The sequence below is a fragment of the Camponotus floridanus genome, unplaced genomic scaffold (genome assembly GCF_003227725.1).
Source record: "Camponotus floridanus strain SB8 unplaced genomic scaffold, Cflo_v7.5 scaffold13, whole genome shotgun sequence".
In the NCBI taxonomy this organism is placed as follows: Eukaryota; Metazoa; Arthropoda; class Insecta; order Hymenoptera; family Formicidae; genus Camponotus; species Camponotus floridanus.
The window spans coordinates 1,604,054-2,757,486 of record NW_020229248.1 but is presented as its reverse complement, the minus strand read 5'-3'; the positions used below and the strand labels follow the sequence as shown (position 1 = coordinate 2,757,486).

At 35.5% G+C, this 1,153,433-nt stretch overlaps 44 protein-coding genes, 1 long non-coding RNA gene and 1 other non-coding gene across 110 annotated transcripts; 18 read left to right on the top strand and 28 right to left on the bottom strand.

Moving 5' to 3' along the window:
* Window positions 1–172,526: 172,526 nt before the first annotated feature.
* Window positions 172,527–183,976, bottom strand: LOC105253401 (myc-associated zinc finger protein). Of its 11 annotated transcripts, none has more exons than XM_025406000.1 (9): window positions 182,818–183,242; window positions 180,107–180,309; window positions 179,347–179,532; window positions 177,224–177,531; window positions 176,288–176,859; window positions 175,744–176,055; window positions 174,606–174,710; window positions 173,481–173,949; window positions 172,527–172,759 (listed from the first exon to the last, which is right to left on the bottom strand). In XM_025406000.1, exons 2-9 carry the CDS (start codon window positions 180,204–180,206, stop codon window positions 172,703–172,705), a joined length of 2,109 nt encoding a protein of 702 aa, XP_025261785.1. In that variant the 5' UTR covers window positions 180,207–180,309; window positions 182,818–183,242; the 3' UTR covers window positions 172,527–172,702. The 11 variants fall into 11 exon arrangements, with proteins under 11 accessions (XP_025261785.1, XP_025261783.1, XP_025261782.1 ...); XM_025405998.1 differs by having other exon boundaries at window positions 172,528–172,759; window positions 173,384–173,949; XM_025405997.1 differs by having other exon boundaries at window positions 172,595–173,361.
* Window positions 183,977–188,034: 4,058 nt separating this feature from the next.
* LOC105253400 (regulator of G-protein signaling 17) lies at window positions 188,035–202,458 on the top strand. 6 transcript variants are annotated; one of them, XM_011261421.3, is made up of 5 exons: window positions 188,035–189,499; window positions 193,453–193,754; window positions 194,433–194,444; window positions 196,203–196,611; window positions 198,284–202,458. In XM_011261421.3, exons 1-5 carry the CDS (start codon window positions 189,491–189,493, stop codon window positions 198,524–198,526), a joined length of 975 nt encoding a protein of 324 aa, XP_011259723.1. In that variant the 5' UTR covers window positions 188,035–189,490; the 3' UTR covers window positions 198,527–202,458. The 6 variants fall into 6 exon arrangements, with proteins under 6 accessions (XP_011259723.1, XP_011259724.1, XP_011259722.1 ...); XM_011261422.3 differs by having other exon boundaries at window positions 193,453–193,757; window positions 194,436–194,444; XM_011261420.3 differs by having other exon boundaries at window positions 193,453–193,757.
* Window positions 202,459–253,205: 50,747 nt separating this feature from the next.
* LOC105255211 (protein grainyhead) lies at window positions 253,206–357,507 on the top strand. Of its 2 annotated transcripts, XM_011264355.3 has the most exons (15): window positions 253,207–254,242; window positions 256,749–257,081; window positions 264,672–265,408; window positions 326,266–326,694; window positions 338,664–339,015; window positions 339,586–339,981; window positions 344,236–344,495; window positions 346,966–347,134; window positions 348,531–348,642; window positions 348,944–349,038; window positions 349,260–349,430; window positions 349,623–349,808; window positions 350,661–351,113; window positions 352,690–352,754; window positions 353,838–357,507. In XM_011264355.3, the coding sequence occupies exons 2-15, from the start codon at window positions 257,022–257,024 to the stop codon at window positions 354,109–354,111; spliced, it is 3,759 nt and encodes a 1,252-aa protein (XP_011262657.1). In that variant the 5' UTR covers window positions 253,207–254,242; window positions 256,749–257,021; the 3' UTR covers window positions 354,112–357,507. The 2 variants fall into 2 exon arrangements, with proteins under 2 accessions (XP_011262658.1, XP_011262657.1); XM_011264356.3 differs by lacking the exon at window positions 352,690–352,754 and having other exon boundaries at window positions 253,206–254,242; window positions 353,838–354,034.
* A 5,242-nt stretch (window positions 357,508–362,749) lies between these two features.
* LOC105255212 (serine proteinase stubble) lies at window positions 362,750–367,190 on the top strand. The gene is made up of 6 exons (XM_011264357.3): window positions 362,750–363,089; window positions 364,427–364,740; window positions 365,173–365,645; window positions 365,818–366,092; window positions 366,349–366,494; window positions 366,790–367,190. Exons 1-6 carry the CDS (start codon window positions 362,765–362,767, stop codon window positions 366,940–366,942), a joined length of 1,686 nt encoding a protein of 561 aa, XP_011262659.2. The 5' UTR covers window positions 362,750–362,764; the 3' UTR covers window positions 366,943–367,190.
* Window positions 367,191–367,476: 286 nt separating this feature from the next.
* On the bottom strand, window positions 367,477–370,885 carry LOC105255213 (serine/threonine-protein kinase greatwall). The gene is made up of 3 exons (XM_011264358.3): window positions 370,431–370,885; window positions 367,942–369,925; window positions 367,477–367,623 (listed from the first exon to the last, which is right to left on the bottom strand). Exons 1-3 carry the CDS (start codon window positions 370,629–370,631, stop codon window positions 367,577–367,579), a joined length of 2,232 nt encoding a protein of 743 aa, XP_011262660.1. The 5' UTR covers window positions 370,632–370,885; the 3' UTR covers window positions 367,477–367,576.
* Window positions 370,886–371,017: 132 nt separating this feature from the next.
* On the top strand, window positions 371,018–374,040 carry LOC105255214 (serine/threonine-protein kinase VRK1). 3 transcript variants are annotated; one of them, XM_011264359.2, is made up of 9 exons: window positions 371,018–371,084; window positions 371,167–371,384; window positions 371,772–371,824; window positions 371,904–371,973; window positions 372,066–372,262; window positions 372,362–372,575; window positions 372,651–373,327; window positions 373,447–373,551; window positions 373,671–374,040. In XM_011264359.2, the coding sequence occupies exons 2-9, from the start codon at window positions 371,231–371,233 to the stop codon at window positions 373,806–373,808; spliced, it is 1,608 nt and encodes a 535-aa protein (XP_011262661.1). In that variant the 5' UTR covers window positions 371,018–371,084; window positions 371,167–371,230; the 3' UTR covers window positions 373,809–374,040. The 3 variants fall into 3 exon arrangements, with proteins under 3 accessions (XP_011262661.1, XP_011262662.1, XP_025261778.1); XM_011264360.2 differs by having other exon boundaries at window positions 371,026–371,094; XM_025405993.1 differs by lacking the exons at window positions 371,018–371,084; window positions 371,167–371,384; window positions 371,772–371,824 and having other exon boundaries at window positions 372,055–372,262.
* An 8,263-nt stretch (window positions 374,041–382,303) lies between these two features.
* Window positions 382,304–386,638, bottom strand: LOC105255094 (nuclear export mediator factor NEMF homolog). Its single transcript, XM_011264188.3, has 10 exons — window positions 386,471–386,638; window positions 385,958–386,129; window positions 385,664–385,866; window positions 384,483–385,561; window positions 384,221–384,401; window positions 383,762–384,060; window positions 383,481–383,673; window positions 383,055–383,373; window positions 382,689–382,954; window positions 382,304–382,619 (listed from the first exon to the last, which is right to left on the bottom strand). The coding sequence occupies exons 1-10, from the start codon at window positions 386,524–386,526 to the stop codon at window positions 382,421–382,423; spliced, it is 2,967 nt and encodes a 988-aa protein (XP_011262490.1). The 5' UTR covers window positions 386,527–386,638; the 3' UTR covers window positions 382,304–382,420.
* Window positions 386,639–387,171: 533 nt separating this feature from the next.
* Window positions 387,172–388,214, bottom strand: LOC105255093 (40S ribosomal protein S16). Its single transcript, XM_011264187.3, has 5 exons — window positions 388,137–388,214; window positions 387,996–388,040; window positions 387,783–387,914; window positions 387,446–387,560; window positions 387,172–387,374 (listed from the first exon to the last, which is right to left on the bottom strand). Exons 1-5 carry the CDS (start codon window positions 388,143–388,145, stop codon window positions 387,229–387,231), a joined length of 447 nt encoding a protein of 148 aa, XP_011262489.1. The 5' UTR covers window positions 388,146–388,214; the 3' UTR covers window positions 387,172–387,228.
* A 16,923-nt stretch (window positions 388,215–405,137) lies between these two features.
* LOC105255092 lies at window positions 405,138–765,469 on the bottom strand. Of its 6 annotated transcripts, none has more exons than XM_011264178.3 (21): window positions 764,523–765,469; window positions 706,582–706,636; window positions 687,479–687,573; window positions 610,717–610,779; window positions 554,509–554,767; window positions 530,681–530,818; window positions 495,351–495,460; window positions 485,014–485,132; window positions 477,613–477,916; window positions 456,841–457,134; window positions 439,952–440,125; window positions 422,299–422,544; window positions 416,813–416,927; window positions 411,990–412,261; window positions 411,570–411,842; window positions 409,736–411,272; window positions 409,521–409,624; window positions 408,971–409,348; window positions 408,787–408,870; window positions 407,973–408,139; window positions 405,138–406,725 (listed from the first exon to the last, which is right to left on the bottom strand). In XM_011264178.3, exons 3-21 carry the CDS (start codon window positions 687,488–687,490, stop codon window positions 406,434–406,436), a joined length of 4,941 nt encoding a protein of 1,646 aa, XP_011262480.1. In that variant the 5' UTR covers window positions 687,491–687,573; window positions 706,582–706,636; window positions 764,523–765,469; the 3' UTR covers window positions 405,138–406,433. The 6 variants fall into 6 exon arrangements, with proteins under 6 accessions (XP_011262480.1, XP_011262482.1, XP_011262487.1 ...); XM_011264180.3 differs by having other exon boundaries at window positions 411,990–412,258; XM_011264185.3 differs by lacking the exon at window positions 439,952–440,125.
* A 1,226-nt stretch (window positions 765,470–766,695) lies between these two features.
* LOC105255091 (atlastin) lies at window positions 766,696–783,444 on the top strand. 7 transcript variants are annotated; one of them, XM_020028706.2, is made up of 10 exons: window positions 774,955–775,421; window positions 775,930–776,010; window positions 779,663–779,928; window positions 780,085–780,870; window positions 780,996–781,217; window positions 781,408–781,622; window positions 781,712–781,778; window positions 781,893–781,922; window positions 782,522–782,552; window positions 782,893–783,444. In XM_020028706.2, exons 1-10 carry the CDS (start codon window positions 775,184–775,186, stop codon window positions 782,958–782,960), a joined length of 2,004 nt encoding a protein of 667 aa, XP_019884265.1. In that variant the 5' UTR covers window positions 774,955–775,183; the 3' UTR covers window positions 782,961–783,444. The 7 variants fall into 7 exon arrangements, with proteins under 7 accessions (XP_025261788.1, XP_011262474.1, XP_019884265.1 ...); XM_011264177.3 differs by having other exon boundaries at window positions 782,522–782,557; XM_025406003.1 differs by lacking the exons at window positions 774,955–775,421; window positions 782,522–782,552; window positions 782,893–783,444 and adding exons at window positions 766,696–767,091; window positions 782,196–782,355.
* Window positions 783,445–785,631: 2,187 nt separating this feature from the next.
* LOC112637087 (peptidyl-prolyl cis-trans isomerase FKBP4-like) lies at window positions 785,632–786,255 on the bottom strand. Its single transcript, XM_025405992.1, has one exon. The coding sequence runs from the start codon at window positions 786,253–786,255 to the stop codon at window positions 785,632–785,634; it is 624 nt and encodes a 207-aa protein (XP_025261777.1).
* LOC105255090 (E3 ubiquitin-protein ligase SIAH1) lies at window positions 786,218–796,738 on the bottom strand. 4 transcript variants are annotated; one of them, XM_011264168.3, is made up of 10 exons: window positions 795,876–796,735; window positions 793,513–793,884; window positions 793,191–793,430; window positions 792,919–793,111; window positions 788,271–788,436; window positions 787,985–788,093; window positions 787,569–787,883; window positions 787,282–787,489; window positions 787,094–787,199; window positions 786,218–786,532 (listed from the first exon to the last, which is right to left on the bottom strand). In XM_011264168.3, the coding sequence occupies exons 2-10, from the start codon at window positions 793,739–793,741 to the stop codon at window positions 786,413–786,415; spliced, it is 1,686 nt and encodes a 561-aa protein (XP_011262470.1). In that variant the 5' UTR covers window positions 793,742–793,884; window positions 795,876–796,735; the 3' UTR covers window positions 786,218–786,412. The 4 variants fall into 4 exon arrangements, with proteins under 4 accessions (XP_011262470.1, XP_011262472.1, XP_011262471.1 ...); XM_011264169.3 differs by lacking the exon at window positions 786,218–786,532 and adding an exon at window positions 786,663–786,991 and having other exon boundaries at window positions 795,876–796,738; XM_011264170.3 differs by lacking the exons at window positions 792,919–793,111; window positions 793,191–793,430; window positions 793,513–793,884; window positions 795,876–796,735 and adding an exon at window positions 788,724–788,959.
* Window positions 796,739–801,064: 4,326 nt separating this feature from the next.
* On the bottom strand, window positions 801,065–803,672 carry LOC105255088 (RNA-binding protein squid). Its single transcript, XM_011264167.3, has 3 exons — window positions 803,038–803,672; window positions 802,112–802,618; window positions 801,065–801,806 (listed from the first exon to the last, which is right to left on the bottom strand). Exons 1-2 carry the CDS (start codon window positions 803,422–803,424, stop codon window positions 802,121–802,123), a joined length of 885 nt encoding a protein of 294 aa, XP_011262469.1. The 5' UTR covers window positions 803,425–803,672; the 3' UTR covers window positions 801,065–801,806; window positions 802,112–802,120.
* An 882-nt stretch (window positions 803,673–804,554) lies between these two features.
* Window positions 804,555–818,667, top strand: LOC105255087 (atypical protein kinase C). Of its 7 annotated transcripts, none has more exons than XM_025406008.1 (11): window positions 804,555–804,646; window positions 804,754–804,995; window positions 805,451–805,530; window positions 805,988–806,196; window positions 812,986–813,036; window positions 815,406–815,491; window positions 816,195–816,462; window positions 816,739–817,191; window positions 817,539–818,011; window positions 818,136–818,251; window positions 818,406–818,667. In XM_025406008.1, exons 3-11 carry the CDS (start codon window positions 805,475–805,477, stop codon window positions 818,491–818,493), a joined length of 1,800 nt encoding a protein of 599 aa, XP_025261793.1. In that variant the 5' UTR covers window positions 804,555–804,646; window positions 804,754–804,995; window positions 805,451–805,474; the 3' UTR covers window positions 818,494–818,667. The 7 variants fall into 7 exon arrangements, with proteins under 7 accessions (XP_025261793.1, XP_025261792.1, XP_025261791.1 ...); XM_025406007.1 differs by having other exon boundaries at window positions 804,714–804,995; XM_025406006.1 differs by having other exon boundaries at window positions 804,555–804,832; window positions 805,456–805,530.
* Window positions 818,668–826,870: 8,203 nt separating this feature from the next.
* Window positions 826,871–830,293, bottom strand: LOC105255108 (lipase 3). 2 transcript variants are annotated; one of them, XM_011264203.3, is made up of 8 exons: window positions 830,168–830,293; window positions 829,105–829,312; window positions 828,795–828,909; window positions 828,149–828,392; window positions 827,907–828,065; window positions 827,717–827,804; window positions 827,425–827,570; window positions 826,871–827,214 (listed from the first exon to the last, which is right to left on the bottom strand). In XM_011264203.3, the coding sequence occupies exons 1-8, from the start codon at window positions 830,288–830,290 to the stop codon at window positions 827,059–827,061; spliced, it is 1,239 nt and encodes a 412-aa protein (XP_011262505.1). In that variant the 5' UTR covers window positions 830,291–830,293; the 3' UTR covers window positions 826,871–827,058. The 2 variants fall into 2 exon arrangements, with proteins under 2 accessions (XP_011262505.1, XP_025261798.1); XM_025406013.1 differs by having other exon boundaries at window positions 828,152–828,392.
* Window positions 830,294–834,562: 4,269 nt separating this feature from the next.
* On the top strand, window positions 834,563–839,970 carry LOC105255107. Of its 2 annotated transcripts, XR_003122396.1 has the most exons (8): window positions 834,563–835,004; window positions 836,041–836,103; window positions 836,291–836,428; window positions 836,854–837,015; window positions 837,251–837,545; window positions 837,624–837,787; window positions 837,870–839,134; window positions 839,899–839,970. XR_003122396.1 is itself a non-coding variant. In XM_025405987.1 (7 exons), the coding sequence occupies exons 1-7, from the start codon at window positions 834,957–834,959 to the stop codon at window positions 839,079–839,081; spliced, it is 2,082 nt and encodes a 693-aa protein (XP_025261772.1). In that variant the 5' UTR covers window positions 834,563–834,956; the 3' UTR covers window positions 839,082–839,577. The 2 variants fall into 2 exon arrangements, 1 of the variants encoding a protein (XP_025261772.1); XM_025405987.1 differs by lacking the exon at window positions 839,899–839,970 and having other exon boundaries at window positions 837,870–839,577.
* Window positions 839,971–840,035: 65 nt separating this feature from the next.
* Window positions 840,036–843,457, top strand: LOC105255106. 5 transcript variants are annotated; one of them, XM_025405989.1, is made up of 5 exons: window positions 840,036–840,101; window positions 841,341–841,665; window positions 842,054–842,657; window positions 842,909–843,134; window positions 843,223–843,457. In XM_025405989.1, exons 1-5 carry the CDS (start codon window positions 840,075–840,077, stop codon window positions 843,409–843,411), a joined length of 1,371 nt encoding a protein of 456 aa, XP_025261774.1. In that variant the 5' UTR covers window positions 840,036–840,074; the 3' UTR covers window positions 843,412–843,457. The 5 variants fall into 5 exon arrangements, with proteins under 5 accessions (XP_025261774.1, XP_025261773.1, XP_019884272.1 ...); XM_025405988.1 differs by lacking the exon at window positions 840,036–840,101 and adding an exon at window positions 840,654–840,901; XM_020028713.2 differs by lacking the exon at window positions 840,036–840,101 and adding an exon at window positions 840,654–840,920.
* Window positions 843,381–846,395, bottom strand: LOC105255086 (SH3 domain-containing protein Dlish). The gene is made up of 5 exons (XM_011264161.3): window positions 846,207–846,395; window positions 845,439–845,674; window positions 844,828–845,190; window positions 844,288–844,555; window positions 843,381–844,094 (listed from the first exon to the last, which is right to left on the bottom strand). The coding sequence occupies exons 1-5, from the start codon at window positions 846,253–846,255 to the stop codon at window positions 843,817–843,819; spliced, it is 1,194 nt and encodes a 397-aa protein (XP_011262463.1). The 5' UTR covers window positions 846,256–846,395; the 3' UTR covers window positions 843,381–843,816.
* A 7,081-nt stretch (window positions 846,396–853,476) lies between these two features.
* On the bottom strand, window positions 853,477–857,861 carry LOC105255085 (ski oncogene). The gene is made up of 3 exons (XM_011264160.3): window positions 856,602–857,861; window positions 856,224–856,456; window positions 853,477–856,138 (listed from the first exon to the last, which is right to left on the bottom strand). Exons 1-3 carry the CDS (start codon window positions 857,715–857,717, stop codon window positions 855,244–855,246), a joined length of 2,244 nt encoding a protein of 747 aa, XP_011262462.1. The 5' UTR covers window positions 857,718–857,861; the 3' UTR covers window positions 853,477–855,243.
* Window positions 857,862–862,598: 4,737 nt separating this feature from the next.
* On the bottom strand, window positions 862,599–864,933 carry LOC105255105 (pre-mRNA-splicing factor CWC22 homolog). Its single transcript, XM_020028705.2, has one exon. The coding sequence runs from the start codon at window positions 864,816–864,818 to the stop codon at window positions 862,614–862,616; it is 2,205 nt and encodes a 734-aa protein (XP_019884264.2). The 5' UTR covers window positions 864,819–864,933; the 3' UTR covers window positions 862,599–862,613.
* Window positions 864,934–865,382: 449 nt separating this feature from the next.
* LOC112637092 (THAP domain-containing protein 1 B-like) lies at window positions 865,383–867,393 on the top strand. The gene is made up of 3 exons (XM_025406020.1): window positions 865,383–865,600; window positions 865,787–866,495; window positions 867,179–867,393. The coding sequence occupies exons 1-3, from the start codon at window positions 865,530–865,532 to the stop codon at window positions 867,209–867,211; spliced, it is 813 nt and encodes a 270-aa protein (XP_025261805.1). The 5' UTR covers window positions 865,383–865,529; the 3' UTR covers window positions 867,212–867,393.
* A 257-nt stretch (window positions 867,394–867,650) lies between these two features.
* LOC105255084 (centromere/kinetochore protein zw10 homolog) lies at window positions 867,651–871,741 on the top strand. 2 transcript variants are annotated; one of them, XM_011264159.3, is made up of 10 exons: window positions 867,651–867,860; window positions 868,410–868,612; window positions 868,684–869,488; window positions 869,562–869,710; window positions 869,789–869,892; window positions 870,281–870,456; window positions 870,528–870,734; window positions 870,813–870,950; window positions 871,026–871,159; window positions 871,476–871,741. In XM_011264159.3, exons 1-10 carry the CDS (start codon window positions 867,815–867,817, stop codon window positions 871,686–871,688), a joined length of 2,175 nt encoding a protein of 724 aa, XP_011262461.1. In that variant the 5' UTR covers window positions 867,651–867,814; the 3' UTR covers window positions 871,689–871,741. The 2 variants fall into 2 exon arrangements, with proteins under 2 accessions (XP_011262461.1, XP_025261804.1); XM_025406019.1 differs by lacking the exon at window positions 870,528–870,734.
* A 1,962-nt stretch (window positions 871,742–873,703) lies between these two features.
* LOC105255083 (RNA-binding protein Rsf1) lies at window positions 873,704–876,462 on the bottom strand. Its single transcript, XM_011264157.3, has 3 exons — window positions 876,255–876,462; window positions 874,894–875,491; window positions 873,704–874,173 (listed from the first exon to the last, which is right to left on the bottom strand). Exons 2-3 carry the CDS (start codon window positions 875,478–875,480, stop codon window positions 874,146–874,148), a joined length of 615 nt encoding a protein of 204 aa, XP_011262459.1. The 5' UTR covers window positions 875,481–875,491; window positions 876,255–876,462; the 3' UTR covers window positions 873,704–874,145.
* Window positions 876,463–876,987: 525 nt separating this feature from the next.
* On the top strand, window positions 876,988–882,472 carry LOC105255082 (sorting nexin-25). Of its 2 annotated transcripts, none has more exons than XM_011264156.3 (11): window positions 876,988–877,365; window positions 877,457–877,767; window positions 877,839–878,008; window positions 878,086–878,480; window positions 878,555–878,978; window positions 879,130–879,434; window positions 879,499–879,756; window positions 879,844–879,977; window positions 880,046–880,285; window positions 880,548–880,830; window positions 880,954–881,042. In XM_011264156.3, the coding sequence occupies exons 1-11, from the start codon at window positions 877,129–877,131 to the stop codon at window positions 881,023–881,025; spliced, it is 2,829 nt and encodes a 942-aa protein (XP_011262458.1). In that variant the 5' UTR covers window positions 876,988–877,128; the 3' UTR covers window positions 881,026–881,042. The 2 variants fall into 2 exon arrangements, with proteins under 2 accessions (XP_011262458.1, XP_025261796.1); XM_025406011.1 differs by lacking the exon at window positions 880,954–881,042 and adding an exon at window positions 881,660–882,472 and having other exon boundaries at window positions 877,129–877,365.
* A 1,801-nt stretch (window positions 882,473–884,273) lies between these two features.
* LOC105255081 (dnaJ homolog subfamily C member 16) lies at window positions 884,274–889,288 on the bottom strand. The gene is made up of 12 exons (XM_011264155.3): window positions 888,758–889,288; window positions 887,907–887,973; window positions 887,636–887,832; window positions 887,282–887,562; window positions 887,007–887,197; window positions 886,498–886,832; window positions 885,958–886,261; window positions 885,718–885,866; window positions 885,234–885,458; window positions 884,830–885,043; window positions 884,633–884,740; window positions 884,274–884,564 (listed from the first exon to the last, which is right to left on the bottom strand). The coding sequence occupies exons 1-12, from the start codon at window positions 889,012–889,014 to the stop codon at window positions 884,442–884,444; spliced, it is 2,451 nt and encodes an 816-aa protein (XP_011262457.2). The 5' UTR covers window positions 889,015–889,288; the 3' UTR covers window positions 884,274–884,441.
* Window positions 889,289–890,198: 910 nt separating this feature from the next.
* On the top strand, window positions 890,199–894,663 carry LOC105255079 (GATOR complex protein WDR24). The gene is made up of 12 exons (XM_011264153.3): window positions 890,199–890,295; window positions 890,604–890,720; window positions 890,995–891,217; window positions 891,463–891,676; window positions 891,789–892,037; window positions 892,124–892,284; window positions 892,381–892,564; window positions 892,647–892,815; window positions 892,923–893,070; window positions 893,188–893,692; window positions 893,864–894,025; window positions 894,523–894,663. The coding sequence occupies exons 1-12, from the start codon at window positions 890,199–890,201 to the stop codon at window positions 894,649–894,651; spliced, it is 2,358 nt and encodes a 785-aa protein (XP_011262455.1). The 3' UTR covers window positions 894,652–894,663.
* Window positions 894,664–895,478: 815 nt separating this feature from the next.
* Window positions 895,479–895,551, bottom strand: Trnav-aac. The gene has a single exon. It is a non-coding gene; the product is annotated as a tRNA-Val (tRNA).
* Window positions 895,552–896,682: 1,131 nt separating this feature from the next.
* Window positions 896,683–897,913, bottom strand: LOC105255078 (60S ribosomal protein L36). Its single transcript, XM_011264152.1, has 4 exons — window positions 897,824–897,913; window positions 897,502–897,628; window positions 897,229–897,363; window positions 896,683–896,842 (listed from the first exon to the last, which is right to left on the bottom strand). The coding sequence occupies exons 2-4, from the start codon at window positions 897,625–897,627 to the stop codon at window positions 896,759–896,761; spliced, it is 345 nt and encodes a 114-aa protein (XP_011262454.1). The 5' UTR covers window position 897,628; window positions 897,824–897,913; the 3' UTR covers window positions 896,683–896,758.
* Window positions 897,914–900,195: 2,282 nt separating this feature from the next.
* LOC105255076 lies at window positions 900,196–909,829 on the top strand. Its single transcript, XR_889503.3, has 3 exons — window positions 900,196–900,422; window positions 900,503–900,593; window positions 909,104–909,829. It is a non-coding gene; the product is annotated as an uncharacterized LOC105255076 (long non-coding RNA).
* On the bottom strand, window positions 902,191–934,923 carry LOC105255077 (bone morphogenetic protein 4). Of its 2 annotated transcripts, XM_025406012.1 has the most exons (4): window positions 934,397–934,923; window positions 932,770–934,224; window positions 913,286–913,406; window positions 902,191–903,732 (listed from the first exon to the last, which is right to left on the bottom strand). In XM_025406012.1, exons 2-4 carry the CDS (start codon window positions 933,952–933,954, stop codon window positions 902,939–902,941), a joined length of 2,100 nt encoding a protein of 699 aa, XP_025261797.1. In that variant the 5' UTR covers window positions 933,955–934,224; window positions 934,397–934,923; the 3' UTR covers window positions 902,191–902,938. The 2 variants fall into 2 exon arrangements, with proteins under 2 accessions (XP_025261797.1, XP_011262453.1); XM_011264151.3 differs by having other exon boundaries at window positions 932,770–934,923.
* A 13,418-nt stretch (window positions 934,924–948,341) lies between these two features.
* Window positions 948,342–952,813, bottom strand: LOC105255075 (inositol oxygenase). The gene is made up of 6 exons (XM_011264150.3): window positions 952,655–952,813; window positions 950,529–950,712; window positions 950,116–950,324; window positions 949,477–949,613; window positions 948,795–949,025; window positions 948,342–948,544 (listed from the first exon to the last, which is right to left on the bottom strand). The coding sequence occupies exons 1-6, from the start codon at window positions 952,667–952,669 to the stop codon at window positions 948,436–948,438; spliced, it is 885 nt and encodes a 294-aa protein (XP_011262452.1). The 5' UTR covers window positions 952,670–952,813; the 3' UTR covers window positions 948,342–948,435.
* Window positions 952,814–954,386: 1,573 nt separating this feature from the next.
* LOC105255074 (splicing factor, suppressor of white-apricot homolog) lies at window positions 954,387–959,821 on the bottom strand. 3 transcript variants are annotated; one of them, XM_011264149.3, is made up of 8 exons: window positions 959,524–959,821; window positions 958,370–958,539; window positions 958,079–958,281; window positions 957,777–957,999; window positions 957,424–957,503; window positions 956,246–956,413; window positions 954,815–956,097; window positions 954,387–954,721 (listed from the first exon to the last, which is right to left on the bottom strand). In XM_011264149.3, exons 1-8 carry the CDS (start codon window positions 959,718–959,720, stop codon window positions 954,565–954,567), a joined length of 2,481 nt encoding a protein of 826 aa, XP_011262451.2. In that variant the 5' UTR covers window positions 959,721–959,821; the 3' UTR covers window positions 954,387–954,564. The 3 variants fall into 3 exon arrangements, with proteins under 3 accessions (XP_011262451.2, XP_011262450.2, XP_019884276.2); XM_011264148.3 differs by having other exon boundaries at window positions 954,388–954,724; window positions 959,524–959,818; XM_020028717.2 differs by lacking the exon at window positions 959,524–959,821 and adding an exon at window positions 959,127–959,225 and having other exon boundaries at window positions 954,388–954,724.
* Window positions 959,822–960,303: 482 nt separating this feature from the next.
* On the top strand, window positions 960,304–965,273 carry LOC105255072 (protein lines). The gene is made up of 2 exons (XM_011264147.3): window positions 960,304–961,228; window positions 961,520–965,273. The coding sequence occupies exon 2, from the start codon at window positions 961,640–961,642 to the stop codon at window positions 963,461–963,463; it is 1,824 nt and encodes a 607-aa protein (XP_011262449.1). The 5' UTR covers window positions 960,304–961,228; window positions 961,520–961,639; the 3' UTR covers window positions 963,464–965,273.
* Window positions 965,245–968,016, bottom strand: LOC105255071 (RING finger protein 11). Its single transcript, XM_011264146.3, has 2 exons — window positions 967,544–968,016; window positions 965,245–967,204 (listed from the first exon to the last, which is right to left on the bottom strand). Exons 1-2 carry the CDS (start codon window positions 967,673–967,675, stop codon window positions 966,821–966,823), a joined length of 516 nt encoding a protein of 171 aa, XP_011262448.1. The 5' UTR covers window positions 967,676–968,016; the 3' UTR covers window positions 965,245–966,820.
* Window positions 968,017–968,884: 868 nt separating this feature from the next.
* Window positions 968,885–971,734, top strand: LOC105255070 (glucosidase 2 subunit beta). Of its 2 annotated transcripts, none has more exons than XM_011264145.3 (2): window positions 968,885–969,978; window positions 970,063–971,734. In XM_011264145.3, the coding sequence occupies exons 1-2, from the start codon at window positions 969,057–969,059 to the stop codon at window positions 970,734–970,736; spliced, it is 1,596 nt and encodes a 531-aa protein (XP_011262447.1). In that variant the 5' UTR covers window positions 968,885–969,056; the 3' UTR covers window positions 970,737–971,734. The 2 variants fall into 2 exon arrangements, with proteins under 2 accessions (XP_011262447.1, XP_011262446.1); XM_011264144.3 differs by having other exon boundaries at window positions 968,886–969,978; window positions 970,051–971,734.
* Window positions 971,735–971,926: 192 nt separating this feature from the next.
* LOC105255069 (microtubule-associated protein futsch) lies at window positions 971,927–1,037,545 on the bottom strand. 9 transcript variants are annotated; one of them, XM_011264136.3, is made up of 13 exons: window positions 1,037,167–1,037,544; window positions 1,023,250–1,023,293; window positions 1,012,644–1,012,695; window positions 1,008,546–1,008,780; window positions 1,004,613–1,004,829; window positions 1,002,192–1,002,342; window positions 999,903–999,989; window positions 999,413–999,496; window positions 998,844–998,879; window positions 998,021–998,083; window positions 976,711–976,771; window positions 974,596–976,016; window positions 971,927–974,454 (listed from the first exon to the last, which is right to left on the bottom strand). In XM_011264136.3, the coding sequence occupies exons 2-13, from the start codon at window positions 1,023,288–1,023,290 to the stop codon at window positions 974,017–974,019; spliced, it is 2,886 nt and encodes a 961-aa protein (XP_011262438.3). In that variant the 5' UTR covers window positions 1,023,291–1,023,293; window positions 1,037,167–1,037,544; the 3' UTR covers window positions 971,927–974,016. The 9 variants fall into 9 exon arrangements, with proteins under 9 accessions (XP_011262438.3, XP_025261828.1, XP_025261829.1 ...); XM_025406043.1 differs by lacking the exon at window positions 1,023,250–1,023,293 and having other exon boundaries at window positions 998,844–998,882; window positions 1,008,546–1,008,915; window positions 1,037,167–1,037,545; XM_025406044.1 differs by lacking the exon at window positions 1,023,250–1,023,293 and having other exon boundaries at window positions 1,008,546–1,008,915; window positions 1,037,167–1,037,545.
* A 1,812-nt stretch (window positions 1,037,546–1,039,357) lies between these two features.
* On the bottom strand, window positions 1,039,358–1,043,380 carry LOC105255068 (protein daughter of sevenless). Of its 2 annotated transcripts, none has more exons than XM_011264134.3 (7): window positions 1,042,396–1,043,380; window positions 1,041,818–1,041,946; window positions 1,041,565–1,041,745; window positions 1,041,208–1,041,489; window positions 1,040,394–1,041,128; window positions 1,040,183–1,040,325; window positions 1,039,358–1,040,081 (listed from the first exon to the last, which is right to left on the bottom strand). In XM_011264134.3, exons 1-7 carry the CDS (start codon window positions 1,042,474–1,042,476, stop codon window positions 1,039,836–1,039,838), a joined length of 1,797 nt encoding a protein of 598 aa, XP_011262436.1. In that variant the 5' UTR covers window positions 1,042,477–1,043,380; the 3' UTR covers window positions 1,039,358–1,039,835. The 2 variants fall into 2 exon arrangements, with proteins under 2 accessions (XP_011262436.1, XP_025261799.1); XM_025406014.1 differs by having other exon boundaries at window positions 1,042,133–1,043,376.
* Window positions 1,043,381–1,050,438: 7,058 nt separating this feature from the next.
* LOC105255066 (CREB-binding protein) lies at window positions 1,050,439–1,070,332 on the bottom strand. Of its 3 annotated transcripts, XM_011264130.3 has the most exons (25): window positions 1,068,910–1,070,332; window positions 1,067,379–1,067,534; window positions 1,065,248–1,065,456; window positions 1,064,776–1,065,150; window positions 1,064,395–1,064,683; window positions 1,063,967–1,064,293; window positions 1,063,536–1,063,883; window positions 1,063,236–1,063,448; window positions 1,061,260–1,061,623; window positions 1,060,992–1,061,164; window positions 1,058,994–1,060,786; window positions 1,058,731–1,058,888; window positions 1,057,276–1,057,389; window positions 1,057,054–1,057,188; window positions 1,056,354–1,056,830; window positions 1,056,031–1,056,196; window positions 1,055,608–1,055,778; window positions 1,055,274–1,055,504; window positions 1,054,501–1,054,731; window positions 1,054,295–1,054,414; window positions 1,053,909–1,054,210; window positions 1,053,272–1,053,685; window positions 1,052,805–1,053,108; window positions 1,052,285–1,052,717; window positions 1,050,439–1,052,191 (listed from the first exon to the last, which is right to left on the bottom strand). In XM_011264130.3, the coding sequence occupies exons 1-25, from the start codon at window positions 1,068,986–1,068,988 to the stop codon at window positions 1,051,716–1,051,718; spliced, it is 8,058 nt and encodes a 2,685-aa protein (XP_011262432.2). In that variant the 5' UTR covers window positions 1,068,989–1,070,332; the 3' UTR covers window positions 1,050,439–1,051,715. The 3 variants fall into 3 exon arrangements, with proteins under 3 accessions (XP_011262432.2, XP_025261808.1, XP_011262430.2); XM_025406023.1 differs by having other exon boundaries at window positions 1,050,439–1,052,717; XM_011264128.3 differs by having other exon boundaries at window positions 1,050,439–1,052,717; window positions 1,057,276–1,057,356.
* A 7,920-nt stretch (window positions 1,070,333–1,078,252) lies between these two features.
* Window positions 1,078,253–1,080,556, bottom strand: LOC105255064 (membrane-associated progesterone receptor component 1). The gene is made up of 3 exons (XM_011264122.3): window positions 1,079,854–1,080,556; window positions 1,079,064–1,079,213; window positions 1,078,253–1,078,533 (listed from the first exon to the last, which is right to left on the bottom strand). The coding sequence occupies exons 1-3, from the start codon at window positions 1,080,182–1,080,184 to the stop codon at window positions 1,078,364–1,078,366; spliced, it is 651 nt and encodes a 216-aa protein (XP_011262424.1). The 5' UTR covers window positions 1,080,185–1,080,556; the 3' UTR covers window positions 1,078,253–1,078,363.
* A 507-nt stretch (window positions 1,080,557–1,081,063) lies between these two features.
* LOC105255102 (WD repeat-containing protein 19) lies at window positions 1,081,064–1,088,375 on the bottom strand. Of its 2 annotated transcripts, XR_003122395.1 has the most exons (20): window positions 1,088,089–1,088,375; window positions 1,087,503–1,087,882; window positions 1,087,203–1,087,413; window positions 1,087,001–1,087,113; window positions 1,086,505–1,086,922; window positions 1,086,199–1,086,429; window positions 1,085,990–1,086,112; window positions 1,085,620–1,085,917; window positions 1,085,347–1,085,545; window positions 1,084,877–1,085,257; window positions 1,084,445–1,084,673; window positions 1,084,106–1,084,358; window positions 1,083,698–1,084,008; window positions 1,083,476–1,083,625; window positions 1,083,235–1,083,331; window positions 1,082,924–1,083,130; window positions 1,082,553–1,082,839; window positions 1,082,387–1,082,463; window positions 1,081,712–1,082,323; window positions 1,081,064–1,081,457 (listed from the first exon to the last, which is right to left on the bottom strand). XR_003122395.1 is itself a non-coding variant. In XM_025405986.1 (19 exons), exons 1-19 carry the CDS (start codon window positions 1,088,101–1,088,103, stop codon window positions 1,082,206–1,082,208), a joined length of 4,098 nt encoding a protein of 1,365 aa, XP_025261771.1. In that variant the 5' UTR covers window positions 1,088,104–1,088,375; the 3' UTR covers window positions 1,081,695–1,082,205. The 2 variants fall into 2 exon arrangements, 1 of the variants encoding a protein (XP_025261771.1); XM_025405986.1 differs by lacking the exon at window positions 1,081,064–1,081,457 and having other exon boundaries at window positions 1,081,695–1,082,323.
* A 509-nt stretch (window positions 1,088,376–1,088,884) lies between these two features.
* LOC105255063 (mRNA export factor) lies at window positions 1,088,885–1,090,973 on the bottom strand. Its single transcript, XM_011264121.3, has 7 exons — window positions 1,090,785–1,090,973; window positions 1,090,392–1,090,700; window positions 1,090,012–1,090,185; window positions 1,089,863–1,089,934; window positions 1,089,504–1,089,785; window positions 1,089,192–1,089,386; window positions 1,088,885–1,089,115 (listed from the first exon to the last, which is right to left on the bottom strand). Exons 2-7 carry the CDS (start codon window positions 1,090,647–1,090,649, stop codon window positions 1,089,029–1,089,031), a joined length of 1,068 nt encoding a protein of 355 aa, XP_011262423.1. The 5' UTR covers window positions 1,090,650–1,090,700; window positions 1,090,785–1,090,973; the 3' UTR covers window positions 1,088,885–1,089,028.
* Window positions 1,090,974–1,097,612: 6,639 nt separating this feature from the next.
* Window positions 1,097,613–1,100,725, top strand: LOC105255101 (nucleolar GTP-binding protein 1). Its single transcript, XM_011264196.3, has 9 exons — window positions 1,097,613–1,097,660; window positions 1,097,754–1,098,028; window positions 1,098,108–1,098,345; window positions 1,098,429–1,098,671; window positions 1,098,747–1,099,001; window positions 1,099,083–1,099,367; window positions 1,099,449–1,099,727; window positions 1,099,934–1,100,077; window positions 1,100,326–1,100,725. Exons 1-9 carry the CDS (start codon window positions 1,097,613–1,097,615, stop codon window positions 1,100,479–1,100,481), a joined length of 1,923 nt encoding a protein of 640 aa, XP_011262498.2. The 3' UTR covers window positions 1,100,482–1,100,725.
* A 463-nt stretch (window positions 1,100,726–1,101,188) lies between these two features.
* Window positions 1,101,189–1,103,860, top strand: LOC112637091 (protein roadkill-like). Its single transcript, XM_025406017.1, has 2 exons — window positions 1,101,189–1,101,487; window positions 1,102,801–1,103,860. Exon 2 carries the CDS (start codon window positions 1,102,815–1,102,817, stop codon window positions 1,103,835–1,103,837), a length of 1,023 nt encoding a protein of 340 aa, XP_025261802.1. The 5' UTR covers window positions 1,101,189–1,101,487; window positions 1,102,801–1,102,814; the 3' UTR covers window positions 1,103,838–1,103,860.
* Window positions 1,103,861–1,104,613: 753 nt separating this feature from the next.
* LOC105255062 (fidgetin-like protein 1) lies at window positions 1,104,614–1,106,707 on the bottom strand. The gene is made up of 2 exons (XM_011264120.3): window positions 1,106,531–1,106,707; window positions 1,104,614–1,106,443 (listed from the first exon to the last, which is right to left on the bottom strand). The coding sequence occupies exons 1-2, from the start codon at window positions 1,106,698–1,106,700 to the stop codon at window positions 1,104,658–1,104,660; spliced, it is 1,956 nt and encodes a 651-aa protein (XP_011262422.1). The 5' UTR covers window positions 1,106,701–1,106,707; the 3' UTR covers window positions 1,104,614–1,104,657.
* Window positions 1,106,708–1,107,267: 560 nt separating this feature from the next.
* LOC105255099 (pre-mRNA-splicing factor SYF1) lies at window positions 1,107,268–1,112,197 on the top strand. Its single transcript, XM_020028719.2, has 15 exons — window positions 1,107,268–1,107,390; window positions 1,107,483–1,107,631; window positions 1,107,723–1,108,044; window positions 1,108,242–1,108,541; window positions 1,108,655–1,108,796; window positions 1,108,964–1,109,115; window positions 1,109,194–1,109,414; window positions 1,109,613–1,109,775; window positions 1,109,876–1,109,989; window positions 1,110,077–1,110,239; window positions 1,110,313–1,110,422; window positions 1,110,587–1,110,790; window positions 1,111,103–1,111,325; window positions 1,111,395–1,111,541; window positions 1,112,071–1,112,197. The coding sequence occupies exons 1-15, from the start codon at window positions 1,107,358–1,107,360 to the stop codon at window positions 1,112,145–1,112,147; spliced, it is 2,520 nt and encodes an 839-aa protein (XP_019884278.2). The 5' UTR covers window positions 1,107,268–1,107,357; the 3' UTR covers window positions 1,112,148–1,112,197.
* Window positions 1,112,198–1,118,759: 6,562 nt separating this feature from the next.
* LOC105255061 (neuropeptides capa receptor) lies at window positions 1,118,760–1,141,981 on the bottom strand. 3 transcript variants are annotated; one of them, XM_025406033.1, is made up of 7 exons: window positions 1,141,861–1,141,981; window positions 1,141,214–1,141,777; window positions 1,129,692–1,129,782; window positions 1,128,641–1,128,840; window positions 1,124,614–1,124,856; window positions 1,119,582–1,119,924; window positions 1,119,089–1,119,326 (listed from the first exon to the last, which is right to left on the bottom strand). In XM_025406033.1, exons 2-7 carry the CDS (start codon window positions 1,141,488–1,141,490, stop codon window positions 1,119,089–1,119,091), a joined length of 1,392 nt encoding a protein of 463 aa, XP_025261818.1. In that variant the 5' UTR covers window positions 1,141,491–1,141,777; window positions 1,141,861–1,141,981. The 3 variants fall into 3 exon arrangements, with proteins under 3 accessions (XP_019884280.1, XP_019884279.1, XP_025261818.1); XM_020028721.2 differs by lacking the exon at window positions 1,124,614–1,124,856 and having other exon boundaries at window positions 1,118,760–1,119,326; window positions 1,141,861–1,141,979; XM_020028720.2 differs by lacking the exon at window positions 1,141,861–1,141,981 and having other exon boundaries at window positions 1,118,760–1,119,326; window positions 1,141,214–1,141,490.
* Window positions 1,141,982–1,153,433: the final 11,452 nt, after the last annotated feature.

Sequence of the window (1,153,433 nt, the reverse complement as noted above, 5' to 3'; positions counted from 1 at the left end):
GTACGTTACGAGCGAAGGGCTTAATTGCATAATTGCATGTCTGAAATTGTGTGGGTGTATAATCCAGCGGCGCGCGTGCTTAGCGGGTCGACTTGAAAATATACTGAAACGGCGATGGGCGTATACGGGTCGTTACATAGATCGTGTCATTAGTACGTACAAATGGCTCATTTATCCGCGCTCTTACAGATAAAGGTCTTCCGAAAGATTCTCTCTTCCTCTATTCCTCCCTCTTATTTCTTTCGAAATTTTAACGCCCAACAACACATGTCGATATCGTATCGATAGCCGGACACTTTACCAACTCATTGCGTGATTGAATAGCCACTTTAAAATTGCGCGCATAACACGGAAAAGGGGAGAAAGTTACGGGAGAAAGTTTTCCCATCGGCTTCGGAATTTTTTTGGTGGAATAACTGTAAGAAAGTAAAGCGTTCTCGGACTTTTCGAATATCCTTGAACGAGTGTCGAATCTATAAAAGTCTCTTCAGAAAATAATCTTGAGCGCAATATTAACAATATCGACCTAACATGTTGCAGATTTTCATGCTTAGATGCACTTTCCAATTAAGCCATAGGCCACTATCGATGCGAATCTATTCGCGTGTGTAATTAGTGGCAAGAGATTATTAAATGCATGGAAGTTGTGATTTTACGTTTTTAGAAGAATGTATGATGTGTGTATGCGTGTATATGTATGAATTATTCTATAAATTTTCCCTGCTTTAATTTTCCCTTTGTACTTGATTGCGGAATAAATATGTGCGTAAAACACATGCGTATTAATTAGAGCAGTGAATTTGTACAATTTCCTAGGATTTTTGAATCGTACAATAATTAATATTATTGTCTCTTATTTGAATTCTCGTGCAGTTGCTCTCGCATCGTTTGAGGTGCAATTATTATCAGCGAAAATGAGAGAGATACAATTTTTCTCAATTTTTCAAAGTACATTTCTGAGATATTTATGTTTATAGAATTACCATGCAAAGCGCGCGCGTCTTCTTTCATCTCGTCGCATTTCAAGTCTTTGCCACGCCATCTCGGTGACTACGTAATTGAACCGGAAAACTTAATTGCAACAACATGAAAGGGACCTTCCGTTTTTGTGAGCAGGATTGTACTGCGTTTTTTGCGTTTTCATGCGACGCGAGCGAATTTTTCTGTTTGATCGCCTCAAAAGTCATCAATTTTCTTGTTTACATGAGTTTTCCATCATCTTTTTTATTTTCCCGTCAACTTCATTTAACGGATTCGGTTCGTACATATTCCAAAGTACACGGTCGAAACATCGGGGAATTCATGGTCGATAGACAGCACACGGCAATTTATCGAAACCCATTAAACTACTTTTATACGATCCTTTACGACACTTTGCTATGCACTCGACATTCGTGAATACAAATATCGTCTGCTATACATCATTGCTCAGGAAACATATCGAGATACGGTTTTCCGATATTTTTTAGAATTCTGCATATTTAAAAAACGATTTATAAAGAACAGAACAGATATAATTAAACGATATTAATGTGTGACATTATTAAATTTATAGAGAATAAATTGTAGATTTATTAAAATTTATAAACTAAAATATAAAGAAAAAAGAGAATGATGATATGAAATAATAATAATCATAGAAAAAGTTCCATTATTATTAAAACATTAAAACTGCGAAAATCACAGATTTACAATAAATGCTGCGCTGAATGATAAACAATAAAATAATGAAATATATTATGAGAAAGAGAGGGAGAGAGGAGGAGGCGGGAGAGAGAAAGAGAGAGAGAGAGAGAGAGAAAGGTGAGTAGACAAATAAGAGAAAAAGGAATATGTGAACAATGAAATTGTGTGATATTCCGACGACCATATTTTTCTCATGCAAGTGTAAACAGATTCAAACTCGAGTGCCCATTATCGGATTTAGTCGAGTCAGTGGCAACGCAACAGCGTTATTTAAAAATTACAAGCGGATTAATGGAAACATATTACTGGTACAATGTGTGTAATCTGATATCGATTCCATGTGACAGCAGTCACAAATGCGTTACAAACAGGACTCGCGATTTTTTATAATCGTTAAACTATCGTTCGCATTCCGGTTGTCTATTGACGTAAATATTTCGCGCGCAACGTATATGCATTATTTATCAATTGTGCATACATCGGCAACTGGTATTCGTGCGTTTCATATTTGGTAACGCGAAGTCGTGCCACGGCTTAAGTTTATGGCTTGTGGAAGCCCTTATAATGAGATCGTCCGCTCTAGATGATAATAACTTCATGCTTCGCCGCAGTTCTAAGGATTGAGAGGGTAGCGAAGAGGATAGGGACTGTTGCGTCCCCTTTTCCTGCGTTTGTATCTTTTTTTAAATTATTTATATGCTCTTTCTGTATGTGTTTTTTTATCAAACGATAAGACTTTATAATTTCATTTATGCCGGCGACTTATGTGAAATTTACTCTCGAATGGATTCTTGTAAAATTTCAGTGTCGAATTGTAATCAAACATGACTATACAGTCTCTTATCTTGATACAAAATATAAAACGTTTACGATGATATAAAATATAAAACGATAAAATGTTGCGTCATTTTCATGGTAAAACATTATAATCACTATTTTTAATACTATACGAAATTTGTGTCGGACATGTATTTCGAGTTTCCGCCAATCACATTTAATTCAGATAAAATACGCAGAATCAATTTCATTCAAGTATATTCGTTTCAGATATAATTTATATTTTATATAAAAAACGTGATATATAATAGTATAATATTATATATTATAGATACATAATATTATATATTATAGATACATAGCATCCTTATGATTATTGCGAAGAAGCTATCATGAATTTTTTCTAAATATGACGGATTAACGTTATTACATATTACTTATTAGCGAAGATACCACAAAAAATATAGAATAAAAGCACAATTTGAAATATTTCTATGGCACACGCTATTCATAATATCTGTAATCAATGGGAATATTATATCTCTCGTAATTACTCATTATTAATCCCTTTGGTCACCTAAGGCATCACAGATGATCAAACGGATATCTCCCTAGTGGTTATTAGTAGCCCTAGAAATTCCAACAGTCATTAAGCACATCCATGTAATTATCATGATGATGTATTAGATATCTACGAGGAATTAACATTGTAAGAATAAATGTTCAATCGCTGGATATACTTCCGGGATTTACAGATATTAGAATTTAGTATGTATTCTATCTGATAACAATGGCAGATCGCGACAACTAGCAGTACGGTGAGATATTTTCAGAGGATAGATTTCGTTGCAGGCAAGATCAGCCTTTCAAGCGCGAACAAACGATAGCAAATGTGTAATGTCTGCGCGCAGTCTGTGAATCTCGTATGCTAGTAGAAAAACTTTTCGGTGCCGTGCTATGCACGACTGTGTGGACCCCTGCGGCCATGCGCCGGCTATCGATCCGGTCCTTTCTCTCGTCCATCCCCGCTTATGTGCGATAGCCGCATGAACAAGAGCGTCAAGGTATTTTGTTTCGCAAAACGCCCGGTAAAATGAACGCCGAGGAAAAAATCGATGGAATGGTGAATCGAGAAGACGGTGAACCAGAGTTTTTTTTTGTGTATTATGTTCTGCACGAGAAAAAATATCCCTCCCATTAAAGCACGAAATGGATTGAGATACGAGAAAACGTGAGAGATACGTGTAAATCTTATTAAATTGTGAGATATTAAATGTATATTAAAGTAACTTAATAAATAGGGAACAATCGTTGTAGAGAGAATTAGAAGCGTATTAATACATACATATTTGACGGAAAATTGCTAAAATTATGTAATCAACTGTTATTTTTAAATGCATACAGGAAGCAAGAAAATATCTTTCTAGAAAAATAATAGAGGGATAATTGACAGTTTTATTTACAGACAAATTTAATTTAAAGACAATCAGAGACAAGAGATATTTTTATAATTTAATAAACCTAAAAAATATTGATATTTTAATTATAAATATTTTCGAAGTCATAATTGAAACAAAATTAAGCTTTTATCATGGTGGAATGGAAAGAGATGTTACATAAAGATTTTATAGTCTCCGAAAGAGATGTGTTCTATTTTAGTTCTGATGATGCATATTTCGAAAATATATCATTAAGATTATCGAATTCTATTCCATTTTTTATGAATATCCATTAAATATCTCTGAGATTGTTTTTTATTAAATAAAAATATTTTCAATTATCTTTAATCCATGTAAATAAAACTGACAAATGTCTTTATTAGAAGATATTTTTTTCTGCTAATTTCTACATGCTTTTAAAAATAACAGCTGATTAGTTTTTAGCAATTTCCCGTAAGACACTATCAAGTGAATAAACGTGATAAAATATAGCACACAAAGGTATAAATATATGTAATGAAATATTTGATCAATTCGGTTAGCTTGATATCTAAATAATAAATGGCATGAGAAAAATAAGGAGATGAGATAATTTTTATAAATAACATAATAATCGGAAGAGAAGAGCATATATCCAAGCGAAGGCTGTTGTCACAGCTGCGCCTAACACCAGAGGCAATTTAGAGGGAAAATGAGAAGGCGACCACACACAAAGTCGACTCCTATCTCGTCGAGAGCGCGAAAAATAGAGAAAAATAGAGAGAGAGAGGGGAGAGGGAGGGAGGGAGGGAGGGAGAAAGAGAGAGAGAGACAAAGGTGCGAAAGGGAAAAGCGGAAAAGGGCGCACGCTACCGGAATTGCAACTGCCGCGCGACCCTCTCGATGATTGAGTATCCCGTGACTTGACCATCTCTCGACCGTCTCCCCCTTCTTCAGAAGAGACAAGATAAAACGAGCTCATCTCATGCCGGACACGAAACTCACTGAGCTGTATAATGGCAGACACGCGAGGTGCGAGAACAATGCACGGATTTTTGGCAGCGAAGAGAAATTACGAGGCGCGCGACCTTTCGTTCTCATCTCGGTCGACTCTTAGGATTATTCATCCTGACTAGAGCATTATTTCGATACGTGTTTAATATGCGCGCGCGTGCGAATGCCGCAGGATAGCAAATGGAACAGCGACGACTGATCACTGATGGCCGTTGCATGGATACGTCTTCGCTTATGTCACGTAACCCGATAAACTGGAGAAGATTAAACTACGAAGTAATTTAACCTCCGGCTATCGCGGTGGCGTTTATTAAACTTCAATATGATCATCATCAGTTCGATATCGACAATGAAAGCAGCATTGTATTCTATGTATTTATATAAAAAGTACAATACATGTACGCGCGTGCAAGATAATAAAAAAATTAAAGAAATAATGTAAATGCACAACCAATATTTTCGCTCTTTCTATTTTTATAAATTTTATTTTTTTTAATCAATTACTATTTACAGACAATTATACAGAATTTTACTTTCTTGCTTTAACTACGTTATAATATTCGGATCGAACTTCATATTTTTTTAAGCTTTTTTTACGATGTAGGCGTAATTTAAATGCATGCATCTCGTATCAAATGATCTCGTTTCTTCTAAAAATTCATAGACGATAAACCAACATTAGTCGACCCGGTGATGTAAAAAAGATACTTCTTTATGTGCTAACGAATTTACGGAAAATATCAAATTAAGATGAAAATATTTAATCGATTAAACAAGCTTAAAATTTAATAGGAATGTAAATTTTGATTGTCGAGATAATAAAAATTAAAGAGACTAAAGACTTAAACAAGAAGTGGTATTTCTTCGTAAATGTTTATTCAATCAATCGCAGCTTATTTTATAATATCTGTAGTTGAGAAAAGATCTAATTTTGCGATATAATTTTTATTATAAAAAAATTAAAGTAAGAAAAATAAAAAAAAGTAGATTGTAGAATCTTTGTAGATCATTTTATAAATTTGTTGCAGCTGTATGTGTTAGAATCAATTAATTATATCGTTATGAGAAAATATAAAGTATATGAGTGATGATCTTGGACAAATATGCGTAATATTTAAATTTATATAAACATATTAACGATACTGAACGAGATATTTAAAGTTAGCTTGTTTCATTAAAAATATCGCTCTCGCTTATTGATTATCTCGATGAGTTTATACTCTATATCTTAGATCGAACCAAAGTGCCTCGGGCAGGCTGTGTGTCGGATGCAAATTTTCAATTACTTGCCAGGACCGACTATTACCCTCGGTGCTCTACCGTGAAATTAGAAAAGAACAGCTCTCCGTGCGCTGCTCTGTATATGAATGCCGCATATAAGAGCGATCAGGGGCACGTGGGTCGAGAGAGCACATCCATTTTTTCATATCTCCCTTCTCCTTGAATTCTAACAAAATAGATGTTTGTATGTTCGTGTCACTTAGAGTGAGAGAATATCCCGCGACGTTTATTCGACGGTGAAACGAGTTCTCCGCTGCGAGAGACTCGACGTCGTAAATACGATCCCGTCTCTTCTGTCGCGCGGATCAGCAAACTTACCTTTTTTTTTTCATCCGTTTTCTTCTCGCGAAAAGCATTCCACTGACGGAATTCAATAATCGGATTTTCTATAAAAAGTACATCACGTTCCGCGAATGGCGCGGTGCGTAAGAGCGCGGTATTTACATCAAGCTCGTGCGTGAGATTCCCTACATTTTTCGGGGAGCTCTGCATAGATATCATTCAGAGTACCGCGATCACTCATATATCATTTTTTTGGCGTTGCCAACATGCGGTAAATCATTCGCTGGGCTCAATAAATTGTTTGCTCTTTACGGTTTTCCCTTACGGAATGTTTTAGAAAAACCCTCTCGAGGATCTTTTCCCTGCCAAACGACAACGTTACGTATCGACCTTTACGTTGCAACCAGCCGATCTCTCTTTGCCGTGTGTTCGCGGAATGGCTCATAAAAATCCTATTAAACGATAAATTAAAATTTTATTTCTCAGAAATTTTGATAGGCCGCTCGAATGTAGTACAAGCATATAAATGACGATCGCAACTATCATGATCGCCTTATTTTCTCTTGACATATTGAATTTTGTTGTGCAATAAAATGTTTAATGTAAAGGTCAATCCTATTTTTCATAAAAACATGATGTTATATAATAAATTCTTGAGTTGAGATTAATTTTTATTATTACGATTATTGATTATATTTTTTTTTATTATTAAAATTTTTTTAAACTTCTTTTTTCTTTTAATATTCAATAAAAACGTTGATATGAATTTTTTGACATATGTTTTTTATTTATGAAAAACTTTCAAAAATTCAATGTCTAAAGTTGTGATATACTTTACTTTGAATTTCTATCTAGATACTATCCATGGTTTTTAGTTTAACAAAAGAAAGTTAGACAAAAAATAATTGTAGAATAAAAACTCTAGAATTAATTTTCGTTAACATTAAAGCTACAAGCATTTTTTCGTTTATTATTTTGATTTGTGACTTGGCATGACATATTCAAACTTATTAATATTAATAAAATTATTTGTCTGTTTGTAGCACCGAGTGCGGTACAACAGTGTGCAAGTCCTCACATTCGTCCTTCGAATCAGCGCTCAATTAAAGCGATTGCAGAAAACATCGGTAAGTACTTTTCTTTCTAAAATATGTATATTTATTGAATATATACGTTTTTCGTATACGTAGATATATATCTTTATCGTAACTTTAATAATAACAAATTCATAACCCAAGTTATAAATTTTCGGATACTTATCTTTCGAATAAATCGAAATCTCATTTCCCTTTCTTTATCTAACAATAAGCAGTAAAAATGAGAAACTGGTTACCTGATCTGCGTACACTGTATGCACTATGCTATATATATATATCTGCGCAATCTTACATATGTGTATATACATATATATATGAATATATATGTATGTCTATGTATATGTTTATACGTTGTCTTGCGCGCGATGCAAGTAGGTACTTTTTCGAAAATGCCAGTCGCTTCGCGATAACATATCTATGCGTCGGGCAACCATTTATTTTCTTCCGCGATCTTCAATATATGAAACAACAATGATATTCCAATGGAGCCCTTAACCGAAATCCAAATCAGATTCGCGACACGCGCCGTCTATCGTCTACCCCTATTTTGATTCAAGACATACCGGCGTGTTTCGTCCCGAGGCGTTTCTTGAAGCGGCGATTGACTGCAGATATTCGTCTTTTCGCTTTCTTTTTCTTCCACCCGTTATGCTCTTTTTCTTTGTCTGGCGCACGTTCTTACAAAACCCGTTCTAAAATCCTAGCGAGGACATGCTATTTTTCCAAAGAGAGATTCGTCCAAGCTGATGATCCTCGAAAGAAGATCAAATCAGCGAAGATATATAATATACACATATACATGTATATATAAACATACATATATATATATATATATATATATATATATATATTTTTTTTTTGGAAAAGAGATGTGCGTCTCCAGGAGAATAGTAAAGAAGAATAGATTAGATTTGACGATCTCTTGAGTACAACAAATCTGTTTTTGATCTTTGATATATCTTTTACTTACGGTTATATCTCTGAAGAATCAAAGGACTAGGTGTAATATAATGTATTGAATTTCAATGTTTCCTTGAGCAAAAATATGGCTTTTAATCTCTTCATGTGATTTAGGCATTCTCTATTTTCTTTTCGGCTTATTATAAAGATTAATTCTGCATTACTTTATTCAAACGTATAATTTTACATATATTTGTAAATTTTGATGCTGCAAAAAAATGTTATTCTTTCCTCAAATTAGCTAAATTTGTAATCATAATTTACTCTTTTTATACGATACATAATATATTAAAAGTTTAAAAAATTATGCAAAAAATATAAAATATATTAAGAAACTATTCCGAATCAATCATAGAATTGGCTGAAAGTTGAATGATAATTGTATTGCTTTTCCTGCGAGTGTATTTAATATTCATTTTCGAGTATATCCTGCTCTTACAGCCGAGCAAAATGACAAATATCACTTCCCATGGCGGTTTGTCGATAGTTCGACACAAGTTTCGCTGTAGTTGCAGATGTGTTTATTACAGTCCCCGTTGCAAGCGTAACGGAGCAAAATCTCGGTCTCCGCAGAAAGGATCTCTGCTACATTCTTTTATGGACGTACGGCCAGCTGCTTCACGTGCATAAAAGGATAATGCAAGAATTCGCGCGTGTATACGTGGAATTTTGTATTAAAATTCCTTCAACACATCTCCATTTCTTCCTTAGTACGCATAACTACGTTATATATTGCTATGTTCTCACGTATACTACGACAAACTTCAACGTTTATAGGCTTTTTGCTTCCTCGAAAAAAATTTTTTATTTCGTAAGATTTGTTTTTAAAATAATCGGGTAAAAGTTTTTCACTTATATATAATACATATTTGTAATATATTAGTAATAAATTAAATTAATAGATTATTAAATACAGATATATTATTTTTAATAATTAAAACATTAGTAAAAGTTATTTTAATAAAGTCTTGAAGTTTTTTCAAAATAATTTAATTATTAATTAAATCTAAAACGATCAAATCTAAAACTTATGTACAAGATAATTCGCATGACTTAAATATTTGATCAGTACGCGAATGCGAAATCTTATATTATACTATCAAAAGTTTGGTACTAGCGTGGCAAGAAGAAGATTTGCCTATCTTCCTTGGTTTCAACATCGAGGCCGTTTAAACTTCTAAAACTTGGTGTTATCTATAACATCCAGAAGAGATGACTCAAACCGAATAAGTATGCGCGATACTTTGCATGAAGAGCACTATTAGAGTTGACGAACTTTTCACGAACAAAAGTTCATTCACAGAAAGGTATTACGTTTTTCTTCGGAAAAATTTATTACGGTTATTCTCCCGGAAAATTTGAACGTTACTAGGATGATTCTGCTTGCCAGGTTGTATCGTGTGTTTAATGCATAATGAAATATATATGTAGAAGTATCTTTCTATTTTAACTGTACATTATGTTGAATTAACGTAACATAGGAGAGCGAACTAGGGAACATGATTCCCAACCAAAAGCGCTAGCTTAACGTATTAAACGACGAAACTTTTCTTGCTGGTAAGACGAGTCGTTGGAATTTCACAAAGCTCATCTCACCTCACTTCCTTCGTGCGTTCCTGCGCGCGTTCTATTTGATTCTTGATTCCCTTTCGTTATCGTTATTCTAGTTTCTAGTTATTTCATTAACCAGACCATTGCATTCGATTCACATTCAGACTGGAGCTAATTTGAATTCTCTGCAATATCTTTCCGTCGTCGTGCAGATTAATACATATATTTTGGATTTCTCATTAAAAAATGTAATAATCATTACACTAGTCAGTCGAGTCAAATTTCACGGTTTCTCAAACTTCACGGTTTCTCATGGTCAGTTTCTCAAACTTCACGGTTATTAAAGTGTAGAAGAAAAAAAGGTTATCATTAATTATATACAATGAACTGGGAAATTGAAAATTAAAAGGTATTCTTTTTTATGATAATATTGTACTTTTTAAAGTAAAGTTGTACTTTTGTATTTTGTCGATTTGAATCCTTTTTATTAAGAACGCGACTTTATCGTTCCGAGTCCAGTGTAGTTTGCTTCATAATACAAGTATTCCTCCGTGGCGATATTATAGATCGCAGACAACAACAATGCGAGCGAGCAGAATCCAATCTGGGAAATGCTACTTGCATCACCATGGAGAATTCGACCGGGTTTGTCGACGTCCAATCTACAAACAATACCGGCGCTTTCAGTGCTTTTCATTTCCTTCGTCTCTAAAGTGCCCTTTTTGCAGGCAGTTTCTTCGAGCATTGTTTGATCGCTTATTCTCTTTGGCCGTTATTATCCTTCCGTCTTGATATATAATGCAACTGTCGCTTCGAATGCGCGCGTCCCATGTAATCCTATTTTTCCGAAACTCGGTCGCGAAAATCCGTACAATTTTTTTTCCTGCCAGTCACGATCTGTTGTGTTTAGTTTCCTTACCCTGTGACTCCCGCAATATTCACCGCACCTTTTATCCATTCGCGCAAGAAAGTGTCAGCGTTGTCGGTGGTCGTTAGTTTCCTCGTCGACGAATTTCGGCGCACTCGATTTTCTGGAAATTTGACATTCTGGTGCAAAATACGACAGAGCAGATGCGGTTTAATTTTTCGAGACGAACCAGCGGTTGCACGCTAAAAACTCGCGTTGCGGATAAGCTGAGAAAAATATTCAGAAAGAACGCGGGCTTTTGAGAGACGTGACGTTTACTTTTACGTCGTGCTTTTATTATTCACTCACATTATACATTCCTTCGCTTTGCTGCAAATTTTTACGAAAAAAGAATGGAGCCGTCTTTTGTGTTATTTTCATGACGCGCTGGATGAATATATTTGCAGATTGGTAGAAAGAATTTTTGATCATCTTGGTAAATGCGATGTTATTAAGATTCTTGTGACAAATGTTTTATAATTTTTTGCATGAGAACGAGGTTCATTTTGTATCCAGAGTCTTTTATCCCAGTCACTTTAGTCGGTATTAGAAGAATTTTCAAAATTTGCAAGCGTGTGTGAAAATCAGAGCATCTCTGTCTGATCTGCCTGATTCTCTTTTTCTGCTCTCGTGCTTTCTTCTATCTCTGAGAACGGGTAAGAACACTGTAGTGCACTCAGTCGGAATTCCGCCTCCGAGCTAGATTTACGTTTCGCACGATTCGCCACAAATCCGTCTTATTCGAGACGAGAAAACGTCCTTTGCCGACTGCCACGTGCTTTTTTTAAGAGTGTATCTCGAAAGCCGATAGTGCACTATCTATGAAAAATTAGTTCCTCAATATTTTGAAGTAATTAAATTTCTATACGTTATATTTGATTACACATTTCTTGCACATGTTTGTCATTTTTAAATTTTTATCCACACATCTCTAGAAAAAGAATTATTCAAAAGAAATTTGGAGGTATTATAATACTATAATTTTACGTAGATCCGCACAGTTTCGTCCCCGTATTGCATGTATGTTTGATCGGTGATCTCTCTTTTTTCTTTTTCTTCCTTTTTTCGTTTCGTTGGTATATCATGCGGCGGCGGTGGCATATACAGCCGTGAAATATGTATGCTCGCCCGAGGCGAGCTTTTTAAGCTTGGCGATGCTCCAAAGGGCCCAGGGCGCGAAGTCGCGTCATATTTCCTAAATCATCGCACGGAGCCGAACGTGTCCGAGGAAACGAGTGATCGAGCAGGAATTTCCCGCGAAATTTTCTTCCAATAGCATCCTCAAAGCTCTTTTCGTGCGGTTTACTTTCGATGCTGATAAACACTTGCATTACTTGTACGATCGATTGCATTAAATTTGCGGATAGTCTCAAAGTCCCGCTGGCAAACCACGAAATGATTTCCTCGCCATATATATCGCTTAATAAATTAATTATAATCCGGGTAACTATTTGATTCTACATTTTACATGCTTCGGTAATGTTCCGTTTTGTTGAATCGTGTGCTGCTTTGAAATAAAATGAAACCATGCATAATAAAATACAATCAAAAAATGCATAATAAAGTAAAGGTTTTGAAATTATGAACACACAAAAAAACTATCTACGTAAAAAAGAATATTCTTGGCAGTAATGGAATTTAAAATATACGTAAATATATCTTCTTATCGCTTATTTTATTTATTAATTTTTTATTAACATTTTAATTGATACATTAATAATGTTCCGTACTTTGAATTTGGATTTTTCCGGTTCGATAAGATTTAATTATTATATTTAGTTTAAAATGTATTATTGCACGTTTCTTTCGCTTGAAAAATACTGTGGAAATAGCCGTGAAGAATAGTGGTGATATTTTCTTACAGGAATAGCATCGATATGTGTATATTTCAAGAGATATTATATCGTATTACAGATAAGAATGCTATAATATCGCCTCAATATCTCTGGACGCAGGTGCAAATACATAATCGAGTATATGCACAAAGTATACGTATGTTATAGACGCAAATATTTTCAATAATAATAAAAACATGATGTAAGACTGTACTTTTTATAACTTCTTGACAAATAGCACAGGATTGTTATTCAGCGAAAAATACAAATTTAATGTAAAAACAAAAATGCAACATTTCAGTTTTCAATCTTGTTTTTCGCAAAAATTTAATAAAAATCTATTTTATACAATAATACGCTTAGAATACAAAAGTGAATAAATGTAAGATTTTTCGTAGAATATATATAAGCGAGAAAGAATAACGACTCTCGAAATTTCATGACATTTGTATCATTTTGCAATCATATTTTATTTAATTTATGTGATTAAACAACAGTGCTGTATGAAAAACCGAGTATTTTATGACAAATAAAACGTCACTATGTATGATTTTCTGTTTACATAATTATTGTAAAATCAGGAGTGAATTTCTTGCGGAGAATCAAACTGATAACAAATTTCCAATATTGTGAAAATATATCAGAAGGCATCCATAAAATATGCCATTATATCAAATAGTACGCGATTTACATAACAACCTTGTAATCGATTTGAATCTGGTTTTACATTTTATTTAAAAGAAAAATAATGTAATATAGATTCGGAAAATATACGCAATTCGAGCGCAATTTAATAACAATACGAATCCAGCTGCAGATGTGTAACGAATTATCTATTAATCGAGCATGCGTTATCAAGCGTAATAATCATATCGTTGAATGTCCCTCAATTTTCTTGATTTATTACGACAGGAGATTTCTCATTAAACGTCAAAATGACACTTCAAATCGATTTCGTCGTATTCAGTTTACTCATCTATCTATAGGAAATATATTTCTTGTAACAATGTTATATTACTAACAATCATATTTCCCCCTGTAAATATATCTATGCCATCTACTAGTCTATGACATTGATTTCTTAATTGAAATTAATTGAATGTCTCTTAATCAAATGCAATCATGTATAAATAAACGCTGCTTAAATTATATAAAGGGAAATTACAGGAATTAATATGTATATTTGTTTTGAAAAATTTTAATCGGTTTCATTAGCAAAATTCACAATTTTGCAATTTGAATTTATAAATTTTTCCGAATTAGAAAATATATATCTTTATGTGAAAACTATTGTTTTTAAAAGTATATAATAGTGACCAGCAAAATTCAGGAGATTTGAGAAGATCTTTCAAGTTATTGTTTAATTGCAACGTTAATGACGAACAAACTAAATTAGAAGCAAAACCACCAACAGATTAAAATAAAGAGGTTTTCAAACTTTCTATTGTAGTTATCTCTTTGTTTTAGTTTAATATACAGAATATTCATGTTCCATTTAATATATAGATCTACCACTATTTTCCTCATATCTGCGAATTTTTTAAATTAATTCAGAGTTGACTTTGTGTTAACATTTTATCAACTCTTTTTCAGTGTTCATTTTCTATGTTAGATATTAAGGCAACCACAAACTTTAAAATTCTATAAAGTATACTTGGATCTAATTGCTTCTTTCTGAAATTAATTAAGTTTATAAGAAGTCCTTCGAACGCTGAAAACTTTGCTAACTCGCCTTTCGATATTTTAAACCGTCTTCTTTAAGCCAACGAAAAAATTTATAAATAAAAGAAATGATAGTCGTTTTGAAATATTTTATATATTTTTTTCCCGTATTGCAATCTCTTGTAACTAATAATAACTTTTCATAGAGAAATAATAAACTGGAAAACGACACACTAGCTATTTAAATAAACTGAAACTAAATAAAATAGCGAGAGAGTGTTATTCTTTTAATAAATGTTTCCGAAAGATACTAAAAGCGATTCACTTGCTCGCGAGGCGTGATTTCGGAAAATTTCTTTTATCGTACGAACATCGGATCTCTTTTTCCATCGTCGCTTTCGAAGTGATTTTCCGCTAGGTGATGGTAGGCAGGTAGACGATAAGACAGAATGAGAGAGCAAGACCTATGCACGCGCCCGTTATTCCTCTTCTCGGCTTCAATCTCAGGGCAATTCTCGGCTCTTCACCTCGACTCGACTGAGACGCAATCCATGAGCGGGACACTATCGCGCCCGCAAAACGGGATTTCGATCACGGGGCGAAGATTGAGTGATACGAGAGGCTTTCACGACGAACTCGCGATAATTCATGGCTTGCCGCGTCAAGACAATTCGCGTGGCATGGAATCTCTTCCAGTCGTGGGCACAACTGGATATTCGAATCATTTCACAGAGAATATTCCGCAAGAAGTTAATCCTCTCATTTTCGATGCAATGCGTATGCTGAATATATATATACACACGTAATTATGAAAGTAATTCATATCATGAATATTTCTAAAAAATAATTAAAGAATTTCCTATTTTATGTATTAAAAATATTTTTAGTAATTGAATCTAGTGTTGACCTTTTATGGCAATAATAAAATTTTATGAGCATTTTACGATCAACTCATAAAATAACAACGTATTTAATTAATTTAATTGTTTAATATTAATAATTTTCCTAGATCTTCTTTTATATTCATATAAGAATTATATATATAATTTAATTAGTCTAATTATACGTTTATTTGAAAAAAACTAGATATGTCATAAGATTTTCATATAAAAACATAACAGTAGTAACATAAATTATAATTACTGTGGAAGTCTTTGTTATATCAATGAGAATAATAATTAGCATCACATTATATGATTTGCTTTGGTACTCTGTTTGATATAATTTTTATCATAAAAAGTATAGAGCTATGCGCAAAGCTGCTAATAATGTAAAGCTTGGTACTCTTATTTCGTTCATTACTTTTTCCTGTATTCATTAGCTTCACATAATATTACAAAACGGATTTACAATTTATATTTCTGTACGTTTGTCCTCTGCGAAGTGCATTAGACGAAAGAAAATATAAAGACGGAAGCATGCTGAAAAAGGAGAAAAGGTGCACTGCATTATTATGTTTTATTGTTAATGTCGACGTCATAAAAGTCCAAATCGCTTAAAGGGTTATATATGATAACGATGTCAATTTTTAACACTTTTGGTCACTTTCGGAATGAGATCTCTCGCAGCTACGCTAAAAGGAGCCTGAAAACGTTTTATCTATGTGGCGAACATCAGTTATCCGAAAGCAGAATAGGGCTTTTTATCTTACTTTCGTTCCTGCGTAATACTCGCTTCAATTTTGAGCGACCCTCGAAAACTCTGTCGCGTTGAAAGATAGATGTTATATGTTGAAAACAGGACATTAAGTAGAAAAACATACAAGTGCAAGCCTCTTATATTCGTTTGGAGAGAGAGAAAAAAAAAAAGTAAGAATTTTTATCCGCGTGAACTCTCCGGTAATTTAAACTTTTTTTTCCCTGTGAACTTGTTCGTTGGCGGAACAAATTCGCTTTCTGCGAAATTTCAGCGAATTCTCTCTTCCTCTTTTTTCAACCTATTCAGCTCGTCCTCCTTTCTCGGTGTTGAATTTCGTACTCATCCTCGGTCCGTGGACCGTTCCAACGCAATTCGCGTTTATCGAGTGGGACAAACGAGGCAGGATACTTCGTCTGGGTTGTTTGGTCATTCAATCAGGCCTGCATCCATAACATTGTACGATACCTAGATACGACGATTGAGAGAAACATTGCGCTTTATTTATTTAATAAAATTTTTGTTTATGCGTGCGCAGAATTTACCATAGTTATTAATTATAAATTAATCCTTTAAAATTTATTGAAAGATCGTAAAAAAGAAAAATTGCTTAGAATACTGCAGATGAAGAGATAAATTTATTCTTATATCAAAATTGTGTATGTGATACATTTTAATAAAATGAATAATTTTATTTTTATAAACAATTTTACAATTGCAAAAATTATATAGAATTTCTCAATTATTTAATATGTACTAGTATCTACGTAACAACGGAAATATCTACGTGCTACGGGAAACTTTTCATACGGCATATGCAAGTCTAATCGAATTGCGTCTCTTTCCCTAACTTCGTATGAACAGTCAATTAAATTAGTAGTACGAGCTCCGGGGCATCTATCGACGATCCTCTCCAATCACTTGCAATTCCGCTAATACGGGCCGACATACAGGTGGTATCCGGGACCAATTAAGTGCCATAACATTTGAAATCGGAATCGCGTGAGTGAGAGATCCTTCAGATTCGCCTTACGTTTACGACTCTCTTACAAATATATTAACCCGAAATTCGCTCGCGCTCGCTTTCGTTCTCTGAACACGATCCAACTCTGCGTAAAGTGGCCCACTTCGTTTGATCAACGATCTCCATCGACGATCTTCGTCGTATCGACGTTACGTAACGCCTTTCGATATAGCAATATATCGCATTATAATAACGCGGAATGGAGATATTAGATGCTTATCGAGATTGCTACGAGAAGTTCGAAGACACGATTTTTCACTTAACCCGAGTCCTTTCCTCCCACTTTTCGGCCCGCATATCGGACAAAGCGGAGCATTCCGCAAAGTTTGGCCGAAGTGTGGAGCGGCGCGATATTCATGGCACAACCACTCCTGAGCACCATCTTGGGCCCCTTCATCCCGGTTGGCAGCATGATTAACTAACCCCGAGCGACAACAATCTCGAGTTCCGAAAGGAAGGAGGCCGCCACCGATTCTCCGATATCCCGGTAAATGGGCCAGTCTGGAGTTTGCTCTCGGCCTCGAAGTAATTGCACGCGCTCAAAGATAATTGCCGCGACACCTTTGTTACGAAGCTCCTACTTCGAGCAGAGAGTGCTCTACCGGGTGTCCCAAAGTTTCATCGACACCTTCAGAGGTAGATTACTCCTTAAGATCGAGGATTAGTCACTGGAATTGGGTTGATATACGACAGGGAAGTTAAAAATGGCACGCGATTCTTTCTTGTAATACTAAAATAAATGATTTTCTCGCACGCAAGAGTTATTAGACGAGTGCAAAGAAATCCTTCTTTGTCTCTCTTTTTCATTCATAAATCATCGCCTACGTTAATTTATACACATTACCACTAAAAATCAATGTGGCATATATGAAAAATTTAAACTATTAATGTATTTTATTCAAAAGAAAATTTCGAACATATTTCGCAAGTTTTTTTCTCGTGAAAGTAATGTGTAAGAAAATAATTTAAATAAAAATTTATTTAAAAAAAATTGCATAAAAAATATAGAGTAATATTTTGTATATTTTTTGATATAATTAAATAATTTTTGATAAATTTTATAAAAAACAAGATGAGACAATATGGTTCTGGGGACACTCTATAGATGCAAAGGAAAGGAGATAGAATTAGAGACCTGTAGTGAGAGGCGATGCAGAGAAGATGCACGATACTGAGAGCGTCGTAGCGGATTAGGTAAGGAGTGATGCGATAATTGGAAAGTGAAGAGGGAAAACTAACTAATTGTACGTCACGTTCACAAGCCCGCTCTCATTAGTAAGGATACACGAGAATTAATTAAATAAATTACGACGCATTGTTTAATCTATTCCGCTTATTTTAACGAAGTTAAATTTAAAAAAACACTTCTTTTTCTTTTTTTGAGATATTTTCTACATATATATTATCTTAAAAAAAATTATACGACTCTCAGAATTCACACACATGCACATACATTTATGTCCGAGAAATAATATTTCGAGATAATATTTTTTTGCGAATAAATTCGTAGTTCTATCTCAAACTAAAATGAAATATATCAATAAAGAATTAATGAATGTAAATCTATTACATGCACTTTTCATACCGAGCACGGATTTTTCTTACAGATCAGTGATAAGGCAATAAAAATGTTATATGTATAAGGCAGTGTAATAAATATTGATCGATTCGCGTACACAGTGGTAGATAAACCCGACGAACTTTACCTACGGAAAAATATGACACTCATGGGACACCCGTTCTCGTTGCAAAACTTTCGGCATCACGTGCCGACCGTCGAAATATCACTAAAGCGTAACGGTTCGAGAAAAAGTTCGGGGATGCGTCCCGTATCTGCGCAAAGCTCTTTCGCTCTCTACGAACACTATCGAAAGAACATAAAGGTATAAAATTTTGCCTAGATCCGCAGTATTCGGCGCGTATGTAAGTTACGATCGACGAATCCTCGCGAGGGAAACTCCGAGAACACGTTCTAGCTAATTAAATTTTGCTACTTCTCTCTTAGTATATTTGCGCAAAGTGATTAATCTTATAAATAATTAATGTTATATACACAAAGAGGTGGATATTAATTATGTTACAAAGCATTAATAATAGTATCTTTTACAAGTATTTTTTTTACGCATTTCTTTTTATGTTTCCTCTCGAGAGCTTTTTCTCATTTAGATGTCTCAGAAGGGAATGGACGGCGGTCACATTTATAAAAGAATTTAAACGTCAGTCAAGTCACTCTCGCTGCGCCCATTCTGTTTATCTCTTTACTGGCGACCGTCGTGGCCGCAGGAAGATCCTTAAGAGACTCTATAAATTAGTTTTCGAATTGTTGTGGGCACTACAACGCGGTGTATCACAGCTCTCTCCCGATTCAGATCTTATGGTTTGGAAAATGTGAAAGAGATGTATGCGTATTTTTAATGGATTTAATGTGATTAATAGTTTGTGATTAATCATATTTTAATTTTAATATATATATATATATGCGATGTTTACATAATTACATGTTAAAAATGATATTAAAATTAAATCATTTTATCATTTTTGTTAAAATTAAAAATATTAAAATAATATATAATAATAATAGTATTAGTTTCTAACAATTAAATTTTTTAATTTTACGGTTAATAAAATATAATTATAATTATATTTCAAATTAATAATATAATTTTCATTTTAAATTATATATGTATATAATTTATAATAATATTTATATAATATATCATTATTCTGTTTTTAATTTTGTAATAAGATATGTATTTTGTAAATGTAACTGCAGAACTTTCTCATATTTTACTTTTGCAAATTATCGCAAAATTTATATAATTATTTTGCAAATATAATTATTTAAAAAATAACTCACTCATTAAAAGTATATTATTTGAAATATGTCGGCAGAAAGTATCATTATATCATAATGTTATTAAAGCAGATGTTGATATTAAGAATAAAAATGATAAAATTATTGAAAAAAAGATTGATAATAATACTACGAGTTTTTAAAAAGTCAAATGAAAAAGAGAGAGTAACAATTTGCAGTGATGGATAATACATATCTACGAATCCTTGATTAAATTTAATGGGCAATAACTTTTCTTTGATCTTTGACAGCTCATGCATATCTTTTTTCTTCAACTAACAATTAATATAACACAATTCAACGAAAGATGTAATAATGACTTGTCGACTAACGAAAGACAATAGACAATAATTTTGTGCCAGTCTGCTTGTTGTTGGAGTTGTTATCGTTAACGCGCGTGTTCATATCCCATTAGTAACTGAAAGACCATCCGGGGCAAGAAAAAAACAGTGAAAAAATATTAACGAACAAACTATGCTTTCAATTTTTTTTTCAAACATGACTCGAAAAGTCTTGAGCTCTATAAAAAATATTATTAGAGCAACTTCTACCACCGTATGAATTTATTTTGCAATTAATACATATATTAGTACATATCTACATATGAATGAATGCAAATAATTGAAGCGGTCATTAATCAAGACAGCAGAAAAAAATTCTTTAGACAAATCATCTGTAGTTACATAATCCCGTCTTTTTTGTGGTAACTTACTCTAAAACATTCTAATACTTTAACGCGCTCATTGTTTCTTAACTTTTTATTCGATGGTGCTCTACCCTTCTGCAAAATCCGTCGCGCGCGCGCGCACGATTCATCCCCTTTTCCCCTGTCGTTCTTCTTCCACCGGGGGTTCTGCTTTTTCTTCGATAAGGTTGCTCGAATCGGGAACGAGTTTAGCGCCGAGTCGAACGCTCGGATGCGAAATGGTGGTAAGAACTGACGGACCGGGGGATAGAAGGGACGAAGAAAAAGCGTGCGATAGAAGGAGTCCGGAAGAAGGGAGAGGATGAAATTTCTCGACGGTCGATCGCTTGGAGACGGTGGTTAAGGCAGTTGCGAAAGATTTGAAAGCGCGATCGCGGATTGCTTTCCTGAAAATCACTGGCACCAGCAAGTTAACGGCCGGACAGTTACCGGGCAGAAAGTCGTTAGGAAGTTCCTTCCGACGCGACCGCAACCTTCCTCCGTAAATTCTTCCGTTATTAGTTCTATAAAATTAGTTCCACGCGCACTTCGGTGTGCGGGAATTATGAGGCCTAAAAGTTTTAATAAAGATTTCATCTCGATAGTACAATAATCGAATAACGATAATATTTAATATTTTGATAATTTATGATGCGTTCGTTATGATATTCGAGGTTTCTCAGTGTATTTAAAACTGTGCATGAAATAAAGATTTCTCGATGAAAGCATTCGTTATTAAAAAGATTTGATCTATTATATGTGTTCAAAGAAACGATTGAGTTGAATCATCCAGCAGTGGAATTTTGTAACAAATGGTTAAGGATTAAGTTATTATTGCCATATCCATTTATCTTCCTTCTAAGAAAGTGCTGAGTTCACCGCAAATGTGTCTAGGATTAATCGAAATAAATGTGACGATGGCAGTATGTGCAGTAGCATTTCATTATTTTCTGAATAATGAAATTAGTAATCATCTAATCTTCATTAATTATCTCAGTAATCTTAATCCTGATCTCCAATAATCTTAATAATTATCTTGAATACGATCGTAATAATTAATCTTTATTAATCATCTGAATAATAATCAGTAATTACTTGTCATCTTTTAATTGCTGTAATGAATATGATCATATCATTCGTCTTATTATCATAATTGTCTTTTAATACGCTATTGTAATAATAATTAAGAATTGAATCTTAAGTTACACAAAAGTCTTACATACGCTAAAGGTCTTACGTACATAAGTCTTGTATACGACGCAAATGTTTCTTTGCGAATACGTTGCAGAAATTTACGATTATGGCGGATATTTAGGATTTTAGCGAACACTTTACCATCGCCGTGCGAGAGCATTGCAATTTGTGTAGTAGATAAATGAGCGTTTTCTTTTTATGGAAAGAGGTCGCAGAATGAATTGAGCTTGCGGTGATTTATCGAGAAATTCATTCGCTTAGATCATTGCAACAGACATTGCCCTTCATTAAGGCCGGGCGGAGGTGAGCCGATAAGTACACGGAGGGCAAAACCTAATGTCTGTTCGAATGAGAATATAGGATATATGAGAAATGTAGAGCGGGGAGAGAGGAGATTATTCGTAGAGGAAGATTACATCTTAGCGAAGAGTATATTGAGGAACAGAGGAAACTGGTCTCGCAATAATTATCCGACTTAATCCGATCTCGTCGATTGTAAAAAGATAAGTGGTACGAACTTAATGAGAGGACGGAAACGTCAAGAACCTTCATTTTGTACAAGAACCTTCATTTGGTTACAACTGCAGAGTTACTGCAGGTGTTCATTATATGATGAAATAAAACACAATTGCCAGCAATTTGATTGTCGACGGTTTATCATGGCAGAACTTTGTACCTTACAGACTTTGATACTAGAAAATCCGACAAATATTGAGTTAATTGTTTAAGCCATTATCGACTATCGTTTGAATACATATTTATAATCAATTTAGAAAATATTTAAGGACGCGCACAAAATATAAATCCAATATGTGATATAAAATATATGATAATATATGATAATATTTCAACTATATGAAAAATGTCAGTGATAAAATTTATCGATATTACTCACACACATGCAATATTCGAAAAAAACATTTTAATCTTGATGGCTCTTTTCCAATGAATAAAAAATGTTTTGAACAAGCATCATAATCTAAAGCCATTTTCTTGAAATTACTTATTCATATTATTCAAGAATTAAAAAAATGTAATGACTTTAGCTCGTACGATTGACTCTCCATTTAATTATGAAAATTAAGATCGTGCCGAGATAAGAGGCTCCGCGAAATTGCAAGCGAGACTCCCCGACGCGCGCGATAAATCCTATTATCTCAATCCGTATGGTGCTGCATATTAGAATTGGAGCGTCTTTGCAGCTAATAATGAATCGATATGTCGTTTAGACGAACAAGCCATCCTCTAAAAGTCTTATCTTTAGCAATATTTTATTATTATTTTATCTTATATCTTTCACAAAAAAAAAGATTAAAAGATATCTGTTTTAATTAATGAAAAGATATAAAGTTCAAAAATTTAAATATTTAATGGAGAAAATTATTCTAATAATCTTAAATATTATTTCTCTGTATTTTTCTGTACGAAAAGAATTTTTTTTCATACATCTAAAACTATCTATATATTTTAAGATTACTTAATATGTCAGGAAATTTTAAAAATAATTTTGGCGCCACGGACTGTCGAAGTTATAAAGCTGCCGGTATCATCGCGACGATACGCAAGTTCACTCGCGGCGAACGCATTGCGCCACTCGGGGAATCTCGTTTCCCCGAGCAATTCCTGGCCGATAATACCCGCGCCCGGCTGCTGCCACCGCCGGATAGGTCCCGATCGGTCGAGGAGAGAAAAAGGAAGGAGGAGAGAGAAAGAGAGAGATGTGCGCGATCGATTTTATTGGATCTTCTTAGAGATTTGTCGGCGTACCACGATGGAACGGGACGTGCGACTCGCCGAGGAAGACACGACTCGCCTGACCCAGAATTTCGAGTATTGCTCAAACTTTCCAGATAGGATTCCGCGCGTTGTAGCCGCCGCCATTCGCTCGCTCGCTCGCCCGCTTGTACCGGCATAGAGGGTAGTTGCGATTGTGAACCACGGGTGGGGAAGCGAGAGAGGAGGTTGACCGAACGGGTAACGGATGAACGTGGGTAGGATCGCACCACAAACCGCCGGTGTGTATAGGAAGTGCGTTCTCCTCTCTCTCCCTCCCTCCTTCTCTCTCTCTCTCTCGCACTCTTTCTCTCACTCTCCCAGCGAGTGAGATCGATTTTCCTTTAATACTCCCACGCCCACGTACGCGCCCGCACGGTCCGATCTCCCCGGGGGACGCAATGAATAAAAAGTTTACCGAAAGCCGCGTGCAGCGCAGCAGCACGGCACGGCGGCCAATGTCGATTTATGGTGTATTGAGAGAAGAGAGAGAGAGAAAATAGGCGATTTTGTCGAAATAGAAGCGACGTGGACTGCTGCTCGACACTTTCGTTTCGACCAGTTTTACATAACGCAGCGGCTTAAGCGGCTCGTTCACAGATTCAGCTTTTTCCCGATTAACTGTGTCTCTTTTGCGTCGAACCTGTATGTAATCGTAACATAGTTAATGACGTTAAGCTCTCAGAGAGCTCCTAAATGGATCAGAGACAAGGTATAAGAGAGAAAGAGAGAGAGAGAGAGAGACAGCACGTTAATCTGTTTTAATCTTCGTACACGAAAACGTTTGAAGAACGAGCGTAATTTATTTAGAGGCGGTTGCGGATGTACATTTTTGGTCTCGCGTTGTTCCACCGAGATGAAAGTGCCTTAAACTATTAACACTCCTACTAGTGTTTCTCGCGTTCTTTGCGCTACCGGCTCACTGTTATGTGCGTTTTAATTCCGCTGCACGCGGTAACGCGGATCGTAAAGCGCGAAAACATTAATGTTTAAAAGAAAGTAGCACGGAAGCGCACAAACGGTTATTTTATGAAAAAGGTAGTAATAATATTCGTATAATGCAGTTGATATATATGTCAGAAGAGATCGTTTAATAATCCAACCAAGAGAGAGGAAGGAGAAGCAGTTTCCTTTATATTTTACAAGAAACTCGACTCCAGTCTTTTGCTATTTTTAAGGGAAATAATACACGTCATCCTGATTCGTGCAAAAATTTGCCAAACATTTGCAAACTGTATAATCACAAAACTTTATACAAATAGAAACTTTGTATAAAAATTTGTTGATATATATCTCAAAAGAATACATCGAGTCGCGAGATAGATTCTAAATCTACAAATGGCGAACCGAGAGAATAAGCAGTTTGTTCAATTTCATTAGAATTCCAAAGCTAACCAGCGTCTTTTGAAATATGCAAATTTGTTTCTATTCATTGTACTGATGGCGAACCGCTATTCCGCAGGATCGCATGTAAGATGTCGCGAAAATGCATCCGTAATTCCGCCGTCGAAATCTTCCTTCCGTTGCACCGATCCTTTCGTACCGATCATCCCTCGGTGTATTCTCTCTTAGAAACGCGCGCGGCCGGGGAAAGAAATTACTTTCATCCGGCGATGCTCCATGCGAGTAATTACCCGATCGATAAAATCGTCATTCAAAGGGACGGTAAGCGAGTGCTACATAATGCAGACATCTGAAGTGAACCGCCCTGAATATTTCAGCGTATCCGCAACGAGCGCGAGCTGCCGCAAAGCGAGGAGGATCTCCTCCTCTTCATGGAAGTTCGGACGGGGAATCGGCTGCGCCTGCCACTTCATCCACCGGCAATCGATGCGAGTCTTATCTCGCTCTTAAAACCGGGTGATTTAGCGGCCACTAGGGCGGACATATTCGTGTATAAATCGGATTTATGGCCCGGCGGACCGAGTAGCGCACGCGACATTAACGTTATTCAACGCCTGTGCGCGGTGCACTTACATAATGTAATACTCAAGCATTTACATAATGCAAGTATCCGAGGTGCGGCCCCGCGTTGAATCTTTCAGAACGTCTCTCTCTCCGTCCCCGGAGCCAATCGGATACTCTGCCTCCTTCTCCCCCAATTCAGACGATCGTTTCGCGGAATCGTTCCGAGCGAAAAGCTCGCGCGTCATAAGGCAGATTTCGCGAATCTGGAACGCGCGTGAAATATTTACGAAGCAACTGCGGCTCAGACCGTGGAGAGCAGCGTCGGATGCGATGATGATTTATGCACGCGAATGGGACACGCATTTGCGCTTCGTTTACGAAACGTTTACGAATGCGAATCCTGACGGCACGGGCCTCTCGGCCCTCTGTCTTATACACGTTAGATATACTGACAAAGAGAAATTGCTTTGTAAGTGATGGTGAATAATATAGCAATATTGTAGGTGTACGGTTAGAAAATAGAAAGTATATTAGAAAATATAATAAAAAGGAAGATAAATATAATATAAAATTAAGTATAACAAATATGATATATATGTAATTATATGTAAATATATAATTGTATAAAAAAAATTATTTTAAATTAAAATAAAACAATATCTTTTTAATTTCAATATATAACTAACAATAAAATGTCAACGAACAATTAAGAAATTATAAATAAACAAGAATATGGATATCATTAAAGATCTTTTTTCAATAAAAATTGTCTCTCTCTCTTTTTTCATTGTCAGAAGAAAGTTATATATTAATTACATACATTTTCAAATTGTTATTAAAATGTATTTAATGAATTTTATAGCAAATTGTTGTGAAAGCGCAAAAATATAGCAAATATCTGAAGATTAAACAGAATAAAATTAGAAAGAAAATTATTAAATGTTTTATCTCTTCGGAAATCACACAACATACTTGTTAATCATACAAAACGGATATTGATATTAAAACCGTGGATAAATTACGTAAAAAACAATATCCTTTGGTCGTCGAACTATTCGTTTTGCCGAGAAAGCATACAAACACAAATGCAGATAGTACTTACATTGTCTAAGAAAGCATAACCGTACCATGCCATCTGCCACAGAGTTTCCGAGACTATATTTTTATGTTCCGCGGAAACATCGCCGAAAGATATTTCCCAGTAACCCTGTGGTAGCTATTTGGCTCGAACCCTTGAGTTGAAAAGGGTAGGTAAGTCGGGAAGTTTGCTTGCCATGTTCGTAAGTAACTTCCAGGGTCGATGTGAAGTATTTCGATGCCCCGGGCATATTTATGCAGGGCTGAGTGTCATAAAAATGTACAATGAAACCATTGACAAATATATTATAACGAAGATAAGCAGCAATAGGATCAAGAAGAGATTTTTCTTACGAAAAATATAGTCGATGCCGGAATAATCAAGTCCTTTTTCTTGTCCATTAAGCTCCATAAATTCATTTATTTTCTTGAGACAAATAATATATAATATAATAATATATTATATATAATTATTAAAATATTTTAAATATATTAATGTATTCGATAAAACGGATATATAATAGATTTACAATAGTAGGAATAGAATGTGCTGATCATGTGCTAATCGCGGATTACGCAATATCGTGTTGCAAAATAATAAACATAGATAAATATCGACAGTATCATCTTTTCACCTTTACTTTTAATCCGAGTTGAGTCGCTCTCCGTTAGAAACTTTGTGGAACTAGCGAAGTATCGAACATGAAAGCCAGTTCGTATCACCAAGCTGGTATGGACAAGTGAATCTCTAGGGTATAGGTATCGACCACATGAGTAGTTATCGGTGGGAAGTATCGAACTTCGATGTAACGAGCTGTAGCACGCCGCGTCGCGAATGAAATCGCTCGCCAGATATTTCGCAACACCCTCTTCGACAACCAGGGAATTTTTCCCCGTACCGTGGCCGGTCGTTGTCGACAACGTTGTCGACAACGACCGGCCACCCAGGTCAGAGTTTTCGCGCGTCGATGATACCACCGCTATTTAAAACGATAAGCTTTTGTTACGTCGTCCGCCTCTCCTGTCAGCCCGGGTATCCATTAATGCCTTCACTAGTCGGGAATAACGCAGTAATTGTGCCAATGCTTTTGGAGTGTATCCATTTTCGTGCTATTCTCGGCTAGCTATAAAGAGCATAGTGGCTAGGCAATAATAGACAATTTAAATTTCTTGCTTAAATAGAAAATATCCACTTTTCTCTATCACATTATTTTTTAACAGGAAATTCAATGATTAATTTTTGAAATAAATTCTTCTTTGAGAAAAATCAACATTTATAGTTTTTTAATAATTAGCCATTAAAACTGAAAGATTTCTAAACTTCTAAAGAAAAACAAATGAAAATATCAAATTTTTCAATTAATTTTAAATACAGAAGATGTAAGGGAATTTTAATGTAGAATATTTAAATATTTAAATTTGACAATTGTAATATTGATATTCTTTGAAATAATTCGAATAATAATAATTTAAAAAGTCCTGATCGATCAAAGAATCTATCTCAAAAAATAATGTGGAAATGAAATCTTTGTATATATATTTAATTCGCAATATATTATTATATATTCAACAAAAATATATTCTTGTTAGAATTTATCCTCTTTAATAAAGTGAAAAATATAAGCCGAGTTATATATATTCTTTAACCTTCGTGTTGACTTTAACATTTATTTCCTCTAGCTCGTTATACGAAGTCGGATTGTGCTGCAAAACGAGTAGCCACGTGTGGGGCAGTGCATTTTTGATAGAGTTCTCGAAGCAACGTCTTATCGACCGGCGGCGGCGCGCAAAGGTTTAAGCCGGCGCGCATGCAGTCTCGATGCAGTCTCGCTCTTTGCGGGGCGAAAGAGGTGACAAGGCAAACCCATGAGCATGGTTTAAAACAGGCCTGACCGTAATTACAGCGAAGTAGGATCTTGTCCGAGGCGAGTTTTCAAGCCTCGTTATAATGATTCATCCGGTAGAAATGATGTAATTTTAGCTTCTCAAAATCTTCATCTCAGAAAATTTAGGAAAAAAGATATAAAAATAAAAAGATAAATATATAAATGGAAAGATAAAATTTTTCAAATAGAATTAAGTACTGTTTAAGTGGGATTAAATTTATTTAAAATAATTTTATAATAAAGTTAGTAATTATTATAAGACCGAACAAATATGATAGGTATTCGAAAAACGCAATCGAATTCATAGTTATTGGAAAATTGTTCAAAAAAATGACCACTATATAGTTTTATCGAACAAAAATGATAGGTATAGAAAATCACTGCATTATATAATAATATGTCTGAAAGTATATCTGCTCTAGATATAGATAGTAGAACTAGAGTCCGAACATTTTTCCATTCTCGAGATTCTTGGAATTAGATACGATTATTGCATATTATATCGTTATCGTATTTCTTGCTGTTTGATTTTTCCGAGCTGGTAGCTATATCAGCTGGACACGATCAATATTCTTGTATGCTACTGCTTCCAACTTACGTGTGTACGCACTTAACTCTCTTACAAAAATGAGAAATGGATGAACAGTACTTCGCTCTATGTCAAGAGACAGTGTGATAATCCGTTGAGATCAAATACGTAAACATATACTACCGACGACGGAGGCGGCTTTCTGTCAAGCTTCAAAATAATACGTCTGGAAAAAAGGGAAAGGGAGAAAGAGAGAGGAGAGGAAGAAGTCATTTGTATGGCTTTCGAGAAGCATATTCCCTCGAGCGCTGGACAGAAAATATATACGGCTGTCGTATAGGATTAAGTAACATTAGCAACGTTTTGAAAACCAATACTAGCTTGAAAACCATTACTAGTAGCTAAATAAATCGAGAGAAAAAGAAGTTAAAAAATATCGGGATGACACGCGAACAAAACAAATTTCAAATCAGCTTTCGAAAAAGGATAAACTTTTGAAAATGGAAAAATAGAATCTAAATCGGAAGAGTAGATTATCAAATCGAAAAATAATTATTAAAATATCGACATATTGAAATCAATCGTATAGCAATTTATCTATCAAATCTTAATCGCTTTAATTTTAAAAGCAACAAAATCAACGTGTCCCGAGAAATGCAAATCCCTCTCAGAACGTAATGTTTTCTTTATTGATCGTACAATCTGTGAAAGTTTAAATGCGAATCACAAAAGGAACCACAAATTAGATTTAAGAGGGATCAACGCGATATAACGAGTTAGGTGCAAACATTATTAGATACGGGGTAGAATCAAAAAGACGATGTCTGTCGACATGCAACAAGAGTTAACGTTGCCACTAAGGCGTTCTAACTTCTACATTAGTACCCATTCGCACTCTCCGAAATGTGTTGAAAATTTTCCTAGATGCGCACAAAGAGAAAGAGAGATAGTCGACAGAATTTCTCGTGGGAACACACGAGAACGGAGAGAGCGCGTCGCAAGTTCGAAAATGACGGTGCCGCGGCAAACTAACACACAAAAGTACACATACATGGAGACACATATTCTCGTGTATTTCTCGTGAAAGAAGGATCTATTCAGAGAGGAGTCGCATGACTCCAGAGAGTCGTGCGAAACGGAAGCCGTGGCGGCGGTCCGAGATTAATTACGGAATTTCAGGAGGACGCCCGAGATCCGGTAATGTCCCGCAAAGGCTGCAACACCTCGTTAGAGGCTTGACAAGGCTTTGTGTCGCGAGCTACCGGACCGCGGTTCTCGCAACGGGGCTCTTTTACTTTATCTACTTGCTTGCGATGGAAGAAGAACGAAAGAATTGCGAAAGAAATAGGACTTTCGGGATTAGAAGTGGCTGGTTAAGGAGCAGGTTTAGCGGTACTTTCCACGGGAGGCGCATCCTTGCTTTATATAAATCCTCGTCGTTACCCTGACCTGACGCCGCACCGTCTCTTCGCGTCTGTAACGGGGGCGGTTTTACTCTTACGATTACGGTTATAGCCGCGGTTACCGTTATACCTTCCGCCTTACTTAAGGTACTCCGCGATATTACGTACGCGGATCCGTTCTCTCGTATTCATCAGAGATATGACGAACAATTCGAGCGTAGTTGATGTTATCGTTGTCGCAATTATCCTGGCATTTTGTTCGGGAACGCCCGGCCTCTCAATGGGATCGTGTCTTATCGATCGAGTTTCCGGTCCGGGTAATTGCGTCCGGAATAGACGAGATCGTCATCTTATTCCGCGCGTGCGGACATTGGGACTATCTTCCGCTTTTATTCCGCGAAAATGAGCTGTCAGGCTGTCGCGAAACTTGTGACATTCTTATTAAGAGGGTACAAATTCGACGTGCGAACGAGAGGTAGAACGTTTTTTCATGACATATTATCGACATCTATATGCGCTACTCGCGCGCGATCAATCATCCGTATAACCATCCTTATCCATTATGAGCGGACTAAGCTTTCGATTCGTGTAAAAAAATTAATTGGTCAACACGTTGACGGAAATAAAGTGTCAATCTAGCTAAGTAAAAATCTTTTCTTTGTTTTTCTTTCGATGGATACGTACTCGATTTTAAAGTGATAAGTTGAAGAAAGATAAATGCACAAAAAGGAAGAAGACCGCATGAAAATTGCAATTTTACGTGAGAACCTTCGTCGAAATATGGTATTTCATCGGCGCTTCTCCGACCGAGATATACCTCGGAGCAACTGTGCGCTACGTGCATGGAAGAAATGATCTAAACAAGAAAGATGCCTTCTCGGATCAACCGAGAAGAGCGAGAGAGAGAGAGAGAAAGGGAGGTGAGTGCAACTTTTGTTTTCACAGCGGTGCGCACACAATGCACGAGACACACCTCGCATTTTTTTGTCATCTGCCATTTATGCGGCTGGCGACGACGGCGATCGAACTTTACGGTCTGACGCGATGCGAAAATCACCGACAACAACAACAACAACGACGACAATGACGACGACGACAACGGCGACGACGACGCCAATGACACGAGCCCGGTGCACAGATGCAGACGCAACGATGGTGCGATGGAGGCGGAAGAGTATTGCGTGCGCGCGCGCGCGCGCGCGACGAACGTCGATATGTACTCTCGGTCGACTGGCCGGTAGATAGAGCAAACAAGCCGCGCTGCAATTTAATCGAGAACGCACCGGCAGAAAATACATGCGCGTCCGATGAATTTCGAAGTCCGCTGTCTCTCCTTTCTCATTCGGAACTGACTGCTCGTCTCTCTCTCTCTCTCTTTCTCTTTCTCCTTCTGTGAAATAAAAGCTACGTCCTATAGTTGATGTTTTAAAAGAGAGAAATTTCAAAGATGGGTTTGCATGGGTGTTATTTACATCTTTTTCCTTTTATATTTTAATATTTTTTTACTGCATTGATTCTATAACTTTGATATCTATATGCAAAGCTTTTGTTCTGAAAAGAATACATTGATATGTACTGAAAAATAAATTTCTCTCTTGCTCTGTGTTATTGTTATACTATACTAATACATAATATTGCTATACAGTACTATTACTATTTTTTTTATATTCGATAGTTTAAGATAAACATTGAAATAAAAAAACAAGTTAATTTGATTTTAATTTCTAAATTAATTTCTTGATTTTGAAGAGAGAGAGAATGTTATCAAGTTTAAAAAAGATATTCACACATAATATAAAGCTGTAGAGATTAATTGCAAGGTAATCAAGCAATATTCGACGAGATTTCATTTTTGAGAACAATTACAATATGTAGATTTTAATGTTGTATTGAAACCCGAATGTGTTTGCAATCAATCAATTACTAATCAATCAGTGTATTCTATATACTGTAATTTAATGTGCACAATGAAAATTTAACGAAACAATAATAGTCAATAGATGAAAGAGCGCTATTGTTTGTGGTTAATGTTTATGTTTAGAACAAATTAAACTAGCTCAAGTTTATTTTGCACCGAAAATCGAATTAATGCAGTCCATTGATTGATTGATCCATAATACATAATATATATTTGTAACATATTTCAAGTTAATGTGAAATCACATTTCCTATCGGGATAATAACATGTGGTTTAGTTTCCGTCAGTAATAAATATCAGGATGAGATATACGCATTTCGTGTCTGCAATATCGACAATGTAACGATACGGCGATTAATATGAAATTCATAATATTAATTAGCACACATTTATCATATAATGGATACAGTCGTACGTTAAATATTATTCGTAATTATTTTCTCGTTGGTATTCTCCATTTAATTATTACATTAATAAAAACTTTTGCAAGTATGAATTGCTGTTTTTACTACCATTGCTGCATATGAAAAACTCTACATCGTATGCAGCTAGATTTCTAAAACTTTCACGTGATTTGCATCTCGCAGCATCATGAAAGCTAAATTATAAAGCATACAGGTTTACTATTCCAAATTGACTCAATAATATTTGAGCGCATATAGTAGTAATTCACACTTATTTTCGACTTTGCTAGAAAAAAAATAAAAGCATTTTTATATTTTTTTTATTAATTTAGCATAATAATTATTTTTTGAAAGTAATATATTTAAAAGAATTTTCAGAAAAAATTAACTTTATGTATCCTTCGCAGAGTATTAATAAAAAATTTCTTGTATTTATATATCTATATATATTTATTATTTATATATTTCGATAAATAAATTTCTTTCGTTCTTGCAAAAAAAAGATTATTTATCTCGATTTATTTTTATTCGTAGCATTACTGTAGAATAAAGAATTAATAAAATTTCACATTTTTCTAGCTATCAAAACCGTCAAAAATTCAAGTTTATTTGTAAAATATATTAAAACGGAGTGTTATTAATGTCGATCATGTGAAATTTTTTAAAAATTGAAATATGATGACTTTTAGAGCGCTGAGACGTGAATCTCAGAGAGAACAGTTCGGAGTTATCTATTCAACATAATGGGCACGGTGCCCAGAATCAAAGGTGCCATCAATGATCGTGTAAAAATGGCTCAGAAGCTTCGCGGGACTAAGAATCGAGAAGAAAGAAATCGTTTGAATCGGATTTAATAACTTATTCTCTACAAATGTACGCATTTTATATCTTCTTTGTGTAATTCGCTAAGGTAAAATGAAAAATATTCGGCTGTATCATTTATTAATCCATGATTTCTTGTGAATACGATGTATGTATTTTATATCTTACTATTAAAATTTTATTGAAAAGGAGACACACGTAGATAGATAGATGTATCAAAGTTACATCGATTAAAATTCTATCGAGATTATCTCGAATTAGCAACTTCCATTGAGAACTTAGCTAATTGAACTTCAGAAAGTCCACAGCGTCGTTGTACAATTGGATTTAGTCTATTGTGCGCCGATTAGATTCGCTTCCGCGCCGTTCGAATTGACAGCGCGTAATTGCGGTTACATGCGCAATCGAGCTGTCGAGATGCGAAGGGAACAGGAGAGGAAGCGCGGTCTCTGAAAAATGATGGGCCATTGATTTCGCGTTATTCCATTAAAAACGTCAAGCCGCCCTCGCGCGCGCGGTGATATCGGCGCGACTCCTCGCCCGCTCGCCTCTCTCTCGGGAAAAACAGTCTGTCAATGGTGCGCGAACCGTCGACACCACGTTACTTTGGGCCCGTCAACGGAATACGTCGCATAAATCAAGCGACGTCGTTAGTGCAGCAGCGCCCATCGATCCGTCATTCGTCGGGGTGCATTATCGCGACGTCAATAATTCTCCTTTCGACGGTAACGTTCAATGAGCGGGAAGGGAAGCGCCCTGACGCGCGATGCTCTCGTATGTCCGGGAAATGTAGGCGTGTAAATGCTCCGCTCGTCTAATTACCGGCACTGCTAAATTACCGATCGGCAATTTTAACTGATAATTAGCGAAACTAAATAATTGCTCCGTGGACGTGGTCGCGATTACGCGAATATCTTGGTAACCGCACTGTGTTATTTGCATACCTACGTTCTTATTAGACGACGACAATAGCGGGCTCGCGAGGTGACGTTATTTGAATCTATCTTTCCTTCGCTGATGAGACAATAAGAATACGCGCTTAGCAAAATATACGGTTTAATTTCGGCACATGCAGTTGTCACCGACGATATCGACTTTATTGCTGCAAGATTTATACGAGAAGCTAGAGAACAATGCTCGGTTAAACATATCCAACGTACGCGCGAATAAACGGTTCAATTTCGAGCCAATCTTTTATTATTTCCAATATCGATGTAGTGAGGTTTACTCAGTTTTTTTCGATCATCATGATGTTAAATATTTGAGAGCAGTGATAGTGTCTATAGTTAAAACTCGCACGTCACATAAATATAGACATTTTATAAATAATTGAATAGCTAAATATAAAATCAGTATAACCACACAAGAGCCTTTGTAAATTTATAAATTCTATATAAATTCCATATTCTATATCACGTCTGATAAATTTAGTGATTTAGAAATTTAAAGGAGAATAAACTGGGTTATCTAAATACATAAAGATGATCTAAATATATAAATTTGAGATCTAAATATATAAATTTTATATTTGAGCCAAATAAAACATCCACAAGATAGAACTAATAGAAACTACGCTATTTATCTTTAGAAAACTAATGGTATCAATCACATATCGTAAAATTTTAATAAAAACTTATGAAAATTGAGAAAAAAATTTTTAGAGTGCCGAATTGTTGGACAAATAAGAACGCGACACAATTTTAAAAGAGTAAAAAGGAATGAAAAAACGCTGCATCAAGCGTTGCATAACAGGGAAATTTTAAATAAATACTCTTTTATATTCTTTTCTTTTTAACTTATTTTCTGTGACAAAAAGTAACGTCATCGTTTTATGCAAATTTGTACGACATACTGTATTTGCTATAATCTCCGAATTTACGCGGAAATTAGCATGTTCGAATTACATAATACATGAAGCAGTGATGACTGCTATGATAGCAATTAATTAAACGATCGAGAATAATGTAATGAGATATCTGCATGCGTAATCTGAACGGCAAATTAAATATGAAGCAGTGATTACTTAATTGATACTGCCGAAGCATAGAATTACAAGTGTAATTACTTTTCATAGAAACGTAATATCAAGCTCGCTCCAAAGTAGATGTTTATACTGCTGTATTTACGAATAATTTTGACAATATTTTACACATTTTCTATTATTTAATTGAACGTACATCTCTCTCTATTGATACAGTGTATTATTATCACATAATTAATTACCAGTATAACTTTTAATAAATAATACATAATAAAATAAATAATTTTTTTGCTATAAATAATATCTATAAATAATTTCTGCTTATTTAAAATTTTAATATATATCTGAATTTTAAATTAAATGTGTATAATATATAGAATCATATTTTTTGCGAATCAAATTTTAACGACGTACATATTGATTAACTTTGAAATCGAAATTGCAAATGTTCAAAAAGTTAATATTCTTTCTATTTATTATTCAAATTTCATTCTTTATTTAGTCATTATTGCGTATTATTAAATTTTTAAATGCAATTTTAATTAAAAATATATATAGAAATATGTATTTAATATATTGCAAGTTAACGATTTACAGCGTACAAATTTTTGTCCACTAGATCTCCAAAAAAAATTTGTTTCCAATATTTGCCACAAATAAATTAAAATCTGGCCAATAATTGAGAGCATTTCTCGCATTTATAGGGAAAATAATATAAGCTAACAATGTGTGCATTTACTGAGATAATCTTCCTTTCCGAATAAGACGAGCTCTTAGCTCGAGGCGTTTATATCACTTTGGTAGATTAATATAGACAGATATAACTGTTTGTGGGGCGTCAGCTACGTTTACCTATAGTTCTAATTAGTAGATGCGCTCCTCCATAGCGAATAATTACGTGTCTCTACTTCTCATCTCGAGTGGCACTGCCGAATAATATTGAATCATTGTAAATAATTGCCGAATTCTCGTTTGAATCGAGACGCTTACCGATCAGTCTCGCCGCTGGTTTGTTATATCTGCGCATCCTCATTAAGTCCCGATGGAATAGTGAATTAAACATTGTACGGCGCACGACTAATTAATTGCGCCGGGACTGTGTTACAAAGGATTTCCGTTACATATACGTATTCTGCGTTTGCAACGTTTTCATTCTTTTAATCATTGAATTGATTCATTTCCGCGTAAATTTTTTTGCCACTTAAAGTTTTACGCGCGCGCAAAATTTAGATAAATTTCTAAATTCGTCAATTTATACATATATAACAAAATTGAACAAAATTTATATACATATATAATTATAAAATTATAAGAACTTGTTGAAAAAAGAATGCAATATGTAATAGAAAAATATATTATATTGCACAATTAAAAGAAGCGATATACAGAATTAAGTGATGGAATAAAGATCATCCATAAGATCTTTGTGATCAAATTATTTGTTTTGAACACGATCCTGTAATAAATGGAATAAAATATCAAGCAAGTTATGTGTTGCGAACAGCTAATTCGATTATATGCTCAAAAGTGAAATGAATTTATCCCAAACATATATCGCGTCTCGCGAATATATTATGAAACTTTATTTTCTTTAACACTAGAAAACCGAAATAAATTAAAACATGCTTTTCCGTCAGCATTTTGTTGCGGCTCGCGTACTCTATTATGCTTGTGCAAAATTAAATTTATTTGATAAAAGCAAAAAACTTTTTATATAATAATGCTTCTTTATTTACACCGGTACCAGTTTAATTTATCGAAAATTTAAAATTATTATTAAATTTAAAATATTTTAGATTTATTATATTTAAATTTAAAAAATTATTAATGGACCTTTCAATAATAACATATACTTTGTTCGATTCAGCGCTTTGTTTCGTATAATTATTTATGCTGTGTTACTTAGTCGCAAAATTACATTTATCATTCCGTTATTTGATCACAATTAATTCAAAAATATCAATTACGCTAATTAGAAATAAGATATATGTAACTTCAGAATTTCATTTAGTTGTAATTTTTCCGTATTGTTGCAACACCTATATTTTAGTCGATAGGAAGACAAATTTGATTTTGCATATAGGTCATGTGTGCTTTGTAGGTATATCAGCTACTGCGTACGATGAATCGAGAGCACTGGTGGCATCGTGTAATTAGCCGGGCTAAACAATCGTCGTAGAGCCATGCGCGCGCGCCCACGTTGCGCTTAGATGCATCGATGCACACCACGAAGGACACCGGCGCTGATGCGCGTTATTTGCATACATTCTCATTAGGCACCGGCGCTCACCGAGGATAATTTGAATATTGCACGTTACTCGCACTGATGAGATGTAATTCGTGTGGCGTTCCGCGTGGAACAATTCTGCGTCGCGCCGCGCCACTTCGCCGCGGAAGGTCGGAATCTCGATGAGGTGTTTCTACTCCAGAGTAGACGGATAAGCTGACGAGCGGTTGGAGCTGGAGCTGAATGAATAGTGTCAGGCTGAAAGTTTCGATCTTGCACGTCCCGTATCTATTGTTAGGAATTCTGTGTATCTACTGTAACCGTATTACCCTGATCCAAATTCGGGATGCTGGTGATTGAGTTGGGCTATTATCCGTTACATGATTGTAACAGAAGTTCATAAAGCGAGATTTTGAAGCAGCTACGAGCTATTCGGGATATCATTAATGGCTTCTTTTACAAACGTAATATGCAGCGCTCAATTGAAAGAGGATTTTTCGAATTTTAAAATTCTTTTTAAATGAATAAAATACAGAAAAATACTCATTATATATTAATTGGCTACAAGAAAATGGTTATGGAAATAAATAAAAAAGCTTTGCAGTAGAATTCCCTCTTATATAAAAATATTTGCGCAAGAAGCATAGCGCACCTGTGCTATTTTCAAAACGTTTTATTATTTTCTATAAATCTTACTATTTGTACAACTGTGCGGTAAAAGTTTGCGAGCAAACATTTGCGTGAAAACGCGCGTTATCTTCGATATATAGTTATGATATATCTCATCTCGTGTGTATCAAAGTTTGGACACTACTTTAGCAATGGAGATGAATGCATTAACGATTATACGGTTGTAACCGTTTTAAAGTTACTTGCAAAAGTAGTTACTCACTACGAAATATTCACGCGTGACTGTTATGGAAATGAATTTATTGACACATGTTCCAAGATAGACTTTATGCCGACTATTCAAAATGTTCGCCGCGAATTTCAATCTACATTCTGCGGATTCTAAACGAGAGCTTACTGCACGTCGGATGATTCCAAATATGTTCTCTGACATATCCCGCAATGTTTGTAATGCGACACAAGCTTCCTCCGCAATGTTTAAGGAAACTTCGGATTTCAAAACTTTGTAAAATGAGTCTTTCTAGTAGAACTTGCTCGTACAGACCTAATCCGATCCACAATTATCACTTACCGAATCATTCATTAAAAGATTTTTTTTAATTCCACTTAGTGTAATCCGTGTTATTCTCTATTTTACTTTTTTCAATTTATTAATTCTTTTCACAAGTACATCGATTTTTTCGACTATGTCTTTGTGCGCGGTGAAACTTTTTAACATCAATAAACGCAAGAAGGGGGATACAAGAGAATATATACGAGCAGTTGCAAACTGTTCGTCTCATTAGGGTGGCTTTCCTACGGGGCCATTCGTAAAGCTCCCTCGGAGCGTAGCGCGTGCGCTACCTCTGAAAAGTATATTGCGAGCCGGTGTGCCAAACTGCCCAGAACTTTCCCATACTTTAATTAGCAATGTGTCTTCAGATTGTCGCCCGGAGCAGATTAGTCTGCGTTTGTTCTTTTTTTATAACTGTAGTTGTACGACCGCCCATATACATACGGTCGAAAGGTGCAGCAAAAGATTGCTATATTGGCGAATGCGGCAATTTCTAGCGGCCCCTATTATCCAAAATCCATCCTAACGACTGTCAGAAATTGAGAGTGATATGGACAGAACAACTGAATTCTCTCACTGTCTTGTCAATGACAAATTGCACGCACCAAATTTCATATCGCGAAATGTTGAGGTCGTTGCAGATGAATAGCGGTTGATGTATGAAAATAAATCATATATATATATATATATATATAAAATTTTTAACATACTAACAATATAAATCTTTCGGAAATTGTCAATAGATTTTAATATCCAATATTAGATATATCGAAAATTTTTTTATTATTAATTCAATGTAAAAAATGAAACATGTTGGTCGCATAAACCATTTATTTACGAATTATTTTTTAATTTAAATAGCTGCATCAAAGCAACAAACAATAAATGAAAGTTTAATTAAAATTACAAAATTAAATTTTTATTTCAATTTTTATAAACTTTTATTTATAATTTTAAAAATGTATAGACATGACAAAGTAAAAATGTTTGACTCTTTTTTAATTTAGGAAAAGTATAGAATTTTTATTTTTTCTCGTGCATTAAGAAAACGACGCGTTTTCATTCAACGAAAATATTCATCTTTTTCATGTAATTAGGAATATCATATAACTAACATCTAAAGCAAATTACATTTCTCGCATCTACATCTCTTGAATAATTAAAATAGAGAAATTATTATACTGTTGATTGTAGATGGTTCAAAGTTAGCTTGCCACAGCAAATTCGCGGAGTTTCGAATTTTGCAGCGACCAGATCTTTAATAGAGCAAAATAAAAAATAAAAATCGAATGTGTCAATGTATGCGCAAATGCGTATGAGCAAATCATTTGAGATTGTCGCATTCTCGAATTATACATTTTTCTTTCACATATTCTTATTTTATATATCTCTTAACACTTCAATAACTTATCTTTTATATAAAATACGAAAAGTTTTATATATATATATATATATATATATATATATATATATGTAATTTACATATTATATTTATTCTATATTTTTAATATATCGATATATTAAATTGATATCAATATTACGATGTTAAAAAATGCTATTATATTATTTTTCACTATAATAGTTTTTCAGTCAATATTCTCATTGATTTTTTTAATGAATTGTTTTAGCGTTAACATAGTTATCACAATTGTATACGTATATATGCGGAACAAAGTTCAACCATACAATACTTTGAAATTTTTACAATGCAATACTGGAACATAAAGGGCAATGTAAACCGCAACGTGAAGCGGTGAAATGCAGCGCGCAATAGCTTGTAATATCACTGGCAAGATCGTCGTTTCCGCGCTTCTAGTTTGAGAAAATTCCACGTTTCTCGCGCATAGCCATGTTAAATTCAACCCACAAATGCATATTACATCAAAGAGCTAAGACTTCAGTCAGTAGTGTCCCGTCGCTTTCCTTTCATTTCGTTGCCTTAATATTAAATTTTGTAATCACGCGCTCTATGCGAACACAATCTATGTCGCCTCAGGAAGAAGTTGGAACGCTGAATCGCATCATAAATTACAAACGATGTATTTTGCTAAATAACAAACAATTAAATTGTCAGATAAGTATGTTATACGATCCTTTGATGTTTCATAAAAGCATTGACGCTAAAATAATTTTTGTTAAATAAAAATAAAATTAAGCTCTCTAACCGAGCACATCTTTTTCAGCTTATCCTATATAATTCTATATAATCCATAGTTCACATTACTTGAATTGCTGCATTATTCTTAATGATAATGAGAACGTAAAAGCGAATAATTATTTGGCAATAGTTTTTACGGTAATGATCGCATATGAAATTGTGTGCTTTTGAAGTGTGTGGGCGAGATAACGATTATCTCGGCGATAACACAAAGTGACGGTTCGGACACAAACGCGTGAAATAGTCGGCGCCTCTTTTTTTCTTTGTGCTTTTGGCAAACGGGGAAATGGTGCAAAAGGGCGTTATCGCTGAACCGGGCAGTTGATTGATCCTATCGGATGCGGTAAGTGATTTCTTTCTCTCGCGTGAGTTTAACCGCGGTTCTGGGGATTTTAATCGACGAGCCGATTAAACTTTTATCGCCCTTACCGTGGGAGAACGAATATTTAATCTTCCACGGTTGAAGTTTCTCGCAATGAGTATGACTGGCGCGATTGGCTCCCGCATGATGGCAAAGAAATGTAATTTATGAAGTCGAATATGATTCTTTCTGTTTTTTTCTCTCGCGCGCCCGCGAAAGCAAACGTTAATTTCTCAATTATTTTCTTTTTCTGCACTTCGCAGCATGTTTATTTGTTTGAATAAAGTATTATGCACTTAGTCTTCGCGCGCTAAGCTTTACAAATGACGGATTATCCTGCATTCTAAGCAACTGATGGTTAAATTATTATTACAATATCCTGCGCTCTTAATAATTGATAATTTTGCTACGAAGAGGAAAATAAAAATACATAGCATTTTATACAGTATGATTATTTTCATGTTAGATAAAAAATAGTTAACTATTAATAAAATAAAATTTAAATTATATATCATGTATTGCATTTCTTTTTATATTTTAATACGATCTTTTATTTTGTTAAAGATCTTCTTTTCTTGTTTTCTATTATGCGTTTAGAAACATCTTCTTATAGATATGATTGACACATATTGATATAGAAAAATAAGAGAGAGAGAGAAAAATAAAGGAATGTATTCGAACGATGATAAAAAAAAGAAAAAAAACACGGGGGCAATAGAAGTGGGAACAGGCGGTGGTTGAGAGGCTCCAGCTAATCTGCAAATGGAAGAGAACTGAGATTGAATTTTACGTCCGAATAGAACTGGCAATTTTCTTCTCACGAATAGACGCGAAAAGGGAGGAAGTCGCGACGGCAGATGAGCGAGAAATTTCACGTTGAACGAACGGTGAGACACACGTTCAGGTGGTAGCGGTAGTATTCAAAGCGATGGATGTTCCTTGACAACTCTCGGAACGGGTCTTTGACATGTTACGAGACGTTTAATTCGTCTTCCTCTCGTGCTCTCTCTCGTTGCCACGAATTTTGTCCCTCAAAGTTCGCGTACTTACTTCGACCTAACTTCGCTCGCCAATTGCACTCTCGTGAAATCTTGCTAAAGAATCATCTGGTTTGGCTAAGGAATCGTCTAACAAGTTACAAACGTCTCATACACTCTGTGTTATTTCCCAGTAACGAGTGCGTGCTTTCAAATATCTTTACGAATAAAGATCGTTAGTTATTCTTAAATCAACAAGTGCGTTTTACAATTATATTGACAAGATCTTGCATTCGATTATGTATAAATAGTATAAAGAGATCGTAGAATTTGAAATTTTATTTACCTATAAAAGCAGATAGCACAAATACAATTTCCTAATAACACTAATTTTATTTTGCTAATTTAAATGAAGGAAATTGTGTTTCCACTGGTAATGAATGTTGCGTTGTTTGTTTGTGAACACTTCATGAAAGCACATAATATGTAATCGCATAAATTTTTTAGTGAATACGACGACGTATGATTGAAATTTTGTTACTCAAGTATATGCGATCTAATATTGCGCCGAACGTCGATAACATTTCCCTCATAATAATCATGTTACATTGGTGATATTTAATGCACTTTTCAGGGAAAACTTTGCGACTCTCGCTAATAATTGTACTTTAAAATTACATGCAATTTGAATGGACTAATGTCTTTATGTTAAACGTCAATAATATTCACGTCGTGGTCGTCACGTTACGTGAGTGTACCCTTATTCGCGGCACGTTTCAAGAGACCCCTAAGGACTCGCAATTTCTCCCCTTTAGTACTAGAAATCGCATATTATCGCAATAATATTCCAGGCTGATAACAATTACGTTCCCTGTGTAATAATAAACATTGTGAAATAATTAGATTTGTTAAAATATATAAACAAGAAATCTATAAACAGAATATATAGAAACTTTCATGATTATCATAATTATATTCTCATATAATATTATTCTCATTTGACCTAATTTTTCAGATAGAAAACATGTTGATCATGTTGATATCTTTAATTATTTTATCGATTATCTATATTTTATTTAATTTATCGGATTTTTCGGCGGTATTTCAATTATGGAAATTTTATTAGAATTTTTTTACATGCCTGTTAAGTAAAAAAAATGGAAAAGTATATTTTTTAATTATTATAGTTTAATTGAAAAACGGAAAAAAGAGATGACATAAATTCTTTCGTAGATACTTCTTATGAAAGTTTGGCGCATGTATTTATAAAAACGATTATTAAATTACAAAAGAGAAAAGTTTTTTAATATCAAGACAAAATCATTTTTTGCAGGGTAGATTTGATAATCTCACTGTATTAAGCGCTCCTTATCGTGACATAATGCTTAACTCGCTCACACATATATTCCGATCAGGCAGAAACACTCTTCGACGCTGCAATATTTAAAATTGCATTCTGCGTTGCACGTACCACATCGTACGACCATCGATATGCAGACGCGACATTGCGAAGACGATAGAGCAAGCGGCGAAGAACTAAGAGCGATCGAAGCAATGCGGTGAAATTTATTTCTCCGCCGACGCGGAGGCACAAGATGTGAATTCGTATTCATGCCCTGACGGGATACGCAAAAATGTGTTTAACGGTAGCGTATCAAACAGCGAGTGAATAAAGTAACAACTCTGAAAGAGTTTTTTTTTTCAAACTAACGTCTAATGCGTAAGATGGGTCGATTTTGAAAGCTTGCGGCGTTAAATTTTTCATAGCATCTCCTTGTTTTTTGCAATTTGAATGAATTTTTTTCTTTTTTTCTTCTATATCATTTTTAAATTAATTTTACCGGAATTACTTTCTCGTTATTTTAATTCCTACAAATATTCATTTTATATATACTTAATCCAGATTGTGAGATTAAAATACAGCGTGAATTATATTAACATACAAATAATTCCGGATTATATTAACATACAAATAATTCCGGCTAAAGAAACTTCGCTATTAATTCATAAATGAAAGTATGCGTCGTGAGATGTGCGTAATCACAACAGAGAATAATATTTATCGTTCGATGTGTCTTGGTTCCGATATAAATTGGCGTTTTCTGTAATGGAAGTTTCCTTCAACTACGCATTTTGTCGAAGTTAACGAGATTATGGACACGATCGCTCGTATCATATTCGGCTCGCCGCCGACTCGCAAGAACTTTCAACAAGCGGGAGTAAGTGCAGAATATCGTGAACGATAAACATTTCCGAAGTTTTTGGATTAACTTTCTTCTACTTCGCTTTATCTCACCACGAACCAATCTCGTGCACGCGATGGGATAATCTATCGTCCGAGATACGCAATGATGTCTGCGCGCGTGGATCTCCTCTACGATCTAATAATTCCAAAACAAAATTTTCCCGGCGATCAGGAATAATATTTGTATTTTCTTTTAGCTGTATACATAAATACATAAATGCATTCGTGCATTTACAGACCAAATTGATTCAAACGAAATTAAATGCGCCATGTAATAAGACAAAAAAACATACCATATACGCACATTTCATAGGTGGTCGATATTTTCAACAATGTAGTAATTGTTTGTTGAAAAATGATGCGATGCGGAAGAACAGGTCAACTGGCCATTTATCTCTGATGACAATGTAATAATATTTCGATTTCAGCGTTTATTAATCAAAAAGCGCTCGAACTACGTTTATTTGCGCAATTTATGGAAAGTATTAAGGATCTGATTATATCCATTCATAAATATGTAAAAAAAGAGCATATGGACAGTGATCTCACTCTTCAATATAAGATAAGCATAGTTTTCTTTAACATTTCTTTAGTTATCTAAATAAGAATAAATAAATAAATAAATAAATAAATATATATATATATATATATATATATATATATAAATTTTTATTATATAATCTTGTTATATATTTCATTAATAAAATATTATAATATAAAATATATATTCATGAAAAGACACGCAAATAATGTAGATGAGCAGAAAAATTTCAAAATTCGTACAATTTTTACTTGCGAAATGCTATACTATTATTTTTTGTGTGCAATTAGGAAAAAAAGTAATGCTGTTTATTTTTATAGAAACGACTAAATTATATATTCTTCGTTTTTTCATCCGTATTTATAAATCTGAATAGTGTTTCTGGTCTTCCGACAATAATCCTAGGATCGCAGTGTTAGCTGGCATGATGTTACGGTGCGATTAACACGCTGATTGACAATGCGGATTGCGAAAGGGGTTAAGACGGGCAAATGCAACATCGATGTACAGGCTTTAATAGTGGATGCGCAGGATTGATTGACGAGCCTAAGTCTGACTAGCCGATAGATTTTCCGATGTCCAAATTTACGCTTTCTTCCTCTCTCCCTCTCTCTCTTTTTACATAATATAAATACGTAACATATTATATATAATTGTTAAATCCTGCTAAAATTTTCCACGATACAATCAGCAGGTCTATCTCATACTATAACCAATGTTTACCAGATTTACGACCAAAATATCGTGCATGATACGTATCCATGAAAACCGCAACTATCGCAAACGGACCAACGAATAATCTCGCTTTGTGCTATGCATATTGAACGTGATATTGTATATTTTTCTTCTTGCATTTCTCTCATTCTCCCTTCAATTTTGCGCGCGAATTTTCGTATTTGCGCAGTCATTCTCCAGTTCGCATGAAAAAGCCGACCGCAAATTGGTAATTCATGAAGTGAATTTCTGTGCCATTGTTTCCATTTTTAAGCACACGCTCTCGATGAAGCGATTTTACTCACTTATTACGAATATATAAAATTAAAATTATAGGAGCTGTCACGTACGCACGTGCTAAGATCCTTACTCTTCTATCTGTGTATATATTTCATATAAAAACCTAAAAAAAATGTTTATATATCATCTGTAAAAGAAAGGATCAATCAGATTAATATAATCCATCAAAAAGTCAGCTGTCACGTCAAAACTTCGCTTTTGCAACAGTGGCTGTAGAATTTTCTTCAAATTTTCAATAAAATTTTATTTTTTACTGCATAATATTTGTTAAATATTTTATTTGTTAAAAATTTTATTTTTTATTGCATAATATTTGTTAAATATTTACGTATTTTCGCATAATTTTTTTATTTTTTATCATTTGTTTCTGAAAATTCTTTTATGAATTTATTTGATCAGTATCAAATTGGTTAGATTAATATTGCATTTTGTTTGTCAGTTTTCATATATCTAGTTTAGCGATCAATTGTTGTAAATATTTACTATATTCTTTGTTGAAAGTGTGCTAAATTTTCGTTCGTTCGCACACCATCATCAATATAATTACGGGATAGCGTTATACATGTTATAATTCATATACATGATCCATAACTGCATAGCGTGTTGGGACAAGGTACAACAGCTTATTTGTTGAGCGATAGAACAAGATACAGAATACTGGGATCATTGCATTGCGATACATTGCGTTACGCATGTGCGTGCATCAGTTTATCCACTTGTGCATGCATATGCGTTGCTTCAACTCGGAAAGAGACACAGACACACGGTTCGATTTCGATTTTTGAATCTCGAAGGTATAGAAGATATAGAAACTATATCGAATAATTATGAACGATGCAAAAAAATGTTGTAAAAAAATATTAAATTGAAAACAAGTAATATAAAATTCCTTTATTTGTAATTTAATGTTTACTCGAAGGAAGCACCACTTTCGATGGATTAATCTATTCTTCTGTAATATCGTTCATGTAAAGCTATAATCGTACTCTCGAGCGTTTACGATCGTTGTCGAAAGTGCCGCCTTTGTGGATTGGATGACTGCTAGGATCGTTCCACGGTACCGCATCATGGCGACTCGAAACCGCCGACGATACATACCGTTGTTTGCGCCACATCGTTTTGTAACCGCGCCCGAAAATTTACGACTAGCTGCGGACTGGCTTTCAGTCGATCGAATTTTAACACGGCGTCCGCTCTAGCGCTCTAACTTCGTCTAGTACACAATGCGTTGTACATGTGCACATATTAGTGTACGTTAAACGAGTGCCGCATTTAGGATATTTGCAAAAGAGAATTGCGACGAGATATCCTTATAATACTGACAGCGCAAACGCACCTTTGTTCCCATAAATTTTAAACATACAACAATGTAACAATGCACAGTTATTATACGGAGAGATCGAAAATGTTTGCTCGGAAAAATTTACACAATATTTAGGAACAATACGATTAAATTTATCGTACCTGTCGACGCCGCAGCTCAACGAGAAACCAATAACTCGTTTGCGTTACTGTCAACGATTGTTCTATAAATACCAATACGCTAATTGCGTAAAAAGCGCACAATTTAATAACTGGCACCGTAAAATTGCGACAAATTCAATATAGAAATTTGGTTACAGAGTCCACAATAATGAAATTAAATTATATTCAGATTTATACGTGCAATCACATCGGTCGCTCTGATCTCTTCCATTCTCTTTCTCTCTCCGGGAACACAAATCGTTCCTTTCAAAATACTCGCCGTAATAGGAATAACGCTACATTGAGTTACGTGCACTCCCATCGGGATGCACAAATAAAAACCGATCGTCTCGTAGGTGCGATATAAATTGTTAAATCGAGACACATATTGTTCGAATGCATCTCTTTTATCCCGCTTGTCCGTCGCGAATTTATGCACACGATCATATCTTGAGAGAGAAAGAGAGGAGGCGAATCTCTCTTTTATCAGCAAAAATATCTCGATAAACTTGGGATATGTACCAGCGAAAGAATAATTCACACGAACTGCCGTGCGGATTATCGTGTTGCTACGGATGCATGATTCTCACTTTGTCCGCATAGTGGACGCACGCTACGCGGTCTTCTCCTTTGTTTCGACCAGCGCTTAATAAACGCTCGAGCCGATACGATGTGAACGCTTGCATCTGCTCACATCGACGCTCATTATACACGCGAGGCTTTGATTCGCCGCGAATCGCTATATTGCACGCACGTCATCTCTCCTTTAAACGTAACGAATGGACGAAACGAACGCGGAGATTCTCTCTTCTCTCCGCCTCTCTGCACAGAAGAGAAAAACAACGAGACCTCTCTGACGCCGTGGGGTCCTGGCTCGAAAAATTTCACGCAATCCTGTCCCGCAGCGCTCGACCGAAAACTATCGCGTTAACGCGTCCGCCCTTTTCAGCAAACGCGCTCCATGAAACCGGTAATCAAATTTGCACGCGTGCTTACTCATGACTCGTTCTGCGCGAAATATTCGCTCGCAAGCCGTTAACCGATGTACCATACATCGCGGGTGTCGAAAATTTGTCCCGAAAATTAATTTTAATTACACACGAAGTAATCTGAGGTCTTTATTATTTATTTTCGCTTTTTTCGCAATTTTTATGAAATTTAATTAATCGTCCTAAAAAGAATTTTTTTTTTTTTGGATATGTGTTTTCTTTTTATACCTACAAGTATATATTCCTACATAAATTCCGATATAAATTACAATGCGATAAAGTAAAGTTATACCGTAGGATAATATATGTCACATTTGTTTTGTACATATTTAGCAATTTAATATAATAAAATGATGACAGCGCATAAATGCATTTAATTAATAATTGAAGCTAATTTAAATTTATTTACATTTCATATACCAATTTAAAGTGATTTAGAATTAAATTATGTTTTCGAAATTACAATTATTTATGACATAATATGTTTATCTGACTGTATCTGTTTACACGGGGGATACACAGTTTAACTTGAACATGCACCTTTATCATTGTCTGTTAGTTTCTTGATCTGATTACTTTAAAAGCGCATTCTGACGTATCTCTGTTCACGGAAAAGAGGATAAATTGAATTTCAACAAGCATGTAATATACCACTACCGTGCTAGCGTTCCCATCGCTCTTCCGGCTTGTCGAAGAGTATCAATGTTAAAATACCGTGAAGGTAATTAGTGTAAAGTTTTGCTCGAGTCCAAAGTTTCGTTTCCCTCGTCGTGTCCTCAACGAGTTTATTTGCTCGATCGATTCAAATATTGCAATATAATATAGCACAGCGAGTATTCTATTTCAGTAAAAGAGGACACATCTTGAAATATTAAACGAAGGGAAATTATGTATGAGAAATATTGGTAGTATTTTATTTTTGTATGTACAACACACATTTCTCTCTTTTTCCTGTAATATACAAGGTGTTTATATTACATTCGCCCTTACAATAGCGCTAAATGAAAAATAATTTAAAAGTCCTGAACTACTTTTTTCTGAACCTGAACGAAAAACGAATTATTAAATCAGCGCCGTTTTTTAGACAGACGTTCGTGAACCACTCATCGAGTAATATGCGTGATTATATTCAACACGATGTGATATCACGAACATATATCTATTTAAAAAACGGCGCTGATTATGTAACCTTCATTTAATAATTCCTCTTTCATATTAAATATTGCAGAAAAAAATTGTTGAGGACTTTTTATTCATCCATTTTTTATTAGAAATTGTGCTACGTAAAATTCATGAATTTTGCGAATTATGATATATGTTATATATTTTTCTCTGCTTTTAAAATTTTAAATAACATATGAGATTCTAGAAATTTAAAATAAAATATCAATCATGTCTTTATGGCAACTAACATGAAATTACAATTATAATGAACAGCGTTATAATAAAGCGCGAGAGGAAAAGAGATTTACTATCTGCCACTTTTATAATATAATCAAGAACACGCAAGCGAAGCTGCAGTTCCGATTGGTCGAAGTTTCTCGTGCAGCTTCTATTTACCGCTATTCAATGGAAGTTGACTCTTTAGAAGATATTGAAAGCTGAGATATATTGCACAAAAGCCATTGTATTAAATATCGTCCGACCGCTATTTATGCGGGGCATGTTGTCGCGATACTTCCGCGCGTTTTCAAAGCGTGAAAAAGTATCACTATCAAAGGATATACCTGGCCGGTAACTAATTAGCATGTGAAGTCTCCACCTCTCGAAACTCCCCGGTGTCATGCGTGTTTTACGCTAGAGCGGAGTAAAATTCTGATAACGGTTAATTAATTAAGTACCTGCGAGTGTATATTGGTTGCCGTGCGATAACGGCAACGCAGACGACAAGAATTCGCCGATGCGGCGATATTAAATTTGGATGCACGTAATTGCACACTCGGCGTGTCAGCTACGTGCACATTTGTGCGAGCGTATTAATAAAACAATAGAGAGAATTCAAATGCCAAACATCTGTCGTTTCATTAAGCGCGATATTAAGAAACAAATAAAAAATACGCATGTGTGAATGTATTAAAAATTTGTGTACGTAAATATAATACAATTATATGAAAAGTAAGATGTATTTTTTATGCGAAAATAAAATCTTAGAAATATAATAATTTCGATATTTTAAAAAATTGCATTAATATTTTGTAGCAAATAAATATGATTTCTTAATCGCACTATGTTGTAACATATGGTAGATTATATTATTGATTTTATCAATAAACGTAACGTAAAGTAAAAAAGGTAGTTGATCCTTTGCCTTTATAGCTGCAGGTGTCAAATTGAAAAATCCGATTATCGAATATACACATACGCGGAAGTGATCCGGATAATCCGAATACCTGAGAATATGAAGTACATCAGATGAATTCGAATGCTTTCGCGTTCGCTAAATTATGCTATAATATTTATAAGGTTCGCTACTATTCCGTCATATTTTCATTCGGATTTACCGGTCTTATGAATCGTATTACTCGATTCGATCGTGCGCTTCGTTTATTTTTTTTACGACCGGCACGTCATTTATTACTCGCATTAATACCGTGAAATTGTTCTCTCCCGTTACGGTGAAAATAAAAACTTTAAAGTATTTTGACGTTGATCGTCGAACGTGTCAATGTGGATAGCATGTATCACGCTGGAGCAAGTACTCGTGCGACACAATGTACAGTCGCTATCATTAATCTCCGTCAAGAGCTTGTTTTCTCAGCCATCAAGTCTAATCTTCAAAGAAACAAAGCCCATGTATTTAGTAGAGCCCTCATTATAACGACGCGAGAAAAACAATCTTAGCACGTATATCCAGCTCCCAAGCATTTCTTATAAAACTGTTAGAAAGTGATCGCAAAAAGGTAGTAAAAAGTCGCGCATTTTTTTCTGGATTAAAAATTCTTGGGTGAAATTCAGATTTTAGTGCGAGAAAAAACCCTCCTCTCTTTGATAACTAAACTTAATCAATTAGCTGAGATATTTGTATTAAAATCTGCTGAAATTAATTGGACAATTTCTAGTTTAAAATTTAACTTGAAACTTAACTTGACAAATTTTCGAAAAAATCATCAACTAAATGATTCGTCGGACGTATCGTACATCACATCACGCGATGAATTTCAGTTCGCTATTCTTCGGTATCGTTTGCACTATCAAAACTGCTTCCAATGCATCGGCGCGATCAATCTGGAGATTGTAAATTTCAAAAATTTTTCTCATTGCGCGTGGCACCGTTGATTGGTTTTCCCCCTTGAATGTTTCCCCGTCGTACGTGTCGGCCGGCGACCTGTGAAAACTAAATCCCAGTGCGGTGCGAAATTCTCGCTCAATTACGGATATTAATGCGGGTATTAATAGAATTTGTCGATTTGGGACGTCGCGTCTCGTTTCGACTGGCGCGCCCACATGTCGCGTCGCCAAATAATTCGCGTCGATGCGTTGCTCCGGTGTCGTCTCCGAGGGGTTGACGACCCGTATTTATCGCCGTGTGATTTTATCTTTGGACAGATTGTGTCAGCGCGATTTTTACAATTACAATTGTCCTGTAAAATTCATCGATTGCAAAATGACAGCTGAAAGTTATCATAAGTGACTCTGTATTCTTTCTGCAAAATCGTCATTCTTGCAACAACGAAAAAAAAAATATATATATATAAATTTTTTTTTTTACTAAACTGTGTCATTCGTGATATCGTTGAATAGTGGACGCTTTAAAATATTCAAAATTTTTATCATGATATTATTATTAACAATATATGTAGATTTATATGTCGCGTTTTTTTATCAGTTGTATATAAGCTCGAACAAAGTTATAGTTTTTAAGCTGAAGATTTATATGCATTGTCAATTTACAGAAAATCATGCTGTCAGTATTACTTCGCGAATTTATATTTTATGCAATCGAAAAAATAATGTAATAATTTGGGAAGGAAATAAAAAAGTATCGCATTATTTTCAGTTTATACAATCAAAAAGTTGATATCATCAATCGTTTTATATGCAACAAAGAACCGTATGTTATTTATAATTACATCTTATCATATTTATTATTTTTTAAATTACGTGTTGTTGACACGAGATAAATAAATCATTCGGTTATTATATAGCCAATATAATGAGATTCATGGAGCATATCGCTTTTCGATCGAATCGTCCGCGATGCAATCATGAAACTGATTATGGCCGGCGCGTATGAATATCATGAAAATCATAAGAACGCTTTTGACATGCCCTATTATACGGACTGTAAAATTGCGTACGCATTCGTATTTACGGATATATTGTTTTGGTCAAATATGCGCGCGCACACACGAGCCAGCGAGCGATATAGTTACGTCGATTACGACCACCGCGGGCGAAATAAATCATGAAAATTACAAAAATGCACTTCACATTACGCGCTCGGCGCCTCATGCGTGCACTACATTACGGACGTTGCAAAACACATGCACAGCATCTCATATTTCTATCCGCGATTTATGCGATTTACGGTGCGTCGTGCGTCATGCGCGCGCTTTCATTATCGGCAAATCAATCAGGCAGGTCACAGGACGGAAACGGATAGTGGTTTACCCGCTCTTTCAGCGACATTTGCAGCTCGCTATCTGCGTGTGCAGATGTTCGGGCAATACCAAAATATCGATATAACACCGACTTGTATAAGTGAGCTCTCGCATAACGTCATTAGGATGAAACAGAATATGCATGTATGTAGAGGGTGAGGGAATATGTGTATGAGAGAAAGAGAGAGAGAGAGAGAGAGAGAGAGAGAGAGAGAGAACGAAGGTTAATGTTGCGACACATGCATATTCATAATCCAATTATGATAATAATTGGCGGGAAAATTATTTGAGCATATTTTACATCGGCTGTATATCGCGGAGCGCGCGTTGTAGTTTCATTAAAGTAATTCGTTTTCGCCGAGAGCGATTGTCGCGAAATCCGGCGCCGTAATTAACGTAAAGTGGAAACACTGCAAAATCTCACTGCGACGACATTTTTGTACCGTTACGAATTAACGCGCGCGCCCGCGTGCAAAAGAAGCGGGACATAAGTCGAGTTTCGTTTAACGCGGCGAAAACTGAATTAAGTCCTTCTTAACTTTCTTTAGCTTTCTTTAGCTTGCAGCTTTTTCAAGAATTATTTCCTCGACGAAAACATTATAAACGTTTTATGTTAGACGCTGCGCGAAAAACAATCTTCAAATACGCTAATCCGTACTTTTCCCAAAACTCTGCAGGTTTTGACAATTAAATTTACTTATGGTACTATATTTGTTGACACACAAACACACACACACACACACACACATATATTCATACACATAGACGTATTATAATACCGAGGAGAGATCCGAGGAAGGCAAGACACTGATGTATGCCAGACGCCGCAAAAACGTGGTTACGACACTTTTCGCGCTTGTCAGACACAGAGGTCGTATGTGAGACACAGACATCGTATGTGAGGTAGCTGCACTATAAAAATGGAGCGACCTTTTTTTCCTCTTTAAATATGTATCACACGTTACTGCTGAGTCTGTGTGAGATAGTCTCCTCGAGGCAGTAGCGCGTACGTCAGCTAGAATCAATTAAGGTCGTAAGAGTGCTTCACACGGCTCAAATCAAAGTCCCGGTGTGCCAGAGAGAAAGAAATACGTGCCTCGCAATGTTTCGCCGTGGCACGTTAAGCCGTACAACAAGAAAAATGCTTTCGTCGTCATAGTTGTAAGGCTAAATCCGCACTATACTTTATCTTCTCGCTGCCACACCCATATCCATGTATACAATAGCGATAGTATGAGAAAAAAAAAAGGATTTGTAAAACTTCTTCCTTATACAGAGACGATAAACCATTTCCTGCGTATCTATTATAACGTCAGAGAAACCTAAATACAACAATATTTAACTTCTTCGTAGAAAAAAAATATCAGATATAAAAAGCAAAAAAATAAAAATACTATATAATTAAAATTCAAATATAAAAAAGGCAAATATAATTTAAGATTCCGGAATATTTATAAATCGATTTAAATTTTAATTTTGATTACAAAAAGTTAGATATATAAACGGGACGCGCGATACAAATATTAAAATAAAAATAATAAAAATCTGACCAATTGTGTAACGCGACGCGATCGGGACATTTTTATCTCAATATATCGGGCATCCTGCAAAAATGCGGAACGAATTGAAATTTGTTAATAAACGTTAAGAGAGAAAGAGAGAGATGGGAGAAAAAGAGAAACATACCGACACATCGATGCTTTTTCCACGTCCTCCGGATGGAAGCCGAAGATTTTTACGCGTCTCGGTACCGAAGCGAACCGTCGCGGTTTGTTCGCTCTCATGAATACAAATTACCCAGTCGCGGCGGTGGCGTCGTCGAGAGACTCGCGGCCGCCCAGCGACATGCTTGAATTAAAAAGGGACGAGCAGAGTGGTCGTTTCTCCCGATGCGTAATTATGACCCAGTTGCCGCGCTTGCTGCAAAAAAAAAACCAATCGATCGACCCATCTGGGGCGATTATTACGAGACTGTTTATCACGCGGAATAATGCAAGCCCGTCTGACGCAGTTTCTGAAAGCTTCTTTCATTTGTTACAAAAACGGTCGGTAAAATCTCTAACGCATATTTAAAAAAATAATAAAAATATATAAGAGTCCTTATTTCGAGTGTCGGAGCACATTTATGAAAATATTCTCTCAAATATTCTAATAATAGAATTTCCTATAATTCAAGAAATAATAATGATTCATATTTTCTCTCGATTTTATTTGTAGCGTAAGATAGATCGCGATAAATCTCTCTCGGATAAATCTATCTTTCTCTCCCTCACCCGCAGAGGAGGAAGATATATATATCTATCTAGCTTCGTTATTATAGCGCGCGGCTGTTTAATTACATGCCGATATTCCGTAAACAACGAGTTTGAGATTTTAATTGCTCCTCGTCTGCAATAACAAAAGTGATCTCATGTATATCTATCCATCACTTGAACGATGCTTCGAGTAATCCCGCGATACTCATCCCGCTTTCGAATTTATCATCTTATCACTATCCGCGTATATCGCGCGAATGATTACGTTCGGTTGCCAGTAAAACCAAAAAGAATCGAGTGCGGGGTCCTCTCCACGAAAAAAAAACGGGATAATAACGTAGTAGGTCAGGTAGCGAGCTAGAGTGCGGTACTCGTCGGCTTGCGGTTGTCATCGCTTCGTTCGAAGCGGAAAATGGATGAAAGGTGAAGTTTGTAATATCCGTTGAAAGCCTGACGAGCCGCTGGATGGATGCTTCGAGAGGGCTGATGAGACTACCTTCCCCTGGCAAGAGAGACTGCGGAGAGAAGATATAAGAAGAATAGACGGATGAGTAGGAAGGGAGAGAGAATGGAAACTCTCGCCTGTGTACATTTAGTCATCTCCGATGGATCATGCGTCATTTACGTACGCTTATATTATATACATTATGCATATATGCCGGTCAGACCGGATCTTAATTTTACCAGCGGATTTTACTTGGCTGAAGTGAATTTTAAATCCATTTATCGCTACGGAAATTGTCAGGAGAAGTCAGGAGAACTAACATTCCAATAACGTAAAATCCGATTAAATTTGATATGCACTGTAAAATTTTATTAATTAATATCATTTCGAGAGCTTTATTCGTCAAAGTTACAATTCGTGTAATTATATATGCGCAATAAATGTAGTCGAGTAATAATGACGGTAGAAGAGATAATATGTATTAGTGATAGTAATGATACGCGCGATAACATTTATATAGTGTTACTTTACACCTTTGGTTATTAATTATTCAACTTATTTAATTATTTAATTACGGATATACATTTACATATATTTATGTTAATCTTATGATTTTATAATTTAATATATATATATATATATATATATATATATATATGTATATATATGTATGTGTGTCTATTTTATGTCTGTATTTTATAAAATATAATTAATATTGAAAATTCTATAATACAGCGTGTATAAATAAAAAAAAATATATAGCTAAGGCTAGAATGTCCACACACAAGTTATTCACCGGCATGAAGTTACCGTGAACTTTTAGCCAAGAAAATTCACTTGCGTTCCAGCAAGCTTATGAGAAGACGGCGAACTCTCTACAATCCCCAACAAGTCACTCCAAAATGAGAAGATGAGACAGCTTAAGAGAATCGGAGTTGCTTATATCGCCCAAGTTTCGAGAAAAACGTGTCTGCGGTTCCTCCGCAAAAATGTCTAATTTCACAAATGTAACATATATAATATGAAATAGATATACTTGAAGTTTGAACCATGCATTAGTGAAATCATCCCTCGCAAATGCATAATTAGATCGTTTGAATAGCAAATATTTGAATGTTTACGAAGTATATAGTTCCATATAGTTGAAACTATTATATAAGCAACTGTTTAATATATTAGCATATTCTAATATAGCTATTATATTGGAAAGATAATTGTTATGACACAAAAATTGGAAAATTAATGAATCATAATTTTATATAGAAGATGTAAATAGAAAATTTTATATATGTATAACAATAGCTAAGTTTCATAAATTTCATTTACATTTCGTGAAAAACACGGATAATATAAAATCAAGAAACTTTAAGATTTCTGCACAAACGGCTCAATATTTGTTAGATGTTCATCTGTTTATATATACTGCAACATAACACAAAGATACATGCAATGTCACGTCAGGAACGCAAAACGTCGGCGCATTTGCAATTCCCAGGTCAAACATACTTGCAATTAATACCCGGCACCGTTAGTAGCTCAGCGAACGCAGATGGTGTATAGATGCACAGATGTTGGCGCACGCAAACATCTATAGACGTGCACATCTTCAAATTATTTCTTCATTAAAATTAGATGAGAGAGAGAGAGAGAGAGAGAAATTAGCGGTATATAAGCGAATTTGATGAAAATAATTTTATGGAAATTAACTCGAAAACCGACTGGAATAATTTTCGATTTTTGCACGACTTTTACGCACAAATTAATGTCAAGAACACGTTAAGAAAACGCAAATTTTGTAAAGCAAATAGAAAAATCATGAAATTTGCATACACAAATGTACCGGTTATTTGATTGATTGCTCGAGTTAAATCCGATAAATGCCGTTTCTCGGCAATTATCATTCTGTCCGGATTACAACAGAATTGTCCCATCACTTAAGTATTTCTAGGTAATTAACTTCCCGATGTAGCGAATTTGAGAAACCGCAAATGCTGTTCCCGAGCTGCATCGTCGATCAGAGTTTCAATCGAATCATTGGACGCGATTATTGTATTTCTTCTTAATGACCGGGAAACGTTTCCGACTCGTGGTTGGGCGCTAAACCGCTTGTGTATAACGATATACCCCAATCCCATCGATCGTAACCGCGGTCCTCGAACTGGAAACGGACAAATAATTTGCAGATTATCATTATGCATAGATTGATCGCACGAATTATTTGAAACAGGACAAGCATTACAAAGCTTCAAAGAGAAAACAAATGTGGCATTTATATCAGCATCAAACACGCTGTATAAACAATTTTTGTCTTGTATTAAACTGTTTAAAAAGCTCATAAATAAATAAATAAATAAGGAAAATAAGATTTTTCGCACGGAAGATAAGATTTTTGATCGATGGACCTATTAATTTCATGTTGCAATTGGTCTATTAAAATAATTATTAAGTCAGTTAATTAAGTAAAGAGCAGTAATATCAAATTTCGCGCAGCTGGTAAATATGATAGCGCACGTCCTGCTGCAAGTTGTAAAACAATTTTCAACACTCGGGACTTTGAGGGATTGTTAGACGAAGATCGTTCTGAGTAATTAAAACTTGGCGCAGTAAGATGCAAATTATTTCAGCTCTCGACTCGTTATATAGATTCATTTCTGTATTATATATATTACTTCCATCTTTCCAATTCCGATGTTTTTACAGCAGATCTCGCGATTGTTGTATAAGTACATGATAAAACAGCGATATATATATTGGTTTGAAATATCAGCTTTTTTTAATTATTATGAATATCTCAATGGTACAAGATATCAATATACATATCAATTAGCAAGAAAAAATGAATTTGTTGAAGAACTTCAACAGAATGTATTATTCCGCGCGTTTAAAAATATCTTATTTTAGATTTCTTTATACAATTTATATATATGTATGTGTATACATGTTTAATAATACATTTTATATAAGAGTGTGAGTTTGATCGATTTGTGTAAATTGAATACATTTTAATAAAAATATTTGAATCAATTTTATCAATTTAATAAAAATATTTGAATCAATTTTATCAATTTATTCATTACAGATAAAATAGAACAAAAATGAAATTGTCATTATAATTTAATTTAATAATTTAATTTGTAATTTTAATTATGTAAAATTTATTTGCACATTATTATGTAATCTCGATTGTAAAATTTTTGTCGGAGATTTTTTTCTCTAATATTTCTAATTCCATCAAATTCACTCGCACTTTGGCTTTTCTACGCTTTTCTCAATATCTACTCTCTGCTTCATAAATGCTTTTCTATCTCTCTGTCAATTGTAATTCCCTCTTCACTCTCTGTTCAGCTTTTACTTGAGCTTTTACTCTTCAGCTTTTTATATGATGCTTTATGCGGCGATAAAAATAGGAAAAGCCATTGCGGAAACTTGCTTTTTTTGATGGTACCTATCTGCTTTGCTTTTCTTAGTATTTTAATTGTACTTTATTGTCTTTATCTATTGATAATGATAAGCAAATTAATATTATTGAAAAAAGATCTGTAAGATGTAAGAAAAATATATAATAGTATTCTTATATGTAATATTATTATGTATAATATTATTATATTTTAATTTTATTAAAGTAAAAAGTATACAGAATCACACAAGTATGAATAACATGTCAAAATTAGACGTTATCTTTAATCCTCTATATAATTATAAGTATGAGTAAATTATTTTCGATGACGAATTATACGAGAGAAATTTAATTAAAGTATTTATTCGCTTCTATGGCAGCGTAAAAATTCACCAGCACTTCAGAAATGCGCCTTGAAAATCCGCGAATAACTGGAAACGCGTTCTGGATTAAAGAGATCTAAAATTTAACGAATGCCGCAAGCTAGATTAGCCTTTACTTACGCGAGAGTATTCTTAATCCCTCTTTGTTTATCTCTAACCAAGATGTTTCTGTGTAATTGGCGCATTTGAGTAGTTACAGAAAAGCCGGAATGAGACGGAATTAAAGCCGGAGAAAGAGAGAAAGTTGCGCGGAATATGCTGTTGCATTCCCTTTGTCTCTCTTTCTCTCTCTCTCTCTCTCTCTCTTTCTCTCTCTCTCTCTCTCTCTCTCTCTTTCTCTCTACCTATAATGGAAAAAGTTAAAGGATTGTCTCGGAAGGAGAGTAAGCATTTTTGTAAACAACCACAACTTTACTTCTTAAACGATGGAATATCAAAATAACTGCTTTCCCAGGCGAATAGTGTGCTACCAGATTCCCGAGAGAGCTTTTGGTCTAATCTACCGAGATGTCACGGAAGTGCTGGTCGTATTTTAGAACACGCTTGTTACATAAAAGCATTTATTGAAATAAATCCCTCGGAAATTCCCCCTAAATTACTTTTGATATGCGTATCAAAAATATATTGTACTTTCAGGAAATCGTAAATCTATATATTATTTGCTTATATATGACATTATGAAATAGGGGAAGAGAAGTCCATCCTTCGCTGGTCTACGATGCCGTGAACGCTATAACTTTTCATGCAGATGAACCGCTATTGCCTCCGCACAGCAATCTTCTTTTACCCCATAGCGGCATAGTAAACGCGTTATTATGCACAATATCGCTGAGCTGCCTTTACTTGTTCATCATTTATAGCAGCGGCTCCTCGTTTCGAAATGACTTTACGCATACTGAGTTAAAAACACGGACGCGAAATGTTCAGAGCGCGGTCAAAACCGAACGAAGTCCCACAAAAGACTCGAGGGACATATAGATCTCTAACCCATCGTTTCCGTGTAATTTCATCGGGAAAATGGAAGAAGAAATGACACCCACCGGATATTGGAAACTCCACAGAGAACTTACCTGCTGGAAAATTAAAAGCGAACACGAGATAAATCGAATAATATATTCTATCGACGATCGAAATCATTAATTTCTCTTAATGTTTTATGAAGCTCCCGCAAAATGCCTCATGCATTAATGTTTTTTTCGAAGCTTCAGCATGAAGCCTCGATGCTGAGATTTTACCATTACTGCCGGTTGTGCAATATAATATCGTTGTATTTTCAATATGGCTTTAAATTTATTAAATCAGAATTATAAAGTGATATGAAAATATTACATCGATGTTTGTACTACATGACGCGATTTGATCTGTAAAGCTATAAATTCTGTTAAATAATAATGTATGATGTCAAATGCGGAGGTTGCGTGCAGTTTCAAAGCTTCGCAATTTAATTGTGAAATATTCACGTCGGCACGTTCGAATTTATTAGATTGGGCATTCGAGTTTTATTCCGACTTCGAATATAATCTTGGCCGAGATGAAAAACGCTGCTCCTTCAAATAGACTAATCTGCAGGGTTTTACGATGGTTCATATAATTTTTCACGATTCTCTCACTAGTTCTATTGAAGAGAAAGATACAGTAATTTTTTTAAATATTTTATGACAGTGTGTAAAATTACTTCTTAAATGTTATTCAACGATATTATTTCGTTAAGATAGCAAGAATTATTTCACATTACGATCTATTAATAAAAATCAAATTATGAAATAATCAGATCATATTATATAGTGATATGAAAATTTAAATGACGTTTATACGAGCAACGTATACCTATATAAAGCAATCATTCACGTTGAAGCTTTAACGACTTCTTGTACTGACACGTGGCGAAAACGGCCGAAATCTCGGTCATAAAAAACGGATCGGTAAAATGAAAAATTTCAATTTCTCGATAGCATGCGGATGTATGGCCGGAGCTTCCGACTTGAAATACGATATTCCGGCGATCGTTAGCTCGTTGCGGGAGAATTTTACCGGATGTACACTTTGCATGTACGTCATATATTCACTATCGCATCCGGTTGCTTCTTCGAAGATGGAACTTTGCTGGGCTTCTCTCGTCGTCGATGCCTCTCTCGCGCTCTAGAAAGAGAGAAAGGATCGGCTCTCTAGCGCGTTCCCGATAACGGCACGTCCTCGCTAACCTTTCGCACCTTGCATAGATAGCGCGAAATGATGTATGAGCTCTGAACTGTGCACAAACATGCAGCCTCTTCCGCATTTATCTCGATCCGTCCCAGCAAGCTCGTATGCGGTTAGGTATTCGCCTTTCTGGAACGAACATGTGTACAATGATGCTGGACCGTGGCGGTCGGCGCAGAGTGACGCCGGTTTCAACGTTTCGTAACGTGCGTTCTTCCGTGATGTGCCTCGCAGTAGTATGCAGTTTGTGCATACAAACGACTCGTGACAACAATAACTCGACGCGTTGCGGCAAAGTTTAGGTAGAATTCGTGTGAATATTGACAAATCTCAGGCGAAATTATAATGTCCTGTACGAAATTCCAAAAATACTTTCGTATATAGATGGTGCCGGAAATATTATAATAAATATAATAATAATATAATAATATAATAAATATTATACAGCGCGAAAATGTTAATCGAGTGATACTTATCACTTATCATATTGAAGAGAAAAGTTCGTTCACTCAGTCTCACGAGACGCGTCTTATATTATTGTTATAGAAACAATATCAAAGTTTAATTGGGACGTAGGAAGAAATATGCGATCCATTGCACATACTGCGGCGTTGTTTTTATGCGTTATTTACATCTCACCGGGGAACTTTGTTTTCACATCTCGCTCGATGCGAATACAAAGAGAGAGAAAGAGAAACAAAGAGAGAGAGAGAGAGAGAGCTCTTGGTGCGTCAGTTGCGCTCGATTTGCAAAGTCGCATTGGAAGTTACCTCGCTAAAGTAAGATACGTGTCCCAGCAGCTTTGCGTGCAATTTATGTAAAAACATTGCGCAATAGAATTTTATTTCTGTTGCAATCCAGTAACCATAAATAAAAATTTGATAGTCTAATTTTTTCAACAAACTTGCGTTCTTGCTGCTTAAGCGTATCCAATGCGTGTTGATGCCAATCTTTGAGATTAATATTTGACGTTATCTGAGTTATACCTGAATAAATATAAAATGCTCAGGAAAAAGTGAAAATATGTATATAAAATATAAAAACTAATTTAAAAGCTTTGAATAACAAATAATATAATAATTGAATCATCATATTTTATGTTACTTATAATTAATTTTATATATAATTTAGTAACATTTTTTTAATTTTATATATAATTTATTGAGATTATAAATATGATTGCTATATATTAGGGATTTTTAATTTGATGATATTTGTCTCTCAATCGTAGAGGATTCGCTTTACTTTTTCTGCTACCTTTAAACTTCAAGTATTTTTTATGCGGGTCATTTCAGTGTTATTTTATATATCATGAATTTTATGTATTATAATGTAATATGATTCTATCTGATAATATGATATAGTCTCCACTTAATATGAGAGGAAGATTTATAAGTATGTCGAAATTTTCCCTTTACAACCTCTTTAAATGGTTTGAAACTTTACGGATAGCGGATATTATGTGCAATTATAGAGAAGGAAGATACTTCTATATATAAACTTTTGTTTCAAGTTCAGCGGATCCTTTGTCATTTTGTAATAATAATGCAGTATCGCCTTTCACCTTCTGTTCTTTCACGCTATACGTTTACCCGCTATATATTTAAATTTTCGTTAAAATTCAGTTATATGTTCAGCTAGGAAATGCCTAATAATAGCTAGCTAATATTTAAAAAAAAAGAGTTAGTCTCAAGAATTGAATTTTTACAATTTTCAAAATAATATTTTGCATCAGTTTGAATTAAAATTCTGTCTAGTTAAACTCATATTATTTCTGCACGTCACGTATTTTGAGAGAATAAAATCTGACGACAGAGTTAAATTTTGAAAAATAAAAACAGGTCTCACGAGGTTTTTGAACTTGTCTAATTAATTTTATTTGACTAAAAATTCCAACTTGATTCCAAATTCCAGCTCGAATACAGTCAAAAGAAGCGTGCTCTAGTTGCGGAATAAAGTGTCAAAAATGCAGAGCACGATTTATTGTGGTGCAACACGTGCCTGGCGATCTCACTCGTCTTCTAGTTAGTCGCTCCCGTAGGAGGCCGTCTTTGTTCATGTTTTGCGATGTGCGGCTACATTCGCGACTGCGACGAACGTGATGAGAGTGTAAAATATGGGCTCGGTGAGTTTTACGCGAAAGGGAGAAGAAAAAGGCCGTACCGGTCAAAGTCTCGGTTTGTCTACCGATTGTTGATTTCCGGCATTCTGGACTCGCCTCGCGAAATTAGTTCATCGTTTTTCAATCGAGTGGCCGACAAAGCGCGACAAACCGGTCGGAATAAATCGGGCTATTGCGTTTTGCAACTTAATAAAGCTATTAGATTATCGAGCGCAGTGAACGGGTAACCCTCGGTCTACTGTGACCTCGGACCGCAATAATGATAGGTATAGTTACCGGCTGGCGTGTGTTGCGGTGATGCGACAGTATTCGCATAGTTTACGTTCGATTGAAATTTAGTTTGCCTGTCGCGTTTCATATCGCAATGTTATTCGGTGTTTTAATGTTTCTCTTACGATTCCGCTTTAGATCCTAAGAAAAAGACTCGTATCTTTTCCGATTCTTGCTTCTTTGGAGCGTTTATCATTTCGCATAACAGATTAGTATTTTATTAATACTTTGTGCAGAATGCGCACATGAAGCAAAAAGCAGACTTTGTAGCGGAACGATATAAACTCTGATTATATAATATACTTGCTAAGACTGGAGAAGCTTTCGGGATAGTGACTTTAAAGTGCAGAGATTAAGAAGGAAATATTTTTCTATCATACAAAAGGCTTCTTGCTAAGTGCAGGTCTGTAAGTCTATTGTAACGCAAGTTGAATTACTCGATCTTTTTGCGTCGCATCTAAAAATAATTATTATCTTCTTAGATAGCTAGCACTATTTGTTTTTTTGCGAAAATGATTTAGCATGTTCTCAGTTTAATCCACACATACATATTCAAATAAATGTTTTATGCAATATATTTAATAAACCCTCTTTTTCTCGTTTATACAAAAATGCATGTTCTTTCTTCTCTCGCAGTAATCTTTTATTTTTCACGTTATCATTTATCGTTATATCACTATTAATTGTTTATAATGCAGAGTATGCATCGCTGTAATTAGCATCTTTAACAATAGGAAAGCAATTATGCTACCATTGTTACGGTGCACTAATATTTCCTTGCCGTGTGATTGCTGTCCCGCAGGACTTCACCGATTACTTAGCAAAGCTGCGCTTCAAACGAGCCGGAGTTTCGCGCCCTCGTCTTCTTGCGCTTTCGCGAACTTCCGTAATTAAAATTTGAATCCGCAGGAAATAAATAACAATCGAAGACGAAAGACAGGGCGCGGGGAACCGTTGAGATATTAAAATCCTTTGATCTATTATTGAACGTGGAAACGATCTGAATAAATAGCGCTCGGCACAATAGCAAACAAATAGGGAGAGTTTCACACACGACACTATTTGAGTTTCGCCGTTTCTATACCATCGTCCTCCTGTCAGGTAGCTTCGGAGCACTCGATTCTTCCTTTGCGAGAACTCGCGCAATTGGTTTCCGAAGTTACATTTCAGACGCTCGGCAAATTTTATATCTCCTCTCCTTCGCCTTTGTCCTTGCGTCCCATAAACTTATGCAATTTGCATCGAGATACGGGAGACGACATTATATTGGCTGGAATAGAGAGCCGGAATAGCCAATATTACACGACCTATACAGTTACAAAGCTTAGTTACTTGTAAAAGTCGGCGCGATTAACTCTCGTACTTGCTCGCTCGATAAACCTCGATGCTGAAAATCCCGTCTCGTACAGATTTCTGGCTGCCTGTATATCCTTGTTTCGCAAAGTTGTGTAATTAATTTGCGAATACATAAAAAATGAAGTAATCGGGTAGGTTGTAGAGGTATTACTAAGATATTATAAAAGCTTGATGATTTATCGAGCGAGGAATAATTAAAACGCCGCCGCTGCGGTAAGAGACGACGGACTATTTCGCGTTGAATCCTCCGGCGCCGGTTTATTTCCATAATTCCTCATCTCGCAATTTTTTCGCGAAGAAGCTCGTGCAGCTACATTTTAGCCGAATGCTCACGGAAGGACTGCCGTTTCTTTCATTTCCCGCCCCATTTCCCTCGTCGCGCGAACTTGCCCGTCGATGCAGACTTGAATAATCGAGGGAGGTAGTACAGTAAGAGATAATTGAAGAAAGATTAATTGACGGAATATCGAAGAAGCCTTGATAATTTATTGGCCGACGAATTACTCGAATAATTAAAACTTTCCGCGGCGAGGGATTATTTCAGACAGGCTAATTCGACAACTTTATTTACATAATCCCTCACGCTGAAGATTTCTCTCCCCTCGCTCTCTTCTCATCGATACCTCTTTTACGCTGCCTAAAATTTTCACAGGCTGCACGTTTGCTTTATTTAGCATCCGGGGAGTTCGCATACGTAGGTGTGGAGGAACGGCTCGACAATGCGCGAAAACAGACTTTCACCCAGACCGACGAGGACTAGCGTGTAGGAGACGGAGTCGGAGCTCCACGCGACGTTTTAATTATTCATTAGGCGTTGAATATTCCGAATGGTGGTTGACCGGCTACCACACAGCGGCTGGAAATCATACATATAGCGCAGCGCCGTTAGTGTGTTGATTACGCTATTTCGTATCGTACTGCATTAACTGATTCTGCGGCGATTCTGCTATTGGGACGAACCGCGCGCGACGATGCTTTATTTCCGGCGGTTCTTCGTTTCCGTATTTTCTCTTTCCGGCCACGCTTTTCTCCTTTGTGCTTCACGCGTGCTCTAATCGACTTAAAAGCCAATGCGCTCTCCACGATTTCCATTTCATCTCGGCCCATCGAAACTTTGCGAACGAGTTGTTGTTTAGAGTGCTCGCATATGTGGCGAACAACACCTCGGGAATATATATATCGCACAGTTGGCAGTCGATGTAGTTTTGTTTTATGCCCGATGTACTCGTTCCGCACAAGTTTTCATTTACACTTCTGCGCACGTGGACATCGAAACATATATTTGTTTCTTTACAATATGCCATAAAGTCACGTTCAATAGAGTGCCCGCTTTTTTGCACACATATATGCGTGTTCATTATTTCACAATTTTGTATTGATAAAAGTATAATATGATACTTTCGCTTTTGGTATTTTTCGATCGAACAAAACGCGATTCATAAATTCTGATTAATTTTAATGCGTTTCATTTTTCCCGGCATTTTGCAAAGCCGATATCGGACAGATTCTCTACCGAGTATCCTATAATTAATATACCTTAACTGCAATACATGTATTAATTTCAATTATCTGATGACAAGTGCATTTGAATCAGGTTATCAGACTGTATATAATATTAAAATTAGCTCTCTCGGAGATATTAGGAAAATGCAAAAATATATAAAAATGTAAATACACTAAAAAAATAAGTATTTACGTAGCGTGTGGTAAACTGCGTAATTGTGAATGCCGAATTATATTTGCCACGCTTGTCGCACTACCTTTTTCCATTTTACGACATGGGTATCAACGTTACGCCCGCGATTTCACGATTGCTTGGGGACAACTATGGACTACCGTAGGGATTGGATTTAAAACCCCGTGAAAACCAATTTATTATTTTTAAGCAGGACATAAAGAAAATATCAAGCTTTAAATGCCAATAAAATGGAAATGTACCGCAAATAGCGGTAGAAGAAATCTATTGAGGAGGGCGCGAATGATTCAAGTAACGTTCAACATTAATCTCGTTTATATGCGTTTTATGAAGATCGCGAATTTCTTGTACATCAAATAAATTCAAGTGCAATATGTGACGCCAACCGTGTTGCATTTACATATCTACATATCCGTATACACACATATATACATATATAAGTCTCCATATTTGTCAAGGGATCATTATAATGTATTATGATGTAGTACATCGAACTATGTTATTGCAACTGGAAGAGCGTACAAGTTGCGACCACATACATTGTAGACTGAATCGCCAGAATAACACAGAATATAGAACATGCATCTGCAAATGTATTTTCTGATAAACTTAACTGACTATTTACAATGATATATACTCGCTTCAACTGCGTTTCGCGGAAAGATCACTAATATATTCATAAGACTCAGTTACGTCTATCTGTCCAAGAAAATAGTCGACCGCATACATATATATGAAATTACGAGGACAAGTTTCATATGTGTTTTGTTTTAATAATTCATTAACGCTGATTTCGCGCCAGCGACGCGATGAGAGAATATACGGACGATAGTGGACAAAGTGCGAATGGTCAACGAGGTAATGATAACGGACGAGAGAAGAGGAGAGAATCTCTATTGGAATTAATTTCTGCAAAGCTTTCTAGTGGGACAGTGGAAGCCGAGCGAGGCATATAACATATAATGAAAGAAAAAAAAAGAGTTTCGATGATAGCGAGTATATTATCTTATAGTTGCTGACCGTGCCGTTTTATTTCCATAACTCTTCCTGTGAATTCTTCGCTCACCCCCTACTCTGGTGTATGCTCGTTCCGCGCAATTTCACAGTAGCATCGCACAGATATACCACCACCATATTCTCGCCGAATTAAAGATCAGCGGAAATTAATTTTACGGCTGAGCGCGGCGGCGAGATACTGTTGGTGAAAAAAAAGAGAATAATGGCAATAAACGTTTCAAATGACCAATAAATAAAATTTTACATCTCGCTTTTCAATATATTGTTATTCGTGAATTGTTTCGTATATAAAATTATACAATGTCACAGTTAATTTACAATCGAGATCGTTTGTTAAACGAAACAATATATCTCGCAACAATGTATCTCGCAAGAGCGGACGAATTAATAGTCATAACTCCTTAATTATTTCGCGATGACTATCAAATGCGCACTGATTTAAAATTGAAATTTGCGCGAAGGAGCTCAATTTACTAGGCTATCTGCCGCGAGCTAGAAGCGGCTTTACAGTACACCAGTGATAATTCCTGTAGTGAGAAGTGCTTTGTGTAATCAAAACTTTCTACGATACCGGGCGGAGCGTTTCAGACTTCATAAATAACGGATCTTACTCGCGATAAAGGATTATCCGTTTTAATAGGGTGAGACCCGGCTAATCACTGCGACGATAAACTTTTCGGGTGTATTATCTATCTACCTATCTCTCTATGGCGTGCGAGATTTCATTACGCGAGTTTGTTCCACAGGCGCGACAAAATATCAAAGCGCCCTTAAAGAAAATCAGAGAAGCAATAGTCTCGACGTACGTCGCATCATACTCCATGTAACGCTTACGCTTTTTATAAAGGACTAAATTTTCTCTCACAAGTTTTTCTCCGAGATACTTGCTAGAATTTATAGTTTATACTAACGGATTTATAGTTTATACTAACGGATAAAATTTATAGTTTATACTAACGAAATGTTATGTAATTTTTCGCCGAGTTGTAATGATGAAACTCATTAAAATAATACAATAACATCAATTACGAAATATAAAAGGCTTTTTCGAATCATGAAAGGAGCCGTAATAAAAACTCCAATAATATGTCTTTTTATCTTTTTATATTGCTCTTGTTGTAACTTTTCCCGTTTACTGTTTCCTCATGCGTATTATATGAGAGATCGATTTTACTTTGCTCGTATTGTTTCATTATGTTTTTAATTATTACACGTAGAGATGGAAAAATTTATTAACGAGAATTTTTTTGCAATTGAAAAAAAAATTTGACGTGGAAACATATCTCGTTCCTTTGATGCATCATTATATAATTTCAAAATATATATTTTATTCTTCGCGTGTGCACGTGCGCACGTGTGCGTCAAGAATATCTCTGGAGATGAGTATACTTCCATATCTCAACAGAAACGTTGAACTGTTGAATATTCGACGTGGAATGTCACGATTTCGCGTTGAATATTATTCGGTGCATTATGTTCAATTGGTGTGCGTGCAACGTATATGCGTGAAACTTTGATTATTCTCCGTGGTATTGTATTCAAGCGCTATCGCAACTCTGATGCAAGAACATGATGCTAGGAAATTTAAGTCGAATGACAGAGCTGGGGGGGGATCGAAAGGCTCGATCCGTGGATGATGGCAGACGTAGCACGGCCACATAATGCATAACGTCTCCCCGGATTGTTAACAGGATTTAGAGTATGACGCGGTATACACTCGAGATGTCTACTGACATGAGATAAAGGATCCCATGAAAGGACACACATTCCCGGGGGAGAAGAAAAGCCGCACGTGGAAAATATCAACGTTGATAAATGTCGGGGCCAAGAGTAATTCGTTTTACCTCTATTCCGGATGGGTCGTGTAACTGTTCCCTGTCACCGTGAAAACCTGGACGCGAACAAGAACACCGAATATTTATCTGTAATATCGTAAATGGCCGATTCGTCGAGAGAACGTTAAACAAGGTCACATTTTTCGCCGCGAATCATTTATTAACATCGTTGACGTATGTAGAAACACAAAGCACCGAAACTAAATAAATAATTACGTTTCTCTCGTTAAAAAAACGAATTTAAATGCATTGATTAATTAAGTAGTTAATTAATTTCTTGAATCTCTTTTCTAATTTAGGACATTTTATCCGAGGCTATTTTATTCAGGGCGAAGCGCGCTCTTCATGGATATTATATTAAACCGGCACGGTAATTCCAGAAGTAGAGTCCTTTTGTAGAGCGTATGTAGGCCACATTAGCTCTATAATTCGCCGCATTTGCATGCGTACACGCGTGAGCCTTACGAGCATCGCGCTGTGCAAAACGTTTATTGCGCCGCCACTAACCAGCGCTTGCAAATAGCGAGTGAGCGTAATTGAGAGCGGCTTGACAAGGGTAACGCAAGAGCCGATGAATCCGCGTTGTTGGGCTGGGTTAAATTTTTGCCCACGCGGGAAAACCTACCTACGCAATTCGAATTGCGCGAGATGGGGGCTCGCATTACATTACATTAACAGCGACTGAAGCCGTAGACGGACTTATCAAATTTATCCCGCGAACATGCAGGACCAAGATTACACAGGCCAAAATATCGAATGCGGGCGACGTGTAATGTCCCGCGATCGGAGGTTGTAAAGCTGTTCGAATTAAATTTATTAACGCGCCGCACGCTCATCCGGCCACTCGTTCGACTCGTTGTGTAAAATCTGATTATACATGCGGGGGCGGAGATTCGTATTCATCAATTTTATCGATGTGATATACTAATGAAGTTTTAGCTCGTTTTAACTGCGAATGAGAAAGAGAGAGAGAGAGAGAGAGAGAGAGAGAGAGAGAGAGAGAGAGAACGGGAGGGGAAGAGAAAGAGCTTCGTACGCGAATAGAGCGCGTTTTGTAACTGATGAGCGCACTGACACAGGAGCATCAGCACTTGTCGATTAATTGAATACGTATCGCACATGTCGATCGACATTTGCGTTCACCGGGACGAGGATGTGCAAATGTTACCTTCCGTTTCGAAGTAATCAAAAGCTCTACACGTTAAACTATTGTTACATCGATATGTCGTTCGACACGTATACGCCAAGACATTAATCCTTGTACTGCCGAGGAGACAATGGCCCGTATTCGAAACGCGATCGCAAAGTTATACATGTGTATGTATCTCTTTATCGAATGTCGTATCGGACGATTTCGAAGCGTACTTGAATTGGCGATTAATCAATCACGCAACTTTGTCAGCGAATCCTTATGGGTAGAAAATACGAGTAACGAACAAAGCTTGTCCTTTATCTTCGTTTTTCAAACTTAAAATAAAGATTATCGGAAGGGATATGGTATCGTATCTCCTATCTTCATTCGCCATCGAGCGGTGGCCCGTATGAAATGTCGACTATTTAACACAACAGATCCATATACGTAAATGTTAATTGTGTCCAGTTCCCGTCGCTGGTCTAAAACGGTTGTGATGCTGCGACTAAGTAGAGTTGCGAGAGTGGTTTGGTCTGTAATTGAGAGTGGCCCGCGGGTACATGGCCGGTTATACGGTCGCTGGGATACATCCGCGTGTCACTGGACTATTACATTCTACGCGATGAGTGATATACCGAGTACACATGATCTCTGCACTGCGCGACACATACACGCACACAGAGAGAGAGAGCGAGAAAGAGAAAGAGAGAGGAGATATCACGCTAGTTAGACGTTGCCTTCTGCGACACCCGCAACCTATACATGTCTGTATAATGACTGTACGTTTACACACATATACGTATAAACTATATGTCACGTCTCTATCGCACTTCTCGGGCTATCCACGGCATTATCCGCAACCGCTGCGATAATCAAGCCGCAGGGCATGTCTACGTGTTCTACGCACCGCTAACTGTACGATGCAATCGGTTTCATCTCCTGAGAATGGAGATGGGATCTTCTGCAGGCGTAAACCTGCGTCTGCACGGTTGTAATTAGCCCGCAGCCTGCAAAGCCCCCATGTATTACTCCCATGTATTTCGTCCATCTCGATAGAAGTTATATTATATGCATGAAGAATTTACCTGGGAATTTATTTTAAAAGCTATATTTTTCTCTCTGTTTTCCAGAGGAACTCCGATTGTTGGCGTCTGATTGCTCGGTCCGTAGTTTTGCTGCAGATTATAGCCGAGCGATGCTCGGCACGACGACATCGGGGACGGGACGAGGGTGTAATAAACCTGACTGTGGAATTTCGAGGTATCGCTCGTCCTCGTAAACCCCCCGGCGTTATAACAACAACGGCAGATTGGACAGTTTATCACGGCACGTAGGCAACTTTCGGCGCACTCGTGCGCGAGTTTTCTCTCTTACGGCACATTGACGATTCTTTTTCTTTCTTCCTTTCTTCCTTTTGTGCTTCTTCTTTCTCCGTCAGCTGCGACGAATTGTCGATTTTGTCGCGATGCGCGCACAGAAAAATATGTTCATTTTATCGCAACCTTTCCATCGTCATTGTTAACTTTCTGGCGGTCGAATACGTGCAATCAACGTATGATTGGAGTAGAAATATTTTTCGTTAAAACAAGTAAATATTTTGTGTATTAAAATACATTTGTATCTATAAAAATATATCTATAGTTATTGATTATAATCATTATTATAATTATTTAAGATAAAATGTTATTTTCGACAGTATATCAAAATTATGTAATTTACGTACAAAAATATATCAATTCTTTTTATGCAAAAAATTGCATTATGTTTCTTAGTAATACATCATCGCATAGTATACATATTATTATACATTACATAACGCGTTTATAATGAGAGATGCACAACATCCTTTGTACGTGCGTATCTAATGACTATGTATTATTGTTGTAACATACTAAGAGGAATATTAATGTTGAATCATAAGCGTTCATTTATGCGTGTCTGTAGATTCTAATGACATTGACTAAATATGGAATGCTTTGCTATCTCTCTGCAAAATTTAAGTACCAGCGATCAATACTAGAATACATCTCATCAATCCCTCCGCGGTGATTCCTTATAATAAACATAAAACTATTTTTATATTTTATATCTATATTAGTAGCATCATATGAAGTGCACTATTTTGACGTTAATCACAGTGTATCAATATTTTATTGCAATTTATATATTCGTTTCTGCAATTAAAAGAAAAGTGTTAAATTCATATTAAGATATATAAGATATATAACGGTATAATGTGTGTAAGAATGTTAGTAAAACATTCTACAATATTAGTACACATATTTGAAACCGCGAACTATCGGTTCGATCTCTACGTTCGTCATTGTTTCAGACGAGCAGCACTTTTGCTATAACTATCGAACGTGACTTTTGCTTCTTTCTAACCGAAACGAGAAAACCTCTTCGTTTTCTTCTTGTTGTATTTCACAGTGTCGTAGAAGCTGTATTTCAAACCACTCACGCTTTCTTTACTTCCCGGTTCGATCTTTTCTTGAAAAGCTTCTCACCGCGGACGGACAAACCGCGTTGTACACTACGTATTACGAGGGAATGTGTATGTATTCGCGCGATAAGATAAAAGAGAAGCTATAGGTATGCCATAGATATCAAAGCCACACGCTATTTTTAGGCTACGTGAGAGAAAAATCAAATCGACAACACATTTTCCTCGTTAAATTCCATTTAACTGTAATTCTCTTTCGCGCCATTTTCTTTTAACTTTAATTATTTCTACATATTTATTAATTCATAAATTTTTTTAAAAATGTTGTTACATTTGTATGTTAAATTTTTCTTAGGAAGTAGACATTTATATATTAGAATTGCTCTTCGTGATGTTTTGTAATCCATCTCATATACGTGGGACGATTGCGCTTTTATTGAAATAATCAGTTTCCCGTGCGGACGCTTTGTAATGATTCGTTTGCGTGCGCAAGCGAATTAGATAGTTATACGCCACCCAGCGAGGAATTCAAAGAGAATGAAAAATTAATTAAGCAACGTGGCGTGGGCGACAAAGCGGCTTAAATCCTGGGAACGCGGCAGGTCGTACGTCTCTTTTCGTGGTTTTGACCCTCCAAACGGTCGAGGCTTTAATTCGTCGTCAACCCTCCCGTCCGCCGTCTCGTCGACCGACGATAAAATCACGCTGACGATTTCACAAATCATTTCCCTGAAACAATTTCGGAAATTGCGATCCTCAACACGAGCAATTAATCGCCATATTTTCCGAAAACGCAATACAGAATGTATTTTGGAAAAAAACAGGCTGAGATCGCATGAATTTCGTGTTCGATATTCACATTATATGCCTCGTAGTGTATTTAGGTCATTTACATTTTTCCGATTTGAGGTGAATGAGTTGGAATAATTTCCTTTTTTTTTTTTCGCAAATATAATCGTGTTGCTAAATTCGCTCTAGAATGATAATGATAAGTGAATAAGCGATATATTTTAATAAAAATATTCGATGAAATAATTTCATAATAAATAGCATATATCATAAATAAAATACATATATAAACATCAAAAAAGAATATTACAAATTTTGTTATGCGCCAACTATTATTCACAAGTTAAACACTGAAAATTTTCGTGCATTTTTAAAAATAATACTTATTACGTGAATTAGTGATGCGTTAAGATTTAAGAAAAGTTATGTATATAAACTATATATTTATATATATATATTTTTTGAGATGACTCAATTCACTGATTGTGCAATCACAACAAACAATCACAACGAAACGTTTATTTATTACGAAAGTCAATTCATTAGCCTGACGACGATAATGCGGCCGCATATATTAATTCTGTAGGCTGAACTTTTACATCGCACGCCGCAGAATTGATTTCGCGAATACTTATGCGCGCGATATGCAATACAATATCATCTTATCGCGAATACATGCTTGTTAAATTTCTTAACCGCGTGCTTTCGACATAACGCGCGCTGATAACCGTCTTCGACGTCTCGCACGTCTCTCGTTTGCATGTATGATCAAAGATGAATCGACGGCGGCGGTTGCAACCGCAGACGCTCTTTGCTATGCTTTGCGATGTTCTATGAAGGAAGGACCTATTGTTACGACGGGGCAATTATACGACGCTCGAAATTGCATCGATCGCTCTCTCGAATCGACAGAGTTCCGCTTTCGTACACACACGGACGCGTTTTAATTTTCCATATTATACGCTTGATAGCCAAGAGATGTGCAGACTTTGCGCTAAGGTCGGGTTAATACGCACAGAGGAATTATGCCCCACGGTGAATGCACGGCAGGCAACCGAATTCGCATTCTAGCTTATGTATCTAGAAAATTGCATCGTTTGCGGTGCAAGAACGAAACATCGTGTGCTAACGTGCTTCGTCGTCGTGCGCGCTATTATAATACAAGAATATTCACTATGCTTCTCGTTTACACTAATTAAATATATTATCTTTCTTTTATCGCGCGGAAAATAGATATTTTAATGCCGAGTTCCTTCCGCAAGCTCACGGTCAATTTTTCCGAGTATATCCGATAATTTTATCTATTCGAGAGAGAGAATGAATTTAAAGTTATTATATCAAATGTATAGATAAAAATAAGAAAGTATAAAAATGAATTCAGTCAGTATCTGAATCTATCCAAGATTAAGAATGCGGAGTCTCCAAAGGAATCAATTTTAATTAATTCTCTCTCATTATCTTACTTTTCGCAGCAAGTCATCGCCCGAGATAGTTATACGTTTTCCGATTAGCGATTCAAACGAGCACTTTCCGACGACCGCACGATGCGGCACGATCGCCGAGCACGCTGCTCCGAAGTCTCTCTTTCGTGCAGCACCAGGTGGCCGCCAAGCAGGGCATCCAGCCCGTAGAAACGGAGATTAACGTCGCCGACGTATCGGAAGTTAAGCACGAGTTTTAACGCGGCTTGTCCCGAACGTGACTGTGCACAAACCGGAACACATGCACCGCGGACATTAAGACGTGATCAACGACGGACGCGCATGCAACACTCGCGTCCGATATTCTTTCGTTCTCCGGTTGCGCAGCAGCTACTTTGCCGAGCCAGGGTGCATTCGGTGGGGCAACTAACGTTTAATGGCCGGGTCGTTCGTCGGGTCATTCACCCTTATTTTAGACAACGACGGGGATAGTCGATTATCTTACCTATATCTACTACGCTATATCTTCGCCTCTGCGTGAGTTGTATGATATCTCTAATATATTAATAATGCGTACATAAATAAATATATAATAACGAATTTGTGCGGAGAGAATCTTTTTCCTCTCTTTTCATTCTCTCGCTTATTTTTCTCTCCCATTTCTTTCGCCTCTTCTTGCTCCACTGACGAAGCATCTGCAGAATTGTTAGTTACTTCACTGCGTCCGTTGCTCCCGTGCTCCTCGGAATGTGTTGGCCCTGCGCGACTTACTCACGGGAATTCTCTTGCATCATCTCTCACTGCATATTTTGCTATCTTCCCTTTTCTGAGCTCCGGCGTTCCTTCTCCTCTTTCTACGCGCTTTTCCGCCGCGTCATCCTTTGTGATATGCGTTCGTTTGGCTCGACTATGACAAAAGCGCGAGATGCAAAATTGTTATGTAATTCTAGATGCTAATTGCGTCTTGCGTGGTACCGTCTCTTTTAATGTCTCTCTGTCTCTCTCTTTGTCTTTCCCTCCCCCTTCTCTCTCTCTCTCTCTCTCTCTTGTATATAATCAGGTCGGCATTGCTGCAAGTGACGGCGCTATTTGCAGAAACCAGAGCTCGCGCCAAACGTTGATTTCACTCAATTGTCATAGCCATCGCCTGTAATTAACTCTTCTCTAATTAACTCTTAAATAATTATTCTTCAAGTTGACCAGGAATACAAATCGCAATTTCAACTTCAGCTGCAACCGGAATAATTGATATTAAAATGATAAGAAATTTTTTTTCAAATATTTGTAATAAAGCTAATAAAAAAACCTGCCCGATATAACGAACACCTTTCTTAGGCAGATATACAAAATCATAAGAAATAATAATTATCGATTATATATATATTTATACGACTACTTTTATATATTTTTCGCTCTAAAATATCACGATGCTCCACATTTATCCCAGCATCGTAATAATTCAAATCGCGCTATATATCATCACTTGTTCCATTTAACGACCGCTCATTGGTGCAACGTTGAAATTGCGATATACCAACGATAATTACAATCCTTGTACGACCCGGGTTTTATCGCCAAGAGCAAGCAGTGATTTACATAGGTGCACGCCCCCGCATCGCTCGACTCCGAGACTGCTGGTTCTAACGGCTCGCTTCGCGCTCGACAAAATACGATGCGCCGCACGTGCGCGTTTTTCACTCTCGCCAAAATATGTCCGCGCACAAAAGAAAGAACCACCACGTCAGCCTGCGTAATTTAAGCGTCAAGCTCGAAGACGCACGAATCGCGAATGACACGTCACGTCTTCAACACGGATCCGCTAGCTCCATTCGCGAAGAGAAAGAAAAAGACGAAACGGAAAAACGAAACGGAGCCGGAAACGGCAGCTGTCACGAGGTTTACATTATACTCGACGTAGCTTACGTAACTACGGCGTTTGCAGGTTAAAGTCTCGATGTCGTTAGACCACCGACAAACACCGCCCACACTCGGGCGTGACGTTGAGCGCGTCTGGCCTTTCGTCGAGTCGGTTACTCGGCAAAGGTCCTTGCACCCGGCAAATAGTAAGAGCCTCCCACCACTGGTTAGCTGCCGCGTCCTTCAAGCCCGGCACATTAGCGTCATTCGTTTCTTTCCGTCCATCACTTTCGCGATCTTTAATTCTTCGCTGAGTTACGTTAAGCTGTATATATCTCCGATTTCTACTGAAAGAATTAAATTCGAATATTTGTTTATCATTTAAAATATAACTTGAAATATAAATGCGCTACAGACGACGGATTATTAGATATTTCAATTTTCCCTGTGCTAAGAAAGAAAGAATATTATTTTAATATTCTGTCGATTTTCTTTTTTCTTCATTATGTAAATCTTAATGAAAAAATATTATCGATATCCGTGTACCAATATTGTAATTTATTATTCTACGAACGGAGGCATAAGATATTGTATCGTAAAATAACGCAATATTATTGACCGCTCTTTTTACGTTATGAAAAAATGAGAAGGAGCACGGAGAATGGTTTATGGTGTACTTAAAGGTAAATTTAAAATTTTATAATCTTCTGTGTATACCATATTTATCGCTTAAAGCAGCGGTAATATTAAATTCGGATTCGCGCATGAAACGAATAAAACTTGAAAATTATAACAACTGAATAATAAAAGCAATTTTGCTTTCTTTTTTCGAAAGAAATTACTACAATATCGCGAAAAAGAAGATTAGAAAGTGCTTCTTGAACATTAACACCAAAAATATAGTGATATAAATAAAGACTATATATTATACAATTCTTTATATATCATACTTTGTCATATCGATAAAAATATTTAAAGATTTTAAATAATCTTATGCTTGTGTGAAAAAATGGAAAAATTACATAACGTTTTTAAAGAGTCTATTATCGAAAATAGAAGAAAATTAATAGACATTGTCTCTATTAATTAGTGCAATCGATGTTGATGTTAAAAAAAGGATACTTTACAGAGTATTAATAACTCGACAAAAAAAATTTGCCGGTGAAAGGAATTCTTCTTTTTCGAGTTGTATAAATCTACGAGCTGTATCACCTATGATATTACACGAGAGTAACACGATTGCTCCTCTGAAGTGAGGTGGTGCAAAGTACACAAGGTGCAAACGACCTCGAAGTACCCATGGTGGCGTTTACATTTCACTCCACACCACTTAACCAACGCCTTCGCAGATGCAGGCTGATGTCCTCGTGCTGTTTAAACGCTAGGTATGCCTGTAGAAGATAACCTTATCGTCCGTTACGATCTTGCTAATTTGACCTCTACCAGCATTAATAGGCGATTGAATGAAGTTGTTATACTATCACGTGCCAATCGTTGCATAGATAATCCCGTCATGTGTATCATCATTTTAGGATTATGTTAAACGTAAATCGATTTACGATATTGAAATATCTTTTTAAATTATATATATATATATATATATATATATATATATATTAATACGTATATATATTCATATAACATTAAAAATAAAATTGTTAAAAAAAAAGGAAATATTTTCACTGAAAATAAATTTCATTTTCGCAGAAAACATTTATCGTAAAAAGTTGTAATACACAAAGCTATTGGAAAAAAATTATTTCAATAAATGTACGATATATATTTGTTTCCGTCACCTGGCGAATTAATACAAACAATGTAATAATTTCGTTAAACTTTTTTAATATCTCTTTTTCTCACTGGGAATGTTTCATGCAATACATTTTTATTTCTGCGAATATATGCATACATGCGCAAGCACGACGTCTATTTTAACTATACAAGCAGCGATATATATTTTTTAACAAATAGCGATAGCGTATCGGCGAGAAACGGTCGAGATCGCGCCTTGGGTATGAAATTAACTCGATTACGAAAAAGTTTCGAACGGAGTCGTCCAAGTTCGTCGAAGGGCTAAGTACGGTTCTTGACGATTTCTTCCGCTCTCCAGGAGCCGAACGTTCGACTAAAGTTGGCGATTGCGCAAATTCACTTGCAGAACTGGGCGCGGACTCGTGACCGAACCGAACTATCTCTCGCGACGTGCGAGCACGCTGCGCTGGCTAATTTGATTTCCATCGAAAGTAGAGACGTGCATTTCGACAATCTCTTCCGCGCGCCGGCGAATAAATTCATTACCGGGCCTCATCAAGGATTATATTCTTGCCCTTACAAGGTACGGAATACAGCCAGCATCCGCCTGAGAGAGCGGAAAAATAGCACCGCCGAGGGAGCTACGCTTCGCGTGCACGTAGATAATCCGCGGATCTACAATTACATTTTCATATAGCGCAAATTGCATTTCAGTTCGCGTAAACAGCGGCAACAGCGTAACATTGCGCGAATAGAATATCGCACTCGCGGCGAAAATTATAGTCGGTGGATTTCCAGCTGAAAATGTAAGTATTGTCCTTAATGATGTTTTGTGGCAACTTTCGACACGACGGATACGTCGCGCCGCTAACTTTGCAATTCCATGAATTTGCTTACGAAATTCGCGAGGAGTCCGAATCAGCAGGTGGCAATCTAGCGACCGGGAAAATGCGCGGCCCGGATTAATCTCCATATCAAAACGGTAACGCAGTTTCCGTAAATCCGTCAACATTTTCGTAGAATAAGCTTTGGTGTCCCGATGCGGCCAGTTACTTCGTGAACGAGGATAAATCGAGGATAATTGCGTTTTGTTCAACGCGACGTGCGTGCGCGCATTTTGCCGCGAAAGAAAAATAAACGGATTTAATCTGTTTTTTATTGCGCGACGGGAATATTCAAGTTACCTGCATTTTTAATGCTATCAAATGAAAAAAATCACTTTGACGATAGCGCGATAAAACCCGCCGTCACGTAGACGTCACGTATCCGTGACGATTTCTCCCGCATTTCGAACCGCAAACAGTCGCTAAGGAAACGACTGACGGAAATTATCGCGATTGCCGACGCGCGATTACACACAAACGAATTATCGTAATAGATCTTCCGAGGGAAACGTTAACGTAAGTATGTCGCGAGTAGCGGAGCGAGTTTCGAGCTTGGTAAAGTGATCTTTCTGACGATTTCTTACGACGACCTTCGCTCGCGGAAATCTCGCGCAAACTTTGCGATTGCGTAAATTCACTTTCAAAACTCGTCGTTCATCGCTGAATGGCGTCAGCGGGAGTGCTCTGCGGCTCCGCGAACTAACTCCGTTTTCATCGAAAGTACAGGACACGCGCTCGGCTCATTAGCTAAGCATGGCGAAGAATGGCAGAGCGACTACTGCCGCAATAATAGCGGCACTGGTTAGGTACTAACTTTTACCTCCAACTCCAAGAAATACTTAGGCCGTAGTAAGACTTCAGACTTCAGAGGCTATTATTGTAATGCGTGCTTGTTAGGGAAGATTGGTCGCGTGCTAACTGGCAATTCCGTACTTCTATTAATTATACAGGGCGTTGATGCCGCTACATCCAAATCTTCGTGTATATCCATCCTTACGCCTCGTAATTGCAGATTGCGTGGAAACTTTCATCAATTTCTCGTGAAAGAATCTTTAGATTCGGATTAACACGAGCAAATAACGAAGGTGAGAAACAATAAAAAATATTTGCGTGGAAACTTTCATCAATTTCTCGTGAAAGAATCTTTAGATTCGGATTAATACGAGCAAATAACGAAGGTGGGAAACAATAAGAAATATTTGCGTGTTTATTATATATGGCGATTTGTACGTCTGCTACATCGTAATATACTTTTGCTCGCTTGCGTATTTTTTACGGTATACATATTTTGCTTCGAATATATATTTTGCTCAGATCATTCCATAATATTTTGTGTTTGTCACACACATGTCGTATAAAAAGAAACTTACAAAATTGTTCATTACATATGAAACTCTGATACTTCCAAGATTATTAAATTCTTTTGTTAAATCAAATGCGTGCTACTGTTGAATGTACCAATTTTACAGTTGACTTTATCCTGAGCTTCAGTGTGCTCGAAAAGATTGAATAAGATTTTACGATCCGAGGAGGCGACTCGCATGTTCAGCGTTGCAGAAAATGATTTCGGGAGCTCTCTTTAAGAGAGAGAGAGAGGGGGGAAGGAGAGAGAGAGAGAGATTGGAGCAACATACATCTATCAAAATCATACAATACTTGAAATCAAAATTTTTGATCTCTCTAATAAAATCTCAATTGAATCGACTACCTACTCTTTTTCCTAGCGTACACTGTCATTCCCAGCTCGTCGCCTCATTGTGAAGCCTCGAGGTGCTCCAAGAGGCCCGAAGATTCAATAACGTTTTACGACCCGAGAGTCGATTCTCATCCTTGTGGAAACGATTTCGAAAAAGTTTCGACGACATTAAGGCAGCGTTGAGACGACGAGGCGAGATGAGACGCGACACGTCGAGAGGCATGTTACGCTCGTAAAAGAGGAACGACACAACGATAACTCTTATGCGCGCGCGCACAGCATCCTGTTCTTATCCGTAATTTACGCTCGTCTAGGGTGCGAGTAAAGGTTGGCTTAAGAACACTCCAAACTAATACAACGTGCCGCTGCGGCCGCTGTCGCAACCTGTAACGCGATAGCAGCATCAGCCGACTAAGCATCTTTCGCAGGCGCGAGCCCCGACTTCTCGAGCGCTTACAGGATATGAAGATTGCCAAGATTAGGGCTTATGGCGAGACATCGCTTTTCCCCTTCGTGACATAAGCGCGCCCGTTGTCGGGTCGTTGAACGCTCGTGTGTAGTCGCTAGTAAGGGCGATGGATCGTCGGTGACGGTTCCCGGAAGCGACTGATTGGAATTATCGGCGGCTTATCGACGATACCAGACTCGCAGCTCGGTTCTCTTGTCATCGACTTGCGATCTTGGACAAGAGATAAAGGAAATACGACTCTGACGGCGAGTATAAAGTATAACCCTTTCAAAATAGGATTCTATATCGAGGTGAATCGATGAAGAGACATCGATCTCGTAAACTATAAAAATACTGTGTAATACTGTGAAATATTAAACTATGAAAGAGTAAATAACGTATGTATGTGAACTATATACTCTTCTTTTTTATATAAATTATAAAGTGCTTGAATTCTTCTAAAATTCATCTAATACATTATTCGTATAATAAAGTCAAAATATCTAATTTTGATTAATTTCAAAAACGAAAAAGATAAAAATTCTTTGCCAACTTATCCACGAATAAATCAATGTATAATTTTTAGTAATAAAGTTGTATATCCTAATATAATAATATAAGTTTATCATATTGAATACTTCTAAAAAGTTCTTACATACTCTATATCGTGTAACTAAATACTCCGTAATTTCATAAGCCTTGCACGTAAGCCTAAAGCATGTAATTGATTAGATCGTTCGCAAATTCTCGCTCGCTACCTTTAATACGCTCTCAAGTTTTGAGGTAAGGGAATATACAAGGAGATTGCGAGAGTATCGATAACACACCATCCTATGTCGTTCCGCGTCGTCATTTTGCCTCTAAGTGGCAAAGTCGCTCGCTTCTATTGTGTCACAAGAGCAATTGGGCGACTAAAGCACCCGAATAAATGGATAAAAGATGGTAAATAAGTTTTGACGCGGGGTAATCTCTGAGAGAGTCCGCACATAATCGCTGACTCGAGAGATGACGTATAACTATCAAGAAATAAAAATAAGATATAAAGAACAGAATATATAATATCATATAATGCATAATAAAAGTAAAATAAAATGTTATAATAATAATTAAAAGAAGTAACGAGAGCTAGAAGACAGATGTAATTCAAAACTGGAGGATTAAGTAGAGTCTATATAAACAGTCTTATATAAAAAACATATTTTCATTCTTGTATATTATTGTATTTAATTCTGCATACTTTATGTTTTACGAGAACATGGTTATATAAAACTAGATTTCTCATCGTTTAAACATCGTGATTGTTGCGGATAATTGTGTGCGCAGCCGTCAGATTTGGATCACGGCCAGGCGTGTAATATTCATCGCTTGATGGCACCCACGCTGCTAAATTAGCAACGGTTACAACGTGCTTGCGCAAACTGTTTAGGCCCGCTTTTATATCCGTCGATTAAGGGGGCTTTCAGCTAAGGGCTCTCTCATGAGCGGGCAAGAGGACATTGTTTTTTTATGAAAAGTTGCTGATGGATGGATGGAGAGACGCCGAGGGTTCAACCGGCCTCTCTCGTAATGTTCTATCAGGCCGTTGAGAAAGTATTTGTTCCCTCTTTTAAGGGTAAATGCATCTTTCATGCCTCCGCAGCAGCCTTCTTCGCGTCGCGTTTGATTTATTATCAGCACCGATAAAATCTGACTCGAAAACAAATTTTGCGATATTACTTTAGTTATTAATACAGTTGCAGTTGTTTAGTTATTAATACAGTTTAAACAGTTGCATGTTCGATTAAATTAGATCGAATCGACGCGAAACTCTAAGCACTTCAAGATACGATAATCATAAATATACACGGTGCATTACGTACGTCACATGTCAGTGTATCGCAAGAAACATCGGGTGTGAGTCCGGGTAATCGTTAACTGTGCAGCATTTTCCCCAAGCGCTCATTAATTACATATAATAATTAGCGAGCAATAAAGTGTATTGGCAGGATTTCATACGTTCGATAGAAGTCCATGTTGCATGGCATGCTCCGATACCAATTACGTTCCAATTACGCGACACTCTATATCCCCGTCGTTACCTGCTCTCTCCCTTCCTCTCCTCTTTATAACTTTGGTATAATATATTAATAGAAGTTATGGAGAGAGAGAGACATATATATGTATATATGCGCGCACGCGACGAGTTGTTGAGACTTAATCGTCACTTAACACATTCGCGTTAATGATCTTCTTGATTGAAACCTTTACGATATATATTTGACAGACAAGTGTTTTTATTATTAAGTTTTTGATCTTCATTAAATATTGATTAACTAAATACTGATTAACTAATTACTGTATTATAATTAATGTAATATATAACGTGCTAAATTGTCACGTTGTCAATAAAATATAAATTTACAGTTGGATAGATTTTTATAAAATTACGGCGGAGAAAATTGTCGGCGCGTGCAATTGCAGCAATTACCCGACGCAGAGATGAAGCTGCGATTGTTTAAATGAAATTGCCGAGTAGTGAAGAACTCGGCGAGAGTAGTTCAGCGCGTCGATGAGAAGTTATTGAATTTCTCGTCGTATTACGAGTTAATTTCAAAACCATTTCATTCATGATGACAGCGAGTACTTTGCCCAACTATAAAAGACATTAATGCGTAGAGAACGGTTGTTACAATCATTGAGGTTGCCAAAACGATATTATCGCATATTAACAATCGAGCGTGTAACGCGTGTACGTGCGAAACTTAGTTTTCCCTCAACATGTTACGGGTTAATTCGCTTAATTGGAACGCCGGCAGCGTGCTTATTACGGCGGACAATTCCATCAACGGAATTTAAGGTCTTACAATTGTGAAAAACATCTCAAAGCCGTATTCCGAGAGTAAACAAGTGCCTTTTTTATCGCAGCACTTATCGCACAACATCGGATATAAATAAGCAATAAACATTGACACTTGCTAAAATAATCCTTAATTTTCGCAATCATCCGCTCCCGTTTATCATTTTTCTCTTCTATCGTGTATTTTTCTTTAGTTGTATATTTTAATAGCCTTCTCTGATTGTGTTATCGCGATACATGCGCTATTCCGAGCTCGATCGATTTTGACCATAGTCCCTCGACAAGTAACCAGCGAGCGTCCATTCGTGAAAGTATCTTAACTCAATAACCAGTAGATAACACAGGCATTAAACGATTACCGAGTTTTAAATGAAGTTATCGAAAGTTAGACGCGGAGAATTTAATAACGTTTCGCGATATATACCGATGGGCGATTCGCAATTTGAGGCCCATTTGCATTATCGTCCTTCCGGATAACGCTGTATAAGCAATCGTAAAATTTGTTAGCGGACGCGAATCACTGGGGAAAACGCTGGCGAAAATTACGATCGCGTACGAGAGACGAGCATCTTGGAAGAGAATTGTCCTGCGGGATCTTGGAGCAGTAGACCGTGTAATACTCTACGATACCAAAATCATGCGCTGTTACGACGAACGGGCTCGTAAACGGGATGGGATATGATTCGAGTTATTCCGATCGTCAGGTGAATATCGCGACGATAATGTTCACGAGATCGCATGACGAGAAATTATTCGCCCGTTATCACGTTCGTGACTAGCGCGGCGATGACGCGCGGATGCGGCATCTAAGATATTCTTCGGTAAAGGGACGGACCGCTCGGTTGCGCTGATCGTAAAACCAGGGTCGTTGTAACCGACGATGTCGTACACGGTGTCGATTAATCGATTTTCGTGTCGTGTGCGCTCACGCAGATTCGATATCAGCATTCGACCTAAAATCCGATATCACACCCGGATCCGATACATTAACCACGTGCAGCACGAGGCCTGTAGGCCGATTTTAAGAGCGTTTCGTGTTGCAGTTGAATGCATCCGAATCGAGCCGGAGAATCCAGAATGCACATGTACAGATGCGCATTTCGATGCCGCCAGCGTAATTATTCTCTTCATTCGGCGCGTTTATAAATTAACTTACGACATTGTGTTAAATGTATGAGGACTAAAAATATATTTTTTTTTTCGGACATATGACACGCGAACTGAAGAAAATACGTCTCTATTTTTTTTTTGTACAACGAGAATGATAATTTCAATATTACATCGTATGTGGGAGAAAAGTGGTATGCTGCGAATTGAATTTCAACGAGCGCAATAAGAGAATAACGGGCGCGTGAATTTCGTTTCGTGACACACGACGGGCTTAAACAATTTTTTACATCCATAATCCTGCTGCGAACGTATGGGCCTTTACCATAATAAAGATGTCGTCTGTACTAGGATGGAAAATCGATAACTCCATATAAAACTAATTTTTATGGCCACTGCGGCTGACGGTGATAACGTTTCAACTTGACAGTTTTCTCACCGTCAACGTCGACATGCATAAGGTCGATTAATCGACTTGCGCGCTTTCCATGCACGACGCGAGTTCAACCGTTCGTCGCTGGCGACGTGATACAATCAGACATCTTACGTTATCGGTAAAAAACGTTAGTAAAATAAATTTCGTGCGTTGAAAATTCTCTCAAATTGCCAAAAATTACCGAAATTATTTTTACTGACAGATTCGATACGCGCGACTTGTAAATATTGATACATAAGTAATGGTTTTATTGATTGCATTGCACGTAGTAACGAATTGCAATTTTCAACCTGAAAAAAATGACAACGTGATCAAATAGGACACAACAATGGTTATCGAATCGTCAATCTCACAATATCAATTTTCTGCGTGTATGGGATTGAAAAAAATTTTCTGTCTCTATCTTTGTTAATTGAGTAAGCTTTCATATTTCGTGTTAATATACCAGTTTTCATCATGTTTTACAAATATGAATAGAAATTTTGCGCATATGCCAATTAGTTGGTTAAAATATCTCGAATGCATCATATATGATGTACGATACGCATCAGAAATCGTTAATACTTTCATCATTCTTCTGATTAAATTACTCGGCTCATATTTTTAATGTATTCTCCGACGGCATGTCGCGAATTTAATTTCATAGAACACGGTCTGCTTTGATTTTGATGTGAGAATTAATTAAAAGCGCAGTACGCTAATAATCCCAACAAAAAAAGGAAAAATCGCGCGTATGCGGGAGATAAAACCTCGATACCTACATAATATTTCACGTTAATATAATTTAAATAATGGCATATGTATGCAATGAGCTGTCTACATTCTCCAAGAATCTCACGCCATAAGGGAAATGATTAAAATATACGACTAACATAGAAGAGTCAGTCAAACCGCACGAGTTTAAAATCACACGTACACAGTAGCTCGCTCGTCCGGCTAGCGTCATTAAAATTCAAGAGAGATTGGGCTTGATCCGGCGCAAATCCCGCAGAGAAGCCAGTGAGACTGTTCCAACAGACGAAAGTTCCCCGAGTTGCGAAGCGTCGTCGACCTGGCTAGAAATGTACACGAGAAACTTATCATCATGGCCGAGAAAGGAATGTCCTACATTTCATTTCGAGAACCGCGTTACAATGACAGATGCTCAATTGACAAACTGATCACCTGGTCGATAACGCAATTGTACGTAAAGAATATGTCCCGGTATTTTCGATACGATCTTAATCTCGGTATTTTCGATACAATCTTAATCTATAATCTATCAAAAATAGTTTTTCGTGCTAAAAAAGAAGGCTATAAATGCAACAAAAAAAAACTTCTCTTTCCAAAAAAAATCCTTACGTGTCCAAAGTTTTATTTGTGTAAAATTTTTATTTATTATAAATGTGCCATGAAATAGAGGTTTACCCAATCACGTAAATCGATGTTTTTTTAGAAATGATTGATAGATAAATCTAAGCAATCACTCTACTTTGGACAAATTACGTTTATTTTGTTATCGCTCGAACAAAAAAACATTCGTATCGCGTAAAGAGACAACTACATTGATAATCGTATTGAACGATTACGAAAAAGCAGAATGTTCATCTCGCTCAACATGTTGCGCAAAAAAGCAATATACGAAACAGAATTGCTATCTAAAAACGAAATCGAAAATTTCGTACGAATACTGTACACAGAGTACAATTCGGCGTACATGGCAAAAACAATTGTTTCAACTTTACCATCAGTTTTGTCTAAGTAGCGTCAATTTACATCGCATTATTTTGGTTTTCACGTTTTTATTAAACAAAGATGTACACGTGTATCGAAACGTAAAAATAAATTAGAGCAGTCAGCCATGTGAAAAAACATAAAGTGGCTTCGCACGGCACGTCTGCCTCAAGAAAATACGTAATGAAATGGGAAACGCGTAGAGGAACAAAAATCTACAACGTGGCGTGGAGGCATTTTAACGTAGAATTAGAGCGTAAGAATGGGAACGCTCCTGCACGCGCGCGAGCGCACTATCGATCATCAAGCTGGCTGTTTTCTCGGGCACGTACGGGATTGGCCAAAAGTGTTTTAGAAAGCATTCTTTCAGCGTGACGTTAAACCAACGATCGACCTTACGTTGTGTTTGGTCTGGCGGCGGATCTTTTAAGCTCGATTTAAAATTCGGCGGGGCGCATGCTAGCGGCTAGATGGGAATCTGTTTGTCGAGAGAATGAACTGCCACCGCTGCTGCTGCTGCTGCTGGAAACACTGTAACTCCCAGCATGACGTCGTGACGTGATCCGTCTGTATGATGAGTTGCGAGAACTGTTAGCGATGATAAACGTGTAACGCGAGCTTGTCGTAACTTTTTGACTTATGGCAAAGTGTGAGACGGGAGGGAGCAGAGGGACGGAAATAGTCTCTGTTGCCATTTCAGCGAATTTCGATCCGCTGGAATTAATCATCACCGGCGGTAAATAAACTCGTCAAATTTATCGTTCGTCTCGATACTGTCGAGATATTAATGTGCACGACACGTACTTTGATGCATATTTGACGTGTATGTTATCAGCGAGGCTAATCATTGAGTATGACAACATTAATTAAGGGTACAGATATGCTGAGTCATTCATTAAATAGGAGTCATTATTACTTTGATAGTAATATGCAAAATTAATTAGCAAGATCATCGACAGATAATAAAATATATTTTACAGGTAGCAGAACAGCACAGTTTCGCGAAATGACGTGAATAATGAAACTGCTGTCCGTGATAAATTATATTCAAGATCCTTATTATGAAAATGAAAAATTCAGTGAAATAAACGAGTTTAAGCAGACAAAATTCTAGCCAAGAACCCCGAAGGAGATTTTAGTGTCTCGAAAAATTCTTGTCACGAATGCGGAGTCGTTTAAAATAATAGAACGTGTTTTTTTAAATTATACTCTCTGTTAATTAATATAATTTGAATTATGAACATTACGAAATGATATACTTGAAATCACGATATCGCGGACGATTCGGAGCTTCCGGTATTCTTCTTGCGCTTTAATGCGGCGAATGGCATCGATATTAAATCTCGATTACAAACAATGGAAACGAGATTTCCTCGACTCTTTGAAATTCCGCGCTTCGCTATAGCCGTTTGCCTGTGGTCTTGTCGACACTGCTTGCTAAAACGGAACATCTCGTGCGTCGAATAACGCCGTTTGTCGGTATTCCTTTGTAAGCGGCAATGCACGCTTATATATTCGGTCGGAGAAATCAACTGAATACCAACTAAGAGTGGCAATAGTTTGCACGGTCATCTCCGCATGCAAGGGTTCTAACGTTTCATCGAGAAACCAACTACAGTCTTGTTCGATTCGCCCCCGTTAAGTGACCAGCATAATAAAATAGAAAGCTTATCTTTGACGTTTTGTGCGTGGAAATGTCACGTTCCACTTTATCCGGCAATTTATTTTCTTGTCGGTTTGGTTATCTATAATTTTCATCTGTGTGACGACATGCCTGCCAAATCTTTTTATTTCTTCTTTCTAATGAAAATATATTTGTACAATATGATATAAATTTCCGCATAATCTGATACTTTAATTGATAAGAATTTTGCGATAAAAATGTAATTTTCTGAGGCTTTCGATAATTACCTGTTATTATCAATTAAATTTTTAAAAAATAATTCATAAGAAAAAATTCATAACAAATATTTTTTCTTCAAAAAACGTTATTGCTATTATATAATTTACAAAATATATATTGATTTATTCCAATTCGATTTAAGTAAATAGAAAGACGTTACGTATATGTATCTTAATTAATTTTCAACATTCTACCCAAGTCGTTGGTTGAAATTATACAGTAGAGGAAATTTGAATAGCGAAGCCGTTAAGATTATCACGAGATCTAGCGAGAGTCTTTCAAGCATCCCTCGTCCACACTTAGACGTCATTAACACTTCCGTGGCTTACTACGAGCCGTGCTAATATCTTTCATTCCGGCAAAGTATTTCGTCGACAGCAAATGATTAACTTTCTCACTACGATAATGCGGTGAAAAACTTTTCCGTTTGTTGCGATAATTACTGGATCAATCTCGCGTCGCGTGCCTCAGGGATGGTACGAGTACATCGCGAGAAATGAGATCTCTTTTCTCGTCGGGATTAAAACGAGAGATTTTACTCTCTTTCGCGAGTATTTTCATCCGTAGAACGATAGAGTTGCGTGACAGGGAGCGAAGTTTGATTTCGGAGTAATTTCGCGCTCGTCAAATTTGGCTCGTCTCGTCGCATCCCGGAATCATTGCGCGATTCGTTCTGTTCGACGATGATTTTTCCCCCCTCTCCCCTTTCTTCTCTTTCTATATCTCTGGCAAACCGTTTGCCATCTCACGTAATGACGAGCCGATACGTATCGCTCTTAAGGGGCCACGATCACTCAAACGACATAGTGTCGTGCGATCATATTTGCGGATGATGAAGGGGGATGGCGAAGTAAGTGGTGGTGATTAACGAGCCGCAGTGTCACCGATATACAAACACGACGAACCATTGACGGCACGGTTGGCTACGAAAGCGGCTATCGTCAAAGGGGAGAGCGCCTTTGATCTGTCGGTGTTAAAATATTCCTAAGCGCGGTTCAACTGTGGACCACTGCGACGCCGTCCGCGCAAAACGTCGTTTATACACGATAATTCAATAATGATAGACGAAAGGTAGTTACTGGATGAAATTCGTTATGTGCGCTTCATTTCAAAACTTAATTTTCGAAAGCTTTATCGCGGTTGGATGAAATATTCCGACACAATTTTCGAGGTGAAGCGAATAGGATGCATGTGTGTCCGAGAAGGAATACGTCGTTTAATTTTGATATATAAAGAATTTCACGATACTTTAAATATCTCATGATACTTCTTGCTAAAATATCAAGAAGCTTTTGCTTGCTATTTCCTTCTACCAGAATTAAAATAATTTTAATGGTTATTCAATCGATTTAATTGTAAATTATGTAGTTGCACAAATTGAATTTTTATAAATCCTACTTTGCAAAAGACAGAATTCTTTTTAAGCCGGTTCACTTTGCCTCGCAAAACTTTCTAACTCGTTCACGTTAGTTAAGCGAGTAGCTGAAAAGTTGACGAACGGTCGGAGGGAAAAGCGAGAATCAGGTCGAGTCGCGATTCCGCTCGAAGCTCACGCAAATACGATAAAACACAACAACAAATTCAACAGCCACTTACTGTCCTTCACGCAGAAAGCGCCGATAATCCAGAGCGGAAAGAGCGGTACGACGAGCACGTTCAAGTGTCTCGCGTTCGCGTTGTACCGCAGACTCCTCCCGTCGTGCGGCCTAAAGTAAATCATGATCGTTCCACGTGACGCGGCACGATCATAGCAACTCCGATCACCAAGATACGTCGTCGTACATCCACCCGCACTGTTCGAAAACGCACACTGATCCAACGGATCCCTCTTCGCTCTTCGGAGAGATCTAGTCAAGTCCGGAATCCGGATGACGCGGCTGTCGATTATAACGCACACGATATCCGCGCATCCTTCTCGTTCTCGACGATGAATTTCCAGGGATGATGAGAGGGACCAACCGGGGTTGTTCGGACGGATCGCGCGCGAGTACTGATCGGAGCAGCGAATCCGCGACGCGCGAGAGACACTCGGCGCTGGAGGAGGCTGGAGGCTGCGCTGGACCACTGGATTATTTCGGAAGCTTTCGAGACTCCGGAGACCGGCTTTAGAGGATCTTGATCGGGAAACGGGTCGATCGCACGTACGGTAGCAGTTCTTCTTCGCGTCGCGGGATCATATCGTCAATCTATTCCCCATATATCCGGAGATTTGCGTGTATTATCATTTCTACTCTCTCTCTCTTTCTCTAGCACTTCTTTCACTCTTTTTCTTTTTCTCTATTAAACCCGACTTTGTTTCTCACATCGCCTTTTACTTCCGACTTTTTTCCGCATCAACTTCCTTTTATTTGTTCTCTTTTTTTTCACACTATCCAAGTTTCTTTCCGCACTATCGACTCTTTTCTTTTCCACCTCGCAAGATCTTTGGCAACTCTCCCTCTTTTATAACAACTTTTCTATCGTGTTGTTTTTCTTTTTTTTTTTTAATTTGCCCGGTGTTCACTCACGTCCTCGATGACACGTTCGATCGACACGTTGGAGCGCTTCAAGCACGACGTGATGCGCGCCACTCACGGCGTCAGCGTGATTTCGCACTCCCTCCACGACTGTATCGGGGGTCGAACCGTGTGCGGCCGCCGCACATCGCCGCTCACCTGCCGCGGCCGCCGCTGGCGCCGCCACCGATGCGTCGTTGCCGTCGCCGCGAGCCAGCCGACGTCGACGTCGTGGGGTCGTTGCCGTCGTCGTCGTCCCCGTCGCCGATACCACCGCCGCCGTCGTCGTTGCTGCCGTCGCCACCGCCACCGCCGCCACCGACACCGTCGATCGAAAAGAGGTCCGTGTTGTACGCGCCCGCGCACACGCTTTACCTCGCATGCGTATTGAACGCGGACCGGTGTCTCTGGACCTCTTTCTGCCTCCACTCGGCGGCACGCGCCGCTTCCTCCTCGTCGTTGCTGCTACCGCTGCTTGCGCTCGTCACGAGCCTGTTCCTTCCGTCTCCTCTCTTTTTCGCTTCTTTCCTTCTCGATTCTTTCATCTCGATTGATATAATTAATCCTTTCTCCTCTTGGATATAGACATATTATTTTCTAATGATTTCAAACTCTTTATTATTATATTTATATCGTACGTCAGTGTATTTTTTTCTATCTAGCTTGTAAGTTTGTCTTCTATAACGATCCATTTGGCATTAATATCTCATTTATTATTCTTGTAATATTGTTTTTAGATTCTCATTGTCTCGTTTTTATTGTGTAAATCATGCTTTGCTTAGAATAATAAAGTAATCTCTTTCTCCTCTTTCTTGTTACATTTCTTTTCGCAAATCGAAATCGAAGTATAAGCTTGTCGAGAACTCGAGTGATACGATAGGACTGGTACGGTAGGATGAACGCATGCAAACGAAAGGATGAAGCCTAGGAGTTGATTTTGAATGTGAATAAATTTGCAACATTGTTTGAAGCCACATAAGTGTGCGCTCGACGACGGTTCATTATAAACAAAATTGAATGCAAATATAATTTTTTTTCGTTGCATCCAACTTTTGCATATTGTCCGTTATATTTTTGCTGTCTGGCAGCACATGGGGATAATATCCTTTTTTTATCTTTTCACGATTTTGGAATCTAAAGAAACATTCTCAATTAAATATTTAGAGGCGAGACGAGATCGAATTTGTGTCGCTTCTAATTATATACGCGACATATATATCTATGATCCATATACATGTATAATAATATTTCATTTGCAAAGTGCAACAAGTGAATTCAGCTTTCTAAAGCTTACGAGTCTCCATACCGGCTTACATAACATTTTATTTTCATCTATTTTTTTTCTTTGTTACGTATAGTAATCTTTGCCTTCGTTTTCCATTTGCATCCTCATCCTTTTGCGTTTCGTTCTATAATAGGCGCTCGATACGAAAGTCGGTCTGATAGAGAAAGTTTTCAAAGGAAAGAAATGCGCGTGTATCGAGTCTTCGAATGGAGATGAAAGGGACTGGGATTTTGGTTAATTTTATATCTTTCATCGAGACTTGGGCGGATTATCGGATATTCCCTAGCATTACACGTTAATCTTTCTCATTACTACTCTTTTGAAATACATCATTAAATTTTCAACGCAATTTCACACAATTGTAAAAATATATTTAATAAATAAATATATTTTTAATATCATCATTTAATAATAATAATGTTTATTTAGATGGTTTTGCTTTTTTATATTATTTAAAATTTTTAGAAAAATAAGATTTTTGAATATGCTTCTCGAATATATTTATGGAATATTTTTCATAATTTATTACTATGTATTTATTTCTCTTTTTCGGCAAAACTTCATATAAACTTAAAACATTTAAAAATTTTTGTGAAGAAAAAAATTTATACATATATTAAAAATGGCAAAAAACAATTTTTTTGGAGAATATGATCATAGTAAAAAAAGATAATTAAAAATACTGCATTTCAAAAGAAATGAGATATGTAATTGTTTCTTCTCTTTCTTCTCTGGTTCTTTTTTATTATTCTATATATTTTTCTTCTTTACTCGTTAATCCTTGCTCCCTTTCTTTCTTTCTTTTAAGAAGACTCTCTTGCAATGTCGCCCGGAATTCCTGCGTGTAGCAAGAAATTCTTGAAAAAAAGAGGTATTGTGGCTATGCAAAGAAGACTGGAATTTGTTACCGTCAAAGAATGTGCATATTTTCTTTGTGTTATTTTCATTGTCTGAGATTAAAAATCGAATCAGTTTTGTGAATCAAAAAACATAATACTTTAAACAGAAGATCGAATTATGTGAAAAATAAAACACAAATATAGTAATAGTTGTTATTAAATTGTTTAATAACCTATTAATAACTGTTATCAAATCGTTTAACAACCAATTATTAACTTGTTAAAATTGATACGATAAAATTGATATCAATATATCATGATTGTTTATGCCGAATATATCGGTAGGAAATTTTATCTTCATCTATATCCTGTAATACACAAAAAAATAAAATCTAAATTACGTAGACTATATTTCGAATGTATAATTATTACGCAACAATACAAGGTTCAATTACAACGATATTACAAGAAGCGTACAATTGCTATTCGCTTTTTCTCTATTCCTAAAAGTGCTGCACCAAGAAATGATGCCCCATCGAATTCTTGGCAGCGCGCTACATCTACCGGAAAGGGACGATCGAGGACCGTCGAGGTTGAAGAACGAAATTGAACTTCCTATGTGCGAGAAAGTACGTAGAACGAACATGGCATTTTGTCATGGGTGTGTTTCGCATTTATTTACAGATACGCTTTCATCGTGTATCGAATATTGGACTATTATCTGAAAAAATTCTGTCTGAAACTATTTTTTCTCCTTTTCTTATTGTCTATTATTTCATTTCGCTGATTAATTTGATTGATTTGTTCAAACGTATGATAAATATTAATAGTTTAGAAATTGAGAATTTTCAAAAATTTTAGCGTTCTATTTTATTATTACTAGATTACAAAACGAAAATCTTAAGGATAATTGTAGGTACAATATTCCTGACGCATTTCCTGTTTGCGAACAGACTTCGTAGACTACAACAGTTATTTGAATTCCGTAGATGGGTACGAATATTCGGTATGCGGGCAAAACGTCTTAGATTCAATTTTTCGCAAATGGATTCTTCGCGGTGGAGTGTAGAGAGAATCTTTCTATATAATATGGCATGAAAATTTGATGCGAAAGAAATTGGATTTAAGCTGTAGTGCTGCGCCAAACACATCCCGTGTATACGATATATTGCCCAAGGGAAAGCGCAATGTGTTTGCTACTTCGATGGTAAACGATATTAACAAACGATGGAACTCGGTCCAATTTTTTACGTTTCGATGATTTGTGAATTACAGTCAAGTCGCGCGAATCGATTTGTGTACGATACACGTGTACGAGGGAAAAAGAAAGAGAGAGAGAGAGAGAGAGAGAGAGAGAGAGAGAGAGAGAGAGACGAGGATGGAGAGAAAGGCACTTCTATATGCGTTATAAATGATAGAGATAGAGAAATTTTTACCAATTTTTTCTCTGAAACTACAACAATTCTCAATATGTTACTAATGGATTAGTGAAGGCTTGGGTCGCGCGCGCATCCAAGTACGCTTCAATTTGCGAAACTCTACAGTTAATGGACTCGCGCCATATCGAGCTATTAAATTCCGTCACATGGACGCGAAAACGATGTAGAGGATGAGAGAGAAAGAGAAAGAGAGAGAGAGAAAAAAGCGAAAGAGAGAGAAAGAGAAATAAAGATTTTGTTTACTGCACAGATTAGCGTAGGATTAGTAACTAGACTTTATTCTCTCACTCGATGCATACAATACACCTATTAGCATCGCTTCGTGTCGTCCATGCACACTTATGTCGTCGACGAACTCGTCCGATGACATTATTATCGAAAAGCGTTTTACCACGGCTAAGCACGTTCGCTCGCTTTTCGCGGATAAATGTTACGTGTGGCAGTTACGCTACCTGTGAGACCAAGAGAAAGCGCAGCGCGAGAGAGCTCTTCACTCTGCCGTTAAGCGATAATAATAGGCGTTGCACATGCATCCGTAGAGAGAGAGAAAGAGAGGTACATAAATATAGCGAACTCGAGAGATACGTACGCCAGCGAGATGCCCAGGAGGAAACAATGCGTCCCGCTGTGCACGTCAATGAGAACCGCGGAATCTCGTTAGCGCTCTAAATCCTCCTTTTTTGAGGCCATGATGCATTTCCAGGTTCAAGACACACGTGATATATTCGCATACGGCTCTTGCGCCGGGTGACTATAATATCGCCCGTAATGTCCTCACTATTCAAATATATTACGTCGCGTATACAGAGAATATGTCTCTCGATATATGTTGAGAGATGTTTCCTTCGCTGCAACGCTGTCCAAGATGCCATATCGATTCTCTTTCGATATCAAAATTAAAACGTCACGTTTTATTATCTCGTTACATTGATTATGAAAAAAAGAGCACGTACCTTATTCGCTTTCGCGGCGCGCTGTTGATTTAATAATATCACGGCAATTCATGTCGCACGCTTCAGCGCCAATTCGCAAATCGGATCGAAATTTGAACGCGCGTGGGAAACGTAACACTGTCGCCGCGACCTAATGCTTCTCAGAAATTTAATAATAAATCGATACGCACGATCGAGCCATGGACCGAAGATGGATCATACTTGTAAGGGATCGTGGCGTGGGATAATGGAAAAGCCGGTCCGAATAAAATTACAACAAATATTGTACCAAGGGAACCATGCCCGTAAGAGAATGATCGGATAATCGATTTCGACGTTAACGCCCGGAATCTTTCAGTACACGGGAAATTAACATACTCTGCGTTATGCATAACGAACGAGCGTACGAGCGTCGATATATACAGCGCGTCGAGATTCCTAGGGAATTTTTTACAATTTTCTCCCGCCCGGAGACGTATAGTCTCCAATTCCGCCTTTGTTTAATCCGGCAATCATCATACATCATCCGGCGCGGAATTACGCCGCTGGCGCGTTGTTGCTACATTTATATTGCTCTTCCGTCTCTCACTCGCATCGCTTCTTTTCATATTTTGAAGATGCGTTTCACCCTACAGCGATTTTATAGAGTGCGCGGATATTAAATTAAGTTATGTGAAACTAACAGATCTCTCGGAGACAAAGAGAAAATTCCATGTGCTTTATTTTCTTTGAGAGAGAGATTCCTCTCTCGCTATCTCTTTTCCCATACATTATGAAAATTCAATCAATCATCCAAGCTTTAACGCGATCAATATCATCACCGAGAGAGATTGTCACTTTTTTACTAAAATAGTACTTACTTTGCAATAATCGTAATTGCGATTTCCTGTTCGTCTGGCATAATTTTAAATCGAAAAGTATATTCTATCTAATCGATTTTACATCTGCAATGTAACTATTCTTGTACGTTCTCTGAAGTAGAAGTGTGTTGCAACTACTTACTTGGAATAATTCTGGCGATTAAATTCGTTGTTCTATCTCTTATAAGAATTTTTAATTCTCCGCGACGCGGCGAGAGTGTCTTTGTTGAAAACCATAATTTCTCACGGACAAACACACCCATGGGTGCACTTCGTTCTCGCGTTCGGACGCGTGCTATTTCGCGTTACGCTTAAACAGCAACGTCAATCCGGACTGTCGAGCCAAGGGAATGAAACGGTAACTAGCCGGTATTCACCCATCCCGGAAACAAGCCAGAGTAGACACACACGCTACGAAGAGTGTTCATTCATCCGTACTTGTTCGTTCCACGTGCAAGTTTTATTAAAATCCACGCGTGCATGGTATGAGCTGATAATATTCAATAATAATGTTGAAAATATTATATATATATATTTAGATTACAGACTATTTGAAAACACTGGAAGTGTGATAAAATGCTGCAGTTCGTTGAGTTGAACTTTATCGAAATGATTTTAGCAAAATAAATGAAACAAGTAAATATGATTGAGCGCGGTATAAAATATTTTGAATAAAGTATGAAATTTTAATGCGTGTGCAGTGAATTATGGAAAGAAACAATATAACTATAAGCAAAAGAACGAAATCGAAGCTTCCTGAATTGGAACATACGAGTTTTATTTAATAATTCTCCGAGATCGTATCGAGGGTAAAATTGATGGCACTTTCGGAATTTTGTTATGATCGAGGTCAATCGAATTTATGCGATTGTAAGAACGAAAATTTCTGTGTGGGAACCTTATTATCGGACGCAGTATAACAATCGTCCGGGCACTAAGCCAATCACATTTCGTTAATGAATTGGAATTCAGTTTTGGCAAACGTGTGATCTTAATTCACTCAAACCATCGACGTGCGAAGCATCGCAAAACAGAAAAGCGCAATTGTAAGCGCACTTATTGGTATAATTCCATTTCGCAGACACGTTTGCTAATATTACATTCATTTATACATTTATCACGAGTCATAAAAAAATTTTTTAAATGATTGATTTTTATTTATTATTTCCAAATTAATTAAGCGATTCGAAATTTTGCAATCTCGATGTTTTATTTATCGACGCTGTCATTTTTGTACTTTAGTATTGAATTATTTGTTCAAATATCATTTTTCGTATAATCGTGATTATTGCAATTTAGTACTTACAATAATAACGATGTTGTTCAACAAAAACGTTAATAACGTCGAGCTAATATCTCCCGGTCGAGCGATTTTCCTCATTAGTGCTGAAGGGATCGACTTGTCCTTTTTGCCCTAACTTACGAAGAAACCTCTTCTATTTTATGAGGATAAAATATAATTTTGTCATCTCCCTTTGAAAAGACAATTTTCCACTGTATTGCAATAAAGTGATGTCATCAACGTGACTCTTGAAAACAACTATGAGATAAATGTGTGAACGTTATAATTCGCTGAAAATGCCAATTTACTAAAATATTTCAATGTTTGAAATAAGTATCTTATATATAAAATATATGTCGAGGAGCTTCTTTTAGCGGTATAATAAATATAAATGTTTTTAAAAATATAATGCGCAGATAGACGATAATAAAACTCGGCATAATGATGTCTGAGAGATATAGTCGAGAGATATAGCGCTACCAATATACAAGATAAAGTCTCGCATCTTTTATTCCGGCATAAAGCAACCGTCTGTCTCCTTCAATGTCATCTTTTTAAAGGTTATAACGTATTTCAACAAAAGGCAGCCTGTATTCAAGAGACACGGTACCGGCAAATAGGGATAAAGAAGGATAAAAAATCATAATGAGCGGTTTATAGGAAATCTCGTAAAAACATCTTGAGTAAAAACATCGCGGGATGTCTCTTTAATAGGATCCACAATTCTTACATTAACGGATGCTACGACACAGACTGAGAAAGTGCACTATCTTCTAAAGTTGCACACTCGGAAGATTATCAATACTTTTAATCATCAATACATTTTATTCTTGGTCATAAAGTCAAGTCAAAGAAGAAAAGAAATTCTCTTTCTATTACCGGCTGCTTATTATAACTAGCAAATAAGTATAGAAATTTTACTTATATTTATGTTCGATTAAATTAACGCGCTTCGTTTGAATCATCAAAGATACACTTTAATGTTTATTCAAATATTAATCGTAAGCTCTTTTTCATGTAATTTTTTAAATTTAAAATTATATATGTAATTAACAAAATTTAGGAAAAAATTTGATGTATAGAAAATTAATTGTTCTAATCAGAGAAATTTCAATTATCTCAAAAATATTTCAAGGACTATATGATTAGGTTAGGGATATAAATAAATAATAAATTTAAAGTTTAAAAAAAACGAATAAAATTTCTCAGCGCGAAGCGAGAGAATTCGTATTTATATTCGCATTTGTCTGCGTAAAATCCGTATTTACGTTCCCGTAATTATTACTGCACATAATTTCACTTTAAAATTTTATTTCGTATCAAAAGATGAGATATTCACAATAAATGATGTGAGATTCAAAGAAGATAACGAATTCCTCATTCCAGAAATATAAGAATACCATAAATTTTTCATGTTTCTATTGCACTGTATAGATTTTTATGAAATACCATTAATAATATCTTAATATATTATATATGTGTACGAATTGCATAAATTATATTTTAATATAATTTATGCAATTCGTACACATTGTTATATTAAAATTATTCTTATGTAGTATATATAAGAAATATTTAAAAATTAAGGTGTATATATATATATATATATATATATATATATATAATAAATAATTATTAATACAATCTTTCTATTAATTCTCTCTAAAGCAATCTATATAAAGAAATTTTTTTCGTGATAAAATATCCGCGAAATATCTTTTAGATCTCACATCATTTTAATATAACTTTATTTTAATCAATATAAAACTAATCATCAATCAAACTAAATGAGCTAAAAAATTTTAGATTTATATATATATATATATATATATATATATATATATATAATGAAATCTATTATATAAATTATAAATTAAATCTTTTCTCTATCTTTTTTTAAAATAAAATATTTATTTTGTTTAATCTATTTAACTCATCCATTTTAAAGCAACATTTCGTTAAGGATCTATCTATAATCTGCAACCTCTACAAACGTCTGATCCGTTTCCTCTTAAAATAAAATAAAAAAGTTCATTCACTGACCTATGCGCAGCAGCGGAATTTATAGCTTTGAAGTCCTGATCTGTAGTGTTGATTTGTAACATATATATACAAATATAAAATCCAAATTATAGCAACGATCAAAATAATTAATATTTCAAGATATTTCATTATTATTTTATACAAATTTTAAATTTTATATTATGGAATCGATGGATGAGATCGATGTGAATGGAATTGGTTCAACTCTTGTCTCAGAACATATTCAAAGATACAATTCGTTATATTATAGCAGCATGTAGATATAAACTGTTGTGCTAAACTGTCCTAATCAGCTTATCAAGGCAAAATATATGTCTAAATATATCTTTAAAATAAGAATAAAAGAGGTTATAGTATTCGATAGATTACACATGAAGATATGTATGGCGACACCATTGAAGTATGATGTATGTAACAAGAGGTGGAGTGGAACCAAACGACGACGATCCTATCTTGCCTTATCCGACAATCGACCGAATTCTAACCGATTCGCGAGTCTTCGACCCGCTTGTTGGAGTGTGTTTTCATTGTTCAGCAATGTTCAATGAAATTCAATCCTATTCCATCGACACTGAAGGTACGATCCTTGACAATAATAAATACGAATACGCGGGATATCACGCGAAGACGCGACGAACCATGGCGCACTGGAAACCAACGCACTATTCAATGCGACATATCAAATGCGCTCACATTGCAACTTCTGCAATGCCAAGTACTGAACCTTCCCACTAAGGTCAAGGTGTGCTCACTGAGTTAGATTATATATATATATATATATATATATATATATATATATATATATAATTTTTGTGATATAATTTATAAATTATTTTATAATTGAAAAAAATTATATTTATATCGCATTTTAACAGAAATATATGGGTTAAAATTAAAGATAAATATATTAATTATATAAGTATTGTGGATTATTAATTGTTGATTTTCATAATTATAAGAAAATTTTCTATACTTGTGATCGTATCGTTCAGAAAAGGAATTCAATAATGGTGAAAAAACATCACTATACTTTACTGCTCGAATATCGCTGTGTAAATGATAACAAGATCGCGGCATATAAATAAAACGCGTTATATCCAAGATCGAACACTGTTATTGTTAATTTATTGCCGAAATTCTTTATGTTTGTGTGTGTGTGTGTGTGTACTAAATAATATATATATATATATATATATATATATATATATTTCTCTCTCTCTCTCTTTCTAATTATATATAAATTAATTATTAATAAATGTATCATGAATTTTTTATTATAATTTCTATTTGAAGTAATTCGTTTGTTACTGCATATTCTCAATTCAAAAATGATTTACAAATTGAAATTGATGAAAATATTTTAAAGTACGAGATGAAATATATGAATCCAACAACATTTAAAAAAATATTCATCGTTCGTATGTATATATCACAATAAAACTATAATTTATAATTCTGATTCCTGTTACTATAATTCAAATAAATATGAAAAATATCTAATACTTTAATGAACTGTCATTAGTTCAAGATAGTTACTTCATTTACAGGAATCAATTATATTGACATGCGAATAATCTATTTATATAATCTATTTATTTATAGAGAACTTTATGATCAATGATTCATTTCAGTGATATATTTCTTGTATAGCAAAACGTTATTAAGAATAATGTCATTTACTTTTGCGAATAAACGTCAGCAGAACTAATTAAATGAATGGCGTACCGTTAATAGATACTGTATGACTACCGATTGATTAATAATCAACGCTTTAATCTTCTCCGCTAATTTACTCGTTTCTCTAACGACTCTTCGTATATGAAACCGCGAGGCGAATGGAGTCGTCGTTCTTCGTTTTCATTTGCCTCGCGGTGTTGCGCATCACACTAACAACGTCGGTGCACCTCGTTATAAACCACGCGAGGCATGGTCGCGTTGCAAACGTGTCCGGAACGAGAAATACGCAAGGTACACGCTTGTACGATCGCACGCTCTCGTCGTTGGTGCAAGTCGGTTCTCGAGGATTCTCCTGAAATTTTCACCGCGCCAGAAATACCAGATGGTATAGGCTTGCTGTTCTCTCGTACCTGTATGCGGCGCGCGCGGGAAATATCGGTCTTTAAAGTCAGCACACGAGCTCTCATGCATTTATGTATAACCACGTAGATAGGACGACCGCATCGATCGCACTCAAGAAAAATTAATTGATAGGCGAGAACCGGGAAGAAGGACAAAGACGAAAACAGAGAGAGTACTAGGTATGTGTATGCGAGTGCGAGTAGTGTATTGGAGTCGCAGCAACATCTCACTCTCGTAGGATTATACCGGTCTCCTTCCGTCACCCTTTGTAAAAGTTCCATTTCCCTCGGTACGGGTGTAACTAAGCGAGAGCGACCACGGTATTGTGTCCCCGATAGAGGTGATCACCGTAACGAGAGACACTGGAATATGGAACGAATGCATCAAGCGCTGAATGCATCGGAGGCGTTACACGAGATATACCAGAGAGAGGATCTCTCGCATAAGTCGATATGCGATTGAGGAATACAATGTTAAAACATTCGCGATGTCGATTACAAATTCAACCGAATAAACGTGTTATACAAGTCCATATTTTGAATTTATAAATAAATGTCGGGACTAAAAACTCATTACTTTCGTTAAAATGAATTTGGAATATCCTCATAATGGTAAAACGAATTTTATATGTCGTTCGATTTCTAATCGAACCGTCCATCACATCCCAATTTCATTAACGAGCTCGCAAAGCGAAGAGGCACTTTCGCCGTTCATCTTTACTCGTCTTCTCCTTGACCGAACGATGGCTTGTAAAAGGAAGCCGCTTGGAAAGCTACGCACGACAAGGAAGCGGAACTGCGCTGAAATGGCAGCTGCAAAGCGCTCGACGCGGCGTCTTCCCACGAATGAGTTTTTCTCGATGAGTGGTTAGACAGCAAAGAGGCGGCTATAAGATGATGCGTGGAAGACGAACGTGAGAAGAGACAAAAGAAAAAAGAAAGAGAGAGGGAAGAAGTGACGGAGAAGTGAGAAAATTGCGGCATGTATAGCGAGATGCAGCGCGAGAGACGCGGGTTGTCGATGGAGGAAAATGCGGGCGATTGTGACGACGGCTAGACACATTCCCTCCCATTTTCTCCTATCCGCCATTTACCGATTTTGCCCTCGTTTTCTCTCCTCGATACATATCCTCATACATATATGAGAACTTGCGTTCCGTTCGAGTTTTTTCCGCTATCGTACTTTTTCGCATATTATATTGTATCACTGCCTATCTTTGCAGGTACGAGCTTCAATTCAATGAGCAGATAAGCAACCTTTTCTATAAAATTCAAATCATTAGATATCAAGATATACATTTTCTATATAAATATATGTTATATAATAATAATTTATATTTGTGTTAATTATTTTTACGTAAAGTGAATAAAATAAAATGTCAAACGGAATTCAGTAAGATTTGATCTAATTGAATTAAAACGATATGACCGGCTTAAAATCGCCTTTGGATACGTTTCTGCTGGTGGAATGTATAATAAATACGGGCGAAATGTCTTGGTAATAACTTACGTTCTCAAACACCGGGAATGTTGTTGTTAGAATAATATCCCCTTTCTCCAAGTTCTCAGCTTTATTGACATCAGTCGACGCTGTAGACCAAGATGTCTATGCATATTTGCGTATTCGGAACTCGTACGAACGAGAATGTTCTGCGTACAAACGTAAATGTGCGCGAATATGTAAATATTTAGCGTATCTTTCCCTGATTTCCGTACGCTCGATTCTTTGCTTTTCTGCGTAGTTGTTTCGTGTTTGCATTTTCTTCGAGGAGATGTACGAGCCTTAAGATTTAATGCACCTATCTATCTATCTAACTGTCTATCTATCTCCTTCACTCGGTCAGTTTTTTCTCTTGCTCTCTTTTTCCTTTAGCGTGAAAACGAATCGAAACGACGACGTGCTTCCCGCGCGCCACGAACATCTAATAAATCATCTCGCTGCGCCGGAAGAAAAAAATCAACGCAGCGAAAAAGAAGGGAGGGAAAAGACCGTGATAGTAGCCGGTAATTGAATGTTATATGGCATCGCCGTCGCGATAATTAGCGCGAATTGTTTTCCACTTCCTGGCAATTACCGGCTCGGCGCGATTGGTACGAGATCATTTTGAGACGATTTCGAAACAGAACACTGTGAAACCGTACGTAGGATACGACCAAGGATTTGTGCTATCGAATCGATTGTTGCAATTGAGACCAAAAAGAGAATCTCGTGCAGTTTTGCGGCGGTAATTGCATTTTTACGTCGCCGTCACAGTAAGGCCGAGCGTGATATTCACGAGAAAGTCTGACTACACGCTTTCTCATATCCCTCGAGATTACAGCGAGCGTTATGGAAATGAAAAATGGATGTTTAGTGTCCGTCTGTACTCATTACACACATAAAGTTCGAGTTTGATAATATTAAAATCTAATTTTTACAGCAGCTTAATATTGCTAGAAAAGGAGACATTTTACATAATTGTACATTACCATAAAAATTAATATAAAAATAAATATATTATATAAATATATTATATTAAAGTAAAACATGAACTATTTGAAGTAAAAAGACAAAATATGTAAGTTATGGAATTTCGAGATATAATAATTAAACGTCATGCGGGTAATTAAAAAATGATAGCTCTTGTAAATTTCATGTCATAAGATTCCATTCCTTTTTCTCCGTTGCACTTCGCTTGAGTTTCTTGAGCGGCAGCTACATATTCGCTGTCGAGCGCTCATGTCATACAATTACTACAAGCCTCATAAAAAAGACAGTAAAGGAAAGTCTCTTAAAGCTAAGAAGCACTCTTTTACTACTATAAGATTTACGAGTGCAATAGGTACAAAAAATGAATAGTGAATGTATCGCTACTAACTATATTTATTAATTGTTTGCAGTAAAAATGTGAATTTAATATTATCAATTATTTTTATTTAAAAAATGCAAAATGTGTTTCAAATATTTATCAATCTTTTGAAAACTTATTTTTTTCAAGATGTTATTTATCAAATATTTATCTTTCAAGATATGCTTTTTTATTTCGTTACCAAAGTATCTCTTTCTTCAAAAATTCTGTCGATGCGATTATTCACAAAACACGTACTATCTGCTACTATAAAACGAGAAGCTCTCGCTTATTCGTACCTCAAAATCTTTTTGCTGACGATAACTTGTACGAGTTACACGTTTAATTCCCCCATATAATCTATAAACTCGGCATTTTGGTTTACATACATATGCAACTTATTAAGTAAGTATGAAAAAGTTGAAAATGAAAAAGAGCGCGAAGTGGAACGAGAGCGAAAGAAAAAGCAATAAAAGCTAAAGTCTCTAAGCCAATCGACTATTTAAACAACATTGTTCAACGATCGTATAGTAAATTATGTTTGATCTGACAAGGGGATTAAGAGATCCGAGACTTTAAATCTCGCATATTCCTAATTTTCAACCTCTGATGATGGTACGCCGGTAGAATCCATGCGGTTTCGCTTTCTTCTCTTTTGCTCTCTTTCCTCCCTCTCAGCCGGCCACGCCGCGTGCCAGACTGAGTTTCGGGAAAGTGCCCGTTGTATCCGGTATACACAGATAAACTGCCAGGAAAAGAAAGCAGAGAAGAGAGAAAATTGGCGAGCAAGGGTGAAAAGCGGTTAGAAGGGATGGAAACATAAACTGCCTCAAGTTGTAGAGTTGCGCAACCCTTTTTTCTCATGTTCTTGATATCGTAATTCCTTATTAAATACCATTTAATAAGGAAGAAGTGTGCCTTTTGGCGTCAATCCGGAAAAAAACTTTCATCACCATGTGTTAAAGTATCATTGAATGTTCGAGAATGAAATATACGAAACGCGATATATACAATATTGTTTTTAAATATCGATATGAAGGATTAAAATTTGTATTATATTTAGGGATAAATCTATGTGATTTCTTCTCGTTATAAATTCGCAAAAATTATTTCTGTATTTGCGATTAGTTTGCGGAGATTTTCTCAATTATTTAACGTCTACAACTTACACCGTTGATCGGTTAAATAATTGATTATGAGTTATCTGAAACTATAACACATTAGCGCACCAAGCATCTTGCACATAAACTTCTTGATAGTTTGTTAAAATATAGACGCGGATAGCCTGTAAATCACACTCTCGTCTCTGTTTAATATTTTTGGATTATTAAATTTATTTGCATTTATATAAGCAATCGCGGCTTGTTAGTTTTACGGTAATATCGCGGGTGTACTGTTTCATGAATATCAAAACTTTGTAATTTACGTTACATAGCTTTTGCGCGAGAAGAGGAAAGGAGAGAGCGCACAGAAGCGGGCGCGCGCATCCGATGTAGTACGTCGGAATATTAATTAAATTCGATATTACTTCGTTAATTAATTTGTCTAAGAGCAAGCGCCTCCGAAGAGTCTTGTCGCGGCGGCATTTCCGTATCTTTATCTACTGAGAAATCATCAACTCGCGGAAGAAGATGCGCTTTCTCAGCACATCCTCGCGCGTGATGTTTCTCCTTAGAGAGCCAGGAGCGTTTCCGGAAAACGTTAAAACGGCAAAAATCGCCGGTCGGGCAGGCTCGCTCGAGTCTCTCCCGACGTCCAATGTTTTTTTTTCCCCGCTTCTTTTTCGTCGTCTTGCTATCATTTTTATTCTTTCGCCCGTTCTTCGTTTTTCTCGCTGAAACTATAAGGCGGAAACGGCGGCGCACGCGGGTAACCCTGTGAAAAAGAATGGGAATGTATATTCGTTGCCGACGCCCCTTCGCTGTCGAGCGACGCCGTGAATTCAATTGCAATGCATCGCCCGATTAAATTTATAAATTGACTGTTTCGAGAAAATGTAGTGTCCGGCAATGCGAAATTCCGCTCCGGATGTAGGATTGGAATATAGGCAACAATACGGCGAATAAAATCCGGGCAAATTGAAGCTTTGAGCTAAAATAGGGCCGTACATTTATTTCGTGGTTGTGGGAAGCTTCGCTTCTGATTTCTCTTTGCGCGAGTGATTCGCGTAAAGTAAACAATCGTTTCGCCTGAAAATACGTTCGACGATGTTTGGGGTCGACGAGAAAATGATGGCGAAAATACATTCGCTCCCATTCTTTCATCCGGTGTGTATATAGTGCAAATTTAATATGCCGATTGGCTGCATATCAGTTTTTGAATATTTTTCATTTTGACTTTTTTACATCTGATTTTTTCAATACTAAATAGATTAATAAACTCATAAAATTCACCAATTTTCAAACAATTTGCTTTTATACAACGTTTGAAATAGATGGCATTGAAAAGTGTTTTAAAATACATACTCGCTAAATTTCTATTTTTGAAACATTTTAAAATTCTCGCTAAACCTTTGCTTTGAATGAATAAAGCCAAATTTGATAGCGTGAAAATCAGGTAGTTTCTCTCTCTCTATGAATATATATTTACAAAATTTTACATTTACGTAATGAAATAATTGATTGCGTGTGTTTATTTTTTTTTATATTCAATATTATATATTTTTTAACATAGAAATGTCTATTACTTTTGTATCAATCGGATAAGGAAAGAGAATTCTGTGGAATATAATTGAATTCGTGCACGTGCAGTCAGCAAAAACATCTTGAGAGACGTCCACTTCCTTAACTCTTGCCTTTCTTCATATTTATTTAACTCACCCACACCTGGTACAACCTGTTTGTTGAACAAACGATGTATCGGATTATACTTCAACTCGATATCTAAAGCCAACATCTTCTCAATCGAGTAGTATAAGATCGAAGATAGACCATATAACGTGGTAAAACTATAAATTTCTATAAAAACTGAGACGCGGAAACTTATATTTTCTCTGTACCGTCGATTGCTAATTGCGTTCAAAACGCGAGATCACATTTCCGATGTGAACGCGATTAAATATAAGTATTAAATTCCAATACTACGAGATACGAATGTATTGTATAGACTAAATCCAAAATATATATTCGCAATATTCAGATTTAATTTGTTCATGATATATTCATACCGCAAATATTTTTGCTGCTCAAAATACTCAGGATATCCGTAAAAGGAATCGAATTATACGAAATCCTTACGCGTTTTATTTCCACTTCGTGCAATATATCCGAAGAATTTCAATTCGGCAATCGAATAAACACGACATTCTGCCAGAAATAAAGAAAGATTCTCAAGCGTGTATCACAAATGCTTTGAAAGCACAAAATGATATCGAAATGAGCTTACAATGTGCACGCGAAAGCACATCCGCTTTAATCTCGAAATTATTATCATTCGTCGATTGATTACACGGCCTGTCGTTCATTTAGCAACCTAGTTTGTAATTTCGTGATGCAGAGGGGCTTTACAAAGGGACCACGTCTGATGGAGCATAAAAAGGAATGTCAGCGCAATTCGCATTCGTCTCTCGCGAGACATTCCGATTGAAATTACAACGTTCAATAAAATTGTCCGGGCACGACTCGTCGCGCGATTCTCATTGCGTAAAGAGCCGATGGCAGCTATGTCCGATCAATTAATTCAATCTTTCGATACGAAATAATGGCGAACAACTTGTATAATTGATAAAAAATCGATCTTTTTAAAGTTCTATTTTATGCAAAAATCCTATACTGATATTTTCCTTTATTATAAGCTTTTCTTTTTATTTATAGTTTTTTTATTTTTACAAGCAAAACAAATGCTAATATTTTTGCTCTGCATAGAAAATTGTTAGCGAGATACATGCACGTACGCATTAAGTATCTTATAATGATAATTATAATATTTTCGCTATATAACACGAACCGCACACGACGTGTAAGCTTTGCCGATTTCTGTTCCGTTTGAATTTTCTCGCGTGAGAACCGTCTGCCGAACAAAGTGAATGTCGGATTTGCGGTTTCACAAGCGGCCTCATCTCTACGAGCGAAAACTAGTAAAGCTGTCACATCGGTGACATCATCAACGTGCAGATCCGCGTCTCTCTGCTTATCCCGATGTCTTTTGTGAGCCATTTGCACCGAGGTGACGAACCGCGTTTCGCGAATGAGCACCCTCGTTTCCGACGCGATCTCTTTCGCATGCACGGCGGTTTTCTAAAGGGACTCTCTCCGTCTCTTTCTCTCTTTCTGTCTCATCACATCGCAACACCCGCCCATATTCGTTTTGTTCAACAGTTTCGTTTTGTTTACTGAAACGGACTTAAGCAACATCGCTGTCCATTATGCTCCGATGACGTTGTTGTACGAACGAGTGGCTTGGCTGCTCTCGCGGCCTTTCATCGTCTTTCCGGATGCATCACTCTCTTTCTCTTTCTTTCCAAGTATAATTCTCTCCTCGATGCTCTCATTTGTTTTTTTTCTCTCTGAGGATGCGCGATGAGTTGAATTCCCACGCTTTATTCTCATTTACCGGAAACGTGGAGAGAACGAATAAACAAATAAATAAACAATGCCGTGCATTGCTCGTTGGAATTAGTATTTGATGAAATCTGAAATATTAATTGAATTAATATTTTAATTAAAATCATAACTATTGTATTTGTGATGTGAAGCATTTTTTTACACTTTTAAGGAGGAGTTTCGCATGTAATCCAACATGTTTTACACATAGATACGCGATCAATGAATAAAGTATATTTTTGTCAGAAAAAATAGTTACGATATTTTTATAGAGTTTCGATTCTTCAGGATATGGTATGTAATGTTACATGAGATTTGATATAAAAAATCTGTACAAATATATATTTCAACAATACTGATTTTAATGGTCGGTATTTTACGAAAACAGATATGTATCGCAAAGAGTTTAAAATGTTACACGTAAAAAAACAATTTTCGAGAATGACATCTGTATACGTGTTAAACGCGACTGTTCAATAATTATGATTTATAAAGTTACGTTATAACAATATATGTGTACAAATATATATTTACTATAACCAAAATGAGAATCGCTTCGAGAAAACATTTCGTCTTCATAGTGCGTGCCACAAGAAAGTTTGTGAAATTAACTTTATTATAGTCGTGATGTGATTTAGGTCCCGATTTGACCGCACGATTAATTCCAGCTTGGTACGAGGTAATTTCTTGGCGATCGTAGAACGCCCTTTGTTACTTTTATCGTGCGTGTAAAAAATACAGAGCAATTAGTGATACGAAGATCGCACGAGTAAGAAGTTTCCGACATTATCGGGTTTGCTAAATCCGTAAACGAATACCGTGTGTTTCAAATTTCCAGAAGCTTATGCGTGTGCAAAAACCATGGGAATGAAATTTATTATGTACCGTGAATATATCTTTTTATAAGGTAGAATATAATACAAATACAAACAAGAAGAATTAAGTAGAAAAGAAAAATAGTGTTTCTCTCTAGAGTAATTACAAAGTGATTATAGAGCTTGTTTTTTTCCTAGTAAACGTAAAATACTCAATTATAAATTTATGTACTAAAATAATTTAGCTTTTCCAACCAAGGTTCTTAAATTTTCTTAAATTTATCGCAGACAATGGCAGCGCAAAATTGCATTATCGCGTATTGTGCGGATAGGGGCGTTCAAGCGCGATTTTCGTTCGGATGTGACGTGGGTGTGCGCGACGCTTATATATAAATCAAACTGGCGTATAACAACCGCCATCGTTATATTTCAACAACGACATCGCGCGCGTTTCCGCGCTCGAGGCATCTCCTCAAAGAATACCCAGATCTCTATTCCCAAAGCTGCGGGATCAGCACTGTCCACGCCACGGACGGTCCTTTCTCTCGTTCTATTTCCCTCCCTCTCTCTATCTCTCTCTCTCTCCCTCTCTTTCTCTGTTTCGCTCTCTGTCTCCCTTATGCGAGTTGCGCTAGGCGGAAACGTTCGAACTCGCCTGTGTCCAGAGACCATCCCTATACGTGTGTACATGTACGTATTCCCGCACGTGTGTGCGCGCGTCCGGTTACGCGTATAAATCCGGTCTACCCGCACGTGAAATGTACAGTGAAGCGGAAGTGGCCTCCACGTAACCTCCTCTTCCTCCATCCCCTCCGTCGTTACAGCGTGCGCGTTGCTTCCTTTCCGCGCTTTCCTCCGCTATTTAGTTCCACGCTCTCTCGCCGGCTCTTCCGTTCCCTTTCCCTTGCCCTTCTTCCAGCCTTCGTGCACTCGTGTGTTTGTGCGCGCAAAAATGTCGCCAACAAACGAGCGCGAGCGAGAAGGCCACCGAAGCGTTCCGACAAGCGAGCGAGCGATTCAAAGAATCGCATTGGACGAACGATGAAAAGTTTCGAGCATCCCTTTTGCATTGCAGTTGACGTAGCAGAACGAGACGGTACTGTGTAGTTATACGAAATCAAAGAGCCCGCTCTCGCACAGCAGCGGCAATTTTGATTCTTCGAGAGGTAATTTTCCTGTATTCAGGTGTTCCGTACGATCCCATACCGCGGTAAATTGCATTACGGTACATCGTATCACCAGCGATGTTATACCGTACCGCTATCGCCGATCTCGGTTTCCGGTTTGCCACTTTTCCGTAAAGTATGCGCGGCTCTCCCGGATCGAAATTTCATTAAACTTCGTACGAGTAGTCTCTCGCCGACTACTTCCTTTTCGACTTCTCTCCATCACTCCCTTTGCCTCGAGTTATCTGAGAAATGCGAAAAAGGGAAAGTGATACGATTCCAAGGATAACAGTTTCCGGAATAGGAGGCGGAGAGAGCCGTAGCCGAGACGAAGTTTTGGATCTTCGGAATGAGTCTATTTTTCGCGTGCGCGAACGATATCGCAAAACTTTTGACAGATTTACGAATATAAAACAATCTTTAATCGACGGATATGCTTGATGCGATGTATTTCCGGATATTATATTTGATTTTATTTCAATGCAATAATATAATCCAAGATTTGTGATCCAAGATTTGTGATCCAAGATATGTGATTTTAAATATCGTTTTTTAAATGACTGTCGACAGTTGGTAAATATAGTCTATCGATATAATATTTTTTTAAATAAATCGTGACATATTGTTTTACCACAGGGCATTCACACACAAAATCGTAAAATTCTATATCAATATACTATATTTTCGAAACCAATAAACAATAGACACTTCAAACTGCACTTAAACGTAAAAATGTGTTTTCCGTTGGCAACCTGAACGTATATAGCTAGGAACGATACTTAATTAAATCGCGCTTATAGACGTGGTTGTAATGTCAGAATTACAGGCTACTAACTGTCACGAATAACGCAAGTTTTCTCCTCTTTTCACTGCCGGCGCTGAGACATAAACTCTCGCGTACGTGTGTTATAAAGATATCCGAAGAACTACGCGAAGAGGAAGCCGTCATGTTTCGGCGTGTTCCACTTTTATGACTTTCCGCGGTTGCGAATATAGCGAGCATTATTACGACCGCGTTAACATATTCGACGCTGAGGCTTTGTATAATTGAAACGGGTAATTCTGCGGCCGCTCGTTGACCCTGCAAACTCTTGTCCGGCAAATAGAATAAATATTTCAGAGTTAACTAGAGCATGCACACACCTGAGTCTGGGTTTCCGTTAATATTGTTGTTTGTATTGCTACAATTGGAAATCCTTTCGCTATTTCCAAAATCATCCCGTAAATCAACATGAAACCTGATTATATTTTCTCATCGTGCTAATCCTCTCTCCTTCTTTCTTACTTTTTCATTTTTTAAGAAATAGATAGGTTTCTTTTCGAAATCCTTCATTCCTTAATTTAAAAGATTTTTTTTCTCTCCGCGCTTTATCTGCCACCATTTCTGCATTTGCTTCTTCACATTTACGGATTTTCCTTCTCAAGGGAGTCTGCTCAATCCTAGGAAATCGAAATTTCATTAATCTCAGTCGTTTTCTTTTCCTTTTCCTCGCAGCTGCTTCGATCCGATAAGTAGTACATATATACACGCGTACATATATTCATGGGTTCTTCATATATCCGTGTATGTATTCACCTGTATGAACATCAACGCAAATAGCCACACCCGTGGTTGAGAAACCAATGAATAAGTAGCTTCCGTTCGATAGAATTGCGATAAACCATCGGCATTGTTTAAATATTTTGAAAAGTCGTTTCCATTATTTCACGTGAATATACATCATATGCTTGGTTTATTTTATATTATACCGTTTTAGAAAAAAAATTATGATTGAAAAATGTACGTGTACTCAACAAAAATTTTTTGTATAATAAATTATACATATAAAGAATTTTTTGTAATAAAACTATACATTTTGTATTTATATATAGTTGAATAATATAAATTCACCGTAAAATAAAATATTTTCTCTATAATTTTCTCTAGATCTAATTAAACTTTGTTTCTCAAATATTGTTTTTTTCAAAGAAAGCTCCTTTTTCAAAAGTGCAATTTAAATAGTATAAATTCCACAAGTATTTCTTATGTTTTAAAATTTTCTCGTTTTATTTAATGAAAAGTTAAAATAATTATTTCCTAAATGTTAGTATAATTATCTCCTAAATGAAAGAAAAACTATTTGAATTGCGCTACGATATTAACAAGCGCGATCAATTTTGAAAGTTAAGTTATTAATAATGAGATTGCAAGAGAGGATGCTCTCAAGATAAGTGCTACTTTTCTCTCAACGTGGATTATCAACGATGTTCCTATAAGTCGAAAGTGCACGACGAATCCCGAGCTGTCGAAGCTTTATGACACTGCTTCTTCCATCGAAATCGCACGAATCCCCGGTCGACCATCGCGTTAAAATTCTTTTTACCTTTGTCGATATAGCCTTGCTCGACACTACAGTAACTAGCAATTTTCTTCAAGTTTCTACTTCTCAAAGAACTTCTTGAATAACCACTAGGACGACGATAAAAAAGTGGCATGATGTGACCTACATACAGAAACTGCTGACGCGCACGATACAAAAGACGAAGCCGTTCGAGAGGAAAGGAAAAAAAGACGAGCAATGACAATAACTTCCGTATTCTGAAGCGCTGAACGTTACGACATACATATATATGTATCATATCAGACATATGCACTATATCACGATCGATTTATCTGAACTGGAATTATTTAAAATATGACATATATCCATATATCTTTGTATACGAAGACGTAGCACAACGATTTGAAACAAAGTACATTGCAGAAATGTATTTTCTGATGCACTGCATGTTTAAAAAATAAACGACCTCGACATGGATTATAGATATCGAGGCGTCGGAAAATTCAAGCGGAAAATACCAAGATATTCAGGACATAATATTAAGATGACGCGTGTTCGAACGGGATTTCTGTTTTATTCGTGCGAATTATGTGTTCGCGTATCTGTCTTAGACGGGTCTGATCCATCTTATACGGTCGTGGATCGAAATTTCATTAATCTCCGGAACGTGCCCTCTTCGCCTCTTCGCCTGGTTTCTACAGCTGAGGTTTATCTACTACTATGTATATGTAGAAGGTGCTATCTGGAGGTCATCCTTTCTCTCGTCGACGTGATTGCTCTCGCGCACCACTTTGTTGCGCCTCTTCCGTCCCTCCTAACCTGTTCCACCCCCTTTTCGCCCGGTGTCTTCAACTCCCGTTGTCGTCGCTAACGGCGAAGACAAACACTCACGTGAATTTCTTATGCAGCCGCCGCGCATACAAATGACGTGTTTAGAGAGCTGACGCCGTGCTGCTGTCTGCTAGACCTGAAGACAGGGCTTGTAAGAAACTAAGGAGGTCTCCTGGGGGTGCGGCGCGGAAAGAGAATGAAAAAAGGCGGTAGTTGAAGAAAACTCTCGAAAGGAAACGAGACGATGGCGCCTCCTCACCGATTTTGAGGAAACGCGAGGGAACGGGTGGATGAACGTAATCGGGGGATGTCCAGTCGAGTTCGCACGTGCTCTCGCCACCACGCCTCCCCGCTGTAGTCGACGCGATTTCTATCAGGGCGAAAAGCGCGCCTTCATTTTTGCTACTCTTGCCGTTCTTGCCGACTGTTGTAGCTTCAAATGCGACAGAGGAGGCGATTGGCGATGCCGAGTAGTAGCGAGCAATTTTACATTGAGCGTAAATGTATTCAAGTTAAATCCAAATTTTTTTTCATAAATATATTAAAGTTATGTAATCTAATAAAATAAAAAATAAATGCCATTAAAAGAATTTGATATTTTGTCAGACAAAGTAAAAATTATAGAAATTATGGGATAAATATTTTTAAAAATAATAAAAAGAAATGTAACAGTTTTCAAATATAAGATCATTATCAGCATATTTAACGATAAGAATTTTTCACATATAGTTTTTTCACAAACGATATTTGAAATTTGTTTTGTAAAAACAATGATTTTTGTAAAGAATTCTGTCTGTAAAGAACATTCTTGAATTTCTGTATTTCTTATGAAAGCTGGAATCAACAGTGTAATTAAAAAAAGTTGTCTTGAAAATTCATTATGTTGTGCCTATTTCTATTCAAAATAGCGTATCTTAACAATGATAAAAGAAAACAACCACCATCACAGGAACGTATGCGAAACGCTTTCTAAGTAAGCGATCAATTTTATATCGAAGTAAATATGCCTTCTCCAACTTAGACTATGACATAAAGAAAGTGGTACTCTGTTTACATCATGTTGCATCGGTGAACTTGCGACAAAGTTCCCTCTAACTTGATAACAACCTCTCGTTCGTTCTGCTTGCACGAACGAAGTTTGACGGAAGAAGGTCTATTCGTGTGCATCAAGTTTGTCGGCTCGCGCCGCTCGTTTGGCACAAATTGTTGCTAAAACGAAGTTCTCTTTGCATTTTTCCGCTTTCGTTGATCACATCCGCTTGAATTTCAAATGCAACGTTATTTAGCGATACCTGATTAAAATTTTATATTTGATTACCTCCATTGAAAGGCAATGAAAACAATGATTTATTTTAAAATCAATTGATCTGACTTCTCATTTTTAATTATTTTTATTAAAAAATCAACCGATTTATAAAATACGTAAAAAACATGCGAAAATACGTCGATTATCAGAGATGCATTAGGAAAATCAGATATAGTGAATATAAAACGTTCTGAATTTAGTAATTTCATAAATACAGAGAGACATATCTTTTTACAGAGAGATATATCTTTTTACATCAAAATATTTTTATAAAATAGCTTAGTTGGAACCACATGGTCTACTTTGTATAATATGAAATTCGAAACACGTGTATGTATGTTATCAATTTTGCAGTAAAAAATGCATGGAAAAAAGTCGAAACTCCGCCTTAAGATCTCCTTATTCACGGTGCACATTTCGCTAAAAGGCAAAAATTTGCTACTAAGAAATGTTGTGTGTACATATGTACTCGCCATGTTCTCTATCTTTCGTTGAAACTTTGCGGGGCTCCATTCATTTTCCCAGAAAACCCTTGTTTGGAGGCGATCAACAAAGATGCATGCGCAATGCGCGCCGAAAATTTCTTATCATGTATTTCTCTCTCGACCAACAAATTTAGTTGTTAAGATAACTGCATACATATATAGCATGCATACATATATAAATGACTCAAAATCATAAATTTCAGAAAATTTCAGAAAATTAAGAAATTCGACGACATTAAGAATAACATATTTAATATGAATTATATAAGGCTATTTTTTATATCAATGTTTTATGACGTGAAGATAAATATATAATTTTTATATAATGTCAAATTAATATATTAATATCTTTTTTTTTAATTTTAACATCAAATTTTTAATCTATTCTGATGAAATAAAATTTGATTCGGTATTTACATAGATATAAATATATATATATATATATATATATATATATATATATAAATTTATTACTTTTTTAAATATTTTCATAATTTCATACATGGACATTTTTACACATCTTTTATAAAGGCAAATAATGAAAAATAATATTGAAATAATCTTTCAAATTATTCACATAAATTAAAACATTATTTACTTATGCTTATTTATGTTTTAATTAAATTGATTTTATAATTATTATTTTCAAATTGTAATTATACTAATTCATGTTTAAAGAAATATGTGGCATGCATGTGGTTATGACTTTTTGTTTGTATTATATTTTATAAAAAAGTTTTTGTACAGAGAGAGAGAGAGGGGGGGAGAGGGGGAGAGAGAGAGAGAGAGAGGCATAGTTAGACGCATTACTCATGAGTTTCAATATCGCGTTGTTCATTTTATATCAATCCTATTAAACCTACAAACTCTCTTGTGATGCCGGAGGCTTTTCACAAATTTTAAAAGCCAACGAGAGTGCAGTAACCTGTAGTTGCTGCATAACATATAGCCGAAAAACAGATTACTACGCAAAATGTTCGTGGCATACGTACGGAAGCGATATAACATATTGTTCAGCTTTAAATTGACCTTTGTCCGGTCAAGATTTTAAAACATGGTGGATATTAAAAACTCGGCATTACTTCACAAACTCATTATCGTTGTCGCTAGCATTGGAATCCGCCATTGAAATCCGTCGACAAAATGCTGGGCTATGCGATACGATGCGATTTATCAATTAACTGCTCTATCGAGCGAATCGGTCGACTGGCTTTTTCGCCGCAGCTTATACGGCATCAATTATCGATTCAAAAAAAAAAAAAAAAAAAAATACTGAACCGCTTTTTCGACGACTCGTGCATGTGCAGTTAAAACGGCCGACTGCACTGCGAAAAACCGTCTCGGAACTTCGATCCTGGTTGTGCATCGCTTGGCACGCCATGCACCTTTTGCCATGGATTACTTCCGCAAGTTCTACGAATCGTTAATTTCTTTTTGAAGTTCCACTCTAATGGTGCCAGATTGTTTTTTGTGACTGCAAATACCAACAGACTACTATTTTGTTCCAGCTGTACGCAAAAACAAGTTGTTTTTTAGCATTAAATCTTCTTTCAATTATTGACAGTTTGCAAAAATATACGTTCGTTATCATAAAGAGATTATTGGATTTGTTCTATTCGTTTTATTTGCATAATATAATGAAATTTTCGATACTATAGATAAGCAGCGAAGTAGAGTCTTCTCATGAAAATCCTAGAATTAATTAATTTTCCCATTTTAAGTTTTATTATGCGTAAGAAAGTGTGATGGATGTTAAAATGAAGAGGATCGAAAAGCGGCTGAAAATTGCGAGTATCCAGTGTCACGGAGAGATAGAGGGAAGGGGAACAGGGCGCACAATTTTGTGACGGTTTAAAAAAAGGGGGGGCGAAAAACGGTTAACGCACATATATCGGAAACGTGAAAGAGAAGAGAAAAAGGTGCGTTTTATATGTCGCGACAATCTAATAACGAGGAAAAACGCCATCAGATTAAACGTGACGTGACATGAGACCGTTGGTAAAATATACCGTGCTTGGTTGCATCTACGTATATGCGCCACGAACATAGCACATGATAGAGAAGCGTCGCGTGTAAGGTACGCGAGAGACACAAATATTTGTTGCGAGCGCAGAGCGGTCCATCTAAATATGATCAGCACTGATGCATGAACATTCCGATGTACTACATGCTATTTCCTCGGGTTCAGAAATACCCCGTACGTCGTCGTGGCAAACCTTGCGCACTCCACGTCACGTTGGTTTTATCGGTGAGTATCGCGCGTTAAAGGGTTTAACGCTTTGTTAATCTCCGTCCCCTTGTTTTTTACTACGTCGCGTGATCAAAACCGCTCGCATGTGCGTTTCACATCGCGCCGTGCTTTTCAAGATTTATGCGATCTTTCAAACGGACGTTACGATATCCGTTGGCGGCTTTGCGCAAACAGCACTCGCTCGAATTCATTCGCGTTATATTCTGGATATTAGTTAAGTCCATAACAAACATTTATTACACTCACGGGAATGCAGTTCGCGGCTATATTACGGCGATGTTTGTAATTTAACGAAGATTGTACATGATTGTACATATACTTGGTAATCCGTCGTAATATTATGCGGAATAAGTCGGCGTTTTCGCATCGTCTACGAGCTCAATGACGCATGATCCAGCGTAACATCCACCGCTGTTTCAGTCCTCTTGCCTGCGTTATGCAGGATAACATTTGCTCAGAAAGCACTCGTGCGAAACGCTCGCGATCGCAGAATTTCGCGATCAAACTGACAACATAATTTATAATTAATTTTCTAAGTAACGCGCAATTTATATAATTATCATTATAACTATATATATATATATATATATATATATATATATATATATATTACCAATTGTCATTAGTTGTCATGATAAAATTGTGTTACATTAATAATAATTATTCTTTAACAATTTTATATGTTCAACAAATATTAATTTTAGATGTTTGCTGAAATGGAAGATACAGTCTCTTTAATATTTTTATATGGCAAATATTGATTTTGCAAATATAATTGGAAAATATTGTAAAGTCGCACTCAACCCATTCACAATTACTCCAATTGATTCTAATTGAAATGCTTTTCGAATGAATGCACACAGCTGTACGAGCACGCCGGTGCTCGTTATAACGCACTTCGACTGTACACGCACATTCAACAACAGGGTACAACTAGGTAATTGTGAAATACCGTTGTTATCACATTTCTCTCAGCTAGAAATAACGCGAAAAGCAAAATACTCTTGACTTATATCGCGTAAATATCGAGCCTCGCGCAACTACTCGTACGTACCTCAAGAAGTTGCGGTTACGCGGGCAACAGAATGGCTTTTCGAATCTGACTGACAATCTTGAAAGCGTGATGGTTCCTGAAGTTCTCGTGAAACCGTAGCCGTAGCTATCAGCGAAACCGAAATTTAAGCTCGCCTGTTATCGAACGGATGTAATGGAGTGGTGAAATTGTTCTCGCATCCCTTACTCGACACGTTTCACTTCGATTCGCTGTTAATAACTCAAACTCGCAAGTGTCTCGATTACCTGGTTTGATTTAACGAGAAAGTTTTATTACGCTAAAAGAGAGAAAGATTTATCGCACTTTCCCGTAACGCTCGGCAACAACGCGAGGCAGGCAGGGCGTTGCACACACATGACACAGCGTCGATAAGTAATAAAAAAAGATTACCTCGTTTTATGCCCTATAAAGAATTATCGATTTTTCTTGAAAATGCTTGGTTCACGTGGAATTCTCTTTCTCGCGTGCGCGAGCATATGGAAGCAAAGTTGAAGTTGAAATTCTCTTCACTTCTAGTTTCAGGACACGGGCCTTTCGGACACGACATAATTGTAAAGCACACTCGTACGAGTTGTCGGACAAGCGTCATCGTGTTCCCGAATCAGTCTGTAATTTTCGGGTTGGCGTCCTCAAACGAGGACGAAGCTCGCAATCACTGACAACCCTCATCGTCGTTGGTGGGATTCGTCGTCGTTAGTGCGTAAGTGAAGGTGAGGTTTCGCTCCGGTTACTCTTGGACGGAAAAACGGTAAAATTCAATCGACAAACATTATAATGATATTATATAACGACGACAATCTATTATTATATGTATAACGCCGGTCGATAAATTATTACGTTACGAACCGCGTCTTGAGACGCGCGATACCAGTTCGAGAAAATATTTGCCGCTCCCCGATAATCGAGAATAATCGAGTTCGCTCGTAATTATTGCCGCGACATCGATTTATTGCTCACCCACATTCGGCATGTCCGCCCTCGCATTTTTTCACACGGACTGGAATAACGACCGCGCGGCTATTTTTCGAAACTCTTTCACCGCGTCGCTGAACGCGCGCTTTGCAAAAACAAAAAAAAAGTAAAAAAGGAAAAAACTGGGGAAAAAAGACAACACGTCCGTCGAAAAGGGGAACTTCATCAGCGGTCGCGCGGAGCAAGCGCGGTGCGATTGAGAGGTTTTTACGCGTTCGCGCTCACGCTCGCGCATGGTCGACGAATACGGCTCCTGGAGCAAGCATTTCTCTACGAACCCGCAGGCACAGAGACTCGACTAGAAATTGGTAGAATCCATTCGGCGAACAAATTGCGGATTTGACGCTTTGAGAATAAGCGTTGATACTGACTCAGCATCCGAATTATCAACTTTTGAAAACGGAACTGCGGAATATAAAGAGAACAAAATGATAGCGCACTTTGGAATTTTATTATAAAACTTTGACAAACGGAAAATGAAAAAGAAGTGTTACCAAAAAGAAGTATGAAAAGGTCCTAATATATAACACAAATTATGATTAGAAAAATTATTTAATTACGATTAATCATGATGAACTCTGTTGCAAAAAAAAGTAAGTAAATTAATGTCCTAATTAATAAAATAATAATTTAATTAATAATCTTGTGCGAAATTCAGAAAATTATTATTAATATTTTACAGCATTTTGTAAATTCATAAAAACGCGTACCATGATAAGAGGACAAATATTGTGCTTGATTATAATACCGTTGGCAATGCCGTCGGCTATTTCCGAAATATTATTATTATATTTTTTCTTCCAGTTAAAACACATATGGTTTTAAACTTTTTACTGTAATTAAAACATACAGAGTTTTGCGAATTAGCTTATAAACTCATTTATTTTTTACCTTTATTAATAAAAACATTGATTTGATTAAATACAACAGAAACCAACAAAAAATAAATTATGATTTATGACAATAATGTGTAAAGAAAGAGAGAAAAAGATAAAAAGAAAATGCGATTAGACAGAAAGAAATATATTACGACCATATATATATATATATTCAAATGTGAATATTCCAATTTTCCACGCCAAAAAGTTGTTTTCAATAACATGCTGTTTGTGGCACAAATGTTTAAATATAATATAAATTCATTTAATTTTCTTCATACACACATATACAATATATATTGTATCTTTTTTATTTAAAATTGAATAATTTTTCATACAACGGTTTTAACATATAATTTTTAATATCTTTTTAATATTTTTTTGTTATATTTTTTTATTATATCTTTTACACAATTGTTTATTAATAAAAATATTATTAGTCAAATGATTATTATTCAAATTATACAAAATTCTTTTTTTAGTTTTTTCAAAACCACGAAAGTGCTTGTAAGCAGTCGTATGTCCTTCTCGCAATTCTAATATATACATATAATATTGCGTTTCTCCTCTATTCTCTCCGTCTATTCTGTTCACAGAGTTTTTCCCTGCAGAAAGTAGATCGAAAAGAAAAAGAGAACTCTGCGATTAAAAGGTATCGCATATGGAAGCGCTCGGTCGCAAGATCTCTGATGTCCGCGGTTACCTTTGAGCCATAACGACGTAATTTCTATTCATGATCCGTCTAATGAAAATATAATCGTGTCGGCTGTATATTTGCATCAGCGCGAGTACCGCTTTATACTCGTACTAGTTTCGCTGCTTCCCCATTTCGTTACACGGAAAAGTATATACTGAGTTAAGCGGTAGATATACTGCTCGACGTTATGGACTATATGCGCTTACTTTATGTAGAACGAAGAACATATGTATGTGGTGCGAGAAACGCGGCCAGATATATGTTATATCGCGCATTTATTAATGAATTAATGGTTCGTATTTTTTTTCGTATGCTACATAAGAACTGAAGGACTACGTAACTATTTTTATGGTCATGCTGCAGATTCAAAGTTGCTAATTATAAAAACAGCATTAAATTTATACAAAATTTTAAATGTCTATTTAAGAGTTATAAAAGTCTCCTTATTTTTTTGATAGATAATGCATATCCAAATGAAAAACATGTTAAACTTAATAAAACTCTATTAATATTATTACTATGATTATTAAAATCTTTATCATTGAGAAATGCATTGCACATGAAGAAATTAGATATTATTCTCTTATCAGGAACGAAGATATAATTTTCGTATTTGTTAAGATATTATTAGGGCGACGTGTTTTATTTTACTGAATTATCCCTCATAAAAACAAGTGCAATTTTTCTCTCTACCGTGAATATATCGTCAGAATATATAAAGAAAAATAGTTTTACAACTGTAACAACTGCGAACGAAAAAAATGATTGCAGACTTAACAGATTAACGATACGACGCTAGTAACGAGTTTTAAATTGCAATCGCGCGACGCGACAGTCTCGCGTTTAGATCACGATTGCGCTTCAAAGTATTTGTCATTGGTTTGTTCATCGTGTGGAGATTGACGAAACGTGCAATTACTGTTCGATAACACTTATCCTGACAGGTCTGAAGAGCGCGACAGGTAAAAAAAGGAGAGAAAGAAAGAAAAAAGTGGGTCGCGCGCATAATCGCGATATATTCGTAGATATATTGTAATATATTCGATGTAAAAAACTAGGAGAAATTCGTGCAAAAAACAGCGCGTTCAATCTCTCACGTTTTCATCCGCGATGACGATTCTTGAACGAAAACTTAAGAGCGAAAACTTAGCACGCGCCATTTTGTCAACCCGTTGTCGCGCGAATCGAATCCGAGATAATGGAGCGTCGACGTAAACGGATCAAAGGGAAGTAATCCGAGATCGACCGATCGTTCGTGGAGTCGCTCGACTTAAATTCGAGGCTTCTTCCATCGTTTCGTCGGACGAAACTTTTGCGAGAGCGATCGTTTTCCTCTCCGTCAACTGATTTTGTCGAGTACTCTTTGGCGAAGAGTCTGACATCGTTCTTCGAAGCACGAAAGCAAGATCGCACTTAATCTTTTAAGACCAGCCGTACAAACGATTCGTTCGTGATTTCGTCGATGCGAAACAAAGTGGTCACGTTAATGGAGCATCCGCGTAAACCGATTGACTTTCGATATAATCGAGATTATACGAGATCATCCGGCTTTGAATGCTCGCCAGTTCCGACGACGACGCGTAACATCAACAGAAACCTTTTTTCCACCGGCTTTGATCGCCCTCTAATTGCGCGTGCAAATTACAAGCTTTACAGTATACAGAACCTGATTAAAGTTGCTCGTAGTGGATATTATTTTTGCCGCTAAATAGAGATGAGCGACATTCGTAGTCTCATTTGGCGTACATTTGTATGTAAACACTAAATTACAAGATAATCGTTTCAATATTCCCGAGACACGACAATTCTCGACTAAACACCCGTAAATAATTGTTTCGTTTCACGTACAAAAATACACGCATCATGCTATTCGGATCTACTTTCGGAAACGCATTTTTTTTTGTTGAAAACAATTATCTCCGGCTTTCCACAGAGATAATTGTTACAACAGTGAAAAACGAGAGAAATTATAGAAAAATTATGAGTGCATCACAATGCTGTTATTATTATATACGGAGTTTTTTAAAATATTTATTATATCTGTTACCATTCTTCTTCTTCTTTTCTCACAGACTGGTACTCAATGTTTTAAACTTCCGCTAGTTAAATCTATTAAAATATAATATGAGCTATTTCGTAAATAGAACTGCATGAGTGTCTAAATCCGGTTATAAAAATAATTAATACATATAAATATTATGTGTTGTAGATATGCACGATATTATTCGCTATTTGGCTGAATAATTCTTCGTGCTTTCGTCGTTTATATATGGTAGATATACATGATATATCGATAGTGCGACACTCATGAAATGCTCATGTTAATCCAGCGGGCGATAATAGAGCACCGATGTGTAAACGGATCAGCCGATGATAATCCGCCGTCGATCCGATTCGTACATAGAAGAACTTCGACTAGTATGATCGTTGGAATGTGGACCAGGTCCGCTATGAAACACGGTTCGAAAACGCGGGTATCATGATCTACGCCAGGTCCAGTGCTATCGCCGCGAGACAACTCGTTTATCATAGCTTTCTCTCTGCACAACTACAGCCTCCAGTTAGCAAGCGGAAAATATAAAGGAACTGCACCCAACCCTCCAACTATCATGTCATCTGAGTGGAATTCCGAGTAGCTTGCACAGTCCTTTTGATTCATCGACGAGACGTATATCATACATATCTATGCAAGTATCGATCATACTAACAAAAGACACTCGCAATTTCATTATAGTTATTATTTATTGCGGACTAAAATAAGTGATCCAATATATGATAAATATTTTAACTTTTCAATCTGCAATCCAAATTTTGAAATGAACCGCTGCATCGACGTTATTATATAAGAATCATCATTATAACGAAGATTAATATATTTCTATAATTTCAATATTAATTCTTCTCCAATTATATACAATAATTTTTTAATATTGTATTATATGGTATATTGTGTGAAAATGTTTTGGGAATTAACATAAAGCTACAACGATTTCAATTAACGATACTAAGCTTACGAATTAATTTGATTTTTGGTTAAGGAGAAAACTAGATTTTTTTCTACAATAATAAACATATAAAAAACATATAAAAAATATATAATAAATATATATTTGGGAATTATATATAAATTTGGGGACTATATTTTTATATAAACGAAATTGACTTGCTTTGGCCGTGAACACATCGGTTTTACATCCAATTTTTTAAAATATACTTTCGGTTTTTGTTAAGATCTTGAGAGAGAATCTTTGCTAAAGGTGATAATAGAAGTGTGGGTCGGAATCGTCACAAAGGGCAATCCGATAACGTACGGTGCAATCGAGAATAGTTCTGTTCAAAGTGGTCTGACCATTGTTATCGCGACGAAACATCCCGTTTTCCCTAAGGGATTCACCCCCTTTGATGGCTACCGGGTTTGCAAAGCGGAAGCAATAAGAACTTCTATTCTCTCTCTATCGTCACTCTCATTCATTTTCTTTTTTACTTGCAAAAGCTATGCGCAGTTAAGAAAATTTTTTTGTCCCAAATACAAATTATTAGTCGTTACTTTATAACGAAAAACACTAGCAAATATTCTTATAATAAATTTACTTCAAATAATATTTAAATGTAAATTTTTATAATCGATTTTTTCCACATTTATTCTTCATAATAATATTACTTATATGTATAAAATTTGTATAAATAAATGTTATATTAATATTAATTGTATAATTAATTAATCGTGATTTATTAATAAATGCGAGTTAAGTACAATAGACGTCAATCAATATTTATTTAATAATGAAATTGCAAGATATATATTTAATAATGAAATTACAAGCTGATGCAGTAATCTAATAACATGAAAGAGAGAGAGAGAGAGAGAATATTTCTGAATATTTATATATTGTAACAAAAAGCTCCAACAATTGTTGCTTGGAATAATGGAGCAATATGTATCGTATAATTGAAAACATACAATAAAAACTTATAGTCACACACAAACACACACACAAACTTGAGAAAATCACTTACCGATAGTTGACTATGCGTTATCTAATGCAAAGCTGCTTATTGAAGAGATGCAATACGGGAGTATAAAAAGAATTAACCATTAGAGGTCGATGTGCGCTGCAAGATCCACAGTATCCCGGCCGATACAATAGCCAAAATATATGCTAGGATCGACATGAAGCACAGTCCCACGATATACGCCGTGATCCAGGCCAGATCCGACGCTATCGCTTCGAGACAGCCCGTTTTCCACACCCTTTTCTTGCTGTCTTCATCGAAGCTAAAGCACAAAAGACGCACAGATTTTAGAGAAAATAAAATAAAAGCTATAGAGATGTGTAATGATATAAATAAATAATATCAAAGAAGATCCCGTGTTAATAAAAAAAGGTGATAATAACCCGATATTAATTTATGAAATTATTGTCTAGTGACGGCCTCTTTAAATATAGTCTATAGTTCATTGTATATCTTTTCATTATCATTCAATGAGAAGCTTTTACAACTTCTCTATTATATCTTGTTTTTCCGCGAATAAATTGACGAACCGTCTGTTTGTTTCTCTCATGATGCCACGTTAATGAGACACAAAGATTTTTCGCATTTTAGGTGACGACGGTCATATCATTCCTCTCACGTTCTCCAATTATTAACAGCGATAACTGCAACACGCTGCGCTCGACTCGACTTTCTTCGTGCAATGTCATCGCACGTGGTTTATCTCTTCGCGAAAAGAGCAAGTTTAAATCATGATTTAATTATCAGACTGGAGTGGATAGGGGAGAAAATGTGGCGCCGTGCATTTGATGTCTCCGTTGTAAGACGAGGATGAAGTGCCTTATCTGAGAAATTCAATTTTCTGGCGGAAAAGCTGCTCGCCCTTGCCTCACGACTGCTTTCAAGTGTTTCCGGCCGCGATAGCCGCTGTACACTCTCGAAGGAGGCGAGCAAAGATTTATTCGCAATGTCGTTGAAATTCGAAATGACGAGGAATTCTCGAGAAAATATGGCTGAAAGTGTGTGCAAAACACGATGCCCGAGACCTCGGCACGACCTTTCGCCGTTTATGGTGCATTAAGGCGCCCGAGTGAAAGAACCGACTGCCTATTTTATCTCGCAGTTTATTTCATTGTTAACGGTACGTTTACCATTCGTTAATGAGTTGAAAGTGTGCGCTAATGACAACTAAAGTAAGTGCAGCCGTATAGAAAAAAGTTTTGAATAATTTAAATTCTCTTTTCAGCGTGTGTTTTGAAAAATTTGGCGTTTTTCTTATAAATTTTTAGAGAACATAATATCGCAAAATATCAAGAAGTAATTAAATAGTAAATAATTATTTACTATTTAACAAAGGGGAGGTCAATTAATAAATAAAAATCTTTCTATAGATATTAAAATTTATGAGAATTCTTCGACAATATTCGAGAAATAAAATGCTAAAACCATCTCCACAATATCGAAATTATTGACATATGAAGAAAAAATATACGAATATTTTCGATAGAACTCAGATCTCTGCGTCACCTAAGTTCAATTAGAAGAAGAAGAAGAAGAAGAAGAGATTTTCTATGTATACGTCTCGCGATCCCTTCTCAAGATTACAAGAGGGATACTCTTCAGAAAGATACGAAAGGTGTTTAACCGAAGAGACGAAGAAGGGCGAAATACACACTCTCACACTCACAAAGATATCTTGCGAGATAAAAGCTATTGAGACGATTCGTATCAAAAATCGGGGAATATATACTGCCGAGGTGAAAGGGCAATCGTAACGGTGAAATATCTTCCGAGGCAATAATGCTATAGTTACAACGCTTCGGAAAATTCACTGTTACACTCTCAGAAAATGCGATAGAATCAATTTCGTAAAATAGAATATTTTGGTTCAATTCATAATTTTCAATCCACTTTTAACCTTTTCTGTTTCGAAAATAATAATTATCGTACGTACTTTTCGATTATTAGCATTAAATAATCTGCGTGAGCTTTCGAAAAAACGAGTGTGCATTCGTTTAAGTAGTTTTATAAGCATAACTATCTAGTATTATATATAATACTGTATTATACGGGAAATATAAAGATACGATAAAACGCATACAAAATTCATTCGTGACATTTTAACAAAGGGATAAAATTCCATTATTTCTTTTCATTTCTCAAATTTAAATCACAAAAATACCTTTATATATCAAAGAGACCATCCTATATATTATTAACGCAAACAAAATTACGAACAAAGAGAGAGAGTAGCTCCAAAGAATCGACTAAAACAAAGAGACCATTGGTAATTCAGCGTGGCAAGAATCTCATTGAACCGTTCAACTGTCCGTCCGGATGCACCTCGTCCCGTTTCACGTCTTTCTAACCTCCGTGCCAGGCGTTTCCGTTATCGGCGCGCAAGACATCACCGCTTTTCCACATTCCCGTCGCGTTAATCGCCCCATTGTTCGCGACGTCAGCGGTCGGTGTAGTCGGTAGTCTTCCGTAAGCCTGCCGAGGAAAACCCACACACCTACAATCTAAGCTCATGCGCACATACAATCTAAGCACACACACCTACACATATACACATACATCCGGTTAAGTCGCGTGCACCGACAAGGACGTCATAGGTGGACGTGCGCACATGAATATCGAGAACATCAGTACGGACGGCGCCTCCTTAAGGTGCCTTTGTATATTCATCTTCGTGCTACGTGTGACACGCGAGCGGACCTCCCACAGCAGCTTAAAGGGGAATTACGGAAGGTAAGGGTTGGGGAACAGTACGAGAGAAGAAACAGGAAAGAGGAGAGGCAGAGAGGGGGAGAGAGAGAGAGAGATAGAGAGAGAGAATTGAAGGGAAAAGGGATGACGACGGAACCGCTCGTGTACACGATTGAAGAGCCGTGGTTATACTCCCGATCCCAGTACCACTATACTAGAGAGGCTGTGAATTTCTCTCTCGTCAGGCGTCTCTTCATCCCACCGACTATTTCACTGGGACGAAAACTTCGAGAAGAGTATCAGCACGCGACGCAGCGATGTCGTTGCGGCGACTTTTCGCCGGGTTTCGGGGATTTACGAAGCTGCCTCGTTTCTCACGACCGACCGCAAAAAAGAACGATATACGAGGTGTTTCGGAAAATCCCGGAAATTAATTTTAGTGGCAAATTCTGTGACAAGTTTGGGGAGAGTCGGTCCTTTATTTAGAAAACACTTTCAGAAATTATTATTTGCCTCATTACTTGTATAATATTTAATTTATACAATAATTAAATATTAATTTATGTATAATTATATATTTATTACTAAATAAATTAATATATAAATTAAATTGTTGTTCGGATATACTGCATCGTATTATACTGGTCGCATTTAAAAGAAAAATACATTTGCATCACATCGTTCACTTTTACAACAAATGTATGAATCGCAAATATCGATACGTTCCAGCTAATTGTAAATACCTCGACTACCGATATTGTATGAGCATTTTTGGCTGATAATATTTGCCAGCAAAAATCGAATGGCAAAAGAATGAAATTTCCTAGTGAAATTGTGTGATAAAAATGTAATCGATGAAAACAATATGATTTATGGTAACAATGTGGATTGCTATCGTATTGTTCAGCTAATTATCGATATTTACGTAACATGTTGCCTTTCTTACTCGTGTAATATGCCGCTACACGTATTCAGTCACACAGCTATAATGTATCCTGCATTTATTGGCACGTATTTGTCGAGTCTGTGTATTATGCCTCTCAGTAATATTTCATTAGCATTGTAGTACTATTATGTGTGAGAGTTTATTCCAATAAATTGAATCCACTTAATCATAAATTTGCTGGATATTTACAAGTTGATACACGTCTGTTTGGTCAATGATAATTGAATTTTCAAAGTACCGCACTTGTAGGTTGATTCTATATATCTCATGGATAGGATTGTCACTGAACGCACGAGACAAATGGTCGGAACGATTTTGCATTGCGCTGCGTTATTTATCCCGTTGCGATCGTACACGAATATTCAAACAACGTTTTTACTGTATTTTAACGCGTTTTACTGGCAACGACGACATTACGAATGATCTAATTTCTCGCGTGCATTAGCAGCAGCACGCAAGCTGCAGATTGCGCGTTTTATCTACTGTACAAAAATTATAAATTGTTCACGTTAACGCCGCGCTGTTATGCAAACGCGAAGTGCAACTAAAATCCCGATTACACAAGGCTATAAGCCCCAAAGAATTTATCAACACTTTTGAGAAATGTATCGCTCGTGCGAAAAAGCGCGCTAAGCTACGAATAATTCGAGGAGAAATCGCATGACGCGAGCGAGAAAATTCCAGGAAAAATATCGCGTATTAAAAACTCGAGGACAAAGGACGCGATGATTTCTTTGAACAAAAATTAAAAGTCCCAATGAGATTATCTACCGGACCGAAAGTTTTAATATAAAATAACGGTGATTTCGAAAGAAATCTCGTATTTCATGCTAGAACGAATAGCGAAAGTTCACCTCGGAGAGATGTATCTGCACGTTTGCTACACTGTTATAGTAGAGAATGTGCCTTTATCTACGCGCTCAGATTAGATTATCCATCGACAAGAATAAAATGCCATGGGAGTAGGCAATCCACGATTTTCTCTCGTGATTTCTTTGCGGACACTCGCCGGATGCACACAATCCCTCGATTTTCGCGATTGCATTGACGTCGCCTGTCAATACGAACGTAACGTGTGCCACTCCAGTGTGAGAGAATTTACAGAAGGTTTACTGAATTTTGATTAGCAAAAGAATTACAAACGCGACACAAGTTATTGACGCTTCCATTTTCCACGTGATGATCCGTTCGGGATTTCATCGAATGTATGGAATTGAACAACAACATTCTTTCTCTCTCTCTCTCTCTCATACACACTCACTCTCTCTTTTGGTTGTAGAGATAAAACGTTTTTACTCTTAAAAAATTAAATCTTTATCTTACTGAATAAACTCGTTTTTTTTTATTCGTTGGCGAATGAAAGGAAAATTTATTGAAACATTTGTCAGCAACAATTCAATACAACAATTATGACAACTGTATATGCATTAAATGGTACACTCATTTAAATATCACAAAAAAATTATTTTTTATACGAGTGAAGATATTGCAATAATGTAACTTTATATTATATACATTTAAACGTGAATTGAAATCATTGCGGACAATCCTCAATTTATATTTAATTTGAATATATATATATATATGTATATATATATATGTGTGTGTGTGTGTGTAAAAGTGTATGTATCATACTGCATTGTTGTCATACATTGCTGTCATACATTGGTGATGGAAAAAAGACTACCATGCCGAGTCGCTCGAATTTCCCTCGCGACAAATGCATACATACGCCAATGATAAAAAGTACAAAGAAACGCGTATGCGTTGTAAGGGGGGGGGGGCACAAATACAAAGAGCGCAAGAAAATACGAGCCAGAGACAGATATGCATACTAGGTAGAGATATTTTTTAAGCGGACGAGGCGCGAGTCGCTCGTGAGAGACCCTGATGAATTGCGTGCAGCTTCCCAATGTACCTGGCTTCCGGAGGCAGGGCTTAACTTTCCGAATCAATTCCAGCGTTCGACGAGCTGCCACCTGACGTGCTTGCTTATTGCTTTTGCGAAAAGCATCGCGACGCACAGGACGATGGATGCATCGCTGATATATAAAAATATCGACGCTACGCGTTACATTGCGCGGTGCGTTGCGTCACGTTGCGACCGGACGTGATCGTGTCTGCGGAAAAACATGCCTCGGACTCGGTGGTGAATCGCTTTTTTTTTATGTCTTTTTTTTATTCTCTCTTTCATTCTTCTCTTTTTCTCCCATGTCATCCTTTCTCCCTGCCAACGTGGGTCATATGCATAAGCGACGTTGCGTGACGTTTCGCCGGCGAGAGTGCAGCATCGATCTCCACGACCTGCCTGTTTGCACCCTCGTTTATTCGCCGGACATCGCGTATGCGCATATGCGCTAATGTGTGTGCACACTCTTTGTATACGATAGGTAAAAATAATTCCCCGCTCGCACGGCGTTGTTGGAACATGTAAGAATCTGCAGGAATTATTAATAGAAGGAAAGACACGACGGCGTCTACGATCCGATAAATGCAATTTCGTTCGAATACAACTTAATCTGCGCGGCAAGTGCTAATTCCGGCACATTAATAGCTGCTATCTCTCGTCCGTTAGAGAGACACACTGTACAGTGATGTTTATCTTAGCGTGATCGATAACTCTGTCTGAACGAAAAATCAGTTTCAACAAAGAGAATAAACTCGCAAATTTTAATGACGAGAATATTCGGATGGACGAAGCATGTATTTTTATAAATTTTCACAAAAACATTAATAATAATAATTAAGATTATCTTCTTTAGTTAATGTATTTCATTTTTTTATTAATTTATTTAAGAGCCGTACATATAAAATTTGCATTGTTTTGGTGCAATAATTTATTTCAAAAAATGTGTCTCTTTATTAATTATTAGAACTCGTATATTCTCGATACATTAAATCAAAGGTATTTTAATTAAAAATACATAAATGTTATAATTTTTATATTAAAATAAAAATTGCGCATAATAAAATAAATCAAAAAATATTAATAGAGAGAGAGATATGAACCAAGATGTATATATTTTTGCAAGAAAATTTTATGTATATAAAAAAAATGTAATCTTAAGGGAATAAAATTAAACATCTTAAAATATTAGCATTTAAACTCTACTTTCTACGGAAATAAATTATCACAGAACTTTGCAATAATGAAAAGCATTATACTAAAGAAACAATCTATTTCGTGTCGTTTAAATAAAGAATTAATTAGCATAATGGAAAATGTCTTCCTTTTTATATAATATTACAGATATTGGAATGATTAATATTATAATTAGTGGACTTTACTGAATTGGACATAGCTATTAATTGATGAACTACCGAGATCGAACAAGAAACTTTTCTATCTTACAGAATTATTATGCTAAAATATCACAAAATCGCAACAAATTATAAACTACTTAAAGTTTATTCAAGTTAAATTTATCTGATTAAACACGAAACTCATTAATTCGTCAATCAATCCAAATTTTATTTTTTAAGAATTTATCTACCTAGTGCATATATTTTATTTTTTTTCATCAATATTTGTTTTAATCAAATATTGATATATTACATAAAATAGACTTTATGTAACAAAAAATATACCAAAAATATATATATATTGCTTTGAATGAAAAACGTATAGAGAGACGCGCGCGCGTGGAACGTTGCCGGCATAGAGAATAGTTTTCCATTTTCATGAAAAATATATATATATAAAAGCAGTGAGCGCACACTCGTTCTGATCTGTGGCTTTATTTTCGACTTCAAATTATTATTCATCTCAACGTATAACACATTGTGTCTCATATAATACATAGCAACTATCATAAAAACAGTCGGTCGATGAAACATGAATATAGAATCATCAATGTTCCTTACCTTACCAAATTGCACGATGCTCTGCTGGAAGATAAGCACTCGATTATATTCCGCTCGTAATTCACACAGGTGGAAGGTATTCTTTTTTTAGTGCTCGACTACGAACCCGCAAATTTCATAGCGGAGTCGCAAAAAAACATACCAGTGTAGCTCCAACAGCCAACAGCGCGACACCTTTCGTAATGTATCATAATACTCGTCGTTGATTTATCACTCAAGACGCATCTTCCATTTGTTCATCGCAACCATTCTGCTGTTCTGAAGAGCACTATTCGATCGTCGGTCTGTTACTATTAGTAATCAAAAGACTACAGGCGTGAAGGAATAATCGAGATGTTCTAAGCCAATTGTTAACACGACAAATACCACCGTGCGTATCTTGTGGGCGGCAAATTCTATGTAATATAATCAGATATAATTTGTACAGCGTGCAATTTGCATTAAAATGAGGATCAATATTTAAACCAATTTATGGCCGTGCACGCGGTTTGTCGGACGTAGGGCCAAACATGGTTTGTTAAACATACAACACCGCGTTCAACGAAGGGACACGTGTACGTGCACTGCCGTTGCTCTCCATAGAAGGCCTTCAATATTATCATCACAATAGGCTGAACCTCCCCTTTCCAATGAGAATAATATGATCGCGGTAAATGATTCCGGATATACATCCGGTAATAAGATACACATGGTATTAATAAGGCGATATCTCTCTCTGAATCTTTCTCTCATCCTTTTCATGATATATGTTGATGCGGAGCGTTTGCAAATTCGAAAAATACGCGAAAAGCGAATACAAATGTCTGTTACACGCTATGATACAGATGACACGGACTTTCTACCATCCGTTTTCTACAGCGAGATATACCGCATCTCGTGACAGCTGCGGAAATTCGACGCACTCGCTGTGTATCAAATTTCAATTACATAGAACAGGTTTAAATTCTCATTGATATATTTAAATAGATGTAATCTCATCGTTCCAAATATGGCTCAAAGTTTATCGAATTTAATGCGACGTCGAATACCGGAGGCAAGAAAATTCTACGCGATGAGACGTATCGGCAGACGTCAATTTCTACGAGCATGAACTTCATCGTATGGTTTAAAAATTTGATGATTCGTTTAGTACATCGTCGACTCTGATTTCAAGTACGGTGAAAAGAAAATCAATCGCAAGATGAGAGACAGATTTATTTCTTCAACGAGAAATCGTTTATTATTATGCTATTATTTATTCTTATACTTTTACGCGCCTTTTCCGCCTGGTATTGATTTTACGAGCAGAGCGATCTGTGAAATGTAATGTGAATTTGTAATACTAAACAAAGTCTCTTCAATCTGTGTAAATCCTTAAAGAAACTTGCTCATTAAACTGACGAAATAAATCAGATCGTCCCGCAAATTTCTCACGTTTTGGCGAGCGAAGCAAGAGCCTAAGAGCTATAACCCAGCATCCTTGTACTTTAAAAGGCGAAAGGGAGATCGATTAAGTGGCATCAGGAGAGTGTCTTTAAAGAGGAAAACCAGGACGTCGCTTAGCGAGCTTGTTGGATTCTCATCTCGGACGAGTTCTCGAGGCAACTCTGGGTACTAAATCTGAAACTTGCGTTACCGCCGGCCGTCTCGAGCACTCAAGGGTATTTCCAGGATGTTGTACGAACCTCGTGAAATAGCAGGACGAGGGAGGCTCAGGCAGACCGGGATATCTAGTCCAGTCGCTCGCTTCGTTAATTCCGCAACACTGTAGGCGTGCCTGTCGATACGCGACAAACGACTTCATTGTGACTCCCACTGTTATATATATATATATATATATATATATATATATATATATACACAAATGTATATACATAGCACGTGCCAGACAGATTGATCGCGGATTAAATGCTTGAAATAAAAATAACGCGGACGTTGGCCTTTCTTTTGCAGAAAAAATGTTGAAAAAAGTGAAGTATTAGAAATGAATACATCAATCATTTATTTAGATTATTTTAAATCTTATAAGAAAAACATTTATAATACTTTAATAATGTTTGGAAAAAAACTCTATGTGATTGACTTGTAAAGCCAGAAAAATTCAATAGAAATATTCATTCGTAAATTGGCATTCCGCGATTTACATTAATCTCTAGATTATATCTCCATACATTTTATGTAAAGCAAATAAACAATGTAAAACTGTTTAAAACTGTCATGTTTAAAACTGTCTTTATAATTGTAATTATAAATAAAACTATGTTCATTAATGAAATGATGAAACAAAAGCCGAATCGAGCATTGTTTAACTGGCATTTTCAAAATAAAATAAGTAAAGTGAAAAGCTTTTGAAGCTAAATGTTCAAAATATTGACAAATTTATACTAAACTATTTATATATTCTATTTAAGAGAAATTTCTAACACCAAAAATGTAATTTTTTATGAATTTCACAAAAGCAAATAATTTTTTTTTATTACTTTAGGAAGCATTAAGTAATTATTGAAAAAATTTTTATATTGAAATTTTAAATCAAACATATTGAAAGACAATCTCTACATTTTATTAATTTTAAAGTAAATTTAAAAATTAAAAGTGAAGTGGGATGTGTTAAAATATTTAATAATTTAAAATATTTAATAAAAAAAATATTATGTAATTAAGTAATATGCATAAGTAATATGTATAATAGAGACCCAGAATAACATGTATATCTTATATAAAATAAATAACACAAATTCAATAATTCGCCAAATAAATTTTGTCATTGTAATTCCATAAATTAGCTGAGAAATTGTACAAGACTTCGGATTTAACGCTGCCGGAAGGAGGTTCGCATCGACGGAATGCGCGTCGCGAAACCGAAAGTCACTGGTAAACAGAGTTTACGGGGTGCGCAATTAGCGTAAATTGAAAAACACCCGTTATCCGCTAGAGAGGAAAGAGGTCGATACCGAGCCTGCAAATCAGATCCACAGCGGCAGGTTGCCAGGAAGCTTGTTGACTACCATCCGGGCGTCCATTTACGACGGATTAATTCGTCGATAAATGTTTTCGCGACGGCGTCACAAACGAAGCGCACCAAGTCGATTTATCCGGTATCCAAAATTCGACGAGTTGGACTCGCGAGAGAATGTTTCGGACGAGGAAAGGATGAATTGCGGAGAGAGAGAGAGGTAGAAGGAGAGAAGAAGTACGTACCTGCATTAAATCCCAAGCGGACGAGTAGTTTGGGTAATCTCGTAAACGAGAAGTAAGCGCGGCATTAATCCATCCGCGTAGTGTCCCGAATGGAAGCGCCTGGCGTTCCCGCTGCGATATTAATAAACCCTTGTCCTGCTGGAAAATGGCGAAGTTACAGTAATCCCGAGGTGCGGTAACGTGTGCGGACGCGCGGTGTTTGTTATTGTTTGCCCTACCGCAATCTCGGCGCGGTTCGCCTCGTCCGCTTCGAAACGAGCCGCGAAATATTCGGCGCCATCTGCGAACGTCCGTCGCTTGCGACGTTAAAAAATTCGCGTCCCATATATGTATACAAGAGTATTTCTTTTTTTTTTAACGAATCATTTTCAGCGATGGACGCGACCAGAAACGTAGCGGAGATAAACGAATATACGCTACGTCTCACCGCTAATCCGAAAATTCGAAATGGTTGGGAACTTTATCGGCGGTGATTAAATATACAAGAATTTTATGGTCGACACTGAGTGACGGTGAAAATTTTGTAGTTACTTTGATTTCGCAATCGCTTGTCTATCTGATTCTCGTATAGTTAAAGCTCCGATAGTAGTGGTTATCGGTATTCGATGGAGTTGTTCGTTCAATACCTGTTCCTCTATCACGATCATAACAATATCCGCGTACGATTTATCGTCGATCCGTAATATACGTGCGGACTTTCGCAAAGTGTCCGATAGTTTCGGTATTCCGCTACAATTTTCATGATTTTCCGTAATTTACGTATTTATGTCACGTTGAACCCGTTGGACGTACGTGGATTTCGCAAATAATATTTGTGCGGTTGGAAATTCGAGTCTATCAGAATTATCACGATCGTAACGACGTACATGATTGCAAATGTTTTCGACGCGAATGTTTTCGACATGGCGCACTAATTTTAATACTTCTCGTCGAGCAGTTGACCATCCTCAGTCCGCGATTCCATTATCTTTGTCGCTGTTTCTCATATTATCATAAATTTCGTAATATCTTTCAATTATATCACGTGCGCATTCTTGCCGCTTCTTCGCAATATTAATCGACGACCATGAAAACAAAGCGCCTTTTTCACTAGATGCGGCAGCTTTTCATAATTTTCGAGACTTTCGTTTCATTAAATTCTTAAATGCTCTGAGAAAGTAATTTCATGATTTCGCAATACAAAATATACGGCATTATTTTCCATTGCTATAATGATTCTGGTGAAAAAATAAAAATAAGTATTTTTGGTTTCATCATTAAAGCTTGCAAAAACCAATTTACCCAAACTTGCAAAAACCAATTTACTCAAACATACATATATTTCTTCTGTATATACTGATAAAATTTCATTCAAATTGATTAATTAAAAGGGAAAGGTGTTTCCTTATTATCAACGTCACGTTCTAAACGCCGAGTAATTTGCAGCTTTAATGCTTTTTCAATATTGTTTAATTATAGGACAGGCAGTTCGCGCCCACGAGAAACGTCGCCCGCGGCGACAGCGACAACATTAATCGTCGGGGGTTTCAGAAACGGGCTTCGCTCGTTCGTTGGCGGCGTTTCATAATATTCAAGACTTCCGTCTTCCACGTGCGAGGGTGGTGTATTCGTTCGTTCTTAGCTCTCTTCTCTTTCATCCACCCGGGCCGACTGATATCAGTGAAGCTAAGCACGCGAAGCTCGCGAAACGTGCCGCGGACGTTACAAATCAACGAAATGAGCTTTTAAGTACCGAGACTCGTAAACGCGAGAGGCGCGGGCGCGCTTCCGAAGTTGTTGGCCGACGAAAATTCACCTAACCCCCCCGCCCCAACGCGTCGTAATATGAATATAAATTACTCGACGTTCCCCGAAACTTTTAACTTGCACCAACGCTTCGTTTTCTCTTCTCCGCACTCCGTTCTCGTGTTCATTCGTCTGTCGTTTGAAACCCTCGAGAGAGCACGTGGCTCCCGCGATGTACTCCCTCGACTAATTGGCCGACGCTTATTGTTTCTTGAAACCTCGCGCGCGCGAATAAACGCCACGAAGACGAAAGTTGTGTACCACCGGGAGCGTAGAAACGAGATTATTCTCGCGGAAACTTTATCGTAGGTTCTCTCTCGCCCAGCCGGCGACGCTAACGAGGCTAACGCCGTTTCCGTCGTTTCCGTATGACGTCGACCGCTGACAGACTCCCGATCTACGACTTTCTATCGGATCACGACCACGACCACGATGACGGCGACGACGACGACGACGACGGCGGCGACGACGAAGGGCGTCCGTCGAGTTTAATCCTCTCGTCGCTGAGGATGCACGAACGAGAGATAAAGTGGTATAAATCAGATCTCCTTCATTTAGAGAATTTAACCCGCGTCCGGACGACGTGTTTCCCAAACGCAAACAGGCAACGCTTTGCTTTTTCTCCAGAAAGGTCGCCTCGTGCGAAAACGTTATGTGTGTACATAAATATATTTTAATGTTACGAAACTAGAGGTATTTTTAGTCGAGAAAACAATTCTTTCAAGTTAAAATTTTATGAGGAATTACAACAAACATTGACGTCACTTGGATAAAAGTTGTTGTATTACTTTGTTGTAGAATCTGGTATTAACTCTTTACGGTTGTAATCTAGGATATTCAAGATATTTTCGCGAGTATATTCCAAATATCCCGGTTTAAGATCATAAAGCAAAAACATTATTTACAAACACATACCATTTTTATTTATTTAAGGAATTATATATATAATTGCGAAATATATTATAATTCTCTCAAATCCAATTTGCGTGACTTGTATATTACTTTATTTATTAATGATTCAAATGTACCAGAAAAATGCACGTCATACCTTCGCAATCACAGATAATTCACTTCCTACGCGAAGAAGATACTGCTAACATTTAAATTTCAATTACTTAGTTATCGATTATAGTGACACACAGAGACACATAAATTTTATATATTCATTAAATATGAATTTATCTTTTTTCGTGTATTTTCATTAACTATTCATCATAAAACTCATAAAGCTGAAAGTTTTCTAAATTAAAAAAATCAAATAAACAATATAATTAAGTGTTAATATTTTGCTAATTATTTGCTTTAATTTCGAATTTATTGCGCTCGCAAAATAAGTTCAAAACATAATTTAAAACGCAATAATACAACTCAATATTAATAACGCGACTATTACTAATATATTACATGCTATATATTAATGATGATAATTGTAACATTTTTGGTTATTTTTTAAGCTTATTTTGCGAGTAACAAATTCAGAATTATAGAAACAAATTAGCAAATAACACTTAATCATATTATAGATCTAAATTTGATTTCTCACAGTGGGAGATGATAGATTATTAAAAATCTTTCAGGCGAGATGGATTCAGATGATACTTTTTATAATGAATTGATTCGTTCCAGCGAGTTCTAATAGAATTTTTAATTCAAATATTTTATACGGAAACAATGAAACAACATTGAAAACTAGAGAGCAAATGCATCCTCCTGTATTCGTAGCACGGTCGTAAATAAGTTTGTACGCGAGCGCGAGTAGAAACTTCAGTGAGCACGGTGTAAGTGCACTTCGGCGGAATCTATGTACGGTGAAAGGGTTAAAATTGTGTGTCGTGAGCAGACTTGTGACTAAATTAATTATTCTTTGTACAAACTGCTAGAAACATCGCGTCGCATATAGAAATAACAAGTTACCGTGATAAATGCGAGCATAAAAAAAGAATATTCACTTTTACCGATAAAAGATAGTATAGTCTCAAAATAAAAAATTATGTGTATATATATGTATAATGAGAAAAAAATATCTGTAATTTAACAACACGTTAGTGAAGAAAATATAACTCTGTTGAATATTATGGTGTAAATTCACAGAAATGATACGTGCAGCTACTTCTATCAGAGGATTCAGTTCATTCATTGTACACTAATTAATATCTCTGAGTCTCTCATCGAAAAGAGGCTACCATATTAATTGAGTTTAATGATGAATATTTTTAATTCTTATAAATTAATCCATCCTTTTAATCCGTTTTTTTTTTGCAAATGTATGTCTACGCGTATTCATCAATCACCAGCTTTCTTTTTCTCTTTGTAAATTACAAGTCTCGATAAATAATGAAAGCTCTTTGAAGTTTTACGAACTTCCCGATAGAAAAGCGTGACATATATATTTGAGCGAATAAATCAGGGCTTCGCTTCGCGAACATCCCGGTAACGAGCAGAACTTTCCTTCGGGAGATACATCAAAAAGGGAGCCAGCGTATTTCTTCTTTTTTTCCCCCCTCCATCGCCATTTTCCTGCTAAGACCCTCGGTTTTGTCTTGTTCGTTAAATTCCTCCCTCGCGAGAGACCGGCACGACGTCTCCGGGCGGAAACGATGTCAATGATACTCATCTTAATGCCTGTTGAACCGGAAGTGCAGGCAACAGAGCGCCTACGCCCTAGACCCTCCAGCAAGCAAGCGTAATGAAAACGTATATTGCGACGAGAGGAATTCGCCTGGGCATGCATCCGCTCTTCGTTTCCTTCAAGAATCTTGAGATTCTTTTGCGTTAACAATTTTGTTCTATACTTTGAAACATCAATTATCTCGAAACATCATTGTTCTAAAAAGTTACTAAATCCTTGTAAGGAATTCTTATACATTTATGAGATAATTGATATAAGCTTATTTATAAGATTTATAAGATTATTTATAATTCTCGAGATTAATATGTATATATATATATATATATATATATATATATATATAATATATATATGTATGTATGTGTGTACGTTTTTTATCATTGTATTGTACGAAAAAAAATTATATTGAACCGCACGGCCAATTTATGTGTCGCAATGCGTGCACATTTATCATCTAGTTAATATATGCGTACTCACCTGCGCTGTTACGGATTCTTGGAAAAGGGGGTGATATGATTTACGGTAGACGATTCCGTGGGTAGCACCACAGATCGAGAAGATGATACTCAGACACAGCATTATTATCAGCTGAAAGATATATTTTAGCAATCGTTTAAAAAAAAATATTAACAAGAAATAGTCAGAAATAGTAAATGAAGTATAAGAAAACAACGCGTACTTGGTATAATCAAATAATTACATCTACAGAAAACAGTTTCCAATAACAAACATTTTTCAATATTGTTTTAAACTTATACATAATGGTTATATTTTCAGATCATATTTATATATACTTTGAAAAACTCTATTTTAAAAAATAATATAAATACTACTATATCATTTACTGTTTCTTCTTTTTTTATATTACCAAATACATTTTATTCTGATTAAACAATTAAATGGTTTGCTTGAAAAAAATTTTTATATCTTTGATATTATATTTTATATTTTATCGATACTATTGTAATAATGTCTGCATTAATTCAATCGTCGTAATTCGCGGAAAGAATAACACGTCCAGAATCAATATTAATAAAAATGTACAATTCCACATCAAAATTCCAAGTGCGACCTACATATGTAAAAACAATTACTTTCCGTGTGATGCGATCGCCTTTCATGTCGATGTACAATGTGTTGTAATCGTTAGTGCGATTAAAGAGCTAGCGAGCGTAGAAATTTCTGGGGATTTTCACCGTAACGCGGCTGTTTATCACGCCGTTAAAAATATAGCTAGGATAATACGTCGGTACAGCAATTGGATTTATATTCATTGGGATAGCCGCGGTCCGGTTTATCAGCGACACGAGGGCACTCGTGCAGGGATAAATGGGTTTTTCAGTGAGTGAGGGGAAGGGGGATCGCGGCGAAAAGGTTCGGATAGTCGCCAAGAGAGGAAGGAACGGTAAAGAAAGAAATAGAGCGGGATGGTTACACTATTTCGATCGATGTCATTGGATTCGGGAGGTTACGACTCGCAGCCGGTCTTTGACGATATTCCGTAGCGCTTGGTTAAATCGTACGCTCGAATTTTGCGGTCTCTATGACGGGCGGCTTCAGCTGTCAATTTTGCAAGATACTGTCGATCGCGCTTCGTGCTGTTCGGGTACTACGAATGTCGAATTTCAACCTTTTACGCAGATTACGCAGACCGATCGACGATCTCGTAAATCTGTACATGTATATGCACCGAGCAGATTTCAAAAATATAAAATATTGGAAAATCTGTATAATAAAAAGATTATTCGATCCTGGGTGAAAATAAAATGTTAATAAATATTAATATGTATATATACGTACACACACATATATGCAAGTTATTCATAGTTTATTACAAGTTTATACAATATTTGTATAACTTTATTGAAATAATTTAAAGAAAATAAATGTGATTTGTGATTGTGTGTTTCAATAGAAAATAAATAAAAAATTAGTATATATCTTCTAAAAGTATTGTAAAACTAATTTGACATCTCGGGGACTTTCTAAACTAATTTGTTGTTTGGAAATGAACGGATTAGTCGCCAATTTCCCGGGAGAAATTTTAGTCTCGTCGATCTCGGGCGGCGCTGAGCGCCAACATATAATTCCTGAGGAGCTTTGGCTCGAAACTGTTTAATTCAACGTCGTTTACGGAAGTATTAGAACTTTTCAGGTGCATTCGGTCTAACAAGGTTGCAACTTTGCATAATCCTGTTGTCGATGAGGAGCGCCTACTACATACCAGCAGGGAAACGAATGAATAGTCGGGATAGAAAGAACGTAAGTCTATTGTACACTGTCTATTGATAACATCACGATAAACTATGTAAAAATATTATGCAAGTCTTTTTTACTATCATTCATTATTCATTGTCAATTTATACATATTTTAACATTAATTAAATAAATAAAATAAATTTAAAAAATTAATCGAATAAAATATACTTAAATTATATTAAAATATATAGTATACATACACTTGCGCAAACAAAAATTTAATTAAAATTCACTCAATTACATTTTGAACATATTAAATAAAGATTTATTCTCCAATTTAGGTTATAATAATACATTTTTGAATATATTATTAAATCCAGTGAATCTCAAAGATTTATTAATAGAAGCCAATTAAATTTTGCAAGTACATTGTTAAAATGAACATACTAAAACGTAATTCGATTAAAATCCAATATCTCTGCTAAAATCCCATCTCTGTTCTTTTCTGAATACTATTGTTATGATATCAATCACGAAAGCTATATTATCATATATGATTTGAATTCGTACATAGACTTATGTGTCTAGATTATTCATTCACCATAATTTGATCATATATCGCAAAAACCGATCTCATAAAATTTATATTTTTCAATCAGCGAAAAGTTTTATTCATTTTTTTACTAGAGCACTTTTCATATCCGCTTGAAACGTATCGGTGAAATATTGGGATGAGAAAGTGCATTAATGATTTGTTCATATGCCATCGGTTTATGATTTTGATATATCAAGCGTTACATTGTAATCTCTCGTATCTCATTCATTGATGGCTGCACGAGTTATGTTTTTGTAACGCTATTATACAGTAACTTTTCGATATATTCATTTTTTAATGTAAAGTGAGAGCCTATTCATTGATATGTACGTATATATGCTCCATTTGTATCCACGTCAATCATGAGTTATACGGCAAAAGGATTCGTTCGAAAGAGTACGATAGAACTGTGTATTCAGAGCGAAGCGAGCATTAACCATGTGCCAATGCGCATAAAATGCCCAAGAAGGCGCACTTCTCAAGCATAATGCTAAAAGCACTGCAAATGTTGACACTTTTCACTTGGCATGTCTTTCACGTTGGAAACGTCGCTCGTTCGTCACCTAGTTCCGGAATCGTGTTTGGAAATGCATCGGGCGCATCCAATTTCCCCATTTCTTCCTTAACTAATTTTTACATGCCATTTGAGACTTATATACAAGATACTTTACCTCCAATTCTCGGAATCTCGGAGATTGCACATCTTAAAATATATTAAAAACACAAGAAATGATCTTAATGAAAATATCTACATAGTTGTCGAGAACTATGCAACTAATTTCCTTTTAGATGTGGAGATTTAATTCTTTTTCATATTTTTTACTTCTTCAAGTTTTTTAAAATCTATAACCTCGAAACTTGAGATGAAATATCTTGTATGCTTTTGAGATTATGAAATTTTTCTTTCGACGTAATAACCATGAATTGCATAATCGCACAATACACGTGAAGTAACACCAGACATCGTCCGTAAGCATGATAAATGCAATGAGCATTTATCATCCAGATTAGAAGATATAATATTTCTTCTTCGTAGCGGAATAAAAAATATATATATTTAATTCCAATATATGCAATAACTAATATAAATATAACAGAGTAAAAGATTTCTTTTGTACGCTAATCGTATTAAAAAGCGATTACTGCGCAAAAGATATGAATTAGTTCAATTTCTATTTCTAGTTCAAATTATTTAGTTTTGATATTAAAACAAATTAGCTGTCAAATTTGCTCTTTCTCACTTTTTCGACCGACCGAAAGCACAACCAATGCCATATTTTAATTTATAAACGTCTCGCCAACCAGTCATGAGGAAGTAATAAATTTTTAAATGTTGTCGCGAAAGAAGAAATTTTTAACAGAAAATCGGTAACAGAGTATAGCGATCGGATTCGGAATCAGTGAACCCGGAGAACTTCGTTCTGTCGATGCGCCTGTAAAGTGCACCAAAGATACATGAAGCAGTTGTCGTGTGCATCAGAGGGGAAAAGTTTGCGGAGTTTTCTCGCTCGCGGGTGCGTCGAAAGAAAGGTTACAGACGTACGGTAAACACACAGAAGTTACAGATTTATGTGCAGCGGCAAACTATTGCAACTAGTTGCAAAAATCCGCGATGTTCTAATACGCCATGATATCTTGACAGGTATATCGCGACTTTTGACTTTCGACAATTTACATTAATTGGTGTTTGCAAAAGAGAATGCATTTAATTGTGCGCTTCTTGCGCTTGTGTATAAATGCATATAAATTCGAATTTTGCGGCAATTTGTCGTGTAATTTACGACTGCATCGCGAGAACATCGTAGTCTCCTTCTTATAACAAATGATTATGTATTAACTAACGAGGAAAATACAGGCGCGAGCGTCAACTCCCACGTAATATTCGCAATCTACCATCTGTTCTATATTCATATCGGCCGCTGTAAGCGCAATATTACGCAGATACATAGATCGTCTTGATACATACATCAATGTCATCTCAACGATAGCGCAGTCGTGATTATAGCGATTCTACGAGAAATAGTAGTTAAAAAAATATTAGTGAGATTTGACGATCTCAACGATTCGCGGGACGTCATTATCACGGATCGATAATCCAAATTCCAAGGTGATACATCTCAACGGGCCGTATTGTCCTTGCCTGTACGGAGGCAGATTAGAGACAGCAGATGGCGAACACAAGTGGAACGCGGGGGATGGTAACTAAGCTTTCACTGCAAGCGAATCCTTCTCGGCTTGCGGTGAAATTGTGTTAACTAAACATGTCGCTATTAGAACGGATCTGAATCATGAGAGAACCTCTTTGAATTAATTCGCGCATAGTTTCAAGAATTAACTAAACAATTAGAAGATTAGAAAAAGAAAATCAGAAAGAGATATCAAAAGAGAGCGGCATTTTTTTTATAAATATGTATATATATTATTATCACAGACTCTCTTATTACAGAGAGAGATATACTGGTGTATTTTCAAAAGAAGCTCGAAAATCGTGAATACGATAAAAAGTAAAATATATATGAATATATAGAGCGAGACTGTTCATTTGTAAATCTAGTTGGTAAAATCCATTTAAAAATTTCAAATATTTAAATTTCATATAATAAAACGAATTTATAAAAAATTAAAATAGAAAAATTTTTGAAAAAAATTTCACGTTTAAATACGAGAACAAAAATGAGGGAGAAACTATTTTAGCGTATATTAAGAGAAGCAAGTTAATGTGTCCTCTTTTCCCGCAACAGTGCATCCGACTATTATCCTATCGCGTTTACATACAGCACACATAACGACACATATACTGCAGCCAAATCGAACGCATTACACATGCTACGATATCGCGGCACGCCAGCCATAATTTCCGCGGTCGGCCGGTAATTAGCTCTTTACCAATTTGTCGAACATATTACCCAGTCATCGTGCCCGTCTATCCCTACGAGCGGGTCGTGCTGGATAAAGAGGAAATTACTCGTTGACGGAAGCAATAAGTAACGCACGCGCGCCAATCGATATGTCATCGACGGATCGATTCCATTATTTGCTCGGCGTGTCCATTATTGTTGGCGCGTAACGGGAAACTGCTTTGTAACTTGCGGCGGTGCGATCGTCGCGATCGGAAATTTTTGTCGTTTCTCCATCGACGACATCGGCGATGCTGTGGCCGATGGATCTATGTATTTCACGGCGCAGATTTTTTTTTTTTTAACGGCGCGATTAAAAGAGATTCCACGAACACACCGACAAGCGCGACATGTATCCGACATCGAGAGCTCTATGCGCGTCATCGATTTTGTCATTACTAAAGGTGACACGGATCGGAAGATTGCCCCACACTTTTTCGACGATCAACTAGAACGGAGCCAGAATTGACCCCGTTGATTTCCGCATCGAAAATGGCTTTTCAACGTTCTCGATTTTCGGAGAATTTGATTTTTCACAATTTCGCGAAAAAGCGTCAACGATTTTCTGAGCGACCCAGATCTGCGGTTTTCTCGTTACATTCTATTTAAAACTGCATTCTATCGCTATACGCGATATTATAAATGAGTGTCAATACAGGGAACTGCGATATGCTATTATATTAATTGAAAGAGAAAATCTGCTATGCGTTATAAGCTTCTTTTCATAAATCCTGCAATCCCGACAAATGAAAATCTTTCGGAAGATGATAATATTAAGAGAATAGCCACACTGTGACGATACTCTATACTACTTTAAAAAGAAGAGAAGGGCAATAATCGCCGACAATCTGGCATAAAGTTTACAAGAGATGCGTGAAATGAAGATAATGTATAGAATACTCGATTGTATATAATATATTCGGCATTATTAGAAGTTGCAAATTTTGTTAAAGCGCTTGAAACGTCACAGAAGGGATTTATGAAAGTTTCTCATTTTATCGGCAAAAGAATTAAAATTCAAGATGTTATGAAAGGACACGGTTTTAAATTTGCCATTAACCGTCCATTACAAAATTAACCGATTAAAAATGTCTATAATCTAAAGTGTCTATAAATAATATAAGTATTTTTAATAAGGAATTAACGTTTCTTATTTGGAAAGATTACTTTCTTTGAAAAAGATATAGTATACATATTATTAATATTATATATAATTATTTTAATTAAATATTGGTACCAATATTAAATGCATCGATATTAATATTTCTATTTAACCGCGATTTTTTATATTTAACCGACAATTTATATTTAAACGCGAGCTAATTACATAATTAAAAACATTTGAGAAAGATATATAGATTATGATGCTGTATTTTTTGTTATAATCACGGCAAGAAATTATTCGCCACATTGTGCAGTTATTGGCATATATCGCGAATTATATTCACGAAGTTATTTGGAGAATTTGAATAGGAGCGATAAACTGGTTAATCGTTACCAACTTCATAAAGCCTGTCATCGGAGCTGAAAACGCTTTAGTGATGCGCTCAGAACTGTCGAGCAAACAATATTACAGCCATACAATATCGTTTGCTTCCACCCGATATTTATCATTAATAAACGCATTCTACGATAAATGAGCCCGTCAATCAACAGCAAGAGTCGAAAGAATAAATCCTCGGTCGTCCCGTTTAACGCTGTCTCGTGTTCTTTTTCTCCGCATGTGAAAATTGTCTTTGTGCGTGTGAATTATAAATGCTACACTCGCGTATCCTTCACTTACTTTCATCCTCGTGATTCCCATTCCGTGCCTCTCTTTATCCACTCGTTTTCTATTTTTTCCCTCTCGCGTTTTCATTCTATTTCGTTACGCATAGTGCCCGTCTATATCTCTATTCGCGCAGCTCGCAACAAAAACCAGCAAACAAACGAGCAATCGATTGACTGTCAGCGACAAAATGCGACGGTTCCAAATAGAACGAAAGCACGGCAAAGTAACTTGAACGGAGTTTACTTTTATGCGGTCGTAAATTATCACGAAGCGACTCTTAAACAGAATCTTACAACAACTCTAAGAATGGCGATTAATTTCTTAATTGATAGAAACGACTCAAATAACTGAATTAATTCCATTAATCATTCAAATACAGAGATATCGATTGAGCATCGCGTGCATTCTATGATATAACGCTTGAACATGACAATTTTTATTCAAATTTCTCGCGAAGGCTATTAGTTAAGAGTCTGTCGCGTTGGATTTAAGAATTCTACAAATTATCAAATCTGTAACCGGAACGTGAAATATTGCAGTATTATATGCTCGTCGGAGAGGGCGAAAGTTTGATTCGAAAACAGTGAGTTTGTGCGGAAAATTCGGCGCGCAACTTCATGAAATTTCAATCGCGAGTAGAAATCGTGCGCAGTTATCTGCGAAATTTCATATGAGACGAGTACGGAACGAGCAAAGTAGACGGTGAGAAACAATTGATTTGGCCGCATATTACCGCGAGAATATTCCGTGCCAGACGTTTCACGCGCGCGATGTGTGTTACATAGTTCTGCGCAGAAATGTACGAAATTTCGTATGTAAATTGTACCCACCGGGCAACGCAACCCCTTTCCCTCCGCATCCTTTATGCGAATATACGCTCGTCGTCGCGCGCAAGATGGAAATCTAATTAAATTTGACCGTGATTATGAGGAAAAAAAGAGAAGAGAGAGACGGGGATTCTCACACGAGTCGAGAGATACCGGTTACATAATTCTGTCTGTCCGTCCGCGCATGAAATGTGTATCGCTCGCGTGATTTAAACGTCTCTAATGGCGAAACTCGCATCTAGCTCTCACGTAAGAATACAAACACGACCACTCCGGTCTCTCTGTATCGAATTAATATCCTCCACGCCATCGTATCGATCCGTTTTGCGGTTGCAAAAACGCGCTCCGACCGCGCGCGCGAAGGAGCGTGAGCGCATTAAGATTGAATGCCGTTGCAGAATAATCGGGTCCGCTACTTCCATTCGTTTTCGTTAGGCGAGAGCCGCGTACCTCGCGTCCTTGTTATTAAATCCGCGGTACAATTTATCGCCCCGTTCACACTTATTCTTATGTTCGTCTAATAATGCGCGGCGGAAAAGCGCCGCGTGAAAATTAGCGCAATCCTCGAGCGACATTTCCGCGCGGAAGACACCAATGGGCATCTTATGTACCGCGATTCGCAAGCGTAATATTCTTTTCCTCGTAATCCAAATGTATATTAGATCATATTGAGATTTTACAATTTGAAAAAAAAATGTTTGTTACATTCAAACTAGACACTCAAACTAAATACAAGTTAAGGCTATTCAAAGCATATTACAAATACTAAAAGATTAACTAGAATACTAAAAGATAAACATTGTAAAATAGGAGATGAAATATCGAAAGGATTAATATCGATTTATAAAAAAAATGTGAAAATGTATAGATATAAATACTAATACTAATACTAATACTAATAAATACTAATAAATATTAATAAATACTTATCAGGACTGATAAATGATAAATTATCGATTATGTAAATATATACATATGATGAAAAATTTTTTATTCTAAAGGTATAAATTTCCGAAATTGAAAAGATACAAAAATACTTTTATATTGTGCAAAATGCGGAGTTGAATTATCAAGATAGTAAATATCGACTTATAAAAAAACGTGAAAAACAGATGCTAATCAAAACTGATAAACAACCGATCGTATAAATATAATGAAAAATTTTTGATTCTAAAAATATAGATTTGTGAAAAATAGATATAAAAAGATAAAAAAATGTTTTTATTCCGCAATAAAAATTTGTAAATTTAAAAATACGTTACGATATAAAATAAGATTTAAATAGATATTTCAAAATGTGGAGTTGAAAGCATATCGAGAGAGCTAATATCGATTTATAAAAGAACGTGAAAATGTGTAGGTACAAATACTAATCAGGACTGATAAGTACAATGAACAATCGATCATGTAAAAATGATGAAAAATTGACTCACCGGTCGATTTGTTGTTGTTGCTCCTCGCAGGCGATATTATTTGGCAACACGTAATTTCACAAACACGCACCAACAAAATTGCTCGAAAAACCAATCGGAAAACGCGACTAATTACGAGCCAGCGCTCTAATTAATTCCGCGATCGCTCGATGGTTCATACGACACTCCCGACACTGATTTATACACGTACAATACACGCTTTGGAAAGAATAAATAACCAGGAGAAACTACGACCAAAATTGTTATTTTTTTATTCGCGTCCGCGAATGAAGCTTTCCAGCCGAAAAATGACGAACACAATGATCGATCGTTGTGTAAATAATTGTAATCGTTATCACGTATCGCGTACAATCATTGCTCGAAACTCTCAATATTCGATTATAAGAGTATTCGAATAGAAAAATACGCGTAAGAAACAATCCTCAAATTATTAAATAGAAATATCCACACGCGCGATGTCTCAAGATTATGTTTATAATGAACTCTAAAGTTACGTTAATACCATTATATTTACATAATAATTATTCATTATTGGATACGGTATTTCCCGTGCTTTTTTTTAACAGTTGATTCTTCGCACGCTCATTGTGGATCGATCAAATCGTACATCAAGAGTCACATCGAGCAAAATGAATAGCATATTATTCTTTCAAATCGATTTACCTTTCGAGATGTATAAAAGAGTGCAGTGTAATATCTGTGTAGTTTTATTCTAATGAAATTCACGGGACAACGATTACTCGCGTGTACAGATTATTCTTTGCGAAACGCGAGTGCGACGTAGTTGATCGTTGTACCTCACGCACACGTCACGCATACGTCACGCATACGTCACGCGATAGGAATGCGGCCGGGGAGTGGGGATGAACGAAGAGAGGGCAAGGAGAGAGAAGCAGTGTCACGCTTCACGTTGTTATAAACTCATCAAAGGTGTGTTAAAGGCTTATTACACTATCAAAGAGTGGCGCGTGATTGCAGGTATCGTACATATTTGATATTCTCATGCTTTTTTAATGTTTGATTCTTCGCATATTCCATTGCGGATCGATAAGATCGATAAGAATGTCGAGCGAAATAAATAGCGCGTATTATTCTTCCTTCGATATTAAAATAGATTTACCTCTCTCTCGGAATGTATCGCAAATAGAAAAGAACGCGGTGTAGTTTTATTTTAATGAATCGAAAATACAATCAGTCGTATAAAGAATTCGCGAACATTGCGCGTCAATGAATGTTTCACTCAAATTTTCAATCGTGCGAAAGCTCGGCAGCGTCATACGTTACACATGCGTAGTATGAATGTAACCATAGGTCAAGGATTAGGGACGAAAGAGGCGAGAGAGTAGAGGTCGTGCTCCATATTATAAATTCGTTACAAATATTAGAGGCGTATAACAACTGTTAAGAGTGGCGTATTATCGCAAGCATCGCACATTAATTAACGTGAGATTATTAATTTTATGTTCCTTCATAATCTAACATGAACTACCAATTATAAAGACGACTTTTATCATTAAAAATGTTACGAATCGCGCGCATAATTGAACAGTATGGAACGTAAATTGTCGGACACATCTAGTAATAATTTAAGTACTTTTAAATTAATTAGGCTCAATAGATCATTGTTTTTATTTGTATTTGATACTTTGGCAACGTGTGTCTTTTTTTATTTATTAAATACGATAGAAAGTGACGCATATTTTGTATTATTTATCAATATATCACGTAAATGCAACATCGGAAGTCTCATAAGATAGATTCTCACCATATATTACATACATATAAATTGACATACGCGTTAGCAAGTAATCATTTGTTGATTACGCAACATATAAAATAATATATTAAAATATTATTATATTATACAGTAGAGATTAAATTAAAATACGTGTTGTAATAAATTAATAATTAGATATATGTAACTGTACGAATTTTTTTTGTAAAAAAACATCTTGAAAATGGTGAATCAAGTGCCGTATTTCATGTTACAAATTTGTTGGAAAGCATGTTATATAAAGAGAGAAAATCATGATTATTATGCTGTTTTAATTAATGAGAATATAAATTGTATCTATTTATTATGCAAAAGTTAGTGCATCATCTTATGTTTATAATAATATCTTATGTATATCTTATGTATATAATAACACAATAAAAAAAGTAAATTATAATGCAATGGTGATCAAATTTTTCCTAGTCATTATACATATATATATATGTGAAATAGATAACTTTTGACTATGGAAATACGAGAAAAAACAGCATTATGTGATGAGTAAATTCAATTATTATATTTACATGATATTGATTCGCAATTTATTTTTAAGACAATTTTTATTTTATAATGTCACAATATAATCGGGCTTTGATAGGACTTGATTTTCTTGTACTATACACGTATACGCGATTATGTAAAAATAGAGTTTCTTTTAATTTTCATCTTTTTTTAATGTGGTTTTTAATACAGCATGTATTATTGGAACTTGAAATTTTGCGGGCATGATTTAAGCATTTTTTAAAATATAAATATAGATGAAATTATATAAGAGAGAGAAAATAAGAAATCGACGGTATTGTTATCAGAATTTTAATTTTTCAAAGTTTAATTCTTGCATAAAATTGATTAATTAAATTTTATAATTAAAAAAATTCTTTATGTGAATAAATGTTATTAAAAACTATTATTAAATTTGTTATTAAAAATTCTATTTTTTAATTTTACTAGAACATATTAATTTTTGTTATGTATTGCATATGGAAATGACTAGTAAAAGATATTAAAACTGGTAAAAGATATTAAAACTTTAGATTCTTTATTTTTGTGAAAATTGAAACAAATCATTTGCTTTGGCAATATCTATTCCAAAAATGTCCGAATTTTTTGTAGAATCATAAACAAATAGGAATAGATGTTTCATGTTTTTCGTAAAATCTTAGTTTCATATTATTATATTTATTTTATATAATATTACACATAATTAATGTTTTGATAATTTAATCTTACATCTTTTTCTTCAAGTAAATTCACAAACAGTTTCTTATTTAAATATGAGGTTTAGTGAAGTGATGTTTTATTATTGTCAACTATATCTTACTAAATAATTTATTCTATAATAATTAATCTAATTAAATTCTGATAGCAATATTTAATATCAGTTGCGTCATTTTTTTATTGTCTACATATATAACTCAAGGTTCTTATTTAATACATTATATGTTGCGACAATACATTGGTTTTTATGTAACAGAAGTACATAGCTTATTTCATTAAATATAATACAGAAAAATATATCACAAAAAAGTATCCAAATTATAAGAAAAAATCAAAAAGAGAGAAGAAATAAAAGAGCTTGGGATTGATACTAATCGATACAAATGCGAGCCAATTATTTCTCGATTGTAATAATGATCATTTGTCGACCATCGACTATCGTCGAAAGATTTAAGAATCAGAACTCGCTAGTGACGTGAGAAGTTAATAGAACGGACGGCAGTCGCCGAGCTTTCAGGAGCTTATATAAGGACCGAGTCAAGGGTCAATTTATTTCCGCTGCTAGGCGCACCGTGTCCGTCATACATTACGAGGAAATCGTCCGCGAAGATTTAAGTGGTCGATCTGCGCCCGCAGCTGCGAGCTGTAACGGCCGCGGACTACGAGGATTTTCTCTTAAATCTCATGTTGATCGCGACACCGTGTGCACACGTTTATTCCAGCTTTTTCAACATCAATGACGCTTATAAGGGTCGTTGGAGGGAGTGGCGAGTTTTAGTTATAGCATAAAAAAAAGAAACTGAGTATTTGATTTTATCACGCAGCGACTAACAGTCGGCCAGAATGTTTGAAAATTCGATTTCCATTTATCCCTTTCGGGTTTGTTTTTGTCCGCTTCAGCGTTCAACCAAATAAAGACTCGGTTTATAGATTCAATTTATTATTCCTACACCGTCGCGACGAAGGTATCGTAGGAATCTACTTTTATTTTTATTTTATTTTAATTTTATTTTTAACTATATCAGAGCTTTTTTATTCGCGTATAAATCTCCACTAAAAAATTTACGAAAATTGAAAAAAAATAAATATAAAACAAAGATAAAAGCCACTTTTGGTCTTCAGCTCGTTTGCTGTTAAATCGGAACACACTATGCTCTTTAAAATACGCACGAAAGGCTGCTTAACTGCGCTTAATTACGCCACTCTATTGCGTAATTATAGTGATTTGTAATTATTGCGAACGATCTTACCGGCAGCAGGGTACGATGACTTCGAGTCACGTTGTGTTCGCGATACAGGATGCATGAGGCGGGCAATGTGAGTGCACCAGCGGCGAAGATGTAACCGCTGAGGACGACGATGATCCTCGAGGGCCCCGGCGCCAGATGGATCATAGGTAGCCTAACCAGGAAGCACCAGACACCGGTGGACAGCAACGTGCCCGCCATGGTAAACAGAAACGTGCTGGAGAAGAAGAGGTAGAAACTCGTGCAGGACGCACTCCCCAGGTGTTCCTGCAGAAAGAATTCGGAAGATCTACAGAGTGTTTGGTATTCCGTGTTTTCTAGATTTTTGCTTCACAAAGAGATCTCCATGGGATATCTTGTCGCAGAATACTCCGTAGAAATATTTCGAGATTTGAAACATAATGATAAAGAATGTATAAAAGAAGAATCATATACGAGTATGTGTGCAATTTTTAAACATTATTATAGAGAGAAAAAAATGTGATTCTTTAAAATGATTAAACACAATAGTTTAAGCAAAAAGAAATAATTGATTAAATATATAAATATTGCAATAATTGAAACTATATATTTTTAATATATGTTATTTATTTAATGCAAGATTTAAATATCAAATTTTTAATTATATAACTAAATTTCTAATATAATTCTTTCTGCTTAAATTTACTCAAGATATAGGATATAGATTCTTTCTGAGACATACAATATATTCTCATACATCTAGGAAATATTATATAGATGCCAAATACAAAGTTCTTTAGATGCTACTCTGATATGATCATGCAAATTTCCCGTTATATGAGAAATATTGGAAGCAATGCCTCAACCCTTTCAAGAAGAACAATTTTATGTATGCCCGATTTTACATATTGTTTCTATTATCTTAATGATTTGCAAATTGTCTTTTTTTTATCCTGCAAACATACAGTTCATTTTTTGACCTTGATACAAAAACAATCGTATTTTTTTTGTAAAAAATAAAATACTAGAGTTTCATGAAATTTTTAAAATTTTATGAAACTTCAATCGATAATATGAGAGATTTTTTATCATCGATGGTAATCGTTTTTTACCTAACTGTGCGCTACATTCGTGTTATAAATGATTGAATATGGCTTATCGATTATTTCCACATCATTATGATATTGACAGATTTTCGTAATAACATCGTACATTTTAATCAGTTTTCAATACATGTTTCATAAAAAATTATTTCTATGGACATTCATTGAGATTATTTTTTTTTAATTTTTTTTTAAAAAAGGAACAAAATGTGTTCGTTAAATCCCAGTAAATGAAACTAATGTTTGTGAACATATATGATAATCAAAACAAAAATTTTTCTTGACAACTTTACGAGTTTAATGCAGCGCATTGTCATTACTTCCAATATTCCCGTAAGTAACATAGACTTAACGACACGCATGAGAACCAAACTCGCTGGCGCGAATATAGATATGGCGATCGATTTTCCCGGTAAAGAAAAGTTCAGGCAAATTTTCATTTCATCGAAAGTTTTCGCGGCCCATTGAAACTTTAAGAAGATTTCGTAGAGCACTGCGATTTCTCAACGATGTATGTTAATTTATCTGCGAACTGCATTAGGTAGGTAGATAATATATTCAGTATTCACTTCTCGAGCAATTCTGGATTATACTCGAATCTATCTCTGAATATCGTATTGCGTGACTTTTTACACACACAATATCAGATAACACGAAAGATTATTCCAATCGAAAAAAGTATACAAAAAAAACAAAACTAATATTGTTTTTAAAGAATTTTTTGATAATGCACGCAGTGCGTTTGATCTCATTAATATATGTATTAAGATTATTATTTCACATTTTAATTGCACGGGCGTTATTGTAGTTATGTAGTATGAAAACAAAGCATTGAAAAGAAGAAAGAGAGAAAAAGAGTGAAATTGAATTTTCGATCGATAGCGGTTCTTCCTAGATATCTCTTACACATCCAATCTATATTTTAATTAGATAATAAAAAGAGATGTGCTCGAACACAAAACATCTGATCATTGCTGTGTATTTTCATTTATAAATAAGCATTTTATTACTAACATTTATGCATGCGCTTTCAACCGGCAAAATACAAAGCGACAATGTTTGTACTTTTTTTATCTCATTATTTCTGTCTTAGTCGTCGAGACAATTTTATATTTCCATCTCTCGACGAGCTCGGAATCATAGTTCGAGAGACATGAAGCTCGATAACGGACTCGGATGATCCGAGTCTGAAATGAGCATCTCATTTCAGAAAAGTCGCGAAAATAATTAAGGACGTCTGTAAGTTTGTATGATTCAAAACGCAAGCGCGTCTTCTCTCTCTGTCTTGAACTTACAATCTCCGCGTTTCCGGAGCAACTTGCCCCTCCGATCAACGGAGCTTTATAGGTTCATTTAGTTAAAGCCCTTTCTTCTCCACTGAATCACCCATTGTTCGAACGAAGCGGACGAAGCTGCAGCCAGTCAGTACGCGAATTAGGTGTTCCAAAATTAAATCGGCCAATCCGAAGAATAGTCACGGCTAGTCTTAGTTAGGCAGTAAAACAGAGTGGGACGTCGAGAATTGGTCGTAGAGATACAAATACACGACTGAAAGAGACTATCCGGCGAGACGCGTTTGAGCGAGATTTGATGAAAGAAAAGTGTTGGAAAAAAAGACGCTTAGAGACGTGAAGAAAAACGCGAGTTCTTATTAGCTTCCTCTCTCTTTTTCTCTCTCCCTTTTTCTCTATTGCACTTCTTTAAGTTGTAGGTCGAGGAACAAGTAGATCGTAAAGATTGCGTTTCTCGGCTTACGTCTGAAATCCAACGGGCGGTTACGATGCAATAATACGGATATAAAAACAACTAATGCGCCGCGTGGGTGTAGCTTTTACGCTCGCCTTTTCTTTCCTCGACCGGTTTTTAAAATCATGAGAAAAATGTAGGTCGAGTGATCGTAAAGCGAGTCCTCCGATGGACCGCGTGGAGAGTAATTCTCCATATTTTGCCGGATATATAAGACAGATAATATCGATTCATAGGGAGCTCCGTGCGCAGAGAGTAGCGGCGCGTCCAATTATCGGCGAGGCTTTTCGGCTCGAGCGGCTGCAGGCTATGTTTCGGATATCGATTTCGTTCCTGGGATATCACCTGGGATTGGCGCTGGTGATTCGGTAGGATAATTCACCCTCCTTCCTTCCTGTCCTCTCTATCTGTCTCTCTCTTCATCTCTCTCCCTCTGATTGTCTCGCGGATAACGCGCTAAGCTCCTGTGCCGCGCTTATGGATATTTGACATTGATTCCGATTTCGCGGCCGGAAATGGATTAGTTTGTCTGCGTGCACGCGAGAGAAACAGATACGAAATTGCGTCTGCCTCCTCTGAACTTGAGGGAGAGATTGGCGAATACCGTACATGTATCAACCGAATCCCCGCCGCGTTCGGCGCACACGCCAACTTCGTCAAATATTTACCAGTTGCAAAGTACAAAGTTTACGCTTCACCTGTTACGGCACGCGCGCACGTTTTCATGCATCGCCACGCGAGCACGTTTACAACAACGGCATAACCATTTTGTTAATGTGTATTCGGTCGTCTTGATATTTTTTTTACATCGAACAGGAAACTATGGCCCAATTGTTACGGGGAGAAGTTTGTTTAATATTGAGGACGGGTTTTTACCACACATTCGTTACACGTGTTTTTCAATATTTTACGGAAAGATTGAATATTTCATTATTGTGCGCGTGATGGTATAAATACACGCTCTTACTCATTATATTATTTGCCATGTTGTAAAATATTGCAAATTAGATTTATTGTGTTCAAACTGGAAAGTCGTTTTTATCATAGTCCAATTCTCAAATAACTTTACTAGATAAAGATCGAAATTTGAACTTTAATAATTCTGTAATCAGTACATGATATATGTCTTTGTGTTTGTTTGTATTATAAAAATTCCCATGAGCATTTCTGACTTCATTAAATGCTAATTATGATATGCCATGAAATAACAATTATGAAATTTACTGCAAAATCAGAATTATCATGGCAATATACATATATTTATTTATTTATATACATATATTAAAATGATATTATTAAGGTTAGTAACAGGAAAGATAAAAAAGTTATAAGTTTCAGCTCAGACATTCTCTTCGGAAGGATATTGTAATTAAGTCGAAATATAATAATTAAACGTTTTCTCGATCAATAGTATCGATTTACACTCATTTCCATTGACTTCTTAAATTATTATAATTTGATATATATTTTAGAATGAAATAAATATTTTAGATGACTATCCGAGTTTAAACAAATTCGAAAAATTTAATTAAATTTAAATATTTGAATATTAATAACGTCGAATTTTATATGCATATATATATGTATATATAAGAAAATAGTTATACAGGGTGTCTCAGTTATCTTCCGTCTCTTTTAAAGACAGATTTCTGGGATCATTTGAAGACGATTTTTCCTCAGCGAAAATGTCAATGAAGGCCATCATTTTTTGCATGTTCCCGATTTTTGTCATCATATATCTTTGCAATTAAGTCTTAAATTAAAACTCAACTAAAGTAAACTCTATTTAAAATTAATCGAAGAATGTGGTTTTGTTAATAATTTATTTCTACAAAGCTTAGTTTATGAAAAATCCTCTATTTCCAATCACTTATAATTCGAAAAATTATTAGTGCCTCGACATTTTCGTTGAGGAAAAATCGTCTTCAGATGATCCCAGGAATCTGTCTTTGAAAGATGACGGAACATAACTAGGACACCATGTATATAAAACTCCAAATAATTATATGTAAAATAAAATAGAATAAAAGATTATTTTGAAAATAATATGCCTAGACAGTTACCGTTTGCAATAATGAGTTTCTTTATTCGCTTATCTGCATTTCGACTTCGTCAGTATATTATGCATGAAGCATCGAGCAAAGAGAATTTATAAAAGGCCGTTGCTAACAAAGGCAATTATTTAAAAGCAATTAAAGCTCGAAATGTTATAGTGGGAACTGTAAGTTACTCGAGTTCTTTGATTACTTTAATTTTGATGATGACTGTTTCAACATATACTAAAAGGGCTTTTTCGAAATATCAAACCACACAGGCAGTTTAGGTGCTACATACAGCAGTGTTAATTATCACTTCTTTGACCGGCATTTCCTTGAAGGTTTTCATACTTTTGCGCAAATAGTGTTACTGACATAGCAGCGTGAAATTAAATCTAAATACTCATATTTACATATACTAATACATGTAAAGGTTTTGCTATTCGGATTACGTTATATTCAAATTAATCTGTGTTGGAGATAGATATCAAACATTTCCAATCAAAAAATTCGGTACAACAATGCTTGAATAATTTTCTTGAAGCTTTGAAGAAAGTAATTTTACAGTTGTGAAAAACTCAAGTTTGTATTAACTTCTGCAAATTCTTAAAAAAGTAGGCTACGCTGCTTATTGCATTGAATTTTTAAATTCTCCTCTTTCTCTCTGTTTCTCTCTCTCTCTTTCTCTTGTAGTTAGATTAGAAAAATCGCAATAAAACATATATGCACATTTAACAGAGTAAATTTCCTACTTTTAGTTTGAACATGCTATGTTTAACTTTATTATAGTTATTTATTCCGAGCAAAACTCAGTATAACGGATATTAATCTCAAACAAGCAATTGCGGCTGCTTGGAAATCGTGTTGCATGTTGCAAATTTAAATAGCCTTAAGTGAGCGTAACATCCTTAACACATTTCCTAAACGGTTGATGATGTATGCTCAGACAGGATGTCCTATTTTCGGCGATTTCCTGCCGCGGTATATGCGGCTGTGAGGTAGAATGACGGAACAGGCGAGCTAGGAAACAAGCGGACGACGATTAACGAACGATTATTAAGGTGGACCCTTATCGCGGTAATTGCACGGAATAAATCCAGGTTGCGGATGAGCGAACGGCTGAACTAAAGGAATGAACGAACGAACGAACGAGCGAACGACCACGACGACGAATACGACGATTCCGTAATTTTCTGGCTGGACGAACGTTCGAATGACGTGTCCTCGGTTTCTCGCATTACTCTATCTGTATTTAGTTATCCAGCCTGATAATCTTTTTAATTAACAAATTAAAAAGATTATCATGCTGGTTAACTAAATACAGATAGAGTAATGCGCTAATTGACGATCAACTTCGTATTCATCACATGTAGAGAAGCAACTGATGGCACTCGGAAATCCGCTTTTTTGTTTTGGCAAACGCGCCAGACGATCTATAAACGTCGGTAATGGCAAAAATACTGTGTGATGAAGGAAGTAGTCGAGAGTGCAGCTAATTTCAAACGTAATTCGATGATTTAGATTGGAACTTATTATAATTTTTCCTTTGATCGAAGAACGCTTTGATTATTATAACATAAAACCAATAACGTGAGTGTAATTTAATTTAATTTTAATCATGTTTTATTAATCTGTTAAATATCCTTAAAAATACATTATTATATAAATGCATTATATATATAAGATTGAATTTCTGTGTATAAAGATATCACAGACATTATTTCTTTCTGTCGCACTGATTCGAAAGATATCTAATTCTTTTGAGTAAAGACTCTTTTTGATCTCGACATCACGTTTTATCAGTGTACCCGATATGCAGGGAGACTTATCCCGACACGTACGCTGATTTAAGGGAATTTATATGAATCGATTCGTAATAAAAGGAGAGGAAGTAAAGTCACGCGCGGCCGTAAACGTCCCTCCGAAAACGGATGTAGGGGATAATAGCGCTGCGGGATCATAATTACTGTTATTACATCTCTGAAGCGAATCGCCATTCTTTATTATCTCGTTCACTATCAATTCTCTCTCGCACCCTTCTGCTTCCTCCTGCCCGTCCCTGAACAGCGCGAACGCGTAACTCCCATGTTTAAATTCATAAAACTGCCAAAGCGTTTTAACTCTTAAGTAAACTAATTCTCTTGAAATGATATTTTCACGCTCTGTTTGGTCGATGAAAACGTGAACAATTTTATTCGCACGGGAGACGCGGATAATTAACACTCATTCGCCTGATTCCCTCTTGTGCGCAGATTACCCTCTATTATTCTCGATATTTTTTTCTTTCTACGCTCCGTGCCCTTTCCCTCTCCCTTTCCTTCTCCCTCGTCCTCTAAACATCTATTTTTCTACCGACGGCGTTTCATTCGCTTCCTGCTGTTGCGCGAACAATAAAAATACCCTGCGTGATAAATAAAATAATTACACACTGTAATTCTTTTGCGCGGTCGACCGGCATTAATCGTCGATCGATTTTGCACGCAGGGAGGCGCGCGAATAGTTGGAGAGGCATACGAAGGCAGGTAGGAAGGAAGGAAGGAAACGAGACACGGTTACCGTCATTTCCGGAACGGATGCCAGAGGCGACCTGCGCCGGCACGCCGATAATTGTTGTTTCTGTTACACCTTCCTGGCTGTCTGGCGGCCACTATATGCATGATGTTTTATTCTCCCTCGCCATCACCATAAAAACACTGTGTGCTTTGTAACTAGAACAATATTAGTTGTATCTGATTGGAAATCGCGCACAATAATTTAAAGCAATCGCTGTAACACTATCGGAATTAGCGTATGACCCGAGATAATTATCTATAATTCACTTGAATCAGTTAGAAGCCTGTCACGTGAAAATAGACGACAAACTAAAATATTAATGGTATACCGAATAGTTGGCTAATGTGCAAATTATTATTAATTCGAACTGATAAAGATACTTATATAAATATCGCGCCGAATTCCATTTTACAACATATGTTGTATTTCACATATAATGGAACATATAATGGAAAATATCACAAAACTAAAGCAAGCTAATTTAAATTAATAAAAATGAATTTAATTAAATAAAAATTCACATACAGCATATAAGAATATTTTTACAATGCAATTGGCTTATTTCTTTTTGTAATGTATAATTGAGTAAACTTCTTCCATAAAATATTACAAACATTTTCAGTCAATTCGCAAATTGTTCTTCATCAAGCGAAAACGTGGCGCTATGTAATCCGAGTATTCAGCGCACGATTCTATCATAAAGCTCGCTCTGGGACCCTACTTCTTTGACTAGAGATAAAATCTCTTCCATCCTTAATTACGTGAATTAATTGCGATGTTACGCGACTTGAAGAATTCTCTTTGCCCGATCCTTCAAAAAGTTAAGCGGCGCACGAATGCGCGAAACCTCGATCCTGTTAGTAATCCAATGCTCAACAATTGAGTACATGACAATTTTCCAAGTGGATTACGATACCGATTATATATTAATTAATTTACAATTTGGGAATGCGGTCTGCAGGCTCATGGAAATGAAAAATGGGATGATCAACTCCCTCGATCCTGTTGCAACGGCTTATCGTAAAATGAAACCTGCGCTTAGTCAGTCCGACAATGCGGGGAACCCCGCATAATCTCCAATTCGAAGCCGATTTCGTGTGTGATTTTGGCAACCGAGTTAATGAAGCAGCGCATTCCTCATTCGCTGTACAAAATAATTCTGTAATAATGAAATGGCAAGAAATTATATATGCTGTATCATAAAATGCGTGTATCATCTAACATAAAATCTGATCATTTCGATTCGCAGATTAACGGCAAATACAGATTGAAATATTAGTGAAAATTGATTTGATAATCTCCCACTCTATTTACGAGAGGGAGATAGGCAAGAAGGAGCGAGTGGAAACCTTAATTGATTAGAACAGAGGAGAGAAAACGAACAACGGAGCTTTTCCACTATGTAGGGTTGCGGCTTATATCGCCACCTTTGTGTCGAATAAACGCCAACCCCACACATCCGCATCTGTAAAATTGGAATCGGTGCTAAAAAGATAAGAGACTCTATTTCCAGGAGGACGCTATCGCAACTCAACGATCTTTAATGCTAACTTCGACGATGCGGTTAACGAGTTTGTAATAATATATATATTCGACGAAAGCCTGCGGCATGTCGAATTAGTTTCAGATGTGACGTGAAACGTAGTTTGATAGCTACAAGACATAACATTCTAGTTTCTAGTTCTGTAATTTTTTTCCTCTTTTTTATAAGAGAGAATCTACAATTATACTTTATATGATGAGAGAGAGAGAGAAAGAAATATAAAATTTTTTTCGAGACACCATCCTTTATTCACTGATAATTTCTACGAGAGCAATCAGCTTTAAAAAATTTTTTTAGTAAATAAACCAACATGAATCGTGTAATAGGTTTTAACGAAACTTTTTTAACGATGATAACGTACTCCCGTATTTTACGTAGTACATCGGCAGAATAACGAGAAGGTGCGTTAACAATGAATTAACTTCGACCGCGAGCCTAGCCAGACCCGCTTGTGAAAGTTAACGAGGTATGCGCAACCGATTCAAATAGCGGACGTAATTCAACGACCGAATTCACACGCAACGTAAATGCGGCAGCGCGCTACGCGTGTTACGAGATTAATATGAAATTAGCGCTAATACGTGAATCTAATCATCCGATTATACGGGCGGCTTCTTCGAAACCGGAATCGAAATCGATTTTCGCGGCGGTCGCGAATCCCCAGTTTGCCCAGTTATCGAGCTCATAAAGTTAACTTTACACGCGTTCACTCGCATGCACGATCAAATTTCTTCTCGCGTAAAATAGCAAGGTGCGCATAACCAGGTTATCGCGGTATACCGTAACGCGTGTGCATAATTTTCACGAAATAATTGACGAGCGTGCACATGTATAATATATATACGAACCCCCGGAAATACGTTTCTTGCGACTTACTATCTCGCTCTATACGAAAAGCTTGCTTTTATACGACGGACGTGCTATCAGAACTTGATTTCGAAAAAGGGCGAGCGCTCGTGAATCAATCATGTAATTTTCTTCTAAAAGCGAAATCGTTAGAATTGTGATCACGTAACGATTTTTCAGAGCGAGAAATAACGAGATCCTCGATAGAACAAAAGCACGTGTAAAATTTGCAAAAATAAAGTGGGAATAGTGAAAAATTTCAGTGACAAGTACATGATTAATCTTCCGTTCGCACACGCTAAAACACGTGGAATCTTCGAGAAAATCACGAACATGCTCGAGAATTGTGTTGGCGTGTGCGCGTGTTTCAAACCGATCGAGCGATTACCGAAGTAATTATTTATCACCACTACAATCGACGGCCGCTGGCGGTACCGCGAAATATCACGCGGGAAAATCTCCGTTATATCGCGCCAACATTGCGACGTAGAGAGCATAGAGAGGAAGAGAAAGAGAGAGAGAGAGAGAGAGAGAGAAAGAGAAGACCAAAATGACTGCGTCTCGTGACCCAGCTGCCTTTCATTCGCTCTGGGCGGGAAGCGATTAATTATGTGCTCCAAGGTGCGCGACTCCGTTGTACTTGGTGACCCAAGTCCGCTTTAAAGTTGAAGCGGGTCAGTTTTAGCGATGTTGAACACGACGTTGAAAACGCTGAACAACGACCGTAAGTGTGAGACGGTAAGTTCGAGGACGTAAGTTTTAACGATCGGTTAAACGCGCGCTATTAAAGTGCATTACACTGCACGATTTGAAGGGCGTTATTTTTTATCTCTGTATATACAATTGGAGAGACGTGGAAAGATTTGCCAATGCGTTATTCGTTATGCACAAATGCATATTGCGAGCAAATAAGAATCAAAATGATGTAAATTGCCAACATTTTATCGTTTGAACATTTTGACTCGTTATAGTATCGAAATAATATATTATATATATATATATATATATATATATATGTATATATATATATATATATATATATATATATTATATACATTTACCAATAATTATACAAATATAATATTGAAAAAATGAAATACTGGTATGCCTGCAAAGCAGAAATAATGAAGTGTTATGATGAATCGATGATGAATTATTAAAAAAATGTAATTATTGAGAAAAAAAGTATTGAGAGGAAATATAATAGTTTTATTATATGCATTTTCTCATAAAACTAAATTTTACAAATTAAATGCAATATACAATTGAAATAATATTCCCTCAGACAATATACATAAAGAGAAACACAGTAATATTACAGTTTAATAATTATTTGTTATTATTAAATAACATGCTCTTCCCCTCGCTTCCCCTCCTCCTCTCTAATCACTAAAATATAATAATTTAATTAATTTTCTATTTCATGTTCATGCTTCGGTCATTTGTAAAGAACTGGTAAATTGTGATTTAACGAATTGAATAATGCGCTTACAGTTGCAAATTCTAATTGTAAATATTGATAAAAGTTAACCGGGAAAATAATGTGCAATGACCCATATTAGATAGTAGATTATGAATGTACAAATATTTTATTTTATTGTTGTTTTTGTTGAATGGATGAATGTTCGCTTATCGACATGTACAGCGGAACGTGACATAAATTGTGACATTTAACTTACGCATACGCATTTTTTTATTTTCCACGTTGTAGCACATCATACATAAATGTCTCGCTTTTCTCGCAAGCACACATGTATGCTACAATCTTTTCCCGCGAATGATAAAACGCTTATTTATTTGTTTATTTTATTCTACGTCTAGTGTCGTGCGATAAAACAAAGCAGTATCTTAACGCCGTATCTATCCGCCTTGTAATCCAATTGAATGAGTACTATAAAGCACATAGATGTATACGCTTTAAAGTATATAGCTATCTAAGTCGTGATATATAAATGCGTAGTAAAATTTAATGTATTATTGCACTCAGGTTTTATCAAATGAGTCGATCCAGTAACAAAACAATTAATCATATTGTCATTATATAATATCCACCGATCTATGTGATATTATATATATTGATAACCTAACATTAAATAAATAAACTAATCATATAACTTGAATATGGAAATTATAACGAATTATAAGTATAAATATAAATCAGAGTTTATAAAAATATATTCGAGATAATAATTATCATAGGTATAAATTATAAATATGTACTTCTTAAAAATATAATTTAATCAATATAAATAATCAATATAAATGATTCACCAGCATCAATATAAATAATCAATATAAATGATTCACCAGCATGATTAGTTATATGATAAAACTGTATTTTCTTATGGAATATATGTCTGAAAAATTACGAATATGTAAATATATTTGTGTGATTATCCTTTTAAGTTTACAAGAGTTAATTAATATATACACCAAAACTCGTGCGAAAGTAAAGTTACTAAATAACACATCTATCGATCGTGTATTTTCGCGAATCGTTCAAAGCTCTCATGTAAAACGAATGATTATGAATATTTGTGTGTGTTATCCGAAGCAAAACGGGAGCTTACGTGACTTTTCTAACCTGATTTTCTGTAGCGATTAACTCGCTTCGTGCCCAGGTTGGCAGAACACGATTTCCACCATGTCGACATGAAGTTTTGCTCGTCAAAGCTGGTTTTTTCTCGTCCCGCGGTTGATCCTTCGTCATAACTTCATCTTGGTTATCGATCTTTATTGAGTCTTCAGATACCGAATGCATCTTGAGGATGAAAGTTGATCAGTTGCTTTTGGTTGCTTTCATTACTAATTAACGTCACAGATTGACACAAACTTCATTTTATATATATATATATATATATATATATATATATATATATATATATAAAATTTTGAGAATGTAACAATGCAACATCATTAATACGTAAAGTTTGAAAACATACGTATATATTTTATAATTAAAACTTCTTTATTATATATAAAATTTCAAAAGAATTTAAAATGCAAGAGCAAAATAAAAAATAGAAGTAAACAGTATAGAGAATGTGTAAAATATACAATTATTTTTAATCATATATAACTCATCAAAATGCAAGCTTTAAAAATACATACATTTCTAAAATACATAGTTGAAAAATTTTTAGAAATCTTTAAAAAATCTCAAAAAATCAGATTCCATATGTCATTAATCGCATTTGTCGCAGGCTAATAATTTTTATCAATAACTAAATCTATGATGGTTATATTTCCAGATAATTGATGGTTATATTTCCAAGACCTCTCACAGTTTATTCGCAATGCAAGTTGTCATGTATGCACAGCGCATCATAGTTGTTGTACTATGTTGACTGATGAATTGAAATTGGTTTGTCAAAGTTTGTTGATAATTTCAGAGTAATATTTCTCGTAGCGAAGAACAAGGAATATACTACATCGAACGATCTTAGATTTCAAATATTGATTATTGACATCAGACTGTCCTCAAAGATTTACGTTATTGAATAACGAAGAAATATTCAATCAGCAAAATTTTTGTTATAAAAAATAATTGCTTATTATGTGATGTAAAAAGGGATTAAATAAATTTCCCAATAGATAATGATATAAACAAACAAAATAAAAAATAGCCTAGTTTCCATATAATAATGTTCTCATGCATAAAACGCTTGATATAATATATTTTTTCAAAATTTACTATTCATTAAATAATATTCTATGTCTTTATTATTGAAGTTATTACAATATTCATTAATATCATATTTCATTGCAATAATTCTGCAATGTTTGCTTTGCAGCTCTTGTTGCATTGTTTTTACGTTGGTTAGTACGGTGAAAATTACAATAAAATGAGAACGATAAATAATATCATACATATATATACACATATATTATATATATATATATATATATATATATATATATATATTAAAATGAAAAAATGGCTTATAAACATTTAAATTAAATAATTTAGATAATAAATATTTTACATGATAAAAATTATAAATTTATTTCACATGAGATGTTTAATATGAAAAATTTGTGTTTTATATATTGTGTTTTATGAACATTTTTATTTGTTCATTATGGTAAAATATTATTACATACATTAAATATATATATATTTAAACATATATCAATTAACATATAATTAAATTATATAAGCAGATATCCAATTATAAGCTATTATATATCGTATCAATAGCAACAATCGATTAGAAACTGTGGCGACAACCACTGGTTCCATCTTAAATTACGTGTTCACATATGCGTACTAGAGAGTACCGACATTCGATATATAATTTCCCTCGATGAAAGAATATTTTTTCAATACCTACAACTAATAATTTAAATTCTCTTTTATAAAATTATTTTTCATAGAAATTTCATAAGAAATAAAAATTGTTTTCCATGTTATTATTTTACCGCATCTTTATTGTACTAATTAAGAATAAAAATATACAATTAGTTTAGTTCATTTCATAAATCAAGAAAAGAAATGTAATGTATATACGAGAAATAGTTAAAAAATTGGTTATATTGCGGAGAAAGATATGGAAACAAGAAATTAAAAGATTCATGAATTCCATCTCAGCAAATTTTTTTCTTTATTCACTTCATATATAATAGACATATTTCATTGTAATAACGTAAACAAGATAATGCTTTTGTATATAAACGCTTTATATTAAATTGTAATTTTATAAAAATTATGGCTATGTAGCCAAATACGGAAGTAGTATGTTGCTTAATCGTAATACAGAATTGCATTTCAAATGATGATGCTTCATCATTAGTCTAAGACAGAAAAAAGTGTACGCATAGTACAGATAGTCAAAGATAAATTTATAGAACATCGATTATCAAATCAATCATCTCAAAACCTACATTTTATATTATTTATTTAATGTTATCTAAAAATCATCTCTCGTTTGAGTGATCGGGCTCTCGTATGACAAAGACATGTCATTTATATAACATCCACATTCAATTCGAATATCTTACATAAAGCGATCGAGATTATCATGGCGAAAAATGTATTTACATATCTCTTACATATGTTACGTTAAAATACTTTCAATTATACAGATTCGAATCACATTAATTTTATTTATATCACGTCCCTTTTTCGCTCTCTTTCGCGCTTCTAGAATATAGCAAACAATTTCTTTGTAGAGCAATCACTTCATATTTCGGGAAACATCCCCGACAATAACGTATAAAATTTACATATTTCAGAAAATTATATTCTGATCGTTCAATGAAAGAAGATAACTAATAAAATATTCAAATATTTTAAAAAATTTATAATAGAAAAGAATTTTTCTTACAGAAATACTAAAACGAAAATACTATACATATTTATAATTTTTTCTTTTATAGACACACACAACTATTACGTTACATAGATAGCTTGTGTGAGTATGCGAAGTTTATTTCTGTGATAAATTAAGATATTTTTGTAATGAGGAAAACGTTGATTTAATGATGAAATCAACGAGAAGAAAATAAAACATTATTATATTAAGAAAATAAAATACTTATAAATAGTTTAGAAAAGCTATATCAAAATTAACAGCTCATCTAGACTAGAGTTCTTTGAAAAAGAACAATTAAAAAAATTTGACTCTATAATAATAACAATTTACATACTTAGCTCACCCAGACTTCTTTGCTGTTACCTACTCTGTAATTCAGTTTGAGGAAAAACATAGCCTCAAGTGTGGTCGATGACAAACTAATCGTTGATGCGAAGTTCACTCCTCGAACGGGCGCTTATTTCCGGCATAATGTGCTATGAGAAAATCGAGAGATCAAATATATCTTATAATTTTCTCTTTTACAAACATACAAACATATTATATTACTGACATAGATATCTTGTGTGAGTACGAAGTTTATTTTCGCAATAAATCAAGGTACTTTTTACAACGAAAAAGAAGCTAATTTAATCATGAAATTCAACGAGGAAAGAATCAGTAAAGTACAAAAGTACAACAGAGATATATCAAAACTCAAATTGTACATATATTAAAAGTTCCTCGACTAGAGTTTCTTTAAAAAAGATTACAATTCCTTCGAAAAATTTGATTCTAATAATAACAATTTACGTTCTTAGCCACTCCCAGCCTCCATTGCTGTTATCTATGATATCTATAATTCGGGTTGGTGAAAAACGTGGCCTTGAGTGTGATCGAGGAGACAGTCGATGATAAATTGATTGTTGATGTGCGATTCTTGTCATAGCAAGATCGTCGTTTATGTCGCCATAACATGTGAAGTATTAACGAAGCTTTGTTGTGATACGAGCGGCGACTCATTCCTTGGGTCGGCGCATATTTTCGGCATAAATGACACTTGAACATTCTTTGTCTTATTGATTTTTGTTGACGAGATCTAGAGATCATTTGAATCTTACCATTAATATCTTGTCTCTTGTTCGGCTCGACGTTTGTCAGATCTTGTAAACCTAACGCAGGTATTAGATTGCACCGAGAATCCCAATGCCATTTTACCTGTCTCGGTTGACTCTGCTTCCTAGATCGCCTCTCGCTCGGCCTTTGCTGATTTTCCTTCTCGTCCTGTCTACACACGGGATCTCGTGAATGGCACGGTTCCGAAAGTCGGACCTCGGCACTATCTGGTAACTGATTTGCGCTCGCCATTATCTGGTAACTATATATAAAATCACTGTTAGACGTGTCGATAATATCATATTTACTACTCCCGTTACTTTGATCGCTCAGACACGATACAAAATCGTTCTTATCATTCTTGAAACCGCAGACGCGACGCGCGTCGAGGTCACGATTGCGTGCCTCACGGTTACCGTTGCCTCGGACGACGTCGTCATCGTCGTCGTCATCGTTGTTGCCGTCGTCGTCGTCGCCATTGATGCCGGCTATGCGACGGTGCGACCGGTTCTCCTCCTCCGTGGGATATGCCATGGTTGCTGCGGTTGCAGGGGACTTTACCATCTCGTGGCTGCAACCACCGCGGCACTGTTCCATAAGTTACGTTCGCGTCATTTTTTCTACCAACGTACGAGCGTTTGTCGTAGCACGACGTAAGAGAAATAAAATTGTGTAACCAGACAAAGATACACATCTAGTAACAACGACGGGGTAAACGTCGTCCGCGCAGCCTACGACACCGAAAGCAAACGAAGCGTGCATATATGGTGACAGAAGTCGAGAGGTCTCGTTTTCAACAAAAAATAATTCAAAAAATGACGCGAGAACGTAACATAAAACAGGAGGAGGAGTGGGTAGTGACAGGCGAGATGACGAATCGTCAGATGCATCGACGGATTACGATCGATATGTTGATTTCGCGACGAAAAAAGATTATCATCAAACTCTTCATGAATCGTCCGTATAATAGCGAATTGATGATCGAAGCCAACGATCGGATGCGAAAAGTTAATAACAGATCTGTAACCCGTCGTCGAGCGCGCCAACATTAGCCGGATGAACGAACATAAAATACAAAACAGTTTGCCGCTTAACGTCATACGGCATTCATTGTACAATTAATGGTAACCAAAGAAAGGAGAAACGCAACAGAATGCGGCAATTAATTGAATAAACAAACGTAAGCCGAGTATCACGTGCAACAGTGGTAAATGTCATGAAGCTTACCCGAGTATGGTGCTCGGTGGTATTACAGTGGTAGCAGGTGCGATTGCTGGAGCTGGTGCTGGAAAAACTGGTGGCCCAGGTGGTGGTCGTCCTCCTCCCACGGGACTATAAATTCAATAATGAGCAATAAATGATCGCGTAAATTATTTGTCAGCGAGAGCGAGAGAACGAAGATCCTCCGAACTTCTGCGAAAAGATTGAGTTTAGAAGTTCGTGAACAGTTTTATCGCACAAAGTTATATGAAATGTGTTTATTCGTATTCAAAAGATTTAATATTTCCTGTTTTATAGGGATAAAACGGAAAAAGAAAAATATCTATATATTTAAATCTCTTTAAAATTAAAATATCTAGATATTTAAATCTAATTTTTTTTTATTTTACTCTATGAATTTGTTTTAGAATATAATAAAGCAAAGACATAAAGCGATACGATTTAAGGCATAACATTTTACTTTACATATATTATGTTAGTTAATTACATCTTAAATTCAAACTGGTGAGTTTTATCGACAGTTTTATATTTTACGATTTTAATTAAAATTCGCTCTTTAGACGTAAATAATTAACCACGATCTGAATCAATATTTTGATACCTTGAATTTATCATATAACGTGAATAGCCATTATTTAGCACTGATTAAACTTGTTAATGATGCTTTTAAACTTTAACTGAATGAAAAAAACTAGGTTTTACTAATTATACAATGCTTTTTGTAAAATATGTAATTATATGTTGTTAAATTAGTCAGTAACAATCAAACATTTCATTTTTGCACGCAATATTATTTTTTTTAATAACAATGCATGTAGATCGAATATTATGAATGTTATCTATTATCAATAATTTAAAATTAGTTTGAAACTAATATGCTCTTAAACCCGCATTAGTCTTTGTCATCGTAAAATTCTCCCAATCTAATATATCTATAGTTTTATCGATTTCAATAACTAATATATTTTCTAGCTAAAAATTATTTCAAGACTTTTATTTTTTTCTATTTTAATTTAGAATGTATAATTTCTAGAATGTATGATAAAATCCCATATTAAAATTAATAAGATTAATATTTATTTTTTCGATTAAAATTGCGGCGGGATTTATCAGACTTTACTAGATAACGTTACTGTAATCTTACTGTAGAGGTTGCGGATGACGATTGCTCGGCGGCGGTGCTGTTTGAGCCGTCGATGTCGACGGTGCACTCGCACTGCTAACGCGATGAACATGCAGCTGATGTATCTGCAATTGCGCCGCGTCTTCGCCAAGAAACGAGCATCTCGAGCATTGCCTCCTATTATGTACCTTGAGCACGTGCGTCGAAAGCCGTTCGGCGCGTGCTGCTTTGTACTCACACAAACTACATGCAAAGGGCTTCGTGTGGGTGTTCAAATGTCGTTTCAAACACCAATTATCAACACCGCTCCATGGACAGTACAAGCAGGAGTACCTTAAAAATTACGAATTACGATTTATAAAAGTGTCATAACAACGCGTACTAATATATTAATCATAGCATATTATTAATTAACTTGATAACTAATAACTTGATAATAGCTAACAGAAATTATCACAGAAATTGGCTTTATACACTAGAGGAAAATTTGATTTTAATCAAAAGAAGAAATATATATATGGAAAGTCACAATCAAGATGTGACAAAAACAAATTGAGAAGAGCACCTTCGTTCCTGCGCGCTTTTGGAACCACCTTTAAGGTGACTTTTGCTATTGCATCCACCATTTTGTACGCGTCTGCCTGTATTGCAATTATTCACGTCGGGTTGCATGATTCCTCCCGGGGCGGGCATGGTCGTTGTTTGATAAATACCAATAGTGCCAGTGCCCGATGTAGCAACATTCGGCTGTAACTGATAACCCTTGTTGCTAGCGAAAGTAGCTTGGCAGTTCATGTGTTGCTGCTGCGGTTGCGGTTGGGTGCTCGCATTGGCCGCCGTTGGCGTTGTCGCTGTGTCCTGTTGCAACGGCTTCGATGCGCTTGTTCCCACCGGTCTTCGTATTTTCGAGACGTCGTAGGTTTGATCGCGATGCATTCTCATGAAATGCTTCTTTACATGGTCGGCGCGATTGAAGGGCTTGAAGCACATGTAGCAGTGAAACGGCTTCTCCTCGCGATGGATGTTCTCGTGTCGCGTGTAGAGATCGCGTCTGTCAGTGCCGTAAGGACAGTATGGACAGGTATATCGTTTACCACTCACGGAGGCTGCGGCCGAAGTAGTCATCGTAGCTGTATTCTGTGATGATAATATACGCTGTTTTATTTTAAACTTAACAATGAACGTAAATTAAAAATAATAAATTAAAAACACATATCTACGTGTGAACAATCATTATCGTCTCTTCAATTTTTTTAAATATTTATATAAATTCGTAATATAATTTTTATTCTATTATTATTGTATATATCAAATCAATGGCATTATTTTTTAAATTATATCAAACAATTATTATAAGTTTAAATAAAACTATTGTAAACGTTTTAATTCTCAAAAATAAATTTAATTTTATATATCTATAAAAGAGAGAGAGAGAGAGAGAGAGAGAGAGAGAGAGAGAGAGAGAGAGAGAGAGAGTTTGAAATATATTTATTTCGAGTACCTGTTGCAGATGCTGCGGCGCGGGAACGGATGGCAGTTCTTGCAGGAGAAAGCTCGAAGTAACTGGCAGTAAAGCCGCAGGTACGGTTTGTGTTTCTTGGGTCCTTCTAGAGGGAGGTGCTGCCCGTTCGGCGCGTTCACGGAGTCTCTCTAAATACATAACCACGTCTTCGATTTTAAGCTCTGTTTGCAGATAATCCTTGCGTGGCGAATGGTGCCTGTTTCTACTGTTATCAGGTAGGATTCTTGAAGAATGAAGTTCCATAAAATGTTCAGCAAGCTCACGCGGACTACCTCCCATAACATCGCCTATGAATATAAATAAATCAATAACGTTAAATTCCGAAATGTATCTTTGTGACAAACTACCTGGCAAAGTTGTAAAATTCTAACAATTATTCAGTAAAGAATCTTATATCCGAACAAAAACAAAGCAAAGCGTAATAAATAACACTTTACAAAGACGAAGAATGGGATCTATTCAAAGAGAAAGTATTGTGAGGAGAAAAAAGAGAAAGGCATCTATTTAAGTAAAAAAAAGAACAATATTACCATTCTCGAAAAATATTAAAATAACTTCATTTTTAGGCGGTAGTTTGATACATGTACCAAAGGATTGTTATTGGTAGAGGCGGAACTTATTCTGGTATATAACATGTATCCTGCTTCATTACTTGGTATAGCATAGTATCAACTAACTGGATAGCAAAACAGTTAGCCTCTACCATAAACTACCAAACGCGCGAAAGTGTTCTGATAGGATTTGATATACTTTGATTGATATTTCAGTCACGCCAAAAATCGTTTTTTGTAAAGCATTAAGTGAAAAAAAGAGGAAAAAATGGTAAAAAAGAAGAAGAATACTAAAATTTTAAAAAATAACATAGAAAAGAGAAAAATAAGAAATTATATCTAATTATATCTAATCTATCTACCAGAAATTATATCTAATCTATCTACCTGAAAAATCGAAAAAATATGCGCGCGTCTATTTATATGTCTGTGCTTATTCCGAAGTGTGAAATATCGTGACTCATATATAGGTCATTCCAGATTATATATCAAATTGCTGATGTACAAATTATTGGAATATTTGACATAATAAAGTTATAAAGGAAAAGATGATTATATACTTTAAATATTTATCCCGTATAAATTTTAAAGAATATATTAATCGATTACGTAGCATGTGACAAAATATATAATTTTGTATTTAAATTGACTTAAAAATTTTCAAGATTTATAGTGCGAATCACTGACGCGATTTCTGAAACATTGTGTATAAGCATTTTATTTTATATTTTTCCGCGTGCGTAATGAACTGAGCCTTGTTATACAATCGTAACAAAGAGATTGTAGTTGTTGGATTCGGAATATTATAAAAATTTCTAATTAAAATATGTATTCATATTGCTTAATAATATGGACAATTACAAATGGTTTCCTGGAAAAATACGAGAACTATGATATATAGCCGTATAACATCATTGTTCAAAACGCTACGATCGGTAATTAGCAAGGGGATTTTTCTCGCTATCTACCCTTACTAATCAACTTATTTTTATCTTGTATCAGTTAAACTTTTTACATCGTTGGATAGAAAATTACTCGACTGTACTCTGAGTGCCCCATCGATCAAGACCTTTAAGCTTATGGAGATTGTAAACAAGTTAGCTTTGCAAAAAAAAATTTTTTAGAAAGGTTTATAGAACGTTATTTTAGACATAACAATATATTCAGATGCATTCGCTGAATATTGTTGCAAAAGTACACATTAAGTGCATATCATAAAGTAAGACTCTTACTTTATGGTGCATATCATGTATATTTGCCATAGACGTATAATACATAGACTTCACGTTTGGCTAGAAAGTTAAACAAATTTTAGAAAGAAACAACATGCGTTTATGGTGTTAGTTTCTCTGTCTATCAATAACAAGAGTGGGGCAAAAATTTAATATGGCCATTGCATTTGACATATGTCTTGATCGATTTCTTTCCCCCACCACGCGTCGTTAGGCAAAGAAGAAATTACCATAAAAAAAAGTTCTCTCTAAAATTTCATGTTGCTGAAACAAAGAGTAGGAAAGCGCGGTCTATATATTATACATCTATGATATTTACCGCATTCGTCACATCGCCATATAACTTTTCCAGCATGATAAGCAGCGATTCGACTACCATCAGTGCCTTTTAGAGGTTCCTCGTCGTACGTCCAGTTTCCATCGTCACTACCGTCTGTACCATTTCCCGTATCTTCATCGTTTTTGTATGAAACTGACGCTTCGAATTCGTTTTGCACGCTCGAAGCTATATAAACGAAATTGTGATAAATAGCATTGAGCTCTTTGCATTCAAAAAAGGTAAAAAATATAAAAGTACATCACTCTTTTATACAACAAAGCGCTCGTTAAACTGTTATATTATATAATATCGATCGAGATATTAATTTAATTTTCAACATTGAGAATGTGAATGCAATTTTAAACATTTAAACAAATTGTTATATAAATGAAATTATCTTGATTGCCTGTGATTCATATAATTAATGTTGAACAATCAATCAAATAATAATATCAAAATTTAATTTTAAATGATAGTTTTAAACGATAAATTGCATTGAGATTTTACACGCGTATAATTGTAACTGCATTCCAATGATGTATGTGTGTCACGTAGGAAAAGATATTTGTTGTAATAATTTATAATTACATAATAATAATATAATATAATTGCTATTATAAATTATAATATTATTGAGATAATTTTATTAATAAATATAATTAGCAATTGATAATTTTGAAATAAATATCCAGCGTAATGTAAAACGCAATAATTTTTATCTTTAATTTATTCTTAAATTTTTTAAGAAACTTTAACTTACTTCTATGATCAGGATCTTCCCCGTAAAGTTTCCTAGTGATTTCCTTAAACATATCTTCATAAGAATCAAGCCTGCCAATTCCGGTGCCACTCCCCTCCATTTTGCAGGCCCTTAATGGTCACTTACACAGAAATAATAAATCTTTTCCTTTTATGTTGTGTCCCCAAGCAATTCGTCTACCTGCGTGTTGAGCCGTCTAAGACCTAAACTTGAAAGAAAAGTTTTCTGTTCTATTTTCGACATAGTTATATATATATTGAGTTAAGAGTTTATATATGTTAAAAGTTCCTTATAAGTTTGTGATCCCAGAAACATCATGTATTTGCATGAATGCTTATTTCAAAATAAAAGCAACAAAAATTATTAATAATATTAATACCATGTATTATATCATATACATAGTATTATGAAATTTTAAGATTACAGAGTTAACAGATCTTACTAATTAATAAATGCAATCGTCAATAAAATATATTATAATTTTATATTTATAATTATTTTTTTATTCTTATTTACGATCAGCGTTATACGCGTTTAATCAATCGACTAAATGAAAATACGATAATGTAAAAGTTTTGCTCTATCGACGATATAACTGTGTGAGTGTATTCCCTTGTGCGTGCTTATACCACAACAAATAGAGAATAAATGCGTTCAAATTCTCAGAGGTGTATTTCGTAAAATGTAAACGTATGGGATAAACATAGCGGAGAATGAGAATAGTGTGCAAAAGTTCATAACAGACACGCTAACGACTTTTCTGGGACACTATGAGATTAGATTTGAAATAGAGCGAGAGAGAGAGAGAGAAAGAGAGAGAGAGAGGGAGAGAGAGAGAGAGAGAGAGAGAGAGAGACAAACAGACAGACAGAGACAGAGACAAAGAAAAGGAGGGAGGAATGGAGGGAGATTTAGACAATGTGAGGGTGAGTCATGTTATCTAAATGGACAGTCTCTCTCCAACGAAAAAAAGAAAAATATTGTAAGTTGAATGATTTCTAATTTCCTGTCACGCGCGCAAATTATTATTTTCCTATATGCACAATAATACACTTTTAAAATGTGCAATTGCATATTTTAAATATCTTTAATTTATGTATTTTCATATGTCTTTATATCTTAATCAATTTCATATTGTGGAAATAATATATATACAGGTAAGTCACTTAAGACCAGCCACCCGAATAACTCCTACAATTTTAATGATAGGAAAAAATGTTTAAAGTAAGCCTTCACTCGGGAAAAAATGTTTCCGATAACATGACGTCCCCCTCGATAACAAATAACTTTTACTTCAAACATTTTTTCTTATCATTAAAATTGTAGGAGTTATTCGGCGATTTTAAGTGACTTACTCTGTAAGAAAAAATGTTTGAAGTAAAATATCATTTATTATCGAGGTGTTATGGGAACATTTTTTTCCCGGGTGAAGGCTTACTTCAAACATTATATATATAATTTTTTCAGAGTAAAAGATATTTTGTTTAAAGGACTTTCTCTTCTCCTGTGCTATATTTTTCTACTTATTTAAAGTCATGCGACACATTTAAGCTATATATAAATATACAAGCAAAATTAATTTGTAACTTTTCACGGAGATAGTGAAAATGGATTTTTAATTAAATTATTAAGTTTTTTAAATTTTGAAAATAATTTCTCATTATATGATTATCCCTCGGAAATTATGTTTTTACTTTTCCTTTTATTTTTAACATTATTCTTGTTATTTTGTTAAAATTTAATTTAATCACAATAAGAATTGTTTAAAAAGAAATTTTTCCATACAAAAGAATTGTTAAAAGGAAATTCTTCAATGCATATTCTTTGTGTTCCAAGTTTTATTCTTGAAAACTGCCTTCTGCAGAGAGTTTTGTTTTCTCATGTGTTTTCTTTTAGATTTATTATAAACATCTGTCTATTGATTTTTACCTATTCTATATATCGTCTGCCTTGCTTTTGAATTCCGATTGATTTCGATCGAATGATGCATGCACAAGAATTTGGCACCGCGTTCTGCAGGGGTGGTGACAGCATCCGGAATGAGGAAGGAACGAGCATGTATTGATCGTCACGATTGCCGCTCGAGTAGCTGGGAGGGGAAACGAACAACCCTCTACTGGCAACCCCGCAACATGTGTGCGTGCACATAAACCAAGTCGGTGTACATAGATATGGAGGGGAAAGCAAGAAGGTTGAATGCATGGAAGGGGTTACTGTAAAGAATAAATCAATATTCCCCTCTACCGTCGGTCGAGAGCACGTCCCCTAGAAACGACAGATGGTGGCGCGTAGAGGGTACCTAAACCATACCGATGGAACTTTATGTTTCTGCGCCGGTTGAGAACCCCTGCGTCATAGTATAGAGGAAAAGAGTAGGAAAGTTCGGTGAGGAGAAGAGAAGGAGAAGGAGGAGAGGGAGAGATGACACGACGGCGAGAACACGATCGTTCGGCATAAAGGCAGAGACGCAGTCCTGATGAGAAAGAGAGAGAGAGAGAGAGAGAGAGAGAGAGAGAGAGAGAGAGAGAGAGAGAGAGAGAGAGAGAGAGAGAGAGAGAGAGAGAGTACGAGACAGATGGATGAGTAGATGGACGGAGAAAGAAAAAGAGAGCGGGCGAATGAGAATGATCGGGAAGCGAAGGAGAAAAAGAGAGAGAAGACACGCGTGCAATCCGCCATTCAAATTCATCCGGAAATTATTGCCGGCTAACCAAGGACGCCAGGCAGATCTTCTCCGCGCTCGCGCGTGTGTACTCGCATAAATACATGCGCGATCGCACACGCGCGCGCACATGGCCATCCATCCGGCCGAGAAAGATCCCTTCCTTTCCGCTTCGTTCTCTCCTCTCCGCTTCTACGGAAGCGGCGCGCGGCTAAACCGTCGTCGCCAGCCATCATCGCAACAGCCGTCTTGGTCCCGTCGTTGTCGTGTATGCGCGCACGCACATGGTGAAAAAAAAAGCCATCAGCCACTCGCATCATAATCATTCGCGCATACGATATTGCGGAGAAGCGCGCGAACACAGGCCGTCCTCGCGCACACGCGCGTTCCCCGCGCTGAGAGATGTTCTCCCAGTGCGGAATACACGCCGTCTCCTCTCTCTTTCTCTCTCTCTCTCTCTCTTTTTCTTTCTATCCGTCGCACGGGTGCGCGTCGAACAGCGACGAACACACGGACGTCGCAGATACAGCCGCGCCGCGCGCACTTCTCGATAGGTATTCGCGTGCGGCCTATTCGCGATACACACAATACGGCGGCCGCGGCGGCCTCTCCTCTCGCTCTCGTTTGCGAGCGGCCCGGCATCATTCAGAATCGTTCTCTCGCATTCGGTTCCTCGCTCTATCCGCTCGCTCTACTTCTCCATATCCCTTCTCACCGTCCTACTTTACACTTTCTCCCGATCGTTCGTTCTCGACGCGCAACACAGTGGAAGAAGTGGAGCAACACGCATCTCGAGAGGAACGTATCCTCGGCGAAGAGAAGACACCGTGCTGTGGCTGATGCTGCACTGATACTGATGATGAACACCCGAATACACGACGAACGGCGACCGACACAGGGGCACACGAAACACTCGGAGATTCACGGATATACGTCTTGAGCACAGGAAATTGGTGGATCTTATGATTTACTTACGTTCTCTTTCCGGTGGTGAAGACGAAATGGATGGAAATCGTTGTTCGAGAAAACGTTATGCTGGTTCGGTTGCAGGTTGTTTCCTCGACGGCAGTCGGGTGGCGAGTGGGTGGGCAGGCGGGGTGGCAGGCGGATAGAAGTGGGTGGCTTGAGCGGGTTGGGAGCAGCGGCGTGTGGGTGGTGGGAGTGGGGTGAGGGAACCCAATACCACCCTCCTCGCCCATTCAATCCTCTGGTATTAGGGGGAGCAGTCGAGCCTGTTCCCAACTGCCTTCCCTCCCACTATACATCCAACAGCTCACTACACACTAACAGCTGGCGACGATAGACCCATATGTATAGACGTGTGCGTATAGACTCTGTCTCGCACGTATACACCCACCACACGCACACACGTATTCCCTGTCGAGCCTCCCTGCACGTCTATCTCTCTACACGTGTTCACTACGCAGTCGAGCACTCCAGGGGCGAATTAGGCAGTAAGAGAGAGAGAGAGAGAGTTGAAAGAGACGGTGGGAGATCCGGGAAGACCTTCCAGATCCCTTTTCGGGGAACCTTTAGAAAGGTTTAGAAATTTTAGCCTGCTATAAGTCTTAGAAAATATTGCTGTAACGTTTTTTCTCGTTCTTCTTTTATTTCTCAAACTGTACAACGTTTTAAAAAGAGAATGCGAGCGCACATACTAAGAAATAGTTAGCAAAAAATCTTTAAAGAGATAAAATAGGAAACAAGAAAACAGTGGATAATTCAGATTTATTTTCCATGCTTTCTTCTTTTATATTTATCTCATAAATTTTCTCCGAAATCAGTTTATTGTTAGAAGAAATGCTTGTTTTTAATACAGACATTAACAAATCGATCGTTAGGCCTGAACTTATAGACTACATTGCTGATCGATTCTGTCATCATTTTGGCATAGCGAATATAAATAAGAGTGAATCGCTTCGATGTTTTACCTCGTATTCTCATATACAGATTAGAACTAACATGTCAAGCGAAAACGACACGTCTACATCTCTGATGTAGCATATAATTTTACGATTTTGGAAGGCGCTACTAATGTACATAGACGCAGAATCAGTCTATCCAAGGCAAGAGCACTGCTATCAGAAGCATACTACGACCGATAAGCAAGCAATCGACCAAACCGACCGTTTCCAGAGAACCAGGCTGTATCTTGGTCGGCATTCTTGGTTGGTTCCCTACTGAGCCCGAGGTATTGTAACCGGCAAACCTTCATTTACATTCCACCCGGTGTTACCATGTGTAACGTTCCGTGACACGGGTCTGAAATTAATTTTCAGCGTTTCGTCCCGTTGCTTCGTTATCGTCGAACCGGAGGCCGCCCTGCGCGCGTGAGCGCAAAAGTCATTCAAAGAGGGCGAAAGACGCGGCACCTGCATCTCCGCCGCGTCTTCGAATCACAATTTAGGAATGCATCTGATCGCTGCCGGCGGCGACGTATTGATCCCCGCCTCGTTCAGACATTCCCTTACGCTGGCGCGCGTCCGCATCTCTTCCTTACGTAAACGCGAGGTGGAAAAAACTGACGGAGGGATGGATGATGGTATCTAGTATTGGCCGCAGTCGCATGATCGATCGAACGCCGGAAGAAGGAGATGGTACGTCCTCTTTCGCGCGGGAAAAATTTCCGCTCTCGCACCACGAATGCGGGACTACTTAACTTAAAAGCCGCTAAAACGACGATGTAACAAGGGTAGGAGCAGGAGGAGGGAGAAGGAAAAAGAGAAGAGGAAAAATGAAATTTGCTACGAGAAAACATAATATTCCTAAAATACGAGACGAGATTTCCATAAAAATGTTAAGCACAATTTTATGATAAAGCTTGCCCCTCTTTAGAAAATGTAACGATTTTTATAATTATGAAAAAATCTTATTATTCATATTTTGCGAAAATCCTCGCATCATTATTGTTACGAATGCGTGTTACTTTCGCTTTCTTCTAGTGTTTATATCACTTTTATTATTAGCTTTGTTTATTAATCTATTATTAGCCGCGCCATATATAATATTCAAAGTTTATCGAGAAAATATATTAATAACTTCAAGTCTAAGTACTTGATATGATCTTAAATAAAGACACAAAACAAAATTTTATTTAATACCAATCTTAACTTACACATGTATAAAACAAAATTAAAAATTGCGCGTAAATACAATATTTAACAATTACACGTTTCACAATCATATTAATATATTGTAAATTCAAGAATTCTTACGTAAGTAAGAACATTGAGACTTGATGTATTAAGCTTGAAAAATATTAAATAAAAATTCTGATTGTTATTTCATGGATCGTTATCCTCTTTTCTTTTTAAATAAAAATGTTAAATAAAAAAATTTGAGATAAATTCTTTTCAGTACAAAATTGAGTTAAATATATTAAGCATTTTTAAAAAGATTAAATAATATAATCCTTTCTGAGATTTATAATAACGCTATAATTTAAAAGCTGATTTGCTTATTATTCTATATCGTATCGAAATATTCAATGTTCTTTCAGAATTCGATCACAATTTTATTTCAAAAATAGTTTAATTGATCGTTAATATAAGTCTTCTTGATATTTTTTAAAATTATTCTTCTTGATATTTTAAAACAAATTTATCCATCTCTCCATTCTTGTCTACTATTACTATAGATAAATAATAATTACTACAGATAAATTTGCTCAGTTTCTTTGAATGATACCTTCATATTTTTTTAAATTTCATTATGATTTTATTTGTCTGCGCTTGGGAAAGTCTACCTCAATCATAGCGTAATCAATTAACATTTTATCTTTAATTTTAAATGATTCCATTATAACTATTGGAATTGTCATTAAGAAATCATTGCGTCATAAAATCATAGTATTTTTATAATGTTTCCTCAGTGGAGCTAATAGTGGAATGACGCGGTTGCGAGTTTCTATCATCGTAATCATTCATACAACTGTTCGACCATAACGCGTCATAATGACGCCGCTGTGATTATAGCAAAGGATCGCGACAACATTGGCGGGTCATTCGCACGCAGGATCATGAACACGAGCTCCGCCGTCGCGACGCTCATACGATGGCTCGACCACCGCGTCGGCGTCAACGTCGGCGTCGGCGTCGGCGTCGGCGTCGGCGTCGGCGTCGGCGTCGGCGTTCTACGACGGTGGCGGCGTCGGCGTCGGCGTCGGCGGCGTTGGCGATCTGCGGAGACGCATCCGCGTCGGATAGCTTCGCATCGCGGCGTCTCGCGTCGGCGTCGCTGGAATCGTCCGCGAGACGGGCAAGCAGTGGTGGCCAAGGCATCGTGTAAGCGCGTGTAACCGCCATATTGGCCCAACTCTGGACGAGAGGCCGACGACAGATCATCGCGGGTCGCGGAGCTTTCGAGCTTTCGAAGCTTTCCCGATCGTCGTCCGGGTCGGTCCGGCCGTGATAACGAGGGACACGCGTAAAGTGGAGCAAGGGCGAGCGGTTGCCGCGCAGGAGAAAGGGTGGCTAGGAGAGGACACGCGATAATTCCAGATACGCCTTTGGACGCCGCATCGGATAGTGGGATAAGGAGGGAGGGAGAGAGAAATAGAGAAAGAGAGAGTTAGAGGAAGAAAGAGGGAGAAAAATAAGGATAAGATATAACACGCGTACATGTAACAGTGTGATACGTGTTCCAGCAATACAACCGTGCGATAAAATCGTGAGACACAATCGCAGCGATCAATCGCGACGAATACCAATATATCGATCTTCTTACTCTGGAGATTAGATACTCTCTGTCGGGTTGTGTTCTCTGCATATTTTTTTTTCGTCAGAACAAACACTTGCGTCAGATTTTGCATCGCTTCCGTCGTACTACGTTCCTCTCGACGAAGATCTAGAAAGAAACATCGTCCATACTCCGAAATGACAGAGCTACCTCTCGTCATTTCAATATTTGTAAGAGAGAATCAGCCGATATTTCTGTAATTATCATCGCTAATCTAAATCTTCCTGAAGCAGATCTTCCTAAAAATCTCTTTTCCAATCCTAAACAATCTCGCGGAGATAAGATCGACGCTCGGTCCAAAAGTCTTCCGAGAGGATATCAAGCGATCAATCGACGGGAAGTTAACACAAAGATAGTCTTTGACAGTCTGCCTAGCCGGTGTGACAGCGCCGCGAGTTCGTCTCTCCCTCTCGACTTGTGCCAATCAATAACCAGCGCATCGACTCGCTTACGCTCCGCTCTCCTTCCTTCTCTCTCTCTCTCTCTCTCTCTCTCTCTCTCTCTCTCTCTCTCTCTCTCTCTCTCTCTCTCTCTCTCTCTTGCTTCCTCTCTTTCATCTCTCTTTCCTCCCTTTCTCTCATTTTCTACTCTCTCCTGTTTCCTCTTTTCTTGTCAAATTATAAACACTTTAACATTTTCATCATCTTTCTTCCTTTTCCTGTCTTCTTCTTTGTATTTTTTTATTCTTTTCTCTCATCTTCTTCCGTGCTTGCGAAATACGCACAACTGAATTCCGCGAGCGTCTGTCAACGCAATCAGCAACATCAGCAATAGAAGTAGACGTAACGACAGCATCATCAGCGGTCTAAGCCAACGGCAGCAGCAGCAGCAGCAGTAGCAGCGGCACTCAAGCTAGTCACGCCAGCGCCTCGCGTACCAACAGGCGCGCGAGTATCTATTTATAATTTCGTCAAACGTAACGGAGGACGAAATCGAACGTCATACCGCGTACGACCACCTACGCCAGCTGCGAGGAAAACGAGCGCCGAGTGTGAGATCGGCGTTGATCGAAGACCGCGAGCGTGACGCGGCGCGGCGCGACCGCGCCTTTAAATCGCATAGCCGAAAGACGTAATAGGTCGATCGCGTGCGACATTCTCGTCGTCCTAAAGTTCAAGGATTCGGTCGTAGTTTGTTGACCGAACTGACGAATTTCCCGAATCCCACCGCGGGACTTGCGAATCTCCAGAGAGTGCGACGAATTTTCTCGCATTCGCTCATCCTTGAGAGCAGGTGCCATCGACAGCGAGAAGGATTCTCCGCTTCCTATTTCTCTCCGTGACGAATCTCGTATCGACGCACTCTCGCCTCTCTCTTTTTCTCTCCCTTTCTCTCCTATCGCGACACCGACCAGTCGATCCGCGCGCGCGGCTACCCCGTCGAGAGAGGAGGGTGGAGGGCGCCGCGAGAGAGGGTGACGACGGTAAAGTGATATCGTAACACGGGTGGTATCGACGAAACGGATCGACGAGGGAACGATCGGCAGCATCAAGAAGCGGAAGAAGGCGGGAAATGGGCAAGGTATCATGCGCAACATCGACAACGTAACCCTCCGCACGTCGGAGTCCGTCGCAGTTGAGTGTCGTCGTGCGACGTCGCCATCATCGTCGGCGTAGTAGCGCCTCGCCCGAGGCGAGGAATCCGTTCGGCGACCGATCGGCTCGTGGTGCACGTACCTATGTGTCCGTCCGCGAGTCCGTGAAGACTTCGTGACGACGTGATCCAGGGCTGTTACGCTATTCGGCTGAGGTGCGCGCTGGGAGCATGCGGGCTTCGGGCGAGGCCCGGCGAGGCGGCCCCGCGGGTGGACCGGGCTAAAGGAACGATCGCATATCGGGAGGGACACTCGCGAACGCGGGCACGGGGTGCCGCGGCCGTGCCCGCACCCGCACCCCCCTATCTCGGCGCCGCGCCGGCCACGCGCCGATCAGGCTGATCCTAAGGACGCGGGAAGCGAGCTGGACTCGCTTTCAGACGCATGGAACATGATAGAGGTGAGGAGGAATTATTGTATACTTGTATTATCATTTTGTTATTTTGCCGCAGAAAGGATGTTGAAGATCGGTACGGAACCATGTAATCGCGTTGATCCGTAAAGGATTTAATTGCAGTCTAAGTGGAAGAGGAATAGACCGTTATGAACCAAGCGCAGTAAACAGTGCACGCAAATGTTTAAAATATTTAAATTATTTAATGAATGCTTCGGTCCTAATTTGGACCATCTTCAGCATCTATTAATAAAAATTAATTTAAAATTAATTAATTGGAATGAAAATATATTTAAAAAATTGAATAACATTACGATGCGAAAAATTAATAAAACGATGGTAAACTTCTCTCCGGTTCCAATCGTAAAGAATGGATTATCTCATAACATCTGAGATAATCCTTTACGGTTAGAACCGAAGGGAAGTTTACCATCGTTTTATTAATTTTTCGCATTGTAATGTTATGCAATTTTTTAAATATATTTTCTTTCCAATTAATTTTTGTTAATAGATGCTGAAGATGGTCCAAATTAGGACCGAAACGTTCATTAAATAATTTAAATATTTTAAACATTTGCGTGCACTGTTTACTGTGCTTGCCTCATAACGACCTGTTCGTTTTCCACTTATATTGTTTATATCTGAGCCTTCACTTTGCTTTTTAATTGCAGTCTTATTCACTTTATAATAGAGCGAACTGGAACGCTATAGTATTCTTCGTATAGATGTGCATGCGAACATTATTAATTTTTTAAATATATTGTTTTAATAAAAAAAATTCCAATTAAAAAGATGTATTATATAATAATAATAAATTAAATTTACAAATAATTTTCTAATTTAGGAATATGCATATAAACAACAAAATTGAATCAAATATTGAAAATCAAAATTGCATTCAATCGTATTTAAATTATCTTACACAATCATAAAATTGAATTTGTAAAAAGTGCGAACAGAGCTGTTGCTCAAAATTTTCCCAACTCCAGATTGGACTTTATTTTTCATTTAAAATAAAATTTATAACATGTAGATTACGAATAAGTTTTCAGATGGGCCGAGTTTTCCCAGAGAAAATGGCCGACAATAAGTATTTTTTATAAGGATAAAAATTAAACAGCAATTCGGAAATTTGTACTCTTATCGTATGCATAATCTATATAAATATTATTTGAAGCCAAAAAAAAATCCGAGTTAGGAAAATTTTGGACAACAGGTTTATGGACGTTTGTCCGCATTCTGAAATCTTGAAATAATAACACGCATGGAAAAGGCGAGAACGCGTAATAGCTTTATTATCACTTATTAAAATCTTGATCGAAACGTTTGCAGCTTACTGCTCATGCAGAGCATAACAAATTTATATAGATGTGCGCACGTACACTTTCCCCGATCGAAGTAAATTTACAAGATTATCGGACGAAGCGGTTGTAGGAGAGGGAAGCGAGGGTTGTAGTTGCACGTGCTCCGCGATTGCGTGCTGCACGAAGGCAACACGCCATTGGGCCATTGACATGTTGACACGCAGCTATGCGTAAACACTATCGTCGTTTCAGAATCACTTTAAATGCATTGGCAGCGTTTGCAATTGGAGCTGCGATCGCGAAATTAATGTCCAAAATTTTATCCGAAAATGTCAATCATCCCCCGTGTCAAAATGTATTAGTCTGTACGAGAGTCATCTTGTTTATTAATGATTCAAAACAAAGTAAATCAGTAATAATATTTGCGCTTATTATTTTAACTACTTAATTATCAAAATTAATCTTTAGTGAACAAATATGAATTTTGATTAAGAAAATTAATTTTTATTTTTTAATATTTTTATATATTTCACTTTATATATTTTAGTTTTGTTTAACTTCTAGATATAGAAATTCGCGTGCAACTCAAATGCAAATTATTATTATATCTAAGCATTATACGCGCGCTATTAAAAGTTATGTATGTTCAAAACTTATGTAAATTCATCGTTCGCATCAATCGCTCAACTCTAAGTGTTTCCTAAATTTCGTGGTGTTCTGTAGTGTAAGCAACGGTTTGTTTCCACGACGTCTGCCAAAATAAATCACACTCGGAGATTATTGAAATTTATATCGTTACGCTATCGTAACTGGAGTCACGTTTTCGGAGATACGAACTGAAATTTGCTCCGTGTATATAAACGAGCGCGTATTTTTATGGGAGAGCCGTGGTTCTCTAAATACGGTTTTTACACATAGTCTCTACGCGCAATTTCTGGCCTCTATTTCCCGATCATCCCAAATCACCGCGCCGATTTATACAGTGTTATAAGCAATTGAACGGTTCTCTGTTTAATCTCAATGATCCTGATTGCTCCACATATCTACCTTTTCCCTCCTCCTCCATCTATTTCTCTCTCGTCCTTACGCAGCTCATTCGTACGCTTCGTCACGTTTACTCGCGGCTACACGTGTACACTTTACGTCGTTGCCCGCTGTTTATCAACCTCTGCCCACATGCCATATAAGCGACTGTACGACGTCGTTATCGCGTGAGGTCGCATGGAGAACGAGTCATCAATATATAACGTGGCATAAAAATAAAGGGCCGCATGTAGTTACATGCATCATACAGACAACATATTCAAAGTTTATTCCGCGAATTTTTTTTTGTTTACAGGGAGAAATGGACAGGCTGTACTGAATATTTCTTCAAGGTTTTCTCTTCGCTGAAATAAAATCTCTATGCTGAAATGAAATTATGCGCGAGTTTCGCGTTATTTGCGAAGTATCTCGTGTTTCAAGTATGAAAAATAAATTCTCAATTATGCTCGATTCTAGGATACTTCATATTCTGATTTTATTCTGGTTAAGATAAATATTTTCTTGTTGATTATCGCTATAATATTGTATAAATTAAAAAATGAGGAAGTCAATACGAAAACAGATTATCGATTCGCGTTGGAAATTAGAACAGAAGTTAGAACTCGCGCGATTAAAATATCAAAATTTATTTGAGAAAGGATTGAGAGTGTACTGATTTCAAATTGAGACCGTTCTTAAAAATGGCATTAAGGAATTAATTCATCTCCTTAAACTTTCTCTGAGAATCCAATATCGATCAGCTCAGCCGTCTGGCGATCATGAATTTTAAATATCGGAGACCTCGAACGGAACGACGAAAGAATAATAAATCTCTGGCTACATCTCTCATTTCGATATCGCCGGGCCGCGCTGAAAATACGAGCCAATCGATACGTGCAGCTGAGCGTACGACAATCGTATCCCAACTAATTGGCTGCTTTTTGAAGGCTTATGTGTCAATTATCGTACAGTCAGCTTATTTCGATTAAAACGATTTTATCGTGTTGCCATAGATAAATCGATTGATCATGTTTTTCATGAAATTTATATAGATTACTTCAATCGGAATTTAATAATTACGATTCTCACGTTGAATATAACTTCATATTTCGATGAATCCAATAAATCCATTCTCTTTCCGAAATTCTTCCACGTCGCTTTCTTACGTGATTTTCGTAGTCATTTTCGACTTACAGTTAAAATGGCACTTGTGCATATTTTTATATTAATTTAATTACATCAACGTAAGATATAAAACGTAAGATATACGTAAGATATAAAAAGTAAAGATATAAAAAGAATAAAATATCTGACTATTAATATCGGTTAATGATTCTATTATAACTGTATATATAAAGGATTATTTAATTTGGCTTATACGCATCAATTGGACGCAATATCAGTTTTACCTCTTTATTAAAGAACAATTGCATATTATTAATATTTATATTCCAAGTATATTTTTATAAAAACTTATAATGTCAACCACTTTACATAAATAAATCAAATCACGAAGCCGACAAGTAGTCCATTGTGTTCCGGAAGCCGCTGATTTAGTACACCTATTCTTAGTATCGGAATAAGCTCGTTCGCACGTGGTACGTCGATTCAGAGGGCGAATGTCGATTGCAGATGTCGAGTGGACTCGGTGCAACTGCAATGGGAATCGGCGTTAGTCACGGGACAGGCGGCGAGGGTGTAGCTGGTGGTTGTCGCCTCCGTGCACAGAACCAAGGCCAAGCCTCGGGATCCACGATGCAGCATAGTAATCCGCAACAGTCGTCTCAACAGCAGCAGCAGTCGCAACAGCAACAACAGCAGCAGGCGCCTGCGTCACAACAACAGTCGCAACAACAACGCCAGGCAGTCGGATTCATGGGCCGATCGAAGAAGGACAACTGTTGCCTATGCTGGTGCTGTTGTTGCAGTTGCTCGTGGTATTATCGATCCTGCCCTCTTGCATTTTGTGTACATCAATGCGATTGATTCTAAAAGAGACTGCTGACCTGAAAAAATCAAGCAATGACATTTTTTTTCCTAAGCGCTTTTTTACACAATATTAATATGTAATCTTTAATAATAGAGTTTATTTATAATACGAAAAGCTTATTTCACGCAAAAATTTTCCCTTTAAAAATATGTATAAATACGAAATATCGATTCGTTCTTATTTAATAATGATTATATCGATTTAACTTGTCGCAAAGTGAACACACTGATGTACAAAGCGTCTAAACTATAATTAATAGTACTTCATTCACATACACATAGATGACAATGGGCAAATCGTTCACGAAGAGTAGATTTCCGAATCGTGCCAAGTATAACTTCAATTCTCCATTTTGTAACTACATACTCGCTGTCGCGAGTATGACTGACAAAGCAAGTCGGCACAAAGAGCTTTCATTGTAATCACTAGTGCAAGGTAGATGAAAACGAGTAAAACGCGCCATTATCGTTATCGTGCGCGTGGCTATTTTCATGCTTACTTCATCTACTGAACCTCTCGTCATTGAAACGATATCGGTCCATTGTCTTTAAACTCGCGTGTATGATCCATTTATTGCCACAGACGTATCTACATATTATCTTTCTATGTTTCATGCTACAAGTAGGAATAAATGGTAAGCAGGCCACGGACTGTTAATGTTACTTGCTGCGTTAATGTTACTTGTTTATTATGTCGATGACGATGCTATCATAATGCACGTATTACTCACAGAAACGGGGTTATGCACATACCACACGTCCTTCCTCTGCGACCCATCTTTGCAGATTATACGCGAATAGCTTATTCATTCTGGACTGACATCGACCCGAAAGAGTTTGCCTGAAATGCTGACAGCGTTTCCTGAATTGCCGCCGCGGAAATATGTTCATGACTATGTATACTTGACTATTATATTGGAGTAAAGAAATCTTTAAAAATGCACTTTGAAGTATAATAGTCTCTTTAATTTAGCGTCATTCAGGATTTGTCACTTGTTTCATATTATGCAACAAATGCATTTTTCTTAGCTTTCAAAGGCATCAAATTGATTCTTAATGGTAGTCTAAAATTTTGAAACTTTATTAAAAAATAATAACATATCCGAATATATAATTTTTAGTAATTGCTTATTATATATATATCAGTCTAAAGTTAAAACAAACACATTTTTTGAAAGAAATTGTTATCGTTAAAATTCTCGTTAAATTGTTATCGTTAAAATTGATAACATTTTTAATAAAAAAATCATAAGCAAACGTAATATTACATTCAATTACATTCACGTATGGAATTAATCAAATAAAAAATAGAGACTGTAACTTGTTAATATTTTACATTAAATATTAACAAAATGGAAAATATATTAATATAAATGTAGAAATATAGGAATATAAAAATTCGAGATATTATTTTCTCATCACGGAAAAAATTTTAGAAATTAATGTAGAATTTAATTAATTCAAACCAGAAAACAGAAAGAAATTCATTTTCGTCATTCGGCTAAATCATGTGAATCGTTTAAAATCGCCGTTTATTTCTGCATTTGTGGTTTATAAATGCCACATCATCGAACACAAGAAAATTTTCCAATGACCCGATTCTTCCATGTTATTCTGTTATCGACACAACTAATATCTTCTCTCAGTTCAATACCACCTTTTCATATCCCTTTGTAACTCGCGTTATATCAGAATTTCGGTTAAATTAACTATCTTAATGTCAATCATTTATTATCATTCCCCATTGCATTCGTATTCATCTACTAGATTATACTCCTGCTCCCTGCCGTTCATTTCATCTCATTTCCCGAAACTACCAAGTTTAATATTCATTTCAACACATCCCTCTCTTTCCCTGCCCTGCTGTATATTATTATTTTCATTGTTTGTATTCTTTTATCATGCTTGTGTTTGTCAAACAAGAATAACCAGGTATCATTGCATGATTGTTACAATTAATGCAATTATTTACGGTCATTGTTATCGACATGATAACGCGTGATAAATTTCAATCCGATCTTTTAGAACCGAATCCATTTTCGCCGCATTATCTGTTATAACAAAAAAATAGATCAAGTAGATTGTATTATTTATAGCAAAAAATACAAAATAATCAAAATCAACACATTCTACTATTTTCTAAACTTTTACTTCAACTATAGACTAATAAATATAAGAATCGAAGTAAAGTAAAGTAAGAAAAGTATTAGAGATTGCATATAAATTTTGAAATAACAAGTTATTTTATTAACGATCTTTGTGCACATAATAATAATAATAAATAATAATTTTGAATTGTTGCAAAAAATCAATTGTTCGTTATTTATTTAACAATTTTCACAATTTTATGTCCTGAACGACAACGAGACCTAATTGTACGCTGATGGTTTCAGTTTGGCGGCAGTCGGCGGTAATTCGGGTACCGGTGGAGCGGGTGATCAAGGCAAGAAGAAGGGCAACGCCGGCGTCGGCGGCGAGCATGGCGGCGGCATCGGCGTCACCGATCTCGCGGGTGCAGGTGCAGGTAACGGTCTCGACGGACTCGACGGCTTCGACGGCGGCCTGGAAGCTTGTTGCAACTTGGAAGAGATCCGAGCCTGGGGCTCGTCCTTCGACAAACTGATGAGGAACGCCGCCGGACGCAAGCTCTTTAAAGAGTTCCTCGTGAGCGAGTACAGCGAGGAGAACATCGCCTTCTGGCTGGCCTGCGAGCAACTCAAGCGAGAGAGCAATCCCGAGACAATCGAGGAGAAGGCGCGCTACATTTACGACGAATACATATCCATACTTTCGCCGAAGGAAGTGAGTAAAAGAAATCTCGTTGTCGCGAGAATTTATAGAATCTATATGTATTTATTAAGTATAATTGTTAAAAGACTTGGAAAAAATCAAAATGAATTAATTTTTGTTTATTATATTATTAAATGATAGTATTTCAATAACGATATGAGTTTCAAATAAGTTTAGTATATTCAAATAATAATAGTTTCTTTTAGAATAAATAAATGATATTTACTAGAAAAAATTATAAATTAAAACAATTATATTTATTAGGGAAATTCTTATTCTCAAAAATATATACTATTCTCAAATCAATTTTATTTATAATATTTAAACTTGAAGTGTTTCAAATTAATCAATTTAATTTGTTGAAATTATACACACATATGCTTACACTCATTACATCGTTTTAATAAAACTTTTCTCGCGAAAATAAAGCAATCATTTCTGAATAAAAAATATTGGCATATTATTTAATATCAAATAATACGATATAAATCGCGTATACATTAACAATATCTATTCAATATCTGTTCAATAAGTTTTCTTATTATTGAACACGATATTGATATAACACATTTTCTGTTTCCTTGGAAAAATATACTATTAAATATACATTCGATCGAAGAGATAGCATCAACCTAGAAATATATGATTTCTAATTTTCTATTTTTCTAATTGTTTATCTAGTAAAATATAATGACATACGTAATGGCATGCGATCAATACCTGTTATTTTGACTAGCTGAAGGATAAGCACTTATATTTCATAAAATAATTCCTGTTTACCCTTCTAGAGTCGTTAGCTTTGATAGAATCGATAACATTACATAGGATGCATAATCTAATTGCGCCATTTTATCGGATGCAAAAGTCGAATATTAAGAACACGTCAGAATTATAAAAATAATGTAGTAAAATGGAATACTGTTTGATGTGAAGGGATGTAACGTCTTTCTCGATATACTTTTACAATATAATGTTCCGTTTGCGAGAAAAACTGCAGGTGCGCGTGACTGTGTGTGTATAATTTCTTCTATATTAACCTACTGACCTAGTGACCTAGTGACCTCTTTAACGACCTGTTCAATCGTCCAAACGGGGCAAATGCACGAATCGTCTTTTACCATTCGAACATTATGGCAAATTGTACAGTATACGTGCATTATTGCATTCATGTAGATAATTTTATGAGATAACGTAAAAGATCGTGCTAAAGGCATCTCGTGCATATATTACAACCCATAATTCTCGAAAAGCTTTTCATCTTAAATCTTTTATAACTTTGAACGTGTTGGATCTTTGCCATTTCTACTAAGGTAAAATCGATTTGAAATTAATCAAAAGAAATCAATCAATTTATAAATTATCTATTTATCCTAGACTATCAGATACATGTTTATTTTTAAAAAATCATAATTATGCATTCAATTAAAAATTAAGATTTTATAATTTATATAATTTTTGTTATAACCTCTTTATAAAACGCGTGTAAGTTATCATAAAGTATTATAAGGCCTTCATTTTTTATGTAAAAAGGATATGAATTGCACGCAAACAGTGTGCTATAGATTAAGGCTTGCAAACGATGGAATAGTTTACAATTTGGTAGGATATTCTTATAAAAAAAAAACGAACTGATGATATGTGTGTCAGAAAATTTTATTCAACTCATTCTCTTTATCTTTTGCAGGTGAGTCTGGATTCGCGGGTACGGGAGATCGTGAATCGCAACATGGTGGAACCTACGCCGCATACTTTCGACGATGCGCAGCTACAAATCTACACCCTTATGCATCGGGACTCGTATCCGCGTTTCGTCAACAGCGAGATTTACCGGAGGGTAGCCAGATTGAATAGCAGCAGTCCACCTAGTCCAAGCAGCGGACAGGAGCATGGTAGTGGAAAGACAAAAGGCAAGCGGGGAGCAACGTAATCGTGACGGATGGTCCAAGGACATTGGGGGCGCGAACCAAGACCTCCAAAACCAAAAGCATCTTCAGACCATGCGTCGGTCAGCCGAGAATCGTTCGGCGGCGAGTTCGCGATCGGCAACACTCTCCTCGACGGAGAGCCTCCGTCGAGGTGAGGAATCATTGCCCAAGCGGACATGGCTGATGAAGCTAATCTCTCCCAAGAGGGACCATTCCTCTAGGGTGGACAACGACGATCTTTCTGATCGTTTCTCGAATCGCTCGCATACGGGAGCCTGGAGCTTGTTCAGTGAATCGCTCTTCCACGCGAAGGCGCAACGGGGCCACGTAATCGCGCTCGTCATTGCATATGAGCCATTACAACACCGATGATGATGACGATGATGATGATAATGATAATATTGATGATGATGATGGATTGAATGTAAATCGCGATCGCGGTCGATCGTGTAGATCACAGATCGCGACGTTCCACTTCCAAAGATTCGGTGCAAGCGGATGCACACAGGGCGGTGGATCGTAGCCGGAGAAAGGAAGGTCACGCGATCGTTCGGGGATGACGGACACCGCCGTGAATACCATTAATCTCCCGAGTCCGTCGATCTTCGAGTCACACAATCTTCCCTCGTTGCCGTTATAGTTTAGAGGTTCGCATAGGAGATCGACTCGAGCTCACGTCCTTCTTCCTCTTTTTCGCTCTTCTCTTGAAAACGAATTCGATTTGAATCACATAGCTTATATCTCACATAGCTCATATATATATCTCATGATTCATTACAAATAGGTAAAATATCTCTTCATTTCTTAGCGAGTATTGGAAGAAAAAAAAAGAAAAATTAGAAAAACTCTTTATCTATTTTTCAATCAAATGCGCATGTGTAAAATAGGAAAAATGTGATTCCAATTGAACTCGCCGTACTAAAGAGATTGGCCATGATTTAAATCTAATATATGCGGCAAAATGATATATTCCTAATATGTAGCACATAATTGCAACTATTTGAGGTATTTGATTGAAGCGATAATGGTAATATGCTGCATATGATTATCCATTCAAAATTCCAAGAAAATATTTAATTTTCCCCACGAAAGAAAGTGCTACAAGCTTACAAATCAATGCTTCGCGAAACAATTGATATTGATTCTCTCTCAAAATGCTCTTGAATGAAACTCGATCATGTCTCCCGTGAACTTAGATTATAGCAAGGGCTTGACGAGAGTATAGATTTAATCTGCTCAAGATCGAATTTGCCGGTTGCTCTCTTTCTCTTGTTTCTACGACATTTATCTTCCGTGATTGGAAGAAAATCAAGTCTCAACGTTGTTTTACAGCCCGCTGTAATGTCAGGGTAACGCATCGTAAATATAATGTATTTTTTATGATCGTGCGTTTTTCTATATCGCCAGTAGTTCGCGTCCGAGTCTTCCTCACCTCAGGAAAAATGGGATCGCGAAATCATACGTACTTATTCAGAAAAACGAGAAGAGCGTCGAGAAAGAGAGAGGAAGGGGGAGAGAAAGAAGGAGATTGCGGCTCTCCGTTAAATATACCTTGGCGTTCGCTTCCATCGCGCTTTCAGAAGAATTGCCGTTGGACGATGATCTTCGTCGCTTCTGGTGCGTCATCCCCATGGCGGATATCGAGCTACTGCCAGCGAGAACACACCAAAGATCGAACGTGCGTCGAAGCCAACCAATTTGACGATCACCAAAGAGAAGAACGACTCAATTCAATGAACATGTTACACACAAACGCGCATACGACCACACAAATACACGCACATATAAAATATATACGTACAGAAGACACGCACACACGTACTCACGCTGACGCAATGCGCGTACGCTCGTGTAAAATCTAATCTAGTCATCGTCACGCGAAAATGCGATCCAGATACGCGTGATTGTGGAAGAAAAAGGCCTAAATACGAGAAAAATACCAAGTGTCCCTCGAACTCGCGCGAAATCAAAGCGTCGAAATTAAACTATCATCATTGATTGATGCGGATCAAAAAGAAAGAAAAAAATGTAATGAGAAAAAGAGAAAGAGAGAGAGAAAGAGAGAAGTAAAAGGGCGAAAAGCGGTGAGTCGTCGCGGCGCGAATGCATTCTTCTTAGCATATACTTAATTCGTATATAAGTACGGAATAGAATCTAAAAAAATAAAAATAAAAAAAGAATCACGACGACTCAATCGTCACTGATGATCACTTGCGATTCGCACCACGATGCCTACCCGCCAGGATTTCTTCTCGGCCGCGATGTGCTTCGACAGATCGCTCGTCACATGGACATAATTTTGCCTTCGTCTTCAAGTTTACCTTCCATTTTCAGAAATCTTACACTCCTCGTGGTAGGTCTACGTCTGAGATTTATCGCATGGCATTGTGTATTTGACAACGGTAAGTAATTTAAGCGCGATGGAGAGAGAATTTATATCGAACATTGCATTATAATGAGAGCGCACGTTGGTAGAAAAGTGTCAGACTCATGGAACTAATGTTAAATATAAATCTAGCTTAATATAATGTCTCCCCTCCCTGAGAAACTCCTCGGCGTTTATACTTGTGTCAGCCACATTTCGTTAGATGAAAATGTCAGACGTAAACTTGCTACTACTGTTGTATCTCATCATGAGATCGATCTTGGCGTCGCGATCGAGAAGAGAGCGATGCTTGGCCGAGGCATATCGTAAGCTCAAAAGAACGATTACTTCCGTATTTGCTTTTACCTTTTCCGCAACAAAATGCTGAATCGCATTGACGGACAGCGGGGATATGATATTCGTCGTCATCAATAAAGCGACCAAAAGAGCGGTAAAGTTCGAGCGCATCGCGGCGCGCCCGCCCAATCTCCATTCGCGATATATACATCGGTATACACATCTCGCGATATGTCAAGCGTATACATAACACACACAAAAGGCGCACGTGCTCTCCCAAGGATCATCGCAATGATGGGAGGGCGAACGATAAATGAGCGCGCATCTCTCTAGTCAAATCGTCGGCATCGTCGCGAGCGGACAGCACAAGCGACAACACTCGCACAGTCAGTCAGCGTTTGGCTACTGCCCTGTAGATAATATATAGATAGGTATATAATGAACGAAGAGGATTAATGATTATAAATATAAATATAATTATATAAATATATATATATATAAATATGAAAAGAGAGAAAAGAAATATATATATAAATATACAAAAAAACATGTGCTATGTTCCAAATAGGTGCAGAATGCGAACGTATGGGAATAACAGTGAGAATGTGAGAGAATGAAGCGCGATTCTCTCTTTTTAATCTCCGATTCTTTGTTCGACGCGAGAACAGCCTGTCCGCCGCGACCGAAAACGAAAGACGACGGTAATTAGTAAATATCTCTCAAGTCGATATCTTAATTCTGACGTCGACGATAATGCCGTATTCGCGTGACACCGAAGCGGAAGACGAACGTGACATAATGAAGATCGTAAGCAACGAGAATTGCGTAACTAGATCAAGAGGAGGAGAGGATAGAGCGATAACGATATATGTATAAATAAGTGTAAATGTCCCTTTAAGACTTGTGAATGCCTTATTATTATTGTCTTCATTATTATTATCGTCGTAATTATTATTGCTACTGCGTGATTCTGCATTAAATTGATTATTATAAACTCTTTTGTATAGGCAGAGATATTTAATTGCATTTACTTGCTGCGATTTTTGTAAGCAAATCGCAAGAAGTATGTGATATAGAAATTTTGTGATACAGAATGTCGAAGAGAATGCTCAGACTCTTCGCTCTCTCTTCTCTTGTCTCCAGCAGGGCTGTTCATTTAGGATCTCAACGTGGCTTCCGGAGGCCTCGCGTCGGCATCGTCGATGAAATTAAGCGGTGAGATTGCTCGAACGTCGTCTTCACTAATAAACGCACAATTTTCTCAACCTTCGATCCCCTGCTTCTTTCTTCACGAGGAAATCTCCCTTAAGATCCATATAGGGTGGAGAGGTAAGGGCATGCCAGAGCCATCATCAGCACAGCTGCGATCGTGCATGAATCTCTCCCGACCTTTGCATATTCTGATTTTTCGTTTTTTTTCCGAGACAATCAGCAAACTCGTACGATGCGACATATACAGGTAAGTGTCTTTAATTTTGAAAGTTCTCGATCGAACGCGAGTTCATCTCGATGAAATGCTCAACACGAATCTGTTTTTCAGACTGAACTATTTGGGAAAAGTGAACTGGTGAAGTATCAAGAACATCATCATAAATATTAATATAAACACTATAATATAAATATCTGTATTTATTATATTGATTTTTATAATTATCAAATAAGAGATATATCGATTACTTATATATATATATATATATATATAAAAGAAGGATTTATGACAATCTTGAGAAGTATATGAAACAGAAGACAAGGAGGAATATTCAGTAATATATGAAAACTTAATTATTAGAGAGAGTGAAAGTTTAATATATAAGTTTAATATATATTAATATATATTATTTCTTAAAATATAAGTTTAATATATATTAATATATATTATTTCTTAAAAGAAAAAAATAAATAAATAACATAAAACCTTTTTACACCATGACCAAAATATACTTTAAACTAAAATAAATTTAGAGCTTATTTTTTTAATAATTTGGAATTTGTGTGCCATAAAGTGACTCGCTCAACTTTTCACAGATGGAGTTTCTGAAAGGGCATAAGAATAAGATGGTATGATGAAAACTTATTTATTTACTGTTGATATAATAATAATAAATAAGCAAGTTTTTATATTTGAAAATTTATTATTGAAAGATAATATCATTGAAAGATAATATAATTCATAGACCGATCTTAGAATTTAAAACTATCAATACAATACGAGATATTACAAAGAATTTCTGAATTTCGTTATTAACAGCTGTTAGTAAAACAGCATGGATGCTAGAAATTTTACTGCAGATTTATAAATGCAGTTTCTCTTAATAAATTTCGATATTTAATTTTATATGTATTTTTTATATTTATATAATTTCATGTGTATATATCATAATTAATTATTTATTATTTAACAATATGAAAACACAATTTATGTGTTATTTGTAGATTTTATAGACTGGAATTATTAAAAATCATCGCTGTTAACATCAATAAGTATAAATTTTGTTGTTAAATAAATCGTCAATTTGTGAGTGATTATCGAATCGCAATCGGAACAGCTGCAGTTTGGAAGTACTTTGCTAGATCTTGCTTTTCTTAATACATTATTTAATCATAGACATAAACAGTGTAAAAATATATAGAAACAATCTATAATTGAAACTCACAGATATCCATTTCGTCTCCAGGATAAACTGATGACTAACTGCATCTATTAATATGAATATCTATTGATTTAGAATAATATACTTATGCGGTTAAATATTATGACAGAATATCAATACAAATTTTTCCTCAATTTTTCAATTAATGCTTCTTTATTATATAACTTGTTATTGATATTATAATTATTAAACTCTTATACATTTTTTATTTATCTTTATTTATCTATATCTTGTGTCTTTCTCTTTAGTCATTAAATTTTCGCAAGATTCTCAGAGCTTGTTTTATATCCATACGTTTTTTAAGGACTAATCGGTGGATTGAGAGAGAAAGGTTTCACGTATATATTTATCTTATGTATACCCCAGCAGTATCCCAGCCGTGACTGAGTATATGTGCAAACTGCCGCGATCGTAACCCATAACCGAGTATCCATTCCCAAGGAACCACAGACCTCACGTGAAATCCGATGCGATACGTGCAACACTGCTGGACAAAGTATACCTTTGCGCTCCCTCTCTTCGAGGAAGGAGTTCATCACTGAAACGCGCACCCGCTTTCTTCACCTTACGAGAGCGCAATCCGGTACATGTCGATCAAGATCAGTCCGCAAACGATTTCAAAAGAGCATCTAGCTATGGCATATATAAAAATTCAGATCTTCTTTTTCGTATTAATTTGCAAATAAATCAATGTAAAAGAATGTTATTGAACTTTACATTATTAAATTTAGCATTATTCGATTCTGATAAAAAAACAAATCTGCAGAAATTTAGGTAATTTCAATTTTAATATCTTTCATAGAATTTCTGCCAAGAAAAAATCTGCATAAAAAAGAATTCTTATTATCGTTTAATTCTTGCATATTAATCTATGCGGGGCTAAATACATATAATCTGTTTTATATTGCAACACGATTGATGTAGCATCGCGCGAGTCATCGTGCACACGCATTACGCACGCAGCTCCGTACGTGCTCGATATAAAAATCCGTTCGCCATGAGTGGCGTCGGCTTTGTCCATGTTTTTTTTCCCTGCCCCTTGAGGCTACCGGCGCGATGCGGCTGCTTGCTCGGCTGGACTTGCTCCGATGGAAACGATCACGATCCAGAGGCCAAGGAGAAAACCGCGCGCGCGAACCAGCTTACACTCTTTTTCGGCCCCCGCCAGCCCCCGTTTGTCTTGCATTGCGTTTCTTCGTGCTGACATCGTTTTCGCGGCCTTCTCTCCGCCTTCCTCCCCGCTTTAACCCTTTTCAGCGTGGCCGTTCTCCACCAGTGAAATCTGGAATCTTCTTCTCCGCGTGTATCTGGAATTTTTAGCGATTTTATAATCGTATCGCTTATAAGAACGTGTGTCTTCGAATCCAATGGTGGAATTAACAGGTATGCCGTTTTATTATATGAATAAAATTAAATTTAGTTAAATTTATTTAAGAAATAAGATTTTTTATGTTATATCTGCACATTATTTAATTTTAAAATCGGCTTATATTGAAGCAACCATCGTGCTTTTTATATTGGCGCAGTGAAAGTGCGTGACTTTTGAAACAGACTATATAATCCTGGCCAATATTATAAAACTCATAAAATGATTCACGACGAGCGCTCGTTCATCATGTCGTACACTGTCGACGTTACGTTGCCTCGGGACGTTACTTTCCGCTTCAGTGTCACATTGGATTACATCTACACGTACGTCGAGCACGGTTTCCTCTTTCTCTCCTCCTCCGCCGCCTTACTTTAAACGTCCACCTCTTTAGAGAAGAGTATTTTATACGCGAGATACGTTCGATGATATTAATTATCTCCTCGTTCTCAACGCGCATTACTGAAATTTGTTATCATCGTCGGTAATCAAATACTCCGCATGGGATTTGTAATAAGAGGTCCTTAGCTTGTCCGTACATTAGCGATTTTTGATTTTTTTTTCTCTTCCCCTTCATCTCATCCCATGTGACACGAAATAAGGTATTTCTAATAATTCGCAGTTACAATATTGAAATTGTGTTGGCGTTGCGGGAATATTCTCTCTGCGAGAAATATATGCGATTATAAAGGCCCTTCATTACGGTCATTATATTACTATCTTAACTATTGCAACAAGTTATTTTCACATTTATATGAAATATGACGAAATGTGTCGTATTATTGCGTAGCATCAAAAAGAGAAATTCTTGAAGAATAAAGCCATAAATATTTTTAAGGCAGGTATAACGGATAAATTTCCTGTTGAATTCGACGGAAATCTTAATGGACTGTGCGATTATTCGGGATAAATGTAAACTGTTTTAATTAACGGAATCTGTTTATAAATGATTGTCATTAATAAAGAAAGCAAAAATATCTCGAAATGTAAAGATTGAAGAACGAATCTTTCCAACTATGAAGTTTGATAGACATAACGAGAGAGAGAGAGAGAGAGAGAGAGAGAGAGAGAGAGAGAGAGAGAGAGAGAGAGAGAGAGAGAGAGAGAGATGGAGATCAGACAAGATCTCTCGTACAATCGCGAGACTGTCGTTTGAGTTTTATAAAATATATGTGATGTTCGATGACGATGTTCGATTCCGGGTCTCATTTAGTGAAGCCTTGAAGAGATTCCATACGCGATTTACTGTTCAGAATCGAGGTCATTTTTTGAATTGCTTGTGCAAATCAATTAATATGCAATACCCTGGTAATTTCTTCGATAATAAAAATTAATGTGCATATTTACGTGCGTGCTGTGGGAATAATCGTTTATTTTTTCGTGTCTTTCTTTTGTAAATGTGTGTGTGCTAAATGATAGGAGTTATAGAAAAATTATAAATTATAATTGCAACGATGTAACGTTTTGACAACAAACTAAGAAAAAATTTAGACAAATATAAAAATTTCATAAACAATAAAAAATCTATTATATCTATTTTAAATACATAAAATAATAATAATTTTTGATTAATCTTGTTGCAATGAGGTTCATTTCATATCATGTCCGAAAATTTAAGATATTTATGTTAAGATATTTATTTTACATGAAGTAATTATTGAATTTAATATAACATACAAATGACAAACTTTTGAAAAAAACGATGGAAAGAAGAAACGTTCATATTTGAATTCGGTATGAATTTATTTAAATTAGTTCCAAGTATCCCTCACAAATAACAACATAGTATTTCTTTCTTAGTCTAGAAAACATCCATGGTTGAGATAAGCCGATTAAATATTCCATTGGTAATTAAATCCATCCGCTACAGAGTTATCTAGCCGAGCGGATGCTTATCGATCTTCGATCAAACGATAATCATCCAGGCGTAAATTTCTTGAATCTCGTCCTCACTCCATCTCGTGTCTTCTTTTTCGACATAAAGTGGACGTGGCTCTGTCAAGATGCAAAGGAAGGAACGAAGAGAAAAAGAGAGAGGACAAGATAAGGGGCAGAAGAGGGTTGTTTTTATTTCTCTTCGCACTGGTATTCCGCTCTCCTCCTCCACTCTTCCATTTTCTCTATCCCTCTCGCTATTTTCGTTGCATGCCATCTTCATGCCATGGCGCTATCCATGTTCTCCATCTCTCTTTCACGCGACGAAGCGATCGAGACTCGAAACGCGTGACGCGTCTTCCGATGCGATTCGATACGCGCATGCGTGCACGCGTGTGCTAGCCGCCAATTGGAAACCGTAGAAAGAAAACGAGAAAGGGCGTATGCCAAGAGATCTAAACTGAAAATTGGGCAAAGGAAAGATGAGTTAGGAAAGGATAGAGAAGAATTGGGTAAAGATACAGGCGTATGAAACATTACGTCTTTAGAGTTTTACAAAAAAAAGTTAAGTATATATTTTTTAATTATATAAAAAAAAACTTGTTAGTAATTAATATAGAATATAACAATACTTATATATATTAACATATCTTTTCAAAATATTATCGAAAGAGATAGCAAGGAAAGTTTATTATGAATGTATGTCAAGATCTTAGAGAGACGAGAGGAAACGGTTTAATTGCTGCTTTTAAATATTTTTTTTAATCTGCCAAGAGAGGAAGACGATGTCAGTGACAGTGACAGCAGAGGGAACGCGGGAGAAATTTCTCGACCAAAAATAAATGCGCTTCGCGATGCGGGAGATCGCGACCACGCCCTGTCTTCTTCCCTTGCCGCTGTTGGCCTTCCATCGACTCTTCAGGACCGACCGACCGAACGTACGTACGTACGAACGAACGAACGAGAGACGCGGCGAAAGGAAGTGGAGAACGCGTGTGCCTGCTCGTGCACGCACACATATACGCGTACACATACGAGAGTCCCGAGGTCCGGAGAGGGCCAAGGGCGCCTCTCTCGAAGAAGCTGACGCGTCCTCCATACGGTGAGAAAATCCTCCACCCGAGATGAGGAGAAGAAGGAGACGGTTTAGCGCAAAAGAACCATCGAGACGTCACCGACATGCGTGTATAAGAGAAAGAGAGAGGATAAGGGAGGAAGGGGAAGCATCGGGAGGATTGGGCGGGAAAGGAAGGGCGAGGGTGCATCGTCGTTTCTGGACAACGACCCACTCACTCCTCGCTCTATCTCCCTCTGTTTTTTTCCGCCTCGGGCGTTATCCTCCTTTCTTCCTTCACCAACCTCTCGCTTCCACATCTCTTTCTCTCTCTCTCCACACACGCACCATTTATTAGAATGAAAACGTCATTACTGACCCGGCCGTAACTAATGCGCCGGTCGCGCAGCCACTTAGCGACGATCGTACGGCCAGTGGGCCACAACGGGTCCCGAGACGAAGAGAGGGAATCGACAGAACTATCGTTAGGATGCACCAAGCAGCGAAGAAAAGCAAGATAATCCACGCCAATGCGGCGCCTCCTCACGTTTGTTGATGCTGCGCGATGGGCGTCCATGATTTCGGCTCCAAGATGAGTAGCGGACGATGAAGACTAGAAATTAGTGTCTTTAGAAAAACAGAATATACAGCGAAGTAACTCTCCTCTCTTTTTCTCCTTTCTCTCTTCCATAGTATAAGAATTATTTATTTATATTTGAGCTAAAAAATTTCGCGCGCACGCTATATCGCTATTAATGCGATGCCTATGATATAACTATTACCTTCTATAAGAAGAGTAACAAGTTCTGACTCGTTAGAATATTACGCTTGTTTTGTGTGACAACTACTTGTTAGTAAATCATTATGTCACCTAATTCCTCATCATTCTGAGGAATCGGACTTATTATTCTTATCGAATTTATTTCGCTATTTATATACAGATTATTTATCATAAGTAAAAAGTATCGTCGCGTTTTACATTAATCTTTTTTTTGCTGAAGTAATAAACCAATCGATCAATCATTTTTTTAATGATGCCGATATGCGTGCGACATTTCGGCATCGATGACAGTATATCAGAGCATTTATACGGTCTTTTTACGCGACGCTGCATCTGCGGAGTTTGCGCGTAATCGCCAGCAGCGAATTTGCATTTAATCGGCATATTAACTTCCATAAGCTATAAAATATTAGAATCCAGTGGGATAGGCCAGGTAAATACCTCTCCATGGTATACGATCGCTCGGATAGCGATCCTCGTCGTTACTTCGCAACGACCTTCACGCCGCGCAATAATCATTTTTCACGTAATTGTTGTTTCTGCGGTGAACCGTGACGCATAGTTAACTACGTCTAAGTATCGTGCGTATTACGACGCGCGTTTATAGTTTCATTCTGTGATACACATTTTACATACATTCCGATACATAGATATGTCCCACCTTCCTTACGATTGGAGAGGTGTATTAAAGTCATGTGTCGGCCATCGTCCATGCGAGATTATAATTTTTATCGTGCGTGTAACTAATCGATGTGTCCCGCTGGTATATGTGTCAAAATTCTTTTTACGCCACGCTCTGTAAATCGCTTAACAAATTTCATCAGATAAACATGAGAAAACTTAATTTACATTCTACACTACATATGAATACCAGTTATATTGCACATAGTATTATTTTTCGAACTCTAGATGCATTTGTAAGAGACATTAACATACCAATTTCTCAACTTTAATTTGAAAAGATTTAAATTGTTTTATTTTACATACGTAACACAGGTGAATATTAAATCATAATTAAACAGAATCTATAAATATGATTTAAAAATGTGATATTTATTATATATTTATTATAGAAGTATTAATTTTTTCAAATGTACAAGTGTAAGCTTTATATCTTTTTGCAACACTTTAAGTTAAAACTGGAACTTATCGCAAACTTATGGTTGGAAACTACTCTCATCGGCTACCGTTGATTAATAAAAGGTAACGATTCTCGTGATTCTCCTGCTGTGCAATGGCGACTGAATCGAATTCCGCGGTCTATTTCCCGGAACGGGCGAGATCGAGAGGCGAGTTTTCGCGACGAAGAATTTCATTGAACAGTTCTTTGCCCGAGGCCGCGATCCGTCGCGATCCGTAATAGGCAGGGAAATGTCTGCAGGATGTGGCAGGATATGGCAAGTGGAGCTGCTCAATTCGCTGAACTGGTCTGGCGTGTGCTACCGCGGAATCGGATGTATAGCTGATACACTGCGAATGCCTAAGAGTCAGCGTTTTTCAGCATCGCTCGTCGAGAGTGTTGTCGAGTCAACAACCTTCGGCCCGTGTCCCTGATGCCCTAAGTCTCCGGTGACAAGACATGTGCATCAGTAACATGCGCATGTATCTAGGATGAACAAATAGCAGCGAACCATGATTACCGTAACTAATGATCATCGTATACATAAATATATTTGTTAATTAAAGAAACCTCTCTAATGAAGGTAGAAATTCGAATTCCGATAAGATATCACTTTGCATGCGCGTATATAATCTTATAAAGATTGGAAACGATATTTGATAAACATCCTGCTTTTAAGTATTTGCAAGAGACCTTGGTAACGATCTTGATTTCAATTCTGGCATGGCAAATTGTCGAGGCTCACGCGTTGATGTATATGTACCTCGCGATACACACGAGACTTCGTGACCACAAATATTATCTTGACTGCTGGAATGGCACTTTGAGGAAGTAAACAAGCTACGACTTTATTCGCGTGTACAAATGCCAACTCTTTCTTTAATTGATCCTGGATGTTTCTCATTTTAAGTCTTAATCGTTTATTCGACTCTTTAAAATCATAAATACTTCAAGGAATATAGTAGATTTCTTAATATAACGTGCAACGTAGATAAAAAGATAATAAATAATAATTTTAGAGGAATACAAGTTTCGGAAATTTTATTGTAGTAGACGTTGCAAGAAACAAGAAAGGGTATTAATGTATGATAAATAATTTCTATAAATAATACTTCTATAAATAATACTATAATACTTCTATAAATAATTTCTATATTTTATCTTTTATTCTCTTAACGAATACTTTGCACTTTATATTTGTTCAATGACTGGTACATTTCATTTCACCAGCATATAAATCAGACGAAGAATGGTTCCAAATAATTCAAGAGTCGCTTTCAATAAACCAATTAAGTCTTTTCAAAGCGGAATCGAAGTTCACTCGGTTTGGAGGCCGAGGCGATTCTTAACCGACAGTTAGTCAATGAAATTCCGCAATTGAAATCAAGTGTCGCGAATTGGCAATTGGCAAAGAGATTGGCCCGACATTCTTGTATTCGTATTGCAGCATATTGGCGAAAGGCGCTCTCACGAAATGGAAAGAGACACACCCATGCATAGCACATCGCGTTACGAGAAATCTGTTTACACAGAAAATCAGTAAGAAAAATTCTATTCATTAAGAACAAGTATTTAATTTATTACATATGCAACATATGTAACATATCACTTAGCCTGTCGACAGTTTTTGTAATTTATAATTTATTTATATAAATAAATTTATAATTTATAAATTCTGATTCATGTCACGCGCGTCCTGTATTAATGAAATCAACAGCTCTTTTTATTCTAAATATTTCGGTGTCTAAATTAAAATTCTAATAAAATTTTAATAGAAAATAATTAATTATAATTTAAGAATTATAATTTAGTGAAATACTAAAATTTTATCATGCTTATTTAATTTTATTTCAAAATTTTTTTCGATTTTTCTCAGCAAATTCAATACTGATGATTTCCCTGTTTATGCCTTGCAGGAGACATCAACGCCTGTACTCTCTTTCAACGTATTACGTTAAGATTAATCTACTCTCTGATTAATTTGATAGTCGCCAAGCACTAGCACCGAACACATATCACTCGCTGAAAAGCATCATGCTACCGATAGGTATACACCATTTTTAAGACCGATGTCTCATGTATCTACGTTGCAAATCAGTTCCATAAATAGCATCATTCGATGCGACTCAGTGTTAAAATCAACCGAGTACATCGACGTACGTACACGGGATGCATGCGCTATTTATCAGGCGTGACTTGAAATTGGAAGTGACTCCGCGATTTTTCCTAATAAACCTGTACTCATGCTGGCTACCGCGCGGGACGCACGCTAAGCACGAAGCAAGCTTCGTGCGTCCCGCGCAGCAGAGTGTCGGATGCTCCGGATCGCCTGCATCCCCCCGATGTCTCCTCGACCGTCGCGTCGGTCGGTGGTGTGCGGTCGGTGAGACAGCGGTGACAATGGTAGTGGTAACGCGCCGTTGCCTCGATGTGTCGCGTGCGACACGTGCGTACGTACACGCGTGATTCCGCAGCCGAGAGTGTGATGGTAACACGCGCGCACACCACGTACACGAAGCAAGGTGAAAGAATGTCAAATGATGATTGGTCATTGCGGTGGCCAATGGGTCCACGACTTCTCGTCCGGTAGGTAGGCAGGTAGACTCTCATCGTTGTGTGTAGCGGTGCCGCCTCTCGGTGCAGCTAGCTATCAAGGCGCATAAAGTCGCGTCGCGTCGCCTCGCGTCGCGATTCAAACCCGCCGATCGTAATCAGCACCCACGTTACCACGAAGGGGACCGATGCGCCAGGACCCTCTCCTCTCTATCTCTGTTTCTCTCTTCGTTTTTCTCGTTTCTTTCCTGCTTCTTCTTCTCCTTCTTCTTCTTTTCATCCTCCTCGTCTTCTCCTGCGGCTGCCGCTTCCTCCCTTCATACTTCGGGACTCCGCGTGCGCCGCCGGTACGGCCAATGAGCCGATTTTTGCCCTTTTTTGCCGCTCTCTGCGGTTGGGATTAAATGCACTTAGTGTTCTCGACGTCTCCGATATATTCGACTGGACGCCGCCCTAATGATTTTTTCCTTTTTTTCTTGTATTCCGAAAGATGTAAACATTGTGTTAGCCACTAGCTGACGTTTTCTTTAAGCTGTAATTCTTTTTTTTTACGAAAATTTTTTGAAAAAATTAAAAAAGAGAAAAATTCCTAAGAACAATTAATTATAATTTATTAGTAATTATAATTTATTTAAATACTGACAATGTTTTATCATATGTATATTTAAATTTATTTCGAAATTTCTTTTTGCTTTTTTTCGCTATTGGAAAATTCAATGCGTGATTTCAATGCCTCCGGTTTGTAGGAAACATCGATGCCTGTATTTTCTTTCAGCGTGTTATATATATTAGAGAAAATTTACTATAAAGTGAATATGATAATATTTATCTATCTATTTATTTAATAAGCTTAATCTAATTATGACCTAAACAAAATTTATTTTTCAAGTTTTGCGAGAGAGAGAAAAGTGCAAAATAAAAATATTACTTAAAAATATTTAATTATTGGAAACTGAAAGTGTACAAATTTTAAATGAAAGTCTTATATTTACAGTAATTATAAGGAGCAACATATGTATATATATATATATATATATATATATATATATACACATATATATATGTGCTAACTGGATTAAAAATTAATTACATTATATCAAAATCATTTTGAGTTACATATAACGTAACTTTTATGATTATCTTACTTTTAGTAACCAAGCTGTCTACAAGAAACTTTCCCGAATTTATATCCGATAAGAGTAGAGAAACTGCATTAATACGATATAATGATACATCAAGATACAGAAACGCATTATCACGTGATATAAACCTGCCACCATAATCCTTATCCATTCCGCTATACAAAAAGATTGGCGAACATGGTTCGCTGCTTTTTGCAGCAATGTGGATCCTACTGGTTTATCTTTCTTTTTCATTCCAGTTACGTTTAATAATATTTTACATTTTGTTTATATATCAAACATGATTTCTTTATTAACAAACAAAAATTTTTGTTCCAAGATATACTTACTTATACAATGAGTGCATTTGATTATACGTATAAAAAAAGCTGTTTGTCACAGAACTAACAAATAGTAATTTTATTAATAAAATATTAATGTTTATCGCAGATAAAAATATCTTTTAGCAACAAATGAAATATTGTTGTGTAAAATTAACTAAAGGTTTTCTATCAAATTTCATCTTTTCGGTACCCATTAATTATCATAATCAACTGAACCGAAGTCGGCTTCTTCCTGTTACGATATGGCTTATCCTTGTCGTGAATATCGCTACAAGAATATTTACTCAGCCTCGACTCTTGAGTACCGTTAAGCGATATCAACTTACCGTATCAATTGATAATCGACAATGCACAGCTTCGAAATTTTCGTTTATTTCTCTCTCGGCACAATTCTAAGTAAAATATATTATAAAAAAATTAAACTTCATATACTCTGTTTATTGTTAATTATAAAATTAACACATAACAGAAAGATCAAATTAAATAAATTAAACTCATTAATTGTGAATTTTACAATTAATATATTGTCGGGATTATTAAAGCTTTGTAATAGTAATTCTAGTGTCTGTAATATTCTTTTGTAGCATTTCATTGTTAGTCGCAGAGCCGAATTTAAAGGTGTGGAGGTCCTGAAGCAACGAAGAGGTGGAGATCCCTAACCATTTTTAAACCAAAATCAAATAAAAATTTTTACGTTATTTAAATAATTTATTGTGAAATAACAAGGTCAGTAACATAACAAGCAATATACATAGACCTTGTAAGTGTTGTATACCATTCGATAGGAAATTTTACCCAAAATTTTGTGTTGTGGAGATCTCCCTCTTGTGGAGGCCTCTGGGCTTCAGCCCCTGTTGCCCCTCCTTAAATCTGGCTCTGGTCAAATATACATGATTCGTGACTCTTCATCGATTATTTAAATGTAATTCAGATTGAGATTGTGTAAAACGATCGAATCGTAAATATAAATTTATATTTAACATAATGAAAGTGATCCTTCAATAAATAATCATATAATTAATCTATATCATTTAAAATCTAAATTTCTATACTTTAAAATATTTCGCGTATATATTTGTCAAAATACGTAAAATATTTCGAACAGATAATGACCCAATGTTTGGTCTTGACGGCGTATACAATAGCGCGCTAATGTTTACATTCCGCGGTTTTGGTGATTCATTCACACGGCGACACTCGAGCAAGATAGTAGTGCGAAACGATACTCTTTATATGTTATCGAATTTATTATTAATTGAACGATTATCATGATTTTGAATTAATCTTTCGATTTTATAATTTCGCGTATATACTTGTCAAAATACGTAAAATATTTCGAACAGATAATAACACAGTTTTTGGCCTCGACGGCGTATACAATAGCGCGCTAATGTTTACATTCCGCGGTTTTGGTGATTCATTCACACGGCGACACTCGAGCAAGATAGTAGTGCGAAACGATACTCTTTATATGTTATCGAATTTATTATTAATTGAACGATTATCATGATTTTGAATTAATCTTTCGATTTTATAATTTCGCGTATATACTTGTCAAAATACGTAAAATATTTCGAACAGATAATAACACAGTTTTTGGCCTCGACGGCGTATACAATAGCGCGCTAATGTTTACATTCCGCGGTCTTGGTGATTCATTCACACGGCGACACTCGAACAAGATAGTAGTGCGAAACGATACTCTTTATATGTTATCGAATTTATTATTAATTGAACGATTATCATGATTTTGAATTAATCTTTCGATTTTATAATTTCGCGTATATACTTGTCAAAATACGTAAAATATTTCGAACAGATAATAACACAGTTTTTGGCCTCGACGGCGTATACAATAGCGCGCTAATGTTTACATTCCGCGGTCTTGGTGATTCATTCACACGGCGACACTCGAACAAGATAGTAGTGCGAAACGATACTCTTTATATGTTATCGAATTTATTATTAATTGAACGATTATCATGATTTTGAATTAAATTAATCTTTCGATTTTATAATTTCGCGTATATATTTGTCAAAATACGTAAAATATTTCGAACAGACAATAACACAGTTTTTGGCTTTGACGGCGTATACAATAGCGCGCTAATGTATACATTCCGCGATCTTGATATCATTCACACGGCAAGACTCGAGCAAGATAGTAGTGTGAAACGATACTCTTCATATATTATCGAATTTATTATTAATTGGACGATTATCATGATTTTCAATTAGATTAATCTTTCGATTTTATAATTCATGTTAATATAATATTAATCAAACGGAGCATTTGTGAATAGTACATGAATTTGAAACTTTATATAAATATCGAATGAAAATAGTACTTCTCTCGTGTCTTCTGTTTCTTACGATATGTTAAAAAGTGCGTTTCTCATGTAATTATTCCGCGATCGGGAGTGTCGTGCAAAGTGTCTCGCGATCGTTCCATATATAATTAATTACTATTATTCATATTTTTGAAAGTGAATGTGAGTGCTACGAAGAAATAGCAAAGGATGAAAAAGAGAGAAAAGCATCGAATAACACATACGGAGCAACGAAATATAAAATGTAAGTCATTTATAAGTTATTTATCATTCATATTATAATACTTTCAGACATTATTGCTTGTTTCTTTTTCATCTTTTCGAAAGTAATTTATTCTAAATTATCATCTAATATATTACGCATATATAAAAAATATTTCAGTTTTTAAAATATTCCAAATAATAAAATATTTTTCGTATTAATTAATATTTTAAGATAGTTCAATATTTTATAAAATATTTCACAATAATGTGTAATTATTATATATTTTATATATATGAATTAGATATTTTTTAATAGATTGAATTTATTAAAATTTATATTCAAGATAATTTTTGATAATTTTTGATAATTACAATTTGCAATATTAAATGTCTGTTTAGAAGGCAAAAAAATTGGTTGCGCGTAATTTTACAATCAATAAATTTAGATACTCAGTTTCATACAAAATAGATTTATAAAAATATTAAAATTGAATGTATACTTAATTTGAATTTGGTCTTTGCGTAATGATTAATATTCGTGTCAGATGTTCAATTGATCGGTAGCATCCTGAATTTTTCCTGACTCTAAATAATCCGTGCGGACTCGATAGCCAATAATTTCTTGATCTTTAAATCGAATAAGAAAACTTAGATTTCGTCATTCGTGAAGTATCTCGCGTCTTATTTCTTCTCACATCCCTGTCGCATGCTCGCATCCTTTTCTCTAATTGCTTTTAAAGGGCAAGCTCGAGTGAGCATCGGCTCGGCTTTATCTATTGTAAGTCGATAAAAACTATACCAAAATAATGTACCGATTTACGAGTCCACTTGTCATCACTTTCTTATCGCGTACAAGATTTATGTTTCAATTTAGTTACTCACACAAATTTATTTCATATATTTCAGTTACTTACACATTCGTCTATAACGATATAGTTTGAGCATTTTCAAACTCGACTTTAAACTCGACTTATTAAAGGCGCACTTTATATATTATTCATATATTACGATTAAGGCAATCAATTTCATCTGTATAAATGTTTACATATACATATATTCTTTTAATTTTCAGCTGTAAAGTATTGTTGTAATTAATAACGTACATTAATATTAATTCATTGATGTTTTCGATTCGCATTTAAAAAAAATTATTTAAAATATTTTAATTATATCTTCTAAAAAATTATTTGCAGATTTTAAAAACACATTTATTGTTCTATATAAATAATTCTCAAAGAATGTTATAAAAAGACACAATGCTTACTTAAATGATACGTTGTGTTACATTTTTAATCAATAAAATTTTCATTGATTCAGTTTAAGATCTTATGTTTTATATGTATAATCATAGACATCTTTTTTATCCAAATTGCTTTTATCTTTCGATTGACATTTTACATATATAAACGGAAATAAATAATAAGAAAAAAAGTTAAGCAGTTGTGCAAATATAAATTTGTTACAATTAATATGACCGTTGTTGTGCAAATCTAAGAATAGCAGCAATTGTGGCAATAATTATTATATGTAATACACAATATATTATATACAATATAATTATTATATATTTTTTTCATTGTTATAACATCTCTATGAATTAAATTCCAATTTTCCTTTATCAAAAAAAATAATTGTCGTGTAATCTTTTATTCAATAATATATAAGAGAGAGTGGACATTACAATGAGAAAAAATCATTATTAATCGTATTTTCGGGAGTGAGTGTGAGTGCTACGAAGAAATAGCAAAGGACAAACAAGAGAGAAAAGGAAGAAAGCATCGGACAACACACACGGAGCAACGAAATATACGGTGTAAGTCATTTATAAATTATTTATCATCCATGTTACTTTTAAACATATTGCCTGTTCCTTTTCCATCTTTTCGAATTTATTCTTAATTATCATCTAACTCTAACATATAACGCACATATAAAAAATATTTCAGTTTTTATTTTAAAATATTCCAAATAATATAATAAAATATTTTTCGTATTAATTGATATTTCAAGATAGTTCAATATTTTATAATATTTTTAAAATTTTCATTGATTTAGTTTAAGATAGTGAGATGTTTTATATAGTATGTTTTATATATAATTAGACAGCTTTCTTATCTAGATTGCTTTTATCTTTCGGTCGACATTTCGCATAGGAACGGAAATAAATAATACGAAAAAGAGTTAAACAGTTATGTATTAATATGAACGCTTTGAACGTTGCAAATCTAAGGAGCAGCAATTGTGATAATAATTATTATATATAATATATACAATATATGTAATATTATATACAATATAATTATTATATAATTTTCTCATTGTTATTTATTATTATAACATCTCTGTGAATTCCAATTTTCCTTTATTAAAAAAAATGATCGTCGTGTACCTAATCTTTCATTCAATAATATTCATATAAGTAGACATTACAATGAGAAAAAAAATTGTTATTTTAATCAAATGCGTAAAAATTGGAAGCTATAATGAGTCAGATTACATTATTGAATTATATAATCAATCCCGTACACAAATTATATAAAATTATATATAATATAAATTTCTTTCTTTTTCTTTCATATATATAAATTATATTATATTATAAATTTATATAATACAACCCCCCATGGGTACACCTTGACGCGGTGGGGTGGCTCAGTACTTGGATGGTGCCTTGAGGTTTATTTTAAATTTTTTTATTTAGGATAAATCTCAAGGAACCTGAAGAGGAAGCTAAGTACCCAGCACAGCATTGCCACGAGTCGCACAATGGCTCATATGTGGCACGCATTGCGTCATCGACTTTCCGTCGTCGGTGCCGTCAACGTGTCGCGGACGGCGGCGTCTCGTTACCGCGTTTTCGCGTTTAGCTTTCTCGCGTCATCGCATTTTCGCGCTTCCGCGTTGGACTTTCCGTATAAAAATCCCAATTTCATTATTGTCACGAGTCTCTACTTCCGATGCCAATTAACTAGGATTTCGAGTTTGCACACGTTGCGCTATGCAACCTACACTCGTGCTTCGAGCTCCGTCAAATGATTCGGCCCGAATTAGTTAGAACTCGATCGATTGCTCGGAATGGTCGTCAATGGGTCCCTTCTCTTTGCTCGTCTACTTTACAGCCACACGCACTGCGTGTGTTAACACTGTCGAGGAGTCGAGTGGATTCCCCTAAGCATGATTTTCGCTCGGTAAAAGGGGTTGCCTCCCCATTTTTTAAATTGCTGAATGTTAGCATTTAAAAAATGTGGGTATCCTCTTCTTTTGCCGTCTACCAGCCTGGTGTAGCCATATCCTGCATTGCGGGAAACTTCGTGTTCCGGGCGAAGCACCTGAAATCGTGCTTAGCGGGTCCAGGTTCGATACGAGATAGGAATTATGCGCGAAAAAGAGCTGGTGAACTTTATTTTCCTCTATTCCGTCAATCGTTTCGTCTTCTTTCCGATTCGGGCCTAATCTTTGCTCGTTGTATCGTTGCATTCCCGACCTGTTGGCTCAAAGTAGATTCTTGTAAATGAAATGGGATTTTCGTTCGTACCGGGAGTGTCGTCGAAAGTATATACATATTAAGTATATACATCGCGCGAACAAATATAAAATTTTTAATCGCATCGAAATAGTGCGGGAATGCCGTTCAGTATCGCGCGTAAAAGTGCGAAAATAGCGATAAAAATATCGCTCGTGAGTGCGGGAGTGCCGTAAAGTATCGCGCGTCCAAGACTGAGAGGAGGAGGAGGCCTAGGAGAGGCATCGGGCTCCGGCAGAGCAACCTTCTGGTAAGTAATTTATTTATTTGTAATTGTATATTAAATATTAAATATATTTATTATAATTTAAATTAAACAATTAATCGCGTAATTTGATTTTTTATTTATATAATTTAAATAAGAGAGAATTTTAAAGAAAAATATTTTTATATAAAATCTATAATCTTATAAAATTAGCTATTGTATAAGCTTTTATAAAGTATTAGAGAATTATTAGTAATGTTTTTTTCTAAAATGTATAAAATTATTTTATTAATCTGCTATTATTATATGCATCGAATGTAAAATTCAATACATGTAATAACTTTTGAAATATTAATTATTTAAATGTTATTACAATTTAAATCTTCTATTTGTTATAGATCAACCTAACAACCCTGATGATCTGAGAGGAGGTGCAGGCCTAGGAAAGGCATCCTGCATCAGCGGAACAACCTGATGGTGAGTACTATTTATATTATTTATTTATATTATTTATTTATATTATTTATTTATATTAATTATTATATCACGTACACGTACACGTACTAATTTGAGTCATTTATTTGAATGAAACAAGAAAGATTCACAGAAAAAAGGTTGTATGTAAATAATCCTATAAAACTTTCTATTTAAAAAAATAGGGTTTCAGAATTTAAAAAATTATTGCATATTTATTTATTTGTTTATTATTGCACATATCGGATATAAAATTCGGTGCGTACAATAATAATTAAATATAATGAAAGATTAATTATTTTAAGAGCTGCTAATTATATGAATTTTATATTTGTATGTTACAGACAACGTAGCTTCAATATTGACAACTCCGCTGCTGCGCATCAGTGTCGGTGAGTGAAAAACTTTTATTTAATTTTAAGGTAACGGATTTGTGTAGGGTTTGTAGATGTAGATTGTAGATTGTAGATTATAGATCCGTTACCTTAAAATGGATGGGCTAGAACAAATTAAATCATATAATTTTTTAAAGTTTTTTTTTGCAATATACATTAAAGCTTTAAAAATGCAAAATTGAAATATTAATTAAAGGAAAATTTCATTTTTTTATTAATTTTACATTATAATCAATTATTTATTTTATTTAAAATAAATAATATACATAAATACAAAACATAAAAAACATACTAGTAATTTTATTTTTTAATACTATATAATAATAATTTACTTTTATAATGCATACTGACTATTTTAATTTTTTATAGTCCATCATTTTTATGTAGTATAACATATTAAAAAACTTTGCTTTAATTGATATAAATCTAAGTAAGTTATCAATCTATTGAACCATATGTAATGTATAAAAAGACCATTAAATGATAAATATATATATAAAGAGTGAAAATATAGTAGAAAATGTATAAATAATGTGGAATTAATTTATTTTATTGTAAATCTTTATTATAAATTTTTTATAATTAATATTATAAATATTATATATTGTAAAAATTGCAATCATTTAATTTTGATTAACTTGACACTATATAGCATGATATTAATTAAAGCAAAGTTATATTAAAACGATAACAAACGGTCATAATATTATGACTGTAAATGAGCGTAAAATTATGCTCATGTACCGGTGAAAATAAGTAGCCGGCAACGGAAGGAGTTTTTCTCCTTCATTGACCTGATACAGGTCAAAGCTACTTTATCCTTGGCTAAAAATAGCCAAATGCCTGGATATTCGAAAAGTAATCTAAAAACGTGCAATGGCACATAATAAACGCGTAAATTAAACGGATAAAATAAACGAGTACGCATAAAATAAATAATAACATAAAAATAATATAAAATAATATAAAAATAAATTCAGAAATTCGCGAAAAATAAAGAAACACTGCGTTCGTGTAATAAAATCCTAATTAGGGCATATTCCCCAAATCTGAAAAAATCGCATATTTCTGTTGATTTAATTTGCAGAGCAATTAGGGCTGTTAGGTTTCATTGAAACTATTAGGATCGTTAAAGTTGTTAGGATCCCTTAATAGGATTGTTAGGTAAGATCATTAAGGTTGTTGTGATCGTTAGAATTGTTAAGATCACTAGTGTTAGGATCACCAAAATTGTTTAGGATATGATTAGGATTGTTAGGATTGCTAGATATAATATTTTATAGTAGGATTATCTATTTATTATAACTTTATTATATTATAATTTATTATACTTAATTTTAATATACTATAAGGCTTTTCTTATAGAATATTAAAATTGAAAGTTTATATTGTAAGATCAAAAAATTATATATCATTTTGACAAAGCTGTACAATCAAGATTAATGTATAATGTTCGACATCAATCTTGATTTTTTTAAATATTTACATTGCATATATACAGAGCTGGATTTAAAGATGTGGAGGCCCTGAGGTAACGAAGAGGTGAAGATCCCTAACCATTTTTAAACCAAAATCAAATAGAAATTTTTACGTTGTTTAAATAATTTATTGTGAAATAACAAGATCAGTAACATAACAAGCAGTATACATAGACCTTGTAAGTGTTGTATACCATTCGATAGGAAATTTTACCCAAAAATTTGTATTGTGGAGGCCCCTGGGCTTTAGCTCCTGTTGCCCTCCCCCCCCCCCGTCCCTAAATCTGGCCCTGGTTAGTCGTGAGTTTGATATTTTTTCGATGGATCGAACGCGTCTCAAAATAATAGATTTCTTTATACATCGATCTTGAACGTATTTTATCTATCTACTTCTATACGATCAAGAATCCAAAGTATCGATAGCATACATCGAGAACCGTGCTGCGTCATTTCGATATGCCGAATACCGATGCATCATCATGGATTCTTCGCTTCTTGTTCGGTCGCACTTACGTGACTCACATTCGGTACAATCCGTGCAAGAGCGAACTGTAGAAGTGCATTCTCATGTGATCGAAACTCGTTAAGTTACAAAATGTACGAAGAAATGATACATTGCAAGTAAGAAATGCGTGCTATTATATAATCCAAGTTTATTTATAAAAAAGACCCCGGAGGGATTAGAAATTTTGAACATATTATCAAGTGATTTTTAGAAGATTAAAATATCGTCTATTTTATCAAATTAATTATTTTTCGTTTAATCATCAAAGTTTGAGTTACAGCTGTCACATCTAAGCAAAATAAGGGGAGTTTATCAGTTTTAGATTTTTCAAAGTTTTTCAGCTTTAGATTTTTCAAAGTTTTAGATTTTTATAACGGAACATCTAACAATTTATTTCTATGTAATAAATAAAAAGGGAGTATATATGTTTCTTCTGCCGATTTAACGGCTCATCGAACGTGGAAGTGATCGCATTACGCGCGACCGTTCTCTTTATCGGTTTTTACCGATGTATTTCCACCGCATATAAATTCTGCGATAGAATCGAACGAAATTACAGAGGGCGGACCACCGTTAGGTCACGCAACAGTGTAAGTCGTAGTATCGCCGGATGTCATCGATTACACCGTCGAAAGCACGAACGCGGTACAGAAGGGTGGAGGAGATACATGATAAACACCGATGATAAAAATGAACGAGGCTAAGCCGCGAAGGATCGTAAGGGTCGAGCGGTGACAAGACTGATCTTACGACTGACAGATTGTATAAGATCTACTTACGGTAATTTACGCTACATGCCACGAGTTTCCTTCGCCGTGATGTCGCAACGTTGACGTTAACGTCACGTAGATGTGTATATTTACGCACTGCTCTTTACACGCAGACCATCATAAAATCCTATGATCCTGATTGCGCGACGTATAAAGCTACACCTCGATTAAAGGGGCGCGTTAAGAAGCGCGGGAATAAAAAAATTAGGGAGAGATAGAGAAGATAGAGCTCGCGATCGTCGACGTTTCGAGCGACAATGATTTAGAATCGATTACTGACTAATTACTCATAATCTTGTCTTTGCGATTGGCGTTGTTAGCCATTGCGCTATCAGTCCGTAATTACACGTAGTCATAATATATTGGATAATGTATCTTCTATGCAGGGAGATGTGTGGTATATTTCTAACGCTTTTAAGATGTAATCAATTTCAAATGTTGTAGAATATCTACTCAGAAGAAAATGACGAAGTGACTTCGCTTTTGCGTGTGTATCTTAGGTATATTCATTATCTACACACTTAATATCTACCATAAAATCCTAATTAGACGGCATGGGTACAAAGATATAACCTATTCGAAGTAATTATCATTATATGCCATTAGTTATCGTTACGTTATTTATAAATATACGATGGAATATTGAATAACTGCCTAAATCTACGTATTATATCAAGGAACTTGAAGGTTCGATATTTTCGATAAGACGCGTTATTAACATTGTGTGGAATGCGCGTAAATATATTCCAGCATCATCCGCGCGTTATGTCTGTATATGACATCGTAAAACCCCACGACAGATAACACCATATAGGGTTCTCTCGTCAGCGGCGTCAAAGCGGATTAAGAAGGAATTGATGTGGAAGCGCGTGACGAGTGGGAAGGAAGAAAAGGGAGAAGATCGCACACGGATATACCGTCGAGATAGGACGATTCACGAAACGATCCTACACGCTACGGCCATTCGGGGATCGGGCGATAAATAATTACCGATAGCCCTGCGCCATCGCAAACGTACGACGTCATTCGCTGGACGAGAACCATTATACCGTCGACCGCGATAGCGACATTATACGAGGCCGTATACATCAGCGTTTTCAGGCGACGCCTAAACGCATAAATTCCATCGTGGCGCGACGATCCTCCCGAGAGCGGAGGATCGCGGTGGATCGTAACCGATGTTCAAGTATCCTCCTCTCCTCGGCCTCTTCTACTCGCGCCTCTCCTCATTGGCGACCATCCTCGTCTTCGCCGACCGGCTCCGGCAGGTCAAGGGGGAATCCTTACGTGCCATTATCCTCCCGGCTGAGCTAATTTATGAATGGATTATGAATGGACGCGCGATTTCTCTTTAATGGTCCCTCTCTTCTTGCGATGCGCGCCGCGCGAAACGCGGCCACGATAGAAAATCGGCTTACGGCCTACGGCGAGAGACGTAAACGCACGTGACGCGGATGCTGGGCTCTCGATCGACATCGGGAGTGTTACCTTCGCTTGGATTTACCAGCGTCTTCCAAACGTAACGTCTGGCTTGCTGCGATACCGCGTTCAGCTGGTCCAGAATTATCTGTAATCGCGACGCTTCGGGTATGGCGGAACGATATGATTGAAGAGTCCTCGATTAGTAATAGCATCGCTATTGAATGACAAATCGACGCAATGAAACCCTAAAGTTGTATCTACGTATCGCGTAGCGAATGGGAGAAGATTGCGACTGTAATTTGAAAGGATTATACATGCTAGTTTTACAAAACTGAAGATTTCACGGTAAATTCCGAGAATGCGCGATAGAATCTCCATGTATCTGTCAAATACGAATGCTATGTATATATCTGTGAAATACTTTGGATTGCTGGAAATTCGAATTATCATAGATTCTGATTACACAAATTACATAGAATATAATAATTAGCAGATTCACTTTCTTCGAGAAACGTGCAGAATGGCTATATTAATCACTACCGTACAATAAATCCAAAACGAACAAAAGATTCTTTTTTTTCTTGCAAAGTTAAGATTATTTCAATTGCGATATTGAGCGTGGTCAATTAGGTTTCGTAAATAAATCGAGATTGTAGCGAGCGTTATCCTTAACGCTTGCGATTTTTCGATAATTTCCGCGAGACACGCTAATTAAGGCGAGCGCGGAGCATACGAGGAAGAGAACACTTTATCGTAACTGAAAGCTGGAACGCCATGTATTGCCTATTATTAATCGACATCAAGAAACACGGCAAAGAAAGACGGTTAGTAGCCAATGATACGTACAGCGACGACGATAAGCGCCTGTACGGGCAGTTAGGGCAGAAAATCGGCGGTAAATTGAGGTATTAAGGGGAACGATCATTTATTGGCGACGCGAACAAAGCAGCGCAAACCGGATTCGACGTTCGGTTAAAAACGGTCGGTATATATGTATGTATATGTGTCGATTAATACTCGAGGACGATTGCGCGCAACGTGGAGAAAGGATTACGAATGCATAAATGACCGGTAATCGCGTTGTTACGGTATATCGGAGCTGCCGTGATAGTTCGACAGTCCCGTGGAATTTATAATTGCCGATTGACGCCCGGGGAATTTCTTGCGCAGCGCCCGATGACGTGCATAATAGCGGTTCTAGCCTCATATATCCCGCGAATAGAATAATGTTTCTTCTAAACGTTCGCATCACGGCTGGACCACACGGTCATTAATGCCTCGCAAGCCTGACGGTCAATGGTCAGTAGTCTCGTTGGTCGGTGACCCCCGTAGGAAAAACGCTGATTTATCATGCCGTACATTATACATTCAAGTCTACCTTACACAACTAGTCGCTAATTAAAAATGTAATTGCGATAATACGCGTGGCAAATATCTTCAAATTTCCGTTGCACATTTCAAGGAAAATAATTTTGTCCCTGTTGTCTCTGTCAATAATCGTCGGCGGTTTATTCTCGCATGCGTCAGTAGCGCAAGAAATTATTGTCTCATAATTGTCGTCAAATCTAATGCGAACGTTTAGTACCGCATAATAAATTTATTGCGATTATTCGCATCAAAGTGTAATTTTCTACGACGTTTTTAGCGCTTGTCAATAATGCGAACGATCTTGGAACTGACTGGCTTTCAATTCTCCACCCGAGTTGATTAGCACGTTAAGCCAGCATCGTAATGATATAACTCTACCGAGAAACATTTGGCCTACGTCAATATTTCAACGGAATATATCGTTCCCGCGTAAAACGATAAGATTCTTTTGTTAAGTGTTGTTTCGTTCCGTTCAGAGTAATAGCGGCATGTCGGAAACGAGACGTTACGATTATTAATGATTGATAATGTAGACGTCAGGAAGCTTGTGTGTGTTGTCTTACGAGTTTAACGCTCACATTATTGCGCGATATATCTCGCGGGGAGCTGTTTCTTTTTGCAAAACGGTCCAGACAGTAATATCGCTTTTATGCAATACGTTAAATTCCATATGGCTATCGCGGTTGTGCGCTTATTACGGATATCTATCGGAGCGTAGAAAAAGAAGTCAATTTCCTCGATCGATTTCTTTGCCATACTAGTCGTTCAAAGATCAATCTCCCGAACAATTCTCGAAGCATTTTGCACTTACACGCTTCGTCCATTAATCCACTTCACATCTCCGCAACTCTATGCCCCGATGCAAAAAAAATGGCAGTTTGACATATTCCAGCAAATCGATAATAAGCGAATGCCTTTTCATATTGGACTTGCGTAACAGCGTGTTGCAATTATTCCAATAGTATTTTCAACAGATTCTAATTTCCTCAATTATTTCCTGAGTCATTTCATGGCCTTACAAATAAATGATAAATTTTCTAATTGTGTAACAAGTTAGTATCTACAATAGGAAAGTTTCCAAACGACGTAGAATCTTAAAGAGAATTCGTTGACCTTTGCGTATCAACTGTCATCCCGTATATTCGTTGAAGCCTCAACCGTTAACGATACCGAAAGTTAAGCCAACAAATCTCGGTCGCGAGACGTTAGAGCGGCGGTTAGAACTAAATTGGTAACCGTCATCGGACAGACGGCTCGCGAACAAAGTCTCGGATGTAACTGCCGCGTAATTTTTCTTTTCCATCCCTTTCTCGCGACGAACGTTAATTCGCCGGAATCGCTTCGGGGAGGAGATGAGTAGCCCTTACATACAGGAAGGCTCACGCGTCGTAATGTTCTCCACGCGTCGAGAAGAGCCTTTATCAAAGGAAGCCCAGTTCCGTTCGTGACCAATGTCCGGTTTACCCGGTTTTCCCATGACCCTCGGCGTACAACGTACGAAAATGGCAACGGATCTTACCGGGCCGCTAAAAGTCTCTCATTGCGCGCAGCACATGTCTATACGAGGTTGGTAAGTTCAAACGGTTCACGCCTGTCTTCTCTGTCCATCCCTCGTATTCCGTCTCTTCCTCTCTTTTGCATTCGCGATGACGAAGTGGTGCAGGACGATCCGAGAGTGGACGAAGACTCCCCCGATCAGGTTTTCGTTCCCACCGGACCGGTGGCGACAGCGGAGAAAATAAAGAAGAGAAAAAAAAAAGAAACGAGAAAGAAGTCGCTCGCGCGCAACCCCCGGTCATCGATGGTCATCCCCAAAGGAAATCTGCGCACCATCGTCGTCATCACGGCCGGACAGAGACCGTGGTCACTGTCCCATACATATCCCACCACGTTTGTATATCCTTTAGCATCGCGGTCTCACGAGCTGCGGCTCTTCTGCCTTCTCTTTAGGGAGGGTGACCCGTCGACGAAACCCTGGTTCGCGTATCACCAGGTATTGTCGAAAACCGGATTTCGATGGACATAATGTATGCGAATGGTCATTGCGTATCGCGCGTCATGGAGGAAGGGGAGAGACTGCTTCTGTATAGACGAACGATGAGCAGCGAGCATCTCATGTTCACAAACATCGGATTTTATTTATGTAAGAAGATAATTTAAAAACTTTTCTCTCGTTAATTTCATTTTAAATTTAAAATATTTAGGAGACTGCAAATAGTATATTAGCGTCATGTTTTAATGAATTATAAGCTTTTTTAACATTTAGGTTTCTGCTGTTTTATTATTTTTATAATTAATAATTATAAGTAAATAATAAATCTCTTTTAATCATGTATCTCGATAATAAAAACCCAGTAAGTTTGCTTTAAATGATTCATGATTTTTGACAGAATTCTATCTGTAATGAAAATTAATTTAAAGAATCAGAATACATACATATATATCTTTCAAAAAAAATATATAAAATGATAAGTAATATTCTATCTTGAATTTCATCATCAATTAGAGATCGTTTCAAAAGATCTTAAGACTTTAAATGACTAAAATAAAAAAAATTGACAAATGTCCAAATTTTAGTTTTGCTAGAAGGAATCGAAGCAGATCACGTGAATTTTCTCGTTTCCACTTCGTTCAGCGGTCTCACACTATCCGTGACAGGTTGGATGGCCCTCCTCTTACTTCGGCTATTCGGCCCCAGACATGACCCATGATCGGGGGCACCGCGAGGGCAGCACATCGGGTATTGTCGAAAACCGGATTTTGCGGTAATGTATGCGGATGGACAGTGCGCGCACTACAAGACGAACAGTTGCAAGGGGTTGCAGGTCCTGCGACCGGACCTTCCGTACACATATTTTCTCTCTCTCTTTTTCCCCGAGCGTGAACGGGGAAGCCGAAAGAGGGGCGATAACAGAGGCTCTTTGCGCAGACCGAGGGGCCCACCCGATGACCCCGTGGAATCCGGAAACTCGCTAAACCGGATCTATTGGTCAGTTTCACGTGTCTTACGAGGGCCCGGACTACTCTCGTTCCCTCTTCGCGCTTCTCATCCTTTATTCTCCTTTGGGTCGGCAATGAACACCAATATACGGTTCCGAAGGGCTAAGAATACAGCTCCCACCTGTATACACACCTACCTGCATACACGTATACATACGTTCGATTCGTTTGACCGTCATAATCCGTTTGTTGTATGCATGTGCGCAAAAGATAACCCACTCTATTGATTCAATGAGAACTAGCTTATATATATTTCATGAAAGCTTAACTATATAAATTTAGATTAATTTTTGTGAAAAGAAAAAAAGAAAAATCTTATTAAAATTTTAAATATAAATTTAAAAACAAAAATAATACAAATTTTATTAAACTTTAATCTTATTTTTTTCTATTTATATTTTAAATAGGACTATCAATTTAAAAATACAACTATCAAAAAAATAAATTAATTACTGTTACAATTCAGTCTAAATCTGTATAAATAATCATTATAATATGACTGAAAAGAAAAGGAGCAACAATAATAAAGAAACATTACAAATCGATTCTGCGATATTATTTATATCAATTACAAGACACATGATTGAGCATCATGTTCCAGTAATTAGTTGCAATAATACTAGTAATTAGTTTCAATAATTAGAAATATAATAAATATAATAAATAATATAATAAATATAATAAATAATATTCTTAAGCGAAAAGAAATGACTTATTTGTAAGAAAACGGAGGCTGTTTTTTTTATAATGACCGCTTTTTTACAACAGATCAAAATTTGATTGCTCGTTGCTTTAATGTTGCACAAAAAACCGCAAGTAAGTTTATAAATGCCGTGCTTATATATTTACAGATTGTTATTTTGAGAAATGATTCATGCGTGTATGTGTGTGTTTATGGAAGAATATTTAAATAAAGCAACACAATTCTCATGTATGCGTTATAAAGATCGTAAAAAATGTCGAGATTGTGCTGAGAAACTTTTCGAATAACATTCTACGAATCATAAAATCTTTTCGTGAAATGTTGCATTCATCGCGAATTTAGCAAACTATTACAATCATCGTTGTTATGAATAAAAATGTCCATCATAAATCACGTACTAGTGATAATTGATTTCGAATAATATCATGAATCTATGATCACCGCGATAAATACTATGTTGCGCAAATCGTCGAAAATTTATTCGCGCTTTCGAATCGACAGACAAGATTGATCAAAACAAGGTCTTAAATATTTAAAGTAGCAAATTATTCGAACAGAAAAGTATTTATATAGATTTATCTATATGCAAGCTTTTTATAAATTTAATCTTTTTATAAAAAAAACTCATAAAGAATTTTATAAAACGTTATCTTATAAATTTTTAGTGAATTATAAAAAGAATCTTAGTTTTTTTTAAATAAAAGAGAGAGACTTTTATCTAAAGAGTTATAAAGAGAGTTTTTTTTAAACATGTATGTAAAAAATCTTTCATATTAATAATAGCGCTCACAAGATTAGAATAATCTAATCTTATATGAGTAACTATTATTAATATCAAAGATTTTTTCAAATATATATCTAGATATCAATAAGCTATACATGAGACTACGTCGTTGACAAGAATAGCGCAGAAAGAGATTGCAATAAAAATTTTAATTTTATTGACCACATGACCTTCCGCTGCACGACACGCTTGGCGCTAATTTACTTTAATTTATAAAAATATTCCATCCAATTGTTATGTGTGTGTATATATACGTATTAAAGAGCATGTTAAGTATTTATTCTCGTACGTTGCGATAAAGCTTTAACGTTTCTTACGCACATTCCTAAAGCAACATCTTTGCTTAAAAAATCGTGCGCAGAAATTGTTTTTGCGCAATATCTCGAGTGGGTTGTGCGTCGAAATTATTTGAAATTTTGTCAGGACCCCTTTTCGCAAGCTTTCTTCCAGAACGATGCGTTAAGTCAGGTCATGTTATGGCCTTATCTCCCATGAGGCGATGTAGAGAAACTCAAGAAGATCCCGAAACGGTTCACCGGTGCCGTCTCATTCCGGCGGGCCGGTCGCTTCGTCCTTTTGCGGATTTAATTTATGGAGCGATTTTAATGTCTAAAAATACCACATGCACCGTCCGTGTGTCCCGCCTCGAGATTCCAAGCGGTTTCTGGCCTTTCCCCTTGCTCTCGCTTTATCGTTGTTTCTCGCCCAGTTTGCCCTCTCTCTTTCTTGAAGACGTGCGTGTACAAGTATCGCGTGCTCGCACACCCACAGAGTGCGATCCCCGATGCAAGAGAAGACTTGCAAAAAAAATTTACGCATGTTCCACGCTGGTCCACGTATGTGCGCGTATGTTCGACGGTGGATCGTGCACAGCCTCCGACCGAGTACGACTGTATCGCAGATATCATAAATCGACGATGCGTCTCGAGCTTTTCAGTATCTTTCGGCGAGTTACGCATGAAACTGGCGAGTTCGCCAACGAGCTTTAAGTATGATTTATCATTGCTAGTTGCGTGCACGCTTCTCTCCCCCTGGTTCCTACGTCTTGCCATTCTCGTTTTGATCTTTTAGATCGAACTATGAAAATAGCCAGCGTCCTCGAAGAATCGAATGCAAATCGAACGTGCGAATCTGCGGGCGTTCTTAATCCTGAATGGTAGTTATAATTAATCTTATCACGATGATAAAGTCATACTCTTATGGTCGCTAGGAGACAAGTGTGTGGATGGCGTCGGATTATTAAATTAAATATTCCGCACAAGACCCTGCCCATTCGCCCAAGACCCTGTCCATTCGCTATTCCGATGCGTTAATGTACACTAAATTACCACGTAGAATATTATCTCCGGCTCTTACACCCGATAAATGTTACTTATATCGGGCGCAATAATTCTTGTCGGATCAGCGGTAAATTATTTCGGATCCTGATATAACGCCGCTCCACACGCAGCGACGTATTGCCGATGATTTTTCGCCACGATGGTAGCGCGGCCGAGTAAATTTCACGCTATCGCGAATATAATATACCGAATTAATGCACCGAGTTACAACAGTTCATTATTACAAGAGATTTGTGCGACTGATATTTCGTAGTTGAAATATCGCTTAAAGAAAAATGCTTAATTAGGTCACGTTAATCGCGCAAGCGTAACCGTTTGAGATATCGAAAAGGAGAGAACAATATGTCATTTATTAAATGTTCTAGAGCGCAAGAACGTAATTATAAAATTACAAAATATATAGACATATAAAGACAAATTTAAATTCTTCGGAGATTTAAATAAATTGTCTCTGCTGGGATATAGTTCGTCGCATTATTACTTTGTATCATACTTCGTATCAAGATGGTGGAAGAAGCTATTCTTGCGCGCTCGATCTCATTTCGCGATACACGGTAATCCACGGAAGATAAAGAATCGCGCGATCTTCCGGTACGATCGAGCCCGGAGCGATACGCTTGCACGGAATTGCGGAAGCGACCGCGCCGTAATTTCCCTCTCGGGAAACGGATCATCCTCGTACATCTCGCGTACTAGCATATGCCGGTCGGAAATTGCGACGATGCTGTCTCAAGTGCGACGCATCGCGATCCGATAATAACTCATCGATCTCTGACCGCGATGCCCGGGAGGACGGTATATGCGCGCACGTTATTAAAGCACACGGGGAGAGGGAAATATATTAAGTATATGCACACGCAGAGGCCGACCTGTATAAACCAGAGTAAAGGCGATAATGGTAACGGCGGCGATGCGTGCACACGAGAATGCGCACACATATGCGCGTATCGGTAAGGTGGAGCCTGTAGAAACGGTTATGCGTTATGATTTATGTTCGAGCGCATTAGTTGGAGTTTTGTACATGTACCTGTATGCGTCCGTACGCGTGTGTGTCTACGTCTAGTAACATCCGCATGACACTGCAGTAAGTTGTCTAACCAAGTTCAAAGATTGTCTAGAAGAAGGCAACAACGCATGGGGGCGGAACCGGCTCTTATAGAACGTAAGGTTGATGTGTTTGCAAAACTCGGAAACTTCTGTTTTATAATTAGATAAGATTGCTTCCCGTCTCTTTCTCTCTAATTCGTTTTAATTAGCTTAGATGGATGGATCCTTCTTATGGATGAGCACGTAACGCATGGTCACATTAGTATCGTTTACACGCGTCGCGAAATTACAGCCCGCCTCAGCTGATTATATTCTTTACGATGCGGATAAGCGATGTGTTCTCGTAAACGTACAAATCATTCATACTTTACGGTTATTATATACTCCTGAATTTTTATTTTCCCATGTGTATGCATTGACGGATATTTCACACAAGATCGAGAGCTTTATTTTTGCTACAGTAATCATAATTATGTATGTAAAAAAATGTTACAACTATCGCATGACCAATAATAAAGATTATATTAATTCTATAGTTGCATAGATTGTAATTTGTATCTGTCAAAGATTCTTTATCGTCAAATTGTTATAATTAAAATTAATTATTACAGCTTGTCAACTATCGGAGCTATCAATGTAACGTTACTTAAACAAAAAAAAAAGGAATTATCTCAAATATTCCACTTTTATCCACTTCTAGAAATGCGAAAAAAGTAATTTATCTCATATTCATTACACTATTAACAATACCGTCTTTGAAATTTAAATTACATGTCTACTGTTTGCAAAAATCGCAAGCCTGCTATTTGCAGGATAATACCTAATACCAACCAGGATAGTTATCGTGCTGTGGCGCCAGCAAAGACTCTCATTTTTAGAAACGATGGCGCCGCGATATTCGCGGTCGTCTTATTCGCGAATAGCGAGCGCAGCTCGGAAACATCTCCGGCTATGGAATGACATTTACGCGATATATGCGCGCGTACATCGGTCGTGTTCCGTTAAATCCTATCTCCGATGCTCACATCCGTGACCGATAGCACGGCGAGGAGATAGGCGACGAGATATATACGACTCTCGTTCGAATTTTGCAATGCAAAAAGTCCGCGTCGAGAGAGTGATACGACGATATGATACAACGGTAGTGGCATGGTGGCAAGCTGTGGCGAATAATGCGGCAGAGATGCATTCTCGTATGAAGGAAAACACGCGAATACACGCAACATGCGCTTGAAAAGCTTCTGCTCCCATCGAACGGCAGTTCGATGTCACGGCGGGATGTTAGTTCTCCGACAATGCCATCAACAAATTGCGTCTTAATGATCCTTCATCGCAGGGTGGTCCAACGTTTCTCTCTACGTCTTCCTGCATGCAATTTATCACTTAAAAACAATTATTCTAGGAGACTATTAGAGAATCATTTCTTTCGTCATTAGACATAGATTGAAAGAATCGATAGAATTTTTCATTGAAATGAAGCAGATTAATGATTGCGACTGTGATATTAATCTTGAATAATATAAATATCATTGTAACTAAATTATAAATTAGATATCTTAAGGATTAATATCTAATTAGCAAATGCTAATTTATTAAAATTAAGGCTTGATTTTTTATACAGAATAGACTATTTATCATTATATTAATTGATGTGAATAAATTATAGTAAAAATATCAGTGATGCAAGTGATCCATATCACTATGCAAAAACATATATACTGCAAAATATGATTAGTGCAGAGCCACATGACTATGGCATGATAAATATTAATGGCCGCTAATACGCCGTGTCGTGTCGTGCATCTAATATTCGTTTTCTGCAATACGTGACGTTTTGCTCTCGGACATTGCTGTGTAATTCCTCTCGTAATAAAATAATCGCGGGACAGAATCAGTAGATCGACGACGACGCTGCCTAGCCTCCGGCATGCGTCGCGACGAGTTATATTACTATCGTGCGCTAAATGGATCTACGTGAGCGGATTATAAGGCCTAGTACTCGATAATACTTCCTGCGGTCATGCGTTTTAAAGACGTTTCCTGATAACTTTGGCATATTGATTCCTCGATAATACGGGAAATGATCGTTTATACATGTCCCTTTATTATTGTTTTATTTATTTTTATCACAGACAACACGATTACGTTCGAAAATGCTAATGATATAATTACTTTTCAAAATCGAGAGCCTCGTGTCTGTCCCGCGAATATGCCTATCGCTTATTTTATTTTCTTCGCACTCCTATTATAAGTTTAATCTGACAAATAATCTTAGCGGAATGATCCGATATTTCACGGTATTATACGCGTACCTCTCCGGAATGACGGATTCGTCGAAGTGACGTTTAAATTAGTCCGATGAGATCGGCGTTGCATCGCACTCGTTTTTGCCGTCGCGTTTCATTCAGACACGTTCCCTACGGTAAGAAGTTACACATTACGTACAATCGGGTGAACGCGCGTGATTTTTCGGATGACGTGCGCGATATCGAGTCGTCGCACCGTCAGAACGCTTTGCATTGCAAAGTAAAGACGTGAAACGTGCGATGGATGACGCGCGCTGCAGCCAACGCGTCGCGTCACGCCGCACGATCTCCTTCCGCCATTGATATTCAGATTAGCTCCACGGCGCTCCGCCCCGAGAGATCGCTATAATTCAACGCTCCTTTTTATTCTCTCATCAATTCCTATATTCGCCGGCAATTAGCGTGGCGCAATCGCCGACGGAGCGGAAAAATTCCGCGATTTTTCATCGAACCATCATCTGCTGCTCACCGTGTTCGTTGGCGATGCTTATACCAAGATCATCGCGTCGTTTATCAGCCCTTTATCTCCGACCGGTTCGTCACGGAAGTCTCATCGTGAAAACGCGAATCGGGCGGGCGCGCGTCTCCGCCGTTTGTAAATGCATAAATAACGTTGACTTCATAAAGCACATTATACCGCGAAATCAAGAGAGCGCACTTCTATAAATCAAGCTCGCGCTCAGGGCTATAGCCCTGCGGTCATGTCGCTAATGAAAATTTGTAGAACGTTGATATTGGCATCTCCCCGAGTATGACACATCGTTTACTTAAATATTTTTGACAGATTCTTAATGATGCGTGAAAGATTGCAATTTTTAAGAGAAAAATTTTTAAGAGAAAAATATTCTACAATTATATCGTGTCTGATCTGATTTCATTTTTTTCTCAATGAAATACATAAATATATTTAAAATTTTAATTTTCTTTTTCTCGCAAAAAAAAATTTCAGTTGAGTAAAAAAACTTTGTTTCTCGATTATCGAATACAGAGACGTTGCGTGAACGTGAAATTTGCATATATATCAATCACATTTGTATAATTACTGCAATTTGACAAAAAAAAGAAGGAAAAAGTGATCAGCGAAATTATCGTATCAGACACGGTAACGCTTGAGATACTTTGACGATTCTTTTTCCATTCCGCCTGAATAAACGTAAACTAACGGGACACTTGTTTACACTGCGCTCGCATTCGACAATCCATAAATCGCGGTTTGACATCGGGATACGTTTCCATCGCTCATGAAGCATGAAAAACATACAGAGCACGTTCCTGCTCGAACGATTGGTCGAATAATTATGATCGGTTCCGCGGAGAACCAACGCAGCAACGTCGCGAACGCAGAATCGTCTCGCATGCCTGATCGTAATTAATAATGCGAAAGGTGTCCAAAGTTGTCACGTCGCAGTAGGGAGAAAAATTGCAATTCGCCAATAGAAGGACAGAGAAATGTCTATGCACCCCGAGTTTCGTTGACTATCTTGCTGCGGTTTTTTTTTCTTTTTTTCGCGATTCCGCGCAAATTGACTTTGCCGCGTAACGTACAACGTCTCCTACGCGTTATTACTCTTTTTTATCCTTTAATCCCGCCTCACGCGCCTTCTTTCCTCTCTCTTTACCTCGTCTTTTACTCTTACTCCACGTTGACGACCGACCGGCCGGCCGGCTGGCTTGATCGGCTACCTGGTCCTTCGCGTTACGCATTCAGGTCTTGTCTAGATGCAGGATAATATTTCCTGTAACTGTATAACAGATTTACGAGCGAGTCACCTGGGCGGCGCGAGTGAAACGGAGCGCTGTACACGTCGCGTTGGCAGGAAAGTCTATCGCCGCGTGAAATTGAACTTAATGATACGGTTTTAGATCGGAATGCGGCGCGAAGCTGCAAATGCCGCGTCGGTTCTGTTGCGTTATATGCAACTGGAGTTGCATTTGTTATTAAATAGCTTACGCATCGCTTGCAACAATTGACGACAGGGTGCATCATTCATTTGTGAAATGAGAAATTGATAATCTAGCTCGAATGAATAATAATAAAAGAGAAGTTTTGATCGCGTGTATAATAAACTCCTGTCTTGATGGATCTTTCGTTCACAGTCAGTTTTATTTTTTTAAATAATAGAAATTATATGTTTCAACAGCATAAAGAGAATTAGATTACGCTAGTGAGAGAGATTCTTTTTCTTTATTTCTAATACCAAATATTTATCTCTTATTTTTTTGTATTATTGTATAATTATTCCTAAAATTTATTCCAAAATTTATGATGAATTTTTTCTTTTTAATCTAAATATTCAAAATCGTTACACAATCATTACACAATCATTATTGTTGGGTGATAAATAATTATACAAATAAAATAAAACGCATATCCCAATATATATATCTCTATATTGCTATACCTTTTTGCCGAGTTATAAATTTTTTTTAATAATTTCTATGCATTTAATGCTTCATTTTTTACGCAAAATCTTGTTAATTCATTAACAAAAATTTTCTTAATATAAATTTTTACTTTTTAACTCTGCGCTGATTCATGTCGCATCAATAGATTAAACGCAATGTTGAAAGTGTCGCCTTTTTAAAAAATGATTATTTAATTTGTATAATGTTTGATAAAAAATTAGGCGACGAGTATTAGGTAACTGTTAGTATCCAAACTTAAATCTCTGTCGCTTTTATGAAGTCGTTCGATTGAGTCGCTTACAAAATTGATCGAACTAATCGAAGGAAATCGGATTTTTATAGACAATCGATTTTGTTCGCTTGATATGCAGCAGATCCATGCCGAAATGTGTAAAAACACGATAAAAGCAGGATGTAATATTCATTTAATTGTAGATATAATTAATTTAAAGCATTAATAAACAGTGCGATAAATAACTTTCTAACTACTGGAGCATGCGCTTATAATCTACAATATCATGTATCTGAAAATATAGCGATATTAACGATATGACATTAAATAATATTATTCGTTGTTCTTAAAAGTATATTCAGCAATGACGTTGATTAATGATACGATCCTATTCACGCTGATTATATACAGCACGCGATATCACACGTCGACATTTCCCATTTTCGTCACAATTATGATACGCATAATTATATACTCCTATATATATTTCAACGGGCAACCCACGTTGTGTACGCTAATACGAAACATTACGTAATGTGCCGCACCGCAGCGACAGCGAATGCAAATTCCATCTTTGCGCAATCAGGTTCACTGTTCCTTATCGCGAAATTGCAGCGCGTCTAATTTCAATTCTATTATATTTAATTCTACTATGTTGCGTTCGCGCTAAAAATATTCCATACATGTTACAAATAATTTATCAATAAAGTCAATCGAATTATAATTGTCACAAAATTGATATACAATATTGCTTGGTGATAACTTAAATATTCGTATTATGTATCTATATCGCATCTATATATCAAGAAGATTAACAAATAATTACTATATATTTCATTAGCAAAGAGACATACCGGAATTTATATTTATTTTCACCAAAGTATTGTATTATTATTATTGCGATATTTTTATAAGTAAAACTTACTAAAATGATTTAGCTACATGTTATAGAGTACTGTGGAATAAATTTTTGAATTTGTACTGAATTGACTTTGTATTGATAATATAATTAGTGTCATGTTCAAATTTAACTAAGGCAAGGGAAAAGGAGTTTATTCTCACGATTACATGATCGGAATGCATCATTGGACATATATGGCACTCCTGCGGCAACGAAATAGTTACGAGGAAAAATTCTCTCTAAAATGAGAGAGGTAGGACTAAAAATTTTTTTAGCTTTTTACGCCTCAACAGGTAAGCCCTCGGATGGGGGTGTTTCCCGGCCTGACAGGTGCATCTTTTTTTAACGTTTTCTATAGCGCACCATCTCGACCATCGGTATTCAACATCGGGATACACTTAGCTAGCATAAATGTGAAGGTGCGACGATTTGTCCGTGTGTTTGTATGTGAGCATACACACATGTAGATCACGCTCCCGAAATAAATACTGGCCGTGTATCTCAGGTACAAAATATCTTACGAGCAGGTAGGCTTATATACGTAGGTCTCTACCGAAGAGGTCATTGGAGTGAAGGAAGAAAGAGACTAAGGAAAAAAGATCTTCTAGCAGGGCGATAATACCTCGTTCAAAAAAAAGGGGAAAAGAAAGAAACGTTTGCGTGGAAAATCCGCAGTACATCTCTTATGAGATGAGGTGTGATATCTTTTAAATAGCAAAGGAATCTCGGAAAGAAAACGTCTATTCAAAATGTATGCCAAGTATTGTGTCATTAAGAAAATGCATCTTTTTTTAAGCAGGAAGAAAAGTGATAATTTTCAACATTATATCATTTATATGAATATTATTCATAGTGTGTAACTATTACTATTATGTAGACAGCATTCTTTTTTTGACATTTATAATATTTAATGTATATTATGTATATTTGCCTGATCTTTACTTTTCCTTTTTAACAATATTTAATGTATAATATGTATATTTGCCTGATCCTGATCTTTACTTTTAGTAAAATTAAATTAAAAATTAAATCCTCTCAATAAAAAACGCATAATATATAATCATAAAATCGTTTAATAATATACATAAGCAAATTTTACACGCGCATTTTTCGGAGATCAAACCACGAATACACAGAATATTATCACGATTAGTTGAGACAACTAATTAAGATCGAAACAGTTATCGGAGATTGAATACAAAGTAAGGAGGTATCAGATATCACGCAATACGTGATGCAAGATTAAGATTCGAATTTTTTCTCCGCTGTTAAATCACGGAAAGGTAATACAATCGCGCCGAGGTACATTCGACTTTAATGTAGCGCGAGAATGTTTAAGCGCGTGATGCATTTCGGCTCACGTTGCCGCAACTTATATACGCGCGCTTCTCGTGTGTCCGCGTGTAATTAACGCGCGTACAAGAGAGGAGTATCCAGGACGTTTTTATTTCGTTCTTAATTACCGCGGCCCCGTACGGAGCATATTGTCGCATTATTGCGTAATCATGAAGTAATTAATACATGCGAGCCCTCGCTTTCTCGAGGATTGAAGTTTTTCCGCGCATACGGCCTGCGAAAGATGCGCAATCAACGATAATTGCGTAACGCCTAATGATAAATTATCTCTTACGCTCATTCACGCATCGTTGGACAATATGTAAAGCTGATAGAAGAAGCGATTGCAAGTCGCGCGCCAGTCAGCTGCATCCTTCTTCTTCCTCCTATCGTAATTGAGCTATGCATAATAAAAGATCGCTAAACGACGACACCTTAACAGATCTCTAATGACCACGTATCAAGCGATGATGGAACGAACCTTACGTTTCGCATCGCGCTTCCATGGCGAGCTTTTAATCGTGCGAAAATCCTCGGGCGAAACTTATCAACGATCGAGAAATAAATGACGGCCTCTCTACCACGAGCTTCGTTTTTTTTTTCTTCAGTCGCATGATTTTATAATGAGCGGCGAGATAAATAATGCATGTGCAGCCGGGCATAAAAGCGGCGGTGAACTTTTAGCATTCTTAGACAGAAGCAAAAGTATATGGCGACCGTTGAATAAAGCAAATAAACTAAGACTGTGATTAATACACGTCGATTTCTTAAGTAGTCTTAAATACACTTTGATACATGCTTACTTGTATCGTTTTCCTTACATAATAATTGAAAACTAGATAAATTGCTATTGTCGAAAGAATCATATTTCTGTGGCATATGAAACATCTTCATATCGTGAAATAAAAAGAAAACAAAGAGAATCTTGACGAGTACAATATCAGAAACTAAATGATAAAGTCTTATTCTTCAATTAATTTCAGCTGATGATGCTTGCTTTAATAAATTAACCTGAAGTTTAGTTAGCAAAATACTTAAAGAAATAATAACATATAAAATTAAATTTTGAGAAATAAAAGGAAGATTATTTTCTATATTTTTATAATTTATACTATTTCGTTCATATACGTATGTACGAACAAATATTCTATATAAAAAAATCTAATAGTTCAAATGTACCTAAGATGGCGGATAACATCATACATATAACACCAAAAATTACATCCAATAAACGTTTAACGTTGAAACTGTGCTTTATTAATGGCGGGCCCTCCAATGGCCTATTCTCCAATCCGTGATGGCTGTTGGTCAAGGGTTCGACGCGAATATACATAAGCTCGACATAACATCTACCACATCCATATCATACAGCCCGCGTACATATGTGTAGTATTCAACATACCTATATACACGCACAGAAATATTCACAACATTATATACTTTAATTGTGTTATTTTATTGCAAGCGTTGAATGATCATGTCACAACACACACTTTTCTCTTTTTCTCTCAGATTGTGCGTGTCAAAATAGCTCTAGCGAAAAGAAAATTTCACGCTTCCTCTTTACGATGTTTACGAATCCGCTATTTAATCGTATTTCTCCTCCCTCCTCTCTTCGATCGTCAATCTAATCTCAGGAAACATTGGCGTGCATGTAAGTCTGGACGGCGCTTTATGCTTATCCATTAACTTGAAACGGTAATTATGCTGAAAGTTACATAGGCATCATATTCGACGGAAAGTTAATAAGCGACGTGCATCCTTGTCGCTGGGAAAAAAGGCTCGTTTAAATTATGCAGAATAATTCCCGTTGCAATAAAGGATGAATAAACAAAGATTTAATTATTAGTTAGAGTTAACGAATTAAGTTTATATTTGGAATGACATTTTATCATCTGTTCATTTCGCAGATTTTTCATCAATCCTTTAGATTATCTTAATATTTGAATAATATTATTATGTATTAGCAATTATCTTTCCGATATATTAATTATTTAAATTCAAGTTAATTAAATCTCTTTCAAATTGAGGATTGATTACAAATTAAAGTCTTAGAAACTGAAATTGAAATCTGAAATTATTGATAATAAATATGATATTAAAAAATTTGATTTATTATATATTATACAATTTAAAAAATCAATGAATATATATAAAATGAAAATTTCATTCAAAAAACATATGAATAAAACTTCTTTTTCTTTTAAATAGTTACATCTCTTAAATCTATTAAAATTAATATTTAAGAGGCACTTCTGGCAATTTAAAGACACATAAAATTTCTTGCTATTATTATTTTTCATAATTTTCGTAACTTTATTTCAAAGCTCATACGATTTGCTCGGCCAATTTCATCGATCGAAATAACGCACTTTTTGCGCGAATCTTTCTAAAATATCGTCACGCCTTCTTCAGAAGGCGATTCAATCAATTATACTGCGGAAGTAGCTAGTTAGTGAAATCAATCGGATTACCGTATCATTGTCGATGTTGCGGGGAAAAACCTCGTAAATTGCGGCGCACGGTTACAATTGCCTCGTTTCGTCGCGATCATTAAACCGCGCGCTCTGTCCAGTCAATGAAACACGCCTTCCTTATTCTTTCCGTCTCGCCCTCGGAGAACGCGAGACGCATCGGACACATGTCTGAACGGGGTAACTGTTTTCCGTTCTTGCGAAAAGTTAACGGGCCGTTCGAGAAGAGCACGCTGCAATTTCACCGACTTATGGAAGCGGCGCGCCGGACGACGATGTAAGAACGCACGTCGGGTAGCCGCGCGATTTTATAAGTACCGTTACGCGAGGGAGACTTAATTTCCTTTGCGATCGATTTATCGGCCAGACGGCGAAATTCCGTCGTCAGGTTTCTCGACGCGGTTCCGATGCAATTCGAATCACGAGATTATCGCGTTTATAACTATAAAACTAAGCTAGAATCAAGGGGAAGGAATTTAAATTAAAATAAAAAATTCATTAAGCGTGGTACACTTTTTAAAAGCGCAAGGAATTTGCTTTTCTTCGAAATCGACGTGAAATCAAATGGAAATTTTTACATAATTTGATACAATTTTAATACAATATAAAACATATATTCTTTTGGAATTTCGAAGGATTTTGTTTTGTCGCTTAAAACTTAAACAGATCTTCTCAATATTATATAAGAGAGTGATTAAATTAATAACTGCTTTTAACCGCTACGTCAGTTAATTTGTATTGCGTCCATATATCTTAAGAAAGATATGCGATTAATGCTGACGTCGGTATGTGTGCGAAGGCATCGGCCGAAGAAAGTTCTTTTTCTGGTTCGGCGAGATCCTCCCGACAACCTGATTTCGCCGATCCACCTTCCACTTGTTGGCACAACGAGTTGTTTTCGCGCTGAGACTAATTGCGTCCATTAATCGTGACTCGATTCGGTAATTCAGATTTAGACTCGTTTTGTCAGTGTCTTGTTTGCGCGCTGCGATGGCTCGTCGATTTCTACAAGACCAGTTCTCGACGTAATTATAATTAAGTATGTTATCCGTTGTTTGAAATGTAACAATATATTACATTCTAACAACAAACTTGAAATTAAAAGTAAAATCAGATTTGAATCTATATTTATTGTATTTATATTTAGAATTAATTTACATTAAATCAAGTTTACATTATATTTCATTAGATAGAGAATTTTTTGTGTGTCCAAAATGCGTGTTATATAAAATGCGCGATGTATAGGTTAATATATAATTCAACATTTATTAATAAAATATAGCTGGCCTCGCATAACAAACTTTACTATTTCCGGATATTTTTTTTCTTATAAGAGAATTAAAAATATGTAGATGGATATTTTAAGATAAGCAAGAACGTTAATGTTAATTACCCATCTATCTTAGACGCAGTTTTAATTGCGAAATGGCTGACGAAATTTATCAAATCTCCATCACGTCTTCGTGCTATTACATAGTCGCTTAATCGTTCGACGACAACACTGTGCCATTAACGAAGACATTGATCGTGCATTCAATGAGGTAGTTCGCTCGAGCATCGAGCGATTCAAGGTTGAAAGCGTAAAATTTAAAAAAGTATCAAAAAGTCTCCTTCTAGAAAAATACGAAATATATTACAAAATACGAAATATATTACAAAATGTTGAATATTCCAAAGAGCGATAACAAATTAATTGTCACATGATATTTGGCTATCACATATTTTGATATATTATTATTAACACATTGTCTTGTTGAGCGAGGAAGTAGTGTGAGATGGGTATATTGTTGAATTCTTTTTAGAAACGCGATCGCGACAAATATCGGGAGCTAATTTGCTAGAATCATTAACGATTAATCAATTATAATTAACGATTAATCAATTTATATTAAACAACGCGTAACTGTATCGCGATGATAGGCTTTTATTGAAATACGTTTCTCATTTATTTATTATTTCAAGTACGAATTGAAACGATAAAAATAAAAATTATAAATCAATATTTTGTTGCTATTTTTACAAATAATAATTATTTCTCCACTTTCAAAATGCTTGGAATATATATAATTCGACATTTTAAATTTTTGACAAATCTAAATTTAATTTGCTATTCAGATTTAATCAATACAATTCAAATCAATACAGTTACAAATCGAAAAGTATATAGTATACATGTATGTATATGTTATATGTATATAAATATACTATATGTCATATATTTAGTATATAAAATATATATAGTACAAAATATATTCAGCATATAAAATATTTTGAGAAGAAATTAATTGTATGTAGATATGGAGCGGTATTTGACCTTAGTGAAGTATAGCACGTTAAAGTTTGCGTGCCATAGTCGTGTTGTTATTCACGCGGCAATATTCGAGCAGTACGGTAGTGCTACAAGACACTCTAGTAAATTCCTTTTGTGAACGCATCGTGACAAATTTGTGAAATAATTTGTTGTAATTATTATATAATTAATTATCTTTAACATACAACTATACATAAATATTGTATATCGTGAAAGTAGATGTTTATTGATTTGCGTATTTCCCGCGATTTATTAATTTACTATTTTACATAGAAATTGAAATGAATAAATATATTTGTTATTCCGATTAATCTTATGTAATAAAATATAAATTAACAAGATTGATTAAAATAATTAAATTAAATACATTAAAATAATGAATAATAGTAATATATCCGAATCGAATAATATAAAATTAAGTCTTATAAAATGACATTAATAATTTAATAAATAATTTAATTCAATCAATTTTAATATAAATAATCTATAATTTAACGAACATATATTTTAATACGCAATATTATAATACGTAATATAATACATAAAATATATCGGTAACGAATTAACAATAACACAGTATTCGGCCTTGATGGAGGGGGGGACATAGAGTCTTACTCTGCTTACATGTCGCAACCTTGTTATCATTCGACACTTCGCATCGATCTCCTTCGCGTCGATTTCGTCTTCTTTCGTTTCGGATTTAATCCTTGTTCGAAGTCATTTTATCGATTCAAAGTGCGAAATGACATATTGTTTCATGACTTCGGTATTCGGGAGTGCAAAATGTCTCGTGCTCAAGTGCGGGAGTTCCGTAAAAAATGTCGCGCGTAATAAACTATATGAACTTTTTGAGTGAATTGTACGAACCATATAAACTTGCCGATTGCAACATGTGAATCAACGAATTCCGATGACTCTGAGGACTTGAGAGGAGGAGAAGTACTAAGAGAGGCAATGAGTGGCAGTTCAATTTTGCGGTGAGTATTTATTATTTGTTAAATAATCGCATGCATTAATTTGGTTTATTTATTTGACTAATTTAAAAAATAGAGTATTATAGAATGAAATACTTTGATATAAAATTGTGTAAAAATTTCTATTCTGATATACATAAATTGCGATTAGGATACAATTTCCAAATCTCGATTGCGGATTCCCGCTGGTTAATAAGTACGACAGTTATAAAATTAAGAAAACAAATAAAATGATTGAGAAAAATAAAAATAAAATATAAATATAAAAATAAAATATAAATATAAATATAAAATATATTTTTTATAAAATTTGAAAAATGTAATTATTGTTAGGAGAAATAAACTTAAATTTACTTAGAAAAATTTTAAAAATTAATAAACTGAAAAAATTAATTCTATTAATAATCCGTAAGCGTAGTGATATGACAGACATTTATCAAAGTAAATTTTCATCTTTGAAAGTAATAAAATTATGTAATAACAATTGTGCAGCGAAATAACCATTCGAAAAGAAGCAACAATAAACTTCGAAATTGTTGATAAAATTTTGGTATGTTTGAGTATCAATTTAATATATATTTTTTTAAGATTTCAACGACTTTATATTTTACATATTTAGTAACGTTAATAAAAAAAATATTTCGAAATGCATATCTTTAAAAGAACTTGATAGAGAAAATCTTTCTCAACATTATTTTTTATTAGGAAGAAGAAACAAATCGTTGGAATCTCGAATACAATTAACTAAAGAATTCAGATATAAATTCTGTCAGTTTTAACAAAATATATAAATTCTTTATCTAAGTATATTCGAGGTTCCAACGATGCATTCTTAGAACAGTAGCCGAGCACGAAGGGCGCTTGGCCGTTCCAATGATCAACTTATTGTTCGTGCTAGGCAATTATTATCCTGGCGCGCCGATCGATGCAGGATCGGTTCGCACGTAATCGTTACAGGACTCCCGTAACGACGTACCGTGCGATAAACGCCACTTCAGTGGCGAGCGGCGAGTCTTCTCTACATGAGAAGACGTTCGTGCGCAACGCTGATATTTTGCGAGAATAAATTTTCCACGGCGACTGATTAGTGGCGCTATGGTAAATTAGAGAGGAGCTCTAAACACGCGCATATTTCTATGTTCGACTCAATAATTAGTAGCGCGTGTAAAGTCATTTTCATGCAGATCGTATATCATACACCTACAATTGGAGAAATAAGATATTACTTTCGAAGATTGTTAATATTACGAATTCTTATTTAATACCGTGCTAATTACTGTGTAAAAAAAGAAAAGAATAGATTAAAATAATTTTATAAATCAATAATCTTAAATTTTTATTAAAAGAAATTTTTATAAAAAATAAATACATATAATATAAATAAAATTTGATGATATGGCGATAATATGGGCAAAAGTTTTGTTACTAATAATCTACGACACATCAGATATATATTTTAGATATTTTATAAAGTTTTAGCTCAATTAAAAATTAAATCTTTAAAAATTGTATTCGTATAATTTGCATTCTGTCTAGTTTCACTGTTTCACATGAATGGCATAATCAATCTGCGATTTGTGTAAAATTGATCTAAATTAATCCTCGTCAATGAAGCGCGACGCATATTTAATCACAAATAACCTTCGCAAATATATAAGTCCGGCTATTCATGCTCGTATGCGTAACACTTTTGATACCGTTATCACGAGCGCCATTGCTGCGCTTCCTGCCGCCAATCTCTCGAATTCTTTTACGTCGCGATATGAGCGCGCAAGGGAAATGCGTTCGCGTCGATTTGCGAGCCGGTCGCTAGAATATAATTATCGACAAGATAAATCAGATTCAATTTTTTATATCGATCTTTAATTAGATAGCCGGACGCACTTTTTCAATCGACCAGACTGATATTCAAATTATCGTTTTTTCGATGTGAATGAAAATTCTACTTCGATTGTAAAACATAGCTAAGATATTTCATATTTTCGCATATTATTTTCTTTAGTGTAACCTCGAATTAAAAATGATATATTTAAGAAATTTCACGCACAGTCAATACGCAACACGTGATACAAGATTTCCTAAATGCTTCATAAATGCATAGCGAGAGAGAGGCTGCTCGCTATGTTTAAAATATTGCAATGAAGATATATAAAAAGACAAAATAATATAAAAACGCGTTAAATCATCCTAATCAATTGTGATCAGGAATCAATCTCGAAACATTAGCTTCTTTCGTTCATGTGTGTGTGTATGCGTGCCTCGTCGCATCTTTATATCCAGACGTAAACACGTCGGTGTTTGCTTTAGAGAGACATACGCAACCGGTATAAGAGCTGACCGGTCTTTGCCGGCGAACAGGTAGTGACGATCTATAGGCGCGCACATGTACATATATATACAAGTACAGGTATAGGTATATGTGCGTGAATAGATGCAACATTGACGTTTCTCTGAATGAATCCCCGATGAACCGGTTGAGAACCATTATGCGCGCTTACGGGTGCCGCCGAGAGACTTCAACGCCCGCGCAAGACGTCGCGTTATACCGAATTTTGTCCGGAGACTTCGATTACTTTGAATCGGGTTACTTGAAAGTCGCTCCAGTCTATTCTAGTCAGGATGCAATCCGTAATAAGAGGAAATGCCACATAGTTAGAGTCTAATTTATGACTTTAATTAATTCAACAATATTGCATTTTTTAACGTATAATACAATATAATTAACAGAAATCATTTTTATTATTGCAAAAAAGACATAGAGTGCAGAAACATCTTAAAATTTATTTAAACTGCATATAAATATTTCTCTTTATAAATTAGTTCTTAAAGCTATTCCATTTCATTGTTATACGAGAAATGATTATTGGGAAGCCTCTTGAGAAATACAAAGACGAAGTGACCGAAGAATCCGGGGTTCTTGTTTCATTCGTTGAGGGGATGAGAATGCATAGTTACGATAAGATGAACCGAACATGAATTTCGTTTTTTCCATCCCTTCCATTACGAATGAATGTTTTACTGACGAGAACGCGGTATTTTAATGATAATAACTTGTCAGCAGATAATCAGAGAGATGCACATCATTACGGACGACACGACCTACGACAGAATCGTTCGTGGATGTTTCTACTGAAACGAATACATGATGCGTTCCTAGACGTGCGCAATTTTAATCTCTTCTCGAATTCCAAATCGCAATTTTATTCTAATATACAAAATCTTATATGAAGAAAATAATCTCACATGCAATTCAAAATTTTCTAAAAATCTCGTCTCTTTACGAAAAAAATCATGCATATGACATTTGCCAGTATAATTATTAATTTTCTTAAACAAAATCTTGTATATTTATTACATGATCGATTACAATCTTTTTAAAACCACAATTATATATGACCGTTGTCTCTTTCTCTTCTCTTATGTTCCAGAATTTTCTTAAAAATTTACTTTAAAACGACTTGATGAAATTAATAATTTTCCGATATTTTCCGAGAAAAGTGTTGTTTGCAAGAACAAAGATTTTACGCAACATGTTACGTAATAGGTCAAAGCGTAGTAATCTAAGAGTGTCGAAACACTCTGCATGCCGTCGCTCTAAAAGTGAACTTTATCGATGCGGTTGAATTATAGACACTTCTTCGCACGCTTACCGACACACTCTACGATCTGCATAAGTACCCGATATGCGCGTTTATCCCGTCGGCGTGAGAGACATACGGCCGGAAGGTGGGCGCGGAAGGCGACATTACGACTATGCGAGAGCGCGTCGACAGATACGACGGGTAGAGAAGAATTCTCGACAAGAATCGGACTTCGATCTGCTTTCACGAAGACATTAGAAAGCCGCGCGTAACGCGCGCTTGTTCGGGGCCAATCGAGTTCACGATTCTTCAATCGAAAGATGTTAGATGATTCATAAATCGGGGCTCCATCGTATTTGCCATCACACATCATACACATGCACTTAATTCGTTATACAATGCATCATAAACAAAAGGAACGATAGAGCTAAAAAATCTAGGAAAAGGCTGAAAAAAAAGTATCTCAAATGCGTGCGGGACAGGGTAAGATCTCACTCCTCTCGAAAACTGTTGTTTCCTCCTCTTCTCATCTGCCTTTCAATTCGCCCACGCAAAAAGCGCGCATAACCACCCACGCGGCGTATAAGCGTGTGATTCCCACGGAAAGAAACGCGAATACGAATTATCTTTACTCGCGGGAACATCGCGCGTTCAGTTATCTCCGAGAAAAAGGTTCGACGTGTTCGAATAAAAATCTAAATCGATCCTGGACTCGTTTTTTTCGAAAATACTCTCATCCGAGGAAAACTCTCGGTTCACGGATTTCACGTCGATTCGGCCGAATCTACGTACGCGTTTCGAAGTTTACAAACGAAGAACGAATCCCTCCCTGAACAGGGTCGCATCGCGCGACGTAGCCCGAGGCTGTCCTCTCACGCTGGGTGCCCATTTTTCACATGATCTCTCTCTCTCTCTCTCTTTCTCTTTCTATACCCTCATTTTTCCCTCTTCCTCTTTCTCTCCTTGCCTCTTGTTGCTCGACTCCCCTTTTTTTCCTCTTTTAATTCCATCTTCTTTTTCTCCTTTTAATCTCCCTTCGTACGCGTACCAACGCCCGTCCTCCTCGTCGCACATCCACTCCTCTCGTACTCTCTCTTTCTCTCGTCGTAAACTCACGCACACGCCCTCCTCTTCGCCTTGCTACCATCCCCCGACTCCCCCTCTCGAATCTCTCGCTCTTTCGATCCCGAGTCCATCTTCGTTCGTAGCGACGCGGCTCCGCCAGCAGCACCGGCAGCAGCTTCGCTCTCTTCGGCGTCCAGCGTAAACGTCTCTTCTCGCGTGCTCCACGTATATAAGAGGGAATCAATCGGATGTACATATATATACGTGCATATACGATATATATACGTGTGTACACCTTTTTTTCATTCTATCGTGAGCGAATCTCTCTCGCGGATATCCTTTTCACAATGACGATGAAAAGAAAGGAGGAAGACGAGACGATAGACCTCGCTTCTACATAAACAAGAAGCTCTCTCTTTCTCTCTCTCTCTCTCTCTTTCTCTCTCTCTCTTTCTTCCCTTCCATTACGTTCACCGCGTTCCTTCGGCCAGAGAGATGAGGAGAGGGTCTGCGTGCGCGCGTCTGTCTCGCGATGACTCGGGAAGATACCTCGATTATCCGAGGCGAATAGACACGAAAGCCTCCTTATTAAAGCAGGTAAAAAAATTATTGCAGAACAAAACAAAAATTTATAATAGGTCGACATATCTAGATATGTCATTCTACCCGATGAGGTATCTGCCATCTTTCGGCGTATTCAATGAGATGACTTTACGTCCCTCTATTAGATATCTCTCGGATATACGATTTGGTATGTGGATATCCTTCTCAAGGTGGCAAGATAAAGAGCGAGCGTTATAAAATTGAAGCGAGAGGGATTGGAGGAGAAAAGGTAAAGGCGGAGAAATACACAAGACTCAGATATGATAATCCATATGTGTGCGTGTCCTCCTTCTCGTTCCTCTCGCGGTTCTCCCCGCGGATACCCTTCTCAAGGTAGCGAAGACTAGAGCGGGACGGAGTCACGAGAGGATGAAATCCAGAGTAAGAAAAGGATACCCTCGATAACGTATGTCTGCGCGGCCGTCTTCGTTTCGCTTATATTCTTCGATCACGTGTATCCTTCTCAAGGTAGCAAGGTGGAGTAGGACGCGATTCGAAGGTGGAACCAAAAAAGAGAAAGAGAATGGGAAAGAGAAAGAAAGAAAGATGGAATCAGAGACGGTGAAGAGGACGGAGGACCGCGATATAATGCACGCGTGCGTATAACGCGATCGCCTTCGTTCTTCTCGTGGCACTCTCATCGAATATCTTTCTCGAGAAACGACTAGACCGAGCGAGAGAGATGAAGAAGCGGCGCGTCGAAGAGAGACAACTGCAGAGATACGATAATGTCGGGTGGCCACGATGCCGGCCGCTGCCTCGTCGATTACTTGATGCTCTGTTTGTATCCGTACGGCTCGCTGTGGAGACGATGGGTCTGTTCTGGTCCCGCTCGTCCACAAGATCCGTAAGCCCGTCCTTGTTTCGCGTTGGCTACCTGCGTACCAGCCTTCCCCTTCCCTCCTGTCGTCTCCTACCACCGCCCGCGATATGTCTGTGCGTCTCTTTCGATCTCATCGTACCGCTCGAGAGCAAATGAGCGAGAGAACATCTGGAGGAAGAGAGAGAGAGAGAGAGAAAGAGAGAGAGAGACGACGACTCGGAGAAGCCCAAGGGCCCTCACCACTCTCTCTGATACATCACAAATCGGGATATCTTTCTCTCCTTCTCGATTAAGAGTAGGAGGATACCAGGAGGGATATGGTGGACCATGATGTTAGATTATATTGCTATACTGCGAGAGAAAGAGAGATAAAAAGAGCCGTCGAAGGAAGAGTCGAAAGGGAGGCGTTATAGGGTACGCAGGTAAAGGAGGAAGAACGAGACGAAAAGAGAAACCTAAGAGAAGCCTAAGAGAGCCGCTTAAAAGTGAAGGAAGCTGACTGTGTGAGGGACCGGAGAGAAAAAAAACGCGAAGGGGAACAAGTAGGAGGGAGAAGGAGAGAGAAAGAGAGGCAGGAGGAGGGAAATACTGTGCACAAGCGTGTGTGGAACACGAGTGGAACGGAGGGGGGAATCTGAGGCTTGGAGCCAAGAGCGGGATGCTGAGAGGCAGAGGAGGTAGGCGGCCATGTTGCCGTCTCCCGAGAGAAGAGAGAACGATTCGAGAGGCTGCTTCGTTTGTTGCTTGCAGCGGCGCGACTGAAACTTTCGGCGGTTTAAATTTTACTCCCGTATTTTACATTCTTTTCTCAGATACAAAGTGCACATTTTCAAAACAGTACATTTCTTTCAGCGCGTTAAACTTGAAGATCCCGTTGAATGATCGATTGGTAAAATCTTCTAGTGATTGTATGCGACGGTAAATCATCGTTGTCGTCGCCGTGAACAAGTGTGTGACTGAAGCCGGTGCGCGATTGTACGATTCGGAACAAGATATTCGGAACCAGTTTAATAAGACCCAGGAACAAGTGAATACAACCGAGTACAATCGAGTGGACGCATAAAACGAAACATAGTGATCAATAGCAATGTTCGAGACTCGTGAAATGTCTACGTCAACAATATGTAAATCGCGAGTGTGATATGAAGTGAATAGACGACGCGTTAGATAGAAAAATCCAAGATCTCACGGTGCCATAAATTCTTCACCGGTGAGGAACGAGAGCGAAAACTAAGAAGTGACGACGAAAGAAGCGCGGGCCTTCGAAGAAGGGTGCCCTCGAGAGGAGAGTGACTTCGATATTAGCGGATATTCGCCGAGAGATCATACGTTTCGGTTTACGACGAAGATGGTGACTATCATTCATTGAGATGTAATCCAGCACACAGGAGGGACGCTCAGTAGTTTGTAGTTGGTCCCCATCCCTCCCCCCCCCTCTATTACCCTATCGTTCCCCTCGCGACCTCTGTCACCTACTCTCCCTCTCTCACCTCCCCCCGCGCACATGCGCGCGCGATAATCCACTTCACCGGTAAAGCGACCATCGGACCAGCGGCTTCTTACGAATGCACCGGCTGTTGTATCGCGCAACACTTCTTCCCCCCTCCCCTTCTTCTAATGCGATACCAACGAGTGAGTATTTATCTTTATATTCTTGTCTAATCCTCTCGGTATTATTATATCGCGCTCCTTCTTTTCTCGCATTTTCATTAATAGCCGGAGGCTACCTACGCGATGACGTACAGGTGATGCGCAGGTAACCTACCGGTGAACAAGTGAGACGCGGGACCATGACCGTTCAATGCATGATTTTCAGTTGGCAAGACGTCTTATATCTGCTTTTTTCATTCTTTTGCAATCGGTTTTAGTATATAGTTGCTTTTTTTAGTATCGTGATACACACGTATACTATCGTTATATTAAAGAAATAGTAAAAATTGTGTGGCATAATAGAGTAAATCTTTTCACGCGAGGAGATGTAAGACGATGTATGTACATGCACGTACATATGTACGTATATTTTCACAGAATTATTATAATATGATGCAATATTGGACTGTTTGTAAACAGAGATCGTTATTGGATTAGATATTTTTTATGATAATATAAATCCGCGTTATGTATTAATTTTAGAATATAAACAATACGTATAATTACTTCTTTCGCCAAATTACATGCATGTTCAACATCTCGTAAATATATACAATAGTTAAATTGAAAAATTAATATTTTTATGAGATATTAATTTTCCATTATATTGAATGCATATGGAATATCGGTGAACGTTTCAAAAACATTCTCAAATATTCCCGTAAATCTTCGATTCTGTTTTTTTCATTCCCCAGAAACGCATGCGTGTTAATGTTTCTACTTAATTAAAAATTATCTCGAATTTCGAAAATTCCATAAAATTTTCTTAAAACTCAGCAGCCAGCAACTTTAAAGTTTCTTTTTAAAACTAATCCCAAGCGGTTATTCATCAAAATCGATAATAAAATTTCCAATGGAAAAATAAAAGAAAAGTTGACAGACACGAAAAAGGCCGTCCCCGGAGACGAGAAGAATCCGTACTCGGATACACAGAATGTTTTCGCGCATAATTTTAAAATTCCATTTACGGATCGGCGCGTTCTCCAAGGGAATCAACTGAAACTCTCACTAAATCTCTAGAAATTCACTCTCGTTGCACTAACGGCAGTCTGCGCAGCTGTATCTGAGACTGCAACCGCGATGCACACCGCCGCGACAAACGGCAGTTTGTTGAATCTATCAGCGGCAGGTGCAACGCACGACCGAGGCGTTCAACGCCGACAAAGGCACATCGCCGTCGCGCGATCCGTCAATCGAGGAGACGCCTCGCTTCCTCTTTGTACGAACTCGACGGAGTCCACCGTCTCCGGAGGCATCGTTCACTGACGCGAGGCGAGGGCGTACAGGTACTTGAAATACAAACGGACCCACGGAGGTGGGTCCAATCTGATGCAGGGTTCCCTTTGAGAATCAGGTTAGACCGGCCGAACCTGCTCCTCTGGCTTCTCGTCTCCGGTTCGCGGTTGTATACCGGCCTCGTGTGCGTACCTACTCCTTCTCCCCGGTCGCCCCAATCTCCTTCTTCCGCGTAGTAGGTAGGTACCTACCTATCTACTTCCCGCCGCCACCCTCTTCGGCATCTCTCTGTGTTCTCTCCCCTCTGTCTCTCTCTCTTTCTTTCTAACAACCAGTCTTGTTACTTCCTCGCGAGCATCACCGCGTCTCCGTTATTGACGGCGCGGCTCGAGAAATGAAACGTGAAAGAGAGAGACGGACAAAAAGAGAGTGAGAACCAGCATCGTTCTGTGTGCTCACTCTCGATGGTCCGGCTTCCTCGTTACGTCTATTATTATACCTGTCTATCCGTCAGAACAGTGCCCGCGAGCTGAATTCCAGTTTTACGCGCGCGCCCTCCTCCACGCGCCCGCGCGTACTCCACCGTAGTAAAAGCAGATGGGCAGGCGAGGAGAAGAGCGAACCGAAGAGAGACTGGTTTTACTAATATCCACCTGGATGAAAGAGACCGCATGGATTGCGAAGACGTAGAATTCGCGGTGTCAGACTGGTTGACCGACATCCGCGCGAATCCTCGCCCGGCGATAAACGCCGAACCTGCTCGCGCACACGCGCTCGGGTTCCGGTTTCCCGTGTTCGCGCAAGATTACGCGTGTCACGCGTGCGAAACTTCTCTTCCTCTCGCGAGCCACGTGCAGAGTGTCCGACGTGGATTCTCCGATTCCGGATCGGCACCTACCTGCTACACGGAAAACGTAGGATTATTCCTACCTGCCCATTTCGTCCCGAAGTCGTTACCAAACCGACAGCCGGTTCGTCTCGTTCCCACCGATGAGCTTGTTCTTAACGCGCGCGGGAGGAACAAGTCGCTTCTTCCGTCTTCACTCTCGATCACCTTGCCCTCCTCTTTACGCGTGTTACTACTTTCGCATGCATTGAACTCGCGCATTAAATGCGCGCGCGTACTTTATTATTTGAGATAAATAGTTGAACGACGAAAATTTACTTATTCGAATCATTAATAAAATAATATCGATATCTCTGTACATGATGTGCCGTACTTTAAACCTTTTCTCTCGTTTGCTTCTTGCAGGTCTTTACCGCCCGCTTTTTTTCTTCGAGTATACACGTGCCATACAAGCCTCAGCAACCTGTGATACGATAATCCGATGCCTAAAATTATACATTCGCGTAGACATAGACGCATAATCGAAGACTAGAACAGACTGAAAGGTTTTCAATCGTTACATCTAGAAGCTGAAACAGAAACGACTGCAACTGTCGGAGGGAAAAACAGACGATCTGGTGTATTAAACGAATATTACGGTACAACGAAAAGAAGAGAACTGGAAGACAACGCCGGAGAATGTCAACGTGTACCGACGAGGGCGACACACCCCTGCATATGCAGGAGGCTCTATCTCCGGTCAGTTTCAAATAATGTCAAATAATAAGATTTAACGAAGCGTATTTGCAGCGTGCATTTATTATTGAATAGATTTGTCTGATGTAAGAACTATACTTGCATCTAATATAGGCTCAATATAAAAAACAAATTAGAGAATCAGATCAGAATCTCATTTCTCTCTCTTTCTCATAATTATGTAATACAATAATATACAATAATCAACAAAAATTTAATCAACAAAAGTCTAAAAATCTCCGATAATTTAATAAATACAATTTCAGGTATTATAACATTTATGTAAAATATTAATCATTAACTGATGCTTTATTCAATAATGTAAAATATTAATTATTAACTGATATTTTATTCAATGCGCGGATCATTAAGATTAAAAAATATTCTAATTGGAAATTTTTCTAAAATTAAAAATTCAACTATATTTGAGTATTATAATTCTATATATGATCTTTTTATAGTACTTCAATATAATACATGACATAATTATCTATATTTTATTATCAGACTGCATTTTCGTGAGTGTAATGCATTCTTCTATGCATTTTCTCTTTCTTTCTTCCCTCTTTCTGACCGTGTTTTTTTTTCTTTTAGTTTCTCTTTTCGTTATGTCTCTCAACAATACCACCCGTTGCGAAGGTAAACCGAGACTTATGAACTGCAGAATTATTGTAGTCGACTCACTAGGAAGTTTTTCAAAGTTTTTCTTTTCAACCCTCAAACTATGTGATTTTAATTGATTAATCATAATTTATTTGGTAAATAACAAAAAAAGGATCATTGAAAGTACAATTTTAGAAAAGCAAGTTGAATATTCTGAAAGTGATACACGCCACAAACCGTAAAGAATTAGAAAAGAATAAATTATACTAAGAAAAGAATAAATTGTATAGAGGATCCTACAAAACGGTTTTAGGAATACGAGCATAGCAAATTTGCACAAAGAAATTATTTGTCTTTATATTTATTTTTCTCATAACTAATATATCAGAAAAATTATATAATATATCATATAAAATTTTTTTTATTAATTTATGATTTTTTATTCATTAATTTTTTCATTATTTTATTAATTTACAATTACGTTCTGATGTCTTTTCTGAGTAAATTTTTTTATGAATCTTAATTATAATTTAAAAATTAATTTAAAAAATCAATTTTTTGATAACTTTAATCGAACACGCGTTCATAATTAAAAAATTATCGTTTGTGATGAAGGAATTTTACATAATTCTAATTACTTAATTTGATCAGATTTATTGAACAATCATTTTTATGACACCATTCGTCATAATTTTTACATTTGTGAAAATTTAATTTGTAAAATCGTTACATAATTTCAGATTTTTTTATTTTATTTTAAAGAATTGTTTTCCAATCGCGCGTCGTATACAAAAGTGAAACGCTTTGGCCCGTTATGTTCGCGTTACGGCATCCTACGATGAGAAACTCGATTAATGATACATAAGCCGTTCGATAAAATTTTAATATATAGTTCGAACAGTTATGATTAAAAACCGTGAACTCATTGTAGTTTCAGTCTATTGACTCTACAGTAAATTTGACTGTACGTATGAATTAAATACTTTAAAGCTATAGAATTTTCAAATTTTTCGATTGTCTGTTTTATCTAGTAATAAAAAAAATATATGCATTAGAATCAAATAGTTGATGGAACATGTAAGCTTAAAAAATTCATTAAGCAAGCTATTCCCTTGTTTTTTTCCCGGACAATAATGCGTAATCATAATTATATAGTTGGAAAAAATAATTACGCATTAATTTATTATGTGCATTCGATATTCTGAAAATGGCAGCGTAAAAAAATTTGAAGAAATTCTTTTACAAGAAATTCTTTTACGAGATAAAATGAAACAAGCGTATAAAGATCCAAGATATCGATAAACGCATATGTAAAGACTAATAAAAAATAATTTGCTATTCCTAATTATCGTCGGTGAATGAGCGCATATAAATCTTGAGAAAAGTCGAAAGTAAGGACGATACATTTCACACCTGCATCTGGCGCCTTTAATAAGTGGTTAAATCCGTACACTTACGATAAGCATCGCAAGCATGCAAGCATACCGGGTGCTCAAGTAGCCGTGTAAATATTATCGCGCTTCCAGATCGCAAGAGAATATCCTACCCATCGCGCTTCGTCGAAACGTGGACGATCTAAGCTTTCCCGTCGTCGTGGACACGTATGTGCCAATGTCCCCTTATTAAACCTCGGCATTCTTTCGTTTGCATTAAACGAACGGTATGTTAGTCATTCGTTCGTCTTGTATATCTATCTACATAACTACGGACAAAACTGGATAGGACGAAGGAAGAGATCCGCGGCGATGACTTTTCAGATTTCTCATATAAACTGACGGTTAAACGAAGGGAACCTTCGACGATGATCGCGCCGTTCATTATGGAGATAAGAAATAAAGGCTCTTTAATAGAATTCCGAGCGACTGGTTATTTTGTATCTTCATTAACTTTTTCGTTAACCGATTCGTTATTGGGCGGCAACGGCAAAAAGAAAAAGAAAGAGAATCTCCCCGTAATTCGTGAACGCGCGTCTTTTCTCGATTCGAATGACTCATACCGATCGCAAAAACGAGATTGAAAGCGTATGAAAAAAAAGTGTATCGAAAATAAACGCGCGCGCATCGACGAAATGAACGCCGAAATATTTTACTTGCGAGACAAGTCGCGGTAAAAAGGAGAGCGCTTGATGACTAACGATGATAAGCGATAATCAGCGACGACGTTAATTAAATAAACGATGGTATGCGTACCTCGTAACTTATGAAATATTTAATATTTGATTATGTTAAACATTGGAAAATGAGGTTACGTAGAGTAATATTATTCGTGCTGCATCATCATATTATTAATGATTACGATTAAAATATCCTGCATTCAATGAACAATAACGCAAGAAAGATTTCATCATAATTGCGATCGTCATTTTTGTCACAATCAACACATTTAAGACTAATGCTGTTACAACTGAAAACATTAACAGTAAAATAATTAAAAAAGAGTTGTTTCATGAAGAGCTCTTTCTAGATGTATGATAATGTAAAAATAACATTCTCTCTATACACGTACTCTACATTGCAATTCATAAAATTCCGAGATTCATGTTTATTTTTATTTTTAAAGAAAGTAGTTAAATTTATTAAATTTTATCATTTTTGACACTATGCTGATATAAACAAAAAATATATTATAAATATCATATATGGTAAAAGGATACAGCAGAATATTATTTTAAAAAAATACATTTATTTTTTATTTTATAATACAAAACTTTATGATTAAAGCTTTATCAATAACGTATATGATTTCTTCCGCAAATATTCTGCAAAATAAAAACTTAAACTACTGTATTTTCTTCGAAAGCAATTAAACAGCTTTTTTCGAAACACGTTATTTCTAGAGAGCCAAAGCTAATATTTTCTTCACTAGAGCAACCAGAGGTGATAAAACGAGCAATAATGTTTACGATTACAAAAAAAGTAAATCGCAAAAATGCTCCGACCATTGCGGGATGAATGAGAATCGTATCCCGAGACACGTACGGAGCCAGGAACGTACCACGAAAGAAAAGTATCTAACGATTCCACGTATCTACGTTGCAGCTGCGTGCAATGCAATCGGCAATAACTGCACGTTGCAAACGTCCGCGATGTTTGCGCGTGATTCGCGGTTTACGGCAGCGAACGGGTAAGAAACGAGGGAGACCGTCGTTCGAGTAACCGTCGAGTTTTAGCCGCGGACGGACGGGCCATTCGACCGGCAGACATGTCTGGACTACCGTCCGTCGCGGGCTTTCACGAACGCAGTCCGACCGGCCAATTAACTGTTATTATGAAGCATTTCTTGCGTGTAAACAGAGCGAGCAGCATTCTGAATCAAGCACCGCGAGCCGTAAGATTCGCGGTAATCATTTCGCGAGCTCGCGAAATCGCGAACGTTCGTTCGACAAGTTTTTCCGCGATTAGATGATGGTTGTCTATTATTTGGATGATAGATGAAATATCATTCACATTTCGGCGAAAAACTTTTGCTATCTTAAAAGAGGTATCCCATGAGAAATGTCACGCAAATAAATTTTACTTTTATTGTAGCAAGTTCAATAAATTCAATAAATGAGGGATTAATTTTCTCAAGTATCAAGGTAATAAATAAACCGTTTTTACATGATAGGTTGCTTTAATCTGCATATTACAAGAAACTAAAGAAGAAACCAATAATAGTCTCTTCTAATAATAGAATAAACGTCAAGATAAATGCGGCACTAATAGAGAGCTGAACGGAATAATAGCAAAATTATAAAAAAATATATTTCTACGTTCAATGCCTACCGCTATATGTATATATTTTTGCCTGTTGTCGGTCTTTTCCGTACGCGAAATGCAATAAAAACTAATAAATTCGCGCGCGATTGCAGTGGATCACCGTAGAACGATCGATATATCGGCGACTTTATATCGGTATGATAAATTTCAACGCGACTGACATGGGATTAGATTCCGGATGAAGTCGGTACACGATCGAGTATTCGCATCGCGGAGTACTTAACGTCGTGTAACGACCGCGGGAGGTTTGTGTCACGGTCGCGACTCGAGTTGATTAATATCCTTAGCCGGAGTATCTGAGACCCCTGACACCGCCGATCGAGCATATCGCAACGAATGGCGGCGCGATGTCAAAAATAGCTCTTCCCGGTAGCTCCTCGGACGATTATCATTCAGAAAATAAATTTGCGGAGATCTTTAAGTACATCGGGGAATTACGGTGAAATGCGTCGAAAGAGTCTAAATTCGCAAAACCGCAATGCTCGCGGTGGCATGACTATTTTTATTGTCCGCGCGACATTACCGTTATGCCAAGACCGTTTTGTCCATTAGACACTCGAGATACAATGCTTGGTGTCTATGAACGTCGCGTTTAAGGCCTGTAAAAAATTTATTGCCACTAAAATATAATGATGAAATTTACTTATAATGCGTGCGTCTATTTCTGCACGATTCTAAGTTACATCGGAATCTCGAGAGTAAACTCGTAGCAATATATACATTAAATATCGCATGATAAAAATAAAATTTCAGATTATTAATGTGATTAAAATAAATTACGAAAAACTATACCTAATTTATTCATTAGTTATTTACGTTTAGAATAATTCGCACGTATCGATTTTGTGCTGAATCAAGATATATGTCTATTATATAATACACGTAATCATATGTAATTAGAATTAACGTTAACATGACATGTTTAATTTAAAATTACGTACACACATGTAAAAAAGGGATAACAAGCACGCAATGAAAAGTCTTCAAAATATAATAGCGATTCTACACTCAAAAAAATTGTTCGACAAAAGGTGTGAAATTACGACGTTGTTAATAATAAGTTTGTCAGGTCTGAACATCAGAAAACTATAATCGCGAGATAAACATTGTTACCTTGACTCATGGAGACACGTGTAGTCTATTCAGAGGCTCGCATTCGTCCATTAATGATTTTACTCATAGTTACCGATCGTATTTCATCGCGCTAATCCTCGCGGTTTAATCGTAGGGTCGCGATTATTCATCGGCGTCTGGATTTACGACGGTCAACGCGAGGAAATATAGGAACCGGTGACACTTGGGATTAAGTCTCGCGCTTACCGCAAGGAAATGAGTAAAGGGAGGAAAAGATATTTTTCGAAGAAAAAGAAGAGAGAGAGAAAAGAATTTTGCGCTTAGGCTAACGGCGCGCGTAATTCACGCGTATCTTTGCGCGCGCGAAAGATGTCTAGACATTAAGAGGGTGATTCATAATATAGTTAATTATGTTAATTGACGGAACCTATCGCTGCGGCTGTAGACTGCTGCAATATGCACGAGCCTTAATAGCGCTGCCACGTCGCTCGCTGTCACGTTACGAATGATGCCGCGGTGACTGTGTGGCATCGGGCAGCTCTCGAGGTCTCGGAGGTTTCCTTAGGAAAAAAAGAGAGAGAGAAAGAGAGAAATACTCTTCGAGCGCCGTAACTTATGTTACTGGCTAGAAAGCATGATAATCCGGCGACACGTGGGAAATTCCAAACGACGTCGTTATTGTACCGTACAGGTCCTTATTCATACGGGTCGAAGGGGTTTTCGCGCAGGCTAACTTCGGGAATTAGGTGCATCAGTAAAGTGACCGTCGTCACAGAAAAAGAATTGACCATTAACTATATACTACTTATTTAGAATATCTGTTTTATGAGCAGTATAATCTCTAAGTGGAAGTAGAAATTTTAGCGAAATCCCAATGAGGCTTCTCTTTATTATTCAACCACTAAACTTTTTTTAGCGAAGATTCTGAAATTCATGAATAACTTTTGCAATTTTATTCGTTGTTGATCGCGTATAAGAGAATAACTTTCGACAAAATTTGAGTTTTATCTGATATTCATGAAATTTAAAAACATGTGGTGAGAATAATTTTATTCAAGAGGAAAAAAAAATTATCCAAGGACATTATTTAACTTCTCATTCATCGGTGCATTTAATCTCGCGGTTGCGTGTCATGCGACTATCATTCGGTGAACAGTTCAATAAAACGCGCGCATCGATTTTCGGGGAACGATATATTGCGGCAATGTGTGACGTGTTGGACATCGATTAGATAACGACGTGCAAGTATGGCTCGTCAGCTTTTCAGAAATGAAAGGTATAAAGCGCATTAAGTTGACTCTTCCTGAATCTTGCGGCGAAGAAAGCGCAGTGTGGCTTAGCACGTGGAGAGTCCCAAGCGAGTGAAACGTACCTAGATCGTGCTTATAATCATTTCATCTTTGAATATACTGCAAGAATTTCTCGGCGCGCGTGTTACAAGCAACGGGCGATTAATTATGACGAGGGGATGGCTGACGGTACGAAACAGAGATCTCGTACTGTGTGCGCGCCGCGTCAAGATATTAATATAATTTCTATCGCGATATTATTAGCATTCGAAAATGTTATAGGTTGTTGCAATGCACATTCACGCATGTACACATGGAAACGGCTTTATCCGGGACGAGAGAGCACTCGGGTATATAAATCCTAATGTCGTAAACTGCACTGTTAATGCGATTAATAAATTAGCACCGACTGTGTGTAGTGTGTTTAAGCTCCGTTATCATTGTAAATGATTTAATCCTACTTATATGCACAATCGGCGACCAACAACAAATGCAAAGAATTTTTAGAAAAAAAAGAGAAAAATCAAACTCCCTCGCAAAGCGAGAAAGAGGAAAAAGGAACGATTGGTATTGCATAAAGATCAAGGCTTATCATTATTACTCGATGTAATGCGACTACTATACTTTTATGCGGTTACAGAGTGCGATTTCACAATCGCATTGCATTATTTTTTCTTTCATATTAATTCAATATAATAAAAAATATCGTTAATAAATATATCTAATATGACAGCGAAATCAAACTAGAAAAAATCATTTGCATTAATCAACATTCATGATCAATTCGTTAAATTCTCCGTCCGATAATAATAATTTTAGAATCATGCAATGTACTCTGCGACAATGACCCTAACTACCTAATATTACAGGTGCAGGAGGCGCCAGTCTCGCCGGCGTCCTCCTCTCTGAGCAACCCAAATCAAAACGAGAGCGAGCAGCAGGTCTTGCTGACGACCATGCAGCCAGTGAATGTGCTCGATCTACACGAACCATCGGCTGTGCACACTCTCCACCCCAAGTACCATCACCATCACCATCATAGTCACTACCACCATCACCACCACCATCATCAGCAGCAACAGCAGCAGCACATTCAGGGTAACGATTCGGACGATGTGCAGCAGCGGAACGCGACGACGGACGACTCGGATGGCCGGGTGACTCCCGTGACCGAGACAGCGGCCGGTCTGATTTACAACGACGGCCAGAAGACGGTCATGTACACCCATGACAAAGAAATCATTTACGAGAACGAGCACGAGGTACAGGTGGTCAAGTATCCGCCGCCGCGACCATCGCCTCCGTCGCCGTCTCCGCCGTCGGCCTGCGTCACCCCGAGATCCGCCGTCTCGGCCACAGCCGCTGCCGCGACAGCTCTGCAATTGCACTATCCGCAGCTGCAACTGCAACACGAGGACAGTCTACCGCCGACGGTACGGCACACCGTGAGCACATCCGTATCGAATGGCGCGACCCCCACGACGACGGTGCTCGTGCTTTCGGAGCTCGTCGCCGCCGATCCGGCCGTCGCCGGTGCGGCTGCGGCCGCGCAACAACTGACACTCACTGCCGCCGCCGCCGCTGCCACAGCTTCACTTCGTGTCGGGTGAGTTTCTTCAATTTTTCCTCCTTTCCACTTGCCAATTTGCAATCTCTATCATGCACAAATAATTCCTTTTTTGTAAATTCAAGCAATCATATCTTTATTCGGTATGGCTGCTTCTATGAAAATCGAAAAGTATATTTCTAGGGAGATTCTGTGAAATCACTAGACATTTATTCGTACGATGCTAACATCTATCTCAAGCTATTAATTGAATTAAGGAATAATTCAAAATTGAAATGCTCTTCTTCCCTAATGAAAAGTAGAATCGCATGTATGTGACAATATTTAGTGCGAAAAGAAAATCATTTTCGTATTATATCGCGTATGTATCTTTATTAGGGTTCAAAAATTTAATAATTGCAACGTCATCGTTCGCATGTATTAGATGTTTATATCGTAAATTCTACGTAGGCATATTTCAAATATAATTAAGACCATCCTGACTGTATAACAGTCATCTGATGGTATATTCGAGAGATGCGCGACAGGTTGTAATTCATCCTCTCCCCGATTATTGACTCACAATGCGTCTTGCGGTTTGTCTATCTGCACAACGGATGCGACCGCAACGCGGACACGAAAAGCAGTCGATGGCAACATAGACGTTAGTGTTTTTCATTAACACGTATCTCCATATGTGCATGAAGTATGTCAAAGATATTGCTACATACAATGGCTCGCCGTGTGCATTTGTGGACGAGACTAAAACTGTATGTTACAGCCCCTATGTTTAATATCGTATCGCTAGATGCGTTGTGAATATAGGCAAAAATAATTAATTAAATTATGTTCGCGTTGATATTAAAAGACACTTGAAGACATGATCGCAAACCGGACATAAACATTACTTTTCTTGCCCATTCAAAGTGATAATATATTAAAATGAGAAGACTTCTCTTCGAGAAGAGACGCGGCAAAGGTCAGAAGGAAAAAATGGGAGGGGGGGGGATAAGCTAAATGTCAGCTCCGAAGCTTGTTAAAGTCCTCCTCAAACGAATTTAGAGATTCAGTGGTTCGTTAGCGTGCGTATTTATGACACTGCGATCGAAAATAATAATTCCGAATTTTTACGAGTGACGTAAATTTATTCTAAAGAAACTAAACATTCCTCGCAGATTGAATATTTACAGATATTCGTTCAATTTATAATCGAAAATAATTATATGATCAAATTAAATCAATCAAGATTGGATAAACATCTATTCGATGTTGGGCAACGATCGCACTGATCGAGTTTCTCCCAGAAGCATTAATTAATTATAAACGATTCAGCAAGATAGCGATGTCCACGTATCGAAGATCACGAAATATCGATAAATTCTCGATAATACGACGGATAATATCTCTTTTGTTGAAATCTTGTTCTCCTCATTAGGCAATGATCTCGGTTATTTACGCGGACGGTAGCGTCGATGCTTGCAAAAAGAATCGAGGGAACGATAGTATATACGTATATAGCGCCAGAGGAGCGGAGTATTATCTGGCGCGTGTATCAGCGCTGACAATTAACAATTATTGCGCGCACTTGGCCGCGAACGGTGTGGGATAAGTCACGTTGCTATGTAGAATTTATTATTATGACGCGGGAGAGGCTCTATGCGATATATCTCATGCGCGCTTATGTGCGATACGCGCGAATTACCGCGCGTTCCGTTCGCCGACAATCCGCCGCATGCGTGGAATATCGCGAGCCAATAACCATTAACTGCGCACACCGCGGCGCGCGCCACTTTGCGCGCGATTTTGCAATAAATAAAAATCAGCCGCAATTAATCGACGTGAGATATGCATGCGCGGAGACCTTGGACGTGTGGCAAAAAAAAAAGAGACAAAGAGAGGGGGGGGGGGAGAAAATCGCACCACTTCTCGCGAACGCTTATTTTTCGCGCTCGCCCCGTTATTACGAAGCGTGTTATCATGTACGCTCTCCTGCCAAATTCCGCTCGAATGAGATTCTTTCTCGCGCGGCCACTCCTGTGTTTTTTCTTCGCCTTTCCATTTTTCGTCAAAACACGGTTGGTACACACAGATTGAAAAAGAATCGGCCGACTCATTCTCGACAAGCGGCGACTGCTAAGAGGTGTCTTTTCTTAGCGATCTTCGAAAATTCAAGTTCCCTTTCACTTCGCACCTTCAAACGCGTCACTGTGCGTTTCGACGACGATCGAGACGTAGTAAAGAGAGAGAGAGAAAAAAGAGACCTTGAAGAGATCTCACCACATGATTCACACACTCGCGTTTTCGACGTCGAATATGATTTTCTTTCATTGTTATCAATGAAGATGCAAAATGATTTAATGTGAGAGGTAATATTTTACGAAGAATTTTTCTGTTAAATTTATTTTATTGCTTTTTGAAACGTCAAAATATATCATCCATGCTATATCTTTCAGTTAATGAAATTATTCTCAAGAGTGTAAAAATATCTCATTTGTCTCAAACACAAACGTAATAAATAATTAATAAACAATTTTCTGTGCAACAAGGAAAATGTTCCGAGAATTCTTTTGTTCGTCGCAATCGAATCGAGGAAAGAAAAGAACCTTTAGAGGTTCCTCTCCTCCTCTATTCTCTTTTGTCTAATCCTCCATGATCAGAACGCAGCGCGCTCGCAAAAAAGAGCCCCTTCGTGTTCTCTCATTCTCTTTCCGTGGGTCGTCCATAGCCGTAGGAATGAAGAGAGAGAAAAGGAATACCAAGAGCACTCTCTTTCCATTCATCCATGGTCTCAAGAAGGAAGCAAGAAAATGAGTTTCTCGCGAATTCCACTCTCCTTTTATGTATTTAATTTGAACAAGATTGTAGTTCTTCACTATGTCTCTCTCTCTCTCTACTTTTTCATGAAATAGAATTTATAAATATGTAAAGTAAAAGAGATATATAATTTTTATTTTAGCTTTAGATTTATTATAAAAAGAAATATATGTATAAATACAAAATAAAAAAAAATATTAATATTAAATTAATATTAATATTAAATATTAATATTAATTTTCAAAAAAAAACTATATTTAAAAAGGAGAAACAATTATGTCGTCATGAATGAGCATGTGAATCAATAATTGCAATCTATATATTCGTTTTACATAATTGTCAATACACAAAATAAAAAGAATATATCTACTTATCCTCGACACTGGTTCGCCCTCTTAATTCAAGTTTCTTCCCTGAGAAGATTATTCATCGGGGCATACGAATTGATCCATCTTAAATTGTAAACCTGTCTCGAATTTCGCCGTCGGGTGAGCAATCGCAAACGAGTTAAGCCGTGGAATAAATAGCTTAAAAGTAGCATGAGGAGAACAGATCTCACTTTCGACGACAAGTTCCAAATCGGTCGAGTGAATTTGATCCCGAACCACGCGTTCATCTCTTTGGTACTTGATACATTTCAAAAATTGCGCATTATAAAAATATTTATACATTTATAAATATAAATTGTTGCGTCATAAAAATATAAACAAGAAAAAATATTTTTAATAAAAAAATTAACCGTAAAAAAATATTTTTATTGTTCCGGATTGACGTAGAATTATATTCGAATTTATTTATTTGTGTGTGTAAAAAGAAAAAGAAATGCTGTAATGAGAAAGAAGAAAAATTGTATGCCCGCGCGCATGCTTTTCGTATATAATTTATAATTTATTTCTCACTTTCTTTGGCCTAATCCCCAACATATTGGGATCGAATCTACTTCTTAATATGCTTGTACACATTGCACGTCATTTTTTTTCATTTAGCCAAACGCTCCGAGATATGCTCGCCCAAGAATTAATCGTACGACGGCTTCTCTGCCATTTTATAAATAACGCACGACACGCAGGTCCATCGCGCCGATCGATCATCGTCTCTTTCTTCCGATCACCGCGTTGGCCGCGATGTTATCAGCGACCCACACACATCGTGTTTGCGTATATTAAAAACGTCGGAGGAACATCGCGCGATACGAAATATCTATAAGCGTTGTACTTTTTGCGATTCAGTAATTTGCGCGGAAAATTTACGACGTCCACTCCCACGCGTTGCGGAAAGCGCGCCGATAGTCGTGTCTCGAGGCATTCCGACTCTCGCGATCGGCGTCGACGAGGGGTTTTTCGCCCCACGAAATTATAATGCTCGCGCAACGACGGCTTCACACGTCGCTGATCACCGTGTTTTCCTCGTCAATGGGACGCGCTCGCGCAAATATAATCCTTGTCCCACGTGTGCGAGTACGCCGCCGCGCCGCGGTAACCACAATAGCCGCACAATCGCCTAATGGCGAGGACCGAGCACCGCTCGAGGGCCGCGGCGGCGTAATCTATGTTAATACGCCGGCGGAGGTGGTTGGAGGTATAATAATAGTGTTTTCGAGGATGTGACGTCATACATACCGCCGCACACGCATACGCGCCGCGCTTTTCGTGGATTATTTATTTGACAGATCTCCCTACGGGGCGTTTCTACGTTTATAACCCCGATGTTCTCTCTCTCTCTGTCTCTCTTTCCCTCTTTATCTCTTTTCTCCGGGTTTGTATCCCACCAAATACAGCGCGTCCGACCGTCGTATAGCGGTGTAAGTTACCGGTGGCCTATTAACGCCGGCGAGGAAGCACGATATATCCATGTATACCTGCGGGCGAGTGGTGAGATCGGTTTCGAGAACGCCCGCGTGCCACGGCTACGGAATTTTTCAGCTCCGCTTTCCTCACGCTTCTCAAGAAGCGCGAGCTCACTCTCGCTGACGGCATCGCGAACGCGAAGACGTTGCATTATGTAAATCGCATTAAGCGCGGAACGTCTACGTCAAATGATTATCAATTAACGTTGATATGATTCTCTATGCATAATGTTGGAAAATTATACGGTTACTGCACACGCAGGGAGAAAAGAAACCACATAACGTAACATTAATAAATGTAATAAAGTTGTTTGTTATATTTTAATTGACGCATAAATGCCATTTATAATATGTTATAATAAAGTAACGATATTACACGCGTGCGAAGCGTAAAATATAAAATATCGCTCTCAAATATATCGCTTATGTATTATCGACAGCGATTAAAGATCAACCGATGTAAACGGGCATGTAAATGTATCTCGTATGCTAAACACGCTCGCGAATTATATCTCTTAAGTGTACACTCGAAATGGAATCGCATCCCTCCCCTCCTTCATCGCGAAAGCGCCGCTGTATCCTGCGAATTTTTGGATTACCGGAGGCTAATGTTTTGTATGCGCGCCAAATTGCCGTAATGACGGTGCACCGATGTAAAAACCGTTTCGTTCGTGGAAACATAAGCCATGTCGTCCCTCGTCCCTTCCGCCTGTCCCTCCGTATATCTCTCGTTTATTTCTTGTACATCCCGTATCCCATTCCACGAAGCAACTTTATAGTGGCTTCTACGTTATTCTATATAGATATGTCGAAAAGAAAGATTTTTTTACTTATATATTTAATATTGTGAGACGATCTTATCTTGTACCGTCGTTGCATAAAGCATTATATCCGTCATTATATCAGACGATTATATCATCAGCGATCGATTGTAGAATATTTCTGTGATTTTCCAAATTTTTTACTTAAAATTATTATCATAAAATGTTATCGCGTTATCATATCTTTGTGATTTATGTGTGATATGTGTATTACGCTATTAAAACGATTAATATTCTATTCAATCTGATGAATTGTTGCCTTCATGAGAAAGAAATGAAGTATCAGAAAATAATTTATTATAAATATTTATTCAGAGCATACTAAACGTCTCTAATTTGCATTTTCATTTGTACAATTCTATATAATTATGCGTAATTATACGTTGCAATCGATAAAAAAAAAGAATATTTAATATATTCACTAACAAGAATGATTTGCACGCCAAGTATTCTAAAATTAATTTGAGTCTATCTCTCGGCGATCTCGCGAAATCGCGAATCCGAGATTAAATATTTTCGCGTTAATATCATTATAATGCGCTCATTTTTCTTCTCACCGATCTTAATTCACATCGATATAAAGTACAAAACAATATGTATCGCGTATACAATCGCGGAGGCGTGCCAATGTACGTATGTATGTGTACACACACTGTAATCACTCACACAAATGGACGTCGGCTGACGTAAAGACAAATTTGTTCGTTTGCGTTCGTGAGTGATTATGATATGGCGCAATAGTATAGATCGAGTATGTACACGTGCGCATAAACACGAGGCCTGCCGTGCGTATCGCCCTGCGTTAACATATCTCCTCGCGGCGAACGATATCTCCTTTTTTTTCATCCGCCCTCCTATCTTTTCCGTCTCTCTATCTTCGTGCGGTACGCGAATTTGCATTTACGCACGTACGCGCATTAGTAAGCGTTACATACGGCTGCGGTCGAGAAGTGAAACCAATCGTCGATAGCCGGTCGTCTGACAGATCGATCTCTCGGATCTTGCTCCTGCGAATCGGATCGGGATCGAGAGAAACGCTTCCTCCCCCCCGCTTTCGTCCCGACGACGATGGCCTTCGCGTCGATTACGCCCCGCGTTTATGAATGCAAATTGAGCACGTTTATTGAACGGACTGACGCTCCTTTGTCAGTGCGCGAGAAAATCGATCGACTTAATATCCGATTTAATGGGAATCGTTATTACCAAAGCGGTTATCTTTGCTCATTGCCGCTCGCGCTGGATTTTAATTTTTATTACCGCGCGATTAACGCGAAAATCCAGATTCACGCAGATTTTTATTTCGACAGCGAATATAGCGAGGACTTTGTCGCGAACCATTACAGCTCCGGATGCAAATTTTTACTTTGCGCTTCCGCTCGATAAAACTGCCTGCGCAACGAGAATACTATTTCGCTTTTCCTTTCTGTGGCTTCTCTTTCTCTTTCATCCGGCAAATGTCTGTTATTTCAAGTGCATCGTTCAATGATCGATATGCAGATCGCAAATCGTTGGAATGCGAAAATAGGTTGCGCTCTCATTGCAACAAATCGCGTACTTGCTCCCACAATTTCCAATTCTCCTCTAGAGATCGGGACGTAGTCACGTAAAAGGACTTCCGGCAAAAAAGAGAGAAAGAGAGCCTTTGCTACTCTATGAGTCCTTTAAATTCGCGTCCTCAGCCCGCGAAAAAAATCCAATTAGTCGTCCCTCGTCGATCGTATCCTGCGCGATGCCCTGGGGCAAAAAGCCAAAATAAGGACGCGTGCGTGCACGCACGCATGAAACGGCAGTGCGCATAAGATACACGCAAGAAAATCCGTCCGATACGTGCCTGCCGGTCAGGAATGCATGCGATACTTCGATAATATACAGCTACCCCGCTTTCGGTTAATGTCTCAAACTTTATATATATATATACAAAAATTTATATGTAATATTAAAAAAAAATTGAAAATGAATGAATGCTTTCTTCTTGATGTTGGAAAATTTAAAGATAATTTTCTTCCCACAGATGATATACCGTCAATATGCAAATAAAATACTCTCTTCGATTTATCGAAAACTGGAAGGAATTAAAACGATACGATAATAATTAAACAAGTCTAACATTGATGATACACATATTCAAGCGTATCACTCGTGATTCACAGGATCGGCATGTTATGTGTACCGTATCAATAAACTGTGCATTTCCATACAGAGTGCTCGTAAATTACCAGGGCGCTTCATACGTTGAATGAACTGGCGAACACAGTTAGAACGCGCGGCGGAATCGGATGAATCGCGACGAGGCCGCTAAAGAGACGCGTCCGCGTCCGCGTGATAGCGACTTGTTTCCACTAGTTTGACGACGCTACTTCATTCAAGGATCGCGACCAGTTGAATACGAACGTGAGCGCAAGCCGGTATGAATGGAATTAGGTGCTGTCGATTATTTCTTCGCGCCGTGCGATCGCTTTCAACTCGTCCCGCAACAAAGAGAATATGAAACGATCTGTTTGGCATTTGCCGATTGAATAGTCTTTTGTATGCTAAAATGTATGCGTGCTTTAATTCTGATGCAGTACGTTAAATTGACACTGTGGAACATGTAACGTCAGAAATTATGACAGTAATAGATAAGTTTGTTTTTGTTAATCATTTACAATGAATTTATATAATATTGGTATATATTTTTATATATAACTTATAATACGATTATAATATGATTAATTCGTGAACATATTTTTCTCTGGCAAATAGCATGACATCATCACCTCTTTATATGAAATTCTCCTCGTATCCGTGTAATAGACCGCAAAACTCTTTTTCCTCGTACAATCATGAAATGTAATTCAGATTTCAAAGTGCCGACCGCAAGCTTCCGCAAATTAATATGCATTATATTCCTAAGATAGCGAAAATCTAGAAATTATCGTATGGTATATAACCATCATACACCTGTGCAATTTTGACATTTCGTGAAAAAATATTTTATCACGCGATTGATTCTTCTTTTCTGGAAACAGAAATTCCAAATACACATACAAATGCATAGTAAAGGCATCGTATTTATTTTTGAAAATAGATACTCGCAATTGTAGAATGCATCTTTTACTAATTTAATTTAACGTCAATTTTTTCGTTAAATGGCAATTGTATTGCCCGTCTGCCTCAGTCCACATTGCAAGAAACGCTAGTAATTTAGTACTGAAGGCTTTTTACAAAATTCTACAATAGGCGCAGAACGTAAGCTACAGATCGTGAAATGTAAGAAACTTCTGAGAATCCAGCACGTTCAACTCTGCACATTCTGGAGCGAAGTGACGTGCGTTCTGTGCCTATTGTAGAACGATCTTAAAAGAGAAGTCCGGCCCCCAGGATAATCCGATCGAGCATTGTGCGTGGTCGCGCCGCGTGGCGCGTCGCCGCGTCATCCGGCGCAACGAGCGGACTCGTAGTCGCTGTGCTCGCGATAAACGAGCTCGGGGAAGGTACGAGCGTATAGGTGAGGAAGTAAGATATAAGGTAGACCGATATAAGGGGACGCCAGGAGAGAGAGAAGCGAGCGCTACGCCGTTGCACGCATACCTGGACGGATGCGCGAGACAGAGACGAGGTGAAGAGGAAGGAATGACGGGAGGAGGGCAGGAAAGAGGACGTCGAAGGGCAAGATGGCCGCTGCCGCCGCCGCAGCAGCAGCAGCAGCAGCAGCAACAGCGACGCGGTCCAGTCCTCTACGAAGAAAAGCGCCGGACCTCCACATCGTCGTTCGTCTCTCCTTTTAATTCCCACCGCTGTCCTTCGTCTGTACTTGGTACCTCCTTTCGTCCTCCACCCCCTCCGGCCCTCTTTCTCTCTCTCTCTCTCGTCGCCCTTTCTCGCTTCTCTCCCCCCGTCGTTCCCCCTTTACGGCAGACGCTCCTCTCCCTTTCTCCCCTTTTGCTTCTCGTTCTTCCTCGCGCTCTCTTCGCGCTTCTCCCGACCGTTTTTTCTCTCCTTCTCGCTCCGCTTCTGTCGCGCTCTCGCCATTTCCATCGTCCCGTCGTCTCTTCGTTTCGCCAACCTAGCGATTCCGCTCGTTCGTTCTCCAATGAACTCTCCCTCCTCCGGGCGATCGCCATTATGCCACGTGATCGAGGAGCGTTAGGCTTTTATGCGAGCGGTTATCCAGAAAACCGGCGCAAAATCGCCGATCTGTACATTTATCGAATTACGATGCTGCCTGCCGGCAGACATCTGCCTCTCTGTCTGACTCTACTGCTCGCGAGACTGTATCCCCTTCTAGCAATGGCAATAGAAACGTTTGGTTGCCGTGCACGTGATCGCGTTGATTTTTGTTAAATCAGATTGATTGGAATAAAAAATACAATTAAGATTTTAATATACATCGTAACTTTAGTACATATCGCAATATATTAATCGATAAGTTATAATTTTGTGCGAGCATCTCACTAATTATGTTCCTAACACTATTCACATGCCGCAGAAACAAGCGTGAAAAAAAAAACACGTGGCGATGTTCCTCGAACGATTGGCGTAAGTTAAAACGGATACGGTTTAACGAAGCGGTCTATCCTTTCCCGATCAAATCGCCGCGACTCTCTCTCTTATCCAGTCACGCCCTGTGTCGCAGCGCGACGATATCTCGTGACGATAACAAACCGAGAAAAGTAAGCAATTAGCGCGCCTGAGCAACGCGTCTCGTCGCTCGGTCGTTAATTAGCGAGTTCCGCGAGAATTTCGATGCTTTGCGTGCCTCTCCCGTCGTCGGCTCGGGCGCGCCTACAACGCGATTGCGAGAGGAGGTAATCGCGAAAAGGGGGAGGGAAGGGGAGAGAGGGAGGAAATCGAATCGAGCGAGAGCGCGGTTTCATAATTATCGGCATCGCCTGAAATTATTAGTCATTAAAAGAGTATTGTCGGTGGTCATGTCGGTCGATCGAGCGTAATTGCTCGCGTTATCTCGCGAAATGTCTAACAGCGAGAGACAACCGTGTTACGCTTGGACACAACGAGGTAAAGAAACGAAAAAAAGAGAGAGAAAAATTGATAGTTGTAGGGAGAGACGATGAAAAACGACGAGGGAAACGTGCTCGAATCTTTGAACGCGCGTAATTACTTTGGAACACGAAATACCAAAGAAAATAATCGCGAATTATTTTATATTTTACAGTTGTGAGGATTAGGTTTTTTTATGCGAATTGAATAGAATATATTGAGATAATCGACACATGATGCAATAACTGACAAATAGATTTCTTTTATTTCGCCAGCGCTATTCGATACGTTTAAAATTACATTTATTGATATCGCATCTAAAAAAGAGTTATTAATCTTTCGATCGTCTATTATTTTGCTTTCTCCACATATCTCTTTGCAAATATAAATGCGATAATTGCATAACCAGATATATTCCGCATCGCAATAAAAACGAAAGCAATACGTTATCCAACGGTATATGTTTTACAAATCGACCAGATTACAGGAGCAGCTCCCGGGTTTGAGCCGCGTCCGCCTTAACTGATTATATTATATTAATTACAGCGCAACACGTTCAGCGGTGGGACGCGACTGAGATTAGATCGGAGAGACGGCGGAAGGGGAGAGTCACAGATCGTTTGTCGTGAGGCATGCATTAATTCGTGCGATTTCGCGATTCACGATCGGCGCGGTGCGGTGCGGAAGGGATAATTGCGGCCGGTTTGCTCGCGCTATCTATGTAGGAACGCGATTAAGAGCCGCGCGCCTTTTTGTTCGCGAAAAGCTCGTGGAAAACGTATACAAGCTTCGCGGCGACCCGAGTCCGCGAGCCGGCCATCGGATACGCGTAATAACACCCTTTAACGCAGTATATACGCTTGGCAATAATGTTGCAACGCGTCGGTCGGGTCCGGGTTGGTCCCGGCGGGCCCCAACCAACAAACATACGACTCTCGAAGGATGCTAGACGCGTCTCCGCCTAAGTCCGGACGTCCAATAAGTGATTTCACGGCAACGAACCCTCGGCGGAACAAATTTGCCCTCGAACGAAAAATCGTATATCCTCTTTACATCTATCTATATATCTATCTATGTGGATTCGTATCTCGTTTTGTTCCAGTTTCGTTAGTGCGAAGTGTAACACAGGTGGTGCTCTTGATTGCAATTTGTTTTCAATACAAACGGCTGTATCGTGGTCTCGCTCGATTTTACGATTACAAATGCCCCTCGTTTTTTCTCTTTCCATCATTATCAATCATATATTCTTATATTATTTTAATAGCAAGCAAAAGCTCACTATTAAATCTGCGTTACTCATATGAACAATTTAATGAATTGTGAATTTATGGTGCTTGACAGAAACATAGTATAATTAGGCATATATTTATAAAAGGCATACATAATTATTGTTATTAGAAAAGATCTCAAGATCCGTTTTTCGGAAGTAAAGAGATTTTTTAATTCGATTATATATTTTATCTTTAAATCTTGTAAATTTTTTTTAAATTTTAAACGTAAATTATTTATAAACATCATTATAGTAATATTAAGTATTTTGTCAATTTTACAGATATTTGAAATCTGCTTGCACCTGTTTTTTTGGAATTGCATAATTATTATTTGAAATGAAAAATTTAACAAAATAATTCATAAGAATAAATCAGAACTAAAATCATTAACTTGTTTGTGAACGCTTAAGAAAAAATTTAATATAGTTTTCTCGATCGCTGGATATCTGCAACGAGAGATCGTATTACTAATTTCTCATGCTCGCTCTTTTCATTTTCACCATCCAGTAGATGCTTAATAACGTTGAATTAATAACAGCTATGGTTACGATTTATTACTTCGATTACGTACAATATTATTCGCAATTAAATTGCGACGGTTCTCGCCGACTAAAAAATGTCCAATTGTCGCGACAAGTTTGCGTGCAACGTAATGTAATTATTGATCACACGAGACTGTTCATACGATTAATAGATTCGAAGCTCACAATAATTTACTTCCATTGACATCTTAAGTACATTTCGCTGAAAGGCGATCATGTGCGTAATACATGTCAAAATCTGACACCAGTTACAAATCGTAGACGCACTCGAAGCTTTGAGACAGACTTGATTAATATTGCAGCGTACTAATATAAATCAATGGACGTTATAATCCATCGATCGATTTGCTGCCATGAAGCGTAATAACACCTATCTCAGCAGAATACGCAATGTGTATAGCGGTGACGATCGTTACCATCCCATCGACAGAATTACCGCTCACAATCAGCTGAGAGAATTCCGATCCTCCGCAAGTTGGAGATAATCGAAAAGACGTGGAAAATACGATGATGGCAACAAGAGAAAACTGCATCCAACCGGAGTCTGTTAATGAGACCGCTGGCCGATAATCGGCTCATTCGAGATCGGTTTGTTAACGAGAACCTCAGGCGCGTTACCCTCGATTTACCACAATTTCGCGGTAAACCGTTTTCGCGCGCCGCGATATTTCATCGGCGTCCTGGCGATCGATATCTGCCGCGATAATTATCGACGTCCGTCCTGGCGTGGAATACTTTACAGCCGAGCACTTACCGACGCAATTATAAAGGCGGTTAATGAATGAATGAGAAATTGACGCGATCGTGCGTATTTCATAACCGGCGATCGTAATTAATAAAATTGTATCTGCGAGCGAGAGCGGTACGCTCGAATATTCAAATACACTGGTCGCATTTCTCATAAAGGGGAAAGCCGGCGATTAAGGAAAATTTGCACCGGCATTCCGCTCGACCAGGACTTACGGTTATGGGGATTAAAGACGGAAATGGAAATGAGAAAAACATCAAGTAGACGGGTAATCGAATATTGAGCGACGTCGTCGTGTCTGAGGAATTTAAATGAGGGATTATTTACTTATACTTACACCATTCGATAAAAGATTATCGTGAATTTATGTCAGCGAATTACACCACGAAGCTATTAGCGATGTGAAATTTATTCGTAATGAAAATGCAGTTGTTATAAAACTATCAAACATCTCCTACACATGCATATAAATCGTAAAGATAAATCGATGCATCAATTCGCGATGTAAATTTTGAGCGCGTATGCGAACGGAAACGACGAAAACAGATACGCGTGATGGACAAAATAAAAGAGGTGAGGTGAGGAAAGAAAAAACCGAGTCCAAAAATCGTTTTTGCTTGGCAATAAACATTTGTCATTCGAATTCGGAAACGCGGGTGATTCACCAGCGACCCTAAAATAAACGATGATGCGTTGGTTGCCGCCGCCGTCGTGGCTGTGTCTGAAAGATTTCAGTATTAAATTTCGACAAGTCATGTTAATCGCAGCTCGTGAAATTTTTTTCAAGATAAATTCCACGTCTGACGCAAACGTGAATTCAATTTTTCCTACTGTTGCCTTCTACGCTGCAAAAATTTCATTTTATTCACAACAAGAGTGCCATAAAATGTAATATAATGACAATTAAAAAGAAGCTGTCACACATTGATGCACAAAGGAAAAAAAAGATATAATATATGTCGCGGTTGTAAATATCTGATATAAGCGCGAATATCTTGCGGAATACAACTTCATTAAAATTCATTCATTTATTATATATCATAATTGTGATATCAATCAGTTTTCCCACAGCTTTATCTCCAATCTTTTCTTTCTCTTCTCAATTGATTCTTTTATAAATGTAATGTCTGCAGATTACATTTTTCCAAGATATAAATAAATAGAAAGATTTAAGATATATGAAGAAAAGGTAAAAAATAAAACCGTGCTGTTGATAACTGGTTTACAGTTTCGTATTTTACAGACATGGATAAGCGAGATGTAGGAGAAAGGTACGGCTTCATTCATAGAATCTCAGATATCGCTCGAACATCGGCGGGGGCAACGGCGGCGCGACTCGGCGCACATAAATGATTATCTTAACCCGGTCTCTGTAAGGTTAATGATCGCCCAAGGGTCGCGTTAAAACACCCTCGATGCGGTTAGCGCTTCGAAAGAACGAGACGAAGCGATGGAACGAGACGGACAAACGAGAAATGAGAAAGAGAAAGAGAAGAAGAGAGAGAGAGAGAGACACAGACTCGTGTGCAGAACAAGTGCAGGCCTGGTCTTAGCGGCTGCAGGCGGGCAGACAGGTTGTCCAGATTCCACGGAAGGTCGTTTGCTTTGCTTACCGCGGGTCGCGAGAGGCAGTCTCGAACACCGAGCACTTCGGGCTCAAACCGTAGTAAAGCTAGGAGCGAGAAGGAGCGATAGGGAAAGAGAGACGGGCGAGCGAGCGAGCGAGAGGGAGAAATAGACGATGCAGGTCGAACGGAGAGAGTCGGGAGTATAAGAGACGCGCGCGGTGACACGTGCACGTACACGTGTGTTTGCACGCGACTCCGCGGCTACTCGCGCGGCATAAATGTATGCGTTTTCTCGTCATCCATCGCTCCTTCACTTTGTCGTCTTTTTCTCTTATTGATCAGCGAGTGTAACCAGACATCTCTTCGCTGATGTATGCTCGATCTGTGACTCGGTTCGGTGTACTAGATGGTTTTTAAGTAGCTAATCTTCACACATCATATATGCGCGTACTCGAATGCAAGTTTATGTGAATGTGTGCACATACATGTATGTGTGTGTGAACGCACTATGTATTTAATTCGAGATAGAGATCTGCCTTTTTTCAAATTGTACTCCAAATATCGAAGCCCAAATGAAAAGATATCTTATTTTGATGCAAATGCAAATCAGATAACGTTCTACCATTAGAAGAATGGAGCTTTAGATTTCTGATTGAATAATATAATCTGATTTGTTACTTCAACATTGCATAAATCATGAAAGCAGTCATTTTAATGACTAGGCAATTTTGAACGAAACGTGTTATATTTTTACAGCCAACATTTTTATAAAATTTTAATCAATATTAATGATAATTTATCTCCTATTAAAAAATCTCCTCTCTTCTATACATGACAAATTTATTTTTAGCAACTAAATTTCGCGTATATTAAATCGGATGAACTAGGATTTAATTTCTTTTTCTATTATGTGGGCTACATAGAAATTAAATTCATCGAAATTATACGCGGATTCAATTTCTCGAGACTCGCGACAGAAGAAGAGAGAATTCAACAGATACCGGATACCCAGTTCTCCATATTGACCGGAGAAAGCTCCGGTCGATGTGTGGGCTTATATGCTGATGTGCGCGATTCGCGTGTGTGTCGCTCACGCGGATTATTCGCGCATGGGTGCTCTCGCGTACACGTGGTATCCCGGCGAATTCATGGGTGTGTTTCTCTACCTCGCCCTCCGTGGAATTCTTTGTGAGATCTATTGGTATTGTGCTTCTCGGATAAGCGCGAAATTCTCCGAATAATCTCGATCTATAGCAACAATGGCGGTTTCTCGTTCGAAAAGCTGAGAAAAATGGCACTTTTCGGAAGTATATTACTGTTATTTAAAAGTGAATACGCTGCAATATAACTGCTACGTGAAGAAATACAATTTCCTTTACGTAGCTGTATTATATAATAGTAAAGATGATGATATGACAAGTAATAATTATAACAAGAAGGTATAGTTTCTTGCATAAAGATAAATCTCTACAAAAAATATTTAGAATATATCTTTTCCAAAAAAAGCATATACTCATAAATGTGCAAATAATCGAATCACAGAAATACGAACGATTAAATTAAATAATAAAATCTACCAAGCAGCGTAAGTCTGTCGAGATTTATTAAAGCTTAATAATGAATTATGGCCATTAATCAGAATGTGGAATTTAGATAGCATAACTTGACGGTAGAAGTATTGCGTCATACGCGAATCTAGTTCCAATAGAACCCTCTCGACGAGAAAGAGAGAGAGAGAAAGAGAGGAAGAAAGAGAGAATACTATCGGTGCCTTTTCACGAGGGTGAGCTATACCGATAGTGATATACAGGAGGTGGGTTCTACGTCAGTCACACACAAAAAAGGCGTTCCTTCAGACACATTTCATTTTCGCCTCATTCTCAGCCGATGAGTGCCAAGCTCAATGAGGAAGAATTCAACGCTAGCAAAGTAGGTAGGCAGGGAAAAAAGGGCGGGAAGGGGAAGAGGAGGCAGCTGTCCACGGTCGGATCTACGGTCAGGTTGTTTTTTTTAGCCGTTACTTGAACGACAGCCACGAAGAGAGCACAATCGGCCGGAATTAGCGAGCCTTGTGCTATCTCGCGTATTGTTCGCGCCGAAGAGACGCGCACACACGCGTGCTTGTGCATATCGGCTCACGCCCTCGGACGGTCGCGTCATGTAAGCGCGCGAGCAGCTGTTTTTCTCGTGTCATACGTGAGGAATGCCTTTGATTTACGACGGTTGCGCGACGATTGCGACTTCGTATGCTCATGAACGAACGAAAGAGTGGCAACGTACAAGTGCTTTTTATCGTCCCCGCCTTCGGCGGAGGATGTTCGCTTGTTATCCCGCGCCTACATGACATCGTGCATTATTGTCAAATTCGTACGTTTCAACGACTTGTCGTTTATTCGCGCTACTTTCCATAAATTTTCTTCGGCCCGATTGTTAAATCTTTCTCTTTTCGAGAAATCGCATTTGACGAAAAATAATATCTATACAAAGCGCTGAGAAGGTGTATAATAATATGTAATAAAATTGAATCAATAACAGAATGATTATACCAATAATAATAATTTCTCTGGCTAATTTTATAGCGAGACTATTGTTTAAATAAAATATAATAAATATTTAAGATGTGATTGCAAAATAATTATCATGAAATAAAATCATCAAATGACGAAAAGTTATAACTATATATTGTTATTTTTTTAAAATATATGAAAAAATAATGTGCATGATGCGTCACGTTAAAAATGAATATTTTTTTCACGCTATAAAATATATAATCTTCCTGTTTTTTTTTTAATTGCAGCTTTGATAAGTTGACACCTACAATTAGCAATGTAACAATTTTTTTCATTTAAGAGAAACCATCTCATGTGCTATGAAATGCTTGATGAATTAGAAAACAAATTTGAATTCATAATTAAAAACTAACGGAATATATTCTCGCAAACAGGATGCGAAGTGTTAGGTTGGAACAGCTGATAATTCGAAAGATGCATGTACGTGTAACCTAACGAGAACGTAATAATATGTAATTATATATTGACGATTTTATCTCGGACAATTATCGTATATTATGTCACAAACATGCGAGGCTGAAATCGTACTTCGATCTCGAAGCTGAAATGGAAGTATAGTACTCAATCGATTAAACCTAACCTTGAGCGATGTATACTTGTATTTAAAATCAATAGTTTCGCTGAACTGATAGGAGATTATGCGAGTTATTTCCGTATAAGTATCTCCTATTTTTGCTACCTGTTGCTATCTAAATGTACATTTTATTTACATAGACATCATCTTATTATGCGATTAGAGACATCGTATTAATTTTCACCTCAATTTCGTATACAAATATTCGAGATTTTATCATTCATATAAATTATGCCATTCGTAACGATAAGCTATATTGAATAAATCATTTTTATAAGTTATTGCAATTGAAATGAGACTTTGATTATCATTTATAGACAAGGCTGTATCCAAATCGGTCTAACGTCGTATTCGGTAACGGTTGCGAGTCACGAAAGATTACAAATTCAAGTGCGTGTTTAACGACCGCCATGGATCTTCGCTTTACGATCCATAACTCAGCTTCCACGTTTCCCTCGTAAACAGCTCGATAACAGAAACTTGGAATTAATCGCGAAATCATGACTCTCCGTCCCTTTTTCTCTCATCGGTCGATCCATTTCTTATCTCAAGTGTAGTCAAGTACACGATCAAGTTGTCGCGATCGGCGCACAGGGACGCTCATTGGATCTTGTTCAGGTGATCACTGTTGAACTCATCGGATTAACTCTATCTAAAATAATCCCGCGATTATGGCGCGATAATCCAAAGCCGCATCCAGGTTAATTCGCCTTTTAAAAGGTTTCGAGATATACTTGTTGTCTCGCTATATTCCCCTCGATCGATCGGAGAATTTAATTATTCCGTGAAGTTGTAATGTACAAATGTTCATTATATTAATAATGTCAATATGAATATATCGAAAGCGGAATCATGGAGCTTCGCGAGCGGAATATTAATCTGTCTATATCGTAAAGCTAGATAATTTCTCATGTTTGGCGATGAGAAACCACGCCGAAATAAATCTTGCTACTCAGTAGAGATAAATCTTTACAAAGTTGTGTCTACTGACATTTGATATGGATGTGTTTGCATGTATATGTAATTAACGGTTCCTGAAGATAATTAATTTTGGCTAAACTCACAACTGGCCATCCAGGTTGTTTCAAACATTCATTTTAATTTATAATGTAAATTTATTCAAAGTGCTACATATGTGATTTCTACTTTGTTATGTGACACTATTTTCACATATCTTAAGAATCATTTTTCGTGAGGAGAAAGCATTTGTGATATTTATTACATTCAAATTGCACGTAAATGTAGCACATAATTCTTTAAAGCATAAAAAGCAGCTTTGAAAACAAAATTTGGTCACAATGATCGCTCTAACGGCGAATTGGCTTTGCAGTTACCTCGCGATAAGCATTATCTTTGCATGTCGCGAGTATCATTCTACTCAGTTTTAAGTACGTAATCGCAAGAGCTCGCATGCTAACGAGACCGCGCGCGTTTTATCGAGGTGCAACATGTCTATATATGTGTATGCAATTTCCTGCACCGTTTTTCCTAGCAGTACTTTCGGAGATAATCCAAGATTCTAGATTTTCAGAGAAATCGACGCACCATGGCATCAAACGTATTTTAAATTCGCGGATTAGCTTGAAAATTGCGCGACCATATCGACGATAATAAAGCGCGTCGGCAATTATGTCACGATAAGCGTCGTTCCATGCGCGAGTTTTATCTTTAATGTTGGTCTCAATGTGGTTACATCCGGTCGTTTCAACGGAACATGTATCGCAGGAATAGCCTTCTCATCAACGAGCACGAAGCGCGATCTCGATGGCGCGCGTATTTCACGAATGTATATGCGCCTTCGCTCTTCGTTTATAAAGAGATTCGTTTCACTATCAGAGGTGCAATGACACGCTGATCTTAATGGCTGATATATGAATTCCTCCGTTGCCTCTCTTTATATACTGATCACCTTTCGTAAAACGTCATCCGATATTGTATCTAAGTGATTTCTCAAAAGCAATAACGATAATTTCAGATTGATTTAATGAGTAATGAAAAAACGAAATAGTCCGTGATAGCATTGCATTTTGCACCTATGAAATCCACGTGCTCTAGAAGTTTTTTATCGACTAGATGATTTGTCACGTTTTTTATTGTCATTAATAGCTTCCTATCACGTAAAAACATGTACTTGAATATTTAAGTAATGACTTGACTGAGAATAAGTTTATGCAATATATGTGAGAACATTTCCTAAATAATGAAATAATATCGGCGGTTCAATATACGAAGATATTTTTGTTTGTAAATTTACATTTGCATAACTTTTCCTTCCTTCCTTTCTTCTACTTTCACGATATAATAACATTCGCATAATGATGTTCTTATGACAAGTCTTAATACGAGGAAGAAAAGATTCAAGACAGAGAAAAAAAAGTTCAATTGAATAAATCAATCTATTCCTAATGCAATATAACTCACGCATTAGAAAGTCATAACTCGGAGTCAAGCCATTTAAATTACATCACAATGTTGCATGTCCAATAAAGTGCATATGACAACTATTCATTCAGATAATAGAGGCAGAACACTTTCCCGATGAAAGATACAGTTTGCCGTTGAACTGACGCGTATTTACTGATGACATTTGACTCCAAAATATGTTCCGGTTAGATCTTCTGACCTCCATGATGTATTAGAAAGTCATCATATCAAGTTTTCTCTATGCAGATGTATATAACGCGCTATAGAAATTTGATTGCTTTATTAAAAACAATACTATCAATCATAAACTGCATGTAATAACAAAGATGTCAGGCGAGCTATTAATGCATTTTATGAGACTAATAAATATAAATTATGGATTTAGGTAAAAGAGAAAAGATTAAAAATTTAACTTTGCAAAACATTCGCAAGTATCTTATGTCTCTCTAAAATATCCGCTTTATTTTTAATTATTTAATTAAAATGTTCTTATATTTAAATAGTAAATATAATATGTATCGTTTAGTAATTTTAATTTTACAGAAAATATGCGTGAAAATACTAATTTACTTGGATTTTATTACTCCAATTAATTCAGCTTCAGCATTCCAGCATTCGAGTAAAACCCACAGATATTTATGCTATCAATGTCAACTATATTTTAAAGTTGTTTACAAAGATCTATTTTTCTTTATTCCTGTCCCCTGTCACCGTCGACGATCCCCATCAATTTCGCGACGTCCTTCCAAGGAACTCGCTTGATTCGCCTCCAGGTATTTCGTTGCGTACACGCAACGACATGCGTGCTCGAGACGCGTGTACAAACGGTGTAAAGAAGAAAAGGAAATGTATATAACCTAAGCCTATCTATCTATCGTGCTCCGTGTGTTCGATAGAAAGAGAGAGAGAGAGACAGAGAAAGAGAAAAGAGAAAAAGAGAGAGCAAAGAAACAACGCGAAGTAGTGCGTGCCTTGCCTCGCGGAGGGAGAGCAAGGAAAGAGAAAAAGAGAGTAGAGCGGAGACAGGGCGTGGTCCTCCAGCCTTGCGCTCTTACTTATAATTATATTTATTCGCATAGCGTATACGTATGTGGCTGTAGCCATTGATATACGATCGCGGCGAGGTCTCGGCTTACCGCAGCGAGAGCTGCATCGTAGTGCATTGGAAAGGTGGCACGGAGGAGGAGAGAATCAGACCTCGTGATTTCGGCATTGAACGAGGGACACGGCACAGGTGTAATCGTCAGTGATGGCAACGCACACACATAATGACGAGAAGTTTAAGTCTTAAGTAATACGCTTTTTCTTCGTCTGATTGTTTCGTTTGATTTTCTTCGTCTACTATTAATTAATCTGATATGATCTCTTTCATAATTCTACAAGTTTATTTTTGTTATAAAAACGTCTCGGGAAAAAATTGTTGTCCTCTTATAAAAAAAATTGCAAAACAAGTTAAGAATATATGTCTAGCTTCAGTTTTTTGTATTCAATCTTACTATTTAATTATTTCTTAATACATAATAATTTCTAGCTGCTTGAATTTGTTGCGAATCGAAAAAGTATTTTATGTTAATTTTATTTCACTAAAAAAATATAAACGTGTCTGAATCTTCAATTCTCGACTGTCTTTAATACGCGCGTTTCTTTGGATGTTGAATCAAATCTTCTCTCGAGATCTTCTCTCGAGATGTGATGTCGTGTAAAAAAATAAAAGGACGAAGTTCGTGGTCGGTCGTAAAAATCGGGAAACACTCTTTCGGCCGCCACTTCAGATAAGGGAAGCCTTGACCTTTCCGAAATTTTCGATTTACGACGCGCGACCGATGCACGACAAATTATAGGAGCCAGTGTTTGTCTCGAAGGCCACGATGGTAATTTAAATAAATCTCAACTATATGTTTTGAGAAACTGAGCGATTTATTTTCATCAAGATGAAAGAAAGAGGGAAAGAGAAAGGGAGAGAAAAAGAGAGAGAAAGAAGGAAGCTCTCCCGTGAAAATTACTTCAGTTAATCCGGTCCAACGATGTCTTAATAATAACAATTTCTCGTACGCATTGAGAAGCATAAATGTAATGCGGTCGATATCATAGTAATTTGAACATCATCTTAAATGCTTCGAAGATGGGTACTTTAATAGACCGCGTATGATTAACGCATTATTAGCGCACGCACGCTGCTCTATTACGAGCCAGTGAATAACAATTCATATTTTCTGTAAGCAGGCGGTAAATCCAGTTAAAAGTATCGCTTCTTATACCTCACCCGCTACTTTCGTTTCTGAAAATGTTGTAACGCTGGCTATTAGTGATAATAAAGCGCTGCGAGCGTCTTTCGATGCACTTGCAGGATGCTTAAACAGCTCTCGTGTAATCCGAAATGATCGAGATTGGGCCTGGAGAAATAATTCAAACTGGAAGACGACGATTATCGAGGCGATTAATATTTACTTGCAACATCAACTGGATATATAATTTATCACTTCGCGAAAGTGGATACAGTTTATCGGAGGTTTAAACGACAGAAATCCGCAACTTTGTGCATGACCGTAAAGGATCGCCGTCATGCAATTGCTGGCACTTTCGCGAACTCTTTTTTCTCCTTCATGGCTATGAGGCTCGTAATAGGATGTACAAAGACGAACCTAGCAAGCAGCGTACTTCAAAGGAAAGGAACAACAAGCAGTTGGGGTAGCGGAGATCGAGAAATGCGAAAAAGAAGTCTAAGAAGGTTTGCGAGCACGTCGACCATGGGATACTGCCACCGTTCCAGGTGGTACTCATATGCAAATTATGATAATGACCGATCGATTCCCCTTAGCTCGTCATTCTGTTCTCCGTTCCTTTCTTTCATCTCTCTCTATCTGCCTTTCTCTCCCCTATCTACGCGCATCGTCGCGAACCCTCGTAAGGCCGTTGCTGCCCTTGTGCATTCGCGCGCAATTAGCTCCGTCTTCCTCACATGCGCTGGACGAGACTTACCTTTGATATTTTGATCCGATGCGTAATACGATACACGGACGATGCACATCCACAGGAATTCGTTGATATTATCGGAACGTCGATCCTCTTCTTTCGATTACTTCTTGGATCTTTATCTGCAATAACAGTGAGTCCAATATCGATACCTGAAATCAAATAGGAAATATCGAGCGTAAGAAGATTCAAAGAAAGAATTTCTTTCTAAGAATTTCATGCAAGCGACAGATACGTACTTTAGATTTGAATTTGCAATTATTAATCTGCAAATTATAAATGATATTACAGTTATCTCTATCGAAATACTACGTATGAAAAAGTAGATAATTAAAAATTAATCTCTTCCAAAATAGGATTTTGTTTACGCACATTTTTGTAGTCATCTTTTCAATCATTTGTCTTAATCCATCATTACAGGAAGTTTCTACCGTAATTACCACAAAATTATTTTCTGCACTTGTATGTGTGTATGTGTATATATATGTGCACACGCGCAAAATGCCTGTCGGATCCTTGTCATTCTCTCATCGTTGCTGACTTTCGCAGACACTGCCCATCCGCGGTTTACCTTTGATATTATAATCTGTCTCTCAACTGAAATACGTGACACGGAACTTAAATCGTTACACGCGCACGTACGGCGTTTGGACCGAGTTAACTCGCGGTTGTTCCGCGTTCGCTTTAATTAATATGTGCTGCGATCGGTTGGATGAAACACGAGACGTTTAAATGCATTCAGAAATTGTGAAAAAGATCCGACGTCAACGTAATAAAATATAAAGAAAATTGTGACATGAATCTTTTCCATACAATTTTTAATTTTATATAAATCTTTCTTTACATATTTTTTTATATATATAATTAATTTTATAAGAGTAATAGATTTTTTTCGCAGCATGCGTCGACCACACAACAGCATACATTGTAAAAACAATTGTGTCTTCCTTCTTGTAAATGATGCAAAACAAGATATTTATACATTTTGCTTCACGAAAGGAAATATGTTTCTTGAATACGAAATAAAATTTTATCTCAGTTGAAGTTTTACACGGAGGATGTTCGCTCAGAGAGATGAGTGCGATGTCCAACGCACATCTAACAAGCTCGCGGGGCGAGCAACGTCGCAAGCGAAGGAAAGCGATAACGTAGTAAGCGATAAGCCGACAGTTTAAGACACGCATCGGCGAATTGCATTTGCGTCGAGTGGCGTTTATTTATGGTGGGCCGCCGTGCTCGCGGTACGCACGTGCGTTTTCTCGCACAAAATGTCACGGAGTCTCGCGTCGCTGCCGCATTACGAACACCGCGAAATAATCCGCGGTTTCACGCGAGAGATAACACGCGTGTGCGTGACCCGCGCACACACACACACATACATACACGAGTGTATCCCAAAGGCCTTTCAAACGTTGGCGGTATATCAGCACTTTTTATCGTTACAACGCGCAGGCCTTTCGAACGTCCGGACGGTATATCAGCGTTTTTATCGTGTAACCATTAGCGCGCGCGCGTACGACCTTTCGCGATCGGTCGATTCGTAACTCCGATTACCGGGCAAGCGATAAAACCTTATGAACGTCGGCTTGATTATGCCTTTTCCAACGATCTGTAATCGCGATCGATATCCAATAGCTGCGTGCACATTGCCAAACGATAAGCGATGTGCTGTTAGCGGTGAGCCGTGGATAAGCTCACTTATTAAGCCTTCTATCATAAAGGTGGAAAATGGAGGAAGGATAATGAAGTTAAAAGAATAATTTCTTTATCATATATCACACGCAATCAATTTGTTATACATATATCTCCATTAATCTGAAAAATTTTTCTTCGAACGTTATCTTTTATAAAGTAATATGAATCATGTTGTATAAATCAAATCAATTTAATCGATCTCCTGATTTTAAAATTAGTATAATACGATATTGCAAGATAAATATCGTAAAATAATATATTAATATGTAATTAGATTCAGTATTGCTGAAAAGAAGAATAAAATAATTTCAATATCTTATTATACGCTTTTGTCAACTATTTTACTGATTTTATTCTGCAGTCGTTATCAGGAAATGAAAGGCCGTTAAAAACCATGAAGTTGACATTAGCGGAGATCTAAATACATGCAGCACATACAGAACTTCAATATGTCACGTTGAAAAATAACCGGACGTCGATATTCACTATAAAATTCAGACAAAGTATCGCGTTCAAGAGAGAAACGTTGGCTTTTAGTTCATGAATCAATATAACGCATTCATTTGATCGTGCATTAGTATACAAAACGCATTCATAAGTCTTAGAACTTGCGAACTTTTCATTATTCAATCACCGTATGTTGAATGGTGAGTCTTGTAAAATGATATATATAATTGTGCTAATTTTTTATGCTTTATTTCGCGCGAGAAATATTTTAAACATAGATAGCGAATCGATCATCTTCCAATTTCGATTTTATGATTCTTAATTATCAAAAGTTGTGAGGGAAAATATATATAATAAATATTATATATGTTTTTATATATTAATAAAAATATTATTATATATAAATATATATAATAAATATAAAATAGATAGCAAAATAAAATCTCTATTTTAATTAGAATGAATTTCATGATTATAAAAAAAGGCTTAATAATTTTTATCGCGACTATTCCTATCAATAAACTCACGCGACACATCAAAACAATAAATATCTTATATACACTTTGATATTGTATAAATTTATTGGCGAATAGATTGAAAGGACATGTATGATTCAGATTAAATACATATGCGCAACACGTATATTTTACGTTGCTGCAACTTTATATCAGAATCTCTACGAACACTCTATATTGCATCCTAATCTCATAGATCCGCGATCAATCACGCTTATGTCCCGTCATAAATCGCGATGATTGACGAATACATAATAATTAACACAGCTTTTAATGATGCCTTTATAAAAATAATTAACTTCCATAATCAATCATTAATCAATCTAGACTATAATGCCGCTTGAGTGTCTGTACATCATATTTTATCAAATGGTATAAACTATACTTGATACACGCAACTCTTTGTGCGCACTTTCTCTCTCTCTCTCTCTCTCTCGATCTAAACTCTGCAGATTAATTACACGTTTTGCGAGTGGCAATGTTGACGAGATCAAGATTATTTTGACGTAGAGTATAAAAATACTATTCAGATATAGATTAATACGAAGCTACTTATGCCAAAAATGAATGTATAATGGCTATATTATTTTTTTCTCTCTCTCTTTTCTCATCTGAAAAATATCATTTATGTATATATAATCTATAAGTATTGTCGATTTTATCGTATTAATAATTTTTGGATTCTTTTAGTAGTGCATTAATATATTAACATTATTCCTTCATTTATCTCTCGTGTGGATATTATTAAATTTCCGCGTATAAAACTAGCTAATCAAATTACGCTTGCATAACTGTTCGGAGAGTCTGAGAGTCTTTGGAGAATCTCTCGATAAATCGATAGCTTATACGCGTTCATAGACATAGTTTAATGATGCTATAACGACAGCAGAGGAGGAGAGAGAGAGAGAGAGAGAGAGAGAGAGAGAGAGAGAGAGAGAGAGAGAGAGAGAGAGAATCGATGAACTTTTGCCTATCGCACAGTACCCTCTTTGCAACAGAATCGTAGATCACAGGATCTACGCCGCATGACAGGATCTATCGTCAATCAGTATGGTTATCCTTGGGGAGAAAAAAAGAAATACTTGCTTTTAATGAACGGTCGGTTAATCGGGAAAGGATTTCTTGCAAGAACGACCATAATTAATAAAAGACTTCGGCCATATGCACGCATTGTTCCCGCCGTTGGTCGATTATGTAAATAGTATAAAAGCATTAATAAAGTAACGGCGATATGTGTACATCGACGCCCTCTTACCTCCTCGTAATAATGCGCCATTTGCATTAATAATAATAACTTCTAGCGATTTTATCGACGAGATTCCAAGCGGTTAACGTTGTTTTTTACATTGTAGCATCTAGGATAATGCATGGCCTTTGCAAGAAGATTCTGTTATAATAGAAATTTCTCATTTTCGTAACATACTTCTTCTTTTCTCTCATCCAAGCAGATACGATTGAGGATATATTCTGTCGCGCAGATCCTATCTACAATTCTGTTGCGAGAAGCATATTCTGCAGCAGATAAAAAGCCATTTCTTCTTCCCTCTATTCCGCAATGTAACTCGTAAGAAAGTTTGGTATATAATGCCATATTTGAGAGTAAGAAGAGAAAAGCATATTCGATTCTTATTTAATTTTAATTTAGAAAGTAATTTTATGACGATGTGAGAGAGAGAAAAAGTGTCCAAGTAACTTGCTTTGTTAAGAAAAGTTAAAAAAAAAGAAAAATATTGAAAACAGAATTTTGCCTTGAAAGAAATTGTTTTGAAAATAGAATATTTAATATAATTTCGCGTCACATCCGTAGATTACGAAATTGCGGAAGTCTTGGCGATCATGAATTAGATATCATCATCGTACAGGAAGAAAGATTTATCTTAATGCGCGCAACACGACGCATCTCTGCGTGCATGTGTGCACGTGTGTATGTGTGACGCGATTATATTAAAAATTTTCACCGGCGTAACTCGGCGCGATGCGCGAATACAGTTTACCATAATTATATAGCGCTCGCGCAAGCTGCGCCGGCTCCGCGCGCGCGCACAAAAAAGAACAGTAAGACTATCTATATTTTATCAACGTAATTAATATCGGCTGACGGGCATAAACTTCAGCGCAACTTCCAACGAATTAAATGTTACTTACGCATGTAACTTCGCGTAATCATTAACGGCGACTCGCGCTCTAAGAAACGTACGACTTTTCTCGCACACCGACCAATAATTATACTATCTGTATACTTCAGCGTACCGTTAATGTATGTGGTTGCACGTTCGATATGTTACGAAAATTAAACGCATAAACGGCGTATATCGCCGCGACGCGTATTACTCCGTCTAACTCCTGACGTTGCAGGTCGGAGTCGCTGTTATGTAAAACAGATTCGTACTCGCATGAATTCTAATACTTTGGTAGGTAACAGTATACACAAGAGAGGCGCTCATGCACATAATTTCAATCTAGTTATCCGGCGCTTGTAGCTCTGTGCGAGAAATACACGTATAATATAGGGAATAGCGAAATACGCCTTCCTATTTTCCCTGCAATTTAAAATAATATCCACAATGAATTACATATTCGCAGCTTCGATCTAGAGCGACATGTTACCGGCAATTTTAATGTTACCATATATGTTGTGAAACAAGGTCTTGGGACAGGAACGATCGCATCTAACGCTGAATGCGCGTTGATACGAGCCGACAAATTTTTCCGTTCGCTGTTCATTTATACGAATTGATTCGCAAAGGATTTTCCGATCCTTTCGCACGAGATATGCCTAAAATTTGTACCGCCCCGGACGCTAATAGCGCGAGAAAATCCGGTCGATGACCTTAATGCAAATGTAATTACATAATGCGAAAAAATGTGTAGATTACCGGTGATAATCGCCACTTGCTGATAAATATAAACTAGCTAATTTCCATCTAATTACGCGGTATGGAAAGTTTACGGGCGTCGCGCAGACAGTCTCTCCGCGCGACTTTGCGGTCAATAATTGAAAACGGTCGTCCGATAAACCCGCATATGTCTATGCGCGTACTCTTTAAAACATCAGTCGACGTCGCCGACAATCAAGGTTGTCGCGTTTTTCGAAACGGAATTCGAATACAACGGGAATAATGCTTATGAAGATTGTTATCGAGAAACGAAACTGAAAAGAGTGACATAAAATGCGGAAATTTTTTTAAACACAAACGATAAGAAATTAATCAATGCGAATGATAAAACGGAAATGCTCGCAAGACATAGTTAATCAACATGCGACAATCGATCTGTAATCGACGTGTATAAACGATGTGTCGAACGTTCATGGAGAATAGCAATTTGCCAAATTACAACTCACAGTTCGCGCGCGCAAGAGAGGGAGAGAGAAAGGAGCATGCTATAATTTAAGAAAAGCTGTGCGGTACACCATGACGAAATCACAGTGCAAACACACTGTAATTATAGCAGGCAATATTTAAATGTTCTATATCGGTCAATAATACCGTCGTACTAGCATTCCGCGTTTGTGCGTGAATCTACAATCAAGAATCTTATTCGTATCGCGTTTTTAATCAATATAAATCGCGTTTTCAATCAGTATAAATCATTTACAGCTTCAATCGAGCAAAAAAATCAATACATACATTGCCCTTTTTTAAATTCGAAACTCTGTGTATGGACAAATAATCGCATAATATTTAAATCGATCGCGCACACAAACACATGTAAGAGATAGGGGAATGGCAATATATCTTATCATTGAATTATCGCACATAATGGAAGCAATCGGAACAAATGGCCTGTCATATTGGCCGGATTCTGGCTCGAGAATGTCTCTCTACGCAAATGGCATTTGCTTGCGTTCCAATCGCGATCGCACGCACAACCGGTGCAACGTATCGTCGATGAATATCGTCGCTGTTCGCGAGGCAAAGATTTGTTTTAATACTCTCAGCCGGGTCTCGTTCGATGGTTGCAGGCCCATTAAAAGTGTTCCCGAGTGCGTACACACGGGGCGTTCCCGATGCGCCTTATTCACGGCATAAACGCACGCGGCATGCAGATTAAACGATGCAGCAGCGAGAGGGAGGCGCGAAATGCAACGAAATCGGGAAGTAGAAACGGGAGGGAAGAGAATGAAAAAGAAAGAGAGAGGAACGCTTATTGCGCGCGGCATAAGCGTAGATTAAAGCGGAACACTAAATTCGCGCGGGTTATGTGCACCTCGCTTCTCCACGTCTACATAAAGAGCGTATACGTATACGTATCCGCGTGTTTCTTATCTCGAAAAGCATGAAAACAGATTCTGCAGAAGCTGATAAATTAGTAATGAAAATGTCACTTGCGATATCACGTGGGCGGACTTGATGAAACTGGAAGGAAACAAATTAAAACTAGTTCCTGTAAAGTTTATTTGTAGTTAAATTATTTTTTCGTTTACCTCCACATATCTCGCGTATGTGCGTGCTCGTTAAAATGTAAACACAGAGAAAAAGATTTAAATGCATTTCGTCGTGAAGATGTGATAATAGATGGATAAAATCCTTAAAATTTCTGGATGCCATAAAATCATTTAAGATAATTTTTTATTATATACTTTTTTATTATATTATATTATAATTTTGTTTTTCAACTTAATATATTCATTTTAGCTTTGAATCATTTTATACAATATCAATATAACAAGCAAAACAATGTTACGTCAATATTTTTCGAGATATCAAATCATTAAATATACAGATAAGTAAATAGTTTTATCGAAGATCAAATACTATGCTAATGTAAACAACCAAAGAACCGCATCTTTTCCTGCGTGAGATCCTGACAGACCTGCTCTTCGGATCTGTATATATGCATTGTCGACTTAATGCATCACGACGCGACATCCGATTTTCGGTGTCGTAGAGAGATATTCAAGCAACGAGAGCACACTCCCATTTTTCCAGTGCTCGCTTGTGCGAAAGTGATCGTTTGATTCGAGCATTATTCGTTCGAGGCGTTCAACCGGAAACCGTAGCAGCTCTGGTGCACATTACGTAAACCACACTGTATATATGTGAATGTTGCTCTTTATAAATTTATATAATATGACGGTTCAATGTGCATAACGTTGCGTTGCACCGTGTCTCGTTAAATTGAATTTCCTCGCAATTATGGTACTGGAACGAATTTTCGCATCTCACATTTTATCTCACCAATTAAAATTTTTGCGAAGCTTTCCGCTGATATCGCGTGTAGCTCTATAATTATTTTCATTTCGCGTTACTTTGCCGACTGATATCCGACTCGAGCGAATGATTGTAATATCAACAAAAATATTAGAATGTATTTCATTTATACAAACAGAAAAATATTATAGACACAATGTATTTTTTACATGTATAAACAGAATGACTATTCTCATAAAAATTTTCGAGAAAGTTGCATGTCAAAAGTTTGACATATACCTTTCGCTATCTTTCCGGAAATGTCCATATCAAAGCTTTGAGGCCTAATAATATTTCGTGTCACGGATATTCATGTTTCGTACAAAAACACACGTTTCATCACATATCAAAAAATTAGATTGCCACCGTGCGTGGAAATTAAAGTGTAGTATCTCTAAAAATATGTCTCTCATCAAAATTCGTTATGGCGTACATCGGTAGTCCGATATGAATACCGGGAAGAGGAAAGTTTTCGACAAACTAGCGCGAAGAAGGGAAGGTGGACCGAGACGGCAGGCTAATAAAAGAGCTCACTCTGACATTACTGTCGCGGCAGACGCGAGTGGATACTCGTTTACTCGGAGATATCTGCGGTAGATCTCTCTTTCTTGGCGGCGCACGGGTAGATACGCGCGACGCGGTCTTTTATTTACAACGACAATGACAAACGTAACGACAATTCATGGTTATACGTGTCCCGGCCTCCGTCGTTGCCGCCGCGGCCATAACGCGCGACGTCGTTTTTGTAAAGCGCGATAAGAATTCGAAAAGAGACCCAATAAATCGCGAGGGAAACACACAGGTTTCAGGCACAAAAGTCTACCTGATGAAAATGGTAAAAAACAAAGCCACGATGACAGAAAGTTTCGTTGTCGAATTTTTTTATAGCGCATGTTTGTTTTTTTAACATGGATGGGAGAAGATGTACCGTTCGTTAATATGTAAAATATGGGTGTTTATGAGAACATGTTTTTACGGAAAAATATTCATAATTTTTCTCATTAATTAAGCGTCAATTCGACTCATTAACTGGACGTCAATGACATCTCATTAAATTCTAAGCAGGTATATTATGTGGATATATGTTTGGTATCGAATGTAAAATGCATGTTATTAATATAAATGTTCATGCTAAGTACAGTGATAAAACGGAATACGTATATTATCATGTCGTTCAATCATATATTCCCGTCCAGTATATATTTTACGTACTCTATCTATATAGATTCATCTATCAAGCAATGCACATCGTCGTCTTTGCTATAAAAATCGTCAATTATCAGTATATACATATTTAAACATAAGCGTCGTAAACATAGCGCACTATATTATAGATAAAAAAAATACACACTTGTAACAAATCTCTTACATCACTAACATTCATTATATTTTAGTAGAACACAAATGACAAAAATTTTTATTTTTTTTTAGTTTTTTTTTTTAGTTATATATCTAGATTTTATAAATTAGTGCTCTAGTTAATATAATTTATAGTTAATATTTTCTCGATGTATTTTTTCTCCTATTTTCCTTTAATTAAAATTTAACTTATTTACACATTATAAGTTGCAAATATCTGAAAATTCATGATGAAGAATTATTTACATAATAAGAAAGAAAAATGTCACTATAAAAATATAATATCTTCATTATATAAGTTATGGCTGACCCGCGCTTCTTTTCACTACTTAAAATTACGCCAAAGTGAACTCGTTTATCGCCCAAGGCATTATGTGTATGTGTGTGTCCTTTAAAGGCCTGTAAGACCTGTTTTATACGTGATGGTAGTAATTTAATTAGAACACTATTTAATCCTGTGAAAATCGTTAGGGACACAACAGATTTATTGCTAATTTAAGAATCTTTACAAAAATACCGAGATAGAATTTATACGCAATATAAATGTATGCATCCCATACGCGTGCAACATATTTTATGAAAGATTATATATTACTTGTATTCTATAAATTTCTATATTAATGAAAAATTTATTCTCATTAAGAAAGAAGTCATTTTATTTCGTATTCATGTTAAAAATCAATCTGTTTATACATTATACATATGATCATTATACTTTCGTTTTCACATTTCTATCAGTTTTTGTAATATGTCATTTTCTTTTCTCAATCTGTTTTTTACTCGTAGTTGCTAATAGTAAATATATCACCTGTATCGACATCTAAATGTCGTGGAATTAATAATGGCAATAACATAATGTATTAAAATAAATTCAAATGCTCTCGTACATAAGATCAATAATAGTTGTTTATAACTATTTTCTACTCAACGTATCAATCGATTTGTTTTCCTTATATCTCGCATCTCGGTGCAAATCAAAAGCCGAAAATTTCGTGTAAGCATAAAATTTCTTGACGAATATCATGTATATCGTCATTTCATTAACAGCTGAGTCCGAATGCAGAGATTTCACTTGATTAACAGTACCTATCCCTCTATCTACGATTCCCTTATTGTCCCTTGCTCTCGTCTTGTCTCTTCTCGTCGGGTATACGAGTCTCTTGAGCCCACCCGATCAGTCTTGTTATAGGAACGAGATCGACACTCAGGATTGCTTATAAGCGTAACGCGACCGAAGATGGAAAAATGAACGGTCAACGACGAGCCGGTCGTGAAACTATCCTCTTATTTGCGCTTACGAACTTCGGGGCGCTCTCTTCGGCTTCGGTAAAATCGTCAATGGAGACGCCCAAGGTGAAATTCTCGAGTAATGACCGGCTTCCAGGCATCGTCGTTGTGCCCATCGTCGATCGAGAGTGCGTGAGAAAAAAAGCGAAAGAAAGAGAGATGGCGAGAAATGCGGAGAGAATCGATGTTTTCCACGCCCGGGGTTTTGTGGCGAATCAATTAATCAGTCCGCAATTTGCCCTGATATCAATATGGCATGTCTGCTCGCAGGTTGCTCGCAGCAAGACTTTCCGATCGTCGTCGCAATAATTTCGATAATCTTTATACTATAAAAAAACGTTGTTAATGATATAATTGATCGGAACATATCTCTCAAGAGAGAGCACAATAAAATTTCATCTAATAAATTAAGATTTATACGGGATGGACGTACACGCATGTTTCAGCGGATAGCCTTCTTAGGAAGAACATGTCGGAATCGTTCATACGATCCAAGAAGGCGACCATAAATCTCCTCATGTTTCGCACGCTTATAAAATATCGCATCAAACCACATGAGTAGATGCAGAAGATGTCGAAACAGGAAAATCCATGCTGTATTTAATGATTTTGTTTTCTTTTTATCAGAAAGACATAATAAAATAACTTGTGACATCTCGGTGAAACTTTCATCGAGTTTCCATTCGAACAAAAAAAAAAAGATCAGAGAGGTACCGGGAATCTGTGTTTTCCACGCCTGAGGTTATTTTCGAACGAGCGATTTATTTGTGCCAACGGGGACAATATTAAAACGTCAAGCGAATTTCTCTTTCTTCGTCGTCGGACGTTTATAATGTCCATGCAAGATACCCCAGAAGGCGTCAGTGGTTTTTGCATTATAAGCGTCCAAGGATGAAGAGGTTCTGGCAAATTAAGACAGCCTTGTTCTTAAGTCACTTTCAAATGAAGTTTAACGGGGTTTTAATTTCGAATATAGTTGCTAAGATAATTAATGTTAAAATTAAAATATTTTTGTATGAAAGAACATTATATTCAAATAATTAAAAAAATATCAATCTCGTACGTCAAGTCGTTAATCAAGTCATGTAAAAGAAGTGATCGTTGATGAGAATCGTTTCATGATAAACTGTATATTCTGAGATAACATACTTCGATATATATTTTATTAGACTATTCTCTTTTAAATAATGAAATATGCATATTAAGCATTACATGAAGAGATAATTAACATTAAAATTTTGATTCTGGAAAGTCGCAAACCTAAATAAACATAAACATAAACTTTCTCTCTTTAACGAGCAACAACGCACATCTATATATTTCGATCGGAGATTTTTTAATTATCTCAAAGTAATTAAAAAAGCCAAAAAATTTTATTATTTTTCTATACTATCTTATAAATATGGAAATCTTCGAGGATGGGACTCTCAGCACAGATTTATGCTTTCTTATCGCTGTCATCGAAAATATGCTAAATATATTCCAGGAGGAGACAAGTTTATTTAATCCACAGCTTGTCATTCAACGCGATGCGCAGCGTGAGATCCAATCGTATAACATCATCAAGAGCTGTAGTGTCGATTTGCACTTAGGCAAATGTATACATTAAATGTATACATTTTAAGCTTTAAATATACGCTTTAATTATGATAACGTAACACGCGCATCATGCGCGTATCATCGTGTACAACGATAAAATATTCATATATTATACGAGTATTAGCGATATTTATTTATGAAAAAAAAATATCTCGCGGATTTTTCGAGGCTAATTCAATTACCCCGGAAGAGTATTACTGCGCGAGCAACTATCAGCTACCCTTGTATCTAATCTTAGGAAACCCCCGTTTACATTCTCTCTCTCTCTCTCTTTCTCCGAGTCGCGACTGGTAGGGATAAAACGCGATCGCGACGCGTTAAATGTCCCCTCGGTGAAGTCACGCACGCACTCACGCATCTAGAGAACTAGGCGGGAGGAGAGAACGGGAAAGGAAGGAGGGACGTAGGGGACGCGTGCGTGATGAAGAAAGAGAAGAGCGTTGAGAAGGGATACGTAGAGAAGGAGAAGAATAGAGAGAAGACGAGAGACGGGAATGGCAGAGAGAAAGAGAGAGATAAAAACGTCTAAGCTGATCTACCTGAACGAAGCTACCAGTGGTCGTCGTCGTCTACGGGCGACACACGGGGGTAACCCGTACACTCGCGTGCCCGTCCGCGGCGGCGACGGCGGCACACGCATACGAAGTACACGCGTATTCCATACGCGCGTAAGACGACAGAGCGCAACGCGCTATCGCGCTCGTATGGCGGCGATCGAGAGCACGCGCGCGAGAGAGAGGTCGGATAGTGCCGCGTGTATAGAGTGGGGAAGAAGGCGGGTCTGCGGCGCGACACGCATACACGAGATATACACAGAGAGCATACATAGCGACACGTGTGTGGGCATAGGCACGCACACACGCGCGCCACCGCCCCGGGACCGCGCGAGCAAAGCTCACACTTACCTGACAAGATGTAAGTTCAGAAACTGGAAGGTGCCACTTCTGCACAGTCCAATACAAGACACCGAACCGGAAAGTTCGTCCGAAAATTAGTCGACGCGCGTGACGACACCTCCGCTCGCAGCATTGCAGCGGGATCGAGTGTGTTGTTGGTGGCGGTGGTGGTTGTTTGATCGTGCGGGACCAGAGGAAAAGAAGCGGAGGGAAAAAAAAGGAGAAAGAGGAAAGAGAAGAGGACAGCAGCGCGACGAGTCGCCTCCGCTGGTCGAAGGTGGAGAAGCTGGAGGTGGAAGAGGAAGAGGCGGACGAGGAGGAGGAGGAGGAGGAGGAGGAAGAAGGAGGAAGAGAAGACAGCGGTGGAGGAAAAGAAGAAGAGGACGAGGAAGGACGGAGCATGAGGTGGACGGTGAAGGTGGAGGCGCGATAACGAAATGACCGGAGATACGTGAAAACGCGCCGAGACACGGAGAGAGACGGTGTCCGGAGAAAAGTACGTCAACTGTGCGAAAAGGAAGGAAGAGCGAAGAGTTTTTTATCACGCGCTCGATTTCCCATCGCGACGATTTCGCCGGACGAAATTAAACCGAATTCCGATCGTGAGTGATATCGTGGTGCGGTATATCTTCCTCGTGTTCTTCTCGTTCCGTTTCATTCATCTTATCGATCGCGAGCGATCTCGTTCATATTTACGATGGTGTTTTGCGTGGCGCCGTCGTCGTTGACCGCAATGATCACGACGATGACGACGATAAAGATGATGGAGACGAGAGCGATCATCGAGAGGCATCGTATACGTATTGGATGATTATCATATTAATGAATGCACGCCGCTAGTCGCTCAGCAAGATCGCCGACAAGAAGGAGCTTTCGCAAGCTCGAAAATCCATCGCCAGTTATCCATCGTGATCCTGCGCGAGGATCGAGAAACTTTTGATCGCGAAGACGATATTATGATCGAAAACGATTGAAAGAGGACACGCGTGCGAATGAAAAACCGAGTGCTTCGTAACGAGAAACAGAATAGTGAGTGCGTGGTTCCTAGCTCCTAGGTTTTCGCAGCTTGTGTTATCAGACTCGTGCTGCGCGACTCGGATACTTGTCTTGTTCGGAGTACTTAAATATCCAGCAGGATACGACCAAGGGTCTCGACCTACTACGTTTGACATATCACGTTGACAGCACTCGCCCGATAAAGCGAACCCGTAAGTCTTTACCTTCGATTGAATTGGGATTTCGATGGGCACATGCGTAGGCACACCGGATTTCTCTTTCGATAAGGCCGGGTATCGGTATCGGTAATAAATTAACAGCTCGCACAACGACCGTCTAAAAAATCAAGATCGAAAGAAACCGATACAATTTCGATGAGCTTGTATATAGATTTTATAATATATCGTTGGTATGCGAAGATAAATAAATCCTTAATCATCAGGTATATTAGACGATAACAATGTGCATTAATCGAATTAATTCTGTCACTGGAATAAATATGATACTGATATATTTTAATAGATAAAATCAGATAATAAAGCATTACAAGTGATAATTATTTAATAAATTAAATGCGTGAAAAATTGCACTCTCAAAGAGATAAATGATGATTATCAATTATATTGCGACATCGCAATAAAAACAAGAATTGTTCTGGTTATACCATATCTTTCCGTATCTGAAAATTAAACTCGATGCAATTATATTGATTTCGCGGTGATTGCAATGCGAGCAATAGTCATGCGTTTCGACCGACCTTGAGGTTCGTATAGACTCTTTTCGGATGGCGGTATCGGGACAGCATTCCTTCCAATGTTTTGCAATCCAGTCTATAATGCACGATCGACAATCTATTGCCCGCGGTAAAAGCATAGCAAGACCGCATAGTATTCGATAAATATGATAAGAAAGTAAAAAAACAGTTAAGATTTAAAAGTATAAGGAGAGAGAAAGAATTGTGTAGTTTGACCATTCAACGAATATTATGGAATAAAGTGATTTATCAACGTTACTATAGATATACTTTCTATATGTGTGTTATTATATATACTTTTTATTATAATAAACAAACTTTATTAAATAATAAAAATATAAAGAAAAATTTCGCGAAAAAATTTCACTAAAGCTATACACAAATATAATTCTAGCATACGATTGCAAATCGTTAAATTCAATTTTAAAATTCAAATAGTTAGACATGGATATATATTGTGTATACAATAATTTTAATTGGAATTAATGTTATCCATAATAAAATCTTCCATCATAGGAAAACTGACAGATATGCAAATTTTATTCTTGCATGCGGATTGAATATTAATGATAATTCTGTCATCTTTAACCTTGCTATGTGAGACATCATATGGATGATTATTTTCTTTAAATTTTTTAACATCAATAGCGCTTCTCTGGGAAACAGAATATTTAATCGATACTTCGGTACTTTATCATCTCTTAGACTGTCTCGAATATAGCCGTGTATCACATCGGCATGTCCTTAATTTTCTTGTTACATGATCAGCATTTTTCTATAATATGATTATTTTAAAATTATCAAGTCATTAAGCGAACAGACAAATCGGCGCTTAAAGAGAAACGGTGTGTTTTCCAACAACAACAGTTGATAATGTCCAATTATCAATATCGCATTTGCTTCGATGTGTCTGTCCATTCTATCAGTTCTCGCCGTAATACTTCTGCACGAGAGATGATGAGTAGCGTAATAAAAACCGCGTAAATGAACGAATGAGGAAATACTGAGCGCGCTGTTTTACGTCATCGAGAGACGAGATGCAGATTGTCTCCGGCGATTTACAACGCGTCTCTATCATGCTAGATATTTATTTCATGCCATGCGTGCCGTGTCGTATTTCTCGGTGTTTGACAACTGCTCGTCGACACTTTGCGATCTTTCTGTCCGCGCGCGGATGACCCCACCGTTTAATGCTTATGCGAAACGTCCAGCCCGACGCTAAAACGTCGGAATGGGGTCCGAATTTCCCATGGACTGCGCGCCTAATTATGTGTCCATGGGACACTCGTTCTATTATGGCAGCGAGCATTGCTGGTTACCCCTTTTATGCTAAGTGAGAGCGGACCAATAGATGACCCTCTGGAACGGGGTGGCCATCCGCACTTGGACGGTCGCTCCCGGACACGCCGGACACTTCCCGCGACCATCCCCCATACCCACAAAACTTCTTTCGCGCCTTTCACTATATAGGGTGACCCTCGAAATCGCGTTGGACAACACGCAGGACTATACGACCGGCCTTGCTGTGCTCTTGGCCGAGGATTACGCGTTGAATCTACGGTATTTAATACGTTATTTTACTTATTTTAAGGATGTTTTGTACCTATTTTCAAAATATTGAGAATTTAATGAAAATTGTACAGAATGTCCTTACATATGGTTAGAATCTTCGGTACAATTTTTAAATCGATCCACTAAAGCGTTCACAAGTTATAAGGATTTTAATTTGCACCGAATTAACATGTGTTCTTATGGAAAACGTATAATCACGTCGATTCAAATGACAAAAACACATGGAAATAATATTCAGAATTTGTTTAAAATTTGCAAAAGTTTAGATACAGAGGAAATATTTGGTCAAATAATATTATGCAAATACTAACTAGTTAAAAAGATATTAAATATAATTTAATGAAGTTAGCCATGTATCTGTCACAAGGCGAAATTCTCTGTTAAAAGTTAATCATTTTGATTTAAAAAATTTGGAATATTTCATTAAAAACGCAATAAATATTAAAAAATACATCTTTGCACTGTAGCTAAGATCAAATTGTAATATTCCACACAATTTCTCATATTCAAGATACACCGAAAATGGATATTCGTCAATATTGATTTTTAGCTACTTTTTGCTGGGATTCTACATACAAAACATCCTTAAATTGACAGTGTCCTCATTCTTAAGTATCACAAATATGAATAGTGATAATATTATTGCAATTATTATTGCTGCAATATACTCGTAAATAATAAAGCAAATTAATATAATTGCTAATTTGAATAGTTTATCAATATGGTACACTAGATATAATTACACTAGATATTATTAATATTTATAAAATAAGATATTGATAATATCTTGTGCATAAAATTGTAGTGTTTATTTTGCGCTCTTTAATAAAGATCTATTTTCGCTCGAGACATGCTAGAAAAATACGCTATAAATATTATTTGCCTGTATTCTTGACATACTATCTAATTGTCGCATCTAAATGTTATTAATAATCTAGATAGCATAATTTCACAACGTTGGAAACAACAAAATGGCAATAAGGAAAATGCTTCGGTTACTGATTCATATAAATCGCGATAACCGCAAAAACGTAAATTACTTCGGCGTAGCTCTCTGAATTTTAGATTTCATAATGGCAACCTGTCGCGCGCGCACATTCGCGATGCAAATACGATCCAATTTTCTAAAGATCGCACGTTGGCGAGCTCCGGCCTCTCGCAAGGACGACGAACACCGGCGTTGTAGACCCCGAAAGCCGGGCAAGTCAGTCATGCAGGAAAGTTTAATGACTACTAATGGGGCACCCTGTATGCAGGTAAACGCGCAAGGTCCCACAAGTCGGCGAACGTCCGTTGAAGCCTCGAGCGATCTCGGCGACGGTAATTCGTGATTCCATTGCGGGAACACGCACGCGGAGATGCGATATAGGGAAAAAAATCGAGGATGTACAATAAGGAAACGACGACGTCGCTGTCGTCCCGATCGATATCGTTACTCTATTAAATTTATTAATCGATAACTCGAAAAGGTATTATGTCGCAAATTCTCTTAATATGATAATAACGCAATTATTGCGCTAGATAACCAGTTGATATTGGAACCGCGAGCTTAGTATTATTGGTGACAGTGCATAAAGTGCGAGAATAACTCTGCCCTTCATCGATAATTCGATCGATCGTTTCGCGAATAAGGTTTCATTGGGTGTCGCTACACGCGACAATCAACGCGCCGATTCTTGCACCAGCCAATGTCGGTGTTCATCGACGGTGACACGGTGCGATTGAACACATTAATGCAGCTTATCGCGACCAGATCCGTGTTTCGTGAAAGCATCGGAGAAAAAAAATTTCTAATTAGCGCGGCACGCGTGAATAAGCGCGAGGCGCCGCCGGATATCGTGTCGCTTATCGCGGATAACAGTGATACATAAATAATCGATCGTGACGTTTGCTCCGTAGCGTGTTAATTTACCGTTCTCGGCAGCATGGTTCGAGCGCGGGAAAGAAAATCCAGCGGCGCCCAGAGTACCGTAAAGCACGGATGTCGAAGAGACAGACAGTCGTATTTCACGGCGTAATTAAATAACCGAGTAGAAAAGCTGCGACATAATTGAAACGGCCGCAATGCTTCGAGTAAATTTAAATGTCCGCGCCGAATGATACATCGCGAAGCGAAGCTTTTTCCGCTGTAAATCAGTCGCGATAACACGCTCTGCGTGAAATATTTGACAATGAGTATAGTAGTATGTCAATATACAAGTAGTATGTCGATATAGAAATGTCAATATACAATAAGTATGGAAAAATTTATAGAGGCATATAATCAATAATTAATCATAATATTAATATTATATATAATATTATATAATAATATAATAATTACATTATATATATATATATATATATATATAATATATATATAATAATTATATAATATTATATAATAATATAAAATACTATTATGTATAATAAATATATATTGCACTGGATTGACAGAAAAAAATATAATATGCAATTATACATAAATCTTAAACTTTTTTCCTTGTGAGAATGATAATAACGGAAACATTTGTTTCTGAAAACAGACAGGTCTTCGTATTAAACGCAACAATAAGCAGCGGTCGAAGCATTACGAAATAAGTGCTGGCAATCGGGGCGATTCCGACTGCGCGTGCGTTCGACTTCGATATGTAAATTAACACGTCCTTTCGCTCGCCGCGAGAGTAAATTAATTCCCGGTGCGTTCCTTCCGCCTCTCGGCGATCTCGCCGTTGTGTTCCGGCGTGAGACAGTCGCCAATTTGATTTGCGCTAATAACACGATCGTTAGCCCACGGCGAGAATTAGCGATGACGGGGCTTACCGTAACCTCGCTTCTTCGCTTTTCTCGTCGGCGCCACAATGCCAATAATGGCATGCCATTTTCGTTGAATAGCCAGAAAGGGGAAGGTAAAGAGCGTAGATGTAAAAGCACACCCGTCGCGCATTGTCGAGAGCGCTCACTACTTAGTGCCAGGTTCGCACTCTCTTCTTTGTCTCTCTTTCTCTCTCTAGTGTTTCCTTATGTTACATCAAAGTAACACTCTTCAGAGTCCTCCTTCAAAGACCGACGTCGCGACAATGCAAATAATAAATATAAACCGCGCCGAGAAGCTGTCGACGAACTCGGTAATCTTAACGGAATAAAACGTAGAAAATTGAGAAAATCGAACCGAGAGGCAAAATTCATACGATAATTTCCTAATGTCAAAAAGTAAATCATAAGACCTAGTTTATAGTCACAGCAGTAATACTTTATTAAATCATACCTCGTAGTATCCAGCAATTTTAAGTGTGACGTTTACGATATTTTCTACGATATTATTTTAACGTCGGGTGATTAAAACAATCAGAATAGACGCGTGTAATTCGACGCGTCGAGCATACAAGATGGTTTTACGAGCGACTTATATATATCGACCGACTCGTAATTTAGCGTTGACCGGATAAAATCGAGCGTAGCCAGAAATCAACGGCCGCATCACAGCTGATGCGCTATACTGACGCTGTCACGGTAATTACCTCTTGTCTCTTCTTACCGCGCGTACACGGTTGCCTAGAAAATTGCGTTAATCTCCCTTCGTTTACCCTTTTCTTCGTATCTTACGCCATTCGCCTTACGTGTTCGCATCTTTTCTCGCACGTCCCCTGCCGCCTTCCTTCGCAAACGCCCAATATAAACGCTTTTCATGCACGACGAGTGATTACGCGCTACCTTTAGTTACACCTTGTCTTACCGGCGCGGAGTTTCTCACCGGTTATCACATCCCGTATGTATGGAGAAAGATGGGCGCGGAAGGTGTGGAAGGGACGAGATGAAGGATAGTCGCGCGTAGCAGAGAAAAGGACCGTTAGATAGACGAAGAGATATGGACGGGAAACGGCAGAAATTGATATTTTTCTCGAGGAAGAAGAGAAAAAATCTTTAACGAGGAATGATTTGTCGGGACGTTTTGAATGATCACAGCCGCGACGCGCGTCTGATAGCGTGATATATGATCGTCGTTTTTATGTATGCACAAATCGTCGGTATGCGGACGACTATTTAGAAAAGCTTGCCCTAAAATTTTACAACTTTTGAAAATATATATTAGCGAGAGAGTACGTTTGTTCCATCGCGATAATGATATGTAAGAAATTAATAAGAATTATATGCAAATGAAGTAAATCTCTGCTGAGAAAACTTCATGTATGCTTCGGAAACCAGTTTCTCATGGGATATGTCTCGATATCGTATTTCGAAACTCACTTGAAGACTCGAATCACTGCTCAGAATCAATTGCAAGATTTTATTTCTCAACGGTCGATCGTAAAAAACATCTGATGTGTTGAATATAAAAATTGATTATCCTCTCGAGTACCCCTTATAATTTCAGAGGCATCCCGCGATAAAACAATCTTTTCCAAGCGTCTTGGGATTTTCCTGCGGCAACCGGATGTCGACTACTTGATAAGACGGCGGTATCATCGCGCATAAGTAAATATCGGAGAAATAATAATAGGGAAGAGAGTATAGGAAAGTCGAGAAAATATCCTCATGTATAGAGACTGGCGGTAAGTAAGAGACCGTTAGTCAAACAGTCGAGAAACGGCACGATTAACATTTTTCCTCGTAATAAAAAAATCGGCGTTAACGAAGAATGATTTGTCGAGTAACCAGCTGATAGTGACATAGCCAGCAGCTAAATTACTAGAGAATTACTGGATAATGTAGCGTATTATTGCGTAATGTGCAAACCTTGTAAACATATCCACTTTTATTTTTCCTTTTCCTATTTTTCTAAAGTATTGCGTCAATTCTTCGACCTAAATCTGCCGACAATCTGGATGAAATAAATTCGACTCGATGATTCGCTTTCTTGCAAACTTAGATCTTAATACAATCTAAGAGTGATTTTAATATCTCTTCCATATACAATTCAGGGAAAATATTTTTATAAAATTTTCCACATTAAATACTGAATATTTGAAAAAATGCTTTATAAATTAGATATGCTTAAAATTGATTTTAATTTTTTTCAAAAAATATTTTATCATTTATATTTATTCCTCAAATCTCAAAAAATTACTCGGAGATGTATGATGTATCGATCATAAAATCGAGCTAACGTAGAAAAGTCACTATAAGGAGATTAGTTAACATACCGCGATTGTCTATTCAGTATCATAATGCTTCGCTAACTCCGAACAGGTTTCAAGAGCCAAAATTAGATTAGACTCTGATCAGGAGGTAGGAATACCCTGACTGGAATCCAAAGTATGCACGAATAATCTTGAAGAATCGAATAAATCTTCGGCACGCGGATAATATTACAGAAATCTATCTATAAGAGAATTCATTTGAAACATGTCACTGCAAATGTTTGAATTAATTTGTGAAATTTTATTCCTTTAATTAAAAAATCAGAATCAATTAGAGAAATTGTGAAGTCAACATTATTGCAATATCTCAATTAAAAAAAAAATAAATCTCAATAAAATAAGATAAAAATATAAAAGATAAATAAAAATGCGAATTATTTATAATATAAGAATTTTTTTAAATCGATGTAAAAAGAGAAATGTTAATTTTACTTAATTATAATTTTTTATCCTTAAATTTAATATTATGTTGTAATCTAATTTTAATATTAATATTAAAATAATAATAATGAAATATTGCAAAATACAGATTTGATGAATTTTTAAAATTTATAGATAACCCTATTAATTTTTTAATTTAATATCATTCTATTTTCTGATTGAAATTTTATGTATTCTATATATTCACATTATTTTCACATATTATTTATTTATTAATATTTGAAAATTAATTGATATTTCCTAACAAATAATTTTAAAATGATTTATAAACTACACGTGTTTTACATTTTGTGATTGCGGAAAGGATAATAAGTATAAATGGCGATCTCCCCGTGAATTTCTCTCATGTACGTGGGCGGTCGCGTGGATAATAATACTGCCGAAAATGAAAACACCGTCACAAGCGAAATGAATCTATCTATAAAAGCGACGAGCGAAAATTATACACTGTCGCGAAACATTACGACTGTGGCCTCGATATGAGATGGATAATTTTCGAACATTTTGAGTTACGTCTCGATGCGGGGCGTATCGCGGAACAAATTGACTGACACTGGTCCATTAAGAGCACCGCGTGCAAACGTTTCAATCTGACAGGTCGACTTTCGATAACGATAGCCCATCGACCGAGATGAGAGACCCGCGAATTATAAGAGAAAAATCATCCTCCTTCCATACCTCCTTCAGTATGGTAACGGCACGAGAATTGTTCCGTGCATTACCGTTTCTGATGAAAGTTAACGAGCTTAAGGATCTTCGATCTTGGCACATGAGATCGTTCCTCGATATATTTACGATATCCATGTCACGCAGTTCGTAAGAAGGCTATTAAAGGTACATACATAATGCGCGATGTGATAAGTGGCGAGTGGAGATCTTTCGTTAACGATCAGGCAATTTCGCAACATCCTGCCAGACGACGAGCTAGTCGCGCTTTCACGGTTATAAATCGATGGATTTACTTTTCTCTTCGCGTAGGGCGAGAAAGGCATAGATTCGCGTCATCGTAAAGTTTGGTAATTTACACTCGACAGATCGGTGTAATCCGGTAAGTCGCACACGGAATTAGATATAACTTTCTCTGGAGCACGAACATTTGTCAGATACAATTGCGAGTCTATTATGCAAAATGATAACATAATATCAAATTTTTAATATACGAGAATAAATGTTCAGAAAATGGAAATGGATAAAAATGATACACGAATGAAAATAATGATTAACGAGACAAGATATTTTATATTTCGACATTATTCTTTATAAAATATGATAAATATAATAGTGTATTTTTATAAATATAATGATAAATATAATAGTGTATAGACTTAAGTTTTTAAATTTTTTGAGGTGTTATTAGTTTTCGATTTATTGCAATATTGAAATATTTTCACGCATTCGAGATAGAAAAAATACAAACGAAGACTGTACGATAATTACGATTTATGCGGTTGTGGATTTGTGGTTTGAATTTCTCCGGTAGCAAAAACGAATAGTCATATTATGTAATAATATCAAGCATGTTCAAACGATTGACTTTTGCCACGATGATGAAGACGATCCCGGACTTGTTCACTGCATAAATGAAATCGTTAACCTCATCGCTAATGTGTAGATTCGAAGACGTGTAAAACATAAAATATTATCCAGTAAATTTCATTGAAGTGCTAAACGTGCTAATAATTATCGGTACATCGCATAATTAACGCGTTACCTTTAGCAGTCATAATATGTACGTGAATTGCACTCTGTTGCGAGAATATGTCGAACGAATGTGAAAATCAGAGATGAATTTATAAGGAAAATAAGTGTTAAATCCGCTTTAAATGATCTGTAATTCGCAACAATTATAAATAAAATTCCACTTAAAATTTTATATATATATATCATAAAAATAATGAAATTCTATTTCGAATTTTGTAATGAATAATAGAATTTATTTGCTTAGAATCTGTTCCGGCTGATTACAAACTAAGATCTCTAATAAGATCTGAAATTCAAATTTATAAAATAAGAGGCAACATTATTTTATTTAAAAGTTATTAATACTCAATAACATTTTATAATATCGGATATTATATTAAATTAAAATGTATGTATGTAAGCCAAATTTAAAAAATGATAAACTATATATGTTTATCACTTAAACATGTAATATATTACTATGAAATGCCGAAAATGATTATAATATATATCAAAATGCAAATCTATAATTTTTATTAAAAAAGGAAAGTACTCTCTCTCTCTCTCTTATATCTTTTTATTCTATCATTTTATCAAATTTAGATTATAACAATTTTAATCCATCGCCCATTCAAAATTATTTAAACTTCTGCATTTTATCCAGGAAGATCTTTGAAAGAAATAAACCGGAGGAACGAAAACATCGCATATTTATTTTTAGACTATAATCCATTCAAGGCAAAACTGGCACGTACATTTTATTATATACATATGTATTCAAATGTATAATTAATTATATCGGACTTTGGGAATTTGACTTAGCGGAAGTATAAAAGTCGCTAAGCAATCATTAAATTTCCATGACGCGAGATATACGATATGTCGTAAAATTGGTAATTATAAAAAATTCGACGAAATCTTTATCCTCTACTCACTGTTAATTGGATAAGAAAATTTTAACGACGTATTGAGTGAGTAATAATATTCAGCGTCTAATACTCGATATCAAATTCGTGACAAATAAGCCTTGTTCAAGATTCAATGACTGTGATAATTATTATCGGAATGCAGAGAAAAAGACTGATTTCGACTTATCGACCGCTCACATGGCTGTCGCTTTCTAATTCGTACCTCTCGACGATAGATATAATTCATGGCAATAAGCCGATTATCTTTCGCACGATCGTCCAGCATTTTATACGATCGTTTCGAAGTAAACAAATTTATCAACGAAAATAAAATATCCGAACTGTCAATTTCTCTACCCTTTTTGCACGAGCAAAGTTTAATTTACACGTAGTTAAATCAAATCTCGCTTGAATAACACATTGGATCACGAGAGTCGAATATACCTGTAAATTCGTGATACTCATTCGCCATCTTTTTAAGTCAGACTCACCGAAAAGTAGGTCCAGTTCTCTTGGACCGTTACGTAGATATTCGGGTCTTGATGAATCTTGCAAAACAGGAATTGCATTTCGTAATAGAAACCACTATCAAATCGTTTATCGTGAAATCTATCCGATCGCGCACGCAACCTTGACGATTCAATCCCGACACGATAATTCGCCGACAGGGCGCCATTTACTGCGCAGCCACTTCGCGCAGCCTGCTTCATCATGTGACAGACGGAGAGGGGAAATGAGAGAGACAGAGAGAGGATAAATAAGTCGCGTATATCGTATACGTATTGCATTTGCGCGCATTGTGTACGCGTGTAGACACGAGAAACTTGACGTGTACTAGTCATAGCAGAGTGGCCACTATTAAGTGTATATACGCACGTATAGTGCGGTACGCACTTACGTATTATACGAATGGGCGAATGGACCTATAATGGATACGTAAGCGGCGAAGCAGGTTCTATTCATTCATGTTCGGAGCGTACTACATAATGACCTACCTACATATTTTCCATCTCCCATTTACTATTATCCTCTCTAGGTCCTGCGAGTGCTGCCTCCTTTGCCTCTTTACTTCTCATTCTTATTAGAGATCAATCGACGAACTATAACAGGAACAGCGTGCGTGTTTTTCACGAAAGCATCTATTTTTTCTCATTACACATCACAGCCGCATATGTGAAATTCTACTCTGCAAGGCAGGCAAGTACTCATAATCATTACACATTTTCGCTATATATTTTAATATAAAATATGTAAATTATTTAATAATCAAAGATATTTTCTATCAATATATCTTGAAAAAAAAGAAAAGAATAGAGTATATAACATCGATGAGACAAAGATAATCCTTTTACAGAAACGAGATCTTAGAACTGAAACGTGGCTTGAATTTATAAGCGCATAATTGACAAATTAAAGAATGTAATATTTTGTTGTGACAATTTGATATTATGTTTCTACAAGAATATTTAGACAAGTGCTTATATAATCCTTTGATAAATGTACATTTAAAAATTATGCATCTTATCGATTCGTGCAAATAAAATTAAGAGAAATTTATATCTTCCGCAACATCCTGTCTTGGGAAAAAACATGTTTTAATTTTAATGGTCCAGATGGTATTCTGTTAAGTAACTTCGACTTTCATCTTGACGTATGCTAATGCGCTCCAAATTGCATTCAAATTGAGTCGTCGAATCTTTAAAACCACCTGACGACATATACATTTATGCAGGATCTCTCTGACTCCATCTTTCTCCCCTCCTGCTGCACTTTTTTTTATTGATTTTTCAATCAATATTGCAATTTTTTCTTATAAGAAAAATATTTTATAAGAGAGAGATAGGATAGACTTTTTTCCTCTCTTTCTTTCTTTATTAAAATCCATTAAATAAAAAAATCACAACCTTGATAACTTGAGCAATTTGTAAAAGCAATATGTAATCTATAGAATTCCTTTTAAATGTATAACGATTTTCATTTCTTTTTGTTACGAAACAAAGTTCTTTTTCGCAAAAATTGCGAACCCTTTGCGTTTATCTTAATGCAATTCCGACCGGGAAACCATATCGAGCCGTTTTATCACGAGCTGGCAATTTCTGCTGCCGGTGCATGGCGAACTTCCGTAAGGGAGCGGACACGGCGGCGATTCCTGAAACAGGAGATGCGTTCTTCTTGCATCAGTATCGCCATAACGGCGCCGACAATGCGCGCAGAGAAGCGGAAAAAGCAAGCGGCGCGTTGCACTTCGAGCGAGCGATGTCATGTATCAAATCACCTCCGGTCGTGCCTATTGTAGATTTTTTTCTTTCTTTATTTCGTCCGTCTTTCCATCGACCGCTACCACTAACTGGTAGCGCTTCTTTCGCCTGCCAAGCCGCAGGACGAGTCGGTTCATTGAATTATTTAATACAGAGACACATGATAGAGAGAGAGAGAGAGAGAAAGAGAAAGAGAGACCATACAAAACGAGAATGCGCCGGAATTGATAGATTGTTATAAAGATACGCACAATAGCTGAACAAATCTTGATTCAATGATTGGATTTACGACGGATATTTTCCCGCTATTTTTACGCCGACTGGTGAAAAGACTTTTTCGCGATTACGATTGAGATGAAAAATATTCATTTATCTTTGCTTTCAAATTAACTTTTTTAACAAAGTTAAGATTTATACAAAGTTAAATTTGCGACTTTTCTAATCCAATGAGAGAAAATAATAACATTTTGTGACGGGGAAAATTCTTTTTCGCATTGAAATGATTAGTTTTTCCTTTACATATATTTAAAATAAAAAAATCTGATCCGATGGTAAAGATTATAATGTTCATTCATATGTATAATAACTTTTTCAGATTTGTTTATTTCATCGTGTTGTCAAGTCCGGCGATGTTATTACGTGACAAGGATAAATATAGTCTACCGGTGATTAAAATCGTGAAGAATTTGCGCGTGTGTCGACAAATATTATTGTGATTTTAGCATAATTTATCGATATCAATAAATCACTGGCTATTTATGAGTTATAAAATAATCGATGAAAATAATATTACGACAAGAATCTCTCTCCCCCCCCTCTCTCTCTCTCTCTCTCTCTCTCTCTCTGTTAGCTATCTTTCTCAAACAGCAAACGTCTTTTCTTGAGTTCAGCGAAGACTCGATGCGTTAATTAAGGCTTACATCAGGCCCAATTAATGCCCGCGATCGAGCTTGGAGGGGAATAATAACTTTTACCTCGACGACACGCAGCACACGGAGAACTCTTTTGTTCTGTGCGTATCCGCACGAGACATGACAATGAGAGACAATAGGCGGTCTCTCGTTGATTGTACCAAGGTTTTTCGCAGTGCATATAGAAGTGCAGAGAGGTGTGAAAGAGGATAATAATATAGAGTTACTCTAGCCGCTTGTGCTTGCTCGCGCTGGGGAATATTTCATATCGGGTATTCTCTTCGGTGTGTTTTTTCTCTCTCTCTCCCTCTCTCTCTCTCTCTCTCCTTCTTTCTCTCTATCTTGAACGTCTCGCTCCCCTCATCCTTTCTATTACCCTTCTTGCATCTTTTTTCCTTTTCACTCTCCCTCTCTCTCTTTTTCTCTGCCTCTTTCTCGGTCCAGCGCCTCGTTGATTTCGGTGCCGCGCGATGGGGCGTCCCAAGCAACGAGCAAGAGATTTGCCCACAGCATTATTTCGAAAGTGGCGGGCACGCTTTTGCCCGCGTGAAAAGTCATCTCCGCGGGAGCCCTCGCGAAGGTCACGCTTCGTCGCATCGTCTTGTGTCTTCCTCATTTTTTTTTGACGGATGGAAATGCGAGAAGGAAACTCGCGCGCAAGAACGAGAGACGAGAGTCAGTTACGGCGACATGCCAAAATTGTTTGTGAAACACACGCCACAGCTTATTTTATTGCGGAATCGAATTACAGTTTCGTTATTATAAAGGAAATACTGAAATGTGATTGCCATATCGATCAGAATTTATTAACTCTGGTAGGAATAATTTCTAATTAATTTTTTAACATCAGTTAGCTGCATAAAACATTACCATTTGATTATTCTTGAATTAAAGATATATGCGATTATTATTTGCAAAATAACTATTTGATGTACTTTTCTACTTTTTGAGGAATTAACTTGTATCAGTTTGCATATTTTTATAATACACACATATACACGTGCATACATATACACTTTCATTAAACCTGCAATTAATTATTACTTTCTCAACATTAATCTCTCGTTATTTTTATGACGCGTTCTTTTTTTCTCGGGTTTTATCAGATATATTTTATTTCTCTGCGATTGCGGTTAGTTGCGGCAAAATTAAAAAAACTAAGGATTATAGGATTCTTCTTTTGCTCTCTCTCTATTTCTTTTTCTTCTTTCCTATTCTTTCTCATAACTTCATGCCTATAAATAGATATTCAAATTAACTTTAAGACAAGTTAGTCATCATTTATCCAATCGAAGACGAATCTGTCTTGCGACCTTTGAATTTTTAATTTTATGTTACGCTGACAAAAGGTCACAGGTATCAATGGCAATAACGTTAATAATAAAAAAGTCATTACACGGATAGAGATATAATTAAAATGCGCTATTGTAAAAATAAACAAATTTATTATTACGATAATATGTAAAAATTGTTTAAATTATTATAATATATATATATATATATGTAATAAATTAGCAAGATGTATAAGTAAACAACTTTTGCTAGCTTTTTAATATTTCCTGAACTTTATTATTGTAATTATATTCAATTTCATTAAAAAAAGCTCTAGAAAAATTATGTTAAAAAATTGTCAAAATGTTTAGGTTTTCATTATATATTTTTATATTATTTTTATATATGAATATATGTTTTAACCTCTGACTCTTTTAATTTTGCCGAATTTAGGTTTAAATAATGGATTAAATGGATGCATGTGCGAATCAACAAGTCACGATTCGCAATGTTGATAAATATATAGGTAATTCGAGCTATCGTACCGTTTTTGCCGCGGACATAAACTAATGCTAATTGTTCCCGTCCTGTAGTGGGTAATTTTAAAGCGGTGTAGGAAATCCGGGACACCACTTATCCTATCGCCAATGGTCACGGTTGGTAGGTACGCTCGTTCATTTGTTCGTAACCCTCCGATTTAGACGGTGCAGTGCGACGCAATCCCCCGGAAGGGATTCTTGAAACGAGAATCGGAAAGATACAGAGATACATTGAAAAAACAGATAACAACTCGACATTATGCGTTTTCACGCATTACCCAGGTCTGATAGTTGAGCAAACGAGCAAAAATTATCAAAGCCTCTAACGGGAATCGGGACAGTCGTCTAAAAAAACACAGATTATGCGAATAGTGTAGTCGCTATCATCAGCGAATAATTTTCTCTTTATCAATTAATTTTTAATTTGTTTTTATTTTTTAATAATAAAGATATATTATATAGGATTATTAATCAAATATCTAGAAAAATTTTTAAACTTTAAATGGATTAATTCACACGGTATGATTTCGCGATTTGTTACAAGAATATTGGATAACTATCCTATTTATTTTTCTATTTATTTTTTTATTTATTTTTCCCTATTATTTTCTTGATTGTAAAATATTTTTACAGCTATATTGTATTGATTTATATCTTTTTGTATTGTATTATTGAATATTTTTACACATTTAAAGTCTTTATAACATATGAAGTTCAATTATCATATGATAATATATATTATCATTATATATTATAATTATCATTGAAGTTCAATTATCATATCATAATCTTAGTTACGAGCAGCCTTGTCTGGGGTAACTGCAGCTGCGTACTTCATCTTGCGATGAATTCGCATCCGAGCACATCGTGTGCATACAGGATACGTAATGTCATCCACCGTGAGAGAATAACCTGTCGGATGCGGCGTTTTATCTGTGGAAAAATAAAAAACAAACACCAAGCCGGTGGCTCGTAATGAAAAAAGAGGGTAGATGGATCGAGGGGGATCTTCGATCCATCAAAGTCAACCCGGGAAACGTCGCATCGTTCTCCCTTCCTCTGCCGCTGCGTCTGTCACCTCCGATCCGCTACGAGCCATACGATCGAATTTTTACAAGCGTGTCGAATGTCCTCGAAGAATATATTATCCATCTTGAGGATTATTCCCAGCCGTTACTAGATATAGATTGCGTCAACATTCTGAATTTATTAGTTCTGATTTAGATAATCGCCATTTCTTTCTATAGAAAGAGAGAGAGAGAAAGAGGGAGATATATATAATAATAATTTTACATAATTTGAATGCTAACCTTGATTAACTAAATTATTTTTATTTATAAATGTATGATATAAACTTATAAAATACTAATACGTATAAAACATTTCAAAATTTTCATCAATTATTTTTCGACATTGATTTAAAAATTACTTTTACTAGCGATACAATAGAATAAGATTGCACTTTCAGTACTGTAAAAAAATATGATATATTCTTCATATAAAGTATATTCAAATAAAGTTGAAAAACAAAATTTATAATTAACCAAGAGACAATAATTTTACATAACTTGAATACTAGCTTAACTAAATAACTTTTATTAGTAAATAGTAATGCACAGGGTCTATAAAGATGCAATATTTGCAACATTCTCTCTCTTTCTCTCTTGCTCTGCTGTATGCATGTTTTTGAACGAAGTAGAGATTCGCGTGTCGCGTATGCATAATCATGCTCATCTATTAAAAGTCATTATGAAGAGGCTCTAAGCCTCTTTTCTATTTTTCTACTTGGGTGGTGTCGCGCGCCGTCGCCGCCGTTACCGCCGGAAGTGACCGGTTACTCGCGAGAGTGAGGGAATAGTGATTACGGAGAAATACATGACAAAAGGACGATGTAGAAAGTTCGAAAGTGCTGCTAGAACATTACATTATGCTCTTGCTTCGTAATATGACTCCATAAAAGGATTCTTGCTTATTACTTGGGCATGTAAATGTGGAGCTTCTTTTTTAACAGGTGGACGTTTGAAAATATTCTATAGTTTTTTTTATCGTTATAACATATCTTTCATATATATATATATATATATATATATATATATATATATATATATATATATATAATAGAAAAACATCAAGCGTTAAAACAAAACGAAGTTTATAATTTATAACGGAATTTAACATAATTTAAATAAAATATCGATTGATTCAATATGCAAATGAAGATTAATCAGCAAATTTAATGAATAAATTTAATCTTATAATTAAGAATTTTACCGCATCTAATACTCTTTCAATGTCGTGGAATTTCTTCGAGGATAAAATTCGAATATATCTATATGTTAATCATTTAATGAACCGAGGATGAATCTAACTCGAATGTGAATTGTTTGTGTGATTAATAATTATTTTAATTTCTACCAGAGTCAGAAACTATTTCATGCGAAGATAAAAATATGTATACCTATGCAAATATCTAATAACATTGTTCTCGGATATTTGCATAATTTTTAACTAATGCAATTGAATCTATTTAGCTGCATTTGAGAAGTATTACGTAGAGTGCTCGACACTGAGATATCATATACACGGTGCATTTGCCCTTTTTCTTTTGCGTAGCTCGAAATGTCAGAACTGATAACACCACTCGTTATTTTACCTCACGCATAACCGTACGCTACAAAATGTAATGCGTTATTACCGGTTTATCTTCGTGTCTCGAAAATTTTCCGAGAAATCGATTAACTGTCAGATTTACCCGAGTTACTTTCATGACTAGAGACATAAATTTCAAACGTGAACCTTAGTATGCATACCGCATGTCATGCCGGTCGAGTAAAACGACGTGGACGTGTGATCGAGCGAAGATGATATTATACGTCGATGCTTATCAAATTAGATGCGCCGAGAGTCTATTTTTACAGAAATATTCTGCCTCGCCCGAGGAATTTTCCATGGCTACTTCATCGCATACATACAGATTATGCGTGATATTTTCAGATTTATTGTAAAAAATTCTTTTTTTTTTAATCCGTTAAAATTAAATGTCGTTTGTCGACTACGACAAAAAAGTTCACTCAGTTCGTTTCAAGCTCTTTTATATGCTGATTGAATGTGATCGCGCCTTTCAAAGACATATGTCGACAAAGTACGATGTTGACGACTAAAATTTGTGTCATTCGTTGTGTCAAAGACATGCGGTCAGAGCGAAGGCGGCTTTATTGAAATGCACACGAGGGAGTAACATGGGGTGGGTTCTCGGGTCGCGTGGACAACACTCTTGTGGAATACTAATAATCCGACATGTGCATCATGTTATCTCTCCTCTTCTTCGCTCTTTTTCCGGTCTTGCTGTCGAGGACCGCCTTTATCTCGGCCGAACTTTACTTCGATGCGTTTCACCTACCTGCATCATTTGCGTATTGAGGTAGGTGCATGACTGCGAGTCATGTCATGCCAGCGCATCCTAATGTATTCTACCGTCCGACGATCATATGAAGCGCGTTCAAGAGACACGTATAAAGGGAGTCCCTACGTTCCTGTGTTTATGGACGAACTGTCGGAGAGTACACGATCACCACTATTCAAGATGAATGATCCTAATAACGGCACGAATCTGATTGAACAGATTTCCATTCAATCGAAAATGCCGATGCGTATAGCATGAATAACGGATTCATATTTTTTTTTAGGAAATATACATATACGTTGGTTATACATATACGAGAGATGCACAAATATCGTGTAGCATCGTATACAAAACATGTTTATGTAAAATTATGTTAATACTGTTGTTGTCGATAACTATTTTTTTAAATAACGTCAAGACTATAAAATTGTCACAATATAATCACATATTTTATGTGTATAAAATAAAATAATTTTATTTATGTATATAATATAGAATTATAAAATTGTATAATATATGTAATAAACAAGTTATTGCCGAAGTTTACGTCATCGCGAGAACTTAAAAAAAAGAAATAATAATAATTTAATTATTCAGATTAATTATTCAAAAATGTTAATCTCTGATTTGAATTCTTAAACAAAACAATATTAATTCATAATACTAATTTATAATAATATTAATTATAATAATATTATTTATTTATAATAATATTAATTTTTATTTAATATTTAATTTTTATTAATATTTATTTATTTATAATAATATTCATTTATAATACTATTATCTATACTTGTATTTCTTTCTCTCCCTACAACATTAAAAATCTTGAGGTATATTATAATAATATCAATCATATGTTAATGATCTCGAAGTGTCAAGAAGATATGATAGATAAATTTAATGATAAGAAATGTGACTTATATCCCCAAGATTATACTCAGAAGATGTTGGCTGATATTGCTGATAGTCTTTTCTATTAGTTACAACAACTGACGGGAAGAAATCGATGTGATTTCGTTGAGAATAATCCCCGTGTCTCTTTCGTTGTACGCCTCATATTGCTGCAATAAAGTTTTACCTATCATAATGCAAACGAACCATCGTAACCATTGTAAAATAGATTATTTGCACCATTCCCCGTTTATTCGCTAAATATAACTATGTTATTCTAAATACGCAAGAACGCATGTGCAAAAACTGTCAAAGATATCTCAGGGACTTTGATGAATTAAAAAAAATTGACTTTTTCTCAATACGGTAAAGCTCTGATTCTCGATTTAATTCTAGAGAGATTATATTTGCCTATTTCCAGACGTATCAAACAAGTAGTATTTAATGAGTTATGACAAATTATAGTCTTTCTCAACAGCTGCGATATAATTACTATGAAGCCGTATTACATCGTTGAAGATAAAACGACATCAAAGATCAGTCTCGAAATCATCGACATCGTCGAAATTACGCAATATTTAAGATGCAACAGCGCGATATCGATCGGGACACAAACCTTAATTTCCAAGATATATCGCCGACTAAACACGGACATGTTCTTCGTGGCGGTAGCCGCACCCGATACACCAGCAATTACTCATCCCGAGGATTTTAATGAAATCGGCTATGATTTAACGTTATAGAAAAGTGGTATGCGCGCGATACGAGCAAAAAAATGGACGGGAAGAAGGACGTGACGTACGGGGACGAAATCAAAGCACACGCGAAAACCGGATGCGCAGGTGAAGTTCTCTCTCCTGTAATAGGGGTACTCGCAATTTACATATGTATCTACCAGCCTAGCATATACGCGAAGTATCCTTAGATTGTATCCTCGTCGAACGACGTATGTTCGTTCTCTCTCTCTCTCTCTCCCTTTTTTTCTCCTTTTTTCATTTCCCTCTCTCTCTATCTCTCTCTTGCTCTTTCGTCTTATGATCTTTCGCTCATTCCCTTTTAATCTTTTTCTCGTGTTACCTGTCTAAGAGATATACCAGTCACGTTCACAAGCGGCATGCAATGCAACGCGATACGTGCTCTCATTATTCCAAAATTCGGTCATCAATGTACGAGCATCTATCTCGATTCAGAGCTTTTTCACGTCGCATTGTACGCGGAATCTCGCTTTTTCTCGCACAGCGAGGAACGCAGAGCCCATCGGCGAAAGCATTTCTTGCGCCAATGTTGTCTCCAAAGGCTCCCGCGAGATAAAATTATAGGGTCTCGTGCATTATTATGTCGGATTCGCTTGAAATACCTTAATAAGGGATCGATCTTGTGTCGAGTATTTTGCCCGATTATTTGTGGCATTGCGTACACGTCGGTTATCAATTATGCTGCGTATCATAAGTTATTATTATTAAAGCTATTATTATTAAAGCATTTATCAGACACTTGGGATTAAATCCCTCAAGCAAGAATATAGTAGAAAGAGAAACAAAATAGCAAGATTTATATCGAATCTCAGAAATAAACGCAGATAAATATATGTAAACGTGACATTATTACAAAATAAAATTATGATAAATGGGAGGAAATCATAATTTTGATGAGTTCAAATTTAATGACAATAATGATTTTAATATTTATTTGATAAGAAACGTAAGAAATATATTTTTCCGTATTTACATCAAAAAGTAACTTATTAAAATTACAACGATTTCGATCATTAGTTATTACTCTAGGAGATTCAAATTTATTTGAGTCTGTGACTCGAAGATATGTGATTGTAATTAATATTCCATGTATAAGTTTGTAAAGAAACGTAAGAATTTACTACTAATGCTGAGCCATAAAATTTGATCGAGTGACGGTGAGAAATGTTCTCGAAGAATAGTTTCACGCCACGCACATGATCAACGAATACTGTTAATGTAGTGGAAAGAAAATTCTCAAGTGAAACGTAGGATGATAGCGGACAGAATGAAGATTGCACAGACAAGAGGAATAGCATCGCGTTCGCGGCGCGGTATTTCATCGCCGTGAAATCTATGTTTGCATTTCGTTCGGAATGAAGTTTTCGCCCGGATGATCACGCATAAATTCATTGTCTGGACGAGTAGGTATTATGCAGAATCGCAGCTACGGAATCGACTACCACACTCGCGCGCTCGAGATTTCTTTGCACAAAAACTTACGTATATATATGTATGCATGTTCGCGATGCGCGCGTTCAATGATCGGATCTCCGGGCCCGTTCGTGCCTGTACAAACAGCCGTCGAGGAAAATATTTGCACAGGATAACTCGGGCCCTCATTATCGGGGTGGCTGGTCCTTCTCTCTCAGGGGCGACGGTTGTCCAGGTGCGTGAGGAAGATCGTAGAAGAAGTAAAAGACGTAGGTAGCATGAGGGAGAAAGAAAGAGAGAGAGAGAGAGAGACGGAGGAAAGAAGGGTAGAAGGAGGGAGATTGATTCGACATGCATAAATTAGAGAGGATGAGCCTTTATTCCGTAGTGCGACTCACGGGATCGGGATCGGGATTGGAATTGGGATGCACGAGAGAGAAGAGTATAAATTGATGACTGCAGGCAACAGACAGGGGTTTATAATAATTAATCTTCATGCGTGTATACGTATTTACGACGTAACCCTCCCTCCTCGTTCTTCGTCGCCCGTCTCGTCGTCATCTGCTCCGACCCGCGGTGGCAACGCGCGAGATTTCTTTCCCGATTCGCGATTAAGTTTATCCCCGTCGCACGGGAGAAACAGGTGATATGCGTACTGCGAGAAAGGTCTAAGTGTCAAAAGATGTAGACTTTGAAATAAAAACTATGATGAATAAAATTATCTCAGTTGATTTGAAAAATACATCAATAAATGTAAAGTTATACAATAAATAATGTATAACATTTTTTTCATTATTTATAGCCCTATTTATAGTATATAATTTTACACTAATATTATTTACATATATTTTTATATATTTTTTACAATATATATTAAAATGAAATAAAATATATATATATATATATATATATATATATGTATATACATTTTTTATTTATGCGAATCAATTATTTTTAATTACTCGTCACTGGCGCAAAAAACAAAAAGTTTTCTAATTTTTCAAAATGTGACTCAAATTTATTTATTTAGTAAAATACTCTTAGAAACATCACATCGTCGGATATTTTTTTGCAAAATTGTTCCCGTCTTGCGTACTCCCATAAATCTCAACGTTTCGGGTACGCAGCCGGAAGGTATTACTTCGGAAAGTAACGACCAGTGACAAATATCCCAGTGGCTAAGTATGGAGTCGAAAACTCGTCGTACATACTCTCTCTCTCTTTCTCTGTCAAGCTCGCATAGCGCGATTAGGTATCGCGATGTAAGCGATAAATTATCGGCACAACCATGCGTCGCACACGACGCGTTTTCACCGCTGGTGGTCATTGCTAAATTGAGGAATCATTATGCTCCGCGATTATCGTTAATTGATAAATTCGATGGGTCCGTTGTAATTTATTACATTCTACCGGGCTCACTTATTTCTAACTGTTATCCTGCGGCGCATTCATTATTGCAGTCTTTACCTCGAGAAAAATTTTTTTTAGTTTTTTCACGTAGTGTCGCTTATGATCGTCACAACATCTAGCAAAAGTTAACTCCTCGATGAGTATTGTCGACCGCAATATACTTTCCCGATGGACTTATAAAATATTGCCATCAGATGATTCACTGCAATCATGATTTCTAAAATAATATTTTTACGAAACAATCTATATAATTATATTCTTTATATACATTTCCTAGAGCTAACTGATATATGATTATATTTTGTATCCAGTAGTACTATCCATCTCAATATACTTGTGAATGGGAGGTAATGTTTATATTTACTGAAATAATCTCAATCAAGGATATCCGTCCATTATTATTTGCAAATTACCCTTATTTTGCCTATATTTTCAACAACAATTAAACAGATTGTTTCGCTCGATTACAGACGACGCAGTCGCAGCGAGGAGGATACAAACGGCACCGTCGTCAGTGACAACGCGCAACAGCAGCAGGACTACGTATCCGGACAGCGTGAACCGGAAGAAGAGGAGGAATTGGGAGCGGAGGAGGCGGCGGCTCAGGCAGCGGCACAGTCCCTGCAGAGCGGTGCCGAAGACGCCGATCCGGAAGTGCACAAAAGAGTCGCGGTGCAGGTGCAGGTGCAGGGTATGGAGGGCGACTGGCGCGCCTACTGCGAGCACCCGCTCTCGGTAGCGACCGCTGCCATGCTAAATCTCCAGCAGCAGCATCAGGTGTCGGCGGTAGCCAGCCATGGCGATGACCCTGGCGCGTCCTACGTCTACGAATATTACAAACTGCCCGAGAAAACGGCTGCGGATGTCAAGTTGCCGCCCACGCACGAGCTCTGGTCCACGTGAGTACTGATTCTATATTTTACAAATTTTAGCGTGATCCGTGACCGATCCGTGACCGATCCGTGAACCGGAAAAAGATCTAAGAGACAATCTTCGATCTTAATAACATCATCTCGTCTTTGTTTCTCTTGTTACATGTAGTTTAAAATTATTATTGTTTTTTTAATCGTTCATGAAGGTGGGAAGATGTATCTTTTTTATTTCTCATCAAACGTTATAACGCTTAAAAAGCAAAGCTTGAAAATGTAAATTAAGCTTGAGCAAAAATTAGCTGAAGACAACGGCCATTATTATGCACGCTTTACGCAATACACTCTTCTGCTTCGTAACTTCGCGTATGCTTCGCTCTATCTCACTATTTTAGATTCTCATCCGCGCGTGTAAGCTTCGTAATCATACGCGAGGCAAGGAAAAAATCACGATTTTCCACGGTTCTATCCACGGAATATAATCATGCTCTTACAAATGCAGGAAGATTTCGCTCGGCTCTCCTCGCGCATTTAAATAATTCAAGAATATTCACGTTCTCGAGATCCGCATTAAGATTGACTGAACAAATTGACTTTTCCGGACAAAATTTATTCGCCGAAAAATAGCTTTAAATTAAATTAAAAATGATGTTTTATTTTCATGCATACAAATATTTCAAATCAATGATAGTGGGGAACAATTGCAATGCTATAATATATAATTTTGATCTTTTGCAATAAAACAATTTTCTACAAAATTTTAAAATCTTAAAATGATTCTGCATTACTGCAGAATTATTTGTGATTTATAAATAATTTTTAAGTATTATGATTACCTCTCTTTGTATTCCAGCCTGTAACTTTCTTATATTATGACTAGAGAATTATTGCACAATTATGTACATATAAAAAATATAATTCATATACAAAAGAAATACATATGGAGAAAATTATATTATTATTCGCGGAGCCTTTGAAAATTGGTGGCCTTGGCAGTAATCGTGTAAAAGCATCTCTCGCAGCGTTCTCGCATGTAACGCACGTAATTTTATGCACTCGCACGCGGCTCTTCTTCGCTCGATGCATTTAATTTAAAAGCGCGCGTGCACGTGGCCGCTCATACGTGGCTCATCCATAAACACGTGCGTGTGCGTGACGACTATGTACAGCGGGTGCATCCAGAGGACTCGATTAGCGTAGATCCGCAGATAGAGTCCCGTGTCCCGATGTAGCGAACACTCTCGGCGAGGCTCGTCGGGCGCGCGTTATTAGCTATTCGTGTTTCGCCGTATCTCGATTAATAGTCTCGACCGCGTAATTGAGTGCTCGCGGTGAGCGTAATTCGTTACCGGGGGCTGATTACGCGGGACAATCGCGTGTAAAATCAGTCGGCACCGAGAGACGTTTGACGCGTTAATTAGATAATTCGTATTCCACCAAGCGCGGATGTATATTTTCGTTATCTTAATAGTGAAACAAACGTAGAAAGGAACATGCATCATTTTAACACTGATGCAATATGCTTATGTTATTTCCTCTCAGCATATAATATGGAATAGACAAAATCCACGCCGAATAAAGCCAGAAGAGTTAATTAGATATTTTTTTTAACGTGATGTATGCCAATGCAAATTATAAAATCGTTAACGCCACGAGAAGACGCGGCACAAAGTGAGACGGATCGTGCACGGCCCATTTACGCGGGCTATACTTATAGTTCGAAGGAACAGTAATCACAATTCTTTAGGAGTTTATCGATATTCCATAAATCTCTCGTGCTTAAATGAGTGCGCAGCGTGCCATCGATAAATGGGGATTTTCATTCTCTCTCTGTCTCTCCGCTCGCGCGATTCTATATCGCTCTCTTTTGCATTACACCGAAGCAATTTAGCGGAGTTTAGTTGGGTAGATATATTGCTCTCCAGTCGGGCCTATTTATATCTCGCGTTCGAGTCTTCCGGTCCATTTGCTCGGTTTGCAAACTGCACCACCACGCCGCACGAGAAGGAGAGAAAGAGCCTTTCTCCCTCGTTCCCGATTCGTGATGGGGGTCTCTCTCCGTATATTTTGGGCCTGGTTGGCTATGGAGAACGCGGAGGAATCCCTTACCCCTTGCGCCGTAGAATCCAGGAGACGGAGACAACGGGTAAAGGACTCTCTCACCCCTCGGGGATCTACGGACGCGCGCGGGCCCCACTTTTGATTTATATCGGCCGCTTAGCATATTTTGTAATTTACTGTTGAGAATCCTCAACGTACGAATCGTGTCAGATACGAGGGAAGCCGGGAGGAGAGGTAGTGCAGCGAAATGCGGCGGCAGCAACTGCAGCGCGGCATCAGGAACATCACCAACAGCAGTTTCTGTTACCGACCTCGCCATGGGGAGATGCCGCCCTAATCTTCCCTCGCATCTTCTCCTCTCTCCCTGCCTGCTTCTCTGCTCTGCCTTCCTTCTCCCTTTATCTGCTTCTCTCTTTCTCTTTCTCTATCTGCATCTCCTACTCCCGTTCTCTCTTCCCGCTGAGAGATGATAGCATCTCGACAATTTGTACGGCGGTAGATCGTTAAAACTCCTCTCTCGCTCTCGGCTGTCGCGTCGCTGCGAGGAGAGAGAAGGAGAAGACTACCAAGGGCACAACTTTAATCCAATTTCATTGTGTCGCACTCGCTGAAGGGATCAAGCGCTTCTCTGATCGCAACCGCGAAAATAGGAAAAAAACAAGCACGAGCACGATTCGGAGGAAATGTATCTCGACGGGACAATACAGAATGAATCCGCGTGCATGTTTTCGCAGCTACATAGATACGATCATGATAATATGCATCGATGCGTTTTCCATTGCCGTTGTAATGCGATGCAATTTTCTCACGACTCTCCTAATCGGGATTTAAGACGTGTTTGTCACATAGTGAAAGCTTAGCGGGCGATGAGGGTTTCGTTTTATAGCTTTTCTCGGAGTTTATTTTAAATTAGATAGACTTTTATTTACTGCGATTACCGCAAATCGCAGTAAATAAAAGTTTTGTAATTATATGTATAAACTTATATGATGGTAACTTTAGAACAAGTTAGACGAGTTTCTAAAAACCAAAACATTAGCCAAACGCGTGCCTAATTAAATTGGAGAGATTAACGATTATTTCACATACTTGCAATTGAAAGAATAAAAAAATTTTGAAACTAGCGAATCTCACAAGCTCGCACAAGATTTTTTAAAATCATTATGATATTAATTCTAGAATTTTATTATATTTTTATTCTTTCGATACACAAATAACAATGCAAGGCTTTTTACGTTTATATCCACCAATAATAATATTATCCTTTCCATGAGACCCAGAAAAATGTACGGAATTCGCAGCCTTCACTCGAGAGGCAGTCATGTAATTCGAATAATAGACCTGCTGCGAGGCCAAATATCTCGCGAAACTCTGTTCAATTAACTATATTAAACGCATAAGAATATCATTAGGTACCCGTGAATTTTTAACGCTGTCCACAGAGACAGGACCGCATTTGCCATGAAACAAATCTCATTGTAAAAAGTTCTCATTTCTTTAATAAGACTTTCTCTTCTCCAACATATTTTCAGTCTACAATCTGTATCGTCAGATCGATGTCCAAACGCAGGAATGTTAAAACTTGTTTCTTTAAAAGAATGTCCCTTATCGCGATCTTCGAGATAGACACAACCCTTGAGATCTCGTTCAATGTACAGAGCCTTGTCTGCGGAGGAGGCGGATATCTCGCCGCGATTCTTACGAAGTCCGGCGGTCGCTTATGGTTCGCCACGGGGTTGTAGAATGATGGCGCAAAGCGTCATCGAGAATCGGCGTACGGTTTCACAGCAAGCCGCCGTCGTAAGAGACGGCCTCCCGGGCACTTGGCGAGATCGCTGCCTTAATCTTAACGCCCGTCGGGCATAAACGACAACCGCGATATCCGCCTTCCAAACGCGGAGAACAGCCGCGATGAAAAGCCGCGGGATAAGCGGGAAATGAGAGGATACCCGAGCGCATAGCGCTCGTCCGGCAACATTGATTCAATTAGCGGATGAAGACGCTTCTCGGAGGTAGACGATGATGGCAATTGAAACGCGAAAAAGTACTTGATGGAGAGACGTAGACGCGCCGCTGGCGGAAAGTACAAACACTTGCGCTCTCTGATATCTCTCCCTCTCTTCTCTCTTCTTCTCTCGTCGGATTTTAATTTATTTGAAATATAAAAGGCCGAATATATTTCTTTTCTCAAGTGCGTTTTATATATAAACGTTAATTTTATTTAAACATCTCAACAAGTAAGAAACGCTAAGATTTCTTGATAAATTTTAATAAGTTTTAAATTGAATGTCCTAATATTCATTTTTATTTATTTTTATTTTTATTTATTATCATGTTTACTTTTTTTAACGATGGACAATTCTTTTACATTGAGATATTATATATTTAAATTTTGATGTCGCATAATAAAATGACGCATTAAGCGTCATGCCTATTTTGACAGGCAATGATTGTCGAGAACCACTATGAGTTATAATATTCATAATAATATTTAATAATAAATGAGAAAAGCAATATATATGTATAATATCTTAAATCGAATATTCCGTACAAATTGTTATTATATTTATCGAGCATATTGCCGCGATGATGGTAATACACCATACAGAACCAATCATCGCAATTGCATGTACTGTAAGTCGACAGGAAGTATTCTTCCAAATTATAGTAATTGTCACTTGCAACAGTTAGGTGCACGAGAATCTTTTTCGTTCGATCGCGATCGAACGCGATTGCTTCATCGCCGGTCATGCGATGTTCCGAGAAAAATGGCCGTGTTTCGCAATGAATGCAAATTATGATTCTCACATCTGAAATGTTAATTGTGACAACTGTGCATTACGCATTCTAATCATGAGAGCATTTTTTCATGCTATTAATAACAAATTTTTAAATTTTACTATTGATGCAATCAAATGTATACCGCGTTTATCCATGCAAGCAGTAATATTACTATATTCGATGGCGTTTTTTGCGTTTCTGGTTGAATAACTCGGGTGGAATATTTTTGTCAGTTCTTTCTTCCCGACACGCGATAGTATATTATTACATCAGAGGTTTTATAGTGGCACAGATATATATAACGTAAAGGAGAAATGGAAGGGAACCAATCTTTACTCAATACTGCAATACAGTTTCCATCTCACCGCGTGTTTCCGCAGACGGCGGTGACTACGTTCCGAGTTTGAAAGTGAAATTCCTCCCTGGAGAGATAACAAATTTCTAATTAATTCATATTAAATTCACACGGCCTTGGGACGCATATGAATAACGTCAATAAGATTAATGCTTCCCTCGCGGCGAGGATACGCATAAATGTTTTAGCATTCGAGACTAAGAGCGGCTTCTTAATTGCCGAGATAAACACAGGTGGTGATTATTTAAAAGCGTCAAAGCGAGATCGTACGTTATATAAAATTGAGGATAGAATATTGCGAACCTTCGTCTTTGTGAAGCGAGAGATAAATTTTCGTTCGATCTGAGATCTCTCGGGAAAAGTAAGATATACGGGGCCGAGTAAATATGGTGTTAGCCACGCTTCTGCATCTTTCATACGTGCCGTATTACACATAATACGTGCGGCGGTCGTAATAGTCGGAAGCTTTCTTTAACGACCGTCTTTTCGTACGTGCGACAAAGCGTGGAACATAATGAAGTCTTGCTCTTTAAGGGACTCGAGAATGAACTCGGCAATAAGCATCGGTACGCTGCAACTTCTTATTACATTTCCTGGCTATCGTCACGCCAAGATCTACTTAGGAACAAGACGGCAATGGCCTTTATCTCTTGCCACGAGGGTGCATACTCGGCCGACTGACTTGTCTCGGGATTAGACAGGTAGCCGACGTGAACACGCACCGCGAAGAAGATTGTTCTTTGTCGTCTGCCCGCAATTGTTTTATTGTTTTCAAACGCATGTTGGAGAATCAAGTAACTTAATTAAACTCCATCTAAAAACAAGTTGAAAAAAGTGATCATTTATAATAGGAAAAATATGCTTTTCTTAAGAAAAATGACGGGAGAAATAATACATCGTGATAATGTAATAATGTCAAAAGGTTCTCCGAATGGATGTTCTTATGAAACAATCTGAGTAAGTCTGAATAAAAAAACCGGTGAATTCATAATTAAAATTTCTAATTAAAATTTCTAATTATGCGATCGCTATCGATATATTGCTAGAGACTCAGTTCGTTCTCTGTCGCTTCCTTATACCTCCCTTCTCCTAGACGTAATGGAATCGAGATCGAGGACCTTTGCGATCTCGACAACTGACCAAACGACGAATACGAGTTGTCGCTAGTATTCTTATTATACGCGTTTTATTTCTCCCGGTTATCGTTACGCGGCAATCTGCTTTAAGAGTCACCACTACGACGAATCGCGGCCACTACCGCGATGGCCTCTGACCCGACTGACGGGACAGGGAACGAGGGGGGGTCCCGTGTGTCACGTCGTAAAACGGCGAAACGCGAATCAGGCAGTAGGCCGGAACCAGAACCAGAAACGTAGGACGACGAGTGTCATGGCCCGTTTTCTCGCCACTGCTGCTTTATGCCCGACACGTAGCGTCGCGCGAACGCGTTCTCGTTTATTTAAATTTACGATTATAGAGGAACATAATTGCGGGCATACGCGAGCACACACGGGCACACGATATGCAAGCGACAACGCCCTCGTTTCGTGGGATTCCATCTGCGTTCTCCAGTAGCACCGGATCTTTCCGCGATTGCGGAAATCACACGCGGAGCGAGTCGCGTGCTAAGGACCGTGTTATGAGAGATATGAGCTATAAGAATAAAACATAAACACTATATACACAGAGCGTACCAAACTGTTGGACGTATCTGTGCAACCACAGGTATGAATTAAATCCTTCCAAATTATTGAGATAATATGCAATAAAAATTAAATAAGAAGCAGTTATAATATTGATAATTAAAAGATTATGAAGTAAAGCCTAATAGTATAAATAATCCAAGTAATTAAATTTATGCAGATACGGGAATTTCGAGCTTAACTTTTATGATTCTTAATAATAAATGTGTATAATAATTGGAAATTTTTATCACGATAGAATCGACTTTAGATTTTTCATGAAAGGGGGTGAGTTTTTCTTTGATTAAATTACGTATTACAGTTATTTTTATTCCATCTGCGTATTTAATTTCTCATGAGAGTAACGTCGAGGAAGCGAATAGTCGCACCAATTACGCACGTCGTGATGTCGAGCTGTCGACAACACTGTTGCAACTATGAGGTCTCGATTACCAGGCAAGAACTGGATCGCTCGATCAAGACAGTTAGCTTGCGGCGATATTATCTCGTTAGCTCGAATTTACGATTAGAAACGCCGCCGTATGTTTTGTATCACCTTACGGGTTTCCCGCCTAGAATCATCGGTCTTGCGACCGCGGGAACGTAGGATCCTGGATCTCGCCGGGTCACAAAAGACATTTTGAATCCGGCACTTCCTCCTCTCGTGCCAACGATCTCAATCGCCATAACGAAGCCAAAGAGCATTAAACGGACACGTTTTCGCAGGGGTTGATTCACGCTGCTCGAACGAACGAGAACCGGATCGCGTGGTCCGAAAACCGGATCGCGTAACGTCTCATTAGCAAAACAGGAAGATGTGGATGAATTCGAGGACACACGAAGGTCTGAGAATCAGAGCGAGTTCTTAGCTGTTCCATCGACGACCGCGATGAACCTAACAAAAGTCGAGGATTCGACCTCAAGAGGTATCTAACACATCGAGTTTCACGTGACATTTCGAGTTTGCGATGTACAAGCGCTCTCGACATCGAATATCATAAATTGTAGATATGCACGAGAGGGAAAATCGCACCTTCGCGGTATAAGATTATCGTAAACATTTGATAGACCACTCATCGGTATAATCTTGGTCGAAGCAAAATCTGCATCGTAATATTCACGATTATATATGATTTCTGCAGAAACCTTTGACTTGTTGGTCTCTCTTAAAAACGATGCGAGTCCAATTTTAAAAATCTTGCAAAAATATATTTTTATTTTATATTCGGTTTCCGTTAAATCTTATTAATTAATTAAACCTTTCTATTTCGTCAGTTTCATTTTCTTTCTTCGAGACGAGAGAAAATGGTTAAAAAAATGTTTTATATATATTCTTATTACATACAATATTCTGTTTCCACGCAATATTAATAAAATTTCGAACGGCACTTCTGCTAGTTAGGAAAGATACAAACGGCAGTACTTTCACAACAACATAGCTGAAATCACGAGACATTGAGACCGGGGTCAAGAGACGTTTCATAATTCCCGAAAGCCGCCGACAGTAACGTATTCTGGGAACTATGCGCGATACTCCTAGGAAGTAAAGCACTAGGAAAGCCGCCCGTACGGTCATCATGAGAAGTGCTAGACGTCGTTGGCCTCGCCGCGCGCATCTAAATTCATTCCTCTCTGTCCGTTCGTATATACGATACATATGTATGCATACATTGACATTGCCGCGACTCGACGGCACGTGCTATAAGCACAGGTGCCGACGTGCGTGCATGCGTGCGCTTGTAAAGCCGAGAAGTCCGTATAGACCTGCGCGAGAGGCCCGTATACGCGAGATGTGGAAAAAGAGCAGACTGACAATGATAATCAAAGGAGTGACCCGAGAGAAACAAGTCGGTAGAGCGCCACTTTGCCGGACCTGTCTTTCGGGTTTCGTCTCGTGCCACATACAGATAGGTCGCACGCGCGCGCACTCACACACACACACACGCACGTGGCTGCGTCATCCGTACTACTAGGTAGAGTACAGGTCACGATACGCCCGATTTCCGGTTAGAGAAATGCCCGATTCCGGTTCCGAAGCCTGAAGCGGTACCGCAAGCCGCGTTCTGGCGCCCGCGCAGGTTGCTCGACAGGGCTTGTGCATGCGTGAGTACGCGTACACACGCACGAGCGACCGTGCGTGTCGCGACCCAGAAGTGACCCCGCGCGACCTGCAGGTTCACGTGTCGGGCCGCCGTCCGGTTCGAGTGCCTTGTCGTCGATAATGCTGCACCGTAAGCACGTAATTGCCTCTTATGCTGCACAGTGCGCAGTTACTGCGCGCAGCGCGCGGCGCGCATTGCGCACGCGGAATCTTCTCTCCGTGGTTAGAGGAAAAGAAAGAAAGAAAAATTCCGCGGCGCGGAATGCTGCGTATAACGCGGCGTAATTTACTCGTTTGCGGCGCGAATGCGCGGGGCACGAGAATTCGTGCGCGCCGCTTATTGACCCCCGAGAAGACCGGGGGATTACGCGCCGCGGATACCGGTGTAATCGGCGAGATTTTCCACGTGCTTGGAAAAAGAATGCGGCCTCCCCCGTTTGTCGTCGGGAACTTGGCGTTTCCCGTCAACGGTAGAAGCGAGGCGACAAAAACGGTCCATGCCAGGTCGGCGTCGGGCAGCAACATCTTGTACCGTTTGTTCCATTCGAAATTCTACGCATATCTAACGGTTAATTTGTGTGCCGAATCATCGCGAGAAGCGGTGATTGATTTTTCTCGAAACGGGGACAGGATGTTAAAAACGACGCAATTATGAAACTTTCAAGTTTTTTTTAACGAAAATGAGTAAGTGTGTGATTTTGCAGAAATCGTAGATTATATAATTGCACGGCGAAGTTGATGTATTTTCTCCGCTAAAACTATTTATCGTTATATAATACGTCTCTAAACGTTTTTCAAGGCTCGACATATCGATAATTCATAGATTTATCACGCTTTTCTATGGTTCAACAGACTTTTATATACATATAAATACTTGCTCATGCATCATGCAGTAGTTTTTTTATTGACATTCTCTCGAGATTTTTCGCACGACAATGCGAATACTTGGACAGTACATGAAACTACATGTTGCATACACATAGGTAACTCTACGAAGCTGGCTCGAAGCGAGCATTGACCTCTCTTTCATTTTACGTCAAACTCCTTTCGTCTCTTCTTGTATGCTTTTTTTCTTCTCCTCTTTTTGTACGACTACTAATATTCGGTACTTAACTCCTCGATGGTTAGAAAGCCGCGAAAAAATACCTCGTTGTTCAACACTCCGTCAATACTGACAGTAAGATTCATCCCGGAGTTTATTATGAATACATTATTTTACTTAAAAGAGTAAATACAATAGATATAAATAAGTTACATTTCTTTTAAAATTTTTTGAGAAACGAGAAACATTAAAAAAAAAATACTTTTTTAATCAACGAAAACTTTTGTCGCAAAAATCTGGTCGAGTCTTGGATGGAGATGTATTGATGACAACCACACAAAACCATCGGGACGATCCCGAGAGCTTAAAGCGCCAATCACACTCGGTTCGCAATCCGATACTTCACACCTACCGATCCCAAATTTCCAGGGGTGCATCATATCGAGTTCCCAAGGTACGCGCACGCGAATCTCGTTTCGCATCGCGCGTTCTCGGATTAGCATCGCATTATCGGGAAACGGTCTCGCGAAAGGCATCGCGGATCCATTTCACGTAAGCCGAATTCATGAGGTCTCGCCGCTATGGCCTCGGGTTATGACAGCACGTTCTCTTTGCTTGTGTCAGGAGAACGCGGTCTCGGCCGCAACCAGGTTTACCCACCGTCTTTTCCCCGTCCGGGGGTCTATCCGCACCTCTTCAGGATGCACAAGTGTGCCGAGGGCGAGACGATAGTCTCTTCCTCTCGGCGTCACCCTTTTCGTCGTATTGCGAGGTAGACGAGAAAGACAGGAACGGGAGAAACGCAGCGCGAGAGAAAAGGAAAGAAGGAGAGAGCGGTAGATGAGAGATCAGGTATCAAGTGTAAAAAAAGGTCATTGTGCGGAAGCATCTGACCGTAGGGTAGGCACCGCGACACGACGTTGCGAAAGGATAGAGCGAAATAGAAGCAAGGGTGTATACTTTTTTAGGGTTAAAAAGAAAAGGAAAGAGAGAGAAGCAGAATCTGGCAAAGGTTGCCAGGACATGCCAGGAAAGACGAGCGAGGGGCGATCCTTCGCCTCGTCGGAAAAGACGAAGAGATGATAAAAAGAAAGAGAGAACGAGGGAAGGATGGCATGCACCGAGAGCGTTGGCAGTTTATAAGGGTCCCCGGTATTGTGGATACGTATTATCATGCTAAATATAACATGTTAACTACTTCGCATAATACCGCGATCCTCTCGATTCTTCTACCGTACGGTCGATTGGCGAATCGCGTTACTCTGCGCGTCGAAAATTTTATTGCCGAATTCGGCAGATGCAGCGCGCGATGCACAGCGGAAATGTAACGCCGGCTTTCTTCACCGAATTTCATTCGATGACAAGGCGCAGAGAAAGAGAAAAGAAAGCGCGACCCATCTCTCGTCTTTCTTTGAGGCAATTCAATTATCATTTCAATGAACACACTGAATCTAAATGTAACATTAGTCGTCTTTAATTATAAAAAATAAAAACATCATATATATAGGGTGTTGATAAAACTTAGACATGTCCCTTCAATTTTTCACAAATGTTTTCACTCTTACAACATTGTATTCTATTATATACTTATAAATTTTGTAATACTTTATTGATCGAGATTAAAAAAAAAATAAGAAGAAAATATATACTGTACATATATAACTAATCTCGTGTAATATTTGAAATAGGGAATCACCATTAGAATTTTGAAGGAGATTCAATTGTGTTAGACTCCTCTCTCTACACCACTCTCGACGATACTCTATGAGCGCGAAGAATCCGATCTTTTTCATGGCAGATGGGTGGATCCCGTAAAAGGCAATCGGTGGCAGCGCGAGAATGGGCGCGCTGTATCGATCACGAAATACATAGCGCGAATTCGTCATGCATTCTTATGGCGCGGCGCGGATCAATGCTGATTCTGGTGCCCGGTAAAGGAGCTATAACTGAAGGTCAATTCTCCACGGACTGTTGAAGGGGTGTGATGGGCCAGAAGCTGCTGGTGCAGGAGGCGCCTGGCTCCGGTTCCGCCTCGACGAATCGGATGGAAGGCGGCGAAGGCGCCGGAGGAGGGGAGCTACACCACTTCCTCCATCAGTACAACCAGCAGTCCCACAGTCCCGGTCAGAGTCTGCAGGGTGGTCTTCCGCTTCCGCTGAGCCCGCAGTCCCTGCGACACGACGGTGCCTCGAGCGCCGGCATCGCCGGGGTCAAGAGGGAACCAGAGGACCTCAGCTCATCGCGCGCGGGCCAACAATCGAGCAAACGGCACAAACAGGAAAGCCCAACACCGCCGGGAATGTACCACCATCATCAACATCAGCTACAGGTAAAATTCGGACGATCATCGCCGAGAACGCAATCACATGTTTCTTCAGAATTGACGATTGAATTTTATCTGATTTTTTTCACGTTGATATTTTTTACAAGATTTTAATTTTAGATAATAACTTAATGATAGATATCTCTACACGAATTTAATCAATTTACGATCAATTTTTTTTCTTACAATCAATTTTCGCTTCAATTTCGAATACTATTTCGTATGATCGAATTGCTTAAAAATTTGCAATCTCTATGCGAACGTTATAATACACTATCATCGTCCAAACATTGTGTCACGTATAGCCCAACGCAACAAGTACACCGCAAGATAACTCGAGAAAATAACACAGATCTCTCAGATTTGCACTTGCTGCGCGTCGCATTCGCGCGTGGCAAGAGCCTCGAAGATTACCAAGTGTTTGGCGTGAATCGCTTTCGTGTTTTTGCCGCGAAAAGAGAACGAGTAAATGCGACGTGGAAAACGCGCAGGATTGCGATTCGCTTGAGATAGGTCGATAACAATGCCAAGAGGCAAGGTAACCGCATAATCATGTATGTATGTATGTGTGTGCAGGTGCAGCAGTACGGCAGCCCCTACGACCCCTACACGTCCTGCAGTCCGCGGCTACAGTCGACCGCGTACACGTCCACGTCGGCGACCGGGACCGGGAATGCGACGGCGAACGCCGGAGGTGGCGGGCTCCATCAGGAGGCGACGACGGTCTACGTCGCCGGCGACGCGCTGCCGCCGCTCGCCTCGTCCAGCTCCGCTTCCTCGCTGTCTACCACGACCGCTTCGTACACGAGGTACGAGGTTGTACCGAGCTCATATACTACGACACACGCGATACGCTCGTCGTCGAGTAGCAGCAAAGTCCTGACCGTTGATCTTCCCAGCCCCGACTCCGGCATAGGCGCCGACGCGGTCACGCCGAGGCAGGACCATCATCCGCCCACGGCGCTTCATCAGGTGAGCCCCTGCGATTAATTTCCTTCCTTACATCGTTCGATACGTTCATGTGTCAACCGCCTCTTTAAAGGTGCCTTTTATACGTTCTCGATCGATGCTTTCGAGATGCAAGATACATTTACGAGCGACATTTTCGATCGTTCCGTCGAAAGGAATCCTGGCCATACTGCGTCTTTGATATCGTAAAATATAACCATAAAATAATATGAAATATAAATCTCTCTTCGAGGTGAAAATTGTGGTTTTAATAAAATGGAAATATTAAAAATTCCGCGCAAAAAATTGGTCGACATTTTGATAATATTAGTAGTTGAAGTAAAGTTTGAATCATTAAAAGTGGAAAGTCGAGAAGAAAAAATGAACCGATAAAACGAACTGATAATTCTCACATATTATATTATACTGCTCTAATGTTAAAGAACGTAGCGTAATATGATGTCACGGAGTTAGCCGACAGGGACGGTCTTTAAACGGTTCACGTCTATATAAATCGCAATCAGCAAGTCGACGTTAGATAGCGAAACAGGGTCGGAACAGAATCGGAACAGGATCGCGGCTGTCCTGTCAACCGAGGCTCCAAGTTAACACGGGTTGTACGGAGACTTATGGGATATATACGGAGAAACGTATGTACGCTACGTAGAGATATTTGCCACTGAATTACGCTAAGAGCTTGTTGGGAGTATCGTTTAATTTTTCGTGAAAAATGCGTAGGAACGCGTGGCCCAGCTGTAGAAACGATCCTAACACGACCTAAATAATTCAATCAAACCGTAGAAGCCGATACGACGATCCGAAACGACTGGTATCGTCGGCGCTATCATTTTCAATTCGATCGCTCGCGATACAAATGATTTTGCTCGCGGCTTAATTAATCTCGCGACGAGATATCATAAATAAATATCATACATTAACGGAACTCGTTCGCCGCTCGAAGACCATTCTTTCGCGCGTTAATATATGCGATATTATAACCGTCATCCCATTGCGAGATTGTATATTTTCGCGTACGATATCCGCGCCCCATCGTTATCGTTTTCAGTGCGATTTGTCAAGTAAGTGCTTTCGCCCACGATGAAAGCCTCACCACGAGAGTTGGGCGATTAATCCTCTACGTCTCGAGCGATACAAACCGTACACGATATTACTCGTTAAAGCGCTCTAATACCGAATGCATAGAATGCATATGCAACGGCGATCGCCGTTCCCGAAGTGATTTGTCGCGCGAGTTTTTCCGTCTCCAATACATAATTGCGTGCAGTTAGACCGGCGCGATAAATTTGGACGCTAATAGTATACATCGGGATACATAATAGTCTCTAAGGGAACGATTATGGTATCTTGGTAGACCGCAAAATTCAGGCGTATCAAAAAGCGAACCCGTTCCTCCGGTCTCGCGTTTGTTAAATCTAATGGTTCTATAGACTTTCCGCAATAGACGCGTCTTGTTACGTACGAGGTGATCATCTTATCTGCCCTGATTTAAAGACCAATAAGTAGAGCTACACGATAATCATAAAGTTTAAGATAAAATTTATATATTCTAACTTTGCTTGTAACCGGACTCTTCTAAAAAAAACAGCTGACCAGTCGCTCGCAAAATTCTATCATATTTTTACTCCAAGATACTTTAGAAGTCTACTTCCTAGTTTTATGTTAAAGGCGCTTGATCTCCTCTTTTCACATAAGTTACTCGTTCGATTAAATATGACAGTAGTCAGCCTATTGTTTCATTTATATCGACGAGGTAGCTTTCATTGTCTTGACATGGACAATTCGTCATCCTTACGTTAGATATCTCGTTTGCTTCCGGAAACATTAATCGTGCAATAGTCGCGCGCGAGAGTAAGTCATTAGCAATGCGGTCGATATTACGAATTAGAAAGCACTCGTTCGTTCTGCTTGGCTTGTGCACGGGAGGCGCTGAAAATAAAACTCGAAGCCGCGGGACGCCGACGATGGCAGCAGATTAGGTATTGAATGCGAGCGCTACTGTGAAAACCGATCCGCTCGCATGATCGGTGCATTTATAGGCGCAATTAAAATGTTGATATTCTAAGTAGATATAACACATTATTCGAGAGAATTTTTTTCTCATCAACTCGCGCTCGTTTTATCTCGCTAATGCGCTCTACGGCGACGATTTCCGCAATATTTTTAAAAGCGGTGCCACTTTAAATTGCTTCGACATAACGTAATGCTCCAATTATGATCGCACAACGCGAGCGATACGCGTTCGCCTAATAAATTTGGCTCATTTGCGCGAACTATAAAGAAATCTCGTTTAACTAATCGTAAATTTCGTACATGCATTTCGAGAATAGCGTTACGTTGCAGCCTCCGATATCGCACGCAACGAGTATCATATTCTATCCACAATTTCTAATCGACACTTGTCATTCTTTAGAAGTCTTAAGTATGTTTAGACATTAAATATTTATTTATTTCCCTGCTCTTATTCATGACACAGTTTTCGTATATTCAACGATATGCCACGGTTCAGGTTTCTTGCAAAACAGATTCGATTACCGGCGTTGGAATGACATCTCAATTAAAACAGTCGCGTATCTTGACGATAAAATATGATAAATAAATAAACCACTGGCGAATTGCATGCGTTACACGTACAATTTACTCGTGACACGATGAAATTGCAAAAATAATGTTCTATTAAATCTTACTTTTCTGATGATATATGTATATATTTTATATTATAATAAAAATATAATATCCATTATAAAAATAAATTCAAATTTAGCATATAATTAAAAAACCAAGAATTTAAAAAAACATGATATTCGAGATTTAATTGTGAACAGATTTATATAAAGTGAAATATTCAATTGTTGTACGACGTTTGATAAAATTTTCGTTTAAAAAAATCGCTTGCAAAGATTCTTCTTGAAATATGTGATTTTCATACTTATTGCATCTCGCACATTTAATGTCTGAAGCATTTGAAAAGTTTCAAAATGACAAATAGCTTCTTGCCGGTGTATGGCAAATCCAGCGGTGGAGAGCTCTTAGCAAGAAAGAAGAAGTGCTTTTTTTTCGGGTTGACAGAGATTTGAAGTAACAAGCTGCGGTAACCGCGTTGCATTGAAAAATAACTGCAGGCGACGCGTAATCGCATGAAGACATATGAGGGAATAGGTCGTTTGGCAAGCTGCTTATTAACTGCCACGGTTGGAAGCGCGTGCGGGTCGTGCGGTTGATTTTACGAGACCACAAAGCTTCTATTCTTTCTTCTTTCTCGCTGCCTTCGGCAGCACTATGCAGATCCGCAGTGAAATGCACGAACGGAGATACTCGAAAGCACATCCCCATTAGTAGGTAAGTGGAAAGCTGTTTTTTTTTGCTGTACCTTTTACATTAAACTATTAAGATTTGTTTACAATGATGCGTGCATAATCGACGAAAAGGAGAAAGAGATCGCGCGAAAGCGGATGCGTCGAAATAGTCACGTAAAGTCGCGTGTTCGCGTGCGATTAATCATTTATCGGTCCGGCGATCCTTTTAATCACGCAGTTTGAAATTTATCGAGGGATACTCGAGGAATGAAAAAATCTAATGAAATGCAAAATGATATGTAAAATAAGACCGAATGTGTACAGATATTGAGTCGCTATATCGCTGATATACAAAATGGTAAATAATTACGTCGTTACTAGCTTTTTAAATATTAATTACACTGTAATCAGCAAACATTTAAATTAGTGAGGTTGAATATACGCTTTAACGCTTGTATATGCAAACTGTGTTTTATCTAGCAGAACACGACCGGAAAAAGGTGCAACTACCATTATCTTCACAGACACTCTTCACTATATAGTGTCTTCTATTAGTTATTTAAAAATCAGTATTCATATATACACACACAATTATTATATTTCATATTTTTTCATGGAAATATTGCTAGAAAATTGCCGCTTATTTAACGTAATTATAAAAAGTTTTACTTTTTGTGGTACTACTTATCATTACGAGAAAGTTGATAATCATTGGCTTATATATAAATGCTTATCTTATATTTTTGAATACTTTATTTATTATAACCATTCTATAATTTGTGCAATAACTTTCAATTTAAATTTCTAATTTAATTTACATAAAATTTAAACAAAACTAAAAAAAATTAATTTAGATAAAATTGAGATAAAACTAAAAAAAAAATAGAAAAAATTACGGCATTTATTTTTTATTTATAGGATGATATAAGGTTTCCTTTCATAATGGACTAAATTTATTTTCTAGTCCTCGTTCGACTATACGGAATTATGTCCTGGTGGGACGACAACCGGAGCGGCGGTGGTCCTCGAAAGTGGCGCCGTGATACACCATCAACCCCTGCAACTGCAACTACAGCAGAACCATGCACAGGCACAGGTGCAACGCAACAGTCTCGTGTCCGCAGGTGCGACAAATCCGAATCCGAACCCAAATCCGCCGAGGTCGCGGCCTTGGCATGACTTTGGTAGACAAAACGATGCCGACAAGATTCAAATACCGAAAATGTAAGTAAACTTTGCAAATAATTGTTAAAGAAATTGACGAAGATAATTTTTTGAAGCGCGTCTCTTTCTCTCTCAAGTATTATTTGAAGATAAAATTCTTTAAATGTAATATTTCTTGTAAAAAGTGATTTTAAAGTGTTAATTTTAATTATCGATATTTTAATGGATGCTTGATGAGGGGGTTACAACCTTGCTACAACCTAAATTTAGGAGATTAAAAACGAAGATAATGTCGAAAAAGAATTAATAAGTGAAAATAATAAATTATGATAAATATACATATAATAAGCATAGGGGAAAGGCGGATGTTTAAGTTACTTTGATGAATAACTGAGCAAATAAATAGATATTGAGATTGATAAATATGTCTTATTAATTGTATCGCGCGAAAGAAAAGCGATAAAAGTTAATAATTCTAGATTATCCAGAGCGAATCAATTGTGAGCTTTCGTAATAACGCAAATACTTTTAGTCGTGTATAAATGAAATCACTCTCTCACAATAATAAAGAAAGTTATATTTAATCTTTATAAATAAAAATATATTGGTTATTATATTCTTAAGAGCCAATATATCGTACATGTGATTAGTAATTTAATTATTAATTTATAATCTTCCTAAACATTTAATTTACATAATTACTAATATGATAAATATGGAATTTTAAAAATTTGTATACATATATATATATATATATATATATATATATATAATTTTATAGCATTTAAGTTTAATGTGTTATAAATTAAGATATTTTTTTTATTCTGACGACTAATAGCACTACTGAAAATGCATTTATGTCACAATATTATTTCTATTTCAAGGGAAATTAATATCTCCATTAATCTTTAACTAAAAAGAAGAACTTCCTGCCTCTTGGCCTTTCGCAGCGTATACCGTTCATTTCCTCTGCGGTTCATCACATCTGCCTGCCGACTGATTTAGTTTTTCTCTTTATTTTACTCATCCTTCCTAACGATCTTCCTACTTCCCGTTTCGCTCCATCCGCCTTTCATAATAATTTGTTACTTCCATTGTTAGACCGACCGATCAGGGGCGCTGAAAATCGCTCTCTCGCTGAGCTCACCGAAACAACCAACGCGAAATGAACAATGATGTTAAAGTTATTAAGTCGGCTCTCTCCGACCGATTCTCGAAGAACGGACAAACGCCTCGGGGTCGCGCTGGGTCCGGGTTGAAAAATCGCACATCCGCCGACTACTCGCACCGTGAAATCGAAATGTCAAGAAGAGTGTACGAGAGAGAAGAAGCAGAGAGGGGAGAAAACCGTTCTTTTTTACAAACGAAAACAAGAAAGACGAACGTAGAGAGAGATACTCGGTAGTCGCGTGTAACCGACGCATAGAAAATCGTAATAAGGTATATAGCGAGTAGTAGCAATGGTAGCTCGAGCAGCAGAGACGCACATAAGAGCGTTCACCCTCGCCAGTTATCGCTTTGCTGCATCCGTTCTCCAATACGACTGATGGAAAAAAATGAGAAAAGTACGAAGAGATTAAAAAGAATAGACGAAAAGACATAGTCGCGAATACGAAAGCGCTGATCGTCGCGCGCGGATAGAGATAATTGGATGCTTTCGTGACAACATGATAATAGCGTCGGCAAAAGATTCGTCGAAAGTTTTGACAGAGATCAGTAAACCAGGTTTGGCGATTAGAGATTTTCCTAGATCATTCTGTTCCCGCTTTACTTTCGCATCTACCTTCCTTCATCGCGCGCTCGTCGTTGTTTTGTCCTCGTCTTGCATCGTGTCTTTCTCCTGATTTCTGTCTCGGGTTAAACGCGTCCATTTTTCACAAGGTGTATCGGCCGTCTACCTGTCTGCCTCGCAATCGCGAGACGGAGATAAGCTCGGTTAGAAGCGCGATATTCCATCGGCAAGGTTGATGGGACTCTCGATATGTTCTACAGTGTTTTCCTTTTACCACGTCGCGTCGCGTGTTTGCGCCGGGTTGTCAACTTTCTCAAGCTACGAATAGTTTAAGCTTCTCATTATCGTTCGATTCTTATTAGATATCGTTGGAATATTCATATACATTCACTTTTTTCGCAATCACGAACGTAATTAATAAACGCTCTCTCTCTTCTTGCGGTTTTATTTAGTTCCGGTATATCGGTTGTTTTTCAAACAGAATATGTTTGTCTTAACCAGCGAAGTGTGCGAATGCATCGCTGGAAAATTAATCGATAATTACGCGATAATTACTAACGTTGCGTAGCATATTGATCAGCTAACTTAGCATTCCTTTGCGAGTTCATAACTATCATGATTAAGTAAACGTAATCCAGTCTTGACCGAGTCTGAAACTACCAACATAATGATCAACTACCTGCATAATGATCCAGGAAAGATGACATCTTAAATATGCACGTTTTTGTGCACGCACGTGCCAGAATCTTGTATCCACATTTTTTTTCATTCGGGGAATCTTATCTGTTTGCTCTTTAGTTTCTCGCCTTACGGATTTAAGTATCATCTGGAGTCGCCGATCAGCACGTCACAACGCCGCGAGGATGACAGAATAACATATATCAATAAGGGCCAATTTTATGGTATCACATTGGACTATGTGCCCGATCCTGACAAACCACTCCTCAAGGCAGGACAAACGGTCAAGGTAAGAACAGAAAGATAATTATACTGTTTGCATAACGGTATTACATAAAGATGATATATAGATTGACATGCAGATAGACATGCAGTTTGAAAGATTAACGTCTCTCCAAGATCGTAGGAGAATCCAATAATATATTCAATAAAAATAATGATCCGAATTTTAATAAGTTTAAATTCATGATTAATAAATTTTTACATTAATCTCAATAATATTTCAAGAAAAAAATATGATTTATTATACCTAGTGTGTTCTCCCTTTCTAAATTAATTTCCCGATTAAATAATAATAATAAAAGACTACGACAGCATTATCTAGTAAATCTATGATGCGATTATCACATTATCGGATTGCCCAAGCGTTTCGCATTGCAGACTATTTCGCTCGCGTGACTGGAGCGACAAAATTCGCAGAGATGATCGGCGTGCGCGCAGCGTGTCGAGATCAGAAGAATCCAGACGTGGTCGTTTGTTTTCGTGGCTCTAATTGGCAGCCGCGGCGCGCACCGTTAGCAATTTCCATTCTGATAAAGGTGGTGAATTCTTTTTCCGTTCGGTGCGAGAGACGAGTTACGACTTTCTCGTTAATTGCTAATCGAGCGTCGAGAACGAGGCGTATGGCAGATTCGAACGGTATATTCGCGTCTTTCGCGCGGTGTGAGCCTTAAGGGAGATCGCTGAGTAGATAGATATAGGTATAAATGTAACCGCGTAACGCGAGCCTCTTATTCACGGGTGTATTCAGTCTCTCTCTCTCTTTCCTTCCTTATTTCGCGCACCCATATTCCCTCCGGTACGTCGGTACGTGCAGTTCTTCGCCCATTCACCCGAATCACGAAAAATCCTTCCTCCGTCTCGGCGCTCGCTCGCCGCAAGCGGCGAAACGCTCACGCCCGCGTATGTCCGCTCGAGCGTGCGTCTGTCGCGGTTGATATGCGTCTCCGCGTATCGCCTGAGCAAAGGATATCGCCGATCCAGGTGAACGAGAAATTCGAAAGTTAATTTTATATTTGTAATCCTTTTTTTAGACTATTTTATATACGCGCTAATTAATTATAAACTATAAGAAATCTCGCCGCATGAGGAGCCTTAATTTCCATTTATCTAAGAAAAATTGATATTGATAATTATAAAAATATATTGTCGAAAAAATATAAGAGAGATTGTAAAGAAATATCGAATGTACATATTTTATCTAATGATTTTTATATAAAATTTATATATAAATTTATATATACAAATTTATAATAAATTTATATATAAATTTTTATACATTTAATATCTTTTAGAAAGTTTCCTTTGCCATTGTTACAAATAAGCACCAAATAAATAATAAATAATAATTAATAATTCATTGTCAATTTCCATGTCATATGATTAATAATTATTTATCTGCACAGAGTGTGGTAATGTTGATGTTTCGGGAGGAGAAGAGTCCGGAAGACGAGATCAAAGCTTGGCAATTTTGGCACGGCAGACAGCACTCTGTTAAGCAACGAATTCTCGATGCTGGTAAGATAATATAAAAAGATATGAAAGGCGAACCTGACCAATAATGACTTTCTTTATGGATAGCGTACGACGATAATAACTATCGATATTCATGATCGATTAAATCTATAAGTCTTTTGTGTTTTTGTGCAAGCTTCCTAATCCGTAACGGACGAACGGTAAGATTTTATCGCGACCGTATATACGCCCCGTTATTTTAATATTCTATTTGAAAGCATCTCACGAGAGCGTTAGAGAGTATTAGTTACCTCATATTCCCTAGCATGATCTGCGAGTTTCAGAATCACGTCCGTTGTTACAGACACAAAGAACAGCGTCGGTCTGGTGGGCTGCATAGAGGAAGTCGCGCACAATGCGATTGCCGTTTACTGGAACCCACTCGAATCGTCAGCGAAGGTAAGGAACGCCGGGAAATGTCGATTCACGTTACCTCTCTTTAAACAATGTACGTATATACTCTGGCCCTCCCCTGACATATCTCGATTATCGCCGCACAATCTTGCGCTCCGCGCAAATTGTATCGCATTCGATCGCGCGGCCTTTTTGTTAGCGGAAACATTAATAAAGCAATTCCCGCGTAAGCAGTCACCGCTGTTACCTGTCCGATTTCTGCGCAGATAAACGTGGCAGTACAGTGTCTCAGTACCGATTTCTCGAGTCAGAAAGGCGTGAAGGGTTTACCGCTGCATATCCAGGTCGACACGTACGAGGAATCGCCGCCTCACACGCACACGTATACGCCGCCATCCCATCGGGGCTACTGTCAAATTAAAGTCTTTTGCGATAAGGTAACCACTCGTGCATTTCCGTACGTTTATCTCTTCTTTATCCTTTCTCTCTCTCTCTTTCTCTCTCTCTCTCTCTTCGTTTCGCTCCTTCTCTTTTTTTCTCCCATTTGTGATGTAAATAACGCGCGATCGCTTCCTGATCGCAATAACGATCGTCGAAATTAAGTTGAGAGTTAACGTTGCTTACCACAGGGGGCAGAGAGAAAGACCCGGGACGAGGAGAGACGCGCGGCCAAGAGGAAGATGACGGCGACAGGTAGAAAAAAGCTCGACGAGCTTTATCACTCTGTCACGGAGCGCAGCGAGTTTTACTCCATGGTCGACCTGCATAAACCGCCGGTGCTGTTTTCGCCGCCGGCCGAACATGCCATCGACAAGGTGACAATCCACTTTTTTTATACGTAATTCAAGCAAATAAGTATCGTCTAGAAAAACTCATCGAGTTCTTACGGAAAAATAAACTTATAAAAGCCATTTAATAATCGATATTGAATTTAATCATTGCAAAGGGAATATTTCATTGTATGAATATGTAAAAAATAGAAATAAACTCCTTTTCTGATATATTACATTAACTTGGAGATAAAAAGTATTCGCGAAACGCGCATATAAAGCAGTTGAAAGTAAAAAACTTTGTTTATTTTTGAGAAAAAAGTCCGAATGTTTTATCTTAGCATGCATTAATTAATCGGTGTAGAAGCTGACCCAAAAAAATCATGTGGTAACCACAATCCTCTGCTCTCACCTCCGCCAGAACCCTGCACTAACCGCAACTCTTGCATCGCAAAGTAACGACGTGGACTTTCTCGGAGACAACCTTTCGAATTTTGCGTTTTATAATTCAACTTCTTAGTTTTTACTTAATACTTTTTTTAATTAGTTTATTTAAATAAATATTATTATATAAATTTATCGCGTAATTATATATTATGTATCCTGTTGCAGAATAAATAATGATGAAACGTATTTATTATTATTCTATTATCAGTGCAAAGCTTTGGAAAAGTTATTAAATTTATTTCTCTCTGCTCTTATAGTTTCTAGATTTGTCCGCCATTTCGTAATTTATATTTTTTCAAACTGTTTTATCTGTTAAAAGAACCAATGTTGCATTCCAAGACTGCTCCTCATTTCCCAACGCAAAATTCAAAAGGGTTCTCGTCGAGAGAGAAGAAAAAAGCAAAAACCGTGTAGAAAATAAAAATAAACTTTATTCTTCTTCCACGACAGTTCTCGACGATGGAGTTGTCGGGCTTCTACGGTGGTGGCGGCGGCGGGGGCGGAGGTGACACCGACACCTCGTCCCTCAGTAACGGTGAAAGTGGAGGATTGAAGGCGGGGGGTAGCAGCCCCTATCCGGCGGCATGCGGCCGACCGAGTCTGCCGGCCCTCAAGTTCCACAACCACTTTCCACCCGACAATCTCAGTAGCCTGCACGACAAGAAGGACTCATTGCTGATGCAGGTACAGGAGCTACAAGGATCGGTGCTGCAAGGGGTGCAACAGACCGGTTTAGCGGGTGCGATAGTATCCAACAATCGGCTCCACTTGCAGCAACAACCGCCGCATTTACGCCCGACCGATGCCGAGGAGCGCGTTATGCTATACGTGCGTCAAGAATCGCAGGAAGTCTTTACGCCGTTGCACGTTACGCCACCGACGGTCCAGGGATTGCTCAATGCTGTAAGAAATCAACCCTAAAGATATATTTTCCTTTTATACCGCCAACAAATACACGCATTGACATTTACAACATACGCAACATCCGCGTGCGTAGAACGATTTCACGAGTTCTTGGCACCTCTGCGAGGTGACGGCTTGCGCGATTTGTTTACATATGTGCCGCTTTCGGAGATACAAAGATTTGAGAGAAGTATATTTATAAAGTTTTTTCAGAAATTATACACAGAGCTCAAATAATCTCGTTGCATTATCGTGAGTTTAATGTCCGCAGTGCGCAAAGGAAATTATTAATTCTTCCGAATGATGCTCATATAAATGTACTGTTTATTTTAAAACGAAGAGTAAATGTCGCAGATATATAAACCGAATGCGTGTAATCGAAGAGAAATACGCGTTTAAATGTTACGTTTACTAAACATTAATGTCATCCGGTAGTAAAGTAGATGATGTAACACACATTCTCTAAACTCGTTCGTATGTCTCGTAGAAATGGAAACGGGAAATGGAAATTCTCGCCATTTCCATACCACGACCGAGAGATACCGGCAACTATACGTACAGTAGCTACAACATTTTATGCAAAACATCGGGCGATGCCTCGAATATGCGCAAACACGGACGTTAATGGATTAATGCGTGATTACGTTCACCAGACTTGCTCTAAAAAACAGATTAAACGACAACAATAACGCAACGTGTTATATCTCGCTATCGAATACGTTTCTGTAGAGCCAGTAACGCTATCAACCCTAATAAAATTATTACGCCGGATGATAACTAATAATTGTTCGATTTCAATCGGTATCACTTTAGTTTCGCTCATTCAATCACGCTCGAGGCACGCGAAAAATTACGCCGTGAGGATATACGAATGCACATATATATTTATTTACGTACACACACACATATAGTCTCATGTCAGAGATTATCCATGCATGTGAAGGCATATTACGCCATTATTAATACCCGCGCGTTTGCCCTGATCCGCTCGCTAATTAATATTAATGCGCATGCATCACTGTCCACTGTGTCCAAGATCCTTATTAATATAATATCAAAAGTGCAAGACGTACGATCATATTATTTCTCTTTCTCTCTCTCTCTCTCTCTCTCTCTCTTTCTCTCTCTCTTTCTCTATTATTTCTTTCCTTCTTCGCGGATGTGCGAAACTGTAGGCGGCTCTGAAGGATTTGTCAAACGTTGATATAAGAACGCGTTACATCTGAATCGGAAGAGAAAAGTGGAAAAAACATCTCTTTCTTTATCATATCTTTATCTTTTTCCCTTTTTCTGACGCGTTTTCTACACGGTTCACGAAATAGATGGCGTATTTCTATCTCGATTGCGCCCCAATCGACTCAATTTTTTATACATGTTCTTTTTCTACTATATCACCACGTTTCGATTCGTCTTGTCTATCGATCTAGCTCTGTCTTCATATCTCTCTCGCTATCGCGGAGATATTGCGTCCACCCACGCGTGTCTCGTAAGTACTTTCTCAAACGCGCGGGCGCGAAACAAATGGTCCGCAAACCACTGTCAAAATTCTAATGTTCTACTTTTTTCTATTTTGCAGATTGAGTCAAAGTACAAAATTGCATCCTCGAGTATTAATAACCTCTATCGCAAAAACACAAAGGGGTAAGTTTAGTAGAGTGTCATCTTTACTTGCATGCACGCCTACGCGATGCATGCCATAACGGTGACATTGCCTGACTCTCTCCGCCTCTGGTTTGGTAGACTCTCTCTTTCTTTCTCAATCTCTCGCTCTCCCTTTCGCCTATGATCGTGCCTCTTTCAAACGTCGGATACGCGTTCCTCTGCGTTGTACATTTGTATACGTACACAATTTTCAGTAAAGTGTATACTCTCTTTGTCGATCATCGTAACACGCACGCAAATGTCGCTACACGTTGAGTGTATCTTGCCGCTACGCACAATCCTGATTAATCCACTAATTTATTCTTCACGCTTCTCGTCTTTTGCTTTACATTACAAGCGCACTCATGCACGTTTGATTGCCTCGTCTAATATCGTCGTGCGTCTCGTTCGGCTGACTTTTCATTTTGTCCATATATTTTCCAACATACGTTGGTTGCACACGATGGCGTTGTTTATCTCGAGAACGATTACTCTTCGTTATTCGATAGATCACTCACGTTATAAAAACAAATCCTCTCTTATTCTCTTTCTCTCTTTTTCCCTCTCAAACTCTCAATACGCAGTGCGCTACGAATTTTTCAATTCGCTTTTTTTCCTTTTAAAATCCACCGCACATCCATCGTCTTGTTTCGCCACTATAATATTGTGATGATTTTACGATGACATATTGCGTAGTATTATTATTTTTCAAACATTTTCCTCTTTTTTATTAATTTTGTAATTTCATGAAATTATATTAGAAAGAAATATATATAAATATACTATAATACTAAAATATTCAATATTATGAAAAAAATATAATATATCCGTCACAACTTACAATTCTTGGAAGTTGTTGCACATTAAAGTTTCATAATGATAATGTGACATGTCATTTATCGTACATAACAGAAATTATATAGTAACTCGTTTACTAAGTATCATAATATTATAGCGGCCAAAGTTACCGCGTTGCATGCCAACTCGAACGATCATTACGTTCCCCGAGAAATGATAGCTTCCGTTTGCGGATCGTGGCACGTCGAGGAAACTTAACGAGAGCATCACCCTACCCTGTTGCAGAATTACAGCGAAAATTGACGATGATATGATCCGATATTACGTCGATGAGGACCTGTTTCTGCTGGAAGTCAGTCACTCGCGGATCAATCCAGATCCTGGCAGCGAACGTAACCCGAACTCGCCGGGTGATCCCGGTGATCCGGGCGATTCTCCCTCTACGGCCGGATACGATGTCACCCTCATCGAGCTATCTCATCCTCCACCATTGCCGCACTCACCCCTTGCCAATTCCACGCATGCACATGCCCACGTTCATGACAATAGCAACACGTGAACCGAATTAGGCGAGACAGAAGTTCACTCTTGATCGTGTAAATATACCATGTAAGTTGGCGAGGACTGATCATCTGGAGGGAAAGGAGAGAGAGATCTCGTATCTAGCGATAATTGTTAAATGGACAGCGAAATTTTTTGCATCGGATTTGAAGATTCTTGTACAAGTGATCAGCTTATTGAGAAGATTCATCTAATTAATTTTCAGTGAAGAATCATGAAGGATCATTAAATTATCACTCAGGAAGAATCATGAAGAATCATTAGATTATCATTATTGTATTTTCAACATTGAAGAATAATTCACACACAACATTTCGTTATTTCAATAGATCATGTAATCTTATTATAATGTTATATAGAGAGTCGAAATGTTTTGTAAAAAAAATATGACATATTTTCTAGATTTTTTGGCGATTATTTCGTTAATAATTATCATTTGTATAACACTTTTAAATGATCTTTTGATATAGCTGTATGGGCTTCGACTCGACTGAAGCAAATAGAATGTGCAAGAATGTACGCATACGTCGCTAATCGTACGAAAAGCGACATGTTATTTTATATTATTTGTTTTCGTCTCGTGAACAATTTATATGATCAATTATTAGATTATATATATATAGGGTACTGAAGCGTTGCGCTGCAAACGCGAGCGCCATGTAAATCAATCAAAATTGATTTAAGTATCCCGGTATATGTTATATATACGTATAACGTATATTGTAGATTTATATGAGATTTATTAATTCGTACATTACATGACGTATCGATCCTTAATTCGGATAGTTGATACATAGCCTTTTATACGTCCGCAAATTTTAAAAAAGCGTCACATTAATAATATAATCGATATTAATCCCGCGAATTATCACATTGAAAATCGATGAGATATAGATACTTTATGTACATCATAACGCGCGTGCCACCATTTCATGTTAAACGAATGACTCGATATGTATGTGTTAATCAATGATAGAGGCGATCTGTGTTCTTTCTGATGCGACTCTGCGCATTTCTATTCGATCTTCGTCCATAAAGATTTCAACGCGCGATGTCGATTTCGCGCAATAAATCATACAAGAACGATCGAGAAATATAAAAAAAGATAAAAAAATACGTATTTCATCAACAGCTCGTAAAAAGTTAATCGATACTTTCTTTTTATTTGCCTCATCTCGTTAACAAGATTTTTATAGCTTCTCGTTTATGAGCATATTAACGCACGCGACGTATTTATGCATGAAGACGTGGTGCGATTTCGTAACGTTGCTATTAACCGCGATCATTACATGCGAATCAATCTCGGAGCAAAAATCTATAATATCGTGTTTATAAAAAAAAATTATGAAAAAGAATCGCTGAAATTAGAGATTGCCTCTTCTTGTGCTACACTTTTTGCCACGTTACGCTCGAAATAACCTCGAGAAGCCACGACTTTTTCTAAGTCTTAAGACTAATAAGAGTAATATAATATCACACTGTATCTATTCGTAGTATAATTCCTCTATAACATAGCAGCAGCCCGGATCAGACGTTAAATAATAAAATAACGAATTGATATCTCGGAATTAAAGCGATCAATATTCTCTCCTCAGAAGAAAGAAAGAGAACCTCATACGCATTTTAAAAATGTTTATACTTCTATCTTTAAAGCACAGATCAAATAAACTGCTAAACGAGAAAATACTTTTTTGACTTTAAAATAAAAGAAAAAAAAATGAAATCTTCAAGAATTATATTCGGCCCTGCTTCCGAGATGTTAATTCAAGATCTGTGCGAGATAGAAACTCGCATTGATTACGTCGAAAACGATTCACTCGAGAGCAATTAAGATAAAGATTTTGTTTATTGGATATATGCTTTTTCAGGACATAGAATTACCACGCTTTATAATCTCATAATGAGTTCAATATTTCAGTCTCACTCGAATGTAATGAAATCATGATATCGTCGACACGTATTAAACGCGCGACCGACGATAGCATTACCAATAACTTGTGGTTATGTAGTTTGTAAGATAAAGTTTGAAGTAAAATATATTTAAAATGTGCCACCCCCGGTGAAAGCAAGCCACTTGCCAGCTTATATCACGCGCAATCACGATTAGGCGCGTATGCACACATATAACGCGGAAACATATGCGTACTCATACTCATACGTTTTTTCATACACGTATACACATACACATACTTGTTGTCAATTATATTAGAGATTTAGATTAAAGTAGCATAATCACGATCATGTTTTATATTAATCATATACATACGTCGATACACACCGATATCAAAGCAAGGATCAAAATACGCTTGTAAAATGCTTATTATTACTTATTGAATACTATATTTTGTTACATTTATTGCAGATAGCATATAGATTGATATTATTAATATTATGGATTCTATTCGATTACGCGTAAAACATATATTATAGTTATATTATATTATTATTAATATTATTATATTTTTTTTATACACACGAAAGTGCGTGTCTGTACGGAGTGAGAATGTAGAAAGAAGAATGGAAAATGAGAGAAAAAGAGACAAAGCGAGAAATGGTGCGAAAGAAATAGTGCGTATGAATGAATAACTCGGAATGTCTGTGTATGAAATGTCAGAGAAAGAGAGAGAAACTAGCATCTATAAAATCAGTTTATGTTACACATATCTATGAAACCAAGATTGTTGGTTAGCTTTAGTCCATGACATTTTTTTGACATAATCGCACCGTCCCCTTTTTGTCAACATTTTCTCCTTCCATGTCCTCTCAACAGCTACTGTTGCACGTAGAAACGAGATGGAATGTATGATTTGTTATGTAGAGACAACAGCTGTGTCATTGCGCCATTTTATTATAATAGTATCATTCCATTATATTATTATTCTTACAATTATTAATATTATTTACATTATGAGAACAGAGAAAGAGAACGAAAGAGAGAAAGAGAGAATCGGATGAGTCGAAGTTCTCGAACCGTCCCAGCATTGTACTTAAACACCAACGTAAATGACAACGTAAATGGAATGAACTCGCGAATTTTAGATTTTATAATGTTAGAAATAGAGGAATGCATAGATAAAAAAGCTGTTGTTGATCGATAAATCAGACCGAGAGTGTCGGTTGAATTCGGAAGTGTGAGAACTACACAAAAGGATAAGATGCGAGAATGCCGAGAGTACAATCGTTTTTCTTCCGCTGCGTTGTCTTGCCATCGTGAGATTGTGCCAGAGGTGATATTATATTATTACGATGTTTATTGCAACAATAAATATTATATTAGTACGTTTTATAAATCGCACGCATTTATTATTGCTAGAGGTAAGTTTTATAATCTTTATTGTTGTCGTATCATCATATTGCTTGGCGGAACATGTGTGAATAAATTATATTAAAATAAATGAAGATTGAATAGAATTTATAGAATCAACATATATATAAATATATTCATATATAATAAATATAAAATATTAAAAAAAAATTATCTGTATTAAAAGAAAATTAAATACAAGATAATTAGAAGAATACTATAACATAAAAACAGGAAATGTAAGGTTCTAATATTCCGAAGGAAAGAAGAAAAAGAATGATTATAAAAATAAAGATTTATCTTTTCATTTCTACAAATGAAGGATCGACATTCTTTGTTCGTTTATTTCAGAAGATTAATATTCATTTATGTATCTTTTGCATCACGATATCAATCTTCTCCATATTGACTTACGATTTGACGATGTATAATTGTTCGTTTATCAGCAATTTGCATTAGCATATATCGTGAACATGTTTCGTTCCATTTAAGGAACTGCGTGAAATATTTACGAGATTAAAAATTTCCGATTATATTAGCATAATATATCTGATATTTATTCGAGTTTAAAAACGCCTTAAGCAATGCTATTAACTTTTTATGCAAGAATTATATATTTTATTGACTTTACATATTAAAGTATGATTGAAAAAAATGTACAACAAAACAGAAAATGATATTCTAACGATATTCGTGATTGTTCTATTGTTTTTCTCATCATTCCTTTTACAAAAATCGCGAACTCTTGCTTTGTTGCATTTCGCACAACGTTAAGGACATCGCGAAGCAGCGATCAAAGGAAACCTGTTGGCAAGGAATTCAAAAGAAAAAAAGGGAATTCCGTGCGTGAAAACCCATAAAAAGAGATAAAGAAGATTCCATGTCTTAGAGGAAGAATGAAAGAAGCGTATCACAAAACTAACGATATGCAGCGAAGTCCAACCGCTTTCGAAAAGATCCGCGCGTATTTCGCAGCTGACTTTAACGATTATTTTAACAAGCCATCTCCCAGCCAACATTTCGATAGAATCGCTTTTTCGAAAAAGCCTGACATGACACATCCAATGCGATTAGCATCCAAGGAGTATTTGATTTCGCGATCAGAGGGAAATTATTATATTTAATCACTATCGATCATAAAACTGATATGTAATAATAATGATTATCGATGAAAAAAGAAATGGATTAGTGAAATATAATATTACTTAATGAATATATAGATTCATTAAACATTAGATGACTTTTTTAAATAATGATTTTAATAGTTTTTTTAAATTAGTTTTAATTTAATGAGTTACATTTTCGCTAAAATACGATTTTCATAAAGAATTTAATTCTAGTGTTTAGTATATTTTTACAGAAAATATTTCTCACATATTTGTATTTGAAGTCTGTAAAAATAGATGTATATTATTGACAAGTATATTTAAAAAATTCATAATTTTATAAAATAAAAAGATTTTAGAAATTTCTTTTTTTCGATTTATCTATTTTTATAAAAAGAATCTGTTTCATTTCCCAAAGTTTTAAAGTATTCATTATAATAAAATTTAAGACAATACATATATTAAGATAACACATATATTAAGATAACACGATATTTTTTTTATTTGTTTATTCGAAATGGAGAAATAAAATATTTTGTATCTCATTCTAAGTTTATATTTGTTCTTGAGATAAAGCTTAATATTGAAATATGTGTCAAATAATCTCTCCTTTGTTTGTTTTATATATTTAGTAGACATTATATTGGTAAGAAGCATAAGTTTTCAGATATATTAATACGAGAATCAATCGTCAATGAGTGAGCGTAGAAATAAGATCGTAAGTAAATTTCTAAATTTTTCTATAAAAAACGAGAAACAGATTAATACTAAAAATAAAAAGCGTGTTAGAATCTTTCAATTGTAGTTCTTTAATATTAAAAGATATCTCTCTCTCTCCCTCTTTATTTTTATCTTCTTGTTTATATTTAATTTTTCTCTATTTAATTCCTATATAATTTTTCTTTATTTTTGTTCGCATAATAAATATTGCTAATTTATTATTAGATCATCCTTTATCTTTTATAGTAAATATTTCTTCACGTTTCTCTAAGATATGAAAGCGTAATATGTAAATAAAAACTAGAAAGAAGATTAATTAGTGTCTTAATTATGGGATGCAACTTGCGTATTTTCTCGAATAAAAGAAGGGATAAATATACGGAGAATATAAGTGGTTACGGCGCGACTTAGTCAGGCAGCTATCATCATTAGCTGTAAATCAGCTAGTATAGTGGCAATCGTAAAAATTCACGATGTTGTAAAAAGACACTGGTCCTGATAAATTATAGTTTTGTAAACATAATTTATGTTTTCTTTATTTTGTTCGAGAGAAATGCATATCAATCAGTTATGCGAAGTTATAGAATTTGTAAATGCTCTGTAAATAATATTTAGCAAAAAAAATGTTAAACAATTTTGAACTGTGTTTCTTCTTAAGATCGCTTCTTTTGTAAGAAGACTATTGCATGCAGAATAAAAATTAAATTTTTTTATTTCCCAAGCAATTATTTTCTTGGAAAGATTTCATATCGAAATATTATATTACTTCTCAAGAGATTTATTTCTCAGAAAAAAAAATAAAACTAAAAGAGAAAGAAAAATCTAAGAGGAAGAAAAAAAATCCACTTATCTTATATTTTTAAATCTCTAACACACATATATCGATATGTTAAAAACTGTTTTTAATAGACTCTGCTTTATTATATTAATTCAACGAGTAATGTCGATAAAAAAACACGCATATAAAAAGTAAAGAGATAAATCATATAAATATACAAAAAAATTCTTGAAGTCGCACACAACAACATTAGATTTAGCCGTAGGCTAAATTTTAAGATTGTATCAGATTTTTTGTATGATGTCAGATATGTATTATATTCTAATTTTACATTCTAGTTTTTGCTACGTATTACATTTTAGCTTTTCTGACACAACACTACATACAAATAAAATTTATATATAATTTATTTATATATAATTATATATATAATTTATATATAATTTATATATATATATATATATATATATATATATTTTACACACACACAAGCACACACACACATACACACACATACACACACATGCTAACATTTAATAAAAATCAATTATAATTTTTATTAATAAATTTGATAACTCGTATATTTGTAGTCAATTATGCGTATAAATTTTATAGTATTACGAAAGCGAACGTGTTTTTACTGTGTATTCCGTTATATCATACTAAAAGAAAAGTAATAATTAGTATATGTAGAAAGTAATAAAATTTCTGTTAATATTATGCCATCTATTATGACCGCTTTCATGTAAACACATAATATTTATACATTATTCAAGGAAAAGAGTAATTCTATAATTTGAAATCTTATATTCTATATTCTATAAATTCGAAAAAATATTTGTAAATAGATAAATTAATTAATTTCCCTGAAATTATGCTATGTGCAAAACTTCATGTCTTTTTTTACTTTTTTTCATTTATGTATCGACATATAATGTGCAATTTTATTTATATGCTCTTTCTTTCGAATAATGTTATTAGAATTGCAACAAACGACCTTAATATTTCTGGTTAATTATGAGCAGTCCTGAGTCAACCGGTTTGCACATTTCGAAGGATTCGGCAAAGCATAGCAATCTTATTGTGGCGCCAAGACGAAATCTTGAACCAAATTTTATATGTGCGCGTTAAGTATGGTACATATTGCTGAATATTCTTGTAATAATGAGGTCAGTGACTCGAACAAGAACATTGAACTTTAGTCGTATGCTTCTTGTCAGTCTCTCAAAGAGAGATATTCCATCTGTGTGTTCTGAGAATCTATATTCATAACAGGTGAAGAAATGTTGTAAAATTTAATTTCATATTTCAAATCTATGACAGATACAAATACGAGAATACAATATGCATGTCCAACCACCCACGATCTGTCCATTACTAAGCTTAGATAATGTGTGTATTTTTGGCAGAGTCCGGTTTGGCGGGTCAGATGTTATTCGCTGTCCTTATCGATTATCGAGCCCTCTTTTGCGAGCGACAATAAAAAAAGAAGTTTTATCTCGTCGAGATGTCGACAGTAAGTGGTTATTAACTGTCCGGTCAAAGAACGCGCGGACTTAAAATCTCTCTTCTTCCCTCCACCCTTTAAGACGCGGTTCGTCGACCTAGGTATCGCAATCTTGACGTATACTTCAAGGTCTTTCGCTCTTAACTCTCCCGTGTAAGATACTGTATGCCTCCGCACATGATCGAAGATCTTGTCCTAGTGGACTGTTTCTAAAGATGAAGGCTTGCTTACAATATATAAATATAGATATACAAATATTTGCATTCGATGAAATATTTGGTGGTTCTATCTATTCGAAACTACAAAGAGGGCATTTTATATATAATAATTTTTCATATTCTTAATTTAAGAAATATTTATTTCTTTATATCAAAACGCTTTATATTATATTAGGATTTACGTGATATTATTAGTTTATTTTTAATGTAATTAAATGATTAACGCGAGCATAAAAGTATAAAAATTGAACAACTGCAGTAGCTCTTTGGAGTAAACAAAAGATCACGACGAACGTGGGGAAAGACGGTTCTATATTCACTGTCTCTCAGCGGAAGGAAGTGCATAAATACCTATCGTCGAGATAGGCGGGGATCACACGGTAAGCAAGTTCACGGCCGTCCCTTACGTGCAGCCTTCTCTTGGCATCTTCAAGGCCAGGTGCGAAGAATCGTGCTCTCTATGCAAATGCCAATTGCGCAGCATTCAAGTTGGACACGAATCGCGTGATCAAAGACTATCACGTACAATTTACATAATCGATATAACTTAAATTCAGACAAATGTGTGTTATCATGTGCGTATAAATTGATCAGCGGATTAATCGCGAATATTTGTCAAGAAATTATCTCTCGAGAATCACATCAAAATTATGCAAAATAAATACTATTATATAAAGTATTTCACATGTCAATACTATAATTTTTTCTTATGATATAAATAAATTATATGTGCAGTATTTGAAATAATTGCTATACAATTTTTTCTTTTTTTAAAAATACTACAATGGCAGAACATAGATTGCTGAACGTTTTTATATTGTTCTAATCTTCCTGTAGAATCTCTATTTCGCATCAAATCATAAATAAACCGAAATGATTATTTTGCACATTGTAGGGAGACCGTGTGTGATCCCTACTGCGCCCTCCGTCGATCCTCTATCCTGCAGTTATAGGTGATAAAAGAGTAAGAGAATAAAGGAGCACCTTGTGCGTCATATCGAAAAGGAGACACAGAGTAATGCCAAGCACTAGAGGGAAGGGCAAGCCCGTTATAAGCTCGAGCAGCGGCTATTCAACAGCTCGGAGTCGCTCAGGACCCCAGCCGGTATTCGCACGTGGGTCCCAACCAAGTCCCGTGTTCCGCGCATCATTACTCTTCGCGGTGTTGACAACACAGAGTACGAATAATCGAGCACGTAAACAATCATCGTTCGCGATGCTGGTGTTCGTGGTACAGATAATCGCGACGATCGTACCCCTAGCTGTAGGATCGATATCCAGATCGTCGAACTTCGAATCGAACGATGACATTCATCCGGAGGAAGATACAGTCATTATCGAAGGTATCAATCTGTTTCGTGTGCATTTTAGATATTAATAAGCTGAGATGAAATATAAGTTTATCCGCATTTTCTTGATATATTCACATAAACTATTCTCTGAGCTTGATTAAAAATTATTTCAAAAATTCCATAAGTTGAGTTAATTTCTTTAAAAAATGATGTAGATCAAGATTTTAAACATCAGCGCAAAGATTTTTTCTTTTAACTGTCATATATAATTTACTTTAATAAAATATACAATAAAATAAGAACAAGATATTGTATATTAAAATTTAAATTAGTGAACTTTTTATATCGAATATTTATATTCGATATTTTCATAATTTGATAGCTTTATAAAGGAAAGAATATTTTTAGATGATTAATATTATTCTGAATTTGTTAAAAAAATTGTTTGATGTCTCCGTCATTTTCTGCATTACATGCATAACTGTTTTGAAAACTTGTTTTTTCTAAATTATATTATCGATTATATATTGAGTCATTTATAAAAAAAAAACAATGGCAAGCTATTTCTGTGTGATCTCTTCTGGTCAATGACTTTTAGCATTACCGATCTTTACTCATCGACAATCGCGAAATCCTCAAACAGATCCTTGTATATCGGATACTGATTAACGAACAATTCGCATGTTCCATACACGGTAACCGGAAGTTCTCCCGGTACGCACAAACCTCACCTTTGACGTGCGTGTACACCTGTGCGTCTTGCGTAGGTCAGCGAACTCTGCTGCTAAGTATCTCGATGGAATTCTATTATGTTTCGATGATTCATTGCACAAGATGTTTTTACGGAGTTTAAAAAAATTTTACAACATTTATATACAATTTCTATTTATACGTTTTCCAATAAAATCATAGAAAATTTTTCACTTTCTATTTTTAAACTTACTTTCAATATAAAATTTATTTTCATTTCAGCAATTTAATTCGTGCAATTCGTGCAATAGGCTCAGATATTTGTGAATATATTTTAATTTTATCACAACTTTTTTGATATTTAAAAAATCTTCGGGTATATTACAGCCTTTCGAATACAGCTACAAACTAAAGTAAACATTATCAAGTACGTGCTGACATAAACATGCTCGATGCTTATTTTGATTTTGCGATGATATAAACGTGACATATGCCGATATTTAATTGATAGAGAGAAGTAATATATTTGAATAAATATATAAATTTTTAATATAATGTGTCAGTATATATATAAACATATACTGACCAATAAAGTGTCAGAAAATTTAAAATAAACCGTAATAAATATATTATATAAAAATATATAGAAAATGTACTCTTTCCATACAAATAAAAAATTGTAAAAATTTAATTTGCAGCTGCGGTTGATCCGGATCAATTCGAAAGAGAAGGACGGGGCATTCTTTGGAACGGAGCCACGACTCGTGAGACCTGTCTAACATCCAAAGGCGAAGTCGGTCGTTGCACGACCTTCAAGGAATGCTATCCATACTTTAAAATCCCGGATCTTGGTGCTTTAGATGGTTGGGTTCTTGGCGTTTACGACACATGCAGCTATATCCGCGAAGATGGGAACCCAAGCTTTGGAATTTGTTGCTCGAATCTACAGCCCTTCATCACACCTCGTCCACCGACCGATAATTGTGATGATTCCATTGTGCAAAATCCGCAAGTAAGATGACTTGAAAACAAGTCGAAACGTCCGCACATGTTTATCTTTTAAGCCTGTTTATATATATCTTTTTAAGCCTGTTTATATATATTTTTATATTATGTTTACCGTTCTTATTTTACTTAAATTTATATTATGTAAGACAATTAAACATAATCAGTTAATATGAAATTCATCCCATAAATTCATCTCATAAATTTTAATATCGATACGCGACTTTCTTTTATTCGTAGTAACCACTTTCGCTACCGGAAACGTAATTCACGTGATTCGAATTGAAGTCTATTATGAATCAATCTACTAGAAAGCCAATTATCCCTATCTCGATTCGATAATATAATTTCGCAAAAAACTATTTTCATTTATTCGGTTCATTTATTGTTCCTGCAAATATTTTTTTTGCGTTGTTCATCAGACACTGAATTATTTTAGATAGAAGACAGTGAAAAAAAAGGCCAAGAGCCTGGGATAGCGCGCCCTCAAGCTGCTCCTACTTGGCCACCACCGATTCCGACACATCCACCCAATCACACGATACCGCCATTACCAACTCATCCACCCTCGTCTGAGCTACCCTCGTCTACGCATTCCACGACCTTGAAACCGATAACTACGAGCTCAAAAAAACCGGGCGTTGCTACTACATGGCCAACGAAAAAGCCAACCTGGTGGCCAACCTCATCGACTATGACGACTACCAGCAAATCTCCTTTCTCCAGCAACAATCTATCGCAGTGCGGTGCCAAAAATGGTAATCAAGACCAAGAGCGAATAGTTGGTGGGAAAAATGCTGATCCAGGCGAGTGGCCGTGGATCGCCGCGCTTCTTAATGCTGGTCGCCAATTTTGTGGCGGATCACTCATCGATAATCAACACATACTCACGGCAGCGCATTGCGTCCTAAAGTAAGTCTAATTCACCTATCAATTTATTTCGTAAATTAAAACAATCAGTATCTCTATGTTAACTAAAAAAATAGATCTATATTAAAAACATTTTTAAAATGTAATATTAAGTAATATAAGTAATATTGAAGTAAAATCTGACTCTTTAGAAAAATACGTTGTAATGTTCCAGTATGAATTCTTGGGACGTCGCGAGATTAATAGTACGTCTCGGTGATTACAATATCAAAACGAATAATGAGATTCGTCATATTGAAAGACGCGTAAAAAGAGTCGTGAGGCATAGGGGCTTCAATTCACGTACACTTTACAATGACGTCGCAGTTCTCACATTAAGCGAACCTGTGGAATTTACGGAACAAATTCGACCTATCTGTCTTCCTAGTGGATCGCAATTATATCAAGGCAAAACGGCGACAGTTATAGGATGGGGTTCTTTGAGAGAAAGTAAGATTTTTATGCTAATATATCTTTAACTCACTAATTAGCGATCACATTAAAAAATAGATTTTTGTTTTAATTTAGAATAACATGTAATTAACATTCAAGTACTCTATCAAGTACTTTTATTTATACTGTACATGTTATGCATAATTCGATTTGCATAATTATTTGTACAATCATGTTTAGTGTGAGATTATACGCGAGTTAACTCTTTGAAAAATATTTTTTTGTGTGAGAAAAATACTTAATATTTATTTAGGTGGACCACAACCAGCAATTTTGCAAGAAGTTTCGATACCAGTGTGGTCGAATAGCGAATGCAAATTAAAATATGGAGCAGCAGCACCAGGTGGAATTGTGGACAGTTTTTTGTGCGCTGGTCGTGCTGCTAAGGATTCGTGTTCGGTTTGTACCTCTTATTCACATCTTGCGTAAAATATGGCTATATAATTTTCAGTTTGTAAACTCGAATGCAATTAATTATTAATTAATTTCATTAAGTGTGCATTTTTTAATTATTTTTATTAAATAAAATTTATTTTTTCATTAATTAATTTAAGATGATTAATTTTACAAAATATAGCAAAATATATTTACGATTGGATGACCATTTATTTTACGATAGATGTGGAATATAAGAATATTAATAATTATATTGTAAATTTGATTGTAAAAATTAATGATTATGTTGTACTTACAGGGCGACAGTGGTGGTCCTTTGATGGTTAACGATGGGCGTTGGACTCAGATTGGGATAGTAAGCTGGGGCATAGGATGCGGGAAAGGTCAATATCCTGGCGTATATACAAGGGTAACGCATTACGCGTCGTGGATTGAAAAAAATCTAAAATAAAAAATACACAGGCGTTATACACATTTATCGCTACGTCTCTTTTGCACAGTTGTTGTTTCATCGACAAAATAAATTGCCGAGGAAACGCAGAATCGATTCTCGCTTTGGTGAAAAATGTGATAAAAGAGCTAATATGCCCTAATATAAAACTAGAGCTTTATAGCGGTATTAAAATCTTTTATAAAGTAATTATATCATTTCCTTTTTAATTAATAAATTTTAAATTTTGTATCATCGTACCATTTATGTACATTTCCTGATTATTAAAAAAAACATTATTCATTTACTATTAATATGTACGAAATGAATGAAAAATCGTTAATTATAAAAGTAGTAACAAAATATTTTGTATTTTACATATATATATGTATGTATATATGTATGTATGTATGTATGTATGTATGTATATATGTATGTATGTACGTATGCATGCATGTATGTGCGTGTGCGTATGTGTATGTATATGTGTGTATGTATGTATGTATGTATGTATATATATATATATATATATATATATATATATATATATATCGCTATACATACAAATATATAAAAAATATAGTTATACATAATAACAGTTTCGATACATTATAGGCTTCCGTTCCTGCCATGTCTGCATACAATATGTAGAAGGCTACGTATCGCAATTACTAATATTCAATTGTTGCAGAGTATTCCGCGCTGGAAATAGAAATTCTTCTATTAGACCGGTACCATCATACAATAGATGTATAACGTCGTTTAAGAAATAATACCGCGTAAATATCGAAAACGCACAATTTTAAGATACTTTTTTTTCAATAAAAAATTACAAAATTAATTCTTCAAATATTATATAGTAGCGATTTTTCTTATAGAATATAAGAATATATATTCCAAATTTCAGTCTATATAAATTAAAATCTTAATCTTTAAAAATTTAAATTTTAATCCTTATATCAATTACGTGGTATTATTTCTGAAAGAGATAGTAACATCGAAGTCGTAGTAATAACGTACCTTGAAAATAGCACGTATCATATTTATCGTCTGGCCGCGGGATGAACGGTGGTATCGCTTTTGACGGTTCGTCCCAGGGAAATTCGTGAAAGAGAGTCATGGCGCGTACTTCCTTTGCCGAGGGTCGTGCCGTTTGTTCCAAAGTGAGAAGTGCATCGATAGCATTAGTTGCTGCTGATGATAATGCCTCTTCATCCTCTGGCCATGGAACATCGCGCGCAAGAATGTTTGCGAATACTGCTTGCGGTGTTTCATCATTGAATGGTGGCAGACCCGTGCAAAACTCATACAAGCATACACCTAACGCCCACCAGTCAACAGCCGGTCCGTGACCCTGTCTGAGCAGCAATTCCGGAGCGAGATAATCAGGCGTACCGAGTATGCGATCGTCTGATCTGTTAGTGCCAGCTTGACCGCCTCTTCGCACAGACTTGGGCGTTCTGTAAGGCGTGTAACAATTACCCGAAGTCGCAGGTGTCTTGATGGGCGAGATACCCTGGGGCTCACTATGATTTTCGGATGTATTGTTCAGATCCGTATGTAGATCGGGCACGGAATGCGAAGTGGATGGCGGCAAGCGAAATCTCGTCTTTATTAAAGCCCTTGCATCCTCCTCCTCTTCTTGTGGCTTTTGTGGTTTTTCATCGCAATTTCTTCGTCTAGCAGAGGATACTGGTGTACTAAAAGCTACTCTACCCGTAGATCCGCTTTCCTGCTCAATATTCTGATTCGGTGTCCTACTCCCATCGTTATTTGTCAAGCCGACAGTAATGTCCACTGTTTTATTATATACCGAGGTATCATCGATCATAGGACTTGCACAAGAAAATAAGGGATCGCGATTATTTCTCTTGGGTGTTTTGTCGACGTCCAGATCCATCGAGTCGATCTCGCATGTTAAGCCAGTCGTTGCACATGCATCGCCCCGCTTTCTCTTCGACCCCCGAACTCGATTCCTGAATGAATTCATACAAGTGCTTACTGGACTGGTGGTATGTACAGGAGATCGCTGTTGAGATTTTTCCGCCTCTAGTGTAGATTCGTCGTCCTCTTCTTCCTCCTCCACTATATTTTGATTGCCTAGTGGGGCCGAGGATGACGCTTCGCAAGTATAATAGCTACTAGAACTATCCGGACCGTCTTCGTGCCTTTTAATCGTGGCTTCATTTTCTTCCACATTACTGTGTTCTTCAGTACTTTGTTCAAAATGCAGATCTTCCGCCGATTGAAAAGGTGTGACACCAGATATTCGAGAATAATCTCCGGATGCAACAGAAGAAATAACTGAATTTGGTGACAGATGTCCTCCAAATTTAGTGCAGTTTTTTTGCAATGTAGAGAGTAAATTCATGGCTGGTGTGCTTCTGTCACTGAGATTCGATTCGCTCGTAGACTTTTGACCGGAACCGAAGGATAAATGGGACGTCAACGAGAGTAACTGGCCGGGTGTTCTAGTGCATAAACTGGGAGTCGTCGGATTTACTAAATCTGATATTTCGAGATCCCTATGCAAGGATGATATCTTACTGAGTCCAAAATCTGTAAGTTTCACGTGTCCTTCACGCGACAGAAGCATATTATCTGGCTTTAGATCCCTATGTACAATGCCATGTGAATGAAGATACTCCAATGCTAGGCATACCTCTGCGATATAAAATGCCGCCATGGGTTCCTCAAAGAAGCCATAAACGCCGATCAGGCTCTTGAGATCACCGCCCACCATATATTCCATGACTAGATAGACACTGCTGACAGATTGCAGTGAATAAAAGAGTTGCACGCAATATGGACTATGAATCACAGCAAGTGCATTGCGTTCGATCACTACTTGCGATGCCATATTCTTATTTATCATCTCATTCTTTTTCATCACTTTAATCGCATATACTTGCTCAGAATTAGATTTTTTGTATCCTAAAAACACTTTACCAAATGCTCCTCTGCTTATTGGCTTCACTATCTTAAAATCCTGTACATCTGGTACCTAGCAAGAGAAAACAATGATATGAAAGTTAGAGCAAGAAATAAAACAACAAACAAATTAAACAAAGTAGCATATTTGTATAAATAATACTTGTTATAAATATTTGTAACAAACTAAGTTCTACTTCAATGTAAAATATACTATTTATATTGTACCAATGCAATTTAATCAATTTATCTTGCTTTAACAATATATTAATAGTATTATCAATAATTCTGTATAATCAATATCATAGACGAGTGTATACTTTACTTTTATATAAACTAAAATTTATCTATTTTATTTCTTTCTCTAACAACTTTTTGCAATACGCTGTTATTTAAAAATTTTAGGGATAACTAATGCTTGATTCCGGAAAGACTCAGGCCCAGTTCCACAATACAGTTAACCCGAGTTTAAATAGCGAATGGACCAATCAGGACCCAGTTTAACGTATTAAACTCGGATTAATTCTAATTGTGAAACCGGCCCTCAGTCTTATTAGAAATGAAAAAACGAGCGTTACCTTTGTAGTGGGATTAACAATTTTGGAAATGGTATTGAAAATAGAATTGTCGATGTATCTCTCGGATTGTTGCGGTGTACGCTCCCCATTATGATGCTCCGTGTCATTGTTATCCTTGCAGGATGTCTCGATGTCTGGCTCATTGATACGATTGTTCTCATCTGAACTGGATTTCGGTGAATCGGACGTCGTTTCTTCCATTAAAAAAAAAGTTTAAATAAAAAAAAATGCAAGAAGAGATTCGCGACGAATGTAACCTAGATTCCCGGGGCGCGCGAATCCCGACAATAATTTCCGACGAATCTATTCCTTCGCGTGGCGTCTCATAAAATTCGCTATCGTATTGCTAGTCGCGCGACTCTAATCATAATTTTTTCCCGTTTTATTTCGCGAGCAAAATTCGAAAACCGGTTGACATTTTTCAACATCACGCACATAACACATACTACATAAACGCGCGCGCACACAACATCGGCCAATTTCAGGATGGAGATCTGTCATGCTGGGCAACGTAAATCTAGAGAGATGGAAAAAATGGCGCTTATAGTTATTTTAGGATTGGCCGATTGGCTACACGAATCATTTAAACTTTGCTGCCAAATTCTGACGGTTGCCTGTAATCGCATGTCGTCTCGTGCCTCGTAACGATAGCAGGTACATACAAGTGGATATCGTTCTTTTATTAACGCATTGTTTTTCATCGTACAATGTACATTTTAATCGGAATCTATTACAGGAAACAATTACATCGTCATAGATCTTAGTCATAGTTTTCCGCGATATTTGGATTTGACTTCGCGATGGCAGCGAAAAATGTGAAGAGACCGAAGAAAAAAGGCGGTTATTTAATGCCCGATCCAATATCGGCCGGAGAGATTCTCACGGATATATCCAAAGGCCAGTGGATCCTTGGTAAATCGATTGGCGTCGGAGGTTTTGGAGAGGTTTACTCTGGTACTTAATGAAATTCTGTTGCTATTACATTTGGAATCGTTCGTTTGCTGCAAACTGAACTATTACACACTCCGTTGTTTATACGCATTATTTTGAACAAAACAGTAAAATATTTAAAAACATAGACATAATTAAGCAAGCAAGAATCAACATAATTGTCCTTTTGCAAAAATTTTACATGACAAATTCTGTATGCATGGTTACATGTATATTTGTCAGAGATGGATAAAAATTTGAATTTGATTCTGTCTTGCGTAAGTGAACATAAGTTCACTCTATTGCATTTGATTCTTTTATATGATGTTATTTATCAATTTATATTCTAATACATAAATATTTTAATTATTATGTATTGTGTGATTAATTCTCCAATGATATTAATTACAGCGGCACCTTATTCTGGAAAACTCCCCAAAGATTATTCTAATGTTATAAAAATCGTTAGTATTATACTTCTTTATACTTATTATACATAATTTTAATTTTATATTCATATTTTTTAAAAATTGAATTTATTAGGAACCACATGGAAATGGCCCATTATTCGTAGAAATGCATTTTTATATGAGAAACTGTAAACCAGATGAGAGTAAGCTTAAAAAAGGATTTTTATTATGAAGAACATTTATTACTCACATAACAAAATGTTTGAAAGATAAACATATCACAGTATATTTTTAGTTGATAGTTGGCAGAGAAAAAAGAAACTTGTTGCACTTGGAATGCCTAAATATATTGCATCTGGAAGTCACGAATATAAAAATATGAAATATCGGTTTTTGGTAATAAATCGGTATGGAAAGGATTTATGGAAAGTATTTGAGGAAAATAATAAACACTTTCCAGAACACATAGTATATAAACTAGCTTTGCAAATAGTAAGAATAATTATAAAAGGAAATAATTGTATGCAATTTATTATTTGTTATATTTTAATAATTGATAATTTATATTGTGTTATTTTAATAAATTTCTAGATAGATATATTGGAATATATTCATCACAAGAACTATGTCCATGCTGATATTAAAGGTGAAAATTTGCTACTAGATTTAAATTCTTATGATCAAATCTACTTGGTCGACTTTGGTTTAGCATCTCGCTGTACAACAAGCATTGAATTAAAAAAAGATCCTAAAAAGGCACATAATGGTACTTTATGGTACACAAGTAGAGATGCCCATATGGGAGGTAAGAGAGAGAATTAGAAATTTAAAAAAAATAATTCTGATACTTAAGGCAATTTATTATTTTTTTTTCTTTCAGTACCAACACAGCGTGGTGATTTTGAAATCTTGTATTATAATATGATTCTGTGGTTATGTGGTTCACTACCATGGGAAAAATTACTTGATCCAGTTATTGTTCAAAAAGAGAAAGAAAAAGCTTTCAAAAATATAGACAATTTTCTAGAAAAGTGTTTTCATGGATCAATTCCACAGGCTATGCATAAATTTATGACTTTATTGGCTAGTGTTAAATTTAATGAAATGCCACCTTATGAAAAATTTAAAGAAATATTAATAGCTGATTTAAAGAAATTAGGTTATAAATCAGATGGTAAATTAAGATTAAATACTATCAGTACATCGATTGAAAATCCTTCTAAATCTACTCCACAAAAAATAAAAAAATCTGCAAATGGAGTCAGAAAAAGTCCTCGTATGAAACATATGGAGTCTGTGAATCCTATGAGAAATCCAAGAGAAAGTACTATAGGTGTTGTAATTGATAAAAAACGTTGTAATAGAAGAGATATTGAGAAAGCATTAAATGATATGGATTCTGATGATGAATATGATATCCAAATTCTTAAAAAAGCAAAAAAGATAAAATCCAGTAAAAAAATTAATAAAATTACGGATGAAATAGTTCCATTATATAATAAAGCAGAGGATCAAAATAATTGCAAGGATGATTCTGGAGATGATTCTGAAATTGTGGTAATTATGACAATTTGAAAAATAAATAGATATGAAACTTTTCAGTTTAATTTTATAATTTGATCCATATTATTTTAAATTTAATTATATTGTCATCATAGTTATTTTTACTATTATAGCCTTTATCAAAACGTCTAAATAAAACGCGACGGAGAAAGCCAGCTGTAAATAAAACAAAACGAAAGATTAAGTTGGATGATTCGGAAACCACTTCTGAAACTGAGGTAATAAAATTTGTGTATTTAATCAATAAAATACAAAATAATTTATTTTTTAATTCAGATGAGAATTATACATAATTAAACATAAAAAAGATATTTAATATTTTTTAATATGTCATTAGGTTGTATCAAAAGGAACAAAGTCAAGACCTGCTACTACCTTTAGGGATAAAGTAACTACGAATAGATTGCATTCAAATAAAGCAATATCCAAAGTTGATACTGAAATTGAATCTGATGAAGATATATTTGATACTTAGTCTCATGGACAATATTATAATTGTGATATTTATACTACAAAAAATATCTGTAATTATGTATCTTGCATTTTATTATATATATTTTTGTACATCGTCTTTTATGCTATACTTGACATTAATCACAGCATTATTTACTACAGGTTGATCATGTTACAAGATTAATTCAAATTTCTCTTGTGTAAATATATGAGTAACTTTCAAATATGAATACAGTTTAAGTTAAACTTGTTATTGGAACAATTATAAAAATTTACTATTTTGATATAATAAAATATTGAATCCATATTTTTGAATAATATGTTGAGTAATATGTTGAGAAAGTATGTGTATAGGACTTCGATAAATTTTTGAGTTATAGTTTGTGTTCACATAAATTATAATTTGTGTTTGCAAAACTGTTTTGATTTATTGAGCTATTTATTGAAGTAAAAAATGTAGAAATGTTTCTATTTTCAGAAAGATAAAAAATAATTTTATTATTAAAATGAATATAGTATTATCGTCAACAGCGTGGAGGCGATGCGATGCGCATGCGCTCAACGCTGATTGGAGCTGACCGAAGCCGACCGAGCGTGCACAGAGAGACTGAGAGATGTCGTAGCTCGCTTTATCCCTGGAAGTGATACTCCCTCTATGAACATTAACAACAAAATATGAACTACAAAACAATTGTCCACGAAAGTTCTCAGAGGATAACATATATGTCCCTCTGATAATATAAATAATATAAATAAAAATATAAATAATTTAATTAATAATAATTTATTATATAAAAATATTAATATGTTCTCTCTTTTCCTTGCTATTATTTATATTATATATTTATATTATATATTTATATTATATGTATAAATATTACATTTAAGTGTGAGTCCAAGAAGCAAATTTCGGATATTCACTGTAAGTCAGCCGCTCTTCGGGCGATCGGGACGAGATTTAAACGGTAGTGCCGCGAAATGGTGTAGAATTTTAGGCAAAAAGAACGAAATCGCGTCTGGAAGTCGAGATATAAATTCGCTGTTTTTCGTCTGCGCGCGGACGGTCGAAATCGTGCACGACGCCGCGCATGTTGCCTGCCTATCTCGCGCGATATTCACTGTAACGCGGCGAGTAAAATGGCAAACCGAATGTAATCGTTCGATTAATTGATTAAATACTTATATATACCGAACGAAAAGATGAATCGGAATGCAATCGTTCGATTAATTAATTAAATATAGATACTACGATCGCGGCGAAGCGGTGGGCGGGTCGCTCTCCGAAACATGATGGTGGTTTGCGATATATCGCGATTGTTCCGTGATACATTAATCGTTCATAATTAATTAATTTAAAATAAAATATACTTCTATTTAAAATGTCGCGTGTATATATAGTACGCAAAATATTTCGGCAGAGAATTATCAAATAATATCATATGTTTGGCCTTGACGACGTATAGAAAGCGGCTATACATGTCATAGCTTTGCCATCATTCACACGGTGACACTCGAATATAGAAAAATATTTAACAACATGATAATTAAGTAAAGAGCATTAAGAGCCCACAAACCAATTCGTTTCTTATAATTTATATTATCAGGAGAATATATTTTGCGAGGAGGTCGATGATGCGTTGATGAACTCTTTACAAATCATGTTCTCCTAATAACGCAAACGTGAAAATTTTCGAAAATTTGTTTCTTATAATTTATATTATCAGAAGAATATATTTTGCGAGGAGGTCGATGATGCGTTGATGATCTCTTTACAAATCATGTTCTCCTAATAACGCAAGCGCGAAAATTTTCGAAAATTCGTTTCTTATTATTTTATATTATCAGGAGAATATATTGTGCGAGGAAGTCGATGATGCGTTGATGACCTCTTTACAAATCATGTTCTCCTAATAACGCAAGCGCGAAAATTTTCGAAAATTCGTTTCTTATAATTTATATTATCAGGAGAATATATTGTGCGAGGAGGTCGATGATGCGTTGATGACCTCTTTACAAATCATGTTCTCCTAATAACGCAAACGCGAAAATTTTCGAAAATTCGTTTCTTATAATTTAAATGATCAGGAGAATATATTGTGCGAAGAGGTCGATGATGCGTTGATGACCTCTTTACAAATCATGTTCTCCTAATAACGCAAACGTGAAAATTTTCGAAAATTCGTTTCTTATAATTTATATTATCAGGAGAATATATTTTGCGAGGAGGTCGATGATGCGTTGATGACCTCTTTACAAATCATGTTCTCCTAATAACGCAAACGTGAAAATTTTCGAAAATTCGTTTCTTATAATTTATATTATCAGGAGAATATATTTTGCGAGGAGGTCGATGATGTGTTCATGACCTCTTTACAAATCATGTTCTCCTAATAACGCAAACGTGAAAATTTTCGAAAATTCGTTTCTTATAATTTATATTATCAGGAGAATATATTTTGCGAAAAGGTCGATGATGCGTTGATGACCTCTTTACAAATCATGTTCTCCTAATAACGCAATCGTGAAAATTTTCGAAAATTCGTTTCTTATTATTTTATATTATCAGGAGAATATATTTTGCGAGGAGGTCGATGATGCGTTGATGACCTCTTTACAAATCATGTTCTCCTAATAACGCAAGCGTGAAAATTATCGAAAATTAGTTTCTTATTATTTTATATTATCAGGAGAATATATTTTGCGAGGAGGTCGATGATGCGTTGATGATCTCTTTACAAATCATGTTCTCCTAATAACGCAAACGTGAAAATTTTCGAAAATTCGTTTCTTATAATTTATATTATCAGGAGAATATATTTTGCGAGGAGGTCGATGATGTGTTGATGATCTCTTTACAAATCATGTTCTCCTAATAACGCAAGCGTGAAAATTTTCGAAAATTCGTTTCTTATTATTTTATATTATCAGGAGAATATATTTTGCGAGGAGGTCGATGATGCGTTGATGACCTCTTTACAAATCATGTTCTCCTAATAATGCAAGCGCGAAAATTTTCGAAAATTCGTTTCTTATAATTTATATTATCAGGAGAATATATTGTGCGAGGAGGTCGATGATGCGTTGATAACCTCTTTACAAATCATGTTCTCCTAATAACGCAAACGTGAAAATTTTCGAAAATTCGTTTCTTATAATTTATATTATCAGGAGAATATATTGTGCGAAGAGGTCGATGATGCGTTGATGACCTCTTTACAAATCATGTTTTCCTAATAACGCAAACGTGAAAATTTTCGAAAATTCGTTTCTTATAATTTATATTATCAGGAGAATATATTTTGCGAGGAGGTCGATGATGCGTTGATGACCTCTTTACAAATCATGTTCTCCTAATAACGCAAGCGCGAAAATTTTCGAAAATTCGTTTCTTATAATTTATATTATCAGGAGAATATATTTTGGGAGGAGGTCGATGATCCTCCGCCGTATGAACCACCTCCGAGGCGGCGGAGGCATCGTAGCTCCCAACATCCCCTCCCACAAATTATTGGTGGGGGAAGAAGACTTTGTCAGGGGGCGGGGGGCCGATAGATCGGTACCCCCTCCCCCGGCCAAGGAGTGATAGGGGGGTACTGTCTCTGGAAGCGTACGCTTTCCGCGGCAGTAAACCCCCCAAGGCGAGTAGGAGCCCTCCGGGGGCGCGGCCGAGTCCTGATCCCTAAAGGGAAAGGAGGAAGCCCGCCCCCGGAGGGACATACCAAGAAAGAGCCCTGGGGTGCTGCCCGAATCTCAACCCCTCTTGGGGAAGGGAGGGTGGCCCACCCTGGGGCTCGGGGGGCCGGGGCTCGAGCGGGAGACTCGAGCCCCGACCCCGCCCCCCGGAAAACACCGAGGAGGGCGTGGCGTGGAGGTGATGCCCCTCTGCGCCACAACTAGAGCAGAAGCCGCCATACAGGCAGAGTGGGCGGGCACTCCCCTCGGGGGGGTTCGCCCACGAGGTTAGGTCGTGTGGGTGGGGGGAGGACGTCCGGTTGACATCGCTACGGCGCATCCGGTCCACCCCCCAAACACCCGAGTAGGCAACCGGTGGAGTTTTAGTGGGTATACTGGTCCTTCAGACCAGGAATCCCACATAACCCGCCCTCCCTACCCGGGGAGTGCGGGTATCCATAAAGGATTTCTCCACCGTTATCAAAAAAAAAAAAAAAAAAAAGGAGGTCGATGATGCGTTGATGACCTCTTTACAAATCATGTTCTCCTAATAACGCAAGCGCGAAAATTTTCGAAAATTCGTTTCTTATAATTTATATTATCAGGAGAATATATTTTGCGAGGAGGTCGATGATGCGTTGATAACCTCTTTACAAATCATGTTCTCCTAATAACGCAAGCGCGAAAATTTTCGAAAATTCGTTTCTTATAATTTATATTATTAGGAGAATATATTTTGCGAGGAGGTCGATGATGCGTTGATGACCTCTTTACAAATCATGTTCTCCTAATAACGCAAGCGCGAAAATTTTCGAAAATTCCTTTCTTATAATTTATATTATCAGGAGAATATATTGTGCGAGGAGGTCGATGATGCGTTGATGACCTCTTTACAAATCATGTTCTCCTAATAACGCAAGCGCGAAAATTTTCGAAAATTCGTTTCTTATAATTTATATTATCAGGAGAATATATTTTGCGAGGAGGTCGATGATGCGTTGATAACCTCTTTACAAATCATGTTCTCCTAATAACGCAAGCGCGAAAATTTTCGAAAATTCGTTTCTTATAATTTATATTATTAGGAGAATATATTTTGCGAGGAGGTCGATGATGCGTTGATGACCTCTTTACAAATCATGTTCTCCTAATAACGCAAGCGCGAAAATTTTCGAAAATTCCTTTCTTATAATTTATATTATCAGGAGAATATATTGTGCGAGGAGGTCGATGATGCGTTGATGACCTCTTCACAAATCATGTTCTCCTAATAACGCAAGCGCGAAAATTTTCGAAAATTCGTTTCTTATAATTTATATTATCAGGAGAATATATTTTGCGAGGAGGTCGATGATGCGTTGATGACCTCTTTACAAATCATGTTCTCCTAATAACGCAAACGCGAAAATTTTCGAAAATTCGTTTCTTATAATTTATATGATCAGGAGAATATATTGTGCGAGGAGGTCGATGATGCGTTGATGACCTCTTTACAAATCATGTTCTCCTAATAACGCAAACGTGAAAATTTTCGAAAATTCGTTTCTTATAATTTATATTATCAGGAGAATATATTGTGCGAGGAGGTCGATGATGCGTTGATGACCTCTTTACAAATCATGTTCTCCTAATAACGCAAACGCGAAAATTTTCGAAAATTCGTTTCTTATAATTTATATTATCAGGAGAATATATTGTGCGAGGAGGTCGATGATGCGTTGATGACCTCTTTACAAATCATGTTCTCCTAATAACGCAAACGTGAAAATTTTCGAAAATTCGTTTCTTATAATTTATATGATCAGGAGAATATATTGTGCGAGGAGGTCGATGATGCGTTGATGACCTCTTTACAAATCATGTTCTCCTAATAACGCAAACGTGAAAATTTTCGAAAATTCGTTTCTTATAATTTATATTATCAGGAGAATATATTTTGCGAGCAGGTCGATGATGCGTTGATGACCTCTTTACAAATCATGTTCTCCTAATAACGCAAACTTGAAAATTTTCGAAAATTCGTTTCTTATTATTTTATATTATCAGGAGAATATATTTTGCGAGGAGGTCAATGATGCGTTGATGACCTCTTTACAAATCATGTTCTCCTAATAACGCAAGCGTGAAAATTTTCGAAAATTCGTTTCTTATTATTTTATATTATCAGGAGAATATATTTTGCGAGGAGGTCGATGATGCGTTGATGACCTCTTTACAAGTCATGTTCTCCTAATAACGCAAACGTGAAAATTTTCGAAAATTCGTTTTTATTATTTTATATTATCAGGAGAATATATTTTGCGAGGAGGTCGATGATGCGTTGATGACCTCTTTACAAATCATGTTCTCCTAATAACGTAAACGTGAAAATTTTCGAAAATTCGTTTCTTATAATTTATATTATTAGGAGAATATATTTTACGAGGAGGTCGATGATGCGTTGATGACCTCTTTACAAATCATGTTCTCCTAGTAACGCAAGCGTGAAAATTTTCGAAAATTCGTTTCTTATAATTTATATTATCAGGAGAATATATTGTGCGAGGAGGTCGATGATGCGTTGATGACCTCTTTACAAATCATGTTCTCCTAATAACGCAAGCGTGAAAATTTTCGAAAATTCGTTTCTTATAATTTATATGATCAGGAGGATATATTTTGCGAAGAGGTCGATGATGCGTTGATGACCTTTTTACAAATCATGTTCTCCTAATAACGCAAACTTGAAAATTTTCGAAAATTCGTTTCTTATTATTTTATATTATCAGGAGGATATATTTTGCGAGGAGGTCGATGATGCGTTGATGACCTCTTTACAAATCATGTTCTCCTAATAACGCAAGCGTGAAAATTTTCGAAAATTCGTTTCTTATTATTTTATATTATCAGGAAAATATATTTTGCGAGGAGGTCGATGATGCGTTGATGACCTCTTTACAAATCATGTTCTCCTAATAACGCAAACGTGAAAATTTTCGAAAATTCGTTTTTTATTATTTTATATTATCAGGAGAATATATTTTGCGAGGAGGTCGATGATGCGTTGATGACCTCTTTACAAATCATGTTCTCCTAATAACGCAAACGTGAAAATATTCGAAAATTCGTTTCTTATAATTTATATTATCAGGAGAATATATTTTACGAGGAGGTCGATGATGCGTTGATGACCTCTTTACAAATCATGTTCTCCTAATAACGCAAGCGTGAAAATATTCGAAAATTCGTTTCTTATAATTTATATTATCAGGAGAATATATTGTGCGAGGAGGTCGATGATGCGTTGATGACCTCTTTACAAATCATGTTCTCCTAATAACGCACGCGTGAAAATTTTCGAAAATTCGTTTCTTATAATTTATATGATCAGGAGAATATATTGTGCGAAGAGGTCGATGATGCGTTGATGACCTCTTTACAAATCATGTTCTCCTAATAACGCACGCGTGAAAATTTTCGAAAATTCGTTTCTTATTATTTTATATTATCAGGAGAATATATTTTGCGAGGAGGTCGATGATGCGTTGATGACCTCTTTACAAATCATGTTCTTCTAATAACGCAAGCGTGAAAATTTTCGAAAATTCGTTTCTTATTATTTTATATTATCAGGAGAATATATTTTGCGAGGAGGTCGAAGATGCGTTGATGACCTCTTTACAAATCATGTTCTCCTAATAACGCAAGCGTGAAAATTTTCGAAAATTCGTTTCTTATTATTTTATATTATCAGGAGAATATATTTTGCGAGGAGGTCGAAGATGCGTTGATAACCTCTTTACAAATCATGTTCTCCTAATAACGCAAGCGTGAAAATTTTCGAAAATTCGTTTCTTATTATTTTATATTATCAGGAGAATATATTTTGCGAGGAGGTCGATAATGCGTTGATGACCTCTTTACAAATCATGTTCTCCTAATAACGCATTTAAAAAAAAAAAAAAAAAAAAAAAATTTCGCGAACAATTAATGTTCGAAATAATTTACGCATTGCCATCCGCGTTTTGTGGGCTCTTAATGCTCTTTACTTAATTATCATGTTGATAAATACATAGAGCCGTATTATTTACCAATTTATTTTGAAAAATATTTATTTCATCTTTGAATATTACAGTATCTGTCGCGATTGAATAATTTATTTATTATCAATTTACACACATAAGTATTTAATTGTTATATAGCACTGGTGCTACCGGCATTTCGTGCACATAGCACGGAACAAAACCAGAAATTGTTCAATTATATATTACCCTCTGAGAACATTCATGAACTTAGACTTTGTAGTTCATGTCCATGTTTTGAATGTCCATAGAGGGAGTATCACTTTTGGGGTCACTCCATAGCTTGGACATGAACCATAGCTCAGACACGAACCATGTATTATTATCGACTTTAATGGATGTAGTTGACGTCCACTTTGTCAGGGAGCGCATTAGGACAATATACCCGTTAAAGCGAGGTGGCCGCTCTCAGGTTTCTCTCTGGTATTATAAAGCTGCAAGTAACTTTAAAAATTGGTATATATATTTACATATTAGATACTCAACTAGATGTTCACGATACAACTAGATGTTCACAAATATAATATTTATACTATATTCATAAATATATTTAAATTGAATTTATATTTATTAATAGTAAATATGTAACACAAAATGTACACATATGTACACAAAAAAATTATTATAATTGTTATACATAATACTTTCACAAGTCGACCCATTTTCAAAAAAAAAAGAAGAAATGATTTATTTCAAGTCTTAATTATATTATAATTTTTATCAATTAATATTCATTAAATATTGTTTCAATGAAATGTTAAAGAATCTATAGTTGAAAGATCTCTAAAATTATAAAAGATGTTATTTCCGAAACATCTTCTTAAATTTTGTATGCTGCAAACAATTAAAAGGAATTTTCAATTAAATATCAATTAAAATTAGAACATTTTAAGCCAAGTAATTATTTTTTTAATTTTTGAATTTGAGGGGCGCTTATTTTCACTTTTCCAGGTATGTTTCTAGCTATTGTCTCATCTTTAATTGCTTTTAAGAGGTCCTTTTCTCGCGAAGAAATTTCTTTGTCTCTGAGAAATACAGCCATAGCCGTTTTGGCAGCTTTACCTCTTCTTCCAATACCGGGAGTTAATTTCACTTTAAATCTGAAATAAATATTGCAATTTATTGTAAGAAATTATTTTATCCGTTTTTTATACCAATAATTGTCTTACTTGTAATTTTGTAAAGTATTATAAGGTGCAACTATAGGTACAGCAAACAATAATTCATCTTCTGAGAAAGGTTTTCCTGTTAATTGATCAAGCATATCAACTTCAGGAATTGGACCTGCATCTTCATCATCAATGTTATCTATACTTTGCATGGATTGCAATGAAACGTTTGGTTTTGAATTGGTCTTCTTTTTGCCTTGTTGTTTTGGACCTGATGGATCTTTAACTTTATTTTTTCTTTTGTCTTCTTTAGCTGCACCTGCCGACTGAGTAAAAATGGAAAAGTAAAGATATATATGTTAGATTATATAAATAAATTTGTAACACATAAATATGTGACAAAATTGAAAGTAAAAAAAATAGAACCTGCAAGACAAGCATTGAAAGTCGTCTGTCTTCTTCATCCTGATCTTTATATTTTTCTTTCATTTTCTTTAGTTTTCCCTTTTGTCCTCGTTTAAAGACAGGTTGCTCCTTTTTTTTGTTATCACATTCATTTTTGTCATTTTTTTCCATCTTTTCTATTTCTTCTATTAAATGTTCTTTTTGTTTTGTTTTGGTATATTTTTCTTTAGTTGATGTATTTATTATAACAGGTTTATCATCTCCTAAATAAACTACATTTTCTTCTGTATCCTTTTGCATTTGTATTAAAGGTTGATTGTTATTAACGTGTAGTTTTACCCTATTTTACATAATAGCTCATATAATATATATCAATTTTAGATATAAAAATTAAAAGTCTTATCAGTTTAATTTATAAAAGTTCAAATATTCAAAGTTTTAACTTACTTTGGGCCTGAAAGATCAATTTTAATTTGTGTATCGGGAAATTTATATTTTACATCTTCATCGTCTTCTTGACATGAATCTTCATTAGTATTATTTTTTGTACATGATTCTGATTTTTCCTGATCTTCTGTTAAGTCTTTCTGATCTTCCTCTTGAATTGGCTTTAACATATCTTTATTTTCTAAATTTTCATCTAACAAAAATTGTGTGTCATTAAAAATATATTAACAACAGTAATAATTTTTTTTATTAAATATTAAGAAATTTATAGCATTATTTACCTTCATCTGAATCATCTTCTATTTCTATCTCTTTATCATCTTCAATTATCGAATCTTTTTCACTTTCTTCATCTATAGTTTTAACTCTTCTCTCATTTTTATGGCGTTCGATAGAACTTTCTTCCAGACGAAACATAACGCCCAATCCCATGATTAACTGACTTTGTGTGAGGTAATTTTTCTTTCCACGTATCATAAAAGATCCAGTAGTAAGATATTCTCCAGTAGGTGCACTTTTCGATACTTGATCATGATGCACCCACCATGCACTAGCTATTACTTTGGAATCCCAGGCTATACTATAAATATAAGTGGAATATTAATCATAATTACAGATATAATTATCATAATATAATAATATAATGACATGAAATAAGAATTTGAGATGAACATATATAAGCATAATATATAAATTTGAAGATAATTGAAAAAATAAAAAGTCAACATGACTCTATATACCTGTATGCAACAGCCATTGTACCAGCCTCTGCTAATGATTTAGGTGGAACAGGATCACCACTGGGATTTTTTATTACGACAGAACTAGCACCAGTTAAATCTGCATGAACATACAAGTCTCCTGCCTTTAGATATCTTTTCACTATTAATTCATTCTGCTGCTGATCTCTTCCTCCTATTACTGTATGGTATAAATGTTTATATATATTAGAATTTATAAAATTTTAACCTAAAGTTTGTTGAAAAAAAGAAAAAAGATTACCTAAATAATTTTCAGATGTAATAAACCAATAGAATTTTTCAAACCAATAAGTTTTTCTTAATTTGTTAATTGTATGTATAGTTTGAACTTCTTTCAATGTTTGCTTCGTCTTTTTTTCTGCCGATTTTAAAGCTTTTCCTTGGGATTCTATTGTTTTTTGATGCTTCCTAGCAGCTGACTTTTTTTGACTATAATAATTTTTAGCATTACTAAATGCTGTATGTGCTAAATCTATATCAATGAGCATAGGCTTAAGTTCAGATTCTTCGTCACTATCTTCATAAGGATCATGTAACAGCAAAGTAATGTGATTTGTTTCCAATTTTAATTGTTTTATAGCAGAAGCAACAGGATCGCCTATGACCTGAGCTTCCTTCAATAGAATTTGAATATCCGGCCAAGACATCTGATTTGCTAAGGCACTTTGTATGGCTAGTATAGCATTATCTACTAAAATTTGATTTCTTGAAATTAATTCTGCTTTTTGCTTATCTAATTCCTGTGATTTTTCCAATGTAACCAATCTCTGATCATGATCTTTCTTTACTCTCTCTAATTTTTGTAAGGCTTCTCTTTCCTGTTGTAAGACCTTTAAATCTAATTTTTGTCCTTCCATTGTAGAAAAATATTCGTCCACTGCAGCATCAAAAGAATCAAATTCTTTGTATGGTTGATTCTTGTACTGCTCAAACAAGAAAGGATGAAATTCAATATTAGCAAATATGAAATCTTCCTTGCCATCTTGAGTCATCTTTGCTTCTTTCTTCTGAATAATATAGCCTTTTGAAATATGCTTCTTTGCATGATCCATGATATTATCTGCATCCTCAAGTGCTAGAATTAATTTTGGCATATCTTTAGTAATATGAAAATCTTTACCAATTTTGCAACCAAGAGTAAATCCAGCTTTAAGTAAAACATGATCAATCACAGCTGAACCAAATTCTAATAATGGATTCAACACTTTTTTAAGATTATGTCCTTCTTTAGCTTTTTGAATATGTTCATGAATTACATTTATAGGTGGCATTGTTGTGGAATGTGCTCTGTCTAAAGGATATTTCTCTCTCACTGCAAATCTAAATATTATATGATTTTATTGATATTTTATATAATCACATATAATCTAGATTGTATATACATACACACACAAATAATATATATATCTTGTGCATATTTACCTAATCTTATCTCCTTCTGTGTGAGGTCTTAAGACATATAAAATTACCATTTCATAGTCAGTGAGAATTATATTACCACGATCATACACTTCTAAAATTATATGATATGCAGCCTCGCCACTTCCAAATTGTAAATTTATTATTCGATCCATACCAACTTGAGTAAGACTCTCCAACCTTTTATTTTTAAGATGTTTGCGCATCTGTATGTAAAATTATATTGATTGTAAGATATATTTTTGTCATTATATATGTAATATTGAAATTATTTTGTACAAAATGATTCTTATTTACCTTCATGGAGAAACCTGAAGGGGCTACATTTTTTGGCCATTCAAAATTCGTCATATGCAGTCTATTACCAGATTCAAGTAAAAGAACGCATTTTTCTTCGCTACGTTGAAAGCGTATGAGATACGTACGATGATCTATGTCGTATATTTGATTGACACGCATGCCAATAAGTCTAAAAAAAATATTTACATGAGCATAAAATAATTTACATAATATAATTTTTAAGTTCATGAAATATTCATGTTATATTTATATTCGAAATGACTTATATTACATTTTAATATCGAAACATTTATCAACATTTATTTAATAAATAACAGTGCAATTGAAAATTTAACAAGTATGACATAATATTTATTTAAATTAAATAAGGTAGCGTATAATTTTGTACTTTCTATAACTAAATTTCTAAATTTCTAAATTTATTCTAAGTTTTGAAAGATTAAATACATGTGTATTTTTAATTATAACCTCTTACCCTATAAAATTCGAAATAGAAAGCCTTTTACTTACTTTTGCAGTTCAGTAACCGAACATACAAGATCATATGTATTAAATCGTGTCTTCATTTTTAAGCAGATTTGATTATCCCTTAGAAAAACTAAAAATCAATGACAGCTTGCATGCTATTCTGCTATCTTTACACAATATGATGTTACACGCACTAGAGTAGATTCGCATCTGATAAATGATACGCAAATATTACATCAATCTTCAAATCAATTTATCAAAACCTTGTGCAAAATTGTTCACATTCTTATCTGTTCACATTCTTATCTGATTTATAGCCTTTTAATTGTTATATTTCATTCAAATTATATACTCGTTTTTTTTCTCTCTAAAGTAAATATAATAATATAATAAACTTATTTTAAATATGGAAAACATATACAAGTGCAATATTTAAAAAAAAATTTCACTATCACTGTAAAATAATTAAAATTAAAAATAAAGCAAAATTATGTATCCTAAAATTTCATTAATTCTAATTTATATAAACATATAAATGATTGAGAGATAAAGTTAAAAATAAAGGAAATTAATAATATACACTTTCTCACTTAATTTCAGTTAATTATATAAAATATAAACAAGTTAAAAGTTAAGTTTTATAGAAATACATTACAAAATTTATTTCATAATTATATTAAAAATTTTGAAGGAAATACATGAGGAAACACATGAAGAAAGAAAATACAACATATATATAGATTTTAAAGTTTTTTTTTATTCAATAATATGAATAAAATGTAATGTAAAATTTGCGGACATTAACGATAAGATTTCTGGTATCGTGCTCTGGCACCTGGACCACCAAACTTCTTTGGCTCGCACCTCCTTGGATCAGCAACGAGAAGAGTACGGTCATATTGGATAAGAATATCCTTTACTTCCTTTTTACTTGCTTCATCAACATCTATAACACAATCATCATATCAGAACATAATAAACTCTCAATAATCAAGTAATCAATATTAATATATTTACATTTTTGATAGTACGCAACAAGTGCTTTAGAAATAGCTTGACGAATGGCGTAGATTTGTGCAACGTGACCACCACCGCTTACTCTCACCCTGATGTCAACTCCAGAAAACTTTTCCTGAAATACAAATATATGGAAAAGTTATATCTTGTACTTGTATTAAAAAAACAAGTTTCTCAAAATTTGTTCTGTTTCTAGTTATGAGTCACTATTTTTAGGAAAATAAAGATCATAAATATTAATTTCAACTACAAGTACAGACAATATATAAATTTCTAAGAACTTGCATTAATTTAAAAAATTTCTATTTACTTTTAAATTATACTAATCATTGCTCACTTTTCCTAACAGTAGGATAGGTTCCTGCAACTTGTATTGCAGTACGCGGGGTTCCACTAGCTCCAGCGGCCGGCCGTTGACGCGGAGATTTCCACGACCTCGTTTGCAATATGCGACTGCAGTCGCGCTTTTCTATAACATAGAAAAAGCCGCATAAGTACGCGAACGTAAGTACGAGACACGCGCAAATTTAACCTCACTTTCACAGCTTACCTTACGTCCGAAGACCTGTACAGAATGGATGGGTTCTTTTTGTTTCTGAAAAGAAAATTAAATGTTAGTTTTTTTTCCGATCAATGTTTCTTTTTATCGAAACAATATTGCAGTCGGTAATAATTTAAAAAAAAAAATTACCTTCTGCATCTTGACGACCCGACAACACGTTGGATGAACAGGAACAGAAAGGAAATTGGTTATACGCCATGTGCAATGTTTTCGTCGATATGACTACGTCGATCAAGCGAGATATTATTTAATCGCAAAATAATCATTTCCGATAGAATAAATATATAGTTCATCCGCCTTTTTGTTGCATTGAAATTTTTAACAATTCTAATAATTAAAAGATTGAATTATAATAATTAGCCTTTTCCGATTCTTGTTAATTTTGTTTAATTTTTTAATTTTTCTTAATTAAATGTAATATTGCATTTTTCATAAGGTTATCACAGATATATTTGAGTACAAACACGAGAAACATTGTTGCTACATTTCAAATGAATATGAATAACACGTCTTCATAAAACCGTCTTCATAAAAATCTTCATAAAAGTTTTCTTACAATTTGAATTTGGCGCTTTTTTATAGTGACGCCATATTTGATATTTATGCGCGCATCCGGGATCAAGTAAAGTCGCGCGTTCGAGATTTCTCGCGTTTTTATTTGTGTAAAGTGAATTCGGACGAGCAAATTAATATCGGGAGTGCTAAATTAAGTGCCGTTGTGATTCGTTAATTAATCAGTAACAAATCATATTCATTCGAGTGTATATAATTCAAGAATGTGCTGTTTTTCATCTTTTGCAACAATGTCCAAAGGTAAGATGCAAATATATTATGTGTCTAAACATTATTTTTACAATTTTACCTATTATCGTTTTTGAAAAATGACGGCAAAAATTATCCAAAATCGCTATTTTATGCAAGTTTAATAAGAGAGATACGTTTAATAAGAGAGATACGATGCAAAATATTTTATAAAGAAAGCAAAAATGAAAATAAAATGTTGGCAGATTGCAAATTAATTAACCATAATTAAGCATAACGATTAAATACAATGAATCATGATTTTATTTGTTATATAATAATATCTACAATAAAAATACCATATCGTTTGAAAAACAATTTTCGTTACAATTATACAGTAATTTTATATAATAATATTTAGGTTTTCGTTCCAAATAAGATGTAGCGATGAACATACACCTCGCGCAGTGGGAGTGAGAAAATACATTTTTTTTGTTGTAAATTCCGCATTGTGGTTTCTTCACTCAGTGTGCGTGTATGTATTTGTATGTGTGTGTGTGTGCGTGTGCGCACGTGTGTCTTTTTTTTCTCTGTCAAGTGTCAATTTCTTTGCCACACAAACACCCGAGATGACACTACGCGTCGCATTATTATTCCTTCTTATCATTTTTTTTGCCTGCTCGTCTCATCTTTTTCTGTCTCATATTTACTTTATATCTTGAAAAAAAGAGGAGTTTTGGAGAGGAAGCGAGCATGCCGTCTCGAGTGTCTCGCTTGTTTCTCGCCTGTGCCTCACGCACGCAATTCTTTCTTCCTTTCTTTCCCTTAGTTATGTGCGGAGAGTGTGTTGTAGAAAGTGTTGGACTATAGAGCGGTCCAACTTTTCACCGAGAGGTCGGCTTTGCATGGCGCGGATATAATATATCCCCGAATAGTCTCTAAATTAACTACACTTAATAGTTAATAGTACCGTAATGTCATCTCAATATATATATCATTGTATTAGTTTTATCATAATATATAGAAAATACATATAACAATTATTTAAATGACTCACAATCAATCATCTTGCCATAACGCGCGTATACGACGAGCACGTGCACGCGGCGCTCGTGCGCGTATACGCGTCTATGTGCGCGTATGCGTGTATATATATATATATTTTTTTTATCTATATATATATATATATATATATTTATATATATTTATATATATTATCGGTGTGTTAATTACATGATATTTTTACACTCGTCGTACAGAGGGAGAAAAAGAATGGCGCGGAGGCTCGAGAGGGTGGGTATGGGGCAGAAAAGGAATAGATCTCTCACACATTTACATTGTCTCTTCGCTCATACTAGTGCTAGTTTAAAAGGAAATTCATCGAAACCTAGTCGACATCTTACAAACATTTTGTCTATCTTGTACTGTAGTACGTATCCTTGCGTCTAGCGAACATTGTCTCGTCATACGTGTGTTTTTTGGCTGGCATTTTTCCACGCCACTAATAGCCTCTTCTATTTGATTAAATTTTGTTCTCTCTTTTCAATTTTTCCCGTTTGATTTGCCTGACTTTCTCGTTGAATTCGATGTATCATCCGCATTTTCTACGCGTATAATTCTGTGCTTTGTAATGTATACGCCTTTTCAAGACTTGTCATGAAAACTTGTAATATGTGTGCGTATTTGTTTATATGTACTTGTACATATACGCGTATTTATATGGACATATAGACGTTGGAAGAGAGAGAAAGATTGTCTTTGTGGTTTTTGGCAATTAGATTTTAACGCACGAAATAATTTTTATATAGCGACAGCGGATGAATCGGATAAATTTCAAAACACTTATTTAGGTATAAGAGTATACATATTGTTGAGTATAAGAGTAATTGCTATCTAGCAAACCGTAATTAAAGTAAATTGAATTAAATAAAAGAGAAGTTGATGAACGAATTATTTACTTTGAAGTATTCGCTCTCCAATCCTATTCACCTGCTATATATCTTTTTTACTAACATTTCTATTTTGATTTAACGATTTTCTTTTTACAATTTTTTGATTGTTATAATACAGAATAAAATTGACAATTCTTCTCTCTCTCTCTTTCTTTTCTCATACTTTTAATATTATTTTGAAAGAGATGTCACGAAAATAGCTTCGTTATTTCCATGATTTTTCCTATTTGTTAATATTAAAATTAACTCCAGGGTCGCCTTTATATTTACATATTTTGCAGATAATTATTATTATGCGTTATAAAAGCTATTATTGGTATTTAAAATCATTCGCATAAAAAATGTTATCTTCTTTTATAATAGTATACCACATATATTTTTGTATTGTATTGTAAGAAACATCATTAAGAAAGGCAATATATGTATATATAATTTGATTTAATAAGTCGTATGTGTAAAATTTCGCAAAATTAATAAGGAATATACAAAATATCCTTACGTTTTGATTTTCACTTTGATTATTATTTTCATAATCGACGAAAGACGACCCTGAAAGAAATCATTTCTCATGATAATTTGTCCTCCGAAAAGATGAACCGTAAGTTTAAATAAGATCAAAAATTTTCCATAAACTGTGCATTTAGTATTCGATCAAAACCGCAGATTTATTTATGATTTTTACATCGACGGCTCTCAAAATTTTCGTCTCATGATAGAATAAATATAGCGCAATTGTTAAAAATCTCCGAAGATTTCGATTAACAACGAAATTCATGAGAAGACTCGTTCGTGTCTCAGCTCTTTTCCCAGTCGCGGGTAATAAGCCAAAAGTATATCTAAATTCATCTACAACTTCTAATTAAAGAGAGGAGGGATACGAAGTTTCTAAAGCCCCCCCATCGATTAAAATGCTCCAAAAGATGTCTTCTTTTTTTTCTTTTTAAATTTTTTTTGACACTATATTGAGCGGAGAGGTATTGCTATATGGTTGTCAAGAAGAATCATGTCATATTGATATGTCAGACGTTCGTATCTCGCCCCTTCGTTTTTCTTTTCGTGTTGCTCCATCACTCTCTCGCTTTCTCTCGCTCTCGCACGCACTCGTACAACGCGATCCTTTAGCCCCTTTTTATTTAACGTTTTTCACCCGCTTTTCCATTTCCAATATACGTGAAAAGGGACGCGTGAGAAGAAAAACAAATGATACAACTGTTAAACGGATATCTAGGAAGTTCTCCTCTCTGCTGTAGGGCTGGACGTACATACGCTCATTTTATAATCTACGAGGAAAGTGTGAAGGAGAAAGGGATCCTCTTACAATTTTATATACACGCACGAGGTCGGGGATACAAAAGTAAACGACATCGAGCACGACAGCAACACACCGACCGATTTATGCAGATTGCGAGACCCATTCTTGACATACATAAAAATATGCGCGAACACCTTTGACAATCATAAATATATATGTATATATACATTTATATTATTATGTACAACTTACGGCGCGGAAAGATTGCTCAGAGAGTCAAGGGGAAATCGGCGTATCTTTTCAAGAAAATATTCGTCCAGCCCAGCGAGGGGATGCGATTAAAAGGATAAATTTCTTTGGGTTTTCAGGCCTCTCGTCTGCAAATTTCAAGTATGTAAAGGGTGTCTTATATAGCTGGCTCTATCGATAATTAGCTTTAATATTTCGTTCTTTCCGTTCTATAGAAAGTGTGATAGAACCAATTAAATCAAGATTAAAGCCAACGTTTTTTTTCGATAAAGCCAGCTCACAGTCCCTTCGAAATTATCGACATTCTAGCGACGCTGATTGCTTTTCGATATCTCGATCGCATCAAGTGACACGTTTCGCGATCGCCTCATTCAGCGATGATTAATGGCACATATGTCTAATGGCTCATTTATTCTCGCCGCGCATTTAGCACTAAATAGCGTGTCCAAAATTCTTGTTACACAACTGCGGTTTCGTATTACATAAAATTCGCAATCAGACAGCTATATTTAGTATTAAATGTGCCGCTAAATAGACGAATCTATATGGCTTTCACCGTTTACTGACCATTCTTAATACTGCTTCCTTTACATGAACTACTTAAAAATACACGAAGAATCCTCGCGAGATATCGCCTTCGCAGACACACGCGAGCGGGACGTTATTCTTCTCTCTAGATCACTTATCTCTTATTCGAAGCTGCAGCTGTGACTTTTGCATTTCTGTGCAATACATGCTTACCCATTAACAGCATTTAATACGCGGAAAAAATTCGACCATGCACTTCCTCTTTGTGGGGCTATCTCGAGAGTCTATCAATGAATACAATAATCGTATAATTTAATCTATCAACAAGAATATAAGTAATTATATTACTTTACTTTTGTTATTATTAATAAATAACAATTTATTCAGATATATTTATATAATTAGAATGACATACAAATTCTCTTGTGAGAAAAAAATGAGTGAAACATTTTTAACATTTATAATTTATGTTAAGGAATTAAAAATATCGTATTTAACATTATTTTGATTGATCAAGAAATCAATGATATCAAGACAAATTAGGAGAGTGACTCTCGAGGAGAACCCTACCCTCATGTGCACGACGAGTACTAGCTCGCGACGCAGTCGTTGAATTAATCGATATCGGAAGTAAGAAGGATCGGGGAAGTGAGGATGCTTTTTTTCCATGTACGAGTACGACACATATAAAATCCATGCTCTTTATACATGTTATTATTGCATACTACACGTTCGCCGCTGCGGGCCACGAGGCGCCTCTCTCCTCTATCTTCTCGCTTAAAAAGTATTTAAATCTTAAAAAGGGTCGGTGGCTGAGGAACGGGAAAATCTACGAAAAGCTCTTGTTGAGCCAGGCTTGACGAACGCGTTTTTTCATGATCGATATTGAACAAGCGAAGCGAGTAAGAACGAACGAGCTATCTTTCTTTTTTACTATTCGGACTTGAAATATGATTTACGAAATTTTTCTGCAAAAAATTTAAAAACGTAGAGAAATTCTAAAATCTCAAAATTTGGATAAACGCGGTGATTTTTTATTTTTATTTCATGGAAAATAAGATCAACTCTTTCTTTTCACTCGGATCGCTCGAGATTTATAAATAGCCTAGATTTGATTCTCGCAGTTTCTCTCTCTATATATTTTTCTTGCTGCATTTGTGACTTTGACCCAGTTCTCGTTGCCTCGAGATTTTTGATTGAGTGGTTAGATTTGATTATAATTTGGCACAATGATTATTGTTGAGCGTTTTTTTCGGGAACGCTCGTGCGAGGACGATCTTATCAGTACGATCGAGGGAGGTAGATCTTCACGATTTACTGATCCAGTCATAATACATTAATGCGACAGTGTAGCATGATAGTATGAGTGATAGTCTGATCGACTCATTAGTGATGCGTGACTCGATACCATTTTCCGGCAAACGTGTATTGTTTTATTATTGATGAAAGAATGATGTCCGATATTAGTAGACACTGACATTGAGTTTTCGCAAGAAAGCATATCCCTTGATCGTCATTTTCGCTTTAATTTCTTGAGCGTCATCGTTATTTGTCATCAAGGATTTTTGCGAAATACAAGGGCAGCAAAAATATACGCGAATCGAATGTCGATATTATAAAATTCATCGTCACACCTTTCGATCACAATAGTGTACATTGGGACTCGTTGTGATAAGTTTGGAAGCCGCAATAATAATGATAGCAATAATTACGGGATGTTGCACATTTAACACATATAATAAAATTAGACTTGCTGTATTCGCGAACAATGATTAGCGACAAGTTATCGGAAGTACCAACGTCACTTTTTGAATTTTGCGATAGTTTGCTCGTACTGCTGTCTCATCTAGAAATGACGTCGAAAATGTCTTGGAATAAGTGTTTCTCAATATGATCGCACATGTTATATAAAGCGCCTCTTCTCGTGAATATCAATCAACGCTCGTACAACTCAATTTTCATTACAGCACCGATTGCACAGGAGATCATTTAGGAAGAAGGTACAAAGATTAACAATACAAGAGCAACACAAACGAGTTACGAGAGTGGATAGCGTGTGCGGATTTATTAATTTTAGAATATTTAGAATATATGGAAAAAATTAATTTTATTATGTGAATGAAAATTATCAATAATTGCATTGACAAATTAAAATTTTTATGTATCTTGCGATGTTTATGACAATAAACTATTATAGTTCATAAGAATAATCATATAAGAGTTAAAATTTTTGCAAATGATCACGCTTTGAATTATGTGCCGAAAAAAAAATTGCAAGACTACGTTGATTTTAGTTTCGCATTGTATGATTTTGCATGAAATATGTCCACACTCGTATCCACCATCGTGCCCGTGCGACAAAGATTCGCATTATATTCTAGAAAAAACATTATTATGACAGAATCTAACACGATCAGGGCTCTCTACATACATCTGCACCTTATAAATTAATACTTTCCGTAAACATTCACACCCGCAGTCAAAGTGCCACAACTCGCATTTAAAGGACTAACTAACGGAAGATTGTCTGCTTAGGGTCTTTTTCATCCACGTCAATGCATCCATGAGGCGAAGTGCCGCATGACACATTCATCGAGGATCTTATCAGTGCTCTCGCTGATCACACACACATATACAAAATTGTAGAATTGTTAATTGTATTCGTAGGAAACGATATTAGTGCCTTTAACGTTATTAGTTTGATATAAATTTGGCATTTGATTATTATTTCATTACATTATCGTGCCTGGCAGAAATCCAATCTGCTGTAAAAATACTTCAAGTTGCAAAGAACATTTTAAAACCAGAAGAACATTTCTTTTCTAGCTTATAGATCTTTCTTAATTTATGAGACTTATATCGTTTCTCATGAACATTTCGCGATTATCGGCAACTCCGACAATAGTTGTACAATCATTGAAGGAACTTAAAAATATTGGCCACTTGTGCGAATTAGTTTCTTATTAATCGATAAATAATTGCGAGGCGGTTTCCCCGTGCGTCATGGATGCAGAGCTCCCTCGGCCACGACACTTTTGCTATCTACCGAAACTACTATTTACATCAATTCCTTGTAGACATAGCTAGCGTTTTACAATTGAGAGATATACATTAAGTGTAGAATCTCGCTAGAAAGAAACACGCACATGTACATCCATCGCTCATTCAATTATCTCGCTCAGTCATTCCATTCATACTTGCAACTATTTTTTTTCTTTTTTGTTGTTGCTCTATCACTCTTTGCCTCTTATCACAACACCAAACAGTGCCTACTTCGAATGAAAAAGACCCGATATGGGGCCTCTCTTGGTTGCGCTATGGCAGAAGTATCTCTATTAACAACCGTTGTTTAAGATAATGGATAGTTCTTACTCGTCCCGCTGTTGAATTCGTACGCACATTACATCCCGGCGACACACTGTTAGACACATTTCTCACTTTTTGCTCTTCTTACTTCCGTGATTAAAATTTTAATGAAAAAATTGATGTATTATCGAATCCTCTTTCATACAAATATAGATTGAAACATCTTCAAAATATTCCTAAAAAGCTCTTTTAAAGATCTTATTTATTTTCTTACATCATAAAATTATTAATGTATTCTTAAAATATAAGAAATGATGTTTTCGTGTTAATTTTTAAGCAAATCGTTAGTGAAAAAGTTTTATAATTGAGAGATATATTAGAAATAAATTATAAAACGTGTGTGACAATTATTTTTATTAATGTTATATTTTGTTTTATATTAATTTTACTATATATGTTAAATAATATATCACGGAAGTTATCATAAGCTAAATGAAATTTCAGGTGCCCCTCTTAGATGGTATGGATTCAGACGTTCTTCCTTATGTATTTCGTAACGAAAACAAGGTAGGATAAAAAACAAATTTTTCGCAATTATTATTTACGTTTCATGGAAAGTTTAATTTAGTTACTACTTCGGCAATGCGTTGCAAAACCATCGAGATAATTCCATCAACTATAGAAAGATTGTATTGTACGGAATTTTACGGAAACATAGTGAAAACGGAGAAATTGAACTTAAAACCGAACTTGTAATTCTTAAGGGTAAAATTGCGGAACCAGGTACATGCGTTGGCTATCGCCAATTTGCTTTGGCACAATGTTAGCATGTTGCTTAACTTAAACTCGACGGTAGTTGACAACAAGAATGGACTAGAACCACTTGTCATTGACATAGAATTACAAATTCGAGATATAAAATTAATTATCTATTTTCCAAAAAATTAGAAAATCGTAAAATATAATAATGTAAGGTGATATGTAATTAAAATGATGTCCTGCTATAATATACTTTAATTTTGTAAATTAACTGAAAAGCAAAAAAAATTATTTCAGAACTATTAGTAGAGAATATCGTAAAAAATATATATCTCCAAACATATAACATATATGATTGAAATATATAGACGATATATACGAAATATACAAAGTTCGTGAAATGCAATTTAAGTAATTCTATTAGATTCGTTGGATTTGCAACGCAAAGTATACTTGCTGGAATTAAATAGGTGGATTTTTAATATTATTCGTTTCTTTGTCAGCTTCATCAATCCAATTAAAGAAAAAAAAGAATTTCTCTCTTATCCATAAACATGCTTACACTTAAGCGCGTAAGCTAATATTGACAAGTTCTTCATTCATCGCTTTTTTATCTTTCTCACTCTCGTTCTCATTTCCCCTAATATCGTAGTTAAAAGTCAACGATTAGTTACCAGAACACAAGGCACTTGGCTTACACATCATACATGTCTTTTTTGTTATTAATTTGCTTTTTGGTATAGCTCGGTGTTGAGATAGCTGGCGCAAGACGCGCCGCGGCGGACAACGCGAGATAGATATTGCTATCCAAGAGCAATAACTGTGATAGCTTAACGTAGAATTCGTAATTTAACTATTAAGAAGATATATGACGTGATAATGAAATCTTTTGAGGACGTACGTTGAATGTTATAGTTGATCGAGTACAATGTGTTACATAGAGTGAATCTACGAAGTAGCTTTGTCTTCTATAATAATAATATATAGTATATATATATATAGTTTCCTATTAAAATATTTATTAAAATTGTTTTAAACGTTTGTTTTTTTCTATTTTATATCAGATAAAATATTTACTCTCATGAGAAAGAAGCTAAGAAGATTTTCATCTAGAATCTCACATCTAGAATCGTTTATCAAAGATCTCGCGTCTTGTCGCGGTGCGTCTTCCGACGTACAATGAAAATAGCACTCATCTCACATACACAATATTCATAGAAGAAAATAGTCATATATATATGTATATGTTGTACATATAATATATATACTATCTATGCAATGCAGTAATAATATATATATAATATATTTACTTTATATATATATATTCAGTATTTGTCTTAATATATATATATTCATTTATAAACGACGGTTAGATTATTCAATTACATCTCGGTATTAAAACTCCTTGTCCTTTTTCTTTCGCTCTCGTACATACAGGCAGACACGTACGCGCGCGCATTTTCACTCGTTTTTTTCACTTTTCTATTATCGTAGTAGTAGAGTTTAATGGTACACTTAATGCTCGTGCTGTCGTGAGGCAGGATTTTCGGTATTTCCTCGTATGCCTTTTCTGTTTTTTTTTTTCTCTCTAACACGGATCACGCTGGGCAACATCGATTTATAACGATCCGATCGGTCGAAAGCTTATATATGTTTATATATTTTAACATGTACTGATGTGACGATCTATGTAGAACGTATTTCTCTTTGATTCTCGTTTTCTATTTGATTACATTGTCCTTCAATAATGACTGTGGTGCAAATCGGTCAGTGATGTTTCTCGATGTTCTTCGTAAATTTCTCGATTTTGTTTTTTCTATTTCGTGCGTATTTCTCGAAAACTGAAAATCGCGACTTATTATTAAATAAATCCGATGTCTCTTCTCTTTTTTTTCTGTGATTGCATGTGACTATGTCAATTATGCTTGCTTCATAGTCGTCGCTGATCAATGTACCGAAGTCCCGCCACTCACGATTCAGAAGAAGCGTGGGATTTCTGTATTTTTTTCTTTTTTTTTTTCTTTTTAACGAACAACATCGACATTTAACGTAGCAAGTATGGGACCGTTCGGCGGTCCCTCTCTCTCTCTCTCTCTCTCTCTTCCTTTCTCTCTCTCTCTCTCTCTCTCTGTCTCTCTGTACACTATACTTAGTTTTGTATATATATATAAATATATATTGTGTGAACGTATGTATATATATGTACGCAATATACATATTATACACGTACGTTACCATCTGAGTCAATATGCATACGTATAATATAGTAATGTCGCTTTTTCTCCATATATTCAATATATATATATATATATATATATATATATATATATATATTAAATAAATAGTATGCATATGTGTATGCGCAATGTAATCACTAGTTTAATGTATATAAGTATCGCTTTTCAACATATAATACTGATACGCAGACGCTCGTTGACCTGACTAAGCCGTTCGATTAGCTCCTATGATTAGATGCAATCCCGATGATTCGAGTTCGCTTTTGACTTATTATCTTACATCTCGATGCTACGCTTCGCCAGATTACGAACTCGTGAACCAGATTATAAACGCGGCTTCTACCTGGACAAAGAGGAATCGAAAATTCTACACCCTGCAAACGCTTTCGGTAGAATAAAAACGCTTTATATTTATACAAGTCATTTTATCCACTTTTCTTACATGTATCGGCTATTTTTCACATGCATTAAAGTATTTCGCTTGTCGAAGGAATTCATATATTTATCGAAGCTTGAAAAAAATTTACATATAAAAAAATTATGAGTTGATCAATAGATTGATAAATCGTCGATTTTAAAGATTGCCGAATCCACGATAACAATGAAAATTATTAGTGGGCACTCTTATAATCTCTACGTGATTTCATGTAAGTTTTGTGTGCTAATTTTCTTTACGCAACAGAGAATTTTCGAAGTCCTCGCATTCGCAGATAATTCACCGTATCGTTTGTGCTGTTCTTGAAGACTAACGTGGCGGAGTTGCTTCTTCGGGGAGTTCTGGAGGCCTCCTTGGGGTTTCTTTTTTTTCTCTTCGTCAACGAATTGGCGAATCTCTTTTTTTCTTCGTTCACTGATATCACTTTGATAGGCTCCAGATTAAATTAGGCTTTCGTCGGCAACTCGATTCCACATTTAAAATTGACTGAACTGTGCTTAAGTATGTAAACAACACATTGCAGTTTCCTGCCAAAAGTTAATTGCGAGTATCATCATAGTATATGTTCAAAAAAAATGAGAATTATAACGAGATAAAATTTTGCAATTCGTGATATAAACTAATTGTGTGTAGAAATCACACATACACACACATATTAATATTAAATTAGAAATAATAACTAAATTTTAAATAAAATTAAAAACTACACTTCAAAAAATAAAAACAAAACTTCTAATAAGTACATGCGCGTGCTTATACGCAAGTAACTTTGAAATTGTTGGCAAGCATTATTAATAATTTACGAAGAAAAAATAATCGTGGAAAAATAAATGATATTAAAAACCCTCGCGATTACTCATGGAAGACAACTGCAAGGCATTTTGTTATCGAGCTTTTTAAAGCAGAACTTAGCCGGCCAGCTGTAGTTAGTCCACACGTACCTATAACGCATTTAATAATATATTGTCCATATTGCTTATGGCACCAACTTTTGAGCGATTTTATTACACAATTTGGATAAGAGAGATAATTGTGTTTTATTTTGTCCGAGCCCGTGTCTCTTTGAGCAAGGCAAGAATCTGATTAGGTGACAAGTAGCTAAGATAACGTGGACTCTAACTGTATAAATATACTTATAGGTAATAGCTAGTTGAGCAGAGAGAAATATGAGAAAACAACGATAGTACAAACGCGTCATTTGAGTATATTGCTACCGAGCACGTGCTCCTCTTTCATTCTATTAGAATTATTGCGACAATTTTTTATACGAGCGAGAGAGAAATATATTGTACAAACGTGCATATTTTTTTACTCTTTAGACTTGTTCAGTATTTTAATTCGCATACGAATTAAGCTAAGACAATCTGAAATTATACCTTTGAATATTATAACAATGAAAGTAAGTTTTAAATATATTTTTGAGGGTTTTATCTGGAGATAAAAATTTACATATCGATATATGATACGAAAAATATGTATAAATGACATTAAAAATTTGATACATAGAAATACAAGGTTTATGCAATTATATGTTAGAACTCGCACATCTCACGATCAATGCATCCCATTATCTTTTTAATAATTGTAATAACTGTCCTCGTATAAATTTCGATGTGACATGTGCGTGACTCTCCTACAGCTGACCATGTTCTAGTACATTAAAAACACTATTAACAATACGTTCCGTAGTAAAAGTTAATAGAGAATAGTATAACATCAAATAGAAGAGTACAAAGAACCATGCTGGCGTATAGAGATAGACATTAAAGTAGATAATAGATAAGAGGACGATAGATTACGATATCAATAATCCGTAATAACTTTTTTTCACTTATTAAGAGTAATTTTGCATAAACGTTGATGATCATTTAGTAGACTTTTTTCTCTTTAATACAATATTTTGAGCACATTCCTCAGGTGTATAACCACGCTACACTTTCTTCATCGAGTTGTACCAATATATTCCACAACTTATTAAACTTCACCAGTATTAAATTATTTGACGATTATCAAATTGTTTTTATAAATGTACAAGCTATGGCGTGCATTGAACATTCGGTAAAAATTATTGCGCGAAAATTTACTTAAATTAACAAAATAAGTAGTATAATAGTTATTATAACAATGATTATCCAAATAATAGTAATTACCAAAATAAATTATCAATAATATAATGAAATTAACTTAACATCAAAACATTACTAACTCTACGTAATAATTTGTATTTAGGAAATAATAATAAATTTATAAGTATTCGTTGCCGAGAAAATAAGTGTGGCTTTTTCTCTTTTATATATTGCTCGATTATTATGCGCTTCTTCCATCCAACGGTAATCCTAGTTATATAACGTGTGTGTAAATTTTTAATTTGGCTCACAACTGCGAATGCGAGATATCAGTATCTTTTTAACTGATATCATCTGATATTATCAATATAATGTTAGTTCAGTAATATAGAAGTAAAAAGTTTCATCTATAAAAACAAGATCGAAATTATTAATCACGATTAATGTCTTTTGTCAGCTTGTTATGGGATTTCGAAAATAAACATGAATAAATATTTTAACGAATTAAATACGTGACTTGTCAACACAAGTCTAAACATGCAATGCGCGACATCAACTTAAATAGGAGTAATATAATAACAACAGAACGATAATTTTCGATATGAATAAACTGTTCATACAATAAAATATAAAATATGAAGCAACTATTAATAATTGTCAATGAGTGCAAAATGCTCCATTTGCACAGCCATTAAGTTAAGTGTTAGTTGGTAACTTCAAGTTATAAATTGTCTAATCACATACACGTACGAGAGCACAAAAACAAAAATTATATCATATACAAATTTGTCGATGATTAGTTCAGATCCATTCACTCGATGTTATCGCTATTCGATTTATGGCAGTACAATATCGGTACAACTCACTAGTTGATGGCACGGGTCCGCCTATGTACAAATATGTAATACCATATACCACATACCATTTAAATACATCACATAGTGTTATCATTTTGTTATATATATATTCTTCATATAGATATATATATATCATTTTTTTCTGTGACGTGGAGGGACTCGTTTGTACAATTCATGCATATCTTCGTTACAGTTTCATTGCTTCGTTTCATGCCTTTCCTATATTTTGAATAAGTAGCCTCCAGTACTATATTTCATATTGCTACTGTTCTAAATCCAGAGTATAGGTTTGTCTCAACTTAAAAAGGAAAGAATTTTTTCTAACTAAAATCTATTCCAGTTTTTTCATCATATAAAATTTCTAAACAAATTGAACAGTATAGATTCATTTAGATTTAGTATAGATAGTATAGATTCATGTTAAAATTGTAATAAAAATCGTAAAAAAATATTAATATAATTTTTAGAATAAATTATAGCAAATAAAAAACTTTTATTATATATATATATATATATATATATATATATATATATTATTTATTTTTATATCTCCTGGATTTGATCAGAATCAATATTTTATCTCATGTTTCATTTATTATTATCTACGCCGTTTTCTTGAAGCTCTAAATCTGATTAAGAGTTAGATTACATATAATAATAATTATATTAGTAGAAACTTAGTTTCTGTAACAAGTGTATTGTCTTAAATGATATGTCTGCTAATTTTGTTGTATTCGACCTATGCACATTCTGAGCCTGTGGTCGAAATCCATAACAATTTTACTCCTTAAATGAACTAACTTTAAGATTCGAAATTCTAGAATCTTATATAGTATAGTATATAGATCTCTAATACTACACTCTCTCTTTTGCTTTTGTACTGAAGGCCACTGTACTCAATCATTACAGAACGATTTATGTCACTTTAATATGGTTACAAAGGAGTATTTCCGTGGGCTTCAAAATTTATCACATAAACATCTACAAATATAATTTTATATCATGAATATATCGGAAGAATTAAAATAGATAGAAGTTTTTATTTTTACCAAGATATTTAATAGAATATCGCATATATAATTATTATAGGCCGTAAGAATTACACAAATTGCTATAAATCTCGAATAATATATGAGCATTAAAATTAGTGCCCTTGGTGATACTCCCTCATTTATTACTCTTGTCTGTAAATAAATAGATGATAATGCAATGTTGTGGCCGGAATATATGATGTTTAGTTTGCATTACATTTTTGTAAATGGGGGAGAAGATTAATGACACACACACGTAGAAATAGAATAGAGATTAAAGTGCACGCTTCTCTGAATGTCTAATGTCATAAAGGAGAAATCTCCATATTTTTGACTTAAACTTTTATAATCATAGTTTATATTTCTGACATAAATAAAAATGGAAGATTTAAAGACATTTTTTAGGAATTATGAAGACTTGGCAGAGTTTTTAAAGCGTCCTCAGTCACTTGTATTTATTTGAGAAAAGTTTAAAAAGTTAAAATGTATGTTGCGTATATGTGTGATTATATGTATATGTGTGTGACCATCTATGATTCATTAATAATGATAAAAAAGTTAATAAGAAGAAGATTGTTAACAATAACAATGTTCTCAAGAATATAATTAGAGCAACTACAATTGACAATTCCCCCAAATAACAATTTGCAGTTTCAATATACAAATGAAATTTCACAATTTAAATAAATTTTGACCTCTTTATACTAAAAAAATATTTGATACACATTATATATATATATACATATATATATATATATATATATATATATATATATATATATTGTAAAATCTTTTAATCAGAACATATTAACAATTTTTATACGAAATAGAAAAAAAGACACTGCATTTGAAATTATTTTCATTCTTCTACTTTTTGTTTTATATATGTCAATTTCTAAGACAGTGAATAAATACACAACAATACTGATAAAGAAATGAAGAATTCAATGCATTGTCAAGAGATAAGCTAATAAAAAATATGTTTTTTTAATTACTTAAAATATCTTACAGAAATTATTATTATAACTTTTAAAGGAAAAATAAAAATTGAAAAACATTGTTATAGAAACATGCAATTACAGTTATTGTTAAAGAGCTTTGCCACTTTGTAGTCTTTAATAAGGTAGAAACTGAAATAAAATGTATATATATATGTATTTTTTTACACATACAAGCATATATATGTATGTATATATGTATGTATGTTGTGTATATGTATGTATGTATATATATATATATATATATATGTATGATTATGTATGTATGTATATGTATATAGATCCCTCCTAAAACAATCTAAAACTTAGCCTACTTACTTTTGCATAAATCTCATTTTAATAACATACAGACATTGATGTTATATGTACAAACATGTACACATCTTATGTACATATAACTATTTTAATGATCATTGAAATTTATTGATATTATTTAATAAATGTTCTCTATTTTGTGTCTGTGTGTGTTGAATGTGCATATGTATAATATGTATGCATGAGCATATATATAATCGTTAGTTTACCTTCAGCATCGATGACGTAGGAAACGCTTTTAAAGTGAAACTTGAACAACATCCTTTCTAAAGATGATTATTTGTCTATACGCTAAAACGAAATCTTCTCAATTACATCAATATTTGCGTTTATACATATTTATATTTATATATATATATATATATTATATATATTAAAATTTTTATGCAATTGTATATTATTAATTTACTAAAAAAAGTAACAGAGGTAAAGAAATTAAGGAGTTTAACAAATCTCTTCTACATATGAATGGTAAAACTTACTTATTCTCATCCAAATTTTAGATATGCTATGCTAATGATATTTAAATTAAATATAAAACTAGAGCGAACATGCAACAAGTCGTACATTACATTCCGGAATCGGTTGACAAACCGCAATTTGTTTCACCATTTTTTGTTTATTTAGATTTTAATATTAACATTGTAAACGTAATTTCTATCTAGTGAAAATGTTAATAATGTCTCTCTTAAACGATTATAAAATTTATAAATTATAAGACATACTTATTGGCAAGAAAATAAAAAAATATGGCCTGAAAAATACGGCTTCATACAAACTGATCCCGGCTGTAATCGGAAGAAAAAACAATTTAAAACATCTTTAAAAAATTGTGAAAGAGCAACAGGTAACAATAATGTCTTGTGGCACAATCTGGGAATATTTTACGTGCATAATAAATAGGTACACTGAAATCGCGTTAATCATTAGGCGCTTATTGTAGGTGCACGTCAATCTCTTTTGTATCTTGAGTCAGCACTCATTGTAACGACAGTGGCATATATACGCTTCCGTACGTTTACTTGTCGAGTTGTATTTGATTTTTCTAGGCCATGTTAAATAATCGTATTTACTGTTTGTCTTCAACAAAATGCCAAAATGAAGTCTATACGTTTGCTTCATTTTTCAATGACGATTTTTTGTTCTTTGATGCCGGCTGATCTTGTCTTCCATTAAGGAAAATGTTTACGGTCAGTACCCTGTCTCCTTCTTGAACAGAGCTCGAATATAATGATTGCATAGTTAAAGATCGTTTTACCGCTGCGCCATTAAACCCTACGAGTTCTACGACTCTTTTAGTGCTTATTGTTAGTTTCGATTTCCATTAACGATAGATGTCTTTTTTAAACAGTCAATTATTCCCCATATGAGTCGCATAAATGTAATTAGTCCGCGTCTGATCGGATAAATTTACCAATCACGCTCTCCTGCACAGATTCGCACATACAGAGGAGGTATTCACGGAGGTATTTTCGGAATTATCTATCGTGGAAATTTATTATCACGCAACCTGCCCGTTTATGTGAGCAAAAATTTTCACATTCACATAAAAAGATATTCCTGCAGCGTTATTTTTGTAACGATTGTGCGATCATTTAATAAGAGCCTGCTTTAGTACCGCGCGCGACCATACTACTTTCCTATAGTATCATTACAGCCTTCGTTAAGGTAACTTAAGTTTAATTACTTGAATCTTGTCCTATGGGGGTCTCGTCGGATTACGGCATAAATGTGCTGTATTTTGGGCGCTGTTGTCGGTAATACTCGCGGGCAGTTGCTGCTGATGATCTTGAATTTGCGGTATAGCATTGTCTGATTGTTGTTGCTGTTGCTGCTGGTTTTGTTGCAATGACATTGTTGGTTGTTGCAGTTGTTGCACTTTCGATGACTGTTGTATCGGTCGTTTAGATTCCTGACCCGTTGAATCGGGCAAGGGTATTGGCCTGTGGGATTTCATGTGCGCACTTCTGCTTTTCACTTTGTTGAAAACTCTGAAAGAAAAGTGCAATTGGAACATTAAATAAATCATCGCTCGTCAAGTCATCAATATAAACTCATACGCAATCTAGCGTTATGAAATTTATAATACGTGATGATGTTGGTTGTAAATCGTACGAGATTTAATAATTTATAAGAAATGTATAGATATATGTAGAAATAATCGAATTTGTTTGTACATCCAAAAACATTTCGCTCTACAAGCGTTGTATTATGTTTTAATTTAGACAAGTATAGTTTAGTATGTTCACATATATTTCACACATAACGTGAGGAATCAAAAATATTGACATAGCAACAGCGGTATAACAAATCACATGCTTGCGTTATGCATATTTAATTTTTTATATTTATTATAACATATCACATAGCCAATTTATACAAATAATCTTTACTGAAAAGTGTGAAACGTAGAGAATATTATATAATTAGAAAAACTTGGACAGAGCAAATTAAAATAATAACAATAGAATATAAAAATATGTGCCACACAAATATGAAGTATATCAAATAATTAATTAAAATTACCCGAATAGCAAAACACGTAAAAAAAATTAATATGTCATAGAATAAATACTATTGCCATATTTGTTTATTGATTAAAGTTTTCAGATATGGATATGTATATTGAATAGTATGGAATTGTATAGTGAATGTATAGTGTTTGTTTCTAAATATTTGAATAATTTTTAAAAATGTGTTGACGTATATTTTGTTTTATTATAATTATTATATTAATTTTATTATAAAAAAATTAATATAATAATTAATATAATAATTTTTTATTATAAATTATATACTGCAAATTTTCAATTTTTTAAATTATTTAGAAACACGATTGTTTAATGATATATCCATGTTTTTGTATACCCAAACTCAAATTTGAAACATATGTATATCATGTGTGTTTTTTTTATTTTCTCATAACGTATATTTTGCTGTTGCATTAATTTGCTTGAAATAAAATATATATTCATATATTTTTTTTAATGTTATGTGTGACTCATCTGATAATAGTATAATGTATAAAATTTCGAAGATATATAACTGACATCGCGTTTTTTGCTACTTGTTTCATTCCATACGCAGAAAGGCACTCTGTTTCTCTACAAGCAAGGATATCTATGCAAGATATGCCAATACTTGCCGCTTACATTGTCGTTTTAGGGCACTCGCGTCGCACGAGCTCCATCGTCAATTATCGGAAATGGATAATTTAGATTAGAGATTGGAGACTTACTTCCCGCAAATCTTGCAGGGGTAGTGAAGTGGGGTGGGCGCGGGTAGTTGTTGCTCAGAACTAGTGTGAGTTTGTGAGTTGGTGTTGACTGTGGCGTGGCCGATATTGCCGATTTGGGCGGTTTGGGTGCTTCCGGCCATCGTTACTGTTACACTTCCGCTAAAGCTCTGACAACACAAAGAAAACACAAAGCCAAAATAAACAACACAAACAAACGACAACGGCGACGACAGATAAGTAACGCAACGATCACACAACGCATAACATCTTCGGTCCTTTTAAAATAAAGCGTGAGAAAACGACGGATCAACAATCAATCTCATGCGACACTTAAATGTTCACACGTATGTACGCGTGTAAGATTATTTTAGAAACACCAAGTACGAAACTTTCTCCATCATATTAATATTAAATAGTATTTACAACCAGACTAAAATTTTTTTTATTTAAAAAAATATAATCAATATAACAGATATAAAAGATACGTACTTGGTGTAAGTGAGGAAATAGAATATGTGGTGAGTAACAAATATAGAAATAATTTATGTAAATGTATTTCTTCTTCTGTGTGAATCATATATATATATATATATATATATATATATATATATATATATATATAACAATATATAAACTGGCTAAAGTGAGAGATAAAGATTTGAAAGAAGAATTTATTTTTGATTTACAGAAATTTTACATAATATCATTATCACAAGAGTTAGATATATGGATTTGTATAATTAATATATTATAAAAAAACGTATAAAATGGATAAAAAATATTTATATAGATTGTAGTGTATATTATTACTCACATCTGGGCAGTCGTATGCGAATAACCTCAGCTCTCCTTCGCTAGTAGTCAGAGTCGCCGAATTTTCTCTCTCGTTTGTTTGTAGCTAATCGGAAGAAAAGTAGAGATCCATTTACATATATGTATACATACTCCGATGGCGTTTACATAATTTAAAGCAAAAAGTAACAATAAAGTAAACTTACTAAGGTACGGTGAAGAATTGATTTTTCTTCACCAAAGTCCATTTCCGTCACCGATGCGATGGCATCGCGAAGTTCCCTGGTGTCCTTGCAATCTCTTTCGCTTTTGATTTTTGGTTTTCCGTGACGAATACGCAACCTCTTGTATTCATCGGGGCAGAGCCTCTTCCAGAGGTAGTAGAACTGCACACACTGTTTCACGGTCTTGGCACCGACGTCCCGTGAAATCGCGGAGAAGTCTTTGTTGTACTTGAGCAGTCCTTGATAGAATACGTCCATTTCGTGTGACGTCCATCTATCGGACTCGTGGCATTCGTAGCTGAGTAACGGATGCTCTACTGGTAGCGTAGGTGTTGGCCGCATTAATTTCACCATCGCTTCCTAAAAGCAGATATACATATACCTATATATCGGATATATCAATATCGAGTGTGTCACATACAATAATGATGATTTTATTTCTAAAATATAAGATAATTGAAAAAATTCGGAAAATAGTGAAGAATTTTGATATATTTATGCGAATCATACTTAGTGAAAAAAAATATCTTACACGAATATTTCCTTTGCACATATGCAACAGGTGAAGCGCGTATTCCTTGTTTCTACCACCGCCCGGTACCGCGGCGCAACACGCGAATTGCAGGTACATCTCCACTGCAAGCAACATGCGACATTTAATTTTCATATATTTTGTTATATGCTATTCAGGTATATAGTTGAAAAAAGTATATAATTCAAGGTATATAATTGAAACAAAAGACTTACGCTCGGTGTTCGTGAGTACGTTGTTTATGCCGGGATCCCACAAAAGGTGGTCGGTCTCCGACCCGTCCTTCCCCCTATCCCCGTTGCATTCGACCGGCGGTATCGTGGCTTGATATCTCGTGCCGATGTTGATTCTTGGCGGCGGACCGTCGTTTCCTTGAGAGTCATCTGAACTGAAGTCCGAATCTCTCTCGTGCTGATGTAATCTTGCATACAACCCTGGGCCAGGACGAGATGGATCTAGGATCGGCGGTGGTGTATAGCTGCTGTCCCAATGGCGATCGCAAGCTTTCCGCAGTCGCGATGGATAAGAATGCGAACTGTTGGCATATTGGCCACCATCCATGCGCGGCCTCTTCCGACAATGCCGTACAGGACTATTGGCGGGTAAACTGCCAGGACTGAGAAAGACATCTTCATCTAGCAGTTCCTCTTTGATTTGTTCGACAGGAATCGGTAAATTTCCAGTAGCCAATTTGTGTCTCAAAATATTATTCTTTGTCGCGTGATTAGTTTGAATGAGAAACTTGGCCGGATTGACGACTTGCTGCTGATTAAATTGTCCTCCCGCGTTGCACTGCTGTTGATTCGTCTGGACGTTCAAGCCGAGATTCACGGTAACAGGCTCGACTTTCGGCGTTGCCAGACGAATCTCCTTTTTGAACGTCAACGCTGGACTGAGCGAACCTGCCTGCACTAATACATTCGCTTTCTGCAGACCCGCCGTCTGTATCAATTTAAACTCGCCATTATTATCGACGACGATGCCAGCCAGACTGCCGTTTCCGAGCCCAAAGTCCACGAAGTTCTGGCTCGTGATAAGTTTATATGACTGGAACTCAAATCGCCTGCGACCGGAGGCGGTAAAGTCCTTCGGAGTCGAGGATAACAACGGATCTTCTGAGTTTGGCATCATTTGGCTTTGGAGTGCGTGATGCGGTGATACGGGAAAGCTCGTGCCGGTGAAGGCGACCGGTCCCGGCGACGAGACAGAGGACGGCGGCAGCGAGGACAGCGGCGACGGTGCTGGTGTCGCCGACAATGGGCTTGGCAGTGGCGAGTGCGGATTCGGCGAGCCGGACCCATAGAGGTCCGCGTCCGCCTCGGATTCGCCCGGCAACACCTCGTTCAACGCCTCCTCCACAGCCGCGGCAGATGACATTGTGGTGGTGTAAAATGCCGCCGAGAGCGGTGACGACACTTGTCTTACATTTTCCGGATCCTCTTGAGGACTTAACAACGGTAGGCTTCCAGTAAGCAGACCTTCCTGGCTAGCTGGTGGGGTGGGATATGTGAAGCTCGGGCTGTCATGTCGTGTCAAGGGCGATGGCAAGGGCGACTGGGTCGGTAATGTATGAGGACTTTCCGTGTATTGCGCGGCATAAGTACTGAATTCGGCCAACGAGTCAGGCAACGGTGAGTTTACCAACGCTTGTAAGTCCGGATTGACTGTGTGCTGCGATGAGTATCGATCTTCTAATGTGATATCCTGCAGCTGTTCGGTAGATTGTTCTTGCAATAGGCTGGCCGTTTGAAACTGTGATACAAGAATATACACGATTAGAAAATGGAAATATTCTTCTTTTCATTCTTTTTTCTTCATTCCACATAAATAATAAAAGAGTATAAAGTTTCACAGATGATTTTAAAACGAAAACTAAAAGTTTTTCTCTCTACTTGTATTTACAACATGTTTATTGGATCGGAAATAACTTGAGGATATATAATCTTTCCTGATAAAACTGTATTTATATATAATTTCTATAATGCAATGTTATGCAAATTATGAGTATTCACGGAACGACAACAAGTAGTATCGATTAGAGTTGTTCACCTGAATTGAGTCCAATTGCGTAGCATGCAAAAGCACGCTGTCAGGGACTGTTGTGACCTGTTGAAACACTTCGTCCTGCAAACTCGGACTAAAATAACCACCATCCTCGGCGTAACCTGTCATCGTGAAGCTTTCTGTTACCGCAGGTTGAGCCTGCGGCTGCTGATTATTCGGTTGTTGATTAGTCGTCGCTGATTGCACAGGCTGTTGATAAGTTAGATGTAATCTTTGTCCTGGATCAGAGGTTGTTCTCTTCACAGCCACCTTCGCTCCCTACAATTTATTCGCGATATGCATACGTTAAATCAAAATATAACTATATCAAGATTAAATTCTTAATTTATATAATCTTTTCTCAAATATCATCGCAATGAAATCATATTCGAATAACGATAAGCAAATCTACTGATATCTACTGACCTTCAGGATCAGATCGGCAAGCGCTTGCGCTTGAGCCTGAGTTTGCGCTTCCTGCAGCTGCTTTTGCACAGTTGCGTGACCGCTCACGGTGACATTTGGCTGCCGGAAGTGTTCACCATCAGAGAGCCGGCGCACTTTCTCTGCTGTCGCCAATGGTGGTGGTGCTGGCACCGCAAAGTTCGTCTTGCCGGCCATTTGTGAGACGGCATCGGCTTGCGTGGTGAAGACGGTGGCATTCGTACGAGGCTGTTGATTGGCATTTGCGTCCGCTGCTAGAACGTATATATTTTCTATTGAATATCTTTTGCCAAATTTTTGTTTGATTTAAGAAAAATCTGCACATTAAAAAAAATTTTATACGTATTAAATTATAGCAAGCAATGTAATTACAATACATGTTCAACGCACAAACATATCTTCGATAATCATCCTTATTTGACGAGAGAAAATTTTTTTCATATTTTATTCATTTTTAATTACATTTCTGAAAAGCGACAGCTTTTTTTTAATAACTGGCAATAAATATACATGATGTTTCTATGTAATTTATCCTGCATTTCATTTTCAAATATCGAGATAAATATCGAGAGCGATAGAAAATCCCGAAAACTTCATATTTACGATCGCGGAAAATGAATTTAATTTTGATTAATAAGACGTTTTTTCTCTTTTATAGAACAACACATAATGCGTGCGAGACGTTTCGCGTTTCCGAGCGAAATAAAGAAATGCAGAGTTTACAGAAAACCGTGAAACGCAAAACGAAAGAGAATTTTTTTTCTCTTTCTCTCCAGTATGCGTAAACGGGGAATATATATGCGTTCGCAATAAAAGGATCTTTTGCCGCCTCTTTTTTTCCTTGATTCGCCCTTCATCCTCGACAATAGCCGTCGCGTATTTTCTGCTCTCTTTCAGCTGCCGCACGATGTGCGCGCTATGATGGTTTTTGTTTTCCTTTGCCTTTACGTATATGTAATTGAAGAGAGGAAAAAAGGAATAAAACGTGGAGAGGATTGGCTGAAGCAACAACATACGTCGTATCGTGTTCTCTCTCTGTCCGCGCAATAAAAATTTTTCGGTACGTTTTGTATCACTAAAAATAACAATATTTAAATTTCAAAAAAGCGTGCGTACCGGTACGTCACGGCATACTCTGAGAACAGTGGGTTTGCTAGAATAACTGCATTTAAATTTCAAAAAGCGCTCATGCCGTTCCAGTTATAATGTATTCCGTAGTCCGACGGACTGACTCAATTTTTACGAAAGCGCGCGCGGATGACAGAGTATTATAACCGAGCAGAGACATGAAATACATTCGGCCCACATGCCATGTGTCGAATAAATGGAAAAAAAATATTAGTGACTTTTTTCTAATAATAATCATTGTTGAGAAGTATCCAAATAAAATGCAGAAGTTAATTTCTTTTCGCACAAATATAAACGATGAAATTTACATATTTTTTTGAGAATTAATCAAAATATCTATAGGTAAAATTATTTTCTAAAAAAACTCAACTCTCAAAGAAAACTCAATAATTTGTAATAATATAATTTTTATTACGTAAAATCATGTATTATTTTTGTCCAATTTACTCGAAGTTTCAATTAATTAATGGAAAAATGTACATATCTTTTCTTTTATGTAGACTAAAGCGCGAAAAGCAATCTATACGCAACTGTTCATTTCGCACTTGGCGGTCTATCGTGCGCCATAATAAATATTCCGCTGAAATCGCAGCATACTGAAAAATATATTTTACGGCGTGCACAATCGTTCATGGTAGCTGTACAACTCGGCGGAAATAAATGCGTGCATATCCTGGGCGCCGCAGGGGGCGAAAGGAGGAAATGGGATTCGAGTGTACAGCTGTATCGCGACGAAACTTTTCCACGACGATTTCATGAATATCTGGCCTTCGTTCTGGCTTCGAGCCGATTCTTTTTCCATTACTTTTTTGGCCATTATACCATATACCGTCCACCATACTCTACACATTTTTATCACACACGTAACGTGTAATTGGCGCTCTTCAGATAGGAGCAGTCTTCTTGTAAATGAGAATATTATATGAATTTTTTCTCGTCATGCCATGATCGACACTGTAACAAATTCATTTCTTGTAAATTTATGAAATTACATTTAATTTTATCTCTAATGTGTAATACGCTTAGAGGATTCGAATGCTTGTAGATTTCGTGTATGAAACAACGAATATCCCCTTTTTGTTCGTAAAAAGCGCAACGCGGTTTGTTCGATTTTATCGATCAACGCGCGCAAAAGGCATGCGAAACTTATGCATTTACATAAACCGTGAATTCCATGACCATCTATGTATGTACATGTGACAACGTTACCGGAACACACTGACGTGGGACTGCGTGATATTTTTACAAATTGCCAATCATCGATCGCGGCGAGGCAAATTGCTTCCAACGAGGCAGACGCGCGGGCCTGTCTCTGACCTGTCCGATCCGCACTTCGAATGGAAATTGTTGCGGTCGATGCAGCAGCAGTAGCGAAAAAGCCGAGAGAACAAAGCGAAGTTTCGTTTGTTCTGATAATCCATGTATCTATATGTGATACTTTCACATGAGCATATATATATATATATATATATATATATATATCACATATATACCACATGATATATATATATATATATATATATATATATATATATACATACATACACATACATATTTTTTCTATACAAATTTTTTTACCAACCTTGAAATTTTTTTTAGCAAAAATTCGATTTAATAATTCTATATTTTTTCATATACAATTTTATCTTAATAGATAAAATTTCGATTTGGATTTCTATTATATATTTATTAATATTTAAGTGTAATAATAAGACACATGGATCAATAATTATAATAATTAAATTTACATAATAAAAATGATACTTTAACTGATTCAAATTATAATTGTCGTTTTAGAGATTATTGATATACATTTACGAGGAATTAAATTCGACCATAGCAACAATCGTCTCAATATATGTCAAAGGTCTAATTCTTTGTTTGATTTATCGCATGATTGTTATCAGACACCCCTACGCGTTCTTTGATGCACGCGAAGCGTCCGATAGACGATATTTCGTTGGACAACCAGCATGACCGAGCGCGCTCTCATCCTCTCGCCACCCTTTGTCAAAAATGCGCGCTAGCACCGTTGCACAACCAAATAACGTGGCATTCCCCTGCATCGTCAACGACACATCGCGCCAAACTAGCACCCGCTCTCGCCAGCAAATTATTTATCGATCGATCTTGTTGTGCGGCCACTTTCGAGGCTTTCAAAAAATAATGCCCGACAACAACGGCCGGGTTAAATGACTGTCAACAATTCCCGGGCGCGCCAATGGAAACGACGTTGTGTAGACATCACAGTTCCTATTGTACGCTGATTAATAATCGGTCGTGATCGAATATTCATAGAATTTTCGAGTCCATCGTGCGCCAGGACAGAGTTTGAGAAGAAGTTTGATCGTTTATTGCGTCGCCATGTTACAATGTCGCGACTAATAATCGATCTAAACTACTTGCAACAGAGCCGTTTCCCCTCATCATCTGCTCTTACGCGCGAATAAATGATTGAGGAATCTAATTATATATGTTGGCTAATGTTAAAATATGAATAATATTAAAGTCTAAATAATTTCAATAAACCTCCAAAATTAAATCAAGATTTATTAAAGAAATACGTTTTTATTATCGCAAAGTTAAATAGTTATGAACGGCCGTTAATTTTTCAATCTATTTATATTAAAAAAAGAATCATACAAATTATTTTTTAATTATAAATAATTTGCAAATTTCTTAAAGTTTCTCAAACGTATTCATTTTGAAACACAAATTCATTCTAACATCATACACATACATATACATTCAGAAATAAATATTTTTAAGAAATTCCGAAGCGAAAATTTTGATTATTTCGACATACATATATATATATAAATGGATGTTAATATGAATCATTTTCTCGAGATTATTTTGAGCTGTCGAGGGTTAACGACCAACGATTATCCGCATATGTCCGCAAAGATATGCACGCACCCCGGCGATTATTTCGCGCTTATTTCGGGTTTACGGCTACTGAAACGAAAGGAGCCATACTGCGGAAGGCGCCGGGTCGGATCGTCCCTCGTCGTTCTTGGCAGATGCCGAGGCGAAATCGCGCATAAATCGCTAACGACGCGCACTTTGTTACAAAAGCACGCACCGGCCCGTTCTGCTACTGCCGCCAGACTTGATTTATCGCGCTAACGTGGACAATGCGAGAAATATTCTGGCGTGTTCGCTTCGTAAATCACGGTTCTTCGGCAGTCCATACACTGTATGCCCCCATAGAGAGGAGGCCCCCGCGAAATATCACGGAAGGCGGGAGGGAGAGGTTCTGGCAAATGCACGTACACACGCGTGAGGGAGAAAGAGCCGAGAACAGATGAACGGTCAGAGCATAACGGGAGATACACGATCGAATCGGGATGCACGTCCGTAAATCAGCGCCGGAATCGCATTCGTGGATTCTGTGTTCTCAGCATCGTTCGCCGGAACACTGTATTAATTCTTTTTTCACCACAGTTATGACACGCGTATATATGTCCGCGTATATATCCCTTCGGGATTCTAAACGGAACAATGACATTGCGTCGACCGTATTGCATCGAAAGATACATCTTTTCTACTCGCGAAAATACGCGAGCGATAACTTTATTATCGATATGACGTGATTAATATAACATCGCATTATTATAAAAGATGTGAATATAATTAATTCACACGTGGTCCCGAGAGAATCTCTCTCGTCTTACCTGTCGTTCTTTTCTGTATGATTTTCTCTTCGATGAGTGCTCTCACGCTGACCGATGCCGTCTGCAAAGGTGGTCCGATGACCTCTTTCTTCTCGCTCTTCTTATTCTCTGCATCCTATAACATGCAAATAAAACAGACGAATCGTTAAAAAGAATCAAAATTGCGCAGCAAGAAGATAAAGCACAAGCAATATATAAACTTTCCGTGTATCCTTCGCATCCGAGATCAAAATTTGAATTAGCGAACAAAAGGAAAGATCGCTATCCTATCCTACGATCGCGCGAAGAAGTGACTATTATAGCAGAATATTTGGCATCGAAAAGTGTTAGCTGAGCGTCTCGTTGTTAGCTGGTTGTGGATGAATATACGTCACGCGTATGATAGCAGGACTTCGCTCAAGCTTATTCAGAGGACTTATATTCTAATCGGAATCTTCAGTCGTCTCGGCCGCGGAGGACTCATGACGGGAGAACCTAGATTAGAAGCTCAAATCACGGGCAAATTGACGCGCAGGGTACTACAAGGGAGATGTGTAGAGAGACTACAATGGTGAAGGAGGGCAAGAGGATTCAGAGATGCACGCTAATCACTGAGCAAGGCTAATTGAGGTGCCCATTGGATTATATCCTAATGGAATCTCTGGCGTGCGCGATTCAACATCATATAATACATCCCGTCGAAAGATAGTCTGCATTGTTTCTAGATCTTGCGAAGGTAGTCTGAGCGATTTCTGATAAACTTGAGTTGCGAAAGTTCAATTCCTGTATTCAAATACGATCAGATTAAAAAATACTAATTGCATTTTGATAGTTTGCAATCATCTTTATTAATATTGTACTCTCTTTTTAAATTGCTCTTAAAAGGCTTTTAATTGCTCAATGCTATCAGGAATTGCTAAAAACTTTTAATGAAATTCCCTCATTCATTTATCCATCAATGTTACATATCGATCTATCGAAAAAGCGATCAAAAAATATAGCACTGTCTACGGAACAATGACAGCTTGAAATCATTGCATAGATTTATTATCTTTATAGTCATCCAATCGCATTCTTGAATCTTGTGAACTACCAGTCTTACCTCTTAACTTATTAAGCGCGAGAATTCCTCAAGTCCGCGTAATTTTTTTCCTGAGACGCATCAAAGTTATATTACTTAAAGTTTTCGCGAGTCGTACGTGTCGTGCAATTGAACTTTACGTCTCATGGGATAGCTGTCTGTTCCCGAGCACCTACTGATCGACCTCTCCACGAGTTTCGGCACAGGGACACGTTTATAATTAGCATACTAATACCATCGAGGGTGCCTCGCGCATACATTTCCCGCATCTGCATCTCGCTGGCGCCCATAGTAGCGAACAATATATCAGTGGATACAAGCGTCATCATCTTCATCCAATCTCAATGATCCGGATACACGATGTGCGGCAGTCATCATCTCGCGGCTCTCAATTTCCTATCTTTGATGTATGTAACGCGATGCACTTATGTTTTCACAATATATATATATATATAAACAATTGTGAAAACATAAGTGCAATATATATATATATATATATATATATATATATATATATATATATATATATATTGTATCATGCCTCTCATGAAATTGTACTCTGTCTTTGACGGGGCGTACACCGCTCGCTTGCTTCATGAATATTGATCGGCGGTCGTTAATACGTGGAATTGATTGCAGAACGTCCGCCGCGCCGCACCGATCCCGGACTCATCAATTCGATCCGTGTCGATTCCAGTTACCAGAGTTATCTAGCGGCCGCCATTCCCCACGATTAGACTTTTGAATTTTTTTTTTGCAAATTATTTTTACTCATTCTAAAAAGAATGTGTTATCTTGATTTATCGATATATTTATAATTCCGAATTATTTTTTTAACACTTTTGTAAAACTGTAACATCTTTTGTAAAGCTGTGGAGAAAAGAATGTATCTATCTTTGTCAGTCAACGTACCTTGATTAATCAATATATCTATCAGTATTCTATTTTACGATCGCGCAAGTAATGCAATTCAGGAGAGAAGAGACACGTAGACCATGTTTTTGAGCACGATTACAAAGAAGCGATTAATGAACGACGCTCTGCCAGGTTCCGTGCAACAATATTTCCAATATTTCTTGTTCTTATCTCGGCCATCGGCGGGGCATCGATCAATCGACAAAATCCATAGCGCTACGCGCGCGTATGTTTTCCAACAATTCCTACCTTCGGACGATCAATCGTGCTGCACGTCAACTACTTACAGAAAATAAATCTGAAACGCGTCGGCGCAGATTTATTGCTGACGATTTATCGCTCCGAAAAATCATTCGTCACACGGCGGTACAATGTAATGAAAAACGGCCAGTAGTCCGCGAAGCAGGAGCGGCATATGCGGGCGATTCCTCCGGAAATACAACAAATTACATGCCGTAATTCGCTCTAAAGCTCACACAGACTACAATGTCTATCTGCGGGTTCGCGGGCCCCGAAAGAGCGTCTCTCCTTCCCCTCCCCGGCCGCGGGATTAACAGCAGCTGTGCCACTTAACGAACCCAAACGCGCGGTCGCTAACTCCTCTCACCGCGGACGTGAACCCTAAACAACAACGAGCGCGGTTTCATGGTGGACGAGGCTCTGCCTACAACTCGATGAGTTTTCGTGTTTTGCTATCCTTTTTCCCGCGTACCCCGTTCCCAGGACGAGGATGTATACACGACGTGCATTAGGTCGGTTATATCGCAATTCGAAGGACCATCTAAACTTTTCAATAATTCCATACGGTCGGTACGCGCCCGGCAAAAGCTCGACCATGAAAAGAGGAATATAACACTGCCAGAGGGATAGAACTTTCGTGATAGCGGAGTGTCCATCGGTCACCCTTGCTAGTCAAACCTTCGAACACGAACGAACGAATATACGGCGAAAGGAGAGAAGAGAAGTTAAAAGGCAGACGTAGGAGCAGGAGGCGAAGGTGGTATCGTGGTGAAAACTCGGGTGCTCAAAACGAGAGCAGAGCGCCATTGAAAGCCCCGACCGTAACCAGTCAGATTCAATCTGCATAATGGAGAAAGCTCGAGACAATGTTTGTACGGGGTTCTCCGCGCGTGCTGCGTTTCTCTTCCATCTCTCTCTCTCTCTTTCTCTTTTTCCCTCAGGCTATGTTGAATTATTTCTCTCTCTCTCTCTCTCTTGTTCTCTTCTTCTCTTTTCCATTCCCGATCAACAGACTTGCTGCGGATTGGTTCGGGTGGAACCAAAGAGCTTGTTAATGGGTTCATTTGGATTCGATCATCGCCTTACCTTTCTTATCCACCAATGCTACGTCTCTTTTCGCTCTTGTCCGTACTTTATCTCGCCTTCACTGATTTACTCACTCTCATACTCGCCTCGCTCCAATCTTTATCGAGTCGTTATCGATTTGGGTCTTTCCATCCGTCGTCGCTTATACAGCGATGAATCGAATAAGGAGAAACAGAATGAATCAGAAACAAGGGCGAAATGTTAGACGATCGTTAAAAACGTTGATTGAAAAATTAATTCGACATATTTGTCAGAATCGCAAAGAGATGATGGGGGAAGCAGACTTAAGATTTATAAGAGCGAACGTCATGTACATGAAGAATACTATAAATAAAATCATTTATTACTTAAACATGTTAATAAATACCGTCTTGCACATTTCTAAAGAAAGATATTGAAATCCGAGAGTATAATTTCATCTTTATATCAAGTTATACAGAGGGACTCTTTTAAAATGTTATAATTTTTTAGAAAATTTCTATTTAAAAGTTCTGAAGAAAATGTCAAATGTGCCGAGAAACAATTTTAATCTATAAGAATTTGGAATTTTTTCATTTCTGTCTTCACATTCATATCCAACTAAAATATATATTAGATATCCGTGAAAAAGTTAGACTTTTCTCTCTTATAATTCTTTTGAAAACTTTTATATTTTCGCAATCGTGTGGTAAAGCTTTCACGAGTTGAAAAAACGTCTCGATTTATGCACGGCGATTCAATACGTCGATTATAATTCTTCTTGCCTTTTAATGCCCGCGACCGGTTTATTCCTACCCATTCCCCGCTACGAGTTACGTCATCGTCTTTCAATTGCAGAATAAAGAACATCTCCGGTTCGCCATTTGCCATCCTTCCGCCCCCTTCCTTTTCGCTCGCTGCCACCGGGATCGGATGAAAAAGAGGAAACTTTTGTCCGACGAGTTTTTCAGCACTTTTCTAAACGACGCAGTCTTCGTTAAGACATTTTTAATCAGCGAGAGAAGAGCATCGGAGAGACGGGAGGGCGGGTTGAAGGACGAACGATGAGAGAGAGAACGTTCGCGGAATTGCTGATCTTTCTATTTCAATGGCTGCAACAACCCCCTACCCCTTGACCTTATTAAGAACACCGCTGTCCTCCTTCGTTTAAGAATGAAGGAAGAAACGAAAAGAGGGGATACGCGAGGAAGTAAGAGAGGGGAAAGGGAGCAAAGTGTGCTGAAGCCGCGCGGATCTTCGGGGGCGATCTCTATTCTCTTATATCACTTTTTGCCATTTTCTTTGCCGCGGCGATTATCACCTCGAGAATGCATTCTCGAGTATCGCGTTTCTCGAGGCTTCGAGACGACGATGGCGACGATGCCTTGATGAGATTTTCATAGAAACGCCGGTTGATTATTCGGATGCAACGCAAGCGGGCGCGCGAGCGTGATTTCGCGCGATTGCGAATTCATATGGTGATGCAACCGTCGGCGCTATAACTTTGGCGGAACCACGCCGAGATTTTCTTGAATATTAAAGTTCTCGTGCCGAAAATGAAGTTTCGACGATGCGCTCGCGCGGATGCAAATGAAATAAGTCGCCGCGAGATGAGTTCCTTTATTCCAAAGAAATGGCCGAGACCGAAAGTAAGCACAACGTATGAGATTTTACGTCTATTATCATTTCACGTTGAAATTTAAAAATTATCTTTTTGATATGTACATTTGTTATTAAATTAACATATTTGACATAGTTTTTTCCTTTTAAATATATAATTTCTAATCCGGTTTTCTTTCAGAAAAAAATGAAAAAACAAGAAATTAATACAATTCTAAGTAGAGATAAAAAAATTATATGTGTAACGTATCAGATAGTATCTAATGTTTATCTAATTTCTGCCAAATATCGAATATATGTAAAGTTTAATCAATTTGATCACTTAAGGATAATTGATTACAACTTTGCGTAATTTTAATTATTTTGATTTGCGGCAAACTGAGGACACGTTATATATTATTCCGATAAAGCTTTTCGTAATCGCTACATTTAAAATATCTGAGATAAACGGCATAAGTCATAAGATAAAACATTAGAATATTTTATAGCATCAAGTCTCCCTCTCTTACGCCTTTCTTATCGGACTCTTAGCTATATACCATAAATCTGCATAAATACATAAACAAGCGCTTCCACGAGCGTTATCCTTATCAAATATGGAATTTACCTTTTTGAAGTAACCACCGTGGAGTCTCATATGGCCATTAAGAGCCGGTATGTTTTTAAATTTTCGATGGCACAGATTGCACTCCACCGGTTTCGGCTCGGTTTGGGATTTGTTGGAAGTAGCGACCGTACCGGGAGATGACGAATTTCCGGGAGACGGGCTGCCCTTCCCCACATTTCCGCTTCCCGGTGAGCCGACCTGTTGTTGTTGCTGTTGCTGCTGCTGCTGCGCTTGCTGTTGTTGTTGCTGCAAGTAAAAAAAAACAGAATTCTTGAATAATTCGTACTGAAAGATTTATAAAGACGCGCAAATGCTTCCTATTATTTATTTTTTGCAACTGCGGTCTTCCTGCATCAAATATATTATTTGCGGCGCATATTTTTACCTCTACAATTTAAACTTTACATATAAAATATTACACAAGAATAATTTTAATATTAAAAAGTACATAAAAAGATGCAACAGATATTATATAAAGTTGCAAAAATGTACTCAATCCTGTATTTCCAGAATATTTATAAAATATGCGCAACAAAATGATCTCATTAGCTCCGACAGTGATATCACGTAAAACTGAGAATAATTGAACAAAGGAAGAATTTCTTTTATGGCATCTTCTTTCATTAAGGTGCGCGTTATGTCTAGCTTAATGCCGGTCTTTCGAAAGTCACGGGAGATTTTTAGGGAAGACGCGCACATTCCTTTCTTCTGATATTTCTCCATTTCGCCCCGTTTAACCGCTTCGCGTTCCAGGAGAGAAGAGAGAAGGGTGAAATTCCACCCGAACGATAACGTAGCACGCGTAACACTAATACTATATACGTTATATACGCGAAAGTTACCGTTCTCTGCCCGCCGGTTAAGCTCCTCTCGAGGGCCGAGAACCGTTCCTCTTGCTTCGGAGTCTTGTAGAAACTCCGCAACTTCGTAAGCGCGTAAGAGGGAATAGAGACGGGAGAATTGCTAACTACAGATCGGAGAACATTGCACGCCCGCTACACAATTTGCATCCCTCCCGGACGATACGTGGATCGTCCGGGGACGTGAGATACGGCGCGCGAGAGAACGCTCGAGACAGTGTTGTATTATACTCGTATTATAACTTTGCTTTTGTATTTTAGCTCAGGCGGTCTTAACGCTTCTCTCTTCGTAAGATTCTACAGTACGACACGCGGGACTTCATCTCGATGGAGATATGTTCATTTCTAACAGTAACGTGACGCACTTGGTCTCAATAATTTTGCTCTCTAACGTGATGTTATAAATGAAATAGATATTTTCTTCATACATTAATCTTCAAATTTGTTCAATTTATGAACGCAAACAAGAGAAGCATGTTAATTATGTGATGCTCATTCCTTGTATAAAGAAAGAGATATGTATTTTCAATCTTTTACCTTATTTTTTCAATAATAGATTATACGCATATTAATTACAAATGTATGCTTTTCTAATTGAAAGAGATAAATTTTCATACGATTCGAAATTATCATAAAATGTCATATACATGTATCTCCCTCCCCTTTTTTTCTCCTTATTATCTTGTTCATTCATCATGTACGTTCACGCGGGTTTACTTCCTCTACACCTGCTTTTGCGGCGTACAAAACTCCTGTCGTATAAGTTCGAGAATTGCTATGAAAAGAGCGAAGTTGCTTCCTCTTCCATCAAGCCTTCCGGAAGAGTCGAGAATTCTAAGCTTAGTCGTAAGTACATATTCGATGTTGCCGCCGGGCATGTCTGGATAAGAGCTTTGAAAATTTAATAACTGTAAGTAGATCCAATACTCGATATCCTGCGGAAGGAACTTAAAAGGTCGCGCAGTTAAAGCGCGGAAGCAAAATACGGCGAGTATCGGTGAATCTTATTTTAGCAAAGAATTTCGGAGCACGGAAAATCTATATTTTATCTAAATAAAGCAAATATATATATAATACACCTTTTAATACGCGTCTATAACAAAATTTGTAATAATTGAAATATCGTTCGTTAGAATGGTAATGAAAAAAATATTACGATATATTAATATAAAACTGAGCTTTCTGGAATTGCAATGACTTTTAAATTCATACAAGCAAGTATATTTTAAATGCTGCGCGCGTGCTGAATAATATTGCCATTCGTTCCTTGCCATCATTTGAAATTATTTATTGATATAACATTAGTTAACCAATTTGCTATTTTAATTTTAGCATAGAAAATGTTTGCTCACATTCACATCGTTTCTCTCCTCTTGATTTGCAAGCGGAACCGCACGTAGCCACACGTGCGTCGTACGTGAGAGGCATTCGACAGAGCGAAAGAGCAAGAAGCCACGTACACATCTGTGAACTACGTCATGTGTCTCGCCCTTCTCTATTCCTCACCCTTCTTTGCTCAATAATAGCGGAACGTTACTCAAGTCCTAACTACCTCTTCTTACAGAAAATAATTCGCCGTCGCATTTGCTTCTACATGGCACAAAATCTGCTAACTTGAATTTACTGACATTATTAAAAATTAAGAAACAAAAATTACCGACTTTTGCATATCTATTTGTAATTTAAGAACTTCGCACAATTGATACATTATTTTTTTATAGGAATTATATACAAGAGAGGATATTTTTTATGCAAAACTATAAAACTTTTTCATAGAGAAACCTTAAGGACAATCTGAATTCTGAAATAATTTTACCTTAAAGACAATATGATTCTGAAATAATTTTTATAAAGACATGTTTCATACCTTTCATCAATCTTTATATCAAATATCATAAGCTTAATATATAGAGAATATCATGGGCTTTCATCACTTAGAGGGAAAAAAACATATTTCCGAGTGAGGCATGAAAGAAAGGATGATGAAGCTAAAGAAGTGCGTGAAAAAGAATAGCAGCGGTTCTTCATAAAGCTAGATCACCCACGCCACGAGCTATGTAATTATGTGAAAAAGGAACGGCGTAAAAAGTGACGATAGTATAATCAAAGGATGACGCTTTATGTTAGCATATAATTAAAATATTAAAAGTTTCTCAACGAATAAGTTTCTCGGGCAAAAAAAAAGTCGGAAAAAAATATAAATTACGAGAAAGCTTTTTACACGTGACAATCGATAGAGTAATGAACGTTGTGAAAGGATTACGTTTACGTTTGAATATAACGTGTGTTAATTATACATTCCGTCTATTTGAAAAATCTTGTAAAAATAGATACATGCTGCATTATTAAATTCTCTCCATCATTTGCATATCTTCTGGTATTAGGAGAATGTAACGTAAATCCTCCTATATGCTATATAGCATAGTAATGCATCGCCATTGGGACGGATTTAAAGTGTCAAGGATTAAGCGTTAACTCTGTTGGGCTTAGGGCATTAAGCATCAAACATTAACCCTGGCAGGCTTAAAGCGCTAAAGAGATGAACGTACATAATCATCGACGTTAATTCGTCGGTGCACTTCGCTCGGATTCGCAATTATTTTTCTCTCTTTCTTTATTTCATATTAAAACGCGTAATCTTTCGCGATTCGATCGGCGCAGTTCATTCGCAGTGTCGATGCGCGAACGAGTTTAACTTAAAACATGGCCCTTACACGCGAAGAACCGTTCCGATAAAATCGCGCGCGATTATATTCCTCTCGAATCCGCTGCTATTTCGCTTCTCATCGCTTCGTTGATAGATCCGCGAGATAGAATCCATCGATCCTGCGTGCATCGCTCATGACGCATCTCGCTCATCTTTCACAAGTACCTACTCGATCGCGGCAGATATCTCATCAATTTCTGCAAACAATCTTTGATCCAAATGAGATCCTGAATTTTGTTCGAAACGAGAGACGGGAAGCTTTAACACCTTCGTCTTGTATTAAACATGGCAATGTATCTTGCCGAGATATTTTCGGATACAAACAAAATTTGCCACGTGATTCCCGTCATCGTATGACGTTAAGAACAGAAAGAGAGAAAAAAAGAGAGATTAAAAATATAAAATACTCTTTACGTGCGTATGTGAGATGTGAGGCTATTTATTTTAACAATATAAGTGATATTAGATTCAACATATTTTCCTATCTTGGCGCACATATTAATTAGTTTTAACTTTACGTTTATGTATGTAGCCGAGAGATTGCTTTTATTTTTCCTTTATGTTTTCATCAAGAATTTCTTTTATTAAAATATATGTAACGCTTAATAGCGTATAAAAATGTCTTGGTGGCTTCGCATCTTCTTCTCGACTTTCCGCGTTCGCATTAAAAGTCCGCTGAATAGCGCGATTCAACTCCTCCGGAATTAATGCAAAATACGCGTTGAAAGTGCAGAAGACGTTCTGCACCGTGGCAAGTCCGCGATCACGACGTGCTCCTTTCGCGTTCACCATTAGCGTTGTTTCGACAGTTTCGCTGCCGGGAACGCAATTGTTCCAAGAAGCGCGTCGTTCCTCTTGTTTCTTCGAGAAGAGCCGCTGTTTCCCTTGGGAACGACTTAACCCGTTCAAGTACGGCGGGAGCAAAATTACCGACCGCTTTCCAGACCGGTGGTTCGCATAGCGAACAGAAATTCGGAGGTTCTATAGTCGCGCACGTGTCGTTTTGTCTTTTGCGACAATCTACACGTAACATGTTTTGCGACAATCTACACGTTTAAGACTTGGAGCGAGACAGGTAAGACTTGACGATTTATTGTCGGTTGATTATATTTTGTACTAAGTTGGAAGCCAACAATTAAGCGAATACAAAATTAAGCGAAAAATTTCAAATATAGCATTGAATCAAGTATTTGTTGCTTTTTATACTATGGATAATTCGCAATTATTACATAATTATTTCTGTTTATAAAATAATACATATATGTCCAATTTGAATTTATCTATTCAAGTAAAAAAAATACAATAGTCCAATGATATCTACATGAGATAAAATTATACACGTCGATAAAATACTATGTCAATTGACATATTCTTCTAAATGAGTAAAAAATAACAACTTGTAATTTAATTTTATTAAATAAAGAATGATATATTTCAGAGAAAAGTCTCTACAATAGGCATTTATACGACAAATACAAGAGAGAACGATCTAACCGGAAATGGCGGATTGCGCGGATGGGTCGTTACTAACGGCTTGCTCCTTGAGCCGGTATCTTGGCTGGTCCTGGCATGTATGATTAAATTAGAACAATGCCGGCATAACTCGCCTAATGCGCGCTCATCCCCTTCCGCCGCAGGCCGGCTTCTACAACCCCTGCGTCGGTTTACTAGTAGATGCTAGTAGTTTAGAAACTCTCCTTCGTCCTCGTCACCCTCTATATACTATGTGTGCCTTTCTTTTTCTCTCTTTTCTCATCTTTCTTATTTCTTCATCCGTTTATCGCTGCTGATTCAGTCTTTCGCCGCGTTTATAATCTCGGCAATTCCTAATTTTATGGCATGCGTGCTTATCATGTAATAACATTGCGACTTCAATGAGAGTTCCACGAGTTAATCGTTTCCGCACGGTCCGCTCTTCGAGGAGATTACGCTAACGCGTTAACCATTTCATGTCTAATGAATTATACGCGATAATCTCACATAAGTGTCATGGTAAAATTTGACAGCTTTTGCCGCGCGGTTAAGAAATTGACTAGAAATCTAGAGGTTTGCAAGACACGTGCGAGTCTCTCATTTTTACTCATTAATTAATATTAAATTAATATTAAATAAATATAAATAATTATAAATATAAATAAATATAAATATTAAATAAATATAATGATTAATATTAAATAAATTTATATATATTTTTTTAAATATAGGTTTGAATGTAGTTTAAAAACATTTTTTACAAAGTTTACAGAAATTATAAATTGTGCATGATTATGGAATTCGTTTGCAATTAAATAACAAAAAAGAAAGTATAATTTTTCGATTAAAAAATTAAATTATCGTGCCAGCAGTTTTCGGCATTTTTGAAGGTATATTCGAGTCCCAGTAATCGCTGAACGGTATAACGAAATATATATAAGCAGATCGAAAAATAAAATACTACTATCGGAAAAACTTTGTGCCCTAGTTTTGTGACATCTTGTCTGAACATGGCGGCTTTAAAATATTTTTTAATTGAACAAAACTGGTGCTCGCGGCGTTATAGTAAAGATACAAACGAAAAGATAGAACGAAGATAAATATTAGATCTGAAATGAGAAAAATCGAGCAGTCCGAAAATAAAAATGGACATTTATTTGACAAATTTATCTCGTGCCCCATGTCCCATAGTGCCAATTACTGTAATGGAAGTGATAATTCGAGTAAAAATTGTCAGAAGAACGTGTACACGGATGCAGCGCGATATATATGCATATGTCACGATAGTATATATACCGCAGTAATTTTATATGATTTGTTTATTCGTTGCACTCTCGTTTCCCGCTGCAAACAACAAATGCTATCTAGTAGTAATTTGCATAAATTTTTTTTTACAATTTCGTACAATACGATATTCTATCCAGAATGACCTATTCATAAAGATATCAGAAATTAAAAAAATTTTTTCTTACGGTAAATTATAAAGTCGAGATATATATTCCTATGTCAAATTTTTTACTCTCGTTTCGATCGAAATCAGATATATTCTTTTCAATCGTTAGGATACTTTAAATAAATCTGTTTCTGAATGGAACACTTTTCGGGATATCTTGTAAATAGAGCTTACAAGAATATCCTTTATATATATTCATCTTCGTTGACTAAAGAACTTCACGAATGTATGTGCATCCAGTTCTTACAGACTGCTGCTGTGACTCTTAGTAAAATTACGACCAGCGTACAAAGCGGACAAAGTTGGGATGGCGAAAGTATTTCATTTCTCGGATGGAAGTTCGCTCTCTTCCCCATCGTTCTCCTTACCTCTCGCATGAAAGGCCATATTATCTCGACGCGATCTATTAAAATTTTTGCAAGTTTTTGTCAAACTCGAAGAACGCGCTCGATTGGGAGGAAGACAGGTCCTAAGCAATATAAAATTTAGCGCATCGCGAAAGTTCATATTAATTTTTTAACCGTTCGACACGCCTCGAAATCCGAGGAGCCGCCCCGAAATCTGAAAAAGTTGCTGAAAAGGGAGTATGGAATATTAAAATATAAATGCTTTTTAAATTATATTGAATGACCGAAGATAAAAAAAATTCTGATTATTAAATTAAATTTTAGAAAGACGAGTAAGCAAAAAATAATGCTCTTCTCTCTTTCCATTCGAAATAGATTTCTCGTCGTTTCAAATAATTCTCGAAACCGTCGATTTAACTATATGGCATGAAATGGGTAAATACACCGTATGAGAAATTATCTCGACGTCCATATTCTTTTTGCACTTGAAAAAACATATTATGGAGCGATGGAGAGCTAAAAGCTTATTATGCTCGCTGTATTATTAACCTATTCCCTTTGAGTTTCGTCACGGCAAGAAGTATGCGCGAGATTTTATTTCGACAAAATCTGTGAATAAGAATTGTGAAAAAGAAAGAAGAATATGAAAAGCATACTGCTGTTATATGCTTACTGTTCGCGAGCAAATACGCGCAGCTATCTACTTTTATAATCATCGTACAAGGCAGAATGTGCGTAGGGGATTTTAAGCTTCCGTTGACATTTATAAAACATAAAACTCGGTAAAAATGAAAAACTCATTTCCACATTGATTTTAACTATTTAATATTCTCTCTCACCAGGCTAATATTTACTGTGCTGGAAGCAAGCTACAGATGCGAATGTAATTACGGATAATATTCTACAAAGAAAAAGTACAAGGAGCCCCGTGAGTTTTTATTGTTGACTTGAGTGGTAGTTGCTATTAATAAAATCGCCGAGTAAAATCATTTAAGGAACGTGAAATTTTGCTTTCTTCTGCCTTTATAATCGATATAGATTCGAATTTTCTCCTGATTTTCTTTGCGCTAAATGCATAATATATTTTGAAAACTCACTACTCTTATATATTTAATCAAGATTGAATCAAGATTGCATAGCCCCAGCACAAGGAGAAATCTACATATTTAAATATTAAAGTGTAACAAATTTAACGCGTTCTACAATGTTATATATCGTAAATAATCGACGCGAATCTCATCGCGTAACGTGGTAACACACGGGAAGGTGTTAAAAGCGACGAGAGAACGTACCGCAATTAAAGAGGCTGTCAACTGCAAAATGTATTAGCAAACGAAGCATGCGAAGGTGGGGCGGGGCGAGGCGTCCGCTTTACGTTTAATCGATTCCCTTTCGGCGGTAATCCGCGCGCCAAAACCGCGCGTTGGCGGGAAGAAGCGGGTTGCGGGCGCGTGAGAGAGCAAAGGAGAACATTAGGTAGGTACGTAGATAGGTATAGTAGGTGGGTTAGATATATCAGGTTGGAGTGTACGTAGGTGAGCGGAAGACGCGGGAAAACGCGTCACGGACGACGTCCCGCTGAGGTTCCGCGTTACACGCAAGCGAATGCAAAGCAGAGAGAGAGAAGGTGCGGAGGGAACGGGCGGGGCGTAATTACGTTTTGTCGCTCGTCGCCCGGATTTCCTTTGTTACATTAGCCGTTCCCCGTATTCTACGGCGCCTAAAGCCCTGGATACGACGTCGTCGGGAGGGACGAGAGAGCGCCGTTAATCTTTAACGACCTGAACACACCGGGATCGGCGGAAAGGGAGAGAAGTGTCCGATCTCTCGGCAGGGCGATAGGAGCGAGAGGGCTCGAGAGAGGGCTTTGTAATCGAATCTCGCCGCTGCCTCCTCTCCTCTCCTCTTCTCTTTTCGGTGGCTGCCGGTGCCTGTGCGCTGGCTGCCGTCGTAGACTGATCCAGTTTATGCGCGGTCAAAGCCGACCGAGAAAGAATCCCGTTGTACGACCGGGTCCTAAGTAGATTAGACGAGCGATACTTTCTCTTATTCGTTACATATTCTAGTAAATATACAGTCGCGCGCGATAGCGGTATGACGATATTTGTTTTTTTCCTGCGACAACATGTATGTCGTTGTTTTTCGAGCATGTCTAATTCTTTAAACACTCTATATTCTCGAAAGATTGATATTAAAATACAGATCACATACATTTTGTCGAACGTTTGGGCATTTAATTTAGTTTGATAAGTTTTCTATAATCTTTAATCTCTTAGCTACGCTTTAAAAATGTTTCTTTTACGAATTAAAACTTTGCCGCAACAAAAGTGATAAGACTAGAATTACAAAGTATATATTATATACATTACGTGCGCCTTGGAATAGATTGCCCGCAGATACGCTATATCTGTCTACTTTTCAAGCCGTCTTTAACAATCCAAAAGGAGTTGCCCGTGTCCGACGTCGTTATTCAAGCGAAGCTTAGGGTAACGCGGAGTGCTACGCGCGAAAGCGGCTTACGTTTAGCTGGATCACTCGACCGAATCGCGGCGATGGATCCAAAGGAGAGTGGCGTTACTCTTGGATACTCGTTGTAATCCCCCAAAGAGCAGTAGAGCGCGCAATGTACGGTAAGGCGCGAAGATTCCGAATTACGTCGTTCGTTAACGGATCGGTGGATAGAGTCTGCCGACTTTGTTGCATTATCTCGCTTCGGGCTGGCGTGTCTGCGATGTTCAAGTCGCGTCTATTAATTTCTCTCGTCGATGCTCCGAGACGGTAACATTTGCGCGCATACACATATATACATACATACAAATATAGATATACAGGAATCGAGACGCCTAGCATATGGAGCAAAGAGAGAAGGAGAGGGAAACAATTCAGCGGGGGAGGATGAAGCGGAGAGAGAACCCAAGGATGGCGGGGATCAGTAATGGAAACAGAATGGGATAATTCCGCGAGCCGCGGACGGACGCGGTAATTGCGAATAATTGCATTGTCTTCGAGTCGTTCGCCCGAGTTCCGAGTCTCTCTTGCCACGTTCATTCTCGTGTTTCTCTCTTTCACACAGCCCGGGATTCTCCCTTTCTTCCCATCCCTCGTGCGCGCGCGCCCTTCTCTATCCACTCGCCTCTCGGTGAATTGCTTCGGTACGAATTGAGAGTCGCCTGGTGGAAACTCTCTCATACCGATTAGGAAATCTCGTTCCGTCGTCTTTCTGTCCGCCAACGCGCGACGAGTCCGGTTTCCGGATCGCGGTTTAATGCCACGTGGAAATTACGCTCCGGTTGAAGAAACCGCTGCTAAAAGGTGCTGCCTTATAATTGATTTCTTCGAATCGATATTTATCGCTGTACTTCCTGCTTTGAAATTATTATATTTCACATCGAATCACATCGCCGCGTTATCGCCAAGCGAAAACTCGGATAAATAGCGGTAAAATGCAGCTAGAGATTTATTTTATTCGAAGGTACATTGAAACTGAAGGAGATTGAAACGATCTTAAATTTCGAATTTAAAATAACATCAAATATGCGGAAATGTGTTAAACTGTTTGTATCTTCTTGACGCAAAATTAGGATATTAATTCCAAAACTATGGATATATTTCTTTTAATCCGCTATGCCATTTGTTTCTCCATTCTCTGCGTTAAATTTGCAACAAATGTTCTCGCAGAGATGAGATTCGAAGAAAGATGGTACCCCAACGACAGATTTTGCATTCCTACGTAAACTGCGGCACGTGCGAGGCGACACGCCGGGATTTTGGATAATTCCGCACACGCCTCCGGCGAGAAATAAATTTCCAACCACGCGATCGGGACTACGGGGCAAAAAGAAAAGGGGAGCCTCGAGAATACGACATTTTCGAGCGGAGAAACTTGGTAAAGTACCTTCGATATGTTCAAAGTACGGCGGAGTTTCGCGTAGGATACGCCTGAAAAGATTCTCGCGCAAGCTCTCTCGCGTTCGTACATATTTTACACAGAGTGCCACGATCCCGAGGATGCAAACGAAGTAATGTGCTGAACAAACTGTTAAAATTCTCTCCACTTATTTATGCGCTTTTAATTAACGTTGCAATATAATAACACATGAAACGTGTATTTCATGATTTACTTCTCGTAAATAAATAAATGTCTCGATATTCTTAATTCAGATATTATTCTTTTACCTCCTTTATTTTTCATGCTTTAAGTCGCATAACTGAATATTGAGAAATTAAATTAATGAAAATGTAAGTGAAAATGATTAAAATGATGTCCGCAATTTCGATTTTCGTTCGAATGAATCACGCCATTATTTCACTGTGAATTCCAGCACGGATATTATAAATAACCTCTCGACACGAATTCGTAAAACAAATACAATAACTCATTACATAAATACATATTCATCAATTTAAATATGTTATTCAACAACTCATTATCGCTATGCGTTTACCTAACATTTTTGTGACCTCCGATCTGCTTCGCGAATTTGTTGGCAAAATCTCACTTCGCAATCGTGCGGCTTATACTTCTCATCCAAGCCTCGGACAAAGCATGTTCAGCCTTAAACCGGTTGTACCAGTGGCTCGTTAATTCGCATCGTTGCATCGCAACATCGTCGTCGTCGTCGTCGTTCGAGGAAAATTTTACCCGGACGATCCGACAGGTACATTTTGCATGCATTCCGCACGGCAATTATATGACGTGGATGCGCCGTGGCGCTTGAATGTTCCCGGACGACCAGCCAGCGTCCGGAAAAGGATCGTTCAATTTAGCCCCGCACCTTCATTCCCGCGAATGGACGACGTCCAGAGAGCGACGCATACCCTGCCGGCCAGAAGAGGGTGAAAGGATCGTTCTATCTCCCGGCTATCTCGAGTTCGAGTTTAACGTTCGCCCGTAAACTGGACGACGTGTCTAATTACCCGACGCAAAAGCCACCCTTTCCCGCGGAATACGCCGCTCTGACCCCGCGCTCTGGCGTCCTGACCCCTCGTTGCTGAACGCGCGCAAGGGCTCTCTGAATGCGCACCTGCGAATAGAGTAATTTTATACCGGCGGTGTGCGACTGTGCCCGAAGGCAAATTCTTTCCCGTTTGGCTAAACTGAGAAAAGTTTAAAAAATTTTCTCTGCTACGCGAAATGTCGAAAATTGTCCTCGAGAGAAATTCACCTCGGACTACGAAATCAAATATGATGTTGTTTCTTTCTTGAAAATATGTTAGCGTAAATTAGAATTTTGACGTAACTTTGTCGCTTTTTAACGCACTAATTAATAAAGCACAATAACATTATACTGTCGGTGAGCAATAGTGATGATTTATTTAAGCAAAATATGATACGATATCGCGTGCAGAATCTATTATGATGCAACTGGAGAAGAAATGTATGTTTCGTACATGTAATCAAATAAAACACACGTGAAATCCGAAGAGGAATACATTTCAATACACATCAAGTTGTAGGTAGTTATTATCAAACTTTTAGAAAACCAAAGTCAGATACTAATGGACGAATTGTTTGCTTCGTCAGCTGATACATGAGTAGGCGAGACATAGCACGAGAGGGGAGGACAACAACGCGAGCTACAGCACTATGGACGAATGAGCGCGGACTTGATTGGTGTTCGGCATGGAATGGTTGGCAAGGAATACTGGCAGGAACCGGAATGGCAACTTGCTAATGAGGGATATGTATCACTTTTCCGATAGGTGGGGCGGACGCAGATCGTCGCTACTGGATGGTTGCAAACTGCAATCTGGGAATGCTGAATCGCCTCCGCGATCCAATGTACCGTGAATCGGGGGCGGTAAATCACAATACAGCCATGACACAGAGGAGACACTTGTCAGGGCGACCGATCCGCAACGAAGATGGATCTCTAATCGAGAGCGCATCAGAGATCTTCCAATTTTTTTTTAAATTCGCGATTTTCAAATTCACGAATCGCACACTTATAAATGATAGTAATCGGAAAAAAGTTGACAATTATTTTATTATTGGAAGCTGATGAAACGTTGTTTGGTAAGCAATAAATTTCATCGTTTATCGTTTACCAATATGCACGTGTTCCTGCATACATTTGGCTCAACGAGCGCGTCTTCCTGCTAATTGTATGATCGACTTTGTAATTACCATAACAATTATCATAATTAGCGAAACGAACGGGGACTAAAACATGGTTTTCTAGGGCTCCCGCGATTATCCCGTAGGAATTTGGACTTAGACTAGCGCGCTTAAGCTTTCGCCATTAGTTTAATGGCCGTTTAAATACCGGGCTTTAAATAATAGCGCCTAGTAAGCTAAGCGCGCAATAGAGGAGATGTAAACAATGCTTTGTACGTCTTTACAGAGTACCTGTAAATGCACTACGCATATTATGATGCGCTTCGTTTTCACAAGATTAAATGTAATAAATTCTACCATAAAGGACACGCTATGTTGTATTTGCCTCGTGATACTTAATCCGTGAGGAGTTTTATGCATCTAAATCCATAATTATCATATATTCGTGTATCGCAAATAATGGAGTATATAAATAATATCATGTGATATTATTTCAAATTAAAAGGAGAAGAGTTTTACTCGTTATAAAAAATATTAAAACGCAAAATTGTGATAACTAAAATAATTGTATAATGTCATGTACGATAATTAAAATTTGATCTTTGTCACCCAACTGTATCCGTTCATCTCGTGCATGTGCGCAACTTTGTCTGTTCAACATCACTCGAGAATCATAAAGATAATCTATTCCCAACGTTACTGCGTGTAGCGACAAATTTTTTCCCCCTAGCGAACACACTCGACTTTCGATCGCTCGAACGAGATACACGCTACGAGAAGCGCGTTGACCGGTAACCCCCTCCTGACCCCGCGTACAGGATCCAGCGTTCCACCCTGCAAAATTACCCGCACACAAAACCGCGTTCCTCTCCATCGCGTAATAGAATTTACGATGCTGGCACGTACATACACGTCGCGCCCGAACACTCGCGATGCATCAAAAACACCGACGAAGATGTAGTACGCGATAACACGAAGCGGCAATTACTCTTCACTTTCCGCGCGCGGGTCCCCCCCTCGTCGCGCTGCCTCTCTTTCTCTCCTCTCTGTCCTGCCATCCCCCTGTGTGCGTGCCCGACGGCCGATCGATCTAACGGGCGTAACAGACGGAAAATCCGGTGAAAAGCGCGCGCGAGCTCTCACAATGAGCGGCAACACGCACCCGCGCGCGAGCGCACACGGACGCGATGCAGACGTCATTGTTCCGGCCGGGTCTTTTGTCAGTGAACGAATTACTGTTGCTGTTTAGAACCCTCTCTCATTTGCTCCGTTCTCATCCCCTAGCCATCACCGATGCGCGTTTTCTCCCTCGCAGCATCACCGCGACCACCGGATCCTCTTCTATCAGCATCTCGCCCCATCTCGCTATCACCCCGATCCACGTTGATATAATCGCGGCGGTCTTTTCACAACGGTCTACTTCGACATTGATAATCTCATCGTAATTACCGTTTGTTTCACGCGTCGTTAATTAGTCGATGACTCGGCCAAATTGTGCGGGCCGGCATCTCTCCAATGATTTTTAATCTAGCAATTCTTTCCTACACATTGGTGATATTGATTTTAATTATTGCAATTGTAAACGTTTGTACTTAATTAATTCATTTAATTTCTTCTTTGTCAACTTTATATTAATCATATCTTTGTGATTGTATACAAATTGATATCACTATCTTATTGATTACATTTTTTCTCTCATCAGAGAGCATCTAAGCTTTTACAAAGAGGACGCAACATTTGGCACTTTTATTCTATTCACTTGAGAAAAGAAACATCAAATTTGCGCGTCATGCGCGAATGAATGAACGCAATCCGTTTCATCGAGTTATGAGATTTCCGAGATACTTTCACGTAATCGAAAATTTTAGAGGTCGCTCATTCGCGCGTAGAATCATAAATTCGCACGTATTCGCGCGATGTAGCAATAAATTTCGCTATTCGGCAGGAAACTGGTTGTACGAGGCAGCGTAATTTCACGCGTACGACACGCGCGTAATTCACAAGCATATCTATGACAGCAACGAAGGTAAGTAATGCAAACGCGCGCTCATTCGCGCGCTCTTTATTAGAGACCTTTTGCGCACAACAGCCTTTACAAGATCCCAAAGTCCTCTCCGTTCGTGCTGTGCGCACTAGCACGAAACGCGCTCCTGGTCCCTATTTTTCGCGACGGTTACGTCACGACGATAATTTCCGCAGGCGGAAATAAGTTTTACGCTTCACGCTTCCGCGCGACGCTGGCGTTTGCAAACGCGAGGCACTCGTCCCTTTTAGCGGTCGCACTTTTTTATATCCTTTGCATTTAAAATATATATTCATGCTACGCAGAGAGAAAAAACGGGAAGAACGTAGCGTAGAAACTTGCCATTTTACTCTGCCTTCTCTCCTCTTCTTTATTTTGGGTCATAATTTTATTATATTTGTAATTATATTTCTTATGTCGCTTTTATATATTAGCATCTTATTTCTCTTGTTTGTCTGAAAAAAGGCCGATATAAATATTATATAATTTTTACGTAGTGACACAAGAAATTTCAAATAGAGACTCGAGTCCTAATAATTATTTGGCGGTGAATGTTCGTCGATATATTTCATGAGATTTCGTTTACGGTCGCTATGATGCGACTCGTGACCCCGTGGAACGCGTTGTTCTCCCGGAAGAGATAGAAGGACAACGAGAACATAATTTGGTGCAGGTAACACATAGCTCCGACCAGTATCTATCTGTCAGATAAGACACGTCTCGTTGTATTCGGGTCGGCAATGGATGCAGAATTCGCTCACTTCGTGGAGAGATGGGATTCTATATCTGCCTCTCCATTTCGTCTCCGTTTCTGCGCGCCCTCCGCTTCTCTATCTATCTCCCTCCCTCTGTCGCCTGTCTCAGCCCCTCTTTCACGACCCCAACATTCATCGATATGCGGTTGTTCATGCCGCTGGCGTACAGAGAACGACCCCCTGCTATAAAATCATACGTACATGTCCGATCGGCGCGCGAATATGATTAATTCGCGCACGGAGTTAATTCCCGTCGATAAGCATCGGAAGCGAGCGCCGGCTCACGATTGATTCGTCCGCGCGTTATAAAAATTTGATATCAAACAAGCAAAGGCGTTCTTTTGTCAGACAGCCTTCCCTTTATTTTTCGCGCCTGCGTGCGACACGAATTTCACGCGTGTATATATCTCGGGGAAAAATTTTGCGAAAGCCGCCGCCGCCGAACTCCTTTTATCAGCCTCGATGTACCGTGTAATATTTTACAAATGTCGTTGCGCGCACATGCGACCGATTCGCGTCATAAAAATCGCAGATTGCATCCGCTTCGCCGACGTCTTTTCGCTTAGCCGATGTTGTTTCTACCTTCCGTTCACCATGTTACCCGCGTGGAGAAAAGTTTACGCGTGTGAATTTCTTGGAGAGACTCTCAAGGAGTGTAAAAATGGAAGGCGCGCTGTTTTTATTTCGCAATCAATTTTATTTCAAACGCAAATGTCATGATATCGAAGATTTTGCAAACATTATCGCACGCGCGCGTATCGCGAGCGAGAAATATTGATGCGGATGTAAACTAAAGAAGAGAAAAATTATCAATCTATTGTAAAAAAATAGAGGCTTGGAATGAAGATGCACGCAAAAGATTTTGCGAAATGAAAAGTTGTTGTTGTTATCGGAAATATATTCCGCGTGCAATTTGTGTTATTAATGATAACGCTCACCATCGATCTAGGTATATATCGATCGAAGCCGAAATATGTCATGACTGATAAATATGCAGACTGTCGTTTCTCGGATTAACGTAATCTTCGTACGCAAACGAAAAAGTATTAAACCTTCATTCAGCGTTATATCAAACGCGAGATCTCGGGATTGAAAGAGTATTACACGTTATCCAGATTGTTCGACGGGTATGACTACGTCATCGTGTCAAAAGAGCGGCGTGCGTTTCGAGTGCTATGCATAATAAGAATCGCAACGGCGAATTTCATATTATTAAAATAATGATAACTAATAATGGGATTTCAAAATTGCGTTCATAAGCAATGCAGTCAAATAATTAAATTACAATTAGCACGTCCATTGTATGTCGAATATAATGATTTCTATGTGGACAGCAAAAAGAGAGAAAAGAAACTCCCCTTTAATCTCTTCTCTTTCTCTCTCTCTCTCTCTCTTTGTCTATCTGTCGATATTATCAACACGTCGAGCAGTCTGTGTGCATCCACATGCCTAATCGAGGAATAACTGGAAATAATTAATTTTAGCTCATGAAGTTAATCCTTCAATGGCATTACACAATCAGAAATATTCCGTACACATGTCATTTAAAAGTAGATATTAAATTATTATAATATTTTATATAATGGTTTTAATCGCTTTTAATAATTATTATTTTGATGTCATCATTTTTTAATATAATTATTGTGTAATGTTCCTGTTTCTTGTAAAAAAGTATCAATAATCTGTGATTCATTAATTATAAGAAATAATAATAAAAGCGCCTACTTTTTTCGTGCGATATAATGAAGTGTGTATCGTTTATTTTCGGAATCCAAAGCTAAGCGTTATAACATTTCCCTGACGCAATTTCAAACTGTCGGTCTTTTCGAGCAGTAGGCAAATAACATTGGCATCAGAGAAATATCGTTTCCGATTTTTCCTTGTCCTATACACGGTGTTCTATTTAACTGTTCTATAAAGACAAAACAGAGGGCATATTAACCGCGCTATTTTGTCCGATGATATCGCGCGAATTACCTGAAGGGAAAATCGATACAGATAATCCGGCGAGTACTGCTGCTGCGAGTACTGATGATGCTGAGTCTGGTACTGATGGTGATGTCCATAATACGATTGTTGCTGCTGATACGGCTGTTGCTGCAGGTGCTGATGCTGCTGTTGTTGGCGTGGATGATGATGGTCATGGTGATGCTGTTGACGATGGTACCAGCCGTTATTGTATCCATCCATGTCATGTACCGGAATCACGCTTTGCCGGCTCGAACGCGTCCGCGATGTGACGCGAAAAACGAAACGGCACACACACAAATGGAAAATATATTAATCATCTATCGATAGAGCGCGATCATTCGTTCCTCGAGAGCGTTATCGGGCGGCATCCGCGGCATTTCCACGCGGAATCCGCGATGCCTCTCGGTATTATAGCAATAAAGCACGATAGCGATTCTAATAATGATCGGAGAACGTAGATTCGCGAAATAGATCGGATTTTTCGACGATTAAACGTTATTCCGAAAGATATTAAGTATCATTAATCATCTCGGTATCTTGAGCGGTCGATTCGTCCAAATTGGAACGGAAGATAAAATCTCATTAGCGATTCTTTGAATCTTCAAACGCCTCGATTGCGGCTCGTAAGATCGAGGCCTCTGCCAAGATCACGACGATCAAGCTCTTGATGATGCCTTGCACTTCCGGCGCGATTAGATTCGCAATAGCTGATGACGACAGGCCAACTAACTCGCGACGAGAAATTCACGAAATCGCGACGAGAAAGCCGCTGGTGGTCTTCCTCCCCACTCCTTCATGTTCGACGTGGCATTTTATTATTCCTCTTTTACGTGCCCTCGTATCCCCAATCCTCCTATACTTGCTCGCGTAGGACCGGTCGGGCCCGCGAGTTTTTGTTCTCGCAGGGGGTCGTTGGGAAAAGCCGACGCGCATCAGGAAGAAAAGGGGTTACCGACACACTATTCTCGGATAGGTCGGGGAATTCCTTTCGCGCCTGAAAACCTGCCGGTACTTCCTTTTCCTGATATGGCGCGGCTCATCCTCCCCGCTCGCGGAATTATGCATGCTGAATTGAATCCTTGAAAAACGGGGGACGTGGCTCCAGGATTGAATCGGGCTGTCAGCCCGATTCGGGGTAACTTTTAAATCGCCAGGGCAACGACCAGCCGTAGCTATCGCGAATTTATAAGAGCATAAGAAAGAATGCAGGAAATTGAATTTAGAATAATTAAATGATCGTAAAACATCCATCAGTTGATGTGAAATTTTCGCGATTAAGTATTAATAACATTTAAGAAAGAAATGCGAAACGAATTTTTTCAATAAATTATTATGATAATATTAGCTTGTAAATATCGCTTACAGAAAGAATCGTATATATCAAGAAATAAAACAAGTTTTTTTATGTTCACTATTGTAAGCAGAAATTTTATTTTATACTTGTATAATTTTTCTATAAAATTTGTGTGAATAGTGCAACATTCAAAATGTAAATTTTATTTAATTATTAAAAATATCCCACACGAAACTAAATGAATCATACAGAATAGAAAGTAAACTGTTATTAGAACCGGAATACACTAAAAGAGAAAGAAAAATCGACATTGTTATTTGTTCTTAGACATCTACTGAACGTTACGTATGCAACAATGTCTTCTATTGATGTTTTTACTTTCTTTCCGTTCTCTACCCTACAATCTTCTTGGTTCATGTGTAAACAGGTTATTCAGGGATAGTAATCGGGGATGGTGTCTCATGGGGGTCGCTATTGGAAAGAGTTGAAGAGAGGGTAGTATAGGAATAGCGGATTCCGGACTAGTAGATCTCACTCACTTCGTCAAGTTCAAAAGAATAAATCGAATAACGTCTGGAAATATTTGCAATTGCAAGAACGAGTTGCAAGATTCATCAAATTTTAAAGAAACAAAAAAAAGTGGGAAAAAATAAAATGCGTATTCTATCTCTGAATTAAATATTATTTTTGAAAATGATAGGAATAAGTAATATCAAACATCTATGTGTTTAATAAATCTTAAAAAAAAGAACAATATAAGCTAGTTAAATTTATATTATCAGTTTTATATTGTCGGCTTGCTAAAGGTTGGAAATTATATTGAATGCCAATTGAAAAACGTAGCAGTAGAAATATATATATATATATATATATATATATATATATATATATATTTATTTATTCAACAATTTAATTTAAAAAGTATTAATTAATCATCGGAAACTCTTCTGCAATTGAGACTTTTTTTAGATAATATTGCTAAGCTAACAAAAAACATGCAGAATCGTAATAACTTCAAAGTATTTTAATTTTACATGAGACGTACGCGCGAACGAGCTATTGAAAAACATTCCTATCAAAGGATGCGATAATCGAACGATATTCAAGAAGCTGACGTCAGCATTCCCGATCTAGTTCCTTACAATCGGCTGATTTCTACATCATGAAAGACGTACAGGAAAACTCGCGTTTGAAAATAGGGGTAGCAGTTGAATAGGCTTTGCCGCCCCTCAAGGAGAAGGTGCAAGCCACGTATGTGCGCTCAAGAAGATGGAACGAAAAAAATTCAATGCTTTCGCTCGGGAAAATCGCGAGCGAGCGAGCGAACCTCGAGCTCGGGAGAAATTGAAAATTGTCAAGTGCGACTCTCGCGCTTTCCATCGTATCCTAAAGAGTATTCACGAGCGTATTTCTTGCGGCAAAACCAGTTAAAATGGACGAAGGAAACAGTTGGAGTAATGAAACGAGTTATATGAAAGAGAAATGTGCATATGAAATAATCATAACAAAGCGCATAATCAAAATGATAAATATTGTTTGACATTAATAATAATATAATTATTATTTACGAACGATATTTTTTGTGAATCATTTTATTCTCTTTAAACTATTTTTAGACGTAATATAGATATATCAACGAAATAATTGTTGCTCCTTTCATTACATTATTTTGTAAAGTGTAATATATAAAAATAAATAAAAAATATATATAACATATACATAATTATTTAGTGACTAAAACTGATTTTCAATGACTAGAAATTTCGAAAATCAAATTTAGAATAGTAACTATAACGCAACGACAGTTCAATTATTTAGATTTATATATCTGAATTATCTCATAATAATATCTTTCAAAATTTAGAAATATTAAGTAATTTAGAAATATTAAGAAACATTAAGACAAAGAAACACAATCTCCCGTGAATTAAAGCATCGTGATGGCTATTTTTATCTAGCATCAATTAAATGCCTCGCCCATTCTCAAACCATGACGTTCGTCGACACGTAAACAAAAAAAAACGCCTACGGCTATGTACAGTCGTAATTTCTCGGTGCTCTTTGTGCAACGTGACGTCATTAGCCCTGAATCATTGTGGTTTCCTTTCTCTCACTTGCTCTCTCTCTCGCGCGCGTATTTGTTTTTTCCCTATAAACTCCACCACCAGCGTACAATTTTCCTCACTTTTCCGTTAGCTAATTAAGGCCGTACAGACTATGTTTGCTGCGGTTTCGATCTTGCATGAACTTTCATAGACGCCACTAGTCAATTTCTCTCGCTACCAAGCTTTTTCGTTTGATCGCTGACGCTGATATGAAAGTTAACGATACGCAAACTATCGGAACTACTCGGGGATGACTTCCTAGTAATACAAGAAACTGCAAATATTAAATCAAATATTGATATATTTAAAAAATATATGAAATTTTTATATTAAAGTACGTCGACACAATTTTATCTATAAAATGACAATAGTTCAATAATCGAATATAGATATTTATAACTTTTCTTCATGATTTGTTTATATTTCACACACGTATGTTTTCTTTCAAAAATTTGCAAATATACGCTAGAACAATACTAGAATTTTAATTTTGTCAATGAATAAAAATATTCATTTGTTTCATTCAACGCACATACATATTTATTCCATTCTTAATTTTATTCTGAATGTCTAATAATAATTGTATAATCATAGATGTTATTAATGTTTTCAATGTCTGCTGAAATTGTGATTTATATTAAATCAATATCACAATTACTGACGTTAAATTTATCACGATATAGAACGCATGCATTTTTCTCTTGCTTTCTTAATAAAATTTTCATAGCGAATCAACAAACTTAACGAGTTTGCGGTCAATCATGGAAAGGTGTATTTGGGTGGAAATAACAAAATTGCATTTACGCGTAACAGAAACACGCGTTTTCGGTGCGAGATTGAAAAATTGCTTCGTCGAGAAAACAAGCGCGCTTTTTTTTTGCGCGCGCGGCAAATGCACAAACTATCAAAATTAAACCGACCAAAAATGTCAAACGCGGGTTCACAGTGTACCTTAATGCGCGTTGCACGCGATAATCCGAGGGCGTTACGGTCCGCTTCGCGATACGCGTCAATACGCGTAGGAAGCGGGCGTGCAGATTAAAGGGACCTTTGTGCGATCGGCTTGTGTGCGCGCCTACATGAATTCGAAATGGAGATAATTACGTGCGCGAGTTTGTAACGAGTCCATAAAGCGCGGCGGGCCGTAGAATTGGTCGAACTTATTGATCGAGCGTGCGCGCGCTCGCTTTTTATCCCTCTTCTCGCCCCCTTCCTCCCGCCGGCTCGTTCGACGTTAATTCCACTTTGAATAAATATGAATTCGCGCGCGCGGGTTTGCGATAACCCCGGGATTTTCTTTTTATTTCCTCGTCGCCTCTTCGACTCGCGCGCGAGCGCGAGAGAACGCAATTAACCGCCGACAATTCCGCGAGATCGCTCTTGTTATGTAAAGAGCGCGTACTCGCGTCTCTCTCGCGGACACGATTCGCATAATCACGATATCGAGTAGTCGCGAGGAAACCTCGACAGGTGACACGGTTTTGTATTGCTAATTTATTCTCGTGATTCTTTGAGTTTAATTTTTTTCCTTGTAAAGTATTTATGCGGTGATCGCGGATCCCTTATAAATATAAATGTATCGTTTGCGTCAAACGAGATCTCATAGAACATTGTTTTTACATATGTAAATAATTATATGAATTTATTTAATGCAGTTAAACCACTAACATATGTTGAATCAACTGATTAATTTGTACAGTTATCTCTTTATTTTTCTCCATTCGTCTAACGCATTGTTTTCACAAATACGCGCGAATCCCAAATATTATAAATAAAATAAAATTAGCGGCCTTTCATGTTGTTAGCTGTTTTTGCTTGTTAAAAAAATTTGGAATAAATCTGATTAAAACTGTAAAGTGTGTATTATTGGTATTAATTTATTTGTTATTCGCATATTCTAATATTAAATTATTTGTATCTGTACGTTCTATATATGTGCAAAATATGTAAACATTCGATACCGAAAGAGGATCATTTAGAAAGAAATCATTCTTACGTTTTAAACATTAAATATAAATTGTTATTCACTAATGAATAATATTTAGATTCAAACCAAAAATTCATGGAGATCAATGCGCGTTCTCGCGCAAGATACTTTGAAAGTCTTTGAAAGTGCATCTGAAAGCTTTCCCTCGCTTGCTATAAATGTCTCCTCTAGTGTAACCCACTAATTAGCATCTCAACACGCTACTACTCTTCAGTCATGGGCATTGCTAGCTTTAACGCTACTTTGCAATTATAATGATTCTTGGAGTGCATTATATCTTGAGACATCACCATGAAAGAGGGTATTAGAATTGTGTATTTCGTAATATATCGCGGTTTTATGTCGGACTTCTCGACAAGCTCCGAATAGATCGTTTAAGTTAGTTCCTATTATCTTTGCCATTGGTGACATAAAATTGCAATGAATGTAAACTCTTGTAAAGTATGTATATTGTAGCTATCAGGGGAAAGATACGATTTTTACTACTCTTGCTACTTTTTTTATATACGAGTTTTAAAAGAAGAAAAAATTAAATCAGTCCAAGTTAGATTTAAACGTAACTAGTTACAAATGAATAGCACAAAAAAAGAGCTAAAAAAGATTCATATTTTCTAACTTTGACGTCTGAACATAAATGAATCTTAATCTACAATTATCAATATTTGCTCGCAAATATAGTTTCTGCTCGCTATTTTTTCTGCATAATTATGCGTTTTTCTTTTTATTCATTATTATATTCGGGGTGCACACGGGGAATCATTCTCAATCAAGAGATTACCGAGGCGTGTTCTGTGTTTCTCGTTTCTCCAAAGACCTTTCCTTTCCAGCTCCTCCTCGCGCGTTCGCGCCATTGAAAGCAACCTGCCAATTAATTCCTACCTCTCTCTTGTCCGTTATACGCACTTTGAACAACTGGAGACAGGGTAGGTAGCTGCAATTGGATACTAGTATTCACTTTCAAGAGTATTCTCGCCGCGCTTTGTAGCCACCCTCACGTTCTGCTCTCCGTTTATGCATCGAGTCCTATCCTTTCGAGCCCATTCCCACCCTCTTCGTCATCTATCCCAGATTATTTCTTCCTTCTCTCGTTCTTTGTCTCAATGTAATATAACGCATCAACAGATACCCCGTTTCGACCAGCGACGAAGACGTCTCGAGACCGCGAAATGCTTCAACCTCCTGATGGAGTTTGTAATTTGGATGCCTAATTGGTGAAAACCACTAAGCCGCTTATATCGGGAAAGGGAAAACCCAAGGTGTACCGGTATCATGGAAAATGGTATCGCGATAGTATTCAACGCGCCTGTGCCGTATACAAATGGACGCGCGAGCCAAATTATCGACGCGCGGAAGTCTGGCGAATTATTATCGTTATACGACTGTATGCCCGGGGCGATGTAAAATTTCCTTTCACATTTGCATCGCTTTGAAGATTGCTGCATCGATAAAGAGATCTTATCGATATTAAATATTTCGGGAGTTAACGCATAAAAGTCAAATATTCACTCGTCCGTCTCGAATTTTATGCATTAACTTTCCAGTCTTGAAAGATTCAGTGCAATAATTTGACTATTTTAAACATTTCAAAACATCAGCATAGAAAAAATCCATTTTTTTTAAACTAAAACATTAATCTTTTTAATTCTTATAATAGTTAAGCAATTGTTACATTAAAATTAGATTTTTATTACTATAAATTCTGGCAAAATTTTAAATTAATCTATTATTCTCTAATAATTCTAATTTTAAGTTCTCTCTCGATCTTATGATACTATTTTTTTATTACGATATTATCTTGATACCCTCGATTGCGTATGGCCGATATCATCTCTCATTTTCGCTTAAAAAACATAACAAGTTCGATGCTTCTTCTCGTTCATGATAGGTAACAAAATATATCGCGATATTTTATAAAGACGATTCGGGCATCGATCCTCTCTCGAGCGGAGATGTCGGCGTTAAAAACGTGTAGCAACATCGTAGGGACGAGCCGGCGCAAAGTTTATATACCGTGCCACAGGATTATAGCACCGATGGAAGCAGGATTCTTGCGATAACTCGGTTCGTCGCGTATCGCGAGCAAACACGGCGGCGAATTGAACGGAGGCGCGCCAAGTATTTTCCAATTACATCTTCCATTAACGATCCTGCCGCGTGTACGCGGCGTCCGTCGGAGAGGATCGATCGAAGAATTCTGCACACCGTGGAAAATTCGCCCAGCACCGTATATACATTATTAATTAATCTAGGTAGGAATGTCTCGTGCGCGTAGCGTTGTAATATCATCGCTTCGAAGCAATATATTGTATGTGATGCGGGGGATTCAAAGAGAGAATATCGAAGGAACAACAATGAGGGATCCCGATAAGAAATATAATTTAAAAATGGAAAAATAACGATTGTGGCTATAATAAATTATGATGTCGGCAATTGTGAAATAAACAGAAAAGTTTATCGTGCTTGTAAAGAAAAAATAAAATAATTATTCGACAATAAAGTTCTCGTTGTTTAATAAAATCGAATTGTAACGTGTATCGTTTAAGAAACATACAAACTTGCGTAAATTTCGGTCAACAATTTATTGTCGAAATCTCTTAGAGAGAAGTAATCGTCTCTGTTGGCTTAAAGATACATATCACCTAAAAGCCAAGATGTACAGCAACGGTTTTTCTTGACCCAGGGACAGGAAAAGAAACGAGGTCGCCGCAATGTCGGGCGCATTAGCATTTTCGGTATGGTTTAAAATTTAAATCCCACTCTATATGTCGGTGAATCGCGGAAGGAACAACGGAAGGACGAGTCAGGAAGCGCTATGCGTTATCCCTTTAAAAAACCCTCGCGTCGCGACGTTTCACGACCCTGGGTCGTGGTCGTAGCACGCGCTCACGGCCAAATAGACGGGCATGCATCGTAGTGAGAAGCCACGAGGAAGAGAAACGAGTGCGGCGAAGAAAGAAAATCAAAAGAATAGAAAGTAAAAAATAAAAAAAAGAGACGAAAAAGGCGCGAAACGTGACCAACGTGGCCAGCTGCTGGTCCCGATCGACGAGTTCGCGCACATAAAACTAACAATAAAATTTAGAACACGGGAAGGAGGCCGCACGTGCCTGTGATTTTTCAAGGCCGTCAAGAGGATCTTCCAACGTACGAAGAGACACGAGAAATCGTCGCGATTCCCGCACACGATGGCGATTGGTTCGGAAAGCGAAATTTTTCGGGCCGCTCGATCGTCATTGGCGCACGTGACAAGTCGTAGAGGAGAATCGGGAGATGCTCCGGATCGCATGGGGGTCCCCTTCCCGGTTCGCTGGGGGTCTCTTTAGGAACGGAAGGACCGACGAAATTCTTTCGCGTAACGGGGTGGACGTGACACCGGTCGAGCGGGTTCAACGGTGGGAAGATACGTTGTAGAAAGCGCGTCTAGTCCGTCCGCGATCGCACCCCTGAGGATTTTCGGGGGACCTGCTCTTCTCTTCCCTCCTTTCTCCGCCTCCCCGCTTCACCCTTACGGGGGGTATATCGACCCCTGCGAAGCGACCGGACGGAAGACGCCGTTGATGATGGGTTATTTAAACGGGGCATTGAATTTTTACTTCCGCCGTGAGGAACGTCATTCTCTCTCGTTCTCTCTCTTTCTCTCTTTCGATTAAGTATGAACCAGCGCACCTTGTCTCCGACAGCGTCTTGGGATCCCGTCGTAGCATCGCGTGCGATTTATTAAAGAAGTCATATATTATAAAAACGCCTGCTGTAGCGCTTTCTTTCTCTCTGTGTTTCGGTATCAAAGGCCGGCGTTGCTCGGTTTACGTCACGCTAAAATTTATCTCCGCGACTCTCTTGCGTTTATTAATGGAAACTGTGAGATAGCGCGCACGCGCTATAGGCGGTCGTGTAATATTTGACGAAGATACTAACATTTCCGCAGGCACGGAGTCTGCTCGCTGAATAAATATTTCTCGAGAATTTTTCGCTAGAATATAATTCGCCAGGTCCGATATCGTCTCAGGAATCTTCTTGCATTCTTCGCGATGTTTCAATTGAGTTTAGAATGCGTGACCTACATCATGTGCACGAATTGCACGTTCGTTTTAAATTTGTTATTTTAAATTTATTGTGTTATTTAAGTTATTTTAAATTTACTTGCTCTGATTTAATCGAGCTTTTTTTTAAACGATGACAGTTAATTTTTAAAATAAATATAATTAAAATATTATAACGTAAGCACGCTAATTTTATGAAAAACAATCTTCTATCAAATTATCTAAATCATAAGATTTATTTCATGAATTTTTTTAATTGTAAAAAATAAATTTTATCGAATTTTTATCTTTATAAATAATTTCCAAACCGAGATTTCCCGTCCCTTAAATTTTCATATTCCATTATATTCTAGCTTCTTCTAGTTTCTCCAAGTTTCATAATTAACAACCGTACTGCGACTAAATTAGATCACGTATGTTTCTTGCCGTCCGTCGAATGAACTCTTTAGAGAGTTGGCATCTAATCAACAATATTGTCAGATAGCGAGCTTGGCGACGAACTGCCGCGCGTCTCTTCGTAACAGCCGATTAAAGCCGAGATAATTCATTTCGTTTAATCACGGCGATAAGCCCGCGGTTGTAAGGTTCGCGCGTGGGGAGAGAAAAGGTGCCGCCATCGCGCCGGGTGGTAAAAGAGAAACATCGGGGGCGAGCGAATTGAGAGCGCACTTGAGTTTACCGTCGGGAAATGGACCGGGTGTATGCTCGCGCGGTAATGGGAAATGCGACAGATGCGAACGGCGACAGTTTCGCGATGAAACTATCGCGTCGTATAAAGAGCCGAGCCGTTGTTGCCGTCGACGTCGACGTCGACGTCGACGGCGAGAGTCGAGAAGGAGGGTGCGGACAGGAGGTAGCGTGTAGCCTGCAACCGACGACATAAACTTACGATAGCGCAAACGACCGCGACATCAGCCGGGGGTGGTCGGAGCCGGGTTCTCTCGCGAACAGGGGTTTATTCGCGTCGTATCGCACGCGCGCCTCGGCGGTAACGACAAGTCGTAATTCTTATTTGCGGGGCGGCGTAAAACATGCGTATTTTGTTCAGCCTGGCCGTCTGAATGTCTTCTCCCCTCGGAGGGGAGAGAAGTCGGTAATTGACCGTCCCGCCCGATGATGACGATACTACACCTTCGCGTACAAATTCCGTTCTCGGTTCTCGCTTCGCTTTGAAATTCTAATTCAATTCGGGCGACGATGTAAATTCACGATCGCACACAACAGAAAAGAAAGAACTCGCGCCATGTTGCGATATCGTACTACTTCTTTCTCCAAATAATATAGCGACTTTTCCAACTCGCTTCAAACTAAATTTAATTTCACTCACAGATATATTTTTTATATATGTAATATCGTTAATATTACGTTTAAATGTGATATATTGTAATTCTCGATCATATATTACGTTATATTATCCTATGATGTTATTAAGTTAATTAATCATTGCTGCGTGTTTAAATATTTTTTTTGCATTTTACTTCAGGATACAGAAGAGAAATTAAAGGCACATTAAATATACATTGAGGGATTAAACCGGCTTGTTCAAAGACAGCTCTTCTTCGAAAGGCGCTTTCGAGCGGCCATGTAAAAATTTCATTTAAGGGTTAACGAAACATCCCAACTTTCGTTTAAGTAACGCCAACTTGACTATATCACGTCTGCCTGTGGAACAACGAGCGGCGTACCAACGATCTTTCATAATTGAGGAGCTCAACTTTTAGACTTCCGCCAACCGTAATTTCGCGAAGATACAGATTACATCCTTCCAGAGTTACTTGTTAAATTACTTATACCGCAGAGGCGCCGAGACGTAACACTACCGTTATCGCTATTCTTGTTAGAGTCTAACTAGTCTCTACTTCTGCATTTTCTCTAGTAAAATGTACATCTACTCTGCTATTCAATGTAAATCAAATCGAATTCCTGTCAAGTATAATAGCATCGGAATTTAATATTACCGGAGCCTCACCTACTCTTTTCGAAACTATCTCTAAAATACAATATGTTCTAAAAGTTCCTTAGATTGCATAATCTATGTGCTCTCGATTATCGTTATGTTTGCGATATTATCGAGAAACATGCCGGATCATATTAATTACAAGACTTGCGTTATAGTCAAACTTCTTTTTATGATTAGAACGCATACGATCGTTATGTCCAATTTTTCGCCAAGTTTATGAATCGTTCTTGCAACGATATCTTTGACTGAGTCGTGTTTTATTTATTATTGTTGCCTTTATTAACAAAGGAAAATTTTCACGAGAGGAAATGCCGTCCTGATTCGCATTCGAATCTTTCGTTGATCCTTCCTTATATATATGTATATGTATATGTATTAACTCATCAATTGCGATTTTAATAGCTTTGTCCTTTAGAAATTATCATAGAATTTCTTAGGCTTTCTGCATTTTTTTTCACAGAAAATTTTGTTTTTTGAGAAATAATTATCGTAGGAAATTTTAGTTACATGTCTAAATAAATGTTTTTTGTTTCTACAAGTATATTTGAAAAGTGAGTGCCTGAAATTTAATACTTTGGCCACGTTGAAATTAATATAAATGCACGAAGCGTTTAATATGCGTGTCACCTCGTAAACGTAATGAACCGGAGTCTACAGAACATGTACGTTATGTGAATATTTACGTAAGTAACAAGTAGCAGCTGAGAGAGTAACTCGGGGGCAAGGGTTATAACGCAGCAGTTATACAGTTACGACGTCGTACTGGTTTGATATCGCTGGAATATGTCGCATTCGAGGAATACATCGCGTTTAGTGCTACATGGCTTGAAAAACACGTAAAACGCCAACTGTAGTTGGCACTCTCTCTTTGTCGTATATAATCTTTTAAGTCCATATCGATAGTCTTTCAATAATAACATTAAAATTAATATAATTAAAAATAATGATAAAAATCGAAGTGTAAAAAGTACATGAGACTAAATTAAATGTAATTAATTGAGAACATTTCGCGTGTGAGAAATGTTGGTTTTTATAAAAATTCGTTTATATATCATTTTAATTTACCATATAAAGATTTAATTTAATATTATTTTTGTTAATTTGTTATATCTTATATTTAAAATATACATAGTACAACGGGCACTCGTAAAAGGAGCCCTGATGCAGTTGTAGGATCGGAGTAAACTAGTAACGTAACACGACGTGATACGCATGCCTCTCGAGTGTGCACTATGCCAAAGCGATTGTACACGAGATCGCACTATTCGCGGCTGAGAGACTCCGTTGCCAGGAGATGACTAAGAAGCCTTCGGTTACGTTCGCGATACGCGACCGAGATTCCCGGTGCACGTTCTCTCGTGACGCTTCGCCCTGTGTTCTCTGAGAACGACGAGATACATATAAATCTAAGATAATCGCATGTTTGCGACGCGATTCGCAAGTGGAATCTCGCGATTCGCTCTTCCGGATCCGTGCTCGTTCGATTGCATAGATTGATACACGTGTACGCGGAATGTTGCGAGTTTAGTATCGTATAAACAACGGGTTTGTTCACGATATATCAGAGTAGCATAAGAAGGCTAAATATAATCGGATTAACGTATAATTGCGTCACCGTAATCGCGGCAACGTGTATATTTCACGGACGATATGTTACATACGCGTTCGGATTGTGACTAGTATGAACAGTGCATATAACGCATATAGTGCATCCATAGATATCCTATCATCGGTACTTGAATATATAATGCGAATTCGACATGTGACGATGAATATCTATTAGATAATAAAATAACATCGGGAGAAGTCAAAATGTAATTTGCAATGTAAGCTATAGTTATGCAGCTGAATTGTAATTACATTTAGTAGCTTCTCTTCGCACGTAATAAAAAAGACGTTTCGGATATAAGATGACAAAATTTCGTTGTTCCCGCGATGTACCGCAATAGTATAACGCGCGGATCTTTGCGCGATACCCAAATGTGTATATATTTGTAGCTGGACTAGAACGGGACGGAGATCATAAATATACATGGAAATACGATGAATATTCTCGTGCGCCGGGATATAAAACTGACGGATAATGGTTGAGACGTGTTTACGATATCAAAATGACATAAGAAGGCTAAATATAATTTAACGGCTTACTTTATGCGTCTGTCTCTAGCTAATGTCTCTAGCTTGCATTACCGATGGCAACGATAACCGAGCCTCGACTTACGATATTCGACGCGTTTAAAAGTTCCTTTAGAATTATTTATATAATTATTAAAATTTATTATATAATTATTAAAATAAATAAATATGTATTATTAGTTCTATTATGTATTTATGGAAGATTATTATATACGCATGTGTAACATTAAGACACTTAGTGAATCTTTATATTTATTTTATATAATAAATTTTCTATAAATATATAAATAAGAATGAACGGGGATGAAAAGTATATCTCGAGCTGTAATTTGATGTATATACATTTTCACTGTACGCCCGCCAACAATGCTAACGCTCGCGACCATAACATAATTGTGCAAGAGATCGCAATTAAATCGAGTTTGCAGAGTTCGCTTTACATGCAGAATCCTCCCTTCATCGCGGCGTAGATCCCGAAGAATCCGTTCGTCCCCGAGTTCCTAAGCAATTACGACGGTTTCCGAGAGCATTTCGCGATCGTCCGCACAGTTCGAAGCGTCGAGGTGGGAGGGAACGGCAAGAAGAGTACGAATCCCCCTCCGTTTTCACTCCCCCGCTCCTTTCAGCCCTTCCGCGTCCATTGGCGAAGACCTCATACATATTAATGGAGATCGGATCGATTTTACTGCGCGCTCGCTTCTTGCCGTGTTTAGGGACATCGACGTACCGGCGCATAAGCTCTTCGGTCCGCCCGCAATGGTTATTATGCCATTAACGTAATGAAGTTAGGTGGTAGAGAATGCCACCGGTACAGAGACGAGGGTTGGTGGCGGCGGGGGTGGATCCCGTCGCGGAAAAACGCGCTGAAATACAGGCTAGCAAGGATCTTCTTCGATGATGGACTGCGCGTACGTTTTCTTGCATCAAACGCGACGATCGATGAGCAATTTTATCGCAGACGGTCAGCGATAAACGTAATTATACAGCCGACAGTTAAGCCATGATAAACTGGTACAGTCATCGACCGCGATGTAATTATTACCCATCAGGATGTATAAACTTCTGGTTAATAATTAATAAAGTAATCTTAATTGTGCCGATATCATAACGCGGTTGAGCGACACTTGATTATTTTAATTATCAATTATTATTACTGCAATTTATGTACATGAAAAAAAATCTGTCGTATGTAATATAAATATACGAGCTGTTTCACGTAGTGCAAACGGATCGTGTTTAAAATTGCCGATGAAATGTAACTGTGTACGACCGTTTGCATGATTCAGTAACGATTCAGTAAACGGTTTATGGACAGTCTGGGAGCATTCGGTCGCTATTATCGGGTCGATGCAGCTGACGTGTTGGACATTCGCTTGATATGTTTGTACGCTGAAGAGACGAGTTTCTTGGGCCAACACTCGGTGCATACGAAGACTCCAATTAATATTTCTTGTCAACGCTTCGTATCGATGTGGATATTATACATTGCTTTTTTATTATACAGGTACTCGATAATGGCAGAAGGAAGAGATCATTATCCGGAGAAAATACATTTTTCCTTCATTTTTAACGATATCGTTAATAATAATTTAACAGCAATTTTTATATATTATATATTTTTATTATATATTATATATTATATATTATATATTATATCTTATTATATATTATATATTTTTTATATATTATATAGCGAGACATAATAATTTTAGAACATTTTAAAGACACAACTTTTTGCAACGTGTCGAAAGCAAGGTATTCGATTGCGTTTTCGGCTACGACTCTCTACGCTAATCACGCGCCTTTTTCCGACAGAAGGACGATAAAAGAAAGTCCTGCAAAGCGCCGAACCGTGAAAATGTTCGCTCAAAGGTACCTTTCACACCGGTCTTTTGATCGCCGAAGATTCGGACGACCGGAAGAACAAGGATATAAAAGGGAATGCGACAAATTAAGGATTCACGCAATTTTATAAAGCGAGCATCTCGTATAATCCGAGGGATAAATTAAAACATGGCACGTGTTTTTGATGAGAGCTTTAATCTTTGCGCTCGTGAATGTTTGTCTCGGAAAATCCGTTCGCGGAACCGGCCTGACTGCTATTTTAATACGACACAGAAATTAATCCATTAAAGTGGAGGATGACCGAAGAATTGCTGGGAAATGTTTTGTATTATCAATTTTAATAAAAGTCAATATGAAAATTATTTCAATACAATTCTGCAACATTTCATAAACGCATGCGTTATAAAACGCAACTTGTAACTAAATTAAAAATATGTAGTATGGTTATAACGCATTCGTTAAAAAGTTACGGAATAGAACCGGCCGAATTGTATTGAAACAATTTTTGTGTTGATTTTCAATAGAATTGATGATATCAATTCTAATGAAACCTGAAGTACGTTTTCCTTATGTTTGCAAAATTATCTCAATGTTTTTTAATTTATCACGTTCAGTTACACACGGCTTTCGGGATACGGTGCCTGTCTATCTTATCGTTCTATCCGACATGCTTCGTGCTTCAACTAGAAAATGAACAGAATTTCGCACAAAGGGGTCACGCGCGCAGGGTATCTCGCTGTTTCGCGTTTCCGTATAATATTCGACGAGTCCTCGTCGACGAGCGCGGGAGGATTACGAGTACCGGGATGGTATTCGCTCCGGCCGCGATACGTAATGCGATTTGCGGTGTATTCGCCGCACAAAAGATTACCGCGGTGAGTTCCAACGAGCCATGTACACGGGATCTTGGACGCGCCCGGTAATACTTCCGCTGTCTAATGCGGAAGAAGGGCCCTTTCAACAGAAAGCAGTCTGAAGGTACTCGGGCTTATTGCTCTCTGCGTTATCTCGGGATCTCGTTGTATGCGGCACATAATAAAATCATATATAAGGGATGTGAGCTATCGTCTTCAAAGCTCAATCGTGATATTCATTAACGCGGTTTGTCTCGCGATCGAAATATCATATTAAATATAATAGATATAATTGGAATTACGTATTTTGCTTATTAAAATGAATATCTAGTGCATTATTTCTCACCTTTCAAATGTATCGACATATTTTTATTAATCAATTTAATTTTAATTAATAAAAAAAATTAATGAAAAGTTTTCCTTTCAAATATAAATTCCCTTTTCACGCTCACCAGTGAATATTAATAGAATTTTCTAGTTCTTTTTGCGATATTCTTATAAAAAGTGTGACCATTGTTAGAATCAGTGTACTATTTTTAAATCGTATTAATTGTATTCAATCATTAGCGCTCGGTGCAATTTTTGACGTCTGCACTCGACAAACGATTGCAATCAACAAACATTGAAAAATATGGTATACTCTCGCACTTTTTATTCGCAATGTTCGCACTTACCTGCGAATGACTCCAGACTTTCGGCTTCGGACTCGATCTTGCATTACTAGTCGCGTTCCCGCTTCCGGAATTGTTGGAAATGTTGCCGGGTGACGCGGTGGATTTGATGGACGGTTTTTGTGTTTTCTGTAACTGTGTAGCTACCGCTGTCGATGGAGTAGTAGTTCGTTGTTGTTGCTGTTGTTGCGTAGTTGTTTGTTGTTGTTGCTGTTGCGTTTGTTGCATAATCTGCTGGATGAGCTCCAGCTGTTGCTTCGTGAGGCCATCGTTGTTGGCACCGGGAGACGTGGCGCTCTACGAAATACATTTGACAGATGCTTCAGCAACAATTCTAAGTATACATTATATTAAAAGTACTTTTGAACATTGTCAATACGTAGAATCGAATCGTCTTATTCTTTCATTTTCAATTTCTATTAAATCCAAAATATCCTAATCTTTAATTCTTGAAATTTAAATTTTATTTTTATTTATATTTTTTTTTTAATTTCATATATAATATATAAAAAGCCATTATATCATTAGAAAGTGACAAATACATGTCATTATATCGCATTTATGTTGAAGAGCCGGAAGCCTGTTTGTATATTTGATCGAATCTAACCACAATCGGCGGATCTAGGTCTAATCCGGTCGTGATCGGTTGGCAATGTGGCCGCAAACCATAATCGATCATACCTTAATAGAACATAACGTAGTCTTAGTGTCCAAACCGAGCCGCGTTCTGACAATAGTCAAACCGATCGAATTTAATAATTTATCGAATCGCGATGTGAAATTACGAGCCCACCGCGTGGAGGTGCAATCTCGACATCCATTAAAACGAGCGCCGACTATAATTCTGTCCATAAACGCGCTGCAATAAACCGTAAATATATTGCGCGTCGATGTGTCGGTCAACCAGCGCGTGACTATAATTACGCATACGTGCACGTGACGCCTAGAGTATCGCGTGTAATCCGTCTTTGTGCCCTGTTAAAGCAGCTACCGTATATATACGTTGAACGTATCGCGCATGTAAAGACCACATCGCGTTGCAGACTACCATAATTTCCACTCGAAAATATTATGAGTGCACACGTGGGTAGAAAAAAGTTATTTTTAATACATCAATATTTCAATATATATAATTATATCAATTATATCAATAAAATATTAAATTAAAATATTTTATATTTTATATAGATTATATATTAAAATATGAAAAAAGAAAGTAAAAACGATTTTATATTTTCTTTTTATATCTATCCATTTCATTTTTATGTTAAATATGGTAAATCTATATCGCCGTGATAATATAGCATTTCCCAAATATATATTTATTTTTTAATACAGTTATTCTACGGATTTAAACGAGGAAAAAATAAAAAATGTTTTATTAGATCATTTTCGCATATTCTAAATAAGCGTGGTATTTTACGTATTACACTATGTGAAACTCGATGCATGACGTATACAAGCGGGTTACGAAAAAAAAAACGCGGAAATATCCGCGATCAACGTTCGCACCTGCATGCTTGCACCGCCGCGATACACGCTTTGTTTTACAATTCAACGATCGCGTATCCAGCGTCCTTTAATACTCAAAAGTATTACCGATTTTCCGATTTAACCCTTTTCGAACTTTTGTACACAGGATGCCAATGTGCAATGCAATGCACAAAAATTCCAGATGCGGGAGATACGATGTTCCAATTCGAATGACGATTTTCGATGACGAAGTACGGAAATCGCAGATACTATGCCACGGAATCCGATTTTTTTCAACTGCGCAAGAATGCAAAGTGAGGGATAACAAAAAGTATGCTCGCAATTTTTAATCAGACGGTCACCTCCGATAAGCTAGACATTGTTACCATAGTTTCCCTTCTAAAAAATAAATTACAATTTCTTCCGCGTAATCGCGACATAAATATTGTAAAATATATATCTGTTAAATAAAGAACCCTTAAATAATAAAAATAAAGTTTTTTTTTTCAATTACATTTTAAAATTGCTCACTCACAAAATTGTTTTATAAAACACAATAAACTTGACATATATTTATTATGCATTTGTTCTAATTTAATTTTTACAATTTATCATAATTATTATTTGATATTTATTACATTCATAATATATATTTTTAATGGTAATAAAATGTAATATTACTTATATGTCTATAATCACGGCCAATAAGCTGAAAAATTAAAAGTCCGCCAATCGTAAATAGCCCAATCGATAGGCGACTTTAATTATCATCAGCCGGGTTTCCAGCGAGGTCGACTAAAAGCGTAGATTGCGGACAAAGGAATTTATTTTGTTCGCGCGCTTATTTCGTTTACTTCGCGCGACAAAATGAGAACGAGCGGCGCGGCGCGAGATAATTGCGTCGCGAGGGGTACCGCTAATCAGTTTTACACGTTGATATGACGATTGCATGTACGGAACGACACGACAGTCGCCCGTTCGTTCGCGAGTGTGTTTCCGGCCGGCCGGGCGAATTGAACCGTCGATTAAAATTGGATTTGTTAATTACTGCAGGGAACCCGTTGGCGGTAGCCAACGGCTCCGATCCGGCTCATACCTTATTAAACCTTCATTTCGTAATTCCCACGCTGCCGTTTGTCATCGTCGTAATCAGCGGATGCTCCATGTCTCGTCGACGAGCGATGCTTACAAAAGAGCGTCGCGTTTGCGTTTTTCCCGATACTCGCGAGAGACAAAGAATTATTCGCTCTCTCACTCGAGAATTTTAAGATATTACTTTTCTTGTCGCGTATCATGTTTGTGAGCGCGTGATGATTTCCCGTCGATAATTAACTATTTGATTACCGCTAGAATCTCGCAAATACCGAGTGCCCGCATTCGCATGTAATCGATTGCCTGGGAGCGAGATAGTATTTGTAAATATCCGCGCGAGCAACGACGCCCGTTGACGGCCGTTGATATAATATGCGCTAATGTTTCCGCTTTATTCATGAGAGTTTGAGGATATTAATCTCATATTGTGTTTTTCAGCACGCTCTTGCTTTTCAATTCTTCAATTTGTTACCATCCCCGCCCGAAACGCTCGTTCCGTATCAATAATTACGCGCATTAGTCGCATAATTACAAAAACACACTCATTACACCGAAACGTTACGTTAATTGACGCGGGCGTTTATTAAAATACGCGCTCTTTAACTATAAATATTTATTTTTGCCGGGATATTGTGATGCACATATCGCGATTCACAATGTATTGACGCGTTTTATGCATATTATTATGCATGTTATTTCTCGATGCAAACTATGCGCATGTTTTTCCATCCTCATATATATAATTTCCATCATATATACAAATTTTGTGGTTATCTTAAATAATAATCAAATTTTGTGGTTATCTTAAATAATAATCACAAAATCTACACATAGATATTAGAAATTATATTCACTTATAACCATGTTGCATAAATTGGTATCTGTACTTTTAATTGTCGCACAATCGTATTACCAAGTTCTCCATCAAGTTTTCCACCATTGATATTTTAGCATCGCTACAAACTTTTATTATGCCATTATGCAAAAATCGAATGCCTCGGATATTCGCGGCTTAATTAAAGAGATACCGTCTTTGCGATAAAAGAGCGCAGACATATATTTAGACTCATTCGCGACCGCGACGTCCGGATCATCCCGTTCCTGGATGGTACGCTTGCTTATCATAGCATCCCCGTATGTCGCGATCGCCATTTGTACGGCATACAAAACGCGCGTTTCCCGAAAACGGTACCATGACGGCCGCGCATTTGTCAACGGCGAGTCCACGGTCGTCCGGAGCGTCTGCGAAACTTCGGTGTGTTATCTCACGGGCGTATATTCGCTCGTCTGACAAATCGCCGCTCGGAATGGGGAGAGAGGCGAGAAGGTCGTTTCTCGAAACTCTCACCCTCTCGTCCTAGAACCTTCCCCAGATCTCTCGCCCTCCCTTTCTCTCAACATGAGCTTCCCTCGCGCGTCCTTGGCATTCTCGCGCGATTCTCACGCGAGAATCGCATTATTTTTCCCGTCCGCTCTTTCTCTCCGGCGTGTCCTGACCCTCTCGTTCATCATCGTCTTCGCCTACCGACGAGGACCCGACCCACTTTCTTCGATACGTCCTATTTCTCTTCTCGCACGAGAGAAGAATAGTTTGATATCATTATTCAAACATCTATGTTCGCGGCTTTCACGATTAAGCATTCTGTACGATTAATTCTTTAATCTGAGCGGCTCCATAAAAACTAATAAAATTCAAGCATCGAGTTGCCGATTCTACATAGAAGTAAATCATAGAATAATTTCGTTTATACATTTTTGGCACAACTTGTAAATATTTACATATCATGAGTTAAGAATCGTGAACATTGTTTTACGCATGCAAATCTGTTGCACAATTATAATTATACGTATAATAAATGGATTCATGTCGACAGCAAAAATAGAGAAGGTATTATGCGCCCATCACTTTATTTCTTTCAATATTCTACTCGACACAAAAGAGCTAATATCGATTGAAATAGATACAGTTGAGCGATATATTCCGATATTACATGATTTATAATATCGTACGTTCGTAAACTTGCTAAAAACTTCATCCATCATAAATATTCGACGAACCGATAAAAAAGCATATTAATCAGGATTTATAATTGTAAGCTTTCTCCTCGAATAAATAATAAAAATAGACGTGGCCTTTCTTTATCAATATTTTATTAGTGTACGAAGCACCCGTCTATGTGTAGGGTGCCTCGTTTTTATGAGCTTCTCACACTTGCTACCACCGACTGACATGTATATGACTCGATGCGAAATATATGTGAACGCACAAATAAATGGAATTTTGCCTATAACGCCTTTTTACCGTGTCGTTATATAATATAACGGAATGTGAATGCGTAATATAGGGTGCGAAAACCTACTTACACCCTCATTTTCTCTGTAAGCTGCATTATCACTCCAATGCGATTCAGAATAATAATAATAAATGATATAATACGGATCCGAATAGCGAATTCGAAAATCCAAACACGAATCTTCAATTGAAAATTTTACAATTTAAAATAAAAATGTGAAAATAAATATATGATTTGAAAAATACAACACAAGCATTATAATAAAAGAATTAATATGTAAATATAAAATATAAAGAAGAGAAGATACAAACATGTTCGCATTACGTAAGAAATATAAGTAATATGCGAGAATATAAGTAATATGCACATATCCTATAAAAAATGCATTTTGTTAATTTAAAATAGTATACACAAAATATATACTCGCGATGTATTCACAGAATACGAGGAATATTAATACGTGACAGTGTTACGGAAATGTTGTCAAAACAGATTATAAATTCTGATGAGAGGGAAGAATGAAAATACTTCGTGTTATAAAATAATTATGCCAGAATGAGGTTCCGATATATTGATGTCCGATATTTCCTCATGATTTCAACATAATTTAATTGTCTGCTTCCATCTGGCGTTGTAATAAAAAATCGATGCACATGCCATTGTACTCAGCCTCGTTAGCGATATTAATTATTATTTTCAGATATAAGGATTTTCGATTGACCATCGTCATTTTCTATATTTTAACGTGAATTTTCTCGATATGCAGTTTCCCGCAAACTCTCAATGAGAAAAAGAAACAGTCTCTAAATTATTTCGACCGTTCTTCGCGCATTCTTGCGAGAAACGAGGGAGTCTCTAAATACAACTGGTAACATCGTGCCTCGTAAATCGTAAAATCTTTCGCATAAATAAAATATTCGTCGTTCGCGACAGAACTCAGCTGGGAGAAGGATAACGAAGTGTGGCGAGGGAAGAGGACGGGAAAGGTCATAGCCCTCCTCTTTTCCGAAATTAAATTAATTAAGCCAGATTATCTTGGATGTAAAAAAAACTTCAATACGGCGGACGTAACCGGGCAACTTTTCCAGCTCTACGTCGACGACGACGACGCCGACGACGACGATGAAGACGACGGCAGGGTCGAAGGAACGGGAAGAAAAAAAGAGAGAAGGAAGCTTTCTCGCCGTATACTTTTAATTCGCTTAGGCGATCCGCGTACGGACCGTTTTAAAGCCGACGTGAACGGTCTTATTACGGTGCGAAGGCAAGTGTTAAAATCTCCCTGCGCGCTCACATGTTTTCGTCGCCGACCGTCAATTTTCATCCCAAAGTTTTTCCGTTTTCCGATAAGACGCGTGATCTTCCTTCTTGCGAGCCACCTTCATCCCCTCGCCTTGAACTTTCCTAGTCAAGTCCCGCCGCTCCTCAACCGCGATGAGCAGCTCCCACTTTCTCCCGAGACGACGCACTTCGACGAGATAACTTTTCTCGCTTCTTGTTTCTCGCCATTGAGTTTTCGTGGTGTAGTATCTTGGCGATTCTACAGCGCTTTAAAGACGAGCAACGAGAAGCGCGAGATTGGAACGGTAATGATATTTTGTTTCGGTTTTGTTGTCGGGAAAGCAGATAGATAAGCTTTAGCAGGAGCGACGGAGATTATGCGTTAATATTCGTATTACAATATCTTCGTAATAAAGAAAAATTATGGTGTGTTTTATGTTTCAGAGCTTTGACAACGTCCTAAGAGAATCCTAAAAATGATTTTTTTTAGATTGCAATATAAATCTCTATTTTTTATCTTTTCTTTTCTATTTTTCAATATTCTTGTTTAATTTTCCTTTTCTATTTTTCAATATTCTTGTTTAATTTTTTAGATAATACCTAATGCTACACATATAATTCTTTTTTTTTTTCATTTTAATTAATTAAACTAAAAATCATTGGTTGTTCATCCTTCCCAAGAATTTTATAAGAATTTCATCAAGCAATATTTTTAACATGACTAAAAATCGATTCATCTTTTGTTCATGTTATAAACTTTTAAAAAGTGCAGAGTAGTCAAGACGCTCGAGAATTCCAGAGATCCAGCATGTCGTTGTCATGCGTTTAATTAATAGTCGGTTTATCGACTTCGTATCAACGCGTTGCCGTTAAACGAATCATTATAAAATCTCGTCTCTCGCTCAAGATCTTGCAGCAACGAAATACACGGTAATCCGCAACAAAAGTTTGTTCGTTAGCTCGTTCGTCGAAAGTTTTCTCCGTCTTGGATTTTCCCTCGCCGCCGCCGTCGTCATTGTTGTTTCACGTTGCCGACGGGCAAACCCGATCGAGAGACTCTGCCGACGATTTCGCCATCAGAGTAAGAACTGACAGTTGAAAGCCTGCAGAGCACGCAGGCTGCGGCGATCTAAATTGCCTAAATCAGGCTTGCGAGGCGCGCTGCGCGTGTAACACGCTTGCAATGGGACATTCGATCGACTGTCACGGGCCTAATTGCAATATCGTTCGGAGCTTGGCATTCGAAACTGGCATTAAAGCGGGGTTCTATTTCGATCCCGATATCGAGAAATCAGCGTCTCTCATCAATCGGTGCGACGCATCGAAAAAGAAAAAGAGGAAGAACTGTCTCCTGTCAGTTAAAAATTATTAACTCAAATATAAATGCAAGACATTCATTATATTTTTATAGTGCTCCAAATTTGTTACGCAGTTTGCTATTTGTTTGTATAAATTTCTCAATGCTAAATTGCTCAATACTTTTTTTCTTTTTACACGAAAGACTACTTTCCACTGTTTTCACCCGCAAATTCCTCAGAGAAGCGACGACGCGGAGGAATCCGCATTCGCAAGGACGGTAAGATGCGAAACTAATGCTAAACCGGAAACCCATTGATCCTACGGCAGCCACGGAAGTTGGTCGGGCGCGGAGCGAAAGAAGGAAAATTTGAAAAGCAAATTCACACTGCCTCCGGTCGCGCGAACATCAGCGTCGCCGTTGTTCGCCGGCGGGCGGAATCCCAAAGTACGAAAACTCAATAAGATGATCTCGATCCAGTTACACATCGCGTCGGTCCAAGTCACTGCTCTACTCCCTGCGAGAACGCGCGTACTTATTCCTTTTTTTGCCGAAACCGCGCGCGGGATAGAAAGTTTTCCTCCCTTTTCTCTTCCTCTCCCACCCCCGGGTAGTCGCCGCGCGATTTTCTAACTTTATTCGTTCCCTCGCCGGCGAAGATAATAAAATCACCGACCGCGATATCTGGGACGACAACGGCGAGCGAAACTCGTAACCGCAAAACTGATTCACGATGGATCGCGCGATGGATTCCGTTAACTCATCCGGAACACGATTAAACGCCGAATCAATTAGCGATTGTATCGATCTCTCGTTTCGCGCGATCTAATCGCGAAAAAGCGGGAGCATGCTTCCTCTTCATGCATGTATAATCTACTTTTGGAAAATTTTATCGAAAGAAACGACATTACAAAGTACAAATAGATTACTCGAGTAATTTTGAGCTATAAAATCGACTTAATTGTGCATTATAAATCCTCTATTATAAAATATTTATGTCAATTACATTAGTTTTGATCCAAATGACAGCAGGATATGTCGGTTTGAAACACGCTGTATAAAGTATACGTCAATTCGTTTATGTCGTAAACTCGTTAATTTAACGAAGTGCAGCCTCGTATCCGTGATGAGGCGAGATCCCTTGTTTTATTTAAAGAGAAAAAAGAGAAGAGCACATGTACATGTGATAGGATCACGAACAGTACGTTTAATTTAATTTCGACATTTTGTCATGGAAAATGAAAAATATGGATTCTAGCGTAGGATTAATTTCGACGGCGATCGATCCAAGATCTTTTTACAACCAAGAACGAAACGAATATCCCTCTCGATTTTTTCTTCTCTTCGAGTGAAAACTCATCGCTTGATTTTTCGTTTAAAGGTTCGCTTTCTTTCCAGCATCGAAATAGAAATAAAATTCTTTTATTGATATTAATTCGTATTTAACTCTTACGTATATTTAACTCTTTACGGATTAATAACACTATCTAGTATATTTCGATTTATATTATACAAAATTTAAAAATATTTTTCCCATTATTTGTTACCAACTTTTTGCGTTGCAAAATTGTTTTACAAGGGATTTTAATATCGTTGATATTAAGCATTCTCTCAAGTTCAGTACGCGACATTATGATAGCGATCATAATCCGATACGACAATTTGCGTCGCGATGTGACGAGTTCGCAAACTTTATGGATCATTCTGTGGAGAAGAAACGATGGCAGTGATGTGTCAGGAGAAAACACGCGACGATATATAGGTGCAGACAGTCTTGTGACATAAGCAGAAATATAATATATTACTTAGACGCGACATCGGAATGGCGCGTCCGGTTTCACACAACGGGTGTGATATTTTATAATTTATAGAGCAGCATTTATATACCGCGGAGTTTAGTTATAGTTTGCCAGGCTAGTGCCATGGATCCTTTCCATTTTCCCCACCTCGTCTCTTTTGTCGAAGGGATCGCGGAGACGTGTTTTACGTGAGAGTGCAGGTGCTCGCTCCCACGTAGACGCAAATCCAGAAGCGCACCGGCGTGCTATACATCAGGGTTTCTCAACTTAATGCTTCAACGATCGATATCGACTCTCGTTCAAGCTACAAGAGCTTCCTAGAAAGATTCATAATGATATCACCTCAACTCGATAATCTTTGTTAAAATAATAAATATACATTACTCTTTTTGTTTAGTATTGTGACATGAGTACTTTGATAGATCTTAGATATATAAGAAAAAATTATGAATCGTTCATATTTTCCATGTTTATACGTATTTCGAAAGATCTACATAAATAGCATACAACGATCTTTGATATAGACATTCGATAAAATTGAGAAACGCTGCGCACGATGCCGCAAAACGTTTTGTACATCTACGCGTTCCTCTTACGCCCCGGGATACGATCTATGCTCCGAGATTCAGATCTCCAATTAGCTGTATATCAAGTTGAAGGGTGAACGCTGAACACAATCATCCGATTCTGCCTTCCACTGAATGCGTGGGTGTGTGCGCAAAGAAGATTATCATGATTGCGCATGAATGACGCATTTAGAATTGTTAGAGAGAATTCTCGTTCTATATTAGAAATTCGAGTTAATTTGAAAGATATTTCTTTGACGTTTAAAAATACACGTAAAGAGAGAGCCATATTTATCAAAGTATTGATATATGCGCGAATTGAAAAATAGAACAAAAAAAAATAGAAAATACGTAAAGTTTGCAATATTTTTCATTAACTTACACAAAAGAAAATTATGTTTAACGTAGAATTGCTGTTGTTTCCCACGTAGGATCATTTTAACAAGTAAAATTAGTTGTTCCGTTATTGTTATTGTTATTATTACCTATATCAAACTAACTTACCGCGGCAGTTTGCAATTTGAACAGTATTTGCAAATGTGAGTCCAGTTCGCATTTCATTTTAACTTCAGAGAATATTAAATATTTTACATTTTCGATGTACAAATGTACAAATTTATAATACAGTTCCGAATTTGATATAAACATATTACAGCGCTCTTATTCGTTTACTAATTGTTATTATGTTTCACGAGAGACTAAGCGCGCAAACTGAGATTTCGATCTCCAATTAAATATACCAATTGGATGTGTGTAGATTTCTCTTCTCAGATTTCTTATCTATGCATGCTTTAAATTAAGCATATAAGCATAATTTTGTTAAAAAATGAGAATTGGAGAAATGATATCGCAACTAACTGAGAAGTAATTGTCGGCAAAAGAATGTAATTGATAAAAATAAATAAAAATTAATATTTACGATAGACAGATGTTATATTTATGATAAGTACATCGCGATTGCATTAAAGAAGAGATTTCTCGGACAAAAGAGATTTCTCGATGTTAATATTTCTCTTCTAAACGTGAGGCGAATAATTTTCCACTACGAACGAAATCTCTCCGTCTTTCATTGTTGGACGATCGCGATGCATCTGCCCACGCATACATTCGTCTGCACGATATTAACCTCGCGGACACGAGGAGCGGCCCGGACTGCGACCCGTTTCAAAGCGAGAGACGGGCACTCTGACGAGTCGAGATTTCGATCTCTAATTAGCTGTATATCAAATGAACGCGCTCACCCTGGGTCCACTTGAACACGAAACACGCTACCGTGTTGCGTCGTGCGCGCGCATGCATCTCATACATCCCGTACAAACATATATGTCATCTCTGTTTACGTCGCGTCTTCTCGCGCCGTCTCATTCGACATTGGCGCATTCGTCCCAGTCCTGTTGACTTTGATTTGTAACGGACACGTCGCGATCACCGGATGAACGGACATGATGCCAGCAGAGATCGTTGGGATGATTAACAGAGGGGGAACGAATACCCATGTCCGTCCGGATTTGATTTCGAATTCTGAACATGAAATACATGATAGTGTCACGACGAAAGAAAATGTCAATCGTAACGATAGGAGGAAAAGATAGAATTGCGCAATACATCATGCAAATGTTCGATAACCGCGCAAAGCGCTGTAAAAGATAGTAATTTTTTTTGCGCAAACAATATATACGTAGAGATTAAAATTATGAGAACAAGTTAATTATTTTAAAAACTGCCGGCTACGTGAGCGACTTTGTAAATCGCGCAACGTCGACGCCGCTAGAGAACGGGATGAAAAGGGCCAGAGGGTCCAAACTCGAAACTCAGACGGTGCTACGTGACTTAGAAGTTTAGCGCGCTGAAGAAAATATGATTCAATTTTCCTCGGGGCGTCCCGAGAAGAGCGCGTGCCATCATTTTTGAAAATGATATTCTACGTGCAGCGGAACACACATTTCGTGCGCGCGCCGAGAACGTACGTTTAAAAGAATTGAAGATGATAAATCTCTCTCGGTATATAATGGTCGCGAGCATGAAAGGGGAGACGTTATTACGTCACGGAACTAGTCTCGTTCCACGAAGTCATTAAAACGATTTTCCGAACGCGTCGCGCTAACGGCATTCATCTGTCAAATTTTCGTTTATTTCCGAAAGCAGATGCAGAAACTATCCCAACGTGTTTTTACGACGTGCCAGGATACGATGTAGCGGATAAGGAGAAACTACTTGTGCGAGAACGAGAATAACAATGGAAAATGACCTCCGACCACGAAAGACAATCTTTGTTGGACACACGTCGGGCGGCGACGATCCAATTTCCGTCGAGATACACTTTTACCTAACCGACGCAGCTCTCCATATGATGGATACTCAAAAAGCCTTTCACATCGGTATACAGAATTTTATCGTTTACTGATGCAATTTTCATCGAAATGCCTTATCGGCGCAACGATGTGCGGAACCGCCATATATCATTACGTGGACTTTTACTACGATCATGTATACCCTCCAAGTTTTGACGCTTCGAGTCAGCTACTTTTTATCGTCTACTTGAAGCGTGCGCATCATCAAGCTGCTCGAAATAAATTTGTAAAGGGTCGCGTTTTTCCGTAAAAGCTATAAACAGACTCTTTTCTTAGATCACCTACAGAAAAATATACATATATATATAAACGATACGTCTATTTTTTTAATTAAATATCGATTTCGTATTGTCTAACCTTTTTCATTTATGGATTTATGTTTCATTAAGAAGCGCATAATTTAATGCATTTTCATAAATTACTCAATTTCCAAGTTTGTATACAGTTGAATTAAAAAAAATATTAATATCATTAATTAAACTTGCCAAAAATAATAACTTTGTCTCTCTTTGAAAATAAAAAAATTATAAAATTTCTCTTCATTTAATACACACATTAGCTTTTGCTTTTGTTCAAAATATTAAATAATTTATAATATAAAGAGATACGCGATTTATTATAATATTTAATATAATATAGCGCTCACATATCTCCAAATCTACTTCATTCAGTGGAAAAGCGCAGACACAAGTCAGCCGTTAAACCGAAGCATTACTACTTGCGTAATGCATCATCGGTCGCGATAAATACATCAAAGGACTATCCGATATGAATACCGCGGCAAGAACGGCTTCCTCCTCTATCGCTTGTGCCGAATCTTCCGAGGGAACGGAACTACAAGAGGGACAACTGTAAGTTCGAAGCCAGGAACGTAAAGGAGAAATTGGAAGGCGAAGCCTTCGAGTGGCTTAAGCTCGTCGACGGTTAACAAGTTCTCGTCGAGGATCTCTCCGGTCGTCTCCGGAGCCAGTGTAGGCTCTGTCTCGAGAGGACATGGCACGGAGTAAATATACTTTAGGTAGATGTACGTCGTAGAAAACGCTTGTTCACGATGTTGAAACACACACTCATCCTAACTCGCGGTAAGTCGATCGAAAACTCGGTGCGTAAACTACGGATATTGTGTCCGTGTTAAATTGCATATCTACTGGAAGTCGAGATAAACTATTTAAATAAATTACATTCAACTTTACCGTGCGTCTAATAGCACAAAATACATAGTCCGCTTTGCCCATATTCTCTCCTTCTTGCATTGTCATATTTAATGAATACTCTTTTAACGCAGTTCTTTATTTATCATTAGAGAAAGAGAACAACGTGCGTAAATTATCTCTTCAACAAAAAAATGTAGAGAAACATTAACGTGTATATTTATCATCATTAGTAGAGAAGAACATTTTATGAGACCATGGGCAAATAAACTTCCTACGTAATTAGCAAAAATTCTCCGACATGTTACGTGTTTACGATATCTCAGCTGCTAGATTTGGAAATATTTCAGTTGAATGAAAATTTAAGCTTTTGAGATACGCAGCGTACGATTTTCAATCTCGTTAGCGATTCTTCTGGAAATCGCTATCACGAGATTGCGAAATTCGCGATCGCGAGAAAAGAGCCGCGAGAGGGTAGGTATAAGCCACAGCGTGGAAATTTCATTTCGCGGCTCGTCCGACTCCGGCAAATATTATCGTAAATTTCCGCCTTGGCGTATCACCTGCGGTTCTCCGTCGCCCCTTATCTCCGCCCCCATTCCCCTCTTTCCTGCGCACCCCGGAGAAATATTTCTTTCCTTCAGGCCGATAAATCAACGCGGTCCGTTCGACACGACGGTCATCAATAACGGTAGTGCTTAGGCTTTTTCTGTGCAGCACTCGCGCCGGAATATCGAAAGCCTCTACGGACATATACAGCACGGCGTTTCGCATGTGTGTGCATCGCCGTAGCGATGTAACGATCTCTCTTTCTCTTTCTCGCGCACGAGAGGAGTGCATGCGCAGCTTCGAAAAACTTGCTACCGCGTGCAAGTTTAATGGCTCGGAACGGCGTTGCGCCAAGTTGCAAGGGCTCGTTTATTTTTCACAGACAGGCAACCATGGCCCTTTCGCAAGAGGTGAAAAATTATCCAGTGGACCTTGCCAGGAATTAAAAATTGTATTATCGACGCGCGAGCAAAAATATTTACGATATATTTATTTATTTGAAATTTTATGAAAGATATTTATTTTATGAAAGAGCCGTTTATATAGCATTTAATTTGGATCCAAGTGGCCTCGACAATTTAAAAGAATCTTGCGTATTCGTTATTATGCCGGACATTGCAGATAAGAACGTTCGCGTGGCGATCATTTGTGTCGACTTCATTCAGTAAAAGAGCCCAGATATAAATCAGCCAGAGTACTAAAGCAGAGTAAGGGATATTACGCTCGTAATTCTGTTAAGATTGCAAAGGCATGATACATTCTCTCTTAGAAAAGAAAGTACGAACCGACAATTTCGTCTGGAAATTCAATGACTCAAATGTGAAAAAGTTAAAAATTATGAGAAATTAATCGGGGAAAACGATTGAAGGTGAAAATAAAATTTTATTTAAAAGAAGATACGATTTTCTCTCTTAAAATTAAATCTTTCTAAATCAAGAATATATTTATCGTCTATTTAAAAATTTGTAATCATATTTCATCGTTTTTATTATAAAAAGAGAAAGAAAGAAAGAAAATGATATCAAAATTTATATCGTATGATTATATGGTTCTGTAAACATTCAGAATCATTCTTAGCATTTTTCATAATTATATTTTTTCTATCAATTTAAAAATTAATAAATAACAATATTAATTATTCCTTCCAGTTAGAAATTAGTCAATAATAATTAATACCATAATTACTTTTGTTATTAATAATATGCTAAATATTTGGCGTGTTTTGTAGCGTCCGAAGTATATAATTACATAATAATTAATATTATCAAAGTAGAAGTAGAGACAGAAATATCGCCGGTAGAGGAAGATTAACTAAATGAAACTACCAGAAAAGTTCGAAAGCAGGAAAGCGGTGTATAAATATTGTACGTCGGACGAAATATCCGGTGTTAGCTTAATAATTTAAAAACTTCGTACTATGGTTCTAAATATTAAAGTTCTGACGAGGCCAATTAAACATGAAATAGTCCAACCAAAAAGGACTACGAGGCAATATATGTTACAAAGTTTCTCGTTATTACTGGGCCAATACATATATCGATCTAATTTCTAAAAGCAAACTCTCGAAGCGAAAAATCGTTTATCCCTTTTATTATAATAATGTCTATCATAAATGTTACGAGAACATGTAACATGTATTTTTGTAGCAGAATCTGGATTATCCCCCATTATAGCGTATACTATTTCCAATATGTAAACAAGAATTTAATAATAGTTGATTCTAACCTTCAAATTTAATACTTTTCAGTACATTTCAGTAATTTCAGCAATTGTGAGATTCGTGCCACAATAGAATTGATTGTGCTGACATTAAATGAGAATCAAATTATCACAAAAATCGAATTATTTTCAAAATTGAAGACTTTTTTTCGTCATTTAGCCGCGTCGACAAGAAACTAACTTTATCGAGTATCGTAAATGCATATTGGTTTGCATGCACGATGCAATAATCACGGATGCACGGAATTCGTTGCATGCGTACCGCATAATGTGAAATTCCATAATAATTAAAATCGAATACCGTTGTAAAGAGAGACAGAGAGAGAAGGCAAGATAGAGAGAGAGGGAAACTTGTTTTCAACTTGAAATACTATATCGGCGACGCGCAATTAATTAGAACCGCAGCGGCGACTCCAAAGTCGCATAAATCGATTCAAAGATGCTCGTAAATCAATCTTCGAGATTTAGTCTTTCGCAGTTGTTCGACCCAGTTTTCACTAAGAGAATGATTAGATAACTCTTTTTGTATGGACAGCTTAAAATATATGACAAATTGAATAAACACGTCGAACAAACATTTGATAAATATTTCGCATTAATCGAAGATAAGAATATTTGTTTAAACGAATAAAAAAAGGGAAACAAAATATTTTCAAAAAAATTAATCTTTCGTTGAAAAGAGATATGTTCTACTGTGTACTGTTATAAAAATACATGCAAGAGGTTTTAATATTTTATACACAAGGCTCAAATATGAAAACCTTTTATGTTATTAATATCCGCTGAAGTATTCATAGAATGTTAAATCTATGCAGTGTTTATTTCAAAAATATATTGTAAAAAATGGCTTTTGAATATACCGCATACCAAATGGCTTTCTGAAATGGCGATCGCGCTGCGTTTTCGAATCCAAGCGGGTGCAGCGGACATGTACATTAACTGTATGCAGTTATACGAGATCCTTTTCCATGGTATTTCGTTGTAATAGCAAGCGCGTATTACCAGGCATATTTCGTATGAGATTTGAAATTCCATGATTCTTTGACGTCATTACGCTCATCAAAGATCCGTCGGAAAATTCGCGAGAACGATATCATCAAGATTAAATTCCGTAATTCTCACAGAAACAAATATTTGCACAACTGAAAATCACGCTGATGGCAGTGTGCCTCGTAATTGGCCACGAATGTACGGATGAGTACTTTTTCGCATACGTTCATATTTTGATGGGATGAAAAAAAAAAGTATAAAATAAATCTGCGAAATCGACATTTTTGTCACGTTATGCAAGACTAGTTGCGCGCGAATTCAATTTTTCAATTCCCAATGATAAACGAGTAAGATAAATCGTTTTTCTATTTAACTTAATATTTTTCAAAAAATGGATATGGTTGCATGCAATCGGTGATGTAAATGTCAGCACATTCGTAGAGATTTATATCGCAATAATATTAATATTGCAGCGATTACATCGCTTTAAATTTTGACGAGGAAAATCTCAACACATCGAATTTTTAAATTACTTCCGCTATAAATTAATTCTACGATATATCGTGTTAATTCGAAACAACGAGATAATCGTATCTGCGCTGGCAATTTCCGAGGCTTGCGTGAAGCACAGGATTAAACAATGCGACTTTACGTTATATCTAGAAGAAGAAAGGCCGCTCCTTCAGCCGCGTCCCTCGACTTAATGCAAGCTCCGGAGCAAGATAGTGATTTTCCGGGGTGATAACCGTGATTTCCAGACGCGACCCGGCAAGCGCGAATCGAAGTCGGTTGAACGACCGATAGACACCTTTTGATGTCGAATCACTCTTCCTCTTCCATCGCTCGCTTGCGGCGAACCTGCTGAAAGGTTCCTAGGGCGCGACGCGAACACACTCGGCTGCCGCATACACTTTATTCCCAACCCATCGTTCCGTCCCAGCGATTTCGAATTCCCGAACAAATTTGATCGTCGTCGTCGTCGTCGTCGTCGTCGTCGTCTAGTCGGGCTCGCATCTCTACGTGACGGGAAAATCGCGAGCTTGCTCGCGCATCGGAAAGCCACTCTTTGCCTCTCGTAGTTGCGTCTCTCTCTTTCTCTCTCTCTTTCTTTCTTTCTCTCTCCTGCACGCCAGTATATAAACCCTCATCCGCCAACCTCTTTCATTTCCCTCTTTCTCTCCCTCGTTCTTGTCCGCCCCTTCCTCCTGCCTCTCTCGTCTGCCACACGCGTTCCTCCACTCTAGTATTTTCCTACTTCTCGCGCTTCGTGGTTCTACTTTCGCACGCGCGATTGTGCCCTGACGAGTTTATGGCGGGCACCCTCGGCGGAATCCTAAACGCGGCACGTACGCGAAGTTACCGACTCGAACGAGGCGTAAGCTCGAGACCGTCGAGGAGGCACGGGTGACTCCTCGGTTCGATGCGCAATCTTACGGTGCAACATTTCGCAACCAATAATACCTTTTTCAAAGTTCTGCTATCATAGTATCGATTAATTTTTTTTAACTAGATCGATTTCATTTATATTAAATGTCGAAATCAAATATTTACTAAGCAAATTAAATAAAAAAACGCAATATATTATACAATTTAATAATATGCAATTTTTCAATTTCAATCTCGTCGAAAATATTATCGTACATAAAATTTACGGCCGAGAATTATCTAAGACATTCTTAAATTAAAAAAAAAAACTCTTAATTAATAAATAATTAAATTTTCACGAGATTTGAAGCTCTGAAATACATTCGCTACAAGCATTTCGGGCGCGTTCAAGGATTGACGTCGCGGAGAATACGCATGCAGATATATCTAACACGCAATAACGCTACGATGAGTAATTAACGCGGCATCTGCGGCGTTGATTAAATTTCACGTGTCGGAAGCAAATTCATAAATATCCGCAGCTGCGCCATTTCCGACAAAGGTAGCTGCAACTTACGACGAGACGTAGCGAAAGAAAATTAATGACTACAAAAGATTACTCTCCGGACTCCGTGGCTGTCCGATGAAATATCATAAATCGCGAGGCCGCTACGTCTGAGAAGTTTTCATAGTCGACCGCTTCCGTCTTTCTCTCTGCCTCTCCCTCGCGATTTTACCTCCTTTCCGCGTCTCATTCTCATTACGAAGTTCCCGGTCATCAAATTTTATTAGCCCCCACTTCAATGCCGGCCCGCCTTACTTCTAACTCAATATCGTAGATTCGTAGTTCTCGCTTTAACTACTCTCCTACCTTCTTCGCGCAACGCGCACAACGGAAGCACATCGTTCGGACATATATATTGGTAAAGCTATTCTCTTTCTTGCTCTCTTTGTTCCCCTCTTCCTCTCCTTATACACCTTGAATGCGGGCGCTTTTCTCTTCGCATCTCTCACTTGCCTTCAAATGTAAGCGCAACGAGCGACTTTGAAAGCGGCAATAATTCCGTACTCTACGGCCGAGAACTAATTTCCACCAGCTCTGACAGGGAGGCAAGGGTGAAGGGCAAGGCAGGAAAAGACGAAGAGCGGCCTCACTTTTGGGGGGCTTTCCTTCCGATTTCTCACGGACGGTTCGTTTTCTCGCGCGCCCTTTTATCGCCCGACAATGATTCGCTAGGGTGCAGCCACCTCTACGTGGTCAAGGGTCGCAGCCAATAAACTTTGCCAGCGAGCTACTAACCTACGTGCCGGTCGAATCGGCGGAACGATGGTAAAGACGGCCAAGAATGAGAGAAAAAAGGATCGAGCTAAGTAAGAGAAGCTTTTCTGACGGGGCGCGAGGTTTCCGGTTCGCGTCCTTTAATTGCGACGGCTCGAATTGGGACTAACGACTTTCTTTCGACGGCGTTTAAAAGCCACGTCGCTGCGCACGAATGTGACATTTACAGACGTGATGTAACGATCGCGTCTGCGTTTTATCGCGTTCAGAAATGCCAGCATAGCACCATCCGGAAAACGAATAGACTACTAACAATCAATTATCGAGCGAAATAATCGCGTATAAAAAATATGTTTGCTCATAAAATATATTGAATGTTGAGCGTAATGATTTAGAATTTTCTATATTATTTTTCGTTGAACTGTATCTTTTTATATAAAGGAAAAATAATTTGTTCACTGATGCAAGATAGCTACTTTGAAGAGACTCTCCAGATATAATTTATACACCAGTAAGAGTCAAAAGAAGCAACTCCATTCAACCTTTGCGGCCGATGAAAATTAAGCTCATCGGAGTTGCAAAGAAGTTAAACTACCGCGAGGTCCGAGTAATGATCGTAGTAATTGGCGAGATAGTAATCTGAAGTTCGTTATCACCGTGCATTACATTCGGTAGACGGGAACATTGCAGGTAATAAAAGTTACCGAAAGCTAGTAAGCTATAAAATTAAATCCGCAGCAAAAAGATAAAAGGAAGGAGAGATGCTTTCGAAAAAGAGGTCGAAACTTTCCGCTCCATATCACTCAACAACCTGGCCAACTTGTGGCTCAAATTTTAATTAACGATCTTCGTGAGTAATTATCATCAGAGGAATTACTATATCATCTTGATTCTGAAAATTTTATTTTGCGGTCTCTGCTTCGGAAACAAGCGCGTAACAAGCTCGAACGGAGCAAATCCGACCGAAGAGATCGACAAATTAAATGATAAAGACGATACAGAAATTAATGGCGTTCTAGTTAGAAGTCGCGCGACATGCCTGGCAATCGCGAAAAAGCTGCCTAATCCTCTTACGTCTTTGCGGACTCGCGTCCGACGCACATTGACTGACTCTTTGAAAGGTTCGCTCTGTAAGCCCTTAAACCCATCAGACGCAGCAATTCCAGACCAATTTCGAGAAAATTCAATCGTGAAATATACAGCGCGGCCAGCATTGAGCTAGCGAATCAAGAGAAACAATAAGAACGAAAGGTTTAAATCCTTCGTCTTGTGTCGCGACACAAATTAAAAACTAGACCGTCACTGGCTTACTAGCTCGATACAACAGATATAATTAAGTAATTGCAAAATATAGATATAATTAAATAATTACAAAATGCAACAGATCGTAACTGCGTTTCGAGAAAAATTAAAAGTTTTATATTCCACGTAAAAAAAAAATAATATTTATATTTCACGTAAATTATTTAATGATAAATTTAAAATATTAAATGATAAATATTTTTTCGACTCAAAATTGGTCAGAGAATCAACGACTGATGAGAACGATTGAAAGAATAATTCACCTACCTTTTGTTGTTGCGTTTGCGCGGGTTCAGTGGCGAGTAGCTGCTTCAAAGCTGCATGTCCGTGTCCATTCGTCGTGGACGTTGCACCGGGCGTGCTCGGTGTGCTGGGATTACTTCCGGGAGTGTTAGGCGTATGAGGCCCGGTTGTGGGACTGCTGGGACTGACGCTCTCATTAACTTTGCTGCCAGCATGATGATTCTCCGTATGTCTTCTCAGGCTCCTCGCGTCGCAATAAGACTTGCCGCATCCTTCGGCTTTGCACTCGTACGGCTTCTTATTTCGATGCGTCAGCATGTGCCCGTTCCTGCAATTAAAACAAAATTTATTCGTTAATTTCTAAAAGAACTGATCCACTTTATTCTACACTGTTTACACATTTCTTCGTAAAAAAATATAAAATATATTGTAAGATAACAATCTTAATTAATATAAGAGATTAATTAATATAAATTAATCTCTTAGAATTTTTTTTCTTTTATTAAATTAGAAGCTTATGCTAAAAACAATTTTGCAATATAATTTATATTATATACATTTATGCGTTTGCAATATATTTAATTTTATTTCGCACACATTTAACTTTTCCGATCCATCATCTATTTCGCCGGAGAATCACTCGCGTGCGCGGGCGTTTAAATCAGAATATAAATCGACTGTAACATTTCGGTCACAGGAAATATTACCGAGGTTGAATTATCCCTCTAGTATACCACGCGTTCCCATTCGAATTCCTCTCCCATTCCGCATTAATCATAAGAACGTTTCGGGCGACACGCTATATAACATTCGCGGATGTTCGATGGACGCGGAGATCTGATCATACACCTGCTCTTTAGTGCCCGACCAAAATTATGTCGACCCGATTATGCCGCCTATCTATATCAGCGATCTATCCTAACGGACGGAAATCTCATATACCGTTGGAGGACACGATTCCCTTCGCGTTTTATCTGGAACAAACATCTAAACTCATCCCCAATGTGCTGCCCTTACACCCGCCAGTCCGTCGCTTAAAGACTTATCTACTCCATTTGCCCGATATTCCGGTCGACATCGACAAGGCAAAACGTGCGCTTAACGCGCTCGTGTAGAACCACTCGGAAGGTTTCTTCCTTGCCCGGGATACGTTCTGGAAATGGGATACGGCTGTTCTCTACGTACGTTATCAAGGAACGTTAGAAAAAAACGTGCAACGTCCGACGATGCGTACGATATGCAACAAGTTGCGCAATTTTGCGATGCTGGATTACGCGATCGCGTTCTCGATAAGATTCATGATCCTATTGACGCGACTTTGTAATCGTTCGTTAATGGCTGTAATCGCAATCAGAGCTATCAATCGATTCGATGAGCAAAATAAGAGCGCACGTCCAATATTTCGATTAAAAGACAGGATTACCTTTGCTTGTAATCGCTTGTGCAGAGTTTCTGTTTTCTTAATTATGTACAAAAGTGCGCGCATGTAATGTGAAAAGCACGATTTCATTTGTCTAGTATAATAAAACTATTATTTTGTATTGCCATTTTTTTCAATCATTAAAATCTAAGTTTAAGATTAATTGCAACTCAAAATTAATTACTCCATTTTTAGTGCACGTAACTATTATCTGGAACACGTTAAATTTCTTCATTGCACTGGAGAGGAGCCGCCTCTTTTATTCCTTGAAACTTTAACGAGATCCCGAGAACGTGGACATTCCTCGCGATGGAAACCTCTCCTGCAGTGGATTGCGCGAAGAAGTCGTACGGCGAGTCCAATGGAAGGGATATCGTTTCCAGTAAATTTTCCAGGAGATACGGGGGCACTTCTATCCGACGAAGTTTTATAGTCTATCGATATACGAACGGATTCCCTTAAATTCCGCCGGTAAAGTTGGGACCGTAGGGAGGGTTTAATTTGTAAAAGCTAATTTGTCGAACTTTTAAGGTGACCCGTTCCGAGAGTTCCCAGAGTTTCCTTTTTCAGAGATAATCAGGAACACCTGGAACGTGTTGAATGTACATGCATCATTCTTCCTTTTTTTTTTGGAAGAACGCGAAAAAGGGAGAAAAGAATAAATGAATAGATAGTAATTATTATTATATCTTATTACTTTAGACAATCGCTTTCGTTAATTAATTAACAAATCCGATTGGAACAATTATTTCATCAATATTATAAAGAATGAAGATATTATATATGTAATGATACATACAAATAAAAAAAGTTAATAATTTTATTTGATTTATAAAAATAGAAGTATCTGACTCTCGGTTACTTGAATAACAAACAATAGTATGTATATAGAATGTTACAGCAATGTATTGTTTCGAAGTTTGTGCGTAGCACAACTGCATTTCCAGTTATCATCGCTATCTCTTTCTCTCTCTGTCATGTTTTTATTTAATCAATATGAAACTAGAAAATATAGTCCATCGTAATAAGTGAACTTTTAAAAATATTCAAGATTCGAAATTCCGTGATTTTACAACAAAGATTTTATTTTTCAAAATTGCAACAAAACTCACATTTTTTCGCACGTTTATCGTCTTATATCACGGCAATGTAATAGTGAAAAAATTGTTATTAATTATAAATCTTGCATTCAACAACGAGAATTTCTATAAAAACTTTAATTGTGTGTATATTGGATCTGGTGAAGACCCATATCAACGAGTAGAAATTTATCTAAAAACCAAAAATTAAATTTAATTCAACTCTCGATTAATTCTGTCTAATCTTCGATAGCCTAATAAAATTATTAACAAGGAAGCCTATTTTTCCTCATTTTCAAATTCGTTTCTTTTATCCTCTTATTATCCAAATTGGAGTATTAATCATCCTTAACTCCCAATTATTTAACAAGTCAGTTCATCTCAGTACTGACATTTTATAAAAATTATAAATATATGTATTATATCATTATAAGTGTGCTTTTTATATTATGTGAAATGTTATATAAAACATGCAATTTTCGATTTAAATACTTTGAAGATTATCGACAAAGAAATCTATTTGCTTTACTTTATTCTTTTTCTTTTCTTATAGAAGTTAGTAACAGAAAGTCCTTCATATGACGAGGGTCACAAAGAAGCAATTATCGAAATATCGAACGCATTCTGAAAAATAAAGCTCTCGATGGCGTTACAAGCAGAGGGGAAGGCAAAGTCTTTGTCTCTCGAAGGACCAGCTTTCCTACTCCGCTGCTCGCGTTGTCGCTCCTCCCTTTAGTTCCGATGTCCTCGCAAATCCTTTTCGGACGAAGAAGAAATGGCCGGTATATACCTCCCTCCGCGTTCGGAGAAAAGCTCTCGAAGAGAATTCCTTTCGAGGTGTAAGCGCTTCCGTTCCTTATTTCGCGCGGCGGTGCTCCAACTCAGCAAAGGGACTACGTGGATTTACTTCGATAACAGAAATACACCGAGAAGCGTACAATGGTACCCTGTTCGATATCGAAGAAATCGACGAAGTTATCGTTCTGGAAATACGTTAGTTTTTCGGGGATGCAATAGAAAAGTGACAAAGTGTCTGTGTATCTTTTGTTTTTCGACTAAGCATGACAGCAATCTACTTGTACAATTTTAACCAAGTTCAATCCCTTAGTAATTCGTACTTACAAAAAGTGCTTGATAGAATAAATTACTTTCATAATTTAACCGTACATTATATAATTTGTTTTGCTGTAAAATTTACAAATTTAATTGAAAGAATAAAATTAATCAAAAGAATAATATCAATATCTTTGTTATATTACGAAAATTATTAAAATACATATAGGGTGTTTTTCAGCAAGCAACGGAAAACACAATGTATCACTTCATTCTTGTTCGTCTCGAATGTAAACAAGGATGAAATTCAAAGATGATTCACTTTGTTACACTGTGAAAAACACCCATCTTCTAGGCCAATATTATTATTTGAATTGTTAAGCGTATGTGCGTATTATAAAATATACGATAACACATATGTAAAAGATATATAGAGAGAATACCTCTTACAATATTATAAAATCGCAGTATACGAGTTCCATTTTTCACTTGGTTCCGTCTCGGTCAAAGGTTCACGATCAACTAAATAGAATTTCAGATCTGTTATATACACTACTACACTTCCAATGGTCGGTGACTATATACTTGACATTGAGACATTGAGACATTGAGACATAAAGACATAATGTTTACATTCTTTGAGTTTGTTATTATCCATATATAAGATCAGGTTTTGTCGTAAAAATAAAATTCATTCAATGATATACGTTATCTAAGCGTTTTCTGCCAAATTTAGATTCTTCTTTATTGTTTTATATGAAATTTTTTTGGAATATAAGGCAAAGATTAATTATGTATTGTATGTGGCCTTGATGTAATAATTTCAAATCTTTGTATTTCACATACAATTATGCTTCTTGTTCGCTTAATAAATTGTATCGCTTAATAAATTGTATCTAAATAAAAAAAGATAATAACAGTAAATGTTAGCGATCATATCTACAATTTTTAAATTTTAAATATAACGCACATAGGAAGACTCGCATAAATTACTGCGATAAAAATAATTTTTTTTTCTTTTGATATTTTCATATTATTATTGTTCATCTTTATTAGCTGATCTTTATTATTATTAATTCTTTTTCATATATGTGTGCGTGTGTGTGTGTGTGCGCGCGCGCACACACACACACACACAAAACGTATATATATTTTTTTCAAGAACTCTACAATGGGGAATCTACCTGGACAAAGCAGGTGAGAGGCGATGGAAACTGCAGTCTGTCAATTTTTAAAGAATAAAGCACGGTGAGGAGAGAGACTTCATACCGACTTTTTCTCTTTCTCAATTAAGTTTGAAAGTCCATTCAGACGGTGAATGCAACCGAAAGATCTCTTCCGTAAAATCTTTGCTCGCGCCGCCATTATTACACGGGCTGCCTATTATTATTGTTCCTCTTCTTCTTTAGCTCGCGGACTCGTAATAAGATATATATGAGAAGCCTCGACGGAATATCGCGCTCGAACAATATTACGGTTACGTTAAATTACCAATACGTGCTTTATCGGATACGATGTAATATTCTAGGCGTTCCCTCTTTTCCATATCGGCGATGCAAATCTGACGAAAAAGCCAGCCCGTTTACCAAAGTAAAGAAGGAATTCTCTCTCGATCGCGCACAGTGTATTTGGGACGGAGACAGCGGCAGCTTCCGGCGAAAAACAGGAACTGGGGCAAAGACTTTGCGATTTCGCGCATGAGATAGTATCGCACGGTTCGTTTACTTCCGTATGGGAATTTACGGATTTTAGCAACCGAGGGAATAGCGTCCGGCGTTCGATGAAATGTATACAAACAAACATTTAACTTACGTTAAAAAATAAACAAGCTCCCTCCTAGAATTGTATAGCGAGATAGCAGGATATGGCAAATAAAATAACATCGCTTCGATATCACACCGATAGACGAAACAGACCGATGTAACAGTTTGATATTTTCAATCTAGGATTTATTGCAATCTATTTGTTGACATGTCGAATGTCGAAAGTAAATTAACGTCAAGCTCAAAATGGCAATAAGCTTAGAACTGAAGTCTGTGGATATCTTTCACGGATATCCTCTAGGTTGATTGATTGCTATTATCATTTATCGAAGGGGAGAAAGGGATGCGATAGGTAAAGAGAAGCGAAAGCTGCCGCAGGCAAAGCTCGTTCGGAGAAACCGCAATGTTCGCGATGAAACGTAAGTAATTCCTCGCACCCTTCCGACGGCTCGTATTCAATGCGACGAGGTCGTTCAAGCTCGAGGGAATAGAACGAGAGGAGGCACGGGGAAGCGGTAGAGAAAAGAAAAATACTGTCCGCGCGCGCAGAATGGACCGGAAGACGCGGCGAATCCCGAGCATGGCGGGGGAGGGCAACGGGATACAAGGGAGGATTTCGAAATCCGTCTTTCGGGAAAATACAACGAGTTCAACTTGGCATTCGACTGCGTCGCGCGGACAACGCTGGAGCGACGAGAAGCGAGCGGAGTCGCGAGACCGACCTCTATTGATTCCGCGTTATTCCTTCGTCCGTTCTCGGCAAGAATTGAATCCTTAGTCGCTATATAGTCCGCCTCCATCGCTCGCCTTTGTGCTCCGTTCTTTCTCGCCTCTTGTTCCTGATTCCCTATATTGCGCCTGTCCATTTTCCACATTCGTGAAACGAACTCACGAAGCTCCGAAGGTAAAAATCCTACCTCGCGCGCGAAATGACGTTTTTCATTTAAATGTATTATACTTCTTTCGGGTTTTATTGCTGCGAAATTTTTATTAAATAATTTAGCTAATTTTAGATAATTGATTTAAAGGTAGCACACATACAAATATTAAATTACTCGATTTTGTATTCGTGTGCATATAAATATAAGTGTAATACGTCTTTAAATATCTCACCCACACATCCGATAATACATAAAATATACCCAAACACTCAAAATTTTTTACTAATCTTGTACATTATACTTTTTTCGTTTTAAGTTTTTTTTTGAAATATAAATTTTCATATTAAAAATAAAGATATGTAATATACAGAGAGAAACACATCTCCGAACGAGAACTTTTTCTAGCAGCAACTATTACCGCCGCAAATTCAACGAAGTTCTAATACCGCTACGTGCCGATACGAAGAGCTCCGCTCTCTTCCATCGAATATCCGGACAACCAGGCATTACGTCAGGGAAATATCTAAAGGATTACTTCGGCATACCTACCTACGCGTAGAAATTTCTCCAACTACTGATCTTAAGAAGGCACTCCGAGACAGCTTAGAAGGCTTCTTACGAGCGTACTAGCAAAGAAGAGGAGGTAGAGAGATGCACGTATAAGTACATGTACATATACACGCATGTACATATACCTCCTTGGTATACTTGGTATTGCCGAAGTGGAACGTCGAGAGACTTTGATGAACATAATGAACGGCTCAGTTCTGCGAGTATCAGCATTTTCCTCCAAGCTTCGACTCGAGTGTTGTTCTCGTTTCTGTTTTATATAGTACAGGGGATTCGTAATACGCTTCATCACGATTAGTTCGAGAAATAGAGAAAGGACAAATGTCAGAAAGAAGCGAGAATAGATCAACGGTGAACGGTAATACGGAACAAAATTATAATATTATTGCGATGATAAACTTGACGAAAATAAATACGGTTCTTTCTATTATATACAAAAAATATCAATAGTATTTAATCGAATATTCATTTGCGATTCTCATATAATAGCAAGTTTCACATGAGAAAAGATATTCGATATCAAGATTAAGATATTCGCTAGCAAGACATTTATTTTATCAATCAGCACTTATTTCAAAAATTCGGCCAAATATTCGTAAATATTTCGGTAATATTTTAACGAGAAATATACATATATATATAATTTAATTTGTACTCACAAGTGGTCCTGCCGCTTGAACGCTTTGCCGCACATCGTGCACACGTACTTCCTCTCGTCGCTGTGCGTCAGTTTGTGCTTCGTGAGCGCCGATGCGTTGTTGAACACCTTTCCGCAGACCTGCGACAAAAAAAAATAGTCCTCGTTTTAACAGCAACGCCAATAAAAATTATACGCAATATTGCGCGATTATATTTGCCATTGAATAAGCTGTCTTTTTTCTCCGATTATTACGATATCGCAAAAATCTTAGCTATTTTAGATATCTATCTACTTTGCCGCGTCATTTCTTTCTCGCCGAGTTTATTAGCGACACTAAACATGAGGAAGAGAGTTGCGCGAGCTTCGTTTTAAAGCCGCGGGACAAATTGGAGCGTAGCATGATTTTCAATTAGCATGCATGACTCTCGTAAAACGAGGACGAGTTGCTTTATGATGGACATTAGGATGACAATACCGAATGAATATCGCGTGGCGAATCTTCTTCGTATTTGCAAGTTTACAATCCCACAGTTATTACGTCCGGCAACGTCAGCAAGAATAATTTCGCAATTTCCGTAATCGACGACACTAGTATAATTCTTCATTCATGTATGACTGAGTCTCTCTCCAAGTCAAACGTTTAAATAATTAAATTATTAAATATATCTAAAATAAACATCCATAGGCATATTCACATAATATATATTTCAAGAAAAAAACGTATAACTGAATTTGTAAAAATTATTGCCAAGTATTTTTGACAAGAAATGAGATAATAAATTTGTTATATCAGATTCAAATATAACAATTTTCGAAAATATATCTGTAATATATATTAAATTAATATATATTACAGACATATTTTGTAATACATATTAAATTTTTTTACATGTGTAATAATTTAAAATAAAAATTATTTTTCTTTCACAAAATTTATGGATTTCCTTCAATATTTATATAATAATAATGTTTATTAAAAATACAATTATTTTTATTATTATTAAAATAAAATTATTAAACGACTTTTCTTTCTCGAATTATTTGATATTTCTCTCTCGGTTTGATATTAGTATAAGTTCACATTAATTCGATTATATTTCCCTCTGCGAAAACATTTCTTATTCGTTTTACATGCATTATTGCATTCATTTGCATGCATTCATTGATTTCGTTTAATTAATTGTATTAGAAGAAAATTTGTTTAATGTTCTATTTAAGATTGACAAAATTAAATCCAATTTATCATTTCAAACAGCCAATATCACTCCGTGAAGAGATGTTAGAGATCATTTTATTTCCCAGATTTTATGTCACAGAATTAAATTGGCTACTCTCAAAGTATCGAAATGGAGCGACGATGGTAAAGATTTCGTGGCCATTAATGTTCCTCTGATAAATGAGGCCATTATCATCTGTCCTATTAAAGAATAAGAGATCGTATCACTGCAGTTACTTCTACGTACGTAGAGAAATTACTCGTAGATTTAACATCACGGGACCGCAGCGTGCACCACCGGTTCCGAAGATGGTATGCCCGTTAAGTATGTGGAATTAGGTTTATTATACGCGCCTGCCGGGGTCGCACACTATTTCAAGAACTATTTCAGGAAGCCAAAGACTGAAGAATTGAGTGCGGCCAATGTTCCAACTGAAAATCCAACATCTCGTTACGAATAGAGTGTCGTCGTGCAAAATCGTACATATTTCGCGAACCGGAGTAGAAGTAATTAGTATTTCTAATAAATTTATTCTGTTTCTTTCATTGCGAGTTAATTTATATTCTTCCCAAATGCATAATGAAATGAAGCAATATCATTGTAAAAGTATAGCACGGAAAGTTAAAAAAAAAATTATAATAAACTGCGACTTCATCAACATTATTCCGAAAAATTATCTCTCTCTCTCTCTCTTTGAGTAGAAAATAATAAAATTCAAGTATTTACTTGTAATGCGTATTTATAAATTTTAAAATCAATTAAATAATTGATAAAAAATTCGTAATTTTTTAATTTCATTAAATAATGTACGATTGTTTATTCCAGTACTGAATAATTTGACATGGATAACATTTTTTTCTTTTATGCTATCGCAAAATTGATAGCTTGATTAAATTCTTATAGTTCTCATTTAAAGGAAGAAAATATCGAGCGATTTAATATATCGATCGGATTGTACTTTACAAACAGAATCAATAATGCGGAAAGTATAGGATGCGGTTAAACTCGTACTAATGATCTTGCTCGAGGAATCCAACGATCGAGATTCGGAATATCACGTCTCGGGAGGGCATCGGGAATTCGTCGTCACGTCGAAGGATTCGCGGTGCCGGCGTAATGCGCTGCGGTATTAAGCCGAAATTAATTTCCAATGCACCTGCTCCTGCCGCCACCGTGCCACGTGACGACGCAGTGAACGTGCGATGGCACGATTCCGGCCCTCCATTATCGGAAAAGTCTTTTCCGCTTCTCGTTTCACTGTTATTTCCATTCGTCGGATGACACGCAAGATACACGAGTCACCGATAATACCGATGAGACGAAAAAGTCAAACTCGAAAGAGTAACGGATATTTCGCGAAATGGGAAAATTTTTTTTGATTTGAAAAAATCTACATTTAGAGAAGAGAAAAAATTGTAAATGTCAAACGCATTTATTACATAAACTTGAAACTGTTTTATCTCATTCACATTAATTTTCTTCCACAGTCAAAAAAGATGAAATATTTTTGTGTTCAATATAAGCAAAATATAAATATATTAAATATAAGTTTCATTTTTATGGACTTATTTGTTTTTTACGAAATTATTTATTTTTGAAATCTATCAACTGTCATATTATTAAACTGTAAAACCGATTGCAAAAATAAATGTAGAAAAATTTCTTGGCTTATGTTGAAAAAAAACTTGCTGATATCCGGCGAAATATTTCCTGCAGAATCCTTAAACACTTCATGCGAAACGATATTATTTAACAATGAGCCACAGTTGCCATAACAACTCACGTAAAGCTTAAACGGTACAACTGTCAGTAAATATTTGTTAGGATTTAGCAAACAGACAACAAATTCCATTTCATAAAGTAACGAGCGTATATAACTAACGTCTTCGAGAAAACGAAAAATACTCTCCGATGTGACAGAAAAAATTTCCGGATCATAAGTAGAAAAACTTTACGCCACTTCCACTATCGAAAGCAAATCCAGATTAAAGAAGAAAGTATTAAGATGTTCCTAACGCGTCGCGGATAATATTGACCGAAGATGAAGCAGACCAGCAGAGAGGAAGATAAGAAAAGAAGGAAAAAGCTTGTGAAGATAAGAGGACGTGAAAATTACGGTGAGAGGAATTAAAAAACCAGAAGTGACACAAACACGAATATCTGGGGTACATGTAGAGATGACAGAAGTATATATTCTCGAGGAGAAATGAACGTTTGCGCACGGTCTCAAGGAGATCTCTCAGGATAGGTTAGGGAATGAAGGAAAGGCGAGGCCAGTGCCAAGGGAAAGGGGGAATCGTACTTCTAGCTCCTAAGCAGAAAATCTAATTTGCGTAGCTTAACTCCTAAGGAGCTCCAGATGCACGGACGCCAACACACGGGAGTTTCAATTTACGAGGCGAGGATCAGGACCAAGGGGTAAGATGAGAGGAATGGTTGGAGTGACGAAGAGGCAGTAGAAATAGCAGATGGCGAGATAAGAAGGAGACAGCACAGAAAGATGGAGAAGGAAAGAGAGACGAGAAAACATACACATATGAAAGAGAGAGAAAAAACGAGCGAGACGAAGATCCGAGCAAAGAGGATTCTGCAGAGAGAGAGAGAGAGAGTTTCGGTAAAAGAGAGTAAGAGAATCCAACGACCATGAGTAAGGCACGCTCGTGTCCCTTACCCATCATCCCTGGTGCCAAAACTCGTATTTTCCACCCCCGGCGCAGTCCCTCTCTTCGAAAGCTAAATAAACATCATTACTCTTGGTCTTTCTACTACCGTCCCCTTTACAAATCCGCCTTCTCCTCTCCTCGCTCATCGCCGTGCCGATCTTGCGATCGCACTATTGCGTGCATACGACAATTCTCGCCTTCATCATTTGGCTCACAACTGCAGTGGTCGAAGCCGTCAATGTACACCGACCAACAGCCGGACCTGAATACGTAATCCCGCGGGTGGTAACATTGATACTTCGTTAAGAGGAACCTCGACCGGAGGCGAGTGCACAGAAAGCAGAAGGACACTTGGATCGAGCTAGCTAATGGTCGATGGGGCATCTGATTCGTGGCTTAAGCCGGATTCTCCTCATCGATCGGCCGATCCGCTTAACGATCGTTCCGGTCAACCACATTCATCTCGCGGCCGGAGATGAGAATACGTTTAAAGGTCAAATGTAAAGTCGTACATAACAACAGAGAAAATATTCCGTTCTGAAGTGTTCAAGAAACTACGTTCGCAAAGATTTCCGTTCGAGAGCGGTTTTTATTTGATCTCTATGATCTTGCTCGACTCGATCTCGAATAATTAATTTAAATAAGTGACTTGTTTATATTTATGTAAAGATTCGAAACAATTGATGTAAAAATATGCATATCTCATCTAATTATAAACGAAATAAAAATTATAAATCTAACTACACTTTTCTTCCTAAATAAATGTGCAACAAGAAGAAAATGTCAAGATATATATAGTATAGTATGACGTAATTCGCGTCGTCTGTAATAATGATCTAACCACGAACGTCAACACCTAGCGAAAAGAAGGAATCGCGGCGAGGAAGAACGAGAGATTACTTCGTTATTTGAAGCTCGCTGAGGAGAACAGTTGCCAAGCAACTCGCGGATAAGATGTATCTGCGGTTTCATCCGGTTAACGTTTGTTCCGGCTAACCACGTTCGCGTCCTGTCTCGAGTTTTTTTTTTCTAACAGAAGCTGGAAATGGTAGCGTAACCCCGAGGGGGCGAGGTCACGAGACGAATGCAATTTGTCGCTCCCGGGCAGGCGAATCTTTTAAAGAAGTGCATCTTATTACGAGCAGCCGGTAAGGGGACGAGAAACTCGCGCTTCCGTAAATAATGAGGAGGGCAGAGGAAAGAGACTTGGTGTGCCATCATTGCTGCTGCTGCTGTTGCTATAAAGACACAAAGCCCCCGTCATGATGGCACGGGAGGATATTATTTCCGTTTGAGAGTCGGGACGAGCAAGTAATGCACGAACAGACCACGTTGCTAGGGAAAAGGGCGATGAATGGAATGTAGGAAATCGCGTTACCGCTCGAGATTTTCATTGTGTTGCGAAGGGCGACCATACCGAGTCGCTCGTTTACCAGCAAATTCTCTTCGCGAAAGACAGATATAACAAGGCTAGCAAAATACTTCTCTTGCAAAAGCAAAGAATCAAAAAAATATTATAAACTTTATATGTAGAACTGAAAAAGGAAAAGAGATGTTTAACTGTAAGAGTGAATCGTTGTCATTATTACTCTAAGGTTGAATATTTTTTATGTATTTTTTATTATTTATATATACGTACATGCAACTGTTCGATATATCCTCTAAAAATTTTCCATAATAATAAATATAAAGACGTGCAAGTATAATTAAAACATTCAATATTCAAAAATTTATTAAACATATTTAAAAATTTACTTCAAAAAATAATGTATTTCTTCATATTATCCATACGAGACTATTAATCCTTTAACTTAAAAACATAGATTGGAATATATACATAAAATATGCATATACATATACATGTTATATGTTTTTTGTAAATTGTAAAAAATTTACATAGATATATATTTTGTCGTTAACATATATATAATACTATGTCATTAATACGCGGTCCTCATATTCAAAGTAGACAATAGTAATTTCTTCGTGTGATATATATGCAAATTCGCGACGTACAATAACGGATAGTTTTTGCCGGAACGGAATCAAATATCTCCGACGTAACTAAAGAAATATAATTAAGATGAAATGTAATAATGAAAAATAGAATCGGCAATTTTTCATGATAATCATGATAAGCAAAACAATTGCAAGACGCTCGATTATTCCGATAGTTGTAGCGTCAGAAAATTGCGAGATGAAAAGATAAAAAAAAAAAAAAGAAATTAAGACGAAACAAAGACGTTAAATCAGAGAAAAGATTGGCGATCTAATCAACGCGAATCTAACAAAATCATAATCTCGTTTAACTCAATCAGTTAACTTTATTGCATGGTCCATTCTTCGCCTCTAAATTATCGCGTAGTCGACTTGCCTATATTTATCGGGAGAGTGCGCTCGCTCATTGAAATTATTGCAAAACTTTCCCGAGTTTCTGTGAACCGTAATCTGATCTGATTAATTAATAATTTAATGTACAGTCGACGAAGCGAAAAATCAATACGCTCTGCAAGTTCATCGGCGATTCCATCAGCCTCATAATGGTACGAAATCATTTGCTTTTACAATTACACGAATGTTTTACAGTTACACGGATTAAATAATCGCAATAACAATAGTCCCTTCGATGATGACACATACATGATGAGAATTTAATTCTCATACAAAACTTAATAAGAGGCTTCGGTTTTATTAAATCTCATGCGAATGCAAATGTATTTATATTTGTCGCGAATTACTATCAGCTAACAGCAGAACGATTAATAATCGCATGTATTATTCTCCTCCATCCCGCAGATTTTCAAACTTTCAATATCATCATCCGCCGCCGCAATCATGCTGTTATATAAGGTATATAAAATGCTCGACGTGTTGCGTTTGAATTATTAATTAGCACGCGGCACCGCATCCAGTAGAGAGATGATGGCATCTATGAGAGAGGGCTGCCATGCAACAGGGCTAAAATGGAAATCGTTGATGCATCGCGAGCGATCATAAGGGTGCATTAAAAAACTTTATCTCGCGTCGCGCAGCATTAATCGACCGTCTCGCGCATAATGGCGTGCACGATAATTGGCGCATAAATTATGGCGGTACAGAGAGCCCCGTCGTGACGAGGAAAATTCCACGAGCGTCCTGTAATGAATAACAATCTATTTCCGGCGAGACAACCGAGCGTTACGGAAGCTGTGCTGCTCCAAAGAACGTTCTCTCTCTTTCTCTCTATCTCTCGCTTTCTTTCTTTCTCTCTCTGGAATGCTACCTTCCTTCTCTCTTGGTGATCGCGTCGATATCTGAGAGCTATAATCGAGCCGAGGCGGACAGACTTAATTCGTCGCTAACTCGATACATCGACAAGGCTTGTCAACAAGTCAAGCGGACCGTCATTTAATTACGTAACAAGGCACACGAAGGGTTGCTCCTGGCTGTTGGGGTTAACGCGGGAGAAAGAGAAGAGACGAAGCGGCAAGAGAAGGGAATGACAGAGGAAGTGGCAGAGATGAAGGAGAACAAGTAGCGAAGATGAAAGAGCAAGAGACGCGTACGACAAGGAGTAGCGTCACATGGGAAGGATATGAACGAGGGAATATGGCCCGAGGTATGATCCTTTACAGAGAAGAACAAGAACGAGAGAAGGAGATGGAAGCGAAGAATCAGTCGCGAGGACAGCAGATCTGAAGGCGAATTCCCTTTTAAACATGACGTCGCAAGTTTAGCGTCAGAGTTGGTTGTATAATTCTCGTTTCGCGTCAAGATTAAATAAAATTCTCTGAAATATAGACCGACATATCTCTGACGTTAAATTGGACATGAGAATACGAGTCCGTGAGTTTAAGGAGCAAAGCGGTTTTCTTCTGTCAAAAGCGTTTGAACGATACAAACGTCGTCGAGAAAAGCGGAGATGGCAAACGCTGAAAGGGTTAGCTCCTAAATGCCGCTACAGCGCGCCTAAATCGGTCGAGTGCACAGACGGTGAACCGGAGGGGACGAGGGAAACGCGAGGGTATGTATCGCGTTCGTGTGTTACATCACGAGGGCGCCTTGTTTGTTCTGCCTGCTCGAGGCTCGCGTCGTCTGAATATTCAACAGCCTTTCCACCACACACGGCCACGACGGCGCTTACACGGGCGCGTGTACCGCGTGTATAAACAGTGCCGACAACCTCCTCGAACATTTCAGCGCCGGTCGCCGGTGCGTCTTAATGTGGGTCACAAAGGGGTTGAGCTTGGAAGAAGGGAATTGAGCCGCGTTGAAATCAACGCTAACGCTGCCATTTCATGTTGTCGTCGCATAGAAATAAATTGCAATCACGTTAATTATTCCCAATTTGTTAATGGGATTGAAATTTGTCTTTATCCTATAAATATTCGCACATGCAATGTACCTACATAAATTACTTATATGTAAATATATCAATTTTGATAGATAATTTTATTGTGTACAATATATGAAGACGAATCTATATCTGGAATTGTTTCTCGTGCTCTCTCTCTCTTGAAAAAATCTGATTTGGCAATCGTAGATAAAAATTGCCAAGAAAAAGAAAGCAGATAAAATTGGCCTAATTTCTTGATATCTCTGGAAATCAATATTTCACTGAGATTAATTTAACAGCGAATTAAAAGATGCGATTGTGCACAATTAATGAATGAGAAAGCATGAACAAAGATAATAAAAGGATTTTCGAACTGTATTTCGCGCTTGATATCAGAGCTTGCATCTAATTCGTTGCGCTTGAAAAGGAAAATAACTGCGACGTGAAATGAAATAAAAAAAAATGTTTGAAGCCATTTTTACGCAAATCGAGATAAAGCGAACTCGAAAGACCATCGTAAAAATGCCGTTTGCGTGCGAAAACTCGTCCGGATTGCACGTCACGGATGCGAGTGCATCTCTGCGAGTCATGGCTTTCAGCAACAAGAGCGCCGGCGCAGAGCGGAGCGGAACGGAGCGGAGCGGAGCGAAGCGGAAAGTGGGTCAGCGTCGTTAGCGTTCGATGGCGCCATTTCGACTCGTTCCGGCCGCAGGCGAAAGGGATGGATAGGGAGCAAACACGCGGGGTAGAATGGGGCGGGTTAGCACGAATTTTGTGGCCTCGCGCTACGGTTTTCGAGCACACCCCCGTGGTCATCGATCGTGGTCGTCTAACTCGATCGGTCGCTAACGAACCGTCGCCTCGTTCTTCCCCGTGAAAATGCTCTTTGTCGTTACGTGCTCTCGAAAGAAGGCTAACCGTTTAAATAAAGTAGAGCGGAAAAAATGCCGGAGGGAGTTTCCGAAACGAAACATTACGGGGCGCATCGGGCAAAATTATCTATCGTATTTTACTCGTTACATTACATAAAGACTATAAAATTACATTGCGCGAATAATTAAAGAGCAGTGGAACATTTGCGAACCGTGGAATAAATTTCAAATCGCGCGAATATTTTATTTCAGAGAAAAAAAGATATTTTTAATCAACATAAACAGACAATCATCTAATGCCGGGACGAGAATGGTGAACTTTCATCATTTTTTTGCCGGTGATTCTAGATTTAATTAAAATGTACTGGCAAAAAAGATATACTTATCAAGAACGTAGCTACATTATGTATACACGTAATTTGACCAAGCTACACAAGAGAAACACACAAGAGAATATTTAAAAATAATGTTCCTGGCATGGCAGTATAATTAAAGCTGAATAATTTTATTACGGTAAAATGAGTGTACGCATTGCGCAGAATAATTATTGATAATGGACCACAATTTTTTTTCTACCGAGTAAGAGATAGCTTATTTAAAATTGTTGAAAATTGTTAATATTTTTTTCTTGAATACATTTATACTGCTGTAATTGTTAAACAAAATTAATTATTAATTAGGAAAGATTTTGTTTTGCAAAAAAAGATATATATATATATATATATATATATATATATATATATGTGTGTGTTAATTTTGTTATAAAACGCTCGATCTTACAGCTGGATTGATTAATAATAATTGCACAAATTTTCTATATATATATATATATATATTATATAAGCAGTACTATTGATGGAGCCAATTTGAATGAAATTCGAATGACAGTCTATCCCACAACATTCACCTGTTACGGATCGTGTAACAAGTGTCAATATATATCGTTTCATTAAATTATTAATAATTCTAAATTATTAATAATTCTATCCATTTAGAACATTGCAAATAATATTGATCCATTAAAAGCATAATTTTAGAAGAGAATAGACAGACAAAATGTAAAGAATTTTATCATTTTAATAATTAGATAATTGTGACTATGCAATGACAATGTTATTTATTTTATGATAATGCTAATGACCACGAAAATCCGACTATGTTTCTTCGTAAAAACAGTTATTAAGTATTTGATTTTTGTTATATTACTAATTGAAATCTTCGTATCACTTTCAGAACTTCGTTACTTTCAAAATAATTCAATTCATAGTTTATAGCCTTTAATCACTCACCTGACACTGCTGTGGTCCCTGCCTATTCGGCGAGGAGGCCTTCGGTCTCGGTTTCTTCACTCCCAGCTTCCCAGGATCACCGCCACCGGCTCTCGATTCCTCGCTGCTACCTGAAACCAAAGACATAGAATCCGTTAACTATCGTAACGCCTCGATCGTTTGATCCGAGTCGAAAGACAAATCGATGTTGCTCGACTCGTCGCGAATTGCTAAAGTGGAAGAGAATGTTTCCTCCGACGCTAGACTATCTCTTTTATCGTCGAGGACTGACAACTTTTTGCGTCTACGACGCCCAAGATTCCGCTCGTCCTGCAACGTTTCTTCCGTGTCCCCGACACCACCCCGTCATCATGAGAGATGCAAGGTAGCGTCTACAAGACTTCGACATATGGAAGATTGATTGCCTACCGTTCTTTTTGCGCGCGACCTGCGATATACTTAATGGTCGATTGGCCTTGTCATCAACATCGATCCAGAGCGCCAACTGCGTCGTGAAAGGATCTCGAGGTGGCTTCTCGCCAAGGATTATACTGGCTTCCTTTACGAGAAGCGTCTCTCTGTTTTGCTGGCAGCCGTTTTTGAATGATATCAGAATGGTACACAAATTTTCTTAGAAAGCTTCAGTATATATCAAAAATCAATAATATATTTTATAGAATATAATATAGTTCACTATTCCATTTTACCGAAATAATTTCTTCATGAAAGAAATCACGCACAGTACAAATTTTAAAGAATTTATGAAAAATTGTAATGTATTTGGATATATATAACGAAATAAGTTAAAGGGAATATAAAATTTTTTTCTTACTAAATTAGTGCTTGAAATACACGTGCGACTGATAATTGTATAAAAAATATAATTTTTTTTTTACAAAATAAGAACACTTTGATAAATATGTCTTATCAAATGTATAAAATAGAAATTGTTGTTCAATTTTACTCTCTTTCAATTTGCCACTATAAATAAAAAAACTTTTTATACAATCTACAACAACATTATAAGAGAATCATTAATAGGTTTCTTAATATATTTGTTGTCTGCAAGTATACGTGAAAAAATATAAATTAAAAATATGGATAAAATATTATTTCATAATTCAATCAATCAATCATTTGTAAGTTCGAAAATAATCAACAGATATTTTTATAATTCTCAAATGGCATTATATTAATTAACGAATAAATCCGCGATCAAAAACTGTTGCCGACTAGCTATCATGGAGAACAGCATGCATCTGCAATTTTCCTTTGCAACGTCGGGAATGCTTGTACGTCTCTATGGATCGTCGTTACCGACGTGCAACACCTGCGATCATCGTTCTCCTTGCCACGCCTCGCCTACTTGCGAAGCAGCTAATTAATTATTGTTTCAGAGCTGCCGCTGCCGCAACGGTGTTGGAAACTTTTGTTGTGCTATTTGCACAACGCGAACTGAAGGAAAGATGGACTCGCTTAGTACGAAATTATGACACGGACCGTGTGCGCAATAGATAAGCGTCGACGAGCGATTTTTCTCGGAAAAATTTTCGTACGTCGTGGGAAATCAGCTGGAGATGCAGCTAAATGATCTTCCTCCTCCTTTCACTGTATTTTACATCGAAATAATTACGAAAGAGTATGTAATCGGTTAACGTGCATCAAAATCCGCGTATATTCTATATTTTTCATCCACAACTGTATCTTTAAGAATAAAATGCAATAATATATTTTTTCCAAAAATAAATCTCTCTTCTTCTAGCGGAAGATAGATAAATGGACGGAAAAAATCTGTAAAAATAACAGAGTTATTCTTATTTATACTCTCTCCTCTTTCTCTCCTTTCTCTCTTCTCACAATATCATACCGATTATATTGAACTCACGCTGTATTTTTCCCGCACAAACAGGATTTATCCATCCCGCTGATAAAAGGGAGCTTCTAGTTGAAAACCGGCTTGTGTACACGGATGCCCTTTACGCGAATGTTTCTCGGCTCGCGAGTTTTGCCGGCGCGTCGCGTCATACTTCGAAAATCAGCAGGCTGCGAGTAAACAAGTCTCTTTTCATCAGCTTCGACGGACGCGACCGTATTTACCGGGAACTCATATAGTCGTCGACTACGAGCGCAAACATCGAAGATGCACGTTTATACGCCAAACTTTAATAATTTTGTCTTCGAACTCTGCAAAGACGCTGCGTCTCGCTCGCCGCTTGTATTCGCTGTTAATAGATACTTTCCTCTCTCTTTCTCCTTTCTTGTCTCGCTTGGCGGCCGCAATTTAATAAATCATCGAGCCTGTCTTCGATGGCCTGGCAACATGCACCTCCCCTCCCCCTCAAAGCCACCCCAAGCCGAGTTTGATAAACGGCGGCTTCTCTCACAGTCGAATAATTCGCCGATCTCGATATCCGAGATACTCATCCGAATTCGGCCGAGCCGCAGAATTTCGAGCTTCGTGACCGCGTTCGATAAATTCTTCATCGATTTCGCGGAGATCGCGAGCGAGCGGCCAGTCGAATAAAGCGAGTAAAAGTTTGTTATCAGCAAAATCGCCCGTGCCCGCATCGCTCTAAATCATTGTAGTCGAACTAGTCTACGCTTTCTCTTTTATGTGGATTTTCTGCAACGTGGACTGCAACCACAATGCGATCAATCAAATCCGTCAGAAAATCGTGACTCACGCTCAACCGAGAATTGGCGTTCCATCGGGGAACAGCGCATTCACAATGGTATCAAAAGATTAGATTGAAATGGTAATTTGACGCATGTATCGGTTACAAAAGAACCTTCCCTGTAATAAAATGCCTTCGCACTGAAATAAAATGCTTTAGCGTTGTAAAAGGACCGTGGATATATTTTAATATTTACGGTAATCGTTGTCGTTGGCGATTACGAATTTCGCGCTATTATTCAGTTACCGTGTTGCTATAACATTAAGCCCGATGCTATGCACGCTCATTGTGAACGCAAGATGCGAGCCGCAACCTGGGATCCCGCAGCTAGGGATGCGTTTGTAATTCCATTTACCACATAAGTGGATGGTGCAACGTGCAGATGGCATGCTTAATAAAGTGTACTTAACCGAGCCGAGGTTCAACTACGCCTCGACCCGGCCTCGATTGCATTCGCGTTTCGTACCGTCGCTGCTATTCGTACCCCCGGTATGTCTCAGAAGGCGGAGCGCGTCTCGCACGACGAGTGTGTATAATTGCATTGCCAATTGCAATAGACAAATACACAGTTGCTAAATATTTTTGTGCAATATAACTAGATTATTATTTTTTATGCTAAAATAAAATCAGTCACAGATACTAATAATTAAAAATTTTTAACAATTGCACAATTGAATATTTATTTCCTAAAACTCCATACTTTAGAAAAAATAAAAATATCTTTATTCAAGAATATATCAACTATATATCAATTAACATATAACTCCTGAAATAAAAGAATTCGTTAATAAGAATTAAAATTATCTTTGCATTCACATTGTACGAAATTAATAATTGCAATTAGATGTTTCAATGATCTTGATTTAATAACAACACATGTGTATAAATAACGAGAATATTTTGTGGCGCAATTTGTGCAATTATGTTCGTATCTTCGAGCGATCGTCAACAATGTTAGGCTGGAAAATGAACGTATAGTGACCATGACTGCAAATAATTCCACGGCCGACTACATCGTATTAAACGTACTAATAAATTCACATATGTACTCGTATTCTTGGCGATCTCTCGATAATCATAAAAATCACTTTATTTGAATCTGCGCCAAATTGGCGACGTGCATAGTCTATCGTTCATAAATTCGTAAACATGACTTGGCAAAAGAATAATATTTAGCTCTGAAATTTGCGAGATGTTGAACATGAGATATTTGAGGCTATTATATTGTGATTTATTTTTTTCTTTCATGATTTTATATCAGAAATAATATGAAACTAATTTTCTCTTTTTTTTCCCTCTTTTTCTCTTCTTTAACTAATTTTTCCATATTTTAAATCTTCAAAATAATGTAAAAAAGACATAAAAATATAAGAAGACAAAAGAAGAGAGAAAAAGAGCAAAGAAGAGAGAAATACATGACTACATATGAAATATGATAAAACTATATAAATCTTGTACAAAGATGAGTTTAAAGAGAGAGATTAAATATACATATACGTTAAAAAAGGTAAACATCAGAATTCTCGAATATCTCATTAATGATATTAATACATTTAACATTTCGTTATTTTCATTTCTCTGCAAATACCACGATGTGAATATCAATTAGCGAAATGAATATGAGATTCTAAAAGCCATGGAAATCTCATGGATAGACTATTACTTCGAGAAATAGCGTGTCTCTGCAAATGCAATTGCATCCGAGAGCTTTCACACATGCCCCCAAATGATTCTCCCTTCTCGAAATCCCGCGGCTTAGAAAGTGGGAATGGGTCTACTCGACGAACGTGCATAATTGCACGTTCGACGTTGATCACATCGGAGACACGTTCCGTATACAAACGCGCGATGTCTAATAAGGCAAAGTAGATGATATATATTAACTGTTATACAATTTTCCACGGTATAATAAAAATTTATATCAGACAGATCGATGAAAAGATTGTTTATTATTTCATGGCGCAAATTATAGATACTACGAATAATTTAGATGGAAGCTATAAATATGTATCATTATCATGTGTCTATATACATACATATATCACTTATAAATAGGTTAATAATATCTATACATATCATCACGTATATTACAATAGATCCCTTGAGCGGATTTTATACAAAATGCCTTGTTTAAAACTAGTTTTGTCTTTTTTAATTAGACAAATGTCTATTAAAGTTACACAAAGTTAATAATGCTATTATCATATATATATATTTATCAAAAATGTAATATTAACCAATTTTTTTACAAATTTTATTTTCTCAGTATCACTATTATTGCGTGATACTTGCATAATTCGACGATCAAGCTTATGGGACACAACATGTATTACGCACAACCTATATTCGACGACACGCGTGGCTTGTCGATGGTCAGAGGGATTTATCGGGATTTACGTTCGCGTAACAATGGAACCGCCGTTTACCGGAAAGAGGGCTCTCGCGACATTTCGAGAGACGAGATAGCACGAAAGCGTAATACCACGCGATAAGGACACAACGGAGATGACGAGAGAATAGGTAATTTCGATCGGTGTAATTACCAGCCGCTGATAATACCTTGATTAGTCGCGGGCATTAGAGAGTAGAATCTAATTATGCAGCGCTATCGTTAAATCCGGATCACTTGACGGACAATGGTCTTCTCATCGAGTTCCATGATATCGCGAAAATCGATCTTGTCGAACACGCATGCGTTCTGACGAGTCAAAGAAATTATTGAATAAAATTATACCGATATCATTTCGCAAGCTTTCAATCCGAAAAAGTCATTTTAAGAGAAAAATAAGAAGAAAAATATAAATAAGAGAAGCTGTTCTCTTATTTTTCGGACAATATTTTAATTTTCATACTTTTATTATTCAAGTATATACCGTTCGCATGATTATTATTCATCAACGTTTCGACAACGTAAAATTTGAGGCGAAAACACAGAAATTTCCCGTCATCTCCGGTTGTCAACGCGCGCGAGGTAAATCTTATTTGCTACAGAAGAGAGTACATTAATGCACGAACGAACAAACGGCGGGCATTCGAAGCTGCATCGGGGCTACGCCAATAACCCTCGTCGGCTGACGTTCTACGGTTAATTACCATCGTGCCACACACGCGAACGCGAACTTCAAAGCCGTTCGCGTCACGGTTGATTCGGCGGCCGAGTGTTTCCGGTCGCGAGCGAGCAGCGCGCAATGGGATTCGACTAATGAGTAATTGTATTTCGCTGCGCGCGGCCATTTTCCGCGCTTTTACTATATTAACGAGTTTTTATGAGATTATCCTGCGCGGACGCGGAGTTTTGTGCGGGCCGTGTGCGTCATTGCGGCGGTGCGCGCCTTGATAAACGCGCGTATCGGAGACCGGTGGCTTTGTGCGGGAGCTGCTTTCCCCGACATGCCCGACGAGAATTAAATTTCGCATTAGGGAGTTTTTGCGATACTCCCCGTATATTCGCATCCAGCAGTTACCAAGTATGGGTCGCCACGAAAATTTCTATACCGTGTACGGTAACCGAGAAATAAAATAATGCAAAAACTCTACAAGGTATCCGGTAATTTCAGAAGATTAGTTTCTACGTTAAAAAGCGCTATGATGTAAAATTATAATATATAAAAAGAATAATTACTGTATAGAATTAGGGAGCAAATTTAATAAAAGCAAAAAAAAATAATAATTATAGTTTAGTCTACGTTCATTTTCACGACAACGCAACATGTAATTTACTAGGGACGCGAAATACTAGTTTTTAAATATTATCGTACAACACGCGCCTCTTTTTCGTAAATTGCGCGATCGTGACGCTTTTATCGTTGTTCCGTAGATACGTTCGCGAATTTTTCTCGGGGAAAAAAAAGGAAATGCGTTGGCGAAAAAATGCGCGAAAGCACGATTTCGCGAACTCGACACGGTCGCGCGACTCGAGTAGCCGCGAGCCGGGATGGAAATTAAAAAATTGCGAGTGCCACCCCCTGTCTCTCCGCTTTCTCCCGTTCTATCCCGGCCGCGAAAAGTTACGGACGATTTTACGCGCGGGCGCGCATAAAATGTCGTATGCGCTTTTATGCAGGCTGACGCTGTAAAAGTCTGCAGTTAAGCTTAACGGCCGAGGCAATGAAAACGATGCGTAAACCGGAAAGGGAAGGGAAACACGGAACTTTCCCGCATCTCCACCCCAAGTCCCTTGACCTACATACAGTAGCTCGGGCTCTGTATTGTACGCGTGTTTATATGTGTATTAGTTTCGGAAAAGTATATAGTTCATCGCGGAAATCATAAACTATATCGTCGCGTAAAAGCGTAATCGTCCCCACGTAATCCTCTGCGCGGTTGAGAGTTTTATAGTTTAAGATACGACCGAGTGCGTGCACGCACTTTCAAGTATCCTCAAGTATTCTTCTTTACGTTTTAATCCCGCCAGTTTTACCAGGTCTAATAAAACGTCGGTTCGTAAGAAAACGCGAAATCTCACACGCGAGAATCTTTTCTCCGCGCATTTTTTATATATGTCGTATTTATTGTTAACTTGGAATTTGCGTTGATCGAGCAGTGCGTTTCTCGTTCATCTCATTGGAATCATGAAAGTGCGTCTCGTGTCAAAAGTTGCCGATGGAATTTGCTGACATCCAAATAATTTTTAAATTATAAATCAGAGTTTAAAAAATCTACATATATCTATCTACATAGTTCCATATTATTATATACTTGTATTCTTTCATCCTTATTAAGCAAATCATTAAAGTACACGAAATGTAGACAGCAAGCAATAAAAAGACAAAAAAATTTTGCAAGAGAAACAAGGTAATAAAAAGCGCAAAACGATCGCGCAGTCACTTTTACACCGTTTACTTTCACCATTATTATTCGTACAATGCATTTATGCAGTTGCACGCAAGCAAAGACGTAAAGACATTCTTGTAACATGCGTCAGCTTGTGCATGTTGCAAAAGTGAAGTGCGAGCGCGCGTTCGTTTCAAGTAAGACATTAGGCTGCATTGCCGATGCTCTCTGCAAGCTACACTCACGCAAAGAAACACATGCTTTTATATAAATAATATCCTAGCATATTAAATTTCATATATATATTACAAAAACATAATTATATATATAGTCTATAAGATAAATAAAGTATATATCTGTTTTCAATGCATATATTCGAACGTGTGCATCGATGCAAAATTGCATTGATGGACGAACGAATTGTTGATGTGGTCCGATGTGCACGCGCGAGAGAAGCTGATATAGCAGAAACATCTCCATCAGCGACAGCGACGTATTAAATCCACTGAAATTCTCGTTTAATATTCACAGATCGCATGAGATCAACGTTAATCCGGTAGATCCGAATCGAAACATATATTCTTTTTACCAACGTTATAATAAACTCCGAGATTGTGGCTGCTCAGAATTTTACGCATGTAACTCTATTAACTTTGCGTCGATATTTTCGAGACACTCGATATAGAGCAGCGAGATATGATATCATCGTATAACTCGACTACTCAGAATAATGCCGCATATAAAACGCATGCGATCGATTGCGTGCGGTCGCAAGCGGCAGAGAAATGCATCGTGCTAGCATAAATTTTACGATCGAGCCCGGAAAATTGCTCGGACTACGGTGAGCCAAGCCGATTCTCGAAGAAGGATCAAGGATGCTTACGGCATTTGGCTGGTATCGGCACTTTTCCTTCGATACTGAATATTAATCTTCCACGTCAACTAAATATCGTCATTTTTCAAGATGATTGAATTCAGATAAAGACCTCGATATTTTTTCAAGGAATTTATTTATTTATTTAATTGCATTACCATAGAATTTTAATTATTATAAAAAATATAAATACATTATTCAATAAGAAATGATACTTCATACGGCATTAAATTATTAATATAATCAATATTTCGAATATATATATATAATATTCAGTTATTAATGTAATCAATATTTCGAATATATATAGTATTCAATAATTAGTCTAATCGATATGTCGATATATACAACGATATTTTCTGTACAATATGCCAGCAAAAGATTGTAAGATAACGACGTACTTGAAGAAATTCGCTTTTCGCGTCGTTAAATCGTCATTAGGACGAGACACGTTCAAACGAAAAAGTGAATTGCACGTCTATCTCGCGTTCACTATCGAGAATCAACATCCGGACGATTGTTATTGCTGCTTTTCGTAACACGCTATTGTTTCGATTTTTGCCGAACGTTTTCTGTACGGGAATCGTTCAATAATCGATTTATGTCGCTCGTTTAATAATGGATTTTTTCGTTATATGAATGGAAGGAATGAAACCTTTGATGGAAAATTTGTGTTTCGGAAAAAGTACAGCGATAAGATCAATATCGGACATCTACGTGCAAATACAATTGTAGTCTATAAATAATACATTGTTTTTGTTAATAAAGAGGGAACGTAGAGTTATAATTTTACTTATAAAATTATATGAGAGAAAACAGTTGATCTTTCCCTCGTGTTTATCGGGATACACGTGGTATTTATTTTTCTTTGACCGAGTATACAGTAAGATTATTCATTTATAAAAAGTAGCAATTTTTGCAGCGATAACTTGTTCGTGCTGAACTTTCCTTGTCACACACGCCCGATCGAAAGTAAAATTTTATAACTCATGCCAAGAATCTCTCTCGTCATTTTTGCCAGGAAGTACGTAGTCTCGAGAACATTACTTCCACCGGTTGAGCACGAAGCAATCTCGATGCTTCCGTCACATCGTTCTAGGAAAGAATTTCTTTCCTCGACGTCGGTGTTGCATATAAAAAGCAACGACGAATGAGAACGAAAATAACGCGCGATATTTCTTTTCGAGTAGCTTTCATATCATGTTAACATACTACATAAAAAAAGTTTTATTATTACCATTGGTTTGCTAACTGAAGAGAATTCCTGCGATAGTGAAATCTGCACGAGTGGTACACGTAAAAATTAATCGCGTAATTTGAAAAATTTCTGTTAAATGCGGAATAATTCGCAATAAAATGTTAACGCATCATAATAAATTCCAAATTAATAAATTTCAGATAAACATAAATCTACTGTGTATCTATTAAAACGGTTACATGAAGCGAAGTTAGGAAAGTATCGAAATTTGAGAGAGACGATATATCGAGTTCCGACGAAGATTTCCGCAACCAAGAGAGTCTCGGATAGTATCGACGACAAGATGTCGCGAAACTCTCTGAGACTGACAACGCGGGCGACGACAAATTGTCTAACCCGCTTAAGTTTGCGGACGTGTCCGGAGAGATGTGAGAGGGACAGAAAGAGACCCGATCGATCGATGACATAAAGGCTGCAGCCGTAAACACTCGGGGAGGGGAATCATTAAATATTGAAATTCGAACGAGGCGTAACGCGATACCAGGCCAGCTAGTACGTCACTCATATCGATAAACGGTTTCCCATTTTTAATGAAGAATTCGTTACACGTTGTGTCGCGTAGTTCGCTCGTTCATTCTCTTCCTCCGTCTCTCCCCTTTCCAATATAACCGTTTTATTCCGTTTTATTCCGTTAATTGTTCCGATTAGCGCGAACACGTTGAGCGACATCCCGAATGATTATTTAACTCGTTCGCGTTTCTTCTACGAGAGGATGTTTCTAGCTTCGACGCTCGTTACGTTGATTGAAATTGCGTGTCCCACACTGCCGCTTTTAATTATCGCGCGTATATCGAGTTTCGCGAGCGCACGTGCGTACAATACAACGCGAGTCGAATTTTGCGCGATTGTCGGAGAAGCCATTTAAACGCCTGTCAATTATCGGGATATCATATTTGTCGAAATAATATCGTGAATTATATTTTTTCCCGGATATCGCGAGATAGAGAATGCCCATTCGTTTCGTGACGGCATGTTATATACGGCTGTTAGATAATAGGCAAGTTCAACGTATCGATAATGTGCGTACAATGGAAATGCACGGTCGATGATCTTTAATCGTTGTATCGGCGCACCGTCACGATTTTCATTTCGACATCGCACTCGCGTTACGTTTCATATCCCGTAATGCGCGCGACGCACAAATGTTCCGGAACGATTGAAAAGGCGTATAATGGTCGGGGAAGGGATCAATGTTTCTCGAGTGATCGACATGTCCGAATAATTGACGTCCGTGATTATCGGTCCAATCGATGCCAGCCGAAAGTGTCACGCCGCTTCCTCGACAAAATCGTCCGTCCGACTCCTCATTAGCTATAATCACTTTTAACGAGAATCGATACGGAGCAACAGAAACGAGAAAACGTCTCGCTTCTTCGACTTTCGAATACTTCCCCGTTCTTTCTTAATTGTTCACTATTTCGCGAGTCGTCTCTCCTTTCGCCATATTCAATTTATATTTTCATCAATAAAAAAAGCGGGGGCAATTATTATTATTCATAAATTCATGATTATACTTTTTGAGAAAATGAACGATATAAATTGCATTGCGAGCATAAATAAATATTGGGAAAGTAGTAGAGAAAGAATGAAGAGATGGTCTACAGACAAAGTTTAATCGTGCGAAATCCCGGAGTTCAAAAATTGAGTGGAACAATAGACGCAAGCGGGAGAGAAAGAGAGAATATGTGCACGTGTATGATAGAAGCCAACATGAAGAAGGAAAAACGAAAGCAAATCATAAAAAAATGGATAAAAGGAAAATAAAAATGTCGGGGTGCCGTCGGCCAATAATGGGCGCGAAGCACCACTCGCCGTTAAAATCGCCCCAACTAATCCCTTAGCCTACCCCCTCGCTAAATTTATCGTGGAAGGTTCAAAAAGAAAGCAAAGATGGAAGGAGAGGCTGGGAGACGAGGATATATTCGTTCAGCGATCCTCTTCGTGGAGGGTGGCTGCGACAGCGGGATGAGGGGTTGACCGGGAGAAAAAAAAGAGCGAAAAATTGCCAGGACCTGTACGCGGGGTGAGCAGCCCAATTTATAATATTTATCGCCGTTGACCGATAATGGAATTTTGCCGACACGACCCCATGTGGAACGAGAAAGAGAGAGAGAGAAAGCAAGAATGAAAAAAAGAGAGAGACAAGTCGGAACATTGATACTAAATCCTGAATCGGGACGTATGGCCCCTAAAGCAATCGTAATATTCGTCATAAACGCGCGTAACCACCATCCTCTCGTGTAACGCATATTTTTCCGGCTGCGTATTATTGTGGACATGTGCAAAAAAAAAGTGATACTTTGCAATCGCTCATCTTGCGATGATAAAAGTCTCTTTATCATCGAATGTTCTTTGAAAATCGCAAATTGGAGATCAATTTGGAAAATAATATCTTGAAAGTGTTAAAAGATTTTAATCGTAATAATTTTATATCATACTTGTGTCTCTACAATTATAATGGTTTTATAATCTATAACATCAATTAAAATCCTATTTAAATAAAATTCAAAGAGATGACAGGGCGCCTCGTCTCTCATCGAAAATTTTGTGCCACCCAATATGTCGAAAGAGAGATATGTCTGACTACACATGCTTATGACCGCGCATGTAATGTGTCCCATTACAAATCCCGCTCGACGCTATAATACGATCTACGTATGTATTTGCGATGGTCGCTTTCGGCGTTGCGCCGTTGATAAATTGAGCTGCAAACCGCGCAGTAGGGGCGTTCGATTTGCTAATTAACCCTCTTCAATTTTGTTCCAAATATTGACCCGAGTTCGCGCTATTGTTGGCTCTAGCTAGGAACTACGAAATCGGAAACTACGACTGACGCATGCACGCACGCAGTTTCCGATTTTGACTCGAATAATTAATCTCTTTTCGCCACTTACAGAAATTGTTTGTTCGCCGAGACTGTTTGCGCGTCGAAATTAAGTTTGTTTGCCCGAATGGTAAACAAACCCGCTAATAACGACTATGCGCGAGTTCAAATGACAAACATCTGTCGCTCGATTATGCAATCTCGCTTGCTCAACAAGAAATGCTCGCGAAGTGCCTGCCTCTTATATCTGGATAAATATAAGAGTTGAAATCATCAACCGAAATTCCATCCTTGAAATTGAAATTATTGAAGAAAGAAGATAAAAAATATTTTCCTGCATTATTTCGTTATTATTTCGTTATAAACGCACAATAGCAGAATTTTTGCAAACAGTTTGAAAGAAATTTTAAATCCAATTGTTTTGTATGCATATAAATAAAGAGATAAAAATAGCGAGAGAAAAGAATAAAATACATCGTATGAAAAAAAATGAATTAAAATTTACCATAATAGCGCGCGTTCTCGAATCTTTAAACAAAAATAAATCACATATTCTGCTATTTTTCAAAAGACATTCTGGTATTATATATTCATATACAAATTTCATCCCCATTTATCATCGCCTCTCCAGACAAAGGGAGAATATCGATTATAACGGAGCGTATAAAAAAATTATTCAGACTTCGACGATATATGTATATGTGCGAGGATGGCCGAGCTCGTTATTACCTCCCGGCTGCCTTCGGAATTTGGTTTGCGCGAGGGGAATTGTTTAAGATTCTCTCAGGAACACACACGTAAGTGTATTATGTATAGTCGGACGTGGCGCGCACGACATAGATGTACATACACGTACACAAACGTATACCCGGTAGGACGCAAGCAGCCAAGGCGAATTTCTCGATAACCCAAGTTATTAACTCATAAAGGCCAAGTTAAGGTAGGTAGGTAGTAGGGTTAGGGGATGAAGCATCCCCCGCTATTATCGCGAATTTACATGCCCAGGAGGTAAGGACGAGGGAGACGAAGGCAGGAGATGCCTGGCTCCTTTCCGTTCTCCCTCATCCCCTTCGCTCTGCGAAGGATCTTCTCTCGATCCCCCGTGCCTCTCTTCCGCCCGATCTCATCGGCAATAAAAGCTCGCGCTATAACGCATAATGGTTTAATTAAGAAGTTGTCGCACACCAACGTTCTCGGGATACTGCCAACGGAAGACGACAGCATCTCGGGCTCAAGTCGATATCCGTTCGATTCGTTTCCTGTCTCGAAATAGCATCATTACGATGTCTGCGTGTAACTAATTAAAACAAGCGCTGGTATCGTAGCTTATCTCTGTATTCCTGATTAAATGCAATCGATCCAGATATAAGACTGTCCTCACGGAAATTTGAGATAGAGAAATGTGTACGATTATTTCGCGTACACATTTATATTATTAATAAATTAACAAATTGTATCTGTTGCAGAAATACATGTAAAAAATTAAATTGTTTCAGTTTGATATCGAGAAAAATATTCAATATTTAATATGTTAATTATTTCAAAAATTACACATGTACGATAAATGTTTTTTTTTTTACATATACAATAAATGTGTTTTCATTAATCAGCGCATAGCAAATTGCTTGAAACACGTAAATAAATTGCATATTAAATAATTGTTGTGCTTCTTTAATAAATATTATTTATATTATCATACTTTTTATTATTATGAAAAATTATACGATTTCATATAAAGGCATGCAATTTCATTCATTTATGCAGCCAATACAGAGGAATAGAGATAAGGCGGAAGGCAACAAAGAAGAAAGACAGAAAGGTGAGGGGCAAAGTCCGCCGAGATATGAAATGGGTTTAATTAATCTCCGCCTAATTGTGTGAGACGCGCGGCGACGACGGCAGCGGTGGCGCCGAGATTCCCAGGAACGTATTAATTTATGCCGCCGAATTATGCAGCCCTCGCAGGTGAACGCTTCCGTCTTCCAGAACTTCTCATAATTCAGTCGCGAGAGTAGTCTTGTCTTGAAAGGAGGCTAATCGCAAAATCTCGAAATCGTCTCCAATCTCTGTCGTCCGTTTGCGTTAACTCTTTCAAAGAATAAATTTTTCAAAAGCAAGCTGAGAGATTTCAAGAATAATTTAGATTATATTAGAAATTATGAAGTTTAACGTTTTTATTCTAATTCTAATTAATTGCATAGAATAATAATTAATAATTGGACTTATAAAGAAATCGTATAATCCACAAAAGAATAAATAATCTTATTTCTATACTTTACGCTCGTATAAATCAATCATATATAACACATGTGTATAATGCCATTATTTTCAACTCAGACTTTTCCGTGTCCACGATTCGGCTTTGTTCTTCCACTGGACTTTATTAAAGCGACCTATACCATGATTGGACGGATTAGCTGTCGATCCGAGTGATGCTGATATGAAATTATAGCAAGCGGAGCGGTGTAAAGAGCAGATTAATCAAGAACAAGCGATTTATAACGAGGCACATCACGTCCCTTAATACTTCTGTCAATAGGCCTGTTAGCAGACATTCGACATTTCCGTCAAATTGCCTCGGATTAAACAGCGATTCTCAGCAAATCGTCATTAAAATGAGATTACCAAGCTCCGCAATTCTCGTAGGCACTTTCCGCCTCAAATAGTCAAAGCCCCCGGATCCCAGATATGAATATCCGTTTCAATGAATGCGTAACGATGTACCGTACAGCTTGGTAACTATCATGTTACCTGTTATACTCACAGAGCGGTTTCATTAGCGAACGTCCAGTCTCTCCCGATAAGGGAAGTAGATCCGAATATTGTTTCCTATACATATTATTTCGCCCCCTAATATATTGTTACGCATAAATTCCGAAATGTCTTACTCTTTACGAGAGGATGGCATATAAAAAACATAACACACCGGCGCAAAGAGCGCCCGAATTCCCGCTCAACTGCGATTAACTGGCATGCGTCATTCTGTGCAAACTTATCCCGCGACGCAGCATCGTAAAAAATTTTTTATGTCGCCGCAAGATGATCCTCGCGGATTTCACGGCGCTCGCTGGATAAGTGCAACTTGGTCGCAGGTGCGAGATACGTACGGGATCGAAACTGTATTCTCGTTAAAGAGCCAACGGAGATATGCGCTCGTGAGAGAAATCGTGGGCGCATTTCGCCGGGGCATCGGTAAACTTCGACCCTTATCGAGAGACCAATGTGCAGGCGAGAGATAGTAAGCGGCACGTCAAAGAGAATAAGGGATCGATACTCGATGGCCCCTTTGTCGGGGGATTAGCCCGCGGCGGGGAAGAGGGACAAACTCTGCCCCTCTCAGGAGGGATTGGAAGACAAGGCACGCAAGCTGTAACCATACGGGATCTTTATACACCGTTCAATTCGGAACATAATCGATACACTCGTGGAACCATAAAATAACGCGCTATCTCATCATTTCCCGACGCGATGAAACAAGACACCCTTATTATCATGCGAGCCTCGAGTAGGTCGGTTTCATTATATTTTTCTCAGAGAATTAAAATTAATCACGACACACAAGTATAAAACTCTCGTTCCTATACGCAATATGTTTGAACACTTGTGAAAATATATCTAATTTATAATAGAATTTAATATTTCAAGCGTATATAATATGATGAGTAAACAAAAGCGCACCCAGTAATTATAATAACTGCTTATATAATGCAAATGAGATAGATTTTATGTTATGCTGGCTTCGCAACCGTCGTATAATTATTTTAATCGAGTATAATCCATGAAATAATACGCAACTATTAATGCATCAAAGCTAAGAGTTAATTCGAGCAATTAAGCCCGATGCGCGCGATAATATCGAATATTTATAAACGGAATTGGAGGGGCAGCGATATCTAAATAAATTGTCATAAGAATGTAAATTTGATTGTTATTGTTTACTCGCTGGTGAATCGCTGTTTGTCAGAATGCAACTCGTTTTCGATCGTTTCAATGTACAGTCAATCATATAATCTCTCTTAATAAAAGAAATTATATTATTAGCCGATGCTCGTTGGTGGAAATATGATTCGCGTCATTGTCAACTGTCCCAAAAAGAAAACTGCACGGTTAAATTTCGTCAATGTAATAACTCGAGGAAGTAAGTAAACAACGCCGGAGCCTGGATATAATTTCCAGAGATGGAGATCCACATGATACGCTTATTGACCATCGTAAGAGATTCGTCCGGCTAACACGCGGATATATACATGGCGTCCACGTCGGCTGGCTGCCTTCTCCATTCCGCGAGGATTGTGTTTTATAGACGGATTACGGAGATTTACGCTCGTCCAGGCGGACAGGATTCAGTTTTTACGTCCGTGTCTTGTTTCCGGCGTATGCCTCGAGCAAATCGATTTTCCTTCTTATTATTCTGACTGCAATCTGAATCAAACTCGGAGCTTATGGTAGAGCCGTATCATTCGTCTATCATATATATACGAGAGAGATTATACAAAATTCGAGATATATACGAAAGAAGATAATATTAAGATGTAAACTATGATTGTAGTTAAAATATATTACAAGGTATATATCTTTACCGAATTATTTCTATTTCTGATGTGTGAGGTATGTTACTTTTTTTCCCTTGAATATAATCGTTATTTCCAACATTTCTTGTCGCGTGCGATTTTACGAAGATTTCTTTCCCTTTCAGCAATACACTTGGAATATACGATCGCGATGACGCACCGCGGTGATGTTAAACTCTATTGGAAATGCACATAGATCGAGTAAATTCCTAATTACAGTTGGAGATTCGCGTCTCGCTTTATGTGCGAGTGTGTACATGTATCTGCGATACTTGGGAGAAGCCGAGTCCTAAATGCACGATCGATCATTTTCGACTCGGAAAGTTCGAGTGTTCTCGTAGTTTCGAGCTGGATTAATGAGTTCCCTCAAAGCGGTTGTCGACGAGGAGAGAAAGAGAGAGAGAAAGGAAGGGGAGGGAAAGAGAGAGGGAGGGAGAGAGAGAAACAATGACGAGAACGCGAAAGGCAGCCATAGGGGAAGATATTGAGGTTTGTGGTGACGGAGGTATAGATCGAGATTCCGGAGCACGACAAAGCCGGAGGAAACGATCGTTAAATCCGTCCGCAATTTCTTTCGTAGACCTCTTTAATCGGTAAAAGATACCATCGCGAAAATATATCGTTTTTATCAACTTTGATGTATATGCGCTTCGCGCGCATTCGGCGCGAAAGCTCGACGCGAATCAAAAATTAAAGCTGCAATCGAAAATAACGCATGCAGTGAAACGGATAAGCCATTGCAAAAATCCATCGAGATACCGCTGTCGTAGTTTACTCGAGAGATATAGTTTGCCCGCAGTAATCCATATATATATACGTACGGATTCGAACAACTAAGCTACATTTAGTCCACTAAATAGTTAAATTAGACCAAACAGTCACAAATTCGCGATATAAATCTCGCTGCGCATTGTATTTACGACGCACAGTCAGCATTCCGATAAATAATCCGCAATGCGAAATTAGTTGGCCTTCCCCGCGCGAGGCGAGCTTTCTCGCTCGGAAAGCTTCGCTGAAATGCGCGATTGTCCCCCTAAGCTGGATTATTTTCCGACGGGAGAGATCGCGCCCGTTCACCGTACGCCGTGCGTTCGCGCGGCATTGTGTGTCGCATTCCGAAAATTGCAGTCCCGTCAGGAATTTACTGGCACTTGGGCGCGCACGACAACCCCCGGCGCAACAAATCCCTGCTGCTAGAAATTCTACCTCGGACACACAACATACACACACACACACACACACACGATACGTTTTATCATTGGATGGCGCGAATGAGCGACATACCTCTATATACGTCGTGTAGCACCGACAGCAAGACAGACTACAAGAGGAGGATCTCGCTCTCGGCTGTTGCACTCCGTAGGGAAACTACTTCCTCGCAACTACTTCGCTTTATTACCGCGCGCTTCACTTCACTGCCGTGTTCGCGGCTTTACAGTGTCTTCGGCCGTCGTTTCTACCCCGAAACTTTCCAATGCTAACCCGCATCGAGGCTACGAGCGAGAAAGAGAGAGAACGTCTAATTTATCATTATTCTCCTCGTCGACATGCAAGAGTTCCGCCCGCCTTGATAGAAGGAGCCTAATGAATATACCATTTTACAACACAGTCGGCCTACCGCCACTTGTTGCTAGACGATGACGGCGGCATCGGCGACGTGAGTGCCTTTTCAGGCGCATACAAAGCGCCGATAATTTCTCGCCGTTTATCGGAGATTATCGCTCCTCGACTTGGAGGGACTCTTCGTGTCTCTACATCGCGAATAAATCAATCGGGTTATTCGCGTCGTGGCTTCTTTCGTTATTACTATAATAGCGTTAATAGACTGCAATTTTTATTTGTTTCGGAAATTATTTTAGGTTTAATGAAGATGTGTACGATTTAAAAAAATTAAATTATATATACAAGAATGCAGTTAGATCATACCATGACATTTTGAAGAAATATAACGATGAGAAATGTTTCATTAAATTTCTCATTTGCGTCGATATAAATTTATAAAATGCATTTTTGATGTACAGCATGCATTAATATGGGTCACAGTTACTAGAAAAATAACGTTCCGCTGTTATTGAAGAGAGTCTTAGTAAAACAAACACAGTACCATCATAATTTGCGGAAAATTCGTGTGCAAACTATTAAAGATCGATGATTATGAACGATCAATGTAGTTCGCAAACTATGCGCTTATATAAGCGCAAAGCGCAGCCAGCACGAACATTTCAAATTTATACTCGCAAATATTTGTGCGATATATCGACCATTGGTAGCGAAAGAGAAATGCGTAATTATGATAAAAATTTTATTTTAAAAAAACTAACTTTTCGCTCAGAGCGAAAAAAATGCAATTTTATACGAATTTTTACACATATTCTGTTAAATGTATTATTATTGGTATACAATGGTTTCATTTATAAGCAAATGCCTCCCATTAAAAAGAATCAGTTAGTAGTTGTTGTTTAATGATTGTTTCAACCACTTTAACCATTTATTAAAATATGCATCTTCTATTATAAATGAAATTTCAAATGAAATTTCATAACAATACATTTTGTTAGGAAAATCTGACCAAGATTTCCCATTTCTTGTAAATTTATCACATCTTGAGAATAAATAATGTTCATATATCATTTTAAATTTGATACTAGTTAAAATACAAAATTTTACTACCATAATCAGTGAAAAATATGAGTGTTTTGTTACTTTTAAAATTAGTAGACATTTTCACTGACTCAATTGAAGAGAATATCTGCAATTTTATTAACGTCTTACTAGCATCGCGAGATAGAGAAAGCGGATGGAAAATATGCGGGTATGATTTTCCGCGACAACCAGTTTCCTCGCAAGATCATCGGAACTCGATCCGCAAACTCGAATATCGGCGAGAAATCGATTCTTTGTCGATGGTTGCTCCATCGCTAGCTACCGATAACGGCAGTATCGAAGACCGGAAATGGTTTTTCGCGCTCGTCTCTTGGCCCGCGCGTCGTCGTCCAAAGTCAAGAGCGTAAATATATGCGCGCAGACCAGAGTCCGGATTCGAGTCCGGATTCGCGTCGTTGTGAGTGCGTATAGTGGATACGTGTACGTGTGTCGCGTTTGTGAATCCAGGGACGCTCAACGCTTTGGAGGCGGCGGCTGCCCCTGCACTTGGCGTGAAAGGCCGTTAGCATAGGAATGGTTCGCCCTCTCGAGTGGAGTGGAGTGGTCCATTGTCGGGTCAGCCGTTCGGTGGAAGTGCCATCGGGGCTTCCAAGTGTCGTATATACCGCGAAAGAACACCCACAACGCGCGCCACCATCGCCATCGCCGTCGCCGCCGCCGCCATCGTCATCGCCATCGCCGCCGAAACGTCCGGGGGTGTCGAGAGCGCGAACAACAATGGAAGGGTGCCACAGCGTGTCCCGATTGCTCGCGGGATTCTCGTTGTTATACTACGCCGTGTCCTATTGTCCTGCTACTGTTTGCGCGTCGAAGGCTCGACGTGACGCGTCTCCGCATCGTCGCGTCAAAAGCGCACGTTGACTTTTTCCACGTTAATAATGTCAAGATGGGTACCGACAATATCGGGTGAGAGCTTACGGTGCGGAGAAGTTCACGAGGATAATGACTAGGTATCGGAGACGAGCACGATACGTGAATTAGAGAGGGGTTTTTATTTCGTTTGACAAGTTTGGGAAAACACGAAGTCTCATGGCGCGAGATAAATAGGGTGATGAATCGCTGTATAATGACGCGGAGATCCTTAATAAACATCAGAGAAATAATGCGGGTGTATGTCATTTATGTCACGCAAACTTTGGCGTTTGAAACCACTTCCCAACTTTTTTGCATTAGAAAGATTGAGAAATGTAATCCTTTATATATTAAAACGAGCGCCAATAATATATTTGATGCTAGTTATTAAAAGTTAATTATAATGAAATTATAATGAAATCAACATTCAACACGAGAATATTTCTTATTTCGTATACTCGAGAAATATGTTCTTTTTTTTTTCAAAGGCATTCATTTATGTCACTTGAAAGAAATCAATTTCAGAAGCGTTCAAGATTGACTATGTGCGCGAATAACGTTTACGACACGGTAATTTCATGCGAAGCGCATTTCGACGATCATATTCGCACGCGAAAAATTCTTCCCAGCGAATAATAAAGTATCCACCCCGCCATCCTTGCATCCCTCTTTTTCCACTTTTTTTCCGGCCATGCCGCAAACACGAGAGATAAAGCAATAAAATTATGGAGCAGAGCCAAGCGAAACCGCGCGCGACGTTTTCGCCGACTGTCTCTCTCTCTTTCCTCGCCCTTCTTTGTACCTTCTACGTCCTTCCGCTCGACTACTCTGTGCTCCACTCGACACACGCTACATTTTATACGCAACATACCGACCCGCTGCTTTATTGCCGAGTAATTTCGAGAAGTAAGCCAACGCGGAAAATTACGCGACTCCCAACGCTTCTGCTATTAATTCGCTTTATTGTGGAGGAATTTCCATACATAAAAGAATCTACGAATAATTCGGAATAGTACTCGCGTGTAATCGTAGACTTTTATGAAGATTCGGGAAATGTTAAGTGTTTACATTAATGGGTTTGTAGAATTTTTTGGAAAAAACGAGAAAATAAGAATTGAAAAATGCGCCTTGCGTTTTTTTTAACGAGCTTCCATGATTCTCCAAACTATGGGAACTTTTTTTTCTTATGGAAGCGAAAAGTTCCCACTGACAAGCGAGATCTATTATATCGCGCGCCGATGACATCCGAGTGAAGTACGGGAAAACGTGCTTCTACATAAACATGTATACGGAGTAAAAAAGTGCACATCAAACTACGACCGCGAACGCCACGTCTTTCGCACGAACAAGCCTTCATCAGTTCTCGAATTTCCCTATCGATCACTTTATTTGTCAGGAAGCGTCTTCCTCGTCCATCACTATCTCTCTTCAAACTGTAGTATCATCTGTCTTACTTCTACATCTACCATAGATAACTTGAAGAAAGCGAGAATCTCTGTCGTGGATCTACACGAAAACTCGTGAAACTCATGCAACTGTTTAAAAAAAAATGCTTTATGAGACAGTTTTGTTCGCGGAACAAATATTAAATTTTTGAAATTAAGAAAACGAGTACTTTTTTATTTTTAATTGATAAAAATTAATGTTTCTTCTATATTTTTTATCCGCGATTTTTTTCGCATAATATTATTAATTTTTATAAAAATAAATAAAAATTAATGTTTCTTCTATATTTTCTATCCGTGACTTTTATCCATTATTGCACAATATTAATGTATTATTGTATTTTCTAAAAAGAAATAAAAATTTTCTAAATTATTTCATATTTTCCTCCTATCTTTCTCCTTCTCTATATAATGCTAATTATATAGAGAATAAATTATAATAAATTATAATATTAAGAATCTTATTTAATAAATAATTCTATTATTAATATTAAATTAAAAATAATTGATATTAAACTAAAAATTAGATTTTACAAAAAGTTATCATCAGTCTCTGCCCTTCCAAATGTAAAAGCCGCGAGAATGGATTTGCGTCCGCCATCATGAATACGAGTAGGACAGACCTCGTAGAAGGTCGGATGACAGAGGTTGACGAGAGATATGCGCTACGTCGAAGTGACGGATGAATACGTACACCGGCGAGAGAATACCCTTTTGGAAAGTTTTTCGACATCGAAGGCAACGTACTTTCCCGAGGTAATAGCGGTCGAGAGTACAAAGAGATGTCGTGCTGTGTCACGTAACTTTGTGTATATTCCAGAAGAATATAACACGAGAAAAGAACGCACACAGACATCTCTTGTGCTTTATCCTAAACTAACATTATCAATACGATAACGGACGATCCTCATACATTATATCAATTGAAATATGTTACTTACATATTTAAAAAATTCACAATAAAATTTAAAAATATATTAAAATATAGGAAATATTTAAATTCTTCTATTCCTAATTTATAAATGAAATGTTTTTTAGTAAATCTAGAAAGTTGATTCATCTAAAAAAATATTGTCATGAGATACTCCGCACAGAAATGAGGGAATAAAAGTGAAGAAACATTTTATATTCCGAAACCTAAATGTTCTCGAAATATGTAACAAGAGGAAAAATACCTTCCTTCGAGAGAGGAGATATAATACAAGTTAATTGTGAAACAGAGAAAGGTATAATAATAATAAAAAACAATTTAAGGTGGAAAATACAGGGATAAGAGAAAAGAAACTTTTCTGGAGCATTAAGATGCAGAAAAGAAGTTACGAGCATTATATGAGATAGAATGAAAAAAATATAAGAAGAATTCAATTTACGTCTTGCATCGTTTGTTCAAGTATCAAGTGATGTACGTTCATTAAATAAACAAGTGTAAGAAAGATAAATAAACAAAAAATATACATAAAAAAATATCAAGTATACGCTTTTTAAAAATATATAATTTCTTCCATTTATAATAAATGAATATAAATAGACGAAATATATAGAAAAATTTTTAATTTTCCACAACGCAATATTGTTGAAATAGCGAAAACAAGAAACTGAAATAATATAAAACTTCAATAACAAGTGGCAAATATATTTTCGAGTGGTTTAGAGGGGATTAAATTTAGAGAGAATTGAATAGATCCTCGGGAAAGGATTGTCTCCGAGTTCGCGCGACGATCTTCTAGAAACTTCAGCAGCGCTGAATAATTGGGCTGTAAGTAATTGAGTGAATAATTGAATCACACACGAATCACGCAGAATTGATTATAGCGCGGTGTGTTCTCCCGCCGCGCTGTCTATGCAAATCTTCGTGACGTTTTCATTAACTCGCCGCCAACCTGCATGCGCGCGCACAACTGCGGATAAAGGAGGGAAAAAGCAAACGAAAAAAAGAAGACGGAACGGTGCACGCTCGCGCAGAATAATTAAATGCGTTCTCCCGCGGAAATTCATATTTATACTTGAATCCATTATACGGAAGCGAAGACACGCTCGCACGAGAGAGAAAGAGAGAGAGAGAGAGAGACCTTTCTTCCTCTCTTTGCGAGAGACTCTCGCTTCTCTCCGCGGCTCGAGTCGTTACAAGATCACTAGGATGTATTCCCTTCGTGTGCTACATCCTTCTTTCTCTTGTATCTCGACTACGCGGTGCGAGCGAAAAGCCGAGAGGATACGTCGTCGACTATCGCGACTGCACTTTGAAATTAACTGTTACGCGCTTATACATACGTAATGCACGGACGAAATGTTTAAACCAAGAGAGAATACAAAGGCTCGGCGATGGAAAGTGGCATGCGGCTGCTAAATCGAAAATTCAAAACAGACGCCGAGCTATTTTAAAGAGTTAAACGCAACCGTGAACTCAATTTTCCCTCCGACCAACCGGATGGTGATATGACACATTTCAAAAAATTCTTTTCAATATCAAAATTTCTATTCTTATTTAATTAACTCGATACCCGATCTCATACATACCGGTATGGAAAGTATTGTCTGCTCTCGATATTGAAATTTATAGGTAAAAATGTTAATTACATTATTTTGAGATTTGCATATTTATAATAGATTATAATTCAATTCTATATTCTACCTCTCGTGTTCGTTTAAATTTGACCATTCACTGGTTCGATAAATGTTAATAATTCTTACAAAATTTACATCGACGAATGTTGATTGTATTTTCTAACGTACTATACTATGGTATGATAAATATAGTCTCATTTATTTAAATTTCGCCAGTAGCCAATGCGTTTTACATATCGTAGCTCATTCAAAGTTCTCTGCATTGTATGATATGCATTGGACTATCTTTTTCTCAAGTGAAAGCGATCGACTCTGCACGCGAGACAATCATTTGACAATAAATCATTACGAAGCCGCTTATGTATGTGCAAAAGATACGAAAAAATTGAAAGAGAGACGCTTGCATGTATGTGTGAGAGAAGGAGAGAAAAAAAGCATATAACGCGATTAGTGTAAAATATGAAGGGTTATCTCTGTGATATGTATCTCGTTGATATGTATCGCGCGATTTGCGAGATAAAACGTCGAAACGCGTTTTCCGTTTATCGCGATGTACAATCGCGTTTAAATCTTCCACACAACGCTATTTAAAAAATATTAAATTTTTCAAATTATAGCGAACACTTTGTGACATAAATTAATTTGAAAAAATCTATTTAACATCACGCTCATGTAAAATAGAAAATGAGATTTTATGATTCATTTATATCCGCGAAATTGAATTAACTCTATCAACCTTTAATGTTAAATAACAATTAATTCACCGAGAAACTCGGCTTCTCTTTCATATATACTCAATATATGAGGCTATAATTTCAAATTATAAACCATTCATTTGTTTAATGAAACAGCTGAATATTTTTTCGCCAATCTCACAGAGCGTGTTACTTGTTCTAATAATGAGCAGTGAGTATATTATAATTATAACACGATTCGATTAATCTCGCAACTCGCATTCTCTTAGTAATGAGATTCGAGTGGGAGGCCACGATATCAGGCGTCATTCCGAGAACAATTTTTAGGGCTGAAGTAGAGCGCGCGATACTTTGCAAAACTAAATGTTCTTCCTCGACGCTATATTGGCCGCGATGAAACTTGGAAAGCACCGCGCAGATGATATCTCCGGGCGCGGAGAAAGGCGCCTAAGATACCTCGAGATGATTTTCGCGAAGCGGCGGCGAGGCAAATTGCCGCTTCCTACGCCGGAAGGGAAAAGGAGAACGTAATGTCGTCTCTTCTTTTCATCGTTTTTCCTCTGCCATTCCGTCGTTTTCTACCCCGACGACAACGACGATGATGCCGGCACTCGTAACATCGTCGACGTCGACGTTACGAATCGCGATAATATTGACAAGGCGGGTACCGAATAAAGTAGCGGGTGGAGAAATGCGGCCCCTTCTTTAGAAATTCGAGGCAATTATGCAATGACAGATGGCGAATACGAATACGCCCGAGAGAAGAATCTGTGAAGCCACAATCTAGAAATATATTCTTAGAAATATATACGGTATGCCCGGTATGACAAGGAGTCGGTATCGTCGGGAAAGAAGAATTAAATAGAATATTTTTCTCTCTCTCGCTCTTTCTCGGATAAATATCGCGAAAAGTTTTGCGGTATACAAGCGAACGATCTTTTTAATGATCCATATTCTTGTCGTGCCAAACGATAGCGGTTTGATGCCGAGTTTAATTCTTTTATTCCTTCGCTCTATTAATCGCAAAGTTATAAAAGAGATAAATATGAATCTCGGATATATAAATATGAATTAATAAAAAAAATGAAAACATAAAATACACGTAGACCTCGTTACGCGTTAAAATGCATCGAACGTTTAATATGTATGTAATACCATTACCGCGAAATTATTATAACATCAAGCCTTCCTTCCTCCCCCCGTGGCTAATAAAAATTCACCGTGATATGCGTACGTTTCGGCTAAATTGGGCCATATTCCCTGTCATGACGGGCTCAACCGTCGTGATGTATACTTCTCTCCACGATGCGGAACGCGTCGCGAATGCGGGAACGTCGGGGCGCATAATAGAAACTGCGGATGTCATGGAGAAACCCGGAACAGGAGATGGTCCGTGGTCGAATTTCATCCGTTGCGCGCTCTCCCGCCATGGTTCTCTGTCTCGATCAATTTACTTCTCGGCTGCATATCAATGCGGAATAGAGCATCCGTCATCAACGAAATGGTGCGTCGAAATACGTAATTAGGTATTCCTGCGCGAATCGACGACGACGTAGTTCCATCTCATTTCGAATCGGAACTTTATGATGTTGCGATAATCGAAAGATCATAAACAAGTAGATAGCCGCGAATACATATGCATTACAGGAGCGTGCGAAATATAAATACGGCTTGAAAGATGCACCAAAATAATTAATAACAATTAAAATTAAAATAAAATATAATTAAGGTTAAAATAATTATATTAAACGCTATACATTTAAATCAAACGATCTTTACTTTAACCGTTATTCATTCAATCAATTAAGTCACGTCGATCAATATGAGTAAAAATAATTAGTCATACGTGTTATTTTTTCAATACAAGTAAAATTTTCTTCAAAATATTTTAAATATTCTCTCTCTTTTTTGATATCTCGTTAATCAGAATTACTTTTCTTGTTTCATTTTAAGCACTCAATTATTATTTTGTCTTTCAATTATTATCGTATCCCTTTGATCTTGTTTTTAGCCCATGAATATTTATTACGTTCCAATGTTGAACTGTTTTTGGTAAAAAGAAGGACGATAGCGATGGTAGTGATTTTCGTGATCCTAGCATTAGCAATCGCATAAAAATATATTCGCGCAACGAGCGGGCGGCTACGAGTCGATTTTCCTTTCGACTCTGTAATACCAATCTTCGAGATGCCGCGAATTACCCACCTCCCGCGAATGTTCCAAATTGCTACCCAGACATTTTTATTCTCGCCACGTTGCAACGGCGCACGTTTAGCCACTCGCAAGCTAATCGGCAAGGCCCATTTCGTGGAAACATTATGTTTCCGGATTAAACTTCTATCCTAATATCGGCAAAATCCAAGTAACATTTTCCTTATTGCACTACTAGCAAACAACTTTCGATAAGCTGATAATATTAATATATAAGTTAAAAGTAGATACACACACACATGTCTAAGTTAAAAGCAGAGGAGATCATACATATTAATTAAATAAAACATTTTTAATAATAAACACTTAATTTTAGGAGAAAATTTTGGCAAAAAACATAAGAACAATTATGTTATTCTCTCGCTTTATAATTTTATCTGTGAATAATATAAATGTATTTAAAAAATGTTTAATTGATTTGAATAAAATATATGCGCATGTCTGGTCTTTTTTCGCTTTTTTCAGTAAAATACGAAAACTTCCCGAGAATGAACTATAATATAAAGACATTTCCTTCGAGTGAACTTTCGTGTCGTAATACTTAATTCAACCATTAAAAGCTTCCATACTAATTATACAGCGCTTGGACGAAGCACTTAGGATCAACTATGAAGCGTAAATTAAGAAGATATTAAACTCTGACGATAAATGAATAATTTTCAACGGATATCATGCAATACAGAAACGCAATATTATATGCTTCATTGAACGCAAATTGCCCTAGAATCAATCATATAAAGCAAAATATTACATATTTCTTTTCATTTCTTACAACATTGAACATGTTAAAAATTTCAGTATTTTACTAAAGAAAGAATACTTTTATTGTTAGAGAAACTTTATTTTCTGGCATTAAATTTCTAATAAGATTTCTAATCGCTCGGGATCCTTCGCGTAAAGTATAAAATATCTTAAACGTTAAAAATTTACAAAGTGTCACTAATAATAATTTCGGTGAAAAAGTCAAAATTGTAAAGAAATTTGAAGTGAAACTATCTCTAAATCATTCATTCATGCAAGTATTTTTTATCAAACTTATTTGAATTGTCAAAATCTCTTTGCAAGTATTCGGAGATAAGTATTATCAATAAGTATCTATGTGACAAATATAAATGACAATTCTCTGCAAGGCGTTATTTCGCGAGTAGCTTTGCGACATCGAATGATTTATTCGGAGAGCGTGTGGGAGCGACAAGAAGTCGTTCCGAGGACGGAGAGACTGCAAGAAATTTTAATTAATTACACGGGGAAATAAAACACCGCGAGATCAGAGCTCCGGCCGGTAATCCCGACTTACCGATGATTAATTGCGTTTCGTTAGTCGAGCGAGAACGAGTCGAAATTCCGCGCGTGTGCAAAGAACGTCGCGCCGCGATGCTCCGTATCGGCCAGGAAGAAGAAGAGGAGATGTATACGCGTCTCCTCCGGATGGAGGACACTTAATTTCAATACTCAGCCACTTTCGGAGCTCGCTAAAGCGGTCGTAATGGCAATTCGCGCGGCTTTGAACGCTGCTAGGTAGCTGCTGCCACTCGCTTTAGTCGCGATTATTAAAATGCACTACACCCCCACAACCTCGCTTCCCCCTCCTCCTTCTCTTCCAACGTCTTCTCTTTACCCAGTTGCAACCGGTTCTTTTCCTTTGGGAGACGAGCCTCTCATCTTTTCCTCTTTCCGTGCTTCCGCTTCTTCTTCTTCGGCGAGCCGACCGTTCCTTCGGCTATTTACTCTTTATGTCGCGGAACTCCACCCTTACTACTGCAACTTCCTCAGTTCCTTTCTCCCTCCCTCCCTCGATCTCCCGACATCTTCCGTTCCTCTTGTACACCGGAGGACACTTTCAATTTAAGTTCGCCTCCGCTGAAGAGCGCGGAGCTTTTCACAGACGCGCCCATGCCTGTCCCGACTCGATCAAAGACGAGCGTTTCGACATTTGATTAACCTTCCGACAGGCGCACGTGTACAAAGTACACAGATGAGATAAATCCCTTTTTCCAAGCGGCTACACAGAATTTGAAAATCCTTTGGTTTCTCTCATACAGATTCCTTGACTAATAAATTTCTTCTTTCTTTTTCTTTTTCTTTCACAAACGAAGTGTTGAAGTTTTAATTATATTACATATTTTTTATTACACGAGAGAGAGCGAATTGTTTTAGTTTCGTAAAAATTATATTTCTCGAGGGGTTGATGTTTCAGCTGTCACTTTTATATTAATATTTAAAATCTGTTACTTGTCAATTTTCTTCGGGAATAATTTATCGATGATTTTCCTCATAGACTAACTTACTTTGAACCGGCGGGAGGTCGTGCTTTGCGCGTGCGAGCCTACCAATGCGTACATATCCATGTGTGAGAATGCGTGCGCGCGGGTCACATCGGGATCAGCGTGCATGGTTCACGTCAATCGTGTCCGTTCGTATCAAGCGAGAACGCGAGCACGGTTCGGAACGACGGCGAAATCGTATTACTAGTGCATTGTGAGAGCTGAATAGCCCGCATTAGAGCCAACGAGGTTGTAGCAAACCGTCCCTACTCCATCCCTTCGTCTCGCTCGCTCTCTCTCTCTCTTCCTCTCTTTCTCTCCTCCTCTTATCACACTACCTCTCATCCCGTTTTACATTCCCGTCGCCTTCGCAGCTTCTCTTCGTCTTCGTCCTTCCCGCGTCTTTCCCCTCGTATCCACTCTATCCCGTCACACATCCTCGTGCACTACCTACGCTCTTCCGCTTCCGCCACCTGCTGTCCTGTATTCTCGACCTCTCGGATCCAAGGGACCTGCCCGTCCCGGAAACGAGCGTTCTACAACGCTGTTTATGTATCCACGAGCGAAGCGAGAAAGGTCGCCTCGGGCCTTTATGGATCTCGATGTAAATTAGCGCGACTGGGCTATTGAAGTGATCCGGGGAAAGCGATACGAAGCCGGGCGAACGACCGTTAACTGCCGTTAGGAGTGCGATCGGCGAACGATCGAAGCATAAATTCTGTCTCTCTCTCTCTCTTTCTCTCTCTCTCTCTCTCTCTCTCTCTCCCTCATCTCCCCTCTCTGCAGAAATTTTGATAGCGTTGGTAATATCGACGCGCGGATCCGATGACGACCGTAATCCATTGGCGCTTTTACGTAAACTGTAATATTTACGCACCTTTGCAAGCCCGCCTCATTGGACCGATAACCGGTAATAGCTCCCCGAAATATCGAAAATACAATTTAAACACTGTTAATACCAACGATTATCGTTATGCCGGCGGGCCATTCGTTAGAAAATCAATATCTCCCATCCCTGAGAAGTATTTTAATATTGCGTGCAACCGGCACTGAATTATCCCGACACGCAAGCATTATGCGACAATCGAGAAAAGTGATATTTCTTGCGATGTATGGAGTGTTAGATCTCTAAAATTATATATTTCTTTTTACGAAGTTTCTCTTTATGTCGTTAAATCGTCTATACTTTCCTTTTACACTATCATAAATTTAGTAATATTTTCTATTTTATTTGTCTAGATTTCCTTCATCCCTGATTTTTTCTTGCTTTCGCGCGTATTTCTTTATTTAAAATAAAAACATTATAATGTAAATTTCAAACAATTCTTTAGATATATTTTACAATAAATCGCATTTTCGAAAATAATCTTTTCGATTGTTTGTATCATAGATGACAAATAATAATTTATTTTGTACGTTTAAATACATTTTATTTTGGTAATAAATGAGAATAATAACTTTTGATTAATAAACGACAAAATTTTGCGTCTATGTCGGAAAAATCCATTTCCACTGACAATGCCGTTGTCAAACTCAGGTCAATTTAATATCATTTGACACATAAAATCAAGTCTTCCGCGAATGAGCTCCATAGACACGCAGTTTTAAGAGCCTAAGACGCTGAGTCCAAGTGCGCCTGATCGAAAGATTGGATAAGGAATCCATAAGCTCCGACGTAATCTCAGCATGTTTGAGAGCGCATTGAAATCTCAGAGGACTACCCGACGAAGTGAATTCCTTCCAACGGAGGATGAAAAGCGAGAAGAGGCGAAGAGATAGGAGGGTGAGAAAGGATAAGGACGAGCGAAGAAATCCAAGGACGAGTTTTCTACCGGTAGATCTGTTTCGATATCTCTCGACCAATGGCATTGCGACGACCGCGGGCTGTGGATTTTTGCAATTGCACCGACGAATCTCGATCAGTGTTATTTAGAAAGTGCCGACAGCGTTATATCGATCACGAATACGTCACGCCATTATGGTCGCCAATCTCTCTAGTTTCTCTCATGTTTATGTTATCGAAAGTATTTTATTGTTAACCAGGCAATTAAAATCTAAAGTTTCTTTAATTACGTAGTTTCCATTTTTATCTTCTTCCAATTTAAAAAAGCGTCAAATACCAAATATAAAAATATGTAAGATATTTTTCTCATTTGAATGTTTTTTCAATGGTAGTCAGCGCGCAAACGTAATGTCAATATGACAGCATTATTATGCATAAAATGTTCCCGACCTTCTTCTTAAAAAAACTTGGAATTTATCATTGAGGAAAAATATAATTTATCATGGTAAAAAAGCTTTAATTATTGTAGAATTTAAAAAAATAATTTCCCGATTTAATAATTAATAATGGAAATAATATAAAATTAATATCAAATATTTCAGTGATTATAAAATAATTTTATCGATTAATATCGACTGTTTATGTACTCTGTGAAATTATTCGATGAATGTATAAATTTCTAAAAAATCCATAGATTCGATAACTAAATAATAACTAGATGGTTTATGTTATATTAGGGCTAAATAATATATACACATTATATGCTAGAAAAATCAAATATTAAATCCATTATGATATTATTATAATAATGCAATATTTGAGATGCGGACATTTTTAATATATGAAATTTTAATATCAGATATAATAAGCAAAGTGTGACACAATTTTCACATTTATCTCTCAATATAATAAATTCCAAATTCTTTCAAAGAATGTTGTCGTTTATGATTTAATGGTTCATAATCTTTCTGTTCAAACGATTGAAGCTGATCATTAATCAAATGAACAAAATTAACTTCGTAAATTGTATAGCAAACGAATAAAAAACAGCATGCATCTCGCGGCTTGACAGAATCACAAATACCATCGGTGTTTCGAAGTAAACTACATCACGTCCGGCTGCAATTGGACTCTTTTCCTTTTACGATCCAGTTCACGGTATTGTCTCAAGAACAACGGAGCTATCGCAAACTAGCCAGCTGTTCGGCTCATTCCATTCGTTCCCGCGACTTGCAGTGTGTATCGGATTATGGAGACTACTAAAAATGAGCTTTCTTCACAAAGTCTTATACGTTTATCGTTCTTTTCATTTCTATAAATATAATTGACGGTACATAATCTGATATAAAACAAACATATCAGTTATTGCTCCAAAATTGTCACATGTTCAAATATAATCTCTTAAAGTGAATTTAAATACACTTTGCTCTTTCATCTCATGTTTCATTGTATCATTATATTCTATAAAAAACATCATTTAATAAATGATATTTGCCATCTTTGTTTATCCATCTTTGTCTCGTCGACAGAGATTTATTCAGAGAGCGTTTCATTGCTATTTATATTTCTATGGATATAAAGTAAACACTATTTATTGCGTGTCACACTAGTTGCGCAAACGATATTTGAGGTGTCTCGTGCCAGACGATATATGCAAATATCGTCTCACCGCGATGAGATTTATTCATAGGCGAGCCGCGTATCCATGCGGCCTTCCGCGCCGGAAGCTCTGCGGCCTCTCCGCACCGTCGCGTTGCATCGCATCGCATCGGTAACGCTCGCTTGACGTGAAATTGTTCTAACGAACTTATACTCGAGCAAAAGTTACGTCCAATTCGTATATGCATGTATGTACACGTATACGCTCTACACAAAGGGAGCCGCGCCGACCGCGCTCGTTTGGAGTTTGGCGGCAAAATCCGGCGCCGACTTCCTCGCGCGTTTCGCCCGTCGCACAAACCGACTTCAATAAATCTATCTTAGCATATACATGTATACGAAGACTAAAGAGTAATAGGGGAAACGGACAAACTCCCTACCTACATCGCGAAACATGGAGAATAAGAGAAACAACTCTAAAATGAGATGGAAAATGCCCAAACTATACGAGTTGTTTTGCGTAATATCCGTTTAATATAAATCGGAATAGCCACAAAATTACGTAATAAAATTACGTGACTTTAAAATCAAACATTTTCAAGATTTAGAAATTTAATCTTATTTCTTGATTAAAATTTTAAATAGATTTTATGAAATTTTAGTCCGAGTGACTTGATTAATGTCAAATTCAAGTATCGCGGAGTAAATAGTATTTTTATATAATCGAAATATATATAAGATTTGAGATTCGCATAACAAATTAACGTATCTATAAAATAACAAAAGGGAATAGTTTTGTTTCGGTCAAAGTGTCTTTGTTGATTCGCGAAATCACCAAAATGAATTAAATGACATTAATCAGCTGATTCACCGATATGCGATACCGTGATGGGATAATATCGTATATCAGCGAAATGCGTACGCTAAATCGATATTCCTCGTATAATTAATGATAGCTATATTATACGCGTGAAAAATAGCATTTGGTAAACAGCTTATGCAAAACACGTGTTTTGATACGCATTTAAATTATCATTTTTGGCTCGAATTGCTCCAACCTGCGGTATTCGTCAGAATTCATACGTGGGAGGTACATCATGATATTAATGACGTAGTTAAGAGGCACAAACTGCAACGTCTTGCATCGTATTTCATAAATAGAACATTAGCAATTCGTTGGACACGTTTGTTGAAAGCTGCTGTTTATAAAATAATATCAAAGGCCGCGCGCGCGTGTGTATAACACATTTCACGAAACAAATAAATGATTTAGGTAATTTTGCCAAGTCTTAAAGCACTGCAGAGAAAATAGAAATTGTTCGGTAATCATTTCTGACAGTTTCGAAAAACATGCACGCTATTTGCAAGTTGTTTCTAAATATCGCCACATATCTATATATTTAACCGAATAAAAAAATAGTGTACCTTTTAATATACCTTTTGTTATATGGAAAAAGACCCTGCGTATATCGTATTTGAAATTTTATCACGTATTCTCTTTAGATACATTAAATTAACGGTTATCTTTATTCGTACGTGAAATGTAATAATTGATATTACTGTTGTACCCAGCGGCTGGCCCTGATTGTCCCTCAACATTTCCCCAAGAAACAATGCGCGTGCATTGCACTTGTGCACGACTGTCCCGACGGTGGTCCCTTATACTTGTCGGAAACAATAGGCATTATGTACCGCGGCACACGCTCGACAACGGCTTCCCTCCCGACTTGTTCGAACTAGTTATAACCGCTGTTCTCTCCTACGTGCCGCTGACGAGGAGAGCAACAATTACGTTAATGCATTGTCCCGTGTTCCGTCGCTTAACGACTCGGCGCCCCATCGACGTTTTGCACTCTCGCAGATTGAATTAAATCGAATTACAGGAAGTCGCACGTTAAAATCATTGTCACGTGAATTGCAGTGTCGCAGTTATCTTATAATTCATCGTCTTGCCCCAAGTCGAATTAAGCACCTCGATTGTGGCACGACGCGCTAAGCGCTCCGAAATTTCGTCGTCACGCGCGACAAATTTAGATAAGTTAGAGATAAAAATTGATTTTTTAACCTTTACGATTTCCTACATGTACATGTCTCGACATATCAAAACTCGTTTTTGCTCATCGGTCAATTATTAAGTTTCGTCCATTCATCTATTTTGAACGGACGTAAAAATAATCATTTTTCCAATACAAAAATATCGGCCCTTTCTCGGATATAATATGTATCTCGGATACGTATAATATGTATATAATTAATTGATCGATCCCTGTCGCATATTTGAAATCAGAATCTACTCACCGGTGTCGTTGTCTCCTGGAACCCCGAGACTGTCGCTATTGTCATTGATGAAGGCCTCCGCCGTTGACGTGAAGGTTTGAGGTGATAGCGTGAGGTCCGGTCCGCTCTCACTATCAAACAATTCCAAGTTTCCATTTCCTGAAACACGAAAACAAAACATTGCCAAGATCAGCTTCAAGTGCGCAAATATTTTATGCGAGTAAAATCAGTTAGCTTCGATTGTAACATATGATCGATAGTTAAAATTTACTACCTAGTTCTCTATCGTAAATAAATTTACTAATTAATTAATTCTATCATAAATAATTAATCGTTAGAAATATTCGTTAGAAACTAATTTTCAAAGATGATTCTTACTCGATCGACATACTAGCAACGTCTTTGTATAATCTTGGAATGCTATCAAGATGATGTGGACATAAAATTACGTGTAGGTCGATTGACAGACTACGACTGACTGAAATCCCCACTCCGAACTCCCCACTCCCAACGCCGATCGACTCAATGCCGGCTTGCGAGACCTTGTTATTGATGAGTGTCAACAAACGAACAAGACACTTCACGCGTCGAATTTCTACACACTATTCTACCGAAAATAATCTGCTCAATAAGCAACACGTATACGAATTATGTTTCAATTATGTTTATGTAATATTTTCACAATTATGATTATCGATTCTTTTATGTAGTATCTAATATATATTATTTATAGAAACTTTCAGAATTTCTATTTTATTCAACATTTTCATACTTGTATATTTTTAACATATTATTAAAAATAACATATTTTAACATATTATTAAAAAATAGAAAATAGATATTTTATAAGAAATAAAAGTAACTTAATATATGTATTAATGCAAGTATTTAAACAAGAACCTAAAAAAACGGAGCAAAACTTTACGGATTCTGAAGGAAAAAAAGAAATATCCCAATTATTTTGTTTTACAAATTTAAGAAAAATTCTTTAAAATATATTACATATACATATATCTGTAAAAATTCAAAAATATCTATATATTTTCACTTATTAGCACGCGATAAAATTACGAGAACTAAACGAGAATTTCTCAGCTGCACCAGAACAGCATAGCTTGCATATCTTTCGCATATCTCTTCGCCACTACACTACAACAACGCTAGAGCACACTTGAAAGATCTCACAGACAGTGAAGATCTCTCGAGATTCTGGATGGTTCCTGCGATACCCTACCAAACTTTGTGCATTTTAGGGTATTAATCAATCTCACTTACATTAAGTATAATTCCAGTCTTGTTTCTTGATTAACGATACTTTGGCCAAACCGATCGCGTAAGATAATCATCCGCATAATGTAATTATTCCGAATATGCACATAACCATTTAATATTAATAATCATTTAATCATTTAATTTTGTGATTAAATTAAATTAACAAATACAAACAAAGGAATATAAATAAAAGGAATTCAATACTTAAATAAGCAATAAATTTTAAATGCAATAAATTTTAGAAATTTCTCAATATTAATATGCATTTATTAAATATAAATAATTTTTGAATATAAATTTTTATTTATTTATTTTCTCAATATACAAGTAATTAAAATTGATGTTTCATAAAGCTTTTGTGTAGAATTTTGAAATTATTTATCAAATTACACTGATATCGATAAATTATTTCGCACTTTTTTTTCTGTATATATAAATTTTAAAGATTGCTATTACTTAAATAAAATTTATACAAGCGCCATGTATTCACTGTAGGGATAGATAAAATGAAGAATACTCTTAAAAGACATACCCTGTAAAAGCCTGATTACGATCGATAAAACAACCGGAATCGGTAAAAGAGAAAAGGCACGCATTTCTATTCCGTTCGATGAAGAATGGGAGATTAATCCGGTACGATTTTATGACTTATTAAGATTCAAAGGACGTATTTGGCGAACGCGTGACGACGCAAAAGGAATATAGCATCAGTAGCGTCTTCCATTGCGATTCGTTTCGACGTGGCAAGTACGCGGCAAAGTTACGACATACTCTCGAAGCACCGCGCGACGAATGGCCCCCGTACTCGTACCCGTAAATATTTGACGACAATTTGATCTGCGAGAGTCGAGACTTAAATCCCCCCGAGGGTACGCGGACGAAAGCGGCTTACGGAAGCTCCGTCGTCTCTATGACTCTTCGACCATTCCTCTCATCATCATCGGGCTTACACATCTCCAGATTCGCGGAAAATATATCGTAAATATCGATACACAATGCGAACGTTGATTCGGTCGAGTAATATTGTCTAGAGGATTTTTTTTTATCGATATATCCTCTAATAAACCTTAACAATAACGCGAAATCGCATTCTCTCAGATCAGTCAATTAACGTTGTGCAGTCGATAAAATAGCGATATAATAATAATTCGTACATGGTGGACAAATGGTTTCTGCGAAAACCTCAAATAGTTATTGGCTTTATATTGATATTTATTTTATATACGATAATAATATCGACACGCATATTAATCTCAATATGTTATAATATTGCATAATAATATTATATATAGTATATACATATCTACATATACACATGTCAATGATATTACATGCATTTATTCGAGTTTTATAACAGCTTGTTAAAAAAATGTTGAAAACAAATTAACTCTTAATCAAAAAGCATTTTTTTTTTTTCAAAAATGTACGCTCAAAATAACAAAGTGAGACAGAATGCTATGACATAATCTGAAGCGACACTTATTTATCTCCGCGTTAATATGATTGATACTGATACATTCCACTTCCCCGGAAAGCAAATTAGTCACTGGGATGGAGACATTCGAGGAATAATCCCACGTTAGCGACATAGTTCCTCGCCCTCGTTCTCCACTTACGTCGTTAAAGTGCGCATCCAGCTGTACCGAGAGAACGGCCATGCGAGGTCGAAGAGGATGAAAGAGAGAGAGAGGGAGAGAGAGAGAGAGAGAGAGAGAGAGAGAGAAGAGGGCGAGGGAAGGAGAGAGGAAGAGAAAACGCATTAACATACCTGCAATATGCATGCAGGGTGGTGCACTTGTCCGATTCGACGTTGCAACGCGTGCGGGGGCTTACACAGGAATATTCGCGTTAATTCAAAGCGATGGTATGCGCCCGCCGCGGATTAATATATTCTGGATTATCCGTCTGTGTTTGCGTTAATGCTCGCGCCGTTGGGTTAGTTAAATATGTAAATATAAGCGGCATGCGCGCAACGGCTACGCTGGCGGACGTTATGCCTAGTTACAACGTCGACGTGTGGCAGAATGACGAAAGAGGGTGATTGCGATCGCGCTTACAAAAAATATGCGATGTGACGAAGGATCGGATATTGATGCAAATTAAGCGTCAAAAGCCTCGCACGTATATTCACCCTCTCGAATGCAATCAGCATAAATTAAGAAATTCGAGCTTTCTTGAATATTATACAACGCGGAGAAATAATATATATACGTTATATTTAAAATTGAATATTAATGACGAAGATGATTTTAGACTTTCAAATAATAAGATGAGAGATAGACGCTAAAGGTAAACGCTATACAACATATGGTCTTCGCGCAAAATAAAATGGAGAAGTCTGCATACACGAGAGAGAGAAAGAGAGAGAAAGCTAACGTTACAGTTTGAAATTAAATTTTTGTTCCCTTCGCCACCTATTAATCATCGTAGCGATACATTTAGCTTCGAAGAACGGGAGTATTACCGCGGCCTTCTGCAAGTAATAAAGGGAGGATTACGCGGCGCGTAATGGAAAATGGCAGTTGCGCAACATCTTTCGAAAGAAAGCGCGAAAGAAAAATGCAATTCTCTCGCCGTTGTTATTAACATCAAGCCGGTGGCCGGTGTTGCTTATCAGAGTACATATTATGAATGTATTTTGCAGCTAGCATGCAACACGTAGTGCTTGAAGCATAGACCTCGCGATTAAGTCGAGTTACGTTTGAAGGCATCAAGATATATTAAAATATTTCCTCCCTCCATATAATATTTAATACGCTACGTAATATATAGATAATAATTTAAATGATGGAGCGTGTTGTGCGCTCCGTAACAATTTTCCAATAACACAGCGCCATTCTCTATAGAATACTGAAATAACAGGGGAAAATTTATTTAACCGGAGCTAGCGCTAAACGACGTCGGTGCAGTCAGGCATGAGAGCCATTCGCGCGGGGCGAGAAAGCGACGAGGAACGAGGAGAGAGGAAGCCGCACGACGTTGATCGCTGCCGGCGCGAGAAAGGGGCGGAAGAGAGGCACCGGATGAGCGAGAGGGTGGGTTGCGAATCGGAAACCCGGGCGGCGCAACCGAGTTTATTCACAGCGCGCGCGAACGAACCCGACGAAGCCCAGATATTAATTTTCTCGATGTATATGGATGAGTCCTGACTAGGCCACGGGAGGAAAACGAACGAAGCGGGAAGGCTGGCAAGAGGAAGGAAGGAAGCAGCGGCGGTGGCGATGGTGGACGTACCTGGGCGGCGACGACCAGGGGACGCCGGGGAGGAGGATGATGTGGTTGTGCACCATCGCCGCCGCCGGGAGGTGTTCGTTCAGAACGGCGAGAAGGGTGGCTAAATTGCTATCGATCTTCCAGCCACGCAAATATCGTTTACCTTGCAGCGCTCATCCACGATCCTTTCGCAGCCGTGTCCCTCTCTCCCTCTCACCCCTTTCCCCTCGCCGTCGACGCATTACGCGAATATGCGTTATCAGTTTGATGGAGATCCCCGGCTCTTCCTATCACCGATTCTGATAGCTCGACCCGTCGATCGGTTAATCCTCGCGTTCGCGTATCCGTCCAGCGTGCCAAAATTCGGCGCTGGTATATCGAGTTGAATGTTTTTAACGTTCGATTCTCTCTCGCGAAACTTCGGCGCGAGATGGACGCGTTACATTTCAAACATGAACATTACGTATCAAACATTCAACGATATCAAGGATTTTCTATAAAAATATTCTCAATATAAAAATCCAAAAGAGTGTGTGCGATAATATATAATTATTAAAAATAACGATAAAATAATAATGTGCATATATACGAAAAATAACATTTTTTCATTGAATTTTATGCGTTACTGGCGTGAGATGATAATAAATGTATAAAGGTAATAATAATTGCGAAATAATTCTGTTAAAAAGCAGACTAACTCGGTGTACGGTAACCTCGAATGCGCGCCTCTACCCGACGATCGTTCGATTTTCGGTCGCCGGATATAATTTCATTAAAAGCCTCATATTTCAGCGTTCGGTAAATAGAGCCGCCGCTTATTTTACGGTGGAACACGGACACAAATGCGCTCGTTTATCGCATAGATCGACCAAAATAGTGCATTCCGCGAACGCACTACTATCGCAAATGCGCGAATGCAAGCGCGCCTCAGCTGATAATCGAGTTCTTGCGAATTTTATTGCAGCGGAAATCGAAAGAGAATCGAAAAAGAGAGGAATGCGTTTAATTATAAGCGACACCGACTCGTCTCGCGTTTATTCGCGCTCGTAATTACTCCCAATTCTCGGCGCGTATTCGCGGAATTCGATGGTTCGACGGAGAATAATTAATGAAAATTCGATATTCGGCAAGCCGATTGCAAATTAAGGGGTACGTTCTTCCGGCCGATTGAAAGTAGAAGAGGAAGTGCGCGGATTCGATTGTCGCGCAAAATGACCGACACTGGGATACATAATTTAAAATTATAAATATTTCCAACAAATCTTTTTCTGGGCGAAATGGGCGAATCAGCTACGTCAAAAATTTATAAATACATTTAAATTTGCGGATTATGACATCGCACAAAACATACTTTTAGTCTTTATAAAAATATAAATTTAACATTCAAATGAGTTGTGAGTTTTTTTTTTCAAGATTTGATGTAGAATTAAAATTTTTATTTTCATGAATTTTTGCGTACCTCCTGCTTTTCGCGTCGAAACATTTGCAAAGCTCGCGATATATTTCGCGTAATTGTTTTCGAACAAGTTTCCAAATCCAACGCACGTCGTAACGCCGCGAGCTCGAAAGCTTCGAAAGTTGATAATTCGAAAGTTAATTAAACAACGAAGAGGGAGGATACATAACGAGAGGCGAAAATGCGTTATCGCTGCCGCTTAGCTGAATCAACAACGCTCGGCGCACCAAGTTTTAAAGTCCGCTTTATCAGCACTCGCGCGTTTTCCCGGCTCGCGTCATTTTCGTCGCGCGGCCGAAGGAAGGAAACCTACCCACCCGAATGCGAGAATTTGCGAATCCACGACGAAGGTCGCTAAAGACGCGCGGCATATAACCGAGGATATGCAAATTGTATTAAGTCTTCCGTACGGCCCCCTTTCCCCGCTGCTGCCAGTGATGGCGGCCGTATCTTCTGTATCACAGTCGCCCAAGAGTGGTATTACGAAACTTAAGCCGTAGCGCACAAGTGTCGCGTTACGAGTCCGACCTCGGATGCGGCCTCAGCATCCTCTTCGCCTTTGTGCGGCGTAAGCCGCCGCCATTATCTCGGCCGTATCCCCGGTGTCTCTCGCCGGAACTTAAACTTGGCACCCTTTCGCCGCTACCATGCCGTAACAGCTGCGGCAAAATCTCCAAGGAATCAATGAATCCTTCTCGACTATCTCGTCGATCTTTGTCTTTACAATGCTCTTTATCACGCGAATCGATGTATTAATTAACCTTCGTACAGTTAAGGCGAAGGATATAATTGCATAATTCATATGAATGTAATTTGAGCCGAAGCTAAAATTGTAGAGAAATTATTCCATTTTGATAACAGTGTAATTATATAATAAGAATAGTCTTAAAATAGGTATCGAATTTTGCATTTAAGTTTTGTCTGTTTTCTAGATACTTCCTACATTAATTTCGTTGTGGCTATCATGGAATGTATACATAATTTTTTTTCTTATGCTAAATTATATATATAAATTATATATATTTTTGGACACAAAAATTTCAATATTTATTAATATCAAAAATAAAATATTGATCAAGAGTACTTGATATGGAAAAGCATTGCTGCACTAAGTGTCCTTTTAGAATTTATTAACGAATACTCTTTTATATTAGCCAAATCAGTCATTATGACACTATATTAAATTATAAATCATAACTCATTTCTCGTATACTTTAATATCGTTGTCAGCTTTAACGTCAAGATTTTGAATCCAAGGCAATTTCAATCCGGCTCACCCTTACAAAGACGAGTTAATCATCGCAGACACGCGCTCCGGTAATCACGTTCACGGTCCAATAATCATACCGTTATAATTAACGCGCCGCAATTAAGGCGGTTACGTAGGACGGACGACAATCGAGCCGTGATTGTCGATTAAACATTTTCGCATCGATGCAGCGACACAATTTCCGAGGCTGTGCGATGCCAGTCTCCAGCCCGGACGCCCTTCCTCTCTGCGAAGAGGTAGCTCGTTAGTTTGCGCCGCGCACAGGGGCTGAAAGCGCCTTTTAATGTTCTCCGACACCTACGCGCCGTTGGATTTCGCAGGACTCATGGAGCCAATTTTCGAGTTCGAGCGACCGTGAAACGTATTCAGATTCAGAACGAGCGCTGGACACGCCCCAAAATGGACAATGTGCGGCGATGTTTCCCCGCAGAGTTAGTACTAGTAATTATCAGCCATTTTATCCATCTTATTTTTGTTACAAAAAAATGTACGTGATGTAGTAAGCATTTGGTATCCCTTTAAATGTCACTTTGATACGTATACTTGAACATTCGCAAAGTTATTATCGGAAAGTTTGCATAAATTGTACTGCATATTTCGAAATTTTTCACTTTTAATAAAAGTCCAGGAGAGTGTGAGATGTATTGATTAAGTATTAAAAATGGTTTTCATTTGAAAAGGATATTTTTCGCAAGATTAAATTTGCAAAATTACACGAAGTTTAATGTTTACACGATCGCAGTATATGCATGTTGACGTACATTAATATTTACTGATCAAGCTGTCGAGAAACGATATTGAACTTTCCGGAGAGAACTGCGATCTTACATAAATCATCTCTAAAAGCCAAAGGCATTATGTATAATATTATCGATTGTTAACAAATGTAACATACAATATTTTTCACATCTCGGGAGGGTGCGCGTAAAGATAATATTTTCGTTTATTAAACTCACGGCGATTGTTGATGAAGCACAATCTATCGGGTAACCTGCATTTGTTTCCCAATAAAGAGAAAGAGAGAAAGAAGAGAAATCATGAAAATTAGAGGCGCGCAACGAAATGATAAAGCTCTCGCCAGAAAATTGGGAAGTAAATCTTGTGCAACTATCTCGCAGCCTGTTAGCCGACACATGCATGAATACTAGATAAAATACGTATCCATGCGTACGTGTGTTTGCGCAAAGAAAGACAGAAGCGAAGGAAACCCGTAACGAACTTCGCGCAATAAGAATTGCAAGTAACACACGTGCTCGCCGGTATTATTTCGGTAGCGAAGTCAATTTGCAATCAGCGGTGCAGCCGTTCTCCCCTCGTTTTATTCCCCTTCTCTCCCGCAGAGCCGACAGAGAAAGAAGAATACACCCTGTATTTACCATAATGTGATAAGAGACGGAGGGTATCGTACATTTAAATGAATCCGGGCTTTTTCTCCCTACATGCGTCTTTTTTCTCGTCTCTCTCTTTTTCTTTTTTTCAATGGGCTTCCTTAAATAGTTGCCAGTCGCACAAAATCCCTGTGAAATCCGGAGAAAAGTGGATCTTCCTACTCTCCGAAATTGCTCACAAATGTGTTCATTCGCAGGCGACTAATGAGATATTTAGGAACACAATCTGTTCTAAGCCTTTCGCCTGTGTGCAAAATAAAACTCCTTTCTCTCTCAAAACAGATATATTAATGCATGCAAACTGTTTGTTTCTAATAGATAAAGAATATTTACTAAAATGTAACATTGCAATCTATGCAAAAGTTTCGTTAAAAATATGTATAATCGAATTTTTAAAAAATTAATTTTTCTATTCTATACATTTTATAAATAAAATTAAATTCTATGCAATTTTTTACAATATCTGGATGGACGCGTAATGATTCATATTCATGTAATCGTGCGACGATTGTTATTTGATGATTAACAGATATGTAAATACGTCAGATATTCAAATATCAATGACCAAAATGTTTGTCGAACATTCAATGAAACTTTCCCTAATCGCGCATCCATATACCGTTTAAATATCGATCATTTCTCTCCTCTTAATGTAATAGTAATTAATAACTGTAATTAATAATTCGATTTAAAAAATGTTTAGTTAGCAGTGCCAAATATGAAATATATCAAAGTGAAATATTGCTAGAGATATATTGCTAGTTTGAAAATATAATTCGAATATATAATTTTATCTTAAATTATATTACAAAAATTATGTTGAATATATATGTATTATTTTAAACAATTGTATAGTATTAAGTAAAAATTAATAAAATCAAAACAAGAGAATACACATACAAGACGAGGTTTTTATTACAAAGGCTCACTCAAGACTAAGATAAGATTTAAATTTTCGAAAATTTTCTCACAATACCAATAATTTTACAAATATTATCTTGTCTCCAGTTTTGTGCGATGCTATATTAAGTATATCGTTGTATATTTCAATCAATGGTAAAGAATGTCCATTTTTTATTCTGGAATTTACACGGTAATGTTGCTTGCACGCTAATGCATTTTCTACTGTGTGTGACTAGGAAAAAAAATTCTTAAGATGTACGAAAAGAAAAAAAATATTTTCACTGCGTTCTTTCGTCGCGTTCAAGACGTTGAAGAGAAATTAAGTGGAACTTATATCCTCTCAAGTGGATCAGTACACACGTTAAGCCACATCGGGTTGTTTACAAGTAGCTCTCTTTCGAGAGTGAAGGAAGTTTCGTTAAAAATTCCGTCTGTGTCAACCTCACTTGCTACGGCTCGCTCAAAAAGCATCCGTTGAAATGGTTCTTTTATTTCTTCCTTTTTTTAATAATAAATTTTCTCTATTTTTTTGCTTGCAAAGTTTGTAATTTAAATTTTACTAACAAAAACAGACTAGTACAAAAGTCTATTAAATGATATTCTAAATAATAGATAATATTTCTCTACCACTTAGCAGTAGAGAGATCATTTATTTATTTTGAAGAGTATTTGCTCGTATAAAATAGTTTTTACTATCGTCAAGAGATAAAATTAACTACTTATTTTTAACAAATATTAATTATTAATCTCTCATATCAGAAAGATTATTGGCGAATTATCACAAAATTATATACCAAGATGTAGTAATTTCTTAAATAAATTTTGACTGAAAAATTCTAAGCTCACAAATTATTAAATCATTAAATATTATTTAATTTTACTTTAAATTTGTTATAGATTATCACAAAAAATAATTTATTTTTAAATAAAAACTGTATTAATTTTTATTTTTCTATTTTTATTTTAATCTTTTTATTTTGTAATGATTTACATTTCTAAATATCTCAGTAATATGTAAAGTGGAAGCCAGGTGCACTTAACTACGTTGTAACGAAATGACTCCGTGGAATAGATATAGAAAGAGCGCTGCTTAGAAATGGTCGTATGCATGTCAAATGTAACTAAAGTATCATAAACGAGCCAATTTAACAAGACAGTATATAAGATAGAAGGGAATACATAAAGCGAAAAGAGAAATGGGATCGGTAGGTGACTGAATTCGAGGATATTCAAATTCTCAAATGCCCAAAATCGTCCCATATCTCTCCATCTATACATCAAGTTTCCCTATCGAGATAACTTTGCCATTTGCCTAAAGCGTTTCGCGATATGAGTGCCTCGATCGCGAAAAGAAAGTATGCATCTATTTTTGCCACTCTACATCTGTGCCCTTAAAAATGCGATCTCAACGTTAGTCAAAATTTTTAAATCAAATCTCGAAGATCTATAGATTATTCATTTTATAAGTTTCACAAGATTTATAATAATAATAATTATTATATTTGTTAGAAATATATGCACATAATAGGAATAAAAATTTATAAAATTATACATTTTTAGAAATTCTAATAAAATTAATAAAAAAAATAAAATATTATTTAATAAATTTATTTTGCTTTTACTAATAAAATTTACTATAACATTTACTATAAATTCAGTAAAACTACTTTAATATAGACCTTATATCATGATATATACAAATCTATGTATACAAAAGAATGGTCAATGACATTTTTTAATTAGCAATATTATTTCTTTTTCTCCCGAAATTTTCCAAATTAAAAAATTATCTATTTAAATGCTTATAATATTATTTGATTAAAAAAAATGACGATTTTTTAATGTAATTAGAAAAAGTTTTGAAAAGGCAAAACAATGCATATTCGGAATTTAAATAATCGCAGGAGGATAATGAAGGGCATCTCATTTATTAAATGACGCGTTATGTTATTATAAAAATGCAATTTCGTTCGCGCATAATTTTAATTATATTTATGCAGATTCACACATGTATTCACACGCACATTCTCGAGGGTCTTTTCGTAATCATCATCCACGCGAAAGGATGAGCGTGTCTCGCTATATAACGTGGCTCGCGCGTCCCACGTCCAGCTATGCAACGAACATTAATTAAATCGAGTAGGTCGTGTAGAAGAGGGAGGGGAGAACGTCGGCATCCCTTTGAGCTTGTGGCAGTCACTATCGCAAATTAAAGTCCGGTTTGGCGCGCGTGAAAATAATTCCGCGAGCGCGCGCGCGCGCACACAGATTCCGCACGCTCGACCGAGTCTCGATTCGGAATATTTATTCGGCGAGCCGGATTTATCGTTGCTCCTCCTCCCACCCTCCTCCTTCATCCCTCTAACGCTTCCAGATATATCTATATATGTCGCTCGAATATCGCATTCTGTATGGAAACGCGCCCGTGGACGCGTACTTGGAATAATCCTCTCGAAAATATCAAAGAGTTCCCGAACGCTCAGTCTTTCATAATTCCGGCACATGTGCATTGCCATTGTTTGAATCTTGTTAACTATCGGAATTCTCATAATTACTGAACAAAAAGAAAAATATTAAATCCTACAATAATCTCAGCTTCGTTTGAGATATTTTTCGATCGTGCAATCTCTTCGAATATTGAAAGGACTGCTCACAGGCTTGCTCACGAACAAATGCAAACGTTAATCTCCTAATAATTCATCTTCTGCGACAAGCCAATTAGACAGTATACTACGCTTACTACAGACGTCGTGTTTGTCATATCAAATGGCCACGTACCTAATAGCTCTGATCCATCGCGCAATCTCCACGCGAACTCTATTTCCCCGTCGTCGTAAACTCTCGTTAGATTAAACCCGAGTTTAAACGTTCGGTGCACGAACGCGCGACGTTCTTTTCGGTCTCGGGAAGAGTCGCGGCTAAATAAACGCCGTAACGAGCCGCGAGGCAATGGTAATGACGCGGTGGACTTTATCGCGCCAATGGAGGATCCGTAAATTTTCATTAGGCCGACGTGGTATGGGAAGCTCAGCGGTACCCTTCCGGTTCTCCTTTCCCGTCGCCTCCCCCGGATCTTCCGCCCCGATCTCGCGCGGAGCTATATTTTTTTTGTCCGACCTCTCGGTCGCGTCTGCAACCTCGGTCGGCACACTTAATCAACTCTCGTTACGGTTTAATGGCTTAATACCGTACCAGTAGAATACACGGGAATCTCTTGGTCGTGGGTTAATTCAAATTTAAACCGACGATACTCTTTATCGGGAGTTCAAATCAGACGAAACGGGATTCGCAATTTATTCTTATGCAGGCCGCTAAATGGTTGTCCAAAGAACTCTGTCGTTCGACAATTGCCACGGTTAATTTTTCGCTTTCTTAATAATCTCTGCAATGGAATCTCGATATTTAGCGAAACACGCCAGAGTGGCGTGTTTTCTTATACTAGCTTTTTATTTATGCGATATAGCTAGTAATACAAATCTACTGTTAATTAAATCTCATTATTTGCGACTTTTATCTTGATTATGAAGTTCATCATAAGATAACGTAATTTAATTTGATTTATATAATAGAAGGAAATTTTAAATCGTGTACCGTTCTCTAGATTCATACGCGATATTTCGACTTCGGCATAATCTTTCTCTCCTTCTCGGTCCGTCTAATTCAGACTTTATATCTGTCGGTAAGTTTTGCATAAACGTTCGCTGTCGAGTCGTACTAGCGAAATAGCGCGCTTATGCTACCTATTATCCAGACTTATTCAGGAAAGTAGGGGCTTCTGCCGAATACTATTCACGACGATCGATATGGTGGAGGTGGTTTCCGTTCTTTTGTAACGTTCCAGGATTCAGCGGAGCGTGGAATACCGTTGTTAACAGCGCGCGGAATATTCATGTATGCGCAAAGTGCATGTGTGAACTGTAACGACGGCAATCAAATTTCGCTACCGCAACAGCGAGTATGCGACCGCGAGAAAAATTCGAGATAAAAGGGCGAACGGGATCGAAGGATTACCCGTTGATGCTCGGCGATGGTAAACGGTGGTGGCTAGATTGTTAAAAAAAAATTACGGCTTTATGGAAATTTGTGTTCGGATCTTTTAGTTGCAAAAGAGAGGGAGATAGAAAAATAGAAGAGAGAGAGAGAGGATCAATTCACTTATAGATTGGGCCAATTTTCTCTCCTGTCTGACTAGTTGCGCGATAACTTGGATCAAATTAATTTTCTCAAATTCCGTAATCAACTTGATGTAATAAAAGACGATGATTATTGTAAAGAGGCTGCAAAAAATTATGAAACAAGCATTAAAGTTAATTGAATATATTCTGAATTTTAGTAAGTGCAGTATTTTAGTCAAGAATATTAAATAAAAATAAAAATTTAGTTTGCTTACTACAAGAGTTGACGTAAAATAAGTTTGATTTTTCTTTGATACAACTTTACGATATTCTTGAAGAGAAAATAAATTCTTCTTTTGAGTACATGATAATGAGATTTTCTAACACTTGTGACGAGTATATTTTAAGACTATTATCAAGAATATATTCTTTGTTGAAGAAAACTTTTATTTAAAAAAAAAAAAGTAAACTGAGTAATCGTTTTTCTTGGCAGTAGAATGATATTTTTCTCTGTATATTAACGACTAAACTAAACATGTGTGTGACTGAATGTTGACTTAATTCTTATCAAATTAATTCTAATAATTGGAATTAAATTGTCGTTGTATTCCGTAACACAAAATTATAGAAGTGTGTTAGTGAATGTAAACGTAGTTAGGGTTAACGTATGCACCCAAACGACTATCGTTACGTACGTTATCGATCATCGTCACATGCTTAAGTAGATCATGGATTGTACGTAATTAATGTATGATTACTACGACGACCTCTGCCGTCACCGTGCTCTGGAGAATTTCCGCGACAGCCATCAGGGGACTCGACGCAAATCGATCCGATAATCGCGAGATCGCCGCCATTCCCTACGGAGTGTGCACTTAACGACCGTTCTAGGAGCGATAAACTGCCGATTCGAATTGCTCGAGCGCCGAGTTGCTGCAACCGCGATCCTGGAAGATTCGATCGGAACGACAGAATTCAATATCCAGAATGCACAAACGGATAGGAGTCTCCGGTTTCATCGTGCACCCGTATCAATATTGACTCAGCGCTGCTGCCGCTAATACCGACAACCCGTAACCGGCCGATAGATAGGTTTTGCAGATCAGAAAATGGATCTGTTTGAAGATTACGCGCTCGAATATCAATAAGTCGGTCCGTCAATTTTTGTCGCGCAAATTACAGCTTCGATCGCGAATATTTTGCAAAGGAAAATAAAGATAAATAAAGAAAAGGATTACCACAAAGTTATAGAAATTAGAGGTACGCGATTTTTTTCAGGCGTATCAAAAACGATATAAATACATTATCCATCTATTATTGAATTTTATCTTTGTCTACTATCTTGCGTTCCGTTACACGATTATTTATGAATATTTGACGACATTAATTACTGGCATTTACTGTCCAACAGCTTATCCATTACCGGAGAAAAACGAGATGACGATTGCATCAAAGTAATATGTAACAATATAAATACAACAACAAAATAACAATATAAATAACTGGAGCGAAAAAATGGATATAGATGTGAAACGAATCCAAATAAAATTTTATACGCCAAATATGTGTGTGTGTGTGTATACAGCATGTAAAGATATTCGGACATGATTACGAGTACAGTGTGTCGTGTATATATCAATGCGTCTTTGAACGAATGATGGATGTTACGGTTGACGTGCGACAAGGGGAATCTTTTTTGCGTACAGCTCGTTATTTTCGGATTAATCTCGAGGTCGCGCACGAAACGCGAAAGAGGGAAAGAGTTACGTTTCGGCGAATCGGATGGGGGGTGGCGAAACGAGAAGATAGGAAAAGGAAGGGAGGGATGATGCGGATTCATTCGCGTACAAACTTTAATTTACGATGTAAATTCCGGGAGAAATTTTGCAGACTAATTTTCTACCGCCGGCTGTCCTTTACGTTGCGCATCAAACTTTCTTCTGGCTTTTCTCTTGTCAGCATCGCGCTTTCTTCTAATGAGGAAAAATGTAATAATTCGTCGTTGCGTTGGCCTACCACGAATTTCGATCCCCCTCTGCGAATGGAGAAATCAACGTGATGCTACAAATTAGCATATTAAAATATGACCTAAATATTCGAGATGTAAATATTTTGCGCGCAAAAATAAAAGACTCGTAAAGAAATACTGATAAAACGATTTTCACTGAATGAAAAATAAATATATGATGTATTTTGCAATTAAAAGAGAAGCATATTTTTTAGTGTGCTAACAAAAATAAAAAAGCAAAAGATGGTATATATTCATGTATATAATACTGATCCTATCAATGTTTTCTCAAACATCCTATTGACAATGCGTTGAGATATCAATATTCTATACAATATATAATAATTATGCGTTCTCTTTGTAGTAATATGCGACACATATACAACATTTCGCAAAATATATTCGACGACGGTTTTTCATAGCCGAATCGAACGGAAATATGGCACGTCGAGTTCCGATGAAAAGCGCCGTTGTAAAAAATAATCGCGGCGGCAAAAACACGCGTCTGACACGTCGGGGCTGGTCGACTTCGCTCTCTGCCCTTTGATCCCTTTTTAGTTAGCGATCGCGCGATCGGCGCTAAAAGCGCGCACCCTGAATGTATACGGGTGGCTTGTTCGTTGGCGCCTTTATCTCTCGGCCGGAAACACACTCCCCCGGTCGAGGGATCGACCTGGGATATTTCGCGAGACATTCCCCACCAAGTATAAATTGTAAGCTCCGTTGGTCCTTTTATTATTTTCGTCGCGGCGCGCGATGTGGGCGAAATCGATTCGTTCGTTCATTCGTTCGTTCGGCACATTGGATGTAGTCGTATCGCGGGTATATACATTTGGTTTATCCAACTCATCCTTGTTATTTCTCGGCCGCTACGGTTGCTTTTGCTGTATTTTGACTTCAATGGAAAATATAACGGAATTCTCGAACTAGAGAAGCATCGCGAATTCTCGCACGGGGAACGAGATTAACAAAATGTACTTTGGAGATTTTGCGTCTGTCGGATATTTGTGTTCTCGACATTCACAGATGCGAGCAAATGATGAAGAAAATGTTACATTAATCTAATTCTCCGCGAGATATTACATAATATCACTGCTAGATTAATCGATCATCATTCATTCATGCGTTTGACGTTACCTTCCTATTAAAAAAAGTTAAACTTTAAATAATTATCGCTGTGTCTGTCACGAAGGAACAGCGTCACTTCCTAACTGGTCATGCCCGGAGCGGCGTGTATGACACTGCGAAAATTTATTCCGCCTGGTTACAGTTCCGCGCACGTGCGCTTCTAGCGCGTCCGCGTATTTGTACGCGCCTCCACACGTATACCGGGCACGTGCAAAGTTGGGGTCGTGGCAGTTGCCGGTTATGGGGTGTAGCTGGCATGGAGTCAAACAGCGTTCATAATTTACGTAGTTTCGTCCGCGCGACCGCGACGGGACGCGGACGCGACGGGGATCATCACCGCGCCACCGAGAGAGCCGGATATCACAACAATTTTACTATGCGCCGCATTCCGCCCTAAAACGCCCAGCTGCCATTCCACGATCCGGCGTTCTCGTCACGGCAAAATATCAAATAGATCCGGCGCAAACGCGCGGGATCATTTATCAATAAATATTCATCGTATATCATAAATCATTGCGACTGGGTTATTCACACTTATTCCGTTGCAAACGCCAAACCTACAAGCGCAGTGACGTGACTTGAATGCACTGAGACTGACGTGAAAGTATACAACAGCTCCATCCTTGATAAATATATTCCTGATATATGTATGTATGTATATATGTATATATGTATGTATGTATGTGCATATGTGTATGTATATAATAGAGTTGTTTAGTGATTTTATATTGTATATTTGTGTATATCAATTTATCTGAAATAAATTCCATATAAATTTCCAGTATTTTTAAGTTTTCCAATTTATTGAATTTATCACATTTCAAAATAACAAACTTTATATGCTGTATTGTAAAATATGATTTACAGAAGAAATAAATAAATGGTATAAAGAAAAAAAACAGAATTATATAAATAGCAAACTAACATATATAAAAATATAAAATAACGTGTAATAAATGTATAAAGAGATATGAAAGGTATTTTAATAAATAATACGTCTATTATATCAGTTTCTATGTTCATCGTAAACACATATGTTTTCGTTGCGGTAAAAACATGACGAAAAATTACATTTGCAGTTATGCGCAGCAAATTCCGGCAATAGTAAGATTTTCAAGTGGCTTCGCCACTTGAATCGAGATTGAACGAGTGTCGAGGAACCAATAGTGCGCACGATTTGTCCAAGCAATCGCGGTAAACGGAAGAATCGGCGTTTTAGGCGAATAACACTCTGCGGGACACGTGACGCAATTTCGTGAGAAATGGAATTGCGCGCGGGCAAGCAACGTGCCTGCTAAACGAATTCTCCGCGGACGTCGCAGGTTACCGGGACAGAAAGGGAGCTGATATCGAAGGGAGTTTCAGAGTTTGCAGCGTTGCTCTGGGGAAGAGAGGGAAAAGAGAAGACCTAAGGGGAGCAAGCGCAAAGTTTTCAAATGTTGCAATGACGGCAAATTTTGCAAACACAGAAAAATTTGAATCGTCAATTCTTAAAGCCGAATCAGCATTTTCGCGAATACAAGATCCGCGTGAATTTAACGGAGGGAGGGTGCATGTGTCGTTCAAATTCTGGTTAACAAAATTTCTTCACCATATATTGCAATTAACGTTTAAATAATAGATGAGCCATCACACAAAGAAATTTTAGATATAAATCTAGCAAATTATTTTGTGACTTTTTATATATGTATTTGATCGTTTATTTTTTTTACATTTTAAGTAAAAGGTTTAATAGAAAAATTGGCCAATTTGTCGTCAGCCACTCAACTTCTGATTTAAGCTCCGTTTACTCTGGTCTTTGAATTTATGGAATAAAGTTTGAATTGCACTGCGCGAGTGAACCACGCACGCACAGGCATTTTACGCCGAAAGTTGCAGAAAAACGCGACTTATCTGAAACGTTCCTCCCGATCATATTAAAAGAAGCAGTCCCTCGTGAAAAAAATGACGACGATAACGACGGTGCGTACCTGAGGCAATCGGGAAACGGAGTAAGTGTACGGAAAGAACGGACGCCCTCGATTGTCCCGGGTAGGAAAACGGCCGAAAGTTCTGCATGTTCGGCTCGCAGCAGTTTAAGTTTCCGCGGGGCTCCAAAGTTATAACGAGAATTGCTCTCTCTCTCTCTCTCTCTCTCTTTCTCTCTCCTGCCATGAAGTTTTCCACCTCCGAGTTCCATGAGCGCGCGTACATACCTTACCCCATTTTTCTCGCTCTTCCGCTCTTCTGCCATCTCTCTCAGCCTTTGCATTTTTTCCGTAACATCCATCTCTTTCTCTCATCTCTATTTATGCGGCTACTGTGGAATTGTTCGCGTGTATATCCCCCGCTGCGCTGCGCTCGCCCCCTGTATAAGCTGTGTACATCGCAGACATTTTTTTCCAATGCAAAACCCACCATCTCTCTCTTTCCTACGCTCGCTCTCCTCTTTCGGAATACTCTTCGCGTTTGTCCCCGCTGCCTTTCTTCACGCCGGATATTCGTACGGCGCGAATAAAACGCTGGCATATTTCAGACTTATCGCCCCCTTCTCGTGCCTGCACCGAGTATTCTCAGCTCCTTTACTGCACCTAGTTTCATTCTTTTCCGGTTTACGGTATTACCGTACCAAGCTATTACACGCGTTTCGACGTTCTTATCCTTGTCTTGGAGCACGCAATACTACTCTATCCTGCTGTTTTATTGTTTTGCGACTTCTCGAGACGCTGCTCGTCCATGAAGTATGGCGTTTTTAGCTCGATTATATTATATATATTCGGAATCAGAAATGCTTTCGCACTTGAATTTGCACATTTTATTTTATTAATAATATTTTTATTAAGTGCAAATTTAGATGGGAATCATCTTTGACTCGCAAATACTATCTGAATAAAAAAATATTAATATCTTGATATTAAAAGTATGACACATATAGAATGTGTCAAACTCTTTTCTCCTTTATGTATGTGCTCTTTAAGTTAATTTATCTGCAATATATCTTGAAAAGAAAATTTGATTAACGCAATATTTTCGTCTAAGAATGTTTAATAATAAATGGAAACTTTAATAATAAATTTAACTTTAATAATAAATGGAAGGAAAACCAGCAAAAACATGTTAAAAGTTTATTTCGGAAATAAAATCTTATTTCGGTATTTTTCGAATGTTGCATATTTCTCGTGTGGATATGCTACATAAATAAATAAGTTACAGTAGCTGCAATAAAGCGACCTGTGTTATTGTTTTCGTCGACAAGAGAAACATTATTCTGAAAATTTTATTTTGCACATACATATTGAAGCCAAATATTTTTATGATTTCTTAATGATTTCGCCTTAATGATTGAATATATATTTTGACAAATAATAATGTGCATGTATGTATTAATATTTAAAAAAATACAAAAGTTATAATTACAATTTCAATAAAGCTTTACCGTTCAATCTTTAATAACAATAATTGAAATATTAATATAAACGTTGCAATTTATGCAATTTATGTATCTCATTAGTATTTTCCAAGATGATTTAATGGCTTGTTTCCCTATTACGATTATCGTACCATTAAACGGCTTGGATTAATTTCAATGTGTCTGATTATTGATACTGTCACACTACTGTGGAAACCCTATTATACTGTCAGACTGTCGCGCTTAAGTACCGAATGGTACTTTGAGTAAAGCTCTCAATATAATCGATATTGAATGGCTGGAATGGTATCAGCCCTTTGATCCGCATTGATTTACAAGGATATTGTCGCTATTTGTCAAATCTTGTGTTATCCAACAGTCAAGAACGAGAGATCTGTATAATTCATTCGGAAGATAATTAGGGCAGTGCGTGATCCAATTATCTGTAATATCAACTTTGGAAATATAATTCTGATATATATATATATATGAAAAGAGAGAAAGAGATTGCTTTAATTTTTAAGTATTTTGAAAAAAATTATGTATTTTTTTATTATATGTTATTTCGATAAAAATAAAAAAATTTCAAATTATAACATATATATTAAAATTTATCAATTTCATTAAATAGATTGTGTGAATAATAATTACTCATTTCCCAAGTCTTCGCGTTTTTTAGAAATGGATTTAATCTCACCTAAAGTTTCCCAATTTTCGTAATAAAGAGAATTAAGCTATTTCGACTTTGAAAAATCTCGCCATTCTCTTTATTGTCTAGAAGTGATTCGCCGTAACGTTTCCTACAGCGAGAACGTGGTGCTACGAGAAGAAGGGAGTCAGGATGCGGAACGGGCGTGCCCGAGAATGGGCTCGGATAGCGGTGCCGTTTCAAGTAGCATTTCCTTGGCACAAACGACCCTCTTAATCAATCGCTAGCACCTCTCTTCTTCTCTCGGCAGAGCTCGGCAGAGACTCTACAGCTCGAGCCGCGCGCAGCCCCGTCCTCCACCTCTTGCTGCCGGAAGTCTAAAGCCCCCGTAACAAGCCGCAACTTCGATAAATCTCCCCGCACCGTCTTTCTTTCCCCGAGAGCCGCGATTCCGCGGCATTAGTAAGAACGAAAGGAGAAAGACGAAGGAAGGATATATCGCGGATCGATTTTGGCGAAGGCGCTCGAGGGATACGATACGAACGGAAAGGGTGAAGGACCTCCAATTCGAGAGAAGGAGGAGAAAAACTTATGAAAATCCGGGATTTATGGCAACGTGCGAGCGAGAATCGGACCAGGCCGCGCCGTGGTTCGGCTCTGACAAATCGTCCGAAAGTTAACGTTCTCGATCGTCCCTGGATCACCTTTTCGCAAAGATGGATCCCTCTCTCGATGCCCCATTCTAGAAAGAAAAAACCCCGATCCTTTCGATATTCCGTATTTTGTATCGAAAGTTTGTATGCATTTCACTTTGATAGTAGAAACTTTCGACAAGGTTGTTTCTTTTTCTAAAAGTCGGGAAATCAATAAATGCTGCGATATCGGTTTTCAAATTTTTTTCATGTTGGGTTAAATAAGTGCTTGGAGCTATAGTATATAATTTAGGAAGGAGAGTATGTTTTCTCGCGAAACTCGCATTCTAAAAAACGAAAAATACTGCGGCAAAATTGCGATTGAGTATTATGAACTCTTGAAACGTATCGATATAAGTATGATCTAAATAAGAGTTTAATATCGGATTTCATCGTAAAATTTTCCAACCTATTCCTCGAGTTAATATAGCGAGATCAAATTTCTTTTCCAATAAGTATAGGAAATTGCCATTTTACATTCAATTTCAAGTTTGATTGATCAAACATTTTCAAATTTCAGAAAATTTTGATAAAATTATAGTACCAGAAAACATTTTTCCCAACGCTCCGTGTTTTCAGAGAAAGAAATATCGAGAGATGAATTTTGATCAACTTTGAGATTCATCAATAGATTTTGAAAATAACTAAACGATAATAATCTGGGACGCTCTCTATATAAAAAAAATAGATGTGTAAAAATTTTACACAAAGTGTTTGCTGTTTTATGTCTCTAAATTTGAAATACAATCTCTGGTTACCGAAAGATATCTTGCCGCTACATCTTTCGATCTTTGGACATGAAAAGAACTCGCATGTCTCTTGCAAAATTTTTCGAATTCAAGTTTTCCGTATCGGCGACCGTCCGTAAAAAGACTCGACGAAGTAGAATTACTTCGAAGGAGAAGGAACATGAATGCTCCGGTTGAATGGAAAATGGCAACTACAAGGAAGGTCTAAAAGTTTCGAACTTCGGGGAAACCGGATGGGGAAAGATTGCGAGTTTAAGCATCGACATAAACGATTCGGCTTCTTGCTTTCTGCGCTCGAGAAACGATCCGAGCCGAATAGTCACCTGCGCCGCTTAGAAGGAAGCAATAACCGTTTGATTCCGGACATTTCTGAAGTCGAGCTCTCAATTGCTAGACTCCTCTGTTCGTAAGAATAGATAAAATCAGAAAGCTCGCTATATACAGTGGCGAAGATATAATTTCAAGATCCTCGACCCGCTTCCTTTTATCGACTCATTGAAGTCTATTTTCTTATATAGTCATTTTTATCTGATTAATTCATTAAACCTTAGACCAATTTGAATTTACATTGCGATTGAAAAAACATTCCGATTATGATAAAATTATTCATTCTTTAAAATTGTAGAAACCAGTTCTTTAAAGTAGAAATAGAAATATATTGTTTTAAAGATTAAAGATGTGTAAAAATGTGCAAATATTGTTAATCACACATAAACTTTGGATAATCAAACGTTTCAATTGCGACTTGTGGCAGTTCACTGACAAGAACATTTACGTAAATAGCTTTGTCGGAAGAATATGATCACATAAAGCAAGCATTACTGTAATCCGTCGAAATAATTCTGCATTAGAGCACACACAGATTCGGATACTGAGGCTAATCTACTCAGATCCAGAAACGAGTGCGCTTCGAAAACGCAGGATTTGAACGCGATTCTAAAAATACGAGAAGAGCGACCTCCATTGTAATAAATCTCGATCTAACCGTAGAAATTTATACGTAGTATAAATCAATTATGTATTAGCAACGCTACAATTTAGAAATACTCGAGGAAAAAATCTTTTTTTGTAACAAATTACAATGAAAAAAATGTAAATAAATAAAATAATGAGTTTACGCGTGCGATTTTCATTCGAAAAAGCTTAAAAATAAATTTTAATAAAAATAGAACATTTACTCTTATATTCGCAGAGAAATTAATTAATTAAATATTATAAATGAAATATTATAAAATATTATAAAATTATAGATATATTATAAAATTATAAATATTATAAAATTATGCGTTATTAATAATTTTAATAATATTTTTTGCAATATCATAAAATATTTATAATAAAATGCGAGTTATCATTTTATTATTTATATTATAAAATAATGACTCTTTGATATCGCTTGTTAACTTTTTCTACAATTATTTTGATAAAATCTTAATTTACTAATAACAGTAATAGATGAGATCGTTAAACTCGCTATTTTTTTAGAATTAGTCGATCGATCGCAGCAGCTTCTATGTCTAACCATCTTCTACGATATCATAACAAGCATACTTGTCGTACGCGCGCGTATCGTGTTTGATCAGTAAACAAACGTGAAAAAGAGAGTAAGAGGACTCACCTGTGCCAGCCGCTCCTAGCCTCAGGACTGCATCGCTTTGAAGAGAGATGGAGAGGGTGGCGGTGTCCTCGAGGCGGGCGAGAACCTCTTCGGGAATGTCCTCAGGTTCGCGGAGGCGGAGGGTGACCTCACCCCCGCCTCCGCCACCCTGGCCACCTCCACCCCCGGGACTCGTCGACGCCGAGTACATGAACACAGATCCGTATCCATGTAATGACTGCAGCGGCAGCCTCACGCCGCCCACTTCCCCGACCGGACCCTGAAAATCAAAATATAAAAATCTCGTCATTAAAGATCCGGATAGCAATAAAAATAGTGATTTCAATCATGAAATTATTAAATTCCTTGTTTCAAATTACAAGTTCATGAATGTTTTAGACAAATATTTTAAATTTATAAAAATTGTAGACATTAATGATATATATTATTCTATTATCTTTTTAATTCATAAATTGATAAAATATAACTAATTTTAACAGCAATTTTTTAATGTAATATTCATTAATTTAATATCCATGAAAAGTAACTTTGCAAAAAAAAAAAAAAAACATTGTATTTTTATGCACGACACAATTTTACACGAGGTTCGATAACAAAATCATGGTAATTCAAATAATATAAAAATCTAATAATGCATTTCGCGCACGTAATGTATACACAGAAATATGAAAAAAAAAGCGCAGCTCTGTTTCGCCGAATAAAACGATCGCGAAAACACTTGGCACGTATGCTCCCGTAGAGAAACATCGAGAAGCCGCATAATATTTGCTGTGGAATTCGATTGGCCGGGATGAATGGCCGGAAGGCGCGTCCGAATCGATCATACAGCACACGTCATATTAAATTTAAGACCACAATACGGCCCTTCGTCCGGCCGGTATCCCGCGGGAAGACCCTTTTCTCTTTCTCCCTCTTTTGTGTCGTTCCTCCTGACTCTTGTTTCACTTCTGACGCGACCATCGCCACCGCAGGCAAACGTTCTCTTTTACGAGCGGAAATATTTTGCCAATTTCGCTGTCGATGCAAATTTCAATTCACGAGCGTCAATATTTGCTGACTCGCGCCGAAAAAGGATTTTGATGTACCGGCATTTTATCCGCCATCGAACGCGCGCTTGACTTCCGCGCGAGAAAAGTACGTATCGGCGAAAAACAAAGAGAGAATTCCCGACGAATGGGAACGAAATCGGTCTTTCCTCCCACTCGAGATCACGATTGAGAAAAAAGAAGCAGAGATACACGGACCTTCCTGAACGCAAGCTCGATTCTGCTTGAGATATTATTTTAATGGAACGGAGAGATTTCAATTACCGCCGCGCGTGTTGCTCCGCGTTGCACCGTTTCCGGTACATCGTTGGAAATAATAAGAAATATCGAAGGAACGCGGTGAGATAATGATAGTCCATATTACTTGGAAAAAAGAGCAAATGCGATATCGAGATAGGATGGAAATTGTCCGGTGTTTTGTGGCGCGATCGATCGCTAAGTTAATATCATCACCCCAGCGAAATGGGATTATAGTGTTCACTATAAATAAATTATTCTGTTATTTCCCAAACTCGCAAGAGAGAGAGAGAGAGAGAATCGCCTTTGGCAAAGTTCATCGACTGCGACCCATCGTGCGAAAGTCGGTATTGTTTTATTAAAACATAATAAAAAGTTTCTCATAAAAGATATATGAGAGGATATGCTTTTTGAAGTAAAATTAAAAATATGTCTGTTCCATGAGAGAAAATATCGAAAAAATATGATCAACAACAATCTGCGGTATAAGCAAACTGATAGAAATAACTAGCACGTTACATCGTCATTGATGATAAAAAAAACTGTTTTTCAGAAATGCGCATGCAACGTCAAAGCTAAACACGGGTATGTTTGTGCCAGGCATAAATTTGAAATAACAGATGTTGTTGGTTTCTGTAAACAGGAAAGTCGAGCGAATCGAACAAACCAGAATTAAAAATATCAGTATAATACTGATACAAACAAGGTTTACTGGAAATGTTTGTGGAACTCGGGCACGTATAAATGCTATCTGTATAAAGGCAATGCGCCGCTAGAGAGTACAAACACTGGTTTTAATTCCGACACGAATCTATACAGATGAAACGTACAAATATAGAGGTCTCTCTCGATCGATTACAATATTATGTGTTATAATTAATAAAAAAATCCAATATTTATAGAAAAAAATAAAGATAGTGAAAAAAATAAATCTCTAAATTTATATCCACTATATTCCTATCTTATTTCTATCAAAAGTTGTTACCGTAGAATTATTATTATCTCATACGCATAAAAAAATTAATGCATTAAATCTAAAACATAAATACATTCTTATCATATGTAAGCTCGTATTACATATGTGCTTTTACACATATTACCTTTCTACACAGTTGCAAAAACACGAGACGCGTGAAAAGATACTTGAAATATATTTCTGATAATTTTTTAAATGTCAACACGATTATATTTGCGCTTATATTAAAACATTTAAAGTTTGCGCATATATCCCTAATGCGTCCGATTTAATGGTCAGCGTCGTGTATCTACTGGCGCGAATTCTCCCATTGTTAGTGGTCGGGGCGCGAACCGCGTGTTCTCTCTCTATTATTTACGTAAATTGATTCGTACCGCCGACTATTTCCGCATCACGTATTCGCGGCTATCAGCCGGCATTATAGGCGGCAAGAGTAAAGCCCATCGCGCGCCGTGCGATGAGAGCAATTTATTTTAATGGTCATTTTCGTAATGGGTCTTTGAACAGGGCGCATGAACATTTCTGAATAGGCCACGTATACACGGCATACATATCTTCCGCCATTCCTATAGCCCTCTGTTATGCACGTGGTCGACGCGCCACGCGCAAGGGGACATAGCGAGAATGCGCGGTAACTGTGCCATTCGCGAAAATGGCACCTGCTACCGGAAACAATACCCACCCGCCTCTACACTTTTCCATTTTAGCAACCGCGCGAAAACTTTTCCGTCCTTTTTCCGTCCTCTTTCTCGTTTTTATGACCGGCATTGTAGTCTCGTCGGGGAATTCGGTACAATTGACGATGCCTCAACCCACATTTATGACGCTCAAGGATCATTTCCATGAAGTTGCCATTAATTGAATATACCCTGACAACGGTGATTTATGTCACGCGTTATTCTCGGGAAGCATTTTTCTAATGCAATAACGACGCTCTCGATCGTATCGTGTTTACAATTAGCCAACAATACAATTTTTGTTTTTCGAATACGAATATACATTACGCGATGAATGATATTTTCCTCTCTGTCCGATTCCGCCATCTCGGCGAGGCGGAGAATTTTTTTATCAGAATCACTCTTCTGTCACGAATAGCGAATAAACGAAGGAAAGCGATATCGAGAGACGCCAGAAGTTAAATCGATTTCAAGTTCACCGAAAGGACGAAAGGATTCTCCGATTCGACTTGCGTCGTTGCAGCAAAAGCGAGCTTCAAAGTCGGAATCCGGCGTTCTCGTTCGGCAAGGTGGAAGATTACGGTAATGGATACGGCGAGGAGGAGATCGCTGAGAGAGAAAACCAGACGGAGCACGTACGAGCACACATCACGCTGGATCGACGTTATTCTCGATACACGAGCTCGGTCAAGGACGAAAGTTCCCTACGGGCACTCGGATAAATATTCATATTACTCGCGGGACTCTTCGAAAAGAGAGCTGATAAACATAAGACTCTTAGTTTATATGTAAATTTTTACGCGAGAGTTTACAAAACACTCTTTTCACGACTCCCGGATAAGTCGTTTCTCATGCACCAAATATGCGTTTCATTGTTTACGCATTCGTCATCTGCTTCTCTTTAAAAGTTTCTTTATGTTGGCATCAACTTGAAAAATGATTGAATATCGTATCGAATTGTACTTCCACTGATAAAACCAACGTAACAACCACTGATGAAATTAACGATTGATGAAATCAAATTACTCAAGATCAAAATAAACCAGAGTTGCACAAAGTTAAAGTTTGCCAGAGATAAAATTATCGCGGAGAAAAATAATATTTCCTATATAGAAAAAAATGTCTACGACAATTTTGATATATTATATTATCTGTAGCAAAAACATTGATGTAAAAAATTTGATTTCAGATAGAAACGTGAAAGGAAATAAAAACAAAGAAGAGAATAATATCTGACCGTAGCAAGTATTATAGCTTAAAAATGACTTTACCACATCCAATTTTACTTTAACGGATATAATAATTTTTCACAAATTGTCGACGCTTCGAATCGCTTCCGGATGATGAAGAGCCGAGTGTTCGGGATTTAGGAAGAAGTAATAACAAACGGAAACTAGAACCCTCGGAAGCCAGATAGATTTTATTCCGGCGCGTATGCAAATTGACAAATTGAATTTCACCTCGCGCCCCGTTCCCAAATAAAAGAGAGCGATACGAGCCGATATATGGCCCGCAAAAAACCGAATGAAAAGCGGATATGGCCGCGATTTCATGCTGCTGCGCGATTCCGATTTCAGAACATTAATCAGCATCCTTCGATCCGGAATTTCCAATAAACGGCGCCCAAGTATCAAGTGATTATTTACGAGACGCCATACACGACAATTATTTCAATTTCATCTTTTTAGCTTCGAGAAAACACGCTATTTTTCTTCGTATACGTCGCGATACACAAAAGATACACACCAATTACGTTAAATTCTCTCTCTAAAAATAACTTAAACGGACAGTTTTGGCACACATTCCAAACGTAACAAATTTCGCCCGAAGATAAGAAAGATAATCACGATATATTTTTATATCTCTATTAGAACGCGATAGCGTACAGATTTGGCCAACGTTCAAGACATTGCAAGCTCCGCTGAAAAGGATCACGGCGTCTAGAATTCAAAGTATAAATCGGAGCCGCAGCCGAGATTTTCCGAGTCCGAGCGAGTCCGTCGATGCGAAGAACGAGTAGAAGAGTCGGGACATCGCAATCGTCCCACGTATACGTACGGCGAACTGCCAAGTCCCTTCTTGCACGACAAACAACCGGAAATGTAGCCATAACAATGCGGATATGCGCCGCATGCGCGCGGCGAGAGAGTTTTCGCGTATCGTACGCACAACGGACGCGACGCAGATTTCCTCGGCTATAACGCAAAATAACGAGAACCGCGCTCGTAAACGCGTAAACTCCCTCCCTTCCTCTCTCCCGCCTGCCTCGCTTCCCGTCTCGCTCGGAAAATCGAAGCGACCCGTAGCACATCGCGGTCCATACGAACTTTATACTAAATGGAGAGCGCACCGAAAGGATTATCCGACGCCGCGCGCGCGTTTCGGATGTCGAGGACCGGCATCGATCGAGTTCGTTTACGGCGCGGACCATTGGGGTTACAAATCAAAGAGCTGGACCGAGCTCCATCGAAAAATGCGAATTGCGCGCGAGGATGGAACGCATATTGTACGCAGGTAGGTATAGATACGTAGATATTTTAGCGCGAAAAATCGCGCGCATCTATGTGGAAGAGCTCTCCACGGCCACGGATGTATGTATGTATGCGTGTGTGTGTGTGTGTGTGTATTTTTTTTAACAAATGCGAGAGCTGAAAAATATTTGAATCCTACATCCCGACGTGGGTGGGATGCTACATTGAATCGTAGGACGTTATTCACAAAAAGCCTTTCATTTGCACGTGCTTATGACGCGAAAATAATACCCCGATATTTTTCCCCTGGAGAAAAATATATTTCAAATTTACCCGATCACATGTACATACCTATATATATATGTGTGTGTATATATAGCTATTTTAATTAATGTGAAAATTTATTCGATTGATATTAATTAAAGAGAAGTAAAAAATCATTCGGATGATGATTTGAGAAAGAGCTCGCATTTTCGAGCGATGATTCATTGAGCAAGCATGCGAGATTTGCGAGTGACATGAGAATCAACAGCAATTTTCTTTGTTCGCCGTTTTCCAAAGCATAAATGACAGAGGCGTGAAAATGCTTATGACAGGCGGGACGGTTGGACGATCTCGCTTTGTGCATTTGACGCAGCTGCATATTTGCAGCAACAGCAGCAGCAGCCAGCAGTGGCTCGTCACTGGAAAATTTACGGCAGCTTCTTCCTCGTCGCGTCGTTTCCGCGATCTTCCATTTCGCTATGATGTCTACGATTTCGTCGTATCATCGTAATACACATTTTAACCGTCGAACTACACGATAAAACTTGAATTTAAGGATATATAACGTTAACAGTACGAATATAAACGTTAATGGACGAGTAGTATTACGTGACGAAATAGAAAAGTCACAAAATACATTGATTTGTCATTTTTTGTAGTTGTAGGATACCTTATTAATTTAAGACAATTATGATTTTTTAACACATATGTACTATCTCAGAAGAAGTATAGAATCGCGTGTAAAATGTGAGTAATCAAAGTATTTATATTGTTACAGATAACGTAGGTTGGCAGCAGTCGGGAGTAAAAATGAGCGTTACAAATTTATCGCGTTACGTAACAAGCGCGAATAAACGCAAACTGTCTGACCTTTCAAAGCTTGGAGAAATTTATTCGCAAAAAAATAGAATGACTTTGATGGAAAATCTTTTTTCTTCATCGTCACAAATTATTTTACATTGCCAATTACGCCAATAGCGATGCTACGAAGCGATAACATGTTTGATAGTACATCGATACATCGTTATAAAGATAAATATTTGATAGCACTTATGCGAAGACAAAGATGAGGCAAAATGGATGGAATGAAATGATAAGGGCCAATTACTTATAAATGATATATGAACAAGCGATGACTATAGGAGATATTTTATATCTTACATCTCCTTTGTGCCAAATATATATATATATATATATATATATATATATATATATAACTATAATGGAGGATCCGCCCTTTTACATTGTATTAATCAAACATCAGGACTTACGTTTGTTTACACAAGTCTTAAAATTTTATGTAAAAAATGTGTACGTTAAAATAAGTAATATAAATTATTGTAACATCTCTGTTAATTATAGGCATACAGATTTTCCCCGAATTATTTTCACTATTGAGAGAAAAAAGAAAAAGAAGTAAAATTATTTTTTGATTTCGTGAATTTCTACGCTACTCATATTCCCGCTTTTCGACAGCCATGCTCTCGTGGGAGAAGGCCGGCGACGAAAAATTTTAGCATCGTTCATGGACGGGCGTCGCGCTCGCATTTAAAACGTTCGGGCGATGAATCATTGTGTTGCGAAAAACGGGTGTATCCGGTTGCAGCGACGGCCGTTGCGCGGCCGTACCAGTCATGCCGCGAACATTGTTTACAAGGTATGTATCTGCGCGCCATCGGGTAACGCATGCGACACGTGTAACGGCGCCGTTCTCTTTTTTTCTCCTTGTCATTCTGCGTACCAGTGGCGTGCACTAAATTATATGCAGCAATAGAGTATCGTGGGAATTGCATACACGTACCGCGGAAAACGGATTTCACGAAGATCGAGAACCGTTTGCGGGAGATGCGGTTGAATTCCTCTCCGACGTGCGAAATTTATCTATCGATTAGAGCGGCCAAAAATATGTGTGCCAAAGTGCGTACGTCAGGTAACTTATATTAAGTTGAAGCCGCTAAAACGTTTTATGCTCGCAATATACAGTGGTGTGCTGAAACGAAAATTGAAGCAAACCGAAATATGTTGTCATCTTTATGCATATTCCACACTTGCATATTTCAAGTATATATTCAACGCCTCATATGCAAATACTTTATGGGGAGTGTTTAGTTCAATAATATCTGACATTTCTCAGAAGATTGTACGTGTGAAACTTCATAAAAATTTCCACTACGTAAAATATTGTGCAAATTTCAAAATAATCATCGTGAAAGAGTCGAGAGATGTATGACTGTTAAAGTGCATTGCTACGCACAAAAACAATACCCGTATCTATGAAATGCATTTTCCGACTCGTATAAAAACTGCGTAAAACAAAGTCGTGCGATAGTATATTTTGGAGTAGTATTTTGGAGCACGCAGCATGCGAAGAGCTAACGGAACGCTGCGTACCGCGATGCGTATAAATGTTCGCGCGATGAATTATCGTCGCAAAAGGGGCGCATCCAGCGGTAAACAGCGAATCACACTGCATATCGCACATTGTTTACAACTTGAAGTGAGCACCGTCGGTACATCACGGGTTCGTTTTATGTCACTTCGCGCTATCAGCCTAGACGACGCACTCGTATATCCCTCCTCTTCCCCCGCGCAACGAATAAAACGCATCCTCCGTTAAATCGCTTGTATTCAAGGTGCAACGCGAAAACGCGAAATTTCGTCGTATAAGATACAGGTATGGTTCTCGAAAATCTAATGTCATCATGTGTGTCAAATTTAAACGAAAAACTAAATGTGCGAAAAAGCAGCGGCGAATATCATATAACGCGAACGTGACATTATGATTACGACGTAACGGCTGGTTAACGCGTTAGCGAGATTATTCCGGAAAAGATAACAGGAAGCCTACAAAAGTGATGCAGCCTCTGGGGAAATTATCTCGCTAAGATCAACTTCTAAGGAACTCAACGCCTTTTGCTTCTGGGTTAAGGAAAATTACATGCCTGTGTTAAGGGAAAGTTATTAAGGTGAAAAACATTATTATTATACACGTTATTATCGCGAGATCCTGATATAATGTATAAATCTCATTTCGTATTTAACGTGTCAACGCGTGATATTTTTATCAAAATATCATTCTTTGAGATAGCGAGAGATGAAAGAAACTGAAAATGGAAATTAATTAGTAGATTGATTATGAAAATAAAGTTCTTTTTTTTTTAATTTTTAATTAAAAATGATATTAAATAATGTCAGATGAACTGCAGCTAAAAACTCATCAGTGAAATGTTATTCGCATATACACAATAACATTTTACTACGTAAAAAACTAATCAGCCGCATCTAAAATTTAAGAATCGAATTGAGAGCAAGAAATGAAAATCGATTCAGAGCTTATTCAAATTCAGAGATTATTCAAATTAAAATTAAAATAATTAGCGCGAAACTGGTAAATTGCATTTGCACGAAACGAATTCGAGTAATTGTCATCGATCGGATTCGGGGCGTAGGTATCGATCTGTGTAATCGGTCGAAGAGATGAATTCGCATGGTTCGCTTCGACGAAGCAAGCGACGGTGAGTCGCGAGTAAAAAAAAAATGCGCGAAATCGATTAAACATTCCATTCGGAATCGCATGCGCGCGCGTATACACATGTACGCACACTGTCGCCTCGTCTTGCGTAACTTCATCCCTGGCTGCCCGATTGTGCCTGCAAATTTTCCTCCCTCGGCGGCCCCGCGAGAATCGCGTAATTACGGCAATCCCTCCTCGTTTACTCTGCCACCTGCAACCCCCGGAGCAACGCGCGCGGACTGGCTATCAAAAATTCTTCCTCCTGTTTCTTGCTATATTTACACCATCCCCGATCATCGATCGTTTCTCTCGCATGCATTCCCTTATTCGCTATTGCAGTTGAGTAATCGTTTCTCAACATTAATGTCATTAATGCTAATATTAAAATAATTTTATTATTCTAACCATCAATAAAGAAAAATATTTTCTACAAACGTAAATCATTAAAACGAAATATTCTCTTTGTACCTACTTTATAAAATTGCATACTCTAATATTCCCATAAATTTTCTTTTGATTATTAATAAATGGTATAACGGAACATTAATATATAATAAATTATAGAATATTAATATTAATAGCAATATCAATACAGATGTCTTTCATGTGCAATGATAATTTTCTATTCTTTATTTTAAAAACGGAGTAGCAGTTGTCTGTCAGCCTATTATAATATCCATATTGTTTATCGGATTTTCAATTAGATATTCTAACTTGCTGTAATTTTAGCGAGTATTTTTGCTATTTATGGACTTTATATATTTATTTTGCTTCATTTTAGCGATAAATGCACCACAAGATACACGATAATCGATAATAAATTGAGTTGTGTGTTTCAAAACACGTTGAATCATTCGAAAACACAGATGTAATATTAATTAAATTATAAAATATTTCTCGACTGCATTTATGACAACAAGCACAGTTTCTATTATTAATTTCGATCTAAATTGTATTGTGATATTATATTAAATCTGCAACCGACAGCGCAGATATATACACACAATGACATTTTACATTCTACCCAATTAGTAATAATTACTTGTGTCGCACTACTAATAACGATCATCGTACGCGTAATAAATGACGAATGAATGTTCCTCCTATTTAATATCTAATTGCAAAATCGTAGAAATACGAGAAGTTAGAGTTACACAAAACTAAATTGAACAACAGGCGCGTTCGGAATAAACGCGAATGAAATAGCTATGTAATCTACCATGGCAGCGGCTCTATTATGCCGATAAATGTAATGTCGGTATGTACAAACAGCGAGCACTACATCGACGGTCAGTTCATTTCGTGTTTTCGTTAACAAATAGAATCAGGTTTGAGCCCCGAATGCACCGATGGCTAAATTTCTCTGTGCCTAGATTTAGCACGTATGATGAATATATACAGTGTATCAGAAATCATGCCTTTCCTCTCAATCGCAGATTCTGGCAGCGTACAAAATAATTTCAAAAATCAATTTCAAAATTTAAATATTATCAACTTTTAAATTTAAAAATATCGATTAAATATCCAGAGATTTTGACGTACTAAACTGTAGGTTGCAAGTTTCAATCGTATATTTTTCGAGTAGAGTTTCTACTTTGAACGAAATGTTGACGCAAGGCAACTGCAGAGATACTGCAAAGATACAATTTGAAAAATTGAAAAATATGACGTTCAATGAAATATATGCTAAAAATTGTCAAAAAAATCAAACACTTCAGGAATATCCTATATAAACAGTCAGAAACGGCTGTAACAATTATACGAGAGATGCGTGTGGAACATTCCCCGGGTTGCGATATACTATTTGTTTTCATTAAAAGTTATTACTGGCCATGTAAATACTTCAATGCACACGACGGTAACCTTTTAAAACCGAGCACGTATATAGCACCATTATACGCAAAATAATCTTTTCCTCTTTTCTTTTCTACGAAGCACATTTATCCGGAATAATACTCTCGCTGGAAAATTATTCTCTCAATACCACGCATGTTTCCATGATTTTCCGAATTACAATCATTATAGAAACATAATTGTACAGCTTTGCAAAATATTCTACCAAATAATAATACATAATTCCGCGCGAATACTAACGTATAGTTCCTTCTCTCTTTTTCTCTGTCTAATATTCATAATTAAAAATTTTAACTTTCATAATGAGATGGAATAATTATCTTTGCTCTTCAAATTAGCAAATATTTCCGCGATATCAGTAATTAATTCACAGTATGATTAATCAGTGAATTTCTGTCTAATGTTACCCCTTTCCGATTTAAAAAAAAAATAATAAATTAAGTGATCTATATTTTATCTACACAAAAAAGCAACAAGCTCTATAACATAATTATAATCCAAAAAATATAAACAAAATTATTAGTCTTTTGATTACAACCAACAATTATGGAATAATCACGAAGAAATTTTTCCATAACTGTGATATGAGAAAAAGCAATAGGTTAGCGTGAGAGAAAAAACGCCTTCCATAACGGACGAATGAAAAAAAACTATAGATTTCGATAAAAAGTAGATACAACACATAGATATATCGAAACCGCCTGTTGCATTCACGTAGATTGATGAAAAACGTAATTGTCGAAACTGTCGATAACCTTTACACGTATATCTTTTATATTCTAGAACAAGATGTCAATAACGGTGATAAGAATAAGACCCTCTTATAATTGTATTAAAATTAATAAATCATCGTCAATAAAATTTAATAAAATTAGTGTCAAAATTTTAAAATAGAAAGATAAGCATGGTTTGAAAAATTTTATATTCTAATAATAATTATGTGTATATGACATAAATATAAAACTGTAGAATGATTTTTTCTCTCGATCGCATATGAGAAAAATGATTATACATGAATCCTTATCTCAAAGCGTTCGCGAAATAAATCATGGCGACTTTATATTAGTGCTTTAGATTGCATATAATAAAACAGATTGCCTTTTATAGGTACACTTTCGTCGACGAGCGCTTTTCTCTTATTCCAGGCGTAATTACGAGCAGCGCCGTGAAAAAAAGAAGACAACTGAAGAGGAAATGCAAGTGGAACAGGAATGAAGAGGTAAAAATGGCGTAGAGAATACGTGACGCACGAGATCGCACATCGGTCACGACCTACTACCATTGTTTTTCCAAAAAAAGACTTAATCGCGAATTTCTCTCTACGCACATCTCTCAAAAATAGAAAGACATTTTACCGGAAGAATAATTCCGTATTTTATTCGTATGTTTTATCAAGTTAGCAATGCGATAAAATTCAATAAAAAATGTTTTATAATAATAAGTAACAATGTTAAGTTATTAATCAAATTTTTCTTTAATTGTTCAAGTTTTCAAATGTCACTCCAATTAACAGTTATAAGATAATAAGTGCAAAGAGAATTAAAACGGACGGTATGTATAAGAAAATAAAAAATACGATACAACACTAAATAGGAATAAGTATGACACACTCCAAGCGGATAATAATAAATTAAGAATATTATCGATGCGAAATACATAGATGATAAAAAATTTTCATTAAAAAAAAAAAGAAATTCGAAGCGAGCGAAGCTGATCCGTTGCAGATAGGCAGAGAATTTCAAATTATTTACGACTGAATAATAACGAGTGATTCATGAGCGCGATTATTTACGGCTGAAACGGTCAATGATTTATGCAAGCGGCGATAGTTGCGGCAAATCACAGACCATAGTCCCGACTATCCGCGGCAAATGGATGCACTCGCTTGATAAACGCCTCGCAACCAAGTGCAGCTGCATCCCAACCCTCAGCCTCTAGCTACACCCGCACTTTCACCCTCGGGCGCGGTTACCTGCGCGCGCGATGATTAAACAGCGCCGAGGGGACGCTCTTCCCTTAAGAAGGAAAAATTACGGGAAGCGTGCAGCAGAGAAGGAACAGGGTAGGAGGAGAGGGCGGGGGATAGGTTTACGCGGGACCGCATCTGGCGGTGCAATGACACTTGCAGCCGCGCGACTGTAGAAACGATATTTGTCCGTAAATATACGGCGCGTTTTCGCACGACGATATTCGCGCGTTTTTTTTCTACCAACAAGAAGTATTTTTTTTTTACGAGAACTTAGAGATCGTAGAAAATGATGCGCAAAATAAAGTTTGGCGTCGACGAGTAAAATACAATACGGAAATAAAGCAGGTTTGCGAAACTAATCCAACGTACATGTAGGATCAGACTCGATTCTATCACAGAAATCGAAAGCAGTGTGTCATGCGATGTAATATACTAGAGAACATGAACTGATATTGATTTATACGTTGCGTGCGTAAATGTAATGCATTATAAACCTCCTGGTCGATTGCGATACCGTTTTATGTAATATAATTTTTTATTTCGTTAAATTACAAAGGACGCGCGCGCGATAAAATTAATTATCGTTTCGCCCTTTCCGCCCGTATTTTCCGCTCGTTCGGATAGCATTAAATTCATCTATTAATGTTTAACTACGTTGCGGTTCCGGGGCGATAGTTACGCAACAATTACTCTACGCAATGTTGTCGCACAAATAATTTAATACTTTCCATTTTCGAGAGCAATGAGACACAGGGTACCGCGATACGCAGTTCGAATCGTTCGCCATGTGTAAATTGCAGATCACGAGTTGTACATGTCTGACAATGGACATTTGTAACTATCGATGTTGCTTTCGCTATAACATGCGACACAGTCGCGCGCCGGATCTGGAGCAAGGTATTCGAGCGAAGCGCTAACACTCCGGAAGTTGCGCAATTTAAATTACTATCGCGTCGAGTTGTAGCACTGGCATGCAAGTAGTCACTCCTGGGAGCATTTACATACGAAATCTCGCTCGCTAAATATCCATGCCGCGCTGCACCGATAATATTACGCAAATACATGTGTAACTTGTTTTTGGGACATTTCGATTATTCAACATAGACACTACTATCACCGCTGAATTATACATCGAAATTTAACTGCCTTCGACTAACGTATAGATTATTATGTTTTTTAATATTTTACATATTTAACATTGTGAAATTTAAATATAATTTTCTGGTAAAAAGAAGCGGTGCGTATTGTTAATTGTTTTTGGGATGGTAAATTATTGTGCGGCAAAAATGATTTAAATTCGTCATGATTTGCGAAAGGACAAAATTCCGACGTATACTTGGCTGTCTCGTCGAAAACGCGCTTCGAACTCGATTTCTTACCAAGACGAATGGATCTTCCTCCCAGAAAAGAAACGTCTAGCGAACGACGAGACACTCATGTACGCTTGTCAGTGGCGTTCCGACCCACGTCGTTGCGACGCGCGCGGGGACCACGGAGCTTTATGAACGATGAGCTTATATGGGATGTAACACGTGCCGTCGACTCGTAATATATGAGCGGCCGGGAAAAGGTCCGTCGTGCTGGTATTTTACATCGTCGAGCCGTCACACAAAAGCGTACACGTAAAGATACGAAAGTAAGACGAACAGTTTGGACGAGTATAGCTAAGCGCCGCAGATGCCTAATCCACAAATTCTAATATTTCATTCGAACAAGGGACATGTGTCACAAGCGTAATCCTATTCAAATCCAGAGCGCACTTAATCTATTATTTAAATAAAATACATTACAACATTTTAACGGAACCGTTGTGACGTATAGATATAAAAATACACACATCCCGCGAATGTTTTGCGAATGACTGTCATCTTATTTTCAAATATTCAGCTGTCATTTTGGTTTCTGTGCAGCTCGATCGCGCATATTTACATGTGTGTCATGTGAAACGGTGAGTACATTAGACGTGGGCGATGATGAGTGATATGGAAAATGAGGAGAACAGGCGGAAAGACGAAAATGTCGCGTGACGTTAGACATCGGATGCGTCACTCGCTGGAAATTGGGCCTCGAAGAAACAATCTATCATATCCACACACGTCTCTTACGCTTTCCCAAGTTGGTGAGCGGCGAATGGATAGACGGGAAAGAAAAGAGGGAGAGACAGTGGCAATTGAGTTATGTCGATCGCGATATATCGTTCAACTTTGTTTCCATCCTTGTTCGCATCCGGAGTCCAATCGTGAACGTAACGAATACCGGCGATATTTTCTGTTACATTATTACTATCATCCTCCTTTCAATGAACAAGCGCGAGATCGATTACTTGTTGTACGACGTGCAATCTTTTATTTAGATTGTTACTTGAGAAATTTATCTAGAAGTAAAAAGTAAAAATAATAAGTGCAAATGTTGGACTTCAAAAGGGCTGATCATATTTTCGTATATATTTTGCATTATTAGAAATTAATTATATGATATTAACATTTGAACAAATTAATCATATGATATTAACATTTATTCCGTAGAATTATTTTTTTTATCGGCTTATTATGCGCCGATCATTTTCCACGATCCTCGAAGTTAAGCTAACTATTAATTTGGCGAAAAGCGGACTGGAAAGTTTGACGATCGGTTACATTCCGCGCCACCGCGCTCCTCCGATTATGAATCGGTAGACATTTCACGCGTCCAATTATAATCTCCGTCGATGTGGCCCAACGCGGAGGGCTCTAATGACATTGGTTCCACCAACACGGTCGCGAACCCGGAAGTGGAACGAAGGGTTCGGCTTTGTCAGCTGCAAAATTTACCGCCTGTCCCACGGGTAAATCTGGAACCGACGTTATCGAAAGCACGGTTACCGGATTAGCTTCTTGGCAAAATTATATGCGTCCCCGCTGTTCTCCCCGTGCCACTTTTCGCTAATCCGTTTCGCTAATCATGTTCATGTTGAGAAAGCTACACCAAACTCGTATCAAAAATGATTTTCTTCTTAGACTGTAAAATATCTGTTTTCTTGTAAAAAAAAGAATAAAATAGAACAGAGTTTATTGTGTGTTTTCTAGAATAGAATAAACCTCTTAAAATATAAAAAAAATAAAATAAATAGAAAAATATAAAATGTAAATGAGAATAGAAATGTCAATAATAAAAAAAGAAATATTCAAATAGATAGAAATAAAATAAAATAAGTTGTTTTAACATTATGGAACGTCCAATAAAAAAATCGAATATAAAAGACTTAACGCCAGCAATATTTCAATGTCAAAAACTGTCTATACTGACGCGGTTTCTCAAAACTTTCGTGGAATAATATTGGTACAGTCGATAAATTACAACGTGCCGATTCTATAAAAGTTTCGCCGCTATTGAACTGCTGCGGTAACGTGAAATGTGGAAAAAGAGTTTCCCGCATCGCCCTCGTGAGCGAATCAAGAAGAAAAAGACAGGATACAAGCCAGTCAATTCGATGGAATATCGGCTAAACGTTATTGCGGTTCATCGCATACGTCCACAACTGGGAAAACGCGTGGAAGTCTGGTCGCGGTTTTCCAAAAGGAAGAAAAATAATTTCTGCGTTTTACGCCTCCGCGGTCAACTCGACGAATCCATTAGCTAAATGTTAGCTTTCAATTAAATTCCGTGATTTCATTAAAACTGCCATTTCCGTGTCACGGTTCTTTCACGTCCGCCTATCTTCCGCATTTTGAGCAAACGGAATGACGCAAATGTAAACATTCAGCACGCTCGTGCGTTCTGCAACTTTCGCAGATATGGTGAAACTTATCGAATTACATAACGTTATGTACGTGCAACGTTTTTCGTTCAGACGAGCTCTATATATAAATGTCGTAACTTTAACAGATAACGTAAAAGTTATTAGTTCAAGTTGCGCAGCCTGTAACTTTTACATTATCAGTTGAAGTTTGCAGCCTATGTAACTGATGACTTTTATATCATCAATTAAAGTCACGAAACCCAGCTCGCAAACGACCGTAATGTCGATTAAACTTGCCTAAACGAATGCAAATATAATAGCGCTTCAACTTTATCGATTTCGCTAATATATAAGATGGCACATACGTCGAGCTTCGAAAAGGCTCCGAACGAAGTTCCTCTAAGAAACTATGAAAGGAATACCAATGAAAGTTCGCTAATAATCGCTAAACTGGCTATATGTACATATTTTACAATGATCCTCGTTCTATCTAATTTATATGACGGGCATGACGCCATCCCTTAAAGTCCGTAAAGCTGTCGGGCTGCAAGTCCTCGGGATGCAAGCGTATCGACGAGCTTATACCATCTGGAACTTTACCAGTTACCAGTTGCCAATAATTATTCGTGGCGCTTTCCTTTCGCGGCGCAGAAGTATAGCGCGGCAGAAAGCTCGCAAAAAGCTTTCCAAAGTTCTCGACGGCCAACCGTGCGCTTCTCATCGATACCTCGGCGAGACCTCCCGCAAACTAGCTCGCGTCTTTCTCTCTCGCTTTTTCTCGTTCCTGTATATTTGCGCTCTGCATCTCGATGAGAAACTAGCCGTGTACATTCGTTTTCCTATCTTCCGAGAGATAATCTCACAGATCTTCACAGATGGCAACCATACACTCGACAGAATAATAAATCCGCGTTGAACTTTTTAATTAAATAATAAAACACACTCGACGTATATGCGAATCAACATTTTCTCGTCGTAAAGAATTTTTTCATTTTCATTATATATCATTTAGTGGATTTATAAAACGCATGAATGATTTACCGAATCTTGTCAATTTTTTGGATCTTTTATAAAATTTCTATATTTTATTGTTTCTATACTTTTCTTTGATATTTATATATATATCTGCTTTCTTTCAGTGTACTCGGTATAAAAAAAGTAACTCTGCTGAAAATGTGATAATGGTTTATCCGACTCATTAGCATTATTGCCTGTAAAGGACGCTGCATAAACAAGTTTTCCCATCAGAGAGTATACATATCTTTCTCTTTCCAACCTGTCCCATAGGACACAGCTCTAGTTGTCGCGAAAATTCACCGTCGTGAAAATCTACGCGATCCTTTTCGTGATAACTTCTGCGTGAACCGGTAGTACTTTTACAGTGCTTTTTATAATTAAAATTTAATAACTATTTTAATTTAAAAATTAATGCGCTCGTTATTGAGCAAGATATGGACGTTATTCGTAGTTTAAGGATCTGCATTATAATTAATATGTATGAGAGATAGCAACAATTATACATATAAGCATTAAGCAAACTCATTACTTTAAAAAGAAAAAGAAGCGGTCGTGTAATTAGAATGGTACTTTTTATTTATCAATTTAGATATTAATTTAGATTGAAAGATTTAGAATAAAATTATAATGTTATATTTTTGTTTCACTTTATGTGTGTGAATTGAAACACAATTAACATTTCGACAAAAACGTCGCGCAAAACTTTATTTCCATTGGATTGCTCTACGAAGCTTCGTTCTAAAAAGTTAACCGTAAATCCGTCATGTATATTAATGTCGCGACACTTCAGCAAAAACACGAGGTCGGCCACAGCAGTTTTCCAAATTCGCAAAACATTATTGCCGGAAACCGTGAATCCCGCGCGAGTTGCGCAAAGCCGCATAAACTACGTTAAATTCTCCCATACTTACAGTTGGTTAAATATGTAACAGAATATCAGAAGGAAAGAGAGAGAGGGGGGCGAGGGGGAGATGACCGTATCCTTCCTAATATAGTGCGATATTTGCAAGGTATCCCGCATAACTCGAAGCGGGCATGCGAGGGACACGCGAGAGAGGGGAAAACGGGGCTATGCGGGGCGAAATAATATTCCTCGGCCATAATTTCGGGCAGCTCGCGTACAGCCCAAAGGCGTATTTTACCGGGGATATCCGTAATGCTTGCACGTATATGGAACGTAACTTTGCCTCGTTTTAGCAGAGATATAACACCTCGTCGATGGGTTTCGATGACGAGTTTCGAAATTACGCCAAAAATTCTAGTGACAGAAAGAGAGAGAAGATCTAATTAAAATTGCGCGAGATAAAACTAGTCTTTTTATTGCATTGTTTTGTCTCGAAATCGAATAACAAGACAATATCAAAATTAAGATGGACAAAATTGTTATGGTCTTTATAAAAATTATGTTAAATATATATATTATTTAAAATTGAGATACTATAAGATTTTTTATATAAAAATTGAAAATTTTCATTATGATACAATTTAATATAATATTTTTACAAATATTGTCTTATCTGGAATTTTATGCAACTGTAATCGATGAATAATTTCAATTCTTAATAATATGTTTAATAATTATCGAAATATGCGAAATACACACAAGTCTATATAATAAATAATAATTAAGGATTTTGTTTAAAAAAAATTAATTATATAATCATATCCTCCTCTCGCTCTGCCTTATCGTCACTAAAACTTGTTCCTAAACAACGATTTCGTGCAATCACACGATGAAGGAAGTTACGAATCTTTGTCTTACTTGACACGAATTTGACAATCATTTCGTGAGCTACGTGCCTAGAAATGTACGGAAATAATTCTTGCATATTTAACGAGGTATAAGGTTACAGGATCGCGTCACCATGGCGCACCAATTTCCTCACGGAAAATTCGCCGCTCTCGCGCCGCACTCTTCTCGTCAATGAGACCAAATAAGGACCGTTTCGCAGTGTCACGAAGCGACGGGAAAGGACTACGTGCCACCGTAGGTACGGAAATAATTGTTGCATATTTAATGAGACGAGAGAGGCAACGCGCCATCGCTGTCCCGGCCACGTCTTGATTTTCCCGAGAAAATTTTGCAACATTCGGAAGCTCCATTGCTGTACCCGGGAAGATGACCCGGGAACATTATACTCTGATTATAATCGTATAAAACGCGAGAGAAGATATACAAGATGGCCGATCACATCAACATTTGATAATATAATCATTCATCGATTTTAAAATCGAAATAATCTTGACAAAATCGTTGTTATACAGATATATTAAATTCCAATATTGAATCAATCTCTCTTATTATATTTATATATTATATTTCTATTATTATATTTATATATTTAATATAAGATCATATATAATTTCGGTTAATGGGTCTTTTGCACAGACGCAGTAGTGGAAAACTGTAGTGAATTCGCGTTCTCTTAACTCGCTTTCAACTAAGTGAAGGATGAAGAAACAGAGGAAGAAAAGAATCGGTTTTCGTAGAACTTTTCGCTATAATTAACAAGTTTGGCGAAAGCTTTATCTTCCGAGTTTCTAATTCGCTGATCAAAAGTGAAGATAATTAGCCCGATGTCGAATAGCGGATAGGTCCGTATAAAATCATACGCTTTAAAGAAACGCGGCGATGCGAGCGTTTCCTTCGGGAGTGTCTTAAAAACTCCCCCTTTCTCCCAGTCGACCATTTATTAGCGCCCTTTCCTCCCGCATAGCGTGCGCACGCGATGCGCACGGGTTCACAGGTAATTAATTTAGTTTCGCAATTTCTACCATCGAAGCAAGTCCAGCATCCTGCGATTTACGAGCCCTCCGAGCTCTTTCTTCCCTGCGCCGCCATCGTGCTGTTGTACTACAAAGTCGCACGCTCTCGCGCGATCGCGAACCAACTGTGAAATAAATTTGGATTCTCGCGATATAGCGAGAGCACTACAAACCCCATCGGTCGACGAACGCTTGGATGCGAAATGCAATACACGGGTAATGGGTTCAATATTAAAGAGCGAGCGAACGAGCGAACCGGACGAGCGTGGCGTGTAATCAATTCCTGCTCGATCGTAAATCGCGTAACGCTGGTTTATTAACGCGCAGTATCGCCGAGTTTCACAATAACCGATGGCGCAAGTATAAACCGCGAATTCATTAACGATCGCAGCATTTGACAGTGAGAAAAACGTAATTTCAAAGTATATATATTATACGTTTCTGAAAATTGAATTTTCTCCGAAAAACATGTCTTATTGCTTAATAATCGTGACTGTGATAGATAAAAAAATGATTTTTCCATTAATTTAGATGTAACTTTTTAAAGTAAAGTTTAAGTTAAGTGAGTTAAACAAAATTGAAATATAGAAATAACGCAAAATAATAGTGTATAAATATACCAGTACAAGTTATAAAATCAAACGGGATATCTCGCGTTTCTTTGGAAGCTCAGAGTAAGATTCGAAGTGGAAGTCGAGTGGAAATCACGCGAAATATCTATCGGACACACCGTCGTTCCCGGGATTCTTGTAGATCTTGGAGTTGGACGCGTTCGAAGGCACGCGAATTAAATTTGCGCGGAGTAAACTCCTTCACGAAGTAGAAGGAGAGCCGAAACAAACGGACGAAGGGGATAGCTCGAAGCCCGGAGTTGCGTGGTAGTCGAGTGGCAAATATTAGTACGAAAACTAGCTCCGACTATGCTTGCAGAAACGACGCGACGAAAGCTGCTTAAACGCTTCTTGTTTCCCCTTCGGGCTTTGCTAGCCAGAAAGAGGGAACCAGAGAGAGTAAGAGAAAGAGAGAGAGAGAGACAAAAGAAAGAGAGAGCCACCCTTCGTTACACTACCCTGTGCACGTAGGTAATGAAGCTCGAGCCTCGGAAACAGCCTTCCGAACAGTTTCGACATACAATTCCACCCTGGCGAAATAATCGTGCTTTCTACAGTCAGCAGTTGAAGTTATAAGCAGAAGAACTTCGAAGAAGCGCACCGATTGTTAGCCAGCCAGAGGATATCAATAAATTGAACAGCAATAGTAGTTATATAAGGATTTAAATTTTAATCCAAATCGCCCCTTTTAGTTTTATTCAAAAAATTACTGAAAAATTGTTGAACACGTTACTTTAATTATAAATATTAAAAAAGAACTGTAAAAATATGATTAAGCATAGTTTGCAATAATTAAACAAAGCTTTGGGAATTAATTCCATTCACTCGTTCAATTAGATCTCAAATAAAAACGCGCGCTTTAAGTCCCGACGAAGAATTTTCGCCGACGATCATCAGAAACCATGTAGACAGTTCGTTAAGAGCATTAGGGACAAAAGCCATGCGAGAACCCTTGGGTTTGCCACGCCATGGTTTTCGCAACGACGTCCACACAGTTACTCGTACTTTCGTCCCGTTAAAAAATTATGTCGGGGGATTAAAACACGCGCCCGAGGTCGGGACGCGAGACAAAGTATCGCGGAGTCAAAGGCGAAAACCCGGTGCCGCTTTGCGGAACTTTCATTTCGCGGGAATTGTCAACGCGCGGGCTCTCCGCCAGACGGGATGAAAACCATGCCAAGGAGAGGTGGAACGAACGAATACCGGCGGTAACTTGTCCGCACTTTTTAACTTCCGGTCGACCGGTAATTAGTTCGCATTAACCGGTAAATTGCTGGTAGCTGGATACGATTATGTGTGCGTGAGCATGTATGTGAGCACACGTATACAACGCACACGTGCGGAAAGTATAATGAGACTGATTTCGCGCAACGAGAACTATCAGCCATCGGGTTGGATGCAAGCACGTACACACGAACAAGTCGACATGCGCTTGAATTTCGCAGCATCCAACTTCCCCTGTCACAGTCCCTCGCCCGGATTTCCGTCTCTCCTACTAACGTGCCATCGCTACGTGACGTTGTCTTGTCAAAATGGATATGTAACCTTTCCGTCATCTCTCGCGCGCGAAATACACGAAGCATTCCGTGCGTAATATGGACCGCAATCGCAATTTCATCGTATCTTTCTTTCTCTCCCATTTTTATTTTTCTCGTTTCAAGTTTTTGCCGTTTTCAAGAATTTTCGATGTTTCAAACTGGACAAATTATATGGACGCACGTGTCATTACGCAAGATCCATCAAGATAACGTATCTAGTATTAGCATCATTCGACTTGACATAACGAATGTATATTTTGATACGCAAATATACGTATGCAAATGTATTGAAGCAATATTCTTCCTTAATTAAAACTAACGATTTAAAAGAATAGAAAAAAATATAATATTTGAATCATTGCCGAGACAATAGAGCGAGATTAAGCATTTTTAATAGCATGCATTTAAACGGCGTACTTAGAGAATCGGAGTCATTAGACAGCTACGTGTTTTAGTAACGTATTCTTCGTGCATCTTGCGATTCATCCCACCACTTCCACCCGTTAGCTCGCCAGAGTTTTTAAAAACGCAGCTTGATGATCTCGCAGTTTCTTTCAATGCTACCTTTCATCCGAGCTTTCAACTTGCGTAATCGTGTACATATTGTCAACAACCGCACGACGTTTTCCGTACACGCATGTTTTAGATGCGCGACGAAACTCTCATATGAATGCAAAAATTGGATTAAACAGCAAATCGTAAAATTTTATTATTTTACTAATTATTTTATTAATATTTTATTTACTAGTTAAAAAATAAATCATGTATTTAAAGTTTTAAGATAAGAAGACACCTATATGCGAACAAATTTTTTCGACATTGGATATATTTTCTCATGCTCTTGAAGGAAAGAAATTGTTGAATTTTGACAGGTCAAACGAACAAATTTAAAAATGTTATTATTTTATCAATCCAGTGGTTGTTAATTAATAAATCATGTTGTATTTAAAATAGTACAATTTTCGCGTAAAAGATGAGGATATATCGTCTGCAAACAAATTTTTTCGACGTTTGATATATTTCCTCACGCTCCTAAAAAGTAAAGAATGCAACGAATTGTTGAATTTCGACAGGTCGCAAGCGAGCAAATTTATCGTCGACATTGTACACGCGCGCTATTTCTCATTTCCCGCTTTTCCTCGCCGTTTTCGCCGCTAGTCTCTGCCATTTTTAAAACGACCCTGTCGCGCGCACCTCAAATGCGCCGGAAAAGGCGAAACGAGCCCGCGCTCGAAAGCTCGCAGGTCAAAACATAACTTTTTCATTTCCCGTTCCCCGTCCAGCGTTATGCGCGCTGCTGTTTCAGCTTCGCCCAGACGTCCTCGCTCGCGCAGGAAGAACTGTCCGGAGAGAGAGACGCGTCACGTTTTTCGCCCGCGGAATATCTTTTGTACGTGAGTCTCTTGAATAAACATGCGGTCGTGGTATACCAGTAAAGAAGAGACCGAGAAGAGGGAAATAGGATGAAAGAAGGGGAAGGAAAAAGCTAAGGTAAACGATGAAAAATGTCGCTACCGCGAAAAACTGAGGTCCGGCAACGCGATAAAGGCTTCATGCGAATATTCTCGGCTTCATTAACTCGAATAGCTACAAGATAAGTACTTGACATCCAAGAAAAAATTAAGTTCCTGAAATTCGTGCAAAGATAATACAGTAGAAAATCAGAATACGAGACAAATTCAAGGCGATTTACATTTGCGTCAAACATGACGCACCGGATATAATTTAAAAAGAAAGAAGAAATATTAAATACTATGAAAACGCGATGGAAATATATAAAACTTTTGTTACGTACAAATTTCACTCTCTTGATCGGTATGATTAATGTCCTCGAAAGACTGTCTGGAGCGCGTCCATCATGAATCGCTAAAAACCGTCATAAACCGAACGCAGAAAGCCGACGCACGACGACTCTGGCTAACGCAGACAAGGATATCCACTATCGCGAATTACCGGTCTTTGAATTTCGCTAATTCGCCATGCGCGCGCACGCGAGGGGTCGGAAAATTTAGGGCGCGCCACCCAAGGGTCTTTCTCCTCCAAGCGCAATCATTCATATTTAACGGATCATTTGATGGATTGCGCTTAGTAATGGTAACAGTGAAAATGTCGTGGAAGGACGCAGGACCAAGAGTCGAGGGTTGGATAACGGCGGGGTTAAAAGGGGAAAGCGTAAAAGGGGGTTCGTACTGGCGGTTAGCGGAAAGGATCCGGGCGAACCGAGAGGACCGCGGGTCCTGCGGGATGCTGCATTAGTTACGCTCTCGCATCAGTCACCTCCCTTCCCCCTCCGTCCTCACCGCCCCCGCCGCACCCCACGACAGCCTAAACACTTTTCACGTGGGAATATTTAACTTCATGGCTGCAAATTACTCCGCAGTCCTGCGGTCACCTAGTGTGAGTGAACGAGCGCCGTGAATTCGCCGTACACGAATTCGCCGCGGCACTTTACGAGGTACGCGAGAGTCCGTCCCTTGAGACGAGATAAGACCGCGTGTCGTTTCCGCTTGACATTTCCCTCTCTCTCTCTCTCTCTTTTCCTCTCTTATTCCTCTTTCTCGCATCTCTCCCATGATACATGCTCGCTGCGAATTTTTCGGGTAGAGTTGCCCTCCATCTCGAACAAGTCTGATCCGACTAGCTGTATCTAGTATCTCTTACAAAACTTTACGAGATGAAATCTCAAGTAAGTCGATATAACATCGCGTACTTTCTAATATCGCTATACTCGTATATTTTATATGTATTTTATGCTAGGATTATCATATCTTACGTTGATAAGAAAAATCATTAAAAAAATGGCGGTTAAATGTCTGTAATAAATTTCTTCTACAAACTATTCAGCGATGCGAAAGGAAAGACGAAGATAATGTACGTATCTGATTTGGAAACGACGAATGCGAAAACATCGAAATGAATATAGTTTTGGCGTCGTGCCAAAGGCCACTTTCCTTCTTTCTCTCTCTCTCTTTCTCTTCCTCTTGTTTTCCCTTTGTCACAATTCTTTCGTACAAGCGTCAACAATGTAAAAGTTAATTTGCGTAATGGAGTGTTTTAAAATCCGCGATTCGTCGTCGCATTTACCACTGCAAGAATCTTCATCATTGCTATGACTAAGCAATCGATTGGGCTCGCGAATAAGAGTGTTAAAATAATGAAATTTCCGAAGCACATAAAACCGCTAAACACCATTAGCAGTAAGAAACAGTTTCAATTTACAGCTGTGCAGTTAACGAAATCGAGATACAGAGTAGCCTTTTTCTCATTTTTACAAAATTGCCTCGCTTTATATGATATTACAGAAATAATTGCGCAGATTTAATAACCATTTAATTACTTATTCATTAGTATATCCATTTATTATGAATTCATATCTCACTATTGATACGGATCTTTGATTACGCGATTTTCTTCATAAACAATCGTATCTATATGCCTTGCTATATTAACCGATTATTTACTTCATATATTATCGGGGAAAGTTTTGTCATTTATGCGACTAACGACTATGCGCTCGCAATGTTTGTATTATTCGCATTCGTTAATCATTCCTTTAAGCCGCGGCACGAGACTCGTTAAGCACCAGGAGAACCGTTTAAGTGGAGTCACGGCATTATCGTTCGAAAGTCGTTAACATTCCTCGGTAGGTGGGAAAGGAAAGCACCATGAGAGGAAAAGCAGAATGTGCTGGAAAATGTCGGAGTAGGAATGGAAGGAAGAAAACGCGCTCGATACTCATTTTCGGGAACTATCTCGGTGAAAATGAAAGTAACGAAAATAAAAATAAACGCGGGAAAATGAGATAAACGTAAAGACGCGGTGCCGGAAGAAAATGCGATATTTCTAAAATGATTTAATAAAACACAATTTTTTTTCTACACGAATTTATCCTAATCTCATTTTAAATTTATTCTTGAGTTAAAATTTGTTTTCTCAATCAATTTAAAGAACTTTGACTTGAAAAATAAAATTTTAAACTCGAGTTGTAGAATTATTTACTTAGATCAGCATCTTATTAAACAATAATTTCGAGAAATCAATAAACTATTTAAAATATAGTTTATAATGTAATATTGCTTATTTAGCTTGATATTAATTCTATTTTTAGTAAAATAATATCGAGCTGAAAGAAACAGGACTCTCCACAGATTGTCTTTAAATCTTGAAGCTGATTGCATCCGGCATTGCAATTCGGTGGAGTATAAGAGTATCGGTCAGGGAAACCAAGTGGCGAGGTGAAAATGAGCGAGCTCTCGAAAAACGAAACGACCGAGTAAAACGTACTCCGTCACGGTTGTCGTCGCGAGACGACGTCAGGCATCGCACGTGTCACCTCGCGGATCTCGATGGCTGGCTTCTTGAGAGAAAAAGTAACGTAAGAAGCCGAGAAATGTACGATTTGATACAGAACGCGTTCAGGAGAAAAAAGTTGGCGCCCTGTGATCCGGATGTAATAGAAAATTTTTTGCGAAATTACGCGCATTTAGGAACGCTAGACCCTACGTGACGTTATTGCCTACAGATACTGCAAAAGCAGGTTATTCATCTATAGCATCGCTTTTATTAAACTTGCAAATTTCTCTCGGCCGATATGTTTTTTCAACGTAAAATATAATTTGCGAAATCAAAGTGCACAGTCTGTTTATATATAAATGTTTTTATATATTGTTGCACATTAAATAAATTTTTAAAGGTAAATATGCAATATTGTATTTCCAACCTTTTTTTACAAACCACATAGCGTATTAAAATATATTGCAGTATTGTACGCGGCTGGATGCTCATTGCATTATCGATTACATTCCACTTAAGCAATCTGTTTGCTGATGTAAAAATATAAAATATATATAAAATACATAGAATGATTAATTATATATTTGATCGTTAAGTATAACAATTATTCCGAGAACATAAAAATCATTAAACAGTAACGCAGTAATAATCGCCAGCAAAGCGACGACGAATCAAAGATGAAAGAGTATTAAAGCGCGATAAAAGTCGGACACACAAACAGATCCATGTCGTGAGGCGAGGTACAGAGGTACAGAGACACACCGGCTGCTGATTCCGCAGCTAGCGTATATCAATTCGCGTGCACGCGTTTTTTGTGTGCGCGAACGTTCCGAGAGTGGTCCAGGAATCACTATAAATGGTAATGAAGAGCGCGCGGCGCGCTCACCTCGGTTCTGCCTTCAGAGACCGAGGAACCGGAAAGATGGGAAGTAAACGAGGGTGGCGGCGAAGGAGAGCAAGTCGAGCTGTTACAAGCTAGGAGGGAAACGAGAACAGAGAAGAGATAGAAAAGCGGGGAGGAGGGTAAGAGGGCGGTTTGAAAATGTAATATTTCTTCTGGCTCTAGCGTAAATAATAGCGTCGTATACCCGGCGTTAGAGAATACCTCTCTCTCTCTCTCTCTCTGTCTCTCTCTTCTTCTCGCCTCGCTATTTTCGATGCAGCAGCATCATCCGTTCCGCTGATCCTGCCCCTATCTGCGCGACAACGTTTTTCCTAGAAACTCCATTGGGGTGCGTAAAAGCTGCGCGTAGTCAAGCAGCTCCGAATATTTTTAACGCGCGATCTGTGCCGCCATTTTTATCCCTTATGCCTGTTATACTAGCCGATAGCGAATCGTGTCAACAATATTCCTCTAGAGAGCTCGACGAGGAAAAACAAGATACTCGGCAAAGAGACGATTGTCGGAGAAGCAAGTGGCATGCGAGCGAATAAAGTAGTTAGGGCGTGTTCAGAAGCCCGAGCGCGGGAAGGAAAATATGTTCGCTTCATCAATCCTTCAGGAAACACAAAGTTTCTACTCCAACGTACTGCTTCCCTCGAAGTAAATAAGACGTGAGATAAAATAGGATGTTAAATGATATATCGCGTACTAATATAATTTAGTCTTAATTTAGTTAACGACCACAAAAGCATCATCCATGTATTTAAGATTTCGCGCTTGACACAATCGAAATTTTACTTGCGAACGAACTTGAGGAACAAGCGCGAAACGGAAACGTGACGAAGAGAAAGATACACGCATCGTGAACGGATAAACGAGACGAACGCACACGCTTCGGATGCTGAATTATCCGAAAACTCACCTGTGCACAGGTTGAACACGTTGCAAATTAATTGCGCGAAACTATTACCGCGAAGGTGCGGTAAGAATTCTCGACGGCGAGATTCTAGCAAGATTGCGCGAAACAAGTTTCGTTTCTCATCGAGGTTCGCAATTCTCATCGAAAATTCTGTAACGTGAGCGAGCACGCTAAAGGCTTGTTCACAGCACACGATCTCGGCACGCGATGTCGCCGTTATAATATCGATACGAAAATTCTTCCTTTGTTACGAAGAGAAAACATTCTGACGCCCAACGACGTACTAGAATCTACTAGTACGTGAAGCGATTAATTTTTTTCACCATAGTACGTAATGATGAGGATATAACGAGCATATTATTATGATACGCTCAATGCATTCATGCCGTTTGCGATATGAACTCCTTGATGGAGAATAATTAAGTTTAAAAAATCGCTCGGAGTTAAAAAATTCCCATTTCCTTTTTATTCTCTATTTAAGATGTAAGATAAAAGGCGTCCTTTATTTTGGTAAAATTAACATTATCGCGATTCGATAAAAGACGTACGTAATTTCGATCGCAGCTTCCTAAAATCATATACCAAGGCCGCCAGCGGAAGCGAATAGTCAATCTTCCTGCGCTTTTTATATTGTCTAGATCTCTAGATCGTTAAATAAAAGTCACTTGCTTCTACAAAGAAAAAAATTTCAATAATTTATCCGTAATTCTGTTCTAGCTGCAAATTTCCTATACGATAAATCATGTAGCATAAACGGTCCTTAACGCGTAACCATGAAACGGTAAGTGCTGATTCACGTTTAAGCGGCGTGTAAAGGCGCGTTAATGTACGATGCGAGTCTTGGCTCCAGATTGTTTTGTCCTATTTCCTCTTATTCCGTCTATGTCTGCATTGAAAATTCACGTCGCGTTATGACGTTTATGAGTCAACAGCAAACGATCGCGCTCAAAGAGAGGTGTTGAATGAAATATTAATATTTGACTCTCTGACCTTTTGCTTTTATGAGAAATAATAAAGTAGCGACACGATTTATTCGGATAGAATCCCAAAATTACCAGATGACATTTTAGTTACATAAATTATTCCCTTTGTACAGAGTAACGCGATAATAATCTGTAAACAAGATTTAATTAGTGTTAAATATGAGAAATGATGGAATAAATATTAATACGCTTGATAAATTTGTGTGAAATGCGTACATACAAATGTTGCAGATTTCACTGCGAATGTTAAAGACTAGTTTGCATACACGTGTTATGAGCCATAAAGTTGGCGAGACATGTGGCACTGAAGGACATATAAGGACTACAAGAGTCACATATGTATATGCTACTTCATCTTTTTCGAAGAAACTACCAAGTTATGTGCTATATTCCAACATAAGGTGGGGAGAACGAGACGCGTGAAATGGTTACACCAGCTGTTCGCTGAAGCAGAGAGATATTCTGGTATATCAGGTTCTGTATAATGCAACGTATGGCGTAAACGTCCTTATACAAGCCTATACAGACCTAACTTCTGTGAGATTTCTTCAATCTTTTCGACAAAAAACGACTTCTGTATACGAAGAAAATATTTTCGCAAGAAAATACATACGTCATTTAATTACCGAATACAAACACCGAATATAAACACATAAATATTTTGTTATAAGTATTTAAATATATAAATATATCTTGTGTAAATAATTTCTCCGAACAAACAGTTGCATTGAACGTTTATCTGAATAATAAAAAATGAAGTATATTTCTCTCTTGCAATTTTTTCGCAGTAGATAGCAGTTTGTTCGATATAAACGATGAACGTGTAAAGAAAAACACCAAGTCGTTACTGTTTCTGACAAAGCTGCACAAAGGAAAAAGCAATCTAACTCATTATCGAAGTAAGCTGCGGCGAGTTTTATCTTTTCGCACGATTTGACGGAAAGCACGCGTTTTCGTCAGATTGCTTCGCTGAAATAAAAGACTTGCCAAACGAATAAAGACACTCTGAGCTTTCGATTTTCTCAGATTTCATTATCCCCGTTGCAGTTAATAACGTAATGTCTCAAAGATTCTCCCGATAATTACATAAGCAATTTTTGTTGCAACAGAACGGTTCAATTACGCTGACTTTCTCGGAAAACCTAATTGGAAATGATTAATTGAATCATCAGAACAATACTTATGCAAGTTGTTTTTATAAACATTTTCTGCGAAAAAAGTAAATCTCTCTGTTCGCCCGATATCGTCAAGTTTTATGTTTTGTAAAATTCATAACTTTTCAGATATCGAGACAACTGATTGATATCGAAAACGCATACACACAAAAATATCAAGCAAATTTAATAAAAAAATACGATAGTGTACGGCTAGTATCGCGAGTTTCCAAGTCGCGTTTTCCACGATAGTTTCACAAATTTATGAAAATCCCGAAAAACTTGGAACGCGGCCGAAAGCCGAATTCCCTGAGGTGCTTCAAAAAATCGCCTCTGACCGATGTTTGTTCGGTTACGCTGAAATCGAAACATCGATCGATGTAATGTACACCTTCCCGATACGAGTCTGGCCCCATCCTCGGGAACGTAATATCGAATCTCGTCCGGGAAACGCGCACGCGAAAAAATATCACCTATAAAATACGCGTCGGGCGAAAAATATAGGCAAGGCAGAACCGCATACGTAGTACACCAAGAAATCATAGATAGTTCGGTAACAGCTATTAGCATACATTTACGAATGCCCGGCAATAACTCCTCGATATGTGTACGCCGCTGATAAATCATTCGTGCTATTCGGTATTGTAGTAAAACGACCGCCGTGTTGTAATTTTCCGCGTCGGATAGAGATTCGTCTCGTGTAACTGCGATACCTATCGATTAATGTCGCGGCTAACGAAGAGCGACATGTTATACGGCAGAAAATATCGAGTGCATATAAAACGAGGATTAATACTAAAGCAAAAGCGTAAGGCGCATCAATGACATTTTTCTAGCACTGCGAAAATATTTTTCTTTTATTTCGATAAAAAAAATTGCGGTAAAATTGATGCACGACATGCAAAAAAAGATCAGTTAAGTCTTTAATAGTTCTCTCTGAACTTTTCGAATTTGCATTTAGCATATTCCAGCAGTGGGATTAATTCAGCTGAAACATTTTTAGTATTGCAACATTTATTTTCGAAAATCTCATGTAATCTCACAATTCGCTCGCGCTTGAGTTATTCTTAAGAGCGGCCCATTTACGATAAACATTCGTCAACGACCTAAACGCTGGGAAGCTGTCTTCAGTGTACCCTACGGAAGATTGTAATCCATTTAACATAACGGGCAAGATCGCGAGATTAGCGAGGGGGAATATTAACAGCGGGGGTCGACAATCGTCTTTCTGAAGGGAGCTAACGACTTTGAGGACCTTCGAAGAAGACGCGGTTCTTCGATAAGCCGGCGCGTTTAAATTTCCATCGATCGGCCATGAAGAAGGACGAGAAGAAGAAGGACGAGGGTTAAGGGGAATTTCATCGAAGTTCGATGGGAAAATACAGAAGCCGAGAAGTCCGCAGAAGTTGGTGAACAAGTCGTCGAAGTCGGGAAAGAGAGGCAGAAAGAGAGAGAGAGAGAGAGAGAGGTCACATATCACGTCGAAGCCGGCAAAACTCGGGGCCCGGAAACTCGGACGGAGATGAGCATGGCGCCATACGCGACCTGCCTTTGCGCGAATAAATTCCTCGTACGTGTCCCGAATCGCGGCGTAGGGATTCGCCGTGTTTCCGGTCCGTGCGAAAGGTGACGGGGACCGGACGGGGTCGGCGACGAACGAATTTCATGCAGCGGCGTCGGCAGGGAAAAGGAAGGGGAGAAGGAGGACCCGTTCGCTCTTTTCGATCCTTTCTTGTCGCATATGCGAGTACGCGAGGTCGTTCCCTACCGCGTCCGACATCCATGAGGAATATTGCAATCACGTGCTAGAGAAGAAGAAGAAGGAGGAAGGGAAGAAGAAGGGTGCAAACTTTGGACGTAAAATGCCATTATGCGCCGCGATATCTCGGCTTTTTGAGAAACGTCCGTCGGGGGAGTCGGCATGTATGTATGAGGAATATATATATGTATGAGAGAGCCGTTTAAATGGCGGTATCGATATTTCGAACGACTAATGTCAGTCTATGATTTGCACGGAAGAACGAATATTCAACATTTAATCTTACGTATTTGCATCTCGAAATTCACCTTTATAAAAAAATGTTTTTGCTCCTCAAAACGCAAAAGATTTCTACTTCTTCTTAAATTTTATTTATTATTAAAAGTTACATTTCTTTTTTCTAAAACATTCTGTCTTTTGACAAAAATCTCCTCGATATCCAAGTATAGAAATAGCGTTTGACTCATGAAGTATCTTATCTAGCACGGTTTTCGCAATTCCGTACAAGCGTTATCATTGCAAACACCGACTCGACGAAACTATTGAAAAGGATCGCTGTCGTTGATTCGCTGCGGCTCCTCCGTATATTTCTTATTTCTCTCACACATTCGAAATAAAACTATCCTCATACCTTGCCAAAGTAAATAGAGCGTATTTCTTCTGGAAATGACAGGAAATTCAATAATCTTCGCAACGAGTGGCGAGGCGGCGGAGCGCAGAGTGCGACGACGACAGGACGAGGAAGTCCTCGAAGGAGCGGGACAAGACGGGAGGAAGGAAAGAGGTACCCGAGGGAGGAAAAACGAGCGAAAACGGAGACTGAGGTTACGCGTACTACGAGACTGCGACCTGCGTCTGAAGGATACGTTTCTGGAAAGAAGTGGAGCACGATGCCTCCTACGTTTTCCGCAATCGCCGGCTTATAAAACGCTTAACGTCAAACGTCACCGTAAACAGAGAATATAAAACGCACACGAATTGTCAGATATTATATTTGCCGTGCTCTTTTCGAGTAAAGCGTTTTAATGCATCTTGTCTCGCGCATAAACTAACGATAAGCGTTCTAAGACATATCTGATGAAATTTTAAAAATTATTTAAAAAGCTACTATTTAAAAAAAAAGGTTCATAAAATGAATTCTTAACTAGTTGAATTTCCCTCGGAATATCTCTTATCTCTCGCAAGGGAATATATTATATTTATAAGTGATACGAGAACGATATTTAATAATTCCACAATTATAAATAAAACGACCTATCGACTTAATGCTATACATACATTATTACATATCATAAAACCAAATGCAAATGAAGCAAATGTGCAACCAAATAAAGATCACGAATAGAAGCCAATTCTACTTCGCATGATATTTGATAATATCGAAGAAATATATCCTCGGCGATCATCCTCTTTTGTGAAATGTAAATCGCCGAGGATTTCTTTCCGGAATCAAGTGGCGCATTCCTCTTTTACAGGTCAGGAATTTTTTCATGCCACATCGCGAAAGGGTGAAACGCGCGAGAGCGAGAAGCGAAATAAATTTTTATTCTCGCGATTCGACCAATCGCATCGCAAGAATAAAAATCTCATACATGTGTAAAAATATTCAATCGATGGATTCAACATCTCTTTACCCATGGCGACATTTCCGTTTCATCCTCTCTATTTACAATAGCCTCGAGAAAAAGAAAAATTTCCTTTTCTCATCATGTCCCATGTCCCGGAGCCTCTTTCCTTTTTTCGAGAAACTATGATCTTTCCAATATTTATTCAGAATCTTTTCCTTAAACAGGCGAGTCATCGCCTTCGTCCAAATCTGACTATAATAATTTTATTAGCGATGAAATTAAAATTCTCTTTCAATTTTTTGATAATTTGTTTAATAATCAGATTTGTGTTATAACGCAAGTCACATAATTGCATTTGCATCAATCTTATCTGAATACATTATTAATCTTTTATCTTATTTTCAAAGTTTTTTTATAATACATTATTGTAATTTATAAGAAAATTTTTTAGCCGAGTCAGAAATATGAAAAACCCAATAACAACAAAAAGCTGGAAAACGTATGGCACGATTTAGAGATACACTTTGCGCATCGATGAAGATTTCACGGTCTCGTTACGTCCGTATGAGAGCTAGAAAAAATCTCGGCACCGATATATATAGTACACGCGCGAACAGCTTTTTCATCCAAAATCCTCGATCTCTTTGGAATCACCTGTCTGCGAATTTACATGCATGAACGAGAACGGATATATCTCCGGCAGTCGTTTGACGTGCATCCGCGCGAATTGATGTTGGGTGTCGGTCAGTCATTCGAAATTCGTACCATCGCATCTTGAAAAATAATTTCTTAAAAAGAACTTTATAAAATGAGAACAGAGAATATAAAAATATTAAAACGTTATTAAAAATCCTAACTAAACAGCACATTTAGAAATATCGTCAAAGTTGTTACGAATGCGTTTCCGAAAAAAACGCACGTTATTTAGCGAGCAACCCGAAATCATACGAATCCGTTGATCGGATAATATCCGTTGATTGGATAATATTCGGATAATTTTCATGCCACGACAATGAGAGGTAAGTGCTTAAAAGCGCGTAATTAAGGTTAACAGCGGGATAACGTGTCGCATGCTCCAGCGATTTTTTTCGAGAAATACGGTTGACGGATTTAACGAGCAGTCGCGTTTGCAAAGAATAATAAATTAACCACGCCGCCAAGTAACATTTTCAAAAACATACTCGCGTCTTAATTATCTCATCTACTGTGGAGGATTCCTCAAGCACACATGCCAACAGTAAATTTAATGCGTTAGCGAATCATCGAGCACGTTTCTGACAGATCCGAACGATTCGTCCGGAAGAATAGATTCTCATTTTTCGCGCCCTCATCGTTATCCTTGTCGTCGTCTTACGTCCCTCTTTTGCCCGTAACTTTATTGTAACGAGGGCTCATTTGTCCGTGTCAAGTCTGCGCCGACCAGATCTCCTCTCGAGAGAAGTAGTCGCGATTCGGCGCAAACCAGACGTAAAGCTTGTGCTTTCGGTGCCGGTCCCATGAATCTTAGGCGTGTCGCCTACAAGCACGACTTGGGACGTGGATCATAAAGAGAGCGAGCGAAACGCGATAATTCGTAGCGCAACGAGGCGCACACTCCGGCCATTTTCGTAACTTAGAAAGGGAACGACTGTCGTGGGACTGTTCTGCGTTGGTTTCATTAAATAAACACTGTAGTCCTGGAAGTAACATCTTTTTAACCCTTTGTAGTGCGTTTATATACCGTCGACTAAATAACTTGAACGACTCGGCTTTCAACCGCAAAGTTCACTTCTTCTTCTTCTTCGTGCCTTCAACTTTTTACCCTTCCTCTTGCGTTAGTTTCATATAAATTATTAATTATTGCAATGTAATAATGAATATTTAACATGCAATTCAGTATTCTCTTAATATAAATGATGAAAATTATTAGTTTATTAATAATCTCAAAGATATTAATCTCACGCGTTATTAATAAACAATTTCCGAGAGATTAATAAAATCTACCAACTAATTAATTATGCATATATTTATAACTCGGAAAATGACGAATTCAAATATTTAGGTGTACGGTTAGCATGCATTACGGATAAATGATGCATGAAAGCTAGAAAAGTGACAAGAACGAGGAGAAGAGAGCAACAACGCATGATTCACAATTCTTGGCATCAGGTCGTGACGTGAGATTAACATACCAAATCATAACTCTGCGCATACTTGCGGCAGAGAATCATCTACACGAAGAAGAGATTTGGCCGCGTGTATGAAAACCTGCTATTGTTTCGCGGCACTGTCACGTCGACCACGTCGATCGAGCGAGGAGCATGGTCGTGCCACTTTAAAGCAATCCAAGAAAAACACGTCGCATCTCTCGCGAAACGAGAAAGAAAACCACGTAGAATTCCGAGGTGCATGCTCTCTTCGAACGAAAATTAAAATAAACGTATGGCAAATGCGACTTAATTAGTGAAATATTTAAAAGTTGACTAGTTGACGAGCATTAAAAACCACGATTTCCGTAACTTATTATGATATATTTTAATTAAAACATTGCTTTTTTGTAATGATCAAAGAATTTAAATTTAGAAAGAAATAGTATTACATTTACATATTTTATTCCTGTAAAATATTGTACATGTTATATTTGTGACTCTTATATTATTGAATATTTAAAAATATCGCATGTTTATTATTGCATTTTTGTGGAAAAACAGTTTTCTGAAAACGCTTTTTAGAAATTGAGTTAAGTCCAATCTATCTCTTAGATTTTGATCATTTTAAGAAAATGAGGTGATTACTTTTAGTGTGGGATGATATCACTCTTTTGAAATATTAAATTAATGGTGCGATCGCTATACGTCTTCACTGACACAAGGAGTCCAAAGACGCGTCCCGTTTCATCGGAAACGAATTAAGCTCAAGATTAAGCTTACAGAGGATCTACGTGAACTCGGCTATTGCCGCAGATTATTTTCAATTGCATTTTATTTCTGCAACTTCCTGGTACAAGAAGTAGATCGACAAAACTAGATAAATTTTAGAGTTACAAATATAAAGATAAAAAAATTATTTTATCGTAATTTGGAATTTTAATTTGTCTATTATATTTTACGAATATAATCAATGACCGGAATTTTCAAATTATACCTCGCAAAATAGATTGAGAGCGTAATATTTTTTAAATTTCGAGTATTCTAAAAAATAATAAATAATACGATGCAAATAATTCAGGTACATTCACAACTGTCAAATATATCTCTACCAAAAAATGCAATATGATTATGCAAAGATATTTCAAAAATTTCTTTTGTATAAAAATATTATACAATCCTAATATGAAAAATATAATATTAACGTACCATATTTCGATAAAATGATGATAATATAAAATGAAATCTTCATACACGAAATTTATAATAATATGGGCCGAAGAGCCGAGCAAAAAATATTCGCGCGACGAAAGTATTAAAAGAATTCATCGCTCGTTATTCTGCATTACGTAGGATTAAAATTCGGTTTTTGTCGCATTCGGCGCCACGATATGAAGTCACCATGGAACACGGATAAAAAAAAACTATATCGCATCGTGCCACTCGCTACGAAAAGTAATGACATTTTTATTGCGTTTCGCGGCGAACAGTTTCCGCGGATGTTGCAACGCCGGTCGTTCAATTTACACGCTATTATCGTTTCGTATCGCACGTCTGGTGCTTTTATTTTTATTTGTTATATTTCTACTTCTATCCCTTTATTCTTGAAATGCCGAAGAAATGTCTTTTGCGTTCGTACAATCGCGACGTGTATGTCAGCAGTTAGAGTTGCTTGAATTAAATTTCGAACGATGCAGCAGGACGGCACTCTCGTCCTCGAATTCGACGTTCGTTCGGCGGCCTCGTAACTCAATAATCTCCGAGCAAACGCGACGAACTCGTCATTAGTTATCGTTGGAAATCCGGGCTTAAAACTGTCGAGAGGTCGCAACGATATCGCGACTGATAACCGCGCGCCGTGCAAATATACCCTCAAACGCGAAGCTGACGGCACGAACGGCACGAATCCGACCGAAGTCACGGCCCTTCGTATTTCCATTAAACGTGATTTACCTGCGAGCATATATCGCACCGCGAAATTAATACATCCGGCGCGATCGAATTTTGCTGGCGGCGTTAAAAATTGAGTTTCCATTGCGAGTGGCGATCGACGATTGCGCGCGTTTGGAAAGGTAACACCACGCGCGGATAGGTCGTTTCGATCGATTGCTTTACCGCCGTCTATAACGCACACACATGTACATATATGGACACACAGACACATGCGAGTATAGTAATTTAAACGGCTTACCAATTTTAATTTTAATTACCGAATAATTATTGCACATTTAATTATTGTAGTCATTTAACTATCGGCCATATAAATGCCGTTATTAGATGTAGGTCGCAAAACTACATCGCGCGTGTTTATAAGTTTTATAAATTTAAAAAAAATTCATAAATTGTAAAAATCGTTCTCAAATATCGCTCTCGTAATTTCTTGTGATTTCGATAAATGAAAACCACGTTGTACAGAAAGGTTTACGAAAATATTGACTCGATAAGAGGAATTATTGGCACAATCGCCTCGCGAAATTATTCTTTCACATCGTTCACAATTTTGTAATTTTACAAATCATTCTAATGAAAGAGTTATAGCGATAAATATCTTCTAATAATTATTATGCGCTTCAAAAAATATCAGTTTGTAACTTGAAGTGTATCTAGAGTCTTTTAGAGAAAACTTTCTGTGTAAAGATACGCCCCGTCGCTTATATGAAAACGATATCTTTAACAGCACTCTCGGGGGTAGTAAACAGAAGCGCGAATACCAACCAAAGAGAAAACAAGCATCGGCAACATGAGCGGAAATAAGTAAATTGCGTGCCAAGTAAACGAGGAAAATAAATTCGACGGAGAGATTATGTATTCCGTAATTGATACTCTCATGCGTCAAGCATCGATAAAAGTACTTTTTCGTTTGACTAAGATTATATTAAATTCATATTAACTAAAACCATATCAAAAGAGTGTGTGCGTATGTGTGTGTTTATATGTATAAAATTATTATGTTAATATAAAATGGGAAAAAAATTATTTTTATAAATAAAAGTTTATCGCGTATTCATTTATAATATATTTAATAAAAATTTATTAAAATTGTAGAATCCATAAATAAAATGAAAATGGAAAATACGCATATTTTCATCGCTTAATAAAATATAAAGTTTAATTATTTATACTAAATTTATTATTTATTATTATTTATATCAATATTTATTATTAACGGTATTTTTGCGCGATATTCAGAGAATATTTATCTCCGATGAATCACATACAAATTAAAGAAAGTTGATAAGAGACGCAAATAAATTAACAGACAAATTAGTTATCTATCGAACGCCGCCAAGAGCATCACTTTTTTCTCTTCTTCACTATTGCATCGATAATAAAGACCATTAAACGCTCATGCCAGCAATATGTGCTACTGCTCCAAGATTTTCCATCGCGAAACGCCGATGACTACTTGATCCATCATATGCAAACGTCAAAAGCTTAACGAAAATGAAAAAGGGCATGTGAGATTCATTAAAATATATAATTGCCCTTTTATATGGATTGAGTAATTTTCAGTTTAATAATAATTTTTTTAATTCGATGTTAGGGTTTTGCATAATTAATATCTTAATTACGTATTACATAAATATATCATCCGGCTCATGTTTTTTTTCCTTTGCGTTTGGTTAATCGACGCTAAATTATATCAAATTACTTTGCAAAATAGCTTTTAATACACGTTTTGCGTTTTCTAGATAATGAGTTTCACGTTACCTTTCCATTGCAACTCGCGCGAGGATTTATTCGCAAAACAACACGGCAGAGTGCAGCGGCGATATCCTCGATCGCGAAACTGTACGAAAACATCGGAATACATTTTGCGAGCTCGGAAACTATTCATCGTAATATGACCACGATTTAAATCGACCGAATATCTGCCTACAATGATAGCGATTTGCTATACATTTTGCGATCTTTCTTACAATTAAATAAATTTATTTTATCAAACTGAGTTATAAAAATTACTACTGCGTTTATGGAAAGAGAGAGAAATAAATATATATTTAATGAAAAAAATAATTAAAAATATTTAAAAATTGATAAGAAAAATCGCAACTTTTAAATAAGTAGAGATATTAGCGAAAAAAACTGCTAGTTCGCGTCAAGATTTATATACGCTTAAGTCGTCATTTTACATCACTGATTGTGTTAATGCTTTTTTCATAGCCACTAAATTCCGTAATCTTTATAATTAGACTCTTACATCTCTCTCTAATCTGCTCGAGTTATCTAGCAAGTTGAAAATAACTCTGGATCTAGCTGCATCACTTACTGGCGAAATAGACGCACCCTGCTGAGTCACTGGCGAGATTCTCGATTGCTGTGCGCCAATTTCCTTTTTTATCCTCGAATGCGCGACAATCGATGCGCGCGCACGCGTCGCAGTAATTATGCACCGGCGGTAACGATGGGCCGCGTCGCGTCGAGTGGTAATTCTCGTTGATGTAACGGCCGAATAAATTCGAATAAAGTTTTGGCCGCCGTTCAAAAATGGACATTGATTTATGAGCCGAACGGCAGCATATTATTACGCGAGACACAGCGGCCGCTACGCGTGCGAGACAATTTCGCGTCGATGCCAATTCGCGATTCGCCAGCGTGTAAAAGTCGCGCTTTAAGCTCGTGATCGATCAGGTAAAAGAATTACTTCCTCTTTACGCAAGCATCCTACATTTTACACAGAAATCCTCTGCAATTTCGTCTACCTTCGTCCTCCTTCCATCGTTTATGTATCATGTTTGCGCTGATAATTAGCTCGTCGTTTGTTACAATTCCTCCTTACATATCTCATTGTTATATTTCATTGTCTCACGCTCCAAGTGCCGTTTGCCAAGGAACTTGATAATTCTCCGAGTATTACGACGTTTCTCCTAGACACGATCAACGATGTGATTTATCATGAGGCGACCACTCGCGGGTTAATAACGTCAGCCGAGACGAAGACGAACTCGCAGTCACGACTGCAGACGTTTCACGCTCTCGAAAAATCTCGGAGAATTCGCCACCGTCATCCAGATTACATGATCACAATTTACATTTCACTTAACGAAGATCGATGCGTACCGAAAACGAAGAGGTATATACCTCATTAATGTCCGCCATCACGCAATTGAGACGAGTTAATAGTCCCATAAAATTAAATTAGGCGCGACTAAAAGATATAACGTAACATATTTTAGCGGTGTATTTTAGAATAAAATAAGCGAGGAAAGAGTAAGGTCTCATCTCGCTGTACAATCAAATTTAGTTTGCAGTAAACAAAAAAGGAAACTATGAATGCACTCTGATTACTATTGTCTAAACTACTGGCGCTTATCAATCTAGATCACCTCTGTTGTGCGTTTTCACAACACGTGTTCCGTCCGTTTGTTTTTGCTCGTTCATATCGAGCGTACGCGACGATTGAGCGTAAACACACGCAGCCCGAATGCGTGTCGTGCACAAATGCGGCCGTGGAAACGTGATACGCGTTATACGGCCACGCTGAATCACGCGTGGGCGGAATAGCGGAATGCTCGCCCGCCATCGTCTTCCATTTCTTTCTCCGTATTTTTTTCTGGCACTAATTGCGCGCATCTTCCTTCGCTATCCTTATAATCGAACAAACAAACTCTATCGAATAAATTTGCAATTCATCATCGGTCTCAGGTTAGATCGCGATTATAATTCGAATAACAATTCGAGCGCGATTACGATACGCATTAAATTCTTTCTCGGATAGGTAGCTCGATTCTGAAGAGCGAGGGGCGAGCGGCGTTGAATCGCGGGTTGCGATGCGATTACAAATTAAAATCATCCCTCGGGCCGGGTCCTCGGGGACTATAAGAACGGAATGTTTATTTCATTTTAGAAAATTTCAATTCAAATTCAGTAAAATGCATGGAATGTCGCGTCCAACGCGCCCACTATACATATATGTACATATATATATATATATATATATATATATATATATATATATATATGTGTGTGCGTAGGTTCGGTTGTATGTCGCTGTCAGTGGCGGCGCATAACTGCGGAAAAAATCATAAAGTACACGAAATGCAAAATGCAAATGCCGCGCGGCGTTCACGAAAATGCGAAAAAAAAAAACGCTCGAGATGTATATCCCGCGCAAAATGCACGATGCATTGGGAAACTGCGCCGCATTATTTTCTGCTGGTTGCATCCATTTTTTTTCGTCTTTTATTTTCTCCTATTTTCGTTAATAAGCGCGTGCGTGCACGCATGTGTCGGATTATGCCTGTGATAACCAGAGACTAGATTTCATAAAGTCTCCTCTTTGCATACCGATGCGGAGACTGTGTCGTTTACACGCTAATGCGGCCACAAGGGTTAAACATAATGAAGCACGAAGGTGAGCATTTTTTCTTTTTGCGAAAAAAATGGCATGAGAGTCTACCTCGACGATACCATCGACGTGGCTCGATTGCTTCATTAACAATGCAAAGTAATAAAGTTACCTTATGTATTTTCGTTCAAGATTGCTACACTTGGCGCACTTGCTACGAAATCACAATGTTGCAATTCTGTCAGAGTTATAGTCCTCTAATTTTGTGCAACTCGTAATATCGCAATTTTACAACTGAAGTTACAGGCCGTGGTTTCTCCGAGTTAAATACAACCTCGCCAAAATAACAACGTTGTAATTTTAACTCAGACAGAACCTAGAGGCGGCTCGACAGTAGGTCGCTATAAGTCAGTCAAAATTGTAACATCAACAACAGAGCCAAGAGCCATAATATTACAGGATTAACTAATGGAGATACGCGCTCCATCATCGGAAGCATCATCCGAATCGGTCGGACATCGTTCTTGCAGAGACATAGCATTGTTCGCGAGGAATTCATGGTGGGTCTGTATCGCAGTCATGGTTGCGACGAGTGAAAGATTATCGTGTCAAACGATCGTGAAAACAGCGGTCAAAAGGATATATCACACGAAACATGCGGTCAGCATCGGGTATCATCCAGATCTAAGGTCTAATGGAGCTTCCGCATTGATGTCGCGCCGCAACTAACATAGCATGTGACAGTCGGCCTCATTAAACCGTTCCGTCGTTTAAACTCGACAAAATTATAACATGACAAGACATATTAATTCATTCTTATCATCTTTAATCACGTAAAGAAGAATTAATCCCAGGTTAACAATAGGATGAAAATCAAATTATAAAATTACATTGCAAACTTACTTTGTCACAATTCCATTATTCGCGTGCGCGATTTCAAAGCGATGTAATTCTAGTTATCTTTTTCAACCTGAAAAAATTTTCAAATATAAAAAAACAATCGTAGATTTAAAACAATAATATCTTAATTATTGTTTACGTAAAAGTTTAGATATTGTATATAAATATCGATATTTTTCAATTTTTAATCATTCTGATTCCGAAGGTAGACTATAAACAAAATTGAAGTCAAGAGCGAGAATTTGTTTAGTACAATAACTTTTTTTATTTATCGCAGCATTTGCGAAGAGCCAGCCACACTATAATGTGGTTTTCGCATTAAAATCGTTCCCGAGCTGGCATAACATGTGACAGCGCGGTAGTAAAACATTTCGCGGTATCGCGCTTAAGCTCGACGAGGCGCGCTACGTAATTTCGCATTAATTCGTGGGTACATCGCGATAGGAATAATTTTATCGGATGCTGCTGTGCGTATACTAACCGGAATAGATAACGTCTGTGAATTAATAATATCATTAATCAACAACTTGATATACAATGTTTAAGATCCTTCGTACATATAACTGATGTTGGTGTGTTTTCATGAACAATCTCTGAAGAAATTCTGCCTTAAAAGTCTATATTAAAAGTAAAATTATTTATTAATAATTAATCGAATGTACCCAAGTTGAAACAAAGTGAACAATACAATGATATGTCACATAGCATAGGATAAATGAAAAGTATTTAATAGTTTAAATGAAATAACACGAACAGACATATCGTTCGAACATTTGCGTCTGTTCTCAAACTCGATCATAGTAATTGCAATTGGTGACTTGACTTTTTGTTAGAAGTAAACGACAAGTGACAATGTATCTTGGCATTCAAAGAAGACATTTGGCAACAGTATTGAATACCGATAGTACATTACATCTGTTTCTTTATACATAGGCTTTGTCACGATCTCAACAGTACCTGTTTTAGTGCAAATTCAGCCAATTAGAATTTTATCGAGATAACAATTTTTATATATTCTTTCATTACGAAAAATATATTTACTTTTCACAGCAATAAAATAAGATTTAATAATATTACTCGAGACTTTAATTTGCACATTCGATATGTTAATCAAGAGTTGATTTAAAATTTCCTAGATTCAGCAAAATTATTCCATGTATTAATATAGAATTGTAATTTATTCTATTTCCCATAAGAATTAGGCAATATAAGAAAATAAAAATTTCCCAAATACAGCATAAAACCAATTTCCATAATCCAATTTCCAACATACGATTTCCATACTCGTAATGTATTAACTATTCTTTCCATGAATTATACATATATAGCCAAGAGTTTCCAAATTTTATATTTTTATTCGTAAAATACAATTATCTATTTTACATTTTCATTCTCGCAATTACTCATTTTGCATTTTTATTCGCGAAATACATATACATGTTTTAAATTTTCTTTCGCAAAATATATTCTCATATTTTAACTTTCTTTCTGCAAAAGTGTACTTACATGTTATAAAAAGATATGCGTATTATGCATTTTTTTCATAACTATACCCGAGGCGAACTCCAGATGCAAACAACGTATGGTAAGCTTCATTCGTGACAACGTACAGAGACGAATCTCTAAATAAAGAGAAAGAGTTGTAGAGAAAGAAAGAGAGAAAAAGAAAAAGCGGGAAAACAAGGGAAGTCGAACGCGGAAAGAGCTTTCGCAAATTCGGACCATATGGAAGATCATAAAGGGGCGACAACTTCGACCACCCCTGCTATTCGACAAATGGATATTACCGACTGGGACTTATGCCCTGATGGCTGTCAGTAGCCGGCAATTCGTGTACAAACAGAGGGAGACGAGACTGGGAGGAAACGAACAACGCGGGATGAGAGGCAGAGCGAAGAGAAGACTGGAAAGGGAAACACGAAGGGGTAACGGGAACGAGGTGAGGTTAATGGAGTGGAAACAAATTTAAAAACCACCCTGTGCGGAAAGTGCTCCCCCTTGTGTAGAGCTCGCCAGCAAGCCCGCGGATATGCGCGCCCGCAGGTAACTGTGATGCAAGTTACTGTGAGGTAACTATGTATTTACGAACCTGTGTATACGGGAGAAACAAACAAGCCCGGCGTTTCGTATACACCTAGACTTCCGCTTCTCACTGCCCGAGGAACACAGTATCGCCTTGTCTTAGTTCCGCCGCGCAAACAATCTTCCGGCGCGAACGTTACTGTGCGATAACGACGACGACGACGACGACGACGACGACGATGTCGTCGTCGTTGCCCGAGAAAATTGCATTCGTAAGTATTATCGTGCGCACACGCGACGTGTTTTCGGAGGTAGATCGTAATAAAGCACCGGCGTGTCGAGACGCAAACCGGAAATCCGACGTCGGTTCCAAAGAATGACAGCAAACGTGTAGCATCAACAATGTGCAGAAAAATTGCATTGTGCATTTGTTGCACAGTATGCATCGGACAGGTTTTCGTTGGAACTTTCATCTTGGAACAATTTCACGACGAAAATAAATCTAGACAATGGCAGATATGTCTTGTTGACTCTGATAATCCAAGGTAGAAATTGGTTGTACATTTTTATATGCATACACAGCATTTAAAGAGAGAGAGAGAGAGAGAGAGAGAGAGAGAGAGAGAGAGAGAGAGAGAGAGAGAAAATAAATAAATACTTTATATACAATTATTTTTTAAACGCCGAAAATGAACGACTTTAAAGATTTATAGAATATTTATTATTAATCTTTCATAGAGAGAATTCTTACTTCACTTAAAACTTCTCTGAATTCTTTTTTTAAATATTACATGATTTTCAGCGCAAAAGCTGTTATAATAAAATCAGAGGCAGAATGCTTTACAGCTTCATTATAATGTAATTCCAATGTAGATCCTCACATTCCGCGAATATTCAGTTCCAAGAAGAATCCACCGAATATTCGCAGAAAAAGCGGTAAAAACGCACTCTCCGCTCGCTAAAAATGTACAAACGACGCGATCAAAATTCGTTTCCAGCAGCCACCGCGCTGAAGAAATTCTCTTCCGATGAAAGAGAGACAAGAAAGGAAAAGGAAAGAGAAAAGAATCATTACAGGAGAGAAGAGGATTTGCCATTGTGCGTTTTATTCGTCCGCGAGGAGACAAATGGAAGACGGTAGACGAGCTCTTCGCAAAGAGACACAGAGAGAAAAGAGGAATGAATAGTCGTCGATCGGTAACGAGAAAAGTAAGTGCATCGCGCGAGCCATATCGATGCATTCTCGCGGCCGTACGGGGTTTAATATAAAACCGATTTTACGAGCCGAATAAAAAAACCATTAATCGCCTCCGATTGGGCCGTCGCGAGGGTAGGCAGATGATGTATAGGGCTTAACGTACAATAAAGGCTCTCGTGGGAGTACCAGCGATAGGTCACGGCTTACCGTCGTTGCTTCTATCGTTATTGCGATACCATTCGTCGTCCTGAGAGCGATCGACAGGCCACCAAAATATGTATTTTAACGATCCAGAAAGAAAACCCGAGGAATAACGCGTCATGCGGGAACGTTACGCGCATTGACAACGACCACTTAACTTCAGGCTCTTCTGCTATCAATGTGTATGATGCAGATCGATTTAAATTTAAAAAAAAAAAATATATATATATATAAGAGATTTCTTATTAATTAAAATGTGTAAATTACCTTTATATCTTATATATAATATATAAGATATAATGCTAGAAATATAATTATGTTTAAATATTCAATTTCTTTTAGCATAATTACACGCTTTAAATAATCAGAGAACTTTGGTTTGACTTCTGTATTCTGTTTGAAGACTGTAATAGCAGCATATAAAATTCGCTATTTCTAATATTTAAAATATTTATGATAGATCTTTTTTATCTTACAAGAACAACCTTCCACGTTTTCATATGTTTAAATTAAACATCGTATCTGAGGCAGACCCGCATCAAAGAATAGCCATGTTTTATCGACGTGATAAAAAACACGGTGTGGCCGCATATGGCGGGGACCCCCGGAGGAAAAAAAAAGGATGATCACTGACCAAACGTATTGAAGTCAAGGGAATGACATCGTGGAACCCGGCAGGCACGACCGAGAAACACGTTACGCGCCAAAATGGACAGAACTTGGAAGAGCACGACGGTTGTTTTGACGGAGGTTATTTTCCGGGCGAGCGATCTCGCCCGACTCAATGTACTTTGGGGAGACACTACCCTCTCGTTTAAGAAGACATTACGCCGGTCCTTACGTAGGGTGTCCGGATCATACGGTGGAACATTGTACGTTTATTAGACAAATATGTCCGGTTTTATCCGTCGATTACCGTTTTGAATAAAATACTCGGCGTCGCCATTTCTGCTTGCCGTATGTTACAGCATGGCTCGCAGCAAAGTTTAAGCTTAAGATAAGTAATACCGAACTATACTTTGGTCGCAGAATGTAATAGAAGATATATCTCGCATGCCCGATTACGATCCCTTATTTCAACATGTTAAATAACGCGGATTTAATAAAATATCATCACATCTGCATTTCAAAATGAGAAATATAAAATTAATGATATCAAGTGTCACGCTAATCTGTTTAATTTTAAATCAGAAATTTTTTTCTGACATCAAAAATACTTGTATCGCGTTCCAATTTCTTGAATCCAGAATTCTTTTACAGACACATACGCGATATAGATTGTAACTCGAAATAAGAATCGGGTGGGTGGACTAGCGCTTGACTGATTGTGAAAATGACGAAAGAGAAAACAGCACGTGTTCTCGTCGAATGCGATGATGTAATGACAGGTCGCAATATAAGTGGAAGAGAGCGGAATACGCGAGGAACGATATAAACAGACCTACGCACTCCGTTCCCGTTAAGAAAGTTGTCTCGTCGATGAAACTCACGTCATGATTACTTCATCGGTGTTTCGTGAGCACAAGTATTTCCCATTGATATGCACCGATCCGGTTCCTCGCGACACGCGATATTCCAATTCAACGCGCTCGATGATATCACGAGATATATTAAGACGCTATTAACGCGCCACTGTTCCTCGCGAGCACATCGTCGCGAATCAGAAGTTGCGTACAATTCTGTTTGCTTTTGGATTACGCAACATTGTCGTGATGTCAACACACGTATTCCACTCAACTTTTGTGTATGTTCATAAAAGAGATTCAAACTTCAAAGAAGAAGCACTTATCTCTCTTGAGAATAAAGCAAAGGATGTTCGAACAGAGATGTATATGAGGAGAAATCTACCTAAGTCACTCTATCACCGTGAAACAAATATTTTATTCTTTCAAGCCATTAACATTTTCTTTATGGTTCGTCTTACTAAAAACTCTTGAACTCGACGATATATAATTTATGTCTAATCAAAGGAGTTTACATATATTTTATGGAAACATTTATCTCTCGATGTAAAGTGATTTCTTATAATTCCAATGATGTCAAAATATGAATTATATAATAGGTTAATAAGTTGAAATATATTATCTTAAAGAGTAAATATCTTTTTATGATGTTTTATGATGATATTCTTTTACGTCAATATTCTGACGTTACATTGACGTAACGAAATTATTATAAAACACGTTCGATTTTTTTATTCCTTGCGACTAAATAAAAAGCGACTATAATTTACTATAAAAGCGCAAGTCGGCAATTACATAAACAATTAAAGATGAAATGATTGTCGATAAAAATCTCCAAAGATATGACATCTAACTTTTTGTTTGGGACATGCACGTATACTGATCGACAAACGAGCATTAGTTACCCAATAGAAAAAGAAACGAAAGAAAAAAATTTTCACTTTCACATCGATGACGATGAATGAAGAAATATGCACGTGTATGGCATGATCCATTTCAGTCATTTTTCTGAGATACGAAAAATATGTAATAAAAAGGGCACAAATTTTTACGTACATGCCACGTTACCTGTATCTTATACATGTGCTTTTTTAAATCCGTTCTCGCTCTCTCTCTTTATCTCTATCTTTCTACAGTTAACGACGCGCAGCAGCTGTCGACAATCGCTAGAACGACCGACCGACCTTGCGATGTCCAGACAGTTAAAATCGCGCCGGGGCAAGTTAGATGAACGCGGTTGTGGACGTCGCTTTTAAACCGCGTGACGACGACGCTCGCAGCAACTGGAGAATATTACATACCCGTGTTTCGCAAGGAAGACATCGCTATTCCGTAAAAGCCGCGGGAAATAATTCGTTAAATACACGGGGAGTAAAGTCGGCGGACGAAAAATGCAGCATTTAATTCAACGGATAATCTCGCGAATAAAACGTATCTCGAGACAGTTACATTTCCTTCTCTTTAATTCTGAAATAACCTATGGCTGGCTACGGTAACGCAACAACCTGCAATATTTAAAATAGCAGCGACATACTTGGAATACGTTTCAAGTCTGGACCTACATGCTTATATATTTTCCATCGAAAAGACCGCGTCTTTCGCCGTGTTCTCTCGATTTCTTCGAGTGACTCCGCGCGCGTCTCGCTTCACCGATGTCCGTATTACATTCACCGTTCTTCTCCGGCGTGCGACGTCGAGCAACAAAGTCGACGGCATTAGCCAGGTGCGTCCGTTCCGGCCGAGAGATAAATCCCAGCGCTTCGGATCCGCAATGTCGGAGAAATAGTCCGCGCGCGCTCTTTCTCCACTTCTTCTTCTTCCTCTCTAGGAAAACGACATCGGTAGCGTCGGCGACGCAGTTCATTTCACGGACCTCCTGGCTCTCCTCCCGCGGAGTTCGACGTACGAGAATAATATAGAGGCGGCGAGGGAGACTCGCCCTCTCCCGAATGAATCTTTTGCACCTGGGTCTGTCCCCCGGGACTCTCGGCGGTCGATTGCGCGAGAGGGAGGGGATCGGCAATCTATCCGACTGCCTTGTTGTCCCGCGCGTTCCGAATAATTTATAAGTCCATTATATATATCGGATTTTTTCCTCCGCTCTCGAACGGTCGTTTTCGCAATTTTATGGAGAATTTACTCCTTCCAAACCACAGCCATTCTCTATCGTGAAATCTAGATGTTTCATTTTTTTATATAAATTTCTATAATAATTCGAAAGATGTGGGACTTATTTATGCTATTTAACGCGACATTTGAGAATATTTCGAGCGACATATGGCAGTTTTTGTAAAAAGAAATATCATATTTGAAGAGAAGATCAATCGCGAATTTCTTTTTCTTTTAAATTCCTCAAAGATAAAACGTCAGCGCGTAGTCAGTTCATGAAACTCGATCGACGTGAAAAAAGGAGGTTGAAAAGAGCAACGTGGCACGTCAGGCAGTGTCGCGTCACGTCACTTCATGTTACGCTTCGTCACGTCACTTCAGAAAATATAACGCGGCGATTCTGTCCTCCTCGCGGAGAGGGATATTTAGTGCGACGAAACAGCGCGTACAGCCATCTAACCGATTTCTCTCGTCGTGTTAGTCGGACGGCATAAACACGCCCACATATTTTTCACGCGCGATATCATTATAATACATTCCGCCGGACGAAAGATGCAAAACACGCGATCACTCATCCAATCCGATCCACCTGCTGCGAGTATTACACGGACTGCTGTGTCGTCAGAAACTCGGGAATCGAGAACCGAGGAAAAAAGTCTGACTTTATTTTTCGAAAAATTTTCAACGTCAATTTTTCTTTAATAACCGAGCGCGCTTATAAAATGCAATTTTCGACAAGCTGAGCATTTGTCGTTCTTACGTTTGGATGTACTTTGTACTTGAGTATCGATCGAAGTTTGCGAGATACGCTTCTTCCCTCCCCCTCCCTGCCACTTTCTCTCTCTCTCTCTCTCTCTCTGTACGACTTTTCCGACGCAAATTCGGAATAACCTCGGAAAATGCAAGCGTCTCCAGAAGTGCACACTCTGAATATAATATAACTCCCGCGGCGCGCGCGGAGGAAGCTTTTCTCCTACTCCGACGAACCGACATCTGACTTCTCGTGTGTCACAAAAGAGAGAGCTACGCCGGAAGCCGTGTGTGCACGTGAGGCTCGCGGGCAGATTTCCGTGTGGCGCTTCGTTTGAAGTGGTCCCAGGTCCCATTCCAACAGTCAGTTTCGGTCTAGATCCAGCGTAAAGTTCGGCTCCGATGTATGCAGATGCGCGTCGGGTCTATAAACGGCTCTACACACGGCTACTTACGAATACATCGAGTAACGTTTTCAAGCTTAACCCGTATTCGTCTACGTAAAGCCAACTAATCCTAGAACGCATCTGCGGTCTTTATCTAATTTGAAAGTCATACAGAGTATTGATCGAGGTGTTGTATAATTTTCTTGTTTCGCGTAAAATTAGTGTCAAGCAAATTTAATATAGGAAGTAAATAATAAAATCAACATTTTCCAATATTTGTTCAATAATATATAAATATATGAAATAATAAGAAACAAGAAATTAACTAAAATTATTTCTCCAGGCTACCTCTAAGTTTTACCATATAATTCTCCTTTTTTAAAAAAGAATTTTTCCATTATAATTCAAAGTCTAGTTTCCTCTTTTGTCAAGATTAAAATTAAGTAGAGAGCATCACACATGATACTAGACCAGAAGAGATAAATGTACCGGAACGGAAAAAATAAACAAACCGATAGGGATACATCAGACACGAGAAGCACTCTCGTACATATACATCTCCTCAATCGTAAGACAATTTCCCATAATTCCGTAATTAGCTTTTCTCGCTACTCCACTCGTGTATATCAAAGCGGCCAAAGGAAAGCCTGTTACAAGTTGACATAGATATACCTTTATCCTACGGCGACGCACGCTCGGATGCTTTTTGGGGATAGTGTACCGATTCAGCTAATGCACATTATGCACACAGCGCGCGTCTCGTGCACGGGCTAGCAAAGCCCAACCGACGACGACGTCGCTGGTGCGCGACGCAGCTTGCGTAACGCACACGCACGGTCGCAACGCGACGCGACGCCACGCCACGCCACGCCACGCCGGCTGACCCATATGTGCGATCTTTATTTAAACTGGTTTCCTCTTCGGCGTCCTTTAGACCCGACTTTCGTGTGTGCTCCGGTCGCCGGGTCACCGGATTCGAGCGCGTCACTTTCCGCGAACTCCGTAGCTCGGAAAAGGTCGGTACATACAAGGTGTCGCGCGAAGAGCAAAACGATAAATTTTGGATTTAAAAGAATATTGTACGAGCGAAACAAGTGTTTTATTCACGCTTGACAAATAGTTCTTTCTTCGTATAATTGTTACTATCGCTTTAATAATTTTTCTTTTTCTTTTCATCAAGTTTCTTCGAGGAAAATTTCATAGATGATCCACGATACATTTTCCATGTGACATATATATATATTCTCTTATTCAAAAATAGGATATTATTTTTTAGGATAAAATAGTGTTTAAAAAAATGACGGAAATAATTACGAAATGACTCGACTCTTTGCATCGACTACGATAAAGTTCGAATTTATTTGCGGTCGACTTATAGAGCCGCAAGAATTTCAATTGTAAATACGTCGACTTTGATACCGAAGGGAATGACGAGCCGCCGAGACGAGCGCTTTTTAAGCATCGACGCGAACCCGCCTCGTCAAATATTCTTGTTTCTCAAACGTGCGCAAAGTTTGAATAATACAACACTGAGAGATAGAAAGAGAGGAAAAGAAAAAAAGAGAAAGAGAAAGAGGGAAAGCGAAAGAAAAGTAGCGCATAAAAAGAGCAATATGGAATAAAAATGCATCATTGCGTTTCCATCGATCTCACCATTTACGTGTCGGTCGTAGGGATTTTATAGTCTCTTTAGAATTAAAATAACGATTAAAGAAAGTAAATCAATTATAATTTATAATTATAAATGTTACCGTCTGTATATATCCTACATAGTATTTTATATAAATTGAAATGTTACGACGCGATGAAAGTATTTTATTTTATACATTTATTTTTATATATAAACTCTTCCATATTTTATTAAGTTGTTTTTATTTAAAAAATGTTAATTTGTTTATTTTACTATATATTATTTATTATGCTACAAATAATCGCTACAGTTCTAATAATGCTTGCCTTATCTTGATTAGCTGTTTGCCGGCAAGCATATAATTTATAATAGTCAAACATAGGCTCGATATTCCTCTTAATTACGTTCGCATAATATTCCGGATATACTCAAGTAACGTTGTGATACGAGATCGCTCATATCAGATTTCGCAACTTCTAATCGAACAAGCGTTGCAAGCATAGCTTTATTTCTGGTTGTTTGTACGCTACGGTAAGACAATTTGGCTTTATCATGACGAATTGCAATATGATCTGAAAAAATGACTCTTTCCTTTCATCGAGCCACTCACATGTCTATTTTTTTACAATGATTGCATTACAATTCACATGCAATGAGACAGTTGTCAAACTTTGTGGTCACTTACATAACATATTATTTGTCGATTTAAATGTCACGATAAACATTGATACTTTCTATCGAGTTCAGAGAATTTTTTATACTTTGTATATCTCAATAGAAATCATATTATAGGAATTCAGAGAATTTTTAGAATTTTTATTCTGCATTTTGTTATGTCTTCATATTTTCTTTTTTATATCAAAATATTAATTTTAAATTATATAAAAGTGAGCATTTTACTAACATTTCTCATCTATCATCCAATCGGCTGACGTTAAATATCTTTGATACCCTGTAGAATGTGGAACACAAATTCGCAGGGTGGTCTTTTTGCTTATAGTCTTCGTAATCAACGCGCATTCCCGTAGGACTCTCGGAGCTGTTACGACCGATATACCGTTGTCGCGACAGCGCAGCAGATCGGGGAGACAACTTCGTAACCAGCCGGGTTGTTCTCTCTCTCGAGAAGACGCAGCACGAATTCTCGAGGTTCTGCAACGATGCAAATGCGTGGTCGTATTCCCAAATCGATCGCGACAACGGCAACGAGAACGTGTGCGAAAAGGATGCGTCCCGAAAGCATCCCGTTGAATTTCGAACCGATTCTCACCATTCCGAATGAGTATGTGAATTCCGGAGACGGTCGCGAAAACTATGAATCGTCGCGTGTGTCTCAGCTTCGCGTACAATTCCCGAGAGAAGGGTACCGGTTCCTAGGAAATTATCGTCATCTCGCGTGTCTCACGCTTCCAGCAGTAGCATCATCGTTATGCAAACATCAAGTTTCCACGGATCACGCACGCATTCAAATGTCAGGTTTCACGATATTTCATATCTTCGAAAAAAAAAAGAAAAAAAGAAAGAGAGAGAGAGAGAGCGAATTATTAAATGGCATTCTATTAGAAAAAATAAATTTTGTAGTATTTGCAATTAAATATGATATATTTGCAATTAAATAAAACGAATTATATTTTTTATTTTAAGAAAAATATAATAAAGCTTTAAAAAAATCACGCGATGAACGAAAATACATCGATTGAATTACGAAAAAATAATACTCTACTAAATCAAACAGAAAACAAATTCGTAATAATTTTCATTCTAATATTTATATTTGATTTTTTCATCATATATACACGCGTATCAAATTCTTTTCAAACTTAGCTTAACGGAGTATTTTTGCAGAGAACACTAGAACACCATTATTATATTATCGGCTTCACAGAGAGTTGAAATTTCAATTTAAATTTAAGGTATTATATTACTATCGAGTTTTCCATATTCATATAAGCGTGTCGGCTTATATATATATATAAAGTTCTTTTACAATAAAAGTTGCAGCAACTCTACTAAGGCTCTACTAATTCGTTAAATCTAATGCGCGTACGCGTACGTTTATAATAAAACCGTGGCCGTATAAACCCACGCGTTTCTGAGCTCTATCCGACGAACTCAGGGGTCTGTTAATGCAGCGGGGGATTAACAAGCGCCTGGTCGAAGAGGGCTGACTCTCTCGTCCCTTAATCACAACACTACCAAATGTTACTCGGCGATAACTGTATTAGGCCCGATAAAATACCAGACTCTGGCTTCCCGCTTGTTTGCCAAGCCGAAATGTCCCGCTACGCAAACATTCGCGCAGATCGTACAACTCTCTACCTTCTTTCCTCCTCTTCCCCTGAAAAAGTCATGGTCGCACAAGTGGCATTATGGAATTATTAGCGGACGGAAGCTGTGCAGGCGTCTGCCATATCGGAAGCAACTGCCTACATATTTGATGAACGACGCGCACGCATTACCGTCACCTTTTTCAATATCGTTCCCATGTGGTCTCGATACACGAGCATGCATAAAATTCTATCTCGGAATCAATACCTTTTGACGGGAATATCAAGATTCCTTTCCCCAAACAATTGTTTCTTGATATATACACTACGACGTATTTCTTGTACAAATTCACATTTCAATGCGTCGAAAAGATCAAATGCGCACAGCAACAATTATAATGATGTAAAAATAAAGTATGAATTATTAATAAATTATTAAATTGCTTTACGCGAGATTTCTCGCTTCTTTAATCATGGCTCGACTAAAATACGCAAGTCGCAACTATTAACAGAAATTATCGACAAATTATTCACGGTCTGCATAATTTAAAATGAACGCAATCACTCGAGGTAATATCCAGTTATTAAACGAAGCGATACTGCGCGCATTGCTTTTATCGCCACATATTAATTTAACGTTGGCTACTCACCGAGTTAATGGCTGTCATGTTGCTAACTCGACCTGGATCTGTGTCCACTAGCCCGCTGTCACTCTGTAACGGAAACAGGAAAATAGCAAATTAGAGCGGAGAAGATCGATAATTTCTATTTCATTGCTATTTACGTTGCACTGAATGTCGAGTAAATTGCTATCGCGCGTTAAAGCACATTGACATTCAAAGGAAAGGAAAAGAGACATTAAGAGAAAATCCTTTCACGTCGTGTTTTCGAAAGCGTAGAGGCAAATAATTTTCAGATGTAAAATTGCAAGCGACGCGAACTGTTAACAATTTCGGAAATGCAATATTGTGGAAAGTGTACAGCATTCATATGAAAATTATTCGCGCTGTATCCCGACCGTATTCAAAAGCTGAGTGCACTACACCATCCGCTATGAAATTTTCTGTAATCACTCGCCGCTAGAACTGTGTTTCATCAAATATGTGCTGTTTTCCATGTTAGTTATTGCTTTATGATGAATTAATCGAGATCTAGCTTCAAATTTAAACAGATATAGAAAGTTTGCAAAAATTGCAAAATAAAATATTAACAAACACATTACATTTAACATAAATTAATTTCCTTTTTATCAAATATTTCAACGCGTTGCAAATGAAGGTGATTTCTTACAGAAAAGGAGATATTCCAAATCGTATTCGACAATATAGTTCGGGATGCATAAAGTACGCGGAAATATGATATCGGACGGAAATGAAATATTTCGAACAAATGCATCGAACGCTCTGTGACATTTTTCCTCGTCATTCAACGTATTAGATATTCTTTACATTCCGTGTATCGCGTATATTTTACGAGAATCGCCTGTGTTTTTTTTTGCGATTGCTAGCATCCCACGCGTTCAATCTCGCGGCCAGCGAAACGTGATCCCTCGTCGAATTCATTCGCTTCAGAATTTTTACCGAAAATGTTCGAGCTCGCCATCGCTGGCGACGAATCTCTTCTAGAGGACATCGGGATTACCGAGACGGAAATTCTACGGTAAAGAAACGATGGTCGAGTCATTCCAGCGAAAAGGAGAAGAGACGAAACGACGATGAGAGAAACTGGCCTTTCGAAGGCCTTCGCCAGTTTCTCTCATCGTCGTTTCGTCTCTTCTCCTTGCAGTAAAGAAATAGTACAAAGGGCGATGACGACGACGGCGACTACGAAACCAAAACGAAAGAGCCGACGTGTAAATGTCGTTCTGAACTTTGATCGTAAAACAGCGGCAGACTTCTCGGGTGGGTGGAGCATCCGTCTTGAACCGCTGCCAAATCGGTTAAGCGCGAATAAATTTCCGTGTCAAACTTCGTACGAAGGAACGAACGTACGAAAGAGCCGACGCGACGGTTCCGCATGTCGGGCAAGGTTGGACCCGCGCTACAAAAATGGGACGGTGGCTTTAATGTCTGTTTGGACAAAAGAGAGTGGAGTTATAGTTAAGTAAAAAAAAAGAAAAGAAAGATAGGAAAAAATCGATGTCCTCTAATAATATCAATTGTTATGCAATTTATGACGGAGACATTCTCAATAAAATTTTGTTACATTTTGAAAAAGATAATCTCATAACAAAAATTATATACATATTAAAAACGTACTCATCAAAATTGCAAAATCTCGATATGACTTAATACTGGTAAAACTTCTTTATAAAGTATTATTATTTTTAGACAAGTTTACTTGAAATAAAAAAAACTTAGACGAGAGAAATGGCGTTATTTTAAAAAAGCAATGTATTATATATACTCAAATGTATTTAATTATAGATTTATGTAATAAATTTACTCTCTTTCTCTCTCTCCCTTGTTTTTTCTCTTAATTATGCTTTGATAAAGCGTGCACCACGCTTTCGTACAGCCGTGTAACAAACGGTAATAAAAACCAAAGGTACGGCACACCGGGAGAAATTTCCCTCGAGTCATTCCGTCTCGAATAAAAGCTTGGTTTACATATTGTTCTAACGAGCAAAGAGCTCGCATATATAATGAATAAGCAGCAAACGTGAACGGGAGTTTCGCGCTACACCATTACGCGTCAGCGTTGCGAAACGCGTAGCAAAAAGACGCAACTGTCGGTTTGTCTAACTCTAACAGAAACAGACGAAGGGTAACCGAGGCATGACGGAGATTTAAAGGTGTCGTCCCGGGGCGCCCGAAGAATACAAAGTCGCGGAGCTCTCGGTTGGCGGCTAAAATAAAATGTCGAAAAGTCGTAAAGCGTATTATGACCGACCCATAATTTATGACGATGCGAAAACCGCCGTCGACTTTCCGCCACCGGATTCGTGGCCGTGTATGAATGTGCACATTGTCTCGCCGTGCAGTTTGGCCAGCCGATGAAATTTACGACAATCATTAATTATCGAAATAGAAATATTTTAAACGTTTGCTTTACAAAGAGTTCATTAGTAAATTTATTCTGTTGATTTTAGAATAAACTTTTACAATACTTTTGCTTAATTACACGTGACTAAAGGATTCAGAAATTTTAGGAACCAATAATTAGCAAATTGAAATGATAAAAATATTGCAAACGTAATAAATCACAATTAAATCAAAATCGATTTATCTCAATCTAATGCACGAGTCGATAAGATTACTTTTTCTTAAAAGCGTCAGCGAGAATTAATATTCTCGGCAAGCAAAGCGCAGGTCAACGCGCGAGCATCCTAATTTCGTTGGCGTTGTTTGGAAGAATCGATTCGACAACGATCCATTAACGATCCTGCGGTCAAACCGATTATGCAGCGTCACGAGGCGGAATCAGAATCCTAGAGAATGTCAACTACCACGCCACACTACTGAGCGGCATATACGTGAATGCGAAAGGTCGTCGGAGCTAGGCTCCGACAGTCGGGTGGGTCGAAGTTATGCGAATGTTATTAACGTTGTATCTAAATCCCTCAGCTATCCTCCGGAACGCGCGTCCTCGTGTCGCATCATAGACACGGAAATAGACACGATATGTGAATTAAGCGAACGGATGATGACTAGAACGCGGTGCGTCCTCTCGCCCTCGCTTGAATTTGCGGATAACCGTATCAGATATCCTACGCAAGAGATATCCACGAGAATCTCCATACATATATCGTGCGATACTCGGTTGTTAAAAATCCTGTCGGAGAGTTCATTTTTTAAACGGTTGTTTTGTTAAAAAAAAAATTCGTATAAAAAAGTTTAAAACAATGAATAAAACTCGCGATAAAATCGAATTCGTAAGATATATACAGGACAATAATGTAAAAAAATGGCAATAATTAATTTAGATCATCGAGCGCAACATTTGTAACTGTGGGGTATCTGAATTAATCGTACATTCGTGAAATACGAATCATTCCGGATTGCTGCAAATGAATATCGGATAACGCTGTGCAAATCTCGTTCGTGGCATATCCAATATTCGGAAATCGCGTTTTCCGGGTAGATTATACAAAGCAAACATTATAGCATTCAATATTGCGTAACACTCTCTGATGCACGGAATAAAAAGCGCCGTTAGAGAGTTACATTCATCGACGCTTCTAATAAAAAATTAAAGTCATTAATTATGTTAACAATTAAGAAATGTAGAAATTAGTATATAACTATTCATAGCGTACCAATTCAACAGTCGTAACGTTGAACTCTGGTTCGTTTACTCAGCGAGCTTCGAATCGGAACGGACGTTTCCAGTGGAGTGGAAGAGAACAAGAGAAACGAACTATCGCCATTTTTCAATATTAAGAAGGTCTTATGGATGATTTAAATAAGCTCGAGAAAGCTCGGCAGTATGCGGCCTGAAAAGTCGGACTTCTTCGATTTATGGGAAGACGTCAGAGACAGCTTAGAGTCTCTCTCTTTACGTACTCGCATTTAAACCTCGCTCTATATCTCCGTTGTTTCTTTTTTTTGCTTTTTGCTACTTTTCCTGGTACTCGTCTTTCCTCGTTTTTATCGGTCCTCGTATCGCACAGCGATTGAACACGCGAAATCGTAAAAACTAAAGTTCACTAGTGTAAGCTTGGTCGAAACCGCATTGTTCGTATAAGGAAGCACGACTTTCGTTCGATTCTCCTTGTAATTTGTTCATTCCTTTCAATAACATACAAAATTTATTATTTAAAGAATTTATTTTATTTGGAATTTACTTTTATTTTCTGACGAAAAATCATATCGACGTATTAGAGAAGATAGTTTATTTTTTCTTGCATAATATTTTTCTTTTTATATTTTGTTTTTACATAAAGATTATTTTCAAAGTCTTACTTTATTCAAAAATGGAATATTATTTCATCTTTTTCAAGATCTCTCTTCTTTATATTATAGTCCTACATGGTTTTTATTAGGGTGTAACCGAAAAACTCAATTAAGACACGTAACATTTTTAAAATCGCAGAGCGGAATCGCATATAGATATTAAAAACTTTTCAAAGTGACGACAGAACGAACAACGTTCCGACAAACGGAAGTAGGAGCGGATGATTGATGGCCGACCGATTGCCATCCTCGCTGTGGAAGGCGAACGCGGGATCCTCGATAATTCAACGATGGTCTCTCGACACGCGCCGCGGGCGTTAAAAATAGGAAAGGAGACGGAGAGATTAAGCGCGAGGGCAGCGAGTTATCCGACATCGAATAACAAGAACTGCGGAGTCTCTACGAGCAACATGATGAAAAGTGGCTCTCCCTTTCCGGTTGCTCCCGTCCGATTCCTCACGAGCGCTCTTTAGCGCATAATTAAGCGGCTCCGCGTCATTCGTCACGGAGATTTCGCCAGATTTTAATTTAAAGTTATGATTCATAGAGACCGAGACAGCGCGGCTTTTCGGTCGAAGCGCGTAAAAGAAACAAGAAGAGAGAAGCTTTTCCGGTGAGAAACCTCGACGGTCACCGAAAAGAATGAAACCGAAGAAGTCTAAAGAATGCGAGAGAACGACGAAAAGAGCAATAAGACAGAAAAAGTAATGCGAGTTCTTGCAGACTTGCATATTTGCAAAATCTGGCAGTCGGAGTTTTAAAAATCCATGCAGGTCAATGATACCTAGTTGAACAAGCGCTAAAATTCCAAGGAAAAAGATAAGAATAGAATTGCAACATATAGTTTATTAATTTTAAATCTAATTTTAAATTTCAAAAAATGATTCTAAACTCTAGTAGAATGTATTTCTATATTTTTTTTCCAAAATTATAAAGTCGTGAAATTATTTCTCGATCTTTGAGATCTCAAATATAAAACAGCTGTATATTTCGCGCGAAACACAAATCGATATTTACGCCTCGAAAAACTGAATATATTACGGATATGCTAAATTTTACGTTGACACGTGTCCGATACAAGACGAGAGAAGATAGTAAAAAGGACATGTCCGCACGATGACGGAGTGACGTCAAATACTAATATGGCAATTCGGACATTGATTAACGCCTCGTAAAAGAGCACTGCCAGCTATCGGGTTCTTCGAGACGAGGCTTGCCGGGGCTCAACGTGATTGATCGATTCGGGAAACGATTATCGACGTGTCGCGAGACATAAGGACGAGAAACCCACTCTCGACCGTGATCATAATTAGCGGTGCGCTAATACGAAATGATCGAATGTCGTATGATTTATTATCCAATTAACGACCCGTCGGTATTCATGAGAGCAAATCGGAAAACGCGCATACCGAAATACATCTTGATGTAGAACGCGATTTGTTGTCGCGGCTATTTTCGGTTCGGCGATGCTAAAAGTTTTGAGGTCGTTGCGCGCGAAGACATCGACAATTCCGTCGATTCAGCTGTCGCCTTCAGCATGGCTTCGCTTTATTTTTAATGCGTCGTCCGCTTGCCAAGAATTCGAAAAATACTATCACATTTTTTCCACTCGTACAATATATACCATAGGAAGTGGACACGCTTGGTATTATTAAATGGCGCTAAACTAAAAGAGCGACGGTAAATAACGCACTCACATTTGAGACACATCTATGAGACGCGCGTAAAAAGAGTAGTACATCAAAGTTGTTCAGTAGAAAAGTTACAGACTAGCCAGCCAGCCTGATCGGTCGTTGCGTAACGAATACGAGGAGCTTCTAGCGCGATTTCTGTCGAAGTTTCAAGCCCTTATAACGTCACGTTATAAATCTATACCTCTCTCCGAACTAACTTATCGTAAGTTTAAGAAATAAGACTTCGAGCTTTCATGCTTTTGCACTATAAAATTTATTTAAAGAAAATATCTTTTAAAGAGAGAAATTTGCTTTTTCAAAAGAGACTATTTTTTTTTCTTTATACTTGAAATGTTGTAATAATTTATAACCATAAATAAATCAACAACTTTTTAAGTATAAAGTTAAAATGAAGATAAAAAACATTAATTACTTTTTACATTATGATGGAAAACAATTTTTACAGGAATAAAATAATAAAATAATAAAATAAGAGGAAATTATAAATAAATGATTGTATTATTTACTTATTTCAATAGCATGGTTCCTTTGAGGCTATAAAAGTTGATGTTTCGAAATATTTTCTAAATTAAGTAAATGCAAATTTTTTGCTGCATTTCCGACAACTTTGTAAAGTTCGTACTTTGCATTATTAGAAATTTATTAAAGTACACCCTCGAGTATGCCGCAGAATAAGTGTGTAGTTTCCAAACAAAAAACGCGATTACCGATTTATTTGTCTGCGCGAGATAACAAGGCAAATATAAATTCTATTGAAATACATTCATACGAAGACACGGAATTAGTATAACATTGTTTTTATCAATATATCTCTTTCTCTTTTTCTTTTTTTTCCCCTCCGTTTCTCTCGTTTGTTCTCGCTCGCTCCTGGCGCAATTCGTAATAAAGCAGCCATCCGTTAACGAAGGGAAGCCTAGGCGATGTGTTTTGCCGCCAACTTCCGCGCACCGAGAATTAATTTTCCTCCTCGGATTTCAGTCCGCGTAGAATGAGAGGATCCCGCGGGTAAACGATCCCCGGAAAAGCAGGCATTACTTACGGGGAGACGTACTGCTAGTAGCCGCGGAACAGCGGAACAATGAATCACGACCGACGAGACGAACTTAAGAGATTCTCTTCTCTTTCTCTTTCCCACGCATCGCCGCGATGATATTCATTGTCATGCTAATAACGCATAGATAATAATGCATAGGTGTTATCGATCATAGTCGTTCTTTTTATGTCTTTTTAAAGTATTCCGTTTTACTCTAGTATTTCTTTAACAACAAAATAATTATTATTTAATAATAATTACATATTACTATATTTATAATCTTAGTGAAAAGTCTATGTGAAAAATTTGCGATAAATACTTGTGCCATATTAAATTTTTATTAGATAAAATTTATATTAACACTTATAGCTAAAATTATATAGTTAAAATTATTTGATATTGTATTGGAAAATAATTTACGTGATAGATGAAATTATAATCGCATTATTTGAGTCTCAAAAGCGTATCGGATATAGACTAAAGCAGAATAGAATAGAATAGATTGGAAGAAAATGAGAAAATGGAAGAATAAAATGGAATGTTATATTTTGAAACGAGAATGGTTTAACGATCACATTTTGAGTGAAAATCAACAAAGTGGAAATGAATTGAGCAGAAACCTGCTACCACTTTTTTAGCTACTTGCTCCTTCATTTGTCACAAAGAACTTGTGGGCAAATTGTGCGCGAGCACTGCGTGTTTAGCTAAAATGTTTAGTTTCTTCCGGCCTCCCCTTCTCCTCTCCCGTCGTTCATCCTAATGCATAAACAGTGTAGCGCTGCCGGCAGTACAATTTGTAGGTCCGAGGTGCTAAGAAATTATAGTCACTCGTAACGAGAACGGTTTATCGACTATAGCAGCAATGAGCTATATCGCCGTTGCCACTACCGACATTCAATTTAACTTTTAACGCGAATCGATAACACGTTTTTGGCACGCGATCAATTACGTAACGTTTACCGTGTCTACCAATTACCACGGTGATTATTTGCGTTTAATCTGGCTCGATGATAATTTCGAGAGAGGAGTGTAAAAACTATAATTGAAAGTAGCAAATTAATCCCCGATATCCGCAAACACAGAATTCTGTAAATACGAAATGGTAATGTATTCGCCTAATGATGATTGGTTTGCAGACTGATTAAACGACCGGGTTTCTAGGAGGGAGAGGGAAGAAAGAAAAAAAAGAAACGCGGTATTAATGCGTAATTGCTTCAAAGCGGCAGTTACGCAATATAAACTGTGGAATGTCTGATAGTAATTTCCGCATAAAACTACCCTGCAAAGTTCTTAAATTCGTTCCTGAAGCACAACGGGGCGGTGTAATTAAATAACGAAATTTTCTGCGTTCCGCGCGCTTTATTACAAAATTCCGCTAATAATTGCCATATATATGAATTCACAATTTTCCCCTGACGAGTGATAGCAATCAAATTAATTTAAACACAGTCGACGATTATGAAAAAATTGTTGTTTGATATTAAATACTCCGTTTCTCCATTTAGTTAATTAAAAAGCTGGCGCTTCATGTCGAAAATCGTTCTATGATGTTCCACTTGCAATCTCTTCGTCGTGACTTTCTTTTTAATATATTATATATATATATATATAAAAAATATATATATATATATATATCGATCAGAGAAATCATACAATAAATTTAAAAAAAAATAATCATAATAGTCTTAATAATAAAATTAACACTGAATGAAATTTCAGTTGCAAAATTGAAAATGAACAGAGAAAAGCCACTAAAATAATTTGTTGAAATGTTCAATGAGAATTACAATGTAATATAGTGTTACAAAATTTATATATAAATATATATTTCCATATTTGTAATCTGAAAGTAGGCAATTTCAAAAGTCCAGCAATTTTTCACGTGTTAATTTTAATACAATATCTATCATTAGATGAGAGAGCAAGAAAGCAAGTAATTTCGTCAAGGAAATGCCGATCGATATTCCTCAAAAGCTCTTTGGCACGTAGCTAGTTTCTGTATCGTTTTACAGAAAATACACGACTGTGACCACGACGATCGTAAATGTCGACGTCGACGAAGCTACGACGTGAAGCTTTCAAGCGGTTACACATTCACAGGAACGCGTCATTCGTCGAAACGACGATAAAGTGGCCCCGCACCTGTTCAATCTATAATTCGACAGTATTCGTGTGTTTTCCGCGTGGCAGTAATATTTATACACAGGTGCGCGAGAAATACCACGAGAGTTTGCGCGATGCGTCAAGAGAATATCTCCGTGCACGCTATCTATGATTTCATCGACGATGTAAGAAAAAAATTCTTTCTTAAAGAAAACTCAAGAATGTGTTGAAAATAATTCCACTTTATAACTTTACTCCCTGTTTCTTGTTCAAAAATATTAGTGCATTCAATTAAAAATTTTTTTATAAAAAAATATTATTTAACATTGCTTAATCTTAAATATCTCACATTGAAAAACCTTGGACAATCTTAAATCGACGATATTTGAAAGTAATAGCTTTACTTTAATTTTCGATGGAAGCATTGAAGAGAGCATAATATAATAATTAAATTCTAAAAGCAGAGTTGCACAATCCGAGATGCATTACTTTTTCTCTGCACTGTGAAAAAGTATTCCTTTTTTTTGCTTCTATCCACGGCCATCAGATAGTGAGCGTTAAGTAGTAAGTGGCTGGGCGCCGTTGAACGTCATAAATTCTAGAAATGATGACCGAGCTTCCGGCCTTTGCGGCACATCCGGACGGGGTTATGAAAAGAGCTCGGTAACGTCGTCGACCGATGCGCGAGCGACACGTAACCTCGTGATAACTACGCGATAGAATGTTCTCTTAAATTTCCCAGGTGGATCCAAGCGTACTTGCTTTCGCAACGTCTTTATACGCTCTACTCGGCACCGGCGAATACCTCTACATCCCTATTCAAGCGCTCTCACAAGGAGTCTAGCAGTCCTTCGAGGATAAGCGAATATCGAAGATGTTACACGAAAGAAAAAGAGACAGAGAGACACAAACAGAGAAGGAAAGAGAAAAAAAGATAACATCTTCTTCCGTCCTTGAGTATTCATGAATAAAACTGCTAGTTGGTTTTAAAGTTAGAAAAATTTTCAAATGATTTTCTGCAAGATCCGTAAAAAGATTTTGCGCGACAGTTAAAAGCAGAAATACATACATCTATTACTATGAGAAATAACAGGGACACGCGCGATAACATTCGTTTCATCTTCAGATATTGTTAGCAGCATGACGCAAGGATTGGCTACGCATTCTCGGATTGTAAATGAATCGTGAACTATATATTAACATTTATGAGACATAAAATGGAGTGTCAAGCAGGTAGCATGGTATAGCATTTATGCAAATGCAGATTGACAATTGTCAAATAGCACTTTCATTTATTTTCTATCAATAAAACTTCTTAAAACTTAATGTATCTTTGGTTTGGTAACAAATACATTATTCTGCAAAGCATCTCGTATCATTTTGGTATTAATAGCTCGTAACTTCAAAATTGAAATAAAATTTATGAGCCTCAGCTGTTATGTGGATGAAATACGTCATTAATTTCTAGCTACATCGTAAAAACTGACAATAACAGCAGTTGTGCGAAATAAAAAAAGTATCACGCGATATAATTCACTTTGTAACAAGCTAATCTCATAAAAATGATTAATATACGCTATTGTAAATGATTGATGTCCAACGTCCAAAGGAATTACGCAAGCGCCTACCATTTCATCGACGACATAATTCCGATTGTGACGCGACTCAATGACAGAAAGTTTCGCTTATCTGGGTTTTCGCGAAAAATGCAGAACAACGTGAGCATGCATAAGTGTCGTGACATGTGGAGAAAACGAAAACACGTTAAACCTCATTTACGAGTTGTGACATACGACAGGAATGAGTCGCGCCTCCTGGTTCGCGCGCGCTAAGAATGATAAAAAAAAACGTAGAGTGGACAGAAGGAAAAATAATAAAGTTTATATTGCCAGAGACACACAGAGAGAGAATGGGAGAAGCGGGAGAGAAGAGGACACGTGGTGACTCCCAGTGGTATTTATACAAAGACTGGAGTGCCGCCAAAATCATAGACCTCTCCATCTTCCTCCCTTCGTCCCGCTTTCCATCTTGCCGTTTCTTCCTCCTTTACTCGTCTCTTTCCTACTCACTTATCTTTCTCCCTCGTCTATCTATAATATCTATCTATCTCTTCTTTCTCTTTTTCTCTCCCTAGAATCAAGGGTACTCAACACCCGTGGGAAGGTGGATATCTAGCCTTGGCTTTTGCGCGACAACTCCAGCGAATACTTCGGCTGCTTTATTTGTCAACCACTTCGAACTCGACAAACTTACCAGCCGAAATTAAAGGTCCCTGCGGATAACGGCTAAGGTCGCCATCCATGACTATTACCACCAGTATCGATTGACAGTGTACATGGCAATGAATTTCACATTTTTCTCGTTCTAGTAATGTGAAACACGAAAATGTTACGCATATATTCTCTCGTTTATACCATAACATTATAACTCAAATTGTGAAATAAAATATTATATTTATAATTTAAATATGTATTAATATTGAAGTATAATTTTTGTACTTGAATAAATTTTTAAATTTCATTTAAAGAAAATAGACTTATATAAATAATAATTTAATTTTTGCAATTTCAAAAAGTAAATATATGTGTATACACACATATTAAAATACTTTTTTTTATATTTGAAAGTAAAATGCTCATATCACTAATATAAAACTAGGTCACATGTGATAAGTTTACATTACTGGAAATTATTGAAAATATATCTCTTGTGTTTTTAAATAAATTATACTATCATGCACAGAAATATATATATACACTGTGTAAAAAATATAAAAACTAGACGCATTTTTCCTATCTCAAATCAATCAATAATTTTGTATCAGTCTTGAACTTCTCATGCATACATGTAAGTTCATAAAACCAATTTCATAAGTATTCAAGGAAGAAACTTCAATTTATACATACTTCTAAGTGGACGCGTATCTGTACAGAAGTAATGCTGTAAGATCACTTGAACTATAGAAATCGATACACGATACACTAGATATCCAATTGGCCACGAAGATTCTAAAGCAATGGCTGTAGCTAGAAGGGTTTTCTTCAGTGGTTATCGTGGAAAGTCTTAAAGCTGAACAGCTGAGCAATCGACATGCCCAATGTATTTTGATTTTATCAGTCTTTGACTTCGATAATTCGCATCGTTACCCGAAACAATTGTTAAATCCTTGACTTTTCAGACAACCCTAGTTATTCTATATTTTATAGAAAATGTGGAATGACGAGACCAGCGAAAAACAAGTGATCTTTTTAACAATTAACAATTCAAATTTACTGCAAATTTTGTTTATCAAATGAACCAGGCTTGCATTAATCCTTTTTAAATAAATTTTATTTTTCTTACTTGTGTTTATATATTCAGAACTCTTTTTTTGTTTTTCTCATTTATCTCTTAATTTAAATTAATAGAGATAAAATTTTAATATCCTAAAATAATAGGAGTTACATAATCACACCTGATTCATATTAATCACAAAATGTTTATCATAAAAATAGAAGTTGCAAAAGATAATGATACCATTAGATCTTGAGTTACCATCGTTTTACCCAATTTTCTTTTGACGGCGAACCAATCGAATATCATTGCGTTTCGAGAGATATCAACTTGACTCCGACGCGAAAATATAAAGATATCACGACGTTGTGAAGGAACGTCTCACGATATCTGACGATTAAGGGAGTCATTAAAGCGAAGATACCCTCACGGACGCTTGAAGCGATCGTCGTCAGGCGACGCAGTGATAATCGTAAAAGAATACGGGAAGCATTAAGAGAAAGAAACCGCGTCATCTTGCACGCACGATCGCTTTCTAACGACCGCAACATTGTTGCAACAAAAGACAAAAATGCAGCCCAGCATTTGTGTCCCGTCTCTTTAAGGCCTTCATGACATTTAAATGACCGTTTTATATCTCATTACCTCTTTACACGCCCGCCTTCCTCTATGCGTCATTATTCTTAAGATACATGTTTATTCCCGGATTCGTCCATTAGCATAAGCGATATTTCAAAAAACGCATCTTCTCATTTCTTTTGGAGATTTTAAAATAAAAAAAATGTGTATGAATAATAAAAGCGCGAGCAAAAATTTAAATAAATAAATATATATAGAAAATCGATGATTCAATGTAAAAAAATTTTGTCTGATAAATTATTTCTTACTATTTCTAATGGATCCAATGGAATGTAATATGCAAATATTAAAAGCAAAATTAAAAATTTCTCATATATATCAGTTTTTATGATTTCATAATATCATGATAGTGGCGCAAGCTATGGATCAATATTTTAACGGCGATTTTTGATAACGTTTCGGACATTTGTGTAGCCTACATACCAATGAGGCATCGTTGGATGCGCGTCAGTATTAATATAAAAGCGTATGTTTTCGAAGAGAGCACATGCGATTAGTTTAGAAAATGGAATCGAACAAAGGCGCCGGCCAGGTAGCCTAATGAACTCAGTATGCGTTGCAAGAATGTCTCGAGGACTCCGTGGCCTGCCAACAAATGCTTTTCGTCTCGACATTGAGAATACAAAACATCGGGCAACCAATATGTTTCGTATCTTCTTCAAACAAGCTGCATAATTGTGACTGATACATCAAATTATATATAATTAACGTCTTTGTGACAGATTTTCTACAAAAAGCTACAGAAATGAAAACATATTTCAAGATATTCGAAATTAGAAATGTTATTAGAGTATTACTTTAAAAAATGATAATTTTTTCTGATAACGGATAAAAATATTATATTAAATTATGAAATGTGCGTGAAACGTTTGAATTCCGCATTCGGTTTTGTACACAATTATGCACGTGATTTTTTTCATATATAATATTGACATAGATTTATATAAATTTTTTATTATATATATCATAAAAAGTTTTTATATAAATCTATGTGAATTCTTTAAACTATACCTAAAGGCAAAAGTTGACAACGCTATTACAGATGCACCATAACAATCTGACCTTATCGGCGATATAATAAATAACAAAGATAAATCAAAAAGTACAGAAATATCTAGATGATAAACAAGAGACAAGAACGAAGAATAGCTATCGGTTTAGCCTCGACGTCATTACGATGACGTTCGCACGCGTGTCAGTCGTATATGACATTTAGCTAATTCAGCGTGATGATTTTTTTTCGAAATAGATCAGTAATAAACGTGAAATAAATAAAAAAAAGGAGAATCCATGAGGCATCCTTCACATACAAACACTTATCGATGCATTTTCTCGCACAATCTTCAATGCATTAGCACTTTTAGCAAAATTAATTTTCCACGATCGCGACCTCATTCTTAACCTGTAATTCTTTAGTAACTTTTAAACAAGAAATAGTTATATAAGTTTTAAATTACACAAAACATTATCGAAATATTCCAGTCTTAGTATAAATAACTTAAAAACATTGCTCTTTCTAACTTCCTATATACATGCACACATATAATTTAAAAAATAATTAAAAGAAAAATAAATTTAAATATATATATATTTATATATTTAAATTTTTATTTTTATTTTCATTGTTAATTATTTTTAAATTATATATATATATATATATATATATATATATATATAGAGAGAGAGAGAGAGAGAGAGAGAGAGATAGGGGCATACAAACACATGAAAAGTTCTTTTTTTAAAAAAAATTTACTCTATCGAGCTCGCAGGCAATTTCACGATCCGGATCTCGCGTGCGGCAGAAATCGTTTATCTGACTCTTTTCCTTCTTCTCTCTCTCCTTTTTTTTGTTATCGAAGTCAGCACCTAGTCTCCGGCTTTTCCACGGTGCAGCAAGTTCGTAACGAGTTCCATCGATTTCCTCCCGCGGCGGTGTATTGAAATAAACCAAAGAAACGAGAGATGTTCTGCGAAGAACGGGAAAGAAAACCGGAGAGGCTGCGTGAACGAGTGGAAAAGCCGCAATAAACGGAAACTACTGTCCATGCAACCGGAAATGATTGCGAGTAAGACCCGGTGTAACGGAAGAGTAAGCATCGAAAGCAAGCTGCGTTTTCTTCCTGTTTTACTCGCCGGAGAGAAGATGATTTAATGATATTTCCTTTTATAACGCAGTTGTGTTTGTCCCCGGTGTAAATAGAAACATATTTAAACACGCATAAAAGTAATTCAGCAAACAGAACAAAAAGAATGACAGAAATGTCTAAAGGAATAAATATATTTTTCTCATATTACGCTTTTTGCAAGATACGCATTTTAATGGTTTACGTAGGGCGCAAAAAATTCTATCGCCTGTTGCGGTATAATATTTTATTTCACGGCGAAGTAGAAATATTCCGTAATATTCTCTTCTTTCTATCTTCCTCTCCCTCTCCTTCGTTACATATTACATTCATGAAAAAAAATCTTCATTGTGAAATTCATGGATATAATTGCAACATTTTAAAATTACTATAGAGAATGTTTATGTTGGGTTACCGATAAAGAGAATCGGTCTTGAAGAAGACACGATGAAAAATAGGTCGGAAATATCGCTCCTACCTCTCGGTTACCACGGAAACGATAAGACACTTTTGATAAGGTGCGACCGTGATTTCGACCCCTCATGTGTTCAGTTTATTCGGGGAAAATGGTCGCTACCTGCGTTCACGCACGAACGATTTATTTCGTATAGTTGCTATATCTTTTTCTTTGTCGATGTGTCAACTTAAAGAGGAAAAAAATTAAATCTATGTTAAAATATGTATCGTATCGGAAATAAAAATGACTGCGTCAATTCGTCTACACTCTTACTGTATACTGGTAATAGAAAAAAATGAAATCTAATTGCGTTTTTATCGCTAATTATCAATTAAACTTATACACGATGAGAACACTCATCAGAGGCTTCAGCGCATCGCCCAAGATCAGACAAGCCGATTTCGCATTATTACGAAACGGTAGCCAAACAATTGTGCTGTGTGCCAAGAGAGTATGAATTTCCCGTCAAGATGCAGATGTCTCCCTTCTCACTCTCTTCTCTCAGTGCGAGTAATAATTAGCAACATTAAATGTCAGTCTAAAGTACCCTCTCATGCTTTAATGCGAATCGTGCCGGTCTCTCTTGGAACGAGAAACAATATTATTCTGCGACTTGGAGACAGGAGAGAAAAGATATGTTACATTGTATATATAGGACATTTTCATTCTCCCATCTTCTCAAGTCACAGAATAATATCGGCTACCGTCATTCAAATTGGAATATATTAACTTTATCATCCGATATCCCTTATTTGAAAGAAAAGGAAGAAAAAAAAGAAAAATATCGATTACCGATGCAATTATAATGACGTTGATATAACGGTAGTAACATGTATAATTCGCGGTCCACTTAGTTGTACGCCTACGCTTACGAGTAATTATTTTCGACGTGACAGATGCATAAAATAGTGCGTCCTTAGCGGCGACCAAGGAAGCGGCGTCTCGCCGCGACGTAAGAATGCAACGAATGCGGGAGTTGGAATTTCGACATGCATTATGGGTGCACTATATGTTACGTCGTGGATGGTCGCTGATCTCGACGGTGCGACCGCGGGGGGGATACACAATGTAAGTTGTTCTATTTATACGATTGTACACGGTCGCGGAGAGAATGAGAGGAAGAGAGAGAAAGAGAAAAACGAGAGAGACCGATTTCGCAACACGCTCCCGTCAACGTCGCGTTTTACGCGTCGCGAACTTAAAACGGAGCAGCAGTATTTTGAGGATTCGTCAAACGTAACGTAACGCTCGTGCGCGTGTTTAATCGTGATTTATTTCTAGCGGTCCGTTCGTTATCGGAAGATCGGTAGCGCGACGAAGGCGAATCATCCACGTGACGCATCTAAAATTATTACAGTTTTATCGATCGCCTGAATCTCCTAAAAAGGATAAGTGTCCCTCATCTTTAAATCGTGCGCTTTTTGCGAACTATTTTTCCTTTTTGTGAAATATTATACTAAAAAAAATAAATAGTAAAATATAAATAAATTTTCGTACAAATATATAAACGTTATTTAGGCAATATTCATTGCAAGCTTCATTATGTAATTAAGAGAGAAAATATGTACGCAGTATCTCACAATGCGTGTAAGAAAGCGCGTGGCGCAAATATCCAAGATTTAATTAAAATCCTTAGAATCGGCGTGGGAGGCAGCGATCCCGTCGTCTTAAACGAGGCGAAACGTCGCGAACGATCGTGCAAGAAGGCGCGAGTAACGTCTCATTGGGTACAGATTGACCTAATTACCGAAAGGAAACGTCTGGCGCGCACGACTCATCTCGTAGGAGCATTTGGTGCGTTGCCTGCTTTTCCACGTATAATTGCAAATTGTCTTCCATTCATAGCATCTTGCGAAGGAAAGTTGAAGCGATGATGTTCCGTACCATGTACGAGAATATCGTTGCAGTGATATTACACAGCGCATATCTAACACATATTCACTACGTAATATAATTATTTATTGTTTTCATTTTGAAAACAATGAAAATTTGAAATGTATATTTTTTAATGCAGATTTAACATAATATTGATAATAATATTGAATGCTGTATATTTGGCGCTTTGAATTTGTTTTCGTTTCTAAATAACTCAAAGTGCATTTTGAATTTAATCACATTTTTTCTTATCATCCATAAAATCTGCATAAAAACAATATAATAATAATTAGAATTGAATATATAGAGATAAAATTATGTAGACATATAATTTGCTCTCATATATTTTCTCATCGTCTACATATCAGACGAAATAACTATAGACAAATATCGATGATCAATGTTCAATCAAAACAAAATAAAGATTGGTACACGTGGTACCGGCACATTGCCAAATCACTATATCCTCTTATGCCGACAAAAGAAACGATAATGCCATGACATAATGCGATCCAACACATGGATGATAATCATAATCTATTGTACAACTGTACCTATATATCAATCCCGATAATAAAACATCAAAGTGACATTAAGCGTTACGTCACATTTGTCGTTTGTGAAGCATATTCAATAACTGCACAATTATTAATTATATTAAAAAAAATATTTTGAGTATGTGAAAAAAAAATATTAATATCAGCAATATATTAATATTATAAAACATCGATCTTATTTAAAAATATATAGAATCTATCTATATACATATGTATTTGTGATACTGAATTCATAAAGACAAATATATGTAAAGATTAATAGCTTATTAGATTTAATCTTTTACTTTAATCTTCTATTCATTCGTATTTCGAATCCTTTTTTTTACGATAATGATTTATAGTAATAAAAATATCGATCCAAATATATATATCTGCACTTAAAACTCGCTAACATCGTATATTTGCAATATGCGTATTTTCACGAAGATGTTTCGCAACGAGAGCGAGCGTGTAAATGTCTCGCAGTAGAAAGATTTCATTCCCACCGTAAAGTACGCTTTTATTTGTATAGCCGTTTTCTGGCGAACGCAGTGGTGCGCGGCAGTTTGTCAATACGATTATGACAGATTTATCTGCGATAAAACGCACGCGCGTGTACGACGGTGTCATCGATGCGTTTTTCGACCATCTCTGTTCGACTTGGCGTTTAATGTTAAATGTGCACATTTAAAGTTCAAACGCCACAAAATTATCAGATTTAACACTTCGCCGATTTTTTTCAGCGAGCGCATTCTTAGAATTAAATATAGCTACTAAAATATACGTATATTTTTATTTTATATAACCAATGTGTGAATATATATACATATTCGAATTTGAATATGCATAATTTCGCGCGTTAATTCAACGTCACTAAAAAATATGGTTAGTCGAGATAAATGATGCGATCGTGAAAGAGTCCGCACGACTGATGAATCACCGATCGAGACGCAAAACATTTGTTTCGTAATGCGCACTTTGCACGAATGATACACGAGAAAGAAACGCAATCAAAAGTGAGACAAAAAAAGGCATATGCGGTAGAAAAAGATAAACACACATGCACACACACATACGCGCGCACCCGCGTGCGGACTATTTCCCTTCGCGCGAAAAGAATCATATGATGGTTTACTTTCTCAGCTCGATGCTATCCCGCCAAATTTTCGGAGCACGAGATCGCTCACATTATCTTTCTTCCTCGTCACGGTGATATCGCTTCGCCTCCTTCTCCCTCTCTCTCTTCCTCCTCCACCTCTGGCTTCTCCCTCTTCGACACAGGTTACGACACAGCACAATCGCGACGAAATCTCGCGCGTGGATAAAGCCTCGACTCGGCACTGCTCCTCCTCGATACAGCGATCGGCAATCTATCTAATCGCCGATCGATGGAGGACGTGATCCTCCGATGGACCCTCGGCCCTCTCACACTCCGATGGCGTATGAACGCGCCCCGTTATGGCGCCGCGTTCGGTGATTAGCGAAAATGCAACAACCACCGCGACGCGACACGCGCCTGCAAATTCCCATCGCTTTCTCGATTTTCGCGCGGCGCGAACCAGCGAACCTTCGACGGGCGGACGAAGGCAATTCTCACCGGGCGGAAGGGCTGGCGGCACGCGACACCGACATCGAATCGCGACGACGACGACGACGACGACGACGGCGCGACGATAACGATGACGACGGAGATCGACGGCGCGACAAGCACGTCGACAACCGCACTATTCGCGAGGACACTCTCTTTCGCCGCGCACGATTCCGCCACCACCGACGACAGAGAGAGAGCGCGACGTTTTCGTAGGCGCCGCCAGCGCCGCCGCGCGCCCAATCGACGAAGCGCCGAAGGAGAGCGCGAGCGAGAGCGACCGGCGCGGTGACAGAGAGCGATGCACCGGCGCGCGTGTCGCGCGTAGTAGAATAGAACGCGGAGTGGAGCAAAACGGAATATCGGAGCACGTATCGTACGTGCGTGCACTGTTCTCCCGCCGCGCCGAAAAGGTTTACGAGGACGGCGCGCGATGCCGACGGACAGGAGACGGACTGCGACGTAACGTGCGCACGAAAAAAAAAAAATGAAAAAACGAACAGACGGATGGACTTTTTTTATTCGCGGCCGCGCGTTTCCTGCGTTGTTTGCTGTGCGCTGCGTCGCGGCGCTCTCTCGACGTCGGGACGCCCACCGCCACCTGTGATGTTCGACCCAACCCCCGCCGTCTCGTGTCCTTCCGCCACTACTACGGGGGAGAGGAGGAGGAAGAGGAAGCATCCCGTCGCACACGCGCTTCGACGCGCGCACGCGCGCGCGCGCGCGCGCTCGCCGCTTCTTTCCACCCCTTCTCTCCCCCTTGCCCCCGCGACCTCCCTATCCCTTTTACCGCTCTTTCTCTCTTACGTCATTTGAATCCGACCGTGTACAGAGTGAAACATTTATCTCGGCCGTTTTGAATAACTTCTACGTCGTGATTAATGCGATTTTTCTTCGTCGCGACTGTACTATGTCGCGAAATTGCACGGTCGAGCGAGACGATCGTAATGAATATTTCGGGCGTGTATCTCTGGAGGAGACATCCCCCCCCGTAAAAAGATATTGCGGTGCGGTAGGAATATGCGATGGCGCAAACGGTGCGACTCGCATTCCTGTCTCTACTACTGAAACGAACATTAGAGAGAAAATCAAACGCCGCTACTTAAGAGAACTCGTAAATCCCATCAACGTCGAAAAGATGAATAGGAAGTCCATAAAACACCCGCGCGCGTTTTAACGCGATATTTGATCCGTCGAGGCGCGGAGGTAAAACGACTCGCGGTGGAAAAATAAACGGTTCTTTTTTTAAGATCCCCGGGCCGAGGGTATATATCTCCGGTATATAACCTGGCGCGAAAAGAGAGAAAGACGCGCGTGGACAGGCTTACTCCCCTAGTACAAATGTTATCGTTCGATCCGCCACCCGTAGTATTCCCCCGCGGTGCCGAATGCAAACGTTTGTTTTCGCAATCCACGGGGCGCGCAGCCGCGCGTTTAGGGCAAAAAAGGTGGGATCTGGCGGAGTATGGTTTATCGAGCCGGAAGCAGACGCTCGAGAGAAAAAGAAAGAGAGAGAGAGGCGGTGCCCTCGCCGCCGCAAAGTCATAATCGGCTTGAATTCGCGTATTTTTCGACGCGATCGAAACCGTAGAAAATGCCACGAACCTACGAGATCTGCAACAATTCGATCACATTCTTCTTATGTTGAAAAAAAAAAAATTAAAGGTGAGCTGACGTAAACCATTACATCATTCATTATCCATTTAAAATGACACGAAAAAAAGACGAGATAAATTTTCTTTCCGAGTTATATCGCGTTAAATATACCAATTTACATAATAGCCTGCATATGGAGATTACGTTAATCTACATATTTTCGAATGACGACGCAAGATCAACGCGGTCGCGTCGATATGGAAATGCCGCGAGATGATGGCGGCTAAGCGCATTAGCCGGGAAAATTACGGTCCCGGGCTGCAGAGAGCATAAGGACCGAGATCGGTGGTACGCGTGACCGTAAATCGCGATAATGGCCCCAGAGGAATCGGCGTCTTTTTACTTGGCCGTCGTCTAGGCGATGGTGACCTCTCCGCTCTTTCTCTCTCTGTCTGTTTCTCTCTCTCTCCCACCCTCTCCCTCGCGAAACGCGGGCCCGAAAATTTAGAGTCCGTCTCCCCTAATAGATTTACGAAGTGAGGAGAGAGCGCGGCTCCATTTGTCTCGTTCACCTAATTAGCGCTTGTGTAAACTAAATAAAGTAGCCGGGATTTACTGGGACGGGTGCGCTACGGGATCAAGTACTCGATCTTACAAACAGAGAGATGTATTTTCGTTTCTCGCGAATTTAGCGAAATATTGAATATAATTGCGTTAAAGAATAAAAACCCTATTTTTTATGAACTACATAAATCTTATTTACGATTAAATTTCAATACGTTTTATTTTAACGAGCATTTTATTCGCGGAACTCTAACAATAAGAATGAGAGAAATTTGATATCGAAAATTGGAAAGGTCGATTTCAAATTTATCGCGGTCGCGCATAAATGTATAGCCTTGACCTAGAAAGAAAATGTTGAAATGCCAAGCTATAACAGACACGGCTATATTCCGCTTGACGTTGATCACTTAGACAGCGAAGCGTCTAGTCAATTGCATCAACGTAATGATGTTATTAAGTGCGTGCGCAAATAAATAGAGTTCTATCCGCGCATCTCGTACGTCTCGAAATGTCGTTGTCACACACAGCAAAATGACATACGTGTATATATAGTTCACATGACGTATTTACCGATGAATCACATCTTGGAATTTTCTATGCTGTAATAGTTCAAATATACAATCTGGAACTTGCGGAAAAGTATTCGGCACATTTGAAATTGAAGCTACGCGAAACGTTAAAGCAACGTTTTATCAAATCCCCGCAATTCTCCGCGCGGATTAATTATTAAAGAAGTATGTTGTTGGAAAAGAGATTCATTTTAATCTCTCATAAAATATAAATAAGTAGCTTAAGTGTTCAGATTACATAATGCAGCAGCAGTAGGAAAGAGCGCGTCTTACGCTCGTCATCGAACAAAGTGCATAATCTTTGATGCAACTACACGAGAAATTTTTAACGACTCCGTGTTAAGTAAATAAACCTCGGTATTTACTTATTCGCATTTTTTTTATCTCGCTGCGTATATACAGCAATATGAATTTTCTTTAAAGTAACATATTTCGTGCTGTAAACATTCTTTCCCATTTAGTCGGCGTTCTTTGAAAACACGGATTTTTAATTAAAATACTCGGTGCGCTTTCATGCCGGCACGAAACATCCTTTGCACGCTATATGAATACATCCCCTCTGAATACAATGCACAATCCGAGAATCCCGCCGAGATAAATTCCATTTTTTTCATCCTTTCACGCAGAAACAACGCATCCATTAGCAAACATTGCGTTACGCGCTCGCTTTCACGAATCTTTGAGATTCGCGATTATTTCACTCGATTATTACACGACGACATCGATGGGAAGGAAACGAGCGACGATAGGTAAAAATGACGTTCGATATTTATTTATCGCTAGAGATACGTCACATAACGTCGAGACATCGTTACGTATTTTTGGCAGAGGATCAACCGACGGCGAGAAACGAGTTCGACCCGCGGCTCTATTCCGTTCAACGCTCTATAGCCTATGCTCTGTCGTTTCATTCATCATGCATCATTTGATTAAGCCCACGTACCGTGCTTTGCGTGAATCGTGCGCACCGCAGCCCGATGGAATGCTTCCAAAAGTCATTGGGAACGTAGCGCGGTGGCCGAAAAGAGAGAGCTTATCGGCCGTTACCGGAAATTTTCGTTGACGTACGTGCACGGCAGATTTCGCGGAATTGCTCCATAATGCGCGTGCATATCGTCATTGCGGCCTCCGCTAATGAGAATTCCGATATTTTCCCCTCTCGGGCTAAATCATGGGCGCGATATGCATTAAGAACTATGCGGATCACAATGCACGCACATAGCAGCTTCGTAATCTCGCGTGCGCGTGTGTCATTGAACGTTTATCACCAAGTTTGCGCGATACAATCGAGATGATAAATTTACACATTTCGTGATTCTTCCGAAATATATTTATTTTATATGTTTATGAAATATATTTATTTTACCAAAAAGTATAAATCTCTTTCTCTCTCTTTCTCTCCGAGAGAAGAGATAAACATTCTGATGAAAATTTTTCTAATTCTTTCGCGGTCTCTCGAAATTTTTGATTTTAAATAAGAGTGTTGATGTAAATAAATTTGTCTAATTAAGTCTAATTAGGTAATTTTGCTCGATTAATTTTTCAGACTATTGTTGGTAATGATATTATTTATCTATTTCATATATATATAAATTCCTTTAACATTTACATTCGTTTAATCACTTATGTCAGTAATTAAACTTTTTATTACTTCCCGTTAGTAGAAAAACACACGCGAAACCATTTGCACGTTTCATGCCGCGATTTCGCAACTACGATTAAACACGAAGCGGAACACGACGTGACGTTAAAGACAGCTTCAAACTTTCAATCCGCTCGTTATTCGTCACAATTTCGCGTGGATATGGAATGCAGCGCGATATAAGCGCAGAACAAAATCACGCTTTTTCAAAATCACGCTGACGTTACATCGATGCGAAATCGCCTCGCCATCGATCGATCGGCACGCCGCGTTCTCTTTCTCTCTCGCTTTTTATTTTTTTTTTTTTTTATATTTCGAAATGCCTCGTGTAATGCTCGGAGAGCCGATTGCGACAGCGGATGTTGGAGCACGGGCACAAAAATAGCTGACAGATAGCCGACTGAATGGTGTTACCGCTGCGGTGGCCCGTAGATTACCGCGCGGACCGGCGAAACTTGGTTTTTGACAGACAGGTCTGTTATTACTGTCACTCCAGCTCCCTTCGCAGCCCTGACGGCGGCAGCAGCGGCGTTAATCCTTTCGTCACCGTGTCCTGTGCCGTGTCAGCGCACGTCGAATTACTTTAATGAGGAATTGTGCACACTCTGTTGAATACCGCCGTCCTATCTCACTTCATTCATCGCAGCAGTCCAAACTATCTCACATTAATTGCAGTTTAATTAACTTTTTAACGCGTCGCGTCTCCTATCCCGTCCATTTTATCGCCACTTTGTTTCTTACTATACGCGAAATTACCGAATATACTTTACGACTATCCGAAAAGCTAGCAGGCGTTTTACTTAACGTGTAAATGTGCTCCGATAATTGTATTATTAATTCAAGTATTTGAATAATGAATAATACTCGCGGGAAATGCGGTAAAAGAATCACGCGGTATTTTGGATGCGAAAATTCACTACCCAAAAAGTTACGATTTAGTTCAGAGCGATAAATAATTAAAAAAAAAAGGATTGACGTAATCTCATTCGACCGTGAAATTTAACGATTTCGAAAGGTACTTTTGGCGAGAAACACAGGCTATTCATTCTCGAGTTTGAGACTAGTTGGAGGTAAATTAAGTCGACCGCTATAATCGAACAAGGAAACAATTGCGGCTCTCTTTTGAGGATACTCGGTAACTTTTCCATTCAACGATAACTATAAATCAAATTCTAAAACTATGTTGTTGACCGAAATTACAGAGAAAAGTTTTTCATAATTGCAAAGAGTATTTAATTAACGCCGAATATATACACGCAATAATTCTTATCCCGAGATATGATTGCATCATAATGGATATGGAGTTATCGCGTGCTAGTTGAATTCCGTGGCCTTGTAAGGCAAGGTTTTTTCTTGGCTGAATTGCCGGTGGTGCGAATCGAATTAAAATTCCGTAGCGTCGTTACAACCCTCGTGCAAGAGTCTAAAGCAATGCCACCCAGGGGTGAGAATATACCGTGCGGCATTCCACGTGCTTGCGTGACTACGAAAGTTTCAGGGTCGTTCTGAAGATAAGCTAGCAGAAAGGTATTGCTCTTTCTTTTAAGCTTGAATTCTCGGTGCCGTATTTAGCAGTTTTATACTCGGCTTACTCGGCCAAAGATCCACGTCGTGATTTTATATATATTTTATGTATGAAAAAAAATTTTCAAATATATACATACTTAAAATTTTTCTAAATAGTTTCAATCATGATACATATGTCGCACATATTTGAATATTATCTGAAAAATTTTGACGATAAAAACATTTAGATTCTTTTATGTTTCTCTCTCTCTCTTTCTCTTTTATAGTATATATATAATTAAAAAAATAAAATTAATATAAACAACTTTTAATCAGTGATAACAGCATGATTAACTTTGATAATAGTTTCCGTCGACGTCTATCGATCGCGCGAATCAAAGAGCGCAAAAGTAACGAGGGGCTCAGCGGAGAAGTTCGCCGCAGTCTTCAAACGTCGTCGTCAATCAGGAAACGAGCGCCAAACGATTTCTCCGATTCGGGAAAGTCTCGGCAAGTTTCGCAGATTCGTTACACGAACGCGAGAGGACGAACGGCGCGGCGAGTGTTTGTCTTTCGCGAGCGCGGAGAGAAAGTCCCGGGTAAATTCGCCCCCTTTCGCCCGCAGGCGAGTCGGTACTCCCGCCGCGGTTAAGAAGGATCGATTCGTCTAAGGGCAACAGCTATCCGTTAGCGGGACGGAATAGCCTCCGGGGAGAGATCCTGAACCATGCGCAGCACAAACAGCGCGGCCCGTCGACCTCCTACGAGACGCGCTATAGCGCGGTATCTCGCCGCATCTTTAGGTCCTAAATTAATGTCTGTCCCTCGCGATAAATTATCCGCCGATTCGGTATATTATGCTATACGATTATCATTCGTTGACGAATGGCTGTCCCTTTTCTGGAGAAAAAACTGCGTTTAAACGCCTTCTTCCCTGCCGTTCTACTTAGGAACGAATTAACGTTTAAAAATATTAAAAATGATCTTTTCTTACTCTTCGCACCAGCTATTTATGTAGGAATTAATGAGTATAATAATACAATGCTTTTTTCAAATTAATAAATGTATAAAATTGTTCAAATGTGGTTCTTATTTTTTAATTTTACGCGATTCGCGAGAAAATGCAACATTAACGACAATGAAAAATCAAGCAGCGAGGTATATAAAATGATGTATATTTTTTTTCTAATTCTGATCTACAGGACGCAAAGAAAATATTTCAATTAACTTACGCCGAGCGCAAATACGACGTTAATGCTCGCGCTGTCGGTGTGTTTCATACGATCCCTTGCTTTGTTGTTTTTGGCTCTATGAAACAGAATAGCGCTGGCTTTAGCGACGCTCGTTAAAACGCGTCAGCTCGCACACGTCTCACGTCAACGATTCGTGTATACGACGCTGTTAGTCATCGCACTGTTCATGGAAGACGATATTTTCGCCCTCTCGCATTCCCGTCTTTTTCTGCAACGTCGCACGGCGACTCAACCGGGAGGTATTGTCTTGATGCGATTCCGTCACGGAAACCACGTCGCATCGAAACTTTATCGTATCTCGCTAAGGCATATTGTTGTTGTTTCGACGAGATGCCACAACAAGCGATAAGGTACGAAACGTAAAAGCAACGTAAAAGCGATGCTCGCCTACTCTCTTAGATCTTGGACAAATATGTTTACCATAGCTGTCTCCCAAAAGTCGGTGTAATTTCTTTCGAGCATAGAGAGATGCTTTGGAAAATTCGCAACGAGGATTAGCCTCCGTAAAAAATTGCTCGCAAAAAATCTGGAGAGATATCAAGAGAAGAGAGAATAGTGTAGCTTGCGAAATATACGATAGATTCGCGATATTATTTTTACATGGGGGATGAAACCGCCTCTTGAAATTCTTCGCCTCGTGCGAATTATCAGACCGCGTCGGAAAATGTCGTTTATCAAAAGCTAGAAATATAAAAAGCCCTCTCCGCTTACAAAGCCCGGCGCGACGATTTGACGCACGATGTGTCCGGAAACAAAGAGAGCTCTCCCATTGCATTGTCGGCCAATCCCCAACATGAGCATTAAATAATTCAAACAGTCGCCATAAAATGTGACTAACGACCGTGTCGATATGCACCACCGTCGCCGTCTTTACGCGACCGGTGCTTTTCATCAGCTGCGCGTTAACGCGACGACATATTTCTCCACGTCGGTGAGAATGTAGAATTGTTGGGATAATTTCTGAAACGTATGACCGCATCTGCATCTTTTGGCTATTTGCCCACAAATTTTTCTATTCGTCAAAAATTCCTAATTCATGATGCATCGATTGATATTCATATCTCTTTTTAAATTTTCAAACAAATCGAGTATCCCTTCACTATTATTGAATTCCGCACAATTGAATTATCTACCTTAAGATAAAATAAATATCGTAAATTAAAGAAAAGATAAAATAATCTCAAAAAGAAAATTATATCTTCTTTATTATTTCTCAAGAAAAGCAAAATGCTTCTAGTACCGCATACAAGTTTCTATTTACTAATGTCCTACAAGAAAAGATATATGATTCTTTAGTGCATGATTAATTTTGATTGTATTTCTTGCAATATTAACCGATATTTTGAAAGAAGTAAGAATAACGCATATGTATACAATTCATAAAGTAATTTTCGCTTGATAGCGATATATCATGCTTTTGAAGAAAATTGTTACAAATATGGAGATAAAAGTTTTTGAAATCTGAAATAAGAATCACGAGATATATAATTGTCATTTTCCGTGACTCGGCAAAACAAAAATCATCATTTGTAGAATCAAATTAAATAATTAATTTATTAAATATTACTCGAGAGAAGCGGCGATATAATTTATAATTTTTCTTTTCCTATTGATAATAATTAATACTCGTGATTCATCAGTTTCACTCTTAATCTTTACTTTTCTCATACAAAAACTAACGTCGGTGTTTGTCAATAATTGTCTCTCGCTCGTTTCCATTTTCCATAGCGGGTTAACCACGACTTAACCACGTGTGTGCAATATCGTATGCGCGCGCACGTTATCCTGGACTCGCTTTAACGACAACAATTTACGCCAGTTAGAGCGGGTCACCTGCGCACCCATAAGCGAGAAACTTCCCGGGCTCCTGGAGCATCCAGGACGCATCTACTATCCTCTGCACGCCGACCTGTATTATAGATGTACACGAGTCCGGTCCGAACGGTCCGCCGCACCCGCAATTTATCTAGTGGAGGAGGGAGGCGCATGCATAATGCAACACGAGCACGGACGAGGAGAAACAGGGGGGAGAGGGTAGGAGAGCTGACCTCGGCGGGTAAGGGAGAAGTATAGGCGATAGGGTATGACCGGGAGTATGGGCATGCGATAGTAATGGCCAAGTTACGCCATTGTGCGAAGTTTCGCTGCACCGGGGTCCAGCGGAGGATAGTGGACGGGATTTTCGAACGAGGAGAGAGGGAGGAAGGACGGGGGGGGTCTCTCCGGTGAAAAAGGGGGTCAGAAAAGCGAGCGAGCAAGCAAGCCATCCAGCCGCCAGAACCAGACGCGAGAGGAAAAAGGGGGGAGGAAAGGCGGAAGAAGGAGATGGCCCCGGTGGTGGCTGAAGCAGGAGGGACAGTGTGCTACACGACCGGAAGCGGAAGCTCGTGCAGGCGCCACCGGAAGTGACCTCGTAATTCTCTCCCTTGCAATTCCCTCCTTCCCTTTCGTTGCTGTTCCTCCGTGTTGCCGCGGCTCACCTCGCCACCATCCACTTTCCCACCCCCTTCGTCCGTCCAGCCATCAACCCTGAATTATAGGCCGCCCTCTTTCTCTCCCCCCCTCTCTCTTCCTAAACCCTTTTGTCTACGCTTTTCCTGTCGAGGATTCGAGGCATCCCGCGTTATCTCTCCTATGGCGTTTCCGATATTCGAACGTTTCTATTTCATTTGTGATTTTCTCTCTATTCCGCGTCACTTTCTATGTTGAGCCACAGTATATACGATTAGTCTACCAACTGCACAGACATATATTGTTTCTCCGTTCGTCATAAAAAAATATTTATACAACAAATTTCAAACAAATGTCTTCCCTTCAAAACCACGAGACACAATAAACAGCATTTAATTACATATTGTGAAAAAAAGAAAATAAGAGAGGAAAAAGAAACTTTCCGGATCGTTCATCGCGCATTCTTTCAGTATCATCCTGATTGTATCATCCTGGATTCCACGCTTTCAGATAAATAAATTTTGTATCTTCGTATTCGAGGAACAATGAGAAAGAGAGAGAGGAGGGGGGGGGGGGAGCGGGTTCTCTTAGAAACTGTACGGAGTTCAGCGATCTTAAATCAAATAAGAAGTGCAAAGGGTCGTGCAAAGGGTCGCGCTCTCCGGTCGAACGACGAGAAATTCGCTCCTCGCGCTCGCCTTCTTTCGCAAGAACGGAGCGGCACCAGCGTAGAAGGGACGGGACGAGAGGATGAACGATGGAAAAAGAAACGAGAATTAATTCCCGTTAATTGCTCGGAGCTGAAGTTTGCTGAAAGCGCTTTATCGAATTGAAAGCCTTTCAGCTTCGCTCTTTCAAGAGCGCCCGACCGTCCGTCCGTCCGTACGTCCGTTCGTCCGTCCGTCGAATGAAATACCGAATAGACGTTGCCGCGAGCGACGTTCGTTCTGCTCGCGTGCGTGCGCGCTCACTCGCCGTTCGCCGTCATGGCACGAAAGGAAGCGAACGGAAAAGCCTGACCGGGGGGGGGAGGGGGGGGGAGCGTAAGAGCGGGCGAGATCCGAGGAGCAGAATCGGCGATGCGGAGCTAAACGCCCCGGCAGTTCGGAGTGCTCTGTTGCCTGATTGCATTTAATTACACGTGCCCCGGCCCTACCAGCGTGCGATTGCTGCATTGCGCGCGCTGGGCGGCAATAGATGCCAAGCTTCCACCGAGGCTGCTCTCGGTAACGGGGCTTCGGACCCGTTAGACGGACGGTGTAAGCTGTATGGAGTCTGTGCGTATAGTCACGTCGAGTGAATGGGATTCCCGACAAGATCGAATTTTAAAGCGTAGACCGCTCGCACACCAACCGACTCTCTCCTCCGTTTGGCTTCAATTTACTCCACCAACGCCTCCGAGGCGATTGGAGATTACCCTCGTCGAAGTATATTTTTTTTGTAGAATATTTTTCTTTCAACTCTTCCATATCATTTTGATTCAATTCTTTTTTTAATTGTATTTTACAGGACTTTTACATCGACTGAGATAAATTCGAATAGACCTTTTCGGATAAAAATTTCCATAATCATAATTCGCGTGCAATAATTAACATCTTATTGTTAGATATAATTTATCGTCGAGCATTGCTACGCTACACGATGTTAATTTTCAATATATGCTCTGCTGCAAACTATGAAGCTTGTCCTCTAATTCTCTTCGACCATCCCTCCAATTCCCAGCAGACACTTAGCAAGCTCTAATGTGCTGTACTAACTAAGGAGAAAGAGGAGAATACCGTATCTAACGATCGTATCCGTCACATAACGATAGGCAAAGGAGTAATTCTATTAATAACAAGTATTTGAGAAAGAAGTTGCGTAACGAGATATCCCGCAAAGTCAGAGACGTATCGGTTTTCTATCGCCGCAAGACTCTACTCGTCCTCCCTTATTATTATCCTTCATCGGTAATCGTCATTCGCAGTGACAAGAGAACGTTATATAGAATTTCTCGATGTGCCCTCGATGTTTCCTCGAGCCACTTAATTAGAACTGCGCTTCAAGTGCCGTATCGTATGTTGAATCCACTTGTGAGCACCAGAGGAACAGTTCAGTAGTTATCTCGCTACGATAGCCGATACATAAGCAGAATAGTAGTCCCGAAACCGGAGTACACGACGTCGATATAGCTTGTGTCCTTATCGTGCCTAAGAAACTCTATATCTTGGCAAATATTCGACCGTATTCGAATATCTAGCACGGGGAAAACCAATAATTTATTCCTACGCGTAATTGCATGGAGAAATGAAGATTAAAAAGTTAGTTGACTTAATCAGGTGGGAAACAAAGTCTCGTAGGAGCGCAACGTGACGAGCGCGGAAGATTGTAAGATCGACCCCGGGGAAGGACAGTCAATTTAAAAGTCTTAACGTCCAAGTGCAAAAGTTAATTTTGATTAAATATTAAAGATGATACAAATTTGACAGATTTAATCAATTTTCCTTGGAAAATTCTGTTAAAGCCGTTAAATGACCGGATTATGACTTGAAGCATAAAAAAATATTCATATTCGTTCTCTCACGTTTTTCTTTTCCACGTTCTGTATATATCCGCGTATAAACGCGAACACGCGTTATCGTATTAGATGCATGTTCCATCTCGTACAAATAGCATCGCCGATGCAGGATTCGATTTCGGAGAAGTTATGCGAACCGGTGGTATATATACGCCGCAATCTATCCTCTCGGAGTATCCTCTCGAGGATGTATACGCTTCGAAGAACCGCCGGATTAGTGCGAGCTTGTGGATCTCTAGTTGCACAAAGAGAATGCGAGCGGCCTCGAAATTCGCTATGCTCCGCCTGTATTCGCCGTGTAATCGTGTTAATGTTTAATTCATTGCCGCCTTAGCTAATTCGCTCTCTCTTTCTCTAATAAGTAATTTTCGCCCTTTTTCTTTCTTTTCGCAAATATACTACTTATTATCATGCAGCTTAACGTTCTCAAACAAAGCTCGTGTAATACGAATTGCATGGATAAGGCACGAACTCTTTGTTAATTTATTTCTCTTCTCGTTTTTATGGCAAGAATATAATCTTGTGAATGAAAAAGTCTCTCGTGAAAAGAGCGCCGATAAATCTCTATATGCATCGTTATAATGCAATCTAAAATTAATATCGCTGAAACGCGGCAAAGCTCTATTCTAACTTTAATAATCGTTACACCTATCTATTATTAATTGCTAACGAACAACAAACGATCTCTCTTCGGTTACCAGACTGTGCCGATCATAATCGCAATTTCGAGCGAGAGCGCATCACGAGCGCAGCTGTTTCGCATAAGTCTTTCGCGAAGAATAATACTTTGTTTGCGCAAGTCTCGCACTCCTTGTCGCCCTCCCGCCTCATCCCCCGCCATGAGATGCAGAAGGTACGTGAATAGTTTTAGGTGCATATAACAATGAGTGCACCGTCTACCAGCCATGCACGTTTTACACAAATGTTTCGTCCAATTGTTTTTTTCGTCCTTTTCATGCTCATTGTCGACGGAAGATGCCCTAGCTATTTCGTAGTTATTTTCCCGTAAAACGGAACGCATCATACGCTACTATATTCACACACAACGTAGTTTTTGTTACCATAAAATCATTTTTAATATACGCAATTGCAGTATAATATTTTCATCTTCAATATATAATCATTGTTTCTCTATTACCGTTTAATTAATTCTCGTGAAACATTTGGTTTAATGGAAGAGAAAGATTGACACAAAATGTAAATATTTTAGATAATATTATAATACATGTATATGTGTTTATACCAATGTGTTTATAATAATTAGTACATTATTACAATTATAATTATAACACATGTACATATATACTGAAAATATAATATGTACGAGGAGAATACAAAGTTAATTTCACAAACAGTCCTCGAAGATACCCAAATCCATGACATTAATTGAAAAAATCCTCGCACACGTCGTTCAACTGCGGTTTGCCTTCCCGAGGGAGTAGGTAAAGGATGAGACAGACAGTAGGTGGCAAACAGACGGAAGAATTCTTCTCGATCATTCGTTCCCGATTTCTCTCCCGAGCCTCTTTCTCTTTCTTTTTCTTTCTATCTCGATCTCTTTCTCTCGTCCGCCGAGCCGATCGTCCCGAGAGAAACGGAAATCCTTAATTGAAAGCGTCCTCGAGCGAGAGCAACTTTTATAATTCCCCAGTCGATGATTAAAATTAAAAGTCCGGCCGTGTCAGAAGCAGGAAATCGTTGTGCCGGAAGAAGCGAAACGAAGGAAAAACCCGGAAAGCTTCGCGAAAAAAAGAGACGCAGGTGGGAAAGGAAATGTTCTTTTTTTTTTTTGCGACGTTCGTTTCGCGCGAATTCTTTTGCGGAGGGATTCCGAGCTAACGAGCGAATCGATGAAGACAATCGAAACCGGTCCGCGTAATCTCGCGACTCGAAAATATATGCGGAATATGTAACGACAGTGAGATATACGCGGAATATATAATGACAGGGGGATTCTGATGATACTGCGCCTGACAGTTACACCAGTCTCCATCTAGAGATTTCAAGTTAATCGAAGCAATAAGAAAGAGGACATAAAAATCAGGAGACTGCCGAAGCCAGTGGAAAATCGAAGAGAATGCGCCATCGTTTTATAAAAGATCGGGAGATGTGGTGGAAGAGAACGTTTTTCCATTTAATGGAGCAGCATCCTTCCATAACTTCTGCGTTCCGGAAAAATTCGTCGGAAAACCTTTTAAAGAAATTCACCGAATTTGTCGAAATGTTTCTGCTGTCGCCATGCTTCGAAAATATATGTAGGATGCAACCAAACAAAAATTTGTTTTAACAAAGCTGCGTCACAATTTATGAGTAATATTGACGGCAGTTGAAATTAAAAAAATAAAAACAAAAATGAGAACAATAAAGACTTGCCACGTTTGAAAATGTGCCAAAGTAAAACAATCTCGTCGTGTTGCAAAGTGCCAAAATTTCGTAATGTCATTGTGTAAATCTGAGTTGTTTCAAAATCAAAAGTCAAAAAATAACGACATGTACCGTTTCAATAATAAAAAACATCGGTTTTTATTTAAGAGTTTTTAAATTCAACGACGAAGAATGATTGATATTGAAAACGTTTCAATATCGTAACTTTTCTAAGGAAAAATCATTTCCAAATTCATCAACAAAATTACGATTGAATATCTGAGAAATATCTTATACAGAATAGAGAGAGAATATGCACGACAATCGAAGCATCCCACGCGATGCAATAGTATAGATGTGCGAGAGACCGAAGACATCCATCTCCCTTGACAATCTCTTTTTGCGTCTCTCTTCCCTCCGTATCGCGTCTCGTGTCTCGACTACTCTCCTCCCTTCTGATTCGGTCGCATTTTGCAATTTATCATCGGTCGATTAATTTATGCCGAGATTCCATCTCCACCCCACCCACTCGTCTCTCGTTTTGACGACAGTGCTTTCCGTTCCCCATCTCCCTCTCGGCTGGATACTTAGTCAAACGCAGTCTGGTGCGCCATTACGCGCTAAAAGCGAGGACATGATTGCGCGAGAATATCTGATATTTTACAAAATAGGATATTCCAGCTGGGAGACATTCCGACAGAGAGAAAGAGAGAAGGATCTAAACTTTTGTTCGAGACCTAAATCGACAGTCGCTCCCGATTGTTGCAATCGCCGCGCGCGCGTTTCGGAACTTTACGAGAAATAATCATTTATTGAAAATTTCATGCTTATTCACGCAACGACGACACGCAAACATCGGCGATGCCGATCGCGCTTCTGTAAGCATAATTCGCATAAACATTTATCAGCAGCGCGACGAGGTTCGAAAATATTCACTCGTTCAAACATAAAAACTATATTCGTCGAATGTAGAATACGCGGATTCGCGCGGAGTAAAAACGAAACGCAAATAATAACAACATATTAAAAGCTCCGAGCGAGTGCATCGCGCGAAATATTTTTGCCATGTAATCGAATCGTGTACGTCGCGCCTGCGATAAAACCCAGCCGGGCAACGTACACAATCGCTCGTTTCGAATCCTCGAAACCGTTTAAATCGCGTTACTCGTTTGATGACGTACGCGCGCGCGCGCGTTCCAAAATTCAAAGTTTGAAAAAAGAATCGATACATGGAGAGTGCGTTACCGTGGCGAGGAGCAGCACTTCGATACGAATCCAATGGGACCGCCGTGTATGCTCATCCCCGACTGTTGATTCCGCACCGTTCTCTCTATCTCATCCATCCCGGATTTCTTTTCTCGTCCTCTATTTCCCACCCTTTCTTTCTGCTTGATAACCACGTGTACGCTCGATGTAGCATAGAAAACTGTCTCTCTACTCTCGGCAACGTCCAATTAACGTAATTTCGAACTACAGGCGTATCCATCGATCAGCCTCAACGAGCGCTTTCTTCAACATTTCGTCAATTCAACTTTTTCCAGCATGATACATTGTACAAAAATCGGAATTGAAGACTCCTTAAGATTTAATTGATTCGCTTAGCAATCAATATTCAATTTCCAAAAACGAAGATGTTCAATATCGAAGTGTACAATAAATATTTTGAGATAATTTAAAATTAAAATTTTGTTATATGTAAAAGATGTGTGTGGATAAAGACGATTTCAAATAAAACCTAACAAATTCTATCGCCATCTCTCTCTTTCTTTCATCGTGAAGTTCAGTTAATGAAAATTATTTCTAAAAAAATAAAAAATGAAAAATTTTTTAAAAATTTTATCATAATTACAGACTATATGTACAAAAATAGAAGTATGTATGCAACACATCAATATGGAAAATACTTGAAAATTAATTTAAATTCAAAAATTCTGCATGCTGGAAGCGATGCAACGCGAAACTGCTTAAGCTTGCACTCGTTAAGTCGAGTCAATCTTGTTGCAAGACAATACGCCAACTTGACGAGGGCAATTAGCAAGTGGTCGTCTTCATCATTAGCCTCGTCATCATCGTACGATCATGCGCTCTAAAAGTTAAAAATATCGCGAAAGATATTTCGCTATTCGAAAGAATGCAAAAACAAAAAAGAGAAATAGTCGGGAAATACGAAAAGTACGAAAAAAGAGATACCCGAAAATAAATAAGGGAGATAAAAGGAAAAAAACAAAATAGGGGACAATGAGAGTTAGAAGCTGCTCGACGCCGTTTAATTAAGCGTGTTAATTCATTTTTCTCCTTTCGGTTCTTATACGCGTGCTGTTACATCAAGGCATTGCCAGGGGCAAGGTTAAACGTATAAAGAGACACGAGAGAGAAAGAGAGACAGAGACACGTGGCTATGGTCGCGGCTATGTGTATCGCATGCGTAAGATGCAAATGTATGTGTATAGATAGAGAGAGAGAGAGGGGAAGAACATACAGTTTTCCCGCGCTCTCACACTCGCGCGCGCGATGCAATTAACGTCTCGGAGTTAATTAATAGGCACGCCACGGAGAACGGAACGCTAGCATAGCCAAAGGCGCTACAGCAGACATTAGGCAAACGAACGTAAACCTGCCCCTCCGGTACACGTGGCTTGATACGTATGTGTGGGTGGAAAAGGGGAGGAAAAGTGGCAAGACGAAAGATGGACCACCATCGTTGCAAGCAAGGCAGCGAAAGAGCTACTCCGTAATTACCTCAATGTCGCTCTCTGTGCCCGGAGAAGGACCGAGGTAGACTAGCGTAGACCTAAATGCGAAATTGGCGCCGTTAATTCCGCCGTATGACGAGTACAATCCCTCTGCCTCGTTAATGTAAAACTAATTAGACGACGAGGCCGTATTTCGCTCTCTCCCTTCCTTCCCCTTCCCCTTTGCTCTTTCCCGCGCGATCGAGGAAGCAAGCACAGACGACAACGACGACGACGTCGACGTTCGCTGGAGACGTCACGCCGGATAAGATGAGGAGAATGTGTATTTAAACGATGCCGCACATTCCCGACTCTCGTACGCTCGATGACACTGCGAGATTAATTCGAGAATACCGAGCGCGATAAGTGTTGCATTGACAAATATTCACGTGTTGATAAATAACTTTGCTTGATTCGAACTGCTTTCAACTAAAGCAATTTGCAATACGATTGGCAATATAAATTTTGACAATAGATAAACAATTCCATGTGCTGTAATTATCGTTCCTCGATTTAATATTCAATTTGTGAAAAAATCACACAATGTATGTATTTTAATAAAAAATAATCGATACATATTTTTGAAATTAAGTTTCAAAAGTTTATCAATCAAGTCAAAATAGTTTATCATTCAATTACAGGCTATTTCATTGTTATATGCAAACTACCAATATATACATTCCGCAAAATAACAATGATAACAATAACATTGTAAAAAATATATACGCATTCTAAATAAAAATATGTATATTTAAAATATTATTTATGCGAGATCTGTAAAACAAATCATAAAGTATATATCGCAATCACACGCAAGCACCGTAATTGTACATGCAAAATTCACTTTAATTACAATGCGTGACGCGTATAGTACCATCGTTGCGTTAGCGCAAACCTAATTAAATGACGAACGTATACGCCTTTATGTCTATTATGCAAATAAAGGCGTGAATAGATATTATTTCAGACAATATTGCATTTCGTTGCAAAATAATGAGATAATAGAAAGAAAATGCAGAATAATCAAATCTTCTGTCATTGATAAATACAATAACATTGTCTAAACTTCAAAATGCGAATGTAATATTGATTCGCTTCTTATTGTCTTAAATCAAGAAGAAAAAGTTATGTATCACATGTTTACGAAATATATTGTTAGCGCGTAAATTATCAAATCATTAAATATATTTACATATATATCATATTCTCAAAATACATCGCTTTTATGATATTTGTAACCGCAAAGTTAAATGCGAAATTAGTTTCGTTATATGCCCCACTAAGAAAAGTATGGATTCCTATTCTCGTTAGTGTGAAATTAATTACATGGTCAAGATATATTCGACGCAACACTAATTGTAAAATGAGAGAGAGAGAGAGAGAGAGAAGGGGGGATATTTACCGTTTCATTCTAATTGATTTGAAAAGTAGCGTATTACACTCAAAGCTCAGCATGGTAAATAGACATTTAGCGAATTCGGTTGGATGCATTATATAGTGCGCACTATGTATTAAAGTCATATATTTTGCAATAGCATAAATAACTGAAACAATTAATTAAAATAATTAATTCTACAAGTTATTATTATATCGTTATTCGCATCAAATAATAATATATAGTATAATAATAATTCGTAGTATTAATTATCTTACAATTACTTATGCAATTGTAAAATTGACAGCTTTTAAGTGCATCGATGCACACTGTTATAATATATTCAACCGAATTTACTAATAGATACACATGACAATAACATTAATTAGTCACATTTGAGAGGTCTAAAAATTCCTCAATCACAACGCGATCCTGCTCTATCTCTTTTTCACGTCTCAAATAAATTCTACATTTCACAAATGTTATTCCAAAATATGCAATTATTGTATAATTCGTTATAATTCCTAGGCTGCCAATGTGTATTCGCGGGGTCGATTTCGCGATCTCTTACGAATGATATTTTTCTCCGCAGTCCTCGCGAAGCCAAGTCGCCGATTTGAAAAATCGCGTAATTGGCGTCAGAAAGGCCCGATAACGGAGGCTTGGAGTCGTGCCAGGAGATAAGGGGCCGCCGGGGAATACTGGTTAAAAGAGAAAGAGAAAGATCGTTGGAAGAAAAGGGCGAGAACCAGGGTCGTTTCGACGCGAAGGGTGCGATAGGGTGATCCCGGCACCGGGATCGTTACTCCCGATTCTCGCGAGCAACCTCGAGCACAGCTGCACCTGCGATAAAAAGCGCTCCTTCTGACAGCGGTTAAATCGTTATTGTCGCGGCGACACTCCGCGACGCTATTTATATAAGAAGGGCGCTTTCACCCTCGCCTCCCGAGGGTGGTGGTGCTTTCAAAGCGAACTGAAAGACGGTATGCGCGTATAGAGGGGCAAAGCACAAAAGGGGAGAAGCCCGATAACGGGCAGAAAATATAAATCTGTACGCGTCGGAATGGCGGCACGAAAATTCGATGAGAGTGGCCAACGCATGCTGGACGAATAAAGGGGACGAGAAAGGAGGAGGTTGAATGAGTCGCGTAAGCTCAAGAGACCATCTAAACTAAATTTTTCAAAAAAAGTTCGTACATCTATATAAAAATTGAGGAAGAAGAAGCTCAATTCAAGATTTTTGTGAGCGCTCATTAGCAGCGTGAGTTTGACGTTTTACGGATGTGTTTCTCGCATTCCTATCGATTAAATCGATCATCTCTCTTTTGCTAAACGTATTTCTCGCGTCTAGTTATCTCGCAAGATATTTTTCGCAATCTATCTTGAATAGATTGATCAAAACATTTTCTCTTTCTCTTTTCCTTTTTTTCTATCGATACTTTGGAAAATATACTTCAAACAACTTTATGCGAAATAAAGGCACTATTAACGGATTCCGCGCGTATCAGAACTTTCAGACAATCAAACATCTCGCGAATAATTTATGACTCGATATATATAATTTTCGACAAATCAGATGGCGAATTATGATAACATTTTCAATGTTTTTTAAGTGACAAAGATTTCCCAAGCAATTTGCAATTAAATTACGGCTTCTCTAATATAAGTTTATAGCTACAGACTGTTATGTAAGCATAACAATTGTTATATAAGCGTCTCCGACGCAGTTATAGGTTTCCAATTTTACAGCGGATAATGACAAGACGTTGCAACGATCTTTGTTCATTAACTTTGGCCGCGGTATCTCTTTAACGGGCTTTTCTCGACAAGCGCTAGCCCGCTAGCAACCCCTTTTTCCATTTCTCCTGCACCCGCTGGTTCTCCACCTCTCTGAACCCTCTGAAACAACAGGAGCGAAACCACTCCTCCGATTACCGCCCTTCCCAAGCCCTTCCCCTTCCCTTCCTCCCCCGTACAGCCGACGTTTATGTTTTACTTCGTGCCACTGCAAATGCGCCAAGATAAACTGCAAACTCTGAAATTCGGTACCGTACACCCGTACCCGCCTCTTTGTATTTTAGCCCTCCGCTTCTGCGCGCGTACACACGTGCGGACGCATGTATTTACGCGTGTGCGTTACGCATACGCAACGGGAAATAACAAAAGAACAATCGCGATCAAATATCACGGAATCAAAAGCATTCAGGGCGGTCGTAATTACCATGCGCAAATAATCTACGCTATGTTCTCTGTATGATCTCGATTAGATTCGTGAACGATGTAAAATTATGTTATAATTTGCAAGTGTAAAATTACATTATATATTGTAATTTTACCTCTACATATATGCACATATGTGATGTCCTAGTTTCAGTATGTTTCAAGATTGGCTTCATTCGAACATTTCTATATTAAATTAGAAATTTAACCCATTATATAATTAATGCAATATAGTTGTACGTATTTTGCATGTAATATGAAATATTTTCAAAAAAATCTTCAACCATGGGTTATTTTATCAACCGTAATAACTCATAACATTGTGATTCTTGCAGAAAATAAATACGAGGATTGTACCATTTTTCTTCTTAGATGGTCTGCCGTGGTAATTTTTTAGCGGATGCTGGAAACAACGCGGGGCTTAAACGCGAATTTACGGCCTATTCCGTTCCACGTGGAATTTAGATCGCGGAGCGTATTATCTGCTTCATAAAAATCTGCTTCCACTCGTGCTGGCACGAAGGGTAATCTAAATTCATTCGCTCGGACTATGAGATAACGTTCGCCGCCGTATGCCTGTTGCAGTGTAAGATTAATTCTCGTTTATAAAAAGATTCCCCATTTCGTATGCGATATTTCGCAATGTGCAAGAATCAAGATGACATTAAATCAAAGGTGAATATTATATATTTTACTAAATTTGAAATCTAATCCTCTTATTTTGTTATAATACAACAGAGAAAAAAATCTTCGTCAATTTTCATTATGCTCTTTGTTTATATTAATCCGTATCTTATATGAGGAATCAATTATACGAGAAATCAATTATTTCAGTAACTTTCTATTTAAGAGACAGATTTTTTTCTTTTATTATTCTTTTATTACTGTCAAACTAAAGATGGAGATGTGTTTTAATAACCGATAAATTCTTACAAAATTCTCCCTTAAACGGAAGAGGAAAGTCCATCTTGCGCGCGTTTCGTCTTTCTCATTATCTCCTCTCAAAGGTCCCGTTGTCGTTTTTTTTCTGCCGCTTGCTCGGCCCGGAGTCGTTCCTGGCCGTGAGCCGGAAATACGTCTGCGGCCATGCTGCCCTCGAAAGTTTTTATCGCTTGGCTTAAGTGCGGGTTTACAACTTCTTCTTCTTCTTCCTCATCTCATTTCTCTTTTCCGCTACGGCTTATACCGATTCGTACGCCGCGTGCTCGCAGCACAAAATCGTAAAGTCGCGAATCAGATCCCCGAGGGCTTACTTAGACAGGAGATAGAGGCAAAGGTCATTTCGAAGAAGTAATCGAAGATTTTGTGTAAAGATACAAAAGCGGTTGTTTTCTCGCTGACGAATTTTACAACGCTTGTTGGACTTATTAGCTTAACATGTTAGAAAGAATGAATTTTCTAATAGGAATCAGAATTATTTAAGTTTCTAAAAAAATTCCAAATACGTACAATTATTAAATAAAATATATTAAGATAAAAAGATTAAAAATATTTTCTATTACAATCACGTATTAAATAAGATTTTGAAAGAATAATTCAATTTCTATAACGAGAGAATTTTATGTCAGTAAAATATAAATTAAATTTTACGTAGAAATATAATAAATAAAAGCTTTTAACATAGTATAAATTTAGTATCAAATCAAAGAAATTGAACATTTCTCTCTCTCAATGAATAATGATGTCTCAATAAAGTCGCCTATTAACGATTGTTTTAATAGATTTAGGAGATTTTATTATATAACGTGACATGACATTCGCTCCTTTTTTCTTTGATAGAAGCATGAGGAGGATGCAACAAGCGGCACCTCGCCACCATTCGAGAGGCTTTTACGCGTCCTTTGTGTCGCTGAATGGCATGTCGTTCTGCATTTTTAGTTGATTCCCCCTAACGAAGGGTCGATAAAAGGATGTTTATGGCTAGCTCCAGATCAAAGGTAAGTGCGCTTACGCTGTTAACAAAAAGCCAAGAGAAAAAGAGAGAGCCGGCTCTTCTTCGCAAAAGACCATCCCCTCATCCCCTCTCGACACACGATGCCGGCGATGACATTATAAACGTTATGAATATAATTTGTGTATGGCATACGGACATATGTATATGTGTACGTGCCCGTAATATACCACTTTCCTCTCTTCCCTATATATAACATCCCCGGTCTTTAGAGAAACTGAAGTTAGATACTCGCGCCCCAGCCTCGCCGCTCCGGCTTTAATGTCCACCGCCTGATTATAATCTCGTCAACAGGTTACGTCATTAGAAGCAGACTGTGCAGTAATACGTTCATTGTCTTTAGCCTCTCCACTCATTTGTTCATCGCGTTACCGTTTACGTCTCATAACGATGTCACTTTTGTCACCGAATTTTTACATACGCCGCATAAATTATTTGTTGTGCACACATGTGTGTTTTAATTGAGTCACCCATTTTCTAATTATATCTTAATGGAAAATACAGCGATACGAATGTATTGAGTAAAATATTAAAATTGATTTTCTCAATTTCATTACGTAATCTATTTGAACAAATATCTTTCTCTCGCAAACTCTTCGGTTATGATAGCCGAGGTCAAAGGACGAGCAGAACTTTACTAAATGAGAAAATATATGAGGGAAAAAAAAGCGTGAAGATAAAGGATGTAAAAGAGCCGCTCATTTCGGTTAATGTCAGCGCTTTCTATCTCGGGATAAAATTTGAAAAAATCAAATAATTTTTCTACACTTTGATCATTAAAATTACAGCTCACGAACAAGAATTTCTTCTAATAAAAACAAATTTCCTTAATATTAAACAATAAATACAGCCAATAAATGTTGTTTAATATTATATATTTCATGCAGTGTATGTACGTATGATTATCGAAATTAAATAAATAATATAATTTTATGAAAATATTTCTATTAAAATTACCATATTTTTAACAGTAATCTTTATAATGTATTTTATGAAAATTATGTAATTCTGTATCAGGATTTTAATATCTATCTCTTATATACAGCAAATTGATAAAAGAGATACTCGGTAAATTAGTATGTGATTTTTAATCAGTAAAATGCTTTAAATATATATGCGTGACGTGACTTGAACAAAAGCGAGGAGAGTGAGTCGCAGCGATAAAGTCTGAAAATAGTTTCACGATTCTCACTTTTGACGTGTTAACGCATTTCGACGCGTTGTATTTTCGCTGTGGAATTTGCTTCGCGCAAGTTTTTACTGCGTCCCGAGTGACATTCTCCTGCGCCTCGTGTCGTGTTCGTGTGCACCAGCGAGCGTTGGTAATTTCGATAAAAGGAGAGTGAAAAAATATTGCATTAACAGCTAACCGCGGCGCAGCCGTGCCAACGAAATAAAAGAGACGCGCACGTGTGCTTAGAAAATGTTGCATGGATCTCTATTTATCTGCGAGTACCGCGCGCGTGTTTATTTTACATTATATTAAAAGGATTGCAGACGCTCGTGTCATATCTCGTTAAACGCGCCGATGCCGCGGCACTCGAATTTGTAAACTTTTACCGTCGAAACAAATTGCATTTCATAAACCATAAACGTCCGACGCAGGTCCGCGCGTAAAATTTATGCGTACAACGTAATATTCGTTACAGTTATTATATCCGTTCGAAAATGATGCTTAAATGGCACGTCACCTCAATTATTTCCCCGCTACAAAACCACCGATATCTATTATATAAAGTATAAAAACACGAGAGTCCGTTTCAGAAGCGTGCCGTAACGGATTGCCCTCCGCCAAGTTATTATTGCGGCCGCGGAGTCTCCAAAGTTACTCCGAGGGAAAACTTGGAGCGAATTTAAAAGCGACTCACGTGGAAAGCATCGAGGACGGAAAATGTATCGGGGAAACGCAAGGAAAAAGAATGAGAGGCGCGCGAGGTGGGATCTAAAATTACCAGCGTTACGAAGGTAACGATATACATTAGTCGCGAAACGGATAGGAAATTCAAGGCTACCATGCGGATACAAAAGCCGCGAATGGAGGGCGGGACGCGGCAAGGAAGGGAGTGTTCGCGGCGCGAGAGGAAATTTAGCGACAGTTTCGGGTAATTCCTGAATAAGGATAACCCGGACACGTTCGTTCGTTGTGGTAGCCGGCGGCGGCGGGCCGACTGGTTCGTGAGCTAAATTAAAAGCACGAATCGCTCCGAGCTAGGAGCTCTCTTCTTCCTTTGATCCGCCGGAAGGGGAGGGTGACGGTGGTCGGGGATGTGTACGTGACGTTATTACGAAGGCACCCTCGTTTCGCGTGGCACAAACGCGAAATCGAAGCCCGATATTTCAATGTATTTCCCAGAGTGTCCAACTTTTTTTTCGCCTCAAGAAGAATTCGCGACGAACGGATTAACGATGCGATAGGTGCTACTACGAAGGCGCGGTAGTTGTGGGAATATTCTCGCGATTTACTAACGAATCCAACTCGATATATTATTCGCGAAGATGTAACGATGCTGCATCGACGAAATGTCAAACTACATCGTGTCGCTTCTGCAATGCTAATGCGAAATGAGCGTGGCAAGAAACTGCATTCGCGTTTCCTCGGAGTCACGCGAGGCATTTACAATTTTCCGGACACCGAGAGGAATAAAATTCATCTTGTATAAAAAAAACATCGTCTTGAATATCTTGGCGACGATACTTTTTTTCAATTGCAATGGCACAGTATTAAATTATTAAAGAATTATAAATTTAAAAGAGGAAAATTCTAAAAATAATAAAAGAAATATTAAAGTAAATTCAAGGCAACAAGGTGGATTTAGACAATAATCGAGCTCGAGGGAAAGGTTTATCTGTCAGCATTTCGATCGTTTACGGGATTTCTTTTCTATCGGAACTGTTTAAAATAGCCGAAGCATCCATTTACGCTCGGCGCCACGCGCTTCCGATTTCAAAGTTACCTATCACCGTAGTTATTCTCGTTTACTCAGTCTCTTTTCTCTCTACTTTACATGGCACGCCTCGCCTCGCGATCGCTTTCAAAGGAAATATTGCCAAGGATAATCGAACCATCGAAAGCAGAGACGATACTATTCAACACTAACGTTTAAACTCTTAAACAACTAGTCTTAAGAAAAGAAGGATCTTTCAGAAGATGTTGAAAGCAAAACTTGTCAAGACTATGTTTACCTGTTTCACGATGATTAGCGTAACACATCATCCGTGAGAAATAACGCGATAATTATTATACTACACATCAAAGTGTTAAAAAAGTTAAGCAAATATTTTTGTTTCTACAAACACTTGTTTTCTCTTTCTTCGCACGAGCCACCGTTTTCCTCGCATAACGCTTTGATGACACTGTCTTGGCCTCGCGGAATGATCTCGTCAGAAGGGTAGGAAAAGCGGGACGCGAATATTATTAGAGGCATATCCCGTCGATCACTATAATTTGCGCGCTTTATCTCTTACACGTTTGCTCGTTTGTCAGGGATGCGGTTCCCAGTATTCGCACGTGGATTCACAAATAAATCGACGATCGCCCCGTCCGTCGGCTAATTACACGAGACAAGATGAAACTCACGCGGCTGGCGCTCGCGCCACGGTTCGCGGACGATTAAATTCTGTGGCGTCCGCATTCCGACGATTGCGCAAGACGAATAACGACCGAACGTAGTTGACGTAGGCATTAATCACCAGGAACGCACCAGGCAATTTATTTTGCGGGTTCGAAGTCTTAGAATATGCATCAGTCAACGAACGGCAGTTGTATTCTGATTCGCGCGCGATGATTTCTGATTCCGTTCTCGTTCGAATAAGAATGCCTGCTTACCTTAATATAAGCAATTGAAAAATAGAAGACTAAGTATTCAGTATAAAATGTAAGTATCTAGCTCCTTCCAAGTATGTGCTGCAGCATTAATTTAAAATTGATGTCAATGTTAATAAGATTTATTACAAATTCAAATATTCACTGTATTATTTTATGGCATGTATATATATATATATATATATATATATATATATATATATATATATGGTATGTATTCTAATTATAAATAAATTTTATATTAAATTATCATACGATATTATATATCATATGTATATAATATGTAAATCACATTGATATTATTCGTAATTATTTTACGTTGGCATTTTCGAAAATTGGATACTGTTAAAAGTAGTGAGAAACTGTTGAAAAAGATTGTGTACTAGATTGTATCACTAGTGGCTTCGTGCCAGATCTTTATATTCGTTTAGGATGCACCAACAACTCTCTAAAATAGCGCGAAGCTCCTACCTTGAGATGAAGAACGAAGAGGATCTCTTCATTTTCCCGTGGGGCACTAATGTTTCGCGCCTTAATAATTCACTACGTCACAAACGACGACGATCACACGATCACCGTGCTACGCGCGGGTAACTTTCTCTGCCGTTAATGAAAGCACTTCGCACGATCGTCATTCGATACCAAACACGAAGAACCGTGTAATCTCTTCCGAAGATCGTATATCGACTTCCGTGTTTGATCTACCTCGCGATCGAAAACGAAACCCTCATTTTCGCATCGAGCTGCCGTGGAATGTCTGATGTCGGGATAATGTGCAACGCTGACGTATACCGATCGCAAAACTGAGAATTAAAACCGGAAATTTATACGCGGCTGTGTTTAACTGAAAACTCTCGAGACTCTCGCGCGGTTCGGAAACAAATATTCAAAACAAACATCCAGCATGACAGATGTATTTAAATTCATCGAGTTCCCACACTCTCCGACTAATTTATTTATTTATTTTTCGCCGATAAAGTGCGAAAGCAAATGGCTCATAAAAGAAATGCATCACCGCCGAGTGATCGCGAGATGAGGAATCCGCTTTGCACCACGATCCGACGCCATCGAAATATCCGGCTGATCGCGAAGTCTGTCGCATTTCAGGCGAATCGTTTCAGCCAGATTTATTAATCGACAATGCACTCCCGACGCGACAGCGATGTCCGAAGCCGCGCGAATCGGCTAGAAATCGTCGCTAGTTTTCGCACGGACCACCGATTATTATTCCGCATGCCAACGGCAAACGCTACCACGCCGCTTCGAACCGGAAACCCGCACTCGCGAGGCACTTCCTTAAAGTCGAAGATCCGGCCGACTATTTAAAGTCGACTATCCGATCCGAGCGGTTCGCATGCGCTGGCCGATCATTCCGTCGAAATCTCTGGACGCTTTCGAAGAGACCGCCAACCGCATCTTATCCGGATCTTAATCACTATCGCGAACTGGCGAATTGTACGGTGCGGCACGATGGCTCTTCCGGTCGGGAAAGTGTCGGATCTTGAAGAGCTAATTCTGTGAGAAGCATCTTCCGAATCTCCTTCCGCACGATTCAATCCACTTTAACTCGCTTCGAGACGGAAATCGGAGCGATATTCAACCAATGTGGAATCTCACCGGTCGTTTATAACAGACTTTCATCATGACTGACGTCATAATCATCTAAATGAGCACCATAGAATAATCGCTAATAGCCACCGCATCTCACTCGCGAACCGAGATTGTTTTCGTCCGATACTCTGTCATTGCATTAATCATTGACGATCAAATGATTCCGCGAATTGCTTCCCTTCTCGTTCACCTTTCGTTAAATTTCATTTAAGCAAAAAGTAGATTCATGCATCGCGAAGAATAATATCAAATAATAGCTCGGGACGAAATCTTCCCTCAGGTTTCACTTAAATAAAGACTAAATTTCCTCGTCACTAAAACAAACCAGACAGCACCGAGGAACAGCCGGCGACGAACGAAGCTTGCAACGACAACCTGTTAACGACGACGTGAGTAGAACGCGAACAGCCGGAGCATGGACGAAGGAGGATCGTTTCCGAAAACAATATTCGCATGTTACGTTTCTCGTCACTTGAACGATGTATCGTACGATCCTCTCGCGAGAAACTGCTAATCCGAGAGCTACCTTGGGACTCGTCCCGTCGACGCGAAAACGCACAAGCACTCTCGCGAGTAGAATTTACGATGATTCCGAGGTGCCACTAAGTGCCAGCTCGTTTCAGACCATCGTCCCGTTCGATTTCCCTTTCATTCCCGATACAGCGAATCGCACCGTTGCTCTCGTGACTCTTGGACGCGCAACGTAGCGGCGGTCGCGAGGTGACAACCGCTGCTGCCGCTGATACTGCTCCTGGTTCCTGCTGTTGCTGCTGATAGTGCTGCTCGCGCGCGGCGGTAGACGAAAGGTGGCGACGGTGGGGGCGGCGGCGTCGGCGTCGGTGGTGGTTTCACGGCGATGATCGGTCGGTCGGTTTGATCGGTCGGTCGGTCGGTCCATCGGCCGGTCGGTCGATGGATGCAGGTGGTGGCGGAGACGACAGCGACGACGACGACGACGACGACGACGACGGCGACGACGACGACGACGGCGACGACGACGACGACGACGACGGCGACGGCGGCGGCGGCGGCAGCGGGTGGATGTGCCAGAGTGCGGGCTTACGGCGGAATGAGAGGAAAGCTCGGTTTACGGGGGGCCGCGTGGCATCGCCGACTCCGCGATGAGCGAGAGAGTTGCGCGTTATCGACCCATCCGCGAGGCTATATTCCGCTGCTACTCTCCTATCCGCACGGCACACTCTCGCACTACGCGCCCACCGCGTTTCGTGCGCAACGTATAGTGCGTATGTAACCTAGCTATCTACTTACCTACCTACCTAATGCCGAAAATTCGCATGCACGCGCTTCACTCCTCACATTCTAGCGCGTCGTTTGTCCGCATCACTCGGCTCTCGCGAACAACACGGGAGTTTCGAGTGAGTACGAAGCATGCGATTTTCCCTCGATTCGCATCGATCAATTTTCCTTACATTTGCTCTCGAGACGAATGATGCTCGAGGAAAAATCTCGACAACAAACTGCTCCATATTTAAATAGAAATTGAATGAAAATTTGAAAAAGTGAATAGGTGGAGATATGTGTATATCGCATCTTTAATTAAATTATGAATAATAAACCTCTCTCGTACAATAGCGTTCCTTTAAAATAGAAGAATTGAAAATCATAATATATGGAACAATAATAAATAGCCAACTAATTTTATAATAGCCAACTAATCTTTCGTTACGATTTTCGCGACTTCTTTTTAAAATCCATTTACCGAATCTGAGAGTACCCCGCAGTTATCGAGATACATCGGCTATCTCGAAACTTAATTGTACCAGGGATAATCGTAAACTAAATTCTACGGGGCCGTCGCGCATTTTCCCTGCCGCGCTCACGCAACATTTAACAGCCGCATTTAACGCTCAAACGAAATTTCCGCGTCCGTCCGACCGTGCGCGGAAGCGTTCCGGGTTTTCCGTTCCTCGATCGCGCGCAACAATGCGGCCCCGGTGCTCGACTTGAATATCTAAATTGTATCGACTGTTTCCGGCCGAATAGCGTCGATGACTCTCCACGCGAGAACGAATAATTTCAGCGCGGCGTACATGCATACACGAACGGCCGGAAAGCGGAGTGGCCGTGGTGCGTTTCGCCCGGTCGCCGGCAAACAACACCGGCGTCCAAAATGAAATTTGTCGAGGCTGGATTACCGCAGAGCGCTACCGACACAGTTTTAATTACTTTTAATTATTCTGTTGCGGGGCGTGCGCGCCGTATATTCTTTTTTATGCCGTGCGCTTGATCCCTCGGTGGTTTACTTTAGAGATCGATCATGTTCGAAATTCATATGAAAAATTTCGATTTAAAATATTTTCCGGGTGCGAGGTATGTCTCCAAGAGTATAATCGATAAATCGATGCGCGATTGCACCGAATAATACAATAGCAAACACGCACGCACATATTTGGAAGATAATGTATTATCGAAAATCGAAACGTAATTTATTCTTGACGAAAGTTTAATATCTCAATATTTTCGAATTAGGATCGTGAAAGAAAATAATTTTGAGTTATTTATCTAATAATAGTAACTTTAAATATATCAATTTCAAGGAGACTTTACCTTAAAAGTCTTTTAAATGTTTTCACACAAATATATCAAATTTTAATGAAATTCTCATACGAAAGATATATTTGATTCCGTGAAGTTGTTCAAAGAATCGAATAACAAAGATACCTATGCTAGTACAGTTTTAGAAAACTGTTATAACATGTGAAATAGAATTTTCACAGTGTTACTTTATCTTTCAAATTCATTCTAGCGATAAGAATTAAATCCAAATTTTTTTCTTTACGTTTAACGCGATAGAGAGCTTCGCCTTCTGTACTTTGATTCAACAACGTACAACTAATTATCTACGGTCTTTAGCCGCGACAAAGAGCCGAGTTGATCGAATGCGGACTATGCAGCGCAGTATTCACAACGTGCATTACGTTTCGCGTCGCTTTACGACTTCCAAAGCTATGGTTTTACGGCTCGATGCGGTAGCATTGTAGCGCCATTGTGCCCTGATCCTGCAACGGCCACAAAGAGATCTGCTCGCGGGTCGCCGATAATCTGGAAAGATCCGATAGAAGTGCGCAGGAAATGGTGGAAAAACTGAGAATCCAGCAAGCACTCTCCGCTCTTTCCCGATAAAGCCAAAGAAGCAAATTTATCTCGTGGGTAATGCGAAATCGAAAAAATATTTGCCATGGAAATTATATATCATTGTTAAGAGACGTATATATAATATAATCCGACCTGTTAAATTGTATTAAATTTGAATTAAAATTGTGTTAAAAACTGCGTTGTGGAAAATTAACTTTATATAGGAGCAACATAAAGCCATTCATTAATTCGTCTGCAACAGTGTTCATTTATTTAAACGAAAATATTTCGTTTACCGATAATCTCGTTATAAAAGGTATTTTATTACGATAAAATATACCGTTATAGAATATTTATACACTTTTTATTTTCTATCAAATGTAATTCCAAATCTCAGAATATGCCGACTAATGTAACAACGTTGCAACTAGTACGTACATCGTTGACAAACTGAATCGGCTTTTGCTCGATAAATCATAAGAATGTTGCCAGCAGTTATAATTTATACTCGGATTATCGCGCTCACAGTCGTTGTACGATTACGACAAACGGGAATAACAGCGGCCGAGCGAGTCCAACGGTGGTACTTTGGGGGAAAGGGGGGGGGGGAAAAAGCTTTCCGAATCCGCGGGGGATTTAAAAAGGTAAAACACAGGTATATACACACATGGGGGAACAGTGACGAAAGCCGAGGACGATATTGACACAAGCTTCAGTTTAATTTCTCCGCCGGTAAACATTGGATTCCCATCGCGCGCGAGCTCACCCACGCATTTCGGTCCCCCCCCCTCCCCCTTATAACCCCCCGCGTTCGTCGACGCTTCATCGACTCTCGACCGAATCGAAACTGTAACAAGCGACATTCGGCCCCGGCTAAAATATGCTTTTACACTTTTTCGAATTTATTCACCGGCTAAGCCCCCGACGTCACGATATTTCGAAACGCGCGAATAAAGCGCAGTTTTAACCCCATCGTGTAAAATACGCGCGCCGGTAGGTATTTGTCGAGAGTACTCGCAATATGTAATAAATAACGCCTCATTTATTAATTATGCCTAATGCGGCTAACTAAATCCGCTAAACTTGTCGAATAGATATAGTTTGAACCGAGTTTCACGTTGGGACGGATTAAGGAGGAAACAACGAGATTGCGATTATTCATTAATAATTTAGCATGTTTACTAATACCGTGATTATACGCCCGCGCACACCCGCAGTCTTGTCGTATGCTATAAAACTACAATGTCAAACTGAATCGCACGGTGATCGCCACACAAACTGCATTGTATATAAAACTTATATTATGAAAGCCATTAACGGAGCGGTGATTATTTGTCTGACGATCGCGTGTATTATAAATTATACACGGTGAACATTTTCGAAATATCTTTGTGTTTTTGAACAGCGCTGTGCGCCGAGGTTGTCCCGCAATACTCAAAATACATTCGGAAAATATGCTTTTACCTGTCCATATCAAAATATGCTTTTACCCAGCCCCAGCTTATGTAACGTTGCTTCGGGATAAGCGCGATGCGACCGTATTTCGCAATATTCGAACGCGTATATTTGATGCATCGATATCACGTCATCGCGAATTTGCAAGACTGTTGTTCACAAAAGTATCGCATTTGCCGATAACGATATAATAGCTGTTATTAATTAGCGCAGTTTACGAGTCGACGTATTTGGCGCATTTCGTGTTCTAAATTATGAACGCGGCGACAAGGTCGTAAATTTTTCGATTATATAAATCGATCGAAAATAGGCTTCTTTCCGCTCCGTACATCGCGATTTATCGAAGCAATCGCGGCTCGAACAAGCAACAGAATGATACAGAAATTGGCTATTAGCATGAAAATCCCATCTACTTGTGAGAAAGAAAGCATTTACTCGACGGAACAATAACTCGAGGCGGCGATATGATGAGTTCAGCGTTATGTTAATTATGGCTCGCGTTGCACAATTAATTTGCATCTCCGAATAATGAGATAACGATTATATTATCCCTTCGATTCTTTTTTATTTCCTTCACTTGTGTGTTTAAATATAATTAATATAATTTCTGTACACATTTTATATTCCGCAAAATACTTTTTATAAAGTAAACCTTGCAATAATCGATTTGAAACGCATGCTTCTTTGATAAAAAAGAACTACTTCAGCTTTTAAATTATGATAAATTGACATGAAATGAATAGCTCACTAATTTATTATTGAGAAATAATGTCAAGATTATCAATTCAATCATTTTTATTCAACGGTAATCTAGTTTTCTCGAAATTTTTCAAAAAGTTATTCAAAACGATTCTTTCTATAAAAATTTAATAATACGCTCAAGAAACGTTGACGCTAATATGACAAATAAGCGAACGCGTGAATGTTTCACAACTTGCATTTGGTATCTATTAGCAAACGAACGGATGTAGCTCGAATATTTATAATGTATAATTAACCGAGTTACCCTCAATGTGACTTGGCAATTATCAATCGTTCCATTTACAGTGCAGTTGTTAATTTGCACGTTCGTTAATATTTTGCTTGATTGTCATTCAATCGCTATACCCACGCGCTATATATATAACAAACTTTCGTTAGAACTGCCCATTTCAGTCGTATAAGTAATGTAACAGAATAACACAACGCGCAGTTCAAGCTACAAGCGAGTTCGTGTGTAACATGACGAAGATCCAATTACTGGGGTCCTTTAATTTAATATCGGGTGTCGTCGAACAATGCGTCATACAATATGGGAAGCCACATTGTGACGATTTTCATTCGTTCCCATTTCCCAGCTATGGTCATTGCGACGGTACATATTAATTCCATATCCGATATTTCGTGCATAGTACAGCCTGTGGAAAAGTGTGATGCCGACTTGTCTACCGAAATTGTCGCTCGTAAAACGTACCGTAAAAAGAGAGTGCTGGATCGAACAAATCTATGAAGCACGTGCTAGCGAGATGGGATGTCTAGTTCTTGTCCAATTTCGAGAAGGTATAGCGTGTCACTTCTCATCTTTGTCATTGTGGTCGTGGTCGTGGTCGTGGTCGTGGTCGTCGTCGTCGTTGGAACCTTCTTCTATTTTCGATCAGCGTATTGCATAACCCGGCTCGCGCAGAAGAGAAACAGCAAGAGGAAGAGGTAAGAGCGGCTCTCGACATGTGCATGCATATATACGTACTACTCCAACTATATCGAAAGCATTTCTAAATTCCGAATCTACGTAAAGAATACAGAATCTTCCAGACTTTACTTTTTTTTAATAAACTCGTGTCAACTTAGAAATCTGCCAACTATTTAAAGAACGTATAGACGTTAGATGTACAGATGTGTCTTTCTATTCTTAGAACATTTTGAATAAGCAGCATGATAATGTAACGTATGACAATAATAACACAATATGCTATATATTCTGTAAAGTGTGTAAGATTCTTTTTTCGTGAAACCTGAAATAAAAATCGAAAAAGCGAACGTTAAGACCAGGGCCCGCATATTTGAACCAACTGTCCTGTCGCCGCACGTGTATGTTTGACGCGATATATCCGCGTTTGCATTTAAGAGCGGGATCGTATTTAAGGTTTCGAGTTGATCAAAAGATCATTCTTCTGTGTATACGATGTGACGCGTGCATAAAAATAGCAACAACTATTCTATTACATATGAGCACAGCTGGAGCTAATGTATAACATATCTCGGAAGGAGGAACGTGCTGCGATGGATTTTAATATGACGGTGTGTTTGTCATTTTCGCAAACATATATCACTTGTCGGAAGCTGTATCTCGTTGTTCGACAGCTACCATTTTAAAAGTATTATGAAATTTATTCTGCTCGACTAAATTTTGATCTCGAAAAGATTTTATGAGTTTCTTATATGATGTATAAATGTGTATGTTTGTAATTTTCTAACAATTATAAAATAACATAATAAAAGCACACGCCGGAGTTGTAAAAGATTTTTATTCAAATTCTTTTCTCTCCTTCTCCCTCTCTCTCTCTCTCTCTCTCTCTCTCTGTCTCTTTCTTTTTCTAGTTTATACAATGAATTTTTTACAATATTTGCTGTAAGCAAATTTTTATTAAAGTGTGACTCGATATCAATTGCATCGAAATCTCCAACATATCCCAAAAAGACTTGATAAAAAGCTAAAAAGTTGCTAAAATATTGCTATGCGAGTGCGGTTGCATCTTTGGCACCAGCCAAAGTAGCTCATTTCATTTCATCGTCCTCCTTTATCGAGCTATTCGTACCCGATCGAGCAACCCAAAACATCCAGGACTGTGCAATATGCTTTTTGCTTCATGCATAGTTTGTCGATCGTCTTGTAGAACTTGATTATAGTGGGAAACGTGCGTCTGTATATTGCGCGGATGCTAAACAAGCCATCTCAAGAAAGTTCTCACATTCTGCCAAATCAATGAAAATTTCAACTGCAGATATTTTTCCTCTTTATCCTCGATTTTATTTCGGCTTATATGCGCGATATTTCTATTTATAAAATTTTTTCGTTCCATGAAAATTAAATTATTTCGTTTTCTTCAGCTTGAGCAAACAGCTGCACATCGTTTGCAAATCGACACATGTGTAAAACGGTTATTTGTATTCGTTTTACGTACGCATAACGGATGTATGTATCATTAATTACGCGCTGGCGGATATAATCTGCCGTTGGCGTTGAAATTTTCAGGCATTAAAACCAATTACGATGATCGCGCGGTAGCCTCCTGCGGCTGAATAATGAATCGCGAACGACAACGTCTGCGTCGATCATGCGGGATCAATCGGGCGTTCTTATCGATCGCTCGCGCGCACTGATCAATTATGCGCGCCACGGCCGATCCATCCATTCATCTATCCATCCATCCATCCATCCATCCATCCATCCATCCATCCATCCATCCATCCATCCATCCATCCATCCATCCATCCATCCATCCATCCAGCCATCCATCTATCGCACCGTATACTCTCTCCGTTACCGAAACGGATGCCCGCACTTCGCCGAATTATATATGCAGGATATAATAAGCTGGCGGTCCTCGAGATATCGGCGAGTTATGGGGCGCCCTAATGGTCTGTAGTGCTTGATTTACAGCGCAGGATCCGCGGCGCTGCCGGATGCATTTCCGTGACCGTACGCGCGTGCAATAAAGCGCGGCTGTCAGCTTTAGAGAAAGAGAGATAGAGATAGAAATAGAGAGAAAGAGAGAGAGAGAGAGAGAGAGAGAGAGAGAGAGAGAGAGAGAGAATCCGCCTGCGCATTTCTCTTTCATGACGATAGATCTCTCATCGCTCCTCTTTCCGATTATTACCATCTGGCAGCTGACCTTGTCTGCTCGCCGTCCTTCGTCCGCGCGTATAACGAAGTTACCGCTGTAAACTACTACGACGATGAATTTATTTCCATTAAGCGAAAAAAATTGTTTATAATACACGCAGTAAATTTAACTGAGCATGTAGGGAATGATTAATGCATGATCGTTAAAACGCGAGCATAAAATCTCATTAGATATTTTGCAAACATGTTTCACTTCTATTTAAAGCTAATCGTAATTAATGTATTTGTATTATTCTTTTCTTTTTTTCTTTCGAATATTTGTCTAAAAAGTTTTCTTATATAATAACGTAAGTGTTCCTCTTCTAGCATTCAACGAAAGTTATATGTATTTGTATTATATTTAAAAACAATTTAATAAATATATTGTAAAAATAAAAATGTGCAATTTTATTGCGATGAATTCCATTTGTAACCGAAGAGTAGCTAGTCGCACCTTCTGCAAATGATATTCGAAAACGTCCGCCCCCCGAAAGATTCGGAAAGATATCCTTCCTGCAGTATTTATGGAGCAATATGGTTCGCACAACGAACTATACGCGCGGGAGAGCGTAGATCATCGCACGGATGGTACACGTTCGCATTTCGTAATTGTGCAACGGGCAGATAAACTGGCGGGTAAGTAGCTTCCACGAAATGAGTTATGCACATCTTTGAGTTTTACTCACAGCGCAAGCGACTTTTTTACCTTTCCGCTCTAATACAAATTTATATGTTCAGCTTCCGTCATGAAAATGTATGTACGAAAAATATAAATTATCGCGAATGAAATAAAAGAAAATTAATTGAAAAGTACGATTAGTTATCTGAAGAAGAAGGTAAATGATCTTTCCTTCAGATTAAAACCTATGAATTTTTTTCAAATAAAAAAAATTAATTAAAACACCAACATGTAGAACCAGAGAGAGAGAGAGAAAGAAAATATTCTAAAAATGCGGGAAAATTGTTTTTATGGTGGATGAAAATAAAAGAAAAAAAAAAGATATCTTGATATTTCCTTTTCGCATGACATCTCAATGGAATCCGCATATCGAAACCGTATCAAATATATGACACATGATGCATCGGAAGGTTCATGTCGAAAATGCATGAAACTTGAGTAAACTCGACATGGTGCATATATTCCTAGAATAAACATTGCTATGTAACGGAATTCCAATTCAGATTTATAGCCCACGATCGAAGAACGATTTCCGTGTTCTCAACGTCCGAGACAATGAGAATCTCGATTGCAAAAAACTAAGCGAACTAACTTGACTTTAGTAAACATCCGGCGACGTCGTCGGCATGTTATTACCACCCGGTGCTCTTCGCAGGGTGTGTATGGGACTTATCCGAGACGAGCAGAAATAACGGGAGAGAGTGCTTCGGGGAATACGGGAAATAGAAGGAGAAGAAGTTAAGAACGAGACGGACGGAAGTATATCTCTCGCCCAGCTGCCGGTGCTGGAGTTCTCTCGTTCCACTATCTTTCGACTCTCGGTTCCGCGCGGAGTTTAATATAATGGCTAATATCATCGGGAGGATCCGTACAATGCAAACAATTTGAACCTGTCTTCATCGGAGAAAAGAGGAAAAGGGAGAGAGAAAGAAAGAGAGAGGAGAAGGAGAGCAAGGGAACGAGATCCAGGAGCATATGTTAAGAGCGACGTTGAGCGTGCGATAAGATGAGCAATGAACAGAAAATAGCGCGCCCGTTCATGGAGGAAATTCTGCGGACCTCAGTCGACTAAATACGACGGACATCGGTAATCGATACCGCACAATAGCCCGTGGAAAACGTACTCCGGTCGAGGGGGCGCGTAATATTACCCCCGCGTCCCGTACACGCGTTCCCACGCGATCGCCATTTCCACGACGCAAATCACCGATTATTGCGCGAATTTTCATTATTCTCTTTTGATGGATCGATTCTTGGCGATTCGCAATAATTATTCAACCAGGATTAATCGACCGATCAATAAAGAGCTGAGGGAAAATATTTCATCCATATTGTAATACGATTATAATGACTCATTCATTTTCAGATTTTCTGAAAGAGATTTTCACACACATATTCATTAAATTATAATTTTATTAAACCAAGATACGTTTCAATATTAAAGAAATGCGCGTTCTCTTATATGATTGATACTTTATTATCGCGCGAAAAACTTCAACCATCGTGTGCGTTTCCGTAACTAAGATTTTTTAATTACATACACACTGTTTGCAAGACTTGCACAATTTAGCGACCCATTAGGTTAGCTTCGCGTCGAGTCATCGCGCGACTCGGCTCGAGTCTCTCTGTGATTTTAATAGCCACTCGTCCCGAACGAACACGGACACGAGACCACGACTGAGGAAAGGGAAGAGGGAGAGAATGTGCGACCGGCCTTTATTAGACGGCGGGTAGCGGAATGGAAACACGTGGACGATTCCGAGCCGAACATTGTCCGGCGAGAACAGAGCTCGCGAGAATAGATCCTCCTCGCCAGTATTATTTTCCGCAACTGGGTTAATTCTCTCTCTCTTCCCTTTGTTTCACGACACGCCGTTCCACACGCCGCCGTCGCTGACAGTAGCGGTATAACACATTATTCGCCCTTTAATTGCATCTTTATTGGTCGCACACCGACACGAAATAAATCGACTCCGCTCAAGCCGCGAAAAGTCTGACAGCTCGCGCTGATTAATGCCCGAAGCTAAAGACTTCTTTTCCTTTTAATCCACGAGTGTCGCGATGTACCTCGAGATTACGCGGCGTACTCGGAAACGAGCGATGGAAAGATATTTTAATACGAAAGCTCATCCTTAATAGAGTTTCGAATCTCTTTTTCCACAGCATTGTACTTAGCATAATCGATCGAGATCTGAAAACTAAATTCTCGGAATTCTATTTGCACAGGATCAAATCAAACCGTGAAATTTATTATTTTTCGTAATCGCATCTTGGGAGGAATCAGAATAAACCGAAGAAATTTAAACGCAACTCTATGCACGCTCTCTTTCCAATACTTGTTAAACACAATTGCGTGTATAATATTGCAATAAAACGTATTTATTAACTATTTTAATATATTGATATCTTTTCGGAAAAATTCAGAAAAATCATCTTCGAAAAAAATCGAAAAAAATCGTAAAAAAATAATTACTACTCGTTCTAATCATTTTCCGTTTTTTGTTTTTTTCATTTTTGTGATGATATTATCCAGTTTTAAAATTTGCAAATAAAAAATATTAATTATTAATTATAACTATTAGAAGGTCTAATTATATCGAGAAGAAATGCAGACGATATATTTTGTTAAAATCTTGCCATATTTCTTACTTTATTAAACGAACGTTCATTCTTTCATTTATTCAAGGAATCGTTGTTGCTGGTTGTTTATCAACGAAAGAATATTATTCTCCTCGAGTTGCTGCTTCCGTTGCTTACACGAAACACGGAAGGCTTTTAAACGCTATCGCCGGTAAAACATACTTTGCGTCACGAGCATCTGTGCTCGACCTCCTTCCGCGTTATCAAGAACCGAAAATATAACTTTCTCCTTACAAAACACTCTGCCCATCTAGGATAGAAATGAAACATCCGAGGAAATCATTGATCACTAGTATCGCGTTGATTCGAGGCGATGCATCCTCTCCTCTCCGATAGGCATTCAATAGCTCATGTGTTCAATAGCTCATATTTTCTTTCGTGTCTAATATAACAGTAAGCTTCCTAATATCAAAAAATTTCATCTTGTAACAGCTGTTTTTACTTCCATATATATTTCGTCCATCGTTAATTCCGTCCGTTAACTCAACCTTTCTCGCAGTGAAATAATTGTATAAATATCATAGAAATAAAACGCGACGAATATATGTTCTTCAAATATCTCCTAGCGTAATTTTCACTTTTCCATCCTGTTTTCCGATTACGCGTCACGGCTATAATATACACGAGCGATGGTCGTCGGTCAATCGATAACGCATTAAATTATGCGTCAGCATATACGCGATTACGCGTCGGCGTGCCTGCGAATGATATGGACAGATTGAAAAAGCACAAACTCCTGCGCAGCATCCGGTTTCACCAAGGACGCTGCGGATACATACATAGAGATGGACCGGTAAGGTAAGAAATCCTTCTCGAATTGCAGCGCGCGCCATTGTTGGCGGCTCGGACAATGGAGAACGGAGCAATGAAATTCTAAAAAACTCGGGAAGAGAAACCCTCGTTCAATGTGAGACTCTAGCACGGATCGGGAAAGTTTTCCTTCCTCTCTCATCGACCGTCTGCAGCCTCGGGCAATTATACTTTTGTGTATACGTGCGCGTATGTGTGTACATGTCGAGGCTGACTACCGCTCCTCTCGTACCTTCTACCCTATCCGTTAGCTTCTCCCCCGACCTCCCTCGATCCTCTCGAAGATCTACAACTAGGATTTCCTCCTTTTCGATATTTCGCTGAGTGGTCATAAAATAATTGGCCGTGTGCTTTTCACATATATCCATTCAGCACGCCCGCGTGCACACACATACGCACACGGATGTATATGCGTGTCGTATATCCGGCCCCCCCGTTATAATTGCCGCAAATTATATGTTACAGTTAAATGCGACACGAAAGCGACGGTGACGTTGTTGTTTCATCGTCGTGAAATACGAGCATTTTGTTTAACGACTTTGTATAAGTAATTTAATGACGACGCTAATAAATCGCGAGAGCGTGCGGATTATCACAGGAAGCAATAATTATAACTTCGATAATTCACCGGGTGGAGCTAGTCACGTTTCAGAATAGTCGAAATAAATTAATTGCAATCGTCTAGACCAAAGTACAAATAGCAATAATGCTATTTGTTCCATTCGCAACGCATTAATCGTCGTACAGTCAACGCATAATTAATAATGACATATTAATGTTAATCAATGAATATGTCACTCACATGGGATGAGGTTGCAAATCATGTTACATAAACGCTACAGTAATGCTAATATTCATTGTAAAGTACGAAATGTTTGTCATAACAAAATATTTATATACATGTTTAGCATTTGATAACTAACATTCATTGTTAATAACATTAATTCGCTTTCTCGTCACATGTATAATTTCCATAATAAAAAAAGAATTAACGCGCTATTAATAAAAATAATGGGAATATAAATATGGAGGCATTGTAACGCGTTACCGATCAAACGACACAAAAATATACTGCTTCTGCTAACCATATTTTTACATAGCATCAAGCATCGTTCGACCAGAATAAACATTCGCGTGGATGCAATAAAGCTATCAAGGAGCAAATAAACTAGATAAAGATAAAACGTTCAAGGGGAAGTCATTCTATTGCCTCAACCGGTCATTTCCTTTCCTTCACTCTCTCGCTCAATGACGTAAATCCGCGATTTTCAAGAGAATTTTGCTGAGTGGTGGGATAACAATGTATACCTTTCTCCGAAAATTGCACGTTACACGAATAGAAAAGCGTAAAGAAAAAGAGAAAGAGAGAGAGAGAGAGAGAGAGAGAGAGAGAGAGAGAGAGAGAGAGAGAGAGATAGAGAGAGAGAGAAATGTATTTACAAGATATATCTTGGAAGGCGCCTAGTTTTTTCGACAGATTAAAAAAAATGTAAAATTCTTCTTGAAAAAATCCTTACTAAATTTCTTTTTCTTAGAAATTTTTCATTTTCGACTGAATAAACTGATAAGTAACTGATAATTAATAATTATGTAATATTATTGCTATTATCTGTATGTTTATCAATTTAAATTTCTATATAAAAAATTATCAGATACTTTTTTTATATTCCTTTTTGATATTCTTTATTTTATACACATATTTAATATATACATATATATATATACATATATATATATATATATATATATATATATATATAAATCCATTTTAGATTAGAAAAATAATTTGTGAGACTCACTGCGCAACAGTGAAGTTTAAGTTTATTGTATATATTAAATATTTTAAGTATAAAAAATGAAGTCTAAAATATTTTACATGCTGTAAACTACGTATAAATACTAAATAAATCACTGTCGCAAACAATTTTATAAGTATCAAATAATAAATTAAACAATAATTGCGAATCACTCACCTCATGATTGCTCCACTGTCACCTGATGCTTCCTCGGACTTGTCCCTCTTCTCGGGTTCATCCTTTGCTGCTTCTTCGTGGCACTATTCACATGGCACATTTCACTCGCGAAAACATAGTTAATTATGATCGCACGCACATTAATTTACGCAAAATACGAAATATGTACAACGATTGCGTTTTTTGCACGGTATTCTTAGTGTTAATTACACGCGCGACATGTATTTTATTGTATTATGACGAAAGAAATAACGTGAAACAATGAGAAATTACGACGATCCGTCCGATTAGATTAAGTTAGGAGTTAGGCGAAATTCGGACGATCAAATTAACACTTGACACTATTGTTAATAGGTAGCAGATATGTAATGTACGCTTTTGAGATGTTAATCACACTAATAATTGTAAAACAGTCACCCTAAAAATTGTAAAACAATCATTTCTACAAGAATAACGCGACAACACACGCAACGACCCGTAGCGCTCGAGTTTCACTGTGCGAATGACAAGGTTGAACGTTGAACAAAGTCCCCGCACGTAAACAAACAACACTGAGAGTCGAGCCATCGTGTGCCATCCGACTCAATAACACGAAATATTTCACGTACTTCGAAATAAATGTACGATAAAAACATATTCTACATTTCTGTATTGTGTATATTATATTAATTTCAATAACAATTTCAATAATTTACGCAAAATACGAAATATGTACAACGATTGCGTTTTTTGCACGGTATTTTTAGTGTTAATTACACGCGCGATATATATTTTATTGTATTATGATGAAAAAAACAACGTGAAACAATGAGAAATTACGACGATCCGTCCGATTAAGTTAAGAGTTAGGCGAAATTCGGACGACCAAATTAACACTTGACGCTATTGCTAATAGCAGATATGTAATGTACGCTTTTGAGATGTTAATCACACTAATAATTGTAAAACAGTCACACTAAAAATTGTAAAACAATCATTTCTACAAGAATAACGCGACAACACACGCAGCGATCCGTAGCGCTCGAGTTTCACTGCGTGAATGACAAGGTTGAACGTTGAACAAAGTCTCCGCACGTAAAAAAACAACACAGAGTCGAGCCATCCGACTCAATAACACGAAATATTTCACGTACTTCGAAATAAATGTACGATAAAAACATATTCTACATTTCTGTATTGTGTATATTATATTAATTTCAATAACAATTTCAATAATTTACGCAAAATACGAAATATGTACAACGATTGCGTTTTTTGCACGGTATTTTTAGTGTTAATTACACGCGCGATATATATTTTATTGTATTATGATGAAAAAAACAACGTGAAACAATGAGAAATTACGACGATCCGTCCGATTAAGTTAAGAGTTAGGCGAAATTCGGACGACCAAATTAACACTTGACGCTATTGCTAATAGCAGATATGTAATGTACGCTTTTGAGATGTTAATCACACTAATAATTGTAAAACAGTCACACTAAAAATTGTAAAACAATCATTTCTACAAGAATAACGCGACAACACACGCAGCGATCCGTAGCGCTCGAGTTTCACTGCGTGAATGATAAGGTTGAGCTAAGTCCCCGCACGTAAACAAACAACACTGAGAGTCGAGCCATCGTGTGCCATCCGACTCAATAACACGAAATATTTCACGTACTTCAAAATGAATGTACGAAACATTAAAAACACATTCTACATTTCTGTATTGTGTATATTATATTAATTTCAATAACAATTTCAATAATTCAATAACTCACATGTTAAATGTAAAACGTATATTTAAAAGATGTATTGTCGTTTTAGGAGTAAAGAAAGTATATAAAGGAAATTAATATATTCATTTTTATGTTTTCTAAATTTTTATGTTTATCTTGAGATAAATAAAATTAAATAATATTATCGATTTGTAATTTTAATCGATATTAATGTACAACCAGAAGTATTTAGAACGTATTAAGTATTAATTAGATATATTTATATTTATTATATTGTTAAAAAATGCGATATTAAAATTATTTAAAATATAATAATAAGATATAATAATATTCTAGTATCCGTAATTTCAGAATAAAATCTACATTTTATATAAAAGCAATTTTAGAATAATTCTGTGTACATAGAAAGCAGCAATAGGAAAGAAAATAAGGGGAATAAAATGATAGCGATAGAAAAGAGCGGAGAAAGTTAAAACGGAATTCAATCTCCCAGTTAAAGAAAAGTATAAAACGGCCATCGGCTTATCGGGAAGTTGCCGCGCGTACGATGCTGCTCCGAAACGGATTTCGGTTTCCGGACATATTTAATTCCCCCCTGGAGACGGCGTACTCCCATAAATTATCAGGGTTAGAATCGGAGTAAGTTTCACGCGAAGAGACGTAAGACCAAGAGAAGAAAACGTAAGCTGCAGTGTCGAAACAACTCGATCGGCTGTCGATTATTCTACTCCGATTAAAAACTGAGCTAATGAAAATCTGTCTCTCTTATCCTAGGATTAAGAAATTTTAGGAGAATTTTTGATAAGCGAAAAAACATGTATTATTAAATTAATCTCAAATTAATATTAAAAAGAATACCAAAGAGTTATGGCATATGTGTATTAAATAACGTGTTAAAAGTCGCAAGTTTGGCAAATTTAAAAAACGTTATCACATATATAATAAAAATTTGTGTTTCACGTATACAATAAAAATTTGTGTTTCTCTTGGAAAACATATACTTTTCAATCATTTTTAACGTGTCCTCTGAACGCGGTTTGCGGCTGGCTCGAAGTCGCAGTCGCTCCTGGCATTTGGTGAATCGTATTTTTCTTGCTGTAGAAAATCAAGTTTCGTCTCAGCAGGCTCACATATTCCGACTGCATCGCGGCTACAAGAATGGTGGCAATTCGCGAGCTCATTGCGAGCGACCTTTATGGTCGGATGATCCCCGAATGGAAACTTTCGAATGCGATAATAATTCTCACGGGGGTGTTAAAGGTATATAATGCCACAGAGCTAGTACGTGTACATAATGCGATATGTACTCTATTATCCAGTGTCACGGCCTATCGTACCGGTGTGGCGCTCACCCGTCTCTATACGTGACCGAAATACTATCGATACTCCTCTGTGTGCGTCGCTGAATTCTCGAAAACCTTCTCTCACTTTCTTACACGGCATTTCCGTGCCACGATGAATCGAGGCAACGGATTGGCCCCGACTCGTCGAGGCGAGCATTTCGCGCTAGCAACGGACCGACGACGACGATCAATCAGATGGTTAACGCGCTTGTCGCACTTTAACACGCTGATGAACATCGAAAAAATGATCGATGCGACATTGTGTTTCTTTCGTTTATATTCAGCGGTCGTGTGGATTTTTGGTACTGGATATGTAAAAATTTATCTTTATATTGATTATGCATTTCATCTCATCTTTCTCTCTCTCTCTCCTTTTCTTTCAATTAACTTTTATTATATTAATACTAGGTTCATTCGCGTGGTTATAATCATTTTTCTCAAAAACTTGACAAGAAATTCCTTTGTGCAAGCATTCGAGAATAAATAAGATATTAATTATCTTTGAATCGTGTATTTATAACATATGTAATTGCTATAATAGATGAAAATTGGTAGACCGAAAATCTCGAATTACAAATTAGAGTTATAAAATTACCGGAACTTGACTGATCGCGACGAGTAGATAATTTAAAAGTCTGTAATAAAACGAATAGTCATGAAGTATCTAAACCCGCGGACATCTTCACATTTCGCTGGGTCGAGTAACCCTCTACGGAGGCCGACGCATGAATGATACATGAACGAGCCTCGGGGATCGTCTGGTATAGTATTACCACCGGTAAAGAGTCCCTTGGAAAACCTCTCGAATAGGAATACTTAGTTCGCGTTTGCATAATATTCGCACGCAGGTTACGGCGGAGAGTTGATCGCTTCAAAAAAAATAAATGGAAAGGGAATTTCCGCTGCGGTTTCCATGACTAACGAGCAAGCGTAGAATATTATATTTGCAGGCGAGTTTCTCTCTGCTTAGATTATATATACTATACGTTAAAATTATAAATGAAAAACTATTCATACAAAAATCTATGCATTTTTATATTTGCTGAAAAAGTTGTACCTTATATAAAAATAATATATCGATAAAAGTTTATTTTTTCCAGAATCTTTCTCCGTTATTAATTCGTAGAATTTACCTTTCTTGCGCTCTGATGTTGTAAAGGTTTATATTAATTACATGAATGTGCGCGATATTTCGCGAAAATTTCGTTCTTGTTTCAAAGCTCGAATAAAGAGGAAAAAGAGCAAGAGAGAGGGAATTTAATTGGTATGTAAATCGCGTTACATACCGCGTACGCGCGATTCGCACACGCACGACAGAGACGACACGCATGCATCCGATGCAAACAGTCAGATAGGCGTAGGGTGGGCTTATCGTTTATGCGTGCCCGTACTCGTTGGGCTTTACCATATATTATCCTCTGCGCCGATATCAGTCTAAATCGTGCGGCTCTCCCGCCGCATCGATTTTCGCATTGAACGTTCCCTCCAAACGCGGGCGACATATCGTCCAAAGTGATTTCTATCTCTTCCGGGTCAACTTGCGCGTTTAACCGCATCCCCGTGATAATTTATTTTCTTGTTTCGCTGTGTTTTTTTTTTTATTCTCCCGTAGTTCGTATCGCTCTTCGTATCTTATTTACATCGCACAGGACAGGTGAATTACCATATTGCTTGTTTCTCTAAAGTCATGTGATACAATCTTTATAGCTTTTTTCCATTACTAATTTCACATACGTAATACTGGTCGCTTATAAAATTAAGTTAATTAAATTTTTACTAAGGAAAAATCAATATGACATTGATTACAGGTTTTGTACAAATGAAATTTATCGATGTGATTCAATATCAGCCTATCATATAAAACATCACGGATATCAAAACAAGTTCTAATTCTTTATTATAATAAATGAGATTAGAAGAATAGTTGTACATATGTGCAATGCAATCCGTATCAAAAGCTCGATCTAAAAATCTGAATAATCGATTCGATAACACAAAGATGGCATCTTTTAATTAAAAGAATCGACACAGACATCATCTCTTCAACACACGTCGTACATATTGACCGTATTACGTACATGTTCCGTCAACATACTAACGTTGTTCGCATATTCCAGCAAACGCGTACGATTCCAGCCGCTAGAAACTGAAGAAGCGGTTTCTCGCGCACGCTCGGAAGTGCAAGAAAAGAACAAAAAGCGGGAATATAAAAGTCTCCGTTTCTTCCCCCGACGCCCTTTTCTCCGTGGGTTAGAACTACTTCGCATCCAATTCCGTTTGCCCCTTTGCTAGTAGTAGCCGACAAAAGCAACGCCGTTTCCGCTCCAGTCGCGTGTATTTCCACGTTTTTCATCGCCGTTTCACGTATGGCATGAAACATCAGTGCAGTGATCTCATTCTTACATTTTTGTCATCGTCTAAACATTCCATCAACTCGATTAATTATTAACGTAAAAAGTCACGTGTAGCATGAGAAATATTAAACTGGCTTCACAATAAACTTCCGGAAAATAATAATTGGTAAATCTATATCGCAAATATTTAAAATACAAATAATATAAAATATGAAAATAATTATTTGTCTCATTAAATGTATTTTTCCCCATATTTTAACATATTCAAAACATTTGATAGGATGAAGAAAAATAGAATACGATAATAAAATGCAATATGTTTACATTAAATTGAAATTTATGTAGATATTGATTATTAATGCGCAACGCGAAGAAGCAAAAATTTGTATTTACGTTAGTGTGATTGCCGGAGGTAGCTGGGAACGAAATTTGTTTGCCGCGAACCGGAAAGGTTTCGTCTCGTTGGAACAACGAGAGAGGGAGTCCAATGAGATCCCAATGAGATTAAAAAGTTGTCAACTGCTCTTTCCTTCTTTCATCCCGACTATTTCTTTCCGTTTTTCCTCTACCCCGCTATGGCGCGTTCCCGTTTTCGCGCCACTCCCGGGAAACTTTGCTAGTTAGAATTTCTCATGGTATGTTCTGAAAAGAAACCGTTCCCCGTTGCCGCTACCGCAGCAAAGTCAAGCTTGGGGAATGCGCTACCTGATAATGGCGCTCGAAACACTGCTCGTCCGTATTTTCCCTCTCCGTAAATTACCAATGTCTTCGTAATGCGGAGGAAGAGAAAAAGGATGACGAAAGACGCAACAGATATTTCAGTTTGTCGTTAGCAATCAACAAAATAGAAAGATTTCACCGGAATAGCGGTGCCATTTTTGTAATTATAACGAAAAGTTGAAATAATCTTTTCCAAATTAATACGTAAGTTTATATTATGCATATAATATGACAATAAAATATCCGTTAATATAACTTTTAAATAAACGACTTAAAATTAATATCATTTGCGGAGAAAACGAATGATATCATTAATGAGTAGTAGTATTCCATTATTTACATTATCGATCGCAAGCGGTAAACAAATGCCTTGGTTTAAGCACTTATTAACGGAGGTTTGCATTTTAATAATGCGATGCATTCAAGCCACGCTCACTAAGTATTACTCATTAATTCGCATAATTTATAAAACCGCACAATGCTTCCAAAGTCTGTATAAAATAAATAACGAAATTTTAATCATAAATCTTCATAATAAAAATCTATCTATCGTTAAGTTAATTAGATTTGAAAGTAAATTTAAAATAAGTTTTAAAAATAAATAAATCGTAGCTTTTCGTACAGAATGTGGAAGCATTTTATGTTAATATTATATACATAGTATATATTTCTTTATGAGATATGTATATTTGAAACAGTGGATCTAAGATCATATGATCAAAGAATATTGTGGAAAAAGATGTCTTAAATATATCACTCGATTTTAGGAGTAGATTAATTACTTAGCAAATGCATGTTCGTCCGTTTCGTAGTGGGTGGTCCGATCCATCTCGCGTGAGACTTACAGGAAGATTGCAAGACCACGAGACAAACTAAGGCCAGCGCGCAAACTAACGCTGCGGGGATGTCTTTGAAGACGGAGTTCTGTTTACGGACACGTTCACTCGTTTGCGTGCCGTGACGTATGTTCAAAGCAACGCACATTGACGGCAACCTCTATCTTATTCCAATCGATCGATAAGCTCTACGCTATCGATCAAAAGCCCTGCTTTCCGAATAGTTGTATATTTACCATGTATTAAGCGATACAATACCATAATAGAATGGACGCTATTTGTTTGCGACTCTGTTTACAACTATATAATTAGTATCAGTTTAATCACGACGAAGATTTGGATCATTAATTATGTTACTTTAATTGACAACTCACGCTCACATAAAATACAGCAGATATAATAATCCTAAATCGAACTGTTGATCCGAGGATTTAATCAGAATGTCGGAGATTAGACTAGCTTGAAACTGACAGTCGCGTTGAAGCTAATTCTATTTCGAGGGAGAAATTTAGATTGATAATAATAAACAGAATATATAACATACTGTTAATTTACAGGAAAGACTATATACGACGTGGTAAGTTAGATCGACTTTCACAAATAATTCTGAAAATAATAGAAGAATCACTCGGACACACATGTATACACATTCACGTTCGAGTTTCGAAACCGTTTCTGCGCGTAACATGCGGGAAGAGATGACAGAGAGAGAAAGAGAGAGAGAGAGAGAGAGAGAGAGATAGTGGTATACAAATGTACGATAAAAAATATATTTGCCGTCCTAGTTTGCTCCGGTTGGCGTGGCACGGCGAAAGCTCTTCAGTAAATCCAGCTTAAAGCAGCTGTGTAAACGTTGACCTATATTACAATCACGGCGCCCGGAGCAGTGTTCGCCGGCAGCAGCAGCAGCAGCAACATCACCACCACCACCATCACGACCACCACCACCACCACCACCATCACCACCATCAGCATCGCCATCAAGCGAGCGCAGCGTCGTTAGGATGAGACTACAAAGTAACCCGATGTTCCGGCACGCGAGAAATACATGTGTATACAACCGGCATCTTGCTCCGGATATAAATACGTGTCGAGTCGGATATTCACAATTATTTCTTTTCGCGATATTCGTTTGACAACCTGATTGTTGAAAAGATTTTTTCAAGCCATCTCTCTTTCCATCGGCGTGAGTAATCATTTCGCTCGTCTATCCAGATGAGAAACTCGCGCCCTTAATTAATGCGAAAATCAAAATATAGCTGTGTACCTTGTAGCAGTGACTATCCTTTAATTTTTCAAATAGTGCAACCTCCGCGAAACTTTTTAGTCGTTGATTATATTACGGTGTCTTACTGTGATATTTGAGAAAGAAGTTAATCCATTGAACAATGAACAAGACATCAATTTTTCTAGGCAAAAATTTAACATTTTTTTAAAACCTCTCATTCATTCATTTTTTTACATTCCTTTCGTATTCAATGATAACTTATCTTCATAATTAAATTTCAGATTATATGATTTTAAGGAAGCAGAATTTCCTTGAATTTAAATAACTTAATATTATATGATATTAATATCTCTCTCTTTTTCTCTTTCTCTCTTTCATCGAGTCCATAAATTACAATTCATTATAATTTATAAAGACGATATATAATTGAAGAGAAGAGTTCAATACCTATTTATTTATATCCCGCAGTAATAAAATTTTCCGTACTTAATCTTGCGATATACGTGTATTTATCAACATTGCATTCATGAAGTTATATACCAGCGCATTTACTATTTTTCGCACATTCATTCAAAGACGCCGTACACACGTCGGCGGGATCACCGATGTACCGCGAGTAGAATATCGGATGTCGCGGACAAGAGCTTTACTTTATTTCTCTAGGCGGCTTCATCACCGAGATGACTATCGTCTAATCTTCTGATTGTGAGAAAACGACTACACCACGAAAACGATACGGGATAAGCCGGACTGGACGTACGTAAAGAAAAATGGTACAACTACTGCGCAAGTAGTCCGCTTCTCCACGACCTGGCTCCTTCCTCGTCGTCCTCCATCCCATCTCTCTGGCCTGCTATCTACGGTCCGAGGGTTGAGTGGTAAAAGCGGAGAGACACTTAAAGGATTTACGGGACTGAGAACTCTAGACTCCGCTTGGATCGGCTCGGGAAGTACGGGCAAAACTAAGTGCACGCTTAAGAAGAAAAAGAGGAGGTAAATGCGAGCACGGCGTATACGGTCAATTCTGTTGTCAAGTTAAATTTCCGATATGTATTCCATAATATTTAAGCGGATCAGTCAGTCTCATCACAACTCGTTGGTTTTAATTCAAGGATATCTGAGACGAGAAGCTCATACAAAAATGCATGTTATTTATGGTAGATACGAAATATAATTAACAGAGGGGAAAAAACGAACAATTTTCTCCAACCCGCAACATATGCCGATGAATTAGTGCATTTTAAATTATATTTTAAAAGAGAATGGAGAAAAGCTATATTTGCCGATAATAAAAACTAAATATTCAAACATTCAACATACGCGGTAAGTGACGATATTTCGAAGGAGGAATAATAAAAGCCCGATAAACTGCAGCCCATTGTGCACCGGCCTGACTATCGTTTGAGAGAACGATTCTAGCATCACCGGTATTGTTGTGGGCTGTAACACACAAAGCTGTTTTTTTTTTCATTTTCTCTGCACCTCTTGCCATTTTCGTGCGCCGCCCACCCTTTCCATTCTCATTTCTCGAAGCTGTCTGCTGCCAAAGGAGATAATTCATTCGTTGTAACGACAAAAAGAGCATTACGGGAATTCTATCGTGTAACATAATTTTCTCTAGAAAGAATTACAGAACAAAGCATTAATCTGTTTCCAACTGTGCAATAACAAACAACTAAAAAAAATACATCAAAGTTATTTAGGTGTACAGAGATTTATAATGCTATTAGACTTTAATTTTCATGACTCATTTTCGGAAAATTTTGTGTATGAAAAAAAGCAAGAGTTTACGTCGACGAGGGAGTTGAGAAGAAGATATCTCGAACAACTTTGCATGTCTAAGCGCGAGTCGAGCGTCAGACGTAAAACTAAGTAATCCCTCAGAGTTAGAGGAGTTCCACTATTTTATCTCTCGCGATTCCGACGAAGAACTCACTTCATTGGTCTCCCTGAGATACTGCGAAAGCTGCTAAGTCGGCACGCTAACGTAGGAAACTCGGTCGAGTCCGGAGTGCGTCTGATTTCTTCTTCTCGGCGAGTATAGCGCAATAAGAGTATATAAGAGGAGCCAGAAATCTCCCTTTTCCATTTTCCCTGGCTTCGCCGTAACGAAACGTTTACATTGCACGTGTATGGCAGCGACTTATCGGCGCGGCGGTGTAAAACAGATACCGAGCAAGCGAATGCGTGGGCGTGGAGAGAAAGGTCTCGACGGGCAAAGCCGCCCGAGCATTCCGCGCGAAGCCACGTGGCGGTATTTAAGGTCCCGCTAATGCACCCGTCGCGCGTGTATATCTCGTGCAAAATTGTTGGCGCGTTTACTTTGCGCCGACCCGAATTCCGGGGCTCTCGCGCCCGTTAAAACATTAAAAAAAATTAATTAATGAAAAACGCGAGCGAGAAACGCTCAAAGGATTTTGCCGACGCTCTCCTTTTTCAGCGATAGACCGTATCTCGAAATGTTCGATTTTTCTGAAATAAACAGAAGTAACGAATTCACATTTAGGAGCAAGACTGATAAGCAGATACGTATGTCACGCGTCGTATATTTTTGTACCATTTTTATATCTTTTTCAAATTGATTAATTATATTCAAATATATTATTAATGTAATTCCTATTCATCGTAATGTGTGTTCTTGATAAACATATATGTTGCACACAGATACAATCAGAATATGTAATTACAATTTACTTAAATAATGTTGGTTTGATAAATTATGATAAAAAAACGGCGAGCGAAAACTGTTAACGCACGTGAGTTCGATTGGCACGTTGATTAGGGACAGGAGATGCACGTGTCTCGTTTGCATGTCACCTTTATCGTCTCCGCATGTTCTACCGAGACTGGAACAACGAGAGAGGAAGGTCGCTGGACCGGCGAAAACTTATAGCAAACCAGACTGGTAGAGACGGGGTTGAATGCTAAGCACGGCCAGTCGGTTACATTTGCTCGCCGCCCAGCCTCTTAATGAAAACCAACAGCATGGAAACGTCAGGTTTGCTTTGCCTTAAAATTAGAGGCACGACTCGCTTAGCACGGGTATTCCCAACGCAAACGGAATGAGGCTCAAATGCACGGCTAATTCGCTATGCCGTTTTACATTTTATATCTTATCCACGATCAATTATCTATATATTCGCGAAAAAAATGAATCTTTTATCGATATAAATAAAAATAAATTTTAAAAAGTAGAAATACGTTCTTTTCATCTATAAAATGATTGATAATCAAATAAACTTAAAATTTGATTAACATTATATTGCCAATTTTTCGGAAAGAAATTGATTTCAATTCAAGATTTAGTTTGTACCAAGAAGCGAAGATTAAGTAAACGCAGATTTTTCTTTTTTAAAGATAATATATAGATTTCTTTATAATATATTCTTATCTTTAATATAGGCGCAGACAGAAAATTTAGTCGACTGTAATGAACGCACTTACAAACGAACCGGAGGCTTTAGCTCCGACCAGCGAGGCGAGCAGTAATAGCCCTCACGATTGTCTACTTCATCGTGACTACTTATAAAGCGATAAAGCATCGTCTCGCGAAAAGAACCATCCGCTCGTTTACCTTTTAACGATCGCGAGGAGCGCGGACGCAATAACTCGACGCAAAAGTAACCGGAAGAGCCTCCCCATTGCTCGTTACGTAGCGTCTATGCTTTTACACTCTCCGATACACTCGGTTTTAACTTTTTACTCTCTTCATCGGCCTTTACGGAAAATTAACGATGGTACGGTGGAATGAGGCGCTCGATTAGAGACTGAATATTTATGTTCACCTTCTGTGTCCTTCTTCCCTTTTCCCTTAAACTCTTCCCATTATTTGCAAGAGAAAATGCTTATCCGCGTCTACCTTAACAAAAATGCGATGTCCAATTATTTCTCATTATTTCCTCAAACTTGTCAAACTTCATAAGACTAGTTCCTATAATCAAACTTTTTCAAATAATCTTTATCGATGGTGAAATAAATCGAGTGAGATAAAGAAATTAAAGGAATCAAAATGCTTTCATATTATTATCAATAATTGTGCAGGTCTGTCAACAATAATCAATGTGCAGCAACAAATATGTAAAAAAAATTAATTAATTTCTTGCAGACTCAAACTTTTTACAGATACACATCAAAGTAGAATCGTAGGGTTAAAGATTGACAAAAAAGATTGAAAAAAAAGTTAGTGCGCTATATTTCAGTAGTTCTTCCGCATTTTAAGCCTACCAGAGACCTCGGAGTAGCTTGTGACGACATAAAATTCGACGCAGGTGCGTATCGCGCGTGTTATCGACTAGAGATAAACGCCAGACGATACACGATGCACCAGGGACGGCGGTAAGTCGTGTTTGTTGGATGGTGCGATCAAACTGAAACGCTCGCGTCGATAGCGCTCGCATCCCCTTGGTTTGCTCGCACGACAAATCGCGAAGCGATTCGAAAGCAATTAATGTTATCGAGTTATGTAGCTTCGAAGCTACATCAATATCGCGAAATCGACGACCATTTCTTTCCGTTAACGGTTAACGGTTTCTACGAAACATTCATGTATCTGACGTATCTGTCAGCTGATAAAAATGTCAATCATTTTTTAATCTTACACGCGATAATCTTGTCTCGCAAAGCTTCTTTCACGTTAAATTTATTTTCATTTTTTTCATTTAGTTTATACATTGATATTTTTTATTTGCCGACACAGCGAAGGTATCATACGATAAGAGAATATTGAAAAATTCATATCAAACATCCATTGCTTGAATGGAAGGCGTAATTACGCGTATCTTTCGTATCCTGCGGATGCCCGCATCTCTGTTGAACCGCTCCGTTTCACAGCGCGATTCGAAAACGATTAATATTACACGGAGTTGCCGATGCGGTTGGCATCACGGTTCTCCGTCACGGAAGAGGAGAGCAGAAAAGAAGAAGCCGAAGCGGCGGCGGCGGTGGCAGCCGCTGCAACCGGCAACGAAACCAATAACTATTAATCGAAGCGCCACCGCACATTCAGCAAAGTCGACGCGATTCGAACGCGCGGCAGCCCTCGATTACATACCCCATTCCCTTCGTCCCACCCCCCCGCGCATCGAGACACGCACGTATTTCAAACGGCGAACACCGTTCTCTAAACGCGAAGCCATGCCTCTCTTTACGGCTCTTTCATCTTGCGTCGCTTTTCCGATTAAGCACGTCTGTGTAATGGTGTGCAGCTGATCTCGCGATGTATCTCTAAGGAGATATATCTTTAGCCTGTTCAGCCCCAGATATTCCGTAAATCCTCGAAACGCGTGCATTGGTTTCTCGGAAATTAAATATAAATGTTTATTCACTTATGCAAAAGTTTAAAAAAATATATGTAAATTGCACCACAGAAAAGTTTAAAAAACACTCAGATAATCGTGAAAAAATAAATGTTATTCGTTAGATTTTTATGTTAATAAATATTAGAGATTTTTTTTCCATCTAATAAAACATCATACACGATCCTTTCGACCCATTTTATAACGCAATGATTCAAAAATATACGATAGTATTCCGTAAAAGACATCGAGATATTTCAGAAAGTGACACTTAGACGTGATATTTGAATCTGACATTACATCTTCCGGTTACCAGAGTATCGGAAAGAAACGCGAGAGAGGAATCAAACCGAATATAGTTGATATGATTATTATCAAGAAAACCTAAAATATCGTTGCTCTGGTTATGTTTCACCTGTCATTCTTAAACTGTTACATGTATAAATTACATGACAACTCCGCGACAGTGTTTCTCTTCTCTTTGTGATCGACAACGTGACGATCGCACCGAGAAAAAGCGTACGACCGACTCGAAGATATACGATGAACAAATATCCGGAAGGGGCGGTTTGGAATTTTGAATTCTATTGGAATGAGAAAGAAATAGAGAAGGTAAAACGGCTTTCTGTCTTTCGTACACACACATATACATACATGTATCGGGGATACACGACCTAATAAACGATCGCTACTCCGAGGCAGGTGAAATCGAAAATGTGGCTTGAGATAGAAAAATCGATTTTCGAATATACTTGAAAGCGGACTAGAAGATCTTTTCGAATACAAGTTTGTCGATATCTGATAGCTTCTGTCATATTTTTCGAACGTTTAATTTTAATGTTAGTATAATAAAATAATGTTAGTATGCTAAAAATAGTTCTCGGAGTTGTATATTAATTATATTACTTTATAAGAATATTATATCTCAAGCCGCAAATTCTTCAGGTATTAAATGCATGTTATTCACTCACCGTAGCTGCCATGAAGAAATGAGAGGCGGCTTGGAGGGCGGCAGTTGTGGCTTTAATACACGAGCCATAGCCAATTGGTGTTGTCTATTGACATGCTGCAACATAGAAAAATAGAATATAGAAAAATCATTCTTCCCTGATGGACTATAGCGTACAAAATTAGATTCACATAATTTTAATCGCATTCAAACTGCATTTAAAATGCTTGCTTTGTCCTAAGCTAAAAATGTCGTGAAATTCTACGCCGAAAAATATTCGAGACGAAAATTTTTGTACAGAAAGTGTAGTGAAACTCGAATGCATATCTACGTTACACGGTATATATACGTTGTAAATTGAGGAATTCCATTTTGTGCGTACAATATTTGACGCGGAGAGGCCGCAAAAGAGAAAGAGTGGCATTTTTGTCTCCGAAAAGGAGGGAAGGGGGATTTGTCTGCAGCAACACTGAAATATGATTTCGCAAGCCTCAGCAATATATCGCAATAAATTTTACAACGAGAATTGTTTCAATTTTGACAAGTGACTGTTATGCAAGTACTTAGAGCTAACGAATAAAACGAGGGTACATGAGAATGTCTTGAAAGCGTCTATTTATTCAGCAATTTTTGAATACCGGCAATTTTTCGGTCACTCGTGAAAAGCATGAATTACTCGAACGTATCGTTACGCAGAGATCAATTTCAGTTGGTTTCAGTGGTAAACGAACGAGAGTATATCCAGCGAGAGAGAAAGAGATGGGGAAAGGAAACGAGGAGACCGAAGGATAATCGTAAACTAATTGGAAGTAAATACGGTCTCGCGTAATTGCATGTTCTAATTTAAAGTCACGCGAAAGCGCCAATTCGTTCGATATATAGGTATTAGGATGATAGACCTTCATTTATCACTTTGCTTTAAAAAAACCGTACCTCTCTCTCTCTCTCTCTCTCTCTCTCTCTCTCTCTCTCTCTCTCTCTCTCATAAATTATATAATTATAAAATTCCATGATCATAAAAATTATATCTTTATCCGGTTGAAGTTACCGATAACGTTTGAAATTTCATTGTGATAAAATAAGGTCGTCGAAATTCTGATCGTTCCTTCGCCGGCACCGCGCCGACTCGACGGGATTTTATTGGAGATTCCGGTGCAGTGTATCGATGCGATTTAAGGGTCTAATATATTGGCTAAAGTGGCAAACCCACGAAATTGTATTTAAAATGCGGTACATTAAATCTATTTAATGCTCTCTTCTGTGAGAAATATTCTCGCTACGATGAAAACTTTGTTGAAACGAAAATTTATGATTTGCTCTAATAATGTTATGATAATGAAAACATAGGAAATATATATTACATATATTATGAATAAAATGTATTGGCGATTATACATGTCGATTATTCAATTTATACGCGTTATATATTTACGTGCATATATTATCGATAATGACGTCAAATGTATCTTAAATAATCTAACAGTGAGAATCGTATATTTCAAAAATATTTCTCTAAGCGAATAATAATGTAAAAGTTAATATTTTTTAGTAAAGTATTCAAAAGCGGTTATCCAAATATTATGCAAATTATTATAATAAATAAAATATCGTAATTAATAAATTTATAAAATATCATAACAAATTGGCATATCATACCAATGAAATGTTCAGCAATAATTTCTGTAAAATGTAATTTTATCACCCTGACCCCTCCACCAATTGCAAACGCGTTTTATCGCATTCTGTCGCTGCGCAACGAAAGGTAGTTTCGCTGACGGTAGGATTCGTATTTTCTATAGAGAACTCTTGGGTATCGCCGCAGAAAGAAAAGCTCGAAACGAATCAATCCAATCAGAGACGACATTGTGCGATTTGCTCTGCACTCTCTCCGTTTCCGCACCACCAAACTCGGTTTGCTGCGCCCAGTACACCCCGGCAAATTAACCGAAGTTTCACGCGCCCCAGCCAAAACTTGATACTCTTGGCACGGCCAATCAAACTTCGAGTTTCGGTAATCCCCGGGCCAAATACTCCCGTTTACACATTACAGGTTATGGTATAAGACGGCCCGTTTCCTCGAGTTTCGCCGCCGTTAATACCCAGAGTTTCCGCCGCAAGTTGTCATCCGGTGCCGGCAGCCGGTTACAACCGCGAGACCGCGATTTTCTCGCACGAAGAGAAAAGGAAGAGAATTATGCAAAAGCTCAACGAGCATATTGTTGACTTTCGTGGAGATCATGTTTGCTCGTCTAGGTATAAAAATTCTACAACAGCACGCGAAATCTACTAATTGTTAATCGAGTTGATTAGCGAAAAACATGTAAATAAGGATGGAATGAGAGGAAAAAAAGCGGAAAGAAAAAGAATACAGCGATCGCTATAAAACTAGGAAAAGGAAACCGAAGGACCAAGTTCTACCAAATGAAATTACTTAAAGCAACCGCATTACTTTTTTAGTGGCACTACTCGATCGAATGCTTCCCTTGTTACGAAGTCGTACGATGACCATCAGCCAACCCAAGCTCCCATCCAAGACCGGCTATATTCCATGGGTTTTCGAAGAGAAACGCCGATGTGTTCTTCCATTCCCGTTCTTGCTCGTAGGTTCCATCAGGACCTCTTGTCCTCCCTCTTTCCGTCGCGCACGGTTCCGTTCGAACACGGTCACATGTATATGCAAATTTATTCTGCCATTGCATTAGTGAGCGCGATCTTGTGTGCGTCAGTATATACGTAAGCAAATAGGTACGAGACGCGTACGGCTTTGATATATCCCGCGGCGCGTGTACGCGTGTGCGTGCGAAGACCCCATAGTCCAGGCTGATCGCGGCGGAGAGAGGATCATAAATTAAATGATGTAAATGCTCTGTCCACCCTCTATCGCAGCGAGTGGAGACGACACACAACATCATCCCCTCGCGTCCACCACTCCCTCTTCCCGCCGCCAATCTCCCCGAATCACCCTGACTCCGACGATCGTTCCCCTTGCCTTGACGCTGAAATCGACTGATTATAATTATCGGGACTTTGGCCCCTCGTGCGGGATGAAAGCGAGCGGATGACGAAGAAAACGAGCGTGCTATCTATTACGCCAGTTCCACGAAATGTGATAGATGCGAATATTTGAAGCTTATCCCGTATCATGATTCGATATAACGAAGAAATAATTATAAATAATTTTTTCCGAATATAATTTAAAAATTTGCGCCAATATGTTCCTAATTAATGTATAAAGAATTAATTTTAAGGATGTAATTAGAGTAACTTTAAAGTTTTAATTCGATTAAATCTTTTCATTATAATAGTCTTTAATTTTCTCCCATTGTCGAGAAAATTCATTGTTTTCTTCTTTCGCTTTTCATTCTCGAGAAACGTGCACGCTTCGGAGCGAAACCGGCACTTAAACGGGGTTATCCGAAACTTACGTTATCTGTTTATACCTCTCAATATCCGGTTCGCCGATATTGATCTCCTTTCTTTTCCATTCTCAACCGCAGCGCGGAAGAATAAGTACCCGGTAGATTCTCGTCGAGCGATCGATAAGCGTGAACTGTGACCTGATTTCTCTGATGTTAACTCGACGAGGAAAGAGTAGAATTCCGAAGCCTTCGATCGAGAGATGGGAAGGATCGGCAGGATCGCTAAGCTCCTGCTCTCAATCGGATTCGAATTTGATAGTATTTGAACAACCAACGTCGCTCTCGTAAATTCGGCACGCCGTTTGTGTATCCCATCCCCTTTTCCGTTTCCCTATGCCTCTTGGCTCCCTTCTTCCGTACGATCCGATATTTGGTTCGACGCAGATAACCGCTATCGATTGTTGTCGCCCGTACTCGCAAAGAACGAATCGTGTTTGCAATGAGCGAGAGCAGTAACTTCTCTATCTACAAACTCCCGCGCGCGTTCAAATAGATCCAGAACATCTCAGAAACAAGAAGTAGTTGCAAATTGCAATTATCTATACATATATATATATATATATATATACATATATATAATATATCATTATTTATACAAATATTTGATTAGATACATCATAAATATCCGACAAATAATCACTAAATTTTTGCGTAATTTGATAATAATACAATTTACTTTGATTTATTATTTCAAAATTCTATAAAATAATCTAGAATTATAAAGATAAATTTGACCGAGATATACGTCTCAAAAAAGAGAGAATAAATGATTTTTCTGCTCATTTCATAATACATGGTTTTCTCGCAACAATCCGCAAAGCGTTCAATACGTAGCGAATTGTCTTACGAATTTATGTACCATTGTTCCCGTTGTATAAATGTATCGACGTTGTTATCCATTTTCTTCTTATGAAGGTTATTTATCTAATCCGACACTGCATGTTCGCAGTCTTATATCGAGTTCATGCGATATACGTCGACGATGTTCGCGACCGGGCGCGCTTCTACCCTGAACGTAAAGCCGATGAAAATGCATTGGCCGTAAATAACGTCGGTTGGGTTTCGAAGGCGCGCTTACAAGGAGATAAAATCAACTTGACCTCGTTCCATCCCCCGGCCGCATTTTCAGCTTCTTGTCGTCCTCGCTCCGACTCGGGCGCTGAAATGGAAACGCTCCCGTTCCGATTGGAAAAGGTGATAACCATTAAGAAAAATCGGCTTCGAGATAAATTAATGGAGATGACGCAATCGCGTGACCAACAATGCCGCGGATATCGTGAAGAAGATTTCGTAATGATTTAATTTCTTAGCGCGAACAGAATTTTAATGCAAGGGATGTAAAATGGAAAGTAAAAAAAAAAAAAAAAAAAAAAAAACTCTTGTTCAGCGGCGCCTTTGAGTTTATTATTAGAGTTTTCGTCGAGAAATCTATCGTCGGAATATTCAAGATTTATTTAATTAATACTTCATCTAATTCCATCCGATTGCGTTAGCTGCCTGTTACGATTAACCGCATCGATTGATTTGAACAGCAGTCAAGCGAAAAATTCTGCTACAGTACGATGTTTATGCAATCCCGGATTACACGCTTAATATGCAAAATGTATGTACGCATGTATACAATATGTATCGTAATTATGATGATCAACGTGCCGTGCTTTCCATATCAATATCAGTGTAATTATATACCTCCTGCATATGCGGAGAAACAGCTAATATTGATCGAATGAAAATGATGTAGGAATCCGTATCTTAAAAATTGTATATTATCATTTCCGTCAAAATATCTACATGGTAATTACGTCATTAAAAATTATTATATTATTATGTATTATATGCAAATTACAAAAAATTGCACTTATCTCCTAAAAAGTTGATGTACGCACATATGCTATTGCATAACAATAAAATTGTTATATTAATATTAATCACAAAGAGGATAAAAAAATCGATACTATAACATAAATATCTTATAAATCGTGAATTCGATATAACTTTGCGAATCATTAAATTTTGAAATTGGATTTCTATGGCTTCTACAATATTCAACTTTGCATATCCGTTACTCCCATTTCCGAAAATTTTGATGGGAATTTTTTAGTCGAGTGAAAAGAAGAGCAAGAGGCAAGTACACGCGGAAACAAAATGAATGTTTTTACAACGAAAAGTGCTAAATATTTAAAGCGATAAGAATGGGAAGAATTTGTCATTCCAATTTTTGTTTCGCTATGATCCTTATACATTACGTTTAAAAAACGAAAAAAAAAAATAAACACAACAATATTATTGAAAATGCGCTTGCATTTTGATCGCGTTGCACTCGATTCTAACTTTAATTCGCTTCTTTAAGAATATATATCGCACAAGGAAAGCTTTAACTTGACTGTTATTGTGTATTTCCTCTTGTGTTTATACGTATCAGTGCAAGATCGGGATACGTAGATATGTACATACGCGGGAGAGACAGAAGTTTAATTTAACCACGGGAGACCTGCTAAAGTCTCGTCTACTGTTTTGTATATATAAGGTAGAGAACCGGGACAGTTAAATTAAACTTACACAAGTAACGGTATTATCTCTCTTGTAGCTAACCCCCTTACAAAAGCAGTTCTTGCATTTACATGACCAACCGACGGGCCTCACCCGTTAGAGATCTAAAATGGCTTTCTCCAGTATATTCCGTAACTGCCGCGTTAACGGGATACGGGTCAAAATTAAATTTCGCAGTGCGCCGACGTTAATTCGTCGAGACATTGCAGGATAACTTAACAGGCTTTTACACCGGTAACGTAGTTACACTTCGTTACGGAAAATTCAATCAGGGGACACGAAATATTTAAACCGATAATCGTTCAACGTGCCCTGCCTGCGCCTGCAGCCATAATGTTATCTCGCTGATGTGTGTGTAAGTATATCTGAAAAGCGACGAGATATTCATTATGGGTTTAACTTTGTCGAGCAACAGAGTCTGTAAAAAATACCAATTTTGCACAATCTCGTTTCGGATAAAGATCTGTGTTTCGCATACGTTATTCTTGTGATTTTATTGCTTTATTTATCTCTTTAATTTTAATCACTCTCTATCAATCACTGATGCTATTGATCATCTATGCATCTCGATTCGCGTTTATCGTTGCAAAATTTACTAGCACGATTTGTTTAATCCGGAGATAATAAAAATAATCCAGCTTTTTTCATAAAAATTCAAACAACTCTCTATAGTATAATCCCTACATCGTAAGCACAGAATCGCAGCTGCTTATTAGTCACCTGTCTAAATGAATGATATGACGCGCGCTGTTTTTGCACCATTTATTCCATCTTCATCTTCTTTTTTCGTCTCTGCATTAAAATTTTTATATCATCTTTCGTTTATGACCAAAGTTTATATAGCGAAATTTAGTCGACCAGTTTGCGAAGTGGGTTAAAGTACCAAAGGTAACTAGACTAGGTAGGTAGACTAATTCAAGTCTATAACGTAACATTTAAAAGCCCGCCGGCTGAATCTCTCTTCAGTAGCAAATTATTATTCTTTATATCGTAAAATGTATCTGCGCTTGAGTTGTATTAAGTGTCTATTTCTGCAAAATGTCAAATATACATCGGAACGAAGTCTACGTCTCGTGCATATTATTCTTTTTACGTTCTTTTCACGTAATTAAAAAATTCATTGCGCATTATGAATAATATTTCACTATAAGGAAAAATGCAACAGAAAGCACTTACAGAATAGTTTGCGGTCGCAACGTGGATAATAAAAAATACAAGCAAGATTATAAATTAAAAGAAGTTTATATATACACATAGGAAAAAATTGCCCGAATATTCTAAACAATATAATAAAGTAGCAGGATGAGAAATGAGAATCATTCTCCTCCAATTATATTTTACGCATACTTGATGCCCGTCGTTATCGGTGACAAGATTATGATCGAAGACGTTGCATACTTGGGTCGCCGAAAATCCAATCGGGGATAAAACGATGTAGAGACGTGGAGAGAAAATCGAGACGTTTTATTCCGTACTCTCCGACCGAGGTAAAATATCCCCGCAAATAACCCGAATTCTATCTGGATTTCCATCTGGATCTCGAGGAAGGAGTGCGCGCGAAGAAGGGGGATAAGGAAGCGCGAGGTGAAAAGGGAGGAAGGGGAGGTAAAAAGAACGGACCAGCCATCTGCTTATGTATTCGATCACGTAAATACACACGGGAGCACAAAGAAAAAGAGAAGTCGGCCGAGTCGGAGCTACCGCGATCGGAAGTAAACGGGGGTGAGGAGGTCTTGAGGCAGTGGCGTCGATCGGGTAGCTCGTCTCCCTCGAGAATATTGCGATATTGCTCGCGTTAACCGGCGTCGTAGATCCGGTTCAAAATCCCGGACCGTACGCCAGCGCGTCCGGAATTTTAAACATAACGCGTAGCAATCGAATCGCCAATGGTGGCGGCAACAGCCGAGCCATACTGAATAACGTTGATGTTTACAACACGACGCTTGCTCCTATCTATAAACATTTCGAATTTGATGCGGTAATTTTTAATCGGTACAAATCTAGAGATCTCTAAATCTCAAAGAACTGTAAATAGATAATCTTATCTTTATCTAATTTCTTTTATCTGAAAATAAAATTTCAGTTTTTATTAAAACTAGGATATATTTATTTTGCAGACTTTAGAGCGCTATTGGATATATGAAAAATACTAGTACACAGATTTTAGTAATAAAAGCTAAAACTTGTTCGATAAGGGAAATCTCATCCGATTTTAAACGCTTGATATTTTTTCGCTCTTGTATATATCAACTTAATATTCTATTTAATTGAATTATGTATAAATTCTATTTAATTAAATTGTAATAAAAGATAATGCTTAAAGTATAATATAATGTTTTAAAAGTAATAAAGACACAAAAGTTTCTATTTGAGATTTTACGTTTTTGATATTATAACTCTTGACATATTTACACACAGATAATTATTATATGAGTTAAATGCGTGATGCATATTATTAAAGCCGTTAGAAGGGGAGCTATTTTGATTAGTGGGCGTGCTCTCCATACAATTATAGCTATTGTAACCGCGCTCACCGCGCTTTAGCGATGATACGAACGATACATGGGCATCCTGCACAAATACGTTCTCTACCATCATCGCAACGATCACTATGACTGGCAGATAAATATTATTGAAGGCTAACGAGATTCTGCCGTGTTGTAAAATGCAAAGTGACAGGCGCGGTTTCTCATTTTCAATTCTACCAATATGTCTCTCTCTCTCTCTCTCTCTCTCTCTCTCTCTCTCTCTTTTTCACATAAGCGTGTTTTTAACGCTTTCCATTTAACTACGTATGTTCGCGTAAAGAAAATATGGGTTGATCGAGCGTGACGCGAAGTAAAATGAAAAAGGAAAGATAGAACAAGTGAGGAGGGAGGGAACTTGGCAGAGCGATCAGAGAAACGGGAGTTGCATCATTGAGATGCAATTTCAATATCGATATGTCGGATTGCTCCGACTTAGCGTTGGTAGCGGAGATCATAGAGAGTCGCGGCCGTCGAAAAAGAAACTGGATGCGATGGAGATAACGGAAAGACCAAGGATGCAACACGCCGTAGCTTATGCACGAGGCTCGCAGAACATCGCGAAAGATCGAGTGAAATTGAGCGAGATATTATTGAACGGCTCTGCCGTGAACAATACGGGAGGGAGCGGGGACGAGAGAAAAGAATGGGTTCCGCCGACGCATACGTTGCAATTGCAACTGAACTACATACATCCGACAGTGAGCCCCACGTGCATAAAGAATTGAAGAATGACGTTCGTTTCGCTTGACGTACCAACGTTCTGTCGAATAAAGAGAGGCAGAAAAATTGGATCCTTGTTTTGCGGAACAACAATATTCGAGAATAGCAATAGATTTAAAAATAATATGACGTAGTAAAATATAAAAAGTATTACATTTTTTGTGATTTCTGCTGCTGTTTATTTTGTTATAATCTTAAAAAATTTTACGCCGGAAACAGTGATATCAATGTTACGATCGAATCTATTTTTACATAAAAATTCGCATATTTATTTTCAACAAAAAAGTAGAATAATTAATCGATAACTACTTAGAGGAGATTATAAAGAAATCGTTATTTTTTTTTATAAAAAAGCAGTCAAAATAATGATGATTTAACCAAACATAATTTCGCCAAAAACTATTATTCGCTTTTGGACAATTTTTTTTTATATTCTACAACAAATTTACAAGTCAGAATTTTTATTTTAAATATTTCCAACAATTTTTAATTTTGCTTTAAATTTTTTCATGCTGATGTATAATTTTAAAAGAGCGTAATTTCTCACGAAAATTTCGACAAACTTGTTCGCGTCTGACGTCACATAGTTGAACCGTCTATCATCTTGCTTTAAACGATTCTAGGAGTTGTTACATGTATACGTCGATCGCACGCTTGCAAAACCGGTGCGACGCAACCGATGTATCGAATTTAACTTCCAACCAGAATCTCAAGATGTCTCGCGGCTATCTTTCGTAACGCAGAACTTCATTATTCTCCGCATCGCCATCGTCGTAAGACGACGTCGGGTTACCAGCCCCGGCGGACGAGAGAGACATAAAGAGAAAGAGAAAGAGAGACAATGCCGAAGGGAACAAAGTCGCAATTTCCACGTGAAATTCAACGGGCATGCGGACGTAATCAGAACGAGAGACGGGGACCCCCGTGTACCCCATGGACAGAATTGATGGACAGCCAGTGGTCCGTGACGCGACCACCTGACATTCTTGTCCGATCGAGTTGACATGCCCCTGGGATCATGCATGCGAGTTTCGTGCTCACGTAGCAAAACGTCTGCTCCGATTCTCAGCGACATACCAAGTGCAGTCTCGAAACTCTATGAGAAATTATCTTGGCGAGAGATAATAAAAAGATTGATTCGTCGACCGCCTCTTCTATAAATCAAATTTTATATAGTCAAAATAAAAATGCAAATATACTAATCTTAGAAATATCAATTCTGACGCAAAATTATTGCGGTAATGATTACCGGAGAAACAAATTAGAGAAGAAAAAAGTATTACAGCTATTGAGAAGAAATAGCTATTGTCTAAAAATTTCTTTTAATCTGTCTATTTTTTAATATCAAAGAGAAAAAGGTTCTATTTAACGTCGGACTGAAACATGCACGACTATGAAAAAACGGAGCACGCTATTCGCATTGCATCACATGTGATTTCGACGCGACACGAAGAGCATCGATTTTGAAATACGAGCAATACCTAGGCTGCGTCTGAATACGGCACTCGTTTGCACGCAAATACGCATTGCGTGAATCCGTTTGCGAATCGGTAAGCCGCGCGGAATGTCGCGTTGCATTGCATCGCGGCGCGTTGCGACGTAACGTTCATAAATAGAAAGAGAGAAAGCATCACGGTGGACGCATGCCTGCACGCGAAATTGAAAGCACGTCTCGTGAAATCGAACCGAAATCTGTCGCGGGATGCAACCGAATATGAACGATACCGACAACGTGACGCGACTAGGCGAATGCAACGCGCGTCGATTAATACCCGAAGGATTGGTCATCCGATATTTCTACCTTCGAGTTCCATCGATGTTAGGTATTTCGATAATTTTTTAACGTTACGTCTCGATAATAATCTATCATTCCTGCTAACAAAAATATAATAATAATGTTAAAACTATATGTAAAGAAGTATTTCAACCTTTGAAGTGATCGTTGATTACACGCATATAATCGTGCATTATCATATATCCAAATGCTTTTTATACTTTAATATTCTTTTATATCAATCATTATAATTTACAAAAGAAAATATGATATAATTATAATTATAGAATATAAAAACAAAAAATATACAACGTATATTTCTCATAAACAGTTAATTAAAGTTAATTAAAGCTATATGCACTATTTTATAAAGCAATTGTACCGTTTCGCTACGATAAAAATGCTAATTGCGACATATATATATATATATATATGTATATATATATATATATTCTTACAGGAAAAGAGTGAAGAAAATAGCTCTCTTTTCATGTTTTTATTATTATCACTATATTTTCATTATTATCCCTATCTTGGTTGTATATATATTACCATTTATAGATGCAATTGTCACATAGACATGCGTTAAATGCTTGTACACGCACGGTCGCAGATGCGACTACTGTTCCTGCAGAATTCTAGAGACCATCGCTACATATATATGTAAACTATACATCGTACGTCGAAATAAACACGCATTTGCAAAACAAGACCCAAGTATCCTATCTATCACGACGTTTCAATCAACACATACCTAATAAATAGCACCTGAACGTAAACTTTAATCGGATATGGATTGATTTTAAATTCTCGTTAAACCGTAATTTAATACAATAGCGTTTTTTAAAGTAAGAACAAATATTTCTTAATATATATTTTTTATAATTTTTCCTCAGACTTTTTTTGAATTTTCGACAGAAATTTAGAACCGATTTTCGGCAATATTCAAAATATGTATAAAGTGTAAAATACACTCGTGTAATTCAATTATGTATAATTAAAGATTAGAAACGTTTATTCGAAAATAAGGAAAACGTTACGCTGTAAAATCTGATTAGAGATTCCCGTGCAATCCCTCACGTTCATTAAACGATGGCAAGATATAGTCGCGGTACACGAGAGCGGCCGTTCGAATAGACCATTTCCCTCCACTCGGATCGTTCTCTAACACGCGCAATTCATCCCCGCAGCCCTCAACCGTTAGCGTAATTGCACGTACGGGCACCATTAGATACGCGCGACGCTACGTCGAACCATCTGCGAAATCGTCACTTTGTTTCGGCGTAAATCATGCCCGGAGCAATCTCGGAGCACGAGAACGCTCGCCTCACTCATCTTGATGCATCTCGCCTGAGGCGGTCGCATCTTGTCCTCCGATGTATGCACGTAGTGCATGCGCGATTTACCCCATCTTCGTACCGGTAAAATCGACATTACATTCTAAAACTCGTTCGCAGAGCAAACGGAATATCGCAGAGATGGGAAAATAGTGTATTATTACGTAGGAGACATTTAAATGCGGTTCAAAATAAACTCGGTTCTCGTCGTTTTTTTTTTACGCTTATTATTTTCGGAATAAATTTTCAATCGGAATTCATCGATACTTAAACTTGGTGGAGAACTGATGCGCTCGCTTTTAAGCAAACTTGGCAACGTTCCGAGGTATATGTGACTCGAGTTAGCGAGCGACTGAGTCATCCGCGATTTTTATCCGACGAATCTGAGTCTCGAAACAATGTTACTTTAATAGAGCGACAGGAGGAGTTGCCAAACGCATCGGTTACGATTAATCGAAAAACTAGATTAGAGTATGTAGTCAGAAATAAATTTAGAATTCTCAAATATCAAATATATATAACTTCTCTAATATAAATATACATAATTTTCCCATGAAAGCTTATAAATAGATGTAATTATATCGAAATACGCTTGATGCAAAATGAAATAATTAAATATAATATCCTTGATGCAATATCTAGTATGATTAAATATAATATTCTTCTATCGCGAAAGCTGAGAGATTTTATCGAATGTGACGGGAGAATTTTCCAAACGCGAGCTTGGCCGATTCTCGAAACTTGGTCGATGATAATTCTACATAATTTCCGTGGAACAGAAATCCATAGTAATATTCATCAGTGATAGAGTTTCAGGACAACCATCTCCTCTCTCGCAGACGTTCGCGCAGCGAAACGGACGTTCCTTGCCGAGGCCTTTTCGCGCACGGAGAATGTCTCGATGGTCGGTTGCAGATGTACCTAACTGCACTATGGGGCGTATTCATTATCGGCCCGCCGGAACCCAGGTTGCTGAGACGATTAAACAGGGAATGGGAGGATCCCCCAATGATTGGCTACACGGGACCGATTCGCTGTCTACGGCTTTATCGCACTGTCATTCTACCTCGCTATATTCTGCCTGCGCGTGGTATCCTTATCTCTACTACTCCGTTTTATTTCTTCGACCATAATACGTTACGTATGCCTCGATTGGCGCAGCGGAAAATTCTAAAAAATAAAATGCTCGAAATACACGCTCGACAAATCACTACATTGCAGGTTAACGAAAACATCTTCGAATTTGACGCCGATCAAAAATTATAATAATCCATATCTATATAACTGTCTGTAATAATACAATAGTAATATACTATTGCAACACCTAGATTGAATTAATATTCTCATAATTCAATTTTCTTCACGCATTTAATGCAAATACATAAAGAGAAGAATGCATTTTTAATTTTATAGATAATAAAACACTTTAGAAAATCGATAATGAATCGATTTAATCATAATCGCACCGTAAATATTCGAACAGAAAGTTGCCTGTTGCAATTTCCTGATTAATTCGATGATTAAAATCTTTACAATATTATAGAAAAGCGACATTAACAAGACTTTCAAATTCAACATTGTGCGCATAAATCCATCGCAACGATGTCGACGCGGCAATCAGTCGAGTTGCAAACGCATCAGCCGATCCATGCTGCACCAACGTTAATGGCAATTCATTACTCGTTCAATGGCGTGAATCCGCCATTCGAGCGCGTATGTCGATATTAAAAGACAACTCCGGATAAACCCCTCTTCTCTCTCTCTCTCTCTCTCTCTCTCTGTGTGTCTCTCTCTCTTACGTCGTATGTGCGCGCAGGGCTATTATTCCATTTAACCTAACATCGGCGTTACAAGGGGCTTGTATAGGCGCGTCGGGAATAGATAATCCAATGCAATCGGCTAAAATGTATTCGCGCGTCACGAGGAATACAATTACGGATTCACGTCAGTCAGCCATTCGCGAGGCGTGTTCATCGTGCGAGCTTATAAACGCACGGGAGGCTTACAGACTCACGCTACGTTTGCCGATTTATCGAAATCAAGGATCCATCCATCGGTTCACAACCTCATTACCGAACAAAGTGAGAAAATAGCGAAGCTAAGAATAGCAGGGACGCCGCGATGCGAATAATACATCGCGAACGATAAGTATATTGTCCCGCGAGACGCATTCACACACGTACGTCGGTGTATTTAATTGATTAAATTAAAGTTGACGTGTCTCTCCACATACCTCGCGCTCACGTTCTACATCGAATAGAGGTAATCCTATATCGCTGGTTACAATGGTGGCACTCGGTGAGATGCTGGCAACGCGTCGCCGAGGCATCGTCATCAACAGCGTACGCGCTGCCACCTTGAGTTAAGCCGACACGAACAAACGTGCGTGCGTGCGTGCGTGCGTATATGTATTTGCGTGTGCGTGTGTGTGCAATGCGTGCCAGTTGCATAAATCCCGTCGGGATGATATACGGTCTCGGAGGGAGCTTCCAACTATTTGCCGGACAAGTCCGTCCTGTGCACGTCGCACGCACGTACTCCTTCGGCTGGCCGCTACTATGCGACTGTAAACTGGCATGCCAGCTTTTAGGGGCGGCTTCATATATCTCGCTTTACCGCCTGTCCGGCAAGAAATATAAATTCCGCATCCTAAATAAATATACGGCGCCGTATATAAATTCGCGTTTAGTCTTCGCGTTATTTTGTATCTCATCCGCGAGCGATTCGATCGGGTATCAATGATTTATTCAGCTACGTGGATTCGGTCCAGGTCCGCGTTCTGTATCTCGCGTTCGATGTAATCGAACGTGGAAATGCTTTATCGAATATAAAGTCCCGCGTGTTATCGTAAATATCAAACCAATGACAATTCGTGACATAAGAGAAGAATTACGTAACGATGATAAATATCCTATTTTCGAAATATCATGTTATTTCGAATGCTACACATATTGCCTCTTTGTATTAAATTATCATCTAATGGTGTAATAGAGATGCTGTCAAAAATGCAAACACACACATGTGTGTCAGAAGCGGTAAGTAGATAAAAAATATATATATATTTAAGATCGATTTAAAGGGGTAGAAAGTACGATTTAATTTTACGCGTCGACTATTTATTCCTCTCTCTACGTCAGTTGTAGTAAACGATTTCCAAAAAATGATATGCTGTACAATGAAAAACAATAATATATTTACGCGAGCGCAACTTGTTTCTCGTGAAAATGCGACGTGTCTTATTTATCCACTCGGCTCTTCGACTATCTGTCCGACAGGAAATGGCGAATTGTTCCAAAAGACGGTCGGTGAACGAAGTTTCGAGCTTTGTCGACAGAAGCAACGTAGGAAATAGATGTTGGTCCGCGCAAAGAGCAGGAAAAGACAGTGAAAAGGGGAAACAGTCGGAGGAACATTAACGGCAGACGCGATTTCAAACTCAAACGCGCGATCGTTTTATTTCCTCACCCCGGCGTCCTCTTTTTGCCGCCGGTGTCTCTTCTTTTTCCCGCCCCGAGACGATCGGTCTCGTTAGCTTCACTCTGCCCGGTTGTGCTGCTTTCGACGAGACTTTCGCAACTATGAGGCCATTTACATACAAATGCCCGTTAGCAATGGACATTCCCGCGAGCTCTTCTCGACATCGGTAACATCGTATCGTTCCGCCTCTCTTTTCCTTCTCTTCTCACTGATTTTGTCGTCCTCTTTTCCAACATTCGCCTCGTTTCGCTTACAAAAGCTCCGGCAATTAAGCAGGTATCACGTTTAAACGCTTCCGTTTTTTGAAGGAGAGAGAAAAAGAATGAAAGAGCTTTTACTTTCGCTTCCCCTTGAAAGTCTCACCGATAAAGACAAACTGTCGTAAAAAGAATTACGTTGTTGATTGAATGATAGAGTGAAATAGCGAATCAAATTTTAATAGATTGAAATATGCAAAGAACACTTGGCAGAATGCTTAATATTAAGACTAAGCTACCAAAACTGACGTTAATAATAACAAAGATATACTTTGCTATGGAAAAAGTAACAAGATTAAAGTATTTTCTTTGCTCCGAAGAAAAGTGCATTAATATTGAAATGTCACTTATTGAATTCAAATTATTTAAAATTATTGATTACTTTCTCCTCTCGAAGCTTAATATTTCTGGGTTTTTAATTTAATTTAATTTTTTTCAAATAGCAATGTACATATTTTTATTTTATTACAAGGTAATAGTTTGTCAGTGAAATTTCCCGGCTCTTTTGACTTTTATTATTATATATATAAGTGATCATATTGACTTGAATATAGATTTTACTACCCTAACTATTTATTTTACAGATAAATAATTATAGAAAACGTGAGAGGAGGCAAAAAGGAGGAAAAACGATGAATCGATATTGATACTGGATTTATGAGTTGTCTAGAATCACATATCACTCTTCGCGGCCTTTTGCGCGAATGGGCCCGCGAATAAGTCGGCCCCGTGCACGATCTGACCCGGTCATTTTTCATCGGGTTCTCTCGAACCCGAGCGTCCGCGGCACGAAATCGGGCCGTCACAACTATCGCCGCCGACTGGCTCTCGATAAGACGTAAAGGCAACGTTTTCCATCAGTCTTGCGCGGAATACGAGCGCGAAATGCTGGATAAGGGTGAGAGCGAAGAGTGAGAAAACCAGAAAGGTGAAAGGTGAGAGAAAAGCAAAATTGCGAATGCCCGCCGTGAAGCAGCTAGTGTAGCCGAGTGTGGGTGAATGTCGGAGCAATACGTGCTCCCACCGAATGTTTCGACTTAGCTATACAATTTGATGGAAACGGAAGGAAATGTTGCGCCCTCGCGCTCGCTTCTGCTTGCCTGTCGTCCCATATGGCTGTACGATGAAGGCGCGAGACGGCGAGCGGGTACGAAACAGCGTACGTAGTTACAAGGTATGTGAAACATATCGACAGACGCGCGGCACGGGGTGAGAAATCGTGTAGGAACGACGTAAGGAAAATTGCGATTTCTTAAATGAGATCTCGCCTGCCTCACGCGAACCGTCGTTTTTCTTTGACGTTTTATTCGTAGGTCTATACGCTGTGCAAAATCTGTTCAAAGTAAATGAGCTACGTTAACCGGGAGTCGTTATTAAGAGGCAGCGATTTCTAACTAGATGAATTAAAAAGTATTGGAAAAGTAATTTTCATATATACCGCGATATAATAAAGGCATACGTATTACGCGTACCAAACGGTAATGGTTCTCTTATATATTTCTATAATATTATGCACAGTGAATTATAAGTTTCTTTAACCGAACGTCACAATGATTCCCGCGTATACGAATTATTTGATAAAAATATTAAGAATAGAGGCAGCAAGATGTGAAATATCGAGGATTTATATCCATGCTTTTAAAAGAGATTAACAGTCACGCGCGATAAATGCCATAAGACGCTCATCTCGCGCCTTTTTAACGTGATTAAAAATCTCCCTTCCAGCTTCTTCGAAGCGCAAATTAAATCATAGAACGAATTTCTCGCGGTTTTTCGCGCTGTTGCTCGACGCTTAGGTTATCAGTCAGAAACTCCGATATTCGACGAAACCCTCGAAAGGCAGCTTCGCTCGTCGCGGAAGCTGCTCCCATTAAAGAGATGAGATTTCACCAAAGACTATGCGTTTCCTCCTTCTCTCCCTTTTCTCCTTCTCTTTCTGCCTCGCACTCTGCTCCACGCTGGAAAAACCCTTTATGCCCGCGATTCTGTTCTGTTCTGTGTGCGTCGCGCGCGCAATCTTTCTCGCGTCCCTTTTTACCTGTCCCCTTTTTATCTCGCCGACGAGAAAGCCGCGAGCGGGATTAAATACCCGCGTTAATCCGATTCGCTGTAAATGTTTTCGAGCGCGACCATCTCCGTCTCTTCCCGTTCTCCATTTCCCTCCCTTTCTCTCGCTTTTTCGAGCGTTCCTTCCTATCTCTTTTACTCTCATCGTATTTTTTTGTCGAGAGGCTTTCTCGTCGTGAGCTTGCAGACGCTTCGCACACGGGGCTTACATTTACGGGTGTGTATGCGTGCGATTTGAAGCTCCACGTAGCAGAGGCTTGCACGATAACGTCATCGCAAGAGGAGAAGAGGAATAAGTTCACATGTTGAAAATGTCTGCTCTCTCACATATTATTGCTTTCCTTTTCTCCCTCCCTCCTTCTCCCTTCTTTCTCTCTCTTTTCTTCCCTCTTCGCTCTATAATCTCTGTCGTCGTGCTAAATTTATTCATAGCCCGCCTAACCCTGTTATGGTGTATTTTACTTACCGCGAGGGCGGAAGCCGAGCAAACGGAATCCTAGGTCTCCGACGCTTTTCTAAATACACGATATATCGATGGCGCTTCACAAAAAGTACTAAGTTCATCCCGGAAAAAATTTAATTAAAAAAAATATCTCTTTTGGAAAATATCTCTAAATTTAAATAATCATTAAGAAAAGTTGTGACTATTTAGTTTAATTTAGAAACATTTCAAAAACTGAAATAAAATTTAATAATTTTCTAAAGAATGATTTTCTAAAATTTTTAAAAATGAGAATAGTATATTTCTTTTTTAAATTACTTTTATGCTTTGGATCTTTCCATGTTACATCAAGGAAACATCATTTTATTTTATAAATTGATAATCTCGCATCCGATCTTTAGCTTTTGACTGGAATGTGTATTCAAGGCGCGTATCTAAAGTCTTTTCACTATAAAAGTTCTAATCAGTCAAACTCGTGTACGTTTTGAAGTGCTTGAATCGCAACTTGCCTGTATTCAATTGAAACCAAGGGAATCATGAATAACTTTACTCACCGTGGAGCTAACTCCCGATGACGTCACTGCATCCAATTCACGTCGAACGTAATCCCTGCAACACACACAATGAAAGCGAACGTTAGTCGGAACATCGGAAATAGAAACGACGACGATGAAGTCGAGTGGACTACCATGAGAATAAAGTACGGTCAATTCTGCTAGACTGCACGATGCACGCACGTGACTAAACAAGACCGATAGATTCGACAAAAATAAAAGAGTTGCTTGCAATATGTATATCATTCGAGAACGAAAAACTAAAACAGAATTTAATTTACATTTTCGTCCATGCAACTCTTTCAATTTCATAATAACAATGGATAACAACTACTCGCGTCGCTTAAATATTTTTCGCATCTTCTTCATCTTCTATCATATTATATAACTTCGTTTGTAAATATTTTCTAAATCGAAACAGCGATCGAGATGACAGACAATAATTTAATTCTTAATAGAGATGTAAGAAAATGAGAGGAAGCAATTACTCAAGATTACATTATGATAACTACACTTGTATATATGCATGCATTTAATAACACGTTTATAATTCAACGCATTTACATTGCTATCATAATAAACATTTCAATAATCGTCGGTGTCCATAATGATAAGCTCAACTATCAATGACCATTGATGTGTATAATACCTGGCAAACTCGACTACCGTCAACGATTATTAGCGTCCGCAATACCTGGCAAATTCAATTATCACATCTCCATTAGATGCGGATTACGCGGAATCGAAAGTTTCAGGTTTATACAAACGTGCAATTCCGCGAATGTAGTTAGCTTCAACCGAATCAGCTTTCATGTTCCATATATCTCTCTCTCTCTCTCTCTTTCTCCCGATTATCCAAAGAGCAAAGTATCTTCCGTGGTATATATATTCCGTAAACCAGGACATACACCGGATGTCGACCTACGACGAGATGCGGAGATCTCGTCGTCGTCGTCGCCGTCGTCATCCTCGCGAGAATGACGGCCGTGACACGTCCTGCCGTTTACACGCGTCTACATATGTATGCCAGCGCTGCGATTTGCGCGATAACGTAAACTCGCTTGTCAAAGGACCTGCCGAGCGTAACTGCAGGAACGAGGAGAAGAGAGAGGGGGGGAAAAAAGAAAGAGAGAGAGAGAGCACAGGGGCGAAACGAGAGAAAAAAGGAGGGCGAGGGGAAAGAAATACATCCGTGTACGATCGTTACATATGTAAACGCGACGCGTGCAACAGTATATATGTATATCGTTCATCGTATACATATACGTAGGTACGTATGCGGAACAGTCCGTGTCAGGCCGTATACTCGCTGCAACGGACATGTATTATTCAGGCTGACACTTGTGCAATGCCTAGCGTGAGGGTGGATTCCGTCCTCTTCCCTCTCTCGATTATCCTCCCGCCCTCCCTTCATCGTGTCCCATCCTTCGTCGGACTTGGGGCTGGCCTTGCGGCGAAATAAAAATGCGACAGGACGGGAAACCGCGACGCTATCCCGCTGTCGTCCTCGGGAAAGACATCGTCGAGACGGCGACGAGGATGACGACAATGGCGCGCGCTTGATGCGCGAGAAGGAAATGTTATTTCTTTAGGACACTAAGTGACAGCCCGAGGGACGTTCGGAGGTATTTGCGCCCTGAACGCTACCATCGTAGTCGGGATGTCCACCGGGATGTCTGTCGGGGTGCGTCGCGACGCGTTCTGAACAGCAGCCTTTACAAAGTGTAAAAATTTTGTAAACTTTCATTGGTATATATGTTATTAATCATTGCTCCTTAGTAATTAAATGCATTCCTGAAATATTGATTGAGACAGAGTCGTTGATAATTTGCTAAAATAAAATGAAATTAATTTTGATGAAGCAATAGTTTAAAGTTTAAATTTTTCAGCGATGTAATTGGCTTCATTTAAATGTGAAAAAACGACATTTGATCACAAATTTTTTTATAAAGAAAAGCCGATCCCCGATACGCCAAAGAAATATAAAACGTCCTGCAATCTCACTATTCTTTCGAGAAGGACTATAGATGAAGCAATAAGTTTCTCTTGGAAAACGCTTGACGTGCAATTCCCGATATAATTCCGAATGTATCCGGTTTCCGTACCTCCCGTGGTCATTACTTTCTTTCGCGCAAGAAACAATATTCTTCCACTACCGGCCATTATTTGCATTGAGTAGACGTTTAAGTGTGCCGGTAGAAAAATGGTGGTAGAGAAGAGACAGGGCAAGAGAGGGCGGAAGCATTAGTGGTATTGCCATACTATTACTCGCGCCCCTTCTAATAGCCAGCCCATTAAAGATAATGAACGTAAATTATGCGTAACGGACCGCGGTTAAAAAGGTCACTTATATCTACCGCGAAGGCAGAGCTATTCTAAATTGGCTGTACAGCATTCGCGATACGTGACAATATTTCGACCGATATACATTCGACATAGATTTAAAATTGAGAACTACTAAATTGAGAGATATCTATTCACAATAGTGACCGCCGCGTGTCTCAAATTTTTTCCAACAATTTTTATTGTCTATTAAGTTCATTTTATCCGCACAAAAAAATGGGAGATTATACTCTGTAGCTTATTAATATTCAAGAATATATCTCTCGTGATAATTATATTTCGAATGCAAAAATTCTAAAGAAATATTATCCACATATGAATATTACAGATCATTAATATAATGCTTCATTAATAACTTCCACGATTTGATTTCGCCATTACTAGTGTTTGATTAATGGAGCACATATGTGAATAATCGAATTAAATCGCGATTTAATAAGCGAATATGAAGATATTCATTTATTTTCATTGAAAATTTCGATCCATCCCGTCGCAATTGTGCTTTATGATATCTTACTTATGATATCTCAAAACAATTGTATGAAATATACAAATGTAAAGTTAATAATCGGCAGTTATTATTAATATAGTTTATATATATCACAAGAATATATTACATTACACATCATATCGATATTATATATTACAAATGGTGAAACAAGCTAGTTTTTCGCGTTACGATGTTTTGCTGTCTCTACGCGAATCTGTTATCGTTCACTCGTGGCTTCCGACGAATTTCCAATCGCCAGGGAGCAGACAGATGGGCGTAGAAACGAGGTCACACAGATGAAATATTTCTTCCACGCCTCATTTACTGCGAGGCAAATTCGATGCTCGCGATCCACTTGTATCCCCGTTTCGAGCAAGTCAACTTTGCGCCATATCGGCCTCTTAACCAACGGTTCGCGGATTAAAGCGGATTTCCGCGACTTTGCGATAGTATCGCTTCGAATAAGCTCTCGATCCTTCCTTTGTCTGCTTCCGATCTTCCCGAGAGAAAGCGAGAAAGAAAGTTACGCGATAAGATCGCCCAGAATTCCACCCTTCGGTATTCGTGCGACCACTCGTCCTTCCTTTACATCCCTTCTCGTGGCCCTCTTTATCTCCTCGGCTCTTGATTCCCTTTCTGTACTTCTGCTATCTAATGTTTATGAACGAGGAGACACTTCTTAAGCGCAACTTTCAAGATTTATTCCTGTCATCAGGTTGCGCCTTCGTCGAGCGATAAAGATGAACTTTTACAAAATGATCGAAACAATCTGTAACGATGGAGCAGCATGACTGCTTCCATCTTGACAACCGGGTGCACCCGATATACAGTCGAATGCGTTAATTCGCTAGAGCTAGAGACGAATTAAAGGAGGCGCAATAATTCGTCTATTGCGCTGGACCATTTAATCCTTTCAGACTCTGAGTCTCGATTTACGAAAAAGAATATTTGAATTCGTGAATAGTTCCCAAGCGATTATCCAGATAATTCAATCTAATTTAAAACACTTTGCGTATTATTCGCTGCTTAATGTCACGAATAATGCCGTTGAAAGCAACAAATTTCACGGAAGAAATGACGAATCTATCGCGCTATTCGCGTGTAAAAAATTCGATTGCGTATCGTTACACTGTCGTATCGTGCGTTTCGTTTCACGCATATGTGAAATTCGAGATCGGACGAACTTCAGCCGATTTTATTCAGATCGAATATAAATGCTACATCATCAATGTACAACGATCCGCGAGTTCGCACGTTGTTACGAATGATCGCGTCGCGATTTTATAAAATCGGGAATTCTGGAAACGCGTCTCGAGGGATACGATCGGACGACGCAACCATCTCGTTGACGACCTCCATTTAACAGAGTTTGGTAAGAAAGTCGGATAGCTCGACATGGCGAGGTAATATTCAGCGAAAGGAAACGCGCGCGCGCAAAGCGTAATTAAAACCGGCTGCTGTTTACTCCGGCGGTAATGAAGGAGCAAACACAGTTTGTTTCTGTTGCGGGATATCTACCGTCACCGTCGTCGTCGTTGCCGTTATCCATGTTTAGACGATACCGCGAGTAACGTGTATCACCCACCATCGCATCGTTCCCTGCAACGGACTTAGCTGGCAATTTCGCGTGCGACTTCCCGACAGTCCCATTGGGACGGTAACGTTTTCGCGAAACTTTGTAGCCGTTGCGATTACTTGGCGTTAACGCTTTAAGCCTTTGCACCTATATATTTCGACCATATGCAAAGTTTGACATTGTGCCAACGATAGTTCGCCCTTCGCACAGATGGGAAATTCTCATCGATTACATGTCAAAAGATTCATTTATCGAGCAAATTAACTTTCCGAGATTTTTTCTCAGATTTTCTAATATACATTATTGAACATTATTATGATGCAATAAATTAGCAAAATTTTTAATTCTCTGGATTACGTGTGTGTTTGTAATTAATTTTATGTAATTTTAAAACTTTGCTTTGTGTAAAAAAAAAATTCGAAAACTTGTAAAACATGTGGAGAACAAAGATTTTAGCTTCTCGACATAAATAAGAATTTTTACCCACGATAGATTTTTTTAAATCATATCTAATTTTAATGAATGTCTAATTGCCGTATTAATTTTCGCCTAAGATCCAACGCTTATGCATGTTCAATGTTAAAAGCGAAGCACGTATACAAATGTTCATTTATGTATATATATGCAAAAAGGCCAGAGATATTCTCTCTCCGAACCAAACGAAATAAGCTAGATTCATCTAATTCCTTATTCTTCGCCTAAAAGAGATTGGTATCGACTAAAAGGGAGCATTTTTTTTTTTCTAGACATGGTTTGTTTCCCCTAACAAGGATCGCTCTCGAGTGAGTAGCGAATATATCTTCTATCACACCAGTTTTAATCTGTCTGTAGCGATCGACGAAACATAGAATAAGACACAAAGAAACAATGCAAATTATGCTTGACTTAACATAGCAAGAATATTGATTAAATATATAAAATTCCATAAAATTAAATCCGAATATCGACGAAATGTATTAAATCCGAATATCGACGAAATGTATAAATTAAATCCATAAAACCGAATACACGATTTATATGTACACAAAAAATAAAGAAGAACAAATAATGTAAATAATTAATATAAATTTAGAAAATCCACATTTTATATTTAAATCTTGACTTAAGGCTTGAAATCTTTATTTTTGAAAAAAAATTGTTTTTAGAAAAATGCTCTTATAGTGTATAAAAGATATTCCAAGATATTCTAGAAGGATTTAATCCATAAAAGGAGTAAATTTGTGCTTACGTAAGATGCAAATTTGATGACGTAGTTAGAAATTAGTCGATCGTCCATTATCAAATTAATAGCCGTCGTGTTCACGATGAAACGTCGTTAACGCGTATACATTACGCGTTAACATACGTACACATTGATACGATGACGTGTGTGTCGTGCTGTGTGTGTGTGTTTTACGAGACGGAATTCGAGCGACCGCAGAGCCAAGTTCGACGGCTCTAACGGAGAGCCGAAGTTGGCTCGAAGCGAGACAATTGGACGACGGCCATCGTCTTGAACGACAGCGCAGATGTGGCAAAAATATTCACAATTACGCCCCACTTAACGCCGTCATCGCGTGAATAATAGACGCCTCTTCGGCCTCTCCGACCACGCACCCTCCTGTTCTGGTCCCCCCGTTTCGCCATTACATCGTTTTTTCGCTCGTCCGGTCGCGGGGCCTCTTCTAAGAAACTCAGCCACTCTAGAAATTGGCACAAGGTTCCGCCATTCGTCGGCCAACTTATACGTCGCGCTTACTCGCTACACGAATTTTTCTATTTTCGCGCATCGACGATCCGAGAGACCGACTCACCGCCATTCCGGAGCAAAGTTTGTCACATCGCTTTTTGCAACGTGCACGGTTGCTTGTATAAATAATGCATTTTCCATGTGTCATTAAATTTGCATTTTATTCTATAAAAGTTATACATAATATATAATTTGAAATTATTTCCGGTAAAATATGATATAAAGAGATATATGTAAAAATATACTAGATACGCTGAAAAATACGATTCTCTTTTCACTAAAGAAATAAATATATCCTACATAATAAAGATAAATATATAAATAAAAATAAAATGCAAATATATGCAAATTGATATCTTTGAAGCTCTATACATTAAAGCTTACAATAATATTTGTTCTTAGTTAATTTGCAAGCGTCTTTTGTATACTCTTGCGATGTTAATTTTAACGATACGTGTTGCTTCATATCATGCAATTAGCATACGTTGGCGTATGCACAAACTGTGTACTGGAAAAGAAAAATACGCTAGTTCGAAAAGCAAATGCCAATTTCACGTGCAGTCGAAAACGACGAATCGTCGTCGCGGGCGCTATTCGATCAGAGATTCGGCAAAATTCCGCGGCCAAGCCATTATCGGAAAGCGTTCGTTTTAAAATATACCAGCGACGTGTGATATTTGCAATTCCGACGAGGAGGAGTCGCGGAGTTTGCTATTCGTCGGGGAGCACTGAGAGTGCCGGACGATCGCAAGCGCGCGAGTTGCATAAACACGCTCGGACGAAGCGCAGCTGCAGCTGCAGTCAACGAGTGATCGTACGTGACTCTGTATCCGGGCGATCGTTAAGCTTCGAATCGGTCGTTATTTCCGATCGAACGAAGCGACAAATCATTATAGGTGATGCTAACGCCGTGTCTGACAGTTAGCGAGCGATTTACGTCGCGCGACCGCTCGCAAAAATTTTATGACAATGTTCGCTCGATCACGCCATTATATTAACACTGATAAGATATATTGTATTGCGTCAAAATAAATTTTTTTTCTAAATAAATGAAATTAAATATATATATATATATATATATAGTGCTAATTAATATTAAAAAAACTTGAGCCATTTAAATATCAATTTTGGGCAATATGCATACAAAGCTAAGTCACATATATTTCAAACTCTAAAACAAAGAATTAATCATACTATTCAAATTTTAAAGCATATAAATTTTATATTTTATCGAAAAAATCGTGTAGTTAAAAATTTTTAATATATATATATATATATATATATATATATATATATATATATATAGTGTCAAAACATACTGGTTTTGTTATCTATGCTCTTGAACATGAAATTACATTTTAATTTGTAAAAATAACATTTGTGAAATTCTCGAAAATTTGCTCAATTTCACGAGTTCTCATAAAAGAATCATTATCATTCTTTTTTTTCTTCGTGAATGTATCGAATACTATTAAAATCAATTTTATTTCATTTCATGAGCATGTTAATAAAATACGATATCTTATCTATTAAAAAATATAATAGTAAAGAAAAAGTTTCAATTATTCATTGTTGGATTATTACCTGTAAGAATAAAGTACCTGTGATGATATGTGCGCGCTACTGCTTTCCCATTCTCGCTACAAGTGACACAAAGGCAATGATAGATAATCACACATTATATGTAGATACGCCATTTTCCTACGACCTAGCGCGCTGTTGTTTACACGACCTTGTTATTGAGCGAGAAGGTAATGGTGAGCTCTACGTCGTCACATTATTTTTCGAAATACGATCGCGGAAAGCATTACGAGCGATATCATTCGCTATAATTATGCAATTATTAATTAATCATTCATTAATGCGTATTTTGCAAAACAAGTAGTTGTTTACCAAAGTACAATTTCGCACAACGTATTTATTTAACATAATACAAGGTAAGAATGAGAATCTAAATTATTATTTCATTTCGATGTTTTGTGTAATTATTTCCTTAATATTATTCGAGTTTAATATATTTGCGTCATGGTTTGAATTCTTTCCGTCAATTTAAATGTAATTTACAAAACACTTTTAGATTACAGGCCCGCAATAATATTAAATTGAATTTAATGATTTAATAATAACGAAATAACAATGTCGTAATACATTAATTGTTTGTTAATTGATTTAAAATTCTAGGAATATATTTTTCACACATAAATTCGTTTTGTGACGTATAAAGTATTTCGACCGTGAGAGGGGATAGACGGCGTACGAGTCTCTTCTTTGCGAGAAAGTCATGTTTTGTCTCCTTCTATTACCCCCTCCATGCGGCTCCTACCGGCTGGAATCTGGCATCACTATAACTGCGGTACGACACGTCATTGTTTTGATACGTTGTTATTATCATTCGTACAGCGGAATAAGAAGGCAGCGACAAGAGTCGCTCCGTGTCGGATTATCTATCGGAAAATGTAATTATTTGAAGCAATTATTGCAATTTGCGATTAACGTTTTATAAATGTATATTATTTATTAATGACAAAGTCGCGACCAATATAAAGATATACAATTGATCGAATAAATCGATTGTAATTTAATATTCTTTCGTCGCAAAGCAATAAAATGCGTGTCGTATCTAATTAGCATCGGGAGTGCCGTGCAAAATATCATGTGATCGTAACATTATGTTAATTAGGGTGCGTAAAAACGATTATAATTGTCATCTATTCGCGAGTGAGTGTCATGTGAATGCCATGAAAGAGCAACGAATGGAGGAATACCGAACGATGACAAAGCAATTATAAGGTAAGAAAATATTATAAGTTATTTTTTATTTATAACAACTTATCTTTTATTAATAATTTATTATTTATTATTTGTACAATAAAAATTGTTCTGTGCGTGTAATATATATAAAAAATATATCTGATATAATATTATATGTATACATATAATATTATATATATACATGAGTTGAAGTAAAATAAAATGATACAAGGTCTAATATCTTGCAAATTTTGAGAGAAAGAGAAATAAACAGAGAATCCGTTCTAATTCTTATTAAACTAATTTTTTCTTAGTGTAAAATAATATGGAAATAATAGTAATGTTTGGTACACAATATAATGGCTTATTTCTCGTAAAAAGATAATTAAAATTAGAAATCTGTTTGAACACGCTAATATGCATAATAAATATTATTTTTGGATTCGTAAATATAATCCGCGTCTATTTCAATATATCAAATTTTTCAAGCCAAATAACGAAATCTTTTTAGAGCTGTTCAAAAAATCTCATCGCGAGTTTTAATAAACGAGCAATATTTTCTCGAGCAGATTGTGTACTTATTAAATCCGAGAATACTTTTCCTCTCTCTTCCTGTTTAGCAAACTAATTCTTTTTCGTGACCCCGTTTTGTTCTATCGAGAATATATTCGACATGAATTTGCACTTTTTCTCTGGATATTCGTCTTTCTCTTTCGCGCAAAATGTCCGAAATTGGTTAATGGCCAAAAGCAGTCAGATATCATTCGAAAATGGATATCCTGTCTTTTTATCTTTCGTTTTTTTCAATTCAATATTCACAACTATTAATTTATCTATATATTTAACTTTTCTCTTCTATTTTTCACATAACTTATTAATTAATACCATCAACAATGATTTTATCCATTTCTCGTCGTAGCTTTCTCTCCTTTTTTTAATTTTATTTTTTAATTTAATTAATTTAATAAATTTGTTTACTTTTTTATTATTTAATTAATTAAATTTTTTTTAATTATTTTAGATTATTTGTTCTTTTGTTTTTTATTTGTTATTATAACTATCAATCATAATTTAATTTTGATGCACAAATAAAAACAAAATCTTTTCGCTCTATTTAATTCTGCTAAAATTCATACATTTTTCTGATGATATTATCAAAGGTGCACCATGGTTTGCATACTCTACGACTCTACTTCAATTACTTTTAGTTTTTTCTTCGATTTTCTTTTTAAAAGGTAAAAGAAAAGAGACTTGTTCGGCGGAGCTATGCGTTAAAGTGAAAAATAGAATAGAAAAAGTTTATATAACGAGAAAATAGTCAATATTTTATCTGTCAATATTATTTCACGCGCGTATAAGACTTTTAATAAAATAAAAATAATTTCAGATTCCCCATAACGCGAATTTTTTAAATTAAATGTAATTTATTTTATATAGTAGTTGATGTTATATATTATTAAACTTTCGAAGACTCGCGCAATGATTTGAAGAAACAAAAGCGTACGCGGGAATATCGTCCTTGTTGCGATAACAACAAAATGGCGTCAATATGTAGAAATATGCATTTCCAGCGCATGATAAAAGCCCGATGCAAATTTAAGGCATTGCGGTGGTTGTGCGCGATTTTTCTCTCTTTTTTTTTCAAAAGCCGCAGGACCATGTTGAAATTTACACAACACGTTTTAGCGGTGAATATCGATCGATCGCTGTCCGGGATCGCTCTTGGAGAGCTTTTATACGATATTTTATTTCCGATAGAGAATGTAATACCGAACTACTAACGAGGGTCGGCGACATCGAGCGAAGCGTATTTCGGTTGCAGGTGGAACAACCGAAACCAATAATTGGTGAACATAACACCGAAAGAGCTCAACCGTGTATCGAGCGTATTACGTTAAAAAAATAAGGGATAAACTAACAACTACCTATTATTCCAGGATAGAGTATTATTCGCATAATGTTATTACTTAACGCTTTTAAATATTGATCATATTAAAATATTTCCGCGTATTTTTCGCACACGCGAATATTCACGCTAATATTATACGGAAACATGTGAGATTTTTACAAAACGTATTCGTTACAATTTTCAATTTTAAAGAGTTTCTGATATATAGACGAGAAGATGTTAAGACAAAATCATTTCAACGTGAAAATATACGCATGGAGGGATGAGGAAACATTGTCTCCCGTTAGAAAATACGCAAATGATAGTCGAATACCGACTGCTCGCGAGATAGGCGAAACCTCGATGTATTTCAATAAAGTACGAGATGCATTCGGAAATCGACAAGCAATTTATGCGTCTTGAGCGAGTAGCGCGGCGCGATAGAACACGTATATCGCATCGCGTCCGATGTGCAATGTGCACGCAACGTGCCAGTTTCCGTTTCTTAGACTGCCTGCGTTGAAATACGCCCTCGCTTCGTCCGTTCGATCTGGCCATGGCAAGAAATTTGCACGCGGAGACCGCGAGAAAAATAACGTCCGGGAAAATAAGAAATATTCCCGCAACTCGTCGCCGCGGAAAATGGAATGTTCAGCGCATCAACCACGCTCGCTTCTCGCGAAACAGCAAATCTAAAATGCTATGCGGAGCCTCCCGATGTTATGCAGAATCCGCACAAGATGAGAGAAAGCGATATTCCATATATTCTGTATATTTTCTCAGAAATATAGCTATAGATGATCTTTCAGTTATCGACGTCACTTGTACGCACACGCATACAGCACACGCATACAGCATACATCTTCAACTCTTATACATTATTGATAAAAATTTAACAAATTATAAATAGCGATATTTTTTCGATTCTAATCTCGCTTTAAAATTGCAAATTTTGCTACTATAACTTTCTTTGAAGATGCAATATCATGTTTTGTGCTAATCGATATCCCCGGCCGCTCGTCGATTTACGACGTTTCTCCGTGTTTTTCTTTCGAGCACACAAATTTTGACCTGTGTGCAATTTCCGGGAACTCGCTCGACATCTGTTTTTTATCGTTCGTCGCGCTTTACAACGTCATGGTAAAATTTTGTCACCATCTTGCGTGATAAATAAAAAGTATCGTGGTCTAAATGTTCCCGTCTCGACCTTAGAATGTAGTATACATAATAGATGCTGTCGATGGCAGCAATTTTATGTCAAGTTTTCCTCAGAATTGTAAAAATAAATAAAATAATATTTAAAATATTTAAAAATATTTGTTTCTAGTTCGCTTGCGTTTATATGCACGCGTTTATATCGATTAATTATTAATACAATGACGTGTTTACGCGTACAATTATAGCAAAATGTATCATTGATGTAAAAGGAAAAGAAGAAATAACAAAAGTAATTAAAGAAAATATGCAAATTAAAAAACTATCAATTTTACTTCTCGCAAAATATCTGTATAACTAGATTACGTTTGTGAAATTACATCAAAATATACGTCCAATCGAATTACATTAAAATCGTGACGTATGCTATGACGCATACGCGCAACGTTTCGATATACACGGAAAGAATCCGGTATTATGGTACATACAGCGAGCGTAATCGGATAAACAGTACCCCTCCATTATTATTGCAAAATCAATAAAACAGCCCCAGTACGTTATTACTATTATGACGTTCGACAAATCGCATTAACGTTCGGAGTCGCATACAGACCGAACACAGGCTCATGGATCTCGCATTGTCCGTTATGATTTAAAAGAAAATATATACTCTTTTTCTCACAATTTTACACAAACGAGTATCCAAATACAAATTTACCAGTATTTTGACAACATCCTATGTAATGCGAGAATGTTGAAAGAAAATCATAATGCGTAATGCATAACGTGCGGTCGACTACAAATATATATGAGATTATCTCTCCGAGTAAACCTGTGGAAAATCCTCGCAGTGAACTCAGAGTATCGGCGTAACTTGTACTTGGATTTCCCTGTGCTCGGATAAAATTAAAGCCGTGAAGTGTACAGCAGAACGGATCTGCTTTGGGCATTATACGAGATTTCAATGTCGTGGATTCTCTCAAAGAATAAATTACATATAAAAAATATCCTGCATTAGATACAAAGGAAATGCGCGTATATCATCTTCGTAGCATTAATCAAATCTTTATGGGAAATAATTTTAACTTGGTAGACAAGTTTGATTTTGTGTTTTACGTCTTCGAAAGTGGAAAAGACGCCTCGCAGAAGCTTTCGCGGAGAATCTTTTTCCCGGGTGTGTATCATCTCCGAAGGGACGCGTCGGGTTGCGAACGCTCGACAGGATTAGTCGGTAGTAAAAACTGGAGGCAGCGTCGGGTCGCGCCATAGCACGAAGGTGTATAGTTGTGTTTCCGTTGCACGAGATGGAACGAGCCATCGCGACTTCTCACGAGCAGCTTTGCCCCGACGAATACACGCATACACACACATACACGCGCGCGCACGCACATGCGGCTGAAACAGCCGCTCTAGATAGCACCTGTTAGCCTTACTCCAACATTACGAACCCCACGCCCCGCCACCCCGTTTCCATTCCGCGGCACCCTAACTACTCGCGCGCGTCGCTTTTACATATGATCCCCCAACCCTTCCCTCTATACGAGCCTTCCACGAGGGAGAACAAAATTTCAACGTTTAAACCAGCGAACTGCGATTCCGAGACGCGCACGTGCATGAAGTATTCATTTAGGAATATTGTCCCCATAAGAGCGAAAATACGCACCATCTTTAGTTTTCTTATCGCCACTGAAAGATCCTATTAAGCAAACGTGTACTCTGCGATTACAATTACGTGAGATGAAATATCAAGTAATCTCGTTTAGGAAGAGAAATATTGGTAAACAATTGCTAAGTCAATCAAATATAAAGTGTTATTTATAAAGATTTTTTTTTAAATACTTGAGATAAAGTTTCTCAAATATCGTGTCAAACATTCTTTAATATAGTGTATAATATTTATAATAACGTTTTTACGTACAGTGTAACACGACTAAAAAACGTAATTATTTAAAGACAAACGATTATGCGGCACTTGAAGGAAATGAAAAGGACTATCAAGATAGCAAACACATTACGAATGACGTCATTAAAATAATTCGGAATAATTTTAAAAATCAACAGATGCCGAATCATCACCTATCGTTCATCCCTAACACAGAGTTTTGTACACAATTCCAGTATAATGTATATATAATCCCTAACTTCTCTCTGCCACGAATATAAACGAAATTACCAACCGCTCATGCCGCTGTTCTCCGGAACACCCCCGCACGAACAAAGCACGTTGAAAACTAGTTCTTTGTATGCTTGTGAGTTATCGGGCTTATCAGCCACCGTCGAGTAGAGGCAAATCAATAGCGTAAATGCAGCAATGAATGATCGTTTAAGAAACTTTATTAGATAATTCAATCTTCTTTTGTTAAATAAAATTAATTCCATCGCATATATTTTTCAATGAAAAATTCTCACTTTGCAATCAATTAAAGTTTGATGAATTAAGTCAATTACTAATAAAACAATAAAATCATTACACAATAAACATTACACGTTCAATGAGTAATTACTGTAATTTATAACTATTTGATATAATTTGAAATAGATGGTAAAATGTATTTTGTTTTTTGAAAAACCTATAACAATATTACTTTGTAGAACCTAATGTTATAGAAAATAAATTCAACGCGCCAATCGAATCAGTATGCATCGCATTCACGTTGTAGCTATAAACATTCCACGCACGGCTTTTATGTTTCGAATATATTCGCGAAAATTAGACAAGCCGAAGCATCGAATCTGAAAAACGTTATGATCTGGGTGAATTCACCGAGCGTGCAAATATAGAAAAACATTACGTATATCGAGCACGCGCAACCAATTTTAAGGGAAATATTTTATATCCCCAAAAGCAATCGTAGCAATAATTGGGCAATGTATAAAAGAGAACAGCGCCAAAATGGTGTCTCGCCGTTCAACACGATTATTGTTTCTCGCATAGTGAAATTTTACAAATTAAATTTAAATCGCAGCTTTTGCCGTTCCCTGCGGCACAAGAGAAATTCATATCGCCGAATAGTATTATATATATATATATATATATATATATATATATATATATATATGTATATACACATATGTGTGTGTGTGTGTGTGTACGTTCCGTGAATATCACTGTCGGATTTTTCCAGACCTCTCGCGAGTCTCTCGAGCATCGCCCGATGCGAATGTTTAACGAAACGCATTCGTATGCCATGAATGTTCGCGAAGCATCAAGGTTTTTCTGACGATTCATACGTCAGAAAAGAGCTCTCCTCTGATATCCGAATATTCGCTAACGATTTTTATACGCTGAAAGAGCACAAAGTCTTTCCTATTGTACACATCTCGTTTCCGCCATTCGACGAAAGAAAAACGGCGCGAAACTTGCCGTCTTTGTCGTCGAAGTGCACACGCTCGAGAGGTATGAAATTTTCGATCTTGAGCGATCGAGAGTGGCAGTCTGTCTGTTTTTCTCTCTCTTTCGCTCTTTTTTCTCGCGCCGAGGGCGCGATATCTTTCAATTTCCCGACGATGCGTATGAGGTATGGAGCTTTACGAGGATTCGAGAGTGCCAACGCGGCAAATCGATATGCGACCTCGAACTCGGGCTCGGCGAGTGAATCCGAACAAGATAACCGAGAGAAGGAGACAGAAGAACGGGAGAGGAAAAAAGATAGAAAAACTTTATATATTCGTTGGAAAAAAAGACCTTCCTTAGAATCCGTGAAAATGGCGGAACAGGTAGGTAGATAGGCAGGTATATACGCAAATATGCGCTCGCTCGCACCGAAGAGGAGCGAGCGCACGAAAGCGGTGAAAGGGCGCGCAACGAATGCGAAATTTTCCGCGGATTAGTCGGATAAACGAAAAGTGTCAGATTTTTCGCCGCGCCGCAGAGAGTACGCTATTATCCGGTTATATTTCCTTTATTTCATCGTGCCGCCTGACGTGTCGGTGATGAGGGAAAAAAACAAAATTGCGCGCGGCCAGAAATGCATACGCGTTCGATATTCCACGAATAAGTTAACACGAACCGAGTGTTAGCGAAACCACAACGTGTTTCCGCTTTGTTGTGTATGCGATAATAATTAGCTATAAAAAAGCTCCCATTTTAAAATCTTTTGACAGTTTTTACAAAAAAAGAAATATAAATAAATTGTTTATACGTGAATTATCTCTAACGCAAAAAGATCATAGGATGCAATTTGGAAAAAAACGATAACTCTTTCGAAAATAAATTATTATCCGCTGTGATTGCCTCGATTGTTCCCGTATTCCATCGGCGCGAAAGAAAGAAGAGATCCGTTTGAGATACGTTTATTCATAATTATTAAGGCGAGTTCATCGTAATGCCGGAAGGAACAATCTCTCGGCAATGCACTTAACATCCGTCGCAATAAAACCGGTTGTTATTGATACCGAATGTGCGAAACGCAGGTAAAGAGAGGCAGGGGAAGGGAGACGTAATCCGCGCACAGGGGCTAGTAGCGAGGGTGTCGACGATAAAGGGATCAGGCTGGTTTTTACGAGCGCTTTCTCGTACGAGCCTGCGGGCCCCGATGTGCAGTCGACCTTAAGTTTCCGCGGGATAGAAACCGCGAACGACGAGTACGGGCCATCCCTTTTACCATCATCCTTTTCCACCCCCTTTTCCTCTCTTTCCGTCAACGAACTTCGTTCGATAACGGCAATTGCTGTACTCGGGAAAACGCTCGACATCGGAATCCGCTTGAAGATACCGCCGGGAAATACCGAGAGAGCGCAGTTTAATGACGTCGTGTGATGATTTTCACGTGTGTGGAGATTGAGCATGGTACGCTGATACAATTTGTGAGAAAGAGACAAATGAGAAAGAGAGAAAGCACGTTGTACCTGGTTTTAAAATCCAATAGATTTCAAAATAGTAACGTATGTAAAAATAAATTTATTTTAATCGTAAGAAAGCAATATATCGTGTACCGAATAAGCTGCTAACATTTGTCACAAGTACAGCACTCGTTGCATCGATAATATACATTTATAATTGATACTGATAGTGGACGAGCTTAATGTAAGTCGCGACAAATTATTTTCCGACGCTTCTCAAAGACGATCGTCACTTTTAACGATCCACCTTGCATTAGCCCGGTCGTAAGTCGCGCTTACTGCCCACAATCGCGAAATATTAGCGTTATCGTGCCGGCGGGACGAGCACATAAATTCTTACTATTAAACGGAATCACGGATATCGAGGAAACCGGATCTAAAACCAACCCCGCTGCTCTCGTCTCATTCGGTCCTGATATAAATCGCCCCTTTTCACGAGGAGAACGACCGAACTTGGTTCGGTCTCGACCGCGTTGCTGAGGATGGAAGGGGAAAGAAATCGTCTCTCGTGTTCCCGAATACGAAGAAAGAGATGACGGACCAAAGGGAAAGGGGGATAAAGCGGAGGCGTATTATCGGGGAAAAGCGCGAAAGCTCGCTCGCGTACTTTCGCCCGACTGCAAATAAAGGCTCGCTTCTGCGTCCGTTATCTCAGGCGTATAATCTAAAGCGACCCGTAAAATCGTCTATACACATAGTCATATATATATATGTGCATTTTGCACGTACGTGTGTGTGTGTGTGTGTATGGTGTGTGTACTGAAAGAGGACGAATATCGGAGCGGTAAAGCATGGCACGCGGGGCGAGTACGTGTTTCGTGTGGTTATGCACCATTTCTCGTGCTACACGTCGCCGATAAATATGGCGAGACACGTATTCGCGAAGAACATGCTCGCCGTGACTAGCGATTATATAAAGGGCTATGATAATAGGATATCTATGGTGCTAAAAATTCTCCTTTTCTTAGGGACGAAAATAATGTAATATTCAATTCGAATTAGCAAAGTTTACATTATACTATATTACAATGTAAGAAAAATAATATATCACAAGTTAACTCAGTCTTCATAGGGACCAACATTTTCGCGCAAAGTCAGTTTACAAAAATATATATTTCATAAATATATATATCATTACAATATTAACTCAGATTGTCACACGTAGCGTATATGACATATATATATAGAATAAATATTTCAACTATGAACCAGGAGAATTATAAGTATAGTCTCTCTTGACATATTTATAATATTAATTTTTCAGTAGCTATGCGCATAAAATAATTTGCAATGCATTTGTAACACTTGTGAGTCAATTTAGAATGCAATCATAAATTAATTTGCTTCCTTCTAAATTTCTCTCTCTCTGAGCAAGTGCTCCGTGGGGATAGTAAAAGATAAAGGTAGAGAGACAGAGAGAGAGAGAGAGAGAGAGAGAGAGAGAGAGAGAGAGAGAAGAGTTGCATAGAAAAGTACATACGGTTAGAACATGTCCACCGAACGCCATCGTTGAGTTTTATCGTACATGTGCACAGCGCATATGCAACGCGGACGAGTATTCGAGACACATAGGAAACCTCCTCTACTTAACTATCCATTAAATACGACTGCCGTTCGCTGCATGGTACCGACGCCGTTTCACGGCACCAAATCCAGCGTAATCTAGGAAAAATATCGCTAAAAAGTAGAACCTATCGATCAATATCCGTAAATATAAGTGGACAACGATGGAATATATTTACTAGAATTTAGGGTGAGATGCTGCCAGGATGACTTTCAACCTTGTATTAACGTATAAAGTGCATAAGCTACCTTCTTTTTTAATTAATTCACCTACGCAATTTTATCTACACGAGATATTTCTTCTTTCTTTATCAGGAGGAAAATTTCCCGCGATAAGGAATTAATGTGCATTTTGAAGTAGACGAGAAGATACGCCGGTTCGCGTAAAAGGAACGGACGGTAAAACAGCGGACGTGGCGCGCTATTTCGAGATAAATTCATTCGAATTAATTGCTTTCCCTCCCCCCGCCTGCCACCCCGCCCGCCGGTCGCGTCGTTGCCACTTTGTTCCGCCTCTCGAATAAATAATTTCGTTAATGTGTAATTTAGATAAGCGCACGCGCGCCACGGAAGCCTTTTAAATTGTATTGCGTGTCGCTCTCGTTCTCGTACCGAATTTATCAAAATTAATTAATTTCCTATGAATATGTAACGCGGCGCATTGTAAACAAGCGCGGGATGCGCCCTCCTGTCGGACGCATTTAATCAATAGCGCTCGCATTAAGCGTGTCAATTATCGATGAGGTATCGACAACTATTTCAGGACTACCCGAGGCGATTAATTATCAATCAAAGTGCGGTTTCCGCGATGCGAGATTGGCCCACCTCTGCAGTTGCAGTACAGAGTGTAATGCAGTACAGAGTGTAAGGGGAGAAGGATCTATTAGTTTTCTGCTTCGGTGATAGGGAATCGCCTTTCTATGAGCCATAAAAATTATAAGAATTAGCGTTCGAGGTACGCGAAATTACGAGTGGACGGATATATCGATGTTGATGACAAATTAGACACCCCCGTCTGTTAAACGATCCCCTTTTCCTATCTTAATACCTCAAATTGCCTCATTAATCTAATATTAAATCATGATATAAACGATCGCCAATCTTTTTTTCGGTTTCTTCCGTCCAAAAGAGAATAATATTTTTACGAGATAATGGATATGCTCCAACAAAATTCTCTATGCAATTATATAATAAATACGCAAAAAGATATATCTTTATCACATAAAATTCATTGAACGTAACATAAAATAAAACTCTATAATCAACTTGTCACAAGTACAATAGATAAAAATCATTGTTAATTGAATTTCTCAAATGTAGAAACAAAACAAAACCGCAAAATTTAAGTGCACTTTGAGATGTTTTATATTTTAAAAACAAAACAACAAGTTTTCTCCTTCTTTTCATTATATAAAAAGATCTGATCTCGCAACACAAATAAAAACTATTACGTTAATCCATCGTCGCTTCAAAATGCGAGCTTAATTCGTGACAATATAAATTATTTAGCATCAATATAGTTAATCAATCCATGATTACAAGAAAAAGAGAGAGAAAAAAGTATGTTTTGCGCGTATAATATCCATCTTTCTTCTCTGTTCAATTAACGGCGCACAGAAAAAGACGCGCACAATAAAAGTTAGCTTGCCAGATCAATCTATCTTTTTAACATCCGCGTGAGTGAACTTTCTTCTCGCGAAATTTTCCTCTTCTTTCGAAACGCGTACCTAAGAATCGATCGATATGGCCATTCACATCTGACAATGAGTCGCAACTTTTTCTCTAATTACCTGACCGCAGCTTAAGGATGTTTACAGCATCTAACGTTATCGATGCAATTTTATCTCGCTCTTTCTTTCTTCATTTTTAAAAGGCAAAATCGTTCCGTGACCGCGATAGCATAATCATCATCAAAATCGAAGCTCAAAGGTCGAAGATGCTCTCCGTCGTTATGAGACGGAAGCTTATTAGTCGGCTGATTAATTATCGTTCAGCCGGCAGACTCGCTCGGGGGGGAAACACGAGTGTCGTAGGGCGTCGTCTTCTGACGGCCAGCGTCGGCTTCTTTGAACGAAGCGAGCGAGTACATATACCAGGCGGGGGGTAATACCAACACGAACTTTCTTACGCGATTAACTTGCCTCGAAAATCCTGCGGAAAGTCTCGAGCGACGAGGAGGCACTTTGCGGAAATGTCTTTTGAGAAAATTCGCGTTCACGACGACGACATTGAAGACGAGGAAGCGGAGAAAGAGAGAGACGAAAAGGAAAGAGAACGAGAGAGAAAACGCGGACAACGCGAACTTCGCTCGTAAACATTTCCTCTTGACGAACAGACTAAACGCGCTTTTTTTATTGTCCTTTTTGCCGCGCTAATTGCATCCGTTCTTTGAAGTCAAGTTTGCGAATGGCCGCGTATAATCACTTACGGGAAAAAGAAAAAACGGCGAGCGATACAAGCAAGAACAACGAGAGACAAAGAGAGCGTCAAGATGAGCGAAAGGTAGGAGAGGGCGACGACGAGAAAATGGAGTGACGGAAGAGACTGTAAAGTTACCGGTCGGACATGGGACGTGATAGAAGGAAACAGACGACGTGTATTGGCACAATCAGTCGGCAGCACGTTGTCACTCGTCAAACTGATTGCAACCTAAGAGCGAACGTAGCTACGCTCACACGCGCTTTACCCGCACACCGCGAATTCGCAGGCCGCGACGACGTAAGATGAAGGAAATTTCTCGCGATAATAAAGCCGAACTTGGATCGTAAATTTGACGAGATTAGCGCGCCTTCTCGCTCCGCATCGATATATATCGGCAGACGTGACGAGAATATCATCGAGAATAATTGCAGTTTGAACTAGCGAAACGGCTTGTCGAACCGAAACCAGCCCCGAAGAGCGGAACTGATTGTTGTAGAACTCTCCCCGGACGTAGCGAACAAATCTCTTCTTGATATTTTTATAACAATAACGACACGCGGGCGCGTCGACAGGCGCTGTGATTGAAAAAATTGCATCCTGATAGAACAAAAACACATCGCGAAAATAAAACGCGGAGCGGGATCCAACAAAATTGTTATGATGCGCGGTAACTGAAAAACACGCTGACCATTCGATTCGTTACGCCGGAATCAATCTATTAACACAGTTTATTGTTTAAAGAAAAAAAAATACACTCCATAATATTTTTTCTTTATGAATATATCGATACCCCGCAACTGACTAAAAAATAATGATTTTCAAACAAACATTAATTTTTAAAAGTAAATGGAAGATGCAAATTACATCTTTCGCGGTCAATTTTATAAAATTACAACAATTGCATAGAAATAACACGGTCAAGAAGATATCATACTTAAAGTCAGCAGAAATGACTAAATTCTTCTCTCTCTCTCTCTCTCGTTAGATTTTTTCGAAAATATTCAAAGAAATTCCACCGCTCACGCACCCGTTGCAGCCATTATTTCCGGGGAACTTTCGTTTCACGAGTAATTTCACCGGAATTAATGGCACATCACCGAACGACCGCCCGTTTCTAGAATTCAAGATCTCTTTGGGAGGACGCGCACACAGCGGGGTCGATTATAATTCGTCATTCCGACAACGCTTATCATTACGCTGCGAAGGGAAATATTACCCGGCTGGAGCGAATTTTATCCATTATATCAAGCATAGCGCTCAGAATAATGTGTCAATTAACTCTTTGCGCCCCATGAAAATTTCAAGAAAGAGATAAATATACTAAATATTTTTCCTTTGATTAAAAATTCAAAGGTTGCTGCCTATAACATAATAGAATGTAATGTCTAAAAAATACTTGTTAAAAGTATAGTTTAAAAATTATGGCTACTTCTATATTTCCACATGAGAAAAGTGTATTAGAAATCTGTGTTGAAAGTCTATGACGGCATAAAACCACAAAAGTACCGTAACACGAATAATTTTTCTAACTCGTGTAGCAAATACAAAGCTACGCTGTGAAAATTACACGTTAGCAGCAAAGTAGTACAAGTTCGCATTATAATGCATTTTGTATATAAAACGGTTACACATAGTCATGTACGTACACAGAGATATAAATGATTATAGTCTACGAACTCTATAGTTATAAGTAGAGAACGATACAAGACGGTTTGAAAAAAATTCGAGCCATACATTAGTGCCTGTCGCTCGAATGAAGGTTGAAGCCTCTCTTTCCAGCGATCGTTATAATTTGTTTCATGATTTGCTACGCTAAAGGAACAGCAATACGGGCAATCATGACAATGCACATTAAAATTGAGAGGACAACGTTATGGCACGGAACATGTCGACATACAGATAGACGAGGAGATTTACGCTAGAACGTTTCATCGGACTCGTTCGCGGTCGATATATGGTGAGGAAAGAGAGGGAATTTATTTTTCCCTGGCGAGGATAAATCTGCGCGTGCAGGTAAATCAATTTCCTGACTCGCGGCGAGACCTGCTGGAGACAGGACGAGTCGTTACGCTTTTTATAACATTTTTCCAAGTCAATTTCCTTTCGCCTATCGACGAGAACCTAAGGTTTCTCTCGGAAAGTAAAGAGGAAAAAAAAGAGAGATATACATGTTCACAATCATGGATACAATTTTAACCCTTTGAAAAACAATCCCTTTGAAAAATTTTCCGAAAAAAAAAGTTTTAATTTAGAAAAAAACTTGGAAAATCTTCGTCTCCTCTTGTTTCAAGAACTTTTATATCCATGACGAAATAAGAGCCAATTTTATCGCTGTTACAGAAAATAGTTAAAAATAGTCAAAACATTCAGTTATTGTTTTAAATATGAAACATTAAATTTTAAGAATAAAATAGAAAATTAAAAAATCAGATATAAAATATAAGATATATATGAAAAAAGGAAATATAAGTTTGTATCAATCGAATAGCACTTGCGATGAGAACCAATACGAGATCGATCGTTTTACATTTCGCACAACGAACTTTTCCGTACATCCGTACATCCTGTATCCCGTATGACGCGTCGGGCAAACGCGTGTTTTAGGACCGACGAAGAATTTAGGTCACGCGGATACGGAAAAGCGAAAGAGTGCATCGCGCTCGCTGTTCGTCACGCGCCGGCGAACGCGCGTCTGTCACGGACGTCGAGAATATCCCGATGGATATCGATGGTCTCTCGATGCTCAAATCCAGCTTGTCGAGTAGCGGGTTAATCGGGGAGGAAAGGGGGATGCGAGCGGCGCATCGCGAACACGGAGTGTCCGGAAACATCGCGCCGGTGAACGCATCGACCAAAGGGATACTGTCGAAAGATTGAAAGGGCCGTTGTAACGCCGATGGCGTTACCGTGTCTCGACGGTATTAATGCAAGGACAGTGCACGAGCGTAGAATATAGGGTGTTATAGAACCGAAACGTCTCCGCAGCGCTATTGTTAATTCGAGCATCGCGTGACTATAGTTCGACAGCAAGGGGCATGGGTATTCATACTGATTGCGAGTCACGCGAGTGTCGCGCGACCCGCAGCTGATGTTACCTGGTCTATATTTTGGATTGCGGTGTACATACGCCGAATCTAGAATGTTATATGTTCTCATCGCGAAACTTTCGTATAATGCGGTATAGTGTGTTAATATTTCTATATATTGGTTCGTGGCAAGAGAGTCGAAAAAACACGTGTTCCGCTAACCAAATACACACACATGTGGGATATGCAATATTACGTTACATGTATATTCAAATTTAATTTCTCCTTTATTTTTCTCCGTATTGTTGAAAACGTTGAATTATTTATATTAAAGCAAAGTAAAAAAAAAGAAAGAAACGAAAGCTTTTTTATATAATTCTGATTCTCGATTCTTTTTTACGTAAATGTAAAATTCGCTCTAGGCAAAAGTGAAATACAATTGAAATATTAATAAAGAAAAAAAGTGTATTTCGTTAACATCCTGCAGTCTTCGTGAAATATTAATGCAAGCTTAGTCTTCTACGATCGCATATTAAACTGATGTAACCTAGTATTGTTTAATTAACGATGCTTGAAATATCTGGAATTACGCATGCGTCAACAGTGGTCTTTAAATATTCAAGAGGACAATTTAATTAATTAGTTAAGCTAAAATCGCGTCGAAAAATTCACGGATTGCGTGGCAGACAATTAATTCATGGAAAACGTTCTTCGCTCGCTCATTCAGCATCACGTAACACGAGTGCATGCGTGTTCGGTGGGCAAGAGTCAAAAGGGTAAAAAGAGAAACAGAGAGAGAAAGAGAAAGAGAGAGAGAGAAGGTCAATACGTCGGACAATGTGGGAAGGCGGATAACAATACCCAGCATGGGGCGAATAGCGAGACAATACACCGCGGCCGGTCCGTATCCCGTCGCGATTCCCTAAATCAACGTTCAGTATATAATAAAACAGCGCGTCGGCTAGAGGGACTTTAATGAATCGCGCGCGATTTTCCTTCCGTTGACGTCCACTTCTGTATCATCGCCTTTCGCTGTACTGTCAATGCCACGCGCGCGCGAAACGCGATTGTTCGCCAATTGCCGCGAATTGAAGGAGACATTTATGAGCGGCTTTAAATCATAATAACTGGCCACGCGATTAGAAAGAGCGATCTCGGGTTGCGCTTTTAGCGAGAAAGTTACAGACGAATTAATCGCATATATTTTGACGAAAGAACTGTCTCTCCGGATCGCAAAAAATACATTAAATACGTCTCTTTAAATCAATATATTATTAAATGAATATTTATTAAATGAAAAAGTAAAATTATTAAAAAGTATATTTATAAAGCTCTTATGAGTAAAACGTATAAAAATATCAAAATGCTTTCAATATGCGCGAATGCGATCATAAGCAAACAGATATATGTAGTTATACAGGCAAGTATAAAAGTTATATCCCGATATTAGCAAAATGGTAATATCAACGTGTACGCGTGTTTCAAGTTATAAAACTTACTACTTGCATATGTATGATATGTCGAAGCTAGTAAATCTACCCATTCTATAAACTGTGCAGTTTACATCACATAGATATATAGCGTATAGTACTTTCTGTCTACGCGCGATGCACAGCAAGCGTGAAAATGATCGATAGTAAAACACGTTGTAAACAAGATTAACATTAAATGCTTTGACTTCTGTATACGTACAGATATCTTTACATATCTTACATAGCCAATTGTTATTTCAGCCTACTCCATTTAACCATATATTACTAATAAAATTGCAATATAATTTTGACATTAAAGAAAAATAATAAGAAAATTATTAATTAATTGTAAAGCTTTTTTAGCAGTTTCTACCAAGTGTAACAGCATAATTGCATCGGGCTTTAATAATACAAATATTGCACGCATAAAATACGCCAAGAATACATAAAAACGTACATTTAAAATTCGATCAGGGCAAAGTTTTCAATTGGCGATTGTCGCAGTAGTAAAGCCAGCGTGAGGTCAGGCCACAGCGACAAGAAGTAGTGTCTTTTCAGTATCAGACAAACGGCATCTGCCATCTGAACAGTCGCTTAAGTCCGTTTTTCCAAGAGAGGGAAATAGAATACACACGTACGGGCAGACGAAGAAGAAAAGACGAAAAGAAAAGAATTCGCGGAAAATATTCACGGGAGCTACAGTGGAAGTTCCAGGGGAAGTTCAGGCAACACCTAAACCGGTGGTTTTCGGTTCTTCCATTTTCTTTTCTTTCTCCGATCCCCGCAATTCTTCCCGTCGACCGTCAAGAACTTTTCAAGAATCTATATTTATACGTGCTCCTTTGAGACACAAACAGCATGAAGCGCGAAATCGATAGAATAAGAGCGAATTGGTTTCGTCGAAAGGAATTCGAATTACGAAACGCCACGATGAGATTCCAGATTCGGCTAATATCGACTTACTATTGGTACCAAATAGCAGCGGGCAGAACAGTGCGCTTGAGTTGGACTTTTCGAAAGATCCACGTGACAGGAATATTAATGTTCCACGCGCGGTCCCAATGTTGCACAAACTGCGGAAACTATCGCAAGACGAAGTACCTCGGTCACACAATCCTCGACTTGACCGAACACGACGCAGATGCTTTTCGAGAATCGTCAGTTGACGAAAATTGATGAGGTTCGGAGAATGGGGTCGCAAAAAGAATCGATTATATTCAAGCATGTTGTTTGCCTCAGAATACGCAAAATCAGCGAAAAAATTCCCAATTTTTCAAATTTTCCGTGTTTTTTTTATACATAATATCGCTTATTTATATATTATATAATATTATATATTATATATCACATTATATAATATCGTGGAAAAATCTGCGAAAAATAAATCAATACTTTGCGCGTAATAAAGTTATTTTATATTCAAAAAATTTACAATGTAATTCGAGTTTAATAATCTCAAAAAATCTTTGAATTAAATCAGATGGATAAGATCAATAAATGTCTATCCCTAACGAGATAATATTTTATAATATTCTTTCCAAAAAAATTTTTATTTAACAAATCAATAATAATTAATTAAAGAGATTTCAATTATTATTTTTATTTAACGCTATCCTTAATTTCTGTTTTCTTCTGTCTTCTTCTGTTTTATCCCATTTTTTATTTCACATTTGACATTTAATATTTAAATTTTTCTCATTTCCATATAAAATAAATAAACTTCATTTCATCAATCGTTTTGATAGTAATCGGAAAAAGCTTTTCTATTCGATACGAACTTTATGATTTGATCGATTCTATCACTAAGGGACAAAGTTCACCCTCGCACGCACGCACACGTAGTTCCATCAGCGTGATTGTTACGGCAGGCTTCTATCCAGAATGAGATGAATTTTTGTGCTATATTGGCATCGCAGCTTCTTTCTTCGCGTAGCTAAAAAAAAAGCAGACACGCCGAGAACAACCCTTAACGTGGAGGAAACGAGACGTCAAGTCGAGCAAAGACAAGACAGACAAAAGCTCGGATGAAGCGAGGGTAGATCGACGTGAAAATAACGGAAACAGGAGCATAATAAAAAAAGTAATCTTACGAAAGGCGTATCTCTGCGCACACAGAACGATAGAACAGAAATATCGTTAAAACACAGAGTCTTGTTATTAATAAAAATTGTAGTGTATTATCTTACATATTCGCGATGCTACCCATCTCGATTACATCGTTACCGAGATGTAATTGGTAACATTGACCAACTATATTCATTTTGTCGTTATTTACAGAAAAAATATTGTTTTCTAGTATTGATTATCAAATTTCGATTACGTGTTTCTTATGCTCTAACAAGATACTACTATAATATTTTTCATAGTTTATATATATAGTTATACTAAAATATATTTTTTTATAATATACGTTAAATTTATAATACATATGAAATTTACGTGATAATTTACACAAATAAAATTATATTTTTATTTCTTCTTCCAACAAGATAGAGATAAAAAATTAAGATAAACAATTAATTAAACACACTAAATTACAATACAATTTACAATAGAGCGGCAAATTTTCAAAAAAATTGATCGCTGTTTGATAAATTGTACGAATGCGGCGCTTGTGTTTACGCGTTTGTTGTTCGGAAGATCTGAGTGAGATCGACGGGAGGGAAAAAAAGCGCGGCAGAAACGAAATCACGCGAAGCAAACATTCGTTACTGGCGCGTAATATAATTAGACGCGCGGGAAATCGTGAGCGAGCGGACGAAAGCGGGAGAGAAATGATGGTCGGGAGGCTTGGAAACGTGGTATGTGTAAGAGCCAGACCGCAGACACGAATTTTCCACCGAATTCTCTCCAATTTCCCTGCGATAGCCCCGGCGTTCCTGGTTTCGGGAGCTGGCTTATGGAACAGCGTACCTATCACGAACTTCAGGAAGGAGCGGCGGTGCGCTCTCCCCATTGTTTGACTTGTTGGGGCAGTAATAACACAAGTTAAACCCCGGTATAACAAACCTGCATATGGAATTCTCCGATGCTTCAGCGCCAGTCGCATGCGCTGACAGTGCCTGTCTCCGTTGTAAATGCGTTTCGTTGACGGTTAAATTCATTGTTATATGCAACTGAGGTAATGAGGGATGCAGTGCACCAAATCGTCTCTACGCTACGATGGAATCAGTAAATTTACAAATTTACATTTATATAAATATGACCTACCGAATCACAAAGCCAAGTTGACTAATTTTTAAATGTTACAAAATCTACGCTTCTTAAAAAAAAACAACGTTCATATAAAAAAAACTTGATCTTGATAATAACTTTCATATTCTATTAATAAAGTATAAAAATTTATAAATGAGGAATTTTTAAAAAAATATGCATAGTCAAAACGATAAAACAAGACCGCTATTAGTAAAAATAAAAATCAACATCAAATAGGAAATAAAAAATAAAGTGAAATTTATGCAAGTATTTAAATAAAATTACTTCAATCCAATCTGTATATGCGTATATAATTATAGAAGAACATAGATTACAGATATATACAGCAAAAATTATTAAGCGGATTATTCTCCTTCGTAAAGGCTATAAGTACTTCGCTCACGAATTGGAACGAGCTTTCGGAGTAAGCTCCAATACGGAATCGCTCTTGAAACGTGGGAGTAGCTAAAGCCGCGTCTACTGCAAGCGAGCGAAGTAACCGGTAATATGGGTTGGGACGAATGTAGCTTGTTAGGGGATGAATGAAAGTTGTCAAGACGGTCCAATTAATATCAACTCTTCTGGCTTAGCCTACCGGTGGCTTGCAAGCACCGGCAAACTATTCCCTCCTCTGTATTGGCGTATTACAAGCGCTTTTACCGAATTTAATTTAAAACTTTAATAACTTGAAGTCGTATCACAATTTTAACATCTATTCCAATTTTAGTCGCATAAGGAGACGAGTGGTCAAGTTAAAAATTTTGCGACTGTAAATTTAAAAGGAAAAAAAAAAGATTAAAAGTCCGCGCACAAGCGAATGCCAAACAATGACTGCCTTCAATGGTGCTGGCGCTCACCGACCGAAAGATTTTCGAAAGAAATGCGGCTCCCTTATCGGAGAATCTACTTACGCCTTAGACAGGAACTCCACTCGGCGGACAAAGGGTAATGCAAAAGTAACTTTGTCACCGGCGCGTGGAAACTTTCCCATGGCGTCCGACAACTTCGGAGAGGGCCAGGACTAGAATAATATTATTTTTTCTCCGTCACGCGGGATTACATTAAAGCACGTCGCCTCGTGCTTTACGTTTTTGCGATAGGTAATCGACTGTTGCCAGCTGTGGAAGATCGCACGATGCTGCAGTTTGCGGAGAGACTCGACGCGAACCACATTAATGTACCAAGAGAGAAAATTACAAACTGAGATATTAATTTATATGAGCTTGTTCAATCGCGAATATTTGAAGAAAGCAAACAGCTCCGTTCGATGCCATTCAGAAAATTAATTTGCCTAACATCGAATGAAATAATTGTTATGATATTAAATCAATAGATAATAAGAGATAATGTTTTACATATCCATATTTATTTTTTACTACGAATATTTGTGGAAGTGTTAAAAACAGTAATGAAAATCTATTTTTAATAATAGCAACATATCCCTGGCTCCATAGTTGAAACGCGGAAATGCTTGTTGCAGTTCAAAATTATGCCCATTGTACACGTTTTAAAAAAATTTAAAATCCGAGAAAGAGAAGGAGAGAGAAAAGGAAAGAAAGAGAGAAGGAGAGTCGGAAACAGGTAAGATTTCGTAGAAAATGATATTGGCAGCAAACAAGATCCTCTGCGAGAAATCGTTTCTGCGAATAAGAAGGCCTTTTACGACCTTGCTGAGTCAGGCAGGGCGCATAAACGAGATGGGCGGTACCTGCTAGCCAAATATAGTACCTTCCTTCCTTAAATCCTGTACCAACTCAAGGCGGCGGCGCATAGGGGAGGACGAGACACGAGACACGAGACACGAGAGAGAGAGAGAGAGATAGCCATTCGTATGTGTCGTGTATGTGCGTGCATGTTGTGTGCGCGTCTTTATATGTGTTAACGTGCAAAACACCTATACAACCGACCGACACGTACAGGGTGGGCCAAAACACGGCCACTATTCAACAGCACCGACATTTCCGGGCGTAGTTTCCGGTGACGCCCAAATAACATCTCCGAAGAAACATCGATCTCTGCATGAGCCAACAATTCGCTGATGGCGTAGATAGATCGGAATACCAAACTCGTGTTTACTTTGCTGTTGTTATCTACCATTTCGATCGCGATAAGCTAACTATGCACGTGATCAGTAGTCAAACAACACGAATCGATTTTTTTATCGCTTCCTCGTTGTAATTTCTCCCTTTGTTTCAAATAGCTCGCAATAACGATGAAGCCATGACCTCTATTGCACATCCGCGAATATAATTCTTTAATCTCAGAAAAAATAATATTTTAAAATACGTGAAACTCTCGTCCGAAATGTGATAAAATATAAAGACGTTTTACGACAAGATTGATAAAAAACCAGGTTATCAATTCGATTAAACGTTAAAAGTTGAGATGATAAACAAAAATGATATTTTGCTCGTTAATGCGTAATCCGATGATCAGCTTAAACTATTAGCGTAATGTGAATATTAAGCAAATAAGAGAACGCTAATACAAATTTCGAGTATCTGGAAATATCGATGATCAATTGAATAAATCGATAGTTTAATGGAACTCTAGTTGAATTATCAGAGTATATGAAAATCGATTGCAGTCGCACATAACGATTATAGCGAACATACAGCGCTTATGTTTCAACCGGAACGTAATTCAAGCAAAATCTTCTTCGGTTAGTTTCATTAACATCGCAGATTGTCTTGTGTCCTGCGGGACGACGGTAATACGAGCACCAGTGCACACATGCTCATATAACTTTGCATTATACATTCTTTCCCATTATGCAAATTCTTAGCTATTATGCAAATGCGAGAAAACGCTTCTTTGGTTCTCGGGTGAAAAAAAAATATCTAAATGAGAGGTCACGCGACAATGTCGCGTATCCCGCTGTATATTTGTAACACGTTTTAATGGCGTCTCGGAAATATAAATTCATACAGTCCACTATTTAAAAAAATTCGTCAGAATTGAGTCTATTGCACTTTTATAACGTAAGGAAAATATTAATAAAACAATAAAATATCTCTTATAAAGGAACTTATGACTTTCCTCAATCATTAGAGAAAATTAAAAGTTTCTTTCGCTTTTAATAAAATAAAAAATCTATACTAACACTGTTGTATATATATTATCACCGATAAGTTCGTGTATAAACTAATCGGTGGAAAGAAAAGACTTTTAATATTAACGACAAGTCTTAAAAGTTCAGACTATATTATGTTAATTCGATATATTAATTATGCAATGGGAGAGACAAAAAATAGATTAAAAAGATTAATAAGGATCTAAAAAGAGACTAATAAAGTAACTCTAATAATAAGAAAAAGAATTCTTTCTTACACATAATAATATTTTTCTATCTTTTTATTTTTTAATTTATATATACGTATCTATGAACGCATACCTAAACTAGAAGTATAGCTGTGATTGCTAACTTCATTAACAAAAATTTGCAATAGCCTATATATTCTACGCATCCTACATGTACCAAATATTTTTATGATTTTTTGTTTTTGTTATATGTTATTATATTTTTATTGCAAGTATTTAATACATCATTTATATTTTTAATCTATTTATATCTCGAAGTGTCTATTTAATAATTCGTCAATAATGGTTTATTCAGCTGGTTTAGGTGATTTATCGATAATCCATCTTATAATCGGTATCCATAGCAATAGAAGAACATATCGACGCACACCGCGACGACCACAATTAAATTTGCGCTTACAGTCGGTCAGATAAATGCGGTGGCACTGCGCTTTTGTTGGAATAATACAGAATGACGTGTACGCGTATGCATATGTATGGAGCCGGTCCGTGGCATCTGCAACATTTATATAATACTCCGTTTGTGTTACACCGCCATCGCTCTCACCGCCCATGCACCCTTGCACCGCAAACTATTGGACAATTGAGCAATGCAGGAGAAACAATAAGCCGCCGCGTATCGCTGACGAAGTACAAACCACTAACCAACACGCGGAAAAATGCAAAGCGTTAATTAATGAAAGGGACAAAAGTACGCTCTAAAAGCCAACGGTTTGAGTGTACTGCAAGTTAAAATGCAAATGCATATTTCATTGTAATTTTTTTTTAATAAGTTTTATTGTGATAATCTGCGCAAGAACAATTTTAAAAAATCGTCATATATAGTTATTGATTACACACATAATATTATCATATATATTAACCGTCATATTTAATTAAAATATATCGTTTAATTAATTTATCATCAAGCGTTTAATTTTTTTCTGCTAACATTATAAATATCCATATGATTCCGATTATTATAACAACATAGATATTAGTATTATATAAAAAAAATGACATATGATAATTTCTAAAAAGAAATGTTAAGAAATTTAATTCTTGATTCGCAAAATTTACGTTGATTAGAATAAGCTGTTTAAAAAAAAGTGCATTTATGTACATATATATGCACCCGTTGCCTTACACATGCATCAAGAGGTATGTGTGTAAGGCAACGAGCGTGAAATTTAAGAGACACGACGTCGCCCTCACCCTAAAGCGTCGCCGAGTCGGATCCTCGTATCTCAGAAATCTCCGCCTCTACTTAGCATTTATCTCCGGAATTAGGTTAAGAACCGGGGCCCTCTCCTTCGCTCGTTTTTCTCTCCTCAGGGACTCTCGGAGCCTGTGGCCGGCGGCTTTACCGAGGGTGAATTTAAACGAAACTCTCAACTCACCTATGTAAGTTACCCGACATTTCGACATCTCGTAATTTATCGATAAAAATTTATCGATAAACAAGTCTATCTTCAAGATGTCATTGCCATATTTTAACAATCAATTAAACAATTAATTCGATATTTATTTTTCCATAGACGTAACAAATTATTGGTCACTAGACTATAAGAAACGTAATGCAACAAGTCAAGAAATGTCACTCATATCTTATTTTAAATCGACAAAAAATATAAATGAATTCTCCCACTTCTCAATGAAATGATAATTTATTACGCATCAAATTTTTTCCAATTAATTAAATATATCGTTAAAGAAAATTATCGTTACTCGAATACTCGATGTGCCTGGAAGATGCCGCTAACCTTCAGTATTTCAACTAAATGCACGATCTATATATTACGTGTGCAAAAAAGCAATGATAATTATACATATAATTAGAAGAATACGAAATTAGACTGTAAATAATGCTAATTATGCAACATGGCGAAATTTGTGCCGAGAAAACTTGAGAAGGGAACGCAGTTACATCTATATGCCATCGTATTCCACGTTGCAGCGATGCAAAAAAAAAGGAACAAACGATGATGCAGTCTCGAGAACTCTCTCGGTCGACGCTTATAGTAAGCGCCTCGTTCCGCTAACCAACTACGTGAAAACTGCGCTAGAACACCAAAAGAGAGAAGAGAGACAAAGAGAGAGGGCAAGACAGAGGGAAAAATAGGAAGAAGAAACGCGTGCTCTCGCGCGGACTCTTTGTACCCACGGGGCCAAAGTTTAATCTCGTAAACGTATAAAAAGTTTAACCAGCAACGTTGGTGGATATAATATTACGCGGTGGGAAGTTAGCTCTCCGATAAAGAGGATGTAAATTGAAGAGTAGTCGCGGAATATAGCGAGAATTGAAGATGAATTCTATCGTCGAGCGAGATCGAAATACGCGAAGAGAATTAACAAACTCTCTGCACGAATAACACGAATATAATAATGAGAGAATAATACAGGTGCTATTTTTTCTTGTTTATCGTATTTCTGATTCAACTTGAATTATTTGTGCATATATGCGTGTGTGCGATTCCTCTTTGTAGTTTATATTATCACGAATATATATATATTTTGCGTGAAATATATATTTGCACTAACGATAGTTCTTAGATCATTATTATGATATATCATAACAAAAGAATTTAATGTAATAAATTTGATCGATTGCTAAAAAGCTATTTCATAAGTATAATAAAGAGGATATGAAGAAAAGTAAGCCGTATTTTTTGATAATTAAAAAAATATTAAATTTTGAGTTATACTGCTTCAGAAACAAGAATGCGATGCATATCGGGAAGATAGTATTTTAAAGATATTTTCTTCTACACAACACATCGCAAATATATTTTCATAAATCTGTGCTCATGGTAATCGATTCTGACATTGGTTACAGCTGTTTCTCACGAAGAAGCCAGCTGAGAGAAACATCGTCTAGTACGAGCTGTAGTTTATGTCCGCACATTAACATAGAAAATACGAATTGTTCCAAACTACTGACCTCTTCATTCTCCTTTGTCCGGTTCATTCATTCTCTATATGTATATATATATATATATATATATATATATATATATATATAGAGAGAGAGAGAGAGAGAGAGAGAATATAGCGTAAATCACAAGATTCAATAATAAAGCAGCTTCTTTAAAGTGTCAAGTATTAAGAGTCGGAAATTTTTAAATATCATAATATTATTTATAATTTAATGTTTCGTCGCGATTATATTAGATTAAACTATGATTTTAAAATTTTAAATCGTTTATTATAAAAGATTAATTATAACAATTTATTAAATAATATTAATTAAAACTTAATTTCTTTTTTAATATGAAACTAGTTACTTCGATGTTATACAAGTTTTCTCACGGACGAATGTTGAATTGCTATTCTTTCCCTTTTGAACCAGTTTGAAAGCAAGTTATGTGTTGACGACGAAATGTTGCGCGTTTCAATGAAAATATCGCAAGTCAGTCTTTCTGATACGCTGTCATTTCGCCTGGCGGAAACAAATCGCACGTCGCATTATCGGCGTGTCTCGCAACCGACATTTTTCCACGCAGACGTCTTTTTCGCGCGCGCGCGTTCTCCCTCTTCCCGAAATGTCTCTCCTAAATCTCCGAGGAATAGTGCGGGTTTGTGAAAGCTTGTCGATGCCAGAGACATAGACGGATCACACCCGTAGGATTGCCACCGCCAGCTCGACGCCTCTCTGACCAAACGCAAAGAGAAAGAAAGGAATCGCGCCCAATACAAAAGCCATTACGCAGGGCTTCCATCTGCCAATCACGAAAATTGCATGCCATTACACGCTCGACAAACTCCTGATTCTAATATCGCCGTCAGGAAACAGTCCAATAGACATATCGAGTAGTTAATGCAAGATATATAATAGTACGCGAAAGCATGTTAATTGAAAAAGAAAAAAATAGCAATGAAATTATTCATTGAGATCACAAATTTCTTCTTTCTCTTTCAGTCAAGAAAGAGCTTTAAAGTACTAACAAATACGATTTACTGAATATATTGTATAAATATAATTTGTTACCGAGGCTCTTGCTATCACATGTTTTGTTTCAGAAAATACTTTTTTTATATACCTGAAAAAAATTTTTTTCTAGAAAACTTTCTTTAGGTAAACTTTTCAAACAAAACAAGATTAAGTTAAATTAGATTTGGTCAACACATTCATTGAAATTCTTCTTGCATCGTACGTTTAATTGCATTAAAAATATTGACGATAAAGAATATAACGATGCCAAATTCCATTACACAAATATATTTTACACAAATATATTTTACACAAATATATTTTACATGTGCAAATAGCATACATGTATCGTATTTTTACAGCTACTTTAGCCAAATTATGACACACCGACGACTAACAATTGCCAACGACAACATGTTAATTATATATTTCTTCTTTCATCATTTTTGAAGAACAATAAATATTTGTCTGTCGCTCCTAGAAAGCAAATAGTTGCAAAATCTACACTTAATACATATAGCGATTAAAGCGAAAAATATAACAATTAAATATAATCGCTTTTATTTTGTTTCAAAACTTTTTAACTTTTTAACTATCCCTAAATAATTCCTTTTTTTGATTGTCGTCACATGAGCAAATTTCGTATACGAGCTCAAATCGATATTTTGCACTTCTATTTCTATCAACTCGAAGAAAAGTTGCCGACTAACAATAGTAAAGTTTGACCTATATTCGCATTGAACCGATACTTCCGGACGTCATCGACACATACACATACGTGGATCTCGAAGAATTCGTTCGCAGTCGAAGAAAGGAAAATAAACCATAACGTGATCAAAATTTTGTTTCGCGACCCTGTCTTATAACATCTCAGGGCAATAAAAAGAGAAAAGGAGAAAAGCGATAGGTAGTCGAAAACACTGAGAGTTGGAAAATGGAAAAACGTGCGAACAACGAAGGGTTAGAGAGAAAAAGAGGTAGAAAAGCGCTCGTCGAGAATCGATAAGAAATCACGGTGCGCGCGCGCTTTCGCCGGAATATTTTTGCATTTGCATGCAATTTTCGAGCTGTTCCGCGCGAACGGAGGAGAGGAATGGATTTACGATTCGATTAAACGCGTATGCCCCGCGATATTCCGGTTGGTTCCGCAAAACGATTCGACGATTGCCTCGCGAATGGCTCTCGAAAAACCGCCGGGTGTGGTGTTTGTGCGCGGCGCGTAATGATGGCAGTGATAAAAAAATTAATTCGACACGATATCATTTTTTATTATACCCGACACAGCGTCCAATTTTGCGTACATTGAAATAGGTGTATTAAAAAATTATGAAAAATTACACTGCGAATAATTTAATTTATCAATAATTTTTCTTAAATAGGAATTATTATTTTTTGTTCATACAATCGTCATATAATTGTTTTTCACGTTTAATTATAATTTTAAATTTTTGCATGCGTTGCTAGATTTAAATAAAAAATGTGTTACTCGAGAGAGAAACTACTAATCAGTTATTATTGAGTTAATTATTGAAATCAAGCAAATTATAAATAAATGACAATCATCGATAAAAAATAAAGATGTTCTTATTCATAATTATTAAGAAATTAGTCTTTATTTAAACAAAAATGATGTAGATATAATGTTCAATGTTAGCTTGCATTATATACATATATAATATATCAAAATAAGTCGGCAATAAATTTTAAGTTTACTTTCGATGCAAATTATTCTTTTAAACATCAACGGGAATTTTCAGTAAATCGCGGTCGTGAGGATGATAATATCGAAAATTTCTCTGACCATTAACACCGTTTACAGCCAAGCGGATATTCACGCCTCTCGATTCCCCATCGAATTTTCCGCACTATTGCCTGTTACAAATATTAAATAGTCATTAAAAACGTGACGAAAAACATATAAATGGTAATATCATTACTCATAATGAAAAAGTACTTGTATATTTTATTTATTTTATATTTTATTTTATTTTAACGTTTTTAAATATTTGTATATAGACATCATTCATTCGTTCAATAGCTATCTAAAATACCCATTAACGCCATTAAGTTTTACGTCGGACAATGCGTTAAAAGTCACCTCTGATGGAAACTCAGTGCTGTTACACGTCGAGGTAGCGAGACAATACGACGTTACGACGACAAGCACAGTTTTGAATAAGATGACGAAGTGTGACACTCTTGTAATTCTAAACGCGTCGCACCAACTCGAAACGCGCGCACTTTGCTACACTAGCACATGAGATAATTTTAAGACGCTGCACTTAACATTCTCTCTTCGCTCCTCCTTGGTACTAAACGGGGTCACGATGCGTAACACGATGTTTTTCAAGTAAACAACAGCGCAACGGCGAACAAGCGAACGATAAATTTCTCCCGTTCGCGCGACGCGACGAAATAAAAAGGATAAAAAGGAATTATTATCCAAATAGACAGGATATTTTGAAAATAATTTCATCGGAATCTTTTTTCATTGCTCACGCAACAGAGAGAGAGAAAGAGAAAATTTAAAAAAAATAGTAAGAAGTTGAATTGAACCCTTGCAGCCAACATAACACACGCTCATTAAACATTTAAAATCTCGTTTTCAGCACGCTATGACGTGATTACCGAGAGTTTACAGGCTAAGTGGCACGAGTTGGAAGAGAGAAAGAAAGCAATTAAAAAATAAGAGAGGAAGCGGTAACTGTGCAAAGCCAATGATATTGCGGAAGATAGTGTCGGCAAAAAGAGAGTGAGAATATTCGTATCGTGCTCCACGATGAATGGGAGATATGCCTTAACAAAGCGCGGCGAAGAGGAATGAGAGAGATTGCGGATAAAAGAGAATAAAGGAGATGAGGAGAGGATTGTCGAAGGGAGCAAGTTAAACCCGCATGCGGGATCGATCCGCGAAATTTTCTGGCTCGGTAACGACCGGTCGAGCGCGTTTCTTGTTGCTGCTAGTGCTTCGAGAAAAGGCGTAGATTCGGAAACGGGTACTCGCGATGAGGGTGCAAGATGGGGCGAGCAGAAATTGAAGGAGTCCTTTCGCTTCAAACTTGACCGTACCGAAAAATTGGACGACTTGCTCCGAGCAACGTTTACGAGTTCCGGACGTGTGCGGATTACGAAGGTATCTCTCGTTTTTCTCTCACGCACGCATACATTCTGCGTTGAATGAAATGCGCTTTCATGTTAGAAAATACATGCACATGCACATGCATGTAAGGCTGCATGTCGAGAGAGTTTATTGAAACCACAAGCAATCGCTATTTATTCCGACATAGTGGCTACTTCTTGGAAATAGCCTTGAATATAGCTTTTATATTTATAAAAAAATTGTTAATTAATACACTAAATATAACAGAGAAAATTTTTGTAGACCAATAGGAAAAGAATTCATACACGCATAGATTTTTCAGAAAATTATTTTATATTATATTTTATATTATATATTTATTATATAAAAAATTATTTTATATTATATTTTTATTTTAAATTTACTATATTAATTTTTTATATCTATTTATTATTTATTATACTTATATTTTATTATAAATTTAAAGTTTCCAATCCATGTTTGCATTCGTAAAATATAAGTATAAAAAATCAAAAAAGCTGAAGTGCTCGCGAAGATAGAAAATGATAGATGATGTCGATCTTACAATTAAGGCATATCTGTATACTTTTCCATTTGAATACAAATGTTGGAAAGCGAGGGCATCACCCTCATGCGAATTACAGATAGAGCAGTGTCAAATGATCGGAAACCCTAATCAGAAGCCGCGCAATCAATTATCGCGCTGCGCGCCGGCAAAGCGTTTAAGCGATCTCAGATTACTGCGCTTACTCTCCGCATTTCGAACGCCCGTAGAGAAATTGTTCGATTCAGCGATTCCCGCCAACCGAGAGCGCTCAGCCTCCCGCTTTGCTCTCCCGCTGTCTTGCACGGAAAGTTTACGCGATTGGTGCCTAGTCAAGTGTGATTTACAAGTATAACTTGGCCCTTCCTCGGCAACCGATGTACCGTATCTACTTCTGCACTCGAAACAATCTTTCTCCCTCTCCCCCTCTCTCTCTTTCATGATATCTAGTATCCTTTAAATCGATTATATAATAAAAAATTATCACTGATGATTATTCTTTACGCACATGTATATTCATATATAAGTCTTTAATTATTGTTTCAAGAAAAAAAAGATTTGTAGCAAAAATCGATTTAAAGTCTAAAAAATGAAAACTCTCAATATGAAAGAAGATTGATGGATTAAAGATATCAAAGAGATAGAATAGAAATGGAGATATTATTTTATAGAAAGATAAGAAATGTAGGCAATATTTTTCTCTTTCTTCTTCTTAAAATATATATATATTCTCTACCTTCTTTCTCTTTTATTCCTAGCTACCGATCTATAAAAGTAGATCTCTTTACTTTCGTCCCTCTCTTGCTTGCCTTTTCCTTGATTACAAGTTCAGCTGCACCGTTCGTTTCCGCATCCTGTAATTCGGCTCTGTGACCGTCTTGCTCTTATTTTTCTTGCCCAACCTCATCCTCTCTGACAACTTCAACGTCTCTTAACCCCTTCTCCTTCCCCGTTACCGTGTGCAACCCCTTTCTCGAGTTATATACCTCGACCGGAACGACATGAGTTCACCTACATGGTCGCAGGAAAGCGGGATTATAAAACTTTCGTCGGAACGTAGCTAAAGTCGCCAGGGTGAATTTTAAAGTATCGTGTCTACCTCCGATACCATGGTCCAGCGCAAAAGTACAACTTCGTGAATTCTTTGTTATATTTTATATTCGAATTTATAAGAATAGAACGGAGGGATGTCTCTCGAAATAGCAAAAAATTATCTCGCAAGTTTTCACATATACATATTTCAAAAAAATTAAATATATATATATATAATATATAAGATTTAATTAACGCAGTATATATATGAGATTGATAAATTCTAAAATCTATTCTTACGATTCATAATCATTTTTACTATATTATTCTCTAACAAATCTATTATACATACAGCAAAATGATCACTCATAATATGTCAACGCGAATATATTCTTATGTAAAAAAAACTTCACAGCCAGATAGAGCAAATCGCGGTAATGTCAGCTTTTGCGTCGAATGCAAGCACCTTACATATTTATGGACATACACTTTCCACCATATATTTCGGCGAATAATAAACTTATTCATGCATTATTCACGTACATGGAAAATCGCGAGAGTGACGCGAAAACAAATCCGTCCAAATGATTGAAACGACGTAAAATTTACGAGCGCATTAATGTGCAACCACCAGAGAGAGAATGCAAAGAATTAAATACCACTTTTATCAAAGCGGGATACAAAAGATCGTGGCCCAGCCTCCGAGCTTCAGCGAATAACGGCGATTTTATCGTGCGTTTTAACCTCCATGCCCCGTTATCGACCTGGCCCTGCCCTGTCCCCCAATTACGACGACGACGACGATGGCAAGGAGCAAGAGAAGAAGGAAGAGAAGGAAGAGGAGAAGGAAAAGGACGCCTGCGAGCCGTGCACCTACGTGAGCGTAAACGACGAGGATTATCGAAGTTTCCTCGCTGCCGGGGAAAAGCTTAAGGCTTCTTCTCTCTGGGCTCCCTTTTCTCCCTTCCATGTTCAATGGCGGCGAAAGACCTTCGTGGAGCGCACGAGCGAACCGACGACGCTACGTGGATTCATTATTCCCTTTAGATTCTCGCTGCTGCCGACCCTACGCACAAAGGAGGAGTTCGAACACGTACACACGAATACGGTACACGGTATACACGCGTGCGCAGGTGGGGTCTGACATGGACGGCGAATTGTAACGAGATTGCTTAAGCGACATAATTGCGAAAAAGAAGACGGCAATTTATAAGCTTACACATAATTGAGATAATTATAATTGAAATACCTACTACGAATATTTTTCGATTAAATCGTTAAAGGTGATAACTTAATTAATAAGCAATGCTTATTATTATTATTATTATTATTATAAATTATATTAGTTTATTGCAACAAGCGAACGAAACTTAATTCGAGAAATAAGAAGAATTAAATATGCATCTCGCGGAAGCAAAAAGAAGTAACTCGGACGTGAAAAATGGGTGAATCTTCTTCTCGCTCTTTTCATAGCTGTCTATAACTAAGAGAAACCACGGAAAGAAACAGACAAACGTTCTACTCTTGCGAGAAATCTCTAGAGTTCGTCGAAGATTACGCATGCACGTATGCACGTATAAGATAGGATTTCACGAATGCAAAATACCCTTCGCCAACGTGAATCTAAGTATTTGCTTCATTCTTCTTCGCGGCCATGTGATCAGACTGCCGAATTGCACGATTGAGATTCGAATGAATTGTGATTTACGAGGAGACGGATTCTTATCTCCCGTATTTTCGCACGACTCTCACTATCTTTTTTTCTCACCCTTCTCATTTCCACCGCAATTCTCGCCCGTAATTTTCGCGCGGCCTATCGCAGATTGCGCCAGGAAAATACACTCCAAATCCCACTCACTCATACGCACATACATACCATGTATTTCTTGTCTCACAGCGAGGTAAGTAAAACTCTCACAAATCCCGCATCGTTGCGGCATATATGAGAAAGCAAGAAAAAGAATTGCGGATCAGGAACCGTACGGGTGCAAGCGCAGATATATAACGCGCGCGGCTGTTCGTAACAACGTACTTTCAAGTACCACGGAATGGCGACGGTGAGGAAGTAAAGCCGGATGTTATTGGTCGGTCGAAAAATTCGCGAATACAAGGTAGTCGCCGCGTCCTTCGAAATGCGGCAGGCTGTATCGAAGATGGCGTAGACCGCAGATATATGTGTCTATCAGGAAGAAGAATCGGCAAGAGATGAAGGAGCGGGAGACACGGTACAAACGGTTTCAATAGCTGATGGGTTGGACAGGGTTGCTGACATTGCTTCCTTCTATTGCCAGAGGAAACGACCAGAAGAGGAAACACACGGATGACAATTTCTCAAAACAACAGAATCTTTCTCTTTTCTCTCCTACTCTCCCCTTTTGTATTGTACGTTTGTATTGTACATATAAAAAAACAGTGAATCTAGAAACAACCAGTCAGATACAATACTTCTTAATATTGGCTTCTTTACAGACTTATAAAAGTCTATCTAGTCTGTATTTAATACATCCTATATGAAACTCGTGACTACTGTATTTAATATATATTTAAAATGTGCTAGCTACTATAAATATTTACAAATTCAGACAAATTCTATATATCAAAGAGAGCAGATGCAGATGAAAAATAGATGAGAAGGACAGTAAATAAAACGTAAATAAAAGGACGATAGAAATTCAGAGACAGAGAAAAGGACGAATAAAAAAAGCGCGAAAAGTAAAGTGCAAGAGTCATATACTTTTTAGGTTAATCGTTGCTCAACAAGCGCGAGACATCGGGTTGCCTCTCTCGCGCGTATAAGAAAAAGAAGACAGAAAAGAAGGCTCCTTTTCTATCTTGCTTCCATGCTCGCTCCGTCATACTGTCTTATCCTAGGGGATTAATTTCTCGAGGTTTATGTACGTCGGAAGGGATGGCATCAGGTAAATCCTTCGCCGCGGAACGTATTTCACGAAGAAAAATACGAGCAGGATGATTTGGACAGAGTCCTCAGCCTGTTCTATCTCTTTCTCTCTCTTTCTCTCTCTTTCTCCCTTTTCTCTCTTTCCCGTCGTTTTAAATCGCCGCGCTTGCTCCGAGATGCGTATTCGAGAGAGATTATCTCTCGAGAACACGGTACAAAATATGCGAAGATAAAAATACGGATGCGACAGATGGTACGATAGAGATTTCCGATGGGCAGAATTATTTACCGAGAGCATATCCTGACGGAACTTATTCCGGAGAAATAGACTGGTAACATATTCCACATTACGCGAGATTTCGCAGCGGAAACAATTCCGCGCTCGCCAGCCAGGAAATACTCGCACTTCTCTCGTTAGTTACAAAGACGACATGAATCACGCGCGTTCCGAAGCGATTGCGGCGTGAAAGCAAACTACATCCTCGGCAGGAAATTAAACTTGGACGTGCATGCCGGAAATATCGATTGTCAATTACAACTGTTCCGTACGCGACTGAAGAGGCAATTCTCCTAATTAAGACAATGGATACAATTGATTAAACAAATAACTAAATCCATTTTTCTTGTTTTATCAAAAATTACAAGTTTTCGAAATATATTCGGATCGAATATCAACAATATAGATATTTTTTTGTTTTTTACCAAATGTAGTTTTCGTGTTTCTCTTTCCGAAAATTTGATAAAATTTACTCGGTCGTAGTTTTCGAATGAATCGTAGTTTTAACAGGAAGTCGAAAGTCAATAGGTTGAATTTAAAAATCCGCGTTATACATTCGATGGTACATTTGCGAAAAGTGAGAATGGGCGAGACGGGGAAAAAATAGAGGAAATACGCGCGGAAGCGGTCGCGGGTCTCGTCCCAACGGGATCAACCGACGTCGATATTGAGTTATTCGCCCGATGTAGATACTCCGTTTTCCGGGGACTCGAGTGGTATCGGCGGCTCTTGGTACGTCCCTATCTGCCGGCCAAATGAATATTAGTGGTACCCTGGAGACAGAATTAATAACAATCGCTCTACACCACGCGTCCCCCGTGCCGCATGGCCGCAGACAAAACACACGTGAAGGCAACTATGCAACTGAAATTTATACCCGATAGCCGATTCGTTTGCCATCGCATGGAATTCGCGAAAGCATGAAACTTACCGTGCGTATAGAAAAAAAATAAGGAACTACTCACGTTCCTCTTTAACGAAAGAATTAGCGTTTTTAATCAAGTTTATAAGGCACACACCTCTCTGTAATTTTTTTAAGATCTCTGTAAATGGAGTTTAAAAAAAAAGAATAATTATAAAACTATATTTGCATATTATAAATCTAGGAAGACAAATAATTTATGAAAAGAGAAAAGATTATATCTATAAATTTTCCAAATTTTGTAAAATCTCTTTGCAGTTATTTGACAATAATATTTATTTATTAATTTTATTAATACTATTTGTCTACTAATAACAAGCTGTGAATTACTGAACCTACGCAATTCCTATGATAATCTCAGAAAATTCATTAGACGAGACTTATCTCGTCCCGAGTCGTATACGTCCGAAGAAGGTTGTCGACTCATAAACTTCGATCTCGGGAGATCGTACTTCCGGAAAAAAGTGGCGTCATTAAAAGAAACGGGGAACGGGAAAGAGAAAAAAGAGGGAGATCGGTGGAGGAAACAAACCAGCGACGGAGTCATTGTTGCCCGTCTCCTTTTACGATTTGGAAGTTAATTTACACGCGAGACGTAAGCTTCGAAACGTAGACGAATCCGGATATAGCGTATACAGTCGAATAAAACGCGAACAGATGCAACGAGGCAGTGCCGCGACGGCTCGTAAAACTTTTACGTGGCAATCTCTTTACTTTTTCGCTTCTTTTACGCATAGCGTCTCTTCTTTGTTATCAACGTTGTCTCTGCGCTTCTCTCTTCGAAAAGTTTCCGAAAATCGTAGACTGATATACAAAAGCGTTTTTTATTCATTTTAAAAGAGACAAAGTTTTAAATAAGATAGACTTTTCATCCATTAGTAATGTATACTTATTTTATGTGGTGAAACTATCGATTTCAAGAATCTAGTTAAATATTTGCTAATAATTTTTTCTTTTTATAAAATTTAAAAAGAAAATTTTAATTTCTAAAACACAAAGAAAACGAAGAATAAATCAAATATTTATTAATGATATCAATTATTCACTTCACTATACAGATATTTTTTTATAAATTATAATGGGCTATGTAAAAAATATGGGGCATGTAATATCTAAGAAGAGTAATTGATATTAATATACAAAAGGATAGTCATGACAAGGTTCTCTATGTTGTACTCTTGTTACAACGTGGATTAAAGGCAAAGCTGCTTTTGTGGTGAGGAGAGCAGGAGAAATGATGCGGAGTAATCACGGATCGGAGCACAGGAAACGAGAGTCGTTTGAAAAGGTTGCCCGGCATCTTTCATTTTCAAATCCATCGTCAGTCATTATCACTCTTGTGATCGATACTCGACGTCCTACTTTTTCACACGCGGCCATGTTGCTTTTATAGATTACTCACATCATTACGCGAAAGCCTCGAAAGCACCATCGGGTCGGTACTTTTCGCATATTATTAAATCTTTCTCGTTCCAACACTACGTCGCTTTTTTATTTCGTAGTTGGCACAGAAATCGAACGTTTGTCGCTTTCACTGACGCTTGTGAAAAAAGAAATAAGCGCTTCTTTTATAAACGCAATCGTGTAAAGATAGGATATGTGAAAAAAACTCTCGTATATGTAGATCATGTTGAAAGAAATCAACTAGCAATTTTGTCGTGAGTTTCATTTTCACATATATTTCATTTCACGTAAATTTTTTGATAAAATAAAAATAAGCTGTTTAAATTACAAAACAAGAAAACTGTTTCAGCGATAAAATTATATATATATATATATATATATATATATATATATATGTAGAATTTGAATTATCGGGAATAAGATTTCAATGAAAATAATTGGAATTTGCAAAGCATAAAAAATATATTTTTTGTGCTTTGCAAATTCAAATTATTTTCATTGAAATCTTATTCCCGATAATTCAAATTTTATTTATTACTGTAACAAAACACAAATACACACAACAGTGGAAAAAATTAAAACTAAAAATTTTAGCTATTTATTGATTGATGTCATGTAATTATTCCAATCGTTGCTGGTTTTTCACGTAAAAGTTTTCGTAACATATCATTGCGTCTAGATATAAGCAACGCCCGACAACAGGTTTATTAATCGATGAAGCAAACCTAATCAACGCTCGAGTCGGCACGATAAAGAAGGTAAAATGTGAAACTTTCAAGACTTTCACGTTCTCTACATCTTCTAACTCATGCACACGCAATCCTTGTTGAATCACTCTCGGTCTCGATTCTTACGTTTTTCTTTTGCTCTAAAATACTTTCACAATCGTCGTTCAGAATCGATAATGTTGCTTATGCATAACTATTTTCACGCGTATTTAGAAGGCAACGAATATTATTATGAAATTGATAGAAAAACATAAAGCGATAAACAAATTAAAAATGTATATATTTACAGTGCACTAATTATATAATGTCATTATTGCAGATTAATTCTGCAGCGTGCAGCGTGAGTGGAGAAATTGCGGAAGTGTATTTTTCGAAACTTCATTAATTGCAGAGATCAAAATACAATTATATCCATCAGGAAAGAAAATATTTCCAATGTAAAAAAGTAATCTAATTATCTTTAATAGATTGGAGTCGATAAAAGTCCATACAGAAAAAGAACACATCACAAAACACTGTCAGGATTTTATAACAAGGGAGAACAAAAAGAAGAGTATTCCACAATGAATGATAAAATATATGCGAGAAAGAGCAATAATGTCGCAACAAGAGATTGTACACATATGCCAGTGGCCCATCATTATTACAAGATGAAAGCGCATGTCTTTCGATCGATCGACAACCGCGACCTTTCGGCGATACACAATGGCTATTTAAGCTTACGCCTATTTGTATGTATGCGTATGTGTGTAAGTGTACGTGCACTGTATCATCGTGGAATAATAATCTTGCACAAGAGCAGAAAATAAAAGAGGCGCTTATTTAGGGAGGGGCACCGGCACATATACATCTCTTCTCGCACTCGTCCGTGAGAATAACGCAAAGAGAAAGAGAAAGGGAAGGAGAGAGGGAGGAAGGGAGAGAAAGAGAGACAGAGATCTTTACAAAGCTATGTAACAGAATAATGGCGCGCGCATAGCGCATACGTAGGTACGTACGCACGAGGTGAATCACGCGCGGATTACAGTACGGAATGAAATTACTGGTACTAATGAATCCCGCGCCGCCCGCTCTGCACCGGCGCGAAATTAGTAGTCGTCCCCGACATGTTGGTGGCGTGAAATTTTAATACGACGCGCTTTAAATCCGCGACGCGCCACTCTCTTTTTCTCTCTCTTTCTCTCTTTCCAAATGCAATCGAATAGCTATCTGTCTATTTCATGTATTTTTTAGCCGTGTATCTAAAAACGGCAGATTACAAGTATTTATACACGCATTTATACATTTATATTTGCACCGTCATGTGTGAAAATAAAAAATAAGTCTCTCACGAGTTGTTAAAAATAATAAAAATTAATTGAACGAGTTGCTCGAGAATAATAATCTTGAATCTTTTAACTGATGCGATATATGTTTTTTACATTAAAAGTTATGTAAAAAGGAATTTTGTGATGTACGAGAGAACGATTTCACTTGTTCATCTCCGGATGTGGGTTAATTTGCACGAAAATAATTGAGAAATAACATTTATATGTAATCCATGTATCCGTGCCCTATTTTGTTATTCTCGTTATTATTACGCGCGCTCTCTTTTATTATTATAACAGGATTGTGTCCCGTAATGATCCCTCTTGATTATCACGGCGCGTTTTCGCAGTAACAATAATGACGATTTATTAAAATACGCGTCGTTAATTATTATCGCAGATAATCGCGGAGGCAAACGCAATCGTCTACTCACAATTAAACGTTTATTCATACTACGAATTCTTAACGTCGTAAATTACAACATTCTTCGAAAACGTTAATTACTACGTTATTGGAAAATTCCGTGATTTTATACAATATCCGTCGAAGGTTAGTTTTATTTTTGGTCAATTACGAGACGAAAATTTAGTAGCCATTTTTTTACGTAATTTCGGAACATGAAAAGTTTAAAAAATATTTTAAATTTTGAACGCGAATACAGGTTGATGTTTCTTTCATAATCTGATAACGTATGATTAATTGACTAATCCTCGTTAAATGAAAAACGGATCATGACTTACGACGTAGGACATATAAAGGTAAAAAAAAGAATTGTCCAGAAAAATAAAAAAAAAAGTAGCAAACGTATTAATCCACGAGAAAGAAAAAAAAAAGAAAATTCAACGCATATTTTGAAACGAGTTTGTGATCAAGATCACGGTAAATCATGTCCAGACTGCGTTGAAAGCGGGAAATCGAGAGAGAACAAGCCGTTCCATCAACACCGAGTGAAATATAACGACTACGAAGCACAAATTAAATATCCTCATAATGCCGCGCTCGCGTGTTGGTGTATTAAGCTTCAGCAGTGGCCGAAGCCTCCGGCTTGGCTGCAGGCCAAACTTGGTCGACCCGCCAGATTTGATGCCTAAAAAGGACCGTAAATTTATCTCATCGCGCGTCCGGCCCACATTTGGCCCAGCGTGCGCGAAATAAATAGAATTCTCAAGCTTTATGGCGACCCGTGAGAGCCTTATAAATCTTGTCGCTCGCGCCCGTGCTTTGCCGTCGTTCGTATCGTTCTTTACATTTCGGGTTATGACGGGATGCTGCGCGCCCGGACGCAAGGTTATCGCTCGTTGAAAGATATTTTAATACGCGCCGCTATATTTCTTGTTCCGCAAATTTGTCGCGTTACGCGCTAAAAATGTTACACGATATAAACGAAACACGGAATTTCGATTATCCGAATTAACTAGGGAATATTATATGTAAAATAATCGAACGATAACTTTGTCCAAGAGAATAAAAGGAAAGAATATATTTAATATACATATAATACCACATATTTCGGGAATAAAATTAAAATATGTGAATGTGAAAATTCAATAATGTATAACAATGCAGATGTAATTTTTAACAAAGGAAGGAAAAATTGAGTTAATTAAAATTTTATACCATTAACATATTTTATTTTCGTAGAATCTTTTATGTTATATTCTACAAACGCGATATCTATTAAATGAACAAATCTATATAATGTTGCCCAATTACAATTAGCTACGTGTCATCGATATTATATCCTTGAAAAATTCTTCGTTCGTACGAAAATAATTGAGTGTAATATTTTATAGCAATCGATTATAGAAGTAGTTTGTGAGATATTATATTCTCAACATGTGATACTTAATCGTCAGAAATTATCGGTCACGTTATCAAAGAGAGACGACTTTATCAAAAGCTTTGCACGTAAGAAAATATTTATTTTCCACTCTTCTCGATGGAATGTTATATTTTCATATTCGTGCCGAAGGCATTTCCGAATACGATATAACTGAAATGTTTATGCCTGTTTTGAAAAGAATCACGAGCTTCCGCCGAAATAAATTTCTCGTATTAATAAATATGCAACAAAACCCGGGCTTACATGACGCGAGCTTATTTTTATTTGTTAAAATGGAAATCACGCATCGCTCGTATTTCGCGAGATATTTTCGGGCGTCGAAATATAAATCCGGAATCAGGGCGAATTCTCTGTCAACAGCATTTTTAATGATCGAACGCATTTGGAAAAGTCTCACCGAATGATACCTGCGTATGACGGACGTACGTAGATTAATACAAGCGCATGTATGACGCGACAAACACGCGGCAAATGCGGCATTGGCCGATCGCATTGGCAGCCGCGGCCTTTTTAATCGAGTTTACAATTACACGTCACCTGTCCCGCGCGGTGCATTATCGGGTCTCGTGACGTATTGCGCTGTATTCTGGTGGGCCGTTAACACCAGCCGCGAGTTCGTTCATTAATAATGGAAGCATTATTAACAGCCGGGTGTACCGGAAATATTACCGATAATCGGCACGCAACTCAAATTTGCTTCGCAACGTGTCACAGATGTTTAAGTTTCAGTCATAATGTACACCCGAATCATGATTTTTAAAAGTTCGCGCAAACCGGATAGCAATACCTAGGAGGAAATAAATTTTTTCGTTGAACGATAGTTGACGCCAGATAATATATATCCATCATCTCACATGCACGATTCATATAATATATCATCAGTAATCAAACAGTATTGTAAACATTTTCTTTCCGTTTTTAAAATTTTTAGATCTGATTGCATCAACAAGTTGCATTACATGCAAGTACACAGTCTTATTCCTTTCTAAATTATGTATAAATTTGTTGGTGATAATTAAAAGTAAAAAAAAATATACATAATTGAATCTAATATTAAAATAACATTAATGTACCAATTTTAATTCACAACATAAAAAGGCCATTAATGTATATTCTTTATCTTGCAATATTTGTTTTATTTTCACCAATTAATTGTCTCTAGAATAAATTTTCAAAAATATAAGAGTTGTATATGTTATATACACATTTAGTCGTGTAGAGAAAAATTAAAATTATGATACATCAAGTGCAACTTGACATTTCGATTTACAGTAATCTGTTTGATCGCGACAACGAATCATTCAATTGTTATCGAGCGCGAATCGTTAATTACAGTCGAGGGAAAAAAGGAAAGGAAGGGAAGAGGGAGATCGGAGATTCTAATGGCAACTTTTGATTTGCCGGGAAATTGCGATAAAAGTAAAACAAGTGCCAGATAAAAGCGCTCTCGTCGCTCGTATGCGGAGCGCGGATAAACAATTTCGCGGAACAAATTTTAATTGCAATTACTTCACATCCGCGTCGCCGTCAGAGCGTGAATCTGCCGCGCGACACACGTAGTTTTCTGCGTGCGTGCGTGTCTGCCTACTGACGTGGGTTAAACCGAAAATTAAAAAAAACGAGAAGAGTAACATTAATTTCGCTCAGGTGATGTGCGTCACAGGACACGATCGTAGATCGCACGGATTCAAGTAATTCCCGCGATGATCGAGAACCCAGAAAATCGAGATTAGAAAACGGACGCGAAAATCGATAATCCACGTGTTCAACTCATCTCGTACCGTTTTCTATCGATCGATTAAATAAAAAGTGCGTGCTGGATATATTTCGACGTGCTAAGACAAAGCACACGTGCGAAAATTCGATGTCGACTTCGTTTTTGCATTATGCTTTCGTTGCTTTTTATGTCAAACGAAAATGCAGCGAAATATATATAAAAGGTAGCTATTTTCGCATTGTGACATGCCATATTGCACGCGCTGCGTTAAAATAATTAAGCGTTAAATATTGCCCCTACCACGTTTACTCACCGATAATAACTGATGTTAATGTTGTACTATTACGACCAATATAATGGCGTAGCGATGCATAAAACAGCGTATACGTTCACCGATGAAAAGCCAGCGAGTTAATCTGATTTTTATTCGCTATCGTGCACATGGATACGCGCATTACCGATAACACATTAATATTAGCATATAAAATTATTTATATTCTTTATTAATGTTATTATACTCATTATATTAATATTCTCCCACAATAAAACGGATTTAAATTTAAAAAAATTACGAGTCATTCGCACACATAAGTATTATGTCACATTATTACATTGTACAATTACATTAATATCATATGATATCATTTACACGCATTACTACCGTTATTGAAACAAATTGCAATTTGAAAAAAATGGCGAGCTATATTTGCGCTTGAATTATTTCGCATTATATTCATTCATACACTTATGTATTATGCACGCGAGTGTCGCAGGCATCGTCGTACGTTAACGATGGCATTCCGTTCTGTAACGAAACTTGTATCGTAATTAAATTCGAATTGGGGAAAATGATCTGAAATTATACGAAGCGTTTGCGTAGGTTTGCAGCAAATACGAATTTGCCAGCGGACATAATCATACTTGTAACGCTTGCCTGTTCTCGAGGGTTTGAACATATATAGTTAGCATTCTGCGGTCAGGGTCCTTTATCCAAATCGCCTGCGCAGATTGGGATTTGGTATAGGTTTTAATCGACAGCGAATTTTACAAACAGTAAACCTAATATTGTAAAGTCATGAAAAGTTTGCTGATCAGAAAAAGATTTATATGTCATTTCACAAATTTACTTAATCGTAATGGAATTATATCAAAATTATTAATTAGCATAATTATTAATGTAATTAGGCATATTGTTAGTATTATCAATGTGATAAAAGCATTAAAAATTTTATAAATATAATTATTAATATTCTTACACAAATTAATAAGTGTAAAGGTACAAATTTAACGATAATAGTTTTCGTAATTGTATACTCGTTAATTTTTACAAGATGTTAATAGCAGAATTATCTCTCACTTATTGTTAGATGTATAATTGTTTTTACAACTTTATTTACAACTTAAATAATTATTGAAAAAACTTTGTCATAAAATTCCTTCTTCCAAGATAAAAATAATTTAAATATTTTCTTCTTTATTATAAAATATTCTTTTTCTAAGCTAATCATTTATATTTTGTACATTAATTGTACAATTTCATAAAAATTCTATTTATATACTATATGAAAAAACAATAAATTTAAAAATAACAAAGTTAATCTTAACAACAAATATTGAATAAAATTTGATTAAAAAGATCGTGCGTGATATTAATTATATTGTAGGAAACATTGACACACTTTGATCTCGTTATGGATGCTCTAATTAAAGAAATGTGACACAAACATAGAGTCAAAGGGTCACAATATAAACCGAGGCCGACATACTAGAGGAAGGAGCTTATTTTTGGAGCTTTAGACGGACGTGACAAATTTACCTAGACGAGCCGGCACCTGTCACAAACACGAAATATATCGATTTACGAATGAACCGCGGACTTTTCCGAAGATATAGACATCCAATTACCTCATGGAAGAAATAGACACACGCAGTCAGTTATAAATATATAGTATCCAATAAAATCTCAAATGACATGCAATATTAATGTAATTTCTCGAGGACGCGCATGCAAGGATGTTAATGTAAATCTATATATCGTTGATATATTATCGTATTATATATACTATCATTTATTTGCCTTAAATACAAACAAAAAGAAGAGAGATTTATGGATATTCTCTACGAAAATTTTTACACGCGAATGTTTACAAAATAATTTGAAATATCAAAAAATGCTTTTCAGCGCTTCTCCTGGTGTGAATTTATATAAAAATCTAAAAATATAAATTCAATCTAATGTATAATCTAAAAATGAGGCTATACGTGTGCGCGCGGAAAACTTAATCATGCACGGTGATACGCGAACAGTCACCGCAAAATTAAAGTCTCTCGGGAAACGTGGAAAATTCCACGATATAAACACGCGACATTAATTGCGAGTTAACAGCTCGATCGATATGTACGAAAATACGATACAACTGTGCTATTAATAGAACTTTATTAGAGCGCACATTTTTATATCGACACGAGCTAAATAACAATCGCAAATATATATCTTTAGCGATTTAAATTATATTCATTAATAGATATATAAGTTAAATTAAAAATTTTTTCTCTAGACATTAAAGAAATTAATTAATTTAAATATTATCTAGATTAGAAGATGTAATAATCATGCAAAAAAGAATTTATAAATCTCGCAAATAATATCCAAACCAATATAAAGATTTGTCGTGTTAATACAATCCATACAACAAAAATATTTAACTATGACGGTTTGTGAAGTCAGTAACATTATTAAATCACGTTTATAAACGCGCATTTGGCGGAGACCACATGGTATAGTAGTAATGTCAAACAAAATATGGCAAACATTTCATCAAAATCCAATGTTTTCATGAGAGAAAACCATTTTATCCCTCAAAATACTTATAAAATATTTATAAAATGCTAGAAGGAATTAATCCCAATGTAATATTTAAATTGATTATAACAAAACTATCTCGAAAAACATGTGTACAATTTGTATCTTTTTCCAAATTGTATCTTTATTACATTAAATCGTATTTAGAAAGTATATTCAAAAAATTATAAATTCATATAAAAATGTTTTGAACAAAATATTATATAAATACTTAAAATGAGACTCGAAATATACAAGATAAGTAAACTGTATATATGCACATGAATATAAAGAAATGAATATTTACCGACGAATGTCAATGAATTTTGCGGTAATGCGACATACATGAGATATGATATGCGGGCTTACATAACGCGAGCAAAACAGTCGCGAAAGAATGGGAATAAGAGACGGTTGGAAATGAGGGATCATGACCACGCGTCGGAAAACCAATCCAGTGAGATTGATGAGTCCGTAAGTGAAAGGATCGAAGCGCGCGGAAAAGCGCTTGGATGTGCAGGAAGAATTCTTTTTCCGAGTTTCCCGTAATAAAAAGCAAACGCGCGCGCCACATCAGGCGTAAAAAACTTGGCAGAGTAATTAAGCGCGCGAGTAATTACTGCTTCCGACCGCATCGATACCTCGATTTCCTGCCACGCGTGTTGGCGAGTTTAGCGTTTTCGGTTAAAGAATCGGTGAACGTAAGAAAGAGAGAGAAACCAAGGACGAAATTTTAAATTCATCAACAACATAATTGTTCATTCTATTGAAAACATGTTATATACGTAGCAAAATAATAAGAGTGATAATTTCACACTGCATTTACAGCGTGATTATATGATGAAAAATGTTGCAAGTTTTCGGAATTAAAATTCGATATTTAATTGAGGAGAATTAATTTCTTGGAGATTGTGTATAATTTGCCTAACTGTTAATTTCGTCATTTTAATTTTATTTCGTCAAAAGAACCATATTTATTTCTGCATGTGTGATATACGTTCTAGAGGATGAAATCAATATTTAAGATGGATGTAGAATATTTCTGATGGAGAATGCAACGGAAAGATGATACATTACACGTGGCACGCGTTCAATCGAATTTCACTCGCGCGAAATGCACGTCGCGAGAACGAGAATGGCGGCATTTTACATGCAGTCGGTCAGTGACGGTATCAGGGACGCCGTATATGCACCTGACGAGCAGTAACGTCACGCGATTTTTGTGGGGAAAAAAATAAAAATAGCCATCCATTTCCGGCCGCGACACGCGGACTAATAGCGCACGGCTTTTCATTACGACTATGCATCGTGCGTCGACTGCCGATAGAGCTTTCACCATCGCGCCGTATTTTATAGGACAAATATAAACAAATATCACTAGCTATAAATAGCGCGGAGAGAAAATGCCAACGTAATAACTCACGGATCGGTTTCCTGTGCGAATGCTAGAGATCGATTCGCATTACATTTCGAGTCGTCATCCAATGGTCGTTAAAAAAAATTTATTTAGTTTTGATAAAATTGATATATATATATGTATATATTATACTGCGCGCGCACATGTCGATATAATCTATCGATTAATGTCTACATCAAATTTTAATTGCGTATCTAACTAGAAAATTTTGCCGCAAGATTAAACAATTATCGCGGGGAAAAATACGCGAATCGGGCTCTGACCCCGTTTCCCAGAGAGAAGTCAGATTAATAAATTGATACCACAGCTGGCTGGTACTCCTTGGCAACGGGAATCTATTAGGCACAACATTTGGCATCTCCGCGAGCTCTCGCGGATTTTAACGTGATCGTAATCACAAAAGCGACCGCAACTACGCTGACACGAATGCCTTTTTCGGTGCGCAAAAAGCCGCTCTCATTTACGGCAAAGTAGCTTGGTTCAATAATAATTGTAGCACGCGCTTGTGAGATAAGATAAAAAATACTACATCGCAAAACACATGTACATACGCGATCATAGTATATACATGTAGTTTATAATCGAACGGTTTGATCGGAAATAACTGAATTGAACCAGTAAGATAAACAATTAGTGCTATTCATAGAATACAAGTTGTTACGCTTCTTTTAATAAATAATTTAATAAGTAAAGTTATAATCTCTTATATATATTGAATGTACATAAAAGCATTGTAAAAAATAATATTATCAAGCTACAGCCAATATAAAAAATTGGACTGTTTTGCTCATGAAAAATATATTTTTCATATTTAAAACGTGTCTAAAAAAAAGAAAAAGCAATTAATTATTATCATATTTATAGATTACAAATGATATACTGAATGGCTTTAATCATGATTTAAGAAATGTTTCGTAAACTGTAACAACAGAGTACTAGCTCGAAAATATTTAACAATGCTCTTAATGATTCATAGATACATTTATATAATGCAAACAAAGAAAAAATATATTTATAATTGTGTAACTAACAACTCGTAAGCGATTAACGTTAAATTACTGCGAACTTTTGCGCACATTTTAATTTTTGCTGCATTTTCCTCGAACCGCACACGTAATATATGATGTCAAGGTACACAAGATGTTAGTTTTTTGGTTTTTATTCTTATTACGTGCGTTGCTGAAGGCGAAATTCATCGATAAGAGCAAAGGTATCGTCACAATTTATTCGCAAACAGATATATGCAAACAGCAAGAAAATATCTATGCTTCTTCTAAAACTATAGTTATATTCTGTACACGCGAAGATGCAAAATTCCATTCGTTTTATCGGAATTTTGCCAAGAGCAACGCCAAGTACGCGTATTACGTCAATAATTACATATTTGATAGAAACCGCTTTATGACGCACGGTCGAGAAAATGAATTCATTCTTAATATTCCTAATATGTTACTATAATATGCGTGCTAATTTGTATTTATAGTTTAATATCAAATTCGAATTTAATGTCATATTCGATATCGTATTAATTTGTTTATATAAATTTACATGACATGAAAAACATTAACTTACATTTAAAATGCTTAGAATTTTATTGAAAATTTATTAGAAATTTAATAAAAAAAATTATTTCAATGTCAAAAGATTCTCACAAAAAACATTAACAAATTAACTTACAATTATATTTCAGATTATTGTTTCTTAAAAATGTGCAATATTCTTTTTAATAAAAAATACAATATAGACATCATTTTTTCGACCATTTATTGATTTACGCAACTTAATCTTCAAATATCTTCTGCCTTCTCGCTCTAAAATTAATCTTGGATACCAAGCACAAGTTATAGAACAATGTGGAGTAATATGTATTCAACGTAACATTTCATAGATATTTTAAATAGTTTTGAATAACGTAATATAATGTTAACATTTGCGATATATTCTATACAAATTATTTAAATTCCTTTTTATTATTATAAATTAAGAAACATACACGTTTCGAACAAAAGAGAGAAAGAGAGGGAGAAAGAGAGAAATAATATTCATCGCGTAAACTATTCCATCGGAGAATAACAAAGACAAGTGCTCGGTATCTAAAGATTAAATTTCGAATAAAATGCAGGCAGAGGCGGCGAGAGGAGCAGAATCCACGACGGGATCCAGCGCGGGCGCGCCGGCGCTGACGGCGGCCAAGAGAGGAGGGAAACAAAGACAACTGGTACTCACGAAGCCAAACACGTCTCGCCAAAAACTGCGAAGGAATCCCGCATTCCGAGCCGGGCGGGCGGGTTCAGTGGTCGGTGGTTCCTCGACAGGCGTTACATAATTCTTCGGTGCCAATGGCTGAGACTCGAAGCGGAGCAGGATGGGATGCGTGCAAGGATAAGTTCCGGCGATGGTTGCCAAAACACAGTCAAGCGTCGCCTCGTGGAACCCCGCGCGGGGAGTTTACGATCTCGCGCGCGTGACCACTCGCGATATCGTAGGAACGCTCGTAAAACATCGACGACGACGGCGACATCGAAGCGAGAACGCGCGAGAGAGAGAGAGAGGAGAGGAAAGGAGAGGAGAGGAGGGAGGGGGAGAGAGAGAGAGAGAGAGAGAAAGAGAGAGAGAGAGAGAGAGAAAGAACGTAGACGCAGTCGTGAGTCCCGGTGCGCGATTACGCAATGACGGGCCCTTTAAACGGTCCGACCACCGGTCGACCTCGTGGAATTTAAATGGTCGCGGAGAGGGGCACCACACACGCGCGCCGGAGTGGGGGAAGTGGAGATGCCCCGGGCGATTTAAAGGGCCAGCGGCGTCGCGCCAAAGTTCCACGCTCGCGTCACGCGCGGATCGGTCCGTCGAAGCACGTGCGAGCGAATGGACGCGAATCGATAACGCGGGAGGAAATTGACGCGCTGCGAAAAATGCGCCTCTCTCCGCGCGCGGGAAAGACACCGCGTAACCAACGTTACAATCGCCGATGCGACTATCAGTCCCTGGTCGCCACTGGATATGTTGACTACGTCACTTGGCACATGTACGTGTAAGTCGCGCGACACCCGCAACGTCACGGCGAGTCTGCAAATACGCGGACGCTCGAAAAGGCGCGCTGCGTTTATAACTATGGCGACACTCGACGCGAAATGTGACGCGAAGTCGACACACGATACATGTACCCGATACGTGCGGATCTCCTCTTCGATTTTAGTCGTTTTGAAATTTTCCCTCCTCACTTTGCTTCCTCGATCGTCGCTTGTTATTCCCTCGTCGATGGTGTCAGTCTCTCTCCTCGTCGCTCCGTATTCACCTTTTCCCGAGATTTGTTTACCAAGCGGTCGCGATCGACCATTCGGAGCAACTGGCTGCTCGCGTGTCCCGATCGTCGGCGCGCATAACGCAACACGGGCCGCTATCGATAGGGCGCATCTCGTCTCGTCGAACGGAGGACGGACGGGCTGTCACTCGCGGAAACGACGCGAGAGAGAAGGCGAGCACGAGCTACGGGCACACAAACACACACGCGCGCGCGTTCGCGTCGTCGACGGGCACGGCCGTATCGTCGTCGTGCGTGTTCGCGCGTGTACAGGACACGAACCACCGCGCACAGCATCCACGTTCCACCATGGGGGATCCGCGACCGACCGCGCCACCGCCGCGTCGAATCGCCGTCCGCCGGCGAAAGTAGTGCCGCGCGTCGCCGAAACTGCGAATCGGGCGGCGCGCGCCCGCGCTTCGAAATTCGCGAGCGACGCGCAAAGTTACGTCGAAGTTGAAGCTACGTGCTCCACGTATCGCCACCGATGATAATCGAGGACGAGGGAATCGCGGATACACTCGCGGACGTGACCGAACCTGCGAACCGCGCGTTGACTCTGCGAGTTATGCGTGAAGTTTGCCGCGAGATTCGGTTCGTTCGCGACAAACAGTTGCCGACTGACAGTTGCCTCGGCGCGTCATTTGACGAGAGTAGGAGGAGCGCGGTGGACTTCACTTTGATGCCGATTATCAAATACATTCGATTCAAATCGACTCAAGGGTATAGCTTTCGTTTCGTGTTTCCGGTTTGAAGGAATAAAATTGATTTCGTGAAAAAAATGTTAATCACGACCGGTAACGGTGGCAACGGTGTTTAAATCCAGTTATTATGCAAGAAATATTTTATCATTTTTTTGCAAGTCGAATAATATGTCGGAATAATTTAGATTTGAAAGGTCACTTTTAAAGTTTATCAAATGGCAGAATTTTAATACAATTCTCTTGCGAAAACGCATTAAAATAAGCAGAAATATATGAATATATTTATCTATCGATCAATCGGCATTCTTCGTATCATTGTAGCTTACCTTGGAATCGTTTTCAAACGAAATTATGTCAAAATACTAGCGATACAAGTCGAATGTACGATACGTTAAGAATGTGAAAGATTATTAATGTCGCAGAGATGTGTTTTTCTCCTACTTTCGTCACGAAACGCAGCCGCGATCGAAGAACAATTCCAACACCGACGCCATATAAACTAATAACGCCGAATGAGGCGCGAACGAACAAGTGACGTCGTAGTCGAATCGCGTTCGAAGATGCGTCGTCAAGGTAGAGTAACTTTGATCGGCCAATCGGAACATCCCTGCTTCTTCATCCTGATTGGTCGATCGAGCCCTACTCTATCCACCGAGTAAGTTTTCGAACGCATCTAGGAAAGCGAGAGGTGACGGTGGCGCGCAGTCGTGGATGTGACGTCACACGTAGAGCAATATGGCGGACGTTGGACAACATAAACAGAACGGTGACCACGGCAGTTCGTATGTGGGTGAGTATTTCTCTTGATTTTTCGTCATTTCGCCGGGTACGAGGGTTTATGCGACATCGAGTGAACCTCCCGTAAATCATTGAAATCGCGAAGGGGGGACGGACTCGTCGCGTTTCCGACGCGAACCAGCTGTTCGGCTGAGCGGCCGCGCGACGTGACGAGCCGTCCATGCACGCTGCTGTTTGACACTTTGCTGACGCCGATTCTTCCACGACTCGATTTCCGATTCGTCCTTGAATTCCCTCGTGTCCGGTAAAATTTATCTCCGACGTTGCACGTTCGAGCAATACGATAATACATGAAAAAATGAACGAGATAAGGGGAGAAAGGTGAGAAACGATAATGAGAAAGAGCGACGGAGATGGAATACGTGCGAAGGACAGAGAACGCGCGAGTTGTGCAACCGCGAATCTCTGTCGAGTAATTAAAAATATTAGTGTCTTAGATGACGTGTTACGTGGCTCGACGATTGCGAGGTAACGTCGCTCTTATAAGAGGTTATAATGTAATACTCGCATAATAGAATGACGCGTAACCGATGACATTGCGTGTTCGCCGACGCGAGTGTCTATAAATATCGCGCTTACGCGCGCGAGAGGAACGGGTAAATAAGAAGTCCTGTCAAAACGAGGATGACGTAATTTTTGGAACGCGAGGAGGGCTCTCGTGGAAGCGTTGTGCCATGGAAGCGCCGCGAGAAAACGAAGGAATTTCGAGCGTATATTTCGCAGCGTATATTTACGCGGCCTTACATTCGATTAGTCAGCAAGGTTAACAATTGCACGAACTCCTCTCGTAGAAACGTCAAACGTTATATTGAACCGGCTTTTCCACGACGCAATCACAGTCGTTGCACGTGTAAAGGCATGTATTAATCTTATCTAATTTATCTAAGCGATATATTCGATTCAACGGATTGCCGCCAATTCAAGAAAAAAAATTTCACATTTTATGTGAAGTAATGTATCTTGAACAATGCTATAATTTTATATATATATATATATATATATATATATATATATATACAGGGTGTCCCAGTTATCTTCCGTCATCTTTCAAAGACAGATTACTGGGATCATCTGAAGACGATTTTTCCTCAACGAAAATGTCGAGGCACTAATAATTTTCGAATTATAAGTAATTGGAAGTAAGGGGTTTTTTTCGTAAACTAAGCTTTGTAGAAATAAAATATTAACATATTCTTTGATTAATTTTAAATAGAGTTTACTTTAGTTGAGTTTTAATTTAAGACTTAATTGCAAAGATATATGATGGCAAAAATCGGGAACATGCAAAAAATGATGACATTTCCTTCATTGACAGTTTCGCTGAGGAAAAATAGTCTTCAAATGATCCCAGGAATCTGTCTTTGAAAAATGACGGAAGATAACTGGGATATATATATATATATAAGACACGTGTGCTCATATACATTTTTTTCTTTATCATTTCGATTAGCGATCGCACTTTAGCACGATGTTAGAGTCAGAATGGAACAAGAAAAATGACACGATCGATGAAAGAATGCTGAATTGCATCGTTGTAACTTTCCATTCGTTTCCGCTTACATTGCATTCCACATTTACCTGTATATCTTACAAGCGACTTTGGAAAAAATACGATAGATATATACGAGCGTTTAAAGCTGATTACTCATGGTCAGAGAATCTGCTTGCAAATTTATGCCTACGTATTTAAAAACGCTGATGACTCAATTCTTACTACGAGATTTGTAGAACTTAGAGAAATTGTCTATTAGAAATTGTTATGATCGCGCTTAAATTAATTGCGTAATCATAGGTGAGTTTGCATTTTTTAATCAGTGTTTTAAAAGCAATATAGTATAGCAATTTAGCTACGTCAATTATTCGTTAATATTACTTATGAGATCAGACCGCAGACAGCTTATATAATCTCACTCTTTAGTCAACGTTCGTGGATCTCGTCGTTTTAATCTCGCTTAACTATGAAGGAAAATAAATTTCACGTTTCAGATATGTCGTTTTATCGCTAGTAACGACATATTTATCGAGTTGATAGAAAACACAATAAAAAAATAAAACGCAAAGGGGAAAGAGTATCCGAGCTTTCGACGCGTTTCGCGTATGTATCAAGTCTAATCTGATTTCCGCTATTAAAAGTATCAAAGAGCGACAAACAACGCGAGGAACGGGAAAGAGGACGCGAGGGAAAAAAGCACGAGGACTTGTACGCTATAACAAAGTTGCTTTTTCAGAATTAGCATGTCTGTGACGATTCACGACGCTCGATATGCACTCGTGTTCGTTTTTCGTTGGAAAATTAGCGAACACGTTTTTACGATACAGAAATCCGATTTCCTCTTTCTCTTGTTTCGTCGTAATGCCTCACACAGCAGGAAGTCGTAATATTATTCCGCATTAAATGAAATCTCTCCCTCTCTCTCTCTCTCTCTCTCCTCCCTCCCTCCCTCTCTCTCTCTCTCTCTCTCTCTCTCTCTCTCTCTTTCTCTCTCTCTTTCTCTTTCTCTTACTCTCCACGCGACAATGTCGGATGGGAAAAGCGCACGTCAAAGCGATGCAACGCAATGGGCGCACGTTACACGCACGAATATCCGCACACACGTTACACGCACACACGCAACGCATATTGCTGTTCCGGGATTGGAAATGAGAGTCGCATATTGGCACGCCTATTCAGTCCGATGCGGCGCGTGTTTTATTGAATAGCACCGATAGCTTTGCGTGGCACGCGCGCCGTGTATGCACGTCCGATGGAAACGAGCCGGCCCCACTTTCCCGATAGTTTACGACGGGTCCATCGTCGAAACGGAAACACGGAGCGCCTCGCAATAAATTGCTGAGCCGCCCGCGATAAATTAAGCGGAAGTCCGACGTTACACCCGGCTCGTGCCCGAGTCGGAGCCCGAGACAATTCACCGAGTTAATTGAAGCCGATTCCTCCAGGTAGTTTGCTGTTCACTTACAGACTCGTAACTACGAGGCATTCTTTTCCCATGGACGTAGCAAGACACAGTTAGAGTTGCGGTCAGATTCGGATGATGAGAAAAGTTTCTAGCACGCGCCGCACCTCGATTCTATCATTTATAAACTCTTGGAGACATGAACAGATTTTTTTCTGACGTATATCTGTTTCTCCCTTGTACGTAGATTTCCCTTTTTATCCGTCTCTATAATTCTAACGTTATACATTATTTTTTAAACGATAACATATATATTGTTAATTATATTTCTTATTAATATTTCGTGCCTTTTCCTCTGAATATCGGTTAATTTCTTTTTAATTTTTTCTTTCTTTAATATTCCATGTGTACAATTTTAATTTTTATTACTTCTAGAGCGAGAAATAATATAATATTATTTATATTTGACGGTTAAAATAATTTTTGAAAACAACAGTGTATTACAATTTGTATTCTTATTCGAGTCGAGACAATTTAAGCCGCGATACAAAGTAAAGTTATACCAAGGATGTCAATTGACGAGAGGTCAGATGATACGAGGTCAATACAAATACACGTTCTCGTCGCTTCAATATACACACGCATACATACTTAACATGTAAACTACATACATATCTCCGTTCGAGCGCTCTTCTGCGTTTGTGCACTTCGCTAATTAGACTTGCATTATTCAGTCAGATGAATCGGAAGCCAATCGGTCATGCGCCACTAATCGGTGATCCGGCAATACCGGCGAAAATACGAATTCTATGCATCTCGTTGAAGAAAAAGAGCTTTTTGCGCGGGCGATCAATACTTGGAGAGATTTATTAAAGAAATCGACGTAGCTAGAGTCTCTACGCGGTAATCTATATGTAAAGAATTTTTATATCCTCCTCTGCGTGATATAACATTTTTCATATACCATAATTTTGAATAAAACGACACGCGGTATTTACGTCGTGAAATAAAAAAGCAAACTTTCGTTATGTACTAATACATAATTTGTAATTGTTGCATAACCGTAATCTCCAAAAATACGATTTTAGTATTATTTTAGAAGAGATCCCTATTTTCGAACGTTTTCTCGTATAACTTGCGCAATGACGCAAGCGGTTTAGCTGAAGTTCGCAAAAACGAGCATAAATATAATATAATTGCACGTGACGACGAGGTATACTATCCATAACTTCGTAAAGCGTGGCATTTAGAAGGGGAAGTTCAGGGATATTGATTTCTATAAGCGACACCGCGTGTATACAATGCGATTCAATTAGCTGGAAATTGCAATAAAACCTATTGTTGTGCGAAACGCATTATGTTTAATACCGATATGTCTTTCATAATTAAATTCCTGATATGCTCTCGATCGATACAAACGCGATTTTATTTCCTTAAATTGAAATTTTTATCAAAAGTAACTCATTTTTTGTACGTAACTGATTTTAAAATAGGGAAACCAAATAATGAGAAAATTATATGTCGACTTGAATTATTTGATATTTCGAATCGGTAATAGTTTACGTTTGTAAAAAGGAATAATGTTTCGCATCTATCTTTGATATCTTACTTTCAGCGCAACTTTAATGAAAGATTTCTGATTTTTTAGTTAATTTTAAATTTTAGATTTTTAGCTTTTATAATATTTTATTGACCTTTCTAGGTGAAAGTTAATATTTGTGTAAAATGATGGAATAACGTTTCGCATCGAGAGCTATCGTTCGTACCGTATCTTATTTCATTCGGCGTAACGTTGCCATTAAGATTTAAGATGTGCCGGCTGGAACTTGCAAAATCGTGCTCGCGTAGACGCGAAAGAACCTTTCGGGCTGTTGCAGAGCTCATAACCGAACTGCGTACGGTGCTGCATAAACTTCGGGAATCGCGGTTATGCCTGGCGTATACGCGGAGATGGAAACGTAAATAAACCGCGTGCCGGATAACGCCTGGGGTGGGATTAACGATAACCGAGATGTGCCTGAAGGAGGCACAATAATCTTAACTCACTCGTTCGTTTATACGAGACGATCTCTTATTTCTGCTCTCTCTCTCTCTCCCTCCCCCACGTTCACCGGTTTCATCCTTTTATCCCGTCGCACATTTCGGCTTTCTCTTCTCGCAATAAACTCCCTCATTTGTCGTAAAACATTTGCCTCCGCGCGAGTGTGCAAGTTCAAACGGTACAAAACGATTGTGTATTCGGAGAGGGAAGGGTACACTTTCTTAAAATAAATATATCTCGCGAAAGGATATCGTAATCCTCCCCCCGCGTGTAGCGAACGTTAACTTGGCTCATTTTACCGCCCGTGCAAACCAGGTACCGATCTAAAATCCTTATTGGTGTAGCTACTAACTTTGATTATGTTTGTTCGACGATACCACGTCGTAAATTGGTAACACGATTCAACGGCGATCAAGTAGAAGAACGACGTGTAATATTAAGGTGTATGTATTTTCCAATCAGCGAAGAGAATTTTATTTTATTAACTGGCAGAGCTTAACCTTTTGAGAAAAAAATAGTTTGAATTATCTTATTTTATTACCTATTATTTATTTATTTAGTTTTCCTTTTATTTTTTTTCTTTGATACATAAAGATTGTGTGATTTAAATTTAAATAAGTTTGATATTAATATCTTAAAAATATTGACTCGAATTTTGTCGAAATTGAAAATGTTTGAGATTTTCTTCCGAAATATCGTGTAATTATAAGTTTTTCTTATAATGATATTTATTTTATTAAACATTTATTATATAAAGCAATAATATTTCAATGCAAACTTTACGTATCTAAATTAAAAGCAGATTGTTTACCTGCAATTTTTATAATCTTTGTTTATAATATTTGTGAGATATCACTTGAAAACTATTTCTGAATGCAGTGCCAATATTTGCGACATATAGCACCTTCTTCCTCCCAGTTGGCGTTCGCGAATACGAACGTACGAAATTACTCGTGTCATCCGCTCCTAAATTAAACCAAAGCTCGTTATTTCTTCTATAATATAGATACGCAGGAAAACTGCCGACCTACGTCATATCACATGTCATAAATACCTGCAAAAAGTGAGACATTCATGATTTAAAGATCAAGAGCGTTCAAGGTTGCATGACGTTCAGAAAATAACATTAATTAACATCATGCATATTTATTTTTTTTGCATCAATAATTGCAGATTTTTGCAAATCTGAGCTGGAAACTTCACTATTATATTTTCTTAGTGGTTTTTCTTAGATGTTTTTATTCTATATAAATAGTCGAAATTTTGCTACTTATTTTTATTTTAATTTTACACTTTTTTTTCTTATCAAAAAAATCTTATTTAAATGAGTGAATTTATAGATAAATTTGTGATGATAATATGAAGGAAACTTATTTTGTTAAATAATAATTTCTTTAATAGACTTTGAGGATTATCTTTTCTATTTGCATAATCTATTTTTATCATTTATTATCAAAGATGCGGCTGTTATATCTTTATAACGTATTGTAATTAGGCAAATCTACATATCGTGTTACATTTGCCAGTCGTTGCAGAAGCTACGAAATCTTGCCAAATCTCACTTTTCTATTTATACGAACTAATACGCAAACAACAAATTGATTTAAATTTTGAAACTTTTACCTAGTTATTAGAGAACTTTTTTCTAATATATTATTTTTTTTATCTATATCGAGCGACCTCGTTTTGGTCTTAAAGTGATTATGCAAGTATTAACACAACACAAAATGTTTTTTCTGAAGAAAATGCTGCTATAATAAGTTTTAACGACGAGCAATCAGCCACTTCTTTAAATTGTTAATAGTGATAATTTTATCGCCGCTAGCAGTGCAAGTTTTTATGCTGCTTGTGTAGTCTCAAAACTTTTCTTTTTTGCTATCTTAAATGCATAATTTTTATCAATTATTCTTTATATTTACGTCTATAGAAAGAATTTTTATTCTACTTAAAAATTCTCTAGATTATCATTATATTCCAATTAAATATTCTCTATATATTATATAAAGAATAAAAATCTCAAACACACATTGCATCAAGATAATAATTTTATTATATTAATCTCTTTTATTTCTTCGTTAGATTTATATAATTACGTAAAATAATCTTACGTAATAAGCATAATAAATAAGCATACGTAAAATAATCTTACCAATTATACAATTATTCTTTTATAACTATGACCGATACTCAGTAATCAAAAAATACTTAGAAATATAAAACATAAAATTATTCCTCCCATGTTTGTGATCGTTATCATTATTCTTTTTTATTATTCTTTAATCTTCTTTTAATCTCACTCATTCTCTTCGACTGACTATCATTCATAAATCATTCATAATAAGTCGAACGACACTGAACTCGATAACGTAAAGTAATATTTTAAATGCAGACGTTATCATTACGTCATTTTGTGTGTAATTTTTCTTGTCAGCTCCCAACGGGAGGAAAACGGGAGAAAGAAATACGCGTTTTCATAGAATCATCATCAGAAAATTTCACTTGCATTTCGCTTTTTAATAATCAAAGAAGCGTTCTAATGTATAAAGAGAGAAAGATATTCTTAATAACAGATTTAAATTCTGCTTTATATATAAAATGAAATATAAGAGAGACTCTTCTTTTTACCAACAACCATAAATATAATAAGATTTACTCGAAAGAGAAAAGAGAGAGAAAGAATGAACTATTTATAAAATATTTTAAAACGAACCGAGAGGAGAAACATTTGTCGTGTGTAATGAGATTGTGTAGCATGTTTCGCTTAATGTTAAACTTCGAGGCATGTAGGCAACATCTCGAAGAGAATCCTGCCGATGTCCATATGTCTACAAATGCCCCACTATGTTTCCACGACTGTGTCAGCCGGTTTCTGTTGGTCTGCTACTCGGGCGACACTCATGCCACTTGTGAAATGCTGCCAACTCGCGAAGTTCGCCATCACGCACGGCTCAAGGAGTGTCGACCGGGATATTTCTAGTCCGGTTCTTTTCACGGACTTAGTACCTGAGTATCGCGGATGCCCGGTGCATCTACGCGGCGCACGGTCGAGTGTTCTCGTCATATGTATATATACCTCGCGCTTGTTTGTCTCGATTTTATCGAGCTGCGTGTATCGTGTCGACTCTGTGACGAATGTGAGAGCCGAAAATATGACCGATAGGATCGTCGTAAAACCGAGGCGAAAGCGGCTCGACGACCCTTCCGGGTCAAGGTCGTCGGAGAGGTCGGATAGACCAGACAGACCAGATAAATCAGATAGACCGAAAGAACCGGCGAGACCGCCGAGAACGAGGACGCAGCAGGTCGCGTATGCGACGACAACTAACAATTCTGATTTCGGGAATGTCATGCAACGCAGCACATTTGCGAAGACGCAGCAGAAACCGAGTTAGTTGTCGGATAATCTTTTTGGAAACGCGATTGTCTTGTCGGTTCATTCAGTGATTAATCTTTATCAGAAACTGTACTTTCAAATCAATGTTTCCCGAATTTTATTGACGTCTTCTTTCTAAAATGATCTTATTTTCGTACAAATAATAAAGTAAAAATAGTATCATTAATTAATTATTCAATAAAATATAAAAATTTTTATCTATCAATTTTCTATTGATCATTGAAATTTTCGCCAAAATTTTGGGAAACATTAACATCATCATATATGATAAATATACTTTCTATTTTTTCTTCCGAAGTATTTTTTTTTTATTTTTAAAAGATATAAAGATAGGAACACACATGTTGGTAAAGAATCATTTTAATTTTAAATCGTATTCATCTCATACATATGTAATTATTTTTAATAATAGGTGTAAGATAATCTATTATATAAAACATGAATATATACACATGTTACAGACTAAACGCAACTAATTGTACTGTTCAAAAATCTTTTCAGCCGAGAAGGCCCCGATGACGACTCTTGATGAAAACGTGAATCGCGTACCACAACAACAGCATAAGATAACCGAAAATATGGGTGAGTTGCTTTTTTTAGTCGCGACTGTTTTTCTCTGCTTTTCACTCCCGTAAATCGCGTCGCTGATCATTTCTAGCTGTCGCCTTCTAAAAATGTAACGATTCCAAACGAATTTCAAAGCGACGACCCACTTTTTGCGTGTACAGGAGAGCTCTCTGTCCTCTTTCTCTTATAAAATACTTTTCCTTTGTGTACAAAAGAAGGCTAACAAAAGCGACCCGTAACTCCTCAAGAATTCTCGCTGGATCAGATTTTGCGACAAGTTCGCGCGGCCAGCAGCTTTCTCGGGCATCATCCGAGTTCTTGCAATTCTTGCAAGAGGTTTGACTCGAGTTTATACAACTTTTCGGAATCGTTTCCGACAAAAGCCATCTTGTTCTTTCTTGAATTCACGTGAGTCCTCGTAATATCTCGTCTGCGCGTAATTTCAAACGCGATACGCGGGAAAGGACGCAAAATGTGAAAGTTGGCTATTAAATCGCAGGAAGTCTAGAATTTTCTTGCAAACCGCAAAATGTATTTCGTTACGACGCGCAAACTATCAATGTAACATAAACTTCCTGTTAAATCTAACTGTACCTTGCCGTATCGTTATCTATTATAATTCATATTCATTACTAATGACTATCTAGCGTTGAATGCATATGTAGGTACATAATTACATATTACATGCAATACTTTCTTCGAATTTATTTTCTTTACTTTCTTTTATTAACTAATTTAAATATAATTACTTTAAATTACTTCAAATAATACCATGTTTATACATGAAAAACTTTTGAATATTTATCAGCTTGAGTATACCTTTGTAAATTGCGATCTGTGCCAAATCTGTGTGAGAGAGAAAATATCTACATAATAAATATTAATAATAAATATATACAAGGTGTAAATTGCGCATAAAATCAAAATAAACATATAAATGTATATAATAATTTTGATGCTTTCGTTGATAGTCGCAATAACATGTGTTATTTCTCTTAATCGTTCTTACCTCTATTCTTTAGCGCCGACAATTTAAGTTAATTAGATTCCGGTGTTCTCTTTTTTCTCGCCGTCTCGTTCCACATGAAAAATTTTTCGTCCTGTATTACTGCAGTAATGATTCGTGCGATCGTGAGATAGTAAAGAAGACCATAGAGATCTCGGATGATGTGGCGTGTGCACTACGTCGCGACGACGATGACGTGAACATTGTCGTGGAAATAGAGGCAAGGAGGCGGGCTGTAGAATTGGCATTTGCACGTGTATAATAGGCCGTTTGCTCGTAATAAATAATCGTCGAGGACTTTCTATCTGAAAGAGAGAGAGAGAGAGAGAAATACGTTCCGACTATATAAAATGAAATATATCGTCAACGTTATAATTGAAGATATCTGTCGCACATTTGATCTTCTTATTGAGATACGCTTATTAATTGAATGTGCATATCGAATATTATAGTATAGTTTATAGTTATTAATATAAACCGCTTAATATCATGAATATTCGTAATATTCCTGAAAACGTGTGAATCGACAGAAATGTTAATACATATAAACGACCAACATGATTATTAATTACGAAATATATCTACAACATAAAAATATAATTTTTTTAAAATAATTTAACAAAAGATATAATAAATACAACTGTTTAATTTCTTTAACATTTTTAATATTTTCTCTATATAATTTGTCTAGAATCTTTGCAATATTCATTAGTGAAAAATTATATTCATAATCATCAGGCATATATGAAACATTAAAAACCACGAGCAAAGGTTGAAAATATAAGCTGATCTGTAATGAGTTACTTTGAGTATGACAAAGCGTAATGTTCGTCATTGAAAGAACTAACCATGACATTGCAAAATAATACATTGTTATGACTTATAATATAATACTAAATATGAAACTGTAAATATTTCAGAATAAGTAAAATTCTTTAAAATAATTTTTCATTCTTTAAAATATCCTTATACGAATTGTATCTCGCAAAATATCTCGCAATTATATTTATAATAATAAGCAAATATCTTGCTTTATTACCACTTATCAATATGATAATTTTATTATATTTCTAAATAAACCAAAAAATATAGCAAATGAAGATATATAAAAAATATATCTTTTTTATCAGTTATCGTATCAAACTTCAATTTCTCGTGATATTTCTCGATATCGTTAATAAATATGATGAAATCAATTCTAATTTTATGCAATTGTAACATGCTTTAATAATAGAATGTCATCATGTAATAAGAATCATGAAGTGTTCTTTGTTTCATAATATGGTGAACACATACAATTATCTCAGTGTAAAAAATTCGCAACAGCATCAAAAATAATAATAGTAATCCATACAAATTATAATTTAAAATATAATTTTTATATAATCTCTGATAAATATTAATTTGTTCTTTTTACACGAGAAGTAAAAAATAAAATATTCTTGCATTAATTTCCTGGTACGTTTTTTGCGATGAAATTATTACTGATACATTTTCATGATACGAATAACAAAAAAGTTAATATACTCTACTCACAAGATTAGACTAATATAAACTTAAGAAGAATTTTTTATTTTATTTTTCATCCATTTTATTAGAAATATGTAATATTTTAGAGGAAAAGAGAAAGGAAAAAGATCTAGTAATGCTCCTGATAAAAAAAATATATAATTAAATATATAATGTATAATTATATATAAATATATAATAATATATAAGAAATGAGAAAGATATAATAATTTTTATCTGTACTTTGTCAATATAAATTCTGTTCTTAAATATAATGAAAAAAAGAAAGAACAGCGGACTGAAATATATATATATATATATATATATATATATATTTATTTATTTATTTATTTATTTATTTATTTATTTCAGATAAAAATCATTATATCTTTCTCATTTCTTTTGCAATGTAATTGATGATATATTTAACGATGCAATCTTTCGGCGATTTATGTTCAGTTTTCGCGAATCTGTCTGATCGACTTGCCGTCACGCACTGACGTTTTAGATCTCCCATTCACTCTCACAGCTGATCCAAGTCACGCGTCACGGGTCAGCGCTTTAGACACGTAACTGGCGGCGGGTTAGGCTTGGACTGTTTGTTTTCATGTAACGTGCAATAAATTATACTTCGAAAGCCCGCTTACGTGCCTTGTTAATGTCAAGGCCTATATACACATGGCTGAGTATAACTTCCTCATCATATTCTTCCTTCTGTCCTTTGTAACTTTTTCAGCAGGGCTATGAATGCAAGATAATGGCTCTAATCTAGTGGTCCAACATTTACAATTTACATTGTAGTTTTTAAACATTGAACTGAGTTGTGTCTCTCTAAAAAAGTTATGTTAAAATTCATTAATATTATCATTAACTTTGCGTACGGATAATTAAAAAAATTGAATTTACCATTGATGTACATTCTATATATATCTATCTATATATATATCTATTTATATATATCTATCTATTATGAAGAATGAAATAACTTGTAATAAACAGCTAAACTTGCGTAAATAATCTACATCTTTAACAAATGAAAAGTTATTGTTGATCAGTAAGACAAAGTACATAATTTCTTTTAATTTTTTTACATTATTATTAATTAATATTACACTTATTATCTACAATAAAAATATTTTATGTTTGTCACAGATAATTTAGGAGAGAACGACCGGATAGAAAGGATCGCGCCGATGAATGCCCAGACTCCGGACACATTAACGGACGAGGGGCGGCCTGTCCAAGTGGTACTTGCCCATCCAGATCATACCTTCGAATTAGATGAAGAGGCATTATCTGAAATTCTATTACATGACGACGTGAAAGATAGAAATGTGGTTGTGGTGTCTGTTGCAGGTGCCTTTAGGAAAGGCAAAAGTTTCCTTCTTGATTTTTTTCTTCGTTACATGGACTGCAAGGTACACGTAATATCTAAATTAAAAAAACCTACCGACGCACGCAATTACAGATATTTACCAAATTTACATTATTTCATGTTCATCCATCTTTCGGTCGATGTGAAACTTTGGAAACCATGAACAACCATAAATCTTCCTGGTGTGTTAAATCAACAGTACACATTACAAAATAGCGATAATACCGATTCTTGGTTGGGCGCTGAAGATGAACCGTTGAGTGGTTTTTCGTGGAGGGGCGGTTCCGAGAGGGACACCACGGGAATACTGATGTGGTCCAAGGTGTACCCCACTACCTTGGCGAATGGTGAGAAGATCGCAGTGATTCTTATGGACACTCAAGGCGCGTTTGACAGTCAATCGACGGTGCGGGACTGCGCGACGGTGTTCGCGTTGAGTACAATGCTGTCCTCCGTGCAAATATATAATCTGTCGCAAAACATTCAAGAAGACGATCTTCAACATTTACAACTATTCACCGAGTACGGTAGATTGGCGCTGGAGAGTTCTGATAGCACGCCTTTTCAGAGACTACAGTTTTTAATCAGGGACTGGGTTTACCCGTATGAGGCTGATTATGGAGCAAACGGCGGAAAGAAGTTGCTCGACAAGAGATTAGAAATCTCCGATAGGCAACATGCGGAATTACAGAGTTTGCGAAAGCACATTAAATCCTGCTTTTCGGATATTTCTTGCTTCCTCATGCCGCATCCCGGTCTCGAAATTGCAACGAATCCAAAATTCGACGGTAGATTATCAGAAATACAATCCGAGTTCAAAAAACAATTGAAAGTACTTATACCAATGATATTAGCGCCACAAAATCTGGTAACCAAGAAGATTAATGGTCAAGTTGTGAAAGCGAAAGATTTGTTGGAGTATTTCAAAAGTTACATCAATCTTTACAAAGGAGATGAACTTCCTGAACCAAAAAGTATGCTTGTGGTATGTATATGCTTAACATATTTTTGTTATCTATGATCTCCTTTTCTTTTTTTATTGTCTTGTTCAATTAAAAGAAAAAGCAAATGCCTCAATCATTGATCTATAATAATGTTATGTATTTACAGGCTACAGCAGAAGCTAACAACTTAACAGCTGTAGCTGAAGCTAAAGATTTGTACCTTCAAATGATGGAAAACGTATGCGGTGGATCGAAACCGTTTTTAGCGACCGCGCATTTAGAATCAGAACATCATCATTGCATGGACTCGGCTCTTCGCCAATTCCAAAATAAACGAAAGATGGGTGGAGAAGAATTTAGTCAAAAATATATGGAAAAATTGATTAAGGCAAGGATGCATTTAATCAATTGCAATTTTTGAAATAATGTTAAAATTATAAATAATTTAATATTTTTTCTAATTTTTTTATAATTTTAAAATAATTCTAAATAATTTAATATTTTTTTCTTCTTTTGGAGATGATTCTTTTGAAGGATGTTTATTTTAAGATAAAATATATATATTTTCTAATATATAGGACATGGATGAAGCTTTCTTACAATTCAAGGCGCACAACGAAAGCAAAAATATCTTTAAAGCAGCACGAACGCCGGCAGTATTTTTCGCAATTGCCGTTACCATGTATATTTTGTCTGGAATATTTGGTCTTGTTGGTCTATATACAATAGCAAATATATGCAATCTTATTATGGGTATCGGTCTCCTCACTCTTGTTTTATGGGCATATATAAGGTATGTGAATTATTTAAAGCTATGTGTGATAACTTTCTATTATCATGCACTATTTTCTTACTACTATCTCTTGTTTGAATATTACTTAGATATAGTGGAGAATTCAGAGAAATTGGCACACAAATAGATGACTTAGCCAGTAAATTATGGGAAAATGTAAGTATGAATATCCTAAAAATTAATCGATTTCTTATCTTTCATAAGTATCTATTTCAATGTTTATCGTATAGATATAAAATCTCTCTGATAAAAGTTATATATTGTTCGCAGTGTACTAATGAAAAACGATATTTAAGAAAGGTAGAGATTTTTTTACTCATTTATTAGTTTTATAAACGTGTATTTAAACATGTTTTTCTTAAATTTAATTTGAAATACAATGCAAAAAATAATGAGAAAAAAATCATAGTTAATAGCAAAATTAAGATATTCACTTGCACTAAAATCATTTATGAAAATTTATATGTTTCATATATCGCATATAAGCAGCACTTATCAATCACAATATATGTATATAATTTACCTGACTCGTATGATATTCACATAATTAATACATTTTTTTTATTGCAACAGGTCTGGCTATGTGCTCATTTTTGTTATAAATTAGTATATACATTAAGATACCTAATCCTGTCCATTGTCATAATTGTGTTTGCAATACCTATATTTCATTTTACTTATCTCTATCTTCGTAGACATGGCTATATATGATCCCACTTTTTTTCCTCTTTAATTTTAAATTTATTAATAATTTCAATCTCGAATTGCTTCTTGATATTTTCTTACATATCTATATTTCACAAATTCTTTTCTTATTAATTATCAAAGTTCATTTGATAATACAAGTACGACCATTAATATTATTTTTTTATTGTTTCTTTTTCTATTCCTGTCATAAGCTGAGTGCTAACAGGAACAAATATCGAAAAGGTATGGCATTTAGCTACATAATCAAATATTTATAACTAACATTGACCATACTTCAAATATTTATAACTAACATTGACCATACTTTTCTATCCAAACATTATTCCAATCACGATTGTTTTTATCAAAAATTATGATGCTCTCATGTAATTATTATCACTTCTCTCATGTATACTATTAAGTTCCTTAAAGTGAACATTATATTTTGAAGCTGACAAATAATATAAAATTTCAAAACTTGCAAAATAAATACATAATTTTAATTGTGCAAAATCATTTATTATAATTGTCGTAAATTATATAGAAAAGAATAATGGAAAAAATTATTTTTATATTTGTTTAGTTCATGAAGCCACTCTACCAACAATTTGTGGAGAAGTCAGTATCTGTAGCAGTGGCGCAGGCTGCTGAAGTGGCGGTAACAAATTCAACATTGAATGCCACTGCCAATGGCAAGCCTAAATTATTGTAATACTTCATTCCCACAATATCTCGATTGTCTAAATGGATTCACATACTGCATTCTTGTGTGCGAATGCCAACAAGTGACATAATCAAATTTTACAATATGTTATTTTCTTGACATACCGCCATGAATAGTTTTCTCTGTTTAAACTGGATTAAACATTATGGCTTAAACGTACTAATTTGAAATGACTGTGAATGTATATATGATGTATTCTAATTATGAAAAAGAAAAACAGTGTTAGATTGGTGAAAATCATGATATTACTAGTATTACCTAGTATATCCTTGATATATATAATGTTGTTATAAAAATAAAATCTTGTACTGGTGAAAGATATCATTATTGTAGCTTGATCTGAAAATGTTTTATGACGGGGATGTTAATATATATTTAAAGTTATTATGAATTAAAAAAGTAGAAAAGTGCATTTGTCAAAATATTATAAACAGTTAGAGAAAAATAAGTCTATATATATGCTAACTTTTGTTTTCTTTTCCATTAAGTGCATGCGTTCTTTCTGTTGTATCCACATTTAATTGTATTACATTTAAAGTGCATTTTGAAATTAATTTTTTTTCTCATATGCAGGATTTTGTTTTTGCACAATTATGTTCTTTATTATTTTATGTTATTTATATGCTTTTGGACTAAAATAAAGTACAGATTTTGTTCGTGCCAGAAATTCTTTATATCAGTTACTGTACTGAACTATTGTTTTATTTAATAATAAAAGAAAAAATGTATATATGATGTTATTCACATTTTACATAGCTTGGAAATTTCATAAAAATATTACTTTGAAATAGATTTTATGCGCCATATATATATATTGCTGTGGTATATCTTATTAAATGCAACATTTCAAAGTTGTACAACGTTTAGATTAATATATTTAAGAGAATAAGATATAAGTCTTATGTTGCCAACACACTCTTAATAGTGCTCAAATTTGTGACATAGATATGATTGTATTTTATTATCTATATTACTCATTGAATAAACTTAACAGAGAGATCTAATTTTATATTTATACTTAGGGAATATCGTGTGCTCGTTTTTTTTCTTTTTTAAATAAAAAAATGACTTTCTTTAAGTATAGAAAGGATTAACTTGTTCTTTATATTGCATGAATTTGATTCAATGAGTAATTTTAGTAATAAAATCTGATATATACATATATTAAAATTCCACCATATAAATCTCTTGCCAAGCATTATTAATATACTTTATATTCGCTCTATAATATATTTGGAATAATGTGTTTATTTTTATAACTCGCATAGAAGTCTACTATTTTTTTAAATACACAAATTTCATTAGTAAATGCTAAATTTAAATAATTTTATATAGGTAAATGATAACTTTTATTATAAGTATTCTAAAACGTGCATATTATTTCAAAAAATATATAATTCCTACATTCTTTGAGATTGCAATAGTAAGAAATGTATTTTATGATATATAATTTCTACATTATTATAAATTGTTTGTCTCTAATAGTTTTAAATATTTACTTCACAAAGACGTTCATAACAAATATGATTATTTTTACTTTTATAATTGTTATTTTATGCAATACATATTAAATTTTTTAAAATGTACTTTTTCTTTCTGCAAATTATATCTTCTTGTAACTTCAACAAATATAAATATAAATATTAGATAGCTTTAAACAAACCTATCCATAATTGATATATTTATTTTATTAGCTAAATAAACATCTTCATGTTATAAATATAATCATATTCGTATTGTCTCATTGTGCTTTATACAGGATGGTTGCATGTAGAATAGTAAAATTATGCAGAGATACATGGTCATAAAGGTGCCATTGAACTTAATTTTGGATTGTCAAGATTTTTTGTGTCACATATTAAACTTATTAATTTTATAGAAATTTGCTCTTTTTTATTTATAATAATAAGTTATCTAAGTAAATAATTCTAGCATACATATTAATTCAAGTTTATAACAAATAACTACAATTAAGTATTTAAACTATTATATATTATTTTAGTATTATACATATTTTAAACTGAGATAAAATGTGTACATAACATCAATTAATATAAACTGCAATTTTAATATTGATACAGTTGCTATTGTGCAATTTTATAAAATAATTAGAAACTAATATAATAATAGAGTTGAATAACTACATCCAAGTGTCCAAATTATTTACAAATACCGACATTTATATAAAGAAAACTTTTAACATCTTACATATTTTATATAGGTATGATGTAGTTAAGAATAAACAGATAATTGAATAATTTATAGTTGCGGCTCAATAAAATTACCTCAATCAAAAATTTGTATCAAAAAATCTGTATCATAAAAAAAATCTTTAAGAGTGCATCACAGATACTTGTTGCACTTTTGTTTTTTAGCCATTGTATATTAATATTGTAATAAACATTATATAATTAACATTTTTCAGTTTGTTATTAATTTTTTTATGCCATACAAATACACTATTATATACTAGTAAAATATTAAAATAATTGTAATTGTGAATAGAAATAAGAAATTTGCATCTTTCTATTTATAAAATAAATGTATTTTATTTCAGAAATTAGCAAACAAATGTATACTTACAATATTTAAAATTTATTAATAAGTCTTAAACATTTTTCTCATCATATCATTGCTCTTCTGAATTGATTCCTGTAATCTAGTATTATAAATATTAAACTGTTCTTTTGCTGCATTATTATTAGGCTCCAAGATAAGTATTTCCTTCATATCTACTACAGCTCTTTCATTATTATTCATATTTCCATATGCCACCCCTCTTCTATATAAAGCCTTAACATTATTCTTATCCTTATACAATACTTTAGTACATAGAGTAATGGTATGTTTATAGTTTTTCCGACTCAAATGACACATAGCCATATTGTTGTACAGTGCAAGTCTCAGCTCATTAATACTGGATTCTAACTGCTTGTCTAAATCTAAGTCTGCTATTGGCTCCAATGTTATCAAGAGTTTGCAAGCCCTACTGAATTTGTAGAATGCATCTGTAATTCTTGAATCCTTAAACAATTCGACTCCTCTTTCTTTATATCTCAAAGCTATTTTGTACTTCTCTTCTGCAGTCCACTCCCAAATTGGTTTGTTACGCTCGCATTTAATCAATGTAATCTCAAATTTGACTATTATAAATTCACTATTATCTTCTGACTGTTTTGCAGGTATAGTGATGGTAACGAGACTCTTCTCAAGGATATTCATCATGCAAATTGCATTCTCAATCTTTCTATCAATTTCTGCGCTTGCTTCACCTATGATTAACGCTTTCTCCCCCTCGCCATCAAGAATGTCGGTATAATACTTTTCTCTCAAATCTTTATTTGATGCTCCAGTGACATTTAGCTTATCTATAAGAACGTTACACGTAGAGCGTTCTGTTGGTTTCTTGGTGTATACTGTCAGCTTTAGTACATTCTTCGTGATACTTTCGTCCGCCGATTTCCATTGCAACATTGTGATAATTTGTTAATGATCGATTCTGTAGATACATATAAAAACAATTTTATTAATTACCTACATAATTAGCATTAATTATTAATAATCGGCATAAAATAAATAAAACCTTAATACCATACTGTAATGCAAATTATATCTTTGACTTTGTTACGTTCTTGAAACGTGACTTACTATAATCAAAGAATAATCTGAGAACGGCCACATTGGCAGTTTTCTCATAAATATTAGAATTTTCTTAATTATGCGCAAGAATAACACGGTACTCTTAACCTTTCACTTTTGTAATTTATCTTGACAGCCACAAAAATGAGTCGCACAGATAGGACGCGGAAATGTTTGTCGCGATCCAAAAGCGATCTGATGGCCAATCAACTTGTCACCATCACTTTTCCGTAAGAGCGAAAGGTTGATTGGCTACCATGTCACATTGTTTTCTGCGCTTGCGCATCGAGCACACATTTCCGCTTCTCATAAACATTCACTTCAAAAAAATTATAAAAATAATTATATAATTAATTAAAAGTTTATATTATGCAAAATAAACAAAATAGGATTATAATACAACTGTATATCTTTATTGTACCCTTAATTGCATATCTAATTTTGTCCATCTTTCACTAACTTTCCATAACCATTTTCCCAGATTATCATTTTTGGCTTCGTCTGATACTTCTTTGATTTCGCAATTACTATAACAAATTTATAATATTAATGCCTATATTCATTATTTGCTACATTTATCATTTGTTAATCTCCTTTGATAATACTTACTCAAAATAACAGCCAGAAACATTTGCAAGACTTGTATCTAATGCTGCATACAAAATAGTTTGCGCTCCTTGAAAAGGAGCTCTAATAAACGGCCAAGCAAATGGTTTCAGAAATATTCGTGTGAAAAAGTTATTATATACAAACAAATGTCGCGTTATATTCGTATCCACTATACCAGGATGAACAGCATTCACAGTAACATTGGTTCCTGAATAATACAAAAATAAGAATTATATTTTAGCAAAACATTATAAAGTGATAAATTATGCAATTATTATCATTATTACCTTTCAATCTGTTTGCTAATTCTCTAGTGAAAAAAATTATGGCTAATTTACTTTGCGCATAAGCTTTGCCAGCATCATACTCTTTATCGCTATTTAAATCTGTCATATTTATTTGACCTCTACGATGAGCGGCACTTGAGACATTTACAATTCTAGATGGTGCAGATGCTTTTAAAACATCTAAAAATAAATTTGTGAGCAAGAAATGTCCTATATGATTGACTCCTAGCTGCATCTCAATCCCTTCCTTAGTATAACTCTTTGGACATCTCATTACACCAGCATTATTGATAAGTATATGAAGCTTATCAAATTCTGCAATACAAAAACATATGTAAATATTATATAGTAATTAAGTATATTATATAGTAAAAAATATTAGAAATTCGTAAATAAATATATTTGTGACTAATTACCTTTTTTAAACTGTTCGACAAATGTTCTAATGCTTTCTTGTGATGCTAAGTCACACTTTCTACAGTAAACATACTTGTTCCTTGTGTCAATTACGATAGATTGGCGTGCCTATGTACAAAAATGTGAAAATTATCATATTATACTTACACAAAACTGTTATAAAATGATTTCTAATAATGATAAAAAAACTACAACTATATAATGTCTTTCGTACACAAGAAAGAGATATATAAAGATTTTTTTGTATCTTACAGCTTTCACAAATATTAATGTCGACATAAATACCTCTTCACATTTTTTCATATCTCTGCATGCCATAATAACTTTTGCATCACGTTTGGCTAATTCTGAGGCTATCTCTCTTCCAATACCAGTATTAGCTCCTGTCACAATAACAATTTTGTTGTTTAAATTCTCTGTGCCCATGTATTTTGTACCACCCATATAATCTCTGCAATTTCAATATAATTACTTTTACCATTTATGTCATGAAATAACATTGCAGATACTGGTAAAATAATAATAAAAATTGTCATATAAAAATAAAGAAGAAAATGTAAATAGTTGTCATTATTTATGTCTTTCAGTTACATTATACTTATTTTGCCATATTCAAACATTCTACAACTGGATATAAGTGAATATAAAAAACTAACTAATTGTAATTATAGAGCTGTAAACAATATTATACTTTGTCAAATTTTTTTTAATATGTTGAATAGTTTCAAGCAACATTACTTTGTCAAATATGATACGCCGACAGTAGTTGCCGCCACGGAAGCGTAAAAAAAAGGTTTTGGAAGTGACCAACGCATTTTTTAGATTGATATGTGCAGCGGAGTTATGAATAATATAATAAACAATTTGGATTTATAAGGGCGTATAATATAACCAAAAAAAGTATAACTTGTGGAAGCAGGACACACGGCGCATCGACACGTGGTGTGTTCCAAAGCTAACCATACGCGCGCGAAAACATCATATGTAACATCATATGTAATTTTTCAGATCCTTATTATATCAATCTAATCTAATCAACAAATCTAATCAATCTTCACATCGAATAAAGATTAAAGGGAAAATCTTAATTTTTCTGAAATATACAAAAAATATACAAAATGTTACAGTTGTATGTGATCAAAATCTGATAAAAATAAGTTTATTGGATCAATCTTATTATATCAATCTATATTTTTTAAAAATTGTTTTATTTTGATTATAAATTTTAAAACTCGTGAATAAGAGAATACATGATAGAGATAGAGAAAGAAAGAGAGAGAGAGAGAGAAATATTGCATGTACTAAAAAAGTACTTATAAAAAAAATTTTATTTATACTTTACTTTATACATGGCTTGAACATTCTGTAGATTCTATAAATATGCATATATATAAGTATATACATTATATTTAAATAAAGCTATTCTCTCGACAGTACACTATATATTCTGTGGATACACGAGCACCTTAGGCTGTTTTATATGATACCGTGTAGAATATAAAGATTCATCATGAAAAGATCGGACTTTTATAGTGATTATTCATCTACACGATTTCATAATTGTACCATACAAATTGTCAAACAAGATAAACCTATTACACTCTCGATCACTTGAATTTACGATTTATTTGGGATATGTCATGCTTTTGCCAAATATGCTTGGTATAAATTATTTTTCGTATTGCAATTGCAATATACAGATCTCATATATAAAAAATTATTAATATCAATAAACATGATTCAATGTGTTGGAAAAATACTTTAAATATAAAATTTTTCATTATCCAAATACTAATGTAATGAATTTTAAAATACTTTGATATATTTCTCAAGTCTAATTTAAAAAAATTTTAAACTTTAAATGAAAAAGAGAAAATTACACAATAATATATAAATTTCACAGACATTGAAAAAAAATATGCTAAGAATCATCCAAGAATGAAATGCTAGTGAATTTATATCATTCAATCATATCATACAATAGCAAATTATCAAAACTTTTCACATCTTATATTCCATTAGCTAGCTCATTATGTTATTCCTTATTCACAAATTATAATAAAATTAAAACAACTTTTTTTGTTTGAGAATACTTGAACTACATATCAATATGTCAATATTACATAATTCGATAAATATAAATAAGATAAATGAAATAATATATAAAAAGAACATTCATGAAGAACCAAACAAAAGATGGATTTCTTATAATCAAGTTTAGTAAAATAGCAATGAAGCTCTCATGAATGCTAGAAAATAAATTACTACTTTGTTAAAGAATAAGAATTCTACTATCGTTAATCTTATCATATGTACACAATGCTTAACAATTGTGATGTTTTTTTTTTTTCAAATTATTAGATCACCCTTCCAGTACATGTGATCTAATAATTTGACGTTTATACTATAAAGAGAAAAATCACATCTAGCGTATATTTGTAATTCTCTTCAATCTTGTGTGATGATCTATATAGCATCCGTGTTCGTACTACTTTTATTATAAAGATCTTAGTATGACGATTCTCGAACGCAATGGTTCTTGCAATTTCGAGTGCAGAATTACACTTTACGCTAAAAATTGGGAAGATATTCCTACAATCTTGAATATAGAATAACAATTAACATCAAAATTAAAGAAACTCTCAACTTCCCTTTTTTTATTCATTTTTCTTTTCGATAACCGCCAAAAAACACTCGAACGCTTCTCATTTGTCTATTAAAATTAAACATTTGTTTTTTTTTTAATAGATGTGTGTAAATATAATTATATAAGCTTAATAATACATGCTAACCATGCTATACAGTGTGTATACACCATGCACTTGGTTCCCTTGAATTATTTCCAACATTGTGAATACATCAGTACGTTATGATTTATATTATTTATATTATTTATATCACATCATAAATTTTCGCGTTTTATTTACAATAACAGTGCTTCCGTTTATCTTTGCAAACTTCTTTTCTTGATTCATGATTGTTACAGGGCCTTAAACTGATCAATCTGAGTTGTTGATAGCGTTATTAATATCGTAGTAGTCTGACAAAATTATTTCAGCTCATATGAATCACTTAGCGAAAGTAAAACTTGTACATTTTTCGATCTATGAAAAATATATAATTGTTATAGAGACTTAGCCTACTATCATGTCATATAGTTATATTTCAGTCTAAATTGTCCTTTCAAAGAAAGTAATCTCTTTCCTGTAACTTCGTTTTCATAGTTTGTTTCACTGAATTTTTTTATGCAGTTTAGTTCAATGCTCTATCCTTAGTACAGATATTTCATTGCTTTTCAAAACTTATGTATGTTATGCAAAATAACAGCAGAAAGGAAGAAATTTGATGTATTTTAAAAAAGTATGAATCATAAAAATTTATAAAAAAGGTTTTACAATTGCAAGAAAATTCTAATGTGGTTTGATTGCTATATTTATAATAGCATTAAAAAGTAACTTATACACACAAAAAATATCCATTGCTAAGGATATCAATAAATATTAGATATGGTATAAAGCAATGTTTTTTTCTAATCATAAATAAAAAATAAATTTAATTTCATATTAAATATATTATGGTATAAATGTTTGTAAATATATCCCAACATATATATTATAAAATTCAAGCTAAAAAAATATACATGCCTTTTAAATTTTAATATAATTGCTTTAATCATTTTTAGTTTGTTAAATCTTGTTTACAAAAATTTTTCTATAATTGAACATTGCTTTTCACCATATTATTGCAATTCTAAAAATATTAGCATCTTGCAATATTCAGATTAAATCATAAAAAACCTGATCTGCCTTTCACTGCTTGCATATGAATCTTAAAAAGCATAATATTGTGTCTATAATAATAATAATATCGAATAATCAAATAATATGCAAAAGCTGATTCACATTATATGCAAGATACATATAAGAGCTTTGATAAAATGAAATAAAAAAATAAGAATTTTACAAACACAAAAGAAAGTAAACTTTATAAACGAAAAAATAAATAATAATATAAAACTACACATTAATGGCAAATAAACGCAATAATTGCATGACGAGATTCATATTGAATTTCTGAAATGCTATGCCCGGCAATGTTTGCATTCGTTATACCAAGTCTTGAAAAGTGTTAAAATACAAAAAAGATGTCAATAAAATTCAATAATGCATGCAGTATCTTACTGGAGAATTACAAATGAAAATTTGATACAAAATGAATAAGAGTAATATGATAATAGCGCGAATATCAGGTACTTTTTTTTGGAATTCGATATTATTATACTGCTTCAAAGCTTTAAAGTCACAGCATGAAATATATCGAAAGGATTGTTTATCATATTTGTTCTGTGAATGTCACACAAAAGTATACTTTAAAGCTTCTCAATGCCAATCCTGTACTGAGCATATGAACGCTGCATATCAATATACTTCAAACATCTCTGTATTGCTAATATTCACTGGTAACATAAGAAAAAAAAACTTTTAACTGTGCATAACGGGCAGTCTCACCTAAATATTTTTATCGCCTCAAATAATTCGAAAGACTGCTCGATATGTTTGCATAATTGTTTTGTTTTCTTTTTATACTGCTTTTTCTGGTTTTCCTCAGGCCATAGAAATTGTAACGTTAATTCCTAGATTTCCATTGTCAGCGAATAACTGAGCAATAGAGGTGTCAAATACAAGGCAGTCAGAATTTAAAATCGCGGACGATACACCCTCATGAATAGAGCGCGGCATCGCTTCCCACGTGAGACGCCTTCTATGACCGTTCAATTCTAGTCTGTTAAGCAGAGTAATTTAATTATAAAGTCACACAGCCTCTAATGTAAGATACGAAAATGTCAAAAAAATGTCAAATTTATTTAAAATTTTTTGAATTTTATTAAATTTTATATCATTAAATACAATAAATTATAATTATGTTTAATTACCTGTAAGCAAAGTTCTCTGCTTGTTTCCGTGAACCAATCAATTGTACAATTGCAAAAAACTGCTGATGTCCATCATATTTCTCTTGTTTCTCAAGCACTAACATAAAATGATGGCCAAAACAAGATTGCATCATCACCCAATCCACAGCTCCAGGAAGGTTAATATCAGTTGCCAAAAAGACAATGTCTTCTCCTAGAGAAAAATACACAAAGAATAATATGTAAGAAGTTATAAGAGAAAAGTACAGAGGCAAATGACAAAAATTTAATACCTTGTAATGTTGTAATACTTTTGTGGCTCATCATAAGATGCGACATTACTTGTTCCAACGATCCCTGCCATTTACAGGATGCACCTGGACAAGGACAACTATATGGACGGAACTCGCATGCATCCTCGTGATCTGCCTTCTCAGTATGCACCAGCGAAACTGTACAGCCACTAGTAGAATATTTACAAGGGAACATCACATTACTCGCCACTTTTTCCATAGCCAGATTACGAATGTTACCTGTGCGTTGTCAGATTATTTATGATTATTTACGATCCTAAAAATTTCAACAACAATTTCAGTAAAAGGAAAAGTTGCATACCTAGCGGACCCCTGCATGTGGGGCAACAGGAGAGTTTTGGTCGGCAATTTGTGCAAACGAGATGCCCGCTTTGACATTGTAAGATCGGTGGAAGCACGTAGTCGAAACAAACAGGGCACTCAAAGAGACTTGCCAAATCGGTGGAACTACTCAAAGCAGATACCGTCGACGCGGAGGTACTCGCTATCCCCCTGCCTCGCTTACCCGTGCTGATATTTAGCTGGGACATTATGTCTTTTAGGTTATGTATCGAAGTTTGCCAGTCTGATTCAGATCACTCGGACGACAGTTTTTGTTTGTTTCTTGCGCTCTTCGATGCGTCTCAGCAATCGTGACGCATTTTTGTTGTATGTGCAATTAATTGATACATTTCTGAAAAATTATGCAATATTTATATATAATAAATAACTCGGATTACATTGATTGAAAAAAAATATTTTAAGTCTCAAGTATTCGCGTTCTAGATACAAAGTAATGTATGTACACGTGTTTTTCCCCTCCTTCGACAGATAGAGAAGTGTTCTCTTTTCTTTTTCTATTAACATATATGTATACATATTTCTCTTCTTCCTACGACACATTTTTTCCCATAATTACAAATTTTTATCATTAAATATCTCTTTCTTATGTATATGTAAAAAAGAAATGATATATCTAAGGCCATCTGTTTTGATTTTCACGGGACAGTCGAGAGTTCAGTTATTCTGTCCCGATTTGTTCTGAATTATAAAAAATATATCTCTATACTCTATATGAATGAATGTTTAGATTGACGATAAAAACCGAAAAATATATATTTATTGTTATTAAAACTAAAACGGTTATTTTTATCGTTAACGTTTATTATATATGAAACTTATAAAATGTTTATTTTTATTGTATATAGATTATATTTATTTAAACAAATTTTTTATCTCCCCCTCTTTTGATCACTCGCCCCAAATTTTAGTCACCTTAATTATATCTTAAAAGAGTTTTAAGACACATTGTAATTTTTTTGAGAAAATAATACAAAGAAAAAATATATGAAATTGATGTAGTGAATATTTAAGAGTCAACGACTTCTTTATAAAATTGTTAATAACTTTTAGATACCATTCATTAAAGCGATTAATAATAGTCATATATAATAATTCTTAAAAGAAAATCGATTTAATAATTATAAAATTAAATGTCATAGGAATCAGCTAATATTGATAATTTCGACTGTTACTGTAACTTTGTTAGATTTCACTGTTCTACCGAAAATAATTACATTTTTGATAAAATATTTTCCTATCAAAATATTTCCTGTCTTTCCAGTACTACAAGTATTTCGATTATCATTTAAATTATGCAATTATGTCACTTCAATGATTACTATACTTTCGAAGCTAACAAAGTTTCAACACAAAATAAATATTGGGCATAACTTATTACTTCTTAATTACAAATATATATTTGACGATATCCAATGATATATATATATATATATATATATATATATATATATATATATATGTGCATGTATGTACGTATACATATATGTATCTAGACTGCAAACAATAACGATAATATACATTTTCACCCATTATGCAATAATGTATGGATAAAACTGCTCGACTGTAATATACACGTTGTTTACTCAACGCATCGCAAAAATTTGCTGACACGTTAGAATCTCGTAGGTGATTAGCAATTCGAATTCACTCTTTTGCAAAGATCCACGCATAGATCGAGATTACCTTTACATAGATATTTTATACTACGATATTCGGTTGTTATTCCAATTTTTAATAATTTTTTAATCAATACTTATAAATTTTAAAGAAATAAGTTATGGATAAAATTATTTTAACAATGTATTATCTTGTTTGAAGAAGTTTTCGGAGTATCAAAAAAAAGTTGTAAATATATTAAAGTTTCTTTTTCAAAGAGGGATAAAAGTAGCTAATTTATTGACAAATTTATATTTCTTGAAAAAGAAATAAAACGTTACAATTTTCAATCTTCTTAAATAACTATCATCTTTTCGATGATTAATAATAAGTTATTAAGACTTTTTCTTAGAAAATACAATCATAATTCAACATTTTCTCGTATTATAATTATTGCCTTTTTAATGGCTCAACACATTATTATGATTAAGACCGACATAAATTCACCAAGTTAAATTCCTCCGATGTTATGCGTGTTAAAGGAAAATTTTACCCAAGTTACTTTTTATCACTACACAAATAGAAATAGAAATTATATCCATAGTGTCGAAGTTAAAGCTTAGCGAACTTATATACATTTTATGTTCTTACTTTTTCCTTCCATTCTTCTATGAATGGCTGTCCCTTTCAGGACACAGTACTGTACATGTTAAAACTACTACTTACCCAGGCGCATAATGCAGGCTTATATAAAGATGTATATAGGTAAGATCGTCGCGTTCATCGCCGGGACAGATGAAACACGGTTGTGGCCTTCCGTGTGATCGGGCGGCCGACTTGGTAATCGAGAGAAGGCACTTCTTGCAGATGACAATGATTAGGACTATGAAGAGGAACGCAGGTAGTCGCAGGTGACTCGACAAGGCGGTCCAGATCCGTTGTTGTGCGAGATCCCGTCGACGATGTTGCGTGACGACGCATCGATGTGATCGGGATGTTACAACGATACCAACGCGAGAGAGAATGTTTTCCTCGGACTAGCAGAGGGGGGGTTGGGAGAGAAAGATGATGAGGAGGAGGAGGAAGAGGAGGAGGGCTACATCGCGAATCCCTGCAGCCGTCGAAGCAACCTGACTGATCGCAACGGCATCCGTGCCGATTCTGGGTGAGGCATCGCTGCGTAACACTTGGACACGCTGTCGCTCGCTCGCTCTCTCTCTCTCTCTGGCTCTCTTTTTCGTTTTAGGTGTTTCAGATTGCTCGATTCCTGTGTAACGCGAAACGCGCGAGAAGCCGCAGCTGAAGCTGGAATCGTACGCTACCGAATCACTCGGGCCACTGTACCTTGCGTGACTGTATGCTTCGAGGATGCCATGCTAAGAGCTGAGAACATTCAAAAGGCATTCAGCACCATCTGTTGAGAAAAAGATAACCAACATTAATCAGGATTTTCTCTTTGACGATATCGCTATTAATTGGATCATTATTGTAGATAATAGTAAAATGTTATAATCATGTAAAATTAGGATGATGCAAAAGTTTGTTCGTTAGGTCTATTTGAAGACGAATTTACATAGTCTTTACAAGTATTTTTCTTTTCTTAGGAAGACATCTTGGGCTCGATTTTAAATTTAACATAGAAACAGACATAAAGTTTTTGCATCAACCTTGTATAAAATCTATGTATAAAATGCATATATATATAACATATATATATACATACATATACATATATACACACGCACATATATATATATACACACATATGTATATATTACATAAATATGCTATATATAATATCACAATAAATATTTGAAATAATTGGCATTTATTTTTGCTATAATTAAAATATACACTGTGTCATGGGTGAAACAGGCGAATAGTAATTAATAGTAACAAAATATCTGTATCGTTTCCTTTAATTTTTCATTTTCTCTCTTTTTCTCTTCCTTTTGTATTCCATATATATCTTCACACGCAAAAATGGTATACATAGTATACAGATTTAATGTCAAAGACAGTTAGCTTGGCTTACAGTAAATTCTTTTGGATGCACTGGTTTATCAACAGATAGATTAAAGCCTGTTGTACATTAATTTCAAGTGTAAAAGCATATTTCTAATTGTAATACTTGAGTATTACTAAATAAAAGTATAACAAGCATCTTGATTGAAAATGATCAATATTCCATCAAATAATGTGATAAATACTGAGCATATTCAACCTGCTTATATACTATATATAGGCCTTTACATAAATTTCTGTACAACAATCTGTAATATACATCTGTAATATACATATGTAAATATACATATGTAATATACATCTGTAAAATATACATATGTAATCACACATTCAACAGTGTTCGCAATAAATGCATCAACAAACGCTGTAATGAATGTTAGCAATGCATCCAATATTCGCAAATGGATTCTATTAAAGATCTGTTAAAGATGTTCTGAAAAGGGATTTCTCCCGTTAACTTTCGCTCGATCGAGTTAAGCCAAACTATTGATGTCTTTGCGACGTCTGAGAAAAAACTTTTGAATGTTTAAAGCTTTTTCAGCCTTGTGTACAATATAATTTCGATGTATCTAAACATAGTCCCATATTATGTCTTCTCTACATTCTCTAATAATTACATTACTTAATTTTCTTTCAATTTGGTAGTCGAAACCGCAAATTCTATTAAATGTCAAAATTTTCTAGAACCTGTATCATCATTTGTGACAGTCTTTTCGCGATATGAAGAGCAGTTTTCGGTGAACAGGAACTGCTACTCATGCGTTAGAAATGCGAAAGAAATATTAAAGTAATCTACAGATTATGTTTTTTATTTCTGATCATTTGCCGCCTTAAGTCTACTTTAAACGACTTATAATTCATGATAAAATTCGCTCTATAGAAATTTATTTATAATTGCATAGAAAATATTATATATACATATATATATATATATATATATATATATATATATATATATATATATATATTATGTCTACATACATTAAAATGTGGCACATCAAAATATGCGGAATAACAAAATTATGAACAGAATTCTGTCTTAAATTTTATCATAAAATTATAAATAGAATTCTGTCTTAAATTTTATCGTAAATTATAAAACGTCTAAAAAGATCTTAAATTTTTGTGCCACATAATTAATGCATATATTTATTTTATTCCTTCAAACATTTTCTATATTACGTATCATGTAAAGTTATAAATGGAATTCTATAAATTTATCACGAATTATAAATTGTCTAAAATATACTTTGACACTGTTTAATTACTTTGAACGTGATTGGGTCCTATTTTCAAATCCAGCAAATTAGTGTCGAATGTTACAAGAATATGACACAATAGTTTTGCTGAACGCAACCAATGTATATATACTGTTATTATTTTTTCGCCATATTTATATCTTATTCTTTTGTTATACAGACCGAGCACACAGACGACACGCAAGTAATAGAACTTTGTTTCGAGATAGATTTCATCTATCTCATTTCTTATTAAAGACATTAGAATTGCCAGACTAACTATGGCAATATATGTTTTACAATGACACATTCACAGGATGTCGATAGTATAATACAATTCTGCATAAATATTGTAAACTATGATTATACTGCAATATGCATATTTTTTTCTTTCTTCATTACTACATGTATCATTTTGTTGACACTATTTCAGTTAAGTTCGTCGTTTGCGTGCACTTCATGTATATATACCCAGGACGCTCATATTTTAATTATATCTTTTTTATATTTTTTTTTACATTTTTTCCTCTAAATTCTAATTTATATCTTCATCCTTACAAATACGCATATATGTATGTATGTTTTTATTTTCTTGAACATACATAGGATGCATGTACAATTTCTTAAACATACATATATGTACAATTTGTTAGCTTATAATCTGTATAACTTACATATTTTTCATGTTATATAATGTGTTATACAGATATTAGGTATTATACATAAATGATAAGAAAATGGTACTTATTAATATTACATTCAATTTTAAATGTTTATTTCAGATATTGTGATTTATATTGTGAATTGTTTAAGGAAGAAATATATTTTTATACATATATAAGCGCTTGGTCCATAAGTATTTTCTTTTTTTTGTCTATTATATAGCAGAATTTTAATCAAATTACGATTGTTTTAAAAGGATCATAGATTAATTAAATTATACATAAATTTTTTATATATAATGTATATAGTGAATGTATAATAAAGAAATACTTATGAACAAACTTAAATTTCTAAAGAATATGATAATACTAGTGTACTAAAATATTGAGTTGCCCTGAAAATTTGTGCCAAAGAAGAATAAGAAACATCTTTATATATATATATAGATATATATTGTTCTTCCAAATTATATTTTTGTCTTTATATCTATCTGTATGTTTCAATATAGACCGACGTACTGGCAGTACAGGAAAATCATTCATGCTCATGTACTTTCATTCATATGAGGTTCGCTCTTTATAATTTAACTTTTTATAGTTTTTACAACTTTTGCAGTTTTTTTATTTCCTTTTTAAACCTTTTAAACATATATCTCATTTTTAATGTATATGCATGTATATGCAAGTAAGTGCAGTTAGTATGTAATGCAAAAAGTTCAATTATAAAGAACAACTCTATGATATATTGCCAGTTAAAATAGAATGCAGTCTAAGTAACAGCAAAATAGTTGGTTACCCACATTATATCGTATTAATGCCACATTATTAAAAGCTGCTATAATTATTCAATCGTATATTATTTGTATGTAAAAAATATAAGAAAATGTATATATTATTTGTAAGTAAAAATATAAGAAATTTCTTGGAACTCCGGCGAAAAATTTTTTAATATGCAAACAATATATTAGATATATATTATTTTGTGGCACAACTCAATATATTAGATATACATGTTGTTAGATTAATAAAGAATTAATATCATATTCCACTGTATAATAAATGTAAATAGTAAGTGTTTTTAAATTAATTAAAAAACTTTTATGTTTCAATACAGATAATTTGACAACATTATTTTGAATCGCATAAAGTACTTTAAAGAAAGTACAAGTTCTGTATAAATTATCATGTTGTAGTTTATCATGCATTTGCTTTGTTACGGAAGAAAATATGAGACACGCGCATTTTAAAACTTAATCATTTGTCCACGATCTTTGAGATAGATTTCCCGATATATTTAGATGAATAAACCTTGGGTCTCATTTATGTCTTCAAATTTTAGTAACGAGTCGCCTGAACTATAAACAAGATTTGCAGCTTTCTGCCTCGGCACATCTTTGCTTTACATAATAATATTGATTTTGTTTATTAACATTGATTTCGAATCACTGGGAAATATTTCGGAAAATATGAATGCTTTCTATTGTTAATATTATTCATTCTTAATTACTGATTCTACATTATTAAATTGTATTTTTTGTTAATTTCAGTTATGCTATCACTAGCACGTGTTTCCTTTATGTATCAAACTTTGAGAATTCAAAGCTTGCTGGGCGAGCTGTTTATAATCTTAGAATATATACTGGAAGGGGAATAGCCAATCTCTGAATCATTATATCATACAACATATTGGAATGAACCTTCAAGTGATGAAAGCGACTTCATAAACTCAAACTATAAAAAAAGAAAGCTAGACGAGATATTTACTTGTTCCTGATTGGTAAACAATCAGGTACAGTAATACCCTAGAATAAATTCGGTAAATATGGAAAGGAAATGAAATTCTGCATGCTAAATCTGTCTTTTTTTTTAGAAATACAATTGAATTAAATTGTAAAAATATTTATTTAGTAAATAAAGAAAGAAAATTACTCTTTTCTAAACTGTGACCACAAATCACTGTAGTTTGTTACACAAAAGATTCATTTCAGTATCTTATACAACTTAATAATTTGAGCAACTTAGCAAAAAGTGTCCATAATATTTATCTGTTTGTTTTCCTTTCATTTTTTTTTTCTTCAAAAAAATTTTTTTTTCCTTTAGCACTTTCAACGTTTTTTCTAATGTCTCACTTCAAAAGTTTTGAGGAATATAAGTAGAATAAAAAATCTATTAAAAATTATTTATACAAAAGTGCATTATAAACAAAACAAGCCTTAAAGTATTATAAATGAAATATATAACATGTTTGAATTATTTTGAAATAAAACACAGTTTGGTTCATAACAGGATGCATTGTTTCTAAATTAGTTCTCAATATATAATATTAGAAGTTAAATTTAAACAATGTATATAACACATATTATTTATGATTTATAATTTCATTGCGCATTGCAGTTAACTAAGATAAGATTAGACATATATTGGGAAAACTACAGTATAATATATGGATTTTCCAGTATATAAATTCTAAGTTTATTGAATCTTATAAATTTTTGTTTTTTTTTATTTTTTTCATTTTTTTCGCGCTTTTTTTATTTCCAATATCTTCAATTCAATCTCCGATGGTTTCTCTGTACATTGCAAGTGCACTCGACTTGATATTACAAATACTTTGAATTAATTAATTAGGACAAAAGGAGTAAAAAAATTTCTCGATTAGTTAATCAAATGCTTCAAAGTATTTATAACACTAAATGGAATGCGCCTTATTTCTCGTGAAAGAATAGCTCGACCTGCACATAAAGTCATTATAAAAAAGATAGAATCAACGAATGCAACAATCAATAGAAAACACATGCATGTTAGCAACAAAAATATTGCAAGCACTGCTGTTTTTTATGCAACATTATTCCTTATTTACTATTCAGTAGACAATATCTAGGAAGGATATCTATCTTTGTAGAATAAATGAAAATTGAAATGAAAATTGAAATTGCTATTCTCTTACGGGATGACTTTTGATATCTTGTAGTATTCTATCTAGGACTTTTTTAAAGTTCAGTATAATAATTCAGTATAGAAGAAATAGTTAATATACCTGTTTCATTTAGTACGGTTGATGTCTCTGAAACTGACGCGGTCCTGGACCATTACCTCGTGGTTTAGGTCCATAACCCATATTATCATAGCCATCATATCCAGCATAATCATAATTGGTGTACATATCATCGTAACCACCACTGTGGTAACCATTATAATCGGGAAAATAATAACCGCCACCATAACCATATCCGTAACCCGGTGCCCAGAAACCTTGATTTCTAGGATCTGGATTGACTTTCACCTTTTTAACATCTACCTCCTTACCATTTATTGTCTGTTTAGGAGTTTTCAGTAACTTGTACACGACCTCTTTCGAGTCGAATGTGATAAAACAGAAACCTTTCCGTTGATTTTTGACTTTGTCAAAAGGTGCTTGTAGCTCGACAATAGTGCCGTATTGTCCGAAGTGAGTTTTGATATCTTCATCCGTAATCTCTGGTGTAAGACCACCCACGAAGACTTTACCATGTTGAGGTTTTTTGCTTACACGTTTTGGATCTACCTGTATAATCATGAAACAAAATTATATAAATATATAAATTAGAATGTAATTAAAGTTTCCTATTTGTACATTGGGGCTAAATTTTAAAACTTTTTTTTATTTCATATATATATATATATTATATATAAAATCAAATGATAAATCTAAAGTAGAGAAGTACAAGAACAATGCAGGAGAGGATGCTAAATGTATAGAGGTTAAGAATGCTAAGAATAGAGAGATTTGATACGAATACAGGATAATAGAAGCATAGTTTCTATCTCATTGCATAACATAATTTTGTAGTATATTTTCTACGCTGCAATATAGGAAAGAGGATGTAGCGCAGTCACACAGTGTAACATTTGAGAAAATTGAAAAAACTGAAATTTAAAACCAGTTTGAGCCATGTTAATCTTTTAGGAGCACCGGTTGCGTACCTTACGCTTGTTAATATAATGCTCGCCGGACGCGAGCAGTTTATCAATGGTCTTGGGGTTCGCGAACACCATAAAGGCGAAGCCACGTGAGACACCAGTGTGGGGATCGACCTTGACGGAAATGCTTTCGATCTCGCCAAATTTGCTGAAGTGTTCGTGCAACTCTTTGTCGGTGGTACTACGAGACAATCCGCCAACGAAGAGCTTGCGCTCGTCGTCCTTTCCAGGAATACCGGCTGTAGGTTGCTGTTGCTGTTGTTGCTGATATTGATTTTGCCCTTGATTTTGCTGGCCCGCGTGTTCCTGAGCATTCTGGTTGATACCTGGTTGATCATGCCCGTTAGTCTTCTCGCCTTGCGAGAAATCCATGGCTGAAGCTGACGCCATCGTAAATTCGCACGCTCTTCTAGGGAGACGCAAGAGAATACGAGCGATCCTCAATCCAGGACGCGTCCTTGCTGTGGATTCGGGGTTCCGAAATCGGAGCACAGCCGATTTTGTTCTGCGCTTTGCACAGATAACTCCGGAATCCTAAACGCGTGGCGCGAATTAATTCGTCCGAAAGTATATGAGGTGAACCGGTAACGTACGATACGTGCGACGTGCCTGCCGGCATAAAAAGGGTAGACTAGAAATAGATAAATGTGTGATGCGTGGATCTTACATGATTCCGCGTCCGTGATTCGTCGCCGCAGTTTAATATTACAGTTGTCAGCCAATAATAAATCGATACCGTCGGAGAAAACACGCGCGTTACCGGAAATCTAAGTGCCAAACTTTCAATTCCCGCAAGTTTCTCGTCACAATGCACGAATGCGACTATTGTTAAAAATAGACTTAATTTTCTATTAACTCTTTTCTCGTTTTGAAAAATTTCTAACGCGTAGAAATGTGGTTATATACCATTTGCATGCAATTCTTTGTTGTAGCTATCGACCAATCGCGATCAAACGTTCCTCCTACATTGTCAGATGCTCGACTGTGATTGGTCAATTTGCTTACAGTTACGACTAAAAGTTTACCACGTGTAATAGCTATAAGTCATAATCGCACTACGAGTTGCGGTTGGAATTGACCAATCAGAGTAGCCAGCCGATACATTGCTTTGTTCTGATTCGTCAATTGGTCTATAAGAATAAGCCTTTAGTCCCAGTCTACAATAGGTAATTTAAGCCTCAAGTTTTAAGAAATTGATCAATCACAGTGTCAAATATGAAGGAAATATTCGACCAGGAATAAAGGCTGGATTTACAATAGATAAATAAGTTTTAAGCCGTAAGAAATTAAATTCAATATTGGGACTTTAATTCTTTCGTTTATAATGAATTTAAAATTTATTATAAAATATAATCATAAAATATTTTCGTAATACACAAGAAGTCAATGTTTTTGACTATGATACTAGAATGGCATCAACCAATCAGTGAATCCGTGACAAAGATAGCAACCAACCTAGCATCTATCTATCCTTAAGTCCCCCACCCTTGAAGACTCGCTTCAGCTCCAGTATGTTACAGGGTCCAATGGATGGCGGTGCGTGTACGACGGAGTCAGTGTCAGTGGCCAACAAACATGGCGCTTGCCAAATAACAACGCTTCACGCCGTGTAGTAAGTGTACTTAGTGCGTTGCCATCCGCATTATTATTTCGCGAAATCAGCGAACCTTTTTCTACAGTTTTGTACAAGTGATAGAAATTAGAGCGAATTCCCTCCAGAAAGTCTTCGGAAATCCCTCGGATAGTGCGGTGCTTCGTGCAACTAGTGTTCATCGGCGGCTCGCGACAGTTCATTGCGGTGAGTCAGAAGACGTGTACTCTATAAACGCGCAAGTCTCTAATTGGCAGTAGAAGGAGAGACAATTATCACATGGCTAGCTAATTGGCGCATCTGTAAAGAGAACTGATCGTTAATCGATTAACATCAATTTCGCGCTCTCGTTCTTCTACGAAATCTATGTGTACGTATGCCGTTTCACTTGTATTTTCTTCTAAAGGAAGAGAGATAACTGTTATCCGCAATATCTTTAGATTTCTTTTTTAACGTATCTCGACGATTAAGTCGAGATAAAAGTTTTGTATCACAGCACTAATCAAATATATCTATTTGTTTTAAATCGTATTTAAATTTTGTAAATTTAAAATTTTTAATTATTTTTAAATTTTAAAAAAGAATTGAGATATTGGATTTACAGTAAGATTTTTATAGTAAGATTTACATTTTATTCACATAGCAACCTCTCTATTAGATAAAATTGTATTATATAAATTCAGTATATAATTTTTCATTTTATATTATAATTAATATTATGTAATATTATGCTATTAATATTATGTTATATTATGCTATTTAATTTATGTTATGCTAGTTTATACTGCAATATACATATATTAAAATTATGTGGTTACTTTTCAGAATAGAAGACAATTTGTTTCAAAAATGCCTACACAAATGACAGAAAGTGATGACATTCGAGTGAAAATTATATATAATGGGTAATGCATGTCATAAAAGTTGTTTTATAATGTACAATTTGATAACACACACAAATCACGTTTTCATATTTATATACATTTCTAATATTTAAATAGAAAGAATTTTAATTTTTATTAATTAAAGAAAATAACATTTAATTTTTCTCAAAATACATATTTTAAATTATATTTTTTATTTTAAAAAATATAATTTAAAATATATATTTTGAGAAAACATTTATTTTGAAATTTTATGCTATATGTCTCTAACAAAATGAATTATATTAATTAATAATTAATTGATAATTAATGCAATATAAATGTTTTCTTCTTGGAAATTTGTTTGGAAATTTAATTTAAGAGAAAGATTAATTTAAGAGAAAATAAGAACCTGTAATATAATTTTTTTAAAAATCATACAAATTGAAGAAAAATATTTTAAAATAGATGTATAATGAATATAATTTTTCTGTATCAGAGAAATGCAAATCACCTACATCAGTCCTCGGATTTCCGTGGAAAAATTGCGCGAGGAAATGCGAACGATATGCGGTTTTGGCACGGAACAATTCACGATGAAATGGGTGGACGACGAAGGCGATCCGTGTAGGATTGCCTCCCAACAGGAATTGAATGAAGCATTGAGACTGTACGAGCTCGAAAAGGATACGGAAATAACGATACATGGTCAGTACGCCAACGTTTACGACAGAAATCATATCATTATTTATTAGATAAAATCACTTCTAAAGAGATTATCTTGCACGCTGCTCTCTGATTTTAATGTTGCTAATTTGTTTTTTAAAAACTATATATTACCGATAATCGCTTGCATATTAGGCACTTAATAACTAAGAGTGACAACTGCTAAGTATGCATGTATAATAGTTTATTAAACAGATGTATACATATACATACAAGGAAATAATATATTCATATCTGTTTAAAATATTTTATTTTATCAGATATTTATAGATAAAAAAATCATCTATAAATTGCGCGTAGATATATATAACTTATGCACGCATAATTAGCAGTATGTGATAATATGCGTGCAAACGCTTCGATGCGTTCCAAGTATCGATACGCGCTTTTTAGATAGTAGAATGTATACGATATATTCGTCTTATCTGCGTGGTTTATCGTCGATATGAGTGACCAATTAATAGCGAAATCCATTGGCGCCGGTACACGATCGATTTGACGATACTATATGCAATCGCATGATGTGTTTAAAAATTCATAGTTCTCTTCATAGAGACTTTACGAAGATGACTCAATAAACGACTCGGAGATGGTCTCATTTGTATGCGATGGCATACATTTTGATAAAACGCATCGTGATCGTATATACATTTCTGATCCATAAAGATCGTCTTTTGTTTCTTTTGCGCAGATTTAATAACAATTAAAAACTCTTCTGGATTATAAATTATGAATATGGAAAACAATTTTTTAAACTTTAAAGATTAAATTTTTTAAAATAGAAAATATAGATAGTATCCTTTTTGTTTCTAAATAAAGTAAAATTAATTTGTAATTTAAATAATATAGAGCACAAATACGATGAACATACACTACTTTTCCAAGAAAATACTGAGATGGAGACATTGAAGTAATCAAATTACAAGATTTTTGGTATACATTTTAACGTTCTTATAAATTATCTTATCGAGTATAACTCGACTCGTATCTCTTTTTTGGAGCTTTTAAAAAAAGGCATCGTAAAAATTAATATTTTTTTAATGAAAATGACTTGGGATGTTATATATAATAGAATGTAAAGTGATCGCACATTCTCGTGCGACAAAAGCGTCTCGGTTTCTCTGATATGTATAACACGTATCGGTCTTCGTAAATCTACAGTTTCACAACATCAATCTCGATAGCAAAAGCGAAGATCGCATATCAGAAGGATAAGGAAGAATTGACAGGACAGGCAGCAAAGACGAAGGAGCAGCAAGTGCAAAATAGTAACTCAAAGAGAGACGAACAGTCAACGATCAAACTGAAAAATAGAAGAAAATAAAGAGAAATAAAGTAGAAAATAAAATAGAATAGAAGTGTGACCTGCTGTAGGAATAATTCTTTTCAGAAATGGAAGCATACAAAAAGTGGAAAAATCTTCTCTGAAGAAAAGAAGTAGAATCAACGTATATAATACAATATAGGATAGGACGGCGAGACAAAGTTTACTTGAAAGCGGTGACAAGAAAAATCACTGAATAATCAGTGAGCAAACAGCAAAAGCATAAAGAAGGAGGAGGAGGAGGATAGATAAAGAGAGAAAGAGGGGGTGGGCAGAATCTGTGGGTAAACATAGGTGGGTGTAGAACCGGCAGCGCGAAGGGAAGAGAAGAGAAGGGAAAGGGAGGATATGTATATGTATCACCTCCATCTCGACAAGGCGATCCGCGTTTGCGCGATTCGGTCGGTAGCGTGCGCCGGGCGGTGGTGGCGGGCGGTTAACGCATCTCGCCGCGGCAGTAGTCGATATCCTTGCACGGACCGATCAGCAAGGGCAACACGCCTGACGCTCCGACACAAACCTGGCCGTGAGATCGCGAGATCGGCTCGTCAGAAGGGAAGCGTCGAGCGGAGAGAGGAGAAAGTCGAACCGGGATTGTAGAGAGCTTCTCTTACAGTCGCAAAGGGGTTGCGCCATCGACTACGTTTCGACTACAACGGTAGTCGTCGGTGGTAGTCGTCGGCGCGCTACACCGCGAGCAGAGAGAGGTCGCAAAAGAGGCGGTAAACTAGCATCGATCGAGGTTGGTGATTCGTCGCATGCTCATCCCGGCGGCTCCTGTGTAAGAGGTCGACTGCGGTCGAAAGGAGACAAGGCGAGGCAGGAAAGGAAGTCGAGCATAGAGAAAGAGGCAAAGAGATCCCGCGCCCGAAGCATCAAAGAGGCAATCGCGTTGCGATTGGAGCAGACGCAAGACGATATAATAATACACCGCGACGATTGAGCAAGGCGAGACAAGTACGGCTAGGCTCGTTACAGAATGGCGTGGGGTTATTGGAGCGCAACTTCCGTCAGCGATCGGGGTCGGTCACCTCGCCGCGAGAAGGACAAACAGCATCAGTGCTTGCATCAACCGTCGCAGCAACAGCAGATGCATCAGTCGGAGTTATCCGCGCAGAGCACCTATAGCAGCGTGCAGCAGGAGCGAGAGCTCGGTCCCGGTGTCGCCGGGGTCGCGACGGAGGAACCACCCTGTAGTATGATGATCCAGGGCGGCTCTTTTTATTCGTACTCTGCGGCGACAGCGGCAGCCGCAGCGGCAGCGAGCCGTCGTCTTTCCACCGCCGTTGTCGAGGGTGGCGGTGGTCCATCCTCCTCCTCCGTTACTTCCACCGGCATCCAAGTGTTACCGCGCGAGCGCCACGTGAAACCCGGCACGTACCCACCGTCGCCGGGTAGCGGCGACTCGGCTGAATACGAGCAACCAATCATCGGTCACCTTCGTGCCGCCGACATTTCGCCACCTCCCCTCATCAGTAGCCCACTGCATCATCATCATCTTCATCACCATCATGATGACATCTTCGCGCAACCCAGCACCTCGTCCAGATCGGCGACAAAGATGCTCCAGTGTCCCCCGGATGTCGCCGAAGGTATGGACGAACTGTCCGAAGCCGAGTTTGAGGAAGTGGTAGTCAATGCTGAATTAATTTACGGCCGCAACATTGGGCCCACCGCGACGTGTCGCGTACACGGGCCGTGCAATCAGCAGCAGCAGCAATTGCCACCGTTGTTACCGGAGTCTGCGCCCTCGATGACGTCGCTGCTCGACATCGAGCCTGTGGGTCCGTCGCAGTTCCAGTTCAACGAGATCACCTGGGGTAGGTGTAGCCGAACAGGAGAGTACGCTGATCGAGAAAGAGCGCGCTTCTCGTAGCTTTTAGTCATTCTATTCGTCATCTTCAGCATGTTTTTCTTATGCGGCGTCTAATCTAGATCCTCCTTAGCTGTTTGTATACGCGATTGCGTTTCTGATGCATTTCGTTCAATGTGACTGGACATGGCGGCTAGAAAAACTCCTGCTTTTTTCTTTCGCCGATGCGTCTCGGCTATATCATATATACATATCTATATCACGCCTCCTTTCGGCCGGGTTTGGTGGTCTTGTTGACGGAAATCGTCGTAGCCTCTGACGTTTAGCGCATTGCAGTAATATAAAACTCCAAGTCGGTCACATATGAATTAATTATCGCGGGTTTTTGTTTTTATTCAAACAAGAGAGCGAAATTACATCGTTAATTGTCCTCTCGGTTTAATGCATCTTTTTTGTCGGATATGATGGATAATGATACATTCTCTTAAATACATGTTTAATGTCAAATTTATTTCTCTTGGTCTTCCTGCGCTTATTGCGATCGCATCGAAGTCGATCGCACATTACGTTTTCTATTTTTCGCATTAATTTCATAAAATAATTACGATAACTTTTTTATTATTTTATGACAGATAACCGACTTGTATTAAAATTATAGCAATTGTTATAGATTATTAGACTAGTCTTTTATTTATAATATGTATGTTAAGCGATCATTATCACTGAAATTGTTTCAATGATAATGTTTTATCTCTTTGTTTTCTCGCACAATATTATCGGAAGTAACAAAACTGCATTTTATTACGGTCATTGTTTGGTATATTAATTATGAACATGAATTATAACTTTGTTATATATCATATATGATCCAGTTACGGCGAGGAGTTGAAAGTTTTAAATACAATTTTAATTGCGCTCTTCTTCGCGTATATGCGCGCCGATGCACTTATGCACTTACGCTATTATAGATCGTGCTTCTAGGGTCCCGCGTTTCGTACATCCCGCATACAGCTCATTGCACATATCCCCTACGTTAGAGGAAAGGGGTAAATGTATGTACATCTTTATCGTACGTGTCATCGATCTTCGTTCACGATAATTAGTCTATGAATATTTCAAGAAAGCGCGTTTGACTCTCTCGCTCGCTTATACCATCTTGTCCTGCATCATCGATACGTGCCTGCGGTTTTCTCGTAACTAATGATTCGATTACGTGTACCTTGCCAATGAGGGAGCAGCGATGACCTCGTTAGCGAGCCTGTCGCGATCGTATAATATATCCACATAATTCTAGCAGCCGCGCTTTGCTTTATATTTACACTGATGGAAGAGCTAACATCAGTCTAGCAAACTGTATGATATAATTCTAACTTTTTCTTCGTCGATAAATTTTTTTTTAACATAGATTTTTTTATATTTAATAAATTTTTTTATCTCGTTTTTATAATCTCGATATTTCAATTTTCAGTAATGTTGTTATAATTCACGATTTAAATTTATTAAATTTATTTTAAAAATAGATCATGTGATTATAACAAGTTGACTTTCCACTCTCTTCTGTATATAATCTGAAATAATTATTTATAAATTTATTTAATCTTTATTTTAACTACATAAATCTTGTTTCAAAATCATATTTAAGTTTTTATTTTAGACAAGTCTCAATTAACTCTGAATTGTTAGTGTTCTACATAGATATTGTCTATCAACTTACATTTATCGAATATTGAGGATCTATTTTTAATATTCGGTAGAATCGACTTTTTTACCTGGTAAAAACATGTATTTTCAAACCACAAACTTTTATTATTTGCCTTTCTTCTTTCTTTTTCTCTTTTTTAGTATAACATTTTAATCTTTATGTCAGCAACTCGAGTTTTCTCTCAAATTTCTTCGTGGACTACGATATACCAACTCGTATGTTCTACTTATTGTTAGCCATTCAAGTCTGAATGGCTGTTATAAAATTTTAACAAAGCATTGAAAGCAAATTAGAAAATGCATGCAATAAAAAATCTTATTTTTAAAAATATTTATAATGTTCTCTTTACCCGAAATTTTGGATAAAAATACTTGGAAGATCAGAGATTTTTCAGGGGATTTGTTTACAAGATTTGTGGGTAAACATTTAATTGTAATTTCTATTCTACTATACGATCCAAGATTGTTCTCTTGTATTCCTTCGTCTCTGTTAATCTACGTTTGTGATCATTCGGAGAAAGGATTAATGCGACGTTGACAGTAACGAGCTTAAAAACGACAACGCGCGAGAATGTCAGGAACAGTTTTTTGGCGAAGACTTCGCCGCTCATCGACTTTGCGTTTTTATCGATGTGCGGAATCGTGAAGAAATTTAATCGCGAGCGCGCTGCATCAAAGCGACCAACTATCGCGCGTCTATTTTATCATCAGCGTTCGGCTGTCTCCTTCTCTCTCTCTTTCTCTCTCTCTCTCGCCTTTTTTTTTCTTTCTCATGACACACGATGACGGCGATAAGTGATAACGCGATGCTCGATGGCTCGAATAGGATTCAGTGTTAGTTGTTATCTGACTGTAACCGGAGTGAGGACATACTAGTACACACAGTATGTTGGATAATGAGCAGCGAACTTCGATTGGGTTCCAGTATGTGAATTGTTTTCCATGTAAGTTCGCTTATTTCGTTAATCTATCTCGTAATTTTTTTTGCTGGGACGAAAGAAAAAGACAGAGAGAGAGAGAGAAAGAGAGATTAATCGATCGCCATCAATCGTCTCGTCGACAGATAAAATACGCAATATTAAATCATTGACGGCTATGATATTAGAAAGCACACAGCATCTTCAGATAATATCTAGATATACTTGATGCAGATTTTAATATTGATTGATATCGATATTATAATATTATTTATAAAATTTATTAAAATTTATTTATTAAAATTTTACATAATATTTTCACATTCTGCATGAGAGATAATTACTGAATAGAGAAAAATGTATACTGTAAATTCAAGTAAATATTATTTATTTTAAATATATCATAAGTTTGTATATCCGCAAATATATCATAAGTTTACCACAAGCATTAAATTTAATTGAATATATTCTGAATTTTAGTAAGTGCAGTATTTTAGTCAAGAATATTAAATTGAAACAAAAATTTGGTTTGCTTACTACAAGAGTTGACGTAAAGTAAGTTTGATTTTTCTTTGATACAACTTTACAATATTCTTGAAGAGAAAATAAATTCTTCTTTTGAGTACATGATAATAAGATTTTCTAATACTTGTGATGAGTATATTTTAAGATTATTATCAAGAATATATTTTTTGTTGAAGAAAACTATTATTTAAAAGAAGAAAAATAAACTGAGTAATCGCTTTTCTTGGCAGTAGAATGATATTTTTCTCTGTGTGTCCTTGTATATTGCTAAATCTATGATAAGAAATAAGAAATAAACTATATTTATAGCATAAGAAATAAAAATTAATCAAATTACAAAAATTTTAGATTCGCTTTTATAAAAACGTTCGAAATTTTATTTGAAATAACGAAAAGCTAGCTTTGAAATACCAGCAAGCTAGAGATATAAAGGAACTGTCATGAAGCGTCTTGTCAGCAAAGCGAGCGTGCATTTCTTTCTTCTGTTACAGTTTTTCCGAACGTGCCGCCTGCTCCCGGGATGCCGTGTCAGGGAGAAGACAGTGAGTGTATTTACTTGTTCATTGGAAACGTTGCAGCAACTGCAGTGGCCTGCATATATACATTATATTAGTCAATGCGTACTAGCCAGCGAGTTCTAATTAACCGGCCGGTAGAAAGAGACGATTAGTGAGCGATAATAGACATACACAAGGCTCAACTCCGTTACGTGCAGGAATATATTCATCTTTCGTTCTTGACACCCTGCTCTTTACCAAGCTTTCCCTTCGATATGTTTTTAATCACACAACCTTCACGACATTAACGCGTCACTTCATACATTAAACGTCGAAATTAAGACTTAATTAAAGTTCTTTCGCTGCATTTATAGTGAAAAAAGTTGCGTGTTATAATAGATTCAGGGAGTCTACACCTTGAAAATGACGGAAAAGCAGGAATTCCACAAATTTATCTCGGGATTCAAGGAACTTTTTAAATAATTTTCTTTTTGATAATTTTGCTCTTTTATTGTAAGCAGATATTCGCCGATTAAGTTGTGAATTATATGTGTGAATTATATGTGTTTAAATTATATTATAAATATTTATTATATACTTACTTCTGTTTATATATTCAATTTTTTAAAGCAATATTGAAAATACGATATATATTCTTTATTTTTAGTAATAAAAAATGAAAATATTATGCAAGTGAAAAATGTTTATCTTATGAAAACTATCTAGTTTTTTCAAAATCAAACATTTGTAAATCTAACACTTGAAACTTAAGTGACTTTGTGTTTTTTTTCGTATGAAAAGTATTTGAAAAACGTATATAATAAAAAAACTTATTTTAGAAAGTTGCATCATAAAATCTTTAAAATGTTCTCTTTATTTGGAATTTTGAACAAAAATATCTGAAAGAGGAATTTTCAAGGAATTGTTTTACGTTTTAAGATTTGTAGACGCCTTGAAATTATAAACAGTTGCATCAGAAAACTCGTGAATTTTTTTTATACTGCGTATCGTGAGATAATTTTTATGCGCGTCACGAAATGTGTAGGAAATTTGCTTTTTAGATTAGCAGACAGCTATAGTTCACTGTCACTAAATACATTTTCGTTGGAAATGTAAGATACGTAAAAATGGAATATGATTATATATGTTCATTTATGAAGAGTAAAAAAAGAAAGTTTTATGTAATTTTTCTTCATTTACTTTATAATCCGCTGCAGCGAGAGAACTTTAAAAGGAAAACTTTAAAATATTCTCCTTACAGTATACAGTCGCTCAATAGTTGTCGAATTGACATTTGAACATTTTTCAGTCTGTAGGCCCATTTCGTAATATACTTTTAATACAAGCATATCATAACGTATTTCTTTATAAGTGCAAGTGTTTGTAATGCATGCGTTTAAAGTTAACAAAATGAGTCTACTAAGATACAAAAATATTGCATTAAAATAACTAGAAAAATCTTTTGTTTTGAATCGATTCTTCACGTGTATGAATCTTTCTCGTGGTGAGATCTCTCTTCTCAGATCACTGGCATCGATACATCCGGTGATTGTCGCGTTCACGGATAAGTATAGATTGAATCCGACCAGTCTCTCCGAAACATTTCATGTGATAGTTTATACAGAAAAGGAAAAAAAACAACTTATTATTTCAACGTGCGTTTTTACTGTGCAAGATACACTTTGCGGGAACCTATTTCGTTGTTATTGTCATTGATCTTTTGGATGTTGTTGTTTGTATTATTCTCGTCCGCATCGATATCGTTGTCAGTGAAGCCATACATCGTTCAACTACGCGATTGGTTGCGACTGGGCTAAAAGAAAAAGAGAGAGAGGATGGTGGTAAAATCAATTCGCAATAAAATTCGTAGGCGAAACTTTATTATTGAAATACATTTATGAAACACATGAGCTAGTAACGAAGATTTCACAAAGACAACATAAATTTATTATTACTCATCTCTCTTGAAAGACATTATGCTTCATGTTTAACTCTTAAAAAATTTTTTAAATTTAAAATATACATATTTAAAAAATTTTTTTAAATATATTTAATCGAAATCATTAAAAGTTTTATTTAAAGTTTCTGTGTTAAACACTTATTAATTTTTGATCAACAAGTTAACAAAAAGTGATTTAATTATTAATAAAAATAGCTTCATTAATTTTTAATTATTGCATTTAATTAATTTTTTAATTGTACAATAGCATTTATAATTGATAAATGATATTAAAACATCAAAAATTAAATCGTATTTAAGATTAAATTGTAATTGTATTAAAATCTGCGTTATATAGTATAATGAAATTTCATCACGTTCGATATGGGTGAGTCGCGGAAGTCGATCAGAGAGTTGATCGATCAACTGATGCTTTCCATCATTTATGACATTTATGTTATTTCATTTTCCGAAGGAAGCATCTACAGACGTGGCGCTCGTAGGTGGAGGAAGCTGTATCGGGTGAACGGCCATATTTTTCAGGCGAAACGATTCAATCGGGTAAGCATCATATCATTTAATTACCATTGCACAGTCTATTCATCGCCTCCCCGTTCTCTTCCTCCCCTTCCCCCTTTCTCTCTCCGTACCCCTCATATGCAGTGCGAAGAGATAGATCTTTCGCAAGTGCGACACGACGACGAAAACGAATCCTCTGTGTATATAGAGTTCTTTTATGGAACACTTCCACTACTTACTCTAAAACTTGCTGGCTAGTGTGACTTCGTCGTCGACAAGGATAGCAGATTTCTCTCTCTCTTACTTTCCGTATCGTTGAAAGGGTAAAATTGTAACTGGGTTTTTACCTTGGTATGAATCCTCTCTATTTTTTTCGTCCGCATTCCATTTTGTTAAGCTTCTCTTTCTTCTTCCACTATAATTTAGTACTTTATTTTGTCCACGTTTTTGAAAGAGCATTCGTTGTGTTTAAGAATCTGACATTTAAATTTAATTATTATTTTCTATGATTCACATTTTAATCTTGAGAAATTTTATTTGCATTACAGTAATTGCGCTATCGTATTAAATAAATTTTTAGACTTGTGTGTGTGTACTTGAAAGCAAGTACAAGTAAAACCTCATTTCCCCGCGAGACTTAAACACAATTATTATTTTAAAACGATTACTTTTTTAACTTTTTAATATACTTTTAACACAGAAAGTCCAGGAAAATGTAATGCAATGTTCTTTATGTTTGTTGCAGAGGGCATTTTGCGCATTTTGCCAGGATCGGATCTGGGGCCTCGGACGTCAAGGATTCAAGTGCATTCAATGCAAACTGCTGGTACACAAAAAATGCCACAAAGTGGTGCGCAAGCCGTGCCTGAGTCAGCAGCAGCAACAGCAGCAGCTGCAGAGCGCGGAGTCCCAGACGATCGACAGAAATGGTGATCAACAGCTTGATCCGTATCCGATCCCTCTCGAGGATGAGATATCGGAGTCGCCGATCATCGAGGAGCATTCGCGCGATCGTAAGATCATTCAATAAATGTTTATAAGATTTGTATTATGTCTAATATTTTTACACATATTATTTAATATTTTTATAATTTTATATAAATGATAAGTACTTTAAATTCTAATTTCTTCACAAGACATTTATTAATTAGATGTACATATTAATACAGCTTTGCTTTGAGTAATACATTTTTTAGAGTAATAGAACTTTATTTAAAAACACACTGCTACATTTATCGATCATCGATTCAAAAATATTTTTTTTATTTGTAATATTTTTTTATCCGAAGAAATCGGAAGTGAGGAAGGGGAAGAATTGCCGTTAGACACATTAAACGAAGGCGACACATCGAACGATATGCAACGGCAGTACTCTTTGAATGACTTCGAACTGATCAGAGTGATCGGCCGTGGCTCCTACGCCAAGGTCTTGATGGTGGAGCTGAAACGCACTAAGAGGATCTACGCTATGAAAGTTATCAAAAAATCTCTGGTGACAGATGACGAGGACATCGATTGGGTGCAAACGGAAAAACATGTGTTTGAGACAGCCTCGAATCATCCCTTTCTGGTAGGCCTGCACTCCTGCTTCCAAACGCCTTCACGCCTATTTTTCGTGATCGAATTCGTGCGTGGTGGCGATCTCATGTTTCATATGCAGCGACAGCGTCGTCTTCCAGAGGATCACGCACGGTTTTATGTAGCCGAGATCAGCTTGGCATTAAACTTTCTACATGAAAAAGGTAAAGAATTTTCTTCTTTTTCTCCTTCTTTCTTTTTTTTCTTTTTCTATTCTTTCTTTTTTCTCTTTCTATTTCTATTTCTTTTTCTCCCTCCTTTTTTCCGTTTTCCCTTCTCGCTTTTTTTTTTCTTTCTTCTTTTCTTTTCCCTTTTTCTCTACTTGTCTCTTTTCTCTTTTTTTATCCTTCTTCCTTATCATTTCTTCCTTCCTACTCTCTATTTTCTTTTTTCTTTTCTCTATCTCTCCTTTTCTTTCTTTCTTTTTCTCTTTTTCTCTTTTACTATTATACTATTAAATTTTGTTGAAGATTGAATGCTTGATTTAAACTCGATAATTATTTGCTTCCAGGAATTATATATAGGGATTTAAAACTCGATAATGTATTGCTTGATCATGAAGGACACGTTAAGCTTACGGATTACGGAATGTGTAAGGAGGGTATCCGGGAGGGCGATAACACTGGCACGTTCTGCGGCACTCCCAATTACATCGCTCCTGAAATTCTCCGTGGCGAAGAATACAGCTTTTCAGTGGACTGGTGGGCTCTAGGGGTTCTTCTGTACGAGATGTTGGCGGGACGTAGCCCCTTCGATCTCACTAGTGCATCTGAAGAGCCGGATAAAAACACTGAGGATTTTCTATTTCAAGTTATTTTGGAAAAGACCATACGTATACCGCGATCTTTGTCTGTTAAAGCGGCGTCTGTTCTTAGAGGATTCCTTTGCAAAGACCCCGCGGAGAGGCTAGGTTGCGGAAAGAGACCCTCTGGTTTTCTTGATATTGTCGCTCATCCTTTTTTCAAAGCGATTGATTGGGAAATGGTAAATATTATCGCATTATACAAGATATAAATACAAATGCAATCTTGTTCATTTTGCTAAGTATTTCGTAGAGAAAGTATATGATTTTTCACATATCATCAAACTGTTATTTATAACTTTACAGTTGGAACAAAAACAGGTTACACCACCTTACAAACCACGCTTGGATTCCGATCGTGATCTAGCAAACTTTCCGCCTGAATTTACGGATGAAGAAGTTCGTTTGACTCCGGATGATCCGTAAGTTTATTAATTTAATTTATATATTATTTCTCTTAAAACAATTTATCTTTCTATTAAAAATTGTTTTTATTTATATTTAGAATTAATACATAGATGTAAAATATATTTTTGTAGACATCTATGAGATAGTCTATATATTATTATATCGCAGGAAGCAAATCGAGAAGATTGATCAGAGCGAATTCGACGGTTTCGAGTATGTAAATCCTCTACTAATGTCACTAGAGGACTGCGTGTGACAAGAGCCGATTCTCATTGTGCAGCGTCACAATCAAGATTTACAGCAACAGCAGCAGCAGTATCAATTGCAGCAATGTTACATGTATGAATTGCAAGATAGACTCGCGAAACTTCGTATTGATCCCCTGCTCCCCGTTGTCGGCTCAAGTAATCGAAGTTATCACAATAATGTATTTCTAATGACATACTCGGAGGAGAATGAGAACGACAATAATTATAATGAACATCATCGACAGCTACCGCCACCCTTCCCTTTCCGATATGAAAGCCCGGCATGTCCTCGTTCTCTAAGCATCACAGACGTTACTTACAATCCCGGTAATAATAACGCGATTGTTAGTAATTACGACGAAAACAATTATGACGATATGGAGGATGAAAATCCGCGGAAAGGTCTTCTGAAACAGATATTTTGCCTTCCATTAAATTAAAGCTCGATCCTCGAGCTTCTTTTTTAAAGAGATATAAGATTGTCTCTAACTTGATCACTCGTGATACGCATTTTTGTAGAAATGACTTGAGATTTATGGCATTGTTGGATGTTGACGTCCTGTGTAGCTACATGTAGCTTATAAACACAAGATATTTAATTCATTCAAACATATATATATAATTAATAATTAAGTTAACTATTCCCTTTCATATATGGTGCTGCAAATATAAACATATTAATGAGTGACATTCTTTTTCGTAATTTTTCATTGGGAAGCTAAATATGAAAATGTACCTGATTGCTTCAATTGATCTGTTTTTTTTATATACAGTGTTTTTTGTGCAGCAGATTGATATTCTCAAAGTATTATGCAATTAATCATTCCTTTGTGATTACATTTAATGATAAAAAGAATAACCAAGAATAGTTTAAAACTATATAATCGCCATTCGAAACATATAATAGCAGTTATATATAGATTAGTTATATTGTGGAAGAAGCATACCAAATAGGCGTAATATTCTCTCTTCTCTTTCATTAAATAATTGTTATGTGAAGCTCTTTACTAAATCTTGCGAGACATAAAATGAATAGTAATTTAAACGCGTTGCTTTTATACAGACATTCCTATTATCTCGATTAAACTGATTAATTGTTACGCTGATCACTTTATAGATTAAAGAACTGTTGCATATTATAATTACAGTTATAAATTCCAAATGTTTCTTTTGTTCTCGAGACATTGACGCTGTTAAAACAGAAAAAGAATACGCAGTAAAATAATTTTCTATAAAAATATGGTTTTTTAATTGTAAGAAATAGTATTCTGAAAATATTTTTTACTCTATAACAGCTAGAGTTGTATTTACACGTTTATATTAGTAATATACATATTATTCAGGCGTGAGAGAGTAAACCGATTCCTAGCGTGTGATTAGTACAATTTTTATAGTTTTTCAAAATATATCGAGCAAACGAACAACTGAACAGTTGGAGTATACTAAAGATTAGTTTATCTTAAAGTTAAAATTATATAGAAATCGTTATGCACGCAGTATTCCTTGGTTATTCATAAAAATTTTAATAAATAAGACAATTGTAATGTATGTAAAGCATTTGCTCTAACTTTATTCTAAACTGATTGCAAATAAATTTTAAAATATATTATATTAAAAGTATTAACCATAAAAGAAAATATTATTAAAAGCACCATGGGATGTTTTATTAAATTGATATTTGTAATAAAATTAACAAATATAAAGAATTGAGCGATAAACGTTTGACAAAATGCAATCAATTAAAAAGTAGAACTATATGTAGACGAATATGTACTAAATTATGTAAAGTTATACTGGGATTTTTGTTCCAGTGATTAATAACTAAAATTAGTTAATTAAAAGTGTTAAAAAAATTTTACGGAAAGCAGCTTAATACATTAATGGCCGCTGACGTAGTCGTTACGTTTTTTCAGGATTACGTCAGTATTACGTCTATAGCTAAAACTAAAAGCAGTAAATTTATTAAGTTTTGATTTTAAACAAGTTTTTAAATCAGACGAATTATTTTTTCTTATCTGCATAACAGAAAATTTCCTGTATTTATTTTAACTATAAATAATAAGTAATTGAAAGTATGAGATTCAAAGATAAATTTTCAAAATTTTATCCTTGACTTAATTGCAGAATTTTGAGACTCTACTTTAAAATTGCGGTCACGAATGTATTGATATAGCTGCAAAGAGATCGATGCAGAATTATCGTAAATGTGAAAAGTAAATTAGAAAAAAATATTTAGGAATATAAATACATACACACACATACACATACATATATATAAATATGGAATTATTAATGAAATGTAATATATACCAAATTGCATCATACAAGAAGGAAATATAATTAAATTTCGTAATTTTTTCTGAGTTCTTTTGAGCGTTGAAAATATAATAGGTATATATATATATATGATAGATACATATATGATTACAAAAATAAGTTCCAGGAGGTTAGCAATGTTAAAAAAAACAACAATCTTTCCTTAAAGGCATAAAGAATAGCATTTTTATATAAAGAGAAAGTATCTAAACATGATTTGTGTTAGAAAAAAGATTGTGCATTAGAAAGAATATGGTGCCAATATATACCCATTTGTAATAAAGTATCATTCGTATCATGCGAACAGGTACGAATATAATATTTTATGCATCCCAGAGAAAACTTGTGCATGATTTTTTTATAGAGCTATACTCTATGTATACTCAAAGATTTGCTTTCCCTCTTGTCTTTATTTTATTCGCGAACAATAAATCACACTGTTTTTTTTTGTCCTTATATTATTCGTATCTTTTTCCGTAAGATTATGCAGTATATATATAAGAAAACTTCGCATATATAAATTCCTATTGTAACATAGCGAATCAATTGAATGAGTGTTATCGCTGTAAACTTAATTGTTGCAAATATTACTATTATTTTATATAAACTACGACGAACATCGTCGATCTACTATTTTTTTATAGGGGATGAGTTGGGTGAACGCAGCTATAAAAGTAACTATAAAAGTATTCTATAATAAAAAAATCTTAGCGTGCGCTGATGGTATTAAAAACACAACATGACATAATATATGATATAACATTTTCAATGATGTTTTCATATTATTTGATTTTCGGCGCTATATATTGCAGTTGAATTTATTACTTAGGACAGACGCTTAAATATCGTAAAATAAAATATAATCTATATATCTTCTGATGAATATATTGCCTTTTCGCAAGCGGAACACGGCATTTCGCGCAATAATCGAGATATTGTTGGATAAAGAAGGAACTTAGAAAAGTACGCAGATTACAATTGATAACATTACCACATTCTGTGCTCTATTGAGATATATTGCACAAGATTGTATCGAACTTTGTTTATAAGTTTAGCATGCGGCATAGTAATGCAGACTTGCATGGTATACACTTACAACTTATTTTTTTAAAAAAAAGTAAGCCCTAGAGAAAATAAAGTTTCGAGTTTTATATTATTATTGGATCTTATCATTTTCAATGTACTTTCATTGTATTCGTATATTTTGATTATGTGTTACATATATCTATAAAAAGAAATATTATGTTGTATAAATATTTAATAATTGTATACTCGACGATTTCGGATACCTGTAATCGAATGAAAAGAATATCTACAAAGATGAATGAAGCGTATTATTTTATAAATTAGAGTTAGAATTAATTTAATTTAATCTAAAACATGTCAAAGTGCATTTTCAGTTGCATATCCGAGCCTTTCAAATATCTAACTATATTTTGACTTATATTCTAGATATTTCAACTATATTTATTAATTACAGACACAGATTTTATTAGCTCTTTCGCAAACAGATATTATGTAAAATATAAACCTAGGGAAGTAGCGTATAAATCAATCATCTTTGTACTTTCTTCTATGTGCGATCTTTTTATAGATCACGTGTGTGTGTGAAAAAGTACAGAAAAAAAGTCGCGCAAAACTCAGTTTTACAACTAAGAATCCAGTTAGCCAAATCTGTCCGAACAGATTTAGCCAAGTGCCTGCTATAAATTGTTGTCAGCAAAAAGGCTACAAATTTGATACAGGAGCTATTAATATCGATTAAGTCGGCAAATAACTGTTGTCAGATTTTGTGAGCAGGCTTTACAGCAAATCATAACTTTAATACGGACATAGTTGATGCCAATTGTTAGCTATTTCTAAGTAAATTTGTTGCCACTCTGCTGACACATTGCGCGCATTTTGCTTACTGGAATATATTATTCGTTAATGTTCAGATTTATAGAAAATGGTATACAGATATTTTTCTATGTAATTTAAATTTTGCAGGCATTTTTGGGAATTGATGTTCATATTTTTACTCGTATTTTTGTTTAAAAATTTATAAACTTAAACCTGAATGCCGAAAAATTAAATGTACGTATCAGGTTTCTGAGATAAAAATCGCAGATATAATTTTCTTTATTCTAATACGGCATGATTTGCTTATTTCAATTCTTATGCAATTTTTTGTTCAAAATATAATAGAAAAAGTGAATTGATCATTCTTTTGGAATATCTCGCTATGTGTACTCAATGTGTATATAGGATGCCCTAAAATTCGTGAAAATATTATAGCAGAAAAAATTAGGAAAAAAATCATTTGCGATTTTTTATTCTAGACAGTTTTTGAGATTTAAAGCTGGTCAATCGTAAGATACGTGAAGTACATGATACAATATATGATTCACGAACAGTCGACCGTCTAAGTAATCTATAGATAGATGATTTTAAACCTTTATATCTCAAAAACTGCTGGTTGGAATAAAAAATAACACATAAGTTTTTTTATCTAATTTTTAGAAAACTTTTCTGCCGTAGTATTTAGTATTTTGAGTCGCGAATTTCGGGACACTCTATAATATTTATGCATTTATGTAGTTGAAAAGATGAATTCGATGATGCAGATACGTGTATCAAATGTATGATACAAAAATTTAACAGAAAATAGATATCGGAGAATTTTGTGCGTGTATATGTATGTATGTGTAGATATATCTGTGTATATGTGTGTGTGAAAATATATTAATTAACTGTAAGAGCCGATGGAATACATTTCAGTAATAATTTTTCACACATTTCAATAATCTTTTTGTTTTTTTTTACATATTACTTAATATTCGGTTAATCTATAATTATGTAAATGTGAATTATACAGTAACTGCATCATCCACGCGCGCGCATGTATGTACAATATATATAAAATATATAACAAATTTAGTACATCCTGTAGCACACACATGCGCGTGTGTATGTATGAATGATTTACGTATGTATTTCTATGTATGTATGTATGTATGTATGTATATATGTATGTATGTATGTATATATGTATGTATGTATGTATGTATGTAAATAATGTATGCAATAATGTATGCAAAATACGCACGCGCACGCATGTGTGTAATTTGCGTCTTTTTTTTAATTAATCTTTTACACTCACATTTCTTATTTTGCACATTAATGTGAACTAATTCAAATTTAATAATTGTAATATAAATATATACATGTTCTGTTGCAGTTACAATATATTTTTGTCATATTTTATGCATCTAAATTGAATAAAAAGATTAAAGTTATAAAAAACTCAATTTTGACAAATATATTATTTATGTTTGTAAATTTCTGAAATATTAAAAGACTGTTTTTATTTCAATGTGACAGAACGGTATAATAGAAAAGATGTAAGAGAAAAGAGATGAGATTATATATTATTATATGTTATAAATTATTAATTGTACACATAAGCCATACATACATACATATACGTATAAATTGTGTTATTTGTAATATATGTTATTTATGTACTATATATAATATATGTTTATAATATATTATATATAATATGTAACAGTTATGTGTGTGCGTGTGTGTGTGTATGTGTAATATTTATAGATAAAATATTAACGAGAGCGCGAGGGTTGCATTTAATTATTATAGAGTACATAATATCAAAAAGCGAAAGGGACACTGTTTTAAGATTTGTTACACAATCTAAATGAGATATAAATTGACATGGTGCATTTTGTCTTCACTGAGCAATCAAGGAGAAAAGTGTGTCAGAGCGGATTAATTAAATGCATCTCATTTCGCAGAATTGATGAGAATTGATTATACGCGTGCCTTCTTTCGTCCGTGATGGCAAAAGTGCCACGCGTATGTTATTGATGATGTATTTAAGAACAGATGGCCTCATAATTATTACTGAGTAATTGCATTAATGTTATATATATATATATATATATATATATATATATATATATATATACACACACATACACACATATATACATACATATAACACGTACACATACATACATACATACATAAATACATACGTGCTATATATATGTATATATGTATAAAATTTGATTTATTTTCTCCGCATATGGAAATTATATTGATTTTCGAATACATAAATACGAATGACAGGCTATCAAGTGCAGTAACTGTCAACATGTAATATCCATGGACATGCGAGGATTGTGATTATGTTCCTTTAACTTGTTACAAATAAAATAATCCCTGTATGCAAAAAAATTAATCAGTCACCTCATGCTCCACCACAAACGCGATTGTATTTCGTTTGCTTTTCGTATATGTTTGCGTATCAAAGAGGCTGCATATTTTCCAAATCAAAAAACTATATTTTTGCAAGAGAAATCTTTTTTTTTGATACAATATTTCACGATATCATTCTTTTTATCTTCATCTTTTTACTCTAAGAATTTATATTAATAATTTACACTTTTTTTAATATTATAAGTTTTTACTTTACATTTAAAAACTATTATACATGTATGTGTAATAGATACATATGTATAGTATATATAATAAGATAATTGTTAGCAAAATAATAGATGCTCATTCTAAAAAGAGCATTAATCTAAAGAGACTTCAACTCCTTTTTTTTGCACAGTCTGTCTATGTCATTTTATTACTAATATATCAATTTGCCTAATCGCGTGTGTGATGGTGCAAGAGGGAAAGAAGCATATATTAGAATTAATTCTATCGAATCTATATTAATCTAATATATAATTTTGTCGTTTGCAAGTTTTTCTCTATCGTAATATTATCTCGTTAAAATTATGATTGTTGTAATATATCTTAAGATATCCTTATATCTCACAGAGTAACATAATTTTTTAATACTTAAACTAGATGAGAATAATAATTCACGAGTTATTTGGTTATTAATACATTTTATAATTATATTAAAATGTTATTGTGTGAGATTTATATGTCGTTGAATTTTGTAAAAACTTAATTAGAATCAAGTTATTACTTTTATCGCGAGGGCAGATATCATTTTGGGTGGATCTCAAGTGGCCAATACATGAGCTCAAGTATCGATTATGATTTATACGCAACTTTTCACTGGTATACAAACATACATCGTAGCAACGGACTGACAACGCGATAAAAATTCTATTTATTTCCAGTTGTGTAATAAATAAAGTTTCACCGCGATCGAAGACAATTCATACAAATTTTCGTAGATCACGTGATCATAGATCGACAATTTCCCATTTGATCTATTCTAACATAAACTAATACATATCATGCAATATATAACTCGATATGTATATTATTATATATTATGCAATTTGTGAGCAATTTTCAAGTGCGACTGATTCACTATTTTATTTTTATTTCCGATTTAAACTCTTGTAGACGTAAGACTGTATAAAATAAAAAAGAGATAAGCTATACTTTTAATTTTTAAACAGTTTTATTTTTAATTACAGGGGGAGAATTTTATTTATATTTATTAAAATGTTTTCAAATTATTCTTCCAAAATTATTTTTTCGAGTTGCACTTGATCTTGAAATATGCGAGCTGGCTCATCCATATTTCCGCATGAATAATTTTAACTATATATAATAAACAAGTACAGCGTAAGTTAACATAGGATAATATATAAATCTAATAATAGTAAAAAATCACATTAAGCGAAGTAAATCAATTACTTAAAGCAACAGTCGCGAAAAGCAGAACTATTGTCTATTTCTTCCAGGATAGGCATACTATATATATATATATTTCAACAAAACAATTTTGAAGCGGATAAGATATCTTTCTGGATGCTGCTCAAGTGCGATTAGAAGTTATAAGTTTATAATTATATAGTGGCGGCTTTATGCGATCGCGAGAAATTATCGCAAATGTAGTTTCTTACATACAGTGATCGCAAGATTGATTATGATGGAGTTTGTATATAAATGTACATAGAACGCGACAGTATATAATACAAGATATAATACAAGAAAAGTACTATACTCTATAAACAAAGTTACTTTATATTAGTACATATATATATATATATATATATATATATATATATATATATATATTAGCATGTTTCACAACAGTGCTCTGAAGTCCGGAGAAGTAAAGTTATAGACAAGTACAGATTATATATGCGAACGCAACGTATACTATATAATAACATTAATAACAATAAATTAGATCGATTCATTACATATTTATTTTATTGTCTCTATGTAACTTTTTTTATTAAGGAAACATTTTTTTTAGTTTAAGAAGTATACCACTATTGATATTGGTCTAACAGTTGTAAAATAGGTTGCGACACTATTTGCAGAGAGGATTTTCCCCACATAAAATCGTAATGATTGAAGGTGATATTCATGGAAATCTTGTAATGAAGCACGATGCTATTGAGTTTGCTAGATAAGAGTTCCACATCCTTGAATTAAAAAAAGAATTAGAAAGATAATAATAATGACTACTATACTAATAATAAGTGATCAATAGTTTTGGTTCTAATGAACTTTAATCATATATAATATTAAATTAGTATACGTTTAGGAGAAAAAAATAAATAATTGCAAAGTTTATTTCTACAAATTAAATTTAATTTTTGCAAAAAGAATATTTTTTTAATCATAAGATATACCTTTGTAGTTGCCAGCCAATCATTATCGCTGCTGAAGAGAACGATTGGCGCTGTGATTTTTTCCAATTGATAATCCGGCGGTGTCGTTGAGTTGTAAATTCGAAGATTTTTGTCGATATCACCATAATCGTATTGTCTAAAGCGTCCTAAAATATATTTTAAAGTTCTTTTTTTAGAAAGAGAGAAAAACTTGCTCGAAGTTTGATATATATGTTGCTTGTATACATATATAATATATCGAATATTCAAAAGTTCTTTTCCTTTCTTCGTATAACAATTTTAATGATATTACCTGCATTAATGTATCCTTGACCATAATGTACGAATTGTTTCCAGGAAGCACCAGCGGGCACATGACCTATGATAACTGTCAGATTTTCCTATTCAAACGAATAGAAAAGATTAATCAATAATATGAATGAAAAAAAAGAGATGTTGGGTAGAAACTGGAAATCGACGAAATATAAATATCGTGCTCTCACTGTATTTAATTCCTCGCGGCTAAATCCCACGACCAAAAATAAAATATTACTGCAGATGAATTGTGTGGACGCCATGCTTTGACAGAATAGATTCGACGCGAATTTTCCCCAGGCGGACCGGGAACGGAATTCTGGATAACCGAAAGTTTCACCGATCCACTGTAAAAAAAAACAGAAAATCGAAAATCTTGGGTCAATTGTAAATTTTTATTTATTAATGTTTAAGTTTATTTGTATCACACCACGCCAAGATAAGATAATTTAGCGAGTTTTGTAATCGGTCCACGAAGGTTGCCACTGAAAGCTGCGGGTGCCAAGGCTATCATTAAAGTGATCTTCGAATTATACTCGGGTTTTTCTGATGCTGTTACCCAAAACTGCGTGGTACCTTCCGAATGACCGACATAGAAAATTTTCTCGTATCCCGTCATCTCTAAAACGTAATCGATCATCGCAGGAAGATCGTAAATGCCAAGTTCATGATAACTGAAATACATACATGTTTTTTAAATATTTAATTTCTTATTTACTTTCTATTTTAGATTTTAAATTTAAAAGTTAAATTAAAAGTTAAATTAAAAGTTAAATTTAAAAGTTTTAAATTCTTTTAAATTAAATTTTTTTAGTTTCAAATTTAAAGTAAATATTAATATATATATAGTACACATATATGCGCGTATATAATGCATATGTGTATATTTTAATATTTATTTTAAATCTAAAAATTTTAAAAATTTAATTTAAAAGGACTTAACTTTTATTTTAAATTTTGCACTTTATTGAAAAGACTAAATATAAATATGTATTGAGTTAAGAAAGGAAAGATTTGTATGTGATGAACAATTCTTCTCTCTCATAAAATTATGGCTGTTTTTTTAGGATTTCTACCTAAAATTCCAGAAAGCTCGATCTGTCGGCGACAACGAGATATGATTTCTCGAATAAATATTTCCTCTATTATTTCCAAGCCATACATCGTAACCTGCATCGGCTAATATATATGCTAAAAATAATAGATAAAAATGATAGATCATAATCTTCCCTCATTTAACAAATATTAATATTACCTTTATATTATATAATTTTATAGTTATATTGATAAATATAATTACGCTAAACATATATGGATATATATATCATAAATATTATATGAGAAACAACGTTTTTAACAATCCGAAAAAAATTTGCATAAGCATACCTAAGGACTTTTCGGGTCCCATAAGGACCCAATCGGCGGAACTACCTGCTAATCCGTGCACTAAAAGTATCGGTGTTCTTATCTTGGATCTTGCTTCCTGTTTATCATCCCGGCCACGTGGTATTCGATGCAATTGCAGAACATAACCATCCTTTGTAAGGATTTCGTGAATCTCCAAAGAATATCCATATTTCGTCACCAGTTCGGGCTATCCGACACATAAGATATATAATAGCATTTATGAGATATATTCTGCTATATATTTTACTACATTTTAATGAAGTATAAGGAAGAAATATATTTACATATTTATTAAAAAATATATAAATATTAATAAAGATAATATTAAGAATATAAATTAATATAAATTATTCCGCTTTTATTTCATATTTTAGATAATATAACTAAAATCAAGATTGAGAAATAACCGTTTCTATTTCAGTTTTTTTTCCTGTAATTGTAATGATAGTATTACAAATTTTGTTTCTAGCAAAAAAAGTTGTTACAATTTTCCATAGCGAGCATGTAAATTCAGTTACTTTCGTTATTTTATGAATTTAAGCGGCTTAATTTCCACGGAAACAACATACATAAGGAGCATTAAATTTTTGTAAAAATTAATAGACAATTTTTAAATTACATTAATTCTCTATATTATTTTTTAAAATAAGTAATGAGTTATTACTTTTATAAAGTAACTTTCCCCTTAGTTAAAGTTAAAATAGAATTCTAGAAAAAATGTATAAAAATATAATTATGGAAGAAATTTGAACTTTTTAAAAATCATTAGCGTGTACTTTAAATATATTTTTGGCCATTTTATAAGTATTTGTCTATTTTCTTGAAAAATACACACATTTGAATGTCAAGTATAGACAAGCATGTTAAATATTAAGCTAAAAGACTAAGTTCATGCGCATATTACGTAAGTTTAACTGACATTCAAGATCCCATTCACTATTGCACCATATCTTACATCTGGATCCATTATATCGTGATGATTATATCTATTTACATAATTATACCTACTTATAATGAAAAGCTTATGATGAGAGTAACTTACCGTCGTGAGCGCGATGTCGGGATTGTCGTCGGGTTTGGTGAACGCATTTGCCAACGATAGGCAAGAGTTCAGGAAAATTATCGTGATGAAAATCCAGCGTTGATATATCATCGACAATGGCATCGTGACGGCGCACACATAACAGAGCACCGAAAATCTTGATCATCAGCGTTTTATACGTATCACGTCTCTGCGATGCACGTAGGAGTCGCGCGATAACGTGACATCTCCATGTGTGCATCCTCGTGCATTCTCGACCCTTGAGAAACCCGGTCATCACTCGGAGAATGGAAAGTGATGGATCGCGAAGTTATATAGTAAATAAATAAATTTATTTGTTCAGCTTTGCCAGTCACGAATGATGAAGAATGATTTTGATACTCTGCTGAAATTTTCGTCAAAGTGTACTTATTGTTAATAAAAGAGGTTGTCTTTTTTTTCTTTTTGAAGAAACTCCATAAATTCTGCTAAAGTTAAACAGATTAGAAAATGTTAAGTTAAACTTTTAATAATCATTTTTTATCTTAAATTTAATGTAAAAATTGAATTTTTATTTCTATATTTGAAAAACAAATCTGGAAAGATTTATGTAGCATATTTAATTTAATCCAGTAATTTTCTTTGTGATATTTACTTTTAGCATATTTTGATTCAAAGTTAGAAGACAAAGTTAATAAAGGTGAGAAATTGTTTGTCTCATGCTTTTAAAAAATTAAACTTTAAAATATTCGGATCTAATTATAAAGTTATTATGATAGTAAATATCATAATAATGATATTAAATATTAAAAAATGAAATATGAATAATAAATAGAAGTAACATTTTAATAGGAATTGAAAGAATTGTATTATTTTATGTTTTATGTTATTCAATGCGAGAAAGAGAGAAAAATATTTTATTATTCTTCATTTCATTAATGATTCATAATTATAAACTAAAATGTAATTTTAATTCTTGCATCGTTTCGAAGTAACGCATTGCAATCAGTGAGTGGATGTTATCTGCAGTATATTGTGAAAGCGACTGTCACAACTATGTTCTTGTCACGCTTTACAAGGTCGATTTCGTCATTTCCGACCTTGTGAAAAAATTGGAAAAAGAGGTTTCCTTTATCTAAAGTTTATCCTTCATCTAAAGTTTCTCATTAACTTTATTATGTGTGAATATCTAATATAAAATACTTTTATTTTAATTACAAAATATATAATATGCATCAAAATGAACTAATCTTGAAATTAACATTTAGATGTGTGTGTATACTTACACTTATATCATTAAATATGAAAAAATAACAACATAAAGAAAGGCTATGACAGCCAATGCAGATATTATGCATACAAGAAATTATAAAGATAAATTAATAAGTAATAACAAATTTATTAAATAAAGTTATTAAAAGCTATTGGAATCGCGAATGTTTCGGCCCTTTTTTGATTACCTTCAGCGCAACAAATAATATAATGAATACAAATAATAAATCGCAACGAATATAAATAGATTATTAATAAATAAAATAAAGTTATTACGACAAATAAAAAAACTTTCAAAATTGCACGTATTATCATATATAGTCATCACAATCCTGATATAGTCATCACAATCATTTATTTACTAAATTTCTTATTATTCATTAATTTAATATTTTTGTAATTTCTTGTGTGCATAATATCTGTGCTAGTTCTCATAACCTTTCTTTATGTTATTGTTATTGTTGCTATTGTTTAAATTGCTGAGAGCAATTTGTTTATTATTTTCTTATTAAATATCACAAGAAATGTATATATGTATCGGCAACATACAATTAATTCTAAAGCTTTTAATTCTTAGTTATTTTTATTGCAATCCAAGTATACTATACAAAATATTACTCTTTTAATTATTTTTTACTTTTTTTTACTATTTATAATTATATGCTTTCTAGAAGAATAAAAATTTAATTTTAATATAAATTATCGGAAAGTTCCACAGAGTATTTCTATTTATCTTTTTTATTCTTTTTATTATTTTTTTATAAGAGATAAAACAAAGATACATGGTTTTCTCAATTAAGAAATAAAATATTAAAAAAAAACAGAAAATATAATTATGTTAAAGATGTCAGTATTAATACTAAGCAACAGAACGGTAATCTATGAAGACAGATTTGGTACCGAAGCTCACGAGCCATCGAAAACATTGATATTACGAATGGCAATGGATGAGATCACATCTTCGTTCAGCCAAGTTCCATAATAGAAAAATTTAATAATAAAAAATAAATCACAAATTTGTATTTTACGATTAAAAAATAAAAATTAACAGAAATTAATATTTGAAAATTTAATAATTAAAGTAAATTTGACTAAAAAAATTTAAAAATAATAATTGACAAAAATGTCCTGTTGCATGAATTTTTAATATGATTTTTAAATTGGTTTGATAGCTCGAGTAAATGATTGGAATAAAATTGATGATTATATTAAATAGTCATAGACAACAGAAGAGAATTATTATTTTAATTCAACTAATTTCTTAAATAAATTAAAATAGTTACTTTCGCCATGAATTAATTTTTTATTCAGAAAAAAAGACGATAAAATTTCTGTAAATCTCTTGCAAAAGGAATAAGATTGTTTTTTTCAAAAAAGACTGTCCCATCCACGTGGTTTCTACGTTCTTTAATTGCCGACATTGATGTCAAGTTCTTCACTGGAAACGTATCCTGAAATTATTAGAAAATTATTAGGCGAATATGATCAAGTTGGAGGTAGCACAGCCAACAAAATAACCAGCTACATTATCGACCATTGAAAACTACCTTTAGCAGTAGTTCGCTGCGTTGTCGACGATCGGTAAGATACCGATCGACTGTTCGGTATCTATTAGTGTTAGCTCCTATTCGATTATATTCGCTTAATACTTTCCTAATATTTCAGAATATATTTGCAGCTTGAAAATCATCGACGTCGAGGGAGTTAAATCGCGGTAATCCGCGAACTGTAAATATTGAAATTCTGAAATATTAATAAAGTATTCGAAATAATTTGATATAATTATTATTATTAATAATTAAAAAATAATTAACTTATGAAAAACGACATAAAACTGTATCGCAATGATAAATCCTTATCGAATCGTAATCATTAATTATTTCTGAATAAAAATTAAAACAGTGGATACAAAAGGATATAAAAGGGAATAAAAGAATTAATGCTTTCGATTATTAATGCTTATTATAATAATTTCTTTAATAATACTTATTAAAATTAAATAATATTAATATAATTAAATATATTAATATAATTTTTTATAATGCTTATTATATTAATTTTATAATAATTAATGCTTTAATAATTAATGCTATAATAATTAATGCTCGATTATTAATGCTTATTATAATAATTTCTCTAACAATACTTATTAAAATTAAATAAATTTTGAATTTTGTCTATCTTTCCACGTCTTTGAATATTTTCTTTAATAGTCCGCGCAAAATGCACCAATAATAAATAAATACTTTCTTCTATAATCGAAGAAACGATGATTAATTTGATTAATACCTTTAGCATAGAATATTTCGGCAACGAATTACCAATAATATATTCAGCCTTGCTGACATAAACAGTAACGCGTTATTATTTACATATTACGATCTCGTTGTCATGTGTGTGTGTATGTGTGTAGAGAGAAGGAAAGAGAGAACCACAAAATGTTATTTAAAAATTTAAAATAAAAAATTTATTTATATCAGCTACCGCTAAAGATAGATTTTCAACGGTTGATAATTTAGTTAAGTAATTTTGCTAGTTATGCTACCTCCAACTTGATTATATTTGCCTAATAATTTCCTAATATTTCAGGATTCATTTTCAGTGAAGAACTTCATCAATGTCGGCAATTATTGAGCTACAAATATTTAAATTCTAAAATATATTGTTAAACGATATAATTAACCATAATATTTTAAATTTAATATTTATTACATTATTTAATTTGATTCATTTATACATAATTAATTAATATAATATAATGATATAATAAATTATAGAATAATGTATTAATTAATTCAATTTTGTTTTCTCGAGGAAAAATACGCTTTGGGCAACTAAAAAATCTTTCAAACGATTCATTCTTGAATATTAATATCCGGTTGTTGAGGCATTAATGATGCTTTCTTGTACTTTACAAATTGAAAGAAAATTAAATAATTTACAATTATTTCTAATTTTATTAAATTCATAAATAAAACCTAAACATTATTTATGAAGAAACTGCATATCGCTTTTATTATTAAATTTGATGAAAAATATTTTTAGTTCGGATAGTAAAGTAAAGAGAGACGAAAATCCATTCAGAGGTATATACTGGTCTCTTTCTAATTTTGCAATTCTGATTTTCTATAAGACAGTAAAGGAAGGCTTGCTCCAATATACTGTAGAGCTCAGTGGCGTCGCAATCCAAGTGCACTCGAAACTGCATTTATTGTTAAAAAATCTTTGATGCGAGCTAGTTCACAGTCTTGTTCTTGGAGTCCGTTGCCGCCCGTGGACGGGAACGGACGAGTTGAGTACGTATTGCGCACTTTGTTTGGATTGCTTTGGATTCACAATCTTTGTCTGGTGTCATCAATATTTGCAATCAAATATTTGAATAAAGACTCATTCAGTTTATGACAGTGAGAGTGTGATTGAGCCATGTTCCTCAGTCAGTGCCAATTCAAACCGTAGAATACAACGCACTCGTGATGATCCTGAGTTGACATTACTCTCGATCCGCGCAATAAATACCGCCTGTAAAAGTGACCGAAACATGGACATTGCGGGAAACGGTGTAGACGCGTTGGATCCGCGTATACAGGTAATTATTATCGAGTTATTATTCCAAAATCTTATCCGGATCGCGATTGATCTCGGCTGTTTACAGGCGGGTTACGCCCGTAAAACGATCAGGTTAGGTTATGTTTTGCGAGCGCCCAGTGTCTAACACTGCCTGGTACATCGTCCCATTTTGCTTTCACTTTCCTTCCTTTGCACGGATGTAAGATGCGTCCGATTATGAGTGATTCGATCGTTTAAATCGTTATAGTGACAATGTACTGTTGAAAGAAATTATTTTGCATAGTAAACGATATTTAATTGAGAGCAATTATCTTGCATAAATGTGCGATGAATGTATGCAGTTTTTCTTTGCCATATCTTATCCAGAGAAAAAAAGCCTTTTAACATGAGATTTCTGAGATTTTTTTCAATCAGTAAATATTTAGATTAAAGTGACCCTCTTAGATTTTGATAAAAATGTACTCAATCGACTTATTTTTGTGTAAAGATTTGGAAAATAAAAATCGTTTGATGCTCTGTAAAAAACATTATTAAGCTAATGATGATACTTTCGAAGATTAGAACATCTGTCATGCAATAAGCATAAACGTGAGCTGCACAACAGAATAATACAATTTTGAAGTTTTATAATAATAGATAGTAATAGATAGAAATTTTATAGTAATAGTGTATTTTACGTTATACGTTTTATATTTTAAATATATATATAATACAATCATAAGAATATTTTATAAATGGATTTAATAAATAAGAAAATCATGTAAAAGCTTGTTTTCAAATTTCATATACTTTTCTATTACAATACATGCTTACAACGACATTATCATCATTATAAATTTTCTAATTTTTGAAAGTATCTTTAACACTTAATAACTTTTTTATAGCTTTGAATAATGATTTTTACTTTTTAAATCTTTATTTTTGCGTGAAGAGAAATTGATTGAGTGTATTTTTATTAAAATCTAAGAGAGTTATTCTAAACTAAATGTTTATAGATATGATCTCTTTAACATTTCAAATTATAAAATGGATTATAATATTTGTGTCTCTTTTAGATCGAGTTGGAAAACTTGAACAATGCAACAGACGATATAAATAAATTGGAAACTGAATTGGATGTAAGAGAGAGAAATAATATTTCATCTATAATAATATTCATACATACATAAATACATACATATATGTACATATATATATATATATATATATATATATATATATATATACATTTATGATATACAGGAAAAACAATATTTAGATAAAATATACTAGTAATATTAATTTGATCTTTAATTTATTTATTAGGAAGCTCATACTGCTTTTAGACAGCTTCTTTCTGATACGACAAGGAGATTGAAAGAAATTACTGATAAACTTGGTATTAGTTGTATTGAAAAAGCGAGATGTTACTACGAAGCACTGGAGATGGCTCGTCAAGCTCAGGTATAAATATAATCAAAATCTAATTTTCTTATTTCATAAAAAACAGCTTAGAAAATGATATATTAAAAATTGTATAATACTGATTTACTATTTCAATAAATGTGCATGTATATACTTATATACATATTTATATATATACATATATGAGATGGATTATGTATATATACATAGCTAAAAGAATATATATATATATATATATTTATTTATTTATTTATTTATTCATTTACTTTAGATATGTATAATATTAATATTAATATGTATAATAATATAATAAATAGCTAACACTTTATTTTGAATATAATGATTCTTTATGTTTATACTATAGATTAATTAATCAATTATTTTGCATTGTATTTCACTTAAATTGTAACTAGCTGAATTATTATGTAAATGAAACAATAATATTTTTTGTATGCAATTTGCAGGTGCAATGTCAGCAACAAGCGCAGCTGTTTCAAAGAGCCAGCGAAATTCATGCAGCTGCAAAAGAAACGGTTGCTTTGGCCGAAGCACGATTTATGTCTCATCAGCATGAGTGGAATTTCGATCAGGCATGGCAGGATATGCTCAATCATGCTACTATGAAAGTAAATATTAGAATAGAATGTATAATATGCATATGTAATCGCATTATACATTCAGTTATCTTTGAAAATGTTATGAGGCATTTGAAATCATTGAAAATATTTTAATGTTTTATCTATTCATGTTTATTCCATTGAAATTAATTTAGCAATGATTGATCTTTATGATGAAGACAGGTTTATAATAATAAAAAGATAAGTTTCATTTACATGATGTAGTTACATATCTTTTATATAGGTCATGGATGCTGAAAATCAGAAAGCTGAATGTGGTCGAGAACATCATAGAAGAGCGATGCTGTTTCATGATGCTGAGAAGAAATTATTGCAATTAGAAGAAAAGCATCGACGTTCAATAATAAAAGCACGACCGTATTTTGAGGTGAAAGCTCAATGCGATCAGATGTTAGCAACGCAAAAGGAAAGAGTAGAGTATCTGCAGCAAACCGTTAAAGAAGTTAAACGTAATTATGCCACAAGTCTTCGAACATTGGAGAACATTAGTAATCAGATACATCAACAACGAAAAGATGGTACTATGAAATATATTTGGGAAATATATATGAACTAGTTTTTTATTTCTTTATTTTTTTAAGTATATTATGTTTCAGATATTGTAGCTAATGGACCGCGAGAACCTGGTGTCGGTGCCGAACTAATAGGTTCAGATATATGTCAAAAATATGAGAACGAATTTAACAATTTCAACAGTCGTAAAATATCTCCAATTAGATACAACCAAATTGAAAACAATGAAAAACCACATAATATCAAAGTTAGTAAAATACACAATTGTGTATCTTATATAGGATGTTAAAATTATCGATGTCTATTTTATCTATATCTGAAATTCACAGGAATTTTGTTTGACAAAGGAGAAGACGGAACACATTGATAAGAGGTCTGTGGATGGCAGCGAAAGCAAGTTCACGCAATGGGAGTTAGAATTGCAAGCTAGTATAGAAAAATTAAATCACTTATCAATCGGAAATCCCTTGCTTGCCCGGAAACGAGATGCGCAAAGTTCTTCCGATCTACGGAGCGTCGTTGATGTCAGCAGGGCGAATAATTTCTTACCCACCGAAATATGGCAGAGGCAACTTCAAAGATCGATTAAAGATCCGAAGACTTTTGAGAAAAATGAACTTATCGATAGCAGCTCTTCGCATTTGCAAAGATCATACTCGATGATTAATTCGATGCTAACATTACAAGGTGCATCGATATTCGCTTCAACAAGCAATACTACAAAATCGCTAAATAATAGTCCAGTAAATAGAAGTACATCGAATTTCGAGAATAGGAATATTGAGAAAGCAGGAAGCGCAGATATGTTGAAATATGTGCCAAATAGAATTTGTCAACTCGACATTAAGAACAAGAAAGCACAGAGCAGCTGGAATATTAACGATTATTCTAATCACCTTGATGTTACGAGTGAAGAACAAGAAAAAAATAAATGTAGTAATATAAACGATAGTTTAGTCAATACAAGTCATGTACAATCTACGAATTTATCTACGATGACAGATTCTTTCAATATCAAGTTCCTGCCTGCAGAGCCTAATTTATCAGAAGGACATCATCCTTTTGATTCAGAGAATCATTCTCTAACGTTTCCTGGCATTAGCCAACATCTTATGAGCTCACAAAACGATATTACACGATTGCAAGCACAATTTAGCTCTAATACTTTACAAAAGAATACATCGTGCAGTGCCAATTCCAGTCCGGTGAAGCTAAAGAATCCATTAATATCGTCTGCTAAATCCTCGAATAGCGAGAATATGGGACGGTTCATCGAAGAATCTATCCCTAAACATTTTGCTAGAAAAACTAAAGAGTTACCGTTACTATCGCTTTTCGGACCAACATTCGCGTTGTCGGCGATCAAAGGCAAAAGTTGCAGCATGATCGATTTGGATGATAAACAAAATCTAAAGACGTTACTTGATAATTCTCATCTAGGCAATATACAAGCGATTAGCGCGGAAAGATTGGCGAACGTCAGACCCAAATTGGTAAACAATTATCCAGAGACGAAGAAGACGGACGATATTAAGAAATAAGTACAATACAATAAGATAGATTATTTGTGATAAGCAATTTCTGCGTCTAACATGTAAGTAGAGAATTGTTAATTATTTGTGAATTTTAGAATTTATTCGTTTTATGTACATACAATAAAACTGCAAAAGCGATAATGTTGCAATTTAAATGACGTATTCTTACGTTTTCATTTATGAAAGTCGTTTTTTCAGCTTTATCGATTTCGCTATCGATTGTGCAACAGTCGATTTTTAAGTGCGCTGTTAAGTTAATTTATAATATATGTATTATATCAATCATCACGAATTAGCTAGATATTGATATTACTTATATCAATAATAAACTTAATCGATAAAAAAGCGATTAAAGTTTGAAAGTAATTATTAAAGAGAAGTCTGACAATACAAATTAATAAAATAAATCTACGCGATTATTTGCAATTAGACATACATGCTATTAAAAATCGACCAGATCAATGTATGATTCGTATTGTTTTCCAATTTTTTAACATGTGCTTTTTTTAATAAAACACATTTCTTAACAAATTAATACTTGTGTGCAGTTTATTTTATTATTACATATACGGCTTACAATTACTACAACAATAAATTAAATTAAATTTATATTCAATATAAAATTTATATTTCATATTAGCGATAAATTTATATATTTATTAATTAGATGCGCGATTTTTTATACAAACACAAAGTGTAAAAAAAGCTTTTTTGATAATTATTAATTTACAATTAACTTATTTCTTTAATTTATATTTAGTAATTATATAGTTGGATATCGCGAATAATGGATATCTATCATAAATATATTTCACCCAAACAGATAGATATCGCGGCGGAACACATCCATTATGACATTACACAAATGTATGAAAGCTAAAGATTGATAACCGTCTATCGTCTTGTCTTACAATTAATGTAAAGAGACATAGTTGAGGTTGTGTAAAATCTGTAAAGAAATAACATAATGAATTGGATGTCTTGAATTTTCTTGCAGGGATGCTATACCGATATCGTTATATGTATGTATGTATTTGTTTCTTCTTTGTTCGTTGAAACGTCAAAATGGCCTCATATATATTTCTGATCTAAATACCGTGCGTATATTGAGCATTTTCTGGCTCTGACAACTATAAATTCTCTTGGACTAAATTACAGCGAACCGAGAACATTCAATTGGACTTCAATCAACTATTCAATATATTTCTCATCACAAGAGTCATCTTGAAAATTTAAAAATTTATCTCATTGTTAAATATCTCCTTTTAATTCCGTAAAGATAATTGATTAAAAAATAGCTCTTTTCTCTTTCTCTATTTCTATCTCTTTGGGTAAGATCATCATGCAAGTCATTGCTTATTATATATTATGTCTAGCATATTCAATAATCATAATAAATTGCTTGACTAATTTGGAATTATTTTTTAGCGAAAATATTTGTATGAATAAATAATAGCTAAAAATAAAAAGCAAATATAAATAATATAAAATTAGATTTTGTTTAAGTAAATTTCAATTCAGATCTTGATTTTAATATAAAAACTTTATCAAAATAATTAACATTTATAAAAATATAGATTTTGTACGATTGTCATAAGATGAATTTCAGAAATCGAAAACTTTGAATTTGTATTTGAGAGTAGACCATACTCGTGGCTTGGAAGATCAATTAATCTTTGGCAAGAAAAGTACGTCATCAACGAAAAATTATCAGAAAACGAGCGAGGCGATAAGCATTATCGACGATGTTTCGCGAACAAACGGATAACGAAAGAGTTGATTATAAAGACAAAGCCGACAGTCATGTGATAAATAATCATCGCAAGGCATGTGAAATCTCTCTCTGTACGCACGAGATTGCAGACAACTAAGACACGTATAACCGGTTTCTACAATTTGCCAAAGTTTAGATTAAAGATTAGAAAATGATTTTTCAATTATGATTAAAATAATTATTTAAAAAATAATTTTATACATATATTTATATAAATTTGAAATTACAATAATATAATAATGCAATTCAAAAGGATTAATCATTGTAAAAAATACATAAGAAGGATAGACTAATTTTTATTTCTGGCGAGTTTATTATTATATTATTATTATAATCAAACATATAATAACTAAACATTAAATAATTATTATGATAAATTTGTAATTAATGCGACACATTTATAATGATGGCTTTATTCACTCGATTATTTCAATAAGTATTCCATTAATGTTGAATTTATTTTATTTGGGTAAAATATATTTGTGTTGTAGGAATTGAATTATTCTTATCCCGGATGGAAATATTCGGATAACGACGGGATGCAGAAAAGAAAAGAACTCTCTAAAATGACAGAGAACGAGGTGGAAGATGTGGAAAAGGAAATTAATGAAGACGAGGAAAACGACGCAGATGTACAAAACGAAAAGAAAGGAGGAAAAAATGAACAGAATGATGCGCAGATTGGTGAATGCGCAATTTGTCACATTATCATCAACGATATAAATTTCAGCGGAAGTTTCGCCGACTCCGAGCAAAATCCGTGTGAAAGCTATTTGTTATGTCAACATTGTGTACGAAAATTTTCCGTTCGATCAGGTCATTAAAAGATTCAATCATCTTTAGCCATCATTATATTTAAAGTGGCTAAAAATAGTTTTGGAATTTTCAGAAAATGTATATATTTCTTTTTCATATTTTTGAACTTTTCAAAATCATATCTTTGCGAATATAGTCAAAATTGGTACTTTTTACAGTCTAAATTATTTGTTTCTTCAAAAAAATCAATGTTAAAAACGAGGATAATTTTTAAAAAATCTAAGAATATTTTTAAAAGTCTGTAAATAAATAAATCAAGCATAATAATAGTAACAGTAATTAATCGATGGAAATCGACCATCAAATATGCACCGATTAATTATCATTACAAGCTAATACATTTTTTTTAAATATCTAAAAAAAAATATTTCATTTTCAATTTTCGTAGACGTAGAAAACTCTCAGTCTCGAAGATTGTATACAAGTTTCTCACAAAATAGAAATCACAATGATCGTGTATCCTCGAGAATGTACGATAGATCGATGCACTTGCAACCACCGTCTCATTTCGCACTGAAATTGCGTCGCAATCGGTGGGCCTGTAACTTGAATAGAACAATGCTCGAGGCGACAGATGATGAATCGGATACGACCTCGTATGCAGTCGTTGATTATGATCGAGGCAATCCGCAGCAAGAGGAGCAAACAAAGAGCTATGAAAGACAGTACCAACAGCAATATGGCTATCGCAACCTGATAACGACGAAGAGAAACGACACAATAAATCGATATGCCTCCGAGATTAAGGTCAAAAGTTCTTCTCTGGTATCTTCCGTCGAATGTTCTCGCAGACCCATACGTTGTCCGCGGCTTGACTGCTCGAAGAATGTGGCCTTTTTAGCGCTCACCCATCATTTCCTTTTTGATCATCCTGAAGTGCCGATCCTCAACGTCGATCCTGGCACCGAGAGTACGCTCATCGTCAGTTATGGAGCTCTCTCCTGCAATTCTAGTCGATGTCTAGCTCTCTTACTGGTGTCCGGCAAGCTTTCGTTAGTATATTTCACCATATATCATATGCATATTGCATACACAAAAATACGATACAATATTTCGGCGATATTTCTTATAAAAATAATTTTCATGTAAACAAACCTCGAGATATACAAATAGAGTTTCATTTGATCGATTAGAGAAAAACGGGATTTTGTGTGCAAATAATACATTGAAATATCCAATTGATTCATACTAATTATATAAACAAGTCTTATTCTCATCTAATCGCAATTTCTATTACAATAAGAGATTCTACAGCGAAACTGTTCGGTGGTAATCAGATGAATCCCAAGTATCGAAATCGATTACCTTTACCAGTACTGGCTGCGCGCTTGCATAACAATCACAATTATGAGTGTTGCGAGGAGGTGCACGCCGGTGGAGAAGGCCAGTGCGAGAAGGATATGATCATTGCTTGGGTTGCAGGATTGGACGTCGGCGATACGGTTGACAGACTTCGGTGTAGTATCCAGGTATATCCAACCAAATCAATTTACGTACATAAGACGAAGATGCACGAATGCTTAAAAAAGTGTAATATTTTACTGATTTCCCTGATAGGCTGTGGATAATATCGAAAACCGTGGATTCCGATCACTCACTTATACAGGACCTGTAACATCCTTGCGAGCCGCTCAATGTCCGCGCGATGTCTTTCTGGCTGGCGATTGTATAGTTCTCCATGAGGGACTGATCAGCCACATCACTTTTGGCTGTACTAGTCTTAATGTAAATGTTATTGTACACTAAACCCATGTTACATATTAACGCGTGAAGTATACATTTGTCCCTTAATTTGTAAGTATTATTTCTAAGAATGTGTATACCTATGGTAGTAGCATAAAATTATAAGAAAAATGAACTAATCAAATGAAAAGATTGAGTAGATTATATCCCGTATCCGCGCGAATTCTTATTCATCTTTTAAAAATACATCTTTTAAAAATACTCATTTTTTAGGTCTATCGATATTACATTTGCTTTTTATTTTACTTACTTGGGCTTTCTGGATGGAAAGTGAATATTTAAATAAAATATTAATTGTAATTATTACTCGATCTTTACTTTGATGTACAATATAGAAACAGGAAGATAAAAAAACATTATTGTCAACTTAAGTATAAAAAGCAGGCTTTTCATCTTTAATTGTTCGAATCATAAGCTAGTCATGGCAGGAGGTCTTGCATATGCCTTGGGAATAAAACCGTATTTGCGAGTCTTCGGCGCATAAGCCCAAAGCCAGCCATCGACTGTTTGATTTCCCAGATCCGCATATATCCAATCGGCCCGCTTCACCGATAAATCATCTGGTGCCTGCGCCTTATAATCGTAAAGCACCACTAATTCTGTGCCAGTTGTTTCATCCCGAAAATCTCGTGCTCCTTTTTGTAGCGATTCTCCACCTCCCGTTATATTGCTTATCATACCTTTGCCTGTAAAATGTAAGTAATATTAATCCATAAATTCAATAATTATGTGGAAGATAAATTGATAACAAATAGAATTCTCGGAAATTTGAAAACTTCATCGAAGGTTGTTATTAATACACATGTATTTTTTTTAAATGTAGTTTTAGTTTTAGAATGTAGTTTTCAAGATTTATAGACAATTATGTAGAGAGCCAACCTGGACTATGAGCCTCCGTGGACGCTGTATTCGTAGTGGCAGTAGTGGCAGTTGTGGTGGCAGTCGTATAAGAATGAAGAACATGACCCGGATAGACGAAACCGGATGGCACAAAACCCTCATTACCGTCACAATGTCGCAGCACCCAAAACCAATCTGGATCATCGCGATTTAACACTGTCACGAACTCGCCTCTTTCAACACTGACGTCATTCTCATCCCGCGCCACAAATGTATAAAGAACAATATACCTTCCAGCTGATGGATCCTATCAGATGCAAAAGATTATAGTAAGAAATTTATGCTTTCTCGTCAAATAAGATTTAATGATTATCACAAAAAATACCTAATTTATAATTTAATAATTATTACAAAAAATATTTAATTTATAATTACCATTTCATTAAACTATCAAAATTTTATAAATTAGACATAGTTTTAATATTGGAGAAAACATTTTTTATAAATTTTATTAGAGATTAAAAATTTAATAGCCGGCGGAATATTAAATTAAGTGAGGGACAGTCAGTCAAATAATACCTTGAAGAAGGGATGTACATCTGGCTGAGATGATATAGTCTGTATGGAATTCTGAGATTGCGTGATGTTGGAACGATTGACGTTGAGATCTGCGGTAGTAATATTATTCCGTGTGTAACTTTCGCAATCTGATGCTGACCCGGTATCAGTCTGTTGTGTCTCTTGCAAACGGCCCGTGCTAAGAAGATCACAATCGTTCTCGGTGGATCGCGGCAGCTTTTTTTTCACATTATTGGCTAGTGTCAATTCCGCCAATTGCGACGTATACGGTGCACAATACGAATGCGGCACGAAACCTTCCATGCGCGTATCGGCCGCTATTACATACACCCAATCGTTTTCCCTGTAAAGCACATTCACTATCTGAAACGCAAAAAAACTTTGATATACATTGGGTTTAATCTCTTCGTAATGAATATCATTTTCTATTTTATTATATATTTTTTAGAGATTTTAGGAAGAGTAAAATTAGATAAAAGCAACACTTTTATACATATTATAAAAATTATCATAAGATAAAAATAATGTGCCATATATATGATTTGTAATGTAATCTAAAAGTAATGTAAAAGGGAATTTTCAGAGAAAAATTTTGTGAATTAATCACTGACCTGTCCTCTTTTGACTTGAAGTTCGTCGTCGACGCAAGGAGTAAAATCATGCACAATGACCATTTTGCTGTCTGGAGAAAGTCCATTCTCTTTTTCAATACCGACCCTTACGAGAGTTTCGATACTCGCACTTCCAGTTATTCTTCCAGGAGGCAATGATACTCTATTACTCAAACCAAGTCCTGTGCCTCCTGTTCCAACACAGTCTTTCTCCAAGTTAAAGTTATGTGCTCCAGCTATTTCACAATTAAAGATTACAATAAATAAATTTTGCACATAGAGACGGACTTAAAAGAGATTTAATTTAAAAAATATAATTCTCTTCTTTTTCGATAAGGTAAACAAATTTTAAATACTTTGCAATGAAAATATATTTTCGAAATAAAAATTTAAAAAATGATTTCTAAAATAGTCTTTTAAAATGATAAAAATTAATTTAAAAAAATGATAATCATCAATTTTATAAAATACATTTTTTGAAAATAATTATGTTATTATCACATTAATATGTGATAGTAATTAATTTAAAATTAATATTCTTATGTTCTTTAATGTTTTAATATTTTGTATTTTAGAAGAAAATTACAAGCTGTGCGTGCTTGAACTCAGCTTGGGTATCTTCTTGAAGAATTTGAGCTAGAAGCTGCATAACCGGTCTCGAGCAACAGGTGATCGAGAAAGCCGAATATGACAACTGGCCCTTACGCGATCAAACTGCCACTAATACACCATATTTTTCTTTTCTCTCTTCCTGTATTCTTTACTTACGTTTTTTCTTTTTTCCGCGACGTATGCGTACAGGACATAGAAAGGCCATTCTGTGTTATTTGTTCTCGGAGTTCACTCACTCTGAAATATCGTACATTTCCAGCGCGACACGTTCAACAGGTTCAGCTCAGGTTCAATTACCTGTCTATCGTGATTCAGACGTCGCAACGCGCGCCGCATCCGTCTTATTACACAGGATATTGCACGAGAGATGGAATTACAGATAAAATACTGTATAAGAAAATCGTTCGGGTTGAGAAATGAAGCCTAATCGTGCGAAAACACACTTCTTGTTATGACGAGCGGATGCGTTCATCGACGCTCTCTCGTTTTTCTCTCTTTCTCTTTCTTGAATCCTCGGGCAGGGCTAGATAGGACTGGACAGGACCCTATAGACTATAGACACCATTGCAAATTAATCCTGCACACGGCAGGTAGAGAGCGCTACGGGATATACGTGAGATATCGCGAAGTAACAGACGGTCCAGAGTCCGGAGCAATTTAGATTTCGTTAAATTTGCATGACTCAAATAAATGTAATATTGCATTCCACGAAAGGAATGGAATATATTTATATATAAAAAAAAGATACAAGCAAAAATGAGTCAAAATTAATTTATATAACTGAAAAATATAATATATATCGAGGATGTCATAACAGAGGGGCGTATCCCTAATTTTAAAAATAATGAGATATTATATATTTAAAAAAAATAAAATATTAAATAAGATATTAGTATTTTACTAAAATGCCTTCTTATTCAAAAACATAAAAATTGTATTCTTACCTTGGTAGCAGAATGTCAAATGACATTATTATGAAGTCATAGTACGTCATTAAGACGTCTTTAGACGTCATCTTGCTACCTGTACGTATAAAATTCGACTTTTAAGGTAAAAATCGGACTTAAATCACTATGTGTAAACGTGCGATATTTTACTATCTCTGAAAAGAAAGTTTATATGAAAGCGAAATATAAATATATATAATTATATATAAAAAATATCCCCCTATATATATATTTTTCTTCTCATTTATAATCTCTGTCTGTATGTATAGAGAAAGTAATAAGAATATTTGAAAATTAATTAGAAAAATAATTTTCGCATTGTTTTTTTTAAATATACAATAATCATACATAATTTTTTTATAATATATAATTATACATATATTAAGAAGTGAGATAAAATCTCAAACTTTCGATTTAGATATCTTCTAAATAATAAAATTATTATTTAAAACTGAAATTTAAAACATCTCTCTCTAAAACACACATATTTTTACAAATAATATATATATAAATAACGAATATATTTATTCAGTCTTTCTTTTCTAGTTAAATATATCCAAATATTATATTTTAAGAAAGAAATTCTTCATCTAATCAAGTAGAACTTGAGAGAAATTCAGGCGTAAATTTGTAGTAGAATTAAACATGCGTAAATTTTTAAAAGATCATTTACACGAAATGAGATGTATACAAACCTTGCTTGAAATTTGGTTTTATTGTATTCAATTAATATAAACGACGGTAGTATATTCGTTCTTGCCTATATAACAGAGCTCTCCTGACTTACGCTTAACAATTGCGGGTATTACTTGGTTTCACTTATTTTCTTTCAGGAAAATACTCGTATATGTATATACAATTATATCGTAAAATTGTGCCGAATATTTAGTATTCGTAGATTGCAGATCTATTTAGGTACCATTAACGTTAACTTTGGTTAATATATGAGACCGTAGAAATCCTTCTATATATATTTGTATGCTTCAGGCGTACAGAATTCACGAGAGTTTAACGAAGAATTAAACGTATATGTGTGTATGTATGTATGTACGTGTGTTATATCGCATGTGTATATGTGTCCAATAGGTAGAAAATCGATTCGGTACAAAATCGTCTCTACTTTTTGAATAATAGAGCGCAACTATACGTCCACGATGAAGATGAAACTTTGAGAACGAGCGGACCGCTTTTATAAATCGAGTTTTATTATATTATCGCTGGGAAAATTTATCGCTGTGATGTAGATCTCGATGGATAAGATCTCGTATATATGCCACGAAAAAGAAAAATGTGACATATACATATATATTAATTCGTGCCTTCGCAATCCATGATTATGAAGGCGTAGAACACTTCAAAGAGAAGCGATCGATCGATTTCTCTTCGTTTCTTCTTCTCTCCCTCGTGCGAAAATTTACAAAATTCGAGAGAACAAGAGGTCAGACTTTGTACTTTCGTATTGCACTTTGTCATGTAGTTCAATGACATGCTGAAGTTCTTAAGAATAAATCCTAACGCAGTCACGAGAGACTCTCCTATTCTAATGTTCGATTATAATTTTTTCGCGCGATAAAATAAATAAGAGCGTAAGTTGAAAAAATAAACAATTGCATACAAAAGAGTTTTATTATTCTCTCACTTTCGAACTCGCACAACGCATTCTCGCACGGCGCGTTTTATTAAAGAATTTTCACTACACGCAACTTTGTTTTATCATTAAATAAATTCCCGCTAACAATTTCAGATACAACAACATCTCACCTAAACGATACAAAAGTCGTCTACGACGTCTTAAAAGATGGCTAAACAATCTCAAAAATTTTAAAATCCTAGAAAGAGAATGTTTAAACAATGTCTCAAAAATTTAAGACATTTAAAGAATATCTAAAAAGTTATCTATATAAAAGGCGCTTAGAAAATTTTATAACACCTGAAAGATAGCTAAATGACACTTTTAAAAAATTTAAGATGCCGAAGATATTTATTCGCTGCCGGACACCAGGTCACCCATATCTTCAAAATGTTTTATAAAATGTTTTATAAAACCTATGTAATAATCAAAATAAATATTTCATATGTACATTATAAAAAAATATCAATAAATTTTATTAAAAATTTTTTTTAATTATCATGTATAAATGGTATTTTTTTAAAGAACAAAATATATATATAAGAAAACATTTTAAATATATATATATATATATATATATATATATATATATATATACATACTTAAAATCTATTATACAATTTTTTATTCTACAACAGATATATATAAAAAAAATTTGTTGTAAATCAAAATTGTATGTGTGTATGTATGTATGACCTAATATCCACCATGCGAACAGCTATACACATCCACTCTCCGAAGGTTAATCTCTTGAAGAGGACGTTTTTTTAGGAATGTCTAAAAGACATTTAAATAAATTTCAGATGCTCGTAAAGATGTTCTTGCGACATTTTTCAAATATTTGTGAAATCTAGATAGTTTTATGCGAATTATAGAATATATAAAGACATGCGGGATTATTTTTCTAGTTGCGCTTGAGTAGAATATAAGATTTTGAAAATTTTGAATCTCATTACATGTTTTACAGACTATTGCCGATTATAGATCACTATTTGTCGCTAATAAAATTTTCGCGAAATTGCAATTGCGATACGACAATGTGTCGCGGAGCAAAGTTCCCTTTTCTGCTACATGGCCGCACTCTGACATCCGCACATTGTCTGTTTACTTTGTTATCGCACAAAAACGCTCGCGAGATTATTTTCTAATATATATATATATATATATATATATCTTATCGTCTATTCAAGTAGCTTATTTTTCTCTTCTCGGCATGTGCGTGTACACGTGTATGCGTGCATCGTTTATATCGAATGGCGCGTTCTCGCTTTTATGACTTTCTTGTTTTCATAATACATCAAAACTGAAATGGCACAATACATATGTATATGTATATCACACGATTTGCAAGTATGAATATTTTAATGATAATAGTATCGCCGATGATACGTACGTCATTGTGTATCAAAGATTGGACGAAAATCTGCGCGATTTTCTTCATGTATTGTAAAATGAATTTTTTAGATAAAATAACAGAGAGAGAGAGAGAGAGAGAGAGGGAGAAAGAGAAAGAGAGAAATATATACATAGTATATATAAGAAACGAGTACACGCACATGCATGCACACGTATAGGTCGTATCAGCTAGCATTTACAATGTGTGTTTCGAAAGTCAGACTAAACATATAATAACAGAGATAATATTAGCGAAGCACACGATAAAAATCATTTCCGACGTCTGATCTCGCAGGCTCGCTAGTTAAATGAGCGTCAGCAATATTTCAACACAGTGTTTGTGTATCATAATTATATTAAGCATAACATATATGTCTCGGATATCGTGTGATTTAAGTAATAGTTTGCTTCTTTTTTTTCTCTCTTTATAGTGAAATCAGGCATCGTATGTACTCCATTTTTTTATTTTTTTGTCAATATATATTTTCATTTAGAAATTAAAATACATCATCTCTCTCATCCGCAAAATTGAAATACATCTAAAGTCATGGCAGTTACATGATTTGTCGAAACTGTTTATTATTATTATTTTTTTTTATACATAGACTTCAAATGTATTTGAAACCGAGCTGTATATATAGTTATTAGATATTATGAATATTCTTTACGCGCGTTACATCCTAGGTAACTATGATAAACTTGAATGTATTTATATGTATGTACGCGTGATTATGAAAAACATAGACTATTACATCTTTTACCTTAGGTGGGATGCTTACATTACTGTTTAACATTACAATGTAATGTATCTTATGTATATTGACCGAATGTTACATAGGGCATATATATATATATATATATATATATATATATATATATATGCATAAAATATTCTATTTATTCTACATCATCGATTACTTCATACATTAGCTTTACATTAACAAATTGCTTTGAAAACCTCACATTCACTTCATCAATATATCAGAATCGAGTAGCCGCAGTAATTTTTTTTTCTTGTAAGTATGGAAATGCGAAATTTTTCGCTGTAAAGTTTTTTCTTTGTCCACGATTTGAAGAATTACTGGCACTGTTGCTATATTAAAACAAAAAAAAATAAGAAGGCAAAAATACAAACATATATATGTATGATAAGAGATCTTCGAAACAGTCTCGACATATACGCATATATTTTCAATACATAATCTTCAGCATTGTTTTGCTACACAATAGAAATATAACGCAAGTGATGATTTATATTATTATAATTATCGCTGTCTGCGAAGATATGTATGCATATAGACGTTATCTGTTATACAATCCTGGCTCTCAGTTTTTTGTGTATCCTGCACTTGGGTTATCTTAGAAAATTTCAGTAGGTGAGATCAAGATTAGATCTCTCAAAATCCCTAAAGTATATATATATATATATATATATATATATATATATATATATATATATATACTGAGCGAATGAAAACACAACGAAAAAAGGTGTAAAAATAAATTTATTTTATGTAGCTTTATTTTATTTCACTTTATAAGTCAAACATATTTGCATTCATGTTAAAAAACAGGTGTTTTCCAAATTTTAATGATGAAAATTTACATTTGTTAATCATTCGCTCATGTACGTATTCACTTTTACAAATACATTCACATAATAATAAATTTAAATCGGAGATTGTATCACACATATCACTGGGAACTCCGTCACGTATCTCGGTACAAAAATATCCAAGCGGCGAAAGAAAAATATAGCGTAGCATAGTAAAAGAAAGACAAGGGATAAAAGGCAAACGTTTCTATCACACATTATCGATTGTACGTGTAATAAATGAAAACAGAGTCCATAATATAAAAGTCACTCTCTTACATATGTCATACATACATACATACATACATACATACATACATACATACATACATACATACATGCATACATACATACATACATATATACGTACATACATACGTACATACATACATACATACATATATATATATATATATATATATATATATATACACATATATGTTGTATATATATTTCTATATCTACATCTTTTTTACATGTGCCTATACATATCTTGCTTATTTGTTCATGTTTTAATATATGTACCTCGTATGAATATATTAAAAAAATCTATTTCTCTTTATATTGTGGCGTGTTTAATATAACTTAATACACAAATATTCGCGCGCGCGTAGGTGTGTGTGTGTATGGAGTATTTTCTCATGCAGGAAAAATAATTTTTGTATTTTTTTTCTTTTTTTCTTATATTTTTAATTGACTCGACAATCAACTCGAATCCATATAGAAATAAAAATCCATACAGAAATAATAAAAAAAAGTAATTATATTCAACATAATTTAACATTCGGTCTCTGCTAAAACTTGAGAGATAATCAGAAATTACAGCCAACTGATGTAGCGTCTCTTTTCTTCTTCATAAAATATCTTCTTCCCTTATGTAATTTATCATGTTAATAAATGTGAAAACGCTATTTTCCAATACACTCAACATTTTCTGTATATCTCTCTGTCGCTCTTTCACAGTAGGACCATTAATATATTAAATAACTAAAGTGATATGTGCCAACAATAATATACAAAATAAATATAAATATGTATATATACATATAAAGGATGTGGATTTCCCAGCTGCAAAACTTAGTAAAAATATTAAATATTAATAACAAAACACATTGCAGTCAACAGAAATTATATACAGTACGTGTCCACACGTATGATTTAATTAATTATGCTCTTATCTGTAATATATAGGCTGAAGCACCTAAGAGAATCTGAAATTGAAATATATACTTAAAATATATCTCTATTATTTTTGAGAACTCAAAAAAAATTATAAAGAGAAAAATGTTTGCTTTAGAAGAATATATAATACTAATACATTTTTAATCATTATATAGCGCCTGCAAAATAGATTTTATAAAAAATAATATCTTCATGGAATTAGCTGAAGATAATAATACATAGCTGAATTTTTCATTTTTTGGCAACTTTATTACAAATAAATAAATAATATATATATATATATATATATATATATATATATATGTATAACAAGAAATGTATAAAAATGTATAAAAAAAAGTATAATAAATATGTATAATAAAAAATATATATAATTGTTTTAAAAACATATTTTTAAAATTATTAGTTTTCAAAAATAACTTAAAATTAGTTTTCAAATAACTTAAAAATAGCTTAACAAAAAAAATTAGATATTTCACAAAATATAATCTTAAGAAAAAAAAAATTGTTTGTTATTATTTATCTGTTTAAAGCAAATTTATATCTCTTTAAAAACTTTTGCATTCTTAAATATAACAAAGATATTTCAGATTCTAATGTTAGACATCTCATCCTGTATATTCTGGAAAGAAACATAAATTTTTTTTAAAAATTTAGAATATTTTTGAAAAGAAAAAGAAAAAAAAACAATATAAAAAACCACGATCGTCGACGATTCATTACTTAATAATAACCTTATAAATCATCACTGTGTTCGCCTCAGACCATTAATAAATTAAACAATTTCATAACTACTTAAATGATTGAAAATGCAAAAACAATACATTATCAACAATGATTCAAATTATGGTCCTACTGTATGTATCAAATAAATAATTTCGAAATATCCAAATTTTTTTCTTATTGACATTATTAGGCTTGGACCGAGCTTTTCTTTCGAATAAAAAAGCAGATCCTTATTACATACACAAATCACAAGATTATAATCGTAGCGATTCGTAACATGTATATAACATTTCTGAGTAAGTTACAATGTAGTACGAGCTGCTGGAACACACCTAGGTTTTTGCTTATCGCATATCTAGAATAATAATATAGCACCTAGGTTTTTTGTACTTTAGCATTATTTCGTCATGATAATTAATATAATTAATTATAAACATATACAATGCCACAATGTATTTACATTATGCGATCAAATGACTACCAAAGACGTAAATGGAAAGCAATCTAAATTCATTCTCACTAGAGATCCTCCCTCCTCTTTTTCTTTCTCTCTCTTTTATTCCCTGTACATTCAGGGATCAAAATTATGATCTCGTAAAAATCTCTTTACACTTCATATATATTTAATATACGCGAAGTATCTCATAATACCTATTAAATGTAATAGTTTAATTGGCGCGGTATATTCCCTTAAATGTACTCTCTCTGTTTCATTATAATACAATATTTACAATATTCGACTTTAATCAAAAAATCGATCAATAAAAGTATATTTAACATGGCTATCCAATTCGTGGCATCAGTTTACCACACTTCCCATCGGGAGTATCACTCTTTCTAATCCGTTAACTTATGACTGAAAAATAAAAGAAATCAACGGAGCAACATACGTTTATCATCACGACTATAAATTTAACATAGTGAAATTTATTCGAAAAGTATTTTTTTCGTTCTCCGTGAAACGCTAAAATGCAAACAAGTGTATCTATCACATACATAATTATTAATATAGAATCAAATATAAAGTTATCTTTGCCGATAATAATTGATCGATTTAAATTTTGTGAATACAAAATTCAAAGATTCTATTAACCTGATGGCTTAAGCTGGATAGCACGTGTAATTTACTTATAAAACTGTTTTACTAATAAAAAGTTCGAATTAACTGCGATAACGATTAAAGGCTCGTCGCGTATCACATAAATCTAGACAATTTTTCGTTTCATTTAGAATCATCGTATATATACAGTCTTTTCCACAATTCGTGTTTACAAATTTCATAGCGTTATTTCTTGATGAAGAATGAATCAAAAAGTTCTAAATTATTTTTTCTTGCGAATTAATTTTACTTAATGAAAAAAATAAAAATCAAATAAAATTCACTTAAATAGTAGATTGTTAGACATTTGTTAGACGGATGATGTCCGTGAACCGCGCACCTGATAATATGCATGATGACTCAACGATGACATGTGATTGGATCTGCCTTATTTAGTAATTCCTCTTTCATCATTGCAGAAAAAAAGGACTCTTTAATTCATTTTTTATCAAAAAATAATGCTATTGGTAAACAAAAATTATGAGAGACTCTATATTACACAACATATACACACCTAATGTATTCTAAATTCAGTGCATGCTTATTCGGATAAGCGTCATAATCGCGATAATCGCTGAGCAGTTGTATATATTAAATAATTTTCGCATGTGTTATCCTAATCACTGATTCGACTCGTTATTAGTCACTAGCACATTGGCAGGCTCAGACTCTTTATTATTTGATGGTAAATCCGTAGCGTCGGTTTCCTCACTGCAGCCCTCAGTGCTGTCAGCTGCGCTGGCATGTGGCACCATTGTCGAAGCATCCTCCTTATCTCGATTCTTATCAACTTCCACGACGGCCGTGGATTGTTGTTGCTGCTGTTGCTGTAACTTGTGCATGTGTAGCTGACTACGTAACTTCGAGATCTCGTGCGCGTCCGACTGTCGATGACGTCGTAGCTGCGCATTTTCCGATGCTACGCGACGCGCCAACTCTATTATATCCTGCGGCACATTTAATACCCTCAATCGTTCCTCAAGATCGGCCGCCGCGGTACCATCCGAATCGGAATCGCTTTCCGATGGTGAAGAAGTGCCGACCTCGGAAGAGGCCGCCAATGGAAGAGGCTCTACGGTCACTGTGGACGATGTTACTGCTGCACTACTCTCTTCTTCCTCACCTTCTTTCTCCTTTTTCTCCTTCTCCGGTAGTACAGTTTCCTTTTGACTTACATCGGACATGTAATATATGGGATAAGAATCGACAGCCGCAGCTTGATTCGCCGATGTTTTTTCCAATTTCACATCGGCAGACAGCAATTCTTGTTTCTCGCTCGTGGGACTCGTCGAACGATGACTGTGATGACGATGCTCGTGAGGATGCCGTCGTTGTTGATGAACGGAAGAGAGAGGCGATATCTGACCTATCTGAGTGGGCGTCGATATAGGCGCTAATGCCACGTTAGGCTGGAAGTGCGGCTCGAAACGCTCGCATTCCGAAAGTGGGATGACTCGTTCGGGATGCTGCAGTACAGGTGGACCTCGACTGAGATATGCAGGCAGCAAGGATGAACTAGCAACAAAGAAACAATAAAATTATTTGTCTAAAGGCAAAGGTAAATGTACGCAGTGCTATGTGTAACAATTATGATAATCACTTGTCTCTGTGTTTGCAATTGCTTGCAGTATTCCAAGGCCGAAAAGCGGATGCGCCCCTAGCAGCGAGCTCAAAAACTGCCCATTGCATTTGTAAATATGGATCAGCTGCAGTAGCTAATTGGGACATAGGATGGTACATTCCTAATCCATTGCCGTTATAAATTCCAGCACAGTCATCCTTCCCTGTGTCTTTCTTTGTGCGTTTGGCTAATCTTTCATGTTCGTGTCGCAGCTAAAACAAATATTTATGCACATTCTTTTTAGATACATCTATATTGTTATAAATTTTATTTCAAATACTATTAAGCACTATCATATAGCTTTGTGACATATTAATTTTGGTCTAATATTTAAAGAAAATTTATTAATAGGAATACCTCTAGTTTTCGCTTGGAGTTTTCGTTTAGCACAAAATGCCTCTCTTTCAGCTCACGAAAGAGAATAAGCGATTTGTTGTAATTTTTTTGATCACGACAGAGCAACAAATACGACCGCCAGTTTGCCGAGTCGAAACCCCAGTGACAGGTACGGTTCTCCAAAGACCTATGAGCGTGTCTCACAAAGCGCTGCGGAGAGAACTGGTAGCCGCACTCGAGGCACTCGATGCACACAGAATCATCCGTTTCGAACAGTTCGGCATCAAAGATACCTTTACACTTGCCAAAACACTCATGATACACCTTGAACTTGACAATCATCTCCTCGTCCTCGTTTTTCCCGCACGTTTTCTTATCGAAACAGTCCTGTGTCTGGCCGATCTGAACAGGATCGCAGGATTCCGTTCGCAACAGCAGAGCACTAACAAGCCTCTCGGCGTCGGTCTGAGTAATGAGACCGCAAGACGGGGCGCTCCTCGGCAGAATGGTGGAGTCCTTGAGCTCCTCCAGCTGATCCCGGGTGCAACGCGAGCAGTAGATCTGCAGCTCGTCGCACACTTGATTGATCTGCGGCAGCGAGAACTCTCGCAGCACCGTGTTGAGTATCTGCGGTAAACATAACCTCCTCTCGCCACCTACCACGAAGCACGATATCCTCTCGCCTTCGAGGATCGTCTCGCATCTCTCGGAGCAGCTCTGATCAGGCGCCGTCAATATCGGTATCTGGAACTCGAGCTCGCGCTTCTCGCCCTTCAGATGCTCCACCACCGCGGGACGATCCTCGTCCGAGTCCTCCAACGATCGAGGGATCTTGCTGGCGGATGACAGCGGAACGGGCGTCACTGGACGCTGCGCCTCCTTCTCGACATCCTTCTCGGGTACCTGCGACTCCCCGGGCGACTCCAAGGCGCAGTTGGTCGCCGGACGACTGACGGGCGGTGAGAAGCAGGAGGTTGCCGATTGTTGCTCGTGTAACAAGACCTTACAGTCCATGCCCAGCAGGGCCGAGCTCGGACCCTGCAGGCTCTTCACAGCTGACAGCTGATAGGTCTTGAGAACGGTCTTTAACTGCGGACTGTACGATTGACCAGTGTTGCCGGGCAGTAATGTCTCCATTATTACTGCGCGCGTGTCGTCGTCGGTATCCCGGGAAATACCCCCCCCTCCTCCCCTTTTCCTCCCGGGGAAGAGGGTGACGACCGAAGAACGTATCGCCCGCCGCTCTCTAACGTACGCTCTCGCCGTGCTCGGCGAGTCTCCTCACATCCGTATCTCGCGATTACGTATATTAAATACACGATGTATATACACTTTATGTCATATACCTCGCTATTTCCAGAAGAAGTTTATGTCACGGACACCAAAAGTACGGTTGAACCGAGCATTAGAACGATTGGCATGGCTCGCCCTCCTCGCAATTTCACTCCCATGTCACTCGGGGGCCCCCGAGTAGCGGTGTTACAATCGTCGCGATGATCTTGAACGTCGTCGTGACACGCACTCCGCGTTTTTCGCGCTCGTTCGCGGGTCATCGACTCGCGCGACCGATTCGCGAGACAAGACCGGGTCCATCTCCGAATGAGGTTTTTAACCCGCGCGCATTACGAGAGATTCTCCTCGCGCTCTCTCTCTCTCTCTTTCGCTCGTTCGCTCGTCCGACACGAGAGACCGAGTTACACGCGTATAACCCGTTCGCGCGTTCTTCCTTTCTTCCTCCCTACGTTCGCCCCCTTCGCCGATGCATCGCGTCGCCGATCGAGACAACGATGCGACTACCGTCGCGATCTCGCGACGCCACCACCACTTGCCCCGCGTACATCGTAAAGTCGCTCGTTATCCGTTTCCTTCTTTCCCTTTGTTTACGATATCTCTCTCTCTCTTTTTCGCGCGCGCACGCTTTCACAGGTATAAAACCGCGTTATGCGAATGTCGCGCACATATACACACATACACACACACACACGCGAGCGCGCGCGCGTACAGCGTGCGTCTCCTCTCTGTCGAGTCTCCTTTTCGCGAGTTCCCTTCAATTCCGTCGCAAGCTCCCTCCTTGTTCCTTGCTCCTGCCCTCCTCCTCCTCTCCTCTTTCTCCGCCCCTTCTCTTCCTTTTTCTCTTTCTCTTTCTCTTTCTCTTTCTCTTTCTCTTCCTCTTCCTCTTCCTCCACCTCCTACGGCAGCGACAGCGGTTTTCAACACGGTGTTCTCGTAGCCGCGAATTCGATGCGCGACGATGGCAGGGACTCGAGGCGCACAGTCACGGCGGACCGACGATCCATAATGGACCGAGACCGAGAGACTCTTATAGTCTTATCGAACGCAATCGACGGCCAACGGAATAACACATGTCCTTATACACGTACATACATCTATTTATTTTTCGCACTCGATTGCACGCGCGCGCACATTTTCTATTTATCACATCGCCCTTCCTTCCCACTCGTCACTGCATCGCAGCGCACCGTCGTCGCGGACGGCGCATCTTATCACTGTCCCGTTGGCGACGTCCCCACCGTCGCGTCATCACCGGAACGTCGTCCCCGTCCTCGTCCTCGTCCTCCTCGTCGTCGACGTCGTCGTCGTTGTTGCCGACGATCGGGGCTATCGGGAGCCCGCGCCGCCGCGAATAACACCACCTCCGCGCGCCAATAACAAGGGAGAGGATGTCTCTCTCGGCGATGATACATCCGACACGTCCAGCGAATATTATCGCGTCACTGGAGCGCGACCACCAGCGCGACTACCATCGTCAAGCGAGTAATTTACCCGTCGGCACGTCGCGACGCAATGGCGTATCGATCGCGGCGACGGCGGCGACGACGGCGGCGACGGCGGCGGCGGCGGCAGCGGCAGCGGCAGCGGCGGCGGCGGCGGCAGCGGCAGCGGCAGCGGCGGTGGCGGTGGCGGTGGCGGTGGTAGTGGTAACGAACCGCGTACTGACGACCGATATCGGACACTTGCGAGAGGACACGTATTTCTCGGAGCGGCGCGAGAGCTGCCGCGAACGATGCGTGCTCCGATTCTAGGGTCGACGATGCAAGGGCGAAGATGGACCATCTCCCGATTATGTCAATTTTCTATCGCGAAAAAAAAAAATATATATATATATATTTATTCATTTTTTTACCTTTCTCGATTGTGCATAGAGCAATGGATCTTCGCGATATATACGTACCTATGCGTTTCACGCAAGTTTCTTTTCACCCCTCGCGCTCTCGTGCACGACGACCTGTAGTGTAGATGTTGTTGCTCTCGCTCCATCCTTTTCCCTCGCATTTCTGAGTCCTTTTTGCTCTCGTGCGCGAGCGGAGTCCTGAATCTTTTAGCTCCTTTCTTCCCTCTTTCTCTCTCTCTCTCTCTCTTTCTTTCGATGTGTTGACCGTGTAGAAACCAGAATCGGAGCCCTTGAGAGAGCGAGACTAGTTTCGCTCATGCAAAATTCCCTTTCTCTCTCTCTCTCTCTCTTTCTCTCTGCTTGAAATGAAACGTGCGCGCTCGAGTGCGCGTAGTATTTGGCTAACTCGCGATGGCATGCATTGTCACGTATGTGTGTGTATACGCACGTTAGCGTACTGTCAGCGCGAGCTTTTTGCGCGACCGTATATATGGCGCATGTAGAGCCCGCTGTGTGAATTCCCAACCAGCTGTTATATATCATGTGTCGAGAAATTACGCATAGACCGATTGCATTTTCTCCTCAGCGTATATCTTATTCGACGCGCATCCCCCTCTTTGCATTTCTCTTTGATTTTCAATGGCAAATATATTTTAGCAATCGAACTTTATAAAATTCGATAAAATTCTACTCGTGCGAAATGTGTATATCGAGGATTAATAAAAGAATAAGGATTCGTTATTTATTCGTGTTGTATAAATTTATTTTTAAAACAAAAATCGAAACAGATTCCTCTCTCGGATGTTTGTTTTTCGATTTTTAATCCTCGATAAACAATCTAAAAAATCGTATTTAATTTTTCAACACGTTCCGCGTTGTATGCGTTACATGCATGCGTGAATCAAGCGCGTTATCCGCGACTCGTGTTGCGTGCGCGCGCGCGCGCGAGCTTTCCGCGCGCTCCTGTCATAATGTGCGTGCGGAGCTCAGCCGCGCACGCACGTATACACACACACACACACTCGTACGTGCTCGTGCGTGTGTCACGTCCGCTTAGTGGTAAAAAAATCACCGTAAACTCCGTATGCCTGTCTCGTTCCCCTCTATAAGCATCGCGGCTGCTCCTCCCTTTCCCCTTCCACCTCCTCGCGACAATCGGCCACCTACTGCGCACCGCCACGCCTGTGTCGCAAACAGTGCCGAATTAAGTAAACACAAGTGATGTCACTATAGAATCCGCTCATCTTCCATTATCTCAGAGTTGATTGTGTTTTTATAATTTCCTTGACCTTTGCAATACGATATTTTTCTTTTAAATGTACTATAATTTATACAGGATACATTAATTGATTCGCATACCCATCATCCAGTAAGCGAAATGTGCGCAGATACGTGCCAACAGATTGGCAACAGATTTATTCGGAAATTGCTAACAAATTGGCATCAACAGCCCACGCAGCAGATGTAGATTTTGAAAATGTTCCAACAATATCGTATAAAAGTATATTGCATATTCTAGGAACATTTGAGATCCGGTAAAATGCCATCAGATTGGCAATAGATTTGAAAACTAATATTTATAAAGCTTAATATTTGTGATTTGATTTCAAGAAATTATATCAATAATTATAGATATACGATTTTTCTTTCGTAGTAGCATAGTAGAAAGAAGTCAAAACATTCTCACTCTTCATAAAGATGTTACTCTGTACTTAGCAAACGCGAATTAATTAATTAATACTTTGCATATAAATAAGAGTTAAATAAATCTAATATTCATATAAAAAAGTAGACGTCTGTCTGGAGTGTGTAAATACTTCATACGACTCTGCTCCCTCTTCGAATTCTACTCGGCTTATTCTGAATGTAACGATAAGAGACAACGAAAAGAGAAAAAAAATACAAGCGTTAAACTAGGATTTCGCTAGAGTTCTTCGATATCTATTCTTACAATATATATTTTTTAAAGAGTACAACACGCAAGAAAATAAGGTAAATAATCGTAAAATAATTTTACTTCAACTAGAGATCTATGCGCGATTTTACGGTGAAAAAATCTTAACTACGTTCCTGTATAGTCTCTATCTCTATCTCTCTGTCGCTCTAGAGGAACAGGTGTGTATACCACACGTGTGTATACATACACAGTCGTATACACGCAGAGGCCACAATGCGCATAGCTCGGTTACGACGCGCTGTCGACCAGTCGACCGCGGCGGCACGCGCATTCACGTGAATCGGACGCTGCCGCCGTCTAGTTATGTGGCCTTCCCGTCAAAATAGCTTGCGTATCTCTCCCTCTCTCTGTGCGTCGCGCACGCACTCACTCCACGCGCTACACATACACGCACACGTACACGTGTGTATACGCGCGTGAAACGAGCGCGCAAAATACACATGCTCAAGTTCCATCGTTGCCATCTTGCGTTCATTGTCAGGGCGAAGTATCGCGAGACTCCAATGACGTTTGATAACGCGCTCCTCTTCATCTTTGCTCCTCTTCAAAATATATAGATAGAGTCGTGATGACTCGTACATACAAAAATGTTTCGAAGAAATTAGTCTGAAAATTACATTGAAATTATATATGTAAAGAAATTATTTTAAGAATCGCGCAAATACTTTGCCACTTTCTGAAAATGTTAAAATTATGAAATTAAATAAAATAATACACAATTTTTCTGTATAATAGAGAATATAAATAATGTATTCTAAAGAATTACGCATTTTATAAAAATTATATTTATTATTATCATTTATCTCTAATGCTAACTTGAAATATGTGAAATCGAATAATGTATTTACAATAGATTAATATCAATATATAAGTAGTTATAAAATAAAAAAATAAAGTAAAGTCTATTAATTTAACTTATGCTTTATTTTATTATTTTTAATAATTATTTTATTTTATCTTTTTTTGCCGTCTTACTTTTCTTTTTTTTCTTTTGCATTTTTTTATGTTTCTCCTCCTTTTTGTCCTTTGATTTAGATTTCTTTCCCTTTTGTTTACTTTTCTTTCTTGCCGAAATTTCATCCTCTGACGATGATGAGGAAGAATCCGTTGTTGTAGAAATAGACAAAGCAGAACTAGACGATGAAGTAGATTCATCGGAACTGGAGAGTTCATCCTCTTGAGTATTTAATGCTGGTACGGCAGTTGGCTTCGATCGGGACTTTAAGTGTTCTCTTAAGTCATCTGTCAAACCACCTAAACCAATAGAAGTAAAAAAGTTGATTGCAAAACGTGTATTTTTTGGATCATCTCTGGGAAATAATCCTTCGAATACTTCTTGCAGTGTCGGATCTTTGACTCGTTCGTTCAGTTTCACTAGACCCATGTACTCTGAGAGTTCTTGAAACAGAATCTTAATAAATATTCTGTTGGAACTAGTGGTGTCTTCCTCGTTCAATTTTATACACGACAGTACGCTCCAGGAGATGGAATCCGTGAATAGTAGATGGGCAAAAAATTTCGATACGTTCCGCAATTTGTTAGTATCGAGGCGATGTATCGTGTGATAGGAATCTTTAAAGATTTGTTCAAACGGTGTCACGTACATCTTATTGATGGCGCAAAACCGACCGGCTAAGAGTCCAAAGAACTTCTCGTACGTTCGCATCTCGGCGCAGCAGTCCAAGAACATGTGACATAGTTCAATCTCCTGTCCAGGTTTCAGTTGCATTTTCATCAACTTGTGTGCACATTCTTCGAAGTCGAGCGAGGAATGTATCGTCAAATATATTGTTCGACGAAGCGCAGTCAGATTAGTTTCCGTGTTGTCAAATATTACATCTTTCTTTCCTTCAGCTTGTTCCGCACTGCTATCCTCGTCCGAACTCTCCTCTTCTTCATTCTCGTCATTGTCCTCCGAATCACTGACGTCCGAACCAAGAATCTCTTTACATAATTGCTTATACTTCTCCTCACTTTCAAGATAGGTTGCGTCAAACTTGAACACATTTAATATATCTTGCATATCCATCTCATCATCTAATCTTATCAAATGAGTGATTTGATCTTCCTCTTCCACGAGGTCCAATTCTTGAGGAACAGCTTCATGATCCTTAAATCCATCCTTTCTAATTTGAAACATAACTTCTATCATATATTGGACTCGTTTATCCAATTGTCCTTCGTGCAATATGTTTCTCAACATCTCAAAGATGGCTTCCACACCTCTTCGTGAAACCTCTGTCAGCTTCATGCCACATTCCTTTAAGAATGCTATAGCTACTTCAACAGAATCATCTGTTGGTGTTTCTAATAACAGAGTTAAAATTTCCAAAGCGATAATCTCATAGGCTACACGTTGATTAACCAAGTGTGCTATAAATGTACCTGAGGATATACACAAAGGTTTATCATTTCTTTTAAACCCACGTTTAAATTGCAAAACGAGACGCGTGAGTACCAATTCACCTATATTAGGGAACTTGGAATTGATTATAGCTGTCAGTGCTGCATAAACTGGAGTGAATGTTGGAGAAGCGGCTTGTGCTTGAATAATAGACCGTGCTAACAAACCTCTGCCACGAACAATGTTCTCGCGCAACAATTCCCTCGTTATAATTCCTATATTACTAGTGTTAATCTTATTGATATATCCATGAATAGACTTCTTTAGTGCTTCCCATGCGATGCGTTGATAAGCTGCTCCAGACTTATCAGTTATCTCTGCTTGGAGCATACGCAATTTGGCAGGTGGAATATATGCACCTCCTGTCTTTGAAGTCAAAAGATCCACCGTACGCTTCTGTCGGACCTCCTCTAAATTCTCTTGCGTTTTATCCGGTTCTCCATAATATCTGCTTCCTACCTCTTCTTCCGGCAAATCTTGCTTCCTGCCCCTTTGGCCATTATCCTTATGATCGTCATCGTACCTAAGGTTTTTGTGATCATCGCGTCTGGTACGTCGGTGATCATCATCACGTCTAGAACTTCGATGATTACCGTCCCGTCTGGAACTCCTGTGATCATCGCGCCTGGAACTGCTGTAGTCATCGTTATATCTAGATTCTCTACGATTGTCATCGCGTTTGTGATCTCTCCGCTTGCGATAGCGTTCCTCGTCCTCCTCTTCGTTTCGTTTTGATCTCTTCATATTTCTTGTGTATATAACCTCACACTCATGCTTGCTTATACTTCGTTTTTAGCAAAGAGAGTAGAAGACCGTGGTTTTTAGACTGCTTTAAGGTTATAATACGTGAAAATGTTTTACTCGTAAGACCATAAAACAAATCGACCAATCGCAGTCAAATATTTTTACGTTGGGAGAATCCTTGATTGTGATTGGTCGATTTGTTTGCGATCTTAAGATTACGAATAAAGACGCCTTTTCATGTTGACGCTCAACATCAAAAAACATTGTATAATTAAAGGTGCAATTTCATTGACGCTAAAAAGTAGCGTCAACCATTGGTTGAACAAAGAAGCAACTACTTAATTCTTTGTTCAACCAATGGTTGACGCTAATTTTTAGCGTCAATGAAATTGCACCTTAAAAATAAAGATGTCAATTCGTCATTTTTTGATCATTTTCATCACGTGTTGTTTTCGTTGTTTTTTGATGCTGGAAATAAATATTCCATAGATTTGTGGCTTATGGAATGTCAAGATAAACCATAAACTTTTACATACTAGATCGTTAGCTTTAATACTAAAGATGATGCAAGGATAGCCATTTTCTAGGTGGAAAGAATATCATACCGGGTGCCGCAGAATTCAATATGCAATCTTTTGACAGTAAATATACATTTTAAAGAAAAATTGTGGAAAATATCAAGTGTATATATAGTACATATATAAAAGAAATATGCCAATGTCTTGTAGTATACTTGGTTGTCCAAGTAGATATTCTAAGGGAGGAAATATCAAATTTTTTCAGTAAGTACATATAACCTTTTTTACTTGTTCTTTTTAGAAATCTAAACTAAATATTTTTACCAAATGGAATATTATTTTTGACTTAAATTATATTTTTATATGTATTGTTATATAAACATATATCGAATATTTATAAATGAATTTTTTTTAAATATTGCATTTTGTATATCTTATGAAATATTGCAGCTTTCCTTTCAAAGATGCGTGTCAATTGACAGCCTGGTTGAATGCAATAAAAAGACAAGATTGGACTCCTAGTAAATATGATAGAATTTGTAATGAACATTTTACTACAAATGATTATTTGCATCGTCCAGATGCTCATTATACACATTTAAAACCAACAGCAGTACCTTCTATATTTCCTTCATCCATAAAAAGTAATAGAAAAAATCAGTGCAAAATCATGAAAATAGACAATGAAAATGAAAAAGATGAGATAGATGCTATAGAAAAAAATAGCAAAATTCATGAGAACTGTCTTACAAATATTCACATTAAGATAAACAGTACAATAGAACAAGATATATATGATTCACGTGTTAATATCCAATCAGAAGGTGAAAATATTGAAAATGTACATACAATAGTAGATGTAACAGAGGAATCAAATGTAAATAGTGACATCAATGTAGAAACATATGATCCAGGCACAGTTGAAACGGAAGATCCATGCATGATATCTTCATCAATATATGAATCAATGAATATTGAAGAAAACCAAATAAATGACTATGATAATTTAGACTGTTCAAAGTTGCACCGTATAAAGAAATCACCAACTCTTACTGAAATAAATTTACGCCATAAAATTCGTATATTACAACAAAAATTACGTAGGAGAGATGCTAAAATAATATATTTACAACGGGTTTTAACAAATTTAAAACAAAAGGTATAGTATTGCACATATATATATGTAATATTTTGTATGTTTGATGTTATAATATAGTTTTTTCTTTTATTGTTTCTTTTATATAATTTTATACTTTTAATACTTTGCATGTATGTGTTGAACATAGTTAAATATAAATAACAAGCCTCTACAATTGCTATATAAACATTTTGATAATTTATCTTTTGCAAATTTTTAACAATTAATAAATAGTAAGAAGGAATCTATAACTTTAAATACTGGATGCAATAAAACAATTTGTTTTAATATGTATTATTGATTCCCTAAAGTATGCAGTGTATATATTGGTTAATTTTTCTTTTAAATTATATTATTTATTAATATTTAATATTTTATTTGGAAAGCATACTTACTATGTATATCTGGTATAATATATAATAATAATCATGTTATGTTTTCTGTAAGAATTTATTAAAAGAGCTTACAATTATATTGTTTTAATATTTTTCTTGTATAGATTTAGAAATATTTATCATGATATTTATCAGATAAAGACAATTTTAATTTATAAAAATTTCACAATTATAATAATATAGAGATATATCAAATTCATACAACAAAAATAAAATGTTAAACCAATAAAATATTAAAACACTAAAACCGATTTCCTTAATAAATATATATTATTAATATTACATATTATTTATTTTTACACATTTCAGCAATATATTTTATCTGCCATCCAACGTCTATAAGAAATATTGGACATCATTAATTAATACACAATCAGGCTAACTAAAGGTATTATCAGACATAATGTATTACTACAAACAATATATGTAAACATAAAACTTTTCCTTATGTTATGTCCTTAATTTTCTAACATGCATAGTCTTTATGTTAATTATGTTTTCTTAAGATTTTAAATAAATTTCATTTGCACAAAAATAAAAAAACGTATTTCATTATACATAAAATTATAATTTTCTGAATCTTTTATTCCCTATATATCATAATTATTTTTCTTATAAACATGTAGACAAGTATTGATTATAAACAATGATTATAAACATAATCATTGTTTATAATCAATACTTGTCTACATATGAAAATAGCTTATATTTTAATAACAGCCGGTTAGTTAAAATAGGACACAGTGTACATTTAACCTAATCTATACTATGCCCACTTTAGAAATGGCTGCCTTTGTATCATCTTCAACATTGCTGTTAGTAGTTTAATATAAATATGTATAGAAATCTGTGATTCCTGTGTATTTTTAAGATACACGAAGTAATCAAATTGCGATCACAGAAAAAGTGTTTGATATTTGTATTAAATTTCTTATATATATATATATGTCAAATATGACATCGTTTGTAGCAGATGTATTAACTACAGCAGGTAATGCTTACATATAATGATGTGTGTATGTGCATATTCAAACAGATTGTCAAATTGCAAAAAGATTATCATAAATCCGAGAATCAAGATTTGAATTTAATTTAGATGCTATGCTAAATATAAAATATATAATGTTTTATTCGTTTATTTTTATTAGTTTAGATTTATTCATTGAAAGTTTCATAAAATTAAAGAATTTACTCTGATAAAAAATAAAAAAATGTATGCAACAAACTAAAACCTTCATAAGGACACAAAAATTAAATTTTAATGAAAAAAATTATATTTTCTAAACTAATAAAGATAAGAAGTAAATTTTTTTACATTTAAAATAACAATATATGTTTAAATTTTAGTATTTTCTCTGGATTTATGGTAATTGTTTCCCCAAAATTATAGACAATCAAATCTTAGTAATTATATAAATCTATAGCCAATTTTATTTTTTCTATTTTTCTTTAAAGAAATTATATATGCTCTTAAATAACCATGATTATAATATTTATAATAAAACTATAATTATGATGATCATTGTGTTTTACTATACAGGGAAGTTTGAAATAGTAAATCTTCAAAAAAATATTGCTGAAATACAGAAACAAATGACAAAACTAGAATATGAAGTTAAAGATTTTATGGATGACAATTATGTTGAATTCAGTGCAAAATTGACAAGAGATGTGCACTTAGTTAAGAAGACTGAGCAACTATTGAAAGAGATGGATACTTTGCAGAACAGAATAAACGATCAAGTATATCCTCATCATCTATTATATTATTAAAATAGATTTAGAACAAAATTTTATTCGCTTTTATTATACAGGTTAAAATAGAGTTGCCTGGTTTGACAAAAGAATTGAAAACTCTCTCTCAAAAGTTAAAAGAATCAAACATTAGCTTAAAATTGTCTCATCAGTTGATAAATTTATATGAATATATAAAATCCATAAGGGAAATGCAAGAAGAAAAACGATATATCGATACTGCAAAAACTCTGTGGCAAATACAATCTTTATTGGATAATCCCCATAGTTGTCTGCAAGATCTTGATATATATATGGCAATCAAAGATGAATATTGCAATCTCTTCCGTTCATACTCACTAGAAGTGTCTCAACTCTTACATGATTGTATTTGTTGGAATAATGATGTGAAAGATAGCAAAACAATTATTTCTATTACTATCAAAAGTGAACATGATAACATACAGGAATTAATACAAGCATTGCATATCATCAATAATCTTGACAACTTCTTGCAAAAATTTTTAATGAACTTGATGAATCATGTTATTAATCCTATCATTCATGATCATTGTTCAGTATATGTTATCAAGGAGAGAGTGTTTACCATCGAAATATTGGAGAAAAAAAAGATGCCATGTTTCAAAAGTGTACTGTATAATTTAAAACTGCTCTTTAAATTTCTTCATCAACATCTGAATTTAACAGTTACAGATAACGAAACATTTCTGAAAAAAATGCAACCACATTTGCTGAAGCAATTATCTCATTCTTTAACAACAGATTGTATTTCATATACCATTCCAACTTCTAATGCAAATCTAAAGAATTTCGAGCCTGTTGTCGAAGCGATTAATGAATTTCAAGATTATTTAGTAGAAATCGGTATTTGTGGCTATTTTCAAGATGAAATAGTTTACTTTATGATATCAAATAATTTAACAATGTAAAATTTCAGAATTTCTTTCTAAGGACGAGCTCTTTTTATCAGAGTATACAAATAATATTGATAAACTTTTTATTGATAGAATGTGTCAGGATTTACTAGTTAAAGCTAGAAATATAATGAAGAAAGATCTACATGATTCTATTCGATGTGAGCTACAGGTATCTATTTTTTTTTAAGAGAATATATGTATATAAATATATATATATAAAATTTGATTTTATCTTTTTTTTTTGTAGGAACCACCTTCATTTATCAATAAAGCATTTAAAAATAGTTATGAATTATTGAATGAAAAAACATTAAAGGATATGTCATTTTATTTACCGAAATGTCAAATCAGGTATATTATATTAGTATTTTATATCAATGATTAAAATTTTCTGTTCCTTCACTGCAATCATATTGAATTAACATCAAAATTTAAAATGCATTTTTTTAAAGGAATATATTGAAATAAATTAGTTTATTTGCATGCAATTTGTATTTTATTAATATACATTGATCAAATTTATGAATAAATATCTATCAATCTTGACCAATTTCATAAAATTCATTTTTGCTAAAAAAATGTGTAGATTGAATTGTATGGATATTTAGTATTAATGAAAAAGATCAAATATTAATATATGTGAATTTTTATGAGTTCTACAAATCCTGATGATTTTTTTCCATATCTATATAATCTTGTACAAAAAAGTTAAATATAATTATTATTTAATGTATTCTAGCAAAAGCGTACAAGAAATATTGGAGTTAGCAAGGACAATATTAGATGAAGCTTGCAATAGTTCGGATGCTTGTGCTAGTAGATTATTTTATACATGTAGAAATATATTCGAAATGTATGTTGGTTTGGTGCCCGAACATCATAAAAAATTTTTAGAAACGATACCACAGCAAATTGGTAAGAATAAGAAACATTTAACGAAACATGTACTTATTATAAATATAAAATTAATATATAATTATGTTTAGCTCTGTTTCATAATAATTGTATGTATCTTGCTCATCATCTACTTACATTGGCACATGAATATAAAGATAAATTCCCGAAAAATTTACAAAAAATGAATTTTACATTTTCGGATCAAGTCGTGATATTCCGAGAAGTTGGTTCGCAATATTTTTTAGAACACATGAAATATCAAAAAAATATAATTTTTGACATCATCAAGGACTCAGGTTTATAATTAACTTAGACCCATTGTATATGAAAAAATTGAAACAACTGTAACAAAAATATTTTATATTTATGAATAGGTTTTTCGGGATTGGGACAAACATCTGAGTTACATCCTAGCACCGAGCGTGCATTGAGACAATGCATCAGACAATTGGAATTATTAAAAACTGTTTGGCTAGACGTATTACCTGTAAACATTTATTGCAAAGCTGTTGGTTAGTCAATTTTTTGCATTTTATTATTATATTTTAATATACGTTTTTAATTTCTTATATTAATATCTTTTATAGGATGTATAACAAATTCTATGATTGACGATTTAATATCAAAAGTTATAACTGTTGAAGATATTCCAGCTGATGTAGCAACAGAACTGGTAACTTTATTCAATATGGTGGTAAAACGAACACCACAGATATTTCCTGTAAGTACATAATGAATATATATATATATATGTGTGTGTGTGTGTTATATTATATCTTGTTTATATATACACTTTTATATATACACATATAAAACAAGATATAATATAAAAATATAAAGAAAATTTACAAGAACAGAAAGATTTTTCAATATAAATTTTTATTAGATTTTAATATCATGAAAATACATTTAATATGATAAAGATTTGTTCAAAGTAGCAGTATTCCAACTGGTCCCTGTAAAAGTTAAATGTTAAATGAGAATATTATTTTGTTTGATGAAATACATGATACTAATTCATATTTGGATCATATTAGGATCAACAGATACAACAGCATGTACGAAAATGGGGGAAATTTTTGGAATTAATTAAGATACTTGGTGCATCATTGAAAGAAATCGAAATTAGATGGGGAAATGGGAAAGGATTGTTAGCACAAGAATTCACTGCTGCACAAGTTAAACAACTGATTCGAGCATTATTCCAAAACACTGAACGAAGATCTAATCTTTTAGCCTCTATAAGATAAAAAGATATGTATAAAATATCTATCAAATATGTACAAAAATTTTAAATGTATAAAAAATATAAAAAGTTAAGTTTATATTATTATTTCACACATCAAATTTAATATACAAAAGTCCCAATAGCTATTCAAAAGATATCTATATAATGTTATATAATATTGTGTGAAAGAAATATATCCATTAAAAATAAAGAGTAAAGCATATTCTAATCAATTTGATACCATAAATGAAATACTGATTGTTCAAATGTTTTAAAATACTAATATAAAAAAATCCATAATTAAAATTAAACTTGATATAATCAATAATTATTTTATATATCTTTGTATTTAATTTTAAATCAATTTTAGCAGAATATATTAAGAATTAAATATTCAGATATATTTTCTTGAAATATTAACAATTAACTGAATTGAAATATTAACTATATTAAGATATAAATAAAAAATCCAAATCTAGTTTGAATTATAGTTTAATAATTTTAATTTCCTACTTGTAGAAATTGTGTAAAAACTCAAAATCTTCACTCAATTTTTGTCAAAATTAAAATGTTAATGATAATGCTAAATTTTAAAATACTTACATAATATGTGATATTAACTTGTAATAAACTTGCTTGCATCGGAATCGTGTATTGGGATTAAAATAACAAAAATTTTTAAAATAACTAAATTTCAAGAGACTTTCTCTATTTATATTTATAAATAGATTTTTCGGAATGTTGATGGAAGTATTAGCTTTTAATTTCAATATGTTTAAAATAAAAATCGTCCACTATGCGAAACAATCATATATATATATTGGTTTAGTTTTTGAAAGCATATATGTATACATAGGAGATCGTTTCTAAGAAACATGCGAAGTTTCCAGGCATGAATTGCTTTCATTTATCATTTTTTATTAATTTTTAAACGTTATTGATATTGTTTTAAAACATCATATATATGGACGAATGTTATATATAGCTATTTAGATTTTTTAATGACATATAACGCACACATGCATACACACACCAAAGGCTTATGTATGATGTGTATTACTTCATAGTTAAAATAAAATTAAAATAAAAGAACATCAGCACAAGATTGTTTAAAAAAAAATGATACTGAACATAATATTACTAATAATACTGAAATTACTTGTATATTTGTATATTACTATAAGCCTTGATATTGTATAAATCTCAAATACCTGTACGAACTATTAAATGAGAGAGCAACCATATTTAATTAAAATAATTTACTTTAAAATTAAATAAAAATGACATCGAATTATGTTACCAGTAAACTGTGAGAAAATAGGTAGGCAGAGAGGCAGGCAGGGTGGCAGGCAGTACTGAGCGCAAATCATTTAATATCTTAATTTCCAATTCCATATCATTTACAAGTGGAGGTAATATATATTATTACCATTATTTTATCACTTTCTTATTCACGAGCATTTCTATAATGATAAAAGCAAATGCTCTTTTTAACGTGTCTCTTTCCAAATGCAGTACTGCACATATATTATAAAAACGAAGTATAGAAGATATATTATAGACGCGATTTTCGCTTCGCAAAATTTTGATCTTGTTATTTGTGCACTGAAATTTTCCAAGCAAAACTGCCTTGTTTTTTATACACTTGCGCAATAAATCAATTATTATATGCGAGCAGCAATTTGCATTTGGCTAGTATTGCGCGCGATTTACTATCTCATCTTTCCAATTCCCATATAAAATCATTACTATTTCATAGAATATAAGCGAGAACACGTTTTTATCTAAATACACGAGAATGATATTCACAAGATTATGGACCGCCATATTGTAGTAAATTTTTAATGAATTGAAAATATTGAAAACTGAATCAAATAAATCATCAAAAATACATTTTAAAAGATATTTTTAATGCAATCAAGATTATTATATATATGTATATATCAAGATTATTATATATGTTAATATATAATAAGTACTATATATATATATGTATATATATATATACATAAATAAATCTCGAAAAATTTGTATAATAATAAATCAAGTCACAAGATTTTGAACATTGAAAATATATAGAGATCTAAAATAACCCAATAAGGCGTCAGCTAAACATAAAACGGTGATCGTAGATAGTGTTATAGTCCCTATAGATTACAGCCCTATATTAATTACTTCTTTAAATATTAATCATTCGAAGTAATTTCGCGATCTATCTCATCGCGTTTCTTATTTTGTGTAAGAATGCTTTTATTTAAGGGAACTCTCGGATCTGTTAATCATAGAAAGTATATCCCAGCAACGACCACAAGTTGTATAGAAATGGTACAATGCAGGGAAAATATTGCACAGCGCAAACTGCAATGGTAGTTCTTGTCTATATACAGATCGCTGTGTGTAGATTGGACAGAAATGAAGTCGTCGAGGCGGGTGGCTGATCGGCCCGCAGTTCAGATTGGCAAGACGCAGCGTAGTTCTTTTATGTGCATTCACGTAGATGACGATGACTGTGAACATGGAAATGCAAAATAGAATGTCACATTACTTTCGCTCCCTTTTAACTCTCACTAAGATGAGAGCCAATAGTAGCTTGATATTTTTGTGCATGCAATTACAGAAATTTATTTAATGATAGCAATGGGCTTTTCATGCACTTGAAACATTTCTTTTTTTATAATTTATAGAATTTCTTTGTAATTTATTTAATTTTTTGACATGATTTATAATAAGCTTGAAACAATATTATATTTGTAATATTCTATATAATATGTGAAATTACTTGTCAATTATTTTCCGTAAATTAGTTCATTCAGCCTTTCTTTTTGAGCTAGATAAGTATTTGGATATTTAGTCAAATTTCTGTCTGTTGTTTATGATACATTTCCATGTAAACAGATTGTGTATTTTTCTGTTTATTTATCATTATTAATATTTTTAAACCTCTCCTCAAAAAAATATCATCTCTTCAAAACATTTTCTCTTCTGAAGATCTTATAAATGATACGAATTCTTTAAATATAAAAATACAAATATATCTCTTCAGACCTGATATTTACCCATGAGCATAAATGCCACTGTGTACAATTATGATAGATTGTAAGAAGCCTTTTAAGGACACTATAATCTATATTGCACTCTCAAATAGCATTATAGTCAAACTAATATTATAATATTGTTAATCATGTGCGATTAAAATCAGTTTAGATGATATATGGGTATCGTAATACCTGCCACGGCCAGCGGGAGAGCGGCTTCGATACCTCGCTGTACTTGTATCCTTCCCGGTGTAGTAGTCGGCACCAGTGTCCCCGCTACTACCACCATAGACATCTTGTGTATATCCGTCTCGCGTAACATACCCACTGCTGCGATTGAACATATAGTCTTCTCCGTAACGGCCTCTGCCTCTATTTGTGCCACTCCTGCCTGCATAATAACTGCCTCCATAATCGGCATAGGAACTGCCTCTATAACCCACACTACCACCGCCTCGAGAACCGAATTCCCTACTGCCAACTCCCCGATTTCCTCTGAAACCACCTGCACCTCCACCCCTCCCACCGCCGCGACCTCTACCCCGTGAAATCTCCACTCTTAATTTCGCACCCATGATTTCCATGCCGTTCATATTGCAGCATGCTAATTCAGCCTCATTCATGTTGAAGAATTCGATAAAGGCAAAACCTGGTGGATTGAAGGCTACCCACACCTTGTTCAACTTGCCATACTTCTCAAACTCCATTTGCAGATCTTCCTTTTTGATGCTCTCATTCAACCCACCTACGTAAACACGTGTATATCCTTCCGGTGTCATCTTGATCTTTCCTAAAGAATAAAATAATTTTAGTGGTTTAATAATATATCTATCTTTAAGATATCTCAAAATAATTTTTAAATTTAATTTCTCAAATTATTCGGCTAATAATCTTAGCTAATGTTAATTATAATCTTTATAATAATTAATATTAATCAAAATTTAGGGTATATGCATAATATATAGATTTTTATTTTTAAATAAATATAAATAAATATAAATAGGATGATAACATAGATATAAATAGGATGAAAACTGAATGATTTGTAATTATCATACATATTTCTCGCTCTTTGTTAAGCCTTACAAAGCTAACAAAGTTTTTATCATTGTGCATCACAATATATATTTCAATCAATTTTTCATTTATAGAAGCAAATACTTTATATTTTAGTTACAGAGGACAGATATTTGTAAATTACTTATTCACAGTTAAGGGAAATAAGTAAAATAAACGTTTTCTAATCTTACAACTTCAAATGTGAGTTACACGATTTTGATAGAGACAGATATATAAGTCATATACGGTCACAACAATGCTATGGCGGTATTTTCATCTCCGTAGCACACGTAAACTACACGTAAATATAACATTTTCACGAAGGAGCTACTCCGTATGCTGATTTTAATATCGTTAAAATCGGTTAGCGACGCGGCAGAAACGGCGCGAAGTATCGAGAGGCAAAATTGTCAGTGGAAACGAAGATAAACACAGCAGCTTACGCGCCAACGACACGTTCGAAAAAGATTTTATCGCCACGGTATTCCACTCACGTTTCCGTTTTTCGCCGATTCCCTCGTGACAACTCGCCGCCGATCCTTGTAATCGCTATCGATGTGAACACAGGAAAGAAAAAAAAACCGCTATGTAATATACGATTTAGTCAGAAGAATCTACACACACTGTCGCGCAATCAATAGGAGCGAATCTACCGGGGTTCACAGCGCACAGAAACCATGTCGGCTGTTTCGCGTCTCCAACCCAGACGCCAAAGTTGTTGCCGACATGCTGCCATAAGACTTAATAGAGTGGAAACTCTAATAGAAATTTAATCTTAAACCTCTTCAATGTAGAAGACCAAGAGATACTGAATGAGCATTATTATTAAATTTTCAACATTTAAAATGACTTGAATGAATTGATTATGGTTCACAAAAGAATAAAAGTATGTAAAAAAATAAAATTTTAATTCATTATATGAGATGAATAAATATCGTGTCCAAAATAGTGAATTAATAAAAATTGATATTGATAATATTGTTACTCTTACAGTTATGATAATTCAGTATTAATTCATAATATTAATATACCAGAACTATGGTCTACTTTTGAGAGGTTTCAGTATAATTGAATTTAATTTGATAATTGAATTTACATGTGAGACGTATCAAGGGCAAGATGGCGGCTGACAATAGACCAATCAGGAGGAAGGAACAAGTTGGCACTAAATCGGAAATTTCTCTCATCGTCTATGTATTTTATATTGTTTATGGGTGCTATCGATATTTAAAAATGGCGAGGCGCTCGGTATTGTTTTGCATTATTAATACAGCAAGATTAAAGAATATTATTGTATTGAATATATCTTTATTGATGTAAATATTATTGTCTCGTTTGCATATTATTGACGTATTATTAACGAGAAACATGGTTTTCCTTGTTGCTGTTTGCTTTATGCCGTTAGCCACTATAATTCTGGGAATTGTTACAGGCTGGACCAGCGTCCAGTGTTGTTGTCTTTATCTTATATTGACTTGCGCCTGTCTCCTTATCGGCCCATTAATTATGATAATGATTAACATAGCTTTATCTCCTAAGCACCAGACTGGCTCTAGTTCCGTTAGAACCATTACTGAGATGGATGCTTTCCATAACATGCTGATGGTATATGTGCTTTTACAAGTGACACACTTGATATAATGTATCGATATGATGTCATTGTTATTTGGTTTTGATTGTTGGTTTTATTTTGCAGAAAGGATACGAATCCAGATCAGCTACCAGCAAAAAGCATATGCGTTATCCTATGATTTTTACTCGTTTGGTAGATGGTGCCTTGCAGAATCTTTTAGATCTAGTATTTCAAGATTTTGTTGGTTCTTGGTTGAATGATCTGGCGTTTGGTTCTGAACAATTGATAAATAATATGAAACAAGATGTTTGGGGCGCAATACAGAGCCTCCACGATCGTTTGTCACGCGTTGATCATACTAAATTAGTAGTCTGCAATATAGTGAACAAGCTTACCTTTCACTTTGAAAAGATCAGGATAGCTCAAGCAGCTTCGTAAGCTTCTCTTCTTAGCATATTTAAGAAATAAGATTGGGAGAACAATTTGATTTATTTATTGCACTTAGGTCAGAAGGAGAGGATCCAGTATTTATTTTGTCGGCACATTTAATGTCACCTGTTGCTGAATTGGAGTATTTAAGGAAGATTAGCGAACTTTATATCCTGTTTTTGTTACCACGCAGTTACTCTCTTTCTCCAGTCAAGTTTCTTTTAAGAGAACTTCTCACATGCAAAAGTAATTTCATTATCATTTTTTTAAAGATTTATTATTTTAATTTACTATATATATATTTGTTTTTTTCTATATTTTAGTCCTAAAACCGGCGATAGATTTAATCACGGATCCCGATTACATCAATCAAAAGATTTTAGCATATATCGATCAGCAACAACTTGCCGAAGCGATGCACAGAAAAACATACGAATATGCGGAATCTTTCGAGGATTTTATTCGTATGATTAAGAGCACTAAAGATTTAGAAGTTCTCAAACATATCAGATATAACATTGTTACTGAGATTATGCAGGCTACTACGATACAAAACGTTAAACGAGCTCAAGGTTTGGATCCCGAGAATAACACACTTGGAAATTCTGATGCTATTCGAGCCAGAAAACTTAAGAGATACATCCATCAGTTGACGTTTGCCAAGAATACGTGCGAGTGTCATATGCAAACATTAGGATGGGACGGGTATCCTCATCAGGTTACATAGAAATATATTATTCTCATACGAATTGATTTAATGTGAGTTATATTTCATACAATGATATTTTTCAGGATGCGGAAATCTGTGATGCGGCGGAGATTGCGGATGGCAGAATACTTCCTTTACAAGCAATTTTGGATAATGTGATTGGCCGACGACATCTGTCTCAATTTTTAGAACAGGTCGCTAGTCAAGGATTGATTGGTTATTGGGCAGCGGTGCAGGAATTACGCACTGCGGATCGATCCAACTGGCATCAATTGGGAGCTGAGATTTTTTATACTTATATCAGATCACCAACTGCTGAGATTAAAGTGGATAAGAATGTCCGAAAACGAATGGAAGCCTTCCTATTGGGTGATACAGGACCTAATATCTTTTATGAGGTTCAAGATAACGTCGTCAAGACACTCCAAGAAAAGTATTATCCATCATTCCTCGTTAGTGAGCAATATAAAAATATGCAGGAAGCCTTACTCAATGAAAGAGCAGAGGGTCAGTATTGTATAAAATACAGAAAATGTTTGATATTTTCAAGACAGAAATAATATGTAATTAACATTGATGTAACAATACTAATTAGAGAAATTGCTTTATTATAAGTGATGTATTCTATAATATAAATTTTTACGAAATTGTATATCAGGTTTAGTTGAAGATCATGGGATTGTTGATGGTACATTATCAGATTCTTCAACTTTACTTGTTGGCGAACGATCGAATTATGCTCGTAGCAAACTGGATCAACTACAGGAAAAATTGAACAATAAGATGCAAGCTCTACAGGCGCTTAAATCTTCCCTCAAGCCCGAGAGTAAAGTATTAAGCATATTGGCGAAAGAAGTCGAATGGTTGCAAGGTGAAAAACGGCAATTAGAGGCGCATTTAAATCATACGGAAATGTGGGCTGAACATTTAGGTCACTGGAGAGCCGATGTGCAAAACGCAGAAGTATGATTCTGTGTAAATTTTTATTTAAATATATTCATATATAATAATCTTATGCCTTGAGTAGATGCCTGATAATGGGGATCCTCCACAATTTGTATTGGTTGTCCACATGGCGGAAGATGAAGATAATGATGAGAGTATATCTAGTGGGTGGGTAGTATTGAGGAAATTACAAGATTTTCAAGATCTTCATCGGAAACTACGTCAGTTATGTTCTGATGTTAAAACTCTGGACTTACCGTCGCAGCCTCTAAAATTTTTCGGTAAATCTGATAAGAGTACCCTCGACAAAGCTAAGATGCAAATACAAAAATATTTAAATGTACGTCTGAATGCAACATATTTTTTTATTTACGAATTTAAGCTTTTATACACGCACTAATATTCCATCGTTTATTAATTCTTGCAGTTTGTCTTGGAGGATGAAAGGCTTAATCAAAGCGAAGCACTGTACGCCTTTCTTAGTCCAAGTTCGGAACACCTTAAAGCCGTAGCACCATCTCCCAAGAAATCTCGTTTTTCTTTATCTACGTTATTCAAAACGTACGCGTCACTAATTTCGCCGCATGATCATTGATCTATTTGTTGATTTTTGTAAATTTCCACGACAGATCTGTCGGTAGTAACGAGCTACGCGATAAAGAAGATGAAGAAGATTATTCGTTATTATTGGACGATAGCGAGACTGGTCGTACCGGCACAGATAGTTATCTAAATGCTAGCAGGGATGCAATCGCTGAGCCATTATACACGCTTCTAGGAGAAATTTTCGACTTGCGAGGAGTATTTCGTTGGCTCAGACGATCTCTCATTACCTTCGTACAGATTACTTATGGACGCACTATAAATAGGTGAAGTATACAGAAAGAAATTTCATATTCATTTTCTTTATATATTAAATAAAAATATAAATTTCACACAGAAAATAAAACTTGTGTGGGATATTTTGGGATCTTATTTTTTATAAATATTTTATAAATGGAGATAAAAAGAGAGAGAGAGAGAGAAACACACACACAATATTTTTAATTCTCTAATATTTTGTGCTTGAATTATAAAGCATAGAAATATTTGTCACAAAGTATATTAATATATCATTTGATTTTCTCGCAGACAAATCAGAGATATTGTCGCTTGGATATTTTCCGAGCCGATGCTTCATTACTACATACAATTGTTTGTGAAATCGTGGTGGCCGAATGGTCAACTTGTATCCGAAACGGTTCTTCGTACTGACGAGGAAAAGCTAAAAACGCGAGGCGAGGCACGCAGACAATTTCTTAATAACGTACCTGAAGTATTGACGAATCTAGTAGGAGCGCAAAGTGCCCAACGCGGCGCGATTAAAGTTTTCGATTCCCTACAGAATGTGAATCTGAATAAACAGTTATTTTACGTAAGTTATCAATTCTTCCATATCATAATTATAATGATATATAATTATAATTATATTATAATTATAATAATATTATGAATATATATGTAAATCTTATTTTTTTTATTCTTAATTTTTTTACAGGATATATTTGAAGTATTAATGTACGAAATATTTCCAGAATTGCAACATAAACAATGTTCTTTAACGAAATAAATCATCAATGTGACATACGCTTATTCTCCTTTTTTAGAGAGAATTTTATCCTATAATAGAGTGTCTACTCAAATTTTGTACAAAAATTTTCTAATCTTCCAGATATCCTAACTTGCAGATAAAGAGAATATTTTAAAGATTTTTTTGTGGAATTTTCTAAAATAAGTTTTTTTATTGTGTACGTTTTTTAATGCTTTTCACTAATTTGAAGAAAAAAATACAAAGTTATTTAAATTTCACATGATAGAATTACAAATATAACCGAATAACTGAAAAACTGAATATAATTTGTATTGTAAAATAAATATTTTTTACTTGCACATTTTCATTTTTTCACTAAAAATTTAAGTAAACAATATGTAAATTTAATATTTTATTAAATATATTAAAACATTTAATATGTAAACACAGATATAAGAAAAGATATATTTTCATAATATAATTTATAAATATATATATATATATATATATATATATATATATATATATATATACATACACACACAAAATTCACAACTTGGCTTACAGACGGACTATATAGACTGCTTACAATAAAAAACAATATTATAACAGAATTTTTTTAAAAATTGTGAGTTTCGATAAAAATTTAGAAGAAATTCTCTGATTTTTTCAGATACAAAAGAAAGCCTTGAGAATGCCAGGCTTTTTATATTTTTTTAAGGAGTAGACACCCTATATAATTTCCAGATGCAATCAAATTATAAATTTATAAATTAGATAACGATGAATAAATAAATTAGATAGTGCTTAGTAAACATTGAAAAAGATATGTAGATGCATACATATCTATAACGCAGATAATATACAATAAATTACACACTTTATTATATAGTCAACATTCCTAAATCTATTACTTTTCCACACGTAATCAAGATATCTTGTAAGATACATAACAAATTTATATACATGTATTGCACATGTCATAAAAGTAATTTGAAAGCATAATATAATATTAAAAAAAAAATGATTAACAATTTAAATAGAATGGTTTATAGTTACCGCAAAATTGATAATGCATATCACTGTATCTAGGAGAGCATTGTTGAATGTCTATTTAAAATCTAAATCTTTATGTAAAGAAATACTGTACAAAACACAATATAAATGAGATTAACATTAGGGTAAAAATTATTAAACTACATGTGTATATTTTGTCAATTTTAATCGTCATATAAGGATATAAAGTATAAACAATTGAGTTAACACATGTAACTTTTAACAGCATTATCTCGTGTGACACGATATCTCATGTTTCTATAATATATATTTAATATACTTTCTAATAGCTTCTTATAGCAGGCATAAATCTTATATAAGTAATACGTATTTATATCTGTCGCTTTGCAAAGAAAATGTGAAAAAAAGCCCGAAGAAAGTAAATATACCTGCAAAAATGAGATTGTTAATATCAAATGGTTGGATTAAATATTTATTATTTAAATAATATTATATATATATATATATATATATATATATATATAATTAAAAATAGTATATATATTAACTGTGTGTATTATTTAAATAATACTGAATAATGAATGATAAATATGCGAATACAAAAAATAAAATTATTGAAAATAAAGCAATGGACGTATATAAATCTTGATAAGGGCGAAATTCTTACATATATGTACTCTCACACTAATGTATGTTTCGATTTTACGGTAACTATATATAGATAAAATATATAAATCCTATAGATATATGCGCTATTAACATTTGGATTCGAGATAAAACATATTCAATAAGCGAATATTGATAAACAGAGTGAACAAGCGACAGAGATATGCTTCCTTAAAGGACGTATATAAACATATTAATATGGGCTTACATTTTTTTTATGACATTAAAAGTAGCGATCGTTATTATGTCATAAAATTAAAATATTCGAACGTAAAGAGAATCGCGATTAATCAATCACGATTCTGCAATTTTCTATTTGCAGAAATATAGATATTCTATTTACTTGTACTGCAATATAAATACCACTAAATTCTCAGTAATATTTTGACTAGATAATTACAAGCAATTTTGAGGAAAAAGAGTATTCAGATAGTTATAGGAACGGACGAAGTAGTATACAGAAAATGTTGATCTATGTCCAAAAAGATGGATTGATTATCTGGTGATAATATATATTTCTTTCTTTTTCTATAATTTTTTTAGTATACTTTTTTTAACAATACTTAAAGATCAATCTAAAAACATTAAAATGCAAGAAACTGTAAATAGATTTATAAATAATGCTTAGAATAAGTAGTGAATATGTTTTGTCTTTCAATAGGGTTGCATCCGTTCGAATCACAGTATCTCCTGATGGCAATATTCTGTTGACTAGACGAACCTTGTTCTTTATCATTTTTATATATAATATAGAAGGACTGTGGTACCTAGGGACTTATTTTTTATATGCTATTTCTTTTCTAATTATATATATATATATATATATATATATATATATATATATATATAACATATTTGTCAAATTTATAGTTTTTTAAGTTAACATCTTAATACTCTTTTTAACAATTTTTGCTTAATCACATTTTTAATTACATTTAATTAAAGAAAAATAAACCTAATGTCAGTTTTGCTTCTCATTTTATATCGCTGCATTAATTTTTTTTCTATTTTTAGTTATATTTCTTTTTAATGGTCCATATTATACCATATAATAACAATATACTATATTTAAAGTTATTAGTTCATCTTCTGAATCCTCTTTTATTGATAAAAGTATCTTTAAAAATGGCTTAAGCCTTCTGATTGGCTATAAGCCACTTTTAGAGGGTACTTTTATTGATAAAAGAGGATTCAGAATATGGTCTAATGACTCTGAAACAATATATATAAATAAATATATATAATTCATCAAATCTTATAATTAATCATGTGTATTATATGTATTAATCAGTTATTCATTTTATCATCTAAATAATACTGTTATTGTGATTAATTAATTTAAGATTCTTGTTTTCTGTAAAACATTGTAACATAATCTATAACAAGAAAGAAAAAAATATAAATATATTATGTACTTATAAACATTGAAAAATATACATCTATTGAAATATAGTTTTATAAATATATCGTATGTGTGTTTGTGTATACGTATGTGTGTAATGTATAAAAATTATACAGAATTTCTCTACATATTTTAATTTATTTATGAAAAAAAAATTAAATATATCAAAATCTAAAAAACAAAAATTAAATTACATGAAATGAGTAGTTAATTAAATTATAGGCAAACAACGACCGATGCAAAGCATTATTAAGCTGTAAAATATCCACTAATAATAGAAAAGTAGATAGCATATTTTCCAAGATATGTCCCTAGGTGACATAATTTTCTTTACGCATATAAAAAAAAGAAATGTTTTATCTCTTTCTCTTTACTTGGCAGTGAACTCGGGCCAATAATTGATATAATAACGATGTGTTAATCCTTCAAATAATCTATCGAGCCACATCGGTAAACCATCTAAAAGATTGTCCTGATATAAAACATTTCCACCCTGTAGAAATATTCAAAAATTATTGTCGACGAAAATCGTTAAAAATCAGGGTCATATTTATTACATACCTCATCTTGAGACATATCGGATTCATTAGAACTCTCGAAACCAATAAAAGCGCCAGCTTCCGGATCTTCCGGTGTTCGGGCAAGCTGCTTGGTCATCTTTTCAATACGCTGTGTACATGAGATATAATATAATTTTATTAATATATTTTTTAATAATTAACCTTTTTGAAGTATATATATATATATACCATATGTACCTTAGAACCTTTACCCTTGCTACATTCTGGATGTTTAGCATGGTACATGCAGAAATACTTTCGATGTCCATTCAAAGACAGGACAGTGCCCACACAATTCTTGGCATTTATATTTAAATCCTTTTGCTCGGATAAAGTGAGTGATAACAGTTTTTTGTACCAGTCAAGACCCTTCTCTAATGACATATGTGCGAACATGAGCGTTTTATTCTTTCTGAGAATAAAAAATTAATTTATCATATTTTCTACAATTTCTACAATTTATTAATTATTGTTATAATTTATTATATATTATTATTATCTACAATTTATATATTGTTAATTTTATATAATATATAAGACAGACTTGCTGTATAGTTATTATGTACAAGTACTAATTACAGTAAGAAAAATGACCAACATACCTGTAAGGCCACACAGCTCTATGAAAAGCTGGCAATAACTTTAAACGACTTTGAGCATCAACCAGTAGAATAATAGTCCTACATCCTGGTTTTAATAGTCGAACCAATCCATTATACTTTTCCGCACGTAATTCATGTAATCGTAATTGCGGTTGCGATGAAATTGACTTTGCATTATCTTTGTATTGGGTACGTTCAGCTTGAACACTTGCTTCTTCTAGCTTGCTATACATCAAGAATATAGAGACTATGTAAAATCGTACATTTTTCAACAAATTGATGTAATATAAAATATGTTATTTATAAGTAATCAATTATTTTTAATATATGCAGTGAATGTATGCTTAAAAAATTAGTAATTATTTGTTAGCAGAGTCTGTTTTTTGATAATCCATTAATATTAATACTTGATTTTTAATTAAATTAATATTTTACTGCAATATCGAAATTAGGTCATATACTATTATAATTAAATTCTACTCACACTAGATATGACATTCCGTACCCTGCGGCTCCAATTAACATAAGAGTTGCTAATACTGATATCAAAGGCAGAATTTGTTCTTTTGTTAAATTATCAGATATATAATCTACTGCTAATAACGCCCTTCCTATCAATTTATCTACAGTACCCTACAACAAAATAACATTAAAGTGTATGAGTATATAGAGAATGTAACAAATTGCAAATTATATTAGGATTATATATTATTAGGATATATACCTGTGCATGTTCATCTGCTAGTTCTCCTACGACAGCAGCATAAGGTAAAGCTTCAGTGGCACGCAATAACTTTTGTATGGTTTTTTCTAAATGTCTACGCGTTTCATTCCATATACGATCGTCCTGAGTGGCTTCAATCCAACCATGAGGAAGCCATTCGTACTTCAAATGATTAGCATCTCGTCTCCAGATGATGACAATATGTAATAATGGTTCCAATGGACTACCTTCACCGGCTGCTAATGCTGATACAAATTCAGATTGCGTATCCTTGAACACGTACGCGTACCTGACGCGGTCTGTGCTGTTAACAATATTATTAATAAATTAAATGTTGGAGATACATATATACAGAAATTAATATTTTTTAATTTAAATAAATCAATATTAATAAATATTATTATAAAAATCACTAAAAAATTATAGATAAATTATATATTATTAAGAATATATTAATAAGAATGTATTTTACGATAAAATATGCATATATTAAATTTAAAGAAAAATTTTTATATTATTAAGATATTATATAAGACTTACCTATAAGACGATTCCAATGCAACTTGTCTAAATTTGTGCCTAGCTATGTCATGCAAAGGACTATTTTGTTGCGATATTAAAACGGCGCACAGACGCTTTTGCGGTCTTAACCATTCGGGCGGGCATATAGAATCCAGCATTGCTTGATTTGAAAGTCTTGGCAATACAAGAAACTTATTATTGGCAATAACATTATGCATGGTTTCACTGGAAATGTCCTTCATACTAATGGATGCCATAGGCTTCTCAGAATTTTCATTAAAAAGTAGTAAAGTATCTAATTCTCCCGAGATTTTGTATTTTGACGTTATATTCTCAGTTTCAGCTATACCAACCTGGAAGAAGTAATAAACATATTATATTAAGAAAAATGATATATATTTAAAAAAATAATAAATTAATATAATTAATATTATAATTTATTAAAATATAATATTAAAACTATATTAAAAACTAATATATTAATGGAAAAAAAAATATATATATATATGCGTAAAATCAATGTTTACCTGCACAAAACCGAAGGCTACCCGATCTCTATAGTAAAAAGACATTAATAAATATCGCAAACGAATAAAGTCTCTCTTTTCAAATATCAATGCGCGAATTCTATTATCTGTCCATCCCGATAGGAAATTTTCTACATTGGTATTACTAATTGTACTTATTAATTTATATGGTAGTCTACTTCGTACAAATTCTGCAAATAAATGTCTGTTAGTCTGAAATAAGATTTTATAGAAATGAAGAATATGATACCAGATATGATATTCTGAAAGCATACCAACAACTTTTTGAATACTAAGTAAAGATTCTTTATAGACGCTAGTACGTCCATCTAGAGTAACAACAAGACATGGAAGCGAGTGAATGCCGAGTCTTCTTGCCAAGGTAGATTCTTTCTTGGCATGTGCTGTAGCCAAGCCAAGTCCTAGAGGTTCCAATTCATCAATTAATCGTCTCCAAGTGGGCTCCACTTGCAGACATGCAAAGCACCAATCGGAATAAAATAAAATTAAATATGGAGTACGATAAGATTTAGGTATTATCACATTCTCGAACGATCTGTAATTTATATGATATTTAATATGTTTACAACAACAATTATAAATTAATATGCACAAAAAAAGACACAAACCGATAAGTAATACTCATTTTATGGAATAGTGTGATGTCTCTAGTTTGATAATGAAACTGCTTAAAATTACTAGTAAATAATTCTTCCAATGGATCAAGAACATTAAAGTGACTATTGTCCCTTCTTTGTCTGGGAATACCTTCGTCTGTGATCCCATGATTATCAAACTTTCTCCTTCTTTCTGGATCTGTCAAAAGCTAAACAATTCAAGAATTAATAGTATTCAATATTATTTCCTTGCCTTATAAATGATATTTTAAACAAGACATACCTCGTAAGCTTTTGTTATTTCTACAAATTTATCCTCAGCCATTGGATGATCGGTTTTATCTGGATGCCTAACAAAAATATATAATAAGGTATTTGTATATTATGTATTGAGACATTTTATATTTTATATTTAATGATCAGAGTATCTACTTATAAATCTTGTAAAAAAATTTTATTTGAATTCTTTGATCTTTGAGATATTTTGTTTAAGATTCCAAGTAAAGAAAATATTTAAAATTTTCTTTTACAACTTTCCAAAATAAATTTCTTTATTATATGCATTTTCTATTTTTCACTTATACAAAGAAAAACACAGAATTATTTAAGTTTGGGCCTGTTCTTTTTAGCTGCATTGCTGCACTAGTGCAATTAATTAGAGTGAAAGAAAGTATGTTTGTCTCTCTCCAACTTATTGCACTAGCGCAGCAATGCAGCTAAAAAGAACAAACCCTTTCACATGTTAGATATGCAAATGTATTAAAAAGAACTTAGTAGCTTTTGTAAGATAAATATTTTTCACTTGCATATTTTCATTTTCATATCAGAAATAATTACAATAAAAAATATGTATTACATATTTTGTACAAATATATAAACACAGAGATATATTTATAATATATGTTAAACATATAACTTATAATTTTGACTTTTTGTCTCGACTGCTTACAATATACAAGCAAAACTATTATTTATATTTATAAGAGGAAATTTAAAAGAAAAATGTCCCGATTACTAAGAATATTCTATGAGAATTTCCTAATTTTTCCAAGGAGTAGACATTCTGATAATGTTGTTTGTATATATGCAGCGTTGCAGATGTTTCCAAGCTGAAGTAGATGTATCACTTCTTACCATTCCTTGACAAGGTGCTTGTAAGCCTTTCGAATTTCCTGCAGAGTCGCATGTTTCGATACGCCTAATATCTTATATGGATCTCCCAAGGAATCACCCGCGACAACCGACGGTGTTGACTGGAGAATTACAAGGAGGCTTAACAGCAAGAATGCGTATCTCATTAATAGATTGATATTACTGTTCCATGTAACGTTGTGATGGAATTGTCGTTTGTTCGTCGACGCGTGAGTCATTAAAAAATCAATCAATAACATTATCCGTGACGCAGTGATAATCCCTACGGGGCCTTCTCCTTTTATGCACGAATGGGTTATTCGTGATTATATATTACGTGGATATGTCAATTGTTATTTATTTGCTTCGAACTATCGTTCTCTCGCGTGCTCGTCGCATTCGGAATTAGCGGGCATATTTTGCGCGGATCATCATCCACTTATCGTCACGTGGGGCGTTGATACGTATCGGCGATTAGTCTCACATCTTCTTCCACAGACACATAAAATCCATAGCCGGAACCCGGATCGGAGCATTAACTGCTGATACCACAGATGATACAAGCAAATAGATAGCTAACTCCCGTATTTCGTTTAAGCGCCGTTCAGTAGACAAATCGCTTAGTAGCGATCGAACGTGATTGGCTCTTGCTTTTAGAACTGACAAATCAACATTGAGTATTGACAAGACATGGCAATTCGCAATCAGCTCTTCTCTTTGACAAGTGTTTTGAAGTTAATTTTTATATCAAGATATTTTTGAATCCTGAGTAAAAGAAGAAAGTAAAGAGTAAAAAGAAAAAGAAGAGTAAAAAATTAAACGTAAAGGATGTAAAATCATTATATATTAAAAATATATAATTACAATTTTTTAAATCTACAAAGGAATATCTTGCTCTTATAAGATATATTTATTTTGTCATTATATATGTATATACATCATGTTATATAATATAAAAATGTGTATAGACTATATAGATTGTTTTGCTTTAAATCTTTCAAGATCAGAGTCTTCAATGTAATTTTGCATTTCTGAAGATTGATGAAGAATGAATAAATAAATAGAAAATTATACATATCGGAAAATAAATAAATAGATAATTATACATACACATACAAATCATACATATCGTCGGAAAAAAAAAAATAACATATATACAAATAAATAAAAAATGCTTTCTGAAAGATAACATATAAATATTTTTATAAGATAAATTATTTTTACCTTTATATATCTATAATATTTAAGAGAACATTAAACTGTGACATTAGTGCACTTTTTAAACTTTGAGTTGATTGTCTTTATCAGTATCTCGTCAATGATTGTACTGTTATAGTACAATGTATGTTTATAGTTCGCGAAAAGAAATGATGGTTTTATAAATTATTATAAATTATTATGACAGTAACTTAACGTTAATTCAAAGTTATTTCAAAAGAACAGTATGACATCGAAAACCATATGCATTGCTCAAGAAGGACCTGCAAATGCCTTAGCCCTTAATAAAGATAATAGCCAGGTTGTGATAGCCGGCCGTAACGGTGCGTCTTTTTTAGCATAATATATATTTTTTTTGAAAAAATAGATATGTTATAAGTTCAACAGTTATGATATAATGGATTGTTTATTATAATTTTTATCCAAAAATTATAATAATCCATTATATCATAACTGTTATAACGTAAACGTATGCCTATATATTTTATGTAATCTTAGATTTAATTACATTTCTTAATTTTTTTGTCTTATAAAAAATATATATATAAATACTATGGAATAAAATTTCACATTGTTTAACATAATTGTATCACATAGGTGAATTATATTGCAGTATAATATTGTATTGCAGTTTTTAAGATATTTATTCTGCTGGAGGATAAGTTTGAGGAAGCCTGTAATCTTCGGGTTGGAAAAAATTTAAATCTTAATTTTTCCTGCAATGATGTTGCCTGGAACCTCAATGATGGTAATTTAACAATTTACTTTAATTATTATATTAATTTAAAGAGAAGAAATTGATAATAATATTATAGGAAATAAATATCTGAATTTTTTTCTGGTTTATATTACAACTTTACTTCTATATTTTAGTTTTCTAGTACTTCTATATTTAATCTTCTATGTAATACATAGAAGGTCTACATATTATTACATTAAAAACATTAATATACTACAATACAGATTTACACATTAATATACTACATTATTATTAGATTGTCTTATATTATATTATTTTATAGATCATATATTGGCGACAGCAGCAACAAATGGTGCAGTGGTTGTTTGGAACCTAAACAAACAATCTCGATCAAAACAGGAACATGTATTTATAGATCATAAAAGAACTGTCAATAAAGTGAGCTTTCATATGACAGAACCTATGTGGTTAATATCTGGCTCACAAGATGGTACTATGAAATGTTTTGACTTACGAATAAAGGAAGCCATAAAAACTTTTTATAGGTAAATTATATATCTATTAATTAATTATCTACATCTTACATCAAATTTAATTATCCATATATACATATTATATAACTCATATATAATTATTAGAAATAATAGTAAAATGTTTTTTTGAATTTTGGTATGTTTAATTTAATTTAATTTTATAATAAATTAAATAATTGTGATTTAATTTAATATTTAATTTTAATTGATTAATTTTATATTAATTTTGTATTACTCTTATGTATTTGTGTGTTTAGTAATACAGAATCAGTGAGAGATGTTCAATTTTGTCCACAACAACCACATACTTTTGCTGCTGTATCTGAAAATGGACAGGTACAACAATGGGACATGAGAAAGCCAGATCGTTTTTTTCAACATTTTACTGCACATAGTGGTCCAATATTTGCTTGTGATTGGCACCCTGAAGCTACTTGGCTTGCTACTGCATCTAGAGATAAAACTATTAAGGTATATTATTTTATACATTATATATTATACATATTTACTTTATATTTTTAATACATAAATCTTTATAAAATATTGATATTGCATATTTATATTCTTTGTGCATGCTTTATAGGTTTGGGATCTGTCAGGTAAACCAAGTTGCGATTATGCTATACATACTATTGCATCAGTGGGGCGCATTAAATGGAGGCCTCAGAAAAAATATCACATAGCAAGTTGTGCTCTAGTAGTTGATTGTAGTATAAATGTATGGGATATTCGCAGACCATATATTCCATTTGCAAGTTTCAATGAACATAAAGATGTTCCTACAGGTGTGGCATGGAGAGGCAATCCACAATCATTTCTATCGACAAGCAGAGTAATGTTAACCATTTTTTTATAACACTTTTTACCACAAGTACAATGTGCAATGCAGTTATCATTTTTATTTTCATTTTAATTTAGGATTGCACTTTGTATCATCATATTTTTGACGATGCGATAAGACCAGCCAGCAAAGCAAATCCACAAAGTGTTGCATTAGGTTTAAAGAGCGAAATTATATATGCTTGTAAAGTAAAATATGAACCAGCCACTACTGCAAGACAACTGAGTAGTATAATGAGGTGAATTATATGATGTGTCACAAAATAATATTACAATTATAAGAGAAATTCTTGTCAGAATAATGATAAAATTGTTATTTCTTTATTTTTTTATAGGAAACCACTTGTGACAAATGATGATACTTTTTGTATGGCTTCAAGTGTAATGCATAAATTCACTTTGAACAATTGTCAACCAAGTTGGTTCAAGATAGCTGCAGAAGGTTATCTACTTTCTGGAAATTTAAATGATATCTGTGATCACAATGCACGCGTCGCAATCAGTTTTGGCAAAACAACTGTAATGATATATCTGTATATGTATATATATAATAATTCTAATATATTTTTGATAATAACAATCTTATATATTTATTACACAGCTTGGTATAGCATGGCAAGTTCTGAAAATTATGTATGGGGATCCTCTCGAATTGCTTTTAAAAATGTCGCCAATGGCACCCAAGGAAGATATAGTTAATACTTCAAACATAATATCAGGAGCAACAAAGAATTCTGGTATGGAACAATCAAACGCAAGCAAACAATCGAGTGAGTGAAGAGGAAATGATAAATAATATTAACAATATTAATATTGTGCTATTGTTAATAAACAATACAATAATAACAATACAATAATAGACCATTATTTTTCTTAGGTCATGAACACGATACAAAGTCCCTTCAGGGTGAAAACCCGACTGGTGCTGTCAGTGGCGGCGACGATGAGACTGAAACAGAAACAGACGCGCCAGAGAATCCAAATATTACAGGGCCGTCGACTAACTTGGCAACTGTTCTGCCAAGGTATAGATAAAATGTCTAAAACAGATTTTATATACCAAACTTAATCGATTTCTATTGATGTAATTAAAATTATAGTAATTTTTATATTATCTGAGGAGGATTTGATAATTATTACAGAAGACCATTGCTCAGTGATGTACCTTCAACATCGAGAGGTGATTTTATTTTTGGGGAAACTGAATATGAGCCTGTGTCGTTGGAACATCCTAGTGAAAGTAGGCATATTGTAATGCGTATGGAAGATGATGAATGGACCAAAGAATTGCAGAAAGAGGCTTTCCCTTTACGACATGAGATAAAGGATCGATCTCCACCACCGGAACAATTTCCTAACCATCCCACTGAACTCGGCGAAGATCCAACTTCCGTTATAATTGAGGATCAACCTCAATTAGTAGTACCACTTCTACCTAAGCCATTGTTGTTTGATTTCACGTCCGTAATCTTGGAAGCGTTGGAATATCACGCGGCAGTAAGAGACGTACAAACAACAGTATCGATGCTAATTGCCTTAGGAGAAAAGAGAAAAAATTTAATGCTTCCCATAGCTTTGCAAGAACATTGGATACTGGAATATTTGGATTTGCTTGGCAAATTTAAACTTTGGCATATAGCTACACAGGTCTATTTATAATTGAAAAATATTATTTTTTAACAAGCGATATTTTTTTCTAAAACGGAAATTATATCTAAAATTTTGTTGCTTCATTTATTGTACACGTTGATCTTTATTTAAATAAAAAATAAATTAGATATAAGAGATTTTATTTTATAAAGAATTTTATTTGCACAGATAATACAATTGGCATGGATTCCTTCTATATCGCAATTGAATCAACAATCAACCTTGATACACGTATCTTGTGCAGCATGCACAAAACAGTTGCAACGATCTGCTTGGTTGTGCGATCATTGTCATACATCCGAACATGCTCTTTGTTCCATTTGCAATCAGGTAAGAGAATGTTTTTGATAAATTCATAAAAGCTTTCTCATTTAAATTTTCTTGTAATATCTTGTAATATCTTTTTTATTTACACAGAATGAAATTTAAACAAATCAGAAAATTATAAGATTACTGTTATTTTATTATTACTATTAAATTTTTTATTTCTTTTATATAATATTGTTATAATTATTTATGTAATTATGTATTTCCTTTTTAGTAATTTATTTGATTGATTTATTATATGAATAATAACAAATTTTGCATTTGATTTTAAAAATCTATTTTGTTAATTATAAATATGAAAAATTTATATTATCTAATCAATTACATCTAATATAAATATATTATCAAAAAATAAAATATACTAATCAATTACATTTAATATGAATATTGATTGCAATTGATTGTGATAAAATAATTTTGATGAAAGAGATTACAAAGAGAGAAAGAAAAGAAGAGAACTGTTATACAAGAGAAAGATTATTTTATTTTTTTATGTACAGGTTGTACGTGGAATGTATGTATGGTGTCAAGGTTGTGCACATGGAGGCCATATAAATCATATGAGGGAGTGGTTTAATGGTAATCGACAATGTCCTGCTGGTTGTGGACATTTATGTGAATATAATTAAAAAAAACTTGTATAGATATTTAATAATAATATACTGTTAATAATAATATATAATTTTTTTGTAATATAATGTTAATAATAATATATAATTTTTTATAATGTTTCTGATTAAAATCATGTTAAATTATGACAGAGGCAGCAGCCTCTCATGTTAATTTTTGACGTTAAAATAAATTTTTTTCATATTTACTTTTGATATAGTAGAAGTTGATAAAAATATATTGAAGATTCTCTTTATATTCTCGTAATTCATGATCAATTTTTAACAAGTCAATTATTGAAAATGGAGGATACAGTGCTTTTGTGAATAAAGGAGGATACAGTGCTTTTGTGAATAAAATGTGTTTTTACTAAAAAATAATGTAAAATAATATGAAAAAAATGTTTCAATATATTTTACCAATTTATACTTTTGAATATTATTTTGAAATGATGTGTAGCATAAGAAATTATTTAATTCAATAAGAAAATAATTTTCTGCTTTGACTTTATAATTCAATATGAGTAAGACAGAAAATAAGATTGGATTGTGAATGGAGTGCTATAATTTTTTGTTTTTACTTATCTTAATTTACATTTGAATGTTTACATTTTAGTACAATATTTGAATAGTAATTCATCATCAAAATTCAACTACAAAATGATGTAATAACACTTCGTATTTATATGATATTCTGGATAATGAATCCTGAAAGAAAAAGTTTATATAATAGAATATTTATCATAATGAAGATAAGTGCAAATTTTTTTTCTGAAAATTTCCCAAAAATAGATTGATAAAAATAATTTAGTTAAAGAATAACACTTTTCTTTTTTGCAAGAAAAAAATGTTTCCGCCCGGGATCGAACCGGGGACCTTCCGCGTGTTAGGCGGATGTGATAACCACTACACCACGGAAACTCGTTCGAGTTTCTTTGTTTCAGATTACATCATATACATATATATATAATATATAATTTATTAAATTGAAGAAAGCTTTATTTTTTTTTGTATTTATAATCCTATTTATCAACAATTCATTTATTTGCATTGTTTGCCGACAATCCTGATTGTCTACAGTCTACAGAATAAATAATCCATATAGTAAATATAACGTTAATATTATGTATTATAATCGACTTTAAATGGTATAGAATTTTTGTAGTTTATAAACTATATATGTATATATTTACATAATATATAATTTTAAAACAAGTTTTTCGCAAATTTGATTAAAATATTCAAATTAAAGTTTAAAAACTTGGGTTTTATTAAGATGTACATACTTGTACTAGTATATATATTAAAAATAAAATAAATAAATATATATATATATATATATATATATATATATATGTATTTTTAAAAGTCAGAGAAAAAAAAGGAAAAATGAAAAGTATTAAATATAAAGTTCAATTATAAAGAATAAATCTTATTAGCAAAAATATGTTTAAAATGATAGTTTATAATAAAATAAAAAATGTGAAAAATTAAAAAATTTGAATATATTTCTATCATTTCTTGCAGATTTTTTAAGTAAGATTAATACTCTTCTATATAAATGTATATGTATATATTTATATATACATGTATAAATATATAAATATATGTATATATTTATATATATTTGCTATAAATATGCTTACTTAAAAAGTAAATCCTTTATATTCTTAATACAGTTTGTAATGTTTAAAAATACATATTTAATATAAAAATCATAATCCCCTTAGCATTTATTTTAAACTTTGTTTTAGTCATAAATTTACTTTAATTTATTATTTTTTGATATATTTAAAAAAAAATACATATTTACTTTTACATTATTTTATATGCTTATTTTCCCTATACTTCATATATTCTTTTGTCTGCTCTCGCACTTATCTCCAAAAAATTATTCGCCTAATTTTCAACAATAATCTCATGAAATGATAAAATAAAACATCTATTGTATAATTTAAGAAATAGCAATAATAAAATGAATAATTGCTTATATACCTAAATCTAAAGATTTTGTTTGATGGTAAAAGGAACATCATTTAATTAATCTTAATATCCTGTACTTTGTCTCTTTATTGATTTGAAATATTGATTTATTTAAGAAATGAATGTTTTACATATTTAAGAAAAGTTAATGATGAGCTGCTTTCCTCATTTGTACCAAAATATTTCCAAGCTCTTCTCGCTTCCTCTTAGCACGAATATGAGTTCCCAGCTGAAAAATAATAAAAATCATATTTGTAAAAATAAATATATTACAGAAAAGAAAATATATATATATAAAATTCTTCTATATAAAAAAATTTTCTAAAAATTTTAAAATTTTTATAAAGATTTGTATGTATTTTTTCTATTCTACTATCAATATCATATATTAATCTGTAAACAATTCAATAGCTTTATTCTGTAACTTTTAATGCTTGTGTTATATATCACTGTGCAGGATTTTTATACCATAAAATAACTGCACAACATATGTAATGCAAATGTTACAAGTTACAGAATACAGATCCTGATTCTAAAATAATTATATGAAAAACAAGAAATTGACTTTTTATAAATTATTGCTTATCTAAAGCGTCAAAAATTGTAGATATTTACCCTTCTTTTCAAAAATTTCAAAGCACGCTTGTCCTTTGACACTTTTAGCAACTCCATAGCACGTTTTTCATAAGGCGCATGTCCTGTGACCTCACGTATCAAATCTCTCACAAATTTGCTATGTTTAGTTTGTTTCTGATATTAAAAAATTAAAGATGAATTAGTACACATAAGAGAATATTGAAATTCTCGAAGATTATGCAACATATATATATTGATTGAAAGAACACAACATATAATAACAAAGAAAAAGATTTTCTACATTATACTAACCCCTTTTAATCTGGCTGGCCGGATACAGAGAGTTTTCTCTTTTTCAGATTTGTTTTTTGCAACACGAATCTTTGTCGTTTTGTGACCCCTGTTGAGGCCAACGGCCAATTCATACCTTGGAGCCATCCTGCATGAAAATATCAATTCTTTTTATAGGTTATTTTACTGCTAAATATTACTAAATTTAAACGCATATTAATTGTATTTTAATATTGCAAATTATAAATCTAATTTAACTATTAGAATAAATTTATCATTTGCATTTATACGATTTTGGACGGATTATAGGAATATTTTAAGATTCAATATATATTTTACAAACCCTCGCGATCAATCCTAACTAATATACGCAAATTCTCCTGGAAAAGGGGCTAGCGCCTTCAATTCAGGTACAAGCGAACTAAAATCGGTCACGTGACAATAAGCAAGAAATAGACCATAGAATATGTAATACTAGATTGTTAACCCTCCCATTCCAATTTTTCACTCTTGAAAAATATAAATTGTAATCAATTATTCGAACATATCGAAGTTAATTATTGTTGCTTTTCCGTGATAAAAGAATATGTAATTGTTAATTGCAAATTATATATTTTTTCTTTCCATTTTCTCACCATTATTAATAATTCATTGTCGAAATATTTTACTTACTATAACATATACTGTTTTATATGGAAATATTAAATTGTACAAGTTTTTCAATTTATAGATTAATTAAACAATTATTTATTAAACAATTAATTAACATACGAAGCATTTTGAATCATTATTTTACTGCTCGAATGTCACCGAACAAATGATAGCAAAACCGTAACGTGCAAACAATAGCTATTGTTTACGGCGTCAAAGTCGAACATAATGTTATTGATAATTCGTTGCTGAAATATTTTATATACTATAAAATATACACGAATTGAATATTAAATTGTAGAAATATTTTAATTTATTGATTTAAAATTGAATTAAAATTGATTATTTATTAAACAATTAATCACGGAGTTAATTATTTGTAATTTATTCGATTGTTTTACCGCGCTTTTGGGAAGTCAAATTCTATAATATTTAGTTCTGTATTTTAAAAGACTGACTTATAGCGAGTTAAATAAATTAATAAATAAATGATGTTGAAAAGAAAAAAGACACATAAATAAATAAATAAAAAATAGCGTGGAAAGAGAGAACATACTAATATTTTTATATAATAAATTATTATTAATTAAATTATTTATATTTTTATTTATATTATTTATTGGAGAGAAAACTGAGAGAGGTGTCATGGCCTGCTAGTGTATATAGTACACGTATTGTAAGTGTCAAAAAATGAATATTATAGTTATAAATATATAAAAATAAACCAATATACTACATTTTCTATATTATATATTGAATCGAAATCGCGCGGAAAAGGAAAAGAAAAACAAAACTATGAATAAATATTTGCATTCTTTAAAGAAAACTAAAAATATTTCTCAATTTTTTTTTCTTTTTCTTCGGGCACATCTACATATATGACCAATATGATTAATTGATTCAATCTTTATATATTTATTATTATATGCTATTTTTATTTATATATTTACTTTTATTTATATGTTTATTATTATATGCTATTAATCAAAGCCATAGACAATTTTCAAAAATCAAAGTCGCGCGAACGTCGAGCGCAGTAATGGCCATGCGCAGAAACGAATGCGCATCGGTTCGGCCGCCATGTTAGTTCCGCGTTATTGCACGTCATACGTGAGTCGAGGTCACACGCAGGTCGTCGTACATCCGCATTTTTCGCGTCTTTTAATCGTAAATAACGAATATCGCGAGTGAATGAACGTTGAAAATGTCCAAGGATAATCGCGCGGCTTTTATAATGTGTCGATGGAAGCGCGCGACAGAGATATTCAACGATATTCAATGATGGCGTCATCGCGAAGGTCGAGCGAAGTCGCGTCGCATTATTCGCGCCCTCGATGATGATTATCGGATGCTAGCAAGTATCGGGAGTGCCGAATAAAGTGTCGCGCGTTCGCGTCGGTGATATTGTGTGAGTTTATGTGCATCAAGATCGAAATTGGACGTCCTGAGGCCAGCGAATGGAGCGACCTGTGGGACAGCCGCTGAACGGTGAGTTGATTTGATTTATCATATTTGCGTGACTATTCGTGGTCATTCGACGCTTATACAGCATCGCGACGTCCCAAATTACGTTCGGGCAAATTGGCGCCGCATCATAATTCGATGGGACGCGATGCAATTCAAGTAAAGTCAATCGCGTGAAGATGGTTTGGCTAGAAGCGATTTGAAGTTTACTTTATATACGCGCGTGCAGTGCTTGCGCGCCTATCTTGTAGGGATGCCAACCGTCAAACGATAATTTTTTTGATCTAACCTAACCTAACCTTCCAATGTCTTTAAATGTCGAATGTAAACACGAGCATATGTTGCGTGAATTTTATCATGCTTTTAAAAATAATATTTAATCATTAGTATAATATATTTTATTATATAGTATATAGTATATTAATTATATATTATATATTATTATATATTAAATGTGCGACGTAACAGTGATACAGTTTTATACATTTTAATGAGGAGCATGTAATAAAATTGGTTAGATTAGATTAAATTAATCAAAACAAGCTGCTGTGATGATGCATTTAACGTATTAATTTGACAAATGTGCAGCTATTGAAGTTAAATGATATTTGTGGACATATTTTTAAAGTAATCATGAGTGTCGTATCTCATTTCAATTATGTGAAACTAAAATACAAAATATTTATGTATTCCATGTATTATGCATTAACGTTATTCATTACAAGTACTATATTACTTTTCTTATATTTTAATCGTATTCAACCACATTATTTCATCGTTGAAGTTTTTCACAGACAATATGATATTATGCGTGGAATTTTACACAGGTAATACATGGCACAAAAATAATTCTCTCTTAAGTATTGTGTGCAATTCTCAAAAATAAATCAAATTGAATTATTTTCAGTGGGATCCAAAAATCACTACATTGCCAGGATTGTATTATAACTGCGATATCATCACCTTTTATGTAATATGTGCAATATTACATACATAAGGTATATAAATTTATTTCGAACTAAATTTATTTGCCTAAATCTTTATCTCATTTATAATATTATAAAAGAAAATTCCAAATCTAATGAAACAGAGCGGTGGAATAATTGGTTGATACTTATGCTGCTTTACATATTAGCTTTTTTCCACCATTGTACTTTTGATGCTTTTTTTATTATACAGATGTTATATCTGTAAATATAGTACTAGTAATGTTATTTCTGCACCAACGTAAGCACACAAAAATGATAGCATTTGCAAGTAATTATATTTATATTTATATTATAATGGGAAGGAATCAATAAAAGAGACAGATGATCAAATTAGTCATTTATATCTCACATATTAGTTCTTTTATATTGTATATTTTTATTTACATAAAAATAAATGTTTGTAAATGTAATAATTTTTAGTTCAAACAATGATTGAACATCTCTTGAAATACTCCATATTTGGACGCTACTGATAGCCGATTTGTAATTTATAATCAGTAATCTAATTGAAACTCATGAGACATTTCGGCCAGCATGCTTGTTAAAAAAAACAAAGAGACTGCTTATTTTTCATTTCTCGATTACGATGGCTAAACAAATATCTCCAATTTAAGAGTACTATTTTCGAATGCACATGAATACGCGTGGTTGCATAATGCATAATGCAGGGTAACCTTCGAACTCGAACGGGGTAAGCAACATCACGCCTAATGAAATTTTATTGCTATCATAGCAAGATAACCCTTCATGCCGATAGTAAATTTCATGCTACATCCTATTCATAAAATTGTAACGCTTGACTCGAAGTGTTGATTTTATAATTGTACGATTCTAATTTTAAATATAAAAAAGCTATATAAAATAAAATAATAGAGTATACAATAAAATAATAAAATATATACACATATATACATACGCTTTTATTAAAACTTAATTGCTAAGTCGATATATTGAATTAAAATTTTAGAAATTGGAAAGTAATGATTTCCTTCGATGATTTTTCAAGAATATTAAATTAAATATAATTTTGTATCATTTAAAAAAATTATAATTTATTTAAATGTCAGTTTAAAGTAAAAAAGAAAAAAAAATAAATATATTTTATTGAAAGTTGATAGATTATACGTATTTAAGACTTCGCTATAGATATATTCCCATCATCAGATATTTTGTTGATAATCGATTGAGAGAGACAGGAATAATGACGGTAATATGGCGCCGCTGGTGGTTAATTAGATTATAATTTACAATAGTGTATACGGATAAAGTGTATTAATTTTACAATTTGATATTGACGCGTAAATAACAATTGTTAAATTGTCATCAATTCTATCGCACTCGATAAATATACACGATATGTTATATTTCCTAGTTAAAATAAATATTATTTCACAGATAGAGAGCTCGAAATGCTTACGACATGCATAAAATTTATGTACGACGATTAATTCGGAGATTTCGTATAAATATATTGAAATTTTGCAAGAATGTAACATATACATTTGCAATTGTTAGATTGCATTCGCGAAAGAATTGAAAAATTAAAAATGCTCGAGATTCTATTCGTAATACTATGTAGGAACTAATAAAACCTTGATATAAAATAGATTTGGTAGAAAAGAATTTTAATTTTGTCACGCATTTTATGTTAATAGACATTGACTTGTGACCATAAATTATTTCGTACAAAAATCTACGTGACTATATATAATAAATTAACAGATAGAAAAGAAAGATAGATATACAATGATGGCGTTTCGTACAAGGAAGAGGATATTCTCCAAGTTAAAAAACGAATTGACATGACTATCGTGGTCGTCATCGTTGTCGTCATCGCTATAATTGTCGACAATATTAAAATGTGCAAAGATGCAATGACAGTTCGTTACAGCGGGAGAACTTGCTTTATTCTTTTTCTTAACCAGGTTCAAATATAGCAAAGCTATCCTAATGATATGAAATTTGCGATCGTTGCGTAATAAGGAATATAATAATGAGTAAATATCGTTAGTATCACAGTCAATGCGAGACCCTAAACGAATTACAGGATCTGACGTGTTCGGTAATGCCTCATCGGTACGAACCTAACGAAAAAAAAAAATGGAAATCTAAAGGATGTCGCAGAGATATGCAAGAGTCTTAAAATTATTTAGACGATTATAATGTATTTATATAGTTTCGCCTTTGCTTAATGTATCTATTAATGATTATTAGTATGTATTTTGATGCAACCACGTGTGGCACCACCGAACCGTAATTCGGACAATTCTTTGGTGAGTCCTCGGCGATGGTAGAGTATGTGTCTCTAGTAGAGATGATAGACTGTTTCGTTCCTTTTCTCTTGCTCCTCTTTCTCATGAACAGGCGCACTCCAGCACCTTGATGCTCTTCCACTGGGACATGCTCAATCGCGTGGTATTGTTCTCGTCATAGTAGACAATCTGCAGCTCATCGAGCTTGCTGGGTGCGCAACACGGTTTGGGTACCCTCTTTCGATCCTCTTTCCATAACAGACTTTGTAATAGCGCATGATGATGCGCTGGATTGTAACGGGGTGGGCAACGACCTTTGCAATATCCAGCATCGAAACTTTTCGGATACACAATAAAATCGAAACCTTCCAAGTCCTTGAACATCACCGTCAATTCGTGCCGGCAGCACTTCTTATTATTGTTGCCCTTGCACTTGCTACGCCGTCCCTTATGCAGCGACATTATCTCCTCGGGGGTGGATCTCTTTCTCCTACTACTCGATTCAAACGTGGTGAATACATTTAAGGTTGTATAAGAGATATCGCGCCGCGTCGGTTGGCCGTCGTGAAGAAACTCCAACTCGAGACCATGATTATCCAAGTTCCGCTCGAGCCAGTCAGCGGCCGCTTCGGTGAAGTCCAATTCCAACCATCGGGAGTCCGTCGACTGTATCCGAGAAATTTTGCGCCGCAGCAGGAGACGTCGGGAAATCGGCGTGCAGAAATAAACCAGCACTTCCAGATCGCGCGGGCGTCTATAATCACCTTCAAGAAGGAATCTCAGAGCCGCGTGATCAACCGTGACATCTTCGGTGTCGGAAACCGCGACGGGGAAGTACAGGAAGTGATGGTGATTCCCTCCTCTCCAGTTAACGCTTGATCTGTTTCCCGGATGTTCTGTAACAAGAAACGTAAATCCATTATAATGTATATACATGAGTATATTACGTAAACAAAAAATCATTCGCATTATTATGCAATTAACTTCTTTAAACCGAACAGTGAATTTATATGTATAATTATAGAAAATTTTAATAGCGATATATCATGTGTTTAAATATTATAAGATATTACGAATTACACAGTTCAACAAAAAATAACTTCTCCGAACATAAGAACAAGATTAGTCATTTTCTGTAATTTTTTTAACATTGAATACAATTTCGGTTTTTAAATTGCTCCATCATATTACAAATTTGCAATTAAAGTTGAAAAAAACAGGTTCTATACACAGTTTATAAAAAAATTCCCCGATCTTCTAACGTATTTTTATTTAAAATTCCAAGTAAGATGAATATTTTAAAGATTTTTTGATGTAACTTAAAATAAATTTTTTATTATTTTATTATTTTCTAATACTTTTCATTCATATGAAGAAAAAATACAGAGCCATTTAAATTTCAAATGATAGATTCATAAATATTCTGAATAAAATTAGATAAATATCTGAAGCATTTTTTTAATTACTAAAATTTAAAGAATATGCACTACATATTTTGTATATTAAGATATTACCAAAAATTATATAAATAGAGATTTAATTAATTATATAAACAAATATATATATATATATATATATATATATATAATATATTATATATTATTTATTTATTATATAGTATATTATGTATTAAACATATATAATTTATAACTATAGCTTATCCTCTACTGCTTTCAGTATAAGAACAAAGTTATCAAAAAAAGTATCTTTTTAAAAAATTCTCTAAATTCTAATGAAATTCCATGAAAGTTCCCCGATGTTTCGAGATACAAAAGAATAAGAATCTTTAAGAATTTTCAATGTTTTTCTAATGAATAGATATCTTGCAAAAAATAGCTATTTAATGTAGCTATTTTATACCTTCTATTACATAATAACGCAATAAAATACTTAAAGTGAATCACGAAGGATATTAACAGGTTGTAATCTTTATCTATTAATTGACCTGAAAAAAAATTCTTGATCCATTTATATTGTAATTGAATTCTCGTAACAATGATACGGAAGGCTGCGCAAGAGATTTGCTTGTAAGCATGACTCAGTTTCTTTTTGTTGCGATTGTTAACGTTTATGCTCTTTCTCTATATTCGAGATTTACAGATACATTATTTATTCAGGATAAATTTAGAAAACCAACAATAGTTCCCTTATTCTATATCATTTATATCATTATTACGAGAACGAAACCTCTCCTTGACCCTCACATATAACAATCCACAAAAGAGAAAGAAACGTAAACTGATTTCAATTCGAATCGAGAAGATGTAACGCCATACAAATATTGTTGTATATTTCAGAGCTTCCTTCGAAACAAATAAAAAAAAGTTAAAATAAACTTTGCTTACGCAGGCACATATATCTTTATGAAGGAAAATTTTTCGCGAATTATGCCGTCTTTTATATGATATCTTTCAGATTTGTAAATAAGAATTGTGTTAACAAATATTGTTATAATAAAATAATAACTCTCTGAGAATCTCTTAAATAATATAATAATATAATATAATATAATATTAATAGAGTATTATAATATGTAATATTAATATAGTTATACATAATATATAAAAAATAATATAATAATATATAATAAAAAATAAATTATTATTGATCACACATTATCATTCAAATTCTTTGAACTAAATTGGAACGTGGCAGTCAAGCAGTTAATGAGGGAGTAATAAACGAAAACTGCGTTGTTAAGTGCCAGGGCTTTAAAACAGTATTGCTTAAATGAGACAGGAACTGTTGAATTCTCGTCGATTCTCGGACGCGCACGAGTGACAATTGTCTCACGCGTATTTGCGAATGCAGTTTGCATCGCATTCTATAGCGAGCATTCTTGCTCTAGGATCTGCAATATTATCACCCACGTATATTGGCAAGGAGTATTTTCGCAGATCGCGTGTCGGATGGAATACTCGTTGCGTATAAACAAACACGGCTGATCTGAATCACCGAACGGTATTCAGCCTTCCGATGAAATCGACATGTAAGACGCTCTATTGTCGACGCAGAGATGTTTTAGAAATGAAGCAGAGCGAACTCATCGACCAAAATTTAACGATCCATTCATATGACCTAAAAAAAATAGTTTATATAGTAAATTTATCTGTTGAATTTACATGTCGATCTTTTACCTGTTTCTGATTATATTTATCTCACTCCTGATTGTTTATATAATCAAATAACTTCCGCTTTGTGAAGACTAATTCGATCTTTTTTTATTTTTTTAATTTTTCTGTTATAAATTAAATAATAATATAATTACATCCGAATACTATTAATCTTTATTTGTAACATATTTTATTTATTCTGAAAATATATCACTGAAAAGATTAATTAATCGAAAGCCAATATTTACAATATTTACAATATTGTCTTTAAATGAATAAATTTAATAGTGAATTTAATAATGAAATTTACGTAAACGAAGGATTTAACATTTGTAAATTGCTTATTTCAAGGGCTGTAAAAGTCACGTTCAGAGAGTGCGAGAATTTAAAATGGGAAGAAATAAATGTTTCAGAGAGAAAGAAAGAGAGAAAAAACCCTCTCCTTTAACTCTGAAATTCAGATCCCTCTCCCTCTCTCTCTCTCTCTCTCTCTAAGCACTGATTAAATCTTATTTATGAGGGCCAGGACGCTCCTTAGGAAAACTCTTGTGGAGCCGTTAATAATCCACGACATATATACACAAGCAACCGTAGCATACGCCGTTTTTCGAGCCTGTCATGGTATATTTAACTGTTTGATGCCGGTATTACGGATGCCGTGACGATAATTACGAGGGTTTAGGGGGAAAGAGCGTGTCACATAAAGATGGGAAGGAAAGAAAGGTCTCATATGCATTACGAGAAAAGGAAAGTGCAATGTACTTATAACTAGACTGACGATAGCGCTACACTTTCGTTCGAAATAATACAAATGTGTGATTATTTGGGGTTTATCTGTCTCCTGTTTAAATTTATAACTGTGATTACAAGTTATCTTTGATACGCGAAAAAAAGAAGTGAAAACGAAGGATCCGTAAAAGCGTATGTTCCATTTGTTTTATTCCGAACATGTGTCAAACTTGACAATTTCTTTCAGGTGAAGTGCTTTAAATAAAAAAAGTCACGACAATAAATAATCGATGGCACGAGATTTGTAGAAAACAATGTTTATTTTCATCGGGATCCGTGAAATTTCATAAACATCGATCGGCGACACTTTGTCAAAAAAATTTCAATGTACGACTTCATTTCAATAACAATATAAGCGCAGTTTATGAATGCATAACTAAGATATATGATTGTATAGTAATATATAGTAATTTTTATCGATATAATTATATAATAATTATATTATTTAATGTGCTTTTAATTGCAAAAATGTTGAAAAATTAAGTGATGAAAGCAAAAGTATAGATTCTTTCACGTTGCATGAATATTCAAAATGCATCATTGATTAATGTTTTTATTTATGATGTCTCACAATTAGAGGGAAGGGAAAGGTTGCATCGCACATGAAGAAAATTCGTGACATCGTTCGACTTTTAGGGCTCGATATATTTCCTCTTTTCCCTACAGCTTGATTATCACGTTGAATAATTTATTCTACAACGGGCCAACGCACCGTATCACATGTTCGGTAGAATCGCCCGTTGGTATTTTCGTTTCTTTTTCCGTTTATTTTCTGTAGCGCCACGGAATTCTTTACACTTTTAGAAAGAGAGGACAACACTCTTTAACTCTCTGTTCATCGAGCGTATCTGCAAATAGATCGACATCTATTTCTGCAAGTTTTCTCACATAATCGAATGAAAAATAGGATCCTGTGTTACGTGTTTAATAAACATAATATAATATATTATATTAAAGTATCTCAAATATTTTTTTAATTACGGATTCTTCGCGGATTCTTATGAATTCCCGATTAAGTAATGGAGAAAAATTATTAATTTTATATCTTTATATCTTTGTAATTACAAATTAACAATTAATAAATTAAAATTCTATACACAGCAAAATAAAATGAAATATCTATCTAAAGTTAACTAAAGAATATAGTTTAATTGTTTATTACTTATTCATTACACTACATTTTTTTGTAAAAAGCACTTTAAAAGTTGCTTTAGAATCTATTCTGAAGAATGTGTAAAAGAATATTTGATTTTGAAATATTATGTAAAATTGCATAAGAAATTAGTTTTATACATACGTTTCTCTCTCTCTTTCTCCTCTTTCTCAAAATATCTTCAATAAAATTAATTAGATCTATGTTGCATAATAATTAAATTAATCCCTTTTTCTCGATTTTTTCTAGTATTGAAATGCTTCTTCAGAGATGTTCCTTAATGAGCATGTTTATCGAATAATTCAACGTACGTGCATCCCACGTGTTTCGTAGTAAAATCGTTTGGATTTATTTTTTCTAAAGATCTACTTTTAGAGAAGGGTGGATACTTTTAGAGCATCGTGCATGTGTGATGCATGTTGTGTGAATAACGATAGTTCGATTTCTTTGACTGAGAGAGAGAATAAATGTCACTTGATCTACTTGTCTGTTTAAATTTAAATATACATGTCAAGCAATTTAATTCTTCGTTTGATTAAATAAGCAGATTTGCTCTTAACGCGCGCTTATTTTTATAACATCTTCGTAACGTGTTATCAAAGAATATTAAACCAGCAAAATGTGCATTCGAAAATTTATTACTACAATAAAATAATGTGGCCAAAAAATATTCTGTTTATTACTGATAGTTGCAAGTTTTTACTTTATCTTTCATTGTAACATTAAATTACTATTAAGAAGATAAAAGATAAACATTGCAATAGCTAAATTAATAGTTAGTTTACTTATTAATAGGTTTTTTTATATTCTTTAATTTTGATTTCGCAAAAATTTTTGCGACTATTAGTATTTCATTATAATAAAATGAAAAAATATGTAAAATGAATTTAATCTTTCATATTTTTTATTAATTTGAAATTTAAAAAATTATAAAGATTTTTAAAATTATTGAAAATTAAGAACTTAAAAAAATTCTTTTATTTGTATTTCCTGTTTTTTATTATTTCCTTCATGATCGAAGCAGCTGAAATTAAGGGTTGTAGCAAATATCGTAAAAATCAGTCGCGAATGCATAAAATACGCGGCTGTGGAATACAAGGCATCTACACCGCAAATGATTCCTCAGAAAATGGACTTCTATATCCGGAGGATTACATGCACATTTTTCCGAGAGTACGTCAATTTTACTAACATCTCTTACGTTCAAAACAGGACCGCCGCGCATCCTGACACGACGCGGATGACGCATCGACCGTTCATTCAATCAGCTGGCTTCGACAATGAATCGACAAAAATACGCCCCAAGACGGTTTCGCTTGGCGATTGACCAGGTAACATCGGCGCGCAAAATAACCGGTCAATAAAGCGTACAAGAATCCACGGCATCCGGACAATTTCTGCGTATCCCGGAGACGGAGGCGGTGCGCCTGGTGTTATACTCTCGTCACTCGATGAGAATTCGACAGCAAACACGCCCGCGCAAGAGAGAAAGAGAAATCAGTCGCCTCGCAATATATTTCTCCAAATAACGCCACGCGCACGGCCATCAATCGGCTAGTCCGCGTGCCGTGCTTATTATAGGCTTTATCACTCGACTCACGCATCCGAAAATAAATGCCGCGCGCGCCGCGATATACGCACAGGTGACCTTCCACCGTCGCTATATAGCCGCGGAATTTCTCTAAAATCGTGCCCGGAATAAGATCAACAGATCGAGTTAAAGTGGGTTAACTTGGGACCACGCGTTCTAAATTCGGGATGCATAATTGAGAGATGATTCGTCCGAAATTGAGATCTCGATTGGACATTACAATTTTAACGCTATTACACACAAAGAAAGAATGTTTCCTGTTATGTAGGAGAAAAAAATTTTTGATTCTTCTATGGTTTCTATATAATACTGTGTATAAATTCCGATTAAGATTTCTCAAAGTAAAATAAAATAAATATAATGCATTGTGTATAATTATAACTAATTAATTATAATAAAACAATTTATTGTGATTGATAAGATCCTCAACTCTTTTCGTCTTCTTGAAAAAAATTAAAAAACTCTAAATAATATCAAAACTAGATTAAGTTAAAATAGTATCGTCTCAATCGTATTTTCATGTTAGTGAAGGAATATTTAAAAATAACAGAAATGTAATACAAATCGATGATATTTTCAGACCAGTAAATCCAAAATTAGCCCCGGATCGATTTGACATTTCGTAATAAATTTCTAACAAAATAACTTCTGACAAAATAAGCGCCACCGCTTGGTGTCCCATATTTAACTGGCGCCACTTCGTAAAGTCGTCAATGTCATCGACATTTCGGAAGCGAAATTCATCTATAAAATATTCTGCCTTGATAACAAAAAATAAATAAAAACGCGCTATGTAATCTCATAAATTTCTAGATAACTATATAAAAAAAATCTTTAATCTTAAGTTCTTTTTTTATATTCATCAGTTTTTTGCGCATCCTTCCGGACTAATAGCCACGAGACTAATAAGTGTATTCCATCCAATATTGATGATCAGATAATAGAAATAAATCTCGGGAAGATTCAAGAGAAGGATAAGCAGGAGGGGCCTCTTGATGATGCTTCGCGCATCGGTTATACTCGCAATGATCCCGTTGTCGGTTTCGTTCGTTCGCGTTTCGCGGATAAAGCAAGGCAGACTACTTCTTGTTCTCGCGGTACGTTTCTGCTCCGGCGATTCGTTCTTATTGCATTCGGAAACTCGTCGCTCGGCATTCCGCCGTGGTCGGAATTTCTATTTCATAATAACAGCCGTGCACACGATGCGGGGTTTGGCGCGCACGCTCCAGGTAGAGAGAGAAAGAGAAAAAAAGAGAGAAAGAGAGAGGCCAGAGCCATCAGGAGAGGTCGTCTTCTTCTGCTTCGCGCACCTTTAGCCTGGTATATAGACAAGTGCCCACTTCAGACTGGTTTCGACTCGATGGACGAACTCGAGTACACTCAATGTACATACATACGCGGCCTAAAGCTAACCCGGTATAAAGTCGCAGTGGTCGCCAGCTGTCCAGTCTGTCTGTCTGTCTGAGCAGATCTTGCCGACTTTTATCTCATTGACCCACTATTTTCAGGGGTTGCTCGTAATTGAGCGGAATCCTACATCGTCGAGCCGCTCTGCTTCTCGCGAGATTCATTAGCGAGAGTCACGTCTTAATTTGCCGGATCGGACATAAAGTGCTCTCTCCTATTGTTCAGATTTCGTGAACCGACTCGGTTAATTGCTTGATATTAAATGGAATGAAGTGAAGTCTTAAGTGAAGATTATCTTTATAGGACGAGTTGGATAAGTCGAATGATTCGATGTAAGGATAATCTTGGAGACTTGGGAAAATGAATCTCGAAAAATTAAATTTAGATTGATCGTGCAAATTATTATAGATTATGAATTATCTTGCTATTAATTAGATTGTGCAATAATAATATAATTTCTTAATTTATGATCATATTTGAATCTAAATAAAGAAACATTATTAAAATTTATTCTCGTATATTAATAAAAATAGTTTGGAAAACAAATTTTTTCTCATTATTTGTCTTTATAATAAATAAAAAAATTTATAATTTAATTAATAAAAAAACAAACAACGTAAATATTAATCTAAAATAAATATTTCATAATAGGATTCAAACTCAATATTATATTTCATTACATTATAAATTAACCAAGTTTGATTTCAAGATCAACAACGTGTGAAGCACCAAAATGTTACGTTCTTGTTCACCGATGGTTTCAATATACAAAATGTTAAATCCGACTCGGAATCTTTTAGCGAGACATTAAAAAGTTACGCCTTTTAATTAAAAAATGATGGCGTTCGTTTCTTCGTTCTTCACGAAGTATACATTGGCGAAGTATCTTTTCTCTATCAGCCGCGCCGCGAGAGAAATTAGGTAAACGGCCAATAATAGCGCGAGTATATTTTCCCAGAATCCTTGAAGAAACACGCTTTTAGATCTTGCTTCCGGCAAGCTTCTTTTTCTTCCTACTGGGAGGGATCGCGCGTAATCAATCGATCGATCGACGATCGCGAATTGCGACTGTGCCGAATTGCGCTTCTTGTTTCGCCAAATCGCCCTCTCAGAACGCCTACTCAAATCTTCCCAGTAAAATTTTCCCAAAAAATTCTCTAATTTCCCATTTTATTCAAAATTCCATGAAAAAAATATTTTAAGACGTATTTTTAATGCAATTTTTTAAAATGAGTTTTTTTTATTGTATGTATTTTTTAATACTTTTCATTTCTACCAATGAAAAACATAGAGCCAGTTTTAACTTCAGTTAAGTTTCAAATACTATATTTGTAAATGTATATGATAAGAACTGAAAAGTTTCCTGAAGATAAACATTTATCATTTGTATAACATTTTTTTATCACTAAAAATGATGAAAAGTAAAAATTGTTAAAGAAAGAATTAATTAAAAAATTTATCAAGTCCCTAAAATTCCATGAGAATTCTCCGGTTTTTCTAGATCCAAAAAAATTTAGATTTCCCATATTTTCCTAGACACTCTGGTCTTTTGTTAGATGAGCCGCAACGACGCGAATTTGCGGAGAAGTTTCTAGCCGTTTCAGAATTTGAAAAAATAAATATTAACAGATTGCGCGTTCCCTTTTTTTCCCGGCTTCGGCGAGGAGATGCCGTTTTTTCTTTCTTCCTCGGAGCGGGATTTTTATTGCCGTCCTTCGTGGATCGACCGCGGAATCGCAGCGCGTGACTTCAATGCGTTCTAGCGCGAGAACGTGTCGAGTGACGTATCGACAGGTCGCGGCAGCGGATAACTGCATCGCGCTCTCCCTCCTCTTCTCCGACCCCCCCTCATCACTCTAAAACCCCGTTTTCCGCATTTATTTTTGTTGGATACGCTGTACTGCGAATATGCGTGCCGCAAGGTTTTTCACTCGTACACATTCGCACGCAATCGACTCGTCTGTTCGTATGAGTAAATTTTAATTCGTAGAAGCGGAAAAACATGTTATTCGATCAATCGACAATTTCCTTGATCTAATTTTTTTCTTAGTAAAGCTAAATTTAGGAAATGTTAAAATAATTCCGCTAATAAGTCGTTTGATTAATTTAGAATTAATTAGAAATTATATTCTTGTTAATTATCTTTATAATATGTAATCCCTGATGTTTTCTCACGTATAAATTATTAGTGGCATAATTACGATAGAACTAATTTACTTAGAAACACAAATAAAGAAGCAGATATATAATTATCAGAAAATAGATATAAATTTACGAAAGAGATGTACTACCACATTGTTGCGCAGATAATTTCTAAATTTCATTTTGGCAAAATTAAATTTCAATGAATCTGATTTTAAAACTGATGTTTTTGACAAAAGTTGAAGTGACTTTACCTGTAGTTTGAAACACGTGGAGATCTCGGCGTCTTCTAGACTCCTGTCCGTCGTGTGACAGCTGTACTTGTTTCAGGTACTCTCTGTGCGCTCTTTCATACTCGGCTTGGCTCACGTTAGCCTGAAAATAAAAAAAACATTATAATGATGTCTTTAAAGACTCATCATCGACTTAATCGCTTATGCAACGTTGCGTGTATAATAGCGGTAAGATAATTACAATGCATATATTATATGGTGGATAAAATAATTATCGGAAACGCCTTCTTATTCTTCTTGGAACTTTTACAGATTGAAATTTATAGATATGTTTTTATATAGTGTCTCTCTCTCTCTCTCTCTTTTTCTCGTTTAAGTCTTCCTCTCGTCTTTCCATTCTGCATTTTCGTATTATTTTAAAGCAAAAATTATTTTTTAAGCCATTGAAAATACAAAATAAAATTTCTTAAAATATAATAAAATATAATAAAATATATAAGATTTCTTCCCTAAAATATATAGGATTTTTACTATACTCAACAATAAAATGAAAACATAAAGTAAATGGAATAATAATAAAATATACAGTCACACAAAATATTAAATAATTTTTTCAGGAATAACATTTTCAATTGTATTCGATAAATTCGGTTCATTTAGTTTTCCAAGTAATTCCTTTTTTTAGCATCCAAATATTAGAAAATTAAATGAAAAGTATCGCATTGTATTTCACCGTGCATGATTTATTATAACGATTATTCAAAATCTCGATCGATTTACATTCGAGAATATGAAACTAAGAGGTCGTCTGAACTCAGCTGAACTTTCGGCTTAATTGATTCTTGGCTATAATCTCATGGATCGAACTCAGAGCGATAAGTGCTTCACAGACGTGACATCGAAATTATCTAATTTTCTGGGGTCATGACATCTCCCTGACTTCTCAGTTCAGTTGAAAACTCTTCCTTCTTTCTTCTTTTTTTTTATTCTCTTCAAGATTCTTCTTCTCTCTCTTTTCCTTGTCTCCCTTTTTGTATTTTCTACTTGTGTCTCATCTTTTCTAATTTTTTTTCGCCTTCTCATCTACTTATATCGTGGCCTCTTCAAGTCCACTCTCGGCTACTGTTTCATGACGATAAAACAACTGGCGAACTACTCTTTTCCCATCTCACCACAACCATGAGAAAGACCAGACGACGACGAGTTGGCGCTCGTAAAATTAGCTCGTTGAAGCCATGACCATTGACGCGATTCTAGCACAGACGAGGGATAATGGACTAGAGGGTGTGAGAATTCTCGTAAGCTTCGTTCGCCGAGAGAGAGAGTTCAAAGAGTCGAGATCTACAATAGAAACTTTTTACTTTCCAAACAAAATTTTTTAACATAATTTTAAATCAAAGATTTATTTATATGATGTTAGAATTAAAAGATATATCGATTTAATTTAAAAGATATAGTTCTGAAAAGATTAATATTTCTAACGATTAATATTTCTAAAAGATTAATATTTCATCATGCAAATTTAATTCGAATCTAGATGTCTAAAATAACAGAATCGCGAAAAATTTAGAATAATCTATGCAAATACAATTGAATTGAATTATTAAAGAAAAATTATTTTCTGTGTTGCAAAATAACTTGATATCATAATAAATAATAAGTTTAAAAATTAAAATAGATTTATTATTATTATGATATAAAGTTAAAAATAATATTAAAGTAGAACACAATATTAATTGTATACATATATACATACATATATGAACTCTTAATTATTAAAAATTTCTATGAAACAAAATATTGTTCTTCATAAATCTCTTCTGGTATATAACATAATTATTATGATATCGTAGAATCTCTGTATGCTCTCTGTACACGGAGAGATGCATCTTGGTCATTGCAGCAAATGCAGAATTACATCGTCATCGGTGACAACCGGAAGTGGCGGCGTCGAAGCACAAGCAGGGGACGACGCCGCACGATGAATCATCGTGATCTGCGAAGAGACGCGACGCGGCGCCTCCGCAGTCCCTTTAAAATCATTTAACCACTCTTAAGAATAGCTCAACTGCACTCAACCGGTAACCAGTTCCGGTTGCAATTGGCGCGCAGAAAACAAATTTGTGGATCGTGATATGCGAGCCAAGGTGGATATGAATTATATCGTGTAGTGAGTCACGAGAGAAACGGTCATCCTTCTCCCTCCCTTTAATGACCTCAATTTTTTTCAATTATTACAAATCGTCGAATTAATTGATTGTCAATCATCATGATTGACACGAGAACATCGCTATGAATCAGTGACATAAGAAAAGAAAAAAATGACAGAAAATTATTCTTATCGCTATCAAATATCTTGCCTATTGTATGCTAATGTCGCGGCTATCAACTCGCGCGAAAAATCTATTGAGAGAAAGAGAGAGATGTATATTGTACATTTATATCGTGAATTACACGTCGTTCGTGTTATTAATCGAGTGCTTCTCTTTTCTTCAATACGTTACATATGTAAATATGTTATCAGAGCATTTATTCAAATTTTATTTAAAACATTTTCTGAAAATTCCTTGATTTCCCGGGTATTATTATTCAAAATTACAGATAAAGAAATATTTCAAAGATTTTTGCAACTTTCTAAAGTAAGATTTTTTATCATATGTATTTTCTAATGCTTCTTCTTATATAAAGGAGAAACATAAAACTTCTTAGGTTTCAAACGCTAGATTTCTAAATCTATAAAAAATTGAATAACTCCCACAAGATGAACATTTATTTTATTTGCATAACATTTTCCTTTTTTTATTACTAGGAATTGGAATAAAGAATGTATTATATATGTTCAAAATTTTAAGACATTGAATATATTATATAAACAAAGATAGATATATATTTTTATATAGTTTAAACATATCTAATGCATAGCTTGCCAATGGATGGATTGCAGCAATTGCCTATAATATAAAGATAAAATTATCAAAAAATCGTTTTCTAGATTCTCCATATATTTTCAAAGAGTATACTTTATATATATATCGATTAAAAAGATCACTATCAAATAATACATCGTTTCTTACTCTTAAAGTTCTTAATTATACAGTTCGAAGAATTCAACTGTATCGTGAGAACTTTCATGAATATGTATGTAGCACATATATATCTTCTTATAAATTCTAATAAGTAACATAATTTACGATTGTGAATATAAGAAACGCAATCTTATCTATATTTCAAACAAGAAATGCCTAAGAGAAAGAACATACCGAGCGAACACGCTTTAAATACAAAAATTATAATTTATTCACGGCAAATTTCTAGAGAAAAAGAAAGAAAGAGAGAATGCACAATCTCATTATAAATCCTTTAATATTCGATACTAAATATATTTCTAGAATTGATGAATTTATTTTAATAATTAATAATATCTCGTGAAAAATATTTCTCAATTGCTTATAATTCAGGTTTCAGTGCTATTAGTATTTCAAAGTTATTTCAATTATACGTAATAAATAATACGTAATACATAATACAATTAAAAAACATCGATTGTAAATCATGTACCGATTATGTGAAAGCGAAAGTTGCGTTTACTTGGTACGAATTGCAATTTGCAATATTATCGTAAATATCTGCATATTAATATTAATGGGATAGCGTCAATTCTTCAGCGGATCCCTGACGTTGTGTAACGTTATCAATGCCATTTCTCACGTTTATGCAATATATGCATTTGACGGAGAATATTTCTAAGATGCTCATTTCTGAAAAGAGATTTTTTGCTCCCAGTTACATGTACTTTCGTTTAATTTTTTTTTAGCGAAGAATGCACGCACATGCGTGCAACAGAGAAAGAGAGAGAGAGAGAGAGAGAGAGAAAGCAACTAAGGATATTTTATTGAAATTTTAATGATTGATCATCTCGAATATATATTATGTTTATCTTTCGATTATGCTAGTATTATGTACAGACCAGAAGAATCTGAAGAGTACTCGCGAGCATACTTAGGATATTTGAGATAACATGCAACATTGTGTACGCACACGTTTTGATATCGGATTTATTTATTCTGCTAGCGCAAAATACATAAAGATATCGCGAATCTTAAGGTGCGCGCGGAACGAGGTGTTTTTTTTTCGTCCTGGGATCTCCCGAGCAGGAGCCAGGTCTCAATTTCGTGCAACAAGTATGTCCCGGATGTCTTCAATTGCGGGACCTCCTGATTGACCAATGACAGATATCCGGATGTCTGATAATGACGTTTCAGAGGCGCGCCAAACGGAATGTAGCGGATAATCGTAATGAGATGCCTTATGAAACTAATGAGCTATTTATATATTTATTAATGAGGATGATCGTGAAGCATGAAGATGGAGTCTCGCATATATGTTTGTAAAAAAACATAGAGATTTCTAAGAAAAACACAAAAAATTGTAATATCTTGTACATAGAAAAAATTAATTTTATCTTCTAAAAGAGAGTGTAATTCAGATTTTTTAAATTAAATTGAAATGTACAACGGAAATAAATTAATAAAAATTTAAAACGGAGGAATTTTGATATAGAAACAAATTTGCAGCTCGATGTGCTGTCTGCACATCAATCTATGATTAGCTTTAATTTACGATTATCATAAATAAACAAATTATTCTTATCCTTATCTCATCTCGGTATCACTATTATATTATTTAAATTGCGAGTTCTTCCACATTATCCGTACGTCCGCGCCAAGTAGCTTAAAAAAAGAAACAAATGGAATGTGGGAATTTTTCACGCAATCTCATGGCTTTACGCAGTCGTGATGCAATAATACGCGTAATTCCCTTCCTTTTTTTATTTCTTATTAGGTGTGTGTATGTGTATGCATCGGAGAACGCGCGTATATGCGAGAAGGCGTTTTGAGAACAAACAGGTAGAATGCAGCAGCGATCGACTGTGCACAGATTAATGCGTTGGGCGCACGCATTTCTGAGGCTTCTATGTGCGTCCAGACCGCGGCACGTCGTCGTTGAAAGCCGCTTTCTCTTAAAATTTAAGCCAATCATAAATCTCGTTAGCGTCGATTCAAACCGTGCGATCATCGCATTTGTTGTCGCCGCGCGGCTTCGGCTGGCCTTTGTGTCATTTTCTCGGCGTTGGGTTTTCAGTCAAAGCCTCTCTCTCTTTCTCTTTCTTTTTCTCTCATACGAACAAGAGCATCAAGCTGACAAAGCTGTGGCTTATTGTAATAGTAATGTATCGTAATAGGTATATTTTGTTAAGGAGTTGAAATCGAAACACGCGAGAGTCTTTAGGAGACTCAACGCTAACTTATATACATCTTTATTTATCCTCTTAGAATATAAATATTCAGTAATATAAAGTATCATACAGAATTTATCTTTCCACAAAATAAATTTAATAATTTAATAAAATATACTGTAATTGTAGGCTATAAAGTAACTAATATAATTATTTTATTCTGTAGATTGTGTAAAATAAAATTATACCAACAATAGGAGTATTGGAGAAATTACTAATTGTTTTAATTAAGAATTTTGTGAAGAGAAATATCCGTCTGTAAATTAATTCACTTTAAATGACAATTCAGAAAGATCAATTAATAGATTCATTCGTCGCGGGGTCAAGAGAGATGTCACACGATAAAAATCGTGGCGTAAGTTTCTCATGCGATGCACTAGACTGTAAATAACGGTTTAGAACCGTCAAGTTCTTCTTCGATCGCCTTCCAGTTGTTATTCGTCCGTAAAGCGTAGAAATTTATTCGTCAAAGCCGTGTTTATCGAACGATGCGAACGAATCTCGACATTCTCCGATTCATAGATTTCTGGTTTTATAGGATCCTTGAATCCATAGATATCGTATTGTTTAATATATACGGAATTTTTTTATTTAGATTTGATTTTTTTCAAATTTATGTTTCTCTCGCATAAATTATTTTACACTCGAATTTTATTTTAGCTGCCTTGTAAAATAAATACAACAATTGTATAAGTATTATCTTAAATTGTCTTATATCTCATTCCTTCCGAATTGCATTTTCTGAATTATCAACAAACGCGACAGACATTTCATTTTCAACATTATCTTACTGATAACTCAATAATAATGACCAAAGCTAAAAATAAGGCGCGAATTGACTTTTCAATACTATTCTATTTAAAGATCTTGAAGAAAGAGAATGAAAGAAGTATATGTAAGAATTGCTCAAGCATTTCCGATGAATCAACGATAACTGTCACCGAACCATCATTCCAGATGTCCCATAAATATCCGACTCAATCACAAATATTGCGCGAATATATTTATGTCGCCAGACTTTATCTTTCAGAAATTTATGCGTTTCGCGACCAACATAAGCTACGGCATTTTATACATCAATAGTATCATATCAATGCGACAAATAACAGAGCAACGCTCTGTTACTTACGACAAAATGCGTCTAAAGTTGCGTAATTTCTTACGAGAAACATTTTATTCAGCAAATAAAATTCGCATTAAATAGTACGACAGAATAAACAATATACGTATCTTTTTTTCAATTTTCAAATTAATTTATTCGTATCAAATTACTTTTTTTTAATTTTCATCCGACATTTACATCATAATTAACATAAATTTAAATTATCTTTTTAATATATGTGTGCAGCTTTTCTTATTATATTACAATTGTGATAATTTTATGTACAATAAAATTTACCATGGGTATTTTCCCGGACATATTCAATATACGTATGATGCGCTAAAATTAAACATTTTCCTGTAACAGCATTGCATGACGTTTGTAAATTCCAACAAAGTCCGCAGGAGAACGTCTGTAATGAGATATATTACACAACATAATTCGCAACGACATGGAGAATTGTGATAAACGATATACGCTGTAAGAAAAGGAATTTATAATTAGAAACAATTAACAACCGGCAGCACGATCGACCGGTTTACTTGCGATCGGCTATCGTGAAGAAATGAAGCGAAACGAAATCGCGAGACAATCTGTACCAGAGATCCGATTAGCGGTTCCCACGAGATTTAATCTTTCGCCTTAACTAATTTGCCGCGGTTCTCTGTGCACTCTTGCTTTAATCACGGAACTGCGTCAAGGATTCTGCGACCGGATTTTACCTCGAGGCTTCGAAATAACATTGCTTCGATGATAAACGCTTCGATCATAAACTTTGTCTTTTAATCCATTGGAATTTGAATGACATTAACTTTCCGAGTAATAAAATTAATAAAGCGTTTTGTTTCTTCACTGAATAATAATAAATACTAGAAAAATATTGTCTTAGAATGGCGCGAGATCCCCCATTATTTAGAATTCTAAGCTAAAGTATCTTTTTTTTTAGCTAATACATAATTAACATTCATCTCATAATCAACATAATATAATCAACATAAATTAATCAACATAATAATCAATATAACATTCATCTCTGTATTCGCGTGTTATATTATAATAATCTCTTGATTTAAACCTCGCTTGATCAAAGTAATCCATCATAGCCTCCTTTATATGCGCAACCTTTTGACATTCTATAAAATCAAATAGTGTATTTAACATTTATCGTTAATATGTTTTCTTTTTATGAATGTGCTTCAACTATAACTAGTCATTGACATGATTGTATATCGAAAACGGTACATGTGCTGTTACGTTATATAAACTAAAGATTATATTGAAAAGATTTTTTTAGTGATAGAATTATTTTGTTTGTTTCTTAGCAAAACTGTCATCACTTGTCAACTACCATCATTTATCATCGGGGAATGAACTTTCCAATTTTTATTACTATACATATATCTTTATATAAATATATAAATCATTAAAATTCTATTAACGACAAATTATATAAGAAATATAGTTCTATTTTCCCATTCAGGTCCCTAAAGTTTAATTCGCAAAGAATTATTTACTTTTTCAATCGATTATAACTTGATTATTGCCTCGACATTTTCGATAAGAAGACTCGATTTAAATCCAATCGATAGAATCTATCAATAAAAAATAATGCAATAGTCCCAATTATAAATAATTATAAGCAATTATAAATAATATTATTATTGAGATCAAAAAAGATTTCAGAATATAGCGCTATATTAATTATAGGAACATTATATTGTTTTCTAGTGTCGTATTTTACATATTTAAGCAGAAGATAATTCATTATTTTATGCGCTTTAATATGACGCATCGCATGCAGAAAAAAAACATCGTTTGTTCAGCAACGATAAACATCCGTTTTTATTTATATTGAGACATAAAATATAAAACATTAAATCATAATTGATTATTTACACGAAAAAACAGAGCACTGAACGATCTCAATTTCTCTATCAGTCTAGTCTATAGCGTCAACGGACATATGTAGCTCTTATGCAATGATGATGACAGGTGTTCTCGTGTGGGCGATTGTCTTCGGGTGGTCTCTCTCCGCGAGCGAAACTCGGCATTTATTAATATATACATATATCCGGAACCCCTCGTTGCGAGTGTGATTCTTTCCATCCCGTCACGGGATTTCATAAGGCGAACTTTATACTGGAATTTCCCAACGACATTCAGATCTCACCTCCGCTCTTCGATTCATCGCGGCGAACTCTTACTCATCATTCGGGATACTTTCGAATCGGCCGGGATACGTCGTCCTTACGTCGATTATTGTAACGAATCGCGCCGATGTAAACCAGAATTTTATGGTAAGCGCAGAATTTTTGGTGAAAGTGACGACGCACACGACGAAACTTAAATAATTCTACGGAATCGATCGTTATTTATACCGCATACTTTAAATTCGCGACCGTTATTTGTAGTTCAACAAGCCAGAAAAATTCAGTGTAGCACATGTAATTATATGAAATATGAATTAGAGATTATATGAATATATGAATAATTATATGAATATATAAAAATTTTAGAAAATATATGATTGGCGAGAAATATAATTTTTAGAAATGATGATAATATGTACAAGCCGTACAATTATAGAAAGTTCTCTTTTTCTTTTTTCCTTATGATGATATATAGATGGAGATTTTAAGGAATAATGTAAATTATTCTTGATTCTGACTTTGAAGATTAGATAAAAAAAAGTAAACAAAGTTTCGAAGAGAAATTTTTACATATTTAAAAATTAGACAAGTAAATAATATAAAAAATTTAGAATTGCTTATAAATTGAATCGTACAGCATTTGGATCATTTCAATGTATGTATTATCGAGTTATCCAGTCATAATATATCCAGTCATAAATCTTCCTCTTCATCAGCCCTCCACAGATAACATAAGTAAAACTTGTAATATAAAATAGATATAATTAATAATCAGTCGAAGAAAATCAAAGAAAAAATTAATCACGTCGACACCGAACATTAAAGGATAGAAATGCAAATTCTCAGATTTCCAATTAATTTTAAAATTCGCTTGAATTAATTATCCATTTTTACATACTCTGACATTATTTATAGACATACCTTTATGTTTACGTAGAGCGAAATTATAGTCGGGACTTTCGAATCGTTAGAGGATCGTTGTGTCGCACGTGCAAATGAAATTTATTGCAACATTAACTATATGACTTGTTTCTATTTCTAGAAACACGTCGTGCGAAATTAAATGAACGATCTACATTTTGGGATAATGCGATTGCGTCAGCATCGGGAATCACCCGTCGACACCGAGAGTTACAAAAAAGAGTTACGGTTCGTGATTACGACATCTCATGGTTGACACACCGATTAACGAGCGAAATTCGTAAAACACTTCGCACCTCGTTGCTATTGTTCTTGCTAGATTTATTTCGGCCCGTATTTGACAATAAAATAAAACGGATGTGTTTTCTCTCTCGTTCTCTTTTAAGCATGCGTCGCACGCATGCACGCAATGTCAACGGTGCGAGAACGCTAACGTTGAGTAACGCGTTGTAATATTTAAAGGTTAATCGTTTCACAGAATCATTTACACGAAGTAATTGCCAGACATGAATTTACAGCATACTGGATTGTTGTAATCCTTGATAGCGGAATCTCGAATAATGTAATTCTTTATAATATCATTTAACATTTATATTTGTAGAGACTTCCTTGCAAAACGTTTTACCATTTAATTAATGCTAAGATTAGGTCATTAATGATAAGGTAGGGTCGAACACCTTGGCATTAAATATTTTCCAACATTTGATTGGATTGAACTTTTCGTTGGATAAAATCTATCTAAATATACTTACATCTATTAAAATACCACTATCTCAAAAAAAATACATTTATATAATTTATATATTATATAAGTGCAGATAGATTAATAAAAAAATTAAATTTTTAATAAAAAAATGTAAAAAATATGTACACACATATACATTTATATATCTATAAGGAAGGGTTGCCTAACACATACTGGGCTACTAAATTGACCTCATTAATGTCTTGCTTTTGAATATAAAATAAACAATATTAATATATATAATAATAATAATATTTAATATTAATATATATATATATATATATATGTATGTATGTGTGTGTGTGTGTGTGTATATAAATAAATGCAAATTTTCCTAAACAGAATCTAGCGAATAATTACTAATTATAAATGCTAATTATAAATTAAATGCGATAATTTTACGCGTATACGAATTACATTGTAAAACATTTAAGCACATTGTGGATCAAGGAGTTGAAGCATTTATCTCATTTTATAATTCCTCGAGTCGCGCGGTGCGACAGATGGTGTGGCTGCTGTTGCGTGCGGTCTCTTGGCTTTCACGTTTCACAATAGGAAGACGAGAGCAACGTTGTGTCGCGCGGAGAACTAGGGTACGGAGGGGAGGGAGAGGGGGATTGACCGTATGTATTAAATATCACTTACATAAACTGCTGTTGTGCACGCACTCACGCAGCGAATGTGCACGCGAGGATGCGTATGTAGTACCGGCGACCGCGCACGTGGAAAGCTCGTTTCGAGCCGCTTGTTATATACGAGAGTAACAGGAGCAATGGCGTGGCCCGCACGGCAGCGGCGGCACGCACGTGCTTATGCATGCGTAAGCGAAAGTGGGGCAACAAGTTCACACGGGCCACCCACGCGCGCGAGTCCTAATACCCTATCGGCGCGAAAATACGCGTCGATTACCCGGAAACGTCAAACTATGCGCACATTCTCAATTCGTAATAATTCACAGAAATTCATCGTTTATTATTAGAGATCCTCCACACTATTCGTCATCGTAGTGAACAGGAATTTATCGTGATATTTCATCGAGCGTTTGGACAGGCGCTTCTGTTTAAATTCTGATAAATCATGAATGACGATATTTTTATTTTACTTTTTTACTTTCCAGCGTGAGTCATGAAGACACACAAACAATCACGAATTTTTACGCATATTTTTACACATATGAATCGACACAAATGAATTGATTCGTGTCTTTTTTCGTTGAAAAATCACTCCACTGGAATCAACTTATTCGTGTTAATTCATGTGTATATAACGTTATACTATGCATAAAAATTCGTGATTGTCAGTCTTATGTCAAGTGTATGTCCTTATGACTCATGTTAAGCAAAATAATAATAAATAAAATAATAATAAATTACAAATTATGATGACAAGAATCTCGAATAGTGTGCTGCACTAACGAATTTCTGTGAATTATTACGAATCACCAATACGAATAGACGCATCTGGCAGTTTAATAATACATTACGCTGATATTTATAGCATTAAGCTTTAATTTCGTATAATCTATGAAGTATTAATAACTTTTCGATCCAAGATTGAATTGCCGAACACTTTACATTTAACGTTTTTACTAAATAACTTTGCAAAAATTTCCTTTGATCTCTTTCTCTTTTCTTCTTTCTCTCAACAATATTATTAGATGTGATGTAAGAGAGTTTTTTTATTTCGATGATAAAAATATTTTAAAATATATTTCTTACATACAATCATATAAATGAAACATGAATTTTTAATTTAATAGATTTCAATTAAGAATTACTCGTTTAAGAATTAATAAATCAATATATAAAATTTATAATTAATAATATTAATAATTTATAATTAAATTTATAATTAATAATATTAATATTAATAATTTATAATTAATAATTTAAAATAATAAATGTTTTTTTTTATAAAACTGCTGAGGTATTTAAGTTTTATATTTCTTTCTCTTTTATATTATTTAAAAATCAAATTTTAATAAAATTGCAATATTTTACTGATATGCTTGGATTGTATAATTTTGTAATATTTATCCATATTAATTGACCTCGTGCTTTCTGCATCCAAAATGAGTCGTCTACGTTTCGATACGAGATACATCTTTATATATATATATATATATATATATATATATATATATATATATATTTATAGATTAACGATTAACTGTAACTTTGATCTGTGGCATTAATTTGAATTCTGTATACCCACCCACGCGTTTTTTTTATATTGTTCATGTCGAAACTGATAGTATTGAATTAATTCTACTTAAAGCCGGTGTAACCACGTGGATGCGTGACACCTGTTGCATGTGAAAGATCAACAAATGTCGCGCGACACCATCATATTTGTAGACTTCCATTAACTTGGCACCCTCATTATGAAGAATCAAGTTTAGATGTATGGCATAATTAGTGCTAATTTACTGTTCTAAGTGCAAGTTTATTGTTTCCATCTATTAGTAAGAAAATAATACTTAAGATAAAGGCTAACTTGTCATGTTACGTTAGCATCTTTACTTCGAAAAAACACAGTGAGTCGCAAATAAAATTACGTTAGCATCTTTACTTCGGAAAAACACAGTGAGTCGCAAATGAAAAAAACATATACTAGCATTTGTTATAATTAATTACTCAAAGATATTAAAAACAAAAGATTTTGAAAATATTAAATTTATATAGACATATCAATTTGATGATTCGAATATATTATGAATGAAAAAGTAACAAATTTCAAATCTCAAAAGCGAGACGCATATAAAAATAAAAAAAGATAACAATACTCTTGTCAACAAGAGAAAATAGATTAATACAAATAATTATAGAAAATAATTTTTATAACAAACTGATATTGTGTATTAATTTTTCATTTTTTACTTTACTTTAATATATTTATGTCGTCTAAAATTTAATATTTTCAAAATTTGTTTGCAATATTTTTGAGTAATTAATTAGTAATAAATTTTTTAGTGTATTTGTGTTCTAATTTGCGATTCACTTTAAATATTTTTCAGAAATGGGGCTGCTAGAATAATAGCAAGTCCAACATCCCTATCTTTAATATCATTTTCCTGCTAAAGATAAAAAGTAATATAAGTAATAGGATAGAAGTAATATAAATTAGCATTTAAATAGACGTATAATATAAATTTTATGTTGCAAAAATTTCTAGTTGACGGAGATTAATTTTAGCATTATATACCTAGAAATTTTCCTAAATTAATAAATGAAGATATTTCTTATTATTATCTCTACATAAATTTAAAAAAAAAGTTGTATCTATGAAAAATAATATAATCAATAAGATTAAAAAGATTATATAATTAATTAAAATATCAAAAAATCTCTGACACTTATAAAACATGTAATTAAATATTTTTAAAATAATTTCTATAAAAAATAGTAATTTAAAATAATTAGGAAATCCTTTTAGGAAAGCACATATATAGGGAAATTAATATTCACGTTCATGTCTCATTGATTTTTTAGGGAAGCATTCATCTATTCTACTTTGAAGCCGTTCATTAACTATCTGATATAAGAGAGACGCGTATATTATTGGAAGGGGAAAAAAACTCGCGAAACCGGGCGAGATGCGCCACTTTCGTCTTCAATGCACGCGTTCGGCAGCATCGGCACGAAATGGCCGGGTCGAGTAAAACGCCCAGGATTGGATAATGACAAGCCGCCTCGCGAGGTAATTTCACAGAAGGCGAGGACTTATACTACATTCTGTCGGCACATGCTACCACATATCGCGTTGGCCACGAAGAGCGCCATTAAGCGCAATGACGTACTGAAGTTTCCACCGTGACTTTCCGTGTAATAACACTGTTACAAAAAAAAAGAAGTTTCCATTTTTTTACTCTGTTCATGCGAGAAAGTCATGTTCTTCATGGAGAAAATAATTATGGGGAAAGATACTGGTTTCGTTAAATATTAATTAAAGAATTTAGCGCAAAAGTCCGCGATTTTTATATTATTCAGTTTACATCTACTTTCAAATTTATAGTGAAACATCATAAGTTAATATTTAGTTGTATTCTCTTGATAAAATTTTCTTCGCATAAAAAAAACACTGTCATTCTCTATTTATAACAATATATTATTTTTAGCAATCATTAGAACCTATAAATTCCTAACATTAGAACCAATCAGACAATATTGAAGTAAGCGAAGTTGATTATAGCGAGCTACAACCTCGAGTTGTTCCGACGATGTTTAATCAAACCGCCGTTTGTGTACTTTCGGGCAGGAGATGTCGATGCTTGAGAAAGTCCAGAGCTGAAATAAAATCTTCTCCAAGAGCATTCTTGATTTAGTATTGTTATCTTGATTACCCGCGCGAGCCGCACGAAAAAGTTGGCGTTAGTTAATTGCGTCCTCTCGCTATATACCTGCCCGTTTCCCCCCTTTCCCTTTCTCTGCGAATGTCTTCCCTGGAATGCGGTCCTCGATCTGAGCTCTAGAGACGCTTAGGCGTATTCCTTGACACACTTAATTACGCGATCGGATATCCACGATATATGCGACATAGAGACCTCCGTCTTTTTACCTGCCCGTCCGAGTAAATAGGTAATGATTTCTCGCATCTTCGGCTTCTTTTGCCGTCACCACCGACGCGTTGTTCGGATGCATTTGCAGGACAAAAAGCGCGTATGCGTCAGCAGCGAGCGCTTCGAGACAAGCGTTCAAGCGAAACGACGTGGAAGCGACGTGAGAAGACGAGACGAGAGAGACCGAGGAAGTCTCGACGGGCGGCTGAGCTCCCGTTTGTCTTCTTTGTTCCACCTCTTACTTTTTTTCGTTTTCCTTCTCCCTCTCTCTCTCTCATTCTTCTTTGTACAGCTCATTATGCTCCTTTTAGCGGACGTGTGTGTCTTTTCGTCGAGCCGACGAATCTTCGCTTCGGTCGCGATTTCACAGAGACTTCGAAACGAATCGAGACACGCGAGTTGTCCACGAGATCAAAAGAGCGAGACAATGTCTGGAATTATGTTCTCTCGATGAAATGTTCAATTCAACAATCAAAAGAAGAATCAGACAATACGTTGAAAATATAATTCGATTCGCTCAACGGATCGTCGTTTCGAAGTATTTAATACTGATTGTGAGACTGTAAGAAGAAAAGATTCTAGAAATATATCTTTTTGAGAAGAAGATAATCTTAAAGTATTTCATTCTAAATATTCGGAAGAAAGGAGAAAAAGAAAGAAAAAGAGAAAGAGAGAAATCGAAGACAATGTCCTGGACGTTCTATCCTCTCGAAATAAATTACTCAGGTTTAAATTTCAAAATTAAAAGAATGGGGTCACGACAAGATTGGAACTACATTCTTTTAAAAACGTTATCGTTCCGAAATATATCCTCTAAATCCTTTTAAAATATCTTGAATATTTTTTTCCGACTGAAATGTACATTTATATTTTCATTCATTTGACAATTTTATATAAAGTATAGTTTTAAAAATGCATCGTTTTCGAAATACCTCATTTTTTAATATAATAAATTTCTTGAGTTTTTGGAGCAAAATTTTATTACATTCAAATTATATTTAAATTTTTATATTAAAATACTTGAAAAAAAATCTTATTTGAATAGACATAAAACAAATTCATTTACGATGCAAATGCTTTCTGGCTCTGATGTAAAGTAAATCTTAATATATATGTAATATAAATATAATATAAATATCAAATTTAAGTTATAGTAAACTTGGTAAAATTTTTATGTGAAGAATTAAAGAAAAACAACAAATGCATCGATATGTTGAAAAATCAGATGTCTAAACAATGTATCGAAAACAAAGCATTTCCAAAAATGTTGTCCTAGAAAAAAAAATATGTTTTGACAAAGAATTATTATATTTATATAAAAATACACTTTGTGTATATTTCTCGAGATTAAACTTTTTCTCTCTTTCTCTCTCTCTTTCAAGGCGTACTTAATTCGCTCTACTTTTTCGGGCTCTTTTTTCGAATCGCGTCTTTAAACAAGGTCCTGCAACAGCATATTTCAATGGTTCGTAAATCAACTTGCGAGATATGTACGACCGGTATTGCGTACATCACATACACATCAAGGACTTAGCTGTACGCAATAGAGACGAGATGAGGCTGTGATGGCAAGAAAAGATAAAGATCACTCGCGCATATAATTCGACAGTTATCTTTGACGTTATCTACGACAGGAACTGCATTCAGTCGTAAGAATGTTTATCTTGGTCGGCACTTGACAAAGGGACAGCGATCATTAGCCGCGTCTAGGCAAATAGCGTGCATATATGTGCCAGATCGCGCGTTTCCGCGGATACACGGTACATACCGTCGTGTGTACTATCTATGCGAAGTTTTCGAAAGCATATAAGAATATTTCTCTACCACCGTCACATTCTGACGAAATGGTTTCTTCATGCAGAGATTAGACGCGAAGATCGCATTCTCTCGAAGGAGCCAGAAAAGTGAATGTTCTTCGCGAGATTAAGGAATATTTTTTCTCTAAGATTGTAAATTTCTATGGAATCTTCAACGTTCAAGAGAATTGTGGACTTTATATTATTAATCTAACATATACTAAATAAAATTTATATATCTTCTATATATCTTCTATATAAGATATAGATGTTCTTCTAGATATCTTATATAAGACATAGATAGATATAGATACCATAAGATAATCTATATATAGAATATCTTTTATATTATTATAATATATAACATATAATAAATAAAATGTAATAATCTAATCAAATTTATATAAATCCTGCGCGTTGCAAGATTTCTGTACACACTCAAATCTTGTGAAAAAATTTCCTGAAAATTTCATGCCCTTCCAGGTATTGTTACTCTAAATTGCAGGTAAAGAGAATATTTAAAAAATTTTTTGATGCAACTTTTAAAAATAAGATTTTTTTATAGTAGACTAATAGACTTTTGCTCTTCATCATACGAAGGAAAAATTCAGAAACATTCAAGTTTTAAGTACCAGATATATTGAAAAAAATGAGTTTTCATAAGATAAACGTTTTTCATTTTTATTATATCACTAAAAATTACAATAAAGAATATGTTCTGCATATTCAATATTTTGTTAAGATATTGAATAAACAGATATATATTTATAATTAATATTTTAAACACACAATATAAGAGTAAAATGATCAAAGAGAGAATTTAAAAAAAATAATTCCCGGAGTCCTAATTAAAATTTCATTCCGATTTTTCCGGGAAGTAGACACTCTGTCATAAAGAAATAAATCGACGTCGGCGAGAAGCAATCGAGGGATCAAGAATCCCGCGCGCGTTTCGTGCGAGTATTTATACGAGACTAATAATCTGACCGACCACGCGACGTGTCACGTGTCCCCCTGGAATGGCATTGTCGTGCTTTTTCATCGTTGGGATAGAACGCGAGTGCCTACGTGTGCAAACCTTTTTCTGCCTAACCGATGTCAACGAACCTCGGAGGCTCGGCGAGCCTCGCGAAGGTCCGTTCGCGTACTTCGCGTGCGAACGTAGATCTCTCGTGATTGCTCTCGGGTCGCTCGTTCGGCGACACTTATCCGCATAACTTACACGGCGATCTCTAAAGTAGCGGAATACACCGGTTCATGCGAATCAATGAGCATTACGTACTGGCGTTTGTTGCAAACATGCACCGCGCGAGGACATCTGGATTTATACCGCCTGTATCCTTGAAGAGTTTCGGAGCGAGACACCTGTATGTGTGTCGTGCATCACGCGCGCGTTTATAATTTATAATATTTATTTTCGGATCATCACGTTGCGCATAAAGCTGACTTTGATCGAGGAAAAAAAACCCTCTTCCTCTATATCTATAACATAGATATATAATTATAATCTATAAAAGGGGCTCGCACGCGCATGCGCGAATCGCTAAGTCTAGCTCATTCAATCTAGACAATTTAAATATAATACTACTTACGCAAAACACAAAGATATAATATGTGTACTTTATAAATGTATTTAATATTTAAAATGAATTTCTTCCCTAAAACGATATATATCTATATTTTTAAAAAATATATAATTAATAAAAAATATTTAATTTTAAAAATTTTTGTAAAATTAAGAAATGTCTCGTATGTGTGCAGATTTGTATGTGTAATTGAGATGAAAAACTTGAAGTAAGATCGCTGGTAAATGTTCGGCTGCGCTTTCTGACGCGCGAAAGGAGTTAGAAGGAAAGCGTAACTTTAATCATTATTTGTAATCTCTCGACAACGCGTTGTGTCCTCGACCAACGAACTCGAAGGCGCGAATGAGCACGAGCGACGTCGTCACCACGTTTCTTATCGTCACTGTAATAATTTAGGATTTATCGACTTTTTTTCTAAAGCCGGATCATCGATATAAACGCGACGGGGTCTCACTTTTTTACGCGATCGATTTGATTCAGGCAATAACGCGTTTCATTCAACCCTCGTTCTTACATACAACATACAAATTGTTTCTACATCTTTTTCTTTTATTACAATTTAAAGATGTCTTTTTTTTTCTCAACAAAGATTCCATTTCTTCTCTCAATTTTTAATTATCGAAGTTATTAAAGTTTTATTGAAAATAATATAAAAATGTAATACTTTCGTTATCTTTTTTTTATCTATTTATCTATTTAATCTATCTATCTAATTTATCTATTTAATCTATAGCACTAAAAAGATTATTTCATAAAAATTCTGAGGGTACTTTCTTGAGCTTATAATTTAGAAATCTTTATTATACCTAAATATAATTTTATTCATGAAAGCTTCAGTCTTGAAACTATCGAAATAATTTATAAATAAAAAATGTGAAGGAAAAATTGGAACATGTTACGTCAGTTATATTTGTGCATCAATTTATGATTCTTAAATTTTCGTTTTATGTGCTTTCGTAAAATATGCATTATGTATTTTCACCGTTCATTCTCATATTATTTAGATATTATTGGGGTAAATAGTAAACATCTATTATCTATCTTAAAATTGTATAACTTTTGAAAATCAAGAAAATTATTTTTATAATAATCTGTTCTCCGAAAATTTTTCTATCAATTAAAAGCTAGAGAAACAATTAAAGTACTAAATAAATACAAAATTATATGATTAGAAAAAGAATATTTTTCTAGCACACGTATGATCCAATACTACTAATTAAATAAAAAATGCAATTATAAGCATAATAAATATAATTTATTAAGTATATGTAATTGCATTTTTTTGCATATATATTTGCCGCTTTTTCTCTCTCTCCTCTCTTCTCATAGAATAATTATTAATAAATCTTACCTTTGAAGGATCGGGTATCCTCTGAAGTCCGAGGCCTTGCATAATGCTCCTTTTGATAATCTCTAACTCGTCATTACCGAGTTTGTTTCTCGGCACCAGCTCCTCTTCTTCGATGCCATCCTCAAATGTATCTATCGCCTCCAAAGTCGACAACGATGACGACGATGGCGGCGCGGCCAGCACTACATCGCAGAGCAAACTCATTACAAGTAGTCCCAATAGAAGGCCTCGCAGAACGAGGCCGATCCTTGGCAATCTCCAATACGTCTTGATCCGCCAGGTTTGTCCGTTACGATCGATTCTCGCCGGGAATCGCGATGAAGACGACGTATTTCTTCGATTTACTATTTCTTCGCGGAAAATACACGAGGATTTAACGAGGCCAATCAGTCCAGCAGGATTACAGATATTATTATTGGCCCAAACATTTCCCGTATCGTTAACATCGATCGACTCTCGAGTCTCGAGAACGGTTCTCGGCGATCCGCTGACATTATTTAATACGCTACTGTCGGATAAGGTACATCCATCACACTTGGAAACTCGGTCCGTGCTATCGACGTACGGAACGGAGAATCGATTCCGGGCTTCACGTCCGATTGCAACATCATCCACTGTATTACGCGGTGATTTCTCAACTTCCGCTACTTCGATCGGCGCAGTGAAAAATCTGCTACGAGTTAGCGAGGAGCTGACAGCTCGTCGACGATTTCGCCGCTCGATCAACGACGAGCGTCCGCAGGTGAAGTGATCGCAGCTGATGGCTCGATCGCGAGCACGTCTGCGCGGGAAAAACGAGGCGACGTCGACGCTCGAGAAGCAACAAGTGCGACCATCGTCGACGGCAATCCTGGCGTTCCAGCGGTCAAGAGCGTTGTTTCGCGCGAGATCAACGCTCCGGACAACGTTGTCGATCGTTGTCCTCCTCGTCGCATCAACGATCCCCGAGATCGGGCGAGATTCATCCTCGCATCCCCTTGACAGGCCGTTGTCGAGTATCGACGCGATAAGGAATCGACGATCGCGATCGGCGGCAGCGCTATCGGCGATCGCGCCACTCGTCGCGCTGGATCCGACGACAATCGCCGCCGTTGCCGTCGTTCTCTCCTGCTCTTCGCCCTTGCTGTTCACCCTTGCGTTGTCGCGAGTAGTATCACTTTGAGGGATTATTAAGAGCTTGCCCATAGCCAGAGACACGGTCTCGTGGCCGGTTTCACGCCGGCTACTTATTATCCGTGCGTGAGGGATGGATTTTGTTCAATTATTTGTCCTCCAATGAACGTGTACGGTTATATCCTCTCCAAGGATCAATTCTCTTCGATAGATGCGTAAGATCCTCGATCCGGTCGACTCCAGTTAATTCCGGTTACTTCCACCTGTGATCATCGTTCTTCTACGAAGAACGTCTTTCTACTTTGGAAGCACGTTCAGCTGCTTCGACCGAGAAATACCGTCCTGAAAGAAAGAGAGAGGGAGTTGGAGCTGACGTTTCGTTGGCGGGATCGAGCGAGGTGTCCGATCGATCTCTCTTAGATGCCGGCACGTGGCATTCTAAGAGCGCTCCGCTTGAGCGCGAAGCGCCGTGTGCGAGCCGGATGTCCGATAAGGGAATCTCGTCGCAACGTACCTCTTCTTCTTTCCGTTAATGAACGACGACGACGATGACGAAGTCATCGCGCAAAAAGAAACGATCGCGATTAAAATGGCGAGTAATCGAATTTCGATTTGTAACGATACCGCGGAGATTCTTCTCGAAAAAAAAAAATTTATCGTCGAGAGCGTCAAGATCGAAATGAGATAAAACACTTCACTTCTCCTCCTTCTTCCTTATCGCAATCAAATCTTTCTTTTCTTTCTCCCCCTCAGTCGCAGGAAGGAGAGCGCAAGGAGATCCTCCTCGAACGAGTGCCGCGTGTCGACTGTCCGCGGCTATGATATTGCGTGTGTATATATCCCAGCGAGTCTGCTCCCGCCGCGACGCTTCGCGCACTGCGCGCAGGACGAGAGCGAGTGAGAGCGCCCAGGGGAGAAAGGGAGGGAAGGAGAGAGAGAGAAAGAGAGAGAGAGAGAGAGAGAGAGAGCCAAAGGTGTCGTCGAATGGGGTAAATAGGAGCATTTTCCCCCACATAAAGTACATGTAAAACATGTACTAATCTTCATTCAATCATCCGCGATCATCAAATACATATTCAGATCCTACAGATCCGGATGTTTACAAAGACAGTGTATTTCGAATGTAAGTCAATGAAATGTATCGTCTGCAAATTTGTACTTTTTTCAGCAAATATCTATTTCACACTCTTATAATTAGAATTAGTTATTACTTGAATTCAATTTTCTTGCAAAAGCAGCAAAAGTTATCTACATCTATAGTAAATAGGATATGTAATCATGTGAATGGGATTGTAAAAAATACTTGTAATGATAAATATATAATTGATATAATAATATAATTGATATAATGCAATATATATTTGATGCATACAAGCTTATAAAGATAATTTTAAAACAAGAAAAAAATCTTTAATCTATTACATATGTTATGTAAAATAATCTATTATATATGTTATGTAAATGATATTATAGAAACATTTGTAAATTTTACTAAAAAAAAAATAAAAAACAATTTCCATAGCAATGATGCATTTGCATTGTTATGTGTGTATTATAGAAATAATGTCTGTAATATCAGTCTTCATTAAAGTGAAGTATAATTTTGTATTTGATACCAATGAAAAATTTTCCTCCCAAAATTGTTATAATAAAAGGAAATGCTAAAACGGAAATATCGGATTATTAAAAATAGTATGTAGCTGTTCTATTTCAAATACAGAAAATCTAAAAAAGTATCACTGAAACAAATAAATCTGGATTTTGATTCTCGAGTTTGCGTGTGCTTATTTTCATATAAGACTGTATATTCTAAACTCAGTTTTGTATATAAAAGTTTTGCGTTCGAGAATTAAGAGATTTTGTTTGTGATTGTACGTTATAAAAACCTAGTAAATCTAACTTTAAAATGCGAATTTAATGAAGTAATTCACCTTTTCAATTCTGGCTATTTACATTCTCTCATAACAAAAAGGCGAAAGGTTTTGCTACTTTCTCGTATCCCATATTCGTCTCCGTCGAGTCGATCACCATCAAATTTCGATTCTCATCGAATCTCGATTTCTCCGAGAGTGCGAACGACTTTCTCGCGCTATCTTAAGTGCAACGCATCTCAAGTTCAATTACATGAGACGAAGTATGAAGTGATCGAATACTCGTCGCCCACCCTCTCCATTCCCCTGTCACATAATCATTAAATTCATCTTCGTTTGAAGTTTAATTGCGAAGTATAATCGAGTCTCGACGGCGACCTTCTGTTGATTTATCCTTCGATGGCGCGACGAGACTTCATATTAAATTTCTCAAGAGCGCGGTACCGCATTTACTTTTAAATAAGTTTTCTTCTTTTTTAAAGCAACGAATCGAGACAAAAGATACAAAAAAGATTAGCTGATCAGATGCACAATCGACGTTATTATAATTTTTTTCGTTCTTCTAATGTACACGCTTTAAATTGTTACTTTTTAATTTACTGTTTCTGTTATAATTCTTATGTTAGATGATATGCACAAAATATAAAAATGTAAAAAAAATACAAAAAAGAATTAAAAATCTAGTTACATGATAAAGTATGTAATTTAAATTTTTCATTTTGTTCAGCATCATGCATATATTTAGAAAGAAAAAGTGACAAGATTTATGTCTCAGCCTTGCCTGCGCGTGTCCAGGAGGTACGGAATGGAAATTATACATCCGCATTGACTTCTGACCCGCGATTATTCCAATCGCATAACCCCGCGTCTTCGATTTTCTCATTAGCGTCCCACTTAGCTTTTCTTCCGGTGATAACGAGCGTCGTGTGACATCTTTGGCTTTCATCCAGTTCTGTCATTTATTTGCATCAACGCTGCTTCTCTTTATCAAAACTACATTCCATTGAAGACTATAATCGTTATCTTGCGACAACTAAATTCTCTTGTATTTTGGGTGAGATTTAAATCTAATGTACAAAAAATTGGAAAATTGTTCTATTTTAAAAACTAAAAAATTGTACTTTAAAATAAAAAAAAAATTTATTTATATAATAAATTTATATATGTATATGTAAATTCAATTTTTAACTATTATATTTAAATTAGGAGGCATGTAGGAATTTGAAATTGAGCATCTCGCTTATAATTATTACATAATGAGATAAGAAATTTCCTAGAACTTTCTAACAATATATCTCTAAAAATGCAAGAGTGATGTGACTTAGAATGAAGTTCACATTGGCAAGAGTTAACGCAAACTGTTACTATAGGAAGATTCATGTATATATATTATTCACAACTTCTCGGATTTGTATAAAATGACTGCATTTTTATTCGAATACAAAAGTAATATGTAACAAAGTAATAGTATGTAACAAAAAAGTAAAGGAATAGAATCAAAATTTGTATCCATCTTATTTTAATTTTCATATTTTTTAAGAAATTAATTAATAAAAAAAGCTTAAAACTTTGCAATCCAAGTATTTTGCAAAAGTATGAGAGAGATAGATTAATACTAAAACGATTCTTGCGCGCAAACTTTCGCATATAAAATAGATGAATCGTACAATCCTGGTTGTTAATCATCGAGAAAGTCAGCGGGAAAATCAATCATAAGTGTGGACAAAGCGACTATTGATCGGCGCATGGATACATGACGATTCGGGCTTTACGCGCGTCATCGTAATAGGGATCGAAGTTTTCACGTGTACACGTAACAGGGCAAACTGTAGGTGGGTGGTATTATCAGACAAGGTAATGTTCTTAAACCTCTTTCCCTCTGTATGTATATATACTGATCGAGCAAAATAAAAGCGTGACCGCAACGGAATCCCCGAATGAAGTCACCTCCCGGAAATCACCGATCGATTTCGGGGAAGGTGTTGCTACGGTCGCGCGAATGCGACACATGCGAGTCCCTCACCTTTTTTCGCGGAAGCGACGCTTTTCGCGTGATAATTCGTTAATCTCGAAAACGCATTAGCCGGAGATTCCGGATAATAATTGGATGTCGCGAAAAGAGCGAGAAGACATCTCCCGGAAACCCCCGGATGGGAATTAACAATAAAACTTGAAAATTTAATTATCGTAATCGATGATTTCACCGAATTCATTTATTTTACATACATCGATTTTGCGCTTGTGGAGGAGAAAATGTAAAATTTATAACACTTCCGAGAGAAAATCTCTGTCCGTTATCATATAGATGTTGCTATGGATGTGTGAACTACACACATATACACACACATATATAATAGAATAATCTAAGAAAAGAATATATTTCTTTAAAATCTTGTGATAATTATATCACGCTTAATAAATCAGTAATTATATCGGGATTTCGTTTCCATTTCATAGGTTATTATGAAAATTCTTTTCTGATATTCTTATATTTTTCTTATATTTATTGGATATTGGATACACGTGTGTGTATTTTTTTTTCTAGGTACAATAGGCGATAAAACATAAAATTGATTTCTCTCATGTAATTTCGTTTGATAATTATGATCATGATTCATGTATCATGATTGATTTTTAATGTAAAATGTTATTTTTTTATGACGGTTTATATTTATTTGTGAAAACTTTTAAAATAATAACTTAATTAAAATTAAAAAAAAAACTTTCTAGAAAACAAAAATACAAAAAAGTAGTTCGAATTTGTATGCACTAAATAAAAGTATAAAATAATTTACGTTATTAATAAAACATTAAGACATATGTATGTACTTGGCATTTTTGTTATAAAATAAAAATGTATAATTCATCGATGTGTAACAGAAGAGAATTGAGTACGTCGTATGTGTTGTGTTGTTGTGTTATGTAATTTAAAATTTATAAATATAAAAGATCTAAATCATATCAGCATTCTAAAATATATAATTAACATTTTTAAAAATTATGATTACACGGATTGGATTATATTTGATGTGCACAATACAATAAGCAGATATTTCACGGAATAATTATATAATCGATTAAAAACTATATTTCTTTTTATAGTACAAGTTCTTACAAAGTAATAATATATAAAAGCTTTTTCTCATTTTTATTGAAATTATATCCGAATAAATAAACTGAAATAAATAGGGAATGAATCGCGTGTAGGCGATTGATAGAAAATAATATATAAATAAAAAATTAATTATTCACTCTAAAATTATTAATCTTCTATTATCAGAATGCTTCTTCTCTCAAGTTATAAGAGCTTATACATGCACTGCATCCACTTTTTTGTATTATGAAAAAACGATTAATATCGATCGCGTGCGAATTCTCCATGGAATGCTGAAGAACGTATAGAATGCTCAGAATGCGCGAAATTTCACAAAGTACTTCCGAATCTTGCAAATTCCGAAAAAAATTAATCGATAAATATCCCATTTCGTAAAAAAAAGACTAACATTGACATTGACTCTAAAGTATAAAAATATATGATGGAATTTCCTTAATCGATTGCTCAGTAAATGTTTCAATGACATATCCAATTCCAACGGCATCAAAAGTCGATATCATTGGCAATAAAATCATAAGTGGGAAAAAATATTTATAAAACTGAATTATATATAGACTAATTTTAATAACCTACTAATTTTACTAATTCTATTATCTAAATTATTAGATCTGGCGATTTATGTATTATTTTATCTTTTATTAGTTATTGTTTGTTACTTAAATCATTATTCGATTCGGAGATTTCTTACTCCATTCCCTTAATTTAATAATAATGATAATAAATTACAATTGGCGGGAAAAATTTCAAGCGTGACGCAAGATATATCTGAGTTAACAAGCATTGTTAAGGAATTAATTGCCACTCATAAATATCACGATACAATAAATTATAATAATTTACGACAATAAATTAAAATTTCCAATTTTCGTAGGAATCGATGAATTTGCATAATTAACGGTAACGGGTTAAAGGTAACGGCCTTCAATGACCTTATTAAAATTTGATTTATAACGCGGATTTAGTTATTTACATTTCTTTCAGTTTCACACAGAAGAAATCGATTCAATGTTCAGTTTTTGGAAGAAATCCTGCGAATATATAACATCGAAAGTGTGACGATGATCAAGACAAGATTTGCGGTAACAAGTAATATCTGAACACCTCATATATCTTGTATACCCATCATTTATAGTTTGCGGTTTATAGTGCATTCATTGTGGGAGCGGTCTTACACCGGTAAGGCGGTCCGGTCGGTGCACCTCTTGTAAGGAAGACATCAGGAATGCGTGCTCACGACTACACGGCGTCTGTGACGCACAAAGTGCGTGGTAGGGTCTTCATAAGAGTTGGGCCGAAAGGCCTCTCATCTGCGCGACGCAGGGCGGGTAAAAAGGATCCTCGACCGCAAATATGTCATAACTCACTGGTTTCTCTCTGGGGCGTACTTACGCACCCGTTGCACCGGTATGCAATCCTCGGTGCAGGGATACAGCGTTTCTTGGAAGCACACATAGCGGGAGATTGATATGCCATGTGGCGTGTTATCGTGAATTGCATGCGGTAACGCGAATGTTAGAATAATGAAACGGAGTTCCGGAGCGATATATCCGAAAGGCGCTTCCGAGGAATCATTAGTTGATGGAATTTGAATTAATATCTTTATAATTATATGCGTAAAATGACACTTTTATTTAAATTGATTAAAAACCATCAATTTTATTTAAGTTGGTTAAAAACCAACAAGAGAGATGTAATATTAATGTAATACGTAATATTAGTATATACGAAAGGATATAACTTAAAAAAAGATAAAAATAAATATAAATATATATATATATATATACAGGGTGTATCTGAAATGATGCACTAATTTTAGGAGCGTATTCTAAAGATCAAAATAAGACTTTTTTGTCCTATGAACATGGGTCCGCAAATGAACTCCCCTCCGAGCTAGAGGCCCCTAAAGTTTGGGGAGAAAATTGGCTGTATTTCAAAAAATGGCTTTGACGTTACCTATCACCCTCTCTTGAGAGATAAATAAATTTGCGTTGCAGGTGTTTGGTCAATTTTACACATTTTCGAATTTTAGCTCGGAGAGGGGGTTCATTTGCGGACCCATGTTCATAGGAAAAAAAAGTCTTATTTTGACCCCTAGAATACGCTCCTAAAGTTTAGTGCATCATTTCAGATACACCTTGTATGTATATATATATATATATATATATATATATATATATATATACATGTGTATATTACAGGACATATGGCTGAGGCGGCAAGGTATTTTCCTGCCATATGAGTGTTCTTGGATACAAGTCCCGCTAAGACAGAAATTTATTTCTGCGGTATAGCCGCCTAACTTCTATATTAAGGAGTCAGCGTTGGTCAATTAATTTAAAAGAGAAGGGTTTTTACATGAAACTCAAAAAAAAATTGAAGATTGATTCTCTAATTTTTAACTTAAACTGAAGTTTAAGTTAAATGAATATATGTATATAATTTTTTCCTATTAAATAATATGTATATAATCGAATATAAAGATGTCACACATTTTTTAATATAATTTTCACATTATCACTATCAGAATTTTTATCTTCCTACATTATGTAAGAAATGATGGTGCTTATTCTTCAATACAATGTAATATTTTTTCTCATATAGTATGGAGGAAAACAAAACTAACAAGAAACTACGAGACTTATCGCGGTGTGTTTGCAATGAAGATAAAACCAGTTCGTGGGAAAATATCTTGGTGAGTTGCTTTACCGGAACCGTCAAATTAATAAAAGCAAATGAGGAAAAAATGTAGGTTGTTACATTTTCTACCGTGACTGTGTAATTCACTGATCATATGACGCATTTTACGGAGAAACCTACGAATTCGTGGAACGCACGGATAATGAACGTAAAGAATAATCGCGTTCTCAGGTGGACAAAGAACAACAGATCCAATGTGTTATGGAACTGAAATTGTCATAATTCACTACCCTTGTATTTACGCATTCTGATTCCGCATATCCTTTCACCTTTCTCTTAAATTAAAACACATTATTCCCTGATGAGAAAAGCACGTTAATCACCCACATAAGAGAATTTGATGTATAATACTGCAAGAAATAGTATGGCAAAAAATGAGATATATCTCCTAGAAAATAATAATAAAATAATTTATAATACTACGCAACATGTTATATTATATCATATTACATTATGTCACAATATATATAATATTATACCTGTAAATTCCACTAAAAAATACAATATTTTATTATTTTTTTCAAAAAGAAAAAAATATTAATTTGTAATTATCTTTAAATATTATCCAGGTAAAAAAATTGTCATAATTCGTCCCCATACATCCGGCTACAAATGTTCAAATTTTTTATATCAGTTTCGATCTCCTTTTTTTTCCGACATTGGAGGACATGAATTTCACCTGTCACGTTATCTTCTGATCACCGCATTATATTTCACGTTAACGGTGCGCAAAAGGACCAGGGACGATTATCTCGAATTTCTTGGAACAAAGACAAGTCAAAAAGAGAGTCATTTACCTGCGAAACATTCTCAGATTATTAAATCATAATACCGTTAAGTAGAAAGTGGAAGCAAATTACTGCAAATTATCTGAGATTATCTTAGATTAGGATCACAGGTTTATGACACCTATGCAAAAATTTGCACTTCCTAAAATTTTGTAGCTACTTATATATGTAACATATATACAATATTAACATAGGTACAAAATATTATATGTATATTTATGAGTTTTTCAATTACAAATTATCGTAATATTTTGCATAGAAGTTATGTGCATATATTATATATATGTATATATGTAAAAAAATTGTATAAATTATTTAAATTAATTTATTTAAAATAATTTCTACGAATTTTTATTTATTTTCCTCCCATTTCTTTTCCCGTGATTTTAAAATTTTAAATGTGACTTCGTATTATGAATGAATATTTATTGTAATAGTAACTCAATTTTATTTCTCATTACTTAACTTAAACTAAAAGTTAGATGTAAATCCTATGAATTTTAATTCCACAAATTTTTTGCCCTACAAACTCTGAGTTTCTCCGCAATGAATTGAGATCCTACGAATCTCTGTTTCAGAAAATTTGCCGTGCAAATTTCCGCGAATTTTAATCCCTATGATAGCGAGCATCCCAGCATCTGTTACGCTGCATCTCATTGTAGTTGAGGTCTTCGCGACCTTCGGCGTGAGTCGACTATCTGGAGGTTGCTGGACACTGCGAGAAAGAAAGAGAGGGAGAGAAGGCATGAGAGAAGGTATCGAGAATTGAGCGCCCTGTGTGTGGGTCTCGGTTACGTGAGGTCGCGTAGGCGTATATGTTTGTGCATGTAGACTCGATATTTCCCAGAAGTCGCAATCGCTTACGAGGTAAAGGTAAGGTTGCATGATTCATGAGCTACGTGACCTACAGCGCTTCCCCGCTTTTTCTTTCTCTGTCATAGGACATACACACACGCGGATGGCGATGCGAGCCGATGCTGGCACAATAATGTCCCGTTAATGTTCCGTAATGCCCTGTAATGCGACCGCTGACTAAGCCAATTTCGTCGACACGCAGCTAATGTTGCTTAGCGGGGGAGGTTCCTTTCGCGATTGTAATCACGCGCCTCGCGTTTATGCGCACTCGCGGCCACGCTCGCTCGTTCCCTTCATCGCGGAATCACTAATTGGAGTTCCAGGTAAGTCACCTGAGTCCATAGGAGCGCCGCGGGAACGATTTATCGCTTTGTCACGATTCCTATCTCTCTGGTCGCTTCATCAATTCCGAATGCAAAGATAGATTCTAGCGAAAAAGAAGTTTAGAAGATTATATTTTATAGTCCTGTAAAAATATTACGAATAATAATTTATCACATGTAATTAGAATTACAAATTTAATTTTGATTTTAATTTTAATCTTAAGGGACTAATGGGTCGCAATCAAAATTATCTTGATTTCTTATTTTTATATATATTTGATGTTACTTTTATTTATTTATTTAAATTTTAATGTACGTTATGCGATATTATTTTTATTTTTACGCATAACTGTAATTTCTACGAATTTTAAATAATATTAAATTTAGTTATTGTTTTTCTATTCTTGTAATCTATTTTATAATCTCTATTTTATTTTACTTTATATACCGTCAGAGATTATACTTTAGATAAGAAAGTTTAAAAAGTTCATTTACACTCCGTAAAAATTACAAATGTAAAACTGAAAGTTGTATCCAAAGCCGAAAGATACGGATTAAAAAATAAAAAATAAAAGAACGAATTACAAGCTAATATGTTACAATTATTGAAAAAATATTCTTTAACTATTAGATACATAATTTTACCTTAATATTGTTATCTTAATATAGTATGTCTATTATAAGTAATAGATATTACCATTATTTTAAATATTAAATTTGCTACTTTATTGTAAGACTATTGTTTTAGTCACGTTTTAAAAACAAAATGATGGAAGAGTTGTTCAAGCTTAAATGAGATCAGGGTCGTCGAGAATCTCGAACAGGACGAATCGCGCGGAGGTTCTGACGAAAGGAAGTAACGCTGTGGCGAAACCACGAAGCGGAAATCATGCGGAGACGAATATCGAAGTTCCGTGAGGCGAAGACGACAAGGAGCGCCGGCAGCGAATGCCGATGAATCTACTAAAAATAAAGAAGCCCCTTCTCGACGGAGAACGGTAACGAACTCGACCGGCCGATCGCATCTTCGAAGTAAGGGACCGTCGTGAGAAGATACAGGAATACATTTCGTTGCAACAAGCTCTGCATTCTTTTATAATCAGAAATGTTATTGTCGTAAGGATTCTTAAAATGTGTTATTGAAAATATTGAATATATAAATTAAACTTCTAATCTTGTATATATTATTTTTCTATATTATATTTCTTTTTCATTTCATTTCATTTATAAATTCGTTTCGTTTAGAAATATAGAATTTTATTTTTTTATCGTATAATTTTGTCTCAGAATTTATTTTTGTAAATTTTAATAAATTCTAATTTCTTAATTTCTTAATAAATTCTTCATATTAATAATTTTTCTCTCTCTTTTGCAACAAAATAGAGATATAAACATAGTGATCGCTTATTATATTAATTTTTATAAAACAAAAAGATTATCTTTCTGCAAATACATTAATAATTTCTTATAGAATCATATTCCAACTTTTGTTAAATCTCTACAATAAAAAAGAGTTTAACAAAATTAAGGAAAAAATGTACACAGTAAGTAATTAATTAAAGTAAGTGAGACGGTGAGAAAGTAGAGTAATATAGATATATATATACATATATGATAATACAAATTTAATTTAAAAAATTACACGAAATGTATGTCGCATTTTCTTCACTTACGCGTAAATGTATTGTACTTTCCTCATATATACATATATGTATATATATATGATGAAATGTGTCAGCGCAACTTCAGCATTACACACCTTCACGCATTGAAAGATCGATGTAACCTCATTTCAGGTTGAATAACTATATGGTTATATGGAACCTATACCTTTTATTACATTGTATGTACACGTTCCAGATTGGTGAAGGGACCCAATCCCCTCTTCCTTCGCGACCTCTACAAAAATGCACATCGCGATGCACAACAGAAAACCGACAATTACTCTCGAGGCGGGTCGATTCATTAATAAACCGAAATAATTTCACCCCGAGTTCCTTAACGAGTTGCAGTTAATAACGTCAATTAGACAATACAATTACTTTTCGGATCTCTTTCCGCGGCAACCAGAGATCGATGAGACCATAAGAATATTACAATGTATCAAAGTTCATATAAATTATATAATATTATGCATAAAAAAATATGAGAAGTATTTTTATAGCGAAATCATGTTTCTTATTTTTGTATATAGATTAAGAAAGATATCTTTAATTTAAGAATTTTTTAAGCAAAGTGCCATGAATCACACGTGTCATCCAGTCAGTCAATGAATATGTATTACGCCCACACACATACAGATAGATTTTTCATGATCAATTTCTGACGCGTATTAATTACAGATTCTTTCGAGATCCAAATAGGGCGATGACATTAAAAGAGATGAAAATTGTACACGTGTATGTTTTAAATGCCTCGTGAGATTGGCAAAGGTATATAATTGCGAAACAATACAATTAGAATGCATGTATTTTATATGTGCACAACTCGCTTGTTAAACATAACCAATTATCCCATACAAAACAACAGTTTACGATCGATCATTCGCTCGTTAACAAGATTCATACACAGGTACTCTATAAGAAAGAACCTGAATTAACTTTTCTTATAACTTTTATTGCAAGGTTATTGTACATTAAATATATTTTTCTACATAGATAATCGTCCATAAAGATTATCTCGTATAGATTTAAATGAATAGAATATTTATATAAATGATTTAAATACTTTTTTTTACGAAGAATAGTATTTTGCAATTACTGTCATGTTCTTAATAAAGCTTCTCTCTTCCTTTCTCATTAAATAATAATAAATCTTAAAAAATACATTTTAATAATCTAAATCTATATTGAAAAATAAACTTAATAATAATAAACTTAATAAAAATAAATTAGTATAATAAAAATAATAATAAAAGTAAACTAAAACTAAAAAAATAATAGAAAGAATTAATAATTAAAATTAATAAAATAAACGAAATTAAATAGCTTCGAATATAAAATTAAAAATAAATTACTATAATTAAATTATGTAATCATTAAAATTACATTAACAAATTATATAATTAATAACTAAAAATAAATAATTACAATTATTACTTACTAAAAATAAATAATTACAATTATTACTTGCTAAAAATAAGTAATTACAATTATCTTTTTAAATGTAGAGAGAGAACTCTTCATAATATAAAATCTTAAGCTAATTTTTTTACTTTATATGTTAACTTTAACTTTGTATATAATTGTATATAATTATTTGCAAACATTGAAATACACGCACATTATCCAAACAAACTTTTTTACTTCTACATTGTTGCTTTCTTGTATTTTACAATTATCCATATAATGGATATATCATGCAATTTGGAAATTTCTCCATTTCCAGTATGCGAAAGCAACATCGCGAAAATATAACTGCAAGATGAGATGTTATTGTGTGCATATGTGGAAACATACGATAAAGAGGCTGCACCCTATTATGATAGCGCGACACTGTTAGCATACCGGTGTGTCGTCTAGCACAGTGGATTGTGTCCGGTTTATTGAAAACTTCCTAGGTACTTTCACACATCGATGGACAGCCGTGTATGCCAAAACTTTAACTTCTATCGTATTCATAATATGTGATAAGTGTGACAACGCACGGAATAGCTCGGTTAGCTGTCACTAACTATGTACCACCCTTGAACGGGACTTTACTAACTGTAACGCTCTAGATTACGTTCTCGTGATAGTAATTATAATAAGAACAACTTGTAAGATCGTATGTAAAATCGTTGTATAAAACTATTTGCACATTATCATTATGTATTAATAGATAATAGAACAATTTATATTATCAGATCGAATTAATTAATTACATATCTTCAAATAAATTCTATATCGTTTAATTATGATAATGACGAACGAATTATGTTATACCTCACAGTGACCTTACGTATAATTTATCATCTGAACGCGAATATACTAATAAAAAAATCAACAAACTAGTTCCTGGAGAGGACGAATTCTTCGTTCGAGGTATCTGCCTGGTCCGTGTGAATCAAGCTCCCCTTCGCGCGTATCGTTTAACTTTAACGGATTACTCACCTAATCGAGACAACCGCGATCTTTATCATTACGTCAGTCAATGCGTAGGTCTAATCAATTTTATTCGCCTAAAAGCTTGAGTGCGTATATTTTCGGAATGTGCGTAAGCTTGAGCGCTCCACGAACTGCGCACTGAAATCTTCGAACTCGCGCATAGAGATCCCTTCCGCAGAAGGATGTCATAAATTATGCCATAAATTATTGTACAATAACTCATACTCGCAGTCGAAATATATATTATATTTCTTCGTAATTGAAGAAATTAATATTATATATATATATATATATATATATATATATATGTATATGTATATATATATATATATATATATATATATAATTATATATTATAAGAAATTAATAAATAACAATTGCGAATTATACATTTCGAGAGATTCAGCAAACTCTTAATTATATTGTTTGATTCGATTTGCAAATTTGTTTATATGTAATATTGTTTAGATTTGCTTACATGCTTGATTGTTGTTTATATTATATTTTAACATATTACATAATAACATATTACATAATAACATATTGCATAAAAACATGAAAATAGTATCAGTATAAGTAACACCAGTATAATTATATGTATTAGTTTTATAAAATTATGTATTAGTTTTATTAAAATTTTATATATGTATTAGTTTTATTAAAATATAAAAATTATATTCAGGAGTTCTTTTTATCAAATACGTATTTACATATATGTGTCCAAGGATAAAATAAATTTCATATTATTTGCGTGTAACATATCTTCATTTAAAATATCATATTTTGAATATTAATATAACCGAAATAAGAGGATAACTTTTACCATTCAATCACACCGGGAATATATTTATCGATCAATTTCTCATAGTAGGGCCATAGTTTTTCAATGTCAGGTACGGCGTTGCTCTTAGTATAAAGATCAAATTTGCTGCAAAATTTTTAATAATTTAGTAAATTAATCAAATACTATTTCTTCAGATTTTTAATAATTGCTCGTAATTTAAATTAAATATAATAGCAATTTTTAATAAAATTCATAAAATCAATTTTTTGTTCCTTAATTTTATTGTATTCAAATCTATAATTATGCAAGTAATAATTTTTTTAATTAACATGTCTCTTTTTATGTTTATTATACTTCACTATGTTAAAATAGTTGTGATATATTTGATACTTACTTGAATTTTACAACCCATTTTAATATCTTGTAATCTTCCGAAGAACAGAAGTGCATGTAATCACCACCGGCATGCCAAGGATAAAAGGAATGATAACGAATCATAGCCAAAGCCTCCTTCGGTAATTTACTCTTGTTATGTACAAGTAAGCGATACAAATATTCATCGTGGCCCCAAGACATCATTAAATTAGATATTCCGCATTGGGGTTTGTACATGCCGTATTTTGTACTGTAAAATAAAAAAATAATCTCAATATATAGATGATATATTTGTAATTATTAAATTTCTATATCCTATATTTCCAGCATTTTTTTCAATATTTAAAATGTGTGAATTTTAAAGTTATTTTGGTACCACAATTTTTCCTCTAAAATGCTTTATTATAAAAATATTTTACTTATATTTATCCTTCAAGTTGATCGTATCTTTTTTGCAGTTGATAATGAAAAAATTAATTTTGCTATTCTATGAGAACGAAATGAAACATTCTATTGCTATTCTATGAAAACATTGCAATGAAAAAGAATACTTTAATAAAAAAAAGTAAGAAAGAAACATAAACTATTTCATAAACTATTTCTATCTTCACTTTTTGTTATTTTCAAGTAGATGACATGTTTGTCATTTCACTTTAAAAATGAACGAATTTAAAACTGATATATATATTATTAAAACATACTTATAACGAGAATCTTTGCCATCGGGATTATTGTCGAAACTCGTTGCTCTGTACACGATTGAATCACCCCAGGCACAACCGACAGGGAACGTGTCACCCACTACAGCCCATTGCGGTTCTCCGTAAAATGCCATCACCTTTGTACACAATTAACTTTGTTATCGATTGAATATTGATAGAATAATAACCTGACCGCACGCGTATATTTTTTTGAATTTATTAAAAGTTATACAAAAAAAATGTGTCTTATGTCTCGCGCATTAATTTTTAACAATAAATTCTTCGACCTGAATTGCTTATCATTTATCACAACTTTTTAAATAGTAATTACTTTTCAGATTAAAATTCTATTAAAATAAGTTATCTATCTAAGATTAGCTGAATAATTTAATTTTTTATTCATTTGCATCTCAAGAGAAAGTATTTAATCTTCGAAATAATCCAATAATCGAAATAATCCGCTTTTCAAGCTTGTAATTCGAAAATTTCCATTAAGAAAAGATATCGACTTCATATTTAAAGATTGTCATTAAAAGGATATTTTGTATCTTTTTAAGATTCCTTTCTTTATTTTATTGTTATGATAAATTATATACTTGTCACAGAATGCGCATTATCTACTTTTATATTTTATATTACCTTTCCAAGGTCGTGAATTAAGCCGGTGAGATGAAACCAATCTAGATCTGGATGTTCTTCCCTGATAGACTCTGCAGTTTGAAACGCGTGAACAATATTAGGTAGATTAGTGTCCGGATCGCTTTCGTCGACGAGATCGTTTAGTTTGAGCAGGGCATCCTTTATCGTCATCTTGAATTTATTAAATTTCAGCCAATCTTTCATACGAGCTGTAAAAGGAACAGCGATTTTACCACTTTTTTAACATGTCTTCGTCTTTCTGACTATATTCGGATAATAAATAATTATAAGACATCAATCAATCGGTCAAATTATTTAGAGACGAACATTCATTAATCAACAATCAAGGCAAATAAAATATGTAATTTATAATGTGATATAAAAATGATGTACATAATTTCTTTTTTACTAACATTTCACAAACTCGACGGTTTGATTGGAGTGCATCAGCTCGTAAGTTTTGCGAACGCGTTCCTTGATAGAATCTTCAAGATCTTCGTCGAATTTCCGGAATTCACTCTGCAATTTTCCGGCATATATCGGCTCGGGTCGAAGCTGTTCCGATGGGTCCAATAACTTAGCATAGTTACGATTTTGCTGCGGCAAATCAATCACTTTTAACATTCCATCAAAAAAAATTTGCATGTTTTACATTTACTACATCTTATTTTTTTTACTACATACATTATTACCAACTAAAAATATGTATAGTTTGATCATTTGACAAAATTTAAGTATTAAAATCTAGGATTCTTTAGTATAATAATATATTTTCTCCTTTATATTCACTTTTAAAAATTAATATTTCATATATTCGTACAAAATTTTATTTTTAAATATGTACTTAAAAAATTGATTCAAAATTTAATTTTTATTAGCATTGTGCAATACCAATACATAATAGTGTATTATACGAAAGATTGTTTTTATCATTAGCTACTACAAAGGAAAACTTATTTACATTGATGTTATTTAAAATATTTTTCTATTTTCATAAATAAGATAGTGGCGCTCGATAAGTTCATCATTGATAGCAACAAACTATGGAATATTTATTGCACAAATTATGGAATATTTTTATATATTTTGTCAAATGATATAAAACAAATATTCTTAATGTATTCTTTACTTACTGTACACTGAAAACAAAACTTGGTTGAAAAAGGCAAAATTTGTTTTGCTCAACTAAATATATTGTCCGATACGTTCAAATAAATATAACTAAAATATTCCGAAATAATTGTTGATGTAAAAAAAGCTTATTCAAATCATCCAAACAGAGAGTTCAGTACAACGATGTACAGTTACTACAACAGAATATTTTTTTGGCAATATTCAACAAAATTTTTTTTTCAGTGTATTCTTAATGTATTCTTACTGTACTTAATGTATTCTTAATGTATTTCTTTATATATTTTGTCAAATGATATAAAACAAATATTCTTAATGTATTCTTTTTAAAGTTTTAAAATGATCATTAAATTTTCCGTTTACAAAAGTTAAATATTATGTCGCAAAGTCAATTATTTTAATATATGATTATTTTAATATATCTATATAAATATAAAATATATCTATATAAATATTTGTATAAATATACAGAATAAACGAGGAATTGAGGGAAAGCACATATATGTGCTTTCCCTCAATATAAAAATAAAATAAAAGAAAAAGAATCTTTTCAGATCTCTATGATCATTTTTTTTCAATCTCAAAATATGTAAGATATTTCTTCTAAAGTCTGGTTTATTTCAAATAAAATTTATTTAAGTATCTTTCTCTATATATAAGTATCTTTATAATTCTAATCTTCTTTAGCGAGGATCTCGCTTAATATACAAAAGAGAACAAAAAAAAACAAAATTTGCTTAAATTATGTTGCGTTAATATTTAACTATTTATTACATATCTAAAAAATAGAGCATAGATATTATATATGTTCATAAAAATTTAATAATACAATTTAATGTAAAAATAATGATTTATGACGCAAATCACGGTGATCGATAACACGATAGAGAACATTGTACGTGCAATAATTTTATTAGTTTTTTCTTGAAGCTTTTTAAAGAAAATATTTCGAAATGTCATAGATATATGTGAATTTTCCACGATATTTACGAAGATAAATTATATCTCTAAAAAAGAAGGAATTTACCAATCAATATATCTTAAAAAGCATCAAATAATAATGTTGTTAAAAAATGTATATATATTTAGCAATAATTCCAACTAACTTTTATTCAAAATCGATTCAGATTTTCAATATAAGATGAAATTTTTGAAATAAAATAAGTTATGATAAAAAATAAAGCTTTAAAATAAAGCAGCAAATACTCGTTACATACACAGCAAATATGTACAGAAATTATTCAGAAAAACCTAAAAAGTTATTTATAAAATAATCAATATACATAATATATATATAGAAATAAATATATAGAAGAAAGTAGTTTTCCGTGATACTACAATATTGAATTTATTACAATTTTGAATTTTTGCTACGAAATTCTATCAAAAGTGCAATTGGGGTACTTACAGTCGTAACGGACATCCTGTAGCTGTTGATCGGTTACTAATGAAAATGCAACTGCCGCCTGTTCTATCCTGCGCACATGTGACTTATAAAGTCGAAGACAGTTCACCCTTGATCCCCTTATCGCCTAACTGGTAAGTCACTCGCATATGTGTCAAATCATGCCACTATATCGTATATATATATTTCCCCCCCTCCCCCTCTTCTCTTGTACAATTCTTATGATTAATATAGTATGAAATTCAAATTGAAGTTAAAATCAAAGTTAATTTCTTAGATAACATAATATCATAATAATTATCATTATTTTGTTTTTAATGTGATAATATAAAACAGTAAAATGCAGAAAATGAAATTGATATAGGAAGCTATCATTTATCGTTATGAATGACATTCTTTATATGATGAAAGAAATTGTGGCGCGTATCTCTTTTATGAACGATTTGAAAAAAATTTACGATTGGAATATTTTTATTTTAGCGATCTAATTTCAATGAAGGTCTTATGTATGTTCGTCCGCTCATTAATTGAGAAAAATCGTAAATCTTATATATACAATAATGAAATAATCCTAAAAGAAGTAAAAAATAAAAAAATATTCTAATAAAAAATATTAATAAAAATTTGATAATTTGAAGAAACGATTGCAGCTATTTGTTTGTGAATGACCATAAAACAAGATACAATTAGCGAAACAAATAGAGATGCCAAGAATAATAGCATGTCTAAAAATAGGCTTCTAAAGCATCCATCCATAAATCTGCAATTTATTACATTGATAATAGTGATTGTTCATTTAACCGTGTTAAATTGGATCGATTTGCTATGATGATCAGTTGACACTTGACGCTTGACGCGCAACAAAAACATGCGAAAAAAAAAATGATGTCAAACATATAATATAATTGACGTCGTTCTGTTATAAATGGATTCAATTGCCGCATTATGGGTTACACGTGGTATATGCGTTTCAATCTTCAGATATTTTGCTTTTGGTGATTTAACACCGCGATATCGCACATCGCACACACACATAAATGTTGTAGTAAATGCATACGTAAGTAAAACGATATTTGCATGTTTATTATTGAACTTGCGTAGTGCATGGAAATATCCAATTTGATAACCCTTTTAATATTGCATAATCGTTTTATACTATAATCAGTAAACTTTTATGTTTATATGTTTGTACAATCAATATTTCTGTGAGATTTATCTTAATACTTCTCTCTCTCCCCCACTATTATCAGATTTAGAATAGCAATTTTGAATTTAATTTCTATTTTATACTCTATTTTATTTTTTTTTTTTATCACACAATGCATCTTATGTATTTTTCTTTCTATTTTAATAGGTATTACTTGTATTAATAGGTATTAATAGGTATTTATTTGACTTATTGATAACAATCATGCAAAGCGTTAAAGTCACTTCTGGAAAATAATCTTTGTATATATTAAATAAATTGGAATTTAGAAAATTTGGAGATGGAAAGTATGATAAAAAGGAGATGGAAAATATGATAAAAATTTTGATATGTACGTACTTTAAGCAAACCGGAATTTAGGAGAAATTTGGAGATGGAAAGTATGATAAAAAGTTTGAATTTTGAGACATAGATAAATAACATCAAAAAATGATATTATCATTGAAAGGATACATCATAAAAAATATGATCGACGATGAAAAAATATACACATATATAAATGGCATAAGAGATGTAATTTGTAATAAACACGTTTAATGATAATTAAGGAGCAAGTAAATTTTTTTGTGTTACTTTGTGACAAAAATTGTATCAAATTTATCGTCACACAATATATACGCAATTATATATGTTACGTATATTCATTTTATGTACGTATATACAACATTGCTTGACACACTTATTTGAATCAAGCGGATAAATGTCATCAAGGCGAACTCGAGTCCGAGTAACTCGTATTACTCCCTCGGTGTCGTACATTGTGTCGGTGTCTATGCGAAGGACTACGCGAGCGCGATCTATGCGAAGACGATTTCTTGTTCTTTTTGGAACGATGGGAGCGTGAAGAGCTGGAGCTATCGTAACTGCTGAAAATATACACACACACATACATTTTTATAAAAATAAAACACTTTTAAAAATATTTCAAAATTAAAAAATCAAATAATTTTAAATACCTTCGATGAGAACTTTTCTTTTTCTTGTGTTTTTTATGTAGTTTATGCCTGTCCGTGCGACTTCCGCTTCGACTTCTGGAACGCTGTCGTGATCTCTTGCCACTCAAGTCTGCGCTCTTCAATCGATCCATTAAGGAATTCCCGCATGTCTTCGTATCATGTGAGGATTTATCTTTATTTTCTTCAGCAAGCAGTAGCGATGGCACAGAATACACTTCATCGGAATCATCTTTTCGGAAATTTTGATTTACTGTAATAGTGGTAGAACCGGTCTTGGATATCGGTGTCTGGATGTGACTGAGAAAGATGGCAGCTTTTTTTTTCCTCTCAAGTTGTAACTGTCGTTCTTTGGACAATACCTTATCTCGCGCGGCCGCCATCAACTTGTCTTTGAGTCTGTCTTCCTGTGCCTGTTTATGCCTGATCTCCTTCTGACAATCTTCCAGGATATCATCAGTGAGATCAACCAATTCTTTGTCGTCGCTTTTTGGTTTCTTGTCCGATTTCGGCGGATCCTTGTCCTCGATCGTGGGAATCGAAGAATCAGCAATACTCTGAGGTGAACCGGGTTTAGAATTCGCGTCCTTTTTGTCATCATCAATCTCTTCGTCACTTTCTTCCAACGGTAACGCGTTTCTTTTCTCGATTACCGTGCTTTCCCCATCTTTCGGCTTTTTGATGGAGAACGATACGGTGGTGATCTGTTTTGCGGATCCCGTATTCTGTTTCGTCTTTGTGTCCCCATTCTTCTTTTTTGCCTGTATCATCTTCACCCGCTTCTGCACCTCTTCCATTCGCTGTTGCTTCTTCTGCAGTTCCTCTAATTTTTTTTGCTTTTCCTCTTGCGGTTCTTGCTTTTGCAGCAGCTTCTCCTCCGTCAACACTTTTGGATTTATCGCGCCTTCGTATATCGTCAACTTGTGCGCATAGTAACCATGATACTGATGCGACAGTTCTAAGAAATTGAATCTAGAATCTCCTTTATTTTTAACGATCGTCTCAAAATCACGACCATTTTTCGCCACATAACTCGCCATCTTATCGATGATGATTTGCACATCCGCTGGAGGTACAATAAAGGAAGGTCTGCTAAGTGGCTTTTGTGCAGGTATTCCGTACGGTACCAAGGGCGATGGTGTTTCCTTGGTTGATGTGGTTTGCGTCATAGTCGCGTCGCTTGACATGGTTGACATATTGACAAGTTGTGATTGCATCTGTCCGTTTGGCCCATATATAACCGGACCGTGTGAGTACTGCATGGGCGTAGGATAAGGAGGATAAGTCTGAAAAAGAAAATTATAATTAAAGTAATAAAAATTAAACTAATTAAAGTAATAAAAAATTAAGAAAAAAAAAAGAAAAAAACATAATATTCCACTAATTTTATCGATATATTCTGCTATTAAGATGATGCCTCTAAATTATACATACCTGTGGTGGCATTGGATGATAGTATCCAGCCGTTGGCATCGGCTGCATCGTCGGGTCTAATGCCTGCGGTACCTTGGATGGCGGTGGTTTTCCCGTAATCTTATTCACGAGCATGGAATACGCGCAATCCGCTGATGGTTTGTATTGTATGCTCGGTATGCTAGGCGCCTATAAAAATGAAAAGAATATTTTTTATATTAATTTTGCATTTAGTTTAAACTTGTATTTTTCTACAATATTTATCAAAATAAAAACTGAAGAAATATACATTTTACATATATATATATATATATATATATATATATATATGTGTATATATATATATATATATATATATGTATATATATATATATATATATAATGTGTTTTTTCTTAGTCTTAGAAATAGTTTACATGTAGATAATAGAAAACAACAAAGTGTGTGTATATGTGTGTGTCTAATTCTAAATATACAAAATTATAAACAATAATTAAAATAACTATTAAATAAATATATATAATTTTTTTTTCTCAACCATATATTAATCGTAAAATAAGATTCTTTTTTATAGATTCTTTTACTTATAGACTTTTATTTACAACTTATGCACAAATGGAACTTTTATGTTAAAATATAAGCTAGGAATTTTATTTTTCGATCAATTCATGTAATAGTATTTATAAATACTAATATTATATTTTTCATTATATAATGCACAAAGAATTTTAATTTTATTTGATTATATTTTAATCACTTCATTATTTCTGTGTTAAAACAACAGAACTACAAGTTACTAATCATATGCATTTATTATATTTTTGATATATTGTTATTGACACATTATGAATGAAAGCGCGGGGAATGAAAGGATTATTTTAAGGAATAATTTTAAACGAATAAATAAAATTGTATGAGAATACATTAATATCCAATGCATACCAGAATCAGCCCTGGAAGCAGAAATATTTGACACATAAATTAGTATTGCAGAGTACTATTAACATTTCATTCTATTCTGATCCGTGAATTTTGAGAGCATCATTCTACAAGTAATTCAGTGTGGTCCAGCAAAGGTCTTCCACATTTCGAACTACTTCGAACACAAAATTCTTCCACATGAGAGGGATCACTTATACATTTTTAAGAATAGATTAATGTATAGCGTGCAAATAATCTGTGTACACAAGTATAAACTTACCGCTTCAATCTTGGTAAATGATGGCGCAAGACTTGGATGTAGATACGATTCGTCATCTTGGTCTGACTCATCCTCAGATTCTATTAGTAAAAAAGAAAGATAACGATAAGAATCAAGTATATCTCTCAGAAATCATTAAAATAGATTATGCATAATGATTACCAATTACATAAAGTATTAAGTATTAACAAAAATTTATGGCAATACTTACGGCAAGAAAAACTAAGTAGAATCAAAGTAGGTGTGGGTAATCAAATCCTGCTTTATGTCGCTTCAATTACTTCAACTCAATAACGTCAACTTCAATGTAATTACTATAAGACATCGTTTGTTATAGAAAATAAAATGCGTACCGGATTCTTCTTTCTCAGGCTGCTTTTCGGGATTATATTTTCCATTCTTGATAGCATCGAGGACAAACTTGTAATACTGATGGAGTGGCTCGTCTATCGATAGGAACGCAAACTGCGGATTATTTGCCTGTTTCGTTTTTATCAAGATTTCCAATTGGCTTCCGTGTTGACTTATAAACAGCGCCGTTTTTGTTATAATGGCACTCAATTTCTGTGTCTCCGGCTAAATACACGAAATAACATATCTTTATTTAAACATGTTATATTGACAAAAGTGTAATCAATAGATAAATAATCTTTACCAGAATCATTCCTTCGGGAATTTCTAATTCGGGAGGTGGCACGAACGCCTGATCTTCTTCTTGCGAGCCCTCCGATTGTTTCGGACTCTGGGAGTCCTCGCCGGAAGCCTTCTGATTGTTTTCATCTTCATTGTAATTATATCCTGCTTGATTGTACGAAGATTCAGAATCCAATGCTTGATGTAATCTTTTTATTTCCTCTTCTGCAATAGACATGTTTTTATAATATATATTAAACTATTATAACAATTAAAATATAATTAAACGTGTTTAGAAAAAAAGATATATTACCATGATACATGGATTCTTCCGCATCATTGTTGTAGAGGGATCGATAGCGCTCCTCGTCGCAAAGTTGTTCAACTTTCAATTCCTCTTCGGTAAGTATCGTCCGTTGATCAAAACCACCTGGTGGTGGCTCATGAATCCGTAAGTCAGCCAGTGCTCCTCGTCCATCGTATCTATACACATACAATATAATCATTAGAGACGGAAGATGATATCGTTTTAGATTGATGTACACGGTTGGCCACGGCATCTGCAAATTTAAGAAATAAATTCAAGAAGTAAATTTCACCAAAGCAATTTCTCTGAAATAAAACAGAGTTGTAGAGGACACCTTGCGCAATGTTTTTATCTCAGTTATTGCATGTTTTGTGAACTAAATATCACGATAAATAAATATATTTGCGATATATAATACATAAAAGTATAGTTTCTGCTATATATTTACGTTTATCTTTAAATTTATATGAGATCTTTAAACATATGAAACAGATTTTCTTCTAAGCAGCTATTTACACTATATACTTAAAATCAACATGACAAAATATGAATATTGTGCAGTATTACTCCAGTATCGATACAAATAAATTTGGATGCGTATACATATGCGTGTGTATGTAGCATCGACAAATTTATACGTAAAAATGACCTATGCGCTTCCTGAGACAAAGCTGAGTCTAATGTGCTAATACATACCATGCTGAGCGGTCGTATAATACCTACAACCGTCAGCTGCCACTTGTCTCTCTACGCTGTGTCTCACCTTGCTGTTGCATAGACGGCCAGCCATAAGCGCCGCGTCACGAGAGCACCTGATTCTGCGCCCGTGCAGAGCGCATAAATCGCGCTGCCACACTGCGCGTTTCACAGCCGAGATAACACCTGCGGAAGCCTTAAACAGTCTCCAGTTTGCTTATCCAGAGATTAATGATGGAAGAGAGAGAGAAAGAGGGACCCCTTTTTTTTTTTGCTTTTAAATGTAGCACTTGGCGCTTGGTGTTGATTTTTGTTTCAATTTTTTTTGATTTTTTTTTTTTTGGTTTAAGTCAATCATTTTCATCGGAGATTTAACGTGACATTATGTACGATGCGTAATCTTATATGCAGGAGGAGAAACAAATATCCTAGATGAGAAATTTGTCTAGGTTAGAGAAACGGACCTGTCTATCTTCAATGCGCTATCGCCCATCCATGGTATCAAATGTTTTCCCTGATCAATCATTTTCGCCTTGTCATCATCGCGAAATAATTTGCAGCTATATCCAAACACCAACAGCTCCTGCGGTTCCTCGTCGATATTCTTTTTACGTAGAATGCCCGAGTCTACCATCCACCGTTGGCTTTTCGACGACGCCATTTTCCGACTGCAATTGACCCGTGTCACCCGTGAGCCGCGAGATGAGATTGCGAGACTACTTCCGATTTCCGATCAGATAAACGTCGCGCGTTGCGGGAAGATGCCAGCGCCGCTTTTATACCAGAACCGGAATTGTCCGAGCCATCGAAAGCATTATTAAAGACGGCCAACTATGGGTAAATTTTCGTCACATTCAAATGGATTTGATGGGCCTAAAACAGATTAAATATTAATGATTAGACATTAATCATTTTAATCGTATTAAAACAAATATATTAAAACAAATCTTCATTTTAATCGTATTAAAACAATCTTCTTAAAATTATATAATGCGATTATTGAACTTAAAAATTTGATTCTTTTTGTCATCTTTAACTCATTTTTTAATCATTTTCGTTTAGCTAACTTTTAAGTGATAAATAAAATCATGATGACGTAAATAATGATGTCATTATGAGTTTCATGTTCTACCTGGGTGAGTCTTATTGAACGAGAAAAGAATGAGAAAAATGCACGAGCGCGAAAAAGGTTCCTCGCGACGAATCGAATCGCCCGCCTCGAGTGGCCGCGACAGCCGCGGCGGGTCGCCACGGTCGGATGCTGAGTTGCCGATGATCGCGCGGTTATTTATCGCACGACATTTCGATCCGGGCGACTTTTATCCGCGATAACGGCGTATTATAGACGCCGACGGATTATCTCGTCCGGCGGTCGCGTCCGCCGCGCGATCGCTCGCGCGGAGACCCGCGTACCGCCCTCAGTACGTTATGGAATGCGCGACGGGTAGCTACCGTGTTACGCGGCTCCGCACGATGCCCGGCCGAGAATGCACGCTAACAGACCGGAATACCGTGCGACGCGGCCGTGGACTTGACGTCTCGCCGCCCGACATCGGACACGGTGCGCACGTCGACCGTTGGTCGCCCACACCGTTCGACGATCGCGCGAGCTCCCGTATTTCTCGTCGCCCTCGGTAGCACGTCGTATACGTGGCAACAGCGTGTACGGCTGCTGTGTGCTGTGCGTGCTTGCCCGTGCGAGCCTAGTGTGTGCGCGCTGCTCTGTCATTTCCCCGAGTCGGGAGGAATTTCCTCGGGCTTTCGGTGAGGCTGACTGGCCGATCGAGTGACGTTTCGCGCGCCGTGTCGCCCGCTCTCGAGGATCATCGCCGAACGGGACGAGGCCCCCCCACTCGACGAGGTCGGATCCCACCTCGGAGCACCGAGTCTAGCAACGACAACGCTTTCGCTCTATCAGCGTTGCATCCGCTTATCATCCCGCGATTTTCGCACCCGCCGACCTGCGTCAAGTCCTCGCTCGCTCCGAGTCTCGCCGATTTCGACCCGATCGGCAGGAGCGTGCCCTCGAGCCTTACAGCGGTACAGCCCTCGAGGAATGCCCGTGTGAGCGCGCGAATGCGGAAATCACTCGCTTGCACCTCGTATAGGAACTAGGAAACGTCTCGTTTGTATCCCCGGCGTGGATAGCCTCGGTGGGAATTTAATGCTGTGAGTTTATCCGCTGGCTGTCGGCCAGCTTCTGGTATTACACAGAGTCGTCTATTATACTTTGTTATATTAAATCAATTGTAGTCTTGCAATAACATTTCTAACAGCTCTTCAAGTTTGTACTGTAGTATATAATAATTGTAAAATGTTGTACAGAAAAAAAATAGAAAATTTATCTGAACACTATCCTTACGGATTATGAATAAATTCTCTTTTTTTTTTGTTTACAAATCTTACACATAAAATTCACATTTTATTTATATATGTAATACATTATATCTTTTACAACAGGTATTTCCGATGGCCTTACATACCTGGTAACTGCAATGGGCTGACGCAGAATGAGATTCGTTTATTATTCCTCAGACATCCTTCTCTCTGCGGCGCCATCCACATGAGAGAGCTAACTTGATGAAAGTTAATGGTGCTTCCGCACTTTATCATCTTTATCTTTTTATTGATACAATGGAGGAACCGGTTAAGAAAAAGCAGCGCATTGAAAATTGCGAGGATGCCAAAAACAGGCTTGCGGAAATTGAACAACTGCAAAGTAACCTGCTTATGCGATGCTTGTGTCACATGCCAGAAAGCAGTCTGCGTAAACCGTTTATCAATACCACGGTGGAGGAAGCCGATGGCAGCATCCGTTCCGCCGTTTTGTCCGAATGGCATACAGATCAGACCCTGGAGTTTCTGAGCGCTCTGCAGTTACTGTTCGACTTGGCCATCAAGCAGAATGTGCGAGGTGTAATGTGCAAGAGAGTGGCGGACGTTTGCGATGCGCTAGCGCGAAACGAGCACGGCATTATCGATCAAATCATCGATCTGTCATATACGTCCAACAAATTCGTGTCATTCGCCGGGAGTCGCGTGCTGGCGTCGTTCTTCATCCTCACGAGGGATAACGTGGAGATTGTCTGGTTGGAGAGGCTCATGCAATCTCTGGTAAACACGCACTCGCCTAGCCAGATGCTCTTCACCCTGGACGTGGTCAAGAGGGTAGTCGAACACAAGGATTGCAGTATACACCCCTTGGAGGACACAGACGCGACCATATCGGCCGGCTGCAACACGCACATCATCTCCGATACCGAGAGCTTCGACAGTACGGCGATCAAGGAAATGTGTGTGAAGGCGCTCGAATCCAAGTGGACCATCCTCGTATCCAAGTTCAAAATCATTCTTAGGACCTATACGCCGCAACACGCGTCTGTCGTCATCACGTTCCTACATCTATGGGAAACCATCATCTCGGTCAAAGCTAATTTGTCCGTCATTGATACCAAGCCCTTCTATTCTAAGTTGAACGATCTCGTGTGGTTGCTCAACAGCAATCTGCCAAGCGTGGTCTGGCGACATCTGCTTAGTCTATTCAATGAAGTGCTATGTTACGGCAGCACGTTAGCACTCCAAGATATGCTGCCGGACGAACCATGTTCCTTGGCGACTCTGATCGTGCGAGTCGTCAAGGATCACAGATTACTCGACGCATTACCTTACCGTCACGGTTCAGGCCGCTTTGGAGGCGGCACCGGTGACGGTGATCGTCCTCTGTTGCAGAAGATGGTTTTGCTAGTGCTAAAGAGTGCCGCCGTAACAGTGCGGGAGACGCGCAGTGATTCCAGCGACTCATCACTGGATTCCGAGGCCGAAGATCTCGACGAGGATATGGCGGTAATTGACAGGAGTATCCGCGAAGTGCTGCGCCAACTGGATCAATGCGTAAAGGCGCTGATGCCCTTCCATCCGGAGATGCCACTGTCTCAGTGGGTCGTGCAGATGTTTCACGATCAAGATGACTTTCTGATCGAGGGTATGGTCTGTTGCCTGGACGTCGCCGTGGGTCTCTTCTATCGTGGATCACCGAACGGTCCGGTTTCAAGATCGGTACTCAGTCCCCTCAGACCCACGCTGACTTTTGTGCAATTCATCCACGTCGTGGCCCATGACCCGGATGTGCTGCTGGATCTGCTAGTTAGCAACGAGACCTGTTTTCTGTTGTACCTGTTGCGATTTCTCAAGTACATCAGGCGTAATTGGGGCGAGTTCGTCGAGTGTTGCGGTCGTGAACTGGACGATACTATGACGGTACTGATAAGACTACGGTTAGCCATTGATCGATTGGTATCTAAGGCGCTATTCCCGTATAATATTAGTCCGGTTCTTCGTCTGCTCGAGAAATGCGAGTCCTTTTATGAGGGTAATATGGAGAATGGTAACTCGTCCGTCATGTAAGATAGAGATTCGATTAGTCGTCAGGTCGATTATTAAACATGTATAAATTGTACGAATCTCTTTCCGAACGTTAGCTAGATTTTGCCATCTGTAAAGCATCGCATATAGCTATACAGATCGCCGCATTTCGTCCAATAATAAAAAAAGCGACTGAATTGACTCGTCGTCAATCGTCTTTTAAGTCTTAAGAAAGATTGGAAAGACAAGCGCATTTTTATTTATTAGTCCCTAGCGAAATTTTCGAACGTAGTTGAAATTCGAAATCGAGACGGAGGTACTTTCATCTGTTTAACGAATCAGTCAAGTTTTGAGAGAAATTATGTAACCATGGATCCCCCTCCCAATCCGAGTACAAAATAAGACGAAATTCATATCGATCATCTCAAAACGAAGCTGCATTTGTATGGTGCTAATATACCTCTGCTAAGGCACCATTGCGAAGACCCACGTCGATGTATACCACTAGGATAATATTTATACACTTCGAACTATTTGTACAGTTTGCCAGTCACAGTCTGTAAATGTAATTTTTATTATCGTATTTCGATAATAATAGCTGAGAAATATGTACATATTTCGCAATCACGTCTCTACCAATTTTGTAATACAAATTTTGCTGAATAAAATTTTATTTTATTTTGCTAAATGTCGAAGGAATTAAAAAAAAGAAGCAAGATTTTTTTCTTAAATTTTTTTAAATAGAGTATAATGTAACAAATAAGATAAACATAATACAGAATGTGTTACATTGCTGTCAGATCACGTCTCGTGCAATTATATAAAAAATATATTTCGCGACTTCTAAATTAATCAAGAAATCACAATAGAGAGTATTATACAACTTATAAAATTTAATTGGTAAACACATTTGATGGTTAAAAATACTTTTCGTTAACAGTTATTTTATTGCGGACGAGAAACTAATTTTTCTTTTAGAACAACTTCTTTTAAATGAAAAAAAGAACAAAGTAATTGTCAGAAATTATTTCGAGATTTCTGATGAATCAACAATTGTATGTAAATATATTAACAACATTGACATCTGAAAATATATATATATATATATATATATATATATATATATATATTCAGTGTCAATGATTAACAACGATTAACACGCGCGGTGTATTCAGATAACATCTCTTGTAAGTATTACATGTAATACACTAAAATTCTCTATTTTTACTTTTATAATTGTGATGTTGTTTAATTCAATCTCCTCCCGATTTTTGAATATGACTTATTCTCGGAATTATATGTATGCGACATCGTTTTCGATACAGTAGCGACTTAACAATTCCATATTTTTGCAGAAAGATCATTCGACTGTGTATAATAGATCTAAAAGAGAAATTTTTTCCAACTAAAAATTTATTATCTCTCTCAATGCAAGTTTAATACAATTGTTACTACTGAGACTTGCGATTATGATATAGCTCGATAAATTGTCACTGATACCCCGCGATTAATCATGCAAATAGTGTTTCATACATTGATTAGAACGATGTAACGCGCTTGTCTTATCGGGACAAACCGTCCGGATTTTAAAAAGATCGATATAGAATTTAAGTTTGTAATGTTAGTGTTTTTTCGGCGTATTTCCTTTATAAAATTACGCTACTATTTAGAATTTGCAAATATAGTTCTAATTATTTAAATACTCTCGATCGAAGTACGACCGAGAAATTTTGTGTGTCGAAATATGGATATTTTTAAAAACACAAATTTTTTTACTAAATATTTATATTTGCATATTAAATCATTATTTATATATTTCTGTACTTCGTCAATAAATCACTATTTCACAGCGTTTTATTTTTTTTTTCACATTTAAAACGAAAACTTAGAAAGATACCACATGTGTTAAGCGCTTCCCTTCTTTTTATATAAATTAAACATTTATTTGCGTTTTCTTTTGGTTCGCAAAATATGTTACTTTGTTTCAAGTTTGTTAAAATTATTTATCGCATTTTTTATACATTGACTGATGTACGAAACTACACGCGAGACTGTACATACATATTTGTAAACAGTTTTACTCAGTGGAATCAGGAAATATTCAACTTTATTGTATTTTATTGTAACTGTAGCAGAAGTTAGTTTAACAAGCTCTACTAAATCAACAACAGAATCTAAGTTACATAGTCCATTAGCGGCGAGTTCAAAAGTGACATTTTTTTTTCTCTTCTTTCTTTCGCCAAGATTTATTCGTTGCTATACGTTTCCAGATTATTAATATAATAAACCGCTAAACGTTCGTAATGTACAACGAAAAGCATTCTTTCTCTGTACACATTATTTAAGTGAAAAATGTTCAATATTGATCGCGCAACAGCAGTAGAGGAGTAGATTAATTTAAGCGATTTTCATTATGCGAAACATAAAGAAATAAAAATATCGAGAATATTGTTCATTCTTTTTTTTATCATAAAAATATATCAGACTGTTGTTCGTTCGATCATTTCGCAGTTTGTTAAATAAGAAGCATAACTATGTTTGCAGGCCTACAGGCGCATGTAGTCTACAGGGTATCCGAAAGCAAAGTTTCACGTCGATAGAGCTTAAAATTATCACGACTAATTTCACTTCACCTGAGAGATACGAGAACTTGACGATTCGATCAAAAGAATTAAACAAAAGAGAATTTGCACGAGTTTGTCAAAGATTTGCGCCAAAATGTACACGAAAATGCATCGTACGAATATAAAGGATACCATGTAATTTTCACGTACATATGTGTGTCGCACTTCTTATCTTGTTACTACGCATATACATACATACATATATGTGTGATGTGTGTATGTACTTTATTTCAGTATATATATATATATATATATATATATGTATATATCGATATATACGAGGCTTACTGAATTCCTTTATTGCACTCTTACATCGAGCCGCTTTCTCTCCCTGCCTACTTGTCTGTCCAACTATTTCTCTTTGATTCTAATATAAGAAATCAATGTACAAGCAATTAACTCACTACAAGGAAAAGGATTCTGCGGATGTAATGTTCCATAGAATTTAATTGAAATAAAATCTTTCGACTTTCCTTTATATCGTATATAGGAAACGTTCTAAAAAATTCGCTTTTGTGGATGTATGTTGAGATAAAGATTATTATTAAACAGCACGCACGAACAAATCAAGTGTAATGGCGAAATATAATCAGGCCATTAACACACGATCTCTCTACTAACCTTGAAGCCTTTTAATATGCTCTAGTAAAAGTAGCGAGTTTTTTCTCTTTCTTTCTCTCGCTTTCTCTTCAATGGTTGCTTCACACTTAGTCTGATAATTTAATTCCGATTCGCTGATCGGCCAAACCAAATAAAATTCCAATCACTTCTGGTATTAAGTAGTCGGATGATATGAGCTAATCAGCGCTGCATCCACTGGCTCCATGCATGACGGACAAGTCAACGAGCGTAACAACCAATCGTCGATGCAGATCGCGTGATAGGTATGCATACAGGGTAAATAGCGCACCTCTTCGCCCACCAGCAGCTCCATCATGCATATCACGCACTCGCCTTTCTTTGCACCATCGTATTCTCGCATTGGCAAATGTTGTATCAGTCCTATGCGCTTAGCGATCCTCACTTGTTGTTCCTCTTCGCTCAAACCAGATGAGCCACTGGTCTGCACTAAATTGACTCCGATGCCACGACCAATGTTCAAGTTGGTGGACTGCAAATGACGTTCCCTCGTAGCAATTGATGGGTAATAAGCTGCTTGCTGTAAAACATTGAAAAATCAATTAGTTCAATAATTTTACTTCTAATATTATTTATATGACTCCTCGAAGAGATGTACATTTGCTCCAAAAACTTATTATTTTATTTGATTAAGATTTTAATAAGAATTAGCACGTATCTTTAACTAGACTTCAACTCTTTGTCTGGATTAAAATCAAAATCAGTAAAATTTAAAATCAGGTACACTCAGGTATTTTCAAGCTAGAAAGAGAAAAAAAAAGTCACTAATGACGGAGCTCGAAAATCATTCGTCTGAAAGAGAAATGACACAATTTCCCAGCTGATAAGAATGACTACACGCGAATGACGACGTTATTACGTTGTAGGGAATCGGCGGCCCGAGACCCTCCTGCGAGGATCCACTAGTGGAGATGTTGGGCTCGGTATTGTTGCTCAGCAGAGTGGTATTGTCCTGTTGATTGCCAGCGGCGCGCTTCAGGCAATTGCCCATGTTCACTATCAGCTTTGTTCGTCGCTTTCGTGTCGCATTCGTGCGAGATCCTGCGATCTCGATCTCCCCACCGCGCGAATTACAGAAGCCCGTGCAGCGTAATGACGATGTCGATGTTTGACGCCCGTTTGCTCGTTGCCATTTTAATGGTCTGACCGCCGCATCGCCTATTGTCGTGCAATGACATTCACAAAATCAACACGAGTATCGAGGTCGGCACGATCGAGATATATGGGCTGTTAAACACCAGACGCGGCCATCCGTCACATTATCCCTTACTGGCTGCTACCATCAGCCGAGTCACTACCAGCTGAGCGCCGCTATGATGCGCAGGCACGTCAGGTGAAGCGTTCGCGCATAATGGCGGCACGGAATTGGTCGATTTATATATGTATATATATATATAGAGTGTATGTGTATGTGTGTATCATTAACTTTATAATATATTGTAATGAATTTTCCTTCTGTATCTGCTATTTTATAAAATCGAGGTCAGAATTAGAAAAAAATGTATATAAGATGGATCTCTGCTGTTGTTTACGTTATATGTATATTTGAGCTAAAAAAATTGTTCATCAAATATTTAGCGATAAACAATTATAGCAGTATATGCAACTTCTAGGAAATATTTTGACTTTATTTATCACACTTTAAACAGTGATATTGGAAATAATTGTAAATTATTTGTCTCTCAATAAATTGCATGTGAAGTCAATGTTTTTGGTTATGATGTTACAATAGTCTGTCAATTAGTGAATAACTGATAAAGTAGCGATCCATCTAATATGTGTACATGTTTTACTACGAAATTAGATCATTTCCAGGTATGTGAGTAAATTAAAATTTCTTTGCATCTGATTGATCAAATCTCAATTGCTCTGGATTTTACAAATTTAATAGCAATCGAACGTGATTGGTTCTGAAATCATTTGTTTTGTCAACACTCCATATTGATTCGTTGATGCTAAATCATTTTTGATTGTTAAACTGTTTTTTTAATACCTGTATTACTAGATTGTTTTTTGATGAATTGCATTTCAAAATTTATTCCTTGGAATAGAGAATAACGTTCGATTAATTAATCAGAACAAAGATATTTAAAACTCCCTGTATACGTGTGTTCATATCAGCAGCTAATATTCCGTCTATATGTTTTACATGTTTGTGGAAAAAACTCTGTCGGACATTCTATCTCTAGACAGTTGGTAACACTAATTGTGTTATCTAGGCGCAATCAAAGGAGAAGGACGAACGTGCCAGGTGAGTCGTGTCAGGTTCGTGTTCGAACCTCAAAGAAAAGGATTCCCGCTCCTGTAATTCGCTCGAGTGAGCGACGTGAGTGAGTGACGTGACTTAAAGAGACCTCTCCTCGAACTAGAGGATGGACAATCACCGTCAGACATCGCTGATGCTCGCAATGTTGGCGAGCCTCCTCCTCCTCTTCTTGGCCACGCCGGGCCACGTAGCCGGTTCAGAGGTCTTACAGATTCGCGGGATACCGGTGATAAAGAACCCATTATATCGTCCGGACCGCGACTTCGAATGCCTGGACGGTAGCAAATTAATACCCTTCACGTGGGTCAATGATGATTACTGCGACTGCGGGGATGGTAGCGATGAGCCCGGGACGACAGCGTGTGCCAACGGCTGGTTCTACTGCGACAATGTTGGACATAAACAGGTCTACATACCGTCGTCATGGGTCAACGACGGCGTGTGCGACTGTTGTGACACGAGCGACGAATATGCTTCCAGGGTAGAATGTGTCAACAACTGCAGCGAGTTGGGCCGAGAGGCCCGATTGGAGCAGCAGAAGGCGGAACAGTTGGCGCGAGAGGGTAACAAGCTGCGCGTGGAGTTAGCAGCGAAAGGCAAAACAATGAAGGCAGAGCATCAATCGCGTTTGGCGAAGCTAAGAGTGGACTATCAAGAGGCAGAATTATTGAAGAGGGAGAAGGAGATATTGAAGACACAGGCAGAGGAACGGGAGAGCGTGGCATTGGAAAAGTATAAACCCGTCGAGCCGGAGCAACAATCGGCAACAGAAGAGAGTCCTGGAGAGGAAGAAGAGAAATTAAGTACCCCTGAAGCGGAAGATTATTTTAAGATATTAGATTCAGATTCCAGTGGTACAGTAACAGTGGCAGAATTGCAAACCAGGGCTACATTCGATAAAAATAGAGATGGGGCTGTGTCGGAAGAAGAAGCACTATATTTTCTCACTGATAAGAAGGAAGTCACTCTGCAAGAATTTGTAGATACCGCGTGGGCAAACATAAAACCTTACTTAATGTTGGAGCAAGGTAATTAACATTATAATTTAATTTTTTTCTATAGTCTATAACTTTGTTATGGAATCAATTATATAATTGCAGGTATGTTTAAAGCTGCAGAAAATAAAAAAGAGGCTGACGAGCAACAATCTTTGGATGATTCGGATCATGAGAAGGAAGAAGATGAAGAGGGAGAAATTACCGACATAGAAGAAGAGGGAACTGTCCCTGAAGAGGAACAGGAACAGGAACAGGAAAATGAACCACAGGAACCAGAAGTCCAATATGACGAAGAAACACAAGCACTCGTTGACGAGGCTAACAATGCTCGTGAACGTTTTCAAGAAACCGTGAAAGCTATCAATGAATTGGAATCAGAGATTAGACAGCTGGAGGAAAAACTTGAACGCGATTACGGGCCACAAGAAGAATTCGCGTCGCTTGATGGCGAATGCTTCGAATACACTGATCTAGAATACATCTACAAGTTGTGTTTATTCGGTAAAACCTCACAGAAATCTAAATCTGGCGGTAGTGACGTTACTTTGGGTCATTGGTATGATTGGGTAGGAACAGCCGCTAACAAATACACCAAAATGAAGTACGATCGTGGTCTCACTTGCTGGAACGGTCCGGCACGTTCTACCATTGTCACCTTGTCGTGCGGAACGGAGAACAAGCTCATCTCGGTGACGGAACCAAGTCGTTGCGAATACGCGATGGAATTCTCCACTCCAGCACTCTGCAATCCCAGTTCGGACACCACGGACAAGCACGATGAACTATGAAGTCATTGCTTCATTAGTAAAACAATAAAAGCGCGCGCACGTGGTCAGTCGCACGTACAATGTGAATCGTCAAGCACTTACGCTCTTCGCGGATTGCGAGACGTGTTGCAAAGATCGAGAAAGCAACGTTGGACAAATTCGCAAATATTTCCACAATGCAGTCGCAAGTAATAATATAACTAGTAAGTTTTATATTTTCTCTAATTTTTGATTCGTCCTGAATTGAAATATATAATACATTACACGATTTTTTTTCCATAACATAGTTAGTGAAAATTACTTAAGCATTTATGGGTGTAAGTTCACAAAAGATGTCAACCGTGTATAGTGCTTTAATATCAGTACTTTATATAAATACAAGATAAAATTGTAATAAGAATGAAACATTATTAACTTCTAGAATCTAGTCATGTATTGGATCGATCAAAAAATCGATCACTTTTTTTATATCGCATTTATGTACATTAAATTATAAACTAGTGGAAATCATTATATAAAAACCGATGTATGTGTATATGTGATACACTTTATCTTTGGATTATGTTAATTTACACACACATTATAGTCGGAAATTGATAAAAAAAAGAAAGAAACTTTTGGCAAATGTGATACAATACATGACGGATTATTTAATGTTTAAATATTTTTTTGAAATGAAAAAATAATATTGTATTAATTAGAAGAGTATATCTTTTTTTGTTCAAATACACTACTGTGTATATAAACTACAACGTTACGATCGCGATCACTTATTCATCACTGCATCCGAAGAGTCCGTTGACTCAGTATTGAACGAAAAGTTGATTAATAATTGTAAGATAATTAATTCTTAAATCTTATCTTGTTCCGACATCGATAAAGAGATCATTACTATGTGCAAAGCTATTGTATTAAAACTGACTGTTACATTCCTCTTTTTGTACATGGAGAAGTTTTTATGTGATCTAAAAATAAAATTGAGATCACGGCTAAGTGCCAGTGATGAAACATACTTTATACTATACTTGTACGTATATCTCGAGACGATAAGAAACAGGAAAAAAAATTACATACCGTTTCCACGGTTTGATTAGTCACATATACGTACAGAATATGTTCAACATTTAAGTCGGATATTTTGTAATTTTTTAACAGTGTACATCATACTATGCGCGATACCGGGATACATATATAATAAAGAGAGAAAGAGGTTTCTGTTGTAACTGTAATTTGTGATGGCAGCTTTATTTACATCAATGAAAAGAGATTTGTTCTGTGTAAATGCGTGTATATGCATATGTATGTCTGCGTGTAGAATTCATCTTGTTATTCCTTGTATGTTATTACATAATATTACAATGAGACTTGATAGTTAAATCCAGTTTTTCTTTTCTAATTATTCTAAGAGACGATGTTTTTGCATCACTTTCGGGATCCGAAAAAACGTACATTTATCATCTAAATAATTAAAGAAGAGCAAAAGGAGGATGACGATGTAACATTTTTATGTTCTTTATAACCGACGATACCTACTTCGATTCAGTTCCTTCAATTGGTTCGGTAAGGCACTTGAAAGGCTACAAAAATCATTTCTCTTTCGCGAAATTCGGCGATTATAAGATATGCGCTGATATCGCTTTCTGGATCATCGAAAGAAAGACGAGAAGTTCGGGGGTTGCTTCAATTATCGACAAAATATCGCAATTTTTCTCTTTTTATACATTATTTCTCTTTTCAATCTTCTAGAGGCATTTAAAATTAAACTGAGACCATCACTCTTAATATCTAGTGACATTTTATCGACCAAGAGAATTATAGGCCTATTTTAACGTAATTATACGTTTTAGACCCGTAGGCAATTTGTATAAGAGTAATATATACTTTTATATAGAATAAACAGTTTTCGAGCATCGAAAAAATACAATTGTACACACGTAACATTTCTTAGACTATCGTTATATCCCGCGACTCTACTACAATTATCAACGTTAATATACAAAGTGTATTATAATTTGCGCTCACAAAACATTATTTCTTAATGAAAATTGAATCGAAAAATTTTGAGACAATTTTTTCTGCTTTCCTCAATGTGAAAGTGAAATTATTAAACAAGGTCTAATCAGCGCTGTTTTTTAGACAAACATGCTTCCGTATATATTGTTTGCTGAATTGAATGTATCATGTATGTATATTATTCGATGCACGATTTGCGAACATATACTAGCTTTAAAAAACGATGCTTGTTGAACTATTATTTATAATAATTTCTTCTTCGTTAAGCATCGCAGAAAAATATAATTTCATAAATTTTCAATTCATTTTTCTTTCATGGTGCTATTTAATTCATGAATGTGAATTATAATACACCCTGTATATTATATATATGTGATACATTTTTATACATGTATTTTTTTACCTTCCAGATAAAGTGATAACGCACACATATTTTTTTCATATTTACATGATATGAGATAATACACGATATTTATAAATGCGGTCACATGCCGAGAATCATATCACTGCTAAACTATTGTACAATTACTTGCGAGTAAACGCTAAAGCTTTTTACGAAAATGTACATACATATGCGAATATGTTCCTTTATAATGAGCATTAATGCACGATCAGATATAATCTCAACAAAATATTAATCGTGTAAAAAGAACACGACCGCGAGAATTGAGAAAATTGTCGCCGGGCTGATATTTTTGTTCCCCGATAAATGCATGCGATGTGATGAAGCAGAACCGAGTATTATCGACTTGAATGCGCTATTTTGATTTTTAAAGATTTTTAAAGAATTACAGATTCCGCGATGTTACATTATACTTACACGAATTAACATATAAAACATGCAAATTATTAAGACATAATTTAAATCAAATATTTATTGATACTTCAAAAATTTACCTTCTAAATCAGTATTTAGAGTAATATTTTAATTTACTATTTTTATACATACAATTACACTTATCGCACGCGAACCTATCTTTCATTATTTTTTAATTCAAATTTCATAGCTCTGCGAATATTCAAAGTTTCTGTGAAAAATAATTATCTGCAATCGAATTTTTGATTTCCTTTTGTATCCACTCCTTGTAATCCAAATGGTTCTATTAGGATGTATTTCACTAAGATGTATTCTACAACAATATCTGTATATTTATCAAGCACTAAACGAGATCGTGTATCTTTTTAGATTTCCCGTATTTTTGCATTAAGCTTTGACCATCATCAAAGTGGTCCGCTAATCGAGAAAAGGATTGCGAGAACGATTTCACATCGTTTTATCATCGCGCATTCATTTCCCGAGTTTCTCGAACATGATCAGTTTTTCTTTAAAGCTTTTGGTGTCGGTTGATACTTCCGATATGTTTCCGTTGAGCATATTCTGAAGATCCTCATCATTTTTGCTGTTCACTAGCAAGTTATCGAACAGTATCTTCGTGTCTTCCTGCTTGGCTACCGGTGATGTCGGTTGTGATGTGCTCATCTGCTGCCGTTTCTTCGGGTACATGACGGATCCGCGTTGATTGTTTCCATTATCGGCCATCCTGGTCATTATCGTAATAGCTAATAATTGTTGAATACCCAAGTTCTCCTTAGATACTGGTTCAGAGGATTGGCGCCAATAGTATTTGTTATCGGCAGAAATAAGCGACTTGGAGTCCTCAGTGTCATCCCCCATCGATGCTTGATCGGAATCAGATACTGCCGCGTTTCTGCTGGACCAAGAATCCTGAAAGAAATTATTAGGATATATTTTTTTGTTATTAAGAAAATATTTTTAGGAAAACATCAAAAGAATAAATAAAAATTAATCTAGTAATTTAATACATATATCCTTATATATTGCATCTCCTCTAATCATATATCTTACATTTTTTTCACGCTTGTCCACCACATTATCCGTAATCTCTTCGTCTTTTCTATCTTGTTCCAAATCCTTTTCCAGGCTGTCCAGCGTTTCAGTGCTCTCCGACGATTTGTTTCTTCTTTCTGAATCCAGAGTATCTGTACTACCCAGTTCTGAACTTTCCGAAGATTTTTGAAGTCTTGACGGTTTCCTAGTAGGAGTCGGTCGCCTCTCTCTCTCGTGATCGTCTCCAGAAACTATCATATCTACTATACTGGTGCTCGGCATTCTTTTGGGTGTCCTTCTGATTCTTCTATTCTCTAGCCTATCTTCTACGTCTAGATTATCTGAGCTTTCCGAGGACATCCTCTTAGTCGACCGTCTGCCACCTGTTTTCGGCCCATCATCTTCCAATAGTATTTCTACATCGACGTCATCTTTCATATCGTTCATGTCGATCCTCTCAAAGCTTTCAGACGATTTAGAAATACTCTTCGACAGTCTTCGGTTGCGCGACAGGTTAATATCGGACGCGCTACTCCTCTTTTGCAATTCCTGACCGATGTCTTCTTCAATGCAACTGTTTTGTTCAAGTATATCAAAGTCCTCCGACGATTTAGATATTATCTTCGAGCTTTTACGCGCTCGGGAATCAAAGCTGTTTCGTCGTCGTTCGATTGAATCGTCGCTTATCAATGGTTCGATTGCCTCTAAACTATCCGATGATTTGGAGACGCGATCGGTGAACTTCGAGATCGGATTCAGTAACGATCGCCTGGCTGAGGTTACCGGTTTCGCAATTTCCTCATACTCCCCTAATTTGTCGAAGGCCTCTTCGGTGGACTTGGAGAACCAACAACCGGGAGCCGAATCCAGACTGTCCGGCGATTTGGACAATCGATTCGATGAAGATCTTCTGCGCGGCAGTTTTGTCTCCAATTCCTCGAATACATCGGAGCCTTTGGATATCCGGTTTGATGGTTTTCTAGTTATCCATTTGACCTCCAGCTGCTGCTGTTCCTCGACAGCGGTGGCCATTTCTGCGCTGCTCTGTGATATCGTTGTGACGTCCAGGCTGTCTGGAGATAATGAGGTTGCACTTGTCTTCCTCGACAGCTTCGATTCTAATTCCTCAAAGATGTCGGAGTTGCGAGACAGTCGGCTCGATGACTTTCTGATCACGCCAACAGTCTTGGGTGGTGGTTCTGTCGATGACATATTATTATTGTTGATCGTCGATTGAGGCTGCTCCTGTTTTTGTTGTTCCAAACTATCTACGGAATCTTCGGCAATAGTCGGTGGTATCGATGGTGAGTTGGAAACGCCGACATCAGACGATGGCGTTGTCGTCGATACTGTACGACGTGGTGGACGTCGGTTCTTCGGACGTACAGAAATCCTATGATGCGCTGCCGTGTGATTCAAGCTCGCGCTTTCCAATTGTGCTGTTATAAATAAAGGAAAAAATAGCATTAGCTGAGAAATTATTGAGAAATATTCGAAATATAATATATAACATATAGATACATATGTGGTAAATATTGTTTATATAACAACAGATTGAAATTAGGAATACAAAAAGACTTGCTTATTCTAATAATGCTTGTTTTTTCTAATAATAAGAGTAAAGACTGCAAGATGTCATTAAAGAGTCTCTTATATCGGATTTTTTCCATCTACTCATAATTCGGAGATTTTTATAAACAATAGAGAAATCATATTAATCGGAAGTATAATTTTTATCATATAAAATATTAATAGATAAAAATTTCTTATTTACATATATAAGCGATATTTACTAGAAAGTAATGCATATGACTTGTGTACTTGATATATAGTAATATATAGTAATAATTTATAAATATCGAGTTACAAATAATATATGCAAAGTAAAGATTAGCAGATTATTTAGTAATATTTAGAGCGATTGAACATTACGAACTTAAATTTAATCCTGGATATCATTCCTGAGAGAAATATATTCAGAAAAATAATTCTTATTTTTTGGCAAAGTTGAATTAAATAATAATTAAATAACTATAGATAGGCAAGATTGTGTAAATTACGTAAATTAGTTGTGTAATTTAAAGTGTTGTAAAGCAATGACACCGTGTGAATAACGTTTTTTATGAAACTTACGTAAATCTTCCTTGGCCACTAGAACAGTTCGATCGACCGTATCTTTCGTTGATCTCGTAATCTGCGTAAGAAAATGGCTTTTATTATCTAATCGACTTAATTATGTATCATGCAATGCCAACGAATCTTAATTCACGATTTCTTGCACGTTCTGATTTTTGAGAACTCATAAATCGCTCGAAGATACCTGAAAATTTTCTAATTTCTTATAGAATATATATGTGTTTAATAATAATATTATATTTATAATTAATTGTAATTAATTATATATTATATATTATAATTAATATATATATTTTATATTATAATTAATTTATATATTATTATTAATATATTAATTATATATTATATTATTATAATTATATATATATATATTATTATATTATATTATAATTATATATATATATATATATATATATATTATATATTATATTATATTATTAATAATATATTAATAATAATTAATTATAAATTTTATTATATTATAAATTATTACATAATTTAAACAATTAATATAAAAAAAATAAAACTTGTTAATATTTCATTCGAGCTAAAATCCAACAAAGTCTAGACTTAATGAGCCTGAACTAATATATGTATACACATTCATCTCTATTATTTAAAAAATTTTGATTTTGATTCGTACATACTTGCTTTGCTTTGTCACATGATATTCTGTTAATATCGAAAAACCTACTTATTTTAATCTAATTTATTTGTTGTTGAAATATATCCTGATAATTTTGATGATTTTCTGACAGTATCGAGAGACACCTTCCAACTCTCCCTCTCTTTCTCTGGAGACCTTTGAACCTCATCATTTTCGATTTATTGACCGATCTACCTCATATGCGATGAGATAGAGACTTGGCGCGCGATGCGGTGTAACGTAATTCCAGACGCCGTTACCGGCGTTATTCTCAACGAACAGGCAGAGAGAAAGAGCGAGGCAAGTTGCTCGGTCGTTCTCTAACGGTATTGACCACCGTGCGAGAGTCGAGTCGCGGCCACTTAACCGCGATCGGCTTTGGAACCGGTCGCAGGTGCGTCGCCGCTTGCTTTCGGCCCCGAATGCGAAAACTATCGCGCGAGGGGAAGAAGCGTGATAATGCGGGAGGAAGGGAGATATAGGTGAACTCTCGAATCAACCGTCCTCTCTTAACCAGCGTAATTGCACGGGCGATCGCGCGATTCACGCGATTCGATCGTCACACAAGCGTAGCACAAGACGGTAATGAGACACGAACGTGAACGCTAATTTCCCGTTAAAGTCGTTTGTACGCTGAACATTGAGTCTTGTATAATATCTCAAAATGTTACATAATTACAGATTAAAATAAAATATACACATATAAGAAAATATAAAAATAATATAAAAATAATATAAAAATTATTTATATATTATACACAAACAATATATATAATAATTCTTATTTTATGATTTTAATGATTTTTAACAACATAAAAAAATATAATAAATCCTATTTTATATTATATACAACAAATAATTATTTTATATTAATTATATGTATATAATATAAATAATAGCGTTAATAAATCCTATTTTATATTATATACAACAAATAATTATTTTATATTAATTATATGTATATAATATAAATAATAGCGTAATCTCTTTTAATATAAATTATTGAAACTTCTTTCTTTAGTTTTTTTACAAAAAATGTTTTGAAAAATCTCATTTCAGAAAAATATGAAACAGAAATTAATCTAATAAATATATATTTAATTAATATATTATAATTTTCTGAAATAAATTATATTTGATTCGTCCCGTTATATTTAAGGGATCGCGTTAATATTAATTGATCGATTACCTCGACCGTGTCCTCGACGCGAGTCTGTTCCTTCGCAATCATCTGTTCCTTCGTAGCTCGAGAAATTCTGATATTTGTCGACGTATCTAGCTTCTTCGATCTGATTGTGAGACAATCTTCAATTTTGTACAATGGTCTCATCGATACTGCTGATGCGTCTACGATTTTGTCCTTAGGCAGATAGATCGTACACATCGATTATATAATTGTTATACTAGTCGTGCGTAATAATTATGTCATATAAATGACACGTGCTTATCACGCAGTGGAAATCTCGCTATTTATCATTCGATCGATTACCTCGATCGTGCAGGAGTCGATTCGAGTAGTATGCTCTCTCTTGATGATTTTATGACCTGTTGGGACGATCTTCGTCGACACTGGCATCGTCGTCGATCTCGTTCGGTTATCATCCTTGGTAAGAACCGTATCATTTTGAAAGGGTCCAATAGTCACTATCGACCGACACTCGAACTTGCCCTTGAGTGATTTATATATCTCAAATTAAATATCCGCATTTTCATATTTGTACATGATCATATATCTTCGTTTGCGTTCGATGTAATTAAAGAGACGCGTTTAATAAAATTTTTTGGAATATTAAAAAATCTAAGATGTTCCTAGTTTACGCAATCCCGATTTGATAAATTGATAATTCGTGATATAATGTTAATAAAAATTTAATAATTGTACATATAATATTATATATTATTTTATAATTGTAAATATTTTATAATATATTATTTTATAATTGTATATATAATATTGTATATATAATATGACACTTGTTAATGTTAAATGCAACACTTCACATATATAATGTACTTTTGATTAAGAAACATTTTTCATATAATATCAAGTATCTACACTGAGATAAATAGACACACATAGATAAATATAGATATTGATGTAAATATATGTTTAGCAAAATTCCTAGTATCGAGGATTTAAATATCCGATGATATAAATATTGTAAATAAAACAACGAATAAATTAGATACAACCGTGTAAATGTTAAATTTAAAATAAATTGCGATTAGTAATAAATTGCAATTATCTCTCTACAAGAGTACAACGAGTTTCGATCGCGATTATCATCGATTTACCTCGTTTGTGGTTACACGTTCCATCCTCACTTCTCTCTCTACTTGCGTGGAAGGTGCTTTTATTTTCACCTGGCATACAAGAGGCGCTTCTTTTTTTTGCGTCGGGAGCCTCTGTCGCGTGTCTACCTTCGATCTCGATCGCTCGATCTCGATCTTACGCACTGTAATCGGACGATCTGGCACTCTGAATTCGGTACTTCGATCTTTACAGCCATAAACGCCGATGCTGATCTTTGGTGCTTGCGACTCTACCGTTACTATATCGTCCGGGAAGTTTTTGCATCGTGCATTACCTTCCTGCCTGGTCTTATCGATCAACCGTCTCCTCTCCACCGGGTTCAAGTTCAGTTGCTCGATTATCGCCCGTATGTTCGATGATATGTTAGGCTCGCGATGCGACACCACCATGATGACGGAATGTGTAATTAGATATCGCAGTGGGCTCTCTTCATGCACTTACACGTGCACGTGATAGATTTATCCTCTGTGATTCATACAAAGCTGTCAAAAACTGCTGGAAACACGTGTGTTGTCAAAATGGTGTGATATCATGATTGTCCTTTAATTATCAAAATTCATATCGGACCGGAATCTCTCATTTTCTTTATTCGTAATAATTAATTTTTAATCAAATGTCATTTAAATTTACTGTGAAATTAAAATAATAATTAAATTAATTTTACAGTCAATTATATTTTATATAAAATATCTATCATGGAATTTCCTAATTACTGTAATATTTTATATTGAAGTTGAAATTTTCACGTTCTTAGATCATAATTTATAATTAATCGACTAATTTTCCAATCGCGCGTGACGATTAAATTTTCTACATATCAAGTAGAATATGACGTTTAACCAGTTAATTATATTATAAAGGTGTAGACACACTTTAAGTATTGAGTTTACATTTTTTCCGATTAAAATCCCGTTTCAGCGTCGATAAAACTTTCTACATTAATTTAATTCGTATCTAATTTGATTAATTCTATAATATATTTATACATTGCAATATTATATAAATGCATATATATAGTTTTGCAATTTTAATGATCAGCGGTATATTTGAGTACCAATAATAACTTTCTACACGTTCCTCGATAAAAATGACGTCACATCAATTTTCTAATTTCTACGTATTTATGCCAAATCCGTAACTCTTAAGATTTCATTCGTAATTTCAATTAACTCTCCACTCGAGAATTCAATTTTCCACATGTGTCTTCGAAGGAATGTAAAATCACCTGTTCTCGGATTGGCATGAATCCGTACTACCGTACGTATCGTAAATTAATTTTCCATCCTAATTGAATTTTTCGTTTGAACGTCAATAAAATTGTTCAATTGTTCTGAATGCTAAGATGCTATGCGGGACTGATTCGAGATGAACTAGAAAAACAATCAAACGACGGTTAATCAAACCGCATTAATAAATATCAACGCCAACCGCTACCTGCTTTTCGCAATTAACACGCACCCTTTCACAGAACTTCACACAGGCTAAGCTAATCCAGCAGCACCTCGTCCTCGTTTCCTCGATCTACAAGAATCCGCGCGATCCCGATCGCTTCCCACGCAATCGTCTCTCTCTTTCTCGCGCCGCGTTGTTTTTTATCGCGATCATAAGTCAAATTGTATGTCGATCTCGACGAGATCAAGCAGTTCCCGCTGACCTCAAAAATTCTATAAATAACTGTCTTTTCCCTCCCTCCCTCCTCTCTCTCTTTCTCTTCGTCTCTTCCTCCTCTCTTTCTCCTCCTTCATATGAGCTATCGACTTTATGAAATTTACATAAAGTATCGCTAATTAACTTCAAAATTTCCAATGCGTATAATTAATTAAAGAGTCCGTCGATCATGTAAATAAGTCAGTTAAACATTTTTTTAATTGTGATTGTTTTTTAAATGCTGATTAAGCAAATTTTGCGCGTGGCATCTTTGATTTAAGAGGGCGTAAGCGTGAGAAGAAGTCAAATTTCAATTTCTTCATTCTTCGCCGATTTCGTACTTGAAGATGGACGACGTACCGTTTCGGATCAAGGAGTCGGCCCACGTAAATCGCCCACGATATTTGCTCAATCACCACCGTGATTCTTCTCGCGCAATCGTTGAACACCATGCTGTACGCTTCACGTTTGTTATAACATCGCGCTACGTGATACAAAGAGAAATCAAAATATTGCTTCGACCTCGTTATAATGTCAGTTACACTTCGAATAGCTCTGCTTTTGAAACAATAAGCTCGCTTTAATTAAACTTTGTTTTCGCAATTGTGTGTTTTTATCTCTTACGAATCGAAAATTTAATTGTTCTTTAAAAATTAATAATCATTTTACATATAAAGATATAATTACGTGATAATATCGTTTACATTATCATATTCATAAACAAAAATTTCATAAATAAAATTTTCATAAATAAAATTTTAAAATATAAAGTCTTTAAAAAGCATGTATTCAGACAATGTGTACTGCTTATAAAAAATATAAAATTTCGATCTACGAAAGAATCTGGTTTAAGTAATCTACAAGACTAATTGATAATAATGCTAATTTAATATGTAGATAAAGAGAATGTGAAATAGTCTAATATATTCTTAGATTAATTATACCGTGGCTAGATATATATATGAATAGATAAATATAATCAAGCTATTTATTATCATATTCTGTAAATCTGGTCACATCTATTTCTCAATAAGTATATATTTAGTTACCGATTTACGTTCTAAGCAGGGATAAACGCCTGTACATGTCATAACGGATATTGCGGAATACAATAATTTTTTACGCAGTCGAGAGAAAGTAGAGTCGATAACTTCAAGGAAACGGATTAAACAAGGCAGAACCTTTTACATGTTGCAATCAATAATTATGGCAATTGCGTAATTCAATGTCTATTCCTTCTTTAAACATCAATACTTTTACTTGGTAATATTGGTAATATTGAATTTATATATTATTTTAAAATGTTTCATTGTTTTATTGTTGGATATATTAGAAAGGAAAATAGAGAGAGATAGATAGATAGAGAGAACGTATTTTAATTTTTAAAATTCTTGATTCTGTCAAATGTCAGCCAATGTTTTTAAAATGTAGTTATTTTGATTAAAAAAAAGTTTTTGAAAATTAAAACCATTTAAAAATGTTTCCTAATTATTCGCAAGTGTAAATAATCTAATATTAAATTGATTTTTGAAGCTTAAGCTCAACTTTGCCGAAAGAGATAAAAGACGAAGAAGCTATTTTATGCTCTAACGAGTTTATAACTTTTCCCGTCGTTCACCAACTTGATCGAGACCTCTATTTCCATGTCAAATCCACTTGGAGAACTCGGTTTCTCCGTGCAATCGCGGTTGCAATTTGCGGCCGCAGCAGCACCTCGCGCAGTTGCAACAGTTGCAAATGCACTTGACGGATGCGGGCCGCGCCTCGAATAAGATGCATTATTAATTGCACAAATGCGTTATTATTTGCAGAAAACGTGCGCGAGATAATAATAATGTTCAGGTAGATATATGCTCTCTCGCTGCCTGTGCATCGTTAGAAGTAATTGCGAGCCACACGAGTCGGCGAACGCGAGAGATCTCATCGCGCGATTGTGATACTGAATTTTTTAAACAACAAACGCGTGAAAGTCGCACGTAGAGCGAGATTATTCGGGCATTATTTATTCGGACAGGAATAAAAGCATTAAGAGACGTATAATAACTTTGTCTGCCGTTATTTATCGCTATGTTTTCCCGCGAGTTAGCCAGCGAAACAAGAATGCAATCATGCGAGGATAAGAATTGAACAATTTCTTCGACTCAATTTTCATTCTTTTTTTTTCCTTTCTCTATTTCACCGATATATACAAATATCGCGAAGTGAATCATGTGCGTCCGACGAATTGTGCGCGCAATTTTGCGTCACAGAGAAAAGGATGTTGGAAATCTAGCACGACACGCGCGAAAGCCACGCTCGTGTTTCCGCGGCATTGTAAAAGGTAGCTGATACGAAATCAGAGAGGGACAGACAGAAAAAGGGAAGGAACAACAGTAAAATAGAAGCGGGAAATGCAGCTTTTCGGGTCAATTGCGCCGAGAGGTCGTGAAACAAACGCACGTTAAAAGCGAAAAAAAAACTCAGATTTTTAATCCGCAGAATCTATATCACAGATATATTTAAAAATGAGTAAAAAAAGTTGTTATTATTATTATTATTATTATTATATGTACTTATTTTAACTTTTGTAATTATTATATTACAGTTATATATGAGTGTCATAGAGTTATTATTATTGTAAATGCCGATTAAATCGACATTCAAATTTAAGAAAATGTACCAACACTTTTTTCTCCTTAGAAATTATATAATTATACGATGTTAAATATAAAACTTTCTTTAAAAATTATGCAAATTATCGAGGCTCAATCAGCTTCCACCGGAAATTGTGGGTTGCCGTGGGTTTTACTAATGTAACGCGCGTCTGAAAATACAATCGTAATAATAATTTATGCGCAAGCAAAACGATGAGATTACATCCTTACGCCATACAGACATGTCCTTTTCCTCTTTTCATAGAGACACGGTCACGTTTCTAACACGTTCCGAGAAACCCGTTTCGAAAGAAAGAGAACTTGCTCCTAAGTGACATGCGGATTAAGGTCCACCTAGTTCTCACGATGCATTTCGCAATCAACGATTTAACCGCGCTCCCTAACCGACCAAAATTAGAGCGACATTAATAAACCCGACAATCTCTTTACTTATTTTCTGTGAAACTTTCTATATATTTCCCTTTTATTTCGATTTGTCCACGTTAGAGTTTTTTCGAATCGCGCTGGAAGACATGTTTTATTATCTCTATTTTTATATAACATATGTATATACATCAAGATGGTTACTTTCGTAAAATATTCCCATCTAATTCATAATTCTTTTACTTTAATTAATTTGATAGGATTATATATGTTTATTGCATGTTAAAATTAATAATATGCAATAATAAAAATTTTAAAACTAATTAATATTATATAAAATTGTTTTCGAAAGTTTCATGTATTAACTTGACAATGCTTCTTCTAATTCTTGCTTTAAATCTTAAATTTTAAAAACTCTTTATATTATAATATTTATAGTAAAAAAATTCATATTTTTAGTTAAAATTGATCTGCAATATAAATATTGAATTTATGATAAAGCCGCGATTAAAAATAACCTATTCGAATAGAGATTATTTCTATTCAGAAAATCAGTCTTACTTTGATAACGTATCATGCATATCTTTGATGTACCGTGGATGCGATAAAATACATACATTTGCCGAATCACACACATATATCAATGTCGAATAAGCTTATCTGCATAGTTATATATTTAAATCTTCGAGAAACGTATGCATGTTTCATAAATTTCTTTCCAGAAATATATAATTATATAATTATATTGTTTAATGAAAGGTCATCCTATAATAGCATGATTTTTAATCTTTAAAAATGATTTAATCTCAAAAATTTTAATGCAATCTATATATAAAATATTAATTTAGGGAGAGCAATCAATAACAGATAAATTATCATATAATATTGTTGATAAGAAATAAATATATCTTATATTTTAGAAAAAATTTTTCTTAATTTCGAAAATTTTGCAAGAAAATATAATTAATATAACAAAACTTTCGTATAATATTTCACTAAAATGTTATATAATATTTTCCTACAAAAATATATAAAAATAAAATATATATTATTCTTTATTCACAAACATAGAAATTATAGAAATATATCAGATTCATTAAAATTAGAGAAAAAGAGTAGAAAGCTTGAATTACATCAGATTTATTATACGAGAGTTCAAGCTTCTCGCAGATTGAATCACGCAGATTATTGAACGAAGGCGAATCGTAAAATCTCGCGTTTAAGCAGCCGCTTAACGTAACCGACCGGTAGATTTTCAATTCACACGCGGTCCGGCCGGTTTGTTAGCCTTTCCGGCGCATAAACAACGAGTGTATTTCACGCGAGACGTATCCGCAGGAAGAAAGTGACTGACTCTCTTGCAGAACGCGCGATCGCGATAACGACGCGAAACATCACTGCGGTTGATGATTTACATTTTCGCCGGAATCTCCCGCACTTTTGCGGAATGAAAATCCGCTCGCCGCATATATTTGCCGGAGATCGAGATAGCGGAGAGCGGGAAAAGGAGGGGAAAAAGAAAAACGGAGTCGTTTGTTCTCTCGTCGCTTTGTCGATGACGATAATCATTTCGAGACAGAGAGAAAGAGAGAAAACATGGAAAGTGAACATACGAGAGAGATTCAGCTTTCCGATACTTCTCATCATCGCCGAGAAATCGAAGGCGTTCGCGAGACTCGCGTCCGTGATTTGGAGAAATTAAACGCGGTGGAGAAGAAACCGAGAGATCACGGAGAGGACAGTGAGAGAAGCGACGTGATGGCGCACCGTGAGAAAGTTATCCGAGATATTGTATTACTATGACTTATGAAAAAGAAAATCGTGTCGCGAGTTCTTTTGATTTATACGTCAAACGTCATCGTCGCGATATTTTTCTGCGTTCCATTGATTTACGAGAGCTCTTTTATTCTATCACGTACAACGCAACATATGTACTGGCGGATCCTGGGGGGGAGGGAGGATTAGAGTTAACTCTCCCCCCCGCAATTAAAAGAAATTAATTTTGCTGAATTCGCTTAAAATATATACGTAAAAAAAATAAAGCTAAGCATGAAACCCAAAATATTAAATCAAATAATTTTGCAGAAACACCCCTCTCCCCATTATCGATGTCAGCATCCGCTAGTGAACATATGTATCTTAAAAATATTGAAAAATATATACATGTATAATTGCGTCAATCATTTTACATAAACAGCTTTTTTATAGAAGTCAGATTTTTTTTGCGATATATAAATGTTGCAGTTAATCTCATACATTTAAAGAGATGGCTGATGAAAGTGAGAGATTCGCGTGATTTAATAGAGACACCGAGAGAACACAAAGAGAGATTTTCTAGGGAAGCGTTGTATGTTGCATTTGCACCTGTATCTGCCCTTGAGACACATATGTATATATGTATAAAGAAAGTAAATGGTAGATCGCGAAGCGTGATAGCGGCGATCGCCGCTCGTTATGTACATACATTGTGGACGAGGCGTTTAATTCGGGCTGCTGAGCGGTTAATACAAACGAATGAACAATGCAACGATTAAACAGCACCGTATTCAAGTGGTAGAAGCAGAATGTTGTACGTATGTACGTACGGTAAGATTGCGAATGTTGTTGAATACGAAGAGATTTTGATCGAGCTTAATCAAATCTGATTCTATCAATTCAGTTTTGCGCATTAGCATGACTTTTAATTAATACTGCGAACGACTTCGTGTCAGTGACGCAATAAGAGATATCGGTATTGTTCTTTCTTAATAAGGCACGACTCGATTCCGAGCCGAGTTTAGCGAATTCCGACTAATCTAATCGTATACTTGAAGAATTACGAAAATGAGAAAGAAGAATGCAATTGAAAAACAATTGTAATTAACAGCTCGTAATTATGGCAACAGAAAAATCGAATAATTCATCAAATAGTAGATATTTGAGAAAAAAGCGACATACGTATTAAAAAGCTTTCTCTTGAGTCTGTTTTGATTCAAGATTGTATAACACTAGTACAATTTTATTAACGAATTGATTACACAACAAAAATTTTAAATTATATATAATATTCAATTTTATTAAATCTTATTTTTTAATGTGTACTTAATATTATTATCAAATAATTTCAATATTTGTGAAATATTTTCAATATAAATATTATCAATAACATTATCTAATTCGTAATTTCATTTAATACTAAATATCTTGATATTTTAGAAAAAATTTTATATAATGTAAGAGATTATTGAAATATTTTCCGTAAATCCTGATTTAAATTATTTCTGTCTGATTGAAATATTATGTTTCCTGACTGAAATTATATTTATGAAGGAGAGGTGCAAAGAGATAGATGCGGAACTATTCAAATGTAGTACTCATAAATACGAGATTGCGTAGAATAAAAAATAATGAGCTATATTATAAGGAAACCACATTACATTTTGCATTTGCATATGTGCATGTATATGTGTTGCAATTTGTCTGTAATATACAGAAAAAGAGAAAAAGAGAAAGAGACACGAGTATTATTGAATACAGAAAAGACTTATGATAGCAATTCTCGACCCAGAAAAGTAAGAAATTACAGAATCACTTGACCGAAACAGAGTTAATCGACGATCGTTCCAAACATGAAATGAAAAAGCGATAAAAAGACACGAGAAGCACATATAAATTGAAACCGTTAATGTAAATTAATAAAAATATTAATCAATAAGAAATGCAAAAAGTTAAAATATAAAGATATTTTCTGGTCATTGCATCCATTTATATTACATATAATATATAGCAATTATTATTTGAATTTTACTTATTTTAATATATTATTATCTTACTCTTTATTACTTTAATATTTATTTTTCCTTAATTTAAATTATAATTTAGCATTACATCTATGTTATGCATATAAAAAAATTAGAATAAACAGTAATTAAAGAATATATTTCTCTGATATAAAATATATTTTTTATTTATGCTATATCATTCATCTGTGTTATTGTGACACTATTAAAGAGATGCAATTTCTGTGAGCGAATTGAATGCAACCTCAAGCGATTTGCAATCATTGAATTTGACATAAATCGAACATAGAGAGTTTTGTGAGCGATTAACCATACGAGAGATATGGCGATAAGATTCTCCCGTTCAGTACGTTCGACTGATCGATTAAACAACAGTATAGGAAGCGCGAGAAATGGCTGCTCGCGATCGGAATATCAATCTCGTTATACTAGTACGCGAGAAGAAAAGAAGAACGTGAATCTGTTCCAATGAATGCGTATGCTTAGCGATGCGAGAAAAGAGGAAGTAGGAGAATGCAGAGTATATGCTAATTTTCATCGTTCGCTCGTAACGATAATGAGAGTTGTCGTCTAGCGATCGTTATTAGGACGATCTTAAACACAGTTCTCAATCTCCATTTCATTTGCACCTCGCGTATAATGAATCTCGCAAGTACGATCAATAAATTATAATCAATTAGCTTATAATAATAAAATAATGCTTATGTACTATCGACGAATTTCTATTAGAAAAATTGATGTGATTATAAATGTCGTAAATATTTAAATATAAAAATTAATGTTAAATTTGAGTAATCTACAATTAAGTATTGAATTTCGAATTTATCTTATCGATTTTTATGATAAGGCAAATATAGAATTTATTCGAGATACGATTGCCTTCATTGGTGATCGTGCAAAATTCAACGATAGGATAAAAATCAAGATATTATTTAAGTGTCCTAAACACATACATTACATGTGTATATATATATATATATATATATATATATATATATGCACGTATATCGCAAGTTAATTATTTTACACGCGGAAACTATCAAGAACGTATGGAACTGCGATAAAAGTCCCTTTCATCGACACTTTTCGGAGCATCAATGGCTCGACGCAAGCGCGCACAACCGCCCTTCTGACACTAACATCCCTTTCTTTTCACTTTATAATTAATTAGGATTATTAATTTAAAGCTGATATATCGAGAGAGCGGAGCGTATTGTTCCGTTCCGGTCTTTCCGCTGATTCCGGCTGAACGACTGACATCACCGAGTCGAAGGTCGGTGCGATCGATCAAGATTTATATAACGAGAAGCCCTTCACCTGATAGAGAAAGGGGGCGAATACGGTAATTTTCTAGACTCGCGCACACTCTCTACTTGTGTCATGCATGCGGAAAACGCATCGCGGCGCGGTACCGACTGAATCGAGGATCCTGACTTCTCGTCCCGCCGCACTTGGACGGCAGTAGAAGTGGCAAATGCCGATCAGACCAAGTGGTGGAGGCCTCAGGAACGTATGCGGAGATATCATGCGCCATGATTTGATATAATGTAATTTATGCTCGTTTCTTAGAAAAAATCGCGTCTTGAAGATTGAAAAATGAATATATAAAACTTATTGTTTCATAGTGCTTCTTACTATCTGGAGTAAAAGTATCTAGAAATTATCCAGATAAAATAATTATTCCACTTTTATCCAAATAAATTTATCTAGATGAAATTATCGCCTGATTTTTTTATCTAAATTGTCAAAATATATATTATCGTCATCTTTATTTTACTTAAAAGAATCGTTATCTTCTTTAAAATAGTTAAAATAATATTTAGTGAATTTACTTTACATCGATATAAATATTTCATCTTTTTCGTTGTAAAGATAGCAAATATACATAACAGACAGAAATAGTCTGTCAGAAAGTATATTTCAGAAAATTTTTGTTTTAAAAAATAAACACTTTTAAATGAAAATATTAGCATGCTATTTTTTTATACCCTAAATTTAATCTTAAAATCAAAATTTAATATTTTCACAGTCTGCGAATATAACATATTATATATAATTATATTTTGTAATATAATATAATGATGTATACAATTTATAATGTGAATAGCTTCCATAGAATTTTTTAGTCAACAATGAAATGGCATAATTTCAGTATACTATTAAATTCTCGTGAACATTTTTCGCAAAAGGTGAATGTTAACATTTCAATTTATATAAAAAAGTCCTATTAATTTTAATATTAACTCACATAAAAAGTATAAGGCATTTATGACATATTTTGCTGTCAAATTTCCTTAAAATCAACTTCTTTCTATTATTCAAAAATTTATAAGTAACACGAAGCTCGATTAGGCTTATGTTTCAAAAAGATTTCCCAGCGGAGAGTGTCAAATCCCGTACGTCCCTGAATACTTAATGGCCTCTGACAAGAAATAAAGAGAGGCGAGGATCGAGAAGGCTGATCTACGAGGAGTCGGACGAGCCGCGTGCTAACGGTGCTATCCATCTCCCTGCTTGCCAGCTGTTAGCTGTTGAAGCAAGAGTAGGAAAGCTTCTCTGTCCCATCTTCTTTTCAATTTGTCATATTTCGTCTAACATCAGAGCAAAGAAAGCAAAAAAAAAAGATAAAAACAAAGTTACAGAAAGAGAATAAAGCGCGATAAAAAATTACCAATATCGAACCAATATGAACCAATATGATTTGAAGCCTCAATATTTATTATATAGATATATATGTTATCACGAATGTAACTTAACATGGTAAAATAATATCATACATATAATATTGAACTCTACAGAAGTCTGGGTTTATATTGCTTATTAATCTCTCGTTTATTTTTCTAGTTTATTACTTTTTTCCATTTGTTGAAAATATATTTTTTAAGCAGATCGGAACCGATCGAATTTCATATCATTCGACTCATTTAGAAAAAAGAACTGTGTCACTGTTCGTTTTTACTCGAGCAAAATGTAAAGCTACTATTAAAAACCGATTCGGAGCACTGATCGCTTTATACGATACACGCGCGACTTCTGTTGCAATTAATGCTTGCAAGTGGATATTTATTTCGAGAAACAGTCTATTTTCTCTCCACCACAATCGTTCCTGCTCCTTTCTCGACATTAAATGAGAGCCTTCCATAGTGCAATTGTCGCGCAATGATTCGCAATCGCGAGAACGCCATCGAATCACTGCACTTTCGTGCAACAATCGTGCCTCTTTTCTCCTTCATCATGAAACGGAAGAATGATCGTGACCGGAAAAGGCGTGAGCGACGCGGAAATAAAAATTTAGCTTATTAGAACAAATCCGATGCATCTATCATCGATACTGGAAATCTTTTAATAGAAAGAATCAACAGAAAGTACATATTCTTTAATATTTTTAATTTCAAATTGTATATATATATATATATATATATATATATATATATATATATATAAGGCGCACATTAATATAATAATAAGATACGTACTAAATATATGAAAAAAATTACCTCGATATGCAATAAATAAATTATATTAGTGCTAATTTATATATCAAGAATATTTTCTTGATAATGTAAGAAAATTAATAATGTAAAGAATTTCTTTTACTCATATCTTTTTTCCCATCTAATTATCGTTTCTTCAAAACGCCGCCATTTCCAATATAATTCCAAATTATAGTGTGAAATATTTTGTTTCCTAAATCTTAGATTATGTCGACGAATAATTTTTATAATAATACTCGATTTTTTAATCAGTTAAAATAATATTTAACTAGGCGATAACTATCTGATGCCTTAGTCCTTCGTAAAGACTTGTAAGGATTCTTCGACTTTGTTGGCATGCCATGAGGTAAATCGCGCGATCTAACAAATGCCAAGCAAATACCAAACTGGCTTAGATTGACAGTCTAGTGGGTTCGCATTGCAAATGTCAAGCCGCGATTAGAGGCCGTGTAACCTCTATAAATCTCCCGTTGATTATCCGAAACTGCCTCCGTATGAACAAAAGAAAAGAAAACGAAATACGTACATGGTACACACGTGCACGTACACGTGCGTATGTGAAACGGAACAAGGTAAACGACACGTGCGTCATTGTAAATTTTTCGGATGAAATGTTTTATTACATTGAATTAATGAGCTTTCATTCACTTCTCGATCGTTGCTTGAATGATTCGCGTTTTAAAAGTATTTAATAAATGTTTTCCTGAAAATTTAATTCATTCTTTGTTCATTATAAATATTTATTTCTTAAATAAAAAAAAATAATTATAATAAAATAAACAGAAAAAAATGATTAATATTAAACATAGTAAAAATAAAATTAATAACAATATATGTTATATAAAATAATATCAGTTTATTTTATTAAATAAAAGTTATTTCTTATAATTTATTTAACAAGTCTTTTGTGCATAAAATCAGGAATGAAACTCTAAAATCAAAAATGAAAACTCTAATAAAGCTAATCTGAAGATGTACAATCTTATCATAAATAAAAAAATGTATGTAATATTTATTAAATTTCATAAAGTCGAATATGTTGCTCTTCTCTATTTGTAAATACCTCAAATTATCTCAACGTTTTGCTAAGATTAAAATATAAAAAGAATAAAATGTAAAAAGTACCTGAGATAACTTTAATGTATATTATTGCAATAAACGTTATTTTCTTTTTATAACCTGTTATTTTAAAGAACAAATTTTTAAAATCTCTGTAAAATTTTACATTTAGAATAGGACTTTTAAATTTCTAGATACCTATATCTCGTTATTTAATTATTCATCATTTTTTATTTCCTTCGAAAAAAAATGATTGATAGCTTCGACAAATGAAGTCAATGAACTTTGACACTGAAACACTCGCATTCGAGTCTTGTAAAATTCGCAGCATATACGAAAAAAAATATGTATTCCTGAATTATACTCAAGATATGTATAATGAAATGATAATGAAATGAGTTAAAAGCTGTATAACTTGTTATGCCGCTAACGTACGGTACGTGTAATATTCGCAAAATAGCACGTAAGTATAAAATAACTACAAATATATATATATATATATATATATATATATATAATATGTATATGTATAAATATAATAGATGTATTAAAGAGAATTATTAATATTCCTTTTTTGATCGATGCTCATACTATGATCAATCGATAGAGACATAAATTTACGATAATGATTATAAAAAAGAAGAAAAAGATGAAAATTCGATATGTTATTAAGCATGTCGTGTAATCATCAATCGATCGATCGGCAGTAAAACAAGACTACTCTATTCGTTTTCTACGTATACAAGCATTTACTCGCTCGAGTGCACCCAAGACATCATTGCGAACATTACGACGCTTTATGTAATGCTTAGAAAGTCCATTTAGATTCATTTGTTAAAAAAATTAGTGTATATATATCATGAGTAAATTATGCAATCGATGAGATCAATAACTGTTATGATATTATCATTAATGCATATCATCTGTAATGATAAAGATTATTCTACTACTCTACTAATAAATCGTAAGGATAAAAACAATTGAAAAAAAGAAAGATTAATTGAAGACTTTTTATAGTTTTTGAAATTGATATACGATTCTAATTTACAAATTATCCTGTTGTCACAATTTTGAAAAATTTGTAATAAAGTTGCAAGAAACAATTTTAATATATTTTTTGTTTTATTATAGCTACGATATATGTGCAAAAACTTTTATTGCTTAAAGTACAATGTTAAAATCTTCCAGCTTTTAAAAGAAATTTGTATTGACTATGATTAATAAATATATTCATGATGATACAAAAAATGGAAATTTATTACAGAAGAGTTGTGAATTAGATCATTGAATTTCAAATCTACTAAATAATTTTCAATAATGTTTATATAAGCTAAAAGTTTCTTTTAGATCGGTGAATTTAATATGTGTGTGTGTCAAAGTTAAGAAATTTAAAATGTATATAAAAATTTTTTAATTTTAACATTCCTATTAATTTCGTCATCATTTTTAAATTTATCAATTTTAATTATAATTATATAAATATGAATCCCAATATACATAAACATATATATATATATATATATATATATATATATATATATATATATATAACTTTAAATACCTTATTAAATACTTTTAAAATTAATATTTATGCAAAGTTTAAAATTTTTAAATATTCGCTTTTAAATCATTAATGCTTTTTTAGTTAAGAATAGCAAAAAAAAAAACATATAACAAATAGAAATTGATTGTCAAACAACACATTTAAAAGAAAATAAAAACTTATAAATGATAATATGATTACTACACATACACACACATATTGCTTTTATGTCATAAATTGTCCTTAAAAGCGATATTATCCTAAGAGATTGTTTAATTAAATCTTTCTATTTTATTTTTTACTTACATAAATTTGAAGCAGGACCATCTTCATCTTTTCTAAGATCTCGTAATGTATTTTATCTTCATATAACCATTTCGAAATTATCTAATTGTAAGTGAAACACCGCGCGTTATAAATCGCAATATTAAAGATGAACTAACGTCCTCTTTCGCAAATAGTATTGCACTTGCTGTACTTGTGACGACTTGGTGAATGTACGAGTTCTGCCATCTACCACTGGTTACCAGAGCGACAACAGTGATCATCGGATGATCACCAGTCCTGAACCGTTTTACCGACATATATTTCAATGAGATATCATCTTATTGAGTAGAGACTCAGGCTTCTTACTAAATTGTCAATTACCGATCATGTTAGATAGCAATATGTACCTAGACCAAGCAATCATATGGTTTTCCTATTAAAATTGTAAGGTTGACAGAGTTGTTGACGAAAAAACTGTGCGACAAGAAACATTTTGAATATCCTTCTTTCGTTTTAATCGATACCTTGATTACTTAAATTGACAGTCGTTTTCTTAGAGAAAAAGAGAAAATATCTAAAAATAATTCTAACAGCTTTTTGTCAACTAATAGCTTCATTCTCAAATATATCTATAAATAGCGCTTATTATTTGATACATCACTTCATGAGTAATAAGTGGCATAACTTTTTAAAGATTATGCCACATTTTATAAATATATTGATGATTAATATAAATCTCTCTCTCAATTAAATTAAAAAGAGCTTAAAAAATACACAAAATTGAAAAATACTTATTCTTTTTATGTTTTTAAATTTTACTGCAATGAATTTTAATGAATAATTCCTAAAAATTAAACAACGTATGAAAGTTAACTGAAACACCTTTCATATTGATTTATTGATGAAAAATCGACTCGAAATTAATAAATGATGGCAATAAATCTAAAATACCTTCGATCTACGTTATTAAATGCGCTTTTATCGGATAGTAAATATTTTCTTTCTGGGGTACAATAAATTTACATCGTATCCTGCCAATCCGTCTGCGTCTGTCGATCCGTCAGCGAAAGCGAACCAACAAGCAAGGAGCGAGCAAGCACAACGAAACGCTCGGCGTGTTGATCTGTCCACAGGCCACGGGCCAAGTAACAGTAAACCTTGTATCGCGCTCACTCCTTCTCTCACTTCTACATATTTGTTCTTATGCTCGCTATCGAAACAATGTTCGCGTCCCTCCCCTGAATCTTTTGACTATATTCTAGTCTTCAACGTTTTCATCTTTTAGATTGCTGTTGGCTCATTAATTTGAGACCAATGTGAAAGAATGTACCCGAATATAATATTACTGCGAGTTAATATTTTCAGATTTTTGCTCAGATTTTATCTCAAGTCATCGAAATTTTAATTCTTAAATCTTCATTGTTCATTTGTTGCTTTTTATTTTTTAACTTATTTATTTCTGACTGATTTATTTTTAACCGATTTATTTTTAAATGTTATTTATTTTTTAAGTCACGGTGGAGAAAGAGACAATATATGATACTTTTATAATAATATCCTATCTATTTCGAGTTTCATATAAAGTGATGAATTTCTAATTATTAATGATAGATGTTATTTTCAAAAAACTTGATGTTAAAAATTTAGTATTCAATTCTAAAATCGCATATAAGTTAGAAAAATTTCTTATAACAATTTATATAATTGCTAAAATAAATTTTTTCTAAAAAAAACCTATTGACTTTCTAACAACAATACAGCGGTAACGACGAAACTACAATAGGCGTGTTTTAATAGCTCGAAAACTGAGTCAGAGAGTGTCGCCACAAAGAGGACGATTTTGCGAACAGCGACTCGAAACGATACAAACCGAGTATATTGTTTTAAACAGTTGTCGTCCGTCATGAAGCCCGCAATAATAGCCACCGGAGATTCATCGCCGAGAGAGCAGACGGAAATAATGGAGCGAGCAGAGAACGCACGAGAGAGAAGTCGAAACAAACGGAGAGGATGCCGTAAAAGGGACGCATTCCCGTGTTCGACTTCGTTCCCTTTCCTACTCCTTTTCGCCCTCTCACAATGTCCTCTTTCTCTCCCCTTCCCGCTCCTCCCATCTTTATTGTCTTATATTTTGCAGGACGCTTGCTTTTGTGTGTCGAAAGATCTGTAAATGTGTCACGAGCCAAAAATATCTACCGTTAGACGCGATGATAAACTTGGATTTCCCAGAATGTAATCATTATTCCCCCTTATTCGTGTATGTTTGTGATTATTTTTCGTTCTTTAAAAGACTAAAAATAAATTTACTTCTCCATGTCGGAAAATAAAGTTTTAAAGAGTTATACGTCAGTAATAAAATAAAAGTAATATATATATATATATATATATATATATATTTATATATATATACATATATGATATGATATGAAAATAGTAATATAAATATGATTATATATATATATATATATATATATATATATATATAATTATTTAATCATAATCATATGGTGATTTATTAATTACTCGTATTATTAAATCGTAATCATATTGTCATACTAGTTATTAATTATTTAACATTACTAATAATTTGCGACCTCTAAACTAATTTCTACAAACAGACTAATATTACTACTTTATTATAATTTTGATGTAACAATGTTGATAATAATCAGTTAGATATAATCAGTAATTAATAATTTTTATTTTCGAAATTTTATAGAAATGTCAAAAATGTAGTTTTCATATATTGAAATATAAAATTATACTCCGATCGTTTGGAAAACGATATGAAGAATAGCCATAAATTATGTGACATGTCGTATTTATGTCAAGTAAAAAATAACAATGATAAAATATATATAACATTTAAAAGATGTTATATGGAAAACTTTAAACGCGCAATATAATAATAACAATAGTTCAGTTTGACTTTATCGAAACGCTGATAAACGATGTCAATACAGCCACACAGACCGCAAAGAGCTAGTAATAGCTTCCCTCATTAATGGAGCCATATTTTTGCTCCTATCTTTTCGGGAATTTTAATAACTATACGACGTCTGTCCGGTTTCTCTTGTTTTTTTTTTAATGCAGACTTTATAACGGAGATACCCTGTGTTTCACGTGTTGTATGAAATAAAAGTATCAGTAGAAAAACAAATTTCCCGCACAGGAATGTTACTGCTTTTTCGGTCGAACGACGACCTTAAAAAATTCCCGTTATAGACCGAGTGCACCCGCATCCAAGGTGGATAATGCAAACTCGACTGCATGCGAGTTGTATCTCGCAATCAACATAAACGATTATTTCCATGTTTCGATTCGTTGGCAGTGCATGTACAAAAGATTTATTATAATAGAAGAGATTAACGGATCTTTATCGGATTCGCCACCTGTTGCAGAAATTCGGTTGATTTATCGATTAATTTAAGATCTCATTAGTTGATACCAAAGGAGGCCCTTTTTTTATAATATATAGTAAGATGAATGGCGAAAACGATAAAGAATACACACTAATTGAGGAGATGTTTCGTGTACTCACCTTTGCCTGCTCCTCTCTCTCGCTATTCCTCTCTCCATGTTTGTCAAATACGGTGAAACGGTTCTAAAAATGGAGAACAATCTGTTTAATTATTTCACTATGATACACAATGGGAGTATCGTATGTTAAAGCGCGCTTTATTCGATCCCGATGAGTAATGTTAGCGAGTAATAATCTCGATGCCGCGAGCGAATCGTAAACGCGTCTCGAATTTCCGAAGAGAGACCGGTCAATTATTCACGGATTATTTTACCAGTTGGAATACATATGTACGTATGTAACCGGTACATATACTTTTACCGCGCACGAGAGGCTAAGTGTGACGTAAGGAATGAAAGTCGATGACAGACTGTCACCGCGGCGGCGAGATCGCGATTTTTTAACGAACGGAGAAAGTTCCCGGAGGAGTTGCGAGGAGATTATTCTTCCCTTCCTCCTCTTACCCCGATCCTGGCCCTCAAGGTTGACACGATCGAGGACACGAGCAACACTCGATGGAGCATCTTCCGCACGGATTTCGGGCGACCTGTATCGCGGTTCATTTTGATAGAAAAATTACACGTCACTTTGCACACAACACTCGCGTGTCCCACTTTGATATGTCGCTGGCGTTACGTCATCGTTCGAAAAAAAAATTGGAGGATGATATCGAGACAAAGCGGCCGCTCTTGAGAATATAACAAATCGTTGACAATATCGACGTCGATAATGGCACTATCTCGTAAGGTGCGAGGCGATACTAGACGGCTGTGGATCGAAACTAACGTACTAACGTCGATACGTGAGGAAAATGCACGCTCTCGCGTCGCACGCTTTATCTCACCTCGGTGGTTTCCTGCTGATACCGCTCGCCGGCAGTCTGCTGAAACGCAAAAGCGAAACGTGACGTCACTTATACATCGAGCGTATACAGCGTATTAGAAAAAATGGGTGAAACGCGCGGTAATTATGCGGATCGGGGCTATCACTGCGCCGTGCTTTCTGTCTTTATTAAAGAGCCGGCTTTCTTTCGCGCGCGAATCTTAGCGAGATCTCAAGTCATTCGCCGTTTCAGACACATAAACAAATTAAGTTTCTTTTCATTGCATATCATTTACCAAATAATAATAAGAAATGTGTACAATTAAGAAATTATATACACAAATTAAATATATAATCATAATAATAATATAAGAGGAATTTAGTAAATGACAATTAAATTTTGATAATAATACTTCTAAAAAAATATACATATATATAACTGGACACACACACACACACATAAGAGAATTCTTTAAATAAATTTGTCCGATAAGGAACAGTCAAACTACGTATCTGTCGTCCAAGAGATCAACAGGTCGGCGGAGATTGTGACTTGCGCTTTTGATCTAACGAATTAATCTAGATACTTACGTGCGCTATACTGGCTGTCTCTGGCGAGGTCCCGGAGGCCAGCTGATTCCGGTTCTCTATGACCGTCTTGATTTGTTCGAGTACCTGCGAACAAATCACGTGTAAGCGGTAAATAGTTATACATATGTTGTGTATACACGATTGTGTCATTTGTCAAAATTATTATTTGCCATGAAAATGTAATTCGAAAAATATGTATAAGACTTTCTATTTTCTTTTTATTTTCCTGATGACATTTAAAGGGAATGTCTCGCTGTATTGTAAAACGGAAATTTTCTTTTTAGCATGTATGTTTAGCATGAAACACGGCATATTTTAGTGCTCTATTAAAGGTAGAAAATATGTTTCTGACAAAAAAAAATACAACGATAAAGATTGTTATGCGTTTCGCGTGAAATGTTTATCGTTAAAAGCATCAAGAGCAGTCGCGAATTTTACGAATGTAGATTTATGAGCTTTAAAAGTATGTTAAAAGCTTCCGCGAATTTACCCGCAGGGATATCCGGTGCCTTTGTGCAGCGTGATGATTGTACTCCTTGTGCTCGATGATCTCGTTACTCTTCCTAGCTTGCCTCCGCTGAAAAAAGATAAAAGAAAACATTCATGAAATGAAATTGAATCTTCTCGCGATTTTTTTTACGTGCCAGAATTTTCCACGTGAAAACTATTCGAGGAGACTTTCCTCACAAGTATCAGGACGGAACGTGCTCTTCTCATTTTTTTTCTCTCGAAAATAGAAAGGATCGTCCTACATTTCGTGGTATTCCGATAATTATCGATTGCAATTATTGCAGCCGTTGAGCCGCACATTTGAGATATAATTATCGCCGATACTAATCGAAAGATATATAATTTGCCAGAGTATAAATTTCGCGAATATACAAAATAAAATTTATCATACGTAAAATTACACTTTCCAGAGTCAAATTAATACTTGCATCGCAAAGTTGTATACCGGATAAATTGTAATCATCCTTGAGGTATGAAATATAATTTATCGATATATATAAATTTGAAGAATACAAAAAATAGAATCTAATTATAGTAAATTACATTTTTCAGAATAGAATCAACATTGAATAAATCATGTGTGAATAAATCTATAAATCAAATATTTTTTATAAACAATATTTCTACTATTACAGGATGTCTACTCACAAATTTTACAAACAGAATTATCTAAAAATTCTATAATCTTCCAGATTTTTTGTTCAAAATTCCAGATAAGGGAAATAATTTTTTAGAGATTTTTGTAGCAATTTTCTAAAATAAACTCTTCACACATAGGAAAGAAAAATAAAGAGCTATTTTAGTTTCAAGTGCTAGATTTGAAAAAATACTGGAAAAAACCTGAATAGCTTAGTCTTAGTAAAATAAATTTTTACATCTACAATCTACATAATATTTTTATTTTTATATCATTAAAAATTATAATAAAGAATATTAAAGTATTTCCTATTTTATATATTCTGTTAAAAGACATTAAATACATATATATGGATTACTGACTGCTTATAAGAGCAAAATTATCAAAGAGAATATTTTTTAAAAATCTACAGTATCTCAATAAAAATATGTGAGAATTCATTAATTTTTTCCAGATATACAAAAATCCTTAAAAATTTCAGATTCTTCATGTTTTTCGAAGGAGTAGACACCTTAAATTAATATATTACACTACTCCAAATATTATTAATATATTACACTACTCCAAATATTGTTAATATTTCAATGTAACTGTTATGATAAACAACATGTGCTACACCGAGCATATAAACAATAAAAAAAGGGAGATTATAATCTCCATTCGCGCGAAAGAAATATCAATGGAGGAAAGTAACGGTATATGCAGCGGGATAAAGAAAAAGAAAGTAATTCGCACGCTCGTTCGAGGAAATGCAAAACATTGAGTTAATTAGCCTTGTTCATCAATTACATCTCTCTACGGCGCATCGTCATTTTTATGCAACTCCGCGATAATTCCGGTGATTGATCTACCCATGCGTAAACACACATGCGTGCGCGCGCGCGCGCTTGAAAAATCAGGAGACAAGTCACGAGTCAATCGTGGACATGTGTAACCGCGTAACTCGTTTCGCGCGTGCTTGGAATGTTGTGCGACTTTCTGAGATGTCAGTGAGATGAGACGAGAGAGAAGCATCGCTGTTTTTGCGGCCGCTTCACGCTTCACGCGGTAGCGAGCACGACTCGCGAATCCCCGTGTATATAATTCGCGGATATGTAAATGATACTAGAAAATACATACTCGTGCACTTGCATCACAATTAACGAGCTCTTAAAGATTATTCGAATGTTGCCACGAGTTTTACTGACTGATAGAAAGGGAAACTTTATGAGAGTCTCTCTTGTATTTCTTATGAACAACATTTTAATATTCGATTGATCTTTCAAGTACAGGAAATAATCCACCGATGGATCTATTAATTGCTCGAGTAATCGTTTCATTTTTTATAATGACCGTGAAATCTGTGATTGGGCTATTGTCTATAAATAACGTAAGCTTAGAAATTTATTTAAAAATTTGAAAAAAGGATGATAACATTTTTTTCTATTTAATTTTACGAGAATGTAAATAATTTTATTTTCAATATCCTTCTGAAGGATATTTATACAAGTACATATTTGTTTCAAGTTTCAATTAAATAATTTATCCGATCTCTGTGACACGTACCGGTCCTTTGAGAAATACGCTCTAAGAGCAGCTCGAACATTTTATGGAACATTCGTGACATCTGAATATGAAAATAAAGATACTGACCTCGAGTGTCGTCAAGCTGGCCAGAGAGGAAAGGGGTCGAGTATGAGGAACTTCTCCTGGGAAAACGCTATCATGCGACACTGATAACTTGCCGGCACCTCCTCGTAATTTAACAAAGTTATCCTCCGCTCCTCCTCTCCGGAGAAATACGCTAAAAATTCAAGAAATAAAAGTTTTTTATTTCTGATTTTTTAAATATTATTTACGTATAAAGTAAAAATTGTTATTATAAATTAAATTATTGAAATTTGCGTAATAACTACAGAACCACATAGACAATATGTACAAATATATTTCAAATTTTTAAATTTATATAACCATAATGTGTAAAATTTCAATAAAAGATACAAAGATATAATCAAAGTCATAATATATATCCCATACCTTTTTACATGTATATGCGGCAGAAATCTATTCTACATTTACTGCAAAAGAATGAAGACAAAAAGCATATGCAGACTTGACGATTAGCATAAAATTTATTTGCTACCATTAATACTTGTAATCAAGGCGATGAATGATTTGCCAGGAATAACACGCATCAACGATGACAGATAATCGTCAGTACCGTCTTTATGTGAAGTTCCATACGCTAAGATCATTAGAGCAAAAGCAAACCGCGTCGTCATTGTACAGTATTCAGATTATATATCGCACAATGTAAATCATCGTACACCCCTTTGGCATTACTACGTAAGCTACGAGATACTACGAGGCTAAGAATAAAAATTGACGGGACACGGAAACGAGGTCAAAGATTATAAATTAATAATGAACCAATGCTACGAATCAATTTATATTCCGAGAAAAATATAAAACCATTTTATATTCGTTGTTTTATACTAAAATTATTATTATATTATAAATTACATTAAAATATTTTTCTTTAATCCTTTACTTTATATAAAGTTTATAAAGAAAGTAAAGAGTTAAAGAAAAATATTTTGTATCTCAAAAATAATAACGATAATTATTATTAATAAAAAACATTATATAATATTTACATCTTAACTTTAACTGCAAATTCTAATACTATATGTGTATATATAAGATTAATATAGTTTAAACTATTGTTAACTCTTAAACAAATTTAGATAAAGATGTTGCACTCTACAGTTTTTCCATTTTAAAACGCTTTATAACCGAAGAATTATAAGCTGATTAGCTGATTAGCTAATTACTATCAGTAGCTTATAAGCATGATTATTATCTATGTGTCAAAATTATTTTTGAAGATGATAATTAAGATTTCCTCTGAAATTTAAGCGATAACCATAAAAATCAACGATCTACTGATGCCAAAATACATATTGTGATATTTACTGCTTAAACAATCGGCGTGTTTTGAAAAACGTGATAAAACTGCGTCTTTTTGATGGTCGGATATTTCGTCCACTGAAAAGATAACACAAATTTCGCAAGTTGTCGCAAGTATTGACATTTCGATAATTATAGTATTCCGATTTTAATTTATCAAAATCCTTTCTACGTAATAATTAAAGTTATTGTTATAAAATAAGGTTGACTGATAATAATCTTCACGATTTTTGACAATTATCTTAATCCTAGATTATACTAATTTTCATTAGCGTGCGCTTGTTATAGACGCACATGTGAAATTTTATGATAAAAGAAAAAAAAATATAACTTTAAATATTTTATGCACATAATGAGCATAATTACGTAGAATGTAAAAACACATTTTCAATTAATATAAATATAAAACACATAAAAGAAAAACATAAACATTCATTTAAATAATTATAAATAATATAATCAAATAAAGGTCCATAAAATCAATAAAATTTCATAAAAGGTTCGAAGGACCAACACAATGGTGAAAGAAGCAAGATAAAAACAGTTAAATAGCATTTGAACCAAATAAACGTTTGGATGGGTTCCTGTTTTAATGGGACTGTTTTTATCTCGCTTTTTTCACCATTGCGTTGGTCCTTCGAGCGCTTTTATTTTATTAAACAATTATATTTAATTAATATTCTAAATATTTTTTTTTTCCAGTATCCAATCATTATATTGGTGAGCTGCATTTTAATACAGTACAGTGTGGTCATTTTTTCCCAATAATAATTAATAAATTTTTTGAATCCTTTTTCTTTCTTTTTTTTTTCTATAACTATAAAAGTTAGTTAAAACAAGTTGTTTATTTCCTATTAACTTTTTTATCACTTTTAATCGTGAAACTTCTATGCTATCTAATTCATAATCAATAGTAAACGTAACTAATTGATTTCAATGAATAGGTGATGGGGAATGGAATTGTTGAATGGACATGACATCATATATGAAATGTTCATATACACATATTACACATATTGGTAAACTATAATGTAAACATATTGATAATCTAGGATTAAATTCTAAACAACTACTATTGAGAGACTGAAGGAAGATATTTCCTACCTTTCTCGGTCGCAGGCATCGGTGAGGAGCTCGCTGGCGCTTCTACTGCGAACCTCTTCGGGACTTCCCGCAGGATGCCTCGTCGTGGTCTCCTCCCGCGAAAGACGCGCTAATTCAACATCCCGATCGCTTGAATTGGAACCGGGCGCACCGCGACTCTTTCGCCGGAAAATCTTCCGGAGACCGCGTAGGGGATGAAAACGGCGCTTCTTTGGTTCTGCAAGCGGAAAATAATCATAAAGGAAATTACGTCACTTGACACATTCACATAATTAAAATATATTTGGTACAATTTTATGATATTCTAATATTATATATGATATTATAAAAATATATTTGAAATTAACTAAATGAAATAATATGACATTTATAAAGTAAATAACTTATGAATTAAAATCAACGTGCTCTAAAAGACATTAAAGAGAATTACCGCAACATGTGCGTGCTACATTAATTAACAGTATTATTATTATTATTATTATTATTATTATTAAAATTTACAATTTTATGATCTTTGCGAAATCTGCAGCGACCGATATTTACCGAGGATTTCGAGGAAATCTTCGAACGACTCGAGAGAAGACATCCTTTCATAAATATGACTATAACTGAAATTCACATTATCCATTTACACTATTCACACTCGACTGATCTTGCGAATTCAATAACGCACTGTATATGGGAATGGTATTATGAAGTGATAAGATTAGAAACTCAGTCCTCGATAACTTTATCGGCCGACATATCACTGGGAGAGTCTCTCCTTATAAGGTATGGGCCTAGCGTCGCGCCAGTATATTCGATCTCTCTCTTTAATGGTTTTCTCCTATTCCTTCCCACAATTCTGACCCATATCCATCCTTCTCTCTTATAAGCAGATTGACTTTATCACTTGACGTGACGGCATCCGCCAATATTTCTCGAGAGAACCATGGTATCTTTGATATTAATGTGCACGGAAATTTGGGACTCCTTAGCAGATACGTGAACAGATTCTCTCGATAAGATACGTCGCGAAATAGGTCAACTAAAGTGCGATTTTTCGAAAATATCTATGTCGTTTCCTTATTTCTCACGATAGAATAGTTAACTAAATTATTGTATGTATTTAACTTGCCGCTCATTTTTTATTTCAAAATCAATGTAATTTATTTTTTTGTGTAATACTGGAAATAATTTTTTGTAGTTCACTCGAAAAGGACCAAAACCATGGTCGGAACGTCGTGATTCACTTTAATAAAATTTGCCAGTGTGGTCGTTTCTAATTACTTCTTGTATTTTATTTACTGGCGACCTTGAAGAGTTTAATGTTATATCTATGTCGTATTATGCGATAAACGAATATGATAAATAGTACATGGATAACACAAGTGTTTACAAACTAAAATATGCAATTACAGTGAAGCTAAATAATTAAACGCTGATATTCAAATGTTAAATAATGCTGAAATAAATACTGATATAGAGAAATAATGAAATCGAAATAAAAAAAATAGGAAATGATAGAATAAATGAAATTACAAAAAAGAAAATATGAAAAAATGACTAAAATAATTGTCTTCTAAGTATTATAATAATAATGTAAGCGACCTTATTGAAATTATGAATTTATAATTATTATGAAATTATACATAATCCACATATTTTTAATATATATATATGATATACTATCTATATGATATACACCTCTTATGATATACTATCTCTTCTTATAATATTAATGGACTTTTCAGAGAATTAAATTAATCCTAAGCATTAATTTATTTTATATTAAATGTATATTAAATTATAAAAACAATAATCAATATTATTCAATATCTAAAATTGATGTATTCCGATTTCGATGTAACATAATGACGTTGCACTTAAAGATGATCTATCACAATCTGATTTCATACCGCATAATGCTGCTATTTAAAGTCGATCTACGTATATCTCTTCATCAACCAGCTATAACGAGACAAAAGGGGAGAAGAATAAACGCTTGATCAGAAGTGATCTTTACTGTGTACTTGACACCTTCTATGCGAGTGCACTTTACATGCTTCAACGATAGCTTTGGCATCGGTGAAGCGCGAAAAATAATGCTACGCTTGAATCACTCGCTCTCGACTGCCTGTCATATGTAACGAGAACATCCGTTTGTTATATCGAAGACTAATGCAGTATGTCTAGAAGATATACCTGTCATCAGTCATAGCAAATTATTGGATATAAAAAAGAATGAATTTTCACGGAAAAAGTTATTCAAGAAATAAATTATATTACAAAAATTATATAGAATTCTTTAATATTATAGAATTCTTTATATATGTTATATATATCAACAGTAATCGAATAATCGAACTGTATAGCATTTAAAAAATTTTGAAAAATTGTCAAATAAAAGATCTTTATTACATCAAAATTTCTTGTAATTATTTAAAATTTTATTTCTGATTAAAGGCATCTCTAATAAAATTTACATATATTAAATACTAAAATGAAAAAACTTTATTTTTTCTTAAGTTTAAATTGATATTTAATAGGCAAGAGTGGTAAATTAAATTTTTCACGAAAAGAATTCAAATTTAAATTCTTTCAAAAGTTAATGTATCAACGAAAGGATTTCGGTCAAGACCATCAATTGATTGAGAATTCATGAAATTCTGAATTTCATTTCTCTCCGCTCTTCCCGCGTATCCTTGATTAAGAAATTATTTCTCAAGTTAATTCTTCGCAGCTTTGCAATTTACCGGGAATTAATTAAATAACAGAGGTCTGACCCGGAAATTCATCCGTAATGACATATAACCGCGGTCGTGTTCTTTCGAACAATGGTGCCAGCACACTAAAAAAACTGTAGAAAAAAAAATCATATAATTCACCGCGTGTCACAATCATAACTACCGTCGTTGTTTTAATCTTTGTCCGTTCTTAATTAAACGTACGCGCTTCTTATTACCGTTAACGACGTCCTCGATTTACCATCCTCGCTCGAAATGCGGAAGACGTCTTCGTATTCATATAATATTACGGGTTACAGACAATACCGTAATGTGACGCTAACTTGTCAAATTATTAAATCAAAATATGATAATTTAATAATTTTTTCCAAAGGTAAATCAATTCTCTTTAATTTTTATATAAGTATATAAAATATCAATAAAATAATATATATTGAATAACATATAAAAAAACAAATAATGAAAGTTTAATTATATATGTAAAAAAGAATACTATTCAACATTAAAGAAATGTTAAGAAACACATTTCATTTTCATCTGCCGCAAATTGTTTTTTTATAGAAAATCGTCTAAACTCTGCGTGGAAAAATTCGAGAAATCCATATGTTTCGTCATATGCCTTGTTTATTTAAAATTTACTGTAATACACCTCTCGAAAACATCATGTGATTTCGAGCGATGCCAAGAATCTGATTTTCAAGGAGAAAAAGCAGTTTTTCTGGCAATGCGTCATTGTCGTATTTCTATCTTCTGGAATTCAACATAAAACGGTCCTTTGGGAAATTCTTTCGACTTGAACAATGCGGCAGATAGTCGGAAAATACAGCCGGTAATCATTGAAATTTTTTAAGTTTTACATTATATTATTCTATTATTAAAAAAAATTTGCGCACATTATTTTATTATTAACGACATTAAACGTTATCGCAATATCGATAAATAATATTAATATCAATCATTTACGAACTTTTAGAAATCACAAAGAAGTAAAAACAATATTAAAAGATACCTCGCGATTTTTTAATATCATATTATTATTATTATTATATACGAAAGTTATATAATATATATTTATTATATAATTACGTATTATGACATATTTATTATGTTCTATAGTTAAATCAATAATTCTTACAACTTTCTCCAGAAATACTTTCCAGCATAAATACGTGACGTTAAAGCATGCTAAGAGTACTCAAGTACTGACCTTTAGGAGCAGGGTCGATGCTGTGCTGAACCGTCGAGAATTCGCCGAGACCGAAAGCGCGATGGTGCTGCTGCTGTTGCTGCTGATGAGGAGGATGATGATGATGATGATAATGATGGTGCGAATAATGGGTCTGAGGGGGCGGCGAGGCCTCCCTCACGCAACCCATCAGGCTGAGGGCACCGCCGACACCTCCACCGCTGGGGGAGGTGCTCGTCGACATCGTCCTACTGCTCTGAAACACCCCGAAGAGCCAGGCTGCAACGTATGATTCTCTCACGCGTTGGTACCATGCCGAGAAAAACCAGCTCTCCGATCCTTTCCAGCTCTTCCAGCCATCCATCTTTCCTCGAGATATCTAGTCTCTATTCTAATTCGCGGACACAAATAGATAGGGTAAGCAGATATTTATCGCGCGATGCACAATAGAAATATTTAACTTTCTCAGTTCTCCTGTCACTTTTTTTTTACGTGCGAATAGAATTGAGAACGGAGGCGTGGTCTTGATGCAACCAGGTCGACACAATTGGGGGGGGATATTGATTTTGTATCAGCTGACCTTACTTTCGTCTCTCGCGGCGACCTTGCGCAATTTAATTCGATGTGAATGATACCCCGCGTACTATAATTTATTTCTGGGACGATTGATATGCAGTGTCTAAAGAAAAGTAATCAATTCTAATAATTTTTCAATCTGAACAGAGATACACATAAATAAAGTTGTCATATTATAAATTATTTTGAAAGAATTCTAAACGCGAGAAATAGTTATAAATAATTATTATACTTTTATATTTAATTCTTATAGGAATCACAATTATTTATTATTACCATTTGACTCTATTAAATAACATATAATTAATCTTTGATTAATGCAAATAAATTTAAGCTTCTATTTTTATTTATCAACTATTTATTTATTTAATTTATTTTAATTATACCGTTTATTAACGGTTTAAATTATTAATTAAAATTATATGTATAAATTTTCAATTCTACACATATTTTTATTTCATTTATTTTCTCCACTATTTGTGTCCACCGATTAATGTTTATCACTACTCAAAGATATAATGAGGTCAAAGAAAACACAGAAAACGTTACTTCAGGGCGACACGGTTATACGCGAGCACTTTTCGCAGAAATTAAGTTCGCGCACTAGAGTATATTTTTTTTTGTTTTAAAACGGATCGCGCCTTGAGACGCGAACAAGTACGCGGAAGGAATTCCTTGTGCGGAATGTCGCCTTTAACGAATCGTAGACGGGAAGAAGAACGAGAAGACGGGGAATGCATCAAACGCACCGCCACCTTCTGTCACCCCTCTCTCTCTCCCCCTCTCTTTCTCTCGCGCGTCCAACTGGAGGGATTGATACTCAATTCCCGGTCTCTCTTCGTATGTCGACGGACTGCCGTCCGCCTCGCTCTTCTAGGCAATAGGGGTCAGGAGAGATGGTCGTCATGGTAACTGCATCCGGCGAGGGGCGTTGCATCGATTGCACCCTCTTGAGCGCGTGTGCGCGCGACCCTGACCTTCGCACAGCTGACGACGACGATGGACCGGGGGAAACGTAGGGAAACCCGCCGAGAATTAGCGCTGCCGGTTCTTATTAAGGTGTCATAGTTGGATAACGCGACGTTAAAGTTCGTCAGATAAAGTGCGACGTCGTCGAAAATATGCGCGTCAAACAATAGAATTTACTCTGAGATTTTTTCGTTTTATCTTCAACTTTTGACATTTATAAAATAAAAGCTCTAATTAGAATTTCAAAACTGTGTCAAAAAAAAGTTCATATCAGCGCGAAAATTGCGATGAGCTTATTAAGCAGTAATTAATTTACTCGATTATTTTTTATTTCACGGTATAAATAATAATTATTGTTTATAGTAAATTATTATTTTATAATCAATTGAAGAATCGCAAAAAAGGACATCGACATCGGTTTTTAACGTTACATTAATTTATTGCATCAATCATAATCAAGAGCATAATTATTTTCTAATTAATGACTGAATGAAATGATAAATTAAGTGATGACCGATATAATTATTTCCGTCCTGTTTATTTTCTTTATTAATCATGATTATTGATTACTGCAAATAGAAGTTGTTAACTTGATGTGTAGTCATATTGATTTAATTATATTTCGCTCGACTATGATTGATAATAATGCAAAGATTGACGGAAATTCCAATTCTGAGTTTTACTTTTTTATGCGATATAAAAATATATAATATTTTATATTTTGTGTGTGTGTGTGTGATATAAAGAAATATTCCATATTAAATATAAAATAAAGATTAAATTTACCATTTAATACTAGATATTAAATGTGAAATTTATTAAATATCGCAATTTTGGAAAACAACTATCTCATGAATGATAGTTTTAAAAAATTGATTGCATTCATAAAATAGTTTTATCAATAAAAGTAGACGCGACCTTGACACGATTCCTGTTGTAGGATGATATACGCTTACTCGGAATTAATATTGTGCATTGAAGAAGCCGCGTGTGCAAATGTTATGCTCGAGAATGCGGTCGGCATAATTTTCTACCAACTCTAAGAGATATCATCTAGAAGATTTCAATGTGAAAATTTATACGTTAGAATATATGACACGAATTGAAGGAGATAATTTAACGATCGTAAATCAGTTTTGGAGCCAGATAACAGACTTATTGACCATATCATGTTCATTTTCTTATATTAATCAATATAACTTATCTAATTTTTTCCCTAAATTAATGTTTTATCGAGAGAAACATGATATTTATTTGTTAATAAATAACATATATTCGAACTTGAGTATCTATCATGACAGACTGAATATCTTAAGCAATCATTAAGTATTATATATATGTAATTTGTCCTGAAAATTAGCGAATTGGAAATAGCTGAATGTTACTCGTAATCATAAAAACAATTATCGTAGAGTTCTATATTTGCAAAATAATGATTTTGGATGAGAAAAATTTAAAGAAAATATTTTTATTTAGGACCACGAGATATATAAAGTAATATATAATTACTGTTAAAACGCTTTTAAAGCGTAATTATTTTTATTCTACATTGAAAAATCTATACCTGCATAATCAATGTGAATGACTGTGAATCATTGTTAGTTCGCAAATCTAAAATCGCATTTCCACGTTCGTGGAATGTAAATTTCGGCTGGAATAGCTGCAAAAGTTCGGGTGGTACACATTCTGGCATGCATACAAAAGCCGTCAAACAACGGCGTACAATTTTCCATTCGATACGTGAAGTAATTACGCACTTCCGGTTTCCCGGAACGATTACAGTCGAGCGACCATCCGCGACGACATCGATTCTCTTCCTCTCTTTTTCTCTCATCGCGATGGAATGTAAAATAATGTCGGTCTTGTAGTACAATCAAACAACAATTTTGGGACGGAATAATGCGAACTCTTTTGCAAGAAATAGCTTTTTACTTATCGCGAACTTTTGTTTTTGTTTTTGTATTGTATAGAAAAATGTTGGCAGATTCTTTCTCTAAATTTTCGATCAGAAATTTCGCTCGATGGTCGCCCGAATAATAATTATTATGACAATTTAACGTGTGATTTCTGATAAAAATACACGCATTTATCACTGTATCAATTCTAACAGAACCAAGTTCTAAAATATAAATTCATGAATTGATTGTAAAATAAAATGTCGCAGAAATTATATTCAATAAATTAGTTTTTTAAAAATTGCATAATATTATTTATTAAAATATAATGGTATATAATGATAATAAAAGAATAATATAAAATGTGCGTAAAAATTAATTTTATTAAAATTAATTGTTTCTTCAAAAAATAAATATATTAATAAACTTTCAGTCATAATAAAAATTAGAAACCGAAAAAACTCTCTTAATTTTTTCATTGCCTTCTTGTTCTGTTAGGATTAAATAGGAGTACGTCAGCTGATAATGGACGTTTTTCAGCAAGCGACACAGAAGACACAGTGTAACACAGTGAATCATCTCATCTTTCTTTGCATTCGGCAGCCAACAAGGATGAGATGATACACTGTGTTCTCTGTGTCGTTTACTGAAAAACGCCCAATAAAAGATAATATCTTACCTTACAGAAGAGACGGCATGTCAATGTGGTTCTCGTATACACGTGCAAATGTCTGTAACAAAAGAATGACATCTGTTAAAATCGAAAGAGGCAAAAAATAAGAGATAAGAGATAAGTACTTAGAAACGATGCGAATGTCGACGTCAGCACAGGACAACGAATAATATCCTACTTGCGTACCGATCGTGCCTCGAGCGAATTTTACTACCTACTCGTTCCGCGAATCCCGCCTGATTTACGCAACATCGATATGCGCGACAAAGAACTTTTCTCGGAATTTATACCCAGCTTAAATTTCAAACGTGCCAATTCAAGCCGCTCAATTCGAAGACGCTAAATCGACCGCAGGACTCGATTCAAAGCGACTATAAAGCCTTCGATGTACTATTTTCGTTTAAGATTTATAAACAGAAACATGAAATGTCAAACATGAAATCTTAATAATTATAGAAATATTATAGAAGAAATATTTTTGACATGTATTTTCTTAATAATATAAATTTTAATGCGATATGAAATTGTGTGAAGGAGTGACTTCAAGGAATAAAATAAAAATTATATAAAATAAGTATTCTTCTTTCTTTCAAGGAAATAATTAAAATATATTGGGAACCTGATAACACGATAAATAAAAAAAAAGAGAAATGAAAAATATTTCCACTAAATGCAAATTAATGATGATGTAAAACGTTACTGCATTACTTACACCATGTACCATTTACGGGGCTAATGAGGTATTTCGGCGGTGAATGTTATGTGAAATAACACGAGATGAAAGAAAATTACCGAGACTGAGCACGCGGCGAGGCGGGGCGGGGCGAGACGAGGGTAAAGAATGAGCGGATCGCGATGAATGATGTATGTATGCATTTCGTGACTAGGATCATCGTAGATCTCTCCTCTTGCGGCCTGCCACGCCCGAGTCTCGCGACAGAATTTAAAGCTTCTATTTATAAAGAGTGAACGAACGCGATGGCAGCCCCGACACGACGCATCGGGTCAGAAATGCACGCACACTTATACGCGACACGCATACACGCACTTCGTGATACGCATGTGTCCGAGATATTCCATATCATATCAACGCACGTATGAATTACTTCATTTCGAAACGACACGCCACGGTAGAATTAAATGTAATATAATCGAGTCTCTTATGAAGAAAATGTTTACGAGGAAGCAAAATGGTAAAAGTGATACGAGCATGAGATCTCAGAATTTCTTCGAAGTTGAAGCCATTGTTCTTCACAACGTAAAATAATTTTAATAAAAAATTGCGGACTTTTAAAATATAAATACATATATAATGTTTTCAAATTTTCACCTCCTACCTTTAACTCTACAAATTCTTATTCTTACAAAAATAAGATTATGAGAAATAAACAGCGAAGAGGAACTGAAATTATATATAACTTTAATTATTTAATATTACTCTATCTCTCGTGATTTAATAACGTAATATTACAATAGATAATTTTAATGATTTTATTATTGCAAATTTAAAAGTTTAAATTACATTGTTTCTCTTCTACAATAAAATCTAGCAAAAAAACTTTCATCATTTCATGTAAATTTTTATCAAATAAATTTTTTTAATACCATTATTTTTTTCTTCTTTCGTATTACTACGTGATAATGAGAAAAATCACGGACGAACCGATTAACTTTACGGAACACGACGTTACTCTCTCTCTCTCTCTCTCTCTCTCTTTGTTAACGGTTGTCTCTCGTGGAAATTTCCTTTCAAAAACGGGCCAGAGCAGAATGGTGGGCTCGTTACGAGGAAGGAGCCCGGAAGTAGTGCACGAGACTAGCGTGTCTCTCGTTTCGGCGTCTTTTCTCTCTCTCTCTCTCTCGTGTTCTCTTTCTCTCTCTTGAATTCTTTTGTTTTTAAGCTTTTCCTCCCGCGTCTTATTTCCAGCACCGTCTGCTCTGAAACTGGGCGCCGACGTGTGTATTCTCGTCTCGTAGGGCATGAAAGAGTGGCGAAAAATAGTAACCCGGCTACTCCTCCTCCTCCTTCCTTTTTCATACACTTCAAAGGGTCTTTTGATCAGAGCAAAATCGGGCGACCGATTTTCCAGGATTTCTTTGCATTGAGTCACCTAGTCCCACATTCTCTCTCCGCATTCAAATAAAGATTACGATTGAAAGTTTCGTGAATATAGGTCTGTTCCCATCAATCATGACATAAAAACGAGGCTTTTTATATACTTTATACTTTTATACTTTTATACTTTTATATACTTTATATACTTTTATTTATATATCTCGTAGAAAGATCTTTTTCCTCGATGATGAATATTATATACAATCAGAAAAAGAAAAAAACGTATATCACGAGCTCATTATCTTTTTTTATTTTAAATAACGTGACTAATGAGTACACGATAATTTCTTTTATACACTGGTTTCTCTCGTTATTTGTACATTTGTGCGCCCACGCACACGATATCATACGGTGGCGAGATAAGCCGGTGTAATGACCCAAGTTCAAGTGGAAACAAATGAGGCGAATCAGCGCGTTTTATTGAACATTCTTTTCGCGATATTATATATGCGATTTATCGATACGTACATAATAATTTATCAGTAATTCAGCAATGAAATAGGGAGAGATCAAGACTTTAAAAGTGACAGCCCTTTCATTATTATTGTTGCAATTCAAGACATATAAACACCACATATAGTAATAATAACAAAGTTGTTGAATGATTCTTTCAATCTTTGAAAATACCGTGCATATAAAATTAATCTCAATCATCAATCGAATCTATTATATTTAACGTACTAATTCATATAATCCATATTATAAAAAAATAAATGAAAAATTATAATTTAAATGTAATTATTAATTATAATTCGTAATTAAATAATGTTCCTAAAACGATTGTATGTGTCAATTATATAGTATTTAATTTTAAAATAATATGTATTTAATGTAATTAAATTAAGCTTATATTATCTATTTAAATTGATAAAATTTTATAGAAAATTATATTAAAAATTTCTTTACATAATTATAATTTTTAGGTATTTTTAGATCATTTTAATTGAATTTTTTTCTATCATGCAACTAATTTAATTAAAGTAATCAGAATTAACTCAAGGATGAGCATACTATTGCGTATGTCGGTTTTAGGAGGGAAAACAAAGAACGAGTCTGTAACGATGACAATGCGACAAGGATAAACGCAAGCTGCGTGACTCACGGTTGTCGTCTATCCTCGTTCGTTTCTTCGTGCCTTTCTGCGTTCGAATTAGCGACTCGCACACGTGTGTATTCAGGGGTTTCTCGTTTGAACGAAGCAAGAATCCGGCACGTACGCGTGAACTACACACGATCCAATTGTACGCTTCGCCGAAATGTAGCGGCGCATCCGTGGAATTTCTGCTGGCCGACCGACCAGCGTTGCCAGGACTCGCTCATCAGTGATTCATTCAACGATCTCGCATTACGTAGTGGTGATGCGTTTGTCTCTACGTATGTATACATGATAATCAATAGCATATTGCATCTACAAAGAAACGCCGTCTTTTACGTCGAGTCCTCGCAAATGGAACAAGCATTCGTTATTTTAAGCGTCCTTCGACGGCTCGGAGATGGAAACCACCTTTGAGCCGACAAAAATGACATTCGGTTATCGACGTAACTCCCAATCACAGAGACCGTGAGAGTCTATTAAACTGTCAGTTAACTGGCTTGTTTTCTGACAAATGAAAACTGATTTGCCTGATTGGTAAATACATACAGGTTTCCGCGATTAATCAGACGGACCTATCGCGATTTATCACGGCCCATTGCACTCGCTTTGCGTCCATCAACGAAAATTAGATTTACGTCACGCGCTGGCGGGCTTGCTAATTTATTTCAGGGTCATCATTCTTGGTATACAAAACAGCGGATGATAAAAAAAAGAAAACCGCAACCTTGGATCATAAGCAGAAACGTCAGACTGTAACAAATTAATCGCGATATCCAAATATTTTCTCATGTTTTATATGGCGTAATTTATTTCGTATGATTGTATCGCATTTTATATAGTATATATAATAATATTAAAATATGATAAATATGAAATTAATATTACAAATATATTTAAAAATTATAATATTATAATTGTATGTTATAGTTGGCAATTAAATCTTATATCTAAGCAATTAAATAATTGTATAATATATATTTATACAATTCTTATGTAATATATATTAACAATTGTATAATATATAATTTTAAAATTATATATACACAACATTGCAATTATACATTAAATTTATATAATTTTATTCGTTATTTATATAAAACTTTATTTTTCTTAAAGAAAATTATATGATATGTTAATATTTAGTACATTATAAATATAATAAAATTAAATAAATAAGAATACATTTAATATTGTGTATATAATATGTATATAAATATAATAATATATTTAAATGCAATAATTTAATGATAAAATGTTTTAAACCAAAGCTAAAGAAATGCAGATCCGAAAGAGTTAAAATCTACAATGATATGTCTTGTTCTATAAAAGACGACATCGATTTACCAAGAATCGAGCAACCGGTCTGTCCTCCGGCTGTCACCGAACCCTCGGTGGTCACCCGTTGGACCGTTATGTGGATATGAACGTATGTACTTTGGAAAACCGGTAGGATGGTTAATCGATGAGTGCAACAGCTACAGCGGCGTATCTTATAAGATCGTCGTCTCGTTTCGAGTCGACATCTCGAAATAAATAAATATTTCACTCGCGCAATCTGTGTGAAGGAAATATCGGAAAATCGGAGCACACGTTAGCTCTTCCTCTCTCCTTTTATCACGGATTTTCCCCCCTTGTGCGCGGAAGTAATATAGAAATTAATATTTTGCAACCTCATCAGCCGCGCTTCCTCTTTCATTATCATGGAGAACCTGCCGCAATGATAGATGTATTGAATCGATATCGCATGCTCATTATACCCTTAATTTATACACGATATAATGACGCATATAATTAAGACTAGACGCACACTTTAATTTGTTTTACAAACATTCTCGAATAATTAGTTCGATAAATTTTTAGCGATGCAAATAGAAGGTTACATCGAAATAAATATATTTATATAACTATTTTATATGTGTAATGATTATTATTTATATGTAATATTCAATTAGGTTCAATAATAAATAAATTAATAATGCTCTTAATATTGTATATTTATGAAAAAATCATTTCTAAATGTTGGTTTAATTTTGCGAATTAACTGCAACGCAAAGATATTTTTTTAGATTTAGAATAATTAAAAATTGTATGCGTGTTGCATTTCTATGCGTGTTGCATTTCTTTTGAAAATCGTTAAGAAAAAAATACAGGAAGACTGACTGAAACGCGATCAACGTAGCTTCCGCTGTCGACGAATGCTCGAATTCGGACTAATCGCCATAAACGGCCACGTACTTGGCTAATTGACTCGTTAATTGCTTTCGACGAACCGCCAATTCCGTCAGCGGAATACTCGAGATTGCTCATGGCGTCGAAAACCACCCTCCTCTCCCCCTCTACAGGATAGCAATTAATGAGACTTCCGAACTTGTTTACTTACAATTTCGAAGAGGAAGCAACAAAATTTAAACAAATAAATTACGTGAAATTACGTAAAAATTAGCTTTTTTCAATTATTAATCCCTCATATTATACAAGAAAACATGTATAATATATGTATGCGTATTTAAATATTTATATGTACGATCAAATCATCCTATGTTTTATATTTATTTTATTCTTTCATTATTTTATTCTCTAGAAAATTTAAATATACAAACATTCTTTATATATGCAGAGTAAATCATATATTTAATTTTATGATTTAAATTATCTTTAAGTTAAATATTTTCGATAAAAGTTTTAGAAGAGAAATATGATGTAACAGATTTATTATAACATGTTTATGATATTCCCGAGTTAAAAGTAATTGAATGATGAGGAAGATTTACGAATTCTCGTAAACTAAACTTTGTAAACTTAAAAGATTAAATCTATATTATTTTCAGTTAATTTCTAGTAAGGTTTACTTCGGTTTCAGATCATAAAAATTCAATTTAAGGCTTACAATTAGTTACAAAGATAACGGCAAAAATAAACTTGCAAAAATTGATGATCTTCTTTCACGGTTCCGCTAAGGAAAAACAATTTTCAGATTAAGAATCTATTAAAACATTTTAATATTAAAGTTTTGAGACATTATGTGTATGTGTGTGAGAGAGAGAGAGAGGAGGGATGGAGGATTTATAATTTATAAAAATATCCTTTATATCTTTCGAGGATAATTAATAAGATTACAATTATTAATTTAAGCGGACAGAAAAGTATATTGTCATTAAAAAACTCATTAATTATCAATTCTATACAATATACGCTATTGTCATGGACGCGGAATCATCTAGTGCACATCAAAATGATGCATCGTACAATTGACATTTGATATGATTGCTCGCGGAAATGTTTTGATAGCACGAAAGATCGCATGACGCTGAAGGGCTTTCTTTGTCGCATGCGAATAATGAAACATATTCAATAATTATACCACAGTTTTATATATTACTTTGAATTGTGCGGAAATCATTTTCAAATATTATTTGTATTCTTAACCATTAATATTATTTGTATCTATAAGCAAATTAAATAAAAATTCCGTTATAAGATAATTCAATAATTAAAAATACATCTTATATATTTCCTAAACATCGTGAAAAAATTATGGTAATTATTATAAAAAGATTACACCTCGCTGATTACTTTAATTTTCATATATATACATATATATTATAGCGAATAAAATCCTGGAATCATGTGCACTTTGAATCGAACTAAAATGTACGCGAGTCAAGACTCTATCGTCTATAATATATGAAAATTAAAATAATCGATAAAGTGTAATCTTTTCACAATAATTATCAAAATTAATGTATTTGTACATTATAATTTATAATTTATACTTTCAATACTCTACATATCAATAATTTTTATTATTCTAATTATGCTAATTTGCAATTAAGTGTTTCAATTCTTCATGATCTTTCGACTCACATTAGCAATTCACTACCGTCTATACCTTTCACTAACCTCAGATTATTTTTAAAACCTCGAATGTAGAAAAGACATATTCAACGTCATCTGAACATTCAGAAAGCAGTAATACAAAGCGATCGAAATAGAAGAAAGGAATTCGTTACTCTCTATTTCGAAATTCCTCGGAAGATTGTTCACGCCGAGCGAACAGCTGTTCTCTCACCAATGTCAATTGAAAAAAATCTCATTCATTTAACTTACGCATTCTTTTTACTTACGTGAACATCGAGAAATTGCAATGACAAAACGTTCTTAATATTTACACCCAATCGACTGTATTTTATTTTAATTATTAAAAATAAAATAAAACAAACAAATAAAATAAAACAAAAAAATATATTTAAAAAATCTCGTTAAGGAAATGGTTAAATTAATGTACGGGTAAAGTTTAATTTAATTATTGAAGGTTGGATAAGAAAAATCGAATAATAAATTCCTCTCTTTGTCTCTTTTGCATTTCTTTCTGTAAATCATATTTCCGACTACCGAAATTTAAGTAACAGGCTCGAGTAAACTGCAGTCGAGGCAATGCCAGAATGATGTTACATACACTATGCGATCCAATTGCACGGGATTATTTCTTTCGTGCTCGGCTGTATATGTCGAGAGCCGATGTGCGCTATTAGTACTATAGGCTACAGAGATTGTGAAAGAGAGAGAAAGAGAGAGAGACGCAACGGAATGCAAGAGGAGAGAGAAAGATTGAAGCGGAGGAGAAGGGAGTAGAAAAGCTTAGCAAGCGAAACAGAGAGAGAGAAAGAGAGAGATACGGAAATACAGCTTCTCTCGAGGCGTATGAGAGTTGATCTCAGGGCGGATTCCCACCGAAGGATCGGTCACGACTTGGAATCGCCGCCAAACATCGTAAACGCCGTCCACAAGAGCACTCCCGACGATTGGATAATGCGCGCGAATTTCGCCATTGCGTCCTCCTCCATCTCTTTCAACTTCTACTTTCGAGAGAAGAAGGTAGAAGGTCTCGCTGCACGATCATTACGTATCGCCATGTAAAACGGTAACCTATGACTCCTCGGTGAAAACGCCTTTCCACCGTTGTATGCTAAATAAGGAATAATTGGTACATTCGAATGGAACCTCTGGATCATAGAAGGGAAATGATTATTGAATAATATCATTGTATCAGATATGCTAAATCACATCTGGACCACATGATCGCGATTTATCACTTATGCTCGTGAAGGATGAATAAAATTCGTTTAAGAACAATGACGCGAGCGGTTAATAGAATGTCAAGTTTTATTTAATAAGAAAACTCAATAAGGCGAGAACGAAAGAGAGAGAGAAACTTAGAAAAATTCAATAATTAATAATTAATAATAATATAAATACATGATGTTATTTCTTTTTGATAATCCACATCCTTAACTAATATATTATCAAAATATGCTACATCAATCTTAAATAATAATCTAAATATCTTACGATTTTTATGTAATATATTCCATAATAAAAATAAAAAGGAGATATAAACGGATGAAAATAATTCGAAACTTATTATGGGAATATATCCTAGAGGAATTTCATTGCCATTAGAATTACTTATTGCTATTAAAATTCCTACTGCTATCAGATTGGATTTTATCTACGAGTACTTCAAACATTTGAACGAACATCGGATGCGTCGGACGATCTCCATTTAAGTCGGGATACGCGTGAATATGCACGAACGTAAATGCCATAAGGAAGTCATTAATCTCCTGAAACTCGCGGTGGCTATCTTCGGCCCGCGCAAAAGAACGTTACCGAGCTAAGTTGCATTCAACTGCATTTGACTGCACCTAACTGCGCTACAGCTTGCATCCGTACCAACATCCCGAAGGATGATATTCCACGCTCGTCTCGTTTCGGAGCACAAATGCACAGCAGAAATGAGATAAGATCCTATTAATGCATGACGACTACGATGCCTCGCACTGACACATAAGATATTAATAATGCCGCATCGTGAGGAGTACAAACGAAATAAACGTCACGCATACGTCTAGTTCGATGTATTATTGGGAAGCTTTACGAGAGAGAGAGAGAGAGAGAGAGACGATATTTTCAAAAATAATAGAACAAAATTATCCTTTTTTTTGTTTAATTTTTATTTAATTTTTATTTTACTCTTTACTTTTATTCTATATTTTTCTATATCTGCAAATTTTATTTTAATCTTGCCTCTTTTTTTTAATATTCTTGCTACGTATATGTACATTAACTTTATTACAAAATAGTTTTTATTACAAAAATTATTATTAATTTGTTGCTAATTTATTGCTATAATTAAATCAAAAATCGTTATCTCTGTTAAATCAAATTAAACTTTCGTAAAGTTTAGATTTTAATTAAAACGCGTGTGTAAATTTGATTAGCGTCTGAGATTGTCTGGGGAATGTTTTACGTATGCAAAAAGTGAGTTTAGCACTAACGTTTCTTTATTTTATAGGGAATGGAGGCTCTTCACGAGTTGGAATCCGCGGAGCTATAGACGACAATTACGGCGTCGGAAGTAGCGAGAACGCCAACGCTCGAAAGGTAGACGTTCGGCACGACTATCGATCGTTTCTCCGTACTCTAGTCGGTAGAATTTTGAGGTCGACGTCCTTTGCAGTATTGCACGCCGATCGATAGTGCACGACCGGCTCTTCACGGTGGTGGTGAAATACGCCTCTGTCAATTAATTTATAACGCTTGTCCATTGCAAACGGCGTAAACCCCTTAGCGATTACTTTAGCCGGTACGTTCCGGACTCAACCGCAAAATTCCCCAGGAAATATACTACGTATTTGTGGATCCGGTTAAATCCAAGTTTGATAATGATCGTCACTCGGCCGATCGATAATACGTTGACCTCCTTTCAAAGATACGACACGCCCGCCTTTCGAGACGCGTGACGTCTCGATATTATGCTCGGTAAATCAGCCTTCGAGATTACTTCGAGATCGAAATAAGTCGTGATCGAAATTACGATCTCCCGACATCAATCAATTAATATTTCGTTATTATCATTTTATATGTTTACGCGCTTTAAAAAAGATCCATCTTTTTGCTTGGTCATATAGTAAAAAAAAATTTTATTATGATTTAATCTTCGAATATATATGTGTATATATATATATATATATATATATATATATAAATTAAAATGCAAGAGAGATATTAAATAATTTAATAAAATAATTTCATAAACGTTAATTAATAAAATAATAATGAAATAAAATAATTTGCAGATATATATAGAAAAATGCAAAATAAAATTTAATGAAAATGGAAGTTAAATGAAAATAAAATAAAAAAAATAGGATAAATTTTATGCGTTATATCATTTTTGTGAAAATCGTTTCATGAAGCTTTCCAATAATACATTGCTAAATTGACCATCGATATATCCGAACGCCAATTTGGAACTAAAGCGCCATGCTCAACAAATTTTCTGTACACTTTCGCAAATTAATCGACTGCATTTTTAATTCGTTTCACATGTTGCTCACCTCGGTTTCTCGCAAAAGGGGAAAGGTCTCGAGGCAGGCATGTCCTGTGAAACAACACCACCAATCAGTAAACATCGGTGCACGTTATACTAAGAAAGACGAAAAGATTTCGCTTCTCGGACTCATCGGAATGTGGGCGTGCAATACTATATACATTATATACAACGATGATGTCCGGGAAGCGAGTCAGCCGACTGATACTCAGACTTTTCCATCTCTTTTTCTCGGCTATCTCATTTCCCTTCAAAGAGATAATTCCACTTTCACGCGCATGTATCAGCTTTGTGTTCAATATTTCAGGGACATTCCTCACAAAGATGTCATTTTTTTTATAAAAAAAGTATTTTATTCAAATCTTATCAAAAAAAGAAAGAACTTTACTTTTTGTAAAAATATTAGAATATTTATAATATTTCTAAAATTTGTTAATATTTATTATTTTTTTAAATTTTATTATATTAAGAATATTATAGAAAAATTATATTAATTGAATTTATTTTTTTAAATCATGAATATTGAAATATTAAAATATTTCTATACCTAATTCCTAAGAATAAATCTGTAATTTCTTTGTTTTTTGTAAATTTTATCACGTTGATGGTGCGATAGGTATTTTGTTCAGTATTTTTTGATAGATTCAAGGTGAATCCTCGAATGAGCTTCGACCCCGCGATCGAAAGAGAGAGATCCGGTCGAGCAACATTCAGTGGGAAAAGATCCACATAGGGATCGGTGTCGGACGATCAGGTTCGTCGGACCGGCTCTCTTGCGTAATACGGCCCTGAGCCATACTCTTACAACGGTAATGGAAGCCCGACGAGTCGGGCTTCCTCCTACGACGCCGACAAAACCCGTTCCTTCTTACAGTTTAACGATCGCGGACATACGTGTCAGAATTTATGTAGCTCGGGTGGTAGGAGAAAGAAAAGCACCTTCTGGAAAAAGAGGAGGTACATTATTCGGCTCTCATGTTAAAGCCTTGTTTCTTTTTCCGAGAATTTTTTTCTTTGTTCCTTCTCTATTTTTCAATGGGATATCGATTCTCACGGGAAATCCGCTAAAATAGCGACAAATTTACCAACAAGAAACATTTCCTACGAGATCTAACGAGATCTGAGGAGGGAAAACAGATTTCCTAAGAATATTTTCCTTGCGATCGAGATCAAGTATCGTCGAATAAAATGCCGATAATTTGAAAAAAAAAATACAGAAACTTCTTATCTGCTATAAACATTAGAAAGTATCAGAAATCGAAACTCGATATCGATTATTCCTGTCAAGACCGAGAGAAAGTCGGATCACGAAAAAAATATTCTTGTTGATTATTTTCGCGAGCAGGAAATCCGATTCATTGATTCTGAACTAATTCTTTATGAGTAAAAACAAATGAAAAGGAAAAGAGAGAGCGTGAAAAAAACAGCGTAATAAAATTCGCAAACGATACAATTTTGTTTTCAATAAATAAATCAAATTCAATAATTAAAATTGGCAAAGTTTCTCGATAATTTTTCAATTCTCTAAAAATTGTTCAAATTATTCCTGTGTTTAAATTGGATTTTTTTCAAATTAAAGTTATAAAATTAAATTACAAGCTCATGTTTTTAATTTAGAAAGTTAATACATTAAACCATCTCCACAATATTTATAACGTATAGATATAATAAACGCGAATCTACAAATCAGCGAAAATACCGTAAATAACCGCGATAACACTGAACACTGCGCTTCGTATACCACGAAGGAAATCGACAAAGTAACATTTACGAAGGAGCAAGATAGAGGGAGGCCATCGAGAGAAAGATGAAAGAGGAGAGGCGCCTTATAATGAGTCGCGTTTGCGGAGACAAGCAGAGCATGTCGGAGCGGGCCAGTGCACATCGCATTCGCGATCGCATCCGCGATCTCTCGTGATCCGTCTCTCTTTCTCTCTCTCTCTTCCTTTTTCTCCATCTCGTGCATATGTGCGCATTTTGCACACCGCGAACGAAATGCAGCCGCAACAGGCATCGCAGGATACGCGACCGGACGGGCGTACAATTCCGACTGAAATCATCGCTTTTTCGGGTTATGCGGCAGGCGATCGTGGATCCACCGTCGTTACCACCACCTGACCTCAATACCGGTTTGCCTGCGGTTATTTATAGCGTGTTATTGCGGCGGTTAGGCGATCACTGCGAAAATGATAGCGTTATTATCGCACGCAGTTGTTGCGAAGGAACCTTTTATGGCCCAAGTTGAAGATCAACGTTGATGAGAAAATTTCGGCATGAGTACCGAACAAATACCGAATAATCCGCGTACTAGATATATTTAATAGATTTATAATATATATATTTTCTTTAAATCTATAATATACATATTTTCTACATACTTATTAAATTTCTAATATATATATATATATATATATATATATATATATATATATATATAGAAGATTATATAATAAAGAGGCATTCAATTAAAAAAAAAAATGATTAAAATATATGTATACTTTTCTAAAAAATGATATATTAAATGAGATAATATACTCCTAAAAGCTTTAAATTTTTACGAAATATTTTTAAAAAAAAGTGAAAAAAAATTATGCGTTAATTTTGTCCAGGAGTATATTTCTAATGCCTTGTTAGCTAAAACGTAAAAATTGCATTTGCATATATAAAATTTGAATTTTAAAATATTTTGTCTCGTTCCTAAAATTACGATTTTGCATTTCCATCCCTATGTGATAAAACTCTCGATATAAATTATGTATAATAAACAAAAATAAAACCTATATATATTATTTTTAAAGTAATCAAGGAAGTTTATTCTAACGATTGGAGAACGTCTTGCAGAGACATCGAGAGCACTCGAAAGCACTATAATCTCATGGAGAAAATGGGCAGGGATGCAGGCATGGTAGGTGAATCGCTTTCTAAACACGGACAAACGATCTCGATTAAAGTTGAGCCATACCTCAATTTCGAGGCAAACGTAAAATCTGCTGATGTGAGATCTACGAAGACAATTCGTGTTGCTCGCGCGAAAAGCTGATTCTGCTCGCGTCACGATGAGATACGGTCGCGTTAATTGCGCGGTTAATTGCATTCTTACTTCTGCGAGAGGATGCCTTTCAGTCGCATTCCTCTTTATCTATTATCTTTTCAGTCTATTTGCCTGCGAGAGGGAAACCACTAGTCACGGTGAAAACCGGGCCGTAATTGTCAGCGGAGAATTTGGGTTAGACCGCTTGTCTGTCTCACACCTGCCGACATGTGTCGCGCCTCTGCATCTGCGTCGCGAACACTCTGACGTAAATTGACGATGACAACGTGCGCGAAATAATAACGAGCAACAATAAATGAGTTGCCAGACAGTTGTTGCGCCGATAATTCGCGTCACTAATTTTCTGAAGCCTATTTCGGAAATTTCCCAAACCCGATAAATTAAAGCGATTAAAGTAATTATAGCGCGAATAAAAAGTGATTATATAAAATAAATCAACAGAATTATAAACAGAAGGAAGAAGATCATGAATACATGTAAGAATTAAAATACATCCACTAGTAGAGACGATAACAGTAACACAAGTAATAATCTTGGAGATTCTTTTTTTCATCGTGGAGTATTAGAAAAAAAGATGTGCTCATCGAAAGGATTTTTTTTTTCATATCGAGGTCCGAAAAGTGGAGCATTCAAGCCACAGAACGCGCAACTTTTCCAGCTTCCACGGATTCCGCCGAGCGTTTCTGCCGCTATAATTACAAAACGGACACGCGTAACGAAAGATCCTAATTAGCTTAATGAAATCCGCTAATGAAATACACTCGATCCCGACGCGCCGATTCGAATCTCTACCACGTTGCCCCAGAATCGTGTAAAAAATATAGACAGGATCGGCAACATATCGCGTATAGCATTCAACATATTAATCTCCTTGTATTTGTAACTGTATTCAACTTGGTCATGCATGTTCCTTTCAAACGTGATCTCCGTGTGTATGTGTGTGTGTATGTGTGTGTGTGTGTGTGTGTGTGTGTGTATGTGTATTCTTTCTTCCATTCGAATAAATTATAAGTTGATGCGACGTATTAATTTGCAAGTGAAAATTTTAATTAAAAAGCACATTTATATGGGTATATATTATTTATATGGGTATTTATATGGGTATAATTTGATTGAATGAAACGAGAAAGTTATTCGATGCGTGAAATGCTGATTGAATGATAATGATCAAAAATATAAATTGAATTTGATCGTATATTCTGAAATAAAGTAAGATTACGGTACTAGAAGAGGCGGTTACACAACATCGAGTATTTTATTAGTAGATACTAGCTATCATAATAGCAGCACGTAATCATAACAAGTATTCGATTTTTACCCTAATTCCATTAAAACTTATTACAACGTCATGGCTGATAAATCGGAGTGAGCCTAACGCAATAAATCACATCTAGTGCGTACCAACGATCTTAATCCGTGTACGTTTGCCTATTTCTCTGTTGCGCTACAATGATATATTACTCTATTGCGAGCAGCATTGTAGAAAAAGAGAGACATCGTTTGCATTATCTCCAAGTGATCAATCCACTTGTCACGATGCATAATTTATTTGAGAAATATCCTCAATAAATATAGCCAATTTTCAGAGTAGTTATATTTAACAATTTTACTAATTATTCTTACTGTTTTTATTCTTACTCTATTCAATATGAAATATATATAATAAAAAATCAGTATGTAAAACTTAGAAAGCAAAATAAAGACAATGTAAGTAAATTTAGAATCTTTCCAACAATAAAATCTTTTTTTCTTAGTTTTATTCAATCTCTCCCTTTCTCTCTCTCAGTTCCCTTTTCATTTATTTCACTAAATAAAATCCAATCTATTTTAAAATTAGTGTTAAATAAATAATGGAATCCAGAATTAGGAAATTCCGAATCGTTCGAAAAGAAACTAGATTTATTTTAACTCGACGATTAAATAACTTAACAATGTAAAAGTATTTTGTTATTAATACATTAAAATATCTTTATTTAAAAATCCTATCTTTAAAGTATCTTTTTCTATTTTTTTAATATTACTTTATTCTTGCAAATTAATTTGCATTATCAATGTTCCTGAAATGAAACGAGCACTTGACATTTATATATCTAGTTAATATAATAAGTGTAATACAATATAATACAATAAGTAAACAAATTTAGTATCAATAAAAATTTTAGTGTCTAATTTTTTAATATTATTTCATTTTTATAAATTAAATGATGGAACAATTCATTTATATTGTAATATTATTTTTAAATTCTAATAAATTTTGATAGGTTCTTAAAACATTTAATTAATATTTAATTTTCAATCTTTGTTGTCGTGAGTTTTACGTATTATACATATTTATTTCATTACTTGGGAAAGATGATAGTTTAACTCAATCCCTTTTGCTTGAATATAAATCCAATTTTTAAAGCAATTAATTTCCGACTTAATTAGCTCCTAATTGGATTTTATTTAGCTCTGATAAAGATTTAACATCGGGGCTTTCTGCTTATATGTAGGGTGCTCGAAAACTGTTTTATTTTTACGCATTCTGGACTAAAATTCACAAAATCAAATTTATTTATTCAACATTTTAGACTTAAGATAAAAGCTTCTAAATTAATGTAAAAAAAGAAAGAAAAGTCTTTATATAAAATCCTTCAAAATTATCATTCCTTCGCATTTTCTAAATTCTAATCTCTTCCTTCCGAATGAAAATTCAATTAAATTTCAGTTTAAATCTCCATCTTTATGTTCCACAAGATGTATTACGCAGAATTAACGCGCGTAATGTCGAGACGCCTACATACAAGTACGATTTCACCGTAATTTAGTCCGTAGTCATGAATCCTTGTGACATCGAAGAAGAGGATATAAAGTGCCCGTTTACGAGGTCTTCCGTCAGTGAAAACGAAGACCGATCTCTCGAAATCCCCGGATCACGCCTAAGCCATCGTCGTATCCGGCGATTAGACGTCGCCGGAGAACTTTCTCCCATCGCGTTCGACTCGTTTGCGTGCGTATTTTACTAGATAACGAAGCCTGCGGTACCGATTGCGTGCGTTATTTTAATTTTGACTTTTGCATCACGTGAAACCTTCGTGACGTCAATCTCGAAACGACCTATTTCTGGCACTATCAAAGGCGGAATGCGCCGACAAAAGTTCAATAAATAATTTCTTATTACACAATTAAGTTCAAAGAGATATCGTAACTATGATTATTAAAATGTAACAATTCAATTATTACATTTTTAAAATTCAGTTACTCATTATTAATTAGTCATTATTTTTCGCGAGTAACAATTTTTTTCATTCTTCATGTATAAAAATTTTTGTAAAAACTGATAATAAAAGCAAAAAGTAAGAGTATAATAAAAATATTCTAAAAAGCTAATGTCATTATATAAAATTTAATATTTAATTATTTCAGTCATTATACAAAATTTAATATTTAATTATTATCAATTAAAATTAATATAATGACCATATTAACAACCAATAATAAAAAAATCAGAGCAGCGGAAGATATTTTTTATATGAAAATAATCGTGCGAACGTCTCTGTAGAGATTATTATACTAGATTGTGTTATGTTGTATAATCGAGATAATTGCACGAGAACGCATAATGCGTATAATTAAAAATTGCGACGAACAGAATAAGAAAACAATTAAGTTGTGAGATGAATAAAGAGGAAAATCTCTTCTGAGTTTACGCAAGCTGTTTCCCTGATATTATCATTGCCCTTCCGACAAGAGAAGCTACGAGAAAGTTTTTTTGACCTGCATTAATTAATGCACTAAGAAGGGATTGTGAAGTTAATAATCCAAGAAAGAAAGAAAGAAAGAATATAATACACATATAGCGTTATAAAGAAGTTAATAATAAAACTATTTTTATAAATCTATATAAAATAAAATTAAAAATTAGAGCAAAGCTTGAAAAAAATAGAGAATATAATGATAGATAAATAAAAAATATATTTTCTAAATAAAATAATAATGTATCAAACTTATATGTAAATTTTTGACCTGTAATATATAACATTTTTGATACTTAATATTTAATGTTTTATGAAATACTACAAAATATTATTTAATATTTTGATAGTTTAGATACACAATAAATCTTTGTTTCTTCATTCAACACGGATTCAAAAAATTCATTAAGCCCGTTTTTCTATTGTGACATTTGAATGATGATTCATTTTTTGATTAACATCAAAACGATCAAAATTAATCCAATTTTAATTGTTTGGCATTATATCAAAGTGAACAAAACATCATTCAAACGTCACGATAAAAAATTTTTATTCTCTATATATTTTATTCTCTTTCCTATAGTTATTTGATACATAAATCCTTTATTATTATGAAACAAATATTTAATACTTCGATATAATTCTATTCTTGGAGATCTTCTCTCTCTCTTTCTTTCTTTGTTTCTACAGTATTATGAGAATATGCTCGTTCTTTTTATAATTTAATTATTCTATAGATCCTGATCTTTACGTGTCTCAAGATATAAATTAAAATTAATAAAAAAAAAAAACAAACATGAACCAAAAAACAAACATGACAAGACTATATGTGCACGAATAGTACGCGATCATTACCATCGTCGTCGTCACTACTATCACTATTGCCATTGGCCGTACTATTGTTCTTTCTCTTTCCCTCTTTCTTTCTCCTAGAATTACCTCTAGCACAAGCAAACCCAGCGACGCGTAAGGTTAAAGACCTTATCCGCGAACCAGTTTCGATCGACGAAGTAAAGCATGTATTACCGAGACGGGGATATGCGTGTACGCGTGTATGCTTGCGTGTTTGTATAACATGGTAGATCCTTGAATCGCTTAGATTGCGAATTGCGATTACTCCTTTAGACTAAATGTTCTATTTTACGCGTGCTAATGACGTCGTTCCATGAATCTGGATACCTCCGAGGCTTCTCCTTGAGAGTGCTCGTTAAATAAATGCTATTTAAGTCAACTTGTGTCTGATAAAGACAATCGCGAAGAAATTACTCAATATCGCATTTTGGAGAAAAAAAAATATGTCAAGAGCGCTTCCGATTAAATGTAAAAAAAATATTATTTTATTCAGAAAAAAAATAAAATTCGTAACAAAAATAATTAAAATGCAATTATTTCCGTGAAACAAAATGCATAATGTATTATTTTAATAATGTTTGATGAACAAAATTCATGTTATATTGATGACACAAAACTCCGTTCGTCGCAATTGTTATAAATGTAAATTTTGCAAACTTTATTCACTGACAATTGAATACTTTCAATTGCGCGACGCTCTTTTTAAGCTGCAGGTTGTATTACAACTGCAATGTAATAACGGGTTCTTCGCTTGTTATTGAATCGCGAAAATATCGCGCGCGATGGAGACGTTAATCTTCTTAATTGCGATCGTTATCGATCAAGTGACCCACGAATTGCGCAATATTGAAGTTTGCTTGATGTTCAGGTTAGATTATTGCTGCAGAGTAAATGGAAAAAATTTGTAGTTGCGATAAAAATGTGCGTAATCAAAATTGGCGTACACTTTATCTTTATCTTCCTTTCTCTATCTGATGAAAAACAGACAGAAATGACGATAAACAACGATAACAAAGAAGACTTTTCTTTTTTCTTTTTTTGATGATGATACGAAAAATGCGTCAAATAGTGATTATTAACAATATTTTTTGTGTGTTTATCGCCTGTCGCAGCCTGCTCCGAAATCCAAACGAATACTGATTATTAAATAAAGTTTAGACATACCTGCGCGTGCTTACACGCCTGTATTTACATAAAGCTTTATGTTATCGCGGATCTAAAATACGCAGGAATCTACGTAAGCAGCGCCAGAAATCTACAAGGCAAGCAATGTGTACATATGTGCGATTAGAGTATAAATAATAAAATCCATATAGCAAATTTTACTGATTTATCAAAGATCTTACATTCTGAATTCTAAATATTGGAAGTAATGACTCACGAAAAACACTACGTAATAATTTTTATTCACCAGATCAAAGCATCATATAAATGACGACTTGTGTGAGAAGCATAAAAATTCGTAATATATCAAAGATTTATAAGATCGAAAAGATATTTATATTTTTATATAAAAATGAGCTTCTCTCTCTCTCTCTCTCTCTCTCTCTCTCTCTCTCTCTCTCTCTCTCTCTCTCTCTCTCTCTCTCTCTCTACTGAAACACAGATAAATGTGAAAATTTGCGATATTAACATTGATACAAAATATGTAGAAATAAAAATTTCTACAAATATAAAAAAAATTATTGACAGAAATTTACATGACAAAGATTTGTGAAATTAAAGATATTCACGAAAATTTAAGTATTTATATTGAAGCCAAGATCGCAAAAATTCACGATATCAAAAGAAATTCAAAATATATAAAAATAAAAACTATATAATTAAAAGGTAGTACGAATTCTAATAATAAAGATCTATGAAATTAAATACATTTACAAAATAAGCTTATTATAACACAAAAATTGATATACAATATCAATCCAAAGGATCTATGAGATTAAAAACACATTACAAAATAAGCTTATTATAACACAAAAATTGATATACAATATCAATCCAAAGGATCTATGAGATTAAAAACACATAAAAATGTGTAAAAAAAAAAGCGATAAATGCGCGAATTCGTGCGAGAGGGACTCGTGAGAGATTCAAGAAAGTGATATTAATAAAAATCTACTATACCGGAGCGTCGTAGAAAAACCTACAGTATCCAAGGCTCTTCTTAATATCCAAGATCACGATATCCGTATATTACTGACATTGCGGTATACCAAAGTTTTGCAGAGTGCTCTATTTTATAACTATTCGATTCGAAGTATCGATGGAACTCCGGCAAACGGACTTTCCATCACATTCACGACGGAATATCGTATACGTTGCTAGCGCTCGAGAGATGTGTATCCGTTCACCGACATCGATATCTGACATTTCAGCAGAGAAGCGCGTTCTGCTTTTCTCTCTCCTCGCTTTTGCAGAGTGCTCTATTTTATAACTATTCGATTCGAAGTATCGATGGAACTCCGGCAAACGGACTTTCCATCACATTCACGACGGAATATCGTATACGTTGCTAGCGCTCGAGAGATGTGTATCCGTTCACCGACATCGATATCTGACATTTCAGCAGAGAAGCGCGTTCTGCTTTTCTCTCTCCTCGCTTTATAGCGCAGGGCGCGCCTAAACCAGGTCGACGCGATATATAGAACGACTCTTCTTCGCATTTCCTGCCTGCTAATGCAACGCGCGCGTAATACTATGTAATATCGGTTTGAACGCGCCTGCCCGTGTACTTGTTTGTAAAAAAGAAAGGAGAGGAGCGAGAAGAGCGAGAAGGAGAGAGAGAGAAGGAGGAAGACGGCCATGTATTCCAACGTGCTGCGTGTTGCGTAATTCATTGTTCGGATGCAACACGACGAGAACACCCGCGCCATCCACGCCGAAGACTTAAAAGAGCCGGTTGGCTACCGCTTTCGTGTTTCATCAACGTCCGGACTTTTCGTCCCGAACGCGTTTGCCATCCCCCGCCAAGCGAAAGAGATAAAAAAAAATTATATTAAATCATCTTTCGCGAAATATTGGTCGAAGAAGCCTCTCGGTTAGAAAAACTTATAATGTATTGTATTTTTTACTCAATTTTCGTTATCTTTTTTTTTCGCGATAAATTGACTGAACCGCGCACGTCATTAAGTATATATGATAAATAAAATATATATTCTAGAATGTACATTATAAATATATTAAAATATATATTCTAATAAATAAATAAAATAAATTCTAATAAATATAAATTTTAATGTACATTATATTTTTTTCTAAACGTAATTTGTAAAATACATGAAGAAAATGCAACATTATTGCAGCTGATTGTAAATGTAAATTCGACGATGTTGCACTTTTACATACAATCTGCCTCTTTTTCTCTCTCTGATGGTCGAAATCGATTCTAAAACAATAAAAATTAACATCAAATGGTACGATTAACGACATTGTAATAACAATACTAGCGAATCGTTGATTTCGTAACGATTCATTATTATCGGTCGTAGGAGCGATTATATAAGTTTGTAACTATGCCCAGAGCGTAATATGTAATTAACGTGCCGCAATTATCGTCCTTAATGTACACATCGCGCGATCTGCCGTGTTTATGACGTTTATTCTCGTAATCGACAGTGTGCCCGTGAAATTATGCACGCGTTTATAAATATTCGCTTTCATTTCGCAATTTTCATCCTTACACAGAAAAAAAATAACTGTCAAATCAAAACTTATATACTTAAACTAACGCGTTCATTGTTTCGTGTATACGCAACAATTTATAATCTTCTTGGAAGAATTTAATAATTTTAAATTTCAACAATATTATAATTTTCTTTTAATATTGTAATTGTCGCATCAAGAATATATAATTATTTATTTTACTTTAAGAAAATTATAACCTTTGGCTTAAAAATGTTATTTTCTCTCTAACATTGTTTTCAATCAAATTAAATCTTAAATAATAAAAATATATTTTTCTTGATTGAAGTATATAAAATCGCTTCATTCAAGCAAGCAATTATTCAAGCAATATTTTTCTTTTGCAATATAATCTCATTTCAAGATTTTCATGTTAAAACTAAATATATTTTCAAAACAAGAATGTCCTTTTTTTCTGTGTACAATCGATATTACACGCGCGCTTGTTCTTTAGAATTGCAAACGTCACAAGCGTTACGTTTATTTTTTTAATCGACATCGATGTAAAAACATTTCGCGCATTTATAACTCGACAGTGTCGAGGCAAAATTATGCATATCGGTGCAGATATAATTCCTCGTGTTCGTGTAACGAATGCGAACATTTTCGCAAAACATAGGTCGCCTGTGACGAATTAACTTTATCGTTGGCATGATTTTAATGGCCTCGTTACATTCGAAACAGCGCAATCCTGTCAGTCGATCCTGTAAAACATTTCGCCAACGCGATTGACGAGGCATATTTCTATAACGCGTGTTTTGTAAACACGAGCTACGTCGATTGGCCTGGCTACGCAATCTCGAAAATCATTGAAACCGAAGAATTGAATTACCATCGGCGTAGATGTATCAATAAACGGGAATAATAAACCGATTGCTTTATGTTTCGGCGAAAAATAACTCGGGCAGCGAAAGATAATAATAGCGGAAGAAAAATAAAGGCGCGAGAAAACGCGCTGGCTATGTTTAATTCAAATTACTCGAGTATACTTTGCAAAGTTAAACCGAGATCAAGCCTGGCGAAACGAAATTTAACTTGCAAAGCTGCTGTCTAACTTTGCATACATCTTGAAAGATTTTATACATCGTAGAAACACGAGCGAGAGAGAAATCCGTTTCGTGAAGGCTCGATTCAACAAAAAATTCCGCGAAGCAACGAGATGATAAAAAATGCGAGCGATGTGTTTGTTTTTTTCCTAAGCTCCGCTCTATTGAAGGAATACGTAAAAATGTCAAAATTATGATTTAATAAATATATTGATAAAGAATATATCGCAGTTGTATAATTCACAATTACGCACGTGCTTTCGACAATTATGTGGAATAAATGAAATAGAGAATAAACGGAATGTGAATCAATGGTGGGAGGAATTCCTGCGTTGATTGTATCTTACAATTAATCTTTTAACTCATAATTTTCTACATATCTTATTTAGTCGGGAAATTAAATAGATATTCAGGAGATTAGATAGTCGTGAAATTAGAGACATATATATATATATATATATATATATATATATATATATTGAATCTAATAACCCTACAAAATATTTCTTGTGTTTCTCACCGTTAATTTTTAGGTATTCACATTCATTCTAATTAAGACGAGTGCAATTGAATTTATATTTTGCGAGCTCTTATCTTACCCGGAATGCGATATGTATATTTGTTTAAGAAATATTTGATTTTTATAAAAAATAAAAAAGGTAAATTTAAAAATTGAAAAAGAGAAAAATTAAAAATATCTAGCATATATTTGTATTTTACGATTCTCTTCAATAAATTGAAGATAAATGTTTTTTGAAATGAAAAAAAAAATTTCCAAAGTTGAATTAAATTTAAAAAAAAAATAATAAATCATCTGCTTTTTCTGTTTAAATTTGAAAATACAGCAGAAAAGATCTTTCAATTTAAAAACCTATTGCCTAGACAGGTAGAACTGGCAAGCTATTGAAATATCAAAGATTATGGCAAACATATGTCTTTCGATTTTCACCGAAACGGACTCTAGCCTATCTTGGAGAGATTTAAGGCTGATCTATTGTATAATATGCTTTTTGTTTGCTGTTTTTTTTTCCTGCCTTGTCTTTTTTTTCTGTGCATTAAAATCGTTTTTTATTATATGTTTCTTGTCTCTTCCGAAGTTCAAGTTTCATCTCGAGTGACAGAAAACAAAGAAACATAAAATAGGATACGAAGAGACAAAAAGGTAATAGGCGAGAAGTAAGCAACAAAAGAGCGACTACACCGTAGATGTAGAGCAACTGCACCCTTAACATTCGTTTCGGTGTAAATTTGCGACAATTCAATGAATTTCTTACGCGAGTCGAAATTATGGAGATTGAATTTAATCGATTACACGATCGAAAATGGAAAGGGGATTGCATTCGCGATTTAACAAACGTGGCAGGATCCGCGATAAACAAGCCGGGCACGATTTGAGGCATCGGCCGTCACGAGTCGTTGCACTTTTCCATGGCCAACAGGTGGTGGCCGCTTCGAGAGCGAGAAAACGCGACCGAAAGGGACTCGAAAAGTGCGAGAACGCGCGCGCAAGCATACCATATATACGCAAAAACACGTGTGTGCAAAATAAATGTACATACCTCGAAAATTTTCGGAGAATGCGACGAGATGCTCCTCGAAGATGCGTGGAAAGCGTCCTTCTCCTCCCTCCTCTCTCTCGCGAGCAGCGTCACTCCAAATCAGAGAACTTCCTTTGAGAGAATTCGAAGCACAAAACGTTTCACACGATACGTATATATGCATATACGTAATACGTATACACTACACGACGATCAACACGCGCGAACCTGTCGCGTCGCGACGCGCGACTGTTGCGGACGTTTCGTGTGCGTGAAAAACGGGACGAGACGCGTTCCGCGGCGGCGCAACACGAAGCACGGAGAGCGAACGATGACGAAACAGCAGCGACGCGACGCGACGCGACGTACGTATGCGGGAGCGGGACAGAGGTGACGCACCACACGCGCGCTCGGCGGTCGCGGAGCGAATGACGGCGGACGCAGCCGACACTGGCCGACCTCCCACCACCTCGGCCGGTAAAGAAGACATCCGCGCGTGCTCCCGCACTTACCGATCTATTGCTCGCTGTCGGTAATCGCGTTAGCGACATTATTACTAATAAGGAGCAAATATACGTACATAAATACAAAATCGCATAATTAAATATTAAATAAAAAAGAAAAATGTTTGAGATTTAAAATTCTCCCCATTCGATAAGTACAATTATGTGACATTGTTTTTCTATCCGTTTCTTTCCTAAAAAAATATTCATTATAAATCCTAAGATTTTTCTTTCGTCTTTTTCTTTATAAAAATATGCAAAAATATTCACAAAATTGCAACAATTATCTCTTAATAGTAAATTAATTTCGTAAATATTCAATAAAGTAATCATCAATTTTTTAAAAACTCATATAGTTTATATATTTAAATATGTAGACTTATCGTCCTGATCGCACATAACATTCTTTTTTTGTAATAAAAATATACATATTACAACGTCATAAATGTAAAATATAATTGTGGTAACGCTTGAGCGAGTGATTTAAAAAATACCATATAAATCATACACAATCAGACCACAAATATCTTTGAAGGATTTCTAGAAGAATATATCAACTTTTTTTCCAAGTTCGATGAAATGTATTTAACATAAAAGATGTAAGAATAAGAATCTCTCTCTTTGTAACAATTATTGATACATTATTGTGTGATTGCCCTGAATCTCAAATATTCCATGCATTTTGTATTCTACGCAATGTGCAATACTATACATAAATTCAATCTGAAATATTAATTATAGCTATGAGAACGTAGATTTCCAGACATATTTTCCTAAGAACATATTGTATAATTTCATCATTTCATTTGATTCGATAACTAATATTTTTAAGACTACACAATATCATTAATTATAAAAATAAAATTGTGCTATTTGCATATATACATGCGCGTGTATCCATGTATATACATACATATATATACATTTATAGTATATACAGTTTACAGGTAAAAATGATTCGAGATTAATGACAAATATTTTCTCATATATCGTCTTCTTTTACGATTATATTGCTATATTTCTATTATATTAGATAATAAAAGTGCAATAAATATATACATTGCAGTGTCAAATAATAATCAAAATTCAATGGTAAATATTTCGTAATATTAATAATTAAAATGTAACTTGTAAAATGGCAATATATATTTAAGATTACTCTTATTTCAACAATTTTTACAAGATCGTACTCAAGGCATGCAATTTCTATAGTCATTATATAAGACTAGTTTTTGATAAAAGATAGAGAATCTATGTACTGTGTATAATATAATCTGATATTGTTTTATAACCCTGTTATTGCAATAAGTGACTATTTCTGTAATACATTTTATAAACACTTTTAATCACCTTTGTAAAGTCCTTCATAGATTGCATCGCATGATATGATAAAAAAATATTACATATCAGTTCATCTAAAAGATTAAAAATAAAATAATAAGACAAGTAATACTACAGATTTAGTTATTCGTTGTACAATGATTAATAAAAATTTCAAAAACTGAAAATTTATTTAATTCTTCAGATTCAAGTCGAATGTGATTTAAAGTTATTTTTAAACTTTTCGATTATTTAACTATTTGAAAATTTCGAATTCAATAATGAAAATATCTTGTACACATTATAACTCTATGTGTAAAATAAACCTAACACATAGAATATAATTGTACCAAATTATAAGATATAATTTTTTTAATAATTTTTAGCGTTTGAATACTTTTATGTAATTAAAAAATTTTTTTCGAAAAGATTTTTTCTCGATGCAACGATCACACAAGTGTTACTTCTGTTCATCATTCTGCTATTCTCTCATTTCCCTTATCTATATTACATTTTTGGTCCATTTCCTATCGCTATACAATATGTTTTAACATTTGATTGCCTCTTTTAACTGTATAGCAATTTTTAAAGCAAAACCACTAGATAAACAATTACACACTTTGCAAAAACAGTAGACGTTGTCTTTTGATAAATACTGCGTTGATATCGCAGTTTTTCAATTGAGAATAGTACTACATCCTTACACAGTATCATATTCTAATGTGCTAATCTAAATGCTTAAAAATAAAATAGGTCTCGCGCGTGACCTGCTACATCTATATAATATAATAAAAAGTTCATTATATAATTTTTTAAAGTATTCAACATCTGCGTAATCTATTTATATGTAATATGTAAATTTATCCTCTACGCTAATTCATCCGAGCACAACTTTCTCTCCTCCTCTACTCGTTGCCGAGTACGATTAAAAGCCTCGGTCTTCAGAAAATCTACAGTTTTGTACACCGTCGTATTCGGCGGCGACTGCGCGGGCGGTAATGTCGAAGAACTGAAGCTTTCCGTCGCTTCCAAGTCGAGATCCAGATATTGCAACACTACTAAGCGACGATTGGACGCCGGAATAAATGTATTGTGGTCTTGATAATAGTATATCTGGAATTACGCATAATAAAATGAAATCACATATCAATCTGCATCACACACAACGACTAAGATAACACAATTCTCAGAATTGCGAAGAATGCTTGACTAACCTCCTCTTTATCCTCAAACGCGTTATTGTCTTCATCTGACGTAGACTGATGACGTGTCGAATGCATATGCGATGGAGGTGTCGGACTAGGCGCCGCTCGCATTCTTCCTCTGCCAGGGGGAGATGCTAATTGCAAATGAGGTGCTGAAAAAAAAATTAATAATCATTTTCTTATACATCAAAGTATACAAAAAAGAAAGAAAAAAGTCTACCTTCTACCGGCGATTTATTTAACGATGGTTTCAATTTTCTGTTAATGCTTGGCGGTTCAGCCGGAGAGTGTTCGGCAGAACTCACATCGCATACCGCTATTACCGGGCCTGGTGATGGCTCATTACTAACAACAGACATCGAATCACTCGTCTTTCTGCCTGGCTTTAACTCTCTGTATACCATTGGCGGATGTGGTGCCATGGCAGTCGGTACAGCGCTTGAACCATCTCGTACGAGAGGACTCGGTAAATTCGAGTACGTCGCCGTGGTAGAGCTTTCAGAGCGTGGACTCGGCGGCTCGTCCTCGTGAAAATCGTAACGAAACACGTTGTGCGTGGTCGTCTCATCGACGGTGCTCGGCGCGGCGTTCGAATAAAAATGTTTTGATGATTGGTCGATCGCCACGTTACTCTCGACCGTCGTTTGTGGTTGATGAGATCTCGGAAAATCATAGGATTCATCGGTTACAGCGCCTGTTGCTGCCGCTGTCGTCGTGGCAGCAGATGTTGTTGATGCTGGTGTCGCCGGAGTAGTCGGTTTTGAACTCTCAGTGGCACCATCTAGATTCAGATAATTATGACCCGGGTTCTCGGGTAACATGTGAGGTGGTTTTGGCGGTCTAGGCGGGGCTGGTAACTTATCCGCGGCCGGTGGCACCGCGGAATCAACGATTCTAAGCTTGCCGAAACGTTTCCTTACGCTCCATGAACCGATCTCATGATGGTGCGAATTACCTGTTATCAAGTTATTTTGTTAATAAAGGGACAACCATGTATTAATAATATAACCATGTATTAATTATTAAACATTTACCAGTTGAAGGAAGCGTGTTCCAGTTTGCACCGGGCACAGGCGTTGTCCACTCGTCATCGGTGAAGACACTCTCGGCATCTGTGGTCGTGGGTGATCGAGGCGGCGAAGGCGCTAATCTTCTCGGAGCATCATAATGCTCGGGTCCCTGTCCAAGCGCCGAATTCAGGGAGCTGGTATCGTTGAGCCGACGACCGGAAATGCACTCGCTAATAGGAATGTATGGACCGGAGATCGTGCTAGTGGGCGAAGTTGGCGGGGATTCTTGAGACTCGTATTGAAACACTAAAATAATGATTTACATTATCATTAATACTGAAACGTATACACAATGCGAAATATGACTTTAATGATTGTTACTTTGTTGTTCTTCGTCCTGAGTGTAAGCTTTTAAACCACAAACTTGGCATATCGCATCTACCCATTTATTCATATCTGCTTCGTTCTCAGCTACTAAATAATAGGTCCGTTTGGGTGTTTTAACATTGAACATGTACTGATACTTCTGTTTGCGATTTTCAAATCGAAGACCCGCATCCACCTGTAGCAGATTGTTTATAAGTATTCGTAGTTAGTAAGAACAAAACATACAAAGATGTGACATAATCAATACCTGTTCACACTGATCCAAATCAATACGACCTTTGAGTTTACGACAACGTCTATCCGTATAATACTCTAAAAAGTATTGACCAGGCAATTCGCCACTGTGACGAAGGGCAAACCATCGCTTTCTCCAACGCTATTAGAAGAATATAATGTTTGATCAAACTGTTGTCTACCTTCTTACATCAATCTGCGTTACTCTACAATATCCTTATCAATTATAAAACTTGGATAAAAAAAAACATTCAAGTGGCAAACACATTATATCACTTAATGCGTGTCTTTCGAAAACGCGTTTTAAAATAATCAAAAATACTCTCACACAGTTTCTCCTGAAATTAGGTTAGGCCAAAGTATTTTTGTCAAAGTAACAGATTAAACTGTTATTTTTTTTTTGTCAAACTAAAAAACTCTCAGAAAGAGACGTCAGACGAGCCAAAATGCTCCCGAGTCCAGAGTCGATTCTTCTCGAGGGTAGAGAACGACTCGATTGAATCCACGACAAACGTAAACAATGGCCAGGTCTCGCAGGACCTACGTAGGTGGCCAAATAGCTAGCGATGAAACGATGCACTGTATACCGACCGCTCTCCAGAGCTTCGTGGGCGGCGATTTGATGAGCCATCCTTCGTGGACGATTTCTTGGGACGTCTTGAGTACCTCCATCTCTTTCTTTCTCTCTCCCTCTCCAAAGACGGTGGCAGCGCAAATCTACGCTGCTCTCAGCGGTACGAGGGCATCGTCGAGGAACGCACGCGAGGAACCATCATCACCACCACCATCACCATCACTACCACCGACGACGACGACGACGACGATTACGCCGCGCTCGTCGCCTATTCGTCTATTTTTGGCCTCGACAGCGCAAAGTAGACTCGAGCGCGAGAAGTTGCGTCGACCCTCACGTACACACCTCGTCCCTCTCTCTCCCGCGCACGCGCTCTGCTTACCAACACACCGATGGCGCGAGAGAGAACGATACCAGGCTGCAACGGGACACTGCGGATCTCACTCGCGCACTCGTACGACAAAGACACATAAAGACGTCGTTTCTCCTCGTTTATCGCCCCACTGCGTCGCGGCCACGCGCGAGTGACACACAACGTGTCTGTCTCCGGGGCCCTTCGTCGATGACAGCGCAGTGACGTACGCACGTCCGCAGCCACCCGGATCCTTAATTAGGCGCGCCTCGCTCTTCATTGTTTCTCGATATCCCTGTCGATGTCTCTCTTTGAAAAATCAGGATCGAATTATCATCGAAGGAAAAACGGAGTTCCCTCCAAGGGGTCCTGTTAAAAGGAGCATTCGCGGGACACACGCGGGATAAAGTGCAGCGAATTGCGATGTATACGCATATATACATGTGTGCGTATGCATTCGTGCTGTCGCATCTGCATCCGGTCGATTCCTTTCCTCCGCCCGTTCGGACAGCTCCGTCGCCATCGTGATCGCACGCATGATCACGCGTGGCCGCGTCACGACGAGCCGTTCGAGAATCACGCACGCTCGCTTTCTCGCTCGTGCGAGATCCTTTTCGCGATATTCGAGAAATTTCCAATGGCGCGAGTAATCCGATCTTTTTCGTTACGTCGCGCATCTCAAGGGAAGCGCACCGGCGCGTTTCAGCGCACAAACGTCAAACACTTGCCTTTCTCGATGACGTTAAAATTAATCTTATCTCCTTCCGTTATTTTTATTTTTACACGTCACATTTTTTTTCAAACGATATATAAATTTGCAAGATCTTTAGCTCACCGCCAGCGAAGCGTTCCACGATCTCGAGGAAATTTAACCGAGCTCGAGAATTTTATCAATTTTCCATTTTATCAATCTTCTCTGAATGTAGATTATGCGGTATTAATCCCTTTCGATGTATTTGTAAAGATAAAGTCGGTGAGTATAATGCAGGGAATAGGGCTTAATTTGCAATTCAATCAACCGTCGCCGATCGATATTCAAATTCAGTTCTCGTTTATTTGCGAGTAGTCGTTTAAATCTAGCGTCCCCGGTCCCCGTCTGCAAAAACAAATTAGAAAAATAAAAATGTATCATGTGTTCAAAAATACCTGTATGTTACTTAGAGATATGTCTTTATATGCGCAGAAGGTACAAAGAGATACAAAGAAATTCTCTTATTTTTTTATTTCATGATCCTTTTCTATTCTATACATCTTATATACATAAAAAATAAACAAAAAGAAAAACATAAAGAAGGAAAAGAAAGAACACGAAGGCCTAATAATAAACATATATACATGCAAAGCAAATTAATAATACGAGATTCTAAGTATCTTAGCAATTATGAATTAACGTCACTTAATTCGTGAGAATGAAATATGTATGTAAAATATGTGCCGACCTCTTTTGTGGAAGAAAAACGATAACGAGAACATCGATAACGAGAAAAGGAGATAATCCGATTGATTTATTAATTATTTGCTCGTTCTTCGCGGTTCCCCTTTATTAAACGTCGAGAGATTCCCGAAAGAACCACTTCGTTTTCTCTCTCGCGGGTGAGATATAAAAATTATTATTGCATAAACTGTATAGCCAGTTGATTGATACAAATCGCTCGCGGATTTATCAATTTACTTGCCGCTTTCGGGGGAGGAGGAAAGGGGAGGAGGAAGAGATAAAACATGCGAATTTTTTCGCGCAAGAATAACGCACGAGAGAACGCGATACAAAAAAATCGGCGGGATTAATTCGCGCCGCGTACGTGTACAATTTCTTTATTATACCAAAAACGCTTTTCTGAAAAGAGCTTCTCTTCTTCCGTTATAACTATATAAGAGACCGTACTACAAACTCTATATAATCTATCATTATCTATACATGTTTATACATTGAGCGCATCGTCGGAGAGGCATCGCCGTGACGCTCTCCACGATAGGTGTATGTGTGTGACAGTATCGTTACATGCATGTGTCGTTTACATACGTAACACGTGCACATGTCGAGGAACTCTGAACTTCCTCCCTTCTTTAGCGCCATCCGTTATCATACCGCGCACAAGACTCGTGTATATATATTTATACACATTTTCATATATATATACATATATATATATATATATATATATATACATACATATATATATATATGTGTGTGTGTGTGTGTGTGAAAATAATGCAAAATGAAGGAAAAATCCGAACATTTTGGACTTGATTCTCAAAGAGAACATGCGTATCCTTTCTTTTACACTCCTCCTTCATCCTTTGAAATCTCTTCATGTAGGGACGATTATTTAACGACAACCAGAGCGACAGAACGCATTTTGTAATCACACACATACGCAGGAGAGATTGTATCGTATATATATATATAATATATGTTAATTAAATCCAATATAATTCTTTATTCAATATTTATTAATTACTATATCTCTATGTGTGGTAAAGGGGATTAATTGTTATTTGGAAATTCACATTTTACAAAGTGTACTTCTTTCTCTCTCTCTCTCTCTCTCACAATTTCTCAATTTCTCGCTTTCTCTCTATAGTAAAAATGTCCATCTCGTGAAAAAGGTGTGTCTGAAAACGCACAGGTACAACACACGCAGTGTTCTTGAATAATGATACATAAATTTTTTTTATTTCGTCAGATTCTTTCACGTTGCGTTAATGGTAATGCATTTATGTATAAATATATACACATATATGTATAACCCTTACGTCACGGTAGCTTCCTCTTCTTACGTCATATTATAAGTTACACGCGATTAGAGTGCGAGACGCGTGTCTTATGAATCCTTACGAACTATGTGAAAAGTTAGGGAGGAAAGGCGAGGTTCATGCATGATAAAAAAAACGAGCTAGCGACATTACTCGCCGCGAACTTTAGTCCCGTTTTTCGTACTCTCGCGTTGTCGCAAAGAATGGAACTTTTGTACATACGAGGCAGTGAAAAGCATTTCGAGAAAAATGCCACAAGGTGGGAAAGTTCGAGGAACCTTAATCGAAGCGTAATTAAAGAAGAAAAAAGCATGATTAGAACCAAAGTGCGCGCGAGCACCGGAAGCTATTGAGTCTACGGAAATCGAGTGGAAATTTTTATAATCTTTTCGTTACAGACATTATTGTGTTCCTATACCTTTCGTTTTAATTAAAGTCGATTAGAAAAGATAACAGCTGAATATAAAAAAATTTTTAACGATACAATGATTATAGTTTCAGTAATTTTGTAATATTTTCTTAATATATTATATATATTTTTTATTAATTTTCCCTAATGATATACTCTGAGAGAGAAAAGTCCATATATAATCAAATATAATTATGTATAAAATGTGTCCGTATATGTTTTCTATCTTTGCATAATCTTTGTAGTTTTTTAAATAAAATTTGAAAAAATGAAAAGAAAATTGTCTCTACATATATTCAAATTAATATGTATACATATAATCGCAATCATAATATATAATTATAATGTTTATATAATCATGTGTATAATGTATAAAATTATATAGATATACATATGATTATATATAAAATTATATAATCTAATTGTATTTTTACTTCTATCTCTACTTTTTTGGAAAAAAAAATACAGATATTATTGTCCTATTATTTTTCTTGTATAAACGACAGAGATAGAGGGAGAGAAATCCATATATGGTCATTCATAATTACATATGATTTATATATATAAACTTTTCCTGAAACATTATTAAAAACATCACCACATTTATCATTTTTACAGATTGGAATATAAAAATTTAGTTACTTTGAAAGAAATAAAATATTCCACCGAGGCTGTAAAATGGCAGAGATTATAATCTCGACAATTGTATGGCAATATAGATCAGACCGTGCTTGTTTGTCATTGAAATATACAGAGTATATGTAGAGAAACTTTAGTTGAACACAAACGCAGAGAAGAGGGAAAATTGCAAAATTGTATACATTGTTTCGATTTATAAAGTTCTAACAAATGTAGAGCGAAGAAAAAGGCGACGGTGTAAAAGATGATAAAAAAAAAAGAAAAAAAAACCGAACTCTCTTGTCCTCTCACCCCCGCCCCTTCCCCGCTTTGCGCATCAATATACAATCTACATGCCGGCGGAAAAATAAAAAAATGGAATGTATTTTCGAAACTCTTTCTTTTAATAATCATGTAACAATACTCGTTATATATTCACGATTAACATACATTACTTATCTATGTTGCAAATATTACATAAAAAAGATATCCGTTTTTTTTCTAAAATTATAAAAACGACGGTAGCAAAAGTTTCGGAACCTGACGGGCGGTGAACGACGTCGTGCGACGACGTTAGTTATTACTTTTAACGCTAAAAACGATAGGTAAAAAAAAGAACGACGGCGAGATATATATATATTTATATAAGTGTAACTAAAGTTCTTCCTAAGTCACTCTGCGGTTTTTTTTCTCATCGGGAGGTAAAGATGTTTTTTCATCAATCATATAACACGGTCTCGAGTCGTTTGACCGTGGAACTGGTCAAAGTTTCGTCGAGCAAAAGGAAGGAACGCACGCATCATTATCATCATGTCATTGTGCAATTCTTATCACGACTGCATTATCAGAGAGGACGAGAATGCAACACGACGCGAGGAAGAAAGAGGGAGAGAGGGGTCCCTCTCTTTCGCTCGAGGTATTTCTCTTGATGGGCGGAAGGGGCGGGGGGGAGAAACGTACATTATGCGTCTCATTAATCTTTAATTAGATAATTAATTCACTATTTACGAAAAGTCATAATAAAAAGTAGTACTCTATATATATTCGGTATTTCAATAATAATATTGTAATAATAATTATTATATTCCAATAGCTTTGTCTGTAGTTTTATCGTCTATATATAAATCGGATAATTAATTAATTAATTAATTAATTCATAATATTATCAGCAACGCGCGCGCTTCGCGCGTTTTATATGTATACAGACCGCGGCCCGTAATCCAATCTCGAATATGTTCGATAAATATAAAAAAGAAAAAAAATACATATGTTTATGCACACACACACACACACACACACACATATATATATATATATATATGTATATGTATATATATATATATATATATATATATATATGTATATGTATATATATATATATATATATATATATATATATATATCATTCATATCTTTCTTTCGCTCGCTCGCTCTCTCGCTTACAATAGTAAATCTCGTTGCGAATGCTTCGTGCACCAACGCGCATTCTTTTTTCTCCCCTCTCGCTCTTTTCGCATTTCAGCATATTCAAGTAACCACTCGAGAGAGGAAGAGAGAATCTCTACAACGTCATTTAGTTGCGAGCACCATTCGTATTATCGATGATTGATCACGTGTCGCAAAAGAACGACTTTCGCAATCTCACTTCTTGTCCGTTCTTGCTCTCCTTGACTTCCGGGAAAAGCAAGAACGATCAACAATATATAGGCTACGAACGTCGTCCCCCGAGAAGAAGGAGAACCTTATTCGATTGATTTCTTCCTCTTTCTTGTTTTTCCTTTATTGCGAAGCGATTGATATATAGGATTTCCTTTTCAATAACAATCAATCAGGCGTGGCACGCATTGGTACGCGCGGCATTCAAACGTTCATGCTCTCTCTCTCTCTCTCTCTTTCTTAAAGATTTAATTACCACAAAGGTATACACATCATTTTCAGATTTACAACATTGCCCTAAAAACACAGCCATACTAAGCCAAATACTTTTTGGGTTTTGTCGTTTACACGATTATTTCACATTCTTTTCTTTACTATATATATATAGTAAAATCATTATTTAGATCTACACTCGATTACCGTTCCTTTTGCTAGCAATCCTTGCTATATCGCGCTATTGTTCAATAAAAAGAAAGGAAAAGAAGAAGGAAAGACCGAAAAGAGAAAAATTGTAACGTACACACAATGCGCTCACGATCAATCCTCTCAGAGATCTTAGCAGCTCGAACCGATAAATAACAATAAATAAAATTTATGAAGGAGGAAAAAGGAGGAAAATGTGAATTTTTTTTTTTCTTCTACAGATGCAAAGCGTCATTCTAAGCGCTTTTCTTTCTTTGTGAAATATAATCTAAGAAGAGGAATGTGTCCCAATATCAAGTTTTTACTGCTTCGTCAAGACTTCTAAATGTTCAGGAATGAAAAGCAAGTTCAGATCGTGTCGCAGTGTGCGTTGCAATCTATTAGATATCGATGTTCATCGAATACGACAGAATGGACGACACCGAGCATTCAATGAAATTTAGACGATCTGATTGCCTAATGATACGTGAAAAAATTTGATACACCCAATCAAGGTCGACCGCTGACTTCAATTGAGTTTTGCCGAGTTCGATTGTGTGCTTTTTTTTTATTTCATTAATCCACGAGAGTTAAATTTAAGAAAAAAACACGATCAAAGAGCTGCTGAGTTCAAACGAGAATTCGTAGCGCATCGATGTACAATTTCGAATGTCACGTGTGTAAAGACATGCGCGCGCGCAATATGTGTATATATCATACATATGTATGTATGTATGTATGTATGTATGTATGTATGTATGTATGTATGCATGTATGCATGTATGCATGTATGTATGTATGTATGTATGTATGTATGTATGTATGTATGTATGTATGTATGTATGTATGTATGTATGTATGATGCGTGTGCATTTTCGATGGAACTAGATTACGTACGATGACGTTTCTTTTATTCATAATTATACTGCGAGATTGTATCTCGAAAATCGAAAACAATTGTCTTCATGATCGCTATAAAATTTCGTTTTTACGTCAGCTTTATGATATATATTTGTGTGTACGTGTGTACGTGTGATTGTGTGTATTAATCTTTCCTTGCTTCCGATTATGTTTTTTTTGTAATCATTGTAATCAATTGGCTTAATTTTACACGATAGCTACGTTATACAAAGTATGTACTTCAAAAATATCCGACAGCACGGATCTTTTGAACCACAACATGTTCACGCACATCCCACATTATTATTAGATCATTTTAAATAGGAGTGGCAAAGAAAAAGATTAAAAGGGGGAGGGAATGCGGGAATCTGGAGAGAGGAGGAGCTTACACTTATAGGTCTTTGCTATGATACAACACTGGCATAATTATGTAATGTGATTCGGTGCGTGTTTTGTACGCGGGTCATTTGCCAATCCGTGTGTAGTAATAACGCGTGTGAATTCCTCTCTCATGCAAATGTTATTACAATATATCTATATATGAATTGATCATAGCAATAGACTAACATTAATAATAATAATAATATATTATAATTATAATATAATATTATAATAATAATAATAATAATAATAATAATAATAATAATAATAATAATAATAATAATTACTCGGCAGGTAAATTAATAATTGTCGTATAGTAATAATAACCTAATATTTACAAAGTTTTCACGTTTGAGGGCCCGATATCGAATACGCATTCTCATAGTTACATTTTGATTGAACTGTACACATATGCTTATGGACCCTCAATTGAAAAAGACTTCTTTTTCTTTCATCAAAATTAACATATTTTTATATAAATCCTCCCGCGCACACTAGCAGCCTGTTATGAATTTCTATTTTTTGGTTGCATCAATTCGTCATTACTGATTCTCTCAACAGAAGCGCTACTGATGAGCAGACATTCTGTTGAGAGAATCGCCGTCATTCAATATGACTAATGATTTAGTCAATATAGGAGAAAATGTGGAATCTCTCGCGTTAATTTCCATAAAATTTCACGGCGCTAAGATACAACCTTTTCGGCGGCGCTTAAATGGAGATATCATCTTAATAACAAATTTTTCTCTCCTTAAACGAATATATTACTTACATACGATCTATTATAGAGTAATTGCATATAATTATATCGTACTAATTAGGAGCTAATAGTATTTGAACTATTAATTATTAATTAACGTTAAATATACACAACATATATATATGTATATATATATGTATATATATATTTGTACGATTTCACTCATCTTGCATGAGCAACAGCGAAGAAGAGTGGTAGTATCGAAGGGGCTCCGGATGGTACGAGGGGAAAATACGTAATAACAGTCTCTCGATATTTTCTTTAGCTTTAGTTTTTCGTTCCTCCTCGTCATTTTATCGATTTTTCTATCTCATCTATTTTTTCTTGATCAAGGACGAAAATAATTTTGAGTCTATTTGAGCCAGGCCGAGTAACATTGAAAAGCACCAACGTCGCGTTAACTCTCTTTTCTTTCGATATCTCGCGTAACATAGAAAATCGAAAGAGAAGATACTTGCGCGTGCGACCCGAGCGTCTCGCACAAAGGATCAAGGGTCGCAAAATCGGAGCTCGCCCTCTCCGGTCCTGAGGATTCAAGTCCAAACACGTGGCTCAATCGCTCAACGAAAACTCGACGCAACACATGTCAGACTATCTTTTTCAGTCTCTATCTGTATGCGCACGAAACAGAATTAATTATCTAACGACCTGATCATGTCCCACAAACGTTATTTATATAAATCACGCGATGTAGACGATTGCAGCCGTCCGAACGTCGCCGCCATCATCTTCTTTTAATCCTCTAACAACCGCACGACGGATCTTGAATCTATTTTGACCCATAGCAAAATTTTTTTGTACATATTTCAGAATGAAATTTTATGTTGGATTTTAATTTATTTTTTATTTTTCTTCAAAAAATGCTATTTATACACGACGATTAAAACATAAGAAGAAAAATATTTTCATATAAATAAAATTTTAAAAAAATGATAATTACGTTGTTATCATTACATTGTTATACACATGAAATACTTGTTTCAATTGTTACATAAACTTCATAAAACAGCATTAAGATATGAGTCAAGAATGATCCGGCATCCGCCGGCGAAGAGTCAAGGAAATCACTTACATAATCGACCGATGTGATCGTCCATAACAGTCACTACAACCCCTCGACGAACTTGGAGAGTTGGTCCTGCGGCGTCATCGGTGTCACCTCATTGGCGTCCGCGCCACCATTCGTGGGCGCTGGCGCCGGCGAGGGATGATGAGGCATAGCGGCGGGATGACCGGTAGGCGCACCGGGGCCACCGCTCAATTGCGAGAGCATCATCTCGCTAGGACCGCCGAGTTCGTGTGCCGGCGAATGCGTAGGCGTGCTGTGAGGTGGATGATGGTGCGGCGATGGCACAGGGCCCGATCGCGGCGACGGTACCGGCTGATTACGAGGAGAAGGAACAGGTCGTGGCGAAGGGTTGGGCTGTGGAGAACGGATAGGCGGTGGCGAACGGACTGACTGCATCAGCTGTTGCTGCACGGAGATCCCCGGCGGCCCCATGACGCCTTGCGGCGAGGGTACAGGCGGCGGAGTAGGTTTCAGACCCGGCTGACCGTAGCCTTGTTCGTTGAAACCATAACCTGGGAAGTTGGGCAAGTGTTGGTGTCGAAAAATGACGTTGCGTAATGCAGCCTCCCCGTTCTCTAAGTAATTACGAGGGATCGTGTGATTACCAAGAAGCGACGGCCGTATAGGTCGTTGCTGACCGTACGGCGGCGCTGGTGGTTGAGTAAACGGTTGTTGTTGCTGTTGTTGTTGTTGCTGCTGCTGCTGCTGCTGCTGCTGTTGTTGCTGCTGTTGCTGCTGCTGTTGCTGCTGCTGTTGTTGTTGTTGAGCCCTCTGCTGCATCGCTATCATCTGCTGCTTGTACCATTGTTGTTGTGGTACCGGCTGTTGCTGTTGCGCCTGCTGTGATAGCATTGTCTGTATTTGCAGTCTGCCTTGCTGCTGCTGCTGTTGTTGCTGCGGTTGCTGCTGCTGTTGTTGTTGCGATTGTTGTTGCTGAGACATCATATGCTGCAAACCAGGTTGTTGTTGAGGTTGATTAGGGGCCAATGAGCCGGCGACTCCCCCATGTTGACCAGGTTGTTGCTGATGAACAAGCGCCTTTTTATTAAGAAGATTATGGTAATAGAGTAAATCTGCGCACATAATAATATAGGAATTTTTAATGTTTAAAAAAAATAGTTATACCCGTTGCTTGATAAAGGCAGCCATCAATGGCGGATTGCTTTTGAGTATTTGGAGTATTTGGTTCTGTTGCTCGGGCGTGTGAGGGCTCCTGAGAGTCTGCATCAGCTGTTGCAAAGCATGCTTTTGCATATTCGCCTGCGGACCAACCTGTCCGCCGATCACACCAGGTTGTCGCGGCATTTGTGCACTCATTGCCATCCCTGGTTGAGCTTGATGTGGCTGTTGCTGTTGCATCAGCTGCTGCGGCGTTTGTTGTCGCGCCAAGTTAGGATTTTGTTGCATTACCGTGTTAGATTGATACCTACTGAGAAGAAAATATACGAGAAAGTTGAAAGATGCATTCCTCGATTGACAAAATCTATTAGTCAAACTCAATAATGACGCAATCTATAATAACAATAGTAATTTTTTTTAGAAATAAAAGAAACGGTGAAAGTAAAAACATCATAAATGAACTTAATATATACCTTGCCGTCCACTGATCCATTGGGATAAGATGAGTGCCAGGATTCTGCATCTGGACCGGTAATGGGCGTTGCATTTGTGGTGGTGGCATTACGCCACCCGTTTGACCGCCAACACCGACGCCAACACCTACGCCAACCCCGCCACCCGGTGTCACTTTGCCGTAACTAACATGCGGTGCTTGTTGTCTCGCAGCTTCCTCTTGTACCTGCTTCACTACTTGTAACACATGAGCGGGAGGCGTCTGCGTACCAGGTTTCAAGCCGATACCTGGCTGATGTGGTGATGGTAGATTCGAGGTACTGACGCCAGGCTTCATCGCAACTCCAGTCGCCATGGCGACGTTTGAAGTTTGCTGACCAGTCTGCATTCCTACAGGTCCGCTTGGTCTCGTATTCATCACAGCCATTCGTCTCCTACATAAATAGAAATATTTTTTATACGACACTGTGTACAAATTTTCAATAAATAAAAGCTTGATAGATATAAATATATAACTAAATTATTATTTCTATTTTATTTAGTATTGTTTACTACATTTATCATTAATTTTCCAATATGATATTTCAAGTTTTATATTATCTATTAAAAATATATTAATATCACATTATAGACATAATGTACAAAAATTCTACTGACCTGAGTAGTTGCGCTTGTTGTAATCGTTGTTGCAGCTGTTGCTGCTTTATCTTGTGTTTAATATTGGAGCAGAATGGAACAAGACACTTGGTTTCTTGGCAGTGTTTCGCATGATAACAACACAGCGCGATTAGTTGCTTGCAAATCGGACAACCACCGTTAGTCTTTCTCTTGCAATTCTTCGTATGCATCACCACTCGCTTCATTTTACAACAACTTGGTAAGCGGCAATTAGCATCTCTGCACTGGCAAGCATGCACCAATGATTGAATGCATCTCTGTATCGATAGTTTCCGTGCCTCCTGAATTACGAAAAAAAGAAAATATATGAATATAATAAATTTATTGTAATAATAATATATTTGTAAAATAAGTTGATAAATTACTTGAGGATTTGTTTGTTTGGCATCGGCCGGTGATGATCCATCATCTAAATCAAAGCCAAGTTTCTCCATGGGATGCGGATGACCATCTTTATCTTTACAACTTACACATAAATCGAAATCCTATAATTAAATGAAGTTAATAAGCATATGAAAGTTTAAATAAAAGTAAGAATATTTAGCCAAAATATACATTAATTACTACATACATCACAAACTGTACAATGGTATCTGGTCTCCACATGACTCTTACAGTTATTACAAGTATAAACAAACTTGTCTTGGCCTTGATTATGCAATTCATACAACATGGACATAGAACTAAATTTCGCTCTTCTTAGCGAAGAAAATTCGTAATGCCTCTCCCGAGCCATAGTCAAAAATGCGTCGCGACCGTCCATCAAATCGCAATTAATAACAGGATCAGGATCTTGGATCGGCTATATTTAAGTAAAGAATTGATAATCACATATAAATAAGCAATAAAAATAGGCAGATATAAGAGTTAAGCGCAAGTTTGCAAACGCAAGGTAATTAATAACTTAATAATTTAAAAAATATCAAATTTATCATAAACGTTTCGGCCCATTTTGGGAGACAAAAATTTATAATATTAAAATATAAACATTAATTTAATAACAACTTAATAAAGCAAATTGTAAATAATAACGCTTCAAATCAAATCTTAGATAAATTCTCTATAATAAATATGCATATTGTAAACATATCACTTTTTAAATTTAACCTATTCTTTTGCCTTTTTTTGTACGCGTCATATTTGATAATATTTTCTCAAGAATTGTTTCCCATTCAAGATTTCAATCTTCTCCCAATCAAACTCATTTATTGATCTTATATTTGCGCTTGGCTCTTATTTATCCGTTTTTATTGCTTACTAATATCTTTCTTCTCTAATTAATAATCATTAATAATCATATGTAACAAGCTTTTGGATCGTAAAATATAATAGAGACAAACTTACCGCCAAACTAGCCGCACTTTGAGCACTATGCAACCTTATTACAAAGAATACTTCCTTATGTTTTTCCATGGTTGCAAAGATTTTTGCAGAAAGATCATTACCAGTCTGAGGAGTATTAGATTTTTTACTATTTTTTCTTTGATTTGCTTTGGACTTGTTGGATTTCTTCGCCTTTTTCTGGCCCTTCTTCTTACCATCCGGAGTTTCCGAGTCTTCGGATAGTGAAAATATCTAAAAAAAAAAGCGACATAAAAATACAGAAGACGAGAAAAATAATTATTGTTAATTACTAATAAACAATGAAAATAAGTAACATTTATCTTTCACAACTTACCGCGTTTGCAGCAGCCGCTTCGGCCGCTTCGGCTTGTTTGCGCTTTTCTTCCTCTTCCTGATCTAATTCTTTAATACTTTCTTCTAACACATTCGGCCAAAAGTCACCTTCAAAATATGGCAAATCCGCCGCGGACGAAAGTCTGTCTTCCATAGCTTGTTTCAAAATGTCCTGCACACAAAAATATGTTCTGCACATTTATATCTTTCTTTCAACGTGTAAATAATAAAAAATATTTGACAGAGAAAATTGTCGTCTACAATCCTGTGTTCATTGTTTTCAATAACAAAAAACACTAGCTTATCAGCAGACATTTATTTAAGTCTCATTTGACTCCAATATGATACTGTGACACTTATTGGAAACACAGGAGACTATATTGTGAAAAATGAAATAAAAAGGAAAACGTGTTTTTTAACCGACCTTATAATCGAGTACGATTCTTTCGACCATTCCCTTGTCCAACATTTTCTTATACCACTCTTGTAATCTTTTAGGCTTTGGTATTTTCTGTTCTGCAGGATGGCAGTGAAAGATGTAATCGTCTCCTTCGGAAGGTGGACATGCCCAAATATGAGCCATAGTATATCTACAAAAATGTCCCATATTTTTTTAAATATAAATATAAAATCACATTTTAGCTATTATTAAAAGTAATAATTACAGATGATTAGATAATTATACTGATACAAAATATTGTATCAATGTATATTTAAATAATATAATTTTTTTTTTTTCAAACTTACCCAAGCTGCTTTGCGTAATCGAGATACCCAAGAAGAATCTCGTGATATACAGCCGTACGAAATTGTCTAGGCCGGAAGAAGTGGACAGAATCTAGATACGCGATATAAACCCGTCTCGTATTCGGTGGTGTGCATTCACTCCCGTATTCTTGTACGTGCATACCGAAAAAACAAACGTCTGTGCCATCGACCTCCTCGAATGCAAATAACGCTTTCGCGCGATAAGGGAATTCGCCTGGCATATCGCCATTATCAACGAATCTACTTCGCATACCAGGCTTAACCTCGACCACCTTGTCACTAGATGCAACCACTCTAATTGCAACTTCACCAGCACCAGCTTCCTTCTTCTTCAGAAAATTATTTACGCGTGTCTCTATATATGTGCCAAGCTTCGTCACAGGTAGTCGTTTAGCATTGAACTTATTCTCTTTACGTTTCTGTCCCTTCTTCTTTAAGCAATTATCACAGGTAAATCTGTGTGAAAGGAAAAGAATAACTTTTCTAAATGATATACGAGATACTTCATAGCTTTTTTAGAATTAAAATAATAATTTTAATAATTAATAATTTGAATAATAAATAATTTTTTAGAATTAAAAAAATAAATAATAATGAATTTTATCTAATTACGAAATTTAAATTTCTTAAGTCTTTCTTTTCTTCAAAAAGAAATTGAAATTTATTATCGTTTTTTTACCCTAATGGCCAGATTGTTTCCATATGGAGTACACAAATTTGGTGTACTCTCCTACCGCAGTCCGTGCAGGTTACAAAAGGTTCCAATTCTAAGTGATCATTCTTCATTTCCTGGAATTGTTCCTTCTTGATGGCACTGGAAGAGAAAGACAGAAATACCATATATAAACTGTTAACAAGATACATTTATTCATTCATATATTTCATCTTTTCATATACTTACGTTTGAGGTTGCGTTGGATCGTCTCCCAATGTCACTGTGTCACCAGGAATGTCGTTGAAACATTTCTGACAGAAGGTGTATCTGTCGGAAAGAAGACCAATTCCCTTTAGACTGCTATTATATCGGCATCGTGCGTGCGTTTTATCACATGAACAACGATGAACGACGACCAATTTATTCGATGTATCCAATTTCGGCAAGTGTATATATATATTTTTATATATATATATATGTATATATATATATATATATGTATATTTGATTTTTTCGCAATAACACATGCATGCAATGGTATCGCCAATTTCAGTTTCGGTTTCGATTTCAGTTTCGTGTCAAAGAATCGTAGGAAGATCATTCATTTTTTTTTATTTATTTTTTTTTTCAATTAGTGTTTTCCAAGTATCAAGTTTTTCGCAGCAGTAGAGTCGGAAAGAAGCAAGGGCGCAGGCAACACAAGAAGTAAGCGGCAAACAAGGATTTATGTGCGCGTGCGCAGCCCATGGGCGAAGATAACATATAAAGAAGAGAATAGTGCCAATGTTAGACGCGCATCTCAAACTGTGTCATTTCTTTTCTAAATTTCTAATCGCATATACCGAAAGGCTATGTAAACTAAATGTACTCAAAAATCACAAGATTTTATGACTTAAAGTAAATTTGTTTTAATCCTACCATTATGATTTCAATAATATACATATCCCTTAAATATATGCGCAATTCATGTACCAATTTTAAGAGTGTAAGTTAAATATAAAAAAAATTTGAATAATTATTATGTTTTATAATTTAATTGTTTTATAATTTAATTATTTTATAATTTAATATTTTAACTTTAATTTAAGAAAATAAAAATAAAAAAAATTGTAGATCAGGGGACTGACCTGCTTTTGTACGTGTTTTCAAAAGCAGATTAATTAACCTGTCAATTTAATGTAGCGTATTCAATGACAAGGCACTTGAATAAAAAATGCCTATACAAAATGAATACGCAAATCTGCAGAAATTATACTGCTCTTTAAATATTAATGTCCTACAATAATGTTTTTATAAATCTATTCAAGAGAAATAGATTCATAAAAAAACATTTGAGAAAACTTAAGAATTGTTAATTTACTTGATATTTTGAAATACTACGAATGTATCCTTGTGCACAAATTCAGAGGAAGAGAAAAAAGAATAAAATAAAATTTAAAATCATTTCTCACGCATATGTCATGTGTCTGAATTAGTCAAATAAAAAAGTAATGTTACTAAATTTCAGTAATATTATATCAAATATCAAATTATATTTCCAAATTTTGGTAATATTATTAAATTTTATTAAAATTTAAATATTTTAAACATTGAGATTTAATGTATTCAATATTTAATTTAACATTTTAAAATAATATCTTTTTTACGTTAATTAAGTGAATTCTACAGATTGATTTGACACATACTACAGTGCATACTGACCTGTTTTGATACGAGTAATACTTTGCATCTCTAGGTATTGTACAGAGTTGCTTGCCGTAGCAACAAAGCACCTGTGGATTGAATGTATATTTCCTGCCACAGCAGTATCCCAAAGCTTGCATCACAGGATCTATCTCTTGCTCGAATACTTCTGAGAGCTGCATAATAAAACGACAAATATACACGTGTGAATTAATAATTATATAAACTCGTAAATTATAAAAAATATATTCTCTAATATCATCATTTGATGTAGATGTTACCTTAGTACAATATCTATAGACTCGAGAAGTCTTGCGATTGTAGAGCCAAGCATTATCGAACATCATCCACACATCGTCGACGTATTCCCATGGATCGCTGTATTTCTCCGTGTCGAGTTTTTTCTTGATTGTAGATAGATCCATCGGTTTCTTTACAATGGTTGGATAATCCGGTATACCTAGTGCTTGAGGATCCACAGGTTGTCGGAACGGTATGGATTCAGGATCTTGTCGATACAACTTCTCCAACGTCGGCATCAGTGCCTGGCGTAACTCGTCGGGTTTGAACAAACACTTCTTTTTGTCGGTGGATGTGCCACTCGATTGAATCGGTTCCGGTACCATAGGTTTAATATCGGAGGTAGTCGCGTCTTGACCAGAAATGGGAGTCATGCTCTCTTCCTTAATACCAATAGGTTCCTCCTTCACGATTGCTTCATTCGAGCCCTCCTCCATCGGTTCAGTTTTTGGCTCAGTCTTGATGGTAATCTCATTGTTCACACTCTTACCACCGTCCATTCTGTGATTCTGCGGTTCCTCCGGTTCCTGTTTGATTTCCATCTTTATATTCTCTTCTTTAATGGAATCAAGTTTGCCCTTGTTGTTGTTCATTGGTGGACTGGGAGAATTGTCACGATCTAATGCTGCCGTGATAGCGGCCATCTGTGAGGACATGGACGTGTTGCGTGGAGTGTTCAATGCAGCCCGTTCCTGCGAGGTCATACCCTTGCCAAGGCTTGCGAGACCTGCAGGGGACGGCGTCGGACCCGAATGGGGCGGTGTCTGGTTGGATGCGGAAGAGACTGTCTGATTCGGTGTCATTAGCGACGGCACAAGCGGCGTATTCGGTGTAGAGGTGGTCGATTGAGGTCCGTTCGTCGTACCCGTCGTCGTCGTTGCGGACATGCCGCCCGTCGGGCTTGGTCCGCTGGATACAGGTGGTGGTATTGTCTGCGGCGTTGATGTAGCGATACCATTATCATTGGGTGTGGAAGCCGACAATGGTCGATTGGGAAATTGCTGATTTGATTGCTGTTGTTGTTGCGCGTTCGGTTGTTGCATGCCGCTAAAAGGTGATGGGGCTTGCGGAATCGATGATACCGGAGTACCAACCTGATTCGGGGTGCTCGTCGGTTGTGATTGTTGCTGCTGTTGTTGCGCTGCCTGAACCTGGGCTTGCGTTAGGGCTCTGACTTTCATCAGATCGGGGAACTGATGTTGATTCTGAATAGGAGAGCTATTAGGTAAACCAGAAGCTGTACCGTTAGACGTCGGGAATTGACTAGTCGTTGCATTATTAGATGCAGTAGTGGTTGTGAGGTTAGCTTGAGACATTTGAGGCTGTCCAAACGGACTAAGTCCGGGATTCGACACCATAGTGTTGGATGTGGACTGTCCATTTGGACTAGGACCGGGAGGTCCGACTAGGATCCCTGGTTGCTGTTGTTGTATCTGCTGCTGAGCTTGCACTTGCACTTGTTGTTGTTGCTGAGCCTGCTGCTGCTGCTGAGCTTGTTGTTGTTGCTGAGGAAATTGCATTCTGTTGTGCTGAATAGCCATTGCAGGTATCGTTCCCAATTGGCTCATACTGGGTGAGTGACTTCGTAAAGTAGGTGGTACTGTTCCGACAGGTTTTGATGTCCCTGGTATAACAGTTCCCACGTTTGGCGGGGCGCACGGCCTCAATCCAGGACCGGATGAACCTGCTGGTTGCGGTTGCTGCTGCTGTTGCGCTTGTAATTGTTGCTGCTGCTGCTGCTGCTGCTGTTCCTTCCGTTTCTGTCGTTTCTCATCTATTTGATTCGAGAAATTTTTTCTCTTAGAACATTGAAACGTAACTTAAAAAAAAATTTCTTATTAAAGACAATTGAAACTATAAATATTTCAAATAAAAAAAAAAATTAAAAATAATGAAAAAAATTTGAACATTGTTTTTTAAAAATTAATTAGAAAAAAATTTAATAAAACTTTTAAAGTCATTGAAATAACATTAATTACCAAGTTCTTTCTGAATTTTGTAAATCTTCTCAGCTAGCAAGTGATAATATTCTGACCGCGAGTTGGCCATTTCATACATATCACCTTCCACTTTTCTCGCGTATGCGACCAAATTGTGCATTCTTTTGTCAAGCATCGCTTGGGGATCAGGAGTTGGAAATATTGCTTGGACCCTGAAAAAAGAAACAACAGAACTAATTATGTTAATATTTATCAGGAAACAAATTGGAATAAAAACTGTGCATTATGTAATGAAACTCTTACTAACAGTTTATGAACGAGATGATTCCTGAGATCTGGAGTGACGGACATATGCCACTCCTTTGTTCCTTGCACTGGTGTAGCTGTGACTTGACCGGACTGAAGACCGCCTGGAAGCTGCAAATTAGCTAATCTATTCTCTCCACCTATTACACCGGGTTGCCCAGACTCGTTTAGTCCGAACAATGTTTGCATATTGACGGACTGCTGTATATTGGCGGCGGCCGCCGCCGCAGCGGACGTGGGCCCAGTTGTTGATACTGTTTGATTACCGGCTACCCCAACCGTACTAGGATCGGAATTTAAAGGAAGAGATACGTTCGGAGCCACCACTTGTTGTCCAGCACCTACTACGGACTGTCCTGGCGCGGCTGAAACATACGCGAACGATTATCGGATTTTTTCTTCACATCTGTACAAATTACATATTTTATGCTTTTAAGGAGAATCTTAATACACTCGTCAAAATTATTGTATAGGTATTTTAATGCCAAAATTTTGCATAACTTTAAATAACATAACTTCGTTAAAAATTGTATTTGAAAACTTTTTTTTCATTTTCAAAAATAATGTCTGTATTTTAAAGAGGATTTGTTAGGAAATTTTTAATTTATCCTTCCTCCCTTCTCCTGTCATCTTTTCAAAAATAAGAATATGTTACATCTTCAAAAAATTCTATTATTTAATGCACTCTATGGGATAAAATAAATTTTTATCTCAAATTTATAAAATATAATAATATCGTGAAATGTGGGTTTTCCCAAAATTGTAAGAAAAAAAGATTCGTATGATTTTTTTTTGCATCGAAGTTACATTTTTGTTCAGTTATCGCCAGCATTATTATTATCCGATGCGCACCTAAAGGTTGCTGATCGGATTTGATATATCGTATATGTGTATATGTATGCGTATTTGTGTGCGTGCGTGTTGTATGTGTTGCGTATACGCGCGTGCGTTTGTATAGTACAGATAAGGACCCTACTTCATGTTCGTTTACTTCCGCGATATTTAATAATTCTAAATCTTTCCTGCCACGAGAATGTTGTTGTTAGAGGCATATTTGCATTTAAAACTATTTCAATTTCCTCGTCTTCGGATGATTTCTTGCAGAGGTTCTGAGAAACTCCATCATATTCGGCTATATATTGCTGCTTCCAATTGCTAGAGATTGGTCACAATTTGAACTTGTATCAATATATGTAAGCGTCTGCAAGAGATTATTCGAAGATAAGACGGGAATAGATAATTTTAAGTGCGGACATATCTACATCTCCTTTCCTCTCAATATATACATGACAGAAATAGTATAGAATCATTAAATATCGCGAGAGTGACAAACCGTAAGATCCTTACCACACATACGATGCACCAAATCTGATCAACTCCCTCGTAGTAGCGCAATGCTAATGTTGCGGTAATTAAATAAAAATATAACTTCAATACGCCGTAAGTCCGCAAAAAAAAATCGTACGAATCTTTTTTTTTTTTTTTTTTTCAGTTTAAGGAAAAGTCCATATTTCACGATATTATCAAATTTAGATTTAAGATGAAAATTTATTCCGCCCCATAGAATGCATAAATTATGCAATTTTTTGGCAACGTGTTCTTACTTTTGAAAAGATGGCAGGAGGGGAGAAGGATAAATTCAAAATCTAACAAATGCTCTTTAAAGTACAGACTTTATTATTGCGAATGAAAAAAAAAGCTTCAAATACGACAATTTTTAGCGAAGTTATTTTACTTGTTTGAAGTTATGCGAAATTTTAACATGAAACTACTATTTATACTATTATTTATATTACTATTTATATACTATTTATACTATTATTTATATGATAATTTTGTTGACGAGTATGTGTGTGCGTGTGTGTGTGTACACATGTGTACACACACACACATATACACATACATAAATTTAATCGGATATTTTGCGTTTGGAAGTGCAAGCAATTGATAAATTTTGCAAGTAGAATATTAACTCACTCTGTGTTTGAGGTTGCGTTGTTAATCTAACATTGCCCAGTGTACCTGGGGGACCCGCCATGCCGGATGCTGGCATTCTAACACCTCTACCAACGCCTTGGCCGGGTAAGAGTCCCGGTGTTGTTGTTGGACATTGGATTCCTAAAGCATCATAAGCCCTTCTCATCTCAGATGGACTCGGATTTGGCTGATTATTTGGTTGAATTGTAGGAGCTAAAAAAAATATGTACAGATAAGTGTAGAAAATTATTACGCAAGAAACATACATCATCTTTATACAAGGAAATTTTTCTAAATTACCTTGCGCAGAATTAGTCCTGTTTTTATTCGCTTGTTTTATTGGCAAACAGACCGGGCAATCACTTCGATTGCAATGTTTCCAATGATTGATAATTTGCCTGGACATACTACAGTGTGGTACAGTACAACCCTTGCCGGCTTGACAATTCGTCATGTGATTCAGAACGTTTTTCATCGTCTTACAATCTGGTAAGGTACATTGTCTCATCTCGCCATTCGCTTGATTTTCGCGGCGTTGGCATTTATGTGCATGTAAAAGTAGCACCAATTGCTGCTGGATAAGTCTACACTTTTCAGGATCGGGTGTTGATTTTGCGGCCCCTAAATATAGCAGATACAACAAGAGATCTTGGTAAAGATATACCAAGTTCATGTTTAGCAAAGGGTTACTGGGAATTAAAAAAATTATTAATATGAGAAAATGAACTTACCTTGAGTTGGTGTAACCATTTGCCCTTGAATACCTGCCGGACCTTGAATACCTTGTGGACCTGGCTGTCCTCCAGTCGATGCTCCTGACTGAGGTTGAGCGGGACTCGGTGCGGGTGGTTGTGTTTGCTGTGTTGCCGTTCCACTCTCCTGAGCGCCTACGTTCGTAGCACCAATAGGACCAGCGGTTCCGGTAAATCTGTTGGCAGCTGCTGCTGCTGCTTGCATAGCGGTCATATTTGTACCCACAGCTTTTTGTTGCGGTTTGACAACACCTACGAGATTATTGACGCATAGTTTCGATCCTAGCCCACCAATATTTGTATAACCTGTACATTATAAATTTTGTTTTCTCTGTTTTAAATCTATTTCTATTTACCGATTTCATTTCTTCGTACGCGTAAAGCGAGAGAAGATAGATTATATATACCATAACCGTATGGGCTTGATGCACTTATTTGTCCCATGTTCGGTAAACTCGTCATGTTAGGAGGAGCCTGCATCCTAGGGCCGCTTTGAGTCGGAGCAACGATACCAACTTGATGCACTTGCTGATGAGGACTCTGTCCTCTCGCCGGGCCAACCATATGCGCTTGCTGTTGCTGTTGCATCGCCACGGTCCTCGTATTCATCATACCGGGACCGTTTTGCATCGATGTGACTCCGTGAGGCCCGCTAGGATGATGTATCGCTTGAGTATTAGGGCCCATCATGGTTACCTTTAAGAAATTATTCTTTATTAATCAAATATCTTTTACCGGCGTCTAATTTTTATTACAACATTCATTATAATATATACAAGTTAACGTACTGTATTTAAAGGTTTGTTCAAACTGTTGGTTACTATCAAGCTTCCTCCGGCCATTCCCCCCATATTGTTGTTCCCACTAGCAGAACTAGTCATCACTAATCCGGAATTCATGCCACCCGGCATCGACATTACGGGGTTACTTCCGGTCATGCTCATGGACGATTGCAGACTGCCCATCGAATTTGCGATGGACATTTGATTATTTGCCAATGAACTGGCTATGCTGCTCGGTAGATTACCGAGACTCACGACCATTTGCGGATCGACTACTCCCTTGGAGACAGAAACATTCGGTGGTGATTGCATATTTGGACTTTTATTGCCTAGCGTACCGGCAGCCATTACCAAGGAATTCGCCACCAGATTTTTGTTGCCCTGTTTAACGATTGTTTATAAAGTATAATGCATCATCAATGGACAAAACTAATATCTAAAATATATAACATAGATATAATAATTATTACACACATACCTGCTGTTGAATGAGATGATGAGAGAGTTGCTGCTGCTGTTGTACATGTTGCCTGAGTTCTGAGTCGAGAGCACCATTTTGCTGTCCCGGACCAGGACCGGTTGCCGGTGGCTTGGTGCTCTCGGTCGCGGAACCCCAAGATCCAGACGACAGCAAGTCATCAGGAAGATCATTTTCAAGATCAAACATTTCTGTGTTTGTAATGTAATCTGAGAATGAACGAAAAAGAAAATTAAAAATTACATTTCTGCAAGTACCCATTATGTTTTCATTGCGATAATGGATATTGGTTCATTCAGAAAGGTACACCCTTGATTACGCTTATGCAAATAAAATATATAATATTTTTTCATCTTTTACTTTAACATTTCTTAAATTTAGTTTTAATCGTTACATATTAATAAATATATATAAATATATTAATTTTTTCTAAACTAGTTTGACTAAATTTGACAAGAATACATATCGTGAGTGTACTACTTTCTGAAATGACCAGTTTGCAAATTTAAATGATTATAATGAATATGATATGAGTACCGCAGATACCAAGAAATCATTAGTAATTTTACAAAGGTAAGATTTCAGCGCCGTCACCATAGCTTTTAGCATCAAAATTTTAGCAGAGTATCAATATATATTTTTGATATTACAAGTATATGTATGACGTACATCAATCATTATGTGCATAATATACATATTGTATCTTTATATACATATATTACTGCATGTATATAGAAACATAGAGCAAAAAAAGCGTTTCATTCGTTTCTATAATATATTATACAAGGAACACTTCTAATATACTATCAACATCTTTGAAATATTTTCACGTATATATAACATTTATTAGCAAATGAAATTCTTAAAACTTACTTATCTATTCACGTCTGACCATACATTGACGGAGAAAAAAAGGGGTGTATGTATGTATATATATATATATATATATATATATATATATATATATGTAATATAGGAAAATACAAATGCAGAAAAATCCTATATTAAAAAGAAAACAAAAAAAATACAGAGAAAACTGTATAAACAAACATGAAAAATAAGACATGAGACATACACTGCATGAGCATAACGTAAAGGAGCCTTATACTACAGCAGAATGAAAATTTTCGGCACAATAAATTAGTGCTAAACTAAACAAGCAACCAGCGAAGCTACCTGATGGCAAACTTTATAGAAGAGAGTCATGCGAAGAAATCAGTCACTCTAGAAAATATCTGTTCAAGCGAATCATATTCTTGACGCTATGTATTACAACACAGAGCGCCCTACTTTTCTTCTCATCCTAAAATTAATGAAATAAAATAATTCGAGACTTGCATAAAAAAATTGTGTTTGTGCACGCAGTTTTTTAATTCTATTTACATTTTTAATATCCGTGAGAAACTTCTATTTTGACATATGGGCGTCTCAAACTCTCCCCTCGCTTCCAACTCTCAACCGTCTTATTACTTTATCGTAAACTTTTTACGCTATAAATCTAGTGCACACATAAATAAATAAATATATATATATATATATATGTGCAATTTTAATTTCACCTTTGCAATTCATCTGCAAGTCCACGAGCTCCGCGCGTGTGTGTCGCATGTCTATGTTACGTTATGTTTGTATTCACATTATACATAAATGTCGATGTTCATTAGAGAAAGAGGGGAACTGGCTTATATCTGAATCTTATGTACCTTTAACAATACCAATCCAATTTTTCTCCATTGCTATGTAAAGTGAATCAGTCCGTGTTCAAAGTTAGACAAGTTTGTATATCCACATATTGCCGCTCTAATTTGCTTTGTCATATTTTTTCAAAGATAAATTATACCGTGACATCCATTTCTTTCAATTTTCTTCTCTAAATGTAGACAACATAGAGACTAAAATTAATTGAACCATAGTGACAATATGCCAAAACTACCACGCATCTCTCGGAAAAAGTACCGCAACTGCAAGATGTATCAATTTCACTGAAGATTAGAGACTGAAACGGGTAAACTTTACGAGAAAATGTATGGTATCACTATGTGAGATGATTGGACGGATAAAACGGCTTTTACACAGTGCTAGATTTAATGTTTTCGAATTTTTTCGCTTTTGATCTGATAATGATATTTACTTCGTTTCTGGATGCTATGGTTGTTCCAGTGTTGTTGCAGCTGATGCTGTTGCAGATGTAGCTGTTGCGGTGGGCCCTGTATTTGTTGCATGTTACCACTGCCACCTCCCCCGTAGTTCGTATAAGCATGGTGCATCATTAAAGGCGCCATACCCACTACGTATATATCACAGTTTTTTGTTTAATTTAGAATAAAAGAGAAAAACTGTTTAGTCTTCTTTCTTTGGATTACTTTTGGTATCTAAGTGATGGAAACAGTTTGAGGAGCAATTTTCGATAATCGTCAACGATCGATTCTTTTCACGCGGCCAAACTTTAGGCGACTTTTGACGATTGTGAAAACTCGGGGCAAACTGTTTCCGCAGTTTCATTTCTGCGACTTAGTACTCTCGCAATAAGCAACTTTGATACTTTACATATTACATCCGAGTGTCAAATTGTAATTACAGTCAATATAATGTAGCGTTATGTGCATTATTTTTCAAAGTTTGGAAATTGTTAAGAGATGATTAAAATGTGTTTAGAGAAAAAAAAAAATATATATATATATAGTAAAGAGATCTATTATAGCGCATTGTTCATGCCAGCGAAATGTAATCTTTAACATTAAAATGTCATGCATCCTCATGCACTCTCTCTACAGGATCACAACTATGTTTAAATCTAAATACGTCTAGAAAAATATACAAAACTGTATATATATATGTGTGTTGATATATAGTACACTCGATTCAAAAACAGAAGGCACAAGTGCAGTAAGACTTGAAGGAAAGAATCAACATACACTTATATATATATATATTCTTAAAACGTCAACGTTTAATTAATATTTGCACATTGCATATCGGAATAATCTCTGAGCAAAATTCGGCGCGCGAAATGCATTCAAAAAAAAAAGAAGAAAAAAAAGGGAAAAAAGGGAAAAAAAGAAAAAAAAAAGAAAAAAAAATCTGGGATTATCCGGATGAAAATTCAATTTCGACACTTCGCGTCCCCCTCCCCACCCCCTCGCGATTCGCGCGCGCCGGGCATCTTCGAGGATCGCGGGGACTCGGGGCGCGCGCGAAGACGTCTCGGCGTCACCTCGCCGTGCCTACATCTCGCGTGCCGTATCGTAATTTTGCTTAGAGGCTTACCGGACGACTGGCGCGAGTCAAAGATAGATAAAGCGGCGAATGAAACCGACGCGATTCGGCTACCGCGACACGAGAGATAGAGACATCGGCTGCCCGTGCCAGCCGCGAAAATCGTCAAGTGCCACCGATCAGACGGTCAAAGGGAGAAGGAACGGGGGCGGGGAGAGGAGGGGAAAGGGAGGCACGGAGGGACCTCCTTTTTTTTTCTCCGCCGTGTGTACGCGTACGTGCACGCGAGAGAAGGATCTCTTCTCGGGGAAGAGGTTAGTCGCGGCAGAGGAGGAACGGAACGAGTCGTCGGATACCCGCGGGGGGGGGGGGGGAGTGGAAGGGGGAGACGGGAGGAAATCGCGACGTCGAGATACTCGAGTACTCTGGAAACTGATGACACTCACCCGTCGTATCCGAGGGCCCCTGGAACGGATCGAGCTTCGGCCGCTTCGGCGGAGGCCCGTCCACCAGGTGGTCGGCCATGGCTCCTCCGCGGGCCTGTTATCTTTCTTCCGTAATAAACCTAACCTCTTCTCTTCCGCAAGCGCTCTCGCTGTTTCCGATGTCTGTCAGTCGGCAGCGGCGCGCATAAAAGCGAAACTCGGCGCCCGGTAACGAGCTACCACGTTGGCTCTCGCACTAGAAGACCGCCGTCCTCGTCGGCCCCGTCGTTGCCGCCGCAATCGGCTCTAGATCAGCGATCGTCGTCGATAATAATAACGCTGTCGTCTCTCCCTTACAGCCGCGTAACGAGTTCACCGAGCCGCGATCGCCCCCGCTCGCATAACAATAACAATGGGAACCGCGGCGCGTGAAGCGTCCCCGTGTAACATACCGCGGTGCACGGTCAACCATTGGGCATCGTAGGGGTTGGGGTACGTCGAACCCCGGCGGTCGCAGTCCGCACGACGCACGCACGACGCGCGTACGCACGCACGCAAGCGGGAGCACACACCGCGATACTCGACGACCCGAGTAACAATGTCCGCTTCGACTGCTGCTGGTGCTGCTGGTGCTGCTGCTGCTGCTCCTGCTACTCCTGCTGCTCCTCTCTCTCGCGCTCTCTCTCTCGCTCTACGCTCGACGACGGGACGGCTGCCGTGCCGCGTCGCTGGCGGGACGGCGGATGACCGCGACCGCGACGACGGCGACAACCACCGCGATCGCGACGAACGGTGACGACACGGCCACGAACGGACGACGACGAGCGACCGTGCCGCTCCGATCGCCAGAGGATGAATGAGCGCGCGACGTCGCGCGACGTCGCGCGGACTCGACCGTCTCTCGTCTCGTCCCGTCTCGTCCCGTCCCGTCACGTTTCGTCCCGACTCGATTCGCGACGCGAGACGCAACCGAACGAGCCGATCCGATTGACGCGCGCGGGATTCACTGGAGCTCCCGCTAACTAACTCGTCCCGCGCGCCGTATCCGACTGTATCGTAAAACGCACAATCGCCTACACGTACACCGTGCACCCCGTAGACGACTCGTCAAACGACTGGCTGCGCGCACGGCGCTAGCTCACGGCGACGATGTCGCTCCCGAGGCCCTCTGGCACCATCTTCTTCTCCTCCTCTTCCTCCTCTTCTATCTCGCCTCTCGCTCTCGACACACTGCGACACACACGGGGCGCGCGAACGATCAGCGGGAATCGACGTTTGTGCCCCCGTACATTTGTACGCGATCCAAGGACGCGGACGCGTACGCGCGTATCGGCACTGGGGCGACCAACGCGCGCTCGCCACAGAAATTCGCTCGCGAAACGCGATCCACCGTACCGCACTAGTCTCGGCTAACGTTGGCTAACGTAAAATGGCGGACGCTGTTGACGAGTTTTTCTACGCTTGTCAGAATATGCCCGACTCGGCGACTAGAGTCGGGAATCTAGACCGCGTCCCTCATTGGCCGAGCGGGGTCACGTGACGGTCGGTGAGTCGCGAGCGATTGGCCGAGCGGGAACGACGGGAACGCCGCAGCTGCTGCCACGGAAGCTTGCGCGAGAGCCTCCAAGGTGGACCGCTCGTTTCCGTGGCGCCGTTCATCATGGCGTCCGTCGAACACGGCTATTTCACGCGAGGAGGTGAGAAGCGACGACGGGGACTCCGCTTCACGGTCTATCTTCCCTCGACAGTGCTCGACGTCGTCCGGATGTGAATCGTCGAATCTGGTGTCTCGTACGGATTGCCTGTATCTCGATTAACGATCTCGAAGATCGTGCATGCTGTGTCGCGTAGACGAGATATACGGATCTCGAGGAAAGAGTGACGTGAAATGATACTCGCCACATCTCCAGAGACGGTTATCATAATTATTTAAAGGACGATACGAATAAATTTTTTTATAGTTTTTGCGACCTATTCAAGAATAATATTCTGGAAAGAAGTCTCATGAACGACGAAGGGTCTGTTCTTTATAGCGGAGCTGGCTGCATTGGGCTGCACTAGTTCAGAGGTTATCCTTTTTACTCTACATTGGGAGGAAAAAGATAACCTCTGAACTAATGCAGCCCAGTGCAGCCAGTTTAGCTGTAAGGAACAAACCTATAATTACATTGCATACATATGTCATGTATTTGTCATTTTTCAATTTATATTGCATGTATTTAATTAATGTAGAGTTGCTTTAATCTTGATTGATATATAAACTATATATCGTATAATTTAAATTTTAACTTGTATATTATTCTATAACTTTTGTATCATCTCTGTATTATTTGTTTTTAATCATTAAGAATTACGCTTATTCTTCTGTACAATATATATGAAAGTTACGTTATAAGAATTAATTTCATCAAATTAATTTTTAATACAAATATATAATCTATAACTATCATTATCTTATAGAGATTTGGAGTTGATGTGCTTGTATGTGATTTATTATCAATATCATCACATCCATCTTTACTATATCTTTATGGTAATATGCAATTATATATATATATATATATATATATATATATATATATATATATATATATATAATAAATCAAGAGATAATTACAATCCAAATTAATATGTAAACATATATCTCATTTCTATGCTAAAGTAAACTTGACTGATTAAATTTATTATCAGAATTGTGTGTCAAAAGCTTGTAAGATGATTGGAGAAAGATCATTAATCGAAATAAAACAAATTTTTAAGTCATTGTCATGGAAAAATTAAGGAAAAATTTTACAATCATACTAACATAAGATTTGTAGTATATATATGCTGTTATTTACTACCACATATGCATATAGTGAAAAACATTTATATTTCATTATACATATCTGTATAAAACATCAATAAAAAAACCATTAAATTGATATTAACCTATTTCAGATTAGAATATCAAGAAAATTAAGAAAATTTTTTAAATATATAATATACGCATTTGTATAATGAAATAATTTTCAAATTCTTTTATACGCGTTATGTCATATTTGTGTACACGGAGTATCGCGAGAGTGGATTGGCGGTGTGCATGTGGCACGCGCCATGTCTTTTTTTTTTAATCTGGAATCACTTTCGCTGCCGCGATACATCGTGTCGCCTTATGCTATTCGCGGTTATTCTCTTCCTTGTTCTCTCTCTTTCTCCGAGTTGACGCGAGTAATTTCTCGAATTCTCAGCGCCGAAGGAGAGAAGAGAAGCATTCGATGGATGATTACAAGATGGTTGCGAAGCGCTCTTTCTCTCTCTCTCCCTTGATCGACGAGTCGAGTCGAGAGGAACGGCCGCGGACGCCGCGCTCACAGGGGGAGGGGGCACGTTGCGCGGAACGCTCGACCCCGCGCCCGCGAGGGGGACGGAGGTGCGAACGGCACGCGACCCGACGCACGCATCGCGCGTCAACTTGTCGGCGTCTCCGTCTCGCGCGACGCTGGCTGTCCTCGTCGTCGCCCGCGATGGCCGCGAGACGAGGAGAGCGGAAAAGAAACGGGTGAACGCTCGCGGGTAGCGCGGAGGGGCCTCTGGAAATGGGACGGGAATCGGATGACGGCGTGGCAGCAGCCACCCGCTTCTCGGCTGCGTGTGACAGCGGCTCTTTGTACATGTATAATGCTTCGTAGAGGATAGGCCGCGTAGAGCGACTCGCGGCCCCGCGAGTCGGCCGACTTGCTCGCTCGTAAGAGGGAGAAAAAAAAATCCCATTGAACACGAGACGAGAGTCGTCTTCGTCACGTGATTTTTACTGGCGATCAAGAATAATCTCGATAGATAGGATAGATCGATAGACTCCGCAAAGCGTGAGACTTGCGCAACGAGAAAATTATCCATGCGAGTCATTATTATTATTATTGTTATTATTCGATGGCAGTTACGTAACTCCTTCGTGTCTTCGCTCGAGACACTTCGGGCGGGCCACCCGATACACGCAGTTCTCTCTTTATCTTTCTCATTTTCCCTCTCTCTCTCTCTCTCGCTTGCCTCTTCACGCCGCACGAATTCAGGAAAAGTGTAATCGATCGTTACCCCGCGCGTACGGTCGTTCGCTAAGCAAGCTCGGTCGCTTCATAATCTACGATTTATGTCTAGTGTCGCGTGCATGACCGAGGTGCATCGACTCGCATGCCTCTCGATTTGCCGTGATATACGCGTATATATGACGTTTAAGCTGTTCCTCCTCTCTCCTTGTTTGATATTAAAGACAAAACAATTAAAATATTATACAAGGTGTCGCCATTGCACACACACACACACACACACACATTCATCATGTCTACATCATTTTAAGGTCACGTTCCAAAATGTCCTCTTCGAGAAAATCTGTACTCGACGGCCTTCCGAAATTTCTTTTCTGCGTTTTTAATCGATCTTGGATTGAGAGTAAAATTTTTCTCGAAGACATTCTGGAACGTAATCTGAAAAATTATTATATTATTACTATATTCTTGGTCACAAATTTCGAAGCTTGCAACAAGCAATAGGGAGACAATCAATTATTCATGATTTTATAATTGAAGTAATCGGTAGACATTCATCGATAAATTACAAAAGTGACTGGGGCAGTCATCGATAAATTATAACTGGTAGTAGCTATCAATAATTATCATCCCGTTTTCTTGAATAAAAAAAATTCTTATCGACAATCAGATGAAAAGGCTCTTTAATTCTATAATAAAACGCAATCAGATATATATAGTCGATAAGTAATAGATTGAAAAAAGCAAATATACTTGATAAAGTTTTAGAGCTAAGATTTTGAAAGAAGAAAAATCCTATTTAATATTTCGCTTACAGATTAATTTATAATCACACATTTGAGAGATAAAAAATTCAATAGAGGTCACATTGTCTATTCATTCACCTTCTTCTAAGCTTTTACGCAGAAAAATATTTTTTTATTTACATAAAGAAATATGCAGAATGTCTAGTTTTGCTTTTTCAATTACAAATAAATACGCATGATTAAATAATTCTTGATTATGGGAGGAAATACAAAATTATTGGTAAAATTATATATGTATGTATGTGTGTGTGTGTGTATACAGTGGCACGCGAATGAATTGCATCCATGTTTTCAATCATCACGCGAAGAGAAACGGCTATTTTCACGCAGCTTCATATATTGATATCTAGAAACGCGATAAGGAGAGTAAAGCTATCGTAATCATGCTTACCGATACGTTCCTTTTCAATTCGTCATCGATTCACTAAATAAATGTTAGGAAGATAAAATTGACAACTTCCGACTTTTCTCCGGATGACCCACAATTATTCGTCTAATGAACACTTCATAAATATTTAATGGTCCCGATTATTAATTAATAATGGCATATAATCGGCGATTAAAGAGACATTTTTTATTATCTTTTTATTTCTTAACAATTTATATATATTTAAAACAAATTTTCTTATTTTGTAAATATACACGTATTTAGAGAATTATTAAAAATATATTTTGATCATTTTTTTCAATACAACGTGGTAATAATTGTAACTGCTCGTGAGAATAAGATCATCTACTGTATTTCGATAATTACAGTACATCATAGATCACATTTCACAATAAAGATGCTGGAATAACTTTCTAATTTCGCAGTTTTTTTGGCAAGTTGAATTACACGATTCTCTGAAATTATACTCAAACATATTGAGTGCTTTAATGATTCATACATTGTGTAATCTTATTGAGATCTGATTATGATCATTACTTGCCAAAAAAATATATAACTATTTACATAACTTCGAATAATTCAGATACATAAAAGCAAGCAAATAAAGATAACATATAAAGGAACAGAATATTTGTCTGCAATTTCCGTCGTAAAATAACTATTGATTCAATCATTTGAGAAATGGAAAAAAATTCATATATAATCAAATATGAATACATATTATATACAATAAAATATTTTTATACACGTTTTCCTTTTCTTCACATGTTTTCCTGTAATTTCTGTCTATATGTACAGGAAAAATAATAAGAATAGAAAATTAAGAAACAATTAGAAGAATATAATTTTTATATCTATAATATATATAAATTTTTAATTTATGATTTTATATATATAAAGGCAATTTTTTCTCACTTTAAAAAAAAGTTGCAAAAATTATTTTATAACTATTTTTCTTATTACTCTTTTCCTGTATATATAAGAAAAAGATACAAGAGAAAGAAAAAATATATATGGAGAATTTTATAAGATATATATATGTTTCTATTTAATTATATATATGTATTTTTTTACCAGGCACATCGATCTTATTCCCAAAGTAATTTGTGATTTAATTATCGTGTCTCGAAATCTTCCAATACGGTTCGTGCGCTCGAACGCAACATAGAATTTATTATATCAATTATTGAGCGTCTGGCCAGATCTAGCTCCAAATTAAAAAATAATGTTTATAAAGCATGTAATCTTAAGAATACATTAAAAGGTAAATCGATTATAAAATGTTCGCAATTCAAAGAATTCTTCGATCTATAATTAAGAATGATTTAAAAATCGAAATATTCCGAATGTTTGAATTGTTGAAAATTATTGTATCTCAGTGTATTCAGTAAAAGAAATTATTCTTTTGAATAGAATTATATATCTCAATTAAAATGCATGCCCGTGCGCGTGGAATAAATACATACTTTAATTATTAAAGATTGAGAATACTTGTTCGTAAATAAAATATCCAAATTACTTATTCCGTATTCTGCCAGGAATAGAAAATGCTATTATACATTTCTCCTCTCGATATATCTTATACACATAAAAAGAGTTGGAAGGAATAAAATCTTATTTTGAGGAAAAATAAATTCTAAGTTTTTATCTTATCTCTTAAAAGAAAGCTGAAAATAAAGATGTATACTTGTCGAAAATCAATAGAGTTGTATACTTCTACAAACATTTTTCTCAACCAACGACTCTAAAAATATAATTTTGCGAAATAACATTCTCGCTTACAATGTGTCCCTACCCAGCTTTAATTAATAGAACGCTTCGTCTGCCGATCGAGCATCGATCCTTCGCGTCGCCGCACATGGGGGAATCGAGAAGAGATGTTTATTTAATAACATGAAACACACGATGACGTGGGGGCGCGTAATCTTAGCGCGATGCACTCGTTACTGCATCGGGTTGAAGAAGCAAGGTCGATTCTCGCTCAAGCTCAGATCGGCGCGCGAAGCGAGTTCCAAAAAGACCATTACCACGAGGCGAGATAAACGTCCAACCAGCTCGTATCCGTAAATCAAACATTCTCCCGTTCTCTTTTTCTATCTCTCTCTTCTGTATTCGTCGTAAGATACTCCCAAGTCGAACAATTACATAGTGCTTTCCAATACTAAAATTTAATTTTTAAGCCATTAAACAATTATATTTTCACTTATGATTTAATTAATTATAGCTTTGTATAATGTCCAGAAACCATGAAATTATTGTTGTTCTCCTAAGATCTTCTTTTTCACCAACTTTCTTATTATCTTCAGTAATTTATAGTTTAATCGTAATCACATATAATGCTTGCTATATAAGACTATCGTAGAACAATGATAAACGCAACTGTAAATAATTTAAATGTAAAGTATAATTATACAAGTGAATAGAATCAAACATGAAATGTTTCTTTGTATGTGTTATCAAACAAGTTCTCATCTCTATATCTTTTATCTCTAAAGTTTTATATCGATAAAATAGAGACCAAATTAATAAATATTATTGTTATCGTTTAGTAAAAATGAATCATACTGGACAATATAAAAAAAATTATATTACATTTTATATACCAATTACTCTGATGTATATATTGAGATTTATATTTATTTCGAATAATTGAAATATAAGCTTATTTCAATTTTTATTCCTAGTGTTTTCTGCATTCCTAACACAATTTGTTTCATTAAAATTACAATCTATTTATTTTTGACATATTTTATATGCGTCCCTCTCTACTATGTAGGAAATTAATATTTTTCATGCAACAAAGGATAATTCTTTTTTTAAGACAATGAATTAAAGAATGGAAGATTATGTTTCATATATTTATATACATTGTAATCAAACTGTATGCAATTATATGCACTCTTGTTAATCAATTGATATAAACAATAAAACTTTATTTGCCATAATTGATCTAACCATGATAAGTTATATACACCATCTGTATGTAATTAATAGAATGTATGATATACAATAAATAATTTTCTTACTTTTTAAATGCCAACAAGACATAAAATACAATGTTCAATGTTTACATTATATATTGAACGAAGTTTTAAATTATGCAGGGAATGCATGCAAACTCTTTATATGTGTAACATAGCTCTAAGTTATCTTTATTCACATAAACTTATTTAGTATAACTATTTACCAAAACCATGCTTTTATTATGTTTATTGTAATGAACAAAGTCATCAAATAGCGTTAATAAATTGATAATCTATAGCATTTGTGCCTCTCTATTAAGAGGCGACATTATACAAAAGAATGCAAATACAGTTCACCATATTTTTGTAGCTATAACAAAATTATATATTGCTAAAATCTACAACAGAAATCTTATATATTATTTCCATGTATATAAAACAAATTATTAGATTTTATATGCACTTTATATGCCAGGTTTTTAGCAATTAAAAATTTTGCACAAAAGATACAATTTGAAATGACTCTTCTCATTTGATATAAATAATAAATAATAAAATCTTTCCATTTTTATGCATTTTTATCATGCAACAATAATTATATATCTGGCTTGATTGTATTAAAAATATAACAAATATATAACTATTAATGTTTCATAAGTGCAATTAATAATCTGAAATTTATTCACAAGCAAATTGCTTTTAAAATGTATATTTTCATATAATCTAACTTCTCGACGACTCGGTACTGTAATTTTTTTAAATTACGGAATTGCTTAATGCTGCACGAAAATATCTCATAGATAAACTTAAAACTAAAATTCCAAATGCATGTCAGAAACTTTATCATACTGCTATTCTCATAAATATACAATGTGTATCATCACTGTATGAAGCACAGCAGATACAACTAATTCAAAAAACATTTACATTATGGAATATATATTATTTTGTTACTTGCCATTGATTTAGCTTAGCAATCTGTAGAAAATCTTTTGTACATATATAAAAACATTAAAAGACACGAGAGAGAACGTCTATTCTGATCAGAAGTTAGACGTTCAAATAAAGTCTTCATATGCAATCACCAGCTTTTTCCAAAATGTTTATATACTTCCAACTCGATTAAAAGCCAGTATTTCGCCTCCTTATCCGATTATCGTTATGAAGTAATAAAATATTCGGTTGAATGTCCAGAAATATATTCATGAGCGATAATTTCAAAAATTTCTGTAACAACAGTGTGTGCGTAATGTGCTTCCGAAAAAGTTCTGCCTCCAATGTACAATCATGTGGTCAATCGCTCTTTGATTTTTCCTCAGTCTTACTATGATCTGTTTTTGTTTCTGTTTCAAAACTCTCCGATTTTGTTTCAGTCTCTTGTTGGCTACCTTCGTCTTCTTCGTCTGAATAATTTGTGGGTGCTTCGCCAGGCTTTAATAATTTTCCAACGTAATCATATCTCTCTATAACAAAAAAAGTAAAAAAAGTGAAAAATATAAAAAGTAGTTATATACATATATACATATATACACATACATATATGTTAACACACACACACACACACACACACATATTACATAGTACCAAATAGTACATACATACTATTATATACTAGTATATACTATTTCATGATGTGACTTATTATTTAATTTAACAGTATTTAACTCTTACATTACCTTCATAAGCTAAAATGGAGATATGTAATAAAAAATCCTTGAACCATACTCTCATTTATTATTCATAAGATTCAAAGCAATTGTGCACTAACTTAAATAGAATTTATTACTTCATATACAAATACAGTGTAAAGAATATTATGTATGTGAACTTTAAAAAATTATCTCTCACATATCTTATCAATAATATAATATAAAAATACTGCATTAATACATACATGAATATTAATTATGTCTACTTTTTTGTCTATTTTTTTGTCTATTTTTTATTCGCATAAATGCATTGCAAAACAATTCTGTTAGTATGTTTTCCTCACCTTTAAACTGTTCTTCCCATTCCTTGATAGAATTCATTTCTGTAGTATTCAAATCGCTTAAGTCATCATATTTATCTGTCGCTGCATCTACCGCAAACCTTGCTAGTGCTCTGCTAGCATCTCGACCACCAAATGCTTCATATGGTCCTCCTATGCAAAAGAAGCAATGGCATAATTTTTCCAAAAAATTGATGCTAATTTACATGAAATAAAGAGTATACAATCGGCTCCTCTTTATTCTCTTCATCAGAGCTTATCAATGATGTAAAAAGTGCAAAGAAAATTTGAAATTGTACATACATATATAAACTTAGTAAATACATTAAATGTATATTAAATATATATACAAGATAATCCAAAAATTAATAGCTTTATCATTTCATTCTATTGGCCTATTAAAATCAGTGAGAACAAATTCGTAGTTTTCGACGCATATTCGCTCATTATATTTGTATAAGGTTTCTTTTCCCGGCATACATCAGGAATCGCGATAAACCGCTATCGTCACCGGCTTAACATCTGCGAGGCGCAGAGAGGCATAATTGGTCACGACAATCGTGCGTTTTCGCGATTTTATTTTTGCGCACGCACGATGATATCATCGCGGGCGCTCCTTCGGAGCGCAAGTTAATAAAGATGACGATGTAATAAAGCGCATTAAAGAGGAGAGATGGAGAATCCCTCAAAATGATTCACGTACGCTCGTGCCTGATCTCCTCCAGCGCGAGAGATCGGCAAAGAGAAAAGAAAAAAAAAAGGATTGATCGTCGATACGTAGCCTCGAACTCACCAGGGCCGTAAAACTTGGAGCCTCTGGTGACGTCGTAAACGCTGCCGTTGACGGCGACCAGTATCCGGCCATCCGGACCTTTGCCATCGTACTTGGTCAGTTCCTCGATCGCGAAATCGCGTCGCAGCTTGGGCAGCTTCTTCACCTCCTGTACCGGTTCCTCGGTCTTCGTGCGACTCTTGACGATCTTGTAGACGAGGATGGCGATCAGGCCCACCAGGGCGAGGTTCACCGGGCTCTTGACGATCTCGGCGATGAAGTTCGACAGAAACTGCTGCGGCTGCTGTTCCTCAGCGGTCGCAGCGGCCGGCGAGCCGCTCTTCTCGGCCATCTTGACGAAACCGAAACCTGTCCCAGCGAGAAGGGCGAGAAGAGGCCGCCGAGGAAGACGAGAGGTTACGCCAACGAGAGGTCGCGCGTCGATCGAATGACGGTGTGTTCCCGACTTCTCGATGTATATTATACACGTATGTAAAATGTAAACGCGTACGCTATCGAATACGTTGCCGATGACAACCGGGAATCTCAATAGAGTCTAACACGGAAGCAGCGACGACAGCAACTCCCGATCGGCGAGAAATCGCGGACTAATGTCGAGTAGGCGCCACTCGACCCGTATGACTCGTGACGATAATCGCACGTCGCGTCTGAAAGTCGCATACGCGAGGCGCAATACACACCACAGGATTTACACTGTTCTACGTGGCTGCACTGTGGTGGTAACGTCGCAGGGCTGTATACACCGACAGAGAAAGAGAGAGAGAGAGAGAGACGTGTCGGCGACCCCGAATAAAGTTTTCGCGCGATCAAGATGGAAATCTCCCTCTTTCTACGCAAGATATATTGAAATAGTGTCACATAAAATTCAATAAAAATAATTTCTGATTGAAAAAGCTCCCTCCCCCCCTCCTGACATTCTATTGTACAATTTTTATGTACATTACGACGCGAAGCCTTGAGAGGCCTTACAAAAACCCGTGACGTTTCGAATATAATAGTATATAATTAATGTCAATATATATATGATTTAATCGATCATTTCGCTCTAAATTGTTATATCAATTTATTCGTAGATATATTAGCTCTTCTCCGGCGATTCCTATGTACCGTTTCTTGCTTTTTTCTCTAAGAGCGAGAAACAGTTATTTCACGAAAGCAAAAAATAGCCGATTAGGAGTCGATCGGAATTCTATTTCCTATGGTTTAAGATTAAAAAACTTTAAAAATAAAATGAAAGAATTGGGTTCCTACGTTTTATTCTTATATGATCTATCGCAAGAATTTGTCACGTATATTTTATTACGAGATATCTGACGGAATTTACAAGAAAAACAAGTCATCGTACGATCGTCGATTCTTCAAAGTCATGCTACGCAAAGTCACGTGTCCCCGCAATGTACTCCGCAATGCGAGAATTTCTCACTATAGGTTAGGTTAATTATTGTAATCACAAGATTGAATATGTGATGATTACGATGGCTCGTCCTCGCTTTCTTTTTTTTCGTCTTACGCAATGTAAAACTTACGAAATGTATGGCTTTTTATATGCCAACGTAATCTCCAAGATTTCCCGCAGAAAAATTATTATACCAATATCGATATAGCTACAACATTATAATATTAATTAATGATATTACAAATATTAATGATATATCAAATATTTGTAATATAATATGTATATATATTATATATATGATATGTATTTGTGTTATTATATTTTTATATAACTTTAATTTTTTATATAATTTTTTTATATAATATATATTTGTTATATATATATATATATATATATATATATATATGTATATGTATATATATATTTTTTATATAAATATTTGCTTCATATATTCTATCTTACTTGTATGATGTGCACATACTTGTTGAATGTGCAATATTCGAGTCAATCATTTTATTTTGTGTTTTTATGGCAATTATTCTATTAAAATGCAGCTTGCATAGCAAATAACACTCTTTTCTCTTTATAATACACTTGTTTGCTAATATCGGTTCTCTTATATAATACACTTGTTTGCTAATATATAATCTACTTATACTTAAATAAATTGTACTTGTAATGGACGGCACTGTTACAGCGAGAATACTGATTTTATAGTTTCCAACTTAATCAGAATATTTACTATTTACTATTTACTATCTCTATTATGTGCAAATTGCACTCGTGATTATATTATATTTATAGAAGGCATATGAGAATAACAAGGCACCTTTGAATTGTGCAATAAGTAGATAGATGCAAATATCTATAAAATAATATTTGTTCCCTAGTTTGTGTAAACTATAAATTTTCTTTCATACATTAAAAAATGTACTCTATATTTAAATATGTAAAAATTATGCCTTCCTCTCCTCTTGATAGTCGAGATATGGATGGATATCAGAGACGGACGATATAATTTCAGGATTAACTCTCTCGGAGCACATTGGACAAGTCTCTTCAGATTCGATAATTCTATTGCATAACGAATTATTATAAGCATTTCCATTTTTTTATTATTACATGTATAGTGCTTACCTCAAAAATTCACTTCTAATGGCTGGGAAATCACACTGTGGGCATACTGTAAAATCATCCTCCACAATATGTCGCCCCTTTAAATAAACATATAAATGATTAATGATAAAAATGGAAAAAAAATGTGTACATTAAAAAAAATTTTTAAATAATAATAAAGTTTTACCGTTGCGATACAAAAAGGTATGGTGTTTTTACATTTATCACAGGTTACTTCAGTCTCGGGAACTCTACTCTTGCAGTATGGACACGGTGTAAGAGGTTCATCCTCATTCTCGATATCTTTCATTCTCGGTGCTTTCCTCACAATTGCTTCTATTTTTTTACTGTACTTTGCATCTATCTGTCCCCGATATTCGGGACGCATCAACATGGCAGCAAAGTTAAAAGCTGCGTTTTTCAAGCCCGCTCTATGGCATTCTATTACAGTCGAAGTTAATATCGGTACGATATCTAAAAAATAAATTATCATATATGTTATATATAAGTCGGACATTTAGTTTATTCTTAATTGCTATTATTTTTTTTCATACTAACGTGAGGGAAATTTCGATATATTATTAGCTACCCTGATCAACATCCGAGCACCTCGTAAATGATCGCTTCTTTTTACATGCAATCTCACTAGAATATAAGAATGCAAGAGTCTTAAATTAGACTGCATCTCTAAAGGTATTGTAATTTTATTTCTCTTTAATTCTTGGTACATTCCAAATAGAACATCGTGAGCGTTTCTGTAGTTGCCTGAAATTGAAGAAAAAAAGGAAATTAAAACATTGAAAAAAGAAATTAAAAATTAATAGAGGAAAAATATTATTAAATAGTGTTACATATTTTTAATTATATACCATTAATTTGCTCCTCGTTTGCAATTATAATCGCTGTCTTAGCTGCTTCTTTATATTGTTTTCTAGCCATATATAATCGAAACAAATATTTTGGATCCTAAAGAGAATGAAATATAAAATATATATAAATTATATGTTGCATTTAATATGCAAGCAAATATCTTTTCTATTTAAAAAATAGTATTATTTAAAAAAAACATATTCTTGATATTTATATTAATTATTTGAATATAATAGTAACCTTTGGTAATCCATCGCTACCTAGTAAGAAATCTATTAATTGATTAGCTAATTTATCATCCTTAGAGGATGCGACAGTGTCTATGGCATAAGTGATTGCTCTGTCATCATCCTGAACCAACTGTGCAGCTTTTAATAAATGTCGCAAAGCCTGAAACATTATCCATTGAAATATCATTTATTATATATTTACATAATCAGAAATGAAATATTGGAAACTTACTTTCTGATACTCTTTAGCATGGAAATAATATTTTCCAGCTAAAAGATTGTTTTTTTGTGACTCAAAATGCATAGCAAGACTTCTAAAATCTTCTTTACGAACATTTGTGTCATCAATTGTGTTCACCAAAATCTCTCCATACAATTCCATTTTACCATGTTGATTAGCTAATTGAAAGGCTTCGTCGTGACAATTTGATAAAATTAGGAATTTAATAGCTGAATTATAATCGTTCATCTTTTGAAAATATCTTGCAACCATTTTTGCACCTTCTATACTTTTAGTTTCTTGAACAATTTCAACACTACGAGCTGTATAAATAGAATAATAATCAGGTATATTATTTAAATTCTATTAATATTTTTTTATAATTAATTTTTTATATATAAAGATGTAAATAAAACTTACCAGGATTATTTAAATGTTCCAAATTAATTCTGATTATATTATCATAATCCTTGGCAGTTTCATATGCTTTGGCAGCTTCCTCATATTTGCCTTCCGATTCTTTGGCTTTAGCATATTGTATGTTAATTTTTGCCGATGATATTTGAGGCAGAAGTTGTCCCACTTTATGCCAACTTTTCAACTTTATATATGCAGAGGCAGCTTTGTCAAAATATTCAGCTTTTTCGTATAATTGTGCAGCTTCGCTAAATTGCTAAAATATATATATTTATGCTATAGCAAGATATAATTAATTTTTTGAGATCTAAGTAATGAATATATAAGACGAAAAAAATATACCTTCATTGATTCTAAAATCTCTGCACATTCCTTCCTTAGTAATCTTGAACTTTCATTATCCATAGCTATTGCGACGCCTTTCCTACTATCGCCGCATCTTATTGACATTCTCGCTATTCCCGCCGAACATTGACTTCGATGAAGAGGATTTTGTGCAGCCAAAATAGATGAACTATTGTAATCGACTAGACCGCGTTCGTAATTTGTTAAAGCTTTTGGATAATTTCCTCTACACAAAAAGATACTTTTGTTGAAACAATAATTATTTGCAATATATAATAAAAATATTACTAATATACATATTTCTCCGAACGATTTTATTAAAGATATATAGCTAAATGATTATTATGCATTATTGCCATGAAAAATCTTATTTGTTTTTAATTACTTGTTAAAATAACATGACATATATTTAATATCTGTAAATCTTACGTGAACTCCAACTGTTGGGCGTATTCTTTAGCGATAAAAGGAATTTCGTCGGGTTTTAATTTTTGCGCTAGACTTAACGCTTGTTCCCATTGCATTAAATCTCTTCTTAGATATAAAGCTTGCACGGGTTCGGAAGATTGTAGAAAATACTTTTCGGCTTCGTTATAATTTCCTAGTAATATACAGGCATGGCCACATAACAATGCTAATTCGTCTATATACTCCATATTTTGTAATGCCCACACCATTGAAACATCTTCTATTTGTCGATATACGCGAATAGCAAATTGGACATTTAAATTTGCAATCGTGCTTTGTCCCAATTTTAACCATGCATCTTTTTCATTTAACTTCTCACAACTATTCCATGCCTGTTGAAATCTAAAATATAGATAAAAATTTATTGAAATATTTCATATAAATTTCTTTATTTTTAATTAAATAAAGTAGACAAATTATATAATTCTTACCTTCTGCAAAGAATCTGATTATTTAAAATTTCATTAATTTTTTTTGACTCTACAATATTCCCCACATCTTCATGGGAGGCTAATGTTATTTGTATTAACTTGCTACCTATGGTACTTAATGTAACTTCTCCCGAATACATCAATAAAGGCACTGAGTCTGATGGCAACTTTGTTGTATTTATTTTTATTACTTTAGTACCTGTTATAATTATATACACATAATTAGATATACATATGATATCGTAATGCATAATAATCAATTAATTTACCTACCTTCAACAAAGTATTTTACAAAAATGTATGTTACAATAATATTTTTGTTGTATATTGCAAATATAGCACGTTCGAATATATTCTGATCCCAAAGAATACTGTCAATATTATCAGGACAATCAGGCACTGCAATGGCCACTTCATTTATCGGATCAAACACATAAGCATCCAACTTATTGTCAACAAAACACAATTGTGTTCCATTTGCATCTAAATATAATTCCTTTATTCCATTGTTATGTATAAATTCAGTACATTGATTAAATGTTTCCAAATAAAAGTATATGATATGACCCATCTAAAATTTAAAAATGCTACATTAATTTTCTTAATTTAGAACCAATTATTCAATATCTAAAAGTTGACTTACATCATTACCATAAACTAAAAAATCTGAACAGAGAGCATGACACGTTATTCTACTGTGAGAATTCGAATCTGGAAACATTTTTGTATCTTTCCCACTATTTATTAACGCTTCATCAGTTTTAATCTGCGTATAAAATAAATGAGTAAAAAATCATTTCTGTAATTTTTAAATTTTATAATTTTTATTATTAATTCAAAATTCATAATTACCGAATGCAACTGCAGTTTTCCGTCGAATAACGTGGATACATAAATCTCGTTTAAACGCATACTATCTATTGTCGCCAAATAATCTCTCTCGAAATGTATCTTGTCATAATGACTTATAGACAAATCCCAAAAGAGAGCTCTATTGTTTAATCCTACTGCTAAATGTATTGGACCCACTGCCAATATCGCCGGTTCTATTATAGTATTAATTATTTGCGGACTTGGTTTGTCCTGAAAAAATAAATTTCTGTAAAAAAAAAAACTTTACCTTGTCACTTTATGTCATCTTATTAAAAATCTCAATACCTTGTCTAATACATAAAGGTGTACAGCCACTTCCATCAGGCTCGTTAATAATGCTATTCTATTACCACAGACACTAGTTAATTTTGGTATTTCTATCAAATATATCAAAATATTGCCAATGTAAGTCACAACTGCCAACATCGTTCCATCTGTCGACCATTCAATATTGCTAATTCCACTTTCGCCGGCCACTGAGATCAATGTGTCCGTTTCCTCGAGATTCTGCAAACTGTGTACTTTCAATGTATTGTCACCACAAGTAGCTACTTTTCCAGCTATTTGACTCAATGCAATATCTGTCAAAGAATCTCTATGATTCTTAATTTGAAACAATTCTTGGCCAACTTCCTTTATATGTGTTGATATTGCTATAAAGAATCCAGCTTCAAATCCTACCAATATATAACCATCACCATACCTGTAAAATAGAAATTTGAAATATATTATTATTATGATATATTAGAATGAAATGTTATATTACTTTGTAAATAATTACCACTTGTAAGTTACAATTGATCCATATCGTTTCTGAAAGGCCAATTCAATAGGATTTTCTGGATCCAAAATGTTGTACAAAAACAATGTCGTTTTACTGACAATAAGGGATACCTAAATATTTTTACATAAATAAAATAAAAAATTTTATATAAATGTTTTTTTTTTATATTTTTAATAATAAATATTCCTAAAATTTATACCGTATTTTCTCCACCTATCCTGTGATCCATTTTCATTTCACTGAATTGTATATGAGACGGATCACCTTGAAGAGCTATCTCTCGGCGGGTATCTCCTTCGCTCGTGCTGATGGTTAAAACTTTATCCTCACTTGCCAAGGCAAGAAGACCATCTATCGACCATGCTCCACATAAGATACGTTTTTTATGTTTTCCCAAGATAGGTATCCGTCTATATTATGCAATGATGAATAATTAGATAAAATTAAATATTTTATAATAATATTTTATATAAATATTTTGTTGACAGTCTACTCGTACTTGGCATTTATATGATCATAAAGCACCAGATTTCCTTTCTGTGTTCCTACTGCTAGCAAACAACTCTTCTTTGCCCACATCATACAGGTCAACCCATCTCTTACACCAGCATCTATCTGAGATTTTTTCCCGGTTGTGGCATCCCACAGAATTATAACTGATGAATTCTGAGATATTATTGCCAACAGATCTCCATCCGAATCCCAGCCAAAGCCAGTGCATAATCCAGAAATTTGTATTCGTTCTTGAATATCTCCTTGTCTATCAAAAATGGCAACTGTACAATCACAACCTGTTGTGGCTAAATGTGTGCTATTTCCAGGACGCCAAGATATAAACACATTGCCAGTGCCATGAGGTTGGTCTAGTCGATAAAGGACCTGTCATTGAATGTGTAAAATTAAATATCTTTTTACATTACAAGACAGAGCAAAATTTGTGCATAGTGAAAAGATTAAAAGAAATTATCAGAGACATAGATTTATTGATTAAAGCGAATTTTTTTCCTTTTTGTCGCATTAACTTTGATGTTTTTATTATACAACAATTTCATATAGAATATAATTGTCAATGTAACATAACCTACCTTCTCCGACGACATTATAGCGCGGAGAGTTTGATTTTGATGGAGAAATTAATCAATCTGTGAATTTAAATAACATATCTATATAGTATTACGATGTGCATAGCTGAAATATTGATTTATTAGACAGTGCCATCTCCTTGTACCGACATTAGCGTATCTCGTACACCGGCCATATTGTTTACCTTTGTTGATTTGTTCTTTTTAACTGAAATGCAATAAAATGAGATAGATATATTCAGAAGGTAGAGAAAGAAGAGAGAAAACGAATACAGCGAGAAATTCAGCTGAAATATTAAACACCTGCTATCATTTCGAATTGACATTTGAAATTATTTTATTATAAGATAGAATAGCCTTTGAAACGTAAATACGTTCAGAATAAAAAAAATTTAATCAATTAGTAAAAAATTTGTAAAAGACAAAATTATGAAAAAAATATCTCGAGCTTTTTTAAGGGACTTTTTAATATATAAATGAAAATACTTATAAAACATTCGATATTATAAAATATGTTGTCCATTCATGGAAGAGTAGAACGATATCGAAGATATTAAATGTAAAAAAATTAAACGCGCATTTTTTATTTTTTGTTAATGTATATATCATAAATTTGTATTTCAATATTGACTTATTTTTACACAAAGAGAATTGTGCTTGTCAATATTCTGGAAATTAAACATACTATAATAAAATTAAATACTATATTATGTTATTCAATACTATATTATATTATGCAAACATTATTCATTTAGCAAATTATATAAAAAATCTGTATAACCTGCCTATAGAAAAAAATCGCATAAGTAACCTGCTATTAATTTTATATTTTAACAATTTTAAGTAAAAAAGAATAAAACAGTAAAATATTATAATCTACTGAAAAATGTGTAAATCCTCGTGATTACATTTGAATTCACACATTATCTTGGAATCGATAAGCCTAAGGTGAAGCTTTTGGTTTCAATTCATCATAACATGGTCTCAAAAAGATTTGATTCTTCTTTGCTGGATTATAGTATTCGTGTCCCTAAAATATTAAGAAATCTCGTTAAAAATAATATTAAGTATATGCAATTTTTCTATTATTTTACTTTGATACTTACCTTGGACCAATCATAAGAAACAGCATATGCAAATATCTGTCCATTGTGATTAAAACAACAACATGTAATGGGTTGCTCCATTGTTTCAGATGATTTTAACTTTGTACGTGCATCTTTATCCCAGAAACCAAATGTACCATCACCACCTACTGTTGCTACAGTACCATGTACTGGATGGAATGCTATGTCATTAACCTATACACAAATCAATAAATAATCAAAAAATTATTGCAATTAAAAGAAATTAAATTTCTATTGAAGAATAAATGCAAGCTGAAAAATTTAAAGATTTTTAATAAAATGTCTACCAACCGCATAAATATCCTGATATCCATTTGGTGTACCATTAGTTCTATGACATTTAAATGTGAAATTTTCTTTCGTACTAAGATTCAGATGATGAATTGCTACACGTCCCTCTGTGCTTCCAATTGCAAAACCAGTCGGGACTTTCTTTTTGTCTCTGAAAATTGCTACGCAACGATATTGATACTTCAAGCTCAACTCAACTGGTTTGTATTCGCGTGGACTACCTTCCAGTTGGTAAACTATTAATCCACGTGCAGCTGTGCCCACTACTGCCATCGGATAATCCTGTAATATTGTTAATGTGTATATACTTTCACATATTAGAAGCAAATTTTATTATATACATATATATGTGCACATACCACATCCGCACAATAACATCTTTCAGGTAAGTTGATGGTCATTGCAGGCTTAGGACTACGCAAATCCCAAAACTGAAAATTTTAAATTTTTTATTAAAAATATAAAATATAAATTAATAAATTGTCAAAAAAGTTTGATAAATATTAACTCTTAGCGTTTTATCCCAGGAACCAGTCATTAGACACGAATATGAAGAAGCCTTTATCCAATGACATGTCCTGATAGGTGCATCATGCGCTGCCACCTGCATGCTCTGATTTGTAGCCAGATCCCAGCACTTTGCCGTTTTGTCACATCCAGCCATAAACACCTTAGTTCCATCCTGACAATATTTATATCATTTAATATTACAAATTTTGATTTCATATCATTTAATATTACAGAAATTAATGTTACAAAAAATATAATTTTTTATACAAATATTACAATAATTTTTTTATACAAATATTACAATAATTTATTTTATTAAGATTGTATTAAGATTCACTATATATATATACAATCTTATATAATAAAATAGTCACTTACATCACTCCAGCACACAGCCAAAACAGGCGCTGCCATGCTTTGCATTGATTTAGGTACCGTCTTGCCAGATTGCTCGACTTCCCAACAGCGAACATTGCAATCCCAGGAACCGGCTACAAGGAAATTCTGTTGGATGGATGCCGGACTGAACGCCAGACTAGAGATGGAATCGTCCGGTGGCGAAACGACTTCGAAATCCTGCATGGGATTCGATGTATTTGACGTTCCTGTTCTTAATGTATTGTTTTGATTGAACATTTTCAATTAAAACAATTTCGTTTCTTTCCTGAGATATACTCGCAAAAATCTCTGTGAAAAAATGAGGAATGATGTTTACGTGAAAAGAGGTTAACTTCTCTTTCGCAAGTTATTTTTTTCAAAATGTATGTGTACCTTGTTTTTTCACATTACGCAAAAAAACTCTACTTTATGTCGTTATGCCGAAAGTACATACAAAATAAACAAATATGTATTTTAGTTGACGTTAGCAAACTACAAACGTGAATGCGTATTTACGTATGCGGCACACGATGGCTGTGTTCTAATATTGTATATCACGTAAACTACAGATTTTCAGTACTGGCAGCGAATTTTGGAACGCAGCCCAAATGTAACTAAAATCAGAGTGCTACAAAGAGTGTATCGCTTCCAGGGATTAAAGTCACTAGATTAACAAAGTATCACAATTTTGATCTCAATAAGATAAGCTGGAGCAAAAATGACGTATCCGATAGTATAGATATAGGCTGCGATTGTTGCATTTCTCCACACAACAACCTGGCATTTTTGATATTTTCTTCTTTTTCTGCGCAACAGAAGGAGTTTTCTCACCTCACACACAACAGGACACAGGACAAATCAGGATCAAGGTTAGAAAAATTGCACTTATTGTTAGTATAGATAGCTACACAAAGTGTGCACTATCTGCACTATCGGACGCCATTTTTGCTCCATCTTATCTTATTGAGATCAAAATTGCGGTACTTTGTTAATCTAGTGACTTTACCCGAGAATGTCAAGGTTCGTTCGAACGCGTGATGCGCGTAAACATAATACACGCATGTATGTGCGCCAATAGCTCTTTTAAGAAAATACTCAGGACTGAAACAGTTTCACCAACTGGTCAATTGACGAGTTTTTGTATCAGTGATTGGTAGAATTGTCTCATATATGAAATAGTTGAATTGAACTTTTTTGAAAAGTTTATTCGTCGTTGTCGCGATATTAACGTCCGGAATAAGTGGAATATATTCGTAAGTTATATACAATTTTATTATTAATAAATAGTTGATTGCTCTCGAAATACGATACTCGATTATACGATAGGAATCAAAATTATAAATTATTACTTTGTTGCAATCTTTACGAGCAATGATTATTCTTCTATTTCTATTTCGTTTCTATCCTAATATATATGTGTACACACACACACACACATTTAGAATTCTAATATAATAAATAAATATTCTCTCTGATATCATTTGATCTAAATATAATTTGATTCAGAACGCGCAATAAAACGATCGAATAAAAATCGGATAATTAACATAACGGAAATATACATTTTTAAAGTTATATACAAGTGTATTTATATACACTATGTAATAGTGTATATAATTTATATACACTATCTAATATAAGTATATCTTTAAAGTCACACACACACACACACACACACACACACACACACACACACACACACACACACACACACGTACACATGGATTAATTATTTATTAAACACACATCTTTAAAGTCACACACACACGTACACGTACACACGGATTAATAATTTATTAAACACACATCTTTAAAGTCACACACACATTCACACACACACGTACACGTACACACGGATTAATTATTTATTAAACGATTAATATACTTCGTGAAGTTATTTCCATTTTTATTTACAATTATGATCTTTAATAAAGATTTCTTATCATAATAAAAAAATTTTATATCGTTTATCAAAAGTTTAAATTAGATTTAAAAGTATATTATTGCTTCGATAATAATTGATTATTTCACTGTACCTATTTCGTGAATAGCTATCATTACAGAGATCGCGTAGAGTTTGACAATGCAATAAAATTAATAATAAAATTCCAATAAAATTAAATACAAATTAATTATAATAATTAAATATAAATTTGTTTATAATTAACTTTTTCTACGTTGAGAAAAGTTATTCGTTTCTTTTGGAATATCTTAAAGATTCTTTTAATTAAATTTTACAAAATATATAACTATTAAATTTATAGTATTTAATATTTAGAAATAAATAGATAATATTTCATTTTTATATAGATTAAGTATACGATATTATTTATTAAAAGAACTAATATATCTTTTATGGATCTTTTTGTTAAGTTAATTATTTAGATCTACGATTCGATTGTTTTACTGCATTTCAATCCGAATTATATATTTAAATGATCGAAAAATAAAACGATAATAAAATAATAAGCAATATATCTATTTTAAAAATAGTGTATATAAATAATAAATAATAAATAATTTTTATAAATTACTCACCGCATGTCTCTGGCTGCTTCAGGCTCTCTCCCTGCTTTCTGACTGTCCGATACTTTTCTAGATGTCCTTTTCTTTTGTTGTTTCATCCTTTGTTGTTTCCTTGTAGCAGTCACGTATTCACTCGCGAACAAACAATTATATTTCAGTTAATTATATTTCAGTCATATGCAGAAACGATCGCGAGACACTTTGCACGGCACTCCCGATCGCAAAATAATCATACGAGATACGAGTATTTTTATAATATTATTATTATTTTATTATTATTGTAAGAGAGGAACACAAAAATTACAATAATTCGCTCGATTTTTAAACGAAGCCAAAATCATGCACCACTCGATTCTTACATTAATTAACTATTTCTATTTGTTGATGTATAATATATGCATAATAACGCGAATCATAAGATTAAAATATTAAAGTAATGTAAATTGATGATACAGCAATCGTTTAATTAATATGATATATATGCATGCAGTTTAGGAAAGTTTAAAACATCGGGCGAAATCGAATTTCATTCTATGCAATGTTAAAGAAATAATTATTATTCGTAAAGTTCGATAATCGGAGAATATTGCGAGAAAATTTGTAATTTTTGCCCCTTTCGCTTCAATTTTTATTTGCAATAATGAAAGATCGCGTTTCGATGAATTTATCGTCGCCACAATTTCATGTCATTTATTAATTAATTATTTGTCAATTGTAATAGTCGAATTATTATATTTCGATCTAATCGCGATCGTACTTTTAGGAAAAGAATTCGATAATACGGAGCGTTCCGTATCACTATTTTACCGCTGGAATGTCGCCGTGCGAATGAGGGGAGGTCGTCGCGTATATAAACAATAGCGCGCTACGTCACAAGGTCGAATGACGTGTTAGCTCGCTACGTCATAAGGTCGAATGACGTGTTAGCTCGCTGCCGAAATATTTAACGCGTACTGTGACGTATGTGAGAATTGTATTTATATACAAGTATATTTTTAAAGTCTCACACACACACACACACACACACACACACACACACACACACACACACACACTCACGTACACTGAGAAAAAAAAGTTGTTAACTCGACTAAACCGTTTAACTAAATTATTATTTTTTTAATTGAAATATCGAAATATTTAAGTTAAATAAATGTCATGTTAGATTTATAATAGTTAAATATTCCAATTAAAAAGATAATAATTTAGTTAAATGGTTTAGTTAAGTTAACAACTTTTTTTCTCAGTGTACACAGATGAATTATTTATTAAACCTCACGAGATGTATTAATCGTTTAATAATATAAGTGTATTTATATCACCCCAGATAGCACTAAACATTTCTATGAACGTCCTATGAATATTCTTTAAGAATGTTTCGAATATTCTATAAGACATTCTTATATATTTATAGTATGTTTACAGTATATTCGAATGGCACTACTTTAAATGTTTTTCGAATGTGACTAGAATAATCTATCGAATATTCTATGTAACATTTTATGTATATTCATAGAATATTCCATATATGTCCTAATAGAATGTTCTATAAATGTGCGTAATATATTACACAGAATATTCTATACTCATTCTATAGCCCAGATTCTGAGTTCTCTTTTATTGATAAAAGTGCTTCTAAAAGTGGCTTATAGTCAATGAAAAGTCTTATAAGCCACTTTTAGAAGCACTTTTATCGATAAAAGAGGATTCAGAATATGGATTTATGTATTTACATTAAAATAAAATAAAGTCTCTTCATAAACATAAATTATTATTTTCAAAAATAGCTAAATTTCACCTTTTTACAAAAAAAAACAAAAAATTAAGTAGAAAATAATATAAGTTGAAAATGTTAAAGTATTAATTTTTTCTATTAACGGATATTATCTGTTTTTTAATCTTAACACTTCCACATTATCAATTTCTTTTGTATTTTAAGTAATTTTTGTTCTTATAAAAAAGAATTTAACTGTCCTTTTGAAAATAAACAATTTCATGTTTTTTAGAACTGATTATTTGATTATATATGTTACAGAAGTTTACATTACGTAATTAATAAATACATAAAGTAATTTTAAGTTCATTTTTTTATTTTAAAAAATAATTTTTAAAAGTTTTTACACATATTTTTATGAAACAACATATACACATATTTATTAATATTTATATAAATATCATGTAAATATAAAATATATTATATTTATAATGGAAATAATACTTTTGAATTTAATACTAAAATTCATAAAATCAAAATTTTTTAACAAAACAGAATTACCGAAGATTACCGAAGATTATGTCTAAGTGTCTAATATTTAAGTATACATATGAATCTTAAACTTGACTTTAAAAAAAACAATTCATAAAAATAATTATACATTCCAACAAAAGAGAAAACTAGAAAAAAATGATTATTGTTTATTTCTAAAAACTTGAAGTGTTTTAGAAATAAACAATAATTATTTTTAAAAATGTCAAATAAATGATTTTTTATCTTTTGTACTTAACATTGCACTTAAGTTGCACTTAAAATAAAATTATCTTTTACTTGCGAATATGCATTCAAAATAAAATTGCACTTAAGTTGCACTTAAAATAAAATTATCTTTTACTTGGGAATATGCATTCAAAATAAAATTTTTTTGTACTTGTAAATCTTACGAATTTTTTTCTTTTGTTGACTGTTTCTGTCGTTCGATAGATTTTACAAACCAATATTTTATTACAGCCTCTATCATCGCTTCTGAGCAGCCATGCGTTTTTTGTACAGCAGATAATATTGCTGAGCAAATTCGAAGATTAGAAAAGTTACGTTTTCCTTTAAAACCTATCCAACTATAAGTCTTAGACAAATCATTAGATAGTATTCTTGTTAACACGCGTTTCACCATCTGTTTGTAGGATGTTCCTCCGAATATGACCGCTTAAAGGCTTGTTCGTAGTGCGTAATATTATTAGAATATAGCTTGAACACTGTAAGAAAGAGAATTTTACATGAAAAATAAGAAAATAAATATATACAATATACCCAGCAAACAAGTAAGTTATATAATTGTTATTCGGTGTTTGCTGAGTATGCATTTTGTGTGATTTTCTTCAAGCATAACCTTAAATGTACTGAAATATATTTATCTTGAACTGTTAAAAGAATGTAAAAAAAATTACTAAAAATATATGGAAAAATATTCTTAAGTTTTATTTAATTTTTGATAAAATAAAATTAATAAAAGAAAAAAGATAATTACCTCTAGTTAAAACGCTATCATTTCATGTAAAGTACATGGCAAACATGGTCAAACACTTAACGACGCACATGACGACAAAAGACGAAACCGCTCACGAATATGGCCGCTTAAAGGCTTGTTCGTAGTGCGTATGGTCTTAAGGGTTCTTTTACACTTAATTTAATTCGAATTTCATCTATACTGCACATGCGCAATAAAATGTGCAATGAATAAATTCAACCAATATTCTAAGAATATTCTTCTCTATTAGAAATATATTATTTACGATTTTAACATTCTACGTATATTCATATAATATTCAATTCGAATATTCTAAAATTAAGAACATTTGTACTTTATAAGAATATTCATAGAATATTGTGTGCTATCTGGGTCCAAGTATATTTTTAAAGTCTCACACGTATTAAAAGCTGCACTTTTCATTTCTCCTCTCTTTCTTTCCAACTACTAAATATAGATCTATCATTTTTAATATAGATCTGTCATTTTTAGTGTACATTATTTCAGTAAGTGGAATAAAGAGCAAATCTTTTGGCACATTTAAAATGTACAGGAAAGTTTTATCTGATGCGTTTTTTTCAATAGAAATATCTGAAAAAAAATGCATACGTCTTTTTTAATCTTAGTCTTTCTAAATAAAAATTAGAATAATAAATTTGCAAAATAATTTGCTTTAATATATTTTTATTGCAAACATATGAAGCAAAGTGCTCAAGGTGCATCACTATGAAAACATCGATAGAATAAAAAATAGATCGCATACAAAAAAATTAAAATATTTACATTACATATTTGATATTTCTGCAAATATTTCCATTATTTTGAGATTGATTTGTTTCATGATATTGCAATAATTAAAGTATGATTTCTGATATAATCTGCCATGAGACTGCAGAGAAAGCCAGCTTTAATTCTTTATTTTGTTCAATATTTTTAATAATATAATAATTAAATTAAAGTTCTATGAAAATATGCTTGAAATACTAAATAAAAAAGATTGTTTCGACTTCGGGTGTTTCGTTTTCGACTTGTCGGGTTCAATCGCTCCAAGATAGTTTACTAGACGTTATTGACCAATCACAGCCATTCTTTTGAAGAATGTAACCATATATTCTTCTAAAGAATGACTGTGATTGGTCAATAACGTTTAGTAAACTATCCCGAAGCGATTGAACCTGACAAATCGAAAACGCTATTACATTTTTACGTGCAACATGTCTACATTCTACACAAATATTGTATACTATGCCTTGTGTAGTTTACGATTTTGATATAATCTTAAACTAACGAAATTTCTGATATAACCTTATACATAACACGTGTTTGCACGTGTTTCTTGATTCATTAAAAGAAAGAAGATAAAGTGTTTGTACTTTGTGTTTCAAAAAGATATTAAAAGAAAAAAGAAAAGTTTTGTTTCTAACGCAAAAGCAAATAAATTAAAAATTAAAAAATGGCTTTATATAATTTCAAGAAGATTGCAGTTGTTCCACCTGCGAAGGTTGATTTTGATATATTGATATATTTTATATTTAATTTCTTATAGATTCTTAAAACATTGAATAATCGTATTTTGCTTTCTTCATAATTATAGGACTTTATCGATATAATTTTATCGAAAACGCAACGCAAGACACCGACAGTTATTCACAAGCAGTATAAAATTACGAGAATACGCGCGTTTTACACGCGAAAAGTAAAATTTACTCAGCAGAACTTTCACGATAGATTATCTCAAATAATACAAGAATTTCCTAAGTTGGATGATGTGCATCCCTTTTATGCTGACTTAATGAATGTTTTGTATGATAAAGATCACTATAAGTTAGCTCTTGGACAGATAAATACTGCTAGGCATTTAATTGACAAGTAAAAAAATACTTTATACTTACATGAAAATATATATAAAAATTATATACAAAAATTAAGATTTATTTTATGATTATAGTGTTGCAAAAGATTATGTTCGTTTATTAAAATATGGAGATTCATTATATCGGTGCAAGCAATTAAAGAAAGCTGCTCTCGGCCGAATGGCCACTATTATGAAAAGACAAGGAGCCAATTTAACGTATCTTGAACAAGTTCGCCAACATTTAGCTCGATTACCAAGTATAGATCCATATACGCGCACAATAATTATATGTGGTTTTCCAAATGTTGGCAAAAGTAGTTTTATCAATAAAGTAAGTACATAAAGTAAATGTTGTGCAGTCATATTTCTTATATAAGTAATATTTAATGTAATTTTATATTATTTAATTTACAGATTACTCGAGCGGATGTAGAGGTTCAACCATATGCATTTACAACAAAATCTTTATATGTGGGGCATACAGACTATAAATATTTGACATGGCAAGTAATAGATACACCTGGAATATTGGATCATTCACTGGAAGAGAGAAATGTAATAGAAATGCAAGCAGTGACTGCTCTTGCTCACTTGCGAGCTGCTGTGCTTTATTTTTGTGACTTGTCCGAACAATGTGGTCATACTTTAGAAGAACAAGTGAGTTGAAGATCACAAAAGAGAATAATCATAATGTCTTAATATAATATTATAAAAATTGTTTTGTCCATATAGGTAAAATTATTTGAATCTATAAAGCCTTTGTTTACAAATAAGCCCCTAATAATAGTGCTGAACAAAACAGATATTGTACGTTTAAGTGAATTATCCCCGGAAAAGAGAGCTATTCTAAAATCATTCGAGAACGATGCAAACATACCCATGTTAGAAATGAGTACCATTACTGATGATGGTGTGATGGAAGTAAAATTAGAAGCTTGTGAACGATTATTAGCCTTCAGAGTCGATCAAAAGATTAAAACTAAAAAGGTAATTTGTCTCTAAAAATTTTTCTGTCCAAAATACTTTGATACATAATCATAACATATAATCATTCATAATAATTAATAGGTTGAAGGACTTCTTAATCGACTACATATTGCTCAACCGAAAAGAATAAATCCTAATCGCGTTCCGTGTATACCAGAAAGTGTTCTGAAGAAAAGACAGATTGCCGCAGAGAAAGCCGAAAGAAAGCGCAAACTAGAGAGAGAGATAGAAGAAGAAATGGGAGACGATTATGTGCTCGATCTTAAGAAGAATTACGATATCGAAGGAGATCAAAAGTATGACATCATACCAGAGATTTGGGAAGGTCATAACATAGCAGATTACATAGATCCGGATATATTCGAAGTCAGTTCTAAACTTTATCTTATTGAATTGTATGAGACTGTAATTGCCCTGATAACACGTGTCGTTCTTTCCATTTTTCAGAAATTGAATCAATTAGAAAGAGAAGAACAATTGAGAGAAGAGGCCGGCATGTATGATTACAAAGTACCCGAATTATCGGAGACGATGCGCGAGATCAAGCAATTAGCGAAACAAATTCGGGATAAAAAAATCATCATGAGGGAGGAGACGCGAGTAATGAAGGCTTCCACGAAGCCAGTTATGCCACGTACAGCTGCGGCCAAGGTTCGCGATCGATCGGTTGCAAAACTGAAGGAACAGATGGAAGATTTGGGTGTAGATATGGAAGATACTGAAAATGTAAGTGTTAATATCTATATAGAATTTAAATATCACCAAGAAAATTATTTAGAATATATTGTGGTATTTCAATTACTATTTTGATACTTTTGTATATATATGTATGTGTGAGTGTGTGTGTGTATGTGTGTAAAATGTATATAAAAAATATATATATATTTTTTTTCCTTCAATATCTTATACACTATTACAACTTTTTTTTATAGGCACATTTCAAACGAACAAGAGCACGATCCAGATCGCGTTCAGAACCCGCTAGAAAACGTATGCGTTTGGAATCAGTGTCACAGTCGCGTGCGCGTAGTATGTCAAGACCACCACGGGATGAAATGGGTGTTAAAGATGTGACGGTATGTAAAAAAAAAAGATATTTGAAGAGTTTTAATCGCGTACAACATATTATAATCCTATCCATGTTTTTAAAAATTGATATTTATATTTATATAGATCGATTTATCTAATTTTTCTTAAAGTGAAACAATTCTTATTGAATTCAATCTTTTATTTTAATTATATTTTAATTTTTATATGAAATATTCTTATTGCATCTATTATATACATAAATAAAAATGTAATATAATATTTATTCGCGTTTCAGATGAAGACAAAACTGAAGAATATAGCACACAAAGCGTTAAAGAAAAAGATAGCCAAGAAAGGTCTTAAAGGCGAAGCTGATCGTTTCATTGGCAATAAAATGCCGAAACACTTATTTTCTGGTAAAAGAGGAGTCGGCAAAACGGATAGAAGATAAAATTATATATATAAATTCTTTTTTTTATATTATATGAAAGTATAGAATACAATAAAATAAAAATATTTGGAAAAATATCTTGGAGCTTGCAAATGAGATAAACAGCCCTTATGCTGAATGAAATTATTGCTATCTTGATGAAATAATCTTTCATGCCGATGGTCAGATTTCCATATTACATTTATAATTAAAATCGTAACACTTAATATGTAATGTCGATAGTCCTACAATTTTAATTTTGAATATAAAAAGTTATATAATAAAATAATAAAATACAATGAAATCAAAGATATATATTCATATGTAGACACACTTTAAATTAAGATTTAATTATTAATAATAAAATATTAATATACAGTTTATGAAATTGTGTAATCATTTACTTTAATAATTTTCGTTAAGATATTAATTATAGTTTTATATTATTTTTAAAAATTATAATTTAGATATAATGCTCATACACAAAATAGAAAAATAATGAAATATTTATTGAAAATTGATAGATAATGTACGTTATTATCAAGAATTTTATTTTTACGAAATTTTTTTGAATGCGACTATTCTCGTGTTTGATAATAAAGATTTTAATAAAATATATCAAAAATTTTTTAATTCGTTCATTAATAAATATATATAACTAAATCTTCATTGAAATTGTTATAAGATTCATTTTCAGTGAAAATAGAGACGTAAATAAATGAAAAAAAAATTTCTCTTTTGATTGGTCAATTAAACGCTTTGATGTACGAATGGTATCAAGTTAAGTCTTTGTTTGATAAGACTTATACATAAGACGATTGTTGGCTTAAGAAAGCCCTCTCTTCGGTATGTGTTTATGCCTAACATAGTACAAATAATATAATCATCAACTGGTGTATTCAGTCCTATTTTTGATCTTAAACAGCCATTATAAGAAGAAAAATATAAAAATTCTACAAATAAAAGAAGTGATTATAGTCTACAAAAAAAATAACAGCTACTAATCGTGTTGCGATACGAATAAAAGGTTTGTAATTGAGAATTGTGTCTGTGTGTAGAATTTCTTAGAATATTTATATCTGTATGTATACATATATGTATTTCACTATTAAGTTCAGATTCCTCATTAAATTGAAAAAAATTAGCGAAGCAAGTATGGAAATTTAGTTCATTGAACTATATCATTGATTTGTAAATAGAATGTTTTTTTTTCTAGGCGTTTATAATTTTTTCTTTTAAAATATATATTATTAAAAATATATATTATTGAATAAGATTAAATTTTATATTACATTTATATATAAATAAATGTGATAGAAATAAGTATGTGCATCAGATATAATTTCTAATTGATTATAAAATGTGTTATAATCTTGTATGTATGTAATCAATTTGTTATGATTTAATTATTTGTATTATTTTTATCATAGAAAAGCATAGAGTAAAAACTCTCATTGGATAATCTATAATTTTCAACAAAAATTTAAAATTAATTTTAAAATATAATTTTGAACATTATATATAATGCTTGATATATATTGATATGTGTGAATATATTGGTTATTGATTTATATGTCCTTTACATATTTAAATATTTTCTTATTGCATTATACAGCATACAAAATTTATAAATAGCATTCTGTCTTGAATTTTGTTACGAATTATACATTGCCTAAAAAGCCTCTTTACAAATTTATTAAATTTTGATAATATTTAATATATTTTTTCATTTTATGTTTCTGATAAAAAATGATAATTTTGTTGCATAATTATCATTTTTATAAAATTATATGGAATAATGATAGTGTTGATTTTTTAATCTTAAAATGTAATATTGTGTATTTAATAGTAATTTGTGAAATTACTATTAAAATAATATTGAAAAATATTCTTTTATTATTTTAAGAAGTAATTATTTTATAGTATATTTTTTTATTTATCTTATTTTTCAAAGTCTTTAAGATTAAAATCGAATTTTTACATTGCTTTTAATTATATAATTGGAAAAATTAATAACAATGTAATGTATATATCCAAATGTATATATCCATATATTGTTTATATCCAAACAATTTTTTTTATTGTAGAAAGTAAAAAATCATATACTTTCAGAATTAAAATATGATTCCACTGTCTAGTTTTGAATATATAATTGATATAAAATTATAAGATTACCAGAAAAAATTAATGAATAAATATCAATCGACTATTTAACATACTTGCATATTATTCTCTCTCAATACGCTTATAAAAAAATTCAAAATTATGTGCAAGATGTTTTTTAAAATATAATATTTATTTATAAGAATATATTACTGAACATCAATTATATTTTTGCAGAGTTGATAACAACGATGAATAGCATAATTGAAGATATCAAGATTCAGCATTGCCAAACACAAGTGAAGCAAGACAGATTCTGTTATACATGGAATATTGTTGATTTTTGGAATATTTATAAATTTAAAATTGATTTATATTCCAGCAAAGCCAAAAATAATTTTAGATTTCGTATGACTCCTATAGAGAAAGGCGATGAATCAACAATAAACTTTTATGCTTTTATAGAATATTTTGAAGACAATATGAAAAAAAGTTCTTTTAACAACTGGATTCTTAACAAAGCTAACAAAAATATTTGCTGTTCTATTTTGTTTAAGGCTAATGAAAAAGAAATTGCGAAAATAAGCTCGCAACATCTAGAAATGAAACCTCAAAATCATTATCTATTATATTCACTACCTGTTTCATTTCTTCCTTCTGCATCTTCTAATATGACACTTACTATATACTTTGAATTCTTTATATTTGTTGGAGTGTTTGACAATAATATATACTATTCACATAAGAGACATGCTACAGATATTTCTATTTATGAGGAAAAATCTGATTCGCTTGTTACATTTGTAATAGGTCAAAAACGTCTTGAAGCAAATAAGTATTTATTATGTTCAAAAAGTAAAGTCTTTAAAGCCATGTTTAATGATCTAAAAGAAAATGCAGATGAAATACAGATAACTGATATAAAATACAATACATTAAAGGAATTATTATTATTTTTAAAAATTGGTTATTTATCTCGAAGCTTGGAAAATGTAAATGCAAGTGTAAATGTATATGAACTTTTTAGAGCCGCAGATAAATATGATATACGAGACCTTAAATTAATATGTGAACAACACTTAATTATATGTACAACAGTAAATAATGTTCTCGAACATTTTAAGATTGCACATTTATATAATGGAAAAATATTGGCGGAATGTACCAAAAATTTTATCAAATTATATTTAAAAGTTTTTGTGGGTGCACCAGAATTTATAAACTTGATGCAAATGTATCCCGAGTTATTAACTGAGATTAAAAAAGCAAATTAATCAATGAAAACTTTAAAACATACACGAAAGAATTAGAATATATATGATTTCTACATTTATAGAAAGTTCAGATTTGGATTTCAGAATATTCCTTTTAATTTATAGTATAGTATAATGCATACTTGTGATATTTTAAAATATTCTTTTTTTTATATTATGTATATGGATTATGTGAAAAATGTTTTTAGTTTTGTGTGCTTTAGAGTAAAACATAGCATTAAAGAAAAACAATAAAAAAATGTTTATTTTATATTATGCGTATTATATTATATGCATATTGATTTCGTATTATAACAGCAATTTTTTGTTATTACTTTACTATAAGATTTTGATTTCTTAAAAGTTAAATTTTATTCTAAAAATTATTATATAATCTAATATAACACGAATTAGAAATTAAGTTTATTCTATTTGTTCAGTTCATTTTTAATGTAAAATATAATGTAAAATTTAAATGTTAAATATTAAAAAAAATATCAAATATATATTCTTAAGTTAGCATGTAATTGGTTTTTTATTATTGCTTTATTGTAAGTTATGAATGATTATTTATTCTGACAAATTCTTTTGGTCTCAAAGAATATGATATCTATATAAATTCATACATGTACATTTATTGGCAATGTTATTGTAGCAAAATATGTATGTCACATCTTGTTATAAATATAAGAGAAATAACTTTCTAGTTAATTTTGGTAATGAATTAATGATAAAACTCATAAAAATATATTTTTTTATAAGCTACATATATTACAAAAACATGGTATTATAAAAATAAAAAATAAAATTTTTTTTCAACAATCTCAGTATTATAATTGACTTATTTGTTCATTGTATCACTTTTTACAGAGTTTTGCGCATTACCAGATCCATAAGTACGATCCCATTCAATATAAATGTTAAGATCTGACTGAGCCACGCTAGGTCGTACGTTAATGAGCGCTTGCTCGAAATCGTAATTCGTTATGTGCCTCACATCTTCCATTTTGATATCTGCCAGCTGTTCGAAAGGAATACTTCGAATCGGCTCCATACTTGCTTCCTTGCATAGATTTGTCATGTCGGCTCCGGAGTATCCTGCCGACTTTTGTGCGATTCTCACAATATCTTCTTCAACGAGATTGTGGCGCACCGATGTTAATAAATTATTAATTATCTGTTTACGTGCTTCGAATTCTGGCAGAGGGACGTATAGTCTTTTGACGAGACGCCGTCTTGCTGCCTCGTCCAACTCTTGGGGTCGATTGGTTGCGCCGACAATTAGAATGCGATCGTCCTCCGAAGTCGTCGCACCGTCTAACTGTACTAAAAACTCCGTTTTTAGCCTCCTGGAGGATTCGTGTTCCGTTTCCGAACGTTGTGTCAACAGCGAGTCAATCTCGTCGATAAAGACAACGGATGGTTGATGGACCCTGGCTACTGCAAACAACGCGCGAACCATTTTCTCGCCATTGCCAATCCACTTAGATGTTAAGGAACTCGCTGAAATCGAGAAAAACGTGGACTTGCTCTGTGAAGCAATACATTTACCAATGAGAGTCTTTCCTGTTCCAGGCGGACCAAAGAATAAAATCCCTTTAGGCGGACGACGAAGACCAGTAAAGATGTCCGGTCTTAACATAGGAAATACTACCACCTCTTTAACGATCTTCTTAATATACTCCAGACCGGCGATATCGTCCCATGTTATCGTCTTGCCCGATTCCATGATTTCGCTTCTAATCAGTTCGATCATGTCTGGATCGATATTCCTTAGCCTCTCATCTTCCACTTCTTCTGGATTTGCTTTGTTTTGTAATGAAGTATTGCTCTGCATCGATTTTTCCTTATCTCGTTTAAATGGACAGACGAATTGAGAATTGGCTGTCGAACGACCACCTAAAGTTTTTTTCGGCGCCGATTTGTTCCTCTTCATTTCTTGGATATATAATTCATCTCTGGCACTTCTAAAAGAATCGAATGTGTTCTTTCCTATTTTTGTATCTTCATCCCTAGATTGTGGAGAAGCAGCTCGTTTTAATTTTGGTGCATATGAATTTGTTCGTCCATACGATCCTTCAATTGTATCATTTGTATTATTGTTACTTAATATAGGTCTTTTTTGTACAAATTTATCCAAATTCTGATAACAAGACTGCTTGTTGGATTGTATTTTTGATGCATTCTGTTGAATATGCTTACTAGAACTATCATTTCTATGAATATTTGTAAAATATGTAGATATATTTTGTTCACTATTATTAGACTTCAACAAAAGTTCTTTATTTGAATTTTGATTAGAAGATGCTTGTGATTGCAAAGAAATTTTTTCTTTTGGCATGTCTTTATTTTTCTTTGAATTATTTACTATTTTTTCTATGTCTCTATCATTATAAGATCTTCCTTTGCAAGATGAAGTATTAATTTTCTGACAAATCAAAGGTTTTATAAGATTCAGTGTAGCATCTTCATCCTTTAATTCCGATTTCCATTTCAATGGATCATTTTTTACATCCTGTAATTGAGATTTAATCTGCTCCCAATAATTATTTATTCTATCTGTCATTAAAGTATGATAATCTTCAAGGTTTTTTCGTAAAAGTACTGCCATAGTATCCTCTGAATCACTGTAATATATAATATTTTAGAAATAAATAAAAATGTTTATGAGAAATTTTTAACATGCAACAGAAAATATAACTTATTTAACTTACAATAACTTTGCTGTCATATTTTTCATAGCAAGTGATCTGCGTTCAATATCTGTTATGTCAAAATCTTTATCTTGCTTTGAAAATCTCAGCATATGATAAGCAGCCAGAATATTATTTTTTTCCATCTTTAATTTTTGTGAGACATGTATGTTCGCATTATTAGAGTTCATGTTTAAATCTTTATAAATAAAAATAATTTTTAATTAAAAATATACTTAACACAATATATTTCAGAATAGCTTAGATATTATTGCTACAAGTTTCAACAACTATAATTCAAACGAATTCACATCTTAGCGCTATAATTTAATATCTTTTTGTGTACATTTGACACTTGTTATAGCATATAATATTGAATATTTAGAGAGTAAACTGCATTTACAAGCAGTATTGCGAATTAGAGGGAAATTTCTTTGATGAAACTTTTGTGCGCATACGAGACTCACATAACTAATGCAATTGGTTATAAAATAGAGAATTTCTGAAGTCCCGAAAATTTTTTAGCCAATCGTGTGACATTATGGCTGTGGTTGGCTCTGGATGCTTTGAAACGTTTGATTGGCCAATCAAGTTAAAGAAATTTTTTCCTTTTATCCTGATTAGTCAATCGAACGTTTCAAAGCATTCAGAGCCAACCACAGCCATAATGTCACACGATTGGCTAAAAAATTTTTGGGACTTCAGAAATTCTCTATTTTATAACCAGCTCTAGAACGTTTTCCTAACCGCAGCCTATGTTTACATGTGTTTCTCGCTGAAACTCTCAGAAATTGCGAACGTATTTTGCATATCGACGGATAGAAATTTAATAAAGAAAAGAGGAGAAAATGGAAAATAATGAAGATAATTTATATGCTTTTGTAAATACGTTTATAAAAGATAGAAATATTTTATAATTATAATTAGATAAAAAAAGTGTTATGTATGTAACCTTAAAAATTTTGTTAAACAGAATGAAGAGGATTTACCATACGAAGAAGAAATTTTACGAAATCCATATTCAGTCAAACATTGGCAACGCTATATTGATCACCTAAAAAATTCGAAAAGTAAGAATTTAAATGTGGTGTATGAACGAGCATTGAAAGAACTCCCAGGCAGGTAAAACCATTTTTTATGTTTTTTCTTTGTGTAACTGCTTATGCTTTATCAATTTTTATATATTATTCATAATATTTATCATTTATTACAGTTATAAATTATGGTATAATTATCTTCGACAACGTGTAAGCCAGTTAAAAGATCGATGTATAACAGATCCATTGTATGAAGATGTTAATAATGCGTTTGAGCGTGCTTTGGTATTTATGCATAAAATGCCACGCATATGGATGGATTATTGTACACTAATGACTGAACAATGTTATATAACACGAACACGTCAAGTATTTGATCGTTCTCTTAGAGCTCTTCCCATCACGCAGCACCATCGTATATGGCCATTATATATTAATTTCTTAAAGAAACATAATGTTTATGAGACTGCTGTCAGGGTATTTAGAAGATATTTAAAGGTACTATTTAATAATACTAATATTTGTAATAATTTATATTATTTAATATTATTACATAATCTCCAAATTTTTAATTAGTAAGAATATGCTTTATGATTTAAGAGAACTATTTTTGTTTTTGACAACAAAAGTTTTATTAAACATATATTTTATTTTATATATAAATATGTATATATATTTATATGTATTCCATACAGTTGGCTCCAGAAGATACAGAGGAATATATAGAATATCTAATATCAGTTGGTAGACTTGATGAAGCTGCTGTAAAACTTGCACAAATTGTCAATCAAGATGATTTTGTATCAAAACACGGGAAATCTAATCATCAATTATGGAATGAATTATGTGATTTAATATCAAAAAACCCTGCCAAAATAAAATCCCTGAATGTAGATGCTATCATTAGAGGTGGTTTAAGACGTTATACAGATCAATTGGGACCTTTATGGAATTCACTAGCTGATTACTATGTTCGAAGTGGTCTTTTTGAGAGGGTATATTACTTTCATTATTTATTTAAAATTATAACTTTTTATATTTTATAACATATATTATTTATCAAAATATTATATTTTAAATTATCTTTCAATATATATGTATTATTCAGGCAAGAGATATTTATGAAGAAGCTATACAAACTGTTACTACCGTCAGAGATTTTACTCAAGTTTTTGATGCTTATGCACAATTTGAAGAACTTAGTCTTAAAAAACTTATAGAAGAAGCAGCAAAAAATCCTACTGAAGAAGGTAAAGATAATGTATATATTAATGTGTATATTGAATTTGCTAATAACTTACAATATACTATATATAAGTAGTTATATATGTATAATATATATAGTATACAATATATATATTATATATAAGTTCACATATTTATTACTAGTTTGATTAATTATTTATTTTTGTATTAGATGATATAAAATTAGAATTGAGGCTGGCACGATTAGAACATCTTATGGAAAGGAGATTATTATTACTCAATTCTGTATTACTACGACAAAATCCACATAATGTAGCAGAATGGCACAAAAGAGTTAAACTCTATGAGGGACAACCACATGAGGTAAAAAAATATTATGCAAGATTTACAGATATATATCTGTGTTTCATATTACTATATCTAGTATATATTTTTGTATAGATAATTAATACATACACAGAAGCAGTGCAGACAGTGCAGCCACAATTAGCAGTTGGTAAATTGCATACATTGTGGGTTGCATTTGGCAAATTTTATGAAGAAAATGGACAAATAGAAGATGCTAGAGTGGTATTTGAAAAGGCGACTCATGTCCCATATACCAAGGTAGATGATCTTGCTTCAGTGTGGTGTGAATGGGCAGAAATAGAAATTAAACATGGGTAAGTTTAGTTACTCATTCAAATTCATGTTTGTTTTATAATTAATATACGAATAACGAAATACTATATAAAATTACTTGTTAAATCAGGTAAAGAATAATTGAATTTAAATATTCTTTAACATCTTTATAATATTTTCTATATATATGTTTTTTTAAATATTTTTATAAATATTCTTTATGTATTATTGTTATACAGAAATTGTAAAGAAGCTTTAAAACTCATGCATCGTGCTACTACAATGCCAGCTAGAAAAGTGGCATATCATGATGAAACAGAAACAGTACAAATGAGATTATACAAATCTTTAAAAGTATGGTCTATGTATGCAGATTTAGAAGAAAGTTTTGGAACATTTAAGGTATGTCATTATTACATATACAGTACCATAGTTTTTATCATATTACTAGTATATTTTTATTACTAGTATATTTTTAACTTTATATATATTTATTATACAGACTTGTAAAGCAGTATATGATAAAATAATCGACTTGAAGATTGCAACTCCTCAAATTATCATTAATTATGGATTATTTCTCGAAGAAAACAACTACTTTGAGGAAGCATTTAGAGTATGTTAAATATTTTTAATTAATTACACATCACATATATTTTTAATAAAACCTAATAACATTTTATAAAATTAATTTTACTTTTAGGCATATGAAAAAGGTATTGCATTATTTAAATGGCCTAATGTCTATGATATTTGGAATACATATCTCACAAAATTTTTAACTCGATATGGTGGTACGAAATTAGAACGTACCAGGGATCTGTTCGAACAATGTTTAGAACATTGTCCACCAAAATATGCTAAAGGTATATAATTTCTTTTTTAGATTATCTTACATCAATATTATATAAAAAGAAAGTAATTAATCTCTTTTTGCAGCCTTATATTTACTGTATGCAAAATTAGAAGAAGAACATGGTTTAGCAAGACATGCTATGTCTGTGTATGAGCGAGCGACAAATGCTGTTCTTCCGGAAGAAAGATTTGATGTAATATTTTTATATATGCTAATAGTTTATGCATAATCTTAAAACAGTTATTATAGAAAAGGATTTGTACTGCTGTATATTTATATATTTTGCAGTCTTATATTAATTTTTTATATATTGATTTTATCGAATTTAAAAATAATTAATAATTTCTCAATTTGTAGATGTTTAACATATATATAAAGAAAGCAGCAGACATATATGGGGTGCCGAAAACGCGACAAATATATGAAAAGGCCATAGAAGTTTTAAATGATGAGAATACTAGAGAAATGTGTCTACGATTCGCAGAAATGGAAACTAAATTAGGAGAAGTAGACAGAGCGAGAGCGATATATGCACATTGTAGTCAAATATGTGATCCAAGGGTATGATATGATATATATATTTATAATGTATAGTAATGAAAAAAAGACAGTATTACACATAGAGAAGAGTGTAACAGTATACAGTTATTTTAATTTAATAGTTATTTTATTTAATTATTTCTAATATTATTAATTATTCAAAAACTTTAGCCATAACTTATTCTGTTTGGAATTTTAATAGAGCAAATTTCTGAAATTTTTTTGAATAAATAGTGATAAATAATGATAAATAGTAATCGTATGTCTCCGCGAGATTAAACTAGGATATTTTATACATACATAACTTTTTTCATGCATTGAAATACTATATAGGTCACATCAAAATTCTGGCAAATTTGGAAAGAATTTGAAGTTAGGCATGGAAATGAGGATACAATGCGTGAAATGCTTCGAATTAAGCGTAGTGTGCAAGCTATGTATAATACTCAAGTAAACATGATGTCTGCACAAATGTTAAATAATGCAGCTAATCAAATATTAGATGTTCCAATGGATGCTATGCGTTTATTAGATAGTAAAATTACATCAAATACAGGTAATTAGAGATTAATATTCTATTCTCTTTGTTTTTTAACAAGATATCTTAATAAATTTTAAATTGCAGAGAATGCTGCTGATCTCAAAGGAGGTATTAAATTTGTACGTGGTATAACAGAAAAAGATGGTAAACCAGAATCTTATGTGAATAATCCAGATGAGATTGATATCGATATGGATGATGAAAATGAGAACGATGAAGAAATAGAAGAAGGTAAATTGACATACTTATAAATAGCTTCAAAATTGAAATATTTTACATTTATATATATACATTTTTTTTCTTCTTTTCTGCTTTACTCAACATGAATCAGATTATACACAGGATTAAATTTTCATTGTATTAAATTTTTATGACATTTTTGTTCATAAATATATATTTTTGTTCATAAATATATCAGAAAGATTTATCATTTGTTATAAAGTTTTATCATTTGTTGCAATTTTTTAAAACATTTATCTTTAAATACTTTTATAATAAAAATTATTTTTTGATTAAAATCAAGAATTTAAACTTTTAAATGATTGATGAAGAATAAGATTGTTATCTTTTAAAGTTTATTTATATTTTATCTTTAATGATCTTAAAATGTTATTATATCAATTTTTATTAAGAAAAAATCAACCAATAAATCTGTTATTGTAATTTAATGTAGTGAAAATAAAAGATGTTATATATTATACACACATGCACACAGACACAAACACAAAGTCACTTTTTAATAATGTTTATCTATTTTCAGATGTACCAATTGAAAAACGAACTATACCATCTCAAGTATTTGGTAGTTTGAAAACAGTCGAAGATGAAGATGATTAAAATTTAATAGGCAGTATGACAATTGAACAAAATCTGTAACAATTATAAACTTTTGTTATATAAAAGTAATATTTTTTGATTATTAAATGAAATTATTTTCTAATTTCTTCACGTATTTATAGAATTATTTGTATATTTACTATTTTTAAAACATTTTAATAAATGTAAAGATCTTTATATAATGCAACCTGCTAAATTCACTTGCAGAATTAAAAAATGACAAAAAAAGACATATTAATAAGTAATAATAATACTGCATGTATATACTAAAATCTATTACAGTATATAGTATATATCTATATAATAAAATATATAGCAAATTATATATTTAATAAATATGTATGATTTATAATCATAACATCATAATCAAAACATTGAAATCCTAAATATATTTGTAACAATTTATTTGTGTTTTTTTATATCTTTTATCTTTTATTTTTTTCATCAATATTTTTCAAAGTAAATTTTTATATAAATTTGATTTATATATAAATTAATTTTCTTGATTACAAGAGAATAAAAAAGTATTTCAAGATCTGATCATTTTGTTTTAAGAGAATCTGCGAAGTATTGCAATAATTGAAAAGAACATTAATAATATAAATATAAATATATATATGTGCGTATATTAGCTTTTTCTTTTTTAAGTTTAATATTTATGTTCCCCGAATTTTCTTTTTTATTCTTTTTAATGATACACCAATTGAGATATTTATTTTTGAATTATTTTGTAGAGATTGATCACGGAATGCGACAATGCTAACAATGTTATCATTATAAAAGAGCATTGTTTTTGTGTGAGATAAATTATCTATCACCAACGAAATACTGTTAAAATGTTACCTTACGAATACTCGCATAGTTTGAAAAATTCTCTATACGTTACATTCTCGCAGGAAATATAACGGCCAAAGTAAGTAATGAGCATAATTGATAACAAAAATGCAATTATTCAGAAAGAAAATTACATCGGTATAATATAAAGCTAAAATATAAATCTATAAGACGTTAAAATAATAATTTAATATAATCATAAATAAATAAAACAATATATAATATATAAATAAATATAAAATATATATTAATATAAATAATGATATAAATAAAAATATAAGTAATTTAATATAAATAATAATTGATTATTTATAAGTATTTGTATGTTATTTCTTTCAATAACTGTTTTATATATTTATATGTGTGTGTGTGTGTGTGTCTGTTATCTTATCTTTTTTGTCTCAGCATTTATTTATTAATTTTTTAGCTCTTTGAAAATCATAGTCTTCTGAAATGCAAAATTAAAAATTACATTGTAGAATTTGAGTTTGTGGAATTTACAGTAAAACAAATTTATATAGTTTATACACGTTTTTGTATTATATTATTATATAATCTATATAATGATATAAAATAAATATATTTTATAAGAGTAATACAAATTAGGGAAATATATATTTTTTGTAGATTTATTAAAATTTTACACACACAGTTGTATTTTCAATAATTAAATAATAATTTTATATATTTTATATTTAATATTTTTATTAGGATTTTAACTCAATTGAATCATAGTTCTCTCCCTCTTTATACATTTTATTGAAAGAAAATCAGAATTTAATTTTTGGATTTAATATATTGAATATTTTACTAGTAAATTTAGATTAAATTTTTTTAGTTAATTGTAAATAAAAAATAATCATTTTTTTTAAATTAATGTATAATAAATTCCGCAATATATATTAATCATTTAATAAATAATTAAATATACTTCAAAATATTTATGTAATATTTCGTATACATATGTAAAATTATATGAGAGAACATTGGTTTGATTAGCACATTTGTGCTTCACCTGTTAGAAGATCGATTCGAAGAGCAAGACTTTTCTATAATTGAACCATTGATGCTGGAAACTAATTGAGCGCAAAATATCTATAAGAAGAGGAAAAAATATTATGCTGAGGGCGGTATGATGTACTTTATTAAAGATATTAATAAAATCTTAATTACAAAAAATATAAATGATCGATCTTTTCGACAGTCAGCGACGATTGGCGACAACATGAAAGTTATTTAGAACTTTGGAATTAATGAGCAACAAAGTTAACCGACATGGCACTTTGACATCAAAGTTCTAAGTTCTCGTAGCAAATAATAATCGCACGATTAAATCTTTTGAGACAGATGAGACAGGTCAACCGATCTAATCTGATTAACAGCTACAAGGGCTCACATTTGCACCTTATTCTGTTTCGCTATTAGATTAGTGATTGAGTTACAGGGTTACATGAGGAATACGACATGGATTAGAAATACGAAACTGCAGCATATAACATCGTATTATTTGTGAATTAAGAGAGAAATGTTCTTAATTTATTCGTAATGATATTATATTTTTATTGGGAGATTAAAAAGTATTATATTATATTGCATTTATAATTATAATTGCAAACATTTTTAGTATTTTTAATATTTTTATTTACTTTTACTTAAAGATTTTAAAATATTTTAATTTAATATACGCTTTACTTATGTTTCTCGTTAAAAGTAAATATTAGAGCAATAAGAGTAAGATAATAATTATTACATCTCAGAATTTTATTAAATTAATTTTCCGATTTTATTCGAAAGGAATTCGACAAAAGAAAATATGCTTTAAATTAAATTTAAGCAGCAAACGTAAAATATTCTCTTTCTCTTTCTTTTTTTCAAGAAAATTTCTTTTAATTTAAATTTTTTTAGATATATTCCGTCTTAAGTATAAAATTTAATATCTCATTGAGATAACGTTACTTTCCTAGTTATTTATAAAATTCTTTTGCAAAGACTGTCTATGAAAAAAACATCTTAGCTGATGCATTATACGCATTACATTAATTATACAAGTTTAAAAGGACAACATTACGTTATAATTATATGTCATAATTATGATATAAATATGATATAAATGTATACATTATTTGAGTTATTAAAAAAATATGTATACGTGTATATATATATATATATATATATATATATATATATATATACATGCACTGCATAGATTACGAGCTATGTATTTATTATCTATTTATTTAATACATTTAAATTCAAATAAACGTCTATGAATTTATTTCTGTTAAATAAGTATTGGAGCATTTCACAGATAATTTTTCTAACTTTTTTTACGAACAATAATTTAATATATTTGAATAGTAATTAATTCAGGAAACAATTTAACATATTAAGTTTATATTGTTTAATTTCTTACTTTTGATCGTTTTATTTTTATATGAGATTATAATATTCATTATGATTACAATATTGTTAGTTAATGCATCCACAAAAATTTAATATTTTTGCAATCTTGAAATTTGCAATATCTGTCCATTGTACAATTCATTATATAATTTATAATATTTGTGTTTTGTTTACATTTCTATAAATGCTTTTTAGATGTAAATGTACTTAATATAATGTTAATTCAACACTTCTTTCATTAATATTAATTCTTTGTTAATTAGGAGCAAAAAATTCAAAAGTTGAATAACAAATTAACAAAAAGTACTATTTTATTAACACTTAATTATGTCAAACATCGGAATATGATTTTTCATAGTGAAAATGTTGGATTAAGGGAGATTTACAATTTTAATACGATTTTAATCAAAGATTTGATTTCCATTTAAAGCAAGATTAAAATTATTAAGCAGATGAAGCAGGATTAAAATTGTTAAGCCGATCGGGATGACATTATTTTAATTCCATATCGATTGGATTAAACATTTCGAAATGACACAAATAGTATGTATTGGACTAGGTATCTCGAAAATAAAAATAAGAATGCTATTAAAATGATCACGTAATAAGTGCTCAATATACGAAGAGAGAGAATCATCGGTAAATAATTGTATTTTTAATGCTACAAAAGCAAACTCTTAATACCGATGCAAATGCAATATTTTGCAAATTTTTGATATTTTCTTGCAATATATACAAGGGTTTACATTATCTAAATTTTAATTTTTTTTTGCATTAGTTCTTTAAATTATATATTCAAACTTAAAAATTTAGAGTAATTTTAATAGCAATAGAGCAGTTTTTTCTCTTTGAGAAAAGAAGGAGAATTTTTAATATAACATACATAATTTAATATATTACATGATTGGAAATCAAGTTTGAAATATTAATTTATATGGAAATTGGCACATGTAGATGATTGAAAATTTTTATTTAGCATTTATATATTTCCTGAAATTGCTTGTAAGTTCTTTTAGTGACAATGAATGACATTGTCAAATGTTTCAGCAAATTCTGTCATCATATTTTATTTTAAAATTATAAGATAAAAGATTCTTTGCAATGCATTTATAATAAAGAATAATCAGTTACATATCAATTGTATTATTATATTACATCACGTTATGCTTTCAACAATATCATTTATTAAAATGTTAGATATTTTAAAATGAACACGATTTTATAGTTATTATATAATTAATGATTTATAGGTTTTATTTACAGACGAACAAATACGAGCAATTATTGTAGAAAGCAAAGTGTTTTATTTATTATAATAAATCTCTCGTTACATTCACAAATTATTAAATCAGAAAAATGTATTCGTGTTTAAATCGTTTCAGTGACATAGTATTACGCAAGTGTCGCGAGGTAGTTTTCTATCGCATAAAAGAGTTTTCTCAATCAATCTTATATTTACCTTTTGCTGGTGAGTAGAGAATCAAATAACACGAGAATCCATTCTGCTGCTGCTGCATGTATACAGGAGTGTATGAACATTTGTTGACAATCTTGATAATCAATAAATCGTGACGTCAGTTTATTTCACTTGGGGAGATGGGAAGAGGGGAAAAAGAGGGAATGTTTTGTGAAGATGAAAATTTTCGATTATACGACAAACCACCGATAGTCACGCAAAAAAAATGAAACAGGTAGGGGATACGAATCCCCGATTCGATCTTATATATCTTTTTTGTCGTTCTCTGTATCTCTCTTTTTTTCACGTATAAGAATTCTTTGCACACCTTTCATTTTATATTTGAGACACGAAAAGTAATTTTTGTTACCAGAGCTCCTTTCAAGATTATCTGCTACCCTTTCGCGAGTAATCTTCCATGTGAATATATTATGAAACTCTTCTTTCTTCTGACACGTTTGTCTTACACAGCTGTATACATACAGACACATACACACATAGTCACATACACATATTTACATATTTGTGTTTTTCTTAATATAAGCATAATGAGTTTTCTCTCTCTCTCTCTCTCTTTCTCTCTCTCTCTCTCTCTCTCTCTCTCTCTCTCTCTCTCTCTCTCTCTTTTCCTATTAAAAGCAAGTTCGCGAGTTTCTTATGGAAGTTGCACTGCAATCGCGAGACTTAAACTTTGTTTCGGTCTGCAAAAGCTCCTTTCGATTCAAGAGGTAGTTTGCTTGGAATGTGTTACATATACACTTATAAAACGCGCTGTTTATTGAGTTCCCTAGAGTTCTATCTATTTCGTTGGCAGGATGTGCCGAAAGGTTGCGACATATATATTTTTTTCTCTTCACAATTGAAAATTTAGGATTTCTCAAAGGAGTTTACGTTTCTCTTGTTTTGCTTTCCATTTCATGTACCAATTTCATCATCACGCGTTTATTCTTCAGATATGTTCGTGCGATTTATTTAAATTCTGAGAGGATTATTTCCTCTCGACACATTAATATATCATTTGTTTTCTGAAGCCAACCTAAGAAAAACCATTCGTTTTCCGTGCAATTCTATAATTTTTCCACTTTTTCGCAAAGAAATGTGAAATTCCATTTTTCTGAAAATTGTAAAAACGTCGACATAATACGTGATAATATCCAATGAATAACTTTTAGTTGGTTTACAAAAAAAATTGTACGAATAGCGAAATAGAATTATAATATGATTAATAAAAAATTATTTGCATAGTATTTTTATTCATAAAAATTGTCATTTACAATAGAAGTAAATAAGACAGTTAAATATATATCATGTATATGCATGTGTATGGTTTAAAATTATAAAATTACAAAATAATAGTCTTCAAAAATATTGCAAATAAAATAATATTGAAAAATGATTGAGATTGAAAATGCTCTAACATGCAATTTTATATATTAATGCTACCAAATTATAATTAAAGAAGTCTACATGTTCATTTGTAAATTATTTTTACAGTCAACTTGAAGCGCATCAATTATTATTGCTTAAGGTCGCAAGCGTTTGTTAATATATCCTTTATTTTCTCATTATCCTCATTTCTTTCAGTCTTTTGCATTTAAAACATACATTTGTTTATATGTTCTTATTATTTATTCTATTATCTAGTTGAATGTTTTAAATCTCATCTTATAACTCGATCTCGCCATTCGTACATTTTCTTTATTATAAGTTTGTGTATGAAGCGCGCATATTAAATTAATTCCGCGCCGCGAAGTTTGATTAACTCTGCGACATCTTTATTCGATTGCATATTGTAATCCGGAATATATATATACATACATATATATATATATATATATATATATATATATGTATGTATGTATGTATGTATATATATATATATATATATATATATGTATGTATGTATATATATATTCCGGATTACAATAAATAACTGTTTTCAATCTCTGCAACCTTCGTATTATTTTCCACGGACACTTGATAATTTTACTTCGGCAAAGCATCATTTTTCACAAGAAATCCTATTTCTCCGATATGTTTTTTCGATGGGAATATCACGATATATCCTTCTCCAATAATCATCCTTTTGCGCGGGATAATGCACGTTCTCCGTTAATCTGCACATCAGTCAACCCCTGCTTTGTATGCAGGAACGACGCAGTAGTTTTTTATTCAATCCGAGCAGTGTTCTTTATGATTCTTGCGCTATAATATATTTCTTTCTTTTTGCATTAAAATAAGCCGAGAATCAGATACACGTTTCATTTGCCATAGCCATTTGTACGATGCCATCCTTCGTTTTTTCGCTCGATAAATACTTAGTCCTACCGTTACTCGAATGCACGAGAAATGATGATCTCCTCGCATCAGGACTAAGGATGTTACAGGATTTCTCCGTGCCACAATGACTCGTCTCGTCATCTTCGTCATCGAAATGTAATCTCGTTGGTGATCGAAGTAATTCGTTCACGTGCAACATGTTGCAACTGAAAATAAGCAAAAATTACAATTATTTAAATTAATTAATTAATTGAGATTATTTGATATTAAGATGAGTCAGCAAGTGTTAGAATCAAGCTTCAAAATTATGAATGTAGGAAACATGATAATTTTAGACTTAAAATTTAAACAATTTTTATTAAAGATTTCAAGAACATTTGTAAAAAATCGAAAAATTTTGCTCGATGAACAAAGTTGATGATAATAGGATTAATATGGTAAATTGCTATACGTGTGCTTACTTAATGTTACGCTGATAATGTATGCTTCTTACACGGATCAGCTGGGATCCCCTTCTGGATCCGCAACCGCATACCGTACTATCTCTCATGCTGCTGAGATCGTCCCTCGTAATGATGGGGCTGGTCGGCGTGCAACAAAGTGTTTTCTTGAATGCCATCCTGTACTTGGCGCTCATCACGTTGTACAGGATCGGGTTCACGGTTGTACTGAAGTAATATAAGCAACCGCCCAGCGGATATAACCATTCGTTAATGTCGTCGAAGGCCGATACCTGATACACGTACAATAAGCGCTGAGCGTGGAAGGGTGCCCAGCAGATAAAAAATGTTATCACGACCGCACCTGTAGAATAAAACTATCGATATCTTTCGTTGTGGCTGCGAGATGGGAAAAATGCACGAAGAACATCGTACGGAGAATTATTAAAAATAATATAAAAACTACTGCTATCGATCTTGTAATTTACATTGAATTCTCTAATTTATAAATTTAATTTTCAACATCGACACAATTATCTCAGTCTAATAAATAATCTAATAAAAATTTAAATTAAATGTTTATTAAAGTGAGATTTCTTTTAATTCCATGAAATTTTAATGTGAAAATAAGAGCGCTTCTCTTTCAAGCGATTTAACTCGCTAAAATTATTACTCGGAAGGATTTTCAATGAATCTGACAAGTCGAAATTATAAAAATACCGTAATAAAAATACATTGATTTTTGTTTCATGATATTTGCTTATTTATACTGTTCCTATAATTTAAAAGTAGCGATATGCTCAAAGAAATATTGGAAACAAAAAGAATTTAATTCTTGATCGCCATCTCCTTGGTATTCCATATCAAATAAAAAATAAGTAGGGTCAGATTTAGAATTATATATTGTAGATTCAGTGGTTCAGACAGAATTCAGAATATATATATATGCATAATAAGCGAACATAAAAAAACTACAGTCATGATATTGAGAAAGAAATTGATAGGAAAACAATATATGTGTATATATTGTAAAAAAATATGTATATATATATATATATATATATATATATATATATTTCTACATACACATATGTAGACCTATATAGACATTTTTACATAGTACTAACACCGAACTTTTTCTTAAGGACAGATTCCTTAGAACATTTTAAGATGAAAATTCTAATAAAAAATATCAAAGTTATAATAATTTTTAAACGGGAAGCGATTACTTATATCTCTATAACAGAGGAGATTTCGCGTGCTTAGGCTTAGGCGACAAAATGACAAAAATGCTCCTATGATGGAGGTCTTTTTTATGATATTATGATTATCATATAAATTTACAATAACATTATCATTATATATTTTCCCGCTTCTCTACGCATTGCATTACATTTTTTTAGAAATAATGGACGCAAGAATTAAAAGTGTAAAAATGATTCAAATAAATATTTGCAACATGTTTCAACTTCAACTGTCAAAGTGTCGATCAATAATCATGAAGGTGTCTACTATGCTACGCTGTGGGAGACGAATAAATTATAATAGAATTAGATTTGATATTTATTTATTTAACATAGTTTTAAAATATTTTGGAATGTATTGAATAAAATAGAAATTGCAATCGTATTAATAAAAAGTATTTAAATTAGTAATTAGAAATTAAATATATTTAATAAATTTTAATTATAAATTAAAATAAGTAGCATAGTAGACAAAAGTTCGGTTTTAGTTACACTCTGAATATGTTATATTTATATGTATATTATATACATATGTGTGTGTATATTAAGCATATTTGTGATAGATATCGTAGAAAGAACTTGGCTCATTTTAATATGGATTTTGGACTCTCTGTATGAAATTGAATCATCTCTTAGTAGAGAGTTTCAGTGTTAAAGATTAAAGATTAAAAATTTCAAGATTAAAAATTTCATAGAAACACGAAAAACTCTTCCATTCATTTTTAAAATATATGAATATAAGTTTATTGATTCCGAAGGTATACCGATATTGTTAATCGTGTTTATAAAAAAATGCCTCCAATTATTTATTCTTTTTTCGTTATGACATCTCTCTGATAAACGTTTAAGAAATTCTCAAAAATTTATATAATTCTCTAGTTGTATTTATTTACAATTAAAAACCTATTATTTTTGAAAAAAGATTGTATGTAAATTATTTTTTACGGATTTTCTATATCAAGATAGATTTTATTTTTTTTCATAATTGATAAATGACAAACTCTTTCTTTATTCAAATAAATTTAATTAAAAAAATATATTCTTAGTGCTTTTGAACAATACTCGTAGGAGGAGGGGAAAGTCGATTGCTGACTTATTTCCTATTTTAAATACACCAAACATCTCAGTGATAACATTCGTATCTTCTTAGCATATCAGTGATATTAGTATATTTGCTTAGTATATTAGTATATTTGCTAATATCTCTTGTGAAATCAGTAAGAGGATCATGTAAAAACAACTTCTAATGAGTATCAAGCAATCAAAATTATGTTATTATTACTCCTTTTCCATTATTCGCTAAAAATTGATAAACACAATACATGGATGATGAACTATACGTCAAAATGTTTCTAAAATAGATCAAGTTTTAAACGATACTTTCGTACGACAAACTCTTTCGTGCATTTGTATAATTTATTACATCTCGTCGAGCTTGAATATCTTGTAAACGATATTATGTTGCCATAAATCAACGAATTTACAATACATAAAATCAAGGAAATGCGGAATCGAAGCAACTCGATGATTAATCGATACAACGTGCAAACTTTTCTCTTATCTTCATGGAAATGTTCAGCATAATATATATATAATATTTATAAGCGTGATATATACATAGAATAAATACACATAAGCGGATGATATTGATATAGAAGGAGTGTTGAAAATGTATAATACATAGAATATGGAAGTGGTTCCTTATATAAATGTGTGCAAATCGAAAATATAGAATAAAATTTTTTTTATACAAGATCTTATTTTCAAAAACATTAATGTTAAAGATCTGTTGAATATATGGAAATAGTTTATATTAAAAATAATCGAAAAATTGTCTTTAATTACAAAATAATATTGTAGGAATTTGAAGCAGTGAGAGATTTGGGAACACATTATTATTAATCCATATATCTTTAATTCGTCGAGTAACAAATTGTATACGATAAAAAAAAGCAATATTTTTAATAATTTGTAAATTAATGAAACAAATGTATTATCAAAACCTGTTGCATTACTTTGATCCATACCAAGTCATTGTCCGAAACAAATACGAATAGAAATTGTAATTTGATTTTACATTTTCGATTTACATTTGCATGAGAAAATTTCCTTTACTTATATTATTATTTCCGATACACTCTCTATAATTGGGATACACTTTGTATAATTGGGATTCTTAGGGAAAAAGGTGATGCTTATGCAAAATTTGAAAACTTTTTCTTCTGTGGAATAATGAAATTAAGAAACAAATTTAACGATTTAATCCTCCCTAATTTTAATTAATATTTAAAAAATAAATTTTGTATTAAGCAAAACAATGTATAACTTAATTTATTATTAATATATTTATAAATAATATTATAATAAATTTCATTGATAATATATAATAAATAATATTAATATATTTAATATATTATATATTATCAATAAAAATTATTTGTTTTTTACGTGTATAATTATTTATCTTTCGCATGCTTTATTAGTCAAATATACTTATACAAAAATTGTATATTTTAAAGTTTTTTAATATTTATATTTATTACTTCGATAAGCCATATCTTCTCTTTAAATACATTTGATGAGAATCTGAAGATATTTGAAATTTTTTTTCGTTTCTTCGCAATTAATAATGTTTTATCCTTTCATAAAAAACTTTATAAAAAAAAGAATTATAGAATTTTTCTATAAATATAAGGAATACTACAAGTATATATATTAAACGCCGTACTGAGTATATTTAAAGTCGTCTTTTTCGGAATAAATAAAACAAAAGCAAGCAACTAGTTACGTTATAGTAACTTTTAAAAAGAACAAATATATATCATTGAAGATTACAAATATCGATTTTAAATTATATCGATTATATGTCAAGGAATATGCAAATACAAAAGATGATGATTTTCGTACAAAGAAAAAACAAGGTATCAAAATGCTTAACTTGAAGTTAACAAAGAGTTAAACCGTTGATAATATGTTTATTGTGCGAGGCTGACGTGAAGTCAGATTAACTTTGCTAACAATGCAGATTATTGGAATATCATCTAAAACTATGTCATTGCATAGATGACTGAACTCTAACATCTTCCGTCACGGAACGCTTGCGCGAAAATGAATATCACACGGTTACCTCCTGGAATTTTGACATGTTCTAATCTCACTAATGAAAATGTATTCACGATATAACTCCTTGTAATGTATATGCTCAAAAAAGTTAATAAACTAGTATAGAAGTTTAAACAAATTTCTTCCAAAGCGAAAGAAAAGGATACAATCTCTCAAATAGAAATATTTTTAAAAAGATCAATTGGAAATATCTTTCGTAAAAAGCAGAATACTTATTTAAATATAACTTTTTTTTATATTTTATATATGAGCAATTATAAATCTTAACTTTAAAGAGATATATCCATATATCAGAAAAAAGTTGTAAATGTGCATGCCATGCAATATTTAAAAAGCAACGTTGTTTTAAAAATAATCCATAATCGTTTCGCATCGAGTTTAATTGACTCTTCAATTCCGTTCTCCGTAATAAACGATATTAGTAATAAACAAATCGACAGTGATGCAAAATTTTATCGTGTGTGATTTATAAAGCACAAGGATATGCAATGAAGCATTGCGAAAGCTCGAGAATATAAAATGAACTGCGATCGGAATAAAATACAGCGCGATGCAATAAATTCTATGAGGTATGTTGCAGCTTATGTAAGTGTATGTGTTTACATTTTCCTGTACGTAATACATAGCTCTATGTGTGCATTTGTATGTGCGTGCATGTGAGTGATCCGAAAAAGACAGAAATTTACTGAGCATTCGGATGATGGCTTTTCGTGATTGAGCCTGCCTCGTTTCTCCGTGAACAGAGCCCTCGATGCTATGCCCGAGGCCGTTGCTTTGTATTCGGAGACCCATTCTCACATAGAGCACCGCTATAGACAGCATCGGCACGAGAAAGAATATGAGGCAGCTGAGCTCGTAAAGAGGAAACTTGGGCATGTTGGGCAGCAACATGGCACACATCGCTGATTCCTCAGAATAGCGACCGGATCCTACAAACAGATGCGAGAAACGCGTCTTGTCTCTTAATTTGCAGCATGAGATTATTTTATTTTCTTGTACTTTTTTCTGTAAACTCCATAAGAATAAATTACAATAATTATTAGTTAATATAATTTGCGAATATTTACGAATCAATTATATGTAAATTTTTATAATTTTTTTATTCAATATACATTTTATAATTTTAAATTTTGGCTATTTTATTAGCATGAGATGCAAAAATTTTTGAATATTTTTTTTATATTATCCATGATTGAGAGAATATTTATTGATATTAAGTTTTATTAATATAATTTAATATACCGATGAGAGAATAACTTTTTGATAAAGTTTATATTTCAATGACATGAATGAATAAGTGGTTTCAAGATTAAGTAATTATATGTATATAAATAGCCATAATTTATTGGAAAGTTCTTATCTATTGAATATTAAAGAATATATTGGTTTTATTAATTTAATATTCTGAATCCCATATATAAATTCTCTTGCAAATTGAGAGAATTTTATTATAATCTCTTAACTATATATTACAGTTATCGGATTAAAAAGTTTACATCCTATCAATACAGAAATGTTAAAACATATTCTGACTAATCAATTCGCGATTGAATATATACATTTTATCCGTGCAGTTGCATAAAACGTATTTAAATATATTTTAAATGGGGTTCATTAAATGTACAATTTGAAGCAATAATTCATACTTTTTACAATCACATGTATAACACGTGGAGATAAACAAAAGTTGTTTTTGCGATTAAACATGCATAAACATTTATATTTATATATAAATATATTCAGTTTAAATATTGATTATGATTGAATATTCTTAATTTAAATTAAATATTTTTAGAAAAGCTTTTATTAATAAAATAGGTAGAAAAGTATATTAATGCATCACTATATATGTTTTATCTTCTTGAAATAAAAAATTTATTTGTTTTTTATATTAAACAAAAAATTAATTACTTTTTTTTGTTTCTCGTATATTAAATAGCGTCTGATTGCATCAAATGTAAAATAGAACATTAATATAAATGGATCGTAAGATCCAACGAGCAACAACGCATTTCAAACGTACTGAAATTCATACACGTTGAAATTATGAATCGCTATAATTTAAGACGATGTATTTTAGCACATCAGTGAAGTTCGCAATAAATATTAAATCCTGTACAAAGAGACGTGTATGTTTATTGTGTTCTTGACGAATGCTATCACTGTTATAATTCTTTTATGAAAATGTTGCGAGAATATAAAATATATGAAAAAGAAGAAGAGGGAAACATTAGTTATTTTTAATTATTTTTTAACAATACAGTGTTAAAGTGTAGTATTCAATCCGCGATCGTAGAATTATTACAAACATTAGAATGAAGAGTAATGTATATTTGTTTAACGAAGCGAATTAAACACGACAAATTGCATTAATACAAAGAACACACGTTTGCGAGATTTATTGTTTCGATGGAATATCTTTTGCGGGATAAACGTCAGATTTATATATTCCCCGCAGGTCGGATGTAAATTTCTAGCGCCGCAATTGGTCGATAATTAGATTTTGGTAAATGACCCGTTATCATTCCTGATAATAAATGCTGTAGAAGGCCTCTCGTTATACGATGTAATTACAGCTGCACATACACTTAGTATTATCGTCATGTGCGGTATCAATTTCTCATTGAATTTCCAAACGGCACTTGATATTATCATGTTACTGCACATGACACGTCTGTAAAAGAGCTTGTATTTTACAAAAGATAAATATCAATCATATTATTTATTTTTTTCCGAAAGAAAATCGAGTGGAAAATAGGAAAAATCTTGCTGTAGCATAATTTTTAACTTAATTTCTATATAAGAAATTGAATTTTGTTAACTTGCAATTAACTTTAATAAAAATTACAATGAATAGATATATTAAAAAAATTAAATTAAATTTTAATTATAATTAAATAACAAAATATATAAAATAGAAAAAAAATATATAAAATAGAAAAAAATATGTGTGTAATAGAAATTATTTTCAATTATTCTAAAAAATAAAATTTAGAAGCAATCTCTAATTTTGAGAATAAAGGATATATATCTTTATAAAATATTTTTCTGTCGAATTTTTTGAAATTTGCTTTTTATAGTTCATGTGCGCTATTGTAGAAATTGGAAAATACACGCAGTATCATAAATGGCGATACCGATTGCATTGATCCGCGACCAAAAATCTGCGGTGAAATGGTCCATTCGACAATATTCCCGTGTGATAATATGGGTGTTCTGTACTTCTATACTTCTACATATTACAGTGTATCCGGAGAAATGATCATTTCCACAATATAAAATCCATAATGTGCACTCATGAATATAATCATCGAAATAATTGCAGCAAAACGCGATTGTGCCGCAAAATTGAAATGTGTACAAAGTTTCTATAAAAAGAATACTTTTTTTATTTTTTAATGCTGTTATCTTCTTTTTTTAAGATTACAAGTTTTCGATAATAAACTTTTAAAAATATTTAGCCTTCTCTCTCTGTTTCAAAGAAAATATATTTCTTATTTAATATTTTACCTTAATTTTAGGTATGGTTTTATCATATTTTTTTATTTTTTATTTTAATTACAAAATTTTGTAAAATAAACTTAATAAAATGCTAATATGTAGGAAGCAATAAAACCACTTAAAATAAATTTTTTAATTATCAAGAATAAAACTTGATGAATGTCACTTTAATATATATTTTTCCTCTATTATTTTAATAAATAAAATATAAAAGATATAAAAGAAATTAATGTAAAGAGAAAGACTAACAATTTGAAATACATAAAATATAAATTTTTAGACTTCAAATTTACTTTAAAAAGCTTTATTTTTTTCTATTTTACATATATCAAATTCTATTTTATTTCTTTATTTTATAATTTTTGGATTGACATATTTTTTAAGAATATTCCTTATAATTTATTTAAAATAAAATTTCTAAAAATAATTTTCCCGTTATTTAATATTTTTTTATATTAGAAGCATTTATTTTGTATAAAAAAATAAAATTATCGATTCATTATTTTTCTTCGTTGTATCTATGATTATTCAAATTACAGAACCGATGAAAAATGTGTCGTTTAATTAGACGAGCATGCATTTCAAATGAATTTACTCGTGATAGCGCGCAAATGTGCTTACAAAATAGAACGACCATAATTACATGCAAATGGTAAACGTGTTGCGTTCATGCATTTATTTAGTTCTTTTTTCCTCAAACAATTTTTGCACAATGTTTAATGTCCATAATTGCCTTGTATATATCTTTAAAAAAATAAGAAACACAAATTTCTTTCGTCGAAAATATATATTAGCTTTACCTACTTTCTTTTCTTCTTATATTTCTAGTTATTTTTTTAAGTACAAAATGAGAAAGCTATCGAAATTTTGAAGAGAATCGTCTTAAACATTTGAGAAGTAATCTTATCTATATATATAACAATTGATATAAGAACTAGATTAAATTGTTCTTGTCAAAGAACTAAGAAATATCATAAAATGTATGTTGTGTTACTGACTTATTTTTTTATAAAAATAAGAATTTCAGAAAGTAATCTTCTTAAAAGTAATCTTCTTAAATGATTCGATTATCATACTAGGTAAAAATTATTATCTTTTAAATATTTGTGTCGTATCTGCAACGACTTATATTATTGTCTTGTAAAAATCTAAAACTTATATTCGAGCACGATTGAATAAGTAGATTGGCTATTAACACAAGAGACCACTCACTTGGCGGGTATTCGATGTAATTAACGGAGGTATAAACGGCGAAGGGCAGAGCGAAGATAAGAGCCAGTAACCATGCGCCTATTATGAAGCGCACAGGTCGTTTAAGTCCGCTCATCACATATAAATGCAAGGGGTGGCATATTGCTAAGTACCGCTCCAACGAAAACACCATTATCGTTAATACTGATACGTAAGATGACCTTGAAAGAAATGCACAAATAATTTTATATAAATGTAAATATAATTCTACAATTTTTCGCGAAATAATTATGCAAAGTGCTTATAAAACTATCAGAGAGTCTTCGATAAAACAATTATTAATGTTAGATTTTATATTTGATTATATTCTCTATGATATATATTTCTGTATTCTTACTTGCTTAAATTTGAAAATTTTCTGCACTTTTTCATATTTAAAGAATATATTTTACTAAAGTTCATGAAATTTTAAAATATAAATTATACAAAGCATTGGTTAAATTTTATTATTATATAGGTTTCTCTCTCTCTCTCTCTCTCTCTCTCTCTCTCTCTCTCTCTTTCTCTTAAATAAAGGCATCTGCAATAGAGAAAATATGAAGAGCACAAATTTCCCTTTTATGAAAGGGAAGTTTGTGCAATATATTTGCATAATTGTTGCAAGATCTGTACTTCTCTTACGCAAGCGTTTCTCAAAACATGTTACGTGTAACCTAAATGCAAAATAATGGATTAACTACTATTATTTGTAGCTTTAAAAGCTGCATCTTGTAATATGTATTTCACGATTATATTAGCATTATACATTTTGTTTGCAAATCCTTTACATATTTTGAGTTTAAATCTTTCCAATAGAATACAATTTTGTAACTAAAACTTATAAGCAAAATTTATTTATGCAATTGCTATTTATGATTTTTAAAATTCATTTTTCTTCGAATAACAAAAATATAAATTACCAATTGTGTTAGAAATTATAATCTAAAATTTCAAAAGCTGATTTTTTAAGTAGTCTGTCTTTTATGTTTTCATGATTTATTTTATTTAGCAACATTTTTTTGTTCTAACTTACATTTCTGAGACGTATGCTCGGATTTTGCATAAACCTACTCCGAGTGTCCATGGATATTGTTGCCAAAATACGCTCAACTCATTGGGTAGTCCTGGAAGTAAAAAAAATTGTATGCATACTAATTATTATATTTGTTGAATTAATTCTCGAAATAATGATATTATCAATATATATATAAATATTTATTGACAAATTAACAAAAATACATTAATATTATATAAAAATCAGTTAATATGTTTAATTTAATTTGTTATGGTCACTAATTTATAAAAATTGTATTTCTAAAAAAGCCGAAACAAAGTATCTTTATCAATATGCAAAAGATGCAAAATGTCCAAATAGAAAAATGCCAAATAATGTAAAAGCCAAGGGGATTTCTCAAATGGGATTTTTTTGCTAAAGATAAGTGTAGATATAATTATAAATAAATGATCACAATGAATTATGTAAGTGCACTAATAATTGGCAAATTAGGTATTCAATCATTATAACATAATGTGCAAAAAATTCACGATCAATTAGTACTTACAATTAAAATAACTTCCATTACAATTCAAGCATTAATTAATTCGTTATAAATCAGTGTTCTTGAAATTTATAACTGCTCTAATTTTAATTTCTTCTAGCAGAAGTCCTTATTATTAAGCTACTAAAAATTTAAAGAAATAAAGTCTGAAATAAAAAAAGGAAATTAAAGTGTCATCTATTGCGATTTAAAGACAAACTCTTCTCTTGTGTGCATTCTTGTTAATTACAAAAAAATTGGAAACTGAATCTCTTTATGATAGATGAAAAATCTAGCGTTATTTATTTTTCTTGTGATAACAACAACAACTGAACGAAACTCCAATAGTAAATCTGTTTACAAGCGACGCAGCAATTGCCTGTCACCGCAAATGATTTTATAACTTGTTATGCGTTATTTGTGTCTGGCAACATCTTCGGATACTTCTTATACTTTTTTCACTTTTTTACACTTTTTTCTTGCTAACGCACCTACTTCATGTTGTTTATTATTACAACATTATTACACATGTTAGATTATTGCATTTAAAATGTTGATTTTACATTAAAATTAAATGTTATATATAATTTAACATTTTTTAAATATTGTTATCCATGAGATGTAATTATTTTATAACAAAATATTAAAAAAATTTTAAGTCAGAATAAGTTTATAATATGAAAAATTTAGAAATTTATGTAACGTTATTTCATTATTTTACGGTCGAGAACGGTGGTATAAAAATTATCTAAAAAATTTTATATTGAAGGAAAAATAATGATAAGAAAATAACATTAGCTAAAGAATCAATTTGTGTAGGAAAAAATATCCTTTAAAAAAGTGACGAAAATTGTTTTCCTGTCTTTCTAGGGAGTCTTGTTTGTATTTTATTTTTCGGAGATTATTAAAAAATTGTATGTATATGTGTGTTTGTGTGACGTAAAATCAATATTCATATATAATGTAACACAGATTAATATAGTACATACATATATGTAGCGAGATGCATAATTTATTATTTATTTCTAGCAAAGAATAAATCGTCATATCAAATGTACGAAAAAATTGACAATGTTTATAAACTAAAGTAATACCTATATTTAATATGTATTATCTAACGTTATTAACTTTAGATCTCATTCACTTCGCAAGTCAATGTATCGATGGTTCTGACATAATGCTTACAAATCCTAAAGGTGCTCATCAATTATGTAAGACACATAGCGCGTGGTGAAGGGGTTCTTTTTAGAACTTTACTCCTGTATCTGATAGTCCTAAACCGCAATCTAATATCGTAAAATTTCGATACAGTTCGACGATAAAAGCTTTAGCTTTCAGCAACCGGAACTATAATATCGTGCCATTAAATCTTTGGTCAAGTCTTAATACACTCTATATATGAGTGGCCCAGATACTAAATGATACAAGTTCTAAATTCGATTTTGAGTTATTAGTAGATTTGAGAATGCGATTTGTAGACAATGCGATCTATCATGAATCAGTATAACTACACTGAAATCATCTGTTTTCAAGATTAATTAGCATAGTTAAATCATTTATATGTGTATTTATGTTAAAAGCAAACGCACACACACAAAAATCTTTATTTTTCAAACTTTTTTTCGGATTTGTATCATTTGGCATCTAAGTACATAAGCCGATGGTATCTATGTGTGTTATCTACCGCTCATTTTCGATAGATAATCTTTATTCTAGTTACTATAGTTACTATTTTCAGTACACGGATACTTTTAATATGTCATTAGGTAAAATAAACAAATCAGTATAACATCCAAAGATTCTCGAATTATTTTAGGATATTTGAAACTTATAAATTAATTTAACATTTTGCACTTTTTAGTAATACATTATAATTATTTTTTAATAAGAAATTAACTTTAAATCATGTTTTATTTCTGTTTAGTTTTATTTTCAATCAAAAATTTATGATACATAATATTTATGATATTATAATTTGCACTGGAGATTTTATCGAAGCACAAATGAAAAAAAAATGATGAAACCCAATAAATATTGTTTGCATAGATCAAGTATGTTGGTTTTATTGGGTTTCGTCCGCAATCACTTGGGATACTAGCCCGTGCAATCGGATGCCGATACGTTACAAAATCACTGTAAATCGTAATTAATCGAAATTCCGACATAATAGTCGCGCGGAAGTCGTTTATTTCATTCGACTTCAAAGATCACAAAACTCATTAACTCACTATTGATATTGAGTACGTGACGAATCCTCAAATCATTCGATAGAACGTGTTCCTGCATATACATTGGCTTTCATTATAGGCACGCTATAATTCCTTATTAATCCATAATGGGACAGATGGAAAGATTTGTACTTGAGAAGTTCGAAATTTAAAATTGATCACTCAAGGATTTGTGTCATATGAATATAAATGCATAATCTTCAAATTCGATAAACAATATACTTATTGTTTAATAGTCTTTTTTATATTTTTTTCGCACTGTTTCATATTGCACTTGAGAAGTATTGTGTAAGAGAAGAGAAAACTATGGATTCGTTAATTATGCAATACTTGTGCATTTCACTAACAAGACAAATAGCTTTCTCTTCCTTTTTCCCCCGATTTTTAATTAAATTTTTAATTAATTTCTGCAATCCTAAATATTCTCTCATTACATCAAATATTATCGCGATCAGAAAAATTCTTTGCGCGAAAGCGCAATCACTTCATCACAAAATCAGAATTTTTTCTCTCGAGGAAAAGTAGCTTGTTAGATACGAAGTATTTCAAGCTTTTTTTTCTCTTATTTTCTTGGCAATCTGATATATGATCAATGAAGGGAGAAATGTAACATATAGGGTATCTGACAGATTTGACGAATACTTTCTATTAATATCACAGAATTTTGTAGTTAAAAAAATTTGTTCTTTCTTTATTATAATTCATAACTGAAGAATAATTTCTTGGATACAAGATATATAATTTTTATAACAGAAACGAAAGCGAATAGTTTAAGACATATCCTGTATATTTCTCAGGAATACGGAAGTTTTATCGAGCATAACTGAACAAGGTTATCATCAAGATCCTAGACATTTTATACATGTACGTATTCATACGAAACGAGCTTCTTACATTTAGATAAGCAGTACTGCTCTTCTAGAACATTATATTTTATTTGCTATTATATTTTATTTGCCATTATATTTTATTTGTCTATCCTAGTATTCACAGTTTTCAAAATGTACTGATACGCGGATTGAGCACGACCCGATTCTTAATCTCCGCGATAAACTTATCTCAGGATATCCATTTTGACTGTAATCTCTAGAGTCATTAAAAAAGTTTCGCTCCCGTAAGTTAGTCTGTTAAGTACGTCGCGAGTAATATAAAATATATATCGTGAGCATTTAATATAAATTCCAGTTACTTTATTATAGTGTTTATTTTTTACTTTTATAAGAAGAAAACATTTTTAAAAAAGGAAAGATAAAAATATAGAATTTTATATATCAGACTAAAAAATAATTAATTTATGATTATAATTTATGACTATATAATTTATATGATTATATAAAAGTAATAAGATAGTTATATAAAAGTATACATATTTTATTAATATTGATTTGTGCCATTATTATATATATATTTAATGATTAGAGTTGCTAAAATAATTTTTTGCAGAAATTTTTCACTCCGTTTGATATTAAATGATGCGATAGCGTCGGGACGCCAAGTATATAAAAAGCAACTACCATGATTATGTACATGGCATATTGTCGAGACGCTAGTGAAGTAATAAAGTAGCTCATTTAGAATTCTCATGTTAAACGTGTTTCCAATTAAAGTATCTTTGAAATGAAATTGTAATAAAAAATCTAACAGCACTATTTTCGCATAATTTTGATGTAAGCTTGCAATTAGTTCGAATAAAATTAATAATTATTCTCGAGTTTTTGAGATCTAGCCCATGAAGAAGTAATTATTCTTTTTATTTTAAATTTTATTTCAGTTTTACACATACACATACACACACATGTAAAACATGATAAAACGTAAAACTTTGTGGCTCAAAGTCACTCATATACAAGACTTATTAAGATACGAGATAGAAATGTAAAAATAGGATTTGCTGTGAAATTTAAGGCAAAACATTAATATTTGTCATAAAGCATATTTGTAATAAGAATTGTAAATTACCGTTTTGTTACGATAAATATTTACATAATAATTATATCTTTAAGGATTATTATACTTTTCTTATATTTGAATATATTTTGCATCATGATTAATATTCGATCGAGTGATTTAAATAATGAAGTCCGACGGCTTTTGAACGACAGCAACGATTTATTAATAATTCATATTAGTATATTTTCTTTCAAATATTTTAACCTTAATATTACATGAGATTGTAATTTTGAATAATCTTCTTAAAATATAAGATTTTAGCTCAATGTTAAAACAAACGTTAATTTCATTTATTAATAAGTGAAAGTTTATGCAAATTCAATGTTCGAATATGGACTGATAAAAATTCAATAATATATTATAACATGTTTATATATGGATATTATATTACATTTAAGCACAAATAGATCTTCATAACGTTAAAAAATATAGTAAAAATATATTAGCTTGAGAAGCTTTATAATTTTATAAAAATTTATAATTCCTCTTTATTAACTCAAAATGAGAAAAAGAGCTCCATATGGATTTGCAATTTTCCGCGCGAAATAAGATCCATCTCTCAGTGCTCTTTTGATGCGAGATCTATAAAATTTTATGGTGCCACATGGATTTAACTTTTCGCGTACAGTAAAATCTACTCTATATACTATATAGTATATAGTATATTCCTTATTTTCGGTGCAACGAGTATATAGTTGTATATTTCCACATAACTTTTTACAGGAAACAAAATAATTCCCCATTGCGCGATGATTTTAAATTAAAGAAGAATAGTAAAAAAAGGAATGGCTTTTAAGCATCAGACAGTAATATGAATTTCACTTCACGTTAAAAGTTAAAAAATTGAATTGATTAAAGCTCGATCAATAGCCTTTTTTTTATCATTGCTAAAGGATTCCCTCTTTTATCTTGTCTAGTAATCATATGATGTCGCCTATAATGGTGCCTTTTCTCCTATACTCTTTGGTATCTCATACATATGTATTACAATGATAATTTGACAAGGACAAGTTAGTTCGATTTTCGCGACAAAAAGGAAATTGACTCTCATTTTTTAAATTATCCAGACTGTTAGCGTCGAAAATAAGTATTCTTCTCTTTCGTTGTGTTTGATATCTGACGATTGAAGTAGGTACAATTTTCGCGCAAAGTGATACATATATGACAATTGATTCTTATTTTTTTTCAATTGCGGAATTTGCAATTTGTTAACCATATTTTTACAAGCAAATGTAGCATATAAGTGCAACAAATTTGAGAATTGGCTTGACAATTTAAAAGAAGGAGAAAACTTATGAGCGGAGAAATCTTGAGGGAGAGATAAGTTTTATTTTATTTGTAAATTATTTTTTATTAATCGTGTGTATCTCTCTACTTTTTATCTATTTTCACATATATATATATATATATATATATATATATATATATATATACAGGATGTCCCACCTAGAAGTGACTACCCCCTTTTATCTTTTAAACTAAGAGAGATAGACCATAACAAATATATATGAAATTAAATGGCTTTAACTGAACTTTATTGTGAGTATAGTGGTTGATTACAAAATTTATCTGTATTAAAGAACGGAGAGATATACATAATTTTTTTATAATAATGTAGATATTTTAATATAATAAAAGTTGTAGCGCTGTTTGAAACGAATATAACGATGTATGATTTAATGTAAATATTTTACATATTATACGAGATTTTCCGGCTTGAAATATCGCGGGCGACGTCCACCATTTCATTTTCGGCCCTGCGATATAGCCAACTTCTGACTGAGTATCATGATTAAATGACAATATGACATATGTCAACCTCTAATGCACGAGTCAGAAGTTGGCTATATCGCAGGGCCGAAAATGAAATGGTGGATGTCGCCCGCGATATTTCAAGCCGGAAAATCTCGTATAATATGTAAAATATTTACATTAAATCATACATCGTTATATTCGTTTTAAACAGCGCTACAACTTTTATTATATCAAAATATCTACATTATTATAAAAAAATTATACATATCTCTCCGTTCTTTAATACAGATAAATTTTGTAATCAACCACTATACTCACAATAAAGTTCAGTTAAAGCCATTTAATTTCATATATATTTGTTATAGTCTATCTCTTTTAGTTTAAAAGATAAAAAGGAGTGGCCACTTCTAGGTGGGGCATCCTGTATATATATATATAATGTCTCGATATACTCGAAATGTCTAGTACATTCAATGCAATTCAATTGTTCAATTGCGTATCGGTTAATAAAGTGTGATATGTTAAAGTGTGATACGTTGAAACGTTTTTGTTTTTAGTAATAATATTTTACAAACTGTAATACATTTTCGTTACTACAATAATACAATATCTTCAATTGTCATTGATGGTTAGCGATGAAGTTCATTTTTGAAATTTCCCCAAAAAAGTAAACAAATAGCGTTAAACCCGGAGAATATGAGCTAACCACAAAATTTATCCACCACGTTCAATCCATCGATTAGGGAATTGTCTGTATAATACATGACGTGCTTGTGCATAATGCGCAGAATAACTGGTACCAACATTGTTGGGTTTAATAAAATAGATTTTCTAACAAAAGTAGTATATATTTTTTAAATAAAAAAATATAAAATACTTCTGTCTTGTCAATGATCAATCAATGAAATACGACTCAATTATATTAATATCGATTACTACAGATTCATTATATTAATTCATTATATTAATATTGCTTAATTACTTAAATTTCGTGGCTACTGATAATCCGTCTAATAAAACTCATATATTTTTTGCTGATTATTAATGCATATTTTTTAAGTTTATTTTTCTGTGATTTGTAAATATATTTTTATCAGTGAATAAAACAAATCTAAAAATTAAATTTATCATGAGTAATTAACAACAATCAAAGGCATGTGAAAATCATATAATGCTGAAACATTTCAATCTGTATCGCTTTATTTTTTAATCAATTATATTATATATTTGCATTGATCATAATGGATAACATTTCAAATATTATTAATAATTAAAAATATCTGAATAATAATTATTTTCAATTTTGATTCTATATAATATTTTTTATCACATTTTTAATCATTGTTTTTAATCATTTGTCATTTCGAATTTTGGAATAAAACGTTATATCCCTTTTAAAAAATTTAAGACAATTTTCGTTGAAAAATAAAGATAGTAAAAATTTACCAAATTATAAGTTCTTTTTAATGCGATTTTTGTTTAATATATTTTTTCATATAGTAAACAATTATGAATAGTTTATGAATAATTAAAAGTAGTCACATGTTAAGTAACTTATTCTGTATAACTTAATTTTTTGTTTTTTTTATTACATTTTTATTTGTTGTATACAAATTTAAATACTATTGTATGTATTTGATATGTTTTTTTCGGTATTTTTATTGGATAAAAATGTATTTGCATTAGTCATATATTTGAAAAATTCATGAAGTACGAAGGCGAATGGTAGATCAGATAGAACCATCATAAGATATATCAGTTGCATTAGAATCGAATAATATTTGAAACTTCGAACTTTGCTATCTGTCGGAGAAAATGCTCAGTACTCGAGAAAAACAAAGGATGCGATAAAATTCGAATTCGATATTGGCTGCATGACTTTAATTACGATATACCGGATTATTTATACATATTTCTTATCTGCAAGCTTTTATCGTATTTTATTATTGACGGATATTACACTGTAATAATAATGAAGAAAAAATATCGATTTATTGTATGACAAAAAAATATTTCGATATATGCATAATTTGAAGAGATCGGCAAATTATAGAAATTAAAAATAATATTATTTTGGCTAGAATATACATTATAAATATGCGGACACACACACACACACACACACATTGGAATTACAAATAATAAACTCGTAAGGTCTGTATCTTCGTTAATCTTTGTCAAGATCTCGGTTAATCGATTTTATAAAACTGTCAGATCAAACTTTTGCTTGTTGTTCATCCTTCAAGAATATTACAGTGTCAAAATAAATAAAATAAATGTACTTGTAGAAAGAAAATCACTCTTTGTTGTACGTTTCAGAAATCAGATTTATGAAATTCCCTGATATTATCGTTGCTCTTTATTAAATAATGGTTTCGCAATATTAGGGTATTTGATCTTTAATCATTGTTGTAAGCCTGACAGATTCAGGATCCATTAATTTCTTTTAGTATTATAGTATAGTATTATACTAGACCTTATGAAGTAAAAATATCAGCGAAATCTTAAGATTTTTATGGGAAGTAATAGAAATAGTACAATGTGTAATATAAAAAATCAGAAATTTGAAAAAAAAAATAATATTATATAATCACATTTCTATGTATTAATTTCGATATTTAGCAACTATCTCATAATATCGTGATATTTTTATACATTATTTTTGTAAAGTCGATGATTGAACTTTTCATTTTTCACTCCAAGTTTTATTATATTAACTTATTCAATAAATACAAATGTACAAATCAATGTACATAATTAATATAATGATACAACAAAGGCGTTCAATTAATAAATAAAAAATGGAAATAAAATTAACTTTTTTTCAAGACTCGATAAATAAAGAGATAAAAATTATTCTATTAGAGAGATGTGTGTATATGTGTATATGTCCATGTACATATCGTGTATTTTCATTTATTTCGGAGATCAGAAAAATCACGGGATGAAAGTAATATCCTCTTGTTATATTTATGTTTTCATTAAATGACGAAACAATCTAAGCAATATCTGGATTGTTCGTCGTAATCAGGCATGTAATCCTGACAAATGGAGTATTTAAAATGCTGTACGTCGCAACCGTGGAGAATATAAAAGCAAAACGAAGACATTTTACCGAAGATTGTGCTGGCGGCTTATTTATCGTAAAAGAGTCTGGTAACTGATGCCAGTGTCTGAGATTGTCTGATAAAAGTGTAAGTTTTCATACAAATGAGGGAAATGTTCTTTGATCAATTATGAAAGTTTTTATAGAAATAATAATAAAAAATATAATATCGTATATCAGATAAGTTTACTCGTAGTAAATTTTTATGATTCGCGATGTTCATTGTTGTCAATATCAGTAAATGTGAGGATATTAATTTACACAAGATGTATTAAATCCGAAAATTTATATATATATATATATATATATATATATATATAATATATATATATTATGTCTGATATAAAAAAACATAACAAAGAAAGGGAAATATAATGAAAAACTGAATGCATGCTGTTTCTAGTAATAAACTTAAGAAAAACGAATTTTCTAAATCTAATTTATCATTTTCTAGTAATTGGTACAAAAATACAAATCTACCCATTGAATTTTTATGCTGATTTGCAATATTGCACGCCAAAAAGTAGAAAAATTAATCCTCGACATATAACAGCGGTTCTTCAGGTCTGTAAAGTTAACACTCCGAAATACAAATATTTACAAAATTGATATGATGAAATTTGTTTAATTTTTTTATTTGTTTTTAATTTTTTTGTAAAATAAACAAGAAACAATTGTCTAATAAATGTGGATAATCGAATGACATATCAATTTTGTAAAAATTTGCATTTTGAAATGCCAACTTCATTGATCTCAATTCCTCAGTCATATGATCAACGAGTGATGAATAGATTGCGGTGCTGTATATACCCTCATTATCATATCACACACGGGATTCATCATGACTATTATCACTAGGGCGATGAGACAATGTAATAGTTAGTAACTTTGTTTCATATGACCCAATATATACATGTCTACTCTTCAGCCGTCCAAAGCATGCTAGTCGCAACATTCTCAATAGCTGATTAAATTAATCATCACTGGCTAAAGTGAACTCATTGCATGTATAATTATTTCGATCAAAGTGACGTAAACAAAATGATGCAAATTGGTGATGATAGACGAATGTAAAATCAAACAAATTATGCCATAAAGCAAACTTTTATTACAAAATAAATGATAATTATAATTAACAATTCACGCACACATATACATATACATGTTTATCTATGTACTTTATTTTGAAAGTTCGGTATAAACATGATTTCGGTATAAACACTAATTAAATGATGCGATTACGATAATTAAATTGGCAAATAATTATTCCATTATAATGCAAAGTTTATGGCTAATTAGTTGAAAATGATAATGGAACGATAATTATGCGGTTAATAAAATGTAATAATAAATTGACAAATAATTATTTTATCAATTTTACTAATTATTTTAATAATTTATCAATTTTGCTTAAATTTTGAAACACACAAAATGACTGGGATAAATACAATAGAAAACTTGATTGAAAATTAAGACAGAAACATCTACATATCGATTTGAAATCGAATCACGCATTTTTGCAAATGCTATTTTTGCCATATACGGATACAGTCAAATAAAATAAAATGAGATAAGTTAGATACGATATGAAGTAGAGATTTTACGATAAATCGAGGGCTTGGAATAATTTAAGACTAAGTCGCGAAAAGAGTAAATTTTTAAGAAGAAACTTCAATTTGCTTATTCACGATCCATAATTAGTATTAATATACTCTTATTCGAGAGAAGGAGAGAAAGATTTTATCAGGATCTTTTCTTTCTTCTGAAAAATTTATTTAATAATTTGATTTTAATATAACATTTTTAACCTAAAAAGACATATCGTAATTTAAACAAAGAAATTGCATTATGTTATATATTAAAAATCATTAAATCAATAAATTTAATCAGTAAATTTTTTAGAAGAAAGAAAAAATTTTTAATATAATATTTTTAAACAAAACAATTACAGAATATATAAACTTGTATAAGGACTCACCGAGAATCAAGAGAAGCAGATCAGATATTGCTAGATTGAACAGATAATAATTGGTAGCGGTTTGCATGACGGGATTTCGTCTGATCACAATGCAGGTAACCACGTTGCCGAATACTCCGGTGACAAAGATCATGACGTAGACGAGGGTGATCGGCAAGACAAGTTTTAACGGTAGATGTTTCGGACCCCAGATCGATTTTACATAATCGGACTCGTTCAGATTCATCAACTCCGTAATATTGTCGATAATCATGAGATATCGGCCCGAAAATTCCATAATTTACGCGTTTCATTAGCCCGATCGACCGTTTTTTCCAGTCAATAGCGTTGCCGGTCGCTCTATTGAATTAGTCTTTCGTCATCATGCGATTCTGTGAAATTATCCTGGATATGATGATTTGTTCTTTCTTTTCTTAACAATCATTATTTCTCATTTTATAAAATTCTTATCTCGAGCAACGCGCACAGAAACTTTACACATTTCATTTCCTCGATTCCCAACGACGATTTATGTCGATTCGAATATCGCGCGAACGTTGAACCACTAACCATTGTTTTTTTCTCCTAAAATAAATTTTACTAAAAATTAATTTTAATAGCGCCAATATTTTATAAGAATTTTATTTAGATTAGCTCGTTTATTTTACCGAAGAAGTTACGAGATACGCGGGATGAAAAGTGCTCCACTCAACAGACTGTGAACAAGTGACGCTCTCGGAGCGCTCCAGTCTTCGCTGTCGGACCACGCGCCCATCCACTACGCATCCAGCCCTTAACTTTAACCCCTTCGAGAGAGAACGCTGCGCCACTCGTCCAATAGTATCCTGCTAATTGCTCGATGCATGCAAAATATTCCAAATATTCGACGCATATTGTTTTAACGACGCGGTACTTTGTAATAATCCTAGTTGAATGTAATATTGGAGCGATTTATTTTATAATCAGATAATTAATTAAATTTACTCCAAAAATTCTATACACAGTGATGATTCATTATGTTAGCAGTATAATTAAGAAGTGAATCTATACAAAAAAGTAATAAATTGAAAACGTACAATATAATCCATAGGAAATTTTTATAGGAAATTGATTCTTTAATAAATTGAGTTTGAAAATTGAGAAATATTGGTAATATTTCTTCGTTTTGAGCTTATATAACTTTCATTGAATCACATATTCATGACTTTTTCACTTCACAGAGATTTAATAACAATAAAATATTTTATTTAGGAAAGTGTGTGTGAAAAGAATTTAATGTTCTTTTATATTAAGAACATGACTTTTTTGTAATTTTTGCAATTTTTTTTATTTTCTAAATAAAATATATTAATATTCACATAATTTAATAGTCGTTATTGAGATAGATTGGATAATTATATTTCGCAAGATAGTTAAAAATTATTCCAACTTAAAGTGTAACAAAAAAATATTTTTAAAAATACTTTTAAAAATAAAAATGTTTTTTAAGCTAAAAATTTAAATTAAAAATTTCTTAATTTTTCAAATCGAAAATTTCTTGCATATGAAAACTCGAAAAAAAAATTTATTTTATATTCAACTAATTTTTTTTATTTAAAATAAATATATAAATAAATAAATATAATTTTTTTTATTTAAGGAATTTTCCAATTTTACTTTATCTATTTTAATCACAAATAATAAGCCACTTGATATATTATTATAAAGACAGCTTGATTTCTTTTATGCGTGTTTGATTCAACGAAAATACGAAAACTTTAAAATATATTCATAACTTTTAATATATATTTCAGTTGAAGTTAAATAGAGAATGATTGTATCACTCATGTACACAATCCCTATGCGTAATATAACTTTTCTAAAAGTTTTATATTTTGTGAAATCGTGAATGATATATCGAATATTCTTTATAACATTTTAGTAAGATCTTTATTCAAATAAAATTTTTATTCAGAAAAATAATTGGAGATGCAGATTTAAAAAAAAAATTTTATTCGTTGTGAATTTTTTATTCGCCTTTGGCATAAAATTCATTTAATTTTTCTCCTAAAATTTCTAAAAAATTAAATATATTGATCTTCGTTTTTAATAAAACATTAAACGATCTGATGTCACTTACATTCGCAAACTATCCATCTTATTTGTTACACATAAAATTAATCCTTTCAATGTGGGAACTTGTTCATTAAAGTGGATTAAGAATATGCAAAAAACTGTTTCATAAATTTATAAAATAATAATACATATTATAATTTTCGAGACTAAATGAGAATTTATTATTAAATTTTCAAAATTTAAAATCCAATGTGATGAACAAAAAACATGAAAATATGTATAAAAGAAATTTTGACTCATTACATAAAAATAAGAATTATCGAATTTTTTAAATTTAAAATAATAAATAAGTAAATTAGCATATTAATAATATTTTGTTGCCTCCATAGTAGTTGAGTTAAAATAATTTTATGATCTCAGAATATGTCACAAAAAGGATTTTGTATTTGCCAAAAATCTTTTTATTCTTTTTCAAAATTTTTAAATTATGTGCATACGTAGGCACACATATACTTCCCCCTCTCATATACTTCTTCATACACAAGAAATATTTAAAATATAATTTTTTTCATAGCGCATATGCGTCAACCACACTAGAAGTCCATTTCTCTTGATACATGACATATATACGTCATCCACACTGAAGGGGTTAATTCTTGATAGCAACCAAGTCCTTTACAAATACCTTAAAACATTATTTTATTTATATCTTAAAAATTATTTTATTTATTACCTTAAATTAAATTTAATAATTGATAAAACTTCTGTAGAAAGCACTGCCACAAAAATGAAGAATTATAATAATCTGATGCAATTTTATGTTACGTACAAATTTTTGTAACGCTTATAATTAGTAAATAAAGTAAAATATATTCAATATAAATAAATCATATTTGTAAATCATATCTGTTAGTATTGTATATAAAAGTTCTTAATTTGATGAGGTAAATTTTTGCTTTTTACTTTGCGTTGTTTTATTTTAAACCGCTTTGCTAGATATATTACATTATATATTTTATATAATATATTTATATACTCATATTTTGTTAGCGAAGTACTTTTCTATCTGTGTGCAAAGACCACATTCGTCATTTTACTCGAATAGCGTACATATAATTTACTGAACTGTAGGCGTACTATTACACGTGTGTGTATGTGTGTGTGTGTTGTAATCATGTTATACATCATATTTCATAACGCTTATTGCTGGAATGACTTCGCAGATATAACCGACATTTTGCCTTTCATGCAAGCAACTGCGTATGTTTGCAAATTACCATCCAGTCTATTAATAAGCATGTCATTTGACGAATTTATATTGGTATGTAAATATGAAGTTTAGACCTGTACATGACACCAGAACTGTGTGTTTTCAAATATTGACTTTGATCTTGACCTACATCTTACAATTAGATGTAATCAGAGATCTTTTCGTGACACATCCAATGTACGTGTTAATTATAAAAATGTGATAATTAATTATTTTGTAAGTCATTTTATATTAAATATAACTTTTAGATACATGATGTTCTTTGTTCTTGTAACCACATTTTATAAAAAAATTATATTTATATTTATAATGTACTAAAGTTATGAAATTGCCGAATAAGAAACTGAGATTTTCATATTTTTTATCTCTCTTACGATTAAAAATTATTAATTTCATTTTAGGAATATTATTTTTGCCAATTTTATGTATCTTTACTACATTTTTTTGTAGTTTTTAATGTTAAATATATTAAAAAATTGTATTTTATTTTTAAAATAACTTATTTTTGCAATATATATTATAAATTTATCTTACATATATTATATATATTGAATTGTGTTCAATTCAATAGGTATCTTTCTCTCTGATATCTTTATCTTTTATTTTATATAAAAGTATCTAAACTCTCGAAATACATAAAACTTTATTTGCTAAGAAAAAAAATGTTTTCACATGTAAATAAAAATGTTCTATTGAAAAAAATATTTTATTTCTCGTATGAAATGCTACTCTATCTTTAACAACTTGTAAAATTACACTAGAAATATTAAAAATGCGAAAGCATTTATTCTTCAAAAAATATTTTAATAATCGAAGGAAAAATTCTCATATTACAGTTTATTCATGTTTCATAAAATACAATATAAGTGATTTTTTATTCAATTTCGATAATAATGATTTCTTATGTTCAATAACATATTAGTATTAAAATTGTGATTCACATTGGAGAGAATACACATACATATACATTTAAATATACCATAAACGAAAGTTCCAAATGGAAAAGTCATGGAGAGTTTATAATATTTCAACATTAAGGAAGTTAAATAATACATAAAAGCAAGCATAACTAAATCTTAATCTTGAAATGAATTTCTGTTTAACACATCATAAATTCAAAGAGAGTAACTAACTGCGGATGAGAGCGAGAAATAACTTTTGCGGAAATATTAATTCTCAATATATGATACCGGAACGCATGCTACGAATTTTTAACTCGCTAAATATTCACTAATCATATTTTAACAATATCTCGCTTCTCCTTCCCTTGCTATTATCTTCCCACATGTATCGCATATCGTTGGATGTTTAATAATGAATTAATTTGAATAGAGTGTTATCGAAATAAATTATTGCTTTATTTACAAAAAATAAATTGTTATTTATAAAAAAAAATCAGGTTTTTTACTAATTATTTGTTTCATATTTTAAAGAAATTTTATTCTCGCTAAAACTGATTAAATCAACTGATTTATTTAATATAATTTATTTTATTTAATATAATTCATTTAAGGTTCACTTACAGTAGATAAAATCAGAACAAACCGAAATAATTTCGGCGAATTTAATTTCCCGTGCAACATAAAATATTCCATTCTTCTCAATTATTACTTTTATCGTTATTAATAAATGCGTTCAATGTCATAATGGCCGAATTAATAATGGCTTACTTTGATTTGAAAATTTATTTTAAAAATTTAAATTATGTAGGATTTTTAGTAATTTTATATGATTTTATTTTACTAATTTATCTCGAAAACACAAAAATACAAAAAAATATAATTTAAATCATTGTTTTGTCATAAATTTTGATGTAGAGAATTTTTGCATTTTTTATAAATTATATTATAATTAAAACACAATTTGAAACCTATGCATTCTTAATAAAATCATCATTATTATATATGTATATGATCATGTACGTATATGTATATAATGATTTCATTAGATTTTATTTTGTAAGATTTTATGGGTTTCAGCGAGTTTCAATTCTGGATATAAAATTATTGTCTTGACTTAAAACTTTCAGACCATATCGTGGTTTTGTTTGTTGACTTATACTGCTGATTGTCGTGATGACTTTTATCTTTTGAAAGGAACGAACGAATTTCTTATTTATTTAAATAGCATTCTTTATCCCCTCCGAAGAAATATCTGTATTATATGTATATGCATGACCGATTTTTCCATTCATCTTTAAACTACTCAATGCATTTAAGTGAATTTCTTTTTGCTGTCTACAAAATTACATAAGAATTTCTTCGAGGAAAATCTGATATAATCTAAGTATTACTTTCTCTTCCGTAGGAATATGTATAATTTTTTTACTGCAAATTATAATTCAAAATCTATCATAACTAAATAGATATTTTTTAAGAATCTATAAATATCATGAAAATAAAAAATATCAATACTGCATTAATTAAAAGAGTGCGCATTAACATTTTTTAATCATAGCTTTAATTTTTATTATTAGAATACAGCGGATTTCAAATGATACTTTTTTTCATAATACGATTATTTTAAAAATATGCCCTAAATAAAATCAATGGAAGGAAACTATATAATGCTTCTCATCTTTAATCGAGTTGTCAATATCACGGGTTTACCATGTGAATCTTGTCGCACGTGTTTGGAATATCTGCTTTCTGGAAACTAAACATCTTGCGCCAAGAAGTCATTTTTATTGATTAATAGTAAAGTCGCTTCAACGCGAAGGATATTCTAATTTTATTCTCGTCAACCAAAAATATTAAATCTTATTTGGGAATTTTTAGCCTGAAAAGAGATATATACGAAGATTGGTATTGGACGCGACGGTTTTATAAAGTATAAAAGAATGGCTAGCTATCAATTCTTATCGATGTTCTTTGTTATTACCGAGCTTTTTGTTAACTGTAAAACGTATCACGTTTTTCCGATGATGTTTCAAGATATCTTTTGAAAGATAAATTCTTCCGTCACGTACCCGCAATGCCATCGCTTCTTCCGGCAAATGCACTTGATGGTAATGGCAAGCGCAATACGAACTTTTCGTAGGAGGCAATTTTGTTGTTTTGACATAAGAATCCACCAGCAGAAATATTGTACCGAATAAGTAAAAATAAAGCGCGAACTGCGAAAGATCAATAACATGTGATTGCTATAACGTGACTTATACTTCGACTGATGAAGCGGATAAATCGAATCGCCAATTCTCAGAAAGCAAAAGGGAAGCAAATATAACACTCGAAAATTTATCATAAAAAAATATAAGAAACTTTATATAATATTAATAAGTATGCAATATAATAACTATATAATATTAATAACTATAAGGATGATTTTTCACGATATATTGTTTTTTTCTGTAATAACTGAAATACTGTATAATGCTATTTTCGAATATTTACATGTCTTTTAGCAGATTTATCATTTTTTAAAATAAGATTTATATCAAGACAAATCTCGTATTTTAGGCGACTTAAAGAAAGAATGAAAAGGCTAGATTTAATGTAATATTGTTGTGTATATAGGTATGTAAGAGAAAACTCGAATTATAAATGTGATTGCGTTTTTTCCTTTTTTATTTTTTTTATGACATTAAAATAATATCCTAGCTCATTGTACTCACTTATCTCAGTTATGTTGAAGCTTTATCTCACTGATAAAACTGATGAATTTTATATTATTATATGAATTCAATATTGTTAATTGCCTATACATGTATGCCTCTTGCAGTCCAATATTAAAATCTTTAAATGTGCAAACTGATTTTGTAATTAACAGAGAAAATCTGAATTGTCGAGAAAAAGTAGATGGCTACATAAATAAAAAACGGACCTTAATTTGTCAAAAAGTAATTGTTTGTACAAAGAATAGCATTCTAAAATCTGCAGTTATGTTGCCTTCTCGGCTTTTTATGTATATGAATAATGCACCCGCAGTGCGTCATTTTCTTTATATTCATGTAACACCAACGATCGATAAAATACAATGTATATTTTAATCTGCGAACCGAAAGAATGTGATACAAATGCGCTATATTTTGCGCGGAAAATGCCTGTATTATGGACCGTTAGCAAGAGATTTACATACTCACTGGTAAATTCTGAATCGATCTTCGCGTAACACAATAAAATTTAAATTGGCCGATCAACTGAGCAAATATTCGTCGTCAGTTCAACTAACTAATTACATAAAAAATTCTAATTTTTTATATAATTTAAGAGTATTTTGATCAACGAGTTATTGATCAATGGAATGTACACTGATTTATTGTTTTATTTAAGACTAACCATTAAGTATTATCAATGATAACTTGCCGCGAGATTAAATTTTCTTATGGTTGCCACATATATGTTTGCCACATTGGATGAATACGGGCAAAAACGGGAATCGTTAAGCACACTGCAATATACAATGCAAACAATTATAACATTTCATTGAGACTTTTTTCTTACTTCCTTGGCCTTATTGCTTTATTCTCATAATAATGCTTACCTGTAAATATTCGAAAATAACATTATACAGTATTTCAGTTATTACAGATAATGATATTAGTAAATATGTCAACGTTTAACGATTAACGTTTCTTCATTTTTGTCCTTATTCATGCCATGTAGAAGATTTTACATGAGATAGGATAGAGAGAATTCTAAACTAAAAAATGTTTCACCTGCAAAGAGAAAGCAGGATCAAAGAAACCATTTTCAACGGATCATTCGTTTCGTTATAAATTTAGTCCTTACCCATCTTAGAGATTTTGGTCCCCTTAACTGTGCGATCACCATCGGTAGTAAACATTTTATGATTGTCGCAAAGGGTTGCACTATAATAAAGACGATCACTTCTTTTAGGCAGGCAAAAAATTGTATAAAAGTCAGATCTATCATTTCATCATGCTGTTGATGGAAATTATTCGCGCAATATTTTGATACATTTGACCAACATAATATTGTTCGGAATACATTTGTTACTGTAACGTAAATTACATTTTGGTATGAAGGAAATATATCGTATTCGTTGAAATTTTGTATCTGACATTTGTCATGCTCGAAGTGTCCATCGAAACAAAAAAGCAGCAGTTTCTATTTTTTTCAAAATATATCTTTCCTTTTTGGCTATGTTACCTTTTCTACGTTTAGAATAAAATTGTAAAAGAGAATGAGACAAAAAGACTTAAAAAATTAAATTTAACTGTATGTATTTCTTATTTAAAAAATTACAAGATTTATATATATATATATATATATATATATATATATATATATTTTTTTTTAGCGTTGTCTTGTAATTACAATAAAACTTTTTAAAAGAAAATTTGTTAAAAGAAACTTTTTCAGTGTCTCAGCATTTCCGGATACATTAAATTTTCACGACAATATCTTTCTGAAAATAATCAGACCAGAGAAATGTGAAAACGTAAGAAAGAAATGGCAGATATATAATGAAGTTATTTCTAAAAGAAATAAGACATGTTACATGAAGTGATACATCTAGATATGTTCTTATTTTTTTATAATTATGACAAATTTTTGGCAATTTCTCTACCTCCCCGATGAGTTTCTTTTTCCGCATCGCGATATTTGTCGTGTTTTATGAGATGTTTTCGCATTATTGCAAAAATATCTAATGTAATCGCGTGTACTAGTGTTCGCGCAATTGTAAGAGATGTTATTATATTTGCGCAGAGCTATTAACTTAACGCTTCAAGATAAATAATTATCTGTTTCATCACGTTCACATTTGTGTTAGATATTATTATGAGATGAAACAATTGTTAAAAATGAACTGAATATAAAATGGTGAGATATTTTATAATATAAGAATCTAAGAAAAATGTTGCTATCCTACAGGTGCAATAAAAACCTAATGGATCATTTTTTTATTACAATTGAAAAATTGAAAAGTAATACAAATACTTTAAAATATAAAAAAAATATTCTTTAAAAAATAAATTATTCAAAATTTTTTTTAATGCTTCGAATTCACTTTAGTTATATAAAAAAAATTAATAATAGCTCTTTATGGTCTATTGATTAATGCAAAAAAATAAGTCGTAAAAGTTTTTTAAGATAAGGAGAAAGATTAATTTTGTAGAAGAAATAACATTTCTCTCACGAGATTCAAAGTATTATTCAGTTCAAGAAATTGTTTTATCTCTAAAGAATTGTTTCTATTGTCTAATTTTATATCCTTCTTCATCAGAAAAATATAATTATTCTTTTGTTGCGTGGATTATCTTATCTTAGATTTCTTGCACGACTTGAAACTGTTTGTCATTCTTATTATATTTTGGCAGTTTCTTATCACTTACAGAATTTTCGTGCAAATTATTACTGTCACTTTGCAGGTCATTATAGTGATTGATATTAATATTTTTTAATCAGATGAATCATGATATTTGCGCAGATTTCTTACATGAAACGGATTTTTAACACCATTTAGATTCAGAAATCTCGACATCTCATTTATAATGATGATACTAAATAAATTCAGAGAAATATTTAAATTAATGTTTAAATTATATTAAGCAGTGTTAATTATATTAACACTGTTTTACATTTTGGTATTTTCAGCGAAATAAATTTCTATTTAGTTTTATCACTCTTTCTTACATCTCTCGTTATGCATAGTTACCGTGGAATTTCTAGTTTCCATAATTGCTCTTGGAGAATTGTTAAAGTAAAGAACGTCTCTTCTCCGCATATTCATTACTTTAAGGAACCAAGAAATCTCTTTGCGACATATGGTCTTTCGAGTTGCAATTGGTGAACAGACCGAATAAAAACAGGAATTATAACCAATAATTTCATTCGCGTAATTGTGCATAATTGCATAAATTTACAAGTTAGTTAATTCTTTTTCATCTTTATATAAAGAAAGAATGCTAACACGCTAACATTTTTTGCGCACATAATTTTGTGTCGTGTCTTCAGGATTTCCGAGATCAGAATATATGAGAAAATTTGCCAAATTGGACTGTCTCAAGTAAATAGAATGCTTAAAGTCTTTAAAAAGTCTCTACACCGAGGAAACCGTTTCTTATAATACTAGTGGAGATTTACATGACAGTCTAATTTGACAAATTCTTGTAACGTTTTACACAAACATCTGATAATGTTCAAAATAAAATGCATTTTAAGATTTTTACTGTGGAATAAATATGCAAATTCTACAAATGTACATTAAAAACATCACTTCTTTTATTGTTTAAATATTTTTTAATTTTTATAATCTATAATTTGAGATTTCTATTAGAATAAATAAATATGCAAATGTTTCATAAAAATGTTTAAAAATGCATTTAAGATCTCTTAAATGTTTTTTTAATTCTTAGTATGTATATTTTGTAGTATATTTTGAGATGTTTACTAAAATAAATATGTAAATGTTTTATATTAAAATGCCATTTTATATTTTTTAAATGTTTTTGAATTCTTATATTTTCCAAATTTTGAACCATTGAAATTAATTCACAACGAGAGTTATAAGTTTAAATTCTAATGGAATACACAGAAATTCGATTAAAGTATTTCATGAATAGTTTGTCAATAATTTTCATCGAAATTTTAATTAAAATTCAAAATAACTTCATAGAATATTTAACAAACATTAGAAGCTCTTTAGTTCATAATTTTTATTGTTACGTTATTTCCGAAATTTTCAGAATTTTTTAAAGCTTGGCATATTCTATGAGAATTTCTTTGCTTAATATTTATATAAGATGTAGTGGATGCTGCGAATGTCATTGTGCAAGCATAAAAATCATCGTCTGTGACACACATCTTGCAACTGATATAGAAAGATAGACGTTTTTCCAAGACGAAATCAATAGCAATCGCATGCATGAGCTTGACATTTCTGTTATCGCAAATAATTCACAGCAAGCGATTCATTTTATAACTTGAGAGAACTAAATTTTATAGTTTTAATTTTATTTTTTAATTTTATTATTTTATTTTGTGTTTTTGTGGAGAATTATATTACTTGAAGTAGAAATAGAATTTTTCAAGAAACTTTGATACAATTTTTTTCAAAATATTTTTTTACAGTATTTGTTGACAAAATGTTTACAATATTTCTGAAAATAAATTTGAGAAAAAAAACTTTAACAGAAAGTTTATTAAGAATTCTTTTTTTAATCTTAAATTTTAAATGAAAATATTACAAAATAATTAGTATATTATATGTACATTACATGTGATAACATGAGATTATAAGATGTATCTTTTTGGAAAAAAATTTTTCTCAGAGTTTAAAATCAAGTTTTTTAAATCTTTCGTAAAATTTTAATTTAATTCTTTCCTTCTTCCTGCTTATGTAATTGTTTAAAAAATAATTATTAAATTATTTATATTATTTACATTTAATTAATGTCATATATATATATATATATATATATATATATTATATATATATATATATAAAATTTTTATCAGAAAATTTTTGTGATCAAATATTAATAAAACTTCGAGACTATAATATCTAGATTAGTATTAGTTTATATTCTTTCTGCGTATATTTTTACTGCGTACTTTCTCTGCGAACTTTTTTATGAAATGCTCTATTTTTGATACAAACTTTGCGCTGAAGATGACTTAAAAATAATCGAAACGTCCGCACATATCTTAAATATCTATATATTATATCTGATTTTTTTGAGTTGTAATTATGATTTATTAATATATATATTCTTTAACTAATCTGTATTATTGATTTTGGTCTTTAGCTCTCTACGCCTACTTGATCACTTTAATTTTGAATTTACAGAGAGCTTAATTACTTTTTGTTATAATATCTATATAATAATAATATCTATAATATCTATAATATCTATAATGGTTGTCAAATAATGATCAAGGTATTTTTCAAAAATCAGAATGTGAACAAATAACATTTTGTTCTACAAATTACTTTCTTGTGCTTGAAGAA

Coding starts and splice junctions, on each gene's coding strand:
- LOC105255091 (XM_011264177.3), top strand. CDS start 775,184: ATGACCGATAGGATCGTCGTAAAACCGAGGCGAAAGCGGCTCGACGAC. Junction 781,779..781,892: donor CCAGTAAATTATGGGAAAAT/GTAAGTATGAAT, acceptor TATTGTTCGCAG/TGTACTAATGAAAAACGATA. Junction 782,558..782,892: donor ACAAATATCGAAAAGGTATG/GCATTTAGCTAC, acceptor ATATTTGTTTAG/TTCATGAAGCCACTCTACCA.
- LOC105255213 (XM_011264358.3), bottom strand. CDS start 370,631: ATGGAAGAAACGACGTCCGATTCACCGAAATCCAGTTCAGATGAGAAC. Junction 369,926..370,430: donor TTGTTAATCCCACTACAAAG/GTAACGCTCGTT, acceptor TTCTCTTGCTAG/GTACCAGATGTACAGGATTT. Junction 367,624..367,941: donor TGATACGTGCTATTTTCAAG/GTACGTTATTAC, acceptor TTCTATTTCCAG/CGCGGAATACTCTGCAACAA.
- LOC105255093 (XM_011264187.3), bottom strand. Junction 387,915..387,995: donor TACAGGTCTTCGGACGTAAG/GTAAGCTGTGAA, acceptor TCTATGTTATAG/AAAAGCGCGACTGCAGTCGC. Junction 387,375..387,445: donor TGTTGCGTACTATCAAAAAT/GTAAATATATTA, acceptor ATTGTGTTATAG/ATGTTGATGAAGCAAGTAAA.
- LOC105255214 (XM_011264359.2), top strand. CDS start 371,231: ATGGCAGCGAAAAATGTGAAGAGACCGAAGAAAAAAGGCGGTTATTTA. Junction 371,974..372,065: donor AAACTGTAAACCAGATGAGA/GTAAGCTTAAAA, acceptor GTATATTTTTAG/TTGATAGTTGGCAGAGAAAA. Junction 372,263..372,361: donor ATAAACTAGCTTTGCAAATA/GTAAGAATAATT, acceptor ATAAATTTCTAG/ATAGATATATTGGAATATAT.
- LOC105255107 (XM_025405987.1), top strand. CDS start 834,957: ATGGACATTGCGGGAAACGGTGTAGACGCGTTGGATCCGCGTATACAG. Junction 837,016..837,250: donor TCAATCATGCTACTATGAAA/GTAAATATTAGA, acceptor TCTTTTATATAG/GTCATGGATGCTGAAAATCA. Junction 837,788..837,869: donor AAAAACCACATAATATCAAA/GTTAGTAAAATA, acceptor TGAAATTCACAG/GAATTTTGTTTGACAAAGGA.
- LOC105255083 (XM_011264157.3), bottom strand. CDS start 875,480: ATGACACCGGAAGGATATACACGTGTTTACGTAGGTGGGTTGAATGAG. Junction 874,174..874,893: donor TCTCCCGCTGGCCGTGGCAG/GTATTACGATAC, acceptor CCATGTTCACAG/TCATCGTCATCTACGTGAAT.
- LOC105255062 (XM_011264120.3), bottom strand. CDS start 1,106,700: ATGAACTCTAATAATGCGAACATACATGTCTCACAAAAATTAAAGATG. Junction 1,106,444..1,106,530: donor AATATGACAGCAAAGTTATT/GTAAGTTAAATA, acceptor TATATATTACAG/TGATTCAGAGGATACTATGG.
- LOC105255094 (XM_011264188.3), bottom strand. CDS start 386,526: ATGAAGACACGATTTAATACATATGATCTTGTATGTTCGGTTACTGAA. Junction 382,955..383,054: donor TTTCAATGCTTGTCTTGCAG/GTTCTATTTTTT, acceptor ATTTTTACTCAG/TCGGCAGGTGCAGCTAAAGA. Junction 382,620..382,688: donor AATACTTTACAAAATTACAA/GTAAGACAATTA, acceptor TATTTATTTCAG/ATTTAAAGTGAAATTAACTC.
- LOC105255064 (XM_011264122.3), bottom strand. CDS start 1,080,184: ATGGCCGAGAAGAGCGGCTCGCCGGCCGCTGCGACCGCTGAGGAACAG. Junction 1,079,214..1,079,853: donor CTCCAAGTTTTACGGCCCTG/GTGAGTTCGAGG, acceptor TCTTTTGCATAG/GAGGACCATATGAAGCATTT. Junction 1,078,534..1,079,063: donor ATGGGAAGAACAGTTTAAAG/GTGAGGAAAACA, acceptor TTTTTGTTATAG/AGAGATATGATTACGTTGGA.
- LOC105255084 (XM_011264159.3), top strand. CDS start 867,815: ATGTCAAATATGACATCGTTTGTAGCAGATGTATTAACTACAGCAG. Junction 868,613..868,683: donor AGAACAGAATAAACGATCAA/GTATATCCTCAT, acceptor TTTATTATACAG/GTTAAAATAGAGTTGCCTGG. Junction 869,489..869,561: donor AGATTATTTAGTAGAAATCG/GTATTTGTGGCT, acceptor GTAAAATTTCAG/AATTTCTTTCTAAGGACGAG.
- LOC105253401 (XM_020028150.2), bottom strand. CDS start 180,206: ATGGAGGGGAGTGGCACCGGAATTGGCAGGCTTGATTCTTATGAAGAT. Junction 179,533..180,106: donor GGAAGATCCTGATCATAGAA/GTAAGTTAAAGT, acceptor TCGTTTATATAG/CTTCGAGCGTGCAAAACGAA. Junction 176,056..176,287: donor AAAAGCGCGCAGGAACGAAG/GTGCTCTTCTCA, acceptor GTAATTTTTAAG/GTACTCCTGCTTGTACTGTC.
- LOC105255101 (XM_011264196.3), top strand. CDS start 1,097,613: ATGGCTTTATATAATTTCAAGAAGATTGCAGTTGTTCCACCTGCGAAG. Junction 1,098,672..1,098,746: donor GTCATACTTTAGAAGAACAA/GTGAGTTGAAGA, acceptor TTGTCCATATAG/GTAAAATTATTTGAATCTAT. Junction 1,099,728..1,099,933: donor ATATGGAAGATACTGAAAAT/GTAAGTGTTAAT, acceptor TTTTTTTTATAG/GCACATTTCAAACGAACAAG.
- LOC105255085 (XM_011264160.3), bottom strand. CDS start 857,717: ATGGAGACATTACTGCCCGGCAACACTGGTCAATCGTACAGTCCGCAG. Junction 856,457..856,601: donor ACTCCAAGCGAAAACTAGAG/GTATTCCTATTA, acceptor TATTTGTTTTAG/CTGCGACACGAACATGAAAG. Junction 856,139..856,223: donor AATTGCAAACACAGAGACAA/GTGATTATCATA, acceptor CTTTGTTGCTAG/TTCATCCTTGCTGCCTGCAT.
- LOC112637087 (XM_025405992.1), bottom strand. CDS start 786,255: ATGAATATCCTTGAGAAGAGTCTCGTTACCATCACTATACCTGCAAAA.
- LOC105255090 (XM_011264168.3), bottom strand. CDS start 793,741: ATGTCCCAGCTAAATATCAGCACGGGTAAGCGAGGCAGGGGGATAGCG. Junction 788,437..792,918: donor GCAGAGAACTTTGCTTACAG/GTAATTAAACAT, acceptor TTGAAATTGCAG/AGATTATATGGGTGGTACAA. Junction 787,490..787,568: donor ATTAGCAAACAGATTGAAAG/GTAATAATGATA, acceptor TGTATTATTCAG/GAACCAATGTTACTGTGAAT.
- LOC105255075 (XM_011264150.3), bottom strand. Junction 950,325..950,528: donor AACCGTCGAGTTTGTGAAAT/GTTAGTAAAAAA, acceptor TTCCTTTTACAG/CTCGTATGAAAGATTGGCTG. Junction 948,545..948,794: donor AAATGGGTTGTAAAATTCAA/GTAAGTATCAAA, acceptor AAAATTTTGCAG/CAAATTTGATCTTTATACTA.
- LOC105255071 (XM_011264146.3), bottom strand. CDS start 967,675: ATGGGCAATTGCCTGAAGCGCGCCGCTGGCAATCAACAGGACAATACC. Junction 967,205..967,543: donor GGCCGCCGATTCCCTACAAC/GTAATAACGTCG, acceptor AATGTTTTACAG/CAAGCAGCTTATTACCCATC.
- LOC105255079 (XM_011264153.3), top strand. CDS start 890,199: ATGACATCGAAAACCATATGCATTGCTCAAGAAGGACCTGCAAATGCC. Junction 890,721..890,994: donor TGCCTGGAACCTCAATGATG/GTAATTTAACAA, acceptor ATTATTTTATAG/ATCATATATTGGCGACAGCA. Junction 891,677..891,788: donor CTAGAGATAAAACTATTAAG/GTATATTATTTT, acceptor CATGCTTTATAG/GTTTGGGATCTGTCAGGTAA.
- LOC105255105 (XM_020028705.2), bottom strand. CDS start 864,818: ATGAAGAGATCAAAACGAAACGAAGAGGAGGACGAGGAACGCTATCGC.
- LOC105255070 (XM_011264144.3), top strand. CDS start 969,057: ATGGACAATCACCGTCAGACATCGCTGATGCTCGCAATGTTGGCGAGC. Junction 969,979..970,050: donor TTACTTAATGTTGGAGCAAG/GTAATTAACATT, acceptor ATATAATTGCAG/GTATGTTTAAAGCTGCAGAA.
- LOC105255081 (XM_011264155.3), bottom strand. CDS start 889,014: ATGTTATTGATTGATTTTTTAATGACTCACGCGTCGACGAACAAACGA. Junction 886,833..887,006: donor TAGCCTTCGGTTTTGTGCAG/GTAAACATTGAT, acceptor TACTTCTTCCAG/GTTGGTATAGCTGAAACTGA. Junction 885,867..885,957: donor TAGCAGATGAACATGCACAG/GTATATATCCTA, acceptor ATTTTGTTGTAG/GGTACTGTAGATAAATTGAT.
- LOC105255088 (XM_011264167.3), bottom strand. CDS start 803,424: ATGGCGTCAGCTTCAGCCATGGATTTCTCGCAAGGCGAGAAGACTAAC. Junction 802,619..803,037: donor ATTATATTAACAAGCGTAAG/GTACGCAACCGG, acceptor ATGATTATACAG/GTAGATCCAAAACGTGTAAG.
- LOC105255069 (XM_025406043.1), bottom strand. CDS start 1,008,888: ATGGATGGCTGGAAGAGCTGGAAAGGATCGGAGAGCTGGTTTTTCTCG. Junction 1,002,343..1,004,612: donor GATGCCTGCGACCGAGAAAG/GTAGGAAATATC, acceptor TTGAATTTTTAG/CGTATTTCTCCGGAGAGGAG. Junction 974,455..974,595: donor TGGACAAGCGTGAAAAAAAT/GTAAGATATATG, acceptor AATTTCTTTCAG/GATTCTTGGTCCAGCAGAAA.
- LOC105255078 (XM_011264152.1), bottom strand. CDS start 897,627: ATGGCTCCAAGGTATGAATTGGCCGTTGGCCTCAACAGGGGTCACAAA. Junction 897,364..897,501: donor GGCCAGCCAGATTAAAAGGG/GTTAGTATAATG, acceptor TTTTAATATCAG/AAACAAACTAAACATAGCAA. Junction 896,843..897,228: donor TGAAATTTTTGAAAAGAAGG/GTAAATATCTAC, acceptor ATTATTTTTCAG/CTGGGAACTCATATTCGTGC.
- LOC105255072 (XM_011264147.3), top strand. CDS start 961,640: ATGAAAGTTAATGGTGCTTCCGCACTTTATCATCTTTATCTTTTTATT.
- LOC105255074 (XM_011264148.3), bottom strand. CDS start 959,720: ATGGCGTCGTCGAAAAGCCAACGGTGGATGGTAGACTCGGGCATTCTA. Junction 957,504..957,776: donor GCCTGAGAAAGAAGAATCCG/GTACGCATTTTA, acceptor TTTTACTAATAG/AATCTGAGGATGAGTCAGAC. Junction 956,098..956,245: donor ATCATCCAATGCCACCACAG/GTATGTATAATT, acceptor TTTCTTTTTCAG/ACTTATCCTCCTTATCCTAC.
- LOC105255092 (XM_011264178.3), bottom strand. Junction 530,819..554,508: donor GCTAGGAGCGGCTGGCACAG/GTGAGTCCTCTT, acceptor TTCGTGTTTCAG/GAAATGGAAACTTGGAATTG. Junction 412,262..416,812: donor CATACAGAAAAGAACGACAG/GTAAGACGAGAG, acceptor TATACGTTCTAG/CAGCGGACGCAAATGCCAAT.
- LOC105255086 (XM_011264161.3), bottom strand. CDS start 846,255: ATGGCCTTTCTATGTCCTGTACGCATACGTCGCGGAAAAAAGAAAAAA. Junction 845,191..845,438: donor TTCAAGTCAAAAGAGGACAG/GTCAGTGATTAA, acceptor TTTGCGTTTCAG/ATAGTGAATGTGCTTTACAG. Junction 844,095..844,287: donor CACGGAGGCTCATAGTCCAG/GTTGGCTCTCTA, acceptor TACATTTTACAG/GCAAAGGTATGATAAGCAAT.
- LOC105255106 (XM_025405988.1), top strand. CDS start 840,821: ATGTTTCGCGAACAAACGGATAACGAAAGAGTTGATTATAAAGACAAA. Junction 840,902..841,340: donor TGATAAATAATCATCGCAAG/GCATGTGAAATC, acceptor TTTGTGTTGTAG/GAATTGAATTATTCTTATCC. Junction 843,135..843,222: donor GACTTCGGTGTAGTATCCAG/GTATATCCAACC, acceptor TTTCCCTGATAG/GCTGTGGATAATATCGAAAA.
- LOC105255099 (XM_020028719.2), top strand. CDS start 1,107,358: ATGGAAAATAATGAAGATAATTTATATGCTTTT. Junction 1,108,542..1,108,654: donor GAAGTGGTCTTTTTGAGAGG/GTATATTACTTT, acceptor TGTATTATTCAG/GCAAGAGATATTTATGAAGA. Junction 1,109,116..1,109,193: donor ATGAGGGACAACCACATGAG/GTAAAAAAATAT, acceptor ATTTTTGTATAG/ATAATTAATACATACACAGA.
- LOC105255211 (XM_011264355.3), top strand. CDS start 257,022: ATGTCAACGTGTACCGACGAGGGCGACACACCCCTGCATATGCAGGAG. Junction 257,082..264,671: donor TGCAGGAGGCTCTATCTCCG/GTCAGTTTCAAA, acceptor CTAATATTACAG/GTGCAGGAGGCGCCAGTCTC. Junction 339,016..339,585: donor ATCATCAACATCAGCTACAG/GTAAAATTCGGA, acceptor ATGTGTGTGCAG/GTGCAGCAGTACGGCAGCCC.
- LOC112637091 (XM_025406017.1), top strand. CDS start 1,102,815: ATGAATAGCATAATTGAAGATATCAAGATTCAGCATTGCCAAACACAA.
- LOC105253400 (XM_011261420.3), top strand. Junction 196,612..198,283: donor CCATACTTTCGCCGAAGGAA/GTGAGTAAAAGA, acceptor TATCTTTTGCAG/GTGAGTCTGGATTCGCGGGT.
- LOC105255063 (XM_011264121.3), bottom strand. CDS start 1,090,649: ATGTTCAATCAAAACAATACATTAAGAACAGGAACGTCAAATACATCG. Junction 1,089,786..1,089,862: donor GATGTTATTGTGCGGATGTG/GTATGTGCACAT, acceptor ACAATATTACAG/GATTATCCGATGGCAGTAGT. Junction 1,089,387..1,089,503: donor GATATCAGGATATTTATGCG/GTTGGTAGACAT, acceptor ATTTGTGTATAG/GTTAATGACATAGCATTCCA.
- LOC105255077 (XM_011264151.3), bottom strand. CDS start 933,954: ATGGGCAAGCTCTTAATAATCCCTCAAAGTGATACTACTCGCGACAAC. Junction 913,407..932,769: donor GGATACCCGATCCTTCAAAG/GTAAGATTTATT, acceptor TTTTATTTTCAG/GCTAACGTGAGCCAAGCCGA. Junction 903,733..913,285: donor CCACGTGTTTCAAACTACAG/GTAAAGTCACTT, acceptor TTCTTGTTACAG/AACATCCGGGAAACAGATCA.
- LOC105255068 (XM_011264134.3), bottom strand. CDS start 1,042,476: ATGGAGGTACTCAAGACGTCCCAAGAAATCGTCCACGAAGGATGGCTC. Junction 1,041,947..1,042,395: donor CCACGAAGCTCTGGAGAGCG/GTCGGTATACAG, acceptor TTCTTCTAATAG/CGTTGGAGAAAGCGATGGTT. Junction 1,040,326..1,040,393: donor AAATAAATCGCCGGTAGAAG/GTAGACTTTTTT, acceptor TTTTTTTTTCAG/CACCTCATTTGCAATTAGCA.
- LOC105255061 (XM_025406033.1), bottom strand. CDS start 1,141,490: ATGGAATTTTCGGGCCGATATCTCATGATTATCGACAATATTACGGAG. Junction 1,129,783..1,141,213: donor TCTGCTTCTCTTGATTCTCG/GTGAGTCCTTAT, acceptor TTTTACTTCCAG/GACTACCCAATGAGTTGAGC. Junction 1,119,327..1,119,581: donor CATTATCAGCGTAACATTAA/GTAAGCACACGT, acceptor GCTTATTTTCAG/TTGCAACATGTTGCACGTGA.
- LOC105255082 (XM_011264156.3), top strand. CDS start 877,129: ATGGTTTTCCTTGTTGCTGTTTGCTTTATGCCGTTAGCCACTATAATT. Junction 877,768..877,838: donor AGGATAGCTCAAGCAGCTTC/GTAAGCTTCTCT, acceptor TATTGCACTTAG/GTCAGAAGGAGAGGATCCAG. Junction 878,979..879,129: donor ACTCAATGAAAGAGCAGAGG/GTCAGTATTGTA, acceptor ATTGTATATCAG/GTTTAGTTGAAGATCATGGG.
- LOC105255212 (XM_011264357.3), top strand. CDS start 362,765: ATGCCAAGCACTAGAGGGAAGGGCAAGCCCGTTATAAGCTCGAGCAGC. Junction 366,093..366,348: donor ATGGGGTTCTTTGAGAGAAA/GTAAGATTTTTA, acceptor ATATTTATTTAG/GTGGACCACAACCAGCAATT. Junction 366,495..366,789: donor CTGCTAAGGATTCGTGTTCG/GTTTGTACCTCT, acceptor TTGTACTTACAG/GGCGACAGTGGTGGTCCTTT.
- LOC105255108 (XM_011264203.3), bottom strand. CDS start 830,290: ATGCCATTGTCGATGATATATCAACGCTGGATTTTCATCACGATAATT. Junction 828,066..828,148: donor AATTATCTTATCTTGGCGTG/GTGTGATACAAA, acceptor TTTTTTTTACAG/TGGATCGGTGAAACTTTCGG. Junction 827,215..827,424: donor ATTGGCTGGCAACTACAAAG/GTATATCTTATG, acceptor TTTTAATTCAAG/GATGTGGAACTCTTATCTAG.
- LOC112637092 (XM_025406020.1), top strand. CDS start 865,530: ATGCCAATGTCTTGTAGTATACTTGGTTGTCCAAGTAGATATTCTAAG. Junction 865,601..865,786: donor GGAAATATCAAATTTTTTCA/GTAAGTACATAT, acceptor GAAATATTGCAG/CTTTCCTTTCAAAGATGCGT. Junction 866,496..867,178: donor TAACAAATTTAAAACAAAAG/GTATAGTATTGC, acceptor TACACATTTCAG/CAATATATTTTATCTGCCAT.
- LOC105255102 (XM_025405986.1), bottom strand. Junction 1,086,430..1,086,504: donor ACCTTTATGTATTAGACAAG/GTATTGAGATTT, acceptor TTATTTTTTCAG/GACAAACCAAGTCCGCAAAT. Junction 1,085,918..1,085,989: donor TTTTAGTTTATGGTAATGAT/GTAAGTCAACTT, acceptor TTTAAATTTTAG/ATGGGTCATATCATATACTT.
- LOC105255087 (XM_011264163.3), top strand. CDS start 808,518: ATGGCGTGGGGTTATTGGAGCGCAACTTCCGTCAGCGATCGGGGTCGG. Junction 813,037..815,405: donor GCCGTGTCAGGGAGAAGACA/GTGAGTGTATTT, acceptor CATTTTCCGAAG/GAAGCATCTACAGACGTGGC. Junction 815,492..816,194: donor AGGCGAAACGATTCAATCGG/GTAAGCATCATA, acceptor TGTTTGTTGCAG/AGGGCATTTTGCGCATTTTG.
- LOC105255066 (XM_025406023.1), bottom strand. CDS start 1,068,988: ATGGCCGACCACCTGGTGGACGGGCCTCCGCCGAAGCGGCCGAAGCTC. Junction 1,063,449..1,063,535: donor CAGGACTAATTCTGCGCAAG/GTAATTTAGAAA, acceptor TATTTTTTTTAG/CTCCTACAATTCAACCAAAT. Junction 1,056,197..1,056,353: donor GATTACGCAAAGCAGCTTGG/GTAAGTTTGAAA, acceptor ACATTTTTGTAG/ATATACTATGGCTCATATTT.